Source organism: Aotus nancymaae, unplaced genomic scaffold (genome assembly GCF_030222135.1).
Source record: "Aotus nancymaae isolate 86718 unplaced genomic scaffold, 86718_ANA_hifiasm-v0.15.2.pri h1tg000006l, whole genome shotgun sequence".
NCBI classification, from domain to species: Eukaryota; Metazoa; Chordata; class Mammalia; order Primates; family Aotidae; genus Aotus; species Aotus nancymaae.
The window spans coordinates 48,275,099-49,428,531 of NW_026988417.1; the positions used below are offsets into that span (position 1 = coordinate 48,275,099).

Sequence of the window (1,153,433 nt, forward strand, 5' to 3'; positions counted from 1 at the left end):
TTATTTTTTGCAAACAATTTTAGAGGAAGGGTGTTAAACTGATTAAAACTTCACAAGATTGACATTATTGCTTAAAGTGCTTGAATTGGTTACATTTAAAAAAAATTAAGATACAGATTATTTTAAATAAAAACTACAATATTTTTAGCAACAAAATAATAGGAATGCCACACAAATACAGTAACTATTTTGGTTATACAGAAATGGAAGCCAAAAATAAATTAACGTAATACTGGGAAACAGAAATTTAATTAGGCAGAAAAATAGGAAATAATTTTCCCTGACCCATGCCATTTACATGAGTTTATCATAATAGTGCTGATAAATGCCTTGACCATATAACAGCAAACGAGGGCAAAACATTTAGTGCACAATATTTTAATACACATGAATATACAAAGTTGATCAAAATGCAATGTTGAAAGATAAAATCCATCTGTAATAAAGCTACACTCCAATATCTAAAATAAGCCCTAAGCTCCAGTTAGAACATAGTTCATTATTAGGCATGCCCATGAAATTAAGGGTATCCATGAAAATAAATGCATAGGGACCATTTCTGACATTTTTTTCCCCATTTTATCTTAAGTCCAAAATATACCAGGCCATAAAACCAAATATGATTGACCTCCCATTCAAACTAATGCCCTGCTTGTGTTGTGCCTTGCTCTCTTCAGACCAGTCCATTTCCTATGACAATGACCTTAGAAGGGAAAATGCAACGACATAACAGGACCGGATGTGAGCATTTTACCAAGATTTACTTTTAAACACATGATTTTTTAGCATACTATGCCATAACCTAGAGGCTAAACTAGTGAGTAATCAATAAAGCAAATGTTCCTTCTGTTTTTTTTTAAGTGTAAAAGATTGTAACTTATTTTTTAACACCCAGCAGTTAAAAGAAATACAGCAGGCCTACTCACTCCTGCAGAGGACACACAAAGCCCTTGGCCATTGGAGGGAATACTGAGAAGCCTTTGTGCTACCGCTGACCTCAGATTGGTCTCACATCTCCCACACCATTTCCTGCTTTACACTATGAATGAGGGATGAAAACTAAAAGTGTTTGCATGCTACTGTCTTTACACAGAGAGACATGATTGGGAGAAACATGTAGCTGCCTAGTGTTTGTTTCGTTTATTGAGGAGGAAGAAGGAAAAATTAGCAGATAGCTCTATATTTTAAAAAACGGATGGAGTGTTACTGGAGAAGTGTGTTTTGGTCTTTTACCAGTCTTCTTTTCCTATACCATACAACTGTTTTAATGCCTTTGCAATATTTTCTTACACGTATCCTTTTTCATTCCAAAAATGTATCCATGAATGCTAAATTTTAACTGACTCTTTCTATTAAAAGGAATTACTTCGCTTAAATCACTGGGAAAAACTTTTTGCACAACCAAATAGAAAAGAAATATCCTGAACTTATGACTTAGCATGTAAACATTACTTCTACACGTTTCCAATTGATATATTTTTTCTAATAAATTAGCTTCAAGAGTTGTTTCAAAGATAATTTTAATAGTTTTTCTTATGAATCAGTTCCAAATATATTAGAGACCAACCATCATTTTCTTAAAACTTTGTAACTTGCAGTCAAATATATGGATTCTGTATAGTACAAACATTTCCCTACATCAATCACCGTGAGTTGGAAAGCGCCTCTCCTTAAAAAGAGAATAAAGACTCACCTTCCAGGTAGTGATCACTGCGTAAGTTTCATGGAGGATAAAAAGAAAATATTTATAAATATGAAATTGCCTCTAAACAAGGCAAGGTACATTTCCATCACTTGCATGAAACAATAACAAGAAGATCACCCTGTTTTGTCTTCTCCAGTGAAAAGTAAAACATTTCACTTCAGGTATAAACAGATGAAATGTTGGCATGCTTACTTAAGTTCTGAGCAATAAACAGTTCAAGGTATTTCAAAGATAAGAAATCCAGTTTTCATCTAGATAAAGTGCTATCCTCTTCATTGTTGCAAAATGGCCACTAACATTTTCCATTTCAATTTTAGTTCACATTATGCCCAAAGTTTGCATGTTCATTAGCGGATGCATTAGGTAACAAAAATATGTTCACAGTTTATTATAGTGTATGGAAGTTAAGTGACTTCCAAAGGAAGCCAAGATCTAGGACTCAAAAACCAGCTCAACGGCAAAACACCAAACGACCCTTTTAATTAAAGGTACCAGTACTCAAATGCTCTAATAAATACATATATAATAAAAGTGAAAAAAGTAACTACAGTGAGATGAGGTTCTTCCAAAAAAATTCTGTCTTCTCAAGCATTCTAGGAGTCTGAGCCAAAGAAACAGCGCCATTTTGTTCATTCCTCCCCCTGCCCACAGACACTTCCTTTGAGCCACCTTCCTACCCGGCTAACTCTGGTATTCCCTCTAGGGAAGGTTCTATATCAGCCCTGGGACTCGCCAGTGCCTCAGTAAACAGACGGACTATGTTAAAAAGTTAAGTTGTACAATGTGCTGATGGATGGAAAGATGCAGTGCCTTTGCTATTCCTGATAAGGAACAATGTCGGTGCTGACTGGCTGAGGGGAGGTTTGCCAGCCCTGCAGCCACTGACTGCACACATCAGCAGGAGTGGAAAGACAGCTTGAAAAGCTTAGCAGTGCCGGATACAGAATAAACACAACTCACAGGGCCTTACAGAAGAAGTGTGACTGAAAATAAACAGCATAGAGTTATTTTCCTGAAACTTGGTTTTGGTAGAAAGGTACGAAAAGTAACTTTTCACTGTCCACAAAAATTTCCTCCTTTTGGCTTTGCCTGCCCTGAGCCTTCTTAACCCCTGGAATTCTAACAGCAAGGTCAGCACAGCCCAGTGCCAATGCCAGCCAGCACCAGCCACCACGGACAGTTTCTCTTCACCCTGTTTCATGTCGAGGATGATTTTAGTATTGAGGTTACTCAACTTTTCAACATTTTCACTTGCACAAACTTAAAGCTATAGTTGCAACCCTAAAAGGTGATTATCTACTCAATTCTTCTGTCCTTGTATCAGAAAAGAGGCAGAGAAGTTGAAAATGGGTAGCAATGCTTCCAGGGACAAGTTAAAGGAATGCATTGTAAGAAGACCCTGGAAGCCATAGAAGTTTAGTAAACACTTGAAATAGACTGTAGACATTCATATGAAATGTCATTCTAATACAGCCAGACATAATGAATGGCATAGCTTTCGCCCAATCCTAAAATTAGCAACTGTTATTCATATAAATCTGACTACGATCTGATTGCAGTTAACTCTACCTCAGACCAAAATAAAACCAAGATAGTGTTGCATGTAAAAACAGAAAAGGAGAGAGTCTAACACAGCCAGACCATTGAGACTTGGAGTGATACCATTAGTGGGCCACTAGGGAAGAAGAAAGACTGCAGAGAAACCAGGTAATAGTGCTTTGAACATTTCCCCCCACTTGAATTAGTCCCACAGTTCTTTTAAGTTACTCTCTTGACTGATAGAATAAAATATATCCAGATTCTGAATTTTTTGATATATCTGATGTCAGGCCATAGAATTCTTCAATAGCTTGAGCATCTATTTTCTGCAATAAAAAAGAAAGAAAACAATACAATTACTTAACATGATTCCTGGGAAAAGGAAATAAAAACTAATGGAAAATATATTAAAATGCAAGGAACACAATTTCTTATAAAATCATGATTAGGGAACTGCGTGCAATGGCTGATGCCTGTAATCCCAGCACTTTGGGAGGCAGAAGCGGGCAGATCTCGAGGTCAAGAGATTGAGACCCTCCTGGCCAACATGGTGAAACCCCGTCTCTACTAAAAATACAAAAATTAGCTGGGCGTGGTGGTGCGCGCCTGTAGTCCCAGCTACTTGGGAGGCTGAGGCAGGAGAATCGCTTGAACCCGGGAGGCGGAGGTTGCAGTGAGCCAAGATCATGCCACTGCACTCTGGCCTGGCGACACAGGGAGACTCTGTCTCAAAAAAAAAAAAAAAAAAATCATGATTAGGAACTTTCACTAGCAAATGGAGAATTCCACAGACTTGGCTGAAGGTCATCATCACATAAATTGTACATCTCTAGGAAAAAAGGCAATGTCTCCATGCATCAGCAACCCTGTGTGGGCATTCTTTGAAGAAGCCAAGACATCTCCCAAATGGTAAACTGGTGGGTCCTGGAAATAGCCTTAAGTCTTTCCGGCCACCAGAGTTCATCTCTTTTAGTGTTATTCCACTAAAACTGCTACCCTAGTCGGTTACAATAGATCATGTCTTTGAGTGCAGACTTCATTCCAGCTAGTATTCTTTTATAACAAAATCAATACATAGAATGTACTGGTGTAATATAGATTTCCAGATCTAGCAGACTGAAAAATAACTTTAAACAATAGTCAATACAAGAAAAATTTGTTAAAATAAAATAATCTTAATAGAACTTTGAAGTCTATTGTTTGCCCTGTAACAGAGGGGGCTTTAGTCATGATGAGATAGAGAGATCCCATGTCTATGGCTGAACTGTGGAGAACACAGCGTCGGTGAGTCCATGATCACCCTCCTTCTCCCTTTCCACGGAGCATGGGGATCAGCAGAATTTGGTTTTGAATAGAAATGTAAGTTGTTTTCAAGTTACATTATGGGGAAACAGGCCTACTTTAAAAAATGTTCTATACATACATGTTCCCTGAAATACTATTGATGCCCTGTGACTACTGGAGAATAATCTGCAAACCAACCTCTACAATGTCATCATCAAACAAAAGCCAGAAGCCGTGACTTTTCACAATAGTGATATAATGCCCACGATTAGGACCACTGGAAAAGAACAAATACAAGAAGTTAGCATGTTAACATTGATCTCTTTATAAAACTCTACTGAGCTCTTTACAAGCAGTGATTCTCTGGGGAAAAAACTAAGTCATCAGGACAAAGAACTTGGCATAGAGCCCATGTCTATGTCCACAACACCATGCTGGACGTAGGGGAATACGAAAGTATGTAGGAGAGAGATCTTCAAAGGACTCATAATCCAGCAGGAAAAACAGACACTCAGATTCAGCAAATATTAACAAAAAATTACTCTCTACCTACTCTGTGTTGGGCCCTATTCTAGCTGTCAGGGGAAGAAGCAGTGAACAAAACAAAGACCTTACTTATTTGGAACTTGGGGTAGGGGCTAGATTGGGAATACACAAACTAAACTTATAAATGTATGTCAAGTGGTGAGAAGTGTCATGGAGAAGGATGAAGCAGAGTAATGGGATCTGAGCGATGGCAGGAGGTATTATTTGATAGACAGTGAAGGGAGGCCACTTGGATAATGTGGGCAGAAGGAAATTTCCCTGAAGGAAATGGCAGGGGTAGGGGTAGGGGTAGGGGTGGGCATCAGGGTGTAGGGGGAAGCCATATGCGGCTCTGGATGGAAGTTTCAGAAACAGGGAATAGCAAGTGGAAAGGCCTGGGGCAGGCGAGTAACACTTGGTGTGTTCAGAAACAGCAGAGAGGCCAAAGCAGCAGAGTGAGCAGGGAGGGGAAGACCGGAGCGGACTGAGGGGCAGGTGCAGGAGAAATCGCAGGTAAGATTTTAGGCTTTGCTTTGAGCAAGCCAGGAAGACAGGGGAATTTTAAGGAGTTGTATGATCTATGTTTTAGAAAGACACCAACAAACCAAGATGCATAGTAACAAGTACTAAAATAAAAAGCCGTATACTATGCTATATGGAAAAAAGCAGAAAAAACAACTAAGTAGCAGTTACTATGTAGTTAGGTTAGATTTGCACGAGTGATGGGATTTTAATCCTAAACCTAGATGTTTTTTAATGCACTGTTAAAGTTGAAAAACCAAACCTCTCCTTTTGTTTACCCTCTTTCAGCACAAGATGATACCAATGATCTGTTTCTGCTCTTTCTCCAGCCTCCTCCAGCTACCGTCTCCCTTTCCCTCTGAGCTCCAGCTCATCAGGCTCCTCTCACACATGCCCCCTTCACATTGTGGGCCTTTGCATTGCTGTAAACTCTGCCAGAGATGATCCTTCACCAACTGCATTCTTTTTATGCCTCAGCTCAAATGTCACCTCCTCAGATAAATCTCTGCTGACCACTTCACCTGAAGAGGTATCTCCCATCACTCACTCATCTCCCTGTTTACTCCTGATAGCACTGATCAAAATCATAAACTATCTTGCAGTGGTTTATTTTTGGTGGTAGCAGAGTGGTGTGTTTTTTTGTTCATTATCAATCTTTCCAGATAGATTATAAGCTTTGTGAAGGCAGGGCCTCTGTGCTATGTGTCTTTTCGTTACTCTATCTTCAGATCCTGGCATGGAACCCAGAAAACATGAGCTTAAAAAAAAACCCGCAGCAGAAGTCAATGCACAAGGTTGTGCACTTGCTGCAACTATGGGCCAGGAGGTCCTGGTATGGAAGGTAAGGCAGGCCCAGCTCCCTAACCTCAAAGCTTTCCAGTCCTACCTAGAAGCCACCCAATCTTCATGCATAGGCCAGCCCCACTCCACATAGGAGAACAGCCCTACTTCTGCCAGGAGGAGTTTGAAGAATCGTAGTTAGCAGCATGCCTGACTTGGCACCAACTGATCTTTGCTGCCAGGGCCTTTTTTACCTTGTGCTCACATTACGGAAACTGACCTTAGAGAACCCAATCTCCCACTGGTCGTTCAGTTCCCTCACATGGGTCTCTGCCAGTCCTCCCAAGGATTCAAATCGAACACTCCTGTGTACCCTGTGCAAGGGGCACCTGTGTTTCTCCTTCGCCTAGCCTTCCCAGCAGGCCCTCCCATCCATACCACCCCTGCCACCCACTTTAGCCGCAATGCCCACCAGGTCCCAGACTCTGCCTGCCCTAAGACCTTCTCCAACCCTTTACCAATATGAGGCCTCGCCCAGTGCTCAAGGCTAGGTTCCAGTGATCTGGAACCCTGTGTTCTTCAAAAGAGTAACAGCTGTTCTTCAGGGAGAACACCACAACACTGGTATACAACTAGCCAATACATACAGTTTTACTGAGAATACAAGAAAATATCCAGTGACTTAAAGTTAATACACACAGGACAAAATATGGGGTGCTTCAGATGTGAAGTTACAGCTTCTGATACCATCCACCCTAGTACACAATTAAAAAATAAATCAATCCATCCCTCCACATGGCAATGGTAGTCTCCTGGTAATGTGGTGTTCAGTATAATCGATCTCAGCAGATGGAGGAGAAAAAGACTCTTGCTCTGTGATACGCCCCAATCTAAAACCTACGAGGGCAGGAGGAAAGCTGTGCCTACCTCCAAGGTAGAACATAAACCTGTCCCAGCTGAGCAAAGAATAACAAACAGGTGATTTTTCAATATACTCTTCTTCATTTATACCAAATTACGGAATAAAAAAAAATCCTCAAATTTTGGCAAAATGCTTTGCCTCTCCTTATCTAGAGGCCTTCTCTCTCTTACTTTCTTTTTTTTTTGATTATATACTTACTTTCGAATTTGGGGAAAGACCAAAAATAAAGAATATTTTTTAAGAATATGTTTTTAATCACTCAAAGTGCCAAAAGATTATTAAATTTGATCCATTGCTTCTAGTCTTTATTTACACATCTTAAAATGCTTCTGAGATCATACTATAAATCTAACTTGGCTTTTTAAAAATTAAAATCACAGCATAGACATTTATTTCTCCATGTTATTTCAAATTCCTCAGAACCATTATTTCTATGCAACAGAGATTTATTATTTCTCTCACAATAGAACATTTAGATGATCATTGTTGGAATGCTATTTTTTTAATGTGTCTGTAGGCATGCTTATGTATTTTTTGAGATGATCAGTAAGAGTTTGGAAGAGATCCCAAAAATGCTGAGTGCCACAGCACAGAAAAGGTGCAGCTGGATATATTTCAGCCAAGAGGCAATCTTACACTTACCCTGTGCACCTGCTTCCGGTCCTGCCCTTACCTGCCACAGTGAACAACCACAGCAACCAGGTCATACATGCGGTCCAGGTTGACCGCATCACTGGAGGTGTTGAAGAGCCGGAGCTCCAGAGGGAAGACCACGCGGTAAGACAGCTTGGTGTATCTGTGCAACTGCTCCATGTACTTGAATCGCTTTAGATGCAGGGCCAAGATCATGGGCAGCTTTTTTACTCTCATCCTAAGAAACCATGAAATAGAAAATCAGTTGTACCCAACACCTGTTAGGGGAAGAGAATACACTGACATCTGCACAAACAGAACAGGAGGGGAGGTCTATCAAACTTCAAACCAGCAAACAACCAAATAGTTTGCAAGGATAAAAGTATGCTGGCTTATGTAGAGCTGACTTATCCTATATCCCTGGCTCCCAGGAGCATTCCAGCAGGAGAAATGTACAATGGTATGTCTCTGTTCGGTGAAAGGTGATGTTCCAGAATTTTTGTACAAATAAAAATAGGCTATGCAATTGTTCTCCATCACTGCCCTGTGCCTTCCAGAGAGGAATGATATTTGGACAATCTACCCCCTGAGATGATGGAAAGGAGGTTTGAGAGATATTGAGAACAGGAAGCTGGGAAGAGGACAAGGTGGACGGTGCCGACAGCTGGACTTACAGGTTCTGAGGACTGGCAGGGGGATGGATGCTTCTGACACACACTCTTGGGCATCGGGACACCAAGCGTGCCAAGCTCACTATCATTCCAACCCTTGTGATCCTGGGCAAGTCATTTCCTTTCTCTAGCTCTAGTTCCTCATTTATAAAATGCAGGGGTTGGCTTAGGGCTACATTTCCCAAACTGGGCTCATGAGAGCACTGGCAACGTTAACAGATGGGGTGTTTCTGTGGCCAAGTAAGTTTGGACAATGCTACTTTCTGCTTTGAAGATCCTATGTGTACATTACCAGACTGAAGATTTTGCGAAATCCTGCAGTAAAGGGATTGTTCTGTTGTTTGATGTTGGATTTCCCAAATTTATATAAACATAGAAAGTTTTTTTTACTAGGTAACCATTACCACTCCTCAGTAAAAGGTCACAAAGGTAACAGTTTATGCAGAGCACACTGCTAGAATAGAGGGTCTTCCAGTTTCCTTCCATCCAGCCCCCCATTCCCTGGATGTACTGAATTAAGTGTAAATGCTGTTTAGTTTGTGTACATTTTTTAATGCATAGTATGTGAAAAGGACAACTTTTAAAAGAATAGTTTTAAGGAACCTATTAAGGAAAAGCCCTGGTCATAAAAATAAGCAAGTAAAACATCAGTAGAAAAATAAGAATTACAGGGAACCCCATATTTTACAGGAATACATGACGTTGTAATGTATAAACCCTCCAGGGCTGAACAAAAATGTCTAAATGCCACAAAAAAAGACCTGAGGCCAGTCTTAGGCAAACAGGTTATAAGGACGGGGAGCAGACTTGAGTGACCTTCCTCACTAACAAAAGATATCTGCCTACCTCTTTGACACCTGCCTGCAACAGTGACTAACTTTGTCTAAGTTTTGCAGGAAAGAAAGTTGTACTTGTTTGGGGTGAAGGCCTGGGAAGGCTGGGCAGAGAAATGATCTCAACCTCAGGTCTAGACCCTTGAGGGTTTTAGACAGCAGTATTGAGCATCTGCCAGCTGCCTTGAATACTGCAGAACCACTGCCAAGACAGATTTAACTCATAGGAAGCCTTCGCAGGAGACTGAAATGGCAACTTTCCTGGCTTGTGGGGCAGACTAATGGGGAACAACTGGTTATTTCAGATTTTCCAAGAGCTGTAACTGTCTGGTATGCAAAAAAGATGGAGAACCTTGGGTCTTATACCAATTCAGAATGCAGTAACTTTCTAACTTTCTTATCACCTGTTTTTTTTTTTTTTTGAGACAGAGTCTTACTCTGTCACCCAGACCAGAGTGCAGTGGCGCAATCTCAGCTCACTGCAACCTCCGCCTCCGGGACTCAAGTGATTCTCCTGCCTCAGCCTCCCAAGTAGCTGGGATTATAGGCGCAAGCCACCACACCCAGGTAATTTTTGTATGTTTAGTAGAGATGGGGTTTCACCATGTTGGCCAGGCTGGTCTTAAACTCCTGACCTCAAGTGATTGGCCTGCCTTAGCCTCCCAAAGTATGCTGGGTTTACAGGTCACTGTGCCCCGCCTCTTATCACCTATTCTTATAACTGATGTGTTAACAATTTCCTCACAAGTCCTTATGAAATGATATATATTTTTTAAACCTCTGTCTCTAAAAAAGAGGTCCCAATGTTTAAGCAATACAAATGAAAATAACATTGGGTGTCTACTATGTGTTATATACTTTTCTAAGTACTTTCTATAATTTACCTTTAATTTCAAGAGAATAGTGATTATATTTTATCACTACTTTTTTATCCAACATAAACAACTATCTGGCACATGGTAGCACTCAACAAATATTTGCTGAATGACTGAATGAATGAACAAGTGAGTAAACAATCGGACAGACAACTCTCCAAGCTGTCCTCTCCAAGGTCAGCGTTCTTGTCTCAGTTGCACTGGTGAGGAGGGTAACTGACTTCCCCAAGGCTCCATGGCTATGAGCTCAGGAAGCTGAGATTCAAAGCCAACCTTGCTGGGCCCCACAGTCTGGATCCCTCTCACTACACAAAGCCACCCCTGAGCTAAATCTTCACCTACCTTTTCTGGGCTTCCTGTTTGCTGCAGCACGTTTCACAATAATATTTTTGTTCACTACACAGTGTTTCTGTGTTGCTGAAGTCTCTGTAGAGGGAAATATTTTCATCTTTAAAAAATGTTCAAATCTACTTGGCATACCATGCTTTAAATCCCTCAACGTGTAGGGTTATTCTTAAGTAAAAATTAGAGAAGTAATCAGAAAAAAATCCTCCTTAAGACTAGGATGGTAGGAGAAACTACAGGATAATAGATACAAATAAAAAGTCTAGGTGCCATTATGCTGACAGACACTCTTTTCATTGAATCATAAATTTACCATGAGAGATTTTCAAATATAGCTTTATTTAATGGAACACAGGCAGATATAAACTAGGGTTTCCAACTGCATTCAGAAAAAAACCTCGTGATTTAACGAAGAATGCCTACAAGCTAGAAATTAAAATCGTAATAGAAAAATACTATCGAGAGTAAAAGCTCATCATAAACACTGAAACTTAGGTCCAAAAAAGTCAATCACATAACGTGCAAGGTTAACTTCATATTGTGTAGTTAATGAAAAACAGTATTTCTCTGGTAGTCCAGATTTTCAAAGAGCATGAAAGTAGGAAGATAATAAAATTCAAACCATATACAAAACTGCCCTCTTCTTGAACTAAGGAAATCCTGAATTAATCAGATGACCACCTCCTACCAACCCCTGCTCCCCACCACTCTCCTGCCAGAGGATAAGAATTTTTGCCTGCCTCCTTTGGAGAACAAAAGCCACTGTGTTTGTCATATGTGTATCTGCCTTATCATGAGGTTCTACTCTGCTACTTATGATTTTCATTTTTTAAATGTCATGGTTTTTCATTTTTTTCCAGCCATCGATATTCTACTTAACATTTCTGTGGTACTGCTTCAAAGGCTAAAAAGAACATCCAGACTAATACCCGACAGTTTCGAAAAATTCTGACATTTCCTTGTTCATAGAGTGTCCTAGCACCATAATGATCAGATTTTATTAAACAGAAAATGTTAAATGTGTTAAATGATTCTACCATTTACACAGAACACATCAAAAGAAAACTCAAGATTCTTTCATTCATTAAGTCCCCAAATGTTTACTGTCAGTCCTCTGGGCTATGTTCTGGGGATCCAGAGAATAACTGCCCTCATATGGCTCACATTTTAACAGAGATACATGCAAATGAACTGAAACATAAAACGATCAGTACAGCTTCAACAGAAAGCATTACATGGGTTCCCCTATTGAAACCCTCCGGCAGTTTCCAGTGCACTATCCAGTCTCACTATCCAGCCTCCTTCTCTCTGCTCCAGCGCACTGGCCCTGGGATATCCTCTTCTTGCCTTACGATGTTTGCAGGTGCTATTTTCTCAGCACTGAGAGCTTCCTCCCAGAGGCTTCCACGGCTGGCTGAACTGGTTGTTTGGCACTCAGCCTAAACATCCCCTCTTTGGAGAAGACTTCTCTGACCATTTTCTCCAAGCCTATCGAGCCCCTATCATATTGCTGCCTTGTTTCTCCCCAGCATCTGAACCCATTCTTCCGTCATTCGATTACTTGGCTCCCCTCTATGTGGGCAGTGGCCTTGTCATTCCTATATGCCCAACACGACACACAACGGCACACATTAATATTTGTTGATTGAATGAATAAACCAACAAAGACAGAAGCAGGTGTAAAGTCCAGGAGAAAGCACAAAGAGGGAAAGTATGCCAGGGGAACAAGTGAGTAAGAGTCAAGGACTTCAGAGAGAACGCAGCAGTGCAGAGGCCTGGAGGGAGGGGATAGCAGCGGCGATATATTAGTTCATCCTCATGCTGCTAATACAGACATACCTGAGACTGGATAATTTATAAAGAAAAAGCGGTTTAATGGACTCACAGTTTCACATGGTTGAGGAAGCCTCACAATCACGTCAGAAGGCAAAGGAGGAGCAAAGTCACATCTCACATGGCAGCAGGCAAGAGAGCTTGTGCAGGGGAACTCCCATTTATAAACCATCAGATCTTGTGAGACTCATTCACTACCACAAGAACAGTATGGGAGAAACCTCTCCCATGATTCAATTATCTCCGCCTGGCCCCACCCTTGACACGTGGGAATCATTACAATTCAAGTGAGATTCAGGCAGGGACACAGCCAAACCGTATCAAGTGGTAAGTCACATAGCCTTGAATATGCTACCAAGAAGCCAGCATGGACCCTAACCAACAGTCTCAACAAAGAAAAGGCATAGATTGTGCTTTTTAGAAATTCCACTTCTGACAGCATGGTGGAGGGGGAAATGGAGAGGATCGAAAGGCAAGAAAACCATTAGAATGCAAATGCACTCAACTTTCAGGTTTCAAGTACATGGTGCATAAAACAGACTCATACTTAGCTGAATGAATACTTCAATTGAGTAATTGCTGTGGAATCTTGTTTTGCCTGCATGGGATTAACTGGAGTGGAATGGGGGAGCAGAGGGGGTGAGGTGAGTATGGGCATGGTGGAGCTTCATATCCTCCCAATGTCTACCACAGACAAGCCACACTACCAAGCTAAAGGGTTACAAGAGCCAAAGAAAGCCCAGCAACAAATAAGGAATCATGGAAACACAGAAGTTAGTACCTAATGTAAGACCCATTTTACAAAGAAGCCGGCTGACCGAGTAATGCTCTTAGGGCAGCCATGAGTTGAGAATTGTAAAACAAAGGTGAGTTAGGAGAAGAGGGGGACCACAGCTGTAAATGCTGAGGCAGAGCAGCTGTCAGTTGATGCTCTATATTTGTTGGATCAAAAGCGGGCAACGGTGGTGGAGGAAACTCTTCAATGAGAAAGTCAAGGGGACACTTGCTCTTTCCAACACTTAGGATAAATTACCAAAGCACAGAGGAGAGGTTGAGAGAAAAACACAAAATTCTTTGTATTGCTTTAAAAAGAGGCAGAGCAGCAATAAAACATGATTTAAATATACACTTTTGGGCTTGATATGGTTTGGATCTGTGTCCCGACCCAAATCTCATATTCGATTGTAGCCCCTGATGTTGGAGGTAGGACCTGGTGGAAGGTGACTGGATCACGGGGGCAGAATTCTCAGGAATGGTTTAGCATCATCCTCCTGGTGCTGTCCTCCCCATACATTGTGAGTGAATTCTTGCGAGAGCTGGCCATTTAAAATTGTTTAGCCCCTCCTCCAACCACTGGCTTCTGCTCCAGTTATGTGATGTGCCTGCTCCCCCTTCACCTTCTGCCATAATTGTAAGTTTCCTGAGGCTTCCCCAGAAGCCAAGCAGATGCCAGTGCCATGCTTTCTGTACAACTTGCAGAACCATGAGCTAATTAAACCTCTTTTCTTTATAAATTACCCAGTCTCGACAGCAATATGGGAATGCACTAATACAGGGCTGGTGCGAAAGTAAGTAAGTTATCTCAATTAATGGTTCACAGTTAGCTACAGATCAAACTCCTCGTTCTACTTTTTCCCCCTTTCTCATATAGGAAGGAAAGAGGGAGGGAAAGAAGGAAGGAAGGGAGGGAGGGAGGGGAAGGAAGGGAGGGAGGGAGGGGAAAGAAGGAAGGGAGGGAGGGAGGGGAAAGAAGGAAGGGAGGAAGGGAGGAAGGGGAGAAAAGGAAAGGGAGAAAAAGAAAGAAAATACACTTTGGGAACAAATCTAATCAGAAAATGTATACTTTTATAAAGGAAACACTAAAGCCTTATGCAAATATTTTAAAAACTTGAAAAAAATGGAGAAAGACTGTTTTTCGATGGGAAGGCTATCATTTATTATAAACACAGAGATTGTGTTCAAGTTATTGTCTTTGATACATGTTCAATTAAAATCTACTTTTTCACTCACTACAATAATTCAAAATTGATATTAAAAAGACTGTTTTTCGATGGGAAGGCTATCATTTATTATAAACACAGAGATTGTGTTCAAGTTATTGTCTTTGATACATGTTCAATTAAAATCTACTTTTTCACTCACTACAATAATTCAAAATTGATATTAAAAATCCTCAAGCAATGCTTACTGATAATTTCCATGTCATTATCCACACAGAAATACTCCATGAGAAACATACTAGGGTATACTGACAAGGCTGCTCCTACAGCTGGCCATGGGGCTCTGGCACTGCCAGGCCCTCCCAGCCTCCCAGGAGCTGAGGGGATGAATACATACCTCTAACCCATTTTCCCTGACTCACCAGTTGGGAAATTTTATCCTAGAATCTAGTGCAGTGGTTTTCCTCCTGGCTGCTCATTAGAATCATCTGGGGAGCTTTAAAAACAATCCCAAATGCCAATCCCACACCCCTCCACTCCCCATTCTCCTTCCATTCAATTATATCAGAATCTCTCCAGGTGGAACCCAGGCATTATTGTTCTTAAATCTTCCCGGGTTATTCCACAGGACAGACAGCCTTTGCTCCAGTGCTTCCCAATAACTTGGGATCTTGTCAGCACTGGGAGAATGGGAATTTAAAATGAGAGGAAGATAGAGGAAGGAAAAGGTGATTCCAGAGCACTGAGCACTTGGAGAAGAAAGGGGAGATTCTGGGAAGGAGCACTCAAGTGGAAGACAAAAAAGGCCATGCAAGGATAATTAAGATAAACTTCACCTAGTTTAAGTTTTTGCCTGAGGCCATCCCTGAACTTTTCACAAGGAAATAACATCTTTCTCAGTATTCTCCTGTGACACAAATGGCTTACTCTCCCTAAGACAAAGTTACCGAGGTTTGAAATATTAGAATATAACTCAGCTATTATACAAACTTAATGGCTTCTCCAGATCTGTATCCTGAATTTAAACACTATTTATATCATTTCTCTGGAACGAAAGTTCAGTGAAAGTATATTATAATTCACCACCTAAAAATCTTCTGGAAGAAGGTGGCAGAGATCTTACATTCAAATCCCACCATTTTAGCTTAATTTTTTATATTTTAAAGTTATTGAAATAATAAATGAAAGAAACATCATATCAGAAGAGATATGCAGATATAACATCAGAGAAGAAAATGCATAATTCTAGTTTAAAAAACAAAGCCCCAAAAATGCAATCCACATTAAACCATGAAAGGGGCAAGCAAGGGTCCACCTTTTCCTTCTCTTTTGTCTCAGAGACAGAGAAAGCTAACGACTCCACTGACATCATCTGTTCCCTGCGTCTTTCTCCCGCACATCCTTCTCCCATCACAGAACTGAGTGGTAAGTGGCAACACGTGGCAGGCTTCTCTTTCTGCTATGGAGGTGACATCACATGTGAGGGCAAGTATAGCTGAGTTGGTCAAAGTCTGGTTTAGGTGTGATGTAAAACGGGAGGAGGAGGCATTTCAGAGATAGCAGCCTGCACAGTCCAATAAGACAGTCGAATATGTTTAAAAGACATTCAGAAGCTACTTCATACTCACCCACCCTAGCCTGAACATTTCCAAGTGCCTCTAGCCTACCTTAATCAGGTATGCATAACCAATATATACATTTCTCCAGGAAAAAAAAAATTATGGAAACCTACACATCAGTTCTATTTCTTATAACAAGGTTCCCCAAAGGTTGAAATTATCACCAATCATTTCACACTGTACCTGGCTGATCTCAAATCTATAGCCACTGCCACCTGCCCTTTTGAACAGTTCCAGCAATTCCTGGAAAAGAGGAAAAGCAGCCAAACTCCCTAACTCCAAATTCTCACCAAGGAGGGGAATGGGCATAGAATGGCTTTCTCCCCGTTCCCTCATCAGCAACTAATGGTGGTACACCCTTAACTTTTTCCACACCCTGTGATTATAAAACCTTAGGAAATCAAAAATGGCTTCTTTTCACAGGCATGTTAGGAACTGGTGACGGTTTGGCTCTGTGTCCCCACTCAAGTCTTACATGGAATTATAATCTCCAGTGTTGGGGGAGAGACCAATGGGAGGGGATTTGATCATGGGGGCAGATTTCCTCTTACTGTTTTTGTGATAGTAAGTTCTCACAAAATCTGTCTGTTTAAAGGGGTGTAGTACTTCCCCCTTCACTCTCTCTCTCTCTCTCCTGCCAACATACAAATACTGTGCCTGATTATCTTCGCCTTCTGCCATGATTGTAAGTTTCCTTCTGTACAGCCTGTGGAACTGTGAGTCAACTAAACCTTTTTTCTCCATAAATTGCTCAGTCTCCAGTATGTCTTTACAGCAGTGTGAGAATGGACTAATACAGAAACTCAGTACCAAGAGTAGAGCACTGCTATAAAGATACCTGAAAAGGTAGAAACAACTTTGAAACTGGGTAAAGGGCAGAGGTTGAAACAGTTTGGAGGGCTCAGAAGAAGACAGAAAGATGTGGGAAAGTTTGGAATTTCCTAGAGACTTGTTGAATAGTTGTGACCAAAATGCTGACAGTGATATGGACAGTTAATTCCAGGCTGAGGAGGTCACACATGGAAATGAGGAACTTATTGGGAATAGGAGTAAAGGTCACTCTTGCTATGCTTTACCAAAGAGACTGGCAGCATTGTGCCCCTGCTCAAGAGATCCGTGGAACTCTGAATTTAAGAGAGATGATTTAGGGTATCTGCTGGAAGAAATCTCTAAGCAGCAAAGTGTTCAAGATGTGTCTTGGCTGCTTCTATAAATCTATGCTCGTTTGTATAAACAAATAAATGACCCAAAACTAGAACTTATATTTAAAAGGGAAGCAGAATATAAAAGTTTGGAAAATTTGCAGCCCAACCAATGTTGTAGAAAAGAAAAATCCATTTTCTGGGGAGGAATTCAAGGCTGCAGAAATTTGCATAAGTAAAGAAGAGCCAAATGTTAATAGCCAAGAGAATGGGAAAAATGCCTCCAGGGCATTTCAGAGACTTTTACAGCAGCCCCTCTCATCACATGCCTGGAGGCCTAAGAGGTTTGAGAAACACACTTGCTCATCCAAATCTGAAGGATGGACTTAAGAGACACAAAGAACTGTGGAAACAGGACTGTTAATGGCAGTCTTGCAAGATCAGGTACTGGTAGGCAGGCACACCTGGGGCAGTTACAGCAGGTAATTTCAGTAGGTAATTTATCTCATAGCATGCCAAGTCCTTCCCCCAGTTCCTCACTGGTTGAGTACTATGGGGTTACAATCTTCCCTAACTTTGCCTAAATTTCATTATCCCTCTATAAAGTCATACCCCAGTCTCCTTCCCTGCTTAAGTTTTGATTTCCCAATAACAAAACTTTCTTCCCTTTTACGTGCTGACCTCCCCCCTCCACCCCGACATCCTGTTCACTTATCGTGACTTTTCTAGGTGCATGAGTCATGCAGTTTTTCACATCCACAGGCTAGCTGACAGTACTCAGATTTATTATGCTTTGAAAACAAATCATTAAAAATGTTTTCTCACAGAGGAAAAAATGGTGTCATGGGCCAGGCCTAGGGCCCCCACTGCTCTATGCAGCCTCAGTACATGGCGCCCCACATCCCAGCCACTCCAGCTTCAGCTATGGCTAAACGGCACCAAGGTACAGCTTGGGCTGTTGCTTCAGAGGGTGCAAGCCCCAAGCCTTTGCAGCTTCCACGTGGTGTTGGGCCTGCGGGTAAGCAGAAGGCCAAAGTTGAGGTGTGGGAACCTTCACCTAGATTTCAGAGAATATGAAAATGTCTGGATGTCCAGGCATAAGTCTGCTGTAGGGGGCAGAGCCCTCATGAAGAGCCTCTACTAGGGCAGTGCAGAGGAGAAATATGGGGTTGAAGCACCCCCCAGAGTCCCCACTTGGGCACTGTCTGGTGGAACTGTGGGAAGAAGGCCACTGCCCTTCAGACCCCAGAATGGTAGATCCACCAACAGCATGCACTGTACACCTGGAAAAGCTGCAGCCTGTGAAAGCAGCTGCAGGGGCTGTACCCTCCAGAGCCACAGGGGTGGAGCCGCTCAAGGCCTTGGAAGTCCACCTCTTGTGTCAGTGTGCCCTGGATGTGAGACATGGAATCAAAGGAGATTATTTTGGAGCTTTAAGATTTAATGACTGCCCTGCTGGGTCTCAGACCTGCATGGGGACTGTAGCCCCTTTGTTTTGGTCAATTTCTCCCTTTTGGAATGGAAGCACTTACTCAATGCCTGTACCCCACATTGTATCTTGGAAGTAGCTAACTTATTTTTTTATTTTACAGGCCCATAGACAGAAGGGATTTGCTTTGTCTCAGATGAGACTCTGGCCTTAGACTTTTGAGTTAGTGCTGGAATGAGTTAAGACTCATGGGAATGTGAAAAGGACATGAGATTTGGGAGGGGACAGGGCAAAATGATGTGGTTTGATTCTGTGTCCTGACCCAAATCTCATGTTAAACTGTAATCTCCAATGTTGGGAGAGGTAACCATTGGGAAGTGACTGGATCATGGGCAGATCTCCTTCTTGCTGTTCTCAAGAGAGTGAGCAAGTTCTCTTGAGGTCTGGTGGTTTAAAAGTGTATAGCACTTCCCACTTTGCTCTCTCTCTCCTGCTTTGCCATGTGCAGATGTGCCTGCTTTCCCTTCACTTCCACCATGATTGTAAGTTTCCTGAGACTCCCCTAGCCATGCCTCCTGTGTAGCCTGCAGAACTTTAAGTCAATTAAACCTCTTTTCTCCATGAATTATCCAGTCTCAAGTATGTCTTTATAGCAGTGTGAGAATGGACTAATACAGAAATTCATGCCCATTCAGAAGAAAAAAGAGGCCATCATGACCAAAAAATTCCTTACAAAGAAATTATAAACTTGTCCTAGACACCTGGACACAAGCAGAAATGCCAAACCAATAGGAAGTATTCAGGTAACTATCAGTGCCAGGGTGGGAAACCCTCAGAGACCTGGGAAATGGGAAAGCAATCAGCCCCCAAATCACACAGTACATTACAACCAGATGAAACAAGAAGCTCTTTCAAGCTGTTGTTGGTGTCTTTGCCTTAAAAGATGGCCTTCTAACTGCAATCACCACAGCCAAATCACTTTACTCTATTCTTCTAAAAGGTTCCAAGTAACCTGAGCTCCTGAAATAAAAGGTCTGTCACCTGGTCCTTACTCATAAAAATTGTGATACTATACAATGTCTCTGACACCCTGCCAGGATACCCCAAGCCTTGGGGAAGCCCATCTTGACTGCCTGGTCTTCACAGGCACCTCCACTATCAGCCACTTTCTAGACCTGTTTTGTTTCCTTCAAAGCACGGATCATCATCTGTACGTGCCCACTAGAACATAAGTGCTGTGAAAACATGGGCCTCATCAGGTTCACTCCTCTATCCCCAGTGTCTACAACACAACCAGGCAAATTATAAGCATTCATGACCTCTTGTTGAAAGAAAGACAGAAGGGAATGAGTGGCTCAAAGGGAATTATGTCTTTACAACAACTCTGAGCATGTTTTCAATGCATAAGTCAATACACAATGTCTACAGTAATCCTGGAAATCATCATTGTTACACTAAGGGCTCCTCACCTTCTCTCCATCCTCATGAGGAAAAATTTCTTTCCATGCATGTTCTCCACAGAATGCTTAAAAGATGGAGTAACAGGCAACTCCCTCATTGGTTCTCAGCCCAAAGTACATATTTAAAATAATAAAATAGATTATCTTAGAAAAAGAGTAATGGTAGGCATCTGTAGCTTTTATTAACTTAATCGTATGAAAAACAGAGAGAGAGAGAGAGAGAAACACTGATGAAAGCCAAAGCCTACATCTGCATTAAAGATTAACATTTTATTTTTAAATTTAATGACTAATGACTTCTACTTCATGCTCTTTTTTCTCAGTGGGACTCTTCTCCAGACCACATATACTTACTTTTAATCTCTCTTGGGAAAGGAGACATAGAAAATAATAGGATCATACTGGTTTAAGAGAAGGAAAGCTTATGTCCTGAAGAAATACAGGATTTTCTCTCCCACTTAGTTACAAGCCTGATCAAAAGCTCAAACCACCTCAGAGGTCATAAGGTTACCTTAGACAGTGGGTAATGGATGTATTCTGCTCCACATCAACAGAAAGGTCAAGAAAATCTTCATCTTTGCTACTAACCTGAAACAAAAAAAAGGAAAAAATATATTAGGCATGAAATATGTAGTAGATAAAACTTCGAACATGTATAGGTAACCATCGACTGCAATAAAAACCATAACTGCAGTTAAAGTCCTGCATGGACATGTATACTCACTGGCACCAAGTTACCTCAAAAACAACCCAATCTAGAGAAAATCCCAAATTCTCAATTTAACCTCCTCCCTATCCCAGTTTTGACTCACAGCTTTTAATAATTAAAACTCAACCAGATTTCTCTTCCTCTCCATTCATTTCTCCCATTGTTTCAAAGTAGATAGTATTAAATATCCATATAGCCCAGATTGCAGAGTGATAAAAATGGAAATGGAGAAAGGACAAGAGACTTACAAAACCTACCACCCAGATGAACATCCCTTGTTGAGTTGTTTCCACTTTTTGCCTGTCCCTTGAAATCACTCCCTTTCTCCCTTGCCCCATCATTCAAACCGTGGGGGGGCCAGGGAGTCTGACAGGCAAGGGCTGGAGTCGCACTGACCACACATAAAGCTGTCCTTTGGCCAGGAAGTGGTCATCACATGCAGAGCGCTGTGCTGTCCATGACAACGACCAGACCTGTCTGGTCTGAAGCCTGGGCACACACAGGCCCGCCATACTGTGGACGGCTCTCAGCCAAGCTGGTTCAGTGGCCCCAGCTGTCTCTCCGCTTTCAACAGCTTACTCCTCACTAATTCTGGATCTCATATATCTCAAGGCTCACTGGATAAGTGCTTACTTTCCACTAATTCACCAACAACCCTGGGGTTTTACTGTCTTGCTCCCGGAGTAGCAGGAACAGTTGGCAACAACCTTCAGGTGCTCAGTCAATTGGCAGTAAAATGAAAACAACATTCCTTTAAAAGTGTGACAACTACCCTATGACCCAAAATTCCATAAATTACCTGAAGAAATATTCAGAGATGTGGATACACTCTTTTATACTTTTAGAAGTACACACAGGGGCTGGGCATGGTGGCTCATGCCTGTAATCCCAGCACTTTGAGAGGCTGAGGTGGGTGGATCACTTGAGGTGAGGAGTTTGAGACCACCCTGGCCAACATGATGAAACCCCATCTCTACTAAAACCACAAAAAATTAGCCAGGTGTGGTGGCACGCACCTGTAATCCCAGCCACTAGGGAGGATGAAGCAGAATTGCTTGAACCTGTGAGGTGGAGGTTGCAGTGAGCTGAGATCATACTACTGCACTCCAGCCTGGATGACAGAGCGAGATTCTGTCTCAAAAAAAAAAAAAAAAAAAAAAAAGACGTACACACGGGAATGGATACTGAGACACAAGAATGGGTATCGCCCAGATGCATGTCCTGTCTCTGCCATTTATAAAGTCAATGGCTTCAGGCCAGATATTCAGCCTCTGTTTCCTCGTCTGTAAAGTGAGGACAGCAAGAGTGTCTATCTCATAATGCTGATGAAAGGAGGAAATAAGATAATACATATAAAGTGCTTCAAAAAGTAAGGACTCAATAAATTACAAAGGGGTAAAAAATTTTAAGTGGCCTAAACTGGTCAAAAAGTTGGAAATGGCTTTCTCTATATTGTGGTTATCATACTAAACGAAAAAGTAGGTTACAGGCTGGGCGCGGTGGCTCACGCCTGTAATCCCAGCACTTTGGGAGGCCGAGGTGGGAGGATCACGAGGTCAAGAGATCAAGACCATCCTGGCCAACATGGTGAAACCCCATCTCTACTAAAAATACAAAAAAAAAAATTAGCTGGGCGTGGTGGCACACGCCTGTAGTCCCAGCTACTGGGGAGGCTGAGGCAGGAGAACTGCTTGAACCTGGGAGGCGGAGGTTGCATGGAGCTGAGGTCATGCCACTGCACTCCAGCCTGGCGTCTGGTGATGGAGTGAGACTATCTCAAAAAAAAAAAAAAGTAGGTTACACAACTATATTTAAGTTAATTCAAATTTTGTATTAAAAAGGCATCTTTATACTTATACACACACATCACCTCCCTTGGCATTCTCTACCATCCTGTTTTAATTTTTTAATGACATTAATTTTAATGGTGAGCCCCAAATCCTCACCATTGCTTCTATTGGCTTCTTTGTCATATGGCTTCACAGATACTCTCATCGAGAGGTGACTATGTTTTGCCACCCTAGATTCTGAGTGTGACCACGTGACTTGCCTTGGCCAGTGGGATGCTAGAAGGCAGGTTACCAGCAGAGGCCAGAACAAGCATTTGTAAAACTGCTCTCTTGCATCGCTGTAAGAAGGATAAGCCCAGGTTAGCCTGCTATTCCCAGGAAGAGGAGAGATCCATGGAGGAGAGCTGTGCTAAGGTATTCCAGCCAAGCCCAATCTAAAGTAAAACCCCTCGTGATCTTGCAGACACATGAGTAGGCCTGCTGAACTATAAACACACGAGTTTAGCAGAGTCCAGCCTAGACCAGTTGACCCCTAGCCAACCCACCGCTGCATGAGTTATAATAATAAATGATAGTTTAAGGCTTGGAGTTTTGATTTAGATAGATAACTGACACGACCAATGGATACAGATAACTGATAGAACCACTAATCCTTTTATAGGTTTTATTTCTGTATGTTTACTGTCTGTCTCCACCTTACTAAAATGAAAGTTCCAAAGACTGGCTTCCATAGTAACTAAGATCCTAGCACACCAATACTCCTTCAGAAAACTAGAAACCTCTCCAGATAACTATAAACTCACATAACCAAAAACTAAAAGCAGCTAACTGAAGGCACTGGAGAGTAAACACAAAAAAGCACATGGGAGTCCACACTTGGAGGAGGAGAGCTGTACAGAATGAGTTCATGGTTTCATGGCGTTTGGCTGGGGGTGTTCAGGTGGAAATACAGTCTTGCTGGTCTGCAAGCCAGAAGATTAAATCTGGGAAACCATGTCCACTGGAAAGAAGGACAAGTGTCTGAGAGGGTATCTCCAACTCTGCCTACATCTGGCTGACGCCTGAACCACTCATGCATGGAATATACACAAAGCGACTTGCCTATTAACAAAATGGCTGCCACCAAAGATTCAAGCTGTCACCCAAGAAACATAGTGTATAGTTTGGGTCCAACCAAGATAAGTGCCTGTTAAATCTAAAGAAACTCAATATGTATTAAAGAAAAATAACAGAATCCAGAGTCTCTGCCGCTTAACATTGTCAATGTTCTAAATAAGATCCAAAGTTACAATATGTGACAAATGTCTTACCTAAGACATTCTTAAAAGAAAATAAACTGAGACCAATTGTGGGATGACCCAGATGTTGGAATTAGCAGACAAGGATTTTAAAGAGGCCATTATAACTATCATCAGTAAAATAAAACATATTCACAACGCATCAAAAAATATGAAATCCCAGTAGAGAAACAGAAACAATAAAAAAGAATCAAATAGAAATTCTGGAACTGAAAAACACAATGCATTGAATGAATTTAACAGCAAAGTGGAGATGACAGAGGAAAGAACGAACAAGTGAATCTGAAGACAGATCAATGGAAATTATCCAATGAGGACTAAAGAAAAAAGACTGAAGTAAAAATTAACAGATCCTCAAGACTCTTTTAGATAATACTGTACATATAATCAGAGTCCCAGAAAGGGAGGAAAGGGAGAATAGGGCAGTAGAACTATTAGAGAAAATAATGGCTGAATTTTCCTAAATTTCATGAAAGACATCCATTAATAGATTCAAGATACTCAACTAACACCAAGCAGGGTAAATACAAAGAAGGTCAGACAAGGTGCCTCACAGGCAAACTGTTGAAAACCAAAAATAAAAAGCAAAGCTGAAACTTCTAGACCAAAAAAAAAATAAATGAAAAATAAATAAAAGATATATTAGATTACAAGAGGATGATTCAATTGGTGGCTGACCTCTCATCAGAAACTATGGAGGCCAGAAGACAGTGAAACATCTTTCACGTGCTAAAAGAAAAAAAATTATCATCCTGGAATTCTTATATGCCATAACTAGATCATTCAAGAATGAAGACAAATGAAGAGAATTCATTGATATAACAGGCTTGCATCACAAGAAAGTTTAAAGGAAATTCAAGCCAAAGAGAAATGACACCAGTTTGAAATCCAGATCTTTAAGAATAAAATGCATAAACAATGATAAATATTTATGCAAATATAAAACCTTTTTTTCCTCTTAATTTTTATATAATATTCATACCTCTTTAAAGGAAAAAGTATAACACTATCCTGTGGGGTTTTATATTCAACATAAATATAATAGATATAACAACTACAGCATAAAGAACAAGGTAGGGTAGGAGCAGAGGGAATATGCATCTACATATTTATACGCATTCTCTATTTTATGTGAAATAGTACCCTTATCATGTGTAAGGATACTGTGAAAAGTGAAGAATATCTATCGTAATCTCTAGCAAAATCACTAGAAAGACACATAGGCAGGCAGAAATGTACTCAGAAAAGATCAAGAGGAAAATTAAAATGGAATAATAAAAATACATATATTCAGATGATTCAAAAAATTTCTGAAACACAAGAGGAACAGAAGAACAACAACAAAAAAAAATAGAGGAAATAAATAGAAAACAAATAAAATGGCAGCCCCAAACCCAACTGTATAAATAATACCATAAACATTAATGGACTAATAATTACAAATAGGAGACAAAGATTGAAGGGAACATTTTTTTTTTAAAGGCAAGACCAATTTGTATGCCATCCACATAAACTTTTTATGTAAAGACTCAAGTTGAAAGTAAATGGTTGGAAAATGGCATACTATGCAAAAAGTTGGCATGAGTTTGCAGAGGGCTAATAACAGATAAAATAGATCTTAAGACAAAATTATTAAGAAAAATAAAAGAGGACGTTTCCTAATGATAAGAATGTCAACTCATCAGAAAAACACAACGATCAAATATGGAGTGCCCCCATCATAGACAGAGCCTCAAAAATACATGAAGCTGGAACGCTATTTCACTGATAAAAGGGAATGAACTTCTGATACATGCTATACCACCAACAAACCTCAAAAACATTATGTAAGTGAAGGAAGTCAGACATAAAAGACCACATGTTATATGATTCCATTTACATGAAACATCCAGAAAAGGGAAATCTCTAAAGACAAAAAGCAGATTAGCAGTGACCTCAAACTGGGAACTGGAATTAACTGCCAGATATGAGGGATCTCACTGATGTGATGAAAATTTTCTAAAACTAGGTTACAGTGCTGGTTGCACAACTCAGCAAATTACTTTTAAAAAAATCACTAAATCGACAGATTTTATAGCATGTAAATTACACCTCACCAAAGTTGTTTTTGAAAAGTCAAAAAATTCATAAAACAAAAATGGACAGAAATTAAAAGGAAAAATAGAACAATCCCACAAAAATATTTTAACACTCCAGAAACTGGTAGAAAAGCTAGTGGGGGAAAAGTCAACAAAGAAATAAAGGATCTGAATAACTTTATCAAGCAACCTACCCGCTAACAATTATAGAATGTTACACCCAACAACTGCCAAATATTCTTTTCAATTCAGTAGTTCTCAACAGGGGAAATTTGGTTTCCAGGGGACATCTGACAATGTCTGGAAACATTTTTCAATGCTGTAGCTTGGGAGATGCTACTAACATCTAGCCCGTAGAAGCCAGAGATGCTGCTTAACATCCTATAATGCACAGGGCTGTCCCCAACAACAAAGAATTATCTGATCCAAAATGTTAATAGTTCTGACACTGAGAGATCCTGTTTTCTTTTTCTTTTTTTTTTTTTTGAGAGGGAGTCTTGCTCTGTCACCCAGGCTGGAGTACAGTGGTCCCATCTAGGCTCACTGCAACCTCTGCCTCCTGGGTTCAAGTGAGTCTCATGCCTCAGCCTCCCAAGTAACTGAGATTACAGGTGTGTGCCACCATGTTTGGCTAATTTTTGTATTTTTAGTAGACACAATGTTTCACCATGTTGGCCAGACTGGTCTCAAACTCCCAACCTCAGGTGTTCTGCCCGCCTTAGCCTCCCAAAGTGCTGCCTGGCCTAGAGATCCTGTTTTCAAGGGCAGATGGTACACTTACCAGGATAGACCAATAATTCCAAATGTTCGGAAATTAAACAGCATACTTCTAAATTAATGTATGGATCAAATAAAAAAGATCACAGGAAAAATTAGAAAATATTTTGAACTGATGCCAAAGAAAACATAACATCAAAATTTGTAGCATGCAGCTAAACCAGTGCTTAAAGGGAAATTTATAGCTTTACATCTGCATATTGGTAAACAAAAGACCATTTTTCTACTTTAACTGCTATATCCTTAGTACCTAAAATAATTTCCAGCATTGAATAGCAAATAAATATTTACTAAATAAATAATAACTGAACAGAAGACTGAACAAATGGAAAGACATCTAAATGACAACAGTGGCATCTGAGTGGTAGAATTATGATTTTTTTATTCATTTCTGTTTCTAATTTTTAAAAATAACCCACAGTATGTTCCTTAATTAGCAGAACCTTTTCCTTAACCTAAATGGCCCTTCTCTGAAATAAGAGGATTACAGCCAACTGAAACCATAAATAAATTAGATAGCCAGGATCTCATTCTACTTAAGCTCTTATACAAAGAAGGGAATAAAAACAAAAACATTTTGTCCTGTTGGATGCAAATCTTTTTCTCAACTTCATGGTTTTGGAGAGAGGGAGAAACAGGACAAATGTAATTCATTAACTGAAGAAAGTTACTGTACCTTTCTCAATTCCAAATGCAAACTGCTACTAGAATTAGAGTGCGTGAAAGCACTGCTCAGAGGAATCAATCCTGTGGGGGATATCAAACATGGCGCTAAACCTTTCCATTTGGATTTTTCTTTCTCCTTCCCCTAGACTGACATCGTCAAAAGCAATTAATGATCAAATAACGTTTTTGGAGGGGGGTGGAGAGGAAGGGTGTTGATTTGGGGGTTCTGTGGGGTGTTTTTTGTTGTTGTTGGGTTTTTTTTTTTCCCTTCTCTCTCTTCTAAGAAAGCTGCCAGAAAAGAAAACCATTTTCTTCCCACACACAAGGATCTCATTCTGGTCTAACTGAAAATACAGCTTGTCTCCAAGGAAACATCTATCACTAAGAGACTCCAATACTCCTAGCAAGTGCAAGCTATATCTTATTCTCTTTTTTTCTCCCTCAATTTTCAGCATGGAGGTCTCCCACGAACTCTAGTTTTAAAAGCATAGAAGAGACCTCACTTAATCTTCTTTTTAAAGTAATTAACTACAAATCAATTAATGAAATAGATTACTATACAGGGTATATATATAAATCATGAGCTTTGCTAAATTCTTAAGTAATTAAAATCATATTCAGTCTGGGCGCAGTAGTGGTTCACACCTGTAATCCCAGTGCTTTGGAGGGCCAAGGTGGGAGGATCACTTGAGGCCAGGAGTTCAAGACCAGCCTGGGCAACATAGTAAGGCCCAGGCTCTACAAAAAATTTTAGACTGGGCACAGTGGCTCATGCCTGTAATCCCAACACTTTGGGAGGCCAAGGTGGGCAGGTCACCTGAGGTCGGGAGTTTGAGACCAACCAGGCCAACATGGTGAAACCCCGACTCTACTAAAAAACACAAAAATCAACCGGGTATGGTGGCAGATGCCTGTAATCCCAGCTACTCGGGAGGCTGAGGCAGTAGAAGTGCTTGAACCCGGGAGCCTGAAGTTGCCATGAGTGGAGATCACACCACTACACTCCAGCCTGGGTGACAGAACAAGACTCCATCTCAAAAAAAAAAAATTTACTGAAAGTCAGGCACCGAGGTGTGTACCACTGCATTCAGGGTAACAGAGGGAGACCCTGACTCTAAATAAATAAATAGATAAAGTCAGCTGCTAAATCTCCATATTCCTTTCTTGGGCTTAGTAGAAAAGGTGATGAGGCGACAGTTCTGCACTGTTCAATCATGAACTGAAAATGTGCTGGCTTAAAAAGGTACCAATGGTGGGCTTGGGAAAAGTGCAACTATAGCCAATTTGAATGAATCTCTGGGACTCAGAATCTCCACTAAGTATGACACCTCCCTCCATCACCCAGCCCTACTCCTGTCTGTGAAGGCCTCAGAAGCTCTATTGGATCAATCTGAACCTCTGCAAACAAAGCAATGAGTAGCTGTAAAATTGGTACTTGTTAAAGCAGTTTTTAAAACAACCTTTTGGCTCCAGTAACAGATATAAACGTGTTAAAGCCATTGAGAAGCACAGAAAAAAAAAAAAACAGATTTGTAGAGCAAAAGCTCAGCTTAAATGGAGAGAGAGAAATTAAAATAAACAACAGCAAAATTAAGTTCCAACTGGCCTAACGTATCTTATGACCCAAACAAAAGAATAACCAAGGGAGCATGTAAGGCTAGAGTGGAATATCCCCAAGCCTCAATTCTGAAGTACCTTTATCAAGGTTATCTGGAAAAGTCAGCAATGAATTACCCCTTAAAATAGTGTCTCCAAGTCTATTGCAGAATAAAACTGTTTGTCTCCATAAATCTCTCAGTTGACATTTGTGCTGCAATCATAAGGAACATTTACAAAGGGTGAGACCCAGGGGGAAAAAAAATCATTGTTTTCTGAAAGCATGAAGGCTGACAAAAAAGTTTTCCAGGAAGGAACTAGCAGTTGGGGCAGCGACAATGGCAAGGTGACCCCAGGGGCTAATTTGCTGCTCAGGATCTAGTGCCATTTAATCCCACAGTAAGACTTCATAAACAAGGGTCTTGGCAATTCTGACTGAAGCACCATCTAAAGGCTGTCTGCCCTAGGCAGAGGATATTACTCAAAAGAGGCTCCCCTTTTCTCATCCTGTGAAGGAAACCTTTCCCAATAGGTCTTCTTGCACACTAAGTTCTCAACACTTTACAATAACAGAAAAAGCCTGCAGGCTATGTGTTTTCTTAGAAAGTACAGGGCTTTCTAACAATTAGACCTTTCTAAAAATGGAATGCAACACCTCTTGAGTTCCCTGCCTCTGGATGGGGTCCATCAGATGCTGTTGACCAACTGGCTAGGATATCAGAGAAGGGCCTCAGCACTGGTAGAGAAAAAAGATTAAATGACTGCTAGGATCCCATCCAGTTGAATGATCTAAGAAAATGGAGGTGATTATCCAAGTAACTCCAGAGAAAAAATACTCTTGCCTCAAACCATCTCATCATTTCGGGAGGAAAAAAAGTAGCTTTCTCAGATTGCCCCATTTTCCAGAAAGATATACCCACACACTTGCATTTACTTCTACAAGGCAAGTATAAACAGCTGGAATCCCATTAGAACAAATACTACAGTACCATCCAAAATTTTCAATGGAATTTTTGGGCACTGGATTCCCACTCGTGATATCCCTCCAGGAAATTAACAAGCTAGGTAAAAGTTTTTATAATATAAATACTTGAAAATGCAATATTTGCATTTATTGGGGTCAGCTGACCTGTTCATAGATGGAAAAAAAAAAAACTACAGATGTGTCTGAGCCTATCATCTGAATCTTCCTGAAAATCCACAGAGTAAAGATGGATTTAGCAACAGTGTTACTGTAGAGTCTGGTGCAGGTTTTCTGGCTGCAGATGTAGGAACTGAAGCCCCCTTGTTCTGGTTCCCATATCATAAACTCACGAGTACTCTGTTCTTCTTTACGGCATCTTGCAATTATAATTACATAACTAATTATTCATTTTGTCATTAAAGTTTGTCTCCATGCTGGAAGTTCCAGAAAGCCAGGGCTCTCACTGTACCCTCGGTGCCTCAGGCTTTTACATAGCAAATGTGGAAAAAAAAAACAACAACCCACATATTTATTGAATAAAAGAATACTGCCCAGAGCCAATAGATTAGCAAAAGTGAAGATATCTGAGACTAGCAGGGATAGATGATGTAGAGAAATGAAAGCCTCATACACTGAGTGTGTAAAGTGGTATAACCATTTTGAGACTTCGACGCTTTCTAATAATGTTAATGATAAGCATACCATATGACCTAACAAATTTACTTGATGTGCATATCCTAGAGAAACTGAGTTTATGTGCACTAGAGTATATGTATTAAAATGTTAATAGTGTCATTGTTCATATTGTCCCAAATTGGTAACAGCCAAATATCCATCAACAGCAAATGAATTAGTAAACTGTGGCATATTCATGCAATAGAATGCCATACAGGAATAAAAATGAATAAACTAAATCATCACACAGCAACACAAATGAATCTCACAAGGGATACTGAGCAAAAGGCAAAACACAAAAAGATACATATTTACGATTCCATTCATACAACTATCAAAAACAGGCCAAACTGAACTAAATATTTCAGATATGCAAAAATAGGTCATCAGTTCTAGCAAACATTCAAAGAACAAGTAGATAAAAACTTATAGAAGCTCTTCCAAAGAAAAGCGAGAACTAATTTTACAAGAATGTTGATAGCAAAACCAGACAGTAGAGAAAGGAAAAGTTCAAGCCAATCTCAGTAATATACATAGAGGCAAAAAATTCAAAACAAAATTTTAGATCTCACAATCCAGCAATGTATATAAAAGATTAAGTCCCAATTCAGTTTATTACAAAAATACAAAGTGGAGGCAACATTAGAAACTCAATGTGGCTGGGTGTTGACTCATGCCTGTAATCCTAGCATTTTGGGAGGCTGAGGCGGGTGGATCACCTGAGGTCAGGTGTTCGAGACCAGTCAGGCCAACATGGTGAAACCCTGTCTTTACTAACAATATAAAACTTAGCCAGGTGTGGTGGTGCATGTCTATAATCCCAGCTACTCCAGAGGCTGAGACAAGAGAATCGCTTGAACCTGGGAGGCAGAAGTTGCAGTGAGCCAAGATTGCACCACTGCACTCTAGCCTGGATAACAGAGTGAGACTCCATCAAAAAAAAAAAAAAGAAAGAAAGAAAGAAGTAAAGGAAAAAAAAACCTCTATTAATGTAACTAACTTACCACCACTTTAGATACAATTTGGCATTACCTAGGAAATCTGAAGATGTACATGCCCTACGGCCAGCAATTGTGCTTCCAAAAGGATACCCCAGACAGCATTTTGCCCACGTGGCCTATGGTTTGTAGCAGCATTGTCTACAAACCAAAAACTAGAAACACCATAGAAGAACAGAAAAACAAACTGCAGTATATTCCTACAATGCTATACTACAAAATGATAACAATGAAGGAACCATGCTACAAAGAAATAGCCAATTCTCAAAAATATGAATGTAACCTTTAATGATAATAGCAAGTTTAGAAGAATACATGTATATGATTTCATCTATATAAAAGCCATGAGCATGCAGAACTGAGTAAATGTCTAGAAATACACATGGATGTGTGTGTAAAACTACAAAGAAAAAATTGTATTAACACACAAAATGGAAGACAGTGGTTACCTCTGGGGCAAAGGAAGAGATTGAGAGGAAAATTAAATTGCAAAGAAGTACACAAAGGGTTTCAAAGTTATTGATAATGTTCCATTTTTTACAGGGTGTTGGGCATATGGATTTTTTAAATTATTCTTTATACACACACATATACTGCTTATAAAAATGATATATTTCCTAATTTAAAAAATAATTTCAGGATTTACCAGTCTAGACCAAGATTAACTATGAATCATTCCTCAATTCTAGCTCATGAAATACAGCAAAACATTTTCCCATAACATATAGTTTTCTTCTTCAAGAAACATGACAAACATTTTCATTTATTTATTCACCCAACTATTTATTGAGTAATTATTACATGCCAAATACTCTTTGGGCACCAGAGAGAAAAGCAAAACCGACACTATCCCTTCCTCATCAATCTTACAGTTTAGTAAGAAAGATAGATTCTGCATAAAAAATACATATAGATAAATATATAAATACAAGAAAGTACTATCACAGAAAAGTAGAGTATCGTAAGATTATATATACAAGGAGACTTCATTAAGTTGGAAGTTCAGAGAAGGCCTTTCTCAGGATTTAACACAAGTTGAAACCTGAAGAGGATTCAGTTAAGCGAAAGGGGCAAGTGGCGTGCATTCTAGACAGAAAGTAGCATGTGCAAAGGGCCTGAAGCAGGAAGGGGTTTGAAAGGCTTGAGAAGTTGGCTAAAGCTAGAGTAAGAAACAGAATAGCAAAGATGACCCTGCAGAGACAGACAGAGTGAGATTACATAAGAATTTGTAGGCAGTGGTATTTTCAATGAGACTGCAGGCCACTATTATACTTTAGGCAGGAGAGTAACATGGAGGAAGGCCAGAGGAAAAAAACAGAGAATCCAGTAGGAGTTACTACAGTAGTTTAGTTGAGACTGCCAGCCAAGAGTTGATGGGTGCCTGAGCCAGGATAGGAGCAGCAGGGAGGAAGAAAACTATATTAAGGGAGATAGAGCAGACAGGGAGTGGCAACAGAATAGATGTAAGAGGTGGGGTAAGGATGGTGCCAAGGAGTATACCATTATTAAATGAAAAAGACTGAAAATCTGTCAACTGTCATATTTACAATATAGCCCTAATTTTGATGTTTAAAAGTATACAAAGTTATTCTGAAAATAAACTGAATATCAATAAGAATAAAAAACTATAATGGATTAAAACACATGAAATATGTTAAAATTCATGTGCTCATCATAAAATGGTAACACAAAAGACAGAGAGGGAGATAAAGTATATTAGACACTAACACTGTTGGAAAGTGGGAAAAAAATGCAGTAAGTCAAGGATACATGTTGTAATCTCTACAATAACCTCTAAATGAATTTGGAAATGCAATAAAATAGATGCCAAAAAAATGAAAAATATTTCATTGATCCAAAAGAAGAGAGAAAAATGAATATAAAATAGATAGATTAACTAAAAACAAAGAGTAGGGGCCGGGCACAATGGTTCACACCTATAATCCCAGCACTTTGGGAGGCTGAGGCAGAAAGATCACCTAAGGTCAGGAGTTCAAAACCAGCTTGACCAATAAGGTGAAACCCCGTCTCTATTAAAAATACAAAAATTAGCCAGGTGTGGTAGAAGGCAGCTGTAATCCCAGCTACTTGGGAGGCTAAGGCAGGAGAATCACTTGAACCCAGGAGGCAGAGGTTGCAGTGAGCCAAGATTGAGCCACTGCACTTCAGCCTGGGTGACATAATTAGACTCCGTCTCAAAAATCAAATAAAATAAAAACAAAGAGTAGGGTGGTAGAAACATACTGCCATTATATTGTACATGTTAAACTACACCACAAGGATGTTTCCAGAATATGGGAAATGCTATAGGACAAACACTCTGATTTCTTCAAAAAATAAATCGCAAGGAAAAAAGGGTGGGGGTGGAGAGGAGGATGAGGATTGGCCAAAGTGTTAACAATCACTGATCCTGAATAATACACACAGGGGATATACCATACTACTGCCTCTACTTTTGTAGTCATGTGTATTTTACTGGAATATAAAGTAGAAAGGAACAGAGGGAAAACAGGAGGGAGAGAAGAAGAGAGAGCAATACAGAGACAGCGGCAGGGAGGGAAGGTCTCTGGATACTTACTGGCATACTTATGTGCAGAAAATGTTTTGACAGGGTATATTTTTAAATGTTCAAGTGGTTATCTCTGGGCTAATGTGATCACAATCTCTAGAATGTTACAAATTCATTGTCTCTGGGGTGGGAAGATTACTGGTAACCTTTAGTCTCTTTTTGTTTAGCTATGTTTACTAGTTGTGTCTACAATGAGTAAAACAGAATGCTTGACTCAAAAATTGTTTAAAAAGATGGAAGACAGACTGCCAAAACCCAAAAAAGCTTCTCCCCTAACATAGATGTTGATGTGTAACTCTACATTTCTTCAACATTTTTGGGTCACAGCTCACAATGGACTGAATGTCTGTGTCCTCCCAAAATTCATACATTGAAACCCTCATCTCTAATGTGGTGGTATTTGGAGATGAGCCTCTGGGAGGCAAACAGGTCATGAGGGTGGAGCCCTCATGATAGGATTTGTACCCTTATAAAAGGAGACCCAAGAGAGCTTGCTTCCTCTCTGTGTCGCCACCAAGTGAGGACACAGCCAGAAGGTGGCTGTCTGCAAGGCAGAAAGAAGGTCCTCACCAAGAACCCGAACCTGTTAGCACCTTCATCTGGGACTTCCAGCCTCCGGAACTGTGAGAAGTGAATTTCTGTTTAAGCAACCCATGATAGATTGTGTTACAGCAGACCAGACTAAGACACAGGCTCTTTGCAGAATCTGACAAAAGTTACTGCCTCTCCTTCCAGAAAAATGCACAATCCTATAGAATTTTTCATACAATGTCAAGAAACTCTGAGATCCCTAATGAACCACAGACTTTCTCTGTTGTCAGCAGTAGTTATAATAAATAATAATAATAGCTGGCATTTACTGCCTACTTGCCAGGTGCCAAGCATGGCTCTAGGTGTCAACTCATTTAATCCTCCCACCCACCCTCCAAGATGGGCACTCTCATCATCCTCATTTTATTGATGAGGAAAGTGAAGACAGAGAAGATTAATAATTTGCTCAGCATCCACTAGCTATTAAGTGGAAAAGCCAGCATATAAACTTGGACAGCCTGGCTCCAGGGCTCAGCTCTTAAGTAGCAAAATATGAGGCCACCCACAGGGTTGAAGTTAAACATGCCAAGCAAATATGACATCCTGAATCATGCTTTGGAGAACATGTCTTCAAATTCAATTAACATTAAGTACTTACCATGTGCCAGACCCATCCAAACACATAAGCTCATCCAACCCTCAAAAGAGTGCTGTAAGTAACTTGCCCCAAATACCCAGTTAACTGCTATAGAAACAGGAGTGTAGCCTGTCTTCTGACTTCAACATACCACAGCTAACTGCCTCTAAATTGGGGTGATGGCCTCATTCTACACCACACATGACCTCCCCATGACCAAATTGCAAGATAACTGGTTGATATACAATTCAATAGGTAAATCTGCAGACCCCAAAATTTGCCCATGGTGCAAAACAATTCAGCATTTGAGGAGATTTTCCTTCATTACTCAGCTTCAGCCTGCTGAGACATCTTGGATGGATACGTGCTTCCAAAAGTTTGCCCTTGAGTTTCATATGCATAAACAGGATCGTTTACATACACTGCAAATAACTGCTAAATGCTATAATACCGCATTGCAATCACATGCAACACAGCCTACGTGAATACGAACATGCGAGTTACATGAAAGCTCCCCTAGCACTTACAGTTTCACAGTTCAAGCATCGAGTTTCATTGGTGAGCGTTCCCTGAAAAATCTCATGGACCCAGGTGAGTTCTGGTTTATTATTTTCTGCAGGTTCGTTCATGTTGCCATTTTTTAATTTTCCGTTTTGTTTTTCCTGTTTCTTCTCCTCCTGCAGGATGTCCGCAATAGTGTTTAGCAAATAATTTAAAAATTCATGAGCATCCTGCTGCATGTAGTTATCAAAGAGATCTGGAAAGGAGAAGGTAGTTATTTCAGTCTCCGGTTCTTGAAAAGCAAATGGATCTACTCAAGTGTTACATGCCATACTTCAATTTTTTTTCTTTTTGAGACGGAGTCTCACTCTGTTGCCAGGCTGGAGTGCAGTGGCGCGATCTTGGATCACTGTAACCTCTGCCTCCCAGGTTCAAGTGATTCTCCTGCCTCAGCCTCTTGAGTAGCTGGGACTACAGGCACACACCACCACCTACAGCTAATTTTTGTTTTTGTTTTTGTTTTTTTTTTTGAGACGGAGTTTCGCTCTTGTTACCCAGGCTGGAGTGCAACGGCACGATCTCGGGTCACCGCAACCTCCGCCTCCTGGGTTCAGGCAATTCTCCTGCCTCAGCCTCCTGAGTAGCTAGGATTACAGGCACACGCCACTATGCCCAGCTAATTTTTTGTATTTTTAGTAGAGATGGGGTTTCACCATGTTGACCAGGATGGTCTCGATATCTTGACCTTGTGATCCGCCCACCTCAGCATCCCAAAGTGCTGGGATTACAGGCTTGAGCCACTGCGCCCGGCCTAATTTTTGTATTTTTAGTAGAGACAGGGTTTCACCATGTTGGCCAGGATGGTCTTGATCTCTTGACCTCATGATCCACCCACTTCGGCCTTTCAAAGTGCTGGGATTATAGGCTTGAGCCACTGTGCCCAGACCATACTTCAATTTTTATACTGAAAGGGTGGACAGGTATGGAATATAAATATACTCATCTCTACCAGGCAGCTTCAATGAGTAAGCTTCCAAATAATTTTTAAATTTATTTCCATTTTCTGCCACCCATCAAGAACAAATTTCCCATACCTCCCTGAAGTCATCACATTTATATAAAACTACCAAGTTTTATTTGTTCTACAAAAGAAAAGAAGTTACCAGACAAGTTCCCTGATAAAATATCAATTTTTAATATTATGTAACCACCAATGATCAATTAATTATTTATTGAGTAATTTATTCAGAGCAACTGGGGTCTCTTTTCAAAGATCATATTAAACCCTGGGCCAGCCTGGAAGCAGCTTAGATGAAACACAGATGGGAGATGAGGGATATGTGTGAGCAGGCATCTATCTGATAATGTTCTGAAACCAAATACAAATGATTCCAGAAGCCTACTGCTGCTCCCTGCCATAAGGACAAACAATCAAGAGATGAATGCAGCTGTGAACCTTCATTATTAATCATGTTCACAACTAGACAGAGTGCTCTGCTTCCTTCTCCACTCAAATTAATTTTTATTCTGATATGTATAAACTGTAACTTCAAAAGACAGCAATCAAGTTCAACAAGACTTTATAAAACAAATACCTGATTAACCAGGCACATCTGGTGGAGTAAGTGTGAATCTAAGATAAATAGCAATTGCTGTAACAAATACTTTTATAGTAAACTGCTCATACAAAACTTCTGGAATACACACCTAGTTTCTCCCAACAATCCTCTAAAAGCAGAAGATAGAAAAACGAGGAAAATTAGGACTTTTAAAAATCATATAAAGCAATCAATTTGACAGCCTTCAATTACCTTAGCCAAATGAAATTCAGAGGCATCATATTTAAAACAGCAGAGGCTCTGATTAGATAATAGGCACTTATTTTAATCACTTATGATAAGCTTTTAAGCCAGTACTATTTTATTCAATTATCACAATGAGTATCCCACTCGGAAGGCTGCCTTGGACACTTTTTCCTCTTACATGATCCTGCTCAGAATGGAGCAAATAAAAAGGTCATTCTAAACTGGGAGGATAAATGTGCATGTTTAAGCATGTTTCTAATCCAGTTTTGTTTTATGTCTAATGGGTAGAGAAGAAATGTTGTTTCTTAAAAAATAACACTGAGTAGTTGACCATGCTTATTTTCCCTTTTCAAAAAAATCCCAGCTCGTGCTTTTGAGAAGAGCTAGAACCGTCAATTCTCCTTATTTCAGAGCCTTAAACACATTATAATGCATACTACTCACCATTCTCTTTTCTCAGCCTTGAAATGAACTTCTTTGGTGGGATGACGCCAACCTTCTTCTTCTGCGTGGCAATGCTGTGGAAAAGGTCCGCCAGGCACGTCAGCAAGTTTTCCTTCTTCTTTTGCTGGGCCTTGTATGCCAACACATTCTCCCGGAACGGCCGGCAGAAGTACAACGCCTGAAGCACGGAGTTACAGTAGCATGTGTTTCCAAACTGCCAAAGAACAACAGGGATGGTTCAAGTCATCGCCTGGGGACAAGCCACCTCTGGAATAAGTGGTGAGGGTGAGCAGGTCCCTGCTCTATGAACTGGCCCAGCTGTCCCTATATTGGAGTCCAGCTCACCATATTAGAAAACTAGTTAACTACTCTAAACACCAGTGACCATCTGATCAAGAGAGAAGTGAAGAAAAATGCACATCATTCTGGTGCTTCTCTAGCCCATCAAAGTCTCTAAAATGATAATAAGCACTCTGCCTCAATAAAGAATCTAATGAGACCTGCTGGTGCTTAAAAAGAGAGAGAGAAAGAAAAAAAAATCTACATAATGTGGAGACCCAGGAAAACAGCTGGCTAAATAAAAGATGCACATTGTAACACATCAAAACTCCCACGACAGGGAAAATAAAAATATGAATCAAAGAGAAATGCAGTAATTAGGAACCACTTGCTTGGCTGAAACAGTCAAAGCTGAACGGGGGCTGGTTTTCCCTTCTCAGTATTCCAGTGCTCCTGCCCACTGGCTCAGACCACATTTCCTCACTTAACCCTGAGCAACGCAGGCAAAAAAAATGCCTCCTCATGTCACTCTCCCAGCTTCGCACCCTCTGGACTTCTACATGGCCCTTGATCTTGCTTCTGCCAAGGCAGCAATTGTGCCAATACAATACCACCTAAGTTCCTAGCCTGCAATCACACTAGGGCCCATCCAGTCACATTTTATACCTCTCACAAAGCATAGATACTGAGATGATGATTAAAGAGGAAAAAGGTCTCACTGATTTTCAACTGACTGCAAGACCACCTCTATAGAAGAATATAACTGAGACTATCACTTTAGAATTTGTTGTGTGCAATAAAATTTAAAGAAAAAAATTCTAAAGAAATAACTAACGAGATTAATAACACAGATTACAAAATGCTATGTAAGATTAAAATAGAACATGAACACCTTCTCAAAACTGGTTGTTGGCTTGTGTGTCGTTTACCCAAGAGCGAGACAGATGCTCTGCCATACTTAACATGACATTTCTATGTATGCTAAGATAGAAGGCTTCCTATTTTTATATTTTAATCTACTTTGACACAATTATGTAACAGGAGACAAACCTCTTTGTACAGAGAAGCTGGAACTTTCATAACTTACCATTCAAAGGGAACATAAATGAAGCTATTAATAAACACAGATCTCACAATCCTTACACAAACTAGGAAAGGGCCTTAATTCTTTTTTTTCTTTTCTCCACAATCTACATTTGTATTTTTCTTAGCCAGGGCAGAATTCCCATGCCTTGAATAACTCTCTTCACAGGGCTAAGCAGAGGCCTGTGCACGATGGCTAAAAAGTTTGTTTTAAAATTATAAGTCAGTATTTCACCAACACAATGCCCTATATTCCAGGACTTAGCTTTCCTCCTTCCATTCTTTTCTATCAGTATCTCACCTTTCCCAGACACCCTTCAGTAACACTTGGCCCCAATTCAGTGGACAACTCCTAGGAAGGGAAAGGAACTAACATTTACTGAGTGTCCACAGTGTGCCTCAGCTTCATGCCAGGGTTTTAAAGAGGAGCTCTCAGCTGGGCATGGTGGCTCATGCCTGTGATCCCAGCACTTTGGAAGGCTGAGGCGGGTAGATCACCAGGTCAGGAGATTGAGACCATCCTGGCTAACACGGTGAAACCCCATCTCTACTAAAAATACACAAAAAAATTAGCCAGGCGTGGTGGCACATGCCTATAGTCCAGCTACTCAGGAGGCTGAGGCAGGAGAATCACTTGAAGCCAGGAGGCAGAGGTTGTGGTGAGCCAAGATCACACCACTGCACTCCAGCCTGGGAGACAGAGTGAGACTCCGTCTCAAAATAAATAAATAAATAAATAAATAAATAGGAGCTCTCATTTACCCTTCACTATCACCCAAAGGGTAGAAACCATTATGATCCCCATCTGTAAGATGGGGAAATGGAGGCTCAGAGAGAGCAAGTAACTTGCCCGAGATCACACGAGCTAGGGAGTAGCACAGGCAGAATTCAAACCAAGTTCTGTATTACACTGAAGCCCATATTCTCATTCTATCACGGACAGTGTTTACTCTCAGAGAATATTTCCAGCTTTCCCAGGGGAGATTACTACTTACCACACCTGGGCGCTGACAGACTATGCTCAGTATAATTATTCAGAAAACCAGTTGTTTATAAGTTAATATTTGATGTCACTTAACACCTATATCCCAAAGGAAAAGGATCAGGTGAGGAAGAAAGCTCATGAGGGTGGAGGACATGCCGCCTCTAATGCCTTACTACTCCATTGTCATCAACCTACCAAGGAAGCAGAGCTGCTGGGTTCAGCCTTCTACAAGGAAGTTACTGCTGAGCACAAGAAAAATGAGGCCAGGAATTCTGAGATAAAATGGTCCCAGTTTTACCCCCACAGCCTGTCTAGCTGGTATATCACCAAGTCACACTGTTAAAGAAATATATTGGCAATGTGCTGGTAACATTTTTAAAACTCTGGTTGTACCAATGCATACTTAAACAAAGACTGGCTGAACAGTTCATCCAGACAACACAGAAAGAACATGTCAGAGCAGATTTGGGGCCTGGAACGATGGCTCACGCCTGTAATCCCCACACTTTGTCAGGCTGAGGCAGGTGGATCACCTGAGGTCTGGAGTTTGGGACCAGCCTGGCCAACATGGCAAAACCCCATCTCTACTAAAAATACAAAAAATTAGCAGGGCATGGTGGTGCATGCCTGTAATCCCAGCCACTCAGGAGGCTGAGGCAGGACAATCACTTGAACCTGGGAGGTAGAGGTTGCAGTGAGCCAAGATTGCCCCACTGCACTCCAGTCTGGGCAACAGAGCAAGACTCCATCTCAAAAAAAAAAAAGGCAGATTTGACTACAAAGACTAATGATATTATTATGAAAGTTATGTGTCCAAAGGAAATTCCTTAAAGGACAGGGACAAAAGTATAAATTTGACCCAAAATGCAATAATTAAATGTTTTTTGCTGGGACAACTCATACTTTCAAAAATAGGTTAAACTGGCCCTCCCCAACACTGGCATTCTACTAACTAAGGAGCATGACTAATCATTCAAAAATTGGTAACGATAAAAATGCACTTAAAGTGGAGTTGCTTCACATACTCTAAAACATTTGATGAAAATAATACATTTTACATACTTACATTGACCAATCCGAAATAGTGTTCATTGATTGGAAACTGCTCTGGGCCAATGTCTTTTTCCAGAGCAGAGGCATTGGTGCCCTAAAAGAGAAAAACAGCAAAGTTGTGTTGCATGTAAAACAGACAAGCAAGTAAAATCATACTTAAAAGAATCTACCATTGAGACAAGCATCCCCCCTGGTCAACAAGGTATTTGGTGATGTTGGTGCTGAAGGAAAAGGTGTCAGAAGTAAAGCAGATGAGTAGTTAATAATGTCATTCTTAACTACTTCTCCTCATTCAACTTATTCATCCCCTCAAACCTGTTCTACTTGGCTTCAATTATATTCCAATTAGAAAAGGAAGTCTGAGACAGGCAAGTGAACAAATAATCCCCAAGAACTTCTGAATAAAACACAGGCATTTCAGACAGCTGCAGCAGCTTTTGTAACATTTGATGGCATACTGAATCATATTACCACTATCAAAGTCAATTTCTTCATTCTAATAAAGATTTACTGAGCACCCACTAAGCCAGACACTGTTCTCCAGGTCTGGGCATGGATAACAGAACGGTGAACTAAACACACATGACGCCTGCTCTCATGAAGTTCATATTTTGGCAGATGAAGACAGACTGAAAGGAAAAGTAGTGTGTTGGACAGTTTATTTAAAAATAATATTGCAGGAGCTGGGCGCAGTGACTCACACCTGTAATCCCAACACTTTGGGAGACCAAGGCAGGCAGATCACTTGAGGTCACGAGTTCAAAACCAGCCTGGTCAACATGGTGAAATCCTGCCTCTACAAAAAATATAAAAATTAGCTGGGCGTGGTGGCAGGCATATGTAATCCTAGCCACTAGAGAGGCTGAGACATGAGAATCGCTTGAATCTGGGGGCCGGAGGTTGTAGTGAGCTGAGATTGTGCCACTGCACTCCAGCCTGGGTGACAGATGAGACTCCCCTCCCCTCCCCCTCCTCTTCCCTCCTGTCCCCTCTCCTCTCCTCTTCTCTTTTATTTTATTTTTTGAGACAGAGTTTTAATCACCCAGGCTGGAGTGCAATGGAGAGGAAAGGGGAGGGGATGGGAGGGGGGAGGGGAGGAAGAAGGAAGGAAGGAAGGAAGGATAAAAATAGTGCAATGGAGAAAAAGTAAGAAATAGGGATGGGGAAGACAAGGAGTAAGGATTGGGGACAGACATGCAGGCTGTAGAGGGTGGACAGGGGCACGTTTATTTTTTTATTTCATTTTATTTTTTGAGCCAGTCTTAATCACCCAGGCTGGAGTGCAGTGGCATGATTATGGCTTATTGTAACCTCAAATTCCTGGGCTCAAGTGCTTCTCCTACCTCAGTCTCCTGAGTAGCTGGGACTACAGGTGCATACCACCTGTAGTGCATACCACTCCACTTTTTTAAAAAAATTAGCTGTATGCCCAGCTAATTTTTTTATTTTTGGTAGAGACAGGGTCTCATTATGTTGTCCAGTCTGGTCTCAAACTCTTGGCCTCAAGCAATCCTCCCACGTCAGCCTCCCAAAGTGCTGAGATTACAGGTGTGAGCCACCATACCCAGCCTGCACCTTTAAAAAGAGTGGTCAGGGAAGGCCTTACTGAGAAAGCAAATGTCCAAAAAATATTGTAAATAGTGGAGAAATATAATCTAAAACCTAACCATTCCCAAATGCATCAAATTGGTAAGTGCATGACAATCCAACATAACAGCTACTGGGTACACCTACTATGTGCCACAGACTCTGTGCTATTTATGCTCACAACAATCCTGTGAGATAAGGACAAGGAACTTAAGACTCAGAAGCATTGAAGAATCCACCCAGGATCCACTGTAAGTGGTAGAGCTAGGATCCGAACTCAAGAGGAAGACTTGAGAGTCCACGATCATAAGCAAATGCTGCACAGAGCAATTCTACTATTAAACCTTCCGTTAAGCCCCACTATGGGTCAGTTACTGGCAACTGATTATCATCACTCCCTAAGACCTGGACAGTCTTCTAGAATTAGGAAAAGTGACCCAAGTTCAGTCCAATAAGGTAAGTAGTTCGGGAAGTGGGTAAGATCAGGCTCCATTTGTACCATGGACTCTAACATCATTCCAGAGAAGGCTCTGTCTACCTTTGCAGGCCATCATGGAAGATTAACACCTCACAGAAACTCAAAGATTTGAGAGACAGGTATTTTTAAATGAATAAGAAAAAAGTTTTGGCTGGGCATGGTGGCTCACACCTGTAATCCCAGCACTTTGGGAGGCAGAGGTGGGTGGATCCCTTGAGCCCTAGGAGATCAAGACCAGCCTGGGCAACATGGTGAAACCCTGTCTCTACAAAAAATACAAAACTTAGTGGAATGTGGTGGCACAAACCTGTAATCCCAGCTCCTCCAGAGGCTGAGCTGGAAGGGTCACCTGAGCCTGAGAAGGCAGAGGCTGCAGTGAACTGAGATGGCACCACTACCCTCCAGGGCAACAGAATGAGACCCTGTCTCAAAAAAAAAAAAAGAAAAAGTTTTATTTTAAAAAAATTGATCTGCTGTGACTACTTATTTTGGAGTCACAACTGGCATCTCCTCTCACAGGAAGTAATGGCCAAAACATAACTGAGAACCAGTCAAAATGGCCACTTGTCCCTAAGCAAACATTAAATGCAAAATGACCCTACTTGGACCACAAAACCATAGTAGAAATGACATGCAGCCTCCCTTCATCATAACATCCTTCACTCTCACTTGTTTCCTAGGGCCCTGATACTGCTGACCAAACTAACAACTCCCTTTCCTGTCATCTGAGACTTACAGTTCAGGGTCGTTTGCATGTAAGATAGTTTCCATGTCTTTTCATTAGTATGGGGGAGCTGGGGAGTGCTCATTGCCTTCACAATAATGTGACTATATACAAGGCTGAATTTTTGAAACAACACATCAAATTATGGCAAGACTTTATCATATAGACAAAAATCACTAAAAATGTTCAATAGTTATATCTCAAGCATAAATCAATGTAAATAATGCATATTAAATATACCCCCATAGCCGTTTTCAAGCAAAATTAGGATATATGGCTTATAGCCCAGGAGGAATGTCAGATATAAAAGTATAGCACATGGAGACAGATCTCATTAAATCTTTCTTTATGAGGGAGGAACATATTCAAGTTAATCCATGATTTTTGCTATCTGAAAATTCTTAGGTTTGGTTTGTTTTTTTCTACCTATTTTAATATTTTCCCATTTTGGGAGGTGGGAACCTAGAGGTAGCTAAGGGTGACAACCCAGGGGCCAGGGTTCAAGAGAAATATGCTGGAGACAGAGATCAGGCCCACTCAGGCAGGAGGCTGGGTGCACCACAGCACAGTACAGCACAGCACAGCACAGCACAGTACAGCACAGCACAGCACAGCACAGTGAAAAATCAAAGTGAGCTCCCTGTGCCTTCAGTGAAACCTGGCTCTACTCTGAGGCCAACACTTCCTCACCACCCCTCAGGTTGAGCTGGCTTGGGTCTGGAAGGGTCATGAGGAGAAGTTGGCTGGGCCCTGATCCTTGGTGCTACTTCTAGACTATGACACACCCTCACCCTCTTGTAAAAACATGTCCCTTTCTTTTTTTTTCTTTTGAGATGCAGTCTTGCTGTCCCCAGGCTGAAATGCAGTGGCTTGATCTCAGCTCACTGCAACCTCCACCTCCTGGGTTCAAGCAATTCTCCTGCCTCAGCCTCCTGAGTAGCTGGGATTACGGGCGCCTGCCACCATGCCCAGCTACTTTTTCTATTTTTAGTAGAGACAGAGTTTCACCATGTTGGCCAGGCTGGTCTCGAACTCCTGATCTCAAGTGATCCACCTGCCTTGGCCTCCCAAAGTGCTGAGATTACAGGTGTGAGGCACTGTGCCCGGCCAAAACATCTCCCTTTCTAAGGCCTATGCCTCCCACCACTGCGAAGCTCCTTCCTTGCCCCTCATCTTGGCTGACCCAACTCATGGAAGACCTACAACTATACTGCAACTCTTGCTATCACCCAGGTGGTTTCAACACCCACGTGGATGGATGAGCCATCCCACGCATGCTCTCGCAGCAACTTGATGTCCTATTTTTCGATTGTCTTTTATTCCACTCCACTTTTTAAAATTCCATTCCACTTCAGCTACCCACTCCCATAGACACCCTGGATCTGGACATCACCCTGAATTCCTCAAATGCAGCTGCCCACAGTCTGCCCAAATTCAGCTGTCAGCTGGCGGCTGCTGCTTCTTTTTGCCTCCTTACACCCCACAGGTGATGCTGCCACTGCCTTCTTTTAAGCCCGTCATCACAGCCACACCAACACCTCTCCAGAACCACTAGTCCTCTACTTTCTCATTCAGCTTTGAGTCTACAGATCACAGATCCAGCTGCTCCTCTAAACAGCCCTCACCCTACCCTTTGGCCATACTCAATCTGGCAAAAAAAGCCAAGCCAGTGTGAACCAATCATTTTCCTCTCTGAACATACCTCCAGACAAATGTGTAATCCTAGAGGGAAAAAAAGTCCAACAACCAAGCTGACTCGATTCACTGGAATGCCCCTATTTCAAGGGACCGTCAACAGGTACCACATTCCAGTGTGTCTCCAATGCATTCACTCTCCACTCCACAGTGCTCACTTCTAACTGTCCCCAAGTTCCTCAAAACCTCACCATCCCCTTGATCCTTCTGATAAAAAAAAATTACCCATGAGACAGGGACTCCCTCAACTTCCTATGTGCCTCTCCCTTGCTAATGACAGAGATGTCTCTCTTGTCCAAGGGCAAGCTCTCCACCTCTACCAGATCCTTCCCATCAGCATTTAAATATGCTTCGGCATCTCCCATATCAAAAATACACACACCCACACTGCCCCAGACATCACCCCCAGTTACCAGCTCTTCCTTACTTCCCCCTCAGAGCTAAACTTTCTTAAACAACTGTTTATTCTGAAACATTTGCAGATGAATCAGATCATTTCTAAGATGTGTTCCAAACAATCTGGTGGTGAGGTGGGGAGAAGTAGGGGTGGGGGGGATAAAGCTGTGTTGTTGAAGTTGAGTGATGGGTGTGTGGGGGCTCACTGTGCTATTCTGTTTATTTTTCACGTATATGTATATAGGTGGAATCATAGTCCCCCTAATTTCCAGAACTAAAGAATACACAACCTGACATGGCAAAGGGAAATTCAGGCTGTAGATAGAATTAATTTGCTAATCCAGTGACCTTACAATAGGGAGATTGTCCTGGATTCTTCAGATAGGCCCAATAGGATCAATCTCAAGGGTCCTTCCAAGTGGGAGACAGAAGCAGAAGAGATCAGAGTGAGGCAATGTGTGAGGTGTCTCAGCTCACCCTAGCTGGCTTTGAAGATGGAAGGAGAGGCCAGAGGCAAGCAAAGCAGGTAGCCTCTGGAAACCAGGAAAGGCAAGGAAATGGGTCTCTTTACAGCCTCCTGGAAGAGCACAGCCTGGCACCACCTTGATTTTAGCCCAGTGAGACCCATTTCAGACTTCTGACCTCCAGAACTGTAAGATCATAAATGTATACTGTTTAAGACACTAAGTTAATGGTAATTTGTTACAGCAATAGGAAATTAATACAAAATGTCTCATGTGTTCCATAATAAAATCATTTTTTTCTTTTTTATGAAACAGGGTCTCACTTTCTTGCCCAGACTGCAGTGCCGTGGCGTGATCTCGGCTCACTGTGGTCTTGACCTCCCAGGCTCAAGTGATCCTCCCACCTCAGCATTCCAAGAAGCTGGGACTACAGGTGCATACCCTCGCACCCAGATTATCTTTGTATTTTTTGTAGAGACAGGGTTTTATCATGTTGCCGATGCTGGTCTCAAACCCCTAGGCTCAAGCGATCCGCCCACCTTGGCCTCCCAAAGTGCAGGGATAACAGATATGAGCTGCCATACCCACCCTCATAATAAAATCTTAAGACTTGTCTCTACTTCCTCATCTCCAAAGCACTCCTCAAAAAGCCCCTTCTGGGCTCTACCCTCACTTTGCCCCTGTTGAGTTTCAAATCTGGCAAACTCCATGGCACTTATAGGTGGCTGGCTTTTTCCAGGGCCTGTCCGGGGCCCTCCACCCTCTCCCAGGCCCAGGCCAGGAACCACTCACATGGCTACAATCAGCCGCTACATGCCAATCATTTCCAACTTTTTCCTGGCAGCTTGGAAACCTCACTTCTGAGCTCCAGACTGAATGAATACTGGCAAATCCACTTACTTGTCTTACAGGATCTCAAAATCAATCTACTTAAAACAAGATTTTTCAGTTATCTGGTGTTTCCCTGCTCAGAAAAGGACAATACCCTCCTCTTCTTGCTCATGCCAGAAACTTACAGGTTATGCCGACATCATCCTCTGCACTCCCTGCCCATCCATCACTGTCCTGTTGCCTTCTCCTCCTTAAATCTCTGGATCCCATGTGCTTCTCTTTTACTCTACTGTCACCAGCTAGGCCAGACTGCCAGATCTCTCATCTGAATTACAACCACCTCCTGAATGGCCTCTACCACCCACCTTACCTACCTCTAACCCAAATATTAATGCTGCGGACAAAAAAGTGCTCTTTTTAAATACAAATCTGCTTAAAATCCTCCAGTGGTCTTCCTGCTGTTCTCCGGTACCTCAGCCACACCGAGCTCACCGTCTGAGTGCTCCTCCTTCCTTGCTTCTTCAGATGCCTGTGTCCCAGCATCCTGCAAGGCCAGCTTAAAGTCAGCTCCCGGAGGAATTCTACACTGGCACCCCTAGGTTAAATCAGCCTCTGTGACAGAGAGAATACTGCCCCTCCCAAAGGTGTCCAGGCCCTCATCCCTAAAACCCATGACGATGTTACCTTATGTGGCAAAAGGGACTTTGCAGATATGATTAAATAATTAAGAACCTTGATATGAGGAGATTATCCTGGATTATCCCGGGAGACCCAGTGTAATCACAAGTGACTTCAAGAGAGGGAGGCAGGAAGGTCAGAGTCAGTGAGAGGCAGTGACAACAGACAGAGGTCAGACGTAGAGACTGAAGATGCCATGCTGCTGGCCTTGAAGAGGGAAGGAGCCATGAGCCAAGGAATGCAGGCAGCCTCTACAAACTGGAAAAGGCAAGGAAATAGATTCTCCCCTAGAGCCTCGGGAAGGTGTACAGTCCTGCTGCACCTTGATTTTAAGACTTGTGACCTCCAGAACTGTGAGATAATATATTTATGTCTTTTCTTTTTTTCTTTTTGAGACAGAGTCTCGCTCTGTCACCCAGGCTGGAATGCAATGGCGTGCTCTCGGCCCTTCGCAACCTCCACCTCCAGGGTTCAAGCAATTCTCCTGCCTCAGCCCCCCAAGTAGCCAGGATTACAGGTGCCCGCCACCACACCCAGCTAATTTTTGTATTTTTAAGTACAAACGGGGTTTCACCATGTTGGTCAGGCTGGTCTCGAACCCCTGACCTCGTTGATCTGCCTGCCTCAGCCTCCCAAAGTGCTGGGATTACAGGCGTAAGCCACCATGCCCAGTTTATATTTGTGTCTTTTTAAGCGACTAAGTTTGTGGTAATTTTTACACCAGCAATAAGAAAGTATTATACCCCTCCCCAAGCTCCACTCCCCACTCATAGCATCTTGTATGTCTCCCTTATATATTCCAGTTGTTATTGACATGATTATTAACCCCTGTCCAATGCTCTAAATTATATAATTTACATAGAATTTATATATATAATTTATTTTATACATATATATATATATATAATTTTGTGTGTGTGTGTATATATATATTGCTTATGGGAGCAAAGAATGTGTCTGACCTGCTCAGTACTGCATTCTCAGTGGCCAGCACACAGTAGCCCCATAATATCTGCTGGATGGACGGATGGCTGGATGAATGCATGCATGGACAGGGGTGGGTAGGGCTGTCTGGGTAGCTTCCATGTGCATAATTTGGAAATGTATGTTCATGCTCTCCCTATGTACTGTTCAGTGAGGCATAAGCAGTACTCTCCACCACTTCCCCATTCTCCCTTCACTTTTATAGACACATCGTCTAAGAATTGGTTTCCATGGATACAGAATGTCACTGATATTGACATTTGGAACCAAACGCTTCACATGCCAGCATTTTTCATTGGTAACGTGAATCTTTGTGCACCCTTAACAGACTCAGGGCTTAAATATGTTAAATGTAAATGTTTGCATAATAAAAGAACACAGATATGACAGGGAATGTTTCATGAGATGATGATGATGATCATGATGATGATAACTGCTTACAGATTAAGCTGTAGCATCAAAGTTTTAAATGTCCATATCCTTCAACCCTGCAATTTGCAATTTGGCTTTTCTTATTCTACTATATTTTCACACAGGTGGAAAAAGAGATAAAGGCCATAAAAAGACCCAAATAATATAAGTGTGGCTCAAGCAAGACGGAAATTTATTTTTCTCTCATATAAGTGTGCAGGAGGATGCAGCACGGGCCTGATACAGCAGCTCTGCGGTGATGGGAACTCGGGGTCCTTTCCTCTTGTTGCTCTGTCATCCTCAAAAGCCAACTTCTATCTTTGGAACCAATATGGCTACTCTAGCTCCTACCATCAAATGACCTCTGCCGGGGGAAGCAGAAAAAATGGGAAAGGACGGGTCCTCCCCTTTCAAGGATGCTCCTGCCAGGTGCACACATTACTTTTGCTCACAATTCCGCTAGCCAGAATCTCATCTGGTCGTGTGGCCACACCTAGCTGCAAGGGAGCCTGGCAAAGGTGGTCTTTACCTGAGCACCCATGACCAGGTAAAATGTCTCTAGAAATGAAAAATTCATTTTTTTTTTTTGAGACAAGTTCTCACTCTTTTACCCAGGCTGGAGTGCAGTGGTGCAAATAGAGTTCACTGCAGCCTCAATCTCTCAGGCTCAAGTGATCCTCCCACTTCAGCCTCACGAGTTGCTGGTACTACAGGCATGTGCTACCATGTCTGGCTTTTTTTTTTTTTTTTTTTTTGGTAGAGTCAGGATCTTGCCGTGTCGCCCAGGCTGGTCTCAAAATTTCTGGGCTCAAGCAATCCTCTCCCCCTGACCACCTAAAGTGCTGGGATTACAGGTATGAGCCATTGTGCCTGTCCGAAAAATGGATACTGAGGGGATAATCAGCAGCCATATCCCTGCAGCAAGGTTTGTAACAGGAAAAAAAAAATGAAAATAACTTGAATTGGTTAAATAATTATAGTAATCCATATGATGGAATACCACATAGCTATTTTAAAAAGTAAAGTTACCCTACAGGTACTGCTATGAAAATTTGCCTAAGATACAATGATATGTAAAAACATGTTACAGAGTAACAACATGTATAGGACAATACCGTAAATGTGGTTGATTCCACAGACACTGAGCCTGTGGTGTGCCTGGCTCTATTTGACATCTGAGGGACACAAGGTGAACAAGGCAGACCAGGCCACTGTATTTGACATCTACATTTTAATGGAAATTTCTGAAAGAACACTTGAGATATTATAACAGTGGTCCCCAGCATTGGGGAGTGGGCCTGGAAGAAGAGGAGGTCATGAAGGGGCTTTTCTTTTTATCTTCTTAACTCTTTGAATTTTTTCCTAAAAGCAAATATTATTTATTTTATTTTATTTTTTGAGATGGAGTCTCACTCTGTCACCTAGGCTAGAGTGCAGTGGTGTGATCTCAGCTCACTGCAACCTCCGCCTCCCAGGTTCAAGTGATTCTCCTGCCTCTCAGCCTTCCGAGTAGCTGAGACTACAGGTGCGTGCCACCATGCCCAGTTGATTTTTGTATTTTTAGCAAAGATGGGGTTTCACCACGTTGGCCAGGATGGTCTCGATCTCTTGATCTTGTGATCTACCCTCCTAGTCCTCTCAAAGTGCTCTGGGATTACAGGCGTGAGCCACCACATCCTTGTGTCCCTCAGATGTAGAACAGAGCCAGGCACGCTGCAGGGCTCAGCATATATTATTTTTTATTAAAATTTTAACAAATTTAATGAAAATGGAATAATTTAGTAAACTAATGCCCAGCAGACCAGTTGCCTAAGACCCTCTGCAAATACCTCAGGGTTGTTATTTGGCCATTTGTTTTTCACCAGTATGAAATGCCTTTGATTTCAGTCACTTTACCTCTCTGTGGCCTTAGCTTCCTGGCTGAGAGGTTGGGCTGCTGATATCCATCCTGACTATTCCTCAGGGCAGCAGAGAGAATGAAGCAAAACTGAGAATGTAATCAGCACTGTATAAATTGTAGAGTATGTTACAAACCCAAGAAACTGCACTTCTATTGCTAGCACCCTCACAAGACACAAAAGGCAATGAGGGGCACTGAAAAATAATTGTTACATGACCAGATGCTGAACAAAGTACCTACCTGGGGGGTAAATCACAGGGTCTGGAAGCGTAAGAAACATAGGGTTCTTATTTCCATCAGTAAAAAATGTGGTAACCTTTGAAAAACAATACAGCCAACTTTATTAAAAATAGCATCTGAGCTGGGACAAGTTCCAACAAGACTATAATGTCAGCTCATCAAAGCACCCCGAAAGCAATTCTATGACTGCCAAGGGGTGCTACCAAAACACAACAATAACAAAATCCCAGGACAGATGAATCATAAATGCATGCGATGGATAAAGAAAGAAATGTTTTTAAGCAATTTACAAGGAAAACAAGTTAGCATCTCTTCCTTGGTTGGGGGGGTGGAGGAGAATGAAGACGGCCTTGCCCAGAAGGAGGAAATAATCAAAACAATGGCATTACAAGGTCTATAAAAACCAATGAGAACACTGTCAAAATATGGGGAAAACTGAAATAAAAGCAAAGGGACCTGGAAGTGTCCTTTGAGGAGAGCCAGACCATTCCACAGAATAAAACACGAAGGCCCAGAGAAGTAAACTTACTTGCCCAAGATCTTTCCAAGGCGGCTCATTTATCTGCATCCTAGGACATGCAGCCTTTCTTTCAAGTTTGTACAAGGAAGGGACACAAGAAAGGCCAAAGATAACATGTAAGGATTTCTAAGTACATAGAGAGTAAGTCATTAATTATAGACCATGAATCAAAGTAGATGACAGGAGAGGTGAATGTTGCTGCTAAAACCACATTTGTAGATCTATGGTTCAAAAGGCTACTCTAATTATCAACTATGCTTTCAAAGTACAAAGTGCATAAAGGACCTATTTTCTAAAGGACTAGTATGCCCACAATTCTGATGACAAAGATCATTCCTTAAAGTCTTATGGAGAAAGTGAAGCAAAAATGAAGTGATTCAGCCCAAGATTTCAGGATGAGTCAGAAGTCACCTGACAGGGTGACTTAGAAAGTCACCAAAATCACAAATTCAAGGGTGATTAGAAAGGAATTATGGCCACCAGTGTCTCTAATGTAATTAATAATAATAGAGAACTCATAAATAGCATAGAGTGCATACAATCACTGTTCTAAGGATTTTGTCTGTATTTCATTCATTTTAATCTTCACAATAACTCTATGAGGCAGATGCTGCTACTGGCCTTATTTTAAAGATAAGGAAACTGAGAGGGCAGGGAACTATCCAAGTTCACATAACTAGTAAGTACTGGAATTGTGTCTGAACTCACACAATCTGGCTCCAGTGTGTGCACCCCCAACTACTACATAATCCTGACTCTTGGGGAGGCAGAGTCTCCTTGGAACCACAGAACTGAAAGAACTGAAGAAACCGAAGAGGTCACAGAGTTGTTGGGAGAACCCCCTTCCTTCTGAAGCACCCCTTGAAATTTTCTAGAATGAGAACACACGAGTTCTTTTCTGTGGAATCTCTACAGAGTACTAGCAACCTGTTTAAAGGAAACATAAAATTGAGGTTGGCAGTCAGGAGAGACATGAAATGTAGTCAAGAGGAAAGCAGCTTTTTTTCCAAAATCAATTCAAAAGACTGTGGACCTTTGATCTAGCTAAATAAAAGAAAATAATGTCAACTTTTAAAAGGCAAAAAGAGAAAACTGTATCAAAAGGCAAATATGAATTCTAGGGAGTAAATCACTTTATACCTAATAGTGAAATAACGTACAATCTTCTCTAACTTCTAAATACTTGGATACTGACAATTAATATAACAAAAACAATGGAAAAGGGAGAGAGAGAAAGTACCAAAATAAGCAGAACAAAATGTGTTAATATATTAACAAAGCTTATCTCTTGGTAACCTAGCTTATCTCTTGGGTTATTTCAGGGAGGGAGTGGGGGAGGAGAGAACTGGCAATGAATTAAACAGAGAAAAGAAATTATTTCTCTTAATCCTAAGAAAGCTGCAGAATATCTGTTATGCCTTTAAAAGATATGAACCCACAGACCAGCCAGGAGCACTCTCCATCTCCTCCTCCGGCTTCCTCTCCTCATCATTTGGTTTCAATGTCACTTCTCCAAAGCTACCTTCCCTGACCCTTCCCTCTCAGAGAATCCTGTCTGTTCCTCCACAGCCCTTAGAACAATCTGTAACAGCATAACTGTAATTATTTAACATCTATCTTCCCACTAGACCACAGGTCTGCAAATTACAGTCCATGTGCAGAATATGACCCGCCAATTGTCATAAATAAAGTTTTACTGCAACACAGCCATGATCATTCATTTACTTATGGCAACTACTGTCACAATATTAACAGAGTTGCAGAGCTGTGATAGAGACACTACAGCCCACAAAGCCTAAAACACTGACTGTCCAGACATTTACAGAAAAGCTCACCAACCCCTGTACTAGGCCATAAGCTTTATAAGGGCAGCAACTAGGTCTGATGCATTTGCCAGCACCTACTAGAATGTCTGGTGTATAGAAGGCACTTGATAAATTTGCTCATTAAATAAACTTGGGAAGCAGGGGGAAAGTTAGCAGTAGGTGCCACTCATTCAGAGAACTTCACATTCGTTTAATCTTGCCTGCTAACCTAAGGCAGATTACTCTTAATAACCCCATTCTACACATGAAAAAAATGTAGGGAACCTCCCCAAGCTCGCTCAGCCAATAAGAGCAGACTTGGGATTCAAACCTACATCAATTCGGTTCCTGAGTCTGAGCTCTGGACCACAAGCCAGGAGAGAAGATATTTTCATTCACATGTTTAGTAATTCATTAGCTACGACGTAAGGATTGGGTAGACAGCCAGAACTGTCTCTGAGCATGTCCACTTTAGCTGCTGGCTGTCACACATTACCTAACCACTGGGCACTTACCCAGAGTGGCTACAAATGCCTGACCTGTTTAGTTAGCAACATGTCACCACAGAGCCTCTGACCCACTGAGCAATACTGAATGTGACTCTCCCTGCCAGATAAATCACTCATGAGGACTCATTATCCCCATGTCATAGCTGAAGGAAACGAGGTTAACTAACTTGCCAAGGTCAAGTGTTAGTGTGAGGCAGAGGTAAGTAGTGAACCTATGATCTTAATACCATTATTCTATAACCCTGGCTCCTGTTTCAACAGCCCACTCCTCTCCAGGCTCTAACAGGGAAAGCAATCATCAACAAGAAAGCAGTCAAAAGGCATGTTCATCCCACAGCATGACAGCATGTCACTTCTATGTCTTATATCAGGGGTCTCCAACCCCCAGGTACAGTTCCGTGACCTGTTAGGGACCAGGCGGCACAGCAGGTGAGCAAGCATTACCACCTAAGCTCCACCTCCTGTCAGATCAGAGGCAGCATTTGATTCTCACAGGAGCCTGAACCCTACTGTGAACAGCGCATGTGAGAGATCTAGGTTGCATACTCCTTCTGAGAGTCTAATGCCTGATAATCTGAGGTGGAACTTTCATCCCAAAACCATCCCCAGCTCTGCCCAGGTTTGTGGAAAAATTATCATCCACAAAACCTGTTCCTGGTGCCAAAAAGTTTGGGGACCACTATCTTATATGATCCTGAATAAAAAAATATTCTGAAAAACACCTCAATATGACTTCATTTAATAATTATACACAGAAGCCAAGACATCTGCCACTGAAGAAAGCTGACTCAAATATCTGACTGCATAACCATCCCAAGTCATTCTAGCAAGGAGCATTAAAGAACATCTAGAAAGCAGTTGGGCGTGGTGGCATGTGCCTGTAGTCCCAGCTACTTGGGAGGCTGAGGCAGGGGAAATCGTTCAAACCCAAGAGGCAGAGGTTGCAGTGAGCCAAGATTGCACCACTGCACTCTAGCCTGGGCAACAGAGCGAGACTTAATCTCCAAAAAACAAAACAACAACATCTAGAAAACAGCTTTGGGCTGGCAAAACAATTCTCCATATATTTAGAGATAACACAATGATGTCCTCATGTAAAACTAAAACTTCAAGTCAAAAGCAGAACAAAGAATCCTGAGACCATGTCTGTTTTCTAGCTGCAGGTGGAAGAGAAAGAAAAAACACTCAGTCACTGAAGTCGGTGAGCTAGAAGCAAGAACTTCATTCTCAACTCAATTTTTCTACAAAGCCACCAAGATACTGCCTGAATTATGATATCTGCTAAGCTCCTACTTTACCATAAATACACTTCCCGTCTTTTTTCAGAAAGGCAGCAGAGAAGGCTGGGGTCCTGGCAAAACGCCAGGTCAAAGAGGCCTTGATATTTGGCTCTGTGTCACCACCCAAATCTCATCTAGAATTGTAATTCCCACGTGTTGGGGGAGAGCCTGGTGGGAGGTGACTGGATCATGGGGGTGGTCTTCCCCTTTGCTGTTCTCATGACAGTGAACGAGTTCTCACAAGATCCAGTTGTTTGAAAGTGTGTGGCACTTTCCTTTCTCTCTCTCTTGGTCTCACCTGCTCCATCAAGGTAAGATGTGCCTGCTTCCCCAACACCGTCCACCATGATTGTAAGTTTCCTGAAGCCTCCCAGTCATGCTTCCTGTTAAGCCTTGGAACTGTGAGTCAGTTAAACCTCTTTCCTTCATAAATTACCCAGTCTCAGGTAGTTCTTTATAGCAGTGTGAGAATGAACAAATAAAGGTCTGCTCTGCAAATCTTATTAATAGGGTGGTTTCATCCTCCCATCTTCTCATCCAAGCTCAAGGTCTTCACCAGTGAAAATCACAACACCTGCATCCCACCTTACAGCATGGGGAGCACCGCAGGAGTCAACGTGCCTGAATGCACTTGTGCAGGAACCCTGCCCTCGGGAACCAGTCCCTCCTGGGTCAGTACTATACCATCAGAGATATTTTCAACTAATGTAACAAAAACATTCTGAAATGTACTGATCGTGAAATACAAAATATAAAATTCTGGGCTGTCTCCTCCCACCCTCAAATAGGGTAGCAATGGGAGAAAAAATATGAGCAAGTCGTTCTTTACAGCAATGTGATTTACTCAAAACGCTCTGTGGTGAGCTACATCCAGAAACTGAAAACATGGAGATAAAATGAGCAGATACAGTAATTTTGTATCTGTCAAGTTTAGTAACAAAATATTGAGGTTTACGTTTTATTTCTCCTTGGGTTTTTTAATTCCATTTTGCTAGTTATTCCATTTTATTGTATTTTACAAAAATATTGGTCTGAGACAGATTGAAAATAACAATAAAACTGGTCCTTCCCTACAGACTCTGAAAATAATTACCAACAGCAAAGCACTTAAATAAAATTGAGTTTATTTTCCTAAATGTGTGAATAGCTGCTGAAGCTCACTTCTAATCAGAGAAATGCAAACTAAAAACATACTAAGACACCATCTTTCTTATGACTGGCAAAGATCAAAAGGTTTCTAGGTAGCACACTCCTTTGGTAAGGCTGCAAGCAGCCAGTCACACATATTGCTGATAGAGGGCAATTTGGCAAAATCCATCACAGTTACAAATGCAAATCCATTTTTAGGAAGTTGGTCAACAAATATACTCCCACATACGAACAAAGTTGTTCCTTACAGCCTTGTCTGTAAAAACCAAAGACTAGGAAACTACCTACAACATGTCCTGCTAGTTACTGAGGACCTGGTTCAGTGAATTCAATACACTCAAGCAACTGGATACTCTGCAGCCATAAAAAAAGAATGAGGACTCTCTTCCCACGGACCTTCCTACAAGACACAAACAGCAAGGAGCAGATGAGGACAGATCAGGGTATACTCTATGTACTCTGTGTTTTTAAAAACTAGGAGAGAAATATAAACACATTTCCTTGTATATGCATATAACTCTAAATGCAAGCATAAAAAACTATAAATATTGATAGATGCCAGAGGTAAGAATTGGACAGTGGGTCTATTTTCTACATATAACCTTGTGCACATTTTGAAATTTCTGCCACATGAACTCATAATACTTATTCAGACACTTTACTTAAAAATTTAGAAAATAAACTGCTCTTAGCTACTTCATGTATTTCTCAGGAAAACCTGTGTGTGCCAAACGACACAAAAGAGTGTGGTATAAGCTCATTCAAAGATGACATATCTTTTACTACACAGATGTGCCCTCATTCTCAGAAAAAGGAAAAACACTGTATCTTGACTAGTGACAACAAAAGCTTGGCCACACACCACCACCACTGTGTCTTCCAATGGCATTTTGGTCAGAAATCATAGCTTCTTCCTCCCTTTGTCCTGCAGCCCTTCCCTGGTTCTCCTTGACTGAAAGCCATAGCTAGTTAATAACACAAATGCTCATCTTTTCACCACTGCTCACCAACAGGAGTGGTTTTTATTTTATAGCCCCAGAGAGGCCTCAGTGACCTGCCCAACATCACTAAAGCTAGAAAGTAATCAGAGCCCAGGATTTCTGAGTCCTAGCTCAGGGCTCTTTCTACTACAGTGTTTGGTGGACTCTTTCACTAATGGAAACAACAAGGGAACTGAAGAAAGTGGTAATGCAATAGCCAAGCACCAGGCTAAACACTAGACATCAATGACTCCGGTTAAGCCCCCCAATGACCCAGGGAGGTAAGTTCTCTCATCACCCACAGGCTATGGATAAGAAGTGTGTCTTTACAAGGGCAGAGAACATCAAGCTCTCACACCCAATCAACAGTGGTGTAGAAAGTCCAACCAGATCTCAGCCAGGTGCTCACCTGCCTCCTAAGTAAGCTCAATGCTCAGACCCATCATTTACAAAGCAGTTCAACAAATGGTGCTCCTCAAGAGCCAGTTATTTGAGCCACATCTGAGCCAATGTCACCCAAACTATGCGCCATAAATCCTGGAGGGAAGGGAGTTACTCTTGGGTGGCACCAGTATGAACAGTTTTAACTGTAGCGATAATGTTTTTGATAGGTATTAGAAAAGCATAAAACTAGCTCATCAAATCTAACATTTTGCAGATGTTTTAGAATGAGGTCAAATTAAAACAAGGTGAACCGATTTAAATAAAACTACTAAGTAAATAAGTTCAAGTGATACACAGATGTAGTGAAAACCATGAAGAATGATAGCAAAGTGACATTTGAGCATCACTGACCTAAGAAACTGGATGTATCCCAGTTTTTCTCTAGAGTAAGAAAAGCTTGGAAATAATAGGTTATCCACCCACACCCACCAACCATACAATACACATTCATTCTGAACGTTACTTTATTTATTTATTTATATTTGCTTTCTCTCCCTTACCATATTACCCCTCTGATTCATAAGGCAGGGAAACCCAGTTACCAAAGCCTCCTGAAACCTTGCATTTAAATGGGACTGTCCTGTGGTGGCTTAATCTTAGAGTGACCTACCTCTAGCTTGCCCTGAATAGCTCAGATTATACATGTAAATCAATTAATATTTTATAATTACTCTGAGCATTATTTTTTTGCTTTGAAAAGTTATCTGACTTGGGAACCCAATTAGAGAGTCTCCTACTGTCCTGTCACCTGCTACAGTGCTGAGCTGATTAGAAGAGTCTTGTGGGCCTCTCTCTGCCCCCGTTTCTCCCTATACCACAGAAACAGGGAGACGGGGACCCTCACCAACACAGCATCCATAGTCAGAACCAAACCACGTGGTGAATTTGTCCTCTGCTTTTGCCAACTTCCTTCCCCAATGTCACTCCTCCCAAAGTGCCCCACTAAATGTTGATAGTGGGTCAAAATGGAAATAGAATTTCACTGGATCCTGAAATACCAACAGCTTTGCACTTTGAGCTAACAGAAGGAAAATAATGATTCACTAAAAGAATAAGAATAATTATGAAAACTAACATTCATGAGGGCATCACAACTCACAAAGTGCTTCCATGGGCAGGATCTCTTCTGATGCTCCCTGAAAAGCTTTAAAGAAGGTATTTCTTTGACTACCTTTGTTATAAAAGGATAAAGAAATAAGCTCTGAGATTTACCAAACAGGATTCTGAATTCCAAACTCCTCCACTTTACAACTACATGGAAAATAAAAGTTGTTTTGTTTTTCCCAAAGTCTTGCTGCTCTAAAAATGTTCCCGAAACCTGCATTATCTATATTACCAGAGAGCTTGTTAGAAATGCAGAATCTCCACCCGACCCCAGACCTGCTGAATCCAAACCTGCATTTTAACTAGAGCCTCAGCTAACACCTATGCATAATAAAATTAGAGGCACACTGCTTTATTTAATTCTTCCATTCTACCAAATTACATCTCTTCAATCATTTATCAATATTTATTTTTTAAGTATCAATCACATATGTGCTAGGCACTGTGCTAACAGCTGGGAAATCAACAGTGAATAATACAAATAAATATAGTTCCTGCCCTCACAGTGTTGCCAGTCTAACATGGTGGTTTCTCAACCTTGGATGCTCATCGGAATCAACTGTGGCACTTATAATACAATACACATACACACACAAACACACACACACACAGGTGCCTAAAATTCACTCCAGACTACCTACATCTACATCCTGTCAGAAACACTTGAGACTGGGACCCTAGAGACCGAATGTTAAAAAAGCTCCAATTGGTGGAACCACTTTGGAGAGCAATATGACACACCTAGCACATCCTAAAAGCAGCATACTGACTTCCAGGATTATACCCTAAAGAAATGAAGGCACCTGAACAAAGAAGAGAGAAACAAGAACATTCATTGAAGCACTGTTTTCAGAAAGAATATTTTGGAAACCATCAAACTGCCCCTAAATAAGAGAATGAATAAGTAAACCACTGTTAAGTCAAAGAATCCTGTTACAGAGCAGTCAAAATGAATAAACTCAATCTCTATGTGTTGACATAATCCAAATACACTTGGTAAGTGAAGAAAGACAGTTGCAAAAGGCTACATGGTTTTATCCACACACAAACATTGCAATCCATTGCTTATGGATTCATAAATAGGAAGTAAAGTATAAGACATGTTTGGTAAACACCATACCAACTTCAGGAAAACAGTTTGCTCTGGGAGGACGAGAGAGGAAAGAGATAGGGGTGGTTAGTGCTATTTTTAAGGTAATGCGTCTAAAAATAAAAGTAACCAAATATGGCTACATTTTAATATCTGTTAAATCTGAAAGGTAGGTAAACATATACAACATTATTTTTTTCATACTTTTTTGTGTGTTAATGTTTTGTGATTTAATTATTATTTTTAAAGTTTCTTTTAAAAGCTTCACAGGTGATGTGATATAAAGCCAGTGCTGAAAATCTCTGTTCTGAAAACCAATAAAAACTTGACTATTTAATATCAAGAAATAGATCTACAGAATGGCAACAATCTATAGCTTGTGAAGTTAGTAAGCTTAAATAATTTTACATTCATTTTATTTATTTATATTTTTTGAGACGGAGTCTTGCTCTGTCACCAGGCTGGAGTGCAGTGGCGCAATCTCAGCTCACTGCAACCTCCGCCTCCTGGGTTCAAGCGCTTCTTCTTCCTCAGCCTCCCGAGTAGCTGGGACCACAGGCGTGTGCCACCATGCCCAGCTAATTTTTTTTGTATTTTTAGTAGAGACAGGGTTTCACCATGTTGGCCAGGATGGTCTCAATCTCTTGACCTCGTGATCCGCCCACCTCGGCCTCCCAAAGTGCTGGGATTACAGGCGTGAGCCACCGTACCCGGCTACATTCATTTTAAAGAAACTTTCACATGGCAGGTAATTTCTATGAGCAATATTTTCTAAGAGGCTAAGGTTATTACTCAAGGGAAGCAATACTTCTCCAAGCACAGTCCTCAGCTCACTTGTAAGAATGTGGAGGGAGTGGGAAGAAGGAGGGAACGCTAATTTAAAATGCAGATTCCAGCACTCTACCTAAGACCTACTTAATCAAATTCTCTGGGTGTTGAACCCCTGAGTCTAAATTTTTAATAAGAGAATGCACGTGTGGGTACAATTCTTTGATACACCAAAGAACCTAAAAACCATACATTTCTTTGTTTAGTGAGGTAATATTCATCATACTCTGAAAATTAAAACGAAGTGTAGAGAATACTTCCTAAAAAGTTGAGACAGTAATTCTACCAGTATATATTCAAGCAGATCCGGATAAAAATTTTCCTGCACTGTGTGCCTAATCTGAAGGACAAAGAAATGTATTTTAGGATGACGACCATCATTTCACATTGCCTTTCTAAAAGAACTTCAAAAAGCAACTGGGTAAACAGGAAACTCCGCAAGTCCAGCCTTGCTGCTGTTCTCACCAGAACAGGCCCCAGACATGATTTTCACTAAAGCGAATTTCAGTTAAACACAGCAAATGTGTCTTGAACCAGGCCCGGCTGGCACAGGAAGGTCTCCCAAATTTACTCTCAAAACTCGAGGTACCTTCTCAATGCCACTCTATTATCTTTTTGTTACTAGTTTTCACCCCTCCACAGTGATTATTTTGCCATCATTTTTTTCACCTGCATCTTCCAATCCATCCCTACCTTTCATGACTTTTGCTTTGGTCTCCTTGATTTTCCTCCTCATTGTCCCTTCTTCATCGTCCCTGTTTTCAGACAAAATCAAAACTACAATGCTGACTTTCAAGCCCTGGAAAACTGCTCCCAAGCCTCCAAGTTGAAAACAAACCAGCATAACAAACACATGAAAAGATATTCAACCTCCCTTAGCAAACAGGAAAAGTGCAAATTTTAAACCACAAAGACACAATTTCACACCCATCAGATTGGCAAAACATCAAGTCTATCAATATCAAATATCTGCAAACATGTGAAGCAACTAGAACCCCCAAAGGCTGCTTGGTTGGAATGTAAATTGGTACAACTTCTTTGGAGGGCAATCTGGCAACTTATTAAAGAAGAGGATCAAATTCCTTTGACCCACCAATTCCCTTCCAGGTTTACACCACAGAGAAACTGTCAACTGTGTATACTACACACAGGGAGAGTTAACAACTGTTCGTTGCACTAAAACAGCACACACACAAATTTGTAAACCTAAGGGCTTATAACATTAAAATGAATGAATGTGTTGTAGCACATTTATATAATGAAATATTATACAGCAGTTAAAATAAACTAGGATTGTATGTCTCTTAACGGATAAATAGCAAAATCACAATTTAAGTAAAAGCAAACTGAGAAGAATGCTTAGTATTATAAAGCACATTTGAAACATGAAAAAATACACTATATCTAGTTTATGAATGCATACAAATCTAGTAAAAATATAAAAAACACACAATAAACATCAAATGTAGAAGAGTGGTCACTCTGTGTGGGGGGCAATGAGATCAGGAAGGGCTCATAGGTGGTTTTAAATATATATGCAATATTTTATTTCTTCACTGGGGGGGAAGCACACAAGTGTTCACTCTATTATTCTACATACCTTTCTGTATGTCTAAAATTCACCATCACTCAGAAAAGAAGCCAAAGTCTGAGCTAATTTTAAAGTACTGGAGAGTTCTGAAAGTGGCATCGGAACTTGAGGAAGAAAAGGAAGGCTGTCCCTATGGGTGTAAAGTGAAGCTTTGGGGACCATAGAGTCTCACCACCATAATCATAAAACTATCCATAGCGAAGAATCATTCTCAGAATTATGGAAAACTTCCACGTACAGCACTGACGACAACCCCCGAACTCTAAGCCATAGTCCCAGTACAGAAATATTCCAAAAACCCTTTACTGTTGGGGTTGGTTGTTAATACAAAGTTTGTCTCAAGAATGTTTTTGCGACCTAGCACAGTGAGTCACACCTGTAATCCCAGCACGTTGAGAGGCTGAGGCAGGCAGATCACCTGAGGTCAGGAGTTCGAGACCAGCCTGGCCAACATGGTGAAACCCCATCTCTACTAAGAATACAAAATTAGCCAGGCATGGTGGCAGGCACCTGAAATCCCAGCTACTCGAGAGGCTGAGGCACAATCACTTGAACCCAGGAGGCAGAGGTTGCAGTGGGCCAAGATTTGGCCATCGGACTCCAGCCTGGGCAACAAGAGCAAAACTTCATCTCAAAAAAAAAGAAAGATTTTGCTGGTTCATTTTTGAGTGGCCTTTTCTCTTAAAGACCAGCAAGGCCTTTCAAACCCTTAGACCAGCATTTGGTTCCACCACAACTGAAGGTTATAAGAAGCTACATTACAATAATTGGACCATAAAAGTTAACGAGACTAAAAGACACCATCTTTTACATCTCTTCCAGTTAGTTAGCTTTGGGTGGTTTCATGGGTAGGCTAGAGATAGAGATAGGGGATTATCAAATACCTTTCTGATTATACTACAGAATTTAATACCATCATGGAACCCCAATCCATTCACACTAATTAGAAAGACCAGGAGAAGAGGAAAAGAGACATCTGAGCTAGAGAAATTTCTCTTAATAGCTAAGAGAATCAAAATTGAAAATGCCTTTTGATTATCATCCAAACATACCAAAATTCCACTTAGTGAAAACTAAATAAATAGGTTTTATGGTATAAGTGAACTGAAGCACATAAAGTTGCTATTCAAAAAAGATATTATAATTTTTCACTCTAACTAAATACTGACATTCAATTTTGTTTTCTCTGAGGATTCCAAGAAAAACAGAAATATCCGAAGCCCTTATTGTCAGGTCCCAACCTAACATAAACCCCTGCATATGAGACCAGTGGGGCGAGAAAAACAGAATTTCTTTTCTTTAAACATTAACCCACCTCACCTTAGACTGTATTTTCTAACTCCAACAACTATCAGAGTATACCCTCACATGACTTTACGCCTAGCTGATACATTAACTAAACTTACAGTTGCCAACTATCTTTGAGAATGAAAAGCATGAATCACAGTAACAGAGGAAAAGGCAAGATATCTGTTCCCCCAAATCACAAGACTGACATATTTTTTAATAATTTAAAAAATTGTTTCCAACCATTTTCAAAATACTTGCCTCAGGTACGTAGTTGACTTATCAAGATAAAACTATAAAAATTCTCTAGTTTTGTTTCAAAATTTTAATGTTTACTTTCCCTTTATTTCAAGATAACTTCATTTATTTACATGTATATGTTTTTATTCACATGAGTTTATTGTTTGTTTGCTTGCTTTTGGTAGAGATGGATCTCACTCTGTGGCCCAGGCTGATCTTGAACTCCTGGGCTCAAATAATCCTGTTTGCCTTGGCCTCCCAAAGTATTGGTATTACCAGTGAGCCACCATGCCCAGCCTACTTCATTTATTTAAAATAACTCAAATCTGGCACTCAAACTGATGTCAAAAATTATCCCGAGGCTGTTCTACAGATGCTAAAATGATAATATCTGTTAAGTTTAATGCAGTTTTAAACAAGGTTGTTAGGTAATGAAGTGGTGGCTAACCAATTAAGAGGTACAGATTTTCATAAAGACTTTAAGAAATTCTACTAAGAAGTTTTTCACGACCAAAAAAAGAAAATCAGTTTTACAAGATGAGAAAAACTAAGGTCCCTGGAAATACAACAATTTGCCCAAAAGCACCTTAGATTCATGCTTAACTAGAGAGACACCCAATGGTGCAGCTTCCAATTCTAACTCACACTGACTATAATCATGTCCTCATATAAAATAAAAGCCAGAAGTAGAAAGTGTATCCAATTTTGGTCAAAGAAGAATATATTCTGAAATGTCCTGTTGTGTTTCCACTGTACAGCTGCTGGGAGTTTGTTCAGCCTCTATCTGTGCTGATTATCACACTGTATTGAAATTGTTTCATCTTTACCAATGTTATGCCAACAAGATAAGGAACAGCTGAGCCCCTTGGGGACAGGGACCCACCTCATTCATTTATTAAGCACCTGAGTATAGTCTGTGCCAACACTAACATAGCAGGTCCTCAACAGATGGCCATTTACTGGAATGAAACTCATAATCTATTTGATACATGGCATTTTCTCAGAGGTACATCTTACAGCACTATTAACAAATGAAATAAGGTCAGATGATCTGGACCAATTTGCATTGTGTTGGTATGTCACATTTGGTTTCTTCTAACAAATGCTTCCTTTTTAGAAAATTCCTTAAGCTCTTCAAACAGGAAACTTATAAAAACCCAAAAACAAAAACCTTCCATTTGGAGGGCCATAAAAATATATACAAAGTTAAATTCATTGATCTGAAAAAAAATCAGAGGATTATCAACAGAAGACATTTCCTCATGCTTGGTAGCAGCTAGTGCACTATGAAAATTACAACACACCAGCCAAACAAGCTTTACTATCTCTGAACCAGACACTGCCATGTGGCCAAGCTGACCTGCCCTGAGCAAGTTGATCAAGAATTACCATGGCAGGAATTCACACAGAAGAAAAATTAAAACAAATGGAAACTACTACCAAACTTCTAATGGACAGTAAAATTTCAGCAAGTGGGTGGGTAAGTGGAGGAATGAAGATATTTTCCAAGTTTCCTATATCTAAAACTGGCGCAAGAAGTATGGGGAAAAGAAGGGACGTTTTGTTCTCAATCACACAAAGTATCTGCTACAAGTTTGGTTTCTGCTCTGCTGGGTCACTTCTCATCTGGTGGAGGAAACAAATCCACTTTTCAATGATAGATTTTGGTTTTTTCCTATCACCCAGAAAAATGGTATCTTCTAACATCCTTTCTGGGCACATATCAGCCTGTTCAAAATAGGTTACGCAAACCAGCTGGGACCAACTGAACTTAGGGGTGGGAAGAGTCAGTAAGAGGCCCACAGAGGAGCTAAGCAGTGAGGAGTGACCCGTAAGACACCTACCTGGAAACAATTCATTATTGAGTGAAGAATCTAAAGAGAGGTCCAATGAAATTTATGTCTGATCCAGTGAAAGACAGCAGTTTCCTTATACCTGGCCTTCTCCTCTGAGAAGGAAGACTGGGAGGGGCAGGGGTGACCTGAGCAGGGGGCGGGGTTAAGGATTCCCACTCCAGCCTTCCTATACATGGGAGGTGTTTATATGAATGGTTGCTTCTACCAGGTCTGAAATGGCATAATCTCCACTGTTCCTTAAACACCTGGTAGATGACATAACAATGAGAAAGATGATGCTGACAATGACACTCACTGAGTTCCAGCCATGTACCAGGCCCTGTGCCCAAGTAGTACAACAATATTAACATCTCCTTTTGTAGATAAGGAAAGTCTAAGACCTGGCAACTTGTTCAAGGACACAAAGCCAACAAGCGAGGACCTGCCAGGCATGGTGGCTCACAGCAGTAATTAGGTGCTTCGGGAGGCTGAGGTGGGAGGACCCGTTGAGCCCAGGAATAAGAGATCAGCCTGGGTAACATAGGGAGATCCAGTCTTAACAAAAAATTTAAAAATTAGCCAGGCATAGTGGCACGTGCCTGTAGTCCCAGCTACTCTGAAGGTGGAGGTGGGAGAATTGCTTGAGCTTGGGAGTTGGAGGCTGCAGTGAGCCGCCATGTTCATGTCACTGCACTCCAGCCTGGGTGACATTGTGAGATCCTGTCAAAAAAAAAAAAAAGGAACCAGGCCCTGAACTCAGGAAGTCTGACATTAGAACCCAAACTCTTTGTCACTCTCTTTAGACACAGCGTCTAAATAAGAACATCAGACTCCTTATGAATTACTGGTGCCTCACTTCGTGTGGGTGATGGTCCTAAATCTGGTACCTTTTTAGGTCTCCACCTGAGATATTAACCCTCAGGGCGGTATTGGCCTGCTCCTCTCAGGTCCTCCCCACACCCCGTCTGCCTGGCTGAGTTTCACTGAAACACACTGTGACATTCAGCCCAGGTGTGCCAGAAAGCCCCAGCTGCACTGAGGGGGAGGGGAAGGAATAAAAGCTGGAGCCTGGCTTCCTCTTGGGACATGCTAGCTCTCAAGTTTCCAGCCTGCTTCTACACAGAGAGGTGTAACCACACACAAGCAGGACAAGAACACCACCAAGGGCTGGAACGAGCCTCACTACCCTGAAGTACCCTTAGGCATGTGGCCACCCCAGCAGACATGAAAGAGTATTCAAGCTGCTCCAGATTCACAGTTCCCTCAGGAGCTGGTCTTAGGAGAGAGAAACAGAAGGCATCACCTCTTCCCAAGCAGCCCCGCCACAGGAAGAAGAGGAAATCTGTCTCCTCGAAAAGAAAGGAAAAACTGAAACCTGTCTCCTCAAAGAGAAAGGAAAAAAAGAAAAAAACAGAAAGGCTCCAGGATCCACTCCCCGTTTGGAATCGCCCTGCACCAATATCTGTGCAGATATCACTCTGAGAGGCCCCAGCATTTGCTCTGCTGGCCGTGGCAGTGGCACGTCCCACTGTGCTGAAAGCTGAAGCCAGAGGGTCTCAATTCCACCTCTGAGCTAACACAAGGCTCCTGAATGCTCCTTTGCCATGTGTTGATCTTGCAACAGAATGTGGGACAGAAGATTTAAAAAGCTATGTGATGGGGGAAGGGCAGCCAGATCACCTTACACCAAGGCTTCTCCATCAAGCCTCCTTGGATTCCCTTTAGAGGCCAGCATCACTAGCTTCAAGAGAGGTTTTCCTCAAACTGGCACTATAAGAGCACGTGTTGCCTCCAGGGGTGCGCGTGGGAGGGGGCTGGGGGGGCACTGCAGTCTGAAGAATGGAGGCAAAGCACACATCATCTCACTCTGCACAGGACAGCAATGCCTTACTCCCAATCTGAGTTCCCCAAGTGGGGATGACAAGTGGAGGTGCCAGCAGGGTCCACCCTGGGGACCCAAGGGCTGGAGGCTGTTCCTACAGAAAATGGGAAAGCAATGGGGGAACCTCAAATTAAAGTGACCAGCACGTCATGGGTCCGGACTGCATCAGAACCCAGTGATGCCCCTCGCTGTATCCATGCCCACCAGCCTACGCTAGGTCTACAGCGGATCAGACAGGATAACCCTGGAGACCTCCTCCAAGCCCACAGCCGGCCCCACCCTTAAGGCCTGCAAATATTACTGCTACAGAGCCTTATCCCTCTTTCACAGATGAAGAAACTGAGGCATTCGGAGCAAATCACGTTACTTTTTCAAACCAGGTTGAAGTTCACTTCTCTAGCCACAATTCTGCACTTTTTTTTACAGCTTTATTACATTTCCAATTTCTCCAGATACACAACTGCTGTTGCAAAGTGAATTTTAAACACCTCTAAAGGACTGAACTCAGAATGAGATGAGGGCAGTCTGGGAGTCCAACAAGGCTGTCTTGACCGCAAGAAGAAGATGGGTGCCCCCACCTCCGGCTTGTCCCCCACCCCCTCCCCGGGGACATCCAGGTTGGGTCGCTCCCCTCCCCTCATGCCACTTCCACCGCAACCCGAGGGCGGGGGCCCAGCAGCGCGGCCCCGGGATCGCCTGGCGGGCTCCGAGGTCCCGGGGCTGAGGCGGGCGCGGGGGGCGCGGGGGGCTCGGGGGGCTCGGGGACCCTCCCCGGCTGCTCCGGGAGCTGCGGCCGCGCGCCCAGCCCAGGGGCAGGGAACTTCTGGCTGCGCGGACCCCGCCGCCCCCGCCGCCCCCGCCGCCAGGCGCGTGTGCGGCTCCGGCTTCCCTTTCTTTGCCTCGCAGCGTGTCGGGCGCGACCCCGAGGCGGCTTGGCACTCACCATATTACAGATGGAGGCGATGTTTCGGACAGTCATTAGTCTAAAGGTTGCAGCGATCCCTCACCGCCATCTTTACAAGGGGAAACCGGGACTGCCCATGGTGGCGCGCTGGCGGGGAGGCCGGGCGGCGGCGCGGCGGCGCGGCGGCCTGGGGTCCGGCTTTCAGTTTGGCTGGGAGAGGGAGGCCGGGAGGAGGAGGCGGCGGCGGCGCGGGGAGGGCGGGGAGGGAGCGCGGAGGGGCGGGGAGTGGCGGAGCGGGGGAGCCTGGGCCGCGGCCGGCGGCGCCGGGAGGAGGGGCGGCTCGGGCGAGCTGCGTGAGTCCGCGCCGGCCGCTCCTAGCGCTCCGGGCCGGGTTCCCCAGGCCCCCGCCACGCCGCCCGGGCCTGGCCTCCTGCTTTTCCTTTGGATTCCCTGCCTCTCTATTCGGACGGAAACGCCGGGCCAGGCTCCGAAGCGCGCCGCTGCGGCAGCCGCACCCCGCAGGTCCCCCTGGCCGACCCCGACGCGGAGGCAGCGGCCCTCCTCGGTCCTCGTTGCCGTCGGGGAGCCGGGGACGCCGCGGGGCGTGGGGTGGGGAGGGGGAGACGGGCGGTGCAGGCCGGGGCGAACGCGGGGCCGCCTTCCGTCCTCGCTTTTTCCTCGTTTCCTTCTTCCCGCCGCGCCCCTCGGCAGCCCCCGGTGTTTATTTTTTGGCGAGGGGTAGGGGTGGCGACGTCCAACTTTTAGTTCCGCCTCTGAGTTCCAACCAGATGGCACCGGCGGGGACCCAAGGAGTAAAATGGGGCGAGGACACTGGAGCGGTCAGAGAGCCCTCGCCAGCCGCGGGCCGGGCGCCCGGGAGAGGGCGCCGGGAGGGGAGAGGAATCCGGGTCTGGGCGGAGGCCAGCAGCGGCGCGCTCGGGCGGTTTGTGACATTAGCGAGTCCAAAGGAGACGTCCCGGTTACCCGCAAGCACTAAGGACTGTTCAAGGAGCGGAAAGAACGAAAACAAAACTTTTCCGCATCTTCAAGTCGGGCATACCCCTCTCAGGGGCACCCAGCCCCTAGTGTTGCGATGGGCGCTGTATGGGATTGTGCACGTTTCCCGCATTAAAGGTCACGGCTACGGGCTCAAAGCGCGAGTCTGTCCACCACTTAGCAAATAGGTTCACGCGAATTGAAGGGGCCCCTTTCTGAATGTGTGAAACAGTTACACGTACAAGGTTGCAATTCGATGCTTTCAAAGGAGAAGTGCAAGTGAGATGCGTGATAAATTCTTGGATCAATATATTTTAATGACAAATTGAATCAAAAGAAAAATTAATTGAAAATAGCTTTTATCCTTTTATCTAACCAAGAGTAAAGATTTGAGAACCATTGACTGCTAATATCCCTAGGATCTGGGGAGGAAATCGAAGACAGACGATGACTGAAGGTTTTGGGAGTCATGTCACTGTGCTTTCTAGTCGATGTAAGACATAATATTCCCGCTTAAGTCTTTAAACCTAAATCTTATTTCCAAATACATCCTGATGATAATTTCTTCCATTGTAAGTCATGACTGATTTTCTTTTCTCTCTCTCTCCCTCTCTTTGTTTTTTAAGAGACAGGATGTCACTAGGTTGCCCAGGCTGATCTCAAACTCCTGGGCTCAAGTGATCGTCCCACCTTGGCCTTCACACTGGGACAACAGGTGTGAACCACTGTGCCCAGTCTTTACGTTCATGATCTTTAATCGCCACCATAACTATCAGGTGGTAGATGCTATTACCTCCTTTTTTGTAGATCAGTAACTTAAGGCTTAGAGGATCAAGTATCCTGCCCAGATGCCTTTCCGAAATGTTACAGATGAAGCTGGTGTGGTAACCTGGGCTGAGCACTCTGGGAGAGGAAGAGAAGAGAACAACCGAGCTATGACCCCTCCCAGCTCGGAGGCCCAGACAACTTTAAAGATTTGAGGATTAACGTCTCAAGTTCAGGAGCAACCTCAAGTCTAAAACTCAGATCTCAGGACTCAATTTCACAGAAGTTCCACTATAAAGGCATTAATCCAAAGCTTTAAATGATATGAAAATTTTATAACAGGCCGGGCGCGGTGGCTCAAGCCTGTAATCCCAGCACTTTGGGAGGCTGAGGCAGGTGGATCACGAGGTCAAGAGATCAAGACCATCCTGGTCAACATGGTGAAACCCCGTCTCTACTAATACAAAAAATTAGCTGGGCATGGTGGCACGTGCCTGTAATCCCAGCTACTCAGGAGGCTGAGGCAGGAGAATTGCCTGAACCCAGGAGGCGGAGGTTGCGGTGAGCCGAGATCACGCCATTGCGCTCCAGCCTGGGTAATGAGCGAAACTCTGTCTCAAAAAAACAAACAAAAAAAAAAAATTTTATAACAAGAGTTCAGTATTTCTGCCAGCTTTGGCACGTGGATTGCAAGGTCCACAGGATTGAAAACACCATCAACATAATGGAAATTGAACAGCATCTGATTACTGAGTGCTCTATCAGCAAGTTAAAACGATCTTTTGCATACCTTTTAATGGTGTATATCCTAAAACTGAAACGTTCAATATAGACATCCAGATTGAAACTCAGCCAGTGAATTACGTATAAAACAAATCAATTGAACATGGCAGACCTTGTCTGACTCATAAATGATTAAATATATTTTACACTTCCACAAGTGTGATATTCACAGGTCTAAATTTGAAAATTCTTGGGTTGAAGAAGAATAATCATAACCTTAGCTTCACTCATTGAGGAAACATTATTCAGGGATGATAAGAGGTAAAAACCTTAAAAATATTGACAGGCTAATGAGAGAACTTTGAGATAAGCTGATATGCAGGTATAGTTAGGACTGGGAAAAGCAAGAAGATGGAAGGATGGGTTAGAGGGTGGCACTAAATGGCTGATAGAGTTTGGATATCTGTCACCACCCAAATCTCATGTTAAGCTGGAATCCCCAATTCTGGAGGCAGGGCCTGGTGGAAAGTGTTTGGAACATGGAGAAGGATCCCTCATGGCTTGGTGCTGTCTTCACAATAATGAGTGAGTTCTCCCGAGACCTAGTCATCTAAAAGTGTGTGGCACCTCTCCTCCCCAATCTCTCTTGCTCCTACTCTGCCATATGAGATGTCTGCTTCCCCTTTGCCTTCCATCATGATCAGAAGCTTCATTAGACCTTGTCAGAAGCATATGCTGGTGCCATGCTTCCTATATAGCCTGTAGTACCATGAACCTCCTTGCTTTATAAATTACCTGGACTTCAAACCAAAATCCTGATAATGATGTGGACAGCGAAGTCCAGGCTGCTGAGGTCTCAGATGGAAATCAGGAACTTACCGGGAACTAGAGCAAAGATTATGCCGTAGCAAAGAGCTTGGCTGAATTCTGTACATGCCCTAGGAATCTGTGGAAGTTTGAACTTGAGAGTGGTGATTTAGGATACCTGGCAGAAAAAATGTCTAAGCAGCAAAGTGTTCAAGAAATGGTGTGGCTGCTCCTAACAACCTATGCTCAGATGTGGGAGCAAAGACAAAAGATAGAACTTATATTTAAAAGGGAAGCAGAGCAAAAAAGTTTGGAAAATTTGCAGCCTGGCCATGTGGAAGAGAAAGAAAAAGCTTTCTGGAGAGAGGAATTCAAGCAGGCTGTAGAGAAATTATTTGCCAGAGATATTTGCATGATTAAAAAAAACAAAACTACCTTGGTAGTTTTCATGTGGTGTTAAGCCTGCAGGCACACAAAGTGCAAGAGTGGTAGATTCTTGGCAGCCTCTGCCTAGATTTCAGAGGATATATGGAAAAGTCTGTTTGTCCAGGCAGAAGCCTGTAACAGGGGCAGAGCCCTTACAAAGAACCTCTACTAGGGCGGTACAGAGGGGAAATGTGGGATTGGAGGCTCCAACAGGGTCACTGCTGGGGTACTGCCTAGTGGAAGTATAGAAAGTAGGCCACTACCCTTCAGACCCAAGGCTGATAAATCCATCAGCAGCTTGTATCCTGCACCTGGAAAAGCCTCAGGCACTCAACTGCAGGTCATGAGGGCAGCCTTGGAGTCTTCACCCTGCAAAGCCATTAGGGCAGGACTACCCAAGGCCTTGGGAGCCCACCCCTTGTACCAGTGTGGCATGGATGTGGGACATGGTGTCAAAGAAGATTATTTTGGAACTTTAAGATTTAGTGACATCCCTCCTGGGTTTTGGACCTGTGTGGGGCCTGTAGCCTCTTTCTTCTGGCCAATTTCCTCCTTTTGGAATGGGAACATTTACCCAATGCCTATACCCTCATTGTATCTTGGAAGTAAACAACTTGTTTTTTATTTTACAGGCTTATAGGTGAAAGGGGCTTTCCTTGTCTCATGAGACTTCGGACTTTTGAGTTAATGCTAGAATGAGTTAAGATTTCGGGGGCCTATTTGGAAAGGCTTGATAGTAGTTTGCAATGTGAGAAGGACATGAGATTTGGAGGGGACAGGGTGGAATGGTATAGTTCGGATATTTGACCCAGCCCAAATCTCATGTTGAATTATAATCCCCAGTGCTGGAGATGGGGCCTGGTATGATGTGTTTGGAACATGCAGGTGGATTCCTCATAGCTTAATGCTATCTTCATGATAGTGAGTGAGTTCTCCTGAGATGTAGTCATTTAAAAGTGTGTGGCACCTCCCCCCGACTCTGTCTCTCTTGCTCCTGCTCCGTGATATGAGACACTTGCTCCCCCTTTGCCTTCCACCATGATTGGAAGCTTTGTGAGGCCTCCTCAGAACCCGAACAGATGCCAGTGCCATGCTGCCTGTACAGCCTGCAGAACCATGAGCCAATTAAACCTCTTTTCTTTATAAATTACCTAGTCTCAGATATTTCTTTATGGCAATGTAAGAATGGCCTAATACAATAGCCTAAACCAGTTTAAGGGAGGTAATGTGTCTCTTGCTACACAAAGTATGGTTCATGGACCAACAGCATTGGCATCACCAGGAAGTTGTCAGAAGTACAGACTTTCAGTTCCCATCCCAGACCTAATAAATCAGACTCTCCAAAAAGTTTGGGGAGCACTGCTCCAGCCAATCACTTGTGGTAGAATTCTGTCTTTGCCTGACCAGCAACCATTCTCCTTTAAGTAAGAACTCCTAGCTTCTACTCTGGGGAACTTGCCATCTCCCACACTCAGACATAGGGTTCACATGTGGTTAACTTAGCCCCCTGCAGCCAGAGGAAGGCACATGACCCAGGCTTGGCCAATGACAGCACCTCATGACCCCGCCAGAGTGACTGGTTCAACAAAGAGGATGTAATATGTGCCAAGCCAATGAGATTTAGCCCTGGTACTTGTGGGAAAGAAATGCTCCCCTTCCTGAGTTTGCTAAGTTGATAAGATACTCATCTAGAGCTGCCATCTTTTCACTACCTGAGAATGAAGCCAACATTGGAAAATGGAGCTAAGAAATGAAAGCAGTCCTAAGACTTCATTTATCCACATGTTACCAGATCTAAATCCTCAGCTTTTTAGTAACTCAAGCCAGTATGGTCTTCATTTTCCTTCGCCAGTTCAAACTGGATGTCTACTAGTTACAGTTGAAGGAATCCTGATGTATCAGCATCTTCCTGTCCCTGAAATTCATTAGGCTCAATCTGAATTTTCAATGTTTCCTTTTCCTCTCTTCTTTGCCTGTGTTTAATCCATTTTGCATTGCTATAAAGGAATACCTGAGACTCGGTAATTTATAAAGAAAAGAGGTTTATTTGGCTCATAGTTCTGCAGGTTATACAAGCATGGCACCAGCATCTGCCCAGCTTCCGGTGAGGCTGCAAGAAGCTTTAGCTCGTGGCAAAAGGCACAGGGAGAGCAGGTGTGCCATATGGCGAGAGAGGGAGTGAGAGAGGGAGCAAGAGAGAGGGGAGGGAGAATTCTCTCTCTCTCTCTCTTTTTTTTTTTTTTTAGCAATTAGATCTCATGGTAACTAATAAAGTGAGAAAAGGACACCAAGCCATGCAGAAGGGATTTACCCCCATGACTCAAACACCTCCCACTATGTCTCACCTCCAGTGTTGGAGAATACCTGGGGGACAAATATCCAAACTGTATTGCTGCTCTCTAAACCAGTTTAGAGGGTTCACAGTTTGCCTCCTTCAGATTTGCCTCTTCCTTGAGACCTTCCCAGATAGCTTCCCACACATACTGCTCTCCCCAGCCCACCAATGAATTCCTGCATCCAGGTGGCTAATGGTTCCATACTTACCCTTCAGCTGTGACTGGTTCTGTGTCCATCTCTGTCCTCCTCCCTCTTTTTGCTTAGGTGACAACCACTCAACCTCTAGATGTCCCCTGCTACAGGTGGGATGCCCTTGTTATATGTTCTTATAGCACCACCTGCCTTCCCTTCATGGCACTTATATTTGTAAATATATTCATGCTGAAGAACACTGCTTGAAGGCAGTGGAGTGGATGGTTCAAATGTAGACCCTGGTGTCAGACTACCTGGACGAGCTATATGACCTTGGGCAAGCTTCTCAACCTCTCTGTACGTCAATGTCCTTATTTATGAGGTAAGCTACTAAGAGTACCCCCTCAGAGTGTGATTTTGTTAATTTATGTAAAGTACAAAGAACATGCCTGGCATATACTAGCCACTGTATGAGTGATAGCTATTATTATTGTACATGGAATTATTTGATGTTTGTATCCCACCCCCCATCAGACATGAAGAAATAGATGTCTTTTGATCACCATTTTACACAAAGAAAAAGGCCAGGCTGGGCGTGGTGGCTCACACTTGTAATTCCAGCTTTTTGGGAGGCCAAAGCAGGTGGATTGTTTGAGCTTAGGAGTTTGAGACCAGCCTGAGCAGCATCTCAAAACCCTATCTCTACAAAAAAGAAAGTAACTTGTTGGATGTGGTGGTGTGTGCCTGTGGTCCCAGCTACTAAAGAGGCTGAAGTGGGAGAATCACTTGAGCCCAGAAGGTCAAATCTACAGTGAGGCATAATTGTGCCCCTGCATTCCAACTTAGGTGACAAAGTGAGACCCTGTCTCAAAAAAAAAAAAAAAAAAAAGAGGGCAGCCAGGGATGGCGGCTCATTCCTGTAACCCTAGCACTTTAGGAGGCTGAGGCAGGAGGATTGCTTGTGGCCAGGAGTTCAAGACCAGCCTGGACAACATAGCAAGACCCTGTCTCTACAGAAAAATTTTTTAAATTAGCTGGAAATGGTGGTATGTGCCTGTACTCCTAACTATTTGGGAGGCTGAGGTTGGAGGACTGCTTGAACCTGGGAGTTTGAGGCTGTAGTGAGCCATGATCATGCCACTGCACTCCAGCCTTGGGCAACAAAGCAATACTCTGCCTCTAATAACTAAATAAAAAGGAAAGTACAGTCTGGGTGTGGTGGTTGATACCTTTAACACTAGCACTTTGGGAGGCTGAGTCAGGCAGTTCACCTAAGGCCAGGAGTTTGAGACCAGACTAGGCAGCATGGCAAAACCTCATCTCTACCAAACAAAAAACAAACAGGAACAAAAATTAGCTGGGTGCGTTGGTGCATGCCTGTAGTCCCAGATACTCTAGAGGCTGAGGTGGGAGGATTGCCTGAGGCCAGGAGGTGAGGTTGCAAAGACCCTATATCAGGAAGGGAGGAAGGGAGGAAGAAAGGGAGGGAGGGAAAAAGAGAGAGGGAAAAAGAGAAAGAAAGAAAAAAGAAGGAAAGGAAAGGAAGGAAGGAAAGAAAAGAAAGAAAGAAGTAGCTAATTGAATACTGAATATTTGGACAGTTGCCTCTTAAGTGCTCTAGAAGCTTCTGGAAGGAAGGAATCTTGTCTTGTGCATTAAAAAGTAAAAATCTTATCCAGCCTTAAGCACTGTGCCTGGCACATTAATTCCTTTCCTCTTTTCCCCTCACTGCCAAATGGGCTATTGCCACTCACTTGATATGCAAACACTGGCTGTCTGGTATGGAAAAGTATTTTTCTGGCTGTAGACTTGAGTTTGATTACCAAATTGATTTCTGCAAATTATATTTCCATTCTGTGCAGAACTTTTTGACAGCCCTTTTCTTTAATCACCATGTATCCAATAAATATTTATTAAAGACATATTCTGTGCCAGACACTGTGTGAGGCACTTGTGATTCTGGGATAAAAGAAGGTGAAACTGATGCTTACATAACTCAATTTCTAATGCAGCATTCATTGGCATTCTTAATTCATATCTTTGCTACTTTCTGTGTGCTATTAGTATAAAGATAAGATAACTGTGGCTTGAGTATCAAATTAGAATTCCTACAACAGAAACTTCATCTAAAACCATGGGTGTATTTATGGGTGGTTAAGATTCCCTAAGTTAGCCAGGCAGGGTGGCACATGTCTATAGTCCCATGTACTTGGGAGGCTGTGACGAGAGAATCACTTGAGCCTAGAAGTTTGGGTTCAGCCTAGCTGACATAGTGAGACACCATCTCTATTAAAAAAAAAAAAAAAATGGGATGCCGAGGCAGGCAGATCACAAGATCAGGAGATCAAGACCATCCTGGCTGACATGGTGAAACCCCATCTCTATTAAAAATACAAAAAAATTAGCCGGGTGTGGTGGCACACAACTGTAGTTCCAGCTACTTGGGAGGCTGAGGCAGGAGAATCACTTGAACCTGGGAATCGGAGGTTGCAGTGAGCTGCTGAGACTGTGCCACTGCACTTCAGCCTGGTGACAGAGTGAGACTCCATCTCAAAAAAAAAAAAAAAAGAAAAAGTTGTTTAAGCCTTTGAAACAATTGGCATATTTTGAACTGCCAAGTGAAATGCCATTGAAGGATTTTTAAGTTGAGTTGGAACATGATTAGATTTTTATTTGGTAATACCTTTTAATTAACTGAAAGAATGGATTACTCTAGTTAGCTACAATCTGGGAAAAGAAGGTTAAAAGATAGCAACATTTTCCTTGGTGAGGCCAGTTAGAAATCTGTGGTGAGAGAGGCCCAGAGTTGTTGATAGTCTGAATTTAGGGGAGTAGCAGTGGAAAAAGAGAGATGGACATACAACACTTTTTTGGAGGTAGTCAGCTGAATTTGTGATTGACTGGGATGAAGGACAAGGGTCAGTTCCAGATTTCTGAGATTTCTGACTGAAATGAAGAGAAACGTCATTTTGGGTTTTCTGTTTTGTTTTGCTGAAGGAGAAGTTTCAGGTGAGGTAATGAGGGAGAAGTGAGTTTGGTTCGGAAGTGTCGACTTACAGACAACCATGGAACACCTGAATCATTGTATCACTGTACAAGTGTAGGGCTCAGAAGAAAAGTCTGAACTGTAGAAATAAATCTAAGAGTGATTGATATATAGAAGATAATGGAGGACATGCAATTATGGATTGAAATGCCCAGAGTGTGCCAAATGAGATATAGACAAGCATGTAGTCATGAAGAGCTCCACCATGCAGAGAACAGGTGGATAAAGAGTAGCTAATGAAAACCAAAAGAGAAATTCCAAAGTGGCAGAGAAAAAAACCAAATTGGCCAGGCACATTGGTTCATACCTATAATCCCAGCATCTTGAGGTGCTGAGACAGGAGAAATCACTTGAGGCCAGGAATTCAATACCAGCCTGGGCAACATAGTGAGAAATGCCCATCTCTACAATGGTGGCATTTGCCTGTAGATCTAGTTACTCAAGAGGCTGAGGACAGAGGATTGCTTGAGCTCAGGAGTTTCAGGCTATAGTGAGCTATGCTTATACCGCTGCACTCCAACCTGGGAGACAGAGCAAGACCCTGTTTCTAAAACTAAATAAATCAACTTTTTAAAAAAAGAAAATCAAAATTAACACACAACATCACAAAAGCCAGAGAGTATTTCAAGATGGAGGAAGCAGTCAAATGTATCAAATATAGCCAAGTGATCAAGGAAGATAATATTAACAATGATCACTTCTTGAACAAGACTTTAAGATGCATTTAATCCTTTTGATGAACCTGTGAAGGAGGTAATATTAAATATTACCCTTTTGCAAGGATCTCTTGGGGCCAGGAGTTCAAGGCCAGCCTGGATAGCAAGACTCTGTATCTTAACAAATAAAAAATAAGGCTGGCACAGCAGCTCACGCCTGTAATCCCAGCACTTTGGGAGGCCGAGGAGGGCGGGTCACCCGAGGTCGGGAGTTCGAGACCAGCCTGGCCAACATGGTGAAACCCCGTCTTTACTAAAAATACAAAAAATTAGCTAGGCATGGTGGTGTGCACCTGTAATCCCGGCTACTCAGGAGGCTGAGACAAAAGAATCACTTGAACCCAGGAGGCAGAGGTTGCAGTGAGCCAAAATTGTGCCACTGCACTCCAGTCTTCAGCCTGGAAAACAAGAGCAAAACTCCACCTCAAAAAAAAAAAAAAACATAGCCAGTCATGGTGGCATACACCTATAGTCCTAGCTACTCAGGAGACTGAGGCTGGAGGATTGCTTAAGCCCATGAGTTAGAGGCTGTAGTGAGCTATGAACATACCACTGCACTCCAGCCTTGATGACTGGATAACCAGAGTGAGACTCCATTTCTAAAAAAGACATTTTTTTTTAAATACCCATTGCAGAGAAGAGAAAACTGAAGCTGAGAACTTAACTAATTTTCCCAGTCTGGTGAGTATTATCTCAGCAGAGCGTATTACTAAGAGTTCTCTGACTTCTATCAAGGGTAGCCTGGGTGGGATGGTTGGGAGATAATACATATGGGAATGGATTGAGCAGTGGAAAGCATATGAAAAGACAGACTCTAAAGATGTTTGGCTGTGAAGGAAATGAGAGACAGGTGGTAGACAATTGGAGTCCTCAAAAATGCCTTGAGTGGGTGGTTCTCTGCCTGGTCTGCAAAGGCCCCTTCTGATCTGGCTCTTCCCTGCCTCTTCCAACTTTTAAGCCAAAGACAGCACTCACTTCATGCTTCTAAGCCTACAGGCTCACAATTCCTCCCATTATCTTCCTTTTGTTTCAAGTCGACTGGTTCCTCAAAATTCAGTTCAAACTTTACTTCCATAGGAAGTCTTCTCAGCCTTATCTTCATCAGTAAGTTTTCATCAAAAGTCACTTTTTGTAATTCTTTAAAAATCGAAACTGCCAGCCTGGGTGACGTGGCTCACACCTGTAATCCCAGCACTTTGGGAGGTCAAGGCAGGTGGATCACCTGAGGTCAGGAGTTCAAGAACAGCATGGCCAACATGGTGAAACTCTGTTTCTTCTAAAAATACAAAAAATTAGCCGGGAATGTGGCAGCTGCCTGTAATCCCAGTTACTTGGGAGGCTGAAGCAAGAGAATCGTTTGAAGCTGGGAGGCGGAGGTTGCAGTGAGCTGAAATTGTGCCACTGCACTCCAGCCTGAGCAACAAGAGCAAAACTTCCTCTCAAAAAAAAAAAAAAAAAGAAAAAAGAAAACAAACAAAAAAAACTGCCTAGCACAGTGCTAGGCACTGCACAGGTGGTTCTCAGATACTCAGCAGGTAATGAATGATTTTACCTGAAATGCTTGACTCACTTGATCAGAAGCAGCATACTCACCACCCTGCTTTTTCTGGTGGTTCTCTCTCTTCTTCGCATTCCGGTCTGAATTACATGGAGCTGAGAGCCCTTGAGTGTATGGGAGGATGGCATTTAGAAGGTAAGTGCATGGTGAGGAAGTTGAAGCCAAGGAGCTTCCGTAGAAATGAGACTTCCTAGAGAGGTTTAGCCATAAAGAGAGATCTCAGGCAGCAGCTTGCGGGAGGCAAGAGAATAAATAGGTTTGTTGATTTATTTCTTCCTTTTATCAAAATAGTTCAAGTGAAAAACCTTGAGTATGTTTGTCATCAAAAGGTGAGGGGCTCATGAACAGGGACTTGATGGAGGAAGTTATTAGAAGGAGTGGGGGATAGGGCAGATCAAGAGCCAGGAAGCTTTAGAAAGGGGGAAGTCCTTCCACTAGGTTGAGGAAATTAATCCGAGATGCCCTCCATCTTCTACGTAGACAGAAATATCTTCTCCTTCACTACCCACAAGGAGTTCGCACTGCCTTGCTCACTGCTCAGTCCCTCGGAACAGCAGGCAACTAGTAGGGTTTAATAAATAATTGTTGAATGAGGTTATGAATGAACGAGGATAAGATTGGAAGAATACTAAGCATAGACTCTAGTATACGATAAGTTGTACACAGTTCCGCAGTGAGCAGGTCTATGCAAACCTACCCCAAAGTCTGAGGCAGCTAAGACGGTGAAGAAAGAGGCTGACGAATGCAGTTTCTTAGAAAGAAACATTTAATGGGTATTTACAAACAGTAGCTTTGTGTGTGTCTCAGGTGGCATGAGGCAAAATGGTGGATTCCCCACCATTACCCCTACGACCCAGGGCTTAAATACTACAGGGAAAGGAGTGGCTCAGAAGGGATTTGTAGGACAATTGAAGTACTATAACATCAAGGTTATTTGACCTAAGGGCAGGACTGAGGGTCAGTATGTGCTCTTACACAAGGAACAATAGATAACTTGGAAATCTCAGAGGCCTTCCGAGAACCGGGGTTAATCAGAAGCTAACATGGTGCATTAGCACCGAAGACAGAGTTGCTTTGGATACCACATATAACCTGGCCTTATTTAGAACAAGATTTCTGGGCTGGGCACAGCGGCTCATGCCTGTAATCCCAGCAGTTTGAGAGGCCGAGGAGGGCGGATCATGAGACCAGGAGTTCGAGACCAGCCTGACCAACATGGTGAAACCCCGTCTCTGCTAAAAATACAAAAAATTAGCTGGGCATGGTGGTGAGCACCTGTAATCCCAACTACTCAGGAGCCTGAAGCAGGAGAATCACTTGAACCTGGGAAGCGGAGGTTGCAGTGAGCTGAGATCACACCATTGCACTCCAGCCTGGGCAACAGAGCAAGACTCCGTCTCAAAATAAATAAATAAATAAATACAAGAACAGGATTTCTTTGGGGACATTTATATTACTTCCATGTCCACAAACACTGTTCACAATAAAGGCAAAACTATTTTTTCTATCCCGATTATACCTCATGCCCTCCTAGCCCCTCACTATGGGTCACCTACACTGCTTTGACAATCCCACCTCCACCTGGGGAGAGGGCAAGGATTCTGAGGCAGCACCTGCCATGAGACTTCTCTTAGAGGGGCAGCATCCTGTAACTCTCTTTGGTCCTGTCCTCCTAGAAAGCTGTAAACCATGTGGCCCATTGAAAACAAGGCGAGACTGTTCTAAATGCCCCCGCTGTACAGTTTTGTCCCCAGTCAGGGGTGAGGGTTTCACTCTTCCATTCCTCTTGGAAAATTAGATAGACAGCCAGATTAGGGTTTACACTGGCAGAGCCACAGACATAGCATCCTCCTAGTGGCGGCTGTGGTGCTCTGTACTGGGTAAGGCACTAAGCAAATGCCAGACATTGCTTACCGTCACCAGTGGCCAAAAAGAGGTAGGCTGTGAGGAAGTGAGCATTGCAAAATTCTATACTCAATTGTTAAACCTTTCAAGATCTACAGGAAGTCAGTAAATGGATTCAAAAGTCTCAAGGGTACTAATTGATTCAGATGATCACAAATGTCTTCTGCTTTTTTTTAAATGGAATTCTGGTTCAACTGAAACCTTTGAAAAATGCAACACTGTAGATGTTTCCATTTTCTCATTGTATTCATTGCCATTTGGACTTTTTAAATAAACGGGGAAACTCAGGGATAGCTTAATTATCTTTGAGGGGCACAGTGATTATGACCATTTGACAGAAATCACTGATAAAATGAGTTTCAATTTATAGATTCCTATGGGTTATTACAACTTTTTAAAGAGCTATTATTATTATGTCTAAGCACAAAGCATCATAATTTCTGTATGTTTTTAATATTTTTAATTAAATCATAACAGGCATACAGAAAAGGACATAAATCTTAAGTAAATTGTCACAAAGCAAATACACTTGTGTAATTACCCGACAGGTTGAAAGAACAGAACTTTCTCAGCATCACTAAACCCCCACCCTTCTCTGACTCTTCCAGTCACTATCCCCTCTTCCCCGTGGATAACCCCTATCCTGACTTCCAACACCATAACTTACTTTTGCTTGGGTTTTTTGTTTGTGTCTGTTTATATAACTAAAACCATGTGGTGTGAGGCGGGTGTAGTATGGGCTCCTGTAATCTCAGCTACTTGGGAGGCTGGGGGAGGAGGATACACTTGAGCCCATGTTTGAGTCTGGCCTCGGCAGCAAACAAAATTCATCTCTCTCTCTCTCTCCATATATATATATATATATATATATGTATGTATGTATATGTATATATGTATATGTATATAGGCTGGGCACAGTGGCTCATGCCTGTAATTCCAGCATTTTGGAAGGCTGAGGTGATTAGATCACTTGAGGTCAAGAGTTCAAGACCAGCCTGGCCAACATGGTTAAACCCCATCTCTACTAAAAATACAAAAATTAGCCAGGCATGGTAGGAGGCACCTGTAATCCCATCTACTTAGGAGGCTGAGGCAGGAGAATCCTTTGAACCTGGAAGGCAGAGGTTATAGTGAGCTGAGATCACACCACTGCACTCCAGCCTGGGCAACAGAGCAGGACTCCATCTTAAAAATAATAATAATAGTAATAAATAAATTCCAAATATAAAATAAAATCATGCAGTGTATACTCCTGTGTGTGGATTCTTTTGCTTAATATTATGTTTATGACATTCAGCCATGTTACTCAGAAAAGCTGTAGTCATTAGTTTTCATTGCTGTGTAGTATTCTATTACATAAAGATGTTAGAGTTTATTTACAAATTCAACATTGATGGATTTGGGCTTGTTTCTAGTTTAAGGCTATTATCAAAAATGCTACTATGAACATTCTTCTGTGTATCCTTTGGTGTACATATTGTATATATGCACATATATCTGATTGGTAGATACCTAGGTAAAATCGCTGGATGTGCGTATGTTCAACTTTGTAATGCCAAATGGGTTTAAGGTATCCTACTAACATTCCCACTAGCGGAGTATCAGAGTTCTGATCGTTTCACATTCTCCTCATACTTAGTATTGTCCGCCTTTTTGACTTCAGCCATTTTGGTGAGTATACAACTGTATTTCATTGTGGCATTAATTTAAAGTGCTGTCTTTTAATAAACAACCAATTGGGTTTCCTTTTATAGCAGAACAGAAGGAACCATTTATAACTTGGTAATGCTCATAAAAATAGTTTTGGCAATAAGTATCATCCTATTTCCTTTTAGGATGGTGTTGATAATCAGTCCATGTCCCAACTAACAGAAAAATAACAACATAGAATGTGACAGGGTCGTTCAAACCATCTGTTAAGCAGAAGGACTCATTTAATATCTCCTTGAAACAAAGAATGATAGAAAAATGAATAGCAGCTGGGTACAGTGGCTCATGTCTGTAATCCCAGCACTTTAGGAGTCTAAGACAGGAGGATTACTTGAGGCCAGGAGTTTGAAACCAACCCTGACAACATAGCCAGGCTAAAGTTAAAAAGTCTGACAATATTAAGTATGAGGAGAATATAAAACATTCCTCAAATCTTCGTCTCTACAAAAAAAATTTAAAATTAGCCTCCACTTAGGAGGCTGAGGTGGTCAGGAGGTCAAGGCTGCACTGCAGCCTGGGAAACAGAGCAAGACCTTGTCTCAAAAAAAGAAAAAAGAAAGAAAGAAAAATGAATAGTCAAAAACTATAAACAATAACAGAGAATCAGCTTTGAAAAAATTAAATGTAGCCGGGCGCAGTGGGTCACGCCTGTAATCCCAGCACTTTGGGAGGGCGAGGTGGGTGGATCATGAGGTCAGGAGATGGAGACTATCCTGGCCAACATGGTGAAACCCCATCTCTACTAAAAATACAAAAAAAGTAGCTGGGCGTAGTGGCTCGCGCCTGTAGTCCCAGCTGCTCCGGAGGCTGAGACAGGAGAATTGCTTGAACCGGGGAAGTGGAGGTTGCAGTGAGCTGAGATTGTGCCACTGCACTCCAGCTTGGTGACAGAGTGAGACTCTGTCTCAAATAATAATAATAATAATAAAATGTAAAATGTGAATAATTAAATAGTTCGATTTGGCTCATCTAACACAATCAAATGAAAGCCAAGAAATTAGATGATTAAGACCCTCACCAGTTGCAGACAGAGCCAGAACTAGACATCTAGTCCATACACCCATGGCTTTTTATACACTATCCAGAATTTTATTCAACATACTTAAGTCTAAAATTTCTCTTTAAACTCACTTTAATTGCCCAAAGTTCAGATTAATTTTGTAAATGCACTTAGCTAAGCGTGAAAAAGATCAGTATGTTCATACGCTGTAATTATATAGCCATGCTTTGTCTCCCTGACTAATCGGGAGACAACCCAACACTGAAATCCAGTCCCAGCAGAACATGTTATCTGGCTACCACTCTGCAGAGAGACAAAAGCCGTCTATCTAAATTCCCACTACTTTCTTTGCCAGCAAGTGAAGACTTAGAGTTTTATGAAGCAATCCATGTATATACTTAGCTTTCTTTTCCTCTGACAACTTGAGGAGGCTAGCTCCGTAATGTGATCGCTTTCTTGTAGGAAGATACCTACAGAAAGGCCAACCGTCAGTATGGCATGGACTTTAAGACATGGCTCTGCACCAATCAAATACATTCATCCAGAACTTCTAGGTAACAGAATAAAGCTAATTTGTCCCTACAGGGTTTATGATTTGAGTTTCTGCTAACGGCATCAGCAAACCAGCTGCAGACTCTCACTCACCTTGCTCTGGGAAATAGACATTCTTTTCTACTTCATTGTGGCGTTCAGGTATTATACCCTCTAAATCAAAGGCCCCACAGTGGTGGCTCGCAGACATATTTGGTTTCACTATCACTGTTTAAATTTGAATTAGAGCCAACACATGAAATCTAGAGACTTTACATAAAATTTCAGATTATCATCTTTTGAACCATGGCTTTAGCCATTCAGGGTCAAGATTCCTGTTCAGGGCCAGGTGCAACTGAAAGACAGTGGCCTCCCTGAGCAGGGACAGGTCTCAGTAGCTCACCACAGTCTCCTGTCCAGGCCTCTTCACTCCTTTATTCTACCTTCCCTGGCATCCACAGGCATTTGAGTTTACAACCCCTTCCCTAATCAAATGGCCTCAAGGTCAGGTTTCTGCCTGGAGAAAACAATGGTTGGGCATTGCCAGCAATTTTCTAAAGTCTCAAAACAAGCTGCAAATGATTGTGATACGTGCAGGGCCCTGGTGGATTGTCCAACCCTGTCCTGATTCATTCCTTTTCTATGGACTGGATATTGGCATCATACATAGCTGCGCTGGCATACAACCTAGCCAGAGAGATCTGGAACTTCTGTCGTGCCCCATGAACCCGACTCCCATTCCTTCCTCCCAAGTACTGCACACAGGCAGAACAATGCTGAGAGATGTAGTGCACTTCTTTCTAATCCGCAGGAAATTCAGTTGACAAGGAGATCTGCGAGTCTGACTCTCCTTTTAAGCCTCTGTATGTTTCCCCTGTGAATCAGTGCATTCAACAGTGCTATTTAAAATTCAATAAAGACAAATGAAATTATAAAAATGAATCATCACTTTTATGGAAAACCAACTAAACAAATATTTTGCTCAGAATGTCAAGCATTAGGGGACTTGAATAAAATATTGAAAGTGCATTCCCTAGGGGAGGTGAACAATTCAAAAATAGAGCATATGGCAACGGTGCTAATTGATATTTCAAATACACATGGCACTCCATGTCCTAATGGAAGAGGAGCTGTGTTACCTGATGAGATGACACAAATCATGCAGTGGGGGTCTCAAGGGCCCAGTGGACAGCAGCTGTGCAGATCTGAGGCTATGGATATGAGCAACACCGTGTCCCTGGCAATCCACAGGGGAAATTAGTTCACATATAGAACTATATTTTACAGGATTTACCATGGCAAAAATCTTAAGTTCCAATAACAATAGATAGGCCAGGCACAGTGGCTCATATCTGTGATCTCAGAACTTTGGGAGGCTGAGGCGGGTGGATCACCTGAGGTCAAGAGTTCGAGACCAGCCTAGCCAACATGGTGAAACCCTATCTCTACTAAAAATACAAAAATTAGCCAGGCACCATGGTGGGTGCCTGTAATCCCTGCTACTCAGGAGGCTGAGGCAGGAAAATTGTTTGAACCCAGGAGGCAGAGATTGCTATGAGCCGAGATTGTGCCACTGCACTCCAGCCTGGGCTACAGAGAAAGACTCTGTTTCAAATCAAAACAAAACAAAACCAGCCAGAACCCAAACTACCTCAACCAAAATGCAGCACCACAAGGAGTTCAGTGCTGCATAGCACTACTCTTGTCTGTTGGGCTCTTGTTGAAGGATGTAATTTATCTACCCTCCCTTCTCTTGAATCACCAATAATTGATCATGTGGTCTCATTTTGGAGTAACTGCTCAGATGTGCATCCACTCAGTCATTTATTTCCAAGCTGTTTTATGTGGATTTTTTTTTCAACCTGTCTTATGGAGCTGACATTCCGAGGCTCTGATGAGGTTGCCCCATAAGGCTATCCATTCCACAGCCATTTTAGAAATCTCTAGAGAAGTATGTTAGAAGTGAAGATTATTTTTCTTTTTTCTTTTTTTTGAGACAGAGTGTCACCCAAGCCGGAGTGCAGTGGTGTGATCTCAGCTCACTGCAACCTCTGCCTCCTGGGTTCAAGCAATTCTCCTGCCTCAGCCTCCTGAGTAGTTGGGACTACAGGTGTGTGCCACCATGCCTGGCTAATTTTTTCTATTTTTAGTAGAGATGGAGTTTACCATGTTGGCCAGGCTGGTTTCGAACTCCTGATCTCAAATGATCCACCCGCCTTGGCCTCCTAAAGTACTGGGATTACAGGAGTGAGCCACGGTGCCTGGCCCATAAATGCAGATTTTAGGGCTCTACTCTAAAAGACTCTTACCCATTAGGTCTGGGTGGAGACCAGGAATTTACATATGAATCAGTACCTCCAGAGCATTCTGATTTACATGGTCTGTGGCCATACTTTGAGAAATCCATCTCAGAAGGCTGATGCCAGCATTTCATAATTCCATTTCCAGCATCAATTTTTAAAACATGCATTTGATACAATGTCAGATATATAAAAGTCCTGAATTCATAGTAATGCAAAACCTGTCCCACCATTATTGAAGATTGTTTCTTGTGAAATTTGATAAGTAAAGGCAAAGATAAACAATGAGTCCTGACTTTGTGGTATGAACTGTTTTTCAGAGTAACCAAATAGGTGTATGAGGAAAAGTCCATCCTTATAGAAGCCTAGCTAATAAATACAGAAGGAATGACTGAAACATTTATAAATCACTATTTTAAAACTGCTAACATAAAAAGGTGTGTAAGGAATGAACATTAATGGATGTCAAGGCCATTTAGTGAAAGAGTGATAGCTAACTTTATACTGAAGGGATCAGATTGATACCACCTGAGCCCATTGATGAAGCCCAGAACAATGAGGCAAATGTGACAACATGTGACTCATGATACGATGCACTAGGAAGTATGAAGTTTTCTTGTGCAAAAAAGTCAACCTGAATGTCATCAAGCCACTTTATAGGAAATACAGGAGAAAAAGAAATAAGTTAAATTACACTAAAATGATATAATAAGACAAATCCAGAATGTGAATCGTGTGTAAAATGTGGACAATTAATCTAGTTTCTACAACAAATCAGTGGTCATATGAGGGAAGAGGATTGTCACAAACTAAAAGAGACTTATGGACATAACTGAATGCTATGTGTAGATCTTATCTGAATCCCGATTAGAAGAAACTGACTGTAAAAAGACAGCTTTGAGATGCTCAGACAAATCAAGTATTTTTGCAAAAACTTGAGCAAAAGTAAGGGTAGATGGACAAATGAAATGAGACTGGCAAAATATTGTTCACTGCTGAAGCTTAATGCTGTGTATATGGTTTACTATACTGTTTACTTTTGGGTATGCTTGACAGTTTCCACAATAAAAAGTTTTAAAAATATCCTTTAGCTGTAGGCACCTGTCCCTTCCAAGTCAGGCTAATGAAGTCAAGAAGACTTAACAAGAAGTTGAAGCTCTTATTACTCAGGAATTAAACATTTCTTTCAGGTGATAACTCCCCTATAACTGTCCTTCTAGAAAATCAAAACTCAGTTTTCATATCCTGAAATCTGTTTCTCAAAGCCCAAAAAAGCCAGGTGCAGTGGCTCGCACGTGTAATACCAGCACTTTGGGAGACCAAGGCTGGCCCATCACTTGAGGTCAGGAGTTCAAGACCAGCCTAGCCAACCTGATGAAACTCTATCTCTACTAAAAATACAAAAATTAGCCAGGTGTGGGTTGTGCACTTGTAATCCCAGCTACTTTGGAGGCTGAGGCAGAAGAATCGCTTAAACCCTGGAGGTGGAGGTTGCAGTGAGCCGAGATCACACCATTGCACTCCAGCCTGAGCGACAGAGCAAGACTCCGTCTCAAAAAAAATAAATAAATAAAAGGGAAAAAAGAAAAAATCCTTGAGTCAAAGCCTAAAAAAACCACTGGTGGTTTTTCCCTGTACTGCATTACTCTCTTCTCTAATAGCTTACTGAGATGCATGGAGTAAGTCAAACTCCATTTATATAGCATTGGCTGCTTGAGAACCATTGAAAGACCCTAAAAAGCATCACATGGCTATTAAGTGAAAGCAAACTCCTTTCATTAAATAAAGAGAAAACAGCTGTCCAGACTCAGGAGTTTTTGCTGTTGTAAAATGCATTATTTAAGTAATGATAAAATGTTGAAGCAGCAATGGTTGTACTTCATTGTCACATATTTCTAGAATAAAAGGATAGTTACCCTAGAATGCTACGTCTACAACTTACTTTGTTCTTGTGCATCTTGAAGAAAATGGATTCAGATTCAGAATTTAAATTTCCTGAATGAAAGCTACTCTACTTAATTAATCTGAGTGCATTTGTAAATTCTGAAGTCACTACTGTAAAAATGTGTGCAGTAATTTAATTCTTAGAGACCATTTGGTTCTCATTGCCTTTAATGTTAAATTGGCAATTTCACTCACTCCCGGGTAGTTAACATTCACAACACAATTCTCGTGTCCAACATTCTTTCAAATGTCTGTCTCCACTCCAGAAGACATCAGCCAAGATCCTTAGGCCTTTTTTAGTAATTCTGTAAGTAATATTTCTAACTTCATTTTTTAAAAAGTCTTAGTCAAAGCTGGGAGCAGGTCTCATGTCTGTAATCCCAGCATTTTGGGGAGAGGCCACGGTAAGAGGATTGCTTGAGTCAAGGAGTTCGAGACCAGCCTGGGTAACATAGTGAGACCTTGTCTCTATGAAATATAAACAAAATTAGCTGGGCATGGTGATGCATGCCTGTAGTCCTAGCTACTCAGGAGGCTGAGGTGGGAGGATCGTTTGAGCCTGTGAGGTTGAGGCTATAGTGAGCTATGATGGTGCCGCTGCACTCCACCCTGGGCAACAGAGTGAGACCTGTTTCAAAACAGAAAAGTCTTAGTCAATAACCTCTTTGTGGCTTTCCTGTGAACTGCCAAGTGTCATTAAAATAAAAATTTTGGACACCTACCAGTGTTGCTCACATTGTGTTCTGGGAATACCTACATCAGAATCAAGAGCTGTGTTAAAAATGGGCCAGGCGGTGGTGGCTCACATCTGTAATCCCAACAGTTTGGTAGGCCAAGGTGGGTGGATTGCTTGAGCCCAGGAGTTTGAAACTAGCTTGGACAACATAGGGAGAACCTGTTTCTATAAAAAGTAAACAAAATTAGCACTTATAGTCCCAGCTACTTGGGAGGCTGAGGGAGGATTGCTTGAGCCCAGAATGTCAGAGCTGCAGTGAGCTATGATCATGCCACTGCATTCCAGCCTGGGCAACAGAGTGAGACCCTATCTTTAAAAAAAATAAAATCAGCCCAGCGCAGTGGCTCATGCCTGTAATCCCAGCACTTTGGGAGGCCGAGGTGGGCGGATCACAAGGTCAAGAGATCAAGACCATCCTGGCCAATAAGGTGAAACTCCATATCTCCTAAAAATACAAAAATTAGCTGGGTGTGGTGGTGTGCACCTGTAGTCCCAGCTACTCGGGAGGCTGAGGCAGGAGAATTGCTTGAACCTGGGAGGCAGAGGTTGCAGTACGCCAAGATTGCACCACTGCACTCCAGCCAGGCAACAGAGAGAGATTCCATCTCAAAAAATAATAATAATAATTAATAAATAAATAATAAATAAGATAAATTTTAAAAAGGCAGATTCTTGGGTACCCTCTTGAGCCTATGAAATCAGACTTGTGATGGGGCCTGGAATTCTTCACCTTCAGCAAGTATGCCAGGTGACTCACACACTGAAGTTGGACAACCAAGTTTCCAAGATAATGGGGTTTCTCTTGCATTTACAAGAGAAACAGGATAGAGAAACACTTGAATGGTACCACGAATAAGCAATCAGCCAAATCTGGCATGTGGAAAACTCTGCAGGAAAACTGATCTGCTTTATTCAAAAAGTCCAAGGCATATCCATCAACTCATGAATAGATAAACGAAATGTGGCATGTCCATACAATACAAGCCATGAAATAGAATGAGGTACTGATATCTCCTACAACCTGACTAGACCTTGAAAACATTATGCTAAGTGAAAAAAGACAGACACAAAATGCTACATCTTGGTGGACTTCATTTGCATGAAACATCCCGATCGGGGCAAATCCATAGATAGAGAAAGTAGGGTTGCTGAGGGGAAGAGATGGGGAAAAGTTGAACATAAAAAATGTTCTGAAATTAGATCATGATGGGTGATCACATAACTATGAATATACTAAAAACCACTGACTTGTGCATTTAAAAGAATGACTTTTATGACACCTGAATTATATGTCACAAACTGTTATTTAAAAATTAAAGGCATAAAAAAGAGGGTCATTTTTTTCTAGACTAAAAAAGGCTTAAAAAACACAGAGGAGGCATAATAACTAAATAAAGTGAATAGACTTTGTTTAAATCCTGATTCAAATAAACTTTAAAATGACATTTTTAGACAATAGGGGAATTTGAATATGGACTTGGAGTTTTGTTTAAATTTCTTGGTAATCATCTGTCATTGTTGTTACGTATGATTGTCTGATTGTATTAGGGTTCTCTAGAGGGAAAGGACTAATAGGATAGATGTATCTGTGAATAGGGAGTTTATTAAGGAGTGATGACTCACATGATCACAAGGTGAAGTCCCCCAATAGGCAGTCTGCAAGCTGAGGAGCAAGGAAGCCAGTCCAAGTCCCAAAACCTCAAAAGTAGTACAGCCTTCAGTCCGTGGCTGAAGGCCCAAGAGACCCTGGCAAACCACTGGAGTAGGTCCAAGAGTCCAAAAACTGAAGAACTTGGCGTCTGATATTCAAGGACAGGAAGCATCCAGTACAGGAGAAAGACGGCAACCAGAAGGCTTAGCCAGTCTAGTCCTTCCACGTTCCTCTGCCTGCTTTTATCCTAGCCATGCTGGCAGCTGATTAGGTAGTGACCAATCTTTAAAATCTTTAAAATGACCTAGATTGAGAGTGGGTCTGCCTCTCCCCGTCCACTGACTCAAATGATAATCTCCTTTGGCAGCATCCTCACAGGCACATCCAGGATCAATCCTTTGTATTCTTCAATCCAATCAAGTTGACACGCAGTATTAACCATCACACTTTTATTTTGAGATGAATACTATAATATTTAGGAGCAAAATAATGTAATATCTTGGATTCGCTTTACAAATACTTTGATAAAAAGGGGTGATAGATGGAACAAATATGCCAACTAAATGTTTTTGGTTGATGATTGTTGGCTGGAAAATAAATATATAGGGGTTCATTGAACTCATTTGTGTGTATGTTTGAAAATTTTCATAATAAAAAGTTCAGAATAGCCCAGAAGTTCAAGACCTGCTGGGGTAACATGGTGAAACCCTGTTCCTACAAAAATTAATAAAATTAGCCAGATATGATGGTATGCGCCTGTAGTCCCAGCTACTCAGTAGGCAAAGGTGGGATGATCACTTGAGGCTTCTTGTGGTTGAGGTTGCTTTGAGCTATGATGGCACCACTGCACTCCAGCCTGGGTGAGAGAGTGATACCCTGTCTAAAAATAAAAAAGTTAAGACTAAAGGAACTCAGGATTTCTTGACTGTCTTATTTTGTTGTGATTCAAAGAATTTCACTTGTACTATTGAACACCCAAGGTGTCAGGGTGAAATTGAAGGGCAAATGTTAGAAGCTAGTTCTTACTTTTTAGCTCTTCTGTAGGAAAGGGCCAGAGGGACGAATTTTGAGTATTTCCATTAACTGGGGGAAATTAATGGACAGAATAGAAAGGCATTGAGTTTAAAGTTTCTAGGTCATTTTTTTTTAAAGAAAGGTTACTAAATGGAAATTCTAAGCCACTTGAAATTCTAAGAGCATGAAATTATTGTTTACTAAATATTCTGATACCCATGCTAAATAACGAATTAATTTTGCATCAAAATAAACTTGTGTTGGATTTAACATTTTATTTTGGAGGGCTTCCTATGGTGATATATTGCTTCTAGAACCTAGTTTTACTCTTATAATCTTATTAAAGATATTTACTTACCTTAAAAATATACTACTGTTTATATACATATACACATAAATATATGCACTGAGAAAAGAAAAATAGTTTAGGGCAAGTAATCCCATTACTGGGTATATACCCAAAGGAATATAAATTATTCTATTATAAAGATATATGCACATGTATGTTCACTGCAGCATTATTCACATTAGCAAAGACATGGAATCAACCCAAATGCCCATCAATGATAGACTGGATAAAGCAATGTGGTACATATACACCATGGGATACTGTGCGGCCATAAAAAGGAACAAGATCGAGTCCTTTGCAGAGACATGGATGGAGCTAGAAGCCATTATCCTCAACAAACTAACACAGGAACAGAAAAACAAACACTGCATGTTCTCACTTATAAGTGGGAGCTGAACAATGAGAACACATGGGCACAGGGAGGAGAACATCACACACTAGGGCTTCTCTGTGGGGGTGAGGGAATGGAGAGCATTAGGAAAAATAGCTAATGCATGCAGGGCTTAATACCTAGTTATGGGTTGATAGGTGCAGCAAACCACCATGACACATGTTTACTCATGTAACAAACCAACATGTCCTGCACATGTATCCCAGAACTTAAAATAAAATAAAATTTAAAAAAAAGAAAAAAAATAGTTAAGGAGAGTCTGAGCTAGGTGAAGTGTGCAAAATTTATAATGCCCAGAGAGACATGAGTATGGAACTTCAGTCGTATCCGCTGACCCAGTGCCTATGCCTTTAAAGTCATTTTGTTCCTAAGTAGCTGCCTTACCCATTATCTTCATGTTCCTGGAATTTGTGGCACAAAGAACTATTTGTAGCCAATCAATAGCTTATGTTATTTTAATGTAAATTACTGGTAAACAAGTACAAACTGCTTCTTCTTTTTTCCTTTAAAAACCCACTTGTAACTGTTGCTAATCAGAGTGTATATTCAGGGCAACTTGAACTTACTTGAGCTCAGAGCTTAAGGAGGCTATCCTCAAGCTCTGAGCTGAAATAAACTCTCTACTTAATCATATTTTCTGAACCTCATTATGTAAGGTTGACATTTTGGCATTCCAGCTGGGATCTGAAGCAGACCTCCAATGATCCTCAGCGTTTTGCCTACAGCCGGAGCCCTGGTATCAGCACAAATGACTTTGTTCATCTGACCTTGCCAGAGTCACTAGGGATCTCTGGTAAGGCCCCTGGTGGGTTTAAATTCTCTGTGATGGTTGAGGACTCAGGCTTGATTCAAGCTATACACATTTCTACCTGATGGGGCTGGAATTGAAGCTCTACTGTAAGGTAGGTGGTACATTTGTGATTCTCTAGAGATTCTGCTGATTGCAGATTTGTGACTTTCATATTTCTCTGAGGTTAAGGGATTGTTTCTAATTACTCCTTAGAGTTCTTCAAATTTTCTGTGTTTGAAATTCTGATCAGGAAGAAAACAGTTTTCCTCTGAAAAAAGAAAGTGAGATCTCTGTGAAGAAAAAAAAAATTTATAATTTGAAAAACTGGCCAGATTCGGAAGCTCTGTCCAGTTGACAAATCTAAACTTTTTTCTTGAATGACCAGAATTTCTCCAAGTAGGTCCTTCAGAAGGAAAGCTAAATTATAGACATTAGTACTATGATAACCAAGTTGTGTTAGTCCATTCTTGCATTGCTATAAAGAAACATCTGAGGCTGGGTAATTTATAAAGGAAAGGGGTTTATTTTGGTGCATCATTCCACAGGTTGTACAGGAAGCATGGTACCAGCATTTGCTTCTGGTGAGGGCCTCAAGAAACTTACAATCATGGCAGAAGGTAAGCAGGGAGCAGGCGTATCACATGGTAAGAGAGGAGAGTGGGGAGGTGTCACATTCTTTTAAACAACCAGCTCTCATGGGAACTACCAGAGCAAGAACTCACCCTTTACCCTGGGGATGGCACCAAGCCATTCATGAGGGATCTGCGCCAATAACCCAAACACCTCTCACCAGGACCCACCTCCAACATTGGGGATCACCAGAGCGAGAACTCACCCTTTACCCTGGGGATGGCACCAAGCCATTCATGAGGGATCTGCCCCAATAACCCAAACACCTCTCACCAGGACCCACCTCCAACATTGGGGATCACATTTCAACATTAGATTTGGTGGGGGCAAACATCCAAACTGTATCATGAGATTTTATCTTTAAGAAGAAATCTACCACTAGAAACACTAGCTGGATTCATGTTTAATACTTATCTTGCCTCTTCAAGCAAGTATTTAGAAAAACATGGGTCTCCAGCAATCCCATTACCGGGTATATACCCAAAGGATTATAAATTGTTCTATTATAAAGACACATGCACACGTATGTTCATTGTGGCACTGTTTACAATAGCGAAGACCTGGAACCAACCCAAATGCCCATCAATGATAGACTGAATAAAGAAAATGTGGCACATATACACCATGGAATACTATGCAGCCATAAAAAAGGATGAGTTCATGTCCTTTGCAGGAATATGGATGAATCTGGAAACCATCATTCTCAGCAGATTGACACAAGAACAGAAAACCAAACACCGCATGTTCTCGCTCATTGGTACATGTTGAACAATAAGAACACATGGACACAGGGAGGGGAACATCACACACTGGGGTCTGTCGGGAGTTAAGGGGCTAGAGGAGGAATAGCAGGGGGTGGGGAAATTGGGGAGGGATAACACCGGGAGAAATACCTAATGTAGGTGATGGGGGATGGAGGCAGCAAACACCATGGCATGTGTATACCTATGTAACAATCCTGCAAAATCTGCACATGTACCCCAGAACTTAAAGTATAATAATAATTAAAAATATATATATATATGAAAAGCATGGGTCTCACATAACTTGAGATCATCACCCTGAGTTCCAACGGTCAAAATGCAGTGCCTTTGAAATACCTAAACTAGTTTAGCTTCACGCTCAGTTAGAAAAAGCCAGCTCTAAAATAAACAAAATAACTGGATGTTGGAAATGGGTTTATAGCATTGGTAAAAATCCACACTGAGACAAAGGATTACTCAGCAAGGGTAGTTTTACTTCCTGCAGGAAGAGTGCAACTCGCTGGCAGTCTTGCCATGACACCACACCTGAATAAAGGAGACAGGGACATTTATAACTTTCATAACCTGATGCAATTGCCCTATTGCTGTGTCCAGTTTCCTTGACCAGAACGGGACCTTACATTCTATGCTTGACCAGATTCGCTAAAAACTTGGAAAGTTTCTAAAGAAGTAAAGGCAGAGGTGTACAAAGGAAAAGAGGAAGTAATTCGAGGAATGCTTAGAGAAGCAATAACATTTTCAAATAAGAAAGGGGAATAAGCCTTGGCCTAAGACTTGCCTGGGCTTGTCCAGGCATGTCAGAGCAAATATCTAGGTTAAAGTGTAAGAACTAAGAACACAGGATGCACCCAGGGATGCAAGACTGGTTCAACATCCACAAATCTATAAACATAATCCATCACATAAACAGAACCAAAGACAAAAACCACATGATTATCTCAATAGATGCAGAGAGGGCCTTCGACAAAATTCAACAGCGCTTTATGTTAAAAACTCTCAATAAACTAGGTATCGATGGATCATATCTCAAAATAATAAGAGCTATCTATGACAAACCCACAGCCAATATCATACTGAGTAGGCAAAAACTGGAAGCATTCCTTTTGAAAACTGGCATAAAACAAGGATGCCCGCTCTTATCACTCCTATTCAACATAGTATTGGAAGTTCTGGCTAGAGCCATCAGGCAAGAGAAAGAAATAAAGGGTATTCAAATAGGAAGAGAGGATGTCAAATTGTCCCTGTTTGCAGATGACACCATTGTATATTTAGAAAACCCCATCGTCTCAGTCCAAAATCTCCTTAGGCTGATAAGCAACTTCAGAAAATTGCAGGATACAAAATCAATGTGCAAAAATCACAAGCATTCCTATACACCAATAATAGAGAGTCAAATAATGAATGAATTCCCATTCACAATTGCTACAAAGAAAATAAAATAACTAGGAATACAATCAACAAGGGATATGAAGGACCTCTTCAAGGAGAACTACAAACCACTGCTCAAGGAAATAAGAGAGGACACAAACAGATGGAAAAACATTCCGTGCTCATGGTTAGGAAGAATCAGTATCATGAAAATGGCCATACTGCCCAAAGTAATTTATAGAGTCAATCTATCCCCATTAAGCTGCCAATGACTTTCTTCACAGAATTGGAAAAAACACCTTAAACTTCATATGGAGCCAAAAAAGAGCCTGCATAGCCAAGACAATCCTAAGGAAAAAAACAAAGCTGGAAGCATCACACTACCTGACTTCAAACTATATTATAAGGCTACTGTAATCGAAACAGCATGGTACTGGTACCGAAACAAAGATATAGACCAATGGAACAGAACAGAGACCTCAGAAAGAATGCTACACAAGTACAACCATCTGATCTTTGACAAACCTGACAAAAACAAGCAATGGGGAAAGGATTCTCTATTTAATAAATGGTGTTGGGAAAACTGGCTAGCCATATGCAGAAAGCTGAAATTGGAATCCTTCCTTACGCCTTATACAAAAATTAACTCTAGATGGATTAAAGATTTAAACATGAGACCTAACACCATAAAAACTCTAGAAGAAAACCGAGGCAATACCATTCAGCACATAGGCATGGACAAGGACTTCATGAGCAATTGCAACAAAAGTCAAAATAAACAAATGAGATCTAATTAAACTTAAGAGCTTCTGCACAGCAAAAGCAACAATCAATAGAGTGAATCAGCAAACAACAGGATGGGAAAAAATTTTTGCAATATACCCATATGACAAAGGGCTAATATCCAGAATCTATGGAGAACTTAAACAAATTTACAAGAAAAATACAAACAACCCTATTAAAAAGTGGACAAAGGATATGAACAGACACTTTTCAAAAGAAGACATTTATGCAGCCAACAAACATGAAAAAAAGCTCATCATCACTGGTCATTAAAGAAATGCAAATCAAAACCACATTGAGATACCATCTCATGCCAGTTAGAATGGTGATCATTAAAAAATCAGGAGATAACAGATGCTGGAGAGGATGTGGAGAAATGGGAATGCTTTTATACTGTTGGTGGGAGTGTAAATTTAATTCACCATTGTGGAAGACAGTGTGGTGATTTCTCAAGGATCTAGAAACAGAAATACCATTTGACCCAGCAATCCCATTATTGGGTATATACCCAAAGGATTATAAATTGTTCTGTTATAAAGACACATGCACATGTATGTTTATTGCGGCACTGTTTACAATAGCAAAGACTTGGAGCCAACTCAAATGTCCATCAAAAATAGACTGGATAAAGAAAATGCGGCACATATACACCATGGAATACTGTGCGGCCATAAAAAAGGATGAGTTCATGTCCTTTGCAGGAGCATGGATGACGCTGAAACCATCATTCTCAGCAAAGCCTGGGTGTAGTGGCTCACACCTGTAATCCCAGCACTTTGGAATGGGGTTTCACCATGTTGGCCAGGTTGGTCTCCAACTATGGCCAGGTTGGTCTCCAACTAGTTTGTGAAACCAACATGGTGAAACCTCATCTCTACTAAAAATACAATAATTAGCCAGGTGTGGTGGTGGGCACCTGTAATCCCAACTACTCAGAAGGCTGAGGCACGAGAATCATTTGAACCTGGGAGGCAGAGGTTGCAGTAAGCTGAGATCGCACCACTGAACTGCAGCCTGCGCGACAGAGCGACATTCAGTCTCAAAAATAAGCAAACAAAAAACAAAAAAAGGGGGGAGAAGAAAGAAAGGAGAGAGAAAGAGAGGGAGAGAAAGAGAGGGAAGGAAGGAGGGAGGGAGGAAGGGAAGGAAGGAAGGGAGGAAGGAAGAAAGGGAGGAAAAAAAGAATAAGGAAAATAAAATTTGGAATTCAGGCACAGCTGACCAGTATTAACATGAAAATAGAGACTTTAATACTGACAAAATAGACTTTTTGTAGCAATAAGACACCGGCATGACAGACAGCAGGCCATGAAAGAAATGGAAGTATTTTACCCCAAAATGGATTTCTTTTTTTTTTTTTTTTTTTTTTTTAGACAGGTTCTCACTCTGTCACCCAGTTGGAGCAGAGTGATGCAATCTCAGCTCACTACATCGTCCACCTTCTGGGCTCAAGCAATCCTCCCACCTCGGCCTCTCTAATAGCTGGGACCACAGACATTCTCCACCACACCTGGCTAATTTTGTTTGATTTTGTTTTTGTTTTTGTTTTTGTTTTGGGATAGGGTTTTGCTGTGTTGCCCAGGCTGGTCTTGAACTCCTGAGCTCAGAAGATCCACCTGCCTCAACCTCCCAAAGTGCTGGGAGTACAGGCATGAGTCATGATATCCGGCTTCCCAAAATAAGTTTCTTTGACATATTTGAAATGGCCCAGCAAAGCTGTCTCCTGTGAAAAAAATATACCTTCTGTCGAGAACTCCTTTCCCTTTCCAGGTCTTCTTTCTGATCCAAGAGTGAATGAACAGAGTCTGGCGCCTTTTGAAGTCTGATAAGGAAACACTTACAATCTATTTATTCTGAAGCCTGCTACCGGGAGACTTCGTCTGCATTATAAGATCCTTGGTCTCTACAACCCCTTACCTTAGCCCAGATACTGTCTTCTATTTACTTCAGTTCTTTCATTAAGATCTTTCAACCAATTGCCAATCAGACAATCTTTGAATCCACATATGACCTGGAACCTTTGCTTTGAGTTGCATGAGGGGCAATTTTATGTGTTCAAAATGACAGTAGGGAAAACAAGTAAATTTTTGTCCCAAGGTAAGATGTCAATATAAAAAGGAAATACAGGACAAAACTGAAGCTTTAAGCAAATTTTAGAAAATTTGTGGAAAACTCATCTTGTGAAAGGAATTCTGTTTGTAATCAAGTTGGCTAAAATTAGAAGAGAATTATATCTAAATTCTTTTTCTGAAAATTGAGCCATAGAAGCATTCACGGGTATAGAGACTGCCAGCCCTGTACCCACTAGTGCCCTGTCCCCATGCCAACATTGCCACCAGTGTGAAACTGTGCGGGAGACCAGTGGACCCGTCCCCACCCCCAGCAGCAGCTGTCAACCACGTGAAATATGCAGAGGGTGCACAGAGCTTCCTGCCCACCAGCACCCCACCCTCCTAACACCAGCCCTGGAGCAAACACATGCACAGACACTGGGGGAACCCCTGGCTGCCCACACTGTCCTGACACCATCACCACTGTGAACACCCACACAGAAGTTGGGACCCCTGAATCTGTCAGCACCTTACTGCAGCTAATGAGTGTGCACCCTGCCATGCTACCCATGCTGCTGGCACATGCAAACAAGGATGGGTCCCACTGCCACTTCCCTACAAAGTGCTGTGGCTGGCACCACCTATCAGACTGTTGTGAACACTGCTTCAGGAACAACTTGGCCCTTCCAGCACTGCAGTTTCTTTACTTCCAGGGACCACAGAACAAAGCTAGGGGTCTGAAATCAGCACCCTAGAGTTAGAATACACAGACCAGGAGGAGTTCTGAGCTGAGCCTTGGCTCCCTAAAATTCTCCAAAAACAAAGCCAGTCAATTGAACCCAACTTATACCATGATTTAATCTCTCAGGACATAAAGTGAAATAAAAGGAAAAAAAACTTATCTAAAAGTCAGCAACTTCAAAGAGTGAAGGAATATTAGCCCATAAAGATGAGAAAGAACCAGTGCAAAAACTCTGGCAAAACAAAAAGCCATAGTGTCTTGTTACCTCCAAAGGGTTGCACTAGTTCCTAAACAGGCTGAGATGGCCAAAATTACAGAAAAATAGAATTCAGAATCTGGACAGAAATAAAGATCCTTGATATATAGGAGGAAGTCGAAATCTAATCCAAGGAATCTAAGGATTACAATAAAATGATACAGGAACTGATAGACAAAATGGCCATTAGAACAAAGAACTGAATTTGTCTGGCAGAGCTGTAAAACACTCTATGAGAATATTACAATGCAATCCCAAGTATTAACAGCAGAACTGACCAAGATGAGGAAAGAATCTCAGAGCTCGAAGACTTGCTCTCTGAAATAACTTCATCAGAGAAAAAGAAAGAAAAAGCAATAAACATGAAGGAACAAAATCTCTGAGTTATATGGGATTATATAAAGAGACCCAATATATAACTCACTGGTGTGCCTGAGAAACAAGGAGGGAAATCAAGCAACTTTGAAAACATATTTCAGGACCAGGTGTGTTGGCTCATGCCTGTAATTCCAGCACTTTGGGAGGTTGAGGTGGGTGGATCACTTGAGGTTAGAAGTTCAAGACCAGGCTGACCAATATGGTGAAACCTCGTCTCTACTAAAAATACAAAAATTAGCTGGGCATGGTGGTGCATGCCCGTAATCCCAGCTACTTGGAAGGCCGAGGCTGGAGAATCACTTGAACCCAAAAGGCGGACGTTGCAGGGAGCGAAGATTGCACCACCATACTCCAGCCTGGGCAACAGAGTGAAACTCCGTCTCAAAAAAAAAAAAAACCAAAAACATATTTCAGAATATTGTCCATGAAAATGTCCCCGGCCTCACTAGAGGCCAATATTCAAATTCAAGAAATACAGAGAACCCCTGCAAAACACTACATAAAAAGACCATCCGCAAGACACATAGCCATCAGATTCTCTAAGGTTGAAATGAAAGAAAAAAGGCAGCTGGGCCGGGTGTGGTGGCTCATGCCCATAATCCCAGCACTTTGGGAGGCCGAGGTAGGCAGATCACAAGGTCAGGAGTTCAAGACCAGCCTAACCAACATGATGAAACCCTGTCTCTACTAAAAATACAAAAATTAGCCAGGTGTGGTGGCACATGCCTTTAATCCCAGCTACTCAGGAGGCTGAGGTAGGAGAATCTCTTGAACTTAGGAGGCGGAGGTTGCAGTGAGCCAAGATTGCTCCACTGAACTACAGCCTGGGCGACAGAGCAGGACTCCGTCTCAAAAAAAAAAAAAAAAAAAAAAAGGCAGCTGGAAAGAAGGAGCAGGTCACCTACAAAGAGAGCCCCATAAAACTAACAGCACAACTGTTAGCAGAAGCCCTACAAGCCAGAATAGATTGGGGGCCTAAATTCAGTATTCCTAAAGAAAAGAATTTTCAACCAAGAATCTCATATGTGGCCAAACTAAGCCTTATAAGTGAAAAAGAAATAATATTATTTTCAGACAAACAAATGCAAAGAGAATTCATTATCACCAGACCTGACTTACAAAGCATTTTGAAGGGTGTGCTAAATGTGGAAAGGAAAGATTGTTACAAGCTGCTAAAAAACACATTTAAATACATAAACCAGTGACACTATAAAGCTGCCACACAAACAACTCTGCATAATAACCAGCTAACCACATGATAACAGGACCATCCCACACATATCAATACTAACCTTGAATATAAACTGGCTAAATACCCCAATTAAAAGGCACAGAGTGGCAAGCTGGATAAAGAAGCAAAACCCAATTGTATGCTGTCTTCAAGAGACCCATCTCACATGCAATGACACCAGTGACATCCCTTCAGAGTAAAGGGATGGAGAAAAACTCTACCAAGCAAATGAAAAACAGAAAAAAATGAGAGGTTGCTATTCTAATTGTAGACAAAATAGACTTTAAACTAATAAAGATCAAAAAAGACAAATAAAGCATTACATAATGGTAAAGAGCTCAATTCAACAAGAAGATCTAACTATCTTAAATACTCACTCAACATAGGAGTGCCCAGACACATAAAGCAAGTTCTCAGAGATAAATGAAGAGATTTAAATAACCACACAATAATAGTGGAGGAAATTAACACCTCACTAACAGTATTAGATGGATCATTGAGGCAGAAGACTAATTAAATTTAGGACCTTAACACTTGACAAAATAGACCAAATAGACATCTATAGAGCTCTTCACATGAAAACAACAAAATTTACATTCTTCTAATGTGTACGTGGCATGTACTGTAAAATCAGTCACATGATTGGGCATGAAACGACCTTCAGCAACTACAAAAAAACCAAAGTCATACCAACCACACACTCAGACAACAGTGCAATAAAAATAGAAATCAATACTAAGAAAATCACTCAAAACCATAGAATTAAACAAAAATTATTCAACCTGCTCCTTAATGACTTCTGGGAAATAGTGAAATTAGAGCAGAAATCAAGAATGTCTTGAAAACTAGTAAGAACAGAGAGAGAATATACCAGAATCTCTGGGACACAGTGTTAAAAGGAACATTTGTGTAACTAAAATGCCCACTTCAAAAAGTTAGGAAGATCTCAAATTAACAATCTGACATCATGTCTGTAAGATCTAGGGCAACAAGAGCATACTAACCCCAAAGCTAGCAGAAAACAAGGAATAACCAAAATCAGAGCTGAACTGAAGAAAATTAAGATGCAAAAAAAAACATGTAAAAAGATCAATGAATCCAGGAGCTTGTTATTTGAGAGAATTTATAAGATTAATAGACTGGTAGCTAGACTAATAAAAAAAGGGAGAAGATCCAGATAAATACAATCAGAAATAACAAAGGGTATGTTACAAAAATATCCTTAGAGACTATTACAAACACCTGTATGCATACAAATTAGAAAACCTAGAAGAAATAAATTTCTGGAAACATACAATCTCCCGAGTGGGACCAAAAAAAGATCAAATCCTTGAACAGACCAATAATGAGTTCCAAAAGTGAATTATTACTAAAACACTAACAACCAGAAAAAGGCCAGGACCAAATGGATTCACAGCCTAACTCTACCAGATATACAAAGAGCTGGTACTATTTTCTACTGAAACTATTCCAAAAAACTGAGGAGACATTCATTACTTTTTTTCCCTCCCCTCCCCTCTCCTCTCCTCTCCTCTCCTCTTCTTTTCTTTTTTTTTTTTTTGAGACAGAGTTTTATTCTTCTTGCCCAGGGTGGAGTGCAATGGTGCGATCTCAGCTCACTGCAACCGCCGCCTCCCAGGTTCAAGCAATTATCCTGTCTCAACCTCCCAAGAGGCTAGGATTACAGGCATGCACCACTGTGCCTGGCTAATTTTGTATTTTTAGTAGAGACAGGGTTTCTCCATGTTGGTCAGGCTGGTCTTGAACTCAACCTCAGGAGATCCACCTGCCTCAGCCTCCCAAATGCTAGAATTATAGGCATGAGCCACCACACCTGGCTGAGAGACTCATTTATTACTCGTTCTATAAGATCAGCATCATCCTGATACCAAAACCTGGCAGAGACACAACAAAAAAGGCCAATATACTTGATGAACATTGATGCCAAAATACTCAACAAAAAACAAGCAAACTGAATCCAGCTGCACTTCAAAAAGTGAATCCACCACAATCAAGTAGGCTTCTTCCCTAGGATACAAGCTAGTTCAACATACATAAATCAATTAATGTTATTCATCACATACAGAGAACTAAAACAAAACCACGGCTGAGTGCAGTGGCTTATGCCTGTAATCCCAGCACTTTGGAAGGCCAAGGTGGGAGGACCACTTGAGCCCAGGAGTTTGAGACCAGCCTGGGCAACATGATGAAACTCCATCTCTATAAAAAAATAAGAAAGTTAGCCAAGGATGGTGGCATGCACCTGCAGCTGGAGAGAAGGAGCAGGTCACCTACGAAGAGAATCCCATAAGGCTAACAGCACACCTGTTAGCAGAAACCCTACAAAGCTATTATTATTTCCCCAGAAGTCATTCCCCAGTCATCTCCCAGAATCATTTCTCCAGTTACTCAGGAGGCTCAGTGGGGAGGATTGCCTGAGACTGGGTGTTGAGGCTGCAGTGAACTGTGATCACATCACTGTACTCCAGCCTGGGCAACAGAATGAGACCCTATCTCAAAAAAAAAAAAAAAAAAAAAAAAAACAAAACCAGAAAAAGAAACAAAATCCATGATCATCTCAAAGATGCAAAAAAGACATTTGACAAAATTCAACAACTCTTCATGTTAAAAAAAATCTTTGCCGGGCATGGTGGCTCATGCCTGTAATCCCAGCACTTTGGGAGGCAGAGGCGGGCGGATCACGAAGTCAGGAGTTCGAGACCAGCATGACCAACATGGTGAAACCCAGTCTCTGCTAAATATGCAAAAATTAGTCAAGCATGGTGGTGCACACCTATAATCCCAGCTACTCAGGAGGCTGAGGCAGGAGAATCGCTTGAACCCAGGAGAGGGAGGTTGCAGTGAGCTGAGATGGCACCACTGCACTCCAGCCTGGGCAACACGGCAAGATCCAGTCTCAAAAAAAAAAAAAAAAATCCTCAACAAACTAGGCATTGAAGGAACATACTTCAAAATAATAACAGTCCTCTATGAAAAACCCGCAATCAACAGCATTTTGGCAAAATCTGGAAGCATTCCCCTTGAAAACTGGCACAAGACAAGGATGCCCTCTCTTACTACTTCTTTTCAATACAGTACTGGAAGTCCTAGCCACAGCAATCAAGCAAAAGAAAGAAAGAAGTCAGCCAAATAGGAAGAGAGAAAGTGAAACTGTTTGCAGACAGTGTGATTCTATACTTAGAAAACCTGACAGTCTCTGCCCAAAAACTCCTTAATCTGATACACAACTTTAGCAAAATCTCAGTAAACAGAATCAATGTACAGAAATTATTAGCATTCCCACACACCAATAACATCCACACTGGGAGCGAAATCATGAATGCAATCCCATTCACAATCACCACATAAAAAATAAAATACCTAGAGGCCAGGTGTGGTGGCTCATGCCTGTAATCCCAGCACTTTAGGAGGCCAAGGTGGGTGGATCACCTAAGATCAGGATTTCAAGACCAGCCTGGGCAACATGGTGAAACCCCATCTGTACTAAAAATACAAAAATTAGCTAGGCATGGTGATGCACGCCTGTAACCCCAGCTACTTGGGAGGCTGAAGCAGGAGAATCGCTTGAACCCGGGGGTGGAGGTTGCAGTGAGCTGGGATCATGCCACTGCACTCCAGCCTGGGTGACAGAGATTCCATCTCAAGAAAAAAAAAAAAAACCACCTAGGAATACACCTAACCAAGGAGGTGGAAGACCTCTACAACAAGAATTACAAAACACTGCTCAAAGAAATCCGAGATGTTACAAACAAATGGAAAAACATTTCATGCTTATGGATAGGAAGAATCAATATTGTCAGAATGGTCATACTGCCCAGAGCTATTTATAGATTCAATGCTATTCCTATCAAACTACCAATAACATTGTTCACAGAATTAGAAAAAAAGTATTTAAAATTTCATATGGAACAAAAAAAGAACTCAAATAGCCAAGGCAATGCTAAGCAAAAAAAAAAAAAAAAGGGAAAAGAAAAGCAATATTCATCACATTACCCAACTTCAAATTATACTACAAAACTACAATAATCAAAAGAGCATGGTACAAAACATCATGATACAAAAAAAGACACATAGACCATTGGAATAATGCAGAGAGCCCAGAAATAATGCCCAACACTTACAATCATCTGATCTTTGACAAAATTAACAAAAACAAGCAATGAAGAAAGGACTTTTTATTCAATAAATGGTGCTGAGATAACTGGCTAGCCATATGCAGAAGACTGAAAATGGACCCCTTCCTTACACCATATTCAAAAATCAACTCAGGATGAATTAAAGACTTTAATCTAGAACCCATAACTATAAAAACCCTGGAAAATAACCTAGGAAATACCGTTCTGGATCTAGGACCTGGCAAAGTTTTCATGATGAAGACATCAAAAGCAATTGCAACAAAAACAAAAATTGATAAACAGAATCTAATTAAATTAAAGAGCTTCTGCACAGTAATAGAACCTATCAAGGTAAATAGACAACCTATACAATGGGAGAAAATATTTGCAAACGATTCCTCCAACATAGGTATTATATCCAGAATCTATAAGGAACTTAAATTTGCAAGCGAAAACAACCCATTAAAAAGTGGACAACATTCATTAACAGACACTTTCAAAAGACATTCATGCTGCCAACAATCCTATAAGAAATGGATCAACATCACTAATCATTAGAGAAATGCAAATCAAAACCACAACAAGATACCATCTCACACCAGTTATATTTGCTATTATTAAAAAGTCAAAAAATAAAAGATGCTGGCGAGGTTGTGGAGAAAAAGAAATGCTTATGCACTGCTGATAGGAATGTAAACTGGTTCAGCCATTGTTGAAAGCAGTTTTTGGCAATTCATGAAATAACTTAAAACAGAATTACCATTTAACCAACAATCCCATTATTGGGTATATACCCAAGGGAATTATGACTCATTCTACCATAAAGACACATGCATGTGTATGTTCATCTCAGCAGTATGCACAATAGCAAAGACATGGAATCAACCTAAATGCCCATCAGTAGTACACTGGATAAAGAAAATGTGATACATTTTAGAGAGAGAGAGAGAGAGAATGAGATCATGTCCTTTGCAGCAACATGAATGGAGCAAGAGGCCATTATCCTAAGTAAGCTAATGCAGGAACAGAAAACCAAATATCGCATGTTCTCACATGTAAGTGGAAGCTAAACACTGAGTACATATGGACACAGGAAGGGAACAAGAGACACTGGCGTCTACTTGATGGTGGAGACGGGAAGAGGGTGAGGGCTGAAAAACTACCTATTGGGTACTATGTTTATTACCTAGGTGACAAAATAATGTGTATACCAAACCCCCGTGGCATGCAATTTACCTGTATAACAAATCTGTACATGTACCCCCAAACCTAAAATAGAATTTTTTAAAAAAGGAAAACAGGAAAAAAATGAAATTTATTTTGCTGAGCCCTAACAAAAAATAAACAAATAAAAGTTAGAAGCATCATAAGTGTCTAATCGCTCAACAAAACTAGCATCTCTATCTTCAAACCACAAAAAGATGATAAACTGGGCCAGTTGCAGTGGCTCATGCCTGTAATCCCAGCACTTTGGGAGGCTGACGTGAGTGGATCAAAAGGTCAAGAGACTGAGAACATCCTGGCCAACATGGTGAAACCCGTCTCTACTAAAAATACAAAAATTAGCTGGGTGTGGTGACGCGTGCCTGTAATCCCAGCTACTCAGGAGGCTGAGGCAGGAGAATTGCTTGAACCGAGGAGGCGGAGGTTGCAATGAGCCAAGATTGCCCCACTGCACTCCAGCCTGGACAACAGAGCAAGACACCATTTAAAAAAAAAAAAAAGATGATAAACTCACCACTGATTTTACTTTTCCAGAGAGCCTAAGTTCAGCTCCACTACAAGGTATCTTTTTTCACTGTTGTGTATCTTCAATTATTTAAAAGAGGTTAGCTTCCCGTTCGAGTAGATATAGCTAAAAAAAAAAAAAAAAAAAAAAAAGTTAGCTTACACTAAGCAGAAATTAGCCTTCCTATAACTTCTTCCATCCTATGGGACCCTCTGATACACAAAAGGATAATTTCCCTCTTCTATAGAATAATATATCCACAAGTATATATATATATTCTTGCACATAGATCATGTATATCAACACCTCAAATGTTTAGTGTCATGGAATAATTTGGCATCAAAATTTGTGTACATTAATTTATTAAGAAAAATATTTTTAAATAAAATGGAAATTCAGCATCCTAAAGAGAGTATTCTAAATGTAATGTATATTTTGTTCTGTGGCTTTAGGTTATCACCATTACTGAAATACATTTTTGCATTGTGCTCTCATTAAAAAAAGCATACAATAAAAATCGAGCAAACTGATTCAAGGCCAGAGTCAAGGACCCTATGTAAAATAACACGGTTTTCTCAGAGCATTGATCTGCTCTTTAATAGATCATTATTAAAAGGTTATAAAATGTTTATGGAAATCTCATCTTGTGTGGCCAAAGCTGACTCACATTGGATGAATTTGTTTATCAATCTTTATTAAATTAGCTTTATTATTACTAATATACTAATATGAAAGCAAAATTTGATTTTCTCTTTTGAACAAGAATTTCAGAGTATTAATAAGACATAGTAACATATTTATTTACCTTTTGAGTAAACTGCAAAAAAAAGTGGAGAAACACTTTGCCTTATGCTATATTTTATTTTTCTTGCCTGGAAACTGAGTCTCCTCTCTATCAAAGAGTAAAAGTTTTTGCATTTTGAAATACTTTAATTATCATTTTGGGTAGATGATTATTATTTTACAGTGACCTGTGATTCTATTTTGACCATATGTTTTAAATTTATTTTAATATCAAGTGTTTTAAACCTTTAATATTTGACATACTTTCCAAAAATAAATTTTGAATTCTATAATTAAGTCTTTTTGACCTGAACTAACTTGCACATAACAAACAGGAACTCCTGGAAGTCCACAAGACATATATTAGGCTTATTTGGCATGTTAAACTCATACAGGAAGCACTGTTAAATAAGAAACGGTGTTTAACTTTCTGAGTTACATTTGCATAAATGTGTTATTAATATGTGTTCCAAAATTATATGAGGTTCCTAAAATTCTGATGTCTTGATATATGTTATCAGTCATATTTATAATTATGTTAAATTGTTGTATGCCATAGAAACAATAGAATTGCATTTTCTTTCTTTCTTCTTTTCTCTTTCTTTCTTCTTTCTTTCTCTCTCTCTCTCTTTCTTTCTTCCTTTCTTTCCTTCTTGAGATGGAGTTTCGCTTTTGTTCCCCAGGCTAGAGTTCAATGGCACGATCTCAGCTCACCGCAACGCCTTGGCATCCCAAAATGCTGGGATTATAGGCGTCAGCCATGGCACCCGGCCTAGAATTGCATTTTCAATTGCGTCTTTAACCATGGCTACTCTAAGCCTTTTTTCACTCACAATCATTGCTTTCCTTTTATTCTACTCAAAAAGTGGTTTATAATAGATAATAGTCCAAAATTTGCTTCCTTTCACTGAAAAGAGCCCTGACAAGAGCCCTTGAGAACAGGCTTTGGATAACTTTAGAGATCATACCATTGGACCAAGTCAAAATTTCCAGAACTCTAATAAAAAGCTTATGTGCTCATGAAAATTGCTAACAAAACATCAAGCTGAATAAGAATTATTACATGGTACTGACTTGATAGAGGACTAACAGTATGTGTTCACAAAAATTGTTAACAAAACATCAAGCAAAATAATAGGACTGAATTGATAGAGGACTAAAATTATTTTTATGACATTTTTTGTTTGAAACATTCCTGGTTCTTCTTATATTTTGTTTTCCAGAGTCAAGAAAACATTTTTTCTTTTTCGCTATTTGTAGCTCACAGCAATTCAGTAAATATACTTTTGTAAGCAAAATGGAAATATTTACCTTTCTGTCTACCTGATTTTTCCAAAATTTGGAAGCTATTGGTGACTATTCCCATTTTATGAAAACATAATAATTTACAAAGGTTCAATAAGAATATGTTTTCTTTTGTAACAGGACATGTAAGGTGAACTGGTAATTTTGGAGTGTAGTGGTGAGATCTCAGCTCACTGCAACCTCCACTTCCTGGGTTCAAGCGATTCTCCTGGTTCAGCCTCCTGAGTAGCTGGGATTACAGGCACGCGCCACCATGCCTGGCTAATTTTTGTTTTTTTGTTTTTTGTTTTTTTGAGATGTAGTCTTGCTCTGTCACCCAGACTGGTGTGCAGTGGCATGATCTCGGCTCACTGCAACTTCCTCCTCCTGGGTTCAAGCAATTCTCCTGCCCCAGCCTCCTAAGTAGCTGGGATTACAGGTGCATGCCAACGTGCCTGCCTAATTTTTTTGTATTTTTAGTAGAGATGGGATTTCACCATGTTAGCCAGGCTGGTCTTGAACCTCGTGATCAGCCCACGTTGGTCTCCCAAAGTGCTGGGATTACAGGCTTGAGCCACAGCCCCTGGCCTAATTTTTGTATTTTTAGTAGAGATGGGGTTTTACCATGTTGGCCAGGCTAGTCTTGAACTCCTGACCCCAGGTGATCTGCCTGTCTCAGCCTCCCAAAGTGCTGTGATTACAGGTATGAGCCACCACACCTGGCCCCCCTATCTTCACATTCTTGGAATTTGTGTCACAAAGAACAGTGTATAGCCAATCAGTAGCTTGTGTTATCTTAATGTAAATTACTGGTTTACAATATAGGAACTGCTTTTCTTTTTTCCCTTAAAAACTCACTTTCAGAACAAGGATCATTGAACTACCAAAAAATAAAAATAAACCCATTATGGCCATAATCCCAGCACTTTGGGAGGCTGAGGCAGGATTACTTGAGGCTGGAAGTTTGAGACCAAACTGGCCAACATAAGAAGACCCCATCTCAACAAAAAGTGGTTGAAAAGTAGCTGGACATGGTGGCACTCGCCTATATTCTGGCTATTCAGGAGGCTAAGGTAGGAGGATAACTTGAGCCCAGGAGTTCAGGGTTACAGCGAGCCATGATTATGCCACTACACGCCAGCCTGGGCAAGACCCTGTCTTTAAAACAGCTAAAAATTAAAAGTAAACCCACTTATAACTGCTGCTAATCAGAGTGTATATTTAGGACAAGTTGAATCTATGCTCCTCGGTGGCCACCCTCAAACTTTGAGCTCAAATAAACTCTGTACTTAAAACTATTTTCTGAATCTTGTTATTTAAAGTTGAAAACACACACACACACACACACACACACACACACACGCATATGTCTATGACTAAATGCTGAATCTTTGGCCAGAAAACTATCCCAAATCACCACATCTTTCTTATGGGAACATGCCATCTGTTTATAGCCATTGATTTTAGTATTACAGTAGAGTATAGCCTATCTGCTTCATAACCAATTAAAAGTCCAATTTTTCCCCAAGTGTCACCTGCATGACAGATAACTCTCTTGCCACATGATAATTGGGACTTGAAAAGTATTTTGTTTTAATTGAGTTCAAGCAAGTAAATCATCTTGGCTAGACGTCAAAAATCTTGGACACACGAAAACTGGAGAGATTAAAAACATTCTTTTTCTTTTTTTTAATCACACCTATTTTCCAAGTAAAAAACCATTCTCTTTAGATTATTGATATTGAGGAGTTTGATTATAGTACCCTCTTTATAAAGATCCATGGAAGACATTTCTTTCAGGAATATTTGCGTTTCTCTTGAATTTAGATTTTTTTTTTTTTCCATTTTCTGATGTTTCGCATTGACTGTCAGGCAACTCAGAGCAAAATTCTTGGCCTTCTTCCAGCAAGTATTCCCCATGGGTTTTATTTTATGTATCCCAGCACTTTGGGAGGCTGAGGCAGGTGAATCACTTGAGGTCAGGAGTTCAAGACCAGCCTGGCCAACATGGTGAAACCCTGTCTCTACTAAAGATACAAAAATTAGCCGGGCGTGGTGGTGCCTGCCTGTAATCCCAGCTACTCAGGAGGCTGAGGCAGGAGATCACTTGAAACCAGGAGGCAGAGGTTGCAGTGAGCTGAGATGGTGCTACTGCCCTCTAGCCTGGACAGAGCAAGACTCTGTCTCTAAATAAATAAATAACTCACAAATAAATACAAAAACAATATAAATTTAAAAGCTCAAAATAAATAGCAAATACAAGTTGTTTTCAAATTCTTGGTTAACTCCATTTCACTCTTAACATTTACGACTTCCTTCTCCCTTTATACGGAGATATATGTAGCTCCCTTCTGATACTGATCAACCATAAACGTGCTGGGTTTTTACCATGCAAATGAAATAAAAGGAGAGAGGGTAGAACTAACGGGGTTTTAGTTTTGTTATTAGGGCTTTCCAACATTGGGGGAAAAAGGGACTTAAACACTGGTCTGAGGAAGATATTGGGATTAATGTGTTTGTGTGCAAGACTAAAAAAGAAAAAGAGCATGATGTATATTTATCCCAAAGAGGATGGAGAAAGGTGGCATTAAACTGTTCCTAGATGACTTCTCAGCAGGTTTATTGTCCAGAGAGTTCGGTGGCTGCTCAGAGTGTACAATTGGCCACTTTTATTTTGAGTTTGTGGATATCAGGGAACCTTTCAGCCTGTTGACTCATCATCTCTGAATCTCTAAAACCAATCTTATGTTATATAATGGAGGTTCCGAGGCTCAGAACCAAGCTTTAACTCCCCATATTTGGCTGAGACCTTCTTTCCAGTTCTGGAAACTGGATCTTTCTCCTAGCGACCTATCGGGTCACTTATAGTCCTGTCTGCTCTCACCAAGGTCACCCTATAGCAGAGGTCAGGTTGTTGAATTTGTTTGGTGACTTGTGCCTCACTTTCTGCTACTGTTCTTAGACGGCACTGCCCCAGGAATTTGACAGCTGGAAACCCATTCCCACCTCTGTTTGTGTTTCAGCACTCAGTGGGTACCTCTTCTTGGGCAAGTCATTTAACATCTCTGGGTCTCAGTTTCCTATCTGTAAAATGGAGATCATCTAGTACATATATCTCATTGTTAGTATGAGGACTCAAAAGAGACAACGTATGTAAAAAAAAAAGCTGAGAACAGTGCCTGGCAAAAATAGTAGGTGTACAGTAAACTGGACCATTGCTCCGATGACTAAGGAAGAAGCCCTTGTGTAAGCATGGAGTTTGCTCCTTAGCTGTGCTGTGCTAAGGATGGTATTAAAGGAGAGCCAACAATTCCCCTTTCTAGAACATCTGGCAGCCAAGACAGATGTATCCCTAAAACTGTTAAGTTTAGTTGTCGGTTCATTATTTGCATGGGCCTCATCTAGGCCCCAAGAAGAGCTCTAACAATGTGTCTATGGGGCTGTGTATTTTTGTAAAATTCATAAAGGTATGATGTTTTTGCATTGTTTCTTTTAAGAAGGACCACCCACATTGTATAAGTCTCCCACCTCACAAAGTCTGGCTCCATCCTGGTATCCAAGTCAGATTACATCTCTGGAGCTGCCAATAATACATGATGAGGTGGGTGCTGCCAGTAGTAGATTGATAAATAGATACAGAAGTATAAATATGATTATACATGTACAAAAGGATGATTTAAAACACCAAGTTTGTTACTTATTTAGATGAGCCACCTTTATTTTAAAATAAAGAATATAAGTTTCCTTCTGTCTTTAGAATTGAATTAGAACTTGTACAATACCCTTAATAATAATTTGAACTATCTAACCCCCAAAATGCTTCCTTCACCTTGCTTCTTAATCAGATTTCACAACATCCTGTTATTTTTGCAGATTAATTACTGGGCAGAATATAAACCAGGTCTTGGCTCCAGGCTATGTTGTCTCCTGTATTCATTCTGGTGGCTTTTTGGGCCTTAACCTATTACCATATTTACACATACACACAGACACACAACTATACTTGTACATGTATATAGATACATAGAATGCTATATGTATATACATACTATACTATAAATATATATATAGTATATATGTGTGTGTATGTGTATGTAAGATTACAAGATACAAGTGGTTTTTTTTTTTTTTTTTGAGACAGAGTCTTGCTCTGTTGCCCAGGCTGAAGTACAGTGGCATGATCTTGGCTTACTGCAACCTCCATCTCCCGGGTTCAAGCAATTCTCCTGCCTCAGCCTCCTGAGTAGTTGGGATTACAGGCACGTGCCACCACACCCAGGTAACTTTTTGTATTTTTAGTAGAGACTGGGTTTCACTGTGTTAGCCAGGATGGTCTCAATCTCCTGACCTCATGATCCACCTGCCTTGGCCTCCCAAAGTGCTGGGGTTACAGGTGTGAGCCACCGCATCTAGCCACAAGTGGTTTGATCATGGACATTTTCTCTTTCCCTCTCACTCCTTTCCCCCATATCCTTCATCCCCTACCCTCTAGGTTACTGTATTAACAGTGAGTGTAGATGGGTCTCGAGGGATAAGTAGGAGTTAAGGGAAAAAGAACAAGAAAAGAAAAAAAGAAAGAAGAAAAGAAAAGAAAAAGAGAGGAAAGAGAGGGAGAGAAACAGAGAGACAGAAAGAAAAGGAAAGAAAAGAAAGGAAGGAAGGAAGGAAAGAGGACATACTAAGAAAGAAAGAGGACATACTAATTTCTCTCAAAAAATCAGGTCCAATAATAAACCAAATTGAAACAATTCTTTTTAAACTGCATTATAAGCATTTTTAGTACCAAATATATATTATATTGAATTTAACTCAAAAGCAGTTATAAATCAGTTTATTTTGTTCTATCATCTCTATATTTAATAGACATGTCTCCTCTAAGCCCAGGGAACAGTTTCACTATTTGAAATGAACTAAGTTTGTCATCTTCATTGAATTGAGGTATTTGACCAGAAATGTGAAACCTTCAGATTGAGACAAATTTCTCTTAAATCAAACATAAATAGAATTTTTATAATTCCTTCCCATTTTTATCCCCTGGTTTGGGGGAAAGACATTCTGCACAGCTACCCTCAGTCCCTGCTAGGTTGCTGCTGAATTCCTGCATTAGTCTCTTTACTGAGGAGATTTACTTCTCTTTTCAAACATTTTCCCATGTAGCTTAACCACATTCATTGCCATAGTTAAAGAAAAGGTAATATCTCTCAGCTATCCAAAGGGATCGTAAAAAGGGCAGATTCCAACTAGAGACATGTTTGGAAGACTCTTGAGAGAGGTGAAGGGACAATAAACTGATATTCTCACTCAGATTTCAACAAGATTCTATGAATATCTCCAAGATGATGGCTGGCTGCTAGGGTTTATTGGTTATATGTGTGTGTGTATGTGTGTGTGTGTGTATATATATATATATATATATTTATTTATTTATTTATTTTGAGATGGAGTCTTGCTCTGTTGCCGGGTTCAAGCGATTCTCCTGCCTCAGCCTCCCGAGTCGCTGGGACTACAGGCGTGTGCCACCACGCCCAGCTAATTTTTTGTATTTTTAGTAGAGACGGGGTTTCACCATGTTGGGCAGGATGGTCTGGATCTCCTGACCTTGTGACCCACCCGCCTTGGCCTCCCAAAGTGCTGGGATTACAGGCGTGAGCCGCCGCACCCGGCCTATTGGTAAATTTTATTCAATTTCTTCTTCCCACCAAAATCATCTCAATAACACCCGAAACCGCACCCTACATCAGATCCTATCATTCCCCTGTTAAAAAGAAAAAAATAAAATAAACAACACTTGAACAGCTTTTCATCATTCTTAGTACAAAATATAAACTCTTCCACAAATACAAAAATCAGCCGGTCGTGGTGGTGTGTGCCTATAATCCCAGCTACCTGGGAGGCCAACGCAGGAAAATCGTTTGAACCTGAGAGGTGCTGGCTGCAATGAGCATGATCGTGCCACTGCACTCCAGTCTGGGCAACAGAGCTAGACTCCATCTCAAAAAACAACAAAAATTCTTCCAGGGTTTCCTGGATGGTCTGGCTCCAGGCCACTCTCATCTCAGACCACTCTGCTCCTATATCCTTAAGTTCCATTTCTGGGGGGTCTTCAAACAGGTAAAGCCTTTTCCTGTTCTACCTTGGGGTTCTGGACGAGCTGTTCTTTCTGCCTGCAAAGCCACAACCCCTCCGCCAGGCGTGGTGGGTCACGCCTGTAATCCCAGCACTTTGGGAGGCCGAGGCAGGCACATCATTAGGTCAGGAGTTCAAGACCAGCCTGGCCAGCCTGGTGAAACCCAGTCTCTACTAAAAATACAAAAATTAGCCAGGTGTGGTGGTGCGCATCTGTAATCCCAGCTACTCGGGAGACTGAGGCAGGAGAATCGCTTGAACCCTGCTCTCCAGCCTGGGCGACAAAGCAAGACTCCATTTAAAAAAAAAAAAAAAAAAAAGCCACAACCCTACTAGAGCTGCGTATCTTGATCAGTTAACCAAATATAGGCTATTTTTTGGTTTCTCTTCCTGCTCCACCCTCAACATCTGGGGAAACGCTAGGTAGCATGGCGTGTGAGGGCCTCTGCTTTCACGCTGCTTGAGTTCAAATCCTGGATCTACCACTTGCTGGCTGCTCTGTGACTTTGGGCAAGTTATAACATAATTATTTCCCCATCTATAATTTGGAGATGATACAAGATATTTTGAGGATTAGATTTGTTAGCAGATGGTAAGTACGTGAAACAGTAATAGAAGTTCTCCTTTTAGCATATACTCCAATTTTATTCTACTTATTTGTTTGCCAAGTTTGAGCCTGTTATTTTGAGATTGCTATGGTTGCCTTCTCACCCTCCCCTACTCCCACCTCCAGCTGATTATGGTCTTCTTACTGGACACTGCATAAATGAATAAAGAGGGAGCATGAGGAAAGGAGGTAGTCCCTTTAGCTTTAGGAGGGGCCATGGGAGTGAGCTCGTTGAACAAGACATGGTCGTGGTTTCTCTTTAAGGTTACAGTTTAGGCGGACACAAATTATGAACACACACCGGATGAGTGTGGCTTTAGGAAAGGGTCTCAGGGACGTAGCGCGGCCGTGGAGTAACCGCGATGGCCTCCCCAGAAGAGAACTCGAGGAGAGCCTGAGAACACTAGAATCACTAAAGCCGAGGACTGGTGGGGAGCCTGACGAATCTGATTCCGAGAAGGACGTTCCGCGCAGAGCTGGCAGGTCCACACACCACTGCAGGAGCCAGACCTAGGCCGGCCCCCGACACCGATAGCCAATGGCCCGGCCCGGACCCACCCACGGCCCGCCCCGCTCCCAAGATTTCCGGGATTGGCTGTGCGTGCCGCTGCCCTCCACCCCGCCCCGCCCAGAGTCTTCCCGGGATTGGCTGAGCTCCCCACCTCTCCAGAGATGGGCTGCGCGCCCCGCCCTCGTCCAGAGTCTTCCCAGGATTGGCTGCGCGCCCCGCGGCCTTCCCCTTTCCGCCCCGCCCCGCGCTGCCTCTCCGGTTTGTGCGCCCTGCGCAGGTCCCCGTCCTCTTTGTCCGCTGGAGTTGCGCGGTGAGTTGTTCTCCAGCCTTCTGCTTTCGGTCTCGGGCGGGGAGGGCGCCCTGTCGGCCCGCGGGCCCGGTCAGGGGCTGGGGTCGCCCCGCGTCCCCTCGAGCTTTGCCCGCCCCGAGCTCCTCTGCTCCCGGCGGCCAGAACTGAGGGGTAGAGCAGTCCTCGGCGGCCCGGGGGGCGGGCGGCCGTGCCCGTCTCGGGGCCGCGCGAGGCACAGGCGCCGCTCCCAGTGGAGCAGCCGGAGGTTTCCGGGCAGGTCTGGGCACCAGAACAAGTTTGCGCTTTGCTTCCCCAGGGTGGACGCGCCACTACTTTGTAGCAGATCTCAGGCGGGCCACATGTGCGGCGACAGGAACCCAACCCCGGCCGACCTTGAGCTCCAGGAGTTCGTCTCCTACGTCTGCGGAAGTGCGGCGGCCTCATAAATAGCAAAGGTGTGTTCCTAAGTGGGATGGAATGACCCAGCCCCGAGCACGTGGCCAGTATTTGTCGCCAAGGCCCGAATCCGGCTCTCCTTACCTGGAAGGAAACATCCATGTAGGAGGCTCACTAAACGAAACAGCTGTTTCTAGTGGTGGTTTCAGACTTAGAGAAGCAGAGATCCGTGGGGCATTGAGAGCAATGCGGGAAATAGTAGTGAACTCTGTAAAAATGAAAGGGGAAAAAAAATCCCAAAGTGCCCTTTCCTGTGCCCTTTTAAGGTTGACCCAGTGCTTTAAGAGGCTAACACAGAAGGGTAAAGTAAGTCTCCATAAAACCCAGAGAAGAGACTGAAAATCTCGTCTTTGGATCCTGTCTGGAGTCACACCTGAACCAGAAAAAATTTTGTTACGACCGAGCGCCTCTGTAATTTTCTTGACACAGTTTATAGAACAAGTGATACATTTCAGTTGTTTTTAAAACGTCATTTTAAAACTTTTCTTTCTATAGGTTGACAACTACAGGTACAAGCCATTGAAGCTGGGATGTCCTGATGCTGGTATTTCAATTGATTTAGACCAACTATCCCTTGAGTTAAAATAAGAAAATGCCTCTAATTGGAGTACTAACTTGTAGCAACCACATGTCCATGCAATGCCACAGGAGCTAGAGCAGCAGGACAAGGCTGGTGTCAACAGGGCAGTATAGCAGGTGTTTCATGTTCATCTTTTAATTTAATTCTCCTAATTTGGAAGTTGATTTTCTTCTCCCATTTCACATGTAAAGAAATCGATTAGGGGTAAATCAAGTTTCATAGAATGTGAGTATCTCTGAATGAGGCTTCACGTGACTTCTGGAAAGTCACTTGTCTCTTGAGATTTGGTGTCCTGGTGTAACAGTTAAAAGAATTTAAGCAAACTAGGAAAGGACCACGGTAGAGCTGTTAAGAATATAAGCTCTTCGTATTCATTGCATTGAACCTGAGAAAGTTCACAAAATTGGGCACAGAAGGGTATGTGTCAGCATATTCTGTTTGTGGGTGTGTAGCATAAGGAAGTGTAAAGAGATTTAAAAGGACACAGTGATGCTACATTGTTAGAATATGAAAGTTTTGGAGGTGATGAAAAGTTTTCATGTGGGAGAAAACAGTCAAGCAAGTTCATTCCTATTAACCAGTCTGCTGCGTGTCTAGCAATTGAGGTCTTACTACTCTGTAAGTCAGTTAAAAGCGACTCATTCTCCAGAACTTCTAAATAAAAATATTTAATATTTATCTTGGAGTCATTCTTAATTCCTAGCATTATTCTTGCCTTTTTATCTAAACTTTTACATTCCATATTGCAAAGTCTAGCCTCATAAATCTAGGTAATTGCTCATAAGTTTAGATATAAGGTTGAATTGTAATCCCCAATGTTGGAGGAGGGGCCTGGTGGGAGGTGACAGGATCAAAAGGGTGGGTTTCCATTTTGCTGTTTTTGTGATAGTGACTTCTCACAAGATAAAGTTTAGATGTGAAGTGTGTCTAGGGCAGTGTCTCATGCCTGTAATCCCAGTACTTTTGAAGGCCAAGGTGGGAGGATCACTTGAGGCCAGGAGTTGAAGACTATCTTGGGCAGTATAGTAAGAACTTGTCTCTACAAAAAATGAGGCAGGATTGTTTGAGCCCAAGTGGTCAAGGCAGTGGTGAGCCATGATCTTGCCACTGCACTCCTGACTAAGTGACAGTGAGACCCTGCCTCAAAAACTAATGAAAGTAAAGGTTATACAATGTGCAACATGTCTCAAGGCAGAGGCAGAAGAAAGGCAGAGTTCAGATTAAATGCGTGGCACTTCCTCCTTGTGCGTCCTCTTAGTTATCCCTCATGATAAGTTTCCTGAAGGCTCCGCAGCCATGCTCCCTGTACAGCCTGCTGAACCATGAGACAATTAAACCTTTACTTTATACATAACCCAGTCTCAGTTCTTTATAGCAATGTGAGCACAGACTAGTACAAAAATATATAAAAGTGTTAACTAGCCATAATTGCTAAGGGAGGACGGGGGAAGAAAAGAGAGATAGTGCATGTGTTTGCAGCGAATGGGAGGCATTTAAGAACATGGCCAGCAAGGGAGGCCTCACTCAACGTGGAAGAGCTGAGGGAGATGCCATGGCCTTATATATAGTTGACAGAAGGGCATTCTAGGCAGACAGATGGAAAACAAGTACAAAGGCCCCTAGTTGTGTTTCAAGGTTTGGAGAAGCAAAGTGAAGCTGTAGAGAAGTGCCCTTAAGGGGAGAAGGACATGTCTGTATGGAGTGGTGGAGAGGTGGTTATTTTCAAATTATTGTAAAATGTTAATGTGCCTCTGGCCTTCAGAGATCTGATTGTTTAACTGGAATGCTCCCTATTTCCTTATACTTTGCTGCTCTTAACCTGACTCTTCTCTGACCACCATCAGCCCTTCCTAAGTGCCCTTGACTTTCTTCAGCATCCCATAATGGCCCTGTAACCTCAGAACTACATTGAGCATTGCCTGTGAACTTGCCTAACTGCCTCTGCTTCTCCATTCTGTAAAGTCCACCTTGGTTCTCATCATTATGGTCTAGTCAGGTGCAATTCAGTTTGATAGCAGTAATTGCATTATTGAGTAGGATTTATATATAGCATTCAAGTAAGTGGCTTACGGTCCCCTTCTAACGGCAGCATAATGTTGAGCCTAGGTTCAAATCTCTTTATGTGTGTTTTTTTTTTTAAGACTGGGTTTTGCTCTTGTTCCCCAGGCTGGAGTGCAGTGGTGCAGTCTTGGCTCACTGCAAACTCAGCCTCCCAAGTAGCTGGGATTACAGGCACTGGTCACCACGCCAGCTAATTTTTAGTAGAGACACAGTTTCACCATGTTAGCCAGGCTGGTCTCAAACTCATGACCTCAGGTGATCCACCCTCACCCTCCCGGTGCTGCCGCCCACCCACAGAGGAGACGGACTGAACAACAGAAGACCTTGAACAAGGTAAGGTCCCGGGACCCCACCCTAGGCAGGCCCGTCTCTAGATGGAAGGGGAGCCTGATCACTTCCCAGGGTCTCCACAGGGAGACCACAAGTAGACTCTCTGGGCTAGGGAGGGAATATAATAAATTCTGTGTGAGTGAGTGAATGTGGAATTCAAGGGCTTGTCCTTGATTTTCTAGTCTATGGCTCCATGGTGAAAATCACAAGTGGGTCTTCACTTGCGATTCTGTGGTGACCTCATAAGGCTTAAGGCAGCATCGGGCCAGGCTCAATCCCAGTCGGATGTTTATAACTACCTGCCTGCCAATGCTAAGAGGCTCCTAAAGTTCCCGCGAGGGACACAGCCAGGCGGGCACCTGAGTGGTCCCTAGCAGGACAACCCCTCCCTTCGGACTGTCTCACGCCGTGGGTCAAGGAGAGGACATAAGCCATGGGGAAAGGCCAGTCAAAACCCACCGTCCTAGACTGTATGATCAAAAACTTCAGGAAGGGCATCTCTGGAGATTACGGGGTAAAAATGACTCTGGGGAAAATAAAAACTATTTGTCAGGTGGAATGGCTAACATTCAATGTTGGCTAGCCATCTGAGGGGACCTTAGATGTTCCCCACAGTACGAGCTGTTTGGAAGGCTGTCACCAGCAGTCCTGGACACCCAGACCAATTCCCTTACATTGACTCCTGGTTAGAAGTAGCTCAGCCTCTCCCATCCTGGGTTCGATTATGCACTGGTTAGGACATATGTAAGGGACAATGTAAGGTTTTAGTGGCTCAAGTTACCAAAGGACCCAGAAAGCCCATCCACCAAGGCAACTATGAGGAGGAGCTTCCACCGCCACCCTACATCCCCCCGACAACCCCACTGGCCCCCACTCCCCCAAGCTTGCCTGAGACACCCCCATGTTGGTGGAAACAGTGGAGACCAGTGCAGCCGGCCCAGAGCCCCAGTGCCCTGGGACTCCCCTCGCTAGAGGCTTATGGTCTTCGCAACCGGCCCTTCAAATGCCTCTGGGAGATTTGAGGCCCCTTCACAGTAACAGATGATGGGACGATTGAACTTGGGAGGCCCATTCTCTATTACCAACCCTTCAGTATCACAGACCTCCTGAACTGGAAACACCATACTTCGGCATATTTGGAGAAGCCCCAAGCCCTAATTCACCTTCTGGAATCCATCTTCCAGATGCATCAGCCCACTTGGGATGACTGCCACCAGCTCCTCCTCACACTCTTCAATACAGAGGAGTGGAGATGTATTTTAACCGAGGCACAGAAGTGGCTTGAAGAGCAGGCCCCAGTGAGAGCCCTTGACAGGCTGATGGGCAGTAGAAGCCGTGCCAGATATTAAGCCAAATTGGGACTTTAACAGTGAGGCAGGGAGGGCCTCCCTTCAATGCTACCGGGAGGCTCTCCTCAGAGGAGTCTGGGAAGGGGCAAGGGAGCCGACCAACATGTCAAAAACTGCAGCAGTTAACAGTGCTACAATCAGTCTACACCCGGTGGTCCTTAACCCATACACCCTCTTGAGTCAACTTCCCCCTGAGGCAGAGTGGTTTACCTGACTAGACTTAAAAGATGCCTTCTTCTGCTTACGATTGGCACCAAAAAGCCAACCACTCTTTGTCTTCAAATGGGAGGATCCCCAGACATGGAGAAGAATGCAACTGACCGGGACCCGCCTGCCCCAGGGGTTCAGAAACTCCACCATGCTGTTCGGGGAGGTGCTTGCCTCGGATCTAGCTGCCTTCCCATGGGAAGAACTCAACTGTGTATTAATATAGTATATAGGAGAGCTTCTTGCCAGTGAAAAGCAAGAAGACTGCCAAGAAGGAACCAAGGCACTGTTGCAGCTTCTCACAGAGGCTCAGATTTGCAGCTAACAGATATGGTACTTGGGATTTTTCATCATGCAAGGCCATTGGTCTCTGGGACCAGAAAGAAAGAGGGTAATCTGTTCAGTGCCCACCCTGGATACTAAAAGAAAACTCCAGGAGTTCCTTGGGGCGGCGGGATTCTGCTGCATCTGGATCCCTGGATTCTCAGAGATAGCCAGACCCCTCTACGAAGCATTGACTGGACCGGAACATGAACCCCTTGTGTGGGGTGACAGCCAAGAGGCAGCCGACCAGAAAATCAAAATGCTACTCGGAAGTACCCTAGCCCTGGGATTCCCAGATATCACCCGAGAATTCAATTTGTTCATTCAAGAAAAGAATAAAACAGCACTAGGGATCCTCACTCAGACTGGGGCCCTGGCAGAGGCCAGTGGCGTATCTGTCCAAACAACTGGACTCAGTAGCAGCAGGTTGGCCCCCCTGCCTCCGAGCCCTAGCTGCCACAGTAATCCTAACAAAGGAAGCTGACAAATTGACCTTGGGCCAAACCATCCACACTAAGGTGCCTCACTCAATATTGACCCTCATAAACAGCCAGGGGCATTGGTGGCTCTCAAACACCCATTTAATCCACTGCCAGGGACTACTCTGCAAAAACCCCCAAGTCACCATTGAGACTGTGCATGGCCTCAATCCAGTCACATTCCTGCCCACAGAAGAAGGAACCCTGGACCGTGACTGTGAGGAGATAGTGAATGAGGTCTTTGCAAGCTGTCCTGACCTCAGGGACTCCCCAGTCCCAAAGGCTGACATGGACCTCTTCACCAATGGAAGTAGCTATGTCCAAGATGGAGAGCGGTATGCAGGATATGCCGTCACCACTGCTATCGAGGTGATCGAGGCTGCTTCTTTGCCCAGGGCTGGTGGGCACAGTGAGCTGAACTCTGTGCCCTCACCCAGGCCCTGTGTCATGCAGAAGGTAAAGTAGCCAACATCTACACCGATTCCAAGTATGCCTTTGCAACCATCCACATATACGGAGCAATATACAAGGAGAGAGGGTTGTTAACAGCAGGAGGAAAGGAAGTTAAAAACAAAGAAGAAATCCTCAAATTCTTAGAAACAGTTTGGAAACCCAAGAAAGTAGCCGTTATACACTGCAAAGGCCACCACAAAGGAATGGACTTCGTCTCCAATGGAAACCGACTGGCTGACCAGAAGGCCAAAGCAGCTGCAATGCAAAAGGAACCGGTGCAGACCTCGGCCCATGTCTTAACAGTCACCCCCGGGTCCCACGACAACTTGAGGAGACCAGAGTACTCTGAAGAGGAAAAGAAATGGGCACAGCAGGAGGGAGCAGAGCAAAACATGGATGGATGGTGGCTGCTTCCCGAGAGAAGACCTATAGTACCTAAAAACCCGGTGCACGCTGGTCACTCAGTGCCACACTCTCTCACCTGGGTAAAGCTGCCTTGGAAACCCTGCTCAACAGGTACCACTAATTGCACACCTCCCTAAACTTTGCACTGCAGTAAGCAGCCAGTGCCTGACTTGTGCTAAAAATAACCCCTCACAGCGACTGAGACCAGCCCCTGGAATACAGCGAATGAGAAGTTATTCTTTCGAAGATATAGAAGTGAACTTCACTAAAATCAAGCCCAGTAAAGGATACAAATACCTACTAGTCCTTGTGTGTACTAACTCAGGTTGAGTTGAGACTCTCCCAACAAGAACTGAAAAAGCCCGAGAAGTGGTAAAGACTCTACTCCGGGAGATCATCCCTCAATATGGGTTTCCTCTCACCTTAGACACAGTGACAACGGACCTGCCTTTGTCGCAGAGATTATCCAGACTCTCACTGATGTGCTTAAGATCAGATGGAAGCCGAACCCTAAAGGCCTCACTGGCAAAACTCTGCCAGGATACTCAGGCTTCCTGGGTAGATACGCTTCCCTTGGCTCTACTGCGGTCAAGGTGTACACTGGGGCCCCACCAGCTACTCGCCCTTAGAAATCCTCTTTGGGAGACCCCCTCCCCTTAGTCAACAGAGTATGTGGAGACCTTAGACAGTTGGAGAAACAGAAGTACCCTCCTAGTTTCAGGCATTGGGGAGGGTCCTAACCCAGGTCAACTGATTTGTCACGGAGAGAGCACACATCTGTCTGACCAATCCGGTACACCCCTTCCAACCCAGAGACCGGGTCTGGGTAAAAGATTGGAAAAAGGAGTCCCATCAGCCTATCTGGACAGGGTCCCACACTGTAATCCTAATCACCCCAGCTGCTCTCAAAGTTGCAGGAGTCATCCCATGGATCCACCACTCCAGGGCAAAGAGGGCTCACCCAGATGTGTCGCCGGACCGTGGACTGCACACCCGAACCGTCAACACCCCCTGAAAGTCACATTCCAGTGAGCCCCGACTCCTCCAGAACTCGTTACTCAAGCCCCCATCAGAGACTCTCTAATGCCTAGGCTGCTGCTTTTACTCCTACCCCTCCTCCTCCCTCCAAGCAGTCTCTCACACCCAGCATGCCCAGGCTCATGCTGGATCAGAGGCATATTCACTCCCTATTCCTATATGAAAGCCACCTGCTATGAAAAAGGCAGCCCTGTACTCTGCACCAGTCTTGATCTACAACTTACTGAACTGGTAAAATGGCGAAGTCTGACTGCCCAGTTGCAGGTTACCACAGACAGGGTCAGGTCCAGTGCTGGACCTATCATACCTACTATGGAGTGTCAGATGGCTCAGGGGTTCAAGACCAGGCCCGAAGAAAGCAGATCCAAGAGGTTAAGAATGAACTTATTAAACTAGCCAGGGCTACACCTGAGCCCTATAGAAGCATAAATCTCTCAGCAGTTAGAAGACTTACACAGCCCTGAGAAACTGATGTCCAGTTAGCTCGAATTCTAAATGCACCTCAGTATATACAAGGAGAAACTAATCTCACTAACCCTTGCTGGTTATGCCTCCCCCTCCAGCAAGGAATATTTATGGCTACTCTGGTCCCTGATGGTTGGAGCCTCTCCTGGACTGAGACCAACTGAGCAGCCTACTAGGACCAGTAGCTGAGAATGTACTCAGGTACGTGTCCAAAGTCCTGAAGGGAACTTGCCAGTCGGCAACCTCTCAAACCTTCCTGGTACTACTACTGTTAGCCTCTTCAACATGAAGGTCCAGCGTGCCCCCCCCGGCCCCGCCCCGGGTATCTTCTTTGTGCGTGGCAGACAGCATACACCTGTTTAGACAGAAATTGGACCCGAGTAAGTGTCCGAGCATTCTTAACCCTGGAAATCTCAGTTGCCACAGACCAAGAAATTGAAATCGCTCTAAACCCTCACTATTGGTCCAAAAGGGCTGTATTGCTTTCCCTCCTGGTAGGAACTGGCATAGCAGCCAGAATAGGCATCAGCACTTCAGCCCACTTCTTTCATAAACTATCCCGGGAACTCAATGGGGACATGGAAAGGGTGGCCGACTCCCTAATGTCCTTGCAGAACCAGTTAAATTCCCAAGCAGCCGTGGGTCTACAAAGCCATAGAGCCTTGGACTTTCTCACAGCTGAAAAAGGGGGTACCTGCCTCTTTTTCAGGAAGAATGCAACAGCCCAACTGCTAGACCCTCAGGGGTATCAGCCACTAAACTCAACAACCAAACTTTAAAAGGGGATGCTCCATATAGTTCATAAAAGAGCATCAAAGTGGGGAATGAAGTGGAGAGTCTGTGGGAAATTCCCTGATTGCCCAACTAATCGCCACTGTCTGCTTCTGTACACTCGCTTCCTGCTTGCTGACTGGAAAGTCCTGCAGAAAATGACACACAGCTAAAACCTGAGACACTTCCCCTTGCCACATACCTATAAAAAATATGTACTATCTCAAGCCGGGGTCTAGACTTCTCGGTGTGAACCCTTCTGGGCCCACCATTGTAATAAACTGTTCCTCCAACCCTCTGAGTGCCCTCTGGGTTTCTTGCCAAGCGAAATTTCTGCTACATTAGGTTCTATTAATGGGCAATTAAAATGAGTTATATGTGGTACATCAGACTACTTGGTAAGTAGTAAGTACTCAGCAAATGATATATTAGTTGGTAGTACTATTTAATCATTTTCATAATACTGTGTAGTCATAATGTTAGAACAAAATGATATTTAGTGTTTACATAATATTGGAATAGCTCTAATGTTCATTTAAGGGAGCATTTAACTATGGGCTAAGTACGATTCTAGGTATTGTAAGCAAGTCAGTGAACAAGTATACAAAAATCTGAATATGATTGGTTGTGGTCACATAACTCACTGGCCACATTACAAATATTCAATAGGTGCGTGTGGCTAGGGGCAGCACAGATTAGAACCTCAATATATAGAAAACCACCCCAGAGCCTTAATAGGTCCTAGCAAGTTCTGTCAGAAAAGGGAGTGCATTAGAAAGTGGGCTAAGAGAATGGCATTTTCTAGGTACTGTCATGATGAAAGGTGTAAAAACTAAGTGTTAAAAAAGCCTGAAGGCTCTAGCAAATAGTTGTCAAGAGTAGCCATTGGTTTCACACAGCACTCCGCGGAGTCCCAGTGGTGATCCTTTGCCCCTTGCGTGACTTGGGCAGAGGCCCTGTAAGACATTCATGGCTGCCACACAGCCACGGCTCAACAGCCACATGTGTCTAGGGGCAGCACAGATAGAAAACATCTCCATTACTGCAAGGTTTTATTAGCAGTACTGTTGTAGACACTGGATGATGCAACCACCTTTTCAGGAGAGAAAACCTGTCAGAATCTGGGAAGACAGTGTAGTAGTCTGAATAACCACCTCCAGATATAATCAGGCCTAATCTCTGGAACCTGTAAATGTTACCTTGTTTGCAGATATTAATATAATTAGATTAAGGATCTTGAGATGGGGAGATTACCTTGGATAATCCTAGAGGGCTCTAAATGCGATCACAACTTTCCTCATGAGAGGGAGCCCGAGGGAGATACATACACAGCAGATTTGAAGGTGCTGGCCTTGAAGATCGGAGTGAGGCAGCCACCAGGAGCTGGGAGATGCCAAGGAACACAGTCTCCCTCGGCGCCTCCTGAGGAGCATCATTTGATTTGGCTCAGTGAAACTGGTTTCTGACTTCTGGCCTTCAGAACTGATAATAAGTTGCTGTTGTTTTAAGCCACTAAGTTCTGATTTGTTACAGCAGCCTCTAAGATCACAAATGTAGCTGGGGCAGGAACCCCACCACCTCAGCCTGCCTCCACTATTTTTTAAGTTTTATAGATATGGCCATGAATTTAAAATTTATTTAGACTTTAATCTCAAGATATGTGAGCATATGGCTAAAATATTTGGGATCAGCAGATACCTCCTAATAAAGCATTGTCAAAAGTAATATAAGGAATCAATTTATGGTTTATTGGAAAGTCATTTATGCACGCTTTTATCTATACAGTATAAGATACCACATTTTAAAAATTCAATAACTGAAGCAAATTAAGACAACAGAAAAAGCATTCAAATTATCATAATTTTTGCTCTGTGGGCTGTACAGCCTTGGCCAGCAGTGTCCTGGAGGGTATACAAACTGCTAAAGTGAGATAATGCTTTCATAACCCTCAGTTTTGGTTTGTGTTCTAAGAAATGTAAACTTGAATCTCTGGGCAAGAGAAGGTTCTCAAAATTTGGCACAAAGGGAGCATCTGTCGGCCTATTGGGTGTTTTTGGTGTACGTAGCATGAAATGTAAAAGAGGACTTAAAAGGACATAATGGTACTAGTGTCCTTTTAAAAAAAAGTCTATCAGCTAGGCACAGCCTGTAATCCCAGCTCTTTGGGAGGCTGAGGCAGGGGGATTGCTTGTTGCTTGAGCCCAGGAGTTTGAGACTAGCCTGAGCAACAAAGCGAGACCCCAACTCTACAAAAAGCCAAAAGCTTACCTGGGCACAATTGTATAATCTACTTGAGAGGCTGAGGAGGGAGGATTGCTTGAGCCCACAAGTTCAAGACTGCAGTGAGCCATCACTGTCACTGCACTCCAGCCTGGGCAAGAGCAAGACCCTGACTCCACAAAAGTAGTATAACTAATGAAACTAGTCTTCCCAGGGTTAACTACCACAAGGCTCTGACTTAAGTCCTTGCCATTAGACTGCAATAATACTAATTCTAAATTATGGGATACTAGGCTGAAACAGCATTATACAAGAGACTGGGAAGGAAACTGGGGCAAAGAGCCTAAGTTTTTTAATGAGAAGTTTATACTGAACTTAAAATTTGTTATGGGCTGGAATAACACATGGCTCACCTAGCTTCCTTAAACTAACATGTTAATTGACAAAAATACTATCTGAAATCCTTTACATCTTCTAGGTTTATCAAAATTTCTTCTTCGTGAAATCATTTTTTACCTATTTTATGTAAGAATATCTATATCAACTGACATGAATTACTTATGCTTTTTTATTAAAATGTTTTAGCAAAACCACCATTTGACTGGACCATAAAGTGTTTGAGGCTATTCATGGGCTCACAAATATTCAAGTAATTCAGGCTTCCCTTTAATGAATGCTGTTAGAGCTGAAGCATAGGATATGAAAGTCAAAACTCAGTCACTTGATACAAAGATTGTATATATTGTTTACTTGTTAATACCTTTTGAAACTTCTCAAACTATAGAATCTCATTCTCATGATAAAAGTTAAGATCAAAGTGAACCCTATTTGTCTGCCCTTTTTTCTAAATCCTAGAGATGAACAGTTTATATATAAAAATCCATTTAAAAGTGAAATTTAGATTATATAAAATTATTGTGAGATTCTGAACATACTCAGGACGTCACTTTTAGGTGGATAAGAAGAGTGAAAGAGAACAGTGTATTTTTATTTAACACTTAAACTGCCCACAATTCTTCACTGTTTCTTCTTAATTGAATCCGTTTCCAATATCTGAGCTCCATCTCCCACTCCCAAAAGAAGTTTCATTATTATATGTTAAATATTTCTGTCCAAGTATGGCCAATCTCAGACTCCTTTTGAGATGTGTCCATACAGAATAACAATTGCTAGCTCCCTGTTGAAGGTTTAACTGCTTTGCCTGCAGGTAACATGATTATTCAAATAAGCTCACTTTGAAGAAATAAGGTAGAAATTCTCCTACGGTTAGTTCCTCACCATGAGATAACAATTTGCTCCTCCTAATAAACTTCTAGTTCCATCCTTTTTGTCATATCCAGCTCTACAGATTTCACGCTGTTTAAATCATGTACCTACAAAAGCCTGTGAAAAATGTTTGAAGATGCTGAGCTTGTTTCAGCCTGAAATTTCTCCAAGACCAATGAAACAAAACAGGATCCTGCCCTGAATACACACACAGGCTGTAGGCTCCTGCTTAGCCCTACTTTGGTTTGGCGTCCATGAGATCTTCAACCACAATAGCAGGAGATAAAATCTTCCAGAAGCTTTCATCAGCTGCAAGTTTTCTTACAGACAGACCTTTCTGCTATTTTTCTCATAGTTAATTGGCTATTTGAGAAAACCCAATTTCTGGCCCTCAGCATTTAACTGGATTCTGTGGGTGACTGGATGACTGCTTTGCACATCACCATGGGTATCATCCATACCTTTAAAACTTTTGTGCCAGTCACAAATTCTTGCTTTTGCTATTTCATCATCACTGGAAACTACTTCTCTCTCTCTCTCTCTCTCTCTCTCTCTCTCTCTCTCTTTCTTTTGAGACAGGGGCTTCCTCTGTCACCCAGGCTGGATGGAGTATAGCGGAGCAGTCATAGCTGATTGCAGCCTTGATACCTTGGACTCAAGTGATCCTCCCACCTCAGCCTCCTGAGTAGCTGGGACTAAAGGTGTGCACTTGGCTAATTTGTTTTTGTTTTTTAATAGAGATGGTGGTCTCTCTCTGTTGCCTAGGCCTGTCTTGAACTCATGGGCTCAAGTGATCCTCCTGCCCCAGCCTCCCAAATTTCTGGGATTACAGGTGTGAGCCACTGGGCTCAGCTTTTAACTACTACTTTTAACAGTTCTAATTGCCACTTGTCTTGGCTGTATATTCAGAATGAGCCAGTTTGGAATTATGGTTTTTTGATTGCTGTTAGTTGATAGGGAGGTTCAAATGCAATATACCAAAATAGTCTATTTCAAGTGTCTCACTGGCATATTTATTTAACTTTAAATAAAGTTTAATATAAATTCTTTGCTCTAAGAGTCACCAATTTTAGGGTCAACAAAAGAATAATTCTACTCACATCTAAGAAAGTTAGCTGACAACCTTAAAGCTCTGTTGTAGCCAACTGAAACATAACCTATTCCAGCAATTTCACAGGCTACACAGTGAAAAAATTGGTAAATATTTCAGCAGTCGGGTACAAATAATATTTGGAGAAGCTGATAAAGATTTCAGTGCCATACCATCTTAGCCTTCTATTTTCCCACCTACAAAAGGGGCAAAAATAAATCAGCATTTTGTGAATAGGAAAATGATACATGAAATACTTTAATTATATGCAGTCGGCACTGTCTCACACCAAAAGAACCTAAGATTTAAAAATCTAACAGTGAGTCAAGATCGTGCCACTGCACTCCAGCCTGGGCGACAGAGTGAGACCGTCTCAAAAAAAAAGTCAATACATATTGTCATGTTCCTTTACTAGGGGAATCTCCTTTACTAGGGGGGAATGTCCCCCCTTTAGGGGAGGCTGATAGGGCTGCTTAAAGTATTTGTATTAGAAAGGCACTTGAAGATATAAACTTGAAGATGAAAACGGGATCTTACCTATTTAAATTCTGTTTAGCAGAAAGAGCAGCAGCTAGAAATGGGCTGGGAACAACAGGAACCCACCATTTAACTAAGGCGGTTAATCCTCCAAAGCATGGCAACATATTGTACTGCACCCGCTAAAAGTGTGTCACCAACAGGACCACAAACAAGCTCGCCCACTGTTTTTAATGCAAATATCCCTTTCAAGATCGCAAACCCTTCAATACACACTGCCTAATCCAATCGCGCTTTACTACTACGGGTTCCTCCCGCCAAGGGGCAGCAGAGCCGCTCGGGCTCGCGGAGAAGGCAGGTGCGCGTGAGGGAAAGCAGAGCTCGGGCCACTACGTAAACCCAGCCCCCGGGCCGCGCCCACCTCTGCCCCGGGCACTGCGGGTCCTGCGGGTCCCGGATTCCAGGTGAGGCAGCACTCAGCCTGCGGCTGCTCAGACCTCCTCACCGCGCCTCCACGCCCCTGGCTCCAGGTCCGGAGCAGGAAGAGGACTCCGAGGATTCCCGGCACGCGAGAAGTGGAAACACTTTGAGGGGCGGGACCAAGTGACCCAGCGCGGGACGAAGACCCGCACCCTCGCGGGAGTTCTGAGCGCCCTTTGGCAGGCTGCGGCAACACTGGGAGCCGTGTCTGCCAATCACCGGGTGGGGGCGGTCCTGGGCGCTTGCAATTGACTAAGTATCAGGAAGCTTTCGTCCCATTGGACATTTTTCCGGTCCCAAGCCCACCTCTCGGCCTGAATCCGTGTCCCCTGTAGCGGGTCCAGGTGTCCACTGAGAGGCTGGGGAGGAGAAGAAACGCCCAGCTTAGCTTTGGTTCCTTCTACTGGAGCTTGGGCTGCCAGAAGAGTCTTAGACCTTCACCCGTAGTCCGTTGGTCCCGTTTCACGCCCAAGTTCTGACATGTCCTGTCGCATTCTTAACCTCTGCCTTCTACTGTGTGTCCCACACTGACCCATCCTACGCAGGGAGAAGGCAGCGCCGCAGGGACATTGCCAAAATCAAGATATTTCTCTTAGAGCTTTCCAATCTTAATAACCTTATGTCTAGGTCTGTATAGTATACTATGAGCATAAATATTTTTAAACAATCTCTAAACACTCCCCCTCATTAAATCATCAAACTAGTCCCAATGAAATAGGTATTGTTATTCCTTATTTTTCAAGCAAGGAAACATGAGCAAGAGGATTTGGTGATCAGCTCACGTCCTGTCATCTTTGCTTTCTTTTGTTTTGTTTTTTTTTGAGACCGAATTTGGCTCTTGTTGCCGATGCTGGAGTTAAATGGTTGTATCTCAGCTCACTGCAACCTCCGCCTCCCGGGTTCAAGCAATTCTCCTGCCTCAGCCTCCCGAGTAGCTGGGATTACAGGCATGCGCCACTGCCACCGGCTAATTTTGTATTTTTAGTAGAGATGGGGTTTCTCCATGTTGGGCAGGCTGGTCTCGAACTCTGCATCTCAGGTGATCCGCCCACCTCAGCCTCCCAAAGTGCTGGGATTACAAGCGTGAGCCACGGCGCCCGGCCCCTGTCGTTTGCTTTCCAAACATCAGTTGCACCCTGTTCTCATTCCTATTCCCTTGCTTTAATTCAGGTCTTCATAATTGCTTGCCTTGATTAGTTCTACAAATAGCTCCCAACTCCTCTCCCGGTCATCCTCCAAAGGATTAATCTTCCCAATGCAAATCTGATCGTGTCTCTTAAACCCTTCTCAAGCCCCTCAAATGTCAACTCCTTCTGTGGCCCCACATTCCCTATGGGTTCCCGCAGCGACTGCTTTTTCTTGAAATATGCCCACAGATGAATACACAAAAATGCACAGTTGGCTGAAATTTCACAAACTAATCACATTCCTGCCATCAACAACTAACTTAAGAAACAGAACATGGTCGGGCGTGGTGGCTCACACCTGTAATCCCAGCACTTTGGGAGGCCAAGGTGGGCAGATCGCTTGAGGTCAGGAGTTAGAGACCAGCCTGGCCAACATGGTGAAACCCCGTGTCTACCAAAAATACAAAAATTAGCTGGGCGTGGTGTGTGTCTAGAATCGTTTGAACCTGGGAGGTGGAGGTTGCAGTGAACCACTGCACTCCAGCTTGGGTGACAGAGCTAGACTCCATCAGAGAGAGAGGGGGAGGGAGGGAGAGAGGGAGGGGAGGTGAGGGAGGGAGGGAGGGAAGGGAGGGAGGTGGGGGGGAGGGGAGGGGAGGGAGGGGGAGGAGAGGGAAGGAAGGGAGGGAGGGAGGGAGGGAGGGGAGGGGAGGGGAGGGAGGGAGTTCAACCAATTGTTGATAGGCATTGAAGTAGTCTACATTCTGGAACTATTAAAAATATTGCTGCTATGAATATTATAATAAATGTCTTTTGATGAACATGATGAAAGATGACTGCATTTCTATTCAGTGTATACCTACAAATAGAATTCTTGGATCATAGGTTATACCACATCCAAATTTAGTAGATGTTAAATATTTTAAAACAGTTTTCTAAAGTGTTTGTGCCAATTTACACTTATCAGCAATGTATGAGTATTCCAGTTGGTCCACATTCTAATCAACACTTGGTATTTTCTCATTTTAGCCATTTTGGTGGGTGATAATTGTGCCTCAGGTGGTTTTAATTTGCAGCTCCCTGTTGATTAATGAAGTTGAGCACCTTTTCATCTCTTTATTGGCTATTAAGAAATAACTTCATGACGTGCCAAAGTTTGTCCCCATTTTTAGTGTCTTTTAAATTTGTATTTTCCTAACATTTGATTATGAAAAATTTCAAATATTTAGCAAAGTTTAAAGAGTTTTACAATAGCACCTGTAAACCTACCACATAGATTCTACCATTACCATTATATAACACCTTAGGATATTTCTACCTTTCCCTGTACCCATCTTAATGTTGTTGCATTTCAAAGTAAATTGCAAACAGCAATACATATTTGGCCATTTAAATATTAATATTTCAGCATGTATATCATTAACTAGAATTTTTAATACTTGTTACTTTTGATGTAAAATTTATATGAAATAAAATGCACAAATCTTTAGTGTATATTTGCTGAGTTTTGACAAATGCATTCATTTGTACAACCCAAACTTCTGTCAAGTATAGAACATACTATTACCCTGGAAAGTTCTTTATGCTCCCTCCCATTTCCACTTTCCCAGGGACAACCGATGTTCTAATTTTTTTCCCCGTTGGAGATTAGATTTGCCTGTTTCCAAAGATCATATAACTGGAATCACACAGTATATTCTGTCTAAGCCTTCTTACACTCAACATGGTGTATTTGAGATTTGTTAATATTGATGCACGTGTCAATAATGCATTCCTCCTTATTTCTGAGTATTATTCCATTGGATGAATATATCACAGCTTGTTTATCCATTGTAAGAAGATTTTTTAAAAATCACTTTATTGAAGTATGATTGGCATGCTAAAAAGCTGTACATATTCAATGTACACAACTTGATAAGTTTGAAGATAAGTGTATACCCTTAAAACCATCAGCACAATCTATGCCATGAACCTAATCCATCACCTCCAAAAGTTTTCTCCTGACCCCTTTATTATTATTATTGATCAGAACACTTAACATGGGGGGAGGGAAAGAGAGGGAGAAAAGTTTGAAAAACTAACTGTTGGGTACTATGCTCAGTACCTGGCTGAAGAGATCATTTGTACCCCACACCTCAGCATCACGCAATATACCCAGGTAACAAGCCCGCAGATGTACCCCTGAATCTAAAATAAAATTTGAAAAAATAAAATAAATTTAAAAGAACGCAATATAAGATATATTCTCTTAGCAAATGTTTAAGTATACAGTATTATGTTTTTGTTTTTGGTATTCTGACTATTCATCCTTTGTCAAGTATATATGTTGCAAATATTTTCTCCCATTTGGTTCCTTTTCATTCTTTTAATGGTACTTTTGAGGAAAACTTTAATTTTGAAATGTCCAATTCGTTAGTTTTAACAGTTAGTGTCTTCTGGTTTTATTTAAGAAATCTCTGCCTACTCCAGGTTATAAAATTTCCTCCTGTGTTTTTCCCAGAAAGCTTTAATGGTTTAGTTTGCTCACTTAGATCTGCAGTCCATTTGGAATTGATTGTTGTGAATGGTGGGACCTAGAGGTAGGTCCAGATGCCTTTTGTTTCTATGTGGATTGCTAATTGATGCAGCGTGTTTATTCAAAAGATCATTTTCGCATTTGCAATTGTCATAAGTCAAGTGACCACGTATCTATCTCATGACTCTGTTTTGTTCTATCAGTTGGTTTTTCTATCTTTACAACACTGCCAAACTGACTTCATTATGTAGCTTGATAGTAAGCCTTAATAGTGTATCAGTGAACTGAATTTTCAACGTAATTAAATTTAAATTTAAATAGCTATCTGGCTATTGGCTACTGTATTGGACAGCACAGATATAGAACATTTCTATCTTCGCAGAAAGTTCTATTGGATAACACTTCTAGAAAGCATCTAGAAGCCAATACCAGATGCTTCATTTCATAGCTGCATTCTGGACTGCTCTTTAAACATATACATAAAACTTTTCTTCAAAAACTCAGAACACAGCTTCCTATAGTTAAGTAAGACACCAATTCTTTTGATCTTACACTTTTAGCAATAAAAATATTATGTCAGGTGCGGGAGAGCTTAGTGAGTTGGGAAACATTTTCTTTGATCAGATACCAAAACATAGTAGCCCCAAATCACAGAAAAAGATTCCTGCTGAAATACCATTACTTGTAGTTCATTATCTGCTCTCATCCGAGGTCACACTTAATTCTCTTACTTCTCCAGGAAAGTCCTGGGTTGTCACTAGCTGTGTTTGAGAGAGTTTGCCTTGAGACTTGCAGTCAGGGGTCTGACTCAGATCTGGCTCCTGTAAGGGATTCCTCAAGCTGTACAGTCCTAGTCTGTCAGTGACACTGTAGACTTGTGACTGTAAAATGATGCATTGTACTTATTTTATCCTTCAGATGTTACTTTAAAAATTATGTGTACTTATTTTTCCCTACAAGGTTTGTATTTGATAACTGGTTCTTTTCCAGTGTTTTGTTTTACACTACTGTGATGGCTATTTTATCATCAATTTCCAGACTTCATTCTAGCTCAGGGCTTTATTTTTATTTTTAGAGACTGAGTCTTGCTGTGCGCCTCCCAGGCTGGAGTGCAGTGGCGCAATCATAGCTCACTGCAGCCTCAGCCTCCTGTAGCCTAGAGCTTTAGTCATGATCTAAATCTCCATTGGGCAACAAATATTTGTGGGTCACTTACTCCGTGAGAGGCACTATGCGAGGCCCTGGGGAGACAGATGACAAATACCAGATCACAGTTACCATTGAGCATCTACTATAGTCCAAGCTCTGGCATTTGTTATTTTTCATGATCATAACAACTCTGCAAAGGTAAATGTTGTTGCTTAATTTTCAAGATGATAAAGCTAAGGTTATGGAGTGGGGGGAGTCAAACTCCTGTAGATTATAGGTGCTGAAGCTGAGATTTAAGCTATGAATCCACCCTTACAGAAATGGGCCCTTTGAGAAGACCCTGAATGTGCATGTGGTGGCTGGATCTCTTAGCTGCTACTCTGGGCCACAGGGATGAGGATCACATCCTAGACTTTACGGTCTAAGTTGCACCTCCCTCAGAGTCATAGGTTGAAGTCCTAACTCCTAGTACCTCAGAATGTGATCTTATTTGGAATGTGACCTTTCAGATGTAAATAGTTAAGATGAGGTCATACTGGAGTAGGGTGGGCTCCTCATCCAACTTGACTGGTTTCCTTATAAAAATGGGAAATGTGGATATAGATAAACAGGAAGAACATGATATGAACATGAAGATGAAGACAGAGATACTTCCACAAGCCAAGGAATGCCAAAGGTTCACAGCAAACCCCAAGAAGCTTGAGGGAAGTCAGGGAACAGATTGGTGCTCACAGCCTTAGGAGGAACCAACCCTATCAATAGCTGATCTCAGACTTCTAGCCCCTAGAACTGTGAGTTGATGCATTTCTGTCATTGAAGACAACACTTTGTGGTACACTGCATGGCAGCCTTAGAAAACTAACACACTAAGGGCCAGGTGCAGTGGTCATGCCTGTAATCCCAGCACTTTGGGAGGCCAAGGCAGGTGAATCACCTAAAGGCAGGAGTTCGAGACCAGCCTGACCAACATGGTGAAACCCCATCTCTACTAAAAATACAAAAAATTAGCCAGGCATGATGGTGCCCATAATCCCAGCTACTTGGGAAGCTGAGACAGGAGAATCGCTTGAACCCAGGAGGCAGAGGTGGCAGTGAGCCGAGACTACACCATTACACTCCAGCCTGGGCAACAGAGCAAGACTCTGTCTCAAAAAATAAAATAAATAAAAAGAAGAAAACTCACACACTAGGAATGAAGTGGAAGGAACTTGAGACCCGGAGGATGCTGTGAAGCACAGTCTCCACATCAGCATAGGTCCAAACAAAAATGAATATCTGTCTTATTTAAAGGACTACTATTAGGGCCTCTGTTATTTGCATTCAAACCTAAACGACACTTAGGATAAAGTCCAAACACCTAATTATGACATACTAGGCACATCAAGAGTCGGCCCTTGCCTTTTTTTCCACCTTTCCCTTTCTGACCCCGCATATGCTTCAGTCATAGAAGACGACTCCTAAAGCTCTCTCCCCACTGCTTTCCTCTGTGCACATTTCTTTCTCTGCCTATAAATAATATCTTTTTTGTCTTTTTCCCTCTGCCTGTGTTTGAGTTATTTATTATTTGTAAGCCTTCTTAGCTTGGCCACCTCTTAACTTAGGTTTTATGTCCTCCAGAATTGCCTCCCTGACCTCATCAGGCTAGATCTCTTATCTCATGGTAGCAGTGCTTCCTGCCATCATAATGTTTACCAATTACGTTGTAGATTGTAAATTTGTTTTAGAGCTCAGTGCCTGTTTCATCATAAATACTCATTAGATCTTTGCTCGGTGGTTGAAAGGGCACTACTGTTTTTCCTTGGCCTTCTATGAAAATATATTCTCTGAGTTTCTACAAAATAAGATCTTACAGATATTTTTAACGAGCAGCTCAAAAACAAACTCAAGATAGCAATAAAATGAAGCATCTGGTACTGGCTTCTAGATGTCTTCTAGAACACTGCTGTCAATAGACTTTCTGTGAGGAGGGAAACAGCCCTATGGCTAATTCCAATAAAATAAAATAAAGTTAAATTAAAATTTTAGTTCTGTGGTATGAAAGGCTGAATAATGGCCTCCAGATATGTCCACATCCTAATCCTGGGAACCTGTGATTATTACTTTATATGGCAAAAGGGACTTTGCAGATGTAATTAAACTAAGGATTTTGAGATGGAGAAATTATCCTGGGTTATTTGGGTGGGCCCTAAATGTAATTGCAGGTGTCCTTACACGAAGGACACAGGAGATTTTACTACAGACCAAAAGAAGGCAATGTAACAACTGAAGCAAGAGGTCACCTGCAGGCTTTAAAGATCGAGCTGGAGGCAAGACTACATTGAAAATAAAACAAAACAAAAGGAATGCATGAAATGCAACTCTAGAAGCTGGAAAAGGTAAAATAAAACCAAACAACAAGAAAAAAAAAACCCAGATTGTCCTCTGGAGCCTCCAGAGAAAGCGATCCTGCTGGCACCTTGATGATGGCTCAGCAAAACTGATTTCAAACTTCTGACCTCCAGAACTGTGAAACAATAAATGTGTGTTGCTTTAAGCCACTAGACTTGTGATAATTTGTTATAGCAGCTATAAGAAATTAATACATTCAGCAGCACTGGCCACATTTCCAGAGCACATCCTAGATAGTACAGCTCTGGAGTTTTCTGCTTGCCACAGATGTGTATGTGGGATATCTCTTGGATGCTACATCCTTCAGACTTCAGACATTCTGAATATTAATTTGCTACATTCATACATGAATTTATGTATAATAGTTTTGCATATGGAAACCAAGCCTAGAAAGCTCATTTATCTTCTGTTAAAGCAAAACACTAGGACTATAGTAAATCAAGGCCTTTCTTCAACATTGTGATCCATTACTTTTTACTACTCAAGAGCATTTATAAATGGCTTCATTTTTCTCATGAACATTGATACCAAAGAGAGGCATTTCAGTTCAATTCATCTTTCTCTTTGGAGCACCAGAAACATCAAATCAAATGCAAATCATATTTCTTTGATATATGTCTCATTTAATTAAAAAATGACTTTGATGTCTTAGTTTTGCTTTGTGTGTACATGTGCAGTCCAGGCAGGAGCATATCTAAGGTGTGGGGGTGAAAGAGACTCACCTCTAATCTCTGCTTCAAAAGGCTCCACACACAATAACCCTCACAGCAGTACAATAGTGCCTTGTAGATTTCAGGTTTATGCCTCTACCTGTCTGCACACATGTGAAGGTTTTACAATGCCTAAGAGTTGTTAGCAAAATGTAAGTCCTGCTTTCCTTGGAGATGGTAACAGGAAAAAATAACCACTAAACAAATTCCATTAAAGCAATTACTACAATGTATTATAATCCTTAACACTCTAGTTAACGTTAACTAGTTGGGAAAGGGCGTTCATAGCCTACCCACTGCCATTAAAACATTTTTTTTCTTGTGGTAAAATACACATAACACAAAATTGATCTTTTTAACCATTTTCAAGTGTACAAGTCCATGGCATTAAATAGACTCACAATGTTGTCCAACCACCACCACTTCCATTTCCAGAACTTCTTCATCATCTCAAACTGAAACTCTGTGCCTATTAAATAATAACTCCCCATTTCCCGCTCCCCCAGCCCTGGGGATCGCTATTTCTACTTTCTGTTTCTATAAATTTGACTATTCTAGGTAACTTACATTAAGTGGAACCATATAGTATTTTCCTTTTATGTCTGGTTCATTTCACTCAGCATGATGTTTTCAAGGTTCATCCATGTTGTAACATGTGTCAAAATTTTCCTCCTTTTTAAAGGCTGAATTATATTCCATTGTATATATTGCCCATGTTTTGTTTATCCATTCATCTGTTGATGGACATTTGGGTTGTTTCCTCCTTTTGGCTATTGTGAATAATGTTTCTTCGAACACTGGTGTACATGCTGGTGTATTTTATTAGTGGGCTACACAAACCTATTAATCAGAATTTGCATGATATGAGAAATAGGTTTAAAGTCTCCCCTAAATAGATGATTATAAAATTTGGCCATACATTAGAATTATCCTAGGGGTTTTAGAAAGTTCCCAGTATCTATGTTGCACTCCTGAAGAATTATGTCACATTATCTGGGAGTGGGACCCAAGCATCACTGTCTTTTGTAAATCTTACCTGGTGATTCCAATGTGCAGCCAAGCTTGAGAACTAGAACCCTAAATAATTGCCTCATAAGTATTGTTTCATCTAAGGCTCTCTTCCTTTCCCTACAATCTCTAAACCACACTTAGGTTTCCCATACTTACAAATCCAATTTAGCTGAATTAAATTCCTTGTCATGTTTTCAAGGTCTTTCCACCAAAGCAGTTACTCATATAATTTAAGCTTAAGGGGGAAAATCTCAGCTTTGTCTAATATTATTAAGGAAAGTTTGCTCCTATCAGCAATAGGATGAATACAGTCAAATATGTTTTAAAAATTTAATCTAATAATGAAACTCAAACACATTTTAATTGCAAGACTAAAAATTAACTTTTTTTTTGAGACAGAGTCTTGCTCTGTCACCCAGGCTGGAGTGCAGTGGCACTATCTTGGCTCATTGCAACCTTCACCTCCAGGGTTCAAGCAATTCTCCTGCTTCAGCCTCCCAAATAGCTGGGATTACAGGCACCCACCACCATGCCCAGCTAATTTTTGTATATTTAGTAGAGACAGGGTTTTGCCATGTTGACCAGGCTGGTCTTGAATTCATGACCTCAGGTGATCTGCCCACCTTGGCCTCCCAAAGTACTGGAATTACAGGCATAAGCCACCAATTACAGGCATGTGACTATGCCTGGCCACAAAATTAACTCTTAGTAATACAATTATTAAATATTGCCTTGAAAATGCCATACTAATGTAATCTTATAGGAAAGAGAAAAAGCACCATTATTTGCAGGTGATACCATTGAAATGCTTAGAAAATTTAAAAGAATCAGCTTTTAAAAAGTCCTGAAGGTATACAAATAAGTTAATGGCAAGAAAAAGAGATAATCCTTATGTAGGATCCTTGCATAGCTAATCATACCAGCTGAAAAATAATAGATCCAATGTATCATAGCCACAAAAATTAAAATACTTAAAGCAAAAGATGCAGTACACATTTATTTGTTTAATTACAAATCATATTGGACAATGCTTCAGAAAGTGGCTTGACGAACAGGCTGCTTGGGGGATAATCCTGGCTTCCAGCACGTAGTAGCTGTGGGAACTTGGGGAATTAGTTAACCTCTCTGTGCCTGAGTTCATCTATCTATAAAGTGGGGAAAATAATAGTACTTAATGCATAATATTGGAAGGATTAGATGAGTTTAAAATCCACAGTGCTTAGAACATTCCCTGCTACAATACCATCATTTCAGTGTTAGCCTTTAGGTTTGTTATGGGAAGTCTTTTGAGAAAGGAAATGAATATACAAAGGGCTATAGCATATTATCAAATAGAATGAGTTTGTAGATGTGAAGGGAGACAGAAAATAAATACACGGTGATGACTGGGTGCATAAGAAACAAGCTTTGAAGCCTGAGACTAAATATTTTCTATATTTGTCTTCCCTATATAGTATGAAATTTGAATATGTATAAGATTTCCACATCAATACAACTCCAGTTAAATACAGAGAATGCTAAATATAATATAAAGGGAATTTACAAAATTCACATGGAAAAATAATAAATGGATTTGAATATAAAAGGATATTTGAACAAGAAGGGCTATTACCAGCTTTTACAGCCTATTATGCAGCACTTACAAAACTGTAGTGGCTTAGTAAATACTACTTCAAGAACTAAGACTCTGGAAACAACTTCAAGTTTAAAGAAAGCAAGAGGAAACATGGCTGTATAAGGTTTTTCAAAAATCAAGGGGATATATATATATATCCTATGTATACACACATATACATACACAATATGTACACACATATATTGTGTATGTATTGTGCCCAATTAATTTTTAAATTTTTAAAAATTGTTACTTTCTGTAGAGACAGAATCTTGCTACCTTGCCCAGGCTGCTCTTGAACTCTTGTCCTCAAGTGATCCTCCCACTTTGACCTCCCAAAGTGCTGGGATTACAGGCATGAGCCACCATCCTTGGCCAATATATTTAAATAATTGTATAGAAATTTGAGAAATACTCCAAAGGCATTAAACCTTAAAAAAAATATGAGGAACTATTAGAAAACAATTTTTAAAACACAGCTATGAAAAAAAATTAATTTCTGCTTCGAAATCGTCAGTGGAAACAGACTGCAATATCTGGAACAGACTGGAATATATATTACAATTCTAAATATCTGTAAAATGGAACACAAAATAACAGTATAGGAAGCTTTAGAAATTAAGTATGACCAAAAAATCCATCCATTCATTTCCCTTCATCTTCACTTCTATCCTGAACATGGTAAGTCTTGGTTTAACTTCCAAAATAGCTCCTACTCAAATAGGTTTCTCTGCTTTTACCCTTGCCTTTCTTAAAATGCACGCTCCAAATGGAAAGCCGAATAATCCTTTAAAAGACCTTAATAAGACAGGGAACTCTCACACTTAATACTCTCCATTGCCTTCCCAGTGCACTAAAATAAAATCCAAATCCCTACTCATTGTTCATAAGGTTTCACACTCACCTTATGTCAGGCCACTTCAGCCACTGAAATGTCCTGTGCTGGGTCCCACCTGAGTCTTTGTACCAGCTGTTTCTTTTCTTTTCTTTTTTGAGATAGAGTTTCTCTCTTTCACCCAGGCTTGAGTGAAATGGTGCAATCTCAGTTCATTGCAACCACCGCTCCACGGGTTGAAGCAATTCTCCTGCCTCAGCCTCCCAAGTAGCTGGGATTATAGGTGCCCACCACCATGCCTGGCTAATTTTTTTTTTGTATTTTTAGTAGAGACGGGGTTTTGACATGTTGACCAGGCTGGTCTCAAACTCCTGACCTCAGGTCATGCACCTGCCTTGGCCTCCCAAAGTGCTGGGATTACAGGCATGAGCCACCATGCCCAGTCTGTACTAGCTGTTTCTTTTGTCTGAAAAGCTCTTCCCAACCCCTCATCTTCACAAGGCAGGATTCTTCACATGCTTTAGATTCCAGCCTATATAGTTCTTCCTCTGAGTCTTCAGTTTAAAGTAATAAAAACAAAACAAAAACTAGAGTTGGGTATGGTGACTCACACCTGTAATCCTACGACTTTGGGAGGCCAAGGCAGGTGGATCACTTGAGCCCATGAGTTCAGGACCAGATTGGGCAACATGGTGAAACCCGTCTCTACCCCCAAAAATACAAAAATTAGCTGGCATGCTGGTGGACATCTGTAGTCTCAGCTAGGAGGCAGATGTCAGAGTGAGCCATGGTGTACCTCAGACTAGGTGACAGTGAGACCCTGTCTAAAAGAAACAACAATAAACCAAAACCAAAAACAAAACACACACACACACACACACACACAACCCCTAGAATCAAATGTACTTCTATATGCCAGGCACTCTCCAACACTTTACATGCAAAACTCAAAACACGAGAGCACAATGAGATTCTATTATTCCCATCTTATAGCAAGAAAACTGAATCCCAGCAAAGCTGGGTAAAAATCTCAAGCAAGTAACATAAGTGCCTTCATTTAATTATTCTGCTCTGCTGCCTGTACAGGTAGCCTTCCAGCTACCCTCAACCATATCACTGTTTTTATTTTCACTATGGCACTTTTCAAAGTGTGATTTTTAAAATTTGTGAATTGTTTGTTCCCTATTGATAGAATGTCTGTCTTGTTCACTGCTATATGTCCAACACCTAGAACAATGACTAGCACATTGGAAATACTCAATACTCAATTAATATATATTATTATTACCATTATTTTCTTTGAGACACAGTTACAGTCTAGGCTGGAGTGCAATGGCATGATCTTGGCTCACTGAACCTCCACCTCCCAGTTCAAGTGATTCTCTTGCCTCAGCTTCCCGAGTAGTTGGGATTACAGGAGCCTGCCACCACACCCAGCTAATTTTCTTAGTTTTAGTAGAGACAGGATTTTACCATGTTGGCCAGCCCACTTCAGCCCACATCAGCCCACTTCAGCCATTGATATGTCCTGTGCTGGGTAGAAAAAGAAACAGCTGGTACAAAGACTCAGGTGGTCTTGAACTCCTGACCTCAGGTGATCCACCCACCTTGGCCTCCCAAAGTGCTGGGATTACAAGTGTGAGCCAATGCATCTGGCCAATTAATATTTTTTGAATGAATGGATGAATAAGTGATTCAACTTGATAAAATTGAATGGATTCAACTTGATAAAAATAAAGATTACAAAAGGACCATTTTATTCCCACTTGAAAGTTCCTAATTTTTTTTAATGCTATGCTGTCTGATGGCTATAGTACCTACTGTCTCTCATTTATTGTGGAGAGGAAAGATAAAACACCAGGTAATGCACCATGCCATTAAGGGAAGGACTACAGTATTTCTTCAGATTGGAAACTCAGATAAGAGAAGCCTCTCCCAAAGGTAATATTTAAACTGAGACCTTAGTGACAATAATTCAAGCCATGTGAAGATGGACACAGGGGAAGTATTCTAGGCAGAGGAACGGCTAGAACGAAAGTCTCAAGAGAAGAACAAACATGGGAAATCAAAGTATCTGATAACTTATGGGCTCATGGGCTGTAGAAAGAGTTTGGATTCTGTTCTACAATAAGCCCTTGAAGACTTTTCATCAAGGAAATTATGTGATACTGGTTATATTTCTTTCTTTTTTTTTTTTTTTTTGAGACATGATCTCACTCTGTCACCCAGGCTGGAGTGCAGTGGCATGATCTTGGCTCAGTGCAACCTTGGCCTCCCGGGTTTAAGTGATTCTCCTGACTCAGCCTCCTGAGTAGCTGGGACTACAGGTGCCTGCCATGCTTGGCTAATTTTTGTATTTTTTGTAAAGATGGGGTTTATTCATGTTGGTCAGGCTGGTCTTGAACTCCTGACCTCAAGTGATCCACCCACCTCAGCCTCCCAAAATGCTGGGATTACAGGCATGAGCTACTGCACCTGGCCAAGTGACACTGATTATGTTTTCTAAAGTCCTCATTTGCCTAAAGCACAGAGAACAGATTTTTAGGGGGATAAGATTAAATACAGTAGGTTCCAGAAGTGGCTAGAGGAAGTGGTGGTTTAAAGTGGGGTGATGCTGATAGATTATTCTGATTGTGTTGTGGAAATTGAGTTGAAAGAGCTTGCTGGTTGATTGGATGTGTTGAGCAAAAGGGAAAGAAAGGAATAGTGAAAGACCATCTGAATTTTGGCATGAGCAACTGGGTAAATAGTGCCATTATTCATTGAGATAAGGGAAACTGAAGAGTAAGTTTGGGGGAGGTAACTGAAAGTGAACTTTGTCCATGCTAAGGTTGAGATGCCTCTTCATCATCCAAGAGGAGATGACAGATAAGTATAAAGACACACGAGTTTTGAGTTGAGTAGCGAAATTCAGTTTTGAGATACAGATTTGGAAATCATTGCTGGAGACTCAACAGAGCCAATGGTGTAGTTCCTGTATAAGGGCTGATAGGCTTGAGACCCAGAAAGAGCTGAAGGCAAGGGGGAAAGGTCAAATTCATAGGCAGTCAAGCAGGAAGAATTCTCTTCCTCAGAGGAGAGTCAGCTCTCTTACTCTCTTTAGGCCTTCAGCTGATTGGATAAGGCACCTACATTAGGGAGAAAAATCTGCTTTACTCGGTATTCCCATATAAGTGTTAATCTCTTCCCAAAACACCTTTACAGAAACACTTAGAATACTGTTTAATCAAATATCTGGGTGCTCAGTAGCCCAGTCAAGTTAACCCAAAAATTAAACATCACAGTGTGATTCAGGGAAGGGGCTTGGAAAGAGGGAGTGGCCAAGAATTAAGGCTGGCACTGCACGATGTGCTTAGAAATTTATAGACCATTGACTTGGCAAAATGATTTTTTGAATATTTTTGTAGAAATTATTAGGAAAACAGAAGGTATGGAAGGGTAGAGTAATTCCTTAAGGTACATTTCCAGTGAAATTACTCAGCCAACAATAATGAAATTTTAAATATCCTATTATACATGGTCCAATTGCTTCAACCTTTCTGAAGGATAGTTTAATATAACAACACAGAAAAAAAAACACTAAAAAAGACAACTAAGTTTAACATACATAAACGATATATATATATTTATATATCTGTTTAATTTGAGGATGTAAAATACTATTACTTTTTAAAGCTTTTTACTCTGAATTACATGTTCACAGAAAGTTACAAAAATAGTGCAGAGAGATTCCATGTAGCCTTCACCCAAATTCCCCCAGTGGAAGTCACTATAGCACAAAAACAAAACTAGAAAATTGACATTGAGCTGTGTGTGCCAATATTACATCATTCTATGTCATTTTCTTGTGAGTAAATTCATGGAACCATCACAATCCAGATACAGAATTATTATGTCACCACAAAGATCTCCCTCAGAAAGTATTATGTCCTAAGGCATTCAGTTTGGAAAACGGAAAACAGAAAACCATCCACATTTTCCCCCAAACATTCTTTTTATTGTACATAGTCCCTCACAGCTGTAATTACTGTATACCATGATATTTTCTTAATGTTGAATGCACACTTTCTTCGCCTTTGATTTTGCACACCTCTAGGTTTTGAAAGCAAGTCATCCTATGCTGCAGGATTATTGCAGGTTCGTTGCTACCCCTGAAATATTTCATTTTGGTAGCAACTCCTGGTTAAGATTGCTACATTTAAATACTCAATCTTCTGAAGCTTTCTGTGGAGAATATATATTATAAAATAAATGTCTTGTATAAAATTACAGATAACAATCAGAGGAATAAAAAGTATTTGTTCTTCAGTAGTCTATCTGTGTAACTATCACTAGAATTATATGAGGAGCCTAGCCCACCCAATTCAATTCCTTTTCATGATTTAAGTGAATTCAGTGTTTTCTTGTTTGTTTGTACTTTGTACCTAGATTCTCCAGATGCCAATAATGATGGATCAACTTTTAAAGAAGTGTGTATATATAGAGAGAGAGAGAAAGAGAGAAAGAGAGAGAGAGAGGAGTTAAAATGATTTAACTTTTGAAAACAGTGTCTTGACTGGATACTGCAAAGCTAAAGACAAAAAAACAAACGCTGTATTCTAATTGGTTCCTTTTTTCTCGTAGGGGTACAGGTTAGCAATTAGGTAACTACTTTATGTAACTAGTTTACACATATAGTAGAGTTTAACAAAGTAAATAAATCTTAGTAGGAATCATGTTTCTCAGCAACAGAAAAGTTATGGATAAGCAAGGGGTAAAGTGAGGCTAGAACGAATCCTGTGGTGCTGAATGCATGTTGGAGATATCAGTATAAATTCATTTATTTCAATAAAGTCTAGGTATAGGTGTACAGGTATCTGTGTACACATACAAACGTTTCCTATCTGTGTCCACTTAGGGGCCTACACAGTGATGACCTAGTAGCAGTAGCAGTGAGCACAGCTTGTGCCCAGATCTTGGTTTCTAAAAACATTTTTCAGTACGGGGAACAATGGCTTTTTGGAAAAAATGGCTGATTCTAGGGCTGGTCAGGAAAAATAAAAGATGAGCTTGCAGCATATTGAAGCACTGGAAAGAAAGAAGTGCTAAAAAACAAAATAAGCCCAAACAAACAAAACACACATAGGGAGAGGCATGCCAAAAGGAAACAGGAACCAATTTTTCAAGAGCTCTCAAAGGCCAAGGTGCAACACTTTGAGAAACAGTACAATAGTATTGGATTACAACTCAAAGAACAATGTATACATACATGAGTCCACACTGATAAAAAAATTGGATAACAATTTTCCTTAAGTAAGCTTCTAATTAATAAATGTATAAGGAAATACGAAAGTAAAACATCTGGTGAGCCTTTGAGCTGGCTAATAAACATTTTTGCCAACCAATTTATTTTGTGTTCCTTCTGTTGCATAACAATGGAAAGAGGACTTTTCCCCCTATGAGTTCTGCATATCAAAAATACCTTTGTGTCCATTATCAGTAATGCTGAAACTATTTTCTATAACTTTTCATGCCCTACAAACCTTACTCTAACCCAGTATTGTGCAGCTTAACACACCTCAAAATCACTCATGCTATTTGATAAATGAGACTTTATCCTTCCAAGAAGACATTTTCCAACATTCCAACGGCTGCCTCTTTATTTCATGGTTCCTGTTAACTTTGTATTCCTACTTGACATGGTGAAATGAGGACCAAGTAGCACAAATACCCAATACTAAAAGTTGCGTTATCTTTTAATGGCTTCTCTAGTTTCAATGCATATTGCATAACAAACACAAGAAGTCCTATATCTTTCAGCTCACATAACCTTTCTCTTGTGCCTTGTATTGCTGAAAGTTTTTCTTACCTTCTTTTGATATCAACATTACTATGAACAATAAACCTATCTCCAAGGGTTCTATTGTTCCAGAGTGTGAGTTTCCTTTTTCTTTTTGAGACTGGAGCTCACTGTCACCCAGGCTGGAGTGCAGTGGCACAATCCTGGCTCAAAGCAGCCTCAACCTCCCAGCCTCACGTGATCTTCCCACCTCAGCCTCCTGGGTAGCTAGGACTGTAGGCATGTGCCACCTGGCTAATTTTTGTATTTTTTGTAGAGACAGGGTTTTGCCATGTTGCCCAGGCTGGTCTTATTCCTGGGCTCAAGAGATCCACCTGCCTCAACCTCCCAAAGTGCTGAATTACAGGTATGAGCCACCACACCCATTTTGTTTTCCTTTTTTTTTTTTTTTGAGATGGAGTCTCGCTCCGTTGCCCAGGCTGTAGCGCAGTGGCACAATCTCAGCTCACTGCAACCTCCGCCTCCAGGGTTCAAGCGATTCTCCTGTCTCAGCCTTCCAAGTAGCTGGGACTACAGGCACACGACCAGGCCCAGCTAATTTTTATATTTTTAGTAGAGACGGGTTTTACCATGTTGGCCAGGATGGTCTCAATCTCTTGACCTTGTGATCTGCCCACCTTGGCCTCCCAAAGTGCTGGGATTACAGGCATGAGCCACTGCGCCCAGCCATCTGTTTTCTTAATGTAACTTGAAATGATTATTCTATTAACAAATGATCAATCTGCTATGTTCAGAGTTGTTTATATGCAACCTTAAAAAGGAGGTGAGACTCTCACTGCCCATTCCTCTTACATGTAATCACTTTCATTTGCTAATGGCTTTTCCTTCCTGTTTTATTTGCAAATACATATACGTATACATACATATGATCTCAACACTTTTAAAAGAAAAAGTAACATACTAGGTGTTCTGTTCCACATCTTGCTCTTTTTCAGTAACGGCATAATCTTGAGCAAGCTATCTACCCTTTGAGATTATTCATCTGTAAACTGTGAACACTGTGAAGATTAACTAGAAAGCTACATGTGAGGAACTCACCACAGGACTGGGTAGAGAGAAGCATTTGATAGAACAGATGCCACCTCAACACACTCTACATCCTACTTCCACCTGCAGCCCAGGTCGTAAGATGGTTAAAACGCCCACCACACTAACATTCTATTAGACCACTAAAACGCCCATGAGAAATCAGGAAAGCTCAGATCATCCCAGCCTAAATGATTTGTGGCTTTCTCCCTAAAGTAAGTTTTCAGTCGGTTCTGCTGACTACCCAACATTTATTCTTTGAGACAAATTCAAGGACAGTCTTGTGTATGTGTACATTGGATTCTTCTACCTTCAACCAAAATCAAGGGAACAAAATTCCTTTATCTATTCAAACACTCTTTGGTCTATCCAGAAGTCTACAAAGTGCTGTTGGGAGAAACTTTTCTGTTCCCAACTTAGTTCCATTGTTTAGGGGCCTGCAAATTAACAGATTAATAGAAAAAAAAAAAAAGAACATTACACATGCATGCAATAACACTATAAAGAGTGACTCTCTGAACAGCAAGGGGTAAGGGTTTACAGATCAGCTTAATGGCGTGTCTTTTGAGAGTTTTGCTCACTGCCCAGGCCGGAGTGCAGTGGTGCGATCTTGGTTCACTGCAACCACTGTCTCCTGGGCTCAAGTGATTCTCCCGTCTCAGCCTTCCAAGTAGCTGGGATTACAGGCACCCACCATCATGCCTGGAAAATTTTTGTACTTTAGTAGACAGGGTTTCACCATGTTGGCCAGGCTAGTCTTAAACTCCTGACGTCAGGTGATCCGCCCACCTCTGCCTCCCGAAGTTCTAGGATTACAGGTGTGAGCCACCACGCCCAGCCAATGGTGTGTCTTAAGGCGTCAGAGTGAAACTATGAAAAGTTCTGATAAGGTTTATTTACAACACCTTGGGAGATCCTAGTGCCAAGTACCCTTACATGAGGAACCCTCAGAGGAGTGTTTATGGCAGCTGAATTCTCAGTAAAGTCTGCTTTACTCATCAAAGTTTAGCTAAGGCTGTTTTTGTTTGTTTTTGAGATGGAGTCTCACTCTGTTGCCAGGCTGGAGTGCAGTAGCATGATCTAGGCTCACTGCAACCTCTGCCTCCCAGGTTCAAGCAATTCTCTTGCCTCAGCCTCCCAAGCAGCTGGGACTACAGGCACATGCTACCATGCCCAGCTAATTTTTGTATTTTAAGTAGAGACAGGGTTTCACCATGTTGGCCAGGATGGTCTCGATCTCTTGACCTTGTGATCCGCCCTCCTTGAACTCCCAAAGTGCTGGGATTACAGGTTTAAGCCATCGCACCTGGCCTTAGCTAAGGCTTTTTGTCCGCAGCTGCTGTTCGTTCAGACATTCTCAGATTAAAGTAGACTTGTGTCATACTGATGGGTTGTTAGTCCCTTCATTGCCCCATTTTAAACTTGACATGAAGTTTCATTGACAAGGAGCTATGCTGATTGCTGTGGAGATAAGACTGGGTACAGAGGCTGAGAGTTAAGGGATCTGTGAGATTTGTGAAAGAAACGAACATAGATTAGAACAAAGATGATTAAGCAGAAAAAAACAATTAAAAGCACATAGCCCCATGATCTGAACCAGTCTCCCCAATCAAATAACGGTATATTCTTCATGTTCTCGGATATGTCTTTGATACGCTGTATATCAGACATTATATCTTCCGATTATTTATATAGAGGCAACACTGTTTGCCAACAGTTCCACAAGCCGTTTGCCGTTGGGTGGTCGGTATATCCAAGACACGATCATTTGGGGATGCAGAGGCTAAACTGCTAACTTTTGATTGGTGTGCTTCCAAAGTCGGCTGAGTGGCACCGAATTCCTGTTCTATTGCTTTGGAAAGGTTTAAAATTGCCTTTTCTAAATCAGAAGTTCCCAAACTTGGAAAAAGGGCCCTTATTGTTGAATTGTCCTTGGGGTTGTAATATAGAGGTGGATTGTCTGTGTCTTGTTTGGTGCGTCTACGTGGTGTTACTTTATGAATGACGGATCTCAGGTTTGTAATTTGGCTAGCATTTAAGGTAAGGTATCTGGTGAGAGAAGGTACCAGATACCCAAGTCCACATTGCCCTGACCATTTCGGTGGAAACCCTTTGTATACCCCATTGCAAAATAAAGAGACCAGAGTTATTCACAGACAAGGTCAGATTGGCACCTGTGAACCACCAGGTGGGGGTCTGGTGTCCATCATGACCTTTGTCATTAGTTATGTCGGCATCTGCACATCTCCATTTCCCATGAGCCTCTGTCAGCGCATAAGAGAAAAATATGTTGCGAAATAGCTGGTACAGAAGGCTTTGGTTTGGTTTTGGCAGCTATATAGGCAGGTGTCATTACCCGACCAGATCAACCCAGAATTTCGATCTACCCATTGGTAGTCTTGGGTACTGGGCAGACCAATCAAGGGAACCGTTGAGCTGTTCCAGGTCCAGTTTGTGCAATCTGCAAACCAAGGACATTGTCTAGTGCATAGGTAAACACTTGTATCATCATAATCATTCCTGGATTCCTTTGTAACATCTATAAAGGGTGTGAAGGTGCCATCTATAGAATTAAACCACAGTGTTTGAATACAATATTGTTTAGGTATGTTACCTAGGAAGGGTCCAGTGCCATTTTTATTTTCTACACAAAGAGAAAAATTTCCCTCCAATAACCTTACTTGAGCAAAGGATAGACCTTGAGCTTCCATGAAGGCTTCCCAGTGCTGAGTCACTTTATCGCAGGAGGAAGTAGAGTGATTCTGCACTTCTGCTTGTGGATGCCAGACCCTTTCATACATCCATTGTCCAGAATAGGTCCACCAGGTGCTTGCACTGGCAGGAACAAAAACTAGTTCGGGTTCTTCTGCATTATCTAGATGTTCACATAACCAGCAATTAGACTGATTAGTCAAGATAGACAGTGTTCGGAAAACTGGTGCAAGCAGGTGTTGAGGTTGCACTTGAATTGTCAAAAGAGCAGTAAGGGTTAGCTGAAGCAGATCATAGTTAGAAAGGGAACCCATAGTGGAGGAACAGAGAGAGAAGAGGTTAGGTCAAGACAAACAAACTCCAGACGATGAAGATTAAATGAAAGGGGAGCGTTCTGTTTAAATTGCTAAGTCAGAGAATTTTCCAGGTCAAGGAGGGAAGATGTTTCAGCTAGTTGGAGATGGAGATGAAGTTCTTGGTCTGAGATACTGTGTAAAGCTGTCTACTTCATCTGCTCATGGAGCCTGTGAGTAGGTGTTGAAATTCCTCAATTTGAGGTAACCCATAGGCATGGCCTTCCAGTTGTCATATGATGATCCTGATCTAGCTTGCTGTGGCTTGTATGAATTCAGGAATTTTATTTTGATGGCTGTATAGGTGGTTTCTTCTAAAAACTTTGAGATATATTTGGTCACCTGGTTGAAAAGATGGTAGGGTCTGTTAGTGAAAGCCACACATTTTTTTAATCTGTTGAAAATATGCTGCAAGTATACTAATTACTGTATATAGTTATTGAATTATATATAACTAGTATTGAATTGTTCACTGAAATCCCTGCAATGCTCACTCCATGCTAGAATGAAAGTTTTAGAGATCCCAGTAGGCACAGAGCAGCTAAGACTATTTCAAAAGCAGTCAATCCTCCTATTTGGAGTATTCCAGACATTTTTTGTTTGTCTTCTTATTTTTTGTAGAGATGGGATCTCACTTTTTTTTTTTTTTTTTTTGATATGGAGTCTAGCTCTGTTGCCAGGCTGGAGTGCAATGGCACGATCTTGGCTCACTGCAAATCTTGGCTTACTGCAACCTCCACCGCCCAGGTTCAAGCAATTCTCTGCCTCAGCCTCCTGAGTAGCTGGAATTACAGGCGCCCACCACCACATCCGGCTAATTTTTTGTATTTTTAGTAGAGATGGGGTTTTACCATCTTGGCCAGGCTGGTCTTAAACTCCTGACCTCATGATCCACCCGCCTCAGTCTCCCAAAGTGCTGGGATTACAGACGTGAGCCACTGCACTCAGCCAGATGGGGGTCTCACTTTGTTGCCCAAACTGGTCTTGAACCCCTGGCCTCAACTGATCATCCCATCTCAGCCTCCCAAAGTGTTGGGATTACAACCATGAGCCACTGCACCTGGCCAGTATTCCAGATCTTTATAAGGGCCAGGGGTAATGCTTCTGGCTGTCTGAGTCCAGTTTATTGACAGATTTTTCCTAGAGTTCATTTTATGTTTAGATTTTTATACTTTACTTGCCTTGAGGATTGAGGATAGTAGGAGGTATAAAATTTTAACGAATATCCCAGAGTTTTGCAAGCAAGTGATTTAATTCTGCTGTAAAGTAAGTTCCTTGATCTCATTACATTCATGAAGGAATGCCAAAACAAGAAATAATCTCAGTTGTTAGTTTCTTTTCCACTGTTATGGCCTTAGCACATCTAGTCGAATAGCGCAGTCCATCCATTAAACATGCAGTAAGAATAGTCTAAGGCTGGAGATAAATCTACAAAGTCCATTTAGAGTACCATAAAAGGCCGTGTGGGTCTTGGAGGACTCTGCAGTATGCTTACCACCTCCAGAATCTTGGCAAGATTTACAAGTAATGCACTGGGAAATAATTTGCTCAGAAATGCTATGGATACCAAGAGCCAATTGTCTTTTGGCAGTTTGATCATCGTTTTGCATATATGTAAATATCTTAAAATTTTCTCTATATTAATTATGTTCTGACTTTTTTTGAGATGGAGTTTTGCTCTTGTTGCCCCGGCTGGAGTGCAATAGTGTGATCTCAGCTCACCACAACCTCCGCCTCCCGGGTTCAAGCGATTCTCCTGCCTCAGCCTCCCGAGTAGCTGGGATTACAGGCATGTGCCACCACACCCAGCTAATTTTGTATTTTTAGTAGAGATAGGGTTTCTCCATGTTGGTCAGGCTGTTCTCAAACTCTCAACCTCAGGTGATCCGCCTGCCTCAGCCTCCCAAAGTGCTGGGATTATAGACGTGAGCCACCATGCCCCGCCTATTTTGATGTTTTAAAAAACCCTTCCAGCTGAGGGCTGGGCATGGAGGGTTATGCCTGTAATCCCAGCAATTTGGGAAGCTGAGGCAGATGGATCACTTGAGGCCAGGAGATCAAGACTAGCCTGGCCAACATGACAAAACCCCACCTCTACTAAAAATACAAAAATTAGCCAGGCATGCTGGTGTGCGCCTGTGGTCCCAGCTACTCGGGAGACTGAGGGAGGAAAAACTGCTTAAACCTAGGAGGCGGAGATTGCAGTCACCCAAGATTAGGCCACTGCACTCCAGCCTGGACAACAGAGAGAGACTCTGTCTAAAATACAAAAACAGGGGAGGCAGAGGTGGGCAGATCACGAGGTCAGGAGATCAAAACCATCCCAGCCAACATGGTGAAACCGGGTCTCTACTAAAATATAAAAAATTAGCTGGGCATGGTGGTGCACGCCTGTAATCCCAGCTACTTGGGAGGCTGAGGCTGGGGAATCACTTGAATCTGGGAGGTGGAGGTTGCAGTGAGCTGAGGTCACACCATTGCACTCCAGTCTGGTGACAGAGACCCCATCTTAAACAAACAAACAAACAAAACCTTTCCAGCTGGGGAGAGACTACCTTTCTTGGGGGCTGGCCAATTCTCAGAGATAACAAGGGGCCAACCAGGAGCATGTCTTTGATATACAAACTAACCAATCCAGAGCCATATGTCCTCTATCTAGCTCTTACAAACAAAAGACATTATTTGTCTGCCTTAATCATCCCAGGGCCAGGTGTTATGCAACTAGGGGATACACCCCTACCGTTTGAAATCCATTGAAATCATTCAAACTAGCCAATCCTAAGCTGTTCGCCCTGCCCTGCCTCTTCTTTCCCATGGAGGTTAGCAGGTACGTCCCTGGCCTTGAGTGGAATGAAATGACTCAGGCCCCAAGCACATGACCAGTGGGACCGAAGGGTTCCTTGGTGCTTGTTTTTCACCAAGCCCCAAATCTGGGTCTCTTAACAGAAAGGCAGTTGACACTCATGGGCTCACTTAGCAAAATAGCTGCTTCTAATTGGGATTGCAGACTTAAAGAAACTGAGAGGCATGATGAGCTGCGGATCAGGGAGCAGTGCAGGAAGTAGTAGCAAACCCTTAAAAAAATCCTAAATCACCCTTTCTTGTGCCCCTTTTAAGGTTGACACAGTGCTTTAAGAGGCTAACACAGAAGGGTAAAGTAAGTCTCCATAAAACCCATAGATGAGACTGTAAAGCTCCTCTTTGGAGGAGCTGGACTCCTGTCCGGAGTCACAGCTGAAGAATTTGCTTACAATTTAAGCACCTTTGTGATATTTTTACATATCACATATGATGCATTCAAACTTAACCTTAGCTTCGACAGTGCATTAAAAACAAGTGTTGGTATTTACTAGGCAGTAACAGCCCACCAGAATAGCATAAAGACCGCTTTCACCTGAGAACATGTGAAGTCTGGCTGATTCCAGTCATAATACCTCCCAGAACCAGATTTCAATGGGTACGGACATTTGAACTGTTACCTAATTAGGCCACGGAATGTCTCAGGTTACTCAAATTCACCCGCAAATACCTTTCGTCACTTGCCTTCGGCCTGATCTCAAAGACAGGTGTGCACACTTAGCAGCTGCTGGTTGTTGCTACCAATGCATTCCCAATTTTGCTGCCTTTGCCTAACCTCTACATGCTCTCCCAGGCACAACCACAGAAACCTTTACTGAGATGCTGAAATTAGCATTATCCACCCCACACACCTGTTTTTACTTAGTTTTGACAAGCCTTTCCATGTACATTGCTGTGAAAACAATGAGATAGCTGTGGGTATTTTAGGACAACTTTCTTCCTGTCAGGTAAATTCCATAGCATTCTTTATTTTTTGCTTGGAAACAGGGTCTCAATTTGTTGCCCAAGCTGGAATGCAGCGGTGCAAGCATGGCTCCCTGCAGTCTCAAACTCCTGGGCTCAAGAGATCCACCTCTGCCTTCCCTGTAGCTGGGACTACAGGCATGCACCACCATACCTGGCTTTATTTTTTTTAATTATTTTTAGTAGAGACAAGGTCTGGCCATGTTGCCCAAGGTGGTCTCTAACTCCTAAGCTCAAGCGATCCTCTCACCTTGGCATCCCAAAGTGCTAGCATTACAGGCATGAGCCACCATGCCTGGCCTCATAGCATGCTTTTCATGTCAGTTGGATCCAGTGGCATCAGACATGCTCCTATGCCTATGTAGTGGCCTCAACTGCCACTCTAATTGACAAAGCCATTAACCCTACAATAGGTTATCCTATTTTACCTTTCCCATTCTGTGTCAACTCTTAAAATTCCATAAAAGAGTGCCTTTCATGCTCTAAACCTGTAGCTCTCCCTGATGGAGTACCCCACTCCACATTGCATGATTGCCTTACAGCCACAGAGTTGGCTTCTAAATCACAAGAAAACCTCTTAAGACGCTCCCTTGAGCCAATCAGACTTAACTCAGGGCCAGGCGTGATGTCTCACGCCTGTAATCCCAGCATTTTGGGAGGCCAAGGTGGGCAGATTACCCGAGGTCAGGAGTTGGAGACCAGCCTGGCCAACATGGTGAAAACCTGTCTCTACTAAAAAAATACAAAAATTAGCCAGGCATGGCGGCTCATGCCTGTCTTCCCAGCTACTCAGGGGATCATTTGAACCTGGGAGGCGAAGGATACAGTGAGGTGAGATTACACCACTGCACTCCAGCCTGGGCGACAGAGCAAGGCTCCATCTTAAACAAAAAACAGATTTACTCTGTTCTGTGATAGTTCTTATAAACAAAAATCTCAGAAAGACAATAACTGGCTATGACATAGTGAGCTTGTACATTGGCAAAAGAGAAAACGAACACTACTTACACTGAGTAGCTACATTTTGGGATTCTGCCATGTCCTTGGCAGTTTGGAAACCCCATAGATGATAATTATTATTATTAATGTTTGAGATGGAATTATTATTATTTGAGATGGAATATCACTCTGTGGCCCAGGCTAGAGTGCAGTGGCACAATCTCAGCTCACTGCAACCTCCACTTCCTGGATACAAGCAATTCTCCTGCTTCAGCCTCCCGAGTAGCTGGGATTACAGGCATGTACCACCACGCCTGGCTAATTTTTTTTTTTTTTTTTTGAGACGGAGTTTTGCTTTTGTTGCCCAGGCTGGATTGCAATGGCATGATCTTGGCTCACCAAAACCTCCACCTCCTGGGTTCAAGAGATTCTCCTGCCTCAACCTCCCAAGTAGCTGGGATTACAGGTATGTGCCACCATGCCCGGCTAATTTTTTTGTACTTTTAGTAGAGATGGGTTTCTCCATGTTGGTCAGGCTGGCCTCGAACTCCTGACATCAGGTAATCCACCTCGGCCTTCCAAAGTGCTGGGATTACAAGTGTGAGCCACCGTGTCCGTCCCCCATCCTCCACCCCCCACCATAGATTCTCGACTTTAGCAGATACTCCCATCACCAATGGGCATATAATTGCTATCCTATTACAGGCTATATATTTTCCTACAGAAATTGCTGTTGTTCACTGCTCAGCACTTAGGAAAACTGATAGAATATCTTTATGAAATTTTAGGGCTGAGAAAGCTGCTACATGGGCAGACAAAAATGGTCTCCCTCTCTCTACTCAACCCAGCTTGCGACCCTACCCTTATCTCTGACTCCTGTTCATTGTCGGGCAAATGCCCCACAACCTAAAAAAGACATGGCTACCAATGGGGACCAAGCAAATTATGCAATGGATTAGACATGGCACCAAATCGACTTCTTTGGCCAGTCAAGAAAATAAAGTATTATACGCACAAGTCCTAAAGACAGGAACCATACCAGTCACACAGGGCCACATGGGAAAGACACCAGGATGGTCAGTGGGCAGAAGACCGTCGTGAAGTAAAGGTTTAGAACACAGCAATTGCCTTCCTGTTAAAAGAGCCGGATTCAGGCACCGGAAACCCTTGGGTCCCACTGGCCACGTGTTCGGGGCTGGGTCATTTCATCCTGCTCGAGGCTAGGAACACACCTGCACTTAGAAGTGAGGCCGCCGCACCTCCGCAGACGTAGGAGACGAATTCCTGGAGCCCAAGGTCGGCCGGGGTTGGGTTACTGTCGCCGCACGCGTGGCCCGCCCGAAACCCGCTACACAGAGTTGCGGCGCGTGTGCAGTGGGGAGGCAAAGTGCAAACTTGTTACCGCGCCGGGACCTGCCCCGGGATCCTCCCAGCGGCTCCGCAGGACGCAGCGCCTGCGCCGCGCGCGGCTTCGGGACAGGCACGGCCGTCCGCCCCCCGGGCCGCCGAGGGCTGCTATAACCCTCGGCTCTGTCCCCCGGGAGCAGAGGAGCTCCGGGCGGGCAAAGCTCGAGGGGACACGGCGCGAGCCCAGGCCCTGCCCGGGAGTCCTCCCCGCCGGAGACCAAAGGCCAGAGACTCACTCACAGCGCAATAGCTCCGCAGGACAAAGTGGCCGACCCCCGCCTGGCCAGCAGACCAGCAGGAAGGAGCACGGCGGGAACTGACAGGCGGAGGAACGCTTTAGGGCTGAGGAGCGCACCTCAAATCCCTGGAAGGCCCTGGGCTCGGAGGGGGCGGGGCACGGCAGGGCGGACAGCCAATCCCCGAATCCCCGAGGACTCTTGGCGGGGGCGGGGCTGGGAGGAGGGCCGCGGGCGGGCAGCCAATCCCAGGAAACTTCGGGACGAGGGCGGGATCCCGGCGGGACAGGCCCGGCCCTGGGCCTCCGGTGTCCTCTGCTGGCCCAGGTCTGGCTCCCGCGGGGCGGTTGACAGACTTGGCGACCTTCCACGAGGCATCCTTCGAACCGCGGGGACCCTGGGCAGGAGAACCAGCTTCTTCAGGCGCCCTGCTGGGCCTTGGCCCTTGTGGATCTGGTTCTATTTTTCACTGTATGATTGAATAAGGCCAGAGATGAGAACAGTGATTGTGAAATAAAGTGAGAGATAAATACTCAATTCTTGGGAGCAATAGCCTTGTTGTTGGGATATGTTTATTCATTTACAGAATCAATGAGAACCTACCATATGTCAAGCACTGTGATAGACCTGAGAGCAAATAGTGAAAGAAACAAAAAACAAAAAACAAACCCAAAACAAAGACCTTGCCCTTGTGGAACTTTTAGTGTAGTAGTGAGGGAGGAGACCTTTAATCACCGTTAAGCATCTCAGATCATCCCCACCTTGACTTCCACCTGCATTTCTATAGAAGTAAAGGCTGGCAGACCGGGCACCTTAATCGCCCTCCTATAGATTGCAGGCATGGAGTGGAAGAATCTCTCCAGAAGGCGTTTTTACTGAAACACACTCAAACACCCACCTAAGTCACTATACCTCACACCTACTCCTAAGACCAAGACCCTTTCACATGTAAATTCTAGAGTTGTAAGACCAAGACCCTTTCATATGTAATTTCTGAAACTGTAAGACCAAGACCCTTTCACATGTAATTTCTAAAACTGTAAACACAATTCCCTTTCACATGTAATATCTAGAGTTTTAAGCCTATATAAAGGCAGAGGTTTTCTTTGTTGGACGAACTTGGCTGTTAGGTAACTATGCCACCTTGCTCCCGGTGGAATAAATCACCCCTTCCTTCCCAGTTCGGTGTTCGGTATTCCAGAGGTCTGTTTCTCGAGGCCACTCCTGCTACAGTAGATAAAACGGACATTGACACACCAATCATATAAAAATATAAAATTACCACTTAATAAGAGCTGGAGTGGTGGTGTCAGGGACCTAGCTGTGAGTTTGAGGGAGGGATAATTAAGCAGAAAATTGAAGATCCGTTTATAAAGCAAAGGAGTGGAGCTTCGGGTAGAGGTAGAAGAAAGAGGATGTATAGTGTGTGTGCTCTAGGAAGGAGCTCAGTGCATCCATGGACATGTAGAAAGGCTGCTGTGACTTCTACATAAAAAGCCAAGGGGTGAGGTGGGGTGCTGAGAGATGCAGGATGAGGCACGATATAATCTGGGCTACAGAGGGGATGTGGCTGGAGATGCTGGTGACTGCCAGACCAATGTGGACCTTGTAGACTAGACCATGTTTAAAATGCCCACAAATGATGCTCGTTAATAATGTGTTGTATAAATGCATGTAAATAAAAGTTGATATTTGCAAGACTGGCATGTGTTCAGGCCAGCATGTTAACAGCTAATAATTGTTAACCATTATTGCACACTTATTTCATTATCTGCACTCTTAAATGTTTTCTTTTTCTTCTTTTTTCTTTTTTTTTTTTTTTTTTTGAGACAGACTCTTGCTTTGTCACTCAGGCTGCAGGCTGGAGTGTAGTGGCACGATCTTGGCTCACTGCAACCTCTGCCTCCCGGGTTCAAGCGATTCTCCTGCCTCAGCCTCCGGAGTAGCTGGGATTACAGGTGTATACACCATGCCCGGCTAATTTTTGTGTTTATTTAGTAGAGATAGGTTTTCACCATGTTGGCCAGGTTGGTCTCAAGCTCCTGACCTCAGGTGGTCCACCTGCCTCGGCCTCCCAAAGTAGTGGGATTACAGACATGAGCCACTGTGCCTTGCCATTCTCTGCACTCTTTTAACTGCTTTACATAGATTATCTCCTTGAATTTTTCCAGCTACTCTACCCAGTAGGCGTGATTACATTCCTCATTTTGGGCAGGACGTGGTGGTTTACACCTGTAATCTCTGTGTCTGGGAGACTGATGTAGGAGGATCACTTGAGGGCAGGAGTTTAAGACCAGCCTGAGCAACATAGCAAGACTTCTCCTCTTAAAAAAAAATTACACGGGGTGAAGTGGCTCACGCCTGTAATCCCAGCACTTTGGGAGGCTGAGGCAGGTGAATCACGAGGTCAAGAGATCAAGACCATCCTGGCCAACATGGTGAAACCCCATTTCTACTAAAAATATAAAAATTAGCTGGGCATGGTGGCATGTGCCTGTAGCCCCAGCTACTTGAGAAGCTGAGGCAGGAGAATTGCTTGAACCCGGGAGGCAGAGGTTGCAGAGAGCTGAGATCGTGCCACTCTACTCCAGCCTGGTGACAGAGTGAGACTCTGTCTCAAAAAAAAAGGAAAGGAAAGAAGAAAGAAAAATTAGCCTGTTGTGGTGGCATATGCCTGTAGTCTCAGCTACTTGGGAGGCTGAGGTGAGAGACAGTGAGCTATTATAGTGCCACTGCCTGCCTAGGTGACAGACCAAGACCCCATCACTAAATTTTTTTCTTTTTTTTTTTTGAGACAAAGTCTCACTCTGTCGCCAGGCTAAAGTGCAGTGGCATGATGTCGGCTCACTGCAATCTTCACCTCCCGAGTTCAAGCAATTCTCCTGCCTCAGCCTCACACGTAGCTGGGATTACAGGCTTGCGCCACCACGCCTGGCTAATTTTTGTATTTTTGGTAGGGACGGGGTTTCACCCTGTTGGCCAAAATGGTCTAGATCTGCTGACCTCATGATCCGCCTGCCTGGGCCTCTCAAAATGCTGAGATTACAGGCATGAGTCACCACGCCCAGCCTCTAAAATTTTTGTTAAAAATCTTCATTTTGCCCTTGAGGGTTTTTTTTTTTTCTGTATGTGTTTGTTTGTTTTTTTGTTGTTGTTGTTGTTTTGAGAGCTAGTCTATTCCCAGTCCAACAGTGTAGATGGTTAGTGAAACTATTAGGAATTCTGAGCACATCTAATCGGTGTAGCAGCTCATGACTCAAATGCCACTCTAACACTTGAACACTTGTGTGCACAAACACAAATTTAGAAAATCGAAATTATAGCTGCAATGGCAAGATGGTAGACACAGGATGGCAGCATGGAATTCTGAATTTCTGTAATGTTGAAGGTGCTTTTCTTTAAAAGCGTGTAGGGCTTAATTTGTAATGCTTTAAAATCTAGAACTATATTAAGGCGGTCATATGGGAAGTTGCATGTTGACCTGCTCAACCTAAATAATATAGCTTCCTCTCTTGTAGAATTTGATGATATTGAATATTGCTTTTTCTTAAAATGATTACATATTACCCACTATGCTTAGCATCCAATGTATTCTGTGAAATCACTATACAAATTAAAATAATAATTTATACAGTATGGTCAATCAGACTAATTAGCATAAGAAATGCTAATTAGTCTAAATTACAGTAGAGTTGAAAGTAGAGCTGAAATAAATGATTGAATTATATTAAAGAAAATTGAGTGAAGAGACAGACCAGCTTCTTCTGTAGCATGATTTTAATGAGACTGCTGAGTTGAGTTCTGTTCTACATCAAAAAGGGAACACAAATCTCTTGAGGTTCTATTTCTGGCTATACCAAAGGCTTTACTGTTATACCCAGAGCACAATGAAACCTGTTGTTTTTTTCCATCTGCAAAATGCAGGCAACATTTTTAGCCTTTTTCACAGGAGTAGCAGGATTAATGAGCACCCACAAATGATTTTACCTATTTTGTAACTGCAAATGCATTCTTATTGCCATATTTTCATGAGAAATGAACATCTGCTGGTTTTTTCCGATGAGACTAAAACTTTCAAATCTGGAATATGTAGGTTATCAGCTCCACTTTAAAATTCCAGTTCCAAGTTTTAACAAAAGGAGAATATGATAAATAGTTAAGTACTAATCAAAACAGTAAGAAGGAACTGAAAGTGTTGCCTTATAAATTGAGATCTATTTTTTTTCAGAAACATACTATTTATTTTCTGTAAGATTAGTAAGAGTATCTGAAAAACGTTATTAAAGTTAATGTCGAAGAGACTGGTTTGCTGGAAAAGATAATTTCAAGGTAAACTGGTATGTCCTTGGGAATTAATATGGCAAGCCTGTTGAGAAGTTTGTAGTTTGTATTTTATTTTATTTAGAGACAGACCTTGCTATGTTTCCTAGGCTGGAATGCAGTGGCTATTCACAGGCATGATCATAGCACACTACAGCCTTGAACTCCTGGGCCTGGATAGTGGGCATGTCTTGCCGGATAGCAGTAACTCAAGCAGACCCTGAGAATTACCCTATGTTTCTTGGTGAATGTTTGTTCAGTGTTCTGAACTATGAACCCCAGGAATGGCTAAATCAGATGTTTATGCCATACCTGTAAGAACACAGCGACCCTTACTGGTTCCTTGGAACACAAGTCATACAAGGAATTGAAGGCCTTCATTTTGAGCTGAGTGGAGGCTGCTAAGTAGAGTTTGCCAAGCAAAAGTTCCTTTATAACCTATGTGTTGTTCGCAAATGGCAGTGGTTTTCCTGTCCAGCATGCCACTCCTGGATGCGTGGTATATAAGACCCCAGAATAAAACTGCATGTCCCACCTGCTGTCTCCGGGTTTTTTTTATAGGCCTCTCAGTGACTGTACCCTCCCAGCTTGCCAGCCTGGGGGTCCAAAATGACGGGGCTCAAACAATCCTCCTGCTTTGGCCTAGCTGGGACAGTCATATGCCACTATATAGGGCAATACACTTTAGAATGACTCTTGATAACTCTGAGATCTTTCCATCAATCCCAGTACTGGGCTGGGCATAGTGGCTCAGGCCTGTAATTCCAGCACTATGGGAGGCCGAGGTGGGTAGATCTCTTGAGCTCAGGAGTTTGAGATCAGATAGCAGTAACTCAAGCAGACCCTGAGAATTACCCTATGTTCCTAGGTGAATGTTTGTTTAGTGTTCTGAGCTATTAACCCCAGGAATGGCAAAATCAGATGTTTACACCATACCTGTAAGAACACCTGGACCCTAGCTTGTTCCTTGGAGTGCAAGTTGTACAAGGAAGTGAGGGCAACATGGAGAAACCCTATCTCTACAAAAAATACAAAAAGTTATCTGGGTGTGGTGGTACATGCCCGGGGTCCTGGCTACTCAGGAGGCTGAGGTGGAAGGCAGAAGTTGCAGTGAGCCGAAATCACGCCACTGCACTCCAGCCTGGGCAACTGAATGAGACTCTGTCTCGAGAAGAAAAAAAAAAAATCCCAGTACTGATGCTGAGGGTCTGAGGGTCTGGGATTGATGTACATGAAATGAGAAGCATTCTTAAACTTTGTGATTACACAGATTTACAGCTAGTCAAAGATACTTTTATCCATCCTAGGTGACTGTTACTGGCCTGTACCACAGTGGGAGAGCTCAGTCCTTATTTCAGCAATTGGGTGAGACACATGTTGTGATTGTGCTTGTTTTTGAAAGATAGAGTCCAGGTCAGAATCACAGGGAAGGAAATCAACTACTTCAAAATATTGAACTGCTTAGTGAGAAGTGCTTAACTTCTCACTCATGGATTCCAAGTGGAGGAATTGTCAGTAGAATAAAGTGCCTGGCTTGCCTCAGCTCCCTCCCTCACTTTTCCCCTGGGAAGGAAGAGCATTTTTTCTGATTGGTGAGTTTCAAGAAGGAATTTTGTGCAAGGAATGGCAGCCTCTTCCTGCCTCCAGGCCTCTGAGATTGCTGACCTGCAAGAGGTGGTGTAAATTAAAAAAATATATTTTGTACATTTTTATGCATATCTATAGCAATCTTTTTTTTTTTCTCTTGAGATGGACTCCTGCTCTGTCACCCAAGATAGAGTGTAGTGGCACAATCGTGACTCATTGCATCCTCAACCTCCTGGGCTCAGGTGATCCTTCTGACTTAGCCTCCCAAGTAGCAGAGACTACAGGTATGCACCACCATGTGTGGGTATTTTTAAAATTTTTTTATAGAGATTGGGGGGGGTTCTCACTATATTCCCCAGGTGTCGATCTCCTGGACTCAAGCCATCCTTCCACCTGTGCCTCCCAAAGTGATGAGATTACAGGTGTGAGACACTGCACCTGGGTAGTGTGAATTTTGTTTTCTGCAGCTGAACCCATTCGACATACTTACTTGGTGCTTCTGGCCAAGCTGTTGTTAATGTTCATTATGTAGACTCTAGGATGGATTTTGCATAAAGAATGAAGACATCATCTATTCATAAAATTCCCCCAAATAAACTATCACCTCATTCCAGTAACTCAGAGAAGAAATTGCCTTCTTCATATAAAATGATCCTCAGATGAAGTTGGACTTGCTAAATACTCTGTTTTTTGCTTTTGCTCACATTCTTCTATACTCTTGATGGCAGTGGCTGTGGACACGCAGAGTGAATGGAGAAAGTATAGTGTTTTTGCATTGGACCTTTCCTACTGTTACAGCACAGTAGCTAACACATGTTTGAAACTCAAAAAATATTTGTTGACTGAATGAATTATTGCATTCAGACTTAAACTGAAAATGTTTAATTTTTATTTATTTATTTAATTTGAGACACAGTTTTGCTCTTGCTGCCCAGGCTGGAGTGCAATGGTGAGATCTTGGCTCACTGCAACCTCTGCCTCCTGGATTCAAGTGATTCTCCTGCCTCAGCCTCCCAAGTAGCTGGAACTTCAGGCGTGTGCCACCATGCCTGGCTAATTTTTTGTATTTTTAGTAGAGACGGGATTTCACCATGTTGGCCAGGCTTATCTCGAACTCCTGACCTCAGGTGATCTGATCCACCCTCCTTGGCCTCCCAAAGTACTGTGATTACAGGCGTGTGCCACTGCACCTGGCCAAAAATGTTTAAAATCATTGTAAAGTATTTTATAATGCCTTTAATCAGAGTCTAGTAGCATGGTAGGTTACTTACTGACCCAGCCTGGGAGTCTTACCAAGCTCATTTTGAAACAGACCCATCATGGAAGTCATGGGTGTGGAGTACTGAGAAAGCTTTTAAGCATTTATCACAAGAAAGAGGGCACTACCACATTAGCCTGGATCTCATGGACACACATAAATACAGGTTCTCAACCAACATTTCCAGGTGCAAACAGTTAAAAAGGTTAGCGTTCATCCTGGACACTGATTGCAAAGAAAATGGTATCAGCTTTCTGCTCTCCGGGGTCCGAAGCTCTAGCCTGTGTTCTATAATGGCTGTCATCTTGTCAGTCACTTCACCTTTAGGCTGTGTTTAATGAGCCCCTTTCTATTAAATATGCTTCCTGTCTTCTTGGACCTTCTTACATCACATGTTCCAACTGCCCATCCTTGCTCTAGTTGACCTGCTTCCCAATTGTTCTCCCTCTTTCTTCCCAGACTCCTGAGAACTCTTGCTTTTAGCCACATGGGTGAAGGGTTATCTGCACATTTATTCATGCTCTTAATCAACAACAGGTACTTGTGAGCACCAACTGTGTGCTGGGCAGTGGGCTACGTGCCGGGGATGCAAAGATGATTAAAACATGGTCCTAACTCTCAGAAAGCTTACAGATGGTAATGATTGTACAATAAGTGATGAGGTCGAAGTAGCACTGGGCACTGTGGAGGACAGAGATGATGCATCAAACCAGGCTGGGAAGGGTTCCAGGAGCAAGGCTGCCTTCCTCCAGTTGCCATGTTCCAGAAGAGCATCTATTTATAAAGGTGAAATTGAGACTCCTGAACAGGTCCTAGAACAAGACTGGAAGGAAGGCTTTGTGTTCCTGGGAGAAAATAGATAGGTAGAGGAAGGAAAGTTCTGAAGACAAAGGAAAGTTCTATGGACATTAGGGAAAATATTAAGTGTTTAGATTCCTGGGCTTAGAAACAGCATTTGTACATCTTTGTAATGGGGCCTTATTGGCAGTCTTTTAAAATTAGTCTTGGGGAACCGGATTAAGTGGAAAAAATATATATTAACTAAAATTTGTTTGTAACACATAGGAAAAAATTGTGTGTGTGCGGTAGATATTTTTACTGCCATTTTAGGGGAGCTTTATGGTTTCCTAACAAGCTCTGATTATTATAAAGCACATACTTGTATAGACAAGTTGAGGGAAAGCCTGACTGACATTAACTTCAAACATGCTGCTGGGAAGAATTTTTTTTTCCTGGTTGTCTTTGAAGTGAAGATCAGAGGTGATTCTTTGTCACCCAAAAAACTTTGATGTTTTCCTGCACTACTGCTCAGAGTCAGGATGTAAACACTAACATCCACAATCATTTTATGATTAGGTGAGAAATTTGTTCAGGAAAACGTAATTTGTTATTGCTCAGCTGTGACTTTAAAATGTCCCTGGGTATCTTGAAGGGAAAGCTAGTTCTAGAACAGAAGCATTAACATCCATTAACGAAGTCTATTTAAAAATTTGTTTAGCTGACAGTGAATGCATCAAAGTGGCAATGGAAGAACTTGCTTTAGTACAGTTGGAGTGGGAGGGAGTCAGAATCCTTGAGACTGCTGAGCATGTGGGACTGAGCCTGAAGTTTTGGAGCTGGACAGGCTCAGCTTTGAATTCTGGCTCTCATTTATTAGCTATATGTCCTAAAGCAACTTACATCCTCTTGGGTCCTTCATAAAGAAAATGAGCATAATAATACTGTTAGAATTCAGTACCTTTACATATTTAAGGTACCTAATATGAGTAGATGCTCAAAATGGTAGCTATGTTGATCTTGAACAAAATAGTCATTTCACAAAATTTTTACTCTGAAGTGTCAAATGATATGGCATGAGTTTTAAATGTATTAAATGCCCCAAATGTCTTACCTTGCCCACCTCTTCCTTGTATGATACTGACTTCTGTTTTTCCTGATTGACATAGAAGGCTGAAGGTGCTAGAATGTGACTCACCAAATGATGTGGGTGAGACCTGGTAGAGACCCTTTGGACCAGTCCCACATATTGATATATATACCTGTGGTTTTCCATGTGCTATATTAACAGATGCATGATTTCTGGTTATTGCTGGCTCTTTCTCACACATGCTATCCTCTCCTTAATTTATAACCTAATAAATACAGAAAGAGGTGAAAGTAGTGCCTATACATTAAACAACTGAATGGTCCTCCAACCTATGAGAAAGTCTTACTGTGCCACGAAACTTCAAGAGAAAATAATAGGGAATTGATGAAAGAGAGAAACCCCTTTCTGGCCCACCAGCACAACCAAATCCATCCACCCAACCATTCATCCATTACCATGTGCTCAGCAGTGGGGGACACAATGTGAAGCAGACACCAGCCCTCACAGAGTTGACAAGCAGTGGATCACAGGGCCTACTGATTTGTTAGACAGAATGCCTTTGTATCAGGTGAGTAAAAGAGCATTCCATCCCAAATATGCACCCAGTATAGAAAACTCGAAAAAAAAAAAAACCCACACAAATAAGTGAAGAAAATGATAATCACCTTTAACTTACTTCCTAAAGCTAATCATCATTAGCATTTTGGTGTAGTTCCTCCTTAAAGTCCTGGTGTTTGTGTATGTGTGTCTAACATGCAATCCACATTTTCTATCTTGTTTTATTGTTCACTTAATATTATATCGTGGGCAGTTTCCAATGCTGTTAAAAAACCTTTTAAAAAAATGATTTTTAGTGGTTGCTTGATGTTCCATTTCATGGATCTACAAAATTAATTTTTGCCATTTAGATTGTTTGGCTCCTTATTGTTTGCTATTGTAGTTAATATCAAAATAACATCTTTAAACCAAAAATTATTTCCAAATCTCCAGTTTTACTTTAGGGTAGATTTCTAGAGGTGTAAATTTTTGGATCACTGGATATGAAAGTTTTGCTGTTTTTGCCAAATTACTTTCCAGAATGGGAAATATTTCATTCTAGAACATCTGGATAATTTAAGCAGTGGTTTGGTTTAGTGTTTGCTGTCATGTAAATCAATCACAATGACATACTTAGCTGAATGATGGTTTTTTTTTGTTTTTTTTTTTTATAAGTCAGTATTTGGACAGAAGCTTTTTAAATTACAGGTTACAGAGGGTGGCTTTGAAGACTCATGCTAAAAACAATGGTCCCTTTTTAGTGTTCTTCTTTTTCCTTTTTCCCTTTCTTTCTACTCACCTTTCTCATTCCCTCTTCTGCTTTTATTCATAGCAATTTAAACTTCCCCATCTCTACTCACACTCTTCCACTTACACGGGTAACCCATGTTCACAGTCTGGAATGTCTCCTTCCATAATTTCCCTCTTGTACCTGTAATTTTTTTTTTCTTTTTTTTGAGGTGGAGTCTTGCTCTGTCACCCACACTAGAGTGAAGTCACACAATCTTGGCTCACTGCAACCTTGACCTCCTAGGTTTAAGCAATTCTCCTGCCTCAGGCTCCTGAGTAGCTGGGACTACAGGTGCCCACCACCACGCCCAGCTAATTTTTGTATTTTTAGTAGAGATAAGGGTTTCACCATGTTGGCCAGTCTGGTCTTGAGCTACTGACTTCGTGATCCACCCGCCTCAGCCTCCCAAAGTGCTGGGATTACAGGCGTGAGCCACTGTGCCCAGCCATTGGATTTTTAACTATTTTAAAAATGCACTAAGTTTGGGTTAAAAACTAACTACCAAAATGGATTTCAACACAGCTCTAAAGCCAAGAGCGTGCCCGGCTGTCCCAACACAACGACTCCTGGAGGCCAGGTGCCCACAGGCTTACATCCCCTCTCAGCACTCAACAGTGAGTTGATTTTTCTTTTTACAATAAAAAAAGCTGAGTAATATTGCATAGGAGTACCAGAAACTGCCTCATTGGAAACAAAAACTATTTACATTAAATAAAAAGCCTGGCCGCAGGCTGCGTCTGCCACATTTACAGCATGGTGCAATGCACACGGTGACCAAACCATGGAGGCAGTTTCTGGTGCTCACACCACGAGATGCAGGCTTGCCACGTGAGAGTAAAGCAGAGGGCAAGAGAAGTGAGAGGGAGTGGGGTCGCGTTCACTTCTGGTTCCGGAGCTGATTGACAGCTAGTGCAGTCCTTCATAGAGCCCGTCGCCGCTGGTGGCGCAGGCGGCCTGAATGTACCTGAATTCCTGTGGCGTAGGGAATGCAGCCCCAGCTTGTCTGTGATCTTGGCCGCATTCATGGCATTGGGGAGGTCCTGCTTGTTGGCGAACACCAGGAGGACAGCATCCCGGAGCTCGTCCTCGGCCAGCATCCTCATGATCTCCTCACTGGCCTCCTTCACGCACTTTCTTTCATTGTCGTCCACCACGAAGATCAGGCCTTGCGTGTTTTGGAAGTAGTGGCGCCACAGAGGTGGGATCTGGTCCTGGCCACCCAGTCCCACACAGTGAAGCTGATGTTCTTGTACTCCACAGTTTCCACGTTTAAGCCTATGGTGGGAATGGCGGTCACGATCTCGCGCAGCTTAAGCTTGTACAGGATCGTGGTCTTCCCCTCAGCATCCAGGCCCACCATGAGGATGCACATTTATTTTTTCTCAAAAAGGTCCTTGAAGAGGTTGGCAAAGATGTTCCCCATGCTTGTGGACAGGTGGAAGGACACTGGCCAGGGACACCTCAGCGGCTGCTGCTCCGAGCCAGGCATTGGTTTCGCTCCCAGACTCACTCATTCTTTCTAACTACTTTTGGTATTCATTAACCATCACTATTTCTCCCTCAACTACCCGCCCCATCCTGCTCACTACTCTTCCCAGACTCTGGAAACCGTTTTTCTACTCTCTGTCTCCATGAGTTTAATTGTTTTAATTTTTAGCTCCCACAAATAAGTAAGAACATGTGAAGTTTGTCTTTCTTTTTTTTTTTTTGAGACAGAGTCGTTCAACCTCCACCTCCCAGGTTCAAGCAATTCTTCTGCCTCAGCCTCCTGAGTATCTGGGACTACAGACACCTGCCAACATGCCCTGCTAATTTTTTGTCTTTTTAGTAGAGATGTGTTTTCACCATGTTGTCCAGGGTGGTCTTGAACTCCTGACCTAGTGATTCACCTGCCTTGGTTTCAAAGTGCTGGGATTACAGGTGTGAGACACCACACCTGGCCAAGTTTTCTGTGCCTGGTTTATTTCACTTAAACATGATGACCTCCAGTTTCATCCATGTTATTGCAAATGACAGAATCTCATTCGTTTTTTATGGCTGAATAGTACTCCACTTTGTATATGTACCATAATTTCTTTATCCACTAATTTGTTGGTGGACACCTGCATTAGTTCCAAATCTTGGCTTTTGTAAAAATGCTTCAACAAGCATGGGAGTGTAGATACGCCTTTGACATCCTGATTTCTTTTCTTTGGGGTATATACCCAGTAGTTGGATTGCTGCATCATTTGGTAGCTATATTTTTAGTTTTTGAAGAACCTCTTAAACTATTCTGCATAATGGTCATACTAATTTATATTGCCACAAACAGTGTATGAGGGTTTCCTTTTTTCCACATCATCGACAGCATTTATTATTGCCTGTATTTTGCATAAAAGCCATTTTAACTGGAGTGAAATGATATCTCATTGTAGTTTGGATTTGCATTTCTCTGATGGCCAGTGATGTTGAGCATTTTTTCATATGCCAGTTTGCCATTTGTATGTCTTTTGAGACCTATTTAGATCTTTTGCCCTTTTCAATCAGATTATTAGATTTTTTTCTTTCGAGTTGTTTGAGCTTCTTATATATGCTGGTTATCAATCCCTTGACAGATGGGTAGTTTGCAAATACTTTCTCCCATTCTGTGGATTCGCTCTTCACTTTGTTGATTTTTTCCTTTGCTGTGCAGAAGCTTTTTAACTTGATGTGATCCTACTTTTACTTTGGTTGTCTGTGTTTATGGGGTACTATGCAAACTTTTTTTTTTTGCCCAGACTAATGTCCTGGAGAGTTTCCCCAATGTTTTCATGTAATATTTGATAGTTCGAGGTGTTAGATTTAAGTCTTTTTTTTTTTGAAGGAGGAGTTTCACTCTTGTTACCCAGGCTGGAGTGCAATGGCGCGATCTCAGCTCACCGCAGTCTCCGCCTCCTGGGTTCAAGCAATTTTCCTGCCTCAGCCTCCTGAGTAGCTGGGATTACAGGCACGCGCCACCATGCCCAGCTAATTTTTTTGTGTTTTTAGCAGAGACAGGGTTTCATCATGTTGCCCAGGCTGGTCTCAAACTCCTGACCTCAAATGATTCGCCTTCTTTTACCTCCCAAAGTGCTCAGGTTACAGATATGAGCCACCGCGCTCGGCCAATAAACTTTTATTTAAAGACTTCACTTGTGCTGTAAACTTTGCAGAAGGCCAAAACAACCAAACCAAAATTGAAACAAGACAAAACAACCAAATAAAAACCCAGCCTCCAAAATTACATTCTCTTGCTCAAAAAGATTAAAACTAGAACTACTGTATGATTCAGCAATCTCACTACTGAGTATATATCCAAAGAAAGTGCAATCTGTATGTTCAAGATATCTTTAGATTCCCATGTTCACCGCAGCATTCTTCAAGATAGCCAACATATAAAATCAGCCTGATGTTCATGGATGGATGAGTAAGTCAAATGTGAGAGATATATATATACACAAACACACACACACACACATACACACACACTATTTAGCCTTAAAAAAGAAGGAGGCTAGGTGTGGTGACTCACACCTGTAATCCTAGCATTTTGACAGGCTGAGGTGGAAGGATTGCTTGAGGTCAGGAGTTTGAGAACAGCCTAGGCAATAGAATAAGACACTGTTTCTTTAAAAAAAAAAATTATTTTTAAGTTAGCCAGGTATGGCGGTATGCATCTGTAGTGCTAGCTACTTGGGATGCTGAGGCAGGAAGATCGCTTGAGCCCAGAAGCTTGAGGTTACAGTGAGCCATGATCATGCCACTGTACACCAGCCTGGACCTCAGAGCAAGACAAGAAAGAAAAGAAAAGAAGAGGAAAGAAAGAAAGAAAGAGAGAGAGAGAAAGAAAGAGAGAAAGAAAGAAAGGGAGGGAAGGAAGGAGGGAGGGAAAGAGAAAGAGAGAGAGAAAGAAAGGAAAGAAATAGAGAAAGAAAGGAAAGAAATAGAGAAAGGGGGCGAGGAAGAGAGAGGAAAGAAAAGAAGGAAGGAAGGAAGGAGGGGCTGGGCATGGTGGATCATGCCTGTAATCCCAGCACTTTGGGAGGCCAAGACAGGCTGATAACTTGAGGTAGGGAGTTCAAGACCAGCCTGACCAACATGGTGAAACCCTGTCTCTACTAAAAATACAAAATTAGCTGGACATGGTGGCACATCCCTGTAATCCCAGCTACTTGGGAGGCTGAGGCAGGAGAATGTCCTGAACCTGGGTGGTGGAAGTTGTGGTGAGCTGAGATTGGCCATTGCACTCCAGCCTGGGCAACAAGAGCGAGACTCCATCGAAAGAAAGAAAGAAAGTTAGAGAGAAAGACAGAAAGAAAGAAAGAAAGAAGAAAGAAAGAGACAAAGAGAGAAAGAAAGAAAGAGAAAGAGAGAGGAAGGAAAGGAGGGAGGGAGGGGAAAGTGAGAAAGAAAGTGAGAAAGAATCAGCTGATGTGATGGCATGCACCTATAGTCTCAGCTACTCTAGGAGAAATTGAAGCAGGAGAAGGGAGGAAGGAAGGGAGAAAGAGAGGGAGAGAAAGAAAGAAAGAAGAAAGAAAGGAGAAAGAATGAAAAAAGAAAGAGAAAGAATGAAAAAAGAAGAGAGGGAGGGAAGGAAGGGAGAAAGGGAGGGAGGGAGGGAGGGAGGGAGGGCGTAGATTCAGCTGGGCATGGTGGTGCGCACCTATAGCCCGTGCTACTCTAGGAGAGGCTGAAGCAGGAGAATGCCTTGAGTTTATAAGTTTAAGTCCAGCCTGTGCAACATAGTGAAAGCCCATCTCTGAAACAAAACAAAAAAAATAAAAGAAGAAATGTTGTCACTTTTGACAACACAGATGAACTTAGAGGACATTATGCTAAGTGAAATAAGCCAGGTGCAGAAAGACACATATTTCCTGAGCTCACATGGGGACTCTAAAGAAAGTCTCAAACTCACAGAAGCAGAGAGTAGAATGATGGTTACCAGGGGCTGGGGGAGGTGGAGTGGATGGGGAAAGGGGAAATTGGTCAAAAGGTATGAAGTTTCAGTTAAACAGGAGGAATAAGTTCTAGCGATCTATTGTGCAGCATGATGACTATACTTAATAATGATGAATTATATATTTCAAAATTGCTAGAAGAGTAGATTTCAAATGTTCTCACTACAGAGAAATGATAAATATTTGAGGCGATGGATACGTCGATGTGCTTGACTCAGTCATTCCGATCTGTGTACCTACATATATCATAACATCACGTTGTATCCCATACATGTATAAAAATTTTTGTTAATTAAAAATAAAAAATAAAAATTATGTAAATATCATGAAAAATTGCATTCTCACCAGCTAATCATTTTGTTTTTTTTTTTTTCAGTCTTCAAGGGTATTATTTCAGGAAATAAAGAAATATGTCATCCTAAAGTAGCTTATAAAGGGCAAATGAGAGTGAGCCTCGGGTAGGGTGTGGTGAGGGAGTGGCAGGTGTCTGTCTGGAAGCCAGGTGCAGAGGACTCTCCCATCTTTATTTTTCCATGGAGTATTTGGTTTGCTCAGCTTGGGCCCTCAGTGTCCCATCTAGCAGCATCTTAGACTCATCAAACACTGTGATTTATAATTATCCAGCTTGAGGTTGCTCTTTGGAAACGATTTTTGGTCATTCTGTTCATTGGTGTGATTAGTTACACCCTATTAAGAGACCAGTATGTATTCTGTGGAAGTGTAACCTTTTCTAATTTGTGGGGAGCGATTTTCAGCTCAGCCAGCTCAGGAACCATTTAACATTGAATCACCAGCAAAGAATCATTGCTTCTAAAGCAGGCAGCTCAGGGTTTGGAAATCTGATGAGGAAAAAATAAAATAAAATAAATTAAATTAAAACTAGAAAAATTAGTATGGAAGGGGAACAACTCTACCTCTCCAGTTAAGTTCTCCCAGGGGTCCCCTGAGGGTAGGTTCCCTGCTATTTAATGTCGTTTGATTCAACTGATACTTACTGACTCTTGTTTTATGTGTAGAGCTGTTTGGGCCACTGGCTCCACATACCACATGGCATTCATTCATTCATTCATTTAGTAATAATTTAGTGAGCCTCTATTATGTGCCAAGCATATTCTAGGTCTAGATTCTTTTGTTTCATCACACAGGATAGGAATTTCTGTCTGTTTTGTGTATTCATATAACACAGGACAGACAGAACATCTGGCTTCAAGAAGCTTTTAGTTTCTTTCTTTCTTGTTTTTTTTTGAGACAGAGTCTTGCTCTGTTGCCCAGGCTGGAGTGCAGTGGCACAATCTCGGCTCACTGCAACAACCTTCTCCCAGGTTCAAGTGATTCTTGTGTCTCAGTCTACTGAATAGCTGAGATCGCAGGTGCTTCCCACCATGCCCAGCTAATTTTTGTATTTTTAGTAGAGATGGCATTTCACCATGTTGACCAGGCTGGTCTCAAACTCCTGACCTCAAGTGATCTGCCCACCTTGGCCTCCCAGATTGCTGGGATTACAAGCATGAGCCACCATGATCAGCCAAGAAGCTTTCAGTTTCTGCTTTCACTTAAGAAAGGCAGCCACCATGTAAAGAACTAAAGGTTCTTCTGCTGGAAGGAAAAACATTTGAAAACAAAGAACCTGGAGGGTGAGACAGAATGAATCCAGAGAGGACGCAGGAAGAAAAACTGAGGCGTCTCAGCTGAAAGCCAGCACCCCAGCCCGAGATAGATGAGTGAGGCTGTCTTGGATCGCCTGCCCACTGAAATGCCAGCGGGACACAGCTGTGTGAGTGAACCAGCCAACACCATGTAAAGCAGTCTTTATGCTGAGCCTGGCAAAACTTCCTGACCCACAGAATCGTGAACAATAAGAAATGGTTGTTGTTTAAGCCACTAAGTTTTAGGGTGGTTTGTCTTGCCACAATGCATAACAGATAAATTTGATCTCAATCCTCTATGTTCCTGAGAAGCAGAGTGTTAAAGTTAAGGAAGAGCCTTTACTTTGACTCATAAATCTACAAGACCTTCAAGGCCTGGGTTAGACCCTCTTTACCCTGTCTCTACTTGGCTTCATGTACCCAATAAAGAAGACTATGGTGTCCTCAGACACAAAAATGTCAGTGGATTTCTTTGGGTCACGTAGTTATAGGTAATTTCCTGCATTTTTCAATTTTTCTAGAATTAGCAAAAATGATTTCAATCATGAGAAAATATGCCAAAGCACTTTTTCATAACCACGGCAGCATGGCAACCACTGTTTGTGGGTCGCACGGCAGCCACTCCCAGCCTTTGTCTTTCTTCCCAAAGAGCCTGAAAGAGCCACATGCTCATCTTCCCAGTCTCCTTTGGTGCTAGAGGCAGCCACGCAAACAAATACCAACCAGATGCCAACAGATATGAAGGAAAGTCTGCTGAGCGGCTTCTAACCAAACGTTTTCCTTCTTGGGAAGGAAAGAAGGAAGGAAGGAGACCTCGTTTCGCTCCTCTGTGCCCTGCCTTTGGTTGTGGTCACATAAGATTGTGATGTTTGGAGTTCTGTAGCCATTTTGCAACCATAAGGCAATGGGTTTACAGTATAAAAGACTGAAGAAAACAATCTACTCAAAAAGGAGGAAAGAAACAGAGGTTGAAAAGCACCTGGCTTCTTGATGTCATCATTGGTTGCTGAACCAACGCTAAGACTTCCTGTCTCTTGACTACTTGTTAACTAATTGACGAATGTCCATATGGTTTCTTTCCTTTTTTTTCTTTTTCTTCCTTTCTTTCTTTTTTTTTTGTTGTTGTTATTGTTATTTTTGTTGTTGTAGAGATGGAGTTTTGCTCTTGTTGCCCAAACCAGAGTGCAATGGTGCAATCTCAGCTCACTGCAACCTCCATTTCCCTGGTTCAAGCGATTCTCCTGCCTCAGTCTCCCAAGTAGCTAGGATAACAGGCATGAGCCACCACACCTGGCTAATTTTGGGTATTTTTAGTAGAAATGGAGTTTCACCATGTTAGCCAGACTGGTCTCAAACTCCTGACCTCAGATGATCCGCCCACCTCAGCCTCCCAAAGTGTTGGGATTACAGGTGTGAGCCACTGTGCCCAGCTGAATGTCCATATAGTTTAAACCGATGATCGACTTTTTTTTTTTAAATTACGCACAGCTGAAAGCATCCTGGCTAATACAGCAACTCTCTGGGTATTGAACACTCGCTTACTAGTACAATCGTCTCTTCAGTATACGTGGTGGGGGATTGGTTTTAGGACCACCACACATACCCAAACCTGCACATACCCAAGTCCTTCATTCAGCCCTGTGGAACCCATGCATGCCAAAAGGTAGCCCTCCATATACACAGCTTTCACATCCTGCCAGTATTGTATTTTTGATCCATGTTTGATCGAAAAAAAAAAAAAACCTATGTCTATGTGGACGTACATGGTTCAAACCTGTATTGTTCAGGGGTTAACTGCACTTAGTTTTTCCATGCAGCTAAATTCAAGTCTTCCTGCTGTAAATTAATCCTTTTCCTTCTTCTTTTGTCTCAGTGGAGACAAGACTTGCTGCTTATCAGTCTTTGCAGTAGAGGGAATTCTGCAGTAGGCAGCCATCAGACTTGAACTGCAATATGGGCTCTTCCGGGCTCTCCGGTTTGTGAGCCTGCCTTGCAGGCTTTGAACTTACCCACCTCCGTAATCATGTGAACCATGTCCTTAAAATCAATCACCCCCCGTGGCATATATACATACACACACACACACACACACACACACATATATGTATATGATCTGTTTCTCTGGGTAACCCTGACTAATACAATGATCTAAACCAATTTTCTGTTTTCATTTTAGCTTTGTATTATGGCAATTTGTTATCTATACAAAAATAGACAAAATAGAATTAAAAACTCCCATGCACCTAGCACTCAGCTTCAACAATGGTTAATTTGTGACCTTTCTTTCTCATGCTATACTCCCATCCACTTAACTACTTCCCATATAATTTCGAGGCCAACCCCAGACATTGTATCAATTTACCTATATACCTTTCAGTATGCATCTCTAGAAGCTAATGACTTTTAAAAATATAACCACAATACTATTTGCATATTAAAAATAATTCCTTAATATCATCAAATATTCCATCATGTTTAAATTTCCACCAATTATCTATCTTTTAAAAACTGGGGCTGAGCATGGTGGCTCACGCGTGTAATCCAGCACTTTGGGAAGCCAAGATGGGTGGATCACTTGAGCCCAGGAGTTCATGACGAGCCTGTGCAAAGTGGTGAAACCCCATCTCTACTAAAAATATAAAAAATTTAACTGGGGGAGTGGTGGTGTGCACCAGCTACTTGGGAGGCTGAGGTGGGAGGATCACCTGAGCCCAGGAGGTTGAGGCTGCAGTGAGCCAAGATTGTGCCACTACAGTCCAGCCTGGGTGACCAGAGTGAGACCCTTTCTCAAAAAAAAAGATGGTTATACTATCTATCATTTTTTAAAGTTAATACAGAAGTGGGACATATTCATTGAGGAAGTTTTGGAAAACATGAGAAAGCACATAGAATAAAAATGAAAATCACCTGCAGCCCCCACCAGTCTATAAGGTGCCATTGTATACTTAGAAAAAGATGGAACTTTCGAGCAGGCACAGCCTGTGCCAAGAGGCCAGCCACCTCTTATTGTCTGAAGTGGTCCCTTCCCATCCTGCACAGACTGGGCCATTGTACACTCATGGCCCTGAGTATTCCACCTGTGTTTACATGTTGAAGTAGAGCCTTCCAGATCGTCTATGGATATAGGTATAATTTTTGCATAATCAGTTCCACGCTGTACATTCTGTTTTGTAAGCAGCTTTTTTTTTTTTTCACTTAATAACAGACCATAAACATTTTCCTATGTCACAAAATTTGCTTCCCAAGCATGACTTTCTGTGGCTACCATAATTGGGGTCGGCAGTGACCAGTTGTTTAAACCTCTTCCCTTGGAGTGCAATGCCTGTCTTTGGTAGATAAAACACAGGCAAGAACATTATGTTCTTTTTGGTAGAAACATTAAAACATGCAGGGGAGTTTCTGCACATGCATCGCATGATTATGAGGTTTTAAATTGGTTCCACCCATTGGTCCGGGAAGACAGAGAAGGTATGCTTCCACTTAGTGCAGCTCACATCCTGGGGGGTGAAGAGAACTCTCTCTTGACGCATTTAGCTTTTTAGCTCTTCCACAGTAAACAAGAAGCTTCGGCAAGGGGCAGTGTGGTACAAAAATAGAACATATTTATTTGTGTGATTATTCCCAAAGTGATGCAACCAGGAGACCTGGGCTTGGGGAGCCAACCGCAGCTGATGTGTGAGGCTGGCAGAAGGCCACAGGCGTGAGGGTACTGTTGGATTGGCATTGCTGTGTTCAGAGCATGAACACAGCTCTCCCTGGATGCAAAACCAACTAATTGCCTTGTAAGAAGCATCATCACAGTCTCAAGGCGTTGACTAATGGATTCTTGGAAAATTGCCAGCTCATAATCTCCGTGTCTTGAGAATTGGAATAAACACTGAGGTCAATTGCAAAGCCCTGTTTGCCCAAACCCACAGCCCATAGTCAGCCCAAAGCCAGAGCCATAGTGTTTTCTTTGCCAGCTCTTACCATTTTTTTTCTGAATCCACAAAACTAAATGACTCAGTTTAATGAAGGCAACTAGACTGGGGGAGGTTACAGGGCAGATGCAAAGCAGGAATTCCTAAACCCAGAGGCCACTCCTAAGGGTCATGCATTTGGTAAATGTGTTGAAATCCCTCAGATGGGAAGGCCACATCCATGCAAATCATCAGAGGGATGATTTCACATTAATCCACAAATTAAACTTCAGGAGAAGAGAAGGAGTCTGTATCATGGGGCCTTGCTGGAGGGCTTTTCTCAGGTAACAGGAGGCACAGAACATCAGGTTCTTCTCAGAGGTGACTCACACATTAAGTGTGACCTGGTAGGTGCTCTTGAATCTGAAACCCACAATGAGCTATCTCTCATCACTTTGAAGAAACCGCATTTCCATCTAGAATTTCACCCAGTTCTTATATCAGAGATGCTATTGGATGGTATGAGTTTTCAAGGACTGCTGTAACAAAATGTCACAAACTGGGTGGCATAAAACAACAGAAATTCCTTCTCTTGCAGTTCTGGAGGTTACAAGTCTAAAATCAAGGTGTTGGGTAGGGCCCTGCTTCCTCCAAAGCTTCTAGGGGAGGATCCCTCCTTGCCTCTTCCAGTTCATGGAGGCTTCATCCGGGTGTTCCCTGGCTTCTGGCTGCATAGCCCTAATTGCTGCCTCCTTCTTCACATGGCTGTCTTCCTTCTGTGCATGTCTGTGTCCAAATTTTCCTCTTATTATAAGGAAATCAATCATACTGGATTAGGGTCTGCTCTAATGACTGCATTTCAATTTGATTACATCATATTCACAAGTACCAGCAGTTAGGACTTCAAAGTATCTTTTCGGGAGACACAATGTGACCCCTGACAGCTGGAAAGTCAAAGGTCCAGAATTAGACATCCAGCTGCGTCACCAAGTGTTGTGTGATCCTAAGTGTTGTGTGATCCTAAGCAAACTGCTTTTCATCCCTGGGCCCAGGTTTCCTCATCTGTCCCCACAGTTACCCTCATGATCTGTAGATTCAATTTCTGTCTGATCAGTCAAAGGGGACAGACTCATGGTAGAAAGGGACTACCAGGTGGGAGCAGCATCACAACGCTGGCAGGCAGTGCCAGGACTGGTGTGGAAGGGGCAGCGTGATGGCCCGGGTGTGTCGAGTGGAGAGTCAAGGGCACCAGGATCCCTCCTGCAGCCTCTGGCAAGGCCTTTTGTGGTGCCAGCATCCAGGCCATACACTAAAGAGCAACCAGCCAAATTGCCACGCTCCTTCCCTCGGGCCCCATAGGAAGCCAAGCCCCGGGACAGCAGCCGCGATACTCACTTCTAAGGCCCAACAAGCACAGCCAACAGCCTTTGGCTTTTAGAGCTCATCGTGAAACTGGCACTAGCAGGTGAGACCCACTTGGCTTGGACACCTAGTGTAATCAGTCCAGACTAAATATACCTCCCCTTGTCCCAGCTTAAATATTTAGACAGCCACAATGCCTGTGTGCAGAGGCAGTGAGTGGGTGAGAGTGTTTTAGCTCTGGTGAGGCTGAAGGGACTTGACATGTTATTGAATCGAGGGTGAAGGTGGGGCCGCCACACATTCCAGGAATGCGGATGTAGCACTCTCAGTGTGTATCTGAGGCTGACAGAGTTTGACAGTCCCCATCTGGAAACAATAACCATGAGCAGCAGGCCGGGCCACGCTGAGGGCTGTTCTGCCTCCCTCCTGGCTCTGCCTCTCATCTCTGGCTCTGCACGGTGCACTCCGAGACAGATAGTGGATGCGAAGTCCATGTCCTGTGGTCCCCTGCAGCACTGGGCTGCTCACAGGAGCCCTGGAGAAGCCAGGGTTGGGGGCCAGCCTCGCCAAATGCTTGCAATTCCAGGAGCAGCGGGCTGAGGACAGAATCCATTTCCCCGCTCTGGGAGACCTGAGTGGAATGCCACAGGGGAAGGCAATTTGGGATGCCGACTGATCACCCAGCCGGCTGCAAGTTCTCCTAGCATCGGTGGAGAACCCAGGGGGTGGCAACGTGTTTATGTCACGTTTAATACCTCAGGCTGTCTTTGTGTGAATGGGGGAAGGGAGGAGGCTTTCATCTGTGAAGTTCAAAGCACTGTTCACAGGTTACTTCTGCTAATCCTCACTCTGATCTGAATTTTGTTGTGTAACTAAACTGATTACAAGAATTTGGTGGATTGGGCTAGGATGGGCCTCTGGGACAGGCTTCCCCATGCCTGGCTCCCACTTGGCCAGGCAGTGAGGTAGGGGAATACTGGAGTTTAGGATTCAGAGAGCGCTGGAGCAGGAGGGAAGAGCTAAGACCACATCACACAGCCCGGCAGCGTCCTGCTTTATGTGGGTACCACTGTGCAGGGAATGTGATGAGACATACTTTTCTGAGCTCCAGAATGACAGTCTCTGACTACCTTCTGGACATGTCCACAGGTCTTTCAAACACAGCCTGCCCAGAACTGAGCTCAGTGTCTTCCCCTATCCAGCTTTCCCCCTGCAGTACTGCCCTTAGTCTGGCCTCTGCCCCGGGGCACACATTCTGTTCTCTTCTGGCTGTGCCCCTTTCCACAGGGACATCCCATCACAGCCCACACCAACCCCTCAACTGTACTTATGCTCCAGGACCCCAGAATTCCCTGCCCAAACAGCTCCAGGCTTTTTCCACAGCCTGTGCAGGCCGCTGACCCTGGTTTGTCCTCCGGAGGGTCCCACCTGCTGCAGGGGCAGTTCCTGGTGTGGATGCGGGCATTGGCAGAGCTTGGCTATGCAGACTGGAGTGCGACTTGTTGGGCTCCTCATGGTGCAGGAAGAGGGGCAGCCTTTGGGTCACTGGCCTCCGTAAATAGCATGGTCCCAGGTCCTGGCCTGTCCCCTTGTGTAATCCGGCTCTGTGACATATCACCGTCATGTTTAAATCCCTCCTGCCATCTTGACCAGATCCTCCTCATTAACCAGTTACCAACTTTCTCTTAATGCCACCTCCACAACAGCTCTTGGGCACACTCCCTTCTCTCCACCATGCTGCCTCAGCCTCTCCACTGCTCTCCTGGGTGAAGCAAAACAACGGCAGCCTCCTCTCTGGTCTCCCTGCCTCCATACCTGCCCCTCTCCAATTCATTCTCTGCACTGTGGCCAGATGATCTTTTGTCCTCTGATCTTGTGACTTCATTGTTATTCACAATCAGAATAACTTCTACTTGACCTTCAGCTCACAACTTGGAGGTCAAGGACCTACCAGTGAGCTACTGGGGAGGCTCACACCCCACCCTCAGCACCCTACACCATGCATGTGAATTGTCTATGACCCCCCTCCCCACCCCCCACTGGACTGTGAGCACATCAGGGCGGTGACATTACTTTTGTTGGTTCTCGGGGTCACAGTGCCCCATGTAATGCCTTGGGCAGGTTAGATGGTGTGATGGTTATTGTAGGAACCAACTTGACTGAACTAAGGAATATCTAGAAACCTGCTAAAGCATAATTTGGGGGTGTTTCCAGAGGAGAAACACGACAGTCTGAGCAGACCAAGTGGGGAAGATTTGCCCTCAGTGTGGAGGACACCATCCAATTGTCTGGGGCCAGAGAGGACAAAAACAGAGACAAAGCGTGTGTGTCTATCCATCTGCTGGAGCTGGGATACACCCTTCTCTCCTGTCCTTGGACAACAACTCCAGGCTCTCCAGGCTTTGAACTTCAGGACTTACAGTAGTGACCCCTGGGTTATCATCCCTTTAGCCTCAAACTGTGAATTACACCATCTGCTTCTCTGGTTCTGAGACCTTTGAACTTGAACTGAGCCATAAGCTCAGCTTCCCAGCATCCAGTATCCAGGTTCTTCAGCTTACAGATGGCCTGTTGTGGAGCTTCTTAGCCTCCATAATTATGTGAGCCAATTCCCCTAATAAATCCCCTCTCACCCAAGTGTAGTGACTTATCGCTGTAATCCCAACACTTTGGGAGGCCAAGGCAGGAGGAGCTCTTGAGGCAAGGAGTTTGAGATCCAGGGCAACAAAGGGAACTCAATTTCTAGAAAAAATTTAAAAATGAGCTGAGTGTGGTGGTGCATACCTGTAGTCCTAGCCACTCGGGAGGCTGAGCTGGGAGGATTGCTTAGACCCAGGAGTCAGGAGTTCAAGGCTTCGCTGAGCTATGACTGTGCCACTGCACTCCAGCCTGGGCAGCAGAGTGAGGCCAGTGTCTAGATAAATAAAAATGGACTGAGTGCGGTGGCTCACACCTGTAAGCCCAACATTTTGGGAGGTCAAAGTGGGCAAATTGCTTGAGCCCAGGAGTTCAAGACCAGCCTGGGCAACATAGGGAGATCCTGTCTCTAAGATAAATAAATAAACAAACAAACAAATAAATATTTTAAAAGCTTACCTGAGATATCTATATATTTATCCTATTGGTTCTGTCTTTCTGGAGAAAACTGACTATACAGATGTTTGACAAATATTTGTTGAATGCATAAAGGATCCAGACAGACAGTATCATTGCAAGAAGTAGAATCTTCTGCTAGTCAGTGTTAGAAATATGAGTGCATCAGCCAGGTAACTTCACAGGCTACCAATCTTTTTTCCTTCCAAATTTATTTACCTTATTAACAGCAATAATAATAATTTGTGTATGTAATCTATGTTATTATTGATAACTGAGTGACTAGGTGGTTTCCAAGATTCCTTAGACTGTTAATATTCTAAAATTGTGAAACTTCTCCTTATCTGACAATGGAAGAATTCAGATGAGGGCTTACTTTGTGCAGACTTACTATTAAAGAGCTGGAAACTTGAAAATAGATGCTTCCTTTTTTATTGATACATAGTAATTGTACATGTTTACCAGATACAGTGATATTTTGATACATGCATACAATGTGTAACAATCAGGTCAGGGTAATTAGGATATCTGTCATCTCAAAGTTTTATCATTCTTTGTGTTGGAAACATTTCACATCTCCTAGCTATTTTGAAATATGTGATAAATCATTGTTAACTGTAGTCACTCTACTGTGCTATCCAATACTAGAACTTATTCCTTCTGTCTAACTGTATGTTTGTACCCATTAACTGAGCTTGCTTCATTTCCTCCTCCAACCTTTCCAGCCTCTGATAATGATCATTCTTCTCATGAGATCCACATTTTTAGCTTTCACATATGAGTGAGAACATGTGGCATTTCTCTTTCTGTACCTGAACCACCAGTCTTTGAAGAGAGTCTAAACATTGCTGTGAAGCTAAAGCATCCTTGGAAATGTGCCAACATGGAACCAACTCTATTTACTAGAATTTCTCTCTAGGACAACATAATATAGTATAGCTGGAAAAAATGTTCTGACATTCTCTGGGGAATATTTGAGCAACAAGAGGTGGTAAATATGGTGACTTACAAAGTGCTTCTGTTTTTGCTAGGCAGGTATGCAAGTTGGGGGCCAGAGCAGAATTGTTGAGGACAGTAAAATGGACGCTGTGCTGCTACGAATAGTCCCCATTCCTCCTATATGCCTCAAATCGCTGTCAGTGTCTCTTTACACAGCACAGCCTCCTCTGTAGCTAGGTGTGCTTGTGTGTCTAAGTTCTCACCACTGAGATGTAAGCAGAGTTTTTGTACAGGACTTCTTGGAAGGCTTTTTAAAATGTAGAGAATGTGAATACTCTTTTTGCCCTTCCTTGGTTCCTCCTTCATGCTTCCTAGAATGTGAATGCAATGGCTGGAGCTATTAGCAGCTATATTGGATCACGAGACAACCTTCAAAAAGGAAAGCAATGAACTAGGCCAGTGGACCGGAAAGCTAAAAGGAACCTCAGTCCCTTTTGAGTTGATAGAGCCACTACAGAAACCCTCTAGATTTCTTTTATGTAGGAGCCTCTTGCTGAAAGTACCACAGTCAGGTTTCTGATGCTAGCAACTAAATCCAATTCCTAATCGAGTCAGGGACCAAATGATTAGCTTGCCTTGGGGTCCTACATGCCTCAGTTGAATTTATTCTGATCCTGGTCCCTAGCCAAGGACTCCCCCTCCTCCTTTTTCTCTTCCCACCTTGGCAAAGCCCCAGGCACCTGATGTCTCCCATGAGCAACCCATGAACAATTCCCTTCCAACCTGGCAAGATGCACCCAGTCTTGCCAAAAGAGTGATCAGTAGGGGGAATTCAAACATAAGCAAGACTCTACAAATGTTGTAACAAGAAAAACTCTTTCTCAGAAGTTTGGGCCTTTTCATGGATTATGGAATCTGTTTCCTGGAATAAAGTTAATGAAATGCGATAGTATTCTTGAAATTGCAGACACAGACAGCACCAGTCTAGGATGTTCAGAGTAGTTTGTACAGCTCTTCCAGGGATCCAGGGTGCAAGGGAGAAGTGTGGGGAAGCGACATTGTTCTTCCAGTGGGAAAAGGCAGACAGAGAGTAGGAGGTGCAAGGGCAAACCTTTCCCATGGCAATCTTCCCCTTCTAATGGTACCATTGTATTTCCCATACATATGACTTCCTGAATGTGCACTGGTGGGGTTGTGTCCCATCCTGGAGCCCAGAATAATGGAGGGTTATTCATTGACTTCCATGGGAAGTGAGAGTGCCTCAAAAAGCAGAGCTTTGAAAGGTGAGCTGACTTGCCTGAGATCACAAAGCTCATTGGTGCAGAGTCCATTCAATAATAACAATTAATAATAATAACTAAGAGTTATACTATTGCCATAGCATAAAATATAATAACTTATTTTGTGACAGATATCCTTCTTTGTACTTTACACATTTCAACTCCTTTAATCTTCAAAACAACCTCATGGGGCATTCAAATCTCCATTTTATAGTTGCAAGGATGAAGAATGAGTAAATTAAACATCACCCAATATTACCCTGCTGACTCATGGCAGAACTTAGACGGGGTGGGGGGCGGGGGCCCTCAGTCCAGTGTTTTTGCTACCATAGCCCAGGTACTTTAGAAAAGGTTTCCAAATCAGAGTCATTTAAACAATTTTAACTTTTTTTTAAAAAAAAAAACTTTTTATTTCCACAGGTATTTGGGGAACACGTGGTATTTAGTTGCATGAGTAAGTTGTGCATGCATGTTTATAGCAGCACAATTTGCAATTGCAAAAATATAGAACCAGGCCAAATGCCCATCAATCAAGGAGTGGATAAAGAACTTGTATATATGTTGGAATACTATACAGAGTCATTTTTGCAAAGGCACCTCTCTTCAGTGTCTTCCTGGGATGTTGCATCTCCATCTGCAGGTGACCAGGTTTCGGTGACAGGCTGGAGTCACACCTAGGGTTGGGGAACAGGATCCCAGAAGCTCACTTCCTTCCTCCCTGCTCTTTGTCTTCCTCCCAGGCAGGGAGTGCCTTGATGGGCAACTTAGCAAATGACATTCCCTGGGGGTGGTCTGGGTAGATAACAATTGAATATTTAAACCTAGGGGCAGGGGAATTTTTAAACAGCAGACGGACTGATAAGAAGCTGATGTCTTATTTTTACAAAGTGGATTCTGTTTGAAATGCATGAGAAAAATGTGTGTGGAGATTGTCTGTTAGCACATTTGTGGTAACTCATTTATAAAACCTATTATCAACTATCACCCTCTATCTTTCTTGATAATGTAGGGTTTTGATACAGGTATTATTTGAATATCTCTGTATTTATGATTCTGAAACATAATCTGATGCTCCAAGTGTGGGGATTCTGGGAATTATGACACACCCTGTTTCCCCACCATAGGTGGGGACACCAAAGTGGATCTCGCTTGGGCCACTGGGAAGACACCCCTATGACTGGTGGGGTGCCTCAAGCCCAGCCATGCTTCATTGGACAAATATTTTTGGATCTCTTTATCTCGTTTTAAAACATCTCTATCCCTATACGATTTCATATTTTTGAGTAACATCTTTTCACTTATGATTCCCACGTTTTTATTAAAGTGTCTACTTGGCATTTCCTCTTGGATGTCCAAGGGACGTCTTGAACTCAACATGTCTAAAACTGAACTTCTAATCAATCCCTTGAACATGGCTCAGTCCCAGCCTTTCCACCTCAGTAGATGAAAACTGTCTTCCTGGACTTCAGGTCCAAAACCTTGGAACCATTCTTGACTTTTCTCTTTCTCTTGTACCCAACATTCGGACTCTCAAAAAAACTCTTCTTGCCTCACCTGTCAAAATACTCCCAGAATTTGACCACCCATCACCACCACTACCCTGGTCCAAGTGCTAACTTCTCTCACTTGGATTATTGCAATAACCTCATCACTGGCCTCCCACTTCCACTCTTGACCTCTTTGGTCTACTGTCAACATGGCAGCCAGAATAGACCTGCTAGATAAAAGTGAGATCATCTCAATCCTCTGCTAAGAGTCTTCAAGTGGCTTCTTAACTCTCAGAAGGAATGTACGGTCCAGGCTCTGATCTACAAGTTTCATAAGATTTTCTTGCCTTCTTCTCCACTCCAGCCTTCTTGCTTTTTCTTTAGTATGCCAAGACCACTGCCACGTCAGAGCCTTTGCTGCTGCCATTCCCACTTCTGGACCACCCCAGCCCCCAGCCCCCAACACAAAACCTCTCCCTGTTGGCCACACAATGGGTGCTCTCACTTCCTTTAGGCATTTCTCAGAAGCCACCTTCTCAGTGAGGTTCCCTGACCATCCTATGTAAAATGTTACCTCCTGTTGGTATGTTGTATCCACTCCTCCTGAGGTAGACATAGCAGTTGCTCCAGCTAGAAGCTGTTTCTCCCAGTGCACCCACCCTGAGCTGTTGTGAATACCAGCTGCCAACGGCTCCCAGATATCCTGCTTCCCTGGAGAATTTTCCTCAACTAACAGATACTTCGTTGATGGGAAATCACATTTCCTTCTCCACCCATCCTAGTGCAACCTGCAGCCAGTGATGGAAAGATATGGGAACACAAAAGGTTGCTTCTTTCACCTTAAGGGGAAGAGGGATAATTCTGCAGTGTTATGTGAATCTTCCAGAGTGCCTGTGGATCAGACATAAGACCACATCTTGCTTGACTTCTCTCCATTCTCTACTTGATTCCGTCCTTCACTTTCTTTCATCTGCGAGCTCTCCCTCAAAACTAAATCAGGGCTGGGGATGGTGACTCATGCCTGTAATCCCAGCACTTTGGGAGGCCGAGGCAGGTGGATCATCTGAGGTCAGGAGTTTGAGACCAGCTTGGCCAATATGGTGAAACCCCAATCTCTACTGAAAATACAAAAAAACAAAAAATTAGCCTGGCATGATGGCAGGTGCCTGTAGTCCTAGCTACTTGAGAGACTGAGGCAGGAGAATCACTTGAACCTAGGAGGCAGAGGTTTCAGTGAGCTGTGACTGTGCCATTGCATTCCAGCCTGGGTGACAACAGTGAAATTCTGTCTCAAGAAACACAAAAACCAAAAAACCTAAATCAGCTGGACTGAATCCCTGTCTCAGGCTCTGCTTCTAGGGTACTAGACCTAAGACATTTCTATTATTCTTTTCTTCTTAGTGATCACCTAACTAACTATGTATTTAACTTTATCCATCTCTATCACTAAAATGTCACTCTGTGAGGACAGTCACTCTGCTTTGTTCACTGAGACATCCTCAGTACCTAGCATAGTACTTGGTACATAGTAGATGCTCAGTAAATATATGTGGAAAGAAGGAATGAGTTCTCATATCCCTGTGAATCCTGGAACTTAAAAAATCCTGCTCTTGTTGATCAGGCGGGGAGCCTAGACTCTTAATACTGTTGCCCACTAACCCCTCCCACTTTCTCATGCATTTTCTCTGGCCTATTAAGGTGCCTTTGGATCCCAGTAGTCTACTCTGCCCTATCCTGGGTGACTTCCCAGTAACCTGTATCACTTGCTTGTTTGTCCAAAGGCACCAGTCAGCTCCTCTTTGGTCTACTTTCCTCATTCAAACTGCCCATCCACTTCCAGTAAAATAACAGGGTAAGCAAGAGAAATCTATTCATCAGCATCCAGATGTGGTATGAAAACTAGGTAGATGAAGAAGAGAAAGAGGTAGAAGGCAGCCAGGGGCTGTTCTTCATAGCTGGAGTGAGAGATCAGAATGTGTGATAAAGACAGGAATGGCCACAGGCAAGGGGAAAAGCTCTCTTTTTTGCGGGGAGGCATGGAGTCAGTATAACCTGCTAAAGTAAGCTGAGCCACTGCCTGACTCATGTTAAAAGTTAATTTTGGCATAATGACAAGAGGATATCTTATCACTGTGCTCCAGCCAGGCTGTGCTGCTATTACCCAGGGGTGATTAAAGGCCTGGAGACATGAAATCAGGCAATCCAGGCAGGGCTCAAATCTTGGAGGTTCTGCATTCTTGACTAGTCAGTGACCTAGGTACCTTCCTGGGCTCAGTTTCTGGTGAGTAGTGCGCACTGGTTTCAATAACAGCAAATGCTTCCTGCTGGCTGCGCTTTATGTGCCAGGCCATGTTCTGAGTGCTTGCTATGTACTAACTTACTGATCTTTCTTTTTTTTTTTTTTTTCTTTGAGACAGAGTCTCACTCTGTCACCAGGTGCCGGCTGGAGTGCAGTGGTGCAACCTCGGCTCACTGCAACCTCTGCCTCCTGGGTTCAGGCAATTCTCCTGCCTCAGTCTCCCGAGTAGCTGGGACTACAGGCACGCACCACCATACCCAGCTAATTTTTTGTATTTTTAGTAGAGACAGGGTTTCACCATGTTGACCAGGATGGTCTTGATCTCTTGACCTCGTGATCCACCCGCCTCGGCCTCTCAAAGTGTTGGGATTACAGGCGTGAGCCACCATGCCCAGCTTATTGATCTTTCTGATAACCCTGCGAGCCACATACCCGTATGTCCTATTATTATACACAGTTGTCGAAGAGGAGGCAATGGAAGTACAGAGAGCTCAAGCAACTTGTCCAAGACTGCAGTCAGTAGTGGAACTGGGATTTGAACCCAGTTTTCTCACTCCACTACTTTTGTTTAAATGAAGCAAACGAAAGTGCATTGAAGGATATTAGGTGCTTGCAGAATTAATGGGAAGCCGAGAGGGTCAGCTCCAAAATAGGCAGATGTGAAGGTATTCTAGAGAACTAGGAGGCAAAAGCAATAAGGAAAAGTCTTTAGCAGAAAGAGTCTCATCAGGATGAATAAGGCCCAGCCATTCTTACTCTGCTGAAATTCTAACAGGAAAGGGCGGGCTTGGTCTAGCTCAGGTCATGTGTCTCCCCTTTGGAGTTATTTATGAATAAAATAACTCCTTTAATGGGTACAAAAAATAGAATGAATGAGTAAGGCCTAGTATTTGATAGCACAACAGGGTGACTACAGACAACAGTAATTTAAATGTACATTCTAAAATAACTAATGAAGCTGGGCATAGGGGCTCAAGCCTATAATCCTAGCACTTCGGGAGGCTGAGGCACGCAGATCACCCTCGGTCAGGAGTTGGAGACCAGCCTGGCCAACATAGCGAAACCCTGTCTCTACGAAAAACACAAAAATTAGCTGGCTGTGGTGATACATGCCTGTAATTCCGGCTACCCAGGAGGCTGAGGCAGGAAAATCGCTGGAACCTAGGAGGTTGAGGTTGCAGTGAGCCGAGATTGTGACACCATACTCCAGGCTTGGTGACAAAGTGAGACTCCATCTCAAATAAAATAAAATAACTAAAAGAATATAATTGAATTGGTTGTAACTCAAAGGAAAAATGCTTGAGGGGATGGATACCCCATTCTCCATGATGTGCTTCTTTCACATTGCATGCCTGTATCAAAACAGTTCCTGTGCCCCATAAATAAACATATCTACTGTGTACCCAAGAAAATTAAAAATAAAAATTATATGCATACAAAGAAAATAACACCTTATTTAAAAAAATCTATTACTGCATAACCAATTACCCCAAAACTCAGCAACCTAAGGAAACAACCAACACTTACTATCTTGCACATTTGTGTGGGTCAGGAACTCAGGAGTGGCTTGGATGGGTGATTTTGGATTTTGGTCTCTCATGAGGTGGCAGTCAAAGTGTCAGCTGGAGCTGCAGCTATCTGACAGCTGAACTGGGGGCGGAGGGTCTGCTTCATACGTGTCTCCCTCACATGGCTGGCAAGCTGGTCCTGGCTGTTGGCAGGAGGCCTCAGCTTCTCAGCACTTGGACCTCTCTGTGGGATTTCTTGAGTTCCCCATAACGCAGCAGCTAGTTCCCAGGGTGAGTGATCCTAAAGGGGAAGGTGCCTGCAACTTTGTCTTTTATGACAGACACCACTCTTTCTACAATCTCTTTTTGATTTCAGAAATCAGCTCCATGCAGTGTGGGTGGGGACTGTCAAGAGTGTGAATATGAGAAGGTGAAGTTCAGTGGCCGACTCAGAAACCAGTTATGACTTTCCTCAAAAAGAATCCAGAACATGGTTAGGAATGGAGAGCAGATGTTGCAAAGCCAAAACAAAATCACAAACACACACACACACACACACACACACCCCTGTAGTTTCCTGTAAGTGAAATGGGGAAAGAATAGTACCTACTTTCCATAAATTGGTGCTTAGCTGGATACATGGCACATTGTCAGCAATAAACAGCTGTTAGTTATCATTGCGGTGGTTGCTTGTTAGAGTCATCAACTTGTTAGTCACCTTCGGTTTAATAAAACTCATCCAGCCAAGCTTCAGTGGTGCTTTTGCCCTAACTGGCATTTGCTTTATTCACTTCTCGTTGACTTCTGATCACAGAGCTCTTGGCGTCCACTGCAGCTGTGGTTTCTAGATCATTTCATTCCTCACACCACCTTTGCTCCTCTTTTCCTGAAAAGAAAATGCTGTCTTTTCTTTTCTCTATTTGAATATTTATCTCTGCACAATTTCTTATCTTACCCTTCCTTATTTCTTCCTGTGGCCAAATGGCTTAAATTGTCACCTGGAAAGTCTATCTGTGTCCCAGCGTTCACAAGTCTTAAAAAGGAAAAACTCTAAAATTCTTCCCTGCCATTTTAAGCAGATATAGAACGTGGGCTTACCCATGCGAAGAGTAATAATTATTACTAAAATCTCTAACATGAAAGTATCATCTTACAGTTTATAAAATGTGATATTTATCTAGTAGCAAAATCCTGTCCTGGTAATGGAGTTTAATCTATTTAAACTCTAAGATCTTGCTGAAGTTACATGAAGTAGAGCTCTCAGGAGTGCCACCGCAGGGGCTGGCTGATCTGGTCCTTCAGAGCTTGTGGTGATTATAAGTGCTATTTCCACTCTATCCAAAATCCCACAGGCCTACTCCAAGAATCAATTGCTTGCAAGATGGATAGTACACACTGATTCATTCACTCAATTATTTTTAACCAACATCGTAAGTGAATCTACCAGGGACTACTTACTGTGCTGGGTGCTGGAGATACAATGAATAAAGCCAACTCCACCCCTGTCCTCACGGAGCCTAGAGTTTGCAGGGCTAGGGGGATGGCAAGGGCAAAGTGAAACAGACATTCAACTAATAATGGCACAAATACTTTGTTTTGTGGTTTAGTTCTAGTTATTGCAAAGAGAAAAGCAGCAGCTGCTGGGAGAGTATTCCACAGAATCTCTAACTCACTCACTCTGTCTCACTTGCCCCAACTTGCCCATGCCCTGATCTGCACCGGAAGGCAGGGGCTCACCCCTGCAGGCTGTTTCCCAGCCTCCATGATGGTGCGATTCCTGCTTGGTTCAGCCAGGGGGAGGCACTGACCAGAGACTGGAGGACGGAGAAAAGCCAAGATAGTTCTGTTCCCTTTCCCTTTTTGTCTTCCCCATTGCTCCTCGGCAGCCCCAGCTGCAGGTGAGGTGGCTCTCCTTAGGTTGTGGTTTCTTTCTGGGCCTCCTGCCTCGGCTCTGGTTACAGCACCTCCTGGCTTTGGCCCTCAAGCTGTGGGGTAGCCACAGCTTCCTTCTGTTGCCAATTTCAGGTTGTCTCACCTTCCCATTTGGCTGTTGGGCTCTTCCCTCACCTGTCACAAACTCCCTGGAATCAATTACCTATTTTAAATACAGAGTGGTTTCTGTTTTCCTAGTGGGACTCAGATCGATATAATTGCTCTCTGTTTTTTTTAACCCCAATGCCTGCATTTGCTGCAATGTCTGTTTCTTTCCTGGAGCTGGGCTGCGACTTACTCACAGACGGTGCCTGTCTTAGGTCATGGCAAAAGAATGTGGCCCAGGGCTGCAGGCTGTAATGGCTGATAGCACTGAGCAGAAAGAACTCAGGTGGGATGAGAGCAGCACTAGCTTTATTAATTTTGCCACCTTTGAGATGAGAAACCTATCCTAAAACCTCAGGTCTCCTGATTCTCAGCCCATTTCCTTATGGAACCCACCTATTGCCTCCAGAGTGCCACCCATTGCCCGAGCCCGTGGAACCATTCCACACCTACTCCCAAGTTCATCTGGCTTCATGGCCACCCAAGCAGGAATCATCTGTCTGCCCACCCTGTAACTGTAACTTCCACACTGTAAGTGCTGAGGTTTCCATGGTGTCCTGGGGGTGGGGGTGGGGTGAGGGGACAAAAGATGGGCTGTTATTTAAGCAGAACAGAAGTCTCAGGTCCAGGAGATCAGCTAGCAGCATGATCAGAAAGCAAACTGGGACTGGAGATGAAAGGGCACGAAGCGGGGGCAGGAGTGGGGAGACATCTCTGGAGGTGTGTCCTCCAGCAGTGGTGCTCTTCTATCTCTGAGCCCCAGACGCTCCCAGGCAACTGCCCATTGTGCCACGCAGTGGCAGCAGGTTTCAATCTACTAATAGATTGTGTTGGTCTGGAATTGCTGCTGGAGCCCAAGGGAGGGTAAGGACCAGTCAGCATTTTCTACCAGATACAAATGTTTCTCTCATCTACCTCTTTATACAGAAAGCCTGACCTCCTCAGAAATGGCAGCCAGAAAAATCCACACTCCTCATAATCCCACAATTTCCCACTAATCAGATGTCTAGACAAGAATGGTCTCTGCCCCCTTTCCTGTTTGCAAATCTGCCTTGACAAGTTGTATCCTCCTGACAATACTGTTAAAATGTTCTTTATTTGCTCTGTGGGGCTTCTGAGACTTGGTTACTGGAAATGCTATCAGTTCCTGGATCAACGCAATTCTCTTGAAATCACGCTTTGATATTCCTCCGCTTAAATTTCATTCTCCTGAGAGGGGTTCTGTTAACAAGGCAATTAGTACTGCTTTGAATATAAGTAGAGTACTGTGGGGTTTGCAGCCAGATGGCCCATGAGCCAAACTTGATTCAGGGTTACCGTGACTTTAGAGAGAAAGCTGTTCTCACTGTAGCTTGAACTCATTTAGAGAATACAATGTGCTTCTTTAATTTGGTTAAGAAAATGGTGGTAAGCGGTTTCAATTTCTATCCATCCATTAGAGATCAGGAGAAGCTATCATTTGATTTCTCCTCCTTGGTATGCTACCCGTATCTAACAAGGGTTGCAAAATCACATAATGGAGGCTTAAAGCAAATTTATATTCAGTACATTGTTGAACACTTAGTGATAGGATGATGAGGATCAAAGGCTGTCAGAGAATGAAATTCCCAGCTTCTTCTTTGAGGAGCTGGGAACAGGGCATTGCGTTAAGTGATGAACCACCCTCACCTCCCCACAAAATCCCACCCAAACCACTTCTAACATGGCATCATTGGGGACCACACTGGCAATCACTGAGCCAGGGATGGTGTCACTCTCAGGGTCAAGGGTGGCTGCAAGCACTCCCTTCCACATTGAAAAACATAGTGTCTTCATTCTTTAAAAGCAGTACATGCATATGGTATTGGATTTTGGAGCCTCTCTACTTGGGTTCAGATGTTAGAGGTATAACCTCTGCACCTCAGTTTTCTCATCTGTAGAATGGTCATCCTAATAGTTCCTACCTCTTGGGTATGTTGAGGATTAAATGAGTCTAGTTATTAATGTGAAGCAATACGGAGTATGTAATACGTGCTAAACCAGGGTTGGCTATGGTAAAAATATTTTTTAAGTTTTAAAATTCAAACATTATAATGGGTGTCCAGTGAAAAGTAAGTGTTCTTTTTACCTCTGATCTACAGGCTCCTCATTTCCTGCCCAGAAGCAACCACTGTTGCCAGTTTATTATGTAGCATTCTAGAGATATTCAAAGTGTATTTATTTATAGATATACTTACATAGATAAAGAAATGGAAAAAGAAAGCTATAGATGAAGATAACACCCAATTTAAAACAACAATAGTAAATATTATACCCTGGCCTGCATTTAAAAAAACAATTACATTGAAAAGATTTGCTGTAAATAAAAAACATTACAATAAAAAGATTGTTCCTTATCAATCCCTGCAGACCCAGCCAATCTTCTCACCAACACCCCCTTCATCTGGATGTGCACGTGGAGTGATTTCGATTCGTTTAGCCAGGCCCCTGCTGATGGGCAACTAGGGCGTTTCACTCCCTTTCCTTTGATTGCTCTGGCCTCTACCCTCTGGCTCTCTTCCTTTCCTTCATTCCGGCTAAGCGGGAGAGCCCTCCATGAGTCCCTTCATGAGGACGTTGATACAGATCCTCATGTCTTCTAAGATGATCAGGGCAAAAGTTAGCTCCAGAAGTGACCAGGCAGCTTCTAGCAGAGGGTTCCATTACCAGCCTACTGCTCATATTATCCACAAGAGAGGAATTAGGAGCCCCTGGGTCCTGTCAGACTTAGAAAAGTTTATCAAGTTTCAAAATGTCTTTAAATTATCTTCAGGTTATTTTTCAGAAGCCATGCCAAGAAGATGTAGAATCGATGTGTATATAATTGTAAATTACAGGCAGATTACAGTCTGCAGATGTATTTGCATACCAAGCTTGTTTTTCTGGTCTTTGAGAACTCAAAGAACAAGTCATTATACTTGCACAGCCATTTATCTCACTTTTTGATTTTTTTTAAGTTGCTTTAAAAGAACATTTAATTTTAGTACCACAATAATGATGGCTCTGGAAAATAGTCTCCCTCCATACCCAACAGGCTTTGAAATACAGGAATTTCAGGTACAAATAACAACTGGCATGTTACAGTATTGTCCAAAGATTCCATAACAAGTCATGGGGAAAAAAAATTATGTCTTAATTTCTCTCTGGAACAGGAAACATCTTTTCTTTTTCCTGAAAGCTAAGCCCTGAGGCAAAATTTTGAATGCTGGTAAATGTGTCTGAAATAATCAAAATGTCATCTGGGAAGTAGCTCTGTAATCATCAAAGGTCAAGGTTTTCAGCCAGATGGGCCTGCATCTGAACCCCAGCTGGCTGCTCCACCATTTATTATGTAGAACCTGGGCTATGGGACCCCCAGAAACCTCAGCAACCTCATTTTTGAAATGGGACTAAGGTCTACCACGAAGATCACGTGAGCATTGACAAGCACTGTGCATGGGCCTGGCCCGTAGCAACACCCTGTGTTCAGCACTCAAAGCGCCTGACCTTTCTCTGTTTCTAAGCCCTTCGAAGTACATGGATGAGAGAAAAGAGACTGTCTGCCTTGCTTGTTTCCGTTTTAATTCTGTCTTAGTAGAATGGGAGCGAGGGAGATGGGCCCCAACCTCACAAAGGGCCTGTGTCTGTGGGCTTGGAGATGTCTGGGAGGTACATTTGTCTGAAATGGGGCCCCGCCAGGTTTTCATATGGTTTTCATATCACCAGGCTTGTTTTGACTTCTGAGAGCTTTCTTGCCACAATCCCTCTGGAAGCAAGGAAGTGCAGGGGATGTGATGCAAGGCTGCATGCGCAGAGGCAACCAGGGGTAGCAAGACAGAGAAGCACCTCCAGGGCCTTGCAGAATCCCTGAGAACTGCCTTCCCCGGTGACGGTCTCCTCCAGTGACTCTGTCCTTGCTCCTTTTCCAAGGCTCCCAGCCTCTGGCATGCATCAGCCCCTGAAGGACTCCGTCCTGTCTGCTCTTTCTTCCTAGAGGAGGATGGGCGGGAGAATTGGCAGACAAACAAAAGCCATTAGCAGCGTCTGGTCTGGCGGAGGCGGCAGCATTTGGGGCAGCCCTGGCTCCACTGGGCTGACGTGGGCTGGGCCCTCCATCAGCTGCATTTTGACAATAGCACCCCAGGTCCTTTCCAGCTTGGGCAACTGGTTGTCCAGAAATAAAGTTGAGTTAAATTAGGCTTTCCTAGGTGCTGTGTAAATGGAGTAGGCTCTTGATGTAGATTGTGGGTCCTTTGTGACCACAATAATAATGATAATTAATAACTAATTCACAAATATTTATTGCACTCCAACTGTATTCCTGGTATCGTACAAGTCCTGAACAAAACAAATAAAACAGCCAAGGCTTGCTGTGTTGATACTGTTGCAAAGAACTTTTCAGGAATTATTTTAATTAATCTGCTCATTATCCTTGTGAAACGGGTATTACAATTACTCTTCTTCAGATGAGGAAACTGAGCCTCAGAAAGACGAAGCAACTTGCCCCAAATAACATCATTAGAAAGGGGGCCACAGATAGGGTGGTGGGCAAGAAAATGAACCCAGCACCCTGACAACATTGTGCAGCTACTGTGACTGTGTGCCAGGAGCAGCCTGAGAGAGCGCCTCTAAAACTTCTGTTCCAAGCTGCTGCATCTAACCTTAACCAATATGCTGTGAAGACCTTTCCAGATGGGAACTTCTGACTCTGTAAACATAAACACAGTGTCCTGCTTGCCTCTCAGCCCTTCGCCCTCTAACCTTTACAGCTTTCACTTCCACCTCAAACTGGGGGCTTTCTCCAGGCTAAGCAAAGGAGAGGGGTTCTCAGCCCCAGAGCAGGAGAGCCAGGCTCCCCTGATCTTGCCACCACTAACTACTAAGTCCTCCACTTGTTTTGAGACTAAGCTGCCATTTCCACCATGCCGCCTCCTCCCCAAGGCCCTGTTTTGCTTCTCTGTCTGCTGAGTTCCTCTTGAACAGTGCTCCAGCTTGGAGTTTGCTAATAGGGCTAGGAGGGAAGGAGAAAGGTTTGCAAATTCCAGTGGGTTCTGTTGTCTGCTACATGGAGAAAAGCTTCCAATGAATGGCTCAAACCGGTCAGTTTTGTGGGAGATGGGAGGATAACACTTTTGCGTTTCCAAGCCTTAGGTCTGTTATCTAAATTCAAGGAAGTGAGAGAGCATAATCGCTTCCACCCTCATTTTCTACTCCAGACACTGCACTTTTATTATAATCTGGACGTGACCAAAGCTGCATCTCCTCGTTAATCTCAGTTTCAAACCTCCCCCATGTCCCGCCCTTCCACTTCCGCAGCTGGCTTCCTCCAGTAGCTCCACGCAAACCATTCTTTGGCTGCAGTGGGTAGAAGATCCTGCTAAGTTTACGGCCCTCGCCTCCCTCTTTTCCTCATTTCTCCAGCTGAGCATCCACCATCCATGTCTAGAGTCACTTTCTTGCAAAGACCCTCAGCCTCTTTACCGCTCTCTCTCTTCATTGTATTCTCCTGGCAGAACACAGTCTAGTCAAATCCTATTCTGTGCCTGCATGCAGGCTAAAGAACACGACCTGAGAAAATACTCAGCCATGCTGGCTGGTCTCATTTTATGTTCCTGATCACCAATCTCAAGTTGGTTCTGAGTTTGTCCAATAATCTTATCATGTATCCTTAGTTTATTTACCTCTTTCTGCCCTACCCCGTGACTGTTTCACACTTTCTCCTCCCTCCTCACCTCCACAACACCTCCTTTCCCATCTCCATCTCAGCTGCTGGCCTTGCTTTCCGCTTCACTGAGAGGATGAAGTAGTCAGAGGAGAACTTCCACACTCTCTCCCCCATTCCCATCCACCCTCCTGCCGGCTTCAGCATCCACATCCTGATCTCCTCCTGTTACAAGAAAGGGGCAGTGCCAGCTGCATCAGAGCTAAAGGTTTTCCTGAAACTGTTGACAAACTTCCACTTCCTCTGTTTTGTTGGCCAGAACTGTGTTATGATCTTCCTCACGAGGCTGGGAAGATTGGGAAATGAGAATTTACCTTTCTTTGCTTCTGTAACAGAATCTGCAAGGACCCAGGAGTTGGGATTGGCTGTTGGATTAGACAGGTGATCCTGTCTGCCACAAATAGTCTTATTCCTCAAGACTCATTCGTGGCAGCAAGGTGGTTTCCTGTATTTAGGATGTTCTTTCTCCTCGAGGTTTCCTCCCTCATCAAGTGTGGGGCCCTCACAGGCACTGTGGTCCTAAGTGAGGGAATGTTGTTCAGCTGTGCTAAGAAGAAGATAACTATTCCAAGCCTTTCGACTTCCTAACTCTAACTCTTAACCTTATTCAACGCTTTATTAAGTTGATCAGACTCACTTCCACAACCAAAACATGAGTGTGTGGTTTATGTAAACGGCTTATATTCCTTTCTTCAGGATGCATAAGTATTTTCTTTTCACTCCCTCAACTACTCATTTATGTTGGGAATTGAGATTGGTTTCTAAAAAAACAGATACAGTGAAATTATACACTAAGCAAGGATAGAAGAACAAAGGCTTGGCTAAAGGCTTAGCAATGAAGGTGTGAAAGAGTCATACCAGAATATTCAAGATGAAGAATATGCATTCAGTTAAGCATCAATCTTAGGTCTGAGCTTCCTGGGGATTGTAACGAATAATGCATGATTGTCTTTAAGAATGAAAGGATTTGGAGATGCTGGAGAGGATGTGGAGAAATAGGAACACTTTTACACTGTTGGTGGGAGTGTAAATTAGTTCAACCATTGTGGAAAACAGTGTGGCGATTCCTCAAGGACCTAGAAATAGAAATTCCATTTGACCCAGCAATCCCATTACTGGGCATATATCCAAAGGATTATAAATCGTTCTACTATAAGGACACATGCACACGAATGTTCATTGCAGCACAGTTTTCAATAGCAAAGACCTGGAACCAACCCAAATGCCCATCGATGATAGACTGGACAGGAAAAATGTGGCACATATACACCATGGAATATTATGCAGCCATTAAAAACGAGGAGTTCGCGTCCTTTGTAGGGACATGGATGAACCTGGAAACCATCATTCTCAGCAAACTGACACAAGAACACAAAATCAAACACCACATGTTCTCACTCATAGGCGGGTGTTGAACAAGGAGAACACATGGACACAGGGAGGGGAGCACTATACATGGGGGTCTGTTGTGGGGGAGTGGGGGGGACAGCGGGGGGGTGGGGAATTGGGGAGGGATAGCATGGGGAGAAATGCCAGATATGGGTGAAGGGGAGGAAGGCAGCAAATCACACTGCCACGTATGCACCTAAGCAACAACCTTGCATGTTTTTCACATGTACCCCAAAACCTAAAATGCAATAAAAAAAAAAAAAAAAAAAAAAATAGCCATCCAAAAAAAAAAAAAAAAAAAAAAAAAAGAATGAAAGGATGGTTTTATGAAGCATTAACTTGGTTCATAAAATAAGTAAGTTTTGGCCAGGTGCAGAGGCTCAGGCCTGTAATCCCAGCACTTTGGGAGGCCAAGGCATGAGGATCTCTTGAGCCCAGGATTTTGAGACCAGCCTGGGCAACATAGTGAGACTTTATCTCTACTAAAATTAACAAAAATAAACAGGTGGCATGTGCCTGTAGTGCCAGCTACTTGGGAGGCTCAAGTGGGAGGACTGTTTGTGCCTGGGAGGTTGAGGCTGCAGTGAGCCATGATTGTACCACTGTACTCCAGCCTGAGTGACAAAGCAACACTCTGCTTCAAAAATTAAAAAGTTAAGTTTTGGCATCTGTGTCTTGGTCAGCTCCTTCATGTCACAGATGCACATTGGAAAGGGTCATGGCAATGCCTGGATCTTCTGCTGCTGTGTGAAAATCAGTCAGTGGCAGAGGCTCCTCATTAGAGATGAGCTTAGAGACGACCAAAGGAAGCCCTGAGAGCTGTTTTGAACAATGGTGAATGCTTACCAGGTATGAGGTGCTGGGAGAGGCAAACACCAACCATGCCAGGGACGTTGCATTTGTCACATAAACCACTGCGGAACTATTTCTTTTTATCTAGATAGAAGGTGCTTTTCAAAAGCTCCTTCAGAAGAATTCCTTTTACATCTCATTGACCACTTCTGTGGTAAAGGAGGCTGGAAAAGGAAATCACTAACGAAGGGAATAGGGATAGTTATGGTGGGCTTAGACCAATCATGATGCATCCTTTAGGGCTGAGCACATTTCTGACCAGAACAAAATAGAATGAGAAAATCAGCAAGAATTGGTTAGGAAGAAAGGATTGTTGGGGAAGAGGCTGGCTCCCCGAGTCCACCTACAGTGTCTGCCACAGAGGCTGTTTGGCATTGTGGAGGGAATGCAGGCTTTGGAGCAAAAAAGACCTGGGTTCAAATCCTAGCTCTACTGTTTTCCAGCTGGGCAACTGTGGCTCAGCTCTCTAGTCTCTCTAGGGCTCACTTTTCTTAACTCTAAAATGTAAGTGATATGAATGGATAATGTATGCATTGCCTGGCACATAGCAGGGGCTCAGTGAATTGTAGACATTATGACTACTAATAATTCATCAAGTCCTTTCTTGAAAGTATTCACACCCTCACCATGGTCATTGAGGTGGAAAGTATATGGTAATTCCCATCTTGGCAAGAGTATCGAACCTCAGAAAAGTTAACTAACCTAAGATCACATGGGAAGCTGGTGGCAGAGCCGGAACTCAGATCTGGAGGTGCAGATTCCCCACCTGCTGCCTCTCCATGAAGTTTTGATCCTCCAGTGCTTGTGGGCCAGCCACTGGGGACAAAAACCCTTTTTAGAAATGCCTTCTGAATTCCATTTTTCTGTATCCCAAAGAGACACACTAAATGTGAGCAAGAGAAGCAGAAAGCTTCAGAGGGTACCAGGACAGCATAGCCTGGTCTGTGCAGGGCCCCTTCTATTTCAAAATGTGAGCCAGGACCCCATGCGAATCAATTAAGACCCCAGAAGAGATTGTTTATTTACACATGGAAGGGAGCCTAAATTGGAGATCTGCTCTTTTACCTGCCTGACATTCATTTCTCATTGATAACCATCCTGTTCTTTTTCCTAATCCAAGTGGTTCAGTGTGGCTGACCTCAACTTCTCTGCTCCAGGACTGAGCATGTGGTCTAGGCTTGGCCAATCAACATATTCTATCCTCTTGGCCAAGATAATTGGTTCTGGAATGGACATGTGACCCACGTCAGCCAATCAGGCTCAACTCTGGAACTTTTGCCAGGAGTTAGGTCTTTGCTTTCAGTTGGGAGCTGCTAGCTGTGAGGTCAATATAAGCTTGGAGCTTTCAAGGACAACTGCCTGGCCAGAAATTGCTTAAGAATAAAGACAAGCAAGAAATGAGAAGCAGACCTGAGACCTATGGACCTGTGGAGATTGGTGGACACTATAAAATCCAGCCATGCCTAAACCTACCAAATACACTTTTAGATTTTCCCATTAAACAAGCCTATACATATTATTTTGATCCTTAAGACAGCTTGAATTGGGTTTCTGCTGTTTTTTTTTTCCCAAGAAGTATCCTAATTTGAAAAGAAAAATTCTTTTCCTATCCTCCCTAGAAATCCATTAATCAACACAGTAAAATGAAAACCGTTCCAGCCAGCGTTGTTTCTCCTCTGCTCCTTAGCTGAGCCAGGTCCTTCTCTCTTAGCTAAAGGAATCGTGAATTAAGTCTTTAGCATCAAAGGATGATGCCTTGCCTGACACTATCTGGAACAATAACCCAAAGATTGAAAGATTTCAGTTTGAGTGGGAGACAGTTATGAGAAGGGGGTCATTGCTGACTCTGCTCTTCTACAGAAATTTCATATTTTTAAGCAATTTGACATCTGCTGTAACATTATGACCAGCTGAATGCTAGATGAGCCACCAATGTGACATTACTATTGACTTCCTGAAAGCATTTGTACTCACCAAGTACCAGGCTTGTGACAGGCATATTCAGTAAATCCTGCAGCCAATGAGAAGGAAAAGTCAAAGTTTTGCAGAAATTAGGACAAGACAGTCCATAAATTTTTACTGACTTCACCTTTCTCACTCAAGTAAGTGTTTAATGAGATAGAGAAAAAGGTGTGATTGCAGGTTTGAAACTATTCTCCACTATTAACCTTCCAGAGGGAATAAAGAGAGCCATTTATCCATCTAGTCCATAGCACAGGCTTGGAAATTCTATTTCCAGCCATTTCAGATGTCCAGTCTGTCTCCTAAAGGGCTGACCTTTCATCACCAAAGGAAGGCAGCTCACCCAGGGGCTTTGTGGAGGATGCTTTATAAATCTAGTGTCTGTCTATAAATGCGATTTCATTTTCACCTCTCTTTCTATGGGAAAAGCTGGCTTCAGCTTTCTTTACACCTATTCTAAATGTGAGGACTAGAATGAGTGGGCGTGAAGAGCTGGCCCAGACACTGGCGGCTGGCAGGATTTGTCTGGGGCCTTGTGCACACGTCTTGCTCTTCTTTTTGTGCTCTTTCAACTTCCAACCTTGGTTGTTGGCTGCTTCCTATTCTTGGACTCACCTCCTTCCACCCCCGCTGCAGTGCCACTTCCATTCACCCTCAAATGCACCCTCTCATCCAAATCTCAGCCATCTTTCACATTTCTGCTCCATTTCCAGTTCCTCCAAGAAGCTTCCTACAGCCACTCCAGCACTTACTCATCTTCCACTTTCTTCTTAGATACTATTTCACGTTAGTTTTATAGATTATAGTATATCATTCCCTCTTGCCTTTCTCAGCAGACTATAAATTCCTTGAAGGCAGGGTTCATGCCAAAGTATTTCAGTGACCTTCACATTGAACTCACATGCACATGATGATTTAAACACATCAACTTGACTGACCCTGCATCATAAACACTTAGTATTTTTGAGGTATCTTTCCTGGGAAGAATTCATTTTTTTTAGCATTTGAAACAACATCAGCTTTTCAACTTTTCAGCAACATGTTAATGAGGACAATTGAAAATAAGTGTGTTTGCTGAGGAATTAGAATGAACTTTCTGTCCAAGACGGAAATAAAATCCTTTCTTGGAGATCCCTGCTGGGGCCTGTTACATATACATAGTTGTCACATGGGCAGGGCATACAAAGTAATCAAAGGTTCTGTTGATTGTTATAAACTCAAGTGGAGCTGTGGCATTTGTCAACAGCCACCAGTGTTCGGCAAATGTGCTCCTCGTCATTGAATGCTGGCCCTGTTTTGAAGCATTATTCCTTTCCTGAATGGGGCTAGCATTATGTAATAGGACAGAAGGTAGAAAAAGCAAAACATAAAAAAATAGACAAATGCCACTTTTCCTTTCTTAAGCACCTTGCAGAGCACCTTGCTTATGATTGGAGTTAAATTAAATTCTACTCCACAGATTCCATTCTGAGTGGCTTCTTTTTCAGGCCTTGGAACTTCTAGGCAAAATCAAGTGGTGGTTTATTGAATGCTTAAGTTAAATTCAGTAAGTCATGCTCTTTCCCCTTCTTCCATGGGGAACAGGCAGAAAGTCTTGGTTGGGTGTTGCTTGTCTGGGGAACCAGTCCTAAATTTTCTGTGCTCTGACTTTTCATTGGCAGAGGTAACATCATGGTCAAATCACTGTTCTGTAGCTGTGATCCATGTAGCTTTAGGGGGAAATATATGAGAAGTCACTTTTAGCAACTGCAGCCCCATCACAACACACACACACACACACACACACACACGCACGCACATGCTTTGGACTCTAGTCTTCTCAAACTGCTCTCTCTTCTTCTTAGCATTTCACACATTCCATTCCAAATACAAACCTCCTCCACCTGTGAGTCACAGAAGAGATAAAAAGGGGAGATAAAGGCTGAGAATAAAGGGGACTTTGCCCTGGGTAACTAGACAGTAGAGCCTATTGAGAAGTGGGCAGCAGATTTAGAGTCGTGGGTCTCTGGAGCCAGACTGTCTGGGTTCAAATGGTGCCTTTCCCACTTTCTAACTGTGTCATCTTGAGCAAACTGCCTAACTTTCCTGGGCCTGAATTCTATGTCTCTAAACGGATGCCAGCAGTATTGGCCTTGTCTTGTGGGTGTGTTGTGACAATTAAAGGAGTCAATACATCTGGAGCACTCAGAACAATGCCTGGGACATGGTACCTGCATAATTCATATTAGTTGTCATTGTTGGGAAAGGGGTGTAAGTCCCTTAAGGGTCCAGGAGATGATCCATACGAGACAGCAAACAATAGAAAACCTTATCTGCCAGTTCTTGCATGGAAACCTGCTCTTGCTCATTAATTTTATTCAGCAGCTATTTACTGAGTGCTTAATATATGCCAGGCACATGATAGGTGCAGAGAATAAAGACGTGGAAAAAAATCGCACTGTCCCTGCCCTTGTGAGCTTACAGTCAAACCCATGTGTCCATTCACAGCCACTCTTGGCACAAGATGCTGTGCCAGTAGACACTAGGTGTGCGCCTGGCCCACAGGAGGGCTCCAGGATTACTTGCCATCACAGGCTCCTGATGGACATCCCTGATTCACTTCCCACCTGGATTCCAGAATGAGTCATTCATCGAAATCCCAGATCAACTCACTTTCTTGGCTCCCTGAGATGCCTCCCCACCCCACCTCTCTGCCTCTCCTTTCCCATAGAGAATGCTGTGCCCCAACCACACCCTCCATACTCCTGTTTTCTCATTTCAGCTGGTCCTTTGGTTCTTGCCAAAGCATTTTCAGTGGATATCGCCTGTCTGTCCTTCTCTCCACCTGCCTTTCTCCACCCGCCATTCCTAAAGGATGCCTAAAATGCCCCTCACCCCTTTCTGGGCCAATGACCTAAATTCTACTTCCTTGAGACCTGAGTTGGCCACTGCAGCACCCTCTCACCCTCTCTATCCTTTCCTCTTCACAGTCACCTCAGCCTTCAGGCCCTTCCCTTTCATCCTTCCACTGGGGTCAATGGAAAAGTGAGCCAAGATTAAGCTGGTGTCTGGAGCACCCTGAGAGCTTGCCTCATCTCCAAAGCCAGCCTCTGTTTCTGCGTTCTCATCCTCACCACTCCCTCTCCACTCCAGCCCCAGCTCCCCAAATCATCCACTTCCACAATTCCAGCTTCCTCAGGCTCTTCCCACAGCCTCCCTTCTCACTGCATACAGAATGCACAGATTCATTCATTCATTCATTTACAAATACCCATCAAGTGCTAGCATGTGCTGTGTGTTAGCACTCTTCTAGGTTCTGGGGATAGAGCAGTGAACAAAACAAAATCTCTACCCTCACAGAGCTTACACTCCAGTGTGGAGAGTTGGACAATAAACAGCCCACAAAATAATGCAGGACGTCAAATAGTGAAGAATACAATCTTGAACCACGTGTCCAAGCGATGCTGGGCCTGTATGTAAACTGGAGGGAAAGGATGGAGGAAGAGAGAGAGGTCGGTCATGCCTCGAAAGGGCTCTTCTTATGGGTCAAACTATTTCATAGTGGTTGGGGAGGAGCTGTTAAGGGTCGTACTGCTTCGCTGGTTTGCTGAGAAACTTCTGGAGCCTGCTGCTGGACAGGACCACAGTCTAGATATTGTTCTCTACAAGATTATGAGGGCTGGCATGAGCTGAAACCGCAAGGAGACTGCCGTCTTCTGCCCTAAAATCACAGTAGGTCTGAGGCTGATAACACAGCGCACCAGCTTGTCCAAGAGAAACCATTCTGTCTCTTGCCTGGGGATAGAGAGCAGAGGAATGCCTTGGCTCTTGGCTGTACTGTGTATTTTGGCAAATGAATGTGAGAAAGGCTTCAACGTAGTCTTTCTACCTATCTCCTCTTCTAAGCCCAGGTAATGAGGAATTTGGGAGAAGATTTGACAAGGTTATGAATATACTACCTCCCAACAACTAATTAAAGGACAATCCAGGCTGGAAAAAGAGCTCTTGGTTTCACTTTCATTGTGAACATATCAAAGTATTAAACTTTTATAATTTACCAGGCTATTTTATATGACACATTTTGTTGGGTATAACATGTTGTATGGCCCAAAATCTCTTATACTTTACTTGTCATCGAGCTGAGCATATTTCCCAGTTAGCAGGGGGGTACACATACTTTGCAAAAACCTATTTTTTGTTGTTTTTTTGCTTTTAGAGTTAGTTAAAATCATCTCAAATGACACTAGAGCTTTCCTATCTTGCAACACTTTGGAGCAAATAGCTTTACATTCCAGCTGAATTAATAATAATTAACTATGGGTTTCACACAACATTCATTCCCAGCAGAGATGCCCCAGCATACCAGCCTTCATACTTTTGAGGCTTGGAATGTGCAGTTCCTCTGTGAGTTACAATCTGCTGTGCACAGCTTCTATTTTGGGACTAAGTTGTTTCTTTTTATAGAAACCAGTACCCTTGTCAAATCAAGTGAGTGCATGAGTCATTTGTGCATTTCCTAAAAACCATCACATCAAATTTTCCTCATCTGTTATCCATTTTCTTTTTTAATTAGAAGGGAAAGGCATTAACAATGCATATATCTTGGTGAAAATCCTGACTGTTCATAGACTACTGTTACAGAAAAAATGTTTCTTGGCCAGGTGCGGTAGCTCACTTTTATCCCAGAACTTTGGGAGGTCAAGGCGGGTGGATCAACTGAGGTCAGGAGTTCGAGACTAGCCTGGCTAACAGGGTGAAACCCCATCTCTACTAAAAAATACAAAAATTAGCTGGGCATGGTGGCATGCGCCTGTAGTCCCAGCTTCTTGGGAGGCTGAGGCAGGAGAATCGCTTGAACTCAGGAGGCAGAGGTTGCAGTAAGCCAAGATCACACCACTGCACTCCAGTCTGGGCAACAGAGCAAGACTTTGTCTCAAAAAAAAAAAAAGTTTCTTGATGGTGACTGAATTTAGTGCTTGTTTAAGAAACGATCCGTCTCCATTTGCATTTTCATGAACCATGTGACTTACATACGTCTACTAACTTGGGGCTCAACTTTGATCATTCATACTGTGACCTGTGATATTTTAGACACTGTTGAATGGCGGGTGAAGGTGGCACTAATTAGAGTTTAGAAAGTATTTGACGGTTACTCTGATTTTTGAGAGTCAAACAAAGCAATGAGAGCAGTATGGCCCCAGACAAGACATAATTTCCCACTTCCCAGGCGACTTGAGGTATAGGGGGAAGTGAAGCTTCTTCTTTCCCCATATCGTGGATAGATATTTATAAAAAAATTTGATTTCCTTTAGATCTTAGTACATCATGCTAAGGAGCTGAGGCTTTGGGGAGAGGATACTGCCTTCTACTTGAAGACAAACAAGGACTCCTAAAATGTCCTTAGATAGCCTCTTCTGCACTCCAGGGGCAATTAGAGGGCAAATATTAGGTGTGTCCAATCTACTTAGGAATTTGAACCCAAAGGGGTCTGTTAAACAATCGGTCCATTTGTCTGAATCTTTCTGAACTTTTTCAGCTGGTGCATATCTTCTGATGATAAAATCTTGTCAACTATCCCAAGAGTACTCACTCCTGGGAGGCCAAGGTCAATACTCATTTCTTTTGTGCTTTTGTCTTCTGAACCAACAATGAGTTAGAAGGAGAAGAGACAGAGGGACATTCTTGTAAGATTCTTCCTGCTGGAAAAGAGAATGATCCCAAAGAATATTGCCGCTGTCTATTTGCAATATTATTAGACCTTACATTTAACTGAGGGAACTTCTACCAGTGGCTTCATTAATAATGTAGTGATGTTCGTTTCTAGTGTCATTCAATGTTCCAAAGGCTTTGTGGAGATGGGCACGGAGACTTTTCCTATTTCCAGTTAACACAATGGAAATTTACCAGTTGTTTCACGGACTGTTTAATATTTGAATTTATTCTGACCTGTTGTCATGAGACTGCTTATCTAATAGGTGTTCTATGTTCCCAGAAAAATGACTGGGGCTATTAAGATTTAAATCATTGAGAGGAGAAGAAAATCTCAGATTTTACCCTAAAGGAAAGACAATTAATTTAACCTTTTATTTTATCTTTCTTTTATGTATTACATTGAACCAGAGAAAGAGGGTGGAAGAAACTTCCAGAATAAGGAAGATAAAATGTGACTGAGTAGCAGGGGAATACAATTCTAGAACACTAGTTCTTCTTTCCTCCTGGGTGTGGAAGGGGGGACATGGGGGCTGTTTTGCTACCATAGAAACCAACCAAGGTATGTGAGGGGGGACGGAAGGCCCCTTCAGGCCCATCCTTCCCTTCTTGGAACTTAAAGATCTTACTTTTCTCAGAGTTAAAGTGTCCTAGTCAAGAGGTGATCTTTCTAATGACAAGAGATGTGTGTGTATGTGTGTGTGTGTGTGTGTATTTAATTGAGTTCTGATTTGCCTTCTTTCCTACTTCGCCTTTTAAATCTAGTAATTCTAGCTGTCTGTTGTCTAGACTCACCCAGAAGGAAAGTTAACAGTTAAAAACAAAACAATCATTGAGCACACATGGGGTATCAGCGCAGCCTTCTGTTGTGGGGATGCGCAGACTGCAAGATATCTAACACATCGCGTAGAGTCACTAGATGCAAACTCTCTGTGATGCTAAGTCATATCTGTCCTGTTCCCATTTCCGTACTCAGAGATCTCTTAGAAAATCAGTGGCTCAAAATGAACTCTCCTCTTTAATTCAGAGGATGTTTCTGAGCCACAGTTCTCTTTAATTTTTAAAACTGCATATTAAAAACTGTCATCCTCAACACAGATACAGAAGCCACTCTTCCCAGGTTTGCTGTTTCTTTACAATCCTACATCACAGGCATCCACCTTTCCCTTTCTTCCTTTCCAGTCCTTTCTAAGAGGCGGTGGAAGGCAAAGGAACCATGGGCCAGGTATTTGGAAAGCTGGTGAGCATGTCACAGTCTGTCTTTCTGGAAGGATGTTAGAGGAGAGAAGAGATCAGCTTGGTAGAAAGTGCTGCTGTGGATGGTAGGAAGTTCCCATCACAGGAAGTATCCTAGACTAGTTTGGACAATCTCTTAGCAGGGGCATTGTGAGAGGGATTAACTCAGAGGAGGAGTTAGATTAGATGCCCAGTAATATAATTTTTTTTTAAATAAGCATTTTATTTTTTAGAGTAGTTTAAGGTTCACAGCAAAACTGAGCAAAAGGTGCAAAGATTTCTCATATGCCCCTAGCCCTCTCCCCCACCAGTCTCTCCATTATCAACATCCCACACCAGAACGGTACATTTGTTACAATCCATGAATCTACATTGACATGTCACGGTCACTCAAAGGCCACAGTCTACGTGAGGGTTCACTCTTGCTGTACCTTCTATGGGGCTGAACAAATGTATGACAAGTATTCACCATTGTTGTATCACACAGAGTATTTTCACTGCCCTAAAAACCCTCCCTCCCCAGATCCCCCAGCAACCACTGGTCCTTTTACCACAGTTCTACCTTTTCCAAAAGGTCATATAGTTGGAATAGACAGTATGTAGCCTTTTCAGATTGGCTTCTCTCACTTAGTGACATGCACTTAAGGTTCCTCCCCATCTTTTCCTAGCTTGATAGCTCATTTCTTTTTAGTGCTAAATAATATTCCATTGTCTGGATGAACTAACATCCTCATGTTAGTTTCTAGAGATTGCAGGATAACACTGCTAGGGTATCCACAAAGATGAAATAAAAAGGATGTGACAGTCCGATATCTGCGATTTCTACTGAGAATGAATGCCTGAGTTTCAGAGTTCTGAATGAGGGACATTGCTGATGCTAGAGAGTCAACCTCAGGGTGGCTTGTGTGGAGCCCATGACTGTGCAAACAGGATGTGGGAGGGCTTGTGCAGTCCAAGTGACAGAGATGCAGCACAAAGCAGCTGAATCTAAACAGGTACTATATTGACTGCTATAACTGGAGGTAAGTCTGCATTTTCAGGCATGGCTGAATGTAGGGTGGGAAAAGGTCCTATCAGGGTCCTGGCTGTCTCTGCCTCTCAATCGTCTTTTCTTCTGGGTTGGTTTCATTCTCAGCCGACTCTCCACGAGGTAGCCAAGATGGAGCTCCAGGCTCACCTTCTACCAGCTGGTTGACACCAGTGCAAATGAAGAAACTCTTTCCTGGCAAAACTCTCAGGGAGGGATTTAATTGGCCCAGACGTTTAGGAGTCCCAGTGGTGGACGCCCCTCCTTCCACAGAATTGGGGATTGGGATCATCATAGCACCACCCCCAAGAAAACATGAAAGTGGGGCAGGAGAGGTTTCTAAAGGAAAATTGGGGGTGCTCTTATTAAAAGCATGGAAAAGGACTCTGAGGAAATGAAATCAACAGATATTCTTTGTAGCCAGACTATGGGAAAACAGTCCGAAAGAGTGGAGATGGGCGTTGATATGGTTTAGATGTGCTGCTCAAATCTCATGTTGAACTGTATTCCCCTCTTCGACACTGGGAATACAGTTCAACATGAGATTTGAGGGCTCATGAGGGCAGATTCATCATGGATGGTTTGGGTCATTGCTTTGGTGATAAGTGATCTCTTGCTCTGAGTTCACACGAGATCTGTTTGTTTAAAACTGTCTGGCACCTCCCCTCCCACTCTCTCTATCTGTGGCTCCTGCTTTTGCCATGTGATGTGCCTGCTCCCCACTCACTTTCTGCCATGACTGTAAGTTTCCTGAGGCCTCCCTGGAAGCCAAGAGATGCCAGCACTGTGTTTCCTGTAAAGCCTGTGAACCAACTAAATTTTTCTTTCTTTGTAATTTACCCAGTCTCGGGTATTTCTTTAGAGTAATGCAAGAACAGCCTAACACAGGTGTCAATACATACTACATAAAAGCAATGAAAATAGTGGTCTTCTTGAACATGGTCTCAAAGCAATCAGTTCAAAAAGAACCTCATTATACCCTTTTATAATTGAAAGTTAAATGTCTGCTGGGACATGATCTCTCCTTTTCTGGGCCTTTGTGTTGTTTGGGCTGCTGGAGAAGAGAGGAGGAAATGGTGAGTTCCTTTCCATCTGTTTCTAGTGTGTCTTCATGTACTGCCAGGACTCGAAAGCTAAACAAGACATTTCCTAGACTCCCTTGAAGCTAGGGTAACAGATACAAATGAATTTCATTAATTAGATGTTCTCAGAGATTTGAAAGGTAGACGCAAGGAGGAAAGATTCTTTCTGCTGCTTGGTTGCGTTCTGCTGCCAGGCACAATTGTGATATTGGACTTCTCTGCAGCAACTTTCCAATGTCTGGTCTGTAGCTTTGTGAGTTTTGAGAGAGGACAACAGAGTCAGCCACTGGATTCCCCTGATTATGGAAGAGGCAGCAGCTTCCTGCGTGGGCCAGTTCTGCAGTGCTGCTCTGGGAGCCATTTCTGCAGGTCCAGCCTAGAGCCCGTTATTCTAGCCCTTCCAATGACATTGAAAGCTGGTAATTTCCTGTATTAAATTGTCTTCTGCTTAAAATCGCTAAAGAATGTCTGTTTACTGGATCCAAATAGGCAGAGTTGATAAAAGTCTCGAGAAAAAGTAAAGTCTGGTTCTTGCCCAAGGCCTGGATGTTCAAAGGGAGCTGATGTGGGGGCAACTGCTGGTGATGTGGGGAGAGGAACAGCTCATTTGGCTTCCATGTTCCCATGGAGGAAGGGAGCACCATGGCAACTTCTTGAGCTTTTCTCATCAATATGAATGCTCCTCCTTAGAAATCACCAGGGCTCTTCTCTCAGTTCACCCATCAGGAACTATCCTCCTTCTTTGAATTCATTTTCTCAATGTGAGGCTTTTGCTGTATTCACTTATGCTTTCATTTACAATCCACAACTATTTACTGAGCATCTACTGGCTACTGGCAAGTGCTATTCTCTTGGTGAACTAACTCATCTCACCGCCCCCAACCTCTTGCTCAATACTCCCATGTACATACACACACATATATGCACACTGTACACAACACACAAACGTCTCAACTTCTTCGCCACCCTCTCCTTGACTGCCACAGCCCAGGTTTTTAGTCCTAGTTTGTCCTCCTGTAATTCCCGAATTTTCCCTATCAAAGCATTTTCTGACACTGTATTGAAATTGCTCATTCACTTCTGTCTCCCATGCTAAATATAGCTGCAGAGATGGCAAAGGTTGTATCTCTTGTTCGTCACTGTAGATTCAAGGCCTAGCATAATGCCTGGTATACACATAGCCCAGACATCCAATAAATATTTATTGAATTTATATTCTGGTTTTCTAAGGGCTTCCAGGGACTAAATTGTCTGGGCTAAAGCGCTTAAGATCAAAGGAAGTGAGAGAAACTCCAGATGTTGAGGTAAAATTGAGCCTTGGCAAAATACTTCTTTCTTTCCTTCTCAAATCCCTCATGTTTCAATTCCCATCCTCATCTCTTTTAGCTTGACAAAAAATAAAATAAAACTACTTGGGAGGCTGAGGCAGGAGAATTACTTGAACCCGGGAGGCAGAGGTTGCAGTGAGCCGAGGTTGTGCCACTGCACTCCAGCCTGGCGCCTGGTGATGGAGTGAGACTCTGTCTCAAAAATAAAATAAAATAAAATAAAATAAAAAAGAGAGAGAGGGAGAGGGAAAGGGAAAGAGAGAAGTTTAAACCACATAGTAGTATTGCATCATAGGATATCATCTTATTGTGAACCCTCTGGCTATTTTTTTTTCTTCTTTTTTCTTTTTTTTTTTTAAGACAGGTTATTGATGTTTTTAGATTTTGGCTCTGTTCCTTACAGGATATGTAACTTTGGAGGAGTTTTTTTAACCTGAGACTTTGCTCTCTCACTTGCAAAATGGAAGTGTAGTGAATTAAAGATGGCCATGCAGTCTTTGACACCATTTCCATTTAAAGATGGGATCAACGTTCCTACCCCTTGATCTTTAATCTCGGTGGGCTCTGTGACCACTTGACCAATAGAACAAAGTAGACGTGATGCTGTGCCAATTTCTAAGCACAGATCTTAAGAGACTGGCAGTTTCTATTTTGTTTCTTAGACTGCTCCGTGGAAGGGAAGCCTGTTGCCAGGCTGTGAGAGAGCCTGAGCTAGTCCCAGCTGTTCCGCCCATTCCAGCTGACACGCAGACACGTGAGCAAAGATACCATCTTGGATGTCCAGCCTACTTGAGCCTTCAGATGATACCAGCCCCAGCTGCTGTCTGACTGCAACAACCTGAGAGACCTTAGGTAAGTACCCCCTAGCTACGCTTAGTCAACACACAGAACTGCGAGCCACTTTTGGGGTGGTTTACTAAGCAGCAATAGATAACAGCAACTAGAAGTAATGGGAATACCTACCTCACAGGACTGTTATGAAGGTAAAATAAGATTTTTTAATGCAAAACCCCTTGTGGACAACCTAGAATGAAATAAGCCCTCATTATGTATCATCACTTCTCCTGTCTTGTCTCCTTCCTCTTTTTAACTCTGTGAATGCCCCAGAAGGAGAAGTAGGTAGAGTGGAGATGGGCTATCTGCTAGATATTTGGAATTTGAATAGGTCTCTTTTCTTTTCTCCATCTTTCTCTTGCTTCTTTCTTTTCTGTGTTCTTTAAAGCATAGCCAGATCATTTAGATCTAAAATAAGAATACCAAAGCAAGGCTTTGTGTTGCAGACAGAAAAATCACAGGTTTTGTATGGGCTTATGGTAATGAAAATCAAGCCCAAGAAGCTAAAATTATTCAAAGCAAAATTCCCCTTGACAGCTTTTGTCATGTCTGTGTGTGTGTTTGTGTGTGTGTGTGTAGAAAGCCGTTAAACAAATACTTTAGCCTACATAATTATTTTACTATGTAAGCATGATAGAATTGCAGGCTTTTTGGAGGGGAAGGATTTTAAAAGTACATGGTTACCTGTAATTATAGCCTTGCAAAGTTTGATTTTATAGAAGTGACATTCAAGTCTGATTTAAACCATGCAGAAAGACACGGTATACATTGGAAATGCTTTTTCTTTCTGACTCAAATGGCTGTTTTGTTCTAGTGATCGCCCTAGAAGTCCGCCTTTTATTATGTTTATGGTAAGACTGTGTTTCTTTCTAATCATGTGGCCCATCCTAGAGGACTTGCTACCTTGAGATTACCTTTCTATTTCTCCTTGCATTCCTGAAAACACCTAAACCTCTGTAGACAAGAGGTTCATCTCAGAGTCTGAACTGGCTGAGGATCATAAATTCTGTCAAATACCTAGTCAATTAAGTTTAGGTTGGAAGAGGGGGTCAAATGAGATGCCTGATGTGTGGATAAGGACATTGGTTTATTTTATTGCGCATTCTAGCCTTTAATGTGAGTGGGTACAAGCCACAGAATTTGTTGTCATACCCCAGCATTAAAGCCTCTGGGACTAGGTTGAAAGGGGATAAGGACTTGGATGGGGGATGGGGGTGGTTAACTCGCGTCTCTGGTGACATCCTGCCGTCAGTTGCAGCTACAGAATGTTGCTTGCAGGACGAATTTGGTCTGCCGTTGAAGTGTTTCTCGGATGAGACTGTAAGGGACCGGAGCTTGGGATTTTAGGAGTGCAGGGCTCACATCTTCGTTGGCATCAAGCCACTTTCTAAACTCTTGAGGCGTCTTATGACCAGGGCCGAAGTACGGGGCCCCTTCAGTCGTCGTAGCTGGGGTGACTGTTTTCTTTCCATTTCACAGCTCTTGGAGGAGGTGTGAGTGAGTGAGACGCTGGAAAGCTTGTTCTATAATTACTTCTTGATCCGCTTCTGGGCATGCTATGCATACGCCGGACCGTGTGTGTTTGCGTTAGCTTGCGCCGTCGACAAGAGCCAGAGAACGTGAGTCTAGGACAAAACGTGGATGATATTTTTGCTTCAAATGTCACATTTTAGGGAGTCTAAAGATCTTAGGCTGGGGTCTTTGTGGATGATTGCAACTGTAGCCGAATCTATGAGCCGGGATGTGCCCAATCGCTCCAAATTAGAGCGTGGAGCACTAAGCCGGGCAGCAAAGGCCGCTCCCGGCCCGCCCCGAGCAGGCGCCCCACGTGGGGGCTGCAGGGAGTGCCCGCGTGGGCAGCGGCGCCGGCGGAGGCAGGGGTCCGGAACGGCTCTGCGGAGGCTGGGCTCTCTTCCTGGCCCCGCAGCCACAGCATCTGCCCCGTGCTCGCGCGGCGGGACCTACGAGGCGCGCGCCATGGGTTGCACCGCTCCGGCCCACCCGCTGCTCCCCTCGCCCGCCGCCCCTTCTCCCTGCGCCTCACGGGGCTACACACTGGCTCCCGGAGCCCCCGGGGGCGTCGCGCGCGCGGAGCGGCGCCGGGGGCGGGGCCTCGTGCAGAGCGCCCCGGGATTGGCCGCGGGGAGAGGGGGCGGGGCCGGCCGGGGAGAAAACAGCTCGCGCGCCGCCCGGGTGCAGTCTCAGTCCCGCGCCAGAGCCTTGCGGAGTCCCTGCGACTGGCCCCGCCCCGCCCGTACCTGCGCTTATTCATTGTTGTTATTATTATTATTATTTTTTACCGGGGGGCCTCGCAGTCGGGTCCTCCCTGCAGCTCCCGCGCAGCGCGAGCCACCTTCCGCCTCGCAGTCCCTTTCCCCGCGGTGCCCCGCGGCCGAGGCGATGCGCCTCATTCAGAACATGTGCACCATCGCCGAGTACCCCGCGCCGGGCAGCGCCGCCTCCGCCGACTGCTGCCTGGGCGCCGCCGGCCGCCGCCTCGTCAAGATCGCCGTGGTGGGCGCCAGCGGCGTGGGCAAAACAGGTGAGTCCTCGCGCTTAGCCCCGGGGCGGGTCGAGGGCGACCCCGACGGGAGTTGCGGCTGAGCGAAGCGTGGGGAGCGGTGGGAGCTGCAGCCCGACCGCTTGCCGCCTCCCGCCGGGAGGAGCTGCTCCTCGGGAGGGGGCTTAGCCGTGGTCGACCCTCCCGCCTGCTTCCACGGAGGAGGGAAACCGGGATCCAGAATGGTCAGGCGGCTTTCCTGGCAGCACCGGCACCGCCGTGATCAGAACTTTGGGGTGTTTGAGCCTCTGGTAGTGCCTGGCACAGAAAGAGGAGTTAGTGAACCTGGCCCCTCTGGGAGGTCTGGAAGATAAGGAAGACTTGGATGTACTGGAAGGTTTAGGTGTGGCTCAGCCGGGCTCAGAGGAGGGGGTGGGCCCAGTGACCCTTCCAGCTGCACAGAGCCATAATTCACGATGCCTTCTAGCCCCCTCCTCTTTGTCTGGAAGAGGGGTCAAGGAGCTACAGGGTAGGAATTTCACTTGGTGGCCATCTATGGCTTTCTTTGGGAGAGCTGTTTTCCAGGCTGGGGGTAGGGTGGAGAACAATCTAACTTCCAAGTTTAACACTTTTCCTTTCTTTTCCTGACCTGCAGCACTGGTGGTCCGGTTCCTCACCAAACGATTCATCGGTGACTATGAGAGAAATGCAGGTGAGGCGATGCATTTGAGAAAAATTCTGTCCCATTGCAGGAGGACTGCGGTTTCCATTTTCCAGGCAGGTTCTTTCAGTGACAGTCCCGAGCCCGAGGATCCTGCCACTTAAAACTTTCCCCAGTCCTCCAGCCCCCACCCCCCATAACTGCCATCTGGCCTCATTCCATTCCAAGCCCATTCATCATTTTATCAAGTGCCTGAAAGTATTCCCCTTGGTATGTTTTAACTATAGGGACCCCAGTTGGAAGCACCCTTTGTAGACAAGAACCTCTCCCTTCAAAACACTCCTGCAAAAGTCATAAAAAAAGATGGCCAGCTCCTCCCCCCACCCCTCTCCTTCTCTGCTGGCTGCCTTTCAGAGATGACCTTTTAAAGCAAAGGCCAAAGGAGAGCAGTTGTAAACCTAAAGTTCTCCTTTCTTAACAAAGACAAATAACTGGATGGTAGAATTTTAGGAGGAGAATTCCTGAATAAATGAGAGGACACAGTTTTCAATCCCTGTGATTAAGAATAGCCACTGGGGAGGGCTTAAAAGCTTTCTACCTATACTCTGTTAGCAAATTGCTTAAATCTGTAGACCATATGAGTATCTGTGGGGGATTATGTGAAACGAGTTGTATAAGCCATCCCAAGATAAGACACGGCAGCCTTCTGCTTCGATGTAGAGCTGATTATCATTATGTCACATTTTTATTCCGACTGATAACGCTGGCTGACTGTTTACTAACAGTATTTGTCTAGCAAGTCATTATATCGAACTGTCAAAATACAAAGTTATAGTCAAAGAATGATCAAGTACTCAAGAAAACAGAAACCTCACATAGGCTGAGCAAGATAATTTGCATCAAGGGAGTACTCTAAAAATGGAAGCTTTGTTTAAAATTAGATCAATGAGTTTTCAAAAACTTGCAAACTTTGCCCTGGTTTTAGTAAATCTAACATAGGGTTGAACTTGCTGTTGTTTAAAAAAAAAAATCTTCAGCCCACTAAATAGAAATAAACTATAGCTTTCAAGTGTGCATTTTTGTGTTGTGCATTTTTTTCTAACTTAAAAAACTCACAATGTTTTAAAAGTTTTACAAGAAGGAAGCACATAGTCTTTTGTCTTTGCCTTCATAGGTAACCTCTATACCAGACAAGTTCAAATAGAAGGCGAAACCCTGGCTATTCAGGTTCAAGACACTCCAGGTATTCAGGTGAGAAGCTCTGAGACTCTGGGTGAAAGGGGAGCCTTCCTGGCTGTGGAATCATTCACTTTTTCTCAAAGTTCCTCACCCTGCAGGAGCAGAGAATTTTGGGGCATCACATCTAGACTTTTACATGTTGTTTGACAACTCAATTGTATCTGGCTGTTGGTCAGTCTTAGTGTGGTTTAGTTTGGGAGATTTGGCTAAGGGGCAGAAATCTTCCTTTAGAAGGATTCAACACAGCCAGAAAGCCCAAACGAGATGCAGTTGGAATTCGCGTTTTCCTTGCTATGGTTAAAAGGTTCAATTTTAATAGATGTGTCTTTGGCATGAAAAACCAAGCTCCTGGGTATAGTCTGCAAATACTTGGAATCTCTTTTATACTGTGGAAAGTTGCTCTATAGACAAAAGCTCCATGCTAGGGTTTTTTCCCCCGCCTCCTGAACTGGGCAGTTATCCAGGTTTAAATGCTTCCAGCTCCTATCTTTACTTCCCCAGACTTACTGTCTAGCCAGTTAATTTCCCATTTTGTGAAACTACAAAGTCTCTCTGCATGGAGTTCTCTGCAGGTCAATTTTCCACTTGAGTGTGGTGAGCTGCACTGTTATTTATTCCAACTCTGTGCAGCTGGATCAACATATTGTCAAGAAAGCCAAAGTGTGTGGGATAGAACTTGTTTATGGCCCGCAACCTGGCCTTACCATGAAGGGCTCTTTTGAATTTGATATCCACCTAAGCCCAGGCTCTTTGCACCACTGGCCAGCATTCACCTTGCCATCACCCCTCTCTTTCAGGTCCATGAGAACAGCCTGAGCTGCAGCGAACAGCTGAATAGATGCATTCGTTGGGCAGATGCTGTGGTGATCGTTTTCTCCATCACTGACTACAAGAGCTATGAACTCATCAGCCAGCTCCACCAGCACGTGCAGCAGCTACACCTGGGCACCCGGCTACCTGTGGTGGTTGTGGCCAACAAAGCTGACCTGTTGCACATCAAACAGGTTGACCCTCAGCTTGGACTGCAGCTGGCTGGCATGCTAGGCTGCTCATTCTATGAAGTGTCCGTCAGTGAAAATTATAATGACGTCTACAGCGCCTTCCATGTCCTCTGCAAAGAGGTCAGTCACAAACAGCAGCCTAGCAGCACACCGGAGAAGCGAAGAACCTCCCTCATTCCCAGGCCCAAGTCACCCAACATGCAGGACCTGAAGAGGAGGTTTAAGCAAGCTCTCTCTGCCAAAGTAAGGACTGTCACCTCCGTCTGAAGCAGGAGGAGCACTCAGGGGGGTTTGGTCTTCCCAGGAAGAGGGCCTGAGGTTTTCCCAGTGCAGGAACGTTGAATATTGACAGTGATTCCTGGTTCCAGAAAGGGCTGGAGCAGAAGGACCAAGAGGGCCTATAGAACTGCTACAGAAAATGAAGTGTTGTTCTGAGCAGGGGGGCAGGATTGATGAGGCTTGAGGGAGCCCACCAAGCCACTCTCTGAATATGTGAAATGTACTCTGTGTCTTTTCCTTTGGAGTGGGGAGGAGGCATAATTGCTTTGGTTTCTGCTTTCAACTACCTTGTAAATGGTGGTCCGTTGCAGTTTCACCAAATGTATTGATGTGATTTATGGTGGGAATGAAACAAATGAAGCATTGATAGGCTTTCTTTTTCCCCCTTCTTTCTCTTTTCTTCTTTCTTTTCCTTTTTTTCTCTCCTAAGAGGAAGAATTGCCTTTCTCTTACCAGTACGATTTGTAGCTCTGGAACATTATTCTTAGAGAATGCCTTTCTAACCTGAAGGATACCCAGATTGCTTTCTTTACGAACAAGATGGAAAATCTTCTGCCCCTCAAAAAAGGGTCAAGTTTATGGGCCAGAATATTCTGTGTACCAGACATCAGTAAGCTCGCATGGGTTGCAGGAAAGAGATGGTTCCCTCTCACAGGATGAGTGTGTTTAGTTGGGTGTGCGTCAAGTGGCCGTGAACTTCACACTCTTCAGGCTTTGTATAGCTTTTTTTGTTTTTAACTGTTCCATCAGGAAAAAAATGTGTCCGTTGACTTTGGTGTGACTTGTGTAAATGGTTCATGGCAATGACGTTGGGTTGCTTCCTGGGCCTGGCTGAGTCGTGCCGAAGGGTGGCTGAAAGATGAAAACACTCTCTTACAGCAAGTGAACACATGCAGCGGCTACCTGCCAGATCCCCTCCACAGATGCACTTTAAAAAGCCACTCATGCTTTGGCTTAAACTGTAATTAATTTATTTTATGTACAATAAATCTCATTTTCAAAAGAGCAGTCGTCTGATCTTGATCTCTATTGAAATGTTAACCTTCTGCCCTTTAGACAAAGTATGACCTGGTATCCTGTGATTACTGGGCACGTTGAATCTGGCATTGTGCCTTCCAGGGGTTATCTCTCAAGGTTCACAACAAATCCAAGGAGGTGCATTCTAGTATTATCCCCATTATACAGATGAGGAAACAGGCTTGTAGAACAAGATCAGTAACTTACCAAGGCCACAGCCTGGGAGCCTTGTAAATTGTAATTTGCTGCTTTATATTCCAGAGCAGCTTATTTCCTCTTTACTAACTTCATGGTCTCCCAGGTATAACTAAGTCAGATGTCTGGCTCAACATATTCAGCATGGCCTCGAGGGTATTCATGCTTGGACACTAAGATGACTAAGACACATGCTTCGTTTGGCAGACCTCTTCTTTGGGTATGCTGCTTTCAGGAGATGCACTTTATTCTCACTGTAGAAGTCTGCAGTCACGGATCTGGGCTGTGAAATCAGGAGCCAGTCCCATGGCGCTTTGCCGCACGTGTCTCACTAATGCTGCCACCTCTCTCATCAGTGCCACCTGGGCCTGGAAGATCTTTCCTGCAATCTAAGTGAGCCACCATCTACAGGGGCAAATGATCACAGCTGACATTTCTTTGAGTAGTGCTTTCACATACCTGATCTCATGTAAGGCCCAGGAGAATCCAGGAGAATACTGTGGGGTATTGACACCATTTTACAGATGAGGAAGACAGGCTCTGTTTTGAGCGATGGCTTCAGTTTCACACAAAGGAGCTAAATGAGTGCCACCTGCCTATATTTACTGTTCTCTAGTCCTTTATATAGTCCTTTAGAGCATTTCATAGGTAAGACACTGCTGCATGCGCGGGGTGATGGGGCCACCGTGAGCAGCCATTGAGGGCTATAGCAGTGTTCCCACAGGGTACAAATCCTGATGGCTGACAGAGCTTCCAGGGATGCCCCAAACCTTCCTAATATGCAAGGTAACTTTCTATACTTTCAGCCTAACCTCATCTCTGAGAAGGGTTTGTGTGTTGGGGGTAGGCAGGGAAATGGAACTAACATGGGACTAATAACATCTCCGTTCAAAGGCAAGTATCTCTAACTGGATTCTATTCACTTTTATTTCTATTCAGCCTACATGGTTGTGTTAACAACGTCCAGTGAGCGAGAGGTTGATCTTTATATACTTACTGAAAGTCCCTTCCCCACATTCTGGAATTAAATAAGTTTTCCTGTGGGTGGCTTTATGCTCCATTTTGGTGATCACTGCCACCGCCCCCTTTCCTTCTAAGGCTTCCAGGCTGCAGGGCTCTGGCAGGTCTCGTCTGCTCCCTTGCTGAGCTGTGAGCTCCACCCTGCCTTCTCCCTTCCAGGCCCCTGCACTAGCGATTGCCCCTCACTTCATCACCCCTGCACTGGACTCAGTCTCTCCTACTGCACCTTAAGACAGGTTGGAAGGGGGCTCGGAGCTCTGGTCCACCCAGGGGGATAAAGTGGCTTGTGCGAGGCCACTCTAGGAGAAGAGAGTGAGAGAGAGACAGAGACAGAGAGAGACACACACAGGGACAGAGAGTTGCAGCTGGAAATCACTCAAGTCCCCGTTCTGTCCACTCTCTCAGGCAGACTTGTCTATTTATAGTTCTGGAAGACATTTTTCTCTCTTCTAATCAATCTAGCTTTATGTTTTATTACTTTTGCTCATCTTTTTCCTTGTTGGTTCACTCTTCACTGAATCCTTGTTTTTGTTTCTTTTGTTTTAAAATTTATGATCTACCACCTGCTGGCTCTGAGATCCGACCCTCTCCACCTAGGTAGGGGAATACCTCCTTTGCCACCTGGGAAAGGGAAGGCAGGGATGTGTATGTGTCTGGGGTGCAGGGGAGCAGAGAAAGGGAAGGAGTCAGAATTTACTGAACATTTACAACATGAAAGATTCTACGTTATCCTTGTTCATCTTTTGGAGAATCCTGTACAGAAGGGTAATGATATTGTTTCCATTTTAAAGATGTAGAAACTGAGGCACAGAGAAATTAAATTTACCTGCTTAAGGCCACGTTGGTTATAACAATTATTGTTGCTCTTTATGGAAAATCTGTGTGTCAGACCCCATAGGAGGGTGTCTGAAATAACTGGTGTTTGCCGTGATATCTCCACAATCCATCTTTAGTTTCCTCTTTGGAAAAGCAAAAGAAAGGCTGAGAAGGAGTAAGTGGCTGGCCCAGGCCCTAGATGGCTGATGCAGGACTCCACTCCACTCCAGGGCTCCACTCCACTCCACGCCCGTCTGATGCCTAAGCGCTGGGTTGATGGCTCAGCAGAGCCCCACCTCAGAGCCCTCCTTCCCTCCCCTGGCCGGGTCTCCTGTCTTGCTGTTCTCATCTCCCCTTTGCTGCCGTGGGCTCCTGGCTCCCGCCGGGCTCCAGGCCCCCCCAGCTGCCACAACACATCTGCTGTTGCCATCAGCCAGCTGCTCACTGGCCTCCAGCCCCGCTCAGTCATAAAGAAGTCCAAGCTGGGAGCAGGAGGGGCGTGCAGCCCGGCTGTCTCAGAACCTAACCCACTTCTGTCATGATGTCTGGCTTTTGAGTTTCCTCCCTTGCCTCAAATCAAAAACATCTGCAACACTCTGCAGCCTGCCTGGCGCTGCGTGGTGTGCAGAGATGGCTCAACCCTCAAAGTCTTCCTGGCTGCTCCTGGCTCCAGCACTTACCAGGCGCCACAGATCCGGGTTCCCCTGCCCAGCCAGCTCTTAACCCCAGGTTTAGGAGCCATGGGTGGATTTATGGTGAGCCCCTCGCTTTGGTGAAAAATGAAATTTTGACATTCATCTTATACTCCAAGAGTGAGAAAACAAATGTGTTTTCTGGGCAAATGAATAAGCTTGTAGGCAAATCCCTCAAAAATGAGCAGCTGATAATCTCTGGAGCTACCTCTGCACCCAGGGGAAATGGGCACTGTCTCTGTGGATAACTCAAGACAGGTCCCTTGGGGATGTCCCAGGAGGAATTAGAGAACTTGTCTGGTTATAATAACTAATCCAGGAAAACCGGTGTTGCACATATTCCCTTTCAAGTCTAAAGATAGATGGTTCCAGAAAGTTTTTAGTATCCTCATTACTCTCCTGACTTTGAGATGAGAACAGGATTAGGGTTGTTACTCATTGTGGCAAGATCCCAGCCACCACCCTCCAAGCTTCCCTCTCAAATAGCTTTCAGACCCTCCATCATCTGGTTTTGTCTTTTTAAATTCCTTTTAAGACAGAGACGGAGTCTCTCGATGTTTCTTGGGCTGGACAGCAGACGTTTGTTAATACTGGATTATTTGCTGTTGAGATTCTGTTTCTGGTAACCAGGGTAAAATAAATAATAGCGACCTTGGGGGGAGTTTGATGGAATTCTTTGTTATTGGGATCCCATTGTAATGGAGGGGTGGCATAAACAGAGCCATCTGTATAGGCCCTGGCCCGCTGGGGACGGCTCTTGGCTGATGTAGCCTGGAGCGCTTCCAAGCACTTGGCCATGCCCGCTATGTCTGCCCTGAGGTTGACTCCAGAAGAGGGTTTACAAAGGCAGAAGTCAATTGCTACAAAGTATTTACACTTCTATCAGTTGTGTTTATAAGGAGTGTGGCCCGTGAGGTCCCTGGCAGAGGGTTTGCATTTGTATGTGCTTTGCTTGTTTAGGTGATACACACTCCGACCCAGGCCCCGGACAGGGGAAACCAGTCCTACCACTCAGCTCAGCCTTTTAAGTCACCTTCAGGTGGCTGACAGCTGCTGGATCCCTGTAGAATGAATACATCTGGAGAGGTGGAAATGGGAAATCAGCAAATCCGTTTCAGAATCTGCATGACTTTGTGGTTAACATTAGTGATGGAGAAAGTTCTATCAGAGACATACGGCCCTGCATGAGCAATCATCAGACACTTATTACTGATAAAGTCTTATGTCCTCTGAATGAGCTTACCATGTGCCATGTTCCAAATGCATTACACATATTAACTCTTTTAATTCTTCCCAAACCCAATGTGTCAGGTCCTATTGTTATCCAACTGCATGATCAGTGAAGACCAGGAGAGGTGGACTACGAAGTGGAAGAGGTGGGATTGGAATCCAGCCAAAGGATTGGACTCCTGACCTCTGGGCTATGCTATCTTGGATCCATGTTGGACCGAGGTGTTATTCCTCCTCCAATTTCTCATCTCCTTATAGACCCCAGGAGTGCCTCCAAATTTCCTCTTCATTTAGTAGTATTCTCCTGTTGACGTTTTATTGTTTTGCAAGGTAGCTTCCTTGGTGTCCTCAGTGTGAAAACCCACATTCCTTGAGAGTCACATGCCGGCCACTGTGTTAGGAATAGCTCCATAGCAACCCTCCCATGAGGTAGGTGCCACAGTTATCATCTCTTACAGACACAGACATTGAAGCTTGGAGAGATCCACAGTGCTTGGAGGGGCAGAACTGGGACTCAGGCCAAGAGAAGGCTTCAGAGCCCTGTCCTGCACGCTTCCCCCTCCCGGGGGTGGAATGCGTGGCTTGTTTCTCCTCCAGCGCCTCCCATGCTAAGAAGTGTGCACGACAGCAGGGCAGCAGCGGGGAGGTTCTGGGAGACTCCGTCATGGTGACAATCCTCCTTCTCCCAAGCTCCCCTCTTTTTCCTTATTTGTTGGAGGCCCTTTGTAGGATTTATACTACATGTCTATTATGTTCCTGGTTTTTAATCAAGGAGCAGTGTAAGTCCTGTGCCTCCTGCTTCATCTTAACCCAAACTCTGGTCACCAAAAAATTCTTCCAGCTCACCTTTCCTCCAAAGCCATCCACCACTTGACCTCCTGCCTGGCTCAGCTCCCCTAGCCAGCCTCCAGAGAAGAAAAAGATGACCATAAGCCAAACTTCTGACGCTTCTCCCACACTCACAGACTGCCTCTGACCATACTAATGACAGTATGGGGAGCATTTTCAGGACATAAGAACTGCTGAGTAACATTTAAAATCAATACCTTACCCCTTTTATCATTTCAGATTAGAAGCTTTTGAATACATTTTTTAAACAAAAAATTTATTTATAAAAATACAGTTTTCTGCTATGGTCAATTAAAGTCATGAAAGTAATATACAAATACACGTTGGCTCAAAAAAAAAAAAAAACAATAATACAGAAGTATACTGAGGGTGACACTCTTCCTTCTCTTAGCCGTCCCATTCAATATTCCTTCCCAGAGGTAACCATTATATATGTGTTTCCAGAAAGTTTCTTTGGCATGTAGACATGTAGTTTACAGCTTAGGCTTCAACAGATGCTCACGTTGGGCCTGAGCATCAGAGAAGAGCCAGCTACTCATTCTGAGTGCCACAGAGTCAGGGACGAGTCTTGTTCATTCACCCCAGTGGCCCAGAACCTAGCACAGTGCCTGGAACACAGCAGGTGGTCAGTCAATCTTTAGGAATGAATGAATGAAGGGATACAGATTTGAGTTACAGAACGGGTTACTTTTCTTTTTTTTTTGAAAGAAAGAAAGAAAAAAAAGAATGAAGAAGAGGAAGAAAAAGGAAGAGAAAGAGAGAGAGAATGGGAGTATTGCTTTCTTGCCAGGGCTAGAATGCAGTTTAGTAATGGGTATTGAAAACCTCTTTTATACCAATAATTATACTTAATGATGTAGACAGGAAGGAATAAGGGAAGAAAATAACAAACAAGCAGCCAACCAATATTTCATTTAAACCTATGAAATGCTATGCGATTACTGAGGAGTGACTTACTTCCAATTATGTAGTCACTTTTGGAATAGGTGTGAGGTGGTAATGTATGTTTTATGTATTTGAAGTGGAGAGTTCTATAAATGTTTATTAAGTTTACTTGTTCCGGGTCTGAGTTCAAGTCCTGGATGTCCTTGTTAATTTTCTGTCTCGTTGATCTATAGAATCGTTAGCTCTTCTTGTTACATTGATCCTTTGGCCATTATGTAATGTCCTTCTTTGCCTCTTTTGATCTTTGTTGCTTTAAAGTCTACTTTATCAGAGGCGAGAATTGCATCTCCTGCTTTTTGTTTATTTGTTTATTTTTACTCTCTGTTTGGTTGGTAAATCATCCTCCTTCTCTTTGTTTTGAGTCTTTGTGTATCGTTGCATGTGAGATGGGTCTGGATGCAGCATACTGATGGGTTTCAGCTTTTTATCCAATTAGAATATATATAAGTTTAATACTGGCATTTGATGCTAGCTGGCTGTTTTGCCCATTAGTTAGTGTAAATTTTTCATTGTGTTAATGCTCTTTGCTTTTTGATATATTTTTGGAAAGGCTGATATTGGTTGTTCCTTTATATGTATAGTGCTTCTTTCAGAAGCTCTTGTAAAGCAGGCCTGGTGGTGGTGAACTCTCTAAGTACTTGTTTGTTCGCAAAAGATTTAATTTTTCCTTTGCTTATAAAGCTTAGTTTGGCTGGATAGGAAATTCTGGGTTGAAAGTTCTTTTCTTTAAGGATGTTAAATATTGGTCCCCACTCTTTTCTGGCTTGTAGGGTTTCTGCTGAGAGATCTGCTGTAAGTCTGATAGGTTTCCCTTTATGGGTAACCTGACCTTTCTCTCTGGCTGCCCTTAGTATTTTCTCCTTCATTTCAACCCTAATAAATCTGGCGATTATATGCCTTGGGGTTGGTCTTCTTGAAGACTATCTTTGTGGTGTTCTCTGTATTACCTGGAGTTGAATATTACCCTGCCTTGCTAGGTTGGGAAAGTTTTCCTGAATGATATCCTGAAGAGTATTTTCCAACTTGGATTCATTCTCTTCGTCACATTCAGGTACACCTATCAAACGTAAATTAGGTCTTTTCACATAGTCCCATATTTCCTGGAGACTTTGCTCATTCCTTTTTATGCTTTTTTCTCCAATCTTGTCTTCTCATTTCGTTTCACTGAGCTGGTCCTCGACTTCTGATATCCTTTCTTCTGCTTGATCAATTTGACTGTTTAAACTTGTGCATACTTCGCAAAGTTCTTGTGTTGTGTTTTTCTGCTCCATCAATTCACTTATATTCCTCTCTAAATTGTCTATTCTCGTTAACATTTCGTCAAACTTTTTTCAAGGTTCTTAGTTTCTTTGCATTGGGTTAGAACAAGTTCTTTTAATTCACAGAAGTTTCTTATCACCCACGTTTTGAAAGCTGCTTCTGTTATTGGAACACACTCGTTCTTCATTAAGCCTTGTTCCGTTACTGATGAGGAATTGCGATCCCCTGTAGAGGGAGAGGCATTCTGATTTTGAGTATTCTCTGCCTTTTTAGGCTGGTTTCTTCCCTTCATTATATATTTATCCCTCTGTTGTCTTTGTAATTACCAACTTTCTAACTAGGTCTCTGAGTGGACGTCCAACTTGTTGATTCCCAGCGTGGAAATCTGAGCAATCCACTGTGCCGGACAAAACAGCGGTGTTAAGATTGATGGTGCTTTTCTGCCCGGGAATCTCCAGACTCTGCACCAAGAACTGCCGTGCTGAGGTGCCAGTAAAACCGCCGCGCCGGCCACAAGAGTCGCCCTGGTGACCCGGGGGGTTCCTCCGCTGGGAATCTCTTGGTCTGTGAGCAACAAATATTCGTCTGAAAGTGTGGCGTCCTCTTGTTCTCTGTGCTTTCACTGGGAGTTACGAGCCCGAGCTGCTACTGATCAGCCATCTTGGATCTCTCTCCCAGGTTACTTTTCATTTTTTTGTTTTAGAAAAGAATCATCTCTGCTTGAACATTTCTTATGGATGGTTACCATTTCCTTCCTTATTCAAATTCAATACTTTAAGATCAGTAGAATGAAAAAAGCACCTGAGGTCTCCTCTTGAAAGAATTGATATTGTGTGGAAAACATACTTAAGCAAGAAAAAGCATGTCTGTGTCTACAAAAGTCCTGCTCTGATTACATCTCAAAACAGTCTCCGACTTCACAGTTCTTTCAGAAAATGACAGTGTTTTGTAGAGAGGTAAATTCAGAGACATGTGAGTGTTTGGTTTACATTTTATTTTCTCTACCTGTTTAATCCACAATAAAAACCTTTTCAGTTTTGTCTCTTTATTACCAACATGGATCCCAGAAACTTCCATCGACTGTACACCTACAAATGTGTGAGTTGCAAGAGGTTCATTTTTCTCCTGGAGTTCTTACGTAATTTCACTAGGTGGGTCTATGTTTTTCTGCTATGGTCAGATGGAAAACTTACACTTACAGAAAAGAAAGCTTTATATTTCAATAAAAACTCATACTCACAAAGTCCACAGGGGTTGCTGTTACAATTCAGACTCCCTGGGACCAGATATCTTGTGTTGGAGCCTTTCTTTGGAGGGGAGGAAACCTTTTATACACAGATAGCCCTCCAATCAATCTCCTTCCCACTCCAGTTCCAAGTAGCCTGGCAGACCTGCCCAGTGGGCCAGCTGGAACAATGCAGTCCTTTGTTATGGCAGGATGATTTGCAACACACGCAGGCTACCAGCACTGTCCCAGACACTACCCCTTCTTTCTGTGCCTTTTCAGAAACGTTTCGGAGCAAGAGAGAAACAAAGCCTCAGATCCTATTTGCAATGTTCCCTTCTCAGCTATATAATCCTAAGGAACACCAAACTTTCCTCACATTCATAATTCTAAAGCATGTCTAACTTCTCGAGCAACTTCAAATTAAAAGAGTTGTAATGTACCAACACGTGCCAACAGGCTTTTATTTAGAATTAATGAACTTGTAGGTGGAATCAGGAAGATCACAGAGGGTTAAGGATAAATGGAAATGATCACTAATTAGACTAGCTGAAAGACAGATTGTCACCTTCAGGAAAATAAAAAAACCTTTTTTTTTTTTTTTTTAAGAATGACAGCAATCCAAGCAAAGTACCTCACTGTGTAGGTATCAAGACCCTTCAGGCAGAATTCTGTCATACTTGCAATCAGTGACAGGGACTCTGGTTGTGGAGGAGTATTTGGAATGGTGGCAGAAAACCGTATTGGCATTTCCAGCTTGAGTAGGTCTGATCTTCTTAACGGATGCTTAGAAGCCAAGGTCTGGATGCAGTCGGTCAGTTGCAAATAACAGCTCAGGAATGTTAAGTGGCTTCAGGAGTCGTGTGGACAGCACGATTACCTAACAACAGGAGAGGGCAAACACACCACAGGCAATTAGGGGGGCCAATCTCAGGGTACTGGATGATGAGAAATAGAATGTAACAAATGTCTTTGGGGGAAGAGTATGGAGCTCTGTGGAGGAAAGGCAGAAGGCAGCCAGTTGAATGGCAGGATCTGGCGCTAGTGCCCTGCCTGGAAGGAGGGGGGCCCAGTCTGGGAGAGATGGCCTGTGGGACAGCTGGCCTGTGTCTACTGAACCTTTAGCCAATGGGCCGCTCAGGATGGCTGAGACTGACACTAAGTGCATTTGAGAGGCAGAGCCCAGCCACTACCATGCTGTTAAATTGAACTGACTCATACTTTCGCTTTGTAATGCAGTAATTTGACCTCAATATCAAGGCTTCTCCCCCTTTCAGGGAGCCTTTGCTCCTCCAGGGAGCATGAGAAGGCACACCCAAGAGGTGGATGCCGTTAGTGATGATGGTAATTGTTAGTTTCCTAGTACCACAAACGGGTGGCTTAAACAATGGAAACTTACTGTCTCATAGTTCTGGAGGTTAGAAGTCCAGGATAGGGTTGGCACCTTCCAAGGGCTGCGAGGGAGGACCTGTTCCGTGCCTTCGTCCTAGCTACCCTGAGCCTTCACATTGTCTCTCCCTATGCATGTCTGTTGCTGTGTCCAAATTTCCCCTTCTTATACACACTCAGTCATACTGGATTACGGCCCACATTAAAGACCCCATTTGAACTTGACCATCTGCAAAGATCCTATTTCCAAGTAAGGTCATATTCACAGGTACCAGTGGGGAGGTTAGGACTGCAACATAGTTTAAAGGGGACACACTTCAACCATAACAATGATGATATAACTAATACTTGTAATTTTTCTGATGTGCCCGGTTCTTAGGACTATCTCATTTAATATCCATTTGATCCTGATATCGAGCTTATGAAATAGGCACATTTATTCTTCCTGCTTTGCAGATGAAGAAAATAAAGTACAGAAAGGCTCAGCAACTTGTACAAAAACACACATACAGTCAGCAGCTGAGTCAGGATCCCAGTGCAGGCGGGCTGGCCCCAGCGCCCCCGTGCCTCCCTTTCCTGCCATCAAGGGCCCTAGGCCCTTGACTCCCTTACTCCACATGCACCTTTGGGCTCCTCTGGCTTCTTTCATGGTGACCCTTTCTGCTTCCTTCAGTCTAGATTTTATTCCGAGGCAGAGTTCTCTCTGCAACACTGGGGGAGCCTGTTCCCTGGGTCTGGGCTGGGGGGATGATGTGCTTTGTAAGGGCCTGGGGAGGTTTTGCACAAGCAGTATTGTACGCATCCTAGATGAAGAGGCGACTATGGGAAAGGCTGCCCCGGAGGCTGAATGCCACAGCTCACAATCCCTCGGAAGGGGATTCCAAGGCCCACAGCGTGTCTACCTGGTGGCTCCTCTGGAGTGGTGCAAGTGGGCCCACACACTTCACTATCCTCCTTGCCTGCCTCCAAAATTGTCCCGGGTATAATCAAATTAGTGAATTAACCAATCCCATGTCAACAAGCTCGTTGGTGGAAAACAAAAAGTCTATACTCCAATGAAGAGAAAAGGTAGGAGGAGAGGAGAGAAGGAAGCATTTTATAGTTTTGTTCTTCTTGTTAAAGAAACAATTTTTTCAACAACTTTAAGAGAAAGTTTTCTGTTTAAAAAATTTAGTCTTTGGAAGCATCTATGTTACTTCTTCTTGAAAGAGGATTATCTTAAATATATATATATATATATATATATATATAGTTAATGTCAGCCAATTCATGTTTTTGGCAGAAACAAATTCACTGAAATCTGTGTTTCACGATTTTCCTTGAAAACCATGCAAGGAGACTTTGAGGACAGTGGGTGAAGATCGGCTGCTTTATCATCTGCACGCATGGTTTAGACACCATTCCAATGTGTGTCTCCTGAGAGGGTCTCCACTTATTTCAGGTCTTCCTCACCAAACACAGTAGGTGATTGAGCCTGGCGGCTCCCAGGCCAGTGTCATCAGCAGACCCTGAGTAGATCCCAGCTCCACAATGACCAGCCAGATGCCCTCCAGAAAGTCACAACTTACAGCCTCACTCACCTCATCTCTCTCAGAAAGAAAATAACAGTGCCAAGCTTGAAGCAGTATGGCAAGGATTCATGAGATCGTGTATGTGGAGCACAGGAAGTGCTCAGCAACTGTGAGCTGCTATTTTATTGTGGTTTTGCAATTCGGTCATAAATCTCCTTTTGAATCTTATGAAAGCTAAGAACTTTCTAGAAAAATATATACAGACATTCATACAAGATTTTGTGTTATAGTTTTAGGGATGGTTCATGAACTCCTAGGAATTCATAGACCACAATTAAGAAGGCCTTTTTCAAGCTGGGTGCAGTGACTCATGACTGTAATCCCAGCACCTTGGGAGGCCGATTTGGGCAAATCACCTGAGGTCAGGAGTTCAAGACCAGCCTGGTCAACATGGATGAAACACCGTCCCTACTGAAAATACAAAAATTAGCTGGGTGTGGTGATGCACACCTGTAGTCACAGCTATTTGGGAGGCTGAGGCAGAGGATCGCTTGAACCCAAGAGGTGGAGGTTATAGTGAGCCAAGATTGTGCCACTGCACTCCAGCCTGGGCAACAGAGTGAAACTCTGTCTCAAAAAAAAAAAAAAAAAAAAAAAAAGAAGCCTCTTTTCAGAAATATTTTTAAATACACACATAAAGACAAACATTGAGCCCTCCTTGGAAGCAGGTTCTTCAAGGTGGTAGAGGCCAGCAGTCATACATGCAAAAGGCCCTCTCTGCCTGCTGTGACTTGCCAATCTCTAGCACACTGCCAGCCTTTGGGGTCTCTAATTCTAAAACAAAGATGATGGATTCCTCTCTGGCTGTGGTGAGGGTGGGCCTGAGGGCTAGGTTATGTCTCCATCCCCATGGATGCTAAGTCTTGTTGGCAAGTTTGAGGAACTCAGAGTGAAAAGTCTAGAAGTGTTGACTTCCAGAGCAGCAATAACTGAGCCCAAAGAATCTGTCACTCTCGGGTCATGTGCTGGGCTTCCAGCCATGGCTGACAGAGACTGTGGATTTGGCTACCGCCACTGAGTTGGAACACCAAGGCCAGGCTCCTTACACCTGAACAAGCAGCTATTTAACAGTAATCACCCTACAGCTTCGTGAGGGCTAGGCCAGAGGCTGTCTGGGGCCTGCTCTATGGAGGGGTGAAAAGAAACAGATGGAAAAGAGGGGCTTTTCAAGCAGTAGGTTAGGGGGCCTTTGTGAAGGGGAGGCAGCAGGGCTGAGGCCAGGAGGCTTTGGGATAGTACAGCGGTTAAGAGCCCAGGTTTAGGAGGGTCCAGTCTGCATTGGACCCCGGCTGGGCCACTTACCAGATGAACGACTCTGGAGAAGTTGCTTAATTACACTGAGCCGCTGGGCACGGTGGCTCACGCCTGTAATCCCAGCACTTTGGGAGGCCAAGGTGGGTGGATCACGAGGTCAAGAGATCGAGACCATCCTGGTCAACATGGTGAAACCCCGTCTCTACTAAAAATACAAAAAATTAGCTGGGCATGGTGGCGCGTGCCTGTAATCCCAGCTACTCAGGAGGCTGAGGCAGGAGAATTGCCTGAACCCAGGAGGCGGAGGTTGCAGTGAGCCGAGATCGCGCCATTGCACTCCAGCCTGGGTAACAAGAGTGAAACTCCATCTCAAAAACAAAACAAAACAAAAAAATTACACTGAGCCTCAATTTCTTCATCTGTAAAGTGGGAATGATACCCACCTCACATGATTATGTGAAGAGCAAATGTGGACATCTTTGTAAAATATCTAACACAATGACAGGCTCCAGAGGGGCTGAGAATGGCAGCTGCCATGACTGCTTTTGTCATGGTCACTGTCCTCATTATGCGCATCCCCAGCTGCAGCCTCCCACCCAGCTCACAGCAGTCATGGGGCGGATGCAGGGGAGGTGGAGTTGCCAGAGCCAGTGACCCCAAGTGTGAATCTGACTGTATTACACCCAGGCTTAAAATCCCGGCAGCCTCCTCACTGCCCTCTGGTAAGCCCAGCCCTCCTGGAGATCATCACAGGACTTCAGAACTCGACTGCTGCCAGCACTCCACACCTGGCCCTTGCCTCTACACCCCAAATCAGTCCCTCATTCCAGCCTCCCTAACTCCTTGCAATTTCACATCTGGTACTTTGGGGACGATTCTTTGTCTGGAAGAGGAGCTCCCTACTCTGCCCAAGGAGCCCTTCTCCATTGTCCTTCAACAATCAGCTCAGCCGTCACCTGCTCCAGAAAGCCTTCCCAAACCACCCCTCCCCCCAGCCTGATCGTGTCCCCCTGGCTATTGGCATCTCACTGTATTCCCTGTCACCTAACTGAGTCTTTGTTTCTTAGCACAGTGCCTGATACACAGCAGGTCTTTGATTCAGTCAGTTAGTCCCTGATTGAGTGAATAAAAACCATATACCAGTGAAGGAGGCAGGGAGCATAGCCAGGGTCAGCGGGAGGTTCTCGCTCAGGGCGGCTCTAGTGGAAGATGCTCAGACAGCTCTGGGTAAATGTGTTTCCTCTCCATCACCTACTTGTCTCTAATTCCTATTTTGAAGAGCAAGCAGGATCATACTGCTGACATTTCACATAGAGCATGAAATATACTAGTTGGTGGACTTTAAGTATTTTCATATCTTAGGTGCCTTTTGATATTGACTACTTTTGAGCATTTTCAGAATTTTTAAAGTGCTACATTATTTGGCTGAGATCACCCTAAAATTCTAAAAAGTGGGCCCCAAATGGGAACAAAGATGCCCAAAATGAAAAAGAAAACAGTCAAAAGAGTTTAAAATTGGCTGATCAGATATGACATTTAATTTTTTATCAAGATCATGAAACATGGGCAAATTAAGCATTAGAGAGTTCCTTTTGGAGAACTGGTCTTAGGCAGCTAAGTGCACTGAAGAAAGTTCCCATGGAATACTCTTGATCCTTGTCCGTCATATGTCTACTTTTCTCTGCATCTTCTAAAATGCTTCTTTTTATTTTCTGTATTAGAAATCAGAGGTACACAGAACCTAAACCTGGTGCTCCCTGATTCCTCTCCCTCTCCCCTTTTCAGGGTTCCTGCCCTTTCTCCTTTTTCTCCTTCTCCTTTCCTTCCCTTTCTTTCCTCCTGTTCTTTTTTGGGGGTTGTTTTTGTTCTTTCTTCTCAACTCAGGCCTGAGTGTCATTCAGGGCTGAAGAGTCAGCTGACTTTACCCCTGACCCATCAACTCCTAGCCACCACACCTTCATCTGCTAATACTCAAGCAGGCCGATCAGCCTCCTTCTCAAACCAGAGGCGTCCAGGACACTCAAGAGCACCCTGCAGTGCTTAGAGCTCGGCCCATGCACCATACCTGCCCTGCACCATCAACCCACCGGAACACCTCCCACAAGAACAGCCAGTGGGGAGAGAATCTTTGATGATTATAGATAAATTTTACACTGAAATATGAGAAATGGGGTATTTAATGAAAACAAAAGATTGTTTTTGAAGAGCCTGAATTACACTCCAGCTGCAGGGCAGCTACGACTTCAGTGTCAGCAAGTGTTGCTAACCCAGGCAGTTCTAGCAGGGAATGTTTGAAGATGCAGCTCATTCATCAACAACAAGCCTCTGTGTCAAAGAGGATACTTGACATAAAAAAAATACATGCTGGCTGACTGTGAGATGGGGTGGAGAGCACCAGCCAGGGAACCAAGTCCCTCCAGCAGCCTTTGGCCACACTGGCTCTCTACTCCAGCTGGAAGGGGGATGTTGATCTTTGTTCTCAGCCTGCCCTGAACTCCACATGGGCAGCCCAGCCCTTGGGCGTGACCCAGCCCTCTGAGCTTTCTGCTGCTCCAGGCCATGGCTGTAATGTGTAGGTGCCAGCATCTTCCTGTTCTATTTTTGCTGAACACAGAGGAAGCAGGGAAGTCCAGGATTTACATTCCATATCCCCTGATTTCTAACACTCAGTATCAAAAGGTGCAAGGGGTACAGTTTTTTCTCCCCTTTTCTTTTAAATTTGGGAGATTCTTCCCCAAAGTGACCCACATATGCACAGGCACCAATATGCATATTCATCCATTTGATAGGCAGCTTTTGGAGCATATATTGTATTCACACTGTACAGGCACAAATGCACACATACACACTCACCTGTGTTAAACCCAGAAGATCTGTATTGTTAAGCCAGTGGAACAGTGGATCAGCCTCACTGAAAAACCTGGGAACCATCTGACCTGACTACCACTGCCCAGAGTCGCTGTGCTGTGCTTCTAAGGCTCTCAGAAGACCTGAAGTGTGAGATTCAGATCTTTTTGTCTCCCTGGGGCTTCCCGTCAATTTTGGAATAACCTGGGGGCAGGTTTTGGAGCCAGGATTAGGGATCCTTGAACCTCTTAAGTTGTGTGCAAAATTGTGTGTGAACATATTTCTGGGTCTACTGTTTTATTTAAAAAAATACTATGTCTTCACTAAATATTCAACTCTGGGTTGGGCGTGATGGCTCACACCTGTAATCCCAGCATTTTGGGAGGCCAAGGTGGGCAGATCACTTGTGGTCAGGGGTTTAAGACTAGTCTGGCCAACACAGTGAAACCCTCTCTCTACTAAAACTACAAAAAAAATTAGCCAGGAGTTGTGGTGGGCACCTGTAATCCCAGCTACTAGGGAGGCTGAGGAAAGAGAATCACTTGAATTTGGGAGGTGGAAGTTGCTGTGAGCTGAGATCACCACTGCACTCCAGCCTGGGCGACAGAGCAAGACTCTTAAAAAAAAACAAAAAACTTCAGCCCTGGAAATGCAGAAGTACAGGAAGGTGTGGGTGCAGCATGCACGTGCCGGCTATGAAAAGCGGTGGATGGCGGGGTCACCTTGCCCGCTGGCCTTCCTCTTTTCCTGAGCTGGCCATTCCCTGTATTTTCTCAGAGGTTCCCTCCCTGTTATTTTCTTCTTACAATCACAGGCTTCTGCTAGCCTCTCGGCCACCATCCAGCTGCAAAGTTCAGCCAGCCAGAGCTGTCTGGCTGTGGAGTCCCACAGCAGGCATCGAGCCAGTGAGGAGAGACGCTGGTGATGGGCACATGCGCATCAGAGCCGAGGAACCTGGAGTTCCCCACTTGGTGTTTGTGGCCGTTTGGGGTGGGGTGAGGTTGCCCTCTTGATCTCTTTTCTGTAGACAGGAAAGAGGACTTCTCCAACGCACCCATTTTCTCTCATCAGCACATCTCCAGCAGCCCCAGGCAGGAGAGTGGAGGAAACATGTCCCTTTTAGAGCAGAACAGTCTTCCAAGGCTAGCAGGTGGGCATGTGGTTTCTCGTTTCCTATATTTCCTGCTATTCTTGTCACTTTTTGTGAAAGAGAGTTCATTTCTGGAGGTGCTGTGAATGGATTCTATTCGTTTCCTTTGAACAGCTGATCCCTGAATGCTTTTCAAATCTCAGATCCAAAGCCTTTTCCATGGGAGTCTGAGAAATCTAAAGGAAGCTCTTCCTCCTGGTTTTTCTACACTAGCACCTGTCTGTGTCCGCTGTCCACTTGTCACGAGCGGGTGCTTCCATGTTTACTGTCAGTTAGTACCCAGTAGAATGGGAGTTCCATGAAAGGAGGAATGTGTCTAGCTTGGTCACTGTTCTGTCCCTAGCATGAAGGACAATGCCTGGCCCAGAGCAGATCATGTTTCTGCTTTTTAGATGCTCAATAAATGCCTGTTGAATCATTAGTTAGTCCAGCTTAATAGGGATGATTGCAACTTCCTGTACTTGGATCCAAAAAGCACCCACACAGCAGTAGAATAGGGAAGATTTGGAATAACAGCAATAGATACAAAAGACAGAGTGGTTTTAGTTGTCTAGAATCTCAGTATCAGTCAATAGGTCGGTGTGGTTTGTGTGGTCTTTTCCAGAAAAGCTGCTTTTCTCTTACGCTGCAGTGACACAGGCAGAGTCTCTAGTGTTCAGTATTGGACATTCAGTTAACATTCATGAATATCCACTAAGCGGCAGACTCTGCGGTGCTGAGCATACGATAGTTGAAAAATGCAGAGTCCTGAGGCTGGAGGGGCATAAGCAAGGAGAAGAGTGGTAGGAAAGGAAGCCCCAGAGGTAGGCAGGGGTGATCATGTGAGCTTTGTACGCCATGGTAGGGAGGAGAAGGAGGGGATCCTAATTTCCTCTGAGCTGATCAGTCTGCACCAAGGTTTGGCTTTTGATTCCAATCAAGTGCGAGACAGGGAGACAAACTGGGGTTGAGGAGAGCTGCCACATCGTCAGGGGACTCAGGTCCATGGCACAGGGTAAGAGTGGGGTGGCTACAGGGACTGATGATATTCAGTTCAGAAAAGAGAAGAATCGGGGAGGACATAGGAGCTATCTGCATGTGTCTGCAGAACTGTCATGTGGAAGAGGGAGGAATCTCATTGCCTTTTAAATTCTGTGTGGCTCAACAGCTAGAACCAGCACTGATGAGTGACAGTGCCATAGATGCAGATTTGGGCTTCACCTGGAGGAGATATTAGAACCAAGAATGAAGCCCTCCGTGATGGTTAATAGTGAGTGTCAGCTCGATCAGATTGAAGGATGCAAAGTATTGTTCCTGGGTGTGTCTGTGAGGGTGTTGCCAAAAGAGATGAACATTTGAGTCAGAGGACTGGGAAAGGCAGACCCACCCTCAATCACCTTGTGATTGTGTGAGTCAATACTCCTTCATAAACTCTCCTTTATATCTACATCTATCCTATTAGTTTTGTCCCTCTAGAGAACCCTGACTAATACACCCTCCAACCCTCAAATAGGCTGCAGTACGAGGGAACACATCTACATCCTGGGAGATGGTCAAGTAGAGACTAGATGGTAAAGCCAGAATGGAAGCACTAGCTATGTATATTATCACTGTTTACATCAACGATCAAATGAGGGTTGCTCCATTGCTTGCCCAACGGTCTTCGATGGTCTTTTGGGTATAGATTCCATAGAACCTATCCCCTTCGATTAGGTCACATATATTCTCCAACAGAAGTCTGAGTCTGAGCAGACGATGGAACTAGCATGCACGCCACTTTGTGTATTGCTAGGGTACATTTCCTAAGGCTTGATTTCCGCCGCACTCTAAAAGCAGGAAGCGGGTTCCGTCTCAGATCTGCGGAGTTTGCTGTAGGGCCAGGGCAGCTGTGTGTCTGTCAAGGTCTAAGGAAGGGAGACCCGCCACAGCAGATGTCACTCTACAAACATCCAGGTAATTCGCCTCCTTTCAAAAATGTGGAGATGAAGGACTTCATGATAAAGAATACCTCTTCTGTTTCCGCTGCTGCCTGAGGAATCTTCCTAGGGCCTGCCAACTCTTCAGGGGAGCTTTTTGCACAAAGGACAAGTAGCAGTCAAGGCTGATCCTTCAGCTCAAAATTCTTTGAGAAGCTCTCTCTGCAGATGACTGAGCACAGGGTCAGATTGCAGCAAAGCCACTGTAGACTCTGGGGCTCTGTTGTCAAACGCAGGTCACAGGGCTTTGAAAACGTCTGCATTTTATCCTTTTAGAGGAGGGATTAACATGTCTGTCAGGCTATTACAATGCATCACTGTTTTGAAGAGCTAAGAATTTGGTTCACCATGGTAGGGGCAGCAAGAAGTGTGCTTTCTGATTAAAAAAAAAAAAAGTCTTGCCCAAAAAGGTAATCATTCATTAAACAAAACCTTAACACTGCTAACAGGGAGGGTGTTAAATGAGGCAGAATTTACGAATTTATCAGAAATCTCACCAGCTATGACCATAACAGGTGATAGTAACAGCAGAAATGGTCATAACCAAACACTGGCCACTCCCCTGCTCAAGAATCTGCTGTCGCTCTCTAGGTATCCAGGTCCCATTCCTCAGGTGGGTGTCTGCAGAACATCAGAGACCAGACCTTCTTGACTTAACCTGATAGCTCAGCCACTCCAACAACACAGACTGCTCCTACCAAGCCAGTTCTCTGGGAGTCAATAAACCCCTCAAACTACAGGGTTACTGAGCCACTGCCATGTGCTCAAGCCTGGAAACCCCAACCTTTGTCCTCAAAGAATTTGCATTTGGTTGAGGAGACTAGGCCAGCAAATATGAAGTAGTCAGGGAAAAGTCCAGAGCTGCATTGCCCAGTATAGACAGTGGATGCGAGTAGAGATGTGGAAAAAGCCCGGAGCAGCAGCTTGGATGTCACAGATGGGAAGGACACAGCTCCTGGGGCTGGCTGTGTAGACATGGACGGTAGTGGGTAGAGGTGGGAGGTGGCACAAAGCTGTAACCCCAAAGCACTGGGAAGATAACACCCCCAAAGTCAAGTCTCAACCTGGGGGGATAAGAGTGGAAGGGAAGACATCCCAGGCTCCCTGACCTCTGGCAGGACAATGCTGAGCCATGTAATGCCAGCTCTTCAGGGGCCATGGGAGGACCGAGCCCAGAGTGTACCCAGCTTGGCAGTGTGTCCTTTTGTGGCTTTTCTTCTTCACTGTCTTTCTTTTCTGAGTTCTTCACTTCTGCTTCTTGAGATCATCTGCCAAGTAAACTACCTGCTCTCCCATCCCTGGCTCAGGGCCGGTTTGGGGGAACACGCTAAGGCAAGGGTTTTACATCTTAGTGATTTAACAGGCTGTGCATCCCAAGTCACAGGAGAACTTCCAGAGGCAGGGGTTCTTCTCTTCCAGAAGTCTCTCTCCTTGGGCTCCTGCTGTCTCATGCTGTGAGCCTCAAACCCTCCCGCACAGCAGTGTGGTGACTGCTCAATCACAGCTGGGAAGAACTGCAGCCATCATTGACTGAGTGTTCTGAGCCAGGCACGGTGCAAAGAAGCATCTTCTCAAGCCTCTTCTGATTTAAGATTCAGGGCCACCCCAGCCCATTTCCTAAATGAGGAAACTCAGGACTTTTCCCTCCCAGATCACCTGACTAGTCAAAGGCAGAGGCAGGATTGGAACTTGGGCCCATAAAACAGAAAGGTCTATGTTCTTCACCACTGGGCTGCAGAGCCAGCTTTCTTGTTTGGGGAATGGGATGAGGCCTGGCAGGAGGTATAGAGAGGAAAGCTACGACACTAGTCATTGTCTGGACAGTGCTCCTTCCCGCACTCCTCTGGCCCTGCCCTCTAACTGCCACAGTTGGGAACTGGTTCCTGGAGTCATCTCTCCATTATCTGGAGCCTGGAAAGCAGTGAAAACTCCAGAGCCATTCAACACCGATCAGGCACCAGAGAATATGGGCCTCTAAAGAATCAGGAATAGGGATAACAGTACCTTAGCCCCAGAACCACAGAGCTCTCCTCCCTCCCTTTAACCCTCATGACTACACCCTACCCCAGTTTATTTTGCAAACAACAGAGTTTCCATTTAGGGCTCATTTGCTTGGTATCAGAGAATTTAACCTGTCATGATGAACTTTATCAAAATGACCCAGTCCTCTACCACTGGGAGCAAATGCACTCCAGGGCATGCAGGGCTGGGTCTGGCTGTAGGAAGACACTGTGACACAGGCAGCGGCAGGAGGGAGGGAACAAAACCAGGAGGGTGATGGGCAACCAGGCTAGGAGAGGGGCACTGGGACCCATGGGTGGAGGGACCCTCACCCACCCTTCCCACCCCTGCCTCTGGGTTCTTGTTCATATCACGGAGGACTCAGTACCTGGGTTCCTGGCTTCAATGATGCCACAAGATCTTTGACCATTTTGGCTTCAGAGACTGTGACCCCACCTACCACAAAGAGGATCAGGAGTGGGTGGTCACTAGGATGAGGCCGGCTCACCTGCAAAACAAAACACTGGGATATCAGATGGATGGAAGCAGCTGGGTACCATCTTCACTGTCCCTCTGTAGAAATCCCAGGACTACTACTGGTAGGGGCAGAAGGCAGACAAATCCTAGGCAGACAGGGATGGGTCCCTGGTGAAACCCAAAGACAGTTTAAAGTCTAGCTACAAGTCGCAGGTAAATCCATGGACTGCATTAAGATCCTGTCTTCCCATTTGGCGTGCTCTCCTCTGATTGATCTCTACCCTTCACCTATTTTACATATACCTAGGCTTTCCTAATTGGTTTTTTATACTGTCATGTCCATCTTTGAGTGGTGCCTTTGTTTTAGCCTTTTTTTGCATACTGCAAACCAATCAGCATGCACTTCCCGTTCTGAGCCCACGAAAGTCCTGGACTCAGCCACACAGAGAGAGAAACCACTTAACTTTGGTTGGGGGACCACCCTTGCATCCCCTGTCTGCTGAGAGCTATTCCGTTGCTCAATAAAATTCTTCTTCATCCTCCTCACTTTTCAATTGTCAGTGTGACCTTATTCTTGTTTGCCGCGGGACAAGAACGCGGGAACCGCCAAATGTGGGTACAATCTATAACACAGGTGAGCTGGGGCATGCCTGCCCAGCCACAGGCTGAGCTAGTGTACAAGCGAGGCATGGCCTGGTGGGCCGAATAGGTGGGGCAGCTCCTGTGGCAGGCCCAGGGCCTTACAAGGCCTGGGAGTGGGGCATTGCTGGCTGGAGGTCCCTGGCTGGCAAAGTGGCTGAGAATAATCCTGTGTCACTACCTCCATCATATAGGTGTGATAAACAGCCGTTAGAGAGATGATGACTCTTAGCTATCAGATGTGCCAATGGTCTGTGAACTCACTGACCAGGAAAATGTATAACACAGAACCTTGTTATGTCTCTTTCAATAATGATTTCATAGAAAGAAAAGATAAAGGAGCAGGAGCTACTAAAAACAAGAGAAAGCTGAGGGACAACGTCTTCCTTCCTTGTTAATCTTCAGGTCTCAGCATAAACATGCCCCCTTCTTTGTTCCATGGCTCTGTTTATTTCCTTCAAAGCATCTACCACAGCCTGTGGTTACTATATTTGTTTGTTTATTTATTTGTTTACTTGTTGGCCATCTTCTCTACTAGAACATAATTGGTTACAGGCGTCTGTCACCATGCCTGGCTAATTTTTTTGTTTTTGTATTTTTAGTAGAGACGGGATTTCACTATGTTGGCCAGGCTGGTCTCCATGAGGCAAGAGCCTCATCCTCCTGGTTCATGCTACTTTCAGCTTACCTAGTACAATTTCTGGTACATAATAGGCGTTCAATAAATGTTTGTGGAATTAATTAATAGCTAAAGCTCTAGGTAGGTGGAGGCGGAGGGTGTACAAAGATGAAGGAGACCAGGGGCTACCCTCAAGGCGCTTACAGTCCCAGTACAGACTTACAGCCCGTAACTTCTTCAAGCTAGCCTGAGCTAAGGGTCTATGCTGCGTGGAACCTACAATAGATGCTGCGGAGAATTCCTCCTGATTCCTTCATCAGTGAGGCAAAGATATTCTTATATACTAAAATGAGAATAAATGAAATTAACTGCTCAGGAAATGCAAAAGGACCAATAACTAGACTCAGTGATGGGGACACTGATGGGACAAGAAGGGATTCCTGAAGACAGTATGCTTTGAGCTGAATCTGGAAGCCAGAGTTGGTTTGATGGGAGTGGGCAGGAGAAATAGTGTGAGTCAAGTTCCAGAGACAAGCACTCACTAACAGGGTGGAGTGGGACAGGGAGGCCCAGCCAGGATGGAGTGTACATGGAGTCATTGCAGGAAAAAGTCTGCCAGCTGCCTGCATGGCTACCAAAGCCAGAAGGTGGGGAACGGGCTTCACCTCCAGCAAGGAGACGGGGAATGAAGATAGTTAAGTATACTTGCCATCACAGTCACTCAGGCCCAAGGTATCTGTAGGTCACAGGCAGTCCCAAGGAGTGCCTGGGGGAGGAGTAGGACAAGAGGAAGCCCTTTCTCTTACCACCCCCCAACTCCTTTCTCAGCTGAGCTCTCTGGCTCCTTTGCCTGATTATACCCACGTCTCAACATCTTATTTTAAAAACCTTTGAAAGGATGATACATTAAGTGTTCCAAGTTATGTAAGTTATTCCTTGGCTTCTAAAGAGGAAATTCAGAATGCAAAGGCAGGCAGGAGGAAAGGAAGGACAGAGAGAAGAGAGAGGACTGGGGAACTAGCTAATGGCCTCAGAACAGGTGGCGGTGAACACTGGAAAAAGTTTCAAAACACTGTCATCTTTTTTTTTTTTTTTTTTTTTGAGATGCAGTCTCATGCTGTCGCCTGGGCCAGAGTGCAGTGGCATGATCCGGGCTCACCTCAGCCTCTGTCTCCTGGGTTCAAGGGATTCTCCTGACTCAGCCTCCCAAGTAGCTGGGATTTCAGGCATCTGTCAGCACACCTGGCTAATTTTTGTTGTTGTTTTGTATTTTTAGTAGAGACGGGGTTTCACTATGTTGGCCAGGCTGGTCTTGAATGCCTGACCTCGTGATCCACCTGCCTCAGCCTCCCAAAGTGCTGGGATTACAGGTGTGGGCCACCATGCCTGGCCCAAACACCCATCTTTAGAAAAAGACTCAACTCCGCATTCTGCTTTGTACCTCTGTTTCCCCCGACCACGTTTGTCAACTGCTTTCTTTCAATCTGCACACCAGATGCCATAGCTGCCTGCTTTTGTCCTGCTGTACCCTGGAATTGCTCTCAGGGAGTCAACAATGGCTATCATATTGTACGAGTCAATGGACACTCCTTTATCTTCATCTAACCTGACATTTCTGTGGCATTTGTCACAGCTGATGACACCCTTCTTAGGTACCATGACAGCACTTTCTCTAGGTGGCTCCTTCTACCCTTCTAATTGTTTCTTCTCAGATTTCTTAATAGGTTCCCTTTCTTGGTCTGCGCGTTTAAATGTTGTTACGTATGGCTCCATCCCTGGCTCCTTGCCCTTTCACTCAATGCGACATCCCTGAAGGACCTCATCTTCTCATGTGCCTTCAACATCTTTTACGCACCTCTCAAACCTATGCCTTTAGCTCAGTCATCTCTTTTGAGTTCCTGTGGACATCACCACCCAGCTCCTGCAGACAATACTTCCTGGGATTTCTGAACTCAACAGGTTTCAGATGTGATGCGTGATGTTTTCCCTAAAACTTTTGCTTCTCGTGAATTTCTAACAGCATCACCACCTTCACAGTCACCCGAGGCAGACACATGAGAGACATCTTAGACTTTGCCGTCTCATTCATCTACCAGATCAAGTTCTGTTCATTCTGCCTCCTTAAGGTTACTGACATCTCCTTGATAACTTCCACAGTACATGGCTGCTACAGCCTTCTAGTTTGTTTCCCCATCACAGTTTGGCCATACCCCATCCATTCTCCTCATTTCTGCCAAGAACATTTTCTAAAATACAAATATTTATTATTGAATATGGCAAATGCTGTACTAACTCTTTTTGTGTATTATCTTATTTAATTTGAAAAATATCCTTAGAAGGCAAACACAATTATTAGTGTGTTTTGTAAATGCAGAGATTGAGGTTCACATACAGTAACTAAATCACAGATCCAGAAGCAAAACGCCAGAGGCCACACTCTTAAACACCTTTCGGCTCCATCGCATGCTCAGATTCTCTGCATAGAGTCTCATAGCTCTCAGGATAAAGTTCAAGCTCCATAGTTTGGCATATAAGGCTTTTATAACATGGCTTTGGTTTATGACTCTATTTTTGTCTCCTGCACACACATTATATGCTGGAGCCATTCACGGTGACTTGTGTCATGCCTGAATGCCTGGTATTTGTTTTTGGGAACATCTGTTAAACATATGATAATTTACTAAGTGTATGCATATCACCAACATGCTGCTCGATTAATTTTCACAAAGTAAACAGACCAGTGAAACCAGCACCCAGACCAAGAAACAGAAAACCAGCACCCTGGAGAGACCTTCTCATGCCCTACTCCTGTCACTACCTCCTCACAGGTAATCATCATCTTGACCTCTAACCACTCTACCTTATACTTACTCGATTACACACCTTAGAGATTTTCCACGTCAGTAAGAAAGGGCTGTAGCCCATAGACACGGTGTGGACCACAGCAGTGAGTTTTGGCCTGTTTGTGCTTAGTACTTAGCACCTGGTAAGCTTTCAGTAAATGTTTCATGAATGAAATAGTTAGATGAAGCAATGAATCATATCCACAGGTTAACAGGTGAGGCCCTTACTTTCTTAGAAACTCTTGCTTTGCTTTACGCATAGTTCTTCAGGATGAGTAACTAACCCCGACCCTCCTTCCAGCCCTACAAACAATTGGTGTTTCTCACTTAATCCTGGGACAGAAATAAATTGGCTCCAGAACTTCAATGTGGTACAATATGTTCCCAAAGATACTTTCCATAAGAGAGTCTGGAATCAAAGTACATTGGGACAACCTTGGAAGGAGGTATTGACAGATGAAAAGGGAAAATAAGAAACAAACGGTAACAAGAAAACAATACCCTGGGGCCAAGGAGTGGGGGAATGTTGGGTTTGGTACAAATAAATGGGTCCAATTAATGCATGTTGGTGTTTGCTATTTTGGCTTGTGTTTACATTTATGTTTTGATACCATACTTCTCCTGTGGAGCTGTTCAGGTCAGCAGGCTGTTGGGAAGTGGAGTCTTTTCAGTCTTTTCCATCAGAACAACACATTCGTTATCATCGGTCATACATGACTGAGTCCCATTTGCATGTTAGTTCATGGTATAAAGCACTTTGAAGATGAAAGACGGAAGCAAAACTACTGCCATTGCAAATGCACACATTAACAGAGCAAGTCCGAGTCACTGCTCTTGCTTTCATTTTCGAAATCTTTGCTGGCTGTGACTTGAAGACAGCTGTTCTGGTCAGAGAAGACAGTTTCCTTCCACCATTTCATCCTAGCCTTTGCAGCAGAGGCTGCTGAAACCCCTTTTGAGGTGTGCGCCCCTGAGAGAGCTCTTTGATGTGCTGAGTCTTCTATCACTGGGATTGTCAAAAGAAGGGTTTCTGCTGCTGCTTCCGGTTTCTAGGTGCCCTCTAAGAGTCTGGGATCCTAATTCCTCCTCCACATGCTGCTCCTCCATTGTTTCTCTTTATTTGTGACTCACTTGTCCCTAGAACAGGCAAGGGGCAGGTCATTCTTCAACAATGGGCAGTACCTTGTAGAAGCAAGACAGTGCAACAGGAGCTTTGGCCTTAAGGGGTTCTAGGACCAGGAAACACCCAGGCTGACATTGAAGCTGGCCCTTGGCAATGGCTTTTCTCCCACCGGGAATTAGTAAGAGCACTGCCACTCCCTCTGAACGCTTCGTGTCTCATGTTTTATTCACTTACTCATCCATTCAACAAATGTTTATTGAGCAACTACTGTGGGGCCAGACACTATTCTAAGCATCAGGGATTCCTCAGTGAACCAAAGAGAAAAGAACTCCTGCTGTTATGGAGCTTATATTTTAGTGGAGGGAGAGTGACAGTCCATAAAATAAGTCAGTCAGTGGGTAAGTAAGGAAGGTGGTGAGTGCTATGGAGGAAAATCAGGTGGGGGAAGGTAAGTGACAAGCATCACTTTATGCAAGCCTTAGACTCTGTGAAGCAGGCAGAAGCCCCATTTCACATGGAGACACTGAGGCTTAATGAGGTGAAATAACTTGTCCAAAGTGGCTGACCTAGTAAGCTGAAGGGCTGAGGTTGAGATCCAAGTATTTATCTTGCTGCAGAGCTGTGACTGTTCTACCTTCCATTCCACATACTGCCGTTTTTCAACAAATTCTTCAAACAAAAAGCGTTTTTACTAGCATTCATCTTTTAAAACTCTGTACTTTTAGTTCTTTAGAAATATCAGCCAATCACCAGAGCCTTGTGGGACTTATTTTTACTTACACTTAATCCCATTGCAAAAGGTTTCCATGCTGCTAGAAACCGTCAGCTGTTCAGTTGACCTCCCTGCCTCACTTGCTGCAGTTGATGGCTTCATTTTCCTGAAACATCCCTCCTACACTCTACTTTCTAAGCCCTCTTAGATTCTCTCTCTCCTTCGAGGGCTCCTCTTGCTCGACTTCCTCCATGACATGCTGTGTTCCTGACCGCTCTGGCTTCTGGCCCCGATCTTCTCCCAAACACCCTCCCTGGGTGTCCCTGTCCCTGTCCATAGTTAACGTCTCACACATGCCAAAGTCCCCAGATTGCTACCATTGGCCCAGGCTCTGCTGAGGTGCAAGACTGTCTCTCAGGCCCCTAAATTCAACAAGTCTAAAATGTAAGTTTTCTTCTTCTCCAGTTCTGCTTCCCAGTTAGAAACTGTTAACACCGCCCATCCAGTCACCCAAACCAAGCGAATGGCCCTAGACAGCCTCCACTCATTTACTACTGCATCCGGCCAATCCCCGGTCCTGTGGAATCCACCAGGCTTCATCCCCGCCCCCTCGTCCCGTTGGCCCTACCTGACCTTAGACTTTCACCTTCTCCCCTTCCCTCCCCAAGACAGTCAGCTCTTGCTTCTGCCTCGTGCACTGCTGCCAGGGTGAACTTCATAAAATGTAAACTGGTTATCTATTCCTCGTAAACATCCAATGGCACCTCAGTGTTTCTGGTCAAATGTGAAAACTCCAGCCCTCTGGGATCTAGTTTCTGCTTATCTCTGTCTTCATATTCTTCCTCTCCCTGCATGTCACCCTTAGCTCCAGCCATTTGGAACTGCCTGCACTCACCTCAATGTATGATGGCATTTCATTACTTTGGAGTTCCTAACTCCTGCTGGTCTGGCAAAACCCAGCTTCCCTGGGAAGCTTTCTCTGACTCCCTGACAGCTATTCTTCTGTGCCCTCACATCCCGTCCACCACACTTATCTTTCCTCCCCGCAATCCTCAATTCTCTTATCCATGTCCTTAACAAACTGTAAGCTACATGATATAGCTGTGCTTTGGCAGGTAGGGAACCTGGTTTGTCTCTGTATCTTCCTTAACCGGAACAATGGCTAGCATACAAAAGAGCCTCTCAGTTGCTACACACTGTCAGATGCAACATACAGACTGCCAACATCAAGTGTGTGTTTTTGCTTTACAGTTCACACCAAAATCTATCTCATTAGAACTTATGGATCATGTTTAGCTAATGTTATACAAAACCTGAACCCTATTTCATAGCATGGAGTATGATTAAGAAAAAGAAAATATAAACAATGGTTTCAAATAGTGTTGCGGAGAGGAATTCCAGGACTTGTACTCATTTAATCAGCAAACGTGAACGCTGAGATATTTTCCTCTTCTCAGAAATGCCTGTAAGTCCAATGGACCTAAGCCAAGAGTTCAGCCCTCTGAGCCTTGTTTTTTTTTTCTTTCTTTCTTTTTTTTAGAGACGGAGTCTTGCTATGTTGCCCAGGCTAGTTTCGAACTCCTGGGCTCAAGCGATCCTCCTGCCTCCGCCTCCCCAGCAGCTGGAATTACAGGAGTACTACCGTGCCCTGTCTTGTTTTTCTTAGATGAACAATGTGGAGCTGGACTAGATGACCTCCAAGGCATGTTCAGCTCTCACCATCCAAGGATCCGACCTCAGGCTTTACTGATTAGCCCATCATTTTTGCTCTGTATTCCAAAGCATCCTTTACCCCTGCTATAGATTCCTCTGCAGGTATCCGTCCAATCCACAAGCCAACAATCTCCCCTGTCCACATGGTCATAGGAAGGGCTCCTAGAATCCATGCAGTTACGATGTGATCCTGTCCTTCAGTCACAGTTGATTGGTCCTGAAATGGGCCCCTGACCCAGGGTGGCCCAACTGTAGGCCCTTCCCTGGGAATTGAAGCTTGACCTAAGATAGATGAGGTTCAGTCAAAGCTGTGGCATAGCTACTCAGCCATTCATTTATACTATTTATTGAGCATCTACAAAATGCTGGGTACTGTTCTCATGCATGGCAGAATGAGTCTCACAGAACTGCCTGGTATCCTGACGGCTTTCCAGGTCTTAGTTCCAGTCCTTCCTCAGGCCCCTCGCATTGCTGCCCCTGTGTTCCCCAGGACATCCCACGGGCCTCACAATAAATTATCCTTTAGGTTATTGTAATTCGGCATCTTACTTCCAATTGAAAGAGTTTTAACTCTTACCCCTCACCACCAGCAGCTTTTCAAAGTCTGCCTGAGCAGTTGCTCTAGTTCTCCTCGTGGTCCTCTTTCTCTTGCCACCTAAGGCAATGGGGCACTCATACCCACTCAAATAAGGGGCCCAGAGGTAAGCACTGGGCTTTCTGTGAGTCTTTTTCATAGTTTTTAATTTTTTTCCAATTAGGCATGGCCACATATGAAATGAAACTTCTTAAAAAAGCACACATAAAAGGAGGTAAAAGGGCTTCATGCAGTTTCATTAGATAAAACCCACCCTCCTCATGCCAATTCTGGCAGAGAAAACATCTTGACAAATCATGTCCTTTAGTCAAAACAAGCTGAGATCCAAACACATGGAGTAGATAGAAAAGAAATTATTTTCAGGAGACTGAGATCCAAACCACAAATTCCAGAAATGCACTTTAAAAGTGCTGCCTATTAGACATGCTAGTTTTAAATTAAATTAATGTCGTAGGGAGAGGGGTAAGGTATGTTTTGATTTATTTATTAGATCATTATCAAGCTTTCCTCTAAGGAGCTCTAGGTATTTCATGCACAAGGATTTTAGAGAAAAGGCTGTTTGAAGAATGTCAGGTTCTGCCAAAGCTGTTTCTCCCTAGTTTGCTAGAACCAGCCCCTAGTGGGCTTCATACACTGCTGTTTGAAGCTGACAGCTCCGTGTGGCTGACCACAAGTCTATCCTCTGGTTGAGAAGTACATCAAGTTACTTCAAACACTTTCTCAGAACTGCTGGAAGAATGATCTAGTGGGTATACTTGCTCTTCTCCCCAGCCTGTCTGGCTTCCTTTATGAGACTTGATGGAGCAAACTTGGGATAGGAAAGTTCCCCAGCTCAGTTTCTTATCAGGAAGTATTTTTAAAAAATATTATATTATTTAAAAACATTATGGAAGAACAGCGAACAGGCCTTTCATTAACAAAGTCTTTCTGGGCTCACTTATTTTGAAACCAGCTTAGAAGCATGAGAGATTTTTCCCTCTAGACTGGAGGGGAAAGTCCTAGGATTAGCCGAATGCTGCCTTGCCCAGCTGGACAGCCAATCATATTTAGGTGGAGTATAGATTGTATTTTCCAGAAGTGCCCATGACAGTATTTTCTGCTGCTCATGCTTTCAATCCCTTTGCAAGAGGAAGAGTGCATGTCCCCTCCCCTTGAGCCTGGGTGGCCATTTGTACCGGTCTTGACAAACAGAGTACAGTGCTGTGGAAGTGATGTTATGTAGTGTTTGAGGCTAGGTCATAAAATACAATACATTGGAATCCTGGCTCTCTCCTAGGATGCCTGCCCTTGGAATGCAGCTGCCATGCTGTGAGAAAGCTTGGCCACATGAAAAGGCCCACATGGAGAGAAACAGGCCTCTGGCTGCCGGCTGCCACTCGGTGTCTACTTTCTGACTATGTGAATGAGCCATCTTGGAAGTGAATCCTTCCCTATTGAGCTCTACTCAGAGTGCAGATTCACGAGCAAAATGAATGATCGATATTATTTTAAATCAATGATTTGAGATGACTTTGCAGGTAGCAATAGATAACCAGAACAGGTGGAGATGAAAGACTTCTCTGGACAATGTGATTTCAACAGGAATGCATGCAAAAGCACTACAAAGAAAGTAATTTCAACCAGTTGTAATATGACGCAAATGACATTCTGACTCCAGCAAAGGCAAAATCCAGCTACCCTGACTTTCCTATCACAGAGGATTTGTTTGATGCAAAGAATCTTAGTCACACAGGTATTTTTCTTAACATTCACTGTCTGCAAAAATGTACCTAAATAAGATTGAGTTCTGTGAGCCATTTCCAAGTACCTGGAATGGAGGTCTCCATTTCCCTTAGCGCTGAGGCTATCTGAGGAACGGCAGCAAACCCTTGCGGAGCAGAGCTCTTGCTCAGTCTCCATGCATGGAGACTGCACTGCTGAAGTGCTCCTGGCCGAGTTGGGCTCCTGAGCTGCTTGGGGCTTCTGCCTCTGTGTTAGCCAGGGTCTAGACCTGCTGGCCTCCATTCCCGTGAAACAGCTTGTCATGACACGTGTCCAGAATTTCACTGGCTCCCTACAGTTTGCCCTAAGAAGGACAGTCTATGTCTCCCAAGACTGAGGAGCTCAACAAGTTACAGTGGAGAAGAAAAAGGGGGGTCTGGAGAAATACATCACTGCCTTATAAACATGGCTTCCCACGGGCACAGCAAAAGAAGAGCACTCAGCATTCCAGGTCTTTCTGATAAGAGCAAATCCATAGTGAAATATGAAATGTTTGTGTCTTCTTTGGGGGACAGTGTATCTATTCTCTTCTATTTAATTCACTTGTTCACCCAACAATGAGGCTTTGTACACCAAATGCTTGAGTACTGGCTACGTACAGGCACACAAGGGTATTCAAGGTGGCTCTTTTCAGAAGTCAGTGTGGCAGGGATACAAACCCATCAAAATAATAATAGCAAATTCTTATGCTAGACACTGTTCGGAGTGCTTTATATGCATTTGTTGATTTAATTCTCGTAATGGCCCCAGAAAGTAGATACTATTAGCATCCCCATTCTACAGATGATGAAACTTAGGCATGAAGAGGTTAAGAGATGTGCCCAAAGTCACATAGCTAGTAAACGGTGGAGCCCGGGTTCTAACCCAGATAGTGTGACTCCAGATGTGTTACCACTACTCTCTGTTGCCTCTTGTAAGTAGAACGAAGATTGCTGTTAGTACAGCTAATGGTGGATGGCATGAAGGAGGAATGCATGGAAGAGACAGCTGTCTATCATTTACAAAATCTAACTTACAAAATAAAGACGTGAATAGGAAAGAGCCTCAAATCTCTCTTGGTGTCACTCAGCCTCTTAAGTGGCCACTCTGTGATGACCTTTCTCCTCTCAATTCCTTGAATTTCTCAGTCTACAAAATAAACCCCTTCTACTTCTGTTCTGTTCTCCAGAGAAACAAAGAAGTTGGAAGAAACAGATTTGCGCACTGTCAGCGTGGAAAGGAGAAGAGAGCAACAGATTTCTTTGACAGAGGTAGAGGCAGGCTTCCCACCCTTTGTGCACATCCATGCATGGTGGGCGAGGCAACAGCGAGCGGGCTGCTGCTTCTTTGGGGTTACCTACGGATGAAACAATGACTGGCTTTGCCTTGCTTAGTGGCTGCTGGAAAGGAGGGTCAGGGCCTCCTTTGAGGGTCACTGGAGTCGAGCGATGGGGCTGCTGCCTTGCATCCCCTGTGAAACTGAGATGGAAGTTGGCTTAATGGCAGTAGTTGGAAAGAGGAACCGGTGACTTGAAGCCGTGCTGTCTTCTGAATGAGAACTATAACAGGTCCACCCTGACCACCTCCCAGCTTTTGGTGTAAATCTGCTGTTTGTAAGGCCTATACAGGTGCTGAGCACTGAGGATGCAGAAAAGAATAAGACCGGGATCAACTTCCTGATTCTCACAGAGATAGCTTTCATGTTCTTTTGATAAGTAAGAAAACACTTAAATCATGCGTGTGTATCTATGTGCGACTGGGTTGTGTTATTTTACCTTGCTAGATGCAGTGAACTCTGATCTAGTCTGTTCTGCTCCTTCTCACTTAAAAAAATGCTCATCAAAACCACTGAATTAATATTTCGATCCACTAATGTGCAGTGAATCAAGTTGTGCAGTTAGAGAAATGCTAGTCTGAAGAACATTAGTCTGGAGAAAGGCACTTAATATGTGTAGTTACAAAACAGTGTATGAGTGCAGCTACAAAAGAATGAACAAAATGTATAGAGGCTTGAAGAAGCCACGTGGGGCCTGGACAATGCTCTCCTGTGTTCTTTCTATCACCCGCTGTGAGGGCACACACTGCACACCCCACGGGAATAACAGTTGGCTCTATTTCCCGGCGTATCTCTCACCAGCCTCTCAATCTGCTCTCATCCCTGCAGTCTACAGACCCTGCTTCTGGGTGGCCCTGAGCCAACACCATCACGAAACCATCTATGAGTTCAGAGACAGCGCAGGGATGGATGAGCGGCTCAGCTAGAGCCTTTCCAGCTCTAGAATTCTCCCATTTGTCAACAGCGCCCTGAGCATGGGAAAGATTCCACATTGACAACTTTATTCATCAGGCTTTGCCCTTTAGTGTCTTTCTGGCTCTGCACTGGCGGGTTCTGAGTGAGAAGGGGAGAAGGAAGAAGATTCCAGGGGAACAGAGTAGGGTAGCAAGTGGCAAGAAATAAATGAGCAATAACTGTTGGTAGCTGATACAGAATGAAGATGCAACGTGTAGAGGCCCTTCAACTCCAATGCACACATTTATTCTCCTGGGGAGTGCTGCCAATGAGTCCCAGGGCCAGGTCCCAGAGAAGCAGATGACCCCTGAGGGAGTTCACTCACACTGCTGTCTCAACAACCAGCCCAGGCATAGATTTTATTCGTGAGCTGGATAGATACTGGAAAGGAAGAGCATTTGTGCTAATGAGTAACCATGAAGAAAATCAGAATGAATAACACACGAGTATATGAATACTTAACTTCCAAGAAAGTGCCTGATAGCCTCCTGGAGCCAAGAAATGTGGTTAAGAGTTAGGCTTTGGAATAAGGGCGACCTTGGGACAAATCCTGGTGTCGCTATTTCCTGTGTGCTCTTAGGAAAATGCCTGAGGACAGAGGAGAGTAAGACCCAATCCCAGCCTTCTGGAGGTTCACATCTACTGCTTAATTTTTCTGGGCCTCAGTTTCCTCACTGGTAAACAGGGATAATGATAGGACCTACCTTTTAAGGCTGTATGATGATCAATATCAGAATGAATGGAAAGAGCCTGGCTGAATTGTGGTATACGCTGGTCACAGGTTGTCTGTATAACTTTTGGTAGGAAGAGGTGATGGAAAAGAAGACAAAGAGGGCTGGAAAATGGTTATGACCATGTTAGACTCCATCTGTATGTTGCATCCTCTGCTTCTGGAGGGCCTTAGAGCAGAGTGGTAGATACCTTCTCTTGATGGCTTCACCTCTATCTCAAAGAAGTAGCTCTTTGGGAAATTATAGTCAGTGTCTCAAAGCCCTACTGAGTGTTCCTCTGTAAGTTCATTCCGATTTTGTTCAAACCCCAACACATATGTCAGAGGTAACTCTGCTGAGCTGTGTGGAATGCAGGAGGCCCATTTAGAAACCAAAAAAATGACCCTCCTTTGGGGGCTGGAGTGGAGAGGGCTTTGTTGCCAACCCACCAGGACTCTCCCCACCCCCTGTAGACAGATGAGATGCCCTGGCAACTGAGAGCCGAGGCCTCACAGCTAAAGGCTGAGGAATGGATCCTGACAGCTGTTGGGAATTCCTTTTTCTTAAATCCATTACTCGGAAACCTCTCTTTAAGATCAGTCTTAAGCTGACAGAGCATTTTGTCAGAAGCCCTAACCCCGGGGGTTTGAAATGGAGAGAAACACAACGGCCCAGTGCTGGCCCAGGATGGTTCTAAACATCTTCCTAGGTGGGGCCTGCTTGAGGATGATGGAGCAGGAAGAGATGTAGAAAACACTCCGCAGAATTTGAAAGGGTCATTAAAAAATAAAGTCCAAAATAAACATGATCAACAACAACAACAAAAAGTGCCACTCTTGATTCATGAAACAGTGACAGAAAATGCAGGTGGATAGTCCTTACGCAACACGACTATGTTCTGTAATATGTTCTATATTATCCTCAGAAGAGTTGCAAAGTCCATTAGCATATTAAAGGCGCGGTAATGTTGGACTACGAAGAAACAATTAAATTTGTTGTTCAAGTCAGTGTTTCTGGAACATATTTAATCAAAGACCCCTTTAGCTAAGAAACAGTTATTTCCGTGGAATATCTTTGGGCAAAGAGCAGAGTTAGGGCCTCCTCTCACCTACACTGCAACTCTCAGGTGCAGGTGGGGTAGAGCCTTCATTTGTACCCTTGGCCAGACGCCCCTGTACAGGGTCTGATTGCACCACAGACACAGCAGCCTGTCTGGGAGAGGATACACTGGCAGTTGGGCCATCCTCACACCTTACTAAAAAGCCTCTGAAAGTCCACACTTGTTATTTTAGTTTCTCTTCAGGGTAAGGCCACGCCTGTGAATGAAGGAAGAGAATGCTCAAGTGGAAAAGGTTGGAAACTGTGTCTAGTCTGGAACTTTCTGTACCAACTAGCTATGATGATGGGCTACTCAGGACAGGGAGATACTGCCCAACTCTGGGCCTACTTATACCAACTCAGAAGCCCCTAAACACTTTGAAGAAGCAGACTGAACTGCTTTACTAAAAAATATAGAAGGAAAATGTACCAGCCAGGCACTGCAACAGAAGTTGATGAAAACTGGGAACAGCAGGAAGGAGGCCTGCAGGTCCGTTCCAGCAGGTTTACTGCTTGGTTTAGAGTCTGGTTGTCTGGCGTCTGTCCTCTGGCATTTGGAGTGGAACAGTTTTCCTGGAATATGCATTTATTGAACTCTGAAAGGCCAGATCTCTTACATAGATTAATTCACGGTTTCAAAGATGCTTTGATGCTGGCAAAACATTCTGTTACTTCCAGGAGTTATTACAAGTGAAATCCTGGCCTGGACTGAGAGGTCAGCCTGTAATCTTATTTAAATCTTTTCAGATTTAGAAACTCTACAGAAGGTTAAAAATAGATCACATTCGTATACTTCTTCCTCCTTTCATCCCTACTTCAAGGGCTGTGCAGTCATTTTGACCCACCCCAGATGTTAGCCAGATAAATTCTAGCACTTGTCACCTAGGAGTCTGCCAGTCCAAAAGTCATTTCCAAATGGGTTTTGGGCTGACTTTAGCCATAGGACTGAGCAGAACCACTCAGCATTCTACATAATCAGTTCTAGAACTAGGAACAAAGGGCTGTCACTAAGACCGGTGTGTACTCCGTGGATTCATTTTAAGAGAAACCATAGGCCACAAGGAGGAGAGTTTTCAATAGTGCTGTCCCAGGGATCTTGTGTCCTCCACCTTAGACTTCACGTCCTGACCAGAAAAGACCATAGTGCTCAGGTCAGGAGAAGCTGCATGAGGCTAACAGGTCAGGCTGCTTATAATCCAAGGATAAAAAAATTGCCCTTGATTTCAGAAGAGCCAAATTATCAAACGTTATGTGTATGGTGCTGGCTAGGGTTAACTGGTGCCAGCATTTCCATGCCCAGCAAAGAGAACATTACTACACTCAGGATTACTTTTCATGGTTACTTTACCTTCATGAACATGCTGAATCCAGTTTTAAGGAGATCAGTGAGGCCTGAAGACATGTGTTCAATGTCAGCAGAATCTGCCCTCTCGGGATGAAATATCTCCTCCACAACTTGCTTCAGCAATGGCTTATAAGATGCCTGGAAAGGCAAAATACTGTGAGTAAAGGGTTTGTTTGGTTTGTTTGGAGAAAGGACAGCTTTACAACAAAGAAGGCAAAACAAGTTTATTTTGATACTGAGCAGTGGCTATGGGGGGTATGTGTGTGTGTGTGTGCGTGTGTGTGTGTGTCAGATAAAGACAATATAACAACATTGGGTTTTTAAATAAACTTTCACTCCAATGCCGTAGCAGGCTTTTCTGCTTCTCATGCTCTCTTCTACAAGCAAATATATCTTAGTAGAGCTACAATCATAGTATGACTAATTTCTCTATTTAAAATGACAATTTTATGCATGGAGTATACTGAGAAACAAAGTACTGTCTGATACAGACATGAAGATGGTCTCCAGCTTTTCCTGAACGTTCTCAGAATTATGCTCTCCTCTGCTAGGAACTCCAATGTTACTTACAATGTGCTGTCAATAACCAAGCTTAAAGCAATCCCTCTTCCTTATACAGAGCTCACCTCCCAAGCATGACTTGGCCAGGAAAAGAAGCTAAGATGGCATAAAGGAATCTGACCAAGGCCAGAAAGTAGACTACACAGTACCATAAGAATTTCAGTAGAATTAGGGAGATGTTAGTTTGCAGCAGCTTCTACAGTTTGATAAATGCTGCTAAATGCTTTCCTTTTCTGTGACCTGAATAACTGATCCATGTTTACATTATATTGGGAGGCATCTGCTTTATTGACGCCACACTTTCTGAGCTGTTTTTCTTCACCCCTTTCCTTAGTTCTTGCTACCAAGTTCTTCCTGTTTTCTTTTCCCACTTGGTGGACGACCTTCCTCCCAATCTTCTAGTCAGATACGGCACGAAGTCTGGGGCATGAAGGGCAAAGGAGGAAGGACTATCTTCCCTCAATGCACTCTCTGATCTATTAGAGCTTCAGTAAAGCCAGGTTCTAACACGGCACAGTTGAGGCATATCCTGTATTAAGGTCTTTCTCTCTTTGATTGGCTAACTATGTGACCTGTCTGTAGCATCTCTCAAGGATATTTAGTGTGCTGACCTCATCCCTGGCTTCATCTTGCTTTTCTTCCAGTCATTTTTTTTTACTCGAATTTTCCCTTTCCAATTTTCTTACTTAAAATAGCTTAGAAATAAAGCAAGGTATAAACCATCAAAATTGTAAATAACCACTCGGCAGGAATATAGCTGGCATCTTTCCCAGGGATAAGATGCAGGGAAAACTAGCATCTTCTCAGTTGGGGATATGAACTTTTTTATGTTTATTAGTCAAACAGACCATTGCTTGTCCAGAGATCTCATGGTTACATGATCATGAAGGGCAAAGCAATTAACAGAAACAGATCAGACAGGAATATTTTGAAAGCCATGGATCCCTTGCTCATAAAGAAATTCCAATCAAAACTATGCCAAGATGGATTTTTAAAAAAATCAGACTACCAAAAAGTCCAAAAGTTTGAAAATACACTCTTTTGATGAGGCCACGGGGTAACAGGCCCTCTTATACATTGCTGGTGGAGGGTTGTTACAGTCAATGCAGAGAGCAATTCGGCAATACGTATCAACATCACAGATGCACTTGATGTAGCAATCACACTCCTAGCTATGTATCTTTTGCATATGCTCATGTATGCAAATGAGATCCAGAAAGGTGGTTTATTGTTTGTAATACCAAGATTAGAAACCACTCAACCACCATCAGTAGGGAGCTGCTTAATAAATGGGGTGCATCCATAGGGAGGAATGCTATGAATGAAAGAAGCAAGGTGAGGAACACTGTGTATCATGGGCTAGCATTTGTGTAAAAATGTGTATCATGGGTGAGGAACACTGTGTATCATGGGTGAGGAACACTGTGTATCATGGGCTAGCATTTGTGGCAGGGGGAATATGAAAGTTTATATTTGTTGAAATATGCAAAAATAAACTCTGGTGTGAACATAGGAACTATGGGCAGCAATGATTATGGGGTGGGGACCAAGCAAGGGAGACATTGTATTGTTTATTTATTTAATTATTTACAGCACAGTCTAAAACACCACTACAAACAGCAAGAATGATCTCCTTCCAATTGTTAAAAATTAATAATTTATCGATAAATTATTAGAAATAATTTATTAATAAAATACAATACATTTAAAATATTAAATACTTTATTTTATTAATAGAAATCAATAAATTTTATTAAAATTAAATTAAATTAGAAATAATTTTATTAAAATAAATTAATAAAATTAATAAATATTAAAGCACACCAAAATATTAGTTAGGGTTATCTCTAGGTTCAGGAAGTAGGAGACATTTATTTTATTTTTCCAAATTTTCCAAAATTAAGAGGTCTACTTCGGGAATCATAGGGTAATTTAATAATTATTATTTTAAATGTAAAAAAAGGGCCACGGAGTGGCCTCTGAATCCTGCAAATACTCTTCCCTGAGTAAGCTCGTTTGAATGCTCTTCTATCACCTTAGCCTTTCTGGACATTGACTCTCTTAAACTTTAATTTCTTTAAAGCTCCTCCACAAGAAGTCCCTTGGCCAACAATCTGCTACCTTATCAGCATTATCATCAAATACTAATTGACCTCTTCCTTGGTAATAGACCTCAATCTTCAGCCATGCACATTATCAGCTGGCTAAAAGACTACATTCTCCAGCCTTCCTTACAGCTGAGCGTAGCCACGTAATTAAGGTCTGGGCAATAAGATGTAAATAGAAGGGTAACATGAGACTTTCAGAAGTCTTCTTTTTAAAATGGAAGGATATGCTTTTATCCTTTCCTTTGCTCTGCTTCCTGGAATGTAGAAGTGATACCTGGAGCTCCTACAGCCATCTTGGAAGACAGGGCATTCCTTAGAGATGGTAAAGCAGAGAGCGGGAGAAACCTTGGTCAGTGATGACTTGTAGAGCCACTATAACCATAACATGGACAGGCTAAATTAGTACCTACTTTACATGACACTATAAAATCCTGTACGTTTAAGCCACTATTTTTCAGATCTCTGTTACTTGCAACTGAATGAAATTCTGATAAGAAAGCATGAAGGGAACATAAAGATATGAAAGGACATTTCCTCCTTCCAGAAGCTTACAGTTATTTATTTTATTCATCTATTAAACCTCATTATATAAAACAACTTTAAGCAGAATCACAGAGAAATACACATAGGCTCTCATATTTGAGAGAGAAGACAATATACCCCTGATACCGTCTGGCTGTATCCCTACCCAAATCTCATCTTGAATTATAACTCCCATAATCCCCACATGTAGCAGGAGGCACCTGGTGGGAGGTAATTTAGTCATGGGGGCGGTTACACTCATGCTGTTCTCATGATAGTGGGTGAGTTCTCAAGTGATTCAATGGTTTTACAAAGGGCTTTCCCCCCTTTTGCTCAGCACTTCTTGATGCCTCTGTGAAGAAGAGCATGTTTGCTTCCCCTTCTGCCATGATTTTAAGTTTCCTGAGGCCTCCCCATCCCAGTGGAACTGTGAGTCCACAGAATCTCTTTTCTTTATAAATTACCCAGTCCGGGAATGTCTTTATTAGCAGCATGAGAACAGACTAATGCAACCCCTTAACCCATAAAAAATAAAAAGATTGTCATTCTCCATAAGATGTACTGTACACAAAGGAAGAGTAATGATTCTGAAAAAGAGCTCATACACAGCACAAAGGTGGCTTTGTAATTAAGCTAAAACACTATACTCTGTACCTTCTCTGTGCAAGGCACAGTATACCTGGGGTGACAGGATTTGTTCTCAGTGCTCCAGAGGCCCCAGTGTAGACTGGGAGACAGGGGAAAGCAGGAGATAGAGGGATTGGGGAAAGTACGAACACGAGGATCTCTCTCTCTTTCCCTTGCTCCACTTTTGACTAAATTTTGGGGAATGAAACCCCCAGGAGAAAATGATGAGCTGGGTTCCCCTTGGGGGTGGTGAGCAGAGATTTAGAAGTGCTGTTCTTTTAACCTCTTCATTCTTGAGACTTTGTGATTGCTCTGTGCTACACTGGGAATGTTGGAAATCTTTTTTGTTTTTTATTTTCTTAAGGTATGTAGGTGAACATGTATTTAGCAGGAGAAAAGAAACTGTGATTTAAAATACAGTAAAGTAACAGCAAACACATCACATAATCCAGAAAAATAACAAATGTTTTTTTTAACTGCCTGACATCCTCTTTAATATTCATTTCTTACATTTTTTGGTTACATTCTCTCTGATTATCTTTTCATATAACTCCAATTTTGAAATGCCATTTTCTATGAAAATGTGATAGTTCTTAAGCTATTGTCTCTCAACTCCAAACCCTCTCTTCTAGACTCAGTTCTGTGATGCTGGGCCAAGTCTCTGAAAACCACTTTTGTGCTTTGCCAGCTAGGTCTGTTAGACTCTGCCAGTAGGGGCACTAGAGGGAGACTGGAAGACAGGAAGAACAGGCAGGAACTTGCTTCACCTGTATATTTGCAATTCCTACCACCATCACCCTGGCAATGGCCTCTCACCACTTGAAGCTGCCCTTCCTCTGGACTTTTAAGTCATTGGATTTAATAAATTACCTTTCTTTTTTTTTTCCCCAAGCTCAAAGTGGCATTTTATTTAGTAAATAATCAGTATGCATAATTCTGTAATAGTAACAGAAGCTGATTAAGTCTACAAACAAAACAAAACACAACAAATCTTGAACATTGGCAAAAACAGGTACAGATATTAATGGAAAAGATAAGATAATGAACATTGTAAAAATTTATTCTAAAATAATACTTTCCATTAAAACAGTGCAGTAGAGGATGAGAGGGATACTCTGGTTTAATATTTTATCTAAAAGTATTAAGATTTTTAAAAAAGACATAAAATGAGAAAAAAAGGAGAGGGGCAAGAATCAGGGGCTGGAAAGGCAGAAAAAAATTACCTTTCTTGTTTAGGCTTTTCAGAGCTTTTTTCTTTATCTATTTTTAGTTGTAACCAATAGCATAATAAATGATGTAAATATTAATTTAAAGAGAAATTGAGTGGTTTTCCTACTTGAATGAGAATAAGGGAAAAAACCCTCTAAATTTTCTACTGAAAGAACTAAGTATGGAACAACTGGATAACATTGTGTATTTAAAGAGCACAATTTGGTATAGACTTTCTCAAGCACGAAACAGTACTTGTGCCTTCTTAATGAAAAAAATTTCCAGTTAAGGTTTTAATGAGGAGAACTTTTGGTTCCTGTCTCTTAGCCACTTAGTTTGGACCATTTTGTGCCCTAAATCATGTCACTGAAATCTGGTTAGAAGAACTACTTGGCAATGGCTTCTCAGATGGGAACCCTCTGACTTTCGTGAAATTTTCTACTCAGCCAGGAATAACTCACTTCTCAGCAAAGGACCCTGTAGAAGGTGGTGATAGTGGAGACAGATGTGGTTTCTCTAGTACCCTACTCAAAGATTCTCTTGCATGCCTGGAAGGGACAGAGGAGAGATTAGCCATACAGTTTGTATCCATATTAAGAGGGTAAATCATTGTAATTTAATTTTCCTGATCAAACACTCTCTGCCAGTTCACCTTTTTGGGATGTTGGTAGAGGAATTAAAAACTCAGAAAAATTTGTTCTTTTCTTTTCTTGCTGGTCATTTATTTATTGCTTATATCAAATCCAATGTAGGTTGGCAATAGGAGATCTGTGCCCTGCCTAATCATTCAAAGACCCAGGTTCCTGCTATACCAGGGGTCCCATCCCCCAGACATGGACCACTAATGGTTTGAGGCCTGTTAGGAACCAGGCCACACAGCAGGAGGTGAGCAGCCGGTAAATGAGAGAAGCTTCATCTGTATTTACAGCCACTCCCCATCACTTGCATTACTGCCTGAGCTCCGCCTCCTGTCAGAGCAGTGGTGGCATTAGATTCTCCTAGGAGCACGAACCCTATTGTGAACTGTGCATGCGAGGGTTCTAGGTTGCACGCTCCTTATGAAAATCTAATGTCTGATGATCTGTCACTGTCTCCCATCTCCCCTAAACAATGTCTAGCTATAGGAAAACAAGCTCATCTCTCCCACTGATTCTATATCATGGTGGGTCGTATAATTATTTCATTATATATTACAATGTAATAATAGAATTAAGGTGCACAATAAATGCAATGTGCTTGAATAATCCTGAAACCAACCCCCCCACCCCCTACTCTGCACCACCTGGTCTGTGGAAAAACTGCCGTCCACGAAACAGATCCCTGGTGACAAAAAGTTTGGGCACCACTGTGCTATACCATTCCCTAGAGCATTCGAATCCTACACTGAAGACTTTGCATCTCATCAGCAGATGATGAATGAGAGAGAGAGTATGAAGGATTTCCAAGGGATTTTATGGGTCCAGCCCTAAAATGATATGTATCACATCCACCACAGTTCATTGGCCAGAACTAGTCACAATTCCACAAGGGAACCTGGAAGATGTCATCTAACTGTTTACCCCAGAGGAAAAGGCAATGGAGTTTTGGGAATACACAGCATGGCCTCTGCCATAGACACACTGTTAAGTTTTGATTGAAACATTAATGTAAATATTTCCTTAACAACTAGCAAGTTGCAGGTTGTGGGCAAAGGATTATTAAAGCTTTTTCCCTTCTGCATAAGAATTTAACCTTTGGTTAACTTTTTATCTCTGTTTCCCTGGAAACCCGATAAAGGAAGAATGTCAAACTATGCAGCCAGGCAAGATTGCTTATGACAAAAATGACCCCTGGTTGGTAAATTGCATTAAACTGGAAGAACTATAAATATTTGATAGAAAGCCAGAGCTTTGGGGTTCTCTGAGTACGATGACTCTTGAATAGTAATTGGACATGTCCCTTGGAGGAATGCTGGAAGCTATGTCTGTGGAGTTCTTACAGAGAAATTAGCTCCTGTAGGAAATGAGGTTTTAAAGCTAGGGGACTTGTGGACTCATCCCATGTGAATCTAGTTCTCTCACTCCTGAGCTGTCACCTTGAAACCAATCCAAATAGCTCCTCAATCGCTGTGTGAACCGCTTCATGCTTCATGGATGGTCACAAGGACTGCTCCATGGAAGAAAAATGCCTGATGCTTCCCTCATGGGGTGCTACATTCCTGTCTTGGGCACACTTGTGTCAAGTGGGAGCCATGACCACAGAGCTGACTTACTCGTTAGGTACAGAACATACAGCGTCTTGGGCCTACATTCCTTTTGAGGACCCATGGAAATGCATTTTTTAAAATCAGAATTAAAAATATTTTAAGGTGAAAGTGATGTTTTGATATGTAATATTAATGTGTTTATTTTTACACCAATGCAATTGTACCATATACTTTTTACTATTTTTTATTTTTACAAAAAAGAAGGGGCCCATGAAGGTCATATTGTGGCCCTGTATGAGGGCCTCATGAGGCTGGGCTGACAGCTTGGTAGAGCTTAAAGATACTCCCTGATGGCTGATACACAAGGAATAGTTGAAGTTTCAAAAAATGAATCTTATATCTGAAATTCTCCTTTTTTTCTCTTTCTTTAAATGGCAAGTATCTCTTCCAGAACAAACTGAGCTTTAAAAAATACCACATTTAAGTAAAATATGATAACTAAAATACATGGGTCATTGTCTCTGGTTACTCTTTTGGGGTGAACATACTGTGTGGTGGGTCTGGAAGATTCTTTTGTTGACTTGAATGCTAGCTCTTGAGGAAAAGCAGTGAGAACAGCAGCAGTTCCTGACATAATATATAATACGCCAGACACAATCTTGAGAAACTAGCATACCCACATTTTCTTGAATTTGGTGTACCTTAAAGATGACCTAGGATAGCAGTTTCCAAGAAAACCCAATTGTGATCACAGTCACATCTCTGCCAGCTGGGGCTGCTGACTTTGTGTTTGCTGGTTGCTGTTGGGGTAGCTGGGGACTCCTCAGTTCTGCTAGTAAAGATGCTTGCTTCTCCCTTTTCTGCAAAATTGACTCTTAACAACCAACTTCTCAGAAAACCCAGGCTTACTGGGAGGGTTTTCATTTTGTTTCAATCCAAGACAGCACAGAAAAACATCTGTTCTAAATTGCTCATGGCTTTGACCAATCCATGGCTCATTTATTTTTATTTTTTGCTAAATGATGACTATTTTTTCTCCTTTCATCTTCTTAAAGGAAACAGTTTATTTATAGACTTAAAAATGGTTCATTTGTCTATCTATTCATCTATCCATTCATGCTTCAATCCAGAAGCAGATTAGTTTTTTAAAAAAATTGAGTATAGCCCCTTCAACTTCAATTTGAGGAAGGCAAAGGCCACACCCATGAACACATTTACAGCCAATAAGAAGCACACTCAGGACAGAGCCAAGTTTTGTGGCCCTCAGTTTAGTCCTACCCCATGCTGACTCCTTCGGAAAGGATGCTGGCAGTTTTGTTAGAAAGAATCAGGAGGAGGACTAGAACTTAGCACTTGGCAAAGAACAACTGGAGGCCAGGGCTGGGGATTGTTGACAAAAGAGGCCAGGCCTAAAGCCTGTTCAGAGAGCCATATTTCACTGGCACAAGATGAATCAAGCCTCCTTGGGTACTGTGTTCAACACGCTAGAGGGACACAGTACAGTATGCATCTGTGGAAGGTTTTCTCCAGTTCAGCCCTGCTCTTTGAGACCATGCCAAGGCAAGTCATACAAGAGCCACATAGTATTTTGTCTGAAAGAGCCACATAAGCTCCCTTCCCTGAGACATCTGCTTAATATCCTCTTGGTGTCCCAGCTGAGGAATGGCATCGAATCACACACTGTGGCATTTAGGAGGGAGATTAAGCCTCTCCTTAAACTGAGCATTTGCAATAAGAAATGGAAGGGTAAGAAGACTTTCTGTAGCCAGGTGCGGTGGCTCACTCCTGTAATCCCAGCACTGAGGAGGCTGAGGTGGGCGGATCGACTAGGTCAGGAGTTCAAGTTCAGCCTGGCCAACATGGTAAAACCTCATCTCTACTAAAAATACAACAACAACAAAAAAATTAGCTGGGTGTGGTGGCATGCACCTATAGTCCCAGCTACTACAGAGTCTGAGGCATGAGAATCGCTTGAACCTGGGAGGCAGAGGTTGCAGTGAGCCGAGATCGCACCACTGCACTCCAGCCTGGGCGACAGAGTGAGACTCTGTCTCAAAAAAAAAAAAAAAAAAGACTTTCTGCACAGGCACAGTTGGGGGCTTAGGTTTCTACTCAACAGAAGCGGCCAACAAACCCAACCTTTTAAAACAAACGGGTGTCAGCAATAAACCTTCTGTTGCACAGCAGCTAACAGGACATTTAGCTTTTGAAAGACACCCTTTCTGTGTAGCCCATGTCCTAACAAAGGAAAAGATGAAATGCTGCAAAAGAGGACAAAGAGAAGGCCTCTTTTGTTCTTTACTGTTACAATGGCTGTGATAGCAAATACTTACATCGTGCTGTCTAGGTGTCAGATACTATTCTAAGAGGTTTTTTATTTTTGAGAAGGGGATCACTCTTGCCCATGCTAGAGCACAGTAGCACAATAATAGCTCGCTGCAGCCTATAACTCCTGGGTTTAAGTGATCCTTTTGCCTTGGCCTCCCTAGTAGCTGGGATTACAGGTGCCTGGCATTATACCCAGCTAACTTCTGTTCAAATTTAAAAAATTATTTTAGAGATGGAGTCTTGCTATGTTTTCCAGGCTGGTCTTGAACTCCTAGCCTTAAGTGATTCTTTCACCTCAGCCTCCCCAGTAGCTGGGATTACCGGTGTGAACCACTGCACTCAACGTGTTCTAAGAGTCTTATATGTATTAATTCACCAAATCATTAGAGCATTTTTATGAGAATGTTACTATTATTAGCTGCTTCTTACAGGGGAGGAACCAGGCACAGGGAAGTGAAGTCGCTTGCCTAAGGTCACACAGTTAGTAGAGGGGACAGCCGGGCTATGAATCCTGATGGTCTAGCTTGAAAATCTGTTCTGTTATCCTGTGTGCTAACTTCCCTCTTACTAAGAATTAAAAATGTAAGAAATACCATTGTAGATAACATGCCCAGTCTACGATCCATCTAGTCATCCATCTACCCTCCCACTAGGTGGCAAGCACTGAGCTCGCCCATGCAGAGACTATGGTGATCAAAGACACGTGCTATCTCCAGCCTTGGTGACATGTTCTTTAAGTCAAGAGCTTCTGTGGTAGCCTCTTGATCCCCATTGCCTCCACTCTCCAGGCTGTGAAAAGGTCCTGGCTGCCCTGGAGGGCCAGGCCTGTGGTGATGCTCTGGGATTTATTTTGGGGGATTCAGTCCAGATCGCACTCCTCTGACTCCTCTAGAGATTTCATATGCTGTATGTAATGCACTTGGGACACATTCTCCTTAAAATGACTAGATGGTGTCTGCTTTCTGCATCTGAGCTGCGATTGACACATTTTCCTAAAGGGGTAATGGATAAAGATGAAAATAAGAGGTATCTCTAGTGTTAGCAGGGAAAACAGGAGTGGCTCTGAGACTCAGTGCCTGTGCATCACAGCAGGAGGGAGGGCCGCTGGGGGCCCAAGCCCTAGCGCAGAGCCTAAATGTGCAGCATAGGTCAGACATGGAACGGGAACTCAGGGCCAGGCCAGCTAGTGCTCTCTCAGGTGTCTGGGGAGCCCAGGACATCTCAACCAGATTCTGTCTGAAGACAGGATGGAGCTGGGTAGACAGCACAGATTTCTCCTGGAGGCACAGGCTGAGGACCAAATTGGGAGAAGAGATGAACAGAAGATTGTTCAGCCAAGGCCTATTTTTCAAAACCGGACACACGGCTGAACTCCAACTCTAGTCTGGACACTTGTACTTTCCTATGTATGCATATTTTGTGTCCCAGTAAATCCCCTGATCTGTAATAAAGATATATGTATTGTACTTAAGATGCACCTAACAAATATTTATTAAGCATCCACTATGTGACAGATACCACTCTAGGGACTGGGGATATGGCAGTGAACAAAACCTACAAAAATCCCTGTTCTCACAGGCTTACATCTATAATTTAAAAATATTATAAATTTGAAAAACCCAAAGAGGTAAAAATTACCCATAATCCCATCAAAAAGTGTCACATATATAGAATATGTAAAAATAAAGCAAGAGGTCAGTGTTTCTCCTAATCCATCCAATCCCACCCACCCACCATAAGGTAACCATTATACATTTTAAAGACATTAAATATACATATCCTGAAATATTTATTTTATTCTTTTTTTTTTTGAGATGGAGTTTCACTCTTGTTGCCCAGCTGGAGTACAATGGCATGATCTTGGCTCACTGCAATCTCCACCTCCTGGGCTCAAGTGATTCTCCTGCCTCAGCCTCCCAAGTAGCTGGGATTACAGGCATACACCACCACACCTGGCTAACTTTGTACTTTTAGTAGAGATGGGGTTCCTCCATGTTGGTCAGATTGATCTCAAACTACCGACCTCAGGTGATCCGCCTGTCTTGGCCTCCCAAAGTGCTGGGATTGTGAGCCACTGCACCCAGCCTATTTTATTCTATTTTTACAAAAATAGAATAATGCCTTACGGAATGGCCTACATGTCCTCCTACCCCCACCCAATTGATCATGGACCTCTGTTTCAGTTTAAACTCCCCAAGAAGTGGACCCTTGGCCAAGGATTCAAACACGCACCTTGCTCAGCATATTTGGGTCTATTCCATTCATTGTAATGGCTGCACAGCATCTCACCATGTGTCTGTATCATTATTTATTTAATCCCCCCAAAACATACACACATTACCATACCCTCGCCCCACTTCCCACTCACTGACGCTCAGAATTGTTGGGAGTGTGCTGGCGTTATTGACTCACTGTAACGAGGAAAATATACAACAAAGGGAAACTCTATTTTCCAAAGGCCAAGGCCTCCGGACAGGGTTCTGAGGCCTGGAGAAGTGGCAGTGTTGGCAACAGGGAGATGAGGTCTAAGAAAGTTATCATCGTCCTTATCACGTGCAAGATTGATAGTTAATACATGCTTATGTGCAGTTGCCCAAATCAGTCACACAGATGACCAGAAAATGGAAAAGGCCTCATGAATTTAGTGGTTTATTTTCTCTTTGCCAACTATAGCAGCCACTTGCTTCTTGACATTTTTGGTCTCAATTTCATCATGTATCACTAGTTCTAGCAACTCTTTTGGAGTATTTAAGAGTGCTGATTTTTTAAAATGACAAAACTACATATGATTATCTGAGTAGTTTTGTATTTTGTGGCAGTGGTATTCTCAGATCTTTGAGTAAAGGATGGGAATTTTTATGTTTCTAAGCAGAGTGAGTTTCTAAGGTCTCCAGTATCTTGGTAGGTGATTTCAGATGACCATCAGCACCATCAATCGACATTTCTAGAATCTCCCTGAGAGCCATGGTATAGTCGGGGATGAGGTTTTGGGCTGGCAGCAAAGATCTGGCATCTGCCCCTGGCCACCTCAGTGTCCATGGCATCTCACTTGGCCTTCCTGGGTCTTGGAATAATAATGCCTCCCTGTCATAACTTGTGGTAATCAAAGGAAAAACCCAATGTAGAAGAGCTCTTCAGGTATCAGCTACCAAAGAAATATGGATACTGGAGGAAGAATCTGGATTGTGGTGGGCTGCAGTGGGTAACATTAGCTCTTGTCTACAAATTTCCCTTAAAGAGTCAGCACCCTGAAGCTGAACTCACTATGTCATGGTCACCAATAACAGCACATTCAGTTCTCCAAAAAGACTTAACAAATAGAGTTGATTTAGTAAAGGTTTTATGCAGAGATTGACAAGATTTCCCATAGCTAAACTTAGTCATCTTTTCCATCAGAAACATTTGTTCTTCCCTGAGAGCTCATCTTTGGCCACCTGGAACCTTAGTTCTGTCTCCTACCTTGTCCAACAGACACTCCCCAAACTCAATGGCTCCAGCCTTTCTTTATTCCTTAAGCTTCCCTTTCTATGTACTTTCCCCCTCTGAGTTTTTACACAGAAATTACCCCTTAATCTTGGATCCTTATACCATCTTCCTACTCAATGATCAAAAAACATTCTTCTTAGGTCTTCCTGCCTTCCTTTGAAAGCAGTGGAGGAGTTTTATTTTATTTTATTTTATTTTTTATTGCATTTTAGGTTTTGGGGTACATGTGAAGAACATGCAAAATTGTCGCATAGGTACACAAATGGCACTGTGATGTTCTGCCTTCCTCCCCATCACCTATATCTGGCATTTCTCCCCATGCTATCTCTCCCCACCTCCCCAACCCCCACTGTCCCTCCCCTATTTCCCTCCTACAGACCCCAGTGTGTGATGCTCCCCTCCCTGTGTCCATGTGTTCTCACTGTTCAACACCCACCTATGAGTGAGAACATGCAGTGTTTGATTTTCTGTTCTTGTGTCAGTTTGCTGAGAATGATGATTTCCAGGTTCATCCATGTCCCTACAAAGGACACAAACTCATCGTTTTTGATGGCTGCATAGCATTCCATGGTGTATATGTGCCACATTTTCCCTGTCCAGTCTATCATCAATGGGCATTTGGGTTGGTTCTAGGTCTTTGCTATTGTAAACAGTGCTGCAATGAACATTCGTGTGCATGTGTCCTTATAGTAGAATGCTTTATAATCCTTTGGATATATACCCAGTAATGGGATTGCTGGGTCAAATGGAATTTCTATGTCTAGGTCCTTGAGGAATACTGCTCAACGAAATAAGAGAGGACACAAAACAGATAGAGAAACATTCCATGTTCATGGTTAGGAAGAATCAATATCGTGAAAATGGCCATACTGCACAAAGTAATTTACAGATTCAATGCTATCCCCATCAAGCTACCAATGACCTTCTTCACAGAACTGGAAAAAAGCCACCTTAAACTTCATATGGAACCAAAAGAGAGCCTGCATAGCCAAGTCAATTCTAAGCAAAAAAATAAAGCAGGAGGCATCACACTACCAGATTTCAAATTATACTACAAGCCTACAGTAATCAAAACAGCATGGTACTGGTACCAAAACAGAGATAAAGACCAATGAAACAGAACAGAGGCCTCGGAGGCAATGTCACACATCTACAACCATCTGATCTTTGACAAACTTGACAAAAACAAGCAATGAGGAAAGGAGTCCCTGTTTAATAAATGGTGTTGGGAAAACTGGCTAACCATGTGCAGAAAGCAGAAACTGGACCCCTTCCTGACACCTTACACTAAAATTAACTCCAGATGGATTAAAGACTTAAACATAAGACCTAACACCATAAAAACCCTAGAAGAAAACCTAGGCAAAACTATTCAGGACATAGGTGTAGGCAAGGACTTCATGACCAAAACACCAAAAGCATTGGCAACGAAAGCCAAAATAGACACATGGGACCTAATCAAACTCCACAGCTTCTGCACAGCAAAAGAAACAGTGATTAGAGTGAATTGGCAACCAATAGAACGAGAAAAAATTTTTGCAATCTACCCATCTGACAAAGGGCTGATACCCAGAATCTACAAAGTACTAAAACAGATTTACAAGAAAAAAACAAACAAGCTCATTCAAAAGTGGGCAAAGGACATGAACAGATACTTTACAAAAGAAGACATATATAAGGCCAAAAAACATATGAAAAAATGCTCATCATCACTGGTCATTAGAGAAATGCAAATCAAAACTACATTGAGATACCACCTCACGCCAGTTAGAAAGGCAATCATTAAAAAATCTGGAGACAACAGATGCTGGAGAGGATGTGGAGAAATAGGAACACTTTTACACTGTTGGTGGGAGTGTAAATTAGGAATTTCAAATAACACATGTTTTCCTCACAAGCTTTTCCCCTTGTTGTAACACTATTAGGTACTTTTCATATTCTATTTGTTCAAAATGTCTATGGACTGCTTAGATCCAGAAACTTGGGAATCCTCTAAGGCCAGCCCCTCATGTGGTACGTGTAGTCACTGGATCCCAGAGAAGAGAAGGGACTTGCAGAAGGCTATAGAATCAGTCTGCCAACAGGCTGGGCATGGTGGCTCATGCCTGTAATCCTAGCACTTTGGGAGGCTGAGGTGGGCAGATTGCCTGAGCTCAGGAGTTTGAGACCAGCCTGGGCTACACAGTGAAACCCCATGTCTACTAAAATACAAAAGAAATTAGCTGGACATGGTGGCAGGCACCTGTCGTCCCAGCTACTTGGGAGGCTGAGGCAGGAGAACTGCTTGAACTGGGGAGGTGGAGGTCGCAGTGAGCCAAGATCGTGCTACTGCACTACACTTGAGGCTGGGGCGACAGAGCAAGATTCCATCTCAAAAAGAAAAAAGAATCAGTCTATGAGAGACCCACAGTTAGAAAGTCATGACTGACTCCCAACTCAGTGCTCATCCCACCATATCCAGCCTGGGGCAAAAATGAATTGAGAGGCTTTCAGATTCCATGGAACCCAAAACTCTGAACTAAAAGAGAACTTGGAGTTCATCTAGAACAAACCTTTCATTTTAGAGAGGTTAAAAGGGAACCTTTTCTTGTAGTTATAATCTCTGAGTTCTAGAAATACAACAGATTAGAGGTTACTTTAAAATGTATATACTTGCCTGGTGGGTATGATTTCCAGGAACATACACAGACTTGAACTGTTTCATGAGACTCCGAGCTCCGGCAATATCCCGAAGTGAAGTAAAGAGTTCATTCGTGGCAATTTTGGATTTGTGAAATGTCAGGTTAATTGAAGAGTCACAGTCTGAAAAAAATCCAGAGATATTTTCTTGAGTGAGTAAATCTTTAAGTTTTCATCATGACAGCTTGAGCTCAATGTAATGTAGTTAGGTTTTTTGTTTTGTTTTGGTTTTTTAACCGTTTTCCCCTGGCTGTTCACCAACTGGGCTGTTGCAATCATCCATGAGCAATGAAGCATATTGAGTATAAATGCGTTTGATGGAAGTGGAACTCAAAATTGTCTGGGATTGTAGCTACTGGCTTCCATCCCTAGACTGCAGACGTTTCACAGAAAGAAAGCTCCCAGGGCCCATAATCCTCGGAATACAGCTTTGGGAAAATACGAGGAGACACAAAGGAAAATATGAGACTGTTATGATCAAACTCACTTGCCTGAATCCTAACAACAGTTTGCATAAGGCTGGACAGCAAGAATGAGAAAGAGCACAGTGTTGCTCCAGTGACAGAACTCGCTGCAATGGGCATCTGTCTAATGTGCTAACGAAGCACGTGGCACATTTCAGAAGATGACCATTCAAAGCTGATCAAACACAGGAGGACTTAACAAGAAGACTGTTTTCTGAAATCTTCTGTTTCTTTTTCAAACTTAGAAGAACTTATTCTCTGTTTTATTAGAAGCTCATTCAGAAGGGACATGATCATGGATAAGTTAAAAAAGATAGGGAAAGATTAAAAATGTGTCTTCTTACATCTCCCAAATATCCCGAATACATCAGCTACATTAACTCATTAATCGTCACATCATCCGCATGAGGCAGGAACTATTGTCTTCTCCATTTTAAGGATAAGGGGATTGAGGTGCAGGTTAAGGAACACCCCTGAAAGCAGGTGTGTCAAGGATTGCCAAGGCACTGCCCATACGCACTCCGTCACCCTGGGTGTGCCCTGTAGGACTGGTGAAGTTTCTGTGTGTTCTGACTGCTTCCTACCACAGTACCTGCATGTCAGTCTGTCTGTCTGTCTGCCTCTGTCTCTTTTTGTCTAAGGGCTTCTACTGGCTGTAGGAGCACATTTGGTCTGTGTGTGGGGCAGGCTGGGAGTATGGAGAGTCAACACTCATAGAAGTAATCCCATTTTCTCTTCCCGTGGAGGGGTAATTCTGAGTTGTGGTCTGCACAGTCTTTCTGAGGGGCCCAAGAGGGTTGGAACCCCTGCTGCCCATGACATCAACTCATCCATTAATATCCCCATTAGTGGCTTTTCTTCCTCCCCTGTCTCACTTCCCTACCTCCTGACTGCTTTGGGATATCTTTCCAAATGCAGTATTTGCACCCAAATCCTTGTCTGAAGACACCAGTGATTTGAACAGAGGTCTGGCTTTATTGTTTTAGTAACAGCTTTATTGAGATATAATTCATATACTATACAGTTACCCACTTAAAGTATACAATTCAAAGCTCTAGTATATTCACAGAGTTTAACAACCATAACCACCACAATTTTAGAACACCGTGTCACCCCAACAAGAAAACTCATACCTGTTAGCAGTCACTCCCAACTTTTCCCACCCCCAGCCCCTGGCAATCCCTAACATGCATTGTCTTTATGGATTTACCTATTCTGGATGTTTCATACAAATGGAATAATAGAATATGCAGTCTTTTGTGACTGGCTTCTTTCACTTGCCATAATGTTTTCAGGTTCATCCAAATTGTAGCATTAGTACTTTATTTCTTATTGCCTACTGATATTTCATTGTATATAGAATATTCATGTATATGGAATATGGAAATACATATTTTATATATCCACTCATCAGTCAACGGACATTTGGGTTGTTTCTGCCTTTTGGCTATCATGAATAATACTGCTAGTTTTACACGTACATGCTTTTGTGTGGACATACATTTTCATTTCTCTTGGGTATATACCTAGGAGTACAACAGCTGGTCATATGGTAACTTTGTGTTTAACTTTTTCATGAAGTGCTAGGCTGTTTTCCAAAATGATTGCACTATTTTACATTCCCACCAGCAGTGTAAGAGGGTTTCAATTTCTCTACATTCTAACCAATACTTATTATTAGCTATCTTCTTAATTATAGCTATCCTAGTAGATGTAAAGTGAGGACATACATGTTGATTTTGATAATAAGAGAAATAGTTTTTAAGGAATACACGTAGACTCAAATAAGCTTAAACTAAAATGGAATGTTTCTAACACACACAGAAGCATCCACAAGAATCCAGCTGCATCAGACACAGCGAAGTGGCATGTGAAAAGCTGAGCCTGTACTCTCAGTTACTGTGTGACAGTGTATGTAATAACTCTTAAAAGATGGGCAAAGCCTCTGATTAGTCCTCATCTCCTAGTTTCCAGAAATGTCTAACCCATTGCCATTAAAAAACAAATCAGGGCAGGGATGGTAGCTCACGCCCGTAATCCCAATACTTTGGGAGGCCGAGGCGGGTGGATCACTTGAGGTCAGGAGCTCGAGACCAGCCTGGCCAACAAGGTGAAACCCTGTCTCTACAAAAAATACAAAAATTAGCTGGGCATGGTGGCAGGCACCTATAATCCCAGGTACTCGGGAGGCTGAGGCATGAGAATTGCTTGAACCTGGGAGGTGGAGGGTGCAGTGAGCTGAGATCATGCCACAGCACTCCAGCCTGGGTGACACAGTGAGACTGCATCTAAAAAATAAATAAATATAGATAGATAGATAGATAGATAGATAGATAGATAAATGTGTGGTCAAGCCCAATGAGAGGATGCCTCCTCACCTCAGTGGACCCTACACACATAGGATTCATGGACTGCAGGGGGTTGGAGAGAAAGGGGAGAATGAAGGGATTCAGGAAGTTCATGGGAACTTTCTGGAATTATGTGCCAAGCTTTGAGGAAAGGAGAAAATGTGAATTTTGTGGGGAGCATGTCCATAATTCTCTGCTGATTCTTAAAGAGTTCACAACCAAGGCAAGTTCAGAGCCACAGGTACAGAGCATCAATTGATACCACACCATGCTTCCTGTTGGCATCATGCTCCAGTTGAAATACACTAGCTTGTGCTTTACGCAATCACCAGCCAGAAGAAACCCTGGGAGGTTATGGCTTCTCACTCAACATGTGGCTTCTTTCCTTCAAGAATCAATTATATCTAGGAGTTGTATACTATGTGCTACTATTTCAAATTTAAAAAGGCACTAAAACAAGGAGAAAAAAACACTACAAGTTCTAATATCATGCAAAGCATTTCAATTTCTCTAAAAGTCAATCCAGCTAATAGACTATTTTTTTTTTATTTAAAGTAATTCATTTTCTATAGGACAGAAAGATTCATCCAATTTTCCATATGGTCTATTGCAATTTTTTGGAATGTGAGAAGTATGATATTCATTCATTAGGCTGAGTGGAATAGAATCATCTGTTAGCTTATAGAGTCTTTACTTAAAATTTTAGATTACGCATGAAAATTGTGGATTATACATTGACATTAATTAATCATAGGCTGTGTAATTAAAGAGATTTATGTCAACTGTGGAGCAGGTTGTCTGATACAAGTGTTTACAGGTTACTACTGGTAAACTGAACTCAAATGAACCCAACAGAAAAATAAGACTGCTAAAGAAACTGATGGAAGGAAAATAGAAAATCCTAAATTCACAAGTATAGTCGACCTTGCCTGAAAAATAGTCAATTATGTCTATTTTTCAAGCCAATCACATGGGCAACTTCGGTCCAAACCATTAACCCTCTCCAATTTGTCTATCATCCTCAAGGTTCTGTGATGTATGTGTTTTAGGGATACTGGGCCAAAGGGGGCTCGTTTTTATCAATCTTTATTTTTCATAATCACATCAATCTTCACTGAAGGAGGACTTACATTTATTTTCCTGAACCCTATAATGAAAGTTACACACACACACACACACACACACACACACACACACACACACCCCCTTTAGAATATGGATAGGTCAGGATAAATGACTTATGCAAGATCACATCACTATTTCCAGCAGAGCCAAGGTTCAAATATCCCCCTGATGGGAGACCTGAACTCCTCTATGTATGCTGCCTCCTACAATTCCAAATCTCATCTGTGAATGCAGCTCATTCCAAATATATGCTGAACTGACAGATAAGATGGAATATGGATACAAAAACTGTTAGAGGATGAATTATTTTCTGTGATAATAGTGGTATATAAGCACCAGTTTCTCACAGTATACTAGAAACTATTGTAAGAAGTTTATACATATTAGCTCATTTAATCTCCACAGACACCTAATGTTAGGTACTATTCTCATTCTCATCTTGCGGATGGAGAAACTGAACCACAGAGAAGTTAAAACACAAACTCATTCAATCAGTACATGGTCAAGCTAAGATTCAAACCCTTGCAGTCTAACTTCAAAGTTGATCCTATTAAATACTACATTCTGCTGTCTTTCATATCTGCTAAGGCCACAAATACATACACACATATATGTGGCCTTAGCAGATATGAAATATATATATATGTAGATATATATATGATCGACAAAACATTTCATTCATGTTTAAACCAAAGAGATGCTAAAATGGAGGGAGTTGCAAATACCTTTATTTGTGGGAAGACCTGGGCTAGATGCTAATGGTGAGGTTTGTAGCTAGACTTTAGATCCTTCTCTTTTGGCCACATGAGGTGTGAGGATCCCGGGCCTGGTTGCCGCACAGACTCCTTTGAATCTCTGCTCTGTAAGGTGCTGTATTCAGTTACTTCCAATAAGCCTCTGACAGGCTGTTCCATTAAGCCAGCTTATGAGATAACAGCCTTTGGTAAGGAAACTTTCAGTGTACAATTCCAGTCAATTCTCATTTAATCCACATAGTTAAACAGATACTAAACCAGAAGCTGATCGTAGCCTTTAGCCAAGCACGTCCTGTGTACTTCAGTTGCCTACTTCTTGATAGGGGAGGCCCTCAATCCCCTAGGGTGCCCCTATGTTCTTCCATAACCAGGGGCTGACTCATGCCCCTGTAATCTTGAGGACCTCCTGGGCAGGAGTCTGGTTATCGCTGAGATCAACAACATAGGGCTCCTGTTCAGCATCTACACTTCCTCCATTTCCCCCTCACCCTTCTCAACTTACTGAAGCCCCTCTCCTTCAGCAGAGAGGAATGGTTTCCATGGCTCTTTATACCGCAGGGACCCACAGTGTGGGTCCGTTTTCAGCCCCAACATAATTAAAATGGAGAGAAAACAGAAGAGCTTGATGATCCTTCTGGGATGGCTGAAATGAAGCTCTACTTCTTACTCCCGTCTACCTAGTTCTCTTCTGTTTGGTTCTCTCGAGAAACAGTCTTGAAGCTTGCTGGTGCTTCGCGTGCCTTTTCATAAGAACCTGGTCTCTGTAAGTTTGGTTTCATTACTTAGGTATTTAGGAAAATAATGCATCTTTCATCAGAAAGGTGCTTTAGTCTGGATTTGAGCTGAAGTAGCTCTTATGTGAGGCCTTCAAAACACACACACACACGCACACACACATGTATACATATGCATTTATGCAAGTAAAGCATAAATCATGCACACATGTGGCTAGATAGGCTGGAGTAGGAGGGCAGAGCTAGAGTAGGATTTGAAATGTCTCCTATTTACTGATATCATTATCTGCACAGTTCTAAAGGTCCCTCAGGCCCCTCACATCTGTTTGGGAAAAGCCAGGGTCAAAAAATATACTTTAACCCTGGCCAAGAGGCCATTTTCTTGCCTGGGCCAAGGTTGGTCTCATTTTTCTACTGGCCGCAGTTTGAGAACCTCAGGCCCACTTCCTAGTTTTCACTCCTGCCTGCCTGCCTGCCTGCCTGCCTGCCTGCCTCTCAGCAAGCCCTGACGCAGCAGGGGCCACCTCCATGGGCTCCTGGGGCAGTTAGAGAAAGGGTTGGCTTGGGGGTGTGACACAGCCAGAGAGGGCAGAGCACTGGGGGTCACGACCTCCCCCATCCATCCAGCAGTCTGACAACGCCTTTTCTCTCTTTTCAAATGATTGTTTTTAAAATGGAGTCTTTTCTCATGGCTTTCAAAAAATGTTTGACAAATGAAAACCAAAGAAACCTTAGCGAGTGGCATCACATCTGACATTTTCCAGTGACGCTGACTGTATAAAACCCCTCTTAGGTAGATCAGTCCTGGGAAGTGCATGAGGCAAATAAACAGCAATAGAAGCCCTCTTTTCAAATATGCTTGGACTGATGTGTGATCAGAAAAGTCACTGAAAGAGGGGGATCATGGAAAATCAATCTCTCTCTTACAAGCATTTCTAAATTAATCTATCCATACCTCCGTATGTATAAGTACATGTACATATATGTAACTTTTAAATTAAAATATAAATGTGTTTTCATTCACTAATCCTTTGATGACAGACCAAGGTATTTTCTGCTGTTAGAGTTCTTTTTAAAAAACCATTATTTACCATGTAGGATTTCCGACATACCATGAAATCCCATTTAAGGTGGAACCAGAAGTTAAAGATACCTGCAGCAAAATCTGAGGACAGAATCCTTCTAGATTTTAAATTGTTTTCTTCAGTCTTTTACATTTGTTCACACCTAATTCAAAAGCATTTTTTAAATGACTCATTTTTACTGAGTCTTTCAAAAATATCCAATTTGGCTTTCACTGAAACAGTTTTCTTGTTGAGTTCATACTTCATCAGTATGTGAGAACATTTAATTAAATCTTACAACTTAATAACAAGGTACAACTGGCACACACAGGTTTGAGGACAAACATAGTTGACTCTTGGAAACACATAAGTCAACTGGGAAGAGTAGGTGTGAACAGGTCATGGAGACAGCTTTAAAACTGTGATGGGTCAGGGTTTTGGCATTAGTCCATTTTTATAAAAGGATTGTGAAGTGTGAGTGATTCTGGTGACTGGGTCAGGTGGAGGCTGGTTTAGAATATATGAATTATATATATTATATATATTTATCTTTATTAGATGTATTATATATTTTTTATATAAATATATAAGTATATATTTCGGAGGTTCCATATTTATACTACTCAGGCAGTTGTATCTAAGTCATCAATTTCATATTTAATGACCTAATGACTTTAAGTTCTAACATAAAAAAATTATAGGCTGGGTGCAATGACTCATGCCTGTAATTCCAAAACTTTGGGAGACCGAGGTGGGAGGATTACTTGAGGCCAGGAGTTTAAGACCAGCCTGAGCAACATAGCAAGACTCTACAAAAAATAGATGATAGACTGAACAGGGAAAACGTGGCACATATACACCATGGAATATTATGCAGCCATCAAAAATGATGATTCGTGTCCTTTGTAGAGACATGGATGAACCTGGAAACCATCATTCTCAGCAAACTGACACAAGAACACAAAATCAAATACCACATGTTCTCACTCATAGGTGGGTGTTGAACAATGAGAACACATGGACACAGGGAGGGGAGCACTACACACTGGGGTCTGTTGCGGGGAAATAGGGGAGGGACAGTGCAGGGTAGGGAGTTGGGGAGAGATAGCATGGGGAGAAATGCCAGATATAGGTGAAGGGGAGGAAGGCAGCAAATCACACTGCCACTTGTGTACCTATGCAACAATCCTGCATGTTCTTCACATGTACCCCAAAACCTAAAATGCAATTTAAAAAAAAAAAGAAAAAAAATTTAAAAAAAATTAGCCCATGGGGTGGTGCATACCTGTAGTCTCAGCTGCTTGGGAGGCTGAGGTGGGTGGAGCGCTTGAGCCCAGGAGTTCGAGGCTATAGTGAGCTATGATCACTACTGTCCTCCAGCCTGGGTGACAGAGTGAGGCTCTGTCTTAAAAAAATTATAATCCAGGTTGTCAGACGTCAGGTTTTATAAGGCCGATTTCCCCCTTCATTGTAGAATCCTTGAGCTATTCACATAGCTGGTCTCCTTAGCAGGTGTGGAGGTAATGATATAAAGATGCCTGGATGAGTGAGGAAGGCAGACTAACAAAATTAGAGCTATAAATATCGAGGCGAGGTCACAAAAGACCAAAGACAAATAGGCACGCAAAAAGGGGGACCCCTTCTTGAAGTCCTCCCGGAAGTCTCCCCTCTGACTCCCAGTCTTTGCTGATCCCATGACCCTTGGTGCACTGAATCCTTCTAGGTGTCCTGGAGTCTCTTAGCCTACAGTTATTGCAGTCTGCAGCCTATAGTTATTGCTCAAATGACAAAGGAAGACAGGCAAGAGGAGGCGTGAGGACATGTTCCAGTGGAACAGAGACTCTGGACTCTCCTGGCATGCCTAGCATAGTGCTTACCTCACAGAAGACACTCACTACATAGTTTTTAAATAAATGAATGAAGACAATAGAGAGGTTATGTTGTTATATTTTTAAGATGATAGCCAATACATATAAAAGATTATAATGATCTATGTGGTATAAAACATACTTATATAATAAACACCCACGAACCCACCACTGTATCCTGGCACTTTGCTTACCTACTTCCAGATGAGTCGACCTTCCTCATTCATCCTTCTCTTTAAAACAGAGAAGGAGAATGATGACTAGTTAAATCAGACCAAAAAATGACATAAAACAACAGCACTGATTTTCTTGAGCAGCTGATAAACTCTCTCTGCATGAAATTTCAAACAAAGAGTTCCCAGATGGTTTTGAGCAATTGCAGCCTACATGGGTAAATGGATAAACTCCCAAAAAGGCAACTTGAGAAGAGCAACCTCAATTGCCTGATAAATTCTGCTTGTCTATTTAACAAGCAAAACTAAACTATACATGGTTTAGGTATACACGCACATGTGACAAAAACTCTGAAGTTTGTGTTCATCATTCTCCTCTCTTTTAAAGAGAAGGACGGGTGAGGAAGGTGGACTCATCTGGAGGTAGATAAGCCAAGTGCCAGCATAGGGTGGTGGGTTTGTGTGTGTTTATTATATAAGTATGTTTTACACCACATAGATCATGTTTTGTATGTATCAGGTATCATCTTAAAAATATAACAAAACCAAAACCAGTTGCACTACTTTCTAAAACCTCCAGAAAATTCAGCTTTTTAAAACAGCTGATTGGGGGAAAAATGACAGCTGAAATCTAGTATTATTAGGCAGGTTTGGGATGTGTGATGGACACGGAAAGACTTGCACATTCAGGAGAGGATGTGACATGATTGCAAGTGGCTGCCCAGAATTCTAGCCCAAGCTCTGAGGCTTTTTGTGAGAAATTACGTGGTGGGAAGCATGAAGGAAGGAAAACCATCGGGAATATGCTTCAGAACTTGCACAGTCTTAAAGGCAGGTTTGTCTGGCAGGGTGCAAAGCTGCCAGAGAAACCCAGAAAGTGGGAATCCTGGTGGGGATGCAGGCAGTGGGACAAGTAGCCCCTTGATCCTGAACATCTGTGCTGCTCCAGGAAGCATTGCTACAAAGAGAATAAAATACCTAGGAATACAGCGAACAAGGGATGTGCCAGACCTCTTCAGGGAGAACTGCAAACCACTGCTTAAGGAAATTAAGAGAGAATGCAAACAATGGAAAAACATTCCATGCTTGTGGATAGAATCAATATTGTGAAAATGACCATACCCAAAGTATTATAGATTCACTGCTATTTCCATTAAACTACTATTGACATTCTTCACAGAATTAGAAAAAAACTACTTTAAAATTCATATGGAAACAAAAAAGAGTCTGTATAGCCAAGACAATCCTAAGCAAAAAGAACAAACCTGGAGGCAACACAATACTTGACTTCAAACTATACTACAAGGCTACAGTAACTAAAACAGCATGGTACTGGTACAAAAACAGATGCATAGACCAATGGAACAGAACAGAGATCTCAGAAATAGCACTACATATCTACAACCATCTGATCTTTGACAAATCTGACAAAAACAAGCAATGGCAAAAGGATTCCCTATTTAATAAATGGTGCTGGGAAAACTGAATAGCCATATGCAGAAAATTGAAACTGAACCTTGTATAAAAACTAACTCAAGATGGATTAAATACTTAAATGTAAAACCTAAAACTAGGAGAAATCATAGGAGAAAATCTAGGCAATGCTACTCAGGACATAGGCACAGGCAAAGATTTAATGACAAAAACATTAAAAGCAATTGCAACAAAAGCAAAAATTGACAAATGGGAAGTGTCAAGGAGGCAGAAAAATAGACAATCCTAGATCATCATGAAAACAGTGAAATAATGCCAACTATTTCTAAAAATTTTCTCTAAGCTGCCTATATGAACAATCTCTCTAAAATGGCTCTCTTCTGACTGCTATAATTTTTAAAAATTATAATTATTTTAAGGTTTATTTTAAGGTTTTATGTGTTAAATAAGGGAAGCATGGAAGACTATAAAAAATCATGATACTGTATCACATAATTAATACAATTTCATATGTTGGTTATTGTGTTTATTAATAATCAATCAAAATACACTGTAGACAAAGAGATCCTGAAGTTCAGCATTCAGAGTAACTGAAATACAATGTTTGAAGTTATTTCTTTAAAAAGTAGGCATCAGATTTTTGATCAGGTACCTAATGTTCTATTATTGGCTGTCACCATGAGAAAATCAGATCTCTCTCACAGCGTTTCGATTTTGTGCCCTTTTTCCAGCAATGAAACCTGCTGTCAGTGGGGGAAATGCCCGTATACAGCCACTTCCACCAGGCTGAGGTTCACGAATCCTCCCATCCCCAAGAAAGGCGGCACACAGGCTCCTACTGGGAATCACAGCCAAGTTTTCAAGCAGGTATATCTCACTAGGAGTGCTTCCTAAAAGGTGGATTGTTTGTGTTCCATTGAATTATTCTACTGAATTACAAACTTGCCATTTTCACTATAAGTCCCTTGTCAAAGTATGTTGACATTTCTGATAGTTCTGAAGAGCTCAGAATGGTTTGCTGAACTCTCTGAGCTGACTCGAGAGACTACCTGGATCTGGCTGTTCTCAAAAGCTGTCAGGTGGTAGAGCCTGGGGAGCTAGGCTGCACCAGATAGAAGAACATGACGACATTATTCCCACTGCTTTCATCTCCTGAGCTAGGAGAAAACAAGGTACACCAAAGAGTTACCACAACAGGCCCACTAACGCACAGCTGGGTTTTCCTGTTAATATCTGCTTACTTCTTGGGGATGTTTTGGGGGAAGTGGGGAGTGCAGGTACTACAAAAGACGAAGCAGCAACAAAGTTAAGAAAACATAGAATGGATGAAAACTTATGGTGAGGAAATTTTGATCTGTTTATTTTTCTTTGAATTGGGAAAAGATTGACATAATTTGATTTTAGCAGGAAATAGTATTCCCCTAGTGAATAGTTTCGGAATGAATGGGCCAGTCCAGCATCTGAGAGACAGGGACGTGGAAGCCCAAATGCATCTTTCGGGGATGGTCCTTCTGGGACCTGCTGGAGGCTGATCCCTCCTGCCCTCCAGGAAGCATATCTGATGTGCCACTTCCTGCACAAGTCCCGAACCTTCTTACCCTCCACACTGCGTCTCTTCCTCACAAAGATGTGTGGCTGTGTGTGTGTTTGGGGGGTGGATTCTACCTGATGCAGCTGCAGCAGAGGCCCTGGGGCTTCCCCAAGAACACCTGGAAGGCTTCCTGGAGGTGCAGGCCAAGAGGGAAGCTGTGAAGGATGATATCAAGTACACTATTTCTGCACTTTTCTGTATCTTAGTCCAAGACCAGTCTGGTTGCTGGTTTAAAAATAAGTACCAAAGGCCCTTTGCACATGAGGATTTGTTTACAGAGATAAGCTTATACTTTATTTTAGAAATGCCAATAAAATTAAGGTAGAGTGTGGGAATCATATGGTGGCACTTCTGGCTGTGATGTGCCTTTGGAAAATGTTTTCCCTATTGAGTTACAAAGAATACTTCACTCGGAGTTTAGCTTGTCTGCTAATTACACAAACCTCTGTCACAGCGAATTGTCCATTTGTAGAAAAGGATGGAATCAGAAGACCAAACCATGGCATACTTAAAAGCCTTTCAAATTTCTGTCTGCCTTCCCCCGCCTCTTGTTCTCACTGACATTTAGAAGAGTTCTTTAAAAATCTTTTCCTTTTTTCCATTATGTTTCTTGAGCTCCAGCCTCACTGAGCGTATTATCATAAGATTATGTAAGTATCAGGGAGATAGTAGTGTCTTTTTTTCATATTTTTGGGGAAGGCAAGGTGGTTAATAATATGAGGATTATTTTCTGATCTATTTGAGAAAAAGGCAAGAATAAAAGGGAAGCTTATTGGCCTAAAGTTTCTTTCATCCCTTTTGTTTCTTAGAAGAATAGAAGGGCAATTTGAGTTTATTTTTCCTCTAGTAGCAGACAGATCAAATGAGGCCCCCACTTTCTCCCCTCCCCCAACACACACACAAATCACTCTCTGCCCCAATCTAAGGTTCCACTGCACCTGTTGTTGTAAATCTCCATTGAACCGAGCCAGCATCGCTATGCCTGAAATTCAAGCTCCCACTAAATGAGGCCCCTTATCTATCACTTTTCTCTATTTTCTTTTGGAGGAAGCATGAATTAGCGTGTAGGTTAGCCATGCTTGATTCAGAGTTGGGACGCAGTCCAGAGAGGTTGCCAATGGACCGTAGCAAGGAGGAGAAGGGTAGAAATATTCCCCTTCTTCTCATCCCTTTCTGAGGCTAGGCTGAGCCTTGAAGGCAAGTTCCAGAAACAAATGCAGAAAAATGAGGGAAGCTTACAGGAAGATGTCTGCCTCTTGCAACTCACTTAGGCTCAAAGCACATTCAAGTCGCATTATAAGCAGGGTTAGGATCTGGAAGAGGCAGACAGAAAGCAGCAGCTCTCTCTGTTTCCCTGACCCTAAGGACAGGACTAGACCTCCTGCTGGGGTACAGAGGCTGCTGTCTGCAGCCTTCTAGGTGCTCCTTACCTGGCCCACTCCAGTCCAGACTTAGGCTCCCATGGAGATGCTCACTCATTCCTTCAGCCTCTGGCAGAGATAACTAAAATGAATTGCATTGTCTTCAGGGTGATTTAAACTCTTAACAAAAATGAGTTATCACAAAGATTTAGGGCTTCTAGGCTTTCACTGGTTTCTGTGCAGGGACAATTTCAAGCTCACAGCTGTTTCCACAGTTACTATGTCCGCCATGTTCACGTAGGATGGGTTTGAGAGAGTGGGGCTTGGGCTCAGAGTGTAGCTCTTTTCCTCTGCAGGATGGGGATGGGGAGGGTTAAAGAACTGACGGACTATAGGTGGCTCTAGGATCTGAAGGCGGAAAATGCACTGAACAGCTGAGAAGGTCTTAGCTCCTCATTTCCCAGAAAGAACAAGGGATCTGAGAGTTAGTTTAGAAGTCAAAACTGGAAAGTAGTTAGAATTTCTTTTGGGCCCTGCTCTGGCTTGAATATGTATCTCCAGTCTAACAATGTTGGGAAGTGGGGCCTAATAAGAGGCAACTGGGTCATGGGGAGGAGCCCTCACAAATAGATTAATGTGTTATCATGGGAGTGGGCTAGTTATCATGGGAATAGGTTGTCATAATGGAAGTCTGGAGCTAAGTGCCTCTGGCCTGTGTGCTTGCTTTCTCCTGCAATGGGATGCTTCTTGCCAGATGTTGGTGCCACGCCTTTGGAATTTCCAGTCACCAGAACCGTAAACTTCTATTGTTGATAATTTTCTGAGTGGTATTCTGCTGGAGCAACACAAAATGGACTAAGACCAAAAAGAATGAAAGAAAAACTGATCAACCTAGACGGCCCAAGTTGGTAACACTTGAGTTCTTTTTTCCCACACTAGCATACAACCACCTTCATTACTGCATCAAGTGCTTGCCTCCCTCCCAGTGGAAAAAAAAGTGCAAACAGCCATGTGTTGCCCCCCAAGTTGCCACAATGGTTTCATTGTGAGCTCATAAAATGAGACAGGTCTCAGGCCTGTGACCGGTTTGGCACCTCACATAGGGTCAAGCATCTAGGAGGTGGTCAATAAAAGTAACGTGACTAGATTCAAAACATAATTATTCTGGAAAAAAAAAAAACTTTAAGGAAATTGTTGGCTGTGGCTTCAGGGCTCTACATTCCCAGAGGCAGGCTGTGGTTGTCTGGTTTGTTGGTTGTGAAAAGCCCTGGGGCCCTATTTAGGCAGGAGAGCTCTAGGAAGTGCAACTCCTAGAAATACACCTCCAGGGACTTATGCGAAGCCTCAGTCTAGGTCAGCATGTACTGAGCTCTTACTGTGTTTTCAGCACATCACCTGTATTATCTGATCGCACTTTTCAAAATTCATGTTAAAAAAGAGTTGGAGAATTACACAAGGATATCAGTTCCAAGGATGTTCATGGCAATATTGTTTATAATAGTGAAAAGCTGGAATGAAATATTCATTAATAGGAGGACACAAATCAATGTTTGATCTATTTATTAATAAAAGAAGATGCCCATGCTAGATTAAGTGACAAATATTGGTTGCTGAAGAGTATGAATAAACATGCAATATAGTATAAATACTATCATATATACACACACACATATATGTATGCACGCATTTCTGTATACAAGTACAGAATAATATATTACAAACTGTTGACAGTCATCATGCCCTGATTCCCCTGCGATGTCCTCTGTTCTATGGGACAATTTGTCCCATAGAACTTTCTGCAATGATGAAAACAGTCTATATCTGTGTGGTCCTATACAGTAACCACTAGCTACATATGGCCACTGGGCACTTGAAATGTGGCCAGTGTGACTGGGGATCTCAATTTTAAATTGTATTTAACTTTATTAACTCTAAATAGCCACATGTGGCTAGTGGCTACTGTACTGCATTGCACAGCAGTAGAATGTAAGCCCAATGGAAACAAAGATCTTTAATTACTAATGAATTGGAACTTCCCAAAACTGTGCTTGTGCTTGGTATATGGAAGGAGTTCAATAAATAGTTGCTGAATGAAACAACTGCCTGTTAAGGGTTGTTGTGTCAGGAATTATGGGAGACTTCTATTTTCTACTTTATATGCTTCTGTTTTGATTATTAAATAAGCATATAATTTAAGTGTTTAATCAGCAAGAAGAAAAATTCTATGTGGAGGCTGAAGCAATTCCATCTTGAAAGCTAGTCTAGCGTGTTGGCTTCCGATCAACACCTGTTCCAGGAAGACCTCTAAGATTTCCAGTTTATCGATTGTTCCTTGTGTAAGAGCACATACTCACTGTAAATCCTGCCCTTAGGTGAAACACCCTTGACGTTATAAAACATCGGTTGTTCTACATGTACCTTCTGAACCAGCTCTCCCCTATGGTATATAAACCCGGGGTCTGGTGGGTAATGGCACGGGGATCCACCATCTCTTTTCACTGCTGCCCGAGACACAGACATGGCTTCTGTTATATATTTAAAGTCCCTATGAAATGTTTCTTTCTAAGAAACTGGATATGCCAGCCTCTTCCTTTGGCATCTCAGCTTCCTCAGACTTTGGGGTAGGTTTGCATAGACCTGCCCAATGCAAAACAAATCCCAGTTCTGAGAAGCAACATACGTCTATCTCATCCTTTCCTTTTTCATGGCTGTCTAAATGATTGCTCACTTTGGCTGGTGGGGAGGAAGGCTGACCCCTGGGTAGTGATATAATTTATTGCTGGGTACCTGGGTTAACTTTCTCTAAATAAACATTACTGGGTACCATAGCTCCACCAGCTTAAACTTATCCTCCTGTCCTTGATGCCTGGAAAAAAAACATAGCCTCCATTTCATTTTTCATCAGTCAATGCAGTCTTCAGAATTTCCATATCTCTGAACAAGGTTAACAGCAGTGAGGGAAAAAAACCTGATCTATTGTCTCTGCCATTGAAATATGGGGTCAGGTACATTTCTTTTTGTAATTTACAAGGTCAGCCACGGTACTGATTTATAGCCTTTCTAAGTCAATGAGTGTCTTAGTAATAAGACTTTAAAATACCTCTTCTCTTCTCCTGAGCACACATCAAGTCTGTCTGCTAACTCAGTTCTCTCCTCAAGCCTTGGTGAATACCAGTTAGATTTCCAATGTCAGGCTGGCCCCTCCAGCTCTGCCTTACCCGTTCTTCTCCTTCAAAATCTGATTCTAGAAGCCAACTCCAGGGCGGTCCTCTCCACTCCTCTGCCTTCTTCAGTCACAGACATTGTATCTGCTAGATCCATGTTTCCCAAACTCCAATCATTCGTTTATCACTTTCACTTCTCCAACTTCTGTGTGCTGTCTACTCCATTATTTACTCAGTCTTTTGTAAGTTGACTTTAAACCAACTTGTAATTGTATTTATTAATTGTAAGCCAATTTTCCTTTCTTTCAATCAATATTTATTGAGTGCTGACTACTGCTAGGCACTGAAGGCACAGTGTCTGTGCTCCTGGAGCCTACACTTCAGTGGCGGGAAATAGACATATACAAGTAAATAAATTACGTGATATTAGAGGTAAACGCTTAGAAGAAAAATGGAGGTAGGGGATATTTTAGATATGGCCAAAAAGGGCCTCTTGGAGGAGTTTGCATTTTAGCAGAGACTTTTTGAAGTGAGTAGGCAAACACTACAGATACCTGGGGAAAAGCTTTCTGGGCAGAAGGGCAGCAAGTGCAAAGGCCCTCAGGCAGGAATGTGCTTAGGAGGTTCTAGAAGAACAAGGAGGCCAAGTGGCTGGCTGAGGGGTAAGGAATGCAGAACAGGTGAGAAGGGCAGGGAGGGCCAGATCACACAGGGCCATGTACAGAGTCACAGATGAAGGAGCAAGAGAGACAAGCGCATGCACGGGGATGAAGACTGGAAAGGAAGGCACATTCACAAGCCTGAACACCTTCTTATGCTGATGAGTGGACTTACGTGGGGGCACCAGGAGGGAAGCAGGCCCCTTGCTGTAGAGAGCATACAAGCTCTGGTCCTCACATGCCCATTTTCATTGTCTCCTCTATCCTTTCCCAATGGGAAGAGCACAGTGAAATTCAGTGGGACGGAAAGCCACATTATGAAAAACAATAATCATCCAAATTGCTATAGGAGGAAGCTAGCATGGCTTCATTGTCACCAGCCTCTGCTGTGAGAGGCTCGACACTGTAATGCCAGAGCCACCAACTGAGGGTGTGAAAAGGAGGGAGGAGAGTGCCAATCTCAGAAGCTCGACATTGGCACCTCTGCCACATTTGATTGAATGCGAGCTGGCAGGTGAAGGGAAAAATGAAAATCCTTGGTCAGTGAGGTTAGGTACTGGTTCATTCAGGATCCTGAAAATTCAAGGTTGGTCAAGGTAGCTTTAAGAAAAGGAAATTTTCTTATTATTCCAATAAAGGAATCAAGGATTAAGCTGACGTTTAAATTTCACGAAGGTAGTGCCCATACATTGATTCACTCAACAAATATTTACTAAGTGCCTGCCATGTGACACTGTCCTAAACACGGGATAGAACAGCAAATAAAACATAAAAATGTCTGCCTGCATCAAACTTCCTTGGCATTTCTCCACTGTGCCTAAAAATGATGAAAATAGTTAACATTTATTGAGCACTTACTATGTGCCAAGTACTGTTCTAAGTACTTCATATGTATGAATTCATTTACTCCTCAGAGCTGTTCTATGAAGCAGGTACTAGCATCATCCCCATTTCACAGATGAGAAAAATAAGGCAGACAGGTTGAGTAACTTGCCTATGGTCATGAAGCCAGTCAATGGCAGAACTATTAATTGAACCTAGGCAATCTGAACCCGGAGCCCAGACTCCTAAATGTTATGTTTTTACTATTGCAGGAAATCAATAAACACTCAAATGATGATGATAAAAAGTATAGTACAAACACAGTAAAATAATTCAAATTTAAATGGCTAGGAGAAAGATCAGTTCACATTATGACAAACCTACAAGTTACTTAGAAAGAAACTGCACTTTTATTACCTGCAAATACATAGTGATAATAGGGCTAATCTGTAATATACCAACAAGCAGAGGTCTCTGCTGCTTGTTGTGATGAACACTTAAACTTAGATTGCAACGCAAGTGTCCCATAGTCAATAACTAACACTTAACGTCCTTAAAATAATTTTTTACTCTCGTAAGCAGGCTAAGCAGTTGCCATAACAATTTTGTTGATTTTACTCTTTTGTTCAACAATCCTCACTCTCAATCTAGATCAAAGTAACCTAAATGAATAAGGTTTCACTGTGCTTCAAAATCAACTCATCTTAAATATTGCTGGGCTCGTCATCGGTGTTCAACAATATCCCGGTTCTCCTCTTCCTGGTGTGTGGTAGGATTTTACCTTCTCTGAATGAGGATTGAGTAGTACAATATGAGTGGCAGGGACATGTGCCATTCTGAGCTGAAGGCTTTAAAAGCCAGTGTCCAATTTACCACTTCCCCTTTTACCTGCCTCAGTGATCATGGCAGCCAGGAGACCTCTGGCTGTCTGGTAGAACCCCCATAGACCTGAGGTGGACCCACAGTACAGTAAAGAAACCAGCCACTGTTTAAACTACTGAGATTCTGGGGTTGTTATTAGCACAACCTAACTGATACAAATACCAACCCTCCATATTCCATGTGAAAAAGGAAATGAATAAAGAATCCATACAGTCAATTAGAAAGAAAATAGAAACAAACACTAATTCACCATTATTATAATTTAGATATTTACATGTTATACACCTAATCTTCTTGATATTGGTAATACTGAGAAGTAGGTATTATTTCCATTGAAACTGATGTTCAGAATTGCTAGTAAGTGACAGAAATGAGTTTCCAATCCAGGTCCGTCTGAATCTTGTGATTATGCTATGTTGTCTACAAAAAGCATATGCAACCAGATTACTCTAAGGGCCAAACATAGGAACACTAGGAGGGAGAGGCATTCAGTCACTGAGTCAGTCTCCAAAAGGGGTAGGATGTTTACTATGTGTCAGGCATTGTGCTAGGAATCTCAGGGCAAACACGACAGTTCTGTTGATGAGCTGACAATCCAGTGTGGGCAACAGACAAGTAAAGTGGCAATTTCATTATGGTGTGATAAGAGCTATTTGACTAGGGTAAGGATGGTGTTGGACTTAAGAGTACACTCAAAGGAATGGAAGGGAGAAAAAAATGGAAAAAAAAAAGCAGAGGAAAGAAAGCTAGAAAAGTAAATGAGGAATAACGGCCAAATAAAGAAGTGCCATCAACGTCATCATCTCTTCCTGTCCAGATTTGCACACATTTGGTAAGAATATGCCATATGTTTCACACTGGCACACATAACTATGGTGGCATGCTGCCACTGGCTGGCAACATCAAAGTCACCTGTGAAAACCAAGAGAGGCAGCTCTGCTCTGCTGTTTACAGCAATCCCCAGCCCAGCTGGCTTAGGAATTCAAACCCTTGAACTCCTCCCTGCTTGGGAGCCTACATTCCCACTAGGGTGGCTGGCACCCCCAACTCAGGAGGATGGAAGGGCAATTTGCTCATTAGTCTTCCCTGCTGGGCTATGACTCTTGGTCACGTTTATCAGAACTTCACGGTGCCTGGCCTGCAAGCCACTCAATAAATGTTGATTGGTCACCTGACAGAATGAACAGCCACGGGGGTAGAAAGGTGCCTAAAAAACCTCAGGTGCTGTAAAGTATCAAGAGGCCTGAACCCCTTTATAATCCAACTCAGGACCCCAGAGTGGCTGGGGCTTGTTCCGACTACACTCAGCATGTGTTAATAGATCTGCATTCTCAGTGTCACAGGGAGATCCCTCCTACTCAGGAATTAAGAAATAAAAGGCTCTCCTGAGAGGAAATGTCAGAGTAAGGGCTGCTAGGCCACAGGGTAGGACCATGGGATCTAGAGAGAGAAATAACTCCCACATTCGAAATTAAAGGCACAGTCCGTAATTTGGGACTGTGTAATTTGTCCATAATCTGCGCAGTTTGACAATCTAACTATAGAAGGGTTAATGCATCGGGTAGATTAGAAGATGACCTGGGCGGACTCTTGTAATCTAAGGATTCCAGTTGCAGCTGGAAAGAGGAAGGTAGCTGAAATGACAGGAAACATGAAACATCACTCCTCTGAGTTCAGATTTCAGAAGGGCACCCACATGTCCCTAATAAACTGATTTTTCTGAGGGCTAAGCCAGAAAACAAACTGTTTTGTGGTAATGGGCAAAGGGACTTCTTGTTGTAGGACTAAGCACTTACAGGAGAATACACAGACCGACAGAAAGTCGAAAAGGGATGAGCATTTTAAGGTCGAAAGAGTAGACACTCCCCTGTGGGGGTAGGAATGGGCATGTTCTTTTGGGGAGGACTTGTTAAGACCCTCGAGCATGCTATTCCCACTGTTGGAAATGCCCTTCTGATCCTGTGCCTGGTAAACTCTCCTTCTGTCTTATATACCAGCTCATATGTCCCCTTTCCCATGACATCTCCCTTGATTCCCCAGGTCCTGGATAGCAGTTTTGCAGCCTAGGTGCTCAGACCCTCTATCCGAGCCATAAAAAAACCATGCTAAATCCTGGCATTTTTTTTTTTTTTCCTGCAGAAGAGGGTGTAGCCTCACACCCCTTTTCAACACAGTTTCAGAAAGATACTTTCAGCTGACTAAATTAATTAAGCACATATTAACTGAATACCTACTATGTGGCATGTATGTTTCTAGGGGATGTAACTATGAACAAGATAATATACACACCTGTTTCACGGCTCTTATATTCTACTGGAGGAGAGAGATAATGAACAAATAGATATGTAAGTAAATGTTAGCATGTAACAAGTACTAAGAATATGAACAAAGCAGTGCATGGCAGAGAGGGTGGATAGCTTTTCTGACATTTATTTGTTTCTTTTTGTGGGCCTTTCTATATAACAGAGGCTGGAAAATTAAACATTCAACTTCTTGGACTCCTTTTCCAGGAGCTTAGATGCTCCCTTGGTTGTCTTTAAAAGATCCCAGAAATACAATGTTGAATCGTCACCCCACTGTGTTAAACCTAACTGTCTTCATCATTGGACAGGGAGTACTGGGAAGTCAGACGCTCACTCCGGTTCACTTACCTGGCACATAGAAAGCACATGCCAAATGCTTGTTGAATGAATGGTTCCATCTGAAACAGCCTGCCTAGCTTAAACAGAGGGCCTGCCCTGATAGGGATGATGGAAATTTACAAAGTTAGGATGTGGGCACAAGTTACCCACTGCACAGTGCATGCTAAGAGGCCATGTTAATACCACAGGTTGAGTATCCCTTATCCAAAATGCTTGGGACCAGAAGTGCTTCAGATTGAAGACGTTCTGATTTGGGTTTTGGAATGTTTGCATGGTACTTACTGGTTGAGCATCCTTAATCTGAAAATGGGAAATCTGAACTGTTCCAATGAGCCTTTCCTTTGAGTATCATGCCAGAGCTCAAAATGTTTCAGATTTTGGAGCATATTGAATTTAGGTTTGGGATGTTCTGCCTGTGTATACTAATTAAAGAGAAGCTACTGCAGGTTCTTTTGGTAGGGCCAAGAGTTAGATTAAAATGGTATATGAGAGGAAAGACTTATCTAGTGTCTATGTGTGATAGGATTGGAGTGTACAGAAAGGAGAGGAAAACTACTAATATCTTGACTCTAGATGGTAGAAAGTTGGATGCCAAAGAAAAAGAAAAGGAGCAGGCAGAAGCTACAGAATATTTGGCAAAAGCTTAGCTTCTTAGTTTTTAGCCAAGGGACAAGGGGGAGAGTGGGTTGTGGGACATAATGGAGAAGTTGGAAAGTGTGTGCTAGTTTGAAAGAAGTTGAGAGCTCTGATTCCAGCGCCAATGTTATGCTAGAAGAACTGGGAGCTGATCTGGAGACATGTGACTGTCTTAGCTGGAAGTGCTGACTTAGAAGAGCTGGAATCATGTGGCTGTTAGGAGGAAGGGCTCCAGAACCAGGGAGACTGGTATGAGTCCTGTTCTGCCATTCATTAGCTGTGGGGGCCTGAGCAAGTTACCTAACTTCTCTGGGCTTCGTCCATTCAATGCGGGTGATAAAAGTACCTCCTTCATATGGTTGTTGGGGGAATAAACGAGTTATTATATGGAAAGGCCTTGAAGCAGTGCCTGACACTGGGAGAAAGGCAAAGCTACTTTTAGGTAGCACTCTCAATGAATGACATCTCAGGAGAAGTATAGAAGGGAGAGGGCTTAAGGTCCACGGAGAAAGTATTTAACTTGAGTTAATATAACTCGAAACAAGTGGGCTAGTGGCTTGGCCTTGGAAATATTCTGAGCATTTTGATATGAGAATATTCCTCATCAAAATGGGATTTGCCTATATGGGAAAGTTTATAGATAGCTAAGGATATGACCTATATAAATCTGCCATGGAAAGTAGCAAAAAAAAAAAAAAAAATCATTAAGCAGAAGTGAATTTGGTACTATCTGAATTAGATTTTATCTTGATACTACTAAATAAAATCTTCTAAAATGGTAAAAAAATAATTTAAACAAAACAAAGGTATGGGAGTAGCCCAAGGATTCAAGATGGTATGCCTGACACAAGAAGGCCCGCTGCAGCCCCCAGCTTCTGTGGCACTAGTGTCAAGAGTATGCCTTAAGGAATGTGCTGAATTCCAAACATCGCATATTAAAGAAACTCTGTCAGTAACTCATGTCTTTGAAGATAGGCATTAGGCTTATGCTAGGTATGTGTTTTAGTTTGTTTTGTGCTGCTATAACAGAATATCTCGGACTGGGTAATTAATAAAGAACATAAATTTACTTCCTCACAGTGCTGGATGTGGGAAAGCCCATGTCAAAGTGCCAGGTGAGGGCCTTCGTGCTGCACCTTCACATGGCGAAACCAGCAGTAGCTTCTCTTCAATTGATATATAGTATTAATCTGGCCTTCAGCACTCACCATGTAGTGAGTAACCTGTGCTCATATCCTAACTTTGTGAATTTCCCTTATCCCTAACAGGAAGGGCAAGAGAAAACCAACTCCCTCCATAAAGCCCCTTTATGAGAGCACTTAATCCTCATTCACAGGGGAGGAATTTTCTTGGTCTAATCACATCTTAAAGACCCCGCCTCTGAATACTATCTTATTGGCAACACTTGAATTTTGGAGGGAACACACTCAAACCAAACCCTAGCACATTGGGCTGATGTGAAGAGAGAACGTGAGCTCACCATGCAGTGGCTCTGTATGACCCATCTGGCTTCCTTGTTCTCCCAGCCCTCCAATGTGCCTAAAATAGAACCATGTGGGAGGGCTGAATTCAGACACATGGTATACCTTTATTTTTAGCCCATTGGGCACATTTTATTTACCAAACAGTTACATAAAATGAAAGCTTAACTACAAGAGCTCCAGGATGTCAAAATGTGAAAAGTGCAAACAATTATTTAGCAGATAAAGCCTTAGAAACTGACAAGGATAATAAGCACTAAAAATATTCTCAATGGGCTTTATTGAATGATAGATAAACTTGTAATTTTAGACACATTCTGTCTCTTTTAGTGTTTCTGGATTAATATATCATAAGAGCTCTCAATATTTTATGTCAATGTGGACTAAGACTGAGAATTCTCTTATTTCTTTATTCATACAAATTATGTATTACTACTTATCTCATTTGAGAAAAGAGTTCCATACTGCAACAATGTTATTGAGTTCTATACCAAAAGGTCTGTGTTTGTGGGAGAAGACATTGAAATTATATTGCTTTTATAACAACCATGTCTTAGATACGTTAAGTTCCTTCTTATGCCCAAATATCTGGGGCTTAAGAGAAGAACCGTGACAAGTAGGGTTAAGCACTAAAGGAAGAGACCGTAAGACAAAAAAGGATAATAGGGGACTATATTATTCAGTTCTTTAGAGCCAATGCCAGAGAACTGTGCAACATGTAAAGAGATAGATGTCAAGACTTTTATTTAAAAGACTGAATTACCTACGTCTGTTGTTCTAACAACAAACTTATCATCTAAATTTTGCTCTCAAGGACAAAACTGGCTGGTCTCTCTTCTCACATGTTTACTTCATAGATAAACTATTTCAACTTTCTATCTTAGTTTTAAATATATTTCAGGAAAGTACCTGGGCACTATTGCCTAATGCTTGATCAGAAACATCCCTCTGAGCAGAGCTATAGGTAGGCGAAGTGACCTCCAGGTCAACTGGTGGAGTAGAATGTAGCCTCCTTCTGATGTCCCCACTGTGGTCATTCAATGTCTTTGAGCTACTCAGAGATAATCAAACCTTCTTGTGTCCACCTAGCTGCAGATACTTCTTGACCAACTCCTGTATCAATAAGTAATGACTAAATTAACAATATGGAGTATTATGCGGCCACTTAAAAAGGTCTATAGAGTTATCGGAAAATAACTAAGACATATTAAGTGAAAGAAGCAAGCAGTGAAACAATATGCGGAATATGATGTTATATATGCTTTAAAAAGCCCTATATACTTCTAAGCATTTCCTTGCAGATAAATTTATATGTGAATACTAACAAAAGAATGTAGAAGACTACATCAAAACTGACGAAAGGGTTACATATGGGAAGGGGTGAAATTAGAAAAAGAGACCTCAAGAGGGACTTGTGTTTTTATCTCTATTGCTTAAATTTCATTTGAGACCACATTCATATGCTATAAGCATTATGAATCTTACTTAATTATATATGTAAATTATTTTTCTTTAGAGGACTAAAGGCATAGCCCCACACTTAAGATCTTCTCTCCCTAAATCCTCTCCCCCTCAACACATATATTTTAACTTAGTCTGGTAAAATAATTCCATATACTTGTCATGGCAATGAGTATGAGGATGTGAACAACACTGACCCTTTCATAGATGTTTCTTTTTGCATCAGTATCTAGTGTTCATTCATGGGAAAATGAGTTGTACTTCTGCTAATGTCAAGGGCAAGACTCAAATTCAAAAACATCACCACTACCAATAAACCAAACCAAAGGGAAAGCATTCCTTATCAACAGAAAGTTCCAGCTCCCACTGAGACACTGCCTTCTCAGAGGCTTCAGTTACCAGATATTCCTGGTTATACTTTCCAAGCCATGTAAAATAACATAAGTTTCAAATGGAATGATTATTTTACTGACTTTACATTTAATTCTCTTTTTCTTTTTCTCCAACCTTTCAGTTATAGAAAGACTCATGAGAATGTTAACATTCTGTTCTCTTTTTTCAAGAGGGAAGAATGAGTTTGGAATTTATACATCAAACATTTTGGGGGGTTATATTCTTCTCTTTTTCCTAAATTAACTTATTTTAAAAAGCAAATGCTGCATCCTTTGAAAATAATCTTCTAACTCTTTTAGTTTTAGGAGAAAATAAAAGCATGTGAATTTGGATTAAATAACTATCATGGAAAAATGAAATAGGTTATTTGTAAAAAAATGAGAGAATAAGACGCTTGCTTCAAAAGCACAGAACATTATCACAGGTGGCTAATGAATCTCTTGGCAGAGTACCAGGGATCTGCATTTTTAATACCATAGTTAGTTCTGATGGTTTGCCAGCTATGTTTTCCTTCTTGGTATAAAATGCATTTTCTAAAGCTGCAATTATCAGCCATGAACATCATAGGTGTATCTCAGAAAGCCAAAAAGATCCTCAAGATCTCATAGGAAAAGATTCTAAAACTTTACATTTTAAAAATAAGTATATTCTATTGACCACTTTCAGAAGGATGGGAAATGGCATGTTTAAAAATTACCAAAGTTTTCTAATGCTAGAAAGGTTAGGAATATTTTCCCTTTCCTTCTAAAAAAAAAAAAAGTTTGATGAAAATACCACAAATTCAGTATTCCTTCTTAAACAAAGAGAAAGGAGTATCACGGTTCTCATGAATCTTTCTATAACTGGAAATATAAATGATTTACCATCATACAACTATGATTAAGGTCATGAACAATCACTATGTTTTTATCTCCTTAACCAAAAATATCAATTATATTTCCGTAGTTTACCATAATATAGCTACTTAATTCCTAGAAAATCTTAAGAGTTAAATAGGCTCTAATCTTTCAAAAAATCCTCATTTATCAGGATTGAAACCTTCTAGAACAAAGGATTAGCGTTATTACTATTCAGAACTCAGGGACTGTTTTTCTTTGAGTCTTAGGTATTTATGGCTGGAAAGCTGGGAGGATCAGGAAAGTAGACATCAGAAGAAAAGGGTAATAATCTTTGGAATGAAATTGGCTGGGCATGTCAACCTCAGCAGGCTTGAAGGCACTGTCCTATTCTATTTTTGCATCTCTACCCTGCTGACAGTTTCCAGCCCATGCAGGCAACTCACTGTGCCCTGGTATATGTGAGTGCTCTCATTCAGGCCATCTCGGGGACTCAGCTGTCAGCGCTGAGTTGGCTCCTGCACTGTTCTTACAGGCTTTCTTCTCCCTAATTACATATATTTGATCACTCAGCTAGAAAAAAGTCTTGGCAAATTGCACTGCAATAATCATTTCTTCCCTCAGCTCACCGTGAAGAAAAATATCTGTTGTAATGAACTCAAGGTTCAGTGAAGGATGGCCATTCGGAAAGAGCTTTCCATTCATGGGGAAACTGACAGACAGAAGCCAGAAGTCATTTCATTATTTAGAGGAAGCTCCAGCCTTCATAGGCTTATGGCAGGTGAAACTCAGGTTCTATCAGGGATTAGTACTATAAAAATACCAATTCTCTACAAATTAATCTAGTAATTCAGTACAATTTCAATGAAAATTGCAAGTGAAGTGTGCATGTATAATTTTAAAAATTGATTCTAAGATACCTGTGAGAGCATACGGTTAAGAATAGCCATGAAAAATTTGAAGAAGAACAGATTCATTATACATATATAGTAATTAAGACAGGGTGGTACTGGCACAGGGATAGACAAATTAGATGAATAAAACAAAGCAGAGGGCCTATGAACAGTTCCACGCACATATGGAAACTTGATATACTACCAAGATGGCACTGAAATTCAGTAGGGGCAAGGATGAACTACTTAGCAAATGGTGTTTGCAAAAAACCAGTATGAAATTTCATCCCTAGATTACAAATTACGTGGAAAAGAAAATCCAGGTATATTAAAGACATAAACATGAAAAGGCCAAACCTTGAAAATTTAAAAAATTGAAAGATATCATGAACAAACTGAAAGATAAGCCTTAAGCTAGTATAAGGTATTTGCAACATAAAACCAACAATGGATTATATAAGCAAAAAAGAAATCAATAAGAAAATCAATTGGAAAAACACAAACAACGAAGTAGAAAAATAGACCAAAAAAAAAAAAAAAAAAAAACCAGGCAAATACTAGAAGAAATCATGTGAATCACATACACACAAAAACGTGCACAAAATTTTTTTTACACAAGATCCGGGAAGAGAGAAGGACACAGATTTAAAGGTCTGTATTACCCAGGTCCATCAGAGATACAGTAGAGGCTGGAACCCTTAGGCAGGAGAGTGTAGTGTTGTAAATAAAATAGAGGGATTAAATGAGATAAAGGCTATTACAAGCCCTGAGCACAGCAAGTGCTCTGTTAATGCACCTTCTTTTCCCTCTTTTGTCCTCCTGGCGCATGGCTCTTAATCAGCAGAGCCACAGCTTTCCTAGCACTCTGACAAACGTCCATGAGCCCCCAAAGAATGGGAAATCACACTGATGCAGCTGTGGTGCCATAGAAGAAGCAAGTGATTTCAGTCAAAGGACCCGGACTGACTAGCTGTGCAACTTTGGACAGATTCTTGAACTCTGAGCCTCAGTTTCCTCTTCTGTAAAGAGAGATAACTACAGTGACCTTAAGATTATCTTGAAGATGCCAAGGAGCTAGTGAAAATGCAATTTAATCTGTACAGAACTAAACAAATGTAAGTCAGTGCTAATATTCTATTCCTAGTGGGGACATGCCAAGTCTCTTTACTGCAAGCAGTGGTTCACGCGTGGAAACACTGTGATAATTTCCAATTCCTACTTATATGTATAACTTGTTAACTCCGGAGGATGCAGCCATCATCAGCATTAGCAACCAACAGAAGAACATGCTGGCTCCTCTCCTTTTCCTGACAGTGTGCAGTCTTCACGGGGGTGGACAGGCTAGATTTAAAACGATGGGTGGATTGGTTCTTTTTCTGCATCTGTTTCCAGGGTTGTAATGTATATTCTCTTTCTCCCACATCCTGCCTTCTATTTTCCCCTCCCCACACAGATCTTTTAATACCAATTAATTAAAAGCAGGCATCTTACGAGATGGCTTAAGAAGACTCTTGTATCATAGGGATTTAAAATTCTAAGCAAAAAGCCTTCTGGAGGAGAGACATAGGATGGGCAGCCCCAAAACTGGACTGGATAGATGCTGCCCAGCCACTGACTCTCTGTGGCACCTGAGGCAAAGCCAGGTGACTTCATCAGTGTTCCATGTTCTCACCATAAGTTCTTACAGGACACTCAAATACTCTAAGAACACCAGTTTACTATACACATGCACACACACATTTTTTTACATAAATATGTTACATGAATACTTCTACTTATAAGTCCATATTTTAACGGTGGCATATTTTCCAATATATACATTATGGGAATCTGGTTGGGGTGCAGAGCCTGGGAGCCCAGGGACTGCACAGGCCTATTCTTTATGGATGCATCACATTCGTCTCCAACAACCATTTGCAGCTTCAGCTGTTTCAGAAAGCAGCCACTTTCCCTTTTGATGTCTGAAGTTCATTTCTTTCATTTCTGACTTAACCCACAGGTGTTCCCTCTTGAACTCTTTCCTATATGGGCTGTCTTCCCTCTGGATTCCCACGGACAGGAGAGTTTTTCCTATACGGTTATGAGAGGCATAGAGAAATCAGTTCCTCCTGGTCCACTGGCTCTACTCTCAGCACTGCAGTCTCTTGTGACCACACTGAAGTCTGGATGTTTCACCCTTCTGAGGACATGCAGGGACACAAGAGTGAACCACAAGGGCCAGACCTAATGCTCCAGGAAAACAACGAAAGGACAATCTTCCATCCTCTTATTTAGGGCTTAAGTAAGCCAGACCCTTAATACCCTTAACACCAAATTATGAGAGTGTACAAGATGTTTTTGAACCTTGGTGCAGAATCCAGAAAGAAGTGCAGCCTCTGAGGAGAGGGTCTTGGGATAGGCATGTGAAGCCTGGCCTTATGTCTGCCCTCTCAAATGTGCTGTGTGAAGCTACCTGTAGGTCTGCTCTAGGCAGAAGGGGTAGACTGATGGCCCCAACATACACATCTGTACACACAACAGTGCAGCATACAGTACTGGACGGGGTACGAGACAAGATGAAGATGCCCTCAATTAAATCCGAGGACAAAAGAAGACTGCCCAGGGAGGGGCACTAGCATAGCAACAAATCTTTCAGAATATTAATGCATTTTACATACATGCATAAAATCACATTTCTTCTGACCTTATAATCCATTTCAGTCATTTAGGTATTGAGTTTTTAATACTTGTGGATATGCAAAAAAATGGAAAGAGGTAAAGTTAGGCCTCTTATCCCCAAGACTGGAAATATGTCCCCGGGTTGGGAGTTGGGTGATGTTGAGTACAGTTGGGGTGGAAGGAGAGGAGAGCTGATGGGCAAACAAAGAATGAGCAAATGTTCTACATTCCTAAGAAATGGGGCCCTGATCCCTAGTTATTTCTGCAGCAAAGCCTTGGGGGAGAGAGAGAGAATGCTCAGACATGTTTGTAGGTTTCTAGAACAAAGGGAGTCTACGTTTACCCTTTGAATGAAATACAGAAAAGCAAAATTCCTAGAGCAGAAATGGCTGTGTGGTAGGTCAGACAAGGTCATAGAGTTTTCACTCTATGTGGTTCGTGTGGCATGACTGTAGGTACAATCTAGAATGGACTCTCAAGGTGCCCTGGGCTCCCCTTCCTCAAGGGCTGAAGAAGGCTTCTCTTGACCTAATGGAGTTCAAAGAGACTTGGGGATACAGTGAGCTGGACGCCAAAAGCCTTTCGAACAGGAACTAGGGGATGCCCACCAGGACCTTGTGGACTGACAGTGGAGGACCAATGAGACAAAGTGTCATGGAGGTGCCTTCAGGACAGACAGCACTGGGGAACAGACACCAGTTCCTTACAGTCTTGGCCTCCAGATTAGACATGGCCCTGGAAAAAGGTGGCGGGGGACCTGGACTTGCCAGACAGTGGCACCTAGTGGAATGGGAGGGCAACATGTAAATTAAAGGAATTAGAGAAGAACGTTTAAAGTTGCATTTGTCACACACCTAAACATTTATCCTGTAGTGGTGTCCACTACACTGGTAAAATCAACTCATAAAAAATGTGTTTAATTTGGGACTAACACACTCTAAGAGGTGGCTTTGTTTGATTGATTCATTCATTCATTCATTCTCTCCCTCCCTTCCTTCCTCCCTGACTCAACAAATAGCCAGCTATTCTGCTGAGTATTAGCCATGTTTTTCTTTAAAAAAACTCCAAACACCTATTTTCTGCCCTCAAAATTTAGAAGTTTGGCTAAGACAAGGAGAAGCATAGAGAGGCAGAAACATAAACACTGACAACTAAATGTAATGCGACATGGTAAGGTCTATAACCAACATGCATACTACATTGTCTGAGAGCACAGTAGAAGGCTTGTTAACCTGAGACTGGGGAGTCATTGAAAGCTGACAGCTCCAATCTAACAAAGCAGTACCCTTAAAAAGAGTAACTTATGATTGGAAAGCTGTAATCAACTCAAATATATTGAAACTTTGGGGGATGTGTTGTGGCAGAAGCATCATCTCATACTATCTGTAGGATCCACCTCATTTTCCAGCCCCCTTGCAGTTGGGAAGACCATGTGATTAGTTCTTGTGGCCAAGAGGCTGTAAGAAGTGAAACTCCAAAAGCTTACACGAGACCCTCCAGCTCAGCTCTTCTTTCCCTACCATGGTGTCCGTGGAGACCCCCGGATGGTACAGCTTCAAGTTGTCTGAGCCTCCATCAGCCTGGATCTTTGAGAAAATATGTGAAACACAAATCTCACTGAACCATATTGAACATGTAAACTCAGTAAGAAATAAGGTCTTAATTGAATTAAGTCCTTGCACTTTTCAGGTTAATTTGTTACTGCAGCAAAACTTACACTATCCCAACTAATGATGATGATGGAGGATGAAAAAAGAGAGCTGGATTACGAAAATGCATTTCAACACTGTGCTGAGGAGAGAAGGCACTTTGCCCCCAGGTGACCAGTATCTTCAAAACAAACTCCTGAAAGAGATGGTGGAGTGGCAGGCCACAGTGATGGAGACAGTACCTAGAGAGGGGCTCAGATGCCAGTTGGTAAGAGAAGCCTGGACGAGGGGCAGAAGACAGGAGGAAAGCAGGAAAGCCACACTTCTACTTTCTCTCTGTTTACCTGTCTAACAGCCCAAAGCCACTCCCTACCCTATCCCCTCTCACACCCCCATCCCCTCTCACACCCCTATCCCCTCTCACATCCCCTTTCCCCTCTTACACCTCTGTCCCAAATGGTCCCACATGAGGCCCAGACAGTAACACATCACTTTCAGGGGTCTCTCTAGGGGGCAATCTAAAGGCAGCTTCCCTCCTCTCTGCAGGCCCCCATGGTCTGCTCCAAGGGAATAGCTTCAGATTTGGCACCTTCGAAAGGCTGACAGCTCCCGAGAGAAAGCAAGTAAGTTAAACAAAACCAGGTTAATTTTATTCTGGAAAAGTTTATCTTCTGTCCCACAAATAGTAAACAGAAGCTTTAAAATGTTTCCATTATTAGTGCAATAGTTAATTTTAAAATTTTAATTTCTTTTGAAATAGGCAGTAATCACATACGGGCCACACCTAGGCGACCCCAGCAGCATGGAGCTGCTGCACAGATTGCTGAAGGTCCCTTTCTTTACTGATACGTAACTTATGATTTAGTGTGGAACAGAAAGGTTTATAGCATTATAATCTGTTAGAGATAAGGGGACACATGCTGGAAACAGGTCCATTAGAAAAATGATGATCCTTTCATTCCCTAAATGTCACTTACCCTCTCCCCCACCTTTTCCCAGATAAAAATAGAAATCTTCATGTGACCGAACTATTGCCTGGGAAAGTCATCTATCAGTAGGGAACCAGTGATAAAATGAAGGCTAACATCTTGAAATCTAGTAAAAGTATCTTTTTAGTAGCCACAGCTAGCAGAAAAGTGTTTATAACTTTAAAATGTCCCATAGGGATAACTAATGATGATGATGATGGATTAAAAAAGGGAGCTGAATTATAAAAATGTCCCATATTTTCTTTTGAAATAGGCAGTAATCACACATGGGCAACATCTGGATTATAAAAATGTGGATTATAAAAAAAGAAAGGTGCCAGCTTTCTCTGCTGGGAAGGGTGACTATAAAGGCTTGTTGGAAAAGTAATACAAAACAAATAACAGCAACCACAACAACGTCAGCAGCTAGATGGCTCCATTATCTGAGCATTTCCAGAGTGCCTGGCAGTGCTCCGTGCACTACCTCCTTCAGTCCTCACAGGGAGCCCTTGGGAGAGTGACTCCCTATCATTGCCTTCACATGGCCAATGAAACACTCTAAAAGCAGGGATTTAACTACAGCAGTTTCCAACTATAGAGTAAAGAACGTGCATCTAGGTTAGTTTGCTTTATACCCTATAGACCTGCTGTCAGTTTATGCCAATGACTATGACTTGCACTAACACGGGGTAGCCAGCCTCAAGCAGACCAAAAAGGGAAGGGACCTCTGCTGTGTCTACAAGACAGAGAAGTTCACAGACAGTGCTGGGCAGCAATCCTTCCAGCTATGAATACTCCCAGTCTAGGAATAAAGAAGCAGGCTCCGGGAGCTTAGATGGCTCTCTAATGTCAGGCAGCCCTTAAAGGTGGGGAGGGGCGTCAAGGCATCTTTTTAGCAATGCCCTGTGAATTCAGTTTCCTTATTCAGGAAACGGGGATTGCGAAGAATGAATGAGAAGATGAACCTGAAAATGCTTTGTAAAGTGCCAAGGGCTGCACAAGTGTGAAAAGGATGGTGGTAAAATAACGGGAGAATTAATCTTCGAGAATAGAATTACTGATGGACATCTATTAGAGTTTATCCAGAAAAACTACTTCATCCAAGCCAGCAACAATGCCAGGACAGCTAAAAAATGAAAAGGCTAGGCAGGAATATTTGAAAAATAATAATATTAGCAGTGTACAATCAAGGACAGGTGAGCACTTGTTGATTCTTGTTTGGTTAAACACCATTTTGCAGCGGAGTGGCTGAGACCATGGGCTCCTGAGCCAGGCTGTCTGGGTTTGAATCCTGGTTCAGCTATGTAATTGTGGGAGAGCTGCCTTACTTCTCTGTGCCTCTGCTCCCTCGTGGCAGATGGGGACATTCCAAGTACCCATGTCATGGGGCCAGTGTGACCGTCACGGGCAGCACTGGGAACAGTGCCTGTCAGAGTGCTGCCATGTCAGCATGAGCTGCTCCCCACCCATTTTCCATTTTTGGCAGTTAACCTGCTTCCGTCACCATAAGCTACTCATCAGTGGCAGGTTGTCCCCATCTTTGGTCTCTCACCTGCCTGTGGAGGACAGGGGCTTGATGGGTGGGAAGCAGGCCCCCACCAGGCCAGTCTGAGTGCCTGTCATCTTCTATCAAGTGTATCTTTAGCCTCATCTTCCCATCCTCCTCAAATCTGTGGAAGGTGAGGAAGACGACAGAAGATTACAGGCACTCAGTTCTAAAGACGGAACGCCTCTGGCAGGTGAGGAAGTCTGGCGGGTGGCTACAATCCAGCTCCCTTGGGAATTCACAGTCGTCATCTTAACTTGAAAATACTCAGTTGGGCCATATGAAATTGCTGTTTTGGTAGGTCAAAAATGGCTGAAAAGCAGGAATTTCATATACCTCCACCTAATCCACATGGACAAACAGATCAAAAGCTCGGAAAAGCAGCAAGAGAAAGGAGCAAGCAATCTAGCAAAAATCATAAAGTGAGAGTCCAGGAAAAAGTAAATAAAATAACCATGGCTTACACAGCTGCTTCAGAATCAAAGAAATGCATAAATTAAGTCCAGGATCTAATCATGTCCTTTAGCACAAACATTAGCTCGAGGGGCTGGCAGGTTTGCAGATGTACACATCTGACTAAGAAGTGGGAAGAGGAGGGATTCTTCCAGGCCATAAAAGAGATGTGGAAGGGGCTCTGTCTTCCCTCAAAGAGCGGCTCCTATCTGCACGAGTCACACTCCTCTTTTATCTGTTGCTTTTCTTCCCTGTCCTTTTGATCCACAAAGGAGGACCTCCACCCACCCCTCCTGCTCCTGACGTCAAGCCTTCTCCCACACAGTAACCCATTCTTGAGACTTTCCTCACTCCATCTGGCGGCTTCTTTCCTCCCACCTTCCAGCTTCACCTTTGTCCTCTCTCCCACAAGGGCAGCCCTGTTTAGGAGGAAATGGAGAGCAGACGGGGCTTGGCTGTCCACAGTGGGCAGTTGGGGTTCCAGGATGCTCCCTTTACACTTGCATTGGACAGGAGGGCTTAGGGCAGTGGGTTTTCAGCATTGTTTTCTGTTCAGTGCTACGAGCAAGAGGTCACTCACTTCTGGCACACTTTGGTCTTCTTGCTACTAATTTTGCCGAGTCCCATTTCCCAGAAGAAAGAAAAAGACCATAATATAGGAAACATCTCACAGGCTCCATGTGAAATAATGAATTTTATTGCTAATTTTCGTTAAATGAGTTCTAATGTGGTAGGACATATGGTAAGCCCTTCATGTCTTCTATAACATTGAACTTCTGTCAGTGGCTCTATGAAACAGGTGCTGCCACTAGCCCCAGTTTTCACGTGTGGGAACTGAGGCACAGAGGGGTTAAGTAATTTGCTTCAGGGAACACCACTGGTAAGTGACAGAGCTAGAAGTCCAACCAAGCAGTTGGACACTAGAGCCTCTGCGCTTAGTCTTCCTCTAAATACCCTGAAAATTGACTTTGTTTTTCCATAACCTTGTAGGTTATTCATAAAAAGATCCTGGTGGCAGATTCTACTTCAGCAATTTGGAACAGAAAAAATAATGTATTTATACATAGAGAAATTAAAAACAATTAGCCTTTCCACGATGACTAAGGGACAAAGGCAGCGGTCAGTAATAATGATTTGGGGCTGAGAAAAATATCCCTTGTGTGCCAAGTTAGCATGCTCCAATTCAAGGAAAGGCAGCTCCTCAGCTGTGGAATACTTCCTGAGGACAGAAGATAATCGATCACACTAACCTGGTGTCCCACAGTAGGCTGAGATACCTATTGCCGTGGTCAGCAACACCATGGAGACTTCACTGTGGGACTTCAGATTTGTTGGTGAAGAGAAAGCTATGGGGGTCCCCCCACTCTTCCTCCCAGCCTTGAGGTCTTTGAAATGAGACACAAGGGACCTTGGAATGAATTTCTCCACAGCCAGAGCTCGAACGCTGGAAGAAGCCCAAGACTACTGCTGGAGCTCATGAAATGGTCATCCCTGGAGCAGCGGCCGTCTCCCCTACATTCTACCTGCCTCCCCATCACACTTAGAAGGAAAACCCCCTTCCCCCTGGAGACTGGAAGGGGAGCTGTGGCTGAGGGACCGGAGGAAAGTGGAGAGGCTTCATAACAGAGGTCAAGGGGACTACATTAGATAGGACTCTTGATGGTAAGTGACAGAAACCCAGCTTAAATTATCTTAAGGAAAAGAAGAAAATTTACTGGCTCAAGTCATCAGGCTGAGGGAAGGGCAGGTGGCCAGTAGGGTCCTGGGACAGTGCAACGAGGCCTTGGACCCACCAGGCCCTTGCTGTGTCTTGTCCCTTCTCTCTAAGGCTCAGTTTAATTCCCCTGTAGATTGGTGGCTTCCTTGCAATATAAAAGCATGGTTGCCAGCTGCCCTCATGAGCAACTCTTTCCAGCTTCATGGTTAAGAAGGAATCCTCTTTCTTTCATTCCAGTTAGTAAAGTCCTAGACAAGAAAGCCAAATGGCCCAGTCCTGTGGGCAAAAAGGTGAAGCACTATGAAAGACAGTCCCCATGAACATCAAGCGGGGGACGAGGAAGAGCAGCTAGCTGCCAGTGAAGGATTATCAGAAGGAGGGCTGGTTGCCTGAAAGGCAATAGCACAGATGTCCACCTTAGATACGGATCTTCCAGTCCTGGCCCCCCAGGCCTCTGCAGTACTGTGGGAGCTGCACTGGGAGAGCAGCAGGGGAACAGACAACCGGGAAGAGACAGCAGGGTTGGAGTTGCTGAAATCCTGGCAAAATTCCATCAGAGGTCAGAATGAAGCATGCCTTCCTAACTCAGGTCTTCAATGTTTTGGGAAACTCATGTGGCTTAGGGGGCGGAAGTCAGACAAGGAAAGAGGGCAAGGGGATCAGAGACACTCCACAATTGCAGAAATTACCCTGGGCTTCAAAGGCAAATGTTGCTGCCATGCTGGAGGAGTGGGGTTGTAAACATAAGGCTTGGCAAACAAAAGGAACGCAGTCTGGGCGCAGCATCTCCACCTGAGCCCTGCAGAGCTGCTCTGCCAGACAATCTGCGAAGCACGCACCTGGGCCTGCAAGGGCTGGGCGTGTGCTTCTATTTCATAAATAACCCTGGCACACTGTGTAAACATCAGACGAACATGAAAGCTGCAACATCTGGAGAACTGTCACCATCTGCCACTCTGAGGGGAGCATTTAAAGAATCAGCAGGATAGGAGCAGTATGTGGCCTGAGTTAAAAAAAAATGTTGGCAGCTGCTGCCAGCTATCAGTCGCTGAGAATAGCAGTGGTTCTTCCTGACGTGGCAGTTTATGGACTTTCACAAATCCCGGGTGACCCCTCACAAAGGCGGAGGCCAACATACCAAGCGGCTCCAATGGCCATCACTCACCAAGTGCGTTTACAAGGCTTTGTTCCTGTCTCTTCCGTGGCCTCACAATGGCAGACGCACACCAGGTCCCACAACCAGAGAAAAAGAGAGGGAGGTTACTCGTGGAGATGTCAGAAAAAGTACTCCCCTTGTGCCTGACTTCTTTGATTCAACCCTCGTTTGATTTTGTCCAGAGAAGCAAGACTTCAACACGTAGCTCTAAGTGCTGGGCCAGGCACCCCAGGTTTAGATGAAAAACTAACGCTGATAGAGGCATGTGTTTACATCAGACCGAGGTTATACTTATATTATTCATTTGCTAATGTAAATCTAAGTTAACCACCCCAAGCGGGACTCAGCAAGGGCTGCTCTTTATTAACCGGCTGGTGGTTGCTGTTTTTAAGAGAGTGCCGTTAACCCTCACATACGGGTTCCTTGTGTAATTGAACAGTAAACGTGATTATGACCCCAACAGCCATCTCCAGGCACGCTCCTCGGAACACAAGCTCTTTGTACACCAGAAATAAAGTCAGACACAAAGGAGAAAAGGTTCATTTTCTCTTATTGTATCAAAATTGTTCCTTTAGACTAAGCAGGGCTATTCCTACTCCCCAAGGTGAGAAGCAAAAACAAAGACACTTTAAGTCCAATTAGAAAATGCACTCATGCGTAAACATTTGATCCCAGTCTTTATTACAAGGTTATGAACTTGTGCTTACATATTAAAATCTGACTGAGCTGTGAGGCCCTTTTGTTAATACTATAAGGCAGGCTCCACGTGTTTGTTTATTTCTGGGAAGGAAAGGAATTAACTGGGCTCTTATCCCAGCTCTGTCTCGAACTAGGAACTTTCCTCACTCATTAATGGAGGAGGGGAGAGTGCCGGACAAGATGTTGTCTGAGGTTCCTCTCAGCAGTAACATGCATAACATGGTGACATTTTTTGTATGCTGAAGGAGTTGTCATGACTGACCTTTCATTACGGTTTCACCCCCACCCCCAACAAGTGACTTTCATCGGCTGGCCATCAGATCCAACATCTCTGTGTCTACAGATCTCACAGGCACCACAGGCACAAAGGCAAAGGAACAGGTCTCGGAAGAGAGGCTCCAACTTGGGAGTAGTTGAGACCCATATCAGCCACCCACTGCCAGAACTACGGGAAGAAATGTGTGGCTAGAGCAGAGAAAAGGTATCTCCCTACAGGTCTCTTGCTCCCCAGAGAAGTCTTTGTCATTCCATCTCAAATGGCTCTTGCACTTTTCTGAAAGCTCTATGGGTAAATACAGATCAAGCAGGAAGATAATTTACCATACATGAGAACAATAACCTGATAATCATATTTAAACATTAACCTGAACTCATTATGTATTAGGCATTATGCAAAGTGATTTATATGTATTATCATGTGTAATCCTCCTACTAACTCTTGAAATTTGGTATTGTTACACCTACCTCACTGAGTAAGAAACTAAGGCTTGGAGAGTTAAAGTAGTTTGCAGAGGCCCTCGTGGTTCAGAGGTGGTCACGTTGGCATTTGAACCCAGACAGTCTGACTCTTGAGTCCATATGTTTAACCACTATGCTATGATGCCTCTTACAAGACAGGCACACGGGTAGTGCTCTGGACAGGGTGTCCAGGGGCTTCGGTTCTAGTCTCAGTCTGTCATGGCTGTGTGATGTTCAACAGGTCACTTTGCAACTATTGGCTGCAGTTTCTTTCTGCCTGATAACAGGAGGTTGGGCTGGGTCAGTGCTCCTCAAAGCGGGGTGTATGGGCTCCTCTACCCAGAATCACCTGGGGTGCTTATCTGGGCTCCATTGCAGATGTACAAAATCAGAATCCCCAGGGAAAAGGCTCAGGAATCTATCTGTTGAACAAGAACTCCAGGTGATTCTTAAGCATATTAAAGTCTGAGAACCCCGTGTATATGATTCCTAAATCTCATCTGGGCTCTATTATAATGGCCCATGGTTTCCTTTTGTTAGAGACTCTTCAAGAATGCAAACCATTCTCTCTCAATGGGGCCCAAAGTTAACCCCCAAATATCCAGAACATCTTCTTTAGATCAGCTTTGTACGACACAAGCTCTTTCTTCATATACGACACAGGCACATTCCTCCTTCTCCAAAATGTTTAAACCACGCCAAACAAATTTCTCTCATTTAAGAGGAATGCAAAAACAAGATGACATGGCCTTAGCTAAAATAATTTTCTTAAAATTGTTTTGCAAATAGATGTTAACAAACATATGGAACTAGTTACTGAGGAAAGGGTCACTGGATCACAGAACATTAACAGTACACACAAGGGAGGGAGGCAGGGAGGAAGGGAGACGCTCCAAATTGAAACACACACACACACTTGAATCACATAGAAGAAAACAGGTAAAATTAGGCTGTAAGTGAACGATGTGAGAGAAAGTAGCCTGAATTTTTACTGAGAATAAGTATGTTTTGCCACCTTGTCCACGGTCTTGACTTTTTCTCTGAATTTATGTTCCTATTTTCCCCTAAAAATGTCCCTCTAACCCCATTATCTTCATTCTTTCCTCTAACTTACGCTTAAACCTATTTTTGTTTGTCTGTTTCTGCTGAAAGTGAGGTCAGAATGACAAAATGACCCACACCCAGTACCTTACAATTTCATGATTGATTTTACTGCCCAACAGGTAAGGATGCAAAACCGCCTGAACTCAGGCCTCACCCTGGCTACCAAGATGGCCAATTACTGACATGAGTCACGTGGCCACGAGGCCCATCGGCTGCCTGCTGGTGTGTTTCCGCAAAGAGGCACATCTTCTTTACCATGCACCTCCTCTCTTTCTCTGACATACACACACACACACACACACATGCACGCACGCACGCTAACATTAGCAAAAGTCACTCACAACAATAAAAACTTATTATACATCAACTATGCAAAGTACACTTCCAGTGGCTATGAGGAAAACAAAGATGCAAAGACATGCAATATAATATGTGGTCTCTGCCTTTAAGGACCTTAGCACCTAATTTTAGAGACTCAGAATGCTCCAGGAGGTGAGTACGGTAGGAGTTCAGGGTCATAGTGAGTCGTCTGGCTACAAAACGTCCTCCCTGGGGAAGTGGGACCTGAGCTGGACCTTGGAGGAGAGGCTGAGGAGAGTTGGCAGAGCATTCTGGGCACAGAGAATGAGTGGTCTTCACATCCACTTCTTTTGATTCTGGCCCCCTGATTTTCCTTACCCTTTCACCTCATCTCCCGTGATTCAGAACTTTACCTTGCTCACCAAAGCACCCTATCCATCTGGCCACGGTGAGGGCTCAGCATGGCCCATAATCCAGATCAGTCTGAGATATGATCTTGAGACTTTTGCTGGAATCGTAGGAAAGAGAAGCTCTCCTTTTTCAGGGGCTGCTTGATCAGAGGATGTAATCCTGGAGCTACTGTTGGCTATTTTGCTACTACCCAGAGAGGTGGTGAGCTAAGAATAAAGCCAACACAGAGGAAGGCAGAGCCAAGATAGAGGCAGACTCTTGAGGATAAAGATTGAGGAACCCAAATCTATCCCGGGACCTTTTGTTTCATATGAGCTGTTTATTTTATCCCATTTTTTGAAAGCTAGCTTAAGGTGATTAGCTGTCATTTGTAAGTCGCAGGGAGAAATGCTGTCAGGGTGTTCATGGAATAGTGAGAAAACCAGTCTCCCTGGTTGATGTTGATCAGCTGAAAGGGTGAGATCTGGTCAGACTTGGCAGAGGATGGGAGGGGAGGCATGAATGCAAAGCAATGGAGTTAGAACTTTGTATCTTATTAGCAAGAGATGCCACTGAGGACTTATGAGTGAGAAAACACTGATGAGAGAGGAAATGTTTCAGTAACAGTTCATGCACAAGACAGGAGGGAGAGCAAGATGAGCTCTTAGGTCAGTTTCAGCCTGCAGGTTCTGTGTGGCTGGTGAAAGCTGGTGACAGTCATGGCTTACAAGTGGTGAGAGTGGAATCAGGGATATGCCGAAGGCAGTTATTGACAGGCTGAAGGCAATACTGCCGTGGTGATGGTAGGAATGCAGAAGGGAAGCTTGGAATGCCATTGTGAAAGAACTGACCCCCACGTGGGTGACTGGTTGTGAGAGGCAAAGAGAAGATATTGAGTCCCCACACCTCTGAATTGAGAGGATAATGGTTCCACTGATGGAAATTACCAGTGGAGTGGGGATGATTCTTAACTAAGACTTTTGAAGAAATGCGACTGGAGCTTGAAGGTGGCCATGGTAATCCTTGAATCTCCCTGTGTATGGGTTGGACAAGCCAAGCTTTGAGGTCCCAGCCAATTCTTTGGCTCTCTGATTCCAGGAAGTAGGTTAAGGCTGCAAATGCAGATTGGGCACTGAGGGGAACTCTCGGTTCTAAGCAACCTCAGAGGGTACTTCACAGAAGCTCCAACTTAGAGCAGGAATCTCCTTTCCAGAAATTCTGTTAATTGGGCCTTCAACTTGAACACATTTTACTCCCGGTACCTTACAAACTCTTGAGGCCATCCACTTTTGCTGCTAGATAGCTTGAACATAAAATGATACCTTTTATTGAGTTGAAATAGTCTTCCCTATAAATGTGGACTGCAGGTTGTAGCATTTTCTCCTGAAGGTAGCACAGTTAAGAAGAATAGCTGCACTGGGAGTGGGTGGCAGAGGTCATTCTCCTTGGCCACATTCTCAACATATGGTTGTCTTCCTATTTTTTTCCTTTTGAAGTAATATGTTAAAATGAGCATTGTGTTAATGCTACAGTGAGAGTAGTTTAGGAGAGGTAGCATGACTGTGAAACAGACTAAGAAAATAGACAGAAGTTGTAAGTTCTTCCCTCCCTGCCCCTCTGCTTTAATCAGCAGTAGGAAACCTGCCGTACCCCCAGACTGGCTCTCCCAGATGATGGAATCTGGCTTTCTTTGAAATGAAGTGTAATCCCTTTTACTCAAGACAGCTTATCCAATATCTTACTATCATGGTCATTGTGAATCTTTCTTTTCGAAATTAATTATCTCTGTGGATGACACAGCTGAAGTTTTTAGCTTGGATGAGATCCCAAAAGGAGAGGGACGAGAAAGAAGGGCCAAGGCCTCATAAATCCACACAAAAGTGACTTACTTGTATATAAGCTCTTTGATTTCCTTATTTGTCTCCCCAGCACAACCCACACAAATCTGGCTTTGTTTAAATCAAGAATTACTTAACAAACACAAGTTTTACCAAGGTGAAGTCTCCAGAAGTACTCCATTCCTAAGAAGGCATTTATATTAGCCTCCATTGAAAAAAACTGTATTTTCCCAAGTTTGCAACTTCTTTTCAGTATGCCCTGATCAATGGTTAGTGAGATTACTATAGGGACCATTTAGGGCCATCTGTTTTTCTGATTAAAAAAATAAAACCTCTCTCTGTTATCATAATTTCTGTTGTTTTCTTTTGATGCAACATAAGGCTGGAGGAGAAGTGAGAACACTAGGGTCACTCACCCTACTGCTTTAAAAATGTTCACATAGTCATGAAGTCCTTGCCCATGTTCTCACTCATAAGTGGGTGTTGAACAATGGGAACACATGACACAGGGAGGGGAACATAACACACTGGGGCCTGCCGGGGGGCAGGGGGCTAGGGGAGGGATAGCAGGGAGTCGGGGGATAGGGGAAGGATAGCATTAGAAATACCTAACCTAGATGACGGGGTGATGGATGCAGGAAACCACCATGACACGTGTATGCCTATGTAACAAACCTGCACTTTCTGCACATGAGCCCCAGAATTTAAAGTATAATTTTAAAATGTTCACATATACTTAATTCTTTTGCATTAAGAATTTGCTGTAAGGTCCTTGGACTGTCTTGTCTTCCCCATTTCTTGGAGCCAGGTTCTAAAAGGCAATCTGTCTTTCTGAGAGTACCCATGTCTGTAAAGAAAATGTTTTTAGCTTGACATTTTGTTTTTTTAATCTACCCCCTGCCCTGTTCCTTATCTTAAATTGAACTACTTCAAATATGAGTATACAAGGTACAGTTACAAACTCAACTGTCTGCAAAAGTCTCTCCATCAAATGAACTCAAATTCCCCTTTTCTAGCCATGAATATCTACTTGTGTTTTCTCAAGAATGCGGAAAAATAGCTTCTTTGAGATAGGAGTCTCTTCTGAAATCTGATGAGCAGCAGCCTGCATCTCTCCCTCAGCCTGAGTTCTGCCCTCCAAAAGATACACTACTGATAAAAACAGAGGTGAGGGGAAGATAAAATGTTGCCTTTTGGTTTCATAAGTTGGACAAGAAGCAATAGCTATGCAACATTAAAGTTCCACATTGTGTCTTTATCTGAATAGCTAATCAAATACCTGAAAATCAAGAGATGCCTAAGAAAAATTAGACATGAGAATGAAGGACTAGTCATACATTTGTCCTTGCCAAATTACATTTTTCTCTTGTCATTAATTGGGAAAAAGAATACAATAAATATTGTATTCAATTATTTCCATTGAAAAGCTCAATGATGGATTAATTAAAACCAACACATCTTTCCCTGAAGCAGGCCACTTAGCAATGTTCTGGGCACCAATTTTAGAAATGGAAAGCCTCCAAGCAGTTATATTCCAAGATTTTAAAGCTAATTAGTACAGAGAAATTATTTTTATCTATGCATCATGTAAAGATACAAAAACTAAGTCAGGAATTTTTCTGCCTATTGTTAGTTGCTTAAGTTCTGGACTGGCTGAAGGCACAGGAGCTTGGCAGAAGGGTAAAGATGCATATATCAGAGGTTGACTCTCATCCAGTGTTGTCATTAGTAATAACTGCTAATTGTTTTAGCCAACAGGTCCAACTTTTCCAAAATAGGAAAAGGAGACATTTTACTATACCAAAAGGGGCCTCACGTATTCCCGAAACCAGTGTATATTTTCCAACAGCTCTTTCAGCACTTTAGTAATCTCCATCCATGTTCCCAGGCACATTCTAGGAGTTGCAGTCTAAATGGCTTGAGTTTTGATTTCACTGAATTAATGGTTCAAGGTAAACAAAGTGGGTTTGCAATGTCAAGACAATATAGTCAACTACTACAATCCACCTCAGATTGCCCAAGTAATGTTGATGTTGCAGAATGTGACGGACACACACACACGCGCGCGCGCACACACACACACACACACATACACAGAGGACTTAGAAGGGATCCCTGACTCTTTGGTCCCAAACATCCATCAAGTGTAGTTGGTTGTCCAGCCCTCGCTTGAGGGCTTCTACAGGTGAGCCTGCATAAAACAGGATGCTCTAAGATAAGCATCTGAGATAAAATAACACCATGCTAACTTAGTCTATAATTTAGAAAATGGTATCAGTTGAGATCCCATCTTGCAATGGAAAAAGCCTTGCAGAAATGACATTAATTACATGATTCCTAATCTGAAAGGCACAATGTATACTGGTGACTAAGTGAAAAAAACAAAAGACACACACACACACACACACACACACACACACAGTGCTGCTACCATCTATTTCATAATGATCATTCATTCAGAAAGCAGTTACTGAACACCTTCATCATGACAGGTGGAGGCCAGGCTGGAAAATATCATCTTTCGTGTCCTTTCTGCATTCTGGTGCACATTTTTGCTTTTCTGGGACCCATACTAAAAACACTTCAATAAATTAAGTAGACTATAAAAGCTAACAAAATATGACAGGCCTAATAGTAACACCTTTCATGATATATTATTGGATTTCTTCGATTCCTCACTTCATGGCACAGACACTATTTACAGGTTTCAGCCCAGAGCCCTCATTCCTCTGGCACCCCTACCCAATGCCCATTTCCCCCAGCAGCTGAGCACATGCTCCTCTTATTCTGCCCTGCCATGCTAGTTTAGTGTTTATTCTAGCCACAGAGTGGTATCCCATAACTTCCTTATTCTTCTCTTGTTGATTGGTCAGAATCTGTGCATGCCTAATTTCCAGAGCACTGTGTAGTGTTCAAAATGATGCCAATACTGCTGACATTTCTGCTCCCCGAGAGTGGGGAGGATATCACCCACGGAGGCTGTGTGGTGCCTGCTTCTGATCTTCCGTGTTTCCTCTGGCACCTCCTGTGGTAGCCAGCATGCCTGGCTGGATCAGGCCTTTAGGGAAACAGCTCAGGACCATACGTGTGACCAAAACCTGCTATGACTTGGTTTCATTTGGTTTGACAGTTGTTCTAGAAGGAGCCTAAAAACTCACAATTCATTCTTTCATAGTCATAAGAGGAAGATCGTGGTTGTGTTCCTTCTTCTATTATGTATTACTCAAAAGACTTGATTCTAGTGTCTGCAAATAATACTCTATGGTAATAATGCGACCAGTTATGATAGTTCTAACAACATAGGCAAACATGCCAAATACAGACTTCATGTGTACTAAAAATGTGCTGAACTTGGATCCGATTCATAAAGACTTTCTTGGGACAAGAATTTAAAATGGCACAATCCTATGAAAGTGACATCTGATTTAGAGGATCAACCCTTGACAGCCCAGTCCTGACATGCTGAAGTGCCCTCATTTATGGAGACACACCAGTCCATCTGGCTCTGGGGCCCATGCCTCATGCCCTGCCCTGCACCATTCTTTTTGTTCATAATTGCCAGGGTTTTGTTTTGCTTTAAGGAAACATTCCAAGGATGCATGTTTAGTAATCTTCCATATCTGGAATTTGAAACACTCTCAACTGACTACACGTGCATTTTTATGACATTCTCCTATGCATGTGCAAAGTAGATCAGCGTGAGTACTTGATGACTGGAGTCCTCTCCTGGCCAGTGCCTGTGGTCATCTGCTGCTGTGGTCAATCTTGTGATTCCTCAGATCCCTTAAGTCCCTTTTCTCCTTCCCACATTATCTCCCGAATCACCTTTATGATCTGTCTTTGGGCTCGTAACAATCTCTCCCCAAATCTCAACCATCCCGTACTTTAGACCAAGCAGCTCTTTGTCTGGTTCTTCCCATTTTCTGCATCTAGTTTTTGAAAATGTACTTTATTCATTCGGTAGGACAGTTTTAGATTTACCAAAAAAGTGACAATAGTACAAAGATTTTTATATAATTTCTTGCTATCTGAAGCCAGTTTCTCCTATTAGCGACATCTTACTTAAGCCTGGTACATTTTTTACTATTAGTGAACCAATATTGATACCATTGATACATTATCATAACTAAGGTATAAGCTTTATACTGACTTCGTTTTTTTTAAAAAAAATGGTGGTGAAGTTCACATATATAACATAAAATTTACCACTTTAGCCATTTTAAGCGTACAGTTCAGTGGCATTAAGCACATTCACACTGCTGTGCAGCCAACACCACCATCCATCTCTGAAACTCCTTTCATTTTGCGAAGCTGAATTCCTGGGCTGTTAAACAGTAGCTAGATTCTCCCTTCCCTCCAGGCCCTGGCAACCACCATCCATTTTACTTTCTATCTCTATGAATTTGACTATTGGACATACTTCATATAAGTAGAAGCATACAATATTTGTCCTTTTATTTTTGGCTTACTTCAGTTAGCATGATGTCTTCTAGGTTCACCCATGTTGTCCATCATCTGCATGTTTAACCAACCTCAAAGGCATGTTGCTGCACCTTCCAGATCTTTCTACCGTGATCTCACTCGTATTTCTGGTTCTCCACCCTGGAGTTGGCTCTTTTCCACATGGAACCCCAGCTTGCCTCTAGTTCTGGGACCTTGCCCTAAATCCCATTTTTGCCTCTGGGACCCAAGAACATTTTCAAATCACTTACTACATAGCAGTCCTTGTTGTCCCTAAGTAACTTTACACATGTTATTTTGCTTAATCTTTACAACATCCCCATGAAGTAGGTACTATTATTAATCCCATTTTACAGATGAGGAAACTCAAGCATAACTTGCCAAAGGAATACAGTTAACAAATGGCAGTCTGAGAATTAGAATCTAGGCAGACCCAAATGTGCTGTAATGTCTCTCAGTTCCTGCCAGTCCTGGCGTTCCTTCCATGGGGGAAGTGGTCCAGTTCTCTGTATTCCTGATAAGGCCAGAAACGCTGCACACATTTCCTTAGGAGACTATAGCTGCTGCTGATTCCTTTTGGAATCTCTCTCCATTGCCCTGTTTGCTGGTTTGGGCCTGGTGGTGCCAGTGTTGCCTGAGCTTGTGAGACCCTGTGTCTACCCTCTGGGCTCTGGAGCCTGTGTCTCATGCCCTGCTCTGTACAATTCTGTCCCTTCCTTCTTCCCCTTCCCTATGTCATTCCCATCAGTGTTGAGTTCTTTCCCAGTTCCAATACAACTTCAGCTGGAGTCCTCTCAGTCATTAATTTTTTGTTGTTGTTGTTAAATTTAATTCTACAACTACAGGCAAGATGGCTCTAGTGTCCTACTAACATTTTATTTTATCATCTGGAAGGCTGGTAATACATAATAATTCAAATCAAAAGCCAGAATAGTCCTCTGATCTGTATTAATAGAGTCCATTTCATAGCTGGAAAATGCCGCCACCCTTGCAGGGGAAGCGCAGCCATCAATATTTCCTCATTCCATTTCTAAAGTCATCTCTGTTCTCATTTAGACAGAGGCTACTGTGTGCCAGGCACTGTGCTAGGGCTAAGCAGATAGGTTGCTGTTGCTCAACTGTGCAGAGAGCATTGCTGGGCACAAAAGGTATTCTTACTGAAAGGCACAAAGTCAGAGGCTACAGCAGGGAGCAGACAAGGTACTTAAAATGCCATGCTGAGTTCAAATGGGAGCAAGTCAGAACATGTAGGCATACTTGGTTCTGTTTCAGGGCTGGGCTTTGTTGGTATCTAGTCTTCCAATCTGTGGCCATGGGGCAAATAGGTGATTGCGTGTAGGGATGTGTGTGTGTGCATGCATGTATGTGTGTTCAGCATTTATGCAGCCATAATTGGCTGACATGGAAGATAGACACTATTATAAATTCTTTACTGCAAGAAGGGAAGATTACACAGAGGTGGTCAAGAACCTAGCCACAGGGAAGTGGGTGTGACAAAATCTCTGATTTATACTTCTCTCAGTGCAAGACAGAATCAGACAAGGATGAGAAGGATGCTGTTGGTGGGGACTGGCAGCCTACTGTGTGTGTGTCTGGGTACTTGTGTGTGTGCACGTGTATATATGTGTGGGTTGTACTCAAGGATCTCATGTGGGGGCAGCCAAATGTTACCTGGGGATGGGGCCGTGAAACACATTCAAATATATGACAGATTCTCTGCTTGGCCAAACGTTAGTTAGGCTTCTGAATCCTCTGCTAGGTCCATATGTTCACGTCCTTGTAAAATCCAATGTTAGCAAAGAATTCTGCCATATCAGGTTAGCAAGAATCCCCATCCTCAATATCTGATCATCCTTGATATCTGATTAGGTTTCTCACTCTCCACCATTCCCCAGGTGATGTCCAGTCACCCTGGCCTGTCTTTGCCAAGAATCCCATTAGGTGGGTTTAGCCAGACTCTCCCTCACCCCGGATGTCTCTCCTTAGTAATTTTCCATCTGCCGACTCCCACACTCCTCCTTGGCTATAAATGCCCGCTTACTTATGATATGTTTGGAGTTGAGCTCAATCTCTTCTCCTGACTGCAAGACCCTGTTGTGGTGGTCTCTATAGCTATCATTACGGTTCTGAATAAAGCCTTCCTTACTGTTCTTTAATAAATATCATTGAATAATTTTTAATAACATGTTATACAATCATTCATAAATATAAAACATTGCCCTTGGCCCAACTATCCGGTGGTAGGAAAATGGTTTAGAAAATTAGGTTCATGATAGAATAGAATATACTTATAGAACTCTTAAGGGCCCTTCTCAAACATTCCATCTCTCTTGCTCTTCCAGGCATACAGTAGATGAACAGTTCATGCCCCCTGAAGTTGGCTTGGCCATGTGATTTGTGTTAGCTGGTGAAGAGTAAGTTGGGGTGATGGGTTTTACTTCCAGGCAGGACTTCTAAGAGGCTGTGTATAATCTGCTGTTTCTCCTTCCCCTGCCTCAGCGATTGTGGAGGTGTGTGTCCTGATGGGGTCTGACCCCTTAGGCCTGAGGAGGAGTGACTATGATAAGCAGAGCCCTCTGCAAACCTGAGGCAGTAATGCAGTGAGTGAGATATGAATTTGAGTTGTGTTAAGCCCCTGAGATTTGGGGATTATGTTAAGTGGAGCAAACCCTAGCCTCTACTGCCTAATATGACCTGCAAGGACCATTATGGAAAACATTAATAGTGTGAGCCTGAACTGGAAGACGATGTGAAAATGAAAATCATTGTTAGTTTTTTGAAAATGGGCAGTTTTCTTCAATATACTTGCAATCTTTTCACTTATAAAAATGCTGAAAGAGGATAAAAAAGCTGAAGGAATATGAAAGACAACAATCGGTTGCTTCTAAGATTCTATTCATGTACAAATTTGAAGGCTTTGTAAAAAGAAAGCGCTCAGTAAATTTTAGCTACTGCTGCTGAAGGCTGCTATGGTATTCAAATTAAGTAATATCTACCTGGCAGGTTAAATGTTACTTTGATAAGGGGAATTGTTAGGGGAGGCATTTCCCTTGCCTTCCAGAGTAAAGTAGAAAATTATTTCCTCTTTTAAAGTCATGGGAAATTGTGGCTTTCCTCTCAGCTTTCTCTTTAATCAGAAGCATCACCTCCGGAATCAGAAATCTACCTCGCAGGACTTCACCTCCTCCTGAAATAGTAAAAATTCTGGTAGAGAGAAAGGGGAGCTGCAGCACAAACTAGAAACAGTAGGCTGGATGAACTAGAGCCACAGGTGAGCTTGGTGAAGTCAGAATGCCAGCAGGCCCTGACCTTGAAGGAGCTGACATTCCCAGTGACCCATACACCTATGACATGGGACAATTTGCCACTTCACCGAGGCATTGATTTGAATGCTCCACTGTGGATAATAGGAGTGGGAGCTCTATTCATCGGTGAGCGAACATTACCATGTGCCCAGCACACCTCGTCACAGCTTTTTTATTCACTCATATTGAGATGACAAAGTTGAGATTTTGGCCTTGGCTCTAAGGACAGGCAGCCTTGATAGGAATCCTGGTTCCACCATTTACTAGCTGGGTAGTGTTAAGCAAGTTATTTTACCTCCTTCTAGTTTTCTCATCTGAAAAAAGAGGACAATAATAGCATTTACTTTGTGAGGCTGCTGGAGGATTTAAAGAGTCACGCATGTGGAGCTGTCAGCATGGAGCCTCACACACAGTGGGCTCGGTGTCAGGCCAGCTCACAGTCCTGTTATTATCGCTACCCAAATCACTCTAACTTCCTCGAGGTGGCAAACTCTACTTTGAACCATTGCTTCCACAGGAGAGTTGACTCCTTGTACTGTCACTGGAGATGGAGAAAATCTTAAGAAGTTACACATAACTGTTGATTTTTATAAGAAATTCAATTATTTTTGTGCAATATTTATAGAATCATTAAGGGTCTGAAGAGGTCACTTACACTTGACTGCACTTTATGGGAGAAATTATGTGTTACAGCACCATTTCCAAATCTGAACAGTTGCTAAGAGCTTAGGACATCCTTTCTAAGAATATTAAGGGTCTACCTTATTCCACCCTAACTAAGGTAGAGGGGGTCAGGGCTGGCAGTCATACTCCTTTCCTGTAGGTGAGCACTTTGTGGGAAGAGGGACAAAACAGTATTATCAGAGACTGGCTACAGCAGCAGGGGGTGTCTTGGGATCCTCTGAGCTCAAGGGGCCAGACTTCAGGCCAGAAGAAAGACACAGGCATCTGGCAAGGAAGGACTAAAAAAGAGGGCCTTAAGTTTCCTTCTAGATTATTCTATCCAGTTAAAAATGGAAGTATCTGAAGCAGACAGTATTCAGGAACAAAGACCAGATGGCTGGCTAGATTCTCTTGTGCCGTAGTTATCGGGAATACGAACATGTAATAAAGAAGAAAAGTGTTACAGAGGAGCTAGCAGTTCTACAGCCTTGCTCATTACTGAGGTATATGAGTAAGGAACACGGAGGCCAGGGCTCTTTTTTCAATGAATTCTTACAGCCTAAGAAGGATGAAGAGGTTGCCTATGGCAGATGAGAAAGAGCCCATCCACGTTTTTGACATGTGTTTGGTTAGAAGCCTGGAGTCAAGTATGAGATTGAAAGGGTAAGATTCAGGGTGATTTTATTACTTGTTTATTTTCCGTCTGTGCCCAGTAGCTCCACAGAACAGAGATCTACACAAAATAGACTGCTTTGTTCGCTGCTGTATCTCCAGCCCTTGGAGCAGTGGCTGGCATGTAGAAAGTGCTCGATAATTACTTTTGGAGAGGGTGAAGCAGGGAATGAAAGGAGAATTGTGGAGAGGGCAGCAGGGTAAGCAAACAGTCATCATAAGTGAGGAAGATACAGAGTCCAGAGCTTCGAGGCCAGCAGGCCCAGCAGAGAAGCTGTGAGCACTGAAAGTCACCCCCGGAACAGGGGGGTGTGCGCACAGGCCCAAACAGAATTCTGCAGGACCCCAGCCCTGTGCTCCCGGCATTCCATGCTACTCTCTGATGACCCCCTAGGCACTTTCAACAAACATTCTAATTAGCATCTGCTAGTAAGGCCTGAATTATGCATATCTGAGCCCAGCCTCCCCAGGTATACAATTGAATTAATATATCTTTTATGATTGTTGTCACGATCAAATTTCAGTAATATTTGTGAAGTATGCAGCACTTGGCAATGATTAGGACTCAACAAATAGTAGTTACGGTTGTTATAAAATAATACAGATGGTTTATTTATTTAAAGTTTGTTTTTAGATTGTTTTCTTAATTGTTGGATGTTCATTGTGATTAGTTGTTTTAGAAAAATTAAAAGGCATACTTTGCTTTAAAAAAATTAAATAAAAAAGAAAGGAACAGTAGCTAAAGGTACTTGTGACACTGATCTTAGGTAAAATGTATGCTTGTAGAGTAAGTCCCGGAATATAGCATCAAGGCATTGACAGTTCTGGGCCCTAAGAGTGAAGCAACACTAAAAACGTGGCATATTTGATAAGTATCACACATGTGGTAAAACAGGGAAAAAAATTAAATCCCTAAGAAAAATGTGTTTAGCCAGTGTAACCTGTTGGACTGGGTTTGTTGTTGTTTTGTAGAAGTGGGGTCTTGCTATCTTGTCCAGGGGTCTTGAACTCCTAGCTTCTAGTGACCCTCTCTCTTCAGCCTCTCAAGGTGTTGGGATTACAAGCCAACAAACACACCAGGCCTGGTATTTTTTGAGAGTAGTTAATAGCAAGATAAAATAGAAAATAAATAATTGGACTCAAAACAGGCTAAGAAAATGATCCTGCCATACTCTACATGCCTGTTCCTAGCAGACTTTTCCCAAGAGACTCCCAAGACTCCTAAGAGACCTCCACAAACAGACGGGTGTGAATAATAAACCGGCAGTGTAGGCTTTCTAGGGGCTGATGCAATGACACAACCCACACTCTTTTTTGTCTCTTCTATTTGAGGGTGCTCTGAGCTTGTCTTTGCAAAAAGATGCATATACAAATATTTTTTCTTCTGTGTCATTAAAATTCCACACTTACATGCCCTGTGGTGAGTGTTTCAAATATGTATTAATAAGAAGTGCTTTCTCATAACTATTAAGAGACTCCATTTTTATGTACTACATTTCACTGAAAAGGTGTCTTGGGTGATTGAAATCATTAATTCAGAAATAACAAGGTCTGCCTTGCCAGACAGAAGACTGCTATAAGACAAGACCAACATAGGATTCTGACACTCATCCCTGCACTGAATTGCACTGGAGTATGTTATTAAAAACACAGTTTGAGTTACTTGGGATTAACTCAGTAAATCCCAATTATTTACACTTATAAAAGGATGAAATACACTTAATAGAACAAAATCACTAATCTGAAATCATGCTCATTTTCCCTTTGGAAAGCAGTTAGAGACACATATTCAGAGGCCTAAAATAATCCGAGTTGATTCCCCTACCCCTCTTCATTCCCCTCTGCACACATACCCAGGCCAGAAACCTCGCAGTTAATCAAGTCCCTCTCTATTGTCCTTACCCACAAGATCTCTTGTTCCCCACTACCTGTCACCACTGTTTCTTCTCTGCTCCCCTCATTTAGGTTCTCATCACCTCTGGATTACCTCTTGTCTTGTTCTGCTCAGAGCTACTGCACAGCACAGGTCCAAGGGGCACCATTTATACTGACTACAAAGTGAATAGTGTTCCTTGGAGCTGGCAATGTAATGGCCTTGCCACCTGCCTTCATTCATTTGCCCTCTTAGTCATCTTTTAATGCAAACATGGAAATGGTGCTCCATTTCTTGAAATCTTAAAAATTAATTGAAATAATGTTGAAGATGATCATAACGGCAGGTACACGTCCTGTGCCGTGCACAGTGCTAACCAAGCATTTTACATTTCTTAACTTGTTTAGTTCTTACAGCAATTCTATAAGGCAGGCACTATGATTATTCCTGGTTTACAGACGATAAAGGAGGTTCAGTGTTGAGTAATTTGCCCAAGGTCATACAATTCTATGGCTCCCTGTCACTTGGGGGTGGAACAACAGTGGTCCAGAGCATGACTCGAACAGTGGTTACCTGTGCTGAAACTTCATCAGCTGTTGAGGATTACATGAGTTAGATCAACGTGAAGTGGATTTAGTGAGGCCCCCAAGTTAGCTCATGTTGTTATTATTAGTATTTCAGGATACAGCTCAAATTGGCGAGAATACGACACATCCAAAGTGCCTGCATCTCTTTCCAGCTTTGTCGCTGTCCACAGACCCGTTTGTATTCCAGTTGTTTCCCCAAAGGACACTGCTGATGCACTTCCAGTTTCTCTGCATACCTGAATCCTCTTTCTGGGACACTGTTTTCTTCTTTGACAGGTAAATATTATTCACCCATGACACTTTGTCTGATCCCTCCATGCTGACAGAAGCCCTTTGTTACCCCGAAGCACGCAGTGTCTTTCTCTATTACGTCACCAGGTTTCTGAAATGATATTTTTGCATATAGGTCTTCCTGCTGGACTGTGAGTTCTTAGAGAGCTGGGACCTCTAATAAGCAGAAGCTGCTTCTTACATAGCCTGTACTGGTGTGGCGCCTGGCATCTGGAAGACACTCAGCAAAACATGCAGAACTGGACTGAACTGGCATGGGGTTGGCTCAGCTTGTAAATAAACATGTTTCAAAAACTCACCTTCATTTTCTGTGGTCCAGTGATTTAAGAGCATCTAATTGTTTATTATCTGCTATAGGCAATGGAACAATTCTGGTTTGGATGTCTGACAATCTGAAATTAAAAGCTTGACAACAGTGTTCTGCTGATGAGAATAGCATTAACCTTGAAAAGGCACTTATAATAAAGAATGGTTAGAATGCCAATTAACATAAAGACTCTCATGTAGCTGCTACATTCAGATAGAAACTAGCAGGAGAACAGTAAATTTGCTTACTAAGAAAGATAAAGTCTCCTGCCCTGCTGTAATTTTAGGCTTTAAGGCTTCTCACAGGGTATACACATCCCTCTATTGATAGAAAACATTGCTGGTTAACATATGTCTCAATTTCAAAGCATTTTATAGTCTTGTACTACACTTGGAAAATATTTTCCAATGGGCCTGTGGCTAACCTCTCATAGTGTTTCAGGGTCAGTGCTGAGCAGAGGGTTATTAGAAGATAAATTCAAGAGACCTGCTATCTTTTCTAAGAAAACAGGAAGGTCATTGCTAGAAAGGTTCAAGGTTCTTATTTTAGAGGAGAAAAGTAAGGCCCAGAAAGTTAAGTGACTTCCTCAAACCACACGGCCTTCAGGCAGGTGCAGCACCACACAGGAAGGCCCTGAGTCAGAATTTGGAGGGGGTACAGGGTGAGCCAGGAGAGATGGCCAGGGCTTGGAGAGCCACTACCAGGGGTTTAGATTATATTCCAAGATGAATGGGCAGCAGTGTGAAGGATATCATGCAGGGAAATGCTAGGATCTGGTCTATGTTATCACATATAAACATGCCACTATCCTGGGAGGAGAAAGACCAACCGGAGGTTCTTCCAGTGTACAGACATGTAATGATGGGAGCCCAGGTGAGAATATGACTGTGGAATTGGAAAGAAGAGAATGGATTTGCAATGTATTTTAGAATTAGAATTTTGAGGATTTATGGAAGGTAAGGAAGAGGAATGGATCAAGGTGACTCATGTTTCTGATGTGGGTGGATAATGGTACTGTTTATGAGCGGGAAAGATATAAGAACAAGGAACCAAGAATCTGACTTTGGACATGTGGTTATGGGAAGCTAGAAGTGGGAGCCATACAATAGTGGCTGCATTGCATGGTGTCTGTCACAGAGTAAGCATGGTGCTGGTGGTTATTGTCACTGCAACTATCACCATCACCCAAGTTATGGCCAAGGGGAAACAGATTAGAATTATGATGTTTGTACAAGGGCTAGTTTGACTACATAATGAGTAGTAGACACATTTATTGGTAAATTGATGCAGATGCCTTGGATGTTGGCTATAAATAGGCATTCACTGAAAGAACACTGATTTTGATGACTCTTCTTCACAAGCAGTCAGAGACCTGCTTTGAATGACAGCTATTACTAATAACCTAAATCTTATGCAGAATTTGTTACCAAATTTTTCTACTCCAAGTAGTTTTGACTTATAATAAATGGCTTATCAGTATAAATACTAGCATTTCTATTGAGAGCTTATTGTTTGGATGTTATTTACCCAATCTCTGAAAATTGGTTCATTTATAACATAGTTCAAAGATGTCTTCCACTGTCAGTAAAAACTGAATAACACCTTAAGAGAATATGCCTGATACTGTTTTGGAGCAGTTGATTTTTGGCCAGCTATGTGCTCAGACACTCCTCTACTGCTCTCTACTGTCCACAGTTACTCAGCAGACCCTTAAGTTTGCACATGTAGCAAACCATTGGGGAAGAAATAGAAACATTTACTTTATCTAGACTTCACCCCAATTTATTTTGGGAGACGCAAATACCATAAGTAGTCAATCCATCTGGAACAGTAAATATTTTTAGAAAATCCATTCTCAAGGATTTCCAGCGGGCATTATTTACAATCATCATTCTTTAACCTCTCAGAGAGGTTATTTTTAATGAGTTCCAATGTGAACTACTTGGTCCCTTGCTTTGTTGTGCTGCCTTTTGACAGTGTTATGGTTCAGCCTATACAAGGTATTGTTTCAATGCCTTCACAATGAGACCTGGATGCTTGCCAGATAACATAATCTACAAAGTGCACGAATAAAGGAACAGAAGGTGATTGAGAACACCAGATGCTATAAAACCAAATTCAATGTTCAGCATGTACATTTGTTATTTCCAACACCCATAGGATCAGAATTTAAGGGTGGATACAACTAAAAATCAAAGTACAGCAGAGAATTGCAGTGATATTTATGACTCTTGTGTTAAGTGTTTCCAAGACAAGGAAAGCCACATTTTAAAGCAGCCAAAATAATTTAAAAACTGTAACTGTGTGTGTGTATACATGTATGCAAAAATGTTCAAAGGAGATGTATTTACCTTTAGTTTAGTGGGGATTTATCTCAAATACCAAGATCTAAATTAAACTGCTTGTTGTAGCAGGTCTTACAATATACTAAATAAATAAATAAATTGCTTGAACAGCCTACATTTTCTAGACAATTGCTATTTTTCTTTATCTACGGAATAAAGTGGTCTCTTCCCAGTTTCAGAAGCTGAGAGCTGAGTTTCCAGAGTCTCTTCAATGACTTGCCTATTCTCATTTACAGAACCTAACAATTCCCATGTTTAAGACTTTAAACCCATATAGATCATGAAAATAGTGCCCTCTGCTGGAAAAAAAATCAAGAGAAACTAGACTCACAAACCCTCTCCTTTTTTTATCATTTTGGTTTCATTACCTGGAATACAGAAAAGAAACATTTATATTTATTTTAGCAGTTAACCTAGTATCCTCGCCTACGCCCTTATTAAGACAGATGCTCCATCAATCTCTTCTATCCTGGAGAATTTAGGCTGTTTTGCTGAACATTTTTTTTTTCAAAGCAAAAGCCTCACCCCAAACATTGACTCCATATAGCTTTTTGACTAAGTAAATAGGGTTATTAGATTACCACTTCTCTGCGAAGCAGTCAGAGTACCTGTGTACATGAAGGAGAATATAAGAGAATGGTGGATTGTTCAAAAAGCATCTGAGGCCAAAGGCACCTTTTGTAAAACTCGAACTTTGGGAGAAGTGGAGGCCGCATTGGATACATTCATAGTGAAACAAAAGGGCTGAAGTTGAAGAACATTTACAATATTAAAATCACTGACATAACAAGGTGAAGAATTTGAGTGTTGTCTTTAACAGGTACTTTTTCTGCTGCTCTATAACATAATGACCTCAACACTGTGCCACAAAGCCACCATTGTCAAGGGTGCTCTATAAACACTGCTATGAGGATCCAACCCACTTTTAATTCTTTATCAGGGAAACAAGAGAGTCACAAAGTGATTGGCAGTGGAATCAAATGCTTTCCAATAGGACTAGACTCATAAAAGAGCTTACAAAGGTTCAGTTCCTCTGACACCAGGGCCCCTTTGGTGTCTATGTGACCTAAGAGTGACCATTCTATAATGGAATGAATGGGAAACTGCCTGTTCACTATGAATCCTAAACAAGTCTAAGTAGTTCTTGTTGAATCATCAGTGACAAATCCTTAGGTCAGCAGAGGCCTGAAGTCATCTGTCATCCAAATATAAGAGGAGAGAGGCACATAAAGCCATGTGCAATGTTTAACCTCAGGTTCCAAGTATTTAATTTTGAGTCCTCTTTTCCTCATGGGCTGCCTTCAACTTTCCAAAACAACTTTAATGAAATGCAGCTGGATTCTGTACCCTTCTCAATAATGCAGGAGATGGGAAAAATGATCTTGCTTACTTGCCTACACCTTTTATACGCTCAAGTGTGAACGAACTATCAAAACCTTCTGAAACTTATGAAGCCGAATTCCGTCGCCAGTAACACATTTTATAGCTTTTAAAAGAAAAGCTATGGGGAATTTTGAGCAGGACCTGGGTATTTAGAAACACAGTTCACTCATTTAATTGGGAGCCGTACAGCTAAGCTTCAGACAATTTAAGTCTTAAACTTTCTCTTGGGGTTTTAAGGGCATTGATCATAAAGCACTTATTTAATCTTGTTTGACTCTGTGACCGCTTTTTGGCAGTAAGGGTCATCCCTGCCCTGCTCCCTCCCAGGTCTGAAGAGTGGGACATGGCATTCAGCATGTGTTAGTGAAAACATAGAAACAGCCAGCATTCTCCAGAGCACAGTTTTAGGACCTTTCTACAGCAGTGAAGCCATTTTGGTTATTTCCAGTAAATATTTATTTCATTTGGCACCATGCGAGGCTCCTTATTTGATTAATTAGCATTATGTTTCATTTTAAATACTAAAATAGAAGCCTTTCAAGTTAGTGAGGATCCCAAATGCATTTATAATAAAATGCTAATATCATCTTTGTAGCTTTGGGGATTTTGGTGTTGATAAATTTGAGGGTGTTTTGGAGAGATGTCTAGCACTATAATAGAGCAGCATATTGCAAAACCATGGCAGGTTTATTCTATTAAGAAATCACACCCCCAGACGTATCTGAAAAACTTCCTTTGGAAGATTGCAAAAGGCCAGATGCGATTTTTTTTTTTTTTGCTTAAAAAATTAGTCTAGGAATATAAATATCAAGTGTTTATGATTTTAGAAAGTCCAACTATCTGTCTAGAATTCTGGGTCAAAGTTAGCAGGTTAGGGTCAAGTTGTTTTTAAAATTTCTCCGAATATGCAACAGATGACACTTTACAATTCCAGCTGTGTTCACCTATTCTAGAACAAAGCCTTAAATGTACTAGGAAATTTCCAATCAGGTAAGAAAAACACCAAAGAGAATGGGTGGATTTGTGAGGCGCGAGCATGTGGACATTTTTTTTTAAGTGCTGAACAAATCACCAAGAAATAATTTCTCCAAAGACACTGAGGGGACCGAAGTGGCATATAATTCCTCTATGTATTCTGTTTTCGTGCCTGTCCCCCCGAAATGTCCCCCCGAAACGTCCCCTTGAAAATTAGCAAGTGGATCTCATGCTAATCGGCTTCCTGGCTCTGGTAGGTATCTGGGGCTGGAAGCTGGCTTCCACCTCTTTGCACCCTGAGAATTACCTCCCCACCTTTCCTCCCTTTCTCCCTTCCCTGGGCAACTTAGAAGGGAAAAAAAGTGTAAAGTTTTTTTTAATAGCCATTGATGACATGAAAGATTTTTAAACTTCTTGTATCCTCCACTTTGGGTATCAAGGGAAAGCTCACTGGTAAGAATCTAATTCAGCAAGGTTTGTGGCTAATAATGATGGTGCAAGTTCAAAATGACTCTGAGCTTGTGATAGAAGTCAGTAAGTATTCTCTTGGCAACCATTGTGGGCTGGGTGTTACAGCGGATGAAGAGCAAAGAAAGACACCATCCTTCATCTCAAGCTTGCTTTCTTGTAGTCTAGAAATTTAAGAACTTAAATTAGGTACTTTTAATCCCACGATTCTAAAAGTACCTAATTTAGTTCTTAAATTTCTAGTACAAGAAAGAATTCAGTAGTTGTGATAAACAAGGTTAAAATTCTAAACCATATGATACTGACAATATTTGAACATTTTTATCTATAAAATGGGAGTTTCATGTGGTTCGACCTAATACTTTGTGAGAATTTAGAGCTTGATACATAATGTTCTCTAAGTTTTAGCAGCAAAATCACAGTAGTTTGAAAGGATTTTAAAACAAATGACCTATGCATCACTCTCTTTCCCCCTTTGTTGTAATTACTTAATATAATTTGTTTTTCTAAAACGTAAATGAGCAAACTTTCATTTTCAAACGGCCATTCCTTTCTTCACAAACTTTCCACCTCAAAACAATGCTTTTCTAGATCTTGCATCCCTTTTTGCCTCCTTTTCCTGGACGTCTCCAGAGTAAAGGTTCCTCTGAAGTATCTCTTTAAACAGAGTTCACGGAAAGAGGGCCATCGAACCAAAGAAAGGAAAAAGTAGAGGACTGGCAATGTGCCATTATCCTAAGGCCTCCTGCAAATCAGAGTATGTGATAAGTTCTTCACTGAACTAACTAGAAGCAGCAGTATTTCTGTTCAGATTCATTTATCTCTATTTTTTTCATTTACTTGAATTATTTTTGTGCTTTTGACATTGTTAACTGAGATGGCAATGGTACACACAACTATTCTGTGATCCACAAAAAATAAAACAACACATACAACACTGCAATGCAATTCTCTCTCATCAAACGGATCAACTGTAAGAGCTAGGGTGGCATTCCCCCATGTAGATGAGCTGCAGGTGGGACAGCACAAGCAATGGGTATCTCAGAAGATCCTACCGAAGTGCATACGAAGAGAAAGTGCCAGGTTGAAACGTCTGCCAAGATCAGAGAGTGTGACGCCAGCTCATTACTATAGTGTCTTATACTACAGTATACTACAGTGTTTCAGTATTTGACATGTTATATATCAGTGTCGGACAAGTAAGGACTTTCCGGTGCGTCCCTAAACTCTAACCTTGCAGGGGTCAGAATCTACAATTGATCAGGTGTGGGAGGAGAAGGAGAAACCTTATGTGAGGGAGAGAGAAGGAGCCAGACATGCCTCCCGTCATCAACTGCAGCACGCAGAAGCTAGGAGAGAGAAAATACTTTAACCGTAAATCAAACTCCGAGTTTTGACTACAACATGGAGTTGGATTTACAAATTAGCAAATTAAGACTGTATTTCTTAAGGAGAACAGAAAAGTTCTGGCCTCACCCAAATATTCATCCTGGATAGGGGAAGAACTGGATCCCATTGAATAATTTAAAGAAACAGTGAAAAACAAAATAATGTTGCTTTAGGATCTGACCTGATGAACCACATTTGTCCAATGTCCTGGTTACACAGCTTAGAGGTCTCTGTCCTTGGGCTCTAGAAAGGCTTTAAGTGTGAGTGATGAAGTCTGAGGGAGAATGATCGCCGCTCATTCTCGGGTTTTTGAATGTCAAAAATTCAGGCTTCAACCTTTGAGACTCTTCTTTTTATAGTCTGGATCCCCCTTAATTCGTTACCTCAATCGTGAGGTACAGATGAAGACATCTTCTGAGGACGCCAAATCTCCATTTTAATAGTACTTCATGAAGGCTGTGGTTGAATTTCTGCACTTGTTTTCCCTGAGGTACACTGACTCAGAGGCAGTACAGGAATATGTTTCCATTTTACTATAGGATACAACCACTCTAGCAAGATTTTTCATTGATTATTTTCCTCTCCTGCTCTAATTTAACCTTGCTGTCTCCCCTACCTTTTTGATGAATACAATGATATTAATACTTCTTGACTATAAAGATATGTATGACTATTTGCTATTGCATGAAAACGATAATTGCTACAATGTGTTGACCATCTACCTGTTCCAAATACTTCATATATTTTATCTCTGATAGTTACAATAATTCTGGGGGAGAAAAATAGCAGTATCTCCATCTTATAGAAAGAGAAACCTCAACAAAGAATGTCAGAGTTGCTCCAGTTTATAAAGTTATCACATCAGGGAGTCCAGACTCTTACCTGGGTGTGTTTGATCCCTGGTTCATTTGTTTCTGTAGGATGAACAGAGGGGGCAATCATTGTACAAATGGAACAAGAAACTTGTTCCATTTGTCCCTAGTTATGTGACTAACTTGTGGATTATTTTATTAGTCCTTTAGCCATGTTGGGTGACATAAAAATCATGCTGTGCCCATCAATTTCTCCTAACAGGATGTTATAAGACTGACCTGCCACCATGGATAAAGCATCCTAAGGAAAGGTGATGGAAACAGTCTTATTAGCTGGATAACTTCAGTTTCGTCTCTATCCATACTAACATTTCCTTTAATATTATACTATAGTGTTTCAGTATTTGAAATGTTATAGCTTAGGAGTTCAGCTTATGATAAAGATACTCTGCAACTTGCCCCAGTGTTTCAATTTCAAATATAATTCAAAGAAAGAATAGAATGCCAGTGGAATGCTGATGGTAGTGACTTCGGAGGAGTTCAGAAATTTCTATCACACACAACCTTTGCTTCCTTGTTTACATAAAATAGACATCACCTAATAATGTATGTGTTCCACTTTGGCATTTGATTCTATTCACCCTGATTCCTGTTTTCATTTCTCTCATTCTACTTTCTTCCCAATCTGCCCGATGCATTTTGTTTTCTCAAAATTCTGCCTTTTCTATTGGTTGCTAATGAGTTTTCTCCCTCTGTTCCCTTCTTTCCTGCTACCTTCTGATGCCCCCTCCCACCATCTCTGCTTACATGTTTCTAGTCCTGCTGTTCGCCTCCCTTTATGTTTTCCTTCTTTGACTCTCTTCCCCTGTCCTCACTCTGCACATTCTGGCACCATCTCTCTCCTTCCCTCCCTCCCATCCTTCACACCTACTTCAACTTTTCCTCATTATTGCTGCATGTATAAACAAGCTCAAGACAATCCATCAGTTACGCACATGCTCTCAGATAATCTCCTGCTGCATCTCACAGACAGTAGTTAACTGCAGCAGCAAACGTAACACGCTGATTTATTATCTTCTTAGGAGGAGTGCTGAAGCAGGGGTCAAAAATGAAAGAGACATCTCACATGATTCAGTGGCTTCTGAAGAACGAGTTGGTGATAAGAAGAAAACTGTTTTCTTACGTTTAAGATCGACTGCAAACATGTTTCTAATGAGACAAAGTTGCTGAAAAATATATAAGGCTCTGAATGACATTAATCTCTGTCTTTCCGATGTGTTCTCATTGGTCTCATTCTACTATTACATTTAATAATAAGTTATTGCTGGGAATTTACAACGTGCCAGCCTTTCAGTGTTACTTTTCAAGTATTTAAAGTGAATTATCTAATTCAGGGATCTTCCTATGGTTGTACCATTTGTGTATTACATTAAGGAGACCAGCTAGTAGGGAGAGCTGAGGCTGTTTGCTGAGCCATAGCTGGAGGCTATCATTATTCCCACTTTTTGGATGAAGAAAATGAGGTAAGCAACTTGCCCAAGTGGAAGAACCATTTAAATTACAAAGTTAAAACTGGGTATTTTGGGACTTGAAATGACAAATGTATAATATACTATCCAGTATTGTATTCTCTTACTAAAGCATACACAAATTGAAGGCAGGTACTGTGCCTATCTTATTCATCCTGGTAGCTACTAGTTTTAGAATAAAGAAAAAGAACAATGGTAAGAGTTAATGAAACATTTAAAGGATTGGTCTTTCTAACAAAAGAGAAATGTGGTGATCGTAAAGAAACTGTCCACTGTTGTAACTCTTATGCATCAGTTTTATCTTCACTTCCATCAGACCCTGGGCTCAGGGGACGGTGGAGAATGTGGGAAAGCCTGGACTGACCCACCTGGATGTGGAGCACACCTGGCTGCAGGTGGAAATGCAAGGCAGGCCTCCAGAGTGCAAGATCAGATCCTGTGATGAGGGGTAGAGAGTGGGAGAGGGAGGGAGAAGGAAGTCCACTAAGAGGTACTGGAGGGTATTCTGGGGGCAGAAAGGGGGCTGAGTAGATCTGGCCTGCAGGGAAGCTTATTTTCAGGTTAATATGGCGAGTCGTGGGAGGTAGATGGTTGGTGTTGAGTATGCTTGGGGAGAGGTAATTTTAATAACAATGTTGACATGCACTAAATATTATCCTCTGTCTGAAGCACTTTGTAAGTGTTACCTTATTTCCTCCTCAACAAAGTCTCTGGGATTGGTATTATTATTCCTCCCATTTAAAGAATTGAAGTAAGTTGTCAAAGTTTTAATGACAGTAAAAGGCACACTGTGAAGTCACTCCCAGCTATGTTGATTTCAAAGTCCACATTCTTGCCCTTCCACCTTAGGAGGGGGGATTGGGGTTCAGGGGAGAACCCCTACCAACAATTGGACTAGGGGGAGGATGGAAGGTTTCCGAACCTGGAAGATCAGGGAAATTACACAGCTTTTGAGGATGGGCTTGTCCTTGGGGGACAAGACTGGCACCCAGAGACAAAGTTCAGTGAAGGTTTGAGGAGAGGAGTTGGATTAAGGGCCTGGTTACTAGCGCCCCACATCTGAGCAGAACAGCCTCAAGATGACTTGACATTGCCCCACCCAACTTCCAAATGAGGGAAGTGGCTTGAATTCTCTCTGGCTAAGAAGTGTATTGGTTCTGAAACCGAGGGTGTAGCTATAGCTGTGGAAATGGGAGGCCTGTGTAGTAAGAAAGTGATTCTGCCATTAAATTTTGAGTTCAACTTGTTTTATCTGCCAGTATCTGTCCCAAAGCGATCTCAAATCTTTCTGGAATGAGGTAGGGTATAAACTTAAAAAATGTACATGTCTACATAGTGAATACATTTCCCCAAGCAGCCTTGAAAAGTGTGTGTATATTTTTCTTAAGTTTTTTTTTATTTAATTGAGTATTTTCTTTATGTGCAGCAACTAAATCATCAAAATACTTTCAGTGGCTCACTGGGATGCATATCCAGAAGCAGCTCCGTGTTTTGGTCTCAAGTGTGTTTGCAGGTTCCATATAATTTTTTACTTATATTGTTTATCTCCTCAAAATCGCTGCTTCAAGAAAACTGAAGGCACAAAGGCAATGGCAAGGGGCTGGCACACAGGGTGAAATTAAAATGCCACTGCACTCATACCGGGCAAAAGTTGGCAATATGGCTGGATTTCCACCCCAAGTTTCCAACTCCGATGATAAAAATGGTCATAAAATTAATTGGAATCATTTTAACTCTCTAGCACAGGTACTTTCCTTTTGACACAGAAATTATTTATAGACTGTTTTGTGCTTAGTAATAAATAGCCTCAGAAAAAGTCTTTGGAGACAGAAGGAAGTGTGGGAGATACTGGGTTGTCAAAACGATGACTGGGGGCATGAACTGCAGGTCTTGGCGGTGCCATGGCGAGGAGAACGAGGCGCAGACTGCTTTGCTTGGCCCCCAGCCCTCCTCCCACCCCTGAGGCTGGTCCAGCTCTAGACAGCTGGGTTTGGAGCTGCTCCTATTCAGGGGCAACTCCCCACAGGCTGGGAGTGGGGCTGCTTCTGGGGCATCCTCAGGCCAGCAGTTCCTCTGGATGGTTGGGGGAGAGATGAAAAGGCCTGGAGGGTTGTGGATCACAGCTGGGTGTTCCTGAGGGAGCCCAAGCATTCTGGACCAGTGCTTGATGAACTCTGACCAAACCTAGAAGATCTCTTGTTTTTCTTCACACTGCCTTGCTACTTCCACTTTCTTCAAAACCCTAACATTTCACTAGCCTCTTACACTGCCTCTGACCACCCTGGAATTATGAGAGGGGAAGTGGAAAGAGCAGGGGACTTGGTGCCAGAGAACTGGATTCTACTTCTAGCTCTCCTGATCTTGACTTTGGGCAAGTCAATTAAACTTTGCCCAATTCAGTGCCCTCATCTGTCAAAGAGAGGGTGGATGGCAAGCCTCACTGGTCAGTGTGGGATCTGGAGATCATCTGGCCCATTGGACACAAGGACCTTGTTTTAGAGATGAGCAAACCAAGGTATCAAACAGCCTCATGCTCCCCTGGGCTCTCAGGTGGTGTGGGGACCACGCTTGGACTCCAGGGCTCCTGCCCTTCCTCTGCTCCACTCGACATATATACCACACTGTCGGGATTAAAGTCCTGTCTGCTGTGAGACTCCATGGGGCAATTTAGACTGACACTGACACAGTTTCTGTCCTCACTGTTTGCAATGCAAAGAAATCCCCTCATTAACAATACGAAAGAATGAGAGTATCTGCATCTGCATAATATTACACACTATATTTATCATCATCATCATCAAAAAAAAAAAGCTTTACAAACACCTACTGTGTTAATGATCCCAACCAACATCTGTTGCTGGAGAGAAAATTAATTTACTTACAAATAACGGCTATGTAGGAAAGAAAGCAAACTGACACCACAGAGCAGCAGTCCCCAACCTTTTTGGCAGCAGGGACCGGTTTCGTGGAAGATAATTTTTCCATGAATGGGGGTGGAGGGTGGGGTGGAGATGGTTTCAGGATGATTCAAGTGCATTACATTTATTGCGAACGTTATTTCTATTATTATATTTTAATATACAATGAAATAACTATATAACTTACCATAATGTAGAATCAGTGGGAGCCCTAAGCTTGTTTTCCTGCAACTAGATGGTCCCATCTAGAGAGATGGGAGACAGTGACAGACCAGCAGGCATTAGATTCTCACAAGGAGCACGGAACCCAGATCCCTCTCACAGGCAGTTCATAATAGGGTTTGCACTCCTATGTGGATCTAATGCTGCTGCTGATCTGACAGGAGACAGAGCTCAGGCTGTGATTCTCCCGTGCCCACCACTCGCCTCCTGCTGTGCAGCCTGGTTCCTAACAGGCCATGGACCAGTATCGGTTTGTCTCCCAGGAATTAGGGACCCTTGCCATAGATTAACTATGGTGTTTACTTGTGTCGTCTCTTCTAGCTTAAGTTTCTTAAGAGCAAGAACTGAGTCATTTCTGTTTGATCAGACATGATCAGGGTAAGAGAAATGAAGATTATGGATAATCCAAAAGCCTTCAATCTCCTTTCACTGAGCCTTTCCCACCTTTCCCCATAAATCTTTGTTGAAGATTGCTGTGGAAGTAATGCCTGCTTTGAGGAACTAACACCTCTCTTGACACCATTACAAGGAAAGGGGCAAAGAAAGAGTGGCAGAAGGAAAAGGAGAGGGGTAGGGGTTGAAAATTCTAAATAGCAGGTTGGTTATAAGTGGATCATCAATGGTATTTCATGTGCATTCCACTGCTGTGTTATGCCCCATGTACAAGGTCTGAGGGTGCCTTATTACCTCATGGTCTAAAACCCAGGAAAGAACAAGAGTCCCAAATTAGCTTGTGAAGCCTCAGCGGTGGCAAAGAGGAAGATTGGTCCCATTGGTGGCAGTAAAGTGGGGCTCTCAATGCCGGATCTTGGTCCCACTGGTGGCAGTAAAGCGGGGCTCTCAATGCCGGATCTTGGTCCCACTGGTGGCAGTAAAGCGGGGCTCTCAATGCCAGATCTTGGTCCCACTGGTGGCAGTAAAGCGGGGCTCTCAATGCCGGATCTAGCCAGTGTCACTCTGTGCCTATACAACATTAAACAAACGACTGAAATCTTGTACTGCCTTTTGAGTCACTTTCTTCCTCAATCTCTAGTTCAAAGAGAATAGAGCCTAAGCAAAAAGTCGCCTCAATTATGGAAGTGTTTCCTCACACATGTACACCCCCTGAGTCAGTCAGGGTCCAGACTTACTTGAAATCCTACACACTGAAAGAGACAGGGGGATGCACAAGGTCACGATGACTTTCCAAGTCTCTATAGCCATTAGCACCCACTGCCTCCCAGAGTTGCAGCAAGGAGGTCTTGGCGGTTGTATGTGCAGACGATAACAGAGCAATGATAAAAACCCTCCAGCTGGAGCGGAGTCGCCTGTCACTGGAGCCTTCAGCCCTGTTTCCTGTGCGGGGCACATTGGAAACACACTACTGTTGTTTCCCTTTTTAAATGCTGTTTTATGTTTCAGCTTTCATGTTGTCCCAGTTACTGCACTGTGGCGTCTTCACATACCAACTCAATGTGTTTCATGTTCATCTGGAGAGAATGTTCCCTCCCTTCTCCTTCTAAGACGTAAAAAGGAAGATGCTGCTGCTGTGGATAAGCAGCTATAGGAGTATATGGGGCTTGGGGTGAGAAGAGGGAGAACGAACTGAAATTCTAACTAATCTGGCCCATCTCATCTCAGAAAACCAGAACTCTGTGAATGATTTATGATTCTCCTGACCCTCACAGCAATGCAGATCGTGGCTCTTGCCAAGAACAAATTAGGCTGTCTGCATCTGTTACTTTTCCCAACCGAGAAAATCTCCTTGTGTGAGGAAGGAGCAAGGTCAGCAGCCAGGACAAAGGATCAACCCAAGAGAAGGAAACGATAAGGCGGCATTCCAGTGCTTCTATTGGAAATGCTGCTCAACCAAGTCTGTTCAAAACTCAGAATGAGCACTTGGTTGCATGTGTGCATCTAAAATACTCAGAATAAACAACAAAATAAAATACTGGGAATAGCGGTGCCATCAGGCACATCCAAATGTTTAATTCTTATCTTGCTTCAGGGACATGCATGACTCCGGGCCAGCTATTGACTAGGTTTGGCTCAGGTAACCTTGACCTTATTCCCCCAGACTGAGGGTACCTGTCCATGCCACAGCCCTGGAAATCTTTAGGACTGAACCCCTCTGCCCTTGGGCTCCTGTTGTGTCCAGTGAGTTATTATTGTTGGCTCCATGTGTAGCTTTTGAAGGGAGCTTGAGGTTCCCTCCTCCCACTCAACCCCCAAAAGAAAGGCCCTCTGCACTTAGATCAAGGAATCAAAGAGTTCTCGGGAAAACACAGGTGGGCCCTGGTGTTAGGGGCAACTGGAACTTTCTGTGGCAGAAATAAAAAGGCAAAAGAGCCTACTGCAGTGTGTCTTATCCTTCTCAGGCGCAGGTGCAGGAAGACAAGCCTCTTACTTGTGGGGGGCCCGCTTTGGAGTAGAACCAGAGGATGGGAGGTCTGGAGTGGATAAGGCCGACACTTGCTGGTCTAGTCTTCAGGGAAGGGCTTTTTAAGATCGCCTTTACATTTTACTGCTGGCCTGGGGAATGGTAAAGCATCAGAAAGGCCAACCTCAGGATTCAGGCCTGGGGAAAACAGGTCCCTTCACCTCCAGGGGAAATAGACTTCAGGCAAAAACAGACCCAGAGGCTTCTATATCATATAACCCCCTGACCAATGTTGACAGCCAGATGAGGAATTAGGGCCAAACCCCAACTATTTAAGGAGGAGTCTGTCTTTGCCCAGGTCTTCTATGACTATATCCCTAGAAGCCCTTGGACTCTGGGATTTGGTATGGTGGTAAAAATCTTTTCTAAAGAGACACACAATTAACAGTTAAGATAGTCTGGCATGGTCTGACTACTAATCAAGAGTAGTAATACTATTTTCCTTATATTCTTCCTTATTAGATGATCTAATTCTTTCAAACACCTGGTAGAATATTGGTATAAATGCAACAGACTTTTGAGTTGATGAAATCCAACCCCTTCATTTTACAGATGCTTAAGTTAGGATCCACAGAGACTATTTCTCTAGGCTAGACCACCCTGTTAGTTAGTGGTGCAACTGAGACTAGTGTACAAGGAAAGCTGCAGTCATTGGCAAGGCCTGGATAATTTAAAACAACACGTAACACTGAAGGGCTAAAATCTTAGGAATCATCCATCAGATGCTAAGTAAGGTCCTACTACGTGCTAGGCACTGCAGGCTGAAGTATGAAGTCAGGCACACACAGCCACTGACCTTGCAGGAAGTCGGTGGCTATGTCTGTCTGTCCTCACACAATATATAAAATACTGTAAGTACCAAACAACAAGAAATGGAAGCAAGGCTAGTTTTGCTTCAAAGAAGAATGAGTGCTTTGCATCATAAGAAACTAGTAGGTACCTTGGCCAACTGTGTATTCAGCCATCAGAGTACCTCAAAGATAAGAGATTACATCCTTCCTGTTCATATATATGAATGTATTATTTCCACATTCATGAAAATGAAAGGGAATGTTAATTTCAAAAGAACTATGTCAGCCTTCCTAGTGCCAACCCCTTCAGCCCCAGCTGGAGAAATAGCTGTAGGTGTGGAGCCACGCTTCTCTATAGTCAGAAGGAATTCCTCCCTGTTAAGAGCACCCAAAAAGAAGACTGATGCTCAACCACAGCTGACATGAATGACAGAGTCATAAATGCACTGTGCATTTACTCCTGACTCTGCAAAAATGAGAAACCAGAGTGATGCTTCAAAATACTAGGGGAAATATTTTTGAGTAATAATCAATAATAATAATATTAACGATAAGGATATGGTATGCCATTAAAATACTGTGTAGACTGAAACGCAATTTGGGATGTTATGATCCATTCCAATAGGCCCTTAGCTTTAGGGTGGGAAAACAAAGTTCCATGAATATAAACCCTCATCTGGGGCAAAAACCACTTTATTCTCTTCTATAAATCCAACCAAATACACATTTCCTACTATTGCCCTCTGAAATTTAATTGAGGGCATTTTTAATTAGCAATAGGGGTTAATACATGGAATTGACTTTTAAAGAATCAGATTATTACTCTGAAGAACTAAGATAAGCCTTCAAGAGTGTTAGCAAGTAAAATTCCTGGGGATCTGCTTTAACAGATTGACAAGGACTACATATAATTAGCATCCTGATTGCCTGTACCCTAAAACCTTGTTAATACCAATCAGTTGCGTTGACACCCTAATTTCACAGGACAAAAGAGACTTCAGGCCAATACCAGTGTGAATGACCACAGTGAGTCTACTCAAAATGACTAGACTAGGAATGAATTCATTTGTATTTCATTTAATAACTCTCATTAGATTGCAATTCTGTTCCTCTTGCCCAGAGGTAGCGTATTACTAAATGGTTGGGGGCAGGAAGGAGGTGACACCAATCAGAGGGAACTGTGGGAGTTCTCAACCTGAGAGAGGCTTTTGTTTTTCTTTGTTCTGGTTTCTGCCTTGATGAAAAATTTGTAAAAACAAATTGTACTAAGACATTTCACATTTAACCCAGCTGATTGTGTGTCCAACAGGACCTGGGTGTGTGTGGAGGGCAGGGACATCAAGGTAAAATGTGAGAAGGGTCATGTTTCCTCTGCCAACTCCTATTACATCTGTTTGACATTCTCATCCATCTGACAATCAGCTTTACACTTCATGCTTGCTTCTTCTATAATGTTGTTTTTGGGTAAACCATGACTTTTTTGAAATCACCAAAAGAGAGGGCCACCTGTTGCATTATGATCAGCATGGTTCAATGTCAGGTCACTGTTAGAGTCTAAAGAAGTGTCAGAGATGAGTTCCTTGCTGTCCTCTGTGATCCTCCTGGACTGTTCTGGGCAGTGAGAGGGATGGCAATCACTGAGCTGCTGGGACACTGGGCAGCCTCCTCTGGTTGGCATTTCTCCCATAGTCTCTTTATTTACCTGTGTGTTCCACACAAGCCAGGTAGCTCCTCAGGGGCTGCATTTTCCAAATCTTTGTACTTCCTTCCAGCATCAAACCCCCAGCACAGTGCCTGGGACATAGCAGATGCTCACTAAATGGTGGGACTGGATGATGGGATGCTGGAGGAGGTAGGACCTGCAAACTCAAGTGTTTTCACAGGGCGCTGCCTTTGCTCCCTTTGGTATCCAGTCTGAGGGGAGCACAGGTTAACAAAGGCCAGAAGACCCTCATACCTGGAACGCCTATTAGGTGGCCAGGTGATGGTAGACACTTGAGTGCTATTGGAGGCCCCAAACAGATTTTGCTCTCAATATCTAAAAATCAAAAGATTGCATATACAAACAGGGACTTCCAGCTTCTCTTGAAAAACTAGATACTACAACATTTGGACCACATTCCAACTCAGCAACAAGTGGCTGGAGCTGAACAGCAGCTGCTCCCTTTAGATGGGACAGTCTCCGACCATCCAGCATTCATGTTTATACTATCTGTGTGGCTCCTTGAGGCATCTGACTTTGCACCTGTTCTACTGGAGGACAGGTTAGAAATCCAGCCAGATCATGTACAGAAGAGCTAGAGGAACCATAAGCTGAATCCCAAGTCCCAGAGTTCCCAAGCCACAGCACCAAGCATCATGTCATCCAGAGTCTTGGCCTATCTTCTAGGCCAGCCTGCTATCCCTGGTCCTCGCTGTGGGCATCTTTTGAACAGGTTTGGTAGATTCGTACCAGCAGAGAGAAGCAACAGCTCCTCATATGCGAAGGGCAACCGGTTGTTACAGACCCGTTACACTAACATCTTAACCACTAAGCATGTGCTTGTTGATTGACAGAAGGCGGCGCTCAGGCAGTAAAAAAGGGTCTATGCCTACTCCTCACCTCCTGCTGTGCCGCCCGGTTCCTAACAGGCAACCGACCTATACCAGTCCACGGCCCGGGGGTTTGGGAACCCCTTCTCTGGAAGGATCTAGCATTCTTCTAGCACTCAAGTCATTAATCAAGAACAATGAATTACATTATAGTAAACACTGTGACACTGGCTGCTTTCTTTGTAAAACAACACTAGCAATTTTGATACTTCTCAAATACAACTTTGCTATATAGTAATCAAAAATAACTGCAGTTACATACTACAGTGTAGCCACCTCCTTAGAACTAAGTTTGCTGAAGGGCTGTTTAATGTTCATGTTGTCTTTGGGGAGGGTGAAGAGAACTGAAGACGTCTCCCACAAAGCGAGGTTCTACAGTGGGAATTCGTAAATTGTTGTCCTTTCTACCAGGACAATCAAGTGAGCACATACCAGCATGAGAATTAACCCTAATTACACCGAAGAATTTACACTAGAGGCACAGGACTTTCCTTTTAGCTTTACTGATTTGCCTTTTACCTAATTGTTTTTCCATTATTTTGTTTAGCTTTGTTTCTTTGGCTTGATTAGGTGGTTTGCTTGATTTGCAATGCAAAAAAGATGAAAATTTGGCTTTTATTTACTTGTAAAAGGAATTTCTAACTATGTTGCATGGGGATCCTGCTTAGCTTTATTAATAATTAAAATAAACTACTTTTCCACATGAAAGGTAGACTAGCAAGATTACTATTTTAGTAGTTTAATCTTTTAACAGTGAAATAGGTGTATAGGACGATACAAGAGGGTGAAGTGCAATTAAAATTTTCACAATCCAAACTGACTTTAAATTCCTATGTATATGTTTGGGAAAATGTGTATGTAGATATATTCAAGGAGAGAATAGAGCTCATATTTATTGTGCACCAAGCATTGTACTAGACACTTTACCTACAAGTCTCACTTAATCCTCAGAGTAAATTTATAAGAGATGCATTATTACACCATTTTACAGATGAGGACACTGAGGGTCTCACAGTTTACATAATTGGCCCAAATTAATGTGAGTAGTAAGCTGTAAAGGTTAGACTTGAATCCAAGGTATCTACCTACAAAGCCTATGTTCTTTCCACCATGTGCTAGTAAGTGATCTTGTGGTTCACTGAATAATAAATATTCAATAACTATTGGATGTCCTGTAACAATCTGACAGCTTGGTCATAGTTGTCAAGAAGGGAAGAGGAAGGTCAGAATGACATGGTTCAAAAAAGGAAGCATTAGAGCAGAAAAAGGCACCAAGAGAGGCCCCTTATGAGAAACGCACGGATAAGGGGATGACGGAGACAGGGCTTAAAGGTGGTGTAACAAATAACCATGACTATCTCCATTTCTCTCTATAAAGGATTCTAGTGGTAAGTAGCTGGATTTCCAAGCCAAACAGGGAGCCAGAAATGAGGATATGTCAGAGAAGGCAGATTTGCTTGATAAATTTAGAAGGCCTGGAGAGGATACCACCACCAGACGGTACCAACATTGCTTGCCTGATATACGGCACTGGGTGGGTATCTTTCTTCCTCCTATTAATAACTGTGACCATGCTTAATATCACTGGGCAAGGGCCAGTTTTCTTCCTATAAACACCACTACTAGGATTACTATCCCCACCACTACTAATCTTGCATAGTCAGTATTGGTTTCAACTCAACTAACATTTCTTGAGCCCCTCCTGTGAATCTTGTTATGGTTTTAGGCATTGAGTATGAGGGTATGGTAAAGAAAGACAATCCCTGACTTCTGGAACTTAAAGATCTGTAAACAAATACATAAATAAATAGGTCTCTGCTGCATTTAAGCTCTACAAGGTCAGAGACCTATTGTACTAGTCTGTTCTCATACTGCTGCAAAGAAATAGCTGAGGCTGGGCGATTTATAAGGAAAAGAGGTTAAACTGGCTTATGATTCTGCAGGCTGTACAGGAAGCGTGGTGGAATCTGCTTCTAGGGAGGCCTCAGAGAGCTTTTAGTCATGGCAGAAGGCAAAACAGGAGCAGGTGTCCTACAGGGTGGGAGCAGGAGGAACAGAGAATGGTGAGAGGTGCTACACACTTTAAAACAACCAGATCTCATGACAATTTACTCACTCACCATCAGGAGAACAGCACGGAGGGGATGGTGCTAACCATTCATGAGAACTCTGCCCCCATGATCCAGTCACCTCCCATCAGGCCCCACCTCCAACACGGGATTACCGTTCAACAGAGATCTGGGGGGGACACAGATCCAAACCAGATCCCCCGTCTCTCTCTTTTCCCTCTCTCCCTCCCTTTCGTCCTTCTTTTCTTTCATTCATATCAAATGGCAGGCACTGTTCTTGGTCCTGGGAGTAGAGTGATAAACAAAAGGCAAGGATCTCTGTCCTCATGAGGCTTACGTTCTAGAGCTGTGCTGTTCAATACAGTAGTCGGTAGCCACATGCAGCTATTTACATGTATATTTAAAGGAACAGAATAACACATTTGGTTCTCCAGTTGCACTAGCCACATTTCAAGTGCTCAGTAGCCATCTATGGACAGCAGCTATCATACTGGGTGGTGCAGATATAGGACATTTCCATCTTCACAGAATGTTCTACTAGATAGCACTATCTTGAAGTTTTATTTGCAGTTAGATTTTTAGAATCTACCACTGTGCCTGGCACATAGCAAGCAGTATTAAATTGTCACTAAATGTTAAAGTAGGGTGATAAGGACAACAGTGAAGTTATGTCCCTGGACAGAAATTGCACAGAGGAGGAAGTACTTAGTGGGATGGGGTCAGGGCATATCTCCCAAAGGAGAGAGGAACAGGTGATAGGATTTGAACTATGATAAAAAGTTGTGATGTACATTTGGTCAATGAAGGCAGCTTGCTACAACTCTAAGGAGGACAGTAGAAAAGGATTCCTTTCAAAGTTGAATCACAAGCTTCATGCTAGCACTGGTCAGATGCTTCCTGGATGAGTAGGCTGAAACATGGGGGAAGACGACAAGGGCACAGTAATAGTTTTCAAAGCCCTAGGAATTCTCATTAGGAGGACGTAAACAAAAAGCATGCCCTCCTTAGTTTAGGAAATAAACAGTTTGCAATAAATGTCTGAAATAGTCCTGGTTGTTAAGTATTACTATGCTCTTCAAAATGAATGCTTTGTGAGGCCTTCCTTTTAATCAGCAAATATGCTAGTCAGAGCCTTCTATAAAAAGAAGCACTACTTAGGTGTCCATTCCTTAGCCACAAAAGGAAGCTGAATAACAACATGCACACGATATGTGGTCAGTGATGGAGACCTCTGAGGTTGGACTCAGAATAGCTCTAGTCTAGAGCTGACCAATCCAGTGGGTATCTCAGCTACACAAGAACCAGAAGATTGGAGAGCATGGAAAGGAACATAAACATGGGCCACACGGAGGCCAGGGTAGGTCAACTTCCATTACCCATGTCTGTTTACCAGAGAAATAGAAAGGCAATTATCTGCATAAAGGTGACCTGGTAGCTGGCCAGATACCCACTGTCACTGTAATCAGAATAAGTCCCGTAGCTAACATTCAGATAGCCCTTACACATGCCCAGCATTTACCACATTTAATTCCTACAACGACCCTATGAGATAGGTACCATGATGATTCCTTTTGACAGAGGAAGGAACTGAGGCACATAGATGTTAAGTAGATTGCCCAAGGTCACACAGCTATGTAGTAAGTGGTAAAGCTAGAATTTGAAAGCATTGATTATATGCCAAGTGTGGATGGGGACAGGTGGGCCAAAGGAGAATAGGTGGTGAGGGGGTTCAACACTTGCATATACTGTCAGAGGCATTCTAGAAACTTCCTGTGGTAGATTCCTACCCTGACACCCTGAAGACAGGTGGTGCACCACTGGAAGTGAGGAAGAAAGTCGGGGAAACCACTTATGGTTGGGGGTACTTTTAGGGGTAAAGTATCCATTCCCTCAGCCCCTATGAAAGCTCACTGCTCTCAGGAGAGACGGGAACTCCTCCCCTCCCCTTCCCTCCCCCTTTTCTTTTCTTTCTTTCATTTTTTTGGACAGAGTCTTGCTCTGTTGCCCAGGCTAGAGTGCTACTAGTGGCGTGATCTTGGCTCACTGCAACCTCTGCCTCCTGGGTTTAGTGATCCTCCTCCTGAGTAGCTGGGACTACAGGCATGTGACACCACACCTGGATAATTTTTGTATGTTTAGTAAAGATGGGGCTTCACTATGTTGGCCAGGCTAGTCTTGAACTCCTGACCTCAAGTGATCCACTCCTCCTTAGCCCCTTCAAAGTGCTGGGATTATAGGTGTGAGCCACTGTGCCTGGCCAGGATTTCTACTCTTAACTTTGGTCATGACTTCACTCCCCAAGTCTACGGACACAAAAGTAACAGATGTTGATGAGAGCTGCAAATTCTGTACTTTTCCATAAAGTTCCAAGGGGAGTAAATAGCAGTAAGCCACCACTGCTGATCTCTGCTGATAGGAAAGCCCCTGGCTTGCCTCCCAGAGGTCAGGCATCTGACTCTGCTCAGCCAAGAACAAGAGCCCCAAGTCTTGGCCAACTCTGCACCCACAACCACTTGCACTTTTTCACAAGGAGAAGTTTGTGAGGTTTCCCCCTCCCTATACATTAAACTAAAGAGACAGCTGTAAGCGCTATAAGACCTTCATGTTCCTTCATCGATACGTAAGGCTGATTATTCCATTAAAACAGACTCCTGTTTTGGGAAAGATGATTCAGTTTCTTAAATTTGCATCTATTTCCTGAAGTCCTTTGGCCCCTTAGAGAAGGGTCAAGCTATAATAAGATGGAACAATAAAACTTTCAATCAGAGAGACACAAAGAGTATTATATTCAAAAAAAAGGATTATATGCTCTTACTCTGACTGAAGCAAGCTTCATAGTTGTGCTTTAGAGTAACATCTAGATTCTACTGAAAACTTCTACCTTGAGTGTGCATTCACAAATGTCAAGCCGGGGCTTTCTGCCATATACATCATTATACCAACTGGAGAACGTGCCCTGGAATAAGCCCTCCTGAGTGTTATGCCCTCCACCCGCACTCCAGGAGAAAAGAGGAAGGAAGGGGATCCAGCACTGTGTGAGTTTCCAGTGGAACCTTTCCCTCCCTGACTCCTGCCTCTCTTTCAACCGTCACTGCCTCATGACTGCAATCTGCCTTGGGAACCATCTGGACCATCACCGGCATGTCCTGCGTCCCTTTGAACAGCTGTCACCAGAAGGTCCCAGTCATTCCTCATCACTCCTGTTCCCAATATGGGCTCTGCAAATCCCTGCTCTCCCTCCATTTCCACCTGCCCAGCCCTCAATCACTGTGCCTTCTGAGACTCATGTCCATCACCAGCAAAAGGCTCTATGTTCTCAACTTCTTTGAAACTTCCCTTCACCTTCTTGCTCTACCTAAAACTGGCTCTCCCCTCTCCCATAGCTCTCTCAAGTAGTGGTTATTTTCTCTCCCACAAACATCACACTATTAGGCCTGGAGGTGAAGTAGATATTTGTCTTTCATCAACAATAGGAGCAATATTGCCAACAGCAGCTAGGCTTCAGGAATACCCACAGATTTTACTTGCTTGGCTTTAGAAGCAAACTACTTTAATGGATTGAGTCCAGTCCAAGAATAAGGATACCTCTCCTGTCCTTGCTGAGTTACCTTACCTAAGTTATTAATAGCTTACTTAGTTAACTGAAGCAGGTGGTTTTCTTCAAATTCACAGGTTTTTATTGAGTACAACCTGCTCTGTTTTAGGTGTTGAGGCAAGTTTAAAATATAGACTGTCCTCCCTAAACATATCTAGCTGGGGAAACAGAAGTTCATGTGGGAAATGACTAAAGGCATGTAAGCAGTTTCCAAAGACCACATGTAAAACTCATTCTCATGCAGAGATCCCAGACTCGATGCCTCTGGAAGTCAGGAAGGAGCATGGATTCAGGAACAGGCTGCATAGGGGCCCTCACAAGTGAAGAGCATGGACCCCACCTGAGCAGGGCAGCTCCTGCTTGCTCTGGCCAGCTGTGGCTGTGGCCTAGGTGTCCCAACAACCAGATCTTCCATTTTGTTCAAGAGACACCAGAAATGCAGATTTTAAAATGAAAATATGGGCTGGGCATGGTGGCTCATGCCTATAATCCTAGCGCTTTGGGAGGCCAAAGTGAGAGAGTTGCCTGAGGCTAGGAGTTCGAGACCAACCTGGGCAATGTAATGAGACCCTGTCTCCACAAAAAAATTTAAAAATCAGCTGGCCATGGTGGTACACACCTGTAGTCCCAGTCACTCAGAAGGCTGGGGTAGGAGGATTGCTGGAGCCCAGGAGTTTAAGGTTATAGTGAGCCATGATTGTGCCACTGCACTGTAACCTTGGCAACAGAGTAAGACCTTGTCTAATAGATATATAAATCTTTAATGATAACTGGTAATTTGAAAATTTAAAAGCACTGTGAGAGGTAGCTTAGTACAGAGTTAAGAGCATGGATTCTGGGGCTAGACTGTCTAGGTTCAAATCCTAGTTTAAGCACTTACTATAAGTATGTTCTGGGGCAATCTACCTAACTTCTCTATGTGTCAGCATCTGCACCTGTGAAATGGAGGTAATAATAGTATCCAGCTCTAAGTGTGGCTTAACAGCACCTGGAAGTACTCTATAACTTTGATAAATGCTCACTGTCTGCCAAAAATCAGGCTGCCAATTGGCAATCTCTACCTACTAGCCACCCTCCCTACATACCCATGAAACATCATTTATAAGCATGAGGAGCACTGGTCTCAGTGCACCTAAGTCAGTATACGAGAGAGCATTTTTAGGTGCTTACGAGTGTAGCAGACTGTAAGAGCTAGGAGATCTCAAGAAGAGCTTCATGCTGAACAGAGAGGCTTCCTTAAGAAGACCATGAGCTGGGCTCTAATGAATGGTGTTCCTGGCTTGGCAGCAAAAAGGAGAGGAGGGTTACAGGAAGGTGGGTACATCAGTCAAAGCCTCTGCAGAAAACAGATTCACTCAAACTAGGCAATCTGAGGAGAGTTTAGTAAAAGAACTATGTACAAACATGTGGGCAAGGGTAAAGGAAACTAATGAATGGAGGGCTAGAACTCCAGGGCCATGAAGGAAGCACTGTCTAGAATACAGAGAAAGGAGCTCCATGGAGAAGGTGGTCTCATTCTCCTCTTAAAACCTACAGCTGGTGCCTCTGCATTAGCCAGTTCCAGCCAGAAACTATAGGGCAAGAGAGCCCACTGGCGCAGTCCATGTAGAATGATACCCTCCCTTTCCCTCTCCCTCCCTACCCTGGCACAGAGCAGCATGGAGAAGCATGGAGAAGGCAGAAAAACCAGCACAATGGGAAAGATGAAGTAAAAGGAGAAGCAACTAAAACGTGCTGGAGAGAAAGAAAACTATACTAAGACTTGGTTTTTAAACATGTCATATTCATTTGCTCTCCCTAATGTTCAATAAATAGCAACAACAGCAACAATAATAACAACAAAACACTTTGCAATGTTGGCGGGACATTGTAGCTATGCAAACTTGCTCAATGAGGTGGGGAAGAGAAAGGGCAAAAAGTCAGCCAGGGTCAGGGAATGGAGAGGTGCACGTATAAACACTCCAAAATAGCACAAAGTTTCTAGAGAAAAAAAGCACAAGTCTACAAAACTGTTGAACTTGAATCCTTAGCCAGGTTTTCAGAGACAAGCTATAGAATCCAGCTGATATTGTTTTAATGGGCATGAACTCAATGGAATGTGACTGGCCTCAAAGTTCAAGAGAAGTACTTTCCAATCGTCTACAATCTGACTATCATGCAGAACGATCTGCTTGATTCAGCCAACACTTCAATGAATTTCTTCTACGTACTTTTTCTTTTGATGGTGCAGAAGAGATGTGTGATCCCGACATAACAACCTAAACCCTGATGTGGAGATCTGGGTCTCAGCGACCCCTCTAAAAGTGCTGTGGGGACTCTAATGGCTTTCTTTTGGGTGGTCAGCCACACCTCCCAACTACCTTTGACGAACTTGCCATCCTCCGTAAGTGGCTGTAAATTCCTACTACCTGCAAGCTGTTAGTCCTCTCACTATCAGCCCCTTTATTACTTTTGTTCAGTATTGGCTCTAGAAGTAATACATTTCACAGCATTGGGAGCAGTTCCTCTGTTATGGATTCACTTCCTTCCAGGGACCTTAATAATCTTGGAGTCCTGTCTTCTCAGAAGCATTTTCTGACGTCCTCATAGGCACTAAATGAATAAAGGATTACACGGTCAAATGAGTTTGGCAAATACTGGTTGAGATCCACACAGCTAAATAAGTTTTCCTTAAGAATGGCCTTTTGAGATCTTTTAATATCAAATGTAAATGGAGAATCTACTGGAAGAACACATGGTAAGCAGAGATTTTCAAACTTACTTGGCTAAAGAATACCTTTGTTTAGCAAGCACCTTGTAGGACAGACATGCGACTGAACACATTCTGGAATCTGGATTACAAAAGAAGACACTGGGGTCGAATTAAGTGACACATCTTGCTCAAGCCTTCACAGATGATTATGGCTTTCCCTTGGTTCTCGTAATTCCAAGACAGTGCTGACGTTATATATAACCTCCATTTATAGACACGCATAGTCTCGACCTCCATTTCCACAGACTGAGAAATCCTAACCTTCTTGTTTTGTCCTAATATGACATCTATGCTCTCTCATTTTCACCCCCTGCTTCCTTTTATCACTTTAATTGCATTTCTCAGAACGCTGTCCAATTCTAAGCTATCTTTCTGGAGGAACAAAGTCAGAAGCAGCACACACATTCCAGGTGGGAACATGGATGGCCCTATAAATGCCTTCAGTCTGGTTTCCCGCAGCTTTCCCCAAAACCCTCACACTTCACTGGCCCGCTGGCCTACCAGAGCTCTGCACTCACTGTACTTTCTCGGGCTGCACCGAGAGCTTGGAGCACATCATCCTCTAAGTCAAGGGCTTATGTTTCATTTCCTGTCTGAGATTAGATTAGAAACCATCTTATCCTACCTCATATCTCCCACAGCATTCAGCCTCCCACATGAGAACTGAGTCCTCAACAGTCTTGCATTTGCTTTGCTGAGTTGATATTTTAGAAGTTTCTTCCCGAGTTATTATCCTGCTCTGGCTTCAAAGAAAACAGTCAACGCATTTCCGTAGCTTTACAAGATCTTGCTGTTTATTCCTGACAGCTTTACAATTATTCCAAATTAACAGTTACTTTCTTCAAATTACTTAAAATTATTTTCTATGAACTATTTCTTAGGCTTTGTACTGCTTCTTCAAGATATGACAAAAATGTATATTCAAAACAAATGACTTTTACACAATAGTAAATACGTGGGCAATGACAAGAATGGTCTAGCAAACAGGTTTGTGCTTTTAGATGCAGACACACTGAGTTCTGCTGAATGTCAAGGCCGACTTGGGAATCCAGCTGCTTCTTACACTATAGCAATGAGGACAGAACATTCTTGGCAGAAATCCCCGTCCTTGTGGGCAAGCTGCCTTTATAGTAGACCTCCCAGTACCTGGCACAGTTCTGGGCTCAAAGGAGATAGTCAATAAACTTTACTGAAATGAATAAATGATTGAGTAAAGGAATGAACCAGTGAACAAAGAAACATTTTGGAAGAGAAACATCTTAGGTATGGTATTGGTCACCTCTCTCAAGCAAAAGTTTTCATTCCTTTTGCTTCTTTTCCCATTTCTGGGGGGTCCAGCCTCTCCAACATACATCTTTATACTCTCAGGACATTCGTCAGATCCCATATACAGCAGAAGGTAGTATAATCAGTCATGTCATTAGAATAGTGGCAATTTAAAATTTCTGCACATCTTTTGTTCCAGTAAGAATTCATGCCTTAAAAACACCAATGGCAAACTCTTCAAAATGCCTTCAGGAAATAAAGGTGACATTTGTTTCTACAGTGTACCTTGAAAAAACATCCCCTTCAAACGCTGTTCCAAAGCACTAGCTATGTCTGATTTCATACTTACATTTGGACTTTCTTTTCCCCCTAAAAAAGGCAGACAGCAGAATATAATGTTTGCCAATTCATGAAACAATTGTTACTATTCAGTATTTATTTCTGTGAGGATATTATTATGAGGCTGTGCTCATAATAAAACCTTCATCCTAAATCTGTGCACCTTATGAATTTCACTCCATCTTTGCTTTTTTTTTCTCCCAAAGAAGTCATTCAGGTTCCTTTAACAATACCAGTAAATAGCTCCAGCCTTCCACAGCTGCAGAGGTTTACTGTCCTAAGAGATTTTCAGTGTTACAAGTCATGCTTCCAATCAAAACAGTGACAGAGTTGACATGATTTAGTGAGAAGAAGGACTTGATTAGGAACTAGGACACTACTGAGCAAATATTAAACAACTACAGGGAATTTTTAATATGCAATGTTCTCTCTATTCACAACAAAAACAAACCAGAAACAATTTCCTGTGCCGCAGCTAAGTGAAATGGAAGTTTGTTTTTAAGGCTCCTTGTAGTGTGTTGTGTACATTTCAGCAAAACCGACTTCACCTATGAGAGGCTCCTTAAATAACTCCATCCTTCTCGTTTCAAATAGAAACCAGCTGCACTTCTAAACTGTAACAAGAACACCTATCCAGGAGGTCAAAGCTGGAAGACACCTCACTGTGAAATGCTTCAAGCTTCTTTATCTGGGTTACAAGTTTGGTCTGCAGTGAATTGTCAGTGACAACCTGTGGCCTGGAATTTAATTCCTTGATGCCTTCATAACATTATTATTTCTTCCTCTCTAGAGAATAAACAAGCACATGATATACTATGACTGGAGGCTGAAACAGACATTGATTTTGGGGAGAGGAAAAGGTTCTGGGAAGACAAGTCTGGGGATTTTTATAGAGAATAAGTAATTCTGAAAAAAACAGGTTTTAGGCTTTTTTTTTTTTTTTTTTTTTTTTTTTTTTTTTTTGAGACGGAGTTTCGCTCTTGATACCCAGGCTGGAGCGCAATGGCGCGATCTCGGCTCACCGCAATCTCCGCCTCCTGGGTTCAGGCAATTCTCCTGCCTCAGCCTCCTGAGTAGCTGGGATTACAGGCACGCGCCACCGTGCCCAGCTAATTTTTTGTATTAGTAGAGACGGGGTTTCACCATGTTGACCAGGATGGTCTCGATCTCTTGACCTCGTGATCCACCCGCCTCGGCCTCCCAAAGTGCTGGGATTACAGGCTTGAGCCACCGCGCCCGGCCGGCTTTTTTAAAAAAATGGTTTAACTCCTTCTATGGGATAATTTGAGAGGACTCCACCCCCCTCATTCTCTGCCCCCCAAATTTCCAAAAACAACAGCAAGAAATATCCTGGCAGAAGTCACAGGGTCACTGGATCCTAAATAGTTTTCAGGTTCAAGTATGCACCATCAACAACGAGAAAAGCCCAGCCGTGTTATAATCACTCACCCCCTGACAAGAGATTCCAAACTGTGAAATCGAACAACTGCACGTCTATCCCTATGAACTCCATGACTTACAAGTCACAGAGGGGTAAATTTGAAATAGGGAAAGGCCGGGGTATCTTATTAGCATAAAATCACACAGACACATACACACACACACACACACACACACACACACACACACACACACACACACAGCGCAAAGGCAGGGAAGTGGATGCAGGGGCCGCACTGTGATCCTGGATAGGTTGGTCCTCTGTGAAGTGCCCACAATTCCAGAAGAACCCGGGGCTGTCTGTCTAGTCTGAGGAGCCACTCTCATGGACTGCTGGAAACAGTTCTCCTTAAAGTAAGATTCAAAAAAGAGTATTCTTTTCTTTCTCTCTTTTCTTTTATTCCTTTGTTCATGTAGGATACAATTTGTACCTTTCTCTACCCCACTTCATTTTCTTAGCATTTCAGGAGAGATGGACCAGTGTCTTTCTGGTACTGCTCACCAGCATGTTCTAGCCAGTCGGCAAAAAAGGCATCTGCATTTATGGAGTTAATTGACATCTTATTAATTTTGCTCAGATTCTTTCTTTTACCCCCCTCTCCCCTCCTTTCTGTTTTTTTTTTTTTTAAGAGAGAGAAAGCTAATGAAAACCATGTTTATGTGCTCAAAGGCACAGAGGAAATTCATTACTCTGAGGAATAGCACACTCCACAAGTGAAATGAAAGTAATCTTATTTATGACAGGAAGGGGCCCCAGCTAGACTGAACTCCACCACACTTCCACTGTTCCATCGAAAAGAAGCTGCAGAGCTCCTGCACCAATTCCAAACGGCGGCCTCGCTGACAACAAACACATTTGCACTCTGCATTGGAAAACTGTTAGAAGCTCCGGAAAAACAGCCATCTGATAGAGAGAAGGAAAGAAAACTTGCCTAGAATAGACCATTCTTCCTTCACACCTACCAGCACTTTCCCAAGACTCCTTGTTATTAAGTGTTACAAAGATATCTCATCAAATCATTAGGCGATGACATTTATCAAGTACTGGTAAATACAGCTATGTTAGTTTCATAGCCTTAATTCTCTTATTAGAAGAGTTTTTCACTGTAAATTCATGAGCCTTTTCCTGTGTAAATAAATAATGGAACAACTTAAATAATTCCTTTTCACTATAAATGTCAACTTGTGCCCTTGCAGACAATTCTCCCTTTCCTTCTTGAAAATTCCATCAACTGTGAGTATATTTCCCTTTTTATTACTTGAGTTTCTGCCATGTGGCTTTTTTTTCCTCATTCATTCAGTCAACAAAAATCATTTAGCTGCTATGTGCTAGAGGCTAGTGGGGAGAGAGAGCGTCTCTACGATTTTCATCAAAACTACTCACGAGTACTCTTCAAAATTTTAATATTACATGAAATTTTGTCAGTAATAAGATGGTTTTATAATATTTATAATATGGCTTCTGAGAATAACTTTTGCTGGAAGGTCTTCTGAGATAATTAGGTCCATCTCTTCATTTATAGATGAAAAAAAAACAGGCTCAAGGGCAGATCCCAAACTGTATATCTTCTTATGAAAAATATTTTTTTTATATTCCAAGAAGCTTCACATGTTTACCGCTGAAGGAAGGTATTATTGCTTGGATTCTGTGCAGTGGAGGGTTTTATAGTCCTCCCGTCTTATGAAATGGCTTCAGTATAAAATAAAAAGGGCCAACTAAAAAATACCTGGTATTTTGAAGTCACATACAGAGATGCTATATGAGACAGCGCCTCGGAATTAAATTAACTAATTTGAGTTAACACATCTTTATTAAGCCCTGAGGTGCTGAGCAAGTGCTGGGTCCTGGAGAAAAACAGACACGTACCCTTTGCCATGTGTAGGGGATGCAGGGAGGTAAACGGCTGGACCCGTTTACACGATGGTATGGTAGGTGCTATAGCGTGGACGTGCAGGGCGCTAAGAGACAGAGGAGGCTTCCTCCAGGGTGAAGGGAGTTGGTATGGAGGTGGAGTGGCAGTGATGGTTCCAGGCAGAAGGAACAACTGGTATAAAAGCCTGGAAAAGAAAGTTTCAGAGTTTTTGTAAAGACAGTGTCAGTTACCCAGTGAAGGGGAGGTAAGAAAGGGATTATAGTCAGAGTATCCGATTTTCAGTGGCCACACCTAAAAGTGTCCTTTACTTGCCCTGTCCAAGTTAACATGTTTAAGTGTGGTATGTAACATTATTGGTGCAGTTATTCTTCCCTGTCATCCAGGACACTATTCTTAGTTTTCCTTTGCAATACACAAAGGTGATCCACTCACCTTGAGAAGGCCCTGAGTTCAGTTCATTCGGCATTTCTCAAGAACCTCACATGCATGACCCTCTCCATGTGCTGCCTCAGCCCTCTGTGTTGATAGTCCTTGTTACAGCACAGATCACATGGCATGAGAGCCCCTCGGGCTCCCCCTGAGCTCCAGGAAGGACTGTCTTAGCCACCTCCATACCTCCAGCACAATGCCAAGCACATAGCAGGAGATGAATGCTTCTTGAATAAATACATGAGTTTGGTGGGAGACACCTCAATTCTTAAGATGTACTTAAATGCACCTTTAAAAAAAAAAGTGTCCTACACAGCTTATTTTGGTACAGATGGTAAAGGGACAATTTAAAAAATGGTAAGGGAATCTCTGTTTTGTGAAAACGCATTAACTCAGCATTTCCTGTTGCTGGTGTAGTACTCAGTGGCAGTTGTTTTGAATAAAAAGTAGACATTACAAGGTAATGACTTAGCAAAACAAACCAAGAGTCAGCGAGTCAGGAGGAGAAAAGGCACTGTGTGAAAATGACCCGCTGTATTACAGGGTCTGCTATTTGCTACCTCAGTTTCTCATTAAGCAAAGCTCACTATATTTAAGGTAATTTTAACAGAGTAAATACAGAAAAACACAGTCATAAAGACTAACCATATACTTGGATGATCAGGACACAGGCCAGGATTATGGATTTTATTCCTCTGATCCACCACAGTAGGTCCTTAAACACCTATCGTTCATCCAGCATCTACTGGGGACCTGCTGTGTGCCAGGCAGTGTGCTGTGCATTGGAAATGCAAAGGTAAGACAGCAGCTCTGCCCGGAAGAATTTTATAGTAAGGAGTACGGGAAAATAAGTAAAAAAACGAAAACGAAAACCAAAAACCAAAATGAACCTTTGGAAGAAGCAAAAGGAGAGTCAGGGCAATCTTCCCAGGAGAAGCAAAAGCTTTCAAACGCATGTTGTCAATCATCAGGCAGTTCAGATAAGACTTTGAAAACTGATCAGCACACGTCTTCCATCACTGTTAGAAAAATAACTTGAATGTCCCCAACCCCAGCTTATCTTCCAAGTTGGCAACACAACTCTATGTGTTCCTGGAAGCTTTGTATTCATATGGCATGGTCAAATAATATATTTATTAAGATACATTCTACCTTTAAAACGGATTTAGTTTGGGGAGGAGAGGAATAGGGAGCAAATTCATAAACAGTCTGGATACTGCATCTTCCTTCTGTAGTAACTTGTTTGGGCCACAAAGAGGCGCTCTGGATACAAGAATAAGTGGGTTTCTTTTCTCATTGTACAGTCAGTCTTTCTCTTCTCTATGAGGGGCTTTCAAAGAGCAAAATGCATTTATCTAACATCAGGAAGGCCGGCAGCTCTTGTAGGAAGGCAGATGTTTGTTCCGTACAAAGTACAGATGTTTTTGACTAAAGTTCCAAAATAAATCTTATTGTGGAAGAAGAATTAAAAGAAGGCAGAGACTGCTTCTTAACAGAGGGGCTTCTAACATCTAAAATAACCATTTTCCTACCCGGTCACCTGGGGTGAAGGAATAAATAAAACAAACAAGCACATAAAATTAAAATATTAACCAACAACAACAAACAATAAAAACCCTCACAAAATAAAACTCTCAGAGTAATGAGAACATTCTTGAAAAGACATACTGCTGGAAGCAGCTCTGATAATATTCCCCTTGGTGTTGGTTTTGGAGATTCTATCCAACGAGGAATCTGCCTTAACCTTCCTGCTGAACTAGCCAATAATCTCATATTTGTAACATCACAATCAGTAGCCATAGAAATAAAACTGATGTCACAAATTTCGCTTTTTGGTTAACACTCCTGGATTGTATAGAAGCAGAAAGCAAGAAAATCACATCTGACCTGTGCTATTTCATTTTTAGTAGATTAAGAAAAACTGGACCAAAGGTAAACTGTTATAACATGAAAATTTTAAAAGTCTTCAAAATCCTTATGCAGATTTCAAAACTCCAATGCTTCAAGATTCTCATTTAGCCAGAACGCTTGAGCTCTTTAGTCATGAGTATTCTAAAAATCTTCTTGGTACTAGACAAAATAAATGACTCGTGCTAGAGATGAGTAAGAGGTTCTAATTAGAAGACAGCTGAAAGAAAACTTACCTTCTCACTGTTTAGAACATCTAGTTTTAAACTGAGCTTATAGGGATTTTTTTTTTTAAAGACTGCTTAGAGAACTTGAAAAAATATGAATCTTTCAAGATTTCCCAGGTATTTCAGGACATTTAAAAATGATCACGATCTTATGCTTCTTTCTGTTCTTACCCTCGCTCCCTCCCCTAACAAAGAAAAGAAGCAAAAGTTCTTGCCATAGTAATCATATTTGGGTGGGTACCAGTGGTTAATTATAACACAATAGGCTATTTTCTGCTTCCTAAAAATAAGGAGGACAATTACCCAGGGGTGGAGGTAGTTATGCAATGGTACCACACATACTTCTTCACCCACTAGAAATAAACGTGTAAAACATTCAAATCACATGTGAAGAACAGGGAGAGAGAAGATGAATAAAAACAAGTTAAACAAAAACACGCTATGTGAGATAGTGAGGTAACTTGCCCAAAGTTCTGATGCTGCTGCTATCTGTTTTGTATCTGTAGTAAAGATGACAGATGAAATGGTAGGTGCGATATGGGTTTTACAAACTTAAGGAAAAAAATTTTAAAGTATTTGACCCAACTATGTTTTGTCTTTTAAGTGTCAATTTCCATCTAGATTCCATGAGAATATGGACTTTAAAATATCCAACATTAATAAGATTAAGTTCTTTTAAAATTATATTTGGGATAAATAATGAACAGTTTGTTGTAGTATAAAGAGCACTGGGGTGGGGATCCAGAGACAGGATTTGAGATCAGCGCTATAACCCATGAGTTACACGACTCAAGCAGCTCATTTTATCTGACTGGTGGCTGTCTGACTCTTATCTGTAAAATGAAGGGGTTGAACTGGATTATTTCTAAGGTCCTTTCCAGTTCTCTCAGTCCAGGATCTTAGATGTTATAATCAATAGAGTTGTAATGTAGCAGCACTGGCCAAGAAGATCAGCCAAGGGCTATGAGCTGAAGGTTGAGGAAGCAGCTGGCTAAAGAAAATTCTGAAAATAATTTCAAAACTAAATGTTATGCAACTAGTTTTTTACTGAAGTTACCGATAATCGTGGCATTCACAACCATATCAGTTCTTACTCCTCCTATACTTCTCCAGTCCATTCAGTGTCCTGTTCTCCCAGGCCATTACTTCACGTCTTCACCTCTCCCCAGCCCTTCATCACTTCCTCCCCCAACCTCACTCCCGGCTGGTGGCCTGGATTTCTCTTCATCAAAAAGCAGAAGCCACTGAATGGGGCCTTCCAGGCATTCCCACCCCTCTCATCTTACAAACTCTGCGTCTTTGCCGTGTACTCATCCTTTCCTCCTATGAGGATGGATAACATGACTCTGCAGCCAATGAAAATCCAAACCCAGTCATGTCCCATCTCTGCTCAAAATCTTCTGTGACACACTTCTCGTGCAGATCCAAAATCCCCATGAAGTCAAACTAGGTCCTACCTGTGCTGAGCTCCGCCACCTCTCCTTCCTCTCCCACCTGCTCATTCCACCCTCCTGGGTATTGTTCCTTGAAGAGACCCAGCAAGCCACCACTTGAGGGCCTCTGCATTTGCTATCCTCTCTACCTGGCAGATCATTCCCCAAAGTATCCAAATGGTTCACAGCCCAGTTCTCTGTAGGTGTGTTCAAATGGCTTCTTAAAGTAGGGCTTCTCTTGACCATCCTATATGGAACAGCACACCACTAAACCACTCTGTATCCATCCTGCCCTCTTTCCTTGCTCTATTTTTCCCCAAAGCCATCATCGGCACGTGACATACTATGCGTTTGTTCATTGTCTTCCCGTACGATGTAGGAAAGCTCTAATGTAAGCCATCAGAGCTTCTGATAGCTATGGAACACACTGCACCCCGGGAAATTTGCTGCAGAATGTAAACTCCATGATGGCTTATGTTAGAGCTTTGTTGGTTTTATTCGCTGTTTCAACCTCAAGGCCCATGACAGGACCAGACACTCATATTTATTGAATGATTTAATTGATTTGTCTTAACTGCTTAACAAGGTTAATTGTTAAGCAGTTAAGACAAAGTTGATGGAAAATTTGATATTGTTACAGAATAAACCAAGCTTTATAAACCATAACTATCATGAATCTATTGTTCATAGCTTACTAAAATGGAAAAGAAATTGATAGAACATGTACACCCAGAAAAAGGTAGATCTGAATCTAAAGGTACAGCAAATCCAATATTACTCCAAATAACATGATATCTGAAATAGGGCAAAAATGCAATGTCCCTGACAAGCATTGCTCCTGACGGCAATAATCCAATGTCTCACACTCCAGAGGCCAATTTCCTTCTGGTGATTTCTCTTCAATTCATCCTGAGTGGACAGAATCACTCAAGTCAGAGTGATTTATATTTAGTCAATCAATTCTATGTCAGCAGGAAAACTCCACTGCACCCATGAAGCGCAATTTTCACGCTTGGAGTTTCCTTTATTGCTAGACCAGACATTTCTGGGAAAGAGACCCAGCATATCAACCCTGAAGACCAAACACAACCCTCCCAAAGGATGCTTGGGACATCTAAATAAAACAAAACTTATGCCAGCCTGACCTTGCTCATTAAGAACAAGGCAGTGCCTGTATTCACGCAGGATGCATCTTCAGTGGTGTGTACACTCTTGTTAGCCTTTAGTCTAAGGATAGCCATAATAAGGTTTGTTGTGATAGCCTCTCAGTGTATACTCAAGATGGCCAGTTAGGAAGCAGAGCAGCCAATAAAGCTATAGAGGCCCTAGCATGTCCAATTTCTACTTGATGAGTACAGAATAATAGTGTTGGAATGATTTTGGTCAGACGGGCCCTCTCATACCCAGATGACAGGAATAAACTGCAGAAAATTTCCCAGGGTGCAATGTGTTCTGTAGCTATCAGGAGCCTTAAAAAGGATTATAACCTTTGACCTGGTAATTCCATTTCTAGGACTTTCTCTTAAGGAAGTGATCAAAGATAAGGACAAAGATTTATGCACAAGGATGTTCAAAAGATGGAAACAGCTGAAATGTACAAAAATAGGAAAATGCTTAAATAAAAAATAGTAAACTTTATACTATAATACATTAAAAAAATTTGAAAATGAGTAATTTAGGAAGTACATTCCATATAAAGGTTAATTTGTATGTAAAGCCCTGTTTATGTAGATATATATATACACACATATGTATAGATAGATAGATAGATACTTATACATATATACCTATGAATTGAAAGAAAGTTATCAAAATATTTACAGTGATTATCTGTAGGTGGTGAGAATAAAGTCTATCTAAAATGTTTATCTTCATAGTTTTCTACCATAAATAGATATTATTTAATTAAAAAATACCATTGGCCTGATTATGAAAAGACACTTATTACTTCAACATCAGAAGAAGAAATAAGGAGTAAAAGTTCCTCTTGGATTCAATGGGGTTGAACAACCCTGAGCCTTGTAAATTTGTGATTGTATCAATGTTGCTGAAATTCTCTCCTTCTATGAGACATATCACTTAAAAAAAGTCACCTCCAAACAGACTTACAAACAAACAATATACAAAGTTGTGCAGCTGAGCTTCTCAGTTTCCCACCTCCATTTTCCCAGTGGGTTCTGCGGTGGTGACTTACTGATTTAATTTAGATTAATATGGTAGGTCTTAGGTGACTACTCTGCTTTAGATCCCAAGCAATGCTAATTATTATCATAAAGGACAAGCTACTTGGAGGTTTAAAGTTCAGGCACAGAGACCCTGTCTACATTTCTGTTATTTGGCTCACCAAATTACAAGCGTCTGGTGAGTCAATATGAAAGATTCCAAACACAAAGGTCAACGCTGGGCTACTGATCTTCCTGACCCTCACTCAGAGCCAAAAATTGCAATGCAGTTTTCTCCTCCCACGCTAAAACCATTAGCAACCAGCTTGTCTTGGCTGATTCTTTTCTTTTACAACTATTTTTGAATAGGTAATAGCTCTTCCGTTGCCCACATACTAAATTAGCATGTCATTTCATGACTTTTCTTCTCTGTAAAAGCCTTTAATGTGTCCATATCAGTACTGTATTTGCTAACATTAATTCGCATTAATTAGATGATGCTCTTTCAAATCAAACTATGGTCCCTCTGAAAATTCACGTGATCTAGAGTGGATGTGGAAAGCCAGTTTATATACATCTTGTGAGTTAATCAGTTATTGTTTCAGAACAACTTTGCAAAAGACAACTATCCAGAGCCTTGTCCAGTTGTTTTTTACAAATAATTTTCAGAGAGCCTCAAAAGGACAGAGATACAGAAAAGTTAAGAAACTGGCAGTCCTATTATCTGTCTTTCTACATCCCTATCTAGTCAGTCACTAAATCCTGATCATTCAAATAGCTCTGGTGTTGGTATACCCTACCAGTCAACTCCCACGACCCTATGCCTGAAACAAGGTATCCTGTGAGATGCTTTCAGATCTCAGAGACTAGATAGCTGTTCAGCATAGTCCTTTCTTTCCTGGGCACACAGTAGCCCATGTTTCCCAGCCTCTCCTGCAAACAGGAAGCACCATGTGACTGACTGAGGGTACAAGTGAAATGCACCACTGCCACACATGGCAGATAAAGACTTCCCATGGATACTCCTAGGAACAACAGATTAAAGAACATGGAGCTAGGGTGCCCAGGTTGTGTTTAGATGAGAGAAAATCATGAATACTTGTTCCTGCCCTTTGATGAAGACTTGGTGTGGAGGGTCTTAATGCTAGGGTGGTTCTGTTTAAGCCAATTTTTTGCCCCCAACATTCTTCCTTCCAGAATTGCTCCTGTGGCCACCTCATCATGTATCCCTAAACAGTGCAAGCCATCATCGAAGTGGTAGATTTTTAAAAAAAATCTTAGATTCTTTTAGAAATGATTTCTACCATGACTAGGCATGTACATCTTTTAGATGATAATACACTAATAATGTGAAATTTTCAAGTAAAGCAGAAACCCATTTTAGAATAAGCACAAACTTTTTTTTTTTTCTTTTTTTGAATAAGCACAAACTTACTGGGCCTTTTAATTCATGGCAGAGTTGTCAAATGTCTGAGGTCAAATGTAAATGACCTGAATAATTTTACCTGAATAATCCTGTGAGTTTCAACAACAAAAAAATTGCTATTGTTTTTAAAAATTTATCTTTAAAAGGACAGCCTGAAACCCAAAACAATAAACTTCCTACTTCTTTTTATAGAAGGAAAAACATTTTAAAGCACTTCATTTTTAATAATAGCAACTTGCAACATAATTTATTCCTATAGGTTTAGTTTAAAACTAACAGAGGTTACTAATTTTTTCTAAACTTGCAAATCATTTCCTCAACGGAAACATACTGTATGTTATGTATGAACTCTAAAAGATACGGTGCCTACTCTCCTTTGAAGAGTTTACAGTCTAGTGGGAGAGAGGAGCATACAGATAAATAATGGCGATGCAATGCGGTATGAATTCAGTTCTCTAGGGGCACGGGGGCAACGCAGGGGTGAGGGTGTTGGGAAAAGCTCCTTAGAGAAGGTGACATTCGAGATCTATCAGGATTTGAGGATGTGGGAGAGAGGAAAGGAAGAGAGATGGTGGAAAAAAGCATTTCTGAACTTTTTGACTAGACTTTTTTCCTCCAGTAAATTTCTTTTAGATACTTCAGCAAAATCTTGTTTTGTTCACATAAACAGTGAGAAGAAAATGTACTTGTTCTTCTGTAGCGCCTCTAACCTTGGCCCTGGAAACCGTAAGATGGAACCCAGGTGACACTCTATGATGACTGGTGCCAAGCCAGCAGATGGAAAACATTACTGAGCCAGTTCTACCTCAGTGACGGGATGCCAGCATCCTGGTGTGAAAAATGAGGAGGGGGTCACAGGTCCAGGTATCATTGAGCATGATGGGAAACGCCACTGGGGATGTTGTCAAGTGATTTGTGTTGTTGTCAGAAACCCTTCCAATACAGTTTCTTGTTCTTCAAGCTTTGGGAGTAGGGAAAATATTATCCCTGGTAGGTTGGGAAAGGAGGCTGGACTGCAAAAGGATGTGAAATGTTAACTATTGAGAGATGTGCAAAAAGGAACAAACATGGAAAAATGTTATTTTCTCTTGCTTGGGGACTTATTTTTAAATTGATGGTGACAAAGAATAAGAACACAGTATCTTTCTATTCTCCTCCACCTATAAGTCAGCCCTGAGACTATACTTAGGCCCACATGGCTGGGGCCTCTAAGGTCATTGAAGGCTCACATTAAATCAGGCAGCAGTCTAAAAACAACCTGTGTTCTGATTATTCCTTTCTATTTGCTTGGTTTTCTGAGAAATCTGTATATCTGTATTTATAGTGTCATAAAGAGTTGCTTATCCTTTTCCATCTAGCAAATTGGAGGTCAGAAAATGAAATTAAAATGCCTAATTGGGAGAATAGTTTAATTGAGAACATTTAGGCCTTAGAGTTAGGAGACCTGGTTTTGAATCCCTGCTCTGCATTGCCTTGGTAAGTTTTAAACTTTCTCCTGGTCTCTAAAGAGGGGATTAATTCCTGCCAGACTACCTCACAGAGTAATTTAGAAATCAAAATAGAAATGAGATAATACTTTAGAGACTGGTTGGTTGGCTGGAAGGCAATGCAACAAGAGTTAATTTTTTTTTTCTTAATGTTAAGTAGCAATAACAAAATAATAATGATAACTTTAGGGGTGTGGAGATTTTGACATTTTTATTCATTGCTTTATCGCTGGTGCTTGGCACAGTGCCTGGCACATAGCTGGAGTGTGAGAATTATTTATTGCATAAATGAATGAATGGAGCCAAGGTATATCTACAGATAAAGCAGTGCTTCTACAGGCATTTTGAAAATGATCCAAAAGGCTAAAAGAGCCACATTAAACGTCTTTAGTGCATCATAGGCAATTGGTTTAATTTATGGTGATCATGAGTAGCTGTACCTTCTTGAGACCTTTGTGCATAGAGAGCTTAATAAATACTTAGACTCATGGGTACATGGGTCTAAATGTAAAACTAGACTCCAGGGAAGAAAAATCCTTTCCTGTGATATTACATCTAATTTTGGAACTTCATCTCATTCCTTCATTCTGATTTGAATTTACTCCCCAAAAGATGAATATTGCTAAGATGAGGAGTTGAAATCTGCAATGGGTTGTGACTTCAATTCAATGAATTCTCTACTCCAACACTGCGCTTCAGAAAATTTAGGTATCAGATTCCAAAGGCATGCTTTGGGAAAAGGAATCACGAACACATGTGAACCTGGCCCTAAAAATACTGGTGTGGCTGTAGGAGGTACCAAGAATCCAGGAGGCTTAGTCTCTACTCAGAGGGTGGAGTCTGGGTGGGCAGATTGCTGTGAGATTAGTCCCCTCCCTCTCTTCACAATCCCAAATTCTAACTAATCTGAGTTCTCACTTTTATTTGGCTGCCAGGAAGCTGTGCCAAATCTAGATCAATCTTAACTATAGAGAACCTATGAGTTTTATTTCGTGAATTAAAGTCCATGAATTTCTTTATCATACCGTTAGCTTCATTTTTTCTATTCTCTTTCGCCCTGGTAATCTGTTTCTCTGCAAACTGCTTTGGATCTCTTTTGGAATGAGGCATAGCATTAATAAATGCAAGTGCAAGTGCTAGTCCGAGAGGTTTCTGGAGATGAACCTGAAGATGGACAGTAGCTCTGCTGAGTCTGAGCTCTGTCACCACTGGGTGACATACTCTTACCATGTGCAGTTAATCATTTGAGGGAAAACTTCATCTCGACATTGAGAACATCTCTGTTTGGGTGGGAGATTGCAGTGATGGTTGGGGGAGCCCCACTGATGACAAGCCAGAATTCTAGAAACACTGTAATTCAAATGAATCTGAGGCTGGCTTGGAACACAAACTCCACAGTCAGCAGTGGCCATACTCTTGGGCATCTGGAAACAACCAACCAATGGAAACCTGCTGGTTTCAAGATGTCTGCTTTCATTAAATACTTGTGGTTGTGCTTCTAAAACCCTGATGGCAAGTCCTATCCATGACAAGGAAACCTGAAGACTTGAAGGTTCACTTACCTCCCCAATAAGAAGGATTCTAGGCTAACATTTGGCCCCAGAAAAGTCTTCCAAAGAGCTGGTGGCTCAATCTTTTCTTATTTAATTCAAACTGGCTAACAAACACTGAAGGCCAAAGGCTTTTAATCCACTTGTCCCCGTCATGGGTTGACAGATAAGATTTAAAGCCCTATTTTTAACATGGCATAATCGACTTGGAGGAAGATATTGAAGAAATGGTTGTAGAGATGAAAAGAAGGTTGAAGGGAAGTGACATAAAGTGGGCAGGCAATAAACAGCTGAGGAATGAATAGTTGTATGAATAAATGGTAGGCGAAGACACTATTGGTTCTTTACAGACACTTGGTTTCACTTCTTTTGAAGACTGGCCACCCAGTACCAAATTAAGACCACTACTTTTTGCCAAAATCCTAAAAAACTAAAAATAAAATATTCCATGATTTTTTTCCAGCAATCATTAGTGATAGTACTTTTATTAAAAGGTGTTTATGTCTCAGGCCATTTCCTCCCCGACCCCCGCAACCACCTTCGGCCACTCCAAATAAGGTTTTTAGCTGACCCATGGAATGATGCTACTGTGAAGGGGTTCCAGAGGCCCTTTAACTCTGGTCCTGTCACAACCTCAATCATCACACATTGGTTCAGATTCTCCCAGGGCCCAAGCATTTTGAAGAAAGCAGTCCTCGGTAACCTGGAGACACTGAAACAGCTTCTAAACCCCTCCTGACTCCCCCTAGAATATTAGCTTAGGCTCTGTACTCACAAATCCACTGCATTTGTCCCACTGGCTGAACTCCACCTTCTCTATTCACAGATAAACAGGGCACATGTGATTAATTGAACCTGTGAGCATCTCCACAGCCCCTCTGTGTCGCTCTGCTGAAAGCTTCCATTATTATAGTTGGGAATAAAAGGAATGGAATGAACAGAAGAAAGGGGAGGAAGAAATAGAGGGGAAGGTGGCTTAGCCCTTCTGGGTGGTCACGTCTGAAACAGAAATCTACAGTTGGTCATGTAATACCACACTCTGTTTTTCAAATTCTCAAATCACATTTATACAAATAAAAATATCTTTATTTCCAAGTTATCATGAATGAAGCACAGATGGGGATATCCTTCTTACAACAAAATTAGAAAATCAACACTAAAACAAACATTCCTGTTAATCCATGAAAACATCTTTTAGTTTGCGATGCCAATTAACATAGATACTTCCAAACCAAGAAACACATAGAAGAAAAGCACGTATTCTCCATGCTGCTGATGGAGAATGCCTAGTAAGTACCATTTAGAGATCACACAGTGGGCAGACAGCTCTTTCCCAGTCTCTATCAGTTTATCAAAGCACAACTTTTCACTGCCAAAGCAGGACGTTTTAATTCTTATGCTATCTCAGCATGTTCTGTTGTGATCTACCCATTATCCAAGGGCAGAATATTTCCATTATAAATGCTAAAGACTTGAGTTAAAAAAAGAGATTTTGAAAAAAGCTATTCAATTCATGCAGGAAAAACTACCACACTGTGAGCTCCTGGAGGACGAGGCCCCTGTGGCCTGCCGCTGTGCACCACAGCACACACACAACATTTATTTAACTGGAGTCATCTCATGGACCTTACAGACTGAATTTTTAAATAAAAGTTTGTCAAAATGTAACCTCTGTTAAATACATGTGTAAAACCAACACACTTGATTTCCATAGGGGTAATTTCATATGTTAAAAGTTTCAAGAAATCTTTTTACTTAGACTGAATTATGTTCTTGTAATGTACTTTCATTAACGTGGATGTATAAATGACTAAAGTTTTTCATTTTTTTTCTTTCCCCTTCTCAGGAAAAATTTCATACAATTTTGCAAAAATGTAAGCTATTACCACCAGAAAAACAATAACTACAACAAAATAAAGCACAAAAAACTAAAATTCTTTTTGTTAAACTGCTATTACAGAGTTTCTTCCACACTGTTTAAGCTGTCCCTTAGTTCCACTCAGAGATTCTAGGAAACTCACTGCTTTCAGGAATACAATATTCCCATTGTAAAAGACGTTTCAAGAACATCCAGTCCAAGTTCTGCATTTATAAGAAAGGAAAACTTGCCCAGAGCCCACTGCTAATTAGAGACATAACTGAAGTTCCACCGGGGCAGGAGTTATCACTGTCTTCCCATGCCTAGCGCAATGCCTGGTACATGGTGGACATTCTGTAGATATTTATTGGCTAAACAGATGACTTAACATGAGCTAAGAAAGCCGCCTCCAATTTCCTAGTCCAGTCTTGCTGCAGCAACATAGCCAAGCCACAAGGTCAGTTTTTAAATGATGGACTAAATGGGAAATGAGGATATCAGGGCCATGTTTGAAGATTAGCATTTTCATGGCTGAATTAATTTTGCCAGCTAGGGACATGAGGATAAAGTTACAGTGAGAACCCTGCAAATCCATACTGGCTTATTATCAAGTAGCATTTTAGACACTCACACTAGGAGCCGGAGCCTTTTGGGTGTCTGAAATACTCTATAACTTCTAGACAGCTCGAGGAGTAGTACTGCTACCACTTGAAGGTCACTCTAATAGGGTACGGTGCAGGGTAAGCAGAAAAAACTTAAAATACAAGCTTTTAAAATCAAACCACTTTTTTTTCTTAAAATAAAAAGGAAGAAATGGAAAATGACAAATTCCAAAGTTAACAACGGTCCCAGTTTTTTCCCTACTAGTGAAAGTGTAAAGTTATAAACTAACTTCTCTGGCCAAATGATATGTGTACAAATTACTGTTTTGAAAGAGCAATGAACTGCCTGTCACCCCAGTGACCTGATAGAGTTAATATACATCAAGGTAACAATCCCCTGAAGTTCCCAACTGACTACATTATCAGTGAGCAGACCTGTCTTTAGTAGAGCTAGCCTCATCCAGGACTATGGGCTTGTTTCCCCGAAGGGGTCTAAACTAGAGCTCTGCAAACACATCCTCTCAGCTTACCCTATTCTTCCCATCCTACCAGGCCTTGTTTGTCCACCTTCTTCATGAGGTCTGCTCAGTTACCCAGCCCCACACACTTCTTTCTTGTGTGTGCCACAGTCTGAGGTACTTTCAGGAAAGAACTGGTCCAGCTCTAAGTGTCCTGGGCAGTGATGTAGGTAAAGTGGACTGACCTACCCAGGGTTGGGTTTCCAACAGGCTTGGATAGGGTGATAGAGAAATCCCTCCCAAACCCCAGAGTCTATCATTCCATCTACTCTTTGCATTTGTTACTTTAGAAATTCTTTAAGTTCTTCATCTGGAAGGCTGGGAGTTATCTGCAGAAGAGTATGAACAATTAATATACATATATTTAACAATAAAAATAATTAAGCTCTTGACACATGTAACATTGCCGGGTCTCAAATGCATTATACAAAGTGAAAGAAGCTATGTTTAAAAGGTTACATCCTACATGATTCCATTTTTATGATATTCTGGAAAAGGCGAGATTATTAGAACAAAAAACAGGTCAGTGATTGCCAAGGGCGGGTGGTGGGGGAAAGGGTTGATTACAAAGGAACAGTAAGGGGAAACTTTTGGGGTAATGAGCAGTTCTGTATCTGAATTGTGGTGGTTACATGACTGCATTCATTTGTCAAAACTTATAGGACTTCACTTTAAAAAGCAAATACTACTGTATATATGTTTAAAAAGCAAATAAAAATTAACACCTAAGGTAAATGTCTATCAACTAAGGATTCTTCAGATAAATTATGGGCCACTTCCCAGAGGAATATAATATTCCTGTCAAAAAAGAATAAAGTAGGTTTATACATAATAGCAAGAAAAGCAAGTTGTAGAAGTTTAGGCATATAGTGATTCCATTTGAAGGACCATATACACAAGCATATTAGGAACTTTATAGGAAAAATTATGAAGAAATATTCCTCAAATAGGAAGAGAAGTTAGATAAGACACTTTCATTTTCTGTGATTTGCATATTAAAACAATGTATGGAGTTTTAAAACATATTTTTCATAATATAAAATTTTAAAGATATAAAATCTTACATCTCAAGCTGAAGACATGCATGTATTTTCCCAGAAAAGCACAGAATTTAAGTGATTTCATGAAAGGTTCTTAAAAATGAGTTTTGGCAATAATTTGAAATAGAAGCTTGATTCTAAGTACATTATAGAAGCAGTTGTGTTGCCAATCAGTAACTGTCTGCCAAGTTAGAACATTTTATGTAACCAATGAAAATAGCCAACCAATATGACACATCCTGTAAACACAGGTGCATGTATAAGCAAAGCTTTTATAGCCTCCAAACCTTAAGTCTTGTTGAATACTGTTTTCTCAGATCTGAAGTTGCCTTTTCACAGAAAAATGTCTAATCTCTTTAAAACCACATATATTTGTTATATTGATGAGACCTGAGAACTCATCCTGGCAAAGCAAGGCCAAGGAAAAAAATCCATGATAAACATGACAACAGTCCAGAAATGAATGTAATGTCACAGTTCAACCAAACACCGGGGAATATAGATCTTGGATATCTGCTTGGAACATGACACTTCATTGTAAGCCAGAATGTGGAAAATTTTTATTAAGTCTGTGTTTAGTGAAAAGAAAATAATGGTGCTCTGGATCTTTCTAAGAAGGTTGGCCAACGTTAGGCTGTAAGCATAATATTTTTTGAAAATTAATTGGTAACACAAATTGACTCTTGAAGTACCACATGGCTCCCAGAATTTTCCTTAATAAGAGCAACATGTTAGAAAGATAATTCTGAAAAGAAAAATTAATACAAGCCTAGAAGAAGCCATGTTTTCTGATTTACTGAGGTCTTTATTGGCATTTACTAAACTCCAATAGAACTCCAGCCTCCTGGAGTCGGCAAATCCTTTCATGAGTCTGAAGAGGGTTCCATAGAGCAGGAAGTCTGCCAAAATGAAATCACCTTTCCTTGGCCCATCCTCAGCTGTGAAGACAACTGGATTGTCCTCGATATAACTCTTAAGATTGATAATTGGGCTCCTGTATATTTCCTTACAGATGTTCGAATGTTCACAGAAGAGTTTGCTTTAAACAGTTTTCATTGTAAGACAGTTTGGTTTTAATTAAAACAGACTTGCATGCAGAGTTTTATGAACCAATCATGCCTTATGTCTGAAGCCTCTGAGCCTTGTCCATTATGAATTTTACTCTAAGTACAAAAGGATAGGGAGAAAGAACACAGAAAAGAAAATGCCAGGTTGTTAACAGAGAAAAGAAGACATTTAAAGTTTCGTGGGATTTTTTTTTTTTGACAGGTGTTGCTCTGCCATTCATTGAGGAATACAGTGGTATGATCATAGCTCACTGCAGCCTCCACCTCCTGGGCTCAAGCAACCCTTCCACCTTTGCCTCCTGAGTAGCTAGGACTACAGGCATATACTACCACGCCCAGCTAATTTGTTTTTTTTTTTTTTAAGAGATGCAGTCTCACTTTGCTGCCCAGGCTGGTCTCAAACTCTTGGCTCAAGTGATCCTCCTGCCTCAGTCTCTCAAAGTGTTAGAATTACAGGTGTGAGTCACCATGTCTAGCCTACCGTATTTTAATGCTGACAAAAGTATTTCCTCAAACAAAATTTGAATTCTGAGATTTCCTTCTACCAGCACTTTACATTCTCTTTCTAGATAGTAGTTTGGCTACTCTAGCCTAGTGCCTTCAGAATTCTGAAAAGCTATTCTGGGCTTTCACTTTCCATTTCATCAAAGAGAAAAAGATATTGATCTTCCTTTATGGGAACCCCATTTGGAATTAGAATTTGGCTCTTAGGCCATGGTCTAAAATGTATACACACCATACCATATATGTTCAATAAATGTTCACTTTTTCTTTCTCATCCTTTATTCTTGACTCTCTCATTTCCAATCCAGTTTGCATGTCCAATTATCAGGTCTATCAGAATAAGCCTTAAAATACCAACTTCATTAGGTGACTTTCTTGCTCAAAATCTTCCAATGACTCCCAATTGCCAATAGAACGTAGGCTGAACATCTCTTCCTGGCATTGAAGGCCCTCTGTAATCTGACTGCAATATACTTTAACATTCGCTAGCACACTTCACATTCTAGTGGACCAATTTTACTAATTCCTGCCTTTAAGTGCCAGGCCCTAACCAAATCCTTCACTGTGCTCAAGTTTAGGTATATCTTTTGCAAGTGGCTGCTCCACTCCTGCCTCGATAGATCACAATAGCCATAGGATAGCTACCAGGTAGTTGGTGCCTTCTGTACATCATGCACTTCCCATACATTATCTAATTTCATCATCATAACAACTCGTACAGAGGACATTCTGATTCCGTTTTACAAATAAGGAAATTGGAGCTCAGTGACATTAAGTGACGTAAGACCATGCTGCTCTTATAAAGTGGTGAAAACAGGATTCCCTCCTAAGTCGGTTGCTAGTGCCATTGCTCTGCCCCTGCCTCTATGCTGCCTTCATTCATCTCTTCTGCTCTGAACTTTGCCCAGTTTTATCTCTGCCATCACTTATTGGACACTTACACTCCTTCTGTCTCGAACTGCTAATTACATGATCCACTTGTGCTTATCTTCTCAACATGGCTGTTAGAGGGCAGTGACTTCATGCTATTAACAAACACCTCATTAGCACTGAGCACAGTACTATGTGCATAGCAAGGATGCAGTGGGTGAACACGTTCTGAAATCCTACTTAGAAACTTCTTTTTTGAGTTTAATTCTCCTTCCGACCTCCTGTTTTTGTTTAGAGCACTGTTGCTGTTTGCTCAGTTAATGTTGTCGAATGAAACTTATCTGAGCCCATGTAACTACCGCAGGGAGTAACTTGATATGAAAGAGGGAGGTGAGCTTGACTCCAATGTCAATTTTCTAAAATTAACAAAGTATTAATGAATGAATGAAGTTACATGAATCATCTGAAGAAGGACCTTTATTTATAAATAATCCACACTAGAGTTTGATTTTTTTTTCTCTAACCATACCTCAATTTCATAAGATGGGGTTCATTCAAACCAAAATTTAATTTCCTACAATGCAATAAATATAAAACAATGTGAGATTCCATATTTTTCATCATGGAAGCCTACTGGTATGTAAAATGGGACGTACCTAGCCATGTTTAACATAGATACTTTGCTTTTCTCTATTTGGCTAAAAATCTCTGAGGAATGCTCTGAATTGTGCAGTTATAAATATCTCTGTTCTTTGGTTTTCCTATCTTTTCTGCAAACTCCAACCACATTAAGTTCTTCCACTGCACGCATCTTACTCATTGCCTTTCAGTAGGGGGTTCATTATAGAACTTCCAGCATTGTTGATAAGAACTGTACTTTTTTGATGGCTCGTGCCTTACTGATAAATTTGTGAAAGACCTTTATCAAGAGTGAAAATGATAATTAATTTTGAAAACAAAGGTTAAAAGATTTTAAACTTGCTGATACAAAATCTCTCATAAATGGGATAAAACCCTTGTTGAACTTAAATAATTGCTCAGGGTTTAGATGTTTATTCATTTTCCTTATTTGGTGAAGAAAGAAAAGAAAACCACAGGGATGATTCAATCTATAAATCTGATACTAGACATATGCTATGCATATTTTCATAAAGACTTTTATTATGTGGTCCTTAAGCAGCATATCCGTGCCATATGGGTAGACTGGAATATAAAACACATCTCTCAGAAGAAGCTATTATTGGGAAATAATATGCTAATTAAAACGGTTTATGCAACCATCTGTGGGATCCCCAGTGGCAGAGGTTTGTTTCTAGAACTCCTGGTGCTGCGGCATCTTACGGTGCCTCCTACAGTGTTATGGATGCTTCAGACCTTCTCACGGATGGTGATGGGAACAAAGGTGTTGGTAAACCTGGTAAATTCATAAGGTATGTTTTACACTTAACAGAGATGTGCAATCACTGCATATAACTTGGTAGATTTAAAGGGTTTCTGTGGAGTCCAGTTGCTCTAACTACCATTCTATTCAAAATACATCCACATTACATTACATTTATCTATTGACCATATTTACACACAGTAAATCAACATTTCAATCAGGAGATGAGATGTCCAGTCAGAGTAACTAAGTGAATAACTATGCACTCCAGTTCCCAGCTTTTGGGAAGGGTAAAAATTTAGTTTTGTAAAAGTACTGGGTAAGGATGAGAGAACAAAAGAGAAAGAGAGAATGAGCCACATGGTTTCTTCAAAATGCCATTGAAAATGGAAGTGTTCACTTTGTACATGTAGTTTAAGGATGGGTTGATGTAGCCCTTAAGAAATTAACAAACTATTGCTTCAAAAATTGCTTCACTATTTCAATGGTAATATAATTACTTGAACCTGTTGGTGTTAAAATACTTGAGTTTTATTCTCGTCAGGCATTCCATAGCACAGCTCTATTACCCAGGGCTTATCCACTTCTTCATTTCTATCTTTTGCTACCCTCAAGAGTTTCCTTATTTGCATATTCATCCTCCTTTCAGTAGTAACAGCATGGAGCATAAATGTTCCACTTTGTTAAGACAAGCTGAGGGACAAATAGGCTATGTCAAAAGGATAAAACATCTCAAATACACTTAAGAGGCAAGACCTGGTCTCATGGGTCAAATAAAGGCACACACATACTTCTCTCAGAGAGCTGGATAATGCTTCTGATGACTTCTGGGCCCTTTAGTAATCAACAACTCTGATGCGGTTTACAAAGCTGGTCTTGTCGGAGACTGTTACATGGATTTCTCTTATTCCCCACACAGCGCAGTGGTGGATTTGCTATCTATTCCCCAATCTAAATCTGGAAATGCATAAAATCATTTGACTGTTTTCAACTACCTGATATTATAGACATTTATTTCTATGTAAGTAGTATAAGGTTTCTCCTAAAAAATATATGTATATATCAAAAGATCCAAGAACACTGGGCCTTCATTCCCACATGGCTGCAATCAGCTAAGGCTGAGCAAAGGTATCCCTTCCCAGTGGTATGACTTAGCATGGTTCAACATGCCGTGTTCTTTGCCTTTCTCAATCCAATGGACAAAAAGAAAATAAGTACTGGATGTCCTGGAAATGGGAACTTTAAGGCTGGATCGAAATATTGCAATCAATCAATCAATCAATAAAATATACATTTTCTTGAGACACATCCAGGAAAATGTACATGAAGGATCTAGCATAAGACAAAATATTTAAAAAAAAAAAACCCTCTACATGTCAGTTTCCTCCTTTTTTTTCCCCAACCTATGTTTTTTTTTTCCATGAATTCAGCCATTTTATCCCAATGTCCTCCACATAACACATGTTAGATTTCTAAGTGAAGTAACAAAACAGAGCCTCAGAATCCCCTGGAGCTGTCCACCTTTCTCGGAGCAGCCCCTTCTAGTTTCTTCTTGGGACTATGGATTGTCATCTAAATGTTATCCCTGGTTTGTCTTGGGGCAAGGCTGGGCTGAATCTTCACAGCTGGAGGTATTAGGACTTATTCTACTTACTCTGTTTTTTTTTGGGAAAGAGAAACCAGAAAGCATATAAAACTTTATAAGTTAGAAAAATAATGGAGCCACAGACACTACTTCTAAAAATAAATACCACCTCACCATTTCTGACCATGGTAGTGGGTTTAGCTGTCAATAAAATCCAATTATATTATGTATTAATCAAGTGAGTTTCTACTAAAGGAAGCAAGAGTGAGAGGGAAGGAGGTTAGGAAAACATCTCAGTAAAGCTCAGCTTCACGAAGCTGAAGGCGACAGTAGATCAGATGGAACAAGGAAAGGCACTGTGAGGAATCTGATGAAGCCCACATCAGTGACAAGTGAAGGAGAAGTGATGGCTTCGAGCCAAAAGGAGGAAGGAAACAGATGGCAGCAAAATTAAAGCGTCTGATTAGGCTGGAGGTCTTAGATGACTGTCAACTAACAAATATAAATAATTTAGGGAGACATGACATGTGAGAAACAGTGTTGAGAAAAGAAACCAGCCATGCTTAATTTTAAATAATTGGTGACCACATTGCTGTGAAATCCCATGCATTTGTCAACAAAGATTAATTAAATTGAAGAAATAAAAAGTGAAAAGATAATAATTATCTGGAACAAAATTTCTAGGTAATTATAACAAAACATAAGGGTCAGAGCAGTGAAAAGTGTTAAAGTGTGCTAAAAATCCTATCTTGTTGAATAAAAAAAGCAATTTGCAAAACAGTGTTCCTTTTAATATTGTTCCACTTTTGTATGTACTGTAAGAAAAGGCTGTGTGAGGATATATGCCAGATTTTTCAAGTGGTAACTGGAAATAGAGGGAGAATATTTGGGTACTTCTGTATAATTTAAACTTTGTTAAAAAATAAACTCCTTTTTAAAAATATTCTTTTAAAATAAATACTTTAAAAATGTTTAAAAAATAATGTATTTCCCAAAGTATATTTTCAATATATGAAATCTCTCATTTTTTGACATTGATATGCTGATTATTTGCTTCCCGTGTTTCAATAGCAAAACATATCACAGTTAATGTTAGACACTATGGCAGCCCTGGAGTTCACTGTTCAAACTCTTTCAAGAAAGAACTTGCCTTTGAGCTGCAAGGAGTGCAATTACTAGACAGCCACCAGCTGTCATCCCATTGGCATCCTCCTTAGCTTTTAAATGGAGGCTACAGTCCTCCTGGGCAGTACCAGCCAATGACTGAAGATGATGAGGGCACTAGGACCTGGCCATTTCCCCCTAATAATCAATCTTTAATCCCCAGGTCCCCCTGGGGTTGGTATACTTGTCAGTCCTGCATCAGAGTCTGAGGCTCTCCCTCCCCAACCCTGCTTCCCACTCTGTCCTTTCACAGTTTTGTCAGATTTACATCACAGCACTAGGCTTTCCCTGCTCAATCTGCCCCCTCCTCCCCCTTTTATTTTTCAAAGCCTTTATCCCCGCCTCCCATCTCTCATAAAGCTCTTGCACTGCTAACTCTGTTTCAGCACCTGGTTTCTTGAGGACTCAATCAACAGACACCTTTCAGGTCTCCTTATACTTTACAGAAACTTCTCCTTTCCCTCCCTCCCTCTCTCCCTTCCTCCCTCTCTCCCTTCCTCCCTCTCTCCTTTTCTTTCTCCCTCCCTCCTTTCTTTCTTCCTTTTTCCTCCTCCTCCTTCAAGGGGGAACTCTCTCCACCCCAACCCTGTAATTCCTTGCCAAGCCTTTTTAAAAAATCATATAACTCTGTCCTAAGATTATTAGCAGTGTAGGAAGCAGACACATAATCTGTCTCCATCTTTACATAGTGAGTCCATTAGGAGGCAGAAGTAGTTTTCTTTTTTTTTCCTTTTTGCCAGCATGCAAACTGTATCCACTTACCCCCCTACCCCAAGTCCCACCTCCATCCCCGACCACTACCACCCAAAAAAACTTGCTTTGAGTCTGGGGTGAGCCCTGGTAACTTACAGTCACTTAGTAGCTACTAAAAATATTCTAAAAATAAGCAATACTACTGCAATAGAAAATTCAACTAACAAATCTGCCATCTGTATTCAGTGGACAATAGTAGGAGAATAGCAATGTTGCCCTGATGACAAAGTGTGAGTCCCAATACATCATAGCAAACAGGTGAGTTTCACAAATGTTCAGGTTACCTGGAGGAGAATTCAGGTACACTTATAGGATTTTACTGTTTCCTTTGTACAAGGTTTTACTAATATTGTTGCTTTGAATTTCACTCTACTGGAATTCATTTATATATGTTTTATAGTGTGGATTTTTAGTTATTAGTATTCAATAAAATACAGTACTGGTATTTGCTTTTCTAACCCCATAGATATGGTATGGACACTTCATTTATAAATGCAACTTGTGTTTTATTGCCTGCTATGTTCTAGTATTCTCTAGCCAATGTATTTCTTTTCGGATAGGTAATTTAGCTTTGAAAGCATAATTCTAAAGGTTTGAATGCTACTATATATCCAGAACTTATGATTTCATATACTACACAAATAAATTTATGAATAAAAATATCTTTTCTTACTCTCTGTATAATAAAACATGCTTAAATTTTTAATTTCCCCCAAAATTTTGTTATAAAATTAGATTGCATCTTATATATCTGAGCATATCTTATATTCTGCCAAATATAATGTGTGTGCTTAGCATATAATTCTTGGTGTGTATATATATATTATATATATGAATTATATGCTTATAATTTAGAACACCCACTATGTGTGTGTGTATATATATACGTGTGTGTGTATATATATTTTATAAAATCCACTATATGTGTACACCCACGATATACACACACACACCCACACACACATATAGTAGGTGTTCTAAAATATATATATATTTTATATATATAGTTTTTATAGTAGATATTCTAAAATATATTTAGAGACATATATATGTGTGTGTATATATATATGTGTGTGTGTGTGTGTATATATAGTGGATGTTCTAAAATGCTTATTTGATAACTGAATTAACCTACCAATTATTCACATATTTTGGAAAACAGAAAATAGTCTGTGGCTATCTCAACTTAAGTTCATGTCAACTAAGAATAATTTTAATATGCCATGAAATGTTCTTCATATACTAATTATCTCATAGTTATAATTTAAACTTCTTAAAATATAAATGTTTACTACTTGTGAAATAAAAAAGCTCTATAGCTTTGCAGAGCTGGAAAGAGATCAGTTAGCTGACCATCCCATTTTAAAGATGGGGAAACTGAAGATCAGAGGTCATTTATCTATTAACCTACTAAGGTGCAGAAGTGGGCCCAGAATGTAGATCTCTAATATTTTCAGCTTAGTTTTCATTTCTGTTCTACAACAAAGTTGAAAATTTCATACTAAAACATCTTTTCAAAACAAATCTTCAGTACCTATGATGATGGAGTTAGCAGTGGTATAAATTACTCTAAAGTATATTCATTTTAATTTAATTTTAATTTTTATTTTTATTTAGAGATGAGGTCTCTGTCAGTCAGGCTAGAGTGCAGTGGTGTGAATATGGCTCACTGCAGCCTCGATCTTCTGTGCTCAAGCGATCCTCCCCTTTCAGCCCTCCAAGTAGCTGGGACTACAGGTGTGTGCCACTACACTCAGCTAATTTCTGTACTTTTTTGTAGAGACAGGGTCTCACTATGTTGCCCAGGCTGGTCTCAAACTCCTGAGCCTAGCAATCTACCTGCCTTGGCCTCCCAAAGTGTTGGAATTATAGGCGTGAGCCACTGTGCCTGGCCTATATCATTTTTTAAAGAGCACAGATTTTTTTGTGTGTGTGATATCCAGAAAATCATAAAATAAGCAGCAATGTAGCTTGAAAAATGCTTTAATTAAATACTGTGGGTTGAGTACAGTAGCTCACGCCTGCAATCCCATCACTTTGGCGATGTACCGAGGTGGGTGGATCACCTGAGGTCAAGAGTTCGAAACCCAGTCTCTACTAAAAATAAAAAAATGAGTTCAGCATGGTAGTGCATGCCTGTAGTCTCAGCTACTTGAGAAGCTGAGGCACGAGAACCACTTGAACTGGGAGGCAGAGAATGCAGTGAACTGAGATCATGCCACTGCACTCCAGCCTGGATGACAGAGAGAGACTGTCCCAAAATAAATAAATAAATACATACATACATACTCTAAAACCTAGTGAGTCACTTTAACCTCTGCAGTATTGTCTTGACCTAAAAAATACAGAGACCAGTCCAGGTGCGGAGGCTCACGCCTGTAATCCCAGCACTTTGGGAGGCCGAGGCGGGCGGATCACGAGGTCAAGAGATCGAGCCCATCCTGGCCAACATGGTGAAACCCTGTCTCTACTAAAAATGCAAAAATTAGCTGGGCATGGTGGCGAGTGCCTGTAGTCCCAGCTACTCGGGAGGCTGAGGCAGGAGAATTGTTTGAACCTGGGAGGCAGAGGTTGCAGTGAGCGGAGATCGTGCCACTGCACTCCAGCCTGGGGACAGAGTGAGACTCTGTCTCAAAAAAAAAAAAAAAAAAAAAAAAAGAGACTAGGTGTGGTGGCTTATGCCTGTAATCCCAGCACTTCTGGAGGCTGAGGCAGGAAGATCTCTTGAGCCCAGGAATTTGAGATCACCCTGGGAAACATAGGGAGACTCTGTCTCTACATAAAAATAAAAAATTAGCCAAGGGTGGTGGTGCACACTTGTGGTCCCAGCTACGCAGGAGGTTGAAATGGGAGGATTGCTTAAGCCTGAAAGTTCGGAGTTGCAGGGAGTTGTGATCACACCACTGCACTCCAGCCTGGGTGACAGAGTGAGACCTAGTCTCAAATAAATAAATAAATAATAAAAATAAGCCATCAAAACATTAATCTTAGTGATTTTTTTCAGCTCGCGGAGTAAATCAGATGAACGGTGAGAGTTAAAAAACATGTCCCAGAGAATAAGCACAACAGAATGGTGTACCTTCTTTCAACCCAGTTCTCTTTAACACAAGAGACTTCACATGGCTGATTCCATGTGGGAAGGACATTTTCTTGCTAGAAACACATTTTAATCTTTGTGAGTCTGGAATTCACTAGGAAGAACACAAGCGTATATATGACGCCAAGAATGTCTGCCCAGCCTTGCCATTAGAAGTCTTGTGACAAGGAACTCTGTCTGGCACACTCATAACCTTAATAAAGGGGATGATGAAGAGGAATGTTTAATGACCTGAATGTAGACTATTGGTACTAACAGTAATAACCACAGTAACACACACTGGCACAGGTCATACCATGTGCCATTTACTGTGCTATGCACTCTTCAAAACCTATGTTAGCGATTTAATCCTCACAGCAGCCCTGAGGGTTGGTTTACAGAAGCTAAATCACTTGTGCAAGTTTACATAGCAGAAGTAGGATTCAAACCCAGGCAGTCTGAGTTTCCGGTGCTCTAAACCACAATGCTTCACTGCCCTTAGCTATCCCTTCCTCCTTGTTTTGTTTGCAAATGACAGAAGAATGTTGAAGAGTGAACAGAGAGGCAACGGGGCACAGTGAATGGAAGGCATGCATCAGCTGGAATCATGAATCTTGCCTGGTTTAGCCTCCTGCACCAAGCTGCCTAATCTGAGTCAGAGTTTCTCTCTTTAAAAAATTTCTGATAATGATAATGACTACCTTATGTCAGACAATAAGATAAAATGCACGGACAAAATGCTTTCTCTCAGTGGAGGGGTTATAGGTCATTTTGTTGATGTTTTTGTTTTATTTGAGGTCATTTTAATTTTCTTCTTTTGGCTTTTCAGTATTTAAAAAATTCTTTGATATGTATTCATTCATATATTCAGCATTAAGCAAATGTTTATAGGCTATAGAGGCTAAACAGAAAAAAAGAAAACACAATAGAACATATTTTGATAGGTGTACATGAGTACAGAAACACTCTAATGTCATATGCAAAGGTTGTCATATAATGGGAGGTAAGGAAGTTTTTTCTTTAAAATTCGACCTTTAATGTTGTTTCTATGGCCACTTTTGACATCAACAAATGAAAAGAAGTCTTAAAAACACTTTTAAGTACTTAAGAGAAGCAGCATCTTACCAGGGATAGCTTATTCCCCCAATAATGGTGGACAAATGAGGTGCTGATTAGACATTTTCAAAATGGCACATGAGGCAGACATGGGCACTGCTTTCTAACAGCTCCAGATTAAGTGGCGGCAAACCTCACCAGTAACAGTCTGGCTAAATAGTTGCTGTGATTAAATGAATCAAGATAGGTTGTAGAAGAGGCCATGAGGAATATTTCAAGATGACAAAGAGCTCAGAATTGGATTAGATTATTCTAGTTCAATAAAACAGATAACATCTCATGTCTGGAACTGAAAATTACAGCCCTCCCCTTGGAGCCAGAGAGTTTTACATACAGTGGTGGGAGGCTATGAAGAAAGAACAAAAGCCAGGAAAAAGCCAGGCAGATAATGCACCTGATTGCTGGCACCATCTCTGGCCTCACTCCAACCCATTCTCCACATTGAGGTCTGTGTCTTATGAAACACAGATATGATCAAGTTACTCAGAGGCTGAAAACCCTTCTATGGCTTCTCACTGCTTTGTTGCCTCAAATGTTATATTTCAATGGCCCATCAGGCCCTGGGTCATCTGGCTCCAGCCTCCCTTCTCTTTGGGCTTCAGCCATGCTTCCTGCATTCCTCCAGCTCCCAGTGCCTCTTCTTGCTTCCTCTAAAGCTGCCCACATCTTCTGTCTCCCCGTTATCTATCACGTGGAAGCTTAGGGAGGCCTTCCCTGGACACATCTCGATTAGGTCAGATCTCCTGATATTCAGTCTCTCAAAACATAAGGTTATTTTCCTTCATAGCCTTTATTACAATTTCATAATTAACATTGTGTGATTGTTTTATTTCTGTCCATCTCCTGGCTAAACTGGGAGCTCCCTGAGGGCAGAGACCACATTTAATTTGTTCCCCACTGTATTCCTAGTGCCTGGCATAGTATAGGCATCTATGAAGACATACTGAATAAAAATAATGAATAAATATAATGTATAAAAGGCAACAAAAGTTTGAGAACATCTTCTATCACTGTGCAGACTGGTTGGACTCTGACCCCTTACATTCTTTTCTTCCTGGTACTCTGGGAGACATTGGTCAGCCTCCTTTCCAGCCAGGTTCTGAGGGTATGCAACTGTGCCCTGGCCAATGGAATGTATGTAGAAGTGACATGACCCCTTGCAGATCAGCAACAGAACGTCCCTAATCTTCTATACCACTTTTTTCCCCAGGAGTATGTTCAGAAGCTAAAGATCTCGAGCTGTGGAACCACCTGGGGAAGGAACCCAGGCCCCTGAGTTACCTGTTGGTTAAGTGCGCCACTTAAACCATACTATGCTTGGCTTAAGTGAGAAAATAAAATTTTATTAGGTAAAGCCACTTTATAATTTGAAATTTTTATTACAGTGGCTAGAGTTAATTACTTTGGTTAATACAACTGCTTATTTCACTAATTTGTTTCTCCATCTGGATATAAAGTGAAGCTAACTGCACTGAGGTGGACTAGCAGTGTGTTCACTCACCGGAAGTTAAAGGCCAGAAGTTTACCACCAATAAAAGAAGGCTCTGATTAAAGAAGAAAGTAAGGATTTTAAAATTAGTTATACTGAGTACTTCTCCCCATCTTATCCCCATCTTCTAATCAAAGAGAAGGAAGTTCTGAAAGTCACGGATGTAATAAAGAGAGAAGATACAGAAAAGATCTCAACATGTTAAAAAATGAAATAAGGCCATTAAAGCATAATGACTGGCCCTTCAATTAGATTAAATTTTTCTAAAGACCCCAAACCTATAGGTCATATATTTAGCACAAGGCCTCCTTTCTTTTAAGAAAAGCACATAGGGAATCAAATTATTTTTTAAATGCAAACATATGACATTATTCCCCTTCTTAAAACCTTTCAGAGGCTTTCCATTGCCTTCATTAATAAAATCTAAGTTCCTTCACGCTGCAAGCCCGCACACAATTAGGTCACTGCCCGCAACTCCAGCTTCAACTCTGCCTCTCTCTCCCCTTCCTCTTTTCACTCCAGATACACTCACTTTCTTGCAGTGTCTGGAACTTTGAGTGTTTCCTCCACCTTATGGCCTCTGCACATGCTGTTCTCCCTATTTAATTCCTGCTCATCTTCCAGTTCTCAGCTCAACTGTCACTTTTTCCAGAAAGAAAAAAAAATCTTTCACAGTCCTCTAAATTGGGCAGGATCTTGATTGCTCGTTACAAACTTGTTGTCACATGTCCCAGTGATTGGCATCTAGTACATTCTCAACAATCATTCATTCACTGATGAGTTAAAAGGCCATGGGATACTAAAGAATAACAAGAAAATAAAGACTGCATTATCAACTGGAATACTCTTGAATTGATCTTACCTTGAGACGTTTGCGATCTTAAATTTTCCAGCTACTGACAAATCCTTGATCCTTTAGGTAGGACAGTGAGGCTGTCTTTGACTTAAAGCCCAAATGGTAATTGAGACTTATACAATGAGCATTTTGTAAAGATGACTAAAATGAAAGTGGAGAAGTCTGTTCTTGGTCCACTTTCAGGTGATTTTGGGTCAACAATTGAAAAAAAAAATTAGTTACAAGTGACCCAAAAGATACCTCCATACAACACAATACCACACAACAAACAAAGCTACTGTTGCATGCAACAACGTGATGGATCTGGCTGACAAGATGTGGAATGAAAGAAGCCAGACACAAAAGAGCACACACTGTGTGATTCAGTTATATGAAGCTCAGAATTGTCAAAACAGGCCAGGCGCTGTGGCTCATTCATGTAATCCCAGCACTTTGGGAGGCTGAGGTGAGTGGATCACTTGAGATCAGGAGTTAGAGACCAGCCTGTTCACCAACATGGTGAAACCTTGTCTCCACAAAAAATACAAAAATTAGCCAGGTACAGTGGTGCATGCTTGTAATCCCAGCTACTTGAGAGGCGAGGCGGAAGGATCCCTTGAACCCAGGAGGCAGAGGTTGCAGTGAGCCAAGATCATGCCACTGTACTCCAGCCTGAGCAACAGAGCAAGATGCTGTCTTAAAAGAAAAGAAAAGAAAAGAAAAGAAAAAAAACCTGGCAAAACAAATATATAGTAACAGAGGTCAGAATGCTGGTTACCTCTGCGGGGACTGATGGGAGGATGATATACAAGAGGGCTGCTTCAGTGCTGGGAATATTGTTTACGTACTGGGTATAGACATATGAATATTTCATTAGGCTGTAAATTTATGGTTTGTCCACCTTAATAGATGAGTGATACCTTAATAAAAAAGAAAACAGAGACTCTACTGCTCCACACCCTGCAATGAATCTATCACAGCATATAGAATAAGGTCTAAATTCTCAGCAAGGCATACAAAGCTCTTTGTAATCCACTCCCCATCCAGATGCTCTCATCTCAACTCCCAACGCTCAGCACTTGCACACTGTGCTCCGATCACATGGCTCTCCCTAAAGTTCTCTAGAAATGCCATCCCATTGCTCACTTCTATGCTTCTGCATCCACGCTTCCTCTGCCTAGAGAGGACTCGGCCTGCCACCCACCTGACGCTCTCCTGTTCCTCAGGGAGTGGCTCCACTGTGCCCCCTCCCCCACTTCTCTGGGGCTGAGTCAGGAGCATCTTCCCCTTGTTTCCCTGGATATTTTCTTTTTAAAAAAATTTTAAATTAACACATAATAAATGTACACATTTTCAGGGTACATGTGATAATTTAATAGATTCCAATAATTTTTAAAGATCAAATCAGTATAAATGGAATATTTACCACCATAAATATTTGTCTTTTCTTTAAGCTAGAAACATTAGAATTATTCTTAGCAGCGATTTTGAAATAGGCAGTAGAGTATAATAAGCTATGGTCACCCTTCTGGTCTATCAAACATTAAGCCTTATTTCTTCTATCAAACTGTATATTTGTATCCATTCATCAATATCTCTTCCTCCTCCCCTCCTCATTACCCTTCCTGGCCTCTGGTAACCACCCATCTATTCTCTGTCTTGATGAGATCCACATAAGCTCCCATGTATGAGTGAGAACATGGGATATCTGTTTTTCTGTACTTGTCTTATTTTACCTAGTAATTGGCAGCTCCCTCCATGAAAATGACAGGATTTCATTCTCTTTTATGACTGAATAATATTCCCCTGCGTACTTTTCATACGTCTTATAATTTATGACCAGTATTAGCATTCTACATTTTAGTTGACTTTTTACATGTCTGCTTCTCCGCCTAGACTTAAGGCTTCTAGAGGGCAGAATTTTGTATTAATCAGCTCTATACCTTTAGGTCCTGGCATGATGCCTATCACACAGAAGGTGCCTGATAAATACTTTTGCTAGTTTGAATTGAAAAATATGCAGTAAGACATATAACAGGTAGCAAAGAATGAGAGCACATTTTAATTAATGTTTAAAGAAACTAAATCCTTTTAGAATATAAGAAGCCAGAGATAGATGAAGTAAAGGAAGAAAATGAATAGCTTAGTTAAAAAAAAAAAAGAGTTTTTTTTCAGAGTCTGATTTTTTTGGGGGGGGGGCGGGGACAGAGTCTCACTTTGTCACCCAGGCTGGAGTTCAATGGTACAATCATGGCTCAGCAGCCTTGACCTCCTGGGCTTAAGCGATCCTTCTACCTCAGCCTCCCCAGTAGACAGGACTTCAGGCATGCATCACCACGGCTTGCTAATTTTTGTATTTTTTTTAGAGACAAGGTCTCCCTATGTTGCCTGGGCTGGTTTCAAACTCCCGGGTTCAGTAAGCAATCTGTCCGCCTCGGCCTCCCAAAATGCTGGGATTTCAGGTGTGAGCCACCACTCCTGGCTTGAAGTCTAACTTTTAAAAGTTAACAGATCAAGGGGAGAGACGCAGCAATGATAAAAATAAAGGGGTTTGTGTTTCTGGGTTGTAGGACTTGAGCTAGGCCAGGATATTCACCATAATATCAGTAATAACACCTAATTGTGGGACCTAATATTTACTAGGTGCTTCCTATCTACTAGGTAATTTGCATTCATTATTAGATTTAATCTTCACAGCAACCCTCTGAATCCATTTTACATATCAGGAAACTGATGTTCCCAAAGGGTAACTTGCCAGGGGTCACAAAGACAGGATGTGGCTCAGCTCAGATTCTAATCCAGGCTCGTGAGACTCCAGTGGGATTGTGACAGTGGAACTGTGATCAGTGACACTCCCCAAAGAGCACCTTGGAAGCCCACATGATGGTGGATGACAGGCGGAAAAGTGGCATGGCCTCTCTCCCGTGTCCACTTATAGCATTTAAACGTTCACAGCTGGAGAGCTACCCTTGGGAAATGATGCCTGGGAGTCCTAGGGGTTTGGAACGTTGCTAAAAACAGGCCCATTACAAAACCACATATGAAGCTGTGTGGTGATTTCCTGTAAGGTATCCATCCCAGCACCTACTAGGATAAAACAGAACCACCCTGGAGGAACCCACAGGTTGATAGATCTGAGGGAACAGCTACCAGTGTCCACATGCCAGAAATAAAAATAAAAAGGAGAGAGAGAAAAGAATAAAACAGGACTCACCAGAGTCTTATGATGGACACATGGCTCCCGCAGTAACCCACAAAAAACAGCGTAAACGCCCTGGCACACCAAATGTCATCTGGTTTATTTTAGGCAATCTTGGGCACGGTATATTTCGTGTGGCTTCCTAGGGTTCTGGGTATTGGAGTTTGTGCCCACTTGCTCGGTCTCTCTCCTGTCCGGCTGCAGTGAAAATGAGCTTGCTGGCCAGAGCAGACCACCGTCAGAAGAACCACCCTCCTCTTAGAGACGCTTCATGTGGTTCTCTCTGAGCCCCAGCACTTAACCATAAAGGAAGGAAAATAAAGTACCCCAAAATGAACATGTGTATCCTGGGCACTTTTACCAAATTATGCTGCCAGATTTTTTCTACGTTATTCCTCAAGATACCTTCCAAAACCAACATTTCCAGGGTGTCCTGTGACTCTGTAATATAGCTTTTTTTTTTTTTTTTTTTAGGTCATAGGGGAAGGCAAACAGACACATTTTTTACATTGACAGGCCTAGAAAAATAACAAGGACTGCCTGTATTATACAATGGGGCCTTGTATTTTTACAGCTAAGCTGCATTAAAATACAGCCAGTGGACCTAGACTAAATCAATTTAATGACCTCAGGTGAGGACCCGCGGGAATGTCCATTCTCATAGTAAATCCCAACCATTCAGCCTCAGCCTCAGACACAGTTTAGCACTGGGCCTCATCAAGTCTCAAAAATGTTAATGTGAAATGTATATGTTTTGCCTCTCGAAGAAAGGACCACTCCTGGAATTAAGAAAAGAGTAGGTTTTATAGGGAAATGCTAATTATATTTTATCTATAACAAATGCATTTATATCTGACTTTTTTTTCTAAGTATTATTCAGTCACATTACAAAATCATAAATGAAAACAAATTTGGACAATAACTAATAGAGAAGGGTCAACTGTCATGACTTCATTCTAGAGACAGATTTTCCATAATATATTGTACATTTCTTTCTAACTGTTCAGTTTCTCTAGTAAAGGAACACACCACTTTTCGCCACCGATAACTTATGTTTTGACATCCCCTGCCTTCAGTTTTAGATCCTTGTATAAATTGAAACACAGTGATGAAAAAGGAAGAGGAAGAGGGGCCCTGAGTGTGGAGACTAAAGGATGAAGAAGGAAGAGTAATAATGAGGACATGGAAGGAGATACTGGGAAAAGGAGGAAAGTCTGCCAAAGACAAAAATGTCACGGGCTGGGCACCACGGCTCATGCCTGTAATCTCAGCACTTTGGGAAGCCCAGGAGGGTGGATCACTTGAGGTCAGGAGTTGGAGATCAGCCTGGCCACCATGGTGAAACACTGCCTCTACTAAAATATTACAAAAATTAGCCAGGCGTGGTAGTGCATGCCTGTAATCCCAGTTACTCTGGAGGCTGAGGCAGGAGAATCACTTGAACTCGGGAGGTGGAGGTTGCAGTGAGCTGAGATTGCACCACTACACTACAGCCTGGGTATATACTCAAAGGAATGTAAATCATTCTACTATAAAAACACATGTAAAAGTGTGTTTATTGCAGCACTCTTTACACTAGCAAAGACATAGAACAAACCCAAATGTCCATCAATGATAGACTGGATGAAGAAAATGTGGTACATATACACTGTGGAATATTATGCAGCCATAAAAAGGAATGAGATCATGTCCTTTGCAGGGACATGGATAAAGCTGGAAGCCATCAACCTCAGCAAACTAACACAGGGACAGAAAATCAAACACTGCATATTCTCACTCATAAGTGGGAGTTGAGCAATGAGAACACATGGACACAGAGAAGGGAACATCACACATCATGGACTCTTGGGGGGTGGAGGGTAAGGGGAGTTAACTCAGAGGATGAGTCAATAGGAGGAGCAAACCACCATGGCACACGTATACCCATGTTATAAACCTGCACATTCTGCACATGTGAAATGCATATGTTTTGCACATGTGCAGGTTTGTTACATAGGTATATGTGTGCCATGTTGGTATTTTTTTTTTTTTTAGGAAGAAATAAAGGAAAAAAAGACAAATATCAGGAACAGGGTACTTCCTTATAAAAGAAAGAAGAAGGTATGTGCCATTCAAAATAGGAAGGGAGAGTAATTGGAGGCCTCTCATTACTTTTCCAAATGTGGTAGAGCATAAAAATAAAGCCATGCATACCTTAGGCTGTGTTAGCAGCCAAAATGTAAAGTTACCAACACCAACATCTGGCAGGGAAAGGGCAATGCAGAGACCAGCAGAAACTTGTTGCCAGCTTACAAATGGAGATTGCTTAGACAGTAGGAAAGTACTGAACACTCTCAATAAAAGCCATTTCAGGAAGTCAAGCAAAAGGGAATCTCCCCTTCATCCTCAGCAAACAACTTCCATTGTAAGTAAGGCAGATAAAATCTGACCATTCAATAGACAGCTGCATTTATTACTAACTTAGCTAATTACAAATATGATTAATGTTAACATTCTATCTTAAATAATGTTAAGAAAGGTGATAATTTTATTGTGTGTTATTATAGAGATTATTATTGTTTTGCAAAATATAACATTAATTCAAATATTTTCTTTTTTTCTGCCTAGGAGTTGGGGAATTAATGTTATATCCCCAACTCAAAGAGTCTAGATAATCATGAAGTTCAAGAACTGCTGCTTTACTGGGTCATAACACCTACAGTGAGCTGTGAATTTAGAATTCATCCTTTAATTTTCTTGTGAACAGCAAAAATACAGTACATTATATATTTGTTAAAAGCATTAAGCAAGTGCTCTTCTATAAATAGCAATATAATATACATACAAATAATAGGACTGTAACTCTTTAAAATATGCCACAATTTTTATAAACTGCTTTGATATCTCTTTAATTAAAATATGCTAAGAGCTTAAAAACCATCAGATCTTTCTTGAGTTCTGAACATCCATTAGTGAAGAAAATGCAAAAGTGAACTTATATTTTGGCATGGCAAATACTAATGTTCATATTCATGGAGCTCTTCCTCTGTGCCAGATGCATTTTTCAGTGCTTTCCCCTGGCTCTCCTCACCGAATCCTCACAACAGTGCTCAGGGACAGTATCGAAGCCCAGAGAAGTTCAATAACTTGCCCAAGGTCAGACTGCTGGTAAATAGGAAAGCTAGGATTTGGACCCAGGTAGCCTATCTCCAGAGCTCCTGCTCTAAATCATATGGACCACCATGATTCAACCAGTCCATTCCTGTCTTAGGAATCTTCCTCTCTTACTTGCCAGAAGGCACTTTAGTACAGATGAGGAGGGGGGACTAAAAGTCAGCAGGGCTTTTAAGAGTATGGCAGGCCCTTAATGTAGATGGAGGTCCATGGTTCTGCCTTCTGTTAAATTTACATTGTGAGTTCCTTTAGGGCAGAGTTCTGCTTACTCTGTGTTATTTATTCACGTGGAAAACATCACCCTATGTGTGAAGTGCTTCAGGGCTGGGAGATCAGATGGTAGTTTTACAGGACTTTTTCCCTGGGGAGTTGTGTCACAAGAAATTCTCATAATGGCAATATGTCCCCCTATTTCCATTATGCAAATCTGATTGCCTTAATCAGTCCTCCTTCAGCACCTGAAAAAGAAATGTGATACTAGAACACAAACTGGTGCAAGAGAAACCAAGCCCACAATTAGATAGAGGGTGAGAGAGCTAGCTGGCTGATGTTATTACATCCAGATGTGGTGGCAGCCTTTAGGGAGGTAACAAGATGCTATTAGGTGACATAAAATACATACAATTATTAATGTAATTATATAACATAATATGTAACATAATAATAGTAATGATAGGTTGGGTGCAGTGGCTCATGCCTGTAATCCCAGCACTTTGGGAGGTTGAGGTGGGCAGATCACTTGAGGTCAGGAGTTCATGACCAGCCTGGCCAATAGGGCAAAACCCTGTCTCTACTAAAAATACAAAAATTAGCCAGGCAAGGTGGCAGGTGCCTGTAATCCCTGCTACTTGAGAGGCTGAAGCAGGAGAATCAGCTGAAACCGGGAGGCTCAGGTTGCAGTGAGCCAAGATCAGATCGTGCCACTACACTCCAGCCTGGGCGACAGAGACTCCATTTCAAATAAATAAATAAATAAATAAATAAAATAATAGTAATAGTCTCTCATTAAAGAGTTTTGTTTGCTTTCATCAGGCCCCTTACTTCCTTGTAGACAATAGTTGATTTAGAAATTTTCCTCTGCATTTCTGTTCAAATGCGAATTCTAGTTGTCAGAGAGCCAAACAAAGAATGACAGGCATTTTTGTTTAAGTGTCACGACTAACATACCTACTAGCAGAAAGTTATTTCTTGTCAGTTGGGGAGCCTGGGGGTGGGGATAACAGTGCTCTAATGGAAAACCAAAATCAGGTGTTCTTCCTACCTGCGTAAATGTGTAATAATTTACTCAGCTCTGACGACTTTTATCCCATCGTGATATAAATGTAACACCAGAATAAAATTACGACTGAATAGTGACATACAAAAAGAGTATTTTCATTTCAGATGAGAGGAAATGCAAATCACATCTGTGATTAGACATTTTAAAAACTGTTTGTTTTTTTTTTGAGCATCGTCCAGGGATTTAGTCTCTTGAGTAACAAAGCTGGCATTATTACACGGAACCCATATAATTTAATAGGTGCACAGTGATACAAAAACACTACTACAAATGTGAAATGAGCTGGCCCAACCAAAATAAAAAACCATTCATCTAGTAATTTCTTGAGTTCTTTTCACATTCAGATGACAAAATAGATGCTTCAAATATAAATTGGTTTATATTCAAAATACCTAAGACAAGGTCTTACACATAAGAATAGGAGCTTAGCATATGCTTGTTAATATATGGTGAAGATTAATTTAGCAATTTCATCTTCTTCACAATTGGAAATAGTATTTGGAATAATGCCCTTGTCAGACTTTATTCAAAATTTATTTATGAATATTGATCTTATGACTTTCACCTTTCAACGTGTAAAACTGGGTAATTAATCTTTATATGAGAAGTTTTAATTTTAAAAACCCATAGTAATTATTCTGTATATAAATTATGCCCATGTAACAATTCCCCAAAGCTAATAAAAGAAGCATAGTTCTTTAGAGGAGAGGTATAATAAATACATTTAAAATAATAATTCCCATTTTAAAAGGAGATAAAAAAAGGAGAAAGGAGAAAGGCCTGATTTCACATTCATAAATTCATTTAATGATCCTAGTGAACAAATAAATACTATCATCCCCTTTAAGAGATAAGGAAAGTAAAGCTCAGATGCTGCTGCTGCTTGCCCAGTCTCAAGTCAGATAAACAGGGAAGTTAGGATTCAAACCCAAATCTGTCTGACTCTAGGACAATAGTGCTTATCTCTACTCAATGAAAAGAGTGAAAAGACTACTATGTAACTTGAATAAGCTTCACTGTTATTTGATGAAGGTCCCCAGAATTTATTCAAGCCCTCTCCATGATAAATGACCTTAATCACTGAAAGTAGATTAACTTGATTAAAGTATCCCTCTAGAACCACTTCAGATGAACATGACCAGCTCTTGGAAGAGGGTACCACTGGCAGAGTCTATGCTTATCAGATTTTTTTCCTAGCTAAGCTCAAGGCATCAACTGTCTAGCTCAGATTTACTATCATTTGTGGCTAATTTTGAGGCAAATTACAGTCTCCTCCCTCCCTCCTTCTCTCCCTCCCTTCTTTCCTTCTTCCCTTCCTAGTTATATAAAAATCAATATTATCTCAAATTTGCCTTCATTTTTTTGGTAATGGCTCTGAACGTATCCATTTTCTAAACATTTTGTATTCGTTTTATTTTTTATTTCAACTTTTACTTTAAATTCAAGGGGTACATGTGCAGGTTTATTACATGGGTATGTTACATGATGCTGAGGTTTGGGGTACAAGCGATCCCCTCACCCAGGTAGTGAGCACAGTGCCCAGCAGGTAGTCTTTTAACCCTTGCTCCCCTTCCACCTTCCCCTCTAGTAGTCCCCAGTGTCTACTGTTCCCATCTGTATATCCACCAACACCTACTATTTTGATTAAATACTTGAACGCAACAGGAAAATTGCCATTTACAGAAATGTCTAAGAATACCCTGGTAATGCAAATGATCTTTTGGCAATTGGAAATGGAAGGCGGAGATTCATTACTTGGGTAACTGTCCTGAAGACACGATAGAGCCCAATTATGCCTCATTTTCAAAACTACAGGCAACATTACTTACTCTTGATACAAATCTCTTGGAAACTCTGAGGACAATCCAAGTAACAGTCCTAGGTCACTAAAGGTGTTTGAAAGAGGAGAAGAGACAGTAAGATATAATGGTTGAGGGGAAAGGCTCTGTTATTGAATAAGCTCACTTTCAGAAGTTACCTAAGGCAATTAAGTATGACATTGTTTATCTTAATCACAGTCTTAAAATATTTCCTTATGAGGTCCAAATTTCAGTTCCACCAATTTATGACATTTTGGACAAGTTTTACAACTTACTTGAGCTTCAGTTTCCTCATCTGAAAAAACAGGCATAAAAAGGCAGTGAGGGTTCCATGAGATAACACATGTAAAGTACTTAGCTCAGTGCCTGGCACATTGAAAGTACACAATCAATTGTGATTTATAATTAATCATGTTCTTAATATTTTCTTTTGGGATACCTCTAGTTTTTTACTAGAATATATGCTTCTAGAAGTTTATTTATGAAAGCATGTTCCTTTTTAGAAAAGAGCCAAAGTTTTTCCAGTAGTTACAGAAGGCAAAAAAATAAAAAAAAAAATTTTTTTTTAATCAGAAAAATATAGAAAGGAGATGGGAAAGAACTCCCATCATGGCAACAGATACCTTGAGAGTGACAGGGAAACTTTCAGCAGATCATCTCGGTAGAATAATAATTGCACAAATGACAGGCATATAACCAGCAGTGGTCATAGATCACTTATAGCAGTTAGCACAATAAATTCAATGTGGCTTATGAGTTAATAATATTTATACCATATATAAATTACTTCAAGGATACAGACCAGGGAAGTAGCCTGGGGGAAAGGATAACAGAAATGAACTTTAGTCTAAATAGGAAAGGAAATCTGGAAAGAAAATGAATACTTCTACTGTAAGAACACTTACAATACAAATAGTAAGTCAGATGTCAGATTACGAGAAAGCAAGGAAAATCTTTGCAATCCTGCTGAGAAACTAGCATAGCAAACCATCAGTAACACTCTGGTTCACCTACAAGAATTTATTATTTTTCTTAAACTGTAGTCATAAAGACCTTAATAGTTATTCTGTTTTAATATTAATAATATCACATTTCAAAGTATGTCATAGTATCTTTTAGGTCAACATTATTCAAGAGCATTACTATTCTATTCCAAAAGTTTTAACTTATAAAAAAATTTTATAATAATTTTCTTTTTTTCTATTTGGTTTCTGTTACCATATCTTATAATAATAAGAGTTTAGCTTTTTTAACTTAAAAAATTAAATAAACATAGTGCTTCCTGATGCCATTACACTACCATACTATATGTTTGTCATTTTTCAACAGTTTTAACACATGCACAGTACAATCCTCTATTTTGGAGAAATAAGTAAGATTACTGACTGAAGGTTTATGAAAGAAAATGATCAACTGGGCTCTTGAATAAAAATACCACGTTTTTCATCCATTTTCTTACTACCGTATTCACTGAACAGCTCTTATAAGAATAAAACATTAAGGAATATGAACTTGTGGCAAGACCAGAAAGAATATTCTGGAACTACACTTTGAAGTAAAATCATTCCCTTAACATCAGAAGACTTAATACTACAATTTCACCGTGAAAATAATCACAGATGAATGTTCTGACCAGGACTAATTGTCTTTGAAGTTCTCCAAATTCAAGCATTAAAAACAGTGCTTGACAAAACTCTTTGTCTTATCAAAAAGTTATAAAGAAAACAACTTGTGGGCAAGACTCAATCTACTTTGGCTTGCCTGTAAAATCAAACCTGTAACATTAAGTGAAATTAAAAACTGTACGAGAATCATGTTACTAAGGCAATGTAAATTTGAGAGCCTGACCTTTGGTCCTTATTTCATAGTTATCAAGGTGACAAAATAACTGCTGGGTGACAGTAGCCACTTAGCAATCCAAATCAGAACAGTCAATGTGTGTGCTCTTTCCCTGCGATCGTTTTATGATATGTGTTCAAAGTTTGTACCAAGAAGTACAGCTGTAAAAACAGATTTTACGGATGAAACAAAATACACAAAAAATAAATATTGTAGCAGTAGGACATTCACTGGCACCTGGATGGGTCCTATGAGATGTTTGGGAGTTGAAATATTAAAGACAGAAGGCTTTTTTCAGTAATCTGGGCCCCCACCCACCCAAACAATGTTTGGGAGTTGAAATATTAAAGATTGAAGGCTATTTTCAGTAACCTGGTCCCCCACCCACCCAACTAGGCAGATGGAACACATTTAGCACATTCTGTTCCATCTGCCTAGAAAACCTTTCACTCTTCCTGCCTAGTTCATGCCAACTCATCCTTCAGATCTCAGCTGAAGTGTTATTTCCCTGAGAATGTCTTTCGTGACTCCCTAGAGTCAAACCCTCGCCATAATACGTGGAGATATGTTCTTTTTTTTTTTTTTTTTTTTTTTTTTTTAATTGCATTTTAGGTTTTGGCGTACATGTGAAAAACATGCAAGGTTGATGCTTAGGTGCATACGTGGCAGTGTGATTTGCTGCCTTCCTCCCCTTCACCCATATCTGGCATTTCTCCCCATGCTATCCCTCCCCAATTCCCCACCCCCCCGCTGTCCCCCCCACTCCCCCACAACAGATCCCCATGTATAGTGCTCCCCTCCCTGTGTCCATGTGTTCTCCTTGTTCAACACCCGCCTATGAGTGAGAACATGTGGTGTTTGATTTTGTGTTCTTGTGTCAGTTTGCTGAGAATGATGGTTTCCAGGTTCATCCATGTCCCTACAAAGGACGCGAACTCCTCGTTTTTAATGGCTGCATAATATTCCATGGTGTATATGTGCCACATTTTTCCTGTCCAGTCTATCATCGATGGGCATTTGGGTTGGTTCCAGGTCTTTGCTATTGTAAACTGTGCTGCTATGAACATTCGTGTGCATGTGTCCTTATAGTAGAACGATTTATAATCCTTTGGATATATGCCCAGTAATGGGATTGCTGGGTCAAATGGAATTTCTATTTCTAGGTCCTTGAGGAATCGCCACACTGTTTTCCACAATGGTTGAACTAATTTACACTCCCACCAACAGTGTAAAAGTGTTCCTATTTCTCCACATCCTCTCCAGCATCTGTTGTCTCCAGATTTTTTAATGATTGCCATTCTAACTGGTGTGAGGTGGTATCTCAATGTAGTTTTGATTTGCATTTCTCTAATGGCCAGTGATGATGAGCATTTTTTCATATGCTTGTTGGCCTCATGTATGTCTTCTTTTGTAAAGTATCTGTTCATGTCCTTCGCCCACTTTTGAATGGGCTTGTTTGTTTTTTTCTTGTAAATCTTTTTTAGCTCGTTGTAAATTCTGGATATCAGCCCTTTGTCAGATGGGTAGGCTGCAAAAATTTTTTCCCATTCTGTTGGTTGCCGATTCACTCTATTGACTGTTTCTTTTGCTGTGCAGAAGCTGTGGAGTTTGATTAGGTCCCATTTGTCTATTTTGGCTTTTGTTGCCAATGCTTTTGGTGTTTTGGTCATGAAGTCCTTGCCTACGCCTATGTCCTGAATGGTTTTGCCTAGGTTTCCTTCTAGTGTTTTTATGGTGTTAGGTCTTATGTTTAAGTCTTTAATCCATCTGGAGTCAATTTTAGTGTAAGGTGTCAGGAAGGGGTCCAGTTTCTGCTTTCTGCATATGGCTAGCCAGTTTTCCCAACACCATTTATTGAACAGGGAATCCTTTCCCCATTGCTTGTTTTTATCAGGTTTGTCAAAGATCAGGTGGTTGTAGATATGTTGTGTTGCCTCCGACGCCTCTGTTCTGTTCCATTGGTCTATATCTCTGTTTTGGTACCAGTACCATGCTGTTTTGATTACTGTAGCCTTGTAGTAGAGTTTGATGTCTGGTAGTGTGATGCCTCCTGCTTTGTTCTTTTTGCTTAGAATTGACTTGGCTATGCGGGCTCTCTTTTGGTTCCATATGAAGTTTAAGGTGGTTTTTTCCAGTTCTGTGAAGAAGGTCATTGGTAGCTTGATGGGGATAGCGTTGAATCTGTAAATTACTTTGGGCAGTATGGCCATTTTCACGATATTAATTCTTCCTAACCATGAACATGGAATGTTTCTCCATCTGTTTGTGTCCTCTCTTATTTCGTTGAGCAGTGATTTGTAGTTCTCCTTGAAGAGGTCCTTTACATTCCTTGTTAGTTGTATTCCTAGGTATTTTATTCTCTTTGTAGCAATTGTGAATGGCAGTTCGTTCTTGATTTGGCTCTCTTTAAGTCTGTTATTGGTGTATAGGAACGCTTGTGATTTTTGCACATTGATTTTGTATCCTGAGACTTTGCTGAAGTTGCTTATCAGTTTCAGGAGCTTTTGGGCTGAGATGAGGGGGTCTTCTAGATATACAATCATGTCGTCTGCAAATAGAGACAATTTGACTTCCTCCTTTCCTAATTGAATACCCTTTATTTCTTTTTCTTGCCTGATTGCTCTGGCTAGAACTTCCAGTACTATATTGAATAGGAGTGGTGAGAGAGGGCATCCTTGTCTAGTGCCAGATTTCAAAGGGAATGCTTCCAGTTTTTGCCCGTTCAGTATGATATTGGCTGTCGGTTTGTCGTAAATAGCTTTTATTATTTTGAGATACGTTCCATCGATACCTAGTTTATTGAGGGTTTTTAGCATAAAGGGCTGTTGAATTTTGTCGAAGGCCTTCTCTGCATCAATTGAGATAATCATGTGGTTTTTGTCTTTGGTTCTGTTTATGTGGTGAATTACATTTATAGACTTGCGTATATTGAACCAGCCTTGCATCCCCGGGATGAATCCTACTTGATCATGGTGGATAAGCTTTTTGATGTGCTGTTGTAATCGGCTTGCCATTATTTTATTGAAGATTTTTGCATCTATGTTCATCATGGATATTGGCCTGTAGTTGTCTTTTCTTGTTGAGTCTCTGCCAGGTTTTGGTATTAGGATGATGTTGGTCTCATAAAATGATTTGGGAAGGATTCCCTCTTTTTGGATTATTTGGAATAGTTTCAGTATGAATGGTATCAGTTCCTCTTTGTATGTCTGGTAGAATTCGGCTGTGAACCCATCTGGACCTGGGCTTTTTTTGGGTGGTAGGCTCTTAATTGCTGCCTCGACTTCAGACCTTGTTATTGGTCTATTCAGGGTTTCGACTTCTTCCTGGTTTAGGCTTGGCAGGAGGCAGCTGCCCAGGAATTTATCCATTTCCTCCAGGTTTTCTAATTTATGTGCATAGAGTTGTTTGTAATAATCTCTGATGATGGTTTGAATTTCTGTGGAATCTGTGGTGATATCCCCTTTGTCATTTTTTATTGCACCTATTTGATTATTCTCTCTTTTCTTTTTTATTAGTCTGGCTAGTGGTCTGTCTATTTTGTTGATCTTTTCAAAAAACCAGCTCCTGGATTTATTGATTTTTTGAAGGGTTTTTCGTGTCTCTATCTCCTTCAATTCTGCTTTGATCTTAGTTATTTCTTGTCTTCTGCTAGGTTTTGAGTTTTTTTGATCTTGCTCCTCTAGCTCTTTCAATTTTGACGATAGGGTGTCAATTTTAGATCTCTCCTTTCTTCTCATGTGGGCACTTATTGCTATATATTTTCCTCTAGAGACTGCTTTAAATGTGTCCCAGAGATTCTGGTATGTGGTGTCTTCATTCTCGTTGGTTTCGAAGAACGTCTTTATTTCTGCCTTCATTTCATTGTTTATCCAGTCAACATTCAGGAGAAAGTTGTTCATTTTCCATGAGGCTGTGCGGTTCTGGGTTGGTTTCTGAATTCTGAGTTCTAACTTGATTGCACTGTGGTCTGAGAGACTGTTTGTTATGGTTTCCGTTCTTTTGCATTTGCTGAGGAGTGATTTACTTCCAATTATGTGGTCAATTTTAGAGTAGGTGTGATGTGGTGCTGAGAAGAATGTATATTCTGTGGATTTGGGGTGGAGAGTTCTGTAAATGTCTATTAGGTTTGCTTGTTCCAGGTCTGAGTTCAAGTCCTGGATATCCTTGTTAATTTTCTGTCTCGTTGATCTGTCTAATATTGACAATGGTGTGTTGAAGTCTCCCACTATTATTGTGTGGGAGTCTAAGTCTCTTTGTAAGTCTTTAAGAACTTGCCTTATGTATCTGGGTGCTCCTGTATTAGGTGCATATATATTTAGGATCGTTAGCTCTTCTTGCTGCATTGATCCTTTTACCATTATGTAATGTCCTTCTTTGTCTCTTTTGATCTTTGTTGCTTTAAAGTCTATTTTATCAGAGATGAGAATTGCAACTCCTGCTTTTTTTTGCTCTCCATTTGCTTGGTAAATCTTCCTCCATCCCTTTATTTTGAGCCTTTGTGTATCCTTGCATGCGAGATGGGTTTCCTGGATACAGCACACTGATGGGTTTTGGCTTTTTATCCAATTTGCCAGTCTGTGTCTTTTGATTGGGGCATTTAGTCCGTTTACATTTAGGGTTAATATTGTTATGTGTGAATTCAATCCTGTCATTTTGGTGCTAGGTGGCTGTTTTGCCCTTTGGTTGATGCAGATTCTTTATTGTGTTGATGCACTTTACCTTTTCGTGTGTTTTTGGAGTGGCTGGTACTGGTTGTTCTTTTCTATGTGTAGTGCCTCCTTCAGGAGCTCTTGTAGAGCTGGTCTGGTGGTGATGAACTCTCTGAGTTCTTGCTTGTTCACAAAGGATTTTATTTTTCCTTCACTTATGAAGCTTAGTTTGGCTGGATACGAAATTCTGGGTTGAAAGTTCTTTTCCTTAAGGATGTTGAATATCGGCCCCCACTCTCTTCTGGCCTGTAGGGTTTCTGCTGAGAGATCTGCAGTGAGTCTGATGGGCTTCCCTTTGTGGGTAACCCGACCTTTCTCTCTGGCTGCCCTTAGTATTTTCTCCTTCATTTCAACCCTGGTGAATCTGATGATTATGTGTCTTGGGGTTGCTCTTCTAGAGGAGTATCTTTGTGGTGTTCTCTGTATTTCCTGGACTTGAATCTCGGCCTGCCTTGTTAGGTTGGGGAAGTTTTCCTGGATAATATCCTGAAGAGCATTTTCCAGCTTGGATGCATTCTCTTCGTCACATTCAGGTACACCTATCAAACGTAGATTAGGTCTTTTCACATAGTCCCATATTTCTTGTTGACTTTGTTCATTCCTTTTTACCCTGTTTTCTCTAATCTTGCCTTCTCGTTTTATTTCATTGAGTTGATCTTCGACCTCTGATATCCTTTCTTCTGCTTGGTCAATTCGGCTGTTGAAACTTGTGCATGCTTCACGAAGTTCTCGTGTTGTGTTTTTCAGCTCCATCAATTCGCTCATATTCCTCTCTAAGTTGTCCATTCTTGTTAGCATTTCGTCAAGTCTTTTTTCAAGGTTCTTAGTTTCTTTGCATTGGGTTAGAACATGTTCTTTTAGCTCACGGAAGTTTCTTATTATCCACTTTCTGAAAGCTGATTCTGTCATTTCATCACACTCATTCTCCATCCAGTCTTCTTCCCTTGCTGGTGAGGAGTTGTGATCCCTTGTAGGAGGAGAAGTGTTCTGGTTTTGGGTGTTTTCATCCTTTTTGCGCTGGTTTCTTCCCATCTTTGTGGATTTATCCACCTGTTGACTTTGTAGTTGTTGTCTTTCTGATTTTGGTAATTTTAAGTCTGCTGTGGCAGAACTCATAAACCCCCTGCTCTTCCCCCCAGGTGTTCTGTCCCAGGGAGTTACGGTTTTATGATGTTCCCCTGTGCGGTTGCTGTTTTCCCTGCCCACAAGGTGGCAGCCTAGTCACACTCAGGTTGCAGAGGCTTCGCTAAGCTGCTGTGGGCTCCACCCAGCTTCCGTGTGAACTTCTGGGTGTAGTTAGAACTGCTTCCGCGATGTTGGCCCGCCCCTGTAGTGACGGAGTCTCTGTAGTGGCGGATTGCCTTGGTAGAGAACAGCAGGGTGCCTATGGAGAACGCCCCTCCTCCACAGAGCTGGACCGTCCCGGTTTCAGTTGTGTTTCAGGTCTTCTTGCTGGGTAAGAGGGGACACCGTCTCATCTGATCTGCCTCCGGAGCCGCTGCGTTGGCTAAAGCCGCGGCTCTGAGATTCGTGGCGCTGGCCTGGCTCCCCGTTTCAGCTCCCCTTGCTGGCTTATAGGGGACTCAGACTCTCTCACTTTGTACCGTGAGCCATTGCCTCAGGGTGCCGGCCCAGCGGCTGCGCCGTTCAAGCCAGCGGCGCCAGCGGCGCTGGCGACCCGTGTGGCTTCTCTGCGTGTGAATCTCCTGGTCTGTGGGCAGTAAAAATCAGTCTGGAAATACGGCGTCCACTCACCCTCTGTGCTTTCTCTCGGAGCTGCATTCCCGAGTTCCTCCTAAGCGGCCATCTTGGATCCTCAAGTTCCGAGATATGTTCTTTCCTCTCCTCCATAGCACTCGTCATAGCTGCAATTTTACATTTTTATGTGTGGCGGTTATTCAATCTGTGCTCTCCCATTAGAATGCAGGCCTCATGAGGAAAAGGGGCTGATAATGCTCATTCCTGCCATTATAGCCCTAGAACCTAGCACAGAGCTGGGCATGCACTTATGCCTATTTATGGAGAGATGAAAGGAAGAGGAGAAATAATTATATTTAATTGGTTAGCTAGTTCCTACTGGTTGGTTAGGTAATGATGACTAGCATTCTACTCCAGGCCAAACACAGTAGAATACTACCTCCTTCACCAATTGTACTTGATTTCCTTCTACCTTCTCTCTTCTTTTTCCTGTAGCCTCCTGCTCTAGGGACCATGGAGCAGGAGGTAAAGGATTGCGATGGAGATCTCAACCCTGTGTATCATGGCCTTGTAGCTCCTATACTCATTTCAAACATGCTTTACTTATCCTGGGCCTCACACCTTTCTTTCGGGGAATGTGGTTAGTGCTCATGCATACATTTTAATCAGGGCTCTCTGGGGTCAAGATTCTAATCTAAAGTGTGGATGTGATGTCACTGTGGCAGCCTTTCGGAATGGGCATGTGCATTTGATATGGTTTGGCTGTGTCACCACCCAAATCTCACCTTGAATTGTAATAATCCCCATGTGTCAAAGGTGGGACTAGGTGGAGATAATTGAATCATGGAGGTGGTTTCCCCCATGTTGTTCTTGTGTTAGTGAGTAAGTTTTCATGATATCTGATGGTTTTATAATGGACTTCCCCCTTCTCTTGTTTTATTCTTCTCTCTCCTGCCACCACATGAAGAAGGACATGTTTGCTTCCCCTTCTGCCATGACTGTAAGTTTCCTAAGACCTCCCTAGCCCTGCTTAACTGTGAGTCAATTAAACCTCTATTCTTTATAAATTACACAGTCTTGGATATGTCTTTCTTAGCAGCATGAGAACAGACTAACACAGCACTGAACACAACAAAGGCTCTGAGAACAGAGGTGATAGCCAACAAATATAGGAATCCACGGGGTGAACAGTCTGCCTGGTCTGTGACTAGGAGAGGGATGAAGGCTGACAGAGTTTGGGGTTCAAGAGGCAGGAGGAGTCAGCCAGAAGGAGAAATCTACAATATCAGATACAAGAGTTCAGAGTTCTCAGCAAGTCCTTGCTTCTTTCCAGACTACAGACAGAATGATCTTGCTCATAAGCACTGTCTTTATGACTTACTAAAACTCAAGTGTAAACATAACATGTTAACTGACATTACCTGTCATTATGACACAATAAAAGATGGCCAACTAGTGCAAATGTACAGCATCTTTCAAAATTTTTATTACTACACTGTAGAGATCTAGGTTTATAGAAATATTAAGAAGAAAGCACAGAGTTCCTGTATACCATCACCCTGCCCCCCTCCACGGTTTCTAAAGAGTCTTTTAAAAATATATAAAAATTTAACTGTCAGAAATAAAATGCTCCAAAATCTGTTCCTTTTGTTTCAAATTAATTGGCAAATTTTCTATTTTAGATAAGCATTAGCACCAGTTAATTTATTTAAATGACTTAATGTTTAGCTTTTTTTTTTAAAGAAAATTTAGTATTGATGAAGGAAAGAGAGAGAGGGAATAAGACAGAAAGGAAAATTCAGACCTAGTCTTTGTACTCAAAGGTAACTACAAAAAATGTGTTAGTGCATTCCTTTCAGTATGTTTTCCTGTGTATATATTTTTAATATTTAACATTCTACATAGTAAACCAAATATTCTGCATATTATTTTGGTTAGATGATAATTATCCATATAATAGAATATCCTGGCCATAGTGTACTTTCTTAAGTACTTCTTCAGCCTTATATTTAAAGGCAGCATAATATTCCATTTTATGAATAACTATACTTTATTTAACCAATGTCTTCTAGCTTTGGACATTTAATATTTATTTGGAAAATTTCAAGGATCTATCTTCCCAATTCATTCTTTTACATGTATTTAAAGAACAGCACTTTGTAGGGACAAAAAACTCTGCAGTGAAACACCAGATAATTCATTTTAATCTTTATACAAGATACTAGTGTTGGCAAGGCAGGAGAGAAGAAAAGCTCTTCCTATGACCCTTGTTTAACTTTAGACGGATGTGCAAAGTCCAAGGCCAGCAAAGTTATAAATGGGTTTTGGCAGCTCATTCTCCCTACCTTAAGTAGTATTACAGTGTGTCATTGGAGTGGGTCATTTAGAACAGGAAGCCAGGGACACTGTGTGGTATTCTCCCAGGGTAAATTCACAGATACCTCATAGAAGGCTTTGGCAGGATTCTCAGTAAGCACAGAGAAGCATAGAAAGTGGCTTTATTTTTAAGGCTCAGATTCAGCTGAAGGATCCGCTAGGGAATCCAGAGAAGGGAATGCCCGGGCTTGGGTTAAAATAGCTGGTTTATTCTTGCCTACACAGTGCACAAAAGCTTTACTGATTTGCCCAGCAGTCATCTGCTAATCTCACACCTTGGGATAAGTAACACACACACATCCTTATTAAGAGTGAGTCCACGACTCTGAAGGGAAGGATGGATATCCAGGAGACTGAATTTCTAATTCACATTGATTTACTACATTTTCATATCTTATTGCAATTCAGTGTAGATATTGCAATTCAGCCCACCACAGGCTGCGTAAAAACTTCATCAGCAAAAGCAGCAAAATTTAAAATTTCCTGTGAAATTTCCTAAATGCTATGCTTCAAAATCACAGTAGTCAGTCATGAGGTATACAATGTTACATTCAAAGTCGCTCTTTTATTTTTAGATAATAAAACTCTATGGTGGAAGAAAAACAAAGAAAGCTACTTTTGTTTATCAATTTTCTTATAACTTGTTTCCAAAATGGAAAAAAATGTGCCAGTTTGTTTTTTCCACCGGTAATAAAAGTAATGCAACATGGTACTATAAAAATCTATACAATATGCAAAAGAAACTCTAGACAGTAAAAATCACCTTTACCTGTAATCCCAGCACTTTGGGAGGCCGAGGCGGGTGGATCACGAGGTCAAGAGATCGAGACCATCCTGGTCAACATGGTGAAACCCCGTCTCTACTAATACAAAAAATTAGCTGGGCACGGTGGCGCGTGCCTGTAATCCCAGCTACTCAGGAGGCTGAGGCAGGAGAATTGCCTGAACCCAGGAGGCGGAGGTTGCGGTGAGCCGAGATCGCGCCATTGCACTCCAGCCTGGGTATCAAGAGCGAAACTCCGCCTCAAAAAAAAAAAAAAAAAAAAAATCACCTTTAATCCTATCATGCCAAAATAGCTGCGACTATTCAGTTGGATAACTGGTGTATATTGCTAGAGATTGTTTTCTCTCTGACACTTAAATATTTTAAAAATCATATTAGACATTCTTGCTTTGTAACCTTTCTTCCACTTTAATAATACATATATATACATGTTTCTGTATCAATCAATATTTTATAGCTTCATAATTAACTATTTTTAATATTTTTTAAAGTTCTGACATATTTTTTATGTTGACAAATTAGTAAGACCATTATGGGAGAAAGGGTTATGTGTTTCAGTGTTGACATCTGGCTTTCTTCCAAAAAGAGAAACTTCTTAGTGGTCATTAATTAAAATAAATAACCCAACCATTTATAGCTACAAATTTCTGCAAGAAAACTATGCACAATAAAAACAAAAATAAGACCATTAAAATGTCTAAAAACAACTTACTTTTTTACAGTTGGTTTTATCAGTTGTTGACTTTTGAAATGAATTAAATTAGGATTTTTGACATTTCATGTGTTGCTCAACATGTGCTACTTAAAACTAGGTAAAAATTAAGAGATCAGATGATTTGTGCAAAGCAAAAGCATTAAAAGCAGAAATTCAATTAAACTAAAAAATACGTTCACTAGGCTTTATTAAATTGAAATTAAATTAATTATGAAAAGTGAAAGTCAATCTTAAATTCTCAAAGAATCTTAATTAGTATCCAAAATGATGAAGGAAAAGGGTAGATAAATTTGAAATGGTTTAGAAATTATTTAAGGAATAGATCATAAGTAGATGCATAAGAAAGAAGTCATTGACTTACGATGTGTAAAGTGACTGATTTAAGAGGGCAAATTAAAATGATAAACAATCATCAACTGGTGTCTATGCTGTGTACATGACAGCACCAAATCTGCACTTATTGATCGGCTGATTATTTTCTACTTTTCTGTTAACAGCACAGATAGAAGATGATCTAGAAAGATGCTTTAGTTGATAGGTTTACAGAATAAAATGCCTGATTCCATTTTGAAACAGTGTTTTCTTAGGTTTATACATCAAATAATACATCTCTTTGAGATTCTGATGAAAGCCATAGATTCCTTCTCTCTATAAAAAATATATATCCTTAGCCAGTATGGGCCTGAAACAAAACGAAACAAAAAATATATATATCCATATTTTCATAGACATAGAAGACTCTCCCATTAGACACTCTTCCTTCTTGCTCAGTAATGAAACTCTGAGAATAAAGATTACATTTCCTAGTTGCTCTGTTAGCTAGATGTGCCATGTGACTAAGTTTTGGCCAGTGAGATATAAGCATAAGTGTCATGTTCAGCTTCCTAAGAGTGTCCTTAAAGGTCAGTAGCATGGCCTTCTTCCACTCCCTCCTCCACGTCATCTTTATTGTTGGCTCGAATGTAGATTTGACAAGTTGGAGCTTGAGCTGTTATGCTGAACTATGAGAAGGAAGCCATAGGCTTAGTGAAGCAAAACAGCAAGAGAGGAGGAGTTTCAGTCCTTGATGATTATGGAGTTATCGTGCCCATCCTGGATGAGTTTTCTCCGGACTCTGTATATTTGAGAGGGAAATGAACTTATATTTTGCTAAGCCACAGTTCCTTGTAGGTGCTTCTGTCACTCACAGCTGAGCCTAAAGTTAGCTGATACAGGTATAAACACATAAAAGTTTACATATAATTTTTTGGGGGAGGTGGTCCATAGACCCAAATTAACGATATAACTTTAGAAATACATATAAAAGGATAACAATTTAATGTTTGTACTCTGTAATTAACAATTTTTTCTTCACATCCATTATCTTTCTTAATCTTCATAATCACCAGCAAAATAAATATCATTTTTAATCCCACCTGTTTATTAAGAAACAAACAAAAAAATCCTGAGGCTCAAGGTATATGTCTTGCCCAAAGTTAACAATGCAGTAAAAATTATAACCAAAGTGAATGATTCCAAATCCCATGTTCTTATCACTATTCCAATCACTGTAGTACATGTACAGGCATCCCTCAGTTTTGTTAAAAAAAGAATTCTTAAAAAACATGTAAGAAAGGCAAATGTATGCAACTTAAATGTAAGAATTATATTCCAGAAGGGGGATTCTACTTCCATATAACTAAAAACCTTTTAGATATTATAAAATCATGATTATACTAAAATTGCTTCTACTTTTTGATACCAGATAGTAATATAATTTGCACTTAATTATTTAAAATACGAAAGGCAAAAAAGGTCCTTGTTTCATGTGCAATGCTTCACTACCACCACCATCCTTTCTTCTAGTGACAGATCCTATTATACCTTCAGTGATGTATACCCCACGTACTTCCATAACAACTTTACAACTAGAGCTGGTGGAACAAAATTTCTTCTCTGGTGGATGATGTGAATCCGGAATCTCAGATACTTAAAGAAAATCTCATGTGCAGCAGATCATCACCCACACCTAAGAAGAGGCCCAGACGAGAGACAGAGATGGAGAGAGAAAGGGTACTGCTAGCAAGGCAGGCTCTGGTGATAGTGATATAGGAGTTAGAAAGAAATTATTTAGGGAGATAGTGAGGATAAAAGAGAACTCCAGGAATTTATTTTTTTAACAAAAAGCAGCCCAAATAATTTCTTTCCTAACAAAGAACAACCTAAAAAAATCGAGCCGCAGACAAAGATAAGCAAGCTGGAAGCTTGCACGAGTGAAGGTTGGCGGCTGTGCCAATAGAAAAGGGCAACCTGGGGGTCAAGTATGTTCAGCATGGAGGCTCCATCTCACCTTTTCTTTGCCACCCCGTATACAGTGAAGAAACAGGAAACATGGCACCAGACAGGGAAAGAACCCAGAAAATAAAGATTAGGGTGGGGAAAGCCAGGTTTTCACACCCTGTGCAAATAGCACACCTAGCCTTAAATAGTGTTTTGTGCCATATGCAAATGACATACCTGGTCCAACCAATCTTTTGCACCCTATGTAAATCAGACACCACCTCCTCAAGCTCATCTGTAAAACTCACTGCATTTCACCAGGAAAGCATCAACCCATTTCTCTGGGACCCCTCTCTGCAGCAAGAGGGCTCTTCTCTTTTTTTCATCTATTAAACTTCTGCTCCTATACTCATTCCTTGTGTGTCCGCATCCTAGTTTTCTGTGGCAATGAGACAATGAATCGCTGGTATTTACCCCAGACAATGATGCCACTTCATTAGTCCCTGAGATGTCCAGGGCTACTCTCACTTTTATATCCTTTGATTAGACTCAGTCTTCTAATAAAACCATCATCCATGGGTTCTGCATCCATGGATTCAAACAACTGCAGAACAAAAATATTAAAAAAAAACATAGTGTCTGTACCGAATATGTACACACTTTTTTCCTTGTCATTCCCCAAACGATATAGTATAACTATTTATATAGCATTTTCATTATATTAGGTGTTATAAGAAACCTAGAGATGATTTAAAGTATACAGGAGGATGTGCATGAGTTGTATGCAAATACTCTGCCATTTTATGTAAGGAACTTGAGCATCCACAAATTTTGGTATTCATAGAAGGTCTTGGAACCAATTCCTGAGGGATGATTGTATGTGTTATTTTTCCCTCTGGAAATGCACAAAGCTTTGAAACTTTTTCACTTTCTATTGCTTGGATAAAGCTAACTTTATGAGCACCATACAGTTGATCTGGTCCCTATAATTTACCTGAATCATGTTTAGCCCCCAGCAGAAAATACCACCTAAATGTGGGTAGCATACCAAGCATTCCAAGCCCTGCTCACCCTCTCAACACTGCATTTGGACTGTACTCTGCAAATGAGATCAAGATGCTGAAAAGAAAAGGTGGAAGACCTTAGTTTCCCTGCCAAAAGATCTGTAGACATGAGTGGGCTTAATGACATACTTCAGAGACACTGTGGGTTTGGTTCCAGACCACTGCAATAAAGAGAATATTGCAATAAAGTAAGTTGCATAAATTTTTTTGATATAAAATTACATTCATAGTATGTTTTAGTGTATTACATATGCAATAGGATTACGTCAAAAAACAATGTACATACCTCAATTAAAAATATTTATTGCTAAAAAATGCTAATGATTAACTTAACTTTCACTGAGTTGTAATTTTTTGTTGGGAGGGACTTGAATTGATGTTTATGGTCATTGACTGATCAGGGTAGTGGCTGCTGAAAGTTGAGGTAGTTGTGGCAGTTTCTTAAAATAAAACAATAAAGTCTGCCTTATTGACTAACTTCCTTTCACAAAAGATTTCACTGTAGCATGTAAGAATTACAGTAGAACTTTTTTCAAAATTGGAGTCAATCCTTTCAAACACAGTTGCTACTTTATCAACTAAGTTGATGTGATATTCTAAATCCTTTGTTATTTCAACAATGTTCATAGCATCTTTGCCAGAATTAGATTCTATCTCAAGAAACAACTTTCTTAGCTTATCCATAAGAAGCAGCTCCTTATTTGTTCAAGTTTTATAGAACTGTAGCAATTCAGTCACAACTTCAGGCTCTGCTTTTAATTCTAGTTCTCTTGCTGTTTCAACTACATCTGCAGTTACTTCCTCTGCTGAAGTCTTGAACTCTTCAAAGACATCGATAAGGCTTGAAATGAACTTCTTCCAAAGTGCTGTTAATGATATTTTCACCTCTTCCCATGAATCACAAATGTTCTTAATGGCATCTAGAATAGTGAATCCTTTCCAGAGGTTTGCAATGTACTTTTCCAAGATCCATCAGAGGAATAACTACCTCTGGAAGCTATAGCCTTATAAAATGTATTTCTTAAATAATAAACTTAAAAGTCAAAATTACTCCTTAATCCACGAGCTACAGAATGGATGTTGTGTTAGCAGGCATAAGAATAACATTCATCTCTTTGTACATCTCTATCAGAGCTCTCGGGTTACTAAGTGAATTGTTAATAAGCAGAAAAAAAGAAAAAAGGAACTTTTTTTCTGAGTAGTGGGTCTCAACAGTGGGTTTAAAATATTCAGTAAACCTTGTTGCTGCCATCCAGGCTTTGTTGTTCCATTGATAGAACACAGGCAGAAAAGATTTTGCATAATTCTTATGGGCCTGAAACTTTTCAGAATGGTAAATGAGCATTCGCTTCAACTGAAAGTCACAGCTGTATTAGCCCTTAGCAAAAGAGCCACCCTGTCCTTAAAAGCTTTGAGGCCAGGCATTGACTTCTCTCTACCTATGAAAAGTCCTAGATGGCATCTTATTCCAATAGAAAGCTGTATCATCTACATTGAAAGTCTGCCATTTAGTGTAGCACCTTCTACAACAGTATTTGCTGTTTCACCTTTCATTTTTATGTTAGAGAAACAGCGTTTTTCCTTAAACCTCATGAAACAATCTCTGCTAGCTTCCAATCTGTCTTCTATAGCTTCCTCACCTCTCTCAGCCTTCACAGAATTGAAAAGATTTAGGGCTTGCTCTGGATTAGGCTTTGGCTTAAGGGAATGTGTGGCTGGTTTGATTTTCTATTCAGACCACTTAAACTTTCTCCATATTAGCAATAAGGCTGTTATACTTTCTTATTGTTTGTGTGTTTACTGGAGGAGCATTTTCAATTTCCTTCAAGAACTTTTCTTTTGCATTCACAGCTTGGCTAACTGTTAGGTGCAAGAGGCCTAGCTTTCCACCTATCTCAGCTTTTGACATGCGTTCTTTACTAAGCTTAATCATCATTTCTAGCTTTTGATTTAAAGTAAGAGACATGTCATCTTTTCACGTGAACACTCAGAGGCCACTGTAGGGTTGTTAATTAGATTAGTTTTAATATTATTGTGTCCCAGGGAAGAGGAAAGTCCAAGGAGAGGGAGAGAGATACAGGAACAGCCAATTGGTGGAGTAGTCAGAATACACACATTTATTGATTAAATTTTCTGTCTTATATAGGGGTAGTTCATGGTGTCCCCAAACAATTATAATAGTAACAACAAAGATCACTGATCAAAGATCACAGTGACAGATGTAAAAATAATGACTAACTTTGAAATATTGTGAGAATTACCAAAATGTGACACAGACATGCAGTGAGCATGTGCTGTTGGGAAAATGGTGCTAGTGGACTTGCTAGACACAGGTTGTCAGAAATCTTTAATTTGTAAAAACAAAACCATACCAAAAAAAATGTAATATGTGCACAGTGCAATAAAGTGAGGCTCAATAAGACAAAGTGTGCCTGTATAGGTGTAGGGATTATTTACAAAAAAGAAAGAAAGAAAGTAGTTTTATAGCAAAAGGTAGAATTTCTTAATGACATTTAATGAAATCTGAGCCTGGAAAGGATTGCTCTCCTCAGTCCTAACTTTCATATATTACAAGAAAAAATTTCTATCACAGTTACAACTTTTTACTTGGACATCTGGGCTGGTTATTCCATCCCCTTTTGGTCTTTTCTAAAGAAACCTTTTATACACAAAAACATTCAGTTATTTTCTTTTGGCTAAAAAAGAAAAAAAATCCAATCTTATAAAGTAGGTGTTCTCTACAGCATCAAGGTTGATGAAAACCATACCCTTAAACAGGAAGTTCAAAAGACAGAATGGCAGGCAAGAGCTGACCCATCTGCTATGGAAACATGTTACCATCCTGCGAGACCCAGAACCCCTGACAAGACCGCACCATTATTTATGAAAAGCCTCTGCTCCCTGGCTCTTGTCAGACTCGTTCCCAAGCCACTCTGGGCCTGAGCAAGTGTGCTGATATCTAGCTGGCCTTGTGTCCTCATAACTGTCAAGAGCAGAGGTGTTGGTGAAATATTAAGAGGGAAAAGAGGTGGACGGACCAATCAGTGGCAAAAGAAGTAATTTTAAAAGCTGTGAGGAAAAAAAGACCTGCCAGGTCTGAGCACTGAAATATAATTCTCCATCAAATTTAATGAACCTTTAAATGGTGATGAGCAGAAGCTCCCCAGCAGCCTTTCTCCACACGGGCTCAGAGTAGGCTGCCAGCCACACTTGCATTTATCCAACATAGGCTGCTTCCCCTTCCTGCTTCTTTGAGAACAAAATATTTCTTCATTCAACAGCAGAGTAGAACTTGGATAAAATAGGCTTGGTAGTTGTCCTAATTTAAATGCACTAGAAGTCATTTTATATATTGCTCACTCAAAGTATGCCAAGTAAAGGTCTAGCAATACAGTTTAGGTATAAGACGTGTATCCTGTATATCCTTTAAGCACCCAATGATATCATCATAGAAGGTACATTGCATTTTCTTCCTTTAAGGAAGAATACTTCTTGTTCTCTGGAAAAATATCTAGCTTTGGGAGATACATATGTAGGTTATGAGCCTAAGTGTGATCACATTTAATTTTAAGATCTCACAGTGTGACAGGAAAAATAACAACATAAAAATAGAAGTTTTCCATTTGATCAATGCATTCAAAGCTTTATCAATATAATTCCTTTAAGTGCTTTTTTTATGGGTCACATTTCAGTTTTAAGATCTAATTTTTACTTCTCAGTTTTGCATATACACAAGTTTTCTGGAAAAATCATGGGAAATTCCAGTAATATTTATACCCTAGTTTGACAAATGCTCAATCATCTTTACTTTATTAAAAGTTTATTCTATCTTTTCTAGACTCACAAACATTTATTTTTTATTTATTATTGTTTGAGATGAGGTCTCACTCTGTTGCCCAGGCTGGAGTGCAGTGGCATGATCTTGGCTTATTGCAACCTCCACCTCCTGGATTCGAGTAATTCTCCTGCCTCAGCCTCCCAAGTAGCTGGGATTACAGGTGTGCATCACCACGCCCAGCTAATTTTTGTATTTTTAGTAAAGATAGGGTTTCACCATGTCAGCCAGGCAGGTCTTGAACTCCCGACCTCAGGTGATCCACCCGTCTCAGCCCCCCATAGTGCTGGGATTACAGGCATGAGCCACGGCGCCCGGCTTCATGAACATTTATTTCTAATAATAATAAATAAACATTTATTAGGTCATCTTGTCCAATCCTTCTATATCAAGAATGAGTGACAGAACAATTCAGTAACTTGCAGTAGATCACATAAGCTGTTGCTATTCGTTTACTGGATTTTACATCTAAATACACAGCACTTTTCTTGGTGATAAACTGTCAAGTTTTTCTCTTCAGGCCAAAATTCTACATGAGAGCTTAGTGTGGCATGATTACTGTTAAGCTCCAGCATATTTTAGAGCACTGTAAGATCAAGACCACCGGACCATCGTAAGACTTTGTTGATTTTTTGAAATCCTCTGGCATGGTTGATAGGAACTAGTTATTGGTTAAATTAGAGGAGCAATTTTTTTAGCATCATCATTTGCCTTATTCCATGACAGATCAATTGCCTTACTAGTCTTACTTTATAGACAAGAAACTGAGGCCCAGGGAAGTGAAATACTTGCCTGGGATCAGAAAGCAGCAGACAATGGGATAAAATTTAAAAACCCAGTCCATATCTCCCAAGTTCATGTTCTTTCAACTATAGCAAATTGACTTTAATCTCTATTTGTTGTAGCAGATATTCAAATTACTAAAGCATTCATAGGCAAGAAATCCATTTTAGTTCTAAAAATGGAAAGAGTACAGCCATAATTAATTAATTAATGAACAAATTGTGGCAAAGTTCAATTTCAAACATTTCATTTTGACAAAGACACAATCTATAATTTAAAAACTGTGTATTGTGTGCCTTTCTAAACAATAGGGGCTAAATTAGAAGTCTTACCTTCTATGACATATCAAGAGGCATTTCCTCGGGCATCAACTCTATGTGCTGGTAACATTCTAAGTGGTTCAAATACATAATTTCACTTAATTATGATGATAATGCTAATAAGGCTGGTGTGATTGCTAGCCACACATGACAGGTAAGAACCCAAAGGTACAGAGGTTAAATAACTTGCCCAGTCACACGGCTAGTAAACCACAGAATTAGAAATGAACCCATGTGATCTGATTCCAATATCCATGGTCTTATCCACAATGCTGTATTTACTAATATAACAACAACAAAAAAATCAATCTGTTAAATAGTTATGTCTTGTTCTTTTACTTGCACTTACTCAGTGTATTAGTCAGGGTTCCCAGAGGAACAAAACCAATAGTCTATGTGTAGGTATATGTAAGAGGAGATCTATTACAGGAAGTGGCTCACAGAACTACTGAGGCTGAGAGGTCTCATGATCTTCCATCTACGACATGGAGAACCAGGAAAGCTGGTGGTGTCATTCAATTTGAATCTGAAAGCCTAAGAATTGAGGTTGGAAGCGGAGGGGAGATGATGAGGGGCAGGGCTAATGGTGTAAGTAGTGATCTGAGTCTGAAAGCCCAAGAACCAAGAGCACTGAAGTCTAGCGGGCAGAGAAGATGGATGTCCCAACTCAAGCAGACAACAATTCTGTATTCAGGCCCTTGAAGGATAATGCCCACTCCCATTGGTGATGGTGATTTCTCAGTCTACCAATTCAAATGCTAATTCCTTCTGCAAACAACCTCACAGACAAACCCAGAAATAATGCTTTACCAGCTCTCTGGGCATCCGTTAGCCCAGTCAAGTTGACATATATCATTAATCATCATACGGAGTTAAGATGAAACAGAATGAGGTGTAAATCAAGGAAGAACACAGCATTCTCTTGGATCCTATTTTTTTTTCCATAGAATATTCTGCAATTAGTCTATGTGCACCATCTCTGGCTATAACGTGTAGGCAGAGGGAACTAGGTAGATATAGCATTGATGGCTTATTGACCTCTTGTGGCTGTCCAAACTAAAAAGTAACAGTGTTAAAGCACCTAATAATTACTATTATATGGTTCCTGGCACAGTGATTAGACTCTTAATAAATGCTTACATTCCCCCCACATTGTGCTTTATAACCTGAACACACTATCCAATTTCAAATCCTCAAACAAAAGCATGAGAAAGTCACTCTCTCTATCATAAATCACCATTGAACTAAGACCCTAGGGGATGTTTGATGACTATATGGCATATACAGATACATATCTGTGCGATACAGAAAACATATATAAGATTTATGTCATAAATATACACTTTGGTATATACATGAAGAAATTCCTTTCTTCACTGTGGGAATAGTTAGGTATTCCTGTGTATAACACATACAGACAGATGGTAAGGATTCATATATTTGTTTAAAGGTAATGCCAGTAAAGCTTTGCTTTTGTAAAAGGATATCATCATACAGAACCAAGTGTTCTAACAACAAAGCATTCCCCTCTGCCTCCACTCCCTTTAACAATTGCTTCTTAGCCTAAGAATGATGAGTTTCCATCTCATGTTTAGATTTGTACAAAATATCACTATTTGTAATTACCAGGATCACTCTGTGTTTAGGAGTAAAATGAACATTTTGTAGGTTATGGTTTAATAATGTCTTTCCAATCTTCACTCATTAATCTAAGACTTTCTGGTTTAAAAAGCCTTAGAGAAGGTACTTGGGCAAAACTTTAACTCTGTTGTTTTATAGGATATTTTGGTATAATTAGAATGGGTCATAGAAATAAAAAACTGTTAAATTATGTCCTGTAATATAAACATTGAAGACTTTACACTAAAAGTTTCAAGTGAAAATAACATACATAGAAACAGGATTTTTAAAATGCCTGATTATTTCCAGGTTCCACTTACTCCTGAAAATGACCCAGAGTGATGGACAGGGACAAGCAGGGAGAAAACCTTGATAGGCCTTTCTCTCTCTCGCCCAACAAGAAGTAAAGGAAGGCAATTATTTTTATACTCACAATACAACCAACAGGGAGGGGTTGTGGGAAATCTTCATTTAGCCTCCAAGAACTATTTTTCATGCAATTAGGAGACATATCAACAACTAGGTTTCAAAACCTCAAAATAAACACAGCACTGGGGTGCACTGGAAATGATGCTTTAATATAAATAGCTGTTTAGGGAATAGTAAAATTAACTTCACATAGTAACCACTGTAGAAAGGCATCAAAAGCAAACACACGATACAAAACTGCCATATTTCATCAAATCTAAGACATCATTAATTGTGAAAGACATCATAAAGATGTGAAAATTTGAAAAAAATGTGCATCTTCTCATGCCTGTAATCCCAGCACTTTGGGAGGCCAAGGCGGGTGGATCACGAGGTCAAGAGATCAAGACCATCCTGGTCAACATGGTGAAACTCCATCTCTACTAAAAATACAAAAAATTAGCTGGGCACAGTGGTGCGTGCCTGTAATCCCAGCTACTCAGGAGGCTGAGGCAGGAGAATTGCCTGAACCCAGGAGGCAGAGGTTGCGGTGAGCCAAGATCGCGACATTGCACTCCAGCCTGGGTAACAAGAGCGAAACTCTGTCTCAAAAAAAAAAAAAAAAAATGTGCATCTTAAAGTAGATGAAATACATTAAGTATATAATAATTCTGGCTTCAAGAACCATCCAGTACATTATTTGGATTACTTGTTGCAAACTGCAATCTACCTTCTAACACCCCATAAATGTAACACATGATTAACTCTATACTTGAGCACAAGTGAAGCAGAATTTCAGGCAATTATCTTTGTGTGTGTGTTTGCAAAATCTAGGTAATTGTCGTATAATCTATCCTTTATATCCTGGGAGAAATATTTGCTGTCATAAATGACTCATTTTCAAAGTTCTTTAATTCAACATTTATTTTAGATACAAGGGGTACATGTACAGATTTGTTGCATGGGAATATTAGGTGATGCCGAGGTTTGGAGTATGGATCCTATCACCCAGACAGTGAGTATAATACCCAGTAGAGAGTTTTTCAACCCACCTCCCTCCACTTTCTAGTAGTTTTCCTATCACCCAGACAGTGAGTATAATAGCCAGTAGAGAGTTTTTCAACCCACCTCCCTCCACTTTCTAGTAGTTTCTAATGTCCATTATTCCCATATTTATGTCCATGTGTGCTCAATGTTTAGCTTCCACTTATAAGTGAGAACATGTGATATTTGGTTTCCTGCTCCTACGAACAACTCATATTCTTAAGCACTTTCGCCTTTTAATAATAACTTGGGGGAAAATCAGAACTCTGGATAATTGTTACATTGTTTTATCAGGATAACTTAATTTGTTTGTTGATTTTTATAGGTTCTCTGTGTTGATTTTTAAAAATTGACACATAATTCACATATCATAAAATTTATCACTTTAAAGTATGCAATTCAGTGGATTATATTATATTCACAAGGTTGTACAACTGCTACCGCTATCTAATTCCAGAACATTGAAATCATCCCTTAAAGAAACTCAGACCCATTAGTAGTCATTCCCCATCTCCCTCTACCCTCACTCCCCACTCTACCGTCACCGTCTACTCCCCATCTCCCTACATTCCCCATCTCCCTCTACCGTCTACTCCCCACTCTACCCCAACCCCTCCCCACTCTACTGTCAGCCCCAGGCAATACTAATCTTCTTTCGCATCTATTTAGATTTGACTATTCTGGACATTTCATATAAATGGAATCATACAATAAGTGGCCTTTTGTGTCTGGCTTCTTTAATGTAGCATAATGTTTTTAAGGTTCATCCATGTTGCAGCACAGGTCAGCACTTCATTTATTTTCATAACTGAATATTGTATGGATATATTTTGTTAAATCATTCATCAGTTGCTTAACATCTGGGTTGTTTCTATTGAGTTACTATGAATCATGTTGCTATGAACATTCATATACAAGGTTTTGTGTATGAAAACAGAATCTTAATCCTCTTAGGTATAGGAGTGCCATTGCTGGGTCATATGGCAACTCTATGTTCGACTTTCTGAGGAACTGCCAAACCATTTTCCAGTCTGGATCCACCATTTTACATTCCTATCAGCAATGTATGAAGGTTCCAATTTTCCTAAATCTTCATCAATATTTGTTATTGTTCTTTTTAGATTATTATGATTATAGCCATGCTAATGAGTATAAAGTGGTATCTCAGTGGATTTCATTTGCATTTCCCTAGTGTCTAATGAATCTGAGCTTCTTTTCATGTGTTTACTGGTTATCTTCTATGGAAAATGGCTAGTTAATTTTATGTGTCAACCTGACAGGGCTAAGGGATGACCAGAGAGTTAGTAAAACATTATTTCTATGTTGGTCTGTGAGAGTGTTTTCAGAAAAGATTAGCGTTTGAATTGGCAGATTGAGGAAAGAAGATCTACCCTCACACATAGGGGTGACCAAGATTCAATCCACTGAGGTCCCAAACAGAACAAAAGGCAGCAGAAAAGGACCAAATGTGCAGGTCTCGGAGAGCAGAGAGCAAATTTGAGATATCCATCTTCTTTGGTCCTTAAACATCAGTGGTCCCGATTCTGAGGCCTTCAGACTCAAACAAGAATTTACACCATTGACTTTCCTGGTCTGGGGCTTCAGGTTTTGACTGGAATGATACCACTGGCTTTACTGGGCCTCCAGTTTAAGACAGCAGATTATATTTCTCAGCCTCTATAATTACATAAGTCAATCCGTTATAATAAATCTCTGTCTCTTTTTCTCTGTTTCTTAATATATATCCTATTGGTTCTATTTCTCTGAAGAACCCTGACTAATGCAGATTTTGGTATTGGGAGTGGGGTGCTACTATAACAAATACCTAAAAATGTGGGAGCACCTTGAAACTGGGTAATGGGTGAAGGCTGGAAAAGTTTTGAGGTGCATGCTAGAAAAAGGCTATATTGCTGTGAACACTATTTCAAAGGCAGTTCTGGTGAGGGAACAGAAAGAAAGAAGAACTATAGAGAGCACCTCCGTCTTCTTAGAGAATACTTAATTATGAACAGAATCTTCATAGAAACATGGATGGTAAGAGCCATTCTGATGAGATCTCATATGGAAATGAGAAACATGTTATTAAAAATTGGAGGACAAACATTTAAAAAAAAACTAGTAACAGTCCTACTCAAGCTATTATTAAAAAAACAAAAGGAGGGAATACTCCCAATCTTATTCTATGAGGCCACAATTACCCTGATACCAAAACCACACAAAGACATATCAAAGAAGGAAACCTATAGGTCAGTATCTCTGATGAATATTGATGCAAAAATCTTCAACAAGATACTAGCAAACCAAATTCAAAAATGTATTAAAAAGATCATTCATCATGACCAAATAGGATTTATCCCAGGGATGCAAGAATGGTTCAACATATGCAAATCAATCAATGTGATATGTCACATCAACATAATGAAGGGAAAAAAACCATATGATTATTTCAACTAATGCTGAAAAATCATTTGATAACGTTCAACATTCTTTCATGATAAAATACCTCAAAAAACTCAGTGTGGAAGGAACATACCTTGACATACTAAAAGTCAGATATGACAGACCCACAGCTGGTATCATGCTGGATGGGAAAAAACTGAAAGCCTTTCCTCTAAGATCTAGAACACAACAAGGATTATCTGCTTTCATCACTGTTATTCAACATTGTATTGGAAGTCCTCGCTAGAGCAATCAGACAAGAGAAAGAAATAAAGGACACCCAAACTGGAAAGAAAGAAGTCAAATTATCTTTGTTTGAAGATGACATAATTTTATATTTCGAAGAACCCAAAGACTCCACCAAAAACTATTAGGACTGATAAACAAATTCAGTAAAGTTGCAGGATACAAAACCAACATAGAAATATCAGTAGCATTTCTATATACAACAGTGAACAATCTGAAAAAGAAATCAAAAAGTAATCCCATTTACAAAGGCCACAAATACACTTAAATAACTAGGAATTAACTTAACCAAAGAACTGAAAAATCTCTACAATGAAAACTATAAAATGCTGATGAAGGAAATTGAAGAAGAAACATAAAAATGGAAAGATACTTCCTGTTCATGGACTAGAAGAATCAATATTGTTAATATGTCCATACCACCAAAAGCAATCTACAGATTCAATGCAATCTCTATCAAAATATGAATCTCATTCTTTACAGAAATATAACAAACAATTCTAAAACTTACATGAACCCACAAAAGACCCAGAATAGCCAAAGCTATCCTGTGCAAAAATAACAAAACTGGAGGAATCACATTACCCACTTCAAATTATATTGTAGAGCGATATTAACCAAAATAACACGGTGCTGGCATAAAAATAGACAATTGAAACAGAATAGAGAATCAGAAACAAATCCATACACCTACAGTGAACTCATTTTTGACACAGGTGCCAAGAATATACACTGGAGAAAAGGCAATCTCTTCAATAAATAGTGTGGGAAAAACTGGATATCCACATGCAGAAGAATGAAACTTGACCCCTCCCATCTCTTGTCATATGCAAAAATCAAAATGTATTAAAGACATAAGTAGAAGACCTCAAACTATGAAACCATTACAAGAAAATACTGTGACAACTCTCCAGGAAATTGATTTGGGCAAAATTTCTTGAGTAAAATATTCCACAAGCACAGGCAACCAAAGCAAAAATGGACAAATAGGATTGCATCAAGTTTAAAAGCCTATGGACAGCAAAGGGAACAATCAACAAAGTGAAGAGATAATGTACGAAATGGAAGAAAGTATTTGTAAATTACCCTTCTAACAAGGGATTAATAATCAGAATATATGAGGAGCTTGAACAACTCTATAGGAAAAAATCTAATAACCTGATTTAAAAAGTGGGTACTGCTGGGTATATACACAAAAGAAAGGAAATCAGTATGTTGACGAGGTATCTGTATTTGCATGTTTGTTGCAGCACTGTTCACAATATCCAACATTTGGAAGCAAGCTAAATGTCCATCAACAGATAATTGGCTAAAGCAAATGTGGCAAATATACACAATGGAGTACTATTCAGCCAGAAAAAAAGAATGAGATTCTGTTATTTGCAACAACATGGTTGGAACTGGAGGCCGTTATGTCAGGTGAAATAAGTCAGGCACAGAAAGACAAACTTTGTAGGCTCCCACTTATTTGTGGGTGCTAAAAATAAAAATAATTGAACTCATGGAGATAGAAAGTAGATGGATGGTTACCAGAGGCTGGGAAGGGTAATGGGGGAATGGGGGTTGGGGGAGATGGTTAATATGTACAAAAAAAAAGATGCAAAAAGAATGAATAAGACCTGGTGCCTAGTACCACAACCAGGTGACTATAGTCAACAATAATGTAGATAGCTGGAAAAGTAAGACTCGGTTGTTTGCAACACAAAGAATAACTGCTTGAGGAGATGGATACCCCATTTTCCATGATGTGATTGTTGCTTATTGCATGTCTGTATTGAAGTATCACATTTATCTCATAAACATATACACCAACTATATACCCACAAAAATAAAATTCTTTTTAAAGTTGAAGGAAAAATAATCTTTGTTATAAAGAGGCAAAGAACTTGGCTGAACTGTGTTCATGTTTTAGTGTTTTGTAGAAGGTAGAACTTGTGAGCAAATAAATTAAATATTTAAATAAAGCTATTTCTTTTTATTTCTCTTTTTTCTTTTCTTTCTTTCCTTTTTTGTTTTTGAGATGAAGTCTCATTCTGTCACCCAGACTAGAGTGTAGTGGTGTGATCTCAGCTCACTGCAACCTCACCTCCCGGGTTCAAGTGATTCTCATGCCTCAGCCTTCCAAGTAGCTGGGATTACAGGCATGTACCATCATGCCTGGTTAATTTTTGTACTTTTAGTAGAGACAGGGTTTTACTATGTTGGCCAGGCTGGTCTCGAACTCCTGACCTCAGGTGATCTGCCCACCTTGGCCCCCCCAGAGTGCTAAGATTACAGACATGAGCCACTGTGCCTGGCCAAAACTATTTCTAAGAGAAGTGCTGAAAGTGAGGCTTGGCTCCTTCCAACTGCTTATAGTAAAATGGCAGAGGAGAGAAATGACTTAAAGATGAAATTGTTAGGTAAAAAGGAAGCAAAACATAAAGATTTAGAAAATTCTTAGCCTATCCATATTGCAAAACAAGATAATAATAAAGGTGTGGCCAAGCAAGCATTTGCTATGAAATTAGTATGGATCAGCCATCTCAATGGAAGCCAGGTTATGATCCTCTAGGATAATGGAAAAATGACCCCAAAGATGATTCAGAGATCATCAGGGCTGCCTTCCTTGGTTTCAAAAGGGAAGACCATCATTGCACAATTAGCCAGATCATCTTCACCCAAAATAGTGAGAGCAGGACTGCCCAAAGGCTTGGAGCCCAAGCTCTGCCTGACAGAGCTGCAGGAGCAGAGCCTCCAACCCAGCAGTTCTCGAAGGCAGGAGACCCACTGTAGTAGGCCTGGAAGGAGCATCAAGCCAAAGAAGGTTTATCTCAAGCCTTAAGATCTCATGGAATTTGGCTTGTAGTCTGGACTTACATGGGATTTGTTACCCCTTTCTTCTTTGTTATTTCTCCCTTTTGGACTGGATATGTCTATTCTGTGCCTGTCACACCACTGTATTTTGGAAGCATACGGCTTATTTAGTTTCACAGGGTCACAGATAGACAGCAATTTGCCTCAAGATGAATCATATCTTGAGTCTCACCCATATCTGATTTAGATGATAGTTAGATGAGACTGTGGGTTTTAAATTTTAGGGTCGAGGCTGGAATGAATCAAGATTTTGAGGACTGTTGGGATGCAAAGTCTTTTGCTTGTGAGAAAAACATAAATTTTGGGAGGCAAAGGGTGGGATGCTATGGACTGAATATGTGTTCCCTAAAATTCGTATGTTGAGATACTAATCCCCAGTGTGCTGGCGTTATGAAGTGGGCACTTCAGTAGGTGATTAGGCCATGAAGGCAGAGCCCTTATGAATGGAACCAGTGCTGTTATAAAAGAGACTCTGGATAGCATCCCTACTTCTTATATCATGTGAGAACTTAGCAAGAAGTCACTGACTGTAAACCTGGAAGTAAGCCCTCGCCAGACACTGAATCTGCTGGTACTTTGATCTAGGAATTCCCAATCTCCAGAACTGTGAGAAATAAATTTCTATTATTATAAGCTGGCCTCTGGTAGTGTGTAATAGCAGTTCCAATGGACTAAGGCAAATGTCTATTAAATTCTTTGCTCATTTTCAAATGGTTTATCTTTTTATTGTTGAGTTGTAAGAGTTTCTTATCTATTCTGAATACTAGACTGTTACCTGATATATGGTTTACAAATATTTTTCCAGCTTTTTTAATTGCCTTTTCACTTTTTATTGCTAGTGTCCTTTGAAGCAAAAAAACTTCCTAATTTTGATGAAGTCCAATTATGCTGAACTGTTTTTAATTACAAAATTTCTTTATGAACATTTTCATTATGATACAAATAACTAAAATCAAAATGCAGGGCTTTTTACAGTTATTCATTTGACAAATAACTGAACATGGAATCAGCTTACAATTTCTCTACTGGTACAAAAATCAAATTTTTTTGTTTAATTTGTAAAAGAGACAAGTAACTATGAAGTAGGCAAATTAAATACTTAGTCAAAGGATATGAATTAATTTCATCATGAGGCATTCATAAAGAGATTTTTTTTCTATACAAGTTAGGAAAAAGTTGCTTGAAACGGCATCAAAATAAATATAATCAATTTCTTGCCAATGGATATAAGTTAAGGCCATCTCTAGATGTCCTGTTTGTAGAACTTGTATATTTTTAAATTTGTTTTGGAATCTACATCTGGACTAAACGCTATTATTAATTCACAGAACATCTTTGCTTGCCATCACTTCTTATGATGTGAAGTTATACAAACATATTTTCCCTGCAACATTTCAAAACATACTCAACCATTAAAAGAAAATTAATTTTAAAGACATCTGTGCCAATATGCATGATATATTTGCTTCTTCTGCAGAGAGCTACAAAAGCCAGAACTTTGCTTTGGTAATAATAAAATATGTTGACTTCCAAGCACTCTATAGTTTTGCAATGGAAAACAAGCTAGAGAAGCTTTTGAAGGTTTGTCAGAAACTGTAAAGTCTGGGTGGCAAGTGGGATTGCACTAGTCCCACGGGACATTGCAAAACTGTCTTCCCAACCATCTGTTGCCTGTTGCTTTGTATCTGCAGTTCTACTGGACTCTAGTCAAAAAGAGGATGACAAGTGAAAACTATTTTGGCAATAGAACAAAAAATAGGAAATCCAAAACAAACATCTCACAAACAGTTGGGCTTTCTATTAGATTCAAATCACACATGACCACATTTTTAGAAAATGCACATATTCAACTCACTGAAAATGCCAAAAGAGACAGAATGGAAAAGGAAAGGTAACCAGGAAGGAACACCTCTTCTGGAAGCAATTTGTCTATTAATACTTGTTAATATGACAGAAAAGTTCCTTGAGGACAGACACTAAGTCTTCTTTACTCTGTATTCTTAGAATGTCAGTGCTGGCTAAATGAATACGTGAAGACAGAGTACAAGAAGGGATCATAAGATCCAGATAGGAAAGAAATGAGCTTGAAAATATCTACAGTATGTGACTTGGGATAAGGAAAGGATACTGAGTATGGCAGTGATATTCTCAAGTTGGATCTTTAGTGACCATTCATTCACTTAATATTTGTGAAACTACAATGGTACCATCTTAGGTACTAGAGATGCAGCTATAAACAAAACAGACCAGATCCCTGCCTTCATGGAGCTTACAGTTAAAAGCTAATAATTATGGAGCACTGAGGTGTGCCAAGTACTGTGTTCAGAGCTTCATATGTATTCTCTCCTTTGGTCTTCACACCAACCCTATGGGATAAACACTATCATTATTCCTATTTTACAGAGGAGACAATTGAAGTTTAGGTAAAGGGACTTGTTTAGGTCCAAGAATTGATGACAAACACAGGTCTGCCTAACCACTGAAACTCTCATCTTTGCCACTGCACAGGTCCATCATATGACTCTAAGATCATACTTTTATATTAATAACTGCTATGTCACGTTGTTTAATTTTGATGACAATTATGCAAATGGGTGTTATACCATTTGACACTACAGTATGCTATTATAGTCATTCACAGATGAGAGAAAAATATTCCAGATTGGTCAAATTTAAATCCATGGGCTCAAGAAAGGAAACTTTTTTGTCTCTGAAGATTGCTGCAAGAGGAGTCACTGAGGAGATATGAAGTTAAAATAGATGCACATAGCAGAAAGGAATAATGCTATGAGTTTTCCTAAGATGGAAAAGAGCTGCTTCCCACTAGGGATAAAGAATTAACTCTCAGCACCCAGGCAAAAGAGGAAAATAGATTTAAAAAAAAAAAAGAACTCCACTGTGCACTACATTCCACCCTCTCTCCTCTACTCAATTATGTGGCTTATATTAGTTTGCTAGGGATGCCCTAACAAATTCACAGACAGGTGCCCTAAACCACAGAAATTTATTTCCTTGCAATTCTGGAGTATAGAAGTCCAAGATCAAGGTATTGACAGGGTTGTTTTTCTAAGTCGCTGTCTCCTTGGCCTGTAGATGGCCATGTGTCTTCCCGTGATCTTTCCTCTGTGTATATCTGTGCCTTTATCTCATAAAGATGGTATGAGATACCAATCTCATTGGATTATGGCCCACTTAATGACCTCATGTAACTATCATTAACCTCTTCAATGACCTTATCTCCAAATATAGTTCCATTTTGAGGTACTGGGGTTTAGGACTGCAACATATGACTTCAGGAGGATCACAATTCAGCCCATAACAAAGTTCCAGCAATTCTGCTCTTTTTTTCCCAATGTCATCAATTTCTCTACTCTCTGTTGGACCATTTTCATCAGCGAACAAATACGCTTTTATTTCTTCTTTCTTGTTTTTTTTAAATTTATTTATTAATTTATTTATTGCATTTTAGGTTTTGGGGTACATGTGAAGAACATGCAAGATTGTTGCATAGGTGCATATGTGGCAGTGTGATTTGCTGCCTTCCTCCCCTTCACCTATATGTGGCATTTCTCCCCATGCTATCTCTCCCCCACTCCCCACCCTCTGCTGTCTACCTGGGAGGCAGAGGTTGCAGTGAGCCGAGATAGCACCACGGCACTCCAGCCTGGGTGACAGAATGAGAATTTGTCTCAAAAAAGAAAGAAAAAAAGAAAAAGATACATATTCTATTAATTTTCCTCCAACTTCATTGGTTGCTCCTTCTCAATATCCATTCCTGGTTTCTTTCTTCCCCGCTATTGAATGTTAGTTCTGGATCTTGTTTCCTTCTCTAACTCTATTCAACCCCTTAGTGATATCGTTGTCTCATGGCATTGAATAATGTCTACATTCCAACAGCTCTTGAATTTTTGCCTTGGATATTCAATAGATGTGTTAAAGTCAGCATGCCCTGAAGCGAACTTAGGTTCTTCCCTTAAAAACCAGCTCACACATAGCCTCCCCCATTCCAGTTAACTTTAACTCCAATCCCTCTAGCTGCTCAAGTCAAAAACCTTAAAGAGCAATCTTTGACACTGTTCTTTTCATTATATCTCACATCTAATCCTCCAGAGAATCCCTAGGGCATAATCTGCAATATATATTTAGAATCTGATCTCTTTTTACTTCTTTCACCACTACCATCCTGGTTCAAGCTTCTGTCCCCTCTCACTTACATTACTCTAAAAGCCTCCCAGCAGGAGTTCATGCTCCTAGTCTTGCTCCCCTCTTCAGTGTCTTCTGGACTGGGTAGACAATGTGATCCTTTAAAAATGTATGACAGATAATGTCACTCCTCTGCTAAACACACTCCAATGGCTCTACATTTCATTCAGGGCTAAAACCTAAGTGCTTAAAATAACCTAAGACTCTTCATGACCTGCTACTACATTTTCCTCTCTTGCTCATTTTGTTCTTTAAACATTCCAGACTCGCTCCTGCTTTAGCAACTGCTCTAACTCTTCCCTCTCTCTGGAAAGCTCTACCCCCAGGTAGCCATTTAAGTTATCTCCTCACTACTTTAAGATCATATTTCAAATCCTACCTTCTCAATGAGCTGCTTCTCTGACATCTCTGTTTAACACTGCCTACATGCATGTGTGTGTGGACTAACACATACACACGCTCTCTGACTCCCTTAACCACTATATGATTACTTATACACACAAACACACACACGCACACAATCTCAGTCCCTTAACCACTATATGATTACTTACATACACACACACACAATCTAACTCCCTTAACCACTATATAATTGCTTTTTTTTTAGTCTCATCAACTCCCTTAAACTACTGTAATATTACTTGTTTCCAAAGACCTATTCTTCCAACATACCCTATCATTCATCTAGCTTTGTATATACCTATCTATCCATCATGTTTATTATTTATTGGCTGTCTCCTCCAGGTAAACTCTAAGCTCTATAAGGGTAACGAATCATTGCCTGCTTTGTTCACTGGCTTACCTCAAACACCCAGAACAGTGTCTGGCACTCAGTAACTATTCAAAAACTATTTGTTAAGTGAATGAATACAAGTACCACTACTATTGCTTCTATCACTTCTACCACCACCATTCATGTTGGAAATATACAAACAGTAAACAATTACAAGACTTTACCAGTTTTCCAACTCACTAAGTATATCTATAGAACTACTTCTACAGTCTCCTTTTCCCACATGAGATCATAAAATTTCACAAAGCTGAGAGTTGAGAGAAAAGAGTAAGTTATCACTACATTCCTCTTAACTTATGCCCACCAAGCACACAATGATTAGCCCATTTCCTCATTAACTATCCTCTAATGAGTAGTAATCTTTTGAGGGCATCTTAGTCCACTTTGTGTTGCTATAAAGGAATATCTGAGGCTGGGTAATTTATCAAGAAAAGAGGTTTATTTTGCTCATGGTTCTGCAGGTTGTACAAGATGCATGGTGCCAGCATCTGCTTGGCTTCTGGTGAGGGCCTCATGCTGCTTCCACTTATGGTGGCAGGGGAAGGGGAGCCAGCATGTGCAGAAATCACATTGCAAGAGAGGAAGCAAGAGAGCCTGAGGAGAGATGCCAGCCTCTTTTTAACAAGTAGCTCTAGAATGAACTATTAGAGCAAGAATTACTCCTCTTATCCACTGAGGGAGAGCATTAGTCTATTTATGAGGTATCTGCCCCCATGCCCCAAACAAACACCTCCCATTAGGCTCCACCTCCAACATTGGGGATCAAATTTCAACATGAGGTTTGGAGGAGTCAAACATCCAAACTATAGCAGAGGGTTTTTGTCCTTAATTTTTTAAAAAATAAGTATTTATGGGTAAGAGGTATGTGAAAGTTTATAAAATACTGGAAAATACACTAAATTGAACCTCATTCTAGTTCAGTGGACACAGAAAGCATAAAGGAAAAACTAGTTCAGAAGCCTCATCAATACCAATGAATAATGGTATAAGCAAATTAAAAGGAAATCAGAATGACATCAGGAAACTGATGAAGAAAACAATAATAATAATAATAGCACTCTGTTGCTTGTCATGTTAGTAATCTGAGCCTTCGCTTCTGCTAATTGTTACTCATGTGGTAGCTAGGAACTCAGGAATTAAATTGCCAATATTTACTACCTGGCTGAACTTGGGCAAGTTATTTAACTTGCCTCAGTTCCCTCATCCATTCAATGTTGGATAATAATAACAACTACTTACTAGGGCTTCTAAGAAGAATAACTACATTGCTTAAAATAGTGTCTGGCATAGAAATGTACAACAAATATTATTTAGTATTATTATTTAATACATCATAAAAATATCAGCATTCCTGATGATGGTCCTGAGGTCATTAATCAGAAGTACCATCATAGTTATGAAACACTAAGTAAATTATACAAACAAAAAATAAATGTGTACACAAGCATGTGTGCATATGTGAATGAAGGGATAGAAATGGTTTCATAATGTGATTATTTAACTAGCCATAAGAACCACTTCCTATCCATGCTAGATAGCAAAATTTCATTACTTTATTAAATTAGGTATTGAAAGGTCATTAGGACTACATTACAGATTCTTATTATTAAAAAGTTGCTTTTATAACTATTCCAACAAAACATACTATGAGAATAAAATCTGGATGAGGAAAGAATGAACAAAGAGAGACATAAGGCTCCCTATGGAATCAGCCCAAATTCAGTATGTGGTCAAGATTATAGAAACTGAATTTCTGGCTTTACTTCAGCATTATTCTGGGTCCTGAAATTTTTCCTTAAGTATTTTTCAGTGTCTTTTTTGTAGTGAATGTAAGATATAACCAATGTTACAAGTAAATTGTAAAAAATGGTTTTAATTTCATTATAATCTCATGACTATGCAGATACCCAGAACTTTTGCATAAATAATCACCATGACCCCCAAACTATGTTTTTGAATGAATCATGCAAAACCACAGCTGAGAGATTAAGTATAAAAAAAACCCAGATATCCATTTCTGGCACAACTTCAAATGCCTCGATGGAGACAGAAAATGTCAAACACAAAGACTACATGAAGCACTGCAGCTCCCATGCACAGAGAAGAAACTACCAACACTTTCTGTATGGTAACATACTTAACACACTTCAGCTTTCATGCACTATAAAGAGAACTGGCTTATAGAAACTCAGGACCAGTGGCTTTATGGATCTGCAACAGGCACTCCTATGCTGTGCACAAACCTAGTCAAAGAGCTGCACTTCCAAATGCTGATGTACTGCTAAGGAGATTGGGGCCTCTCTCTGGTACTGTTCTTTGCCTCTTTGACTTTCTTTGATTCAAAGAGCACCTCAGAGTTTTCAGAATGATATTCTCATTTGATAATAGCTGACCTTTTAAATTCTAGATCATGAAGGGTTCCAGTAGATTCTAGATAACAGTACATGTGTGACGGTTAAAAGTTATCTGCTGATACAGAGGAAATTACTCATGGAAGAAATATCTTTAATGCATAACACACAGTCTGGCTGTACTGAGATAGTTGTTTCAAATGGAAAAAAAAATGCAGTAGGTAGTGTTTTTAATCAGAACTTTAAAAACCACTGGTTGAAGTTACAAGATATAACGTTAGAGAAAACGTCATTTGCAATAACAATGGAAAAAAGAGATAATACTTGGAAATAAACTCTAAATGTTTCAAACCTATAGGAGCAACACTTTAACAAAACACTCCTGTAAAACACAAATGTAGACTTGAGCAAATGAAAAGATATTCTTGGTTCTTGATTAGGATGTCTCAACATCATCAAAGATGTTTGTACTCACTAAGGCAATTTATAAATTTTATGACATACAAATAAAGAAACCAGTAAGCATTTTCTCCCCTGGGAAATAAACAAATGAACTTTACTACACATGAATTTCACATAAAATAATAGCCAAACATGAATATCAAGAAAAACAATGAAATGAAAGAGTTGTGAGGAGATAACAGCCATATCAGATATTAAAACCCACCACAAAATTTGTATAACTAAAATGGTGTGGTCCCGGAACAAGAGTACACATGCAAAACAATGAAACAGAACATCAAGTCCGGAAAACACCTGACCACAGAAGGAAATTATTCTAGTATATGATACAGGTGCAACTAGAAATGTACAGTAGTGAAACCTGAAAAGTGCTTCTTTAGCCTGATGATAAAGATCAACATGTTGACGGTATGTACTCTTGATACAATGTGATGAACAGGACAATTTAGCTTTGTAGTCTTCCTCCCTAAAATCTATACCACCAATCTAATAATGAGAAAAACATCAGACTCATCCCAGCTAAGAGACAGCCTACAAAATGCTGAAGAGTGCCCCTCAATACTGTCACAGTCACCAAAAATAAGTAAAGTCTAAGAACGTGCCATAGACAAGAGAAGCCTATAGTGACATGATGAATAAATGTAATATGGCACCCTGAATGGAATCCTAGAACAGAATGAGGATATTAGGTAGAAACTAAGGAAATCTTTAAAAAGTCCACACTTTAGATAATAATATTGCATTGTTACTTGTAAATGTACCATACTAATGTAAGATGTTAATAACAGGGAAAATTGGATACATGATATATGGAAATTCTGGATTAGATTTGAATTATTCTGTAAATGTAAAAGCATTCTAAAAAACAAAGTTTATTTAAAGAAAACAAAATCCATGCCAGCCGCAGAGCTTGTGCTAATCGTTACTGCAGAATATCATCACATAATACAGATGACCTGACATTTCCTCACAGTTCCATTCTCCACAGCTCATGGAGTCATAAGCACAGCCTAATTCAGAGATCTGGTGCTAAAAGAAGAATTAGAGTGGCTCCCAGTGAGATCAATACAGGTGGGTGATTTCTGCATTTCCAACTGAGGTACCCTGTTCATCTCATTGGGACTGGTTAGATGGTGGGTGCAGCCCATGGAGGACAGGCCAAAGCAGGGTGGGGCATCACCTCACCCAGGAACCACAAGGAATTGGGAAATCCCTTCCCTAGCCAAGGGAAGCTGAGAGGGACTGTGCCATGAGGAACAGTGTACTATAGCCAAGATACTACAGTTTTCTGTGGTCTTCACAACCGGCAGACCAGGAGATTCCCTTGGGTACCTACACCACCAGGGCCCTGGGTTTCAAGCACAAAACTGGGTGGCCATTTGGGCAGACACTGAGCTAGCTGCAGGAGTTTTTTTTTTTTTTTGTTTTCATAACCCAGTGGCACCTGGAATGCCAGCAAGACAGACCATTAACACCCCTGGAAAGAGAGGTGAAGCCAGGGAGTCAAGTGGTCTAGCTCAGCAGATCCCACCCCTATGGAGCCCAGCAACCTAAGATCCACTGGCTTGAAATTCTCAATGCCAGCACAGCAGTCTGAAGTTGACCAGGGATGCTCGAGCTTGGTGGAAAGAGGGGCATCACCATTACTGAGGCTTAAGTTGGCAGTTTTCTCCTCACAGTGTAAATGAAGTCACCAGGAAGTTCAAACTGGGTGGAGTCCACTGCAGGGCCCCAAAGCCACTGTAGCGAGACTGCCTCTCTAGATTCCTCCACTGAGGCAGGGCATCTCTGAAAGAAAGGCAGCAGCCCCAGTCAGGGGCTTATAGATCAAACTCCCATTTCCCTGGGACAGAGCACCCGGGCGAAAGAGTGGCTGTGGGCGAAGCTTCAACAGACTTAAATGTTCCTGCCTGCTGGTTTTGAAGAGAGCAGTATATCTGCCAGCACAGCGCTCAAGCTCTGCTAAGGGACGAACTGCCTCCTCAAGTGGATCCCTGACCCCCATGCCTCCTGGCTGGGAGACACCTCCCAGCAGGGGTCAATGGGTACCTCATTCAGAAAAGCTTCGTCTGGCATCTGGCAGGTGCTCCTCTGGGATGAAGCTTCCAGAGGAAGGAAAACGCAGCAATCTTTGCTGTTCTGCAGCCTCCAGTGGTGATACCTAGGCAAACAGGGCCTGGAGTAGCCCTCCAGCAAACTCTGGCATACCTGCAGCAGAGGTCCCTAACTGTTAAGAAGGAAAACTAACAAACAGAAAAAAATAGCATCAACGTCAACAAAAAGGATATCCACACAAAAACCTCATCTGAAGGTTACCGATATCAAAGACCAAAGGTATATAAATCCATGAAGATGAAGACAAATTAGTGCAAAAAGGCTGAAAATTCCAAAAACCAGAATGCCTCTTCTCCTCCAAAGGATCACAACTCCTTGCCAGCAAGGAAACAAAACTGGATGGAGAGTGAGTTTGATGAACTGACAGAAGTAGACTTCAGAATGTGGGTAATAACAAACTCCTCTGAGCTAAAGGAGCATGTTCTAACCCAATGCAAGGAAGCTAAGAACCTTGAAAAATGGTTAGAGGAATGGCTAACTAGAATAACCAGTTCAGAGAAGAACATAAATGACCTGATAGAGCTGAAAAACACAGCATGAGAACTTCATGAAGCATACACAAGAATCAATAGCCAAATTGATCGAGCAGAAGAAAGGATATCAGAGATTGAAGAACAACTTAATGAAATAAATCATGAAGACAAGATTAGAGAAAAAAGAATAAAAAGAAATGAACAAAGTCTTCAAGAAATATAAGACTATGTGAAAAGACAAAACCTACATTTGATTGGTGTACCTGAAAGTGATGGGGAGAATGGAACCAAGTTGGAAAACACTTTTCAGGATATTATCCAGGAGAACTTCCCCAACCAAGCAAGGCAGGCCAACATTCAAATTAGGGAAATACAGAGAACACCACAAAGATACTCCTCAAGAAGAGCAACCCCAAGACACGTAATCATCAGATTCACCAAGGTTGAAATGAAGGAAAAAATGTTAAGGGCAGCCAGAGAGAAAGGTCGGATTACCCATCGAGGGAAGACCATCAGACTCACAGTGAATCTCTCGGCAGAAACCCTACAGGCCGAAGAGAATGGGGGCCAATATTCGACATTCTTAAAGAAAAGAATTTTCAGCCCAGAATTTCATATCCAGCCAAACTAAGCTTCATAAGCAAAGGAGAAATAAAATCTTTACAAACAAGTTAATGCTGAGAGATTTTGTCACCACCAGACCTGCCTTATAAGAAGCTCCTGAAGGAAGCACTAAATATGGAAAGGAAAAACCAATACCAGCCACTGCAAAAGCATACCAAATTGTAAAGACCATCAACACTATGAAGAAACTGCATCAATTAACAGACAAACTAACCAGCTAGCATCATGATGACAGGATCAAATTCACACATAACGATATTATCCTTAAAGGTAAATGAGCTAAATGCCCCAATGAAAAGACACAGACTGGCAAATTGGATAAAGAGTCAAGACCCATTGGTGTGCTGTATTCAAGAGACCCATCTCACATGCAAAGATACACATAGGATCAAAATAAAGGGATGGAGGAATATTTGCCAAGCAAATGGAAAGCAAAAAAACAGGGGTTACAATCTTAGTCTCTGATAAAACAGACTTTAAACCAGCAAAGATCAAAAAAGACAAAGAAGGGCATCACATAATGTTAAAGGGATCAGCACAACAAGAAGAGTTTACTATCCTAAATATGTATGCACCCAATATAGGAGCACCCAGATTCATAAAACAAATCCTTATAGACCTACAGAGAGACTTAGACTCCCACACAATAATAATGGGAGATGTTAACACCCCACTGTCAATATTAGAGAGATCAATGAGACAGAAAATTAACAAGGATATTCAGGATTTGAACTCAGATCTGGACCAAGCAGACCTAACAGACATCTATAGAACTCTCCACCCCAAATCCACAGAATATACATTCTTCTCAGTACCACATCACACTTACACTAAAATTGACCACATAATTGGAAGTAAAACACTCCTCAGCAAATGCAAAAGAATGGAAATCATAGCAAACAGTCTCTCAGACCACAGTGCAATCAAATTAGAACTCAGGATTAAGAAATTCACTCAAGGCACTTTCTAAGGCAACATGGCGGGTGTGAAGGAGGTGGCGGCCTCCAGGAGACACCTGAATGGCCACCTGGCAGATGACAGGAAAGAGGGAGCTGCCTTGATGGCTGAGGAAGCAGCCAAGACAAAAAGATGGAAGAAGAGCAAAGGGGCTTCTGCAGCAGGGCAACAGGAACATGATAAAGAATCAGAAGCCTCAGTGGACGAAGTACCAAGAAAGCTGGAAAGACAAGCATTGAAAGATAAAGAAAGAGATGAAGATGATAAATGGTGATGGAGATGAAGCAATTGGAAAGAAGAAGAAAAATAAGAAGAAGAGAGGACTAAAAGTTCAGACAGACTCTCCCTCAGTTCTAGTATGTGACCTGTAGCCTAACAGTGTATTTCCCAAAGGACAAGAATGCAAATGTCGCCCATACAAGATGGGCGAACAGCTGCTTAGAGAACTAGAAGTGAAGAAAAGAAAGCATTAGATCAGGCTAGTGAACAGATTTGGAATGATTTTCAAGACGCTGCAGAAGCACATTGACAACTTAGAAAACATGTACTGAGCTGGATCAAGCCTGGGATGACAATGATAGAAATCTGTGAAAAGTTGGAAGAATGTTCACGTTCACAAAAGAGAATGGATTAAATTCAGGCCTAGAATTTCCTACTGGATGTTCTCTCAATAATTGTGCTGCCCATTATACTCTCAATGCTGGTGACATCAACAGTATGATGACATTTGTAAAACAGACTTTGGAACACATATAAGTGGTAGGATTGTGCTTTTACTGTCATTTTTAATCCCAAATATGATACATTATTAAAAGCTGTAAAAGATGCTACTAACACTGGAATAAAGTGTGCTGGAATTGATGTTTGTCTGTGTGATGTTGGTGAGGTCATCCAGGAAGTTATGGAGTCCTATGAAGATAAAATAGATGGTGAAACCAATCCATAATCTAAATGGGCATTCAATTGGGTAATATAGAATACACGCTGAGAAAACTGTCTATTGTGAAAGGAAGGGCAGCAAGAAGAATGGAGGAAGGAGAAGTATATGCAATTGAAACCTTTGGTAGTACAGGAAAAGGTGCTGTTCATAATGATATGGAATGTTCCCATTACATGAAAAATTTTGATGTTGGACAAGTGCCAATAAGGTTTCCAAGAACAAAACACTTGTTAAATGTCATCAATGAAAACTCAGACACCCTTGCCTTCTGTCACAGATGGCTAGATCGCTTGGGAGAAAGTAAATATTTGATGGCTCTGAAGAATCTGTGTGATTTGGCCATTGTAGATTCATATCCACCATTATGTGACATTAAAGGATCAAATACAGTGCAATTTGAACATACCATACTGTTGCTCCCAACATGTAAAGAATTTGTCAGCAGAAGAGATGACTATTAGTCTTCGTCCAAAGCCACCTAAACACCTTCATTTTCTAAGTTTTGTTGGAAAATACTATACCAGAATTAATTGGAAACATATTGTCTGATTTAACAGTGGACTCATGTAATACTTTTATCCATGTTTTAAAAAGAAGGAATTTGATCAAAGGCAAACCGTTTAATGTAATTAACCAAGGAAAAAGCTTTCAGGACTTTTAAATGTTAACTGTTTTTCCCCTTTCTGTCTAGGAAAATACTGTAAAGCTCAAATCAGTTAGGAATGACTTACACGTTTTATTTTGAATACATAAGAGATAACATTGGAATAAAGGGTGCTGGAATTGATGTTTGTCTGTGTGATGTTGATGAGGCCATCCAAGAAGTTATGGAGTCCTATGAAGTTGAAATTGATGAGAAGACATATCAAATGAAACCAATCCGTATTCTAAATGGGCATTCAATCCATAATCTAAAGGGACATTTGGATATTTACATTACCATATTCTTACTTGAATGCTTTGAATGACTATATTCAGTTCTGCACCTATGCCCCCTGGTGTTGCTTTTTAACCTTTCTGGAATGCATTTTGTAAAAAATAAACACATTTTCAGATCTGAGAGTTACGTCTCAATGTCTGTGGTTACAATTCTGGACAGGATAAATAGCTAAACTTAATGTAGAGAAATGCAGACATTCTGAAATGTAGACCTCAACACTGAAACTCTTCTGCAATAATAGCTAAAACAAGATCTACACATGCATAAAGAGGGACAATCATCTTTTCTTCATAAATATACAGCTTTAGGAAAATTTCACCATTCTTTATAGGACATATTAATCCTTGTCTTTTTTTCCCCTGACACTGGAAAAATGTACTAATTGAAACATGACTTAGTAGGAACATTGTGCTAACTCAAAACCTTGATTTAGTAAAAATCTCAATGTTTAGATCCTTCATCCAGTGGTGGTATTTATCAGGGAATGTATTCAGCTTGCTCAGAAAACCAAAGGGGCATTAAAGCCACAAAAGCAAAGAAAGAAAAAAAACGTCCTATGTTTGGATCTTGTTCTAGCTAGAAAAATTAAATTGAAATTATTGGGCTTTTTCATTCATGATGCAAATGCTGTAGTACCTTGCCCTTTGACAGGTTTGGATTCTTAATATTACTAGTGGTATTTCATGAAGTGAGGTTACAGTTACTTTCCTTATAGCGGCTAAGTGTATTAAGTTGAATGGAACGATGATAATATTAACTTGTTTGAACTGAGGCCCAATACTCATTCTTTAAAAAATTGCTTGAATTCTTATATGTAAATAATTTTATGGGAATGTTCCATCATAATTTCTAAATCATTTATAAACCAAGGTAGCCTTAAGTTGTACATGTTTCAGTACAATGAGATTTTATTGCCTCTGGGATGCCGTTTAATTTACATTTTGCTGAAAATTTTTATCATAGGAAAAGAAACCTATGACTTCTGCACCTAGATCATCTATTACATTAAAAAGTTGCTCTTTCAGCAGATGATCTGACTGTACATTTAAAAAACCCATAGTCTCAGCTCAAAATATCCCTAAGCTAATAAGCAACTTCAGCAAAGTCTCAGGATACAAAATCAATGTGCAAAAATCACAAGCATTCCTATACACCAATAATTGACAGAGAGCCAAATCATGAGTGAACTCCCATCCACAATTGCTACAAAGAGAATAAAATACCTAGGAATACAACTCACAATGGATGTGAAGGACCTCTTCAAGGAGGACTACAAACCACTGCTCAAGGAAATAAGAGAGGACATAAACAGATGGAAAAACATTCCATGCTCATAGTTAGGAAGAATCAATATCATGAAAATGGCCATACTACCCAAAGTAATTGATGCTATCCCCATCAATCTACCACTGACTTTCTTCACAGAATTAGAAAAAACTACTTTAAATTTCATATGGAACCAAAAAAGAACCCATATAGCCAAGACAATTCTAAGCAAAAAGAACAAAGCAGGAGGCATCACACTACCTGACTTCGAACTATACTGTAAGGCTACAGTAACCAAAACAACATGGAACTAATACCAAAACAGAGATATAGACCAATAGAACAGAACAGAGGCCTCAGAAGTAATGCTACACATCTAAAACCATCTGATCTTTGACAAACCTGACAAAAACAAGTAATGGGGAAAGGATTCCCTATTTTATAAATGGTGTTCAGAAAACTGGCTAGCCACATGCAGAAAACTGAAACTGGATCCCTTCCTTACACCTTATATAAAAATTAACTTAAGATAGATTAAAGACTTAAACATAAGACCTGAACCCATAAAAACCCTAGAAGAAAACCTAGGCAATACCATTCAGGACATAGGCATGGGCATGACTAAAACACCAAAAGCAATGGCAATAAAAGCCAAAATTGACAAATGGGATCTAATTAAACTAAAGAGCTTCTGCACAGCAAAAGAAACTATCGTCAAAGTGAACAGGTAACCTACAGAATGGGAGAATATTTTTGCAATCTATCCATCTGACAAAGGGCTAATATCCAGAATCTACAAGAAACTTAAATTTACAAGAAAAATAAAAACAACCCTATCAAAAAGTGGACAAAGGACCTGAGCAGACTTCTCCAAAGAAGATATTTATGCAGGCAACAAACATATGAAAACAAGCTCATCATCATGATACCATCTCATACCAGTTAGAGTGGTGATCATTAAAAAGTCAGGAAACAACAGATGCTGGAAAGGATGTGGAGAAATAAGAATGCTTTTACACTGTTGATGGGAGTGTAAATTAGTTCAACCATTGTGGAAGACAGGGTGGCGATTCCTCAAGGATCTAGAACCAGAAATACCATTTGACCCAGCAATGCCACTACTGGGTATATACCCAAAGGATTATAAACCATTCTACTCTAAAGACACATGTACATGAATGTTTACTGTGGTACTGTTCACAATAGCAAAGACTTGGAATCAACCCAAATGCCCATCAATGATAGACTGGATAAAGAAAATGTAGCACATATACACCATGGAATACTATACAACCATAAAAATGGATGAGTTCATGTCCTTTGCAGGGACATGGATGAAACTGGAAACCATCATGCTCAGCAAACTAACACAAGAACAGAAAACCAAACACTGTGAGAATAAGTGGGAATTGAACAATGAGAACACATGGACACAGGGAGGGGAACATCACACACTGGGGCCTGTTGGGGAGTGGGCAGCTAGCAGAGGGATAGCATTAGGAGACCTACCTAGTGTAGATGATGGGTTGATGGGTGCAGGAAACCACCATGGCATGTGTATACCTATGTAACAAACCTGCACGTTCTGCACATGTATCCCAGAACTTAAAGTATAATAATAAAAAAAGAATTAGAGTGAAATACTAATAATAAGACATACTACTATAGAACTTTCTGGCACATATAATTTTACTTCTTTCAATGTCATAACTTTGTTTTGAATTATTCTGAGTTATATTTATCTTCAAGTTGGTCATCTTTCAAGCAAAACGTTGTGATACTTTGGTAGAAATTACAACAAACTGTAGCCTAAATATTACTTGATTAGGAAAGCTATTCTGGAGCACATGTTCCTGGAAACTAAGACAGTTTCTGGACATGTAATCGAGGAGTGAAAGGGTAATTAATTGTGTAAGCTGAATTTTTGCATTTCTTCTTCCCAAAGCCCATAGCAACATTGCTAATTTTACCATTTAAAAATTTTCATGTTTGAATATACTGAGTTTCTGATTGTATTATCTGAAAATTTTATTACTAACTATATTTCAAGAGCACTTGTGATTCATAGCATATGCTGAAATATCAATGCTATACAAAGACTTAGATAAAATATCATTTGTTCTTCTATTACTGAGTATTCTAGGGAGTAACTGCGTTCTTGGCACCATGAAAAATAAGTGCATTTGAGAACAGCAAAAGAAGTATGAAGAATGAGTTCTTCATTCTCAAGGAGGACAGACTACAAAGAGGAGCAGGGAGTTAGTCAAAGATAAATGTGCTTAAAACAACAACAAATGAAGGTCATTTAGGACTGCTGGAAAAAGGGTGAGAAGTTTCACAGATCTGTGGATACAGAGCTAGGCCTGGAATTTTTATGTCAATAAATGGAATGGAAAAGAGTTTTACAGAAGGACTTTGTAGTCCACATTCTGAATCACTCTGATACATTGCTTGAAATAAATGTCACTCAAATGAAGCTTGACCAAATGAATGCCAGGAGGAAAACAAAGGGAAAAGAGAATGAAAGGTGGAGTGTTGTGAGGAAGGAATCAGGATAAGGTACTAAGGTACCTTGACTAAATCTAAACATCTTATGTTACAAAAGACTCGAGCCTTAATGCGTAAATTAATTTAAATGAAAGCATTTACATACAATTTTGAACTTTGACTTTGATAGCTCATCAATATAAACTCAACTGGGATTTATTGTGTAGCTGGTATGGTTCTAAGGTAAGCAGAGAACAGTAAGTCATGACATCCGCCATCAAAGGTTCTAACTGCAAGATGCATTTGCACCAAGTAGAAGTCCTAAAACTTTGCATACTTTCTCCATTACAGGGACATAGAATAATGCTTCTCAAAACATTTGACTGAATAATGTGCCCATGATAGTTAAGAACACAGGTTTTAGAACCAGGCTCAGGATAATAAAAATTAGAAAGAATAATCAGAAAACAAATTATAAAATGGTAGATCTAAATCCAAACATTTCAATAATTACAATAAATGTAAATGGTCTACACACACAGAAGACAGAGATTATAGACTGAATTTTTACAAATGAAAGCAAATTAGATACACAGACAAACTGGAGCACAAGAAGGAGAAAACAGTACAGTTAGGAGATTTAGAAACATGATATTCAAGAAAAAAACTGAAAGAACATGATAAGATTAACCCAAAGAAAAAAAGACTGGGTCAGGGTATCTTTAAATTTTAAAAAATACACAGTGAGGACCTGTTCTTTACTCAGTTCCAGGTCCATCCTAGAAGCTTCCACACGCATGGAAGTGGTACAAAATTTGCTTTCATCTTGAGTCCTAGAAGGCAGAATTAATGCCAGTTGGAGATAGATCAACTGCTGTAAGAACACAAAGAGAGAGAGGGCATACCTGTCTTCTCATTGGAGGTATCTTCCCTAAAGCTGAATAAAGGCTGAAATTTGGGTGATGTGGAAGAAACTTGAGAAAAGGAAAGGCAGTCACATTAGTATTTTAATCTTTTACTTTATTACTGACAATTGGATATGGGCTGACATGGTTTTTCTACTTCAGGCTTCAAATTTATAATTTTTTCCTGACATATCTATTTATAGTATGGCAATAAAGAAGACCATAAAACTCTCTTCTTCAATAGATGTGGAAAGACACTGACATTCTAAAAGGGTTAACAATGGGATGCCTGTTCTAGTATAAAAATAAAATGCTGCAGAAACTTTTCATTACTTATTATATAGAAGACATATGCTATTTTAATCTGCCTAGCACTGATCCTCCATTTTTCTGGTATCACTTTTTCTTTTGGGTACCTACATCTCTTTCACTCTGTCCATGATCACTGGATGGGGTGATTTACCCTCTGGCTCAAGGATAAAGATGTGACCTTGACCTGGCCAATCAGAACACAGGATTGGTTCAGAGATGGGAACATCATTAACCATAGCTATTCAGAGTTAATACTAGGACACTTATTTGAGCAACCAGAAGAGAAATTCCTTTTGTTTTCATTTGTATATGAACCTGAAGGATGTATATTAGTCAGGGTAGAAAGCATTATAATAAAATGTTAAAACCTCTGTGACTTAGTGAAACAAAAATTCTCCTTTACATTAAATGACCATAATGGACAAGCAGGGAAGCTCTGTTCATTGAAGTCACTCATGCATCTACGCTGGTGAAGGCCTACCCCATCTTGATACATGCTTCAATTTTTGCCATGGTAGGAAGAGGGGGACATAATAAATAATGTTGGCAAAAGTAAATCACATTGCCACAGCTTCTTCAATTACATAAGACATAACAGGACATATTACACAGAAGAGCAGTTGCAGAGGTAAAGGAATATGGAGTCTTGATAACACTGTTTGAGCTTCTGAATCCAATTATACCTGAAGCTGAATGGCCTTGGATGGTTGGGTTTTGTGAACCAATGAATATGATTAATTCAGCTGGATTTTCTTTTATAACTGACAATTAAAATAACCCTGAGTTAAATACTTCTCAACAAATAACAGAGCTAGCACAGTAATTTGAGGTTTTGAGGGAGACTGTAGAAGGCAGATGGATGTTAACATAACCTTGAGATGCCAACAGGTCTCCAAGCAACCACAGAGCCTCTAGGTACCATTACCTTGTCACAGATATCCTGCAATTCTGTATGCAATAAAAGTTGAAGAAGCTGATGAAGAAGGAAAACCAAAGATGCACGATTTCTAACTGGACCTAGACAAAACTTCTGCATCTTATCTAACAGACCCTGAGAAGTAGACCCATGAGAGGAGTGTTTGTCATTTTCTACAGGAGGAGAGTAGCACTCTGTGTACTGGAACAGAAACCATGGAACCTTGAGGGAATCCCAGACCACGCTGACTCCTACCAAGCTGGTATGCCCCAGCCCCAGGAGAGCTGAACACAGGAGTAGCACAAGAGGGGCTACATTTTAACCTACCACTTCCTGTTCTGTCTCACCTGCCCAGAGCAGCTTGGAGTAAGAGAGTTTTCACTCTTGCAAGACTTAGACAAGAATATCTATTAGATAGAGAAGAGGTACATTCTTGTTCCCATATACAGCAGCTTTGAGGTGGCAAACCTGGGCTCAAATCCTAACTCTGCTGCCTCTCTACTGAGTGTTCTTGGGAAAGTTTCTTAACCTCTGAGCCTTAGGTTCCTTATCTGTACAGGTGGTCAATACTATCTATCTCAAAGGTAAGGGGTGATTTACACACACACACACACACACACACACAAATACACACGTACGTCAAATGTTCCCTACAAAGCCAAGCACCTACTATGTCTTCCACTCATCACCTCCTTCCCATCCTACCATCCACTGTCTTTCTTCTTTATCTGGTGGTGTAAAAGGGAAGGCTGCTGGTTTGTGGGCACACCAGGAGTTTTGTGCACACTAGAGAAGGAATTCCTCATGCTTCAAAGACCAGTAAAGTTCAAGAGCAAGTCCCCAACCTTGGTTTGTATTTTGGAAAAACCTTCTTCATGTCTTGATATACCAAAACACCACATGCAATTTTATGAAAATAAAGTCACAGCAAAGGGCTTTTTAAAAAGGAAGAAAACAGTCACCAGCTAGATTCGTTTTTCCATCCAATCAAATTGGAGATTATTGATAAATAAAACATGAAGACAAGGTGGTCTTTTCATGGAAAAATCTTATTTTTTCAAAGAAAAGTTCCAGAGAGAGCACACTAGACTTCCATTTCAGATAAGCTGCACTCAATTCACCCAAAACAATCCCACATTTATTGAGCATTAGTTCTGTATGCCAGGCACTATGCAATGTGAGAAGGATAAAAACACGAGTAAGAAGTAATGTTTCCATTAAAGCACAGTCTCTTTGAGGGCAGGGGAGTTTTCTTATTTGCCATTGTTTTCCCAGAACCCATTCCTGTCCGGCACATAGTAGGTACTCAAGGGACAACTGATCAAATGACCAGCTCAAGCAGTTCGTGGTCTCCTGGTAGTTAAAAGTAAGTGACATAAGTCACATTGGTGACTGCATTTCTCCATCTTTGAGTAGTTATTGATTAAATAAAGAGGTTGTGGTGGTCAATAAAATTTGAAATAAGACACAATCACAAAGAGAGATGAATCAAATATTTCTATCAGAAAAAAAGTATTTTGAAAATGCTTTGAAAACATGACATCTCATAATTGCAGTAAGTAGAATTTTCTTCCAGGTTCAGTTTAGAGCAAGGTGCAGTAATAGTAAAGCAGTAATAAAGGTAACATATTAGTGACTGAGTGCTTACTATGGGTGGGCTGAGCATCACTCAGAGGGTGGGACACAAATGACTCCTGATACACAAAGGACAAAACTGAGAAGTAAGAACTAGCCAAGGTCGCAAGCATAATTAGCAGGAATACATTTGATTCTGACTCTAGAAGACTTCCTTCCCTGCTTCTGCCTTTTAACCACCACACCATATCTACTCCCTCTCATAATCTACAAGGCATCTATGTAAAAAAAAATAAAAATAAAAGGCTTTTGATTCAGTGGTATCCATATCACATGGAGGAACAAAAGCCACTTTGGCAAACAACTCTGATAGAATTTACTGTTATTTGGTAGAGACTTGAAATGAATTTTTAAGTAACTGGAAAAAAAAAAGGTCCAACACAAACATTTGTTATCTTGCTACTAAAATCAAGTTTCCAGCTGGGCATGGTGGCTCATCCCTGTAATCCCAGCATTTTGGGAAGCCAAGAGGAATGGATCATTTGAAGTCAGTAGTTCGAGACCAGCCCAACCAACATAGTGAAACCCTGTCTCTACTAAAAAATACAAAAATCAGCCAGGCGTGATGGTGCGTGCCTGTAATCCCAGCTATTCAGGAAGCTGAGGCAGAAGAATCACTTGAACCCGGGAGGCAGAGGTTGCAGTGAGCCGAGATCACGCCATTGCACTCCAGCCTGGGTGATAGAGAGAAGCTCCGTCTAAAAAAAAAAAAAAAATTAGCCGGGCATGGTGGCAGATGCCTGTGGACCCAGCTACCCTGAGAGGCTGAGGCACAAGCATCACTTGAACCCGGGAGGCAGAGGCTACGGTGCACAACAGCACTCCAGCCTAGGCGACAGAATGAGACTGTTTCAAAAAATAAATAAGTAAAAATAAAAAAAAGTTTCTGCCCAAAGTAAGGGAGTAGATTAGAGAAAGAGATGGTAATAAAGCCAGCTTTAAAACCCTGTGGTTTGATGGTTAAGAAAAAAATAGTCTCCATAAGGTTAGCATATACCGTGAGCCCTGTGAGGAGTGCCAGTGTTTGGTAAAGGCATGTGTTACTCCTGAAGTATGCTTTCATTTCAGAACTTTCCAAACCCCCGAAGAGTGCTGTAATCCCCTGTAGAAAACAGATAAATTGAGGTATTCCAATAACACAGATGAAACCCAGAACCCCGGGGCCAATCAGCAGTGACATCACACCGCATTCCAACAGTGGCCTCTCGCTATAAGGAGCTCACAGAGAAACCAGAGCTTTGTTTTCCTTCAGTAATCAGGGATGAGAGGGTGTTGCATTTTTATAGAAAAGTAATTATTGCAGGAAGATAATTACCTTCCCTCAAACAGGCCTCCTCTGCCTGTCATAACCAGGAAGGCAATGGGCCCCTTCTATGCATACCTGAAAGGTTCTTGTTTCACCAGCTCCAACTCAATGATACACTAATGGGGGAAAATGTATCCAATATTTTTACAGTTAGTGACAAAAGGACTGTGCAATTCTCAAAGTAATAAATGCATTTAACAAAAACTATATCTTAAGTCTATACAGTTTTATTTGTCAATTACACTTCAATAAAGCTGGGGGAAAAGAGACAAAAAACTAAATTAAAAAAACAAAGTTCTTAGCGGCTACTACCACCAGAGTGGCAGCTGTCATTTACTGAGAGGTTACATTTAAGGCATTGTTCTAATGATGGTATGATCTTACTCCTAGGTTACCCATTTTGCAGATGAGAAAATTAAGGCACAGCAATGAGATATAACTTGCTCAGGGCCACATGATGTACAAATAGTAGAATCAAGATTTGAACCCTATCAATCTGTGAAGCCCTCGTCCTAAACCACTGTGATAGGAGCATTAATAACTTGTATTTTGCCTTGTAGGACAGGGCCTAAATGTTATTCACAGTATAAGTGTTCATGGTTAACACCAAATGTCTCTGGGGCACAGAGACACAGAGGTCCCTGTTTTATAGCCCACACTGGGAGAAATAGTATCAGGTTAGAGAGACTGTCAGGTGTCACACCCAACTGTACCCAAGAGGACATTTTGCCTGGATGAGAAGAAGAAAATTTATTGAAATTTTATAAGGTCACCAAAGTTTAATGTTCCCCAGAAGGGTGTCAGTCTAACGTGGCCAAGGTATCCCATCACAAAATAAAAATAAAATCCTGTATTTTATGGAAATGAAAAAATTGCTAGCTGTCATCCAAATTCTTTGTGTATTTAAAGAGTGTCATTAATATTCCCAAACTGCCCTGTCAGGTCTCTTCTTCCAGCCAAATAAACGATCCTGAGTCCCCACACACTCAGGAGTTCTATTTGTAGATTCATTCAACAGACGCTTGCCGAGTGGCTACTATGTGCCATATCCTGTACTTGATACATTTCTGGGCCTCTAAGGACACTTATAACTGTGTGGATCTTGAGTTCCTATTTACAAAAAATTGACACAATGATAAGTGGACCATTTCCAATTTGATTAGAACTGTCACTCATTATAATCTTTTATTCCACCAACAAGGAGGTGGAGGGAAAGCAGAGGCCGTAGACAACCACTGTGCCTCAGGGCCCACAGGTAATACAAGAGAATGAAGCACGGGATTGATTCTGGGGTGGGCTGGGAGCATAGGCCCCTTCTAAGGGGCAACCATGACTCAACTTCAACCAATTCCTGACTTTCCTTGCATTTTTCAAAAAGAAACACACAAAATCCAGCTATTCAGGTGAAGTGTCTATTGTTCAAGTTTGAACTCCAAATGAAAGTTATCACAAACACTGAGTTGGCCAAACAAAACAGGGCCCCAGAAGAGCTGGGGCTTGCTGGTTATGAGTCTGCCATCCAGTTTCTCTTCTGAGGCGTACAAAGACAGAGGCTGATTGAACTAGAAGAATGCCGTTATGGACAGTTCTTTCAGGTCCCTTCCAAGTCCACAAAAGACGTGACTTTGTGAATTACTGGCAGGGCAGACTGAGTGCAGTGCTTACATAACAGACCTGGTCACAATCAGAACAGTGTCCTGTAAAGGCAAGGCACAGACAGCAGCAGTAAGCTATGTGATCTTGACTCCTTCTGTGGAAGAAAGTGGGATTCCCGGCAGCCCTGCCTGCATATTGTTTCATATTATATAAACATAGCTAATTGGTTATGACTGGTACGATGATTACAGCTGCATTGGTTATGACTGGTACAATGATTACAGCCATTATCGATGTGATTTTTTTAAAAGCAGGCTTTAATCAAGAATGCTAATATAAGCAGCTACCAAGGTCACTCTCATTTTTCTTGTCTTTTTTGTCCTCTATAATATAATAAATCATGGCTTATTCATACAAAAAAATTAGGGCTTATTTCTGAACTGTGAAATTATTTGGAATATACCTATAATTCCTGTCCAATACTCCCTTACTGCTCCTATTAAATGGCTATAGAAGGACTACTTGCTTTTAATATTTCAGCTGCCATCATCACATCACATTATCCATTTGAACCCAATTCTGACCTAATAGAATCACCTAAGGAATACAATTCCCAAGATTCACTCACTTTGGTGCCAAGTAAAAGAATTCTGAACTCTAGTCCAGGCACTGTGGCTCACGCCTGTAAATCCCAGCATTTTGGGAGGCTGAGGTGGGTGGATCACTTTAGGTCAGGAGTTTGAGAACAGCCGGGCCAATAAGACAAAACCCTGTCTCTACTAAAAATACAAAAATTAGCCAGGCGTGGTGGCAGGCACCTGTAAACCCAGCTACTGGGAGGCTTGGGAAGAAGAATTGCTTGAACCCAGGAGGCGAAAGATGCTGTGAGCTGAGAACGCGCCACTACACTTCAGCCTGGGTGACAGAGAGAGACTCTGTCTCAAAAAAAAAAAAAAAATCCTGAACTCTGACCTCCAAACCTTGACATGCTGACAAGCCCCAGCTAACTCACTGTGAAAGGGAAGGAAGAGTCTCAGTATAAGCCCTGTCCTGGCAAGAACTTCAGCCACTAAATGGCATAGCTGTGTCACAATGAACAATGAGACATAAACAGAATAAATAGGTAGGAAGGGAAGGCTGGAGCCGCTCAGTCCGGAATTAGTAGGCCAAAAATGCAGACATAAAGAACTCAGGCTTTGAACCCAGATGGGCCTACATTTAAACTGTAATTCTTTCACCTAATAGTTTTGTGATGTTACATAAGTCAATTCGCCTCTCTAAGCCCAATCTTCCTCATCTGTAAAACTGGGTGGCAACACCTACTTCATAGGATTGCTATGACGATTAACTGAGGGAAAGTATGCAAGGCATTTTATAGGCACTCAATAAATGGCAGCTGTATTTATTCTAAACATTTTCATTTTTAATAGCATTATGGCAAACATTTTTACATTATTTTCATGTTTTTTATTTTTAATTTTATATTATTTTATATTTAATATAATACATTATGGCTTATTCATGCAAAAAAATTAGGGCTTATTTCTGAACTCTGAGATTATTTGGAATATACCCGTAATTCCTGTCCAGTACTCCCTTACTGCTCCTATTAAATGGCTATAGAAGCACTACTTTGCTGACCCACTCTCTCCAGCCAAAATTTTCATTAGATTCACATTTTCAATGAAGAACAGTATGCTGGATATTTACATTTTTCATTTTCATTTCTCTAACTTATATTGCAAGACATGTTTCTATCCCCCCATTTCCACCCTATCCTAGCCTGCTGGCCAGACATGAATCATTTTCTGCAGAAACAGAAAGCAAGATTTGCAAATACTTAAACATTGAGTTTAAACAACATAAGTCTAAGCAAAGGGCAAAAAGATGAGGCTGTGTACATATAGAGCTTTCTAACTTTCAGACTTGGTTTTTAAATGTTTTGGGTTTGGCCAAGGAAATGGGAAGAGAGACAGAATGTGTGGCTAGGTGATCATGAGATCATGGAAATCCACAGTGGGCACTATCCAGTGCCAGGGAGAGCTGAGGGAGCAGCCGAACCAGTGCCCTAAGGGTTACCTCGCTGCTAACATCAGGCAGGGGGGCCACTGACAAACATCGCTTTCAAGTAGCCAGTTGTGTGTCTATAAGAAGTGACGCCACCGATGCCCAAAATGCTACTAAGACCCAAAACCTCAACTGATCCCCTCCAAGAACACAACTCTCACCCCATTCAATGACCTACGACCTTGTCTAAGTGCTCCAGAAGAAAGGGCAAGGTCCTGGGTAGCTCAAACGGGATGATGTCTCAAAGGAAAGCCATTCCTCATGTTGATCAAGGGAGCTCCAGACAGAACACATTGCTACAATTCCAGACAGATCTTCAGACAGGCCTCCTCAGCTTTCTGATTCAGTAGGTCTAGGGTAGGACCTATAAAGCTGTATTTTTAACCTTCTCAGGTGATTCTGGCTTGCAGAATGGTGCTTGGAAACCACTCTGTCTAGAGGAGAATAAAACTGGATTTTCACAGGTACCTCTCTGGTAACAACAGTCCCATACTAGGAAGCAAGAGTCCAAAGGCTTTGTGTACCCTAGTGATGAGTCTATAGAAATCAAATATTTGGGGGCAGGGCTTTTCCTATTGAAGGATCCAATATATTGCTTTCCTGCTTTATACTATGAGACCAGTAAGATAGGTCATCCCACAGGATGGCTTGGTGCTGTATCTGGTCATTTTTGGTGTAGAATAAATATTAATTCCTGTTAGTGTTGTTTGGCATACTTATGAACATACGACCAAGTATTTGAGAAACAGAAGCCAAATCTTTCTCTTATATAGGCAAACTAACAGTGTCTGATAACCAAACTTCACATGGTTGGGCCAGAGAAAGCTGAGGGTCAACCTATAAAATTTTCTTCTGAAAAAAGAAGTATAAGAAAGTAGGTTCATCTTAACTCTGCATAGGTTAAGTGTCCTTCTCTTGTGAAGTTATTATAAAAGATAATATTTCAGTTCCAAATATGTAGGTGTGAAAGAAATTGAGACTCAATTCTAGACGAACAAAGTGGTTTAGGGGAAGAATAACTAGATTCACTGTCAAGAAGGTGATATATTGTTATGATATTTCACTTGTCAGGATTAGAGGAAAAAGTCCATGATAGTGCAAGCAAAGTTTTATAAATAAAGGTTTTCTAGAAAATACCGATCATTATCAAATACTTCCCTCACTAGCTAACATCCCAGAACAGTGTCTAGACCCCAAAAGTTCAGCTATCAATTTAGCCTCCACTGAGTTTAAACCAAATCAGAAGAGAAAAGTGAAGAGCATCATAAACATGTCAAAACACAATATTTATTCCTTCCTTTATTCAGCACCACCATTTTCAGATGGGAGCTAGAAATGCAAAGGTGGAGAACACAGGCACCGCCCTCAAGGAACTTAATTAATAGAAGAGAGAACAAACAACAATAATAACTGTATTCAGCAATCCCATGAGGTAGGTACTATTATATCCCCATCTCAGAGATGGAGTAACAGAAGTCAAGAGAGATTAAGTGATTTGCTCAAGATCACCTAGGGAGAAGGCACACAGGTGTACAAATTTCAGGTCTATGTGGCAATACAAATATAAGCCATAGGATTTGCACAAATCAATACTGAGGCATAGGGTCATTTTGAGCTGGGATGGTTAGGGAAGGAATAATAAATGAAGTGACATATGAGTTGCATCTTAAAGAATGAGTGAGAGTGTTATAGGTAAAAATGGGGAGCAGGGAATTTATTTTAGGCATAGGAAATGGTATTAAAATATAGTACAGTTGGAAAATAACTTATGATAGAAATGGACTAAAATTATTTAAATCCTGAGGACAGAATACAGAAGGGATCTTCTTCTTCCAGCATATTACAACATGTCAGATAAGAAGATCATTTCAGTTATAATAAGAGTAACACACCATTTATCTTGACCTAAAGCTTTTCTTATTCTTATTCTCCTTTACTAGCATTTTGAAATTTTCCCACTTATCCCAGTCAATATAAATTTATCAGATATTCTCCTGTATGTAGGAAAAAAGGCCGCAAATGCTCAGACAAGCCAGTCAGCTTCCTCTGACGAGTAGCTAAACTCAGAAGCTGGAACACACGCTCATGTTTCTGTCAATGGACACACATACCTGATGGCAGGGCCCAGAGTTCGTCTACGCAGGCAAACAGATACTTGGGGCTGGGAGCAAATACACTCTTGCCACTTCATATTAAACATTATATATTCTTAGTTTCTCCATTATGATGAAAGACCACCCAATAGGACGCTGTAATTCAGGACTGCCAATTTCATGACTGACTGGCAGGGTTTAAGGCCTGATCACTAAAGGGAGGAGGCAGATATCGTGCAAATAGAAGTTGTTTTAGAAAATGTTTTGGGAGTGATGGTTTCATCCAGCTTGGGAAGGGTTTAGGAGTGCATCCAGAAAGGACTACAGAAGCTGGCTGAGGAGAGATGTGTCAAGGAACGTTCGCATAGAGGCTGCAGCTGGATAATACTGACAGGTGCTTCTTCCATGAAGGATGAAGGAAAGCGAACCAGGCTGAGGGGGTTCAAGGGAAAACCAGAGAGACTAAGCTAAAACGAAGGGATATCTGTGGCATCATTGAGAGACACTTTCCCCTTAAAAGTAAGCTCCATGGCAACGCACACCTTGCCTGCTCTACTACTGACCCTTTGCCAGTACCACCTTACGTGCACAGTTGTTCTACCATAATAATCGGTTGAAAGGAGAGAAAGAAGGTAAAAGAACAGCCACTTTTGCCACTTTAAAATGGCAGATTGTGTTAAGTTACATCACACTGTTTTTTGTTTGTTTGTTTGTTTGTTTGTTTGAGACAGAGTCTTGCTCTGTCACCCAGGCTGGAGTGCAGTGGCGTGATCTCGGCTCACTGCAACCTCCGCCTCCTGGGTTCAAGTAATTCTCTTGCCTCAGCTTCCTAAGTGGCTGGGGTTACAGGCATGTGCCACCATACCAAGATAATTTCTGTATTTTTGGTGAAGATATGGTTTTGCCATGTTGGCCAGGCTGGCCTCCAACTCCTGGCCTCAAGTGATCTGCCCACCTCAGCCTCCCAAAGTGCTAGTATCGCAGGTGTGAACCACCGCACCCATCCTCAAACCTGTTTTTAAATGATGGTGTACACATGGAATTTACCTTCCTTCATACAACTGGTACCTTGTAGGTCCCTCACACGTGGGACAAATAATTTGCCCACCTAACTATAGAGTACAAGCTGTGTGGATGAGCCATGCCTGCAGGGAAAGCAGGATCCCCAAGAATCACCTTCTTGGCAGAAAGCATTCCTCTTTCTTCCTGAATTCCTCCCAAAAAATTGTTTGGCCTGTTTTACTCCCATAATAATCAGGTTGTAAAGAACTTTCAGAAGATCAGAGGATTAAAAGATGGGTTTAAAAAAACCATTTTGCATTCCATTTGTTGGCTGAATGGAGTGTTCAGTACCTGACCAGGAAAAAAAGATGAAGAGACAAAAGGAAAAAAGAGAAAAGCAATAAAGATGAAAAAAATCTGAAGAAATAGAGAAAGAAACAGCTAATTTAACACCAAACTCCAGAATTTAAAAATCTGGTCATGTAAAAATATTAAAACACAAAGCGACAGTTCCACCAACAGCTGACATGATTTGTTTTCATTTCATGAAATATTTTCTTACCTATATTTCAAACAATGAGATTTAAAAACTCTCATTCAAAACTCACAGTTTCCTTTGATGTTCCATTTCCTTCTTCAACCAAACCTTCTATTCTCTAAAGATAAGTTCATCTGGTAAACTTGCAACATATTTGCCCTGTTAGGCAGTGTCGGAGGAAACTCTGAAGCACAATCAGCTTCTTATTCCTTCATTCATGCAATAAATATTTATTAAGAGTCTTCTATGTGCCCCAGAGCACAACTGGTGCTTGAGATACAATGTTGAGCAAAACTCATAGGGTTTATGATGCTGGAGGGAAGGCAGACACTAATCAAAGTAACACACAAATATGTAACAAACTGTGCTCACTTTATAACACACAATGGGGTTGGGAGGCATTGAGCTGGTCCAGAGGGTCAGAGAAGGCTGACCTCAGGCATTGTCGTCTGAGCTGAGCTCAGAAAAGGTTAGCTGGGCTGGGCTGGGGAATCATTTGGAGAGAACTGCTCTTGCAAAAACTTAAGAGTCTTAGGCAGTAAAATACATTCAAGGAACTGCAAGGCCTGTATCTGGGACAAAGGAAATGAAAGAAGAAAATGGCCTCCAGAGTAAGAAACTGGCCATGGAAAAATGACCTGCTGCTGCTCTGAAAAGTCCAGTGTGGAGGGTGTGTCACTTTGGTCCCGACACAGACGACATGGTGGGTGTAGCACACTATTTGGTAACTGTTTCTACCTCCTCCCTACCCTGGAGAGTAATAACCCAGATTCTTTTTTTTTGTTAGCCCAATCATGTGCATTTTTGCTATTCTGTTATTTTAAGCAAAATACTGATTTTTTCACCACCGAAGTGCAAAACAAGAACCATGTCCTAAAAAACAAAGCCAATACAAAATCCAATATATGCATGTCCCCAGAATTGTTTTCACTTGTTGAATCTGACATTAAAATAAATTTAGACATAAATTGGCTCAAGAAAGAATTGTAAAGATAATATCAATAAGGAAGTAATTAAGAATTTGATAGTTTGATTTTTATTTGCACATACTCCATCAAAATATTCCAACAAATATATCCTGATGGCTTTTGTTCTGTTCTAAATTCTGTGTATAGCTGACCTGATACATAACAGCTTCAACACTTCCATTCTAATATCTGGAAGGGCTGCTGCTCTGAAATGCTATCATCACCCCAAAGTCAAAAGCCATTAAATGTTCATTTCTAAAATAAAAGGCATGTATTCATCTCAAATGATGTCATTTTGTCTGGGCTTCTGCGTTTCCAAGGAGAACAACTTGAAATAATCAAGAATATAATGTGCAGACTCCCAAGGTGACCAGTTATAAGATATAGCATGTGCATGTTTTCTGAGTTCTCTCAGAGAGCTGCAAGGTTAGGAAGGGAGGAAGGGTGAAGGGGAATGGTAAGCAAGAGACTAAAGTTTAAAAAAATAATAAAGATACAATTACAAAATAAATTGGTGCCTTGAAATCTGCTTCTGGGAACAAAATTTAAAGCATTCTACATTTTAAAAATATATGAAAATATGTGCTTCACTTCTTATCCATGAAAGAGATGGCCAAAATACTATGAACAATAACTACAGTGTTATTGTTTACATAGTGCACTGTTTCTGTGTTTTTGCAGAAAGGCTGTGCGTTCCCAGTTAGGATGTATCCAATCACATTTTAACTATGAAGAACACTTTTGGCCAAAGATTGAATTCTTTGCAAGGTGGTGATTTGTATGGAAAAGAACCCTCAAATTCTACATCACTATGTGAAAAGAACAGTACAGATATCACTGTTTTTCTTAACTACCACAACACAAATAAGGAAATAAAGAGTTTAGTCATTTTACGGTATAATTTGGCTTTAAAAGAGCTTCAAAAATTAAAACCCTAAAGCATTTTGCATGTTGGGAAATGTAAATTGCTAATGAACCCTGCACCACACCAGTTTCCTCTGCCAGTTGGCTCTCTGTCGGGTTGGCAACAACTCAAGAGCCGGGCAGGAAAGTTCAGGCGTATATCTTGGGTTTAAAAAAAAAAGAAAAGAAAAAAACGGAGAAAGGGGCTTGATTTTATAAACACTTCAGTGAAAATTATCATTCCATTTGGGACCAATTCAGTCCAGGTGCTAAGGACAGAATAAACAGGCAGCACATGAAGGCAGAAAATGTCAGGCTTCTATGGGAATTACATTCCTGGTTACATTTAAAACTAACTTTTAAAATACAAATCAGTATCAGCATGGTTGCACACATACATTCTCCTTCTGGCTTTAAAAGTGCTAATCTTCCATTCTCACATCATAAAATAAGGTAAGTCAAAGCCTAGAGCCTGTTGCATCTCTTTTATATTTTTTCTGCTGCAATTTTAGGCAGAAATGGTTGTACCTAAATGTTTTTCCTCCCATTCAAGATCTTAATGAACCTCATTTTGAAAGTAGAGGATCCTTTTTACATTCTGATTAAGGGTAAATTTACTTTTATGCAATAATGTCTCCTAGAATGTTGGACATAAATTCAGCACCAACATTTTCAACAACTTCCTTTCCAATGTTAGTTTTAATATCTTTATGTTGACAATATATCCATGCCTTCTTTATTCTAGGCACTATGACCTCAATACACCAACTGCAAAAGACATGTAAAACAAAATGCCACCTGATACCTTCACCTAGAAAGCATATATGAGATCAGACTTTCTATTTACCAATAGACTTTGTGCCAAATATATATCAAAATACTAACAGTGGTTTTCTCTGGGTAGTTGGTTTATAAATTATTTTAAATTTTATTCTGTGTTTATCGAAGAGCAAAAGATCACACTAAAAACCCTGACTTCACCACTATATAATATATCCATGTAACAAAATTAAACTTGTATCCCATAAATTTATAAAAATTTTTAAAAAGAACTAAAAGATCTTTGTATTCTAAACTGAAAAGTATGACTTCTGTAATCAGGAAAAATCCAGTTGTAAATAATACATTGTAAAAGAAATTATAAACATAAAGGGAGATGTAAATTTCATTCACATAACAATCCCTGCCCTTCTAAAGCTTATATTTACAGAACTGTATATAATTACACAGCCACACATGATAGGCACAGTTACCACTACTTGAGAGTAGAAAGGCAATCATATGGTGAAAGTAGCTAAGAGTTCTAAGAATTATTTTAGTCAATAGTTGCTCTGAAGCTGTTTTTAAGACACTAGAGAAAATTCCATACAATTATTGTTAGGCATACAAAAATCTTGAAGCAATTGTTCAGGTGTCAGTGACATTTTCATCTATTTATAAGTAAAATATTAAATTTACTGTGAGAGAAGACAAGATACCACTGTTTTTAGAATATAGATACATAAACCTGGTTTATTAATGAATGTTCTTATGGTAGACATATCTAGTTTTTGTATATTGGTATGCTTTCCTTTGTGAAATCACTCCAACTCTCAATCTAAGTGGCAATTGTGGGACCGCCAATCGCAGTACTAATACACTGACCATTTCTTCAAATCCCTTCCTCCGCCTCCCCTCACCCTCTACACACACAGTTATGGCCACATGACTTGGTTTGGCCAAAGAGTACCCCAACCCTCTGGCAAGTGACTGAAGGTCAATCAGCTTCCTTTCCTGGGACTGAGCTATAACCTCTGGAAGAAAAAAACCCTCTTTTTTCATGGGTTGCTATTCTAGAATGACATAAACCAAAAGTGGCTGGGGGTGGTGAGGGGTTACACAGAGGCAATTGTGATAGGAAAGGATGAGGCCAACAACTAAAAGGAAGAAAATCTTAGAAGATGCAGAGAATACTGATCACACTGTTGGGCTCCTCCCCCAACTCTCCTAAATATGGCTCTATCTCTGGACTTCTCATTTAGGCAAATGCAAAAGGCAAACACCAACCAGAAAAACATATTAGGTTTAGAATATCATGTTTAAAGACATGGGCTGCAGATCTAGAATATATGGGCTCAATTCCGGGCTCTATTGTTTATCTGTTGGGTGATGATAGCACACTCAAATTTTTAGTATACAAAAAGGGCTACTCTCTTGATCCTATCAACAGTTAAGATGGTAACGCAGGGTGGCCAATCATGTTCCCAAAAGATGCAATCCTGAACTCCCTAATCCTGAATGTTGAAATCCTAAAAGATCAGAATCCCTAAAGCTAAAACCCTAAAAATTGCAATCCTAAAAGATCAAAATCCTAAAAATATAATTCTGTAAAAATTTTTTAAAAATCTTTAAAGATATTTACATTTTTAAAAGGTGATTTATTTGAGAAACAACATGACAGAACACTCCATAAGCCACTTTACACAATAAAACAGGCAACATTAATATATATTTTTATAAGCATAAACACTCAGGTACATTAATGACAGTCACGGGAATAAAATAGTTAAGATGAGAAGAACTGTATTTATAGAGAAAAAGAGTCAGAAAGGGAAATATATAAACACATATGTCCTCTAGATGGTAATCATTTACACCCAGCTTTATATAAATGCATTCATCTGAATTTAAAATGATAAACAACCTATGCCTTTTAACAAGATTGATCAAAAACCATGATGGCTGAGAGAGGAAAAAAACCAAAAACGCAACGAGTCACCACCCACAAGAGCCAAGATTTCAAGAAATTCTGTCTTTCACAAGTGCAGATGTACAAAAAGGACACCTCTTCATTAATCAAGGAAGTTTCAATGTTTTTATATACATGCACAATGCTTACACACAAAGTCAATGTTGTGATAATGTACTTTTATTGAGTCAAGTTTACAAAAAAAAAAATTATTAAATGAGTTAGAACTCTTTGAAAGTCTCCACACAATTCATACCTCCAATTTATACTGGATTTTGGTAATATGGCTCAGGCTGAGGAAGCCTCAGGACTCTGGGGATCAGAGGTGTAAGTTCTGGAGTCTAAAGTCCAGCAAGCCTGGAGTTCTGTTGTCCAAGGCAGCAAAAGAAAAGTCTGTCCCAGCTCTCAGAGAGAGACCAGTTTGCCTTCTGTACTACTATAGTTCTATCCTGGCACGGAAGGGCAGATCTTCTCCACCTAATCAACTCAGGCTCACACTAATTTCCTCTGGAAACACCTTCACAGACACACCCAAAATAATGTCTCACCAGATTTCTAGGTATTCTTTAATACAATCAAGTTGACAACTAAAATTAAGTCCACAAGTCCATACCTTGTCAACTCAGCAACCATGCACATCTTCTTAAACCATACTTAATTTCCAAATCAAGACAATAATAAGATAATAGTTCCACCAAATATGATGCAACTATTCTGTTTGTAATTTTCGGGATTTTAGATATTAGGAACTTAGGCTTTAGGGATTTTGATCTTTCAGATATCAAATTCAAAACTGGTGTTCAGAAATGTGTCTTTCAGGATTATCCAAACCTGTAAAACTAAAGTACTATATAAAAAGTTGAATTGTTATTCAATTTTTAATCAATTGCTTATTTTCAATAATTCTTTTTAACCAAATTTTCATCAACCACAAAATGTGCACGAGGCATAAAATAAATTTTGCCACTCAGTAACGAGAAAGCCAAAACTCTATGTTGGAATAACATGAGTGCAATACCTTGTGCCAATTTGCCAACAGCAAACTGTAGGCAAGTTCACTGTAAAAGTCAGGCTAACCTAGTTTCACCACACACAAAGCACATTTGGAAAGCAATTCAAATTCTTCCAATATGTACTGGAATATCCTTTCCTACTCTACAAGACTGAGTCAGAGTCACCACTGTCCCAACACCACGCTATTACTTTTTATCCTGAGATGTAAATCAATAATCATTTCAGCAGCTAACTGAAAACATAAACCCTTCTTTTTAGGACATTTGGTTTCTTGACATGCTTAGTAAGGGGTATGTCTATAATGGCCAAGTAAAAGTCTATCTCCAGAAATAAAGTCCTTTTGGTCTTCACAAAGGCTGAAAAATGTGTGTATGTTCTAGTGGAAAGTTCACATATGTCAAATTTAAGTAACACATCTTCTTTACCCCATTTAAAGTGTATATCCAAAGTTAATCCAGGCAGCAATGTGTACTTAGCAAACTAAAAATTTAAAAATACACTAAAATTTCCACATATTCTTATTTTTAATCTTTAATCTGAATTTACAAATTTTCCTAATATTAGTATGAATGCACAGAAGTATTTTAAAAGCAAGAAAATGTAATATCCTAAGCAACCATAAATAGAGAAACTAATTAAAAAATGAAGTGCTTGGCCAATGAACACCTTGAGTGAATATCAAATGAATATTCTTACAGCATGATTTCAGTTCCAAAAGTACCATAGCAACATATGAATGTGAAGAAAAGCTATCCAAATAACCTTGGCTAAAATATGTCCTCTTGTTACCTGTTTCCGAAATTATGCTTCTTAGGAATAACTTTTAATTAAATTCTCCTAACATTCAAATTTACCTTGAATCCTAGCACTCTTCCAAGCATTATATAAATCACATTAAAACTTTCTAAACTGATATTTATCTATGGCCAAACAAACACAGAATCACATATAGTGTTATACTTAATGAAATGGCAACAAATTCCACAAGTTTTTCTGAAATGGATTTTAAGTTGGCAAACAGGTTTTATGCTAAGCAAGAAAATGTTTCATTTCTGTGGAAACTTCATTCAATTTCCATCTTGTCAGAGTTTCATTTTCTATAACCAGTCAAAAGAAAGGTCAGCAGTATGCACAAAGTGAAGTTCACATACATGGGAGACTAATGTTTATAGCTGCACAGCCTGCTCCTGAGAAGTCTGGACACTCTTCCCAGAGAGGCCCAGCAGAGGACAAGAGGAAAAGATGGAGGATAAACTGTCTCAGCTGCAGCCTCCTTAATGGAGAGGTCTTCATACACCTAAACACTCACACATACCACACATACCACACACACACACACACACACACACACACACACATGCACACACACCACCAAATGAACGGAAATTTGGTACATTTTTTAAGTACTCATGTTTTACATAGAACTTCTAATAACTTCTTACTTTCAGATAGACATAGGCTCAATCCATACTCATGGAAATTAGCTTTACATAAAATATCAACAATAATATTGAATTTGATACAAAATAACATGATTGCCTTCATGAGTTATATTGTAGTTATTACTGGAAGTGAAAACAGTTAGATTTTATAACGTTCAATTATATTTCCCTAAAATTAGCAGAACCTACTTTACTGGGATATTTAGGTATTATTCTGGATAATACCAATTAATTCAAATTCAAAATAAAATAAAAGAAGTCAAAATATAAGGCTGGGCATGATGGTTCACACTTGTAATCTCAGCATTTTGGGAGGCCAAAGACAGAGGACTGCTTGAGCTCAGGAGTTTGAGACCAGCCTGAAGAACATAGTGAGACCCTGTCTCTACGTAATTTAAAAAAATACATACACACACACACACACACACACACACACACACACCCCATGTTATATATATGTGTATATATGTTATAGGTGTGTGTATATAAGTATATATATGTCATATATACACACACATGTGTGTGTGCCTGTGTGTATATATATACAGATATAGATATTCACTGGAAATTAGAATTTATATATATTTATATATGAATGTATTAAAAAAAGAATAAAATAACAATATATTTATATAAATATATAACATATATTTATATATGGAATGAATATATACATATATTACACTACTCCTGAAAACGGCAATTTCCAATCCTATAATATTGTGTAACATCTCAAAGAAACAGTTTTAAAGTTTGAAACGACAATCTCACAGAGAATATATCAACAGAAACTCTTTGAATAGGATGTATCACATTTTTTTTCCTTACAGATAATATGCTCTGTATTTTGCTACTTTAACGAGGTCTTGGCTCTAAGGAATATTAATTCTGACAAGCAATTAGGAGGGAGGTCATGTCACTACCATGCCATTGCAGAAAAATAGTGCAGTAGAAACTTCTAATCCTATAGGCCAGGGGTCCCCAACCCAGGCTGCAGACAGGTAGGGTCTGTGGCCTGTTAGGAACAGGGCTGCGCAGCAGGAGGTGAGCAGTGGGCGAGCAAGCATTACCACCTGAGCTCCGCCTCCTGTCAGATCAGTGGCAGCATTAGATTCTCATACGAGTGTGAAGCCTACTGTGAACTGCACATGTAAGGGATCTAGGTTGCATGCTCCTTATGAGACTCTAACTAATGACCGATGATCTGAAGCAGAACAGTTTCATCATGAAACCATGCACCTCCACCCCAATCCCCCAACTGCCACCTTTGGTGCCCAAAATGTTGGAGATCATTGCCATAGGCTGGCTGGCATCCCTCAGGCCTCATGAAATTCCATACAACTCCGATGAAGACGATTACCTCCTCTTCCCAAAACAGTGTTTATTTTTAAACCTATTTTGTGTATCAGTGATGTTTGGACACTCACCTGTGATTTTTTGCAGCAAAGGTGATAATTCAGATTCCTCACAGAAGACCTGAGCCAATGCTTTCTTGACTTTTTCTTCTGCTTCACCCAGGTCTTTGTCTGCTGTGAGTTCTTCAGTGACAGAATAAATATATACGAGAAGGATCAGCAGTTCCTCAGGGCTGTAGTCCTCATTGGTTCTCTGGGTAACAGGCTTAATCATGGGCAACAGCTGATTTAACACCACAGACATTGCTGACTCCCCAATGCTCTGAAATAAAAAGTAAAATGAATATATGTCAGTCTTCTACAAAGACATAATTTATGCACCATATCAGTCTAAAGATACCTTGCACATAAGTCTATATATGATATTTACTGACTACATCATTTTTTTTTTTTTTTTTTTTTGAGACAGAGTCTTGCTCTGTGGCCAGGCTGGAGTGCAGTGGTGTGATCTTGGCTCACTGCAACCTCCCCCTCCTGGGTTCAAGCGATTCTCCTGCCTCAGCCTCCCAAGTAGCTGGGACTACAGGCATGCACCGCTCAGTTAATTTTTTGTATTTTCAGTAGAGATAAGGTTTCACCATGTTGGCCAAGATGGTCTCGATCTCCTGACATTGTGATCTGCCTGCTTTAACTTCCTGCTTTAGCTTCCCAAAGTGCTAGAATTACAGGTGTGAACCACTGTGCTCACCCCGCATTGCTTTTTATTTGTGTGTTTCCTGTCCTGAAGAGAATACTACAAGACGTTTGGCATTCGAGTTTTTGTTTTGAAAGTCCTAATTTGTAAAATGGCTAGTCAAGTTGTAGGTTCCATTATATCATCTTAATATTGCTTAAACAAATAGAGTCCATTAATTTTAAAGAAAAAAATGTAAGTACTTCAGATACTTTTATATTTTAAAGAAAAACTATATTTGTAAGATGATATCAAATAAATTTTAAGGAAAAATAGTATATATGTAAGATAATATTATTTAACAACAACAACAAAAAAATGGCAGCATCTATATCCAAATGAAAGCTGATACTACTTCAAAGGAATCACCTCAGATTTTGCAGCATATTCTTTTTAATAGTCTCTATATCAGCAAATATTAGCTAGAATACTTCGTATAACAATAAAAAGTCAATTTCTGCTGGTAGCGGTGGCTCACGCCTATAATCCCAGCACTTTGGGAGGCCGAGGCGGGTGGATCACGAGGTCAAGAGATTGAGACCATCCTGGTCAACATGGTGAAACACCGTCTCTACTAAAAATACAAAAATTAGCTGGGCATGGTGGCACACGCCTGTAGTCTCAGCTACTCGGGAGGCTGAGGCAGGAGAATTGCCTGAACCCAGGAGACAGAGGTTGCGGTGAGCTGAGATCACGCCATTGCACGCCAGCCTGGGTGACAAGAGCGAAACTCTGTCTCAAAAAAAAAAAAAAAAGTCAATTTCTGCTAAATCTGGCAAATAAAATATGGAATCAAACTGTGTAATGTCACTTAGGATTCAAAATTTCTTTGAGTGAGTCAGTAGGTAACTCACATTAATTTTTTTTTTTTAATTGCCTTTAGCTCTTTCACAACTTCTTGAGTCATACTTAGCAGAGAACTTCAAAATTCTTTGAATGTGGTAATAGCACTGTATTACTGGAGTAAGTGTGTAAGTTCCCAGAAACTATACATATTTCTACCATAAATTCTGAGATTTTTGGTGAATACAGAAATCATCTTAAATAATATGATTTAATTCCTCTTAAAACATAAAATAACCCTATAAGCTAACTCTACAATTTGTATTTATATTCAAATCATGGGTCAAATTAACACAACTTGCAACTTACATTATTCATTCAGAAGCATTCATTGAGCACCTACTATGTTCTAGGTACTAGTCTAGGAATACAGCAGTGAACAAAACAAATTCCCTGCTTTCATAGAGTTTACATTCTAGTTAGAGGAAACAACTAAAAAACAAAAGAAGCAAAACACAAACAGCAGTCCACCCTTATCCACAGTTTTGCTTTCCATGGTTTCACTTACCTGGGTCCAAAAATATTACATACAATACGTTATTTTGAGAGAGAGAAAGAGAGAGTGAGAGTTCACATTCCCATAACTTTTATTATAGTATATTATTCTAACTGTTCTAATTTTTATTAGTTATTGTTAGTCTCTTATTGTGCCTCTTATTATGACAAATTAAACTTTATCATAGCTATGTAAAAAAAAAACATAGTATATATAGGATTCAGGACTATGCATAGTTTCAGGCGTCGACTGGTGGTCTTGGGTCTTGGAATGTATCCCATGCAGATCAGCAGGGACTACTGTAGGATATTAGAGTGGTAAGTGCTATGAAGAAAAATAAAGCAGGAAAGGAAACTCACTTTAGGATGTGTGCCTGTGTGTGTGAATGTGCACTAGATTACATAGGAAAAGCCATGTTAAAAGGAAATATTAGAATAAAGAAATACCAATAGAAACTCTTCCTCTTTTTGAAGGGAAAGTTAACAGCAAACAGCTCAATGTTGCTCTGTGCTGAAATGATTACCCAAAATGAGCTTTTCTAGTCAAGTCATCTCCACACCTGGGAAAATTTGGACAGATCATCTCAAGGTGAAGGTTCACAATCATATTTCATATACAAAAAACAGGTGTTACCATTTATTTCCACTAAAAATCCTGGATGTTCACAATGTACTATACAAAAATAAAATGCTCAGTCCTTGGAATGAACAAAGTAAAAATGGAAAAGAACAGAACGGAGATTTTACTGTCACATGGTGGACAAGACACAGTTTACCAAGTGTAAACACACGCATGCTTGCAAAGGATCAGGGAACCAAAAGTTTTGAAGACACCCTAGGACTTCCCCATAGCTTCAGGAGTCTCTTTAGAGCAGGAGTGTCTAAACTTTTGGCTTCCCTAGGCCACACTGGAAGAAGAATAACTATCTTGAGCCACACATAAAATACATAACCACTAACGAAAGCTGACAAGCTAAAAAAAAAAAATTGCAAGACAATTTCATAATGTTTTAAGAGATTTTATGAATTCTTGTTGGGCTGCTGCATTCAAAGCCATCCTGGACCACGTGCAGCCCATGGACCGCGGGTTGGACAAACTTGCTCTAGAGGAACCCTCAAGTGTTTCTTTGCTTTATAAGCTGCCAAAAGTAATTTAAAAGAAAAGAGCCCTGTGGTTGGCCTGTTAAAAGAAGGTCATGAAGACTGCAGCTTTCATTTTTGCTGTTTGTTTACTCTATCACGAACTCCTTGGATGACAATAAACAGATTCCTTCATTGCTTTATGTCCCATTTCCAGACACCAGGTGTACACATAAAACATCTATCCTATAGGAGCCCTCTGGGTCTCTCCCCAGAGCAAATGGATTTTCTAAAATATAGTTATAAAAAGTTTATATAGTTATAAAACAGAATAGAATAATCACCACGATCATTTGTAAAGATTCATTCACTAACATCTGGCTTTCAGAGCTTCATTTTCAAGTCATTGGTCTATAATATGTGCTAGAGAATAAAATTCCTCATTAGTGATACCCTATCAGAATTCTGTTGTACATACCCATTTCTAAAATTACATTCTAAATCCGTTTAATGCATCCCAAGAATTCAATAACTGAACTGAATACAAAGTCAGGAATACTGACCAGTCATAAGAACCAGGGGAGATGACGGAAATAAAGAGATTCTATTTCAAAAAAGCTAGATTCCAACCCTGATTGTTCCTCTAACTCCTTAACTTCTCAGGATCTCTTCTTTCTAAAATGACATGATCTGACCAGAGGCTGGCTGGGCAATAAGTCATGTTATGCCCAGATCTCCATTTTTCCTTCCTCCCACACTGCCTTTAAAAAAAAAAAAAAACTTTACCATTGTTGTGAAGGCAGCAATTCATACTCTCACTGCTGGATACTTAGCAAAACATAAATGCCCAAAAAAGGCCAAAAAAGGCCAGGTGTGGTGGCTCACACCTATAATTCCAGTGCTTTGGGAGGCCAATAAGGGAGGATCACTTGAGGCCAGGAGTTTGAGACCAGCCTGGGCAAAATAGCAAGACTCCTGTCTCTACATAAAATAAAAAATTAGCTGAGCATGGTGGCATGTGCCTGAAGTCCCAGCTACTCAAGAGGCTGAGGTAGAAGGATCGCTTGAACTCAGAAGTTTGGGGCTGCAGTGAGCTATGATTGTGCCACTGCACTCTAGCCTGGACAACAGAGCAAGACCCTGTCTCTATAAAAAAAATTTTTTAATGCTCAAAAGAGAAAAGCTTTATTGTGGATACAGACGGACAAATCCAGAAATAATTGCAGACATGCATGTAACATGGGCTGGCATGCACCCATGTATTTCCTACTCTGTCCACTGTGAAGTAGTGCTGCCTCAGTAACAATGAGCACACCCAGCGGCCAGATCTTACTTTCTGATATCATTCTCCAATAAAAGGAACCAGGAAGCCTTAGAGAAATGATTCTAGGGATGGAGAAGGGAAAATTCAAGATGAGTCTGAAAGATCTTTTCAAAAAGTAATAAAGTGGAAACAAACCAAAATGATAACCACATGTCAAAAGGATACACAAGCCAAATGTAAGACTTCCCAGTGACCAAAGCTGGAACAAGGTGAACCACAAAATAAATAAAGTAGTATTTGATTTTAACCCAAAGTACACAATAAATACATATCAGTCCATATGGATATAAATGAGTGATTGGATTAATAAATATAAATGTAGGAGAAGAGACAAATCTTCCTTTAGGATTTCCAAATAACCCACTTAGATACTTCTACCTTCAGGAGATGGAGCTGAATTCTCCCTATCCCTTGAATATGGGCTGCATGTAGTGACCCGCTTCTAAAAAATAGAGTATTTTTGGAAGGGAGAGTGAAGGAGTATCTTTACCTTAGCATAATCAATGATAAAACATATTACTCTCATGTCCCTAAGATGACACCATCTTCCCTAATGTGATTTGATGAGAACGGTACTTCATCTTTTCAGTATTCTTCCCCCAAAACTCATAACCGTGACAAAAACATCAGACAAATTCCCACTGAACAACATTCTACAAAATGCCTGGTCAGTACTCCTCAAAACTATGAAGATCATGAATAAGAAGGAGAGACCCAAAAACTGTCACATGCCAGTTGAAACTAAAAAAAAATCTAACTACTAAATGCAATTGTCATATCCTGGATGGGCTCTTCGGATAGAAAAAGGACTTTAGGGGAATATTAATGAAATCTGAATCATGTCTGGAGTTTATAGTTAATGTACCCATGTTAGTTTCTTATATTTGATAAATGCACCACAGTAATACAAGATTCTAACAATAAGGTGAAGAATATATAGAAATTCTCTGTACTATCTTGGGAACTTTTCTGTAATCTAAAGCTATTCTAAAATAAAATGTTTATAGGGAAGGTAAAGGAGGGAGAAGGAGGAAAAGAAGAAAGGGAGGGGAAGGAGGACAGGGATGAGAAATAAAGACTTCGTGGTCAGGCAGAATTCCTCACAACCAGAGCCGTCTGCCAAAGTAAGGGACTGACCCAGGAAGCAGTGAACTCTCCATCAATGGCAAAGAGAGTCAGGGTGGTCATCTGCCCAAGATGAAGCAAAGAGAACCCTGCGCCACTTTGGCTTGGGAGGTAAACTAGACTAGACCCTCCTAGTGCTATCCATAAAAGCATGGTTCCAAACTGAATGTTTATACATTGTCTGCTCTTCTCTATTCTTAGAATGGAACTTTAATAATAGGGAAGGAAAAAAAAAGGGATGATTCCATAGATTGAAAACTTTTTAAAGGCAGAAGAAATAATTTCAAGAAGATTAATAATAAGGATATGGGAATAAGATAATATGCTTGGGTTTCAATCCAGGCTGTACCATTTACTAGCTGTATGACCTTGGGCAAATTATTTAACTTCTCCAAGTTTCAATTTCCTTATCTGCAAAATGGAAACAATATCATAAATGCCTGAATATTAGGCAATCTTGTATCACAGCCATCCACGTGCATAACGTTGGGACAACTGCTTAAACTACTTTGTGGTTTCAAATGATGTAATCCCTACGACAGGGTAGTCTTTGTAAAGACTCAAATATAAGGTAATGCACTATTTTCTGAGGGCTAATTTGGGGAAAGTACTTTACCTGATTTAGGAATATATAATCATAGCTTTTGCTTCATCAGATTGTTCTCAAGATTTAACATTAGAAGTGAATCACACAGTACAGTGCCTGGCACACAGACTCCAGTATACAAACTATTACTACCGCGACTCCCACCTACTACCCCGTAGGCCCCTTTCTTACTCAGTAGAACTGATTAAGATGGTTGGAAAGAGAATTAGACTGTCTAAGAAGAGGAAGTTAGTAGTCTCAAAGGAGGGAGGGGCAGCCTACAAACACTGGGTTTGAAATCACATCTTGGAACTTAATTGCAACAGTCAGTGAAAGGTTAAAGGCAATATAAACATTATTAAACACTGTCATTTAAAAAGAACACGCACAGCAGACCAAATCCAAGGCCAAAAGAAGAAAGGCTTCTTTACAAAGTACTGAGATTAAGTTTCTCATTTGTTTTGATATAAATGGGCTTACTAGTAGGAGGCAGAAAACTGAAGCTGTGTCTAGAGTGACAAAACCTTTTGTTTATCTGAAGTCTGGGGCTCCTGTTATTCTTGAGTGAGACCTCAGTAACTCTGCAAAAAAAAAAAAAAAGGCCCTCTGTAAAATATGTGTTTTCTTTAGAGAAGTTGACCTTTTTGGGTGAATTAAAATGCCACTGCAAAGTCAGAGTTTGTCTGTATACTGGCTACCTTGGCAGGCATGAAGAGCAAACAGGCTTTATTCCAAGTGGCTGCAGAGCAGGCCAGGCTGTCTGTACACCTGCTCTTCTGTGGTCAACAACCTGAAGGCACTCAGTAAAACTCCAAATCATGCTAAGCTGCTGCTGGAGAACCCATCTCTGCAACTCATTGTGTTAGTCCATTTGTGTTGCTATGAAGGAATGCCTGAGGCTTGGTACTTTAAAAAGAAAAGAGGTTTATTTGGCTCATGGTTCTGCAGCCTGTACAAGCATGGTGCTCGCATCCGCTTGGCTTCTGGTAAGGCCCCAGGAATCTTCTATCATAAAGGAAGGCAAAGGGGATGCTCAGCACATCACATGATGAGAGAGAGCAAGAGAGAAGTGGGGAGGTACCACACTGTTTTTAAATAACCAGATCTTCTGTGAACTTAGAGCAAGAACTCACTTGTTACCATGAAGAGGGCACCAAGCCATTCATGAGGGATCTACTCCAATAACCCAAATGTCTCCCACCAGGCCCCACCTCCAACACTGGGGATCACATTTCATTATTTTTTAGTCATTTTTTACAAACCAAACATTACTAAAATTTTGTTCATCAGAAGTAATTAATAAGGGGTAAAAATAAATCCAGTCTCCAATATACACAAAGAACTTCAAAAAATCAGTACAAATTATACCGAAGATTGAGACTTCATGAAAGAGGATATCCAAATACCATTAGGCACATACACATGCACTCAGCATCATTAGTCAACAGAAAAATGCAAGCTAAATTCACAGTAAATCCACATCACACCAACTGGAATGGCTAAGCGGAAAAAAGAATTAAAAAGGAACCTTCCAATATCAAATGTAAGCAAGAATGTGAAGCCACTAAACCTCTCATACATTGCTACAAGGAGTGAATACTGGCATAAATGCTATTAAAACCTGTTTTGTGACATCTACCAACTGAACACAAGGATTTCCGATGAAGCAGAAACTTTATTCTTTGGTATAGGGGATCACATTTCAACATGAGATTTGGAGGGGGCAAATATCCAAATGTCATTCCATCCATGGCCTCCTCAAATCTCATGTCCTTCTCACAATAAAAAAATACAGTCAACCCTTCCCAATAGTTCCCCAAGGTCTTGACTCATTCCAGCATCAACTCAAAAGTCCAAAGTCTCATCATAGACTCTAAGTTCCTTTCACCTATGAGCCTGAAATATCAGAACAAGTTATTTACTTCCAAGATACAATGGTGGCATAGAAATTGGGTAGATGTTCCCATTTCAAAAGGGAGGAATCAGCCAAAAAAAAGGGGCAATAGACCTCACACAAGTCTGAAACCCAGTAGGGCAGACATTAAACCTTAATGCTCCAAAACAAAGATCTTTGACTCCATGTCTCACGTCCTGAGCATACTGGTGTGAGAAGTAGGCTCCCAAGGCCTTACAGCCCTGCCAGAGGTAGTGTCTGTAGCTCTTCCAGGCTCAGGATGCAAGCTGCAAATGGCTCAGTCATTCTGGGGTCTGGAGGATGGTGGCCTCCTTCCCACAGAGCTTATCTCGAGAGTGTCCCAGTGTGGAATCTGTGTGTGGACACCAACCTCACATTTTTCCTCCATACTGCCTCTGTAGAGTCTCTCTGCAGGGCTCCACATTTTCAACAGGTTTCTGGCTGGGCATCCAGCCTTTCCAATACATCTTCTGAAATCTAGGTGGAAGCTACCAAGCCTGCTTCACACATGCATTCTATGTGCCTACGGGTTTAACACCATGTGAAACCTGTTAGGGCCTAAGGATTGTGCCCTCCAGAGAAGTAACCAGAGTAGTGTCTGGGGCCCTTTGAGCCACAATTGGAGCTGGAGTGGCTGGGGTCCTGGGAGCAGTGTCCTGGGGCTGCATAGGGCAGCAAGGCCTCAGATCTGGCCCCTGAAACTATTCTTTCCTCCTATACCTCTGGGCCTGTAATGGGAGGGGCTGCGTAGGAGATTTCTGAAATGCTTTCAGGGCTATTTTCTCTCTGTATTGGATATTAGCACTTGGATCCCTTTTAGTTATGTAAAATCTCCCTAGTAAGTTGTTGCTCCAGTCTGCTTGTATTCCTCTCTTGAAAATGTTCTTTCCATCTCTACTATGTGGCCAGGTTGTGACTTTTCCAAATTTTTATTCTTTACTTCCCTTTTAAATATAAATTCCAACTTTAAGTCATTTCTTTGCTCCTATATCTGGTCATAGGTTGTTAGTAGCAGCCACATCACATCATGAATGCTTTGCTGCTTAGAAATTTGTTCTGCTAGAAACTATAAGTCATCTTGCATAACATGAGTGACCATTACTCCAATTCTCAATAACTTTCTCATTTCCATCTGAGACTTCATCAGCCTGGGTCATCACTGTCCATATTTCTATCAGCATTTTGGTCACAACTATTGAACCACTTTCTAACAAGCTCCAAACTCTCCCTCATCTTCCTCTTTTCTTCTGAGCTCTCCAAAGTCTTCCAGCTTCTGCCCATTCCCAAGTTCCAAATACACTTCCACATTCTTGAGTATTTTTATAGCAACACCTCATTCCTGGTATCAATTTTCTGTGTTAGTCTGTTTGTGTTGCTATAAAGGAATATCTGAGGCTGGGTAATTTATAAAGAAAAGAGGTTAATTTGGCTCACCATTCTGCAGGCTGTGCAAGCAGGGCACAAGCATCTGCTCAGCTTCTGTTAAGGTCGCAGGAAGCTTTACAATCATGGTAGAAGGCAAAGAGTGAGCTGGTATATTATATGGTGAAAAAGAATGGAGGTCAGGGGAGCAGAGCAGATGACATGCTCTTTTTAACAACCAGAACTCAGATAAATGCTAAGCAAGAACTCACTCACCACTGTGAGGAGGGCACCTAGCAGTCAAGAGGGATCGGTCCCCATGACCCAAACATCTCCCACCAGGCCCTATCTCCAACATTGAGAATCACATTTCAACATGAGATTTGGAGGAGACAAATATCCAAACTATCATCCTCCAAACCTCAGCCTAAGCCATGGTGTGTGCAGGCACATAGGATGTTGCCAGTGGGAGCCTGACAGAGTGCCCGAGGCTCTTCTGCTCAAAACATCACTTGCCATCACTACAAGTCCTACTGCAAGTGTTCAAATTCTCACAATTAAAGTTACTCTGTTTCTTTGGGAAATGGGCTTTTCATATGTCCTAGACAAAGTGCCAAAGGATAACTTAGCATGTGTAAGAATCATTCATTGATGCATTCATGCATCAACAAATGCATGAACAAATATTTATTGTGTGCATGCTATATTTCAGATGCTACTATACTCTGGGCACATGAAAACAAAGCAAGACACAAGATTCAAGGAGTTTACAGGTGAGTAGGGATAGGAGTAAAGAGTTGTGACAATGTAGTAAATAAATTCTTTAGTAGAAGTATTTATTCTCTTTGGAAACAGTTAAGGAACACCTAAATCCTGGAAGAGGTATACCTCAACTGAGTCTTAAACAGTCAGCATCTAATATCAGGAAGGAGCAAAGCTTTGAGACATGAATAATAGAATAGGATGTTTCATTCCTTCAACAAATATTTAATGTACATTTACTAAGACTGTATGGTAAGCAGAATACTGGCATCCCAAAGGAGCCTACATCCTAGTCCCTGGAATCTGTGACTGTGGTACTCTATATGCCAAAAGGGACTTGGCAGATGTGTTGAAGGTTGCAGATCCTTTGAATTCTTTACCACTAGGCTATGTACTCACAGTTGAATTTTGCAAAAGTCAGTTTCACTTAAGAGCTCTTGGTATGGCTGGGCATGGTGGCTCACACCTGTAATCCCAGAACTTTGGAAGGCTGAGGCAGGCAGATCATGAGGTCAGGAGTTCGAGACCAGCCTAGCTAAGAGAGCAGCCTAGCCAATATGGTGAAACCCTGTGTCTACTAAAAATACAAAAATTAGCCAGGCGTGGTGGTGGGTGCCTGTAATTCCAGCTACTTGGGAGGCTGAAGCAGGAGAATTGCTTGAACCTGGGAGGCGGAGGTTGCAGTGAGCTGAAGATTGCACCATTGCACTCCAGCCTGGGCAACAGAGTGAGATTCCAATTAAAAAAAAAAAAAGAGCTATTGATAAAGTGGTCAAAATTATCAATCTTATGGACTTTCAGTCCTAAATGTTTAATATTGTGCATGACAAAATGGGAATATGTATGAAGCACTTCTGCTATATACTAAGGACAATGGTTATCTCTAGAAAAAGCATTTGTGTAATTGTTTGAGTTGTGTACTGAAGTAATTACTTCTTTCATGCAACAGCATTGTTACTTGAAAGAATGACAGAGAAGTTACAATTTGTAAGACTTGGCTATTTGGCACACATTTTCTCCAAAATGAACAAAATGAGCCTGTTCCTTCAAGGAAAACAACTGACATACTTACTGTCAATGTCAAAATTCTGGCAAAAAATCGAATTCTGAAAAACTTATATATGCCACTGCCAGATGATCTATTCTTTAAAACTTTTCTGATGAGATCAGTGGTGACATTAAATGTGAGTTTTTTGAATTGCATAATAAAATATGTCAACATTTGGAACATCTGTATAATTTGGTGAATCAATGTTTTCCAAATGACCAATGCATGATGTAAGAATATCAAGCACAGGCAAAAGATTCATCCTAAATACAAGGTAGACCACTGAATTTTAATGTAAAAGGGTACAAATAGCTCATTGATAGGGTTTCCAATGACACATTACAACTTACCTTCAAGAAATCACTACTTATAGAATTTAGGTACAGTATCAAAAAAGGATACCCACAAACATATAAAAAAGCTGTAACGATATTGCTTTTTTATATTTTCCAACTATATGTCTGCATGAGCCTTGATATTTTTCATATTTTTCAACCAAAACAATACATAGCAGCCTACTGAATGAGGAAGCAAACATAAGAATCCAACTGTTTTCTACTCAGTAAAACAGTAAAAATATTTTCAAAAATACAAACAAATGTCATTCTCATGTATGTTTTTGTTTTGAAAATGTGGTTACTCTTCATAAAATATTTTATATCATGAAGCAAATACTGTTTATGGGAGTGTAAATTAGTTCAACCATTGTGGAAGACAGTGTGGCGATTCCTCAAGGACCTAGAAATAGAAATTCCATTTGACCCAGCAATCCCATTAGTGGGTATATGTCCAAAGGATTATAAATCGTTCTATTATAAGGACACATGCACACGAATGTTCATTGCGGCACTGTTTACAATAGCAAAGACATGGAACCAACCCAAATGCCCATCGATGATAGACTGGACAAGGAAAATGTGGCACATATACACAATGGAATACTGTGCAGCCATAAAAAACGATGAGTTTGTGTCCTTTGTAGGGACATGGATGAACCTGGAAACCATCATTCTCAGCAAACTGACACAAGAACAGAAAATCAAACACCGCATATTCTCACTCATAGGCGGATGCTGAACAATGAGAACACATGGACACAGGGAGGGGAGCATCACACACTGGTGTCTGTCGGGGGAACAAGGGGAGGGACAGCGGGGGTGGGGGTGGGGAAGTTGGGGAGGGATAACATGGGGAGAAATGCCAGATATAGGTGATGGGGAGGAAGGCAGCAAACCACATTGCTATGTATGTACCTATGCAACAATCTTGCATGTTCTTCACATGTACCCCAAAACCTAAAATGCAATAAAAGATATATATAAACAAAAATAAATATTTTTAAATTTTCTCATTATCAATTTGTAACACAGTAAATGTGAATATTTATCAATTTAAGGATATCAAATCCTACAAAGAAAGCTCATTGTTTCCTATTCTCCTTTCCTCTTTCCACAGCTAAAATACAGATAAAATGGTTGTAATGAGCTTCAACTACGTTGTTAGAGAGGAAGGCTGAGAAACAAGATAGAAGGAAGATTAGTTTCCTACGTGCTCATTTAAATTCATTAGGCACTTCCTCAAGGACCTAGAAATAGAAATTCCATTTGACCCAGCAATCCCATTACTGGATATATACCCAAAGGATTATAAATCATTCTATTATAAAGACACATGCACATGTATATTCACTGCAGCACTGTTTATAATAGCAAAGACCTAGAACCAACCCAAATGCCCGTTAACGATAGACTGGACAAGGAAAATGCGGCACATATACACCATAGAATACTATGCAGCCATCAAAAATGACAAGCTAGTGTCCTTTGTAGGGACATGGATGAACCTGGAAACCATCATTCTCAGCAAACTGACACAAGAACAGAAAATCAAACACCGCATGTTCTCACTCATAGGAGGGTGTTGAACAATGAGAACACATGGACACAGGGAGAGGAGCATCATACACTGGGGTCTATTGGGGGTGCCAAGGGAGGGACAGCAGCGGGGATGGGGAGGTTAGGGAGGGATAACATGGGGAGAAATGCCAGATGTAGGCGACCAGGGGATGGAGGCAGCAAACCACATTGCCATGTGTGTACCTATGCAACAATCCTGCATGATCTGCACATGTACCCCAAAACCTAAAGTACAATAAAAATAAAAAGAAAAATAAAAAAATAAAATAAATTCATTAGGTCTGGGATGGAGCCTAAAGATTCTGCACTTCTAACAAATTTCCAGGTTGATATCAATGCTTCTGATCTTGCAGCTCCTTTGAGTCCCCTGGCAAGGTACATGACTGGCCCCAGAACCTCAGTCCAGGTTAAAACCTCCAGTGGAAGGATAGGTAGGTACTTCTAGCGCAAATAATGAAGACCACATTTTGAATGGCATGTGGACTCGACCATCCAACTATTTCTAGACTGCAATATGAAAGTGAAATAAGCTATCTTGTTAGAGTCCCTATGTTGCTTCTTTTGGTACAGCACTTTAATCTTCATACTAATGTAACACATAAATTTATATCTCCAGCCAAATTTCTCTTCTTTGCTCTAAACCCAGCCAACTACCTATTGGACTTCTCTACTTGTATATCTCACCTGTAAATTTGATTCAATGTGTCTAAAGCTGAAATCAATACTTGTACCCCCAAATTTCCTCTTATTCCTTTATATCCTAGACAATTGTTTGGTACTATCACTATTCCAGTTGACCAAGTCAGAAACTTGAACTCTACGAGAATTCTCCCTTGGTCCTGCCACATCAAATCAGTCAAGTCCTGATGATTTTTATATATCCACCTCCTTATCCATTTCTTCTTCTACCACTTAAGTTGTAACTACCATCATCTCTAGCCACAATATATCTCATTCTAAAACAAAAAATTGATCCACTTAAAGTTATTTAATGTTAAATAAAGTCCTCTAGACAAAGCCCTTAACATGAGACATGCATTCCTTTTATCTTCTTGGCCCCAATTAACTGCTTAGCCTCAACAGTCACGACTTCTTTCCTCATTGATTACAATTAAACTTTGATGAACTACTTACATTTGCCTCTGTGCTTTTGTTCATGCAAAACTTCCTGCCTAGAAAGTTACTTTCCCTCTTCACTTTGTCTTGGGATTCAACCTAAGCATTATCTTCTCTGACCTTCCCTACGTGGGTTAAATGTGCCTATTTTGCAATCCCAAAGGAGTCTCTATTTCTGTTTACCATGGCTTTTATCACCCTAAATTTAATGATCTATTCATATCTAGCTCTCTTCTGAGACTGAAAAATCCTTGATAGCAAGAACCTCATCTTATTCCTCATTCCATCTCCAGGACCTAGCTCTGCCCTTTGAATACAGTTGGTATTGAAATCATACTTATCTCTAGAATGAAGCAGCTGACATTAGAAAAAGAGAAAAAAATAAACATTTATAAAGATATAATTGTAGATTATCTCATTTAATCCTCCTAATTACCCTATAATATGGGTATTACTATTACAGAGGAAGAAATTGAGTTTGAAAAGGTTACTAGTCAAAGATATCAGCTGGTGAATGTTTGAGCTGGAATCCAACCCAACGCCATTTTTCTTCAAAATATACATCTAGTCTACTACACAATTTCCTCTCCAATGCTTCCCAGTCAGAGGAAAGCTAGAGTTTGCAGGGAAGAGGAATCCAAATCCTTAGGACAAGAACGATTATGATGAGGATTCTGACTAGGACAAATAGTTAAGGAACCTAGCTTATAAGACAATAGATAAATTATATGAGAGCAGAAGCAGTAGCAGGGAAACTTCACACATCAGAGGTAATCTACTGACTTGTGACTACTTAGACTTTCCTGGTAAGGTACACGACTGGCCCAAAGTCTCAGTCAAGGTAAAAACCTCCAGTGGAGGGAAACCAGATTTCCCCCCACCCCCTTGGCACATAAATACTATGTGCCACAAATATTAAGTCAGATTTTCCCATCTAGGATATCACCATGCCATGCCCACTCCCTTCCCAAGCCCTAGTGACAGCTGGCTGGGCCTAGGACATCCAGTGCCCCTGGACCGGTGGCCACAAGTTCTGTGAACCCAGTATATGCTGTGCAAGTGCAGAATTTTTTTTTTTTTTTTTTTTTTGGTGAGAGGGGCAAGGAGGGGCAAAATGCAGAATTTTTTATGTGAACCTACCACTGTGTGAAAAAGGATGGGATGCACGTAAGAAATACTCACACACAAAAAAAATGCATGAAAAAGAATCAGATTCTGAAGTCATCTAACAGGGAAGAAATGATCTCCATGAACAGCTGATTTAAAGATGATAGACTGGAAACATGGCATTAGCTTCAGATGCAAAGAAGGGACAGGGTGCTAGATCAATGTTATGGAAATTGTCAAGATAGATTTAGTTCTTTCAGCAATGGAAATGGAAGAGTGGTAAGACACAAGGCAGAGAAGGGGCCAGATGATTCAGAGTAGTGTAGCCGGCCCATTGTTAGAGCTTCTGCACTTCTTCTGACATGGAAGTCAAAGGGTATGATCTTGTTTTAAAAGGCTTCTCATTTGGAGTATGGTGAAAAGAATAAACTAGAGGGACAAGGGAGACAGGAAGTAATTTCAATAAACAAATTGAGAAAAAGGGGACACGGATCAAGGAAGGAGCACTGAATGTAATGTGAACTGGTAAAATCTGCAAAGATTTTGAAGTTAAAGGCAGTGGTTTGTTGATGGACTGAATATGTAGTATAAGCAAAAGAGTCCAGAATTATTCCAAGATTTTTAGATGGAGGTTCAGAAAAGGAGGGGGTGTTTCAGAGGAAAAAACAGAGAGGACAAAATTGCTGTAAAATGTAAGAATGGAGGGAGAGATCCAAGATGGCTGATCACTAGCAGCTCGGGCTCGTAGCTCCCAGTGAAAGCGCAGAGAACGAGAGGACGCCACACTTTCAGACGAATATTTGTTGCTCACGGACCAAGAGATTCCCAGCAGAGGAGTCCCATGGGTCGCCAGGGCGACTCTTGTGGCTGGCGTGGCGGTTTTGCTGGTGGCTTAGGGAGGCAGTTCTTGGTGCAGAGTCCGGAGATTCCCAGGCAGAAAAGCACCATCAATCTTAACACCGCTGTTTTGGCCTGTGCAGTGGATTGCTCAGATTTCGGCGCTGGGAATCAACAAGTTGGACATCCGCTCAGAGACCTAGTTAGAAAGTCGGTAATTACAAAGACGACAGAGGGATAAATATATAATGAAGAGAAGAAACCAGCCTAAAAAGGCAGAGAATACTCAAAATCAGAATGCCTCTCCCTCTACAGGGGATCGCAATTCCTCATCGGTAACGGAACAAGGCTTAATGGAGAACGAGTGTGTTCCAATAACAGAAGCAGGTTTCAAAAGGTGGGTGATAAGAAACTTCTGTGAATTAAAAGAACTTGTTCTAACCCAATGCAAAGAAACTAAGAACCTTGAAAAAAGTTTGATGAAATGTTAACGAGAATGGACAATTTAGCGAGGAATATAAGTGAATTGATGGAGCTGAAAAAAACAACACGAGAACTTCGCGAAGTATGCACAAGTTTAAACAGTCGAATTGATCAAGCAGAAGAAAGGATATCAGATGTCGAGGACCAGCTCAGTGAAATGAAATGAGAAGACAAGATTGGAGAAAAAAGGATAAAAAGGAATGAGCAAAGTCTCCAGGAAATATGGGACTATGTGAAAAGACCTAATTTAAGTTTGATAGGTGTACCTGAATGTGACGAAGAGAATGAATCCAAGTTGGAAAAAACTCTTCAGGATATCATTCAGGAAAACTTTCCCAACCTAGCAAGGCAGGGTAATAGTCAACTCCAGATAATACAGAGAACACCACAAAGATATTCTTCAAGAAGACCAACCCCAAGACACATAATTGCCAGATTTATTAGGGTTGAAATGAAGGAGAAAATACTAAGGGCAGCCAGAGAGAAAGGTCAGGTTACCCATAAAGGGAAACCTATCAGACTTACAGCAGATCTCTCAGCAGAAACCCTACAAGCCAGAATAGAGTGGGGACCAATATTTAACATCCTTAAAGAAAAGAACTTTCAACCCAGAATTACATATCCAGCCAAACTAAGCTTTATAAGCGAAGGAAAAATTAAATCTTTTGCGAACAAACAAGTACTTAGAGACTTCACCACCACCAGGCCTGCTTTACAAGAGCTTCTGAAAGAAGTACAATACATATAAAGGAACAACAAATATCAGCCTTTTCAAAAATATATCAAAAAGCAAAGAGCATTAACACAATGAAAAATTTACACTAACTAATGGGCAAAACAGCCAGCTAGCATCAAATGCCAATATTAAACTTATATATATTCTAATTGGATAAAAAGCCAAAACCCATCGGTATGCTGCATCCAGACCCATCTCACATGCAATGATACACAAAGACTCAAAACAAAGAGAAGGAGGAAGATTTACCAACCAAACAGAGGGTAAAAATAAACAAATAAACAAAAAGCAGGAGATGCAATTCTCGCCTTTGATAAAGTAGACTTTAAAGCAACAAAGATCAAAAGAGGCAAAGAAGGACATTACATAATGGCAAAAGGATCAATGTAACAAGAAGAGCTAACGATTCTATAGATCAACGAGACAGAAAATTAACAAGGACATCCAGGACTTGAACTCAGATCCGGAACAAGTAAACTTAATAAACATTTATAGAACTCTCCACTTCAAATGCACAAAACATACATTACCACCTCACACCTATTCCAAAAAAGACTACATAATTGGAAGTAAATCACTCCTCAGTAATCGCATAGCATTTTCATAGATTTAAATGAAATATTGGTTGGCTACTTGTTTGTTATTTTCTTCCCTTATTCCTTCCTGTCTACATCATTAAGTATAATTATTGGTATAAAAGAGGTTTTCAATACCCATTACTAAACTGCATTCTAGCCTGAACAAGGAAGCAATACTCCCATTCTCTCTCTCTCTTCTCTTTCTCTTCCTTTTTCTTCCTCTTCTTCATTCTTTTTTTTCTTAAAAAAAAAATGTAAGAATGGGACAGATACAAATATTTCAGAAAGGAGGATGCTTAAGCCCAGGACAATAAAAGAGAACAGAATTAATTGAAGGATTCTGGAGTGAGAAGCAAAATAATGGCAAGTGTGAGAGGCAGGAAAGGTAGAAGAATGCACCAAAAAGACTTAATGGAGAGAATAAGCAGATGTAAAAAAACGCAAAGGTTAAGCTCCGAGTATCAGCATGTTTCCCAAAATGTATCCCTATAAGGGGCACCAGCTGACATTCCGTGTCTGTGGAGTATACGATTCTCTGGTAGTGAGAAATAGTGAAGTCCTTGAGGAAGTGAAAACATTCTACAAACTTTCTCTTCTATTAAAATTGCCACTGGAGAAAAAAACTGGTATATTCACACAATGGAATACTACATAACAATGAGAATAAATGCTCTGTCATTGCATAAAACAATAATACAGATGAAACTCACAAACATAATGTATAATGGTAGAAGCCAGAAAAAATATAAAATTATATCCATGTAAAATACAAAAGCCAGGGGGAATGTAACTAGGTTTTCAGAAGTCCCTACTCCTTAGAGGGAGGGAGTAACCGGGAGAGAGCAAAAGAGAGGCTTCCAGGGTTGCTGGGAATCTTCCAGGTTGAGCTGGGTGCTGATTACACAGCTGTCTTCAGTTAGTAAAAATTCATTGAGCTGTACTTTTCTATATTATATTTACTTCTATATAAAGTTTTTAAAATGCCATTAAACCCGGCCACATTTCCTGTGTCCTGGGAAGAACAGAGCTATCTACTTAGAGTTCTTATTACAGATTAGCATTTATCCAAAGTAAGAGCAGGAAAACATAAGAAGCTTACAGGATTCATCGAATAATCTCATTCAGCTACAAGTACCTTTGGCTGGGGAGATAGGGAAAGGCCTTGATTTCAGAGGATGGAAAGAACAACTTTCAATGGATGCTCAGTTTAAAACACGCATATGTTTTAGGGGAGATATAAACTTTTTTGTAATGTTTTTTCCCATCTCTCGGGAAATGATGTTATGCTGTGCTTCAAACAGAACTGCCAAGTTTAAGAGGCTGTTTTCTGTAAACAGGCCAGCTGGGCCATAAGTTGCACGAAACGAGGGACAAGCGACTTCTTCAGAGAGCAGAACAGAACACCACAGGGGATTGGGAACGATGCATCCAATAAAACCGCCAGTCATTCGTCTTTATCTGGCCACATTTAATGATTTAAGAACTCTTGTTGTCATGTTATCATCAATCAATTACAATGATTGAGCAGCCTCTAAAAACCCAGAGTTTTTAAAATGCAACTATCTGTGACCTAAATTTCCTGCTGATTCTGTTGGCCTCAGGTTAGGCCTGTTTGTCTGTCATCAAGGGAGCCAATAAAAATAATAAAAACAGGTCAATACTGGGCTTTCCAAAGCTTTTATAAAAATCTTCACACTTCTCCAACCAGTGCCAACTCAGCATGTCCACTCTTTGCTTGAGCTCTTGGTAAATGCTGCCCCTAATTACAAATATTTCACAGAATGTATACATTCTCTAAAAACCTGGGAGTTTTTTTGTTTGTTTCATTTTTCTTTCTTCCTTGCTTGCTTTCTTTTTAGTCTGGCTAAGCAACAATTTTGCAACTCTGAGCAGACAACATAAATGATGTCATTTTGCTGTATTCAGCAAAGGAACTACATTTTGGCAAATTAGGGGATCTATGAGAAGATGAGAATCTAAATTTTAGCTATCTGAACGGAGAATGTGATACTGCACTCCCAAGCCTGTGCTAGAATCTGACTTCCAAGATCCACAGAACAAGCAGAGACTACTCAATGTTTGAGGAGGAGGAAGAAAATGGCCAGTAAAAAAGGCCAGTTTAAAAGTAGTCTGTAGAAACCATGGCAGCTGTCTTAAGTGCTATTTCAACACATTTCCTATCACTTGTTTGGGAAGTAGGAGAAGGGCATCTCAATGGCTGAGGCCTCCAAGTCCCTTATAAGAGTGACCAGCAACACGGAAATTCTATTCAGTAACAAAGCACCATTCCTCACATGCGGAAACCTGTGGGCCCAGTGCAGCCAGGACAAGGCCCTGGAGTCCTCTTCTACAAGCATCCCAGCCAGAAGCTCTGCACGTTAGACCAGCATATTCAAAAGCAATTCTGCAATGTTCTCTGCTCGAACGGAGAAGTCTGGACAAACTCCAGAAAAGGCTTGAGCGCTGGAATCAGGGCCCAAAGTCAAAATCATGAAAGTAGGAAATTGCCTTTAGGGTTTCTATTTTCCTTTCTCTCACTTCAGTCCTCCCATGTCTGCACACAGAACTCACTGGATTCTTCCCAGCACCAGCAAATGAACTCCTCTAAGAAATGAATGACTGAGCTTTGCACAGTGGCAGTATCACAGCCAATGAGGTTTATCTGAGGCGTGATTACTGCTCATTGAAAACTTTTCCCAACACCCCGCCATGAAGACTTGAAATATAGTCGGCATTGGCAATTTTTGGCAGTCTCTATGGGGACTGAATTAAAAAAAAAAAAAAAAAAGAGAAGAAGACATGAATTTAAAAAGAGGAGAAGAGGTCAGGCCATGGCTCACACCTATAATTCCAGCACTTAAGGAGGCTGAGGCGGGAGGATCACTTGGGGTCAAGAGTTTGAGACCAGCATGGCCAACGTGGCAAAACACCATCTGTAGTAAAAATACAAAAAAATTAGCCGGGCGTGATGTCGGTCAGACACTTGTAATCCCAGCTACTCAAAATGCTGAGACAGGAGAATTCCTTAAATGCAGGAGGTGGAGGTTGTAGGGAGCCAAGATCACACCACTGGACTCCAGCCTGGGTAACAGAGCAAGACTCTGTCTTGGTGGGGTTGGAGGGGAGGGGAGAGGAGAAGAGAGAACCAAAGAGAAAGTGAGATGACTCTTTAATGGTTAAATGTCTGGCTTGTTGGTAGTTCAGCAGAATCTGGCATCAGAAGCCTTTCTGGATCTCTTGAAATGACATTTCACGGAAATGAACTGAAAGGTACTTCATCTTCTCCTCCTCTATTAAAAATGCACAAGTGTAGATTCAGAAGAAACATCTCATTTCCTTAAAGGAATAATATGAAAGGCTGTAATTGAAGACTGCTATACCTCTTAACCATAGCAAGGCATTTAGCATCTCTGGGTCTCAAGTTCTTGATAAAAAGGAAGATAATACCACGCACCTCACCAGGCTTTCATGGAATAGAAGTGAGATGAACACTCTATAAAGTATTGCATATTTGTTTTACTGCTACTATTTTATTACCTTCTCCAAAAGGATGCTTCTATTTATTTAGAGAGAGGCCTGGTGTGTGAGGTGTATTTATGTTCCTCTAAAGATTCACCTGTCCACTGCCCCCAAATGCTGAGTCTTTGCCACTTGTTCCGTGGAGCCCCTGAGCGACCACTGCGCTGCCTCACTCCACACCGCCAACTCCTTCAGACTTCCCTCAGGATCACCTTGACACGGTCGCATCACCCCCTTATGGTGTGCGCCACAGTAGCTCCGCGCGCCTAGGTCCAGCCCAGCTACTCCCACGGAGGCTCTGGCTTCCCTCGTAGCCACTTAGAAGACCCAGAGAACACCATCCAGAAGTAAAGACAGTATCGGCAGGGCATGGTGGCTTATGCCTGCAATCTCAGCACTGTGGGAGGCCGAGGCGGGCAGATAACTTGAGGTCAGGAGTTCAAGACCAGACTGGTCAACATGGCGAAGCCCTGTTTCCATTAAAAATACAAAAATTAGCAGGGCGTGGTGGCATGCCTGTAATTCCAGTTACTCAGGAGGCTGAGGCAGGAGAATTGCTTGAACCTGAAGGTGGAAGGTGCAGTGAGCTGAGATCATGCCACTGTACTCCAGCCCGGACAACAGAGCAAGACTCCAGAGTCCTTAAAAAAAAAAAACAACAAAGGGCAGTGTAGTCATTCCTTATTTCCTTATGAGAGACTTTAAGATCAATGAGAAAGAAGAAGACTAGAAAGAACTGACAGATAAATTCCTCACCAGCTTCTCCCTTACAAACTATTGCAAGTAGCAACAATGCTAGAACAAGTTGTGTTTTGTGGCACCCTGGCCGGCTCAGTAGTGCAGCCCCCAGAGTGTGCTTTTCTTCCTTCCCTAACTCACTCTCCTTGTTCCCTCACTCTTGCTGCTCCTGGATTCCACTTACCTTTCCTTTTAAGCATTACCATGAAAATTTTGCCTCAACTCTGTTTCCTAGGAAAACACGATGAAGATAGAGGATGGCACAAGGGTGAATTAGGCAAATAGAAGCTTCCTGAAGCCACTGAACTGTTTGAGTTTGAGTGGGTTTATGCACGTGTGCATGCACTGTCTCTTCAAATGTATAGTTGCATAAATTTTGAAATAGAAAATCCTTGAAGAAAGCAAAAGAAAATCCTTGCCTATCTTTATATGATTAATGAAAAACAAACACTAACCGGAGTGATTTTTTAAAAAAAGAATCTCTTTGTTGTTTTACAGCTGATGGGTGTAGAATGGAATCTCCACTCCCTGTGCTGACTTGCACAGCCCTAAGTGACCAGCTCTGCCTTCCTCTCCTTTTATCCAGTACTACTCCTGCTCCCACCCCCACTCTTCCTTTCTGTTTGCTCCAGCCACATTGGCCTCCATTCACCCAATTACTCTTCTCTGCTTTATATTTCTCTATAGACCTTTTCATCATCTTATTTACTACAGGTTTTACTTATTTATTTTGGTTATTGTCTGTCTTAATTCACTAAAATTCTCAGGGAGACTAGGATTGTTGAGTGTTTTGCTCACTGCTCTAGCCCCAGTATCTAAAACACACTTGATATACAGCAGGAAATCAAAATTTATTGAATGACTGGATGACAGAATAAATGAAGTCTCTAAATACTGACCCCTACAAGATACGATTTTCTCCAAGTCATCTTTTCTCACATGTAGTCTTTTAAGTTGTCGCAGTAAAATATAAATAACATAGAATTTGCCACCTTTATCATTTTAGATGTACTTTCTATCTGTATAAATTTGACTATTCTAAGTATTGCATAGAAGTGGTAACGTATAATATTCATCCTTTTGTATCTGGCTTACATTATTCAGCATGTCTTTAAGATTCATCCATGTTGTAGCATGTGTCAGAATTTCACTCCTGTTTAAGGCTGAATAATATTCCACTTTGTATATATACCACATTTTGTTTATCGATTCATTTGTCAACTAATATTTAGATTGTCTCTACTTTTCAGATATTGTGAATAATGCTCCTATAAACACTGATGTACTAGATATCTTTATAAAGATGTAAAGATGTATCTTTATATCTTTTTGATATTTAAAAAAAAAAAAAAGGAGGAGACCTCATAGGTCATGACATCGAATCTTTGTCAATATACAATCTTTCTTTTTGTGGCAAAAAGAAAAAAAATCTGTGAAACAACCAGCTGCTTGCTAGGTAGAAGTCATTCACTCTGCATTGGTAATGACGGGTATACCTTTACTTCATGCTTTTGAAATGGACCTGCCTTATAAGAAGGTACATAAAGAAAATGGAGGACTGAAAGCCATAACAAAAAGAGATAATCTGGAAGTTACAAGAAAAAAAGTAAGACAAACATAAACCAATTCTCTAGCTTAAAAAAAGGTAAAGTTAGTGAAAATGAGGAAGAAAGATTATGGTAACCTGAAGTAAAATAAAGTATTTTCCTTACTCCTGCTGCAAGTGGTAATACATGAACACAGAAAGCAATGCGGCATCATCCACAACCAAGGCAGCCAGCAATCAACACTTGGATTAAAGATAACACAAGGACGAGAGATCACATCCTGAGGATCAAAAGATGCTGTAATATCAAAAATGTCCACAAAAAAAAGACTCCACATACTGAATTCTTTGCAATCTAGGTCCACATATCAAGACAAAGCATTCTTCTACTTGTTTTATGGTTTCAGGTCTAACATTTAGTCTTTAACTCATTTTCAGTTGATTTTTGTATACGGTGTGAGAGATACAAGTGTTCAATTTAATTCTTTTGCATGTGATACACAGTTTTCCCAACACCTTTTATTGAAGAGACCATCCTTTTCCTACTGTGTGGTTTGGGCATCTTTAGCAAATATCAATTTTCTGAAAATTTATGGGTTCATTTCTAGATTCTCTATTCTGTTTCATTGATCAATGAATGATATTTACGCCAGTATCATGCTATCGTAATTACTGTAGATTTGTAAAATAGTTTGAAAGCAAGTAGTGCAGTGTCTCCAGCTTTGTTCTTTTTTGCTCAAGATTGCCTTGGCTAGCTACATAGTAAAGGAATGAATAGTATTTCATTGTGTACATATTTACCACATTTTCTTTATCTGTCCATCTATTGATGTACATGCAGGCTGATTCCATAACTTGGCTACTGTGAATAACCCTGCATGAACATGAGAGTGCAGATATCTCTTCAACATAGCAATTTCATTTCCTATGGATATATGCCCAAAGTGGTATTGCTAGATAAATGATAATTCAAAGTATTTTGAGGAGCCTTTGCATAGTTTTCTATAATGGCTGTATGAATTCATGTTCCCACCAACAATGTGTAAGAATTCCCTTTTCTCCACATCCTCACCAACACATATTTTTCTGTTGTTTTGATAATAGCCATTCTAATACAATGATATCTCATTGTGGTTTTAATTTGTATTTTCCTAATAATCAGTAATTTGGGGCATGTTTTTCATTTTCTTTGTTGGTCATTTGTATACCTTCTTTTGAGAAATATCTGTTCAGGCCCTGTTCCCATTTGTCACCCAATATATGATCTATTCTGAAGAATATTCCATGTGCAATTGAAAAGAATGTGCATTCTGTTGCTGTTGCATGTAATGTCCTGTATAAGTTTGTTAGGTCTATTTGGTCTAAAATGTAGTTCCAGTTCAATGTTTACTGATTAATTTCCTCTCTGGATAATCTGTCCCTTGTTGAAAGTCAGATATTGAGGTCTCCTACTATTAGTATATTGCAATTTATTATATCTCTCCCTTCATATCCTTTAATATTTACTTTATATATTTAGGTGCTTCAATTTTGGTACAATATACTTATACTTACAATATACTTATAACAGTTATATTCTCTTGATGAATCTACCTTTTTAGCATTGTATAATGTACTTCTTTGTGACTTTATAGTTTTTGACTTGAAGTCTATTTTGTCTAATATAAGTACAGATGCCCCTTAACTTACAATAGGGTTATATCCTGATAAATCCATCGTAAGTTGAAAATACTGTAAACAATGTAAATCAAAAGTTCATTTTTGACTTACAATATTTTCAATTTACCATGGGTTTATCAGGATGTGCCCCATCATAAGTCAAGAAGTATACTGAATATGCATTGCCTTTGCACCATGATAACGTCAAAAAATCATGAGTAAATCAAAAGTCAGGAACCATTTGTATAACTACCCCTGTGTTTTTTTTATTTCCATTTGTGTGGAATATCTTTTTCTATCCCTTCACTATCAGTCTATGTGTGTCCTTAAATGTGAGGTAGTCTCTTATAGGCAGCATATAGCTGGGTCTTGTTTCTTAATCCATTCAACTACTCTGTGTCTTTTTATTGGAAAATCTAATCAATTTACATTCGAAGTAATTATTGATAGCTAAGGACATCATATTGCCACTTTATAATTTGTTGTCTGGTTGTTTTGTAGATACTTTATTTCTTTCTTCCTCTGTTCCTGTCTTCCTTTGTGGTTTATAGTCTCCTCTAGTGGTATGCTTTGAATCCTATTTCGGTTTTGTGCTTCTTCTATACATTTTTGCTTTGTAGTTACCATGAGGCTTAAGTAAAATGTTACAAGCTACTAACTCTGATCACATACAACTCACACTTTTACTCCCCATGCTCATACCATACAGACATACACATATCATGCAGCAGGTTCAGATCCCTGTGACTTCAATAGAATTATCAACTAAAGAATACAAATTATATATAAAATATTTAAAGAAATAAAAGATGAAAGCAAAATAATTAAGGTATGAATAAAGAACTATCAAAAATTACCAGATATTTTAAAAAAAGAAGAGTTTTTAAAAGTGAAAAACATATTTGAAATTAAAAACTCAAATACTGACTTCAAATACTAAAGAGGAAAATAGTAAAATGGGATAAATCTGAAGATACCAACAAAACCATGGCAAAGAAATAAAAGACAAAAATATGGAAATAATATTGAATGTGAAGGTCTAAAACATGTTTAATTAGAGTTCCTAAATAAAAAAAATGAAGAGGAGACATAATACTAAATGAGATAATATATGAGAATTTTCTAAAACTGAAGAAAAACATAAAACCACAGAAACAGGAAATACAATGTGTACCAAGCAGGGAATATTTAAAGATATCTAGAATTAGACATTATAAGATTATAATGAAATTGTAAAAAATATATACATAAACATCTGAAAAGCAGCCAAAGAAAAATGGATCACATACAAAGAAACTGACATTACAGTGACTGCAGATGTATCAATAGCAACAATCCAAGCTGAAAATAGTAAAATAAATAATATCATCAAAGTGTTAGTCATCTTTGTGCATTTAGCTTCTATTATAGTGTCAAGTACACCCCAAAATGATCCAAAAATGCTGGTCTAATAAACCAACTACTTCAATAAAATGATTAAATTGGGCACTGGGAAGAATGGAATGAGAGTTACATTAATGAAATCTGAAATTGGCTTATTTCCTCATTCGTTAGAGTCCTGAAGTGAAGGAGGGTGCAAAAGTAAATTCACCATAAAGTGGGAAACATCTGCTGATATGAAACAGTAAGTCTTCATATCCCCACACCTCACCCCTTGTCATCAGTCAAAAGAAATGCCATTTATTCAGTATAGTTAGCATGGAATGTTTTTGTTTATAATAAAGATCTGTATCATCCATATAAATATTTCTGCCTATGCAGTGCAGCGTAGATGACTGTTTGCATGTTTGTGACAGACCACTGTTCTATATTGACTATAGAAAGTCTTACTCAGCTCTAATTTCAGTTTACTCTGGGGTTTCAGATTCTGCTGACTACAGATAAAATTTTTCTCCCCAACAATGGCTGCATACTTTAACCATCCCCACAGAATTCCACAGGAGTCTGAATTGAAATACAGAACTAACAAGGTACCCTAACAAATAGAAAAACTTCTAATCACTTTTAGAGTTAATAACTTCTCCACTTAGTTAAAAAGCAAATATTAGTACAGAAATATGTTTTATTTCTTAAAACAAAGCTATGTAATGTGATATATTTTAGTTTGGTTTAAATTTTGAATTTCCTGTTTTCAGGGACTAGGAAATTGGATGTTCAAATTCACTTGAGACAAAACTGTAATGTCTTCCAAATAATTAAAATATAATAAAAAATCCTACTAAATTTAAAATTGTATTTGTCCTTGGAATGAGGCTAAAAATTATTTTAATCTGCAAGTAATTCAATGAGTTCATATGAAAACTATATACTTCTGAAAGTTTTTCATTTTCTTTAGCATTCATTATACACTGAAATTAATTCCTAATTGAAAATTGAAACTCCTAATTGAAATATCACCATAAATCAGATTTATATCTGTCATTAGTTTATTTATGCCTTATCATTTTTTTCAAAAAAGATTTAAAGCAAGAAGATCAATGACTAATTTAGGACACTTTGGCATCTTTAAATTTGTCTTCATGAATATTTTATTAAGCCTCATGGCTATAAGCCATGACAATTTCAAAAATGGAAAAGCACACTAGCAGATAAGACAGCTGCCACTTTCAGTGACCTTGGATATATCACTTAGGCCCTCTCTTCATCTATAAAATGGGAACACTGCAAAGAGGATTCCAAAGGTCCCTGCTTCTAGCTTTGCAATCTCATAATACATATGGAATCTTTATATCTCCTCAGTCCCTGACTTCCTTAATTATTCATTAAGGCTCTAGCTCCAAAACTGTGAATTTATAACCATTGTGATGGTTTTTTTCCCATTCCATTCTTCACACCTCTCTACCTGCCACATAGTTGCCCATCTTCAATTATTTTCTATCTATTCAAATGATATTTTTTACTTTATTTCACAGAACAATCTCATCCCATTGAGGAAGTATTCTCAATGGTGAAGATAATAATGGAATGTATCATGATAAAAATGTATCATTGAATACTTAGATTTCAATTAAAAAACATAGTCAAACTAGATAAACTGTAGTCTACCTACAAACAACCTCCTTCATAAGTTTGCAAATTAAAGCATAAGTAAAATATATTTTGCCAAGTCTAAAAACACTGGATAGATTTTAAGTTAGCAATACAGACAATACCCAAAGGAAATTTGTTTCCATAAACTGGTAGAATATAATACATAGTTGAAACACATAATTGAAACCCTCCTTAAGCCTCTTAGCGCTCTTTGGGAGTGAGCTGATGAGATACCTTGGGGAGGAAATGGAACTGTTACCTTGGCCAGACAACTCAGCCAACACAGAAACACTCTCACTCTCACCACACCCTAAAATTGCCTCTGCTTTCCACTATGAGCTTAAAGAAGGGACCTAAATAGAAAGGAATAACTACCATGCTAAGCAAGTGGCAGCTGAGAGACAAAGCCTTCTAGACTACTGTTCTGACTGCACTGTGAGAAAACTGACAGTTGGGTGGATCAGACAGAAAAGGTTTTGGCCAGGTGCACTGGCTCACGCCTGTAATCCCAACACTTTGGGAGGTTGAGGCGGGCAGATCACCTGAGCTTGGGAGTTTGAGACCAGTTTGGCCAGCATGGTGAAACCCCATCTCTACTAAAAATACAAAAATCAGCCAGGCGTGGTGGCGGGCACCTGTAATCCCAGCTACTCAGGAGGCTAAGGCAGAAGAACCATTTGAACCTGGGAGGCAGAGGTTGCAGTGAGCCGAGATCATGCCACTGCACTCCAGCCTGGGTGACAGAATGAGATTTTGTCTCAAAAAAAAAAGAGAGAGAGAGAAACAAATTTTAAACAGGTAGACATAATGTACTTCTTCCTCATCTTTTTTCTGTTCCCTTTTTGTTAGCTTTCCCTTCCTCCTCGTCCTTTTCTTCACCCATTCATTTTTACATTTGTTTAACAAATGTGTGTTCAGGCACTGAGTGCTACATAGAAGAGACACGTTGGTGAATAAACAACATAGTTCATCCCATTATAAAGCTTATAGTCTAGTGGGGGATAGAAGCATATAAGCAGACAATGGCAAAACAGAGTCAGTCAAAGAAAGTAAATAGCATCCCTGGTGTTACAGGAGTATACGCTTGGGGCACCCAATCCACAATTGAGGTATCAGGTAAAGAAAGCTTCCTGGAGGAAGTAAAGACCATGCAGAACCTGAAGGAGAGAGGGCCAAGGAGTGGGCTAGGAGAAGGGAGAGGGGATTAAGGTTTATTTATTTATTTATTTGTTTGTTTCATAATTTAAATTGAGCAAAAAAGTAAAAATTAAAAAAAGAAGATATGAAAACTAATATTTAACCGGATTAAAATAAGAACATGCCTAAACTTTGGGACCCTTATGAAATTTTCCACCTTTCTTACATTTTGGCTTTAGAATGATGGAAACAACTTAATAGTTATAAAGCAACATCTTTCAGAACAAATTGTACTAGCTTCCATTTCTTCATTCAGAAGTGGCCTGAATATATAACAGGCTGCATGCTCTTGGCTTTATATCTGCATAATCGGAGCAAGCACATAGAACAGTTAATCCAAGCAAGGACAATGACATAGCCAGTTTCATCAGCATTACCTAACAAATGCCTTTCAGAGACTACAAAATTGACTAGAAAATGTAACCTACTCCTAGAAACATATCCCATTTAATAATGTAATTTATGTCACTGACTTTCAGTACTATAATTAGGGGTAAAGGCCATTGTATTGGAAATGGGGGTGGGGTACATCCTGCTGACACTACAACTAGGAACACTATAGGCATTTACTATGGAAGCTGGAAAGTAGGGCTGGGACATTAAATATCCTTCAATTATCAAGACAGCACGGTACAACAAAGAATTGTGCAGTCTAAAATGTCAATTGCGTCTCTACAGAATTAAGGTAGTTGAAGTTATGTGATGGGATAAAAGACTACAAAGGTAAAAGCCTCTACAAAATGGCATCTATAATTTCTACTCCCCTTTTTTCCAATAAGTAGCCTTTACTTTCAAAGCAGAACCACATTGATTGCACATTCTACATCTAAGGGAGCAGAGTTCAAATAATAGCACAGATTTATATATTTATTATGACAATTTTCTAGCAGAAGCAATTGGGTATCTTGAGAAAGGGAAGCTTTTCTTATTCCTACAAAGGTGCCATATGAACTAGAAGCAGTCCTGTGTGTTTTCTAACTCCTAAACTGTACAAGGAAAACTGGTTCTAGTGAGGGAGGAAGTGGTGGTTCTGATGGAAATGGATAGAAAAAAGAGAAGAATAGAGGAGATGGTCTCAAGAATGGGGGAGATGGTCTCATGTTTCATTGTGTCCCACTCCAGTTTATGAAAAGTGCTAAAGATCAAGAGCTGCAACTAGTCTTTAGTCTACCAACATTCATCTGCATGGACATGCTCTCTCCCAAGCCCCAGGGACTGGTTTCTGTTCTCAAGGCTAAATGGAGAAGGGCTTGGCAGTCATCATCTATTGTACCTAGTCCTGGTCCCAGGTTCCAGACTGCTATATAGTGCTGCTCTTGACATTCTATTATAGGCTCCAAGTTTCCTGCTTCCTAGTCTCTCATGTTGACTGTTGTTCCGTGGCAGGGTCCTACCTCCAACCAAAAGAATCCTGCAGGTACCCAAAACAGCAAAGGTATCAAATATAATTTTTTAAAACTCTTTTTACTATCTAAGTTAAACTGGAATTACTCTAATATATTATTTTAAGCTACTGTTTTAGTTACTAGGAATAATAAAAGGCATATACATACACATATATGTCACTGTTTGAAGATATTTAAATTTAACTGTAATTACAATCTTTAACTAAGACTCTCAGACGTTCTTAAACCTCTTTCTAAGGTTAATTAGTAACCAATAAACAATCTTCAAAATAAAAGCATAATATATAAAAGTTAATAAAACTGGCTCTAAGTTAATTAAATTTATTTTCCTTCAGAAATATCCTGCCCTCCTTCAGATGCAACATGGATAACTTTGTGAAAACAAGGCAGAAAACAGTGAAATGTGCAATCCGGCAACTACTAACACACAAAAAAATCAGAGGGATATTGTGCTTGATAAAAAAATCTACACAGTAGGTCTCATTCTACAGTCAGCACTTTTCTAACTTTTGTTCAAGTGGTGATCATGAAAACAGTACTTAAGATTGACTTAGCTCTTGACTGCGTGCCAGGTAGCATCTCACACGCTTTACATCTATGAACGCATTTGATCTTTACAACAGTCCTATAAGATGGTGCTATTATTATCCCAGTTTTATAGTCTGAGTCTTTCCCACCCTTCAAGATCTGGTTTAAATTTCACTTCCTCACAAATACTTCCTTAATTGTTTCCACCAATTCATATTATTTTCTACCTCCCCCCTTTTCCACTATATTATGTATATCTCTTACAGGACTTACCATAGTTCACCCTAAAGCTCTTTATGCATGCTTCTCTTTCTTATCATTACATCACAAGTTTCTGGGGAGGCAGACTCTGTCTTATTTACTTTTGTATCCCTACAATGCCTAGCAGAGATTCTTGCACAAAGAACATGCCCAGAAAATGTTTGTGGAAGTTACTTATACTAGCATTAATATGGGAAAAAAAGGAAGAAAGGAATTTAGCAGTAGCTCTAAAAACAAAGAAAGAGTCATGCATAAAAAGTAACAAGCAATTATTCTGTTTCTGCAGATGAAAGAACAAAAGAGATCACAGAGATTTTGAGATAAAACATTTAATTATTAGGTAAACATTAAACCATAATTATACAGAAAGAAAATACAGGTGAATGGTTACATAATCTTTAGAGGTAGAAGACCTACACAGGATACCAAGAGCAAAACCAACCAAAAGAAGAGAAGAATTAAATAAATGCTCAAGGGAGCTAGCTTTGACTTAGGCTATATGGTTTCCATTCCCAATTTGCTGTTTGTAGAGTCAGTTTATTCATCTGTAAATGGGGATGATAACAATACGTGATTGACACAGTTGTACAGTAGAATGAAGAAGATAATGACTACAAGGATCTCAACACAATGCATGACATAATGTCTTCCACAAACATTTCAAACCAATTAAAGAAAAGATGGAGTTGACTGTAAAAAGAAAAAAGTATGCTATAAGATCAATAAATCATCAGTATCAAATGACAAACAGAAACAAAAAGATTGCTATCATAAATATAGGAAAAGCTTGTACAAATTAACAAGAAGATTAAAACTCTAATTAAAAAAAAAAAAAGAAAGAAGATCCAAGATGGCCGAATAGGAACAGCTCTGGAGTGCAGTTCCCAGCAAGAACGCAGAGGGTAAGTGATTACTACATTTCAAAGACTGGGAGATTCCAGGAGGAAAAATGGCATGAGTCTCCAGCATGGCTGTTTCAGATGGCGCAGTGGATCTCCACACAAAAACTCACACAAATCTGGGCAGCTGTTTCAACTGGAGCCTGGAACACCCAGGAGACAGAGTTGCCCATTCAACTGAAAAAAAAGGGGGCTGAAATAGGGAGCCAGGTGATCTGGCTCGATTGGTCCCACCCCCACAAAGACCAGCAATCTGAAATGCTCTGGATTGAGAGTTTCAAAGCAAGCACAGCTGGACCCAGGACAGTCCAGCTCTGGGGTAGGAAGGGCATCTGCCATTACTGAGGCAGTCCACCACTACTGAGGCAGTCCACCATTACTGAGACAGTCCGCCATTACTGAGACAGTCCGCCATTATAGAGACACTCGGCCATTACCAAGGAAGTTCTAACTATACCTCTATAAACAAAACTGCAAGGAAGCTCACATAGCAGCTAGGCAGAGCCCACAGCAGCTCAGCAACACCTCTGCTGGCAGACAGTGACTAGGCTGCCTCCTCGCTGGGCAGGGCATCTCTGAAAAAAGGCAGCAGCATGTCAGGAACTTATAAATAAAGCCCCATCTTCCTGGGACAGAGCACCTGGGAAAAAAAGGCATTTATGAGTTCCGCTGCAGCAGACTTAAATGCCCAGCAGCTCTTATCGGAACAACAGACCTCACAGCTCAGCACTTGAGCTCCTATAAGGGACAGACTGTCTCCTCAAGCAGCTCCCAGACACATGTACATCCAAACATACACCTCATAAAGGAGAGCTCAGGCTGACATCTGGCAGGATCCCTCTGGGACAAAGAGAAGAGAAGAAGAAACTGATAGCAACCCTTACTGTTCTGCAGCCACTGCAGGTGATCCCCAGGCAAGCAGGGTCTGTAGTGGACCCCCAGCAGTACTACAGCAGAGGGGCCTGACTGTTAGAAAGAAAACTAAAAAACAGAAAGAAATAACTTCAGCATCAACAGAAAGGACGTCCACTCAGAGATCCCATCAGAAAGTCACCAACTACAAAGACCACAGGTAGATAAATCCACAAAGATGGGAAGAAACCAGTGCAAAAAGGATGAAAACACTCAAAACCAGAATGCCTCTCACTCCTCACCAGCAAGGGAACAAGGCTGGATGGAGAATGAGTCTGATGAATTGACAGAAACAGGCTTCAGAAAGTGGGTAATAACAAACTTCTCTGAGGTAAAAGAACATGTTCTAACCCAATGCAAAGAAACTAAGAACCTTGAAAAAAGGATTGATGAACTGCTAACAAGAATAGACAACTTAGAGAGGAATATAAGTGAATTGATGGAGCTGAAAAACACAACACAAGAACTTCACGAAGCATACACAAGTTTCAATAGCCGAATTGACTAAGCAGAAGAAAGGATATCAGAGATTGAAGATCAACTCAATGACATAAAATGAGAAGGCAAGATTAGAGAAAAAAGAGTAAAAAGAAATGAACAAAGTCTCCAAGAAATATGGGATTATGTCAAAAGACCTAATCTACGTTTGATAGGTGTACCTGAATGTGACGGAGAGAACGAATCCAAGCTGTAAAACACTCTTCAGGATATTATCCAGGAGAACTTCCCCAACCTAGCAAGGCAAGCCAATATTCAAGTCCAGGAAATACAGAAACACCACAAAGATATTCCTCAAGAAGAGCAACCCCAAGGCACATAATTGTCAGATTCATCAGGGTTGAAATGAAGGAAAAAATGCTAAGGGCAGCCAGAGAGAAAGGTTGGGTTACCCACAAAGGGAAGCCCATCAGACTCACAGTGGATCTCTCAGCAGAAACCCTAAAAGCCAGAAGACAGTGGGAACCAATATTCAGCATCCTTAAAGAAAAGAATTCTCAACCTAGAATTTCAAATCCAGCCAAACTAAGCTTCATAAGCAAAGGAGAAATAAACTCCTTTATGAACAAGCAATTGCTGAGAGATTTTATCACCACAAGACCCGCCTTACAAGAGCTCCTGAAAGAAGCCCTAAACATAGAAAGGAACAACCAGTACCAGCCACTCCAAAAACGTACCAAATGGTAAAGAGCATTGACACAATGAAGAAACTGCATCAACTAATGGGCAAAACAACCAGCTAGCATCAAAATGGCAGGATCATTCACACATAACAATATTAACCTTAAATGTAAATGGGCTAAATGCCCCAATCAAAAGACACAGACTGTTAAATAGGATAAAAAGTCAAAACCCATCAGTGTGCTGTTTCCAGGAAACCCATCTTACATGCAAGGATACACATAGGCTCAAAATAAAGGGATGGAGGAAGATTTACCAAGCAAGTGGAGAGCAAAAAAAAACCAAGAGTTGCATCCTAGTCTCTGATAAAATAGACCTAAACCAACAAAGATCAAAAGAGACAAAGAAGGGCATTACATAATGGTAAAAGGATCAATGCAACAAGAAGAGCTAATGATCCTAAATATATATGCACCTAATACAGGAGCACCCAGATACATAAAGCAAGTTCTTAATGACTTACAAAGAGACTTAGACTTCCACACAATAATAGTGGGAGACTTTAACACTCCACTGTCAACATTAGACAGATCAACGAGACAGAAAATTAACAAGGATATCCAGGACTTGAACTGAGACCTGGACCAAGCAAACCTAATAGACATTTACAGAACTCTCCATCCCAAATCCACAGAATATACATTCTTCTCGGCACCACATCACACCTACTCTAAAATTGACCACATAATTGGAGGTAAATCACTCCTCAGCAAATGCAGAAGAACGGAAATCATAACAAACAGTCTCTCAGACCACAGTGCAATCAAATTAGAACTCAGAATTCAGAAACTAACTCAGAACTGTACAACTTCATGGAAACTGAACAACTGGCTCTTGAATGTTGACTGGATAAACAATGAAACGAACGAAATAAAGACGTTCTTTGAAACCAACGAGAACGAAGACACAATGTACCAGAATCTCTGGAATACATTTAAAGTAGTGTCTAGAGGGAAATTTATAGCAATAAATACCCACATGTGAAGCAAGAAAATATCAAAATTGACACTCTATAATCAAAATTGAAAGAGCTAAAGGAGCAAGATCAAAAAAATTCAAAAGTTAGCAGAAGACAAGAAATAACTATGATCAGAGCAGAACTGAAGGAGAGAGAGAGACACAAAAAACTCTTCAAAAAATCAATAAATCCAGGAGCTGTTTTTTTTTTTTTGAAAAGATCAACAAAAGAGACAGACCACTAGCTAGATTAATAAAAATGAAAAGAAAGAAGAATCAATTGGATGAAATAAAAAAGATAAAGAGGATATCACTACAGATTCCACAGAAATTCAAACCATCATCAGAGATTATTACTAATAACTCTATGCACATAAACCAGTAAACCTGGAAGAAATGGATAAATTCCTGGACACTTGCACCCTCCCAAGCATAAACCAGAAAGAAGTTGAAACCCTGAATAGACCAATAACAAGGGCTGAAGTTGAGGCAGCAATTAATAGCCTACCAACCAAAAAAGCTCAGGTCCAGATGGGTTCACAGCCGAATTCTATCACGCATACAAAGAGGAGCTGGTACCACTCCTTCTGAAACTACTTCAAACAATCCAAAAAGGGGGAATTCTTCCTAAATCATTTTTTGAGACCAATATCATCCTGATACCAAAACTCAGCAGAGACTCAACAAGAAAAGAAAACTTCAGGCCAATATCCATGATGAACATAGATGCAAAAATCTTCAATAAAATACTGGCAAACTGATTACAACAGCACATCAAAAAGCTTACCCATTACGATCAAGTAGGCTTCATCCTGGGGATGCAAGGCTGGTTCAACATATGCAAGTCTATAAACGTAATTCACCACATAAACAAAACCAAAGACAAAAACCACATGATTATCTCAATAGATGCAGAGAAGGCCTTTGACAAAATTCAACAATCCTTTATGCTAAAAACTCTCAATAAACTAGGTCTCAGTGGAACGTATGTCAAAATAATAAAAGCTATTTATGACAAACCCACAGCCAATATTATACTGAATGGGCAAAAATTGGAAGCATTCCCTTTGAAATCTGGCACTAGATGAGGATGCCCTCTCTCACCACTCCTATGCAATATAATATTAGAAGTTCTAGCCAGAGCAATCAGGCAAGAAAAAGAAATATAGGGTATTCAATTAGGAAAGGAGGAAATCAAATTGTCTCTATTTGCAGATGACATGATTGTATATTTAGAAGACCCCATCGTCTCGGCCCAAAATCTTCTCAAACTGATAAGCAACTTCAGCGAAGTCTCAGGATACAAAATCAATGTGCAGAAATCACAAGCATTCCTATACACCAATAACAGACTTAAAGAGAGCCAAATCAAGAACAAGTTGCCATTCACAATTGCTACAAAGAGAATAAAATACCTAGGAATACAACTAACAAAGGATGTAAAGGACCTCTTCAAGGAGAACTACAAACCACTGCTCAAGGAAATAAGGACACAAACAGATGGAAAAATATTCCGTGTTCATGCTTAGGAAGAATCAATATTGTGAAAATGGCCATGCTGCCCAAAGTAATTTATAAATTCAATGCTATCCTCATCAAGCTACCTATGACCCTCTTCACAGAACTGGAAAAAAACCACCTTAAACTTCATATGGAACCAGAAGAGAGCCCACATAGCCAAGTCAATTCTAAGCAAAAAGAACAAAGCGGGAGGCATCATGCTACCTGACTTCAAACTATATTACAAGGCTACAGTAATCAAAACAGCATGGTACTGGTACCAAAACAGAGATATAAACCAATGGAACAAAACAAAGGCCTCAGAGGCAATGCCACACACCTACAATCATCTGATCGTTGACAAATCTGACAAAACAAGCAATGGGGAAAGGATTCCCTGTTTAATAAATGGTGTCGGGAAAACTGGCTAGCCATGTGCAGAAAGCAGAACCTGGACCCTTTCCTGACACTTTACACTAAAATTAACTCCAGATGGATTAAAGACTTAAACATAAGACCGAACACCATAAAAACCCTAGAAGAAAACCTAAGCAAAACCATTCAGGACATAGGCATAGGCAAGGACTTCATGACTAAAACACCAAAAGCATTGGCAACAAAAGCCAAAATAGACAAATGGGATCTAATTAAACTCCAGAGCTTCTGCACAGCAAAAGAAACAATCATTAGAGTGAACGGGCAACCAACAGAATGGGAAAAAATTTTGCAATCTACCCATCTGACAAAGTGCTAATATCCACAATCTGCAAAGAACTAAAACAGATTTACAAGAAAAAAACAAACCCATTCAAAAGTGGGCAAAGGATATGAACAGACACTTTTGAAATAAGACATATATGAGGCCAACAAACATATAAAAATATTCATCATCACTAGTCATTAGAGAAATGCAAATCAAAACCACATTGAGATACCATCCCACCCCAGTTAGAATGGCGATCACTAAAAAGCTGGAGACAACAGATGCTGGAGAGGATGTGGAAAAATAGGAACACTTTTACACTGACGGTGGGAGCATAAATTAGTTCAACCATTGTGGAAGACAGTGTGGTGATTCCTCAAGGACCTAGGAATAGAAATTCCATTTGACCCAGCAATCTCATTACTGGGTATATATCCAGAGGATTATAAATCATTCTATTATAAAGACACATGCACACGTATGTTCATTGTGGCACTGTTTACAATAGCAAAGACCTGGAACCAACCCCAGTGCCCATCGATGATAGACTGGACAAAGAAAATGTGGCACATATACACCATAGAATACTATGCAGTCATAAAAAACTATGAGTTTGTGTCCTTTAGAGGGACATGGATGAATCTTGAAACTATCATTCTCAGCAAACTGACACAAGAACAGAAAATCAAACACTACATGTTTTCACTCATAGGCAAGTGTTGAGCAATGAGAACACATGGTCACAGGGAGGGGAGCATCACACACTGGGGTCTGTTGTGGGGGACTAGGGGAGGGACAGTGTGGGGTAGGGAGTTGGGGAGGGATAACATGGGGAGAAATGCCAGATATAGGTGATGGGGAGGAGGCAGCAAACCACATTTCCATATATATACCTATGCAACAATCCTGCATGTTCTGCACATGTACCCCAGAACCTAAAGTGCAATAAAATATATATATATAAAGGAAAGCTGAGCTCGGTTTTTCACAAATCATTAATATATACAAATGAGATAACAAACATTAAAAATAACGCACCTTATTTAAGAAATTAGAAAGTGTTAAATTTTTCTTCTTGTTAAATCAGCAATATTGACAATGCTGTGAACAAATGGGCAGCACATAGTCTTGTGGAGAGCTTAAATTGGTCTATTTCTGAGGGCACTTTGCGAAAACCAACAAAAGCCTTAAATTGTGCATACCTTCCTGAAAAATGTGCCGTTATTATACATCCATGAAAATCTACAAAAAGGAAAAACAAGTACATGTTTTATGACCTAGGAAATCTAGGCATTTATACCAAGGAAATAATCATTGATATGCAGCCTTGTTTACAAGAGTGAAAAACTAGACATAACCTAGTGATCTAACAATGAGAATAGTTAGTAAACTAAATACCTTTACAAAACTGTGACTGCTGTGATCTCATGGGAGATATTTAATGCTATAAATGAAAAAATAATATAACAGTTTATTATATGATCCTATTTTCTCTAAAACAACAACAACAAAATGTGTGTAGGTATGGGGTGTGTATATACACACGTAAGAAAGATCTGAAAGAAAACATACCAAAATGCTAGCATTGATTATCTCTAGATAATAAAATTATAGATGACTTTGGAAAACCATAATGTTTTCTAAATTCTTTATGATAAACATATCTTTGTAATTAAGAAAATAAAAATTATCTTTCCAAAAGGAAAAATTAAACATTCTTGGCCATTGTTCAGATACCTCTGACGCTAGAATGTATCTTCAATGGTGGCTGCACTGTGCTCCTTAGAAAAGTCACACAGTAATGAGCTTCAGCCCACAGGTTCTATGGGCATAGAAGCAGCTCAAGCAGTTTAACAGAAAAGTTCAACCGAATACAAAAAACAACTCAAGGGAACATCATATACTTAATGGTTAAATGGCAATAGAAAAAAAGATAGATAGCTAAGCAGTACTGGATAAAGCTAAAACCTTAATCTCATGCTTACTCAGCAGCAAAAAGAAAAAGCAAAACAAACATTAATTATGGAAGATTTAGTGATCTGTATAGTTACAGTCATAGAAACACTTCCAATCTGTGTTTATCCATGCTGTAACTCATTGCTTTCTGCAAATTTAAAGAAACATTTTGCCTGACAGTTCAAATGCTTGGTTATAGCTAAGGGAAAAACAGTTCAACCACTTTGAAAATAGGCTAGAAGACAAAGTCCTCATGCTTCAAAACCAGGGTGTGTGTGTGTATTTGTGTGTGTATGTGTGTGTGTGTGTGTGTGTGTGTGTGTCTAGTAGCTTTCCAACTTCATAATAAATCTAAGAAAGGGCCAACTTGATAAGGAAGCCATGAGCCTGCTCCTTCCTTGCCATATGGAAGGAAAGAATAATATATATATTTATATTTATACTATAATTTATATTTATATTTATATAAATATTCAGCCCCATTCTCCCCATATAGCAAGGAAGGAGCAGGCACATCACTGTGTAACTAGATTGCACATTTATTCATTCTTACGACTATTACCAAAGATCCCCAAAGTAAATGGTAGTGAAAGCCATGGTATTATAGTATTGGCAGCAATCTATTAACTCATTCCTTTTCAAAACCAGTAAGAGAATAGATCTAGTTGAAAATTCTTAATTTCATCTAGTAAGAAAAATCTTGAACACAAAATGCTAGAAAAAAGGCGGGGTCTAAGTACATAACTGCTCAAATTGTCTATCCAGTCTATCCCAAATGTAGTGCTCACTTTTTTCTTCCTGCCCAGCATCGATTGTCCGTTCTCTGAATAATAGCACCTAGTTTTTATTTAGGGGATTACCTCTCACATTTTGGTTCATATGGTCACCTCTACTTCCTGACTTAAGAAATTGACAGGTAATGGTCATGCAATGTATTCATTCCCTTAGACAGAATAAATATTCATCAAGTGTAGCCAAATCTAGTCCCACTGGTGACAAGAATCATTAACCTTAAAACTTTTCTCTAAGCTCCTGGCAAAGAAGTACATTCCTTCTGCTGGAGTTTCATGCTGAATGAATATAAGCCTATTGCTGCTGGGCACAGCTTTGCCATCACTTGGAAAGAGTATATCTAAAAACGAAACAGTAAAAAAGTAAGTAGAATTTTTTAAAGATAAACTATTTTTGAAAGCTGGATCCAACCATGCCTGAAGTTATTTATCACCATTTGATTTAGATTCTGTCAATAAATATGGGAGAAAGGAAAGTCAGATAATTGTCTCTTCCCTCCCTAATTGATCGACCTGTCTTGGTCAGCTTGGGTTACTATCTGGGTAGCTTAAAAAATAGACATTTCTTAGCTTGCAAACTTTGCTTCCTTCTTGCTGTATCCTCATATCCTCTCATGGCAGAGACTGAGAGAACAGTAAGGAATTCTCTACTCTCTTCTTATAAGGGTACTAATCCCATTATGAGAACCCCACCCTCATGACCTCATCTAAACTTAATTACCTCTCAAAGGCCCCACTTCCACATACCATCACATTGGAGCTTAGGGCTTCAACATGTGAATTTGGGAGAGACACAAACATTCAGTTCATAGCACTACCTACATTACTTTCAGACACACACAAAATAGATTGGAGAAGATTACTCAAGCAGATTTGTGTGACTGTCATTGTACTAAAACACATCACCAGAATATTGGCTATATCCTTAAGTGTATATCACTGCTTACTACAAAGCCTAACCTACAGTGCCTAGAACCTAACATCACTCAATAAATTTTTGCTGAAAAATGAATACGTGAATTAACTAATCTTTTGGCACGTGTTTTCAATACAAACTAAACAACAACATGAATGCTATAATAAAGATATCAGCAACATGATATGAAAATACACAGAAAGGTCTAGGACAGGTGCAGTGGCTCATGCCTGTAATCCCAGCACTTTGGGAGGCCAAGGAGGGCAGATAACCTGAGGTCAGGAGTTCCAGGCCGGCCTGACCAACATGAAGAAACCCCGTCTCTACCAAAAATACAAAATTAGCTGGGCGTGGTGGCGCATGCCTGTAATCCCAGCTACTCAGGAGATTGAGGCAAGAGAATTGCTTGAACTCAGGAGGTAGAGGTTGTGGTGAGCCGAGATCATGCCATCGTGCTCCAGCCCGGGCAATAAGAGCAAAACTCTGTTTCAAAAAACAAACAAACAAACAAACAAAAAACAATTAGCACACTGGCACACTGGTTAGGTGGAAAAAAAAGACAAAAAAGAAAAATACACAGAAAGGTCTAACTGTATATTGGAAACTAGATAATCTGGAATCACATTCCAATATTCAACTGATCTGAATCCGTCCTGAAACAGTCAACCTATCTCCTCATCTTGTCCTTAGCCTTATCTTCAACAGGCACAAGATACTTTAATAGTAAAAAATGATCCGCAGTCACTGGCAACTTCTATTTGACTAACTGAGAAACAGCTCTGAAACTGTAGTGGAGACAGATGTCTGCGTGTATGTTTTGTGTCCTTATCGTGGTCATAGGCTCTGTCCGGCCTCGGCTGCTCTCATTGCCTTCTATGCTCCAGCCACACAGGCCTCCTTGCTCTTTGGAAGCATCTGGCACTTCTCACCTCAGGATCTTTGCTTTTGCTACAACCTCTGCCCACAGATGATCTAAAAGGCTTAACTCCTTATCTCTCTTCAGGTTTTTGTCCAAATGTCACCTTCTCAGTAAGGCTTTCTTGACCCTCCTTTTTACAATTGCAAACTTCTCTGCCTCTCATACTTCCTATTCCGTGGCATTTATCACCTTCTACAATATGATTCACTTATTCATTTTCTTCATCATCTGTCTGTCTTCTCACACTAAAAGATAAACTCCATGAAAGCAGAGATTTCAGTCTGCTTTTTGTTCTGTTGAATCCTCAGTGCCAGGGAAATAAGAGATGCTGAATAAATGAACGAAGAAACATAAAACAAGAAAATACAGCTAGATCATTAAGTACTCTGATTTAAATTAAATATGAAGATTCTCTAGTCCAATAAACTACAGAAAATTATGTCTGTGTACTCCTTCAGAAGTTAAACCAGAGAATTGCTATAAGTATATTTAAAACCATAATCACTACAAAACATTCCATTATATTAGAAATTAAAGCATACAAAATTATTTAAGAACTGAAATATGTTATTACAAAAAAACTACACCAATAACTAGAAAGTATCCAATAGCTAGAAAGTATAAGGTTTGCATTTACTTTGCTTTAGATCTAAAACAGTATTAAATATAAAATTTGAGGGCTGGGTGCTGTTGCTCATGCCTGTAATTCTAGCACTTTGGGAGGCCGAGGAAGGCAGACCATTTAAGGTCAGGAGTTCAAGATGACCTGGTCAACGTGGTGAAACCCCGTTGTGTGTGGTGGCAGGTGCCTGTAACCCCTGCTACTTGGGAGGCTGAAGCAGGAGAATTGCTAGAACTTGGGAGCTGGAGGTTGCAGTGAGCTGAGATCACACCACTACACTCCAGCTTGGATGACAGAGTGAGACTCCATCTCAAAATAATAAACAAATAAACATAAAATTTGAGCGATATTCATTAGCAAAAAAATCAAGCATGAAAATATTCATAAATTATTGTTATATGTTCTTTTTTTTTTTTTGAGATGGAGTGCCTAGGCTAGAGTGCAGTGGCGCAATCTCGGTTCACTGCAACCTCTGCTGCCCAGTTCAAGTTATTCTCCTGCCTCGGCCTCCCAGGTAGCTGGGATTACAGACACCTGACACCTCGCTGGCTAATTTTTGTATTTTTAGTAAAGAAGGGGTTTCACCATCTTGGCCAGGCTGGTCTTGAACTCCTGACCTTGTGATCCACTCAGCTTGGCCACCCAGAGTGCTGAGATCACAGGTGTGAGCCACCGTGCCCAGCAGGTTATATGTTCTCTTACAGAAATTAAATAAGGCACTGCCATAGAAAACAATAGGAACACACTTTGTGACTCCAAAAAGGTTTGTCTATTGGAAACACAGAAAGCACTATTAGAAAGGGGCTTTCTGGATGCAAAAAGTCTTACATCTACTGCTTATAACAGTCCCTGTCCCTGGAGCACTGTTTTCCTGATCTCCTTTCCAGTAGAGAACACCCTAGATGAATGGAAAGATAAGTTTAGCCCTGGCTGCCCCGGTGCCTAAACAGGGGAACAGTAATATTAACATTTAATGTCAGGAATACCCAGCTCTCGACTCCGGGAATCAAATGTTTTGTTTAGCAAAAAGAGTGTCTTGAAAATTAACAAATTTCCCATTAAAAATTCAAACCTCTAACTTCTGTTAAAAATCTGCAACTTTAAGCAATACTGAAGTTGAACTGCTTAATAAAAAGAGGAACTAAAGAGTAGTTACCCCTTGACACTGGGCACCTGCTTTCAGGTTCCCCACTGTCCCCATGACTCCCTATCGTCTTACATCTTGTTGCTACTGCCTGCCTGGCCGGGGAAGGTTTGAAAGCCCTGCACTATATAGTCCAGTACCTTTCCTTATTGTTTTTAAGTATAAACCCTGAACTTCCTGCATTCTGTTGTTTGATTCATTAAGCCCTTAGCCCCTTCTGCACTAGATTTAAATTCTACTACAGAGTTACATGAAATCAGGGTCAGAACCGAATTGTCTAGAGGAAACTGAGTGACGAGTATATAGGAACTCTCCATACTATCTATGCAACTTTTCTGTAAACATAAACTACTGTATTCTACATAAAATGTTTATTTAAAAAACATCAGAGGGGAAAGCATGGACTATTCAATAAATGGCAACAAGACAAAACAAAACCCATGTACGACTGTGTGCAAGTCACTCATCCTCTCTTATCTACAAAATGGGAATGGTAATTCCTCTGCCTTCCTCACAATTTTGCTGTGATGATTAAATGGGATAACAGATGTAAAAGATCACAGGAGAGCCGTTACTGTATAGTAAATGGTAATCTTACTATAGTAAGTGTACTAATAGGATATTAGTAATATAAATGTGCTAATAGGATAGCACATCTTAAAATATTAAAAAACAACAGCGTCTTATAATAATCTTTAAGGATGGTACACCAAGAAGGTTTGATTGTCTATACATGGCTAATGGCACAAAAGAAATTATGAAGCCTAAGATTTACACACTTAGGAAATGTAAATATATATATATTAAAAACAATCTCCTTATTGTAAACAAGTTGTAAGCATAAATTACATCTGACTTGTCAGAGTGCTAAACCAACACATACACAGACAACATACATTTATATAACAACTTCAGTTTATCTATTGATTACCTTCTTCATTTAAAATACTGTAGTATTTTAAATACTGAGAAATGACTAAATTTCCTGAAAACTAAGTTTAAGATCAGCCAAATAAGGATTTTAGGAGTAATATATATGACCACAACAAGTCTATCTAGGAATGACAATGTAAGAAGTGAACAAAAATCATCTGCAAAGGAAACTAAGACAAATGCTGATATTAATCTGTATGTATTGAGCTAAGATTACCACTACCTCCACAGGGAATATAACAGGATTTCTTAAGTGGTTAATCAGCTTTAAGATTCCAGACAGTCAAGGATGCTGTGATTATCTGTTACAAAGAAACAGGCCTACAGAATACAAGTATATTCTGGTAACAGTAACCAAAAGACAAAAAATAATTTAAAAAGTCCTTCAGGCATTGTGTCAGTACATCCATCACTCAAATCTATGGACTTCAGTAATTTGCTATTGAAAATTAATCAAAATGGTCCACAGGTCATTGGTCAGGTTTATTTAGTCATCCAAAAACCTGGCCTAATTAACCAAACAGATTATGAAAAATGTCTTCTCTGGAAACCTTCACCTCACCAACAAAGGAAACTTTTGAGACTAAACAAAGCCAAGAGCAGTTAGATGCCAAATTAAGACCTCTGTTTAAGGGGGAAAAGAAAAGTATAATGAGGTACATGAAGAAATATTTTTTTCTTGTATTTTTTTAAAATGTAGAACTTTGAGTGTTTTTTGTTTCTATCACTGTTTTTTTGTTAATTTTTTATTCTTATCAAAGTAAAATATAAACATGGTTCATAAGATTTGATTCAAATAGTCAAGAATAATTTATAATGAAAAGCAGCAGCCTCCTGCCTCACCCCTTCCCAAGTCTGTGCCTACTTCTCAGTGAAAATCACTTTGGATTGATTTTTGCTTTTGGTTGCTCTGGCAATCAGCATAAAGACATAAATTAGAGTGTTATAATTACACCACTTCTTGTAAAAATCACGTTTTTCACACTTTCTGTTGGCTTCCTACTATGACTGATTAGAATTTAGCTTACTTGCATCCCCACCCAACGTACAAACCAACACATACACAGACAACATACATTTATATAACAACTCTGGTTTCTCTACTGATTCTCCATTTAAAATACTATAGTTACACTTTTGTCTCTTCTTCCATCAGCTATAGAGCATACTTTTTGTCTTGTATGTAAACATACTAACAAGTAGAGTTTTCTTCTTTTCCTTCTCACGCCTCCTCTCACTACTATCACCACCAGGTTAGCTTACCTCTGAGATTCTCTTTCTTTTGGAATGCTTATTTCAATTATGTAAAGAAAAAATTCACTATTATCTATTAAAACCTCTTTAGAACCTATAATTACATAAATTATTGCTAGTAGTACATTTGTGCCTCAATGTTGAAGACTATTATTCACAATGAAAATCCATTCTAGTAACACATGTATTCTTCATATTACAGATGAACATAGATCAAATTTCTTAAAGAACTAAATTTTACTCAACCAAGGAAGTACCAGTGGTTTCCATTTATTGTTGAAACTAGAGGCTGTCCACAGGAGAATTCCATCATTAGAAAATAATATAGATTCAGGATAACTTAATGGTTTGAAGGAAATCATAGAGTAGCTGAGATGAACTCAAACCATCCTTTATCTTAATCCTTCTGTGCAGAGTATAGCCTCCTTAACCAAAGATTTCTTTTCATCACTACCTGATGACCTCTGGCAGAAATCACTCTGTATCCCTTCTGTCTCCAACCCAGTCTCCGTCTCAAAAAATAAAAAAAGATTTTATTCTCTCTTCAGGTCCAGACATATAAGCATCATGGCTGTAGGTACAGATATAGCTGCTGATAAAAAGTCAACAACTCTGAACTGGACAGGTTGGACATTAACAGTATTATAGGTTACAGATGTCATGTAAAAATCCTAAGTGGCCTTAAAAACAGAAAAATCGGTATGTATCATGTAGTGGTAAAGCAGGCTAAGAGATTGGGCTCTACGGTCAGAATGGCTGGTTACAGGGACCAGCTCTGCCACTGCCAGTGATGTGACCAGTGATGTGACCTGAACATGTTACTCAAACTTCTGTATCCCAGCTTCCTCATTTTAAAAATTGAGTGCTGCAAGAATTAAAAATGATGATATATGTAAAGACCTTAGTATTGGCATGGCATATAAGAACTTAACAGATGAGGCCCACTAAAATTATTATTATTAGTGGTAACAATAGTATGTTATTGGTCAGAGAGACAACTTCACCAATTTTTTTTATGTTGGACCTAATCACATCTTTCACTTCTGCACATCTGGTGAAGTCAAATAAATGACTTTCCTTTTCAGAGACCTGCCTTTACCTCTAATTGTAGTCAAGGCAAATAGGCCTGATGGGCAAATAGCCTGCAGGTGACCCTTCTGGTCTGGGCTCATTGAGATATTAACCCCACATTCCTACAGGTCCTGGTTTCACATCGTGTCCTTCAAATGCTTTCACCATGCCACTTCTTACAGTCAGCCCCAGTTTTTAAGGTGCATTTAAAATAAGCTTACATTTGGAACCAGCTAAGAATTTTAAAAACAGATGAGCTAATTTCCAGACAGACTGAAGAAATCCTACGAACAACTGATTCAGTACTACTTAGATTGTGACTAAAACCTATCAAATTATAGCTCCTGATAAGAAGCCTGAAGAAAAACATTAATTTAGTCTCAGTGCCCTGTTAGACACACTTAGGGCAAAGAAAAGTACATTTCTATGGCAATTTCCAAGATATTAAACATGAGATAAAACCAAATGAGAGGAAAACAGAAATCTAGCACATGGACTTAACATCACCATATGTGAAATATCAAACAAATAGCTACCCTAATCTCAAATGGTAATCTTTCCTTTCGGCCTTTCTCATTTTATTGGACCAAATATTTCAAGCCTCATCTGTGTTCTATTACAATCCTAAAGACAACATGATATCTAGGATGGTGTTTATATATAAAAATCATTTTAAATCAGGAGGTGACATAAACTGATGTCCAGATTCCATTACCCTAAGACTTCATGTAATTACATTGTCTTTTTAAAAATCCTTAAATGATCATTTTCTCCTTTGGCACAGTGTTTTGACTCCACTTTTGATGCCAACGTAGTCTCATCATGAAAATAAAATAAAAGTAGGAGGTCTGGTTAGTCTTCACAATGCTACATTTTAATCAGGCAAAGCAGTGAAAAACATGATTGTCGAAATGCTGGCGTGCCTTCAAACAACAGTGCATGCTGTCCATTTTACTCTCAATGAAAAAGCTCTTCAAGAGATTTTGATAAAGGTTTCCTTCCTACTTGCAGTCCACATTTGTAATGTTTATATAAGTGGGGGATATAAATCTTTCTCCAATGAACCCCACGGTTTTTAAAGCAGACTTCTTGTTATAAACTGCCTGTTTCCGTTCTGCCTGCCTAAGCAAGCCAGGCAAAGCCCATTCGCGAGAGACTGGAACTAATTTAATGTGCTCCAGGTTTAAGCCCCTAGCCTCTGCGCCTTTGCAGGGAGATTTTACATAGTGGATTACTGCTGACTTTAACAATGATTCATATGATAAGTGGCTTTTGATTTGTTTTTTAGTGTCTGAAAATATGCATTGGCAAAAGAAATGTCATCAAAATCATTTTGTTAAAGCAATATCCATAAAAAGAAGTGGGGGAAAGAGAATTCAACTTTTCACCAAAAAAAAAAAGACAGTCTAAATCATGCCAATGTCTTGTTCACATAAATTTATAGTTTTACTCAATGCAAACGAATACAAAGCTGTTTAGAGACAGTTAGATTTAAGACTGGATGAACTCCAAGATATGATTGGTTGAATCGATATACTTTACCACAAGATTGGTACTTATTATTAAAATACCAAAGCCACACTGAAGATAGACAAAAGTATCATTCTTTATCCAGCCTCAAAGACACCCTGTATGCTTTTTAAAAAGATGCAAAATTCCCTGAAACCAACACTAATTAAAACAAAAACATGTTCACAAAATCCGGAGTAAGATCCATCATCCCAAAGCATGTCAGGGGAGAAAAGTCCTCTGTTTAACTCAAAGGAACAGAGCAGCAACAACATTAATTCAAAAGGAAACAAACTGAGAAACAAAAGAATGTATTATACTATCATTCTGGAGTTCTGCATTTCAGGGGCCCAAACTGTTCATCAAAATATGCTTTTAAAATGCCAAATATCATAAGATATGCTTGTCCCCAGTCATCTGTTAGTTTCTTCTTTTTTTTTTTAAGTTCCTTTGAAAGGGCCAAGCAAAGTCTTACAGTAGGGGGCAGTATTGTAACATCATGCTCACACTTAAAAGGACTCCAGGTCAGACCACAGGAGAAAAAAGGGTCATTATTCTTCATAAAGACCTAACTGTGTTGGCACAATTACCCTAATTATTACAAAATTTCAGATATTTTTCCCCAAAGCCCAACCTGCTTTCTTACCACCTACCTATAATATTAAGATGTCTTAAACAATAGAAAAAGCAAATGCTTTTTATTGAAAAAGTCTGTCCAACGATTTGATACATGCTGATCGCTGCTTAGCAGTGAAGAACTATTTATTGAACATCATATTTCAAAAGCATGAAGACTTCTCCAATTGCAAATATCCAGATGTTCTTTATTGTAAATATAATATGACATTAGAAGATGGCAAAAAAAAAAAAAAGAAATGAATATTTCATCTTGCTCCAAAATGAAATGCAGAGCTGGTTTATAAACACAAGTCAATGTGACCTATGCTAATTAGATGTTAATTTCAAAAATATGGGATTAAAAAAATATTTACAAGTGTAAGAATGTCTTCATATCTTCCAGAAATAAACTTTTTCTTTCCATCTGCCTAGGATTGCTCTTGGCTGGCCTGCTAGAAAATGTGCAAACTGAAACTGTTTGTACTGAATGCTTGGCTTCCAATGACAAAAAATTCTGGGAGTTTGTGGAGAGGAAAATGCAAAGTCCTCACCAGGTCCCAAGATAATACATGTAGATATATAATGGTAATTTTTTCTCATGCATAATGGTGATCCATATGGATTTCGCTTAATTCTATAAATACAAGTGATTGCAACTTTTATTTAGTACTTGGAAGGTTTAAGGTCACTAAACAAAACAATAATTACTGTATTTGACTTTAAAAGAATCAAACCTCATATAGTCTTAGGCAAGTATTTTTGTTTATCTTTGTCTTCAATTTCAACTCAAATTGAGTTGCTTGCTTGCTTGCTCGTTTTAAGGGCATGGACTGTGACAAATTCAAAAAGGATTTTTTTTTTTTTTTTTTTTTTTCTTCTAGAAACAGACATTGTGTAGGATGCTAGAGACAGACTGTAGGCTTTGATATTTGGGGCTTAAAACCTGAATAGGGAGCTTGTTCCTCTTATTACATTTACTTTATTCAATCCTATTTTATTCATCTGAAAAATGGGAAAATAGGTTTTTTTTTGTTTGTTTGTTTTTTTTAAAGAAAGAAAGAAAAAGAGTAAAGAAGAGGAGGAAAAAGGAAGAGAAAGAGAGAGAGAGAATGGGAGTATTGCTTTCTTGCCCAGGCTAGAATGCAGTTTAGTAATGGGTATTGAAAACCTCTTTTATACCAATAATTATACTTGATGTAAACAGGAAGGAATAAGGGAAGAAAATAACAAACAAGCAGCCAACCAATATTTCATTTAAACCTATGAAATGCTATGTGATTACTGAGGAGTGATTTACTTCCAATTATGTAGTCACTTATGGAATAGGTGTGAGGTGGTAATGTATGTTTTATGTATTTGAAGTGGAGAGTTCTATAAATGTTTATTAAGTTTACTTGTTCCGGGTCTGAGTTCATGTCCTGGATATCCTTATTAATTTTCTGTCTCGTTGATCTATAAAATTGTTAGCTCTTCTTGTTACATTGATCCTTTTGCCGTTATGTAATGTCCTTCTTTGCCTCTTTTGCTCTTTGTTACTTTAAAGTTTACTTTATCAGAGGCGAGAATTGCATCTCCTGCTTTTTATTTGTTTATTTTTACTCTCTGATTGGTTGATAAATCTTCCTCCTTCTCTTTGTTTCGAGTCTTTGTGTATCGTTGCATGTGAGATGAGTCTGGATGCAGCATACCAATGGGTTTTGGCTTTTTATCCAATTAGAATATATATAACTTTAATACTAGCATTTGATGCTAGCTGGCTGTTTTGCCCATTAGTTAGTGTAAATTTTTCGTTGTGTTAATCTTCTTTTCTTTTTGATATATTTTTGGAAAGGCTGATATTGGTTGTTCCTTTATATGTATAGTGCTTCTTTCAGAAGCTCTTGTAAAGCAGGCCTGGTGGTGGTGAACTCTCTAAGTACTTGTTTGTTCGCAAAGAATTTAATTTTTCCTTCGATTATAAAGCTTAGTTTGGCTGGATAGGAAATTCTGGGTTGAAAGTTCTTTTCTTTAAGGATGTTAAATATTGGTCCCCACTCTTTTCTGGCTTGTAGGGTTTCTGCTGAGAGATCTGCTGTAAGTCTGATAGGTTTCCCTTTATGGGTAACCTGACCTTTCTCTCTGACTGTCCTTAGTATTTTCTCCTTCATTTCAACCCTAATAAATCTGGCAATTATGTGCCTTGGGGTTGGTCTTCTTGAAGAATATCTTTGTGGTGTTCTCTGTATTACCTGGAGTTGAATATTACCCTGCCTTGCCAGGTTGGGAAAATTTTCCTGAATGATATCCTGAAGAGTATTTTCCAACTTAGATTCATTCTCTTCATCACATTCAGGTACACCTATCAAAAGTAAATTAGGTCTTTTCACACAGTCCCATATTTCCTGGAGACTTTACTCATTCCTTTTCATCCTTTTTTCTCCAATCTTGTCTTCTCGTTTCATTTCACTGAGCTGGTTCTCAACTTCTGATGTCCTTTCTTCTACTTGATCAATTCGACTGTTTAAACTTGTGCATGCTTCGCAAAGTTCTTGTGTTGTGTTTTTTAGCTCCATCAATTCACTTATATTCCTCTCTAAATTGTCCATTCTCGTTAACATTTCGTCAAACCTTTTTTCAAGGTTCTTAGTTTCTTTGCATTGGGTTAGAACAAGTTCTTTTAATTCACAGAAGTTTCTTATCACCCACGTTTTGAAGCCTGCTTCTGTTATTGGAACACACTCGTAATCTATTAAGCCTTGTTCCGTTGCTGATGAGGAATTGCGATCCCCTGTAGAGGGAGAGGCATTCTGATTTTGAGTATTCTCTGCCTTTTTACGCTGATTTCTTCCCTTCATTATATATTTATCCCTCTGTTGTCTTTGTAATTACCGACTTTCTAACTAGGTCTCTGAGCAGACGTCCAACTTGTTGATTACCAGCGCCGAAATCTGAGCAGTCCACTGCGCCAGCCAAAACAGCGGTGTTAAGATTGATGGTGCTTTTCTGCCCGGGAATCTCCGGGCTTTGCACCAAAAACTGGCGCGCTAAGGCACCAGCAAAACCGCCGCGCCGGCCACAAGAGTCGCCCTGGCGACACGTGGGGCTCCTCCGCTGGGAATCTCCTGGTCCGTGAGCAACAAATATTCGTCTGAAAGTGTGGCGTCCTCTTGTTCTCTGCGCTTTCTCTGGGAGCTAGGAGCCCGAGCTGCTAGTGATCAGCTATCTTGGATCTCTCTCAAAAAGGATTTTTTAAAATCTAGTAAGTCCAAAAAAATTCAATATTAAAAGAATTGCTTTATATATAATCTAATATTTTAAATGTATTTTTTAAATCCTAAGAATCCTAAAACCTAAGACATATTGTAAGAAGCCAGCAATTATTGTAATCATGTTTAAATTCTATAAATTTTCAGTCTCAGTACTTCAAGTTATAGTTTATTATACTCTTATTATTATATGTTGTACTCTGTCTACTTGTCCATTTTTGTTTAAGTTGTTTTGGAGTTGGGGATGTTTTGGCTTTATGCTGTGTGAGTGTGAGTGTGTATGTGTGAGAGTGTGTGTGAATATGTGTGTGTGTGTTTGTGCATGTGCGCATATGCATGCATTCTTTTAAAGATCCTATAAGACCCTCCTATGTATGCTTCTTGGAGAATATGGATTGCTCCTATGCCTTATCACCAAGGTTTTCTCAGTTGTTGTGATAGGTTCCTTTTTCAAGACTTAACAGAAAAACTGTGCCTATAATTACCATCACATTTCCCTCAAATTGAGCTAAACAGTGTACATTTGAGTTGCCAGATGGGACATAATTCTTCATAATTACTGTCCAAAAGAGCTTGTGACAGTTACAACAAAGTAATTTGCTAATGGACGAGCACCAGGTATACATTTTCCTGAAACATCTGTTTGAAACTCTGGGTCATTTGAAGAGTATGTAAAATGCTTCCATCTTCTAATTAGCTTCTCACCAACCAAAATATCATTGCCAAAGTTGTTTAAAGTCGTTTGAGAGGCCAAGGTTCTTCTGTAGCAAAGCCAGTATAACTACTCAGTCCCTCTAAAGGCAAGTACTTGTTTCATCTCTGAGTGATGGCATTTGTGATGGAAAAGAAAGCAGCGTTTCCTTCTAATAATAACATTTTCCCCTATTATTTCATTTCTCCATCACCTGTAGTCAAAAAGCATCCTGACATACTACATAAAATGCTTGATGACTTTCTTCCCTCTCTCCCTTCTTTATCTATCTGATAGAATGAGTGGGGAGATGATCGCTAACAACAGAGTATGAACTTTCGGTTGTGTGGTATATGAACTACATTTGTTTTTTGTTCCTGGTTCCTGGCAAAGAGTGCCAAAAACCTTTAGAATTTCCTGAGTGATAAGACTATCATTGGTTATTCATAACTAGCTCCTTTTGAGTAATAACTAGCTGAGTTTATGCTAATAAGGTAACTTAGGGTAGGATCCCTAGATAGCCTCAGGATGGGGCTGGTCATCAGAAAGATCAAGTAATTAGAAGGTTGAAGGGGGTGGGACTACAGATTGAGCTTTACAAAATCTCCCTAGCAACAAGACTTGATAAGCTTCCCATCTGGCAAACACATCAACATGCTGGAAAGGTGGCATGATCAGAAAGGGCATGGAAGTTCCCTGCCCCCATACCTCGTCCTATTCATCTCTTCCACTTAGCTGTTCCTGAGTTGTATTCTTTACAATAAACTGGTGGATTCTGTAAGTTAGGCTAGCAATTTATTGCACCTAAGGAAGGGATTGGGGGAACCCCTGGTGGTCAGAAATAGGGCAGGCCCAGGGCTTGCAACTGGCATCTGAAGTAGGGGCAGTCTTGTGGGGCTGAGTCCCTTTAGCTTGCGAGATCTGACGCTAATGTTAGGCAATGTCAGAAATAAATTAAGTGAATGGACACCCAGTTGGTGTTTGGAGAATTAGAGAATTGATGGGCATGAGACATTATCTCCCCAAGATATATATCCAGAGTATAAATGGGTTGAAGCCAGGCTGTCTCCCACACAACCAATAACAGAATATTCGAGTACATTAGTCAATTTAGGCTGCTGTAACAAAGTACCAATGTAAGTAGCACTGGGTAGTTTAAACAAGAGAAATTAATTTTCTCACAGTTTTAGAGGCTGGAAGTTTGACATCAGGGTGTCAGTATGACCAGGTTCTGGTGAGGGCTCTCTTCCTGGATTGCAGATGGCTTTTTTCATGTGTATGCACATGGCCAAGAGAAGGAGGGAGGTGGAAAGAAGAGAGAGAGAGAGAGAGAGAGAGAGAGAGAGAGAGAGAGAGATAGCATGCAAGTTCTCTGTGTCTCTTTTTATAAAGGCATTAATCCTATCAGAAGGGTCCTACCCTGGTGACCTCAAGTAATTATATCCCAAAGGCCTCATCTCTAATTATTATCACAATCACATTGGAGGTTAGGACTTCAACATATGGGTTTTGGCAGAACACAATTCAGTCCATAGCACTGAGATCATTGGCCAAAATCAAATATACAGCTTGCACTCATGTAATAATAATTCTTCCTAAGAGTGAGTGATTATTTTGCACCTGATCCTTTAAGCCAGGATATAAGAAACTGAGTCAACCCTAGAGTCATTACAATAGAAGCTTGCCTTAATCCCTACCTAGCAGCCTCTCCTGTTCTCCCCTCTACCTCCAAACTCATCCTCAACAAAAACAAAAAACCCACTGTAGAATTTAAGTAGCACTATGAAAATGAATCTCCAAAAACTTTAAACTATTAAAGTAGATTTAAAATGAAAAAAAATTACTATGGTATCCTGATATAATCAGATTTGAAAGGAAAATGTAAGCACTGTCTCTATGAATAATTACAGAGTTTTTCCTCTACTTAAGGTGAAAGCAATAATCTGTTCTGGAAAGAAGACTGGGCTTGCTGTTGAAAAGTCAGGATACAGGATAAGCACTTGTCTAATAACTGAAAAAAAAGGTTTCCTCTATGAGGTAAAGTCTCTGGTTTAGAAAAAAAAAAATGTGTTCAGATCAAACCCTGACTCTTTATTGTTGAAGGATAAATGTATATTAAAGTACACTCTGTCTTAATGGCATCAATTTAACCTACATTTTTACCTATGTAGCTTCTAGAAGCCTCAACCTCATGACACATATACACATGCATTCAATGGATTCAGTTCAGTCAGTCATCTCTGTGCACATTCAATTTTTTTACTAATTCATCAGAAATATATAAATCCATTCTCAAAAGTTTAAAAGTTTAGTAAAGTTCAAACATTTCATGGAAAATAAGGTTGATATAATTTATAAATAATACAAACATGAATTTTAAAAAGAGAAAGTATCATCAGATATTCTTGTTAGCTTGTATTTGATTCTAGTAAGATCATGAGGCATAACTGAAGATCTGTAAGTTGGATTTTCAATTTTAGATCAAAGAAAGTAAGATCAAATGGAACACAGACAAATAAATAACACTCCCCCACAAAACCCGACTAAATTTACTTAAAAAGAAAATCAAAATAAAAAAAGTTTTGCTTTTTTTTAAATAAACCCACAAATGCAAAAAAAAAAAAAAAAAAAAAATTGAAGGCGATAGCAACAACGTTTCAGGAGCTTGAAAGCCAATGAATAGGTGTCAAAGGACTTATGAAAATCAAGTCAAAAAGCCAAATCCCAACTGGTGGAAAAGGTGAGAAACAGACCTGTTTATACTATAGAATCCTCGAAAGGCTCAAGAAATGGCAGCAAGAGGTTATTCTAAAATTGTGAGGGAATTGGGTAAATTAATAACACATGGGATAAAGTTTGTCAAGAAGTAGCTGGATCCCTAAGCATCCCTACCAACACTCCATCCAGATCACTCAGCAGGAGGTTTAGTCTCTGGAGAGAGTAAAATAGCATTTTGGTCTAGGAATTAACTGAATTTATACCAAAAGCTGACTGCTGACACTAACCACTCTTTTTCTATGTGGCTCCCAGAAGATGCATCCAGACCTTTTCTATTCTATGCAGGAAACTGGAAAGGTACTCTTTGTAGGAATACATCTATTTCAAGAAGAAAGATCTAATACTGATTCTGACGGCTCTCCAACAAACCCACCTGATCATTCCATAGAAAACCTCAAAGCCACAAACCCACCATAAACTCAGCCTGTTCAATTGGCTTTTTAGATCTCCATTCTTAATCCTTACAACCTGGGACTATCCAATAATGCAGAAAGTTTCTAACATAGAAGATAGAGGATAAAACAACTTTTTTAAAACAAGCAATTTGGAAAATCCATTCAGGGAGAAGGAAATGTTCAAAAAAATTTATATCCTTAAAAAAATTAGAGAAAATATTGTATCCATAAAAAAGAGTGTTAAAAATATTTAGAATACAGACACGTATACATATAAACACACTCACAAAGATCGAAATTAAAAATATGACAAAAATAGAAATTCAATAAAAAGCTTTGAAGATAAAGTTGAGAATATCTCCCAGAAGAAGAAGAAAGAAAGGAGACTAAATAAATAAAAAACAAGAAGAAAAAGGTTCAAAACCTTTTCAAATCTTCTCAAAAATAGAATAGGGATTTCAGAAAGGGAAAACAGAGAAAATGGAGAAAAGGAATTTTAAAAATCGAGAAAATTTTCCAGAGTTGAGGCTGTGTGATACCATACTAACAGAGTACCCAGCAAACTAGATGAAAATAGACCCACAGCACGGCTCACAAGTATGAAATTTCAGAATACTGGCAACAAGGTAAGACCCTATAAGCTTCCATAGTGAGGAAAAACATGTATTACATATACTACAAAAGATTAGGAATCAGAACAGGTTTAGACATCTCAAAAGTAACGCTGGAAGCAAGAAAACATGAAGAAATGCCTTCAAAATTTCAAAAGAAAACTATTTCTAAACTGGAATGGTATATTCAACCATATTACTAATATAATAGGAAGATATCCTATAGCCATTTTCAGCTTTTCAAGGTGCAAAGGATATCTCCCCTATGTCCTTTTTCTCTGGAAATTACTAGACAATGTCCTCTTTAAAAACAGGAGGGGAAAAATCAAAAGAGAGGAAGATATGGCATGAAGAAAATGGGAGATCCAACAGAGGGTAGAGGAAAAGGGAATCTGCAGAATGACAGCGAAGAGAACTCTGGATCACAACTGTGCACTACTCACATAAGATAAACAGTCCAGACTGGACCAGTGTCCAAGTCAGGAGATAGGCACATTGAAAGCTATCATCACCACTGTCCCATTTACCTCTGTATCACCTTTTTTACCTGGATGTGCTCTATCAAATCAAGGAAGTAAACCAGGAAGTTTAAAAATAAGAGATCCAAGAAAAACTGACTCCATCCCAGGAAAAAAGCAAACAAAATTTGAAAAATGACAGCAAAGAATAATAATGCCTACAATGAGAACTGGACTTCCTAAGATAAAAAAGAGAATAGAATAGAGGTTAAAGCAAACAAACAGTAACAACAACAACAAGCCACAGAACTGCTTGAAACCCTTACACCAACATGATTCATCTTATGAAAACTTCAAGAACCAAAGAAGAAGCACACTCTTAAAAGATGGGCATTAAAAAAAAAAAAAACAGTTATCAACTCAAAGAAAAAAGTAAATATTATCATCGAACTTTACAAGTCTCAGCTGTGAAAAATTTTTGCCTGGGCATTATCAGCACTAAATTATTATTATAGTACTCCCCCAAAATGCAGCTAAAATTTTAGTTAACTTGGTATATTAGCGGTGAGTAATTTTATAGAGTACAAGTTCCACTGTTAGCTCTTCAATCCACAAATCACTACACAAGTAACAGATGTGCATCTTGATCAATGACTAACAATGTCTCTTCTTTGAAAGTCTGTAGGCAATAGTTACTGCATATCTCTTATTCTGGTCACACACAGACAGCAAAGTTTGTAGTGGTGTTGCCTCCTTGTCTACCAATAATAAGCCCATATGACATTTAATTAAAAAAATGAATAACTGAAAGTAGAAATTAACCAACAAGAAGATGAAGATGTTCCAGAGGAAGTGATGCAAGCAAAACTCTTCATATTAAAGGAACTCTCAGAGATATTCATGACTTTGAAAGTACAAAGCATAAAATGCTGAAAGTTAACCCAAACTTAGAACTATGACTGTTTACCAAATTATATATATATGTATGCGTGTGTGTGTGTGTGTGTGTGTGTATATATATATATAAAATTCTAAATGAAAAGCCTAACTAATATGGTTTGAGTCTGTGTCTCCACCCAAATCTCATGTCAAATTTTAATCCCCAGTGTTGGAGGTGGGTCCTGGTGGGAGGTGACTGAATCATGGGGGGAGGATTTCCCCTTTGGTGCTGTGAGTGAGTTATCATGAGATCTGATTGTTTAAAAGTGTGTAGCACCTTCCCCTTCTCTCTTCTTCTTTCTCTGGCCATGTGTAAACATGTCTGCTTCCCCTTTGCAATCCACCATGATTGTAAGTTTCTTGAGGCCTCCCTAAGCCATGCTTCCCATACAGCCTGTGGAACCATCAGCCAATTAAACCTTTTTTCTTTAAAAATTACCAAGTTTCAGGTATTTCTTTCTTTTTTTTTCTTTTTTTTTTTTTTTTCATACATGGTCTGGCTCTATCACCAGGCTGGAGTACAGTGGTGAGATCTCAGCTTACTGCAACCTCCACCTCCCAGCCTCAAGCCATCTTCCTACCTCAGCCTCCTGAGTAGCTGCAACTACAGGCATGCATCACCCTGCCCAGTTAATTTTTCTTCTCTTTTTCTTTTTTTGTAGAGACAAAGTTCTGCCATGTTGTCCAGGCTGGTCTCAAACTCATGAGCTCATGCAATCTGCCACTTTGGCCTCCCAAAGTGCTGGGATTACAGACATGAGTCACCACACCTGGCCAGATATTTCTTTATAACAGTGCAAGAATGGACTGACATTGAAAACAATAAGCCAAATAGGAGATTCCAAGAGATCCAAGATGGCTGATCACTAGCAGCTTGGGATTGTAGCTCCCAGTGAAAGTGCAGAGAACCAGAGGATGCCACACTTTCAGACGAATTTTTGTTGCTCATGGACCAGGAGATTCCCAGCAGAGGAGCCCGACAGGTCGCCAGTGCGACTCTTGTGGCCGGCACAGCAGTTTTGCCGGTGTCTCAGCGCGGCAGTTCTTGGTGCAGAGTCAGCAGGACTGGGTCCCCTTTTGGCCGATTCCTGGGCAGAAAAGCACCATCAATCTTAACACTGCTGTTTTGGCCGGTGCAGTGGATTGCTCAGATTTCGGCACTGGGAATCAATAAGTTGGACGTCCACTCAGAGACCTAATTTGAAAGTCGGAAATCACAAAGACGACAGGTGGATAAATTTGCAATGATGGGAAGAAACCAGCGTAAAAAGGCTGAGAATACCCAAAATCAGAATGCCTCTCCCTCTACAGGGGATCACAGTTCCTCATCAGCAACGGAACAAGCCCTGATGGAGAACAAGTGCGTTCCATTAACAGAAGTAGGCTTCAGAAGGTGGATGATAAGAAAATTCTGTGAATTAAAAGAACTTGTTCTAACCCAATGCAAAGAAACTAAGAACTTTGAAAAAAGGTTTGATGAAATGCTAACGAGAATAGACAATTTGGAGAGGAATATAGGTGAATTAACGGAGCTGAAAAACAACACGAGAACTTCGCGAAGTATGCGCAAGTTTTAACAGTCAAAGTGATCAAGCAGGAGAAAGGATATCAGAGGTCGAAGACCAACTTAACGAAATAAAATAAGAAGTCAAGATTAGAGAAAAAAGGATAAAAAAGAATGAGCAAAGACTCCAAGAAATATGGGACTATGTGAAAAGACCTAATCTACGTTTGATAGGTGTACCTGAATGTGATGAAGAGAATGAATCCAAGTTGGAAAATACTCTTCAGGAGATTATTCAGGAAAACTTTCCCAACCTAGTAAGACAGGACAATATTCAACTCCAGGTAATACAGAGAACACCACAAAGATATTCCTCAAGAAGACCAACCCCAAGGCACATAATCATCAGATTCATTAGGGTTGAAATGAAGAAGAAAATACTAAGAGCAGCCAGAGAGAAAGGTCAGGTTACCCACAAAGGGAAACCTATCAGACTTACAGCAGATCTCTCAGCAGAAACCCTACAAGCCAGAAAAGAGTGGGGGCCAATATTCAACATCCTTAAAGAAAAGAACTTTCAACACAGAATTTCATATCCAGCCAAACTAAGCTTCACAAGTGAAGGAAAAATAAAATCTTTTGCAAACAAGCAAGTACTTAGAGATTTCACCATCACCAGGCCTGCTTTGCAGGAGCTTCTGAAAGAAGCACTATACATATAAAGGAGCAACCAGTATCAGCCTTTTCAAAAATATATCCAGCTAGCATCAAACGGCAGTATTAAACTCATATATATTATTAACTGGATAAAAAGCCAAAACCCATCGGTACGCTGTATCCAGACCCATCTCACATGCAACGATACACAAAGACTCAAAACAAAGGGACAGAGGAAGATTTACCAACCAAATGGAGAGCAAAAATAAATAAATAAATAAATAAAAAGCAGGAGTTGCAATTCTCACCTCTGATAAAATAGACTTTAAAGCAACAAAGATCAAAAGAGGCAAAGAAGGACATTACATAATGGTAAAAGGATCGATGCAGCAAGAAGAGCTAATGATCCTAAATATACACGCACCCAATACAGGAGCACCCAGATACATAAGACAAGTTCTTAATGACTTATAAAGAGACTTAGCCTCCCATACAATAATAGTGGGAGACTGTAACATCACATTGTCAATATTAGACTGATCAACGAGATAGAAAATTAACAAGGATATCCAGGACTTGAACTCAAACCCAGAACAAGTAAACTTAATAAAAATTTATAGAACTCTCCACTTCAAATACACAAAACATACATTCTTATCAGTACCATATCACACCTATTTCAAAAGTGACTACATAATTGGAAGTAAATCACTCCTCAATAATTGCCTAGCATTTCATAGGTTTAAATGAAATACTGGTTGGCTGCTTGTTTGTTATTTTCTTCCCTTATTCCTTCCTGTCCCCATTGTTAAGCACAATCATTGGCATAAAAGAGGTTTTCAATTCCCATTTTTAGACTGCATTCTAGCCTGGGCAATAAAGCAATACTCCCGTTCTCTCTCCCTCTTTCTCTTCCTTTTTCTTCCTCTTCTTCATTCTTTTTTTTCTTTCTTTCTCTCTTTCTTTCTTCTTTTTTTTTTTAAAAAAAAGAAAGAAAACAATAAGCAAGTTTATTCAGTGAGGTAACAACTGACTAATGCAGATACATCAACAACGATCTATAGACATTTACTGAATAATCCTGTACATGTCACACTTTCCTGTATGTTATTTCTTAATACTCAGAACAATCTGTGAAATTATAGTTTCTCCTATTATAGTTATAATAGTTTACAGTTTCTCTCATTTTGTAGAAAAGAACTCAGAGCTCAGCAAAGGTAGGTCCTATCCAAGGTCCCCATAGGTGGGTTTGTGGCAAAACTGGTGTGCCTACCCAATTTCCTGACTCCTAGTTGTGTGTTCTATGCTGCACAACGGTAGTGAAGGCTAAGGCAGTGGCCTCGCTTCCCAATCAAAGCCATAACCACCTTTCATAATTACAAAGAAATGGAAGCATGTACATTTTCAGAATTAGACAAAGAAGGAACTAGAAAAATATTTTAAGTCAAATATCTTGCCAAAAGTAAGTCTCAGATTAAATGATAAATTGATAAACTAAATGAGCAATGTTATTGTAATTTTAAGCAAAAATAAAAATATTCCAGTGAAAGAGACTAAACTCAAGAAGCTTGGCCCTTTGAGAGTTTGCTTGCCTCACTTTATACAACAAAGAGACTCTTGGCCACAGAAATGTACCCAACATTTTCATTCCTAACAAATCCTAATTTGAATTCCCTGCTCCTGTTCACAGACTTAGGGTGGAGGATTAGGACCAACCCTCTCAGTTTGCCTGAGTTTGAGGGAGTTACCAGGACTTGGGACATTCAGTTCTAAATCCAGGAAAGTTCCAGGCAAACTCATCCTATGGAGGCTGCACGACAATAAGGGATATGCAGCTAAGAGTACACTGCCTTCCTGCTCTCACTCTCCAAGGTCGAAGTCTATATAGATATCAACATAACAGCAACAATCCAAAAGCTTAGTGCTTAATGCATCCTACCATGCTCTTGATAAAGGTAAATAAAATGATACTCTAGATGAGGGGACGGCAGCCAGGAAACCTTCCCCTTTGAGTAACAGTCAGACTTTTGGTTAATATTTGTGCTCAATGTATCGTTAAGGAACTGGGCGCTGAGGTTGGAAAAATGTGATGACTCTCTTCAAAGAGCTAGTGGAAGCTCAGCACTAATGATCAGTTCCTCTTTGAATATAAGAATGTCCATTTGGCTATTCCTTCCTGTAGTGCTAATAGTGGGTCAGAAATTTTTTACAATGAACATAATTTCATTATACCATATAGCTTCTGCTTCATTCTTCCATGGATACGTGCCCTCACTGTGTATTCAACTAACAAGCCACTCAGGGAATATCAACTATTGCTAGACCCTGTGTTAAGAGTAGAAAAACGATGACATGGTCTCTGTCCTCAAGAAACTATAGTATAAAGAAGTGACAGACCAGTGTTCTTATAGTCCTTAGTTGTTTTGCTAGTGACTTTAAGGTCTTTCTCCATTAAAAAAAAAACAAAAAAACAAAATTGGAAATAGTAGATGATGCATTTTGAGTGTGGTTTAGGCAAAAAAGAGGATGGGGAACTCCAATCAGCAAACCCTTTCTCAAAGAAAAGGCCTAGCACTACACTAAAATTCTGGAGAATAAATAGATACACTTTACACATTCTAAGTTAAAAAAAAAAAGTTGATGTATGTATGAATCTTTCTATGATTCCCTCTTTTGAACTGCTTTTTAAATGAACCAATCATATTCTGGCCCTTATCACCATAGATAAAAAGACTTCAACTATAGTTTTAATTTCAGAAAGTAGGTTCTCTCACTCTCAGTGAACTCTTTGGATAGTATCATCATACCTTAAGTCAAAGAACCCTCCCATAATAGATGTCTGTGCTGGAGATAGACTCTACTTGACTCTAATACTTAAGATTCTGGGTGTTAAACTGTGGGCAGCTAGGAGAACAGGTAGGTAGGGGTGGGAAGAGGAGCAGGCCGAAGTGTTGATACAAAGAGGCTCAGAGGAGCTTAACACAAGAGTGTGGCTGGAAAGATGTGTGTAGGCCAATGGTTCTCAAACTGTGGTCAGGCAAGTCCTGAGGGACCTTTCCAGGGGTTCCACGAGGTCAAAATTATTTTCATAATAATGCTAAGTAATTATTTGCCTTTTTCACTCACATTCTCTCAGGAGCATACAGTGAAGTTTTCCAGAAGCTATGTGATGTGTGATATGACAACAGATTGAACGCAGGAGCAGAGACGAGAATCCAGCTGTCTTCTATTAAACTAGACATTAAAGAGATTTGCAGAATGTAAAACAATACCACTCATCTCACTAAGTATTTCTGTTTGGAAAAATGTATTATGTTATGATACATATTTGTTTTTATTTTTATTAATAACATGAATTATTATTCTTTTTAATAAATTAGTAAGTATGGTGTTATGATAGATACTGGTTTTTGTCCACGGTTCCTGGCTCTTAACTCCCATGGTCTTTGTTATAGTCTTTTGTTACAATGTGGAATGTGCTAGGCCTCAGGGGCAGGCCTCTGACCTCCTGTTCTCCTTTCGCCTGCCCAGAGGCAGTACTCAAATCTTCCCCTGCCCTTCTGATTGTGGGTCTTAAGACCCTCCCAGAGATGGTCCACCCCATACCCTGGGGAAAGAAATGCTGAGGTTGGGAAGCCTCCATAAAAACCCAAGAGAACTGTGTTCAGAGAGGCTCCAGACAGCTGAACACTTGGAGGTTCCTGGAGGGTGACACGCCCAGGGTGGGCATGGAAGCTCTGTGCCCCTTCCCCCATACCTTGCCTTACACATCTCTTCATCTGTATCCTTTGTAATATTCTTTATAATAAGCTGGTAAATGTGAGTATTTTCTTGAGTTCGGTGAGCCACTCCAGCAAATTAATCAAATTCAAAGGGGAGTTGTGGGAATCGCAACTTGAAGCTGGTCAGTTACAAGTTCCAGGGGCCAAGACTTGAGACTGATATGTTTGGGATGGGAGTCAGTCTTGGGGACTGAGCCCTCAGACTGGGATCTGATGCTGTATCTCTGGGTAGATAGTGTTGGAACCAGATTGGAGGATGCCTAGCTGGTGTCTGCTGCTTCGTGTGTCAGAAATCCCCACACATTTGGTCACAAAAGTCTTCTTCTGTGTTGATGATCATTGTAGTGTGAAAGTAGAGGAAAAACATGGTTTGAGTTTTCCTCCATACAATCAGTACTTTAAAATTTTTCCATTTTAATTTCTAAGATGGTTGATACCAATAAATATAACCCATTTAAACAAAAGCTCTATAACAACATTAACAACATTCAAGAATATAAAGGGGTCCTATGACCAAAAAGTTTGGGAACCACTGGCTTAGACCATACACAGGAAAACCAAAACTGTCAGCTAATGAGTTTGAATTTTAGGCATAACAAGACTAATTTCTGCCTAGCATTTTACTACTTTTCCTTTACTTCTTCCCTTCCTCAGTTACCTTATAACATTGGGTGGATAGAATACCCCCAACCCAAATTTCCTCCAGCTGAATGTTAAATCACTCAGGCATAGCACTCCTATTCCTTCTGCTGGGAGGAAAAAAATCAACTTAATAGAATTCACTGATGGGAAAACATTCTCCACCCCTCAAAACCAAATGCTCCTTTCCTACCCCAAAATTGTTAAAGTTAACCATACATTATAGCTTATAAAGAAACAGGACTTCCAAAAATCAAAACAATATCAAATGTGGAAAGTACGTTTAGCTTAGTGTAACCTTCAGTGCACTCAAGCTGACATAACTACAATGAAATCAATTACCTAATCAGCAGCTATTTGTCCAGGTCACTTCCCAAATCAATAACATATTCCAGAAGAAGAAAGAAAGAATATCCAAATTAAAGAAAGCAAAAAAAAAAAAAAAAAAAATTTGCACATGAACAAAGTACCCAAACAATATAGTATTAAGGAGATGGTGAGAGAGGAAGAAAGTGAGTGCATGTGTGTGAGTGTGTGTGTGTGTGTGTGTGTGTGTGTGTGTGTAGTGCGTGTGTTGATGTGGAGGGGATAAAGAATTATAAACAAATGACTAAAATTCATTAAGGTACAAGAAAAACTTTATATTATAAATAAAATTTTAGAGTAGTTGTTTTTATATAATTGCTATGGGATCATTTTTTTTCTCTTGAAGTGATGGTAGTTTTTAAAAGGAAACCAAATGAATCATTCAAATTCTGCTTCACAAGTGAACTTTAACTCATCATAATGATTATATTGTTAGTTTTTTTAACCAGCACACTTTACTTCTTCTATCTTATTAATGAATATAGTTGATTTTTTAAAATTCTACATGAGAGAAGGGCCAAACAGTTAACTACGTGCAGGTAGACAGGTGGCCAAGGAAAATATTCAGCCTGTATGTATCAGTGAGGCTGTTTTATATGTTAAAATGTGGAAACACCTCTGTAATCATGATAAATGAAGTGTGTGTAAACGCATCTGGTACACATAAACAATTTCTAGCAATGATGATTACACTAAAATTATTTAGTAGGTGTAATGTGAAAAGGACTACCTTTTTACAAAGTTTAATGTCTAAAGACAGCCCAGTTGCCTATAAAACTTTAAGTATGATTGTTTCTAGTATAAGCAAAAAAGAGATGATGAGTAAAGATAGAACTCAAGATCACAATCCCTTTATGTTTTATTGCTGCAGGTGTATAGAAAAAAGAAATTCCTCTTGGACATGCATAGTGCCAAAACAAGAACTCCAAAAGCTTCCTTGGAATAGAGTAGAAAAAAAGTGCCTCTCACTTGATTCATTTCTCTTCAGGGATTTGACGTTTGATACAAAAAAGGGTCTGAAATTAAAACCAGAGTGAGTATGATCTCCGAAGTCTACCTGCTTTTAGTCAGGCTCTGTAAAAAGGCTCTTTTGTAAAAACTCTTAAGAGTCATACAAAAAAAACTTCATGCTAGTTCAAGCTAAAAGTAAATTCAGGAATTAAGATGTGTAGGCAAATACAGGATATAAAAATATCAGTGGAATTCTGCTTCAAAGAGTTCTTCAAATTTTCTCATTCATCCAACTAACAATACCATATGGTTCTTTTAATGCTTAGCACTATTTTAAGACACACTAAGATAAAAAATATAAATGATAATAATAATAATGGTTATTTCTATCACCACCATGACTGCCAAGGTCTACAAGGCCTAAGAATCTGCCCAGTCATCCTCCCGTCCACACCTCTGAGTTCATGCCCTCCACTTGCCAACATTCACACCCCAGCAGTGGCCTCCAGCCTGCTGGAGTATGAACATTGGGTAGTGGAGGTATTTTTGCCCTTTCTGCTACCTCTACCTAAAACACTCTTCCCAGATGGCCTCATGGCTCACTCCCTCTCTTCACTCGTCTCCACTCAAATGTCACTTCTTCATTAATGCCCAACCCTGACCACACTGTACCTGATAGCTTTCTCAATTCTTGCTGCTTATTATCCCATGACCCAGCTCCATTTTTCATCATAGCACTGATCACCAAAAGCGATATTCAAATTATTGAAAAGCCAGTACAGCAAGGGCACCAACCAATGGAACACATACTATATAGAAAAATGAATTCGCTTATAAGTTTATTATCATAAATACCTATTACTCCTGACATGCTTTATACATTTTTTGGTTTCTTTACTGTCTGTTTTCTTAACTAGAATGTAAGTTTTGTGAAGGCAGGGACTCTGTAAGATTCACTGCTCTATTCCTACCATACAGAACAATGACTAGTAGTCATATAATAGGTGTCTAATAATTATTTGTTGAAGTAAGTAACTCAGTAATTTCTGTGTGTCTATGCTTTACTACATTCTAACAGTTTATCAGAAATGCAAAGAATATTCTTATATGAAATCAAGTTAGGTATTCAGTTACTCAAAGACCATATAAATTTACACATACACACACACACACAGCACACGAGTTTTATAGCATTAGATACAATAAAGCAATTAATAATATCTTAATATCTGTAACAATATCTTTGATGATTCAGAAGTCACATGCAAGTCTCCACATATAGAGTCCCAAAGACTCCATCCAGTTATCACTGATTCTGCAGCTAATGGTCTAGGGGAAGAAGAATTCCTCTAAGAAAATAAATACACTTTACTGAAAAATAAAATGTGAAGCCCTAATTCAAATTACATGCAGGAATATTTGAAATACTATCTTCTCTTTCCTTCCAATAAAGCTAAACAAAGTTTGCTATGCAGGAAGTGAAAGAAATTAATCTCACCTGCATCATGATGCTTATTTTAATCATAGAAAAAAATAAGTATTAACAAAAGACTGGCAGATAAGAAGGTAATAAGCAGCAGAGTAGCAGGAGTAGCAGGAGCCAACTGCAATGGTCAAATCTATATTTTAAGTACCCATGACCAGCTAGGCACTGTGTCTAGTGCAGTATATACATTATCACTAATGCCCAGAATCAACCAACAGCTACCTCAGCTACACAAATGAGGAAAACAGGGTTCAAGAAGGCCAAATAACTCTTCCGGGAGATTTGAAAATAAGGTGATATTGATCATTACAGAATCTCCTCAAGGAAAGGAAAAAAAAATAATATCTTATTTTACTGATGAGGAAACCAAGGAGCAAAAGATCTAAAGACTGAAAATCAAATCCTTTGACTCCCATTCACAAGCATCCTTCTCTATTGAGGCTAAATTAGTCCATGTGTTTTTAATTTCACCAACATCTTGCCTTGTAATAAAAATTGTAATATTAAATTAAAACCCCACTCATTTCAAATTTATAAATTTAATCCTTGCTAATAACTATTTATCCTTGACAATACTACATCAGTTTGGAATGATGCCTCCCCATCTGTAAGTCTGTCTCCAATAGTGATTTGTGATATGAATTCCCATCTAATGGATGCTGTCCAGATTTTGAATATAATTTTTAGAATATGATTGCTTGCTTACTTTTTAACATAGTATCTATATAAATTTCAAATCAAGGCTACTGTAGTAGAAAAGAAAAATCAGGTCAAAATTAAAATGTCATTGACAGGAGACAAATTGGAAGAAAGCAGACCAAGATTAATATTGCTGGAAGATGGAGATTAGGAAATGAGAAATAGGGAGATTGAGCAGCTCTACTACAGCTGGTGACATTTCCAGTCCTTGAACACCATCAAGCACCATGGGAGCCTACAAGAGGAGACAGCAGAGGAACCATAACAACAAAATACTATGTTAGCAACACATGAGACTGATTCCGTGAACTAAGTCCCTTGGTTCCTAGTGTACCTGACATTACTTTGAATGAGTCAAATTTCAGTACCAGAGAGTTTCCTGACCTCATTGTTTTCCCATCAGGCTTATTGCTAAAACAGCTTTTCACAACATCAGCTAACACTTTGAAAATCTGTTCCTATACAACCATCTCATCTGGATTATGTCTTTCCTTTTCACTCGCCCACTCTAACCTTTGTTTTTTTAACACAAGTGAACAGTAAAAATTTTAATCATGTTCTAAAAAAGTGAGAGAAGCAGCAATGGCTCAATGAGTTAAGAAGAGAATAAAAATCTTGGTTTTGAAACATGGAATCCTGGTGTGTCACCATCATAGTATTTAACTTAGAGAAAACCAATGTGCATGTATGTGCTCTGACATTCTTTCTGAAGCTTGAAGCTTTGATAGAAGTAATTATTTTTACATGTCTGCAAAAGCTTAACTGGCATTTTTATCCATGGGACAGTGGATATCTGTGTATAATAAATTAGAAAACATTAAGTGATAAACATTTGCTAATAATATCCTGAATTTACTGTTTGAAATGTTTATTGGTTTAATAGCTTATAATCATAACTACTTTAATGACAGTCCTAGGGAAAAAATGACTTGGGACTTCAACACCAATTAAATTCATTAAAAGTGGGAGAACTACTCCAAATAGCATTTTTTTCCCACTGTAATATTTATTCCAAATGACTTGCCCAGAATAAGTCAGTACTAGTTCTGGTTACCATATTTAATCATGATTTCAGAGATATGTTGAAACTTCAAAGGGATATCATTGCAAGTAATATGCTGGAAGAAAGAACTGGTACCAGAAAGTTTAAAGCCCTAATTTGTATTGTGTCCTATCTGGTTACTGTTATCTTTGAAAAGTCATATGACTTCAGCTTTATGCATTTAATTTGGTACCCAGATATTTGCAGGCATAGGCAGTAGCAGATTCTACAGAAATGTATTTCTGTAGTCCCTCAAAGGAAGTTTTGTTTTTTGCTTTTCTCCAAAAGAGCATGGACTGGTCACCAGATGTGGAAGCCATATGGCACACAAACACGAGAGCCCAGGGACAGCAAGAATGGAACTAATAAGCTCAGCAAGCAGGAGCACCCATTCTGAGATGATGGACAAATGTTCAGTTCTATTGACTTTCTGAAAAAAATATATAAATCACTTTATTTTTAAACTAAAAATAAGGCTTGGCCAGTCATTTTCTTCAATTCTTCTCATTTTTTAGTTTGAAAGGAAATTTATCCATATGTAATTTATTACTTGGTCTTAATTCTGTCCTTTTCACATATAATTCATGTTGAGATTAAAAGAAAGAAAACTAAATCAGGAATAGTTAGTAAGATTGCTTTAACTAGTGAAAAGTTAAATTTGTTTGCTGTAACTCTGAAGGAACTGTTACAGTTCATCAGTCACTAGGACCTGTATATTCTGTTTCCTGGTTATCTCTTGAATGTAACTCTTCCTCTCTAGGTGTCAGTCCTTTCTCCCAAACACATGCCTTACATTCACACTCTGCCACGTGAGATCCTGCAACATGCTATGCTATGCACTATCGGAACTCTGTGCCTTTGCATATACAGTTCCCCTTGCTTTGCGTGACTTTCCTGCCCTTCCCTAACTGGCAAATCCCTTTCATCCTTCAAAACACAGTCTAAGTATCAACTGCTCACGGAATCTTGTTTGGCTTGCCTAGACAAAATTATGACTTTTTAATGCCTTTGAAAATGAACCACTGCAAATAAATCCACCAATGTGTTTCTTTTCTAACATGACAGAAATAAAAGATAATACTGATGGCAGTTGACATTTATAGAGAACTCTATTCATGCCAGACACAATGTTAACTACTTTATGCAAATCTCATGCAAGATTATAAACTTAATATATAAAAAGCTCTTACAAATTACAAAAATAATATATCTGCATTATAGATACTACAGAAACACAAAGAAAATAAAAATCTCACAATCTACCTGAGACAAGATAAAGGTGGTCATAAATTCTTTGCTTCTCCTACCCTTGGGAGATGCAGTCTAATTCTTTTCCCTTTAATCCGAGCTAGTCAATTAAGTTCTGGAACTTTCAAGGCTAGGTTAAAAAAAGTCTTACATTTTCTGCCAGGTCCCCCAGAATAATTTCTCTGGGTACCTTGGACCCCAAGTAAGAAGTCTGACTACGCTGAGACTGCCATGATGGAGAGGCCGTGCGTAGGCACTGCAGCTGAGTCCATCCTTCTACCTAGTCCCTACAAAGCCCAGACATGCGACTGACGCCATCTTGGATCCTCCCTCTACAAGCTGAATATCCCCAAATAACTTCAACAGATGCCATGGAGAGTCAAAGAATTGCTCAGCTCAGCTCTGCCTGATTCCTGCTTCACAAACCTGTGAGCTCCAATAAAATGCTGACTTTAAACCACTAAGTTTTGGGGTAATTTGCTATGTAGCAACTGAATAGATAACTGAAAAACCTACTCCTTAGAAAACTATGATAATAATGGTGATGTATTTTCTAGTATTTCTTCTACTTTATGTACCTAATCTCCCTCTACTTTCTTCACTTTTGTTTATTATTTAACAGAGTTAGTTTCATAGTATATGTGTAGTTTTGTTTTTCATGTGAATAAACTCCCTTCTATTTACATTACATGAATAACATTTCTCACCTCATTAAAAATATTCTTCAGGCTGGGCGTGGTGGCTCACGTCTGTAATCCAAGCACTTTGGAGGCCAAGGTGGGTGGATCACCTGAGGTCGGGAGTTCAAGACCAGCCTGACCAACATGGTGAAACCTCGTCTTTATTAAAAAATAAATAAATAAAAATAAGAAAAAAAAATTCTTCAATAACTTACTTTTTAACAACTATAACATGCATTCCATCAAGCTCAGTGTAAAGCATCTAGGTTGTTCCTAATTTGTCATTCTTATTAATAAAAAACTTAATGAAAATATTATAACATAAATCATATCAGCATATTTGATTATATTTTTAAGATTAACTATTAGAAATGAAATTACCCAAATGTGCATCAATGATAGACTGGATAAAGAAAATGTGACACATATACACCATGGAATACTACACAGACATAAAAAAAAGATGAGTTCATGAGGGATATGGATGAATCTGGAAACCATCATTCTCAGCAAACTGACACAAGAACAGAAAACCAAACACTGCATGTTCTCACTCATAGGCAGGTGTTGAACAATGAGAAAACATGGGCATAGGGAAGGGAACATCACACACTGGGGTCTGTTGGGAGGTGAGGGTTAGGGGAGGGACAGCAGGGTGTAGGGAGAAAAAAAGAAACTTAAATCTTTACCTACAATAAAAAGTCAGTATGATATATGAAAAAGAAAAAAAAAAAAGAATTTACATGAAAAAAAAGAAATGAAATTACCAGGAAAAATATAAACCTTTTCAAGGTTGATTGCCAAAGTGCTTTGACAAAATTCACTCTACCAATAGTAATGTTTCTGAATGAACACATTACTGAACTCCACCCAACACTAATTATTATTTGGTACTCCTTCATAATTTAAAGTGGTAAATTACATCTCAGCATTGTTTGGGGTTTTTTTTACTACTAGGAAAAGTGAACATTTGTTTCATATCCTTATTAGCCAATATTATTTCTTCATTTATAAAATGGCTGGCCATATTTTCAATTCATGTTTTCTGTTGAATGATGTTTTCCTTATCCATATGAATAAATTTTTCACATGTAATGTACATCAATCTTTGTCTTATGGCAAATACTTTTCCTATTTTGTTTGCTTTTGTCAAGGTGATTTGTTAATATATTAGATAAAATTTTTAGAGTGAATAATAATGGCTAAAATCTGTTGTGTTTTTTTAATGTAACTGGCAAAGGGCAATTACCTTACACAAATTTTTGTATTCTAAAGATTTAATGAATTTGCTACTATGATTATCCCTTCTAATTTACAAATGAGGAAACTGTAGCTTAATGAGGTAGATAATTTCCACCAAGATCACTCAGTAAGTATCAGTAGAATTTAATTCCAGAACCCTGTAATCTTAAGGCCCTTTCTCTTAACCACTAAGCCATACTATGATCAAATCTGATGCTTTCCTCTTTGTGATTAATGTCATGGCTTTTAGGTTCTTCCCTACTCCAAAATAAATCCAATGTTTACCAATATTTTCTGGTAGTTTACTTTTGATTTTGGGTATTTTTAATTTTTTTTAACTTTAAGAATATAGAAATGTGATCTTGCTATATTGCCCAGGTTGGTCTCAAACTCCAAGCCTCAAGAGATCACCTTGGCTTCCCAAAGTGCTGGAATTACAGGTATGAGCCACTGCATCTAGCCTGGTTTTAGTTTTCTAATTTACCTTTTAATATAGCGATAATCACTCCCACCATCAATTTTTCTTGGTCACATATTAAATATTTCCTACTGGTTTGTGATACCGCCTTTATGAAATAAAAAAGTTACTAAAATATTCCTGCATTTGTTCCTGAATTATCTTGCAGCAATACCATATTATTGCTAATAATTTTAATGGAAGGGAGGGAATTAATTGCTGCATTAAAAGGTAAGCCAAAGCCAAAAAAGACTACTAGAAAATGCTGATAAACATTACTGACGTATAATCGATATATATTGATGTTTAATATTGACATATATTATCATATGGGCTGAGACAAGTCTTTTTACCCAACATTATTGTTAGTTAGCCTTTTTTTGGCTGTTTTTAAGAATAACTTAATCAAATTACTTAAAAAATTATTCACCAACATTCTGATGAGCAATGAAGTAAATTCATAAAATAAATTGAGAGGAAATTTTTAATGAACACCTACTATCTGCCAGGTGGAAAAATAACAATAAACAAAACATATGGGATCCCTGCCTTCAGAGAGCTAAGGAGATACAGATAAGTTAGGTTGTATTTAAATTAATTGAATTATTTAAATTAGGGTAATCAGTGCAAGAGGATGGGCAGCACCAAAAAAAGGCAGCTAACTTGGACTTGAAGGATGAGGTAACACATAAAGGTAAAGAAATGACCCAGTAAAAGAAAAGATCACTGTGACTGTCTCTTTAAAACAGTTGCCTCTACCACCAGAAATCAACCAACCTCAAAAAAACCTGTCTATCACTAATTAAATTATTTTTAACACTCTTGTACAGTTATGAGGGTATTACGTTTTCCTGTGGATAATTTACTCCTGATCTAAGGAAGGTATCCCTAATGAGGGTACATTTCAGTGATCACCTTGCTGTTGACGATGTCCTGGACCTTCTCATGCTTTCCTGTCATACTGTCTTCCGGCAAAAGAAGATGGAGCATTTGGCTGACAGATGGAAGAATGGCCAGTATGTGTGACCTCTGTGAGTGTCTCCTCTGGCCTCTGATCTGAGCATCGCCTGACCTTCAGTGATGAAAATCTCTCCTATCATTACTTCAAAATTTTGTATAAAAGGGCACCAATTATAATTTCAGCCTTAGAAAGGTAACAAAATTAAGTATAACATGAGAAAAAGATATTGTATATGAGAGATGTGAATAAAAATTTTGATGTAAAGAGAAAAAAAAAAGGAAATTCTTTTGTGTAGCCAATGTTTAGAAAGAAATCTAGATCTTAAATAAACCCACATAAGCCCTATATAGAGGGGTGAACCATAGAGCAGACTCTTATAAGATGACTGCCAAAATTTTTCCCCAAAATGAGAATCTTGGTACAAACAGGGTTGAGGTTTCTGAAGTAAATACAAACAACAACACAAAGTCTTTGCATGAATTCAAAAACTATTTGTTGTTTGGATCACGCCTTACTACAGTAGAAAATCTTAGCCTTTGGGGCTGAGCACTGGGGAGTCTAAACCCTTTATCCCCATGTGCATCATCTATCAGTTAATATATGGCTAGAAAATGGCAAATAAGATGAATTACATGTACTGGAGAGGAGGGCTCCAAAAGAAATTCCAGGGTATATTATTTATTCATAAAGTAAAAACAAGGAATTGTTTCTGCAAAAAGTCAAAAATTATGAGTCTGACTTTATTTTTATTTTCTGATAAATGTACATACAGATGATTTGTTTATAAACAGGCAGAGCTGTACTTCTTTTACTAGAAGTGTAGTTTAACAATTATATTCTTTAATTTATATTTTCAAATAAGCCTTTCAAGGCAGTGTGGAAGAGTTGTTGAAAGCACAGACTTTGGAGTCAGGCAGAGCCAGGATAGAATCCAGGCTCTACCACTTATTAACTATGGAACCTAGGCAGATACTTAACTTATCTAAGTTTCTATTTCTTCCTCTGTAAAACAGGAACAAGGATAGTTCCTAGAACTGTAAGGTTTGAATAAGACAATGCGTGTAAAGCATTTAAGCCTAGTTCCTATCACTGGGCAAGAGCTAAATGGTGGTAGATGGTTTGGTAGTGAGGATCAACTATCTCATAATTTCAGTACAAACATCCTGTAAAGACTTCAGAATGATTTCACTAAGAATAGGGTAAAAGTGGGAGTGGTGTGGTGAAACAAAAGCGATAAGGGTTTCTGGCAAGATTCACACATTTGACAAGATTAGGCCAAGTTATAGACGAGCAGCTATAATCATCCTTCTTCTATGACTCTTGGCAAAAACCCTCATGTATAAGTTGTCACTTAAACTCTGTGTCTTCTGCTGCTTCAACAATAACATTACTTCTTTTATGAGTTTGATGAAGACAAAATAGATGCAAATGTTAAGATATTTTCTATATCTCAGATACTGAAATCAGATATATGATATCTGAATCAAGTAATGAAATCAGATATTCAATATCTCATATATATGAAGTATAATTTGAAATAAAATTAGATGAAAATATCTCATTATTATAAAGAACTATACATTCATCAAATCAATATGTATAGTGTATCATGTGCTTCTTATAGGTTAGGCATATTCCAAGTGAAGGGAAAGCATGAATAAATAAGTTATAAAATGCCAGTCTAACAGCATGGGTGTGGTTGTGGCGGAGTGAGATGGATGTAAATAAGCCATGCTCTAACTGATATGTATTATTATAGGTGTATGTATAAGGGACTATGGCATACCAGGAAAGGAACCATTCATGTGTTAAGTGGGATATATACCCCTTATAAGTTGAAAACTAATTTAAAAGAAAACCCTTCTTAACACTGAACAACGTGGTTTAGACCTAACAGATGCTCCAAATCTGTACTGATCATAATCCTTATTAATTAATTTGCTTGTCTCTACTCTCTAGATAATGCAAGCCATACAACAGCACAGATCTTGTTTTTTTGTTCATTGATTCAGCCTTGCTGTCAAAGCCTGATGTCTGGTGTCTAACAGGTGGCTCAATAAATATTAGTTGTTTGAATGAATGGATTTTATGTGCTGGCTACATAAGAAATCATCTCCATTTGGAGGTCATTTCATTAGCTCTCCTACAAAAGCAAAATATCTTAGCTTCTAAATTTTAGTCTATATTTTCTCTTTTTTTACTGTGTTATTTTATCATGCTAATCAGAAATACATTGAATTATTCCTACACCCAATCAGTATATGAATTATTCTTAAGGAGAATTTAAATCAGGTGAGTGCCATTAAAAACTATTCTTATCAGTAGAGAAGAGTGCTGATGATGTATGCCTTGGTTGATAAATTCATCATGTTTAAATAGGAAGCTTTCCTCTAAAATGTTATGTTTATGAGATTACTGCTAATCCACTTTTCTCGTTTCTTTTTCTCACAAAGGCTATAATCTCTTTAAAAATGTAAGAGCAAGAAGAAAACAAATCCATCAAATAAAAGTGACTTTACAAATTTTATGTCTTTATACTTTATAATGCTTTTTACCATCAAAACTAAAGTTAAACAATACAAAACAAAAAATAGTGGGTATCATGTATTCAACAGGACAAAAGATAAATCCTATATTTCTCAGTAAAATTAATAACAAGAAATGCCAAATCCAAAATTTTTCCAATTTAATTCCCTACTTTTTTCTGTTTAAAAATTATGAATCCAGAATGTTGCAAGGAAAACAAACCTTAAATACTTACTAATATATCAAACAAAACAGTAACACTAACCAAAACAAAACAGTTCACTTACAAAAAGAAAAAAGGCTATGGCATCCCTACATAGACAAACAACTTAAAGGAATCTTCTATACTCTCTAGCAAAACTACAATAAAGGTTTTTTGTAATCACATGGATGGATAACAACAGAAAGCTCCACATGGAAGGGTGATAATCTATCAATTTTTATCATATGTTTTTCCCCTGGAATAAGCTTTTTGGCAATTTTGTTTTGCTCATTTACAAAATCAGGAGATAGAAAACCAAGACTAGTATTCTTGTGTTTTGTGTCAGGAAAGACTCCTGTTAAAAACATACAGCACAACTAGTATGTAATTGCCCAGCTGTGGATTTCTTTTTCTGCACAGGACATGAAATGACATAAATTACTCTAGAAGAAATATTTCCAGAATGTTTGTAAAATTACACTGCAACACAACACTGCAAGTTATAAGCCAATACTGCTCCCACTGGACAGTCCTGAGTAAAGAAAGCACTGAGGAGAGCCACATACTCTTAAAGTATGTCTGTCTTTAGGAGATTTGGGTCATTTGACATTCATCACTTCAAGCATCAACACATTCTCAAAAAGAAAAAAAAAACCAGACTTATCAGCTGTCTGATACTCAACATTCTTCTACTTCTTCCACCCATCCACTTCTCCTGTGAGTCCTTTAACTTAAAAGTAAAGAACGAGAAGAACAGAGGGAGATGGCAAGGCATAGACCTTCCAGAGATCATGGAGAAATCCACGCACCAGCCCAACCCTCCTATCTAGTCTCAGCACCCACTAATGTTAAGCTAACCTCTAGCACTCTCAGAACCCTTAAGTCAGAAATATTCTAGATATTCTGCCAGCCTAGGCATGGGCTTCCCTCAGGAAAGCGCACCTTTAGTTATGTTAAACTCAAAACATCCTGTGAATGGACATAAGCAAGACTTGGTTTCTCTAAGGCTAACACTAAAAAGAAAAAAGAAAAAAAAAAAACAGTTAGACAGTGTTGTTTCCCTTTATTCTTAAGAACCCAGATGTTTAACAAAGAAAAAAAGAATCCTAGCACCACTGCGGTGGTTGGCACGGTACAAACAGCTAGAAGGAGTGGCTCAGGATGGAAGATTCAGTTAGTGCAGGGAAGCAAAAACCATTGTTATTTCCATTTTGGTCATGCAGGAATAACCAGAATAGTTGTATCCTCCTTGTTTTTCACAAAATGGAGACCCACCCATATGCACCTTCAGTCACTGGCATAAGGTCTGTATTTGAAACTTTTTGGTAGACCCATAAAATGTTAAGAACCAAAATTGTTAGCCTTGAACTTGCTTTGCCTGATTACTAACTCTGGTTTTCAGCTGGAATAACATATGATATCATTGCTTCTAAGCCAAGGCCAGTTAAAAAGCACTGGTTTGCATAGCCTATATATTCCACTCTCATTTTCTGATCAGATGCTTGGCCCAGATTCACCTAACTCACAATCTGAAAATGTGCCTTCCCTGGGCAAAGGAACAAAAGTTCATGGGTGTCATTTTCTATTTTCTTTTTTCGATTTTCTCTTTTTCATTATTTAAAAATACAATGCTTTAATGTGATAGGGGAGAAAAACAACACCAAAATAACTATTCTCCAAGAAAAAAATGAAATTGAGATGATATATCCTTATGGAGAAATGTGTAGGTTTCATAAGGTTCCAATTAAAAGCTTACTGAGGAGTAAAACTCAAGATAAAAATCTAATGTGAATGCCAAATTTATAGATATATCAAAGAAAAACAAATTAGTGGGAAATACTGCATTTCAGTAATCCCAGTACCCACAGAAAAAGTTACCAATTTAAATGCAGAATCTAGGACTTACTTTTCTCACAGAGGCAATACTAGAAAAGCAGGACTCAGATACTCATGCCAGGCTACAAAATCCTACTTGGTCCTGTATCCTTGAAAATGGCATGAGTAATAGTAGTGTACTATAAATCCACATTACAAAACACATTGTATGCACACCCAAAAAACCAAGTTTGTTTCAGTTTGACAGCGTCACCGTCTAGCAGACAGCATGTGCTCAATAGATTGTTATTACATAGACTGAAACAGAATACTTTGAAAAAGACTTTTCAGCTTTTCCTCTCCACTATTGGAAATGACACCTCTCTTGGCAAAGAACTAGAAGGGAGGACCTTCTCTGGAAAGGAGAGAAGGTGAGGAAGAGAAGATTTATATTTCTTGGAACTAGTAAAGTTTATTAATTCTCTCTATCTATAAATAATACAGTGTTCCCCAGGTGTTCTGAATGATAAATAAAAAAAAAGAATGGGGGTAGCAGAGCAGAGGTTTTGTCAATTAAATAAAAATGTCTAATCAAATGAATGCCTGAGAACCCAACAGGTTAGGCAGCTCAGATCTCTTTAATTCCTAATGTTATTTATCTGGGACTTTTTCAATAAAGTTCTTTGGAAAATTTAAAAATTCTAAAAATTCAGGGTTCCACTAAAATAAGTTAAATCTTCATACACTACTTCCAAACACCCAGAATCTGGTGACGTTTAAGAACACAAGCATCGGCCGGGCGCGGTGGCTCACGCCTGTAATCCCAGCACTTTGGGAGGCCGAGGCGGGTGGATCACGAGGTCAAGAGATCGAGACCATCCTGGTCAACATGGTGAAACCCCGTCTCTACTAATACAAAAAATTAGCTGGGCACGGTGGCGCATGCCTGTAATCCCAGCTACTCAGGAGGCTGAGGCAGGAGAATTGCCTGAACCCAGGAGGCGGAGGTTGCGGTGAGCAGAGATCGCGCCATTGCACTCCAGCCTGGGTATCAAGAGCGAAACTCCATCTCAAAAAAAAAAAAAAAAAAAGAGAACACAAGCATCAAGAGAATTCATTATTTTGATCACTTCCTTAGCAGGTCATAAAATGATCAGAATTACAAGGCTCACAGCACAAACTCTTGTGATGACTATTGCAGCAAAAGGTGACCATATTAACTGAAATCTAGTTTGGCTGTTGTCACAGAGACCCAAATTACGGTGGCTTAAATAAGACAGGAATGTATGTCTTACAAAAAGTGAAAATAGGTGGTCCTGGGCTGGTATGGTGTTTCCACCATCATGAGAGAACCCACCATGCTCTTTCCAACTTTTGCTCAAACATCCCCAACACACAGCTTCCTCTAGGATCCAAAATGGCCACTCCTGCTCCTGCCATTGTGTCTGCATTTCAGCATGCAAGAAGAAAGGGGATAAAGGAAAACATGTGTCTACACTTTAAATGCACAGCCTGAACCTGGCCCACATTACCTCTACGTAGGTCTCATTTGCCAGAACCTGGTCTGGTCTAGTTGCAAGGGTAACTGGGAAGCACAGTCATTATTTGGGGTGGCCATGTGCTATGTAAAAGTGTAAGAACAAGTGGTAAGAACATAAAGAAGCCTCTCTGTCCTAAAAGCCACAAGAAAATATCTCTCTCTACTCTGGTAAACCATGTAAACATTTATCAATTTATTGCAGGCACCAATCTGTGGCAAGTAAATTCCAACAAACTTCTCCAATTCCCATGAGCAGGAAGTTACGTCTGCTACTGCAAGTGTGAACATGAAGATTCTTCATTTAAGGACATACTCACGAAAAAGGCACACAAGGTCCCTATTCTCACTTATCTTATAATCTAGCAGAGAGAGAGAAGGTAAACAAAATAATGTCAATAAATGAGAAGCAAATAGAAAACAAAAGTGGCTCCAAGCTATTCAGGGAAGGCCTCCCTGAGGAGTCCACACCTGAGTTTTGATCTGAGCCAGCTATGTGAGGAGAAATTAGCAATTGTAAAAGCTCTGAGATTCTCCATTTGTCAAGATCAAAGTTACCTCAGCTCTAGTTTTCTTTATGTAAGCCTGTTACATGTGGAAGAAAGAATGAATGTATGAGCATGTGTGTGTGCATACATGTGTGTGCACGCATACATACGTGTGTGTATAAGGACAAAAAGAGAAATCTATAACACTAGCATTGAAGTTAATACTGAACAACCAAAAATAACCTAGAACACTCTAAAGCCTGGGGCAATCCATGGAAAGAGGAGGATAAAAAAGCAAATGGGGGCCAGGCGCGGTGGCTCACGCCTGTAATCCCAGCACTTTGGGAGGTTGAGGCAGGTGGATCACGAGGTCAAGAGATCGAGACCATCCTGGTCAACATGGTGAAACCCCGTCTCTACTAAAAATACAAAAAATTAGCTGGGCATGGTGGCGCATGCCTGGAATCCCAGCTACTCAGGAGGCTGAGGCAGGAGAATTGCCTGAACCCAGGAGGCGGAGGTTGCGGTGAGCTGAGATCACGCCATTGCACTCCAGCCTGGGTGATAAGAGCGAAACTCCGTCTCAAAAAAAAAAAAAAAAAAAGCAAATGGTTAGAGAAGTTGAGAGGCACAGTAGAACTTTGTATTGTGTGATGGTTAATACTGAGGAGTGTCAACTTGATTGGACTGAAGGATACAAAGTATTGATTCTGGGTGTGTCTGTGAGGGTGTTGCCAAATGAGATTAACATTTGAGTCAGTGGGCTGGGGAAGGCAGATCCACCCCTAATCTGGTGGGCAAAATCTAATCAGCTGTCAGCGAATATAAAGCAGGTAGAAAAACATTGAAAAAGAGAGCTGGTCCTAGCCTCCCAGCCTACATCTTTCTCCCGTGCTGGATGCTTCCTGCCCTTGAACATCAAACTCCAAGTTCTTCAGTTTTGAGACTCAGACCGGCTCTCTTCACTCCTCAGCTTATAGACAGCCTATTGTGGGAACTTACGATCGTGTAAGTTAATACTTAATAAACTCCCCTTTATATATATACATACACACACACATATACACACATATATGCACGTGTGTATGTGTGCATGTGTGTGTGTGTATATATATATCCTATAAGAGAACCCTGACTAATACATATTTAAAAGTTGTTTTTCCTAGTTGCTTTAAATTGTGCTATTTGTTATATAAAGTTAACTAACTTTGAGTATATTGTTTTAACTAAATTGCAGTTCAAAATGAATCAGCAGTTATGAATAAAATGTCAACTGGTTTCATCTCTGGAAGATTTTAGGGAGTCAGTAGCAATCTGCTACTTAGGTACCATGTTTTTGCTCCAATGGCTTTGCCAATACAGCAGAACCAGAAAGATACCAAGTCAGGCCTGGGTCTGAGGGAATTTTCAACTACCTCTTACTTTAAAAAATCCCAATGTCATTTTTATGACTGATCATAACGCATATCATCATTTTATGTGCTTGCAAGCTGGAAAAAAATAGTTTCAACTAAAATATGCTACCAATTTCAGGATGTACCCAAATTTCAGAAATGTGAAAAAATAATCATATCAAAATCAATGAAAAATGGTAGGTAGTATTCTTCTAGCCAAATCTGCCCCTCTACCTAAGTAGCAGATTTTTGAAAGTATCAGGTAGATGAAAATCCCCTCAGACCTGCGCCTGACTTGATATCTTTCTGGCTCTTTTGTATTTGCAAAGCTATTGGAGTAAAAACATGCTACCTAAGCAGCAGTTTGCCTTCACTGGCCATGAGTATGAAAAAAAATTGTTCATTTGTTGTAGTCAACTCATTGTAGCACCTTTCATAAGTTAAGGAGGGTGATATTTTAGCAGGTAACTGTGTGACTACTTGAATATCCTGAGAATATATCATGATTATTTCAGCAACATTGAACTTTCCCCCTGCCTAGTCTAGGACTGAGGGATGCTTTGGGAATACCTTTTAGGCTGACACTACGAGATGTTAGGCTAGGAAGACTTTTATTAGTGGGTTACTGACAGCTCAAGAAGGTCGTGATTTAGCTTAGGTCTATATAGTGAAACATAAGTAGCATAAGATTTTAAGCATTAACACAGTGATTTTAAATAGTTAGAAATCATGACAGATTATCCTAGTTAAAACAAACCTGTAATTAGTATTTTTTAAAACAAAGAAATATATAAATATTTAATTACTGTATTTGCTTTATTTTAAACCTGTTTTGTATAGAACTCATTTTGATACAAAATATGCAAGACATTTTATTCATAACTGGCTACTTTGTCAGCTCCTGTATCATTTTATTGTGATTCTTATTTTCCATAGATTGAGTTTCAACATTCTCCTGAATCTTGCTGATCTTTATTTCTATTCATATTCTGAACTCCATTTCTGTTATTTCAGCCATCTCAGCCTGATTAAGAACCTTTGCTCTCCAGCTAGTGCAGTAATATGGAGGAAAGAAGACACTCTGGCTTTCTGAGTTGTTGGAGTTCTTGCACTGGTTCTTTCTCATCTTTGTGGGCAGATGTTCTTTCAATCTTTGAAGTTGCTGTCCTTTGGATGGCTTATTTTCTTTTATTCTATTTGATAACTTTGGGGCTTTATTTGTAGTATAAGGTGAGTTCAGTCAACTGGTTTCATCTCTGGAAGATTTTAGGGAGTCAGGACTCTGCTCAGGAGTCCTAGCCTGTGTGCTCTAACTCTGGGTGACGGGTATTGGCACTGGCTTTGTTCTCTGGCTCCTCAAGGTTAGGAACCTGCTGCGCTTGGAGGACTGAGGTGCTCCCATACTGCTGGCCACAACACGCTCATGGGTGGTGACAGCCAAAGCACTTCATTGGCTGGTGGCAGCAGGGTTTGTTTTTGTTTGCATATACTAGCAGCACTGGTAGCAGCAGTGCAGCAGAGTGCATGCTTGTTGGCTGCTGCAGGATGCTAGTGGGTGCCAGGGTGCTAGCCTCTGTTTTGGCATTCCCAACTGCAGCAATGGCAGCACAGCTCATGGGGGCTGGGAGCCCCTGTCCAGCAATTGTGCCCTTTTGCACTAGTGATGGTGTTATCATGGGGGTGGGGCACTGGTAGGTGTAGGACTGTGTACATCCTCTGTGACATTCAGAGTAGGGGCACGTCCATTGTTTTTCATGTCTAGTTTCACAGCCACAACAGTGTTGACACAGGGGTGGGGTGCTGGCAGAAGTAAGGCTGATGAGCTCAGTGCCCACTAATGCTCCAACAACAATGGTGGTGCAACAGGGGGAGGGGGAGGGAGGGGACTCTCACTGGCAGCAGTGGCATGGCAGAGTGCACACATATATACATGCTGGCATGTGAGGGAGGGCAAGGTTTGCCTGTGCACACACGTGCTGGCAAAGCAATGTGGGGGTGGTCCTGGCTGGGTGTGTGCCAGCAAAGTGGCACATGGAGGCTGCAGTGGTGGGAGGACATGAGTGGGCTGGTGTGTGTCCATGGGGCTGCTCTACTGGAGCACTCTGCTGTCATGTATGGTCCACCAGCACAGGAGCTATGATGTGGGCCCCCAGGAGGTACCTGGGGTCTGGACTACAAACAGGCAAAGCCAGGCTGGGGTCCCGGGAGAGACCAGTAGACTGAGGGGTGCTTAGGTTGGACTGGCCCTGTCTCATGGGGAAGACTGCCTTGCAGAGTTTGGGTCTGACAGTTCCCCTAGGGCTAACGAATCCTATGGCAGCAAGTTGAGCCTAGGGGATGGGTATCTCTGTCCATTCTCCAATATAGTTGCCACTGCCCCAAACCCTCTGGGATTTGCACTAGCTGAAATTCTGCTCCTACTACTTCTCTGAGCATCTCTCCCTGCCAACTCATTTGTCTTTGGTGGTTGAGGGGTCTCCTCCTGCCAGGATTCTAGAAGCTTATGGTGAGAGCAGGCTCCTCCTTGCCTGTTCAACTCAACCCTTCTGCAGAAATTGCTGGGGGCTAGAAATGAGTTCTGGTGCATGGTAACACCGTGTGGGGTTTCCAGCTTCCTTCCCCTTCCATCTAGCATCTATGTCTTCCATCCATCCACTCTCAATGCCTTCCCTCTGGAGATTTGCTAGGAGTGTGCCACTCTTCATGATGTCCTGGTCCCTTGGAGGGAGATGTTCCTCCTGGCTACGTCTAGTTGACCATCTTGGAGAGGTCCATCCAATGTTCTTTTCTTCATCTCAAACTGTTTCTAAGAAATCAAACTCAAGGCACTAGATGGCAGAAGCCATTGACCATTGCCCTGTGGCAGAAGCAGCTACTTCCAGATGCCTGGCTGCATGTCTTTTCCAAACTTTGCTTTATTTCTTAACTTGTTTAGAACCAGAAGTGGGAAGAGGTTTTTGTTTTGTTTTGTTTTGTTTTGTTTTGTTTTGTGTAGCTCTTTTGGAGACCCAAACAGTAATCAGAAGTTGTTTTGAATGAAATGCTTTAAATATTTTTGGACGACTATCAAATGGGAAAGTATTAGTTGCTCCTTTGTCATTTGTATTTAACAGTTGTATGCAAAAAGAGGTTGAAATCAATGAAATGGTAATATAATACAGGCAACCTTCCTTTTTTGAGGATTAAGTTGAAAATAGTGAAGGTCACTTTCCATTCTGAAAACAAGAGGGGCAGATTGCTTCATAAGCAAAGAAGAAATAAGATCCTTTTCAGACAAGCAAATGCTGAGAGAATTAATTATTATCAGACCTGCCTTAAAAGAACACCTGAAAGAAACACTAAATATGAAAAGGAAAGACTGTTACTAGCCATTACAAAAACACACTTAAGTACACAGACTAGTGACACTATAAAGCAACTAAACAAACAAGTTGGCAAAATGACTACCTATCAACATGAAGACAGGATTAAATCCATACGTATCATTTTAACCTTGCAAGTAAATGAGCTAAATGTCCCAATTAAAAGGCACAGAGTGGCAAGGTGGATAAAAAACCAAGAACCAGTGGTATGCCGTCTCCAAGAGACCCATCTCACATGCAGTGACACCCATAAGCTCAAAATAAAGGGATGGAGAAAAATCTACCAAACAAATGGAAAACAGAGAAAAGAAAGGGTTTCAATACCAATTTCAGACATAACAGATTTCATTTGTTTGTTTGTTTTTGGTATTTTCTTTTTTTTTTTCCATTTTTAAATTTATTTACAGTTTTACTCAATAAAGAGACATAACAGACCGTAAGCCAACAAGAATCAAAAAAGACAAAGAAGGACACTACATAATAGAAAGGGTTCAACTCAACAAGAAGATCTAACTGTCCTAAATAGATATGCACCTAACATGGGAGCACCCAAATTCATAAAACAAGATCTTAAAGACCTTCAAAGAGACTTAGACTCCCATACAATAATACTGGGAGACTTCAACACCCAACTGACAGTATTAGATAGATCACTGAGGCAGAAAATTAACAAAGATATTCAGGACCTGAACTCAACACTGAACCAAATGGACCTGATAGACATATATAGAACTCTGTATCCCAAAACAACAGAATACACATTCTACTCATCACCATATGACACATAGTCTAAAATTGGCCACACAATCTCATAGAAAACAATCCTCAGCAAATGTAAAAGAACTAAAATCATACCAACCATTCTCTAAGACCACAGTATAATAAAAGTAGAATTCAAGACCAAGAAAATCACTGGAAACCATACAATTACATGGAGATTAAACAACATGCTCCTGAAAGACTTTGGGGTAAATAATGAAATTAAGCCAGAAATCAAGAAGTTTTTTTTAAAACTAATGAGAAAGATACAATATACCAGAATCTCTGGGACAAAGCTAAGGCACTGTTAAGAGGGAAATTTATAGCACTAAATACCCACATCAAAAAGTTACAAAGATCTCAAGTTAACAACCTAAATCACAACTAAAAGTACTAGACAAGCAAGAGCAAACAAACTCCAAAGCTAGCAGAAGACAAGAAATAAGCAAAATCAAAGATGAACTGAAGGAGATTGATATGTGAAAAAACATTCAAAAGATTAACAAACCCAAGAGTTGTGTTTTTTTTTTAATTTGTAAGATAGACAGACCAGTAGCTAGAGAATGAAGAGAGGAGAGAAGATCCAAATACACACAATTAGAAAGATCAAAGGGGATATTACCACTGACCCCACAGAAATTCAAATAACCATTAGATACTACTAACAACACCTCTATACACAAAAACTAGAAAATCCAGAAGAAACGGAAAAATTCCTGGACACATACACCCTCCCAAGACTGAACCAGAAAGAAATGGAATCCCTGAATAGACCATTTACAAGCTCCAAAATTGAATCAGTAACAAATAGCCTACCAACCAAAAAAAGCTCATTACCAGAAGAATTCACAGCTGAATTCTACCAGATGTGCAAGAAGAGCTGGTACAATTGCTACTGTAACCATTCAAATAATTGAGGAGGGACTCTTCCCCATCTCAGTCCATGAGGCCAGCATTATTCTGATATAAAAACCTGGCAGAGACAACAAAAAAAGGAAAACTTCAGGCCAATATCCTTGATGAACATTGATGCAAAAATCCTCAACAAAATACTAGCAAACCGAATCCAGAATCACATCAAAAAGCTAATCCAGGCTGCTTGCTAGTGGTGAATTCTCTCAGCATTTATTTGTATGGAAAAGACTGTATCTTTTCTTCATTTAGGAAGCTTAGTTTTGTTGGATACAAAATTCTTGGCTAATAATTGTTTTGCTTATAGAGGCTAAAAATAGAACCTTAATCACTTCTGGCTTGTAGGATTTCTGCTGAGAAATCTGCTGTTATTCTGATAGGTTTTCCTTTATATGTTATCTTACGCTTTTGCCTCACAGCTCTTAAGAGTCTTTCCTTTGTCTTGACTTTAGATAACCTGATGATTGTGGGTCTAGGTAATTATCTTTTTGTGATGAATTTCCCAGGTGTTCTTTGAGCTTCTGGTATTTGGATATCTAGATCTCTATCAAGGTCAGAGAAGTTTTCCTCAATTATTCCCTCAAATAAGTTTTCCACAGTTTTAGATTTCTCTTCTTACTTGGGAACACCAATTATTCTTAGGTTTGGATGCTTAACATAGTCCCAAGTTTCATGGGGGCCTTGTTCATTATTCAAAATTCCTTTTTCTTTGTCTTTGATGGATTGGGTTAATTCAAAAGCCTTCTCCATGAGCTCCTAAGTTCTTTCTTCTGCTTGCTCAATTTTATCTGAGACTTTACAATGCATTTTTCATTTCTCTAAGTGTGTCTTTGATTTCCAGAAGTTGTGATTATTTTTATTTATGCTATTTCATTGAATATTTTTCCTTTCATATCCTGTATCATGTTTTTGATTTCTTTAAGTTGGACTTTACCTTTCTCTGGTGTCTCCTTGATTAGCTTAATAACTGACCTTCTGAATTCTTTTTCTGGAAATTTAGAGATTTCATCTTGGTTTGGATTGCTGGTGAGCTAATGTAATTTTGGGGGGGTGTTTAAGAACCTTGTTTTGTCATTTTACCAGAATTGTTTCCCTGGTTCCTTCTCATTTGAGTAGACTATGTCAGAGGGAAGATCTGGAACTCAGGGCTGCTGTTTAGTATTCTTTCATCTCATGGAGTGCTCCCTTGATGTAGTGTTCTCCCTACTTCCCCTAGGAATGGGGCTTCTTGAGAGTCGTACTGCAGTGATCATTTTTGCTCTTCTGGGTCTAACCAATCAGTGGAACTACCAGGTTCCAGGCTGGTACTGGGGAGTGTTTGCAAAGAGTCCTGTGATGTGATCCATCTTCAGGTCTTTCAGCCATGGATACCAGCACCTGCTCCAGTGGAGGTTTCAGGGAAGTGAAGTGGACTCTGTGAGGGTCCTCGGTTGTATTTTTGTTTAGTGTGCTGGTTTTTTTTGGTTGGCCTCCTGCCAGGAGGTGGCTTCAAGAATGCATCAGCTGCGGTACTATAGGAGGATGCAAACTTGTCTTAGGGTTGCCTGGTTAAGTATTCAGGTTTTTCAGGCAGTAGACAGGGCCATAGAGCTCCCAAGAGATTATATCTTCTGTCTTTGACAGACAGGGCTGGTAGAGAAAGACCACTAGGTGAGAGCAGGAATAAGTGTGTCTGAGTTCAGACTCTCCTTAGCTGGGGCTTGCTGCAGCTACTGTGGGAGATGGGGATGTGGTACCCAGGCCAAAGGAGTTATGTTCCCAGGGGGATTATGGCTGCCTCTGTTGAATCACACAGAGCACCAAGGAAGTCGGGCAGAGCTGGCAGTTACAGGCCTCATCCAGCTCCCACGTAGCCCATAGTCCTAAAGGCTAGTCTCATGCCCACTGTGCCCCTGCAACATAACCGAGTTTACTTCCAGGCAGCCAGTGACCAGGGCTGAGAACTTACCCCAGACCACCAGCCTCTCCACTGAGAAAGCAAGCCGACTCTCAGTTTTTCAGCATCTCAGGGAGCCTGCAGTGGTGATCCAGTTCCTTCAAATGTTCTGTGCATTCTCTCAGCTTTCCTGGCATGTTCCTGTGGTAGTTCTTGGAGCAGAAGTTCATGATGTGAGTCTCCACACACTGCTCTGTCTGTCTGAGTGGGAGCTGCAGGCTAGTCCTGCCTCCTATCCGCCATCTTAATCCAAATATCCGTAGATGCTTTTGCAAGTGACAAAATGCCATGCTGCCAAATGACTCTGAAGAGCAAGGCCCACGGAGAAGCAGAGTGGTCTTCCCAGAAAAACTCAATCCTAATTATAAATGGCTAAAAAGAAGGTATTATACTGCATATTCTCACTCATAGGCAGGTGTTGATCAATGAGAACACATGAGCACAGGGAGGAGAGCATCACAAACTGGGGTCTGTTGGGGGAGGCTAAGTGAGGGATAGCATAGGGTGGGGATGTTGGGGAGGGATAACATGGGAAGAAATGCCAGATATAGGTGACGGGGGGATGGAGGCAGCAAACCACATTGCCATGTATGTACCTATGCAACGATCCTGCATGATGTGCACATGTACCCCAGAACCTAACGTACAATAAAAAAAAAAGAAGGTATTATAAAACAGAACTTCCCAGGGTATTGGTGAAGTCAGAAACATCACTAAAATGAGCCATCATATTTCCAAGCCAAGCCATATGACATGAGAGCTAATAGATGCACTAGAGGACTGAGAAGGTAAAATCTGCCAATTTATTGTAGAATTAGCAGACATACTATTATTTAGCTTACATAAACTTTATTTGTTATAGAAAGATACTGTCTAACATTCAATATATTTTTAAAAACCAATCCTACCTATTAAAAACTACTTTGGCAGCCAATAAAATAGATGACTATGTTTTATTGCAAAGAGATAAAATTTAAAACTAAAGCTATATTTCACCTCAATTTTCTTGAGTGGCTTTATAACTCATTTATATTTTATTTAAAAACCAGTTTCCAAGCTGGATTTTCTATTTTAAAGTATAAATTCTACCTCAAGAAATAATTGGAAATGGATATAATACACATATATTTATAAAGTATATGTTCAGGAAGTGGGAATTTTCAACACAGCTGCTTCCTTAATACATAGTTTGCTATCATTTTATAATTATAATAAGTTATAGTCAATAAAAGATTTTTTAAAAAACTTTAAACAAATTTTAATTACACAAAGGTTGTCACATAATTGAATATTTCTCTACTTTGTAGACAATTATTCTCACTCTCCACAGAAAGACTGCCTAATTTCTCATCTGGCAGTGGAAAGCACTAAAATCCTGATTTTAACAGAATAGTAGTAAAAATGCCTCAGTGATTTAAGTTGAAAGCAGTACATTGGTACATGGCTGTTGTACCCAGTATCAGGAATGTACAAATGTCTTTTTATTCAAAAATACAAAATAAATTATCTGTAGGCATGGACAATGACAGCAATAAACCATTATGTATTTTGTCAACTGAAACCAGTAACTGATGGTTATAGTGATGTCTTAAACATCAGCCAGCCTTTTCTTCATTTTCTCCAACTGACTTCTCTGAAGTTATTGGTGAGGAACACTGCCTTGGGCTTCCTATCACAGTTTATTAATAAAGGTAAAGCACTATTCTAGAAGTTAGAACATGCCACCTCCCATACCACCTCCCATTCCACACATTACACCCATTCCAGGGTCCTTCTCTTCTTTAGGAATTTCTGTGACAACAACTTCTGCTGTAGTTAACAGAGAGGCCACACCAGCAGCATCCAGTAAAAGTTCTCACAACTGTTGTTGGGTCAATAATTCCTTTTTCCACCATATTCACAAAATCTCCAGCCATAGCATCATAACCAACTTCTGAGGAACTTTGCATAATTTTCTCAACTATCAAAGATCCTTCAACACCTGAATTCTTAGCAATGGTCATTGCTGGAATTTTGAGTATTCTTGTAATAATTTCTATACCAATTTTTTTATCTTCATTAGCTGGAGTCAATGAGTCTAAGGCTGGAATGCACCGAAGCAGGGCACAACCCCCTCCCAAAACAATGCCTTCTTCAACAGCAGCTCTTGTAGCATTAAGGACATCTGTAACTCTGTCTTTCTTTTCATTCACTTCAACATCACTTGTCTCACCAACCTTCAGCACAGCTACTCCATCTGAAAGTTTTGTCAGCTGTTCAGTTTTTCTTTTCATATTCACTAGTTGTGACATCTAGCTGCTCAGTGATTTCTTGAACACGTTTTTCAATTTGAGCCTTGTCACCTTTTCCTTTTAAGAGCATGGCATCATCTTGGTCACAATGACCTCTCCAACTTTTCCTAAGTCATGAGGCTGAATGTCTTCAAGATTTAGGGTCAATCTGTCTTCTCCAAACACTGCACCACCAGTAGCAATAGCCATATCTTTAAATTGGTTCTTTCTATTGTCACCAAACCCTGAAGCCTTGACCACCACAACCTGAAGACCAACCTTTAGCCTATTCAAGACAAGTGTATTTAGAGCTTCTCCATCAACGTCTTCAGCGATTATGAGTATAAAAGATTTTTTTCCTTGTATCACTCTTCAGTGGTTTTATAGAGGGGAAATCAGATGTTGGACAGCGTTTGAGAATACATATTGCTTTTCAGGGTTCCCACTCTGTGATACCTTGATTTTATCCCACAAAATCTTTTCTGGGGTTTCAAAGTTTTCTGGATCCAATGAGAATTATGTTTATCATTATTATTACCACACACCAATACACTACACCATTTTAAAGACAAGCAGAAAAAGTATAAGGCTTAAAAATCATAATGAATTTGCTAATGCACAATTTTTCTTTAATATTTACTTTTATTTTAGATTTTAAAAATGTGAAATGCTTCCTGAATTTGCATGTCATCCTTGTGCAGGGGCCATGCTAATCTTTTCTGTATCATTCCAATTTTAGTACATGTGCTGCCAAAGTGAGCACCAAATGCACAATTTAAAGGGTCACTTATTTGCTACGTAATTTTAACAAAAAGGTCAATGGTTTCATTTTCTTTGAAGTTCAAGCACTAGTTATTGTTATAACTATAGCAATTACACTGTACCTGTAAAGTAACTGTTTTCTTTTTCCTTTTTTTTTTTTTTTTGAGATAGGATCACCCAGTCTGGAATGCAGTGGCGCAATTACCTCTTGGCTCAAGTGAACCTCTCCCCTCAGACTCCTGAGTAGCTAAGACCACAGGCATGCACCACCACACCCAGCTAATTTTTTTTAATTTTTAGTACAGACAGGGTCTCACTATGTTGCCCAGACTGGTCTTGAACTCCTGGCCTCAAGTGATCCTTCTGTCTCAGGATTGCAGGTGTGATTCACAATGCCTAGCCAATAAATTTTTAATGAGGAGGGGGAAAAAAAACTCTTTTCTTTCTCTTTTTTTTTTTTTTTTTGAGACAGAGTCTCGCTCTATTGCCCAGGCTAGAGTGCAATGGTGTGATCTTGGCTCACCGCAACCTCTGCCTCCTGGGTTCAAGTGATTCTCCTACCTCAGCCTCCCAAGTAGATGAGACTACAGGCATGCACCATCACACCCAGCTAATTTTTTTGTAGTTTTAGTAGAGATGGGGTTTCACCCTGTTGGCCAGGTTGGTCTTGAACTCCTGACCTTGTGATCCACCTGCCTCAGCCTCCCAAAGCGCTGGGATTACAGGCGTGAGCCACTGCACCCAGCCAAAAAAAATAAAAAGCTTTTTTCTTGTGACAATTAGCATAAAAACATCCGTCATCCATTGCAGAAAAAGTGGGTTTTAAATCAAGATTTAAAGAAAAATACTGTCAAATGTTATCAAACAGTAAATATAAAAAGATGGTCACATTTTTCTAAGTGACAAACTCATTCTTCCTTAATAAATTTTAATTTAGGAAACCAAAATCTAGGTGAGAATATATTAAAGGCATTACTCACATAAAATAAGTTGGCATTTGTAATATTTTTGATCCAGCTGAAAGAATAAATATCAATGATTATTTATTGAGCATTTACTGTACTTAGTTATGTATTAATACACATATAATCTCACTCAATCCTAACGATAACACTATGAGGTAGATACTTTATTCCTCTTTAGATAAGGAAACTAAGCCAAACACTCTTGGTATACTGTAAGAAAGGGATTCTTCATACTTTATACCCTTTCACCAAATTAAACGAATTTGTACTTTAATTAAAAGAAGGCAAAGCTACTTTGTGAAAACACTCACTAATTGAATCAGAAAACTATCCATAATCAGTTTAAACTTGTTCTTTTCTACACTTCAAATTTGAAGCAAAATCAGAATTATTTTACAACTAGCACATATGTATTGAATGCCTAAAACACTGACTATGATATTGGATCTTGGAGATGAGAGAGAGAAAAAAGGAGTCATGAAGATGCTTTGTCTCTGGTTTTTAAATTGTACTCACTGCTAACAAATATTAGATTTTCCCCAACAATACTCAAAAAGGTTTCTCTTTTGAGAACATAATAATATTGTTAGAAATTAAATTTATAAATCTATCGTTTCCAGGAGCATAAGTTCAACACAAATCTTACAAACAGTCCTCAGTCTGTTGCTGACTAGTCATTAGATCACCAAAACCACTGTAAGTAGCAGAAATGCAGTAACCTATTTTTAACTGTAGATTTCTAAGGCCAATTTCTTTTTTTTAACCAAGGTTGTCTATAACGTTACTTAGGCCATAAAGTAAACACTGAGGTTTCAGTGATGGAGGCCTGGTAAAAAGTGGTGGAAATGAGTCTTCCAATAAATAAACAATTCTTAACATTAGCTGAAATTTCTTGGTGGCTCTCAAGCCCTTGGGGAAAAACGAAATGTCCTCATGCTCAAAATAAACTCAAATGCTCTACTTTCAAACCAAAGTCTGTAAAAGGGGCAGCTGCCCATATATTATGACTTGTTAAACTAATGGATGAGTGTATACTATATAAGTAAGCATGTCCATAAACAAAGAGCAATTACCATGGTCAGTTTATACATTCGCCTATGCTAAAACCCTAACTTATAAAAACCCAGAAATGACTGAGAACACAGTACTGGCCAGGGTGATATGCAATTATGATAAAAGTACGGTCTTAGTATTTTAAATGTTTACTTCTTTTCTCAGTCTTTTTTTATTATTATTATTTAAGAGATTGGGCAGAGGCGAGGGGGTCTCTCTATGTTGCCAGGCTGGAGCACAGTGGCTATTCACAGGCACGATCACAGCTCACTGCAGCCTCAAACTCCTAACTTCGAGCAATCCTCCCACTTCAGCCCCTTGAGTAGTTGAAACTACAGATGTCTGGCTTTCCTTAGTCTTTCCTTTCTTTTTTTTTTTTTTCTTTAGATGGAGTCTTGCTCTGTCACCCAGGCTGGAGTGCAGTGGCACGATTTTGGCTCACTGCAACCTCTGCCTCCCAGGATCAAGTGATTCTCTTGCCTCAGCCTACTGAGTAGTTGGGACTAGAGATGCCTGCCACCACACCAGCTAATTTTTGTATTTTTAGTAGAGGTAAGGTTTCACCCTGTGGGTCAGGCTGGTCTCGAACTCCTGACCTCATGATCTGCCCACCTCAGCCTCCCAAAGTGCTGGGATTATAGGCGTGAGCCACAGTGCCTGGCCTTTAATTCTTTCTTTAGTTGTTGAAAGAACCACACCAATTACCATGATCACATCTAATAGTCTAAGAGTTTAATACAGAACAAAAGATTTCAAAAATTAATTACAAATGTAAAATGGGTTAGACTTAATATGTCAAGTTTCTTCAGAAACCTCTAGTAAGCTTATCTAGAAAGATTATCATTCTCAAGGGAAAATCTCTGTATAGCCCTGTTTTGAACCAATTTTATGAGATTTTGGAGTGGGGTTCAGTTTAGAGGACATGTGATGGTGGGCAGCAGCAGGGTGAAGAGATTGTCCATAAGGGAGAGCAGGGGGAATGAAGGAGGTCACGAGTGTGAAGAGAGTGTCCACAGGGAAGGCAGGGGTTGTTGGAACCCAAAGAGATGGAAAGGGTATCCAGGTGGAAGGTGGCAGAAGTGAGGGTCCAGGGCAGGGGATCAGAACCTGAGCAAGGTAAGGATGCTAGAGGTCCACACAACTCCTGGGCCCAAGTGCAGTGAAGAAGTTATCTGGAAGGGGAATGGGGAGACTGAAGGAGAGGGGAGAAGGCAGCAGCAGCCCTGCATGGGTTGTCAGAAGCAAAGGGAGTGAGAAGGGTATCCACATGGAGGTTGGGGGACAGCAACATCCTAGGATGCAGTGTAGGATGCAGAGCACGGTGGTGAGGGCAGCCAAAGAGGACAGTAGCAATGGCAGTGACTCAGCACAGAGTGTCAGAGTCTGCAGAATGAGGAGGGCATCTGTGCCACAGGAGCCACAGTGTGGGCTTGGTGTGGCGTGCTAGAACCTGAGAGGGGTGAGGAGGGTATCCATGAAGAAGGCAGAGGCAGGGGCAGCACAGGGTGAGATGTCAGAGCTCAATCGAGGTAGAAAAGCAACCATATGGGGAGGTTTCTACAGGGCTGCCTCTGTATGAAGCGAGAAAGAACATCCATGTGGGCTTGGCCATGGCCTGGAGCAGGAAGAGAGAGCCCAGGTGAGATGAGGAGGCATCCCGGCCTCCTCAGTGGGGACTGATAGAGTAATTAAATATGTTGAGGATAATAGGAGACAAGTTCCTCACTGTCAGAGAAGGGAGATATGATTATGGAAAGGGAGAAAACTAAAATGAACCCTGTGGTATTAGATTAGAACTATGATATTAGGCCAGGTGCAGTGGTTCATGCCTGTAATCCCAACATTTTGGGAGGCTGAGGAGAGAGGATCACATTAGTCCAGGAGTTTGAGACCAGCCTGGGCAACACAGAAAGATCCCGTTTCTACACAAAATAAAAAATAAAAATGAGCAGGAGTGCTGGTGCATTCCTGTAGTCCCAGCTACTCAGGAAGCTGAGGTGGGAGGATCACTTGAGTGGAGGATGTTGAGGCTACACTGAGCAGTGATCATACCACTACACTCAATCTGGGTGACAGAGCAAGAGCCTGTTTCAAAAAAAAAGAAAAAAAAGAACTATGAAAGAATATGAGCTCATAGTTTTTAATGAAGACAGATAAAAAGACAGTGATAGAGACAGAAATATTTTTTAAAAAGGAATGATTGGCAAATTCACAATTATTGTGAGTAATTTAAAATCACTTCTGACAGAAGATAAATCAAAGCAATAAGGAATTGAAGAAATTATAGTTTTGAATCACTTGATTATTAATTATTACTTATATTATTATAATTACAAATAACAACAAAGCAGTATGTCCAGATTATTTTTTGGAAGTATTTTACTTTTAAGCAACTGATAATTCCTTTCTTAAACAAATAGAGAATAGAAGAAGTGAAACTCACCATAACTGATTTTACCAAACTATTATAATATAACCTTTTTTGGAAAACCAGGCAATGGCAGAAAAATAAAGAAAAAATATAGGCCAGGTGCGGTGGCTCATGTCTGTAATCCCAACACTTTGGGAGGCCAAGGTGGGCAGATCACTTGTGGTCAGAAGTCTGAGACCAGCTTGGCCAACATAGCGAAACTCCATATCTAGAAAAAAATACAAAAATTAGCAAGGCATGGTAGTATGTGCCTGTAATCCCATCTATTTGGGAGGCTGACATGGAAAAATCGCTTGAACCCAGGAGGTGGAGACTGCAGTGAGCCGAAATTGTGCCACTGCACTCCAGCCTGGCGACAGTGCAAGACTCTGTATTAAAATTTAAAAAAAGAAGAAGAAGAAAGAAATTTTTTAAAAGACTCATTTCACCTATGAGCATAAATGCAAATTTCTATGGAAGATATTAGTAAACTAAATCCAGCAATTTGTATGCAAGTGTATGCATATGTTCATGTGTGTATGAGTGTATGTGTGTGAAAGAATAAGTTGACCTTATCCTAGATATGCAATGATGATTATTTAGCATTTAAAAAATTATAAATACAATTCACCACATTAACAGATTAAGGGAGAAAAACGAGATAGTCATTTAAAAAATTAATAATCTGCATTAAACAAAATTCAATAATAATGCATCACACACACACACAAAAAAACAGCCAACTAGGATTAGGAAGAAACTTCCTTAGTCTGATTAAAAACAAACAAAACCTCACTAAACATAATACTTAATGGTAACATTTTGGAACACTTTCTTGAACATCAGGTATAAGATGAAGATGCCTGTTAGTGAGTCTTATTCAAAAGGGGCCTAGTACGGATCCAAGATGGCAGATTAAGAGCAGCTCAAGATTGCAGCTCCCAGTGAAAGTGCAGAGGGTGAGTGGACGCTGCATTTCCAGATGGATTTTTATTGCCTACAGACCAGGAGATTCCCAGGCGGAGGAAGCCCACGGATCACCAGCACAGCTGTTTTGGCCGGCGTGGCTGTTTTGGCCGGCGCCCCAGCACTGCGGGTCTCCGCACAAAATATACGGGTGCGGACGCCGTTTTAGCTGCTGATTGGAGCTCCTGGGAGATAAAGTTGCCCATTCAACTGATAAAAAAGGGGACTGAAACAGGGAGTCAGGCCAGGAGATTCCCAGGCAAAAAAGCCGCATGAATCTCAGCGCAGCTGTTTCAGCCGGCACAGTGGGTTGCTGCACGGGATATCACACAGATCCCGGCGCCTTTTCAACAGGCAACTGGAACACCTGGGAGACAGAGTAACCCATTCAACTAAAAAAAAAAAAAAAAGGGCTCTAAGGCAGGGAGCCAGGTGATCAGGCTCAGCTGGTCCCATCCCCACAAAAAAAACAACAATCTGAAACGCTCTGGATTGAGAGTTTCACAGCAAGCACAGCAGAACCTGGGATGGTCCAGCTCTGTGGGGGAGGGGCGTCCACAATTACCGAGGCAGTCCACCACTATGAAGGTAGTCTGCCATTGCTGAGGCAGTGCATCATTACAGAGAGAGTCCGCCATTATAGAGGTGGGCCGGCACTGCCGAGGCAGTTCTAACTATACCCATATAAACAGGACTGCAGAAAAGTTCACATGGCAGCTCAGTGGAGCCCACACAGCAGCTCAGCAAAGTCTCTTTAGGCAGACAGTGACTGGGCTGCCTCCTCGCTGGGCAGGGTAGCCCTGAAAAAAGGTAGCAGCACAACAGAAACTCATATAAAAAGCCCTAACTCCCCAGGACAGAGCACCTGGGAAAAAAAAGGGGGGGTGGGTTATGAGTTCTGTTGCAGCAGACTTAAACGTACCTGCCCAGCAGCTCTGAATGAACAACAGAGCTCACAGCTCAGCACTTGAGCTCCTATAAAGGACAGACTGTCTCCTCAAGCAGCTCCCTGACCCCCATATACCCAAAGAGTCACCTCACAAAGGAGAGCTCAGACTGACATCTGGCAGGTATCCTTCTGGGACAAAGATAGCAGAAGAAGAAACTGGCAGCAACCTTTACTGTTCTGCAGTCACTGCAGGTGATCCCCAGGCAAGCAGGGCCTGGAGTGGACCTCCAGCAGTCCTACAGCAGAGGGGCCTGACTGTTAGAAGGAAAATTAAAAAACAGAAAGAAATAACTTCAGCATCAACAGAAAGGATGTCCACTCAGAGACCCCATCCGAAAGTCACCAACTACAAAGACACAGGTGGATAAATCCACAAAGATGGGAAGAAACCAGCACAAAAAGGATGAAAACATCCGAAATCAGAACACCTTTCCTCCTACAAGGGATCACAACTCCTCACCAGCAAGTGAAAAAGGCTGGATGGAGAATGAGCCTGATGAATTGACAGACTCAGGCTTCAGAAGGTGGGTAGTAAGAAACTTCTGTGAGCTAAAAGAACATGTTCTAACCCAATGCAAAGAAACTAAGAACCTCGAAAAAAGATTAGACAAAATGCTAACAAGAATAGACAACTTAGAGAGGAATATAAGTGAATTGATGGAGCTGAAAAACACAACACAAGAACTTCACGAAGCATACACAAGTTTCAATAGCCGAATTGACCAAGCAGAAGAAAGGATATCAGAGGTTGAAGACCAACTCAATGAAATAAAATGAGAAGGCAAGATTAGAGAAAAAAGGGTAAAAAGGAATGAACGAAGTCTCCAAGAAATATAGGACTATGTGAAAAGACCTAATCTACATTTGACAGGTGTACCTGAATGTGACGGAGAGAATCAATCCAACCAGGAAAATATTCTTCAGGATATTATCCAGGAATACTTCCCCAACCTAGCAAGGCAGGCCAATATTCAAGTCCAGGAAATACAGAGAACACCAAAAATATATTCCACAAGAAGACCAACCCCAAGGCACATAATCGTCAGATTCACCAGGGTTGAAATGAAGGAGAAAATGCTAAGGGCAGCCAGAGAGAAAGGTCGGGTTACCCACAAAGGGAAGCCCATCAGACTCACAGCAGATCTCTCAGCAGAAATCCTACAAGCCAGAAGAGAGTGGGGGCCAATATTCAACATCCTTAAAGAAAAGAACTTTCAACCTAGAATTTCATATCCAGCCAAAACTAAGCTTCATAAATGAAGGAAAAATAAAATCCTTTGCGAACAAGCAAGTACTCAGAGATTTCATCACCACCAAGCCTGCTTTACAAGAGCTCCTGAAAGAGGCACTAAACATAGAAAGGAACAACCAGTACCAGCCACTCCAAAAACATACCAAATGGTAAAGAGCATCAACACAATGAAGAAATTGCATCAACTAACAGGCAAAACAGCCAGCTAGCATCAAAATGGCAGGATCAAATTCACACATAACAATATAAACCCTAAATGTAAATGGGCTAAACACCCAATCAAAAGACACAGACTGACAAATTGGATAAAAAGCCAAAACCCATTGGTGTGCTGTATCCAGGAAACCCATCTCACATGCAAGGATACACAAAGGCTCAAAATAAAGGGATGGAGGAAGATTTACCAAGCAAATGGAGAGCTAAAAAAAGCAGGAGTTGCAATTCTCGTCTCTGATAAAATAGACTTTAAACCAACAAAGATCAAAAGAGACAAGGACATTACATAATGGTAAAAGGATCAATGCAACAAGAAGAGCTAACGATCCTAAATATATATGCACCCAATATAGGAGCACCCAGATACACAAAGCAAGTTCTTAATGACTTACAAAGAGACTTAGACTCCCACACAATAATAGTGGGAGGCTTTAACACCCCATTGTCAATATTAGATCAATGAGACAGAAAATTAACAAGGATATCCAGGACTTGAACTCAGATCTGGACCAAGCAAACCTAATAGACATTTACAGAACTCTCCACCCTAAATCCACAGAATATACATTCTTCTCAGCACCACATTACACCTACTCTAAAATTTTGACCACATAATTGGAGGTAAATCACTCCTCAGCAAATGCAAAGGAACAGAAATCATAACAAACATTCTCTTAGACCATAGTGCAATCAAGTTAGAACTCAGAGTTGAGAAACTAACTCAGAATCGCACAGCTTCATGGGAACGGAACAACTGGCTCTTGAATGTTGACTGGATAAACAATAAAATGAAGGCAGAAATAAAGACGTTCTTCAAAACCAATGAGAATGAGGACACAACATACCAGAATCTCTGGGACACATTTAAAGCAGTGTCTAGAGGAAAATATATAGAAATAAATGCCCACATGGGAAGCAAAGAAAGATCTAAAATTGACACCCTATCATCAAAATTGAAAGAGCTAGAGGAGCAAGATCAAAAAAACTCAAAACCTAGCAGAAGACAAGATATAACTAAGATCAGAGCAGAGCTGAAGGAGATAGAGACACAAAAAACCCTTCAAAAAATCAATAAATCCAGGAGCTGGTTTTTTGCAAAGATCAACAAAATAGACAGACCACTAGCCTAATCTATAAAAAAGAAAAGAGAGAATAATCAAATAGATGCAATAAAAAACGATAAAGGGGATATCACCACAGATTCCACAGAAATACAAACCATCATCAGAGATTATTACAAACAACTCTATGCACATAAACTACTAAACCTGGAAGAAATGGATAAATTCTTGGACACTTGCATCCTCCCAAGCCTAAACCAGGAAGAAGTTGAAACCCTGAATAGACCAAGAACAAGGGCTGAATTTGAGGCAGCAATTAAGAGCCTACCACCCAAAAAAAACCCAGGTCCAGATGGGTTCGCAGCCAAATTCTATCAGACATACAAAGAGGAGCTGATAGCATTTTTCTGAAACTATTCCAAGCAATCCAAAAAGAAGGAATCCTTCCCAAATCTTTTATGAGACCAACATCATCCTAATACCAAAACCTGGCAGAGATTCAGCAAAAAAAGAAAACTTCAGGCCAATATCCATGATGAACATAGATGCAAAAATCTTCAATAAAATACTGGCAAACCGATTGCAACAGCACATCAAAAAGCTTATTCACCATGATCAAGTAGGAGTAGCTGGTTCAACATATGCAAGTCTATAAATGTAATTCACCACATAAACAGAACCAAAGACAAAAACCACATGATTATCTCAATTGATTCAGAGAAGGCCTTTGACAAAATTCAACAGCTTTTATGCTAAAAACCCTCAATAAACTAGGTATTAATGGAATGTATCTCAAAATAATAAAAGCTATTTATGACAAACCGACAGCCAATATCATACTGAACGGGCAAAAACTGGAAGCATTCCCTTTGAAATCTGGCACTAGACAAGGATGCCCTCTCTCACCACTCCTATTCAATATAGTACTGGAAGTTCTAGCCAGAGCAATCAGGCAAGAAAAAGAAATAAAGGGTATTGAACTAGGAAAGGAGGAAGTCAAATTGTCTCTATTTGCAGACGACATAATTGTATATCTACAAGACCCCATTGTCTCAGCCCAAAATCTCCTGAAACTGATAAGCAACTTCAGCAAAGTCTGAGGAGACAAAATCAATGTGCAAAAATCACAAGCATTCCTATACACCAATAACAGACTTAAAGAGAGCCAAATCAAGAATGAACTGCCATTCACAATTGCTACAAAGAGAATAAAATACCTAGGAATACAACTAACAAGGAACATAAAGGACCTCGTCAAGGAGAACTGCAAACCACTGCTCAACAATATAAGAGAGGACACAAACAGATGGAGAAAGATTCCATGTTCATGGTTAGGAAGAATCAATATAGTCAAAATTGCCATACTGACCAAAGTAATTTACAGATTCAACGCTATCCCCATCAAGCTACCAATGACCTTCTTCACAGAACTGGAAAAAAACACCTTAAACTTCATTTGGAACCAAAAGAGAGCCTGCATAGCCAAGTCAATTCTAAGAAAAAAGAACGAAGCCGGAGGCATCACACTACCAGACGTCAAACTATACTACAAGGCTACAGTAATCAAAACAGCATGGTACTGGTACCAAAACAGAGATATAGACCAATGGAAGAGAACAGAGGCCTCGGAGGCAACACCACACATCTACAACCATCCAACCTTTGACAAATCTGACAAAAACAAGCAATGGGGAAATGAGTCCCTGTTTAATAAATGATGTTGGGAAAACTGGCTAGCCATATGCAGAAAGCAGAAACTGGACCCCTTCCTGACACCTTACCCTAAAATTAACTCCAGATGGATTAAAGACTTAAACATAAGACCTAACACCATAAAAACCCTAGAAGAAAACCTAGGCAAAACCATTCAGGACATAGGCGTAGGCAAGAACTTCATGATCCAAACACCAAAAGCATTGGCAACAAAAGCCAAAATAGACAAATAGGACCTAATCAAACTCCACAGCTTCTGCACAGCAAAAGAAACAGTCATTGGAGTGAATCGGCAACCAACAAATGGGAAAAAATTTTTGCAATCTACCCATCTGACAAAGGGCTGATATCCAGAATCTACAGAGAACTAAAACAAATTTACAAGAAAAGAAAAAGTGGGCAAAGGATATGAACAGACACTTTACAAATGAAGACACACATGAGGCCAACAAACATATGAAAAAATGCTCATCATCACTGGTCATTAGAGAAATGCAAATCAAAACTACATTGAGATACCATCTCATGCCAGTTAGAATGGTGATCCTTAAAAAATCTGGAGACAACAGATACTGGAGAGGATGTGGAGAAATAGAAACACTTTTACACTGTTTATGGGAGTGTAAATTAATTTGACCATTGTGGAAGACAGTGTGTCAATTCCTCAAGGACCTAGAAATAGAAGTTCCATTTGACCCAGCAATCCCATTACTGGGTATATATCCAAAGGATTATAAATCGTTCTACTATAAGGACACATCCACACGAATGTTCATTACAGCACAGTTTACAATAGCAAAGACCTGGAACCAACCCAAATGCCCATCGATGATAGACTGGACAGAGAAAATGTGGCACATATACACCATAGAATACTATGCAGCCATCAAAAACGATGAGTTCGTGTCCTTTGTAGGGACATGGAGGAGCCTGGAAACCATCATTCTCAGCAAACTGACACAAGAACAGAAAATCAAACACCGCATGTTGTCACTCATAGGTGGATGTTGAACAATGAGAACATGTGGACACAGGGAGGGGAGCATCACATACTGGGGTCTGTCGGGGGGAAATAGGGGAGGGACACTGGTGGGTGGGGAGTTGGAAGACATAGCATGGGGAGAAATGCCAGATACAGGTGATGGGGAGGAAGGCAGCAAATCACACTGCCATGTGTGTACCTATGCAACAGTCTTCCATGTTCCTCACATGTACCCCAAAACCTAAAATGCAATTAAAAAAAAAGAAAAGGGACCTCGTATGCCTGGTCAATGCACTATGAAGGATGCTTGATATCAAGTGTGCAAACAAAGAAACAAAACCAACTTTATTCACAGATTATATTCTTGCCCACACAGATCTAAGACAATCAATGAATAACAACAAGAAAGAAGAAAACAAATATAATTACAAAATGCAAGATGTTGGATCCATGATCACTATTCAAAAATCAAGATATTCCTACATGCCAACAATAAAGAAATGGAATACTGAATTTTAAAAATTCAATTCGTGATGGCATTAAAATCCTTAAACTACCCATGAATAAAAGCATAAAACTGAACATATGGATTTAAAAACACTGTGATGGATAAACTGACAACTAGAACAGACTAACACTTTCATATGGGATCTTAGTATATTACAAATTAACGGGAATGTATTTTTGCTCCAAATAACAGAAAACCAACCATCTTAAACAATAAAAATTATCATCTCACAAAACAAGGTATTTTTTTTTTTTTTTTTTTTTTTTTTTTTTGAGGCGGAGTTTCGCTCTTGTTACCCAGGCTAGAGTGCAATGGCGCGATCTCGGCTCACCGCAACCTCCGCCTCCTGGGTTCAGGCAATTCTCCTGCCTCAGCCTCCTGAGTAGCTGGGATTACAGGCATGCACCACCATGCCCAGCTAATTTTTTGTATTAGTAGAGACGGGGTTTCACCATGTTGACCAGGATGGTCTCGATCTCTTGACCTCGTGATCCACCCGCCTCGGCCTCCCAAAGTGCTGGGATTACAGGCTTGAGCCACCGCGCCCGGCCAAAACAAGGTATTTTGAGGTAAGGCTCATAGCCATCTTTACGGACTCAGAAAATTTTGTTTTTTTTCTTTTGCCTTAATAGAAAAAATACATAATGAAGAAATAAGCTCCTTTTTCTGCCTCTTGATGTATGTTTGTGACACTTTAAACATTTTGTGATAATGAATGGAGCTCATTGACATCCTGAAGAGGACAAGGCTTTGCAACTTACCTGGTTCAACGTTTTTGGCGATATTCGGAAAACTCAGCAATGTAGAGCAGGAGACATATTCCAGGGTATTCACTGCATAATTATTTCTAATCTCACATACATACACACACACAACACACACATGGGCACAAATGCAACAGCCTAACCAAACATCGGTATAGATTGCATAAGTAAATTGTATATTTATGAGATGGTTAAAAGGAATGAGCTAGATATACATACACCACTTTTATTTATTTATTTATTTATGAGACGGAGTCTCCCTCTGTCACCCAGGCTAAAGTGCAGTGGCACGATCTCAGCTCACTGCAACCTCCACCTCCTGGGTTAAAGCAATTCTGCTGCCTCAGCCTCCCAAGTAGCTGGGACGACAGATGCCCGCCACCACACCCCAGCTAATTTTTGTATTTTCAGTAGAGACAAGATTTTGCTGTGTTGGCCAAGCTGGTCTTGAACTCCTGACCTCAAGTGATCCACCCACCTCAGCCTCTCAAAGTGCTGGAATTATAGGTGTGAGCCACCACACCCAGCACATCACTTTGGATTATCTTAAAAATAGAACCTTGGGGCCGGGCACAGTGGCTCACATTGACCAGCCTGGCCAATATGGTGAAATCTTGTCTACCAAAAATACAAAAATTAGCTGGGCATGGTGGTGCGTGCCTGTGGTCCCAGTTACTTGGGAGGCTGACACAGAAGAATCACTTAAAACTGGGAGGTGGAGGTTGCAACGAGCCAAGATTGTGCCATTATACTCCAGCCTGGGTGACAAAGCAAGACTCTATCTCAAAATAATAATAATAATCTTGAGAGGAAAAAAAGCAAGCTATTTAGGAATATTTACAGTATAATATCACTTATGTAAAATTAAAACCCACAGCATAATGCTCTGTATGAGAAAGTAAATATTTAATAAAAATATAAAAACAATGAATTGAGCTTGTAATTATCTCTAGGGTAAGAAAAAGGAGAATCAGATTAGGGATGGTTACATAGCATCAAGAATGCTTCAACTTTATCTCTAGTTTTATTTCTTTAATGAAAAAGGGACCATGATAAATATGAAAATAATGATAAATCATATTGAGTCTATGTGGAAAGGACAGATACTTGTCATTTTATGTACATTTATGCTTTATAATCCTCTATCATTTTTAAAGTACTGTATATATTTTTAAATACTTTATAATTTTTAAAAAATATATCTTTTTAAAATAGTTTCCCATGGAAATATTTCATCAGTCATGAAAAGGTTGTATCCCACACACAAACCTCTGTATAAACACTACAAATGGAGTTCACTTCCTTCATCTTTTACTAAACATCATTTTAAGGCACATGCCACATATCGCTTAAGGATTAGAAACTAGGTAGTATCAGAAGAAATGTAAATAGCAATAATACTTGACAGAAAAAGTAGCAAGGATCAAATAAAGATGCCATGAAGAGCAAGAAAGTTCCAAATGGCATAAAATTCAAAGAGGTTTCCAGAGGTTAGCCCAATGCTCAAAAAACATCCTTAGTACTGAACGAGAAGCCAAAGATGTTACTGTTAAAATATTTTTTTAAACAGGTATGAAAAAAGTTTCTACTTGAATTTTAACTTGGTGGCACTTAGAGAATATGAGGCAGGGCACATGTCAACAATATGATTTATTACTAAGGCTATCGAGGTTTTTCCCTGGAAGTCAAAACGTTGATTATTAAGACCCCACAAAGTTCCTATAGCAACATACCTGAAGAAGGAGCCTTTCAAAAGCCAGAAAGTTGTCCCACTTGGCAGTCTGCGGGTGTTTCAATGTTTGAGCTGTGGCCAGCCCAAGCTGGAGGAGTCCACAATGATTCATTAGAGCTTTGAGGTTGTTCTTGAAGAGCTGAATATAGGACATGAGCTGTCCTGGCGTGACTCTCCCTGGAAAAGCATAATAATTTATCAGAGTGTCTCCTTCTGGGTGTAGTATACAAATAATGAGAATGATTCCATTAATAATACCACTGTCTTATATTTGCACAGATCTTCAGAATTTACTGCAAGCTGTCCTAAGCTATTGTGATTCTTACAACAACATAGTGACAAGAGCAAAATTGGTACTATTATTAATACTTGCATTTTGCAAGTAAGAAAACAGGGATAATAGTTAAGGGATCTGGCCAAGGTCATATTGCTAGTAGAATTCATTTTATCAATATGTAATACTCTGTAAATAAGTTTTCAAATAAAGTCATACAAATAAATACTTGTTGAGCTCAACTTGGAGTACCTCTTTATGACATATGACATCTCAATCTAAGAGGGAAAAAGGCATGATTTCTAATAGTGTGCATATGTACATAAAATAAGATGAGAAATTGGTTATGACTATACCTAAAACTTAACCACTGATGTCAATGAGTTCATGACAATATTCATGAGGATAAAAGCTGTTATATGGAATAAAAATGCATCAAGAACTAGGGTGGCAAAACCACTGGAAGAGGAGGTATCAGAAGAAAGGGTTGGTGTGTATAACAGCACATGCTGTTACACAGACATTGCTACAATGGTCACCTACATTTAGAAAAAGAGAGCCCATAAAAGGATAGAGATTGTACAAAACACATGGATATCTACAAACACACGAACTGTTGAGGATTCACTCCTTCAGAGCCCCTAACGCCAAGTTTTGCTGATAGCAGTCTTTCCACTGAGTCTCCTCCCACTCTCTAGTCTGTGAAATTTCATTCCTGCCATTCCTCCATGCTATGCACAAAGATCCTGGACACCAGATTATCCCCACCAGGACAAGAAGGCAATGGGGCCAAACATAGATGCAAGTCAAGTAGTTCACTGCTATACGTTTCACCCATGCCATGTTTATGGGTTGTCCTTTGATACCGAAATCCAAGTTTATTTGCTTGTTATATATCTAGGTTTTTAAATGTTTGGTGATGAAACCGCCTCCATTTATTTAGAAAGTTACACAATGCTTACACAAACACGCCCTTTTCTGATTCTCATGGCAATTCCTTGAGGTAGCAAATGAGGCTTATGCTGCATCTGTTAGCCCTTCCTGTCATGCTGAGAATGTAACGTCTTACCCAATGCTAAATGGCAGATATCTCTTAATAAATGGTTTTTGCTAAAGATCATAATATACTAAAAATAAAGACCTTGCCACACAAAACTTAAAAGTGTACAACATATCTTTCTATCTTTTCATTAAATTTTTTGAAGAGATTAAGAATTTTTAAGTTATTCATTACTAGTTTATCAGGGTAAGCATTTTTTTTTTTTTTTTTTTTTTTTTTTTTTTTTTTTTTATTGCATTTTAGGTTTTGGGGTACATGTGAAAAACATGCAAGGTTGTTGCTTAGGTGCATACGTGGCAGTGTGATTTGTTGCCTTCCTCCCCTTCACCCATATCTGGCATTTCTCCCCATGCTATCCCTCCCCAATTCCCCACCCCCCTGCTGTCCCCCCCACTCCCCCACAACAGACCCCCATGTATAGTGCTCCCCTCCCTGTGTCCATGTGTTCTCCTTGTTCAACACCCGCCTATGAGTGAGAACATGTGGTGTTTGATTTTGTGTTCTTGTGTCAGTTTGCTGAGAATGATGTTTTCCAGGTTCATCCATGTCCCTACAAAGGACGCGAACTCCTCGTTTTTAATGGCTGCATAATATTCCATGGTGTATATGTGCCACATTTTTCCTGTCCAGTCTATCATCGATGGGCATTTGGGTTGGTTCCAGGTCTTTGCTATTGTAAACTGTGCTGCAATGAACATTCGTGTGCATGTGTCCTTATAGTAGAACGATTTATAATCCTTTGGATATATGCCCAGTAATGGGATTGCTGGGTCAAATGGAATTTCTATTTCTAGGTCCTTGAGGAATCGCCACACTGTTTTCCACAATGGTTGAACTAATTTACACTCCCACCAACAGTGTAAAAGTGTTCCTATTTCTCCACATCCTCTCCAGCATCTGTTGTCTCCAGATTTTTTAATGATTGCCATTCTAACTGGTGTGAGATGGTATCTCAATGTAGTTTTGATTTGCATTTCTCTAATGGCCAGTGATGATGAGCATTTTTTCATATGCTTGTTGGCCTCATGTATGTCTTCTTTTGTAAAGTATCTGTTCATGTCCTTCGCCCACTTTTGAATGGGCTTGTTTGTTTTTTTCTTGTAAATCTTTTTTAGCTCGTTGTAAATTCTGGATATCAGCCCTTTGTCAGATGGGTAGGCTGCAAAAATTTTTTCCCATTCTGTTGGTTGCCGATTCACTCTATTGACTGTTTCTTTTGCTGTGCAGAAGCTGTGGAGTTTGATTAGGTCCCATTTGTCTATTTTGGCTTTTGTTGCCAATGCTTTTGGTGTTTTGGTCATGAAGTCCTTGCCTACGCCTATGTCCTGAATGGTTTTGCCTAGGTTTCCTTCTAGTGTTTTTATGGTGTTGGGTCTTATGTTTAAGTCTTTAATCCATCTGGAGTCAATTTTAGTGTAAGGTGTCAGGAAGGGGTCCATTTTCTGCTTTCTGCATATGGCTAGCCAGTTTTCCCAACACCACTTATTGAACAGGGAATCCTTTCCCCATTGCTTGTTTTTATCAGGTTTGTCAAAGATCAGGTGGTTGTAGATATGTTGTGTTGCCTCCGACGCCTCTGTTCTGTTCCATTGGTCTATATCTCTGTTTTGGTACCAGTACCATGCTGTTTTGATTACTGTAGCCTTGTAGTAGAGTTTGATGTCTGGTAGTGTGATGCCTCCTGCTTTGTTCTTTTTGCTTAGAATTGACTTGGCTATGCGGGCTCTCTTTTGGTTCCATATGAAGTTTAAGGTGGTTTTTTCCAGTTCTGTGAAGAAGGTCATTGGTAGCTTGATGGGGATAGCATTGAATCTGTATATTACTTTGGGCAGTATGGCCATTTTCACGATATTAATTCTTCCTAACCATGAACATGGAATGTTTCTCCATCTGTTTGTGTCCTCTCTTATTTCGTTGAGCAGTGATTTGTAGTTCTCCTTGAAGAGGTCCTTTACATTCCTTGTTAGTTGTATTCCTAGGTATTTTATTCTCTTTGTAGCGATTGTGAATGGCAGTTCGTTCTTGATTTGGCTCTCTTTAAGTCTGTTATTGGTGTATAGGAACGCTTGTGATTTTTGCACATTGATTTTGTATCCTGAGACTTTGCTGAAGTTGCTTATCAGTTTCAGGAGCTTTTGGGCTGAGATGAGGGGGTCTTCTAGATATACAATCATGTCGTCTGCAAATAGAGACAATTTGACTTCCTCCTTTCCTAATTGAATACCCTTTATTTCTTTTTCTTGCCTGATTGCTCTGGCTACAACTTCCAGTACTATATTGAATAGGAGTGGTGAGAGAGGGCATCCTTGTCTAGTGCCAGATTTCAAAGGGAATGCTTCCAGTTTTTGCCCGTTCAGTATGATATTGGCTGTCGGTTTGTCGTAAATAGCTTTTATTATTTTGAGATACGTTCCATCGATACCTAGTTTATTGAGGGTTTTTAGCATAAAGGGCTGTTGAATTTTGTCGAAGGCCTTCTCTGCATCAATTGAGATAATCATGTGGTTTTTGTCTTTGGTTCTGTTTATGTGGTGAATTACATTTATAGACTTGCGTATATTGAACCAGCCTTGCATCCCCGGGATGAATCCTACTTGATCATGGTGGATAAGCTTTTTGATGTGCTGTTGTAATCGGCTTGCCATTATTTTATTGAAGATTTTTGCATCTATGTTCATCATGGATATTGGCCTGTAGTTTTCTTTTCTTGTTGAGTCTCTGCCAGGTTTTGGTATTAGGATGATGTTGGTCTCATAAAATGATTTGGGAAGGATTCCCTCTTTTTGGATTATTTGGAATAGTTTCAGTAGGAATGGTATCAGTTCCTCTTTGTATGTCTGGTAGAATTCGGCTGTGAACCCATCTGGACCTGGGCTTTTTTTGGGTGGTAGGCTCTTAATTGCTGCCTCGACTTCAGACCTTGTTATTGGTCTATTCAGGGTTTCGACTTCTTCCTGGTTTAGGCTTGGCAGGAGGCAGCTGTCCAGGAATTTATCCATTTCCTCCAGGTTTTCTAATTTATGTGCATAGAGTTGTTTGTAATAATCTCTGATGATGGTTTGAATTTCTGTGGAATCTGTGGTGATATCGCCTTTGTCATTTTTTATTGCATCTATTTGGTTATTCTCTCTTTTCTTTTTTATTAGTCTGGCTAGTGGTCTGTCTATTTTGTTGATCTTTTCAAAAAACCAGCTCCTGGATTTATTTATTTTTTGAAGGGTTTTTCGTGTCTCTATCTCCTTCAATTCTGCTTTGATCTTAGTTATTTCTTGTCTTCTGCTAGGTTTTGAGTTTTTTTGATCTTGCTCCTCTAGCTCTTTCAATTTTGACGATAGGGTGTCAATTTTAGATCTCTCCTTTCTTCTCATGTGGGCACTTATTGCTATATATTTTCCTCTAGAGACTGCTTTAAATGTGTCCCAGAGATTCTGGTATGTGGTGTCTTCATTCTCGTTGGTTTCGAAGAACGTCTTTATTTCTGCCTTCATTTCATTGTTTATCCAGTCAACATTCAGGAGAAAGTTGTTCATTTTCCATGAGGCTGTGCGGTTCTGGGTTGGTTTCTGAATTCTGAGTTCTAACTTGATTGCACTGTGGTCTGAGAGACTGTTTGTTATGGTTTCCGTTCTTTTGCATTTGCTGAGGAGTGATTTACTTCCAATTATGTGGTCAATTTTAGAGTAGGTGTGATGTGGTGCTGAGAAGAATGTATATTCTGTGGATTTGGGGTGGAGAGTTCTGTAAATGTCTATTAGGTTTGCTTGTTCCAGGTCTGAGTTCAAGTCCTGGATATCCTTGTTAATTTTCTGTCTCGTTGATCTGTCTAATATTGACAGTGGTGTGTTGAAGTCTCCCACTATTATTGTGTGGGAGTCTAAGTCTCTTTGTAAGTCTTTAAGAACTTGCCTTATGTATCTGGTTGCTCCTGTATTAGGTGCATATATATTTAGGATCGTTAGCTCTTCTTGCTGCATTGATCCTTTTACCATTATGTAATGTCCTTCTTTGTCTCTTTTGATCTTTGTTGCTTTAAAGTCTATTTTATCAGAGATGAGAATTGCAACTCCTGCTTTTTTTTGCTCTCCATTTGCTTGGTAAATCTTCCTCCATCCCTTTATTTTGAGCCTTTGTGTATCCTTGCTTGCGAGATGGGTTTCCTGGATACAGCACACTGATGGGTTTTGGCTTTTTATCCAATTTGCCAGTCTGTGTCTTTTGATTGGGGCATTTAGTCCGTTTACATTTAGGGTTAATATTGTTATGTGTGAATTCAATCCTGTCATTTTGGTGCTAGGTGGCTGTTTTGCCCTTTGGTTGATGCAGATTCTTCATTGTGTTGATGCTCTTTACCTTTTCGTGTGTTTTTGGAGTGGCTGGTACTGGTTGTTCTTTTCTATGTGTAGTGCCTCCTTCAGGAGCTCTTGTAGAGCTGGTCTGGTGGTGATGAACTCTCTGAGTTCTTGCTTGTTCACAAAGGATTTTATTTTTCCTTCACTTATGAAGCTTAGTTTGGCTGGATACGAAATTCTGGGTTGAAAGTTCTTTTCCTTAAGGATGTTGAATATCGGCCCCCACTCTCTTCTGGCCTGTAGGGTTTCTGCTGAGAGGTCTGCAGTGAGTCTGATGGGCTTCCCTTTGTGGGTAACCCGACCTTTCTCTCTGGCTGCCCTTAGTATTTTCTCCTTCATTTCAACCCTGGTGAATCTGATGATTATGTGTCTTGGGGTTGCTCTTCTAGAGGAGTATCTTTGTGGTGTTCTCTGTATTTCCTGGACTTGAATCTCGGCCTGCCTTGTTAGGTTGGGGAAGTTTTCCTGGATAATATCCTGAAGAGTATTTTCCAGCTTGGATGCATTCTCTTCGTCACATTCAGGTACACCTATCAAACGTAGATTAGGTCTTTTCACATAGTCCCATATTTCTTGTTGACTTTGTTCATTCCTTTTTACCCTGTTTTCTCTAATCTTGCCTTCTCGTTTTATTTCATTGAGTTGATCTTCGACCTCTGATATCCTTTCTTCTGCTTGGTCAATTCGGCTGTTGAAACTTGTGCATGCTTCACGAAGTTCTCGTGTTGTGTTTTTCAGCTCCATCAATTCGCTCATATTCCTCTCTAAGTTGTCCATTCTTGTTAGCATTTCGTCAAGTCTTTTTTCAAGGTTCTTAGTTTCTTTGCATTGGGTTAGAACATGTTCTTTTAGCTCACGGAAGTTTCTTATTATCCACTTTCTGAAAGCTGATTCTGTCATTTCATCACACTCATTCTCCGTCCAGTCTTGTTCCCTTGCTGGTGGGGAGTTGTGATCCCTTGTAGGAGGAGAAGTGTTCTGGTTTTGGGTGTTTTCATCCTTTTTGCGCTGGTTTCTTCCCATCTTTGTGGATTTTTCCACCTGCTGACTTTGTAGTTGTTGTCTTTCTGATTTTGGTAATTTTAAGTCTGCTGTGGCAGAACTCATAAACCCCCTGCTCTTCCCCCGAGGTGTTCTGTCCCAGGGAGTTACTGTTTTCTGATGTTCCCCTGTGCGGTTGCTGTTTTCCCTGCCCACAAGGTGGCAGCCTAGTCACACTCAGGTTGCAGAGGCTTCGCTAAGCTGCTGTGGGCTCCACCCAGCTTCCGTGTGAACTTCTGGGTGTAGTTAGAACTGCTTCCGCTATGTTGGCCCGCCCCTGTAGTGACGGAGTCTCTGTAGTGGCGGATTGCCTTGGTACAGAACAGCAGGGTGCCTATGGAGAACGCCCCTCCTCCACAGAGCTGGACCGTCCCGGTTTCAGTTGTGTTTCAGGTCTTCTTGCTGGGTAAGAGGGGACACCGTCTCATCCGATCTGCCTCCGGAGCCGCTGCGTTGGCTAAAGCCGCGGCTCTGAGATTCGTGGCGCTGCCCTGGCTCCCCGTTTCAGCTCCCCTTGCTGGCTTATAGGGGACTCAGATTCTCTCACTTTATACAGTGAGCTGTTGCCTCAGGGTGCCGGCCCAGCGGCTGCGCCGTTCAAGCCAGCGGCGCCAGCGGCGCTGGCGACCCGTGTGGCTTCTCTGCGTGTGAATCTCCTGTTCTGTGGGCAGTAAAAATCAGTCTGGAAATACGGCGTCCACTCACCCTCTGTGCTTTCTCTCGGAGCTGCATTCCCGAGTTCCTCCTAAGCGGCCATCTTGGATCTCCCCCATCGCCCGCATTTTTTTTAAAAAAAAAAAAAGAAGAAGAAGAAGAAGATTGGGAATGGTAAGTAGGAAGGTGAGTCTCACGAGTTTCTTTGGTCTCGTGGTAAAGCATGGGTTTGTTCCTGATTCTCAAAGCAGCAAGCTAACAATTTGCTTGCTCAAATACTCATAGGAAAAAACCTCATTAATACTTTGATTTGTTTATCAGGTTTATTAAGGCATTTTCTATATACAGTAAAATTCACCCTTTTCTAGCATACAGTTGTATGAATTTTGACAAGTGCATATGGTTGGATAACCACTGTCACAATCAAAATATAGAATATTCCCATCAATCCATCATTAGCTGAGCATGGTGGTGCTCACGTATAATCCCAGCTACTCAGGAAGCTGAGGCAGGAGAATCACTTGAACCCAGGAAGTGGCAGTTGCAGTGAGCTGAGATCGTGCCACTGCACTCCAGCCTGGGTGACAGAGTGAGACTCCACTTCAAAAAAAAAAAATCAAATTTTTTATCCAATCAGCATTTCCTAGCTGAGACTAGACTCAGCCACCATATTTGTGCACTGTCACCTTCTCATACAAGGCATATGATCTAAAGGAGCAATATCTCCTAACAGAAAATATCAACAACACAGTACCATGAATTTAGTAGTTATTTACTTTTTCTACTCTGTTATATTCCCCTTTGTATATCTTTTTTACACATTCATGCCACTAATCCTTTGTTAAGCATAAATCATGACAGCAGATTTTTTTTCCCTAAAAATCCCTAATAGGTTAACTGGAATTTAAGTAAAAAAGTACTTCACACAGATGCTCTAAAACAAAAAGGCCAGTGACATTTTTTAAAACTTTAAATTTAACCATAACCTTACAGAAAACAATATTGAATTCAACTGAATTCAAATGTATTATGAAGCTATATTAGTCCCTTCTCACAATGTTATAAAGACATAACCGAGACTGGGTAATTTATAAAGGAAAGAGATTTAATGGCCTCACAGTTCTGCATGACTGGGGAGGCCTCAGGAAACTTACAATCATGGCAGAAGTGGAAGCAAACATGTCCATCTTCACAAGGTGACAGGAGACAGAAAAATTAGTAGCAAAAAGGGAACAGCCCTTTATAAGACCATCAGATCTTGTGAGAACTCACTCATTATCAAGAGAACAGCATAGGGGAAACTGCCCCCATGATACAACTACCTCCACCTGGTCTCTCCCTGGGGATTCTGGGGACTACAATTCAACATGAGATCTGGGTGGGGACACAAAGTCTAACCACATCAGAAGCTATTCTTCCAATTACTGCATATACCTGACAAATTATAGCTTTCCTTATCTGTTTCCTGGCTGGTAAAATACACTTAAAATATTTACATATATCTAATTCTTTATTGGCACTCTTAAAACACAGACTATTTTATATCATAGTCATTCTGTCAGATTTGATTTAATGGCAAAACTGTTAGATGGGAAACAGCAACCACCATCAGAAATTTTCTCTAGAGGCTGGGAGTGGTGGTTCATGCCTATAATCTCAGAGCTTTGGAAGGCTGAGGCAGGCAGACTGCTTGAGGCCAGGAGTTTGAGACAAGCCTAGCCAACATGGTGAAACTCCATCTCTACTGTAAGTGCAAAAATTAGCCAGGCATAGCATCATATGCCTGTAATCCGAGCTATTCAGGAGGCTGAGGCACGAGAATTGCCTCAGCCCAGGAGACAGAGGTTGCAGTGAGCCAAGATCACAGCATTGCACTCCAGCCTGAGCGACAGAGGGAAATATTGTCAGAAAGGAAAGAAGTAAGGAAGGAAGGGAGGGAGGGAGGGAGGGAGGGAGGGAGGGAGGGAAAGAGAAAGAGGGAGGGAGAGAGAAAGAGAGAGAGAAAGAGAAAAAAAGAGAGAGGGAGGGAAGGACAGGATGAAGGAAGGAAATAAGGGAGGGAGGCAGGGAAAGAGAGAGAGGGAGGGAGAGAGAGAAAGAGAAAAGAAAGAAAGAGAGAGAGGGAGGGAGGGAGGGAAAGGAGGGATGAAGGAAGGAAGGAAGGGAGAAAGGGTGGGAGGGAAGGAGGGAGGGAGGGAGGAGGAAGGAAGGAAGGAAGAAAATTTTGTCTAGAATAACATATTTAGCAAAGGAAAAAGTGTAAAACCCTTGATATAAGTCATATTGTCATTGCAAGTGTTTTATTCATTCAGTTCTGCAAACATGGATGAAAATCCAGTGTGTAGAGTTTGAATAAACAGATGTGTATGTTTTAAGACTTGCATTCTTAGAAATCTAATGTCAGCATTTCATTTTTCTCTTTTTCAATCATTTTCTAATATAACAAAGGCAATGTATATTAGAATATTTAAATATAATATATTCTGCTAAAACTCTGGTTTATTAGTTTATATGCAACTGGCAAAAAGGAATTATGTCAATATTATACAAAAGTCACAACTGTTCATTTGTAACTTGTTCCCCATTATTTTACCACTTTGTGCTACCAAAGACAGCAGCTAAACACAAAGTAAGTGAGCACAGCTGAATACAGCAAGCTACAAGAGGAATTGAGTACCCTGTGAAGCGGCCATTCATCCTTGCTTTTCCTTTTTGCTCTGCTGGCCGTGTGCCCTATTTTGGAATTGCTTCCTGTTTTATTCAACCTGATCTCCAATGCATTTTGCTTTTGACTTCCTAACCAAACAACCTCAACTCCTCTTACACCTTCCAACAAGCTACTGTAAACTCTTTTGCTCACATAAAGTCCTATATATGCTGTAACATTTATTTATAGAAATTTAGCATGTCTTTTTAACTGTGCTAATATTTTTATCAAGAGTCTTAATATCTTTGTAAGTGCTCCGACTACAAAGTTGCACAGATTTTTGAGTGGGCTCTTGCTAATACCCCGAGTTCTGATTTCTAGTATATGTTGCAAAACTCAAGTTTTTCAGGAATGCATATATATCGTAGCAAAAAATACCCATACTGATATATAGACAGGGGTGGCAACTGTACTAAGATTGATTAAACTTTTGGTTGGTAGACAGTACCATGTAAGAAAACCTCAAATGTTAATTCAACAGTTGACACAAGAGAGCCTAGAATCTTGAGTGTGCCAGATGGCTTAGGAGTTTTGTAAATAATAATGTGCAAAAGACCCAAGAGGCTACACTGAGCACATGTGTTTATATCAGCTCCTAAGAAGATCCATCAGAATGATAAAAAGGAATAAAACTGGGTAGAAATGCACTCAAGAAGATCACTGAGATAGTCTATAAGCAGACAAAAGATTTCAACACCTTTTCCCCTCACATGTTCATTACATCTGGAACTTACATGATATATGTTAGTTTTCTTTTTTGCTCTGTCAACTAAGCAATACCTTATAGCTGTTCATGTTCTAAGCAGAGGATACTAAGTCTCTTGCCCTTCTCTTTGTTTCTTCTTTTCCCCTTGCATCTTTTAAATCATCTTTGTTTTTATTTTTACCTGGTCAAGATTTATAGCACTTCTATTTTATTCCATAACCATAACAAATTATGGTTTTACTAAGGTATTTTGTGCTTTTTCTGCAGTTTGATTCTAAAAGTTCAAAATCAATCAATAGCATTTACAACAATTGATTATACATCATAAACTGTATAATAATTCCATTCTCCTCTACTTTGAAGATTCACAATGATTGTGTCTAATTTAGAGCTTTTTCAAACTTTTATTTTAGGTTCAGGGGTACAGGTGCAGGTTTGTTATGAGGTTTTTAAATTCTTTCTACTTGCTTCTCAGTAAGCCTATTTAATCTGAATATAGTTTTCTTCCATTTTTTGAGAAAGTTTCACATTCTTTCTTGCTAATTTATCTCTCTCTTTGAAACTACTAGTAGTACATGGGTCTCCTAGATTGCTTCTGTATTTTTGTCTTTTCTCTGACCTTTTCTACTACACTTCTTCCTATATTCTCTTCTCTCTCCTTTTTTCCTACATTTTTAGGAGATTTTGTTGATTTATCTTTAAACTGTTTTCTGAAGTTTTTGGCTAAATATTTTATTTTCACAATGATATCTTTAATATCCTAGGGCCTTTTTAAAAATAAGTTTTATTGAGATATAAATCACATACTATAAAATCCCCCCCCTTAAAGTACACAATTCAGTGGTTTTTTGTATATTCACAGTTGTACAACCATCAGTGTGATATAATTTCAAAACATTTATATTAGCCTAAAAAGAAACCCCATAGCCAAATAAAAAAGATTTTATGTATCTCTATGTATTAGAATTTCACCTGAACAAAATTTCCAGCTAAAAGACATAACTGTACTTAGCTATATCAGGAAATGAAAAAAGAAAAAACCCGACAGAAATGATACTACTCAAGTAAATTCAGCAATAATTGAACTCTTTTTTTATATAGTAAACTATCATCATATATGTTTTTTTAATTTAACGAAGTATAAATTTCTATATGATGAAAGCACAATGGATGAGTACTAATGGATGGAGGAAAACAAACAATAAAAATCAATTCCCACCTCCATAAGAGGTTTTGCTTGCAATATCTGAAAAGGCTCTGCAGCACAGAAGGAGCCACCTGCCCAGAAGGAAGAGCATGAGTGAATCCACGACTCCAGTCTCAGAAGCTTCAGGGATAACAGAGGTGGAAAGTGAAGAGTATAATCTACATAAAGCACATGAACCTTAAGAATACAGTTCAAATAATTTTTACATATGATATATCCATGTATTCACCAACCAGAGCAAGGTATAGAATATGTCAAGCACTCTAGAAGACTCCCTTATACATTTACCCAGTAGATAATCTCCTCCTAAAGGTAAACCCAACAGACCATTTTTTGTCTAGTTTTAAACAATATAAATGGAATCCTACATATATATTTCTTCTTGTCTGGCTTCTTTTGTCCAAAAATCTCATTTATTGTTTGTTTGTTTGTTTCTGTGTTTTACTGCTCTACATGACCATACCAGTTTTTTTTTAATCAATTATACTATTAAAGCATATTTAGCTTTTATAGTCTAGGGCCATCATAAATACTGATGCTATGAAAATTCTAAGACGTGACTTCCAGTAGACATAATCACTTGTTTTTGTTGGATATATACACAGGTATGGAACTTCTTGGTGGGTGAATACCAGTTTTACTTAATACTGTCAAAGAGTTTTCCATGGTTATACCAATATCCTCAGACATTTTACATTTTTTTTTTTTTTAAGACAGAGTCTCATTTTGTAACCCAGGCTGGAGTGCAGTGGTGCAATCTCGGCTCACTGCAACCTCAACCTTCCAGGTTCAAGTGATTCTCATGCCTCAGGTTCCCGAGAAGCTAGGATTACAGGTGCCCACCACCACACCCAGCTAATTTTTATATATTTTTTTTCTTTTCATACAGACAGGGTTTCACCATGTTGGCCAGTTATATTTCCTTTAACATAATTTAACATAATTTTAAAATACACATGTAATGAGGCATTACATGCATAATGTAATGTTTGGTAAGTTTCCTTCACGGTATTTTATGCTGGGTAGCCAAAAGTCTAATGAGTAAAAGAAAAAAAATCACAACAGAAACTACATTGTCATACTATTAATATGCACTTTTATTTTTCTTGTTGTTTATCTGTTTATTTACTTACTTTTTTACCTTATTACATAGAAAAAAGTTGGAAAGGCAAGACATCAATTTAAGAAAAAAGATTACACTGAAGAACAGGATGGTGGGGATAGGAAAGAAAGGAAGCGTACATTCATTTTTTATTTTACATATGTTGTCATTTTAATTTTCTAGAAGCTTGTGCTAGTATCACTTTGAAATATTGCCTAGGTTCTGAAACAAAATAATATATCTCATGTAGAATGGACAGATGTGTATTTTTCTCTGGGAAATGTGACTTCATTACTATCACTAATTTGTATAATGCATAAAGCATTGTCTTTCAATAGATGAAGAAACTGAAGGGAAATAATAACTGCCTACTTCTTACCTGAATGGGGTTGAAGTGAGAAAGAAATACAGTTAACATGCATATTTAAGTCAGACATAAGAATAAAAAATCCTGCTCATGATGACTATTAGATACTGAAACAATTTATTAAAGGGGAAAGAGGGAAGAATTTATAAATCTTCTCCCACAGGAATCTGAAGGACTATATATACAGCTATCTGTATAGTGAAAGTTGGATAAAGCCCATCTGGGAACTGATATTCACTTTTATAGCACCATAAATACTGAAGGTTTTCTGGGACATCTTTTAAGTAGTATGGGTTTCTTGTTACACACATTTTTTAGCTCGGCAGCATTACAAAGGTAGGATAAGAAACTAATGTGAAACGAACTCATTAATTATATGAATCAATTCAATCAAATGAGTTTAAAATTCAGAAATCTGCTACAAGATCTATTTCAAGACAACTATGGAATCAAGTATAACTGCTGCAGAATCCAGAGTCACAAACAGAAAATAAACAGCTCTCTCTGAAGTTATACAAAACAGTGAAAAATAAAACCACTAGGAACATTTATGGTTTAGCTTTCTTTGGAAATGCAGCCTTCCTGAGGCTAACTTAAACAATGCCTCGACATTTATAAACTCAGCAGAGAGCATGTCAGATACTGGATAGATGACCTCTGTTATCCAAGGGCAAATTACCAGGCTGCCAGGGAGAGCATTTCCCTGGTGGATCCACTCTGACTTGGAAAGGAATTTCTGCTCTTAAGGGAGCCTCTAAATAAACTCCCACCTACAGCCATGGGCCTTCTCCCCATAACATTCTCTCAAGATTTTTAAACTGCTAGCCATATTGTCATGTTGAGGATCCCTTATATTAAGAAAATAAAAGAAGACTGATAAGCAAGATGGCTGACTAGAATTGCCTAATGTTCATCTCTCCAACAAAAAAAAAATGAAAACAATAAAAAACAACTAAATTTCAACCAGAGTGACTAAGGAGAGCACTGGAGTATAGTACAGCAAGGGGATGGTGGAAACTATGTGGGCCACAAAATCTCAGAGGATGGCACATAAAGAAACACCTTGCCTTCACCTCCCCATTCCCCTAGTCGAGATCTGCTCAGAACCAGAATGGACTTCTCCTTGTGTGGAAAGGGTAAGCTGGAAGTCTCCAACAGCCCCCATCACCACGGCAGATATCTGCAATCTTTGCTACTAGAGAACACAGCAGTCCTCACAGCTCATAAGCCCAGTTAGCAGAGCTGCCTGGAGTTCACATGGCTGTATTACTTCGGAAAAGGAACCCTCATTCTGTCCCACTACCCAGCACATCCTCCCAAGCCCAAGCTGCTTTGCACAGCACCATATTGAAACTAGAGCCTCTGCTAGACTGTATCCTTCTCAGAAGCCACTGCATTCCATCATCCCTGAAACTCTGCCATCATTGCACCACATTCACATATGCAGAAGCAGATCATTCCCTAGCCAAGCCACTGAAGCTTGTACCCTATGGAAGTAAAGATCCCTAAGGGGCACTCCATCTCCCGGATCCCAGTTGCTGCTGTGTGTGCCCCATCCCCAGGCTACTAAGAGCCTAGCCCAGGGGAATACCTGCACCCCTGGCACCTGAACCAATCTGGTGCCTTGACCCCCCAGAAATCTGAGCTTCAGTCTAGTGGAGGAGCTATGCACCCTGGTGCCTAAGCTGATGCAGCACCCAGCCCCTCAGGGATGCAAAGCCCTAGCCCAGCAGAGTAGCTATATGTTCTAACCCCCAGGGACCTGAATCTAGAGTTCAGCAAAACCACAGGGCTCCCCAGCATCCCAGTCTCTGGGACCTAGAACCTAGGCCCAGTAGAACTGCACCATCTCCCAGTACCTCATTCCCCAGGGACCTGGAGCCCCAGCACAGCAAAGCAACCAAATACCCCATGCTTCCTAGCTGATAAAGGAAACCAGGGCCCTGGCCCAGCAGAGCAGCTATGCCCCCAGGCACCTGAGATAATGTGATACCCTGTCCCAAGAGAAACAGAGCTTTGGCTGAGCTGTGGCATCCCCTCTGGGCCAAACAGTCACAGCACCCCACCTCCCTGGATCTGAACTACCCTTTTAGAGTCTGAGCTGTTGAGGTACTCTGCCCCTCTTGGAAGTTAAGTCACTGTTGCACTGCTCCTTGACCTCTGAAACACAGCCACAGACGTGTGCTCCCATTCCTGGGCCCTTGGTGATACTGCACTTGGCCTCACAGAGCCAATGTCACTACCATGTCCCAGCACCCCAGAGTCCAGAGTCACTACTATGTGGTATCCCCTCTTCTAGTGCCTGGGTACCTAATGTGCCCTGTTGGCTCTGGAACCCAAATTGCAGCTGTGCTCTGTTCCTCAGGACCTGATCTTCTAAAACACTCTTCCTTCCCTGGAGCCATGCCAGTTCTGTGCCCTAACACCTAGGACCAGAGTCACAGATATAAACCTGTCCCTGGGTCTAAGCTACTGGGGAGTGCCTCAGACTCACCATCCCCAGCTTTGTGGGAGACCTTCATCAACCTGTGCTTCGGTTAGTGAACCTGTGCCCACATCACAGGTGTCACAGTAGTTCAGCAAAACACTGAGCTCTGGACCCCAGCTCCATAGCCACTCCAAGCACCTGTACCTGCACAGCACCACTATCACTGCCTGTGTACAATGTCAGACCTGGCACCAAGAAGGATACTCTCAGTTAAGTCTCTCAACTGTGGGTAAAAAGAGAATAGAAAAACCCCTACCCTTACCACTAAGAACCCTAACCTACAGTGACATCACTGTTGCCAAAACTCCTGCAGCCTAGGCCACTGAGGCACCGATAATCATCACTGACATTGATCACAGCTGAAGAAGTTGCACAGCGATTATACTACTGTACCCACCCAGAACCAGAGCCAATGCACCCTGCACAAGTAACACCCTAAAACTCACCTGCAGGTGAAAGTCTTTCCCTACAAAAGCCACTCTATAAATTGGGAAGAGACAACCATTCTACCCAATATAGAGACATCATCACAGGGACACAAAAATATTTAAAGAGCAAGTAAATAAGACACCACCAAAAGAACACAATTGTTCTCCAGTGACTGACTCCAAACAAATGGAAATTTATGAATTGCCTGAAAAGAAATTCAAAATAATAACCTTAAAAAAACTTAGCAAGATAAAAGAGAATACAAATAGACAATTCAATTAAACCAGAAAATAATTCATGATCTGAATTAAAAATTCAACAAAGAGATAATAATCATTAAAAAGGACCAAACAGAACTCTTGGAGCTGCAGAATTCAATGAATTTAAAATATAATAGGGCTGGGCATGGTAGGTCATGCCTGTAATCCCACCACATTCGGAGACCAAGGCAGGAGGACTGCTTGAGCCTAGGAGTTTAAGACCACCCTGGGTAACACAGCAAGACCCTGTCTCTAAAATAATAATAAAATATAAAAATTTTTTTAAAATAATTGAGAGCTTTAACAGAAGACCAGATCAAGCAGAAGAAAGAATCTATGAACTTGAAGACAGTTCTTTTGAACTAAATCAGTGATAGGAAACAAAAGAAAAAAATATTGAAAACAAGTTTAGAAAGCCTGCAGGACTTATAGAGTAGCATTAAGCATATAAATATTTTCATTACGGTAGTTCTAGAAGGGTAAGGGACGCAGAAAAGCATAGAAGCTTATTTGATGAAATAATTACTGAAAACGTCTCAAGTCTTAGGAAAGATGTGGACATAAAACTATAAAGTCCCCAAACAGGTTCAATCTAAAAAGGACCTAAAAAAGGCACACTACAAAAACAAAAACAATTGTAAAAGCAGCAAAAGAAAAGAATCAAGTGGCATACAAGGGAATCCCCGTTAGATTACCAGTGAATTTCTAAACAGAAACCTTGCATGCAAGGAGATAATGGGATGACGTGTTCAAAGTGCTGAAAGGAAAAAAAAATGGGAAAAAAAAACTGTTAACAAAGAATACTACACCCAGCAAAGCTTTCCTTCAGGAATAAAGGAGAAATAAATTTTTTTTTCCAGGTAAGCAAAAGCTGAGGGAATTTATCATTCCTAAACCAGCCTCACAAGAAATGCCTAGGGAAGTTCTTCAACTGGACTGAAAGGATGATAATTATGATCATAAAAACATATCAAAGTACGAAACTCACTGTTGAGGTAAATAATTCAAATTCAGAATACTCCATTACTACAATGGTGGTGTGTAAATATTGCAAATTTCTAGTATGAAAGTTAAAAGTCAAAATATTCAAAAACAAATATAGCTACACCAACTTGTTAAGAAATATACAATACTAAAAGATGCAAATTCTGACATCAAAAATATAAATTGTAGGGGTGGGGAGTAAAAGTCCACACTACTTTAATGTGACCAAAGTTAAGCTATTATCAAGTTAAAACAAATGGTCTATTATGACAGCAAAATGTTTTATGTAAGCCTCAAGATAAAAGATAACTACAGAGCAGAAAACTATGGCAGATACACAAATGGGAAAAAGAAAAGAATCAAAGCTTAGCACTTAAAAAAAAAAAACTACTAAATCACAGAAGCAAACAATAAGAGAGGAAGAAAGGAAAAAGGGATCTAAAATACAACCAGAAAACAATTAAAAAATGACAATAGCAACCTTTGCCTATCAATAATAATCTTAACTATAAATGGTTTAATGCCACCAATCAAAAGTGGCTGAATGAAAAACAGCAACAACGAAAACAAGATCAAACTCTATGCCGCCCACAAGAGACCCATTTTAGCTTTAAGGACATACTTAGGCTGAAAGTAAAGGTAAGGAAGAAGAAGATATTTCTGTAGAAAGTAACCAAAAAAAAAGAAAAAAGCAGGGGTAGCTATACTTAGATAAAACAGACTTCAAGTCAAAAACTGTTACAAGAGACAAAGGCTAATATTTAATATTAAAGAAGTCCATTCATCAAGAGGACATAGCAATTGTAAATATAGATGCACCCAACGTTGGAGCACCTTAATATATAAAACAAATATTAACAGTCATGAAAGAATAAATAAATAGCAATACAGTAATAAGAGGGTACTTCAATATCCCAGTTTGAACAATGGGTAAGTCAAGCACATCAAAAATTAATAAGAAAATACTGGATTTGAACTGCTCTTTAGATCAAATGGACCTAACAGACTTATATACAACTTTCCATCCAATAGCAACGCAATACATATTCTTTAGCACACATAAAACATTCTCCAGGATACACTATATGTGAGGCCACAGTATAGGTCTTAACAAATTTAAGGTCACAATCATATTAAGTATTGTTTCTAACCACAGTGGCAAGAAACTAGAAATCAGTAATAGGAGAAGTATTGGAAAAAAAATCACAAATATGTGGAAATTATATAATATGCTACTGAACAAACATGAGTCAAAAAAGAAATCAAAAGAAAAATTTAAAAATATCTTCATACAAACAACAATGGGAACAAAATATATCATACCCTATAGGCGCAGCATAGCAGTTCTAAGAGGAGAGTTTATAGCAATAAATACCTACCTTAAAAAAAAGATTCCAAATAAATAGCCTAACATTACACTTCAAATAACTAATTAAAAAACAAACTAAATCCAAAGTTAGCAGAAAGAAGGAAATAATAAAGATCAGAATAGAAATAAATACAGAACAGAAAAACCATGAAAAAAAAAAGATAGAAAATAAACAGAGTTGACAAATGCCTAGCTAGATTAACTCAGAAACCAAAAAAGACAAAAATAAATGAAATCAGAAATGAAAGTAGAAACATTACTACAGACACTTCAGAAACTAAAGGAATCATAGGGTACTATTATCAACAATAATATGCCAACAAGTTGGATAACCTAGAGAAAATTGATAAGTTTCTTAAACAATGTAACATAGCAAGATTAAATAATAAGCAATTGAAAGTTTGAACAGATCAATAACAAATAAAGAGATTAAAACAGAAATTTAAAACCTTACAACAAAGAAAAGCCCAGAACCAGATGGCTTCATGGCTGAATTCTACTAATCAAAAAAGAATTATTACCAATACTTCTTAAGCCCTTCTAAAAAAATTAGAGCTAAAGGGAATACTTCCCGACACATTTTATAAGGCCACTATCTCCTTGATATCTAAGCTAGACAAAGACACTGCAAGAAAAGAAAATTGCAGGTCAATATCTCAGATACCCATTGATACAAAAATCCTCAATAAAATATTAGCAAACAAATTCAACAATATATCATAAAGATTATACTACGTGATGAAGTGAGATTTATTCCTGGCATGTAAGGCTAGCTTAACATGTGCAAATCAAAAATCACAGGCATTTCTATACACCAACAACACACAAGCAGAGAAGCAAATCATAAATGAACTCCCATTCATAACTGCTACAAAGAGAATAAAATACCTAGAAATACAGCTAACAAGGGAAATGGAGGACCTCTTCAAGGAGAACTACAAACCACTGCTCAAGGAAATCAGACAGAACACAAACAAATGGAAAAACATTCCATGCTCATGGATAGGAAAAATCAATATCATGAAAATGACCATACTGCCCAAAGTAATCTACAGATTCAATACTATTCCCATTAAACTACCATTGACAGTCTTCATAGAATCAGAAAAAAAAAACTATGTTAAAATTCATATGGAAGCAAAAAAAGCCCATATAGCCAAGACAATTCTAAGCAAAAAGAACAAAGCTGGAAGTATCATGCTATCCAACTTCAAACTATTCTACAAGGCTACAGTAACCAAAAATAGTGTGGTACTAGTAAGAAAACAGACACATAAACCAATAGAAAGTAATAGATAACTTAGAAATAAGGCCACACATCTACAACCATCTGGTCTTTGACAAATCTGACAAAAACAGGCAATGGGGAAAGGACTCCCTTTTAGTAAATGGTGCCGGGAAAACTGGCCAGCTGCCATACACCATATACAGAAAATTGAAACTAGACTCCTTCCTTACACTTTATACAAAAATTAATTCAAAATGGATTAAAGATTTAAATGTAAAACCCAAAACTATAAAAACCCTAGAAAAAAATCTAGGCAATATCATTCAGGACATAGGCATGGGCAAAGATATCATGACAAAAATGTCAAAAGCAATTGCAACAAAAGCAAAAATTGACAGATGGGATCTAATTAAACTAAAGAGCTTCTGCACAGCAAAAGTAACTATTACCAGAGTGAACAGATAATCTACAGAATGAGAGAAAATTTTTGCAATCTATCTATCTGACAAAGGTCTAATATCCAGAGTCTAGGAGGAACTTAAACAAATTTACAAAAAAAAAAAAAACAGCCCCATTAAAAAGTGGCCAAAACACATGAACAGACATTTCTCAAAAGAAGACACATGCAACCAACAAACATATGAAAAAAAGCTCATCATCACGGATCATTAGAGAAATGCAAAACAAAACCAAAATGAGATACAATCTCATGCCAGTAGAATGGCGATTATTAAAAAGTCAAGAAACAACAGATGTTGGCGAGGCTGCAGAGAAAAAGGAACACTTTTACATTGTTGGTGGGAGTGTAAATTAGTTCAACCATTGTGGAAGACAGTGTGGCAATTCCTCACAGATCTAGAACCAGAAATACCATTTGACCCAACAATTATATTACTGAGTATATATCTGAAGGAATATAAATCATTCTATCATAAAGATACATGCACGTGTATATTCATTGCAGCACTATTCACAATAGCAAAGAAACAAAATCAACCTAAATGTCCATCAATGATGGAATGAATAAAGAAAATGTGGTGCAGAACATCATACACCAGGGCCTGTCAGGGGTTGGGGGGCAAGGGTAGGGAGAGCATTAGGACAAATACCTAATGAATGTGGGACTTAAAAACTAGATGACAGGTTGATAGGCACAGCAAACCACCATGTCACCTGTATATCTATGTAGCAAACCTGCACATTCTACACATGTATCCCAGAACTTAAAGTAAAATAAAAAATACATATAAACACATTAAGCCAAAAAAAAAAGAAGAAAGGAAGGAAGGATGGAAGGAAGGAAGGAAGGAAGGAAGAAAGAAAGAAAGAAAAAGAAAATGTGGTACATACACACCATGGAATACTATGCAGCCATAAAAAGGAATTAGATAATATCCTTTGAAGGGATATGGTGGAGTTGGAAGACATTATCCCAGCAATCTAATGCAGGAACTGAAAAACACCACATGTTCTCACTTATAAGTGGGAGCAGAATAATGAAAACACATGAACACAGCAAAGGGAACAACACATACTGGGGCCAGTGAGGGAGGTAATGCAGCCGGGGGGAGAACATCAGAAAAAACAGCTAAGGCATGCTGAGCATAATACCTAGGTGATAGGTTGACAGATTCAGCAAACCACCATGGCACAAGTTTACCTATGTAATAAATCTACATTCTTACAAATGTATCCTGGACCTTAAAATAAAATAAAATATGCAAATCAATTAATATATCACCTTAACAGAATGAAAGATAAAAACTCCATGATTATCTCAATTGATGCAAAAAAAGCATTTGCTAAAGTTCAACATCCTTTCTTGATAAAACTTCTTAACAGTTTAGGTACAGAAAGTTCCTCAACCTAACAAAGACTACTTATGAAAAACTCACTGCTAACATCATAATCAATGGTGAACAACTGAAAGCCTTTTCCCTAAAATCTGAAAGCTTTTTCCCTAAAACCAAGAAAGCGCACTTTTACCACTTCTGTTCAACACATTACTAGAGGCACTAGTAAGAGAAATCAGGTGAGAAAAAGGAATAAAAGGCCTCCAAATCAGAAAGAAAGAAAACAAAGTTATCTCTATTTGCAGATGACATGATCTCATATGCAAAAAAAAAAAAAAAAAAATCCTAAATATTCCATGAAAAAACTATTAGAACTAACAAATGAATTTGGTAAAGTTGCAGCATACAAAACCAACATACAAAAACCAGCAGCATTTCCATACAGAAACAATGATGAAGCCAAAAAAAGTAAATTAGAAAAACATCCCATTAGTGATAGCATCAAAAAATAAAATAAAATATTAGAAAATAATTTAAATAAGGAGATAAAGTCTTTGTATGCTAACAATTATAAAACATGATTAACAAAATTGAAAAAGATAAAAATAAATAGAAAAATACCCCACGCTCATGGATCAGAAGAAATAATATTGTTAAAATGTTCATACTACTCAAATAGATTCACTACAAACTCTTTCAAAATTCTTCAAAAAAACTGAAAAAACAATGCTAAAATTCATATGGAACCACAAAAAAAAATCCCAAATAGCCAAAGTACTACTAAGCTAGATAAAGTTAGAGGCTTTATATTTCCTCATTTAAAATTATGTTATAAAGCTATATTAATCAAAACAGTACGGTACTGACACAAAAACAGAAACATACACCAATGGAACATAATAGAGTATAAATCCAAAAATACATGTTCAACTAATTTTTGACAAGGGCATCAAGATGACACAATGGGAAATAATAGTCTCAATAAATGGTTCTGGGAAAATTGGATGTCCACATAGAAGGAATGAAATTGGACCTTTATCTTACACCATACACAAAAATAAACTCAAAATGGATAAAAGACCTAAATGTAAGACTTGAAACAATAATACTATTAGAAGAGAACATCAGGAAAAGGCTCCCTGACATTGATCTTGGCAATAATTTTTTTGAAATCAATATAAATAAATAAATACATATATATGTGTGTATATAGATGTATATATAATGGATTAATATATAATGAAATATTATGCAGCCTTTAAAAAGGATATCCTGTCATTTGCCACAAAATGGATGGATTTTAAGGACATAATGTTCAGTGAAATAAGCTAGGCACAGAAAGAAAAATACTGCATTATCTTGCTTATAACCATTACTGGAGATAGTTAAAAAAAAAAGAAAGAAAGAAAAGAAAAGAAGAGAAAAATACTGCATTATCTCACTTATATGTGGAATCTTTAAAAATAAAAAAATAGAAGTGCTGAGCATGATAGCTCATGCCTGTAATCCCAACACTTTGGAAGGCCAAAGTGGGTAGACTGCTTGAGCCCAGGAGTTTGAAACCAACCTGGGTAACATAGCAAAATCCTGTCTCTACAAAAAATAAAAAAATTAGCCAAGCATGGTGTCACATGCCTACAGTTCCAGCTATTCAGGAGACTGAGGTGACAGAATTGCCTGAGCCTGGGAGGTTGAGGTTGCAGTGAACTGTGATTACACCACTGCACTCCAGCCTGGGCAACAGAGTGGGATTCTGTCTCAAAAAATGTATATATATACACGTGTGTGTATATGTATATATACACATATATATACACACATGCATATATGTGTATGTATATATGTATATGTATATATGTTTGTATATATACACATATATATACACACATGTATATATGTTTGTATATATACATATGCACACGTGTGTATATATGAGTGTGTATATACATATACACATGTATATATGTATGTGTGTGTATATATGTATATATATATACACACACACACACATACACACACACAAGATAGAGAATCAATAGTGGTTACTTACAAGAGATTAGGGGAGAGGAAATGGGGAGAGGTCAGTCACAGGATACAAAGTAGCAGATATGTATGATGAATACATCTAAAAATTTAAGGTACCATGAGGACGAGAGTTAAAAAAAATTGAATTGCATTAGAAATATGTGTTAAATAAGTAAATTTTAACCACTCTTGTCACAAAAATAAGTACATTAGATGACAGATGTGCTAATTTGTTGTAATATAATAACAATTTTACTAGCTATATGTTCCTATAATATAATGTTGCAAGCCTCAAATATACAAAATAAATTTATTTTTAAAAAAAGAATGATAAGAGAAAGAAGAGAATGAGGAGAAGGTGGTAGAGGAGGAGAAGAAGAAAGAAGGAACACCAATTTAAGTTGAAAGTATAGAGCCAGAGAGGAAATGCTTGAAGAGACGTAAGAAATTCTGATTCCCATTTTGCAGATGAGGAAATAGAGAAACAGATGCAAAACAAGCGCTGCTGTAGGTGATTGAGTGTAAGAGGGAAGCATTTGTTTAGTGATCTTAAGGTTTTCAAACATTATTAATTCAATAAAAACTCTTTCTGCTCTTTCTCTAGATCCTCTTTGTCCTCATACCTGCTAAATGGATGTATTACTTAGGGCTCTACCTTCAACCCTCTCCTCATTCCATCCTCTCTCCTTGAATGATCAACCTTACATTATTTCCTTTAAAAATTCACTACTTAGGTTGGGCATAGTCGCTCACTATAATCCCAGTGACTAGGGAGGCTAAGGCAGGAGGAGGATCAGTTGAGGCCAAGAGTTCAAGACCAGCCTGGGTAACATAGCAAGCCCTATCTCTAAAAATAAGTAAATTAAAAATATAAAATTTTGTAAAAAGAAAGAAGTTCACTATTTAGGCTACAGCATAATCACTAGGCAATTGAATTCCAAATCTCAACTTCCACTTCTGGAAGCCATTATTCTCTTTACACATTTCCTAACCAAGATGATCCAGGAAGAAATTCTACAGACAGAGTAGTTCCACTCCTAGACCTGGTAGAGTCCTCTTCACATGCAGCTGTTTAACTATTGGTCATCATTTTTATAATAAGTATTATTTGCCTAGGCAATAACAATTTTATCATGCTATAGACTTCCTTCACAGAACTCCCTGAATTTCACAGTAAATTTCACATAAGTCATTGTTTATTGACAGATTTATTAAGTACTAGAATTCTCATTTTGCATATAGAGAAACAGAATCAAAAAAATTAAATAATGTCTTCATTTGAAAGCAAAATATTTTATGTGTAATATCTAATACATAATAAGCATACATACTAATTACCTTTTAAATGAATGAAAATTGTCTATTGCTTCTAACTCTGAATAATGTCCAGAAGAAAATTTCAATGAGCCTTCCCACCTTTACTGACACAAATTTTAATTCCGATGATCTCTAGGAAAGTATGCCAATCTTAAGCCCCAGAGAATATGCATTCTTTTAAACAATGGTTCTTAAAGATGTTCCACAAACCCCTGGGTTCCTAGGATACTTTCAGGTAGTCAGCAAAGTCAAAATCATTTTCATAATAAAACAAAGATGTTACATGACGTTGTTACTATGCTGTATTTGCACTGATGATACAAAAACAATGGTGGATAAATCTAAATTTAGCACCAATCATGGTAGTAGTCCCAAATCATACAAATAGTTTCGCTTCAGAAAAACCATGATGAAACTACAATATTATTAACGTTATCAAATCTCAACCCTTAAGAAAACATCAATATTCTGTGTAAAGAGGTGGGAAATATGCAAAAAGCACTTTCTGGTATATATGGAAATACTGGTGTGAATGCTTGAGTTACAAACCAAACTAGTCACTTTTGTCATGGCACACAATTTTTCCTAGAAGAGACAACTGAAAAATTATGGTTCTTCAGATATTTTTTTCAAATAATCAAAAAAGTGAACCTGATACTTCAAAAACAGCTATTGACAGTTTGTATTGCCATAATAAAACTCAACTTTTTATTTGCAACTTAGAATTTTAGAAAGCTTGTTATCTACTTTTATGTCTTTATATTCCCAATACTTAGATTTTCTAATGATATCACTGGTGATATCACCAAGTGTGGTTTTATCATATTGTATAATATATATCAACATTTGGAAAATCAGTATAATTTAAAGGACCAATTTTTTTAAGAGAGTAATGTATGATGGTATAAAATAATGCATGTAAAAGGTTTAAAGTGCAAAAGAGACCAATGGATTTTAATGTAATAGAGAATGAAAAATTCAGTAAGTTTTTATATTCCACACTGAAACTAACCTGTAAGAAAATACCTCTTCTACAGTTGATGTAGTATCACAAAACAGTATCTGCAGTTTTCTGAAAAGGCTATTAAAATATTTCCCTCTTTCCAACTATGCATCTTTGTAAGGACAGCTTTTCTTCATATACTTCAACCAAAACAATATATCACAACAGATTGCATGGAGAAGCAGATTATAAGAAAACAGCTCTTCACATGCAGTTGCACTAACTATTTTTGCAGATAGAGAAATAGATTCAAAAAAGTTAAACTTGCAGATAGACAAACAGATTCAAGAAGGTTAAAAAACTTGTTCATTTGAAAGCAGAATATTTTATCTATGGGATCTAATACATAATAAGCACACATACTAATTATCTTTTAAATACAAAACAGCTGTTTTGCATGAAGTCAGACATTAGACATGTGCAAAAATGTAAAATAACGCCACTCTTTTCACTACCTTATTTTATTTTGGAAAGTATAGTTTATTTTTTGTAAAAATGTTACTTTTGTTAACATATAATGGGTTTATTATTGTCATCTTAATATGAATTAATAAATATTTTTTTGCCAGGAGCGGTGGCTCATGCCTGTAATCCCAGCACTTTGGGAGGCCAAGGCGGGCATATCATGAGGTCAAGAGATCAAGACTATCCTGGCCAACATGGTGAAACCCTGTCTCTACTAAAAAATACAAAAATTAGCTGGGCATGGTAGCACATATCTGTAGTCCCAGTTACTCAGGAGGCTGAGGCAGGAGAATTGCTTGAACCAGGGAGGCAGAGGTTGCAGTGAGCCAAGATCGCACCCCTGCACTCCAGCCTAGCGATAGAGTGAGACTCCGTCTCAATAAATAAATAAATAAATAAATATTTTTAAATACTGCTTGTTTTCTTTACTAATATGTCGTTTTCTAATTATCCATCTATCCATTCATCTATCACACATGTATCAATAGATATAATCCAAATAAACAAAAATTACTGAGGAACTCTTTGGGTTTTTAAGATTGTAAAGGGGTTCTAAGACCAAGAAGTTTGAGAACTGATACTCTAAATCAGTGTCACTCTTAGATTCCACAGGACAGTGAAAGAAAAGCAATCCATTGAATAAATATGTAACAAATACCACTGACACTATTCAATAATGTAATTATTCCATGAACATTTCTTGCGTATATGGTAAGTTCAAGGTCCTGCGTTAGGTGCAAAGAATACTAAGAAGCATAGGTAAGAGTTTTCAGCCCCAGCTACTCTGAGTCTGGTGGTAATTGCTGTAATATAATAACAGTACGAACAAAGGGATGAGATCTGTGATAAAGAAAATGTTGGGAGCGAGGTGGGAAACCCAGGAGACTGAACCATAGGAAATGGGCTTTTATGTATTTATTTATTTTGGAGTGGAGAGTGGAAGTAGAATAAGGCTCTAACATTGGTGGCGGTCATTAAGTAGCATTTATGTGCAAGATACAACAGGAGATACAAAGATGTCTACAGTCTTCTAGGAAACGAGAAGTAACAGAAGGCATAAAACAATTACCAGAAAGAGGGAGAGATCAGAAGAGCAGAGTGGTATGAAGACAAAGGGAAAAGAGCCCAAGAAAGAAGACGTAATCAGACGCTAGAGAGACATCAAGAGGAGCACTAAGTATCAGAAAAGAAATTTGTAAATAGAATTAATAATTATTAATTCAATGAAAACTCTTTCTGCCTCTTTCAATTGAAAATAAAAATACTCATTGTCTCTCTGTTACTCACCCATACTCATCAGGCAATCTATTCTTTCAAACTGTAAGTACTAAGCCACTCACTGTGTACCAAGCCAATGGCCAATGAAGGACATGACATGGACACTATCTAGCAAGGTTTTTGATCCACACACACTTAACTATATCACACCATGGTAAGTGCTGAAAAGCCAACCAGAAAAAGAGCTGTGTGTCCTTAGAAGCCAGAGCAATTAATTCTGCCAGCTGAGGGAGTGAAAAGCAGGGAATCAGATACAGTTCCACAGAGAAAGTAACATCTGTATTTGGTCATGAAGAATCCAATGGATTTTGATGGAAAAGATATACATTTGTGTGTGCGAATGAATGTGTTGGAAAGCGAGTGGTTATATTAGTCAAGGTATTTGCAGGAAAGAGATGGCATACCAATTGCATCCTGGCAGGAAGAAGCCAGGCAAACCATATCCTAACGGTACTCTCCTCTCGCCCTCTAAATCTCCTGCCCATGTCTCTCACAGGCCAAACTCAAATGAGAGGCAAAGCCCAGAAAAGTCAGTCCATGACAGTCAGTCTCCAGAGGCACAGGTAGAGAGGGGTGGACAGTGAGGAAAAACCAAATGAAAGTATTTCAGACAGACAACAAAGACCTGGATCTGCAAAAGTTCATGTGGGGGAATGGATAATAGAGAGGGAAAGCAATGAGAATAGGTGGGTGAAGCATGAGGCTAGAAGGCAGAAACGTCTTTATAAATAGCATGCTTAGACGTTCGGATACTATCCTGAGGCAATGGGGAACCACCAAAGGGTTTTAAGCAGGGGCATGGTATAATCATATCTGAGCTTGTATCTCTATAGATGCTACCTCCCCTAACCCCCAGTTGTTTGACTTCTCTCTCTAAAAAGAGGCCTGATACAGAAGTCAGACAGATTCAGCTTTGTATCCTGGCTTACTTGCTATGTAACCCATCACTCAGGACTCAGTCAGAAGACATTAAACACACCAGCAATGTGAACAGAGAAAACTTAACATACAGAATTGTTAAGTGAGTAACTGAAAGGATAAAGAGAACTCCAAGGTACCAGGGAGGTAACAACTACACAGAGGTAGCTCCCACCACTAGGGTGGAGGAAACAAAAGCAGGAGATTGAAGTTATTAAAACTTACAAGCTTAGGGACTGAAATGCACACCTCTGATAATGGAGCGCTACTTGGCTGGGCTGGTACCTCTGAAGAAAGGGTAGCCTGAAGCTGGTTCTTCAAGTGTTAAAAGAACTGCACACTGGATTCAGCTGCTACCACAGCAAAACTTGCTACTGCTGTGGTGAAGGAGCATATTGTTGGCAAGACACTCACAAGGAGAAGGAAAGTCCATAGAAAGCAGAAAGGAAGGAGCAGGCTGCTTCTTCCCCTCAGCCTTTAAGTTTTCCTCTAATGCCCCTTATCAGCACAGGCTTTCAGGGAGCCAGCCGGGCAAGCAAAAGTGTGATCTGAGAGTCCCAGCCCCAGCATCACGAAGCGGGAGTTTAGATCTGAGAGACAAGAACTTAACAACTGGCACAGTAATCCTGGAAAAAAAAAAAAAAACAACACCTCACCTTTGTACCTTTGTGGTCTCAGTTTTCCTTGTCTGTGAAATGGGAGTTTTAAAAAATTACCAAATTTATACTATTGGGAGCATTCAATGAAACAAACTATGCAAATCTTGTTATAGTACCCAGAATAAAGTAGCTATTTAATAAAAGTTAATTCTCTTTACTATTCTTCAAATTGTGGTGTCAACTAATATATGAAAACAAAGATGTGTGAGAGTCAACAATCAGTATATGTCTCTTATGAGGCAGCCAGATGTTCTCATCTTTTATAAATGACTATATATCACATGGTGTGTTGGTCTTATTAGGTTTTAGCTCATCCTTTTCACAAAGTTTGGCAATGAGTCCCCCTCTCTCACCCATTTCTCCTTCTTTCTCCCCCATCCCTCTCTCTCTCTCTCTCTCTCTCTTTTACACACACACATAACACACAGATGTGCATGCACACATGTTCCTCTTAATCTCAGAGAACATTTTCCCCATAAAGGCAAAAGATATAAATGTGATCAAAAGACAGCTGCTATTCAGCCAGAACTGGATGAACTCAAGTATCAAAAACAGGAAGTGGAACACTCTCGATGTTTTTAAAAAGTACATATCAAATAAAATTTTAAAGTATTTTGATGTTATGCTGTTTTTCAAAGCCAATATTCCTAAATGCTGAAATTCAGAAATGACAGTCAGTGTGGCATTGATGGAAAACAAAAATCACAAATCTTTTCTAGGATTAAGAGAAGCACAGTGCAGCATTCAAAATAGGGGAAAAACAAGACAACATCATAGTTCGGTTCTCAGTTCTGGAATTCACATTTTAGGAGGGATGTTAACAAACTAGAGCTCTGCCAGTGACTCAAAGCTAGAAGCAAAAGGTGGGAAAGGCTTGTCTTTTCACAAATGGTCAAAAGAACTCATCATATTTAATTTGGAAAAGAGACAATGGTGGTGAGTTTATAGGGCTGACACTAAGATGTCCCAGAACTAGGAAAGCAAATTAAGAAATATCACATTGTACTGGATCAGATTATCATCTAGAAATGCAACTCCAGAAATCTTTCCATGAAAGTGTGACCACAGAGGATTGGGAATCCCAAATACAATCAAGGGGATGTTGGCGGTGTGGGGAGGAGGGGTCAGGAGGAATTAACAGAGTCAGGAAAGAGGGAATGGAATGGAATTATAACCAGGCTGAAAATGGAAAAACTATGTAGAATTCTGCTTTAAAAAAAGACAGGGTTATCAGAAGGGAGATATTTAGCATAATGCCTAGAAAAAGATGAGTGACGTGGAAAGAATAAATTAGGACATTTCCAAAAAGGAAGGGGGAAATCATCTAACTTGATCTGTTTGCTTTGCATTCACTCTCGACAAATAACCTTCTCATAATTCAGTTTCCCATGTAGATTTTCCCATAGACAGAGACTATAACTACAGCTCAATCATTCCATTTTGCTTGCTAGTCATAACTTCACTCTGCTCAGAGCTTTTGTTCTCCTTCAAAATTCCAGAAAACAGCTATTTCCCCCATTTTATGGACAAAGAAATTGAAGTTTGGCTAATAAGTGGCAGAACTGTGATTCACCCTCAGATATAATTGACTTTGTACTCCATCACAATCAGAAGAAGCTAAAGTCACAGAAAACACAGAGAGACATGTAAGAAAGTGGCAAGAGTCTAGTAGTGAATGCTGCAAAGAAGTCAAGAAGGATGGTAACTGGCAAAAATATCCTTATATTTAGTGGTCTGGGAGACTTTCCAGTAAAAAAGTGTCATGAGCCAGACTGTACTAGATTAGTAAGAAAATAATAAAGAAACAGAGGCATCAAGCATAGAACACTCTCAAGAAATCTGGCTATAAGAAAAGACAGTATCTTAAAGATACCTGTTTCACTTCAGCTCTAATATAATAGGATAGTTCTACATCCATTAAACACTGGAGAATATGTCCATTTGGCAGAGAACTATGACACAAATAAGTGAAGTTCCTCAACCACAATCATATTCCAGTGAAAGATTCTCCATAAAATGTACCAGAGTTTGAGATGAGCATCATTTACTCGTTTCTTCTGTGAGAGGCCATTTTAGATTCAAACAAATGGATTTCTTATGGTCTATTTGTCTTGTTACTATCAGAATACATTTTTCATTATGAAAGTCAGTGGGAAAAATGCAATTCCATTTCAGTGTTTTAAAAGTCACTTTTCTGGAACATGTCTATTTAGTTAACTGACAATTTAATAACAAGCTCTCAGAAAGATGACATGTTTATATGTGCAATGATAAAATGAATTTTTTTCTGTGTTTTAGTAATTAAACTTTTTTCCTTTAAGTGGACAGTGTTTATTTCTCTTGGTGCTCATAATGTTTTAACATGAACTTACCTTGTTCCGAGAAATTTTATATTTAAGATCTGAGGTTTCAATTATGGGATCCCTCTCCATAAATTTAAATACAAGAGAATCCCGAGTCTAGAATTAAAATCTGTTTAACATCTTAAAAATACTAGAAGCCTTTATTATAGCCAGAAAAAATTTATACTTCAGTAGAAACTATAGCAAGGATGGGAGAATTGTGCTTTTATAAAATCCATTTTATAGTTTTAAATGCTCTGTGATAAGCTATATGATAGGCAGTTTTCAAAAATCAATGTTTTACTATGATTACGAGTTCCAACTCTTTTCCTTACTATTCATAGTTATGTATCTGTTTATATATGAAAATGAGACACAAGAAACTCTGGCTAGTGATATGAAGCACAAATGGGCAGCCACACTGTGTTATCTGTTACTAAACTGTAGTTGGCACATGGATAGAGTATGCTTTGAATCAACTGTTTTGGTCCTTCTTACAACAGAATTCTGCTAACAATCCTCTGTTTTCTTCCTTCTTTCTTCCTCTTACTCCCACCCCAACCCCTATCTGGAGTTTTGAGATAAAGTAAACCATTCCATCTAAAAAAAAATTTTTTTTTTGGTTGACAGAAAACTCAAACGTTTAACTGTGAATTCCTTATGGGATTGCTTGTCATTTTTATACATTTCTGGCTCTGATTCTTTTTCAAAGACACAGCCCTTTAGAAAAGTAGTTTGTTGATCTTTCAAGAGTCGTGAATCAAGCAATAAAAATTGATTTATGCTCTGTAATAGCATCATAATGTTGTATCACTGGAACACAATATAAATTAACCATATTATCAAGACCCTTTGCCCATTCCTACTTGCCTTGATTCACACAATTTTTTTTTTTTTTTTTTTTTGGAGATAGAGTCTCACTCTGTCACCCAGGGTGGAGTGCAGTGGTGTGATCTCGCCTCACTGCAACCTCTACCTCCCGGGGTCAAGTGATTCTCCTGCCTCAGCCTCCTGAGTAGCTGGGACTACAGGCACATGCCACTACACCCAGCTAATTTTTGTATTTTTAGAGGAGGGTTCACCATGTTAGCCAAGATGGTCTTGATATCTTGACCTCGTGATCTGCCCACCTCGGCCTCCCAAAGTGCTGGGATTACAGGCATGAGCCACCGCGCCTGGCCGATTTACAATATTAATTAGTTCTTGTTTCAACATGCTTATGAATAAGACACTCGATAAGGTAAAAACACTTGTTCCTAATGTGTACCTAGGGCTATGGAAAGGAAAGGAGAGAGGGGGTTGGGGGATGGAGGGAGAGAAGGAAGCGAAAAAGGAGGAAGAAAGGAAAGAGAATTAATAGTCAAATGCCAGGATGTCTCAATGCAGCAACTTTGAGACCCACTCTAAGGCCAGGCTAGGACATGTCTGTCTGCTCAACTGTTTTTAGTATAACAGTTCAAATATTAATTCAAAACTAATGAAAAACCTCTTACCCTACAAAAACATGTGTAGGACTTCTGGTATTGGCTCTATGAATTAGCATGATTTTATAAATAAAGTACACATTATCTGACATCAAAATTCTTGGATTTGAATTCCAGTCCTACTATTTATCAGGTATATGGCCTTGGGAAACTTATTTTTCTCCGTTTCAGTTTCCTTATCTAAGAAGTGAAATACTAATGGTATCTGTCTCATAGAATTGCTCAAAGAATGAAATAAGATAAGACACGTAAAGAGTCCAAAGACCTAGCATACTGTAAGCTCTCAATTATGGTTAGTTATTTCACTTTTCTTAACATCATTATGCTCCTTGAAGCCCTCAAATATAGTCACCTAATACACTAAAAGTCACATTTTTTTTCATGTTATAATCCTATAACTTTTTTCTTCCTAGGTTCATCCATACTCTTCTACTTCCAAATTTTGTTCTGTTTCAACTTACTTTTATTTTTGCCACCATAAGTAATCAAGAACTTGGGCTATGACTCTTAGCGAAGAACAAGCTTCCCATCCAGTAAAATGTACTAATATTTACTGAATACCTGAGAACAGATTATAAGAGAGAAACCTTATTTTTAAAAGAGAAAAATAAAATTTTGCAAGCTTCCAGAAACAAATTCTACCTATTAACTAGATTCAATATCCATAGTTAAATATTTCTGTATCAATAAAATTATTTAATATTTTGATAAGCCAAATTTCTTTTCTAAAATCAAAACATTAGTTCTGTGGTTCTCTGACTTTTTGATTTAAAAAAAAAAGCCATTTAAAACTTAAATTCCATTGCAATTGTATTCATCTAATACCAAAGACAAAGCTGGATGAGAAAAAAAATGAGAAATCGAAAAATTAGGTGTGTAATACTGGTGAAAAAGAAATAACACTTATGTGACTTGACATAGCACTGTAAGGATGAGGGACCAGGCCAGAGCATGTCTGCCTGCTCAATTGTTTTCTCAGTACAATTTCATTCATTAATTCTAAAGTAATAAAAGAATTTTCACCCACCGTAAGTGGGGGAATGGGGGCAGAATGGGAAAAAAGGGAGTAGGGGTAGAATAGAATTAAGGAGAGGTGGTCCAGGCCCATTTTGATAGTTCTAGAATAGATCAACAAGAAACTAAAGTAATTATTCTTTGTAAGCAAAATCTCTCCTAGAATTCCTAAAGCTAACTCTAAGAAAAGTGGTCATTACTGAGCCCAAGGGCAGTGTGCACATATTCCTTCCCTATTCTTTCAACAGTATGCAAAAGTCGTTAATACTTTGACCTAGATTCCATGTTGGCTAGGTTGGCCCACAATTCAGAGCAGGTTTAAATAAGCTTCCCCAGAGGCTTAGGGGACACAGACACAGTCCTAGGTTTAGGCTTACCCATACTCATCTTGATTGGCAGGTTCTCTCTGCTTGCCGCTTCCACTAGATGTCTCCGAACCTCCATCACTGCCTCTTTGTGCTTGGTGTTCAGTAAAGCTTCCCACAGGGCTTTGGCTGTGGTGTCACTGCAGGAAACCCACAAAAAGAGCTTTAGAATAAATTTCTACTGGATACTGGAAAGCGTTGAAAGCAAAATACTTTTTTAAATGTATTTTCTGAGCATTAATGTAGTCTTTCCTACTGAGAGGCTATGCATTAGGATTAAATAATGTCTAATTCACATAATCAGCACAAAATATTGAGAAATTAAGGAAACAATAAAATCAAGCCAAAAAAGGGAAGAAAAGCTATACTGTGTCATGAAAAGTGTGGGAAAACTATGTGCTAAATTTTTTTTAAGATTTTGCACTTAAGTATTTCAGAGTGCAACTCAACATCACTAGAGTAACATAAATATTATGTAAGCCAAAATTAAATGCCTGTCTCAAAATGATTTACCAGTGATTATAAGCAATATATCAATTTGAGATTAAATACTTGTCTGAGAAACACAGCAATCAGCAATGAGCATTTCATTCAAAAATTACTCAATAGACTTCCTAATTAGTAGGCTTCCTACTTAATGAAAATCAGGAATTATGCTAAATAACCATGGCCTGAAGTATCCCACTTTGGTCCTTAGGTTGGAAGGGTGGTACTTAGCAAAACCTTTACAATTAACTGTTAATAACAGCACGAAGCACTGCATTATATGCAAGGTCTCATCTGGGCTCACTTCCCCAATAGCCCTCTGTCTCACCCAACATGCCATGTCCAAGTTATAAATGAAGGCAGTGTTCTTTCCGGAAGATCTCTGCCATGTAGCCAAGTATACACATTTGTAGTAACGTTTTAAAAACCGAATACAAAGAAACAAGGATGACTTCTGTCCCTTTCTGAAGACTTTTTCCTCTACTTAAAGCCTCACTCACCCTCCTACTGTCCTCTTAGTAATAGTTCAAAAATAAATACATATTCAATTTAGTTTTAAAGTTATACCTATTAATATTTTAATTTAGTTTTAAAGTTATACCTAATAAGATATCTTCCAGGTTTGAATTTGATCTGGAATAACAGAATGATATATTTTCACACTGAGTTTAATGCCTGACACATCATACTCTTTCACTGAATAGTAGTTTTTATTATATCATCTATTCTTCCATAATGAACTAATATTACTGCTCAACATGCTCCACTTGTTTTAATCTGATCAAATCTGTCACCATTATAATTCTGCATCTAATATTCTTCAGTTTAATTTAAGTAAGCAGGTAAACATGCCAAACCCTATATTTGGTTGTGATATAGATTTTTTTAAAAAGTTTTGAATGGCATAGTTTGGAAGACAAGGCAGATACAAAAGCAAAGAAATTACTGAAAAAGTTTGATAATAAAATCCATGGTCAATTCTTGCAGAGGTTTTTATGCAAGTATAATCCCAGCAGGGAGGATAGAGACTGAAGAAATGATTTCTACTGGAAATGATGAGCAAGTAAAAAGTTACATAAGCTCTAAAAGCAGCCTGGGAAGAAGTTAAAACTCAACCTGGGAAGGAAAATGGTGAAAAAAAAAAAAAAAAAAAAAAATTCAAGAAAAATATAAAACATTGGTCACAAAACAAGAGAAACAAGAGAAAGAAGGACATTTCAGAATGCACAAAATCCAAAGAACATGACCCTGAGGAGCACTATTCTGTTGCTTGCCAAGGTGCATGGGGAGGGGCAGTGGAAGGAGGGCATAAAACAAGGTGCAGCCACACTCTGGGGATTCTGCATTCCTTGCCAAGTCATGTCGACTTTGATATGTAGGTGACAGGAAGCCAAGGAGCATGTGATTTATTTCACTTTGAGAAGGAAAGCACAGATCAGTAGTTATGAATACGTCTTTATCATAATTCAAAAGTAGGTCTGTTTGCTATGGGGCTTTCAGAAAGTTACTCAATTTCTCTAAAGCTCTGGAGGCAGTCAAAGAACCATCAGAGAATTCTGAGCATGGGAGTTACAATCCATTTCCCAAACTTATGCTCCATAATTGTTCTCTAATTTTAGTCTCAAAAACACCTCTCCACAAACCACAGGGATTTCTCACAGAGTCTCAATGCAACCCAGAACTTTCAGAGTAGATTTTCACTACCCTTCTCTTTTCCATGAGAATATGTATCTGGCTAATATGTCTCTAAGATAGCAGTAGGTTGGGTAACATTGTGGTTGCCCCATCAGATTGGTGTAGTGGTTTATAAACTCTGGAGTCAGATAAATCTGGATTCAAACTCGAACCATGCTCCTCCTCACCCACTCCAAATACACAGCCTCCTAGATCATGCTCCTCTCCTGTTCCAAGCACAGGGATCTCTTTCTCTCCTTTGCCAGGAACACTCTTCCTACAAATCTCTCTCTCTCCCTCCAGGTATGTGCTAAAATGTCACCTTATCAGAGAGGTCTCCCCTTACTGCCCTGCATAAAAGAGTGACAATGCCTATTGTGGTACCTTAATGCTAGCACTCTTTTGTCTCCGTCCTGGGGTTTACTGTTCTGCATAATCCTAATTACCAGCTGACTTATTATGTTTCCATGTTTATTTGTTTGTTGTCTGTCTCTCTCATAAAAGGTGGGGTCCTTCTATGAAGGCAGGGACATTGTTTTACTCATTGCTAATTCTTCACTACCTAGAATAGTGTAGACCTGTGGTAGGTACATTCAGTAAATATTGAATAAATGACACTTGTTAACTGTGTAACTGTATACATAATTAATGCTCTCTTTTTCCTATCTGTGGAGTTAGAAGTAATAATAGTGAATTCACAAGGTTGTTGTAGGATTAAATAACATAATTCATTTAAAGCACTTTCCCGAGTCACAATAAATGTAAGTTGTGTGGTAGTTTTTGTAGTTGTTACTAGTATTACTATTGTTATAAATGGTATTGTCTTATATTCATAGTCTTTAATTCAATCTGTTCAAGAGTTAGTGATATATTGGATGAATTCATTTACTTAATTACACCAAGTATGTTTATTCATACAGATGTACTAAAGTCATTTGAAGTTTGTACACTCTTGTCTATTAAAACATTTTAGAAGAAATACATAGTTTCCATGATCTCTAACAGTGATGCATACTCAGGTCATGTTTTCTTGAAAATTGTTTTTCTGATATAAACAAATTCTGAATGTCTAGATACATGTGAGAGTTCCTAACGTCTACTTCTGGTCCTGAACAGTTTTAACACATCATACTAACTTCACATTATACATGGTCATTTTAAGTTTATCAAGGGTACATTTACAAGTTAATTAAGGTTCTCTGAATAATTGGCACTGAAGAAGGTCCAAGTCATACTTACTGGTATCTCTTGTCTCCTGTACCCACTTCTTCACCAAGTCACTCTATTACTGCAATGTGGTAATTCACACATGTACACCTATATCAGCATCTGAGTTGAGTATGGGAGTTAAGTCACTGCCTTTCTCTAATATGCTCATAAAAGTTGATCGAGTAGACAATATTTCACACAACTGAAGTTTCACATGAAATCAACTTCCTGATATTAAATTTTATGTCAAGAAAAGTTCATTGAAATCCACTCTATAACTGCAGTAGCAGATTGTATGTAATTCTTTATCATTTCCAACTGTGTAAAACTTTCTCTTTTCCTACTGGGGAAGTAAGCAATACAGAGAGGACGATATGCAATCGCCAGTGTGGTCGATTAGTAGTAGACAGGACTGCAGAGTAGCAGGGGCACAGGTTCTGGACCAAACAACACAAGGTGCTGGTTTTGCCACTTACTAGCTCTAACTCCCTAGGAGGACTTCTCTCTGTACATGTTTTCTCCTCTGTTATATGGGGACGGTAATAATGTATATTCAATAAGTTGTTATAAGACTCGAATGGGCTAATACGTCTAAAGCACCCAGAACGAAGCCTGGTGCATAACTGCTACAGTGGTAGGAGCAGCAGCAGTAGTAGTAGTAATAAGAGAAAAATCAAAGGGCAGAATTTTCTTGTAAGATATAGAAGAAAGTCTTTTGTAGAACTGCAGTAGTCTTCCCCCGCCGCTTGTGTACATATATGTACAATCGCTGTCAGCAGCTTTATTTTCTAATATGAAAAGGTCAACAATAGATAATGTAGAATTCATACACACTGAAAACTCCAACTCAAGCCATCTCCCTATATATGACAAGTTGATGTAAAGAATTTTCATTTTTCAGGAATAAAATTAAGAACCTTACTATAGCTTACTTCGAAACTGACAGCTATAGGAAGTTAGTGTTTTTCTTACAAAGATTTTTGGAGCTGTTTGCTTTTGCTGCTGCGGCCACAGCCATGAGTATGCTCAGGCTTCAGAAGAGGCTCGCCTCTAGTGTCCTCCGCTGTGGCAAGAAGAAGGTCTGGTTGGACACGAATGAGACCAATGAAATCGCCAATGCTAACTCGCGTCAGCAGATCCAGAAGCTGATCAATAATGGGCTGATCATCCACAAGCCTGTGACGGTCCATTCCCGGGCTCGCTGCCGGAAAAACACCTTGGCCCGCCGGAAGGGCAGGCACATGGGCATAGATAAGCGCAAGGGTACAGCCAATGCCCGAATGCCAGAGAAGGTCGCGCGGATGAGGAGAACGAGGATTCTGCGCCGGATGCTCAGAAGATACCGTGAATCTAAGAAAATTGATCGCCACATGTATCACAGCCTGTACTTGAAGGTGAAAGGGAATGTGTTCAAAAACAAGCGGATTCTCATGGAACACATCCACAAGCTGAAGGCAGACAAGGCCCACAAGAAGCTGCTGGCTGACCAGGCTAAGGCCCACAGGTCTAAGACCAAGGAAGCACGCAAGCGCCATGAAGAGAGCCTCCAGGCCAAAAAGGAGGAGTTCATCAAGACCTTTGTCCAAGGAGGAGGAGACCAAGAAATAAAAGCTCTCCCTTTGTCTGTTCATACTGGCCTCCGTGATTACATAGATCAGCCATTAAAATAAAACGAGCCTTAAGAAAAAAAAAAAGATTTTTTTAAAGCAATGACTTTCATTTCAGCTTATCTCTTCAATTTAGTTACTGTGAAATACTGTAGGACCTTTTAAAATTACAATTATTACTTTTACAAGGAGTTCAAATTCTATATTCTATTTCCAGACTGACTTATTAAATGGTTGTACAACTCTTGAGTCAGAAGCAAACATTAGAGGTAATATTAATCATCTTTATATCTTCAGCAGGACTCTACCTAACCCAGTAGAAACAGATTAAAAAATCCATTTTTAGTTTTTCAAAGCACCTAAAGAAAATTTTATAATATGCCTGAGAAAAACACTACAGCTTTAAACAAATCAAAACTGCGATTAGACTTATTTATACCTAATCTAAACCCTTTGTGTTTTATTATAAACCTCCTTCATCTTGCTTAATCTTTTATCTTAAGTTCAGGAACAGCTGGTCAACATCTTTTTAATAACCAGGACCACCCAAAAAGAGTTGTTTTTCTTTTTCTAATGGCCAAATTAAGAAAAATTTTTGAAAGGTAAATAAAATACAATGTAAATATAGTTTCAAAACCATGACTCCATTCTACTTCAAAAGCATTTCAGAATGTACAAAACTTCTTATACCTCATTTGATCCTTGCCTCCTGAGCTAAACTATTATCCGAGGCTCCTTAAATCCAATCCAAAGAGCCTCAGAGAAGGCAATTGACTGACTTAAGTACACTCAACTTGTAAATGGCAAAATCACGACTCATTCTAAGGCAAATGGCTTCTTCATCAAGAGAATCAATTATGCAGAATGTCAATTTTTTTTCACTTTTCATGTTGGTTTTCTTTTTGAATCCTTAATAGCCTTTAAGTTCACATGTAGGTCCCACAAAGGACAGGATGGAATGGAGTGAAAAGTAAAAAGTAGATCCACATGAGTTCCTGAAGCAGGTAAAGCTCTAAGAATTCTGCACACTTTTGTTTTAAGCAATATCATATTATTCCCCTTGTGGGTCACCAAAGCCATTGACAGTCACTTGGCTACACAATACTAACTTTCCATTTTTATTCAGCCTTTTTCTTTAAATGCTTCCCTCCAAGAAGACTTTGATAAATGTTTAATCATTCTACATATATATCATTCATGTAACTGAAAAGGCAAAAAAACTAGTCTAAACTGACTTACAGGTATTATTTCCAGTCTAGCTCTAACTCTATGTATAACACGTCCTTGCAAAAGAAAGAAGGGGAAATAAAGTAGCCTCTACCTTTTTGTTTGTTTGTTTTTGAGACAAAGTCTGGCTCTGTCAGCCAGGCTCAAGTAAAGAGGCATGATCTCAGCTCACTGCAGCCTCCACCTTCTGGGTACCAGTGATTCTCCTGCCTCAGCCTCCCAGGTAGCTGGGATTACAGGCACGCACCACCTTGCCAGGCTAATTTTTGTATTTTTGTATTTTTAGTAGAGATGGGGTTTCACTATATTGGCCAGGCTGGTCTCAAACTCCTGACCTCAGATAATCTACCTACCTTGGCCTCCCAAAATGCTATTCTTACAGGCATGAGCTACCACACCCAGCTGTCTCTACTTATTTTAACACTGATAAAATTGAGACAAAATGAAACTACTTGCCAAACATCTCATTATATTACAAAAATTAAAAAAGAGGGTTGGAGCTCAGGTCCCCCACTGGAAGTGCCAATGGGCTGCTTCTGTAACTTGGTTAATTCAGTTAGTCTTTTTGGTGCTGTATATCCCCTTACAGGTATTACTTAATGCTATCATTTTCATTTATTGAATACTGAACTATGTCATAGACAGTATGACTATATTGTCTTAGTTAATAACAACAACCTTTCAGGATAATTATCACTGACCCCATTTTACAAGTGAAAAAAGTGATTCTAAATGAGATAAAATAGTTTACCCAAATTATATGCCTAGTAAATTAGGATTTGAACTCAGGTTTCTATGAACTCCAAAATCCATCTATGAACCACAATTCTACACAATTCTGTAAAATAAAAGGATTGAACTAAAATGCCAATTTCTGAGATTCCTTGGGGTCTCCAACAAGCTATATTTATAAGGTTTCCAGGCCAGGCATGGTGGCTCCCACCCATAATCCCAGCAGTTTGGGAGGCAGAGGTGGGCAGATCAACTGAAGTCAGGAGTTTGAGACCAGCCTGACCAATATGGTGAAACCCTGTTTCTACTAAAAACAAAAATTAACCAGGCATGGTGGCACATGCCTGTAATCCCAGCTACTCAAGAAGCTGAGGTAGGAGAATCGCTTAAACAGGGGAGGCAGAGATTGTAGTGAGCTGAGATCGCGACACTGCACTCCAGCCTAGACGACAAGAGTAAAATTCTGTCTCAAAAAAACAATAAAAAATAAAAATAAGGTTTCCACTATGCTACTCAAACCTCACATTTCCATTATGGTACTCAAACTTCACATGTACAAATCTGATTAACTTTCCAAAGGTCAGCAAAAGATGAGTGAATATCTCATGCTGCTATTTCTTTTATTAAACCCCTTTTTCTCTTTCATAAGTCCAGTGATAGCAATCAAAAGAATTAACAACAACAAAAATTACCAACAGCTTGTGAAATATAAATCGAACAATTTTCTTCCCTTTTTTCTGTTTCTAAATCATGGTTTCAAAAGAGATAAACTTACAATTTCATTTGTTAAAATAGATTCCTTGAAATATATAACATGAAAGTAGAATATTTGGTTTATGAAATATAAGTAATTTTTATATTGTCAGTAACTACATAAAATGCCAATACATACTAATTGTCATTTTTTGAAAAATTATCCTGAATCCATAAAAATCTAACTATTTTTACAAATTGTCATGTTTGAAGTAGACCAATGACATACACATAATAATAACCTGCTACAAAGAGCTCTTTTAGATCTTTCAAGAAACTTTTGTACATTAAAATATGGTCATTTCAGTTCATTCCTGGCTCTTCATTCACCAGAATTACTCATCTCTGAATGAAATCTTAGAAACTGCCTTGAGTTGGCATGTATGAAATGTGAAATGCAATCTGCTAGAAACTAATAGGAAATAATCATCACCAAATAAAATAGAAGACAGCAATAATTTTTAAAAAGTGGTTGAATGTTGAATCATCATGGTACTCCATCAAGTAGAAGGCATGCAATTAAGAGAAATGTGAAATGTGAATGTGCACCATTATCTTGTGACTAAACCTAGAGAAATAGTTTCTTCATGGCATGCACGGGAAGTTAAGCTTAATCACAGGATATGCAATAAAAGTCACAGTATTCCAACAGAAATACAGTGACAGCAAAAAAAACACAAAAAACATTTCCAACTAATTTTAAACAGAGTGCAAGCTGAGTCATAGGTTTTCACAGCAGGGAATAATGGCTTCCATGAGGGGTGATCTTAATGAGCTCTGAAGGTAGGTTTGCTAATTAAATTATTCACACAGGCTTCAATAGTCATCTTTCCTTTTGACTACCTTTTAAAACAATTACCTCATTTTTAACAAATGTACCAATTAACCTTCATCTCAATAGAAGCAAAAGCAGCTAAGCACAAGATATGTGTGACAGAGTCCCTTGGCACTGGAAAGTAGCCCTTTGTTCATTCTTTCTTTCAAAACATAAGCACTTCCTGTGAGCTGGGCATGATGCTAGACCCATGGCTTTGAGCAACCTCCCACACCCTGCCTGCATGGAGCTAGCCATCCAGCAGGGAAGGTCAAGCTGAGCATACTCCAGCAGGGTGATAAAAACAGAGACTGGGAGCTCTGGGAGAGAGTAACACTGAACTTGGGCTTGTCAGAGGCATTTGAACCAGAGCAACTCCATCTTGAATAAGGACTAGGTAAAATAAGGCTAAGACCTGCTGGGCTGTATTACCACATGGCTCAGCATTCTAAGTCACAGGTTGAGATAGGAGGTCAGCACAAGATACAGATCATAAAGACCTTGCTGATAAAACAGCTTGCAGTAAAGAAGCCGGCCAAAACCCACCAAAACCAAGATGGTGATGAGAGTGACCTCTGGTTGTCCTCACTCATAATTAGCTCATTATATGCTAATTATAATGCATTAGCATGCTAAAAGACACTCCCACCAGCACCATAACTGTTTACAAATGCCATGGCAACATCAGAAAGTTACCCTATATGGTGGCACAAATAATTCACCCTTAAAAAAACACATTAGATAACATATTAACTGGTCAACCACCATATAAAATAGAGAGTATTTGAGCTTCATCTCAGTATAAACATTTTTTATTCCTACTCTCCATCAGCCCATTAATGGTAATACTATAATCAAGACAAACTTATTAACAATTTCCTCTTAGAAAACACTAAAGCATAAGAAAGACTTTTTTATATGGATTCCTAATGCATAAATGAATTAACTCAGTATGAGGATTTTAAATTAATAACACAATTAGATTACTTAAAAATCAAACACATATCCCTTCTCTGCCACATTTTTCTGATGCTAAAGGATATACTTTGAGTTCCTATAGGTTACGTACATGACCCAGTCCACAGGCCAGCACTTGCTCCACTGGGGAACTCTAGGCTGGATTGATTACATCTGTGTGTTTTGGCTCAAATTCAAGTCATGGAAAGTTAAGGATTAGTTCATGTGTCAAGAAACTTTAAGACAAAGAGTTAGTGACAGTTTTATAGAGGCCCTTAGAAACAAAGGCATCTGCCTGCTTCACCCTTCTGTCACTCACCTCCATGAACAAGGTTCATTTCAATCAGCATAATCTCATATGCAATGATTATTCAGTGACTCCAGTATCTATCATTTTGGTGGTGACACCATTGTGTCTATCTGCACATTTGTATGAAGCTTCAAACACACTAGCTTGGGAAAACTTGCTGTGTCGAAAATTATTATAACTTGTTTTTTCTTCATTGGTTTTTGCTTGAATTTTGGTTCAACTGAAATAGGAATTTACATTGCTTCTGTTATTAACTATCTTAACTCCCATAGATTTTTTAAAGACATTTTGTACCATCTCCTTTGATACCCTAGAAATATAGAACAGTGTTACAGTGTTGAAGTGTTACAACTCTGAGAAGAGAAAAATAGTTAGTTTTTGTTTGTTTGTTTGTTTGTTTTAGACAGGGTCTCCCTGTGTAGCCCAGGTTGGAGTATAGTGTGGCACAATCACAGCTCACCACAGCCTAGACTTCCTGGGCCTAAGTGATCCTGCCACCTGAGTAGCCAGGACTACAGGACTACCATGCTGAGCCAATTTTTTTTTTTTTTTTTACTTTTTGTGGACATGAGTTTTCACCACGTTGCCCAGGCTGATCTCAAACTCCTGGGCTCAAGCCATCCTCCTACCTCAGCCTCCCAAAATACTGGGATAACAGCCATGAGCTAATGTGCCTGGCCTTTCATTTTTCATTATAGTCAACCTGTAAAAAATATTATATTTATAGCATTTTCGACGTTGTAAGATAAATAATTCTATGTGTGTGTCTCTGTGTGTATTGTGTGACAAAAGTAGAGCTCTATGTTGTTGCTTAATTTCTGTGTTCCATGATATCCAAAAACCTGGGGAACCACTTCAAAAAGGTCTGAACAGGGTAAAGAGGGAATCTTCAGGTTTCCTTCTAAGTTTTTGTAGCCACAATTACCTTATTAATAAAGGAGACAGAATTTCCTAGTAAAAACACCAAATAAAGGGATAACAAGCACACATGTCTTGAATATCTCCCATAAGGAATAGCGAAGTTAGGAAAGCATTGAACAACTTGAACTCACATTCAACCTTCTGGCCTAGAAGCATATCATTCCCTGATAAATGTCTTCAATACTAGTTAAAAATGTATCCAGGGGCCAGGCACAATGGCTCAAACTTGTAATCCTAGCCCTTCGGGGGGCCAAGGTGGGAGGATCACTTAAGGGCAAAAGTTTAAGACCAGCCTGGGCAACCTAGCAAGATCCCATCTCTACAAAATTTTAAAAGTTAGCTGGGCCTGACAGCACACACCTGTAGTCCTAGCTACTCAAAAGGCTGAGACAAGAGGATCACTTGAGCCCAGGAATTTGAGGCTACAATGAGCTATGATCACACCAGTTCACTCCAGCCTAGGCGACAGAGTGAGACCCTGTCTCTTAAAAAAAAATGTATCTAGGATACACAGGAACAGAAATGACTGTCAAGAAGGAAGAAGTTCTTACACTCACAGATGCCTTGAAACAGGAGGCATGGCATGCCACACAGGGCCACAGGGGGAAGCACCAGGGTTGGTCAGGAGGCAGAGGGAACAAGGGAAAAACATAGGGGCATGCCTTTATTGTGGTTTCTGTGGGAAGGAATGGCCAAGGCAGGGTAAGCAGGCTGAGCAGGCTTAGGATTTGCTGCTCTAAATCATTTCTGTGGGCTCCGGTTGTCTGGAACCTGGCCCCAGGGTGACAAGTGCAAGGGCACATTGGCTGGTAGCATGAGAGCCTAGTAGAGGGAAAAGGAGTAAGCTCTGGATTGGTAAGTTTACATATGAGAGGCTCATTCCCTGGCTAGTTGTTTGCTAGTTCTAGACTCCAGGTACCAGAGCATCAAAGAAACAGAAAATAAGAGAATACTGTTAATACAAATATTGATACAGTTAACTATATCTTAGTCAAATAAGGCCTAGGAAAGTAGATTAAATAAAATTGTGGCAGTTTCTTGAGGAAACTGATGGAAAGTTTCTTGAGGCTTGCCTCACCAAGAGAAGATACATGTGACCCCCAACCAACAATCACGCCCTCTATCTCCAACCCTAACCCACCTCCCAAAACCTCTTTTCTCACCACAAAAACTCTAACTACCCTCTTACTTTTTGTTTCTGATATTCACTCTCCATAAGAACACAATATAACCTAGAAACTTACTGCAGGTGTGTGTGTGTGTACGCACACGCACGCTTATGTATTTGGGACAGTAAAGAAAAAAGAGGACTCACCACCTTTCTAGGGGACATAGATGACAATAATTTTAATAATACTTTCCTAGAAGTTCTCTCATTCTTGAAAGTTAAATGCACCTGAGAGCCATGACCCACCAAAACATAAATGATTAACAAAAATAATGAATGCACTGTTCAATCAAATCACAAAGAATTGGCCAGGTGGGGGAAAAAAGAAAAAAAAAGAGAGATGAAGGAGTAAAAAATAGAAGAAAAGACACAGGACTGAACTTCAAGTACAATCTAGACCAGCAATAAACAAAGAAGGTTCTAGATACCACATTTTATCAATTGTAAATGATCTGAATAAGTAAATGAACTAAAAGGCATCATTGGAAGGTACTTTGTAGATTCACTGATAGCAGCTTTCTACAAAAAACAGAAATAAAAATAAGTAGGTAAATCTGAAATCCCAAAGGGAAGTCACTATACAAGACTTTTGACTTATTTTTATCTCCTTTGAGTCTTACAAGCATATATGGTAGACATTATTATAACCAAATTTTCAGATGAGGGGCCTAAGGTTCAGAGAGCATACACCAACATTAACCCTTCAGTGCAAACAATATTTAACAGGAGTCTTTTGTTTAAGCTACTTTGTCTAGTTTCTTCAAGCATACTAAAGGGGTATGACTGCTAATTCTGCCCCAAAATCAAACCTGAAGGAACTAAAGAAGAAAACATTGCCAAGCATGGTGGCTCACACCTGTAATCCCAGCACTTTGGGAGGCTGAGGTGGGTGGAAACACAAGGTCAGGAGTTTGAGACCAGCCTGGCCAACAATGGTGAAACCTGTCTCTACTAAAAATACAAAAATTAGCCAGGTGTGGTGGCAGGTGCCTGTAATCCCAGCTACTCAGGAGGCTGAAGCAGGAGGAAACACAAGGTCAGGAGTTCGAGACCAGCCTGGCCAACAATGGTGAAACTTGTCTCTACTAAAAATACAAAAATTAGCCAGGTGTAATGGCAGGTGCCTGTAATCCCAGCTACTCAGGAGGCTGAGGCAGGAGAATCACTTGAAACCGGAAGGCGGAGGTTGCAGTGAGCTGAGATTACATCACTGCACTCCAGCCTGGGCAACAGAGCGAGACTCCATCTCAAATAAAAAAGAAAACACCAAGACACGGAAAAGTATATGAGAAAATGGCAAACCATGACAAAGCTGAGTTTACACAAAATATGCTAGAATGATTGAGTCTTAGGCTATCTATAAATACAACTTGCCACATTAACAGGTGAAAAGAAAACATACTATCTTTTAAATAGATTCAGGAAAAACATTTCACAGATTTCAACACCAATTCATGATTTAAAATGTTATTTATTTTTATTTTATTTTATTTTTTTGAGACAGGGTCTCACTCTATCACCCAGGCCAGGTGTAGCGGTGTGATCACAATTCACTGCAGCCTCGACCTCCTGGGCTCAAGCAATCCTTTCACCTCAGACTTCTGAATAGATGGGACAACAGGCGCATCCCACCAAACCTAGCTAACTTTTGTATTTTTTGTAGTGACAGGGTTTCACCATGTTGCCCAGGCTGGTCTCAAGCTCCTGGGCTCAAGTGATCCACCTGCCTCCGCCTCCCAAAGTGTTGGGATTACAGGAATGAGCCACTGTGCCCAGCCTATGATGAAAACATTTTTAAAAATCTTAGTAAAGCAGGATGAGAGCTTCCTTAACCTGATTTAAAAAATCTACAAAATGTCTACTGTGAACATCATTATAAATGGGGAAACATTAGAAATATTCCCCTTAAAAACAGAAAAAAGACAAGAATAGCCACCATCACCACTCCTATTTAAAATTACAAGAAAGACAAAAAATATATATATTTTCTCATTCCTAGAAGATATGCAGTCTTGCTAACAGTTTTGTCAAGTACCAAGATCAAAAGAATCAAAACACAAACCAACCTATAATGTCATTAAATGAATAATCTAAACCACAGTTTCCTAAAGATGTGGTTATCAAGTTGATTTTTTTTGTTTTTTTAATTTTTTTTTGAGACGGAGTTTTGCTCTCGTTACCCAGGCTGGAGTGCAATGGCGCGATCTCGGCTCACCGCAACCTCCGCCTCCTGGGTTCAAGCAATTCTCCTGCCTCAGCCTCCCGAGTAGCTGGGACTACAGGTGTGCACCACCATGCCCAGCTAATTTTTGTATTTTTAGTAGAGACGGGGTTTCACCATGTTGACCAGGATGGTCTCGATCTCTTGACCTCATGATCCACCCACCTCGGCCTCCCAAAGTACTGGGATTACAGGCATGAGCCACCGTGCCCGGCCACAAGTTGATTTTTATAGGTCAACAGATGAACATCTTTAGTTGTCATTAATCTGTATTTATGTAAATCACAGAAAATATAAATAGCACATCAAACTCATGACTATTCAAGTATACAGACATTATTTTAGAATGAGGCTGTAAGCAGGCACTGATCACTTAAGTTTAAAAACCAAACAAAACCTTTCATTATAATAAAGTCCAAATATTTTTTTAAAAAAACTTCATATTTTAGTCCAAATGCCATTAGTTGGTGCCTAGAGGGGAGCTGTCTTGATACAGCAGCAGAGTTCCTTTAATGAGCAGGCTGGAAACATGTTTGCACAGAATGTCAGAGCCTGAAAGGGGTGAGGAGGTATTGTCTTGGGGAGGTAGTAGACAAATACAGGCTGCTAGGATCCAAGCAGGAAGAGGAAGATGTCTGCACGAAGAGCCTAAGAGGACTGGTGGGAACATCAGAGTGCAGCCTGAATAAGGGGGCATCCACATGGGATGAAGGGTGGCAGCAGTCTGACCCAGGGTGGCAGAGCCAAAGTGGGATAAGAAAGGTGTCTGTGTAGAGGCGGGCAGCTGCGGCCTGGCTCAGGATGTCAAAGGCCAAGTAGAGTGAGAAGGATACCCACACCAGGCGTATTGGCAGTGGCAGCCCAGAGTAGGTGAGCAGACTGAGAGTGGTGAAGAGGAGACCAATGCAGAAGCAGGCCAAACCAAAACATCAGAGCCTAAATGGTACATGGAGTCTCCATGCAGAGCATGGGGCAGGGTGCTGTGTATGTTGGAGACCAGGAGGGATGGAGGCAGCATCTACATAGAAGAGGAGGAAAAGGCAGCAATGGTGACGCTATATTGGTTAAATACAGGAGACTGAGCAAAATAAGTAAATCTATTGAGGGATAAGAGGGCCAGATTACTCACTGTTCAAGAAGTAGTTACAAATATGCAAAAGGAAAAACCTAGAATGAATCCTTGTGAGGCTGGCTTAGAATTGTAAGTGTTGATGGGAACTCATAGTTTTCAATATACAGAGATTAGCGTAGAAATAAAGATTGATGTGTGTGTGTGTGTGTGTGTGTGTGTGTATTTGTGTGTAAATTCCTTAGCTGTGTCCACTGTGAGGGCCTGGGAACAGTGATATACAAAAGCAGCAAGCACACTGAGAGTCCAGATCTTGGTTTCCAAATATAATTCCCCACTAAAAAGAATCAGTGCTCTTAGAGAAATGACTGATTTCAGGACTAATTAGAACAGGTAAAAGATGTATTTGAAATATACCAGAAAGTATTAAAATGCTCAAAGAGGCCAGGCACGGTGGCTCATGCCTGTAATCTTAGCACTTTTGGAGGCCGAAGTGGGCAGATCACAAGGTCAGGAGTTCTAGACCAGCCTGGCCAGCATAGTGAAACTCCATCTCTACTAAAAATACAAAAAAAAAAAAAGTTCAAAGAATGATAGTTATATATCAAAAAGACAGGGAAGTCAGGGGATCTCATTGACCAAATATGGGACAATATTAACATCAAAGTAAATAATAAAAAATGAGTTATAACCCATTGAATAAAATATGAATATATTAGGTTATGCTAATATATATAAATAAAAAATACATACATACATACATGTGGAGAACAAAGACCTTTATCTTACCATAAAAAGTCAATTAAGTAATGTAGAGAAAATGATGGGATTAGAAAAATCACTATTTCAGCCATCACAGAAATAATTCAGCCAGGAAATAATAGATACTAAAGCAGTGGGGTAAAGTTTGATGAGGAAGAGACTATTTACATAATCTCAACATGCTTCCTTTATTCAAGTGATCAAAGCTAAAATCACCATAAGTGGACAACTAAATTATGTTCCACCTGATATGATGCAATAAAAAGGACACAGGCCAGTCGCAGTGGCTCATGCCTGCAATCCTAGCCCTTTGGGAGGCCAAGGCAGATGGATCACTTGAGGTCAGGAGTTCGAGACCAGACTGGCCAACATGATGAAACCCTGTCTCTAAAAAAAAATACAAAAATTAGTCAGATGTGGTGGCATACACCTGTAATCTCAGTTCCTCAATGGCTGAGGCACAAGAATTGCTCAAACCTGGGAGGCACAGGTTGCAGTGAGCCAAGATTGTGCCACTGCATTCCAGCCTGGGTGACGAAGCGAGACTCTGTCTCAAAAAAAAAAAAAAAAAACCCACAGTTTCGCTTCTGTGATATTCCTGTCAAAAATACAAAATCTGAATCTAATTGTGAGGAAACATCAGACAAACAAACTGAAGAACATTCTCCAAAATAACTGGTCCGTATTCTTCAAAACTTTCAAGATGATGAATCTTAAGGAAAGACTGAAGACTAAGGGGGCATGACAAGTGAATGCAGCGTGTGCTTCTGACTGACATCCTTTTGCTTTTAGAAGACATTATTGAGACAAATGGTGGAACTTGTCTAATCTATGATCTATATCTATATTCTAATGGGGATAGTAGTATATCTGTTATTTTTTAAATTATGATTATGTTAGAAAATATCCCTTTGAGAGAAATAAATATTAAAATATTTGGGAGTGATGGGCATCATGTTGGCAAATTACTTTCAAATGGTTTAGGGGAGGAGAAAGTTTCTTATACTATTTCTGAAATTTTTGTATGGTTAGAATTATTAATACATTTTTTATAAAGAAATCAATCAATTCAAAAAATACCAAGCAGCTAAAAGATAAAAGTTGAGTATGTGAATGATGTGTTCTCCAATCAAGTTTAGAAATACTACTCTAAGTAAATGTAAGGAGAAAACGCAGCCATACCAAGCACCTAAATGCTCACAACCCTTCTTCTAGGTTAAAAATTATGCTGGGTATTGTTAAAACAATTTAAATTTAAAATGCTCTGAGTAATCTCTTCGTATAAAATATAAGCTCTGAGGATTCGAGATTTCTTCCTTAGGGAACCTAACATATTTAAAGCACGGGAATCCCTGAAACAAAGAAAATGCTAAATTACAAGTAAAGCCAAATTCTAGATTATGTAAAGTCCCCAGAGACTCTTATATTGTACTCCTCATAGAAACAGAGCAATACAGTCATGGACTAGTGTTAGATAATACAGGTCTTGGCTATATCCTAAAATTCTCTTTTCTCATTTTACGATTAATATGGTCCATAAAACAATTACCAAAATTGAACCCATATTGGAAAAGTCATAATTGAAATAGCTATGCTATGTAGTACCCAGTGATAAAAATCCTACAGAAAACAAAAACAGAAACAAATGGTAAAGATAATCCAGATAGAAAAAGAAAGTGATATGATTCTATTTATCAAATGACGGCTTTCTATAAATAAGGTCAAAATATAGAAACTGGTTTTAGAGTAAAAGAAAAAAAGATGAATTATGTAATCAGAAGCTGAGCTCAAAATCAATTTTGCTAGCTCTATCACCTTCAACAAGGTATACTACTATAAATTCCAATTTTCTCGTTTCTTTTTTCCTTTCTTCCTTTTTTCTTTTTTTTTTTTTTTTTGAGTTGGGGTTCTGCTCTGTCACCCAGACTGGAATACAGTAGTACAATCATGGCTTGCTGCAGCCTCGAACTTCTGGGCTCAAACAATCTTCCCACATTAGCCTTCTGAGTAGCTAGGACTCTAAGCACTACATGCAATTAACTTTTTTCTTTTTTAGAAATGGAGTCTTGTTATGTTGCCCAAGCTGATTTTGAACTGGCCTCAGTGATCCTACTATCTTGGACTCCCAAAGTTCTGGAATTACAAGCATGAGCCACTGCATCCAGTCAGTTTTCTCATTTCTAAAAGCAGAAATGAATGAGGGCTCTGGTTTCTCCATACAATAAGTATAGGAAACTGTGCTCAGTATCCTTGAAGCCTATGGATTTGGAGGAAAAAAAAAAAAAAAAAAAGAGAAAATGTGCTCAGTATCATTAGCCATGAGGAAAATGCAAATTCAAACCACAATGAGCTACAACTTCACACCCACAAGAAGAACTAAAATTAAAATATTGGATGTATTAGTCTTCTCGGGTTGCCATAAAAAATTACCGTAAACAGGGTAGCTTAAACAATAGAAATGTATTTTCTCATAGTTCTGGAGACTAGAAGTCCAAGATCAAAGTTTCAGCAGGTCTGGTTTCTCCCAAGACCTCTTTCTTTGGCTTGCAGATGGCCCACTTCTTGTGTGTTCACATGGTCATCCTTCTGTGCATTCATGTGTCTGGTGTCTCTGTGTGTGTCCAAATTTCATCTTCTTGTAAAGATACCACTCAGAATTGGATTAGAGCCTACCCTAAGAGCCTCATTTTAACTTAATTATCTCTGTAATGGGCCTATCTCAAAATACAGTCACATTCTGAGATACAAGGCATTACATTTTCAACATACAAACTTGGGAGGAAGACATTCAGTTCATCATAATGGAAAATATCAAATATTGGCAAGAATGAGAATCAACCAGAACTCATAGGTATTATTGGTGGGAATAAAATGACGTGTGCCAACCCATTTCTACAGAAATGAAAGTAAAGCCCAGAAATTCTATGGAAAGGAAAAAGAAGTCATAGTATAGCCCCCTTCCACAAAAATACTTGTTTAAGAATGTTTATAATAGCAAAAAACTGGACACAGTGCAGGTTTCCATCAACAGGAAAATGGTAAGGTAAACTGAAGTAGATTCATGCAATGAAATACTACTATGTAGCAAAGGAGATAAAAGCAATGTGGAAATATTTCAAAACCTTTATGCCTAGTGAAAGAATTCTGACACAAGAGTATACACTATATGATTCAATTTGTGCATTTCACAATTTTATAAATATTATAGATTTTGCTTCAGTAAAAAATCCATAAACAGACTAGTAATATGTCTTTCAGATTATTTAGATGGGTCCAATGTAATTACAACAGCCCATATAGGAGGGATACAGGAGGATTCAGAATTAGAGGAAAAGGCAATGTGAAAACGGAAGTTCAGATTGAAATGATGTGGCTATAGGCAAAGGAATACCAAGTTAGCCCCAAGAAGCTATTAGAGGCAAAGAATAGATTCTACTCTAAAGTCCAGAATGAACCAGCCTGCTGATACTCTGATTTTAGGGCTGTTTGACTGATTTCAGACTTCTGACTTCCAGAACACTAAAATAATAAATTTGTATTGTTTTAAGCTACTAATTTATGGCAATTTGGCATAGCAGCAATAAGAAACTCATATGCCTATTATTGGCATCCCAGAAGAAGAAAAGAAAGAGGATGAGACTAAAAAAGTACTGGAAGAAATAATAGCTGGAAATTTCTCAAATTTGCAAGTCATAAACCTACAGATACAATATGCTAAATGAACCTCAAACAGAATAAACCCAAGGAAATACAAACCAAGACACATTATAGTTCAGCTTCTGAAAACTAAAGGCCAAGGAAAAATTCTGAAAGCAGTAAGAGAGAAAAGATACCTTAACTATAAGAGAAAAGCAATTTAAATGACAGCAGGTTTCTCATAAAAGAGATGGAGACCAGAAGAAAGTAGTACATTTTTCAAGTGCTGAAAGAGAAACACTGCCAACCCAGACTCCTATACCCAGTGAAAATATCAAAGTATTCTCAGATGAATGAAAACTAAAAGATTTTGTTGCCAGCAGATCTATTGTAAAAGAATAGCTAAAGGAAGTTCCCTAATCAGGGGAAAAAAAGAAATCTTTAAACATGAGGGAAAAAAAACACAGTGAGCAAAAATATAGGTAAATACAATAAACTTTCCCTCTTTTATAGAGGTTTCTAAACTGTCTGATGGTGGAAACAAAACTTATATTCCAATGTGATTCTAAATGTAAGTAGCAGAAATATTAAAATGATTATATGACATGTATGAGAGGGTAAAGGGAAGTTAGGACAGCTAATGTTTCTATACTTCCCTCAAACCGTTAAAATTACATCAGTAGATTGAGATAAGTTATTATATGTTATCATATATAAATGTGTATATATTATATGTAAACGGATATTACATATAATGTATACGTAATAGATGTTACATAATATATATGTATACAACATAATATATGTAAGTTGTTATACATAATAGCTAGTGTAACTACTGAAAAACTGTATTAAAAGATAAATACAAAAACACTGTTAGGGCTGGAAATGGTGGCTCATGCCTATAATCCCAGTACTTTGGGAGGCCAAGGCGGGTGGATCACCTGAGGCCAGGAGTTCGAGACCAGCCTGGCCAACATGGTGAAACCTGTCTCTACTAAAAATACAAAAATTAGCCAGGCATGGTGGCACACACCTGTAGTTCCAGCTACTCAGGAGGCTAAGGCAGGGGAATCACTTGAACATAGGAGGCAGAGGTTGCAGTGAGCCAAGAGCACGCCATGGCACTCCAACTTGGGCAACAGAATGAGACTCCATCTCAAAAGAGAGAAAGAGAAAAAAAATAAAAACGCTGTTAGATAAATGGAATTCTAAAAAAATATTCAAGTAACTCACAGAAAGGCTGGATAAAAGAAACAGATAAATGAAAAATGAAGACTACAAACAGAAAATAAAAACTAAAATGGCAGGCTGGAGTACTAATATATCAAAGGTTTTGTTAAATAGTCTAAATGCCAATTAAAAGCAGATTGGCAGACTGGATTAAAATACATCACCCAACCAGATGAGTTTTATGACAAACTGGATCAAATACAATGACACTGGCAGGTTGAAAAACAAAAGGAAGTAAAAAGATATACTGTGCAAACATTAATCAAAATAAAGCAGAAGTAGCTATCAATATCGAATAGACTTCAGAGCAGAGAAAATTACCAGAGATAAAAAGAGACATCTTATAATGATAAAAAGTTCACTATACCAAGAAGACATAATGATCCTGAAATGCATGCACCAGACAACAGATCTGAAAAATACGAGAAGCAAAAACTGACAGAACTGAAAGGAAAAATAGAGAGATTCACAATTATAGTTAGAGATTTCATTATCCCGCTCTCAACAATTGATAGAACAACTAGACAGAAAATCAACAGCAATACAGAAGAACTCAAAAATAACATCAACAATAACATTATATATACTTTTCAAGGGTCTGTGGAACACATATCAAGATAGACTATATAATTCCATAAAACAAATCTCAACAAATTTAAAATACCTGAAATCATATAGTATGTATTCTTCAACCACAGTGGAAATAAACTCAAAATAAATAACAGAAGTATAACAAGAAAAAATCTCCAAACCCTTGGAAACTAAATAACACACTTCTAAATAATCCATCAATGAGAAAGTCTGAAGAAAACAAAAAATAGAACAGAATGAAAATGAAACTAAAACATACAAAATTTGTGAGACACAGTTAAAGCAGTACTGAGAGGAAATTTTATAGTACTAAATGCATACATTAGAAAAGAGAAAAAAAATCTCAAACCAACTATCTAACCTTCTCTTAATAACCTAGAAAAAGACAACCAAAATCAACTCAAAACAAGCATAGGGACAAAATTAAAAAGATAAAAGTAGAAACCAATGAAACTGAAAACAGAAAAAAATATAGAAAATCATTAGAATGAAGAATTGTTTCCTTGAAAAAAAATCAATAAAATTGACAAACTTCTAGCAAGACTGACAAAGAAAAGATAATCCATAAATTACTGATATCAAGAATAAAACAGGAGAGATCAATACAAAACCTACATACACCAAAGGGGTAAGAAAGGAATGCTAGGAACAACTCTACGTATATAAATATGATGTTAGGTTAAGCGGACCAATTCCTTGAAAAATACATATTGGGGGAATCACAATTTGTCCAATATGAAATAGATCATTAAAACAGTCTTATAACTATTGAGGAAATTAAATTCAAGTTTTGAAACTCCCAGAACAGACATTTCATTCTAGGTGATTTCCCAAAGAATTCTACCAAGTACTTCAAAAGAATCAACACCTTCCCACACAACCTCTTCCAGAAAATAGAAGAGAAGGAAATACTATGAAACTAATATTACTGTAATACAAAAACCAGACAAAGACAGCAAAAAAGAAGAGAATCACAGAACAATTTCCCTCCTGATTATAGATCCAAAAACCCTTTAAAAAATATTAGCAAATAGAATTCAACAACGCACACAAAGAAATTGTACACCAAGACCAACTAGAGTTGATTCCAGGGATGCAAAGGTGGTTAATAGTTTTAAATCCATCGATATATCCCATCATATTAGCAGGTTAAAGAAGAACAATCACATGATCATATAAATCAATGTTTAAAAAAGCATTTCACAGAATTCATGATAAAAGCTCTCAGCAAAATAAAAATAGAGGAACACTTACTCCACCTGACAAAAAGCGTATTCAAAAAACTCCCACAGTTAACATTATACTTGATGGGGAAAGACTGAATGCTTTCCCCTTGATATCATAAACAAGGATAGGATGTTCAGGCTTACCATTCTGATTCAACAGAATTCTAGTCAGGGCAATAAGGCAGACAAGGAAATATAATACACACAGGTCATGAAACAACAAGTAAAACTGTCTTTATTTGCAGATGACATGATAATCTAATAGAAAATTCATAGTTAGGGTGAGGGTTAGGGTCTATGAAGAGATTCTGTTAAGAGGATGAAAAGATAAGCTATAGACTAGGAGGAAATATTTCCAAACTGCTTATCTGACAAAAGCTTATACAAAGAACTCTCAGGCTGGGCGTGGTGGTCATGCCTGTAATACCAGCACTTTGGGAGGCCAAGGCAGGTGGACCACTTGAGTTCAGGAGCTGGAGATCAGCCTGGCTAACAATGGCGAAAACCTGTCCTACAAGAAATACAATAATTAGCTGGGTGTGGTGGCACATGCCTGTAGTCCCAGCTACCTGGGAGGCTGAGGCAGGAGAATCACTTCAACCCAGGAGGCAGAGGTTGCAGTGAGTCGGTATCTTGCCATTGCACTCCAGCCTGGGCCACAGAGCAACACTCTGTCTCAAAAAACAAACAAACAAAAAATCTCTCAAAGCTCAAAAGTAACAACAAAATTCAATTAGAAAATGGGCCAAAATGTGAAGAGAGATTTTTATGAACAGTATATGCAGATGGAAAATGAACACGTGAAGAATGTTCAATATCATTAGCCAGTAGGAAAATGTAAATCAACACCAAAATGAGCCATCTTTGAATAACTAATCCTTTCCCAAGGCCACAGTGTTCTAGCCCCTGACATCCAGAAGAATCTCAGCTTACTTTACTGAGGTCTATGCTTAAAAGACATCTTGGAATGGCTTTTTCTATCTCTCCACACTCCACCTCAATACCCCAAATCCCTACTCACTCTTGATTCCTTTACTTGGTTTTATTTGCTTATCTCCAGCTGACATTAGATTATACATTCACTTGTTTATCTGTTTGTTAACTGTCTCCCCTATTAGAATAGGTTCCATGAGGGCAGAGGTCTTGTCTTCATCAAGTGCCTGGCACACAGTAGTCAATTAAAAAATATTTTGAAAAACAAATTCCAACACACATTTCCATGCTTGGAGGGTTTGCTTCTGTATTTCCATCCATGATACGTCACCTAAATAGGATTCCTGGATTTCTGACCTTGCCTGCCTTGGGCCCCAAAGATGCCTCCTTTCATTGTTAAAACCCTTTGAATTACTTTGTTCTCCTTCCAGCTGTGCTAGAAGGGCACCTACCTGTACCCTGTTGATCCCATCTACCCCACTGACAGCCATTGTCCCAGTGTGACATCATTATTAAAAGGCAGAGATAAAAGAAAAAAGGGAAATGGGCCCTCAGGCAAGAATAGCAATAGATGTTAGAGGAGTGCTAGAGCTGTGGGGACAATCTGGGCAATGCTGTTGAACACACTCTGGTCTATATAACGTAAGATTTAGAAACATTACAATAAAGGTTGTGATTGGTTAACCACCAGGAATTACCTTTTTAAATTGTTATTCACTTTTACTTGGCAGCAAAGATCAACCTAATTAGGAACTGCAATAAATTACTGTACTTGTCATTCAAATGTAACGAGCCTTTCCATTCCTCCTCTTCCATTTTAACTAACTTCAGAGGGTTCTTGTCTTTGTTGAAAGGAGTCATAGTTTCAATTTAGATTATGAATTCCCAAGCCACAGTGACCCGAGTTGAGTCTTCTTACAACACAGATACCACAAACCATTTTAAAGTTTCAATATGAAAAAGATTCAGCGGTTTGAATGCACATTCCTTAACTAACAAATACCATGACAGAGTAGCAATACGTCAGCAATTATAGAACAAGAATTTCTACCTTCAAACCTTCTTTTCTTAATATGCATTTTAAAAGGGAGAATTCTGGAAGATATATCTATTAAACATAATTATTTATCAAGAAATATAACTTAAAATGTCTCTGGTACATTAAAATGTTTAAATATTTCTTAGTAGACATGTTTATCTCTTCATTTTCATTTTCAGAAAAGAATCCTGCTTTACTTCACCACACCATTCACAAATTGTTCATTAATTCTATTTTTTAAAGCTGTAACTGAGCCCAGATGATCTTTAGGAGAAAAAGTTAAACATAGCAAGCTGCATGCTGAGAAGAAATAGGTCTTTCTCCTTCCAAATTTGCAATGTTTACTTGAAGAATACAAAAACAAAAAAGTCATTTTTGTAAGGACGTCAGGTGGGGAAGAAGAGATACCCATGGCCTGTACCAACAGCAAGTTCATAACACTGCTAAGTGAAGATACACCCTCTATGTGCTGGTTATCCAACTTAAAGCCAACACTTAATATGTAGTTACCTAACATGTTCATCCAAGTTCAATAATTCTATCAGAGGCATTTGAACCAGAGAAACTCCATCCTAAATAGGGGCTGGTAAAATGAGGCTGAGACCTACTAGGCTGCAGTCCCAGATGGATAAGGCATTCTAAGTCACATGATGAGACAGAAGGTCATCAGAAGATACAGCTCATAAAGACCTTGCTGATAAAACAGGTTCCAGTAAAGAAGCCGGCTAAATCCCACCAAAATCAAGATAGCAATGAGAATGAACTCTGGTTATCCTCACTGCTACACTCCCATCAGCACCATGACAGTTTACAAACGTCAGGAAGTTACCTTATATGGTCTAAAAAGCGGAGGCATGAATAATCCACCCTTTGTTTAGTATATCATCAGGAAATAACCATAAAAATAGCAACCAGAAGCCCTCGGGGCTGCTCTGTCTATGGAATAGCCATTTTTTTATTCCTCTACTTTCCTTATAAACTTGTTTCACTTTATGGACTCACCCTGAAATCTTTCTTGCATGAGATCCAAGAACCCTCTCTTGGGGTCTGGATCAGGATCCCTTTCCTGTAACACCCTCTCTATAAAAATCTTCGAGGCTACACATTCAAGGCCAGCCTGGGCAACATAGAAATCTCTCATCCATTAAGACAACAACAACAAAAATTAGCCAGGTGTGGTTGGTGGTGCACGCCTGTAGTAGCAGCTACTTGGGAGGCTGAGATAGGATGATTGCTTAAGCCCAGGAGGTCAAGACTGCAGTCAGCTGTGATTGTGTCACTTCACTCCAGCCTGTCTCAAAAATAAAAGAAAAAAAAAGGGAAAATGGGAATCCATCAGAATCATGAAAAACCCTCCAGATCCCAAGGAGGAGAATACAGGCAAACAGCCCTCAGGATAGCATCCGGCTGATAAGAGTGAAGTGCCATACGTGAGAGTGGCAGAGAGCCTCCCTCCATGACTCACTTTTCCACTGGGGATCCAAGTACCCCATGCCAAGGGAGGGTACTTCATTTCTCGCAAGCCCTGGAGCTAACTTGAGAAGAGGCATGGAGATACTGTGAGGGAGAGACACCAGGAAAAGCTGCAGGCATTTTCCCAGACTTGGAACTGAGAGCAGGAGGTGAACTTTTAAAATTTATCTATCTATCTATTTTTATTTGAGACACGGTCTTGCTCTGTCACCCAGGCTGGATTGCAGTACATTAACACAGCTCACTGCAGCCTCAGCATCCTGGGCTCAAATGATCCTCCCACCTCAGCCTCTTGAGTAGCTGGGACCACAGGCATGCACCACACCCAGTTAATTTTTTATTTTTTGTAGAGACAGTTTCTCATCATATTGCCCAGGATGGCCTCGAACTCCTGGGCTCAGGTAATCCTCCCACCCTGGCCTCCCAAAGTGCCAAAATTACAGGCATGAGCCACCATACCTGGCCAATGACACCATTTTAAATCTAGGTGCATACAAAGTCAGCCATTCTTTGGTGACCCAATAGCATTGTCATGCAGGCATTTTAGTCTTGGCCCAGAGATTGGAGTGCTTGCTCCAGAAATCTTGCTCCAGTGGGGTAGGGGCCTCCACAGTTGGAACCGTAGAAAGTGTAGGCACTGGAATTATGCTCTCCCCCATTGCAGGTCAGGGATGGGAGGAGAGCTGCTCTAGCTACAGTTTCTCCTGGGTAATGAGACTTGTGGCCAGGGCCACCTTGGTAACCTGGAATTGGTCAGTGTGTGCCATTTCTAGATGTTCCAGCCTGCTCCCCTGAGATCATCATGCAGCAGGCCCTATCCGCTCTACCTCCAGGCAGAAATCCAGGTATTTGGAACATCCCCTTGCCTACATCAGTGGCCTGAGCCACTCCACTCCTCCTGTGCAGAGATCAAGGTACAATGGGAAACTCTCTACTCCTCACGTAGGCAGAACTCCTGGCATTTAAAGTATTAATTCATAAAGACTAGCAGTGTGAGTTGCCTCACCCCTGCTGTGCAGAGATCCTGGTGCAGGGGGAGCCTATCTACTCCACACTCAGGCAGATCTCCAGGCATTCAGAGCACCTGTTTGTCTGGATTAGCAGGCCGAATCACTCCACCCTTCCTGTGCAGAGATTGTAGTAAAGTAGGGCCCTGTCCACTGCATGCCCAGGCTGACCTTCAGGCATTTGGAGCACCCATTCACCTGGATTAGCAGCCTGAGTTACCAACCCTTCCTGTGCAGAGACTGCGGTGCAGTGGGGTGCTCTACAATCCATGCCAGGCAGATCTCCAGGCATCTGGGGCACCAACTCTCCTAGATTAGGAGTCTAGGCTGTCTCCTATCCTTGTACAGAGAACTTGGGGCTGAGGAGGTTTCCCAGTTCCAAGCCTAGGCACACCTCTGGAGAACTGGTAGCCACTCACTGGATTCTCCCTCAGTGCAGGTGCCTGTGTCTGCCATCAGGGGACCTATAGGCAGGCCTGCCCAGTCTGGCCCTGCTCGTCTTTCCCTTTTTCCCCCAGGCTGAGCAGGGATCTCAGACTACTGCACAATTCCAGGAATCAGCCTATTACCTGAGGCAGCAGAAAGCTTCTCCCAGTAAACAAACAACAAGTATGTTGGCCACAGTCAGCTCTCACCTGTAAAGTGCCATCTGCTAGCTTATAGGTTGAACACAACAGTCTAATATAAAACCCGCCAAAAGAAGTGGATAGGGTTATAGAAGCAAGGTCAAAAGACCCTACCCAGAACTCCTTACAGTCACATCCTTAGGGAGGAGGGGAAAGGGAAAGAAAATAATGATAATAATACAGAAAAAGAAAAATTCCTATCTGCAAAAAATAATTACAAAAATTAGAAGTGCCAGTGTCTCCAAATGAGGAGGATCCAGCACAATAATTCTGGCATCATAAAAAATCATAATGGTGTGACATGACCAAAGGATTAGATTAACTCCAGCAATGGTCCATAACCAAAATGGAAACTCAGAAGTGATAAAGAATTCAAAGCATGGATTACAAGAAAGCTCAACAAGATCCAAAATAAGATTAAAAATCAACATAAAAGAACTTCTAAAGCAACCCAGCAAATAAAGAGATAAACAAATTTAAAAGAAACCAATCAGAACTTTTGGAATCAAAAAGCTCACTTAAGGAATTTCAAAATACAATTGAAAGTTTTATCAATAGACTGGACCAAACAGAAGAAAGAATTGAAGATTGATCTTTTGAACTAAATCCAACAAAAGTAAAGTAAAAAGAATTTTTAAAAGTGAATAAAGTCTTTGAGAAATACGGGATTGTGTAAAGTGAACAAATCTATGAATTACTGACATTCCTGAGAAAGAAGGAGAAAAAGTAAACAACCTGGAAAACATATTTGAGGGAATTATTCAAGAAAACTCCCCTAATCTTGCTAGAGAGGTCGATATCAATATATAAAAAATCTATAGAACACCTGTGAGATAGCATAAAAAATAAACATCACCAAGGCATAGAGTCAGTAGATTATGCAAAGTCAAAGCTAAAGTAAAAAATTTTAAAGGTAGCTACAGAAACAGGTCAGATCATGTTCAAAGGGAACCTTATCAGGCTAACAGCTGACTCTTCTACGGAAACCTTAAAAACCAGGGTAGAATGTGGGCCTATTTTCAGCACTCTAAAAGAAAAGAAAAGCCAACCAAGAACTTCATATCCCACCAAACTATGCTTTATAAGTGAAGGAGTAATAAAATCTTTTCCAGACAAGCAAACACTAAACATTTGTTACCATTAGACCATCCTTACAAAAGATCCATAAGAGAGTTTGAAACATGGAAATGTAAAAACGATATCTGCTACCAGAAAAACATACTTAATGACATAGCCCTCAGACCCTATAATGCAACCACACCAGAGAAACTACAAAGCAACTAGCTAGCAGCTTCATGATACGATCAAAACCTCATATATCAATATTAACCTTGAAGGCTGGCACAGTGGCTCATGCCTGTAATCCTAACACTTTGGGAGGCTGAGGCATTGGACTGCTCGAACCTAGGAGTTTGAGACCAGCTTGGGCAACATAGTGAAACCCCATTTCTACTAAAAATACAAAAACTGAGGCAAGAGAATCACATGAGCCTGGGGAGGTTAAGGCTGCAGTGAGCCGTGATAGCACCACTGCACTTTTACCGTGATACTTGGTAAAAGAATGAGACCCTGTCTCAAAACAGACAAACAAACAAACAAACAAACAAAAATTAACCTTGAATATAAATGGTCTAAACACCCCCACTTAACCAGCACAGAGCAGCAAGTTGGATTAAAAACAAAAAAAAAAACAAGAAGACCCATCCATCTGCTCTCTTCAAGAGACCCTTCTGACATGTAACGACACCCATAGGCTGAAAGTAAAGAGTTGGAGAAAGATCTATCACACAAATGGAAAACAAAAAAGAACAGAGGTCACTATATCAGCTAAAACAGACTTTAAACAAACAACAGTAAAAAAGGGCAAAGAAGGACATTACATAATGATAAAGGGTTCAATTTAACAAAAAGACTTAATTATCCTAAATATGTATGCATCCAAAATTGGAGCACCCAGATTAATAAAACAAGTACTTCTAGACCTATGAAAAGACTTAGACACCACACAATTATAGGGGAAAACTTCAATACCCATTGACAGAGTTACACAGATCATCAAAGCATAAAGAAATTCTGGACTTAAATTTGACATTTAACCAACTGGATCTAAGAAACATCTACTGAATACTCCATCCATCAACCACAGAATATACATTCTTCTCAACTGCTCATGAAACATACTTCAAGATCAACCAATATGCTGGGCCATAAAGCAAGTCTCAATAAATTCAAAAAATTCAAAATCATACCAACCATACTCTTTGACCACAGTGGAATAAAAATAGAATCCAACACCAAGAGGAGCTCTCAAAACCAGACAAGTACATGAAAATTAAACAACTTGCTCCTGAATGACTTTTGAGTAAACAACAAAATTAAGGCAGAAATCAAAGAAGCCTTTGAAATAAATGAAAACAGAGATACAACTTACCAAAATCTCTGAGATGCAGCAAGAACAGTACTAACAGGAAAATTTATACTGCTAAGCATCTACCTCAAATAGTTAGAAATATTTCAAGTTAACAATCTAACATCACACCTAGAGAAACTAGAAAAACAAGAACAAACTGACTCAAAGCTACCAGAAGAAAATAAATAACTAAAATAGAGCAGAACTGAATGAAAGTGAGACCCAAAAATCTATACAAAGAACCCATGAAACCAAAAGTTGGTTCTTTAAAAGGATAAGCAAGATCAATAGACTATTAGCTAGATAAACGAAGAGGAAAACAAGAGAAGATCCAAACAAACACAAGCAGAAACAGCAAAGGTGACATCACAACAGATCCCATAGAAATACAAAAGATCTTCAGAGACTATTATGAACACCTCTATATACACAGAAACTAGAAAATCTAGAGAAAATGAATAAATTCCTGGAAACACACAATCTCCCAAGATTGAATCAGGAAGAAATTGAAACCTTGAACAGACTAATATTACTTCTGAAATTGAATCAGTAATAAAAAAAAAAATAATAAGCCTACCAACCAAAAAAAGCCCTGGACCAGATAGATTCACAGCCAAATTCTGTCAGACATACAAAGAAGAACTGGTAATGCTCTTGAAACTATTCCGAAAAACCAAGAAGGAAAGACTCCTCTCTAATTCATTCTACAAAGCTAGCATCATGTTGATACCAGAATTTGGCAAAGACACAGAAAAAAAAAAAACTACAGGCCAATATCCCTGATGAACACAGATGCAAATCTTGTCCACAAAATGCTAGCAAAACAAATCCAACAGTACACCAAAAAGTTAATCCACCATGGTCAAGTAGGCTTCATTCTTGGAAAGCAAGATTGTTTTAACATATGCAAACTAATAAATGTGATTCATTACATAGATAGAATTAGAAACAAAAACCATGAGATCATCTCAATAGATACAGAGGAAGCTTTCAATAAAATCCAACATCCCTTCATGATAAAAATCCTCATAAAGCAAGGCATCAAAGGAACATATCTCAAAATAATAAGAGCTATATATGACAAACCCACAGCCAGCATCATACTGAATGGGCAGAAAGCATTCCTCTTTAGAACTAGAACAAGACAAGGATGCCCACTTTCGTAACTCCTATTAAATATAGTACTGGAATTCTTAGCCAGAGCAATTGAGCAAGAGAAAGAAATAAAAGGTACCCAAATAGGAAAGAAAGAAGTCAAACTATTTCTCTTCACTGAGGATATGATTCTATACTTAGAAAACCCTAGAGACTCCACCAAAAGGCTCCTCGAACTAACAAATGACTTCAGTGAAATTTCAGAATACAAAATCAAGGTACAAAAATCAGTCGCATTTCTATATGCCAATAATGTTCAATCCAAGAGTAAAATTAAGAATGCGGTCCCATCTACAATATTAACAAATTAAATAAAATATCTAGGAATATATATAACCAGGGAAACAAAAGATCTCTATCAGAAAAATTACAAAACACTGCTGAAAGAAATCATAGATGACACAAAGAAATGAAAAAACATTCCATGCTCTCAGATTGGAAGAATATTGTGTAAACGACCATACAACCCAAAGCAATTCCAGTGTTGATAGGAATTCAACATTATTCCTATCAAACTGCAAACATCATTTTTCTAAGAACTATAAAAAACTATTCTAAAATTTACTTGGAACCAAAAAAGAGTCTGAAGAGCCAAAGCAATCCTAAGCAAAAACAACAAAGTTGAAGGTATCATATTTCCAACTTCAAATTATACTAACCAAAACAGCATGTTACTGGTACAAAAACAGACTCACAGACCAACAGAACAGAATACAGAACCCAGAAATAAAATAGCCATCTGATCTTTGACAAAGTTGACAAAAATAACCGACGGGAAAAGGATTCCCTATTCAATAAATGGTGCTGGGATAGCTGGCTAGCCATTTGCAGAAGAATGAAACTGGATCCCTATCATCTACCATATACAAAAATTAACTCAAGATAGATTAAAGATTGACATGTAAGACCTCAAACTATATGACTCTTGGAAGAAAGCATAGGAAATAGCATTCAGGACACTGGATTTGGGAAAAAACTTGACTAAGTCCTCAAAAGCAATTGTAACAAAAACAAAAATTGATAAGTGGGGCCTAATTAAACTAAAGAGCTTCTGCACAGCAAAAGAAACAATCAACAGTGTAGACAATCCACAAAACGGGAGAAAATAAAAACTATGAATCTAACAAAGGTCTAATATCCAGAATATTTAAGAAACAAACAATTGAACAAGCAAAAAACAAATAATCCCATTAAAAAATAAGCAAAGGGCATGAACAGACACTTCTCAAAAGAAGACATACAGACTGGGCATGGTGGCTCACATCTACAATCCCAGCACTTTGGGAGGCTGAGGTGGTTGGATCACCTTAGGTCAAGAGCCGAGACCAGCCTGGCCAACATAGTGAAACGCTGTCTCCACTAAAAATACAAAAAAAAAAAAAAAAAATTAGCTGGGCATGGCAGTGTACACCTGTAATCCTAGCTACTTGGGAGGCTGAGGTGGGAGGATTGCTCAAATCCAGGAGACAGAGGTTATGGTGAGCCAAGATCACACCACTGCACATTCTAGCCTGGGTGACAGAGCAAGACTCCATCTCAAAAAAAAAAAAAAAAAAAGACATACACGTGACCAACAAACATTAAAAAATGCTCAACATCATTAGTCATCAGAGAAAAGCAAACCAAAACCACAATGAGATATTATCTCACACCAGTCAGAATGGATATTATTTTTAAAAATTTTTTTTTTAAATGCTGGTGAGGCTGCAGAGAAGAGGGGATGTTTATACACTGTTGGCAGGAATGTAAATTAGTTCAGCCACTATGGAAAGTAGTTTGGAGATTTCTCAAAGAACTCAAAAAAGAACTATTATTTGACCCAGCAATCCTATTATGGGCATATACCCAAAATAAAATGAACCAGTCTACCCAAAAGACTCATGCACTTGCATGCTCATTGAAGTACTATTCACAATAGTGAAGACATGGAATCAACCTAGGTGTCCATCAGTGGTGGATTAGATAAAGAAAATGTGGTACATATATACCATGGAACACTATGCACCCATGAAAAACAATGAACTCACATCCTTTGCAGCAACATTAATGCAGTTGGAAGCCATTATTCTGAGCAAATTAACACAGGAACAGAAAACCAAATACCACAGATTCTCACTTATAACTGATAGCTAAACAGTGAGTACTCATGAACATAAAGACGGTAACTATAGACACTGGTGACTACCAGAGAGAGGAGAGAGGGAGGGGAGCAAAGGTTGAAAAACTAATTATTGGGTACTATGCTCGTTATCTGGGTGACGGGATAAAACCTTAAAACTTAGCATCATGCAATATACCCAGGTAACAAACTTATACTTGTACCCCCTGAATCTAAAATAAAAGTTGAAAATAAAATATATTATAATAAATCAAAATAACCCAAATTAATAATACACTCTACCAAAAGCTAAACATCCAAAAAAAAGAATATTGGACTTAAAACATGATTTTTTTACAAACCAGAGCATCCACAATTTCTGAATTTATTGGTTTAATTGTACATGCTGTGTAATTAAATAATTCATATTTAAAGCTGTGGAAGTTTAAATTATTTTGAGCCCTGAGAAGAATGTGGCTATGCAACCTGAGTCATGTAGCATGCAGCTGCAACCTCTGCTTTTTCCTATAAATGATTAGGAAAGACCAAATGGAACCAGAGGTAAGATCCCTCAAGACTATTACTCCTCTTTATGGAATGTTACGACAATCATCCTTGGCATGTGGCAATCAAATCACTATGATATGTGTACTGACCTTGTACAGAAAATGTTGTAACCCTGCTAAATGCCCCCGTCTCTGCCCTGTATATGTGCCACTTTAACTTCTCCCCTTTGGAGCATGAATTCCATTCCTTTGGAGTCTGTATTTCCCAGGTGGTACTCTCAAAGCTTATGCTCAAATAAACTCTATATTTAATGATATTTTCTGAATCTCATTATTGAAAATTGAGAATGTATTCAACTAAGCATGTGTCACAGCGTTGGTGTGGTATAGTAGAAAGGAAGTATGCCTTAGAATTTAAAAATAATGTTTTTCAAAAAATGAAAGAATTGACTCAATTACTCATGGAAAATTTGGCTTAGGACAAGTTACTTAAGTCTCTTTCTCTAAACTTCTATAGAAACAAAAAAGACAATATGATCCACCTTGTAGAGTTGTTTTTAAAATTACGTATAATAATGCATTTTAAAATACCTAGCACAATGCTTGACAAAATTCATTTGATGTTACCTTCTTTCTTTCTCGCTGACCTAGACAATGAGGTGCATTTTAGGAAAAAGCACATACAAAAAAATAAATAAATAAAAGAAGATTTATATTTATGTATGGTTATATGTATGGCGTGTAAAAACCAATCAACAAAACTAGACAATGACTTAAGTACTAAAATGAAGTAGGTAAGGCTTTCATGGATTTATGTCATTTTTAAACTTGGCCCCAAATCTGTTTTTTTCTTTCTTTTTTTTGAGACCAAGTTTCAGTCTTGTTGCCTAGGCTAAAATGCAATGACACGATCTCTGTTTACTGCAACCTCTACCTCCTGGGTTCAAGTGATTCTCCCACCTCAGCCTTCCAAGTAGCTGGGATTACAAGTGTGTACCACCACACCTGGCTAATTTTGTATTTTTAGTAGAGACGGGTTTTACCATGCTGGTCAGGCCGGTCTCGAACTCTTGACCTCAAGTGATCCACCCATCTCGGCCTCCCAAAGTGCTGGGATTACAGGTGTGAGCCACCGTGCCCAGCCTTGGCTTCAAATCTAATGTTACAACTTATTCAACAATTTATTGATTGCTGTACTCAGTTCACTATTATGTCTTAAAAGTGGCAAGGCACCTCTCCTACTCTCAAGAAATGTACAGACTAGTGAAGGAGAGAGACATGTAAACAATTACGGTATAGTCTTCTGGCATTTTACTAGAAGTTGTAGAGTAGTTCAGTGAGAATGGAGGATGATATAGGAAAGAGAAGCTTTGTAGCGGTTCCAAAGTAAGAGACAGCAACTTTCTTTCCTAGAAGTGAGAACCCTATCTTAAGCTAGCTTAAGAAGGAAGTCATATTTTCATTTGAACCTAATATATATTTATTTTTAATAACAGATAACATTCACATGATTGAAAATTCAAAATACTCAAACTGATATTTGTAGTAAGACATCTCCCTCCTCCCTCCGTCCTATTCATTTGACTAACTTCTCATTGTGTCTCCAGTCACCCAACACTACACTACAGAGCCAGCTAATGTCATCAGTGTCTTAAACATTCTCCAGGTATATTTAATGTATCATAAGCAAATGTGATTATATATTTTTGCAAATATTTTTACTAACCCAATGTCAGTGTTTGAAATATTCCACAGAGTCTAAAGATCCCCATGCTCTCGTCTGGCTTCACCATCTCTGTCTTAGTCAAGTAGCTTTGCTTCACTCACAGATCCTGCCCTGGCAACATCCATTGTCATGTGTTCATTCAACAAATATCTCTTGAATGCCTGGTGTGCCTGGCAATGGGGGCACAGCAATGAATAAATCAGATAAATATCCCTGCTCTTGTGGAACTCTCTAGTGGAGAGTTCTTTCCATAGCTCTCCAGTAGAGGAAGAGACCAAAATACAACATAAATATCAATATATTAGAAAGTGAAAAGTGCTATGGAGGAAAAAAATGAAATAGTGAAGGGAGACATGAAGTTCTAAGATAGACAGGAAAAGCCTCACTAAGAAGGAAGAAAGGAAACGGGGCCAAGTGTGTGTCTGCAGGAAAAATGATCTGAGTGGGCGGAACTTCAATAGCCAAAGCCCTGAGGCAGGACCCAGCCCATTCTATTGGAAGAAGAGCAAGGAAGCTTACGTTGCTGGAAAGAAGACAGGAAGAGACTCAGTCAGAGAGGACCAGGAAGCCAGATGGTACACAGTATTGTAGGTCATCGCGAGGTCTTGGCTTTCACCGGGAGGCATGCAGGGAGCAATGGGAGAAGCGGATACTGGATCCAACAGAACCAGCAGCACTGTAGGTGCAGGGTTAGCACGGAGCCGGGAGCACCAAGCACAGATGTAGTCAATTCAAGTAGGGCACCAGGTGAAGGTTGTTTAAGGATTTAAAAACAGAGAGAGTGGAGCTGGGGCACAGAATAAAAACCCATTTCAACAGGAGGAAAACATAAGAGCAGAAAAGATTCTGTCTCCTTCTTGTTGAAATGTTCCACATAATCCAGAGAACAATAGACAAGGACTGGAAAGACACATTAAAATGCATTTAAGTTCTCAATTTCTCATTTGCATTGGCAGTAACTTCAATTGCTATGATTATAAACAGCCTTTTATAAAAATTATCTTAGCAATAAATTTTGATTATCAAGGCTTATTGCTGTTAAAGATTTTTCCGTTGCAGGTACATTTGTTGCCAAGCACTCATTTTTTTGCCTTTTAGTACTAACTTTTTTATCCTCACTCTCATTTCATTGAAAAGTTTCTGGTAGGTATGGTTGAAGGTAGTCATTATTATTGCTTTGATAGACATATAAACTATGCTAGGAAAGCTGTGATTTATTTCAATTCTTCTTTTGAAGAGAAATGAATCAACATAATTCCCTCAGTCTTCTAAGCAATTGAAAAAGACTACGATTTTTCTCCCAATTATTGCTTTAGACTTCTCTTTGTTTATAATTTTCTCACTACCTATCTCATTATCTTTTACAACCTGACTTCTGGTTTCACAATTTCAGCAAACCTGCTATCTCTAAAGCTTTCTTCTTATTTATATCCCTATAGACTCATCTTCGACACTTATTTATTTATTGTTTTTAGTGGTGGGTGGGTCACAAACCCTCAGAGCCGAGGGCGCAGCTCACCAACACTTATAATCATACTTTTTTTTTTTTTGAGATAGAGTCTCACTCTATTGCCCAGGCTGGAGTTCAATGGCCCAATCTCAACTCACTGCAACCTCCACCTCTCAGGTTCAAGCGATTCTTCTGCCTCAGCCTCTTGAGTAGCTGGGATTACAGGTGTGTGCCACCTGGCTAATTTTTATATATATTTTTTAAGTAGAGATGGGGTTTCACCATGTTGGCCAGGCCGGTCTTGAACTCCTAACCTCAAATGATCCACCAACCTTGACCTCTCAAAATGCTGGGATTATAGGTGTGATTTTTGAATGGCACTCAAAGCTCATATTCTGAGGCCGGGCACAGTGGCTCACACCTGTAATCCCCATGCTTTGGGAGGCCGAGGCGGGGGGATCACCTGAGGTTAGGAGTTTGAGACCAGCCTGGCCAACATAGTGAAACCCTGTCTCTACTAAAAATACAAAAAATTAGCTGGGTGTGGTGGCAGGTGCCTGTAATCCCAGCTATTTGAGAGGCTGAGGCAGGAGAATCACTTGAACCTGGGAGGCAGAGATTGCAGTGTGCAGAGATCACAGTGTGCAGAGATCATGCCATTGTACTCCAGCCTGGGCAACAAGAGTGAAACTCCATCTCCAAAAAACAAACAAACAAAAAAGCTCAGAATCTATGATAACACTCACTCATAATCTAATGAGAAGAAAAAGACAACCCATGAAGGCAAAAACCATGGAGACAAAATATGTACACATGAACATAGCCTAAGTGAGAGGCAGAGCCAAGTCACAGCAGGGGCTCAGTTAGCAAGGATTTTCATTTTAAACCCAACAAGAGCCTTAGAAGTCATTTAGGCCAATGCCCTCATTTTATAAGCTGAAATAATGAGGTGTAGAAAATGTGTCATGATGACTTTGCAAATGATAGAAAACAGCAACTAAATTTGGCTTAAACAATAGGAAATATATTCTCCTGTACAACATAACATCCAAACATCGTGCATCCTGGAGCTTATAGCTGCTCCTCTCTGCAGTTCTCTTGGTTAGGCCACCTTCCAAGTGTCAGCATTAACTTCCAGATGTGAGCAAGATCGCTGCAGCAGTTATCAGACTCAATATGTCTGACACATTGGTCACATCTGGAAAAACAGACACATTTCTATTGCGTCTCTTGTCAGTAGCAAAGAAACCTGACCAAGAAGCCCTAAGACTTTCTCTCTTGTCACTCGCCCATTTCTAAAGCATGACTGCCAAGGAAAATGAGATTCCAAGACTGGCTTAGCCTTGGTCTAGGCTTGTAGTAGAATCAGGGCTGGGGAGTTAAGGTTAAATAAAGTGACTATAATCAAAACATTACTTATAGGACTAAGAGGGACTTTTATATCTATCTTTGTCCTACTATGCTAAGAATTTGCTTCTTTACCTGCTGTCCAATAATGGATTCAACTCTTCTCTCTTTTTTCAAATTCCTCTGGGGTGCTTACTTACTCTTTTTTAACTTTCTTAGGTTTCTGTGGAAGTGGCATAGGTCAATAATGGTAAACACTAACTTTAGAGCCAGACTATATCTAACTGTGATATATCTAACTGTGTGTGTTACCGTAGGCATATTATTTAACTTCCTTTGTCTTCTATAAAGGGGGATGATAAGAGAATCTACCTCATAGAGATATTGTGGGAAGAATGTAAGCTAATACATATTAAGTGCTCAGAGCACTGCCTGACACAAAAAGTCTTCTACAAGGCTGCCTGTTACACAAAAAGTCTTCTATAAGAATGCCTGTAATCCCATCACTTTGGGAGGCCGAGGCGGGTAGATCATCTGAAGTCAAAAGTTCAGGACTAGACTGACCAACTTGGTGAAACTTCGTCTCTACTAAAAATACAAAAAAAATTAGCCGGGCATGGTGGCACATGACTGTAGTCCCAGTACTCGGGAGGCTGAGGTAGGAGAATTGCTTGAACCCGGGAAATAGAGGTTGCAGTGAACCAAGATCATGCCACTGCACTCCAGATCGGAAGACAGAGCGAGACTCTATCTCAAAAAAAAAAAGTCCTCTATAAGTGTGTGCTATTACTAAGGGGCATCTACTATTTTTGCATGTCCAGCATCTGTTCCCCCATCTTGTGATAGGAGTTTCCATTTTCCTTTGAAGAACCACCCCTCTGTCATGCCATATGATATTAGCATAATTCTTGGTCAGTATAAAGAGCTCCCAACCCATATTGGGCAAAAGGTGGGCAAAAAGGCCAAGAAAAGCCATTCTTACCATTTCCCCCAGAATCTGAATCTTGAGCAGAAGGACTTAAAAAAATTAGTTAAAATTCAGTCTCTCTAAGGTCAAGGCCTTAAAGAAGCTTTTCCTGAGCCTCTGCTCCCTAAATTCCTAGAACTATTTTGTCCTTTCAAAACTCTGATTAATAATCCTTTCTTTGATTCTTTTAGCCACCGAATACCCTTTAATAATCTTTTATTGCTAAAATTAGTCAAAATGTATTTCCATTGTTCATATAATCACTATGTTGAAAAAAACAGGACTCCCAAATTAAGTCAAAGAGTAACTTTATTTTTGTCTCTCATCTCTTTAAATCTATTCAAGAGCCTAGCTCTTCTCTGGCCCCTGCATATAGATAGCATAGAAGTTAAGACCATGGCTCTAAAGTCAAACTTTTTTTTTTCTGAGACGGAGTCTTACTCTGTCGCCCAGGGTGGAGTGCTGTGGCACAATCTCGGCTCACTGCAACCTCTGCCTCCCAGGTTCAAAACATTCTCATGCCTCAGTCTCCCAAGCAGCTGGGATTACAGGCGCCTGCCACCATGCCTGGCTAATTTTTGTATTTTTAGTAGAGACAGGGTTTCACCATGTTGGCCAGTCCAGTCTTGAACTCCTGACCTCAGGTGATCCACCAGCCTCAGCCTCAGCCTCCCAAAGTGCTGGGATTATAGGCATGAGCCATCGCAGCTGGCCTAAAGTCAAACATTCTGGACTCATTTCTAGCTCTACCTCCCATTAACTCTGTTACTTAATGTCTCTTTGCCTCAGTTTCCTTACATACAAAATAGGGGAATAACAATATCTACCTCTTTAGGATACTGTAAAACTTAAAATGATTTCCCAAATGTAAATGCTTGGAAGTGTACCTGCCTCATAATAACTCCCAAAACATATGAACAAAGCAGTTGACAGAAGTGGTCCAATGAGGTCATCTCTCTGTTTCAAACCGATCACATCAGGCCCTGACTATTTTTTGTTTCTATACTTTGGTTCACACCAACCCCTCCTCTTTTCTAAGTCATTTGAGACATAGTTAAAGCACTACCACTTCCTCAAGGTCTGCATTGATCTACAAAGACCACATTAACCTGATACTTTACTTGTAGAAATTATACTCCATAGCAGATACATTGCTCTTGATTTCACATCATTTCTACTGTTTTCACATTGTACTGGGGTATAAATCATGACTCCTCAATGAAGAGTGTTTGAAGAATGATGTATTATTTTATGTTCTTCTTGTTACTTAACATAGAGTAAGGTTCCCAGTAAGCTCTTAATTATTAACTTCAGAATGGCCCTCTGAACAGCTAAAAGTGTTTCCAATCACATAACTTCTGGGGTTGTAGAACTGCAAGCCTTTAGACCTATGTTTTTATTGTATGTGTAAACACACAAATAGACAAAAGTCTAGAACTTCCCATTTTCTTCTCACATTGACTTGTAAACACTGGGTATCCAATAAGTACTATTAACTATCTACAAAAGGCTAAAAACTTCAGGAGCTACATACTAATTCTATTAATGAATATGGAAGGAAATTCCAAATGCATCTGCTACGGTTAAGATTTAAAACTATAATACTGAAAGATCCTATTTTATTTAAAAATATAATACATGAAAATAAAAGAAACAGATATACTTACGTACTTTTTTCCCTTCTAATACTTTTTTTTTCAAATAAGACTAATTCCCATAAGAATTGTTAATGAAGCACAAAGTTGAGAGGGTGACTACCATATACTTTTATTGTCATTTCTGGAGAAATTTTTATTTTTAAACTCTGCATAACTTAAAGTACACAATCTTCTCTCTTTGATTTCTCTAAGCATGTGAAAAAAATATACTTGGAAATAAAAACTTCTGTTGATATCCATATCATCTAACATTAAAAAAATGGCATGGTTTCATTGCTGTTTGAGTTGCTTTTTAGTGATGTGAAAAGTCAATTGTGAAAAAGAAACTGAGGAAGACTAGACTCAATTCCATGTGAAACTATCTGTGAAATGGAGATACATAAACTGACTCACTTAATCGATCCTGGGAACAAGCTTATATTACATGTAAATGACACTTCTATAAAATTCCATACTTTCTGGATTATTGTTATGTTTAGTGGGTATGGTTATTTCAAAGTTAAAAAAAAATGCTGTTTGCTAAATACTACCCACTGTGAATTTTTCAGCCAGACCAACTCTTCATTGCTTTTATCTCCATGGGACTACTCAGTCTAGGAGAAAAAGAAAGGGAAAGAGAGAAAGATAAGAGGAAAAAAAACTACATATCTTACTTGGATTGTGCAAGACAGCCTGGTGCAACCACATTATAATTTTCTTCCTCAGTTTGGAGTGAAGTGAGCTCTATCATGTTAACCATCACATCATTTGTGTGGCCTGGGAGCTGGGGAAGTGCTGATATGATCTTCTCTACTAAGTTGTCTCCATGATGTCCAACTGCTCCTGTTTAAGCAGACAAGACTATGTAAACTCATAAAATGGGAGGAAAAAGCAAGCTTGATAAATGTTTTATCACACCCCTTCTATCAAAAATAATATACATTTTTAGTTTCTGTTCGACAAAACTAGCATTTTGCCCTTTATATAACTAATCACATTCACAATCACCTAGTCAACATATACCTCACAGGTTTTAATTAATGCTCCATGAGGGCAGACCTCATGTCTGCTCTGGCTACTATATCTCTAGCACCTAGCATAGTGCCTACCTATAGTAAGCATCAATAAGCATTTGCTGAATGAATAAATAAATAAATGATCTGCATCTAGTCAGCCAGGTAAACAGTGTCATAGGATGATACTATCCTGAAATTTTAAAGCTGAATTTTTTTTATTCTTTTCTTTTCTTTTTAGAGACACAGTCTTGCTCTGTTGCCCAGGCTGGAGTGCAATCATAGCTCACTGCAGCCTTGAACTCCTGGGCTCAAGCAATTCTCCCTCCTTAGTTTCCCAGATAGTTGGCACTATTCCCAGATAGTTGGAAAATTAGCCACCACACCTGGCTAATTTTTTTCTTTTTAAGTGTCTCACTATGTTGTGTAGGCTGGTCTTAAACTCCTGGTCTCAAGAGAGCCTCCTACCTTGGCCTCCTAGCTGGGATTATAGCTGTGAGCTACCATATCTGGCCTGAATTTCATTTTTATTTTACTAATGAAGATACTAAAACCCAAAAGGGTTTAAGGACCTGACAAAGAACGAGATCTCCCCTCCACTAGAACCATGTCTTCACAGTGGCAAAGGTCCCGTTTACCCACCAAGTCTAGCACAGAAACTGGCAGCTAGTGGGCTCTCACTAAATATATGTTAGATGAAGAAAAGAATAAATGAATAGCTCGGGAGGATCCAAGATGGCGGATTAGACACAACTCCAGTGCACAACACCCAGCGAAAGAGACGCAGAAACCCAGAGATCTCCTAGCTCCAACTGAGGTACCAGGTGCATTTCAATGGGTCTGGTCCGAGGGTGAGCAAAGCCCACTCAGGGCAGACCGAGGTGGGGAGGGGTGCTGCTTCACCCAGAAAGTGCATCTGACCTGCGAGTCGGAGGCTCCACCTCTGGTGCTCAGGTCCAGATACAGCGCTTCCCCCAAAGTCTCAGCGATACACAGAACAGGGGATCTTTGCCAGTCAAGCGCCAGGAATTACAAGTGCAGAGTTGAATAAGAGTCTGCAGACTGAGCTATCGCCCCCTCCCTCCGCCCGGAGAGAGAGGGAGCTGTAAGCGGGAGCAGCTGGGTGGCCCCTAACCCATGACGGGAGAGAGAGAAAGCTGAAAGGGGGAGACTGCCAGGTGCGGCTGGGCGGGTCCCTAACCTCCCCCACAAACCCCAGAGGGCTGAAGCTCTAACTCTAGTGGGTTGCATAGCCAGTACCACAGTCTGAGATGAACCCTGAATGATCCAGCCTAGTGGAGGAAAGGCACAACCCACCACTAGAGGGGTGGGACTGGGCTACATGTTTTAACAAAAAACACAGGAAGCCTAAGTAGCAACGGAACGGCGTTCTTGACGACCCAACAGTGCCTAAAGGTCAGCGGAAGAGGCGGGCCTAATCTCCCAGCATAAACAAAAAAGATACAGGAAGCTTCCCTAGTAACCTGAAGGAGTCCCTAGAAACCCAGTAGCTCCCCCACAGGCAGACAAGGGACCTCATCAAGCAGCTCTCTGACACCACAGCCAGGTAAATCCACAAAGATGGGGAAAAAAAAGTGCAAAAAAGGTGAAACCATCAAAGACCAGAACACCTCTTCTCCTTCAAGGGACCACAACTCCTCAACAACACAGGATCACAACTTGACTGAGAAGGATTGCGAAGAATTAACAGAAACAGGATTCAGAAGGTGGATAATAACAAACTTTTCAGAGCTAAAGGAACACGTTCTAACTCAATGCAAAGAAACCAAAAACCTTGAAAAAAGGTTAGACAAAATTCTAACTAGAATAACCAGCTTAGAGAAGAACATAAACGACTTTATGGAGTTGAAGAACACAGCATGAGAACTACATGAAGCAAACACAAGTTTTAATAGCCGAATCAATCAAGCAGAAGAAAGGATATTAGAGATTGAAGATCAACTCAATGAAATAAAAAGAGAAGGCAATACAAGAGAAAAAAGAGTGAAAAGAAATGAACAAAGCCTCCAAGAAATATGGGATTATGTGAAAAAACCTAATCTACGCTTGATCAGAGTACCTGAATATGATGGGGAGAATGAATCCAAGCTGGAAAATACACTCCAGGATATTATCCAGGAGAACTTCCCAAGCCTAGCAAGGCAGTCCAAATTTCAAATTCAAGAAATACAGAAAACTCCACAAAGATATTCCTCAAGAAGAGCAACCCCAAGGCACATAATCGTCAGATTCACCAGGGTAGAAATGAAGGAAAAAATGCTAAGGGCAGCCAGAGAGAAAGGTCAGGTCACCCACAGAGGGAAGCCAATCAGACTCACAGCAGATCTCTCGGCAGAAACCCTACAAGCCAGAATAGAGTGGGGGCCAATATTCAACATCCTTAAAGAAAAGAACTTTCAACCCTGAATCTCATCCAGCCAAACTAAGCTTCATAAGTGAAGGAGAAATAAAATCCTTTACGGACAAGCAATTATTGAGAGATTTTGTCACCACCAGACCTGCCCTACAAGAGCTCCTGAAAGAAACACTAAGCATGGATAGGAACAAGTACCAGTTACTGCAACAGCAAACCAGTTGCAAAGACCAAAAATGCAATGAAGAAAATGAGTCAACTAATGAGAAAGAAAACCAGCCAGTAACAAAATGGCAGGATCAAATTCACACATAACAATATTAATATTGAATGTAAATGACCTAAATGCCCCAGTGAAAAGATACAGACTGGCAAACTGGATAAAATGTCAGAACCCATTCGGTGTGCTGTATTCAAGAAACCCATCTCACATACAAAGACACACATAGACTCAAAATAAAGCGATGGAAGAAGATTTACCAAGCAAATGAAGAACAAAAAAAAGCAGGGTTTGCAATCCTAGTCTCTGATAAAATGGACTTCAAACCAACAAAGATCAAAAGAGACAAAGAAGGACATTACATAATGGTAAAAGGATCAATCCAACAGGAAGAGCTAACCATTCTAAATATATACACCCCCAACACAGGAACACCCAGATACATAAAGCAAGTTCTTAATGACCTAAAACAAGATTTAGACTCCCATACAATAATAGTGGAAGACTTCAATACTCCACGGTCAATATTAGACAGATCAACGAGACAGAAAATTACGGATATCCAGGACTTGAATGTAGAGCTGGACCAAGCGGATCTAATAGACATATACAGAACACTCCACCCCAAATCCACAGAATATACATTTTTCTCAGCACCACATTGCACTTACTCTAAAATTGACCACATCATTGGAAGCAAATCACTCCTCAGCAAATGCAAAAGAACAGAAATCATAACAAACAGTCTATCAGACCACAGCGCAATCAGACTAAAACTCAGGATCAAGAAACACACTCAAACACGCACAACCACTTGGAAACTGAACAACTTGCTTCTGAATGTTGACTGGATAAACAATGAAATGAAGGTGGAAATAAAGATGTTCTTTGAAACCAAACAGAATAAAGATACAACTTACTAGAATCTCTGGGACACCTTTAAAGCAGTATCAAGAGGGAAATTTATAGCAATAAATGCCCAACAGAGAAGAGAGGAAAGATCTAAAATCAACACCCTATCATCAAAATTGAAAGAACTAGAGGAGCAAAATCAATAAAAATCAATAAAACTCAAAAACTAGCAGAGATAACTAAGATCAGAGCAGAACTGAAGGAGATAGAGAGACAAAAAACCCTTCAAAAAATTGATAAATCCAGGAGCTGGTTTTTTGAAAAGATCAACAAAATAGACCACTAGCCAGATTAATAAAAAAGAAAAGGGAGAAGAATCAAATAGATGCAATAAAAAACGATAAAGGGGTATCACCACTGATCCCACAGAAATACAAACTACCATCAGAGATTACTACAAACAGCTCTACTCACATAAACCAGTAAGCCAGGAAGAAATGGATAAATTCCTAGACACTTGTATTCTACCAAAACTAAACCAGGAGGAAGCTGAAACTCTGAAAAGACCAATAACAAGGGCTGAAGTAGAGGCAGTAATCAATAGCCTATCAACCAAAAAAAGTCCAGGTCTAGACGGGTTCACAGCCGAATTCTACCAGACGTACAAAGAGGAGCTGGTTCCATTCGTTCTGAAACTGTATCAAACAATACAAAAGGATAGAATCCTCCCTAATTCATTTTATGAGACCAACATCATCCTGATACCAAAACCTGGCAGAGACTCAACTAAAAAAGAAAACTTCAGGCCAATATCCATGATAAACATCGACATAAAAATCTTCAATAAAATACTGGCAAACAGATTGCAACAGCACATCAAGAAGCTTGTCCATTACGACCAAGTAGGCTTCATCCCGGGGATGCAAGGCTGGTTCAACATATGCAAATCCATAAATGTAATCCATCACATAAATGGAACCAAAGACAAAAACCACGTGATTATCTCAATAGATGCAGAGAAGGCCTTTGATAAAATTCAACAGCCCTTCATGCTAAAAACTCTCAATAAACTAGGTATTGATGGAACATATCATAAAATGGTAAAAGCTATATACAACAAACCTACAGCCAATATCATACTGAATGGGCAAAAACTAGAAGAATTCCCTTTGAAATCAGGCACTAGACAAGGATGCCCTCTCTCACCACTCCTATTCAACATAGTATGGGAAGTTCTAGCCAGAGCAATCAGTCAAGAAAAAGAAATAAAGCATATTCGATTAGGAAAGGAGGAAGTCAAACTGTCTCTATTTGCAGATGACATGATTGTATATCTAGAAGACCCCATCATCTCAGCCCAAAATCTTCTCAAACTGATAAGTAACTTCAGCAAAGTCTCAGGATACAAAATCAATGTGCAAAAATCACAAGCATTCCTATATACCAATAACAGACAAACAGAGAGCCAAATCAAGAATGAATATCCATTCACAATTGCTACAAAGAGAATAAAATACCTAGGAATACAACTAACAAAGGATGTGAAGGACATCTTCAAGGAGAACTACAAACCACTGCTCCAGGAAATAAGAGAGGACACAAACAGATGGAAAAACATTCCATGCTCATGGTTAGGAGGAATCAATATCGTGAAAATGGCCATACTGCCCAAAGTAATCTATAGATTCAATGCAATCCCCATCAAGCTACCAATGACCTTCTTCACAGAACTGGAAAAAACTACTTTAAACTTCATATGGAATCACAAGAGACCCCGCATAGCCAAGACAATCCTAAGCAAAAAGAACAAAGCCAGAAGCATCACACTGCCAGACTTCAAACTATACTACAAGGCTACAGTAATCAAACAGCATGGTACTGGTACCAAAACAGAGACATAGACCAACGGAACAGAACAGAGACCCCAGAAGAAACACCACACATCTACAACCATCTGATCTTTGACAAACCCAGCAAAAACAAGCAATGGGGAAAGGACTCCATGTTTAATAAATGGTGTTGGGAAAACTGGCTAGCAGTGTGCAGAAAGCAGAAACTGGACCCCTACCTGTCACCTTACACTAAAATTAACTCCAGATGGATCAAAGATTTAAACATAAAACCTAACACTATAAAAACACTAGAAGAAAACGTAGGCAAAACCATCCAGGACATAGGCATGGGCAAGGACTTCATGACTAAAACACCAAAAGCAATGGCAATAAAAGCCAGGATAGACAAATGGGATATAATTAAACTCCAGAGCTTCTGTAGAGCAAAAGAAACCATCACTAGAGTGAATTGGCAACCAACAGAATGGGAAAAAATTTTTGCAATCTACCCATCTGACAAAGGGCTGATATCCAGAATCTACAAAGAACTAAAACAGATATACAAGAAAAAAACAAACAACCCCATTCAAAAGTGGGCAAAGGATATGAACAGACACTTTTCAAAAGAGGACATATATGAGGCCAACAAACGTATGAAAAAATGCTCATCATCAGCGGTCAATAGAGAAATGCAAATCAAAACCACACTGAGATATCATCTCACGCCAGTTAGAATGGCGATCATTAAAAAATCAGGAGACAACAGATGCTGGAGAGGATGTGGAGAAATAGGAACACTCTTACACAGTTGGTGGGAGTGTAAATTAGTTCAACCGTTGTGGAAGACAGTGTGGTGATTTCTCAAGGATCTAGAAATAGAAATTCCATTTGACCCAGCAATCCAACTATTGGGTATATACCCAAAGAACTACAAATCATTCTACTATAAAGACACACACACACACGTATGTTCATCGCAGCCCTATGTACAATAGCAAAGACCTGGAAACAACCCAAATGCCCATCAATGACAGACTGGACAAAGAAAATGTGGTACATATACTCCATGGAATACTAAGCAGCCATAAAAAACGAGGAGTTCATGTCCTTTGTAGGGACTTGGATGAATCTGGAAACCATCATTCTCAGCAAACTGACCCAAGAACAGAAAGCCAAGCACCATATGTTCTCACTTATAGGTGGGTGTTGAACAACGAGAACACGTGGACTCAGGGAGAAGAGCATCACACACAGGGGACAGTTGGGGGGGTAGGGGAGAGACAATGAGGGGCGGGGAGGGAGAGGAGGGTGGGGAGGGATAACATGGGGAGAAATGCCAGATACAGTATTCACCTAAAGTAAAATAAATAAATTATTTTAAAAAAAGAATAAATGAATAAATGGTAATAGCCTACAATGATATAAACATTTATTGAGTGCTTTCTGTGTACTAGGCACTGTTTTAGGCATTTTACTTTAATTAACGAACTCAAATTAAAATTCAAGACTAATGACACAGTTCAAGGCTTTTTCAATAAAACCAAGTTCTCTCTGCAAAAGCCATGACTGCTTAGAAGACATCATGCCAACACTGTGTGAGACTTGCCACATCTATTTGCTATGAACCCGTCAACTCCGTATCAATTAACATTTTACTTCTAATGCCTTCCTAATTCTATCTCACTGTTGTTTTTGCCATGTCATATTAATGGGAAAGAAGAATCAGGAAGGAAAGGCTGAAGCAAGAACCCAAGGAATCATCATTATCACCATCATCATTTTCATCAAAATAGCTAATACTCGTCGAGAGCTACTTTTATATCAGGTTCTAAGTTCCATACTGTTCATTCATTATCCACTTAATTCTTACAGCAACCTTAATATGTAGGTATTATTATGCTCAACTTGCTCATCAAGTAAATAATTGACTTGTACATCACAGAGTAAGGATTCAAACCCAGGAACCATATAACTCCGAAAACTATGCTCTTAAACAAAAAAAAATCAGGCACACAAAAGTGATTTATTACAGAGCCAGCACGGTTGCTTCTAAGGTGACTTCTAATGTCAAAGAAAGGGGTTCTTCACTGGGCGTGGTGGCTCACGCCTGTAATCCCAACACTTAGTGAGGCCAAGGTGGGCAGATCACGAGGTCTGGAGATGGCCACCATCCTGGCTAACATGGTGAAACCCTGTCTCTACTGAAAATACAAAAAAAAAAAAAAAACTTAGCCAGGCGTAGTGGCATGCACCTGTAGTCCCAGCTACTTGGGAGGCTGAGGAAGGAGAATCACTTGAACCTGGGAGGCGGAGGTTGCAGTGAGCCAAGATTGCGCCACTGCACTCCAGCCTGGGCAACAGAGCAAGACTCTGTCTCAAAAAAAGAAAAAGAAGAAAGAAAAGAAAAGAAAGAAAGAAGGAAGGAAGGAAAGAAAGAGAGAAGGAAGGGGAGGGGAGGGGAGGAAGGGAGGGAGAGAGGGAGGGAGGGAGGAAGGAAGGGAAGAAGGAAGGGAAGAAGGAAGGGAAAGAAAGGAAAGAAAGAAAGAGTTTCCTGTTCTATCAGTAGAATACTCGTTTATTAGGTCTAGAAAAAACTGTGTCTTATTTATGTCGTCTGTGATTTATAGTTATCTCTCCAGCACTCAGACTAGAAATTGCTTGGTAAATACTTGCTGAATGAATGCCCAGTGATTAGAAATGGCCCTGGTATCCAGAGAGGGATCAGAAATCTCTATGTGAATTATGTCTTTAAAATAAGGCTGAAATAGAGATACTAGGACTACCTCACAGCGTCATGAATTTCTTTGTCTCTCTACTATTTCCCTCCTGACTTACTAAAAATTTTAACAATCTCCATTTATCATCAAAATAACTTTTCTCTGAATCCGATGCCCCAATTCTAGTCTTTACCCCAAGCTATTCCCATTTTTTGTCTGCCTTCCCTAGACACATGGCACAAACAAGTGTTCTATGTGTGCTGTCTTTCTTCCCTAACTTCTTTAGCTAACTCTGCAATCTAGCTGTTGCTCACTCCTCCTTCGGATCCCAAACTCAGGGATGTTCAGCAAGTCTCACTTCATTAAACCCTCTGCAAACTGAAACTGTTGACAAGCCTCTCAAAAATTTCTGAATATGAGAAGTCAAGACATAAAATACTTATTCCTTTAAGGTGTAATGGCTAAGTTATTTTTATAGAACCAAAGTATAATTTATGTGACCAAAATATTGTATAACAATGTCCTAAATGTTCAAAAGCAGAGGAATCATTTTTTAAATTATAGTATATTTATTAAACAGTTCTCAAACTGAGATTTTTATTTTCTGCTATTTATATGCAATTCTAAACTTACTATGGTGAACATATATCCCTGTTGTAATAATTTAAAAATCACACACACACACCCCAAGGTTTTATGAAGGGTTATCTTTGGATAGTAGGATTATGGTTGATACTAACTCTACAAAAACTTCATTTTACCCAATGTTTGCTACAAGAGCACATGAGACTTATCCAATTAGTGTAATAATTCACATTCCATCAGAAACTGTTTAGATTATTACATTAGAGAAATAACAAAATGCCAATTTTTCATGACCATGATTATTCAGCTTCTCAAATTTGGTAAAATGAATATATATTCTAATTATCCTGCTCTTCTGTGAATATATTTTATGACATATCCAGCTTTAGAGGATTCAATATTCACCTTTTAAATTTAATTAGTGCCATTCGCATGACTCAAATATAGACTTAAGTATTTAGGGTCTATCCATGTCACAATAACTTCAGATTCTTTTTTTACAAAATACATAAAATGCCAAGATTTATATCACATTTTAGTTTTCAAAAAGCTTAATTTTCCTCTTATTATAGAAAATTTTTAAGTATTATTTGAGATGCTCTAGGGTGGAAGTCAATCCGAACCCAGTTATTTCTTCCCTGCCGAACTTTTAACCTGACTAATAGCAATGTGGTCCTTAGTTTGGGCAAAGAATGGTTTAATTCCCAATGACATCTCTTCCAAAGAGGTGTAGGAAAAATAAAACAAAATAGAGACATGAGCTCTAGGGTTCCTTCCTCTACTTGTTTCTTATATAATCTAAGACAACTTCCATAAATGTGGTGCTGTTCTACCAATCTAAAAACTCAAAGTTGGCCCAACTGACATCTAAGTAGCCTTCAACCTCAGGATTTGAGATTCTAAATTAAGCCAATTGTTTCAAGGGCTGAACTTTTCAAGTTACCAGGACCAGAAAATACCAATTCTGTATGACCCTGTGGGTTATGTATGTTAGTGTCATACATACATAAGGTATTTATTATCATAAGGCATGTAACAACTTCACTTGTCTCTAAGTCTTACATGAAATAAAATGAGAAGCAAGCATTGAGAAGTCTTCATAAGAGCTCAATCCATATAATCCATTAATTCTGTCCTTCTAGAGAACCCTAATACACTTATAAAATGAACAGAGATCATCCATATCATTTTTTTTTTTGAGATGGACTCTCACTCTGTCACCCAGGCTGGAGTGCAGTGGCATGATCTCAACTCACTGCAACCTCTGCCTCCTAGGTTCAAGCGATTCTCCTGCCTCAGCCTCCTGAGCAGCTAGGGCTACAGGCATGTACCACCACACACAGCTAATTTTTGTATTTTTAGTAGAGACGAGGTTTCACCGTATTGGCCAGGCTGGTCTCAAACTTCTGACCTCGTGATCCACCCGCCTTGGCCTCCCAAAGTGCTGGGATTACAGGCGTGAGCCACCATACCTGGCCTCATCCATACCATTTTTAACTCGGTCTTGAGTAACCAGAATTGTAGTGATCTTGTGGGATCACATAGGGGGAACCTTTCACTTACTCTACTTTTTTTTTCTCTAGCTGTTGTAGAAGATAGATATCTTAACTTATTTTATCCTCTCAATTATCCTCTGAGGTCCTTATTTTACAGATCAGGAAGCTGAGAGGCAGGAGTTGGGCAACTTGCCCAAGAAATTTTGACTAGGAAAAGGCAGAGCTAAGATCACTATAAGTAAGCTCTGGTAATCTCTATAGTAACAGTAGCTACCATATATTGAGGATCTACCTTAATCCCCACACTCCTTACATAAATGATCCTATATAATATAAATCTGATCATGTCACATCACAGCTCAAAATCCTCCAACTGATTTCCCATTATACTTTGGCTAGTATCCTAAATCCTTATTTTAACCTACAAAGCATTCCTCTACCTACCCCTCCAACTGATGTCCTATCGGTGTTCCCTCTTGCTCACAACGCTTTAGCCAAACTGGCCTCCTACTGGTCCTCAAGCATGTCACACATGCTCCCACCTTAGGCCCATTGCACTTGCCATTTCCTGGGTCTTATATGTTCCATCCTTAGGTAGCCACATGGCATGTTTCCTCCCTTCTTTCAGCCTCTGGTCAAATGTCACATCCTCACAGAGGTCTTCCCTAGCTATGCTATTCAAAATGGAAATTCCATCAATTTTTTAGTATCTATCTAAACTCTTAGTATATTAGCTGTATGTTGCTGTGTAACAAATTATCTCAAAACTTACTGTCTTAAAACAACATGTATTAATCTTACTGTTTCTATGCATCTAGGAATTCAGAGTGGCTTAACTGGGTCTGACTCAGAGACTCTCATGAAATTGCATGCAATATGTCAGCTGGGGCTACAGTCATCTGAATGTTTGGGCTCAAGGATCCATTTCTCAGATGGCTCTCTCACAAAGCTATTGACAGGAGGTCTCAGTTCCTCATTGGCTGTTGGAAGGAACCCCAATTCCTCACTTTATGGGCCTCCCATACGGCTGCTTGAGTCTCTTCCCTATCTAACTTCCCTCAGAGTCAGTGAGAACCACAAATCAAACTTGGTTCCATAAACCAGTAGATAGGCAAACATATTGGGTCCTGGGGACATTTCCTAATCCCACTGTGGCTTTATCACCCTACCAGGCCATTGCTGCTGTCATCTACCACCACTAAGCAGGTGACCTCACCCCACTCAGATCTCACCCCACTTGGGATCCAACACCCTGGGCCAAGCCAAGGTCTTCCTCCCTGCCAGACACCTACCTCACTGAGCCCCACCTAAATGCTTTTGAACTGAATTATTCAAGAAGGTAAGAAGAAAGCAGGGTCTTTATAATTTTTAATGTATTTGAGAAATACCTCAAGTAACTTTCCGGGGTTCAATCTCATTGCTTTATAATTGTGTCTTGTGTTAGAATGCCCATAGCATCCCACTGAAGCTAATATTTTCATGATTCCTCCCAGGCTCTTGACAGAGGGCTGAATTTTTCTTACTCTTTTTATATGTTGCCTTGAATCTACCCAGAGAAATCTCCTATTTGTTCCCTTTGAGTAACGCCCCTTTCAACATTAAATATTGTTTCACTGATCTCATGTACCTAAAATGTCCCCTCCCACACAAACCTAGTACTGAGTACCTTCCCTAACTTAACCATCACCCTGGAAGACCACCTATTGGCAGAGGGATTCTTAATAAATGTAAGGAAAGTAAATAACAATATATACTAACAATATAACAATATAACACTAACTCTCCCTTTGACAATTCAAAAAACAAAAGATGTTGAACTTTGACATTCATAGAAATGTCAAATATGATGCAATACCATCACACCTGGCTAACTCTTATGCTTTTTTCAGGAAAGAACAACTTTTGAGCCTCAATTTCTTTATTCTTAAAATGATAAAGAACACTTAACTCATTTAATTCATTGAGATCAAATAAGGTAATATAAAAGTGGGGTTTTTATTTTAATTTTTTTTGAGACAGGGTCTTGCTCGGTCACCCAGACTGGAGTGCAATGGCATGATCATAGTTCGCTGCAGCTTCAAACTCCCAGGTTCAAGCAATCCTCCTACCTCAGCCCCCAAGTAACTGAGACCATAGGCATGAGTCACTGTGCCTGGCTAATTTTTGTATTTTTTGTAAAGACAGGGTCTTCCTATGTTGCCTGGGAATGTTTTCGAACTTCTAGGCTCCAGTGATTTACCAGCCTCAGCCTGGAATTACAGGCATGAGCCACCACACTCAGTGTTGGGATCACAGGCATGAGCCACTGCATCCAGTCAGAAGTGGTTTTTATCCATAAAATAGTCATATAAATATAACTAGTTAATATCATTATTTTCTGTCTTAAGTTTTGCTGTAAGCCCAAGCTGCCAAATCTTAGACTATTCAGAAAAGTGTCCATCATTTTTTCTGCATTTGTATATTACTAATGATACAATTTAAGAACCTCAGAAACATGGCACATGCCTACCTATGTAACAAATCTGCACCATCCACACATGTACTCCAGAACTTAAAGTATAATAAACAAGTTTAAAAAAAAAAAGAAAAAATAAGTGTGTTAACCTCAATGAATGTCTAGTATCTACAACCTATAATCTACTCATTTATCCATTTATTCAATAAATGTATATTGAATACCTACTGTTTTCAAGGTACTCTTGCTGGTTAATAAACAGTAAACAAAACAGAGTCCCTCTCCTCAAGAGCTTCCATTCAAGTGGGAGGAAACAGGTAATAAATCAGGGAATAGTAAAGGCTATGACAAACCCAGGTAAAGGGTAAGAGAGTGTCAAAGAAGGTTACCAAGGAAGGCCTCTCTGAGGAGCAGGAATGATGTAAGGGAGAAAGCCATGTGGATACCTCAAGGAAGAACATCCCAAGCAGCGTTGCAGAGAAATGCAAAGGCCCTGAGACAGAAACACTTACCATGTCTGACAATGGCAAGGTAGCCAATGCTGTAAGAGCGGAGATCACTCAGAGATGAGGTGGAAGAGATAGACACAGGCAGATCACGCATGGCTTTGAAAATAACAGTAAGAAACTTGGCACAAGGTATGATGAGAGGCCACTGGAATACTGAGCGAGTATGTCATTGTTACGCTTTGAGGGATTATACAAGAAGCTAGCCTAAGGGGTTGCTTGTCTGTATATGTTTTATACTTCTTTAATTGTATTTTAACTATTTGCACACTTTACTGTGTCAAATGCTGCTTTGAAGTTCAGAAGAATGAATGTGGTAATAAAACAAAGAAAGTTTCTGGGAAGCAGTGGAAAATAAAAGTCTAATTGAAGTGGAGTCAAGAGAAAATTGGAGCAGATTTTTGTGGAGGCAACAAGTATACACAATTCTTTCAAGTTTGCTATAAAATAAAGCAAAAATAAAATTGAAGTTGGAGGAGCGTGAGAGGTCAAGAAAGAAGATGTTCCATACTGTTTGTATGTTGGGGGAAAACCCAGGGAAAAGGGAAAAATGATTATCTAAGAAAGGGAGAGAGTATTTGAAAAACAGTAAGTCTATGAGAGAAGTGAAAAGAGAGGATTTAGTCTACATAGGTGAAAAAGTTGGCATTAGATAGTGGCAGGGACAGTATATCTCTTTTCAATGTGAAGGAAGGAAGGAAAAAGACATGGGTACAGATGTAGAAAGGGTGCTATATTTGGTGATGGGAATATATAAATTTTTCTAGTGGCTTATATTTTCTCAGTAATATTAGAAGCAAGAAAGCTAAGGAGTATGGGGAAAGAGATCTAGAGGCTTGACAGGAAAGAGCCTATGAAATGATTGCTGCTGAATGTCAACTTTGTCTTTCTTATTATTATTATTATACTTTAAGTTGTGGGATGCATACGCAGAACGTGCAGGTTTGTTACATAGGTATACACGTGCCATGGTAGTTTGCTGCACCCATGAAGCCATCATCTACATTAGGTATTTCTCCTAATGCTATCTCTTCCCTTGACTCCACCACCCCGTCAAGACCCAGTGTGTGATGTTCCCCTTCCTGTGTCCTGTGTCCATGTGTTCTCATTGTTCAACACCCACTTGTGAGTGAGAACATGCAGTGTTTGGTTTTCTGTTCTTGTGTTAGTTTGCTGAGAATGATGGTTTCCAGCTTCATCCATGTCCCTGCAAAGGACATGAACTCATCCTTTTTTATGGCTGCATAGTACTCCATTGTGTATATGTGCCACATTTTCTTTATCCAGTCTATCATTGATGGGCATTTGAGTTGGTTCCAAATCTTTGCTATTGTGAATACTGCCACAATGAACATACCTGTGCATGTGTCTTTATAGCAGAATGATTTGCAACTTTGTCTTTCTATGTGCCCTTATTTTGTAAATAATTCTTTTTTTTTTTTTTGAGACAGAGTCTAGCTCTGTCATCCAGGGTAGAGTGCAGTGATGTGATCGCAGCTCACTGCAACCTCTGCCTTCTGGGCTCAATTTATCCTCCACCTCGGCCTCTTGAGCTCCTGAGTGGCTGGGAATACAGGCCACCACGCCTGGCTAATTCTTTAAATTTTAAAAAAAAATTTTAATTTAATTTTTAAATTTTTTATAGAGATGGAGTTTTGCTGTGTTGCCCAGGCTGGTCTCAAACTCCTGAGCTCAAGTAGTCTGCCCACCTCAGCCTACCAAAGTACTGGGATTACAGGCACTAGCCACTGTGCCCGGCTCTAAATCATACTTGACTCTGTTATATTGTAAACTTTTAGAGGGCAGAAGTTATGCTCACCTCATTGATTCCGTATGTTTAAAAAACATATTAGATACTGAAGATGTAGAGGAGCTGTTACTATGATGCTGGACAGTGGGACATTAAGTTTTGCCTAACTGAAGTCTTGGGGGAGAGTACAAAATTATGTGAACTTCCCAACTGATTATGAAACAACTGGTTACATTTTTGGCGTAAAGAGATAGAAGTAAAAGTAATATATAGCATCCACTAAAAAATGCTACAAGCATCTACTCAAAAAGTTTTATCTTTTAATCCCCTATGGACTCTGCGATGCTACAGTTATTACTTATATATTTAAATTACAGATTGGACACCTGGTTTTCCAGTCATATAATTAAGTCTACATCTCACTACTACCATTTAGCTTACTTTTCATTTTTTATCTGAAAATTAATCTTATTAAGATTAAAAACTCAAATATACCTATTTTAGTTTTTATAACTTAATTCAACTTTTTTTCTGGCCTATTAAAGGGAATGCCTACCAATGTCAGTTTTTTTATTATTCTCCCAAGACTTGGAAGTGGCTAGCCTATATTACTAACAGTATTTACACCTAATTATAAACAATAAAGTTGACCTTTGAAAATAACTATCGAGCATCAGAAAGTGTCTTTTCTTCATCTGCTTTAAGGATTACATTTGTTTCTTTTGTGTAAATAATATATTATTACAATTTGAGATTATCTACTTCATCTTTAATACAATGAGAGCTAGAAATAAATCAATAAACATTTTAAAATGTTTTCTACAATTCTATTTCATCTCATTTATTAGTGACATTTAAGTTCTGCCTCTTTCTTTAACACTCATTTCCTAAACCTCAACTGTGATAATTTTACATTTTATTATACAATAGTTTTCCTTCCACTGGGTCATCTGTTAATACTTCTCCAACAAATCAGAGTCTTCTTACGAAGGGCTGTTGTGAATACCAGCATTCCTAAATTTCTATACAAAAATAAAAATAAAAATTCCCAGGTACACAGTTTTCCTCCATGTCAGCATAATTCCACTTTCCAACATCCGGGGCTAGATAAAGTTGTTGTTTAACAAGGCAATGAGCATTTATAACATTTCTACCCATTACAGCATTTAACAAATGTTATTGAAATTGCTAATTCACTTGTCTATATCCCACTGTAGACTATAAACTCTGTGAGATTAGAGACTGTGCCTATCTAATTCTTTGTATCCTCAATCTGGTACATAATAAAAGGTCAACAAAATACATGCTGAATCAAGGAAAGTCCCAGCAATGTGGAGAATGGATATGAAGAACTCCACAGCAAGGCACTTACCTGTGAGATCCAGGGTTCTGTCCACAAAAATCACTGATGCCCTGCCTGCAGCAGTCTTCCTCCTGTTCTTGGCAGGGGCATAATTGGCCAGATCCGCAGCGATGACCCGACTTAAGGAACCTACAGCAAAACACTCCTCCCGTACTCCTAAATGTTCACACAGAGAACTGAGGCCTGACACCAGGCACCTGATCTGCAGGAGCAGCTCCGGGGTTAGGGCAGTGGCGTCCACATCGCCCAGGCTGCCCAGCTTCCTCTTATCCGGTCGGGCACTATTAAGGAGATGCACATCCTGGGGTAACAGTGGGAAAAGAGATGCAAAGGTTGGAGTCAATGCAAGGTGGGGAGCGACAGGGGCAAGCAATAACGGGACATGGAACACCTCAGCCGTGTAGTTAATGTTGCCCATCCACTCACACAGCTTCTCCTCCAGCTGCTCGAACACCGGCTGCTGCCCCTCCATCTCGGCCGCTGCCGCGGCTGGGACATGATTAGCTGTGAGGTGGACAGCATGGCTCACGGCTGTGACCACCACACAATACTGGAAGTGACTGCGGCAGATGATGTCCCGTAGGATCTCCACGGTTCGGCCTTTCAGCAGGCGGCTCAGCACAAACACCGCCTTGGGCTGCCTGGCTCCACCACCAACTGCGTCGGGCTCGAACTCTAGAAGGTGACACTCAGGACTCCCCACCGCCTCCAGGAGACGGGTGGATCCGCAGCCCCAGTGCAGGCTCTCGGCGCAGGCGGCGTCCAGGTAAACCACAGCCCGTTTCACTTTGGCCAGCACCTGCTCCCATCCTTGCTGGGTAAAGGACAGTACGCCTGAGGCGCTCATAGTTGGGGATTCGCAAACTTGGGGAACTACGGTGCAGGAACTTCTCTCAGAACTCACCGCTTCCGGAAATGGGGCTCCCAGAGGCTTTGACAGTCAACACAGTACACGTGGTCCGGCCTCTGACACGCTCCCTGACGGCGCGCTGTAATGACGTTGAACTGAGCGGTGATTGGCTAGGGAGGAGGCCAGGACTGAGGAAGGATGGTCTGGTCTGGAAAGAAGTGGGAGGGGTTCTGTGGCTCTGGGCTTCCTCAAACGCTCGCGGAGAGGAGAAGGCGTTGCCTGGGATGGAGCTGAACTGAGTTCTTTCTGTCACTCGGCCTGTCTGCGCAGATGATCTTTTCTCGTTCCTTGAAACTTCTCTGAAATAAAACCTTATCCGAAATTTGATATCTTCCTTAGATGTGAATACGTCTCTAAAAGTACAGCCACCTTCCCAATTTAAACTCAGAGCAACTAGAAAAAGATAATAAAAACAACTGTGTGCAATATTTTGACTTTATAGGTTGCTGTCACATTACCTCATAACAAACACATCTGTTGTTCTCATTTTCACTTTCTCCATCTTTCCTCCCTCATCTCATCGTCACTAAATCTTGATCGGCTTTAAAACTCCTAGAATTGAGCCTTTCCTCTCCATTTTTGCTATCACAGAAACTCAACATCATTACTCACCCGGACAACGATCTCCCAACATTTTCTGGCTTTTGATCTCTTCCCCCTCAAATTCTGTTTTCTTCCTAATAAACAAAGTTGGTCCTACAATTTTTCTGCTTAAAAGTTTCTCCTAGCCCAGTTGCTGACAGGATATATGCACACTCTTTAAAAAGCATCAACATGATTTCTCCATTTCTCTCTAGCTACTCCCAACCTGGTGAAAAATTATACCTTTGCAATGAATGCAGTGGGCTGAACCCCAAATGTTTCATGGGTTCTGTTTGTTCCACCAATATACTTATATTACTTACCAAAAAAAATCATTCAACGGTACTGCCCATATGAGAGTTTTTCTAACACCACCACTATCTCCCTATCGCCTTCCTCTTTCCCCACCCTCCAAACCACTCAACTGATACATTTGCTAAGTACTTGCTATATCACTGGGGTAAGTATTAACACCTATTTTCCTTAAGCTATCTGTTTTACTAAATTATGCACTAGATGCTTGGTGTCCCCAACACTTATAACAGGCATTCAATAAATGTTTGTTGAATGAATGTTCAATTAATATCCATGGCAAGGCTCAGTGGCTCACGCCTGAGAGGCCAAGATAGGTGGACCCTCTGAAGTCAGGGGCTCGAGACCAGCTTGGCCAACATGGTGAAGCCCCGTCTCTACTAAAATACAAAAATTAGCTAGACGTGGTGGCAGGTGCCTGTAATCCCAGCTACTCAAGAGGCTGAGCAGGAGAATCGCTTGAACCCAATAGGTGGAGGTTGCAGTGAGCCGAGATCACGCCACTGCACTCCAGCCTGGACGACAGAGCAAGACACCATAATAAATAAATAAATAAATAAATAGGTCTGGCATGGTGGCTCACGCCTGTAATCCTAGCACTTTGGAAGGCCGAGGTGGGTGGATCACCTGAGGTCAGGAGTTCAAGACTAGCCTGGCCAACATGACAAAAGCTGATCTCTACTAAAAATACAAAAATTAGCTAGGCATGGTGATGCACGCCTGTAATCCTAGCTACTCCAGAGGCTGAGGCAGGAGAATTGCTTGAACCCAGGAGGTGGAGACTGCAGTGAGCCAAGATCGCTCCACTGTACTCCAGCCTGCAAGATGGGAGCGAGACTCCATCTCAAAAAAAAAATACATAAATAAAATAAAAATAAAAATAAAACATTAATAGCCATTTAATAATGTATCCAGCCAATTTTTAATAAACATGTACAATATTCCAAACACTGTCTGAGGTATTAAGGATATACAGAAAAATAAGCCACAGCCCTGATTTCAAAATTATTGTAATGAAATAAAGGGACCCACACATATAAAACAAATGCAATAAAATGTTACAGAGGCAAAGAGTTTTTTAAAAATATTTTGCATAGGAGTTATGAAGGAGGAAAGATAAATTCTGACTAAGGGAAAAAGGAAGTAGTCAGAAAAAGTTTCATATAGAGAACGAGTTTTGACTTGCCTTCAAAGAAACCCAGGTGTTCACCAGGTGGACAGGATGGGGAGGAAGATTCCTAGCAGTCCAGGCACAGAGTGCAGCGTAAACAAAGTCCTAGAGGCATAAGACAGTACAACATGTTCTCTGGAACTACAGTTTACTATAGCTGGAGTGCATTGTATGAAAAAAGGCACAAGAAGAAATAGGAGCAAGAAATTAGAAAAGAAAGAAATGGACTAGATCAGCAAGAGTCTTGTTTTCCATTCTAAATAGTAGCAGTCAGTCGGGAACTATTAATGTATTTTGGGATATGGAAACAATTTGTTCACATCTGGATTTTAGGAAAAAAAGATTCTAGTCGAGACATGGAAAATAATTTGAAATGGAGCAATTTAGGGCAGAGAGAGCAGTTAAGAAAATAATTGTATCAGCAGCAATTCTGGGTGAGAGAGTTGAGAGCGTAACAAGCAGACAGACAGAGTGAGGAGTGTGAAGAGCTGTTAAGAACATAGAGCCAAAGGGCTTGCTTATTAGTTTTGCAGAGACGCTGACATGGAAGGAAAATTTCAGGTTAGTACCCAGCTTTCTGACTGGTAAATGCCAGTCACTGAGATTTGAAAAACCATAAGAGAAGCAGACTGGGCAATAAATATACAGTTCAGCAGGGACATGTTTTTGTTTGTTTCCTTATGGTAAGATAAGCATAACATAAGTCACCATCTTAACCATTGTAAAATGTGCAGTTTGGTGGCTTTAAGTACATTCACATTGTTATATAATCAATCTCTGAACTTTTTGTCTCACAAAACTGAAACTCTGTACCCATTAAATAACAACTCCCCCATTTCCCCTCTCCCCAGCCCATTCTACTTCCATTCTACTTTCTGTTTCTATGAGCCGACTACTCTAGTTGTTGGCAGTGTAGTAGGTGACTACTCTAAATAGCTCATATAAGTGGGACAATACAGTATTTGTTTTGTTGTGATTGACCTACTTCACTTAGCATAAGGTCCTCCAAGTTCATCTATATTGTAACGTGCATCAGAATTTTCTTTTTGAAGCTGAATAATATTCCATTGTATGTTACACCATTTTGTTTATCTATTCATCTGCCTATGGACATTTGGTCTGCTTCCACCTTTTAGCTATTATGAATAATGCCACTCTGAACATGCCCAGGAGAGTCATAAACCCGGTAGAACCCAGTAGGTAAACAGGCCAATGATAGACCTAAGTTCACATGCTGAACCAGCAAAGAAGATATTCCTACATGTTTGTATCCTTGTCAGTACAAAAATTATTTTAAGAAGCTTAAGTTGAATAACTTGATGGATGACAGTCCTTGCTCTTCAATTTAAACTCAGGTCAGTGACTAGTTACTAGCACCTGCATTAACCCTGATGTCAAAATCACTTTTTGTTTCTACCCCTTGCATCTCATGCTGAACCATACCTTCATCAGATGAGTCTGAGTGAATTAATACTTCATCTTCTCTGAAAGGGAAAGGCACTCATGAAGTCAGGGTTGAGTACTGTGTCAGCAACTGATAGTGGTTGCCTCAATATTTATTCATCTCTTCTTCTGTAGTAATAGGTTTCTTCTGAACACATAGACACACAGCTGGTGACTACTTTTCCAAGCCTCTTGTAGCTAGCTATGGATGCATGATGAGGCACAGATGGTTGGAAGTGACATATGCAAATTTCAAGTCATTCCTTAATGGTGTATACTTTTCTTTCCCTACAAATCTTGCTTTCAATTATTTTGTACATGTACCCAGAGTGGAATTGCTGGATCATATGGAAATTTTCTTTTTAACTTCTTGACAGACCTCTGTTTTTGTTTTGTTTTGTTTTTTACAGAGGCTGCAACATTTTATATTCCTACTCACAATGCACAAGGGTTCAGATATCTCCACATCCTTGCCGACACTTGATATTTCCTGGATGTTTTGATAATGGCCATCCTAATAGGTGTCACAACATGTTTTAAATATACTTGTGGGACATCCAGGCAGAAACATCTAGCATGCTGTTGGATGTATGATTCTGGAATATAGAAGAGAAATATAGCAATTGGGAATCATTAGTAAATGGATGTGCCTCAGAGTGCCTTAAGAGAGCACAAAAAAGAAAGAAGACAAGGATGGAGATGGAGAGAACTCTGAGCAACTTTTCTGGATGGGCAGAAAAAGTCAGGCCAGTGAGTGTAGTAATGAGAGGAGGAAGTTTTAAGAACAGAGTGGCCAACAGTGGCAAATGTCAGAAAAGGGAAAAGAGATGGAATATGAAAAGAATCTACAGGATTTGACCTGTGCAGGAAGAAAGTACAGTCATGACAAGGGAGTGCTGGGGGTGAGTGCAGAGTGAGTCAATGGAATAACTGTAGATAATTCCTAGAAGCAGTGTATCTTCTAGGAACTATCCACAGTTCCCAGAAAAGAAGGTGGTAGGGGAATGAGGAGGTAAAAAATAATGGAAGAATATGAAGTTGGAGTCAAAGAAAGTAACTTGGCCTCTACAATTCAGGGAGGGTACACCTTTTTTTTTTTTTTTTTTTGCAGGGACAGAGTGAGACTCTGTCTCACAGGTTGGAGTGCAGCGGCACAGTCATAGCTCACTGCAGGCTCAAACTCCTGGTTTCAAGCAATCCTCCTGCTTTGGCCTCTTGCGTAGCTAGGACTACAGGTGTGCACAACTACATATGGCTAAGTTTTTTCTTTCTTTTCTTTTCTTTTCTTTTTTTTTTTGAGATGGAGTTTCGTTCTTGTTACCCAGGCTGGAGTGCAATGGCGCGATCTCAGCTCACCGCAACCTCCGCCTCCTGGGTTCAGGCAATTCTCCTGCCTCAGCCTCCTGAGTAGCTGGGATTACAGGCACGCGCCACCATGCTGAGCTAATTTTTTGTATTTTTAGTAGAGACGGGGTTTCACCTTGTTGACCAGGATGGTCTCGATCTCTTGACCTCGTGATCCATCCGCCTCGGCCTCCCAAAGTGCTGGGATTACAGGCGTCAGCCACCGCGCCCGGCCCTTTCATTTTTTTTAATAGAGTCTGGAGGCTGGGCAGTCCAAGATCAAGGTGCTCACCTGATTCACTTCTAGTGAGAGATCTCTCTCTGGCTCACAGATGGCTGTCCATTGTTGTGCTGTATTTTCACTTGGTGAAGAGCTGACAGAGAGGAAGCAAGCCCTCCTGTCTCTTCTTCTGGAGGCTCAAACCCCTCTCCATTAGGGAGGACCTAATTACCTCACAAAGTCCCCACCTCCAAACACCATCACATTGAGGATTAAGGTTTTAGCATATGAACTTTGGAGGAACACAAACATTTAGACTATGGCAGTGATATCAGGGAAGACACTGAAAGATTTGACAAACAATGACTAAGAATGAGGTGATATAGAGAACCCCTAAAAGCTGTGCAATGCAGAGCCTGTATAGCCACATGCAACTTGAGGGACTGTCAGATCATGAAGAAGCTTGTAGGTCATATGGTAGGAAGTTTAAATTTCATTTCATATTTAAGAGAAGGCCATGGAAGGGTTTTGTGTTCCTGGAATTTCAGTGTGGCAGTGCAGATGGAAAGAAGTAGATAGATTTGGGATACGTTTTAACAAGAAGCGCTAACAGATCTTGCTAATGATTTGCATAATTGTGAGAAGGGTAGATGTGGAAGAGAGAAAAATCAAGGATAATTCTTTGATTTTTGGCTAAAACAACTAGTTAAATGATGGTTACCGATACTAAGATGAAGAAATCTTTGAGAGTATAGGAGTGGGACAAGACTCCCAGACTGGACTCTCCTATATGGGAGAGAAATTCACAAATTGTCTTTTGGACATAAGTTTGAAAGGCCTATCAAATATCCAAGAGAGGCATCGAGTGAAGCATTTGAGTCTCACCGAGTGTCCTGAGCTCAAAGACAGGTTAAGACTGCAAAGAGAAATATGGATGTCATTGGTTCTCAACGACATGACATCAAAAGTTATGGAGGCCAGGCGTGGGGCTCACACCTGTAATCTCAGCATTTTGGGAGGCTGAGGTGGGTAGAACACTTGAGGTCAGGAGTTCGAGACCAGCCTGGACAACATGGTGAAACCTCATCTCTACTAAAAATACAAAAATTAGCCGGGCCTGGTGGCTTGTGCCTGTAATCCCAGCTACTGGGGAGGCTGAGGCAGAAGAATTGCTTGAACCTGAGAAGTGGAGGTTGCAGTGAGTTGAGATAGTGCACTGAGCTCCAGTCTGGGCAATAGTGCGAGATTGTCTCAATAACTAACTAACTAACTAGCTAACTAACCAACTAAATAAATGTCACAGAGCTTGAGGAAATGACTTGGGAGACAGGGTAGACAGAAAAGAGAGGAGAGCCCAGGGAAAAGGCATTTCTTACTTTCAGATGTTACGGTAAAATAAAATGAATTCCTATTAAAATGACAAGCTTAAGACCATCACGTTTATTTTATTGAAATGTGATTTGTATTTCTCTGCTCAAAATCGTCAGCTATTATTTCCCTTCTGATCCAAAATCCAACATATCTCTCTTCACCTCATTTCTAGGTCATCCATATGCATAACAGCTTAAGGATTTACTGAGCTTAAGGATTTACTGAGCACTTTCCATGTACGTCACGTTGTAAGAGAGGACCTGGCAAATACAGAAATAAAATGATTTTGTTCTCACCCTTAAAAAGAATGTGTGAAGTTTACTGACAGCACAGCCATGAATAGGAAATAATACAATTTCCCAGAAACAACTAGCAATAGAAAATTTATTTTTTTCTTTTTTTATGAGCTAAACTTAGGACTAGGTAAAGTTTATTGTTAAAAGATGTCAGGATGCAGAGGAAGATGGCTAATTGGGGTTTAATTTATCATGGAATTACATAAAGATGAAGGAAACTCTACACATGTACAATTACTCTGCTTGCTCAAAGAAGAAAAGGCCTAAACAACACATTAGCTGCTTGCCAATAACTTGTCAAATGCTTTGACTTTTTTTTTTGTGGAGGGGACAAAGTCTCACTCTGTCGCCCAGGTTGGAGTGCAGTGGTGTGATCGTGGCTCTCTGCAACCACCTCCCCCTGAGTTCAAGTGATTCTTCTGCCTCAGCCTCTTAAGTACTTGGAATCACAGGTGTGCACCACCACACTCAGCTAATTTTTGTATTTTTAGTAGAGACAGTGTTTCACCATGTTGAACTACACTGGTCTTGAGCTCCTGACCTCAGGTGATCCACTTGCCTTGGCCTCCCAAAGTGCTGGAATTACAAACATGAGCCACCATGCCTGGCCAGTTGCTTTGACATTCGAAACCTCAATTTAGCTTTGTTATCCTTCCCCAAAATGGGTACAAAATGTTATTTTAATATATCGATTTACTGCTGAGGAAACTTAAGAACATTGAGAATTTAAGAACATTGAAATTTAAGTGACAGCAAAAAGCACAGTTAGGCCTAAATGTCATATGCATGCCACACACATTTATGTGTACTTGCTATATTTACCGGATACTGAGCAAATCATTTTTATTTGGTCTCCAACTCTTGTCATCATTTAATTCATCGTCACTTACTAAACACTCCCAGTACTTCTCAGAGATAGGTACATTAAAACATATTTTTAATTTTTTTTTTTTTTGCTAGAAACCAACAGACTACAAAACAACAATAAAATGGAAAATAAATAGAATATATGAAGCATTGTAGTTCAATAAGGTCATAATATAAGAAATGGAAGGAGGAATATATAATATCTTTAAACGACCTACTTTTGATGTCTCCCCTGCTGAGTAGGGAGAGAAAGACACCTTTAAGAAAGCAAGAAACTCAGTTTAGAAGCAAGGAAGAAGAGGTCTTTTCAGAGTAGTTATTAGTGATTTATGTGCTTCTCTGCTCATGGAAACCTTCATTTTCAAGGCTTAGCTCAAATGCTACCTCTGTCACAGAAGCAATTCTAATGCGTCCAGTACGATTCATCATTTCTTCAGTTCTGTTTAAGCAATGCCTTGAAAGTCAGCTGAAAAGAGAAAAAGGTCCCTTAACAACAGGCAATTGGTTTTCTCATGAAACCAATTAAATAAATTGAAAGATAAATAGACAGGACTGTGAGTGATTGCCTTATGATACTCACAGTCTGTAAAACTTCATTCTATTACTTTCAACAGTGACCAAGAAGATTTACTTAGTGTTAAGCCCTATACTAGGAATGGAAGTGATAGCTATGGGATCTCCTGTTTGAAGGTGGACTTGGTCTAGTGAAGATTCTGAGGAAAACAGAAACGTAGTCAAATAATTACTATACAGTGTGATAGGCACATGGCATAGAAAGCAGAAGTGGTGAGCTGCTCTTTCCCACTCAGCACCCCAAACACCTCTGACCTCATCTACATTCTCTCCCTCATTCACTATACTCTAGCTACATTTTGGGTTTCTTGAACATTCCAAGTATGCTTCTGCCCCAGAAGCATACTTGCATTTCTTATTCTTCTGTCTGAGTCTATTCACCCTGAAATCCACAGGTCTTATGTCCTATCTCCATTCAAGTCTCTTATATCACTTCATCAGAGTAGCTTTCCCCGACCACTTCATATAAAATCGCACCCCATCACTTCATTTTATATTGCTTAGTCTTTTCATAATTCTTATCATCATGACATTTCATACATTCATATGTTTATTATCTGACTCTCTTATTAGAATCACAGCTCCATAAAAGGAAGGACTTTGTTTTATTCACTGGTGAATCTACATAGCTGGAAGAGTTCCTGGCAAAACAAATGGGAAGAGATAAAATGGGATTCAGGAAAGATTTCACAGAGGTGATTATACCCTCATACCCTCAGAGAGTTTAGAAAGATTCAAGAGATTATCCTCAAAAGATAAGGGAGCTGGGAATAGCAGGTAGAAGCATGTTCAAAGGTAAGAAAGATTAAAACCACATGGTTTGTTCAACTAATGTGAGACAGTGTGATGTTGGTTGGCTATAAACCTTTCATTTGTGCTTCCATTATAGTACATTCACCTTTTCTCTTGGTAGGAGAGTTGTTTACCACCCCTGTGTCTTTCTCAATAACTTGAGAGCTCTTTAAGGGCTAGGACTCTTTCACTCATGTCTTCATTTTCCAATTTCTTAAATAGCAGATATTCTGTAAATGTTAAATAAATAAATGATGAAACAATATTTATTCATTAAAGCAAGAAAACCTATTTATTTGTTCAATTAAAATGGATTTCTTTCTGTTGACAAGTGAATGCCCTGTTTGTAAACTTTAGAACTGAAAGGGACCTTAGAGATAATCTAATTTGGCCTTTCCATTTTATAGATGAGAAAACTGAAGGATAGAAAGGTTGATTGCCTACGTAAGCTGCTAGGTATAAAGAAGAACTGAGGTCAGGCCTGGTGGCTCATACCTGTAATCCCAGCACTTTGGGAGGCCTAGGTAGAAGGACTGCTAGAGATCACAAGTTCCAGAAAAGACTGGGTAACATGGTGAGACACTGTCTCTACAAAAAAATTAAAAAATTAGCTGGTGTGGTGGCAGCTGCTTGTCTGTAGTCCCAGGTACTCAGGAGGCTGAAGTGGGAGGACTGCTTGAGCCTGGGAGGTCAAGGCTACAGTGAGCAGTGATCCTGTCACTGCACTCCAGCCTGGGTTACAGAGCAACACAGTTTCAAAAGAAAAAAAAAAGAAAGAAAAAGAAAACAGGCCTAGTGTGTAGTGGCTCATGTCTGTAATCCCAGCACTTTGGGAGGTTGAGGTGGGCAGATCACCTGATGTCAGGAGTTTGAAACCAGCCCAGCCAAAACGGTGAAACCCCTTCTCTACTAAAAATACAAAAATTAGTCGGGTATGGTGGCGCATGCCTGTAATTCCAGCTACTTGGAAGGCTGAGGCAGGAGAATTGCTTGAGCCCAGGAGGTGGAGGTTGCAGTGAGCAGAGATCGCACCACTGTACTCCAGCCTGAACGACAGAGCAAGACTGCCTCAGATGAATAAATAAAAAAGAAACAAAAAAACCCTGGAGCTCCAGTTTAAACCATGGTGTGCCATCTTTTCACTGGAAGATGTGCTTTCAGAAGTGGCCTGAACATTTGGTTTACCTATTAAAATAAAAACGGTACATTTTTATGATCTATCTTTGAGAAACAGACAAATCTGCAAGGAGCTGCGTGGATCTTCATTTTTTTTTTTTTTTTTTTTTGCTGTAGTTAAAAGTGTAAAGTCGAAAACAATCTGGGTGTATAGCAATAGATAAACAGCCATAGTCACTCTGCGATAGCCATATATGCAATTTTATGAAGCACTTAAAATAGATATAGTTTGATACATACTAAAATGAAAAAGATGTTTTAAAAAAATGGAAGTCATAGGGTGGTGCTATACTATTTAAGACTTGTCAGTCTCAGGTTCTCCCACCAAAACAGCACAACACACGAAGTAAGTAGGAAATTTCAGAATGATGAACTGCAAACAGAATATGTATCTGTAATAAGGGCTACCTCTGGAAAGAAGGGTAGAGGAATGAGGCGGTCTTTGACCTTAACCGAAATTTATGATTTTTAACAAGGAGGCTGCATTCTTCATCTATTAGTTTTGCTTTTGTTGGCTGTGAAAATTAATTTTTCAAGAAATAGTACGGATTATGATTTCTTCTCTATTCAGTGAGGAAAGGGAGTGACAGGTAACGATTCTGTATCAAGGCTGATTAAAGAATAAAAGAAGGCCTTTCAGAAGATTAAAAAATAAATAAATAAAAGGTTGAGAAGAAAAAGCACGAAGAGTAGAAGGAAACAATGGTGTACTCGCCAGCAATGGCAATACGGGTTATTAGAGGGAAGGATGGGGGCGGGGAACCCTGGCCGACGCAGGACGCCACTGGCGGAAGCCACGCTAAAAAGCAAAGCGGGATCCTAGAGGGGCGGGGCGCACCGCAGTGCGCACGCGCAACCAGGCCCAGGTGGCCGCCGCCGCGGAAGCGAAGCCACCTAGAGACGCCGCGCCGCTTGGGTTTGCTGCGCATGCGCAGGCGGACCTGCTCCGGAGTCTTCATCTTTGCCGCCTCTGCAGCCTTCCTGGGATTTGAGTCTCGCGCTTTCTTCGTTCGCTCGCTGGCGGGTTCGCGCCTTTCTCGCGCCCCGGGGCGAGGCTGGGGAAGGGGTTGGAGGGGGCTGTTGATCGCCGCGTTTAAGTTGCGCTCGGGGCGGCCATGTCGGCCGGCGAGGTCGAGCGCCTAGTGTCGGAGCTGAGCGGCGGGACCGGAGGGGATGAGGAGGAAGAGTGGCTCTATGGCGGTACGGAACTTCCTGTCCCTGTCTCTTTCTCGGGTTCTCTCAGGCCTCCCCTCTCGGCCCGCAAACGGCCGGCGTCCCGGGTCCCTCGCGCAGCCGCTTCGGGCCTCTGGTTGGGAGCCCTGTCCGGCCTGACTTAGGCCGAGGTTGGCGTGCGCGTGTCCCCCGCCCCCGCGGCCACCTCCCGCCGAGCCCACGCCCACCACGCTCACCCACCCTGCGGCGGCCGGGCCGGGCTGGGGGGGCTGTGACGGGTCCCGGCCCCCAGTTTCGCCTTGCTCTCCTCCGGGGTGTCTCGGCCGCCTCGCTGCCGCGCTCTTTACCCTTGTTTTTTCTATCGATTCTGAAGTGGTGTTTTTTTGTGTCTCTTCTTGCCCGTGGCCTTAGGGTGCCCCTCCTATCCCTTCTTTCAGAAACAGTCATTCTGTAATAATAGCTAAATAAAGTTAATGCTGTACAACTAACGTCTTGTTTCTTGATGGTCAGTTTGTATGGAATGCACCTGCAAGGGTACCTCCTTGTCTGAAAGTCATGCTTTAAAAATAATTAATTAAGAGAGAGAGAGAGAAAGATGGCCCATAAAGAAAACCCTGAATGTCTCCTGTATGAAGGTGAAGTTTTTCTTTTTTAAGAGACTGCCGTTTAACCTACATCATAGAAGTATCTCATGACCTTTCGGCTTATAGTTTTCAGTGTCATCTCATGTATTGCTTTTTCTCAAAATTAATGCATCATGTACTTCTCTCTTGAAAGGTACTTGTTTGACATCTGGTTTTTAACTTTAATTAAATCACAGTCCCTTGCCTGTTAACACCAGATTTGAAAGTTAATGTTTGTTCCTTGCCTAAAACATAAATTCTTGATTGTCTTTAAAATAGTAAAAGTGCACGTTGGGCCCCATGCAGGTCCTTGATGATGTAACTTTGATAAACTTGTAAAAAAAAAAACAATTCGTTATCTTTGTTGGCAAGATTTAGCATTAGTTAACTACGCTTTGAAATGTGAATGTGTAGGATTTCTTTTACAAATATTTGAAAATCTTCAGTACCTCTTTAAGCTTATTTTTATAGCAGTAAAGTCTGATTTTTTTTTTTCCATAAAAGCCGTTTCTTGTTAAGTAATTATAAGGTGATCTAACTTTGGATGTGCTTATAGGCCCATGGGACGTGCATGTGCACAGTGATTTGGCAAAGGACCTAGGTTAGTGCTTGTGATGATCACTTCAGATTTTCATAATACTAGTTTCTTTAAGAGTGGTTTCTTTATTTTGTTTGTTTATTTATTTATTTGTTTATTTTATTTGGTAGATGAAAATGAAGTTGAAAGGCCAGAAGAAGAAAATGCCAGGTTAGTGAAATTTTCTAATGATACTTATACAGATCGTGTGATACAATAGGTATGTCAGTTGTCAAAATTATTTCCTTATAATCATAGGCTTGATTATAACACCGACTTACAACATTTTGGAGGACATTGAATCTTTTAAGGATTATTCCAGTTGCAGCACCGCATCTTATGTCAATTCTATTTGTTAGTAGTTTACAGGACAAACTTTATGAACTTAGGATTTGACTGATTTTACACTATTAAGTAACTTGTTACTCTTAAATGAATTCAGTAGTGAAGTATACAGTATAATCATTAAGCTACTGATAAAAATATTTTAACTTAATTGAAAATATTTTTAAGTAAATGAACCCCCAAATTACTGCTTTTCTAATTTGTTAACATTTTTGATGGGATAATGGCATTTTGGTTATAATTTCAATGCTGTATATTTATTTACATTCAAATATGATTAGCTGATTTGTTATAAGGTTGATTTCCTTTGTTAGATTATTAGAAAGATGTATTTATTTATTTATAGAACATATACAGAGAGTCAGAAAGTTACCCTGAATTTCGAAAAACAACCCATGCAAAGAAGTTTATGGAGATGCTGACTTGACCCTGACCACATGTGTTAGTGTCTGTAATGGAGGGAGAGATAGTTAAAAGATTTTAAAGCATATTTGGGTTTAAAAAGTGGAAGAAATACCACTTCAAACCCAGTAGGCTATAATCAAAAAGATAAACAGGTGTTGGTGTGGATATGGAGGAAAAAAATCCCTCGTATACTACTGGTTGAATTGTAAAATGGTGCAGCTGCTTTGAAGAACAGCCTGGCCATTTTCTCAAATGGTGAAACATGAAGTTACCATATGAGCCCTCCACCTAGAGAAATGAAAACATATATTCACAAAAAAACTCGTATGTGAATATTCATAGCAGCATTATTCTTAGAAAATGTAAAAAGCCTTTGCACCTGTATCAACCGATGAGATTAAATGTGTTATATCCATACAGTGGAATATTATTTGGTAGGGAAAATAAAATGAAGTACTGATAGGTGTTACAACATGGATGAACCTTGCAAAGGTGCTAAGCAAAAGCCAATCTGTAGAGACAGATTAGTGGTTGCTAAAAGAGTTGAGTGAGTGATTGCTAATATATGCAAAGTTCATTTTTGGAGTGATGCATACATTCTGACATTAGATAGTTGTGATGGTTGGACTCTGTGAACATATTAAAACTCAACTGTTCTGTTTGAATGGATAGATTGTGTAATGTATGAATTGCATCTCAGTAAGCTGTTAAAACAAAAAAAAGGATAGAGGGAAAAAGTGAGAAATGAAAGCAGAAATAGCTTAGGAGGAGCTGAAATTACTATTCAACTTCCTCACTCAAAAAATCTCCTGTAGTCTTTTCACTCATTGGTATATTATATGAAATGTTATTTCATTTTGAAATTTATGTATTCAATTCAGTTCCTAATTCTAATCTCAATCACAAAATGGTTAATCAGAAAGTGATTAAATATTTCTTTATACCCATTCCTTCAGTTGGTCAAGCAATTAATTACAGGGTATAGATTTACAATCAAATATTATTCTTTATATGATAATCTTTATCCCATTGATTTTTATCTTTATTGGTTACAATTTTAAAAGATTACTTTCTGATGAAACATTCTTTAATTTTAATTCCCCAATACACAACTTGCTAAAATTTATTGGAGAGAGGCCTTTTACATTCCCTGAGTGTCACTGTCAACATAACTTTATATTCCTTTTCAAAACTTAATTTGGGGAGCAGTTGAGTTGATTTCATCCTATGGGGAAAAACAACTTCCTTTACAATGTTATTTTTCTATAAAAAGCTTATAATTTTATCATGTTTCTAACCTTTTAATGGTAATAGGAAATTAAAACTTCAATAGTAGGCCTATTAAAGAAAGGAGCTCTGCCAAACCTACTGCTATCTGGTTTGGTACATCATTGTATTGCTCTACCTAAGTTCCTGCTATTAGAATTTGCCCCAGTTTCCTGCTGACTGGCTCACTGCGGAGGCCACTGTTTTTCTTAACCGTTGCATTGCAGTCTCCAATTGTGTTATGACTATCCAAGTTTTGGCTAAAGAAAGGATACTGTTTTGTGACATATAGAAAGCAAATGGGACTTGTTTCTGGTTACCTTGAAACTTATTTCAGCAAGAGGAAAATTGTACTGAACACTTAACAGCTGCATATTTGTTTTTTTGAAGCAAGCAGAATAATGAAAATTTAACAGTTATGTTTTCACTTTTTATCTTTCATTTTGCTTTATTGGGTGATTGTGTTATAAAATGCCACTGTAAAGATTAAATTGATTTACATAGAAACTACTTGACAGAAAGTGAAGTTTAGAAGAGATTAGTAGAAATCTAGTAAAAAGTGCTCTGAACTCTGTCAACATCTGGACATTTTGTTTAAGAATGCTACTAAATAATTCAGAAAGTTGAGCCAAATCAGCTACTTGCTTTGTACTTCAGTTTTCTTATCTGTAAAATGAGGTGATGGTTAATTCCCACTGTTGAAATTATGATTACTAACAAATTTAAGAAACCAATTACACTATGGTACCATTTTGCTGATAAATGACCATATGCTTGAGTTTTATGGAAATGTGAATGTGTTGTTACATATCAGTTTTGTTATGAAAGGACAAGTTCAAGTATTAACTGACCTTAAAAAAGTAATTAGTTTTAACATTCATGAGAGTTAGCTCCTTATTAATATCAAATTGGAGAACAGTCTTTAATGAAGATACATTTTTTTATCTTAAAATTTTATGTTTTATTCAACAAAGGACATATCTCTAATAAGATTGATAAAACAGAGAACCAAGAAGAAGCATGTTTATGTTAACTGAATACTGAGAGAGTTAATGTGATTATACCACCAATCTTGAGTTCTTGAGCACCAAGAAAAAGAGGAAACTATATTACATAGGTCTGGGCAGTTACAGAAGTAGTACCTGGTATACAGTGGATGTTCAATAAAGATTTAGGATAATGAAAATTGATTATGTTTGTCATATGTTTTTAAAATGTGTAAAAAGCTTGAGTTAGAGCCCACCATCAAATTGTAAATCATTAGTAAATTATGAAGGCATTTGCATTCTACTTAAAATTTTCAGTACTTGTTTTATGCAAGTTACAAGAAGTAACAGGGAATAAGACAGTCAAATTTTACTATTACTGTCTCCATAGAGACAATAATTTTAGGAACCTTACCAGACATAGCTTAGAAATACTAATATAATCTATCTCTACTTCTGAAAAGTAATGCCTGACATGTATACTTATTGTTGTTTGTAGTGCTAATCCTCCATCTGGAATTGAAGATGAAACTGCTGAAAATGGTGTACCAAAACCGGTAACATAAGGCTTTGAAATTCAGTTACTTTCCTGATTCATATTTTTATCAATCACTTCACAGTTTACTTAGAAAGCAAGCTAGCATTTTTTATCACCTTCAGCATTCTATGTTACCTGGCCCTTTCTTACATCTACTTCATCTGGTCCTATCTAAAATACATATAGGAATTAGCAAGGAGGAGAAGAAATAGTAGAAAGACTTCAGAGGAAAAATAGCATGTGCAAAGGCTTGATGCTTATTGCTTTCAAGGAACTGAATGCTTTCAAATCTACCAAATATAGTGAGCCTGGTTTTCTGAGCAAATTTTGAGTCCCACAACCTTTGAATGTTAAAATTTTTTAGCAGTGCTTTTTAACATATGTGACAGTCCTTGACCCTGCCAAATTGGTACTTTGCAAGATGAACATATCATTGGTCCTATGAATAGTTGTACATTTTAATCCTATGAAAGGAAGTAAGTTATTGTTATGCAAATTTAAAGTTGTATACAAAAAAGTATTTTGCCTATGTGATCTACTTATATACTATGATGTGACTAAACACAAAATAGCCTTTGAAAGCCAATGTAAAATCTTCATAAATGTAGAATTTGCATGTAGGGTCTCTTCTAGGTGTGCATGAATACCAAGAATAATTGAGCTTCTACTTAACTATTTGGTACTTTTTATGTTTTGGGTTTTTTTTTTTTTAATTTAATTTTTAGTTTATTTGGTACTTTTTATTTGTGACACTGAATCTTAAAATTGTTTTCCTCTTAGATTCTTTTTTGCAAGAATTCCTCAAATACTTAATTTTTATAATTTTATCTTGGAGATATCTTAGTAAATTCTTTAGATCCTTTTTGCAAGAGAGGCAGATACGATAGTTAAAAAAAAAAAAATAATAAGGTGGTGTTTACCAAAAGAAGATGATTCCAAAAAAGGATTTTATTTCTTTGTTTATAGTCTTGGCCTTTTTATCATGTAGAACATCAAAATTATGAGTTGAAATAGGTGAAAGCTTGTAACTTTTCTTTTTAAACTGTATCTCAAAAATATAGAGTGGGGCTGGGCACAATGGCTCACACCTGTAATCCCAGCACTTTGTGAGGCCGAGGCTGGTGGATCACCTGAGGTCAGGAGTTCAACACCAGTCTGGCCAGCATGGCGAAACCCTGTCTCTACTAAAAATACAGAAATTAGTTGGGTATGGTGGCATGCGCCTATAGTCCCAGCTAGTCTGGAGGCTGAGGCAGGAGAATCACTTGAACCTGGGAGGTGGAGGTTGCTGTAAGCCGAGATCACGCCACTGCACTTAAGCCTGGGTGACAAAGTGACACTCCGTCTCAAGAAAGAAGAAAGAAAAAAACCAGGGTGGTTATTTTTTTAGTGATTAGTATTAGATGTTGAAATGGATTATTGAATGTATTTTCTGATTTGTGTATGTTCATGTAGAAAGTGACTGAGACTGAAGATGATAGTGATAGTGACAGTGATGATGATGAAGATGATGTTCATGTCACTATAGGAGACATTAAAACAGGAGCACCACAGTATGGGTAAGTTATTTTTTAGTAAGTAGCAATTGTGTAACTGCTACATAGCAAAGGTAGTGTGCCTATATCAAACTCTCAGTGGTTGATTCCATTGTTTTTACATTTTTCTATTTTAACATAAAATAACTCTTGTTAGCGTTTCATCCTGAAGATACTTCTTTCCTAAAATAAAGTTAACTAATTAGGCAAAGGTACATGGAAGCAGCAGTTTTTGATCCTGAATTTAAAGTGTTTTTATAAAAGAATTGAGTACTAGGCCAGGTGTGGTAGTTCATGCCTATATCTCAGTACTTTGGGAGACTGAGGTGGGTGAATCACCTGAGGTCAGGAGTTTGAGACCAGCCTGACCAGCGTGGTGAAACTCTGTCTCTACTAAAAATACAAAAATTACATATACATGGTGGTGGGCACCTGTAATCTCAGCTACTCTGGAGGCTGAGGCAAGAGAATCACTTTAACTCAGGAGGCAGAGGTTGCAGTGAATCCAGCTGGTGCCACTGCATTCCAGCCTGGGTGACAGGGTGAGACTCTGTCTCAAGAAAAAAAAAAAAAGAATTGTGTACTATAAAATCTTTGGTTAGAATTAGAAATCCTTAAATTGTAATTTGTATCTGTATTTATTATTACTTCACTTTATTACTTATCCAAACCCGAGTTTAGGTTTTAATTTTTTTGTTCAATAAAAACGATATCAAAAGTATTTCTCTTCATTCTTAATAGTTTTTTCAGGTTTTTAATTCTCCTGTAGGCCTTTTAGACCAATGTTTGTCTCAAATTTTATATTCTGTAAACTGGACCAAGTGAATGGACTGTCATTGACTCATTGAGCACATAAAGAATCTTACAGAAAGATTGGAAGGGAAAGGCATTGAAGTACAAATCGTGATTCAGTTATGATAGGAGAATAAGAGTCATTATTTTTTATTTTTCAAATTGGCTGTATAATGGGATTATTATAGCTTATGCATTGGAAACATAAAATAAGTTCATTAATTTCACTAGTTCTGCATTATGCAAAAGGAACATTTATATAAAATTGTAATAATTGTATGTTCATTAAATATTGTATATAAAATTATTTGTATTTATAAGTTATAGAACACTTTGAAGCAAATGACAATTTTTTTTGGATTGTGAATGGGACCATTTTTTTGTTAGAAATTGCACTCAAATATTAAATGTACGTGGACTTTCATAGTACCTTACTGAGCGTTATTTCTTATAGCAATTTTCAGTTTTATGCATTGTAATTATGTTTATACATATTTACTCCCTTTAGACTCTTTAGATTCCTATAGAGTAGAAACTTATATTCAAAACCCTTCAAAAAAACAAGAAACCGTGATTTATGAAATTTTATCTTTCTCACATTGCCTTAAATATAGTAAGTGTTCAGTAAATGGTTATTAACTAAATAAATTGAATGTTGTTTAGTTACAGTTGTTTTCTGAAGGTTTTTTTCCCCTTAGACATTTGATTATGAAAATTTCCAAATGCTCACTAAAGTTGAAGGAATTGACCTGTGAATGCTCACTTACAAACATCACCAGATTAAACAATCTACATTTTGCTTTATTTGCTTGAACTCATATTCCTGTATCCATGCCTTTAACCATTTATCAGTTGATTTATTTTTTATTCATTTTATGCATTTTGAAAGTACATTACAGGTGTTTGTGAAGAGTGTAATTTTGTTTTACCTCTGTATTTCAAGGTATATCCCTTGAAAACAAAGTCAGTGCGAAGATGAAATTTGATAAACATTTACTATGCAGAGCATTTTCAGAAGCAAATTTAAAGAACAAACTGTTCAAAGAACAGTACTGGATTGACTTATTGCAAATTGTTAGGAAATACAAAATAGCCTTTTTTATTTTAGGTAACATGCCTTTGTTACAAGTTCATTTTATATGAAAGTAAAGTATGAAGAAAAGCTAGTCTTAAAGTAGGAATAATTATCTTGGAAAGTAGTTTGTTACCTATCTCTGAGATTCATCTATTTATGTACTCGTAAATATATTTTTTTTAAGTTGGAGTTTTGTTCTTGTTGCCTAGGCTGGAATGCAATGTCATGATCTTGGCCCACTGCAACCTCTCCCCCTCTGGGTTCAAATGATTTTCCTGCCTCAGCCTCCCAAGTAGCTGGGATTACAGGTGCCCGACACCACACCTGGCTAATTTTTTTATTTTTATTTTTAGTAGTGATGGGGTTTAACTATGTTGGCTAGGCTGGTCGCTAACTCCTGATATCAGGTGATCCACCCACCTCCGCCTCCCAAAGTGCTGGGATTACATGTGTGAGCCACTGTACCCAGCCATAAATACTTTTTAAAGACATAATTTATCTGACATTGTGTCGAGTAGTAAAGATAATGTGGCTTTATCAAACCATCTGTGGTCAATTCCATTATTTTATTTTATTTTTTTACATTTACCATGCTACAAAAGAGCTCTTGGTAAAATCACCGTGAAATTTCCTGGAGTTAACTAGTTAGATAAAGTTATATGAAAACAGCAACTTTTTATTTGTAAATGTATTAACTTATGATGATAATACAAGAAGTTATAACATAGTTCTTATTTTCTAGAAGTAGTGAGGAAGACAGACATGTGAGTAAATATTTTCAGTGCAACGTAAGTGCTAGAGTAGAAACATGTACAAAGTGATATGAAAGGTTTGAGAAGAGAGTTGCTAAAAGCCTGCAGATTTTGAAGGGAAGATCCCAGAGGTAACATTTGAACTTGTTTGAATAATGTTTGAGATGGGAGACAGTGGTTTTTAGACAGAGGACACTGCTTAACAGTAAATGTAGTAGATGCAAGGCCTAGAAATACATGGCTGGAGGATAAGGTAGATGAAAAAAGATGGTTGAAATCACTTATGGAAGGAGTTAGGATGCTTTTGCTATGTCTTTGTAGAACCCTACAAGCTTGTCCAACCTGCCTTATTTTGTCGTTGTTCTATTTTGCTTTGTTTTAGGCTTTTAGCAGCCCAAAGCCATGGTTTTTAGATTCTGTGTCCCATGATAATTGGGAAAAAAGAGGGGTGATGAAGGGGCTTTACTGGCCTAATCAGAAACAGAAACTAAGGACCCAAGACGGTATTCTCTCCCTTGGACACCCGGTTAGATTTTTAAACTGGTCATATAATTTGAAAAGATAACTCTAGCAGCAATAGTTGAGATGGGTTAGATGGGGAGACATTGACTAATAGATGTGAAGTAGTTGTCCAGGTGAGATGATAATCTAGACTAAGGCAGCAGCATTAGTAGAGAGATGAATGGGAAAATGGTATATTTGAATAATTGAGAAATAGAAATACAGTTAGGCATGTGGTACACACCTGTAGTCCCTTGGACATGGGAGGCTGAGGTAGGAGGATTGCTTGAGCCTAGGAGTTTAAGGCCAGCCTAGGCAATATAGTGAGATCCTGTCTCAAAGAATAAACAGAAAGAAATGCAAATAACATGGTAACTGGTTGGTTGTGGATGGAGGAGGAGCTAAAGGGCTCAATGACTTAAAGATTTCTAGAGCAGTTAATTGTGTACAGGTGGGCGTTGTTCCACCCACCTCCCACAAAATAGATTCATTTGGCATGTTTATTTTGATGTTCCTATAGGAAATCCAAGTGTGGGATCTAGCATTTCGAATGGTCTGAGACTTCATGGGGATTTATTGAACATTATATCAGATTTGCTTATGTGCAATTTTTCATACCACTAAGCTTTTCTACACAGAATGAATACAAAGGCTTGTGGCTTAAAAAAGAAAAATCATGTTTTAAAAGGCAGAATGGAAAATAGAAAGTAGCTGGTTGGAAAGCAAAGAAGCTCATTTATTGAACACTTATAGCTAAGCCTTTTTTTTTTTTTTTTTTTTTGAGACGGAGTTTCACTCTCGTTACCCAGGCTGGAGTGCAATGGCACGATCTCGGCTCACCGCAACCTCCGCCTCCTGGGTTCAGGCGATTCTCCTACCTCAGCTTCCTGAGTAGCTGGGATTACAGGCACGCGCCACCATGCCCAGCTAATTTTTTTGTATTAGTAGAGACGGGGTTTCACAATGTTGACCAGGATGGTCTCGATCTCTTGACCTCGTGATCCACCCGCCTCGGCCTCCCAAAGTGCTGGGATTACAGGCTTGAGCCACCGCGCCCGGCCTAGCTAAGCCTTTTATAAAAATACTATTTTATTCTGTAGCGATCCTGTAAGAACAGTTTAGAGACAATCCTTGATTTTTGTACATTTGATTTTCAAATTAGAAATGTACATCATATGTAGATACCTCTCAGTCACTTTTGCTGAATTTGGATTGCTAAAATGTAAACATCATGAAGGCTGGAACCATATTTGTCCAGCTCCTCATACTTTTTCCTTAGCCCAGAACCTGACATGGTTTTGGTGCTCAGTAAGCATTACATGAATTAATCAGTCTATAAAATGATTAAACAGTTCAAGTTGGTGATGATAGTACTACTTGACGGTAATGTTTGGTCCCCTTTATAATTTTTGCATTTCTAGCTGTGGAGCTACAGTTATTTGATACAATTACTTGAACATTTTATTGCATTTACATTTTTCTTTTTTAAGTAGAAAAGAAAAATGACAGTGCAAATGTAACTAAACCTAAGTCTTATATATTTAGTACATTCAAGACAAAAAATGGAAGTAATCGTTATTAGACCAAAAGCAGTGAATATGAAGTCCAGTTGGCTGAACTTCTGAGAGAAAAGAACCAAATATATAACATGAATATAATGTGAGAAATTTATCGTTGAAAACATCTATGACTTGAGGTCTTACTGATATCTTTTTGTTAGTGGGAATTGGTCCTTCTTTGCCCGTTTCGATTTTCTTATTTCTAACTTCCCCAATAACAGAAAAGTCTATTTTAATTAGGATATTTGATAATACTACTCATATATAAGTCCATTATATAAAAATGTAAAGAACTATCTGTAACCCCATATTACAGAAAATTACACAAGGCTTATCTATATAAGTGTAAATGCAATGAAATAGTCAAATAATTTTATACAAGTCTAAGTGTTTTGGCCAAAATTTCACAGCTAACAATTGACAAAACATTTGAATGTGGGTTGGTCCAACTTATTTTTTTTTCTTTATTACTGTGTATTACATCTAAAAAGGTACAGCTCAATTTTTTTTTCAAATGTATGCATTCAGGTAACTACAACCCAGATCAAGATATGAAACATAACTAGCATCCTAGAAGTTTCCATTGTTTTTCCTCTTGGTCATTAACCACCCTACCACCAGCAAACACTGTTCTGCTTTCCAACTAGACTTATTTTAGAGTTTCATGTCAATAAATTCCTATTATGGACTAAGCACTCCATGAATAGTTGAAAAAGGCTTTAACAATATCAAATGCTGGAAGAACTGAAAGGCCACTAGATTTGGCAACAAGTTGGAGGAATTTTACTTATGCTTAGGATTGCTGTATGTTTAATAACTGGGAGGCAAGGAGTTGAATGAAGACAATGGGTATAAACTGTTTTTCCCTTCTTAGCCTTATTTCTTGTGAAGTTTGTTACAGTGGAATGTTGAGTTAATGGCAAAGAGATTTTTGAAACAGAAACAAGTCAGACTTTTAAAAAATGTTTTTGTCTTTTATTCAGCAAGTGATAGACTTTTAAATATTAGTTTTAAAATTTTTTTTTTTTTTAATGTGTTGGCTGGCCACTGTGGCATACTCCTGTAATCTCAGCATTTTGGGAGGCCAAGGTGGGAGGATTGCTTGCGTCCAGGAATTTGAGACCAGCCTGGACAACATTGCATGAGATCTCATCTTTACAAAATATAAAAAATAAAAATAGAAATGAAATGTGTGTCACTCTATCCATTTACTATGTGAGTGTATAATTTATTTGTACAAATGGAATATATTACTGTTTTGTTTAAGCTTTTTAAGATAATTTTTGTGTTTTGTTTTTGTTTTTAGGAGTTATGGTACAGCACCTGTAAATCTTAACATTAAGACAGGAGGAAGAGTTTATGGAACCACAGGTAAAATTTGTATTTTCTGTTGCATCAATAGGGAAATAAGGCACATTTCTTAAATAGGTCATAATCACTTTTCGATTTTTTTTGAGGGGGAGTTGGGGACAGAGTCTGGCTCTGTCACCCAGGCTGGAGTGCCGTGGCATAATCTTAACTCATTGCAACCTCCTCCTGGGCTCAGACCATCCTCCCACTTCACCGTGCCAAGTAGCTGGGACTATGGGCGTGCACCACCATGCCCGGCCAATTTTTGCATTTTTATGTAGAGACAGGGTCTCACCATATTGTTCTGACTGATCTTGAACTTATGAGCTTAAGTGATCTGCCTGCCTTGGCCTCCCAAAGTGTTGGGATTCCAAGTGTGATCCACTGTGACTGGCCAAGGTGGTAATAGCTCTCTCTTTTTTTTTTTTTTTTTGAGATAGAGTCTCTCTGTGTCACCCAGGTGTGCAAACTCAACTCACTGCAGCCTCTGCCTCCTGGATTCGAGCAATTCTCCCTGTCTCAGCCTCCTGAGTAGCTGGAATTACAGGCATCCACCACCATGCCTGGCTAATTTTAGGATTTTGCCATGTTGACCAGGCTAATCTCAAACTCCTGAGATAATAGCTCTTTTTAAAGAGTAATTTTTGACCATGCATCACAGAGATCGGCAAACTTTTTCTGTAGAGTCCAGTAGCTGGCCGGGCATGGTGGCTCACGCCTGTAATCCCAACACTTTGGGAGGCTGAGGTGGGTGGATCACCTGAGGTCAGGAGTTCAAGACCAGCCTGGCCAACATGGTGAAACCCCATCTCTACTAAAAATACAAAAATTAGCAGGGCGTGGTGGCAGGCGCCCGTAATCCCAGCTACTTGGGAGGCTGAGGTAGGAGGATTGCTTGACTCCAGGAGGCGGAGGTTGCAGTGAGCTGAGATTGCACTGTTGCACTCCAGCCTGGCAGACAAGAGTGAGACTGAGTCTTTAAAAAAAAAAAAACAAAAAAAAAATCCAGTAGCACATATTTTAGGCTCTGCTTTGTTTGGAGCCCTTGCTATGTTTTTTGCCAGGAATAGTAAAAAGGTGTGTGTTTTCCGTTTGTGTGTTTGTGTGCTGGGAACAGTAAAAAGGTGTTTCTGTTTTCTGTTTGTCAGTGGTATCTCCTAGCTTCTTGCAAGTGTAGTTTCTTCATTTTGTAATTTTATAAAACAGGAACAAAAGTCAAAGGAGTAGACCTTGATGCACCTGGAAGCATTAATGGAGTTCCACTTTTAGAGGTAGATTTGGATTCTTTTGAAGATAAACCATGGCGTAAACCAGGTAAGATTATTGTGGATTATATGAATTTCAATATTTTTAGCTTGAAGTCATCAGAAAATATTTTTGAACATCAACTAAGAATTTTATTTTTTCATTATAATTTTAATTGTCTTAAGCAAATGATGAATAAGAATGACTTGGATTACTAATACTTACTGGTGGCCTTGTATTACTTAAAATGTAGACTTACATATTGTTTATTATAGTGGTGTTTCTAAAGGAAATAATTTGATCAAAAATTTTATAGTCTTTTTGTCACCAGAAATGATGGCGTGATAACTAATAGAACTCTAAATTTTTATTTTTATAGTCTATTTTTGATGCTGCGTAAAAATAGAACTGAAATATTTGTACACTAAAGGTGTGTTTTATCTTTAGGTGCTGATCTTTCTGATTATTTTAATTATGGGTTTAATGAAGATACTTGGAAAGCTTACTGTGAAAAACAAAAGAGGATACGAATGGGACTTGAAGTGATACCAGTAACCTCTACTACAAATAAAATTACGGTAATTAATAAATATTCTGGAATACCCTTGGCTTGTCTACTGTCCCACTTTTACTCCCCAGATAAATCTCTTTCCTATAAAGATGGTTAAATGCTATATGATAGTTTAAAAGTTCCATTTTGTTTACCATGTTTGTTTTTCCCTTCCCTCCCTTTTAGTTTTATATTAATAATTATCTGATGTTCTTACTTTCAAATCACAGACTAGCCACAGCTAGTTTGTCTTTATATGGCCTATTAATTAAATATTATGTGGTATCTTAATGGGGAATATGTTATTTAACTTAGGCCGAAGACTGTACTATGGAAGTTACACCAGGTGCAGAGATCCAAGATGGCAGATTCAATCTTTTTAAGGTGAATTTTAGTAAATTATCCTTGGTTGCTCTCATTTTTTTGTTCTTGAGTCTGCTCCCATACCACTACTCAAGGGACAAAATTAAAGTGGAAATAGCTACCTTTTTTCCAAACCTTCAGCTTCCTGGTGACTTACAAATTTGCTGATTGTTGTTTTATCTCCACTTTTGCAAGCATGTGAATTTATAGCCTATTGTACTAACAAATGCCAAGTAAAACTATTCTTTGCTATATGTTATGCTTTCGAGTCATAATACACATGTTTATAGGATAGAAAAGCTAGTGGCAACAGATTAAGTTCTTATTGTAGATAATGCCTTAATCTTTATCAATAGAATTGGAGAGTTATTTTCTTTAAAAAAAAGGGTAAGGAAGGTGGCATGCTGTTTAGCTGTATAACACTGATATCACTGATATCATTGGTGTAATGCCTTTGTAGTTCAAGATAACCTTCACAAATCTTTGGCATTCTGAGAGTCTTTAAGAACTCAACAGAATGGGATAAAGCCATTGATTTTAAAAGTTGATATTTAAAAGGAGTAGATTTATGTGAGAGACTTTGAGGTTGATACTACAACTTTTGTATATCAAGTCTGATTTCTGGCTTCTCCATTCCATGGTATGATCACAGACCCAGTCCAAAGAATAATACTATATTGTCATTGTTCTTTTATGGAAACCTGATTGTGTACTCTTTTTTCTTTACCTTAGTAGTTGATTCTTGTATTGAATGACACTGGGATGAAGATTGGGAGTGGCTTTTAGATTGGGTTGTGTACTCAGGGAACTTTTGTGGGCTGGAAAGAGACCTCTGCTTCCCTTTTGGGTTTGCAGCTTTGTCCACCAGAATACTGCCTTATGCAGTGTGTGTGCTATGACTACAGATACAACCACTCTACTGTACACAGTTCTATATAGATAATTTTAATTTGCGTCCTACTTTGCATAAGTATTTGGTTCTTCTTTCGCAAATATTTTGAAAGTATGTGATGAAGTCTGTTGTATTTTAAAGGGTCATCAGGTTCTTTTAGATTATATTGTCCGTATAGGAATTGAATATATTAAACTTGATTACAGTGGGCAAAAAAGTTGTCTTAGTGAACTAGTTCATTAGCAGCAGTGCTTTTTATTTTCTTCTAACAGAAATTAGAACTGCCATCATAAGCTCTTAGCTTCTGTATACTTCATTTTTTGTAGTAGACTTTTAAAAAGAGAATAAAAAGAAACTCCTAGAGGTCAGTCTTATTGAAGGTAGCTATTGTGAATATGTATTTTATATACATACTGTGTACTGAAGAATTTATTTTGAAGTTTCTTTCGGTTATGTGAGAGGAACTTATAGAGTGTTCCATTCTGATTGGATTCTGAATGAAGGATTTGAATTTGATGGGTGCAGTCTTCATGGTTTTCTTGCCTTGATAATGTATTTAAATGCTAATATATTTGGTAGAAATACTGACTTGGGATTAGGGTGGGTATTAATAATATGTGTGACAAACATTTTTTCTTTATGTATATTGTAGTCTGTAGGAAATGATGGAAATAGAGCCATCATGAGCAGGACATTGATTTCAAACAGCCTGCAAACATTTGTGTAGCCAGTAGGAAGCTGCTTGAAAGTTCCTGAGCAGTAGAATAAAGTGCAGATCTTGTTTTTAGAAAAGAAACTGACAACAGGGTGGACTGTAGAATAAAAGGGGTATGAAACAGATATGAAGCTGTTGCCATACTGTAGGAATGAAAATGAAGTAGGGCCTGAACTCATTCATGAGGGTGAATGGGCAAAGGAATGGATTTAAGAATTAAATTTTATTTTCTTATCTACTGCAAATAGAATCTTTTCATCCTTAAGTGTGAGACAACCCATCAGCCTCTTTAAGATAACTTTATTTACTTTTCATTAAAAAATTTTCAAACACAGTAACAAGTAGAATAGTGTACATGAACCCTTAGGTGCTTATCATACAGCTTCAACACTTAATAGGGTTTTAACATTCTTAAGGCCTTTTATATACTTTAATATGGATAAAGTTTTTTTAAAAAGCAAAATAAGACATTTAATAGGTATAAAAATAAAGCCACTCCATTGGGTGCAAAAACAATTGTGTAGTTAGAGTGAGGGGCAAGAGAGAAGTGACTAGTGGGAATAGGTAACATGTATGTAACAAAAAATTGACTAAAACATTTTCTTAAAATATTTTTTATTCATTTGTACACACATGCATAGATCTTTCACCATGTACGAGCTTTGTCACCAGTGTTCTGAAATTTTACAGTTATGTGTCTTGGTCTGTATCCATTGTACCAAGCACTCAGTTGCACCTTCTTGATTTGGAAGCACTCTTTCTTCACTTTACGGGACACTTTTACTTTTTTCTCTGCTTTCTTTTCTCTTCTAGATAAATATTGGATATCTTTGAATGGTCTTCTAATTTTTCTTTCTCTTTATTTGTATCTCTTCCATTATCTGAGAGATAGATTTTTTTCATTCTTAAAATATTTCTACGTTGTTTTAATTTCTGCTGTTAATTTCCAAGAACATTTTTCTTTATTATTTACTTGTAGCATGTTACTATTTATGCCTACAGTACAATATCTTCCCCCCCTTTCAAAGGATATTAATGATAGGCTGTTTGTTTCTGTTAGATTTTCTTTTCCTGTGTAGTCTCTTTTCAATTTGATTATTTAAGTTGGTTATTTTTAGCTTCTCACTTTGACTTTTCTGAAATTTTTGTTGATTGTTGGCCTTACACTCATATAAGGGTGGGCTGCTAAAATTGATTGGAAGCTCTGTGCATCTGAATAGAACTTGCTGACTGTCGGCTTCACTGGAGGACTGTTTTTTTTTTCTTTCCACGTTCTCTGATGTCAGTATCTTTAGGTGTTTTTCTTTTTGTGGTAATCTGATTTTTTCAGATAAAATATTCCAGTATTCTGCCTCGAGGGTATATACTTGGCTGATTCAGATGCTCTGGTAGCTGGAGCTTTCAATTCCTGAATTTTTGGGGTGCCTACCATGATAATGTCTTTGCTTTCTCATTGCTGACTTAGGATTTGGATTTTTTTTTTTTTTTTTTTTTTTTGGTCTGCTCAGTTGCTATTTTTTAATTTAATTTCAAAGATCTAAATTTTGTTGCTTTCTTAATATTTTTCTTGTGGGTTGAAACAAAATTGTGACAATTCATTTATGGCTGTCTGTTTTTCCTTTTTTGACCTTAACATGTAGTAATGTTTTCCTAAGTTGTTAAATTTTTTTAATAAATATAATTTAAAATTGTTGCATAGTTTGTTATTTAGATATACCACAGTTTACTTAATAGAGTTTTTTTTTTGAGACCCACATCTTGGGTTCAAGTGATTCTCCTACCTCAGCCTCCCGAGTAGCTGGGACTACAGGCACCCACCACCATACCTGGCTAATTATTTATTTTTAGTAGAGATGGGGTTTCATCATGTTGGCCAGGCTGGTCTCAAACTCCTGACCTCAGGGGATCTGCCCGCCTTGGCCTCCCAAAGTGCTGGGTTTGCAGGCGTGAGCCAACGTGCCTGGCTGTTTTTTTTTTTTTTTAATATATTGTTTGTAATGTTAAATTTTTATAATGAAGCTATTATAGGCAGCCAAAGGAAATTTCAAAAATAATTTTAAAACTTTTAGTACAGTGGTAGCATAATTTGGGTATTTAGCTTCTCAAGTTTATAGACTTAAGTTTTGTTTGGATTTGTCAGATCTAACGTAAATTTGTTTTTAGAAAATGAGTCATAAGGTCTTTGATCATTTCTTAAGCTATTAGGTTCTGTGAAATAATCTCATTATGTTCTGGTTAGACAAATTTTGAGTCTGTAATCTTGAGTGTAACATCTGAAGACAAACAAATGGATAATAATGCAAGTTGACTAGAAAGATTGCTAGATAGTGAAGATTTTCAGGATTGTTTAATATAATGAGTATATTATAAAGAAATTAAGGGAAAACAGGTAGGAAACACGAGCAACTTTTGTGTGTATAAAAATCTGCCCCATTTTCCTAATATCTTCTCTGACCTTTCCCCTATTATAAATACTCTTCCCACCATACTCGCCGCCTCTCTTTCTTTTACTGTCTTTCCCACGTCTCTTCCCCAGTCCTTTCCCCTTCCTCCTTCCTAGTTTTTAATTGAGCATTGAGTGTGCTAGGAAGCTTATTAGGCTTTGGTGGGGAGGTCAGCATAATAGACGTGGAGGCTATAGTCCAGAAGTTTGTTGGGCTTAATGGGAAAATTTAGGTATTAATTAAATAACCATGACAAAGATGATATAGTTATAAACTACATGTTCTATGGAGTTTGAAGAAGTGACATTTAAGTTGATTCCCAAAGCCAGTCAAATAACAAATATTTATAGAGTACTTATTGCATGCCAGGTACTGTTTTAGGATGGGACATAATGTGTTGGAATTTTGTGTGTGTGTGTGTGTTTTTGATTTTTTATTTATATATCTCAGCATCACAAAGTGAAAAGCACCTCAAAATATCCTGTTAGAATAATGAGCACTCATCTTGTGTATTTAAGTATCACCCTGAGTAGGACTTCATTGGCGTAACTGTATTTTATGATTTTTTTTTTTTCAAGACAGAGTTTTGCTCTTGTTGCTCAGGCTGGAGTACAGTGGGACGATCTTGGCTCACTGCAGCCTCCGCCTCCTGGGTTCAAGTGATCCTCCTGCCTCAGCCTTCCAAGTAGCTGGTATTTTAGGTACACACCACCATGACTGGCTGTTTTTTATATTTTTAGTAGAGACGGGGTTTTGCCATTTTGACCAGGCTGGTCTTGAGCTCCTGACCTCAGATGATCCACCTGCCTCAGCCTCCCAAAGTGCTGGGATTACAGGTGGGAGCCACGGCACCCGGACATAACTGTATTTTAGACGTTAAGTAGGCCTTTTAAAGGGTTTACCTATACAAAATAATCAAGGATATAACAGAACTTCAAAGGAAATAAAACATTAGTCTCTTAAAATTACATGGTGAGAAAAAGCTTCAAAAACGAATGTTTCCATGTTGAGATGAAATGAACTACAATTAGAATCTTATGCTTTCTTTTACAACCTTAAATGGATATTGCTTATAAAATTTTAAAAAATCATGCTTTTATAAACATTAAAGCCTATCATAAAATTCGTGGCAATTAATAGCTTCTTTCTTAGTCACTTTATACAAATAATAGTGAACCGTTTATTTTCTCTCTGTTGTGCAAACCAAATGGTCAGTGCAATTGATTTCAGATTGAGCTCTTTTTTCTTAACAAAATTACTGAAGCATACACAAACTTAATACTTTTAGAGAATTATGGGAGTATGAAAGGGAAATTTTGAGTTTTGAAGTCTTTACCATTAGAAAGTTCTAAGATATTAAAAGGCATTTTTTTTTAACTGATGAAAAAATGTTTATGTGCAGAAAAAGATATTTTTGTTGTGGAGGCAAGTAATTGTGCTTCATACTGGAATCCTTTTGAATTTATGTTATTTTCCCTGTAAAGAGAAACCAGGAAGAAGAAAATCCTATGGCACTAATATATCATCCCAGGTGCTTTCAAATGATTTCTTTTTGTGTGGGAACTTCTAAGCAATCACACTATTGCCATGATAAAATTATTTTGGGTAGTTGAGTATCTTTCTTTCATTCCTCTTCTGGTAGACTCAGTAAAGTTAGCTAGAGAGATCAGTGATCACCAGAGAGTGAGCTGTACGACTAGAGCTTGAATCCAGGTGGTCCAAACATAGTTTATTCTTATCCCCTCTCAGGGGAAGGGTACTCATGAATGGAGTGGCACGCATCTTCTCTGAAGGCAGTTATGTCTATGCTGTTTTCTTCTCATGGCCAAATTAGGTAGTCTCTATCTGTTCATAAGAAGATTCATAATAAAAATAAAAAATGCAGAAAGGAATTAAGGAAATCTCATTTCTCTGCCACACAAAAGTGAAGTGATAGCTCTCAGTGTAAACCAAATGATCTGTAAATAGTCTGGAATTATCTGTGTGACTCTCTTTACAAGTGACAAACCTCAGAGAACTGTCAGCTGTGTTTTCCACGGAAGTTACTGATCACAGATTGAAATTTGGCATATGTTGTAAAGGTAAAGTTGACATATTGGGTGTTGACATGTGTTAGATAATTTCTACAGTTCTTTGTTTTCCTTGAGCAGCTCAGTAGATGATGGTGCCATTTATTTATATGGGGAAGACATGGAGAGGATCAGATTAGGGAAAATTGGTAGTTTTGTTTTGGCCATGGTAACTTTGAGATGTCTGTTAGATGTGAAAGAAGTTATATTGAAATTACTGGTGGCCAAGAGATCACTTGTGACAACAGTGTCAACTCTGAATATTCCTGACATCCCCAGGTAGAACAATGCATTTCTTTTTGTGTTATTATAACATCTTTTATCCCTTAGATTTTTTTCATAATATTTATTATATTGCTCTGATTGTTGGTGTGTTTTTTTTCCCTAAGGTCCAGGATCCTGTTGTGTTTCTCTGTCAGCTTCTGGTACATAATAGATACTCAATAAATGATGAATGAATTATGTTTACATTCTCTCACCAGATCCTTTCTGTTTTACCTGTCAAGTCCATTTCTTTCTGTTCCCATTGCCTTAGTGCTGATTCTCATCATCTCATTAGAATCAGGGCATTTAAATTGATTTTTTTTTAAGCAGCAGAACTCATTTTCAAATAAACTAAATGTAAAATGCTCATTATATGAGGGTATCAATTAGGAATTGGATTGGGCACTATTAATAAGAGATCTATCTGACTATAATGGCTTAAGTGTAAAAGAGTTTCTTTTTCTCACATAATGATTAGTTGGGAGGTAGATGATTTTGGAATTGAATCGGTGGTTCAAATATATCAGTCAGAATGTCTTGAGACATGGGTTCTTTACCTCCTGGGAAAGGAGGGTGATGCTGAATTTAAACAGAGCAGAGAATTTAAATAGAATTTAAATAGGATATAAAATATGGTGTGATATTATTTAAGTGTAAGAAAACTTAAACTTTGTTTAAATTGAATAGATTGGTGATAATTTTAAGATAAAAAGGTGAGTATAAAGATAAAAGAGCATAAAGAAGTCATTTCAACAGTCTAGAGGAATGTGACTGGGCTACACGCCAAGGATCTAGTAAGAGCAGAAAAGATAGGCAAATCTTAGAGGAGTTATGGAATAAGTAGATAACTGGTTTTAAAATTAATATAAAGAAAAGACTGGGCATGGTGGCTCAGGCCTGTAATCCCAGTACTTTGGGAGGCTGAGGTGGGCAGATCACCTGAGGATTAAAGTTTGAGACCAGCGTGGCCAACATGGCGAAATCCCGTCCGTACTAAAAATACAAAAATTAGCCAGGCATGGTGGTGCATACCTGTAATCCCAGCTACCCGGGAGGCTGAGGCAAGAGAATCACTTAAACCCAGGAGGTGGAGACTGCAGTGAGCTGAGATTGCGCCACTGTACTCTTGTGACACAATCTGCCTGGGTGACAACTCTGCCTGGGTGACAGAGTGAGACCCTGTCTCAAAAAAAAAAAAAAAGAAAAAGAAAAAAGAGGGAGAAGAAGTATTAAGACAGATGATTGACTTCAAGCTTTTAAGCCTACTGAACTAGCAGGATGACGGTACTGTTAACGGTGATGGGAAAATGGGAGAAATCGTATGGATGTACAGTAGCAGATTATTGACATTTGTGTTACAGGAAATCACAGTCTGAATAGAAAATGGTCAGAATGGCTAAAATGGTGACCTATTGTTTTCTTAGAATAAGGGTGGTAAACACAGAACGGGAAAATTCTTCAAGGCCTTTCTTGAAGAATATGACTTCGTGTTGAAACATAAAGTCATAACCAATTATCTGGGACTTAATTTGTGGTGATCTGGCGGAGTTTATGAAGGTGCCAAAGAATTACAGTTTATTCGGCTTTTAAGTGTAATTAATGTGAACTTTTTAATAGTTGGAACATTTTGATCCGATTTTCTCTTTGGTGCCTTTCACCTAATACTATTCTAGAATAGGCTAATTTTAATAAATATTTAGCAATGAATCTTTGTGTTTAACTTTAAATTAAATGTTATAAACTTATTTTAACATCTAAAGTCCATTATGTTTGAGTATTCTGGTAAATTAAACAAGCTAATAACCTTTTTTTTTTAAGGTACAGCAGGGAAGAACTGGAAATTCAGAGAAAGAAACAGCTCTTCCCTCTACAAAAGCTGAGTTTACTTCTCCTCCTTCTTTGTTCAAGACTGGGCTCCCACCAAGCAGGTTAGTTACATAGTTGTAACTTAATTATTATAAGACATTGGTATCTTTACATTGTATTTGTGCTGTATTAAGTATAAAAGCTCTGAATGTTCTACCAAAAAACTGGAACATTCTACCTTGTTTTAGTACAAAATGAATTCTTCATGAAAAACTTCTTGATGTTCTTCCATCTAAAAAGCCTAGGTAAGCAAGGAGTGAAGTGTGATACATAGTTATGTGTATGTGTAAAGAGACAATCTTACATTCAAGAGAGGTGGTAACAACAATAGTATTGGCTGTTTCCTGTGCTTATTATTCTTACATAATAAAGAATTATTGGACTTCTAAGTCTAGATCTATTGGCTTAAAGGTGTTGTGCTGATTTTAGTGAAAGAGGCTATTGAAATTTTGGCTTGGAAAAATCTTTAAAATTGGAACCATTTTTTGTTGTTGTTTGGTTTGATGTGATAATACCTAATATATTCCAGAAGGTATCAGATGTAAGAGGCAAATATGCTAGGAAATGTCCTTTTTACTTAAACGTGGCAAATAGTTACCCTATTATGTCGTTACCAGGAAACTGCTAAAGGATGGTAGGCTCAGACTAGTGAAATTTGAGGTCAGTAGTTGAATATTGGACTAGATAAGATGACTTAAGTCTGGGGCTGAAACAAATTAATAACCCACCTATTACTAGTCCTTGGCCAGATCACTTATCTTTTGGGTTACTTGTTTAAATTTGTTTTATATAACTTTCTGTTTATGTTATTCTGCAGTTTTGTATTGTTATAAGAGCTATTTCAGATTAATCTGATACAGGAAGATACCTTATAGTAGCATCTAGTCTAGCTCTAAGATAAAGATTTTTGAAGCTTTCAGCCAAAATTAAATGTCTTAAAGTGATCCAGTATTTTTGTGAATAGTGATAGATAAAATGAAATGTGATTATTTGAACTAAATATAATCTCATAAAATGTTTATATATCGTAATATATTGTATTTTAATATGTATTCTTTTGGCATGTCCATTTTTAAAGAGGTTAACTTTCATTCATTCAGTTTATGGTATGCTACAATATAAAGTGATGGTAACAGCTTGGACTCTGGAGTCAGATTTCTCAAATGCTGGCTCTGCAGTTAATAGCTGTGCTGTCATTGGGCAAATTCCCTAATCTTGTTATGCCTTGATTTCTTCATCTGTAAAATATAGTAATAGTACTTCCCTCACAGTGTAGTTATATATATTCAGTGGACTCATTTATGTCAAGTGTTTTAGAACAGTGCCTGGTACCTAGAAAATACTCTAGATGTTTGCTTTTATACTTAAACTCTTTAAAAATCAATAGTTTTTCTGTACTTTACCTTTTATTTTTTGTTGTTGATTGGCTTTTCAGAATTTGGGCCAGATTATATAGGGTTGTGAGTGCCATTATAAAGGCTTTGGCTTTTCCTATAAATTAAATAAATGGGGACTCACTGGTGGATTTTGAGCAGAGCAATGAAATAATCTGATTTAGGTTTTTAAAGTTTCAAGTTAGTCGCTTTTCTAAAAACAGACTACAGAATTACTTAGGGTGGGTGAAAACAGGGAGGACAATTCGGAGGTTGCAGCAATTATCTAGGAAGAGGTAATGGTGACTTGGACCAAGATGATAGTGGTAGAGATGCTGAGAAGTAGTCAGATATCAGATATATTTCAGAAGGTAAGCCAATAAGCTATCTTGATGTATTTGGGTATAGATTGTAGAGGAAAAAGCAGACAAGGATGAATCCAAGGTTTTTTTTCTAATCAACTGAACCAGAATGAGGGATTTGTCATTTAGAGATGGAAAAGAGCGTAAGGAGGTGTCCAATTATTGGAGGAAGAAGAATTCAGTGTAGAACATAATAAAAATGAGATGCCTATTGAACGTGCAATTGGGAAATTTGAGTAGGAAGTTGGCTATATGGATCTGGAATTGAGGGGAAGTATATGGGCTGGAGATAATGAATTTGGTATAATCAGTGTTTAAATATTATTTAAATGAAATTATAAAATGGAATTAGTCCATAAAAGAGGTAAGTATTGATAGAGAAGTGGTAAGAGACAGCCTTGGAGCACTCCCTTGTATGTCAGCAAAATAAGGATGAACTAGTAAGAGCAAACCAATAAGGTCAAATGGTGAATGAAATAGGAAGAAAACCCACTGTATGTCTTGAAAACGATGTGTTTCAGAAGGAGAAATGTCAACTATCAAATATTAAATCCAGTTGATTGGTCAAGAAGATGAAGACTAAGAATGACGATTGGATTTTATTGATGCTCATTGGTGATCCTGACCAGGATCATTTTCATTTGTATAAAGTGAAGATAAAAGACTTTGGAATAGATTGAAGAGAGAATGGGAGGAAAAGAATTAGAGAAAATATGGGCACTTTTTGGCAGACTGTTTTCTTTCTTTGGGGGCCAGAGAAATGGGACGGTATCTGGAGGGAAATGTGGGGTCAGGAAAAGATTTTTTTTAAAACAAACCCCAGCATTTTGGCCAGGCACTGTGGCTCATGCCTGTTATCTCAGCACTTTGGGAGGCTGAGATGGGCAGATCAATTGAGGTCTGGAGTTTGAGACCACCCTGGCCAACATGGCAAAACCCCCTTTCTACTAAAAATACAAACATTAGCTGGGCATGGCGACGCACACCTGTAGTTCAAGCTACTCAGGAGGCTGAGGTAGGAGAGTTGGTTGAACCCAGGAGGCAGAGGTTGCAGTGAGCCAAGATTGCACCACTGCACTCCAGCCTTGGTGACAGAGCGAGACACTGTCTAAAAAATAATAATAATTACAGCATTTTGTATATTTATAGGAATGAGTTACTAGAGGAGAAGTTGATGTTGTGAGACAGGGGAGTTGTAGAACAATGTCCTTTAATAAGGCCAGAGGAATGAGATGTAATGTGCAAGTGGAGGGGTTGCCCTTAAGTAGAAGCATAGACAATTCATTCATAAGAACAGGAAGGAAGGCAGGGTACAGGGCACCAGTGCAGATGGGTTGGTGGATAAGGGAATGGGAATAATTGAAAGTTCTCTTCTGATTGCTTCCATTTTTTCCCAGCAAAATAATATGCAGACTTATTTAGTAAGAGTGAGCCTGTTGGAAATAAGAGGCCATTGAAAGGTAGCATTGAGTGTTTGAGAAGAAAATAGGTCTGAAATAGTCTTTTGGAGTTATGTGAATAAACTAGGTGAAAAGAGTAGCTTGACAGCTAGAGTGAAGTGTGGATCCAAGAGAAGGCTTTTTTTTTTTTTCAAGATGAGAGGAATTACAGTATTTTTATATGCTGATGGGAATGAGTTAGAGTACAAAATTGATTATGCAGGGAGAGAACCTGTACAGTACTGTTCCTTATCTGGGTTTTGCTTTCCTTGGTTTCAGTCACTTGTAGTATGGTACAATAAGATATTTGGGGGGAGAGAGAGAAAGAGAGAGAGAGAGCGAGCGAGCGAGCGCACATTCATATAACTTTTATTACAGCATATTGTTATTAGGTTGGTGCAAAAGTAATTGCAGTTTTGGATTGTGAAATTGAAATCATAACTATGCTCAAACACATATTTATTAATCAAAATAGCAACTGTTACAATCAACACATTTTGCCAATGAAAAATAAGTTTGTTTATTCCTGTAGTGTAAAAATCCACGCTTTGGGATTTGACGAACTCATGGAAAGCATTTTCTGTATGCTGCTGATTATGGAAGTGTTTTCCCTGCAAAAAGTTGTTGAGATGCTTGAAGAAGTGGTAGTCACTTGGCAAGAGGTCAGATGAGTATGGTAGATGAGGCAAAACTTTGTTGTCCAATTTGTTCAGCTTTTGAAGCATTGGTTGTGCAACGTGGAGTCAGGCACTGAGGTAGAGGAGAATTGAGCCCTTTCTGTTGACCAGTGCTGGCCGCAGGCATTGCAGTTTTGGGTGCATCTCATCTATTTGCTGTGAATACTTCTTAGATGTAATGGTTTTGCCCGTATTCAGAAAGCTGTAGTGATTAGACCAGCAGCAGACCACCAAACAGTGACCATGACCTTTTTCTGGTGCAAGTTTGGCTTTGGGAAGTGCTTTGGAGCTGCATCACTGTCCAGCCACTGAGCTAGTCATCTCCAGTTGTCATATAACACCTACTTTTTGTCTCACATCACAATCTGATAGAGAAATGGTTCATTGTTGTTGCTTAGAGTAAGAGAAGACAACACTTCATGATGGGTTTTTTTGATTTTTGGTCAGCTTATGAGGCACCCACTTACTGACCTTTTTCACCTTTTTGATTTGCTTCAAATGCTGAATGACCAACTTCTCGTGTAGTTTTAAGAGGATCAGCTTCGATGTTTACTGTCAGTTAGTTGTCAACTTCCAGTGGCCAGCCAAGGGTCTCGTCTCCTTTGTAAAACTTCCGTTAACTACCACTGTACTGTATGTTCATTAGCAGTTCCTGAGCCAAATGTGTTGTTGATGTAGCAAGTTGTCTCCACTGCTTTATGACCCATTTTGAACTCAAATAAGAAAATCGTTCGAATTTGCTTTTTGTCTAACATCATTTCCATAGTCTAAAATAAACATAAACAGCAAGTAAGTCATTAGCAAAAAATAAAAATAAAAATAAAGTGAGAAATGCCCATTAAAGTGATAAATAACATAACCACGTTTATTTAAGAATGTATTCCAGTAGCAAACTGCAGATTCCAATAGTGCAAAAACCAGTTACTTTGCACTCACATAATTGTTCTCTTTTATTATTGTTGTTAATCTCTTACTGTGTTTAATTATAAATTAAATTCTATCATAGGTATGTATGTATAGAAAAAATATGTACATATTAAGTTCAGTATCATCCTCAGCTTCAGGCGTCCACTAGAGGTCTTAGAATATATCCTCCACTGAGGGTCTTAGAATGTATCCCCCAAGGATAAGGCGGGGACTGCTGTATATTTTCAGCTTTTCTTGAGATTGATGGTCATGGGTTTAAAATGAGACAAATCAACTGCTTTTTGGGTGTTTCTCTGACTCTTGTCAGGTATATAAGTGTTCATAAAGATTAGCTAGAATTGGATTTAACAGAAGTTGATGTATCAGGCAATTATAAAAAAGGGATAAAGGGGACAGGAAGAAAAATAATGATGGACCATTGGCTAAGAAGAGATGGAGAGCAAATATAGGTAAGTCACAGCTGAAAGAAAGTAAAGAAAGAATGGAAGAACTAGCAGGGCTATCACTATTAGTGATATAATGAATGATTATTCATTATATCATTCATATATTATTATTGAATGATAATTCAATAATTATTATTGATAATGGTATTATTCAAAAATGAATATTTACCACTGCTACCGGTAGAAATTACCTAAGTTGTCAACACTGTTACTTTTGTACATAAAGGACAGCAGCCACAACTCGTTAGGCAAGTCTGTTTTCTAGACTCATCTTTATTTGATAAAAAGGATACTTTTCAGTCATTGTGAAATATTCCCCATAAAAAATATTTTTTTGTTTTATTCATCATATTTATGGAGATTGGATAGACATCTTTACAAGTAAAATTGTGTTGACCTTAGGGAGAAAACAGTAAATGTTACTCATTAAGACATAATGCAGGGTGCACAGTAGATATCTAAGGCTTAGCTGTACTACTGACCTAAGCACTGCATTTCCATTGTTTAAAATCTTAGATTGCCTTATTAATGTATAGATGAGTGTTGATATGCTTGCACAGAACTTTTAAAAATATTTTTTCATACTTTATCAATAGAAATGCTGGGCTTCCAACTTTCTGTACTGCCCAGCAAATTGGCATTGTTAAGTAAAATTTTATATTTAATATATCAGAATGTTTTGCTTAATCTTTGAAAGTTTTCATTTTAACTTTTTGTGAAATGTGTGCATACAGAAAAGTGGCATATCAGGAATGTACAGCTTGATTAAATTTTTACAAATTAAACAAACTTATGTAAACCAGGATGTAGACTGATAAAGAATGTCTTCATTACCCCTAGAAGCCCCCTTTATGCCTCCTTCATTTGTTGTTGTCATTTAAAAAAAAAAAAAGTTTTATTTTGACAAAAATTTAAACTTACAAAGAATTGCAAAAAAAAGTACAGAGAACTTCCATATACTGTTCTCCAGATTTGCCGGTAATAACATTTTGTCGTATTTGCTTTATAATTTCTCAAAAACATTTACTGAGCAATTTGAATGTTAATTGTAGGCATCATGCCCCTTTACCCTTAAGCACTTAAGCATGTATTTCCTCGGAACCAGGACATTCTGTTAGATAATCATAGGGCACAGTTATCAAAGTCAGAAAATCTAATAGTGAATCAGTACTTTCATCTAATTGCAGGCTATAAATTTTGCAAATTATCCCAATTATCTTTTATGGCAATCTTTTCTTTCTGCATGGATTTAGTATTCAATCCAGGATCACTCATTAAATTTAACTATGTTATCTTTTTCTTTTTTTAAATCTGGATCAGCTTCTTAGCTTTTCTTTGTATTTCTTGACATTGAATTTTAGGAGACTACAGCCTAGTTGTTTAGTAGATTGTTTTTGGGTTTGCCTGATATTTTCTCATGATTAGATTCAGGTTTTGCTTTTTGGTCAGGAATGCTATGTAAGTGATGATGTATCCTTCAAAGTGCATTGGCTTGGAGATACATGATGTCAGTGTGTAACATTATTTTATTAGTAATGATAATTCTAATGACTTAGTTGTGGTGATGTCCTTTGGTTTTCTGCAAAGTTACTATTTTTTCTTTTGTATTTAATAAGTAATTTATGGAAAGACTAAATATCCTATTCCTCTTCAAACTTTTTTAGAGATTTTAGCTCCAGTGATAATTTTTCCTTTAATCAGTTATTACTGTAATGGCTCCAAAATAGTGATTATCTAACTGTTATTTCTCTTAACATTTATTAGTTGGCATTCTACTTTAAAACTGAGCTTTCCCACTTCACCACTTACCACTTCGATTCATAAGTTCTTATTTAAGGTGTGAGAAACTCTATGTGTGACTTACAAATACTGCTTTTTTTGTATCCATGGTGTTTAACCCATATGTATGATTTATATATACTGTAATTCATTTTGATGTTCATATTGTTCCTCTTTGAACTTGCTCCTGTGACCTTTTCATAGGTCTCCATTGTGTGTGTGTGTTTTTTTTTAGGTTGTCTTTATAGTTGGAATTACCAGGATATTCCAGGTTTATCTTGTAGTTGCCCTCTTTCTTCCTTGGCAGCCATTTGCAAAGGCACTCTGATTCCTTTTAGAGGGGAATGGTAAAAAACAAGATCAGGGTCCTAGCTGTGCTCATTATACTGGGGCATCATTATATCCAGGCCTTTTCAGCACTCAGAGTTGGGAAAGAAGTGGCAGTTTCAAGATGAAATTGCCATGTGTGTTTTTCAAAATACATTTTAATCATGAAATCATAATGTTTCTTTTACTTCCATTTGAACATCACAGGATTGTTATTCCTATTTCCCTTTCCCTATTCCATATTGTGTCTCCTTTTTTTTTCCACAATGAAAACCTGGCTCCCAGAATCTTGAAATACATATATAACAGATTCAGGACTTTTACTGTTACAAGAAAACCTATTTAATAGAGTTTAAGATTTGTTTACAATTTTTTGTCTCTTTTTAGACTGAGGGTATATAGTTTAAATATTGGGTTCGAAAGTTTCCTACAGAGTTGTTATGTTAATAATTTAAAATATAATTTGGTTCATCATCTCTGTATACAGTTTTAGCGTTTATTTTCCTTCCATGTTTACTGGATTTATTATTTTTGGCATATGTAAAACATCTAACAGTTCCAAAGGCAAGAGTATCCAAAGGTATATAGAAACTTACCACACCTTTCTCTGTTTCGTTCATTTTCTGTCAGACAGATTTCTTTTAATTTCTGGTCTATTTTTTCTGTGTTTCTTTTTATGGAAACAGACACATAAACATGTATATATTTCCTATTGCTTTGAAAGGCCATCTTATTAGTTGTTTAAAGTATTAGCAATAGTGCAGATATCTGAACTTTTTAGGAAGTATGTCAACAGGGATAAAATTAACTTTTTTTGGGAACTTTACTTTGAAAGAGTTAAGTTATTTTGAAATGGAATTTTTGTAAAATATTTAGTATAGGATTTTATGAAACCCGTCAGTGTTACTGATAACTGGTTGCACTAACAATACTTAAATCTGTTGTTGAAGAATACAGGGAACGAAATACCAAAATTTGGAATAAAATTTTGTGAAACTGCAAAAATTAATGTTAAGAATTCATACAGACACATAAATGTATTTTTTAAATAATGTGTTGTAACCTGATGTAAACCCTTAGTTCTAAGTTCTTTTCTCCTTAATGCATTGACATCATACTATGTTGAAGAATATTTCTAAAAATATTCTAGAGTTAATACAGTGTTGATAGCACATATATATTTAAATACTTAGTACCACAGCAAGTAGTTTATATGACTTGAGAATGATACTGTAGGAACATACTAAGGAACTTTAGAAAAAGCATGTCAAGGGAAAAAAAAAGAACAGAACAAGGGGGGTCAGAGACAACAAACAATATGTAAGAAAAAACATAGAAAATTTATCTCACCAGAAACAGCACCTCTTCTCAGTCTCAGACAAGTACTGCCTCCAGAAAAGCCAATTCAAGCGTTGGGAAGTGGCAGGATCGATATGGGAGGGCCGAATCACCTGATCTAAGGTAAGGCTATTTTTAAACATTGGATACTCCCTGATGTTTAGATCATCAATGTTGTTTTGTCTTATTAGTAAGATAATAAATTTTGACTGTACCATATTTTTAACCCTCCAAATTATGCTTTCTCAGGGTACAGTTTTGGGTTTTTTAGTTACTTTATAAATCAAGACTTTGTTTACTTGTCTTGCCACTCATCTTTCTGGCTATTTAGAATATTTAATGAATTACATTGAACTATGCTAATGGATGCTCAGTAAATTTTTTTATTCCTCTCCCTTGCTGCAGGTTAATTCTTTCTCATACCACATCCCATTTATATATATATATATATATATATATTTCCAGGTGCTTTTCAGTACTTATTGAATAAAACCTAACATTCTGAGCCAGTATTTAGGACCTGTAAAATTTGATTCTACTGAATCTTTGCAATCTTATATGCTACTACAGTGCAGTGCAAAAACCTGTGATTTCATTAGGTGGATATAGTAGCTGCCCTGGAATATGCTATTTCCCTTTTTGTTGTTATGCTTTTGTTAATGATCTACCCTCCTTTGAATTTTGGTTTGTGTTCTGAATCTTAAATTTATAAAGCATACAACCTTGAATGAATATTATAATTTCTCTGAACCTGAAAATTGAAATAATAACTTCATCTTTAAGAGACGCAATGAGAAGCAACTATATTCCAATATGAAAGTGCATTGCCCACAGTGATCAGTCTGAGAGAGTATGCTTTGATAACCTGACTTCAAAATACAGACCAAGATATTTTCCTAATTTATCATTTAAGGTTTTAAAAAATTATGATATACAATGGGTAATTTTGTTTTTCTTTTGCTTTTTTTAAAGAATTTTTAGCAATTTACTTGATTAGCTCAGTGCTATATTAATATGTTTTAAATTATTTTAATTTAAAATCTTAAAAAATATAAATGTAAATTATGATCAGATACCTTTGATCATAGCACCTAAAAGAAAAGCAAAGGGAGGAAACATTATCACAATTTGATTTTCTTACATTTCATTTTCTATATAGTCTTAATTATATATTCCACATGAGTTGTAAGAATTCCTTGTTAGGAAAGAAACTTAGTCATTCTTAAAAGTGGATATACATCTCAAAGTAAGGATGTCTAAACTGTAAGTTTAGTAACTAATGTAGATAAAAATATATTACCTGCATTCTTACAATAGTGTCAGTTGCACGTGTTACTTTAATAGGTTGAAGAAAGTTTTCCTCATATTATTTTGAAAGTACTCACTTTTTCCTATGTATTAAATAATATTGATCTTTGTTTTTGAACACTAAAATTCTGTTTGAAAAACCAATAGAAATTTCAAGAGTTATTTTAAATAAAGAAAAGTTAAATCTGACAAATGTAGAATGAAATGTATGAGTCTTTGCACATTAGACATTTCTGTGGAACCTAAAAGTTCGTAATTGTACTAATAATACATTTTCTATACAACAACTAACTCGATTATTGCATAGAGAAACACTTGGATTTATATTTAACCTGGCAGTGTGGAGAGCCTATTTACTGATCCTAAAAGGGCCAGACAATAAGAACTTTAATTATAAACTTATCATCATGCTACTATTGATAGAATCTTAAACTCAGAACTTTTTTTATTGCGTAAGTATTGGACTTGGATTTTACGTTTATTTTTTTCAGTAACTACCTTTGTGAATTAAGGAAACTTTCCTAACATGTCTATGCATACATTTGTAACATAGTGGAGCTAGACCGTGTAATTTGGAAAGCCTCTTCAAACCTGAAATTCTTTATTTTCTGACTAGTCCCTGGTTTACAATGGAAAAAGAGATTTGAGAGATTAGAGAGTTTGCCTGAATTCACAGCTAGTTAAGAGGCAAAACCAGGACTAGAATACCTACTTTTCTGCCTGTAGTACCAATACTTCAGGCAAGGTGACTTTCATAAACAAAGGCATAGAAATACTTAAAATAGGCCTGGTGTGGTGGCTCATTTCTGTAATCTCAGCACTTTAGGAGGCCAAGTCAGGTGGATCACTTGAAGTCAGGTGTTCAAGACCAGCCTGGCCAAGATAGTGAAACCCTGTCTCTACTAAAAATACAAAAATTAGCCAGGTGTGGTGTCAGGCACCTTTAATCTCAGGTACTTGGGAGGCTGAGGCATGAGAATTACTTGCACCGGGGAGGTGGAGGTTGCAATGAGCCAAGATTGCACCACTGAACTCCAGCCTGGACAACAGAGTGACATTCTGTTTCAAACAAACAAACAAAAAAAGAAATGCTTAAAATATGTTATTTTCGATGTAATTTTAAACTTTACATTTGTTTCTTTGGCTTTGTTGTTTTAACATCTGAAATTCCTTTTATATCTGCTATTTTTTTTTTTTTTTTTTTTTTTTTGAGACGGAGTCTCGCTCTTGTTACCCAGGCTGGAGTGCAATGGCGCGATCTCGGCTCACCGCAACCTCCGCCTCCTGGGTTCAGGCAATTCTCCTGCCTCAGCCTCCTGAGTAGCTGGGATTACAGGCACGCGCCACCGTGCCCAGCTAATTTTTTTTTTTGTATTAATAGAGACGGGGTTTCACAATGTTGACCAGGATGGTCTCGATCTCTCGACCTCGTGATCCACCCGCCTCGGCCTCCCAAAGTGCTGGGATTACAGGCTTGAGCCACCGCGCCCGGCCTTATATCTGCTATTTGACAGATTTTTTACTTAAAATTGTTTTACTTTAGATATTATTATTTTTGGACACCAGATGGCTAATTTTTAGGGAAAATATTGGTTCCCATAGCTGAAAGAGATACATCTCAGAGCTTTATCTATCTCAACTCCATCTATACCTACTTCTCGCTAAAAAAGATGCTTTGGAAACAAACAAAACTCTTCACTTTGACTTTGTAATTAGTCTCAGGGGATATATGTAGAAGGAAATTTGAGGCTGTGTTTTCATTATGTGTTTTGTTCTTTAGAAAATTCCAAAAACAAATACCTTGGATAAAAGCTACTTTTTTTCTCTTTTTAAACACGCACACGCACACGCGCACACACACACACACGGCTACTTTTTCTCCTTTAAAACATACACAAGCTCTCTCACTCTCTCTCTGGAGGTGTAAAAAAAACTAGATTTCAAAAGGTCTTGTAGGTAAAAGTAACTGCCAAGTGTGGAGTTTGAGGCATTGCATAAATGTTTGTAAAGAGCAAGTAAATAATGATTAAGATCTTTTTCATAAATTGTTATATTTGGGCTGGGTGCTGTGGCTCATGCCTCTAATCCCAGCACTTTGGGAGGCTGAGGCGGGTGGATCACTGGTGCTCGGGATTTCGAGACCAGCCTAGGCAACATGGCAAAACTCCAACTCTACCAAAAAATACAAAAATTAGCCAGGCATGGTGGTGTGCACCTGTGTTCCTAATTACTTGGGAAGATTACTGGACAGTTGAGGCTGCAGTGAGCTGTGATCATGCCACTGCATTCCAGCCTGGGTGAATCTATTCTCTAAATAAATAAACAACTATTATTATATTTGAAGTTCTGGCCTTATCATATGCTAGTTACTATTAATTTGTACAATAGCGTTTTCCAATTTAACAGTATTCTTCAAGCTAAATCTATATGTATAACAATGGCATTTTATTGGTGTAAGTTTGCTTTGTAAATTCAAATTTTAACTCTTATGAAACGAATTAGAAGAATGAAGCTGTTTTAGTGAGTGCAGGAAATTGAAACTGGTAATAATGGATGATTGGTGTAAACTTACCCTAATGCACAGTTTATTTTTAAATTTTGTTTCCATTTTATGTTACCAAGTTCTGTTCCTCTTAGATAATTAAGTTTCAAGTGATTATTTTTCTTAAGTTTATGTTCCTATATCAAAATGCTTTTTAATTGATTCATACTCTTGAATGAATACTAAAAATTGCTTTTCAATGTTAAATCACAAATACATTTAAACGTGTGTATTTCTTATATTAAATACAATACTTACAATAAAACTGGATGTTAAATGAACATTATATCTAAGAATGACCTCTTCCTCTGTTCTTGGACTATCTACTTTTATGTCTTGATGAGACACTGTACTGAAAAGATGTGCCTGTACCTTGGGGCATTTGATAGAAGGCTCTGAATGCATGCTGCTATAATATGTAGCTTGTAAGATTTTATGTTATTGGACGTTTGAAGGCCTTTGGAGCTTTTTTTTTTTTTTTTTTTTTTTGAGTTTCTTGTAGAGCTGTGTCTTTTCTTATCATTGATACACTTAAAAGCAAGCATAAGTATGAAAGGTAGAGCTTTATTCCAAGCTCTGTACAAAAGTGAGTAAACTTATTTACACTATTGAACACATTTGTGTCCTCCATCGAGTGAAATTTGAGCTTATTTCACCTTTAGGCACTCAAGGTTTTTAGTTTTGTTTTAAATAGAGCTTAAAAAGTAATTGACATTTTAAAAATTCAGCTCCTAGAAAATTAGTGTGAAAAACATTGTTGAAGAAGGAAAGGGGTTTGAAGTTGGTTATGCTGAGCCTGAATCCTAGTGCTGCCACTTTATAGTGCGAAACAGCCTCTTTCCACATCTGTGAAAATGAAACTAATTGGACATGTACTTTACTTTTTATTTTTTCAAGACAGAGTCTCACTCTGTTTCCCAGGCTGAGTGCAGTGGCGGGATAACGGCTCACTGCAGACTCAAGCTACCGGGCTCAAGCAGTCCTCCCACCCCAGCCTCCCGACTAGCTGGGACTACAGGCATGCCTACTGTGCTTGGCTATTTTTTTATTTTTTTTAGAGATGTGGTCTCACTATGTTGCTCAGGCTGGTCTTGATCTCCTAAACTCAGGTGATTCTCCAGCCTCAGCCTCCCAAACTACTGAGATTACAGGTGTGAGCCACCATGACTGGCCCATTTACCTTAAATGTGATGTACTTATAAGGATTGAATAAGTTCTAAGCTTGTGAAAACACCTATTTCAGGACTTGAAAGATTAATCGGACACTTGGTGAGTGTCGGATCTCCTCTTTGATCATGGGCTTTATCAGTCTCTTTAAATGTAGTACTGATTGAAAATAAATTGTATGTCCAGAAGATGATGGTTTGAATTCTGTGATTTTTATTTTAGATTAGGTTCTTTTTCTGGACAGAATTTTTTATTAATAATATGTTACTTGAACATTAGAATATATTAAATTTTCTTTATAAATTGTATATTATACAGAATATTATTCTTGTGCTTGTGAAAGTAAAACATACACATGGTATAGAAACAGTGCCGTGTCAGACCAGCCATGTTGCCCAGGCTGATCTCGAATTTATGGGCTCAAATACCACAAAACTAAAAGATCAATAGAAAAATATGTTATCAATGATATTCTTACCTTGATGGGTATGACTTTAAATTTTTTGCACAATAAAGAGTTAAATGTTAAGTTTTTATTTGCTACTTTATTTCTGGAGGGAACAAAATGTCTGCCAGTCTCTTGAATATGCCCTTAGATTTGTAGTCTTCAACTTTGACTATGTTGGAATTACCTAGGAAGCTTCATTAAAGTACTGATGCTTGGGTCCCAGAAATGCTGATTTAAATAGTCTGGTGTACACCCTGTGCATCAGGATTCTGATATGCAAGCAAGACTGAGAACCACTGACTTAGAGACTTGATTCTGGGTTGGCATAAAGATTAAAATCAAATGATAGCTGGGTACCTGCGGTTTTGAAATAAAGTGATAGATGTAGTTACAATGGGAGGTGATATTTGCATAGTATTTTACAGCTTCACAGTCTTTTTCTTTACATCATTCTCATTTAATTAATATTCTCTGCCTCTTTGAATGTCTTTTGGTTGATAACCACTATCAAAGGTGCATGATGCTTCTGTTGCAAGCAGATTGATAGGTAATATATTTGCTAAGCAGAAATTCTGCACAATGTCTGCCCCCCTCCATCTTTTCTCTCTACTCATAGTCCTCTCTCCATTGAAATGTTCTACCTTCCCATCCTGTGTGCTTAAATCAATCCAACATGTCTTGTAAGGCTCATCTCTTTCCTAAAGTAGCTTAAAAGATGCTACACAGTTTCCATGCAGAGCTGTTTACATATGTGACCTGAATTAAATGTCATAACAAGTGCATCTCTTTTCAAGTTGGGAATATCAGATAGCCACATTCTAGGCTTTTTTCCTTAGAGAATGGACCTTTGAACTGTGTGCTACCCAGTTCTTATTAGAAGCTCTTCTGTGAGAAAACATTCATAGATTTCTACATCGATATGTGATTCATCCATTCTTTTAAAATATGGTTATGTCTGAATGTCCTTTCTGTGGAAAAAAACAATAAGGTTATGAACTTTCTTTCAAGCAATAACCCATTTGAAAATTTGCTATAAACTCTGGACTTTTGCCTGAAAATTACATCTATACATTAGGTATTTATTTAGAATCAGGGACTTCCTGATTCCTCTTTAGAGAACCATGTTGCTAGTTAAGAACTTGAACTGTTCTCAAAAGCACAGTTAAATTATTAGATCAAGCCTATTAAGAGCGCTAGATATGCAGACCACATTGTTTTGCTTCTCCTAAATTAAATTACTCTTATTGAATTGTGCGCTGTTGTGCCTCATTTAGCATTAAAGAGCATTTTGAGAAACAACTCTGTAAAACTAAATTTTTTTTTTGGTAGGAATATTGGAGACTTTATTTAAATAGTTTTGAAAGCATGACTAGTCCATTAGTGAGTTGTGAAACAATTTGGTGGTCCCAACCAATATTTCTTGGTTTTGTATTGTTTATTTTGCTTTTTTCTATGCGGTATTTAAATATTAACAAAATTACATTTTATCTTAATGTCCTTTTTTAAGTATCGTTTTTCCTTTTTAAGTATTGTTTCATGAACCTTTTTAGTTTTTAATGTAATGTGAGTACTGAATTGCTATGTAAAATGTATTCCTTACTGTGTTTTGTAGTCAGTAAAGTTTAAAAACTATTGTATTCATATTTTCTCTTAGACTCAAAGGAGAAATTTTTTCTCTTTATTCTCATTTGTAAAATGACAAGAGTAAGAGCTGCTGCTTTATGGATTTATCATGAAGACTAAATATATATAAAGTATTTAGAACAGTGCTTACCTTGCACATAGTAGGTGCTCCATAAATACTGGCTGTCATTACTGGGAAAAACAATCTTCAGAGCAAATGCTTTGTTTTAATCTTATGCACATTAAAGACATTTGTTATTAATGATAACCTTTGCTTTGGCTGCCAAGAAAAAGCAGCTGAGATTTATTTTTTATTTATTTATTTTATTTTTTCTTGAGACCTGCTCTTGCTCTGTTGCCCAGTCTGGAGTACAGTGGCATAATCACGGTTCATTGCATCCTTCATCTCCTGGGCTCAAGCAACGCTCTCGCCTAAGCCCTCTGAGTAGCTGGACCACAGGCGTGTCCCACTATGCCTGGCTAATTTTTTAAATTATTTGTACACAGAGTCTCGCCATGTTGCCTAGATTGTTCTTGAGTTCCTGGGCCCAAGTAATCCTCCTGTCTCAGGCTCCCAAAGTGTTGGGATTACATGTGTGAGCCTGACCTTCAGGTTGAAAGATAAATTTATGGCCTTTTGTCTGTCTTCTATTAGCCCTGATTTGTCATTTTAAACTTTCTGTTGCATTTCTGCAGGGAGCCCTCAAATCTTTTCTGGGAGATCAGAATCATCAAAATATGATATCTTAATTCCATTGTAACTTCAGAGATATTTTTATATTCATCTGTGCCAGGACGGGAGGTAGAAGATCTTGGGAACATTTATTGCCTGTTTAAACTGTACATTAATTCAGACACCCAGGGTGGTTAGTTTCTTCCCTAGCTTTTTACTACATGATTGAGTCCAATATGGAGAAGAGAATTTTGGTAATAGCATTAGCTGTCTACTTACTGAACAAGTTTGTTGTCCTGATTTAACCTGTGCTTTGTGGAACTCTAAGTTATAGTTGATTTCCTCATAGAGAAACTCTACTAAATCATTTTATGCAATGAAAGAGAAAGCTGTTCATTAAGAACTTTCATGGAATAATATGGTTCAATATTTTTTCCATAATATGGCATCAGAATAACATTAGGTTTTTAAATTATTTGTCAGTGTTAGATACTAACGTGCTTTTTATTACTGTGGTACATACTATGTGTCTATCATAAAACATTCCTGAACAAAACAGTAAACTTAATGTGTTTGATTAAAGTAACTCAGTTTATGTGGTTAAAAAATACCTGCATAAGGAGATGTTATGAAAATGTAGAGAATTGTAATTTTCTAATCTCCCTTTAGGGATATATACTTGTTAAGGCTGATTTCTCAGTTATATGTTTTTAGAAACATAGTATTTGCCATTTTGAATCTTTAGTGATTCAAAAAACATCAATTTAAAGCTAAAAAAACTAATTAGACTTCTGACCATATTTAAGGTACATTTTAAGAAATGAATACTTTGATGTGTTCCAGAATTTTTAAAAACTAGAGATCCTTAGAAATAAATAGTAAAAGACAGATTATAGAAATTTTTCCCCTCAACAGGAAAGTTAGTCTTATATCTAGATCTAATTTTTACCACTTTTAATGATTTGGAGAGTTTGCTATCTGACTTGCAAGTCCAAACAAATTTGGTGGAATTTGTTCTTTATGGGAATAAATTTAAAAATGCAAAGGAGAGAATCAAGTGATGGGCAGTAGAAAAGGAAATAGAGTGAAATTAAAAATTTTGACAATGAAGTCTAGGCAGCAATAAACAGAGAAGAAACTACAGCCCCAGAATGCACACCTGTATTTATAGGATGTTGGAATATGAAATGTTTGTATATCAGAAGGCTGATGGCATGTGCTTTGATAATGCAGTTATAGTGGGCATAGCTTTATAATTTAAGTTCTAGGGAGGAAATTAAAGCAGTGTTTGTTTTATTGTCGAGATATTTGGATTTTTCTAATGTATATATATTAACGTCTTTCCCCAGCTGCATTGGAGGATATGTTATTCTTCCAATTAAATCATTCTTGATCTTTGGGACCATGAGGAAACCTGGGAAGTCAATGACCCAGGCATAAAGTTAGAAAGGCATGAACATTTTTAAATTGTATTAAAATTATAGAGAAGGGAAGTCTTAAGTGGGCAAGAGATGGTAGGTGGGAACTGACTATGTACTTGAAGAAATTTCAGATGTCATGATATACTTTTAATAGGGCTGACTTTGTTAGCATACAGTTATTTTTGGAGTATTTCAATGTCTACTTAAGATAAACTCTTACTAACCTTTGATTTCCAGAAAAGTCTTAAATTCCTCAAAGGTGAATCGTCTTGCTGAAAGAAAACCTAGCTCAAGGGAAGAGGGGGTGGATAGGCTTTGGGATCAGAAAAACTCAGGTTTGAAAGTTAGTTTTGCCATTTAATTCATATTTAGGTCAGTGATTTCACTTTGGACCCTGGCTTGTCTTTAACAGGTATACGATAATTTTTAAGTTTTTGTGAGGTTTAGATGTAATGGGTTTGGCATCCAGCCAATGGTAGCTGCTGCTATTTGTCATTTTAGGAGCCTAATCTAGTGACTGGAAGGATCTGTGATGTTTTCATTGTTTTACTTCTATAAAGTTTTAAAGGCAGAATTGTTCAGAACTGAAATATAGATGAAGAGAAATTCATCTAATTTGTATCCACTTTTTATTTCCTGTTTTTCCAATTGACTTCTGTATCATCTTAGGCATGCATACCTTTATTAAGTCCTTCATCTGCATAATAGCTTTTAACATTATTTTAATTATTTAAAATACAGCTTACTAAGTTTTTCTGTTAAATTTGTAGCATTGTTTTGTAGTAGATTATTTTTCCATATCCTCAAGAACTTTAAAGAGATTGTAAACAGAAGTAGGGCAAGTATTTAAATATTTCAACTTTTCTATCTAAATTCAGGTTATCAGAAATGGAAAACTGGTTCCCTTTTTATGTTTTTTAATACTTGGACTATATCACAAGGAAAATATCCTGTGTGTGTCAAAATGAGCATGATTTTCAAGCCTTTTTGGGAAATATTTAAAGTAGTGTGTGTTTAAAATTGTAGTGGCCCCAAAATTTCCATTTGTCTGGTATTAGCTGTCTCATTTAATTTCACAAAAGATAAATTCATTTGGAGACCACTAAAAATAGTAAGTTTAGAAGAAGAGATCTACAGAGACTTAAAATTTAACATTACGATCATTGTTGGGTATGTTGATTGTAGTTAATTTCTTAATGAAAGTTTTTATAACAGTGCAAAAGTAGTGAGCTTAAACACCAGAATATTTTTCAAAGTGTATTGTGATCTGATTTTATTTTAAAATTTATTTCAGACACTTTTTGTTTTTATTTCTTTAAAATTTTATTAATTTTTTAAGCGTCTAATTAGGTGAAACTGAATTGATTCAATTTTTATGTTACAGGAGATTACCTGGAGCAATTGATGTTATTGGTCAGACTATAACTATCAGCCGAGTAGAAGGACGGCGACGGGCAAATGAGAACAGCAACATACAGGTTTAGTATTTTAAAATAAATTATTTTCTTTAACTGAAGGATTATGTGAGCATTCTAATTTATTTTATTCAACAAATAGTCATAGTGCTATGCTCTGTTTTAGATGATAGAGATTTAAAATGTGGAACTAGTCATCCTTTATTATAAAGGCACTTCCAGTTAGAATTTATAACCTCTGATTCTTTTTTAATAGGGTTTTTCTTTTCCTTGTTAGACACATAATACAGGTTGAGTATCTCTTATCTAAAATGCTTAAGACTAGAAGTGTATTGGATTTTGGAAATTTTTAGATTTTGAAATGTTTGTATGTATGTAATCTTAGGGATGAGACCCAAGTCTAAACCTGAAATTCATTTATATTTCATAAATAAGCTATTTAATTTATTATAATGATTTGTTAATCTATGATAATGTTTTTTCCTTTGGGAACCCTGAGTAAACTGTAGTGTTCCTCAGTTTTGATTGTGAACCGTCATATATGAGGTTGGGTGTGAAATTTTATAAAATATTGGTATTCAAAACATTTTGGATCTTGGAGCATTTTAGATTTCAGATTTTTGGATTAAGAATGCTCAATCTGTATATAGATTCACTGAATAAAAAATAAAAGATTACCAGTGATTTTACCACCTAAAGATAACCACATCTGGTACATCTCTTTTTACTAAGCAAAACTGGGATACTATTACAATTATATTTCTGTGTATCCTTTTTTTCCTCATCTAAAATTATCATTTGTATTTTTTCATATTCTTAAAATATTATTAAAATATCTCCATGATAGCTTCATTGGATGAATATACCACAATTTATTTAATGTGACATTTCTGGGGGAGGTAGAGTTCCTTTGTTTTTAGGTGAAAAAATGAGGGGAGATGAGTTATCAGTAAGTTGTATAATTAATGTTAGAACTGTAATAACTGAAATTTCCAGCTATTGAGCTTGACCATACTTTTTTCATTATTCATTTCTCTTTTCTGAGTACTTTAAAAAATGTCCAGAGCACTCTATTCTTACCTTAGATAAGTTGATCATGTGAAATGTTCCTTTTAGCATCTTTAAAGGCAAATCATTTTTACAGTGAAAGATATTAATCCTTTTTTTCTTTCCTCTTACCATTAAAATGCATGATTTCTCAAAATAAATACTTTAAGAAATAACTTATTGGCATAAGCCCTACAAAAAACACTACACTTAAATACAGGAAACGTTAATTGTAAAGAGGGATTGTATGTTTAAAATATTGCTTTAGTCAGCAAGGATTTGAGAAGTATGAATTAAATATACAACATTATGTTGGCTGTTTTTGGTCTTTGCCAAATTTATTTACACATCCTTGGGGAGCTTGTCAAAATTCCAGATTTTGAGGTGCTACTTTGCTTTCAGTAGCTTTGGGGTGCTTCTCATGTTGCCTGTTCCTTAACCTTTTCACACAGATAAGCATTTTGCAAACATTGCTATATTTTATTTTTCAAGTATAAACCCTGTTCTCAAAGTTACATGGCTGACATGAAAAAGTTACTTACATGTTTTGCTGCCTATTGCTTGCATCTGTTGCTGCATGCATGACAGTCTCTTACTTTGCAACCTGGTGATGACAGGCTCTGGGAACAGTGAATGTCTGACCTCCTGCCATATTAATTTCTAAAGGCTAATGTCTGTGTTTAATGATTACATTGCCTTAATTGAATACTTTAACTTTGGTTGAATGACAAAGATAATACTTGTTAAATTTTCTTTATAAAAGTTATTTTTTCTTTTGTGGAGTGTTTTTATTTCTTAATTACTTTTTATTAAGAATTTTTTGGTAATGACCCAATTGTTTTTTCTAAAGATTTGAATATGCACATTTTAAAAAGTATATGTTTGTGTATACTCACATAAGTATATGTACACACATAGCACACATGTAGAATTTTTATTCTCCCACCAAAAATACATAGGTGAATTAAATTACCTTTTACTTTGTTTCTTAAGATTAAATGAAATTAATTTACTAAGATTAATTTTAGATAAAAATATTTATGCATCTGTTTAACTATGCTCTAATTTTAGGTCCTTTCTGAAAGATCTGCTACTGAAGTAGACAACAATTTTAGCAAACCACCTCCATTTTTCCCTCCAGGAGCTCCTCCCACTCACCTTCCACCTCCTCCATTTCTTCCACCTCCTCCGACTGTCAGCACTGCTCCACCTCTGATTCCACCACCGGGTAAATAGTAAATAAGACATTTGACTTTGAAAGAAAAATAACTTCAAGTGTTTTTTAAAAATTTTTTACAAATAAAATAGTGTTTTGATTGCATTGCATTAAAAGTAATGGATATAATACTTCTTATATCTTCAACAAATTTGGACTGAAACAGATATTTATGTGTCTTGCTGTTTGAATATAGGAAAGAGACAATGTTCTAAAATTGAGAAGAATATACAGAAACTAATCTTGTGATCCAAAAATATGATAATGATTCCCAAACAAGTTGCTAATAGTATATGTATAAATCCATACTCAGTTATAAACATTACCAGTATTAACTTGTTTTGAAAAAATAAAAAATAGATACTTTTAGGATGGGAGTAGATCAAAATATTATATCTTGTGAAGAGATTGAAATTAATATTTCAGTCTGGTCTTCTTTTGTATACTGGTTTCCTTTCAGGAGACTGCTACTGGGTGCCAGGTACCTGGTATTTACTTCTTTTAAAAAAAAGTAATATAAGTGTTTATCATACTATGTGATTCAAAAGTAGCTGTACTTTTAGCTACTTTTGATTATTAATTAAAAACCAGGTTACTGGTAATTGAGAAAAAATCACAATTTCCAAATTTTATTTTTTATTTGAATTTTTCATCTGGGTGCCTTTTTTACTTTGTTTTTGATCTTTATCTACCTTAACCAAGTTTTTATGAAACTAACAAGATTGATTGAGATAATAATTACTTCTTCCCAGGGAGAAAGCTAGTAGTAAATGATGAAAAAATAGCTGCTTGTGCTCATCAGGGCAGCATGAAAGACATGTAGTAGACATTACTTCCTATTAATAAAATCAGCTTTTACTGGACAGCCATGTGCTCTTACTTACTTTTATTTGCAAGAGAGCTGTCTTTAAGGTGCCAGTTGTGATTACAGAGCCAAATGCAGGGTCTGAATAGTCCTTCCCTAACATTCATCCTTGACCTCTAAATGTCAGCTACTGCTCCTGTCTTTCATCCTCAGTGCCTTTGATTTCCTTCCACTGTCACCTCTACTCTCAAAAAGTGTAAGAAAAATATGAAAAAATAACTTGTGGCTTTAGAGGATCTGTTCTCTCAAAAATAGAGGAAAGAGGAGGTTGGAATAGGTTAGCCGTCCTTACTCCAGATGACAATAGTATTTCTAACTTCAGTGAATTTCTTGTTCCAACAAGTAGATTGAGCAGAAACCACCCATTAGTTGGAATTAGACTTGTGGTTCTTGGGCCTTTAATATGCCGAGTATTAACCAAATGAAAGGGGACTTACGTGATTCAAAATGAGGACCTTTGTGATTTTTATATGAATCCTTTGTCCTCTTAAAAAGAATTAGATAAAAGGTAGGAATAATTAATATTTTAACAAATTTGATTAACGATACTAAAAAAGTATTAATATTTGTGGTAATAATCCTGTTGGATTCCTTTGTAATATTACTTAAACTTTACTAGGTAGTAAATGATTGGAAGTAATTTTCTTTTTTTAATTCTTAAAAATCTTTTAAAAAATGTTATTTTTAATTGGTGGTAATACTTGTATATGTTTATGGAGTATAATATGATGTTTTGATTATGTCTACATTGTAGATTGAGTAAATCAAGTTAACATATTCATTACCTCACATACTTAGTTTTTTGGGGTGAGAACATTCTGAAATCTACTCTCGTAGCAGTTTTGAAATGTACAGTTATTATTAATTATAGTCACCAAGCTGTACAGTAGATCTCCAAAACTTGTTTTTCTCATTTTACTGAAACTTTTGTACCCTTTGAAAATCATTTCCCCTACCTCGCTCATGGCCCCTAGCTTCCGGTAACCACCATTTTACTCTCTGCTTCTGAGTTGGATCGTATAAATGAGATTGTGTGTAGCGGTATTGGTCTTTCTGTTCCTGGTTTATTTCACTTAGCACAGTGTCCTCCAGGCTCATATATGTTGTCACAAATGACAGAATGAAAGGATTTTCTAATTTACTAATATAGAATCCCCAGATGGCTAACATTTTATATGTTCAGTACTAATTGTTTATTAAAGTAAGTGGGACAGAGGTGGTATGAACTAATGACAACAAAATAAGCACTTAGCTTGTATAAGAATATTCAGAAATGCTGTAGAATATTGCTGCAGAGGTAATTGCTACAGATAGGCAGTGGCATTATCTGGAAGTTTACTTTTTTCCCAAACTGATAAAATTACCCCCCCTCCTTTTGTTTTTGAGACAGGGTCTCACTCTGTTGCCCAGGCTGGAGTGCAAGTGGTGTGATCTCAGCTCACTGCAATCTCCACCTCCCAGGCTCAAGCGATCCTCCTGCCTCAGAGTAGCTGGTACTACAGGCGTGTGCCACCATAACTGGCAATTTTTGTTTTTGTAGAGATGGTGTTTTGCCACGTTGCCCAGGCTGGTCTTGAACTCCTGACCTCAAGCGATCCACCCTCCTCAGCCTCCCAAAGTACTGGGATTACAGGCGCGAACCACTATCCCAGACCATTTTTTATTCATGTAACCTTTGTTCATAAGTATAACAAATCTTTGAACAGTGTTTAGATGATTAATGGCATTATACTGTAGAGTGCTGCTAATTATTTTTCTGTTGCTTAATCTGTTTATCTACTTCATGTTAATTCTCAGCTACATGTGTTCCATATTTTAAAATCCAGATTTCCTTGGATGCTTGTTTTTGGTTTATACTTCCATACTGTTCTATCAACATTTAATGAGTACAGATTCAAGTGAATTCTAATACTGATTTAAGCAATACCTAACTGGTATACATGCGGAGCAGGATACCAAATTCATTAAAACCAAATACTTGAAGTTGAGACTCTGAATTGCTCCTTGTTTTTAGTAGAATGTGAGCTGTTGGGGAGAGCATAAGCTGTGTGTTTCTTTCTATGTTTTCTTGCAGTTTTAGTCACAGTGGTCTTGTATGTACTTGGCATTCCCTAATGTGTTAGCTAATTGAGTTAACATTTATGTATACATAACACCAAAGATGATTTTCAGATTTGTAACTGGTACAATCAGGTTGGGCACTGGTTCTAAATGTATGGCTGCATAGATATATGCCAGCTGCCATGCTTAAAGCTGTAGTTTTCAGTTACTGTTTACCACTGAACCACATGGAGTATACTGTGTTTTTTGTAATTTAAATCACCGTAAGAATCATAAACAGCTAATGAAAGAAAGCTATGATTCAGGAGTCTTTTTAAAGTATTACCTTAAAAGATATTCCATTTTTCTTAGACAAACTCTCTTTGTTTTTTTGCTTTCTTCAGAAATAATCAAAAGAAAATGGAAAAAAAAAATTTTTTAAAGAATCAAATGTATTTTAATGTTGCCTTTTTTAACATTAGACTTCTAATGTTTTTAAAACTCAAGTCCAGAATATGATGAGATAAATATAGTAATGATATCTTATTCCCATATTTTAGGATGCTACCTAAAAGGTTTTTTTTTTAATAAGTAGAGTGACTATACAACCAGATTTGCCTGGAACAGTCCTACTTTCTACCTTCTATCCCAGCATAATTATTATTCATTCTCAGAAATTCTCTAGTTTAGATGATAAAATTTGTGATTGACTCTTGGAAATTTGCAGATGGGGCTTATTGTATAAGTAGATAGTTACTGTTTAACAATTTTAAGCTGTTAGAGACAACTCTCATTTGAAGGACTTTTACTGTTAAATAGTTGACAGAACAAGAGAAATGTATTGCCTCCTCTCTCCCTTAAACACATACCTGCAAACATATATGAAACTTTGCTAGTAACACAGGGAGGACAGAGTATTTCTGGCCATAATAGATTTGTATGAAGAGTAGAGGAGATTTTTGTATTAGAATACAATAAAGCAGGAAGAGACTTTGGGAAATGCAAAAGTATTTATAGTGGTTCCCTGCAGCCATACTAATAGTAGCTTTAAAACAAATACTGGGCCTGGCATGGTGACTCATACCTGTAATCCCAGTACTTTGGGAGGCTGAGGTCGGAGGATCACCTGAGGTCAGGAGTTCGAGACCAGCCTTGCCAACATGGTGAAACCCCATCTCTAATAAAAATCCAAAAAAAATAGCCAGGGGTGGTGGCACACACCTACAGTCCCAGCTACTTGGGCAGCTTAGGCAAGAGAATCACTTGAACCCAGGAGGTCGAGGTTGCAGTGAGCTGAGATCAAACCATTGTACTCCAGCCTGGGGAACAAGAGCGAAACTCCAACTCGGGAGGGAAAGAAAAGATGTCTAATTTAGTTCTGTAGTTTTCAGAAATCTGTTATTTCAACTTCATTTTCTAGTGAATCAGAAAATAGTTTCCATTGTATTAAATTTTTTCAGAAATACATTAGGGTGGTCTCATGCTTTTTCTGAGTATTAATAGTTGTAATAGCTAATACTTATTTAATGCTCACTTTTTAGGGTACTATTCTGAGCACATTCCATGTGTTAACTCATTTGATTCTTGAACAACATCTGAAGTAGATATTATCCTAATTTTGCAGTGAGGCAGCGGGGACCTAAGGCATCTAAGTAATAGCTAGAAAATAGTAAAACTAGAATTCTAACCCAGGCAGTTTTGCTTGAAAGTCTGTTTTCTTTATTAACTGTTGAAATGAATCAGTACCTATATCTAGAAAATTGTATTATTGGATTATTATATTTGTCACAGTAACATGTCTTAGAAACTTCTTCTGTTAAAGCATTTCTCTGATGTTGAAGTACATGCATGCGTATTTGTGGGTAGGGAAGTTAGGGAGATATAAGGAGCAGTCATCAGATTTTTTAAAAATCTGATTAAGGTTTTACTCTTTGCCTGGCTTGTGTTAAGAACTCTTTCCTTAGCTTAAGAAGTCAGGTTTGAAATACTTTGAATAATTTGAATCGTGTGTTTTATTGGAAGAAAAACCGTAAAATTGGAAGTATTAATGTTATAGGGTAGGTGATTTTGTGTGTTTGTTTATTGTGGTAAAATACAGTATATTTGTCATTTTAGCCGTTTGTAAATGTGTAGTTCATTGGCATTAAATACATTCACAATGTTATGTAACCATCACCATGATCTGTACATAAAACTTTTTCATAAATATCTGTACCCACTAAACTCCTTCCCTCTTCCTTAGCCCCTGTAACCTCTATTCTAGTTTTTGTTTCTATGAGTTTACTTATTCTAGGTACCTCATATAAGTGGAATCCTGTATTTGTCTATCTGTGCCTGACTAACTTTGTTTCTAAAATAATAGAATTTAATTAATGATAGTAACTTTATGATAGGCTTTTAATTTGGGCTTTTAAATGTTAATTTACTTTAGTGTCATCATATTTGATCTTCATTGTTTATAGTGGAGTTCACTGAAGAGTAAAAGGCAAATTCCATTAAACTAATTTGTTTTTGTATGAATTCTTAAGCCTCCAGTGACTAGTTCTGTGGGTCTTGGGAACAGTTGAAATGTAGTCTAGTAGCGGAATTCTGCTGAGTTGAAAAAGGATCTTTGCTTTACTGAGATATATCCCAGCTACTCTGGACCACAAACCAGGCATCCCTGCTTTTAAAGTTAGCTATGTGGTTTAACTGTTTATCTAGATATCAGATGTGTAGGATTCTGCATTTTAGAAAGAAGTAGATTTCTTCCTAAAAGACTGTTGTCTTGTAGATCAGTGTCTGACAAGTAATCTAGTACTACTAATTGCAAGAACTTTTTTTTTTTTTTTTTGAGGTAGAGTCTTGCTCTGTCACCCAGGCTGGAGTGCAGTGGTGTGATCTCAGTTCACTGCAAACTCCGCCCCACAAGTTTAAGCAATTCTCCTGCCTTAGCCTCCTGAGTAGCTGGGATTACAGGTGCCACCACGCGCGGCTATGTTTTGTATTTTTAGTAGAGACAGGATTTCACCATATTGGCCAGGCTGATCTCAAACTCCTGACCTCCTCTTGATCCTTCTGCCTTGGCCTCCCAAAGTGCTGGGATTATAGGCATGAGCCACCATGCCCAGCCTAATTGCATGAACTTCAAAATCTTGTTCATTCCTTAAATATGTTAATTTTGGGTTAGGGTTGACATATAGGATTTGGGTTGGGAGTGTGAGCTACTTACATCTAGGGTCGTTCTGCATTTCCTGTAAGTCCTGCATTTTCATTAGATTATTTTTCTGTTAGCAATCTGGTTCTTTAGCCCAGCAGTTCTTAAAACTTTTCCATTACAGGCTTCTTTAAACTCTTAAAACTTACTGCAGATCCCCAAGAGCTTCTACTTATGTATGTTTTATCTGTTTTAATATTAGAAATTAAAACTGAGAAATTAAAATATTTATTAGAGATATGCATAATAAATTCATTACATGTTAACATTGTAAAATTTCTTATGAAAAATAACTGTACTTTTCTAGAATAATTTAAAAAAATTTAGTGGGAAATGGCCTTATTTTTTACACTTTTGGGAGTCTCTTTACTATGTGGCTTAGTAGAAAAATCTCATTTCTCCTATTTGTTTTTACGTTAAATCTATTGTGGTATCACTAGTTATGTAGCCTCCGGAAAACTCCACTGTAAGAAAATGAGCATGAAAAAGGCAAATGACATCTCAGTAAATTTATGACAGTAGTTTTGACCTTGCAGATTCCCTAGTACGGTCTCAAGGACCCCAGGGTCCTGGACAAAACATTCAGAACATTGCTTTGGCAGAAGCTCGGCCTACATTGGATGAATATTATCAGTGCCCTTGAGGAAGTACAATTTTATCTCTTTAATTGAGAAACGATTTTATGAATGTAACAGTTATTAAGCTAATTTTATAATACCATGCATTTTTGGTCTTACTCGACAGATTACCTCGTATTAACTTGCACTGTTTGCCAAAATGTAAGCATTTTCCATGGATATCATTAAAAAAGAATTCCTTAAAGTTTTAAACTTTTTATTTATTTATTAAAGTTAACAAATAAAAAAACTATTTATTCTTGAGTTTTTCTATATTTATTTTAAAAAGCCTGCCTATCAGTGTTTTCAGTAAATTCAAAATAGAGTGCAATGCTAATTACCTTTAATAAATATAATTTTCTGGCATAATTAAAATTTAGTTAGATGTAAATTTAACAGAGATTAAAAACTTCCTTAGGATGTTGATTTTTGAATGTGTTTTCTCCTCCATGATGCACCCTTTATAATAGTTACATTTTTAATACACCATTGACACATTTTGTTGAATCTAATTACAATTTAATTTCTGCCTTCTGCTTACACTGCTCTTTTAGTCATATCATATGTAAGCTGGTAGAGATAATTTCTTTACAAGTTCTCTATTAAAAACATTGATATTTCTATCAAAAATGTTTTTTCTAAGATAGAAGTTCTGTAGGCTTTAAATTTTATAAATTAAAACAATAAGAGATCCTAATAAAGATAACATAGTTTGTCCCTTTTACACTTTATGTAAGATTATCTTTTTTACCTTTTAGACATGAAGTATGCTGGTATGTTTTGGTTACTTTATGTGTGACCATACCACTTTTTAACACTTTTTTTTCCCCTAAAGATAACTTAAATCCTTTTTTGCACCTTGTAATTGTTTTAATTATAAAGTAATGATTTTGCAGTGTTCTTTCTACATTCTGGTTTGTATTTAAGGGTGGGTGGTAAATGAGATGATACATGTGTGTGTGTGCATATGTTTTTGCTTGTGTTTAATTAAAAAAAATCCTGATACATAGAAAAGGATTTCTATGTGATATTTAAAGATTTTTGTAAACCTTGGCTTTCTGTATTCTATTTTTTTGAGTAAAACCTACTTCTGAGTTTGATGGCTTTGAAATATAAATCATGAGACTTAAGGAAAGTGATCAGGTTTATCTGTTTCATAGTGCTGATGGAACTTGGAATTATACTAGTGAGAAAAGGAAATCATAGTTTACAGATTCTGCCATTTTCTTCTTTCATTTGAATTAAATAGAGAAAAGATAGATGGTTATTGCATGTATTGGTTTTCACTGCTGTATAACAAATTACTCCAGAATGTAGTGGCTTTAAAACAACATACATTTATTATTGAACAATTTTTATGGGTCAGGATTCTGGAACAGCTTAGCTGGGTCCTCTGCTTTAAGGTCTCTCTCAGACCTCCATCTTCTCTAAAGGCTTGACTAAGGAAATATTTGTCTCCAAGCTCATTCACCTTTTTGTTAAAAGGATTGTGGTTTTTTTTTTTTTTTTTTCTGGACTGTTGGATTGATAGGGCTTCAGTTCGTCACTGGTGTAGGCCTCTAATATGTCAGCTTGCTTAATCAAAGCACACTAGCTGAGAAGGCAACAGAGAGACTGCCAGTGAAATAGAAATCACTGTCTTTTCTAACCTAGTCATGGAAGTAACGTACTTTGATTTTTGTGTGTGTGTTAGAAATAAGTCACAATGTCCAGCCCCCACACAGGGCAGGACATAAATACCAGAGGTATGTAGAGGCATAAATACCAGCAGGTGGGGATTATTGAAAGCCATGTTAGATGCTATTTTGCCTTAGTTATATAAAATGATGATGGACTACATTGAGAATGAGTTTATAGACAATCTTTGTTTAGTTTTTTTTGTGAATGCAAGGCCCACTATTAATTTTGTGGGAATTTTTAGTATGGATAAATTCTTTTTAATATGATGTTTAACAGGAATGCTGCCTTTCTGTTCCTTTGTCTCAGTTCCTTCAATCTCCCAAATAGGATTTTTGGTCTTACCCCCACCCCCTTTTACATTTAAGTGTATGCATTATATACTGGAAAAATAAAGCTGGGTATGGTAGCTCACTCCTATAATCCCAGCACTTTGGGAGGCAAAGGCAGGTGGATTGCTTGAGTTCAGGAGTTCGAGACTAGCCTGGGCGACATGAAGAAACCCCATCTTTATAAAAAATACAAAAATTAAGGCCAAGCGTGGTTGCTCGCACGTGTAATTACAGCACGTGGAGAGGCCGAGGCAGGTGGATCGCTTGAGCCTGGAGTTTGAGACCTGCCTGGGCAACATAGTGAAACCCTGCCTCTACAAAAAAATGCAAAAAATTAGCTGAGCGTGGTGGTACACATTTGTAGTCCCAACTACTTGGGAGGCTGAGGTGGGAGAATTGCTTGAGCCTGTGAGGCAGAGGTTGCGGTGAGCCATGATCATGCCGCTCACAGTGGGCAGCGGAGTGAGACCCTGTCTCAACCAAAAAGAAGAAAAAAAGAAAACATCTTCTCTTTTGAAAATGCCAGATGATGTAAACTCTCATAGTACTTTAAGTGTTATAAATGCTTTGTTTCATAAAAATTTGGAATGGGATTTATTCAGTCTGTATTGAATATTAAATTGCTCAGCAGTGAAATTAGGAGAGAAGTTTAGAAATTGATCCAGTTATTCTCATAGTATAGTCCTGGATCAGCAACATCATCTGGGAAATTTGGGGGAATGCAGATTTTCTGGTCCTACCCCAGACTTATTGAATCAGAAATTCTAGGGGAAGGGCCCCCCAGTCTGTGTTTTAAGAGACTCTCCAGGTGATTATGATGCATGGTCAAGTTTTAATACCACTAATCTCTTCAGTCTGTTATAGTTTGAGTATTACTTTTCCAAAAGCTTTTAGCCAGCTCTAGAAATTTACTTTTACTACTGTTACATATAGCTTTCCAGGAAAAGATTTTTTTAAACTCATTTTTCAGATAAGGGATGCAGAAAAGAAACAAAATACTTCCCTTATTTAAGTCTGTTGTCTAAGTCATCGTGTGTTTTCCAGGAAGATGGAGGTGTTGGGAGGGGAAAGGAGAGGGACTTTTGAGATGAATTTTCTCTTCCCTTATAATGTTTCTCGTTTATTAAGAAAGGTCACATACTAAATAGTGATTTTTAAATGAGAATGATGTTGGCCTTATATGATATCACATATTAGTTTGAACCTATATCCAATAAAGAATTGGTTGTATAGTGTTTCATCAGCTTTATAGTCTTGTTTTAATGAACACTTACTAATAAAAATTTGCATTGAAATAATATCTAGATGAAATGGAGGTCTCACAAGAAGGTCCCTTCCTAGTTGCCATGCCAACTTTCTGGTATGTAGGTATTGATTAGAAAGACATCTTTAAATGACATGATTTTTTCTTTGATTATGTGTTCAATTCCAGTAGCTTATTTTTGTCCTATGTAGTAAGATTAACATTAAAGGCAGACAGTAATTTTAACTACTTTTGTAATGTACTTAATTTAAATTCTTTAGTATTATGTCTTTTATCGCTGTGTTTTATGGAAGTTTCATAACTTAAATGTTTTTGACTAAAGTTTGAAGGGACTGACTAGTAATTTTAGTTTTTTGCATGAATTTACATTCTGGTAAGCTGTAGTAAGCATTAGCTAAAATGGTACATCCTGCTTCCATACTCATTTAGGTAAAGTTATTAGGATTACAGTATATAGAATGGGTGGATGATTTTGGTATATTCCTTTATCTTATAAATCTTATCTTTCAGATCTCTATCTTCTAAATCTAAGAAAATAGTCATTTATTTAAATATGAAAACTAGATCAAATAGTGAAGTTAAGTAGTGTCTCTATTGTTCTAAAGAAAATTAGGTTATAGTATTTATTCTGGAACATTTAATGCTCTGCTTTCCTTACTTTTCTCATTTACTTGGGAGTCTGGGACTCTGCTAACTTGTATGGTTTGCTGGATTCTTTTAGTTTAGTAATTTGGGAAACAGGAAGGTAACCTCAGGATGGATGAGAGTTTCCATTAGCTATGGGTCAGTTTAGCAGACTTGTGGATTCCTAATGATTTTTGAAACTTCATGGCTGCTTTATGTATCTTCTTTAGTCTTGTTGGTTTTGTAAGTTTGGAATATGTTTTTATTGTATGGGTGGTTAAAATCAGGTGCTTTGGTGTCTTTTTTAAAGGCCATATGCTAACTTAAGATTTTTTAAATCTAAGTCTCTTACTCTGATAAAACATGCATGTCAGAACATTTTTAAATAGTGTTAGCATATGTTTCCTTTGACTTGAAAACAATTTTGTTTTTTTTGTTTTTACATACATTTAGCTGATGAATTAGATTATTTTTGGGCTAATTTTGATACAGTTTTTAAGATAGGATTTAGGAAACCATGCCAACTGTTTTAATTATTTATGGTATAAAAGTTTTCATGAAAAAGTAATTTTTAATTGTCTTAAATTTTTTTATTTTCCTGCTTAGAAATCTCTCATTATTCTTCGACTGAATATAGTTAAAATTTGCATGCCACATAAATTGCTTTCATGTATCTCTTAAATTTAAAATGCTGAATTTAATTTTAGTATTTAATAAATACATTTTATGTTAGGCTTTAAGGGCACATTTGGTCCCTGTAAATTGAGAAGTACATAGTTTATTTCTCAGAGTTTATAATGCATACAAATAGTGAGAGTCACTCAATATTTGCTAATACCTGTAGAAGTAAATAATTCACATTTATGTTAATGTGCCCTGGGGGTGTATATATATGAATTGATTATTCCCCCTTTTCTCCTTCTACAAATCAAAGGAAATGTTAGCCTTTCCTCACTTCTGCCAACAATAGTGAAACAGTCAACACTTGAATGAACCACAACATATTGAGGTTTACAAAAGTCAGTCATATCCATTATCTTAAGTTATCCTTGTACTACCTGCAGTATTTGAGAAAGAACCCCACAGATCAGTTTCCTATTAAAATAACAACCTCAGGCATTGGTTATCATATTTAGTTAGGATTAACTTCATGGCATTTGATAATTGTGTGTGCATAAGTGTGCTTTTTAACTGATGTCTAACTTGTGATTACAACTAGTGGGGGAAACCTTGTTATCAAGTTGTTAGACTGGGTTTTCATCAAGGAGGTTGTTGTATGTTATACTTGAATTGTTAGTCCTCTGCAAGAAAACAGAATGCTTCTCTTGAGTGAATAAGCCAGGATAATGAGGCGAGGGGTTTTATTTCAAAGTTCGTTTTGGTGATGGCATAAATACATAACAGGTTCTGAAATCCAGTTACTATATTAAATTTCATCACTTGTTTTTTAGGTATTCCAATAACTGTACCACCTCCAGGTAAAACTTTTTTCATGTTTTCTCCATCATTGTTAATAAACATGAAATTTTAAGCTTACAGAAAGGACGGTGTTGATGCGGTTAGAATATGGAATAGGCTATTGGGATTTCAAGGTCCTATTTTCAGCTCTGCCTTTGCTTCATTCTAGTTTTGATTAAGATACTTAGTTTTCTTATACCTGTCTTACCCATTTCTGTAGAAATAGAGATTCTCAGAAAATTCTTAACTATACAATTTGTGAGGAAAACAGTGTAGGGTATAAAAGAAAAATTTTCTTTAAAATGTCTTTACAGACTAATGAATTTTTTGATATAATGTAGTGACTTCAAGAGAAGAGAAAGATAATTTATTTTGACTTTATCATTATTTCTGATTTTAAAATTTTAATCCTGCTAGCCTAACTTAGTATCGTGAGAAAATGTGTTCTAAACCACATAGCAACTAGACAGACAGCTGGTCAGGTGGTTGTTCTTAGAGTGGTGATTGTTTATTGTTGTAATGTTATGATCAATAGGAGTTTATATGTGGCCCAGTGTTTTTGTTTTTGTTTTTGTTTTTTAACATTTTTGTCAGTTATTTCTTTTTATAGTGTGATATTACACCTGGTAGCAAGTGTGTTTTACTGAGTTCACTGTTACAAGCCAAAGTGTATGAAGAGAATGAGAGGTGATAATGCTTGCAAGGGTGGGTCTCAGTTCAAAATGACTTCAATAAACAGAAACAGTAAAGTTTAGGTAGCATAGGACAGTATACATATTTAGATGTGGAATAGAGACATTGATTATGTGTGAATGTGTCTGAAAAAGACTCATCAGGGAAAGTCAAAGGAACCATTGGTGTGTCTTTTTAGTTTAAAAAACAATGTGGCTGTGAAGCTGTGTGAAATAGGATTGTGGACTGTAGGACTAACGTGGTAATTGCCAAATTTTGTACTTTTAAGATGTTTAATAGAGGAGTTATATATCATAAACCTGAATACAGTGAAGAGCATGGTAAACATGAAAACAGTTTGAAGCGGAGCTAAAAATTGATTTAAGTGGACCTTTGAGAAGGATTCAGACAACTGAGATTTATTTTTTCATAGAATTACTAAAACAGAGGCTTAGTGGAAGTGTTTTCACATAACTACAAGGTGATAGAAAATATGACAGTGGAATACTTCTTGTTCTCATTTAGGACAGTATCTGAATTGTAGTGTGAGAGATTTAAGTTATATAATTTGGTGCATTTATAGTAGTGAGAGTTGTTAACACTTGGAAGGAATTGGTATCATAAGGAATTGACATCATACGTTTTGGAATCAATCTTTTTCTGTTGGGATGATTTATAGCCAATCTGGATTTGAAAGTATAGTATAGATTAACTGTTCAGGTCCCTTTTAGTCCTATTATTCTGTGGTATTCCATTTAGGTATTGTGAATTTATTGAGAATGCAGACCATGATGTAGAGGTACAAATTATATTCGTTACAAACTAATCCACAAACTATATTATGTGCCTTTCTTTGTAAAATAGTTTGTTAGGGTTGTGCTATTTGAACATATTTTATGGTGGATATTCTCAGCTTTGAGCACTATACATTTACTGGTAAGACTTTATAAGTTACACATTTCAAGGAAATTTCTATACTTCTATTACACATTTTAAGGAAATTTCTATACTTCTAAAACTTGAAATATTTTTTGAAAGAGGTAATTACTATTTTATCTGCTTTTCTTCTAAAATATTTCAAATATATCTGGTGGCTACTGTTTTATGTATGGAAAAGGTAAGGCATTGAGATTAACTTTCTCATACTTACAAAATGGGCTGTGTGTGGTGCTGAAAATAAGACCGGTGTCCTGACTCCCAGTTTGTGCTCTGTGTATTAGACCAGACTGCTTATTTAAAGTTTTATTGTGCTAAAAATCTGTTTATAAGTTTGAGCTCCATTTTTCTGTCCATTATTACAACATAGAGAAGCACATTCATATCCCCAGAGAAATTTAGTGATATGCAGCAACTTTGTTTCACTCTTGACATTAAGTGTACATTCTGTTAACATTTTTTATCTTATGATTGAATGTTTCAGGTTTTCCTCCTCCACCAGGAGCTCCACCTCCATCTCTTATACCAACAATAGAAAGGTAAATCAGTTATGGATACTGATTTTTGATCATTGATAGCCTTTTGAAAGAAGAACCATATACATATCTTTGAAATATTTTCAGAGATTTAATTTTATAAACACAGCATCTGTCTTGTAATTTGTAAATCTAGATCTGTGTTAGTTACTTTTATATAAGATGTTGGACCTGTAGCCTGATATCAAAACAAGGTAAAGAAAACTAGAATCATAATATTTTGAAATAATATCTTGCTTTGATTTATGACACATTTGATTAAAGAAACTCATAGACTGTTAAAAACCCAGCTACAGTCAGTTTTATGGGAAATACCAGCATAAATTACTGGAAATCATGGATAATACATGTCTCTTCTGGGATAAAGTAGGGAAAACTATTACAAGACCATAGTCAAGAAAAGCTGTCTTATTCATTGATACTTTGCTCCATCTAAGCTTCCACAAAGAAGGACTGGATACATTCTGTGTGGCAGTAGCCATATTTCTGTATTGTGTACTTATGGCTTATGTTAACCAGAATGCTGTACGAAAGAATATTTCCCTCATGGGTGGCAGCATGGTGTTTAACAGCATAGAAATCACACAGTGTTGCTACGCAAGGTTCGTAAGCTCTTTGAGACTAAGTTTTCTTTTTTATCTAAAGGGTTGATAGAGTTGTGAATATTTTAAGAGCTAGTAAATATAAAGTGCAAGTATAATTCTTGGCAGATAGAAATCACTAATAAGAGCTATTGTTATTTCCTCTTAAGTAGCAAACTATTAAAAATAGTGTGTTTCTGAAAAAAATGATTCAAATGATGTAAAAAGACAAAATTTGTGAGAACTTTACATTAGTAGCATCAAACCCTGCGTATGATTTTCAAAGGAAATGATAAAATAAGAAAGTATGAATTGTGAGAACATAAGGATTTAGCTTTATTAAGTCTCTATTAGACACATTTGTTTTCTCAGTCAAAATGTTAAAAAGTAGTCTTTGTTGATCCTGTCAGTGGGGCTGAATTACTGATTTATAACCATTAAAACCAATTATTTAAGACTAAATTTTTAGTCTGAAATATTCTGATAACCTGAAAGTTTCTGTTACTTTACTTGTGACTCAAGCTAAATTGATTGGATTATTTGTGTTAAATAGTTTTAGCACATTCTATTTTTCTGCAAAATTAGGTATTTTAATACTTTTTAAGTCATAAAAAACCACCCATGTTTTAGTATTAATTATATAGCTAAACTGTCATTAAATTGGTGATTGGATAAAAGTTGTAATTTTGCCTTAAGTTTTTCCTTTTGCTCTACATTATGAAAATTCAGAACTTATTTGTACCAGACATAAAAATATATCTTTTTCTTCAACAGTGGACATTCCTCTGGTTATGATAGTCGTTCTGCACGTGCATTTCCGTATGGCAATGGTAAGTAGTAGTATTAGACGCCGAGATTCAGTTTGAATCAGTAAAGTACTTAAACATTTTTAAAGCAATAAAAACGTGTTCATGATATAACGTCTTACGGAGCAATTGAAAAATATTAACTGAAGGAATGAATGGTCTGTGTATCTGCTGGGTTAGCAAACAATAAATTTCATGTATTTATCAACTATACTTTTAAAAATTAATTCGTGGTGACACAGTAGGAATATTCGTGCTTTGCCTTTTCTAAAAGGATTTAGGATTTGTCACTAGTTTGTCTCAATTTTCATTGTTTATAATATTTCTATTTTTTGGTTCGTTACATCCATCTAACCTTATTTCTATCTTTCTACCTCACTGATTTAGTATTTTTCCTGTATCATGTTCACTCTTGACAACTTTATCCATTTCAAGGCCTTCTGATACCACTTTCTGCATCTCTTGATCAGTAATTTATTTCAAAAATGCTCTGCATTATACCAATTTTTTTTTTTTTTGAGACACAGTCTCATCTGTTGCCTAGGCTGGTGTGCAGTGGTGCTCTCATAGTTCACTGTAGCTTTGACCTTTTGAACTAAAATGATCGTCTCACCTCAGCCTCCCGAGCAGCTGGGACTACAGTCATACATCACCATGCCCAGCTAGGCTGGTCTCCAACTCCTGGGCTCAAGCAATTCTCCTGTCTCAGCCTCCCAAAGTGCTGGTATTACAGGTGTGTGCCACCACACCTGACCTGTACTAAGTTTTAAGGATAGAGTAAGCTGTATAGAGCGCTTGCCCTCATAAAAGTTATAGGCTTATGGAGAAAGAGCTGGGCGACAGGAGTTAGTGGGTGTCATGGGAGCATAGCAGAGGGGTCTACTCCAGAGAGGTGGAAGGGTAGATAATTTGACTTCTAGACTATTAAAGATAAAGGGGTGAGAGGGAACATGGTAGGTATTATGAATTGGAACAAGTGTGTTGTGGCTGGAATGTAGAGACTGTGTGATTATGTGAGTCATTACAGCCAAGCTGTGGAGTTTGGATCTTATTCAGAGGGCTGTGTGGAACCAGTTAGTTTTATGCTGAGTTGTGAAATTGCTACATTTACATTTGAAAAAGTCTTCATTCTGGCTAGTAACCATGAGGAAGTTATGAATTTAGAGGGTGAGTAGAAAGGTGGGGTTGGCCTTCTTGGATTGGAACAAAAATAAGAAGCTGTGGAACATGTAGGGGAGTGAAAAATAATTTTCTCTCTACTCTTCCTAGTTCTTAGGATAGACCCTGTGTTAAAAGGCACCTTAACAAGAGAGAAACGAACAAGTTTATTAACATGTATATGTCATATATACATGGGAAATAGCCAGGGAATGAGTAGTTCTCAAAGAGATGGCTTAGAAATCCAGGTTACATAGCATCTTCAATACGGAACAGTGAATTTTTAGAGAAGTGACAAGAAAAAGGAAAAGGGCCTTGACTTTTCATGAGCAGCCAATTGTGGAAAGGCAATATATAGAAATACATTCTAAATAAAGGCTAGTTGGTAAACGTTCTCATGCAGTTTCCTCTGGTACCTTGTCCAGGCTGATAAGGGGCTACGTTTGTCTCCAGTGATCAACTTTTGGCCTTTCTGGTAGAGAGAGGAGGAGGAACACCTTTGTGTTTGTAAACTTATGTCATGCTTTTAGGTAAATTGGGGAGGACAGGGAGCTTTTCTCGTATCTGCATCTTCTCAGTTACCTTCAGCTCAAAATAATACTTATGTTAAAGAGGCATGCTTTGGGGTGACACATTCTGGTCTCCTACAGAAGTAATCCAGGGGAAAAATTAGGATGTCATGTATTCAGTACTGTTGACAGTGGAGATGGAGAAAATTGAATGGACTCGAAAGGATTTGTTTGATAGAATCTATAAGTCTTAGTGATAAATTGGAAACAGGTAGCAGTCATACACTTATAGGTATCTCTATCAGGGTATTATACTGTCCTTCAGACTCTACCTGTTCAAAACTCTGCTTGCCATTCATTCACTACAAAAGATGGTATTTATGTTGACTTACTTGTTTCAGTGACTGTATTCCTTCCCCTCCCCTTTTTTTGCTAGATATTTAGGTAATCATAGTCCTTGGATTGTAGTCTTGCTTCTACCTTTACTATTTATGTGACTTAAAGATCTTCAGTTATTAAATGGACAGTTCAATTCTTCCTTTTAATGTGGAATTCATTGAAATACATTTAAGCACCTTAGTCCTGCCATTTAGTAAACCATCAAATGTTAGCTCTTATTTTTATAATTATCACCCCCATCTCCAACAAGCTCCAAATCTGCACCCCCCCGCCCCCACCTCCTTTTCTGCACTCTTGAGACAGTGTAGCATCATTGTTAAAGCATAGGCCCTGCATTTACACAGCCTAGGTTTGGGTCCTGGGTTCATCTTGTCTTAGTAGCTTTGAATAATAACTAGTACATCCTTTTTTTTCCCCCATCTGTAAAATGAACTTTGAGTATTAAGTACTTGGCATGGTGCCTTTAATATGTAAGCATTCGGTGAGCATCACTTATTAAAGTTTGATTTTTACTTTTTTAATGAGACTTGCCAGTTTCTATTTTGTTATTCAGTTCTTTGTATATTTGTTTTAATACAGATAAACATGAAGAATAGTCCATATTAGAAAGAGAGAGTAATTCTTGAGATTACCTATTCAGTTTCATTATGGAATATTTTATTTTTTTATTTTAATTTATTATTATACTTTAAGTTCTGTGGTACACATGCAGAACGTGCAGGTTTGTTATGTAGGTATATATGTGCCATGGTGGTTTGCTGCATCTATCACCCCATCATCTACATTAGGTATTTCTCCTAATGCTATCCCTCCCCTAGCCTCCCACCCCCTACTCTCCCTCCCCTAGCCCCCCACCTTCCAACAGGCCTTGGTATGTAATATTCCCCTCCCTGTGTCCATGTGTTCTCATTGTTCAACACCCACTTATGAGTGAGAACATGTGTTGTTTGGTTTTCTGTTCTTATGTCAGTTTGCTGAGAATGATGGTTTCCAGCTTCATCCATGTCCCTGCAAAGGACACGAACTCATCTTTTTTAAGGCTGCATAGTATTCCATAGTACATATATATGTGCCACCTTTTCTTTATCCAATCTATCATTGATGGACATTTGGGTTGGTTCCAAGTCTTTGCTATTATGAACAGTGCCACAGTAAAGATACGTGTGCATGTGTCTTTATAATAGAATGATTTATAATCCTTTGAGTATATACCCAGTAATGGGATTGCTGGGTCAAATGGTATTTCTAGTTCTAGATCCTTGAGGAATTGCCACACTGTCTTCCACAATGGTTGAACTAATTTACTCTCCCACCAAGAGTGTAAAAGCATTCCTATTTCTCCACATCCTCTCCAGAATCTGTTGTCTCCTGATTTTTTAATGATCGCCATTCTAACTGGCATGAGATGGTATCTCAAGGTGGTTTTGATTTGCATTTCTCTAATAACCAGTGATGATGAGCTTTTTTTTCATGTTTTTGGCTACATAAATGTCTTCTTTTGAGAAGTGTGTGTTCATATCCTTGACACACTTTTTGATGGGGTTGTTTTTTTCTTATAAATTTGTTTAAGTTGTTTGTAGATTTTGGATGGTAGCCCTTTGTCAGATGGATAGACTGCAAAAATTTTTTCCCATTCCGTTGATTGTCGGTTCACTTTAATGATAGTTTCTTTTGCTGTGCAGAAACTCTTTACTTTAATTAGATCCCATTTGTCTATTTTGGCTTTCGTTGTTATTGCTTTTGGTGCAGTCCTTGCCCATGCCTATGTCTGAATGGTATTGTCTAGATTTTCTTCTAGGGTTTTTATGGTGTTAGGTCTTATGTTTAAATCTTTAATCCATTTTGAGTTAATTTTTCTATAAGGTATAAGGAATGGATCCAGTTTCAGCTGTCTACATATGGCTAGCTAGTTTTCCCAACCCATTTATTAAATAGGGAATCCTTTCCCCATTGCTTGTTTTTGTCAGGTTTCTCAAAGATCAGATGGTTGTGGATGTGTGGAGTTATTTCTGAGACCTCTCTTCTGTTCCATTGGTCTAAATCTCTGTTTTGGTACCAGTGCCATGCTGTTTTGATTACTGTAGCCTTTTAGAATAGTTTGAAGTCAGGTAGCGTGATGCCTCCAGCTTTATTTTTTTTTTGCTTAGGATTGTCTTGTTTATATGGGCTCTTTTTTGGTTCCATATGAAGTTTAAGGTGTTTTTTTCCAATTCTGTGAAGAAAGTCAATGGTATTTTTAGAAAATGCTAACTCAGTATTTTCCTCTAAGTAATACATGCACATTTTTATCAAAAAGTGAGAATCTCCTGCTCACTCTTTCCTACTCCCAACTCTTCTTTCAGAGGCAAGGTCTTTTTTTTTGAATGGAAAGCTTCTTTAGTAATAACAATCATAAACCATGTTGCAAGAATTAAATAGAGGAAAGTTACAGGTTTCCTAGTAAATCAGGGCTTTAGAATGTATTTGATAAATACAGCTTTTTTATTGGTGATTCTGTTTTACCTTTGTTTTCTTTTACTTATTTCAGAATTTATCCTTACGCAATAGTAATTATAGATGGAAATACTAATATTTCCTCATTTGCATGGGCAGACTGCTTATGAAATAAAACCTAGTTAAAAAATAGACTTTGCAGGAATATTAAACAACTACAGAGACCAGCATTTTTGATGGTTTGTTTTTAGTTCTCTCAGTGGTCTCCATAGCATTTCTACATATGCTTATCACCTTATTTCTTGAGTATATAACTTTAGATACCATCTGTTATCTTTCTATTATGATAGATGTGTATTTTGCTCAATTGTCATTACTACCCTTCTTTTTTCTCCCACCAGTAAAATTATATTACTGTTTTTGCACCTCTTTTATATGCTTGCTCTCTGTTTCATGTACCATTCTACTGTGATAAAATGAGAATATTAGTGCATCTTTCTAAGCCTTCACTAAACTCTTCTTCCCCTACCACCCAGCTTTGCTCAATTATACTTCTTAGGTTTACATTTTGTCTTGTTACAAAATTTTTTTGTGTTCTGACTGATTTTTTATTCTAAAAGCTAAACAACAAACAGCATTTACATTGCAAAGATAATTATATACCTTAGCTCTTCAAGGGAGAAAGTTACATGGCAAATAATTCAAATTACAAGTTGAGTATCCCTTATCAGAAATGCTTGGAAGGAGATGTGTTTTGGATTTTGGATGTTTATTTTGGAATATTTGCATATACATAATGAGATATCTTGGGGATGGAACCCAAGTCTAAACATGAAATTAATTCTTTTGTTTCATGTACAGCTTATATCTATAGGCTGAAGGTAATTTTACTCAATATTTTAAATACACTTGTGCATGAAACAAAGTTTTGACTGTATTTTGACTGATAACCATCACATTAGATCAGGTGTGCAATTTTTTACTTGTGGCATTGTGTTGGCTCTCAGAAAATTCTGGATTTTGGAGTATTTTGGATTTTCAGATTAGGAAATCTCAGCTTCTACCATTTTCGTTCCTTGTGTGTCATCAGTTATGTAAAGTCTAACCACATTTTAGTGGGGTTTATATTTAGAACATGCCTTTCTTTGCCTCAAGTACATAAAGATATTCTTTAATACTTTTTTTTCCTCTCAGAAAAAGTTTCCAAGTTTTGCTTTTCACATTTAAATCATTTGCCCATCTGAAATGAATTTTTTGGTATAAAGATCTAACAGTTCTCAAATCATTTATTGAATAGTCTGTCTTTCCTGAGGAAGCTACAATTGTCATCTCTATCATCTACTGCATTTTCATATGTGTATGAATCTGGCTTTGGGCTTTCTAGATATTCAGTTGGTTAACTGTCCCTGTGCTAATAACTTTCATAGTATCTTTAATTATGAGTTTTATAGTAAATGTTATCTCATACAGCCAAATCAATTGTTTCTTTTACATATGTATTTTAGACTCAACTTTGCAAGTTCCATGAAAAACTGTTGAGATTTTGATTAATAACATTTATATAGTGCTTACTACATAATGCTCTTTGGAGCAATTTATGTAATCCTGTGAGAGTTTTAAAATAGGTATATTGTTACTATCTCCATTTTATAGATGAGGAAATAGAAGTATTAATTTCCACTTATCACACAGTAAGTGGCAGAGTCAGGATTTGAACCTATGTTGCCTGGCTCCAGAGCCCTTGCTTTTATTTACTATACCATATTGAAATTGTATTGATGCTCTAGATCAGTCTGTGTGGAATTCATACCTTTACAGCATTATCAGTGCCCAAGGACTTTCTCTGCGTTTACAGAGGTGTTCTTTGTTTTCAATAAACTGCTATAGTTATCTCCATATACTTCTTGAATGACTTTGGTTAGATTTAGTCCTTAGGTACCTAATATTTTTGTTGCTGTTATAAGTGGTATAAACATATGAACTATGTGTTCTGTTTATATTTGCTTGTATTCAGAAATAGTTGTTTGGTTGGTTGTTTTTTATAGCCATTTACCTTGCTGAACTCTCACTATAATAAGTTGCCTGTTTAGGAAATATGCTTGCAGGTAATGACAGTTTTGCTCCTTTTTTTTCAGATCCTTGTTCTTCCTTTTTTTTTGTTTTATTTGTTGTGGCACAAACCTCCATTATAATATTATAACAACATTATATTATAACAAATTATAACAACATTATAATGTTGAAGTACTCAAAGTGGAATTCTTATATGATTCCTTTTTTCTTTATAAAGGAAATACTTCTAGATATTTACTGTTAGGTTTCTGATAGAACCATCAGATTAAGGAAATTCTGTTCCTCTCCTAATTTTCCAAGGGCTTATAAACCATGAATAGATACTGAGTTGTATGAAATGCTTTCTGAAATGATCATAATTGTTTTTCTTCTCTAATCTGTTAATGTGACAAATTACATTTCTTTGTTCTTCTAATGTTGAGCTACTGTTAATTTGCCAAAATAAACCTAACTTGCTCATGATTATCTTTTTTTTTCTAGATAAACACTGATAATGTGTTTCTTATTTAGGATTTTGACATCTAAGTTTATATGTATAATAAGATTGGCTTAGGATTTCTCTTTATTTATACTTCCCTTTCCTGATTTTGGCACCAAGATTATACCAGCCACATGGGATAAGTCAAGGAATAATCTCTTTTTTTTCTCTCTCTCTCTTTGCTGGGAGTTTGTGTGATACTGGAATGGTTTGTACCTTCACTCAACTGTAAAAGGCATCTGGCCTTGTAGGAAGATTTTAAATTACTGATTTAATTTCTTTAATAGTTGTGAGACTGTTTAAGATTTCTTTTTCTTTTTGAGTCAGTTTTGTTTGGTAAATTTTTATTTTTAGGAGTTAATCCATTTCAGCTAAGTTTTTAAGTGCGTTAGTACAAGGTGCAGAGTATTCTCTCTATTGTTTAATCTGCATTGTCTATAGTTGTGATCCCTTTTTGCTTCTGATACTGTTCATGTCTTCTCTTTTTTCTTAATTTTTTCATAAAATTGTCATGTTTCATTTCATGTCTGGTCTTCAAAAACCTACTTTCTGCTTTTTTCTATTATATAGTAGTTTTCTATGTACTTGATTCCCATTCTTTGTTATTCCTCTTTTGTTGGATTATTCTGTTTTTCTGAGTTCTTATATTGGAGACTTAGCTCATTAATTTTTACTCTTTTCTAATGTGGTGTTTGAAGACTAAATTTCTTTCTGAAACAATTCGTATCCCTAAACTTTTGATATGTCTTATTTTTGTCTATGTTTAGTTCCTAATGATTTAAATTTATGATATTTTTGACCCATGAATTATCAGAAATGTGTTTTTAATTTGAAATGGTTAGGGATTATTTTCTCAAAACTTTTGAATTTGACTTCTAACTTAAATTGCATGGTGGTCAGAGAACATATCTGTTATATTCATCTGTGCTTGAAAAGAATAGTATTCTTTGTTATGGGCAGTATCCTATGTGATGTCCATTAAATTAACCATGCTAAGAACATTTAGCTCAAGTCTTTATTTACATGGTGGTTTGCACCTGTAATCCTAGCTATTTGGGAGGCTGAAGAGGGAAGATCACTGAGCCTGAGAGTTCAAGGCTGCAATGAGCTATGAATACACCAGTGTACTCTAGCTTGGGTGACAGCAAGACCTCATCTCTTAAAACAAAAACAAACCACTTCTATGTTTGTACTGATTTTTTTGTCCACTTAATCTACCAATAATTGAGAGAAGTATGTTAATCTACCATGATCATGATGGGATTCTCTATTTCTACCTGTATTTCTATTAGTTTTTACTTTCTAAAACTTACGATGATGTTGTTAGCTACCTGGAAGTTTAAATTTGTTCTGTTTCCTTGGTAAATTGCATGGTCCATCTTTATGTGATCATCCTTTCTTTCCTAGGTAATGCTTTTTGTATGAGTCTGTTCTGTCATTAATAAAACTACTTATTTTTGATCAGGGGTTGTAGATTTTTTCCTTATCTTTTTTCTTTCAACCTTGCTGTGTGTTTTTATGTTGTTTGTATTCAGATTATAGTTAGGTTTTTAAAAAGTACAAATCAACACCTTTGTTTTGTAACTGATGAATTGGTCCCTTTTTATTACTGAGAATATTTAGCTATTTGAACTTAACTTTCTATCTACATCTTTCTCAAGTCTTCTTGAATTGACTTTCTCACTGATTTTTTTTAAATCCTGGTTTTTTCTACATTGTTTTGAAACTATACATTTTCTTTTTTTTTTTCTCGTGGTTACTCTTGAAATTTATTATTCATACTTAACAATATGTAGTTTCATATAATTTGGACATCTTTCCCCATCAATACAGAGACCTTAATCTTTCTCTCCTAACTTATATTTGCTTATATTTTGGTTTATTATTTTAGTTTTATTCTTTTAAAAAAATTCTATTATTGAATAGCATATATTATTTGTTTGGATTTGCATATATAATTACCATTTGTTTGTTCAGTCATTACTTCTTTTCATCTTAGATCTTCTAGGATAATTTTTCTTTTTCTCTAAGTATGTCTGATCTTTTGGTGAAGTCTGTTGATTGTAAGTTTTGAGGACAATTTTCTAGGTTGATATTTTTTCTCAACACTTTTTTTTTCTTTTTTTTTGAGGCAGAGTCTTGCTCTGTCGCCCAGGCTGGAGTGCAGTGACATGATCTCTGCTCACTGTAACCTCCGCCTCACAGGTTCAAGTGACTCTCCTGCCGCAGCCTCCCAAATAGCTGAGATTATAGGTGTGCACCACCAGGCCTGGCTAATTTTTTTATTTTTAGTATAGAGACGGGATTTCACCATGTTGACCAGGCTAGTCTGCCCACCTTGGCCTCCCAGCGTTGGGATTACAGGCATGAGCCATCATGCCTGGCCTCCTCTCAACACTGCCTGGTGTATTTCTCCTCTCAACACTGAAGATGTCCTGGTGTATTCTGGTTTCCATTTTTTATGTTGGGAAGTTTGTGGTCAACCTAATTCTGATTCCTATTTACCTCGCATAATGAAGGGTCTGTATATGTTAGGTCTTTAAGATTTGTTTCTGGATATTCCCCTAATACTGTGGGTATTCATTCACCATGTGGTATTTCTCTTTTCTATTTATAAAATTAATTTGTATTATAATCTAATGACACATTTTTGGTGGGCATTTCCTTTGTTTCTTTCAAGTACCATAACATTTGTTTTTAATTGTATTTTTTCTTTAGTTGCCTTTCCCCATCTTCCTGGTTCTGCTCCTTCATGGCCTAGTCTTGTGGACACCAGCAAGCAGTGGGACTATTATGCCAGAAGAGAGAAAGACCGAGATAGAGAAAGAGACAGAGACAGAGAGCGAGACCGTGATCGGGATAGAGAACGAGAACGCACCAGAGAGAGAGAGAGGGAGCGTGATCACAGTCCTACACCAAGTGTTTTCAACAGGTTTGTTGGGTGTGCAAGAGTTTATACTATGTATTTTAAAACCACTTTCAAATTTGTTTTTGTTATGAGGAGGTGAATTTCAATTCACTTGGAAAAGAGATGCTGAGGGAGTACTTAGGAAGGCCATCTTAAAATGAGTAGGGATTAGAGGCTTCCCATTACCTTGAACAGCAGTCTTTAAATTTGTTTGTTCACTATCTCTTAAAAGAATTTTCCACACCTTCACTTACTTTTATCTTGCCATCTAAGTTTTTCATTTTAAGCTTAGTTGACCATATAGGTATTTCCAGTGTATTATAAATATTAATATTTAAAAATAAAATTATTGCCACTTTTATTATTATTAGTTTTTAGAGACAGGATCTTGCTTTGTCACTTAGTCTGTCTGGAGTGCATGCAGTGGCATGATCATAGTTCACTGCAGTCTTATATGGAAAGAAGATGCCATCTAAGACTTTAATAGCTAGAGAAGAGAAGTTAGTGCCTGGCTTCAAAGTTTCAAAGGACCGGCTGACTCTCAAGAAGCTAAGACTACAGGCATGTATCACCATGCATGGCTTATTTTTAAAATTTTTTTGTAGAGACAGGGTCTTGCTATGTTGCCCAGGCTCACTCTTTTAATCTATCCAGTGGGTTAAAAACATTATAGTGATTTCCCAAACATTATTAACCATTTTTTAAAGAAAATGCACAAATAGTATCTCTTTTAAGAGTTGGAAATTTTACATTTCTTTTTGTGTTCAAATTTTTACTTCTATACCACTTCCCCCAAAGAATTTTGTTCAAATATAAAAGTTTCATAATCTTAAAACTTTTAAAATGGGTTTTCCTATCAGTCTTTCCTGCAGCACACTTATTATATAAGTTTAAATGTTTAAAGACATTTGTCTTATAAGTGTTTTAAAAATTTTTATCCTAATTTTATTTTTATATTCAATTTTTATATTCTGTCAATGCATACCACATGTACAACAGTAGTTTCATAAGATTACAATACTATTTTTATTGTATCTTTTCTTTAGATATGTTTAGATAAACAATGTAAACATTTTGTGTTACAATTTTCTACAGAATTCAGTGCAATAATATGCTGTACAGATTTGAAGCCCAGGAGCAATAGGCTATAACATATAACCTAGTGTATAATAGGCTGTACCATCAAAGTTTGTATAAGGACACACTGTGGTGTTTGCACAACAATGAAATCACCTCTTAATGCATTTCTCAGAACACATCCCTGTCATTAACTGACACATGACTATATACATATACTGTAAATTTTGAAAATAATATAATGGAACCACATCCTTTAATGAGAAGGAGGAGCTTTCCTCCATCTCCAGTATTACTGTTGTTAGGAAAAAACAGAGTTTATTCAGAATACTTAAAATATGCAGTAAACCATCCTGTAAACCGATGTGCTGCCATTTAGGCTTTGGTTTTCCATTGATAGAGACAGGCAGAGTCCATTTAGCATAATTCTAAGGACTCTAGGATTTTCAGAATGACAAATTAGCACCAACTTCAACTTACAATCACCAGCTACATTAAGGAACAATGCGCTGGGAAACAAGAGAGTCAGCCTGTCCTTTGAAACTTTGAAGCCAGGCATTGACTTCTCCTCTCCAGCTATGAAAGTCGTGATGGCATCTTCTTCCAGTATAAGGCTATTTAATCTACATTGAAAATGTGTTGTTTAGTGGAGCCACTTTTATCAGTGATTTTAGTTAGATCTTCTGGATAACTTCTTGTAGCTTCTATATCAGCACTTCCTGCTTCACCTTGTACTTTTATGTTATATAGATAGCATCTTTCCTTAATCCTTACAAACCAACCAACCTCTGCTACCTTCCGTGTTTTTCTGCAGCTCCCTCACCTCTCTCTGCCTTCATAGAATTGAAGAGAATTGGGCCTTGCTCTGGATTAGGCTTTGGTTTAAGGGAATGCTGTGTGGCTGATTTGTTCTTCTATCCAGACACTAAAACTTTCTCCATATCAGCAATAAGGCTGTTTTCACTTTCTTAACCATTCATGTGTTCACTGGAGTAGCACTTTTAATTTTCTTTAACTTTTTCTTTGGCTTGACAACTTGGCTGTTTGGTGTATGAGGCCTAGACTTTAGCCTATCATTACTTTCGACATGCCTTCCTCTCCAAGCTTCATCATGTTTAGCTTAATCATTTTTAGCTGTTGATTTAAAATGAGAGATGTGCAACTCTTCCTTTCACTTGAACACGTAGAAGCCATTGTAGGTTTATTAATTGACTTCATTTCAACGTTGTTGTTTCTCAGGGAATAGGGAGACCTAAGGAGAGGGAAAGGGAGGAGCTAAAAAGTGGATCAGTCAAGAACATGTACATTTATTAAGTTTGCTGACTTATATGGATGTGGCTCATGGAACCCCAAAACAGTTACCTTAGTGCCTCAAACTAGATCCTTTTCAGAGATACTGTAACAAATTACTGAGTTTATTTTGTTGCAAAAAAAGGAAGTCATGCATAATTTTTTCATAGTATGCATTTCCATGAACTTATGAAGAGCCCTCATATTTTCAAGCTGACTAGGATTGGTTGGTAGCTTAAAACGTTACATAAAAAAATGCACAAGAAGGAACTCATAAGGATTTATTAATCTTTTTTCCTTCCTTTGGCTCCTACTAATATGACTTACACATTGTAGGTACTTAATAAAATTTTATTGACCAAATAAGTAAACGCTATGATAAGTGTGTGTGCATGAGTATATTGTTCGTGTTTGCTTGGTGGGAAGTGTGATGTTGACTTTAGCTCATTTAAGCACATGATTTTTTTAAGTTTAAGGGCATTACTTTCCAGAGAGTCGAATTGCTTCTATTGTAGAAATGAGTATATTTGAGATAGCATTGCTATCTCTAGAATGTACATGTTTATAAGTAAGGAGCTTAATGCAAAACTTGATAGGAAATAAGAGTAAGATAAATTGCCAGAGCTCATAAATTTTTGCATAAATAATACATTGTAGAAGATTTGGCTAAATCCTCTAATTCTACTTCAAATATATGCACAGATGTTACTGAGTTCTTATTGAAACTTTAAAGTGTTAATGGTTAAACCATGTTGGACATTGAGATTGCTGAGCTGTGGGGCATTAGCAGTCAACGTTTACCTAAAGTTGACTAAAATGTTTAAAGCCAGAGAGGCAAAAAGTAGAGGAATTTTGGGTTGCTCTGAATTATCCAAGGAAAAAATTATACCTGGGAAAATTCAAGTGTAGTATAAGTAAAGGTTTCTGAAGGCTGATATTTTAGCAATATGACATGTAGTATATGTTGCTTTACAAATTATAGGGCCATTGTGTTGAAAATTATAGACCAGTTTCAACATCTGTTTTTTAGGCAGCTTAATTATGGGCCAGAAAGAAGGCTGGTCATTTTAGGATATTTGAAATGAGCTTTAATGATTTCCAGGTCCAGAAAAACCTTTGTGGTTCAGCCACTTATCAGAAAAGGGGATGGAAGGAGGAAGGTCTTTATATTTTGTGTGTAGGACTCAATCTTCTACCATCTGTTATAAGGTTCCCATCACAGGGTTGCTTTCAGAATCTAAAGGCTCCAAAGCCAACAGAGATTGGTTTTAGGGTAAGAGGTAAAAGAGAGCGTTATAAATGATGCATTATGAGATAATTGACTTTAATTATTTTTATGTAAATCTAGTTAGAGTCATTGAAAAGCCTCACTTTTGGAGAGGAGTTAACTGTATTTCCTATAGGGCTATTCTGCTTCAAGACATGGTAATAAAAAATGCTTCTGAAAAAATTAAGCATTAAATTCACCAAAGACTGCAATTTATTGAGTGCCTGCTCTCATACCAAGCACTTCATAAATGTTTTCAGTTCTACAGAAACCTTTAAAAAGACTGTTGGCAATTTTACAGATGAGAATACTGAAGTTTAGAGAGGATAAATAACAGCCTGGGTCACTCAGTAAGTGGCAAGATCAGGATGTGATTCTGTGTGTACTCTGCTTGTACTCTTTTCTGCTGTTCTCTACTGACTGGCATGGCTGTTACCTTTCAGGCGACATGCTTCCACACTCCAAGTACAAAGTGCATATTTATGGTAGGAAAAAATAGTGGAAATACATATACACATATGTGCAAATGGATATATTAATACATTTTGTTTTTTAAATAAGATTCTAAAATTTTAATATACCACATATAATAACTTGGTTAGCAGTACGATTGGGCATTAAGCATAGCATTACTGAATCATTACTTTTGCTAAAACACAGGCTGACATGTCTTTTAAAACATGGCTTATAATTGTCACCTATGTTAAACCCTGAGATTCCTTACCATCTTGATGTTTCAAATTACTAATTTAATAATTCATATTAAACATTTCTAGAAATCAAAGCTCTTCAGCATACTCTTCTGAAAGATTTTATTCTAAGTGAATTAACTGATGTTAGGTTGTACAAAGTATTGATTTCTGTGCTAAACAAAGAGAAGAGAAGAAATGAGAGACTTGAAGGATAAGGAAAAAGATGGAAAGAGAATGTCAGTTAAGGGACATGAAAGGAAAACAGATCTAGGGAAAGGAAAGACCACCCTCTAACACTAGCCATTAGTCTCAGTTTTACCAGTCTGTGTATTTCAATCCAAAATCAGAAAATGGAGATGCAACTTACGCAGTTGAAGTTATTAGCCATGTGGTGCACGCGTGCACACACATACACGTACACACGTAATTAGGGTGTCAGAATGCAGGTATGTCCAGTCTGCATTTTGTATGGATACTGTAGAAGTCGCTTTGATGTCTCTTCTCTATTTGAATATTTTTAATGATAAACCTAAAGTTGAAACACTTCGTTTGCTTTCTGCTTTGTAGTCATTGTGAGTTGTATATTTTTATAATGTTTTATGTGTGTCCAAGACTCTAAGAATATTGGTTAGAAATCTGAGATATACAAATATTCTAAAAGGAGCAAAAATTTTAAAAGCTGATAATTTAAATCAGTTGTAGATCTCATTTTAAAGAAATGAAAAATCAAAAGCATTGTTAAATCTTTTTAACAGCAATGAAAGCACAGAACAAAATTGGCCATTTAACATGGGTAATTATTATATATTTATATTCTTAGCGCTAGTGCTATTTTCAGAACAAGCATTGTTTTCCTCTCAGTTCAACAAATATTTATTCCTCACCAATGTTGTAAAAGATGCTAATGTAGCGATTTTTGGTTTGGACTTCAGATCACATTTTCTCTTTTACAGTTTGAGTCCATTCAGAATTAATGGTCCAGTTGTCAAGAAAACATTTCTATTTCTGTTTCAGTGATGAAGAACGCTACAGATACAGGGAGTATGCAGAAAGAGGTTATGAGCGTCACAGAGCAAGTCGAGAGAAAGAAGAAAGACATAGAGAAAGACGACACAGGGAGAAAGAGGAAACCAGACATAAGTCTTCTCGAAGGTTTGCTCTTTAATAGATAGTGAACCAGTAGTATGTGAGAGATTTTGACTTACTACATTATCGCATTGGAATAGGGGAAATTTTGGCCTATGAACCAATCTTTAGTAAGTTAAGAATCAAAGCAGTGCTTGGTTTCATTAAAGAAAAATTCAGGGCTGTGTTGCAAATCTTTTTAAAAGCATTAAAATAACTATTGTTTGCCAAAAATCAACCCTATACAGTATTTCCAGTAGTGCTTGTTTCTGTTACTGTATAATATTCATTTAGAATAAGCTGTATAGGCACTGGGAATCTAAGATAATATCAGTGAAGACAACCCTTTAATATAATCATTACATAAACGTCACATAAAAACTGATTATTCCCCACACTGTATTTATGAGAAAATGCGTTATTTTAAACTCAGTGTTGTATTGAGAATTTCCTTAGAGTGGTTTTATTTTTGTCACCGATTGTGCATTTAAACAGAACACACTTTTTTTTTTTTTCCAGTAATAGTAGACGTCGCCATGAAAGTGAAGAAGGAGATAGTCACAGGAGACACAAACACAAAAAATCTAAAAGAAGCAAAGAAGGAAAAGAAGCTGGCAGTGAGCCTGCCCCCGAACAGGAGAGCACCGAAGCTACACCTGCAGAATAGGCGTGGTTTTGGCCTTTTGTGTCTATTCGTACCAGAAGTAGATACTATAAATCTTGTTATTTTTCTGGATAATGTTTAAGAAATTTACCTTAAATCTTGTTCTGTTAGTATGAAAAGTTAACTTTTTTCCAAAATAAAAGAGTGAATTTTTCATGTTAAGTTAAAAATCTTTGTCTTGTAATATTTAAAAAATAAAAAGACAGCAATGACTATATCCAAGAAAGGAATGTGAATGAGTCACTTAACAGGGAATCCAAAGAGCTGTGTTAGCTTTGTACCTATACAATATCTGATAAAAGGTCAAGGTTCCACTTTTTAACCAGTTTTGTTGTTGTTGTTAGCCAAACACCAGTCTCGTAAGAGGCTGTACAAGAGGCAACAAAGGGTCCCTCTAAGGCTCGAGATTAAAACTAGTCTTTATCATTACTGCTGTGACACTCTTGCTTAGTATATTAAGATACACATTTTTGATATCACAACAAACATTTTGATGATAGCTTTTCAATGTTCTAAATTTGGGTTCCTGGTGAAACAACTAAATGGGGTACACTTTCATATCCAAATTAATAAAACCTATAAGGCATTTGGGTGGCCTCTATGAAATAAATTACCCTTAGCATAGTTTCTAGGAGGCACAGTACAAACACTCTTTATTGTGACACAAATTTGAATCGCCTCATGACCATCTATAAAAGCCAGGGTCAAGCTGGTTTGGCCTTCTTGATGCATTTTCCAAAGCCCATTGGTAGAGCAGCACAAGTTTTTATGCAGTTACTAAAACTATTGTGGAAAAAAATAAGAGCTTTAGCCATTTCTTATTAAAACTAAGAAAACAAGTTTCTAATTCTCTGAGCATTTTTAGGGATAACCCTAGGAGGTATTTGTCAGTGATGGTAACAAATAACATGGTATTTGAAAGAATAAATAATTACTAGGATCTTTTTTAAATGGTAATATAGGTAACCTTAATTAGTATCACATACTGAAAGACAACTATAATTTTTGAAAAATATTTATTTCTTGTTCGATGAAAACAACGTTTCTCAGCAATGCATTTTAAAAAATCTTTTGACTTTAAATTAAAAATGCCCATAAGGTACCCTTGGCAGACTTCAGCCTATACCAAATTTTAAATTTAAGTCAATTTGAATTCAGTGGGGTATACAAATCATTTTAGCTGTTTTAGGGCTTTTTACTGAATAGAAAAATATAAACAAAGTTGTGGAGTAATGAGAAATCTTCCACACTGAAAAAAGAAAAACTAGTAGTTTTTATTTTTTTTTGGAACCTTATTTTCTGAGGTGTAACTGGCTTTCATTAGATCATACTTTTCCTGAAATTTTTACAGTGTATTCTTTAAATATAAAAACTGACAAGATAAATACAGTGTTTCAACTTAGCTTGTGATTTTTCTGTTTTTCTCTGACCCATCATTGATTCTATAAAAAAGTGCCAGGCCAAGAAACAATAGTTAGAGTAATTCTTCCTTTAAGTTCTTTCAGCATTCTTGCCAAGCATGCATGTGTCATTCCTGATGTACTTCTACCATTGACAGCAAGAAGAATATCACCACATCTAGAAAAACAAAGATATGATTAATATTTTAATTCATTGCTGAAATTAAAGTTTTTTTTAGTGGTCCTAGTCTTTGCTACATCTGACCATTTTAATTATATTAACTTCTAATTTAGATATTTCTTGCCTCTTATTTACATTCTCCAAACTCACTATCCATTCAGCCTATGTTAGAGGGGAATGTATGGGAAGTTGTTGTATGGTGCCAAGAACATGTATAATTATTTTGGATTTCTCAGAAGTTGAATGCTATATAAATACTTTAAATCCCCACAAAGTATAATAAATATATGCCTTATCTCAAATAGGCCAAACTTTTGCATTTATGAAACAACATTTAAGTTTTTTTGTTAGTCATTATTACCTAATTCTTCCATCATTGTATGCTGGTGTTCCTTCAACAATGGATTTGATGAAAAAAGGTTTGTTTCCATTGTATTCTTCATAACCTCCTACGATACAGAAGCCCAGACTTCCAGCTGTGTTTCTTCGTAATATAATATCTTTACAGTTATACAAGTACCTGAAATAGAATGTAATCAGTGTACATCCACATTTAAGTTTCACAGTTAAGGGAATACTTACTGTGATTCATCCCCGATTCCTTTTTTTGGTATTTTAAAGGCTAAGTAGCACTGCACGGGTCCCACTCAAAATTGTATCATAACTTGGTGACTTTTGTGCTAACTGGCTTTTTGTAATTGAACCTCTGTTTTCCATAATTTTGAACATCCTTAAAAAAGTGACACCCCTATTGTATTGTTACACATTTATTGGGAAAGATAATCATTTTTAGCTTAAAAGAAGACTGCTCAAATTTGTATTAGCAAAAAGTTGGATAGGCCTAAACCCTTACTGATGAACGAACATACTTATGGATGTCATATTTTTGAAATAGTTTTTAATGAAGGCAAAAATCCTTTGAATAATCTCAATGAAAGCAATTTAAACCTAATCCTAATAAATGAATTTGTATACTTTGACCTTTGAAAAATACCAGTTTACACCCATTTCTACACGTTTGATAAGTCATAGAGAAACATCTAGGCATAAAGTGAATGGAAACAGATACATTTAAAGATTATGAGAACAATTCATATAGGAGGAAAAACAAACTGGCAGTAAACTGGATCAGAAGTTATAAAAGGAATAGGAGAAGGAAAGGCTCAGCTCTTCTATAAATTAGAATCCTCAATAAAATAGCAAATGAGATTGAAGAAGTTTTTATTCAGTGGCCTCCAATGGATCAGTGTTCATCTAGGTACAGGACAAGTGTTAACTATGTTACAGTTAACACTATGTTACACACAGAAGTGTGTGTCAGGAGCTGAATTTTACTCTAAGATGACCTTGTTCACCATATGTGTAGCTGTAGTCCAGGAACTGGTTTGAAAGGAAATTAGCATTTTCACGTTGGCAAAAATCAAGATATGGCTATTTTGTTTATATACTGTACCTTAAAATATTAACTGCTTTTTAAAAACCAATAAAAAGTCTTGTGAAATGTTAAGTGATAAAGTTGATCATTGTATGTGTCACTGACCTTGTTAGCCAATGTAACGTGACTTTTTTCATGATGTTTTCACTTGAAATAAAACGAGTTTTAGGGTTTGTTTGGCAAATAGCTTTCAAATGTAATGCTCAAGTTCAACTCTAACCAGTTCTGAATCTATTGTCATACATCATCTATAACAGTCAATTTCTTTTACTGAAATGATTGCTTAAAAGTATGAGTTTCATTAAATTTCATATTTTGTAAAATATCTGCTGCCAGTAAACCTTGATGTCAGTGGTGAATTCATTCTTTGGGAACTGTGGTCCGTCAGATACACATTTTACATAATGGTTCACCGACTCCTCATGTACAAAGCAGGTAACTGGCTATTCTGTAAATATCAAAGCATTATATTCCCACCTGGGAGGATATGTGCTCAATTTTTTGGAGAAAGGTAAGAATTAGATAATTGTTATCCAAGGTCATGATCAAATATCAGTTTTAACATTTCCCAGTTGTGATTCTTTAAAATATATAAATGAGTATAAAATATATATATCATAGAACAATATTTGAAACTCTGTTTCTCCTTCTTTTGACCATTGTGTTTTTTTCCATTACATATCTCCTTGGATCTTACACTCTTACTGAATATTTAATTTCATATGGAGAAGCTGTAAACAACCATCTAAAACTGTGTGTGTTTTACTTCAAAGCTTTGAACCCAATAAGTCAGTGTGTGTCTATTTTCCTAGCCTCTAGATACTGGAAAGAACATAACTGCTTTGGTCATCTTTCTGCAGATGTTTAAACAAAACACAAAATGCTCTGTCCTCCTGAAGCATCCATTCAAGTAGATACCAGGGTTACTAGTTTTATTTCATTAAAAAGTAAGTGTTTTCCTTTAGTGGTGTTGAGTATTTAACTTTATTGCAACAGTGAGAACTCCACGTTAACCCATTTCAAAGTCAGACCTTGGTTAGTTGGGTCTGACTTTGTGGGCATGTTTTTCTTAAGTTGGGTTATTTCACTCCCCTCTGGGAAATGTGGCAGCTGTTTTTGGTCAGTGACCTCTGAGATATTAGGTGGCTTTAAACTCTGAATGTAAATGTGGGCTTTTTTCTTATTCTGAACTCAGTCTGTAAATTTAGGCCTATCAAAGATTTGGCATAGTGTAAGGAATAGCAAGGAGTTTGGTAGTTTTTCCCAATGAGAAAATTAACTTCAAGAACAAATTTAATGAAATGAGTTAATGAGTATGGTGAAGTCTTGAGCTGCTTAAGAAGCTAAGTTTTTTCTAATTTTTTATATATTCCCTTTATTACTAATTGAGTCAATACATATTTGAGAATACTGCCTGACCTTGAACAAAGTCTGCAGACTAGCAAGAATACTAAGGTAGAGAAGAAAAACACTGTTTAGAAAATAAACTGAGTGCATCAACCAAAGGCAGTTGTGGGATCCTATTTCTTTCCGATTTAAATTCTTTTCAATTTTTCATTGCTAAGTGGTGTTAGAATAGCAGAGGTTGGAAAGACAGTGGATGTAGGATGTTTTGAGCTCTTTCTTTGTGAGAGCAGAAAATTGGAAATTGAATCTATAGAAACAGTCCTTTCACAAAATGCCTTATTATTTTGCTAGCCCTGTGTTCAGAAAGGTTTAACTTCTTGGCCCCAGTTTATATGTAACTATGGCCACTAACTTAATAGATTCCAGTGAGTAATGTGGAGCCTCCTGCTATGATTAACCTAGCATTTACTCCCTTTTCTGGACCAGGTGCCTCTCAGTCTGTTGGGAAGAGACCACCTTTTATTTATTTTTCTTAGTTTATTGTAGACTAATACTTTCATTAAATAAAATAAAAAATGAATTTCTAGAAACATGAAATCTTTAACCCCAATTTTTATTGTACCTAACAAGCAAAATGTTTTAATATAATCAACATAAAAGGAAAAAGAATTATAAAAACTATGCATTGTTCATTTAAGATGTTTATGGGAGATTAATATGGACAATCACTGTTATAACTCTGTGTTCCTCAATTTTCCTAAAGTTATGAGAGAAATGCTTAGTCCCAGTTTTAATGTCTGTATGCATACTTTGAACAAACAGGTATAGCAATGTTTAATATAAGTGAGGTCGCTTGCTACAAGGATAAAGGATATCTAAACCATTTTCTACTACACTATTAGCAGAAAAGCCAGTCTCACATAGATATGTTCAGAACAGAAGATTTTAAAGCAATTTTAGTAAGCTCAGGCAAGTGATGATTTAACTTCAAAATTTGTCTTTAATCATTCCTCAATGATAGCCAATTACAACAATTTATGCTATAAAGTTATAGTCAAATTTAAATTATCTCTCAATGACATGAACTCTGAATTCATGAATTTCTTCTGTGTTGGTTTTCTATTCTGAAAATCAACATTCTATAAAATCTGTAAGATGTTTGGTAACTTTTTGCAGCTGTGCAATATCAAATTTATCACCTACTTTATTGCTAATTGTTACCAAGTTACATCATAACAATTTATGGAAGCTATTCTTCCAGGCGTCTTTCATTTTGCCCTTTGGTGTTATTGACCATTGAGAAAATCTTGCATTTTTTTCCTTGCAGGAAATATTAAGCTCAGTAAAAATATTGAAGATAATCTGGCAAATAAGCAAGTTTGGGCATCCATTTTACATCTTTAAAAAGTTGGGACCAAACTGGCTTCCTATCTTGCAGAAAAAATAAGGGTTTGATCTATGGTTCAAACGTTTTTGGCAGAAGTTTTTTTTATAAGCCTGTTACTCAGCATGCAATAATAGTTTGTTATGATTAGCTTATTATTACATAATGAAGAGAATAAATTAGAATTTAATGCACTAGCCTTTATGTAGCCACAATTTTTACTATGTCACTAAACACATTATTTAGTTTGGCTGACATCACAGCAAAATCTTCTGAAGGAGGCACTATTTACATTCATTCTCCTGCAGGTTCTTTAATCTGGGGAGCCAGTACTCCAGAAAGTTTTACAATCAATGCAACTGCACCAGCAAAACATACTCCTATCTAAAATTTAAACTTCCAATTCACCAACAATGTAAAACTTCCTTAGTCTTGTATGATTCAGAGCTAGTTGTGTTTATTGCCAAATAACTTTTTAAAAATTCTGATATCACGTTTAAATCGTACATACACTAAAAAGATTTGCCTGTCTATTCAAGTTAAAATGAAAAATATGTTGCTGGCTTTTTTTGAAGTTGGTTTTCATATCAGTCATGAAACATAGTATCCTTTTTGACACAGATTCACCCAGTGTTTCCAAGCAAATTATAGTTTTTACTAAATACTTTGGGTATGTGTATATACATTTTTAGTCTAACTCAAAATGCTACTCTATTATAGGAAGTCCACAAAGCATACAGTTTGTGCATGGTATAGTGGCGTCTACTTCTGGTGACTTTTTAAATACTCTTCCAAAAAATAATTTTGGTTTTGAACTTCTTTGTAAGAGGCATTTACGATTCCATTGCTTTAGTAGCCCACACCTCTCCACATTACTTCGTTCAGCAATCATCTGTTAAGCAGTCATTTAAAGGCCTTCAGAAACTAGATATTCTTTTCTTTTGGAGGTTCCACTCATGATTATAGCAAACATATTAAAATGACAGTGTGGGAGAGTGGAGAAAGGGAGACGATGCATTGTGAAAGGCTCTACCAGGCTGGTCTTAGTCAGCTGGGGAGAAATAAACACTCATGACCCGGCGCCATAAGGAGAAATTTCTGCTATCTGGAATATGGCCCTGGTTCTTTCCCCATGTTATGAACCTGCAGCAGATAGCTTCTCAGAAAATTTTACCTCACTCAAAGATTCAAAAAATAGCAGAGATGCACTACAAAAAACAAGAGGAGAGAGGAAGTAACAGGAAAAATAGGAACAGACAAAACCACTCGCCAGAAAAATGCTGCACAGAAATGAAGTGCTACTATAGAAAATAAAATGTATATCCAACCATATTACTATGAATTTAAAATAATTCTGAAGCAACTGCTCTATGGATGCAGAGATAAGACTTCAAGGAAGATATGGTGAGACAACACAAGAAGTGAGCTGATGAAACAGAATGTAAAAGTGGAAGAGAAAAATAAAAACACCACAGCAATGAATGTGGTTACAAAGGAACAGAAATAAATATTGAAATGAGCACTGAAGGACAGATGCAAATAAGCCAAGAAAACATGAAGCACTATTTACAATAGCAAAGACACAGAATCAACCTAAATGCCCATCAGTGGTAGACTGGATAAAGAAAATGTGGTACATATACACCATGGAATACTATGCAGTCATAAAGAAGAACAAGATAATGTCTTTTGTGGGAATATGGATGGATTTGGAGGTCATTATCCTTAGCAAAGTAACTTGGGAACAGAAAACGAAATACCTCATGTTCTTACTTATAAGTGGAAGCTAAATGATGAGAACACATAGACACAATGAAGGGAACAACAGACACCAGGGCCTACTGGAGGATGGAGGGTTGGAGGAGAGAGAAGATCAGAAAAAATAACTAATGAGTACTAGACTTAGTACCTGGGTGATGAACTCGTCTGTACAACATATCTGACATTAAATGTAGGTAGGTTTGAGGTAGGTATAAAAGAAAGGAATACTTAAAAAAAAAATGTTGCTTTTGAAATGATTTGGCCATGAGTAACTAATTTCATTTCTGATTGACTATGACTTATCAGCAATCGTCATATAGGAAAAATGATGGGGGAAAATTACAAGAAATTTGAGGCCTAAGAAGGCGGCCTAAGAATTGAAGGCAATGAAAAAAGGTGTACATCCTATGATGGTGGCTACATGAAAAACCCAGTGAATGACAAAAGTCTGCTTCATTTAGACTCTTCTAAACTTGCTTTATGGTAGAGAGAAAACAAACTGTATAGCTCACATTATTGAAGCCAAGTGTAGGCTTAGCATCCTCTTGAGGGTGCTCACCAAACGTACATTGCAAAAATCATAGACTCTGAGACCAGACAGCCTGGTTCAAATTCCAGCTCTGCCTATTAACTGGCCATGTAACCTTGGACAAGTGAGCCACTCTGGGATTTAGTTTCCTACCGTTAATGTGAGGATACCATTAGTACCGAAACACAGAGTCAACATGAGTTTTTAAATGAGTGTAATATGCAAAGAACACACAAAGCTCTTACAAAATGCCAGGCACACAGAAAGGGCTTTATAAGTATTAGCTACAGCTGCCTCTTCTGCTATTACTGCATAATGTGAATGTACCTGATAGTGTCCCTGTCTTATAATTAAAATGTGAAAGTTTTTTTATTTTAAAAGAAGAAGACATGAGATCTGCTTCCTTGCTATTCAATATAAACTATCTTCATTAAGATATTTTAAGAGTTTCAGGAGAGTAAAAGGTTAAATTCTTAGGCAAGAGGAGAAACGAGTCAATGTGTATTACTATCATACTAGTCCAGATGAGAGCATGTTTGGAAAGACTTCCAGATGTGGAATGTGAGCCCTGAGAGCCAACAAAGAATGAAGCAGAAAGCCTTCAGTGTTTCCTGAATCACCTCCAACTGAATGGCAGATGACAATGTGTAGAGCTGAGGGACGATGTCTGGAGCTGTTACCCAGGAGTCACTCCTGGCACACGATGCACTGCCAGTAATGCACGTTTGCACTGTCTCTTAGACTATTTTTACTGTCGCCTCCATTAGTTCAGAACAAGCACAGCTTACCAATGCTACCCTCTTCACATATATTCTGTGTCGTCCTGCACTTAAGGACGTAATTACAATGGATTTCCTGTTTCTAGACCTGCTGACATGAAATATCATTTTTCTTCGTTGGTAGTGCACCTTAGCTAACGGCTGGATCATAAATTATGTCAAATAGTTTCCTCAAAATTTGTTAAGTGAAAGGGAAAAATGTTTGGCCAAGTAGATTTGTAACTTGGAGGGAAATTTCTATGGATTCAAAAATCTCCATCTACAGCTTAACTCTATTAATTCAAGTAACATGACTTTTGCTGAGATACGACAAATGGCCTGAAATTCTTAGGATGAACGATATTCATGCTAAATGGCTAGAGACATTTAAGCCAGTGATATTGCATCAGTCAGGGAGAAACTGGTGTCCTTGAGGCTCTGAGCAGTTGTGATTAGAGATGGAAGCAGATGCCCCCTCTCATGAAAACTGAAGGGGGCTCATACCCTGGGACTATCTGAAGCCTGATCTAGGGGCGTGACTGACTACTGATGTTTCTGAGAAACACCAGGAGGACACACTTCTAGTTGCAAAATGGCAGAGTGAAGCTTGGGTTTCCTCTTCTTTTAAACAACACCACAAAAGCAACTTGGAGACTTGGAAACAGAAATGCAAATTCCATCTTAAACAAAACAAAGAGTCACCACATATGAGAGAGACGTGCCAAAGGCAGTCAAAGAGGAAAGATGGAAGAGAAGACACCCACAGCTGGAGAGGATAGACCAAGCCAGTAGAGCCTTGAGGTCTTAGCAAACGGCCACTCTGATGGGCAAAACACCCACTCTACATGGGAACACCAGACACAGGAGGGCTGGCTGCTAGCAGGCTTCCCTGGGCCAAGATTGGCAGAAAAGAGAGGGATAGGCAAGCCAATGAGAAGCCAAGATACAATGCACAGGTATGGGATGCAGTTGGCCAGTGTGGGAAAGTAGAGGAAGAGAGTCTACACATGTGAAAGGCTCTGCCATGCTGGTGTTCGTCAGCTGGGGAGGAATAAACACACTCATGAGCTGGTGCCTTAAGGAGAAATTTCTGCTATCTGGAATATGGCCCTGGTTCTTTCCCCATGTTATGAACCTGCAGCAGATAGCTTCTCAGAAAATTTTACCTCACTCAAAGATTCAAAAAATAGCAGAGATGCACTACAAAAAACAAGAGGAGAGAGGAAGTAACAGGAAAAATAGGAACAGACAAAACCACTCGCCAGAAAAATGCTGCACAGAAATGAAGTGCTACTATAGAAAATAAAATGTATATCCAACCATATTACTATGAATTTAAAATAATTCTGAAGCAACTGCTCTATGGATGCAGAGATAAGACTTCAAGGAAGATATGGTGAGACAACACAAGAAATGAGCTGATGAAACAGAATGTAAAAGTGGAAAAGAAAAATAAAAACACCACAGCAATGAATGTGGTTACAAAGGAACAGAAATAAATATTGAAATGAGCACTGAAGGACAGATGCAAATAAGCCAAGAAAACATGAAGCACTATTTACAATAGCAAAGACACAGAATCAACCTAAATGCCCATCAGTGGTAGACTGGATAAAGGAAATGTGGTACATATACACCATGGAATACTATGCAGCCACAATGAAGAATAAGATCATATCTTTTGTGAAAATATGGATGGATTTGGAGGCTATATTATCCTTAGCAAGCTAACTCAGGAACGAAATACCTCATGTTCTCACTTAAATGGGAGCTAAATGATGAGAACACATGGACACAACGAGGGGAACAACACACACTTGGGCCTATTTGATGGGGGAGGGTGGGAGGAGGGAGAGGACCAGAAGAAATAACTAATGAGTACTAAGAAACAGGCCGGGCGCGGTGGCTCACACCTGTGATCCTAGCACTTTGAGAGGCCAAGGTGGGCGGATCACGAGGTCAAGAGATCGAGATCATCCTGGCCAATATGGTGAAACCCCATCTCAACTAAAAATACAAAAATTAGCTGGGCGTGGTGGTGCACGTCTGTAATCCCAGCTACTCCAGAGGCTGAGGCAGGAGAATCGCTTGAACCCAGGAGGCAGCAGTTGCAGTGAGCCGAGATTGCATCACTGCACTCCAGCCTGGCGACAGAGTGATACTCTGTCTCAAAGAGAAAAAGAAACAAATATCTCGAGTCCCCGAAAAGCAGCAACAAAATGATAGAACAGTTATTTTGAACATTAGGTGAAAAGATCAAGCCACATATGGAGGGAAAAACATGACATGAGCCTCCCACTTCTCCGCACCATTCAGTGCTACTTAGCAGTGATGCAATGCCTCTGTAGTCCTATAGGAATGAAGTGTGATGCAATAATTTGACATGTAGGCAACCTGGCGCATGGCTGTACAGATGTACCATAACTTATTTAACCAGTCCCTATCGGCAGTGGACACGACAATGGTGCAATGCCTATTACGATAATCAAGATACATCAGGTTTGTTTTTAAATAAAATGCATGGTACATAGGAGTGTGTATGCTACCACTGTGTCTGTGTATATGTGTGTGTATACATGTAAACACAGGCCAGGGGTGAGCAAATTGCAGCCCAGCCCACTACCTGGTTTTATAAGTAAAATTTTACTGGAATGCAACCATCCCCATTCATTCACATATTGTCTGTGGCTGCTCTCACACCACAACAGTAGAAATGAGTAATTGCCACAGAGACTGTGTGACCCTCAAAGCCTAAACTATCAGGCTTTTTTAGAAAAAGTTTACCAACCTCTGACATAGAATACACAAGAAATTGATAATGGTGATCACCTCTATTGGATGGATCTGAAGGGAGGAAGACTTACTTTTTGTTTTCTTTACACTCTTTGGTGCACTCTGAATTTTCCACCATGTTTATTCTATTACTACAGGAAGAGGATGGAATGAAGGAAACTAGGAATCTCCAGGGTTCTGAAAATCAGTGTTGTCTATGCCGGGATATCATGCTTCCTTACTACTGTCCATTTAGAGGAAATGGACAAAGTACAGACTCTACTTTTTCTTTTTGAGACAGAGTCTCTCTCTGTCGCTCAGGCTGGAGTGCAGTGGCATGATCTCAGCTCACTGCAACCTCCACCTCCCAGGTTCAAGCAATTCTCGTGCTTCAGCCTCCCAAGTAGCTGGGACTACAGGCACATGCAACCACGCCTGGCTAATTTTTTGTATTTTTAGTAGAGATGGGGTTTTGCCATGTTGGCCAGGCTGGTCTCAAACTCCTGGTCTTACGTGATCTGCCCACCTAAGCCTCCCAAAGTACTGGGATTACAGGCATTAGCCACCACACCCAGCCCAGACTCTACTTCTAGCAAAAGCAGAGAAGTGCCATGACCCAGGGCAAATGACAAAAGGTAGAGGGAAAGAAAGCCATTCACTTGGTTGTATTTGGAGCAAAAAACACCATGCATTGTCCTCTCTTACACATATGAATAATGAGGAACTTTGATTATATGACAGAATAGCTTTCAGACACAAAAAACGATTTTAATAGATCCTAGTTTCAGAAATATTTTAAAAAATAAACCTTTAAAGTAACACTCTCTACTTTCACTCAGGCTCAGTTCCAAAATGTCCAAAGATTTTTAAACTGACTCGATGCTCAGATTTTAACTGCTTAAGGACTTTTGAAAATATACTGATTTAAAAAATAATTTATCAACTAGTGAAGGCTCAAGAAGGAATCTAAGTCACTTTGTATTTGACATGGAGTTTTGTTTTTCTTGAAAAATTCATTTGAAATTTAAAAGACCCAGAGACTCGTCTCCACCCTCAAGAAAAAGGTACTAAAACTAAATGTACTAAAACTCACTTTCATTTTTCCATATTTAGTCCTATGCGAGTATATCTTCTTCAGTGATGCTAATATTTAGCATTAAATCACACATTAGAATTAGCAACATAATCATCTGAAGGCCAGTAGTTTATGCTCTGATGCAGGTGAGCAAACATCAACTTATCTGTTCTTTGACTATTTCTGTATCTAGCCATTTTGTAGGGCTGACCCCAAAGTCTTCCCTGAAGTAATTGAGACAAGAAATGACTTCACGTAAGGCTCTAAAATGTCACTAAAATGACAACCCAGCTACTTCCAGAAGTTTTACACAAGAACTTCTCAGGGGCAGGCACTAAGGAGAGATGATCGAAGGAATGTCCCCAAACAACAGGTGCTTAAACATCTTAGCAAAGGCAAAATGTTCTATGGCATCGTTTAATGCGCAGCCAAGGCCACTCAAAAGGTAAAACTGGCTGGACATAGTGGCTCACACCTGTAATCCCAGCACTTTGGGAGGCCGAGGCAGGCAGATCGCTTGAGGTCAGGAGTCTGAGACCAGCCAGGCCAACATGGCAAAACCCCGCCTCTACTAAAAATACAAAAATGAGCTGGGCATGGTGGCATGCTCCTGTAGTCCCAGCTACTCAGGGAGGCTGAGGCAGGAGAATTGCTTGAACCCAGGAGGCCGAGGTTGCAGTGAGCTCAGATCGTGCCACTGCACTCTAGCCTGGGTGACAGAGCAAGACTCTATATTAAAAAAAAAAAAAAAAAAGTAAAGCCAGAGGAGGCAGTCAGCCTCCCTGCCCTGCAAGGTCCCAGGACTGCCACTAGCAAATTAGGCAAAGGTGAACGTTCTCCTAGGTGGTGCAGCTCAGCTCCAGGGTGTGTAAAAACAGGCTGGGTCTCTGCCCCCTCTGCCTGTCTAGGAAGTTCCCTGCTGCATGAACAACCTACATAGCTAGCTGTACATGGCAGCCCTATGAGCGCCTCAACCTGAATACCTAACAGTGTTTCCACATCCAGGCTTTCATCCTTGCCCCAGAATACCCACATGCATTTTCTGTTATAAATAGGAAGAAACACTTATTTTACAGTCCCACAACCAAGATTGGGTCTCATTAAGACGCTAGTGCCATGAGTCAGCCCTAGAAAGTGAAAGCGTGGTTTAAGAAATGTAACTGTTTCCTCCCATGCCCCTAACAGGGATGTTGCGTTGGGACTTACCGTGGTAATTCCAGCCACATGACCCAAGATGGGGACCAGTCACTGGGTGGGGCCATGTTGTGGTTGGAATCCAGGGCTGCTGGGCTGCCGCAGTCCTCGTGGGGCTCACGCTCTTTGACTTCCAAAGCTTTGAGTACTATCGAGGAGGATGTTCTTTTCAACAGTCCCACTGCCTCACTCCTGCTGACCTCTGTCAGTTCGACCCCATTCACATTCAACAAAATGTCACCTGATGGCCAGAGAAGCAGAAGCTACCTTTAGTAAGAGCACGAACAAGGACTGCTGCTTAAAGTGCAAGGAGGTAGGGGCTGACTGGGATGCAGGGACACAGGGATGCCGAGAGGGCAAAGGTTTTCTTTGTTGATGGGAGGCCGGGTGCTCACATAGCAAATGGTAAAGAGTGTGTGCATTCCGAGGTGCTTTAAGACTTGTTTGGGGTTTTCTAAAGCACACCTATCTGTGTTTAGCTCTTGCTGAAGGAAGGAAGGGAGAGAGGAAAATTAGCCCTGTTCACTGTTTAATGAAAGAAAACCTACTTTTTCACTCTTTTGTTTCTTGTTTTTAGTATAAAAACATTTGGCAAAAGCTCCAGCATTTGCACAGAGCTTGGCAGGTAGTAGGCATCCAGTAAATATGGATTGAATGAATAAGAAACTACCCATGAGAGTGTCTGGCAGAGGAGTCTTGGAGCTGCACTCTTAAAGAAGAACATTTTCATTGCCAAGGTGAAAACAGCTACTACTGGTTAAGCACCTACTAAGTGAGGGATCATTTCCATACAGATCATATAATCCTCTAGCTCATGTTCTGCTAACAAGTCATTTTGACAAGCAACTTGTTTGGCTTCGTCATTCTCCACCCAGGTGTTTTGCAGAAAAAACTAAAATATACATCTCCCCATTTCCATTTTCTATTCTTTTGTCTCCATCTTGTTTTTTGTGTCTCCCTTTGCTTATCATCTTTCTTATACAGAATAACCGTAGCAAGAGCAAGACAGGAGGAGAGAAAGGCCTTGAGTCCTTTCTGACCCGAAAGAAGCATCTTTCAGCCAGCTGACTAAATCTCTTAAGATACCATCTCCCGATAGCTCCTCAGACTCAGCAACTGTACTTGGGAAACTACACAGTTTCTCTCTTGAATCTGGACTTTTAAATGGCGTAATTCCTCATTAATCTGAGCTACCCTCTTGTATGACTTGACAATATTATTAAGGATACATATTTGTAGAGGCAAATTTGATATCACCTTCCTTTATTTACTCAAAGTAGGCCAGAACACATGAGCTTAAAGTAGTGAAATACTTTTCACCTGGGAAAGTATCTAGCATGCTATTTTCACTTAACGAGTATTCATTGAATCAAATCTATCAAATGACTTTCTCTATCTAACCCATATAATGGAATAATTCATGTTTCATCACTAGATCAACCCACCAAAGAACCACTTAGAATGAATGGAACTAAATTATGCCATTTAATAGAGGCAACTTGCTCATAACCGTATAGTTCTCTATTAATTCCTGGAACAGTTTGGAGATTCTAGCTTTACTTGCAAGTAATAATTTAGTTCCACTCATTCTAAGCAGTTATTTGGTGGGTTGCAATTGAGAAGAGCGGAACCTGGTCTAGTAACTATACTCAAACCAATCATGGTCAATGGGTAGCAAAAGTCCTGGCTGATCACTCCCACACGCTCTCATTAATTTTGAAAATGGTTGCCTAACATAACAAGCTATTAATTTCTCTTAATACTCTGACACCCCAGTGCCTTTAAAATCCCTTTACTTTTTACCTGTTTTTATTCTTCCGTCTCTGCTTATAACTCCTCCAGGCTCAACACTGATGACATAGATAGGCAAATCCCATTCTCTGTGTGATGCTCCCCCTGCGACGGTCATGCCGAGAGATTCGCCGGGGTCTTTTCGGATATCTACCACCTTCTCATGACAAGTAGTTGTACGATGGAGGGGCTGAAGGCACAGACAGAAAAACGGCACATGAATTCACAACTTTGGTAGTTTTTGCATGTAGAAAATGCAAAGCGGGTATTTTTTCTACATGCAAAACTACCAAAGCTGCATAAATATGATGGTGGTTCTTGAAATGACAGAGAAAGACATGTGGAAAGAACCCTCACCTTATCTACCCCCAACCATAATAGGGTTACATGGTCACAAATTCTATAGGTTAACTCAGATAAAGTTTACATTTCAAAAGGAAAGAGTTAAAATGGAGGGAGTAACAGATTGGAAACCACTGGAAAAATAGATTTCTCAAATTTTTTTTGGTAGAGACAAAGTCTTGCTTTGTTGTCCAGGCTGGTCATGAACTCCTGGCCTGAAGTGCCTTGGCCTCCCAAAGTGCTGGGATTACAAGTGTGAGCCACTGCACCTGGCCATGGAGGAATCGTAAACACACAGAGTGAACTGCACCCAAAATTTCTCAAGTCAGCCATTTATTTCTGATAATAGTGAGTCAGCATTTCAAAAACATTTATGAGTATCGGGAACTCTTCTAAGTTAAAAAAAGTAACCATGTTTTATAGAGTCTTCTTTCACACCTGCTCAGTGCTTACCAGACAGCCTTGCCTGCAGTGAGCAAGCTATATTTAGTTGTGCACTGAGGGGCTGCATGCAGTGGCTGAAATGCCACAAATACAACACATGCCCATGTGTCCTGTGTTTCATGAACCAAAGTCCATAACCATTTCCTTTCTCAACCAGAAAGAGACCGACGTCGGCAATGGAAAAAAACCATCTGTGAAAGCTTCAGACACCCAGGGTTGCCTGACTTTGGCTGGAGAGAAGGAGAGTTATGTATGATAGACATGACTTTTCTATTTATCTGTTGTTGTTGTTTTTTGAGACAAAGTTTTGCTCTTGTTGCCCAGGCTGGAGTGCAATGGCACAATCTCAGCTCACTGCAACCTCTGCCTCCTGGGTTCAAATGATTCTCCTGCCTCAGCCTCCCGAGTAGCTGGGACTACAGGCATGTGCCACCACGCTGGGCAAAATTTGTATTTTTTTTAGCAGAGACGGGGTTTCTCCATGTTGGTCAGGTTAGTCTCGAACTCCCGACCTCAGGTGATCCGCCCACCTCAGCCTCCCAAAGTGTTGGGATTACAGGCGTGCGCCACTGTGCCCAGCCTATCTATCTTTTCTCTCCAGTCTCCTCACCTTACTTTGGATACCTTAGAATGTTCCCCAATGTTCAAAAACATAATTTATGATAAAATAGTTTAGGCTAACTAAAAACACCATGGGTACCTGAGTATTTGTCAAACTATAAGACACATTTCTATTTTACAATATTTGCTTTAGATTTTTAGAATAAAACATTTTAGACCAGCATAAAGAATAACAAAATGACCTACCCATGTACCTCGAGACTCTACATTAGAAATAAACAGTCCAAGTGCACTTGGTCCCTCTATGCCTCTTTCTGCTCACAGTCTTCCTCCTCCCCACAGAGGTAAACCATGCAAAATTTGATGCCTATCATTCCTTAACTTTTTTAATTGGCTAAACGTTTTCTGTCCCACAAATCCTGCTTTGTTGTCTTTGGTATTTCTTTGAATTGTTTAAGCTCTTATTTTTAAAACCAAACAAAATTTTAGTAAGAATATAAAAACTGCAATCATCAAACAGCCATATATGTCTTAGTTTTTTTTAAATCTATTACTTTTTTGTGAGGATATTTCAGAAGGCAGATAGAACGTAAGTTAAAATGGAAATAATTACAATTCCCACTAAGTCAGTTTGTACCTTTCGTGGAATTACAACTCATGACAGAGGGTTACAGCAGAAATGTGATCAGATCCTCCCAGCTCTTTCATGATGAAGGGGTGGAAGGAATGGTAAAACCACAGTGCAGATGGAGGCTACCTTCTCCACAATTTGATAACTTAGAATATGACATATTCTAGCTAATTCAACTAAAATTAGTTAACTAAAATTAGTTAATTAAGCTAATAAACTAGATTTTCACTAATAAAGACTATCCGTTAAATTTAAACATTAGGTATTTACTAGTAAAGAGACATCAGGGAGTCCTTATCCATAAAATGTTTTCATAGGACATATTTGGAGTGTCTAGACTCCTTATTGCAAATCAACATGGAATTTATGGATTTATGACGCTTGGCTGGCTGGAGAACCGAGAAGGGTGTATAACCCTGTCGGCGCTGTAATTAACACAGTATAAAGCAGAGATGTTCCAAAATAAAAAATTTGAATATTGTTTCTGTATATGTTACTCAAAAACTAAATTTGTAAGCTATTCCAACCAACACATAGATTGACGTGGAAAGAACAGGGCATTCCCTATTCTCTGTCGCAAGAAGAACGAGCTACCTTTAAGAATTTTTTTTAGTTACAAGTGATGCAATTAAAGCAGAACTCAGGAGAAATGACTGAAAGAAGCTCATTAGCATCACAACAGGACGCCAAGCCAAAGCTATAGGACTCTTAACCAATCCCCAGAACTCCCTAATGTTACATGAGCTCTAAGTGTTTAAATTATCTTCCTGGGCCCTTTGGCAAACACAAACAAAAACTAAAAATAATGGGGAAATCATTATTTTAATTTCTAGTCAGACTGAAACATTCAAAAGCCAAAAACCAAGCAAACTGCTTGCTTCACTTCAAAATGAATAAAATACAGTCCTTAAACAAGGTAACTCTTGGTAAAAACATGTCATTTATTTGGATTAGACTAGAAATCAGGTCCCTGTATGAGGTCTGCATGATCAGGTTTCAAAACTTTCCCGGACCTTCCCCTCTCCTGCTTGGATGGGAGACACCTGTTATCTCTTCAAGTCTTAAATATGAGACTTTGGGCTTGTAGTTTTACAAGTCAAAGTGTTTAAGTGAAAAAGTCCAAAGGCAATACTTAGCAATATTAAAGCAAGCAGCCTTCCCAAGCAATAGCTTCTTGCAGGAGCAGGAGACCTGCCCCAGGGGCCTCACCTTGGGAGTGTTGCTCCTCTCCCCTGGCCCTGGGGACCGGTTGCCATTGCTGTTCCAGCCGACTTCCTGAAAGATGTCAGGGCTCCGCTGCCGAACCCGGCGGGACACGACCAGGTGGACACGCCTCTCACTGGCCTGGGCAAGAAGACACAGGCATTACCCACTGTCAGCCTCCGTCCACTGCACCCAGCACCAGGGGCTTACAAAGACGCCATTTTGGTTACACCATTTTTTATGGAAAAACATGGTTTCTAGTTCGTCGGGATTTTTTTGTTAATACTCGTCTTGTAATTTGTCAAGAGCATGAGAGTTCTCTCCTTTATCCTTAAACCAGGTAGTAAATGTTGCTCTAAGGGAAAACCTAGGAAAGGTTTGGTTCCTTCCAATCTTTGAAAAGGCATCATTAGATTCTAATTTTTTTTTTTTTTTTTTTGAGAGAGTCTCACTCTGTTGCCCAGGCTGGATCGGCCCACTGCAACCTCCACCCCCTCCACCCCGGGTTCAAGTGATTTTCCTTCCCTCAGCCTCCCGAGTAGCTAGGATTACAGGTGCCTGCCACCTCACTCGGCTAATTTTTGGATTTTTAGTAGAGATGGGCTTTCAACATCTTGGCCAGGCTGGTCTTGAACTCCTGACCTCATGATCCACCCACCTCAGCCTCCCAAAGTGCTGGGATTACAGGCGTGAGCCACCACACCCAGCTGCTAATTCATTTTTAATTAATGGTTCTATTACATACAAGCCACGTCCTAAAGTCTCCCGAATAGAATTAGGTGCACAATGTAAAGTAGCAGCCCAAGGCAAAGGTCTGAGATCAATGGTACACGTAAAGAAAAAGAGATGGAGTTAATGGCAGTAACCTGCCCCTGCAGGAAGAGAAATCCTGAGCCTGACACTTGCAAATATTTGGGCACAGAAAAGGTTTAGCACTTTAGAAATATGGGGATGACTTCACACATTAATACAGCCTAATCAAAATCCTTTACCTTCAATTCGTAATCACAAAGACATGGAATCAATTTAAGTCCCCATCAACTGATGGGTAAAGAAAATGTGGTATGCGTGCCTATACCATGGAATACTACTCAGCCACAAGAAAGAATGAAATAATGTCTTTTGCAGCAACTTGGATGGAACTGGAGGCCATTATTCCAAGCGAAGTAACACAGGAATGGGAAACCAAATACTGCATGTTCTCACTTGTACGTGGGAGCTAACTTTTGGGTATGCAAAGGCATACAGAGTGATGTAGTGGACTTTGGAGACTCAGAAGAGGGGAGGGGAGGGTGAGTGGGTTGAGGGATGAAAAACTGCCTATTGGGTTCAATGTACACAACTCAAGTGACAGGTACACTAAAATCTCAGACTTCACCACTACACAATGCATCCATGTAAACAAACACCACTTGTATCCCTAAAACTAATAACATATAAAATATTTTTAAAACTGCAAAAGAGTCCTTTGCCTTGATTCTTTATTTTTTATGTGACTACCACTTATTCTGACTGCCAGTTCTCTCTGCTGTGTACATTGATATTTAGACAGGCATTCAGAACAGCAAATATAGTGCTTATTGGAAAGGTCCACTCCACATGACTGATATGGTTTGTATGTGTCCCCAGCCAAACCTCACCTTGAATTGTAGCTCCGATAATTCCTGTGTGTTGACAGAGGGATATGGTGGGAGGTAACCGATTCATGGGAGCGGGTCTTTCCTATGCTGTTCTCATGATAGCACGTCTCACAAGATCTGATGGTTTTATAAATGGGAGTTCCCCTGCACAAGCTCTCTTACCTGCCACCAGGTAAGACATACCTTTGCTCTTCCTTCATCTTTCACCATGATTGTGAGGCCTCCCCAGCCATGTAAAACTGAGTTCATTAAACCTCTTTCCTTTATAAATTACCCACTCTCTGGTATGTCTTTATTATTTATTAGCAGCATGAGAACAGACTAATACAATGATACATTTACAAACTGTCTTTCTGCCACAGATTCATTTCACATGTGTCTGATAGTGTGGGTCATTATTCGAGAATTCCTGACCATTGAGATTTCAGAGCTGCAGGCCATTCATTCTAAATCTTAGACCTAAATCTTAAACTCACATAAACAGGGCTCTCTGGTGGCCTAGGCTGAAATAGCCAGCTGACTTCTATCATTTTAGTAAAAGTTGAAAATGAATGAGGCATGGAAGATTTGATTAGAAAGGTTCCCAAGACAAACCTGGTTTAGGGACAAGGGAGATGGAAGAGAGAGGAGTAAGGTTTGGTGGTTCCTGTCTTCATCCCATCCCTTGCCCACTCACCACCACAGCAGAGCAGGGGCAGTGACCTGCCAGCCTTCTGCCTACACAAGGATGGTTATTGGGCTTAGGGGGAAAGTCAGGTCATGAAATGAGGGCACTGAAATTCCATGCTGTTTTCCACTGACTCAGGCAATGGGGGTGGAGATATTTGCTTCCTGCCTGCTATAGTCTGAACATGTTTTTCCCAAATTCACATGTTAAAATCCTAACCTAAAACATGGTGGCATCTGGAGATAGGACCTTTGGGAGGTGATTAGGTCATGAAGGCAGGTCCCTCCTAAGGGGATTAGTGCCCTTATGAAAGGGGCTGGAGGGAGCTTGTTTGCCCCTCTACCATGTAAGGACAAAGTGAGACAGTGCCATCTGTGAGAAAGTAGCTGTCCCCACACACTAAACCTGCTGGTGTCTTGATCTTTGACTTCTCAACCTCCAGAACTGTGAGAAATAAATTTCTATTATTTATAAGCCACTCAGTTTAGTGTATTTTGCTACAGCAGCCCAAATGAACTAAGACAATGCCTTTTCTACATCTTCCTTCCCAGAGCAAACAACTCACTTTCCCTTTCAGGAACCAGGACCTTGTTTTAAAAATCTCAAGCAAACATGTTGGGAGGCCGAGGTAGGTGGCTCACTTGAGGTCAGGAATCCAAGACCAGCCTGGCCAACATGGGGAAACCTTTTCTATACTAAAAATCCAAAAATCATCCTTGGGATACAAGGCTTGTTCGACATACACAAATCAATAAAGGTAATCCATCAAAGAAACAGAACCAAAGACAAAGACCACGATTATCTTAATAGATGCAGAGAAGGCCTTAGACAAAATTCAACAGCATTTATGCTAAAAACTCTCCATAAACTAGGTATTAAGGGAACGTATCTCAAAATAATAAGAGCTATTTATGACAAACCCACAGTCAATATCATAGTGAATGGGCAAAAACTGGAAGCATTCCCTTTGAAAACCAGCACAAGACAAGGATGTCCTCTCTCACCACTCCTATTCAACACAGTATTGGAAGTTCTGGCCAGGGCAATCAGGCAAGAAAGAAATAATGGGTATTCAATTAGGAAAAGAGGAAGTCAAATTGTCTCTATTTGCAGAGGACATGACTGTGTAATTAGAAGATTCCATCATCTCAGCCCAAAATTTCCTTAAGCTGATAAGCAACTTTAGTAAAGTCTCAGGATACAAAAATCGATGTGCAAAAATCACAAGCATTTCTATATACCAACAACAGACAGAGAGCCAAATCATGAGTGAACTCCCATTCACAATTGCTACAAAGAGAATAAACTACCTAGGAATATAACTAACGAGGGATGTGAATGATCTCTTCAAAGAGAACTACAAACCACTGCTCAAGAAAATATGAGAGAACACAAACAGTTGGAAAAACATTACATGCTCATGGTTAGGAAGACTCAGTATCGTGAAAATGGCCATACTGCTCAAAGTAATTTATAGATTCAATGCGATCCCCATGAAGCTACCATTGACTTTCTTCACAGAATTGAAAAAAACCTCCTTAAATTTCATATGGAACAAAAAAGAGCCCACATAGCCAAGACAACCCTAAGTAAAAAAAACCAAAGCTGGAGGCATCACGCTACCTGACTTCAAACTATACTACAAGGCTACAGTAATCAAAACAGCATGGTACTGGTACCAAAACAGAGATACAGACCAATGAAACAGAACAGAGGCCTCAGAAATAATGCCACAAATCTACAACCATCTGATCTTTGACAAACCTGACAAAAACAAGCAATGGGGAAAAGGATTCCCTGTTTAATAAATGGTGTGGGAAAACTGGTTAGCCATATGTAGAAAGCTGAAACTAGATCCCTTTCTTACACCTTATACAAAAATTAACTCAAGATGGATTAAAGATTTAAATGTAAGACCTAAAACCATAAAAACCCTAGGAGAAAACCTAGGCAATACCATTCAGGACACAGGCATAGGCAAGGACTTTATGACTAAAACACCAAAAGCAATGGCAACAAAAGCAAAAATGGACAAGTGGGATCTAATTAAACTAAAGAACTTCTGCACAGAAAAAAAAAGTATCTATATCTATATATCTGTATCTATCTCTCTATCTATATCTCTATCTATCTATCTCATCAGAATGAACAGGCAACCTACAGAATGGGAGTAAATTTTTGCAATCTACCCATCTGACAAAGCGCTACTATCCAGAATCTACAAAGAACTTAAACAAATTTACAAGAAAAAAGAACTCCATCAAAAAGTGGGCCAAGGATATGAACAGACACTTCTCAAAAGAAGACATTTATGCAGCCAAAAAACATATGAAAAAAAACCTCATCATCACTGGTCATTAGAGAAATGCAAATCAAAACCACATGGAGATACCATCTCACGCCAGTTAGTATGGTGATCATTAAAAAAAGACAACAGATGCTGGAGAGGATGTGGAGAAACAGAAATGCTTTTACACTGTTGGTGGCAGTATAAATTAGTTCAACCATTGTGGAAGACAGTGTGGCGATTCCTCAGGGATCTAGAACTAGAAATACCATTTGACCCAGCAATCCCATTACTGGTATATACTTAAAGGATTATAAATAATTCTATTATAAAGACACAAGCACACGTATGTTCATTGTGGCACTGTTCACAATAGCAAAGACCTGGAACCAACCCAAATGCCCATCAATGATAGACTGGATAAAGAAAAGGTGGCACATATATACCATGGAATACTATGCAGCCATAAAAAAGGATGAGCTCATGTTCTTTGCAGGGACATGGATGACGTTGGAAACCACCATTCTCAGCAAACACAAGAACTGAAAACCAAACACCACATGTTCTCACTCATAAGTGGGTGTTGAATAATGAGAACACACGGACAGAGAGAGGGGAACATCATACACCAGGGCTGTCAGGTGATAGGGGTCTAGGGGAGGGATAGCAGGGGGTGGAGGGCTAGGGAAGGGATAGCATTAGGAGAAATACCTAACGTAGATGACGGAGTGATGGATGCGACAAACCACCATGGCACGTGTATGCCCTTGTAACAAACCTGCATGTTCTACACATGTACCCCAAAACTTAAAGTATAATTAAAAAATAAATGAATAAAATAAAAATACAAAAATCAGCTGGGCATGGTGGCAGGCACCTGTAATCCCAGCTACTTTGGAGGCTGCAGCAGGAAAACTGCTCGAACCCAGGGGTGGAGGTTGCAGTGAGCTGAGATTGTGCCACTGTACTCCACCCTGAGTGACAGAGCAAGATTCTATCTCAAAAAACAAAAACAAAAACGAAGCAAAACAAAACAAACTTAAATAAAAACCACCCACCAATGAAACCAAATCCCTTATGGTTGTCTGACACTGACCAGTCCAAATCTTCATGACTTTGCATTCTTATGATAACACCACTTCTCAGCGCTCTTTTGAAACTTAGGGGGTCATGATTTGGGTAGCTGTGAATTAAATGAACTTTTAGAGACAACTGCTAGGGCACAGTAAGAATGTCCATTGTAACATCACAATGGACGATTGACCAGGTAAGTTGATTCATTTCACAAACACTAGAAAATCCTACTGAAAAGAACCTAAAAAAGAAGTTGGAGTCCTCTGCCCATGCCCTTCACATAAAGCATGGCCTTCACTTCTGATCTCCCCAGCCATGGCTAACGTATCCTGCCTTTGTTCTCCTGTCTATCTTGAATTCCCTGGTGTTTCTCATCACATATAAAGCCTGTGTCTGAACAGAACAAAAACAAAAAGCCCAGGAAACAATCGTGAAGAAAGCCAACATGAAGAACGATGCAATTAGCCAACTAAATCCATTTCTTGCAGAGTATTTGTAATAGCTATGTCCTTCTTTGTACTATAAGCCTCCCTTCTTCTAAATAAGATTATCTTTGGGAACTCTCTAAAGCAGAAATTACTAAAAGATAAGAAGTGGTGAACATTCAGGTCAAAATTCCAATTACTGAGCTCGAATTTGCTCTCTTAGGGGAAATTCCGATGTTTTGAAGGATCCTAGCAGCATGTCCATAGGCCTGCAAATTGCATCACGTTCATTTTGAATGAGGAGCAGCCATATGATCTAAGCGCCTCATAAGAATTGAGAAAATTTTAGACTTACATATCGAATCAACTTGCCAGGCAAAATCCAAATTGCCAAGGAGAGGCCTGGAAGAACTATTTAATTCACATTTTCGAGCACAAATTTCTCACTGGATTTTCAAATGCTGGCTTTGGTATTAAGCTGTTGGCAGGAATATCACAACAATAAATAACTCTGGTATCAATTTACTTGGAGAGAAATTCTTTTCAAGACTGGATCTGTAGCTCTTACCAGCCACCTTGTAAATTGCTCCCAGGAAGACTTTGTTTGATGCACTTTTGTAGTGTTTGAAGATTTAAGGTAGAAATGGGCTAATATGCTTGTCCTGGCTTTAACTCCTATCAGCAGCAGCTGGATTCAGTGTAGAAAAATAGCCCCTAGCACCAGAGAATCTTTCTTTCCACCGGCATGAATGTGGTGTGAGTGTGAGGAGGGGGAACATGGGGGAGACACAGAAAGATGAATGAGAAAATGGCAGACACTTGTTTATTTCACACCCACATGATGCCTGCCAAGAAAGTGGACACAGTAGATCTGTCATCCCAGCAAGCAAGGAGTAACTCACTGCAAGAAAGAGGCAAGACGGCTTCTCTCTTGCATCTCTTAGGATGTTGCAATTTGGGCAAAAGGATGCTTTAACAATTGCGGCTACCTTCATTAGAAGACATGGCTTTAAGTTTCCTCTCCCTTAGGCATCCTAGACTGTGATCTAGGCAAATTCTGGACACACTAGTTACAATCTGCATAGCTTGGCTGCTGTATCATATCATCCTTTCTCTCCCAAGAGCCCAAGCACTAGACTCCCTCTTTCTTTTCCACCCTAGGCCGGTTCACCCCTCTTTAGGAAACTTGGTAGTCCTCTGCTCCTGGGAGGGCACAATATTGATGCCAAACTCAGTGAAGACACCTGATTAGCAGAGTGCCCGACAGCCCAGAGCTCCTGGACTCAAATGACCCTCCTGCCTCAGCCTCCTGAGTAGCTGGGACTACAGGCATGCCACAGTGCCCGGCATCCCTCTCTCTTTTCTACAGGTTAAGGGGAAGGGGTTCTGATGCCATCCATATTCTCCCCTGTGGATGTTAGCTTATTGGCAGCCTCCTGACAAGCACTCTGTCCCCAAGTCTGATCTATGCCTGCCCTGGGCCAGACACCACACTGGGAACCTTGAGAACATGATTCCTGCCCTCCTGGAATGTTTCCTACTTCAGGGACAGTCAAGGTGGGAGTGCCATTAAAGAGAAACAGGGACTACACTGAAGGGTCTCCAGAGGTAGGACCAATAGGAACCATCTAATATTCAGAGAAGAAAAGAGAATTAAAACTGAGTAGCATTTGTATAGAAAGACTTGCTATCTGTTGTTTTGTTTAATGACTGCTTTTCTCTGTTCTTTTGAGATTTGACTCAAAACAGCCAATCATATTTATATGATAGAACTAAGTATTTTGCAGAGCTATACACTGGAGCACAGGGCATCTTCCTTTCTTTCCTTTTTTTTTTTTTTTTTTTTTTTTTTTGAGACAGAGTCTTGCTCTGTCACCCAGGCTGGAGTGCAATGGCATGATCACAGCTCACTGCAACTTCTGCCTCCCAGGTTCAAGTGATTCTTCTGCCTCAGCCTCCCAAGTAGCTGGGACTCCAGGCATGCGCCACCACACCTGGCTAATTTTTGCATTTTTAGTAGAGACAAGGTTTCACCATATTGGCCAGGCTGGTCTCAAACCCCTGACCTCAGGCAATCCACCCACCTTGGCTTCCTAAAAAGTGCTGGGATGACAGGATGAGCCACCAAGCCCCGCCAGCACAGGGCATCTTTCTACTGTCCTGGCATTGCATGAATGCATACAGTAGCTAAACAAAGAAAAACATAGTCCAGCAGCCTCATTTATATCTACCCATCTTTAAATAACAAAGCCTATCTCTTATAGCTGGAAGGAGTCTGGGAACGTTATGTGACCTCTTGCCAAGCAAGCATCTTCCTTTGTGTTTAGCCTGCAATTCTTTCCCCTCCAAAATCCACTATGGCTCATGAAAACTGCCCATACCATCAGGGTGAAACATAGACCAAGAACTTTACAGAGCAGAGAGATGGGAGTCAAATGCGCCACCACCAAGGAGCAGCATTTTGCAGAGCTGTACACTGGAGCACAGGGCATCTTTCTACTGACTGGGCGTCGCATGAGTCCATACAGTGACTATGAGAACCAGTGATACCTACGGGGAGAGCACGAGTTGGTCAAGTACCTGTTCTCATCCAGCCAAAGGCTTCACCTGCTCATTGGCAGAGAATGATTAGAGTCAAGCCAAATGCATAACATTCACTGCCTTTTTGACATATAGCTATATGCTTAAGTAAAATGTATTATAAACTATATAAAATTCACTGGGTTCATTTATTCCTGTGTTTCTTGTATTAGTTTTATAAAGTTTCGAGTTAAGAAAGTTAAGAGTTGGCTGGGTACGGTGGCTCACGCCTATAATCCCAGCAGTTTGGGAGGCCAACGTGGGTGGATCACCTGAGGTCGGGAATTTGAGTCCAGCCTGATCAACTGAGAAACCCCGTCTCTACTAAAAATACAAACTTAGGCAGGCGTGGCGGCTCATGCCTGTAATCCCAGCTACTCGGGAGGCTGAGACAGGAGAATTGCTTGAACCCGGGAGGCAGAGGTTGCAATAAGCCAAGATTGCACCATTATACTCCAGCCTGGGCAATAAGAGTGAAACTCTCTCAAAAAAATAAAAATAAATAAAGAATTGCCACCCTCTCCCCACAATGCCGCAGGGTATTATTCTACACATACACTTGGAAGGAGACTCCAAACTGACTGCTGGGCTTCAGGACTGTGTTGTTCAGCATAGGCAGACCATGTACATAGCTCCCATTATAGCCTAGCCTTGGTCCACAGGAGACTCATGCCTGATTGCACAGGCCCCTTGTTACACAGACAGGTGAGAGCTGTAATGTGACTGATAACTATATAAGCTGCTTATAGAGCTCAACTTCTAGGGTTTCATCATCAACATATTTTATATTAACATGATATTTGAATAATCACCTCTTTAGAAAAAATAATCCTGCATTCCTCACTGGTTTCTTTTCCAAGTATCTCAGAATGAGACAGTTTGGCTTTAAATGATTTTCAGTATATACTTGTGGGGATGGCTCTTTCTACACCGTCTGTGGTTGCCCCATTTTAGAATCCCTTCCAGCAACTGTTCAAGTATCATCCTCAGTGAATCCATCTTGTGCTCACAAAGCCCTGGGAAATTGTGAAGGCACTGTTTCCATAAAATTAGAAAGTCACAGACACACGAGAGATGTGAGACATCATCTCATCCAGCATTTTCTCTATAGCCTATAAAATCATCCTATTTCCCTACACATTCCTTGCCATGTTGTCACGCAGCTCATGCTTCAATACCCTCAATGACAGGGAGCTCACTGTGTCCCAAGGCAGCACAGGCCATTTTTAGACAACACTAATCACAATGTTTGTCCTTAGGCTGAACTTAAATTTGCCATCCTATCGCCCGCCCGTGGGTCTAGTTATGCCCAGTAGGGCAACCCCACATCAATTTCCCTGTGATAGCCCTATTTGAAGATCGATTTTATTGTCCTGTCTTAGCTATTTCCCTTTCCAGTCAACTATTCCTAGTTTTTTTCAACATTTAATATGTTTTCAAGTCATCTCAAAAACATGGTAAGTTCTGGACTCGCTGTAATAAAGCCGTGTGTGTGCACATGCAGAATAGGGCCCAGAAGATGAGTCCTGGTCTGCCCAGTACAGAGTAGGGTCTTTCTGCTGATGAACCAACTGCACTAAAGACCTCATTAGTGGCGTTTCCATTTCGTCATTCGTACAAGCCTAGGGGATTGTCTCTATGCTCTATGAATCCAAAAACTCAGTAGATTCCTGTCTTTACCTATGGATTAATTGAAAGGTGACAAGGAGGTATTCAAGACTACACTATAGAACAAATTATAGCAGAGCAGCCTACCCCTGAGACCACATGATGGCACACAGACCTTACATGACAATACAGACAACTGGAAGTATCAGAGAACCAAATGACATGCTAGAAAAATATCAAAGTCATCAGTCATTCCTGTCAATGTCTCAATGTATTTCACAACAAGGTACGAAAACAGAACCCTGCCCCTTCCCCTCGTTCTGGTGAACAAAAGAACTTCCAGGGAAAAAAATTCCTCCCACTGAGCAACAAGTTGGAGGCTCCAGAAACATAACTCTAGAATGAATGAATGGTGTACTCTAAGTTGATATTTCGTATAAAATGAGTTTGGTCAGAGCAAATCTCATCTGCGTTGATTTGTTTGCCATTGAAACTTCGGACCCCAGCACAGTGCCTGGTATATTAAAAAGCTTATGAGTATCTTCTGCTGGAGAGGTGCTAGCTCCCTCAATGAGCTAAAAGCAACCAGTCTGGCCAAGGACAGAAGAAATTAAGGAGGGTTTGAAGAAACCTAGTAAACAGGATCTTAAGATTTGATCAGGGTAGAAAAGGAGAATTAGGGCAGGAATTTATGGTTTATTTTTCCCAGTAGACTATATAGCTCCATGTTCACCCTTATGTTCCCAGAAGCATATATCTTTAGATGCAAAGACATTAATGATAATACAGATGGTGACTTATATGGGGTCATAAAGATGTCAGTGATGAAGTCAGGACAAGGATTTAGTTCTTGATTCTCTGAATCTGCTGGTAGCTGCGTCAGTAAAATGACTCAACATTCTTGCCTCAGACACCATTTATCTTACAGTATCTAGAAGTTACTCTCATGATTATGTTCTATAAAAATATGTATTTTGGGGGGATATTTGGGTTAGAGGAAGGGTAGTGAAGTTTCAAGATCCCCTAATATTTGCAGTGTATAGCTACACATAATGTTTACTCATGAAATTCTAAGTTGAAAAGCTGCACAGTTTACCAAGTCGTATACTTTATCAAGAATGCATAAAATTTACAGCCCTATATAAAAATCATTTGGACTTAGAGAATTCAGCTCGAGGAGATAAAAAAAGAATCTATGTATAATGAAGTCTATGTGCATTAAATTTACCACAAAACCATGGTAAGATAATTTAAGTAGAGATTTAATTCCAGATTAGGTGTACTTATCTATTAAAAATAGATCTATCAGGTTTTATTTCGCTGGCGATTCTTACTGCCTCCGGGGGACTTGAATGTTTATAGGTCAACAAAATTCTACCTTTTTTGCAGGTATACAGCAGAATTCATGAGCTGGAATTATGCATTTAAAATACATTTAGGTAATGCGAGTAGTCCATTATTTGCTTTGTGGTTCTGTCTGAAGGTCTATCTCATTTAAAAAAATCAAAAGTTTGAAGAGCCTGTTGTCAAATGTTCTTTGATGAAATTAATTCTCATTTAAATATTGATTCATATAAGGAAAGAAACAATTACACATATGCCAGTATTGATGAAAACCCCTACTATCATCTCTACAAATGGCTTTGAATATTTTCAGTTTCTGCATCAAGTCTGGAATAGCCTAAGGAAAAAAGCCTTAAGAGGGACATTCAAATCTGAATCTTTGGTCCATTACTTCTTTGTTCTGTTATCTTAGCTGTGACATCAGACAGTTCTAAAAAGCTGTCTCTTTCATAGTTATTCCAGTCATGATGCCCAGAACACTTGAGATATGACAATGGAGAAAAGTAAGATTGTACTTAGTTGCTACAAAAGTCATTAGCACCGTATTTGAGGCTTCCATCTCCATAAGGACTTTCTTCTTAAAAGGGCCTGGCAAACCCAGGCTTCTGCTGAGTAAGCCGAGGTTAGAGCTGAATATATGTAAAGCCGGTCAAATATAAAATAGTTGTGGCTTCTCTGTAATAACTCTTCCCTGAAATAACGTAGAAAAAAGCTGAATGTGAGGTACTGTGGGAGAAAACATGACCAAAAAAACATGTTGTCTGGGAATTTCTTTGTAAGGCAGATGTGATTCATGGAGTAGACATACAAAGGCAACATAGCCAAGGATTGGTTAGAAATCTGAGTCTCAACCTTTGAAGGGTACTTAGTTTAAACCCCTCAGCCTGGTGTGTGTTACAAATATCACATAAATAAAATCCACTCTTGAGAAACAACATGCGATTGCTTAGCTGGGTTTTTCCAGCAGTCCGTGTTTTCCATTTCTTTTTCAACTAGCTTTGCTCCCATTTTTTTTTTTTAAAGTGTTTTCCTGCTTATAAAGCATGTTGGCTTTGTTTAGTAAGCAAAATAATCTTTTAGGAAGTCCCAGTGTTAGGCAAGATTTTATTTCATAAATTAACTTTCTTAGGGAAAAAATGATTTTTGCTCCTCTGTTATTAATCTACAAAAGCAGAGTGCCATATGTACTCACAACTTTTCCAAATGACATAGTAAGTGTTTTTCTTTTGCCTATTGTGAAGTATAGTTGGCAAACATTATCTCCAAAATGTGAGCTGCACTGACTGACCTCCAGAGGGAGTTAACAAGGGTAACATGAAAAAATACTGCTGGTCACCTAAAAAGCTAATTTTCAAAGTGAGGAAAAAAAAACTATGCTAAGAATGCAGTTTCTTCATAAAGAAATACAATGGACTCTCCCTTTTCCATGTGTAAATGTTTTCATAAACATGGTCTATTTTCTCTTCTCACTCATTGGCTGGCTAATGCCACTGCCTAATACTGACTTGGTCATTTTGAGATCAAAGGCAGGAATACATTCTAAGCTCTAAGAGGCCAGGAGCTGTGCCAGCCTAGTTCACCATGATACCACACTCCTCTTGGCACAAAGAAATTGCTCAGCCAATAATTACTGAACAAATTCAGGGGGACAAAGAGCAGATATAATACATGAAAGCAGATTTGGTGCTTCTTTGGTAAATAGTTTGATAACCAATCCCTAGGAGATAAAGTTAATGTATAAAATATATTTTAGATACACATAGATGTTCATAATTTGACTCCACTTACTCATTTGGCAAATATTTAGCAAGTGCCTGCTACTGCCAGGCATTGCTTTAAGCACTGAGGATACTTTTTTTTTCTTTTTTTTTTGAGACGGAGTTTCACTTTTTTTGCCCAGGCTGGAGTACAATGGCATGATCTTGGCTCACTGCAATATCTGCCTCCTGGTTTCAAGCAATTCTTCTGCCTCAGTCTCCCAAGTATCTGGGATTACAGGCATGCACCATCACTCCTGGCTAATTTTATATTTTTAGTAGAGATGGGATTTCACCATGTTGGCCAGGCTGGTCTCGAACTCCTGATCTCAAGTGATCCACCCACCTTGGCCTCCCAAAGTTCTGGGATTAGAGGCATGAGCCACTGTGCCTGGCTGAGGATACAACACTTTACTGTACTATCTGGCAGGTAATATTTGTTGGTAGGAATTGAAACATATTATAGGATAAAGTATATATGTGCAGAAGTGGACACAATTCTAAGTAGGACTGAGAGTGAAGAGCTCTCTGAGGAAGTGACAGTTGAAGGGAGACCTGAATGAACTATGGGAATGCGGCAAACAGATATTTAGAAGATTCTTCCAGGCAGAGGAACAGCAAGAATGTCAGCCCTGAGGCAGAAATGCTCTTCAGAGCAACAAGGCGGCAATGCGGCACATGGTTAAACGCGGGGAGAATACTAGACATTCTCTTCTGTAATAAATGAGGTTGGAGAGAGAACAGAAGGCCAGGTGATGGCAGGTCATGGTAAGGATGTCTCGGGAAGCCTCAGAGGGCTGAGAGGAAGAGAGCGGCATCCTGACTGGAGGGGCCTGGTAAAGAGCTCATTCTCTCTGCTGTGTGGAGAGCAGGAGGGAGATGATCAAGTGTGGAAGGCAGGAGGCCAGCAAAGAGGTTCTGGCCATCACCCAGACCAGGCCAAAATGGGTTGGGGGAGGGACGGTGAGGTGAGTCAAGGTTCTTTTTGGTTCAAGTCACTGGATAAAGAGCGGTGCCATTTTTACAGACGGGGAATGACCTAGGGGAGAGCAGGTTGGGTGGGCAAGGGGTGGAATGAAGAGGAGCCAAGGGTTCAGTTTTGAACAAGAAGTTTGAGATGCCTCTGCCATATCCGCAGGAAGATACGAAGCAGGCATCTGGAGGTGCAAGTGTGGTTAGAGGAGAAGGTGAGGCAGCCACATGAACTTGGGAATAGATGGCATACACCTCAGAAAGAAAATGTATTGACCTCGTGATCCACCCACCTCGGCCTCTCAAAGTGCTGGGATTACAGGCGTGAGCCACTGCGCTTGGCCAGAAAATGCCTCTTCTAACTCTGGTATTGTTTCCCACCTGCTCTGCGGGGCATGAGCTCAGGCCCTCTTGGTCAGGTCAGCATCCATGGGGGCCGGGTGCCACCTCGGAACTGGGACACCGCCAAAGGCTACAGTTCAGGAGCTGAGGTACCACGTGTACTTTCTGCCCTGGCGGGCACAGGGAGAAGGATAAGTCCACGTGCACCCTCTGCCTCAGGCTGCCCAGGTCTACAACGACAGTAATACCATCCAACACTTGGTCGTCTTTCAAGAAGAGGGATAAGCTACTGCACAGGACGGTGAAGAGAGTTGTCAGCACCTGGAAGAATCACATAACCAGATCTCAGGTGCAGGCAAATTTATCTGTGTTTAGACGATCAAGTCCTTGAGGGCAAGCAGTCTTTTGAATCACCCTGCATGGAATCTGGTACAGGGCTCAGTCAGTTACTGCTGCTGACTTACTGCCTATTCTCCGGGTGTGAAGACTTCAGTCACTAAGTGGAAGCTGACATAGACTTGCTGGATAATTGAGAAAGCTTCTTAAGGTAAGGCCTCTGGACTTTGCCCTTCTCCTTTCTGCTCTCCACTGCCTTAAAGAGATCCTTCTAGAAGATCATGCCATTTCCTTTCCTAAACCCTTCCAAGGATGCCCCCATGGCTTTGGGATAAAGTCCGAGGTCCTTAGCATGGCTCTCAATATTTCACATGATCTGTCTCTGGCCTCGTCCATGGCTGCTTTTTTTTTTTTTTTTTTTTGAGACGGAGTTTCACTCTTGTTACCCAGGCTGGAGTGCAATGGCGCGATCTCGGCTCACCGCAACCTCTGCCTCCTGGGTTCAGGCAATTCTCCTGCCTCAGCCTCCTGAGTAGCTGGGATTACAGGCACGCACCACCATGCCCAGCTAATTTTTTGTATTTTTTGTAGAGACAGGGTTTCACCATGTTGACCAGGATGGTCTCGATCTCTTGACCTCGTGATCCACCCACCTCGGCCTCCCAAAGTGCTGGGATTACAGGCGTGAGCTACCGTGCCTGGCCCATGGCTGCTTTTTAAAATACACACCCCAGGCTCCAGGTATTATTTACTATTTCCCTAATAGGCCGATTTGGTTTGCCTGTGTCCCCACCCGACTCCCATAATTCCCACAAGTTGTGGGAGGGACCCAGTGGGAGATAATTGAATCATGGGGGTGTTTTCCCCCATACTGTTCTCGCGGTAGTAAGTCTCACGAGATCTGACAGTTTTGTAAGGGTTTCCCCTTTTGCTTGACCCTCATTCTCTCCTGCCTGCTGCCATGTAAGACTGAACTTTCACCTTCTGCCATGATTGTGAGGCCTCCCCAGCCACGTGGAACTGTGGTTCTATTAAATCTCTTTTTCTTTTTAAGTTACCCAGTCTTGGGTATGTCTTTATCAGTGGCATGAGAATGGACTAACACGTGGGTTATTAAGGAAATGCTCTTTTGTCTTGTGTCTCCTTAGAATGGCCCTTGCTGGCTTGTCCACCTGGAGAACTTTGGCTCATTCCTCAAGCCCCAAGTTCAAGCTCTTCTTCCTCTGAGGATTTCATAGGCCCGGCCAAGCAAAAGCCTCCCCTGCACCTGCAGCACCGTCATACTGAATTTCTCCACTGCAGCAGTGTTAGCCTGCATGGGCAGTCATTTAGAAAAAGTCCAGCTTTCCTGCCACACTGGGGAGTCCTTTGAGAGAATAATCCAAGTAGTCATCCCTCTATTCTCTGCATCTAATCCAGGGGCAGGTAAGCAGCAGAACTTAACAGATATTTGCTGGATGAAGTAAATAAATGCGTTAGAACGTAAGCACTCAGAACAAAGTCTGTTCCTCTAAGAATAAAGCTCACAGCTTATGAAAAGTCATTGAGATACAGAAATATCAGAGCATTATTCTGGGTGAGAAAAGCCAGTCCCCCAAGTCTATATATGATTTCATTTATATAACATTCTTGAAATGCAAAATTATAGGAACAGAAAACAGATTAGAGATTTCCAAGGGTTGAGGAGGAGGTGCGGTGGGAGGGAAGTGGATGTGGCAATAGAAGGCAACTTTTATAGGGATCTCTGTGATGATGGAAATATTCCGTTATGACTGTTAATGTCACAGCATGCTTGTGATGTCATACTATGGTTTTGCAAGATGTCAACACTAGGAAAAACAGTAACAAGACATGGGGTCTCTCTGTGTTATTTCTTACAATTGCATATTAAATGATGATTATCTCAAAATAAAAAGTTTAGTTACAATTGTCTATTAATTGATAATCATCTTAAAGTTCAAGTGAAGGAAAAAAAATTTCAAGGATGATCATGACAAAATCAACAAAATACGTGCGAGTGCTTGATGACATCATACTGGTCAGAAAAGTGGATTAGTTTCAACATTGTCATGAACTCTACTTGCCGGAGTGATCAAGAATGAGTGTCCCTCTCTTATTAGGGGGCTTCCTCTCAGGCTCATACTTGGGTTTCCATGTGCTTTCCAAGTCACCTGGACTTAGCCATGGAGACTAAGACTTACTCTGTCCAGAGGATCCCTGGTGCATGCATGGCACAGCTTTCTTTTTTTGTAAGATGGGTCTTGCTATATTGCCCAGGCTGGAGTGCAGTGATATGATCTCAGCTCACTACAACTTCCGCTTCCCGGTTTCAAGTGATTCTCCTGCCTCAGCCTCCCGAGTAGCTGGGATTACAGATGTCTGCCACCAAGCCTGGCTAATCTTTTGTATTTTTAGTAGAGATGAGGCTTCACCATGTTGGCCAGGCTGGCCTTGAATTCCTGACCTCAGGTGATCCACCTGCCTTGGCCTCCTGAGTAGCTGGGACTACAGGTATATGCCATCACGCCTTACTAATTTCTTGAATTTTGTAAAGACAATGTCTCATGATGGTGCCCAGGCTGGTCTTGAACTCCTGAGCTCAAGCCACCTTCCTGCATTTGCTTCCCAAAGTGTTGGGATTACAGGTGTGAACCTCCACACCTGGCTGAGCTGCCATATCCAGCATGGCACAGCTTCTTATGGGAGTTAGGACAAGTAGATGTCTTGGATGTGCCCAGAATGTCTACAACAAATATACTGGGAACAGGGATGACACAACCCTGCTGACCCTGAGTGATCCTAATTCTGTGAGATTGTAGCATACAACCCAACGTGTTTATCTACAGTCAGACTGGATGGCTGGCAACACAACACCTAGGGAATGTCCATGGCCTTGAAACTCATCATTCGCTAGAGTAATTTTTTTTTTTTTTGAGATGGAGTCTCGCTCTTGTTGCCCAGGCTGGAGTGCAATGGCGCAATCTTGGCTCACTGCAACCTCCGCCTCCCAGTTTCAAGCAATTCTCTTGCCTCAGCCTCCTGAGTAGCTGAGATTACAGGCATCTGCCACCACTCCTGGGTAATTTTTAGCATTTTTAGTAGAGACAGGGTTTCACCATGTTGGCCAGGCTGGCCTTGAACTCCTGACTTCAGGTGATCCACCTGCCTCAGCCTCCCAAAGTGCTGTGATTACAGACATGAGCCACCACGCTTGGCCAAGTAATGTTCTTACCTGGACAGAAGCTTTGAAAATGCTGGCCCTTACATCCCGGCTCCTTGAAAGAGAGGCAGTGCAAGACACGTGTGGTAGTGACAGGGTGCCTGGTTCAAGGGGGATGTGCATTCTTGCTCACGTCCAGGGTTTCTGACTGGGATCCTGGAATGACCTGTGACTTACCTGAATCAGATGAGCTGCACTTTCTGGGCTGCCATATCGAAGGTCATGTCCGTTGATGGCTAACACGCGGTCGTTCTCTTCGAGCTGACCATGTCGATCTGCCACACCGCCATTCAGCACGTTGAAGATGAACACTCCAGGCTCATCCACCTTGCGCACCAATTTTATTCCAAGCTGCTCCTCGGGGCTACTTTTGTTGAGAATCACATGGAAGCTGTCATCCCGGGGTCCGTAGCCATCCAGGGCCTGTCCATTGTTCCTGCTGCGGAACTTCTGCTCACGCAGCACGGTCAGCCACAGCACCTGGCAGGGCTGCCGCAGGAGGCGCAGGGCGTAGTTGTGAGGGACATTGCTGATGTCCATCCCATTGACCTGGGGGCAGGTGGAACAATCATGCGGTCAGCTCCACCTGCCACAACCCTTCCTGAAAGGTCCAGGCCCACAGCACAGCCAGGATCCTGTCTTTAAAAACTGCTCTGCTCTCCCCCCTCATCCTGTGTCCAATAACCACACGTTCCAACCGCATTTCTAACCCTGTTCTCTCCCAGTGTGCCTGCTGCACCTCTCCAGGCCTCTGGGAGTAGACGCCATCTTTCTCCACCTCGTTCTTACCTGAGCCCACATACTTATTCACAGAATCCTGGCCTTCATTCCTGTTGTCATCATTTTTTAGCCAGCAGAAAGAGAGGGAAGGAAGATGAGGTAGGAAAAAAGGCAAAAGAAAAGCATTTTTCACATTCACCTCATTCAAATGATTGCATAAATGGCTGCGTAAGCCGAGTTGACATTTTCTTCCCAAAAATCTCCAACTGAATTTTTCTTCCTGGGTCAACGCATACCAGCACTTCCAGTCCGCACCACTGCATGTGAATGTAGATGTGGTAGTGTGCGAGTGAGGGTCTGCGCGTATGTGAGCACGATGGAGTGTATGTGCGTGTGATACTGTGTGTGTACGCATGGGAATGTGTCAGGTTTCAGGGTGATCCTCTGCAAGGTTTTTTGCCTGTGTTCTCAGCAAAAGGAAGAAATCCTCACACAGTTTGAAACAAACTAATATGAAAGGAAGTTTCTAGGCTTTTTTACTGAAAGGTTAGATCAGGAGCCTGAGGCAGGAGAATCACTTGAACCCGGGATGCAGAGGTTGCGGTGAGCTGAGATCCTGCCATTGCACTTCAGCCTGGGCAACAAGAGCGAAACTCTGGTTCAAAAAAAGAAAGGCTAGATCTCTTTATAAAGCTCCTTAAACAAGCTTAAGCTCAGCCCTCTCATTTGTGCCTCATAATGATGTGTAGGGCCGATACTGCACGGGGCTTTCTGGTTTTAATTTCCCTGGCTACACAGGCCCAGCCTGGAGGCTGCAGACCCCCCCTGTTAGTCATCACCCTGGAAGAAAACAATTTCACAGCAAGTGCTGCACTCTGTGCTTGAGGAAGGAGGCCCCACAGAGGAGAAATAACTCTCTTGAATTTCTGTAGTTTGATAAGGTTTCTTGTATTTGCAGCTAATGGTGAGAGAAGGCTTAGAATGAGCTTTACAAAGGCCTTCCTTGAGGACACATTCTTTAGTGCAGTTCTGGAGGTTCCCTCATGCAAAAGCAAAACTCACCACCCTTGTCCAAGCACAGGTGAGTAGAGCACCCAAAGTGGCAGGGCCGGGTTCCCCCATCACCTACAGGCCCAGAGAAGGTCAGGGGAGTCAGGGTCACCTGCTAAATAGTCCTGGCAGCCCCTTTGCCTGTAAGCACCAGTTGAAGGCCACAGAATCAAAATGTTTTGTTATGCAACCCTCCCAGGCAGCATAGTTTCCACTAGAACTGGGAGGCAGCCTTGCTCAGTGTCGCTGATTGTACTGCTGACTGCTCCGGGGGCCCTGTCTTATGCTCCACCTCGGAGGTCAGCGGGAATTTCAGCATTTCTGTGAAAACTGCTTTAGGTTATTTCTCCTCTTATTCCAATCAGTTTGCCAAAGAAACAGCTCATAATGTGACAGAAGCCGGTCCCTCAGCAACCTAGAAGGGATAGGAGGGGATAGAACTGTTATCCGAGTATCAGCTTGAAAATATATGAGCAGGGAGGGGTTTCTTGTCAAACACTGGACTTCTGTCTGATAAACAGCTCTTTATCCTTTCTGTTCTGGAAATTCCTCCTTAAAGTCCTTCCCCTTAACCAAGCCTCAGAGAACAGTACACCCAAAGCATTCTATTCCAACACCCGTCTCCCCTGGAATGTCTCTGGGTTGGTGGAACTAGCATAGAGATTACTTTTATTTTCACAGAGGGCCATAAGACTACAGGAAATTGACTTTCAAAGAGGTGATTGTGATTAGCTAAAATACAACATGTTCTATTAATCTGCTATAACAACAATTTAAGAAGATATAGATCCCAGTTTTATTTTATATTAACGCTCTTTAAAAAAGAGATAAAAGAAGGAGGAGGCGGAGAAAGGGAATGAAGAGAAAATGGAAAAAGCTAGAAGGGAGAAGGAAGGGGGAGAAGAGGATACAGACAAAGTGATATAGAGATAGAAGTATTTATATATAGAGAGAAAGCAGGGAGAGAGTCAAAGAGCAAGACAGAGAGGAACAAAGATCTCAATTAAATGACAAATCTGAGAGTCATAAAACAGTGGAAGATAACTGTCCACATTTATTTTACTATTTTCCCGCATTCATCTATCCACCTATCCAATTATTTGCTCAGAAGCCTTTTTTATATCAAGCCCCTAGCTGCAGCCCCACAGCCACAGTCTCTACCTTTAGAATGATGTCTCCTGGCAGTAGCCGGCCGTCTCTGGCAATCACCCCATCACGATAAATGTGTTGGATAATGATATGGACCAGTGGGGTTTCACTACCTCCCACCAGCCTAATGGAGAGGCTTTCACTGGGATCCACGCGATTGATCTTGATGCTGGTAATTTCACCATCTGGAATCAGGTGGTACAACCGTGGAAAGACTGAAATGGACAAAGAGTGTTTATTTAAGACACCCACCCAATGGACCTTTCCAACTACTCTCCTTCTTGCCAAACTTCGGTTTCAGCCAAACTAAACTATTCGTTGTTCCTCATACATGTTTTCCATTTTCCTGCCTCTGTGCCAATGTAAGTTTCTCTGCTTGGAATGTTTTTCATCCCGCGCAATTTTTCCTTCAAGGCCCTTCCAATTAAACTCTACCCTGATTCCTCCTTCCCTTGCTCGAAACAGCCCATTTCCTATAAAGGTTTCTAGCTATTTCTCATGGCACTCAACCCATTATTGTTGTTTTTTTTTTTGAGATAGGGTCTCACTCTGTTGCCCAGGCTGGAGTACAGTGTCTCATTACAACTTCCGCCTCCTGAGCTCAAGTGATCCTCCCACCTCAGCCTCCCAAGTAGCTAGGACTACAGGCACATGCCACCACTCCTGGCTAATTTTCATATTTTTTTATAGAAATGGAGTTTTGCCATGCTGCCCAGGCTGGTCTTGAACTCCTGAGCTCAGGTTATCTGCCCACCTCGGCCTCCCTAAGTGCTGGGATTACAGGTGTGAGTCACTGCGCCCAGCTTATACTCATTTCTTGTATACCTCATATCATGCCCATAATACCTGCGGGCATAACCTCTGGCTGTTCTGAGGTTCTCTACACATATCTCTGCATGCAGAGGCCTTCAGCTGAAGTTTATTGAATTAATAGAAATGAATGAACAGTTTTTAGTGGAATGAACTGCAGTTTTATCACTTGCTTATTGAGAGGTAAAAAACAGAACCAATTTGCCATATTGCCCTCTCAGATCATTTTGAAAATTTATTCCTTAAAGACTCTGCTTTTCAGGCTTGGGGAATCAACAGTCCATTCTACCAGACATTGTTGCCAACAAATGGAAGAGGGCTGATTCGTGATTAAGAAGAGGCCAAGGTCTAGTTGGTTGCCTTGTGCAGTTCATCCCTGGTTTGCCTGAAATCACTGAATTCAGAGCAAGGAAATTCAAAGATCACAGGCTGGTGTTTTCAAACTTTCTCTCTTTATATATATGTATATGTATATGTGTGTGTGTGTGTGTGTGTGTGTATATATATACATATATTTTCTTTTTTTTGAGACGTAGGCTTGCTCTGTTGCCACACTGAGTGCAGTGGTGCGATCTTGGCTCACTGCAACCTCTGCCTCCACCAGGTTCAAGCCATTCTACTGCCTCAGCCTCTTGAGTAGCTGGGATTATAGGCATGTGCCACCATGCCCAGCTAATTTTTGTATTTTTTAGTAGAGACGGGATTTCACCATGTTGACCAGGATGGTCTCGATCTCTTGACCTCGTGATCCACCCACCTCGGCCTTCTAAAGTGCTGGGATTACAGGCGTAAGCCACCGCACCCGGCCCAAACTGTATTTTTTCATTGATGAATCTGCTTTCGCCATGATATCTCTCCTAGCTCTCTTCTCATCTCTCATCCCATTGTGACCACACAGAAAACAGCTGCTCTAATTGTCCTGCTGCTTGACAGTGAGAGTCAAACTCTACAAGTGAGGAAGTTTAAGGCTGAGAGAAGGGGAGACAAGTAACTGGCTGGACATCTCAAAGTGAGGTGGCCCTGAGAGCCAGCTCACAGCCCAGAGCTCCTGTGACCGGGACTCTCTGCCAGGTTTCCCTGGAGCCAGGCGTTCACAGCCAGGCCAGAGCCCACAAGTGATTCTCTCTATGGACCAATGAGCCAGCAGAACTGGCTGGCACCGTTTTTCTTCACTTCAGTTTGAATAGAAGTGTTCAGAGGGGACACCAACAAGTGATGGGAACAAGCCACGCCTAGTTTGGTGGGAAAAGTGGCTCCTCCAAGTGGCTAGAGGCTAAAGTTTGAACGTGAAGGGCTGAGACACTTCTGTCTTCTGTAGGTGCTGACAGCTGCCTTGCTCTAAGAGTCTCCTTTCGTTATGGCATCTGGAAAGATCTCACACGGCAGGCCTGCTTCTGGACAGTCTGCTCCTTGTGAGCATTTTCAAAACCCGTGACCTTAGTCCATTTTCCCTAATGAATTAGTGAGTACTCAACTCTCTAAGAACAATAAAGAATTAAAGTTATTTCTAAGTATTTGAGAGCAGGGTTAACAAAATAGCTTAGTGGTCAGAGGAAACTCGAGATGTTGCAAATGTGTGTCTTTAATCTCTATACTGATGGAACTGAAGTGACTGCGTAAGGCAGGGGTCGCTGGCTTCATCAGAAGTTCCTGGTACTAACAGTACTTGGGTGACTGACTTCAATGAATGTTAAACTACTTTGGTCATATTAAGTAGGCTATACCGCAGGCACTTGCTAGAACATGTCTGGTACAACAAGGGAATGGAAAAAGAATTCATCCTGAGCAAAGAAAGATTTGGAAATAATCACAAAAGCCAATTTTCCCTCCCTCATTCCCTCTCCCTTGTCACCTTCTTTTCCAACAGATATACAAAACCACACTACCAAACCTAAACCTCTAGGGAATGTTTGATTTGATAGCTTGAAAAGACATATCCATTCACACTTGGAAATGATGTTAGAGCAACAGCCAATGAGATCCTAGTGACCTTAAAGAGATAAAAATTTTTGAACTGCAAAGTTATGTTGTTTTCTTTCTGGAAAGAAAAGAATTTGCTCAATATTATGTGCTTACTCAAGGACTAAATGATAAAATAATCTTATTAGCTGAGAGTTTATTATAGGCCGACATTGAGCTAAGGTATTGGAATGCATTTTTTGTTTAGCCTTCATAATAACCCTATGATATAGATTGTAATAATATGTTTTTTTTTTTTCTTTTTGAGAGACAGGGTCTCACTCTGTCACCTAGGCTGGTGTGTAGTGGTACAATCTTGGCTCAATGCAGCCTTGACCTCACAGCCTCAGGCGATCCTCCCACCTCAACCCAAGAAGCTGGGAGTATAGGTGTGTGCCACCATGTCCCACTGATTTCATTTTTTTTTTTTTTTTTATAAAGACAAAGTCTCACTATATTGCCCAGGCTGGTCTCAAACTCCTGGGTTCAAGGGATCCTCTCACCTTGGCCTCCAAGTCCTAGGATTACAGATGCCAGCCACCATGCCCAGAGTCAGCTCTGTTTTTTTAGATGAAGAAACACTGAAGCTTAGAGCAGTTAAGCAACCCAGCCAGGGGGTCACACAGTTGATAAACAGTGGCCCAGTCCCTTTACCAACATTAAAAAGATGGATAACTGTAGGTTGCTAGAATAATGAGGCCCCCTGGCCATTTTTGAAAGCTTTGTTGCCTCATAATTTCTGTGAAGACGTTGATACCAGCCTAGCTAAGTCTTTTTTTTTTTTTTTTTTTTTCTTTTTTTTTTGAGACGGAGTTTCGCTCGTTACCCAGGCTGGAGTGCAATGGCGCGATCTCGGCTCACCGCAACCTCCGCCTCCTGGGTTCAGGCAATTCTCCTGCCTCAGCCTCCTGAGTAGCTGGGATTACAGGCACGCGCCACCATGCCCAGCTAATTTTTTGTATTAGTAGAGACGGGGTTTCACCATGTTGACCAGGATGGTCTCGATCTCTTGACCTCGTGATCCACCCGCCTCGGCCTCCCAAAGTGCTGGGATTACAGGCTTGAGCCACCGCGCCCGGCCGCTAGCTAAGTCTTAACACCTCACTCCATTCTGGAGTTACGGTTTCATGGTGTGTCTGAGGAAATCCAGTCCCTCCCATTCCAGCCCCACTGCACGTGGAACATGGCTGCTATCTTTGTCTTCTGGAAACATGGCTCCAATCCTCAACACAATAACTCTACACAAGAGCTCCCAGGTGTGTTCACTGCCCCCAAATCAAGTACAGACTGCTAAATAATAATCAGGACACACTGTGATCTGACCTTCACGTCATCTCCTATATTGGTCTGGGAAGAAAATGATGTGTTCTATATTATTTCCTCAATCAAGGACTAAAGAATATAATAATTATTAACCGAGAGTTTATCGTACACTGGCATTGAGCTAAGCTACTTGAATGCATTTTCCAACACACAGTCAGCATCCCAACATCCATCCAAGTCATAAGCCACTTCTTAAACATGGATTACACTGTCCCCTATGGCTGCTGTGGTCATTACTGTATACTTCATTCTTCATAGTACAGGCATACCTCAGAGACATTGTGGGTTTGGTTCCAGACTGCTATAAGAAAGTGAGTCACATCAATTTTTTGGTTTCTCTGTGCTTACAAGAGTTATGTTTAGACTGTACTGTAGTCCAGTAAGTGCACAACAGCAGGTTTTTAAAAACATACATACCTTGATTTAAAAATACTTTATTGCTAAAACATGCTGTTTAGTGATCATCTGAGCCTTCAGCTAGTCGTAGTCTTTTTGCTGGTAGAGGGTCTTGCCTTGATGTTGATGGCTGCTGACTGATCACAGGGGTGGTTGCTGAAGGTTGGGAGTGGCTTTGGCAATTTTTAAAAATAAGACAAAAATGAAGTTTGCCACATCAACTGACACTCATGAAAGATTTTTATGCAGATTCTCTGTAGAATGCAGTGCTGATGATAACATTTACCCTTCAGTAGAACTTCTTTCAAAATTGGAGTCAATCCTCTACTAACCTTGCTGCTGTTTTATCAACTATGTTTACGTAATGTTCTCAATCTTTTGTTGTTTCAAACATGTTCATGCCATCTTCAGCAGGAGTAGTTTCCATCTCAAGAAACCACTTTCTTTGCTCATCCATAAGAGGCAATTCTACATTTGTTCAAGTTTTATTATGAGATTGCAACAATTTGGTCATATCTTTAAGCTCCACTTCTAATTCTAGTTCTCTTGATTTTTCCACCACATGTATAGTTACTTTTCTCCACTGAAGTCTTGAACCCCTCAAAGTCATCCATGAGAATTAGAATCAACTTCCTCCAAACTCCTGTTACGGTTGCTATTTTTAACCTCCTCCCATGGATCACGAATATTATCTGTGGCATCTAGAAGGGTGAATTCTTTCCAGCAGGTTTTCAATTTTCCTTACTCAGATCCATCAGAGGAACCTATCTATGGCAGCTATAGCCTTTCAAAATCTATTTCTTAAATAATGAGACTTAAAAGTAGAAATTACTCTTTGATCCATGGTCTGAAGAATGGATATTGTGTTAGCAGACATGAAAACAACATTCCTCTTGTACATCTGCATTGAAGTTGTTGGGTAACTAGGGTGCATTATCAATGAGTAGTAATATTTTGAAAGGAATCTATCTTTCTGAGCAGTAGGCCTCAACAGTGGGCTTAAACTATTCAGTAAACCATGCTGTAAAAAGATGTGCTACCATCCAGGCTTTGTTGTTCCATGGATAGAGCACAGGCAGAGTAGATTTTGCATAACTCTTAAGGGCCCTAGGATTTTTGAAATGATAAATGGGCACTGGACTCCACTTTAAAGTCACCAGCTGCATTAGCACCGAACAAGAGAGCCAGTCTGTCCTTGGAAGCTTTGAAGCCAGGCATTGACTTCTCTCTAGTTAAGCAAGTCCCAGATGGCATCTTGTCCCAATATAAGGCTGTATCATTTACACTGAAAATCTGTTGGCCAGGCGTGGTGACTCACACCTGTAATCTTAGCATTTGGGGAGGCCGAGGTGGGTGGATCACCTGAGGTCAGGAGTCCAAGACCAGCCTGACCAACATGGCGAAACCCCGTCTCTACTAAAAATACAAAAAAATTAGCCGGGTGTAATGGCGCATGCCTGTAATCCCAGCTTCTTGGTAGGCTGAGGCAGGAGAATCACTTGAACCCAGGAGGCAGAGGTTGCAATGAGCTGAGATAGCGCCACTGCACTCCAACCTGGGCAACAGAGTGAGTGAGGCTCCGTCTCAAAAAAAAAAAATCTTTTCTAAAAAAAAAAATCTGTTTAGTGGTGCCACCTTCAATGATCTCAACAAGATATTCTGGATAACTTGCTGCAGTTTCTACATCAGCATTTGCTGCTTCGCCTTGCACTTTTATGTTACGGAGATAGCTTCTTTCCTTAAACCTCATGAACCAACCTCTGCTAGCTTCCAACTCTTCTCCTGCAGCTTCCTCACCACTCTCCTCCTTCACAGAATTAAAGGGAGTTAGGGTCTTCCTCTGGATGAGGCTTTGGCTTAAGGGAATGTTGTGGCTGGTTTGTTCTTCTATCCAGTTCATTCAAACTTTCCCTATCAGCAATAAGGCTGTTCGCTTTGTGAGTAATGTGTTCACTGGAAGTAGCACTTTTAATTTCCTTCAAGAACTTTTCCTTTGCATTTATAACTTGGCTGTTTGACACAAGAGGCCTAGCTTTCAGCCTATCTTAGCTTTCAACATGCCTTCCTTACTAAGGTTCATTTCTAGCTTTGATTATAGTGAGAGACATGTGGCTCTTCCTTTCACGTGAATACTCAGAGGCCATTGTAGGGTTACTAATTGGCTTAATTTCAATACTGTTGTGTCTCAGGGAGGCCCGAGAAGAGAAAGATGGGAAAATGGCCAGTGAAGCAGTCAGAACACACAATGCTCACTGATCTATAAGGACGTGGTTCATGACACGCTAAAACAATTACAATAGTAACGTCAAAGCTCACTGATCACATATCACTGTAACAGATATAAAAATAATGAAAAAAGGCCGGGCGCGGTGGCTCACGCCTGTAATCCCAGCACTTTGGGAGGCCGAGGCGGGTGGATCATGAGGTCAAGAGATCGAGACCATCCTGGTCAACAAGGCGAAACCCCGTCTCTACTAAAAATACAAAAAATTAGCTGGGCACGGTGGCGCGAGCCTGTAATCCCAGCTACTCAGGAGGCTGAGGCAGGAGAATTGCCTGAACCCAGGAGGCGGAGGTTGCGGTGAGCCGAGATCGCGCCATTGCACTCCAGCCTGGGTAACAAGAGCGGAACTCCGTCTCAAAAAAAAAAAAAAAAAAAAAAAATAATAATAATAATAATAATAATGAAAAAAGTTCGAGATGCTGCAAGAATGACCAAAATGTGACATAGAGACATGAAGTGAGCACACGCTCTTGGAAAAATGATGCCAATAGACTCGTTCAATACAGAGTTACCACGAACTTTCAATTTGTAAAAATAAAAATGAGGTATGCTTTTATTTTCTTTCAGTCTTGAATAAATCCCTTGACGCCGGAAACTACATTTTATATTCTTTATATAAAATGACAGCCCACATAGGCCAGTGCCTTACATATAATAATCTCTTTTATAAAGGTTTCTGTAATAAATATGAAAATAAATCTTATTCAAGATAACTTTTTTTTTTCTTTTGAGATGGAGTCTCCCTCTGTCACCAAGGCTGGAGTGCAGTGGCACAATCTCAGCTGACTGCAGCCTCTGCCTCCCAGGTTCAAGTGATTCTCCCGCCTCAGTCTCCTGAGTACCTGGGATTACAGGTGCCTGCCACCATGCTCTGGCCAATTTTTGTATTTTTAGTAGAGATGGGGTTTCACCATATTGGCCAGGCTAGTCTCGAACACCTGACCTCAGCTGATACTCCCGCCTCAGCCTCCCAAAGTGCTGGGACTATAGGAGTGAGCCACCACTCCCAGCCCAAGTAGTAGAGAATTTTACATGGAGTCTTTACATGGAATTGAGGAGTCTTTAATAAGAGGAAGAGACTGGTGGAAATGAAGTTATAATCCTTTCATTTAGCCATTGTACAGAAATTTAGTGGACACTTATGTGCCAGACACTGTGCTAGGCCTTAAGAACAAAGACTCAGAAAAGGAATCCCTGCACTTTGACATATAGTTTCATGAAATGTGATCATCGTTGATACAGGTACTTTAAAAACACATAAGAAGAGGGCTGAGGGATTCAGTGTGGTTTCTAGAAGGAGGTAAAGCTTCCACTAAACCTGGAAGCAGGAATGTGAACGTCAGCTGAAAGGAGAGTGGGAGTGCAGGCTGGACAACAGAAGGGAGGTGAGAGAAAGACATACAGCATTTACAGGTCTGTAATAAGCTGAGAGCTGTTAGAGCAGCAGCGTGTACATACAGGGTGAGAGGCGATTATGAATCAGTATACAAGAAAAGGTCTTATAAGGCTGCTCATGAATTTTGAGGGCATAATACATACAGTGGTTTGGGCTATGCCTCCCAACTCCCAAGAGTAGAGGGCAGTATAACCCAGGGGCTAAAATAGTCGCTGGAACCAGAGGACCCGAGTTAAAATGCTGGTTCTGCCATTTTCTACCGGGGTTCCTGGGCTGGTTACCTAATCCCTCTGGGTGCCCGTTTTCTCGTCTGTAAAATGGGAATGATAGTCCCATCCCCTTAACATTATTGTCACATCTAAATGGCTTAAAACACTATGTGCATACAGAAAGAGCTCAATTTTTTTTTTAAAGCTATTACTACTACTTTAAAGTTCTAACATAAAATAAAAAGGACAGCAGGATTGTATTTCCTCAGCTCCATTTATATTGGGAAAAACATATGGGATCTAAGACTCAATAGCTTCCTTTGCATGAATTCTACAGCCATGTTACCTAGATTCAAAGTTTAGCAAGGTAATTTGGGACAAACTAAGTAACCTCTCTGTGCCTCAAATTTCCTCGTCTGTAAAACAGTGTAAAATAGTAGCACTGGGCACAGTGGCTCATGCTTGTAATCCCAGCACTTTGAGAGGCAGAGGTGGGTGGATCACCTGAGGTGAGGAGTTTGAGACCAGCCTGGCCAACATGGCAAAACCATCTCTACTAAAAAATACAAAGAATAGCTGGGCGTGGTGGCAGGTGCTTTTAATTCCACCTATTCGGGAGGCTGAGAGAGGAGAAGCACTTGAACACAGGAGGCAGAAGTTGCAGTGAGCAGAAATTGAGCCATTATACTCCAGCCTGCGTGACAAAAGCAAAACTCTGTCAAAAAAAAAAAAAGAAAAGAACAGTAGCTAGCTCCATAGGGTTGTTGTGAAGCTTAAGTGAGGAAATGCATATAAAACACTCAGCACCACACCTCACATGTGGTTGAAAGAGTAAGAAGAGCAAATATATATTGCATTTATCACATGCCACTCATTGTTTTAAATGCTTTTCACTCATTAACTATAATTATTCTTCTTCATAAGCATAACACTAGCACCTGAAGGTAAGGGTTTCAATACTTTTTTCTTCCATCTATGTAAAAAGATGATAATAATTTCTGCCTTAAGCTGCTTATGTGAGAATCGGGCTAATCAAAGTAAAAAATATTCTATACTCTTGGGAAGAGAGGGGTCACAGAAGGTGGGTGGTGATCAGATTGCATCATCCCTGAAGTCACCCTGGAAGCCCAGCCCATATCCTTCCAGCCTTGTAGGGAGTTCATTTACCTTCAGGGGCAGTGGTGTTTTCAGAATTTTCCCTGCCCTGGTCAGCGTGGTTGGCAACTGTACTCCCGCTCTTTGTCCTTCGAAGAACACTCAAAGCTCGATTTATTTTTTTAAAAGATCTGCTTCTAATAGAGGATCTTTCAAAAGGCCGTGCTGAGGAAAAGAGAGGAACAGTAGTTATGATTTAATAGAAATCATCATTTACACATATATCTGATAAGATATATACAATAAAACATTAACGGTGACTACCTCTAGGTGGTAGGATTGTAGAATTTGCTTACCTGTATTTTCTAAGTTTTCTACAGTGAAATATGTAGGACTTGTTTAAAATCCTGCTTTTCTTTTTTGTTTCTGGGCTGAACTGAATACAATAGCACTTTTCTTGAGCAGTATGGCTGAGAAATTACTGACACTGCAGGAGTGATGAATCATTAAGTCTCGTTTCAGCCCCTTTCACCAAGTCAGATTACACACAGTTTTAATGATCGGAGGTACTTGTGGTTCATTTCACTTTGGAGAATTGGACATTGACTTCCTGCCAAAACTACCAGAATGATTTCCCCTTAAAAAAACATTTCTAGAACTTTCCACAGTTAGTATTCCACAGAGGGCAATCCCAAGCCAAGGAGCCCATTCCTGGACAACCACCCATTTGACTCACCCCTAGTTCGGTTGCTCCGGCCAGAGTCCACTGGGCTGATTGCTGGCTGACTGTCCTCCGCCGTGGACACGTAGGCAGGGTTGTCTAGGCCAGGTTCGTCTGTCATTAAGGGGATGGTGGCAGCTGGAGAAACCTCCGGGAAGGGAGCCGTAGCCGTGAGGCTCGCACAGCCGTCTGGACAGCCATCTTGCGAGCGCCTCTTCCTGTCTTTGGTCAGGCCGTAGTGGGAGGCACCTTTACAGCTGTAACAAAACCAGTGGGGAGGTGAGGAAGAGCCGGCTCAGTCAGACCTCTTCAAATACAATCGATGAATGTAAAATAGGCTTGTTGGACTTGGAATCTGATTTGCCTGCCCCTCTATCCTCTCTTCCCTTTTCACGGGTGGGTACTCAACACACATTTGCCAACCAAGTGAATTCACGATTTGAGATTTTTTAAAAGATGCCCACTGTATTCTCTTAAAGCAATCTCTACATCAGCTGCTGGAATGCAAATGTATTCAAGTCGCCATGGTGTCTACATGACCAGCGCTTGAGGTTGGCGATGTTCAACTGTTTGGTAATTCCTGCTCGCTGGTGTTTACTTTGACCCTGAAAGCCCTTAGTCACACTCTCACTCCTTTCTTTTGGATTTTGTTCCCACAGCACTACATAAATATGAAGCTCCTCCCAGATTCCATATTTAACTGTCCACGGAAACACAATCGCCCTCGCCACAAAGCCACAGGAGTTAGTTCAGCACTGCTATCCTCTGGTGGCAGCTTGGTGGCTTCCATTCTCTTTCTCTGGGCTGGTCTGGGAGGGCCTCTCTGGTGCTGGGGGCTCCCGTGACCTGAAAAGTGTCATTCATTGCTATGTTGTCTAGCACTAAGAGAGTAAAACAGCTTTTGTGGTTTTTAGCAAAAACATATTTGTCTCTACCCATTCACTGTCCATGTTATAAAAAAAAAATCCAAAAAACCCCACAAAAAACAAACTTTGTGAGAAAGGCAAGTTATTGGTGCAATAGAGAGAAGTTGAAAAAGAACAATTCTTGAGGCTCAGGAGACCAAGATTTGAGCTGATCTAGGTCCGTATTTTGCCTTGAACATGAACACTGCCACTGGGCAAGTCATTTCAGCACACAGGCTAGGTTTGGGTCAGGAAATGGTGATTTAACTATCTCACTGCACTGTGGTGGGGGTAGCTACAGGTAGTCACTGCAGTTCCTATAGTTGTGAAGGCAAAAATCATACCATGAGCCCCTTTAAGAAGTGTCCATTTGCATATGATGAATGTGTTAATTATAAATTCTTATCAATTCATTAGGCAAAATCCTGTATGATTGAGCTATTTTAAATAACCCTTTGAGATCCTACTTGAGGGATGCTTCATGTTTTTAAAAATAGATGAAATCAAAGGTCAATCTAGTGATATGCTCACATGATTTGTATTGCCCATAAAACCACAGAAATGGCAGGATGGAAGGTCCTATTGTCTAGATCCAAATCCTTGCTCTGATATTTACGTAGCTGGGTGATCTGGGGAAAATTTATTTACCTGGTTAACCTTCCCAATTTGCATATACTTTCTGGATTGCTGTGAAGTTTGATCAACATTAAGTCTTATCAGGAATGTAGTGCTTTTTGCCAAAAGTACTAGAATGCAAATTCATTAAAGTCATCATGACTACATGACTACAATCAGATCTGATGAGATTGTAGCTATTTGTTAGACATGTTAAAGCACGAAAAGAGCATCTTAGTCTAAGTCCATCTTAGACTATTTCATCCAACCGAAGATGCTCTTTTCAGCCTTTAACATGTCTGAGATCAGGATGCATGTGTAATTGATGGGCTTGTGTGGTTTCTGTTGCCAGGCAGCAGTCATGATGCAGATGCCACCATCCCAGCATGGCAAACCCAGTTGTATATGCACCTCTTGTCACTTCCACTGAGTCATCTACATGCTTGGTATTACACTAGTGAGTTTAACTGCCATTTGAACGTTTTAGAAAAGATTACATCATGATTCAGTACTAGAATGAAAAATTATCGAAAGCCTCAAAAACAGAGCAATTGGATATTGATGAAGCACATATTCATTGTTAGAAGCAGAATCACAATTCCTATTTTCTTGCAAAGGGACAAGCAAATGTTTTATTTGCTTAGAAAGATACCCCTAAGGGGATGCAAAGCGGTGTTACATTTTGTTATTGAGAACACTCAAAAAGGATTGCCTATTTCATGCCAAGCAACACAGCCAAGGGCAGAAGCTGCAGCCAAACTCATCTGAATGGATTTCAAAGCTACAAGAGTCTGGTGTGACCAATCTATGCCTCATGGGGATATGTCTGGTGTTTGGGGATTATTTAACTGATGGGACATTTTTAAATGTCCTCTTTGCTGGTATATAAAACATGCTATATCTTATCATCAATGGCATCTTAGATTAGATGAAATGTGGTTTTAATATTAGCAGAAAAGGAGTCTGGTTATACAACCCTGTGTCCTCATCTTCTAGATGAGAAAACAGGCCTCCAGCTTACACTGCTAGTGCTTGTCCTCAACTGGAGGAGTTCAAACTCTTTGCCTGAATTCGTGAGGTTTTACTGTACTGATTAGCTGCATTGGCTTGGAATTGTTTTGCTTAAAATAGCAAAGGGGTTGATCTGGGAAACTCAGATTGGTGAAACACCGTGTGATGGAAAAAATAAAAGCCAACTTGCACTTTAGCAGCTCCAAAGTCACGAACACATGAATGAAACACTTCCAGGCAGGCTGGCAGTATTTGGTTAGCAGTGCATGGAAAGGAAGTTCCTAGCTGGTCCGGAAACTGTTTTTGAGGAAGCAGCAATGCCCTTGACCATGTGTCCTGCCAGAGTAGGAAGGTTATTTTCCAGTTGGACAAATGGCTGGCAAAGGCACAAACCATGGTTTTGTTGGGGGAACACAACATATCCTAATAAAAGAAAGTGGCACCTTCCTCTGCTGCCCCATCAATGAAGAGGGTTATGGTATTTTTAAAATATCTGAATCCCAGATTATGTCATAAAAAAACCACTACACTTTCAAATTCTTGGGGTTCTAAAGATAAGTTTTTGAGTCCAGGAAAGGAAAACTTCATAAGGTAGGTAAGTAGCTTTTCCTTTGGTCTCATATCACAGCTGTTCTTAGAAGAGCTGGGGAGGGTGCAAGAGTCTTATTTTACATATTCAGACTCATATGTTTTGTGTAATAAAGTTTCTGCTGATACACCTCATACTTGTGTAATGTTAGCTTTCTCCAGCATCTTGGCTTAGCCTGAGCCCGAGGCAGAGTGATGTATGAAGGTAGCAGCTTGGACTTACTAATTATCGTTTTGTGGTGACTAATACTGGGGCAGCCTGATTTACAAGCATGAAAGAGGGAAGAAGCGGGGGAAGAGCTGATTAGCATTGGCCAGGACAGGAACATACGGTGAATCTTGGGTTGTGTTCAAAGCAAGCAGGATTTATGCTTCCTTTCAGTTACTCTGAGCACAAAGTACTCTCAGGTGGTGATGGGCGATGGCCATGAACTTGAAGGATGAATATAAGGAACACAAAAACCACTTTTCAACCAAACCACAAACTTTGGATGTGCTGTTCATTCAAATGAGCAACTCTGAACAATCAGTTTTCTTGGGAGAACCTGAGCTCTTTTGTCAAAGTGAGTGGAGGTAAATCTGTCTTAGTAGAAGAACACTAATACTCAATGCCAGAATTTTTGTCTCTTTTAGGGTTGGCGTGGGGATAAGATGAGAAAATGAATCTCCTTCCTGCAAAACTTCTAAGCCTGAGTTCACTGCTAATGAGAGTTGGAGATGAGACACAGGAGGGACCCCAGACGTAATGCACAGAGGTTCTGATGGGGTATCGTCTGCAGAGGTCACCCAACGGGGCAGTATGAGCTGGGTTCCCGTGAAGAGTTCCTTTCCGACGTTGAACTTATCCACTTAGAATAAGAGTTGTTCACAAAGCGAGCCTCAATACTCATCATCATCGTTCAGCTGTACAACCTCCCTTTGATCTCTCCAACTTTCTGTAAATTCTTTCTCTTGGTTCACTTCTGTATTAGCAAACATTGAGTCAACTCTCACTTTGGGTTCATTCATTGCCCAGTGTGATCTGACTTCAAACATGAGCTTGCAAACTCATATGCTCATCAGGTGAGGAAACAAGGGAAGGAAGGCCACTGGGGACCACGGTGAGCGGTGCTGCTTGACTTAAAAACACAGTGGCTTCCCCACCCTTCCCTGTTAAAAAGGCTGGCCCAGTGTTGCTGGAGTACCTTGGAAGCAAAAATCTAGTTTTCAGTGTAAAATCTCTCAATTTGCTAAATGGTAGCAACACATTCGAAAATCTTAAAAACACTGTGTGGTCCAAACGAAACACATCTGCAAGGCAGCTCTAGCTCCAGAGATGGCACATTCCAATCTCTGGTAATAAAAAAAAAAACTGCCAATACGAGTAGATGGTATCCATTTTTCTTTATTCAGTCCTCCAGAAAGCAACATTACCCTCCTGTTCCTCCAATCTTCCTCCCTCCCCACTGTTTGTGTGTGCGCGTCTGTGTGTATGTATGTCTGTGTGTGTGCATGCATGCAGAGGGGAGACGACCCCTAAAGGGGACTTTCCTATAATTATTTGCCCTGGCCTCATTTCTGATCCGAGTCCAAAAATGAGACTAATTTTTCAACTGTATTTCTTTCACTCATGAGAGCACTAATAGTTGGCCTATAGCTATTATTTAATGAGAAAGGGAGACACTCAGCCCTAATGAATGTATTCTTTCTTTCAGGCAGAGAGAATCAAGATTAGGGTACTCTGTAGAGAAGTGAGTCTCCTTGCCAACAGCTGGATTTTAGGCATTTTCTGCTCCACTGAATGGGATGAGTGATTCTGAAACTTTGCCCCAGGTCGGGTTCCTGGGGCCAGGCTGGGAGACTGTGCTACCAGAAAGAAGATGGTCACTGGGAGGCTATAATGGGCTCTCCCTGAGCACTCGGATGAACCTAGAGGCTGAGTATGGACCTCGGTAATGTGTGCTTAGCCCCCAGCTCCATCTCCATGGCCAAACCCTGGCACTGGTCCTCCGGATGCCACATCTCCATGGCTTTGCAATGAACCCCGGTCTATCCCTCTGCCCTTGGTCTAGCCCTCCAGCCTCCACCCCACTGCATCTTAACCACAGCAACAATTTTTTTTTTTTTACTCAAAAACTGCCCAAGGAAATGTTCTCATCACTTCAGGATCGAGTCCCAACTCTATATACTGACATTCCAGGCTTTCCCCGATCCATATTATCAATCATGGTCTCCTGCCTACAAATCTGGCAGTCCAGCAGGCAGTCTGGCAGAAGACAGCTCGTATCTGTTGATCTTTTTTAACATATTATGCTTTATGGGATGTGGTTTCATTTAAGCTTCCCACTTGTCCTGAGTAATACCACCTCACTTCACAGATGAGAGGACACTACAAGGGAGAAATGCCTTCTCTGAGTTCAGAGTGGAGCTAGACTCTGAAGCCAGGCTGTGTGGGTTCCATGCTTTCTCCCCTTACCTGGCCTCCCCTGATCCCTAGACTCATATCAAACTGCCCATTCCGTGTCATCACTCAGATGTCTAATGGGCAGCTCAAACTTAACACTTTCATCCTCCCCGCCAAAGTAGCTCTTCCCGCATCTGTGTTGTTAAATAGCACCTTATCTGTAATTCAGGCCAAAAACCTCAGACCCATCCTTGATTTCTTTCTCTGGATACCCCAAATACAATCCAGCATGAAACATTCAGAATCTAACTACTTTTCATCACTGCCACTGCCACCACACTGGTCCAAGACACCATCAGTGCCTGGATTATCCCAACAGTTTCCCAAGAAAGCGGGGTCCCGCTTCCACACTTGTGTTGCCTGCCCATCTATTCTCAACAGAGCAGCCACAGTGATCTTTTCATAACGGCTCTCCATTTTACTAAAGCATGAGGTCCTTACAATGGTCTACATGACCCTCTATTTTGTCTGTTGTGACTTCTGACTTCTGCTCCATCCCTTGCTCATACAGTGCCCCTGCTAGTCCTCAAACTTGCCTACCATGTTGCTACTTCTTCAGGGCCTCTGCACGTTGCTGCTGCCTCAGATACTCAGATATACCGTCCCCAGATTCCCACCCAGTTTGCTCCTACATCTCCTTCAGGCCTCTTATTAAAATCTGTCTTCTCTTACCACCTGATATAAACAGCGGCTTCTTTTCTGGCACATCCTGTCCCTGCTTATTTTCTCTCAATGGAATGCAAGCTCCAAAAGGCAGGAATTTAGGTTCTGCTTTGTTAATTGTTTTATCTCTAGTGCCGGAGACAATGACTGGCATATAGAAGGTGCTCAATATATGACTTTTAAATGAAGAAACGACTTTTGCTGATGAAAGAGCATGTTCCTAAACCATTGGGTTATATTAGTCCATCTTTACACTGCTGATGAAGACATACCCAAGACTGGGTAATTCATAAAGAAGAAGAGGTTTAATGGACTCACTGTTCCACCTGGCTGGGGAGGCCTTACAATCATGGCGGAAGGCAAGGAGGAGCAGTCACTTTCACAGGGCAGCAAGCAAGAGGGCTTGTGCAGGGGAACTCCCCTTTATAAAACCAGCAGAGCTCGTGAGACTTATTCACTACCATCAGAAGAGCATGGGGGAACTGCCCCTTAATTCAGTTATCTCCTACTGGGTCCCTCCCATGACACGTGGGAATTACGGGAGCTACAATTCAAGATGAGATTTGGGTGAGGACACAGTGAAACCATATTGGGGTGAAATATCTAAATTGGCTATCTACACTAATCAAGTCATCTGTGTTTCTGCCCAGAAGAAGTATCCCCGGCTTGGACTACATGGTCTCAGTGTAAAGACTGCACCACACCATCTTCAAGTTAAGGGCTCTGAACCATGAACACGACATAGAACTATCCATGTTTAATGAGTTCCGGGATATTGACCTCAAGAGAACATTTAGCTGACCAATTAAGCTAAACATTTTAATTTTAAAAATTATTTAATTGAGGGACAATATTTTAAAGCCTAAATACCCCATCCAAACAACATACTTATTCAATCTAAATCAAAATGCAGCAATATTTACTATACCAGAAACCATGATTCAAGGCTATTTCACATAGAGATGGGAATTAACCCCTTGGGGGAAAAAAAAAGTCTAGTTCCACAATCATGTCAGTAGAACCAAACTTTGAAAACGTAGGCTGTCTCTCTCTCCAGGACTGAGATGGCTTCCTCACATTGGTGCCTGGGAAGTGTTGGCTCATTTATGCCCACTGGTCAAGACACATCAGCTCTGCCTTGGCTAACTGGTTAGCTGTGGGCAAGCTGTGGCCACAGAGCTGTATAGTAAACATTTTTTCAATTGATCTGAGCAACTGTCACCCTTTTGGTTTTCTGTTGATTGAAATTACTGCATTGGGAATTGTGGGATTCAATCGCACAGCCCTGATAATGCATAATTACTTGTGGTCAATTGTGATATCAATGCTAGTCTCTTTTTTCTTCTAGCAAGCTCATGATTTCCCTGCACTTCTTTTTTTTTTTTTTTTTTTTTTTTTTTTTTTTTTTTTGAGATGGCGTTTCGCTCGTTACCCAGGCTGGAGTGCAATGGCGTGATCTCGGCTCACCGCAACCTCCGCCTCCTGGGTTCAGGCAATTCTCCTGTCTCAGCCTCCTGAGTAGCTGGGATTACAGGCACCCGCCACCATGCCCAGCTAATTTTTTGTATTTTTAGTAGAGACGAGGTTTCACCATGTTGACCAGGATGGTCTCGATCTTTTGACCTCGTGATCCACCCGCCTCGGCCTCCCAAAGTGCTGGGATTACAGGCGTGAGCCACCGCGCCCGGCCCGCACTTCAACTTAAGACCAAAAAAACAAAACAAAACAAACAAAAACGGGAAGGAAAGACTGACTTAAGAAATCGATATTTTTTTCATGTATTTCCTTGGTAATTTTGATGATTCTACTCGCTGAGTTTAAGAAGCATTATGCATGTCATAAAACTAATGGATAATGACCATAACCTTCCTTTGAGGGGTTATGCTGCTAAAGTGGGTTTTAATCATAATATTGAAATACATTTTTCAATGAACACTCATAGGAAGTTCTCCTAAGAAAGATGGCACAGCACAGTGGAAAAAGCACGGGCTTTCACTTTTTAAGCATCTGGATGTGAATTCTAGGTCTGCCTTATGGGAGGGCCTCCTAAGAAGGCAGTTCTACTGGCTCTGCAAATTTGGACTTAATTCCTCTGAGCCTTGTTTCTCATACATAAAATAGGCCCAGTGTTTATTTACCATGAGGTTTAAAGATTCACATACAAGGCTGGGTGTGGGTTCATGCTTAAAATCCCAGGGCTTTGAGAGGCTGGGGTGGAAGGATCGCTTGAGGCCAGGAGTCAGAGAACCATAGCAGGACCTATATTCTACAAAACAATTTTAAAAATTAGTGCTGGGCATGGTGGTGCATGCTTGTAGTGTCAGCTACTCAGGAGGCAGAGGCAGGAGGATTGCTTGAGCCAAGAAGTTCAAGCCTGCAGTGAGCTGAGCCATGATCAGGCCACTGCACTCCAGCCTAGACAACAGAGCAACATCCTATCCATCTCTTTTAAAAAAAGAATCATGCAAAATGCCCAACAGTACCTGGAATATATCGTAGCAATTCAGTAACCAGTAACTAGCATAATTATTATGTAACATCAAGGCATGTTAGATACTGTGGATGCAAAGAAAACTACTTGGGACATGAAAACACCTCGATGCCACACTATCAGAGACAGGGAGAGAGAGATGGAGGTATGAGCCAAGTGTCAAGAGAACTCAGAGGAAAGGATTACTAATTCTGCTTGGGGTAATTGGAGAAGACTTCTCAGAAGGGTGAAATCTGAGCTGAGTCTAGAAAAATGAGTGACATTGGTTTAGCAGACGAGGTATGAATGCTATATTCAAAAGCTCCAAGGATGCAGGTGCGTGGCAGGTGCCAGGAACGGTAGATTCAGTTCAGGGTTTGTCCCATGTGACACAGAAAGGGGAAAGAACAGAGCTGAAGTGAGATGCAAGAGGAGGAGCATGTTGGTGGTGCTGCTGGGGATGAAACCCAGGACACCTGATGACCAGTCCATCTACCTATTTCTGGGGTTCATTACGCCTAAACCAAACTTTGTAAAATATGGAAAATAAAATATTATCCAGCCTGGGCAACAGAGCAGGGCCCTGTCTCAAAAACAAACCAAAACCCTGTAATTCCATCCCCAGAGAAAACTGCTAATGTGTTAGTATTTATTCTTTCTATCTTTTTTCTATGCATACACACACACACTTCTGTATGTTTAGGTTTTTGTGTTGACTGTATTGTCAGTATATTAATATGCACGTCCCCCTCCCTATCCAGTGGTTCTTAACCTTGGCTGAACAATAGACCCACTTGGGAAGATTTTTTAAAATCTAGCCTATGAGGTACCTCAGGTCAATCAATCTCTCGGGGTGGGTCTGCTAAACATCAGATACAGCCAAACAACTGCACAGATCTCCAATTAGATTGAAGAATAGGACCCTCCAGAGAGCTTCCAAGGAGACACCAACCTAGGCATGGGTTTATGTTCCTGACGAAGAATAAGGATTGTTATAAAGAATTCTATTTTGAACTGTGAAAGTAATTTCAAGTTGTATTTTTTTTTTTTGAGACCTTAATTTCAAGCTGTATTTTTTTTTTTTTTTTTTTTTTTTTTGAGACAAGGTCTCACTATGTCACCCAGGCTGAAGTACAATAGCGTGGTCTTGGGCTCACTGTAACCTCTGCCTCCCGGGTTCAAGTGATTCTCCTGCCTCAGCCTCCTGAGCAGCTGGGACTGTAGGTGCATACCACCATGCCTGGCTTATTTTTGTATTTTTAGTGGAGACGAGGTTTTGCCATGTTGGCCAGGCTGCTCCCGAACTCCTGACCTCAAATGATCCACCTGCCTTGGCGTCCCAAAGTGCTGGGATTACAGGTGTGAGCTACCATGTCTGGCCTCAAACTATATGATTTTATATGAGATATGCACATCTCATATGATATCAGATAGTGGCCTATTAGTAGAAGACTAGGGATTTTTCTGCTTCTTAGGTAAATTTGGAAATACGGTTTTTGCATCTCCAAACGAAGACAGACCCAGATGCATTGCAGAAATCACTCTGCACTTAGGTAGTTTTAGACACTTGAAACAATTAAGTAACCCTCTTTACTTTGCTAATTACCCTAAAATACCCAGTGAGGGCTCCATTCACATTGTCCTACCATCCTCCTGCTTCTCCTGCCAGTGATAGAGGATTTGGTTATTTATAGTAATGGATTAAGTTGATTAGGATACTAAGAACTTACATTCAGAAGACATCTTTCTTTTCTATTGACTTAATTATAATATGGCTGGTCAGCCTAGTCTTAAATTGACCATCAATTGGATTACATAAAACTGACATTTTAGATAAGGGTCTTTGTTCTTCCAGAAAACCAGGAGATTTGGTTCATTGCTCTCTTACTGTTAATAGTATTAATATGTTTTGAGAAGATACAGTTTCATTAAGAAATCGTTCTACAGTTCAAATTATAGTATTTTTTTTCTCTTCTAAAATTATAGTCAAAGCTTTCACTAGACGTTAATACACCGTGGTCATTATCTTGTCTAATCTGTGGTGGATTTGAAGAGCTAGTGGTGAAGAACGGTGGTTTCCTGTCCTAGAAATAACCAAAGACCCAGGCTTGAAGGTGGCAGAAAAAGTAGCACTTGGGGAACAAATGTTTGTCGAGACCTGTACTACCCTTTCACACACGGTATCTATCACATGTAGTTCTCACCTCCAAATCCGAGGACCAAGGTGGTACTGTCTCCATTTTATAGGTAATAGATTCAGAGAAGCTAAGTCATACAGTCAAGTAGGCCCAGATGATTTTTCTTAAACTGCATTCAATTCTAACACAACCAGTAAAATGACAGATCAAGAAATGAAAAACAGGTCTGCAATGCTTTAAGCCTACGTTCTTTCTAGTACCAGTCAATGTTACCTCCAGGGCTCACTCAATTCCTAGAAAGTGAATTGGGTTTCTGAAAAGACTACCAATAAGGTTTAGGGGAAATAAACATAGTCGCAGCCATTTGGGTTCTGCACAAAGATGCCCAACTGAGGAACTGAAGGGCTGACATACAGCAACCGCTCTGTTTTCCAAGAGGCATGCTAGCAGGAGATGCATCTGTCAAGAGAAAGAAACCCTTTCTTTGCAAAACAAACTGTTCACTTGCCAAGGGGGTGCTTTCTTCTGATTTTCACATGTTCTAGGGATGCTTTCTTCTGATTCACACATGATCTAAGACTTCCTCTTATGGTGTAAAGATGGGGATTGTGCTGGACTTGGAAGATTCCAGGAAGCTCTGTGTATTGGACAAACAGTAGTGGTGTATGCTGGAGAGCCTCTTGGCCGAAGGGCCTCACATGTGTCATGCTCCTCTTTCACTCTCATTTGGAACTCTCCAAACTACTCATTGTGAGCTAGAATTCCCTTTTGTTACACATTTTAAAAAATTAATTAAAAGCTCTGACCAGGCTAGGTGCAGTGGCTCACACCTGTAATCCCAGCACTTTGGGAGGCTGAGGTGGGCAGATCATTTGAGGTCAAGAGTTTGAGACCAGCCTGGCCAGCATGGTGAAACCTAGTTTCCCCTGAAAATATAGAAGTTAGCCAAGTGTGGTGGTACACCCCTGTTAATCCCAGCTACTCGGGAGGCTGAGGCAGGAGAATCACTTGAACTGGGAGACGAAGGTTGCAGTGACAAGATCACACTACTTCACTGCAGACTGGGCGAGAGCATTCCGTGTGTATCTAGCTAACCAAAGAGCCCAAAGACACTTGGCTTCCTGCCTGAAATTCCAGCTCTATTTTGACCTCAGCAGAGCTTAGAAATATTTCTGTGCCTCAGTCAAAGTTCACTGGCCATCATCCCCCATATAGAGAGAAGTATCAGGCCAGTGGATGAAAATATTAATTGCAAAAACCACAATTACTTTTGCACCAACCTAATACTCAAGGGTTCAATAATGCTTACAGGCAGCCTCAGTTATGGAAGGTTCTTCTTGGATGCCATGGTGGGCAATCCTGTTATCCTGTGGCCAAAACAGCATCTCCCTTTCAGGGAGGGCACTCTACTCTGAAGGCCAGGAAAGGGCTGTGTGGGGTTTGCGTGGGGAGGCACTGGCAAGCTGGGCTAGTGGTTAAGATAATGAAATTCTTTGTGAGGTCAGTCACGTCTTTAGGAAATACTACCCTGTAATTTAATAAAATGGACAAAGGGGTAATTTGCAAATTGGACTCTGCAAATTTCTAGTATCTAATTACTATTTAATCAAAATAATCACTTGGTTATTGACATTCAATTTTTTTAAATGCAAGCCATTGTGTGGAAGCTTTTGCTTAAAGGAAAAGTATGTTTTGGGACTTTCCAAATAAGACAAAAATATTTAATAAAGATAACATGCACCACATTCAGCAGGAAACCTCTTCCAATCAGCAGTGATATGAACAAACAAAATCCCACCACTGGGCATGGCACACGCTCCCTGAACACATTCCCGTGTCCATCCCACGATTATATCCGAAATTCTGTTTGAGGAGCTTATGAATGTTGAGGTAAAATGATGAGTAGAGGTTACTCTATTAGTGAGACATAATAGCTACTTCTGAACCATTTTCACAATCTCGAATTCTCATGTCTGAATTACCAACTGATCAAGCCATCAAACCCTGGCACAAAGTAGGGAAACCAACAAGTGCCACTTAAATATCAGAATGCCTACTTTTTGGAAGAAATCTTAAAGCCTAGTGAAAACCCTTGGCCAAGCAGCTGGTAAAGGTAAAGTAGGAACTAAGGCACAGCTTTTCACAATCACAGTGACGAGAGGCTTTTCCCTCCAGACCCCTGTGCTGCTGTGGATGCAAACAGTCCCTATCTCAAAGTCTTTCCGTCTAACCTTTTAAGAGCCTTTCCTTCAGGCTCATGGTAAAATTATTCTCCCTTCTTGAACTTTCATAACTTCTGGAACTTACCAGTTGTGAATTCCTTGACCTCTTCTGTTATAGTGTGAGGACCTTAATGGTAGAAACTGTCTTCGAATCTTTGTATCTGCAAGCAGCTGGCTCCATAGAAGGCTCACGATGTTTATAAAATTAAAATATAGAGCTAATTCCTCTTTGTAAGAGACACAATCATCATTCTAAAGTAATAGAAATGAAACTAAACGAAGGGTGAGGAATACCTAAGAGGCTAAATATATGCTGGGTCAAATAAGGTTTTGGACTCTCTCCCTTCAAAAACAAAAACAAAAAACAAAAAACACTGAAAAAAACCTGACCCAAGCTTGTGTGTATAAATAAATATTAGTTACAACCGAAATATACTATTGGGAACTTAAAAATTCAGTTTGATGTTCTCAGCGCCAACGCCAGCTTCTTCAGATATGAATTTCAGTGAATGGATATTGTTTCATTTCTACATGTTCAGTGAACTAGCAGATGCAAGGTATAAGCTATTTTTCTAAGGATTATTTATTCATTGTAACTGACTGTCTTCTATTTTAGGAATTTATGTTCTTAAACGTACAGTGCTTTCATAATGTGGTGTGATGCTCCCTATGTGACGGCTTCAAAATCCTTTTGAGAGTGGGTCTGCATGAATTCCCCACACCCAGAATTATCCTCTACAAGCCTGGGGCTGATTCCATTATTACAAAGGTTCTTAGCCCCAGGGCACTGCTTGCTCCTCTGGTTCTGAATGGCAGGCTCCAGCCTCCTTTCAAGCACTTCATTCATGCATAGGAAATGCTTTGACTCTTCTGTACATTTCCAGTGTCTCTTCACATTCTTTAGCATTGTCATCTTCACTTAGTAGAAGCCTGAACTTTGTGGCCTCACTGGATGGGTAGTAAAGCCCATACCCACACATCCAAATTACAGGGTGTACAGTCCAACAGTGAGCCTCAGCAGGGGCACGGGGGCTACCAGGGCTGTCAGCTACTGGACTTTGTGAAAGCTGCCCCCTCCCTGACAGATTCAGTATCTTCTCCAACAAATAAGAATTAGAGGGATTCTAGTTCTATTACAAAGGCAAAATGCCACCAGCAATTAGGTGATGTTTATGGTCTAATAAAGTTTACTTTTTCTTCATTCACCCACAAAATACTTTTGAGATTACTATGTGGCAGGTTAATGTTTTGCAAGTTTATTTAATACTTAGAATTCAGGATTGCCCATGTTCAAGTGTTTTCCAGTCTCCTAAAATTATTTGTCATAACACACAGGTTACTGCCTAACCCTTTCTGTCCGCTCAGTATATTTTCCATTTTAAAAGTGCTCATTTGCCAGTTGGAGGAACTGCCAATCCATCACGTGGGGTCATCCAGATATGACAGCCAAAATATTTCAGAAGTACATAGTCCTTCCTTATCCATAGTTTTGCTTTCTGCAGTTTCAGTTACCTGTGGTCAACTGCAGCTTCAAACTATTGAGTAGAAAATTCCAGAAACAATTCATAAGTTATAGTTCAATAGTAGCCATATGCGATGTCACCATGCCTGTGTCATTCACCTCACTTCATCTCATGTGGGCATTTTATCATCTCATCGCAAGTAGAAGGATGAGTACCATACAATACGACACTTTGAGAGAGACCACATTATGCAAAAGTGTGGTTGGTCTCTCTCAAAATGTCTTATTGTACAGTACCCATCCTTCTACTTGTTTACAATACAATACATAATTATATTGCTGTAATTATTTTATAGCATTGTTAATCCCTTCCTGTGCCTAATTTATTACTTTAGCTTTACCATGGGTATGCACATGTAGAAGAAAACAGTGTATACAGTGTTCAGTACTATGTGTGGTTTCAGGTATCCACTGAGGGTTTTAGAACACATTCCCTGTGGGCAAGGGGGGACTACTGTATAGCCTGGACAGCAACTAGTGAGAACAGAGAATTGACCAAACCTGGCCTAAACAAACTGGCTAAGTTTACCTACCTTGGCCCCATCTCCACAGAAGGTGGGGACTAAGCTGGGAGAAGCATGTGATCAAACCTAGCCAATCAGGACATCCACAGCCAAAGGGACTGGCTCTGGGATGGACACGTGATTCAAACACCAGATCATTCAGAGCTGAGATCACACATGTCTAGTTGGTGGGAAGAGACTACCCATTAAAAAAAAGCCATCACACAGGAAAGCAGAACAGCCCAATACAGAGAATGCACCATAATGATGTAGTTCCAAGATACAGGGATGCCTGGAGTTTTCAGTTCATGAACCATTGCTGGCTTACTGGCATTTGCAGCTTAAGAGTCCTGACCAACACACACACACACACACACACACACACACACACACACACGCACGCGCACCATGAGAAAATTTAGAAAACTTAGGCACTGAACTGACACAATCTAGGAGATAAGGGCACCGTAGCTGGACTGAGAAACACAATAGCCACCTTCCCCCGAGGCATTAACTCCAGAGACAGGAGGATGGAATCTGCCCAGGAGCAGGCAGTGGGGCAGTCAGCATAGTTGGGGAGACAGGGTACTTGTAAATTTCCCAACTCCAGAGACCTAGAGGTCATTACAACAGAAAAACTGGATAATGTGGATGCTGATTTTTAAGGCAACCAAGCTACCGCTTTACATTCACGTATTTCTACATTCACATAGAGACTGCAGTGCCTAGGAAATGAGAGCAAATGTCTAAAGGAGAAGGGACATCAGCGGCACACTGCTTCCTGGAAGAGACAGTCCACCTAGTAAAGCATGAAGCTCCATTGGCAGGGACAGATGCAGGAGACCCTGGAAACAGAGCAAGCATGGCTTGACAGCTCCAGGTACATTGTGAGCTCCCAGGGTGTGAGAGTCAGGAGGAGGTATACAAGCTACCACCAAAGAAGGATAGAGCCACGTTGGAAAGAACTTACACAGTGAAGATAAGGCTGAATTCACTCAGCATCTGTGATTCAGAGACAGCATTTGCCTGGTTCCCAAACACATGACAATTAGAGCCATGGGAAATGAACATACACCATCAAAGGGCAAACACAGCCCTGAAAGAGCTTCTCTATTCCAAGACAGGTAAAGAGAACACATTAACATGGGGCCTGCGGACAAAAATGCTATAGACTAGAAGAAAATGTAGGCGAATACGTTTTAGACCTCAATATGGAAAAAAAAAAAGTTCACACTTTCTACCATTTAAAGAAACAGAAGTTTGATATTTTTAATCAAGTGAAAATTAAATACCTCTCCATCAAAAAGTGTTCTAAAGTGATTGCAATTATTAAAAATCTTTGCCTTCACACGCAAGCCTAGCAAATAATAGTTGCGTTAGAGCGATTTGGTTATACAGTTGTGCTCTCTACTTTCTCAAACATTCCTAAAGATTATTTTTAAGTAATGTTTTAAAATATACAGAATCATAGGCAAAAAAGACTAATAGAAAAGAATAATTGCAACATATGTAATCAAAGATTAACTGTAACCTATAAAAAGTATACAAAAGTCACCCAAAAAGCCACCAAAAATGACTAATATTGAAAAAATGTACATGGTAAATTAAACATAAGAAAATTGTTCATCCTCACCTACAACTAAAGAAGTGCAGCTGGGCGCGATGCCTCACGCCTGTAATCCCAGCACTTTGGGAGGCTGAGGTGGTTAGATCACCTGAGTTCAGGAGTTCGAGACCAGCCTGACTAACATGGTGAAACCCTACCTCTACTATAAATACAAAAATTAGTTAAGTATGGTGGCAGGCATCTGTAATCCCAGCTACTCAGGAGGCTGAGGCAGGAGAATCACTTGAACCCACGAGGCGGAGGTTGTAGTGAGCTGGTATCACACCATTGCACTTCAGCCTAGGTGACAGCAAGACTCCGTCTCAAAAAAAAAAAAAGTGCAAAATTGTAATTAAAGAATACTGAGATTATATTTTCATGTATAAAATCAGCAGTAACATTCATTGCATATAAAGATCTTAAGTGAACACTTCATAAAAGCTGATAGTACAAATATAAAATTTTTAGAAAGCAATTTGGAATATGTATAAAATATTTTTAAAATCTTACTTTAAATCAGTAATTTTACTTCTAAAAATTCAGAGTTTAAAAAATGAAGACTGATGTTAACGAATGTTCATCACAAGTTCTTTAGAATAGTTAAAACTTAAACTTAAGAATGTATGTAAGTAAATGTCCCCAGGACTAGGAATAGTTGCATTGACTATGGCATGCCAAAGGCAAGACTACACAGCCAGTTCAAACCATAATTTTTAAGTATCTCAGGGTAAAATTACATCGTATCTAGAATTTGCTTTAAAATGCTCCAGAAAAAAGGAGGCGGGACAGGGAATTAAAATTGTAAAATGAGGCCAGGCACAGTGACTCATACCTGTAATCCCAGCACCTTGGGAGGCTTAGACAGGAGGTATTGCTTGAGCTCAGGGGTTTGAGACCAGCCTGGCCAACATGGTAAAACCCATCTCTACAAAAACCACAAAAAATTAGTCAGTGTGGTGCTGTGTGCCTATGGCCCCGGCTACTCAGGAGACTGAGGTGGGAGGATGGCTTGAGCCTGGGGAGGTGGAGGTTGTAGTGAGCCAAATGCACACACAGACACACTGCTTTAGCCTCATACTTTCTTGCTTCCAGTAAGTTAAACTCAGCTGAGAGGTTTGTCTACTACTTTGACTAGCAGGAAGTGCTGTGGACATGAGGTGGGGAAAGAACACCTTATGGACAATGGCATTCTGTGATTAGCAGAAAACCGGGTCAGAAAAGAAGAGGCCACCTGTTCTTTCCCTGCACCAGCTCACTGCATTCTCTTAAGGAAACTACTTTATTTTCCAGGGCTGCATTTCTCTCATCTGTAAAGTGAAACTCTTGGATTGGACAATCTCTAAGACCCCTAAGAATCTTAAAATTCTATGGCTCAGCCATTATCCATCTCATTCTATACCCACAGCTCCCTGGATGAGACATGCAGAAATAGACAGTGGTTAGGACAATATTTAGTTTTGAAAATGTTTTTGGTATAAATAATTTTAGCTTGAAACTAGTTATTAGGTTTTTTCCTGCTCTGATGCTTTTCCACCATGTAAACATATAAGCTTGGGCTGAATGTAAAGGGAGGTGGATGAACTCATAATCGTTGTGTAAACTGTGAATAGGATTCAACGTGAGACTGAAATGCCCCACGTTTGTAATACGTTTGAACCAAGCTGCTGGTAAGCCACAATTTCTGCACTTCATTTTTCTTGACATTGGATCATAATTACTGCTCAGAGTTCTAAGAGAGATCTCAGGACAAGTTCTCCCAGGCTCGGGTGTTGCTGCTCTTTGTTCTATCACAACATCCTGGCGATGTATTTATTTCTCTCTCTAGAGGAATGAATGTTTAGGGGACCCAGCGTGGCCTCTTTGAGGACTGGAAACCACTTGCTACTTCAGTTGTTCTTTTTGCTAGAAACGAGCTAATAGGCTCTGGTACAGCTGTACGAAATATCCAAACCAAAAGCTGACACCCCAACCATCTATCCGTCTTTCAGTGAGAAACAAGGACGACGGCTTAAGTTCTTAAGAATCAGATGGACCAAGGACACAAAGACTATCGCAATAGATTGAGTGTTTCCTTCAAGAAAGCACCTGGTGGCCAGGTGCGGTGGCTCACGCCTGTAATCCCAGCACATTGGGAGGCTGAGGCACATAGATCAGCTGGGGTCAGGAGTTTGAGACCAGCCTGGCCAACATGGTGAAACCCCATCTCTACTAAAAATACAAAAATTAGCCTCCTACTCAGGAAGCTGAGGCAGGAGAATTGCTTGAACATGGGAGGTGGAGGTTGCAGTGAGCCAGATAGACTCTGTCTCAAAATAAATACAAATTAATTAATTAATTAATTAATTAAAGTACCTGGTGACACAAGACCATCAGCTACAAAATGTTTGCTTTCTATAAAGACCCCGCAAAACGCCATTCCCTCTTGAATGGAGCAGCTCGTCTAGAGCACTGTACTTTGATAGTCCCCGTAGGAAATTCTCCTCATGCCAGTTGGAAAATAACATCCCCTGTGTGACCGTTTGAAGAGGAAGTTCCAACCACAGGAGACAGACTAAACAGAATTCCTGAGAGCATTCAAACCATTATGCTAGAAATAAAGACACCAGACCATACTTTGCTGGTGCTCAGCTCTTGCGGGGTGGCAGGGTGATGTCTGCTAAAGCCTGCCTCACCTGAGGGGAAATTCAGGTTCATCCTTCTCTCAAGGAACACTGCTGGCTGCCCAGGAAGTTGCTGCCAGCATCATCTGTTTCAAATATTTCCTCCTCCGAGAGCTTGCCAGGCTGTGCTCTCTGTCCCCATTTGGGTCCAAAGATCCTGTCAGGGGAGCCCATGTATTGTTTTCCTGGGGTTACACAACAGCAGAGACATTACCTCCAAAAATACTCTATTATTAAGCACATATGCTCTCTATGCATGGCATGATTTTCTTTATTTGGTTAATTGCCTTCTGGACAGCGCAGTGGGCCTGACCTGGGAAGAGAAGAACTGAGCTTTACCTTTGAAGACTGCTGTAAATCCTCTAGGCAGCAATGGAAGCAGGGGCTGAGGCACACCGGGTCTTGAAAACAAAGAGAGTTCCAATAGAACATACAAAGGAACCAGATTTGCCCGAGGAGCTTGCTAAAACTAGAATCCTGGGCCCCATTTTCCCTTTAGGAATTAGAATCCCTAAGACTGTCATTCTTAATCGGGGGTAATTTTATCCCAAAGAGACATCTAACAATATCTGGAGACTTTTTTTTTTTTTTTTTTTGAGATGGAGTCTCGCTCTGTCACCCAGGCTGGAGTGCAGTGTCGTATTCTCAGCTCACTGCAACCTCTGCCTCCCAGGTTCAAGCAATTCTCCTGTCTCCGCCTCCTGAGTGGCTGAGACTGCAGGTACATGCCACCACACCTGGCTAATTTATATATATATATTTTTTGGTAGGGATAGGGTTTCACTGTGTTGGCCAGACTGGTCTTGAACTCCTGCCCTCAAGTGATCCGCCTGCCTCAGCCTCCCAAAGCGCTGGGATTAGACATGAACCACCACACCCAGCCTGGAGACATTTATGATTGCCACAACTTGGGAGGGTACTCCTGGCAGGCAGTGGGTAGGGGACAGGGATGCTGCTAAATGTCCTACAAGGCCCAGGACAGCCCCCACAACCAAGAATTATCTGGTCCAAAATGTCAGTAGTGCTGGGAATGACTACTTGATGTGAGGGAGGGGTGCCAAGCACCTGTGTTGTTAACAAACTCTCCAGGTGATTCCAGCGCATGCTGAGGTTTGAGAAGCTCTGCCCATGCCCTGGCAGCCAACTGACACATCAAGGTGCCAGGGCAGTGAGGGTGGGCAGAGGTAGATGAGAGTGGACACACCAAAAGCATAAGCACTGACAGTCACAGCCTACTTTATGAGGGTATCCAAGTAAGATTCATGGAAGACTTTCATGATAGGACCTATCAGAAAGGGATGGTTCTCAGGGGAAGCCTAGGGCACGGTTACCCCAAGCAGAAGCGGGCAGGGCAGGCTGAACAAGTGTGCCTCAGAAATATCAACTTCACTGCGAATTATCCCACCATTGCCTTTACTTTACGGCTCTGTTAATTTGGCTCTTAAAGGGTGTCTGAGTCCTCTTCTCAAGGGCATATGCTTCTGGGTAGGGGCTCATCTTCAACCCTGAATGTCATACGTTGATATGCAGAGAGCAGAAACTAATTCTGGCCCCTGGTGGGGTGTAGTGGCTCACACCTCTAATCCCAACACTTTGGAAGGCTGAGGCAGGAGGATTTCTTGAGCCTGGGAGGTCCAGAGCAGCCTGGGCAACATAATAAGACCTTGTCTCTAGAAATAATAACAAAAAATTAGCCAAGCATCGAGGGCATGCTTGTAGTGCCAGCTATTCAGAAGGCTGGGATGGGAGGATCACTTACACCCAGGAGTCTGAGGTTGCAAAGAGCTATGGTCAGACCACTGTACTCTAATCTGGGTGACAGAGCAACAACCTGTCTCCAAAAAAATGTAGTAATCCTAGGCCCTGTATTTTGGTCACTTGGTGTAAAACAGAACCTATTTGTCTTTGGGGAAGGATGTAAATATTTTCACGGGAAATCTATCAACTGTATCCTGTACTCGAGGGAGTATCAAATCAACAGTCAATGATTTGTGATCTTCCTCATCTCTATTCACCCATATACACCGTCCAGGCTGCTGTCTGGGGACCTCGGCATCTTTGCCCATAGTAATGCTTGACCTGTCTTAACAGCCTTGTTGCAAAAATCACTGAGGACCTTTAAGACAATTAAAACAGAAAGAAATGACTGCTCATGAGCACAAAGAAACCAGTAGTATTAACCTGTTAAGATGAAGATGTTTTTCTATTAAGTCATGAAGCTGATGGGAGATGTTTGTCGTCTTGTGGGGAATAATTATGAATCCTCTTTGCTATAAGGAAAGAGGAGAAATAGCAGCAATATTTTCTCTCTGCATCATAATTTAAAGATTTAGAGTTTTTTAAGGAAGACAAAGGATATAATCAAAGTCATATGAGACTCACCAATATTGCTGTTTCCATTACAAATGAAGTCTGTTTAATTAGGTTACGTAGACCCCATAAAACCTCAGAGAACAGGCTTTACTGCTTTGGATGCTTAAGCCATGACTCTTTTAGTCCTTTTTGCAAATTTTACCATAGTCATTATCTTTCTCCTTGAAATATTATTTCCATGACATAAAACCTACATTTTGATGTTGTCACAAATGAAGTCTCTCCCCTTCTGTCAAGAATAGCAAACTTTATTTCACTCTGCTTACCTGTAAGGGTATATGGGAAATCAATCCAATAAAACAAATTGGCTCATTATGTTGTAATGAAATTGAACATAAATTATTTTTATGGCTAGATTTTGTCATTCTGTTCTGTTAATGAATACTTTAAAACTCTGCATTAATGTTCTCAGAGGTAAATGTTACTATCAATTATAAACATCACTGCAACTCACTGATACAGATTGAAATAAGATGTGGAAGGATGAGAGCCAGGGAAAGGAGTTGGGTTTCTCGGCTCTATCTACAGCCGTGCCTTATGTATGCCACGTACTTCCTAGTCAATTCCCCCCTTTATGCCATCTCTCACTTCTTCATTCATAGTAATTCAATAGATGAATTACTTCTCATTCATTTATTGGCACAGTTCACAGCATGTAGGGCTGGGACTAACTCTACATCTACATTTGATATGATACCTGATAACTGCTGGCAAAAGCACCATCACCCCCATTTTACCAATGGGGAAGCTCAAATACCAAAGGATTGAACTTAGTTAAGGTCAGTTCTTCTGAGAGGTCTAAAGGGACCACACCGACAGAAGTCTCGTGGGTTAATCACTTGATCCTGCCCCCAAGACTTCCTGTTTTTAATAAGCATTTTACAGTACCCTGTAACTGCTTTGCCATTGTTTTGTTATTCCACGTCACAAGGTTGCCTGGTTTTCCTTACATAACTAGGAAGAACTGGGTAGACACCAAGACCATTTCTACGTAAACACAATACTCTCCATCTGTGAATGTACCTCCTACATTCTCAAGTCAATCTCAGTGGAAATCACATGAGAAATGCCTAACAATTTCTTCCAGTGCTCAAGGTCACCTACCCCCTTGTGCAAATAAACAGATTCTCACTCCACACCTTCTTTAAGAGGGGACTCTTACACAAAGGTCACACACAGTCAAAGTCGCTCCCTAAGGATTTCTTACAAAAATGGTCCCCGTAAAATACCTAGAAATGTATCTAGGAACGGTGCCTAGATCACCAGCAACTCCTGACCTAAAAAGGTTTCTTCTTCCTCCCCCAATGTTTGTCCTCGGAACAGTGTGTTCTACAAAATCACGTTACACAAAAATGGTTCTGACAGTCCTGACTTACTGACTCTGGACTAGATCTCAGGGCCTCTGTGTCCCTGGTTTGGCGCTTCCATTTCCACACTGCTTCTTCATAAAGAGTTTTGCAAATACTGAAATGACGCCGCTTCCTTAAACGAATGCTTTAAATGCCTCTAAAGACACTTTGATTACACTAAGAAGCAGAAAATGTTCTTGACAAACCACTCCTTTGTTTTTCTATAATTAGTTGGTTCCCTTCCTCTTCTCAATTCTACAGCTAATGATGCATCCTGTGTTATTAAAATAACACAAAAGACATAGTAGATTGCATTTATTACACTACAATATAAATATTTTAGCATCGACGTAGAATTGCTGCTCCAACCCCAGAATTTTTATTTTCTGTTTTTAGCAAAATCCAAATATCTCTGACATGGTGTTAACAGTGATCATTTCTAATTACTTAGGAAAATCTACCTTTTGGTTTACTGCTTTATAACCTGAGCCAGTAGGCATGCCATTAGGTGAGAAGACTCACCTCTAGGTTTGTTTCCTTTGCATTTTAGAGTGGTACTGGGGACGGTATGAGTACTGATTTTCCTGTCAAAGTTAATTTGCCTTAAGACATAATAAAAGTGTGTGTATTAACAAAAAAGGCAGCTAACTTGCATGAGCATCTGATGCTTCTCAGAGAGTCAAATGCCAAACAAGTTATAAAGGAATTACAAGCATTCCTGTAAATGCTTTGAAATGGTAAACACCACCCTTGAAGTCCTATGTGTACAACAGCCTTGGGTCCACCCTTTCTTAATTGACAATGTTTTGTCTGAGGGCCAAGTTCTAGTCCTTCCTCTGTCTAACCTTGTGCATGTGTGGAGAAGGGAGGAAGGTTATTGGGTTTCTTCTACCAACAGGTGACCAGAGGCAGGTTCTTTGGAAAACACTGATTAGCTTTCTTCCTTTTGTAGCAATATACAATGAATAGTTACAAAGGATCAGAAAGTGGCCATTTTTTATGTTCCTTCAGTATTTTCTCACTCTCTCCATCTCTCCATTTACTCTAGTGTGACTCTGCATCAAACACGGGGCTCTCCTGCCAGGCTTGTGAGACTCAGTACTGCCAGGAGCCGCACAAAGGTGGACAGCCCCCTTCTTTGCACCATATTTCCCCATCTGTCATTAGGCTGTGCCCCAAGTTCCACAGGAGCCTACCCAAACCACACCCTGTAACACAGTCAAGGAAGAGAATGTCTTTAACACAGTCAAGGAAGAGAATGTCTTTGTCACTGACAACAAAAGAACAGCTTTCAGTGAGCAGCACTCCTTCCTCATGAAACATACTCTGGTCCAGCCAGTTTCCTTCCTTTCAGGAGACTGGTGTGGGGAGGGTCAGTGACCTGAGTGAGTTGCATCTGTGCCTCTCTGAGGACACAATATCCTAAGGCTGAGGGAGAGCGCCTTGGCTCCTGTCAATAATTGCTTCTCTAATTATTCTCTCTCATTCTGAATACTAACGCTCAGGGGACATAAAGTATGTGATGAAATTTACATAGCAATTGGTTTCAACCAACCATTGGCTAGATATGTTTCATTTAAAAAAAAAAAATCACAAACTCACTCCCAAGCACAGAATCTAGAGGAAAGGAGCACAGGAAACAAACATGGCTTGAAGGATGGGCATGTGGATTGCTCCTGTGGATGGGACGCCATAGTGTCCGGGTTTTATCTGCTCCCCTTTCCACTTGACTCCCTACAGAACAGTTTGGCGAGACCCTCTTCTTTCAGGCTAAGGGCCAGGATCAGCAGCCATAGAAAAATGCCTTCTGGCAGCAGGGTCTTCTGGTATCGAAAACAGCTTTCCCTGAGGAGTTCTGCTGCATGTGGGACTCCCACTGACTCCAGGGGAAAGCAGCGGAGGAGGCAAGCACATAATGTGAAGGGTGGCATGAGATGGGACCCCTGCTTTTCTGAATGCTTTAGAATTCATCGCTGAAAAACCACTCCATTGCACTTCAGGTACAATTAATTTGAATAAGCCCTACATTTTTGAAAAGTGAGAGTCAATTCACTTACTCTGTCAGATTACTTAAACATAGTATCATGGCATGCATTTGGTTAAAAGCTCTTCCCCATGTAGCCTGAGTCTCAACTTGATTCATCTGTGATTCAAAAGCTGTGATTGAAAGGGCCTTCAAACTCACAGGTGTTCAGGTCACTGGGGATGCTGCACAAAAATTTGAAATGCAGCAGCCATTAGTGTCCAGTCTCATTATTTTCATGGCCAGGAAAGGCTGAACATGAACATGCTGGAATGAGAGCCCTTTCAGTGGGAAAAAAATAAAATAAAGGTAACTGAAGACCCTCAATAGGGACAAGATGTTCTGTAACTTCTGGAAGTAATCAGAGGGAACAAGCCAAATGGCCGATTAACAGTCATGCACAGACAGTCTTCCGCGGCCAAGTCCAGGAGATCTGACGGGTTGAAGGGGATCCAGAAAGAAGACTAAATCGACCTGGTCCCACTGAAAGTGAAGTCAGTTCCAAGGGCTGAATGTGTTTTAAAGGTTTGTTTTTGTTTTTTACGTTAGGCTAAATTTCCTGGATAAAAACAGATCAGCCGTGTTATCACCCTGCTACAATAAAAGGAGCTCGGGGTGCTTTATGGCAACCACACCAGCCAAGGGCTCTCTCCAGCACCAAGGGGGCCACAAGGGACCCCTGCCGCATGGAGCTGAGGGATAACTGAGGCCAGGGTCTGGATCTTCTTGCTATGAAAAGAATAGTGAAGTTTACAGATATTTACCTTCTTAGTTAGGTTTGGGCTGATAAAAATGCTCAGATGTCCTTTAGTTTCTCCTCTTTCTATTAATTCCTTTTCTTGAGACAGGGTGTCACTCTGTTGCCCAGGTTGGAGTGCAGTGGTGCAGTCTAAGCTCACTGCAGCCTCAGCCTCTCGGGCTCAAGCAATCCTCCCACCTCAGCCTCCACAGTAGCTGGGACTACAGGCATGTGCCACCACGCCCAGCTAATTTTTTTAGTTTATCCTTTAAATGACTAGTTGCATAAGAATTTTAGGACTTTGAAAAGATTTGAGCTTTGAAATTTCTCTAGTAACGTGAGCACGATTCACATGAATATTCATTTGCAGAAAATGTTTCTGTTCTAACTTGTTTAATGTCTGCTCTGATCTCCTTAAAGTGATCTCCTTAACATGTATGTATACACAAGTCTCTAAATACCAGGACTGCTGTTACCCAAAACCCACACCATCAAAGATATTGCTTGCTGCGTATTTTCAAAGTATGCTTTCAGAGGACAGGGACAATAGTTTCTTGTAATCCGCTGAAGGTGACCCCAGTGAGGCTGCTCCTCTGTAACCAGCTGCCATTAGGATTTCTACTGTCCTTGCACGGGGTAACCATGGCAAAGGTCGACTTGGCCATGTGGTTAGAACCGGAAATTTAGTATTTTCAGTTGCTCCACTTGTTTCTGCTCAGGCTACTAATCAATACCATATCAAGTGCTATCTGAATAAAATAAAATGGCCTAGCAACTATAACATTCTTGCTAGCAACTCCAAATGACAACAGGGGCCGGGCACGATGGCTCACGCCTGTAATCCTAACACTTTGGGATTCCCAGGCTGGCGGACTGCTTGAGCTCAGGAGTTCGAGACCAGCCTGTGCAACGTGACAAAACCCTGTCTCTACAAAAAACACAAAAATTAGCCAGGCATAGGGGCATGCACCTGTAGTCCCAGCTACTCTGAAGACTTAGGAGAGAAGATGGCTTGAGCCTAAGTGGTTGAGGCTGCAGTGAGTAGTGACTACACCACTGCACTCCAGCCTGGGTGACAGAGTGAGACTCTGTCCCCACCTCTCCCCCCACAAAAAGATAGTGAGACTTACTTCAGTACGCTCCAACTCAACCTCAAAGCCCAGTGCCATGCCATCTTGTAAAAAAGCTTGTTAAAAATAAGTGTCATTAGGCCAGGCACAGTGGCTCATGCCCGTAATCCCAGCACTTTGGGAGGCCGAGCTGGATGGATCACCAGGTCAGGAGATCGAAACCATCCTGGCTAACACAGTGAAAGCTCGTCTCTACTAAAAATACAAAAAAATTAGCTGAGTGTGGTGGCACACACCTGTAATCCCAGCTACAGGGGAGACTGAGGCAGGAGAATCACTTGAACCCAGGAGGTGGAGGCTGCAGTGAGTTGAGATCACGTCCCTGCACCCCAGCCTGGGCAACAGAGTGAGACTCCGTCTCAAACAAACAAACAGTTATTAGACTGGTCAACATGGTGAAACCCCGTCTCTACTAAAAATACAAAAAAATTAGCTGGCCATGATAGTGGGCGCCTTTAATCCCAGCTACTCAGAGGCCGAGAATTGCTTGAACCCAGGAGGCGGAGGTTGCAGTGAGCCAAGATCATGTCATGTCATTGCACTCCAGCCTTGGCAACAAATGAAACTCTATCTCAAAAAAAAAAAAATTTTATTGTATTATAAACAGAGCTAGAGACTGTAGACATCGACACAGTGCTGATTTAAGTATCCTCACTTATTGGGATCAAACATTTGTCTTCAGTAAAATAAGGGCATTAGATTAGATTCTAAAAATAAACGGCAGGAGGGTTGGGCGCGGTGGCTCAGGCCTGTAATCCAAGCAGTTTGGGAGGATGAGGAGGGCAAAGAATCACTTGAGGTCAGGAGTTTAAGACTAGCCTGGGCAACATGGTAAAACCCCATCTCTATTAAAAACACAAAAATTAGCTGGGTATGGTGGCACTTGCCTGCAATCCCAGCTTCCTGGGAGGATGAGGCAAGACAATCACTTAAACCTGGGAGTTGAAGCTTGCAGTGAGCCGAGATCATGCCACTGCACTCCAGCCTAGGTGATAGAGCAAGACTCTGTCTCAGAAAAAAAATAAAAATAAACGGCAGGAATGCATTCTGTGATTTCAGGATTCTCTAGTGAGTGGGTGGAGGTAACAACCAAGTTAGGATACCATTAGCAACTGAATCAACTTCAGCAAGAGGCTAAAACCGCATTGACTTGGCAAGGTCATGTTTAAAAAAAAAAAAGAGGTTGGGTCGAAAAAAATTATTTCTCTAAAGAAAAGTGTGAAAAGTTAGTGCCAAACTATTCACATAGTGGAAGTTCCGTGCTTTTGGAAGATGACACACTTGGTAGTTTCTAAGACGCTGATCTAATCGGCACATTTCATATATTTTTTTTTTCTAAAAGAGATTCAGAGTTCATGGTTCTTTTAGTCCAGATTCTAACCATTTATATCAAATGGAAAAAGCAGGGATCTATTCAGTTGTGTGTCAAATTCTTAGGATCACTGAATAGTTCTGACTTGAGGCAAGAACAATACAAGGCCAAGACAACGGGCTGTATCAATTAAGTTCAGCAGAAAAAAATACACATGAGCTGAAACAGAACGACTTAACACTTAGCCAGCACTTTAAAATCTGTAAGCTCAGTCTGAGTCATAAAAGAATAGCCAAAAAGCTTGAAATAACACAGATTTACAAGTAAAAGAGGCAAACACTAAAATAAAAATGATAAAACCCTGCAGTGCTCAACTACTTTCAGATAGCTTTATAATAAGTAAAACTTGGAGAATTATATAAACTCACACAGATCAGCTTGGACAAAAAATAGGTGAAGGAATATTTGGCAAATGTGAGCATGCATAAATCAGCTGCCCCAGATGACACATGGCCCCGGGGAATAGAAGAATTTGACTAATATGCTTACTGAACAATGGTGCAGTAAAAATGAGTAATTATTTCTGAAAAATTACCTTGCACTCAGGGGGATGTCAGAAGATTGGAACAAGACCAACAACATGTGATAGTGATGCAGAGAGAAAACAGAAGGAAAGGGTAGTGAAAATATAGTGTACGAGATACGCAATTGCCAGCTTGAAAAACTGGGAAAAACTAATAGGAAAGTAAAATTGAGAGTCCACAAAACCAGGAATAAATAAACGAAGGACAGTTTGCATTTCAATGATCACAGACAACTTTATGAGATTGTCTTAAAGACTGTAATACTGTTGTTGTAATTAAGAATATAAAGGGATGGGGAAGGGGGTGGACTGAGCTGAATATGCAATGTCTCGGGAAAGGTTTTATTTTCACTATTAGCCCAAAGAAAGCTGAAAATAATCAGAAATCACAAACTAAAGGAGTGTTAAGCTCAGCCTTGGAAAGGTGTTTCAGAGAGTGTCCTAATAATCCACCGTCACGTTGATCTGAACCAATACCCTGACTGATGGCCTAGGAGCAATGTCACAAAATCTATAGATGACGCCAAGGTGGGTAACGCCACCGAGGACAGAAGCATGAGGAGGAAAAAACACAGGTTAGACATGGGTGCATCTGCAATTAGAGAAAATCCATGACAAAGACATGAACAGCCTGCAGTAATTTAGAAGGCAACACAATTTAGGAATGAGAAAATTCAACATGAATTTACACTGAGCAAGAATAGAGGGCAAGGTGGAGAAGGAGGCCATTGGCATTTGCAATTGCATTTAAATCTATATTCAGAGCTTGTGGCCCAGAGTGAGGTTTAACCAGGTAAGAACCCCCCTCTCCCATCAGGAATAAATCAGCGGGAAAGCAAGAAGAGGGAACTGTCACAAGCCTACCCAGGTGCTGGCTCCTCTTACGTGGTTCTCACTCGCTACTCAGGAATCCTGTGCTATAGGAATTGCTGTAGGGATCGTTAGCACTTCATAGGTGTGGACTTGAAGTCAGATTGTCCCGTCCGCTGCTTTTTTTTTTTAGATAGAGATGGGGGTCTCACTATGTTGCCCAGGCTTGTCTCAAACTCCTGAGCTCAAGCACTTCTTCCGCCTCGGCCTCCGGAAGGGCTAGAATTACAGAAGTGGGCCACCACATCTGTCCCGTCTACTACTGCCATGCAAAGGTCAGCTGCCTTCATGGGTCCCTCCCTCACTTCTTTCTGGGTTCTGCTCAATTCCGCTTTCCTGGCAAGGCCTGCTTATGTAGAACAGCAGCCCCTTACCTGCTTTACCTCACGCCACTTATTTCCATCTGATGTACTATGTGTGTGCTTGTTTACTGCCCTTTCACTGGAATATAAGTTTACTGCAGAATCCCCACAGCCTAGAATGCGTGATATGCCACAGCCGTTAAGCCCAGCCATGGGAAGGTGTTTCAGAGCGTGTCCTAACAGAGATTCTCTTGAATTCCTGAACTCCCATTTAATAAGTATTTGTTATTAAATTATACTCTTCCCAGGAATGAATGTTTTCTTTTTTGCTACCTAAGTGTAAACTCTTAATTCATCTACCAGAAGGCTACCTAGTTTGGAAAAAAAGAAAAAAAATCAGTTACATAAACAAAACACTGAATACAAAAGAACTTCCAAGAAGTAGGAAATGTCTTGCTCAATTTTTTTTCCGGAACATTAATTTACTTCCACTGGTCAAGACAAATCTGTTTCTGTAAACCAGTATTTTTATTAATAGAAATTCTCTGCCTTTGCTAAATGGTAAACAAATGTTAAGAATTTGAAGGAAAATCAAATCACGAGACTCCTTTGGGGTCCATATGCCTCAATCAACCCTGTCAACCATGCCAGGAAAGAGGAGAGGCTTATGTCCAAAGAAACTAACTGGGAAAGAAAAAAATCTCCCTGATACTTTCTTTAGACGACACAAAGCAACTGAATGGGGATCTTTAAAAAAACACCACCACCACCACAATAAACACACACACACAGTGACCACATCTCCGGGTCTTTTGTAACTGAAGAAATAACACCTGAGTTATATGGAACACTGTATCTTAGTCTCACCTTTGTTGTCCTAGTCTTGAACCCTAGACATCACACCTGCCCAGTTGTCACTGGGCTTTTTAATTCTCTGAAGCAGTCTATAGGTGTTTGAGGGCAGTACGTGGAAATTAGTAAGCAAGCACCTAAGGGGTGCTTTTTTTTTTTTTTTTTTTTTTTGGAGACAGAGTCTTACTCTGTGGCCCAGGCTGGAGTGCAGTGGTGCGATCTCAGGTCTCTGCAGCCTCTGCCTTTGGGGTCAAGTGATTTTCCTGCTTCAGCCTCACGAGTAGCTGGGACTATAGGCACCTGCTACCATGCTCAATTAATTTTTTGTATTTTTAGTACAGACGGGGTTTCACTATGTTGGCCAGGCTGGTCTTGAACTCCTGACCTCAGGTGATCCACCCACCTTGACCTCCCAAAGTGCTGGGATTACAGATGTGAGGCACCATGCCTGGCGGAGAGGTGATTTCTTTTGTGATGTTAAAGGAATTAGTTTCCTGATGAGGTTGAGCTGCTATCTGAGTAGAACCCAAGGAGGCCAAAAGGTGGGTACTTCAGGCAAGACCCTGGAGTGATAAGACACCAGCACTGCTCCCCAGTACCATGCAAGTATCTTTTCTAAAGAGAAAAGGTATGCAGGGAGCAAAGAAAGGAAGCTGGCTCGTACAGTAGCAGAGATGGACACGTAAGTAGCTGACACTGATCAATAACACCTATGTACCAGGCACTGCATTGGGGCTGCATGTGCATGATATAGTCTGTTAGTCCTCACAGTAGCTCCATGAGGTGGATGCAATGATTATCATAACACAGAGAAGTTAAGGTAATTGCCCAAAGACACACAGCCAGCAAGTGGCAGGGCCAGGCTCTAACTCTGGAGTCCCGCTTGTGATCATAATGTACTCGACCAGCACGTCCACCACAATACCTCATGCAGGGTTTGAATCACAGGAAGGCAGAGGGACTGGTACCCAGATGCTTTTTTCTATTAAAAACTGCAGCAGCATCTAAGAGGAAAGGATTATTCCAGATGCATTTGCAATAAGATCCCTTTGATCCTTTATAATCTTTCATCAATTAGCTCATGCAGCCAAAAATATTTCTGACTGATCACTTTAAAGAATGACTTTGGGAACTCCTGTAGTCTGCTCTTACGCCTGCTTCAGTGAGAAAATAATTGTACAAGCGAGGAACTGCCATCTTCAGCATAATTTTAACTGGCCAGAGAAACTACCCAAACATTACCCAGAAAAGTTTAATCTGTAAAGCAATTGCTTTCCTGGTTCAGAATCCATCTCAGTCCCCCAGCCTGGCCCTAGTGAATTATAAAGGTGTGAAACAAGCTGATACATCCAAGCAAATCCATCTCCATGACAACACAGGAGTGATGCTGTGCTGGAATCAGGATGCCTGCACTCCAGGCTGGCAGGATTACCTAGGGAAGGTTCCTCGGCCTCAGGACATCAGAGTTTTCTCATCAATGAGATGGGGACCCACTGCATTTGCTGTGAGGTTCCTAGGAGGTGATTTATTTCTTATCACCATTAATTTCTCATCTCTAATGCTTAAAGTACACTTAAAATGTTCCAGGCATCTAATGCTTCCTGTGTTTTGCATTTAATTCTTACTCCCATGAGGTACGTGCTATCATCAAGACCGGATTTAAGGACGAGAAGTTTGAAGCTTAGCTGAGGTCACATAGCTCATCATGAGCTAAGATTTGTACTCAGATTTGAGTGACTTCAGAGCCCATTTTTTTTTTCTTTTGAGACAGGGTCTTACTACGTCACCCAGGCTGAAGTGTAGTGGTGCTATCTTGGCTCACTGCAACCTCCCCATCCCAGGTTCAAGTGATTCTCCCGCCTCAACCTCCCGAGTAGCTGGGAGTACAGGTGCATGGCACCATGCCTGGATGATTTTTGTATTTTTAGTAGAGACAGGGTTTCACCATGTTGGCCAGGCTGGTTTCAAACTCCTGGCCTCAAGTGATCCACCCACCTCAGTCTCCCAAAGTGTTGGGATTACAGGTGTGAGCCACCATGTCCAGCCAAAGGCCACATTTTTAATTAACACAAGCTAAAGCTTGTAACTGTTGCATGACTGAACACTGCCCTGCATTTCTGCTGCCATCCTTTGTATATGAAACTCTTAGAATTAGATAGAAATGCTTGGAATGGCATACCCAAATGCAAAGCCTTGTTGCCGTCAATGGCCCCAGGCTGCATGTGTTCAAAATTGGTCGAGAAGTCCCACGTACCATTCCGAGCAGGCCCAGGTGGTCGGACTCCATTAGAGGCTGCTCTGTTCAAGATGGGTGCTGTGCAGGTTCACTTGCCACTGTGTCACCTCCATGTCACTGCTTTACCTAGAGCTGGTGGTTTAAAATTTTAACAACTAGCTCCAATTTTATTGCTTCCTGAGGACACATTTCATAAAACGATGAATGCTTTATTATTGTTTCAAAAAAAAAAATGTCATGACTTGTTCAAGGTCACATAGCTTGGTACTGGCAGGGCTGAGTCATTTGGGTAAATATTAGGCCTTAGTTTGTTCATCTATAAAATAGGGGGATTAGACTAAATCATCTCCAAGCTCTCCTTAGGCTCTAAAAAATCTATGATTCTGGGCCATAGACACCAGCAGCCAAGCAACATACTGGATTCAGTCTTCCTCTTCAAACTGGGGAAGGAGGAAAATAGGAAAGAGAGCTGCAGCGTGAGGGCAGCAAGGAGCTAAATCGCTGGGGAAGGAGTAGGGGGCAGAGGCAAGAGACTGGCAAATGTGGTAAAGACCCACTCACTTGTGGAGGCGGAGTTGCACGCGACGCCAGGCTTCAGTCACTGACAAGGAGCTCACGTCTCTCTCCATGGACTTCCCCCTAAGCTAGTTACCGCTTTCTCAGCCCAAGTTGGCCATTTCCCTGCCTCTTCAGTGAGAAAGGGAGGAAGAGATGGTATGATTGCAGGAACTCCAGTTTATGATCTCAGTCCACCTGTGCTCACTGTGGATGAAGTTAGTTGTTACCAAATTATATCAAATTGAAGACTATGTCTATTGTAAGGCGCACTATTATTTTTACAGATAACCAAGAAAGATAGACACTGCCCATTATCTTTGCATGGTGTTGTCAATTCTAAGATGGAAACTGCTTCCAGGAGACAGTAAGAAGTATGTCTTAGAATTGATGAAATATATTCTAACTCCCTCTATTACTCATAACAAAATCCACAATTTAAGGGTTTCCTATGTACCAGGCACTGCATCAAATGCTTTACATAATTTCACAACAGCCTGTGAGGTAAGTGTTATTCCCATTTATAGGTAAGAAAAGCTCAGAGAAGCTAAGTAACTTGTCCAAGTTTGCCCAGCTGGTAGAGACTATATAGGAACCGGGGCCAGTCTAACTCCAGACTTGAATTTCTAGGTCTTCTCACCTTCAGCAGAAAGCCACTAGATTACAGCCCTTGGGATGACAAATGGACTTGTTTCTGGGGTCCCTGGCCTCTCCCTCTCTTATGTTCTGGGTAGAGCTGCTAATGAAGGAAGAAAGTGAGGAAGGGCTCACAGGCGCATTCTTGGCTCATGGGGCAACTGGGAAGACAGCTCCATCTCTAGGTATATGAGAGTTAAACACAGGAGAAATGGGCTTAGAAGGGCACCAGAATTCCCAGAGCTGGTTCTACAGGAGAATATAAGAGAATAAGAAAGAGGGAGTCAGAAAGAAAGGAAGGTGAAGTTGGTACTTCAGAGCTCCGCGGGAGGGAAGTGACTGTGAAGCTGATGAATATGGTTCGAGGTTCCTGGCATGCATGTGCCTTTCCAAGAACCTGACGGGAACCTACCAGTTGTGAATTCACAATTTTATCTTCCTTTTCAATAAAAGGGCTCAAATTCTGAACATCTCAAGTTTCACAAACCTGGATCCTCCAGTTCTACTCTTGATGTTGATGAAAGCAGGTGTGGTTGGGGGTGGTGGGCCTCAGAGAAAGCTGGACAGGAGTGGGGCCACATGGGCAAACAGGAGAAGTGGGGGAACTATGACTATGAGAAAAAGCTATCTGCTTCCTTGGCCCTCCAAGTTTTATTTGGCCTGCAGAGGTAGACAATCTCCTGTCCCATTCCTTCAAAAATCAATCCCACAGACTGGCAGTGAGCAATTTTCCTCCATTTACTTTGAAGAAGTTGTTTTACCAATGAGCCCTGAAAGTGAGCAGATTCTCATGGAACTCTTAGGGTTTTTTTTTATTCTTTAACAATGTTTTAGTGCCTGTTTTATCATGGACATATTATTGTAGTAGTATATGTTTATAATTTATAAACAGATAACTATGCATATGACAGGCAATGAGAAATTTATTGATCAATAAAGGTCTGTGATCAAGAAGTTACGAGATTATTGCCCTATGGAGATATTTCTCTGTTCTCTTAAAGTTCTCCCATTAGAACGCTTACACACTGTTGGCAGAAGTGTAAATTAAGTCAACCTTTCTGGAAAGCAGTATGGCAATTCCTCAAAATGCTAAAAGAAGAATTACCATCCCACCCAGCAATCCCATTACTGGGTATAAACCCAGAAGAATATCATTCTACTATAAAGACATATGCAAGCAAATGTTCGTTGCAGCACTATTCACAATAGCAAAGATAAGGAATCAAACTAACTGCCCATCAATGACAGACTGGGTAATGAAAATGTGGTACGGATACACCACGGAATACTACGCAGCCATAAAAAAGAACAAGATCATATCTTTTGCAGAAACATAGATGGGGCTGGAGGCTATTATCCTTAGCAAAGTAATGCAGGAACAGAAAACCAAATGCTGCATGCTTAAGTGGAAGCTGAATGATAAGAACTTACGAACACGAAGAAGGAAACGGCAGACACTGGGGTCCACTTGAAAGGGGAGGGTGGGAGGAAGGAGAGGAGCAGAAAAGATAACTATTGGGTATTGGGTTTAATATCCATGTGATGAAATAGGTACAAACCCCCGTGACATGTGTTTACCTATGTAACAAACCTTGACATGTACTCCTCCAAACTTAAAAGTAAAAAAAAATAAGTTCTCCCCTTAAAACTTCTGGACAACAAGGTCATGGGTAAAATTGCAGTTACATTCATAGACTTCAAGGCTCAGTGTTTTGGACCTTTGCTTTACATTTCTTTCAACTTGGACAGTAAATTAAAATCATTGTTTTATTTTTCTCTTTTTCAGTTACTAGCCCAGTATTTGGAATTTGCCAAAGCTATATTCCTCAGAATTTACCTCAAGCACTCCTTTGTATCGGTGGAGGGTGAAGAACAGAGAAGAGGAAGAAAGGGGGAAGAGGAAAGAAACTTAAGGGATGTGGTGACTAATTGCAACGTGTAGATTGTATTTAGCTCATGATTCAAACAAACTAGATATCTGCTATTAAGGAATTATGATTGTTTTGGTGTGGTATTAATATTGTGGTCACATTTCTTAAGAATCTTTCTTTAGAGATAGATGCTGAAATGTTTGCAGATGAAATGACATGTCATCTGAGGTTTGCTTCAAAACAAAGGAGACATAGATGAGATGGCCTTGAATTCATAATTGCTGAAGATGGGAATAGGGCACATGGAGTTGTATTATACTCTTTTCTCTCCTTTTGTCTTGTTTGTAGTTTTTCATTGTAGGTTAAAATGAAGAAAATAAGTCAATCAAGCATGAAGTAGTCAGTGAGATTCTTACAGGCATCCCAACTTTGCCTCTTATCCACCCGACAGCCATGGAACTAGAAAGACAAGCACAATTTGCCAAGCATCAGAGTGGCATCTTGAACTGCTGGGCTTTGTTTAACGGTGACCTGCCTAGGAGGAGAACACTTTAGACCAGGGAGTGAACAGCTTGGAACTGGAGTGGCTCTACTGCTGGCAAAAGAGAGTTTGCTAATTCTCAAAGGGAAAAAAAATAAGACCATGAAACAGGATCACAATGCTCTTTAGACATCAAAGAATCATTACAAAACAAGATTTTGATGAGTTCAGTGTAAATGAATGAGGGCCATGCGGCTTCAATTTCCTTCAAAATACACAAGTCTTAAAATTCAAGGAAAAATGCCCTGTTAAACATGTGCTGAACTGAAATGCTTCGAGAGTCATTGAGCCCAAATGGGCCCTGGCTTTGCCCCAAGACTGGAACTTATTCCTGTTGGAATATGATTTCTCTACCTTACCCCATTTCCTCTATAAACTCTGCCTCCTTCCTTCCAGTTCCTAGTCCAAATCAGATGCTCAAAACACAGGACAAGACAAATCCAGGGATCAGCAACAACTTCTTTTTCCCTTTTCAGTTTCGATGAGAAACATTCTTGGAGACTAAATGTGGAAAACGTTTACTGGCAAATCCATAAAGCTTACCCTGTTGGTTTGAACTTTGAAAGTGTTGGGAATGGTTAATACAGTGGAAATGAAGTGGGGAGGAAATGGATGCTACGGCAATCCTGTGTCCCACTCACCCACGACTCATTCACCCCAGAAAGAATCCAACCACAATACTCTTGACCTTCCTGTGTGGATCTCCATTAGTACAAAGTTTAAAAAAAAACAAAAACAAACAAACAAAAAACTTCCCCAGGTCATGGAGTTCCTGGCTCAATACCTGACCCAGGTATGACTGAAGTCAGCAGGCAGAGAAGGAACTACTAAGGCCAGTCTTGCCACACAACCTTGACCCAGAGAAGGGGATACTGAAAAGCCAGACCAGGGTCTAATGGTTAGATGGAAACAGTTATAGAAAACAGGCAAGCAACCTCCCCATCTGAAAGCTGGGAACGCCCAGCTGGGTTTGATTTAAGGCTCTCTTTGGGCCTGTGAGCCCAAAAATGAATGTTCTTGTTGCATGAAGTCCATGCAGTTTGTCAGAGGTGTATGTTGCAGATTAGGTTCCAGTCAGTTAACCTAGGAGGTGGTGGGTGGTTGGAAGCCTTGGTTCTAAGAGCTTGGTGTGTTCCTGTGGCCCTGACTCCTGGGGCCCACCACAGTTCGCAGGAAGGGCATACACAAGGCTGCCCATAACTCCTACTGCTCTTGGTAGTTTCTCCAGGAGACCTCATCTTTCTGTTTTAGTAGGTAGGTAGGCAGACATGAGCAGGGAAGGCTACCCTTCCCACAACCAGGAATGTTAGGCAACCATCAGGTGATGGTCAGGCAGTTGTTAATTGTCTCTCTAAAATAATCATTGGTTGGAGCCAGGGTCAGGCAGTTTCCCAGTAAATAGAAAATGCCTGAAACTGGTGATGAGTTTCCTAATAAGATCTCAGGAGTTGGGTGAGTAGACTCAAGCATGCGCACTAAGATGCAAAATGGCGTTTAACTGGTATATGAATACGCAACTGATAAGGAGAAAAACCCCTCAAGTGAGCATGTGCACAACTTCAGTAAACACAGTGCGCATGCTCCCCTCCCAAGCCCAGGCCACTGCACATGTGGACAGCCCACTTCCAAGGGAGGAAACAGGGGAGGAGAGATGTAATCCCCTGGAAACATACCCACGTATGAAACACCAAGCCAAAGGTCAAACCACCCACCTGATCTCAAGTCACCCGCTTGGCCCTGTTCTAAGTGGACTTCCTTTTGTTCCTGCTGTAAAGCTGTGTAATACACTTTTCCTTCCTGCTCTAAAACTTGCCTCAGTCTCTCACTCTGCCTTATGCCTCTCGGTTAAAAATTCTTTCTTCTGAGGTGGCAAGAATTGAGGTTGCTACAGATTTGCCGCCAGTAACACTTCCGTAGCCCTAGATGATTTGAGTTTCAAAACTGGAATTGCTCATTTAATCTCCTGAGTCCCAAACTCCAGTGGGAATAAGCTATCCCCACTTAGTACTACTATCTCTACAGGGATAAGAAAATGAAGTGTAATTTTCTCTCCAGATTCTAGCATGAATATGGTTCCTAGTGATTCTACTTACAGACCAAAGATATCTGACTCCAAGCTAGAAAGAGCACAGCATTTCCTGGCTTCCTGGGAAGTCAGTCACACAGCTAGTGACACTAGTTTCCAGGACTTGTCATCCTCCAGCGACCATGCCTAGCTGTCTTTTTGGTAACTGTGTTCCTAAAATGAAGGTACTTTGAAAAGCGAGTCTCCAACTCACTGTGCTTCCGCTCAAAGCTCGCTCAGACTTTGTACCACAGGCATGAGCAGGTCACACCATTGGAATACAGCTCAAACAGAATAACTTTCAAGAATGATAGGAACTAAAAGTATTAAAAGTGGGAAGGAGAAGAAAACCCTCCAGCTTTCGGTAAATAGCTCATGAGGGTTTGGTGTGGGGAGAACCAAATGCATCACTAGTAGTAGCACCACACCACCAAATTCTAAGTTTTTTTCTTGGATTTTTGTTAGACTTAAATATTTAAAGAGAGAGAGAGATCCAAGATGGCTGATGATTAGCAGCTCAGGCACGTACCTCCCAGTGAAAGCGCGAAGAACGAGAGGACGCCAGACTTTCAGACGAATATTAGTTGCTCACGGACCAGGAGATTCCCAGTGGAAGAGCTCCACGGGTCGCCAGGGCGACTCTTGTGGCCGGCGTGGCGGTTTTGCTGGTGCCTTAGCACGCCAGTTCTTGGTGCAGAGTCCGGAGATTCCCGGGCAGAAAAGCACCATCAATCTTAACACCGCTGTTTTGGCCGGCTCAGTGGATTGCTCAGATTTCGGCGCAGGGAATCAACAAGTTGGACGTCAGAGACCCAGTTAGAAAGTCAGTAATTATAAAGACGACAGACAGACAAATATATAATGAAGGGAAGAAACCAGCGTAAAAAGGTAGAGAATACTCAAAATCAGAATGCCTCTCCCTCTTCAGGGGATTGCAATTCCTCATCAGTAACGGAACAAGGCTTAATAGATTACACGTGTGTTCCAATAACAGAAGCAGGCTTCAAAACGTGGGTGATAAGAAACTTCTGTGAATTAAAAGAACTTGTTCTAACCCAATGCAAAGAAACTAAGAACCTTGAAAAAAGGTTTGACGAAATGTTAACGAGAATGAACAATTTAGAGAAGAATATAAGTGAATTGATGGAGCTGAAAAACACAACACGAGAACTTCGTGAAGCATGCACAAGTTTAAACAGTCGAATTGATCAAGCAGAAGGAAAGATATCAGAAGTCGAGGACCAGCTCAGTGAAATGAAACGAGAAGACAAGAATACAGAAAAAAGGATGAAAAGGAATGAGCAAAGTCTCCAGGAAATATGGGACTATGTGAAAAGACCTAATTTACGTTTGATAGGTGTACCTGAATGTGATGAAGAGAATGAATCCAAGTTGGAAAATACTCTTCAGGATATCATTCAGGAAAATTTTCCCAACCTGGCAAGGCAGGGTAATATTCAACTCCAGGTAATACAGAGAACACCACAAAGATATTCTTCAAGTAGACCAACCCCAAGGCACATAATCGCCAGATTTATTAGGGTTGAAATGAAGGAGAAAATACTAAGGGCAGCCAGAGAGAAAGGTCAGGTTACCCATAAAGGGAAACCTATCAGACTTACAGCAGATCTCTCAGCAGAAACCCTACAAGCCAGAAAAGAGTGGGGACCAATATTTAACATCCTTAAAGAAAAGAACTTTCAACCCAGAATTTCCTATCCAGCCAAACTAAGCTTTATGAGTGAAGGAAAAATTAAATCTTTTGCGAACAAACAAGTACTTAGAGAGTTCACCACCACCAGGCCTGCTTTACAAGAGCTTCTGAAAGAAGCACTATACATATAAAGGAACAACCAATATCAGCCTTTCCAAAAATATATCAAAAAGCAAAGAACTTTAACACAATAAAAAATTTACATCAACTAATGGGCAAAACAGCCAGCTAGCATCAAACGGCGGTATTAAACTTATATATATTTTAATTGGATAAAAAGCCAAAACCCATCGGTATGCTGCATCCGGGCCCATTTTACATGCAACAATACACAAAGACTCAGAGAGAAAGAGGAAGATTTACCAATCAAACAGAGAGTAAAAATAAACCAATAAACAAAAAGCAGGAGATGCAATTCTCGCCTCTGATAAAGTAGACTTTAAAGCAACAAAGATCAAAAGAGGCGAGGAATGACATTACATAATGGCAAAAGGATCAATGCAACAAGAAGAGCTAACGATTCCATAGATCAACGAGATAGAAAATTAACAAGGATATTCAGAACTTGAACTCAGACCCGGAACAAGTAAACTTAATAAACATTTATAGAACTCTCCACTTCAAATACACAAAACATACATTACCACCTCACACCTATTCCAAAGGTGACTATATAATTGGAAGTAAATCACTCCTCAGTAATCGCATAGCATTTCATAGGTTTAAATTAAATATTGGTTGGCTGTTTGTTATCTTCTTCCCTTATTCCTTCCTGACTACATCATTAAGTATAATTATCAGTATAAAAGAGGTTTTCAATACCCATTACTAAATTGCATTCTAGCCTGGGCAAGAAATCAATACTCCCATTCTCTCTCCCTCTTTCTTTTCCTTCTCCCTCCTCCCCATTCTGTCTCTCTCTTTCTCTTCCTTTTTCCTCCTCCCTATTTTCCTCTCAAAAAAAAAAAAAAAAAAAAATTTAAAGAAATGTAACAAAAGCCAGGTGATGACTGAACAGGGCAATGACAATCCCAGTTATTCAAGTATAGTACTGCAACCTAAAACATCTAAGATGAGCCTAGCTTGTATCATTAGGAGCAAGGTCAACATTCCCTTCCACGGAAACCAACCAGGGGCTTCTTTATCACAGCTCACAACATTTAGGGGTTGGCCAAGATACGAGGCAAATTCGTTTAATTCGACTTAACTGTGCCCTGAGCCGTGCAGAAGCTGGGCACACAAACATTACTACACCCCAATATCTCCTCAGAACTCACCGGGTAAAAGTTCCTGATGATGCGTAGCACTGAGTGGGGACCCAGAGACGAGGGATACTTTTCGACAGTGGAAGTCGGGGTAAGTTGGCTTTCTAGCTGGAGTGAAGAGTTCTTAAATTGTAGGCCCATACGGATCACCTGGGGAGCTTATTTACAATGAAAACGGGGAGGCCTCATGAGAATCACCTGAAAAACTTAAGCATGAACATGGATGGACCCCACTCCCAAAGATTTTCATTTTAGTAGGATTTAGAGCCCCTCAAATATGCATTTAGAAAACAAACTCTGCCCTCACCTCTGATATGGGTGGTCCTCAGAACCTATACTGTTCTAAGGTCTTTATCCGCAAGTCTCTCCATGTGCAGGCCTGTAAATAGAGGCCCAGAAAGATGAGAAGGCTGTTTCCATGCTCATGCCCATAATGCTGGAAGTTATTTCCCCAGGTTCCCTTTAGGGTCTAGGAAATTCAGGAAAAATGCTCATGGAGGTCTGCGGGTGAGGGCCTGTAGGGAAAGAAAGTACTGTCGTTCATCCTTAGGGCGTGCTCTTTGCAGCCTGAGGGCTGTCCTAGATTCCCTGTGCCCTGATCTGTGCATTGGGACTCCACACCAAAACTCTGGTTTTGGGGTTTTTCTGTCAAATTCACTCTCGAGATCAAGGATCAGGTAGCAACGGACATATTTAAACAAGGAACTGCCCTGGTATAAACACACTGGATAGCAATAACTTAAGCATACCCTGAGGCTGACCCTGTACAGCAGACACACCTGCATGTGGTTTGGAGTTCCAAGCTAAGGAATCAGGGAGTGGCCAACCAGGAGGTGCATTCCTTATCTATGAGAAACAGCTGAACCCCCAGCCCATCCCAGGGAATGTAGGCTGTATAGGAGACCGATGCCCTTTGTTTTGGGTTAAGTCAAGGTTGCTGGGGGAGACTGTTAGGCAGAGGGTCCTAAGTGAGTATAAAACGCTGCCTTTTGCAAGTGGTTGGAATTCTGTCCAGCTTACCGCCATTGGACTATATGCAAGGCGGTTCTCCCGTCTAGCCCACTGCCACTGGACTCTCTCCCCTATATGTAAGCCCCCAGTAAAACCCCATGTCTCATTTGCCAGTTCTGGATGGTCTCTTCATCCTTTTGAACCTGGTGTCTTTCCCAGTGGAGTCCATAGGGGCCTGGCACAACATTCCAGATTGGTTTGGTCAATTCATCATAAATTATTGGCCTTCAAGGCCAAATCAGGTGTGCCTCAGTGATCTGCTAAATTGGACACGAGTTTTTCGTTTTGTTTTAAATTGAATTTGAATGCTTTCAGGCATTATATATTCATTCTGCAGTGGCCAGAGGCCTCATCACCTCCTTTTGTCTTATGCCTGAATGAATGATGCACATTTTAAAATAATTTCTGCCTGGCTCCTGTAGGCATTTGAGTTTGAGAACCCTGGGCCACACGCTACATTTGAATCCATTTACTGGATTAGTTCCAGTGTGTGAGCTGGGCATGAACTCAGGAAGACAAGAGTGTGTTGGTGTTAGGAAAATCCAGGAGGGTCTGTGCATCTGGAAGCACTAGGAATACAGGGCAAACTTCTCCCAATGCCAGGAGCCCAAAGCTCAGACAAAGGGTGGAGGAAGCCCAGCAGATCCACCAAGCTCTGCCTGCCTTTGGGATCCCACCACCCAGGGTAGTTAAGATAAGGCCTCCATCTTAGACATGCAGCCATCACCCATCAGCCCTGCTCCCAAGGATGCTACTGACCCAGCAGTCCTACTGTTCTGAATGATTGTTTTTCAAGCTTTGACAACAACCACAGTCAGCCCCCAACCTTTTTGCTGGTGCTACTTACCATCCCTGAAACACTTCCTCCTTCCACTCCTGATTCTGTCTCATTCCTCTCTAAGCACTTCAAGATCCAGCTTAAACCCCCAACTTCTCTAGAAGCTTTCCCTAATCAATTTCACCAACGTGGACAATCTCTGCCTCCTCTCAACTTACTACCTACTCTACCTTTCAACGACTTATTTCCATTTGCCTTGAATCATTGCTTGCATCTCTTACGTGTATAAATTTCAGCTCCTCAATTAGACTGTCAACTCCTAGGGGGTGGGTACCATGCCTCAATTCTTCTTGCCTGGATTCCTTAGAGAACACCACAGTACCTGAAATGTGTCACTAATTCAGCCATTAGTCAATTATCCCCAGTAGCATCAGAGAATAGCTGCACAGAATTCTCTCACAAAGCATACACGGCAACTGGAAGCTTCTAAGAAAGTCAGATAAATGTGGAAATGCCGTCCTGGCAATTCCCTGGCATCATACTTTCATAGATTGCTTGTGTCCACTCAGTTATTCAGCAGAAAAGTTGCCTTTGATTCACGTACTTGTAGAAGAGAAAATTCTTAAGTGGTATTAGGGCCTTCCTTCAGTTAGGCTATAAAACTGAAAGCAAACGAATGTTAAGATCCCTCAATGGCAGGAATCCTTGTGTAGGAATAGCAGGAATCTGTAGTGGGTGGAGTGATGGCCCCCAAAAGATGTCTACCCAGAACCTGTGAATGTGACCGTATCTGGAACAAGTGTCTTGTAGGCAATTAAGGATCTCAAGATAAGATTACCATGGAATATCCAAGTAGGTCCTAAATCCAATGATAAGTATCCTTATAAGAAGAGGAGAAGGCAAAGAGAATTGAAGAGAACACTGAGGAGAAGGCCATGTACAGACAGGTGGAGACAGCGGTAGAGTTACGCAGCCACAAGCCAAGGAACACCTGCAGCCCCCCAAAACTAAAAGAAGGCAAGAAAGGATTCTCCCCTACAGCCTGCACAGGGAGCATGACCTTGCTGACACCTTGATTTCAAGCTTCTGGATGCCAGAACTGTGGGAGAATAAATTTCTGTTGTTTTAAGATATCCAACTTGGGGTAATTCGTGACAGCAGCCCTAGGAAACCAATATAGCAATGAACAAGGATAGCAGATGGGAGTGGGTGGGCAGGGAAGAATACCATGGCACTGGGTTTCAAAGATCGTAACCTCGGCATTCACAGAGGGAGGAAGGAGCCTTTTCATAATCTCTGCCACTGTCCATTTGTCTAGAAAAGCTTCCACAGGGTCATTATGCCCTCAGAGATGCTCATGGTTCAGATTTAAGCCAGATACTTTCTCTTAGAGACTGGGGGTTATATTCTAATAAGATGGGACCAGATAATCCTGAAATGCAGAGTCCCCAGAACAAATGATCTGCTACCGAGAACCTAGCTCTATTTATCAAAGATCACCTGCTGTGTTAGACAAATTGGCTGGTCCAGCTAATTACAAAGGAGGCACAGGCTAACACCACATAGTCATGGGTGGTAACACAGTCCAAATGTGACCAGCCAAGCTTTTCTGATCTGGGCTCTATAAACTCTAGTTGAAGTCTCTGTTTTCATTTGCCCACTGACTGCAATTTACACATAAGCCAACTCTTGCTATTTTTCCCATCTGCTTAGGTTAGTAAGAAGGAATATATTTTTGCAAATGTTCCAAACGTGAGGTGCACACACAGCAACACTTTTCCTATGATTGCTAGAAGCCATTCACATCAGTCTGTAATCCTTCTTCAAAGCTTACTAAGAAAAGGAGCCAGAAAAATATCACTAGAGGTTGGTGACATGAGGCATTTCCTCACATAAAATGGACATGGGTCCTGTAGGAAATTGTCTTTATTTTTCAGAGATGCACAATGATGTATTTAGGGGTGAAATGTCACGATGGCTACGATTTGCTCCAAACCAATGCAACAAAAAAATAGATGAAGCAAATGTGGCAAAATGTTAACCATTAAATCAAGGCAATGGAAATATGTGTGCTCAGGGCATGTTTCTTTGTATCCCAGAGGCTTAAAGAGCATCAAAAATCAAAATAACATGAATATATAGGTTTTATACATAGGGTTCTTTTTTTACTGATACTATACCTGTTTTCAGGTATGGAGACTGATTGTCTCAATAAAGGGATGATGCCTGCTTGCAATTATAAATATCCAGCAGAGGCATACAAGATCTATGCATACAAGCTCTGTTCTTAACTCCTCTTCAGTATTTATGGAGGGAAGAGAAGATGCATCTATTGAGGAAAAAGAGTACCAAGAAAAAAGCAGCACTGTCACTGAAGCAAGGAAAAACATGCCTTGTTAAGAAAGCCCTGCATCTGGTAACACGGGGCTTTTTTGTCAAGTCAGACAGCTAAGCATGCCGCTTTAAACTGCTGGCAGGGCGCTTTGTCCAAGTGCATCTAGTGTATGTGGAATTTCTTCCTCTAAATGGATATATCAGCTGGGGAACGGACTCGGGTCCCACCCCCAGCACACTAGGCACACAAACACACACAGGCACGGACAGAGAGGGGACTCACAGTTCCGAATACAGGAAGTGCAGGTTTCCCACATTGTCAATGTAGTTAGCAGGACTGAGCCAAGGCAAGACCAGCAACAGAAGCGCCTTCATTCTCCGAGCAGTGTGCTGCTTTCTCCCTGGCCACCTTCTGTCAGCTACAAGGGCCCAGACCAGCCAAGCTCCTTTAAGCAAACCTTGCCATGCCCCCACAATCAGTAGATCATAAAGAATTTGACTGAGAACCTTTAGATTAAGCCACGTTAATAAATCACGGGCCCGTAAGAAGATTATGCTCTCTGATTCTCAGATAAGCAGATGTAGGAACACAGGGACCCACCATGGTTGGCGAGAGGGCTTAGGCTGAGAGCAGGCAGGCTGATGCCCAGGAAAGGAACCAGCCCCTCCTACAGGATGCGGACTGGTTCTTGGGAAGCAGCTGGTACATTTACATCACCGGCTGGGAGCAGACAGGCTGGGAGCTAAAGTGTGTTGGAAGAGGGCATGAACATGGCACATTCAGGCCCCACAGTGTGGATGATTAAATAATCAAAAGCTGCCCTCCAGCTTGCTAGAGTGGCACTGTAAGAAATTCCCATCTTTGGAGCAGCCTGGAGATCTGAGCTTAAAGCGAGCCTTCAGATATGATAACACAGGAGTGGCTGAAATATGAACCAACTCCACCTCCCCCCGCACTGTATGTGTATTTAGAGTACGATTGAAAACATTTCACTGATCACCGTCTCGACTACACTGACATGTGCAAGAGATGTGACAGTGACAGTTTCCTTGCTAATTTTGGAAATTGGCTCTACAGAAGAACAGGCTGTGCCATTCTCTGTTGGAATAACAAAGAGTCCCAACAGACACAAAGTTCTGTCCAAATAATGAACAGGTTCCTGTCTGGTGAGGAGAGGGGTCACTCCATTCTTCCTTCTCCCTGCGGGGGTTGAACTGAACTCGGACATGAGCTGTATGGCTCTTGCTGTTTCATTTAAGCTCCCAAGCCTCAGTCACCTTCCCTTGGAAATGGAGCTAATTATGCCTTATCTGCCTGGCCTATCAGGGATGGGCCACATCCCCTCTTCCAGCTTTAAGATCTGGGATTTTAGACTGCATCACCTGACTCAACAGTAGGACTTCTTTGCAGGCCTAAGCTCTGGAATGCCACAGAAGTCTCCAGGACTCCCCCTTACCCCATATTCAAGAAGATTAAAGTCTATTTTGCCAACTCAAGGCCAGAATCTTCGTAGACATGTTCAAAGGGATAATTACATTCATCGCATCAATGACAGCCAAGCAATGATAGCAAACTCCACTCCACAGGAAGAAGACCAGAGAAAAGTCTACAGGATGAGACCAATTGTGATGAACTGAGTAGTAATTAGGAATTTGGCATTAGAGGCAGGACTACAAGCGTATAAATATAGAAGACTCTTAGAATGTGCAGATTTAAGGCCAGGCGTGGTGGCTCATGCTTGTGATCCCAGCACTTTGGGAGGCCGAGGCGGTGGATCACTTGAGGTCAAGAGTTTGAGACCAGCCTGGCCAACATGATGAAACCCCGTCTCTACTAAAAATACAAAAAATTAGCTGAGTGTGGTCACAAGTGCCTGTAATCCCAGCTACTTGGGAGGCTGAGGCATGAGAATTGCCTGAACCTGGGAGCCTGAGGTTGCAGTGAGCTGAGATCACACCACTATACTCCAGCCTGGGCAACAAGAGTGAAACTCCATCTCAAAAAAAAAAAAAAAAGAAAAAAGGAAGAAAATGTGCAGATTTAACTTTGACAGTTTACGGTGGAGATGAACAATCTTGATAAAACATGGCATGTAATAATTCATAATTTTGTTGAGGTCCAAATTTGAATTCTATTCTCTGGAAGGCTGCTCTGCAAGAGTGAGTCAGAGCTCGTGGAAAGCATCGGAAAGGAAGTTCGGTTTGATATTTAGGTGCTGGGGTTAGAGAAGCTTGAGGTTTGAGTTCTAGCTCTGCCGAATACTAGCTGTGTGACGCTGGGCATGTTTGCTTAACCTTTCTGAACCTTCATGTCCTCCCCTGTAAAAGAAAGACAATAGTAATAGTGCTTAACTCAGAGTGCTGGTAAGAAGGTGAAATGAGACAATGCCCTTAAAGAACAAAGCCATTAGCTTATTGTTTTTCATTTTGTTTTGTTTTTTTAGAGATGGAGGTCTTGCTCTGTCACCCAGACTGGAGTGCTGTGGCACAATTATACCTCACTGCAGCGGTGAACTCCTGGGCTCAAGCAATCCTCTTGCCTCAGCCTCCCAAGTAGCTGGGACTACAGGTACATGACACCATGCCTGGCTAATTTAAAAAAAAAAAAATTAAATCTTTTTCAGAGATGAGGGCCTCTCTATGTTGCCCAGGTTGGTCTTGGACTTTTGGCCTCAAGCAATACTCCTGCCTCAACTTTCAAATAGTTAGGATTATAGGTGTGAGCCACTGCACCTGGATCTACTGTTGCTAGTAACCATTAGCAACAGTGAATGAACCTAGCTGGAAGCTTAGCATCTGTCTCCAAGAGGCGTGGTTATTCTTTTCTTATCCCTTCTTTCCTCCTATACTATTAGGGAAGTGACATGTTGTAGTCTTTTCCTAAATACGGAGTTTCACAAAGTCCTGAAGCACGCTGTTTTTGCTAGGCCCTCCTGTATAGATCAGAACTCTTAAGCAGCATGATGTATTAAAGGTTGAGGACTTCACATTGGTATTGGATTGTATTTCTGATGATCTTGGACATGTCAGATTGCTTCTGACATTTGCTACATCTTTTATTAGAAAAGGATGCCTGCCCATTCACCACCTTGCATTTAAAGGGGAGGAAATTAATTAATTAATGTGACTACAATATAAATATGAAGGTATACTGTTTGTTCCTTTATGGTCGCCATTGCAACCATGGCTGGCTGCCTAGCAAATATTTAATCTCCCCTTCTTCTTTATAACAGAACCTGGGTTTTGTTTATGCTGGTACTACACATAGACTCTCTCACAGATGGGCAGCTCTATAACACAATAGTGACTACTGAGGTATGAGCAGAAATTCCTGGGGAAGGCATCCCAGAAAGCTCTTTAAAGGGGGGTGTCTCCATTGGCACAACAAGCTCTTTAAAGAGAGGTGTTGGCCGGGCATGGTGGCTCACACCTGTAATCCCAGCATTTTTGGAGGCTGAGGCAGGCGGATCACGAGGTCAGACCATCCTGGCCAACATGGTGAAACCTCGTCTCCATTAAAATACAAAAAATTAGCCGGGTGTGGTGGAGCGTGCCTGTAGCCTCAGCTACTTGGGAGGCTGATGCAGGGGAATCGCTTGAACCCGGGCAGTGGAGGTTGCAGTGAGCCAAGATGGCACCACCGCACTCCAGCTTGGCAACAGAGCAAGACTCTGTGAAAGGAAGGAAGGAAGAAAGGGAGGGAGGGAAGAAAGAAGGGAGGGAGTAAGGGAGGGAGGGAGATGTCTCCACTGGCACATTGTACATTGTACTTCTCCCTGCCTGCCTAGTTCTTTCTGCCTGGAACAAGCAGCCATTTTGAGACTGTGAGGTGACAAACTTGAGGATGAAAGCTAAGCTGATTCCTGCTGGCATCATGGCAACATCATAGTAATCCTGGGCTTCCTACCTCTAGATTTTGTGTTACATGAGAACAACAAAATTTCTACCTGGTTAAACCAATATAACATAATCTTCTATTACCTGTCACCTGATGTAATCCTAATTAATACAATCCCTTGGGGCTAAAATCTCACCCTCAAAGGGACAGAGATTGCTCCATAGCTTCCTTGCCAGTAAATAGCTCTAACCCTAATCCTTGCCCTATTCTTTGCCTGGCTATCCTATTTATCCTTAAATGTCATCTCAGATATCACTGATCATCTCCTATTTTCTTGTTTTTTTTTCTTTTCACTAAACAGAGTTTCTTTAGAGGCCAGGAGAAAGTTGGGTTCAGAGTTAGAAGGTCACAGTAAAGATGCATGTCAAAGCACAATTATTATGAGATGCTTAGTCCGGCTGAAATGACCAGCAACACTAGTCCATGCCTACTTTTATAGGTAATAGTCCCCTGTATTTTTCCTTTCTGCAATAAAGCCTTCCCCACTTTGCAGCTGTATTGTCCTAAACACAATACCCTGGATGGAAGTAAAGGTCAACAGAGGTTCCAGGGCAGACTTTTGGAGAAGAAGCTTCCAAGACATCGGATGCAAAGTTAATATTACCAGCCAGTCTTCAGCCACGTGTGTCTTGGGCCAATTATATCACATTTTCATTCATGGCTGTTTTCAAATTATTGAACAATGAACTCTCTATTCATGGTAATAAATACTTGAGAAGGGTCAGTTTTATTATCTTCCATTTTTAGAAAATAAGAGAGTAGATGCAGCAAACCACCGTGGCACACATACACCTATATAACAAACCTGCATGTTCTGCACATGTATCCCAGAACTTAAAAATAAAAGAAAATAAGAGAGAAAGTAAAGGGCAGAGTGGCTTGTCCTGTGAAACAATTCATGTGTGTTTTCAACTTCTCTCTTTTGCCTTTGAAAGGTCATTTCCTTAGAGGCAGAAATCACAAGTTATTTTTCTTTCATTCAGGGCCTGACCTATTGTGAATCCTTGCTAAATGCTGTGTATGCAGATGCTGAGATTACACAAAGAAGAGGTGGTCTTGATCCTAAAGTAAGTCTCGCTCAGGATCAAGACGTAAAAGCTTGGCGTCCACACACCCTCTCATTGATAGTCTGGGTCAAGAGAGATGACCAGATGGGCCCTCTGCAGGGGCCCCACTACATACTGGTAGTGGCTTTCAGTTAGGAAGGCTGCCATTCAACTCAGTAAGTCCATCACCCCCCTGGAAATTCTCTACGGTAGACCCAAGTGATGGAGACTGTAAGCATTTGAGAGGGCAGTCAACAGAATTAGCCAGGAGATTCCAACCAAGAGCTCTCTAGTCTGAAAGCAGATATCCAAGGAATCAATGATTTAGCCAGTCATGCACACCCACAGCAGGTCCTGAATGTTTCACTCAAGTATTTATATTTAGTAGTTAGACAAATATTGTTTACAAATAAAACGAATTCTGGAGAAAAGAGGCAGCGTTTGTTTAAAGAGGTGATGCTGTCTGCCTGCGCCCTGATTTCAGTCTCCTGTTGGGCAACAGATGCAGAAGTTTCAGTTAGACAGGAGGTATACACTCAGGAGATTACTGTACAACAAGGTGATTATAGTTCATGTATTGTGTACTTGAAAATTACTGAGCGAGTAGATTTTAAGTGTTTTCATCACAAAAAAATGGTACATATATGAGGTAACTCAGGTCAACTGGCTTGCTTTAGCTATTTCACAATATATACATATTTTAAAACATAGTGTTGTACATCATGTATATAGTATGTATGTCAATTAAATTAAAAAATTTAAAACAATTTTACTTAGATGTATATTTATTGAATAAAGTGATGTGAAAGATCAAGCAAACCAATACAAAATTTATTTTATTTATTTATTTATTTTGAGACGGAGTTTCACTTTTGCTGCCCAGGCTGAAGTGCAATGGTGCAATTTTGGCTCACTGCAACCTCCACCTCCCGGTTCAAGCGATTCTCCTGCCTCAGCCTCCCGAGTAGCTGGGATTACAGGCATGTGCCACCACACCCAGCTAATTTTGTACTTTTTTAGAAGAGACAGGGGTTTCTCCATGTTGGTCAGGCTAGTCTTGGACTCCTGACCTCAGGTGATCTGCCCCTCAGCTTCCCAAAGTGCTGGGATTACAGTTGTGAGCCACCTTGCCAGCCCAACCAATGCAAAATTTATAAACAAAAGCTATGACAACACTCCCATACAAGCAGCCACCAGCCCAGAGGCCTCAGAGAGAAAAGTAAAGAAAACACTTGCCTCCTGGCAACCTCTTAGTTTTCTAAGTTCAAGGGCCTTCAGACGTATTAACTACTTCTTAAGTTCTTCTTAATATCCCTCCTAAGGGGAGGAAGATGGGACCTAGTGGCCCATCACAGGCCCAAAGCCCAAGAGAGTTCCATAGTCAGGTTCTAGGTTAGTTTCAAACTCTTAATCCTTGCCAATAAAACGTCAGGGGGCGGGAGTCGAGGGAGTGTATATTAGGCATATGATGACTAATACATAGAATATATTTTTGGAAATGTTGGATTCAACCTACTTAGGAAGCAGAAGTGTGGAGGCTTGAGAGCATGTGTTGAGGCCCACGCTTCCCTGATGTGGGGGCGTCCTCTCTAGAGAGCTGCTGTGGGCGCTTGTGAAGGACTCACTCAGAGGCTGCAGCTTAAAAAGGTGACTCAGTTTCAGTTAGTTTTGGGTTCTCTCTTCACTGCCGTTTTCCAAATGTGCATCTCATCAGCTGAGTGTTCATCAAGCCTCCATTTTGGGCTTCCTTGAGGTATATGTGGGTCACACAGGCTGCAGGGGTTGAGGGTGAATGGAATTCCCAGTCTGCTTCAGGCAGCTGAGGAGCAGTGTGTCATGTTTCTCCTGAAGACCTCACAGACTCCCAGCAGTCTCCTCCTAGCCCTTCCCCTTCCCCTTCCACACCTCCCTTCTGGCCTCACCCTCAGATCCACACACCATCTCCCTGTTTCTAGAAACACTCTCAGGCCCAAAGCAGTCCTGGATGAGGGGATGAGGAGGCGTGGCTGGTTTTCACTTGCTCCCCAGAGGATGCTTCCACTGCTGTCTTCCGTCTCCCCACTCTTACTCCTGGGGTGGGCAGAATAATTACCCCCAAAGATGTCCAGCTCCTAATCCTCAGAACCTCTGAATATGTCACTTTATATGACAAAAGAGACTTTGCAGATGTAATTAAGAATCTTTTTTTTTTTCTTTGAGATAGAGTCTTGCTCTGTTGCCTAGGCTGGAGTGTAGTGGTGCAGTCTTGACTCACTGCAGCCTCTGCCTCCCAGGTACAAGTGATTCCCGTGCCTCAGCCTCCTGAGTAGCTGGGATTATGCACCACCACGCCCAGCTAATTTTTATATTTTTAGTAAAAACAGGGTTTCACACATTAGCCAAACTGATCTCAAACTCCTGACCTCAAGTGATCTGACTGCCCCAGCCTCTCAAAGTGCTGAGATTATAGGCGTGAGCCTCCATGCCCCACCTAAATTAAGAATCTTGAGATGAAGGCATCACCTTGGATTATCCAGGTGGGGCCAAGGTAATCACATGAGTCCTTATAGGAGGGAGGTAGGAGGGTCAGGGTCACAGAAGGAGATGTGAGGATGGAAGCAGAAGCCAGAGAGAGCCTGGAAGATGCTATGTGGCTGGCTCTGAACATGGAAGAGGGGGCCATGAGCCAAGGAATGCAGGCAGCACTAGAAGCTGGAAGAGGCAAGGAAAGGGATTCTCCCCTGGAGCCAACAGGAATGCCGCCCTAGTCCACTGACAGGTGTGTTCGACTTCTGACCCTCTGAACTGTGTGATAACAAATTTGTTTGTTTTTTTCTTTTTTGAGACAGTCTTGCTTTGTCACTTAGGCTGAAGTGAAGTGGTGCTTCACAGCTCACTTTACCCTCCACCCCCAGGCTCAAGCAATCCTCCCACCTTAGCCCCTTGAATAGCTAAGACTGCAGGCACACATCACCAGGTCTAGCTAATTTTTAAATTTTTTTGTAGAGATGGGGTCTTGCTATGTTGTCCAGGCTGGTCTTAAGCTTCTGGGCTCAAGTGAGCCACTGCGCCCAGCAATTTGGATTGTTTTAAGTCACTAAGTTTGTGATCATTTGTTATAGCAGCAACAGGAAATGAACACAGCTCCCCAGCATCAATGTATAATTGCAACACATCAGGAACACGGGCCCACGGTGAGTGTGGAGGGAGCTCCACTGGGCTCTTTCTCCTCCTCATGCTCTTCATCCCCCTGCCCAGTGTGGCCCCCACTCTTGAACCTGGCTCCGTGCCAACTCCTGTTAGCATCGGCCTCACCTTTGACTCCAGACCTACTTCTTTCCCACCAACGCCTCTCACGCTTGTGCAAAACTTTCAGCAAAGGTCACACATAGACTCCTTTACCCACTCCTCCTTTAACCACATCTACTTCTGGGGAATGGGAGAGGGAGGGCATCCTAGTTTAAACACCAGCAATAACAGCTGCAAGCCCAAAACCCGAGTTGGAAGCATCTGGTTCAACATCTTGGAGAGAAAAATGAATTCACTGACATAATGAGCATGGAAAACACGTGCTAAGCATTACACCCAGGCCATTGCTTTTGATGCAAACTTCCATGTTAGAGAATCCATGCGTGTCCCAAAAGACAAAGACTCAGATTCATGACCTAAGGTATGTGAACTTTAAAAAAAAATACCTCCACTTGCTTCTTGCCCTTGTCATGACAGGAACCAGGATAAACACCAGCTTCCAAATTTCCTCTCACAAAATAATTGTGCATGACTGTTCACCCTTTATTAAGCACCTTAAATGTTCTCAATGCCCAGCAACATGACAATGTAAGTGGACAAAATAAGAGGCAGCCAGATGGGACAGGTGATGTCAGCCACCAGCAGTGGCAGTCACACCAGAATCCTGCCACTGGTGTGGGTGTGTGGGTGTTGGTGTGTGTGTGCGTGCGCAACTCAGTGACTTGGCCACCAAGTTAGCACAACACATTGCTTGGAGGACAAAAATTTCCTAAATTTCTCATTTTAAAACTTAATTGAGAACGCCTCACACTTCCTCAAAGGACAGTTGTGCCTTGTCAATTCCAATACAGAGGAAATTCTAATAATCAGGGGTCAAACTGGGACACATTTTTTCTTTCTTCTTAAGTGAAAAAGCAAGCAGTGCCCATCAGGAAATCCTTTTGGGGCCCATGAGCCTCAGAGAAAGTTGCTCATACACCTTCTCTGGTATATTTCACATTTCAACACACACACACACAAGATGAGCCGTCACAAAAGGACAAATACTATATGATGTCATTTACATGAAGCACATAGAGCAGTCATATTCATGGAGACAAAAAGTGGAATGGTGGTTGCCAGGGACTGGGGGAAGGTGGAATGGGGAGTTCATGTTTAATGGATATGGAGTTTCCATTACGGAAGATGAAAAATTTCTAGAGATGGATGGTGGTGATGGTTGCACAATATGGGACAGTACTTACTACCATGGCACTGTACACTCATAGTGATTAAAAATGGTAAATTTCATATTACATTTTACTACAATTTTAAAAAATCCATAAACACACACATATAACGCAACTCTACCAGATGCTGTTTCCTCACACTGAACCATGACTATAAATACCTTGCTGTTTTTTAATTTTGAATGGATCATTTCATTGGTTGTAACGAAAAAGAGAAATGAGCATTCCACGGAGCCCCAGGACACTGAAGGCCACGCAGCCCTCAGGAGACAGGGGAGTCCAGCTGTCCCTTTGGGGCAGGGCTTCCTGGCTTGCTGAGGGGGCCCTACCTGGTTTGAAAGTGGTGCTCAAGGTCGCAGCGTTGCAGCACCTGGGTGCAGTGCTCCCTGAACGGGCAGGTCACCAGCAGCTTGTTGAGGAGTTTGTTGACCAGGATGCTGGACTTCTTGCAGTGCTGCAGAACCAGAGGCTTGCGGTCCATGGGGCAGAAGTCCTTCTCCACCAGGAAGTTGGTGAGGCAGAGGGTGCAGTAGGTGTGTCCACACGGAGTGTCCAGGGGGTCCAGCAAAGCCTGCAGGCAGATGTGGCAGATGAGGTCATCATCCACTTCCTCTGGGTAGCTGTAGAAGTGGTTTTCCTCCAGGGAGTGGGCTTGGCCGCATACCGCACACAGGGGTTCAGGGTCACTGGCAGGCTCTGGCTGGTTCATGGTCAACGGGGAAGCAGTATGACAAGAAACTCAGTCACACAATATTTCCTTGGGAGCAAGTCAAGATCTAGGAGCCATCCACACACCTAAAAGAGAATAAGAAGGTTCACTTTTGCTTCCCAGCACATGAAAGGTTTATGCTTATGGTAGATATGGGAAACTGAGCTACAATTCAGAAGGCCATGGTTGAGTGTCTACTCTGGAGTGATTGACAGGAACTTGAGCACGACCCATGGCCTCCTTGTGCCTCCATTTTTCCACGCATGCCAGTGGGAGTAATGTTCACCTTTAACATCCTCACATTGGTGTGGTAAGAATCATTTGGGTAATATCTGGGAAATAAAGTAACTCAAAAGCAATATGCCCTAAAAAATGTAATTTGTAACTAAAAAACGTAAAACTGTGATTAAAGTTACTCAAAAGTAATATGCTCTAAAAAATGTAATTTGTTAAGAAAATTAAATAGACCAGTGATTTACAAAATTCTCATCAGATCAGGATAAGAAAAAAGAAAAACAGTTAATGCTGTGATGGCTTTCTCTTATCTTTCTTCCCTACCTTTCTCCCAAACTCAGAAGATGTAGGAGATCAGAGCTTTCAACTAAGTCGTCTGAGAGGAAATAGTGCCATTGAGCCTTTCGTATTTTCACTATGATAAATGCACTGTTGTCTCCTGTAAGCATTTCACTCAGTTGGTCATTAGTGGCTAAGTGGGCTCTGGACACACTGCCTGGGTTCAAATCCCACCACTAAGGGGCAATGATTTCAGACTCTGTTTTCACATTTGTAAAATGGGGATAATCACAGCGTACTTCATAGAACTCTTGTGAGGATGAAATGAGATATGATACATAAAGCTCTTAGATGTGCACCTACCACATATTAAGTGCTCAATAATTCTTACACGTATTTCTTGCTGAATTCACTGTCTCTAGTCTAGATCTGTCGGCCAAGAAACTGAAAACTAGAGCTCCTATAAAGGGCCTTTTGGCTTTGTTCTAATAGGACTCTTTTATTCCATTTGATATTTCTTTTTTTTTTCTGTTTTTTTTTTTTTTCTTCTATTTCTGTTTGAAGTGGAGTACAGTGGCACAATCTCCACTCACTGCAACCTCCACCTCCCAAGTTCAAGTGATTCTCCTGCCTCAGCCTCCCAAGTAGCTGGGACTACAAGCACGTGCCACCATGCCCAGCTAATTTTTGTATTTTTAGTAGAGACAGGGTTTTGCCATGTTGGCCAGGCTGGTCTCGAACTCCTGGCCTCAAGCAATCCACCTGCCTTGGCCTCCCAAAGTGCTGGGATTACAGGTGTGAGCCACCACATCCAGCCTAGATATTTCTTTTAAACAGTAGAATACTATCACAATACATATTTTCCTTTAACATAGATAGGAGTCAGCAATAACCAAGTTTTTCAACATGCTTGCTTTGCATCTAGAAAGTCTCTTGGGTAGACAGTCAATAAAATAGTTTTCAAGCATCAACTCTGAGCTAGGTCGTGAGTTGGATATGCAGACCTTTGAGAGAGACATAAAGGATACGCTTCTGCTCTCAGGGAGTCCTCAGTCCAGAGGGGACACGGACATGCACACAAGTAGGATCCCAGATCATCAGTGCAAACTAGGGCTCTGGGGCAACTTTCATGGTGATAAAGAATCCTGCCTCGGCCAGGTGCAGTGGCTCACGCCTGTAATCCCAGCATTTTGGGAGGCCAAGGCAGGTGGATCACCTGAGGTCTGGAGTTCAAGACCAGCCTGGCCAATATGGCAAAACCCCGTCTCTACTAAAAATAGAAAAATTAGCATGCATCTGTCATCCTAGTTACTTGGGAGGCCGAGGCAGAAGAATTACTTGAACCCGGGAGGCGGAGGTTGCACTGAGCAGAGATCGGGCCACTGAACTCCAGGCTGGGCAACAGAATGAGACTCTGTCTCAAAAAAAAAAAAAAAAAAAAATGAATCCCACCTTTTCCCTCAGCCCCAAATCAACTTTCCTCTTTTCCAAAAGTCAATTAAAAGACCTTATTATTTCCACAAGAACATAAAGACACATGAATAACCTAACAGGAAATTAGCCACATTTGGAAACAGCCCAGCAGTCATAAACTGTATTATATCTCCTCTCTTTTCCAAATAAAGTTGGAGGTTGTTTGTAGAAACACAGCCTTATCTCAAAAAGAAAATACATTGGCTTCAGGCTTTCATTGAGTCAGCTTTGTGGTTTACATTTCTGTACTGCAGTAACATGCCTGAGAGGACACTCTAGTGAAGAGGTTGATGGAAAATGCCCTGAATGTAAAAACATTTAGAAATTGTAGCATTTTATTTGGCATCAGATAGGACCACAGAAGGCAAAGGTAGAGGGTGCAAGAGGGGGTAAAGCTGTTTCATGGAAATCTCTGCAGCTGCTAATTGTCCTCAAGGCTGTTAGAAGGTACCGGAATCTCACAGGAAATGTTTTAAGTGACACCAGAAACAGTTGAAAAATAAACATGCAAATGGAAATGGGCCACCCAAAAGATTATCATTTACCATCTACCATCTATAGGGGAAAAAAGGTTCACACAGGATGAACTAAAGCTCTATGTCTTTTAAAGCTTCTCTGCAGTGTTCTGCCAGATAGTCCCACATGCTACAGTCTTGGTTATTCTTTCTCATGATGCTGTAGGTGAAGATAAATTCAGGCCGCAGTGTGGCCATACCACTGAAAATACAACTTAACGTTTCTGGGCCATTCACCTATTGGTGAAATGGTGGCACTGGACCAGATTTTCATTTTCAAAATGTGGAAGGCATCAGATGCTGCCAGATTGTCCAAGGGAGTGGAGATAGGAGGAAACCAAGGGGGAGCTTTGCCCACTCCTCCAGCTCTGCCATTATTATTATTATTATTATTTTTAAAGATGGGGTCTCACTCTGTTGACCAGGCTGGTCTTGAACTCCTGGCCTTAAGCAATCATCTGGTCCTCCCAAAGTTCTAGGGTTACAGACGTGGAGCCACCATACCCAGCCTACCATTATTTCTTTAATGCATCTGTTTCTTCATATTCTGTCAAAGGATCCTAGCTTAAAAAAAAGCTGTGAACTGCCAGACTAGATTGTGTACAGCAGTCCCTTCCAGAAATAGAGTTCTATGATCCTGTGCTAATCAAGTGGGGATTTTATGTTTTGTTGTTTTTGATGATTAGACGTTTGGGAAAAATCCTTTTTTCATCTAACAGCTCTTTGAACATTTACCATGTGCCAGGCACTGTGCTAGGGCCCTTAGATTATGGTATACAATGTTATTCAAGTCTCACAAATCCCCAGGTTTTAGTTAGTTTGTTTTTTTAACAGATGAGGAAACAGAAATGCAGTGTGTAAGTAACTTTTCAATCACACCAAAAAAAGAAACAAAACAGGCAGGGGCTGTCTGACTCCAAGTTTCTGCTCCTACTTTCCTACTTTTTCTCCCAGCATCTTTCTTGATTATGGCTAGTCAGAATCCCAATAACGTAACTCCTTAAATACAGGAGACCCAGGAAATTAGAGGCTTTACATCTCTTCAGGCTCCATTGCAAGTAGAGTCACGTGTCGTTTCATGATAAAGATATGTTCTAAGAGGTGCACTGTTAGGCAATTCAGTCCTTGCGCAAACATCATAAACTTCACGCCATATAGGTGTGTAGTCTATGGCTCCTAGGCCGCAAGCCTGTTCAGCATGTAACTGTACTGAATACTGTAGGCAACTGTAACACAATGGTAAGTATCTGTATATCTAAACATAGAAAAAGTACAGTAAAAACAGTATTTGAATCTTATGGGACCACTGTCATATGTGGAGTCTGTCATTGACCAAAACATGATCATGTGGTCCATGACTGCAGATTCATCAAAGATCTCTGGAGAAAAGATTCCTTGACGTGACCCAGCGCTGAGGCAGAATGAATGGAATGGGGTAAGCTAAATGGCAGATTTCACTCTGACTCCAATTCTTTAATCTTTTCCCTTCCTCCTTTCCTTTCTTTTCCTTTCCGAGAGCAATTTGAATTCCCCAGCATCTACCCATGTGGATAAACCAAATTCTTCATATAATGCTAATGTAAACACTGCTGTATATATTTTCCGACTTCACTTTAGACTAAATAAAGCCTACATGAATAGAAACAGATTATGAGATAATTGACTGAACAAGCAGTTTTGGCTCTAAGGGAAACAACGAGGTAGACTTAAGAAATATGATTAATATCTACCTGGTGGTTCTGACTTTCAGTGTATAGCTTATAAACATGTATGATGTATCATCTTTTCAGACCTATCAGGGCCTTGCTGCTGGACAGAGAAGAAATTATCAAAAATCATTAAGCCTTAAAAAGTAAACTATTTTCTCCCACCGAAAGTAACAGAGGGCCTGTCGGTTTGTGTCCATATAAATTTACTGAATATATCAGTCATCGGCACCTCTGGTCCTGGCTGAAGTAAGTAGACAGAGCTGTGATGCAGGGCTTTGGTAGTTTAGAGTAAGCAAGAGTATCAGAGTGGATTGATTTCCTCCTCATGTACGTGTATGGGGGGTAGGGTGGAAATCTTACACTTTTTTGGTATAACCCTGTGTGTCTCAGGAATCACCCTTTCCTTCTTCCTTTTGATCTGAAATAGGACAGAAGCCGGAGGTGACATTTAGAGATATATGTAGCCAAAATGACCAATCTAGTGTTGAAAAGCACCCAGAAAAATAAAAAACCCCGTCTCTCTTTGCTCTTAATCCCTGCTTTCTTTCCTACCATTTTATTGTCTAGCCTAAAACCTGTATAGAAGCTTCTCTGCCTAATTCTCAAATTCTGAACTTCCTGGACGACAGTATACCAGAGCAAAAGCCAGTCTGTGCTGCCTGCAACCAAGAGGGTCATTCGAGATTGTACGTCTACTATCACCTTCACTAGACAGATTTAAGAACAGCCTCTGGAATATAGCCTGCTTGGAAGTGGAAACATTTGTGCATCAGGTAACTCATCAGAACAATGGGATCCTTGGTGTGCTATTGTCCTGCTAATTCTCCTGCACCCTGACTTTGTGGAAAATGGTTATCAGATGTAGTTGCCAGAATAAACCACATACTCCACTAGAAAGACAATTGGATAAATGTAACATTTGGCATGCAGTACCGAGAGTTTTACGTGTTCTTCCCATTGAAAGGACAAGATTTGGCCCTAAAGCATCTCTGAAATTGTTGCCTGAGTCACAGTTTCCTAGTAATAGGAGGAGGATTCCATATTATGAAAAAGAGTCCTTCTTTATAGTCAAATGGAGGTGTGTCCTGCATTGGCACTTTAATCTTGTCAAAGATGAAACACTGTAGCCACAGACTCTGAGTTGAAAGGAAACCCTGATAGATGAAAAAGGTCTTTATTACTTTATAAAATAGATAATTCTGCCTTTGGATAGCTTTGATTATTAGAGGAATAAGTCCCCATAATGAACAAAATTTTCCCTTTCTCTACCTCACTTGCCCTTTCCACAAGTGCCACTGTTACCCTAGGAGCTCTTTAGAAAGAATTCTTTAATTATTTGAAGACAGATCCCATGTTCTCCCCCAGAGTGAGTAGCCTCAGGTTCAGTCAGCATTTATTCAGCATCCAAATCTCTTCTGCAAGCTCCCCATTTATCAGTGTCTCTCCTACAATGTATGGGTAGAATGAACTCCAAAACTCCAGGCCAGAGTGAAGTGGGGGGGTCTGTTCCCTTGCTGTGACTCCAGACAGCCTGAGACGGCATCCGCTTTCTTGTAGCAATAGCACACACCACTGCTGTTACTGGAGCGGGCACAGCAGGAGACACTGCCCTGAGGCCTGGAGAAAACAATTCTTGGAGGTGGTGGAGGAGGTACATATCTTAAAAGTAAAAAGGTAGAAATGTAGAAACTTTTAAAAACAGAAGCAATGGCTCTGAAAGCAGTTCAGAACTTGCAAAAATATTTAGTGGCATTAGGTGGATTTATATAAACAGAAGACAGTTTCCAGTGGCTAAACAGTTCAGTACCGGAACCCACGATGTATATCCAATCCTTAGAACCATTGGTATCTGGGAAATTTAAGGCTCTCTTATTTGTTTGTAAACATCCCTTTACTTTGATAAATCTCATTCCAAAATGTACTGACATAGTAAATAACACACGGAAAGAGAAATGGGAAACATTTAAACAAATGATGACTCAGAGATAATTTTTCCCACCCAGAGTACAAATACGGAAGAACTTCCACTGAAATTCACAATAAATGAAAAAGTTAAAACAGTGATAGGCCACGAGCAACTGATGGAGAAGCAATGGAAGAAACGAAGTCTGCAGCTCCGGGTGCCCCTGTCCCCACCCCAACCCCAAAAGATGCACAAATACTTGAAAAAGGAAAGTATCCAAGGAGGTATACTGGTCACCTGGGACCATGGCAGTTGTCCCCTTATCCAGGGGAGGGGTGTCTTGCTGAAGAACCTGGCTCATGAAAAATTCCTACTTTGCCACAGCATGTTCAGAGAAATCCACTGAATACATTCCTAAGTAACAGATCTAGTGCTATGGTGAGCCATGTTGCAGCCTGAGGCCAAAGGAAAAAATGTATGTCCTGATATGTACATTTTTGCTTATTTTTTAATGGCTAATTTTTCAGATTTAGGAAGTTGAAAAATGTGGAAAACATGAAGAATAAGTATATCAAAACTTAAAACATCAATTTAAGTTTAAGTTAAAACTTAAAACGTCAATTTAAGTTTAAATATTTATTAAGTTAAATATTTAAATATTTTATTATTTATTCTCAACATAATTTCAAAAATAGTTTTGCTTTCCTGGCTTTAAAGGAAACACATTATCAATAGTGTTTTCAAAAACCTTCTTCTTTGCTCAGTGTATTAGTCCATTTTCATGCTGCTATGAAAAAACACCTGAGACTGGGTAATTTATAAAGGTAAAGAGGCTTAATGGACTCACAGTACCACATGGCTAGGGAGGCCTCACAATCATGGTGGAAGGTGAAGGAGGAACAAAGGCATGTCTTACATGGTGGCAGGCAAGAGATTGTGTGCAGAGGAACTGCCCTTTATAAAACCGTCAGATCTTGTGAGACTTATTCAATATCACGAGAACAGCATGGGAAAAACCCACCCCCATGATTCAGTTACCTTCCACTGGGTCCCTCCTACAACATGTGGGAATTATGGGAGCTACAGTTCAAGATGAGATTTGGGTGGGGACACAGCCAAACCATATCACTCCTCTTGTTTTTGATTGAGGAAATTGCCATGTTTGATTGTTTCTTTTAACTGAGTAAAAATCCTAAATAATTTCTAAATAACTTTAGATTACCAATCTTGTTTTTATTCAAATAAATTCTGATCTTCTATATATCATGGATTTTTTGCATTCATTTTGTAATTTTAAAAATATTACATGCACATTAGGATTACTGAATTTTTTTGGCACCTTAAATTTTGCACCTGAAGGTGAATGTCTCACTTGCCTCACCTTAATTATGACCTTGTCACTGTTATTTTTAGAAACCTAAGTAGGGAGAGTAGAATATCAAAACTGTGGTTTGGATGCAGCTCTGCTACCAAGTACCTTTTCATGTCTTGCTATTTTCCTTTTACCTGACCTGGTTGCCAGCCAGGTGCAATGACAAAACAGTAGAATCACAAACTCTTCCCAAGTGTGCCACTAAACTTTACCCAAGGTCTGAATTGACTGTTGCTTCAGCTGATTGTTACACTTAACAGAGACACAGAGGAACCACTGGCTTCATTGAAGAGAAAAATGTAACCTACAGCCAGGTCTCACAAAAGATCATAAAATGACTGCCTCCTGTAAGAGCTTTGTTTCATGAGTTCAGAGAGCCCAGACAAGTAATAAAGAGTTCCCTCCAGCAAGGACACTACGTGGAATGTGACATTTTACAAACAGTGTGAGGCTCTGCCCTACTGTCTTCATGTTTGCTTTGCAAGTTTTGCTTATTTAAAAGTTGTTCAAAATCTTGTACTCCCCTCAGCCAACCCTCTTGTTTTATAGCATGTTTCATTATAGCATGTTTCAAACACACAAAGGCTAACTCTATATCAGCTGATTTCCGAGGTAACTTTTACTTCAAGCAAATGAGCATAAGTTTTTTTTTTTATTGTTGATGGTGCTTTAAAATTTGGATGAAGCTCCATGTGGCAGAATGGTTGTTTAGTTTCAAACTGGTCACCAGGGTGACAGCTCAGCACAAAGATCACAATCACAGTCAGAAACGCCATCCTGGACCACAAGGAGCAGAAATGTACCCACAGAAAAACTGAAGGAACCAGTGCCTGCGACGTCTTTAAATGGTGGCCTCTTCTCTCTTTCTAAAACAATTCACCCAGCAGGCATGTTTGCCTAACTACTGCCCTGGCCCTGGCTGTAACTCCTAAATCAGGTTATGGGGAGTGGGGAGAAATAATTGACAAAGTTAGGACAAAGTCCATCTTTCTCTATTAAACAACGTAAATTTACAATTACATTTTAAATTTTAGATAAATTTAGTGAGACTTGACAGTATCAATAATGTACCATCCATTATTTTGAAAAATGCCAATTGTAAACAAACATATACAGAGGATGGGCACGTATTCTGTGGGCTATTCCTTGGCTCACAGACTCTCATGTCATAGGGAAGAATTAGGAGCATTAAAGACCTGGATAAAAATGGTCACACATGGAATAAAAATTATCTTCAAACTAAGAACCTGGGTTGGAAGTTGGGGGTGATTTTTCTGTTTGCATGTTGTGGGGGCAGATACACTGCAGAGGAAAGAGGGGAGGCAGGAGCTTACAGGCTGTTGCAAAGTTGTGGTTAGCTCTGCTTCTGCTTAACTTCTAAATCAATGATCTCAAAGAGGGACTAAGCCACTCATTAATGGAATCTGTGAATGACATTAGCCTGTACAGTACTGCAAACACCCGAAAATACAAAAAAAAAAAAAACCTTTTAAATGGTCTTTAAAGAGGTCAGAAACATGTCAAGAAATTACAGGAGAATTGAACTAAAGGGAGACCATGTAATACATCTGGAGTCAATAAGGGAGGACATAGATGTTCCAAATGTGGGGAAAACAAGGGAAGTGGTTAAGTGAAAAGAGTCCCGGGTGGCTAGACAATTAGACAAGTTTTAGGAGCCAGGGAATGCCTTTCACAAGCAGGTTAGAGAAGAGTGTTCCTTCTCTTGATGAGATTTTACCACCTTTTCCCTGGGATGTCATACTTGGGTTTGTTTGCAAAAACTCTGTAAAAAGAAAAGATGTCCTTTCTTTCCCTAGTCCATAAACATGATGAAATAGAACTGACCCCCTGCAAATAACAACAAAAAAATGAAGGCAGAGTATTTTTGCATTGACTCAGATCTCTGTTCATGTATGGAGTCACCAAGGATCCTGGGAAGAGCAGATACCAGAGGGATATGGAAAAGAAGCACACTGTCATTCTTTCATCCAAAGCTGAAAAACAATTTCAAAAAGTGGTTACGTAGTTTTTTTTTTTAAACAGATAACCAAGTTTTATGGAGGGAAGGACAAGATAAGGAAAGATACTTGAATTCTCAACATTTTCCTGCTGTGTTTCAATTCTACAGGGGTCATGGATTTGCTGAATCCGTGCCTGGCACTGGTCTTAAACTCTGTGAGAGTTCCTATAGGGAATTCAATTTCATCTCCAATAAATTTAAGTCTAATTATGAAAATAGAGCTTATCCATAGGAAAAATATATAAAAACACTCTAAGAGAATACACAATAAATGGCAATGTGTATAGTGCCCCAAAACAGGAGCCATGGACAAGCTTTGGAGGAGAGACAAGAGAGAGAGTGTGTGTGGCCAGAACAATTAAGGAAAGTTAATGGGATAGATGGTCCTAGGGAAGGATCACGAAAGATAACTGGGATCTGGACAAGTGGGAAATAATCCAAATGAGAAGAACCTAAGCAGATGTGTCAATCAAGGAAGAGTAGTGATCTCTTGATGTGATCCACATGACGACCTCTATGTGAGGTTTTAAAATGATTTATTTAGAAGTCGTCGGATTTTGAGTTGGGTAAGTAACTTAAATTTTCACGAAGTAGAAAAATCCACTTTTCAAGATCCCTACAGGATGACCTACAAGCTTCTACTTGAAACACTTCCACTGATAGAGAACTGGTCAGTTTTTCAAATAGCTGAATGCTTCCCACATCACTTTGACCTTTGGCCTTGTTCTGGCTTTCGGTGTAACATATATCACATTTGCTTCCTCAAAACATGACACATACATCCCCAAATTAAAGACAGCATTGGTGGTTTCTCCCTTGTTTTCCTCTTTGTCTTTGGTTCTTCCAGTTGTCTCCCTGGGTAGTCCAGGTGTTGGTAAAAGATCTACCCAGGATGCCTTCTAGTTTGAAAACATGTACCTGGAAGTGAACAGTTACCCTGTTTTGGTTTGGTGGACTCAGGATTCAGTGGAGTGATCACTTCCTTAATCAGGATACTACGTGTCTACTAATGCAATCTAAGATGGTTTTTACTGTTTTGTCTTCTTAGATATATCACACTGTTGACTGGAAGAACTCAGTAGGCCTTTAGAGTACAAAACACTACTGTGGCATCAACATAGAAATAAATGAAGGTAGTGGTGATGGCTGCCAATTCTGACTCTCCTTGCCTGTACTCTGCCCAGTATTTCAGCCTCCAAGTGGACAAGAAATCTCTCCATAAGTAGTTGGAAGAGCTTGTGTATATGGTTGTCAGCTGAGGATACAGTGGTCCCTGCAAAAGACATATCCACGTCTTAACCCCAGAACCTGTGACTATGACCTTACAGGAAATCGATCTAAGAAAATCTTAGAAGATGTCATGAGGTTTAGGAGCTTGAGATGAGATCATCCTGGATTATCTGAGGGGGTCCTAAATCCAATGGCAGATGTCCTTATACACTTATAAGACCAGAGGAGAAGACACAAACGCTGAGGAGAAGGTGATGTGAGGACGGAGGCAGAGATTGGAATTATGCAGCCACAAGCCAAGGAATCTCTAGACCCACTAGAAACTGAAACAGACCAGAGAAGACCCTCTCCTGGAGCCTTCAGAGGTGTGTGGCACTGCTGATACCTTGATTTCCAATGTCCAGCCTCCAGAACTGTGAGAGAATAAATGTGAGTTGTTTTAAGCCACCAAGTTTATGGGGATTTGTTATGGCAGCCCTAGAAATACAGGGGCTACACATTCTAGGGGTATTCCTGCAGGAATTGTCGGGTGAACACTCCTGACAATCAATTCCGACACTTCTCTACAGGGCTTAGAAATAGGGGAAACTATTTGGAGATGGCAGCCACTTAGATTGCTACATACTTAGCAACTCTACTCTAGCAGAAAAATGTATTAATTTCCTTTCAATCCATTAATACGTTAGAATACAGATGCCTTCAGAGATGACTGTTAGACTAAATTTGCAAAGGGCCTCAAGCAAAAAAAAAAAAATAAAATGCCACAGATAGAATGGCTGAGTGTGTGTATGTTGTGGAAGGCGTAATATAAGTCTGACAATACATTTAATGAGGAGTCTGAAAACACATGATGACTCATGTATTAATGCGAGTATGCAGGAACCTAAACATGCCGTGCTCTATTCAGAAAAGGCCATGTGACTGTCAAACGCAGTCATAAGGAAGTTATGCAAATCATCTCAGCAGATAGCAATGACATATTTAGACCTCCCCATCATGCATGTGCTATTGTGCCAAGAAGCTATTAAAGAAAATTCTTGGAGAGTTTTGACTCTGCTGCTAGTGAAGTCTTTTGTGTGTCTGTGACAAATGCATCAAACACAAGCAGCAAATAAGTCACTTGAAAAACATGGTGGAGTCTAAGTCCACACATTCCAAATCACGAATTAGTGACGTTACCAAAAATATCCCTGGTTAATTGAGACAGAACTTGCTCCCACTGTTAGAAGTGTACTAGTGGACTCACCATGTCAAGGAACTTGGCTTTCTAGAGCAGAGAGAAGTTATTTCAGATGTGTAGAGGAAGAAGGGCAGAGGCGAAGAGAAGAAAAGTAAACAGATGATTATAAAAACTGCAAATCTCAAATTGGAGGATCATCTTGTCTACCTTCTACCTGAGGCAGAAATTCTTTTTAGAATATAAAATAAAGAATGACATGCAAGATACTGTGTTGGGTATTCAACGTGTTTTTTCATTTAATCTAAAATAATCCTACGAGATCATTAAGATGAGTGTACACCTTACAGATGAGTGTACGTGCAGCTGAAAAACACAAATCCTCTTTGTCGTTGATTTATTAACTCATCCACTCATCCAGCAAATATACACCATACACTAAATATGACCCAAAAATGATCATCTTTAGTGCCAAGAAACTCAGTACCTCAAAAGGCAACCTACTACATTTTCGGACAACTCTAATTCATAGGAAGTTCTTCCTCTTACTGATCTGAAGTGTGGCTCTGTGTAACTAGCCAAACGGGTCACTGTGATTTCGTCATGTCACACAGAACAAAGTGGAGAAATGTTAAACATAAAAAGTTTACGGCAGACAACTGACATTTTCCTTTCTGATTTCAGCTCAGTGTCGTTTTCCACATTTTATGGTTTTTTATCATTTTCATGTCAACCCTATTCTTTGGGGATAGTTGATGGTTGAATCCTATGAACCCAGGAACAGTGATACAGTCTTCCTTCCAAATAGTTTTGAAAAGTCTTTGATACTTTGGAGGCCCTGTCAGAGGACAATAAATTTGCCAACCACATAAAAGTGAGTCTATGTAATGTCAGTACATAACTATCAGGTATAGTTACACGCTACGGGGAAGTCCATGAATACTGAGGCAATGAGGAAGACACACTCAAGAGCATCTCTTATCTGTCCTCGCTGCCAGCATCTTACAGATGGCCTTTCGAGTAGTCAAGATTATATCCTGGTCAATAGGGTGAAAGGAATAAAAAGTAGTCAGGATCCCACCGGACCCTATTTTCTCCACTTTAAGTGAAGAATTCAAATACAGAAAAGAGGTCCTAGCCCAGATCATGGAGACAAGGAGCAGCGACAGGTGAAGCCAGGAAATCACTGCTCCAGGAAGACCCACTATTTACTCACATCACAGAAGCCCACTGCCCACAGGTTTACGAGAGACCAGGCATTTCCATTGGCAGCCACCCTACCCTGGAACTCCAAGAGAAACGACACAATCTTTGTTAACAGGTTTTCTTCCTCCTCTGCCTTTGGGAGCCTTTCAGGAAATCATTTTTGCTCAGTCTTTGGCCCTCAACCTACTCCTGTTTCCATCATTACTATGCTATCCAGATAGTAGCAGGATCTAAGAAGTCTAACTGTAACCAACGTAACACTTTAAAAAATACTATAACAATAGTTAACACTCACTGAACATTTACAATATGCCAGGCACTTTCCATGTAATTATTCAGTTATTCCTCCCAACAGCACTGAGTCTGATAAGCATTTCACTTCTCAGATGATGAAACCGAAGCAAAGAAATATTAAGTAACTTATTTAGGCTAGCAATTACATGGTAGAACTGGGTCTGATACACAGACCTGTCTGATTCTACCAACTATGCCTTCCTTTCAAGAAAATAATACTAATAACAGCTAACACTGTGGCAGGTACCATTCCAAGCACTTTACACATTTCAACCCATTTCATCTTCATGATAACCCTATTACACAGCTGATGAAAGCAGGTTAAAGAGTCTGTCCTGAGTCACACAGGTAGCACATGGTAGATCTGAGTTGTGAAAACCCAGGTAGGTAGCCTGATGCCAGAGACCAGACCACTATTCTAAAGCAATAGCACTGTCCCACCTAGAATGGAATGAATAAGATTGACATTTTCTAGAGAGGTGCTACCCAGTCTCCTCGGTCAGTCTGACCCATGCACCTAGGCATGCAGCCCACCTCGCTTCACTTGTAAGGACTGAGGGGCCCTGTGAAGTACACCACTGTAGCATCCTTTGGGGAAAACATAGCTAAGGAAACTGACAGGCAGGGAAGTTGAGGTTCTCCCCTAGGGTCCCGAAGGCAAGCTAGTCAGTAGAACCCACTGACCTCAATCCACTAATCCCTTACTCTTGAATGATGAAAATTTGTGTTATCCCTGAAGGGTGAGACCCAGAGAAGCGACCAGGGCCCTGGGCACACAGTGCTCTTATGCAATGACTCAAGGTCATCCAAGAGCACAGGGTTTTCCATGACAGGGCCAATCACATCCAATGGGTCACAAGCCTCCCTTCCATGGTACAATGCAGGCTCCAAACCAGGAGCTTCCTCCTGCCAGCGACTCAGCATGAAACCTCACTCTGATCAGGGAGAAGGTTGTTTATCCGTGAGACTGGAGGAGACCAAACACCCAGTCTGCCCTGGAGATAGCACGATTCACAGCAAAAAGAACTCCCTGCCAAGTCAGATGACAGCAACGGCAACAGGACACTTCCCCAAAAGGCCCATGGAGAAACACATTTTGTGGGTCTGTTGCAAGATGAGAGCCTTAGGGTGGAAAAAGGAAGAAATCACAGCCAGCCAGCAACTCCTGAAAGCTTTGCCTGGGAGGCCAGCAGAGACAAATCTGCCCAACTTGTTTAATGACATTGTTTAGGCATTCTCCTGCCTGTTTTCTTTTTCTAAATTGTTAACATTCAAGTTAATTACCTACGGTTAATTACAATAACAAGGTTCCTAACAACTGCAACCACACAAGATCTTTATCTTGATAGGGTCAGACTCTCTCCTCCAAGCAACCTAGGAAAATTTCTTCCAAAAGAAGGACCTAGCCTCACTTTGGCACCAGTTAGCACCAGGCATTGGTCACTGGATGCTAACACACATTAGCTACCTCATTAACTTCTCACAACCACATTAGATCATGGGGATTATTATCTCTCATCTTACCGATGAAGAAACCGAGGGTCAGAGAAGTAACTTGCTCAAGGATGTAGATGAAGGAGATTGTACATTTTTCCATCAGGCCCATGTCCACTTGAACCAGTGGGTGGAGTTACTACAGGAACTCGGGACAGGACGTGTGTAAATTACCCAGCAGACCAACTGCATTCTAGACAATCTGACTCTGAATTCCAGTCTCTGTCACTTCTTTCCTTTCTTCTACCTGGGGGTACAGTGTCTACAGCTTTTTTTCTTTAATACTCAGACATACTGACAAACAGTGATGAAATGATTTATTTAATCATAAACTACTGTGAAAAGAGCTAATCAACCATGGTAAACCAGAGGCAATGTCATCTTGAGGAGAGGTTTAGATGCACTTTTATCCAGAAGATCCAAGCTTTGAATCAAGTGAGAACCTTAGTAAAGGACAAGAGGTAGCCAACCCCCACCCCTCCAACTCACAAGCTCTGGGAGAATAACAGACAAAGGTCAGTTAAAGGAGAACAATACGAGCCTCCAAACAGTAAGACAGAAATTGGCAACAAGAAGTAGGCAGATTCTTAGTGGTGAGAAGCAACTGTCTAAGGCAAAAATGATCTCAGTTTGTTTCAGTTTATACCTTTGGAGAATTTACACGTACTTTGTATTTCTAGGTGGATGAACAGGAGCATAATTCCAGATTATTCCCTTGTAAACATATTTGCTAACTTAAATCTCAAAAAACAGCTGATAATGAAATCTAGAATGAAGTGCCTCACAGATTTATTTCTTTTTCCAGTTTTTCCAGCTCATCCCAGCAGGGAATTGGGCTTAAAAATGGTTTCCGTTCTCTGACAACAGTATTGGGGAAAGAGTATGACTAGCGGGGTGTCAAGAACAGAAGCGGAACAGGCTGTGTGATCAGAATTAAGAAAACAAAAATGGATCCTAGAGGTAAAATTACTTTAAAAGCCAGGTTCTGGCAGGACAACTTCTTTGGCATATTTGCTATTAAAAGAAAAAGAGACAGAAAAAGCCAAAGAGGTCCAAAAAATTAAAAATCAGACCCAAAGTCACATTCTTGTGGCAGTGTGGGAATTAATCTTTAATGTAACCAAAGGTCAGCAGGCAGCCAGTCCGGGTCTGAATGTAAACAAATTTGAGTGCAGACTGAAGTCGTATTTAAAAGGGTGTTCAACAAAGAGCAAAGAAAATGGTAGACTTTTTCGGGGAAGAGAGGAAAACTCGAACGGACAGCTACCGAATGAACAGAATTTGCCCTGAGGAACAGGTTCTCAGGGAGAAAGAAAAATAAATCTAGGGATGCCTCACAGGTATAGATCGAAATCGCCTCTGGTGAGATGAATGCAGAAAGTAAGGCAAAATACGGGGGAAAAGGCAAAAATAAGAACTCCGAATCCAGTCTGCACTGGCCTCCTAGCCCCCATTAAATGGCCTGAACAGGTCTGTGCCTTCATGCTAAATTTCAAAAAAGCCTTCACTCTACTTCTCTCTAGGTTGTTATTGCTGTTGTTTTAATCAGATCAAGTACGAGGACAAGCAGAGGCTGGATTAATGATCAGAGAAACAAAAAGAATTAAATATCTGGCCTGGGAGAACTTTACTGTGCAACTAGAATGTCAAAAGCATCTCTCTCCTATTCCCTCTCGAAAAAAGCTTCTCCCTCTAGGGCAAACACCACGAACACCAGAGACAAGCCATTCAGCTTGTATTTTTTCATTCAAATTCCTTGTTCAGAGCCTTAAGGGGCCAGTGGTCTAAATGCCAAGAGAGAAAAATGGAGGGTTTCAACTCACCTCCTCAAGCGTCTGTCTGAGGCTCTCCAAGCAGCAGCGGGCAGACAGCTCTCATCCCTTATGGGTGAACCGAGCAGCTCCTTGGGCTGCCCAAGCTGTGACCAGCCTCAACTTCGGTGAACAGGTGCCTGGAGGAAGGAGGACGGCATTGGTCAGTTCAGAGCAGGAAATGGGTGACATCACGGAAGCCCCGACAGATAAAGCATTGCTGAGACGTTAGGGATTGAAACAGGAGGTCCCGCCCACCTGTCATTTACCTGAATACCTGCATGCAGGTAGGTGGCGTCTCTTTGTGGACAAATGAATCAGTTAGAGCAATTTGCCAGGTGGAATTTACTTTCTTTCCTGAGCGCAGCACGTGTCCAGCCCCGTGTTCAGATCTGAAGTCAAATGCCTGGTTGTTTCCCAGGCCCTCCCCTTTCCCCATATCTACTCACAAAGGAGTTCAAAGGGAAGTTTGAACACCAAAACCAGACAGTAATTTAGCAGGCACAAAAAGGAAGAGTGTGAACATCGACTGCTTAGAAATATCTGAGATGCCTTTTTGAACGGCATCAATTTGAACACCAAGTGTTCCTCTAATTCCAGTATGACAAATTAAAAGTGACATGTCCAATTCATCTTTTAAACAAATTTAAATAGGATATTTGTCAGCAATTTCAAAGTGGTTTTCATACAGGGTTGCCCTACCCCCTCCACGCCCAGCATTTTAATTCCATATTCAGAAATTTGCAAAACTTCAGTCATTCCTACCTCGGCCGGCCGGCTTGGCAGTTAGAGTCATACGGCTGTTACAGTGCACTGCAGGCCTGCAATTAGGAGCAATTTAAATGATTCAGATCGGAATGGTAGTACAGTCATTAGGCAATGCTGTCTGCTGTTAGAGCCAGGAAAGAAGCGTCAGAGTTATTTCTGTCCCAAGCGTGGTGTGTGACCCTGGACAAGTCACTGGTTGCTTCACCTTTTCCATTAGGAAAGGAAGCGTAAACTCATCCAGCACCAGAGCAGGCAGCTGGGAGGTATCCCAGGACTGTTAAACTCTTTGGCATCTTCCCAGGAGGGCTGTAAACATCTCCCATCATCCCACTGAAACGCTGCGTATTTTTACCACCTGCATCCAGCATCCCTGGAACGTACCACCTGAGGAAACGGTGGATTCCTCCTCCCGGAGGATGGCCGGCCTGCCTGCCCAGAGAGAACCTTTTCCCCGCTTCAGGAAAATAAATGTTGACATTCCTGTTTTCCTCCTACTTTTGCCTTTCTCGTCTTCCTCTTTCCCTTCTCCTGATTTTGGGAATGCCTTGGTTCCACCGGTTTTAATATTGGACCAAGTAGAGGTTTTGGGGTTTGGTTGGGGGGAGGGGGGAGGAAGAAGGAAACGTGGAGAGGGAAGAAAAGTCCGGATTCCCTCGGCCTGGGCCTCGGCTGGCTGCAGCCAGTCAATAGCTCGTAAAAGCTAGGGGGAGGGGAAGGAGGAGAAACTGCAGTCGAGGGTGCGGGGTGGGGGCAGGCTCTGGGGCTTGGCATCAGGGGAGCTGGCTCCCGTCCCCGAGCGGCCCCGGACAGCTCTAAGCTACCTCTTCCCACCTGGGAACTTTGTGCGTTTTGAGAGATGAAGGTTAAAAACAAAAACAAAAACTATTCACGTTTTTATTCAATAGAAACTAAGGTAGGTGTGGCTACTCCTTTGTTTTTTAAAAGAAAAATAGGAGGTAACAAAACCTTTTACACCCAGGTGTTTGAGGAAAAAGTTTCACGCCACTAGTTTGATAATTGAGAAACATTACTCACACAAAGGCCTCCCCTTTACTCGGACAGGGTGTCCCCAGGGCAAGGGGGAGGGGAGGGCGAGCCCGACGACCTGACGAATCATCTAGAAGGCCACGCCTCCAGCAGTCTCGCATTTGGCGAAGGGCAGGATCCCACTTGGGAGGGGATCACAGGCTTAGGGTTCTAGTCCTTGGGCGGGCAGGGGAAGGGGTGCAGGGTAAGGGAATTAGCAGAAAGCTTCACTGAACAGCCTGGAGATTGTGGGCTTTCACATGCCATATTCACATACACACAGTCATCTGCATATATGGTCTGATGAAGTGTTGTAAAAAAGAAAATAGAGAATAAGAGTTAATCCAGGAGTGAAGCTAACTCCCAGGTATAGTGTATAAAAAGAGAGAAAAAAGTCTTTTACACAGTTAGCCTTCTCAGGTGAAAAGGCTTGTACCAAGAAGATCTCAAGTGAGGTTTTTCTTGGTACTCCTGGATTCTGAATAATAGTCATGGGTTTTAAAAAAATTAATATGGGCTTTTTTTGGCCATTAGGGCTGTTACATTATCATGGAAATAGTATTTCTAAACTACTAGAAAGAAAATGAAAATAATCATGAAAACCAAACATTGTGTTTACCCGGTGCTACTTACTGTACTAAGCACTTTACACAACAACCCCATGTCAGGTATCATTGCTATTTGCGTTCTACAGCTGGGAAAACCAAGACCTAGTGAGACTGAGAAGCTGCCTGAGGACAAGCTCCTCCAGTCGGTGGCTGAGCAGTTTTTAACCAGGGCCCACCTTTTCAGCACTGGAAAGAAAGGAGGGAAGATTCTGATTTCATGCTCACTGGGACACTTCTTGGACACATGCTCCTTCTTATCCATCATTCAGAAGGAGAAGTAGAAACTTGCAGAAGTAGCCCTGGGGAGTATAGTTTCTGATAAAGGATGTCTGCATTTGCAAATTATTAGTAATCTAGTCTATACATTGTGCGTGAGTATACATATAGTATATATATATAGTACATATATGTAAATATAGATATTGTATATGTATTATATACTTTATATATGTATTTAAGTATTATATACTATATATACTCTATATGTATTTAATACTATATACTATATATAGTATATAATATTTAAATATATAGTAATATATGCTATATTTAAATATTATATACTATATATGTATTATAAACTATATATACACTATATATGTATATTATATATATACTACAAATATTATATATAATATACATATATGTATATTATATATATTATATATGTATATATACTATATATGTATATTATATATATTATATATGTATATTTATATAATATATATAATTATATATAATATATTAATTATATATTATATATACTATATATATTATATATAATATATATAGTATATATGTATAATATATATGTATATTATATAGTATAATATATATAATATATATGTATAATATGTATAATATATAATATATAATATAATATATTATATATGTATATTATATGTATAATATATATTATATATGTATATTATATGTAGTACATATATAATATACATATATGGTATATAATATTTAAATACATATATAATATATACATAATATATAGTATATATTATATACTGTAATATACATATATAGTATATATTTAAATACATATATACGATATATAATATACATATATAGTATATATTTAAATACATATATATAGTATATACATATATATATAAATCCATATATATATTTATGAGAAAACATACCAAGAAATCCATCACCCCTGGGTACATACTTGAAATCATCTTTTGAGAGCTTATCAAACCAGTCCCAAGATGGAAGCCCAGCTTGAGGGACCCCCCTCAAGAATGACCAGTTGTAACTCTCTATGACATCTTTCTGCAGTCTATCACTTTAAAATCTGAATATTTAATCTGAATGGTCATAAGAACATGGAACTGCATACATGTGGATAATAGGAGACATTTGAAAATTGTTTCATTATAAGCCACTGCTAAGAAGAATGGTTTAGACTAGGCTTGGCAAATCCTGAACACGTAGGGTTCCATTCCCTCCTCCCATACCATTTTCACTGTCATTGCTAAAGAGCCATGGCACTTTTCAGCTCAGAAGGAACTTTGGAATCTTGAAGCTATTACTCCAGGCACACTAGCAGTTGCTATTAACCCTCAAAATCAACCCCTTTTCTTTTCTTTTCTTTTTTCTTTCCTTCTCTCCCTCCCTCCCTCTCTCTCTCTCTTTCTCTCTCTCTCTCTCTTTCTTTCTTTCTCTCTCCCTTTGTCATCCAAGCTATAGTGCAGTGGTGCCATCACAGCTCACTGCAGCCTCGACCTCCTGGGCTCAAGTGATCCTCCTACTTCAGGCTCTCAAGTAGCTGGGACCACAGTCATGTGCCACCATGACCAGCTAGTTTTTAAATTTTTTGTAGAGATGAGGTCTCACTATGTTGCCCATGCTAGTCTTGAACTACTGACCTCAAGTGATCCTCCTGCCTTGGCCTCCCAAAGTTCGAGGATTACAGGTACAAGTCACCTGGTTCTCTTTTCTATCTCTAGTTGGACAGTAAGTGAGAGAGAGAAAAGGGCTGATCAGGAAGTGAAAATATTGGTGTTGGCTGGTGCCATTGGGGAGTATTTCGTGAAGAAAGGAACTTGAATTGGGTCTTGAAGCGTTTGGAGAGATGGTGAGAGGGCACAGACCGTTTCAGAGAGGGCAGCCTCATGGGTGAAACAGGAATGATCATAGCAGATGTCTGTTGGGGAGGAACATGTGTGTGGTGGGGGAGAAGAGGAATATAGGACAATGAAATATCCACCTTGCTGGGGCGAAGAGGATCCACTGGTTTCTAAATTTGGATGGGTGAGATTGTAAAGAGCTTCGGAAACCTCAAGGGCTGACTGCCTCATGTCCTCACATGCCTGTTGACTACTTTTCTCATGATGATTAAACAGCTTAAGAAAAAGAAACTCATCATCTTAGGCATGGGGTAATTTCTTACACGTGGCCATAGCTTTCAGTGTTGAGCTAAACTTCCAGGATATGCCATTTCGGCAACCATATGATCTTTCTCTTTAGGAGCAAGGCTTCCTTGCAGTCAACATATCCTGGAAACTTTGTTCTTTGGATAGGCACATGGAAAGCATTAGAAAGCTTTCTGAACTCAAAGCTGGGCCTGTCTTAGTTAACTAGCCAGCTCACTTCGGCTTTTTGATTAGTTTGAATTCCTTTATATGTTTTGACAGGGAAATAAGCGGGAAGGAGGTCTGTCTTCAAAGCTCTTTCCTTGTAGATCACCACAATGAAGGTTGGCGTTCTCAAGGACTCCTCCTGGCAATGAACCTACGGTGAAGACTGTGCCTTGTGATTCAGCTGAATTACGTTGCCCCTGTTTTACTTCCTATTTTTTCCCATAATATATTTCTAGAGTTGTCTAAGATGACTGAATGCCACAACTAAAATGGACATAGTCCATTTGACTTTAATAAAAGTCATCTCTAGAAAAAGCCTCTTTGGCTATCTTCTGAAGGTATTTAACATTATGATTTGGACTTGCTTATTACGTTACATTCCATCATATTGGCCGTAATTATTTTTTTAAACTGGCCCAGCTCCATATCTTTTATTGGCTAATTATACGTGCTTAGCATAATGCAGATGAGCAGATCCCAGAAGGGCAATTATGAGAAATAATAGTAATAATCACAAACATCAGCTGATGTGATAGATGCCATCTGGTGCTGTGTATATGGAAGAGATTCCATTTCTCTCCCAGACTCACAACCTGTGTGTTGCCTGGTTTGCAGATGAGCTTCTACGGTAACCTGTGGATCTACAGTTTAGGAGAAAACACTTCTCTGGTTTGTGTGCTTTTGGGGAGAGAGAGAGTATCTCAGGGAAATTAGCATTAAGTCAGTTATTGAAGATGGTGCACATTTTATGACAGTTTACTACACAGATCTGTGGCCATTCTTCTTTAGTAGGAAAAAGAAGGACTTCATTGTTACTGTCTTTATAATGGTCACAAGACCTAAGAAGGACTTCATTGTTACTGTCTTTATAATGGTCACAAGACCTTCATCTTATGACAAGTATACATATTTTTATGTTTCTATGATCTCCATTCTTGCATACACAGGGTGGATTATTCTCAAGCAATTTTTTGGTGGCAGCTGTTGCTATTTTGACAGTTTCCATGTCTTTGTTTCTTTCCTGAATCCTTCATACATGGCCACTTTAATTCACCCAGGTCCATATACCAGATTTAAAATGTCTCTTCTCCTTGTTAAGTTTGACTTCATCTTAGGGCTTCCACATTCTTGTAGCTGACCCCTCCGGCATCCCTGACTTCCCTTTACTGTAATGACAGTGAATAATGACAATGACATTCCCCTCTACTTCTACTGAGTCACCCATTCTCAGGGACACCCCTTGAACCTTGTTAGCACCCCAAAATCTCCCATTTCAAAAGAAATAAGAGAATTCAATTCTCTACTATATTTTCTTATCCATTCAGATTTTTCATTTCCTTCTTCAAATTTTACCTTCTTTCTGAATGGACTGTACTGTCTGGTTCCTGGACTCCGGGAGGCTGCCCAGGAATATCTGTTCCTTACTGGCTTCACTTTAGGTCCATCTAGCCCAGACCCTACTTCCTTGCCAGCATCTTCAACTTCCTAAGGACTTGGCACAACCACGTTGCCAGCCTTCTTTTCCACAAGCCTGGAGATGAGTGCCACTACCTATGTGTGCTTTGCGGTGCTGGCTGCACTTGTCGCTCTCCTTGGCAATCTATTGATTGATATTCCTCATCAGTCCCTCTTCCTGTCCTTTCAGGACTCATTCATCCTCGGCTCCTTTGCCTTGCCTGGCCTGTGAGGCTCTTTATGATCTGGCCCCTACCTGCCTTCAAACTTTATCTGTATCTCTGATCCTTTCCAAGTGCAGAATGCCACCTCCTGCCAGTAACACCATGTTAGAATGCCACCTCCTGCCAGTAACTCCCCTCGCCCCCATTTTCACAGGGAACTGGTTTTCTAAGCGCATACTGGTCATGTTCTACCCTTCATTCGCTCTGCCCCTGGGAGTCCTTGACTGGGAAAATGGAAATGAACAGCAGGGCAAACTTGAATTTGCACCTCCCTTTTCTGTCTTGAAAGTGAGCCAGAGCTTTGCTCTGTGGCTCCACACTCTGAGACTCTCCAGGGCAGGCTTCTGTCTAGGAGGCTGCCATGCCCACATCTGCCCAGTCTGACTGCCTTCTAGCTCTGTTTCCCTCGTTCTAACCTTGTTCTCCAATTTAGCCATTGCCATTTCAAAGGTGATATTTTGGCATCCATAATTACTCTTTTTAAGTTTTCTCAAATTGTCCTGAACCTAGGTGAGAAAAAGGGGTCCCCCTTGGATACTCCCCAAACCTGAGTGTCTGTGGCTCCCGTAATGACCAAGCTGGACATGTTTACAGTTATTTCTAACATTTGTTGTACCATTGTTGCACCATCCTAACATGTGCTGAACCATTGCCTGGATTGATGTTTCGCTCTTTGCCCATGTTCTGAATCCTGGCAAAAAAAAAAAAAAAAAAAAAAAAAAAAGAAAAAAAATCCCATGAGCTATCTACAAACAAGTGAAGAGACTGAGTCTCTGCATGGTAAAATAACTTGTCCAGCATGCCTGATTGGTTATGGGCAGACTTGAGACTCAGTCCCAGGCAGGATTATTCCTCTTTTAGCCTGAGGAATTCCTCCATCTGCAGGGCTCAGCTCAGATGCTATCTCCTTTATAGAACCTTCCTGACTTCCCCAAGCAGAGGTTGATGCCTGTTCTGCACTCTTGACATACTCTACTTCAGCAGTTATTTAACTGACTATAATTTTTTTTTTTTTTGGAGACAGGGTCTTGCTATGTTGCCCAGGCTGGAGTGCAGTGGCCACAATCACGGCTTACTGCAGCCTTGACCTCCTTGTGATCAAGGGATTCTCCACTTCAGCCTCCCAAGTACCTGGGACTACAGGCATGGACACCATGCCCAGCTAATTTTTGTAGAGATGGGGTCTTGCCATGTTGCCCAGGCTGGTCTTGAACTTCCGGGTCCAAGCAATCCTCCCACCTTGTCCTCCCAAAATGGTAGGACTATAGGTGTGAGCCACTGTGCTGGCCTTGACTATAATTTTTAAAGACTGTTTCCTCTCTAGACAGCAGGGAAAGAAATGTGACTTTCCATATAATCTCAGGACTTAGCCTGGTGCCTGGAATAAACATAGGAGGCCTTTGAAAAATAATAGTTAAGAGAACTAAAGATGAATGTAAGCCAAGGGAAGGAATGGAGGAAGGGAGGGATTACACATTGTTAAATTAAATCTTGAGTCATTTCTTCATTTTATTGAGAATCAAAGCCTGTACACTTTGGGAAGGGAGCTAACTTTATCATATTTAATTTTCACAATAATTCACAATAATGAAGACATGAATTCATTCACTCATTTATACAGCAGACTTATTAAGTACCTTCAATATGACAAAGATGGAAAGAATCTCTATGTTTGAGGAACTTAGAATCAATGTCCCCAGAGTTAAGGACAAACAATTAAAGTGCAAGGTAGAAATTACTTAACAGAGGAGTGTTACAGATGTGGTTACATAAGACAGCAGGCCAGCTTGTTACTTCCAACTTTAAGGCTCCAAGTTATTATAAAGAACTTGCTGGAGTTTGCAGAGCTAACAGTTGAGAGGCACGTGAACCAGGGCAATTCCATCTTGAATAGGGGGCGGGTAAGATCAGGCTGAGCCCTATTGGGCTGCATTCCCAGACAGTTATGGCATTCTAAGTCACAGGATGAGATATGAGGTTGGCCACAAGACACAGATCATAAAGACTTTGCTGATAAAACAGGTTGCAGTCAGAAGCCGGCTGAAACTGACCAAAACCAAGATGGCAATGAGAGTGACCTCTGGTCGTCCTCACTGCTACACTCCCATTAGCACCATGACGGTTTATAAATGCCATGGCAACATCAGGAAGTTACTCTATCTGGTCTAAAAAGGGGAGGCCTGAATCATCCAACGCTTATTTAGCATATAATCAAGAAATGACCATAAATGGGCAACCAGCAGTCCTTGGGTCTGCCCTGTCTATGGAGTAGCCATTCTTTTATCCTTCTACTTTCTTAATAAACTTGCTTTCACTTTACTCTATGGACTCACCCTGAATTCTTTCTTGCACGAGATCCAAGAACCCTCTCTTGGGGTCTGGATCGGGACCCTTTTCCTGTAACAGTGCCACTTGACCATAGAGCCTATGATCTTCCCATGCCCCCCACAGCCTTGTCTTGGCTCTTAGCCATGAAGGGCCAGGCAGAGGAGGAGGCTCAGGGCATCCGAGACTGAAGCACACTTTCATATTCTATGTATGTTACCCGAGAAAACCCAAACCTCTTATAGCTTTAGAATTTGCACAAATGTAGAGGCAGCTGCTCTGAGTGGGTAGAAAGACTATGTATATTTCAGATATGGTCTCGGTTTCATGCCCACAGTCAGGGCTGGCTGGCATCTTGGGAAGAACTTGAAAAAGATCTGTGCTCTGCAGGTGACAGTAACATCTGTAGACATTTAGATGGATTTAAAACTCTTTTAAGGTAGAGCTGGAAGCTCAGTAACCTTTTTAAAAATGCCACTTTCCCCAATACCATAAGCTTTCAAAGTGTTCTATTATTTAAATCCCTGTTAATTGTATTTTTATATATTCGGTACTCAGTGGATAAATGACTATTTTCCTCACATCAATCCTCCACACACTTGCTGTTTTTTTGCTAATAGAGTACTGTGTCCTCTAGGAGCCCAAATTCTTCAAACTTTTTTCCAAAGAAGTTGAAAATTCGTAATAACTAGTAACATAAAATGACTCCAGGACACATGCACACAAAAAATGTCCCAGTAGGGAATAGAGTAGAACAGGCAGAAGCAAGAGGGGATTGTGTTGCTGGCCTCCTCAGGTACAAGAAGTGCAGGGGAAGCCAACTTTCTAGGTGGGGAGTGTTTTTCTTCCCATGAACTCCAAGAAAGGGCAGGCCCTCAAAAACATGGATTATGGCCAAGGAGCTCATCTCTTTTGTTCTCCTAAATTCAAGAACACAAGAAAGAGAATATCATGAAAACCACTCACTATTACTGGGGAGAAGGACTCTTGGTCCGATTCCGACAGCAGGGTCTCAATGAAGGGAAGTTCATCTGGTTTTTCTCAAATCAAGAGCACATGAAAGACACCCCTTTATAACTTGGACCTTCAGCTGGATGGGTGACTTTTCCTTTTGTGAGACAGGGTCACGCTCTGTTGCCCAGGCTGGAGTTCAGTGGCAGGATCTCAGCTCACTGCAACCTCCGTCTCCTTGGTTTAAGCGATTCTCCTGTCTCAGTCTCCTGAATAGCTGGCATTACAGGCATGTACCACCACGTCCAGCTAATTTTTGTATTTTTAGTAGAATCAGGGTTTTACCATGTTGGTCAGGCTGGTCTTGAACCCCTAACCTCGTGATCCACCCACCTCGGCCTCCCTAAATGCTAGGATTACAGGCGTGAGCCAGTGCGCCCGGTCGACCTCTGTTTTTAGAGCTGAATTCCTCATGGACACTTGTCACTAATCTGTGATGAGTTGCCTGGAATAAACAGGATTAGACTTCTTGTGGCCATCAGCCACCTCAAGGTGGAGTGGCAGATGTGGAGTCAGCTGAGGTGGAGGGAGGGCTTGTCCGTGTCTATAGTGGGTAACTCTGGCCCCACAGGCAGCCATCTCCTCCCAGGGTCAGTGTGGATGCTGAACTTCTAGTCCAAAGTTTCAATTATCACAGAGTAATGAATACTTTCCCCGCTACTCTCCTCTGGGTATTTTGAGAGTGTGGGGAATTATGATCATGAACCATGTCTGGAGTCCACCATCTCTGGATAGCTCAACTGATCCTGATTTGGAAATGTTGTCTTTAACTGTAATCACAGGACCAAAGTAAACCTGAGGGAGCAGGGATATGATCATGTCTGAGACCGCCAGGCACGGTGGCTCATGCCTGTAATCTCAGCACTCCTTGGAGGGTGGATCACTTGAGGCCAACATGGCAAAACTCCATCTCTACTAAAAATACAAAAATTAGCCGGGTGTGATGGCAGGTGCCTGTAATCCCAGCTTACTCAGGAAGCTGAAGCAGGAGAATCGCTTGAACCTGGGAGGCAGAGGTTTCAGTGAGCCAAGATCACACCACTGCATTCCAGCCTGGTGATAGAGCAGCTTCTGTCAAAGAAAGAAAAAGAGAGAGAGAGAAGGAGGGAGAAGAAGAAAGAAGAAAGAAAGAAAGGGAAATAAAGAAAGAAGGAAGAAAGAGAGAAAGAAAGGAAGACAGGAAGGAAGGAAGGAAAGAAGAAAGAAAGAAAGAAAGGCTAGGCACAGTGGCTCACGCCTGTAATCCCAGCACTTTGGAAGGTCGAAGTCGGCGGATCACGAGGTCAGAAGTTCGAGATCAGCTTGCAACGTGGTGAAACTCTGTCTCTACTAAAAATACAAAAATTAGCCAGGTGTGGTTGTAGGTGCCTGTAATCCCAGCTACTCAGGAGGCTGAGGCAGGAGAATCATTTGAACCCAGGAGGCAGAGGTTGCATTGAGCTGAGATTGTGCCACTGCACTTCAGCCTGGGCGACAGAGCAAGACTCCGTGAAGAAAGAAAGAAAGAAAGAGAAAAGGAGGGAAGGAAGGAAGAAGGGAGGGAAGGAAAAGGAAGGGGGGAAGGAAGGAAGGGGAGAAGGAATGGGGAAGGAAGGAAGGGGGAAGGGAGGAAGGGGAAGGAAGGAAGGGGGAAGGGAGGGAGAGAGGGTGGAAGAAGGGAGGGAAAGAAAGAAAAGAAAGAAAAGGAAGGAAGGAAAGAGAAAGAAAAAGAGAAAGAAACAAAGAAGGAATGAAGGAAGGAAAGAAAGAAAGGAAAATATCTGAGAAGAGGTTTGCATTTTGTATTCGGATCTATTCCACTGAGTTTTATGAATATGGAGGTTTAGGAGTTAAGAGAAATGTTATTAAGCAGACCAGGAATCTCTAAGTTCCTTGTTTGTGATGCCGTCATTTGAGTCTTTGCCATATCAGTGCCAGCCATCAGCCAAGGTGGCCAGACTGGTCCTTCCAGTTGCGGCTGTCCCCCTAAAGTGGCACAGTCCACCCCTCTCCCACTTTCGCTGAGTCTGCCCAGGAAGTGGCCTGGAAAGGCAGCTTTGACAAGTTCTGCCCTGGGTATACCCGCACCCCCACATTGGGTGACTCTTGCTAAGTGTCTCACCGGGGTGGCCAGTCCTTCTAAGTGATTAGGCTGCACCTGGACCAACACTGTTCGTGTTCTGGCCACCCGCCCATCAACTTGCAGCAGCTGTGACGACTGCGTGAGCGTGGCACCAAGCCCAGTGTCCCCTGGGATGCTTACTCCTCAATACCATGTGGCTGAGGGGGTTTGGCAGAGGAGACAGCAGCTGTGCTAGGTATGTCCCCTCCTCATCTGTGCCCCCTAGGGGCAGCTGCACACACCAACTTGTCTAAATTTGAGGCTAGGAGGTCTGTGAGGCTCCTGTTCTATTTCCAATTCATCTCAAGATAGCATCTTCTCCAGGATAAAGGAGTAAGGAACCACATGCCAGGGGTTACCACAGGTCTGTGTGAAGGTGCCAGTTATCTCAAAGTCAAACTTTACAAACTGGTTGCTGCTGTTTCTCCCTGCCCTGGATCCCCTCTTCTGCAAACCACTCCATTCTGTAGAATCTGTGTATCACCAACCCTTCCCACCCCTGCTCGTGTCGCTGACTTCTCTGATCAGCACCATTGTCCTCCCCTGGAAATGATCCCACAAAATTTCACAAAATAGCAAAAATAGCTCCTCATCAGATAGCCTCATGATTCTGCTGGTATGATGGAAATGGGGACAGAGTGAGAATTAGAAATGAGGGTCTGTCTGTGCACAAACCCAAGGTAATGAAAATGAAGTTACTCTCTGCAGCGATTAGGGGATGGATCCAATCTGTGACCTTGACACCACCAGTGGGGTTATTCTAGGTCCCACAAGCAACAGATGCCAAGACCAAATTAAAGAAGCAAGGACTTGATTAGGAGAAAACCTGTGTGAGCAACATGGGATGGGGGCTGAGAAAGGATGGAGAGCTGTCACACCACCATCCAACCTGACACCAGTGATGGAGAGGAGGAGAGGTTAGGTGGAAATGTACTTGGGCCATCATCAGCTGTCAGAGTAATCCCAGCTCTCAGGAATAAGCCTGTCCTAGGATCTTGCAGCACTCAGTCACTCCGTCACTGGCCAGGAGCTGCCCGGGAAAGGTGGCTTGCTGCAAACGCAGGGGTGGTTTTCAGAGGGCAGTCACTTGCATCCTTTGTCAGTGACAGCTCCTGTAATGACGGGGGTGGTGGTGTCTGTGAGGGCACTCTAATGGCCTTTACACATGATAACTAAACTAATGGAGTAGCTGAGGAGATGGGGAATGGAGTCCACGGGACCCATGTCCAGGGAAGGCAATCAGGATATTGTTTAAAGGAATGAAAAACAAGTGTTGGGTGTTAGTTCACAAGGCTTCAGTCTGATCACCTGGGATGGGCTCAGTGTGAAGGAAACAGAAAGTCTGTACATCCATGACATATCATTTTACTCTACTTAAAAACAAGTCAAATATACCTGAAAGCCTAGAAATTTGAAAGCCTTGAAAAAATTCTTCTGTTTTCAAGTTTGCCTTCGCACTGACAGTAGATACAAGGCTCTGAGACCACTTTGGAAGCTAGAAAGGCAAGGACGAAAGCACAGAGACCATGAGTTTCATGGACATTTTATGACCTTTCTGGGCCTCAGTTTCTTCATTCATAAAAAGATCCCTTTCAGGTCTAAAATTCTAAAACCAAATAATGCTCAGATTGGCAAAGTTTCTAATAATCAAGAAAAGCCATTTTCCAGGATCCAGAGCACCACAGTATCACTGTGTTAAGGCAGCAAATAAATCAGCCCTGGTTGTGCTGGCTGTGGGGCCATGGAGGACTCCAGGGTGGTCGCAGGCCCTCCTTGGGAGCAGACTCCTCACTGCATTTGAGGACCTACTCATTTTCAAACTCATGGTTCCTAGTTCATGGGGAAATTCAATATTAAATGAACACACAAATGAACAAAATGCAATTTGGGAAAAGAAAGAGAAAAGGATTGGGGTACAAAGTGATGTGAATTAGCAGAGCTGGGTTAGAGGCAGGGTGAATACGCAGCTGATGTCCATCATGGAGCTTGTGTTAGGCCATTCTTGCATTGGTATAAAGAAATATCTGCAGCAGGGCATGGTGGTTCATGCCTGTAATCCCAGCTGTTTGGGAGGCCAAGGCAGGTGGATCACCTGAGATCAGGAGTTTGAGGCCAGCCTGACTGACAAAGTGAAACTCCATCTCTACTAAAAATACAATAATTAGCTGGGTATGGTGGCAGGCGCTTATAGTCCCAGCTACTAGGGAGATAGGAGAATTGGTTGAACCCAGGAGACAGAGGTTGCAGTGACCCGAGATCATGCCACTGTACCCAGCCTGGGTGACAGAGTGAGACTCTGTCTAAAAAAAAAATCTGCAACTGGGTAATTAATAAAGAAAAGAAGTTTAATTGGTACATGATTCTGCAGGCTATAAAGGATGACGCTGGGCATCTCTGCTTGGCTTCTGGTGAGGCCTCAGGAAGCTACTATTCATGGCAGAAGGCAAAGGGGAACCCACGTATCACATAGCAAGAGCAGGAGCAAGAGCAGGGCGGGAGGAGCCATACCTTTTAAACAACCACATCTTGCAAGAACTCACTATTTCGAGGACAGCACCTTGGGGATGGTGCTAAACCATTCACGAGAAATCTGCCCCCATGATCCAATCACCTCCCATCAGGCCCCAACTCTGATCCTGGGGATTACATTTCAAGAAAAGAGACTGCAGGGGAAGAAAACTGCAAACATGATGCCATGTATGTGTAGAATTCCAGGGCAAGTAAAATCTAAACAAGTGATGAAACAACTTCACTACTGACAACCCGAGTAATTTGCAAACTCACCAGGGAATTACAGGATGCCTGGATTATAAAACCACAGCAAGACTTGGAGTCTCCATTAGCATAGTGAAGTGGAAGCTGCCAGCTCAGTTAAGGGCTATGCCTAGCACTGGCCAGCATCACTTCTCCCATATTCTAGAGGTCAAAGGAGTCGCAAGGTCCACCCAGATGAAAAGGGAGGGAGAAATAGATTCTACTTCTGGATGGGGACTTGCAAGGTCACACTGAAGAGCATGTGGGATGGGAATTGTGTGGTGTGGTAGCCATTTTGGAAAATATAATCTACTGCAACAGACGATTAAAATACTTAAAAAGAAATTTTAATGTATTATCTTTTTAAACATGGTACAAACGTAAGGTGTATAATGTGATGTTTTGATGTATATTTTAGTAAAGTGGTTACTAGTCAAGCAAATGAACATGTGAATAATCTTACATAGTAACTACCTTGTGTATGCATGTATGTGGTGGGGGTGGGGGGTGGGTAAAGTACTTAAATATGTTTCCAGCAAATTTCCAGTATACAATACAATATTCATAACTATATCCTGCATACCATACATTAGATCTCTAGACTTATTCTCACCACATAACTACAACTTTGTATCCTTTGACCTTCATAACCCCATTCTCTCACTCCACACCCGGTAACCATCATTCTACTCTGTTTCTCTATATTCATGCATTTTTTTAATTCCACATATAAATGAGATCATGTAGTATTTTTTTGTCTGACTTATTTCACCTACCACAATGTCCTCTAGGTTCATCCATGTTAAATGACAGGATCTACTTTACAACAGCTGAGTAATATTCCATTGTACATATAAACTATAATCTCTTTATTCATCTTCTATCAATGGACAGTTGGTTGTTTTCATAGCTTGGCTGCTATGAATTGTTCTGCAATAAACAACATGGAAATGCAGCAAGCGCCAGATATCAGCTGGTGATTTTCTTTCCCAGAAGAAGGATTGCTGGGTCATATGATAGTTCTATTTTTATTTTTTTAAGGGATCATTATACTCTTGCCAATTCTTATCATTCCTTGTCTTCATCACAAGTAGAGGAACTTCAGAAACAAAAGCAAACCACCCCAAAGCTAGCAGAAGACAAGAAATAACCAAAATCAGAGCTGAACTGAAGGACATTATCACTGACCCCACAGAAATACTAAAAAAAAACCCTCAGAAGTTACTATGAACATCAATATGCACATAAGCTAGGAAACCTAGAGGAAATGTCTGAATTCTTGGAAATATACAACCTCCCAAAATTGAACCAGGAAGAAATTGAATCCCTGAGCAGACCAATAATGAGTTCTGAAATTGAATCAGTAACAAAAAGCCTACCAACCAGAGAAACAAAACAAAACAAAACAAAACAAAACAAAACAAAAAACAGAACAAGACAGATTCTCAGCCAAATTCTACTAGATGTATAAAGAAGAGCTGGTACCATTCCTACTGACACTATTCCAAAAAAATAAAGAGGAGGGACTCCCTAAGTCACACTATTTGGCATCATCCTGACATCAAAACTTGGCAGAGATGCAACAAAAAAAGAAAACTTCAGGCCAGTATCTTTGATGAACATCGATGCAAAAATCCTCAGTAAAATACTGGCAAATGGAATCCAGCAGCAGATCAAAAAGCTTATCATCATGATCAAGTAGGCTTCATCCCTGGGAATGCAAGTTTGCTTCAACATACACAAATCAATAAATGTGATTCATCACATAAACAGAACTATCGACAAAAACCACGATTATCTCAATAGGTGCAGAATAGGCTTCGGATAAAATTCAACATCGCTTCATGTTAAAAACCCTCAACAAACTGGGCATTGAAGGAACATACTTCAAAATAATAAAAGTCACCTATTACAAACCCCTAGTCAACATCATACTGAATGGGCATAAGCTGGAATCATTCCTTTTGAAAACAGGCACAAGACAAGGCTGCCTTCTCTCACCACTCCTATTCAATGCAGTACTGGAAATCCTAGCTAGAGCAGTCAGGCAAGAGAAATAAATAAAAGGCATCCAGATAGGAAGAGAGGAAGTCAAACTATCCCTGTTTGCAGATGACATGATTCTATACCTAGAAACCTCCATAGTCTTTGCCTAAAAACTCATTGATCTGATAAACAACTTAGCAAAGTTTTGGGATACAAAATCAATGTACAAAAATCAGTAGCATTTCTATACACCAATGACATCTAAGCTGAGATCCAAATTCAGAAAGCAATTCCATTCACAATAGCCATGAAAAGATAAAATACCTAAGAATATAGCAACCAGGGAGGGAAAAAATCTCTACAGTGAGAATTACAAAACATTGCTTCAAGAAATCAGAGATGACACAAACAAATGGAAAAGCATTCCATGTTCATAGATAGGAAAAATCAATATTTTTAAAGTACCCATACTGCCTGAAGCAGTTTTACAGATTCAGTGTTATTCCTATCAAACTACTAATGACATTCTTCACAGCATCAGAAAAAGCTAATGGTGATTTATTTTAAAATTCACATGGAACTAAAAAAGAACCCAAATTGCCAAGGTAATCTTAAGCAAAAAGAACAAAGCTGGAGGCATCATATTACTCAACTTCAAACTATACTACAAGGCTACAATAACCAAACAGCATGGTACTGGTACAAAAACAGACACATAGACCAACAGAACAGAATAGAGAGCCCAGAAATAATGTTCCACACCTAAAACCATTTGATCTTCAACAAAGTCAACAAAAACAAGCAATGGGGAAAGAACTCCCTATTCAAAAAATGGTGCTGGGATAACTAGCTAGCCAGATGTGGAAGACTGAAATAGTACCCACTCTTTACACCATATATAAAAAATAAACTCAAGATGGATTAAGAACTTAAATGTAAAATTTAAAACTTTAAAAACCCTGGAAGATAACCTAGAAAATACCATTCTGGACAAAGGACATTGTGAAGATTTCATGAAAAAGATGCCATAAGCAATTGCAACAAAAACAAAAATTGACAAACGGGACCTAGTTAAACTAATGGGCATCTGCACAGCCAAAGAAATGATCAACAGAGTAAACAGACAACCTACAGAATGGGAGAAAATATTTGTAAACTCTGCATCCTACAAATGTCAAATATCCAGAATCTATGAGGAACTTTGACAAATCAACAAGTAAAAAACAACTCCATTAAAAAGTAGGCAAAGGAGATGAACATGAACTTTTTAAAAGGAGACATACAAGCAGTCAACAACCACATGAAAAACTATTCAACATCACTGATTATAGAGTAATACAAATCAAAGCCACAATGTGATACCATCTCACACCAGTCAGAATGGCTATTAATAAAAAGTCAAAAATAGCAGATGCTGGTGAGGTTATGGAGACAAGCAAATGCTTAAACACTGCTGGTGGGAAGGTATATTAGTTCAGCCACAGTGGAAGCAGTTTGGAGATTTCTCACTGAATTGAAAGCAGAATTACTATTTGACCCAACAATCCCATTTTTGGGTATATACCAGAAGGAATATAAATTGTTCTACCAAAAAGATATGCACATGTACTTTCATTGCAGCACTATTCACAGTAGCAGAGACATGGAAACAACCTAAATGCCCATCAATGGTAGACTGGATAAAGAAAATGTGGTGCATATTCACCACAGAATACTATGCAGCCATAAAAAGAATGAGATCATGTCCTTTGCAACAACATGGATAGAGCTGGAGGCCATTATCTTAATTGAACTAATTCAGGAACAGAAAACCAAATACCACATGTTCTCACTTATAAGTGGAAACTAAATATTGAGTATGTGTAGACACAAAGAAGGGAACAACAGACACCAAGGCCTGCGTGAGGGTGGAGAAGGGTGAGAATCGAATATCCAACTTCAAACTATACTACAAGGCTGCAATAACCAAAACAGCATGATATTGATACAAAAACAGACACATTGACCAACAGAACAGAATAGAGAGAAATGATGCTGCACATCTACAAGCATCTGATGATCAACAAAGTCGAGAAAAGCAAGCAAGGGTGAAAGGACTCCCTATGCTCATTACCTGGCTGGAAAAATAATCTGTATACAAAACCCCTGTGACATGCAATTTACCTATAAAACAAATATGCACATGTACCCCTGAACCTAAACTAAAGTAGAAAAAAAAAAAAGAAAAAATCTAAGGAGAAAAAAGCACTTAAGAAGTACATTTTAAAATTTGTCACTTTAATAATTTAAAATTTAATTAAAAAGAAAATAATACGAGAACAGTGTTTTAACCCATAAACCATTGCCAAAAACAAAAAACTTATGTTAGCTAAACATATTTCTTTGAACTGTATTGGAAAGTTCTGTAGAAAGAAATAAGGAATTGACTGACTCTTTTAATTTATATAGCAATTATATAGCATTTAAAATTCATAAATTTATAATTTACATATAAATAATATATAATGTATTGTTTATATATAATTATACATTATATATTATACTATTTATATAATATACTATTATATATTGTTATATATATTATTTAAATATATAATATATAAATAACATATCAATATAAAATTTATACATAATGCTGTCTAAATCGTGTAATTTTGATAGCATTATATATAAATATATAACATATAATTTTTATTCTAAATACTTTATGTCAAATCATTTAATGCTCACAACAACCCTGAGTTAGACACTGTTATATGAGGACCCCAATTACTCATTCTCTCATATACATTTTTCTCTACGATCTCCTCCTGCTCCGGAGGAACGAGAGGAAGCCCGTGGTTTATAGAGGGAATACTTGCCTGCACTTGATAAGTAGGAGGCTAAAGCAGCGGCGGAGAAACTGGAAAAGCTGGTGCTGAAGGGGAGGGGGATGGACATACACAGCCCCTAAGCTTACTCCAAACAGTAGTTAACACAGCCGTCTGAGGAAGGTTCTTATAAAGACAAAATTGATTAAGTAAAGTAAATTATGTATTTCTCTCCACAATCTCCTCCTGTTCCGGAGGTATAGGAAGAAACTCAGGCCAAAATTCCACCTTTAGGGACCCAGGGACAGATTTCATAAACAGTGTGCACAAATTCCTCCACAGTTATAAATTTTACATTATGACCATAAGACTTAATTATAGACTATAAAAGCTGAATAAACATGTTATGTTCCTTGAACGTGTGTTCCTTGAACACCAGTTTTATAAGTGTGTTCAAGGTGAAATTGTAAAGTCAAGATTTGAAAATGGACATTATCTCTGAAGTCTTTACTTTTAACCTCTGTGTCACGCTGCTTCTCAACACAGTAAATAAATAAACCTCCACGTTCCTGAGAGAGTATTTTTATTGTTTCTCATATGTCTGCAGAACATTTGTAGAGAATGATCAGGTACCTGACTACAAAGAAAATGAGCAAATTCAGAGTAATGATTTTATAGTTAACATTATCTGATCATAACGCAATAAATAAAGAATTATCAGAAGGTCACAAAAAGTCGACTACTTGAAAATTTAAAAATATTTAGAACATAATTGGTTCCCAAAGTTGAAAGGGAAATTATGACCATCTTAAAAGCCCTGAAAGGGTGAACTTTATAACGTACTCTAGGACTCTGGGAAAACTGTATCTGAAATATTTTGTAGCCAAAATGCTTTTCATGTGAAAAAAATTAGTATTAGAAATAAAGAAACCAAAGCTTCATTCTAATAAATTAGAATAAGAATAGGTTAATAAAGGTAAAAACTTAAATTACTGAAATAGAAAGCAAAATAAGTAATAGGATATATAAATAAATTTAAACTCGTTATATAAAACATCTAAACTCTATATACGCCTATAAAAAGTTTGATTTTTAAAAAGGAGGAAATGCAAAATTATAAAAGATCAGAAAGCAGAAAGAAGACTAAAGTGACTGAAAGTGTTACAAGAGAATACGATGTGAAACTTGATGGCAGCAAATTTGAAAACTGGAATAAACTGAAAATTGGGAAAAAACAGATAAAACAACCTATTTTTGCAAATAATATGATTATAAACCTAGAAACCCCAAAGGAATCTAATAAGTCTTCCAGATTTAAGAATAGAATTTGGTAAGACAGGTGGTCCAAAAATATACACAAATATCATTAGCTTTTTTCTACTCTAAAAATAAGAACAGGAATGAAAAAAAAAGTCTAAAATAGCAAAAAAACCAACCCTTATGAAATACGTAGGGTAACAAAAAAAGAAAATGCAAAACAAAGTTATACTAAAATATGTAAAAGAAGAAATGAAGAAATGGAAAGATGCTTTGTTTTCCTAGATGGGAAAACTCAATGCCATAAGGATGTTAAATTCTACCGACTGATTGTGCGTTGTGTGTGTTTTACTAAAAATCACAACGAAGTGGGTATTTTGGGTTTGTTTATTGTTTTTGTTTATTGGATAAAGTGATCTTAAAGTTTCTAAAGAAAAATAAATATCAAAGGAAAGACAAGTAACTTAGGAAAAATAAGTAGAGATGGGATAAGAGACATCCTCACTTGTGACTAGAATCCTCTATAAAGCCATTGTACTGGGTTGGGGCAAAAGTAATTGCGGTTTTTGCCACTAAAATTGCAAAACAGCAATTACTTTTGCACCAACCTAATATTCAAATCAGTGTCCTATTGAATCCCAATTTTATTGAACATTCAAGGATACACTAGAAATATATGAGTGAAAAAATATAAAACATAAAGTAAAGCAAAGCGTCTACCAAAAAATCTAGTGGATTATATGTACTGTTATATAATTGGGACAGGAAAAACCCTCCCAATAAAAACTGAGAAGCCAAAAGCTCTGAGAGAAAAGATAGCTGCTTTTGACTGAAAACATTATAACTTTCTAGGCAAAGATAATATAAAAATAGAATAGACCATGGTAAATTTGAAGAAATCTACATAATGTAGATACTAGTTATAATTTTCATAATATACAAAGATTTGTTATGATTTGGCAAGAGAAACAAGAACAAACCAATAGGAAAATGGACAAAAGATATGAATGGGTAATATACAGAAAAACACATCCAAAGGGTTGAGAAACTTGGAAATATCCTCAAATTCACCAAAAGTGAGGGGAGTACAAATTGAACAAACAATAAGGTATGGCTTTCTACCTGCCAGATTGTCTAAAATTTAAAAGATTTGTAACACTTATTGCTGGATTGCTGGCAGGATTATATGTAAGGGAGAACTATCCCTTCATCCCTTCCTTCTTTCCTTCCTTCCTTCCTTCCTTCCTTCCTTCCCTCCTTCCTTCCTTCCTCCCTCCCTCCCTTCTTCCCTCCCTCTTTCTCTCTCTCACTGTCTCTCTTTCTCTCTCTCTGTCTTTCTTTTCTTTTTTGAGGGAGGCTTGCTCTTCTCTCTCTCTCTCTCTCTTTCTTTCTTTGAGGGAGGCTTGCTCTTGTCACCCATGCTGGAGTGCAATGGCACAATCTCGGCTCACTGCAACCTCCGCCTTCCCAGTTCAAGCAATTCTCCTGCCTCAGCCTCCCAAGTAGCTGGGATTACAGGTGCCTGCCACCATGCCAGGCTAATTTTTTGTATTTTTAGTAGAGACAGGGTTTCACTATGTTGGCCAGGCTGATCTTGAACTCCTGACACCATGATCCACCTGCCTCCACCTCCCAAAGCACTGGGATTACAGGTGTGAGCCACCGTGTCTGGCGGGAGAACTTTCATAGAGCATAGGTGGAATGGGAAATGCTGTAGCCTCTTGCAGGAGCAGTAAGGCACTATCTATTACAATTGAAAATACAGATACTCTTCAGGCCAGCAATCCCCTTCCTCCGACTCTGTCTAATAGAAGCAAAGCCACCAGAATATAAAGATTCATATACAAGGTTGATTTTGCTTGCTTGTTTTATTTTGTTTTGTTTTTGCAAATTATAAAAGCTAAGTGTTTTCTGTAATAGGGGCATGGCTGAATAAATTACAGCATATCCATATGATGGAAAAATACAGTCATTAAGGATAAATTAACACTTGTAAGCCCAGCACTTTGGGAGGCTGAGGCAGGAGGATTGCTTGAGCCCAGGAGTTTGAAACTGGCTTGGGCAATATAGCGAGACCCCATCGCTACAAAAACATACAAAAATTAGCTGGGTATGGTTCACCAGCTAATTTTTGTATTTGTTTTTGTGGACCCAGGGTTTTGCTATATTGGATATGACAGTGCTAGCCTGTAGTCCCAGCTACTCAGGAGGCTGAGGTGGGAGGATTGCCTGAGTCCAGGAGTTTGCGACTGCAGTGATCTGTGGTCACGTCACTGCACTCCAGCCTGGTTGACAGAATGAGACCCCATTTCAAAAAAATTAAAAAGAAGAAATTAGTTGTGCTAGTTGACAGGAAGAATTTTAAAGGATACTGTTGAGTGAGTAAAGTGCATTGCAGTGAAAAGTGTACACTATGATCCTATTTTTGTAAAACAATTATCAGAAAGCACCTATGTGTGTATGTGCATCTGTGTGTCTGCCTATGATTACATAGCCATGAGTAAATACAGGAAAGACACATACTAGAGTATTAATATGGGCTTTCTGGGTAAGTGGGTAGGCTGAGAATTTATATGCGTAGAAGAGAAGAGGAGGCCAAAAAAGAAAAATGAATAAAAAGACCACCTACACATAACTGCACACGTGGACATATGTTTAAATTGATCCCACACATGTACTTATGAAAATGTATAAATGTGTGCTTCTATACATGAAGAAATCATCTGGCCAGTTTGAGGGACTCCGCTTCAAAGTAACTTCCTGCTTTCCAGGATTTTTTAATAAAACTTTTAAGTTCACAGGTACCTGTGTAGGATGTGCAGGTTTGTTACATAGGTAAACATGTGTCATGCGGGTGTGTTGTACAGATTATTTCATCACCCAGGTATTAAGCCTGGTATCCGTATTCGTTATTTTTCCTGATCCTCTCCCTCCTCCACCCCCCGACCCTCCAGTAAGCCCCAGTGTGCATTGTTCCCCTCTATGTATCCATGTGTTCTCATCATTTAGCTCCCACTTATAAGTGAGAAAATGTGGTATTTTGTTTTCTGTTCCTGTGTTACTTTGCTAAGGATTATGGCCTCCAGCTCCATCCATATTCCCACAAAGAACATGATCTCATTCCTTTTTATGGCTGCATAGTATTCCATGGTGTATATGTGCCACATTTTCTTTATTCAGTCTGTCATTGATGGGTATTTAGGTTGATTCCATGTCTTTGCTATTGTGAATAGTGCTGCACTGAACATATGGGTATATGTGTCTTTATAATAGAATAATTTATACTCCTTCGGGTATATACCCAGTAATGGGATTGCTGGGTTGAATGGCATTTTTGTCTCTAGGTCTTTGAAGAATTGCCACACTGTCTTCCACAATGGTTGAACTAATTTACATTGCCACCAATGGGGTGTAAAAGCATTCCTCTTTTTCCACAACCTCACCAGTGTCTGTTATTTTTTGACTTTTTCATAATAGCCATTCTGACTGGTGTGAGATGGTATCTTATTGTGGTTTTGATTTGCATTTCTCTAATGATCAGTGATACTGAACTTCTTTTCACATGATTATTAGCTGCATGCAGGTCTTCTTTTGAGAAGTGTCTGTTCACGTCCTTTTCCCACTTTTTAATGGGGTTGTTTTTTGTTTGTTGATTTAAGTTCCTTATAGGTGCTTTTTCAGGAAAGTTTGCTGTTCCATTTGCAACCCTGTCCCTATAAATTCTCCAGGAAAGAATTAGTGACTCTGGGGCTTCCAGATTTACTTCCAGAATTACTGACTTTGGGGCTTTTTCTAAGACTTCTCCCATGATACATCGTTTCATCTCACAAATAGCACTCAGAAAGGCTCCAGGATCCTTTCGGAAATGGATATCCCTTTGGGATCTCTACCTCTATCCCTTCTCGTCCATACTTCCTTTTGTAAAGTGACCCCCACACTAACCTTTCTAGGCAAAGCAAATCAGGCCTGTTAGGCAGATTTTCTAGGGGTGTCAGGTTCTTTTGCACCCACACCGGAAAAACCAGAAGGTGAAGAGTTCCATCACAGGTACCCAGGAAAATGACCAACTGCTCTTAAGGTCATAGGTTTTAGAATTTTAGAGTTGCCTAAGTTGTGAAATTCTTTAGGGTCTAATAAAAGTAATAAGCAGCCAAGAATGTTAATTTGAGATATCTTTGGTCAGCCTACGCTGTTTATGGCTCACGAGTTCATCTCCTCCTTGATATCCACAGAATGTTTGCTAGTTTTACATTCCATGCTCACATCTGTCTGCCTCCTTCAGCCTCCTTGTGGTGGAGCAATTTCCTTCACTTCAAAGGAGGCTCCAGGTGCAGGGAAGACTCCGGGGGTGTGGCCTGACCTCAAAATCTGGCTCCTTTTTCTTTTACTAAAACATATCTTCTCTTCATCTTATCCCAAGTTGACTTTTGGAGCTATTCCGAAATTTATTCATCTGTCTTTGAACTCTGAAAGTGAGAATAAAATATATTTATCTTTTTCCCTCAAATCATTGACCCTAGTTTTGTCACGACACTTCAAATGAATTAACTGCTGAAAGAAACAGAAGAGATAATTACACATGCCCTAAAGGAGAAAAATGCCAGGATGGAAAGGGTAGGGAAGAGGCTGTTGGAGATTTAGTATAATAATGGCCTCTGATAAATCATGGAGTAACAAAAAGTCACTGCTGTAAGCCATTCACTCTTAGGGTGGTTTGTTATGCAGCAGCAGTTAGTGAACGCTGTGTGTAACTCCTTCGGCAAGGTGAGGCTGCTTCTCCCAACAAGAGGCAAGGAGTATTTCTTACTCCCGTGAACCTACCTAGGCTGGCTTTGGGGCACTGTGGGAGTTCAGAGCCTAGGCATTCAAGAGGCTTTGCAGCCTCCACCTTTGCCCTCTTGGAAGCTTGAGACTGCTATGCTATAGAGAAGCTTAGCCTAGCTTCCACGTGTATTAGAGGCTTAAGGAAGAGGACTGAGGCTCTAGCCAATGGCCAGAGCAAACTCCCAGACATGAGTGAGGCCATCTTGCACCTTCCAGCTAAAGGCAGCTAAAGGAAACTCACAGAGGAAGAGCTCAGCCAACCCACAGAATTGTAAACAATAATAAAGGTTGTTGTTTAAGCCATTGAGTTTTGAAGTAGTTTGTAATACAGCAATCCCTGATTAATACAGAGGCTTGGATTTTTTTTACTACCTTAACATAAAATTATTTATTCATTTATTTTTAGATTTAAACAATTTTTAGTGGAGATAAAGTAGGTGCATATATTTATGGGGTACATGAGATGTTTTGATACAGGCATGCAATGTGTAATAATCATATCATGGAGAATGGGGTATATATCCCCTCAAGCATTTATCCTTTTCATTATAAACAATCTAATTATACTATTTCAGTTATATTAAAATGTACAATTATTATTGACTACAGTCACCCGGTTGTGCTATCAAATAGTAGGTCTTACTAATTCTTTCCAACTATTTTTTTGTACCCATTAACCCTCCCCTTCCTCACCATCCCCATCCTTCCCAGACTCTTGTAACCATCCTTCTGTTCTCTGTGTTCATGAGTTCAATTGTTTTGATTTTTGGATCCCACAGATAAGTGAGAACATGTGATGTTTGCCTTTCTGTGGGCTTGGATATTTTAATTCAATATCTATCATTTTTCTAGTTTTCTACATAAAATGAGACATCTTTTTCACTTTTTTCTTAGAAACCTAGGAAGACACCTTCCCTACATAGATACAAATAACTCCTATATACCATACACTTAAAAGCTCACAGGAGACAGAAGTGCAAAGGGAGGGACTACATCTTATTTCTACTCTTCACTGTCCTGCAGCTGGGCAGCAGCATATGATTGGTGGGAGGTCAGCATGTGTGGACCTAATTATCTCACGTGACACCTGCTGCTGCTTTTATCTCACTTTCTTAGTATTTGGATTTGTCACAGAATGAATGGTCTAATTCATTTGGCCTACCTGGCCAGCTCTGCGTGTGTCCCCTTGTTCTCTCACTTTTCCATGTAGATAGTTCTCAAGGGTCCCAGCCTGGAGGAAGAGAATGTCTTTCCAGTTGGTGGTGGACAGAGTATTGTAGTTGTAGTAATAATAGTAGTAATAGCAGCAGCAGTAGCAGCTAATATTTATTGAAACCTTATCAATATGCCAGTCATTCACTTTAATGAATTAGTTAATTATTTATTATTTCTATAAAGAAAATGTAGGCAAAGATGGGTTACTTGATTCTTCCAAGCTAACACAGTTAGGTAAATGGCAGAGTCTTATCTTTTAGAAAACACCCTGGCTCAAAATGTGGCTAGCTGTGTGGTTACTGAGGTTAAAACGAAAAGTATGAAGCAGAGTCATTTATAAAAGTTCCCTGACTACAAATCACCCATAAGCTACAATCGCCAAAGCTTCTAAGTCTCATTTGTATTTCCCATTAGCCAAGAAACAAGTATTACTGAGAGCATCATGTAGGCCCGTGCTTGTGCCAGTTACTATAGAAAGTTATGAAACATATAAAGTATAATACAAAAGCATCATGTAAGAATCTTGGCTCTAAAAGGGCTTGTACTATTTTGAAGAGGCTAGACTTACACAATAAAATGACCAAAAAATAAGACCCAGTCTAATAATAATAATTTTAAAAGAGAGCAAAGGAGATCTGAGACCTCACCTTTTGCAAGGTAGAATCTGAGTCATATTTCAAATCTCCTTTTCTCCTTCTCAGGGCAAAACCACAGCTTTCATTTTTGAACGTCACAGAACTAAAAGATGGTCCAGTAGGCCAGACTAACCTGTGTTAGCAACTAGAATAATCTCCAGAAAAGAAAATTTACTTTGGGATTTAAGATGATCAAAATGATTACTTCTCAAGAGGCTTAGAAACCCAAAGCTGTAAACACAGCTGGGGAAACACTTGAATGTGGTGCCATAAAAACTCCAGTGAATAATCCCTCCTTTTGCTTCATGACACGCACACTACACCACATACATGAATCCATAGGAAAGCAGTAAATATTTTTATACAACCTTGTTGGTGAAGAGGAAAGAAAAATGTGTAGAGACATGCCCACCCACGTCATCTATGTGTGCGATATATACGTCTCTCTTGTTTTGTTGAAGTTAAGATAAAGGATTACATTCAGTCCAGCCACTAAATTGTAACACAGAGATGTTATATGACCAAACCTATAAAAGCTGAATTTGTCTTCTCAAAATTTAGAGAGCCAATAGAATTATTTCTGATTGGATGATAAGTAAATGCTCTATTATTTGTTGACCAATAGTCAGCAACAGAAATTGAGCCAGTTTTCTCCACACAGAAAATTTTTGACTTATCAAGACCTCTGTTTTCCCCAGGAAAGATAGATATCTTTATGTTAACAATTATTTTCTCTGGTAATGTGGTTAGGAGTTTGATTATTTATTTTTCTTATTGGTGTTTGTGAAATTTTTCAAAATAACATCTATTGTTTTTATAATCAAAAGATATTGTGATTTTTAAAAGCAATCAACCTACTTTCTTACTGATAGACATTCTTACACCATTTAAACAAATTGTCCTTAACTACTTTGCCTACCAAATAAATTCTTGTCTTTGGTTTATTTTAAAGCAGTTTTTCCTTTCAGCAGAGTTCTTATGATCAGTTTTCACTGAAATCTAGAAATAAATGTCAAGGTTAAGAATGTTATGCTGTAGGACTGGAGCCTTGAGAAAAAAAGTGTCCTAAAGAGGAAAAATACGATGCCTTAAAAATTCCTTTTTCAGATGACTTGCTGTGTGGTTCATTAGGCAGAGACACAAAAAGTACTTTCTAAAATAATAATGGCCCAGAACCTTGCTCTTTGAGATAACAAGGCTCTGTTTTTGCAGGTGGCTTTCTACTCAAAGAACAAAAACTGGAAACATCCATTGAATTGCCCTGTTTACATGTGCTAAGTCTTGCTAATAGAACAGAGCTAATCAAGCCCCTGGGTACAGAGCCCTCTATGTAAAGGAAAACACCCATCTCACTAACCCTCAGATGTGCACACTTTTCATGTTCTTTACAAAGACACTCAACCTGCCGGGGAGGGCCCTGAGGGCAGTGCTGGCCAATAGGATGACAATGAAATCCACATACTGAGTTTTAAATTTTCCAGTGGCCACATTTGAAAAAGATCACTTTACTTTGAAAAGTAAAGATCAACAAATCAGTATATTTTAGTTAACTAAACATATAAAACACTGTCATGGTGCTATTAAACATGTATTCACATATTTATGTCCCTTTTTTAAAAAAACAAACAAAAAAACTAAGCCTTTGAATTCCAGGATATGTTTTATATGCACAGCACAGCTCCCTTTGTTTTTTTCATATGTATATGTATTTTTAATTTTTATAGACACAAGGTCTCATTACGTTACCTAGGGTGGTCTCAAACTTCTGGGCTCAAACCATCCTCCTGCCTCGGCCTTCCAAAGTGCTGGGATTACAGGCATGAGCCACTGCATTCGACCTCACTTTGGACTAGACACATTCAAGAGTTCAAGAGCCACATGTGGCTAGTGGCTACCTTATTAGACAGTGTAACTCTAAAATGAAAATGTTATCACCACCAAAAAGGATTAGAGGACCTTAATTTTTTTTTACATTGAGATATAATTTATGTGCTGTAAAATTCATGCTTTAAAATATACACTTCAGTGGTTCTTAGTTTATTCACAAGACCACACTAAAATAGATATAAATACTATCAAATTTCAGAACATTTTCATTATCCCCCCCAAAAAAATCCCACACCTTTATCAGTCATACCCCATTCCCCCATTCCCTTCTTTCCCCAGCCTGGGCAATCACTAATGTGCTTTCTGTTTTGTGAATTTGCCTATTCTGGACATTGTATATAAATGGAGTCATGCAATTTGTGGTCTTTGTGTCAGACTTCTTTCGCTTAGCATCATGTTTTCAAGTTTCACCCACGATGGAGCATGTTTATGGAGAAAAAAGTACTGCCTTCCTTTTTACAGTCGAGTGACATTCCGTTGTAAGGATATACAGCACATGTTGTTTAGTTATTTATCATTTAATGGGCCTTTAGTTTCTTTCCACCTTCTTGGCTACTATGAACAATGCTTCTGATATGCATGTGAACGTTTTCACAAGAACCAGTGTTTTCAATTCTATTGGACATAAACCTAGGAGTGACTTTGCTAGGTTACAAGTTAATTCTATGTTTAACTTTGATAGTTGCACCATTTTACACACCACCAATGCATGAAGGTTCTGTTTTCTCCATATCCTTGCCAGTGCTTGTTATTATTTCTCTTTTTAATTATAATCATCCCAGTGGGTATGACAGATCGGAAGTCAGCTGGTATTCTCACCAATTAAGAACAAATAAAAGCTGTGATTACAAAACGCAACAGGAGTTATAATATTCTTATAGATTTACAAGATTAAAGGTTAAACTCACATTTGCCCGGTCTGTTTGTAAAGAAACACACTGTGGCTTTGTTAAACAACTGTTTTATTCTATCTGTGCCATTAGCAAGTGAGGCAAGTTCCTTTACTACAAATAATTAATATTTATTTGCAGTTACTGGGTGTTTTATCTATCTGTCATCTATCTATCTAATCAATCTATTTTCAAAATGTGGTCCCTACACCTGCAGAGTTTGCATTTCTAATATGTTCACAGGTTATAATTTTGCGTTATAACCTGTGAACATATTAGAAATGCAAATGCTCAAGCCCCAACCCAGATGTAGTGAATTACAAACTCTCTGAGTGGGATCCAGCCATCTGTGTTTTAGCAAGCCCTGCAGGTGATTCTGATGCAGGCTAACATTTGAGAAGCACTAATCTAGAGCAAAAATATAATGTGACCAAAGTTTATGGAAAAAACTACGGGTCAGACACAGTGTTAGGTGTTGGGTGCATTTGGGTGGAGGATTCAAACTGTAAAAGACATGACTGAGGAGTGTGGATGATAGGCAGTTGCTTGGTAGGTACCATGTGCATTGCTCCACTGATGGATACACCGAAGTCCCAGATTTCATCATAATGCAAAACATCAATGTAGCAGAATTGCATTTGTACCCCGTAAATATATACACAAAAAAATAATAAGGGAAGAAAAATTAGATTAAATGTATGAAGGAAAAAAAGACATAACTTTTCTCCCCGTGCTTAGATTCCAGTGGATTTGATGAGTGGGTGACTTATTGTTAACTTACAGTGTAGCACACTCTAAATCAAGGTATGCACGTGTTCGCCACTCTGGGAAGGCTGAGAAAGCTCCCCTGCAAAAATGACTTCTGAGCTTCTGATAAACTTAGAAAGCCAACATCAGTCTAAAGAAATTCAATTATATTTGTTACTCCTGTTACTTTCAAAGAGAATCTCAATTCCATAGCATGGCCTTCAAAACACTTTATTAACTGGCTCTTCCTGATGTCTCCACCTTCACCTGCCAGGGAGCTTGTTACACAGTGTGGTACACAGGGCACGGTGACATCACCTGGGAGATTGTCAGTGCAGTAGAATTTCAAAGCTCACTCCTGACCTACGGCATCCACATTTCACCAAGATCCCCAGGTGACTTGTGTACATATGCAAGTTTCAGAAAACCTGCCCTCACTGCTGTGAGGGAATTGCATTTCTCCAAATCAGACAAATTATATTCTCTGTGCAGCACCCTCTGACTGGGATGCCCTCTCCTGACATCGCTTTACGTCCCTTTACGGTATCATACTCACTGTGGGTTTCTATTTGCCTGTGCATCTTCAGTACTAGATGGTGAGCATCTCCAGGATAGGGAGACTTTTGTTTTTCTCTGTAATTTGCAGGATTCAAAACCTACTTGCTGCCTTGCGTATAATGGATGCTCAGTCAGTGTTCATTTAATGAAACAATGGATGGATGAATGTCTACCTAATGTAGACACTGCCTCTGCAGTAAATTGTACCTAAAGATTTACAGTCCACTCTGTCACACTTATATAAGTCTAGTCAGTTGTCTGGTTTGCTGGAGTTAGAATCAGACAGAAAGTTAAGGTAGGAGGAGACTGGGCAGTGGCTGGGGGTCAAAATCTAGTTTCTACTTTTGAAATGTTTACATTATGGTTTCTCATTACGTTTTGGCTTCCCAGACCCCGCCTCAGATGACAGAGGCAGCGACATGAACTGGGCACTGATTTGAGAGTTGGATTCTAAATGTGGTGCCCGCCAGTGGTAAATTGCTTTGGGCCTTTGATTTCACCCCTACCGGATTTATTGCCTCATTAATAAATGAAGAAGTTGTAATAGGCAATCCTGGAGGTCTCCCCCACTACCCACCCCACCACCTACCATAGGTCGTTTTAAGCACAAAACATTCTCATATATTGGTACAGAGGTCCCTTTGGAAATGAAGGTTTTATTTAAAAGGGACTCTGAAGGTTAGTCATCAATTTTCTTAACCTTTTTTTATAGGCAAGTTATACTAAGTTATATGCTTCTCTTATTTCTAGATAAGAGACATGATCTAGATATTTTTAAAGACATGATCTATCGTATATTTAGTGTTTCCTAAGAAGGAAACTGTTGAATCTTCTTTGGAAAGATGTAGGTATATCATATGCCAGGAAGAGGGGATTTTGATTAAGAAATTTGGCATTTGCAATAAATCCAACTTTGTTCTGAGTGATTAAGTTCTTTAGAAAACCTATTGACTTTTCAAAGTGCGTGGATTAGAAATACTGACAATTTTCAAACCACTAGCCTTGCATTTTAATGCCCCGGTGTCGCAGGAGTGAACAGTAAACCTCTGTTGACACACACTGGGCCACTCAGCACACATGAAGTGTGTCGACCTGATTGACGTGGCGAGAGCACAGCTCCCCTTGTTCCCTCCCTCACTCTCTTACCCCAGGGCTAGCAATGGACCATTATCTCCAATTTTGACATCTGAAGAGAGAATCTGGATGCCAGGAAGGAAGTTTTTCCAAATTGGTATAAAAAACATCCCAAATCCTCTTATTACAACAGGATACAGTAAATACAACAAAGGAGGAAGTTCATGAGAGTGAAAAGGTTTAAAAGTGTAAATGAAAAATACTTCTAAAAAAACCAAGATAGCCGTAACACAGTGCAGTTGCTTGTGTTTACTGGGAAAACACTCATTGCTGGAGAGATGAGAATAAGAGAGGGAGGCTGACCCATGTGCTACCAGAGAGATGGTACGTCATCGTCTGCCACAGGACTTGGAAATCCGATGTATGTAACTGGACGTCAATAGCATTTTTTTCACAATTTTATTTCTCTTAGAAGTAAAATATTATTCTTTTGGAGGAGAGTTTTAATGAGTAAATACAGTTGCACAAGAAAAGTGGAAACAGTTTGTCCTTTACATTAGCCAGAGATTAGGGAAAACGTTGTAGATGATAATGAGTCATAAAGAGCTTTAATAACTTAACCTGGCTTGGTGCTGGAAGAGATTTCAAAATGATGGGCTGATGTCATCACTCAGGATTCATAATCCTAGAATGATCTCTTGCATACATTTGTTTGGCTCGACTCTATGTGGGCTAACGTCTTCTTGGTTATACCTGAGGATGAGCACATTTGACTCCATAAATGAAAATGAGTTGAGAGTAATTCTTTTTTTTTTTTTCAAGATGGAGTCTCACTCTGTCACCCATGCTGGAGTGCAGTGGCATGATCTCAACTCACTGCAACCTCCTCCTCCCAGGCTCAAGTGATCCTCCCACCTCAGCTTCCCAAGTAGCTGTGACCACAGGTGTGTGCCACCATGCCTGGCTAATTTTTTGGTAGAGATGAGATTTCACTATATTGCCCAGGCTGGTCTCGAACGTCTGAGCTCAGGCGATCCACCTGTCTTGTCCTCCCAAAGTGTTGGGATTACAGATGTGAGCCACCACGCCCAGACTCAAGAACAGTTCTCAGACAGACCTAAAGTTCTTCCCAGATTTTTGTCAAGAGTATTGTGACTCAGTGGTACAAAGAGGGTTATGATGTCATGAAATGTAATTTTAGCCAATCAGATTCTCAATCTGAAGTTGTATGGCTATGTTTTATTTTTGTTAAAACCTCTGAGAATTTATAACTGTCAAGAGATTTATATGTAGTCCTTATATAATCCTCATACTAACAACCTAATGAGGTAGGTCTATCATTGCTGCTATTTTATAGAAGAGGAAATTGAAGCCTAGAGCAATTAAATAGCTTGCTCAAGGCTGCACAGCAAACAAGTAGCAAAGCTAGAATTTAAGCCCAGGTCAGTCTGCACCTGAGCTCAAGTTCTAGGTTTTGAACCTTTTTTAGCTTAAAATACAAACTTGCATTGTAAGATCTTTTATAAGTAGCTATTCCTCAAAGGAATATAGGCTTTTGTGACGTGGGGTTCTTCGTGAAACCTGAGCTCTTAACTCCATCCTTTTGGTTGCCTCTGAAAGCTGGGCCATCAACAATGCCTTTTCTTGAGTTCTTACTGGCTGTCCTCCTTACTTACTTCCTCTTTTCACCACCTACATGCATAGGTTTTCTTTGTTTAGAGTAACTCTTTACATGACTCTTTTGTACCTTTCCAATCATTAACCTATTTCTCTCTGATATGATTTGGCTATGTCCCCAACCAAATCTCACCTTGAATTGTAGCTCCCATAATTCCCACATGTTGTGGGAGGGACCCAGTGGGAGATAATTGGATCATGGGGGCAATTTCCCCCATACTATTCTTGTGGTAGTAAAAAAGTCTTATGAGATCTGATGGTTTTATAAGGGGAAACCCTTTTCGCTTGGTTCTTATTCTCTCTCTTGCCTGCCACCATGTAAGATGTGTCTTTCACCATCTGGTATGATTTTGAGTCCTCCCCAGCCATGTGGGGCTGTGAGTCCATTAAACCTCTTTTTCTTTATTAATCACCCAGTCTCAGGTATGTCTTTATCAGCAGTATGAAAATGGACTAATACGTCTCCTTTTCACAAAATAATCATCTCTTTGGTGCAACTGCATGGCCCTCACTGCCCACCTCCCACTGTGCTGAAATGATGCCCTCCCAGGGCTCTCAGGATCTATAACCTCCAAACCCAAGGCCTTTCCCTGGGGTCTTTCACCTTGACCTTTCTGCAGCATTTGGCCCTGCAGACCATCTACCTCCAGGAGCACTACATGTGCACAGTAGGCACATAAAAATTTATTCAATGATTTATTAAATAAAATATCCAAACATTTTCTGGATTTTTCAGTACAATGTATTATATTTAACATCACAGAAACTTTTTTTTACATGTAAACATCCTCATAATTTTAAAAGAATTCATTAGAAAACGATTTCAGTTAAGGCAATGCTCAACATTGCAACGATAGTCCTCTTTTGCAGAGTAAGGAATAGATTCAATTGTTTTTAAGAGATTTATATATTTTTAAGGTAGATATTCTTAAAACTTGTAGGCATATTGTACATACAAATTAACTCGAAAGGGATCATTGGCCTAACTGTAAGACAAAAAACTGCAAAACTCTTTGGGAAAAAAATAAGAGTAAATCTTCATGACCTTGGATTAGGCAATGGTTTCTCAGCTATGACGCCAAAAGCACAAACAAAATTAAAAAAATAAATTGTTTTTCATCACAGTTAAATTTTTTTGAGCTTCAAAGGACACCATCAATAAATTAAAATGACAACCCATGGAATGTGAGAACATATTTGCAAATCAATATCAGATGAGAGACTTACGTTAACAATGTATACACAATTCTTGTAACTCAATAATAAAAAGACAAGCCAATTAAAAAATAAGCAAAGGGTCTGAATAGATATTTATCCAAAGAAAGTGTACGAAGGGTCGATAAGCACATGAAAAGATGTTCAATATCATTAGTAGTTTGGGAAATACAGACTGAAACCAAAACGAGGCCAGGCATGGTGGCTCATGCCTATAATCTCAGCACTTTGAGAGGCCAAAGCAGAAGGATTGCTTGGGCCCAGGAGTTTGACACCAATCTGGGCAACATAGTGACACTCTGTATCTACAAATTAAAAAATAAAAATAGCTGGGTGTGATGGCATGCACTTGTGGTCCCAGCAACTTGGGAGGCTGAGGCTGGAGGATTGCTGGAGCATGAGAGGTCGAGGCTGTAGTAAGCCATGACTGCATCACTGCACTCCAGCCTAGGTGACAGAGCAAGGCCCTGTCTCAAAGTGTTAAAGAGTTACCATATGACCCAGCAATTCCAAGTGTGTGTGTGTGTGTGTGTGTGTATCCAAGAAAACTGAAAATATGTGCCTACACAAAATGTGTACACAAACCTTTATAACAACATTCTTCACAATAGCCAAAACATGGAAACAGCCCAAATTTCCACCAACTGGTAAATGAATAAATAAAACGTTGTATATCCATGTAATAAAATGTTATTCACCAATAAAAAGGAATGAATATTGATATATGTTGCAGCATGGATGGACCTTGAGAACATTATGCTAAGTAAAAGAAGTCTGACACAAAAGGCCACATGCCACATGATTCCATTTAAAAGAACTGTCCAGAATAGGAATATCTATGGAGACAGAAAATATGTTAGTTTTCAAGGACTGAACAGAGGTGGGGTAGGAATAGAAAAAGATTGCAATGGGTCCAGGGTTTCTTTTTGGGGTCATGAAAATGTTCTAAAACTTGATGGTGGTGATGGTTGCATAACCCTTGTATAATAAACATACTAAAAAACAATGAAATGTACACTTTAAAAAGTAAATTTTATGGTATGTGAATTATAATTAGATGAAGCTCTTTAAAAAGAAAAAGAATCGAGATTAGCTACCTGCAAACTAGTGTTCATTTCCTCATTTGTTCATTTAGGAAGTCTTTGTTGAGCATGCCTTGAGCCAAGGACTGTGCTAGTGTTAGGCATAACAGCATTTTGAAAAGATCACCTGGCTTCAGTGTAGAGACCAGTTTTAGCAGGGCATCAGAAGCCTTATAAACGCTGACAATATTGGGAGCTAGCCAATACAGAAAGTCGTATCTCTTCTCATTCAAAAGTTATTTCTTTACGTCGTTCTTTTTGCCATAAATAGGCAAACCAAAGGAAAAAAAAGGGAAATGAGCTCTTCTTCAACTCTTTTATGATCCAAGGGAAGCTCCAGGGTTTCTTGGGGGTTTCAGAAAAGAGCTTTATAATAAAAAAAACCAAAGACTTGAGTTTAAGTTTACTTTTGAAATCTAATAAAAACCATACCATGCACCCATCTGTGCCAAGAGTCTGAAATGGAAATTGAAGCTAGAAGCACAGCAAGTAGCCTGGAAAGACTGAACCTTTACTCGTCATATGTCTTCGACAAAAAGCATTATTATAAAGATTGGCCAAGGATCCCAGGTTGGTTTGGTTGGGCAGGAGTCGGGTGTGGGAGCACCGCACGCTTCTGCAGGAGGCCCTCGTCCTCTGCAGCTTCCTGAAAACCCTAGGTACACTTACTGGGTTTTCAGAGGACATTTCAGGCTTTGTACCCAGCCTTTGTCTCACAGGATAATGGTGGCTTCAGGGAGAAGGAAAGCGTGGCTGGTTTAAGGAGTCTTCCCTAGATTATGCGATGGGGACAGAGTTTAGAGTTTTTGATGACCTTGGAGGTTCCCTAACCACTTAATCTCTTTTCATGGCCTCTGAAGATACAGGGTGGTCCTCAGTATGTGTTTATCATTCTTCCCAATGTAAACTACTCATTAACATTTATAAGAAAAGCCCAGTCAAGTGTAGGTAAACTGATTCTAACAGGGTTGAGCAATCTTGAAAGTTTAATTCTCTTCCAAATAACTTGGGTTAACTCTCACATTATTTCCATGAGAATTCCTACTAATGGTGAGCTCTTATGTTGAAAGAAACTCAACTACAGATCAACAAAACAAGATTTTCTACTCTGAATTGATGCCCCCTAACTCCAATAAAGTGAGATAATCCCAAGCTGAATCCTGTCAAATGAAAGCAAAGAAAATTCAAATTAGAAAAATAATTGCTAAATAAATGCACAGGAAAGAGTAATTTTTCTCCTTTATATGTGCTTAGAGGTAGGTCAGTCTTGAGTCAGCATATCTCTGAGGATGGACGTGCTATCTGTCCAGATTTAACTAACACAGTGCACTGAATCAGCACCTGCTAAGCCTCTGTTGACTTTTCTACTCAAAGAAGGTCTAGAAGTGCTTGGGGTGGAGCAGAAAGCCTCCTCATTAGCCAGTTCTCCTTCTGTATGCCTCTCCTGGAAATTTCAATGGGTTGAATGCTTGGCTCTGGGTTAAGTGGACCCTGAATTTACATCATTCTGACTTCATAAGTCTCTGAGGAAAAATGCATTTAGGAAAGAGCCAAAGGAGGAAATCATGGGTATCAGTTTACAACACTCCAACTTGAAGGCATTTTTCTTTAGTGCCTCTTCAAATTTTCAAGAAATTTAAATTCACTGAACACCAAATCATCTGGAGAACATCTACTGGGCAGAGTTTGGCAGTAGACATTTGGTTGGAAGAGTAGAGGCAGGTTAAGACTCTTCTTGAAAATAAATCAGGAGAAACAGACAACCCACAGAATAGGAGAAAATATTTGCAAAGTATGCATCCAACAAAGTATTAGTATTCAGAATCTACAAGGAACTTAAACAAATTAGTAAGAAAAAAATCTCATCAAAAAGTGGGCAAATGATATGAATAGACATTTCTGAAAAGAAGATATACAAATAGCCAACAAACATGAAAAAATGTTCAACATCACTAATCATCAGAGAAATGCAAATTAAAACCATAATGAGATACCACATGACTCCTGCAAGAATGGCCATTATTAAAAAGTCAAAAAAGCAGTAGAAGCTGGTGTGGATGTGGCAAAAGGGAAATGCTGGTGGGAATGCAAAGCACAACCTCTCTGGAAAACAGTATGGAGATTCCTTAAATAACCATAAGTAGATCTACCATTTGATCCAGCAGTCCCACGATTGGGTATCTACCCAAAGGAAAGAAGTCATGTGAAAAAGACACATGCACATGTATGTTTAGAGTAGCACAATTCACAATTATAAAGATATGGAACCAACTTAAGTGCCCATTGACCAATGTGTGGGTTAAAAAACTGTGGTACGTGTATACTCTGGAATACTACTCAGCCATGAAAAGAAATGAAACCGTGTCTTTTATAATGACTTGGATGGAGCAGGAGGCCATTATTGTAAGTCAAAGTAACTCAGGAATGGAAAACCAGATACTGTATGTTCTCACTTAAAAGTTGGAGCTAAGCTATGGATACGCAAGGGCATACAGAGCGAGATAATGAACTATGGAGGCTCAGATGGGAAAGTGTGGGGGGCATATGAGATTAAAAACTACACATTAGGTACAGCATACACTACTTGGGTGATGGGTGCACTAAAATCTCAGAATTCAGCGCTATATAATTCATCCATGTAACCATAAACCACTTGAACTCCCAAAGGTATTGAAATAAATATTAAAAACAGACAACCAACAAACAAAAAGACTCCTCTTGAGATACTATCCGCAGCAAATATACAAGTTTACAATGTTTGTCTGGGTTGATTGGGTGGCTAAAGATTCCTCCTCCCTGTTTCCAGCCATCCCTGGGTGCATCCAGGAACTGGAAACAGGACTGGAAACCATCCCCTGCAGAAGCCAGAATAATGGCTGCAAGGCCCCAACAACCAAGAAACAGAGCAGGTTTAGGCCGACTCCAGCAAACAGGCAGACTTGCAGTGCGAAGAGCTCACTCTGGATCTTTCTGTCCTTGCTTTGGCCCATTCTTTTCAAAAGGTCCCAGGCCCTGCCAAAACTTGGCGTCACCCCAAGCCTGGGGAGAAAGTGCGTTGTAAAAGACGCAGTCTGCCTTCCAAATGGCTTCTCTGAACCACAAACTGCAGCCCTGCCCAAAGCAGCTAGAAACCAGCGGCAAAGCCATTTGCACCGTGGATGAGGCAACAGAGCCGAACAGGAGGTAAGGGACAGGCTCAGACCTGGAGGATGGGAAAAAAGACACTCCTGCTTTGTATTTGTTCAATTTTTAGGGTAATTAGAGGTGACAGAGTGGATGGCCTGCACCCCTTCCCAGCTGATGTCACCTGGAATATGTGGAGGCCAACACCCCTGACTTGGACAGAGCCCTTCAGTTTGGTTTTATTTTTTAAAACTTCTGCAGGTACGCCTTGTTTTGATTTTAAAAATGAGTGATCCTGCTTTATCCTCTATACAGATGTACAATAACAACCACAATACATCGATTTTCTCATTCCTCCAAAATACTGTTCCATTGAAAAGCCTAATCTCTATCTTGTACCTAAACTAATATTTTCTGCTATGTTTTACTGGTCCAGGAAAAAAGAAGACACTTTTAATCATTTTGAAAATACGAGTATTTTTCCATGAAAATAGTTTCTTGGTTAAAAAACGGTGGTGGGAATAGCAACCATATAGGTTTTCCCTTTACCTTGTGCTAGAGAGTGTTCCAGGAGCTCCTGCTTAAAACAGACTTTCAAATTAAGAGCAATTCATTAAAATGTTTTGTTACTCAGAATTGGGTATTTATACAGTCGAGCCTCATTATTTGTGGATTTCATAGTTATGAATTTACCTACTTGCTAAAATTTTTTTGTAACCCCCAGATCAGAACTCATGGTGTTTTCACATTCATTTGTGGACATACTCAGAGCAGCAAAAATTGGAGTCAAAGGACACACACGTTCTCAGCAGAGGTCAGACAAGGTGACTTTCTTGTTTCAGCTCTCATGCTGGAAGTAAGCATCCTTTTTGCGATCTACTAGTGCTACTTTTTTCTATATTCTTGAGCTTTTTCTGGGTGATTTTGCTGTTTTAAATGGCCCCAAGCATGGTGTTGAAGTGCCTGGGGTGAAGTGCAAGAAGGCTGTGATAGAACTTCCAGAGAAAATACATGCATTACAGAAACTTCCTTCAGGCCCACGTCACAGTGCTATGGGCTATGAGTTTCATGTTAGTGAATCAACAACACATATTAGATAAGGTGTGCTTACATAGGAACACATATAAAACAAGCATATGTATTGACTGGCTGATAAAAATGTTGTCACCAGAGGCCCACAGGAAGCTAACCTGGTAGTTCCCCTAGGAGCAATGATTTAGAACTTGCTAATTCAGTGTTTGAAGTGACTTCGAATAATTGAATTACCTTAAATATCAAGAAATGATTGCATCAGCTTTTAGAATTTAAAAAAGGAACCAGGATAGGGTATGGGAATCATCCACCAGGGTGAATCAGGGCTTACCTGATTGTAGAGGTCAACCTGGCCAAGCTGGTCAGGTAAACCAACAGGGGAAATGAGCCAGAACTTTGCAATAAGTACCCTTGGGTCAGAAGTGCAGTTCTGTGGACCACTGGGTCAATACAGAGAAGCGTGTGTGTGAGGGGTAGGGGAGGAGGCAGTGAGCCATGGAGTTATGGGATGCAGCTACTTGGAGACAATTTTAGTACCCAGTGATTTGTCTTCCCCAGTAAGACATTTGTGGACATACAAATGTCCACAAATGACTTAGCGTAATTCCATAGTTGTTACATGTTTGAAAATTTTAAATAAAATCTGCTGGAGAAAAGCAAAGAAAGGAGAGTAGAGAAAGAGTTGAGGATTAATATATGAATATGGAGAAGGAGAGGCCAAGGCTCCTGGGTCCTCTGGTTCTAATCCATTGAATCTTGACCTGGAGTGGAGGCAGGTGGGTCACTGAGAGGAGCAGAGTGGTACCAAGGGCAGATCTGGGGCTGCATTATCAGGATACCTGGCCCAGCATGAGGTCTGCTGCCTGAGGATGGCCATTGCAGTGGCCAGGCCTTTGGAACTGACAACCACACTGAGAGTGGGTTTTTCAGGGACCCCCCCGCCGGACAGTGGTTCTTTCTCTTCTGGGCTCCTATCCTCTCTTTTCTCTCACAGTGGGAAGCTGGCAGCAGAATGAGTAGAGGCTGCTGTTGCCTTGCCCAGACTCCCCTCTCCTAGCTTCTGTGAGTGTGGCTGCTGATGGTTTACGGTTACCTCCCTTCTCGGACACCTGCCTTCTGCTAAACAGCTGCTCCCTTGAGATGTTACCCCCTACAATCTCACTTCAGCCAAGAGAGTCAGCCCACAGACAGTGATCAATTGAGTGGGGTACAAAAGTCCAGCTCCTTTGCCTCACAGCAGGATGAATTCTGGGGTGCAATTCATGCTCCTTGTCAGATCAGGCTAAAGCTAGGTAGTTGAGGCTGTATATTTGCATAGAATTTTCCTTGCTCTATCTTGCTGCCCTCACTCCCCTCCTCCTGAGAACACTTCCTCAAGATATATCCTATGTACAAGAATCCTTTCATAGGTTCTACTTTTAGACAAGCTGTCCTAAGACAAGCAGTCATTAGATAGTGTGTGAGTGGTGGGGAGTTCAGGGTGGAAAGAACATAGACTTTGGAATCAGATATTTCTGGGTTCAGCCTCAACTTCATCACTTCTTAGCTGCCTGAATTCATCACATTCTATGGACTCTATCATCCTCTACTGCCTTCTCTATATAATGCAGGATGGCCACACATCCCTTGCAAAGATGTTGTGATGATCACATTAAATTTGATGAGAAAATGGATGTGAAAACCTACAGCACATAACAGGGATTCAGTAGTGGCAGCTTCCCTCGCCTGCTGGAACTTGGCCACCACCCCATCCACGCATGGTTCTGCACTATTCTCTTTGGTCCCCCGTGTACAATAATTTTCTTAGCCTCTATTCTCTTTCTCTCCTCCCTTTTCTGTCTTCCTCTTATTATCTCTTCGTACCAGGATTTCTTCACCTCATTTTTTTTTAGTGTTTTTCACTTCTTCTGGCCATGATAAACTAAACAATATGCATGGCAATTCTCAGAAGTACTGATCCTTGTTCTGTGGGCTACGGACAGGGAAGCTGCCATGAGGTTATCAGTTGTTGCCAGCTCGGAAGAGTTCAGTTGGGTTCATTTCTGTAAACAGGACTTGGGGGCTGGTTTGTGGTTTTCCCTGAACTAGTGTTTAGCTGGGGAAGGCTATGCTATTTTCCTCATGAGATGAAAATAAAGGCCATTAAAAATGGATTAGGCTAGTGCTTGATGTGAGCGCCCTCATCCATCTTCCTCCACTGGGCCAAGTGGTGGCTCAGAAGAGAGCTGATCGCCACAGTCAGACCTAAAGACGAGAGTTTACAGGCTCAGCCACAAACTGTCGGTGGGACTTTGGGGAGATTGCATAACCTCCTTAGGGTCCTGCTTCTCCATCACCAGAAAAGCCTGACAGTGAAATGTGTGCCAGCTACTTCACAAGGGGCCTCCTAGAGTTCCTAAAATATGATCTGGAAAGCACCGGAACCCAGTGCAGAAACTGATGGAAAACACTGTATTTTGTTACTAATATTCTTGGTAATAACACTCGGAAACCATTGTAAATGAGCTCACTAGGGCAGGAAGTATGCAATACATCACCTACTCCATATAACATTCTATAAGGAAGACAAGAAATCTGAAAGTCGCCCATGAGCACCCCAAACCACCTGCTCAACTGGATTTGTATTGTAATTATGATTTTCACAAGCCCTGTGGAACGGGCAGAGATAATTAACATTTTTTTTTTCTGTCCAGCTCAGTTTTCTATTCTTCTTGCATGGGTGCTCCCTTTCCTCTGGGAGTACTATTTCTACTGGTGGGGCTGTAATCATAGTGTGGCATTGACCAACCGACTCACCACCTCCCATGCAGGAAGGGTGGGCTCGTGACCCAGCCTCACTTCTCTCTGATCACAGGGACTGTTCCAAGGGGTGGTGGTTTACCAAGTCAATCAGGGTTCTTCCCTGGTGTGTTTGCCATAGGACGTAGAAGGGTAGCCCTCTCTGCTTTTTTTTTTCTTTTAAGAGAGGGACAGGGTCTTACTCTGTCACCCAGGCTGGAGTGCAGTTGTGTGATCATAGCTCACTGCATAGGCGTAAGTGATCCTCCTGCCTTAGCGTTCCACGTAGCTGGGACTGCAGGTGCATACTACCCCATACTCTAATTTTTAGCTTTATTTTTTGTATAGATGAAGTCTCACTATGTTACCCAGGCTGGTCTCAAACTTCTAGGCTCAAGTGATCCTCCTGCCTCAGTCTTCCAAAGTGCTGGAACAGCAGGCGTGAGCCATGGTGCCCAGCCCCTCTCTGCCTTTTTGAAAACAAGCAGTTCAGATGAGCCTCTCCCCACCACACCTCTTATCTTTCTCGTCACATGGGGTGAGGATGGGCAGAATGATACCATTAGACTCTAAAGCTGAATAGTGTGCAGAGGCCAGATGTGGAGAGATAAAGAAAGCACCGACATTGTTTGAACCAGATCCCCACTTCCAGACTTCCCTGTTCTGTGAGCCAACAAATTCCTCTTTCTTTAATTAATTTGAATTGGGGTTGTATCACATAACTCACTACAAAGTTTAAAAGAATCACATTTTAAAAAATATAAATTTCCATTTAGATTGATATTCTTCTTCCCCAAGTATTTTATACTAATGAATATTTATGATTAGAATAGAATATATTAATTGCAATTAATATATTCTATTACAATTAATATATTGCAATTATTTCAATATTATTATAAAGAAAAATAGGACCACTCGGTTATTAGTCCTATTTTATGCTTTAATGTAGAAAATGTCTATTGGGAAGTAGGGGTATGATTTGATCAATTAAATCTGCTTAATGATTCTATGCAACTCATGAAAAAAACAAGCCATCTTATATACAAAACAGGAAAAAAACAACCAAGAGATTGAGCAGGACAAAATATTAGCCTATAATCTTGGCTCTCCCAGGTTTTAACCTGGTGCCTTTAATATCAGCCCAGTAATTCAAGTTTGTTTTCTCACATCTGTTTTACAAATGCATACAAATATGAGAGTGCTTCTTGTCCTAACTGCAGCTGGGAAGATATATAAAGCTGTAAATATTTACTAAGTGTGCATAAAATAGCAGTGTGGGCTGATACGGCCAGTATCTAACTAAAAGCATTAGACGCCACTTCTGGCCCATTTGCTAATTCCTGTGTGACCTTGGCAGGTGAGTTCAAATCTCTGTGTTGCAGCACTACATTTACATAAAGGAGATGCTGATCTTTACCAGTCGGCACTCCAAAAATAATAACTACTGAGGACAATGCCTGCTATTGAGAGTGGAAATCAAAGAAGGATCTAATAGAGACCGCACATCTATTACTCTTTCTTTCTTTTGGAGTGGGGAGGAGTGGTGGAGAAAGAGGGATGCATGCTTGCCTGGCTCAGGGGAAAACAAAACTTCTTTGTCCCCCTAAAATTAGCATGCACCTGCTTCCACACGTCACTGTGGCAAGAAGAACACAATGAGGATAGAGTGGGCAGGTTTGAAATGCCAGTCAGAGATCACAGGAGAAATGCCGGCAGAGGAATTGTGAGGCATCTTTGGGACTCTGGTTAGACTTTCTTGTCCCTTAGAGTAGAAAAAGCAGGGCTCTGAGGCAGAAGGGGTTGAGTGACCTTAAGCAAATCATTTCACCTTCAAGCGTCAGGTCCTGGAACCATAAAATGGAGATGATAATGCCCATATCGAGGTGTCAAAACAATTATGCGAAATGACCAGCACACAGAAGCAGCCTGATAGACCCTGGGTTTCTACCCGCTTCCATATATTCACTAACTTTGATAGTAATGTGGCAGTAGGACAGCAGATAAAGCAGCCTCCACATTTTCCTCTCAGGGAGCAAACCCTCAGCTGCCTTTGCATCTTTTTTTTTTTTTTTTTTTTGAGACAGAGTCTTGCTCTATCGCCAGGCTGGAGCACAGTGGCACAATCTCGGCTCACTGCAACCTCTGCCTCCTGGATTCAAGCGATTCTTCCACCTCAGCCTCCCGAGTAGCTGGGACCACAGGCACGTGCCACCATGCCCGGCTATTTTTTGTATTTTTAGTAGAGACGGGGTTTCACCATGTTGGCCAGTATGGTCTCAATCTCTTGCCTTTGCATCTTACGTACTCAATTAGCCGATTCCATCCCATGTCTGTATTTAGACTCCAGTGAAATGTCTTGGATTCATATTTTCCCTTTACATCAAAAAGCAAATAAATATGAACAAGGAGGCAGGGTCATGTTCTGTAGTTTAAAACATCGGTTTGGAGTGAAGGTGTTACAAACTTATCTTATACACAGAACCCAGGTTCCCTTCCTCACTCCCTGGGAAAGCAAAAACGGCAACTGAGACAGTGATCTGGATGACACAGATGGAAGAATCTTGTGTTCTATTAGCCCAGTTTAGGACTGAATTACTGCCTCAGCTGTTTCACTCTCCTGTTACTGCTAAGAGGGTAGAGCATAGGCAGAAGCAGCTCTATGAAAGGAAACCCAATTTGCACTGGCCAAAAATCTCATAATGTAAGTATAAGCGGATCCCAACAATCGGACCACAACACACCCTCACGACTGCAGCATCATGGACGTGAAAAAGAACTGCCTTGGCCCCTAAGAAACTTGTGTTTTGCTTTCTTCACAGCTGTGGTTCTTAAACACTTCTCTCTTTCCAATGACACAAGATTTTACGACCCACTAAAGGAATCTCTTTATATCAACCATTGCTTGAAAAAAATCTAATTAGAATCGTAGACGTGCAGGTCTTATGATATTTCCTAGTAATGTCAAAAGTGAAAGATTCACTGATTCTAGGAGTAAGAAAATAAAGTCATGATAATAATTCCTTAATTCCAAATGCTTTGCACTACACCTGTCATTCACATTGTTTACTTTTTCACAATAACCCTGTGAAGTTGTGGCATTGCTCAATCCTCGCAACACTGTAAGGTAGGTTTGTTTCATTACTACTGAATTTCATCACTTCTAAGACTCCAAAGGGTAGAATGTGCACCCTCATTTTGTGTACCCACCCAGAAAGAAAACAGAATGCTGCAATTAATCCACAACACACCATCAATTGCAGAAAACAAAACAAAGCCAGTTTCTGAGATAGTAAAACGTGAAAGAAGGAGTATCTTAGAATTGATGAAATATGGACTTTCCCTGTTTCAGATGAGGAAATTTCTGCTGTGTTAAAGACCAGGCTGCTGATGGAGATTGGGCCACCACTCAAAGTCACCTTCTAACTTCAACTCAGTGGACTTCACCCAAGCAGACCTAGTGATTTCCAAGTTGATCTTGGAAGAAAGAGAGAAGGCTCACACCGTGTATTCCTGAAACTCCCACTTTAGAAGAAATAATTTAACATTGATTGATGGCAGCCATGATGGTGGCATTTTAACAAGAAACCACAAACTAGTTTCAGAGGGAAATATGAATAATCACTTGCTCCCTGTCATCATGATATACTGTATTAATACGATATCGGTACAGATCTTGTTATTAGCATACTTTGTGTCTAATTAATATGTTTACATACATATAACTCTTGATTATTTCTCTGACTTGGCTTCTCTGCTGGGTTTGCAGTCATGAGACATGACTGGTAAGTTGACAGCAGAAGAAATAGACCTTTTGATACTTTAACAATGCAAAATAGTCCATTGTAGTTAGTAGGACTGTACCATATAGGTGTAGTCAATTGGCCAGTCCTCATTATTTGCAGATCCCATAGTTGTGAATTTGCCTGATAAATTGAATTTGCCTTGATAAAATTGAATTGTTACCCCAAGTCAATGTTCATGGTGCTTTTGTGGTTGTTTGTGGACATGCTCAAAGAAGCAAAACTTTAAGTCGCGGGATGAACACGTTCCCAGCTGAGGTCCAATGTGACACTCTGGCTTCTTGTGTCAGCTTTCATACTATCAGCTAGTGTTCTCCTCGCAGTCTACTCAGTGCCCCATTTTTCCTCATTTTTGTGCTCTTCATTGGTGATTTTGCTGTATAAATGGTCCTGAAGCATAATGCTGAAGTGCTGTCTAATGTTCCTAAGTTCCAGGAAGCTGTGATGTACCTTACGGAGAAAATACCTATGTTAGAGAAGCTTCATTCAGGCAAGAGTTGACAATGAGCTCAAAATTGATGTATTAAATAATAGTCCCAGTCAGATGGCTATTATTAAAAAGCCAAAAAATAACAGATGTTGGCGAGGTTGTAGAGAAAAGGGAACACTTATACACCATTGGTGGGAATGTAAATTAGTTCAGCCACCGTGGAAAGCAGTTTGGAGATTTCTCAGAGAACTTGAAACAGACCTACCATTTGACCCTTCAATCCCACTCCAGGTATGTATCCAAAAGAAAACAAGCTGTTCTACCCAAAAGACACATACTTGCATGTTCACTGCAGCACTATTCACAATAACAAAGACGTGGAACCAACAGAGGTGTCCATCAATGGGGATTGGATAAAGAAAATATGGTACATATACATCATGAAATACAATGCGGCCATGAAAAAGAACAAAATCATGTCTTTTGCAGTAACAGGGCCTCCAGCAGCTGGAGGCCATTCTAAGTGAATTAACACAGGAACAGAAAACCAAATACTGCATGTTCTCACTTGTAAGTGGGAGCTAAACAATGGATACTCATGGACATAAAGATGGCAGCAGTAGACATTGGGGGCTACTACAGCAGGAAGGAGTGGCGGGCGGGGGAAGGATTGAAAAACTATTGGGTACTATGCTCAGCACCTGGGTGACAGGATCATTTGTACCCCAAACCTAAAACAAAATTCTTCCTTATATTTATTTAAAATCCACTTCCTAATAAATTTTCTTTAATTAAAAAGGTTAAAATCCCAGAAAAAATAAGGTGTCTCTAAACAGGAACATACATAAAACAAGATTATTTATTGATTGGCTGATAAAAATGGTGCAAACAGAGGTTCGCAGGAACCCAACCTCATTCTTGCTAAGTAGAACAGACTGTTTTGGGGCCCTAAAGTATCAAAAGGGCTGTTTCTTCTGTTGCCCACTTACCAGCAATTCATATCTCATGACTGCAAATCCAGTGGAGAAGCCAAGTCAGAGGCATAATCAAGAGTTATTTAGGTCAGGTGTGGTGGCTCACGCCTGTAATTCCAGCACTTTGGGAGGCTGAGGCAGGCGGATCACCTGAGGTTAGGGGTTTGAAACCAGCCTGGGCAACATGGTAAAACCCTGTCTCTACTAAAAATACAAAAATTAGCCAGCCATTGTGGTGCATGCCTGTAATCTCAGCTACTTGGGAGGCTGAGGCACAAGAATTGCTTGAGCCCGGAAGGCAGAGGTTGCAGTGAGCCAAGATTGTACCACTGCGCTGCACTCTAGCCTGGGCAACAGAGTGAGACACTGTCTCAAAAAAAAAAAAAAAAAAGAGTTATTTATTTACATATACTAAGTAGACACAAAGTATGCCCAACGATCTGGAAGGAAACCGAAAACTAGAATGACAATCGTGTTGGAAATATAGGTTTTTAGCATTCTTTTGTTCACATTTTCAATTGTTGGCATTTCTTTGTAGATTTGGGTATTAAAAACAAGAGCATAGCTGGGCATGGTGGTGTGTGCCCATAGTCCCAGCTACTCGGGAGGCTGAGGCGGGAGATTCTCTTGATCCTGGGAGGTGGAGATTGCGGTGATCTGAGTTTTCACCACTGCACTCCAGCCTAGTGACAGAGCGAGACTCCGTCTCAAAAAATAAAATAAAATAAAAATAAATAAATAAAAATAAAATAAGAGTGACTGTCAGGAAGGCAAGGAAGCACTTCCTAACAAAGCATGGTTGTGGTGGGGAAGCGGAGCAGGGAGCCCACAAGGAGAAACGATAGAGAAGTTTTGTTTAGGGAGCACATCCTTAGCTGTGGAACAGGCTGACATGCTTACAGAGGAAGCAGGGACCTCTGTATAAGCTCTGTAGCCTTCTCTGTAAAAAGTAAACAGAAAAAAATGGGAAGAGAGAAGGAATGAAGACAGTGAGTGTACGGCCCTAGTGCTTTTCTGCTGAGAATAGAGCACTGGCACACACATGAAAACACGCACATCTCATTGCTAAAAATAAAGAATCAAAAGTGCTTTTGTTTAAGCCTGGACGTGATATTAACAATAAAGAGCTTGCAGGAGAACCACAATGCATCCACAACCCCCCAAAATACATTAGTTTAGGGGAATTGTGGTCAACGGTAGAAACAACTAAGACTGCGTTATTATAGAAATACTGTGCCTTGCTGGTTTGCAAAAGAAAACTCCCTATGATGACTTATGGAGGGTCTGGGGGGGCCTTGGAAGGTAATTTGTTTCCTGTGGCCAATAACTAATTTTTCACAAAATTGTGCATTGAGTAATTCTCACAAGAGGTTTTGTAAATGAAGCTGGGTTTCAGGTTCGACTCACATGAGCTACTTTTATTTGGACAGTCTTTGTTTTTCTCAGTCTAGTCGGCAGTCCTTCCGGGGCCTTCCTCAATCCCTGGCCGGGGCTGAGGCCTGGCCGTTGTTTGGGATGAAAAGGTATTGGAAGGCCGGCTGCTAATTGGAGCTTGCACCTGCAGACCCCAGCCTTGGAGGCGGCTCGGCGCAGGGTACTGTTCTGTGTGTGTGTGCTTGTGTGTGTGCATTTTATTTACTCAATGAACACTGGGATGCAGCACAGTTTTTTGGCCTGGGTGTGCTGGAGGAGAACCAAGCTGCTTGGCCACTTTCTCTGTTCTGCGGAAGAGCGGGGTGGGGCGGGCACCCTCTTTACTCCCTAAGAAGGAGGGATTTCTAGCCATGCGCATATATCCAGTGTATTCTGATCTAATCTCTTCTGGCCCAAGAGGGGACTTACCCAGACAAGAAGTGCTCTTCAGAGACAGTGAGAGGGTGCCACAGCAGGGCTTTCACCCACCAATGAGCTGATGAATTTTTTATGAGTTTCTTGCACTTCACTCTAGTAACATTGTCCAGGCAGTGCTGAGGAGGGATAGCTACAACCTCTGTGCTCAGCCAGAGAAAAGAGAAATGGACAAACTACCCAGTGGACCTAGCAACTATGCCACTGTTTCCCCCCACCCCACAATATCCAGGGGTTCATCCTAATGCACATATTTAATTTTGTGCATCCGATCAATTTTGGCCTACAGATATGCCCATGAAATCATCACCACAATCAGGGAACAAATTCATCACCCCCCAAAATTTCCTTCTGTCTCTTTGTAATCTCTCCCTCTCCCGCCCCATTCACCAGGCCCCCAGGCAAGTATTGATCTGCTTTCTATAACTATAGACTGCTTGCATATTCCAGAATTCCATATAAATGAAATCAAACAGTGTGTATTCTTTTTGGTGTGTGGCTTATTTCACTCACTTTTTTCCTGCTTAGTATTGCACTGTGTGGACATAGCACAGTCTGTTATTCATTCATCTGTTGATGGGCATTTGGGTTGTTTCCAGTTTGATGCTATTACCAACAAACCTGCCATGAAACTAAGACAGGAGGATTACTTGAGGTGAAGAGTTGGAGACTGGTCTGGGCAACATAGTAGAGACCTTGTCTCTACAAAAAATAAAAACATCAGCTGGGTTTGCTGCTGTACACCTGTGATCTCAGCTACTTAGGAGACTAAGATGGGAGGATTGCTTGAGTTCAGAAGGTTGAGGCTGCAGTGAGCCATATCACAGTACTGTACTCCAGCCGGGGCAACGCAGGGTGAAACCCTGTCTAAAAAAAAAAAGTTAAGACAGGCTTGGGCCACTTCCACTTTTTAATGCTCTTGGGTTATTAAAAATGAAAAAATAAATGATAAAATAGACCCATAAATATGCTACATTTAAAATGTATGTATATGGAACATATATATATGCTTTTGAACATATTAAAAATTCAACATGTAGATAACATTGGAAATGATATCAAGATCCTGAACTTGAAACTCAACGTGGGGCCTAGGACAAAGAGCTCTCCTAGCCACTGACCATTTTGTGATGGGTTATGAGGGGCCAGCACCAGCTAGGGGCCCTTCCCACATACCCTGTACACCCTAAAGTCATATCTGGCGTGGTTACTTTTTATATGGTCGGAGTCAAATGAATGCTACAGAGACGGCTCTGGAAAGAAAGAGCATTTCCTAGGTGTACATGGATTTTCTGCCAGAACTGGGAAGGTCAATCACGACCACTGGCCTTTTGGAGAGACCCCTTGCTCTACTCACCAGCACCAGCAAGCCTGTCGGGCCTGAGGCTTCCTTTGGGTTGACTATAGTCTTGGATGTTTCTGTTTACTTTGAGGTCAGGATGCTGCCATGACCATGAGAGGGTCGCTCCACTTGAAGAATCTCCAGATCCCTCCCAGCCATGGCATGGAAGCTCCCACCCTCCGGGGCCTGTTACCATCACCTCTGTGGAACTTTAGTCTCCCTTTGCCTCTGGGTGTGTCTAGTGTAATGAATCTCCGTGTGGGAAGATTTTGCTTTCCAGAGGCCACTTAACATCGACTGGAGACATTTTTGGTTGTCACAACTTGGGGAGTGCTATGGGCATCCAGTAGGTTGAGGCTAAGGGTGTTACTGAACATTCTACAATGCACAAGGCAGCTGCCCACAGCAAAGAATTATTCAGTCTCAAATGCCAGTAATGTTGAATCAAGAAACCTTGGTCTTTTTTTTTTTTTAAGACAGGATCTTGCTCTATTGTCCAGGCTGGAGTGCAATGGCATAATCATGGTTCACTGCATCCTCCAACTCCCAGATTCAAACAGTTCTCCTGGGCAGCTGGGACCACAGGCACATGCCACTGTGCCCGCTCATTTGTAAGTTTTTTGTAGAGACAGGGTCTCCCCCTGTTGCCCAGGCTGGTCTCAAACTCCTGGGTTCAAGTGATCCTCCTACCTCGGCCTTCCAAAGTGCTGGGATTACAGAGGTGAGCCACCACCCCTGATCAATAAATCTTGGTCTGTATGATCTAATCAAGTGTCAAATAGAATGGACAGAGGGTGGCTGATGTAGAGTCTGAGAAAAGGGTTCTTTGTTCATTAATCCAAGAAGGCCACAGTATAGATATACAGATCGGGTAACAAAGTTCAGAGGACTGAAGAACTGGCTGCCCAAGACCTCTCGCCCTCTCTCTTCCCTTTCTCCTCATTTTCCTTCTCCCTCCTGTTACAAGCTTTGGAGTGTAACAGATCTGGTTTCAAACCCAGGTCCCGCTGCCTGGTAACCTTGGGCAACTTGCTAAAGCTCTTTGAACCTCAGCTTCTTCACCTGAAACATGGAAATAACAATAGGACTTTTCAGAATTATGAAAATTAAACAAGAGAAGCCAAACCATGTAAAAAGCTTGTTGGGGCCTCACACATGGGAAGAATTCAGTGACTGACAGTGATTAGTATTATTCCATGCATGGAGCATGACCTAACACAAAGCACCTTGCCAGCTGCATTCTCTAGCCACTCAGCAACAGTTGGTGGCAAATTTTTATTAGTTTACAAAATCATCCACTCTAAAAGTTTTAATAACAATAACTCCTACCCCTCAAAAGCAAAACCCAGTGGGTAGGTTGCACTTATTATGTTTTGTGCTTCATTTTAGGGATAAAAAAAAGTAAATGGAGGCCAGTCATGGTGGCTCACATCTGTAATCCCAGCACTTTGGGATGGGGAGGCGGGTGGATCACTTGAGGCCAGGAGTTCGAGACCAGCCTGGCCAGCACGGTGAAACCCTACCTCTACTAAAAATACAAAAACTAGATGGGTGTGGTGGCATGCATCTGTAGCCCTAGACACTTGGGAAGGTGAGGCATGAGAATCACTTGAACCTGGGAGGTGGAGGGTGGCAGTAAGCTGAGATTGTGCCACTGCACTCCAGCCTGGGCAACAGAGTGAGAGACTGTCTCAATAAAAACCCCACAACAACAAAAAAACAAAAAACAAACCAAAAAAAGACCCCCAAAACAAGAAATAAATGGAAAGTGACTTAAGCTAGACTGATATGTATTATATATTGAAGTGTTTTTGTACCTGCATTGATATATGCCTATATGTTAGTTTATGGTCCATGATAAGAAATTTACACAATAAAGTTTATCAGAAAACACACCACTAGCTGGGACTCTCATAGCAAATACCTGGGAACTCATCGGCTGCCCCATTTCAGGACAGAGTGGGATTCCGTCAAGTGACTTGGATAGTGTCCCAGGTTGTAGGTTACCCTGGGCACCAGCGGGGCCTTCTTGCCAGATGGCCAGGCAGAGTCTGGGAGGTTCCTGCAAGAGGGAGCTCAGAGTATTTCTGGAAGGTCATTGTTACCAACTCAGAGAACCAGTTCTGTGAGTTTGGCTCAAAGGGCATATTTAGTCAGAGTAAGAGAGAGGTGTGGTAACAGGGAGGAGGAAGTCTGGGTAAGGATTACAAGCAGCACAGTCAAAATGCGCTTCTCAGTTTTCAACAGAGTGAGGGAGAAGTAGTGCCTTGGCCCCAGCCTTGAGATCTAACTCTTCGATTCTTGCCAATAGCAGGAGAGTGAACCCAGGAAATCTCCAGGGAGCCAAAAGATAATCCAGCTGATAAGGACTCAGCCAGGCAGCATCCATGCCAAAGAAGAACAGAAAGTTTGGCTTAACTCTGTTTTTGCCTGTGTTTTTCTCCTGGGGCAGGAGTGTACCTGAAAACACTCTGGGATACACAGCGGCACTTACACAAATTAAGAATCCAGGGAAGGGCTCCTGTGGCAAGGGAACTCTTGGGAGGCTTAGGAGTCTGGAGCCATGACAGAGCTCCCCAGGAACATTCTAGAAGACAGGCTAGATTTCCTGGCCTTTTGTCACCAGCCTGGAGTGTGGCAGAGCCCTCTTATGCAGAGGGTGAATGAAGAGATTCTGTCATTTCTTTCCCTCCAGTGGGCTGTTCTCAGCGTTAAGGTGTCAGTGTGCACTACCACTGGGGTTTCCCCATGGAGGCTATTCCAGTAAAGGGAAGGAGGATTTGCCTACTCTAGCCCGAAGGCCAAGGGCCACTGAAATTGCCTTTTGAGTAATAGGTGTGGCAGACACTGAGGCATGTTGCAAAGAACTGTTCATTATAATCTTTACTCTCTCTAACCCAGCTCAGAAAAGAGCTTTATGGGAGGAATATAGCTTGAATTAGAGGGATTCTGTTCATTCTCCTAAATACTCTGTGGATTGAGATCAGCAGGAACAAGGGGTCTACACTGCATGACCTTGGCCTCTCACATGATCACGTTTCCTGAATTTAGTTTAGATGAAGTATGCCACTAGAACAAAAATCAGGCATGTTTACATCTCTAGAACTTGTTTCTCAATAAAGATGTTTTGAATGAATGCCTGAAACAATGTGAAATTCCAGATTCCTGGGCATGCGTTGGTGAGGATATTGATTACTGTTTCATACTTTTATGAAACAGAATCAGGAACAAGGGAAATATGAAAATAGGATAAGACCAGTGGAAATATAAACCAGGTACGGATGTCATACGAGCCTTCATGATTGGTATAGCTGGGCATCAGATTCCTCTGAGCTTCCTGGCAACCAAAGCAAAAGGAAAATATCCCCAATTACATCATTGTCATTTGCAGAAAGGAAGAAATGAAGCAATTCCTTTGCACCATAGTAGTGTTTAGTATGAATACTAAAAAGTATGAAAGCATTTAGTATGAATGAATATTCATCACTATTTCACTCAGCGTTCCCTTATAAAGGCTGATATACTCAATTTCTACCCCAAGTCAGATGAGGAAAGCTTGGTACTTACAGAAGAATTGCTTTATTTCTTCCTTTCTGAATATGACAATGATGTAATTGGGGATATTTCCCTTTTGCTTTGGTTGCCAGGAAGCTCAGTGGAATCTGATGCCCAACTATACCAATCATGAAGGCCCTTATGACATCCATACAGGTTCATATTTCCATTTGTCTTATCATCCTATTCTCAAATTTCCCTTATTCCTGATTTAAATTCTTGTTTATGTTTCCCATGATTGTATGGCAGAGCTCCAACCCTTAGATGCCTCTAATTGCCAGGCAGGTATTGGTAAATGACCAGAGTGGAGTAATAGTGCCTGGTGGGGACTGTGGCAAATGGAGAGAGATCTTTCCTGGCCACTCTGCTAAACTAACATGGCTCCCCTGCCCCATTCTCAGTCTCTATCCTCTAACCCTGCTGTATTCATAGAACTTATAATTTCCCATAACTATCTTACTAGCTGTCTACTTGGTTATTACCTGTCTCACCTCTGCTATATTCCCAGCACCCAGAACAGTGCCTGGCACAGAACTGTCACCCAATCTACATCTGTTTGAGGAGTGAATGAACAAATATAGGGCCAACGTGGCCAGAGTTTCTTCTGTTTTAAAAGAACTTGAAATCTGAATTTTTATATGAAATCTTCTGATCATTAGAGGCTTAGTAGCTAATATAAAAAATTAAAAACACTCTGGTGGCCAGAAATGAGCTATGCTAACGCGAGGCCATTGTTCTTCTTTCTGTTCTCCAGTTGTAGCAACCAGTTTCTTTGTAGAATAAAGTGGTATATAAATAAATAAAAACACACATCTGTTTCACATTTTACAAAGCATTGCCACCCACTGTTAATTTTTCACTATTATTTCATTATCGTTCCAATTTAACACGAATAATAAACCACTATTACCTCTTGCCTGGGAGTTGAAATGAACCTGCATGTTTAGAAGTGGAGGAAGCTGTAAAAGCCAGGAAGTGTCCCGGCAGTCAGAGCTGGCCTCTTGGTTAGGCGTTCAGAAAAGAGAAAGGAAAGGTTCTCCTTGCTCCATTTTTTCTCTTTTTCCTGTCCCAGCACCAGAGGTTAGGTGGATGCTTCATCTGACACAGGCTGTGACCTTGAATTCATATGCAGCCTCACGCTGGGTCTGTTTTTATATGTTGTGTGCAGAACTAGACTATCAGTGTGCATGTTTCTGACAATCCTTTCACATACAACCTTTGGCTCACCTGCCACCTGTCAAGAACTTTAATCCTAAAATGTTTTAGTAATGTGCACACACGAACACATACACACTGGATAATTAAGCATAACGCAGAGTGTCTCTTTCATTTCTGCACAATGTGATATTGATCTTATTTGTTTCAGGAAACAATCTCTCTTGCTCTTCCTCTCTTTCTCTGTAATTGGTAGAGTTGTCAGTTCTTTGTGATTTCACAATGTCTCAGCCAATGATGGAGAATATGACCAATTCTAGCCAAGAGATGTTTTTCTGTATATATTTTTTTTTCCCAGAGAAGAAGTCTGCTATTTTCCCAAGAATCATTGGTTCACCTTGCTAAGAAAAAAAAGCCAGGATTCATTGGCATTTTTTACTTATGGTAAAATACACATAACATGAAACTTGACATCTTAATAATTTTTAAGAGTACAGTTCAGTAGTGTTAAGCACCTTCACACTGTTGCATAACCATCACCACCATCCATCTCTAGAACTCTTTTCGTCTTGCAAAACTCAAACTCTGCACCCATTAAACAGTAACTCCCCATTCTCCCTTTCCCTCAGCCCCTGGCAACTGCCATTCAACTTACTGTCTCTATGAACTTGACTACTATAGGTACCTCATATAATACTGGAATTCTACAATATTTGTCCTTCAGAAATTGACTTTATTTCACTTAATATAACGTCCTTCAGTTTTAACCATGTTGTGGCATGTGTCAGAATTTCCTTTTTTTAACAGGCTGAATTTATCCCATTGTATGTGTTTACTAGATTTTGTTACCCATTCACTGGACACTTGGGTGGCATGTGCCTTTGGACTATTGGGAATAATGCTGCCACAAATATGGGGGTACAAATATCTGTTTGAGTCCCTACTTTCAATTCTTTTGGGCATATACCTAGAAATGGAATTGTTGGGTCATTGACAATTCTATTTTTCATTTTTTGGTGAATCACCATACCATGTTACACAATAGCTGTAGCATTCTACATTTCCATCAACAGTGCACAGGCATTCCAGTTTCTCCATGGTCTTCACAACATCTGTTATTTTGTAGCTTTTTTTGACTTGATAGTAGCCATGCTAAAGGGTGGGAAGTGACATCTCATTTTTCAGTTTTCGATTTTCAAATCTCAGTTTTCGATTTTCATTTTCCTAACCATTAGTGATGAGGATCTTTTCCTGTGCTTCTTAGCCATTTATATATCTTCTTTGGAGAAATGTCTATTCAGGTCATTTGCCCATTTTTGAATTGGGTTTTGTTGTTGTTGAACTGTAGGGGTTCTTTACATATTCCGGATATTAACTCTTTCTCAGACAGATGATTTGCAAATGTTTTCTCTCATTCTGTGACCTGTCTCTTCACTTTGTTGTTTGTGTCCTTTGGTGCCCAGACATTTTTTATTCTGATGAATCGTTGGCATTTTTGTGCTTCCACTTTTGTCTCCTCTGGCTCTAAGGGAGGTGGACTATGGAGGAAGGAGGACTGCCTCACAGCTCCAACAACAGGGGGCTGAGAGGTCACTGGAGGAAGGCCACTAAGTCCTACTGCAAATAGACTTTCACAACTGTTTCAAAAACTCCCTCACTTTTGCTCTTCCATCCCCTTGAAGACATTCAAGCTTCAGAATTGATTTAGTGATAATTGAATTTTAAGATGGTTTCCTTCCAGTTTTGAGGCTGTCAGTACAATCATGACAATTACTATTGGTCTGAAACCCATTGAGTGTGTAATGGCCACTCCTAACAGATCACAGTGAATGGAAAACGAATAGAAGAGAGGAGGTCTCCTTAGCATGCAGGGCAAGGCTGAAACCTTTGGAGGCTGAAACGATAGAAAAATTATGGTGCCTCTAACCCAAAATGTGTCAAAAGATAAGCAACAGTAGGCCATAAAATGAATCCAAAATGAATACCTGATTTTGCTCAAGGTAAGAACTTAGAGTTTCTTTTAAAATGCCAAAATCTATTCTTTTTAATTTCTGTCTTTTAATTAATTCATTCTATTTTGGAGTGCTTCTGCTTCACCAGTGCCCTAACCCCTTTTTGATCCACCTATTGGAAAATAACATCTTTGTTATTGTTTTTCTTATGCTATGCATTTTTGTGTATGGTATTTAAAAGAATAATTTAATCATGTCAATCTCACGAGGTGACTACTATTGCAATCTCTAGTTTTACAGTGAAGGAAGCTGAGGCAGAGAATAGTAACTTGCCAAAGATTCAACAGCTATAGATCCACAAATCCTAGGTCACAGAACCAGGATTGAGCTTGGGAAGTCTGGCTCCAGAGCTCTTGTCCTAAAGTCTAAAATCCAACACCACCAGCTCACCTTCACAGCCTGCGCCTGCCTGGACGCTCCTCCTCTTGCCTCTGGCACTGCACCAGCCATCCTGAGGTAGCTCCTGAAATTTTCCACCCATTACACTCTTTCACCCTTCATGCACACCACTCCCTTTACCCCCACTTCTAGCCAGTCTTTACCTTGTTAATCTCTGCCCATTTAGGATTCCCTTTGGGCATCTCTTCTGTGCCCACCCAGTCTGGGCTAGGTGCCCTCCCCTGGCAGGTTGTGTAGGCTCTCATTGCACTTGGCCACATGGAATTGAAATTTATTGCTTGTCTGCTTCCCACAGTGGACTGGGAGTTCCTTGAGGGTAGCAGTCAAGATTTTAAATCTTTATATCCCACCCTAGCCAAGCACCTCATACCTCATAAGCACTTCATATCTGTTGCTGAGTAAATGAATAATGGAGAACCTAGACAAGGACTTGGCAGAGAAGAAAAAGAAGTAACTGCCCCACTAGTGGTTTTCACCCTGGAAATGTTGTTACTACCCTGAGCAGATAGTGAGCAGCTCACATCCATATAGATGAGCAGACCGAGTGGAATAGAATGAATGGCATAAGCCTGACTTCTTTAGGCCTGATGGTGAGGACATGTGCCCTACCTATACGGAGGAGACAGCTCTGTTCCCCATCAAAGACAGTGACAACATATGTACATACACAAATGCATAGCGCGGGTCACAGTCTTTAAAAACATTACACGTGGCTGAGCAAAGTAGGCACCTGTGTGGGGTGTGAAGGACATATCGTAGCTCCAGAATTCCAGGAGCCAGCTCAGGGAGGCCCAGAACAAAGCATCAGGGCCTAAGCAGGGTGTGGAGGGCATCTGCATAGGGTAGGGGACACTGGTCATGATGGCAGTTGGTGACATTTGGGGGACTGAGCAAATAAGCAAATAATATATTAAGGATAATGGGAGCCAGCCTGTGATCAATGTTAATGAAGGCAGTTACAAATGCAGAAAGGGAGAAAACTCTGTGGTGTTGGATTGGAATTGGAAGTGTGAATTTATGGTTTTCAATACATATAGACTAATATAGAAATAAATAGATACATAAATAGAGGATAAAGCTGGGATCCAAAATTAGATCTGTCTAGCTCTTTTCACCATTCTTTACTACGGCCCTACACATAGGCCCTCTGCTGTGAAACCTCTGCCGCCTTCCCTGTCCCCCCAGAACCCCAACCCTAACTCACACAGACTTAGAAGACTCCACCCGCATAGTCTCAGAGCATGCATCACACCACATGGCATTAGTTGCACACAACTAACTCATGAGGTTTTGATTACATTGAAGGTAGGCCTCCTCTTATCTATATTCCCTGCATCTCCCTTGGAACCAGGCACATGGCCATCACAATAGTTAGTATGAATATTTACTGCGCACTTATTATGCATCAGCAAAGACTTCACATGCATAATCTCATTTACAGCTGAAGACAACCCTATGAGGGACATATTACCATCATTCCCATTTCACATATTGGCAAGGTGAGGTTAGAAGGGTTAACCGAGGCATGCCAAGATGCAGAGCTAGTAAGAGGTAGAATCAGGAGTCAAGACCAGGTGGTCTAATTCCTCAGACTGTGCTCCTCGCCCTCAGCTCTGCCGCAATGGACTAGGTGTAAGTAAATGTTCACTCAACAGATTCCTCCCGGGGACTTGTGTTTCTAAATGCTCTCCCTCAATCCAAGTCCACACTTGATGCTGAGCTCATTTGAAGCTCACTTCTTTAGGGGAGCTCCCCATCCTGCTCTGAACTGCTGCCTCAGTACTCCTTGGGCACAGGGCTTGCATCGCACCCTGACATATGACTCAGTCAACGTTGGAGCAGGGAACATAGTTTGTTGACATTTGTTGAACTCAATTCAATGCCCAGGAATGGAAGTAAACAGGGATACATGACAAAGTGGTATATTGTACAGGATTCTGTGGTTATCTATTTCTGGATTTTCCAGGAGAGTTCAATTTCTAAAATTCCATCCTCTCATCAGACCATTTGTCAGAATAAATGGCCAAGAATGTAGTCTGGAATTTTGTTTAAAGAGTAAGGTCGCCATCATACTGAAGAGAGGCGGCAGTGAGCACAGGGTGTGCTGCCGGTCACCCCAGCCCGACACACCCGTGGGCAGGTCACAGCTCTCTGAACCTCTTTATCCATGGGTAAAACTGCAGTGCAACACCTACTCCTACTGCGGAGTGAAACGACGTCTGTGTGTGATGTGTTTTAAATACCGATAAAGAATAATGTCGCGTAAATCCAGTTACTGCTAGTGGCATTCCTCACGGTTTCACTGACCTATCTGGCAAGTCGTTTTCATCTGTGAAAGTGAAGAAGTTTTTAATGAAGACCACTGCAGAAAAATAGGGTATAAAGACAGCAAATGTCCTGAGGCCTTTCTAGTGTTTTGAAAAAGACACCCCTAGATATTTCCATCTTTTAGACTCTCCTCGATGCGTGCGTGTGTCTGTGTGTGTGTGTGTGTGAGTGTGTGAGAGAGAGAGAGAGAGAGAGACAGACAGATAGACAGACAGACAGACAGACAGACACAGAGAGAGAGGGGAGAGCTGGAGGCTGAGTGGGCAGAGGTGAAGTTGTTTTAAAAAATTGCATGAGATTCTACCTGGTGGAGGGACAAGGCCTTCTTACCTTTGCTGTATTGCGGATCAGTTCCCAGCTGTGTGAGGTCTGAGGAGATAGTCCTTTTGAGAGCTGAGCTTTTCTGACTTAGCAGTAGCTCAGGAAATTTTTCTTTCTCTTTCCAGTGTTCTGTGTCCCAGCTATGTATAAAAACTGCTCCACCCTTTTACATGCAGGGGTTAACCAGGGCATCCCCTGCCCCTTCTGCAAGGCTTTGGGTAGAACAGATCCGTAAATCTGACAGCAGCTATGGGGAGATTCAAGGAAGAGCGGTCTCCTGCAGAGCAGCATGCATTACCATCAGTGACAAATCTGTTCTGGTTCGGATGGGGCTGAGACACCCCTGAACTTCCTTCTGCTCTTGCCAAAAATCAGGATCCTTTTGTTCACCTTTAGGGTTGCCAAGTCAGGCCTACCTCGCCCCTAGATGTTGTTTCCTGCGGGCAATGGGAAAATGATCTCGGAGCCAGAGGAGGGAAATCAACAAGGAAATAAACACAGGGTCACCACACCTTCAGCCATCAGTAGGTCTGGAATATTATCATGCTGGGACCAACTCCTCACTAGGTAGGGGCTGCTGACTGGACAGGCCTTAGAATCCTGGGCATCTTTTATTTTTCAATATGTAAAGGGGCATGCACCAAAATCAGCATCAGGCAAATAAGTAGTTCTGACTTGTTCTAATACCTTGCCAAAACTTTTTAAGATTTTCCATAGGCAGTATTGCTCATAACTGAACATTGCCTAATATTTGTAGACTAAAAAAAAAAAAAAAAGAATGGGCATGTTTGTGGCTGATACTATTTAAGACTTTTAACTCCAAAGATATAGAATTATTGTTTAAATAGGTATTTCTTCTGCTCATTCTTCAGCATCATCACCATCATCATCATCGTCAGTGGCTGCAGCATCTTTGCTAACATTTATTAAGTGCTTACTGTCTACCAGATTCTATAGTAATTACCTGACCCGCATTATTTCATTTAATTCTCAACAGAATCCTATAATTATCACTCCCATTATATAGATAAAGAAACTGAGGATTAGAGAGATTAAGTCATTCCTGCAGAGTGACCCAGCTAATTAAAAATGTAAACATTGCGATTCCGGAAGTGTGCTTTTCTGAGCTTTGCTTTTCCCACTGGTTGGCTTAAGTACTACTGTGGGCTGACAGCTCCCATGATGACCAAAGATTTTGCTTAAATAAGTGATTAGCTCTGGGCATCAGATTCTAAATAGAAACATAAATAATGAGTGAGTTAAGTAGTCTCTTTCCAGAGATGTGAGTCGAGTCTTTGGTGTTATCTTATGTATATGCATCATGCAAGAAGGACACAGAGAGTTCGGGTACTTGTGGCTCTGTAACCACAGGTGCTGCTACTGGCTGCGGTGCCTTCAGCTCTCCACTGTGACTCTGATTTACAGACAACGAAGTGCTCTGCAAATCCCTTGGCCTCTGTGTGCATTTTGGTCATGGCCTGATTGCTACTTTGTCCTTTTGACTTTAAGAGCCAAACTGCTACAAGTTTCTTTTAATCAATAATCCAGGGAGTGAATGAGGCAAAATAACCAACCTGGAAACTTCTGCCTGGTGAGATGAAGTCGGCACATGTATTTTTGGTCCTAAGGTCACACTTCTGACTCTTTTTGACTCTACCCCTAATCCTTACTTTGAAAGAGAGCTAGCAGTTAGCTCTCTCATGTCATGGCAGTTACCCAGGGCAGCTGGCATCTGGTTCAAGGATGGTAAAACAGTTAGTTAGGAGACAAAAGGATGCCCTCCAGTGGGGCCCAAGTTGTCTGTTTTTATAAACATAAGAGTTGTGACATCAGGGCAGCTGCACATCCTTGTCACCCTTGGATTTGTTTGGTGATGCTTTGAGGGTATTTTGCCCTAAGGCTGCATGAGCCTTTATACTTGAGGTTGGTCAGTTTTTTGTTCTCAACAGAGACTAAAGACTTATTTACTGGAGTTATGGTAACAAAGGAAAAAAAGTCTGGGCATTTAGTTATCATTTCATTTTTTCTCCCAGTGATTTATAGTGAAGCGCAGTCTACAGATACATTTATGGACTCTGGTCTTGGAGTTCTTTGGTGAGGAAGGGTAATTTCTAATAGCCAAATGAGCCTTTCAACTGTATCACATGAAATGAAAAACCAAAATGTTGGAAAGGAGCTGATGTAATAGAGGCTTTCAAGCTCCTCATCTGCTTCGTGGCTTTTCACCAACAGGAAACAATGACAGCAGATTTGGGGACTGTTGTAAGCTTTGGGGTTTTCCATTCAGAAAGGTAAGGTAAAGGGATTTTATTTCTCCTTTCTCATCTGTGAGCATCTGGATTAGCACTGATTGATTCGGTTCCAAGAATTGAGTCCATTCTGAGACTGACAACACACACACATACCTCCCAAACCTGTTTTCTGGCATGGTCATGTAACCAAGGCAGCTGACAGTTTAAAACTGGAAACAGAGAGAAGTCATGAATGAAAAGCAGGGTGTACAATGTGCCCTTCCAAAGCCAGGATTACTCATTGCCTGGCGGCCTGCAGCATGGAGGCCTGAATCTGCTCACACTCCATGGATTTAGAGAGTCACTTCCATTTGGTGTCGGATTTCCAGGTGAGAGACAGGCTCCAACTCAGCAGAAATTGTCCAGCTGTAATTAAAATCCCTGTCGTTATGAAGCAAACACAGCTTCACCGTAGAGGGGAAGATGCTTATTTTCAGTGTCCCAGAAGAGTCGCAAGTATTATACCCAGTTACATGCAGAGAAAGCTTCCTCATTGTTGGTGCATTTTGAGAAAGCATTAAAGGGACATTAAATCTGGGAAATGTGAAATGACAGTGGAGACATTTTTGCCTTCTAATTGTGATAAAGAAATCAGAACCTGAGCTAGCCTTCTCGCAGGTCCATTTTCACTTTTATGAGATGCTCAGGGTTAATATGAATTTATTTAACAGGAGGGAGAAAACGGTTTCTTTGAACCATTATAAACCAGTTGCTTTCCTTTCTCTCCTCTAACGGTAAACCTTAGTGTGCGCACGGATCCCTACAAGTGAGGGAGGCAGTGAGGAATCCAAAGCCCCACCCCAAGGCTTCAGATATCATTTGTCTGCCAGCGATCCTCATATTTGTGTCTCTGGCCCAGACTTTCTTCTGGGTTTCCAACGGCATTCTCAGCGTCCCACAGCCACCTCAAACTCCACACAGCCAGAGCCACTCATCATCTTCTCTTCCTGCCTCGCCTCGTGTTTCCCCATCTCACCCATCCAAACGCGGCAGCCTGGGAGTCACCTCTACAGCGCCCATCCCTTGAGTCCCACATCCAACCCATGAAGTACGTTCCATCAGTTCCACCTTCAAAATTTATATCCATTTCAATCACGGCCCTCTGTTTCCACTCCCACAATGGTCTGAGCCTCTGTTACTCTCATCTGAATTTCTGCAGTGCTCTCTTTCATGAGTCTCCCTGCTTCCCTTGTCCCTAGTCCCCCTAGCAAATCTGCACTCCACATTCCAGCTGGACTAGACTTTTAAGAGAGTAGGTCAGATCGTGCCATTAAGCTGTCTAGAGGCCTCAAGGTTCTCCACTGCACTCAGGACGAAACATGAAACCCCTGGCATGGCCACTAGGTTTGGCTGAATGTGCTCTCTGCTCCCTTCTCCAGCATTATCTCAGAGTTCTCCTTCTCAGTGTACTTGGACCACAGAACGCACCACTTCTGGCAGGGTCTTTAACACACCCAGCTTTTCTCCATCTCACAGGCTTTCCTGTTCCTGGACTGGTCTGTTCCAACCTCTATGCTTTCTCTCTCATACACAGACTCTCTATCTCTTCCTGCCTAACTCTTTCTCATCTTTCAGGTCACAGCTCAAAAGTCATTTCCGAGAGACAACCCCCAACTCTGCTCCTTCCCCTCATTTCCTTTGTAGCACTTGATACTCCTTGTTAAGTCTATTATTTATTTGCCTATTTTGCCTGATATTTATTTAACTTATAATTTACTCACTTATATGGGCCCTTCCCTTCAAAACAAGGTTTCTTTCCATGCAGTCAGGAGCTAGGTCTGTTTTGTCCACAACTGTATGTCCAAGGCCAGCATGCTACATAATACATTCTAAAAAAAACAAAATGCTGAATCAAGACAGGAGTAATTGAATGAGATAATCTTTTTTCTCTCAATTCAGGTCACTTAAGGAACCTGAGTTTCTTAAATAGTTGTTGAGAAGTACTCACATGTTCTTATTTAGATACAGATCAGTTTTCCCTGTGCAGATGGAGAGAATTAGCAAATAATGGTGGTCTAGAGAATCTACCAGAGTCCTCTCAGAGGAATCACTTTCTGTTGCCTCTGGGAGCGCTGTTCCACAGCGCAGAGAAGAGAAGCGGTGAGAACCAGAAAACAGAGGCTTCTGGCTTTCCACGTTAGATTTTGTAATTCATTTTCCATGAAAACAATAGGGCCAAGTGGAAATTGTACTGTTACAAAAACTTCTGGTGGCCAGCTCTGGGAAATCAAACATCATTTAGATTTAGAACATCAGTTTATGGGAAGAAATGTGTTCCAAATTCTAACAACCAACATACCCTCCAAAAATGACTCGGAACAAAAACTCTTAAGTGGGGAGTTTGCCTGTTTTGTGTTTTAGATGAATTTGCAAAAATACTGTGACTCATCACCAGCCACACCCTCCCTGGCTATCATCTTAATTTGGGTTCTGGTTAGCATGGGTTGAACAACATTGGGGATGCCTCCGAGATAATTTATTCACACAGGGATTGTATTTATTTGCATTGAGGCAGAGCCAGGAAACACATTTGCTTGTCCATATTAGGAAGTAGCTTCCGATCCACCATAAAAGTGCACTATTGGACCATTCTCATGGCCTCCCCCAAATTCCCGAGTTAATCTTCCTGTTAGGAGTAATGACCAATCAGATTGGTGAGATCAGGAGTTCCTGACTAATCTTATTGGTGAGATCAGGAGTCCCTGACCAATCAGATTGGTGAGACAGGGTGGAGGACATCCTTTCCCGAGCCCCTCACCTGGGCACTGGGGGATTGCATTGAAAAAGCAAGGTCCTCCTTTTCTTCGCTGCTGGATTCTGTGCTGAGACTTTGAGGACATGAAGCAGGTGGCTGTTCAGCCTCTAGTCACCCTGTTTTATTTATTTATTTATTTATGAACGAATGAGATGGAGTTTTGCTCTTGTTGCCCAGGCTGGAGTGCAGTGGCACAATCTGAGCTCACTGCAACCTCTGCTTCCGGGATTCAAGCAATTCTCCTGCCTCAGCCTCTGGAGTAGCTAGGATTGCAGGCACCTGCTACCACACCCAGCTAATTTTTGTGTTTTTAGTAGAGATGGGGTTTTATCATGTTGGTCAACCTGGTCTTGAACTCCTGACCTAGTGATCCACCCACCTCGGCCTCCCAAATTGCTGGGATTACAAGCATGAGCCACTGTGCCCCACTGTCACCCTGTTTTAAACAGGCTGAGTATACATAGGGATGCCAGGCCAGCTGAGACATGTCTCTGCTCTCTTGCTTCCCTCATCTTCCCTGTCACTCTTTGATTGGTTTAGTTGGATTCTTGCCTACCTTAGTTCAGGGAGGACGGGATAAACCTCTGAGTCATTTTTAATCCAGCTCCTCAGAAAGCTGATACAATGTCCCCTATTGGCTCTTTATTTCTCTCCACAGCCAGAATGGAACTCTCCATCCTCAATCTCCAATTTTCAGTCATTTAGATTATATTTTAAGTTGTTTCTTCCATAAATAACTTTGCTATACCTATGTATAAAATGCTTGTGAAAATAAATCTAGTGCTCATATTAGAAAGTGTATAGATCAAGTGTTTGCCTAGTCTGCAAAACCAATGTTAAAACAAAATCTTCCTGCATTCTAGATTTTTCAGGGAAACAGGCAAACTCCCTAGGAATTTCTTATTAAGGGGCTTTGCCATGGAGTCAACTCAAGCAAAGGCATGCCCATGCATCTCGTCTCTGTAGCTAGCATTTCTGCTCTATACTTTTGTCATCACTTAGTTTTGTAATGCTTTGCTGACATAGAATTATTCTATCATGTCATTGAAGAGAACCAGGCCTAGAAAGATGCGGTTGCTTGCCCAAAATCACAGTGAATCTTGGAGCTGGGCACACAAATCCAACATCCAGCTCTCAAATCTGCCCTCTACAAATCCCAAATTGCTTGCAGAGGCTAGAGTTTCCTTCTAAAAACAGCTCTTGGGAAAATCCAGCTTGCAGTTTCTGGGGAAGTGCCATCTTTTTCCTATCTTTATGCGTCGGGTCTCTCACTTGATCTTGTCTTGAAGGGATTTTTGGGCAGAGGTTGGGCTAAAAGCCACGAGGATAAATGAAACGAGTTGTTGCATTGAGAAAATCAGATTTTCTTTGCAATGCCTCTAAGTTTTTAATCAGGGTAGGAAGAACATATAGATTTGAGCTCTTCATTAAGTTACAAATTTTAGCCATTTTGAGCAATCTGGTTCCTAGGGGTCAGGAAGATGTCATCTTTATGATGCATTTCTTTATTTCATGCCTTTTTAAAAGAGTTAAAGACATTTCCCTTTGAAGTGAAACTACCTCCTCCAAGGCTCTGGGCAGTGCAGAGTATTGTACACTCTGGGACAGTCATGATGAAGAGAACCAAGCTGTCATTTATTAGGCAAAGGCTGTAGCCTCCTCTAGGATTTTGTTTCCAGCCCTGAGGACACTGTCAACACTTAATAAATGAGGAAAAACAGCAATAATAAATATCATGAATGGAAAGAACGATGTGAAAGGCACACTCCAGACTTCTTTTCTCCAGGAAGAAATTTTTGAAGTTATCTTAGACTTTGGAAAAAAAATTCTAAGATACTATTAATATAGGGGCACTTACCGCTATTTTCAGAGGACAAAAACCTTTAGACTTCTTATTTTGAGAAAGCCTGGTTAATTGTACTGATTAATTAATTGGGTTGGTTGATTTTCAAAACCTCGTCGCCACGGAAAAGCAACTTGAAAACAGTTTCTTTTTAAATGCGGACTTCTCTAAACTGGTTCAGACAGCTGGACCCCATTTTGTGTTTGTTTTTTCAAACAGATTCTTCGTGCTCTAAACCAGATCCAGCTGTATGCACTAATTGCATTTCAGTGACTAGGTTGAATGTTGTCTTTTTGAGAAAATTTCGTTTAAAAGGAAAACGGATGCTTCAGCCTCACTGCAGTTGCATTATTGCTTTCGTCCCCATGTTATACTTTGCCTGAGAGCATTCGTCTTGGTAAACCGAGCCTGTGCTGGTGTTTTCAGCATGTCGTACTGTTACAGGCAGACAATTATGCCAGATGGCCTCTGAAGGCTCTCAAATGGGTTTGTACCTCCTTCCTCACACTACTTCCTCATATATATTGTGCACACACAAATGCTTTCAAATATCAAGAGAAATTAGTTTTTAGTTTAAAAATTATACAAGTAAAACATTCTCAGTGAAAAAGCTAAAAGTATGAAGAAAAAAGATGTCAAGTGAACAGCGTAAATTTACCTGCTCCTTTAGCCCCCGATAACAACACACATAGACACTCACACAGGCACACGTACACACCCTTATCCCCAGTCTCTAGGGCTCATCTATATCTGTCTATGCCACAAATTATTTGCAGTTTGTATTTGTTATCTAAGATTGCATAACAAATCACTCTAAAACTCAGTGGCTTAAAATAACACTAATTGTTTATTATCTCTCACAGTGTTCTGTGGATCAGGAGTTAGGGAGTGGCTTTACTAAGTGGTTCTGGCCTGGGGACTCTCATGAGGTTGTAGCCAGATGTGGGCTCAGGATGCAGTCATTTGAAGACGTGACTGGGGCTGGAAGACCCACTTCCAAGATGGCTCACTCCTATAGCTGGCATGTTGGTGCTGGCTGTTAGTAGAGGCCTCGGTTTCTCTTCACGTGGGTTTACATAGCCTGCTTGAATGTCCTCATGGAATGGTGTCTGACTTCCCATAAAGAGTGATCCAAGAGAACAGGTGGAGGGTGCAATCCCTGTTACGACCTACCCTGGGAAGTCACACATCATCATGTCTACTATATTCCATTGGTAAGTCAGGCTAGCCCTGGTTCAGTGCAGGAGGTGACTACAGAGAAGTGCACATGCCAGAAAACAAGCATAATTTTTAGATGACAGCTATCACAGAGCTCCCAATAAGAGGTGGGGTCTACTTCTCCACTCCTTGAATCTGGGCAATCCTGGCAACCTGCTTTGTTCATAGAAGTTGATAGAGATGACATGGAATACTATGTGGTCATAAAAAGGAATGAAATTATGTCCTTTGCAGCAACATAGATGAAGCTGGAGGCCATTATCCTGAGGGAATTAATGCAGGAACAGAAAACCAAATACTACATGTTCTCACTTACAAGTGGGAGCTAAGCTTTGGGTACATGTGGGCATAAAGATGGAAACAATAGACCATGGAGACTACTAGAGTGGTGCTAGAAGGGACGAAGGGGGCAAGAGCTGAAAACCTGCTTATTTGGTACTACGCTCACTACATGGGTGATGGGATCATTTGCACCCCAAACCTCAGCCTCATGCAATGTACCCATGTAACAAACTTGCTCATGTACCCCCTGAATTTAAAATAAAAATTGAAAGTTTTTTTTTATAAAAAGAATGGAAATGTACCAGAAAAAAAAAATAAATAAGAAATTGGTAGAAATAAAATTGTGGCAATCCCAAGCCACGGCTCAAGATTTGCCTTTTCTGCTTTTCTCCTTGAGGATGAGAGAAAGGCTAGGTAGAAAGATTGTCCCAGCTGTCCTTGCTTTAGGGACATATATTAGTAAGCCCAGTCAACACCATGTCTAGCAGAGATGAGTTGTCTTAGTTGAGCTTAACCCAAATTGCCAACCCACAAAATCATAGACAAATAAATGATTGTTGTTTTAAATCACTATAGTTTTTGGGATGGTTTGTTATACAGCAATAGAAAATTAATACAATACGATAAACAATGGTCTATATCTTGTTGTTTTCATATCCAACAATATACTATGGGTATCCTTTCATGTTGGTATGCACAGCTTTTCCTCATATTTAAAAAAACTCCAGTATGAACATTTTATAATATGGAAATGTCCTAATTTTTAACATATTTGCCTTTCTTGGACATTTAGGTTGTCCACAAAATTTTTGCAACTGCAAGGAATGCTTTAGGAACATTACCTCTTCTGTTACTGGTGCTTACATATGTAGAAGTGAAGTTGCTAGGGAAAAGGGATTAGAGATGTCATCAAATATTCAAAGTGTCAAAAATAGCTCTGCCAATTTCCACCCCACTAATAATGTATCAAATTTTAAAGGAAAATCCTAAAAGCTTGTTGATGCCCTCTTCCTGAAAATTCAAAGCCAGGCCTTTGTTCAAAGCCAGGAGGCTGGGAAACAGAGCTGAGAGCAGGAGAAGGCTGTGTGGGACTACTGTTTTCTCTGAAGATGCAGTGAGAACAGACCAAGGAACTCAAGGTGAAAATACAAAAGGTAGGTATATGAGAGAGGAGTAGATGGAAGTGTGGAGGAGGTTGGCTTTTCTCATAGAATCCAGACATTTTTCTATCTCCAAGAGCTTTTTCAGAAATAAATGTAATACAAAGGCTGCCAACTAAAAGCTTTTTTAAAAACAGTATTACAATAATCAGCAGTAAGTCTGAAGTATTAAAGATAAAAGTAGTGGTTAGACTCTTATACAAATTCAGCATTAAGGCCTTCAATCTAACTTGTCAGTCAATTATTTTAGCCAGAGCATTTGGAAGGATCCCAGACCCCTGGAGGTCCTCTGTGACTCTAGAGGTTCAAATAATGATGCCTAGCACCATGTGGCAGATAGGATCAAAAGGAATTTACATGTATTCCTACATGCATTTAATTCACACAACAGATGAAGAAACTAAGGCATGGTGGAGTAGCTAGGTAATTTACTGAAGTTTAAGGTGGTAATAAGTAGAGGAGCAGAATTTTAAACACTTTGCTCCCAGAGGCTCTGATCATATGAACTTCTGTGTGGCAGATTGGTTGGCTGCTTGCTTCCACCATTCTTCCTTTCTGGAAGAGGCTGGGGATTCAGTCACTTCCCAGCCTCCCTTGCAGCTAGAACATGCACATATGTGACCCAGTATTGGCCAATGGGACCTTAGGGAAGTCAGCTGCGGGACTTCTGGGGAAGACTTTTCTTCCTAATAGAAGATGCTTGCAAAGAAAACTTTTTCTCTCTTCCAAATACTGTGGGAATCTAAATGTGTCACTTAGAATGTGGCAGTACTTTTGCACCTACGTTGCGAAGCTTGCAGAGTGGAGAGATGGAAAGAGGCTCTATTCTTCATGATGCTATTGATCTGCTGATCCAATCTCAGCCTTGCCTGCCTATCTCTCAACTTCTTGTTTTGTAAGATTATTGTTTCATTTTTGTTTAAAACCAGTGTTAGTGGAAGTATTCTGTTACTTGCAGCTGAAAGCAACTTAAGTAACACATTATTACTTTATGCTGCCTCCCAGAACATGTAATTAATTGTAATCTCAGTATTTTGAGATTGATCTGAGCTTGCTGGGCTCTGTGGGGGTGGGATCCGCTTAGTGATACCACTTGGCTCCCTGGCTTCAGCCCCCTTTCCAGAGGAGTGAAAGGTCCTGTCTCACTGGTGTTCCAGGCGCCACTGGGTATGAAAAAAAAAAACTCCTGCAGCTAGCTCGGTGTTGCCCCGAACAGCTGCCCAGTTTTGTGCTTGAAACCCAGGGCCCTGGTGGCATAGGTACCGGAGGGAATCTCCTGTTTTGTGGGTTGTGAAGACCATGGGAAAAGTGTAGTGTCTGGGCCACAGTGCACCGTTCCTCACGGCACAGTCCCTCACAGCCTCCCTTGGCTAGGGGAGGGAGTTCCCCAACTTCCTGGGTGAGGCATTGCCCCACCCTGCTTCGGCTTGCCCTCTGTGGGCTGAACTCACTGTCTAACCAGTCCCAATGACATGAGCCAGGTACCTCAGTTGGAAATGCAGAAATCACATGCCTTCCACATTGGTCTTGCTGGGAGCTGCAGACGGGAGCTGTTCCTATTTGGCTATCTTGCCAGCCACTGGGTTTTGCCATTACTTTTATTGGCAAAAGCCACAATTACTTTTGCACCGACTTAATAGAATAATGTCTCCTTTCACCTTTTCCAGCTCCCTCCTCCTTTAACCTTCACAGGAAATATATACAAATATAGTAGAGACATACATCCACTATCAAAAATGTTTTAAACTGGTAAATGGGTTTTCCGGCTAGTGTGTACCAGGAATTGGCTCACACAATTATAGAACATTAATAGTATGAAACATTATAATTCATCAAAACCCAAATGCAAATGAAAGCTGATGCATAGTTGAGAAAAAATATTTCAGAATAGCATTTTCTGAGCTACACAACTCCATGGATTCCATTTAAGTAAGAAAAAGAAACATGGACAACTTGATGAAGGGAATGATAAAACCTAATGGCACATTGCTAGAAGTTAGGGTTAAGTTCTTATAGGCCACAGAAAGGACCAGCTAAACTTAGCTTAGAACATTTCAGTTTCTACTTGACTATATTTATAAAGAGCAAACTCAGTATCTCAGTGAATTTGACTTCTAAATAAGACCAAAAGTTAGTCCTTGAAAGCCACAAAGATTGCCAGACCAAAGCAAATCTCTGATCTTCCAGTGTTGAAGGTGAAGGAGGGAAAAGTTCCCAGCTAGCTGTGTGCTAATTTTAGAATTGCAGAGCCCAATACAAGAAGCCAACCTAAGTCACGCAGACATTGTGGGTAAACAATGCCATGCCAGCTGCTTTGGAAAGACCAAACACACAGTAGGTGAAAGTAGACAAGATTTCTGAAACATTCACTTACTATTCTTTATAATCTTTGTTCTCAGTGGGGGAAAAAAAAAGGAGATTGACCAGAATTTTGGAGTAATATGTTTATCTGCTTATTTATTTTTAAATCTCTTCATATTTGTTTTCTCACATTAAAAATGAAAGCATCCTCCTCAAAGACAATATTTCAGCAATCCCCAAGTGGATACCATCTACCCTGCTTGTTTCCCTCCTGTTCTGTGACTTTCTTGTCCCCTCTCAGAAGTAAGCACAGTTAGGCATTTTGTGTATGTCTAAACATTTTTCTACATACGCAAAAAGAGAATAGGCTATTTTAAAAGAAAAATCCCTTATCATGTGTCCCTGAGGCAATTGATACTTTTTGTTACCACCTCCAACATGGCTGAAAGATGCGATGAGGCAGACGGTCTGTGCTCAAGTCTCCCTGTTCATGTTCCTGTTTCTCTAAGACTTCTGTACCCAATTTTAATTAATTTAAATTTACATAGTTACACATGGCTAGTGGCTACTGTATTGGACAGCGCAAGTCTAGGAAAAGTAATCTTTCTCCAGAGAAGACCCCATGGAAGGATTTGGAGGAGGAGAGCAACATCCCCACACTCCTTCCACTTGGGTTTCCTTTTCAGTCCCTGAACCATTGGATGACTTGGACTCTGCAGACTGCAGCCTTTAGACACAGTCAGGAAATATAAAACATACCACACTCACTGGAAGTAAGAGTAGAGGGGAAGAATTGGGTTGGTCATCAGTTGCTATTTCCTCTTGTAATAAAGTAAAATATAAACTCTCTGTAACCACAAATTGGAAATCAATTGAGCCTGTTTCTTTGTGTTTATGAGGACAATCACATAAACAAATCCTGCTCGATAGTCACGTATTTATTGCTAAGAGGCCTCCAGAGAAGGAAATTCCCAGTCTGCCTCCACACCCCAGGTCAACATTTAATTAGCCTCACTCTACATTACTCAGAGGGCATTTTGGTTCTTGTCTACTTCCTGGTACTCACTATGGAGCAGCTGGTTATCATCTCTTCTTGGATTGTGATTTTACAAAGCCTCATTCCGTTTCCATATTTGCTCTGTGAGCTTCTCATACTAGATCCTGGGTAATCATAATCAGTCATAAATAGCTCCTTTTGCCCTAAGGGGCAGTGAGGAAATAGCTTGAAATGTTGAAGATGATACTGCTTGGAGACACGAGCTATCAGCCTGTTCTTGGCACCTGAAACGGTATGACCTGTAACGTGTACAACACAGACACACCTTCAGATTCAAAACGGAGTGTACAGCTTATTTTCTTCCATTTCTTCTTAACTTGCTTTGTGTGGCCAGAAGATATTATTTTGTGTACAGGGCCATGTTAAGACTTCCAAGCATCCTGGAGGCAGGAATCATATTTGAAGCTAGTAGATACGTGTGGTGGATTTTTGTTTCCCAAATGAAAATGAAAAATGAAACACAAATCCCATATTTGATGATTAAAAAATAATTCCAGTTCACTATTTAAAAAAAAAAACAAAAAAAGAAGAAAGAAGGGAGTAATAATCACCAAAACCTTCCACCCAAAAATGACAACTCATTACATTTTTTTGTGAATATTATTTCAAACATTTTTTTCTCTGTGTGAACATACAAATATGTACCTCCACTCTTAGGTCAGCAACATCTGGAAGGATGTGAAGGCAAAACCCATTTTCAGAAAGAAAGTATGGAGGACAGCTCATTTACTTGGGTCAATAAGATGGTACAGAACATTGCCTTTTCCTTGGAATTACATTTCACGGCAAACACAATCACCTCAGGTCGGCATCTGGCTCTGAGCCTCTTCTCTGGTCTATCATCCTCTTCTACTCTTCCCCCTATAATTCTTACATGCAGTGGCAAGATCTTGGCTCATTGCAACCCCTGTCTCCTGGGTTCCAGCAGTTCTCCCGCCTCAGCCTCCGGAGTAGCTGGGATACAGGCGCACACCACCATGCCTGACTAATTTTTTGTATTTTTTGTAGAGATGCGGTTTCACCATGTTGGCCAGGCTGGTCTTAAGCTCCTGACCTCAGGTGATCCACCAGCCTCAGCCTCCCAAAGCGCTGGGATTACAGATGTGAGCCATTGCGGCTGGCTGATAATTCTTACAGTTTCTTCTGCTCCTGCCCACTCCCTAGAGAATCTAGTTCCATTCTAGATGTTCAGGGCCCTATCCTGTGCCATCCCCAAAGGGCTCCTCTCCTTACTAAGCAGGGTAGAAGAGGCCTCAGCATTGCACAGAGAAATTGGCTGTGAGGACCAGCACTCACCATCAAGTTCATGTCGAGAGCCAAATCTGTATACCTAAGTGCCTCTGCACCACACACTTCCACCACTGGAAAGCTGTACAAAATGAGGAGAATGTGACTTATTTTAATGCTTTGAGGATAGGAAAAGGCATTGATAAAACCTGAATTCCATCACAAATTTTTGGCAATCAGGCCAGACTCTCCCAAGACATTCCCTTTAAGCCTTGATGTTTTATCTGTAAAGTGAGAAGAGTGGTATCTTCTTCACAGGGGGGTTGTTGGGAAAATAAAATGAGATACATGTAGCAGCTTGAAGAAGGCTAAGCGTAAGATAGACCCCTAGGCAGCTGCTCTCCAAGAGGTCTCTAAAAGCATCAGTGCCTGATGTTCCAAGATAAGATTCTTAGCTTTGCAAGTTCAGAATTTGGATTATTGGTTCAATTAGATAAGGCCTTACAGTGAGTATTGGTGTTGCAGAATACACTCACATTACTACAACTCACTATAGACTGAACTATAAACTAGAATGCAATTTAATAAACAATAAAAATTATAGCTTATCTTGCTGTTCAATAAATCTGCAGAAAAAGTAAGTTGTAAGCAGAATATTCCTGGGTGAACTGGAAACAGAGCTGGATTTTTTTGGGTAATCCTAGTGATTAATGTCTTCTAACCATGATAGCCTGGGTGCAACCAACATCCGAAAGGGGATAGTACTGCTGCGTGGACTGAATGCTGGAATGCGGAGCTTAAGGCAGCCTCTTCTCTGCACAGTGCCTGGATGAACCAACCTTGTCTTTTTAGCCCCCACCTTCTTCCTGCCACAACAGTGCCCAGACTTGGATAGTTAATGTTTCTTATTAGGATGCAACAATGCTTCTACTTAAATTATCTTAGGAAGAGCACATCATTCTATTGGAAGTTAATAGGCATTACTATAAAACAGGGTGCCATCATCAAAAAAGTTCAGAAAACACTGAATTAAACAAGCTAAATACTTAAAAACAAAACAAAAAAAAACTCAGTCTGATTTATCAGAGGCTGAATGTGAACTGTGTTGACATTGTTCACCATTCCATTCTACCTCATTGAAAAAGAGAACTTACTTACTGAATAAGTCTCTGTTGAGTGAATGAAAGTAACTCCTGGGTGATCTTTCCGCAACCTCCGCCTCCTGGGTTTAAGCATTCTCCTGCCTCAGCCTCCGCCTCCCAAGTAGCTGGGACTACAGGCGCTCGCCACCACGCCCAACTAATTTTTGTATTTTTAGTAGAGACGGGGTTTCACCATGTTGACCAGGATGGTCTCAATCTCTTGACCTCGTGATCTACCCACCTTGGCCTCCAAAAGTGCTGGGATTACAGGCGTGAGCCACGGCGCCCAGCCCCTGGATGATCTTTCTATGTGACTTTGGGCAAGTTACTTCACCTCTCTGTTGATAATAAGGATAAAGTATCTACTTTAGACGGTTGTTATGAGGAACAAATGAGTTAATGTATGTAAAGTGCTTAAAACAGTGCCTGGTATATATTGAGTATGATGTGTTTCGTATCCATTACTTCTCACTTTCATGTATTGTACCACACATGTTGACGGATGCACACATAAGTACTTTCACTACCTATGTGTGCATCCGTCAACATGTGTGGTACAATTTTGTGTTTTACAAGTTTGAATAAATTGAACCATACTAGATCCATCAATTTGCAACTTATGTGTTTGTAAGATTCATCCATATTATATATTTTTTTATTCATTTTTATTGCTGTGTAGTACTCCATTATATCAATAACTGCAACTTAACTATCTCCTTTTCTTGGGCATTTAGGTTGTTTCTAGTCTCTCTATTATGAATAATTACATTGTAAATATTTTTAGACATGTTGCCTTGTAAACTTTGTATGTAACTGCCTAGATAAATTTTGTTTTTGTTTTTGTTTTTTGTCTCATTCTCACAAAGTAATTGTATTATTAAGTTCTTAGGGGGAATACTACCAATTACATAACATATGGAAAAGCTGGTACCTGGTTCAGAGAGGGTGCCCTAGTATTCTATATACTTTCATCTTCCCGAAGCATAAACTCTAAGGAGAACAGGAAACGGGAGAATGCAGCAGGTTATTCTTCAAAATAGCCTCATGACCCTCGGGCAGATTGTTTGTTCTTTGGACCTCAGTTTCTTCACTTGGAAAATGAGTGGTTATCTCTTAAGTCCTTTCACACCTCTGAGTTTTTAATGTCTGTATTCTACATGATCTAGAACACCACTGAAGCAAAGAAAGCACTCAATAAATGCTTGTTGATTGAAATGGGGCCAAGGTGACCAGTTGCACTTTGAAAAAGCTGTTCCACAAGTACCAGAACAACATGTTCCCATAAAGGAGTGGAAGAGTACAAGACTAATATAAAGCTTTTGGAAAACCTTAAGACAACTGGGAAAAGTCCCCCAAAGCAGAAATTGGCTAGACTACCACAGGAGAAAGATCAGGAAATTGCACAATTTTGTAGGAACCAGATTAAAAATGCTAAGGGAAGGAGACATTCCACTTTCAAGAGATGCAAAGCAAGAGGCAACAGCCAGTTGTTGCTCAGAGTGAAATAACGTAGGAAGTCAACAGCCTCTAAACATCCTCTCCCCCACAAAAGGTCTGCTCTTGCTGGAGATTTTTAAAAATAGTACAAAAGGTTATCACACACACCAGGAGACACAATGTCCTAATATCGCCAACCAAAAGTTCTCTTCTTTGACCCTGCTTCCTTCTCTAATTACCATCATATGGCTAATGGCATCACCCTTTACCCTATTGTATCTCCTCAACCCTGAAGAGAGAAGGAGAGGGACCTTTTGATATAATGATGCGTCCAAGTCTCCTTCCATTACAAGAATGCACCACGTTCCTCCCAGAATTCCCTGAGTGGAACCAATAATCTGGAGGTAAAATAAAGGAGGACAAAAGGAAAGTCCACAGAGGAGAGAAAGGGCAAAATTGAGATGCTGACATGTGACACCAGAAAATAGAACATTCCCGGCTGTGGCTGGTACTGCTGGTTACTTCCTGGCATGGTTTGGATCTGTGTCCCCACCCAAATTGTATGTCAAATTGTAATCTCCAGTGTTGGAGGGGCGGGTCTGGGGGAAGTCATTGGATTATGGGCAATTTTTTTCCTTTGGTGCTGTTCTTGTGGTAGAATTTTCCTGAGATCTGGTTGTTTACAAGTGTGTAGCATCTCCTCCTCTCTCCTTCTCTGGCCATGTGAAGTGTCTTGCTCCTCCTTCACCTTCCACCATGATTGAAAGTTTCCTGAGGCCTCCCCAGGAGCTGAGCAGATGCCAGCATGATTCCTAGACAAGCTGCAGAACTGTGAGCCAATTAAACCTCTTTTCTTTGTAAATTGGCCAGTCTCAGGTATTTCTTTATAGCAGTGTGAGAATGGACTAATATATCTTCTATTATCTTTTCTCACCCTTTGATGGAAAGAGAAGTTTAAGCCAGGGATGTGGAAGTTCAGCCACAAAATCTACTTCCCAGTCTGCTTTGCAATTAGATATGGCCATGTGACTAGGATCTGGCCAATAGGATTTGAGTGAAAGAGATGTGTGTAAATTTCTCACACATTCTCTTATTGTAAGGGCATGTTAACGGGAAGAATTGTGTCCTTCCCTTGCTTTCTGACTAGAATGTGGATGGTGGGGGTAGTTAAAGCAGGTCTCTTGTACTGTCTTACAGACTGAATTGTGTCCCTGCCAAATTCATATATTGAAGCTCTAAGTCCCAATGTGACTGTATTTGAAGATATGGCTTATAAGGAGATGATTAAGGTTAAATAAAGTTACAAGGGTGGGGCTTGAATCCAATTAGACTAGTATCCTTTAAGAAGAGGCACCCAGGCCGGCCGTGGTGGCTCACACCTGTAATCCCAGCACTTTGGGAGGTTGAGGTGGGCAGATCACGAGGTCAAGAGATCAAGACCATCCTGGCTGATATGATGAAACCCTGTCTACTAAAAATACAAAAATTATCTGGGTATGGTGGTGTGCGTCTGTACTCCCAGCTACCCAGGAGGTTAAAGCAGGAGAATCGCTTAAAACCAGGAGGTGGAGGTTGCAGTGAGCTGACATCACCCCACTGCACTCCAGCCTGGTGACAGAGTGAGTCTCCATCTCAAAAAAAAAAAAAAAAAAGAAGAAGAGGCACCCAGAGGAAAGGTCATATGAGGACACAGTGAGAAGGTATCCATTTGCAAGCCAAGAAGAGAGACCTCACCAGAAACCAACCCTGCTGACACCTTGGTCTTGGACTTCTAGGCTTCAGAACTCTGAGAAAATGAATTTCTGTTCTGTGGTATTCTGTTACGGCAGCCTAATACAGGCATGAGAGAGAAGTCACACGTTGAGGATGACAGGACTACAAAAGAAGAAGAAACCTGTGTTCATGGTGGCTGTGAAGTTCCCATGCCAACCTTAGATTACCTTCCTGAAGTTCTACATGAGAGTGCATAAGCTTCTGTTATTTGGAGGGTCTTTATTAAAGCATCCAAGCTTGTATCCAAATTAACACGGCAACCCTCCTGGTAAAGAAGGATTGGATCAAAGTGAAATATTCCTATGTTGTATGTTTATAATTAGTTATAGCATTTAACTTAACTGGATGGTAATGTTAGTTAACAATACATTCATAGTGAAATAAGTCATTTTAAAACATATTTTTTGGCTTGCAACCCAATTAAGATCCCTAACTGGATATTGATTACGTAAACGATTATTTATTTGAAATAAGGTGATGGCCATTAAATATATACTCTCCAAACTAGTATCCCTACGGGGATATTTTAGGGATTTCTTGTAGCTACGTGTTCCATCATCTTCCATTTGGTAGAAAAGGAGATGGTGCTGGGGATTAAGAATGTCTACCTGGAAAAGGATGGGTATCCATTGTGTCTGTGATGCTTCTAATTTGTAATCTCACACACCTTCAAGAAACTAAGCAGAGACATGAAAATCATGATCCACAATTGTTATCCTCAGAAGCATTAAAAAAAAAAAGAATTTATGATGATGGAGAGAATTTTTGAAGTAGCTTAAATTTATTGTACTAGTTGGTTGTCTTTGATAAGGATGAAGTCAGTTCTTCTCAGGCTATGCAGACACAGATGGTAAAATGTATACTTAAAATTTCATAAAAGCAACAAAGTGAGGATTATTGAAATCATTTCTGAAGTTGATAGAAGGGATATGTTGAGACAATTTATGATTTGGTGCATGGAAACCTCTTCTGTATTACAATTCTGAAGAATGGCCTGGTGGCCTGTGAGCTATTTATACAGCACACATGTGTGTATATACAACTCACTTACAGACTTTGTGCATGGTTTGTCTTCCACCTCTCCAAAGTCCTCTTCAGACAGGGCTCTCTGCATTTGCTTATTTCCTGTGACATTTGCTATTGCTCTGCATCTGGCCCCGTTTCTTCTCTCACAGTTTATAATAACCATCCCACCTGTTAAAGATATATGGACAGCCACCCCCTCCAATTGTTAATACTGCTCTTAAAATGGATGGCAGGGTCTCTGCTGAGTATTTTAAGGATTCATAAAATCAAGTCTACACTTTCAATTTGTCAGTCTTGGAGTGTGGGAACCTGACCTCTGAAATACAGTCTATCTCTTATCCTTCCATCTCAATGTTTTCTTTCTTCAGTTTTCTTTTTTTAAATAAACATACAGTTATTGGTCACCTCGTGGCAGATGTGGTGTTAGACTCTTTTGCATACATTGTGTTACTTAAAACACACGAGTAGACTCTGTTGGTATTGTCTATCCAATATCACATGCTCCCTTATTTCTTACTAACACAACTTGAATTTTGCAGAAGAAATGGACCCAGATACATACTTGCTTTCCCCACCCTCTTTTGCTGGTAGACATAACTGTGTTGCCAGCTGGCCAGTGAGTAGAAGTATACTGTTGTAGAGAGGTGGTTCTGAAATTGCATTGGCTCTCTTGATAAAGATAACAGAGACAGCTGGCATTACTGCATCTTCTTTCTGCCTAAAACCCAGATGTGATGGCTGGACCTGTTGCAATCATCCTGCAGTGGTGAAGATGTCAGCCCTGACATCACTGAGCTGTTGAACTATGTCAGCAGCTGTCTGAGCTCACTTCCGAGTCTGACATCCTTGAACTTCTCAACCTGTGTCAGCAACTGCCAAGTTCCAAACTTCGTATTATGAATAAATAAAACTAGCAACTCCTGGTTTAAGCCCCTATAGTCAGATTTTGTTATTTGCAGTTATCTTAATCGATACAACTTACGATGACACTGAAGTTGGTTTTAATTCTGTTCAGTCTTTCTTCTTCTTTTCCTCCCCTTTACCATATTCTCAGTTCATTTGTTTCTCCTCTCAGCTCTGTTTATCCTGATCCCTTTCCTATCCAGTGTTTCTACTTGATTTCCTTTTGAGTTTTTCCTCCTCCCTCTGTTCCTTCCTGCAGTCTATAGAGGCCTGTCCATCTCTTGTATGATGAAATCTGACTCTGTCCAGGGAAATCAGTGATGTGGCTTTGATGTCCTTGTGGCCAGTCTTTCCTATGTTACCTTAACCATGATACACCCATACCCCTAGATGGTTGTGGTCAGATAAGAACAGAGTTTTCCTTAGGTCTTTGAAAAGTATCCTGTAAAGAGCAATGATTTCCATGCCCTATGTGTACCCTCACGCTACTGCTGCTAGTTGCCTACCTACTAGTCATTCCTGCGTCCTTCCTTCCTAGTGGAACCCTGATATTTTTCTCTGATAAAATATCTGATATTTCTCTGATATTTTTCTCTGATAAAAACAGCTGAGGCTGTTTGTACTGATAGAATGAAGGCCCCTCCTCCAGTCCACAAGAAATGACCCATAGCTGTTCAAAGAATAATGCTAATCCTATTTCCCTTGACTGAAACGGTCCATTTTCCATCCATTCATGCATGCAGTCTACTTTTTCTACATATGAATCCTAGTTATTTTAAAGTCCCTTTGTGATAATCCCAGCATCTCTAAGCTGTCTCTGCTGATTGATTTATCTCTTATTGATGGGCCTTCTTTCTCCCTTGCTTATGTCTCATAATTTCTACTGAATGCCAGGCATTATGTTTGAAGACCAGTAGGGGCTGAAGTCCATGGTATTCATGACCAGAAATGTCCATGCCTCTTCTTCTGTCAAGCTGTGAGTGTGGGGGAGTTGAGACAGGTCTGGGTTTTGTTACTGCTGTCATTACTGGTAGTGTACCACAGACTTGGATTCGTCTGATGGTTTGCTGTCTTTAGCTCTTGCTCAGTGGGAAGCCTTGGGTATTAGAGTAAGTTTTTCTGCTTTTGCTCCACCCTCAGATTCCAACTGTCCTCGCATGCTGCTTCCATGGAGGGACTCGCTTTCCCTGTTCTTGCCCCTCTTCTTGCAGTAGAATACTATCACTTTTCACTTGGTGCTAGGTTCTTGATTGGGTGGAGATAGTCCAGCCTCAGTCTCAGGTAGGAACTGGGCACCTTGGCTTTCGACGTATGGCTTCAGCATATTGTTCTTCCTCTCCCTTTACTGCCCATGGCCCTAAACTGTCTCCTATTGGTGTGTACTCTTAGGCAGGAGAGATTTTTCTGTACCCTCTCCAGAAGCAGCAGAACTCTGCCTTGTTTTGGTACAAGATTCTGGGGGCAAGAGGTTTTCTTGCTTCTTCTCTAGGGACAGACTGTTTATTTCTATTCTTCCCCTAGAAGCAGTAGATCTTTGCCTGGTTCCTGAGGCCAGGAAGAAGGCTTTTATACTCCTTTCCCAGAGGCAGATGGGTTTTCCTTATACCCTTCCCCAGGAGCTCTTTGGAGAAGTCTTTGCTGCATTTTCCCCAGGGGCATAAGACTAGCTTTGTATGACGGAAGGGTTAGGGGAAATATGCAGTGCTTTTTACCTCTTCTGCAATGGCACTCGATCCCTTCCTACAAACCTGCGCCACTGAGAGGTACTGTCTCTGGTCTCCTTCCTTGTCTTTATCTCCATGAGCCCCTGCTAGAGACCCACAAAAAGCTTGAGAGAGAGAGAGAGCTTCCCTTGTATCTACAGCTCCTGATACATGAGCCCACACTAAGTCTTTAGGAATTTGTTAACATTTTAGCTTTCTTCTTACTAACTTCCATGGAAGCCACCTTTGCTCCCTATGTATTGCCAAAAAAATGAAACAGTCTCTGTATCTCATTTCTCCTAGGAGAGTCTTGTCAATTTTTGGAATTCAATTTCTTTGGTTGTCTTAAGACCTCAGCTCTCTGATGGGTTTAAGAAAAGTCATGATTTTGTCAATTATCCAGATTTTTCTCACTGCTAGTAGGAGAGCAATGTACTCTTGTGGTTTGCTATATTCTAAGTTGAGCCAGAACTTTGAGAAATCTTAGCTGTTTTAAATCTAAAATCTGCCCACTTCTCACCATTTTTACCACCCTCATCCTGATCTCATCCGGCATCATCTCTCACTCGTTTTATTACAAAATCCTTCCAACTCAAATTCCAGCTTTTCCTCGTGTTTTGAATGCAATCTTTTCTCGACACAGTGGCCAGAGTGATCCTTTTAAAACATAAATCAGATCATGTTGTGTTTTTTTCCCAAAACCTTCCAAGGATACCCCACCTAAAATAAAAACCAAAGTCCTTTAAGGAGGACAGAGGGTATAAGGCAAGGCCCTCTCCCTCGCTCCCTGTGCCCCAGTCACGTGGCTGCTTGCTGTGCTTTGCACACGTCAGGCACGTTCTAGCCTTAAGCCTTTGCAATGTCAGTTCCCCCTCCCTGGAACTCCCCCTCCCCTGCACCATCACTCTCCTCTCACCTCCTTCACATCTATGCTCAAAAGACTCCCCTGGGCAATGCTATTTAAATTGCTGCCCACCCACTCCCCACAGCTCCAATCTTGCTTATTCTGATCTACTTTTTCTTTTTCTACATCACATTTATCATCTTTAACATATTATATAATTTACTTATTTTTAAGTCATTTTCACTTATTTTCTATCTCCCTCTGCTAAACTGTCAACTCCAAAAGTAAAGGCATTCTTATCTGTTTTGTTTTATGATGCATTTTAAGTACCTAGAACCACACCTGGAACATAGGAGGTACTCTCATAAATATTTGTACAATCAATGAATACATGTTCATGGTGGTATTATTTGTGGATTGGGTTGCTGAAGGCAATCTGTCTCCATAGCTGGGACAGTGTTGGCTAAGTGTTGAGGATGTATATCATGAGATATGCAACATAATACAATATGCAAAAGTTAAAATGCATATGCACAAAAGTACATTATTCATTTTGCAAGCACACATACATGCAAAAATATGTATTAAACATATTAGAATAGATGGTGGTAGGGAAGGACAATGTGAGTGAGGAAGGGAGATAAGAGGAAACACATAAGGAAGAAAGAAAAGTGGAAGGAAGGGAAAGAATGGAACGGAATTCCCAAGGACAAATGAAAATAATACATCGTAACCACCTTAAACTTCATATAGAACCAAAAGAGAGCCCGCATAGCTAAGTCAATTCTAAGCAAAAAGAACAAAGCTGGAGGCATCACACTACTTGACTTCGAACTATACTACAATGCTACAGTAATCAAAACAGCATGGTACTGGTACCAAAACAGAGATATAGACCAATGGAACAGAACAGAGGCCTCGGAGGCAACACCACACATCTACAACCATCTGATCTTTGACAAACCTCACAAAAACAAGCAATAGGGAAAGGATTCCCTGTTAAATAAATGGTGTTGGGAAAACTGGCTAGCCATATGCAGAAAGCAGAAACTGGACCCCTTCCTGACACCTTACACTAAAAGTAACTCCAGATGCATTAAAGACTTAAACATAAGACCTAACACCATAAAAACCCTAGAAGAAAACCTAGGCAAAACCATTCAGGACATAGGCATAGGCAAGGACTTCATGACCAAAACACCAAAAGCATTGGCAATGAAAGCCAAAATAGGCAAATGAGACCTAATTAAACTCCAGAGCTTCTGCACAGCAAAAGAAACAGTCATTAGAGTGAATCGGCAACCAACAGAATGGGAAAAAAATTTTGCAATCTACCCATCGGACAAAGGGCTGATATCCAGAATCTACAAAGAACTAAAACAGATTTATAAGGAAAAAACAAACAAGCCCATTCAAAAGTGGGTGAAGGATATGAAGAGACACTTTAGAAAAGAAGACATATATGAGGCCAACAAATATATGAAAAAATGCTCATCATCACTGGTCATTAGAGAAATGCAAATCAAAACTACATTGAGATACCATCTCGCGCCAGTTAGAATGGGGATCATTAAAAAATCTAGAGACAACAGACACTGGAGAGGATGTGGAGAAATAGGAACACTTTTACACTGTTGGTGGGAGTGTAAATTAGTTCAACCATTGTGGAAGACAGTGTGGCGATTCCTCAAGGACCTAGAAATAGAAATTCCATTTGACCCAGCAATCCCATTACTGGGTATATATCCAAAGAATTATAAATCGTTCTATTATAAGAACACATGCACAGGAATGTTCATTGCGGCACTATTTACAATAGCAAAGACCTGGAACCAACCCAAATGCCCATCGATGATAGACTGGACAGGGAAAATGTGGCACATATACACCATGGAATACTATGCAGCCATAAAAAACGATGAGTTTGTGTCCTTTGTAGGGTTATGGATGAACCTGGAAACCATCATTCTCAGCAAACTGACACAAGAACAGAAAATCGAACACTGCATGTTCTCACTCAAAGGCAGGTGTTAAGCAATGAGAACACATGGACACAGGGAGGGGAGCATCACACACTGGGGTCTGTGGCAGGGAACTAGGGGAGGGACAGCGGGGGCTGGGGAGTTGGGGAGGGATAACATGGGGAGAAATGCCAGATATAGGTGATGAGGAGGAAGGCAGCAAACCACATTGCCATGTATGTACCTATGCAACAATCCTGCATGTTCTTCACATGTACCCCAAAACCTAAAACACAATTATATATATACATGAAAGAAAATAATGCATTGTGAAATGAGGAATGAGAATTCATTCAATACAAGGCATGTGAGGTTAAAAAAAAGCATTTCATAACTTTTGCTAACTCAAATTGCTCCTCCCCTCTGTGAATCAGAACAGAAGTTTACTGTGATTTAACTTCTCAGGTGGGGAATTTGTGGTTTAGGTTGAGTAAATGATGTAGGAGCTAAGACTCAGAAGACCCCAGACTGCAACGCTCTGCCCCTCATGAAGGCGCACTGTCATGCCCCTTGTCTGCAAGTGATTTACAGCATCGCTCCAACAGCCAGCTCAGCAATTTATTTCTTCAAGCTCTTTAGCTTGTCCCAAGATTGATGGGGTTTCTGTCTCTAACCTAAGCTGTTTCTTTCCCTCCTCTTATATCTTCTACCAATAAAATGTTTTCAAGCCAAGGACAAAATTCTCATTTAACTTTCCTTTTGCTGTTTAAAATCAACTATGGGCTTTTTGAGAGTTTATTAAGTTACCTACATACAAAAAGCAATAAACAAACGGAATCAAACAAATCCCAAGTAAAGAGGCCAGTCATTAAGAGGCATTGAACGGAAGGGGCTCAGTCTCATGTGGTTCATATACTCTGAAGCTTTCCTGGAATACAGCTTCACATTTCTGTGAACAGGAGACATGCAAGTATTTATTATGAAACTCTCTTACTCTGATCTGCACGGGACATTTTGTTCCTCATAACATGAAGTTGGTCCTTATCTCAGCCAATTTTTTACATGCTTGTGTTTTACTTTATTTTATGTATACCCCAAACACTGAAAGAAATTATTTTACTGCCTTTCATAAAGAGACACATCAAGGAAGCGGGGTGTGAGAAGGGAAGCGAAGCAAAGCTGTGCTGTTTAGGAAATGAAAGCCCAGCCTGGGACTGGGTCCCTTTCACCTCGGTGTGAGCTCATTCAAAGCATAAAGCATGTCTGAGAGCTAAGAGATGGGGCTATGCCTTTAAACAGAAGCGATAAAAAAGATCCGTGGTGGGTTCTTCCAGCAGATGGGAAAACTGAGAGTAGGACTGAATGAAATGATTTTGAGGGTGAAGCTGGCAAAAGGAAACGTACTCACTGTGAAAGGACGGGTGGTGAGGTCTCCTGCCTTTCTTCTCCCTCCCTCGGTGCTGACAAAGCAAGTCTTCCCAAGGTTTCCAGGATAAATGGCCCAGAAACATATGGATTATATTTTCGCAGAAACTCAAATGTCTTTCACGATGAAGTGGAAAACTGCTCTGAAAATACACACCAGAGGTTACCTTTGGGCCCCAGTTCGTCCAAACAGATTTTAAGCTGTTTTGCTGATTTTTAAAAACTAAGTACATTTATAGACTTGAATATATTCTTAGCACAAAGAATAAATAATAGTCACTGGTAGGTTTTCACCCCCTTAGGTGAATTTCCCTCATCCTAGCAGGCCCAGCCAAAGCCCCCGGCACCCGTGGCCTGGGGAGAGTTTCTTGAACTCCTGACTTCAGGTGATCTGCCCGCCTCAGCCTCCCAAAGTGCTGGGATTACAGGTGTGAGCCACCACGCCCGGCCTCGCTTGGGGAGAGTTTCTAAGACCTGTGGGTTATTGCTGGCAGCTGCTTCTTTCTGCTCTCATGACCTTTTCTCCCCTCCCTCCTCTCCAGCAAGGGTGCCATGAGTGCTGCTTACCATAGAGTGAGCGTGCCTCAAGAGAGGAGGTGAGGGGAGAGGTCATTCATTCATGCAAAACTATTTGTTAATGCATTCATTTCTTCATCCAACAAACATTTCTCAAACAGTTAATACGTGCCAGGCACTTCAGGTGCTGGTCATTTCGTCTTCTATTGAGGTGGGCTGCATTCGTTAACCAGACTGCTGTAACAAGCTGGTAGCTTACACAGCAGAAGCGTATTGTCTCCCAGTTCTTGAGGCTACAAGCCCAAGATTAAGGTGTCTGCAGGTTGCTTCCTTCTGAGGGATATTGAGACAGAATCTGTTCCATGACTCTCCTCTAGCCTCTGGTGCTTTGCTGGCAATCTTTGGCATTCGTTAGCTTACAGAAACATTACTTTGATCTCTGCCTTCATCTTCACATGACGTTCTTCCTGTGTGTGTGTGTTTCCAAATTTCTTTTTTATAAGGACATCAGTCACATTGTAATTAAGGTCTACCCTAATGGCTTCATTGTAACCTGATTACTTCTATGAAGATTCTATCTTCAACTGAGGTCACATTCTGGGGTATTGGGGTAGGTTTTCAACATACAGGTGCACGCCACCACACAGGAGGTACATAATCGATAATACGGACTAAGCAATATCACACTGGCTAATCGTGTCCTGTGTATAGGAGGACACGATTTAGCTTTAGGAGAATAGCTTTTCTGCACAACTATCTTCTCTGGAACTTGGGAGCCGGGAGTCCCCAGAAATGCCCCCAAGAAGTAGAAAGTATATCTTGGAGGCGTACTTGGACATACAGATTCTTTTTAGTGGCTTCCCCAAACGACTATGGTTAAAAAAAAAAAAAAAAAAAAGGAGTCCCCATGCCTCTTTTAAGACAGGAGAGAGAAGCAGGTACCCTAATCAGCAATGTGGCTTCAAATGCTCTGGGCAATTAGCAATTTCTTTTTGGCATTAAGTAAAATATGATTTGTATATAATTATTTTCTCTAACCAACAAATTATTATAATTTGCTCTGGGAAAGCCGAGGTGCATTTAATAAAATTAATATGTTGTTTATTGGAGAGAAAAATATTCTAAAATGTAATTTTCAAATTTCTTTAGCCAATGTTAAACGTCTGTATCATACTCACAGATTCAGGGGATCAGGGGAATTTCGAGCTGAAGGTGTCTTTAGAAATCAATTCATCGAGTCTTTACACTGAACTCGGGAAGCAGTTAGCCTGGAGAGAAGGCTTATTCAAGGTAACAGTCAAGCTAGCACTTGCAACGTGCCCAAGATGCTAAGCACTCTCTGAAGATCCTCTCACTCTCAGGCATGGCTGCTAAGTGGTGAGATGAGATATGAATGCAGGCACTGTAGCTCTGCAGCTTGACTCTTAACCACTGTGCCGTAATCCTTAGAGAAGCCCTGGGGTTTGCAGCCGGGCCTCCTGACCCGGGCCAGTGTTTTTCCACAATCCCACCAGCTTTCTATCTTCTCTTATTCCAGCCCACTGTGCATACAACTGCTAGGACAATCTTAGTAAAGTACAACCCTCATCGTAATATTTTTCTGCTTACAAACCAGCAATCACTTTCTCTTGCTGACTGAGGTTAGTACAAATTCCTCACTTGGTATTCAATGTCCATGACAAAAATTTCTAGTCTTATTTCTTAGAGTTTCCTTGCACTACTAAACTCTTCAGCCAAACTTGGCTGCAAGCACTTTTCTAAAAGGAGCTTATTTCTTCTGTCTTTTCTCAAGCTGTTTCCCAGACCTGGAGAGCCCTGTTTCCATTTCCTTTAGAATAGTCTAAAAGACCACTTTATTTTTTTTCCCTTGGTCTTCTAACAGATATAATTTAATGTACCAGAGGATGCTGATTGCCTGTCAATATCTATTTTCCCTTTCAGGTTTTAAAATCGAGTCTTTGAGTTTTCTAGGCATAAAGCTCCTTGGAATGAAGTTATTTCCCAGCTTCCATTGTACCTCAGTGTCCAAGGAGCTGTGACCAGAAGCAAGGTGTACAACTGGGTCACACCTAAAAGAAGGGAGTGCGTCTTCCCTCTCCTTCTCCCTCTTCCCGCTAGATGAAGTGCAGACCAAGGTGACGTAGTGGGGAGCTGTGCAGTCTTGCCATACAGATAAAGGCAACAGTGTAAGAGATGGCAGATGGAACCTGGGCCCCAACAAAAGGGACCTGTCATATCAGCCCTGGACTCTCTGTGCTCAGACCATTATGTATGAGAAAAAAATATTTCCATCTTGTTTAAACCTCTGTTTGGTTTTGGTAATTCTTGGCTGTCTTTGTTACAGTAGCCAGTCTGTATCCCTAGAAACACATTCTTACAATGAGTTCATGTCCTTTGCAGGGACATGGATGAAGCTGGAAGCCATCGTTCTCAGCAAACTAACACAGGAACAGAAAACCAAACACTGTTCTCACTCATGAGTGGGAGTTGAACAATGAGAAGCCATGGACACAGGGAAGGGAACATCACATACCAGGGCCTGTCAGGGACTGTAGGGGAAGGGGAGGGAGAGCATTAGGACAAATACCTAATGCATGCAGGGCTTAAAACCTAGATGACCACTTGATAGGTGCAGCAAACCACCATGGCACGTATACCTATGTAGCAAACCTGCACGTTCTGCACATGTATCCCAGAACTTAAAGTAAAAAAAAAGAGAGAGAGAGAAATAGATTCTTACTTCTTTGATCATCTACAGCCCCTTGAGTTTTTCCTAAAGCATTTCTTAAATTTACCATGTAGCAGAGTAAACATGGAGTTTTAAGCTAAACAGCCCTGACTTTGGATCCCAGCTCCTCCACCTCTCAGCTGGGTGGCTCCAGCCTACTTGCTTAGTCTCTCTGAGCTTCAGTTTCTTTACCAGCAAGCGCTGAAGACTACAGTCTATGGAGTAACTTTCCACCATTCTGAGCTGCCTCTCCAGGGCGATTTTCATCTGGCTGTGTGGACCTCATGAGTCACTCTTCTCCACTATAGGAAAATACCAACCACAGAAACCAAAATGTTCACATCTGCTACTCAGGCACCCTCTCCCACGAAGCAAGCTGGAAATGCTGACACATTCTCCAGCTCTCCCTTGGCTATAATCTGGGCACACGATCACCCCTCTGTTTGTAGATGCAGGGCTATGATTCACCCTTCCTCAATCCTTACATAAAGAGATTATTATAATTCCAAATTCCCAGCTTATTCTTCACACACTCATAGCTGCTTAGAGTTACAAGACACTTGAGGGTCTTGTGGTCCAATCTTCCCTATGAAATCAGTGGGGCCCTGGTGAGGAGGACTTCCTCCACAGCCTGTGTCACCAACAGCCATCTTGCCTCTGCTGAGTGTCTCTACCTTGCCACATGGCAGTGTGTTTTATTTTTTGACAGCACATTCATTATAAGGTTCTTCCTGATGTTTTTATTTAGTCCCATTTCCGGATGGCTCATCACTTAAAAACATTAACCCAGGATGGAATAATTCAGAGACTGTGCTCTACAGAACTAATTTCTTTTTTTGTTTGTTTGTTTGAGACACAGTCTCACTCTGTCACCAGGCTGGAGTGCAATGGCTCATTCTCTGCTCACTGCAATCTCTGCCTCCCAGTTTCAAGCGATTCTCCTGCCTCAGCCTCCTGAGTAGTGGAATTACAGGTGTGTGCCACTACACCCAGCTAATTTTTGTATTTTTAGTAGAGATGGGGTTTCACCATGTTGGCCAGGATGGTCTCCATCTCCTAACCTCATGATCCCCCTGCCTCGGCCTCCCAAAGTGCTGGGATTATCAGGCATGAGACACCACGCCCGACCTTCTAATTTCTTATTTACATCTTCAATGATGTCAATTTTGGGGGACTTATTACAATTACTCATCTTCTATTTCACACATGGTTAGTGGTTTTCAAATGTTTCTAATCAAGCATCTCCATCAGTAAAGACACTTTTTGAGCATGTGTCTCCGAACACATCCATATTTATTTATATAATAATGTATGCATTACTGTGTTAGCATTTTAAAAAATTAACGAGACACATATAAACTAGATATTAAAGATGATAAGAAAAATGTAAGTGAGAGTTCAAATAGTTCCTACCCACATTTCAAGGGATCATCTTGTACATCCTCTGGGCTGCACATCTCTTTTTGGAAGTAACTGAACTATTCATGATCCCCATCCTCACTGGCATGCAAGCCCTACATGAGGACAGAGATTCTGTCTTACGTTCTCTGTTGTACCCCAGTGCTTACAACAGTGTCTGGCTTAGAACAGTGGCTGGTGCACAGAATACATTCTGTAAATCATTCTGTAATTTTTTTTAACCAGTGAGTGATTCCCAGACCTTTATTTATAGCATAGATTCTTCATTTCCAACTGTCTACCAGACAGCTCACCTGGATCTCCTCAGGAATTTCAAACCCAACACACACCCAGCTGAACTCTTCATCTCTAATGTCTTCCTCCACCAAAGTGTCATCATTTGATTCTCACTGCCTACTTCATACCTGCCCCCATGCAGCTAAACTGGTTGATGTTAAACACACAACTGATCTCACTTTGAATTAAAGACCATTCATCTCAGGTGGGCACCCACTATTGCTCCTCAGCCTCAATTCAAATACATCTTCTATCCCACTTCCTCTCCTGATCTCCTGGCTACTTCTCCAAATCTCCTCCCCACTTCTCAAAACTTCAGCACCCTTCTGCTTCCTTACTATCAGCTGAATATTTTGCTGAGAAAATAAGAACTGGATAGGACTTCTCTTGATAGGACCAAATCTACCACACTTCAAGCACCTGAGTCCCTACGTTCTCCGTTTCCTCCTCTTATAGTGAGTGAGGTCCTACCTATTCCTAAGACAAATCCCTCTCCACTGTGCACTGTGCCTCCTGCTCACTCAAAGCTTTGACACCTACAATTCACCCTCTTTGTCCTGAGTCTTTAATTTCCCCCTTTCCACTGAATATTTTCCATCTGCACATAAACATGCTCTTAAAAAAAAAAAGCAAAGTAAAATCCTTCTGACTCCCCTCACCCGCCACCCAGATCTCATTTCCTTTCTCTGTACTCTTCTAATGCCAAAATTTTTGAGAGTTGTCTGTGGTCCTTATCTTCACTCGCCTACTTCCCATTCTTCCTTCTTTTTGTCATTACCACTTTGCCGACACGGCTATTGTCAAGGTTGCCAATGATCTCCATTTTACCATGTCCAGTGGTCAATTTTCTGGCCACATTTGACTGGATCTCTCAGCAGCATTTTCCACATAAGATCACTTCTTCTTACTTGAAACAATTTTTTGGCATTTGAGACATGACCCTCTTGAATTTCTCCCACTGGCAGCTCCTCCTCAGTCTCCTTCACTGGCTGTTCCTCCTCCTCCATTCAACTACTGTATCTTGAGTGGCCAAGGATCCATCCTGGTCTGTGTTCACTGTCCTTTCCATATGCAGCTCCCTGGGTAACCTCATCCAAGCTTGTGATGTCAAGCATGTTCAAATGTCTATTTCAATCCAAACCTTACCCATAGACTTCAGACTTGGGTATCCAGTCATCCCTCCATGTCTCCCTATGTCTGAAACAAAACATTGATTTCCTCCTCCCCTTCCTTAAGTCCTATTCCTCCCCAACACTTCTCAAGCACAGTAAAGAGAACCAACACCCACCTGTCCTCAGGTGAAGCACCCAAAAGTAATTCTTGGTTCCTGTTTTTCTCCACATCTAATCCATCAGCAAGTGCTAATTTTTCTATCCTTAAAAAATGAAAAGGCTACCCACCTCTCGGCATTCTCACTGTGACAATCCAAGTCTCAGCCGCCATCTTCTTTTGTCTGAACTACTGCGTTCATTTTTATGTCTCTCAAATTTGTTCTATTCCCCAGAATCAGAGTGATTTAAATGACAACAAAAACATAAGTCAAATTATGTCTCTTTCCTGCTCAAACCCATCCAATGGCTTCCCATCACACTTAGATTAAAATCTACACTCATGGCTGGGTGCGGTGGCTCATGCCTGTAATCTCAGCACTTTGAAAGGCCAAGGCGGGCAGATCGCTTGAGATCTGGAGTTGGAGAATAGCCTGGCCAACATGGTAAAAACCCATCTCTACTAAATAATGCAAAATTTAGCCAGGCATGGTGGCAGGTGCCTGTAATCCCAGTTCATTGAGAAGCTGAGGCAGGAGAATTGCTTGAACCTGGGAGGCGGAGGTTGCAGTGAACCAAGTTCGTGCCACTGCACTCCAGCTTGGGCAACAGAGTGAGTAAATAAATAAATAAATAAATAAATAAATAAATAAATAAAACTAAATTAAAAAAAATAAAATCCACACTTACTATTATGGTGATCAAGGCTATAAGAATCCAGCCCCTGCCTACTAGCTTTCCTGCAATTTTTTTCTCTATACCACCTCCTCCAGAGAGGTCTTAAAACATAAGTCCAGTTGGATCTCTCTTCTGCTTAAGAGCCTGCAATAGCTCTCCATCACCTGAAGAAGGAAGCCAAAACTCCACATTACGATGTTATCTGGGGGTCTGTCTATATTTTCAACCTGGTTTCATGTCACTACTTTTTCCACATATGCCCCATGTACATAGACTGTTTGCATCCATTGAACCCAGGCTACTTGAAGTTCCCAAATGAAAACATTCTTTTGCTTACACCGTTCCCTCTACTTGAGTATTTTTCTCTCTTTGTAAAACCTGGCTAGGTACTACTTACTCTTTAAGCACAAAGTCACCTCTTCCCAATTTCTGAAAGCAAAGAGGATTTACTCTCTGTACTCTCAAAAAACTATACCTAGTTAGTATTTTTGTGGCTGTTGCTGTTTTACCTGAATGTCTTATTCAGTCACTTCATTTATTTTTAAAAAGTACATTCTTATTGAGCAACTACTATATGCTAGGCACTATCCTAGGCACTAGGGATACAATTGGATACAAAACAAGTAAAATATTTGCTTTCAAGAAGCAAAGGGATGGCCAGGTGTGGTGGCTCACGCCTGTAGTCCCAGCACTTTGGGAGGCAGAGGCAAGCAGATCACCTGAGGTCAGGAGTTTGAGACCAGCCTGGCCAACATGGCAAAACCCCATTTCCACTAAAAATACAAAAATTAGCCAGGCATGGTAGTGTGCACTTGTAATCCCAGCTACTTGGGACGCGGAGGCAGAGAATTGCTTGAACCTGGGAGATGGAGGTTGCAGTGAGCCAAGTTTGTGCGACTGTATTCCAGCCTGGGCAACAGAGTGAGACTCCATCTCAAAAATACACAATGGTTAGAAGATGCTAAGTAAGTGCAATGAAATTAAATAATTCGGAGACAGAGCACATAGAGGCTCCCATGTGGGTGGGAGCTGTCATGCTGTCTGGGGCATTGGGGAAGGCTTCACTGGAATGACATTTGAGTTAAATCCTGAGCGGGTGAGAAGCATCTGGGGATGAGTATTCTCGGCCAAAAATATAGCACGTGAAGAACCATTGATGTGGGAGTGAGCTTGGCCTGATTTAGGAAAAAGCATGAAGGCCAGTGTGCTTGGAGCAGAGTGAGCAAGGGAGAAAGAGAAGCATAAGATAGAATCACAGAGTAGCGATGGAAGCCTTGAGGTTGTGGCATGCATGAGGCGGGGTGTGTTGGAGGGTACTGAGCAGAAAGGGTGTGTTTAAACAACATCCTGCATCATAAAGGGAAGGGTGAATGCAAGGAGACCAGTGAGGAGACTCCTGTGAGGCATAGTCCAGGCAAGGTGCTATGGCGGCTCAGGTCAGGATGGTTGTCCTTAATAGACTCGGAGCGACTTGAGATCTGGGACTAGATCCCATTTATGTTTTAACCTCCAGCATCCAGCACAGTGCCCCATCCACAACGCAACAGGTGCCCAAGGCACTGAATAAACAAATAAGGCAAGTTGTCTCAGCGAGAAGCTACAACTTCTGAAGTCAGCACTGTTTGTTTTTCTAGGGCCATGTCTCAGTCTGTTTTGCGTTGCTATAAAACAATGTCTGAGACTGGGTAACTTATAAAGAAAAGAAGTTTACCTAGCCCTTGGTCCTGCAGACTGAGAAGTGCCAGGGCATGACCCTGGCTTTCTGCAAGGGGTTTCATGCTGCATTACAACCTGGCGAACAACACAAAGGACAGGCAGACACGCGGAAGACGGGGAAACCTGAGGGATGTCCTGGCTTTGTAACAACCCACTCTTGAGGAACTAATCTATTTCCGGGAGAGCTAATCCAGTCCTAAGAGAGAGTGAGAACTCACTCACTAACATGAGGACAGCAACAAGCCATTCACAAGGGATCCACCCCCATGGCCCAAATACCTTCCAGTAGCCCCACCCCGACACTGCCACACTGGGGATCGGATCTCAACATGAGCTTTGGTGGGGACAAATGAACCATATCCAAACCATCACAGGACAAATCTTGCAACATTTTGTTTCCAGTGGGCAAGCTTCATTTTCTCTGTTTCCTAATTGAATGGCCCTTAGGCCACATTCTGAGGACGGCGTGGGTGTCTGCATGGGGGCCAACACAACCAAAACTTGATTGTGAAATTGTTTTTCTTTAAATTACCTTTGGACATAGGAAACACGTGTTTCACCCATTTTCCAAGGCGGGCTGCCTAGGTAACTGAGTGCCTCAAGACTCCAGGTGCATCCTAGAATGCAGTCCAAACCTGTTTGGAACCCAAATCAAGTCTTTGATGGTCAATATCTGTCTTTCTGGTTCTAATCTAAAGATTAAAAATACCTGTAATCCCAGCACTTTGGGAGGCCAAGGCATGCGGAACACTTGAGGCCAGGAGTTTGAGACCAGCCTGGCCAACATGGCAAAACCCCATCTCTACTAAAAATACAAAGAAACTAGCCAGGCATGGTGGCACATGCCTGTAATCTCAGCTACTTGGGATGCTGAAGAGAGAATCACTTGAATTCTTCAAGGAGAATCACTTGAACCCTAAAGGCAGAGGCTACAGTGAGTCGAGATTTCACCACTTAACCCCAGCCTGGGAGACAGAGCAAGACTCCATCTCAAAAAAAAAAAAGATTAAAAACTGCATTAAAAAAAAAAAATCCAGGCCAGGTGAGGTAGCTCACACCTGTAATCCCAGCACTTTGGGGGGCTGAGGTGGGCAGATCACGAGGTCAGGAAATCGAGACCATCCTGGCCAACATGGTGAAACTCCGTCTCCCCGTCTCTACTAAAATACAAAAAATTAGCCAGGTGTGGCGGTGCGCCCCTGTAGTCCCAGCTGCTTGAGAAGCTAAGGCAGGGGAATCACTTGAACTGCAGAGGTTGCAGTGAGCCGAGATCATGCCACCGCACTCCAGGCTGGTGACAGAGCAAGATTCTGTCTCAAAAAAAAAAAAAAAAAAAAAAAAAAATTGAAATCAATATTTGGGTAAGGTAATTTGAGAAGGATTTATTAGCATGTGAATCTATTTATTTTTAAGAAAGAGAAATGTACAAAGAGATGGGGTTGTTAGGTAGCAGTTCTTCAAACTCTCTGTAAAGCTGGGTGATTGATTATGTGATTTCCCAGAGTTGCTGTTGGGCTTCAATGAGATAATATCCCTAAAATGCCTTGCACCAAGCCTACCATAGAGTGACACTAAAGAAATGTTAGTCCCAGCATTTTCCCTTAACAATTGCCGTTCCCCCTAACGATTCTCTCAGCTGTTTGCCAGGATCTGAATGTCCTGGGTCCACCAGGCTTCTTAGTACGACAAGATCATTTTTCTCATCTGGTAACCTCAGGGCTGCAGGATGAGTTTTATGGGCCTTTCTTCCATAATGTGATATCAATTTTTACATGATTTTTGATATAACTTTAAATTCTTCAACATTGGATTGAATTTTTATTTTAGACAAAGTCTAAATTTTCATAGACCTTGAAAATTCCGTTTTTTCAGATGTGAGCAAAAATGCAATATTTTTAACCATCAAAGTTTGTTTTATTCCCTCTTGATTTTAAAATAAACTCAAACATTTTTGTGGGTCCCTAAGAGTACCATGGACCCTAGGCACTGTGCCTAATGAGAAATGATAGAAAGAGAAACAAAAATGTGAAGAACAAAGTCCAGCAATTCAAAGCTGCTCAAGGAAGGGATATTGTATCTATGGGAGGTTTTACTCATCCCTCAAATGGGTTTTTTTTGGCTCTTTGATTCTTCAATCCCTTCTAGAGGACAATAAAAGATTTGTGCTTTGAAACTGAGGGAAAACAAAAAACGGCCAGTAACTGGGTTGGTGAACATGAGCTAATGTGAAACAGAGCACAGGACTTGTCTAATGAGGAATTTACATATTCCCATTCGAGCACACCTAGGCTTGGCGTAGGTTCTGCATGGGGCCTTGGGTAATGAATGCCTGCACAGCCTCTCCAGACTGTCAAGGTAACCACTTGCACCCAAAACGTAACTCAGGGGCCTCCAGGTAGATCAGGAGTAGTAGGTCATTCACCACTCATGAGGGCAAAACAAACTAACTCAGCCTGCTTTGGGGGGCGGGGGATTGATTCCTGGACCATTGGGGAGTGTTTAAAAGAGATTAATTAACCCCTGGTGGGAGCACTCCAGCCACTTTCCAGGCAAGACAGGGCTACCTTCAGCATCTCTAGTGAAAGTGGTGAATTAGCACTTGAGGGGTAAGAGGGCGTGGACCGAAGCTTCTGGGAACAAGCTCACCATTGATTGGAAGCTTCTTTCCAGCTTCCTGAAGGTCTCTGGAGCTCTCTTCTTTCCCTGCTAACAGTCTTCAAAACTAGACTATTACCCCAGTGTCCTGCAGATAGAACAGTTGAGGAAATTATTAACTCATCTTTTAATTTCAGTTCTTTTATTTTACTATCAGTTTCTTGGTGCTAGGCATGACCTCCATTCATTCATTCATTCATCTATTCATTCAACAAATGTTTGTCAATGACCTATGACATTCTAGGCACTATTCTAGACATTTGGAATACAGCAGTGAGCAAATAAAGTTCCCTACCAGTGTGACACAAACATTCTAGAGGGGAAAAAAGACAAGAAACAATAACACAACAGCACAGCTTATTTTCTCTTAGATGGCAATGATATGAAACGGACCATTAGTCTATGCTCCACTGAAGAAAGATAGAATGCTGCTAATAAATTGCTGCCATTATAGAATGCATCCTGATTTTATGTATGTTAAAATGTGAAACTTAGAATTCATTACATATGGTAAATAAATCATAGTATATTAAAAGGTGGCTATGAAAAAAGTGAAGCAGGGAGGGAGTGGTGACATTGAACAAAGGCTTTAAAGAGATGGGGCTGTTAAATTAATGGCAACTAGTTTTGCAAAACTGCTTTATTGAGATGTAATTTATATATAATAAAACTCACCCTTTAAAGTGTATAATCCAAAACATTTTAGTAAGTTTATGGAGTTATGTACACATGATCTAGATTACCATGATCTAGATTTATAACATTTCTTTTTATAAAGAACATGAGATCTACCTGTTAACAATTGTTTAAGTGTATGATACAGTCTTATTAACCAGAGACACAATTTTGTATAGCAGATCTCCAGAACTTAACCGTCTTGCATAACTAAGCTTTATATCCCTTGAATAGTAACTTTCCATTTACCCTGCCCCATCCCCTAGCAACCACTGTTCCACTCTGTTTCTATGCATTTGACTTTAGATACATTTAGATCCTCATGTAAGTGAAATTATGCAGTATTTGTCCTTTTGTGACTGGCTTATTTCACTTAGCATAATGTCCTCCAGGCTCTTCCATGTTATAGCATATGGCAGAATTTTTTTCAACTGAATAATATTTTACTGCATGTACAGTATGCCACATTTTCATTATCCATTCATCCAGCAATGAGCATTTGGGTGGTTTCCACTCTTGGCTACTGTGAATAATGCCACAATTAACATGAGAGTGCAAATATCTCTTTGAGGTTCTGATTTCAAATCTTTTGGATAAATCCCCCAAATGGGATTGTTAGATTATATAGTATTTCTGCTTTTAACTTTTTCATGAACCTCCATACTGTTTTCTGTAGCAGTTGCACCATTTTACATTCCTACCAGCAGTGGGCCAGGATTTCAATTTCTCAACAGTCTAGCCAACACTTATCTTTTTGTTTTTTATAATGGACATCCTAACAGCTGTGAGATGACATCTCATTGTAGTTTTGATTGTATTTCCCTGATGATTAGTGATATTGAGTACCTTTACATATACCTATTGGAATGACAACAATTTATTGAACAACTGTGAGATCCAAGAGGGCAGATATCGCTTGTTTACCACTGTGTCCCCACTGTTAAAACATCTGACACATAGTAGGTACTCAACAAACATTTGTTGAAGAATGAGCTATTAATATATGCCAGGCACTTCACAGTGAATTCTTATCAAATGTTTGGAGGTAGGTATTGTCATGCCTATTTTATGAACGGTGAAACTGAGGCTCAGAAAAGTAACTTGTTCCTGGTCACAAAGCCAGGTGGGGAGAATATAGTACTTGAGCCCAGGTCTCTCTGATGTTAACATGTAAACTCTTCCTCTACATCATCTCACTGGTTTCTCTGCTTCTGGCCATTTTAATATCCCTCTGGTACAGAAAAAAAAAAAAAAAGGCAAGTTGGGACACCAGGCAAGCAGGGTCTCTGGATAAAGACCAGACTCATAGAAACCAGAATGAAACTTTTGGGAATAGAAAACCCAATTCACTGACTGGAAAATGTCACATTTTGCAGAGGTGCAAGCAGTTGGCTTGTCATCTCAAATCTCAAGTTCTAGCTACTTTCACTTTAAAATCTATTATTTGAGTGAATTAATACTCCCTGCCACCAAAGAGGTGGTTTTTTTAAATAAAAATTCTCCCTTGTTACACAGTTTAACTCAAACTGGCAGCATAACTGTTAAAGATAAACTTACTTTGATACTTTGCAAAGCATAAGGCCAAATAACAATGGACATGGAAACCCACCACAGTCTTTCTAGGACTAAGTCAAACATCCTATATATAGAAAAACATCTTGGGTAAAACCTGCTAAGCCAATATTGGCTGAATTCAAAACTACACCTAATTTGAAACAACTGCTTTTTCCTCAACCAACTGGCTATTCTATTGTTCTTTAATAAAAATAACAGAAACTCCAAATTCGAAGTCAAATTCTCCCCGAAGAAAGCTATGTTTCATATTAAAAGGCTCTACTGGTGACACTTGTGATATGAGCTGGGGTCTCCATTGTCTATCCTGGTAAAGTGGGAAGATTATCAGTGGTTAGGCAAGGTCCCTAAAAACTGTAAATTTTCCCTACAAACATGAGGGAATAATTAAACTTGGTTGGAACAAACAAACTTTCAGGGCAATCTAGGCAGAGATCAGAATTCTCAAAATCCAAAGGCCTTTGTTGTGTTTTATTCATGTCCTGCTTAGAGGAAAGCCAAAAATGGATTCTATATAATCAGGAGCTCATTCTTTTTTTTTTTTTTTTTTTTTTTTCCTGAGACAGGGTCTTTGTCACCCAGGCTGCAGTACGGTGGTGCGATCTTGGCTCACTACAACATCTGCCTCCCAGGCTCAAACAATTCTTGTACCTCAGCTTCCCAAAGAGCTGGAACTACGGGTATGTGCCACAACACCTGGCTAATTTTTGTATTTTTAGTAGAGATGGGGTTTTGCCACATTGGCTAGGCTGGTCTCAAACTCCTGACCTCAGGTGATCTGCCCATCTTGGCTTCCCAAAGTGTTGGAATTACAGGCGTGAGCCACCATGCCTGGCCTCATTTTTTCTCATTGAGGCAATGTTTCATTGTATGAGTAGACCAAAGTTTACTTGTACATTTCTCTGTTGGTGGACATTTGGGTTGCTTCTAGATAAAGAGGTTTAATTGGACTTACAGTTAGTTCCACATGGCTAGGGAGGCCTCAGAATCATGGCAGGAGGCAAAAGGCACTTCTTACATGGTGGCAGTAAGAGAAAAATAAGAAAAAAGTGAAAGTGGAAACCCCTGATAAACCCATCAGCTCTTGTGAGACTTATTCACTATCATGAGAATAGCACAAGAAAAACCAGCCTCCATGATTCAGTTACCTCCCCTGGGTCCCTCCCTTGACACGTAGGAATTCTGGGAGATACAATTCAAGTTGAGATTTGGGTGGGGACACAGCCAAACTATATCATTCCATCTCTGGTCCCTCCAAATCTCACGTCCTCACATTTCAAAACCAATCATGCCTTCCCAACAGTCCCCCAAAGTCTTAACTCATTTCAGCATTAACTCAAAAGTCCACAATCCAAAGTCTCATCTGAGACAAGGCAAGTCCCTTCACCTATGAGCCTGTAAAATCAAAAGCAAGCTAGTTACTTCCTAGATACAATGGGGTGACAGGTATTGGGTAAATACAGCCGTTCCAAATGGGAGAAATTGGCCAAAACAAAGGGGTTACAGGGCCCATGTAAGTCACAAATCTGGTAAGACAGTCAAATTTGAAAGTTCCAAAATGATCTCCTTTGATTCCAGATCTCACAACCAGGTTATGCTGATTCAAGGGGTGAGTTACCATGGTCTTGGGCAGCTCTGCCCCTGTGGCTTTACAGGGTACAGCCTCCCTCCCAGCTGCTTTCACAAGCTGGCATTACATGTCTGTGGCTTTTCCAGGCGCATGGTGCAAGCTGCCAGTGGATCTACCATTCTGGGGTCTGGAGGATGGTGGCCCTCTTCTCGTAGCTCCACCAGGTGGTGCCCCAGTAGGGACTCTGTGTGGGGGCTCCCACCACACGTTTCCTTCTGCATTGCCCTAGGAAAGGTTCTCCATGAGGTCCTGCTCCTGCAGCAAACTTTTGCCTGGGTATCTAGTCATTTTCATACATCTTCTGAAAACTAGGTGGAGGTTCCCAAACCTCAATTCTTGATTTCTGTGCACCTGCAGGCTCAACACCATGTGGAAGCTGCCAATGCTTAGGGTTAGCACCCTCTGAAGCCACAGCCCAAGCTCTGCATTGGCTCCTTTCAGCCACGGCTGGAGGTGCTGGGACATGGGGCACCAAGTCCCTAGGCTGCACACAGCACAGGGACCCTGAGCCTGGCCCACAAAACCACTTTATCCTCCTGGGCCTCCAGGCCTGTGATGAAAGGGGCTGCCGTGAAGGTCTCTCACATGGCCTGGAGACATTTTCCCCATGGTCTTGGGGATTAACATTAGGCTCCTGGCTACTTATGCAAGTTTCTGCAGCTGGCTTGAATTTCTCCTCAAAAAATGGGTTTTTCTTTTCTACTGCATCATCAGAGTCAAATTTTGTCAACTTTCATGCTCTACTTTCCTTTTAAAATGGAATGCTTTTAACAGCACCCAAGTCACCTTTTGAATGTTTTGCTGCTTAAAAATTTCTTCTGCCAGACACCCTAAATCATCTCTCTCAAGCTCAAAATTCTGCAAATCTCTAGGGCAGGGGCAAAATGCTGCTAGTCTTTTTGCTAGAACATAAAAAGAGTCACCTTTGCTCCAGTTCCCAACAACTTCCCCATCTCCATCTGAGACCACCTCAGCCCAGACCTTATTGTTCATATCACCATCAGCATTTTTGTCAAAGCCATTCATCAAGTCTCTAGGAAGTTCCAATCCTTCCCACATTTCTTGTCTTCTTCTGAAGCCTCCAAACTGTTCCAAACTCTGCCTGTTATCCAGTTCCAAATTTGCTTCCACATTTTCAGGTATCTATCTTTTCAGCAACACCCCACTGTACTGGTACCAATTTACTATATTCATTTTCACACTGCTGGTAAGACGTACCTGAGACTGGGAAGAAAAAGAGGTTTAACGGGCCTTACAGTTCCACGTGGCTGGAGAGGCCTCAGAATCATGGCGGGAGGTGAAAGGCACTTCTTACATGGTGACAGCAAGAGAAAAAACGAGGAAGAAGCAAAAGTGGAAACCCTGGATAAACTCATCAGATCTCATGAGACTTATTCACTATTATGAGAATAGCACGGGAAAGATGGGCCCCCATGATTCAATTACCTCCACCTGGGTCCCTCCCATGACACATGGGAATTCTGGGAGATTCAAGTTGAGATTTGGGTGGGAACACAGGCAAACCATATCACTAGGGGAGGAAGGCATGGTGGTAGTGCTATGGACTGAGTCATGTCCCCTCCAGATTCATATGCTGAGACCTTGAGCCCCAATGTGAATATATTTGGAGATCAGGGCTTTATGGAAGTAATTAAGGTTAAATGAGGTCATAAGGTTAGAGCCCTGATCTCATGGAATTTGTGTCCTTTTAAGAATAGACACCAGAGCGCTTGCTCCTTCCCTCCAACGTGAGCACCCACTGAGAAAGCAGCCATCTGCAAGCCAGGAAGAGGGCCCTCACCAGCCATTCTGGTGCCCTGATCTTGGGCAACCTGCCTCCAAAACTGTGAGAAATCTATTTTTGTTGCTGAAATCACCCAGTCTTTGGTATTTTGCTATGGCCACCCTGGAAGACTAATATAAGCAGGTTATTAACCAGAAAGAGACACAAAGGGGCTTTTCACATAAGGGTGATGGAAATATTCGGTTTCTTGATCTGGGTAGTAGTTAGCTGGGCGGATACATAGGTGAACAAGCTTTTCAAACTGTCAGTTTCAGATTTGTACATTCTTGTGCATGTGAATTTTCCTAAACTTGAAAAAGGCCTTCTTATCCCCATCTTTCCCAATGGAATCTGTGTTTCAAAAAGATAACAACAAACAGGTCTGGTAGAAAGGACATTAACATACATTATTTATCTTGTATATATTTATGTTTCTGCCTGTAATAAATAATGGGGATTGAGCAATTGGCACGAGATTAAGCAACTGCCAAATGCAGCTCTGGATTCAGACCTGTACGTGGCAGACCCGAGAGCCAGGCCCCCTTTCCTACCACACTGAAACTGACAGCGAAGCTGCTCAGCTAAGGGAATGTGCAGGAAGGATGCCCTGGGCTCTCCTTAGGCTGCGGGCCGGGCGGGGAGGCCTGGGGTCAGGAGGGCAACACACCTCTCGGAGGAATGGCTCTGCCTGCACTGCTTCTTGTATTTTGCTAACTGTACCCTAGGAAAAGAGCTGAGAAGGCAATGGTAGGGAGCAGGCAGTGAGGTAGCAAACAGCTCTAAGAGGAGCCACGCAGACAGCCGGGCAGCCGTGCCAAGAACAACAGGAAGCTCGCCGCCCCACCCCTGCTCACTGCAGCCCTGGCCTGAAGACCCGGGGTTATTTGCTCCGAAGGGCCTTCTGCAGATGTTACATAAACAAAACCTCCATTGACTCCGGTTCTGAGGCTGGCCTAAAATAGACTGCGGGCTTCCCCCTACCACTATGCAGTTTCTCTGCCACCCTTCTTGGTCCCCTTGTGTGCTAGCTGCTTCCCTCCCTTGACCACATGTGCAGACACCTCTTGCCAGTGTCCCCAAGAGGCCAGTTCCCTGGGGAACAAAAAGCGGGGCTCATTTGCTTTCCCTGGCAGGTCAGACATAAGGCGTCCCTCTGAGACCTTTGATGGCTACTGGCCAAGGGACATGTCTCCCCTCCGCAGGGAGGCAGGAAGCCGGGCTGAGCACAGTGCGGTTTGGTCTGCAGCCAGCACAAGAGGGACGGTGCTCTCTCTCTGTCTGTGTCTCTCTCCCTCTCTTTCTCTGTCTCTCTCTTTCCAAAGGGCAAACTCTCCAGGTAAGGTAATGAGTTCTTCCTCAGGGACTCTATTTTCACTTGATGTAATGACTGAACGCTCTACTCTTGACTCTTCCTCCAAGCTCCTATAAAATCCCCTGACCCCATTTGCCCTTCAGCTCCTTCATTCTGCAGAAAACCATTCCTGCGTGAACATCTGGAGAGTCACAGATCCGTGCCACAGCACGGGGTCACTCTGGGTCTTGCCACTCACCATGAGCCCCTGGAAGCTATTATCATCTTTTCCCTTTGACCTCCCTCACTTCCCCAGGATCTTAACTCATAAAAATAACAAAAACAACACCAGCAATGAAAACATATTTATGTCAAATACGTACTATGTGCCCGATACAAGGCTAAGCATTTTATGTGTTTTATTTCCTATTGAACAGTCTTATGAGATTGGTACAATAATTATCTCCAGCCGACAGAAGAGCAAACTGCAGTTTGGAAAAAGTATAGAACTTGTCAAAGATGTCACAGAGGTGGAACACAGACGTGAGGCAGTCACACTAGTATTTGTGTCTCAACCAGTGCATCTCCAGGAAAAAAGATGGCAGGACTCTCAGCTCCTTTCCACGGTCTTTTTTCTCTTTTAAGAACATGCTGTTGTATAATGGGCAATGTCATTAAACATATCATTGATTAATTTTAATTATCCAACCAGCATTTAATGAGTATGTTTTCTGGGCAAGTTGCTATTTGAGTCCATACCAGACCAAAAAAAAAAAAAAAAAAAAACCCAAAAAAGTATAATGTATACTACATGAACCTTCAGCTCCTAGTGTATCAACAGCGGTATTTTGATTGTGAGAGGACTTTGTGTTTCCCTGGTCTGGAGATCCTCAAGCCAGATCGACAGCCTGAAACTAGAAGTTCTTCTTTAATTTAATTTAGTTTTTTAAATTTCAACTTTTATTTTAGATACCAGAGGTACACATGCAGTTTGTCACATGGGAATATTGTATGAGGCTGCGGTTTGGAGTATGGATCCTGTCACTTACGTAGTGAACGCAGCACCCAGTACATAGCTTATTGCTGTCCCCATCCCCCACTGTCTGATAGTCCACAGTATCCACTGTTCCCACACTCATGTCCATGTGTGCTGAGTGTTTAGCTCTCACTTATAAGTCAAAACATATGGTATTTGGTTTTCTGTTTCTACATTAATTTGCCTAAGATTATAGCCTCCAGCTGCATCCATGTTGCTGCAAAGGACATGATCTCATTCTTGTTTATGGCTGCATAGTATTCCATGGTGTGTATGTGCCATATTTTCTCTATCCAATCTGACCACTCTTGGGCACCTGGGTTGGTTCCACGTCTTTGTTCTTGTGAATAGCACAGCAATGAGCATACGAGTGCATGTGTCTTTTTGGTAGAATGATTTTTCTTTGGGCATATTTTCCTTTGACCAAGCCCAATAATGGGCTTGCTGGGTTGAATGGAACTATAAGTCCTACCAACTTACAGGAGGGAAAACGAGAAGAAACGGAAGCGATGTGGAGAGCTTTGAGGATCTGTGGAACAAGAGGATCCTTCGGAAGAGCCCACATTCAGGCAAGGGGACGGAGCCAGGCTATGGTGATCCAGCAAGGGGCTAATGGAGCCTGGGAAACCCTGGCATGCTGAGGAGTTTAGCTCAGATCTGCATTCTCTTCACTCTGGGGACTTCCAGTGAGGCTGGCTGTTGAATGATGCCCTCAGGGCTGAGTCAGCTTTCCCTCTAGACCAAGTCAAAGCCTTCCTTTTTCTAGAAAATAAGTCCTACTCCTGCAGGGTTCCACTGGTTTTACTGTCTATCCACTTGTTTTATTCATCCATCCATCCATTCATTCCAGAAACATTTTGTGAGCATCCACTATGTGCTATTTCTAGGCACGGGGTTAGAGAGATGAATTTTAAAGGTAACGGAATATGGTCCCGGCCTTCCAGGAGTTCACACTGTAACATAGGGGAGAGAGAAGAAGACAGTTATGGTGCAGGATGATAAGGACAGCTATGAATGTAACTGCAGGCTTGGAAAGCCCCTGACAGGGTCGGCCTGCCAGGTGCTGAGGAAATGTGAGTGCCCACCTGTGCCTGTGCAGAGGGATGGAGGGCGAATGTCCACAGAGGAGATTGCTGGGGGATGCTTATTTCCTTCTCTTGAGCTTCCTTCCCTGTGGCAAGATCTCCACTAGAGGAACCTGGCCACTGTTTACCTCTTTTACTCATCTCCCCAGGGGATGAGGAATGGCTTATCTGATTGGAGGGTTAGTTCAGGAGGGAGAGCTGGGACAGAGCGGCTCCAGCTTTTCCCTGGTGGAGATCATTCCTTTCTAACTGCTCTGTGCCATCAACTTTACAGAGGTTGGCTATGGCCAGAAAGGTGCTGCCTGCAGCCCAGTGAATGAGTTTAGCTCAGGGGAAGATACTGAAACATCCACCTCGTTAAGATATTGAAAGCCACATTCTCCAAATTGACTTTTATCAGTATTGTCAACTTTGATCTTCATTTGCCTCATTCCTGTAACAGGGACAAAATGTACTGTTTATTGGACTCCCACGAACCCCATCATATATGATTCTTATGTGTGCGACAGGGATGGACTCACCTCTCTGCCCAGCTGGGAGTCATCTACGTCCCATGTGCTAAGCTTTGCAGAGAGAAGAGGCACATTTTCAGGGACTTCCCTGCCTTGTTCCCTGCTTGAAAGCTTCCGTCTGACCCCGCTCTGCAGTAAGAGAGGAAAAAGAACATCCAGGATGAAAACAGAAAATCTGGATGGTCCTTTCTTAAGAGCCCGCGGCAGTTCTACAGAGGTCATGAGCAGCCTTTGGTCTGAGCCTGGAACGCCCACTGATGTCCCGGATAAGACTCCGCCTGGCTGCCTGCTGTCCTCTTGGGCTGTCTTTATTTTGGAAGGGTCCTTCTGTCAGTGTGTTCTGGCTTGGCTTTCAGGAACACCTTTGCCCTGTTGTTTCTCATGCTTGACTTCCTGTGGAGCTGAACTTGGGATCGAATTTTTCCCTGGAAGAATATGCTGTAATCGTATTATTCTGTAACCCTTAGAAGGCAGGTCAGGATTACTGCCTCTTTTTTCTCAGAAGACAGATTACTAAGATGCCAAAAGGGATCTAAGGTAGGGGAACACCCAAAAAGGATTGGCAAAAACCCTGAGGGCCCCACGTATACATGCCTTAGTATTCTCGCATCAGACAATGTCGTTTTCATGTTCATTCTATCAGCTGGTTCCTCAATAGCTAACTGGGCTGGTTCTTTTCTCCTAAATTGGAGACCAAAAGCTTCAGAGGAATGAATAGCCCAGTAAAGGGAGCTGTGTTAAACAAGTTTTCCAAGCTGAACGGTAAAATACAATCAGCCAAGCAGGTGGCCCTGTGTATACTTTGGAAACTTGTCTGTTAATGGGGTGGTTGCCTATTCAAAGGCTCTGAGCCAGAACACAGCTTCTGCAAGGTGGTGTCTTGGGTTTTGTGGGCTGCCCAGGATCATGCATTTTGCTTCCATCAGCAGAGCATGATCTTGGCTCCACATGGCAATTCCATGGTTAGACAGGCTTGCAGATTCCACAGGTAGCCCTGGCTCTGGGAGCAAGAGGGAAGCGGGCAACTCTGCTGACTTTGCACACACCAGGCAGCGCTCATGCTCAGTCTCTGGAGATAGATTCTGTGTCAGAGAAATCTACAACTTAAGGGGTTATTAGTGACAAGCTCTGAGGGCTCTGGCTGGGAAGGAGATGCAGTGAAAAGAGAACCTGGCACACATATCTGGAGCTTGTGTTCACCTAACCCACCTTGCTGCCTGTGGGGTCTCAGACAGGGCTAAGTTCAAATCTGGAGCAGCCCTTGGTATACTTTTATTGAATAAACTTCTGTGATCAAGACAATTATGAAATGTGGAAAACATCAAGAAAAGCAATATATACTCTGTGTGTGTGCATGCTTTTGTGTGTGTTTGAGTTTGCCTGAGAATGGGAGTTTCCAAAATTAATCATGGATCAGGAAAGAAATCTATGGCAGAGATAAGAGAACTAGCAAACTAGCATCCTTAAGGACTCAGCAGATGCCTACAGGTTAAAAATTCCTGCACACCTGTTGGGAAATAAGAGAGAAATGAGATGGTAGGTAAGGTGGCTTTACTATGTGCATTCGTTAGCTGGGGCTTGCCATCACAAAATCCCACAGACTGGGAGGCCCAAAGAACAGATATTTATTTTCTCACAGTTCTGAAGGCTGAAAGTCCAGGACCAAAGAGCCTGTTGGCTTCTCCTGAGGCCTCTCGGTTGGCTTCTGGATGGCTGTCCACTTGCCTCTTTGAGGTCGTCCCGCTGTGCACACCAGCTCCTGGCATCTTTCTCCTCTTATAAGGACATATTGGGTTAATGCCCCACCCTAATGACCTCAGTGTAATCACTTCCTTAGACCTTTTCTCCAAGTGTGGTTACATTCTGGAGTCGGCCGGGGGTTGGGGGTGTTGGGACTTCAACACATAAATTTTGGAGGGAACAGATTCAGCCCATAACACTGTGTATGTCCATGGGGACAAAGAAATTGTACTGTGTACGGCAAATTATGTTAGTTGTTGTAACTGATAAATTCTGAAGTCTTAGAGCTTAATACAACAAGAAAATCTATTTTTCACTCACATCAAAGTCCATTTCAATCAGCTGGGACCTATGGGATGGCTGTACATAATGCAGTCATTCAAAGACCTAGCTGCCGTCTTCAACACAGGTTGTGTCCGCGAATATTTCAGAAGGATAAGTCAGAAGGAAAGTGTGGACAAGGCACAAGACCCTTAATGGCCTTGACCCAGAAGTAGACACATCACTTCCACTTACATTGCATCAGCAGGAACTAGTCTTACGCATACTTCTAGAGGAAAGGGGTCTGGGCTATGTAGTTTGTGTTTAAGCCCAGGAAGGGAAAGTGGGTTAGGTAAACATCTAGTCAATCTTTGCAGGAATGAAGTAAGCTTGACCAGTTAGTTACAAGTCTAAAGATGGGCCAGGTGTTCTGGGGAACTAGTCAGCAGGTACCACAAAGTCAAGTAAACATGCATTAAAGACATCAAAGGAACCCTTGGTCTTGATGAACCTTGATCTTGAATGGTGTCCCTAACCTCTTTCATGTCATGGCACACACAGGAAAGGATCATTCTTTTACTGTATATTAGACGCTCTGGATGAGATTATTCAAGGCCAGAGGTGATTCATGAGTTGGCAGGCCCCATGCACTCCAGGTGGACACCTGGCCACCATGAAGGCTGAGGGTCTTACGGCATTTGCAATTTAAGACATCCAGAGTTAATGGCTGGTCACCTCTGCAACATACTGGTGTGCTGCAGCTTACATGTGGGAATGTTGAGGTCTATAGAACAAATCAAGTAACGTGTGGATTAGATGTGCATTCTGTGAAGACCAAACCTACTGCCACCATCATGGGATAAAACAGAAAGGGAAACCAGGTGCTATAAAAGCCAAGGGCAGCAGAATTGTCCTGAAGGACTCTGCAAGGCAATAAAGCATGGGGACCACAGATTTTCCCTTCATCTGGAGTCCACACTCTTAAAACAAGTGAGCTTTAATTATGTTATATTTGCAGTAACTCTTCCTTCTCTCTCTGCAGTAATTAATTGGAAGGGAATTACAAAGGAAACCCAGACATGGGTATTAATATTCATCAGAGGACACAACAAAGGAAAGAAAACAGAACATAGGCTCTTGAACATTTTAACATAAGTTCAAGATTTTAACATTCACATATTCTGTCTTTGGTTTGGTTTAAATCATACCCACTTTGAACTAACAAATATTTCGCGTCATCTATAAATAACTCAGCGAATGCTTGCAAATTATAGGGCAATGTAGTTAGATCACAGTGTAGCAGAGTGGCTGACGGCCAATTAAAAAGCTCATATGCTTTTAACAAACACCACACTGAAAGAAATCAATTTGCAGCCCGTGATTATTGCACCATCAGAGAATCTTTGCAATGTTATTATCCTGGACATCCTAAATTACAAATGCCAGGTAACGCTTAACACTGATTAACAGTGTATGAGATTAAATGGTATTTCTGACTTGCTAATCAGCTCTTTCACAGAAATTATTCTTCCTTTCCACAAAGTTATGAAAAATAAATTGGAGAAATAGTTTATTAAGATTTTAAAAGCAAACAAATAACTTTCAGGATAATATCCAAATCCTTTGTCATTTCCTTTCTCCATTTTCATCAAATATGGGAATGTTTAACCACACAGGAAGAAGTTGGTGGACTTGGAAAGTTGCTAAATTCGCTTATTTGAATCAATCCACATTAAACACAAGCTGTTGTTTTATTAGCAAGTGAAGGATAAACATAACTCAAACTGAGTGGATATGGAGGAGAAATTGGTTTCCTCTAGCCCAGTGATACTTGAACAAATGAATGATTCTCACAGAAAGCCAAGGAGAGAAGATTTTCCTGAGATTGAGTGGAAACAAACCATTCATGTATCGAGTCCCTTGTTACCCACAAAATCTAGCCTCCCAGGTTCACTAGTTCCTTAAACCTGTGTACCACTAGGACTGCATGAGACAATTTAGACGGCATAAAGATCAGTTTAATATTAACAGCAATGTTCTTAAATTAATGTATGCTAACAAAAATATACTCAACACAATGAAACCATTATTTCATCAATAATAGTATATGAAATGAGAGTAAGTATGTTACAAAAAAGGAGGCAATTAGAAATATTAAGTACAGTTGGGATGAGCGTGGTGGCTTATGCCTGTAATCCCAGCACTTTGGGATGCCGAGGTGGGTGGATCACTTGAGGCCAGGAGTTTGAGACCAGCCTGGCCAACATGGTGGAACCCCATCTGTACTAAAAATACAAAAAAAATAAGCCTGGCAGTGCATGTAATTGCAGCTACTAGGGAAGCTAAGGCATAAGAATCTCTTGACCCCAGGAGGTAGAGGTTGCAGTGAGCCAAGATAGCGCCACTGCACTCCAGCCTGGATGTCAGAGCAAGACTCTGTCTCAAAAAATTAAGTGCAATTGATCTTCACTATTTATAGATTCTGTATTTGTGAATTTGCCTACTTGCTTAAATGTATCTGTAACGCCAAAGTCCATATGTGCAGTGGTTTTGCTGTTGTTTGCAGACATGTGTGGAGCAGCAAACCATTTGCGTTTCTGGCTGTACAAGTTTTCAGCTGAGGCCTAGCAAGGTGATGCTCTATTTTGTTCAGCTCTCATCCTATAAACGAGTGTCTATAATCAAGTGGTTAATGTTGTGCCATGTTTTTTGCATTTCTGTGCTTCTTGTTGATACTTTCACTGTGAAAATGACCCCCACGTGTAGAGCCACAGTGCTATCTAGCGTTCCTAAGTGTAGGAAGGCTGTGCTGTGCCTTATGGAGAACCTATGTGTATGAGATACTCTTCCTTCCAGCATAGTTACAGCACTATTGGCCATAAGTTCAATGCAAACGAGTCAACAACATGTATTGAATAAGGGATGTTTAAATGGAAACACATATAAAACAAGGTCCTGTATTGACTAATAATGAAAATGTAACTCTGGCTGGAAGCTCCTGCAGGTTCCACCTCAGCCACAGAGAGCTACCCTGGCTGAGGCCATGTCCTTCTCTGACAGCAGAACCTCTAATGGGGTCCCAGTCCTTCCCCTGTCTCCAGACCCCCCATTCCATCTCATTACAGGCTGAGCTTTGTCAGGCCTGCAGAGAAGTTTGATTTCTCCTTCTGCTTAATCCTACTTCCTTCCCACTTCCTCTGTAGTGTTAAGCCCTAATCAATATCCTCTAACCCAACCTTCATTTCGGCTTCCATTTCTCAAGAAGCTAACCTGCTATGGTGGTTCACAGATGTGGCAAAATATAGAGAAACACTTTGCTAAGATCCTACCTCATTCCTCTCTTGCCCTCCACAGATATCAGCTTCCTTGCTCTCATCTTCTTGATCCCAGACTCTTGGGTTATATCCAAACTTGGATCCCCATCCCCAGCCCAGGGTCACTGCTGAAGGCTGTGAAGTCTGAGTCCTGCTCAAGGACCCATTTGAGGAAATGAACTGAAATCCAGCCTGTGCTCCACTCATTAATCATGGGTCCTGGTGAGAGACGTGCTGTCTGAGAGAAAGCCTGCTGGTCCTAACTGGCTCCCAGCAGCTGTGTGGCTAGCGGTGGCCATGGCTGTCTCCTCTCTCCCATCCCCCTGTGCATGGACCCCCGCTTCCTGCTCCTACTCCCTGGACCTCTGCTCTCCTGAGCAGTGTTGGCCTTTGCTGTTGATGCCTCTTGTCACAGCATCTTCCATTATTTGGACTCTTCACTTGAGCCCTCTCATCTTTTCCTCCCCCAAGAGGAAGAGATCTCCTGAGCTAAGCACAAAAGCATTTCAATTTCTTTTCTTGTCTTCTTTTTTTTGGAGACAGAATCGCCCAGGCTGGAGTGCAGTGGCGTGATCTCAGCTCACTGCAACCTCTGCCTCCTGGGTTCAAGCAATTCTGTCTCAGCTTCCCAAGTAGCTGGGATTACAGGTGCATGCCACCGTGCCCAGCTAATTTTTGTAACTTTTTTTTTTTAGTAGAGATGAGGTTTCACCATGTTGGCCAAGCTGGTCTTGAACTCCTGACCTCAAGTGATCCGCCCACCTCGGCCTCCCAAAGTGCTGGGATTACAGGCATGAGCCACCATGACTCGCCAAACATTTCAATTTCTTAGCCTTTGGAAAGATTTTCCCTTCAGATACAGTGCTCGTACCAGAAAACATCCACTAGAGAGAGCTCACATTTTTGCTCCCTGCAAACCTCTCTGAATCATGTGTGTCTTCTGCATGCTAAAATAAAGACTGTGTAACCGCTCTCTGGGAAGTAAAATCTGAGAGACATTTGTCAAAACAATGCTAATGTTTACTGGGACTTACTACATGCCACTCTGCTAAGTGCTTTTTTTTTTTCCAGCTATAAATATTTTTTGTTTCTATAGCATTTAAGAGAAGCTTATAAAAAATTGTTGTTAAACCAAATTTCAGAAAATTTTACATGGAAATTTTACTGAATCCTTATAGGCCCCCCTAAGAGGTTAGTACTCGCATTCCCATTTAGCAAGTGAGGAAACACAGTCTTAGAGAGGTTAAGTAATTTGCCTCACACCTCAAATTCAGCAGAGTAGGGTTTCAGGTGTGCTTTCGTCTGACTCCAGCACTGAGTAAGCACTGCATTTACTTCTGTGATGGTGATGTGAAGGTCACAGAAGAGCCGGGCTCGGCCTGAAACAAAGGCTTCTGCTGCCAGAAACAGCAGGAAAGATGATGAGAGCCAGGCAGATGAACAGGCCTCCCTTTGGAGTGAGAAGAGAATGATGCTCTTTTTTCCCCCTTTGAAGGATTCAGCTCAAGTTCAAAATCATGGTGGGAGGAAGATCTGAGCATCTGAGGTTGGTTGGCTTCATTTTAACCATGTGCCTTATAATTTGTCACCATTTAAAGACCATTTCCTCTGCACCTGCATCCAAAATGCATCCAGGGTCCAGTGTTTTAAGGAAGAATTACTCAGATGCTCTGTTTTACTTCTTTGCAATCCATGCATTCCACTTCCAACCACGTCAAAGTTTGTGGAGATAATGGCCCCAAGGGGTTGGGTGGGTGGAAATCAGGAGAAGTGAAGCTGATTTTCCCCTGACCATGTGGTTTCTTGAAATTTCAGAGTAGGTGGTAAAAGAGGTGGTTGGTTGAGATTAAAGATTGAACTGGGCATCTCAACTGTAATTTATGTCATTTCATCTGGGAGAAACATAAAAATCAACAGCTTTTGATGAATCTCTGCTAGGGTGTTTTGTCACTCCTCAGAGTCCTTAGAAACACACTGAATCAGGGGACAGATCCAAGATGGCCGATTAGGAGCAGCTCAGGATTGCAGCTGCCAGCAAAAGTGCGGAGGGTGAGTGGACGCCGCATTTCCAGATGGATTTTTATTGCCCACAGACCAGGAGATTCCCAGGCGGAGGAGCCCCACGGGTCACCAGCGTGGCTGTTTTGGCTGCTGCAGCTGTTTTGGCCAGCGAGGCCGGCGCCACTGTTTCAGCCCGTGCACCCTGTGCGGCAGTTCTCCTTACAAAATACATGGGTCTGGGTGCCATTTTAGCTGGCAATTGGAGCTCAGGGAAGACAGAGTGGCCCATTCATCTGATAGAAAAGGGGACTGAAACAGGGAGCCAGGTCAGGAGATTCCCGGGCAAAACAGCACCACGAATCTCAGCGCAGCTGTTTCAGCCAGTGCAGTGGGTCGCCACACGGGAAATCACACAGATCCCGGTGCATTTTCAACAGGTGACTGGAACACCTAGGAGACTAAAAAAAAAGGCTCTGAGGCAGGGAGCCAGGTGATCAGGCTTGGCTGGTCCCACCCCCCAAAAAAACAGCAATCTGAAAAGCTCTGGATTGAGAGTTTCACAGGAAGCACAGCTGAACCTAGAAAGGTCCAGCTCTGTGGGGGAGGGGTGTCTGCCATTACCAAGGCACTCCACCACTATGGAGGTAGTCTGCGATTGCTGAGGCAGCCCACCATTACAGAGAGAGTCTGCCATTACAGAGGTGGGCTGGCTTTGCTGAGGCAGTTCTAATTACACCTGTATAAACAGGACTGCAGGGAAGTTCACACGGCAGCTGAACAGAGCCCACAGCAGCTCAGCAAAGCCTCTGCAGGCAGACAGTGACTAGGCTGCCTCCTCGCTGGGCAAGGCAGCCCTGAAAAAAGCCAGCAGCACAGCAGAAACTCATAAATAAAGTCCTAACTCCCCGGGACAGAGCACCTGGGGAAAAAAAGGGGGGTTTATGAGTTCAGCTGCAGCAGACTTCAACGTACCTGCCCAGAAACTCTGAATGAACAACGGAGCTCACAGCTCAGCACTTGAGCTCCTATAAAGGACAGACTGTCTCCTCAAGCAGCTACCTGACCCCCATATAACCAAAGAGTCACCTCATAAAGGAGAGCTCAGACTGACATCAGGTGGGTATCCTTCAGGAACAAAGATGGCAGAAGAAACTGGCAGCAACCCTTACTGTTCTGCAGCTACTGCAGGTGATCCCCAGGCAAGCAGGGCCTGGAGTGGACCTCAGCAGTCCTACAGCAGAGGGACCTGACTGGTAGAAGGAAAACTAAGAAACAGAAAGACATAACTTCACCATTAACAAACAGGACGTCCACTCAGAGACCCGATCTGAAAGTCAACAACTACAAAGATGACCGGTGGATAAATACACAAAGATGGGAAGAAATCAGCGCAAAAAGGATGAAAACACCTGAAACCAGAATGGCTTTCCTCCTACAAGGGATCACAACTCCTCACCAGCAAGGGAACAAGAATGGATGGAGAATGAGTATGATGAATTGACAGAATCAGGCTTCAGAAAGTGGGTAATAGGAAACTTCTGTGAGCTAAAAGAACATGTTCTAACCTAATGCAAAGAAACTAAGAACGTTGAAAAAAGATTTGACGAAATGCTAATGAGAAAAAACAACTTAGAGAGGAATATAAGTGAATTGATGGAGCTGAAAAACACAACACGAGAACTTCGTGAAGCATACACAAGTTTCAACAGCCGAATTGACCAAGCAGAAGAAAGGATATCAGAGGTCGAAGATCAACTCAATGAAATAAAACGAGAAGGCAAGATTAGAGAAAAAAGGGTAAAAAAGGAATGAACAAAGGCTCCAAGAAATATGGGACTATGTGAAAAGATCTAATCTATGTTTGACAGGTGTACCTGAATGTGACGGGGAGAATCAATCCAACCTGGAAAATATTCTTCAGGATATTATCCAGGAAAACTTTCCCAACCTAGCAAGGCAGGCCAATATTCAAGTCTGGGAAATATAGAGAACACCACAAAGATATTCCTCAAGAAGAGCAACCCCAAGGCACATAATCGTCAGACTCACCAGGGTTGAAATGAAGGAGAAAATGCTAAGGGCAGCCAGAGAGAAAGGTCAGGTTACCCACAAAGGGAAGCCCATCAGACTCACAGCAGATCTCTCAGCAGAAACCCTACAAGCCAGAAGAGAGTGGGGGCCAATATTCAACATCCCTAAAGAAAAGAACTTTCAACCCAGAATTTCATATCCAGCCAAACTAAGCTTCATAAGTGAAGGAAAAATAAAATCCTTTATGAATAAGCAAGTACTCAGAGATTTCATCACCACCAGGCTTGCTTTACAAGAGCTCCTGAAAGAGGCACTAAACATAGAAAGGAACAACCAGTACCAGCCACTCAAAAAACATAACAAATAGTAAAGAGCATCAACACAATGAAGAAACTGCATCAACTAATGGGCAAAACAGCTGGCTAGCATCAAAATGGCAGGATCAAATTCACACACAACAATATTAACCCTAAATGTAAATGGGGTAAATGCCCCAATCAAAAGACACAGACTGGCAAATTGGATAAAAAGCCAAAACCCATTGGTGTGCTGTATCCAGGAAACCCATCTCACATGCAAGGATACACAAAGGCTCAAAATAAAGGGATGGAGGAAGATTTACCAAGCAAATGGAGAGCAAAAAAAAGCAGAAGTTGCAATTCTCATCTCAGATAAAATAGACTTTAAAGCAACAAAGATCAAAAGAGACAAAGAAGGACATTACATAATGGTAAAAGGATCAATGCAACAAGAAGAGCTAATGGTCCTAAATATATACGCACCCAATATGAGAGCACCCAGATACATAAAGCAAGTTCTTAATGACTTACAAAGAGACTTAGACTCCCACACAATAATACTGGGAGACTTTAACATCCCATTGTCAATATTAGACAGATCAGCGAGACAGAAAATTAACAAGGATATCCAGAACTTGAACTCAGACCTGGACCAAGAAAACCTAATAGACATTTACAGAACTCTCCACCCCAAACCACAGAATATACATTCTTATCAGCAGCACATCACACCTACTGTAAAATTGACCACATAATTGGAAGTAAATCATTCCTCAGCAAATGCAAAAGAATGGAAATCACAACAAACATTCTCTCAGACCACAGTGCAATCAAGTTAGAACTCAGAATTCAGAAACTAACTCAGAATCACACAGCTTCATGGAAACTGAATAACTGGCTCTTGAATGTTGACTGGATAAACAATGAAATGAAGGCAGGAATAAAGATGTTCTTTGAAACCAACGAGAACAAAGACACAGCATACTAGAATCTCTGGGACACATATAAAGCAGTGTCTAGAGGAAAATATATAGCAATAAATGCCCACATGAGAAGCAAGGAAAAATCTAAATTCGACACCCTATCATCAAAATTGAAAGAGCTAGAGGAGCAAGACCAAAAAAACTCAAAACCTAGCAGAAGACAAGAAATAACTAAGATCAGAGCAGAACTGAAGGAGATAGAGACACAAACAAACTCTTCAAAAAATCAATAAATCCAGGAGCTAGTTTTTTGAAAAGATCAACAAAATAGACAGACCACTAGCCAGATTAATAAAAAAGAGAGAATAATTAAATAGATGCAATAAAAAACGATAAAGGAGATATCACCACAGATTCCACAGAAATTCAAACCATCATCAGAGATTATTACAGACATCTCTATGCACATAAACTAGTAAACCTGGAAGAAATGTATAAATTCCTGGATACTTGTATCCTCCCAAGGCTAAACCAGGAAGAAGCCAAAACCCTGAATAGACCAATAACAAGGGCAGAAGTTGAGGCAGCAATTAAGAGCCTACCACCCAAAAAAAGCCCAGGTTCAGACAGGTTCACAGCTGAATTCTATCAGACATACAAAGAGGAGCTGGTGCCACTCCTTCTGAAACTATTCCAAACAATCCAAAAAGAGGGAATCCTTCCGAAATCATTTTATGAGACCAACATCATCCTGATACCAGAACCCAGCAGAGACTCAACGAGAAAAGAAAACTTCAGGCCAATATCCATGATGAACATAGATGCAAAAATCTTCAATAAAATACTGGCAAACCGATTGCAACAGCACATCAAAAAGCTTATCCTCCATGATCAAGTAGGCTTCATCCCGGGGATGCAAGGCTAGTTCAACATACGCAAGTCTATAAACATAATTCACCACATAAACAGAACGAAAGACAAAAACCACATGATTATCTCAATTGATACAGAGAGGACCTGTGACAAAATTCAACAGTCCTTTATGCTAAAAACCCTCAATAAACTAGGTATTGACAGAACGTATCTCAAAATAATAAAAGCTATTTATGACAAACCAACAGCCAATATCATACTGAATGGGCAAAAACTGGAAGCATTCCCTTTGAAATCTGGCACTGGACAAGGATGCCCTCTCTCACCACTTCTATTCAATATAGTATTGGAAGTTCTAGCCGGAGCAATCAGGCAAGAAAAAGAAATAAAGTGTATTCAAATAGGAAAGGAGGAAGTCAAATTGTCTCTATTTGCAGACGACATGATTGTATATCTAGAGGATCCCATCATCTCAGCCCAAAATCTCCTGAAACTGATAAGCGACTTCAGCAAAGTCTCAGGATACAAAATCAATGTGCAAAATCACAAGCATTCCTATATACCAATAACAGACTTAAAGAGAGCCAAATCAAGAACGAACTGCCATTCACAATTGCTACAAAGAGAATAAAATACCTGGGAATACAACTAACAAAAGATATAAAGGACCTCTTCAAGGAGAACTACAAACCACTGCTCAATGAAATGAGAGGACACAAACAGATGGAGAAATATTCCATGTTCATGGTTAGGAAGAATCAATATCGTGAAAATGGCCATACTTCCCAAAGTAATTTACAGATTCAATGCTATCCCCATCAAGCTACCATGACCTTCTTCACAGAACTGGAAAAAACCACCTTAAACTTCATATGCAACCAAAAGAGAGCCCACATAGCCAAGTCAATTCTAAGCAAAAAAAAAACAAAGTAGGAGGCATCACACTACCGGACTTCAAACTATACTACAAGGCTACAGTAATCAAAACAGCATGGTACTGGTACAAAAACAGAGATATAGACCAATGGAACAGAACAGAGGCCTCAGAGGCAACACCACACATTTACAACCATCTGATCTTTGACAAACCTGACAAAAACAAGCAATGGAGTAAGGAGTCCCTGTTTAATAAATGGTGTTGGGAAAACTGGCTAGCCATGTGCAGAAAGCAGAAACTGGACCCCTTCCTGACACCTTACACTAAAATTAACTCCAGATGGATTAAAGACTTAAACATAAGACCTAACACCATAAAAACTCTAGAAGAAAACTTAGGCAAAACCATTCAGGACATAGGCGTAGGCAAGGACTTCATGATCAAAACAACAAAAGCAATGGCAACAAAAGCCAAAATAGACAAATGGGACCTAATCAAACTCCACAGCTTCTGCATGGCAAAAGAAACAGTCATTAGAGTGAATTGGCAACCAACAGAATGGGAAAAAATTTTTGCAGTTTACCCATCTGATAAAGGGCTGATATCCAGAATCTACAGAGAACTAAAACAGATTTACAAGAAAAAAACAAACAAAAGTGGGCAAAGGGCATTAACAGACACTTTACAAAAGAAGACATACATGAGGCCAACAAACATGAAAAAATGCTCATCATCACTGGTCATTAGAGAAATGCAAATCAAAACTACATAGAGATACCACCTCACATCAGTTAGAATGGCGATCATTAAAAAATCTGGAGACAGATGCTGGAAAGGATGTGGAGAAATAGGAACACTTTTACACTGTTGGTGGGAGTGTAAATTAGTTCAACCATTGTGGAAGAAAGTGTGGTGATTCCTCAAGGACCTAGACATAGAAATTCCATTTGATCCAGCAATCACATTACTGGGTATATATCCAAAGGATTATAAATCATTCTACTATAAGGACACATGCACACGAATGTTCATTGCAGCACTGTTTACAATAACAAAGACCTGGAACCAACCCAAATGCCCATCGATGATAGACTGGACAGGGAAAATGTGGCACATATACACCATGGAATACTATGCAGCCATCAAAAATGATGAGTTCGTGTCCTTTGTAGGGATATGGATGAACCTGGAAACCATCATTCTCAGCAAACTGACACAAGAACAGAAAATCAAACACTACATGTTCTCACTCATAGGTGGGTGTTGAACAATGAGAACATATGGACACAGGGAGGGGAGCATCACACACTGGGGTCTGTCGGGGGGAAATAGGGGAGGGACAGTGTGGGGTGGGGAGTTGGGGAGAGATAGCATGGGGAGGAAGGCAGCAAATCACACTGCCATGTGTGTACCTATGAAACAATCTTGCATGTTCATCACATGTACCCCAAAACCTAAAATGCAATTTAAAAAAATTGGAAAACAACAACAACAAAAAAAAACAAAGCATAAAACAGCTAGAAGAGAAGATTTTGAATGTTCCTTACATGATAAAATGATAAGTATGTGAGGTGATGGATATGCCAATAACCCAGATTGATCATTATACGTTGTATGCTTATGTCAAAATATCACATGTACCCCATAGATATAAATAAATAAATAATAAAGTCTATTTCAAAAAGTGCAGAAAAAAGGAAAAAGAAACACATTGAATCCCATGCCCAGATTCTTAGGGTTGAACCTTGCTGTGGGGGGATAATGATGAACAAGATGGCTCTTAGATTTCTCCAATGCTTGTCAAGACCAGTTTCTGTGAATAAACGATTTATTAATTATTATATGAATAATCTGATATATTAGCCCATCAATGAGTGGCCAAGACAGGGATGTTGGTGGCTTTCGAAGTGTCAACCAGATGCCCTGCGCTTTCTGTTTGCCCGTCTGGTATGCCAGGTGCTGCAGCTCTGGGGTCATTCTCCTCAGAAATCTTGGGATTCTTGAGGCCTTACAATTCTAGCCGCCACTCACTGCTTTTCAGCTTGCAGACACAGCCATGCTGCATTTCACTGACCCACTGCATACAAGCCCCACCCTTGGAGAATTGCCTTAACTCTCAAACATCTTAGGAATACACTTTTTCCTGTTTAAATGAAGACCCTGGAAAGGGCAGCAAAATCAGAACTCATCTCTAAGAATTCTGGCAGTGGATCCTGAAGGTTAACATCACAAGCTTTGGTGTAAACCAGGCCTGGATCAAAATCCTGCCTAATTCGCTTACTAGCTGTTTGGTCTTGGATGAGTTACTTGACTTCTTTATAAATGTCAATTCCCCATCTGTAAAATGGATATAATCGTATATGTCTCATTCTACTGTTGTGAGAATGAAGTGAGATTAAGCATGCAAAGCACTTCAGCATTGAGAAGCACTCCAAATATGATAACTGTTAGTAATATCAGAAGAGAAATTCAACACACCAGCAAAACCTCCCATCTACAATCTTAAAAACACCGTTAAGTGAAAGAAGACAGACTCAAAAGGCCACATGTTGTATAATCCCTTCTATATGAATGTCAAGAGCAGGCAAATCTCTAGGGATAGAAAGTAGATTAGCATTTGCCTAAGGCTGGAGGGGTGGAGGAGAATGGGGAGTGACTGCTAGTGAGTATGGTGTTTCTTTTAGGAGTGATTAAAATGTTCCGGAAATAGGTAATAGTGATGATTGTACAAATTTGTGAATATATTAAAAGCCACTGAACTGTACACTTGTTTTATGTGTGTGAATTATATCTTTTGAAAAGTTGTATTTAAAAAAGAACTATGTATGATGCTAAAACCAGAGACTTTTTAAAGCTAATTTGTTTCATGGAATCTCTCTACCTCTCCAAGCCCGGAAGAAGGATTAACTGTCATGTCACTGGAAGACTCTTTCTAGGTAAATCATTTGTCCTATGATGATTGCACAGTAAATGTCAACCCACTGCTATTTTGGCATTTGTGGGGATCAGTAACATGCCGTTGTCTTGGCATTCTACGAGAGACGTTGAACAGCCTGGATTTATGAGCATGAAGAGCCAACCTACTGTTCCTAAATCAGGAGCTTCTCTGCATCTTGGTTCAGGGAGATGTTCCAGGTGATAAGTGAGATGTTTTCTTCCAGTTAGCATGAAAAAACAGAGGCAGGAACCAAAAAAAGACTCTATTGGATTAGCTGTGTCTATTTTGATGTATCGTAGCCATTGGTTCTAACTGAAGATGTGTGTGTGTGTGCACGTGTGTGCATGTGTGTTGGGGGGATGAGTAGGGTGGCTTTGCTAAACGGGAAGAGGGGAGGAGATGTAGATGAGTCAGTGCCTATTGCAAAACTGGAGTGGATTAATTCTGGAATTTCATCAAGCGTATTCAGTGCTTTCAAAGTATAATTTTTAAAAATGCACAGTGTTTTCAGATTCACACCTCAGACAGGGCTGTCAGCACTGCTTAGAAACAATTTCTTTCGGTGTGAGTAAGTTTACAAGATTTTGATAAAAATATTTGTTTCTTCACTGTTTGGAATGTCTAAACAGATTTGTGGTTTTTCATTTTGCTTTAAAACATGATTAAACGTGCTTTAAAAAAATCAAAGCCTTTGGTCTGGGTTTTGAATATCTTCCAGATTTATAGCTGCTTAATATTATATCTGTCATGGTGATTTTCTTTTGGTTCAATCATGTCAATTGAGATTCTTTCAAAGAAAAAGAGGTTTATTAAAAAAGGAATTATTTGTCCACCACATTAAGACTTCAAGAAATGTATCAAAATATTGATCAAGAACATTTCATTTTTAAAATTCTTTGCTGGAGCTGCTAGGTAGAATGGATACCCAGAAGGAGAGGCTGAGGGAGAGCTCAGGGCAGGCAGAGAATCACAGTGAAAGTCAATTTGAAGAAGTTCTCCTTGGGCTAGTGTGCACACACTGGACTCTTTAATTACCTTTGTTTTTATGGAGAATGTACTGTCCAATGGAACTTAGTTGGGACTGAAGGTAGTACATGCTGTGCTCTGTACTAAGAATCGTTGAGAGACTAAGCAAGAGAAGAGAAAATACTCCCATATAAATGACCTGAATATTTAAAAAACAGTAAATAACAACAGCTACGCATATGGTCCATTTACTATGTCCTTGCACTCAGCTGGGGATTTTATTATTTTCCACAAAACCCAATGACATTAGTGTGATTGTGTCCATTTTAAAGATGAAGAAACTGATGGTCTAAGAGGTTAAATAACCGGGCCCAAGGTCAAGCAAATAGTGCACGGTTTGCCTAAAATTTGAATCAGATCTGTTTGGTTCTTGCTTTTGACTACACCAAAAACCTGACAGATGGACTTGCAATTGGAAACTAGGTTAATATCCTATTTCTAAAATCTTCTACTGCTTAGTTTCCCTATTCCTAGGGCAAGTCTTCTTTTGGAAGCCTAGTGAACGACTTCTTCTGATGCCTTTTACTCATGAGTGATGCAGATGTCCAAGTCAGAAACCTGAGAGTTATTCCAGTGCTCCCGTTTTCTCAGGCAGCACATGGCTAAATTGAGTTCTAGAGATTCCGCCCCTTCAATTTCCCTGCAGTCCACCTTCTCTATCTCTGCATCCATGACTGCAGTTCAGAAGCTTGCCATTTTGCAGTGCTACTTACAGCAGCCTCCTAACTGGCCTCTCTGCCTCCAGTCTTGCCCCCTCCAGTTTACTTCCCAAGGATGCTTTCATTCCCAACAGTGATTTTTCAACAACAAAAAAAGTGAAACCAATCCTGTTCATCCACTACTAAAAAATGTTCACCCTCTTTTCCTTACTTCAAGATGAAGTTCAAGTTTCTTAATATTCCTTATAATGACTTCACTGATTTGGTTTTATCTTTCCGGCCTCGTTTACTATATAACACTCTCTGGATCAGGATTAGATTTGGTTACAAGTGACAGAAAAGTGAAAATAACAGTGGTATAAACTTTAGAAAGTCGATTCTTTTTCTTTACATATGGCTGGTGTCATTCAGTCATCCAGAATCCAAGTTCTTTCTAGATTATTTTTCCACTTCCTTTGCCATGTAGCTTCTACGTCATTGGCTGGGGTGGCTGCTGGAGATCCAGCTCTCAGATCCCCGTGTTAACCCGTGGAGAGAAGGGAGGACCAAGGAAAGTCATGCCCTTCCGTTTTTGATGGTGTCCAAGAAGTTCCACTTAGGAACTCCCATTCCATTTCCATGTAACTTAGTCACATGAACACGTCTGCTGCAAAAGAGATTGGGAAATGTAGCCATTGTTTTTGTCAACCATTTGTCCAACAACAAGCTGGGGATCCTATTCTCAAGGAAACAGTGGATAAAATAAACTGGGGAGAACTAATAGTCTCTGATACTTCCACCGTCAGCTGTTTGCAGTGGTCTGTGCTGAAGTGGTTCTTGCTGTCCTTGCTGTGTGTGCCTCTCACTCCTCTATCTCCAGAAGAGCGCTGATCCTGCACTGCAAGTGTGGTTCTTCTCCTGAGCCTCCCCACCTGTCAGAGAATTTCTTGAGGACATGGATGACTGTCTGGCACCAACAGTTCCAGGTTTTTATTTTTGTTTCTATAAATAGAGCATTCTATTTAGCTTAAATGTGGAAACATAACTATAGGTGTCTGCGAATGTGAACACAGGTTATAATTCTGCACGAGAAATACGCATTGCAAGAGTCCCCAAGTGCTGAGTCAGAGGTCTGTTTGAGGAGGCGAAAGTTGAGTTCAGACCAGAATTAGGAGAAGGAGCAAGCCACATAACAATCTAGAGGAAGAGCCTTCTAGACAGAGAATTCATTAGGACAAAGGCCTTGAGGCAGGAAGAGCCTTTGCATCTTCAAGACAGAAGGAAGCGTTGTGCTCTATATTGGGCAGAGGTTACAAGTACAGGCTCTGGGACAGAGCCATTGGATGACTCATGGTTCTACCTCTTGCTAGCTGGAGATCGAGCAAGTCACTCAGTCTCCCTGTGCCTTAGTTTTCCCATCTGTAAAATGGCTATAGACTAGTATCCTCATAGACTGGTGGTTAGATTTCAATGAATAAACACATACAAAGCACTTAGAACAGCACCTGGGACTCGGGGAACACTCAATAGGTCCTTGGCACCCACATTCTTATTCCTTTTAATATGCGTCTAGGTTCTTGCTATGCCTATCGTTCCAATGTTGTATACCCCAACCTGGGCTCCTATTACCTTCCTGCTCTCCGCGTTTAATTAGTTGCTTTCTCAGTTGGGGTTGGGTTTGACTGCACATAACAGAAAAGTCAAAATATAGCAAGTTAAACATAGAAAACCATTTTTTCTTTCAAGTAGAAATCCTGAGGCAGGCAGGCCACTCAGGGCTGAAATGGTGTCCTGTGTGTCTTAAAGACCCCTAGTTCCTCCATCTTACTTTTTTATCATCTTTGACTTTTGGCTTAAGATAATTGCTGAAGTTTCAGCCATTGTGTCTGAATCTCAGAATGATGAAAACAGAAGGGTGGAAGGACAAAAAGGCATACCCACTTTAAAATCTTTTCTCTGAAGCCCATCCAACAATCTGTTGTCATCACATTGGGCAGAATTATTTATTTACATGGCCAAACCTAACTAGAAGAAAGGCTGGCAAATCTAGTTTTTCTTTTCTAGCCTGGCACATTGCAGTTCAGTTACTAAGAAAATACAGGAGGCCAGCGGATGGTTCACAGCTGTAATCCCAGCACTGTGAGAGGGCACTGCGGATCACCTGAGGTCGGGAGTTTGAGACCACCCTGACCAACATGGTGAAACCCTGTCTCTACTAAAAATACAATAATTAGCCAGGGATGGTGGTGGACACCTGTAATCCCAGCCACTCAGGAAGCTGAGGCAGGAGAATGGTTTGAACCTGGAAGGCAGAGGTTGCAGTGAGCTGAGATCGCACCACTGCACTCCAGCCTGGGCAACAGAGTGAGACTCCATCTCAAAAAAAGAAAAGGAAAATATTTGTTGGAGGAGGCCCATCTCCTTTTTTGTTGCCTAAATTCCAATCCAGATTCTCATTCTGTGTCTCCTAGGCCACTTCCAATGGGGTTTCTGCCTAAAGAGTTTTCATCTTCAACACATTTTACACATAATATGCTATGGTTTGAATATGTGTGCCCCTGAAAAATTTGTATGTTGAAACCTAATCCTCAATAAGACAATATTATAAGGTGGTGCTTTTGGGGAAATGATTAAGTCATAAGGCCAGCACTCTCATGATGGGATTATTGTCTTATAAAAGAAAGCTGAGGGAGCTTGTTTGCCCTTCCGCCATGTGAAGACACATAGAAGGCACTATCCATAAGGATCAGGCGCCGACCAGACATACATCTGCTAGCACCTTGATCTTGGACTTCTCAGCCTCCAGAACTTTGAGCAACAAGTTTATGTTATTTATAAGCCACTCAGTATAAGGTATTTTGTTATAGCAGCCAAATGGACTAAGACAAGGAGCCTTTGACGGCTCCCATTTATATCAAGCAGAGCTCATAAACTGCTGTCCTGCAAGCTGAATTCAACCCAAAGTCATAGTTTGATACTTTCATGGCATTAAAAAAAAAAAGAATCAAATTACTTATGAAAACTTAACAAGCCAAAGTTTGCTCTAAAAGCTTGGTTTCTTTCCTTCAACAGCAGAGGTTCTGGATCCACATTTCTGAATGGCCATAATTAGCTGCGGCTGGGTAATCACTCACTCCTTGAATAGGGGTCGAGATTTCTAGTTTGCCCAAATCCCCACTTTTTCTTACCATGCACCCAGCCCACTCCCCTAATTTACATTTTCCAACTGTCCCCTCAAGGCATTGACTTTATAAGTCTTGATTTTATAAAAATCAAAAACTCCTGTTACCTGTTCAAGCCGCTTTCTTGATCTGGTCTTCACTTATTTCTGCAGCAAAATGCCCCATGATTCCCTTCATGTTCTTTGGTATCCAACACACTCCCCACACCGCACCCCTCAACTGTAAGTTCTATGAGACCCATGTCTGTTTTATTCATCAATGTATTCCCAGCACCTGTAACAGTGTCTCACTCATAACAAATGCTCTATAATTAACTGTTAAATGAATTGGTGAACAAATACCTGTCTTTTATTACCTCCCTGCTTTTGTTCATGTTGTTCTCATTTCCTAAAATGATGGGGTGTTTTGTTTTGTTTTGTTTTGTTTTGAAGAGACAGGGTTTTGCTCTATCACCCCAGGCTGGAGTACTGTGGCCCTCCACACTAAACCTCCCAAGTTGCTGAGACTACAGTCGTGTGCCACTATAACTGCTATTCAAAACGTTTTTTTGTAGAGATGGGTCTTGCTTGTTGCCCAGTCTGGTCTCAAGCTCCTGGTCTCAAGCAATCCTCCCACCTTGGCTTCTTCCCACAGCACTGGAATTTCACATGGCAGGTACAAACCATCCAGAGTCAAACATCCCTCCTCAGTGAAGCCGGCCCTGGCCCACTTGCTGGAAGTAACTTTCTCCTTCTTTTAACTCATACAAAATCTTAGTGCTTTTAGCAGTCATGGACCTTCCAAGCCACATCCCTGATGGGCTACATCTTTCACAATTTAGAAGGGAACTAGGTTAGGGAAGACTCAACAGGTCTGGGAAGTAAAATCCCACATTACTCTGGTGGCTATGTTTGGAGGGGAGTGAGAGAAAAAGAAGACAGGGGGCTACTGAGACAGTCCAAGCAAGAAATGATGGTGCCTTTGGCTTGGGGGTTGGCAGGGAGGGTGAAAAGAACTCCTTGGATCTGAGAGATTATTGGCATATGAGGTCATTGGGACTTGGTCATATAATGGATGAGATGGAAGGTGAAGGAAAGGGAGATTTCAAAGAACCCTTTGACTGCTGGTTGATGCAAGAGATGAACTATCATCCCCTGAATGATAAAACACTTAATGAGAATCAGGCTTCGGAGTTTAGGTTTGTTCAGTTGACTTTGAAGGTCTTTGAGACATGCATGTTGAGATGTCAAGTAAAAGGTTAGATGTATAGGTTTAGAGCTCAGAATGACATTCTGCGCTGAGGACATAAATCTGAAAACTATCAGAATTATCAGATGTCAAAATCCTGAATATTGGTATCCTGGTAATAATACTTCCTGAATGTCGAGGGAGAAAGTATTAGAATAGATGAAGAGAACGGACTTATGACTAAATCTTAGGAATCTAACATTTCATAGTCAGGAGAAAGAAATTGAGCCTGCAAAGGAGATAGAAAGGGAGGGTGCAAAGCTGTAGGAGGAACCAGATAAGGATGGTGTATTAGCCTGTTCTCTCGCTGCTGATAGAGACATACCTGAGACTGGGCAATTTACAAAAGAAAGAAATTGATTGGACTTACAGTTCCATGTGGCTGAGGAGACCTCACTATCATGGCAGAAGGTGTCTCACATGGCAGCAGACAAGAGAAGAGGGTTTGTGCAGAAAAACTCCCATTTTTAAAACCATCCAATCTCATGAGACTCATTCACTATCACAAGAACAGTCCAGGAAAGACCCACCCCCATGATTCAATCACCTCCCACCGGGTTCCTCCCACAAGTGTAGGAATTGTGGGAGTTACAATTCAAGATGAGATTTGGGTGGGGACACAGCCAGACCATATCAGATGGCTTTGGAAAGTCAAGGAAGAGAGTGTTTCAAGATGGGAGGAGTGGTGTGTTGCAGAGAGGTTAGTAAAGATGAGAACTGAACAATTTCTATGATGTGGCAGTATGTATGCCTTGAGTGCCTCTGAATGAGCCATTTCTGAAGGCTGCTAGGCCAGGCAGGAGGAAGCCTTCTGCAGGGTGTGGGTAGGAAGGAGAGGAAAGGGGACAGTGCACACGGCTATAGTACACCATCGCTGTGGTCAGCGCTGGATTAAGGGATCCAGATGTTAAGGGTCATTCCTGTGATGTGGCTAAAAATCACTTATTGGATTTACAGCCTGGAGGTCATGGTGTACTAAGGAAGAGGCAGCCATTTGCGAGGAGTGTTAGGGTTGGAGCCCAGGTGAGAGGGTTGGGGATTGGAAGAGAAGAAAGCAGAAACTGTGACAATGATGTGGTTTTGTAATGAATGCTGGCTGCACCCTCCTTTGCCTCTCTGCCTCCACCTGCACAAGTGCTTAGTGTGAGCCCCAGTCACCCCTCTCCCTCCCCAGCAAACTGGCCCACAGACGATGGCAAGAAAGAGAAACTATGGTGTGTGAATAAATGCTTCAGCTTTTTTCTGTATCTAGAAGCCGGTGAGTGCACTGGATTTTTTTGAGACCATACCCCACCACCGCCCACCCCCACCCTACCCTGGGCTGGGTTTCTGCATGTGCATATGTGTATTTAAATAGTTTTAATGTCAAACCCCAGGTCTCCTGCTGGTTTAAAGTATTTGAAAGAAACTCCTCTGCAGCCCAGGGACATCCCTGTGTGGTTTCTGAGAAGGATGAGGAGTTCAAGAAGTGAAGGCTCTGTCATACATAAAGAGAAAACAATTTCACTGTGCAATCCAGGAGAGAAAAGGCAGTGTAGCATGTGGCTTCAGGATCCTGGCCAGCAGAAGTGAGTTAGAGAGACAGCTCTTAACCTCACACTTGTGTGTAACATTAGAGGACAAGGTATTCAGCTGGTGGTGAAAATGCAAACACAGTAAATGTTGACAACTGCATTTTTTCCCCGTCAAAGTTCATTTAACCTAATTCCCACTGACGAAGTGCCTCATCCTACTTCCAAATTCCATTGAATTTTAGGCGACTAGATCTTTATAGCAAAAGTTGAAAAAATAGATATATTTTATTGGTCACCTGGGCTTTGGAGAGGCCTTGAAATTTCATACCATCTTTCCTCTACAAGCAGCAATTGTCCAATAGCGATATAATGCAACCCACAAATGAATTTTAAATTTTCTAGTAGCCATGTTAAAATGAAAAAGAAACAAGTAAGATTATTTTAAGAATATGTTTTATTTAACCCAATATATCCAAAATGTTACAATGTCAATGGGCAATTAATGTAAAAATTTATTAATGGGATATTTTGCATTCTTTAGTTCATCCGATGTCTTTGAAACCTGCTATATATTTTACACATACAGCACATTCTAATTCAGATTAGGCACATTTCAAGTGCTCAATAGCTACACGTGAGTGGTGGCTATCCATCATATTGAACATCACAACTCTAAACAATCGTCGAAAAATCAGGTACAAAATAAATCTCATCTAACTGGAAAATAGGGAACTCGTATTTACTGAACATCTATTAGGTGACAGCCACTGGGCTCTCCTATTATTTACTCCTCACTGCAGTTCTGCCACATAGATACTATTATCTAACCTTTTTTTTTCTTTTTTTCTTTTTGAGACAGGATCTCACTCTGTCGCCCAGAATGGAGCACAGTTGCATGATCACAGCTCACTGCAGCCTCAACCTCCCAGGCTTAAGTGATCCTCCCACCTCAGCCTCCCAAGTAGCTGGGACCAGAGGCATGCACAACCACTCCTAGGTAATTTTTAAATTCTTTGTAGAGATGGGATCTCCTTATGTTGCTCAGACTGGTCTTGAACTCCTGGGCTGAAGTGATCCTTCCATCTCGGCCTCCCCAACGGCTGGAATTACAGGTGTGAGCCACGGCACCCTGTCTCTATCTTTCTTACTGAGAGGGAAACTGAGGCTCACAGTGGTTAAATAAATTGTTGTTCACTAAGAAGTGGCAGAAGCAGCATTTAAACTCAAGGCTGTGCTTTTCTTAATACAAGCTGTTGCTTCCCTTGGCAGTACAATCAGTTAAGCCTCCCCGACTCCTTAGTGCATATCATGATGTTCAGTTAAGACGTGTTCACAGTAAGAAGAGCAGCTGTAAGGCCACGGAACAGTAAATGCTCCAAAGAGCAACAAGAAGAGAAAGGGGCCACCCAATCAAACTCCAATTCTTATTAAATAATAGATGTGCTAACCAATCTGAGAGCAAATCTCATTGATTGCCTTCCTTGTGCAATGTGCGTCAGGGAGGAAAAAGGAAGTATGAAACCTCATGGGCCTGACCCCCTTCTCCACACTCCCTCCTCTGCCCTTCTCATCCTCATCTTGCAGGGAGCCTTCTGTTTCCTGATATCCTCTTTCTGGTCTCACATTCGTGCACCTCCTCTTCCCTCTGGCTGAAAGGTTTTCTCTTCTCCTATCTGAGTGATTACCTCCTTCTCATCCTTCAAAGCCTGGCTCAAACATCACTTCCTACGAGAAGTCCTCCCTGACACCCCAGGCAGAGTCAGCCATTTTGTTCTTTGTGCTTTCGTTGTCCATCTTTCTGTCAGAGCAATTGTTACACATTTGTTCTGAGGTCTGTTTTCCCACAGGGTGTGAGCTCCCAGAGGCAGGGAGAATGCCTGATTCAATCCCTGTAGAATAAGTGCCTGACTCTGCTATTAGATAAGGTCTCCTGGCCCCTAAGCCCTACGGGAGATTAGTTCAGATCCTAATTTCATGGATTAGGGAAATCTAAAGCGCTTTGCAAGGGGTCTCCAAATTCTGGGGGAAGTTCTTATAGTTTACGGTCTTATGGTTAATTCTATCCTCGTATCTGAACGTGGTCAAAATTTGTTCTGTGTCTTAGAGCCACTTCTTTCCATTCATCTCTGACGTTGGACCCTCGCATAACTTCTCTTTGACTCACTATCCTGAAACCAACCACGAAAACGAGCCATTTTACCGAAGGCCAGGGGATCCTGGGAAGGATGATATACCACAAAGCAAACAGCTTAAAACCTGGTACTAGATTTTCCTGCAAGCCTCATATTACATTCCTACTTCTTGAAAACTTTCCAGCCTCTTTCTCTCCAATTCTTTTCTGCCACCCTCCTTGCTTGCCCCTCCCTCCATCCTCCTCCCCACTTTCTGTGCAGGACCCAATATCCAGTATTCCTCTTATTTTCTCGTGTAAAATGGTACATCTTTCCCTTCCTGCTAGAGCTCCTCCAAATACTGGCATTTTCAGGGATCTCTAGCCCAAACATTTAGCAAAGTATTTTCCCAAAAAAAGACAATTTCCCTCTTGAGAATGATCTCAGGCAGCAGTTTAGATAATAATAATATCTCCTTCTGTCCAGAGCAGGATCAGCAAACTTTTTCTGTAAAGGGTGAGATAGCAGATAGTTTGGGCTTTGTAAGCCGTAAGATCTCTGCCACAATGCCTCTCTCTAAGTGTGGCCTTAGACCAGTTACTTTACTTATCACAATCAAGTTTTCTTACCTGTAAAATGGAGTTAATGCATATTTCACAAAGGAGTTGTGTCTATTCAGTGGGACAACATCAAAGACAGTCAGTGCAATGCCTGACACACACAAAGAAAGCGTTTTTCTTTCTTCTGTTTTTCTCCTCCACATAACAACTGATCGTAAAAAATTATTACATTCATCTGGGTTTAACCGTTTCAGTAATTCCTGAATAACAGTAATTGCAATTTAGATGGTATTAAAGCAGGCAGACTGTCACACATACAGGATTTAGAGATTCAAGCACATTGCTAAATTTGCCAGTTGTTCTTTTGTTCATAAGTAGCATAAAACCAAGGCAAACTGGCTTTTGATAAAAGAACATTTATTGGTTCACATAACTAAAAATTAGGTCTTTGTGCTTGGTGGGTCCAGACACTCAAACCATGTCATTGGGAATCTGTGTTCTCTTCATCCTCCTCCTGGCAGAGCCTCCTTTGAATGGTTCCATTCCCAGGCAGATTATCCTCATGCAATAGAAAATGCCCATGAACAGCAACAGTGTTAGGGTTTAGCACAGGGACTCACAAACTAAAACCCTCAGGCCAAATCCTACCCAAAGCCTGTTTGTGTACAGCCTGTGAGCTAAGGAAAATATTTACATTTTTAAAGAGTTGTTAAAAATGCAGACTGTGTGACAGAGACAGAGATGTATGGCTACCAAGCTGGAAATGATTATTAACTGGCCCTTCCTAGAAAATATTTACTGACATCGCAGCTCCAGTGCACAAAGAGCTCCTCTTGCCCATTTTTTCTGGTAGAAAACCCAAGATTGCTTCCTGGGAGCTTCTTATTGCTTCTATGTGCTGCCTTCTGGATTTTTTCTCATTTCTGTATGTCTCAGGCATCAGTCAGCCCTGGATTAATGGCCTTACTGATTCTCTTTCCAGCTGCCCTTGCATTTTTAATCTTAATTACTATTTTGTTTATTCTCAAAGTTCTGTTAAGTAAAATATGCTGTCTTTTCTATGGTTTCTTTGTCTCTTATTATTTCTTTCTTACTTTAATCATCTTATTCTGTAGTCCCTAGCCAAATCTGAAGCTGGGGAGGGTTTATATCTTCTATCGATAGGCCTGCTGGCATTGGCTCATGTGTTTGGGGTTTTAAAAAATCTTGGATTGTTAATTCGACTTACATGGCATTTAAAACATGGGAATCCTGGATCTCTAAGTTTGAGGGCTTCTTTCTGGTGCTGCTTTTGCTAGAATTTTAGGAACATCTAAGAACTGTTTCTATGCTAATTTAACACTCACAGGTCTCCAGCGCCATAGAGGGAGTGCCACTCTGAACCCCAAAGCTGGTGAAGGCAGTCCTGAAATTTCAAAACTTTTCCCCCACTCAGAGCTCACTCCAAGGAATGCAAGCTTCTCTGTCATTTCCTTTGGTCTTTTAGGGGAAGAGGGCCTTTCCCCGCTTTTCCCCTTTCACTAAACGTAGCAACTTTCCGTGGGATATCAATTTTTCCTTCTATCCCAGGCTAACCATCAAATCCCAAACTCCTTGGTTTGTGAGATCATCAAATACCCCCAGGTGGCCCCAGCTTCAGTTTGCAGGTTATTCTCTGGTTTTAGTTTCCATTTCATTTTTGGCCCCTGGGATTTTCTTTTCTTTCTTTTGAGCTCAGTTGAGACATTTAAAGGGATGCTGGTTCTAGTTTATACTGCTTTTCCAGGTGTTTCATAGCAGGAGGGTTTCATGTAATGCAATCTACCACATTGTCCCAAAAGGAAATTCCATTAGCCCTGTGAGACTCCATGTAAGACTATGCCAGCGCCATGTGCCACCTACAGAGAGCTTCCCCAGCCACTTTTATCACCTAGAGTAGCAAGCACCTTGAGAGGTGCTCACAGCGTGTGTGTTGGAGATGACCACTTGGGTGAGTTTCCAGGAAAGCACAGCAAAGCCTGCTGATCATGTGTTTTATGTGAAGGTACCCGATACAATCATATGCACGTAGTGTGATGACTCGTGGGGCAGCAGCGTTGTGTGGGACTTGAGAGTACATGCTCTAGAATCAGACTATCTAGATTTAAATTTGACTTTTTCTGCTTCCTAGATGGGTATCCTTGGGCTAGCCACTTAACTCTTTATTTCCCAGTATGTGAAATCGGGATGATGATGGAACCTGTCTCAGGGAGTCATGGAAAAGAGATGAGGTAATGTCTGCAAAAGCCCGGGCCTGCGATATACTCTGGTAAATCTTCGCCTTCATTTGTTTCAGGGAAAGGACCAGGGCTGGAGAATAGACCCATATACAAGGGCAGGGGTGGGGGCACAAAAGCCCATGGGGTTAAACCTCCCCCTTTCCAGAAGTGAAAAAGAGAAGGAGGATGAGGAAAAGGCTGAGGTAACTGAAGACAATACTGACCTGGTCCTCAGAAGGAAAAACAAAAATTAAGATTCTAAGAAAGACTTTTTGGGCTGAGTGTGGTGGCTCACACTTGTAATCCCAGCACTTTGGGAGGCCAAGGCAGGAGGATCCCTGAAGCCCAGGAGTTCAAGACCAGCCCTGGCAACACAGAGAGACTCTGTCTCTACAAAATAAAAAAAAAGTAGCCAGCTGATGTGGCGTGTATCTGTAATCCCAGCTACTTGGGAGGCTGAGGTGGGAGGATCACTTGAGCCTGGTAGGCTGAGGCTGTAGTGAGCCGTGATTGCACCACTGCACTCCAGCCTAGGTGACAGAGCCAGGCCCTGTCTCAAAAAAAGAAAAAAAAGAAAAAAAGGAAAGAAAGGAAGGAAGGAAGGAGGCAGGGAAGGAGGGAAGAGGGAGGGAAAGAAAGAGAAAGAAAGAAAAGAAAGAAAGAAGGAAGGAAAAAGAAAGAAAGGAAGAAAGGAGGGAGGGAGGGAGGGAAGGAGGGTGGCAAGGAAGGAAGGAAGGAAGGAAAACAGAAAGGGAAGGAAGACTTTTTGAATTATAGAATTTGATGAGGATGACTTAAAGCTTGTGTGCATTGATCTAAAAATGAAACCTCACAGAAGGGTATTAAGGGCTTCCACAGGCACAGAAATGTCACTGTTTATTATGGAGGCTGTGAGAAGAATGTGCAAAGCACATTGGCCTTCAATGGAGGTGAAGGTGGGACTAGGAGAGAGTCAGGGGTCCTTTAACTTTACCACCTTGGATCTCTAAGCTTCCCTTATGCTTCCATTATCTGCCTCTTACCTATTTCCTAAGTGGTCAGTATTGAAGTGCCATGCAATTGCCTTAGAAACTTCTGATGCCAGAAAATTCACTCTCAAAAGGATAATAAAAGATTATCAAAAGCTCCTAAGCGTTTTCAAGGGAAACTTGAACTGATATAAAATGCAAAAAGGTCTGCAGAATTTTAATACACTTCTGATACAGGCTAGAATTAGAATTCTTAAAAAGGTTTTTTAAAGTATTTTTAAAACATTTGGCTACAGGAACAGTTATTTGTGCAAACACTATTTCTAAATGGATTGTGTGGCACCACCAAGCCGGAGTGTGCAGGCCAGGAAGTGGTCCTTGGGCTGTTTCCTCCTGAGAAGTGGTCTGAACACTGGGAAATGTGTTTCTCACTCAACAAGTGCTTATTCAGCAGCTTGAGTGTCAGAAAGAGGCGATAATGGCCAGATATCAGCAACACTCCATTTAATTTTTTAAAGGGTTGCCAACATTTCTAGGAGCAGTTATCTGTGAGCTTTGAGTAAGGATTTTGTAGGATTCAGTTAAATTCAGAGAAAAACTTGCTACAAAGTTAGTCCGATGTTTTCAGTGTTAAAACCATTTTTTTTTCTGCCATGTGTTTTTGGGTACAAATAGAAAAGAGTTCACACAAATTATTATGATCTGTATGGTTCCTGTACAATACATTGAATCTTTTAGTTTTGATTTTTTCTCTTCAGAATGCCAATGTCTCTATATTGTGACAACTTTGAATGTGGCCATTGTATCCACCTACTAAGTTGGGCAAAACAAGAAATTATGGCTGAAACTCCATAAAGTTCCAGAAAGCACATTTGGCCTTATAAGAGGTAATTACTCACTACAAGAGCTGTGCATTCACTAAATGATGTGCTTTGCCAAGGAGTGAGTTCCCCATCACAGAGAGCAGCAGAAGCCATCATCAGGAACGCTGCACGTGGATTTCTGAGTGGAGTATGGGGTTAAAACACAAGACCTTAGGTTTAGTCCAACCTTCAAATTTTATTTTATCTTTTAAAAATAATGCTTGCATAGTATTTTAAAGTTTTTCATGAACCTCACATACATGATCTCATTGATTTTTTTTTAAATGGAGGTCATTTTTTCCTGGCTTAAACACATGAAAATAAATATAAACAATACAGACTTCTGAAGAAGGATGACAGAATAAAGGCAAAATAGAGACTCTCCTCCTCCTCTAAAGTGTAAATAAAAATCATGAAAATAAGCAAAAAACAAAACAAATAAACAATAAAACAACCCCACAAAAACCCAGCAATAGCAAGCAAACAAGGAAACGGGAGCAACCTGATGCCATAGACTTAAAAAAGGGGAGGACAGAGAGATTTTAGAAAAGTAGTTTCTAACTCTGTGCTCACTTCAGAAGCCTTGGATTACCAAAATATTGAAAAATTCAATCAAAAACTATAAATCTGAAAAGAAACAAATGATCAGAGCATATTGTTTTCCCTGAATGTTTTAGGTTATAGGACAGGTTAATAAGAAAATGAATTCAGCATAGTAGGTCCCAAAGAGGAAATGATGAAACAAGAGAATGATCTGGAAAAGGGATTTTCTACTGTCTTATAGAAACAAACTAAAGACCAAAACGGCATTATTATAGAACTGATAAATAGATAAAAATATCTGAAAACATAAATAGGCACAGCTCAAAATAAACTCACAGACAGAAAAAATGCTTAAGATAAAGACAGTGATTGCCTGTGAAAAGCACAAAGCAATTTGAGCCTAGCTGTTAAGCCTGGTTGTAGAGAATCTGCAAATAGGACAGACAAAATATTCAAAGCTATAAAACAAACAAACAAACAAACAAAATCTGACAAATGCAGAAACAAATCTGCAGTTTGAATGAGCACACCATGACCCAAGAAAAACAAATACTAAATGATCAGCACTGAGACATATACTCATTAACTTGTCAAACTTCAAGGACTTTTATAAAAAGTATTTTGGCATAGGACATAAAAAGTAAAGGAAGCCAGTTAGGTTTGCCTTTGACGCTAATTATCAATATTGAATGCCAAGACATAATAAAGCACCACCTAGGATTTTGAAGGGAAACTGTGACTCATGAACCCTTCCAGAATGAGTTCCAGCATAAGAGTCACAGATAAATATTCTGATCCATAACAGAACTCAGGGAATACACACTCATGAGTTCTTGAGAGGAATTATTCAGTGGTGAAACACAATTTAGAGATGAACAGAAATAAAATATTTGGAAATGTACAATCTGGGATAAAAAAAGACATTAGGAACACATAATTCATTTGAACATGGAACTGATGGCATTAAATAATTATGGGATTAATGTTTCTACAACAGAATGTGAATATTATAAACAATGATATTGTAAAAATAATATTAGAGCCAAAATTGGGAACTGAGGGGTGGGGAGATGTGAGGAAGTACGAGTCTAAAGATTTACTCATCTTTCCGATATGTGAGTCATTCAATATTGTCTAAAACTGAAACATGTTGCTAAAAAAAAATGACTCCAACATTTTTACATTTTTCATAATATCTTTTTTTAACCTTATTTCCTCAAGAGGGAATTTTAAGCAAATAGTATGTCCTGTGGTAAAGATATTGAACCAAGGGGCAGCAATTTTTCAGTTTTACATTAGTTTTACTTTTCTAATGTTCAATTCAAGTAATATTAAATCCATCATATTTTATTGAAGAGTGTGTATAATATGCTTGCCTGTCTATGTCTGTTTATCTTTCAGTCTCTCTTTAGCATACGATATGGTTTGGCTGTGTCCCCACCCAAATCTCACCTTGAATTGTAATAATCTCCACATGTCAAGGGAGGGACCAGGTAGAGATAATTGAGTCATGGGAGTGATTTCCCTCATACTGTTCTCATGATAGTGAGTGAGTTCTCAAAAGATCTGATGGTTTTAAAAGGGGCTTCCCCACTTCAGTTGTGAAAAGGTGCCTTCGCCATGATTGTTTTCCTGAGGCCTCCCCAGCCATACAGAACTGTGAGTCAGTTAAGTCTCTTTTCTTTATAAATTACCCAATCTTGAGTATTTCTTCATAGCAGTATGAAAATGGACTAATGCAGCATACATTTCCCTTTCCTCACCTCTCCTTTCCAAATAGTAACGTGATTTTCATTCAGATTTCCATCTCTCTACCAGGCAACCTAAGTACTTCAGGGGACTCTGAACCCAGCTCCAGAGCCAGGGCGGAATGATTGGGCTGAGGATAATCCCTTATCCCAGGGAACTCAGATCAAAACCAACCAGGGTGTGGCACATTCCTGTCATAGAATCTGGAAAGGGCTTGTGACCCAGCTCAGGCCAGTGAAGCATGAGGGAAGGCGTGGTGGAGACGTCTGGGGAAGGAGCTTCCCAGCTTTTAAGAGAAGCTCATCATAGGAAACTCCCTTTCTCCCTCTGGACTTGTTGGTTTAAAGGTGCAAAACCTGGAGCTGCTACAGACGTTTTTCACCACTGCAAGTGAAGACTTCTGCCGCATACTGGAAGCTGGATCAGGCCAACCCTGAAGATCACTCTGTCTCTGGATGTCAGTTACACAAATCAACACATTTCCATGTGCTAAAGCAATTCTATATGGATTTTACATATCTTTTTGGAACTGAAAACATTGTAATATATCTATCTACTTAGAAAGATGTAAAATATCATTCATCTAATAATCATTCGGTATTATTAAAATTATTTTTACTCTTCTTCATTGCTTAAATACTTTATAAGGAGCTGTTTTATTTTTTTAAAACAGAAAATGTTATTATTCTTGAATATTAAGTTGTTAAAACATAAAAGTAATATGTACTCATTGGAAAAAAATCCAGACACCTTCTCTTTCAGATGCTGTAAATAGAATTTGGAAGAGAGAAGTAATGCTTTCTGATCAGAAAATGTGATAAAAATGATTTTAGGAAGAGTTGACATCTTTATTATGCTTAGAAGTTTACATATAGAATCTCATTTAATTTTCACAACATATTATGCAGTAAGAACCATCATTAGCTCCATTTTATAGGCAAAGAAACATTTCTTGCATCCTGTAATTGTGTGAAATTCCTTTGAAAACAGACAAAGTTTTTACTAGCATAATTAAAGATAAAAGATTTATAACATACACATGATAGAGAAAATTAATAGAGTCATACATTACTTCATGATGGGAATATGTTCTGAGAAATGTGTTGTTATATGATTTTGTCACAGAATGACAAACATCAGAATGGACCCACATATTCTAGATGGTGTAACCTAATGCTCTTAGGTTACAAAACTGTACAGCATGTAACTGTACTGAATAATGTGGTCATTGTAACACAATGGTATTTGTGTATTTAAACATCAAAAAGGCACAGTAAAAATATAGAATTATAATCTTATGGGGCCATTGTTATTTATGTGATTGAATGTTCACCAGAATGTTGTGATGCAGTGCATAACTGTGTATGCATGGGGCTGTGTCCATCACAAAATGGAAATGGAGGTAGCAGATCTTTTGCTGCTTTGGTAGCCATGGGGACAGAATACTGAAAGCCACTAGGTCTTAGAGGTTCGGAGTGGCTGAGTTTTCTAAATCTTATGAAAGAGAAAAGCCTAGATCTTTCCCTAGAAGCTGCCACCATCTAAAATTGGACATCTGACATTTTAAAATAACTTACAGATATGGTTTGGCTGTATCCCCACCCAAATCTCATCTTGAATTGTAGCTCCCATAGTCCCCATGTGTTGTGGGAGGGACCCAGTGGGAGATAATTGAATCATGGGGGTGGTTTCCCCCATACTGTTCTCATGGTCATCAATAAGTCTCACAAGATCTGATGGTTTTATAAGGGGAAACACCTTGTGCTTGGTTCTCATTCCTTCTCTTGCCTGCTGTGATGTAAGACTGCCTATCATCTTCCACCACGATTGTGAGGCTGCCCCAGCCAGGTGGAACTTTGAGTCCATTAAACCTCTTTTTCGTTATAAATTACCCTGTCTCAGGTATATCTTTATCAGCAGTATGAAAACAGACTAATACACTTACTCGGAAGTATGAGCTCCAGGAAGATGTGGTCTGAGTCAGCCTTATTTAATGTTATATCCCCAGCCTTCAACATAGTACCTAGTATATAGTGAGTGCTCAATAAATGCTTGGAGAAAGAAAACGAGAGAGAGGAAGGAAGGATTATTTTTGGTTTGTCTTCTGGTCCACCCACCTGGACCTTTCTCTAAGTCGATGATGCCTTTTATCTGTAGAAATCTTTCTCTTCCTCCCCTTTCCCTTCCAGCTGGCAGGAAGACACATGATCGCAGGAGCATGAGTGTAGACAGGCCCTCTTGGGCCATGAAGGAGATGCTGCATTTTGAGGATGACAAAGTAACAAGGTCGAATCTGAGTTAAGCCACAATTAAAGTTCTGTATTGCCCCCAGATTTCTGCATGGGGGAAAGATGTCCATCTCCTTTAAGATGTCAATCTCCTTTATTTCGGGGTCTCCTTGAAACAGCAGCCTTATTCTTGACTAGTACTAGTCAAGTACTGACACACTTTAAGAGAAATCATAGTTACCAGGATGGTAAAATCATTGACATTTCCCTAATTCATCTCTTAATTTTATTATTATTTTTAAACATTAGATTTTCAGAAACTCTTTTGACTTAAAGGGGTTTATTGGGCATATAACTTAAAAACTCCAAGGGATTTTGGGTCCCAGGTATAGTTAGATGCTAGGGATAAACAACACACATAGAGTTCACACTCTTATCTCCATCTCTGGCTTTACTTTTTTCTGTATTGTGTTGATCTTAGGCAGGACATCTCTATGAGGTGAATCCTAAAACCTCCTGGCTTACACTGTCCTTAGAGATAGCAGTTCCAGTGGGGAAAAACTCCATATCCCCAGAGTTCCCATCAGAGCTGGATATTGGGCCTCATTTGACTTTCCCCGGATCATGTACCATCTCTGAACCAATCACAGTGGCCCATGGCTTAGGCCTGGGACATGCGCTCTGCCTTGCAGCTGGGGATGAATCAGTTATACCTGAGCCATGTGCACTAAGGGTGAGAAAAGAGAGGTTCACCAAAGAAGGCTTAAGGTTCTGTTAGCAGAAAGAAAGGAATGAATGTAGACAGGCAACAACTGCAAATGTCCACTACAATTTATTTATTTCTTAATTCAACAAATATTTATTGAGCACCAAGAATGTGCCTGGCTTTTTCTTAGATGTTGGAGGGGTAGAGTGAAGAAAATCAACAAAAATCCCTGCCCTCTATCTTAGCTCATTTGAGCTGCTATAACAAAATACCATAGACTGGTGGTTTCTAAACAATAGCAATTTACTTTTCACAGCTCTGGAGACTGGATGTCCAAGATCAAGTTGCCAGTAGTTTCAGCGTCTGATGAGGACTCATTTCCCGGTTCACAGGTGGCACCTTCTCACTGTGTCCTTAACATGGCAGAAGGGGCTGGCTAACTCTCCTGTTTTATAAGGGAACTAATCCCATTCATCAGGGCTCCACCTTCACGGAGGCTTTCCACCTTCATCTAAGCAAAGCCCCATCCCCTAATACCACCACCATGGAGGTGCGGATTCCAACATAAGAATTTGAGAAGACACGCACACGTTCTGTTCATTGCACCTTCCCAGAAAAGTTCTTTGCATTCACTAATGATGAATTCTTATTTCTTGTGTCCTCTTAAAAAGCTTATGTGTACCTTCTTCTGGGACATTACAAAACTAACCAAGGGTTCTAGAATAATCTTAAGGCTAACAAAGAAATGATGTGGGGCTTTTATATTGTCGGAGAGGGTGCCATGGCTTGGTGGGGTTTTGGTTGTGAGGATGAGAGAGGACTAACAAAGAACCAAGAAAAAGTAAAGGCGATACCCAAATAGTTTAGAGACAGAGTCTGTGTATTTTCATATGGAGTCATCTCATCCACAGGAGAGCTAAATTATTCTTTTTTTCCCCATCCTAATCTTGCAGCAGACTTGAAAGGGCTGGAAGAAGTATTATAGTATGACATATGGGCACCAATTAGGCTTTGATAGGTCTAGGAAATAAAATACTAACTTCTATAGTTGTTCCTAGTGAAAAATGCAAAGTAATTTGTCTCCCGGAGAAGTATGGAAGCATTTGCAACGGTTTCCTGTTTTGCACATGCCCTTGTCTATGCCAGCTTGTTGTCTCGACAAATTTACTTTCAATAGCAGCAGGACATATGCTTATGATTTTCAGAACGGAGGCACTAGAGATAAGGTGGAACTTGTCGCTGAAAAATGAGCCCCAGTGAAATTGCTTCCTAGCCTCGTATTCCAAGATATGTTGGTTATCCTCCAAAAAGTGCCCAATTCAACAAAATTGATTCAGAGATTTGTGCACACTTCTGACACAGGCACAGACCATATTTTAAATGACACATAAATATTGACTTTGTACCTCATCTCCTCAGCCCTGGCCCTTGTCTCTCCCACCCAGCTGCCACAACTTGGCAAATACTGACAACCAGAAGGTTTTTATTTATTTAAACAGATGATATCTGGTGAAGAAAGAGAGTGGAAATAGTCAAATTTTGGTGGTGGTTGGGCAGGTGGTGGGGAGCAGGTTGGGGAAGAATCAAGAGAAGTCAGCTATGACCTTCATCCTTGTCCAGTATCCACTGGTGTGTCTTGGGTGACCTGTTACATCCTTGACAAAAACCAAACAAAGGGGACAGGCTTGATATAGATGGGGGAAGTTTGTGTACACTCTTTGACTCAACGTCTCAAAACCAAACTGGTCTCTTGTGACTTTGCAAGTTGTTTTCTCTCTGAGTCTTGGTTTTTCCTATCTGTAAAATGGGGTTAATAATACATAGCTCTTAAGATTGTTAGAGGACTAGATGATGTATCCCACATAAAGCATTAAGTATGCTGGCAGGCACATATGGAGTCCTTAGTAAAAGACAGTGCATGCATACACACACACACACACACACACACACCCCCAAACATGTTAACACAAACACACACAATGTCCTGACTATGGAGTTGTTCATGTCATATGTATATAGATGAACATTAGCCCTGTGACTACAGTCCTTCCACAGACAGGTGTCCTAACCATCTGTAGGTTCAATGTAGGAGCCACCCAGGTATTTGAGTGACAGGATTTTTCAGAGAAACCCACTTCAAACCTAGACAGAGACAGCTCTCCTTGATGGCTCAGAGCATCTGTTTTCTAGTCCCAAAGAGGCCATTTAGATAACAAAGGCAAATTCAAGATGTGAAATGGCTGATAGCAGCCCTCAAATAGAGCAGGTGTGGGGTAGAATAAAAACCCTCTGTATTCCATCAGTGTCAATGGCACCTCCGCACCTCCGTGTGAAAGGTGGCACCGCTGGAGCCTCCCATATAAGGCAGGAGATGGGGCTCAGGAGTCAGGGAGTGGGGCTGGAAAGCTGCTGAACAGGAGGTCACTGCTCGGCCACCAGGCTGATGTAGGTCTTGAGAGGAACCTTGAGAGGAACCTTGCCGTACAGCCTCATTCACAAAGGAAGAAACTGAGGTTAGGAGAGATTCAGCGAGTTGCTGGGGATCTGTGAGATGGACGCAAAACTAGGAAAAGAAACTCAGGTCTCCTGCCTCTAGCCCAGTCAGCTGCTTCTCCCGTATCCCCTGGAGTCATCCCACTTGGTCAGAGCTTGAGAGTATTTATTCTGGGCAATTACCCAGAACAAGGAGAAGAAAACCGTGAAGAAGAAAACTGCCAAGGAAGAAAGAGAAAGGAGAATTCTTTTTTAAAAAATGGGGGGACAAGTTATTTTTTAAATATAAAATTGAATCATACTCGCTTGAGAAAAGGGAATTTCCTTGTGGGCAAACCATGGGGGAGATGTGTAGCTTTTCATCTTGTAGACATCTTATTTAGAAACCAAAGTAGGAGGCAGGTTTGCGTGACCCAGCTCCCAGCTTGACTTTTCCCTTTGGCTTAGTGAGTTTGGGGTCCCAAGATTTAGTTTCTTTTCACAGTTTATAGTAGTTCTTTGTAAAATTGAATAAATGAATCTTTGTCCACGATATGGATGACAGTAACGTTTCTCAGTTTATTGTTTTGTCTTTGGGCTTTGTTTTTCTCTGTTAAATTTTTATGTGATCAAATTTATGAATCTATTCTTTATACCTTCTGGGTTTTATGTCACACTTTAAAAGACCTTTATCATTCCAAGAATATAAAATACTGCCATTATTGTAATGCTTTCATGATTTTTTTTAGTTGCAAAGAATAGACCAAGATGAAATTTATTTTAGGTAAGAAATGATGTAAGGGTACGGCTTCCTTTTTCTCTCTCTCTCTTTCTTTTTTCCCCTCAGATCACTAGTCTATTGTCACACTATTTATTGATTTATCTATATTCTTTGACCCTTACCTGAAATGTCACCACTTTTACAAATCACATTCCTGTTCATACTTAAGGATTTCTCTGGACTCTATTTTGTTCCAGTAATCATTCTGTCTCTTCAGGTACTAGTATAATTTTGTCTCAAATACTGAAGGATCATAATACATTATTGGTTTCTATTAGGGCTAATACTCACACAACTTCCATAAAATAAAGTTTATTTGTTTGTTTGTTTGTTTTAAAAAAGGACCCATGGTTATGCCTCAAAGAAAAGACATGATAATAATGATCTTGTATTATATTTTACAAAATCTACTCCGCATGTATTTTTCAGGTTTCTGCTCATATATATGAGCAAAATCTTGCAATGTATATAAGTCATTTCCTCCTGGGTCATCATATGTTCCTGATCTGGGGCACATTGTGATTTGAACCTAGTTACTGGTCTAGTAGCAATGTGGGGGGGGGTGTTGTGGTAGGTCTGGAGGAAAATAAGCATCCCCTTGGAATGTCACTATCCCAGCTGAGGGTACTGCAGGGCTGTCAATCAAAGGAAGTGTGGTCTCCCCAGACACAGAAGAATAAGCAAGGGAGGCTCAGTGTCACGTGGGTGTGTTTGGATTCAGTTCTCACCCCCACTCCAAGTTTCAGTGTCTCATGCTTTCCCAGTCAATTTCCTATCTTTTACAAAAGAAATTTGGCAAGGCTGTGAATTCATCTGAAATTGTAATTCTGCAAGCCTCCTGATTAAATTTTATGTTTCATTTTTATCAATATCAGCCTGTGGCCATAATAAATAAAAGATTATTTTTGGGCTGCCCTAGAAATGTCTGGTTCCCCATTCATGACTTGAACTGAAAATTAAAGAAATTCTAGCTTGTCATTTGCTTTCTGTAAATGCTACAGTACACTCCAGAGGATCCATCCAACATCATATTCTTTGCTTTAGTTTGTACTTTATTGCAATTACCATAGTTTGATTAATTGCAAAGCTACTGCCTGCCATAGATTATTAGAATCACTTCCCACTGGCAAAGAAATTGTCTCTGCACTGAAGCCTAAAATCACGATTAAACTAGTACTGAATCTCACGTGTGAGGGTCTGTCTTTTGGGGCCACACCTGATATCAATTCTGTATCACTAAGGTCTAGTCAGGAGATAGCTACATGCCAGTAATTTGAACAGAAAAAATGAAATATACAGAATTGTAAGCTAGTAAAACGCAATTAACTACTAAAAGAGGTAAAAGAGAACTAGAGAATATAGGAGTAACACAAAGCAGCTCCTACCTCTAGAATGGAGACTAGAACATAAAGACCTAACAACATGAAAGGGGTCCCTCCTCCAAGGCCGAATTCAGCCCTCAGTGGGGATCTTGTGGCTGACAGAGAAACATGTAGCCTCCCAGTGGTGAAGAAACTTGCCAGAGAGATTGGCCAGAGCTGGTCTGTAGGAACAGCTTCCTAGGTGGCTGAGACACTCTAGAAGGTGCAGGCAAGCTGCAGCTGGTCTGCAGGAACTGAAACTTGGTGGCGAAGTTCCCTGGAGTGAGCTGGTGAGCTGAGACGGAGAGCAGGACACGGCCAGCTGGGGTACCAGGGAACTGGAGCTGACTTATAAGAAACAACCTGCAGGCAGCGGACGGATCAGAGCTGGTCTACAGGGAGTGGTCTACTGGGTACAGGAGGAACTCACTAGAGAGTGAATGACTTGGGCCTCCTGTCTGCCTGTTTGCTGACAGCTGCACCATAAGAGGATACGTGCACCATAACTGAAGATAAGCCTGTTTCTCTGTTATGACCTTACAGTGACACCCCAGTACCCTTTATGGACAATTAGGCTAACACTGTGGCAGATAGAAAAGGAGAAATGTTTACAGGGTCCAGTCCCACTACCACTAAGAGAACAAAGATGGGTGGATAGGAGCTGAGAGGAAATGAGTTGATAACTGGCACAACTCATATGGATTATGTTTGCCAGTTTCAGGATCTCTATTCTGATGGTCCAGAGATCTCTTATATTTGATAATTATCCACTGTTAATAAGGGAAACACCCAAACCCTTTCACCAACCTGGTGCTTCATTTTCTCGGGTCTCCTGTGCCTCTCCATGTATGGGCCTTTAAAATCTGCAATATCAGCAGCTTCAGTGCTCCGATTCATGGTCCTTTTGCAGGCACAGCTCATGAAATAACCTCTTTGTGGAAAAAGACAGAAAATAATGAAATAATATAGATAAAAACAAAGAGATCAGCATAACCCGGGAATGGGATGTGAAGCGAGAGTCCGTTTCCTTGAGCATTAGCTCGAAACTGGCATGTAAGGAAGACTGAGCTGTGAGTAGGCTGATGAACATAAATTATTTCCTTCAGTTCCTATGATGAAAAATATAACTCCTAGTTCAGATTTCTTGGCAAAATTCAAAACATCAACTAGGATTGTGCCTGTTTTAAAGGTAAAGCAGCACTTGCCATTAATACAGTAGATGTCGGCTGAGTGTGGTGGCTCACACCTGTAATTCCAGTACTTTGGGAAGCCGAGGTGGGCGGATCACCAGGGGTCAGGAGCTCTAGACCAGCCTGGCCAACGTGGTGAAACCTGTCTCTACCAAAAATACAAAAATCAGCCAGGCATGGTGGCGCATGCCTGTAGTTCCAGCTACTCAGGAGTCTGAGGTACAAGAATTACTTGCACCCAGGAGGTTTCAGGCAGAGGTTTCAGGGAGCTGGGATCTCGCCACTGCATTCCAGCCTGGGTGACAGAGTGAGACTCTGTCTCAAAAAAAAAAAAAAAAATACAGTGGATCTCAGAATAGGACCCCCTGTCCTCCAGACTAGCAGTGTCAACATCACCTGGAAACTTACCAGAAATGCAGATTCTCAGACCCCACCCAGACTTACTGAATCAGAGACTCTGGGGCTGGGGTCCAGCAATCTGTGTTTTAATAAGCCAACCAGGTGATTCTGATGTGTATTAATGTTTGAGAACCACCAGTTTAGACAGATCTAAGTTTAAGACTTGGTTTTTGGCAAACCATTTAATCTCCACCTCAGTTTCATCATCTGTGATGGCTACATCTTAATGGTAACTACCTTATAGACTTGTTGTGAAAATTATGTAATAAAATCAAGTAAAAATCCAAGTAAAGAGCTTATAAAAGCGCCTTCCACAGAGCACTGAAAAACACTTAGTAAGAATTTAAGAGACTAGTGTTTTTAAAGAGCTTAGTATAGTAACACCAGGCACATAATAAATAGTATGCCCTCCATAATGCTAGCTACAGTATCAGTGGTAGTGGTAGTAGTAATATCACACTTAACACCTATGTTGTACTTACCTTGTACTAAGCATCCTCATAAGCCATTTTTATGTTATGTTTTAACACTTAAAACCACTCTATGAGATAGGTATAGCACAATTATCACCACTTTTGAGCTGAAGGAACCGAGGTACAGAAAGTTTATTCCAAAGACTACTTAGCTATTAAGTGATAAAACAAGGATCCCAAATCAGATCATTTTATTTCAGAGTCTGTGTTTTTAAGCACTGATCTGGAAAGATACAGAAGACAGAGAGAGAGGGGAATAACAAAAGGAAGGGGAAAGAGAATATGCCATTTTATATCATAAATTTTTTAAAAAGTCTTTTTTTTCCAAAAATGGAAACCATAATCTTGCAGAATTTTCAGCCAAAAAAATGATGAATGGTGTTGCCTCCAGCCTGAGGTTTCAGGGAGGGAAAGAAAAATATCCAGCCAGAGACCCTGGAAGTAGGTGTGGTGGGGGGCGGTTGGCCTGTTCTGGGTTACATCTTATTCACTGATGATGGTCTGGGAGGCAGGAAAATATTACCTGTCAGTGTCATTGAAGTTGGTGCTGTTGAAAAATAGCAAGATATAGAAAAGAGTCAAATACTGAGAACTCAGAAATCTTGGCGAACTTGGGCCAAGACCTGCAGTAAAGTAATGCCAAGGGGACTTGAAGGAGGGGGACGGGGTGAACAGGTGAAAGCTCAAGGTCCTTTCAGTCTGCTGTCACACTGTGGACAGAAAAACTGATGCTCCCCCAAAGAGCCAAGGTCACTGTGGGCAGAAATTGGAGAGGCAATGCCCAGAAGGTGGGGAAAGAGACAAGCCCCTTTCCTCCTTCCCTCACAGCCTGCAGGGGAACACCTGGAGCATAGCCATTTGTAGGTTCAGGGAGACGTCAGAGATAACTACATTTTCTAAATACGTCAGGGAAAGACAACTACAAAACACTGAGGTAGTGAAGAAAGAAATTCTTAGGTATGAGAAATATGTAGGCTGGAAATGACTGGGAGGCAGCAAGACCTATACTGGTTGGTGTAGGATAAGGTGAGCAGGAGAGTTTCAATTCAGTTCATCTATATACATTACATGCCTACTATGTGTTAATTTCTCTCTAGATTTTGGTAAAATTGAGAAAAAAAAAACGTGATCCTGTCCTGAGATGTTGCCAGTGCAATTCAGGGAAGAGCTGTAGATAGATAATTACGCACACAAAAATATATATATATACATATATATGGCCATAAGAGGATGTCCTGAGAACACAGAGTAGGAGTATGTACCTCAGTCTGGGCACAGAAGGAAGTAGCTATCAGGAAAGTCTTCTTGGAAGAGGTAGTGCTTGAGCTGAGTCTTAAAAAGAATGGGCATTTATCAGTTAGAATGCTTTTGGCTGCATGTAGTAAAAACCTAAACTCAACAGCCTTACATGATAAAGGTACTTATTACATAACATAACACAGTGTCTAGAGATATTGCAGGCTAGTTAATGCAGCAGCTGGACAACGTTAGCAAGCAGCAGTCCCCAGTCTTTTTGGCACCAGGGGCTGGTTTTATGGAAGACAGTTTTTCCACAGGCTAGGCTGCAGGATAGTTTTGGGATAAAACTATTCCACCTCAGATCATCAGGCATTAGATTCTCATAAGGAGCATGCTGACTTGATCCCTCACATGCATAGTTCACAGCAGGGTCCATGCCCCTATGAGAATCTAATGCCGCCACTGACCTGACAGGAGGTGGAGCTTAAGTGGTCATGCTTGCCCACTCACTGCTCACTTCCTGCTGTGTGGCCCAGTCCGTGGCCCAGGGTTGGGGACCCCTGTTATAGAGGACCTGGTTTCTTTCGTCTCTGTTTTGGCTTCCTCCATGTATTAGCTATGCTTCCAAATTGCTATCCCTCATGGTCATAAGATGGCTGCCAAAACGTCACACATCACATCTGGACACACCTATGTCAAGATAAAGAAAAGCTTACTTCCCTTTCTGATTCTTTCTTCTAAGGAAATAAACATTTCTCAGAAGCATCTTCATGACCTTCCCTCATATCTTATTGTCCAGAATGGTTATTTATGGCCACACCTAATCCAATCCCTGGGGAAACAAAGAATAAAACCACCCTAATTAACTTAGACTATTGAGATCCACCACCCAGAGGAATGGTTATTTAAACAAAGGCAGTAAGGATGTAGATTGTGGAGGATGTTGTATGAGCCCTATTTAATAGGGTGGGTGTTTACAAAAATCCCCTTTTTTTATTTAATAGTTTTATTCAGATAAAATCAACATATTTAAAATGTCATACATTTAAAGTATATAATCTGATAAGTTTTGACATATATATATGTGAAACTGTCATCACAATCAATGTATTATATAAACATAACCATCACCCCCAGAAGTTTTCTCCTGTCCTTCATAATCTTTCCCTCATGCCCCTGCCCACCCATCCCACCTCACTGCTTCATTCCCAGGTAACCGCTAATTAACTTGCAATCCCTTTAGGTTAGTTTGTGTTTTCTAGAATTTATATAAATGGAATAATTATGTGTATGTACTCTTTTTGTCTGACTGATTTCATTCAGCAAAATTATTTAAAATTTACTTATGTTTTTGTGTGTACCAATAGTTGATTCCTTTTTATTGCTTAGTAGAATTCCATTGTGTGGATATACTACAATTTTGTTTATCTGTTTACCTGTTGATGGACATTTGGGTTGTTTCTAGTTTGGGCTATTACAAATAAAACTGCTATGAACATTCATGTAGATGTCATCACACAAACATAGGCTTTTAGTTTCCTTGAATAAGTAGCTAGGAAATGAGTGTCTCACTCATACAGTAGGTGTATGTGCAACTTTCAAAGAAACTGACATACTGTTTTCTAAGGAGATGGCACCATTTTACTTGCCCACTAGCAGGGTATGAGCATGCCAGTTTCTCCCCGTGCTCACCAACATTTGGCATCGTCAGCATTTTTAATTTTAGACATTCTAGTAGGGGTCAACAGCTCCTCTTTATAATAATGGCATCATACTACTCTATCTATTATCCTGAAATGAAATTTATCACTTTTATACCTACATATATTACTTTTAAAAACCCAACACAATGTCCCAACTGTAAAGTAAAAGAGAAACAAAAATAAAACAACTTCCAATAAATAATGTGTGTTTTAGCATGCATCTTTAGTAAAGTGAATAAGTAGGCATCAAATGAATGACATAATAAAATAGTACTTCTTCCTGCATGTCAGATCACTGTGAATGCTTCAGTGAGAGACGCAGATTGATACAGGCGTGCTGTTTAGCAACTCAAACACCAAAAGCAACATCACCATTAGAGATGTAATTTTTCAAAATGGTAAACAACTTTACCTAAATTTCCAGACAAAACATACTAAATTTTCTCTTAATTTACCCATGATTGCATTTGTGTAAAATTTAATGTTTGTTAATACTATGGAAAAGTTTCTTTGTGCTTACTTATTAAATGAATTTAAGTTCTAGGCTTGAATCAAAAGCTTTATTTGTTTCTTTTTTACCTACGTTAACATCTAGTAGGACATTAGGAAGCCATATGGGCAAGACTTTTGATTGCATTCAGAAGTTTTGAAAAATCCAAAAGGAGGTGAAATCAGCAAGATGGTAAAATAGGCAGTCCTGTGCTTCAATCCCCCAATGAAAAGATCACGTGGCAACTATTCACAGACAAAAACACCTAAGTAAAAACCATCCAAACATGGAAATAAGTTGAGTCAACTACATGTACCTCAAAACAAACAAAAATCCATATTGAAAGGGCAGCAGAAACATTATTGCTTTGACTGCATTGCCCCTGGTCTTCCCCCAAGTTGGCACAGCACCACACAGAGAGGACTCCCTAGGGCCATGATTTCTACAGTGGGAAAAGAGAACTGAGGAGGCAGACATCCAGCTTCCCTAGCATTGCAAAACACTTCCCAGGAAACCCGTTTATTGTCACCTCACAGAGAATGGAAAATGTAGGGGGAAACTGCATACCCTCTCAGTGACACCTGAGATCAGGTAGAAACAAAGCAAGAAGGCAGAGCCCACAGAGATGAGAGCACAGATTTTTGTTATGGCTCGATGTAACTGCCAGCAGAGATGCTTGCTCAGTGGCACCAGCTAACAACATAGCACATCTAGCAAGCCAGCTGGTAGCCCCCAGAAGAATTAGGAAATGCTACGTGGCTTGAATCCTCAGATGAACTGCTTCAGACCCTAGGCTAGGGCCTTCCCCAGGGAGGGAGAAGACCTCCCAACCTCATCAAATTTTTACAAAAAAGCCAGGCCCTGGTTCTGCCACAACTGGGAGCTTAGTCAGTGTTCCTTGTGGTCCTCATACCTTGCCCAGGGAGGGAGGCAAATCTCAACCATGCATTTCTTTTCTCTTTTCTTTCTTTCTTCTTCTTCTTCTTTTTTTTTTTTTTTTTTTTTTTTTTGTTGGAATCTCACTCTGTTGCCCAGCCTGGAGTGCAAAGTTGAGATCTCGACTCACTGCCACCTCAGACTCCTGGGTTCAAGTGATTCTCCTGCCTCAGCCTTCTGAGTAGATGGGATTACAAGTGCCCGCCACCAAACCTGGCTAATTATGTGTATTTTTAATAGAGATGGGGTTTCACTATGTTGGCCAGACTGATCTCAAATTCCTGACCTCATGATCTGCCCACTTCAGTCTCCCAAAGTGCTGGGATTACAGGCCTGAGCCACTGTGCCTGGCCCATGCATTTCTACTGAACAGAGCAGTTGATTTATTTATCCTGATCCACTGAACCTCAAGGCTCCTCAGTTGCTGAACTCAAATAGCAGCACCTCTGGCCAGGGAATTTATCCTGTGGCCCTGTCAGATTAGAGGTGTTTGCAGTGTCCATCCAACAGCTCAGCCTAATTGCAGAGCTCAACCAGTGACCATGCCAGGTAGCAGGGCCCAGCCAGGTGCCCTACCTGCATTCAGGGAAAGGCAGCAACCCAGACATCTAGAGAATCTAAAAGCAAGCCAGGGTTATTACCTCCTGGCCCATCCAGAATTATAAGATAAACTAAATAGTGGATGTCTACCTTTGCCAAGAAACACCTATAAAATTCAGAAAAGGTGACTGTTTCTGCAAATGTGCAAATACCAGTGCAAGTACATAGGGATGACAAAGACTATGAAAATCATGACATCTCAAAAAGAAACTAACACAGCTCCAAAAATGAGGGAGATCTATGGAAATGACAGAAAAATAGACTCAGAATAATTTTCTTTAAAATGTTCAGTGAACTTCAATACACAGATTAAAAATTAAGTAAAATTTGGAAAAATACATGAACACAATGAGAAGTTAAGAAAATAGAGATGATAAAAAAGTAGAAATTCCAGGTATTAAGAATCTCAATGACTGAAATAAAAATGCAATTAGAAAGTCTCAATAACTGGCTCAATCAAATGAAGAATGAATTAATGAACTTGAAGACAAAATATCAGAAATTATTCAATAAAAGGAGCAAAGAAACTAATACAAAGAAAGTCTAAGGTAATTATGGGATACCACTAAGGTATGTAACCTATGCATTATAGGAATTCAAGAAGGAAAAGAAAAAGAAATAGGGTCAGAAAGCATATTTAAAGACATAATAGATGCAAAACTACTTAATCTGAGGAAAGAAGCCAAAACCCAAGTACAGAAAGAACAGAAATCTCCCATCAAATTCCACCCAAAGAAGAGTTCACCAAGACACGTAATAATCAAACTATCAAGAATGAAGAACAAAGAAAAAATTCTGAGAAAAGCAATAGATAATAAATATACCACATACCAAGGAATCCCAATATAATTATCAGTATTCTTATCAGCAGAAACTCTACAGACCAGGAGAGAGTGGGATGATACATTCAAAATGTTGAAAGAAAAAAAACTGCCAACCGAGAGTACTTTCCTCACCAAAACTGTCTTTCAGAAATGAGAAAGAAATAAAACTTTCACACACAAACAAAATCTAAGAGAGTTCATCACCATTAGGCCTTCCTTATAGGTATTGCTAAATTTTTTTAATGGAAACAAAAGTCTGTTAATTAATAACATAAGACTTACGGAAGTACAAAACAATGATAAAGTAGTATAGAGAAATATTCAGAATACTCTAATATTATCATAGTGGTGTGTAAAGTATTCTTACCTCTAGTATAAGGGTTAAAGGACAAAATTATTAATAACAGTGTTAGCTAAGATAAATGGTCAAGGGATGCATATTATGAAATAATGTAAACTCAGACATCAAAAACATAAAGTGTTGTGGGGAGTAGTAAAAGTGTAGAGTTATTGTATGCAATCAGAGTTAAATTGTTATCAGCTTGAAATGCAATGTTAAGTATAAAATGTTCTGTGTAAGCCTCATGATAACTAAAAAGCACACATTTATAGGAGACACAAAATACAAAACAAAAAATATTCAAAAGATATCACTACAGAAAACTATCAAACCACAAATAATGACAGCAAGGGATGAAGAAAGAAACAAAGTCTCTACAAAAAAATCAGAAAATAATTAACAAAATGGCAGTAGCAAGTCCTCACCTATCAATAATTACCTTGATTATAAATGGAATAAATTATTCAATAAAAAGACATAAAAGTTTAGAAGGCCTCTAGTAACATTATACTTCAATTTTACAGAACCCAGCGTATGTGCAGCACATAAGTTCTCTGGCAGGACTTCTTTGATGTTACTAACCTTTTTTTTTTTTCTTTTTTTTTTTTTTAATTTCTGGTGCTGGTCACTTTAAAGCAGATCTCAGCACTGCATTTACTAACAGGACACCCTTTTACCACTTTGACCCTGAAGATTTCTTTTACAAAGCTTTGTGAACTCAAGGACAATTAGGAGCTTTGGCTTTGAAGTGGGAAAAACTAAGGTTTGAATACTACCTCTGCTGTCTCTGACCTCGAGCAAGTTATTTAACTTCTGAATCTGTTTTTCCTAAAATGACAATAGTATCTCTTTCGGTGAGAGTAAATGAGTTCTATAAAATACTATCCCTTATACTATGAAAAAACTATTCAAGCTAGAATTTTTTGCTTTGCTAATTTACAAAATAATCAGATAGTACAATTTGAGCTAAGTTCTGAGGTTATATAAATGAATTATGATAGGAAATAACTTCTTAAATAGTTGGAGAAGTCCACTTGTGATGAGATACAGTTACTATTTATCACACTGAATCCAGATGCAGAGTCAATGTGTCATTTTCTTCTTTTTACTGAAGATCCTTATTTTAAAGGAGAAGCATCTAATCTTTTATCCATAACTTAGTATAGCACAATCTTAGAAAGCCTAAGGCAAATGTGACTTTTCTGTGTATGTATGTATATTTTGAAGACTGTATAAAACTTATGCTGATGTTTGCATGTGACAATAATGTTAGAGAAATAGTCATGTCCTTTTTTTTTTCCATACAGGTCCATAAACCTGTTGTTACATTCAGAAAAAGCTTTAGACCTAGAATTGCTTCCTTTTGAGAACTGACATGCTGTGTTATATAGCCTGTGTTTATACCTGGAAGGCACCTCTTGGGGCAAACATTTCTTTCTACAGAATTGAGTTTTTTTTGCTTATGTCAGTGAGGGGTGATATTTATATTAATAAAACATTATACTTTCAGCATTTGTAGCACTGATTTGGAATTCCTGATTAAATGTGCCATGACTGTTGTCTTAATTTTTTTAAAAAGACATAGAGTGAACGAGTGGGATTAAAAAACAAAACTCAACTCTGTACTGCCTATAGGAGATTCACTTCAATTTTAAGGACACACATTGTCTGAAAGTGAAGGAATAGAAAAATATTTTATGTAAATAGAAACCAAAAAAGAGCAGGGATAGTAATAGTTACACAATATAGATTTTAAGTCAAAAACTGAAAAAAGAGACAAATAAGACATTTTATAATGGTAAAGGGGTCAATTCATCAAGAGGCTAAAATGATTACAAATATATACACATGCTGGCTAGATGTGGTATCTCACACCTGTAATCCCAGCACTTTGGGAGGCCAAGGCAAGCAGATTGCTTGAGCTGAGGTCAGGAATTCGAGACCAGACTGGCAACATGGCACAGCCCCACCTCTACCAAAAATACAAACACACATGTAGTGGCACACATGTGGTCTCGGCTACTCAGGAGACTCGCTTGAGCCCAGGAAGCAGAGGTTGCAGTGAGTGAAGATCGAGCCACTGCACTCCATCGTTGGTGACAGAGTGAGATCCCATCTCAAAAAAAATTATATGTATGCAATAGTGGAGCACCTAAATATATAAAGCAAATATTTAAAAATCTGAAGGAGATATAAATTGCAATACAGTAATAGTAGGGGGCCTCAACATACCACTTTTAATAATGGACAGATCATGCAGAGAGGAAATAAGTAAACGTTGGACTTAAACAGCATTCAAGACCAAATGGATCTAACAGACGTATACAGAGCATTCCACCTAGCGTCAACAGAATACGCATTCTTCTCAAGTACATAAAACATTCTCCAGAATAGATCATATGTTAGGCCACAAGACAAGTCTTAGTAAACTTAAGAAGATTGAAATCATATCAGGTACCTTTTTGACCATAATGATATGAAACTAGAAATCAGTAGCAGAAGAAATTTTAGAAAATTCACAAATACATAGAAATTAAACAACATGCTCCTGAATAACCAATGGGTCAATAAAGAAATTAAAATAAAAATTTAAAAATATCTTGAGACAAATGAAAATAGAAATACACCAAAACTTATGGAATTTAGCAAAAGCAGTTCTAAGAGAAAAGTTTAAGCAATAAATGCCTACATCAAAAAAGAAGAAAGATTGAGAATAAACAACTTAATGCTATGACTCAAGGAAATAGAAAAGGAAGTACAAAGTAAGCCTAATGTTAGCAGGAAGAAATAAATAATAAAGATTAGAGCAGAAATAAATGAAATAGGGACTCATAAAACAATATAAGAGAACAATGAAGCTAAGAGTTGTTTTTTGAAAAGATTAGCAAAACTGACAAACTTAACAAAAGCTAGACTAACCAAGAAAAAAGAGAAAAGATCCAAGTAAATAAAATTCTAAATGAAAGCAGAAGCATTACAACTGACACCACAGAAATACAAAAAATTGTAAATGACTACTGTGAACAATTAAGTGCCAAAAATTGGATAAGCTAAAGAAATGGACAAATTCCTAGACACATGCAATCTACCAAGACTGAATCATGAAGAAATAGAAAATCTGTAAAGACTAATAACAAGTGAGATTGAATCAGTAATAAAAACTTTCCCATCAAAGAAAAACTACCCTGGATCTGGTAGTTTTAGTGCTGAATTCCACTAACCTTTTAAAGAAGAACTAACACTAATTTGCTATAAACTTTTCAAAAAAACTGAAAAGGGGGGAACACTGCAAAGCTCTTTTTATGAGGCCAGCATCACCCTGATTTCAAAGCCAGAAAAGAACCTCACAAGACAGGAAAACTACAGGTTAATATCATTGATGAAGAGATGCAAAAATTCTCAACAAAATACTGGCAAACTGAATTCAACAATATGTTAAGAGGCTCATTCACCATGATCATGTAGCATTTATCCCTGGACTGCCAGGATGATTTATGATCTGCAAATCAATAAATGTGATATACCACACTGATGGAATGAAAAGAGAAAAACCGTATGATCATCTCATTAGAAGCATAAAAAGTATTTGACAAAATTCAACTTTCATGATAAAAATACTCAACAAATTAGGTATAGAAGAAATGTACTTCAGCATAATAAAGACCATGTATAGTAAGTCCACAGTTAAGATTATACTCAATGATTAAAAAATCAAGTCTTTCCTCTAAGACTCAGAAAAAGATAAGGATATTTACATTTCTATTCAACATAATATTGGAAATTCTTGCCAGACCAACAAAACAAGAAAAAGAAATAAAAGGCATCCAAATAGGAAAGGAATTAAAACTGTTGCTGTCTGTTGATGTTATGATCTTATACATAGAAAACCCTACAAATTCCACAAAGGAAAAATCCTTTTAGAACTGATAAACAAATTCAATAAAGTTGCCAGATACTAGATCAACATACAAAAATTTGTAGCATTTATCTATACTTGAAACAAACTTTCCAGAAAGGAACTCAAGAAAACAATCCCATTTAAAATAACTACCAATAAATTAATAAATAAATAAAATACTTAGGAATAAATTTAACCAAGGAAGTAAAAGATCTGTACACTGAAAACCATAAAATATTGATAAAAGAAAGTAAAAAAAGACACAAATAGAAGAAAAACTATCTTGTGTTCTTGGACTAAAATAATTAATAGTGTCAAAATATTCATATTACCCAAAGTGTTCTACATATTAAATGCAATTCCTATCAAAATTTCAATGCCATTTTTCATAGATGTGGAAAAAATTGTAAAATTTATATGAAACCACAAAAAAATCTGAATAGCCACAGCAATCAAAAAGAACAAAGCTGAAGACATCATACTACCTGATTTCAAACTATACTAGAAAATGATAGTAATTAAAACATTATGGTGCAGGCATAAAACTAGACACATTGACCAATGGAACCAAATAGAGAACTCAGAAATGCATCAATAGTCAAGTGATTTTTGACAAAGGTGCTAGAAATATGCAATGGGAAAAAACAATCTCTTCAATAAATGATATTGGGAAATTGGCTATCCATATTCAAAAGAATAAAATTAGTCCCTCACCTCACACCATATACAAAAATCAACTTAAAGCCCATTAAAGACTTAAACATAAGACCTAAAACTGTAAGACTACTAGAAGAAAACATGGGAACAACTATATGACATTAATTTGGGCAAAATGTTTTTAGATTGTATAGATGTTTTAGAACCCAAAAATACAGACAATAAAAGCAAAAATAGGCAATTGGGATTACATCAAATAAAAAGCTTCTATACAATAAAGGAAGCAATTAACAGAATGAAGAGACAACCTGCAGACTGGGAAAGAATATTTACATGCCATACATCTGATAAGTGATTAATACTCAAAATATATAAGGGACTCAAACAACTCTAAAAAAGAAAATGAATAATCAAATTAAGAAATTAGCAAGGGATCTGAATAGACATTTCTCCAAAGAAGACATGAATCACTAACAGATATATGAAAAGATGTTTGACATCACTAGTCATTAGATAGATGCAAATTAAATCCACACTGAGATAACACCTCATACCTGTTAGAGTGGCTACTGTCAACATGACAAAAGAAAACAAGTGCTGGCAAGGATGCAGTAAAATGAGAACCCTTGCACACTGTTGGTGGGAATGTAAATTAGGACAGCCATTATGGAAACCGGTAGAGAGGTTCCAAAGAAATTAACAACAGAATTACCATATGATCCAGCAATCCCACTTCTGGGTGTTTACCAGAAAGAATTGAAATCAATTGAAAACAACTGAAGTCAATTGAAATCAATTGTGTGTTGAAGAGATAGCTGTACTACAATGTTCACTAAAGCACTAGTCACAATAGCCAAGAGATGGAATCAACGTAAATGTCCATCAACAAATGATGGGTAAGGAAATGTGGTATATTGACACAATGGAATACTATTTCGCCTTTAAAAAGAAGGAAATCCTGTCATTTGTGACAACATTGATGAAACTGAAGGACATTATGTTAAATAAAGTAAGCCATGCACAAGAAAATAAATACATGAAGAATAATTAAACAATCTCACTCATAAGAGCAGTGAGCAGAATGGCAGTTACCAGAGGCTGGGGGTTGGGAAAATGGGGAGTTGATGGCCAAAGGGCACAAAGCCTCAGTTAAATAGAATGAGAAAGTTTGATTTTTTTTTTTTTGGAGATCTATTACACAGCATGAATATAGCTAACAATTTATCACTATAATTTTCAATATTGCTAAGATAGTAAATTTCAAATGTTCTGATCACAAAAAATGTTAAATATTTGTTGTGATAATATGTTAATCAGCTTGATTTAATCATTCTACCTTTTATTTTTAAATCATAACATCACTTTGTATCCTGCCAACATATACAACTATAATCTATCAATATGTAATAAAATGAATCTAGAAAAGACATTATTGGTTAATTTGGAAAATTTATAAGTATAGCTTGTAACTTATTAACATAAAATAGAATTCTACTAATATTAAATTTCCTTAGTATCTATAGTTATGTAAGAAAATGCCCGTGTTATTAGGAAAGATAAGCTGAAATGTTTAAGAGTGAAGTATTATGATGTTTGTAATTAAATCTCAAATGATTCAGCCACAGAGAAAAAGAGAAATTTTGTATATACACACACAGAGAAAATAATAAAGCAAATGTGCCAAAATATTACCAATTGGAGAATCGGGGTGAAAAAACTGTGTCTGTTCCCTGAGCTCTTGTAACTTTTCTGTAGGTGTGAATATTTTCCAAAATAAAGGGTCAAAGAAGGGAGGGAGAAAAAATATTTTTTAGCTACTGAGATCAAAGAAAATAATGGGGGACAATTCTTTGCCATGTGGGACAGCTCCGTGTTTTGTGGAACACCTATACCTTCCCGAGCTTCAATCTACAATGCTAGTATTGACCTAATCACCACAGCACCCAAAGTAGTCCCTATAAATTTCTAAACAGAGAGAAAGGCAGTGAGCACCAATGCTTGGTATCTCCACACTCCACTGAAAACCATCACCGGATGGGAACCCATGTAGTGATGTGCCCTGGGTTAGGGTTGGAAGAATGTATAGGGATTTAGAGCTAAATAGAGATTATTTCACTTCTCCAAGAGTGGCCTGTGGACCAGCAGTGCCAGCATCCTCTGGAGGCTTAATAGAGATGCAGAGTCTCGAACCTCAAGCCCTGGCCCTCTCTTCAACTTCTGAATCAGAATCTGTGTTTTAACAAGATCTAGGTGATGTCAAAACACATTGAAACTTGAGAAGCACTGCTTTAGGCTACAGATTTTAAGCTATGCTCCCTGGGCAAGGCCCTTGGGCGGGTGGAGGGTAGGGAGTGGGGCCACCCTCATTCCTGCTCCTAACACAAGACTCAGCTCCTTCCTCCTTCCTCATTCCTGCTCCAATACAAGAGTACTCAGTGAATTGGATTCCACTTCAATTTTGGGTTGAAGAAAAGATTTGGTAGCTGAAAACATTTAAAAACCTACTCTCCAGCTCTCCTTTTACCAATGAGGAGATGGAGGTTCACAGAAGTTGCATGACTGGCTGACATGCACAAGATGCATTTTTTGACGAAGTCAGGACTCAAATCCAGCACTCTCAATTCTGAGAGCAGTGCTCTTTGCACAGTGCTCTGGGCTTGTTTTGCTCAGCAACACAATGTGAGGCTGGGTTAGGGATCTGCTACTGTCACTGTGCACTACAGCCCCCACTTACCTGCTGGAAGCCATTAGCGGACCCCAGTAGCAGGCAGATCTTACCTGTCTCTGTGATTTATTTCTTTGAGTAACACCTCTCTGGCCCTTACAATATGCCAGGCATATGCTAAGCACTTTATAAATATTATCTAACTTAAACTCCATAACAACTCCATGAGTAACCAAGGCACAGAAAGGTTATGCATCTGTGATAAGCACAAGTCAACCTCAGGCAATGAGCAGCTGTAAGAAAGCCACTGATGCTTCGGGCTTGATGTCAGAACGTGATTTTGGTTCTCTTTGGTGCATATGGGGTTAACAGGCAGACTCAACCAGTGAAACAAGAGTCCTTCCAGGTCTCTTCTGGGTGGGATGCAGGCTCTCTGCAGCCTTGCTGACCCAGCCACCAGCCTGGGAGCAGAATCTGCTTGACCAGGGTTAGGCTGCTGGGGGAGTATGGGTGTAGAGGGGATGCTCCCACGTTTCGGCTCAGCGGGGCCTGGGCTGCCCTGTAGACTCCGGGAGGCCACAGACACACTCCCTGGCTGCAAACTGCAGCATAACCCTGTCCTCCAACTCACAGACCCTGACCCTGCTTTGTTTTCCATAGTGCTAGCTTGCAGGCTTCTGGATCATCCACAGATACTTAGAATGTTGGCTCAGACTACTTAGGCTTTTGTAGGACCCCCTGGCCCGCATCTTCCCAACACCAAAACAAAATAATCCCTACCTCCTCATCGCCCATCCTGCCCAAACTCTGTGCTGGTCAAAAGAAAACGGTCTTCTTTCTAATCGAATCTGGAATTAGCTCCAGGATCTGAGACTCATTTGTTAAATTTCTTACAGTAATAAGCAAAGGCTGTCTGTGGACGTTATTCCCAATTGTTTCACCTCCCAAGGGCTGTCTGAGACATTTTGCCTGCAAAGGCCTTTACAAATTATCATCTGCCTCTTAGGCAAGCTCAGGATCTGAGGCATTATTAATTTATTACTTAGCTTTGTGTAGTGACTTGTCTCAAAAAGGCCAACAATTAATCACATCTCCCTGCTTCAATAGTCTTGATTTAACTTTCTTTCATGTTTTTACTCATATGCGTGAGTTTGAAATAGGGAAATGACCCTAAAGGATATGTGAAACGCCAAAGTGGTCTTTCACATGTTTAAAAAGTGCAGCAAAACTGATTTAAATGGAAATATTTTCCTCTCATTTGAAAAGATTATGGCTCAAGCTTTATTTATGTGGATGCAGTTGTTCCTCGCAGGTCTGGAAGCATGCCTCTGAGGAGGGCACGTCCACCAACCACTCAAGCTAAATCAGTAAATCCAGGGATCTTGTTTTCCAGTTCCAGCTGAGGGATGAAAACAAACTAAACAAAAACATGAAAGTGGAAGTGCAAATTGCACTCCTGTTTCTTAAATTACATTTTAAACGCTATGTCCTTCAAACTGGCTCTAGATATATCAATGATCAGTCTTGAGATTACTTAAATTAGCTGATTTTAACACTCTGCAGACTGACTTAGCTGCTACTGCTTTGTAATTGGTTCCAAGAATCTGGCTGTTAGTCCACATTATGTTCACTCCCTGTGCCTGTCTCAGATTCATGCAGTGAGTCCGAAGGTAGGAACTTCAATATTTGGGTTTCACTTCTCACGGAGATCTTGGTTGCCAGTGTTATGGGCTGAAGTGTGTCTTCCCATGACTCATATGTTGAAGCCTGAATCCCCAGTACCTTAAAATGAGACTTTATTTGAAGATAGGGTCTTCACACAGGTAATTAAGTTTGAATAAGGTCTTTAGTGTGGACTTTAATCCAATTCAACTGTTGTCCTTATTAAGAAAAGGAAATTCAGACACATGTATAGAGGGGAGATAGTGTGAGGGCACAAGAAAATGATGGCCATCTATAAGCCAAGGATAGAGGCCTCAGAAGAAACCAATGCTGCTCACCCCTTGATCTCAGACTTCTAGCCTCCAACTGTGAGAACATCTATTTCTGTTAAGTCACCCATGTGTGGTACTTTGTTAGGGAAACCCTACAACATCAATACACCCAGTTTTCATTCAGGTCTTACGCTTACTATTTAAGCAAAAGAATATTACATTTGACTGTGGAAAGTTCTTGTGGTAAGAAGGAATAATCTGAGATGAGAATTTGGAAATCTTGGCAGACCACAGAGCAAGCTAATAGCCATCAGGTAGTCAGATTCTTCCCAATGACTTGGTAACTAGCTGATTTGAAGTCAGACCCTTAAAATAAGTTTTACCTCTTGCGGGTCAATTGGAGACAAGTTATGCTTGAGCTAGAAAGACTTCTCTGAATTCCCTACCCAGAGAAACTGAGTCAGCATCATGAAAATGGACTCCTGGTAGAAGAAATGTGGTTTGTTGAGTTGAATGAAAATATATATGTATCTCAATCACTAGGTGTACCAGGATAACTAATGTGGGCTACCACAACAAGAAATCTGGAAAACTTCAATGCCTTTACACGGAAAGTTTGAAGTGCCTTTATACAAACTATGATGTGGTTCAGCAGGAACTTTTCTCCAGGCAGTGACTCAGGGATCCAGGATGCCTCTCTCTTGTGATGCTGCCATCTCAACATGGGGCTTTCAAGGTCACTGTGGTAGAGGGAGAGAGAGAGGACATGCACCAGCTTTTAGCTGCCTCAGCCCAGATGTGACACATAGGCCTGTAGTCCATTGGTTTCAACTAACATCAGGGGATGCTGGGGAGTGCATGGGAGCACACAGAATATTAGCAAACTCAGAGGCTCTCTACCACATTCTTGAGCTCTCATTATGCAATAGATACAGTGCTAAGAACTTCACGTACAGTGTCTTGCTTTGTCCCTTTTTTACACACGTGGAAACTGAGGCTTAGAGAGGTTAAGTTGCTCAAGGTCATAGGAATATAAATGGTAGAACTCATATGGCAATTCAAACATATCTATTTCTAGAAGTCCATAGCCACTAGGCTTGATGGAACATGTTTCACTAAAAACCTCAAAGTTCTTATCTGTATTTTTATTTGCCCTCTAAATTATTTTGAAAACTGAGGAGGAGTTGAGCAGTCCAAATCCTGAAATGTTTAAAATGATTGTCTCCTCTGTCAAAATTATCTGGGTGACTCAAATATAGATAGGGAGACCCAGTTTAAGATGCACAGATTTTATAAGTGTGTCATGTACAGCATTTTACTCTTGATGTTAAAAGATTTTACTGAGGTAGTATTTTCTAACAGTGTGCTTTGCTTTAGTTTAAAAAGAAGATAATAGGACATTTCACTCACTTTTGACTGATTGCCCCCAGAATGTCAAAGAAACAAATAATAAAGTAAGGTGATGGTCCACAGCTTACTTATTGAATTTTCATAGATAGCAGCTGAAAAAGAGACATTGCCCTCAAGATAACCTGCAACTTATAAACTAAGAAGAGCTGTGTAATCTCGAATGGTCAAGAAAGGTCTGGAAAAATACTGGAGTGGCGAAAGGTCACTGGCCCCAAACAAATCAGACCCACCTAAACATTGATCAGAGCCATGCCCTTGCCTCATGGCTGAAGTTAATTCTCTCTGCCATGCATTTGTAATGTGATAAATTATCATTTCTAAGTCATTGGTCATCTTCAAAATATGCTCTTTCCTCTTGGCCCAAGACCTACTCACCCATTGGTTTTAAATACTCAAAACTTCAGTTACACAGTGATTTTACTTTTTAAAACTTATTTAGAGGCACATTCATATGGCTCGAAACGCACTTCTGACCTGCGAGCCTTGCCCGTGATTTGACCTTGTCTCCAAGAACCTTACTGGAGACAATAGGGAAACCTCAAACATTCAGACTAATTGTGTAGTGGGGGAGGATAGAAACCAGATGAAGTTAGGGGAAAGTCTGAGTTATAAAAGAGTATAATAAATACCATCCTGCTTTTTTCCCAGCTATTTTTAAAGCCAAAGTGTTGCTAATAAGATGTCAAAGGATAGGTGCTTTCAAATATTAGTTCTTGCATTGGTGCCTATTAAGGGTTTGGAGCCCTGTTTTCACTGGTTTGAAGCAAAATGAGAAAAAGAAGAGCAATGCAGTGATTTGTTCAAAAGGTTAAATTTATTCAGCTTTTACATTTTGATATTAACCTCCATTTCTTTTGTTTTTTTAGTCTCTAGTAAAATGAGGGAGAAATACATTTTAAAAAACTTTACTTGCAAAGTAAACTTGACAATGTTGTCAATCTCCCACACATTTTAAAAATTTCACTCATCTATGAAATTTAGCAATGTTGGGCTCACTTACTTAGAGACCTGCCTTTCTTAGTGAAAGAGCAATAGATTGGTAGTCATGTGTATATCAGTGTCTTTTACAATGGAGGCAGTAGAGAACAGTGTTTAAGAGCTTGGAGAGCAGTGTTTCACGGGCTTTGTGATCGGCCAGCCCTCAATGCCAACATTGGTTCCACTGCTTTCAATGGTGAGACCTTGGGCAAGTCATGCAACATCTCTAGATCTCTCTTTCCGCATCTATAAAATGGGAATAATATCAGCACAGTATCCATTACTTAGAGTTCATATAAGAAGTCAATGAGAAAGCAGATGTGAAACAATTAGCACGTAGTAAATTCTTAATGAATGTGAACTATTACCAACATTATTAATAAATTAATGGCTGCCTGAACACTTAGTGGTTGTTTATGTTGCACTTTTTTTTAATTATAAATTTGCCAGGCAAACCCTGTCTTCTGGAATGTTTCCAAAATGAATTGATCTGGCCCTATTAAACGAGCCCAGGTTTTAGATTATGAAGCATTGAGACTTTGGCGCCTGATTTTCCCTTCTCCAGAAGTAGGAGGAAGAAATCCTTCTCTGCTCCCTCCACCCCATCTTTGACTCTAGTCCAGATGCCTTTGCTGTCATCGTGCCGCTTTGCAGATGTTGCTCAGGTTCTGCAGACCCTCAGGAAAACTGAAGACAGGCAGTGGCCGCAGCCCTCTGGACTCTTCCCATAGCTACACTCGGATTCTTGAAAGAGCTTAGGGATATCGTTTATCTGATTGTATTATTTTATGCAGAGGCAGCAAAAGTCAAGACAGTTAAAGCAACAGGTAGCACTGAAGTTAAGGAGGAAACCAGTCAAAGCTGAGTGCATGTTTAAATCATTATAGTCATGCACTGCGTAATGAGGTCTTGGTCAACACCAAACCCCATATATGATGAAGGTTCTCCAGTAAGTTGAGGTTAATTTATTCTTAAAGAAAGAAAACCCTTTCTATAACTTTAGTGTACAGTGTTTATAACCTCTACTGTAGTGTATGATAATGGCCTTCACGTTCACTCACCACTCACTGACTCACCCAGAGCACCTTCCAGTCCGTAAGCTTCATTCATGATAAATGCCCTAAAAGGCGTACCATTTAAAAATCTTTTATACCAAACTTTTATTGTGCCTTTTCTGTGTTTAGATACATAAATACTATTGTGGTACAATTGCCTATAGCATTCAGTACCATAACATGCTATTCAGGTTGATAGCTTGGGAGCAAGAGGCTATGCCATATAGCCTGGGTATGCAGTAGGCTATATACCATCTAGGTTTGTGTCAGTATACTCTATGATGCTCGCACAGTGATGAAATCACCTAAAGACACGTTTCTCAGAACATATCCCTTCATTAGGTGATGCCTGACTGTATTTCTTCACTTCTAAATAACAGCATGCTGTGTGGCCATAACAAGTTCCTTCACGGGCCAAAGCAGTTTGCCCACGTCTGCACTGGTCCATCACCGAACACGGAGGGAGAGTTCAACTTGGGGATCCAGTTAAATTTTGTTCAGCATTCAGTTCCATTTGCCACACTCAGAGCCGTCCCTGCCTCTCTTTTGACATCTTTTTTTTTTTTTTTTTTTTTTGAGACAGAGTCCTTCTCTGTTGCCCAGGCTAGAGTGCAATGGCGTAATCTCTGCTCACTGCAACCTCTGCCTCCTGGGTTCAAGCAAGTCTTCTGCCTCAGCCTCCTGAGTAGCTGGGACTACAGGCACATGCCACCATGTCTGGCTTCTTTTTGTATTTTTAGTAGAGACGAGATTTCACCATCTTGGCCAGGATGGTCTTCATCTCCAGACCTCATGATCTACCTGCCTCGGCCTCCCAAAGTGCTGGGATTACAGGTGTAAGCCACCACGCCTGGCACTTTTGACATCTTTTTCTCCCCGCTCCGATCACCCAGTGCCCTCAGATCACCCCGTTTCAGCACCCTGTTACCCATTCTCATAGCACCTTGTTCTGTTTCTAAGACTTTATCACAGTTCAAATTTTATTTCTCTCCTACTAGATTCCAAGTTCTCAGCTTTTGCTCAACACGGTATGCCAGCTCTTGGCATGATGTCTGGAACATCACAGGCCTTCAATAAACATTTGTGGAATAAATGAGCGGATGGATAGATGGACAGATGAATGGATGGATGAGGCACCTACACTACTATTCTCTTCCCATGGGATTGTAGCATTAGAGTCTTGCTATTTTTCCACCATTAAAATGCATTGGTCTTATTTGCCATGTGTCATTCTCCCTGCTCTCTGAGTCTCTTTAGGTTATTAAGTATGTTTAAATAAATACTCTCCCAATTAACATATGTGATTTCAGTAGGAGCCCTTGTCAAACAAAATGCCTGAGGCTTAAATCTAATGGTAAGTCTCTAAGCCTACAGACCTATGAAAAAAATAAGAGGTTGAGTCAGGAAGTCCCTTTGGTAACTCCTCAATTCAGTAATATAGAAGAATGTAGAAGCCAGGCAAGTAAATCAGGGAGACACTGTACTGAATACTTAAGAGCAAGGCTTCTGGAATCAGAGTTATCTGTGCAACACTGGGCACATTGTTTAAGGTACCTTCGTTTAATGTTTTGACGTTTTTGATATATAAAGAGTTAAATGGCCGGGTGCGGTGACTGATGCCTGTAATCCCAGCACTTTGGGAGGCTGAGGCAGGCAGATCACGAGGTCAGGAGTTCAAGACCAGCCTGGCCAATATGGTGAAACCCTGTCTCTACTAAAAATACAAAAATTAGCCACGCATGGTGGTGCGTGCCTATAGTCCCAGCTACTCGGGAGGCTGAGGCAGGAGAATTGCTTGAACCCAGGAGGCGGAGGTTACAGTGAGCTGAGTTATGGCCACTGCACTCTTGCCTGGGCAATAGAGGGAGACTCCACGTAAAAAAAAAAAAGAAAGAAAGAAAGAAAGAAAGTTAAATGTGGGATGCTGTGAGGTTTACGAATTAAGAGAAAGAAACCTCTGATCCTCATTCCCAGTCCCCAGCTCTCTCAGCCTTTTAGAACAATGAAGATAAACCCTGTAAAATCGCAGATTATTTTCCCATTCTGGTCACTGTAGAGTGCTTATTTAATGTACCTTACCTCAGTTTCCTGATCTATGAAGCAGAGGTAATACTAGCCAACTTACATGGTTATTGTGAGAAATAAATAAGATAATCATCCAGAACACTTAGAATAGAACCTGGCCTGCCTCGATCAACGTTAGCTATTTGTTATGCTAACTCGTGCCTTGTTTTTTCCATTCTAAACCCCATTACTGAGTGATCACATGCTTCATTTATCAAACATAAGCATCTTTCTCAAAATTCAAGCCCAGATTTGACTTGCCACCACTGAGCAAGACTCCATCTCAAAAAAAAAAAAAAAAAAAACTTAACCTTTGTTCGCAGGCCTGTTCCCCAAAGCGGCATTCCAGGTGCTCTGGTGTACAAGATGATGTACCCCCTGGTGTGGTGACTTTGAAGAAGGCAACCTCGATGCTAAAGTGTAAATTCTGGAATACACTCTTTTTTAAAAAGTTAGCTGTAAAAAGGAGGTGGGCTTTCCTGAGCTGAGAGCCTACCTAGGAAGCCCAGATGCCTAGCAGATGAGGGACTTACAGATCCTGTGTTCTTTTGGGGATTTGGGCAGGAAGGTCTGCTCCTAGGGCAACACTAGCATTGCACCCATTTATTGGCCTCAGTGTAACTGACAATCTGTATCATTGCCTGTGCCTCTGCTGATAAGCCTCTCTCATGAGCATCTTTCCAAGATTCTATTCTAGACTATGTTTACTCTTATGACAAATGTACATCTCGTTATTAATTGAGGATCAGAGCGGACAAGCAGCTGTTGTTTCTCACTTTGCTTTACAAAACTTCAAAAGCCTCCATTAAACTCCCTCGACAAAAGTGTCCAAGGGGCCACAGCTCTCATGTCACTTGACATCATTTCTCCTAAAAGCTTTGTTTATGTGGAAACTGGAGAAAAAGGGAGAGCAGCAAAAAGGAAGGCAAAATCTGAGAAACCAGACACCGATGTTGTGAGCAGAAGCCAGAAGAACCGTGGAATGGCACCTTCCACCCTTTAACTGAAGCCTGGGTGCCATTGCAAACCTAGAGAGAACTTGCAACAAACTGGTGGGCCTGGGGGCTGGGAGGAGGTAGAATGTGGCTCAAATCCCAAACCTCCCAGGAAAATTACCCTGGACCTTTTCAAAAAAAGTTCTGCTTCTTGGAAAGCAGTTTGCATTAAATCAGAGCCATGGGCATGAAGTGCGGGAATGGTATCTCCTCTAAGCTGTGTAGAAATATGCGCCCAACTTCACTTCAGCTGAGGCCAGCTTGAGGAACAGATCACATTACAGCAGGCTCCAGGCTGCCCATGCTGAGAAAGACTCAGGAAAACGTGTGTAGTCTGTTGCAAAAACGTGAAGCAGGTGAGGTTGGTCTTTCCCTCCTCTCCCATTTCTGGTTCTGTCGCCAAGCTGGAGTGCAATGGCGCGATCTCAACTCACTGCAACCTCTGCCTCCTGGGTTCAAGCGATTCTCCCACCTCAGCCTCCAGAGTAGCTGGGATTACAGGCACATGCCACCACACCCAGCTAATTTTTGTATTTTTATTTTTAGTAGAGGTGGGGTTTCACCATGTTGGCCAGGATGATCTTGATCTCTTGACCTCGTGATCCGCCCACCTCGGCTTCCCAAAGTACTGGGATTCCCTGCTCACTCTTCTGAATTTCTTCCATCACAGGTTTGACAAGCTGCTTGAAAATTAAACTGTCTTTTGGTCCTTGCACCTGGTAGGCACTTGGTAAATACTGGTTGAGTGAGTAAATAATTTTCCCCTAGAGTCCTGATGATTTGTAAAAACCCATTTACTCTTTTCAAACCTTCTTTGTCTTGATGACCTCATGTTATCCTCAAGACACCTGTCTCATGTTTGCCATAGGTGGAAACTAGACATGACGGGCATTAGTATTGTCATTTATCCAGCGGGGAAAATTGATATGTGTTTGATCAGGGTCACATGGACAGTATTTGGAGAAGCAGGCTCAGCATCAGGGCTCCTGGCTGGTTGCTCAACGCCCTTTCCACACAGCCATGATGCCTCTCAGGATAAGAGCTAATATTTATTGAGCATGTACTATATGCCAGACGCTGTGCTAAGAGTTATACCTGTGTTATCTCCTATAATCTCACAACCATCCCCTGATGTGACTATTATTATACCCATTTTACAGAGGAGGAAAATAAGATGCAGGGAGAGGGGGTTAAAGTAAGGAGAGAGGGAAAGACACATAGCTCAGAAATGGTGCAGCCAGGATTTGGCCTCAGGATGTCTGGCACAAATCTATGCACTTAACCACTATCAAATGATTGTCTTAAGATGAAAGTGATGTAATATTACCCTGCCAAATTTTTTTTCTTTAAAAAGAAAATCAGAGAAAGAGGAAATGTTTACTCCCAAAGGATGGCCCCCTAAGGGTGAACTCTCTGGTATTTGAGGGCTAAGGGAGAGGCATCTGGGGGTAAGTAGTACTCCGTGGAAACTTCTCTGCTCCAGAGCCCCCAGTCTTTGAAATCTATGTGAATGGAACAAATTCTGTGAGGAACACCCAAATGTATTCTGGTTTAGTGAAAATTGTTATCTTGGTTTTTATTGATCTTGCTTAATCTCTTGCCTAAGGGGGTCATGTACAATAAAGAATCTATTTTTATTCCAAGGTCCATTGGATTTTAATAGTTGTTTCCAATTCATGTCTTCTCTCATTTGACTCTGTTTTAATTACAATAGAGAGGATGATATTGATCTTTCAATTCATATTTCCTCTCTATTAATAATATATTTCCAAGACTCACCTTCAAATAAAAGAGCAATATTCTCACTATTTAAAGGATTATAATCAGTTTCCCTCCTAATATTATATGCATAATGCTTCTTATTGTTAAAAGTGCACTTAGAGTGGATGTAGTTTTAATATCAAAAAAAGGAAAAATATTTCCTATATTAAGGTAACAAATGAAAAAAATGCAAATAAAACCACCGTATGTTTCATGAAGCACAGACTCTACAACTTACCAGGTGTGGGATTGCTATGGCTTGAATGTCCTCTTCATGTTGAAATTAATTATCATTGTGATTGTTTAAGAGGTGGGAATGTTAAGAGGTGATTGGGCCATGAGGGTTCTACCCTCATTAATGGATTAATGTCAATGTTGCAGGAGTCGGTTCATTACTTTGAGGGTGGATTGTTATAAAAGCAAGTTCAGCCTTCCTTGCTTTTGTGTGCTCTCTTGCCCTTCTACCTTCTGCCATGGGATGACATAGCAAGAAAGCCCTTGTCAGATGCCAGCGGCTTGCTATTGGACTTCCTACCCTCCAGAACTGTGAGAAATAAGTTTATTTTCTTTATAAATTACCCACTCTGTGGTGTTCTGTTATAACAGCACAAAATGGACTAAGATAGTGAGCTTGAACAAGTTACTCTTCCTCTTCTTACTTCAATTTCCTCATCTCTAATAGGAATAATGGTATCCTGTACCTCTTAAGATTTTTGAGGAGAGAGATCCAAGATGGCTGATGATTAGCAGCTCGGGCACGTACCTCCCAGTGAAAGCGCAAAGAACGAGAGGACGCCACACTTTCAGATGAATATTTGTTGCTCACGGACCAGGAGATTCCCAGTGGAGGAGCCCCACGGGTCGCCAGGGCGACTCTTGTGGCCGGCGTGGTGGTTTTGCTGGTGCCTTAGCACGCCAGTTCTTGGTGCAGAGTCCGGAGATTTCCGGGCAGAGAAGCACCATCAATCTTAACACCACTGTTTTGGCCGGCTCAGTGGATTGCTCAGATCTCGGCGCAGGGAATCAACAAGTTGGACGTCAGAGACCCAGTTAGAAAGCCGGTAATGATAAAGACGACAGACGGACAAATATATAATGAAGGGAAGAAACCAGCGTAAAAAGGTAGAGAATACTCAAAATCAGAATGCCTCTCCCTCTACAGGGGATTGCAATTCCTCATCAGTAACGGAACAAGGCTTAATAGATTACACGTGTGTTCCAATAACAGAAGCAGGTTTCAAAACGTGGGTGATAAGAAACTTCTGTGAATTAAAAGAACTTGTTCTAACCCAATGCAAAGAAACTAAGAACCTTGAAAAAAGGTTTGACGAACTGTTAACGAGAATGGACAATTTAGAGAAGAATATAAGTGAATTGATGGAGCTGAAAAACACAACACGAGAACTTCGCGAAGCATGCACAAGTTTAAACAGTCGAATTGATCAAGCAGAAGGAAGGATATCAGAAGTCGAGGACCAGCTCAGTGAAATGAAACGAGAAAACAAGAATGCAGAAAAAAGGATGAAAAGGAATGAGCAAAGTCTCCAGGAAATATGGGACTATGTGAAAAGACCTAATTTACGTTTGATAGGTGTACCTGAATGTGATGAAGAGAATGAATCCAAGTTGGAAAATACTCTTCAGGATATCATTCAGGAAAATTTTCCCAACCTGGCAAGGCAGGGTAATATTCAACTCCAGGTAATACAGAGAACACCACAAAGATATTCTTCAAGAAGACCAACCCCAAGGCACATAATCGCCAGATTTGTTAGGGTTGAAATGAAGGAGAAAATACTAAGGACAGCCAGAGAGAAAGGTCAGGTTACCCATAAAGGGAAACCTATCAGACTTACAGCAGATCTCTCAGCAGAAACCCTACAAGCCAGAAAAGAGTGGGGACCAATATTTAACATCTTTAAAGAAAAGAACTTTCAACCCAGAATTTCCTATTCAGCCAAACTAAGCTTTATGTGCGAAGGAAAAATTAAATCTTTTGCGAACAAACAAGTACTTAGAGAGTTCACCACCACCAGGCCTGCTTTACAAGAGCTTCTGAAAGAAGCACTATACATATAAAGGAACAACCAATATCAGCCTTTCCAAAAATATATCAAAAAGCAAAGAACTTTAACACAATAAAAAATTTACATCAACTAATGGGCAAAACAGCCAGCTAGCATCAAACGCCGGTATTAAACCTATATATATTTTAATTGGATAAAAAGCCAAAACCCATCGGTATGCTGCATCCGGGCCCATCTTACATGCAACAATACACAAAGACTCAGAGAGAAGGAGGAAGATTTACGAATCAAACAGAGAGTAAAAATAAACTAATAAACAAAAAACAGGAGATGCAATTCTCGCCTCTGATAAAGTAGACTTTAAAGCAACAAAGATCAAAAGAGGCGAGGAATGACATTACATAATGGCAAAAGGATCAATGCAACAAGAAGAGCTAACGATTCTATAGATCAACGAGATAGAAAATTAACAAGGATATTCAGAACTTGAACTCAGACCTGGAACAAGTAAACTTAATAAACATTTATAGAACTCTCCACTTCAAATACACAAAACATACATTACCACCTCACACCTATTCCAAAGGTGACTATATAATTGGAAGTAAATCACTCCTCAGTAATCGCATAGCATTTCATAGGTTTAAATTAAATATTGGTTGGCTGTTTGTTATCTTCTTCCCTTAGTCCTTCCTGACTACATTATTAAGTATAATTATCAGTATAAAAGAGCTTTTCAATACCCATTATTAAATTGCATTATAGCCTGGGCAAGAAAGCAATATTCCCATTCTCTCTCCCTCTTTCTTTTCCTTCTCTCTCTCTCTCTTTCTCTTCCTTTTTCCTCTTTCAAAAAAAAAAAAAAGATTTTTGAGAGGATAAATGTGTTCATAAAGGTAAAGCAATCAGCATACTCCCTGGCACACAGCAAATAGCACATAGGTGTTTATTGTTATTAGCATTCATATTAGTATTGTGTGACCTTGGACAGGTTGTATCACTTCTTTTTTTTTGTGAGACGGAGTTTCGCTCTTGTTACCCAGGCTGGAGTGCAATGGCGCGATCTCGGCTCACCGCAACCTCTGCTTCCTGGGTTCAGGCAATTCTCCTGCCTCAGCCTCCTGAGTAGCTGGGATTACAGACACGCGCCACTATGCCCAGCTAATTTTTTGTATTTTTAGTAGAGACGGGGTTTCACCATGTTGACCAGGATGGTCTCGATCTCTTGACCTCATGATCCACCCGCCTTGGCCTCCCAAAGTGCTGGGATTACAGGCGTGAGCTACTGCACCCGGCCCCGTATCACTTCTTAAGGTTGTTCCTTTATAAAATGGGAATAATATACCTATTTCATAGTGTGAGGTTTAGGTTAAAATAGCACCTATAGAGCACCAAGCATATTGCAAACAAATAAGGATGGCCATTATAAGGTGGAAAATGTATTTGTTTTACAATGCCTGGCCCCATTTCTAGGCCTTACCATGGAGAGAGAGAACAAAGATCTTGTGGTAGACCACACCCTGCTGGTGATTCCCTTGCCAGTGATGTATTCCAGTGTTACTCCTGAATGTCCAGTAGCTACAAGTGCCCAGCTGGTCTATTCCTGTCTATGAATAGGTCTAACGTTTTATGGAAGTAAATTAGCAAAACTCATGTACATCTGATAGAGAGAAAAGACAACTGCTCATCATTTAGATGATATTTGACTCTTTTCTTTTCTTGCTTCATATTTTCTATTCCCATCCATAAAACCTCGTTTGAAATTTTAGCCTTAAAATTGACCAATAAATACTGCCTAAATCATAGGCCACAAAACTGGTGACAAGTTAAGCATATGATAACAGTTAAGATGGTACCAAAGCTAATCTTTAAGATTTTCAAGTTTCTTTAAGAGTGAATTCATAGCTGCCTCCTGCATACAGCTTTGTCTTAAATAATTTCTGGTAGAATTTTATCACTTTGTCATCTTTCTAATGACAAATTACTCTTAAATCTCTTTTCCCAGAAACGTAATCTAGCTTTAAGTTCTTGGAATCTGAAAGTTGGCAAAATAACTGAGTAAAGCAAGACCCTGGGCCACTTTGGAAAGTTTTGCCTAAGCCAACATTTCCTTATGGAGTTTTTAAGACTTAAATACCTATTTACTAGGAATCAATGCTAGGCAGTAGAAGGGACTCTTGGACTAGAAAGGGAAATGTTGGATATAGGTTTTTGTTTTCTTTTGTTTTAACAGCTTTATTGAGGTATAGCTGGCATATAATCAACGATACACATTCAAAGTGTCAACTTTGCTAAGTTTTTATATATTACATATACTTGTGAAATCACAACCACAATCAACAAAAAGAACATACAAATCACCCTCCAGAAGTTCTTTATGGCGTTTTGATTTCTCTTTTCTCTACTCCTAGAATGTTATCAATCTTTTCCAAGGTAAAAAAAAATACAATGTCTTTATAATTAGAAGCAAAGATTTGAAGACATATGAGAAAGCTAGAGAGAATCTAAGAGTGGGGTGATAACTCTTATGAAACTGACTTCGGGATCTGGGAGAGGAGTGATTATTCACCCCATTATGTCAAGTGTCTGCTTTCCTAGCTGCAGGTCTGCTAACTATGAAAGGACGTTTGGGGCCAGGCGTGGTGGCTCACGCCTATAATCCCAACACTTTGGGAGACTGAGGTGGACAGAGGTTGTACTAAGCCAAGATCGTGCCATTGCACTCCAGCCTGGGCGACAGAGCAAGACGCCATCTCAAAAAAAAAAAAAGAAAAGAGAAAAAGAAAGGACTTTTTGGGGGATGAATGACGAATGATTTCTGAACACTCCATAAACTAGGCTCATCCCACCTGATGGGACTTTTTGAGGTCACATTATAAACAAATATGGGGGTGTCATATTATAAACACATATTTAAAAAGCAAAGTACATCCACTCTCGGTGACTTTTTGGAGTCACAGAAAGTCACCAATGAGGTGGAGGGCTGTAAAGACAAAGTCCCCTGACTTCTGAAGCAGAATTTAACAAGACCTAACAGTCCCAGATAAATCTCAAGACACGTACTTAGAAACTGAAAGAACAAAAAGATGATAAGACCGAAGGAAACATTCATCCTCTTCTGAGTCACTGCAGCTTCTGAGCTGGAGCCTCTTGTGAAGAACTGAAGAATTATGAAATATTTTGGCTCAGCAGGAGGAAGGAGTGTTCACCAGATTGTATTGCAACGTGCAACGCAGGAAATTATCCATCAGGTGGGAGAGGATAACACTGCAATTCCATTCAGATGAGGCATCATCAGAAAAATGAAGGGTCTAGGTTGAAAAATGAAACAAAGCAAGATGAAATAGAATGAAGTTGAATGAGATGAACTGAGGTTGGAGTAAGGGTTGCAGGAGACTAGAAGCATTTGAAAATTTGTCAATTCCATTTACTCCTGGACCTTAGAAATATTTGTTTTCTATTATTCCATCCCAGAGCTCTGATTCATATCTCTTAAATTCCTTGGAAGTCTAACAGTAGGCCTAAGAGGATGGGGAAAGAGAGCACCCATTGATTAGGGGGCAGGGCATAATATGTAGTTTTCAAAATGGATTCAATATGACTGAATCGAAATAAACAAGCAGCTTTATCAGTCAGACATGAAAGGACTTGAATCAGCACCAAATCTCTTTCCCTGAAAAGCATAGAGATACTAAAAGGGAATCTTATCAAGAGGTTTTAAAATTTAGAAGGAGACTGGAAGTAGCAGTCTTAAAACATACACGAGATAGGGTCTGTAGACAAATTGGGCTTACTGAACTCCTTTTGTCTTCTCTTTTGTTTTTTATAGAAGCTGATAAATGTCTACATGCAAAGACAGTGGGGGGATTCAAGAAACATTTTCTTTCTAAAATAAACAGAAATCTTACCCTACTGTATGTGAAAAGGCTTTTTTCCTTAACATTGATATAGTGAGCCAGTCTTAGTTCAGCCTCAGAATTGTTTGTCTAGGCATAAAGATCAAAAGTCTCCTTTTTTGAGCAAGCTTCCTTATCACTGCTCAGAGACTCTCTCAAACCCAGGAGGAGCCAAGCACAGATCTCTGTCATTAAATCAGAAGCCTCTCTGCACAGGGTAAATGGATATTTCAGTTCTATCTTCCTAGGGGATTTATAGAAGCATCCCAGAAAGGAGCAGAAGTACTATTCCTTTTCCCAGAAGAGGGAGAGAGACAGGCTAGAGAAAAGCCTCTAGTAACCTAGGCAGTTTAACGTTCCTTTGCTTTCTTGTTCAATGTTGTATTTCCCATTTAAGTTCATTTATGATAAACTAGAAACTACAAATGGGCTAAAAAGGAAATCATTGTTAACATTTCTTGAATATTCCTCAAAGCCTTTATATGTAAAACCAAATGGAAGATTACACTAACCTCTTATTTATATTTTAAATAAGACTCACTTAACGATGTATGCAATGAAAGTGTCATAATATATTTCACAAATTCTCAATTGGATAGCTTGGTTATTTCCAGTATTTTTCCTTCCTTCCTTCCTTCTTCTTTTTTTTTTTTTTGACAGTCTTGCTCTGTTACCCAGGCTGGAGTGCAGTGGTGCGATCTCAGCTCACTGCAACTTCCTCTTCCTGGGTTCAAGTGATTCTTCTACCTCAGCCTTCTGAGTAGTTGGGACTACAGGGGCTCACCACCACGGCCGGCTGATTTTTGTATTTTTAGTAGAAATGAGGGTTCCCTATGTTGGCCAGGCTGGCCTCGAACTCCTCGCCTCAATTGCCTGCCTCAGCCTCCCACAGTGCTGGAATTACACGTGTGAGCCACCACACCCAGCCTTAGTTCCAGTATTTTCTTATCATAAACTCCCTTTAGCTAAATCTTTCCTAACTTATTTCCCTAGGATAAACTTTTAGAGGTGTTGAGTCAAAGATATATATGTGATATGGCTTCCTAGAATGGTTGTTGCCAAATTGTAACTTCCTCAACACCTAACCCCCGCTAGAAGTTTTATCCATCTATACTCCCTTCTCTTATACTCATGGTTCACACTGGGGATTGTCAGTCTTTTGTTAATTCAATACGGTGAAAGTAGTGTCTCGTTTTAATTTTATTTCTTTACTTATGAGTAAGGTGAAATAATTTTCATGTATGTGTTGTCCATTTCTTTTTCCTTTATTAATTTGCTATTCATGCTCTTAGCTCATTTTTGAGCTAAGAGATGTTGTGGTGTTCATCTTTTTCTTTGTAAAAACCCTTTATATATAAAATGTATTCTTTTTAAAATAAATTTTTAATTATTATGTGTACATAATAGTTATACATATTTATGGGGTGCATGTGATGTTGTTATTCAAGCATACAGCGTGTAATGAACAAATCAGGGTAATTGGGGTATCCATCACCTCAAGCATTTATGGAGAGAAGCATGGAGGTTACTCAAAAACTAAAAACAGAACTACTGTGTAATCCATCAATCCCACAGCAACATACACCAAAAGGAAAAAATCAGTATATCAAAGAGATAAAAGATATCCTTTATCAGATTGTAATACATTATACATTTCTTTAATTTTTGTCATTTTCCCTTTAAATTTTAAACAGTACTTTTGCCATATACATTCAATTTTTTTTTCAGATAAAAAAATAATTTCTGCCCTTGTAAACATGCTTACAAAGTTCTCCACTTATCTCTGCTCTCCAGGAGGAGACGATAGCTTTTAAACAAGCCTATGAACAATGTTTCGTCAAACTTCCATGACTGTTCTTGATACACTTTTGAACTAAAAGAGCAGAGGCAGCAAATAGAAGCAGTAAAGCTTAAATTACAATGGAATAGCATCCTATATGTTTTTTCTTACTAAGATTGACTTGCATTTGCTAATTTGTCACACATTATGACAAGTCCAGCGAAGCTGCCAAATATACAATGATGCCCACGTGCATTCTTCTTCTTCATTTCAGTGCTCAGATCCATTTGGATCCCTGTTTCCTTTAGGGACGCTCTGAACAGACAAACTCTCCTGACTTAAGTTCCTTTCTCTGAGCTTCCTTGAGCACCTTGAATGCTAAATGAAGTTTGTTTAACTAGTTAGAGTGGCTGTGAAGCAGAGCCCAGGCAAGAACTTCTTTGTTAACAGAGTGTTTTCCAGAGAATTGTTTGGGATGCAACAGTCATGGACCCATAGTGGGTGGTGGAGGCATTACCTCAACTCAGGCTCACCATCTTTTCACAGACTAAAAGTCTCAGAACAGTTGGCTTCTCTGAATTTCACAGTAGGGGCACGCACTTTGCACAAGAGAAGTCCATTTTACCCAAGTGGGATGATTTCCTGTAGCAAGATAATAGCCAATAAGAAAACCTCGCCAATGTTAGAAATCCACTGTACTTGACCAGAGTCTCATTGTCTGGAGTATTAATTTCAGTTGTTTGTGCCTGCCCAGCACCCATTTGCCCTTTTTGCTTTTATGGAACTTTGATATTCCTTCAGGAAATCTTACTGCCCTCACTCTCCAAACTTACCATTTGATGATGGAGAGGTGGAGCCCATCCCCTGAAGCTAGCACAGACATATGAGCCAGACCTGGCCAATCAGAGCCATCCATTCACTTTGGCTACAATGATTGGTTCAAGAACGGGCACATGGCCCAAATTAAATCAATAAAACTCAATTCCTAGACTTTCATATTCTTGGGGAAGAAATACTTCCTTTCCACTGAGGATACCGAGCTGTTGAGTTGAGAGCCTGGGACTTTTGGTTACAACCTTGCTCCATCCTGGCTGAGCATGCCTGAATGAAACCAGCCCAGAAAATCATCCAAGAAACAGCAAGTATCTGAGTTCTGATGACAATAGTGACTCCCTAGTCTGACTCACGCCTGAAATTGGTATCCCCCAAAACTATTTCCAGAGCCAGTAAACTCCCTTTTCTGCATAATTCCATGCGAGATGAATTTTTACCACCTGAGCAATATTGTTTTACATGACAGCTTCTTCTTAGCTCTGAACCCCTTGGCAATAAGGCAGTGTGTGGAAGGAGCACTGGTTTGGGAGTCCGGGTTGCAATCCTACCTCCACTCACTACTTTCACATCCTTGGGTTAGTCGCTTTATCTACATGGGCTCACTTTTCTCATCTGTAAAAGAGGTTATTGGAAGAGAGGAATTCTAAATGTCCCTTTGAAGGCTGTAAGTCTTGGCTCGGTGATAACACTGTGTCAACACTTCAAGTTAATCTGAGGTTCTGGCTCCAACTGCCACCTCCACGACCCAGTGTCAAACGACACTGATTTATTTTAAAAGCTGGAAGCTAAAAGGACCATAGTATGCTTTTAGAAACTAGCAGATAGAGCAAAAACTCTGTAGAACATTGCTAGGATGTAGATTTCCCCGGAAGTGTGTTAATGAGGTGAGTAATATATTAATACATTAACTATGATAACTATTGTATAGATTAGTAATAAATATTTTGTTTTAAAAAGGTCTGCCACTCTAGTTTTGCTGAGCTAAAGTAAACGAAGATCTGAGTTATGTCAACAGATGACACAAGTGCTCAGCAGTGAGGCTGTCTGCTCTGAGGAGGGGAGCAGAGAAGGCAGGAAGGGAAGCCGGTCTCACTGCCAGGTCTTCTTCGTCAGAGCTCTGCTATTTATTTGATGAATTAGCAATCCTCAGAACTTCAGACACGATCACAAAATGATATTCCGGAAATGCTACTCAGACTGTATAATTCTTCTAACCCTTCACTGATTCCCAAGCGCCTTTGGGACAAAGTGCAAACCCGTTGGCATGGCACATAAGCCCTCTGTGATGTGAGCCTGGTTCTAATTTCACATCACGGTGTCATCTCCTCCCACCTCTCTTTATGTGCCTTACCTACACTAAGTAAATAATAAATTGGTTAATGCATAGAAAAAGCTAAACAGGCCGGGTGCAGTGGCTCACGCCTGTAATCCCAGCATTTTGGGAGGCCAAGGCGGGCGGATCATGAGGTCAAGAGATCGAGACCATCCTGGCCAACATGGTGAAACCCTGTCTCTACTGAAAAATACAAAAATTAGCTGGGTGTGGTGGTGTGCGCCTGTAGTCACAGCTACTTGGGAGGCTGAGGCAGGAGAAATGCTTGAACCCAAGAGGTAGAGATGGCAGTGAGCTGAGATTGCGCCACTGCGCTCCAGCCTGGCGCCTGGTGACAGAGCAAGACTCTGTCTCAAAAAGAAAAGAAAAGAAAAGAAAAAGCTAAACATCTGGCATGATTTCTGGCATTTAGTAAAGGCTCATACATGCTGGCTGTCATTATGGCACAGTAGTTATACTCACAGTTCACTAAAGGCGCAGTACTGGTCCTGGATCTGTTTGTCCTGAATCCATCCTCCCTCTTTGCCTGCTGTACTTTCGTCCACTATGGCTGATCCTTGCAGGCTGAGGTTCACAGGTGCTTGTGTCTCAGACTTCCAGCTGGTTGGGTTAGACCAGGGAGACATATTGGAGGGTAGAAAGAAGAGAGAAGCCAGGATATTTCTCTCCTTGTCACCTTGGGTGATTTCTGCAGCAGTGACTGTCTACTCTGTAGTTCCAGCTCTTGCTAAACAGGTCCACTGTGGTTCAGCTTCTGGTTCCTTCTTTTTTCCTTTAGCAGAGTTGGTAATGGCTTCCTGATTCTTGATGCTAATCTCTGCATTGCCTCATCGTGCATGTTAACTCTCCGCATCTCTCTACCATATAGCCGATCCCCTGCTTTCCATTGCCTGCACTGTACATCCTTAAAGAGGTGCCTGTTTTCCTGGAGAGACCCTGACTGGTTTACATAACACACTCTCATATCTTGGACCTTTGGTTTTCACCTTACTTCAGCCTCCTCATCCTCAAGGCCAACTCCTAGTCATCCTTCATTTTACCATCTTTATTCTACCTCCATCTCCTCTTGGAAGCTGTGTCAGTTTCTACACCTGCCGCTTCCTGAAGGTTGCATTTAGTTTTCTCTTCTAAACGCCTCTCTCCTAACAAGTGGTTTGTTCTTGGAAAACTCCAGTACGGATTTAATTTTCTTAAGCGCAAATTACAGAGCATAATATCTTACAGAACATGGTATCTCAAAGTCATCATATGGAAGACGTGTTTTTTGAAAGAATGACTAAACTCATAATTAAAGAAATACTTTTCAAATCCAGATAAAAATCAATGTAAACTCTCTTGACAGACAAGGACAGTTTACAATGATTGACTCGATATGATTATTGAGTGGATAACTCAATAATCATATCCACCCCCTCAACTTTTTTTGTCAATAGAGCTCTAGTTCTGTTTGGAATGTCAATGTGCCCTGCCCTGAGAAGTACTTGTTTTCCCAGCCTCTCTTGCGGCTTGAGGTGGCCATGTGACTGTGCTGCTGATGGAACAAGGGAAGACTGCAGGGGAGGTTTCCAGGAGGGAAAAAGCCATTCTCTCTTTCCACCCTGGTTTTTCTGTGCCTTGAATGTTCATGTGATATCTGGAGCTATTGCAGCTAATATGAAGCTATGAGACAGTAAGTGTGAGGGGAAAATCCAACACATTTAGGATAGCACAGCAAACGACAGAAAGAGTATGGTCTCTTACGGCATTGCTGGGTTTCTTTTTTTTTTTTTTTAATAGACAAGGTCTTGCTCTGTTGCCCCAGCTGGAGTGCAGTGGTGCAATCATGGCTCACTATAGCCTCGATCTCCTGAGCTCAACTGATCCATCTCAGCCCCCTGAGTAGCTGGTACTACAGGCTCATTTTGCCATGCCCAGCTAAATTTTATTATTTGAAGGTGGGGTCCTGCCATGCTTCCCAGGCTGGCCTCAAACCCCTAGGCTCAAGCAATCCTCTCAGCTTGGCCTGCCAAAGTGCTGGGATTACAGATATGAGCCACTGCACCCAGCCTACTTTGTAAAACAAAACTCTCTCTGTCTCTATGTATCCCTTTCTCTCTCTCTCTCTCTCTCTCCTCTCACACATCTACACACACACCACCACCACCACCAATAGAATGTATAGATTTTCTTAAGAGCAACCATACTGTCTTATATATATTTTATGTATCCCTCAATCACAACATCTTACATATTTGTGTACCTATCGATTCTGTTTTGCTGGATAAACCTAATACATTGTATATAAAGAAACTCAGGGAAAGAATGAACTTTTAGTAGGAAATGAAGACCCCGTGAGAGTTATGCCTCAGTATAATAGAAACCATTAAGGATTATCATTCCAAATTTTGTTAAGCATGTTTATAATTTTTTTTCTTTTCGATATTTTGGCTAAAGAAAACTTGATCTATCATCTTCATCTCTTTTGATCTATAAATAGCTACATTCCTTCCGGGCTCAATTTTATTAAACGTCAGCACTTGGCTTCTCTCTTCTGTGAAGTCGTATCTGTTAGAATCCAGTGGCGAGCATCTTCACAAGCCGGTTTTCTACCAAATGCAGATGGGAGTCTCCTGGCCATGGGGTCTGCATTTACTGATCTCGTTCTATCATCCAGGGGGTTTCTTTCTTGTTGTCAGAGTGAAATTGTAGCCCTTTCTTCCGCTTGGAGTGAAAGGTTATGGTATAAAGAGAGTCTATCAATGGGAATAAATTATTTGTGAAATCAGATTTTAGCATTTTAACTTCTGAGTGTCTTGCTGGGTTGGATTGCTGAAAAATGACAGCATCTCTGAGTCATGGAATGAAAGTCATATCAAAGTGCAGATGGGAATCTGGTTCTCACTTATTCTTCACTAATGGTTGAATAGTCTGAAATAGGCTGACTTCAGTCAGAATCAGACAGTGTGGGGATTTGATCCAGGCTTCCAGGTCTATTTTATGTCTTTCAGCCTTTTAATCCCTTCAGTGGGTCCTTTCCTCTGTGACCATCACAGCCATCTCCCCTCTCCTGACAGAAACAGAGAAAACAGAAAACCCCTTCCCCCCTCAGACACCTCCCAGAGCCTCCTTTATGCAGATAGCAATTTAATCAGAAAACTGAATCTCATTAAATGCAGGTTGGCAAACTGGTTCTTGAACCAAATCTGACCTGTTTACCCTCTCAGGTTAAAAAAAAATGTGTTTTGTATTTTTAAATGTTAGAAATTTTAAGAAGAAGAAGAAAAATATGTAAGGAAGACCACATGTAGCCTTTTAATGAAACCTAGAATATTTATTCTCTGGCCCTTTGCAGATAGTTTGCTTAGTGCTCTTGATTCTAGAGGGTGAAGCTGTTAGCAGTAGAATTGTAGGCATGAGTGAAGGCATGGAGGAATTTTGTGGTATGAGGCTTTGGCCAGTCCTATTTAAAAACAAACTAAAAAAAAAAAAAAAAGATAAGTTGTGGAATTGTATTAATAACTCGTCCACAGGAAATGGTTGCATTGTTGACAGATTTCTGTGGCTAGGGAAGAGCCTACTGCCTTTACTATCATGGATTCTTTTGAATGCTTCATAGTAGCTGTTTCTGTTAATACATACCTACCTTGAACCAGGTACTGCCCAAAGTACTTTTCATGCATTTAGCCCATGTAATCCCCACAACTCTAAGAGGTAGGTATAGTTACTCTCCCCATTTTGCAAATAAGTGAAACAAATCTTTTTTTGTGTGTGAAACAAATCTTAGAGATTGAATTGGTCCGAGACACACATCTGGTTAGCAATTTGGGGCCACTGGCACCCACACGTAACCACCACCCTATACTGCTTTTTAGCTCCGATGAAAGGAGCAAGACAGGTTTCCTTTCTATAGCCCAGTGGAAGGTTCTTGATTCTTAAGCCTGCTTACCAGGCTCCTCTGTTTTCCATGCTCCGGCTCCAGCCCTCTGCAGCCCACCTTCTCTCCTAGCATGGCTTCCAGCGTGGGGGTGGAGCGAGACACAGGCAGTGCAGTCACCGGGCTGTGTTGTGCAACCACATAATATATCCCAGTCCTTCAGGAAGTTTGACAAACTGGAATATGTGTTTAGATTTCTAAACTCGGAGGCATTTCAGAGCAAAGAGGATCTGGCTGTGTCCTCCAGATGGTTACAAATGGTTTCCCTCTCCCGCGTTTGGTAGGCTTGCAGCTGCCACAGGAATACAGCTGTTTACAGAGTGCAAAAGGGAATATGCAAGGAATGTCAATGTCATCGGCCTGCTTCTTTCTCCCTCAGGAAGGGAGAACAGTCAGGCTAGAGAGTGTCTGACGTGAGAGCACATCCATCAGGTTCAGGAAGAAATTAATGAGAAGTCACAGAAGGTCTGAAGCCCCAACACGAGCCTGGAATGCAGTGTGCCAATGGGCATGCGTTAGGCTCCTACGGTTGCTGTCACAACTGATCACAAACTGGGTGGCTTACAACAGCAGAAATGTATTCTCTCACAGTTGAAGGCTAGAAGCCTGAAATGAAGGTGTTCGTGGGATCACACTTTCTGAAGGCTCTAGAGAAGCAGCCAAGTTTTGCCTCTTCCAGCTCCTGGATCAACTGCAGCCTCCAATCTCTGTGTCTGTGGTCACATTGCCCCTTTCTCTTCTGTCTGTCTTTTCCTGTCTGTGTCTTTTATAAGGATATTTGTCATTGAACTTAGGACCCATTCAGATGATCCAGGATGATCTCTACATCTTGTGATTCTTAACTACTTAATTACATATATACGTTATTATTTTATGTTACATTGTTATAACACATTTATTATAATATATAAAAATTATACATATATATTTCAAATATATATTTCATATATAAAAATATATATGTGTATATATATATATATATTTTTGGAGATGGAGTCTCCCTCTGTCACCCAGGCTGAAGTGCAGTGGCACGATCTTGATTTACTGCAACCTCCACCTCCCGGGTTCAAGCAATTCTCCTGCCTCAGCCTCCCGAGTAGCTGGGATTACAGGTGCATGCCACATCATCACAAGGCTAATTTTTGTATTTTTTGTAGAGATGGGGTTTCACCATGTTGGCCAGGCTGCTCTTGAACTTCTGACCTCAGGTGATCCGCCCACCTTGGCCCAAAGTCCTGGGATTACAGGCGTGAGCCACTGAACCCATACTTAATTATATTTGCAAAGACCCTTTTCCCAAATAAGGTAATATTCACAGGTTCCAGGGATCAAGACATGGACATATCTTTTTGGGACCACTATTAGTCCACTGTATGTGTGTATTAACATAGGACAGAAAAAGAGAGGGCAGGGCAGAGAAGGAACCACTGCTTACACAGAGATTCTACCATCAATTGGGGCAGCCTCTAATCACATTTTTGGTCAAGGGGAAATGCAACATTTGCAATTAGTAGTGAGTATCAAAGATACAGTGACTTTGCCGGGCGTGGTGGCTCACGCCTGTAATCCAAGCACTTTGGAGGCCAAGGCGGGCGGATCACCTGAGGTCAGGAGTTCAAAACCAGCCTGACCAACATGGTGAAACCTCATCTTAAAAAACAAACAAAAACAAACAAAGATATAGTGACTTCAACAGTGCAGGTGCTTATATTTACCATGTAATGAGAAGTGAAGAGATAGACAGCCTAAGACTATTATGCTGTCTTATCATCACCTGGGATTCAGGCACCGTCTATCCCTTTGCCCCTTGTCTGTCAATCCAGCCTTAGTCCAAGGCTTCCATTCTTAAGACGGCCACATGATTCAACCAGGATGCTGATGCTTCAGCCATCACATCTCTATTTCAGGCAGGAAAAAAGGGGACGTGGGAAGGATAGATGGCAAGTGCCTGCTGAACTAGCCTACTTACAGAGCTTTGGGGAGGGCACCCCCAGTACTTACATCTCACTGGTCAGAACACAGTAACCCCTACCTGCAAGGCCAGCTGGGAAAAACAGGGGTGCCTGTGTGTGTGAGTGTGTGATATAGGTGTGCCGCTATAGTGAATAAAATGGAGGGTTAATTAGTAAAAATGTGAGAATGTGGGTAGGCAACTAGCACTCTCTACCACAGGGGCTCTATAAGTCGTACAAGTTTTTGTACCCATGTGGCAGAGGCAGGGAACACTCCTCTATCTTATAATAAAAACCAAAATAGTTAACCTTCGCTTAGTGCTGAGCACACACCAGGCTCTGGTCTTGGTGCATTATAGATTCATTAAAGCTCACAACAGCTCTTCGACCTTGGTCCTGTGACAGCATTCCCATCTCCAAATGCAAACCTGAGGCTCAAGGGAGGTCAAGCAATTTTCCAAGGGTCACCAGGTTGGAAAGTTGCAGAACCAGGATTTGACCCAGATCTGTCCATTGGGAGTCCAAGCTTTGTGATTGCTGGATCACATGGCTGCGCTGTGCTGGGGCCTTGAAGTGGCCTGAGGGGGGGACTCAGCTCCTTCTGTAAGCGCAGTGACTACAGTAGCATGGCAGCAAGGGTGACAGGTCTTCTTTTTACATTATTAGACATGCAGTATTGACTTGGCAAATCTCTGTGTTGTGTTTCACTCCTCCTTTAAAAATATTTTTTAAATATTTCCACCTCCTACTGAGCTCTCAGCCTCCCACAAATATACAACCCCTTGGGCGCACTTTACTGATTACGGGCTGATTGACACATAGAGTGCTAAACGGACTCTCCCAGACACAGCCCACTGACCATGGTGCAGCTCCCAGCTTGGGAAACCTCTGCTCCTTCCCAGTGCCTGGGCGTTCTGATCACTTCCCACCTGCATGCCTTTGTACCTACCAGTTCTTTTTTCTGGAATGTTCTCCCTTCTCTCTGCTTATCCTAAACTCAAGCTGCTTCCTCCAAGACCCAGATCAAGTGTCCTTTCACCATGACACCTTCCTTCTCAGACCACCCTTGCTGCAGTTCTCACTCCTCTCTCCTCGCTCTCCCCTCTCCCTTTCCATCTCCCTCACGGCTTTAACTCTTGGCACCTTTTCTGTACCACTCAGCATTGAGTTGCCTCACATTTCTGTCCTTTTGGTCCACATTAGGCTGTATATATGTTGAAGACCAGTGGTGCATCTCATGCTTCTTTATGTTCCTGGATTCCCCCCACACCCTCATCACCTTCATGCCCACCCCCTCTCCTCTACCTGCAATGTGATCACAGGGCCTCTTAGCACTGCCTCAGTGGGTTATGGACCCCCCTGAAGAGCTCTCACACACAGACACACACGTATTCCATGAGTGTGCACATGCTACAGTCCAGCTCCCTTAGCCAGGATACAGATGATAAAGAAAGGGTCACGCCAAGCAGGAGCAGGTGCAACTCATCTTGATGTGGTTTCTCGTTCCCTCCTGGGCCCCCTTCTGATGCACAGCTGCCAGCAGCCCCATGCAGATGTGGCCCTGTCAGAGTTGAGAAAATAGCACAGGACTTGTTTGGCCACTGTCCTTTTAGCCTCAGCTCACCCCAACCTGCAGGAAAGACTTATACTAACAATCCGCGTACTTCCATTTGTAGGGCTGTTTATAAGCATCAGGCTCTCCTGGATTTGACCTGGACTCAGTACCAGGGAGACCACATCCTTATCTGTGGCAGGAAATGATGAAGCAGTGCCTGGTATACCCTGGACAACGTCTTTGTTCTCCGGCATCCCTGAAAGCCCATTTTTCCTGAATGTTCCCAAGTGGATGACATTTCTGCATCTCATTATTACCTATGAGAGTCCTCCATCACAGCGGAACTCAAAGAGTCTTAGCAAGGACATGAGGCCAACAGTACAGCATGACCGAGCAAACCGTTTCCCTGGACTCTCCTGATGCTACCCAGGAAAGATGAAGCCCAGGTGGGCTTGCTGCCTCTCCCTTCCTTTGCTTTCTGCCCTAGGCTTCTGAGCTGGCTTCATAGAAGTATTGGAAGGAATAGGCTCTTTGTTATCCACTGTTAACATCCTTGGTTATTCCATTGTTAATAACATCTTTGTTCATCCATCGAATAGGCCCTTTCATCCCCTCCATTGTGAGTGACTGCATTTAACTGGATGTGGACAAGCCCAAATCCCATCCCATTCAGTCTTTATTTATTTATTTATTTATTTATTTATTTATTTTTTGAGACAGAGTCTTGCTCTGTTGCCAGGCTGGAGTGCAGTGGCACAATATCGGCTCACCGCAACCTCCGCCTCCTGGATTCAAACAATTCTCCTGCCTCAGCCTCCTGAGTAGCTGGGACTACAGGTGTGCGCCACCATGCCCAGCTAATTTTTGTGTTTTAGTAGAGATAGGGTTTCACTATGTTGGCAGGATGGTCTCGATCTCTTGACCTTGTGATCTGCCCGCCTCGTCCTCCCAAAGTGCTGGGATTACAGGCGTGAGCCGCCGCGCCCGGCCCCCATTCAGTCTTAATAAGGATAAGATGGAGAGGATGTTAAACTGAGATATTCCCAGAGATACTGCTTTAATACCCTGAACACACCTTGTGATTCAGCTAGAACCTGCAGCTGAATAAAGGCTTAGACTGTCACAGACTGAACTGCATTGACTAGACATGTGTCTATGTTCCCTAAATGGGATAAGCTCCTGGTGGGTGAGTCAGTGACTGTCTAATGGATCCAATGGCATCTCGGGCACCTATTCAGGTCCTAGAGTCAGGAGTATCTTAGTCCACCTTCCTGTCTTTGGATACCCACCAACCTCTCCCCGCAGCCTCACACTCAGTTACCAAGTCCCGTAGATTACTCCCTTGCAGAACCAAGCTTTGCCTCCCTATCTGTCATCACCACCACACCAGGTAAGGCACTTATCTCCTCACATACGGAGGGTGAAGGAGTGGGAAGCCACGCTGCAATTTGCCTTCACTCTACCTCCCTCCACCAACAAGTTCTTATGCATCTCCACCTTGCTTCTTCTCCTCATCTCATCTACCTGATTGCTCTGCCCCAGTTGTCCTCATTCTCTCTCTCCCTCTCTCTACTACCTCTCATTTTTTCTCTATTGAGGAATAAATTACAAATCTTACACAGAGAACTCGATGAGCTTTGACATAAGCATGCACCCACATTACCACCACCCAGACATGACATGGCATCCCTGGCACCCAGAAGGCTCCACTCTGACTTTTCCCAGCTAGTTGCCTCCTCGGGGGTGACCGTTATTCTGGCCTCTATCACCATAGGTTATTTGTAGCTATTTTTAAACTTCGCATAAATGCAATTGTGCAATAGGAACTCTTTTGTGTTCACACTATTTTAGTTTTACACTTCTTTTACTCAGCATCGTGTCTTTGAGATTCATCCATGTTATTCACAAAATATCACTGTTTTGTTTTCTCTTTGCTGTGCAACATTTACTGTATGAATGGTGAATATGTCATAATTTATTTAATCATTCCCTTGCTGATGGATATTTGAGTTATTTCCAGTGTGAGGCTATTACAAATAAAGCTGCTATGAGCATTCTTGTTCGAGTCTTCATGTGCTCTTAATGGCTTTCCCTACCAGTTCTCCACTCTAGTTTTCAAACTCTCTCTTTCTGCCTTTTATCTTCCTTTCAGCCTACACACAGGGCTAGAACTCTTCTAACTTAAAAGAAAAAAAAAAGAAAATTCTTCATTCAACCATAGACTACCCATTTGCCATTCTTCCTATCTCCTTCCGTTGTTCACCAAATTTCCTCTTGGAAGTTCAGTAGACGCCTGCGTCTCCATTTCTGCAGTGCCCATCCAAGGCCTAATCTCTTGTAGGGCTAGTCCTGCCTTCCCTCCTGTCTCCCAGGCCCCTCTACTAGCTCCGCTTCACCTCACACTCAAACATAGGTACGTTTCCTCTACTGGAGCTAGTGATATAATGACACCTGGGATGCCGTTTATCCTCCTACCTCACTTGTCCTCAGATGCAATCTTGCTCTCCAAAATTGACTACTAATATTATAGCACGGACACACGTGGAGTGGTTTTAAGGAATGGAGAGTTTAATAGGTGAGAAAGAAGGAAGACCCTCCCCGTACAGAGACAGAGGGAGGGGAGCTCCAAACCAAGAGAGGAAACACGTGGGAATTGCCACGTTTGGATGGACCCAGTTTCTAATGGCCGGCATTTGCATGTTGGAGCTTGCTGGTGAGGTTTTAAGAGCCGGGTTTTTCTGCTAGACAGGAAACATTTCTGGAGCTGCTTTAAAAGAAACAAAAACTTCCCAAGGACTCCTTTTGCTTTGTATTTGCCTAAAATAATTTTAAATAACTTTTATAATACTAATATTACCTCCTTTGTTCCCTCACCTGGAAATCATCCCCACCCCTGCTGTTTGTCGTTCAAGCCTATTACGACATTTACCACTCTCAATCTCCCGTTATAGTTCCTTTGGAGTATGTCCTGCTTTGTATCTGGCTAGAGTCTCTGACAGTGTGATCGGTGTCTAAGCTGTCCCCGATTTGTCCCAGCACCTAGCACAGTGATGGCACTAAGACGTTATTATTATTATTATTTTTTGAGATGAAGTCTCGCTCTGTTGTCCAGGCTGGAGTGCAGTGGTGTGATCTCAGCTCACTTAACCTCTGCCTCCTGGGTTCAAGTGATTCTCCTGCCTCAGCCTCCTGAGTAGCTGGGATTACAGGCGCACGCCACCATGCCTGGCTAATTTTTGTATTTTTTTTTTTTAGTAGAGACAGGGTTTCACCATGTTGGTCAGGCTGGTCTCGAACCCCTGACCTTGTGATCCACCCATCTTGGCCTCCCAAAGTGGTGAGATTCTATGCATGAGTCACTGCACCCGTCCCTAAGATGTTATTAACTGACCACTTCCTCACTTTATCTGTATTATGAAGATGTCGTCTCTGAAGCTCATGTGAAAAGTATAAAGCTAATGAGCAAGATGAAGAAATCCCTTTTTTGTCATGGTCGTCAGAATTGTCAGACTCGCATGGCCTTGGGTTTGGTGAGCATGTTAGTCTCTGAGTGTGTGGGGCTATTTGAGACCACTCAGCAGTGTGGGGGCAGGCGAGTCTCAGGCATTCAGGAGGTTGCAAAGGCTCACTTAGTCCTGATTCAACCCTGCTGAGGATGGCAGTACTTATCGGAGAGCTGAAGAGGGAAGTCCTCAGCAGGCGGCTGACTGCAGCTCATCCAAATTTCCTTGTGATATTTCATGGTCTATTTTTTTATCCCGATATTGTCATTCCTTGCTGACAGCTGGTTTTCCGGTTTGATTTCTGTCCGTGTGCACCAGGTTGGGATCAAAAGGAACCAACTTTATCTTTCACTTTTTTCTTCTTGGTCTTGAAATGCAACCAACCCAACCAAACTCATGATTTTCCAAAAGTTCAGTGGGTATGATGTCACTTTTGGATGCCAAACACTAAACTTTGTTACCACGGAATAACCCTGTGGAACGCTGCCCAGCAGCCGGGGAAGTCATGTCCCGCATGGGATCATAGCCTTCTTTGTAACACCTATGTGAAGGCATTTTCATTCCCTCCGTGGGCTGCCCTTAAGAGACAGGCTGTGAATTACCCTCTCCTTTCCAATGAATACTACCGAAAGGGCAATATTCTCAGTTTGTCCAGAACAAACATTTCAGAAGAAAGGCTAGTTTAATGACTCTTTTTTTTTTTTTTTTTTTTGAGCAGAGTTTTGCTGTATTTGCCCAGGCTGGAGTGCAATGGTGTAATTTCGGCTCACTGCAACCTCCGCCTCCCAGGTTCAAGCAATTCTCCTGTCTCAGCCTCCTGAGTAGCTAGGATCACAGGCCTGCGCCACCACACCCAGCTAATTTTGTATTTTTAGTAGAGACAGGGTTTCACCATGTCGTCCAGGCTGGTCTCAAACTCCTGACCTCAGGTGATCTGCCCGCCTCGGCCTCCCAAAGTGCTGGGATTGCAGGTGTGGACACCATTTCTGGCCATGCTAGTTTAATGACTTCTTAGTTTCACTTTTTAATCCAGAAAAAATTTTTTAGCCCATGATCTGAATATTAACCTTGGTGTTTATCGTCAAGAGAGAAAAAAAACGGTGATAAAAATCTGCTTGAGATACTTCCAAGATGAGACTTGTCATTAGGAATCCCTGACATTCCTGGGAGGAAAAATAAAGATGATTAGGCTTTTACAAATACAAAGAGACTTTATTTTTTAGAGTAGTTTTAAGTTCACAACACTATTGAGCAGGAAGTAGAGTTCCTACATTTTCCCTAAACCCCTCTCCACCCACAGCCTCCCCTGCTATCGACATCCTGCAGCTGAGTGGTACATTGATTACAATAGATGAAGCAACGTTGACATATCATTATCAACTAAACTCTATAGTCTTTCTTATCCTTCATTCTTCATGGTGTGCAACCTATGAGTGTTGACAAATGCATAACAAGAAGTATCCACTATTTTACCATCTTTTTTTTTGAGATAATGTGTCACCGTGTTGCCCAGGCTGGAGTGCAGAGGTGAGATCCTGGCTCACTGTAACCTCTGCCACCCGGGTTCAAGTGATTTTTCTGCCTCGGCCTCCCAAGTAGCTGGGATTACAGGCATGTGCCACCATGCCTGGCTAATTTTTGTAGTTTTAGTAGAGAAGAGGTTTCACCCTGTTGGCCAGGCTGGTCTTGAATTCCTGAACTCAGATGATCCAGCTGCCTCAGTCTCCCAAAGTGCTAGGATTACAGGCATGAGCCACCATGCCCGGCCTATTTTACTATCTTCCTGAATAGTTTTACTGCCCTGAAAATCCTCCGTACTTTATCTATTCATTTCTCACTTCCTCCTAACCTTTGGTAACCACTGATCTTTTTATGGTCTTCATAAACTTGCCTTTTCCAGAATGTCATCTAGTTAGAATTATACTGGAATCACCCCTTTTGATTGACCTCTTTCACTGAGTAAAAGGTTTGAAGTTTCCTCTGTGTCTTTTCATGACTTGATCGCTCATTTCTTTTTAGTGCTGAATAAAGTTCCACTGTCTGGATGTTTGTGTGTCCATCCACCTATTCAAAGACTTGGCTGCTTCCAAGTTTTGGCAATTATGAATAAAGCTGCTATAAATGAACATGTATAGGGTTTAATATTGTGTGTGGACATGTTTTAAGCTTTTTTTGGTAAATAAAAATGACTGTTTTTTGAAACAAACTTGACAGACATTGTCTCGATCCTCTACCATTATAAACAAAGCTTCAGCATAGCAGCAGGATTAAACACTCTGTAGAGGATGGTTCTATGACTGTGGAGGAGGATACGGAGAAATGGGATACAGAGAATAAGGTGTTTCTAACCTTCTTTCACTATATGGAAGAGAAAGTCAACAGGTCAACTCACTGGAAACATACAGCATGTAATATGTGCCAGCATGTACAAGAGAAATTCTAAAATGAAGAAGTGGAAGTTAAAACTACAAAAAAAAAAAAAAAAAAAAAAAATTAAAACACACACATACCAAAAAAGAAGGAAGGAGTAAGAAAAGGTGGGACCTACTTTGAAAGTTAACATCTGGGATGTGGATGGAGCTGGAAGCCATTATCCTCAGCAAACTATCGCAGAAACAGAAAGCCAAACACCGCATGCTCTCACTCATAAGTAGGAACTGAACAATGAGAACATATAAATACAGAGAGGGGAGCAACACACACTGGGGCCTGTCGGGAGGTGCTGTCAGGGGAGGGAGAACATTAGGAAAAATAGCTAATGCATGCCTAGGTGATAGATTGATAGGTGCAGCAAACCACCATGGCACGCATTTAGCCATGTAACAAAACTGCACATCCTGCACACGTACCCCGGAACTTAAAAATAAAAATTAAAAAAGTTGGCATCTATTCTCAAATACACTGAGCAACAGTGTACAGCTAAGACTGGTTGTCTTAGCTTCCTCCCACCCTATCAGTGTCTCTCCCCATCCCTCAGCCTCCTAAGTCCAGGGGGACATATTGTCAGCTCCTGAGCATCACTGCCAAGGAGTGGAAACAGCCTGATAAACCAGCTCACCTGGAGTTAATGAACCTGTATCTAAATGAATGTACTGTCCTCTGTACTGTGCTGAATGGTGGCCCCAAAAGACATGTTTCTGTCTTAACACCTGGAACTATGAATGTTACTTTATTAGAAAAGAAAAAGGCTTTTGCAGATATAATTACATTGACAATCCTGAGATGACAAGATCATCCTGGATTATCTGGATGGCTCCTAAATCCAATGATAAATGTCCTTATAAGAGACAAACAGAGGCTGGGTGTGGTGGCTTATGCCTGTAATTCCAGCACTTTGGGAGGCCGAGGTGGGTGGATCACCTGAGGTCAGGAGTTCAAAACCAGCCTGGCCAACATGGTGAAAGCCTATCCCTACTAAAAATACAAAAAATTAGCCAAGTGTGGTGGCGAACGCCTGTAATCCCAGCTATTTGGGATGCTGAGGCAGGAGAATCACTTGAACGCAGGAGGCAGAGGTTGCAGTGAGCCAAGATACCTGCTGCACTCCAGCCTGGGCGACAAAGTGAGACTCCATCTCAAAAAAAAAAAAAAAGAGAGAGAGAGACAAACAAAGACAGATAGCAGGAGAGGAAGAGACCAATGTGAACACAGAGACAGAGGTCAGAGTAAAGTCCAGGAAAGCTGACAGCCATCAGAAGCTGGAAGAGGCAAAGACTGGCTTCCTTCCTACAGCCTTTAGAGAGAGCAAGGCCCTGCTGACACCTCAATTTCGGGCTTCTGGCCTTCGGAGCTGTGATAGAACACGTTTCTGTTGTTTTAAGCCACCCAGCTTGTAGTAATATGTATCAGCAATCACAGGAAACTAATACATCCTCCTAAAGACATTCTTTATTTTTTTTTTGAGACAGTCTTGCCCTGTTGCCAGGCGCCTGGCTGGAGTGCAGTGGCACGAGCTTGGCTCACTGCCACCTCCGCCTCCCGGGTTCAAGCAATTCTCCTGCCTCGGCCTCCCGAGTAGCTGGGACTACAGGCGTTCACCATCATGCCCAGCTAATTTTTGTATTTTTTAGTAGAGACGGGGTTTCACCATGTTGGCCAGGATGGTCTCAATCTCTTGACCTCGTGATCCGCCAGCCTCGGCCTCTCAAAGTGCTGGGATTACAGGCGTGAGCCACCGCGCCCGGCCGTCCTAAAGACATTCTTACTTTAACAAACACAATATATTAGTTGATAATAATTGTATTCAATATAGTCATTCTTTTTGTCTATCCAGAATCAGTCCACTTCCTATGTTTAGGAATGTGTCAGATACAACAGATGTAATTTTATTTAAGTACAATTATTCAGTCTATAAGGTTTAGCCTTTCACATTTGGTTGAAGAGCTGGATGAGCTTGAAGTTATACTCACTCTATTCTTTTTCATTATCCTTATCTCCTCCCATCCAACCGAAACCTTTCTGAGTGCAGAAACCTATTCCCCATAAAGTTCAGAAACTATAATAAACAGTAGGTGTGCTGTTAATATTGTTTGACCAGAAAATAGAGAGTCTATATGTCCTCTGTGACTTAGGAGGCCAATGATGCCCCTAGAAATAAAAATTTCTAATGACTTTCTCTCCTTCTGGTCCCTCCCTCTTCAATCTATACTTTACCAGACTGAATTTTCTCATGTGTACATGTAATGATTCTTAAATATTTTCATTCTTTTCCATAATATACAGGCCAGAGTTGAAAACCCCTTCACGAGGGGTGTGGAAAGGACTTCACTATCTGGCTTCAAACTTCGTTATAGGCTAATCTGTCGCTTTTCCGTTCTCAGCTCCTATCTCTCACCATATTCCTCCTATACCACAGCCACCCTCAGACTGTGCATGCCCCAAGAGCACCATGTTTTCTCAGGCCTCGACCGAAATACTCAACAACCCCCAACATGCAGACCGCTTCACCTGCAACACACCGTTTCTCCTCCCTCCAATGTATAACTCACTGTGGCAGCTTTGTATCTAACAAACCCTTTCATTTCCTCCTGAGCACACTGGAAGATCACATTTTCCAGTCCCTGTGCATTCAGCTGGGGTCATAGGTCTAGTTCTGGCCAATGGTATCTGGGTGGATGTGATGTGCATCACTTCCTGACCTGGCTTCTAAAATGCCCCATGAGGATTCCCTGTGCTCTCTCTCCCTGCTCACTATCTGGTGGCTGGTCATTGAAGACTTCAAGGTCCCAGTGGACTGTGGAGCCATGAGATGAAAGGGCCTTGGGTCCCAAAATCAACCTATGGAAGACCACAGGCCTAACACTCAATTAGAAGTGAGAAAGAAACATTTTATTGCGTTGGTCACTAAAATGCAGTTTGTTACAGCACTATCCTATCCTGACTGCTATATCCATCCTTGAACAGCAGCTGAGTATCACTTTCTGTGAATTGATCTCCTCTCCTAGAAGCTAACCATTCCTTTCTTGGTATTTTCATAGCACATTGTTGTTGTTTTACTAAAAACTTATAAAATTATTTTAATGATTAAATTAATGGAATAATATTACACTGCTTGGAAAATAATTTTTAAAAACTCATTTGTAAGGCTGTCATTTATAATAACTTTAATAATTTTTCCATAATTCCTTTCTCTGTTTAATATGCACATGCTTTTTATAGCATATTTTAATTACTGTACTTTTAATTTTTATATATTTTTTCTTTGTTTAGAGATGGGAGACTCTCTATATTGGCTAAGCTGGTCTTGAACTCCTGGCCTCAAATGAGCCTCCTGTCTTGGCCTCCCAAAGTGCTGGGATTACAGGCATGAGCCACTGTGCCCAACCATAGCATATTTTAAAATATAACCTTTATTTCTGTCTCATTTCAAAAATTATTTTAAAGTGGGATAAATTTTGTATAATTTTGTATCTCACTTTTTCTCTTCATATAGTAATATAAGCATTTTTCCACATTGAGAGAAACTACATAACCATCACTCTTAATGACTGTATAATATTGCATTGGCTATAATTTAATTATCCCTCTGTGTGAGGGCAATTGACTATGTTCATTTTTATTGTACAGAATACTATCATGAATATCTTTACAAATAAACCTTTTCATATTTTGGTTCATTTTCCTAGGACAGAGTCTCAGAAATGAGTTTACTGGTGTGAGTATTTTTATAGTCCTTATATTATTTCCAAATTGTCTCTAGAAAAGGTCATATTAATTAATAGTGCCCAGAGCAAAGTGTAAGAATGCTCACATTACTGCACTCCCTTTGATCATTTATACTTCCTTAATTTGATTAAATATTGAAGTTAATTTATATTCCAATTTACTTTCATCTGATTACTCATTTAGTTAAACTTTTCTCCATATGATTATTTACTCATATTTTTTATTTGGTTAATTATCTGTTTGGATCTTTTATATCATTGCCTATTATTAAGCATCAATCTGTTTCTTTTGCCTTTGTTAATAACTTACTCAATAAAGGTATCAACTCTTTGTCATATAATCCATAGCTGTTAAAATGCACTCATTCAACAAATATTTACTGAGCATTTCTAAGTGTCAGGCACTGTCTAGGTACTGTGGACACATCAGTGAATAAATCAGATAGCAACGTTCCTGTCCTCACGTTTCATCTTTCTTATTTGGTAGTGATTGTTGTTTGCCTCACTCCCAAGTACAGTGTGAGCAACCAGAGGTCAGGGGTGAGATTGTAGCTTATTTATTTTTATTTTTCCATCATGCTTCATCACCTGCTTATTACATAGAAGATGCTCAATGCTGGTTTGCATATAGCGAGGCCTGCAGTGCAACATATTCAAAATGACGCCTCCAGCTCCCTAACATCTGGGTATATTTTAGCTTAATGCTTTGCATCCACTATAATAAACACTGGCTTTTCTACTCCTGCCAATCCAAGAAGAATGCTATCTCCATGATTATTCAACCTCAGCTGCCCATCAGACTCACCTGGGGACAAAGAGACTCACCTGGAGCATTAAAATAACACAAAACAAAAACTTTATTTGTAGCACCTACCTGCAAAATCTCCACCATATTTTAAAGCGCTTCAGTGATTTCAATGTGCAGCCAGAATTTAAAACCACTATGGCGTGTGACTCTGATGTTTGAAGGAGGGTCAGGTGAGAGGAACTGGAAGGCGTTTCTTGTAGTTGGCAAGAAGCTGAGCTCCTTGCGTTCTTAGCCTCTGTTCCCATCTCTTTACATGCAAACAGCATCCATTCATCCAGATCCTTCTCTTCTGGAGAGTAACGTTAATATGGACAAAGTCCAGAGCTAATATTTGATGGGAAGGATTTTTCATCGTTGACACTTGGTATAATCCTGAAACTGACACCCTAATGGAAGCCCACAAGGGCAGGAACTTTGTTCTGTTTCTATCATGTACCTAGAGCCTACTGTCATGTATAGGGATTCTTGTTACAGTACTTACCCCATCCTGACTAATCCACTTCTTAAATTTTCTGTGATGTCTTCTCCAATTCTCCCAAAAATAAATGAAATTCTTCGATGAGGTATCTTTAGCATCTGTCATTCACCGAGACAGAAAACATTGTGACCCAAATGGCAGTCGCTAGTGAGGATTCTTCTTACTAGAGTCACCTGTGGCAGACTGGCATTATTGGATGGCAAGGCATTGGTGGGTAGGTTCCTAAGTCTGGCAGCAGATGCAAATATGGCAGCCCTGCCTCTTCTAGAAGGCTGATCTCATCTCACACCAGCCACTGCCAAAGAGGAAACAGGGACTTTCTGTATGGCCTCACTTAATGCAAAATGGTTTCAAATGGGGTCTATTTCACATGGACCATCTGGTTTGAATCCATGCACTGAAAAAGGATAAATAGCAAATCATCTCCCTTCCTCCTCAGAACATCAAAGTCATCGTCATCTTTTCTTCTACCCCTAGATAATGTAAATACCAAAGCGAAGTTCTTTTGTTCTTATTCCCCAGGAATGTTCAGGCCAGGAGGCCTCATTCTAAGTCTGAAAAAAAGCAATTGTTACATGAGACCTTGAAAAATATTATCTTTAGAAGTCAATCACTCTTGGGTTTTTTGTACATTGTGAGTACTTGTTTAGTTAACACTTACTGGAAATTAAACCTGATAGCATAACTGTGATATATAAATCACAAACACTTTGGAATTCTCTGGTATTTGTATTTGGGATGAGTTTTTTACAGCCTTGTTTCTTTACCATGTAGTAAACAAGAAATCCTTCTAAAAAATTTTTTAACCCAACCATGTGAAAAATGGTCCAGAGATGAATTTGGCAATCAAGAGGTTATTGTGTTGTTTGACCCTCAGAAAGAGATGTTTGCCACTCTTGGTATCTTTCCCTTGAGGAATCATCTCTTGCAATCAAGAAGAGACTCAGCTCTTGAAAAGGGCGAGGGAGAAATCAGATGGCATCTCATTCTATGCCATAAGAACAAGGACACCCTTGCCTAAAACATTTAAGTTGCCATCTTAGCTTCTCCAGGAGAAAGGATACCCAGACAAGCCACCATCTTTTCTACTTGTTTTTTTAAGCACATTCTACAATCACTATAATGTGGTGGGTTAAGGAAGAAATACATCCTTTACTTCCTGGTCAGATATAATGAGATTTAGCCCTCAAATGTCCATGTAAGAAGTTCTGCTCTTCCTCGAACCTGAAAGTAACTTGCAAAACTTTGGACCATTAGGAAATTGAAGAATTGCCCTATTATATCCCAGTATCTGTTGATGTCTTCCAATACATCTCAAGAGAATGTCAAACTTTTCCTACTGAACTGAATGACATTTAAAAGGGGGCATTTGGATGGAACATGGTAGGAAGTAGCAAGCTGCTTTAGGGAAGAGGCAGGGTTATCTTAGATTTATAGGTCTTGCAAATATTTATTCAAGGTGCTAAAAAGTAGCATCTCTCCTTCTTAAAATTATTGGCCCAAGTAGGCTTATGCCATTACTTTGTAAGTAAATATTGCTGCAAAATTCTAAACAGATTTATTAAGCCTGTCACCAGCAGCCAAATATTTATGTAAGCTCTGTGGGTTGAAAAGGTAGTTTAAACAGACTGTTTTAACCACAGCTTTGTAAATGTTTAAGGTAACATCCTGTCTCTTTGAAACCATCCCACCTAGCCATATCATCATATTTCTAATAAAAGACAACATGTTCAAAGTGATGCATTATTTCCTGCTGTTCGAGTTAGGCTTCTGTCCTTTCATCACAGCTAAACATAAAAAGAAAAAAAATATATAGATATAGATGTAGATATATAGATATATAGATATATATTTCAGAGAGATCCTTTAATGAAATACCTGGGAAGAAGTCACTGAAAATGTTACTAGTGGTAGTTGAGAGAAAGGAAGAAAATATAACTCTTGTGGCAGATGTAATTAAGAGCGAATAATTTAAGATAGTACGATAAGGTCTTACTTAGAACACACAGATGTTTAATAGCTGTGTTCATTTTTTAATCAATCTATTTTGCCTTAGATGTATCTCAATAACTACTAATGAATTTTGGTCCCCAAGTCCAGTCTGGTTGCCAGAATAAACTGTGTGTTGGGTGTGCGTGTGCGTGTGTGTGTGTGTGTACCTGAGTGAATTCTGGGTTTTGCTCAGTTCTAATCAGTCCCACTTGCTAGCGGTCCTGTTGGTCTCTACATCAGACATGATATATGTCGGGACCCTTTCAGTTTCAAGCGAAAGAAACCTTTTTTTTTTTTTTTTTTTTTTGACAGAGTCTCGCTTTGTTGCCCAGGCTGGAGTGCAGTGGCACAATCTCAGCTCACTGCAACCCTCTGCCTACTGAGTTCAAGCAATTCTCCTGCCTCCCAGATAGCTGGGATTATAGGCAGGTGCACCATGCCTGGCTAATTTTTGTATTTTTTAGTAGAGATGGAGTTTCACCATGTTGATCAGGCTGGTCTTGAACTCCTGACCCAGGTGATCCACCTACCTCGGTATCCCAAAGTGCTGGGATTATAGGCATGAGCCACCTTGCCCAGCCAAAAAAAATCAAATTTAAATTAACTTAAACAATAAGGGACAGATTTTGGCTTATCTAATGGAAAGAGCCAGGAGATACATCTTCATGTACAGTTGGATTCAGGTGCTCAAATGTGTTGCCGAAATCCTTTGCTCTACTTTTCTTTATTTTGGCTTCACTCCCAGGTGGCTTTAGCTTCTGTAGTGGCCATGACAAGCCCCAGAAGATCCACACTTTTATTCTACCGGCTTATCACACTACAGAGAGAGGCATGGTCTAGACGGTGACACATGGCTTTTCTCAACAATTGTGGTGACTTTATGTGGCTTAACCTAGAACCGGGGGTAGCATATGGTGATTGGGGTCAGCTGAGATTTAACCCCATCAGTTGAAAGAGAGGAACTTGAGGTTACTCAGGGAAAAAATCTGAGTGAAGTAGCAAAAGAAGGAGTTTCATGAATGGTGAAAATGGATTCATGCCTTCTACAGTCTGCACAGTCACAAGAGACCAACGTTCAGATTCTAAAGATGACGCTAAGATACATGTGTTGAAAGAATGCCAAGAGGCCAGAAGCCAACTGCAAAGCTGGTGTGAGTGACACAGCCAGGACCTCATTTAATACAGAATTAAGAGGCTAGGGGAGATAAGCAGTCACTCAGATGTGTAGAAGTTTACAAAATACACTAAGCCAGATCTTCCTAAATGTGTTAGCATCTCGGTATTGATTAACTTAATGGCATAATTGAGGACCAGGAAGTTTATCCAAAATGTGGGCTTTGTTTTAGCTGAAGTGCTTGTGAAAATGCAGATTACTGGGCCCTGGACCTCTTTGTCATGCTACCTGGAAATAGAGTATCTGCATTTTAATGTGCTCCCTAGGAGATTTTTTAATAAACTGGTGTCTTGATAAAATTGAATAATTTTGGACTATAGGGTACATGTTTCCATTTCATTTTATTTGGCATTTGCTTAGTACTTGGTGGGTGCTGAATGCATAAGAGGCAATGGTCCCATGTTATAATTAGAAAATATTTTTTATGATAGGGTTAGTATGGTGCATTGAACTATTGGCCTCAGCTTTGCACCTCTAGAGCCACATCCTTGCCTTTGACCTTATATTGGCAGAGAGTACTACTCTGCCTCTTGGCTTTGCATTTGGTCATGTGACTTGCTTTGGCCAATGAGATGTCGACAGATGTAGCAGTATACCATATGAGCATAGACCCAAGAGATCTTCCAAATCTCCATGCATCCTGTTTCACTTCCCCCAAAGCCCTGAGAGGAGCTTGCCCTGAATAGTTGCTGCCTTTATTCTGGGTCCAAAGTGAACACATTTGGAGCAGAGTTCCCCACATAAGTTCAAATGGACCCATAGCTTGAAGCAGAGCCGCCCCGACAAGCCAAATCTGGTTCAACCAACCCCAGATTCATGAGAAGCAGCAGTTGTTTTAAGTCACTAAGTTTGAGTGTAGTTTGTGGCACAACGTCATTGTACATTGTACATTGTACATTGCAGCTAACTAGTACAGTGAGGGGTTGGAAATATCTTTGTGGGATTGGTTTGGTTTGCTTGGGGGTTAATGCCTTATCTTGGGGGTTGATGTTTGGTTTGTTTGGGGTTTGTATTGAAGAAAGCAATTTGTAGAGTAAGCAGTTGCAACCTCCTTAGGAGGAATCCTTCTGGGTCCCTGGTATGTGGCCCTAGCTCTGTGGGAATCCAGAGGAGATGACGAGGAAACCAGTGTTTATTATTAGTACTGTCATCAGCAGCAACAAATACTGGGTGCACCTACCATGTGCCAAGTACTGGGTGGGGATTATGAGAGGAGTAAGTGTCTCTAGAGTTTGGGCTTTAGAGACGCTTGCAGTCTCATTGCAAGACCATTCCTGGATTTCATTAGAATTGTCTGAATAGATTGACCCAGACTGGCCAGATTTCTTGTAGGGCTTGCTATCTGAGAAGTTAGATCCTTAAAGGAAAAATATTCTCCCCGATCCTACCCAGCATTCTAATCTTTACACCCAACAAGACTTCTCTAAAGAGATTTCTGAGGAGCCAGAAGTTGGTTGGATTAACTTGGAGTTAGTGAACTGCGGAAATCTCTTCTTACTGGTGGTTCCTGAGAGTTTCAGAATAGCAAAGCTGAAAGTTCACTTGATGTACTAAGCACAATCAAAAATCCGTTACCTCCCTGATGCCACTTCTCTTCCTTTTTGGCTGAGACTGCTACCCAGGACCAGCTACGTAATTTGTGGGGCTCAGTGCAAAATGAAATTCAGGGCCCATTCAAAAATTACTTAGAATTTCAAGACAGCAAGCACAGAACATTAAAACAGGTGTGGACCCTTCTGAGCATGGGGCCCATTGTGACTGCACGAGTCTCATGTCCAGGAAGCTGGCTCTGCTGCCACCTGAGGGGTAGTGCCAATAGCTGATGTCTACACATACGTAAAAGGAAGCACCAGCAAAGGTTCTAGTCCCGGGTGGATTTGAGAAGATGGCCTGGCAGACATTCATTCAAAAACCTCTCATGGTGCTGACCCCTTCCAGACCTACCATCAGGAAGAGTGGTTAAATCAAACAGGCCAACCCCATGTAGAATCAGCTGCTGTCCCCTGCTCAGCCCATTCCAGTTGCTGAAGGACACAGTGGACACACCAGTAACCGGGAACTGTTCTGCAATTCCAGCAGCCCTCTGGCTAGGCTTTTTCTCCAATCATTCAGAAAACATTTGTCTGTGAGTCACCCGAAGTGCTTCAAATGCAGTCCAGACTTGCCCATGGACTTGAGTGATTACAGCTGTATTTTACAGGTTGCATAAGGGAACTGCAGGAGACTCTATTGCCATGAGGGCCACTGCCCAAGGCTCAGGTGAGCATGGAAACACTAGTGCCAGACTCCACCATGGTGAGAGAATTGCCCTGGTGCCGCAGAAGCTCCAGGGCCTCCCAGATGCACTATCACCACTCATCACGTGCAGACATTTGGCAGACAGGCCTTCCTTTGAAGTCCCGGCAAAGTGATGGTGAGCTCTCCTGCTGAGAAACATGTGGCTGGCCACAGGAGGAAGGGTAAAGTGGCAGTCCCTTCTAGCCCCACAAATGTTTAGAAGTTGGCATTTCTCTTTCCACAGTGTTAGAGCTTCTGCTACTGATGCAAAGGGTTAAAAGCTGACCTGCTCCTTTGTCATCTTTGAAAAACTCAGGACAATGCTTAAGGCCAAGGTGAAATTATCTATTTTGTGTGCTCCTGATTTCCCTTAAAGAAAAAAAAAGAAATGATTTGGCTAAGGATGGACATGACTGAAGATAGATATGATCTAAATCAGTGGTTCTCAAAATGTGGTTCCCAGATTTGCAGCATCAGTAATCTCTTAAAAATATAGATTCTTTCACTTGAACCCGGGAAGCAAAGGTTGTAGTGAGCCAGGACCAAGCCAGGCACTCCAGCCTGGGCAACAGAGTGAGACTCCATCTCAACAAATACATAGAGAGATAGATATATAGAGATTCTAGAATCTGCTCAGATCTACAAAGCGGAAATCATGAGGGCAGGACCCAGCAGTCCATGTCTAACAATCCTCCCAGGTGATTCTGATACATCACTGGTCTGAATAGCAGATCCTTGTTGCCTGTATATTCATTTGCCGTGGCTGTCTTAATAGAATATTGCAAACTGGTGGCTTAAACAACATAAATTTACTTTCTCACAGTTCTGGAGGCTGGAAATCCAAATCAAGATGCCGGTAGGGGTGGTTTCTAGTGAGGTCTCTCTCTTTGGCTTGCAGACAGCCGCCTTCTCACTGTGTCTTCGCGTGGCTTTTTCTCTGCATGCAAGGACTCCTGGTGTCTCTTCCTTTTCTTATATAAACACCAGTCATGTTGGATTAAAACTCTATCCTAATGACTTCGTATAACCTTAATTACCTCCTTAACAACCCTGTCTCTAAATATAGTCACCCTGGGGGTTAGGGCTTCAACATACAAATTTGGTGGGAAGCATAATTTGGTCCACGACAGTCTGACACTATCACACCACCAGTTTTCAACATTAAGCCTTCCAAGGACTATAACAGTAATAATGCACATTAATTTGGCACTTCTATTTGCCAGATCTATGCTAAATGCTTTTACAGGCAGGATTACCTGACTATTATCCCTGCTTTGCCATTTGGGAAACAAGTTCAGCATGTTATCTGCCAAAACTCACAGCTGATGGCAAAACCAGGCTCTAAACACAGGAGATCTGATGCCAAACTCAAAGACTCCCGAAGCGCTGGGATTACAGATGTGAGCCACTGTACCCGGCCTCCGGTTAGAATTTTTGATGTTGAATTCATTCCATTGCACATATACATATAACACACACATACACACACCCCTCTTTTTCCACAAGAACAAGGAAGTTCAAAAAAGCAGGTTGGTGCTACATGGTTCAAAGATGCTGTCGTACTATAATAGCTGGAGGAGAAAGGCAGGTCTACCCAGAATGAAGCAAATACTAATCATTTCTTGGGTTCTCTAGACAAAGATCATGGTCATATGTCAAGAATCTGTCATTAAAGAGGCAACACCTGCCAAGTACACAGAAGACGGGGGGATGGTACTTGGGACTAGAAACCCAGGCTGAAAACTCACTGTGATCCATGTGGGGCCAAGTGTCCATTTTGTAACAGATGATCAATTATGTCATGATTTTTAGTGGCCATTTTGTGGGGTCTCACAATGTCCTCAGAACCATCAGAATGTACAGGTAGTATTTTCAAATAATAAGCATTTCCAATACTGGAGTGGAATTTCTTACACTCTCAAAATAAGATCGGGTTGCCTTCTCCTAAAAGACTCTATTCTCCACAGAATAGATATTTTTTGTAGTCACAGGACCCAAATTTTCTAATAGAACCTGTTTTCTGACAGCACCTCTATTTTGAGACCGTGGAAAGATGTGTGTAATGGAGCAGAATCAATATCATCTATGACCTTGCTGATTAGTATCGGATGCTAGGTTGCCTTTCACTGTGCTTGGGGATTGTTTAGAGAACTTTTAGTAGCCAGCTCTTGAAACGCTTTATACATTTTAGAATTAAACATTTTTAGACTGCACACACAGTCCTAAAACAAAGGAAAACCTGTTGCTTAAACAATGTCTTAAGTTTAGTATAATGCTACACCTTATGTATTATTTAAGCACAAACTAAGAAATACCAAATACAGAACCCCAAATAAGATGGAAGTTTATTTCTTTCTGATGTGAGAGTCCAGAGTGAAGCAGGTAGTCTTGGGTGGGTAGATGGTTCTGATCCATCAGCTCATCCAGGCACCCAGACTTGGGATCTCTACCCTCCTCAGTGTGTGGCTTCCATTTCTGGGTGTAAAAATGCTGCCCTAGATGCCACTGCCACCAATTCCCAATGGCTAGGAGATGACCCAGATGTTGCATGCATCACTCCCTTTCACATTCTATTGCCCTAAATGTGATCACAAGGCCACACACTGCTGCAAATAAGACTGTGTGATATGGTCTATCACTGGGTACCCATATACCCAGCTGAAACACATGAGTTCTGCTACTAAATGAAAAATGAGGCCAGGTGCGGTGGCTCACACCTGTAATCCCAGTACTAGGGGAGGCTGAGGCAGGCAGATCACTTGAGGTCAGGAGTTCAAGACCAGCCTGGCCAATATGGTGAAACCTGTCTCTACTAAAAATGCAAAAATTAGCCAGGCATGGTGGTTGGAACCTGTAATCCCAGCCACCTAGGAGGGTGAGGCAGGAGAATAGCTTGAACCTGAGGGGCAGAAGTTGCAGAGAGCTGAGATCGTGGACTGTACTCCAGTTTGGGTGACAGAGCAAGACTCTGTCAAAAAGAAAAGCAAAGAAAGAAAGAGAAAAAAGAAAGAAAGAGAGAAAGAAGGAAAGAGAGAGAGAAAGAGAAAGAAAGTAAAAGAAAAGAAAGAAAGAGAAAGAAAGGAAAGAAAGAAAGAAAAGATGAGAGAATGCATATGGGGAGTGGTGTGGGTAACAGAAGTCTCCTCTATTTCTCAGTAATTATTGGAAAGAAATTGAGCGTGTAATTTCATTTAACAAGAATTCTTCCTGTTTATTAGGGGCATAGCGAAAAAAAAAATTAAAAAGAAACCAAGAATGTATTGAGTGCTTTTGAGTGCTAATATTTTAGTTTTCCCCAGAGAGATCCTCCTAAGAAAGAGGGCTTTATTAGTAGAATATCTTAAAGAGGAAAATCCTAATGTATTTTAAAGTAAACTAAATTCACAGATAGGACTGTCCCTTACATATTCATTTCTTTGTGGGAAATTATAGCAGAGACTAACCCTTTCTTTTTTCATCTGGCATCAATTAAATGTAAATGTCTTGAATGCTCACAGACGATATGGCATAGGATGAGCTCATGGTGATGTAAAAAGCTGGCATAATATTCACTAGGTGCTAGAAACCAAACTATTTTGGTCTAGCAGGAAAAATATGGCAGGACTGCAAGTGATTGTCATGAGGCCCTTTGCTGTGTGTCAGTCTCGCCTCATTTTCATACAGCACATTTAGTTCTACCCAGAATAAATACTTCAGAGTCGTCCTTTAGAAGCAGAGAAGCTCTGGGCTGGGAGGCAGAAGCCCCGGGGTTGATCATAAGTTCTGCTGCCAAATAATTGGTATGACCCTGAAGAAATAACAAACAGGGTCTAGGTTTCTGTTCACTGATTCATCCTGTGAACATGTATTTCTTACTTGCTGTGCAGATTCTGTACTAAGTCTACAGAGGTATCCTTCATCTCTCCCTTTCTGGGACTCTTTATGATGCTCTATGTATCCCAGCTTCTATGGGCCATAGAAACGTGGCTACAACCTCATCACATACACAGACCAAACAAACCTCTGCAGCCTTGGTGTTTGTGGCAGAGACTGCTGATTATCTCCCAGTCTGCATTCTCCTGTTCTTCTATCATAATAGAAGCCTTGATCTTCTGTTGGGCACGAGGCAGCCCCTTCAATCCTCCTTGGTAGCTACAGCTGTGCATGCATCAAGGTCTGGCCAATAAGATGTGGGTGAAGGCTGGGCATGGTGGCTCACACCTGTAATCCCAGCACTTTGGGAGGCCAAGGCGGGTGGATCACAAGGTCAAGAAATTGAGACCATCCTGATCAACATGGTGAAACCCCGTCTCTACTAAAAATACAAAAAATTAGCTGGGCATGGTGGCGCGTGCCTGTAATCCCAGCTACTCAGGAGGCTGAAGCAGGAGAATTGCCTGAACCCAGGAGGCGGAGGTTGCGGTGAGCCGAGATCGCGCCATTGCACTCCAGCCTGGTTAACAAGAACGAAACTCTGTCTCAAAAAAAAAAAAAAAAAAAAACCTTCCTGCTGGCTGGGGTTCAGGCATGGGCCAGGGTCATCTTGGACCATGTGGAAGAGGGCAGCATCCAAGGGTGACAAGGAAACAAGATAAAAAAACCTGATACCCCATATTAGTATTCTGTTTCTCTGTAATAATCTATCCCAAAATGTAACAGCTTATACAAACATTTATGATCTTACAATTTCTCTTAGTCGGGAATCTGGGTATGGCTCTACTGGGTCCCCTGGCTTAGGGCTTCTCACCTGGCTGCAATCAAGCCATTGGCTGGGTCAGTGCTCAAGTTGGGGAGGATCCACTTCCCAGGTCATTGGTGTGAGTGCCGGCAGCCCTTGAGCCCCAGCTGGACATTGACATCTCATCACTTCCGCCACATCAAGTTGGTGAGAAGGTCCCACCCACATGCTAGGTGGTTATGCAAGGCCATGAACACCAGGAAGAGAGGTCTGGGAAGCCACCACAGAGGCTGTGCACTGTGCATCCTCCCTCCCATAACTGGTCTGCTTGTGCCACAGCTGTTACAGGAAAGTGAAATAAACAACCGTCTTCTTTAAATGCAGGGTCTGCATTAGAGCAGCCGATATTGTGTTCTAATTGACACAGTGCTGGATTTATTTAATTCTATGAAACATTTCTTCAGTTATTGAGGGCCTTGTAATAGGCATTTTCTGGAATATCTGCCAAGCAAAATCACTTTATCTGAAAACTGACCCCCTTCCTCCTCCTCTGCCTCACCTTCCCTATCTGAGGACTTCTGTGGCCATTTTTGTAATTTAAAAAAACCTCCTTGTCACCATCTAATGAAAGAAAGGGTAAAACACTGACTTCAGGTGGGCCAAATCTGTCCCCCAGGAATCTGGAATTGGGATCCAGAACCCTGATCAGTGTCTCCTGTGAGAACTGGACATCATGTGACATTAGGACGGGGTCTGCACGTGTGTGGGAAAGCGAGCAAGTCAGTTTGCAGAGAGAAGGAAGAGGCAGAGATGCCGAGAAGCCTTCAGAGTGGGCTCAGTTCCCAGCATTGCGTTCCAGGCCCTGCTGAAGCCCAGCTCTGGCCCAGGTGTGAAGATGTCTCTGCCCCGCTCCAAACATATGTCCTCCTTGTTTTCATTTAAACCAGTCTAAGTGGGCTTCAGGTGTTTGAAATTAATCTCTAAGAAAGGCCTTTAGTGTTTTGAGTTTTCAACACCTAACCTCGACACCATCTCACCCAGCTCCTAGCATCCTGTGAGCTCTCTTACATCTCCTTCCCTGAAAAAAAGGTCACCAAGTCTTGCTGGAAAACAGGTGGGGCAGGATCAACAAGGTCTACTGGGAAGAAGCGTGCAAGGGTGGATGCATCATGGATAGATATCTGTGGTCTGACATTACTTTGTTGGAGGTCAGAAGGAGGAGATGCTTTGGTGGCACTAGGTGACAAAGATTCAAAGATCCCCTCTTGCCTCAATCCCTTGTGTACTCACATGCTGCTTGTGTGGCGCCCAAACAAGGAACTCCATAGCCTTTTTACTGAGCTGTTAGAAAGGGCCCCCAGCTCTGAGTTGACCCCTACCCCTTCCTTGGAGTGGCTTTGCTTTGGGGTTTTCTGATGTCACTCCAAGAGACAGAGCCTCTGCTTTGAGATAGCATCTTTCTCCATGCATGCCCTCCATGTGCTCCTCAGCGTCTGGATTGTTTACTTCGGAATCCAGGCCAGGGTGCTGGGGATGGTTGTATTTCTCGAGTGGAATTCTGCACTCCCCGCCCCGAGTCAGTCTGCATTCCTTCAATGCCTCCTCTGAGCTGGAAGGTCATTTTGCAGCAAAGCTATTGGCTACAGAAGCTCAAGGAGGCCTCGCACCCAACCTTGTCCCAGCAGCTGACCCTCTGGTATGGAGGGAGGTGGAATGGGATATGGTAAACAGGAAGACAGCAAGCCCCAGCTTGGCCTGGGGAGCAGGAAACATCAGCCACCATGCTCAGTCCTGTGCCCCGATCACAACCTCCTGGGGTTGCAGTGCTTCCCGGTCTGGTGGAAGGATTGTTCTCAGCAGCTTGGGATTGTCAATGCAGCAGGAAGAATTTTATCCTAAGATGCCACCTCAAAACTGTCACGGTTTCAGAGTCTGGTGTGACAGATGGATAGACAGATGGAGGAAAGTAGGACAAGGGAGAGTCAGAGGGAGAGAGCAGTTGAGTGCTGGACCCCCCACCCACATTCTAAACTGCTGCCTGTCCCCACCCTATCCCACACTCTCAATCACTCCCCACCCAGCTGTGTTTCTCTATTTCTATAACTTCTAACGTACTGTACTCTACTTTTATTGTCAGACTCTCCATGCTAGGATATAAGCTCTTTGAGGGCAGGGAATATTTGTTCACTGATGAATCTTAGGAGCCTAACGGTACCTGGTACACGCAGCCATTCAACAAGTATTTGTTGAATAAATGGATGGATGGATGGATGGATGGATTTGCCTAGGGATGCTTTTAACAATTTCCTTACCATATGTCTTTCATTATATATTTTCCTGCTGTTTTTCAAACTGGGAATGCCCTCTTCCAACCCCACCAATCAACCGTGTTCATTTCTCAAATGCCGGCTCCAGTGTCACTCCTGCAGTATGGCCTTGTGGTTAAGAGTCACCATTACAGGGTTCAAATCCATTCTCCTCTGCTTGTTCACTGTGTAAGCTTCAGTTTACCTACCTAATGGGATTACCACAAAGATAAAATAACATAATGTCTGATACGTGTTTAATTAACACGTGTTCCCTAGAGTTCCCAGTTAGGTAGCATCTCTCCCTCCTTTGAGCACCCGTGTTACATTGAGTCTCTCTTAAGAACTCTTCACATTTTCCTTTGTATTCTAGCTATTCTTGTACATGTGGTATTTTCCTTGACAGAAGGCTCCTTTTGATACAGTGCTTTTGAAAATACATATTCTTAAACACCCTCCTTGAGTATTTTTATGTGCAGCATTTTAACATAGAAACTTCAAAGCACAGGAGTGAATGTTGCTGGGAAGAAGGAGTTGGGGAGATATTACTATTCTGAGGATGAATGAGACATTGTCTGGAGGGCTTGGAGGCTAGGATGCAGAAATACACAATCAAAAAAACAGTCGCCCAATGATGTCACCCATTTCATGTCATGAGCTGCAACTTCATAGAAGTTTTCAGAGCCCATGAGTAGGAATTATCCATCTCCTACAATCAGAACCCCTAGTTCAAAGGAAGCTGGTGAAGAAGGAAGAGTCGACCCCAGACCCGAGGCAGCAGAGTTGGCTTCTGAAGAAAAGGACCTCTCCCTTTCTGTTACAGGAATCTTCTACAAAGTCATTCGTGATAAACACTAGTGTGTTTCTGCAATCTGGCTTTTATCTCTTCAAAGGTTCCTGAATGGGGGCAATTAACAGAGATGGGGAAGCCAAGAAAATGCACTGTGAGTATAAACAGCTTGACAGGACATTTATACAGAGAATTCAGAACAGAGTCCTCGTTCCCCAGCGTGGTACAGGCCAGAGGGGAGATTTTTAGAGCAAGAGACACCCATCTTTTGTCTTCTTTCAAGGAAGTGTTTCTTCTGCCAGGTGTAAAGGGCCTTGGTTGAGTTTCAGAAAAAGGATGGGTGACTAATTGGGATTACAGGGTAGCAGTGCACCGAGGAACCTTCACACTATCCTCACTCAGGACCACTGAAGCTGTTTTATAGGAAGCAGAAGGCAATAAGCCATAACTTTTTTTCCCCAACTTCATTGAGATATAACTGAAAAACCCCAGCTCCTGGTAGCCACCATTGTACTCTCTACTTCTATGAATTTGACTATTTTAGATTTCACATATGAGTGAGATCATGAAATAACTGTTTTTCTGCATCTGGTTTATTTCACTTAGCATAATGTCCTTCAGGTTCATCTATGTTGTTACAAATGACAGGATTTTCTTCTTTTTAAAGGTTGAGTGATATTCCATTGTGTACACACACATGCACACGCACGCACATACACCCCACATCACATTTTCTTTATCCATTCATTGAGACATTTAGGTTGCTTCCACATCTTGGCTGTTGGGAATAATGCTACAATGAATATGAGAGGACAGATTAATCATCTAAGAAATGTAAACCAAAATCACAATGAGGATCAGGGGTGGTGACTCACACCTGTAATCACAGCACTTTGGGAGGCCAAGACGGAGATAGCTTGAGGCCAGGAGTTCAAGAACACCCTAGTCAATATGGTGTAACCCTGTCTCTACTAAAAATAAAAAATATATACAAAAATTAGCCAGCCATGGTGGTGCACGCCTGTAGTCCCAGCTACTTGGGCAGCTGAAGCACAAGAATTGCTTGAATCTGAGAGGTAGAGGCTGCAGTTAGCCTAGATAGCACCACTGTACTCCAGTCTACATGAAATAGCAAGACTCTGTCTCTAAAACACACATGTGCGTGCATGCACACACACACACACAAACACACACTGAGATATCACCTCACAACTGTTAGAATGACTGTTTCTAACAGAAAGACAAAAGGTCACAAGTGTTGGCAAGGATGTGAACAAAAGGGACCCCTTGTACACTGTTGATAGGAATGTACATTGCTAGGATCTAACATCTGAAAGCTGAATGAGCCAACCTGACTTCACTGGATGATGCATGGTCAGGAGTCAATGATTACAGATCTAATTCTCAATTTTCTCTTTCCCATGCCCCAGGCAGGCAGGCTCTTCTGTCCTAGAAAAGGTTTATAAAGTTCTCAGGTATATACATAAGAGTTTACGCCTCAGAGGCACACTGACTTGAGATAGAACCATGGCTCTACTGTCTACTGACTGTTAGAGCTGGCAAGCACCTGACCTTATTAAGGCTTACTTTCTCTTTCTCTGAAATGGGAATAAAATTAGTATGCACCTCACTGGGATTATCTTTAGGAATAATAAAGAAATAAGCAGAATTCCAGGCTGCCAAATGCCCTCAGTGAAGGATAGCTCTTATGATTATTATTAAAACAAAATCATAAAAGGAAGAGGAAGGGGCTCTCACGTCAGAGAAGGTAGAGGAATTGGTTTTTAGAATCCAAGTAGAAAGAGTGTCTTGAAGACACATATCTAGCTTTGCTTTTTGAAAAGAAAATTAGAACTTTTCAGGGGTGATAGATCTGTTCACTATATTGACTATAGTAATGGTTTCAGAGTTGTATACATATATCAAAACTTACCAAATTACATACTATTTTATTTTATTTTTTTGGAGACAAAGTCTCTCTCTGTTGCCGAGGCTGGAGTACAATGGCACGATCACAGCTCACTGCAGGCTTGACCTCCCAGACCCAAGCAATCCTCCTACTTTAACCTCCCCAGTAGCTAGGTCCATAGGCATGCACTAACATGCCTGGCTAATTTTTGAAACTTTTGTAGAGACAAGGTTTCCCTTTGTTACCCAGGCTGGTCTTGAACTCCTGGGCTCAAATGATCCTCTCATCTTGGCCTCCCAAAGTGCTGAGATTACAAGTGTGAGCCACCATGCCTGGCCAAAACTTGTCAAATTATATACTTTAAATGTGTGCAACTTATTGCATTTTGGTTACACCTCTATAAAGCTGTTTTAAAAATTAACTTTTAGAACATCAAGGAAATGGAGATCATAATGATAGTGATTTTCAGGCAGGTGATTATAAGCGGATGAGCACACGAATAAATGAACACTCACATATGAAGCAATACTAATGACACATGACCATTCCTTACAGTTTTTTAAATATCCCTCCGTTCTCTCCCCCTTCATCTATCCAGAGCCTTCAACATGTAAGCCCCAGATCAAGTCCCACCTCCTCTCAAAAGCCTTCACTGATACCTCACTGCAATTGTAAGTATCTATGAACGTCTTAACACATATACATTGTAATTTCTCCCATAATGCCTCGAGTCTTCTCATGAACTCTTGTTCTGTTATTGAGATTATTTAACTTCTCGTGTGTTTGTGGTGATTTTAAGCTTTTGAAAAAACATAGGAGACACTTCTTTTGTGATTGAGCACATAGGACTTGATAAATACTTTCCCATTGAATGAAAAAATTTAGAGTTCTATGTCCTACACTTGATTCTCATGACCACAAACTTCAAGGGATGATCCCCAACCTTCTATTGGACAGGAACTTTGAAGGTATCAAAGACTGCTTGATGTGAGCAGGCCATTAGCTGGTCCTTAACTGTTTATCACTTGTTATCATATGAAGATTTTGTTTTAATTGTATTTTTCTTTTTGTACTTTAGGTTCCAGGGTACATGTGCAGATCACGCAGGATTGTTGCATAGGTACATACATGCAAGGTGGTTTGCTGCCTCCATCCCCCTATCACCGATATCTGGCATTTCTCCTCATGTTATCCCTCCCCACCCCCCACTGTCCCTCCCATAGCCCCCCACAACAGATCCCAGTGTGTGATGCTCCCCTCCCTGTGTCCATGTGTTCTCATTGTTCAACACCTCACCTATGAGTGAGAACATGCGGTGTTTGATTTTCTGTTCTTGGGTCAATTTGCTGAAAACGATGGTTTCCAGGTTCATCACGTCCCTACAAAGGACATGAACTCATCATTTTTTATGGCTGCATAGTATTCTATGGTGTATATGGGCCACATTTTGTTTGTCCAGTCTATCATTGATGGGCATTTGGGTTGGTTCCAAGTCTTTGCTATTGTAAACAGTGCCACAATGAACATACATGTGCATGTGTCTTTATAATAGAATGATTTATAATCCTTTGGGTATATACCCAGTAATGGATTGCTGGGTCAAATGGAATTTCTATTTCTAGATCCTTGAGGAATCGCCACACTGTCTTCCATAATGGTTGAACTAATTTACACTCCTACCAACAGTGTAAAAGTATTCCTATTTCTCCACATCCTCTCCTGTATTTGTTGTAATGGCTGCACATCCACAACTGCACAACTGAAGGCTCTGACTTGAGAAACCCAAAAGCCTATTTTGAAAGCAGCAGAGTTGAAAACACTCTTCCAGTTCCTTCCACATTTGAACAGAATATTTCTAAGTCCCAGCCAAGATTGGGCCCTGGAACACAGGGTGCCTGGGAACAGCTACCCAGCAACACCAAAGCGGCCGCCCTGACCCTCGTCCATTATCCTAAGCCCTTTCATCTTCTGTTTGTTTGTTTTTAGCTCTCCTGGAAGCCTAATGGAGTCAGATATCACATCTCCCAGAAAAGGAATGACATTTATAACCCACTTCTGCTCCTGCAAATGGAGGGGTTATCTTGGGATTTTGCCCATCAGCCCTCTCCAGAATCTCAGGCGGCTTCTTAGCCTGATGCGCTTGGAGTCAGCTCCAAGGCTGGAGGTTTAGCATCCAGGGAGCCTCAGACCTGAGCATAAGGCCCACAGTTGAGAGTTAGCAGGACAGCCCTAAGTATCCTCTTCCTGTTTCAGAGGGTTACTGGCAAGTTTCTGAAAACCTGCAGCTTATTTATGTCTTTAATGCTGGGCTCTTTGCCATCATTCGTTTCAGGACTAGAGGTAGCCCTGTTTAATATTAGGCTGCTTCACCCACCCCTGCCACCATCCGAATAAGAAAGGACGGGCTCTATCATGTGTAGTGCCTGCCAAAGGAGTGGTGTCACTGGGGATGGTCACAGGGATGCACCCCTGGGAAACAGCCAGCAGGGTTTTGCTTTTCTGGTGTCAGAGGGAAGACAGAGAACAGCTTTTCAGGTAGGAACTGAAAAAAAAAGCAAACAAAAAAAATCTAGGAATATTTAGGAGGGCATGCCCCATTTCCAAAAGGGCCTTTGTGGCTTTGCTTTTCTATTAAATAATTATTCTTGCTGAATGAATTGTTTAAATTAGCATTTCTTAAACTGGGTTCCATTGTGTCAACAGGTAGTTCTTTAAAAAAAATGTAGGCAGAAAGTTCCATGATCAGTTCAGGAAATGAAGGTCTGGAGAACAAGGGCTCTAAGGACAGGCTATAGGAACTGGTGAGAGGTTACGGTGGTCATGAGGGAGGTTGCATTGGAGCCAGGCCTCATTCAGACCAGGCAGAGAGCAGGTTCCAGGCAAAATAGACCAATAAGCAGCAAAATGAAAATGCTCAGGGAGAGGTGAGACACCACTGGCTTGGAGCATTCAGTGCAGCCTAATTTTTATTTACATAATTCCAAGAAAATTTTCTCTCTTCTCATTGCTTTCCGGGGAGACATGGCAAGCAGCCTCCTTGGGGCAGACACTGTCATTTGCTCTCCAAAGCTCATATTTGCATGTGCACACACACACTTCTTGGCTGCAAGTGGAGCCTTCATGTTTATCTAGGTTCCCCTCCCTCAGGTGGCAGAGGGCGGGAAAAAACCCTCTTTCTGCTCCCAGAAGGTGATCTTGGTTAGTCTAAGCCAATTATATTAATTCCTCCAACCTTGCTGTGGATTGATTTGGGCATGCTCATGTAACTCAGTCCTAACAAATGGAACCTAAGGGATAATCCTCTAAGGTATTCTGGCGAGTTTTTCTTCGTAAAAAGTAAAGACAGACACCTGGAAGGAAATGCATTCTTCTTTGTTGGGTGTGGATTTTCTGCACGAAATTCTAGAAACTACTACAACTATCCAGCAATTGGACAACAGATGGTGGGAAAGGGGGCTGTAGACATTCTGAGAATGGCAGAACAGAAGAATGTAAAACCCCTGGGCCCCTGATGACATAGTCACACAGTCTAATTAGCCATGGACCCACTCCATCTCTGGACTTGGTGTTAAGTGAGATCATAAACTCCATTCTACGTACACCACTTTTCGTTGAGTCTCGGGTTCCTTGCAACTAGATGTTTCATGAGCAGAGTTTTTCTTTTGACAGAACACATTTAACAGCTTAACCCATCATGCTGCCTACCCATTCTTCAGATAGACTCTTCAATTAGACCTTTGGAGTGTAGAGTTTGGCCCTTCAGGCTGCCTCTGGCCAAGGCCTTCCTCTGCTTTTCCTTTGTCCTCTTCTTTGTCCATGTCCTGGTTCCCAGATATACTTACAGAAGATTCCATACTTCTCGCCTGTGAAAACAGAAACAGTGTCTCATCTCATAGATCTATTTCAAGAATTAAATGAGATGATGATGAAGAGAGCTTAACAGAGTGTCTGGCATGCAGTAAGTGGTCTACAAGTCATAGTCTTAACAATGGTAAGAATATTTTTTAACTAAAGTTAATAACTACTTTGGATTGACTAAGCTTACCAAATTCAGATTCGGTCATTCAAATAGCAGTGGGGATTGTTGTTACCAAATCTAGTATAGCAGCATGAAAAGGCAATAATATGTAACATTGGTACATTGCCTTAAAATTGGATATTTTACTAAGCAAATTTACATATTTACCTTGTTTACTCCCCAAAAGAATCTTTGAAATGTATCATCTTCATTTTTCTGAAGCAACTGAAGTTAAAAGAGCCTAAGTGCCTCAGCTCACATACCTGGTGACTGAAACTCAAATCTTAACAGACTCCAAAATACATGTTCTTTCTATCACATCGCCTCCTCATTCACATGCATACAGCTCAAGGCGGCTGACTGCTCTCGGCTTCTCAAGTTTTGTTGCTGGCCTCTGTGACTCCCTAGACTGGTTAGTCTCTCACCATTTAATAACTTTCATGTTAATATGCCTTGAAAATGTTCAGTGTTTCTGAGAGTAGTACAGGGCAGGGGAGAAGAGAAGAATGGCAAACAGACCAGCGTTCTAGCATCCTCTATGAAAGGCTGGGTTTGCTGCTGCAATTTGTATAAGCAGCTCCTGTTTTTGGCAATAAGTAGAGTATTCACACTACTTCTTAGCCTTTCTTTGTTTACACAGTGGGTGAGACTCTGGGATAAGGAGTCGTTGATGAGGTTTATGTGACTAGGAGTGGACATGTGCTGTGAAAACTGTTTACCATTTACTGAGTGTCAGCAGGGTCCACTGGATGGCTGTCAAGAGACGCTCATTCAGAGAGAGAGAGAGAGAGAGAGAGAGAGAGGGAGAGAGATTTCCTATTTACAGAAAATGTGTGTGAGTTAGAAACTAGAGAAGAAAATCTTTTGGAATTCAATACCAAAGAAACAGATGAGTCAAAGATTGGTTTAATGGCTTGGGAATGTTTATCAATGTCTGTTCTTACTGGTATTCTAGTATATGACAGTCAAAATTGTTCTTTCCCAATAACCACCCATGCTTTCGGGATATTTTTTATTCTCTTTATTCTTTCCAGGGTCTAACACAGTTGACCCAAGACTGGCACTTAAACATGAAAAGTTTGGTTTCTTTGGGTATTCTGTTGCATTTCACAGTATTTGAACAGGGGCTTGAGGTAATCACTGGTCAGGGATCTTTAGAATGAGTGACTCTAATTCTGAGTGGGAGGTCGAACTGAATTACCGTTTGTACCCGTTCCAACTCCAAGACTTAACTGTGTAAGTCTTGGATGCTGCAGTATTCCAACATTCTGTGTGCCTGGGGTAGTGATCTCCTTGTATATCTGAGTTTATTACACTTTTTCCAAGTTCAGAGTAAGAGCATAGCATCTTTGAGATATATTATTATTTAGAGAATATCTTGGTCTGGGTTTTACCAGAGGCAAAAAAGAATTACAGGTGCATGTAAGTAGTTTATTTAGGGGGTGACCATGGAAAGCACGAGTGGGGCCATAAAGAAGTGAGACAGGAAAGGGATGGAAGCCAATAAAAAAGTGCATTACTGAGCAGGTTACCATGGTGGGCAGCTGGATTTCAATCCTGCTGGGGAGCTCAGGAAGATAGTGTAGAACATACCTCAGAGGCACATTTGCCTCAGACAAATGAGGGGCTAGCCAGCTGGGAAATTTATCCACCAATAACATTTTCATCTGTCATGGAATGATGGGTGATTCCCTAGGGCTTTAATTCTATGGCATATCTGACCTCTCCTATGCACAGGTGTGGTAGTAATATGCACAGATGTGGTAAAAAAGTACTCAGGAATTGTTGACAGCAAGCAGCCCCAGGTGTATAGAGGTGAAAGTCAAGGTGATATGGGTGGAGCACCAACAGTGTGTGCTAGGAGGTTATATTGTTTTTGTGTTTCTCAAACTTTTGAACTTTCTTTCTCCTGATTAGGCACTAGTCTTTTCCATGATCTTCAGGGGATGGAGAAGGCGGAAATAAAAGCAGGAAATAGCTTTGCATCCCCCACAACAGTTGTTTCTGATGCTAGAGCTCCAATGAGATCGTTGATATTGGAGCATACCTGATATGGTTTGGATCTGTGACTCCATCCAAATCTCATGCCAAATTGTAAACCCAGTGTTGGAGGTGGGGCTGGTGGGAGATGAGTGGATCATGGGGGCAGTTTGTAATGAGCCAATTAAACGTCTTTTTTTTTTTTTTAATAAATTACCCAGTCTCAGGTATTCATTTATAGCAGTGCAAGAATAGATTGATACTGAAAATTGGTACCAGAAGTAGGGTATTGATATAAAGGTATCTGAAAATGTGGAAGCAGGTTTTTGGAACTGGTGCAACAGTTTGGAGGGCTCAGAAGAAGATAGCAAGATGAGGGAAAGTTTGAAACTTCCTAGAGACTTGTTGAATGTGTGTGACCAAAATACTGATGGTAATATGGACAGTGAAATAGAGGCTGAGGAGGTCACAGATGGAAGTGAGAAGCTTGTTGGGAACTGGAGCTTATTGTGAACTGTATTAAAGGTCACTTTTGTTGTACTTCAGCAAAGAGACTGGCACACCGTACCCTGCTCTAGGGATCTGCGGAACTTTGAACTTGAGGGAGATGATTTATGGTATCTGGTAGAATAAATTTCTAAACATCGAAGTGTTCAAAATCTGACCTGGCTGCTTCTGAAATCCTGTGCTCATATGCATGAGCAAAGAAGTGACTTGAAATTTGAACTTATCTTTAAAAGGGAAGCAAAGCACAGAAATTTAGAAAATTTGTATCCTGGCCATGTAGTAGAAAAGAAAAACCCATTTTCAGGGTTGGAATTCAAGCAAGCTGCAGAAATTTGCATAAGTAAAAAGGAGTCAATTGCTAATAGCCAAGACAATGGAAAAAAGTACTCAGAGGCGTTTCAGAGGTGTCCTAAGGGGCCCCCACCATCACAATGCTTAAGGCCTAGGAGGGAAGAATGGTTTTGTGGGCCAGGTCTGGGGCCCTTCTGCTCTGTGCAGCCATGGGACATGGCAGTCTGCATCTTGGCAGCTCTAGCACTAGCCATGTCTCAAAAAGCCCCAGATAGAGCTTGGGGTGCTGCTCCAGATGGTGCAAACCATAAGCTTTGGTAGCTTCCATGTAGTGTTAAGCCTGCAGGTGCACAGAGTACAAGGGTTGAGGTTTGTGAGTCTCCATCTAGATTTCAGAAGATGTATGAAAAAGCATGGATGTCCAGGCAGGAGCATGCTGCAAGAATGGAGCCCTCATGGAGAACCCCTACTAGGGCAGTGTGGAGGGGAAATGTGGGGTTGGAGCTCCCACACAGAATCCTCACTGGGACACTGTCTAGTGGAGCTGTGAGAAGAGTGCCATCGTCCTCCAGACCCTAGAATGGTAGATCCACCAACAGCTTGCACTATGCATATGGAAAAGCTGCAGGCACTCAGTGCCAGCCTGTTAAAGCAGCCACAGGAGAACTGTAGCCCCTTTCCTCTGGCCATTTTATTTCTTTTGGAACAGGAGTATTTACCCAATGCCTATACCCCCATTCTATCTTGGAAGTAACTAATTTGTATTGATTTTACAGGCTTATAGGTTCATGAGACAAGGCTTATATAGCCTTATCTCAGATGAGGCTTCGGACTGTGAACTTTTCAGCTGATGCTGGAATGAGTTAAGACTTCGGGGAAATGTTGAAAAGTCATGACTGTATTTTGCAATGTGAGAAGGACATAAGATTTGGATGAGGCCAAAGGCAAAATAATATGGTTCGGCCCTGGGTCCCCACCCAAATCTCATGTCGAATTACAATCCTCAGTGTTGGAGTTGGGGCCTGGTGGGAGGTGATTGAATCATGGGGGTGGTTTCTCATGGTTTAACATCATCCCTCTTGGAACTGTCATGACGAGAGTGAGTTATCATGAGATCTGGTTGTTTAAAAGTGTGTAGCACCTCTCCCGCTCTGTCTTCCTCCTGCTGTGGCCATGTGAAAATGTGCCTGCTTTCCCTTCACTTTCTGCCGTAATTGTAAGTTTCCTGAGGCCTCCAAGCCATGCATCCTATACAGTCTGCAGAACTGTGTGTCAATACACCTCTTTTCTTTATAAATTACCCAGTCTCAAGTATTTATTTATAGCAGTGTGAGAACAGACTGAAACAATACCTTAGAAACATATAGTGAAAACACCTCTCATAAAGTGTTTGTGGGCTGGGCATGGTGGCTCACACCTCTAATCCCAGCACTTTGGGAGGCTGAGGTGGGTGGATCACCTGAGGTTGGGTGTTCAAGACCAGCCTGGCCAACATGAAAAAACCTCGTCTCTACTAAAAATACAAAATTAGCTGGACATGGTGGTACATGTCTGTAATTCAAGCTACTCAGGAAGCTGAGGCAGTAGAATCTCTTGAACCCAGAAGGCAGAGGTTGTGGTGAGCCAAGATCGTGCATTGCACTCCAGCCTGACTGGGCAACAAAGGTGAAACTCCATCTCAAAAGAACAAAAGTGTTTGTGGATTGATAGAACTTTAAGAATGTGAATTAATAACATATTAATGTGGAGTTTGAATATGCTATTTAAAAATTTGGGGGGCTACAGAATCTGTGAGTTGTTTATTCTTTAATACATTAGAATAACTCTGCTATACTGTGTTTTTTTTCTCCTCCAACTAGCTATGCTCTTTGAGGATCAAATACAATGTTGAGTGAATAATGTTGTATAAATGCTTAGCAAAGAAATTATTGCTAGATACCCAATGGGAGGTAAATACTGGAAATAGCATGTAGGTGTTGAGGGCAGTCCTTACCAATGGGAAAGGCAATCTCTGCACAGTTAAAATGAACAATAAGAGGCTGAGAAATTTTTAGGGAATTTAGAAGATTCTATTTGGGATTTTTATTAAAGATATCAGATTAAGCATATGCCTCAATGTCTACTGCCTCCTGAAATTCCATTGAAATAATAGTAAAAGGATTAACAAAGGCACAAACATATAAAAATGAAGAATTTTCAAGAGGAGACAACAGCAACAAAATTTTGGAAGTTGGAAAACCACATGGATGAGTAGTTACTGATTAGTAGACCCAAGAAAGCTAAATTCTAAATGGGAGAAGTGGAGACACAATTTACAATGCTTCCACTTGAAGAATTTACAAAATCTCAAAAATTTGAGGCATCAGGCACTTCTAGAAGTTGGAAGAGAGTAGAGCTAAAACAAGCAGTATTTATTGAAACTCTGTTTAAGAAGCAGTCAGACCACTCATATCCCTTCTCTTATCCCATGGAGCCAGATGACAGGCTCTCTGTCACCCTAAAGCAGACAGAGGGTTGGTCTTTGAACAAGGTAAACCACAGTCTCTGGACTACAGAACACCAGTCACAGCTGAGGATGGTGATCATGTAATAAAAATAGGGGGATAAAATGAATATTTACTGAATGTTGAAATTCAACCAGTCATCTCCCCCTGTGCGGCTCTCAAAACATTGAAAATCAGATTTACATCCTGCATGCAAAAAACTAGTAAAGGCTTCTCTGCAGAATCTGTCCAATTCCCAAGAAAAGACCTAACACTCTTAGGGTTCCACCAGAAAATGGCCTATCCAGCTCACCATGAAGTTCACAGTCAATGACCCCACTGTCCAAAGTTTCCAATCTGTGTTCTAGTGTCCCACTATCAAATATGAGCATACAGTGAAACAGACATAGCAGGGGAACGCCTCAATATGAAAGATTAGCGACAAAGCAAGTTAGAGAAAACAGAGACTATGAAAGGAGAAGAAAAACTAGGGTAGGGGCAGAAACTATTATCAGAAAGGAAGGTATTGCAACCATAAAATGGGTAGAAAACTATTAATATAAAGAATATTCAGGGCAAAGAAGAGGTCTTAGAAATTTGAAATAAGATCTCAGAAATGTAAAAAATATCAAAAGAAAGATAAAGAAAGAACAAAATGAAAAAGAGAAGAGACATTGGAGAGAACAGATAAGAAAATACTAGAGGACACGTTCAAGAGCTTCAACATCTAAAAAAAAGGGAGTTCTGGAGAAGATGTTGTCATCCACAAAATAATTGAAGAAGGTGTCCCACAACTAAAAAAAGTACAGAATTTCCCCGGTGAAAGGCAATCATTGTGAAATTTCAAAATACATGCTAGAAGACATTGTTAGTACCTTGACTAGGTCCCCTTTACTAAGCCAATGCATGCAACTGCTCTTCATGTTGGCGCTGATAACCTACAGATCTCTTCTCTGGAGAACTGCCTTCAGCAAAGCAGAAGCTGTGTCATCTGGGAGGTTCCGCCCCCACTCCACTCCTACACAGGAGAACTCACAACCAATGACTAACTGACTTGAAGGTTCAAAAGGCCAGTCAGCTTGTCTCAGAATGAGGACCGACTCTGTGGTTCAGCTTTTGCTTCAGGGCATCCCAGGATCAGATGGAAGCTCCAGTGGAGACCACATCCTTTGCTCGTTCCCCAGACCTAGGGTGCTTCCTTAGCTTATCTTCTCTCCCAAGATTAATCCCTAAATTAATCACATGCACTCAAACTTCTGTCTCAGTCTATTTCTAGAAAACTCAACCTAAGGCAATAGGAGAGAAAGAATTCTAAAAGCTTCCAAAGAGAAAAACACATTTTATACAAAGGATCAAGAATCAAAATCGTATCAGCCTTCTCAACACTGGAAGCTAAAGACATGGGAGCAATTCCTTAAAAATTCTGAAGAAAAATTATTTTCAACATAGGATTCTATGTTGAATACCGAGATAAATGGAATCCCTCTTGGGTAAATCAAAGACATTTTCAGAATCCAAGTTCTCAAAAAACTTACCTCCTATGTACTTCTTTCTCAAAGGTACTTCATCAAAACAAAGGAGTAAACCAAGAAAGAGGCAGATATATGTCAACTGAAAAATCACAAGATTCGTAAATTTGGAAAGGAGAGCTTTATTTCTCATAAAGGGTTATAGTCTAGAGTCTGACCATCCGCAGGCCGGGAAGCATAGCCTCCGGAAGAAGCTTCTCCAAGAGCAAGCACTTGGAAGAAAGGAAGGAAGGATGAGACAGAAATTTATACTGAATGGGTTGGCTAAGTATACACATTCAACAGGTTATAGGAGGAGCTTTGAATATTCATGAAGGGGAGGCACACACATGCATAGAAGAATAACATGTATATAACATGCAACCCATGTTCAACTAGGGGTGGAGACTTAATATTTAAATGTATTACAGTTAAGCCCTATACATCAAAAGCTGAAGCAGAGGATGCAACCCTCAGTGTACAGCCCTCTGTAAACTGGCCAGAACCACTCCATGGTTGGTGATCTTTTACTAGGAAGGAATCCTGGTCACCTGCCATGTCGAAACCACCAAAGGGAGGGGCAGCATCAGGTGGTTGGTTGAAATCAGTGGTGATGACTGTTCAATCCTTAGGGAAGAAAGCCTAATGACGGTTAGTGAAGGAGGACATATAATGAGGTATGTATCATTTCCCAGTCCAGCATGGCTGAGAACTCAGTTTTTAAAGGTTTCTCTGGGTCCTCTTGGCCAAGAGGGGGAGTTCATTCAGTTGATTGGAGAACTTAGGATTTTATTATTTCTCACATAGAATGCATGAAACAAAAGATCTAACAAAAAGGAAACGTGATACCTTTTCAAGCATAAGAAATTCATAGAATTATTTCATGTATGTAAAAGTACTGAGAGTCACACGAGTGAGGGAGACTTTAGGAATATAGTAGAGTTAGTTGCATAGAAAAATGGGCAAATGGGCTGGGCACGGTGGCTCACATGTGCAATCCCAGCGCTTTGGGAGGCTGAGGCAAGTGGATCACTTGAGGCCCAGAGTTCGATACCAGCCTGGCCAATGTAGTGAAACCCCAACTCTGCTAAAAATACAAAAATTAGCCGGGTATGGCAGCACGCACCTGTCATCTCAGCTGTTCAGAAGGCTGAGGCAGGAGAGTCACTAGAACCCAGGAAGTAGAGATTGCAGTGAGCCAAGATTGCACCACTGTACTCCAGCCTGGGCAACAGAGAGACACTCTGTCTCAAAAAAAGAAAGAAAAGAAAGAAGAAGAAAAAAAGAAAAGAAAAGAAAACTGGCCAAATGTTTTTTAAAAAAGACAATTATTTATCAAATTCAAGAAAAACAAAATTTTGCTAGCAAAGTAACATACATGACTCATCTACAGAGTTTACAAAGACATTATTATGTGAGTGCTACTTATCAATCAAATCACAATTATAATATATTGAGCAAACAGGGACAAAAATGTCTGTGTGTAGATGAATTGAGTGGAGGTGGGAAAGAGGGATAAATCCTCATTTTCCATGCTTGGAAATCAATAGACAATGCTTGAAACTGAAAAACCTTGAGTTTCAGTAGAAGAATATGATTTCAGAATTCGGAGATGAAGACCAAAAGAAAGGGCCAGCAGGCTTGAAAGCAAGAGTCACTGGGGAGTGATGAACAGACGCAGAGAGGTGGCTGTATTTTTATAGATGTCTTATAAACTTATCTGATTCTTTAAATCATGGGCAGTATAACCTCTATTTTTAAAAAACAATTTAAGTGTTAAAATGCCTCAAGGAACAGAGGGTACTGACTGGGTTTTTGGATAAAATGCTGTGAGGAAGTGATTTTGATCACGTGCTGGTTTAGAGTCCAGGGTGGGGAAAAATTTGTCTCAAGGGACCTAAGCTGCTGAGAGAAAAAGCTGACTATAGATCTCAAAGGTGGAAGTTGAGTGCCAAGGCACAATGAGCATAAAAGCACTGTGACCCCAAGGTCAGAGTGGACCCTGCTGCTGGTTGGGAGGAGAGTGACAGGAGGCCAGTGTTTTACGGGCTTCACAGCTCGTGAACTCAAGTGTGTCACACATTCCAAGGCTAGACATCTTTTAGTTCAAATTATCTGCCCCCTAAGTGAGGCAACCACAGCAAAGATTTAAAGATGCATATATTCCCACATATTCCTGAATCTGTTAGGATACTTCTTATGGGAGCTGATAGCCATAGATTACTCAGTTCAGACATCAGAAGCTGATATAAACTGGCAACTCCAGACACTGTGTGCCTTAAAACTGTTCTATCCCGAGTAGAAGGAAGTGTTTCAGCAGGCAGGAGCAGGACCAACAAAAAACAATGGAATCAGGCTGGGCACGATGGCTAACGCCTGCAATCCCAGCACTTTGGGAGGCCAAGGCTAGCAGGTCGCCTGAGGTAGGAAGTTCAAGACCAGCCTGACCAACATAGAGAAACCCCGTCTCTACTAAAAATACAAAATTAGCCGGGCATGGTGGCGCATGCCTGTAATCCCAGCTACTTGGGAGGCTGAGGCAAGAGAATCACTTGAACCTGGGAGGCGGACATTGCAGTGAGCTGAGATCACACCATTACACTCCAGCCTGGGCAACAAGAGTGAAACTCCGTCTCGAAAAAAATAAATAAAATAAAACAATGAAATCAACAGTTTGTCTTGCTTTGCACACAAAGAGCAAATGAGTTCTAGTCAGAGAGCTTAAATGTGACCTCTCTAGCTAGGGCAGCTCATCAAAATTGATGGCCAGTGGATTCCACAGCCAGCATTAAATTACCAACTGACATCTAAGAGGTCCAAACCCCTCTTTCCCTTCAAATAACCCTAACAGCCTCCCTCCAAGCTTTCTGACCTCTTCTAACCACCCACATTTGAGGGAGGCCGCCTCCCTGATGGCAGCCCTGTCTCACTTGTCACTACATTAATCTAACAAGACATCAAGGATGTCGACTGTCTCCTATTTCTTTTCACCCTGGGTTACTTTGGAAGCTTCCCTCCTAAACACCTGTCCCAGTCAGACTAGTCCAGGGCAAAGAAAAGTTGTCAGACGTCATAAGAAGGCAATCTGCCCTTCCCTTTGCCAATCACTAAAGAGGATCAAGAATGGTTCTTGGGCATTGGATTCAAGGTTACAAGGGAGGTGTCAACTGTAACAATGGGATTAAAAGCAAGCCTTGAACCCGCTCATGAGGCACCTCTTGGGGAAAACATCGGAGTCTTGCAACCATATAAGAGTTGGTTCCAATAAACCCCTTTTCTCCAATGCCCCTAGACTAATTAGTGACGATAACAATATGTCACATGGTTGAAAAAATGAGAGGGAAATGAATGTTTTTAGACATGTACAGAGGGATTTGAGAGTTGGTAGGGAAACCACCTCCCTTATGAAAACAAAATGCAGAACTTCCAAGGTTCAGCAATGGAAGCAAAAGCCACAGGAGTTGAAGCTGAAATAAACTAGTGGCCACCACTTAGTACAACTAAGTACAGTATCAAGGTTAGAACTCATGTTCTAGAATCTGACTGATTTAGATTCAAATCCCAACTCCTTCACTTCAGAGCTGTGTAGGGTTATTAAAGAAAGTATCTAAGGCCCCTGAGCCCTAATTCCTCATTAGTAAAACAGGTTAATAACGTATTCCTTAGGGAGCTACAGCAGGAGGCCCGAAGCTAGTGTATGTGAAGTATAGACACACGCAGCATGTAACAAGTGGTCATTGAATATCAGCTGCCATTGTCAGGATGGGATTATCTTCTCCTTAGGGTTTGATCACTATGATTGATGCCATCTTCACCTTGATTCCAAGAAGGGTAATACACCCGCCTTTAATGATTTACAGTGTATTTTTTCCTGTGCACCTATATGTATATACAGAAATACATTTACAACATTACAATCTTACTAATAAGTGACAGAGCCAGTATTTGAACCTGTGTTTGTCTGACTCCTGAGCTTCAATAAAGAAGACTCGAATGAGTCCCCAAACCACAGGGATGATATGCTCAGAATAGCATCTTGGTGAGAGATCAAGACACTGATTAAGTCACACTGATTCATAGGCACAGTTGCTCTGCCATTTTTCTCTCATTCATTTTCTTGCTTCCTCTTTCTCCCTACAAGCAGTTGGGTGGATGAGTTGAGGTAGAGCCCACTCTACTTCCTTTAAGGTCCTTACTCCACCGGTCTAGATGGAGGGTAGAAGGATTGGGAGTGGCTGAAGATGTTAGCTGAAAAAGTGAGTTTTCCACTGTCACTTATTGATCAACTGTGATTATATTTAGAAGACCAGGCAGAGTCTACTGACGGCAGATTTCTCTTGGCTGTTTCTGATGTCTTATCAGCTACTATATAGGCTGATGTGCAATCAGTCCAATTAGCACAGAATTTTTGATAAGGTCTAAAATTCCAAATCAACATTCCAGCCCTCCTGATTGTGCCATAAATTCTGGGACTCCAGTTTCTGCAAAAACTGAGGCAAACAGAAATATTTATCCTGAATTGTCCTTCCAACTTAAGTATCTTCTGACCTTTAACTTGTCTAAAAACTACTCAAGAGCAGAAACTGCACCCTTTACTTATTTCATCTCTTTAAAGTCTGGGACACAGTGTCAAGTAATGTCTTTTGCATAGACTTTCCTTATTGACCTTTATAGATTTCTGTAATAGGGTGATACGTGCAAATACTAGTATAATTATAAAGTATTACATAGGTAAAGATAAAGGATGTCACCCAGTGAATAAAACCAATTCCAGATGGACAGAAATTCAGAATAAAAGATTCAAACCACCTGTCAACGAAGAAAATGTAGTATTTATCAAACCTCTAAAATAGAGATAATTTTCTAAGCATAGAAGTCATAAAATAAATAATGAAAGAAACGATTGACTGGTTTCAGTACATTTTAAGATGTAAAGCTTAAGTAAAAACAGTTTTAAAGACTAGAATAAGTAGGTCTTGAAAATATGTTTGAAAAAGAGTTCAAAATTTTTATTCAATAAGGCGTTCATAAAAATAAAAAAACAAAAATCTTAAAATGCCAGTAAAGAAAATTACATGGACAAGAAATTCCAAAAGAAGATGAGTGTTCTCATAAAAACCTGTTTGCAAATATTTATAGCCACTTTATGCATAATCACTAAAACTGGGAAACAAATGTCCCAGCTGTCTGCCAACTGGTGACTGGATAAACAAATTGTGACACATTGAGACAATAGAATACCACTCTACTAGAAAAAGGAGCAGACTACTGATACATGCAACAACGTGGCTGATCTCAAAATCATTATGCTAAATGACAGAAGCCAGACACAAAATCATATGCATTGTATGGTTCTATTTGTATGACATTCTGGAAAAAGTAGGAGTAAAAAATTATGGGAAAACAGATTAGAGGTTGCCAGGGGTGGGAGAATGAGGAGGAGATTGACTACAAAGAGACCTAAGAATACTTAGGGAGTGATGGAACTATGTTATATCTTGACTGAGGTGGTAGTTATATGATTATAAACACTTGCCAAAGCCATATGCCTAAAAATGATGAATTTTACTGTGCATAGACTGTACAGTAATAAACTTCGCTTCAAAAGAAGACTATTAAAAAGTGTTTCACGTGTCTAATAATCAAATGAAAATTAACATGAGGGGGTCTTTTTTTAACCCATTAAATTTACAAATATAAATCATAATATCTAATTCTAGCAAGGCTTCAATGAATCTTGTTTTCTCATATAGTAATGTTGGCGATGTGAATTAGAATGACTCTTTTGGAAATAAGAGTTGAAATATGTAGCATGAGTCATAAAAGTGTGTAACTCTTGACCTAGCAATACCATTGATGGAATCTATATCACAGAAATTTTACAAAATGGCTTGAAAATAATCATGTTTGTAGAATTGTGTGTTGTAGACTGTTAATAATTTTAAACAACTAGAGGAATTCAGTTTCCAATAGTAGGGGAAGGAAGTTAAATTATTATGGAAAATTATATGAAAACGTTTTGCAACAATTAGTTGTGATAAAGTCCATATAGCCACATACACATTTGGAAGTATGTATATAATATAATGTTACTGAAGAAAGCCAACATAGACTCTATGTGCATTCTGGAAAGGCAGTAAGTGTCGTGGTTAAGAGCATAGATTCCAGAGCTGAACTGCCTGGCTTCATATTCAACCCTGCCACCTCCTAGCTCTGACTTTAGGCAGCTTTCTTAACCTCTCTCACACTCAGTTTCTTATTTGAAAATAGGAAAAAATAATAGTAACTTCCTCATTGTTTTTTTCTAAGGGTTTGATGAGTTCATAAATCATATACAACACAAAACTACCTGGTACAAAGTCAGCACTTTATATAATCATTTGCTAGGCCGTTTTATCTCTGCAGATGTAAAAGAACTGGACAAAAATAGCGCAACGGTATTATTTTGGTGTATGTGGCTGTGGAATTATTATATTCAGATGGTTAAGATTGCTGTCAATTTCAGTCACTTTTTTAATTTTTGCATTTTGAAAAAGTTCGATTTTTAAAGACTTGCATAGATCTCACTACAGTTTTGCATTCAGATTTCATTGAATGAACATTTTCTCAATCCTTTTTTCCCTTTCACTTGCTTGCTAATGGATTTCCAAGTGACGATGTGACAAAAGGGCCAAAGGACTGTAAAACGATTCATGTAAATCCCATGGAAAGAGACACTCTGGATGATAGAAAACACTGGGTAATGACTGAAGTATCAATGAATGAAACTACAATTAGTACCCATACTAATTATAGCTTTTTTACATTAAATAATCAAAAGGGCCTCAATTTCTGAGAGCAGGGGAATAGCGAATTACATTATAAGATAGTCACTTAAGGGATGATAATCAACAATTAAAATTATGATTATCAAGATTATATAGCCATACATACGTATGGAAATGTATAGGATACAATATTAGTGAAGAAAGCTAACTATTTCTGTGTCTTGAACCACAGCTCAAGAAGCATGAGTAAGAAGTGAATTCCTTATATGGAAGGTAGGCAGAGTCTGTCCCAAAGCCATCAAAGCATGGCTCTACCTTCTCTCTTGAGAGCTGGCTTCTAGACATAAGCTATGTGCTGGATAGGACACGGGTAGAGCCCTTTCTTACCGGAAAGGTTGGCCACTACTGTGGCGCCTTCTTGTGTGTTCCGTGCAGCACTGCTAGACAAGCCCATCCTGGAAACAAATCTGGGGAAATTTATGCTGACATTTGGTTCCACATCTGGAAATGCTGAGGGTCAGTTATGATTCTTAGCATTGTGTTCGTTCTCTTCTTGAGCAAAACTTCAACAGATCTGGCAGCCCAGTGCTCATTTTTCCAGACGCCCAAGACATTCCAGCAATCTCCTTTCCTAAAACTCAATGGGTTTCAATGTTCAGGCCAGAAGGCCCACAATTTCCAATGTTTTCAGTTGCAAAACGTGAGACCTGTGAGGATCTGCTACCTGTCAGGTTCTGGCCATAAGGAGACATATTTTAAATAATCCTCCCTGGATGAAAGATATCATTTACAGTAGTTTTTCTTCAAAGACTTCACGTGTCTTTTAGGAACTGATTAAAACTTGACAATTGAGATCCCAAGCCTTAGGCCTTTCTCAGGGGAAAATGTTAAAAAGAAACAAATGAAGATTTTTGTCAAGTTGGAAAACCAATGAAAAATAAAAGTAAGTTAAAGGAAATTTTTCCTGTTTTGTTTTACATAAAAGAAAAAGGACCAGGTGTGGTGGCTCACCCCTGTAATCCCAGCACTTTGGGAGGCTGAGGTCACTTGTATCCAGGAGTTGGAGACCAGCCTAGGCTACTTGGTGAAACCCCATCTATACCAAAAATACAAAAACTACCCAGTGTCATAAGCTGGTCTCAAAAAAAAAAAAAGAAAATGATCAGCTAAAGGAAATGGGAGAATCATCTACTTCACTATTTAGAGAGTTTTATCTTTATTTTTCCTATTTTTTGCTTCATGGTTTGTATAATTCATCTATCAGTAGAAGCAAAAAATTGTTTATTTGTGCTTTGACCTAGTTAGAGAAAAGGGGTGAGAACAATTAACATCAAGAAGTACTTTGTCTATCAATAAACTGCTATTCAAAAGGGCTGCGCTAGCTCTCCACCCCCACCTCTCGTTTTCAATGTCATAATTATTTATAGGGCCAGTTGGAGTCTCAACTCTGCTAAAACGATTTATTCAAGGGCCTCAGCCCTTATCCCAAGCATAACACTGCCCCATTAGGCTTCTGGGCAAATGTTTGTTCATATGGATCCTGACTCAGCTGTAAGGTCTGTGAGTGTGTGTGTGTGTGTGTGTGTGTGTGTGAGAGAGAGAGAGAGAGAGAGAGAGAGAGAGAGAGAGAGAGAAACAGAGGTGACAAGGGCTACTACTCTTAATCTGGGTTTTTCTGAAACATCTGAACACATATGGTGACTGAGCACTATGAATGATGCAGTAATACAAGGTGAGACCCTTCTTTCCCTGTGCTAGTAAGATGGTCCTGACTCTGCCAGAGAGACAAATTCCCCACCCACTGTCCACCAAAATGAGAAGGCCATAGGCATTTGATTAGCCATGGCTGATGAAACAAGACCACCCCTGAGAAGAGCGCATGTGGATTGGGTGGGGTCAAGAGATCTTCATTGGATATAGACATCCAGGCCTCATGTTCGTTGACATGGTAGTATTCAGGAAAGCTTTGAAAATCTGTTTTTGCCTGAAGTGCATCTGACACTAGGCAAGTAAACACACCGTAAAACCTGAACACCAGACCCAGCACCCTAGTGTGGCATTTCCTTAGAGTTCAAAAGTCTGATCAAAGAAGGAACATATTAGCTTGGTGCAAAAGTAATTGTGGTTTTTACCAATACTTTCAATAGCATAGAGGTTAAAAATATGGATTTTGGAGCCTGATTTCCTGCCACTGATTAGCTGGGTAACCTTAGGCAAGTGACTTAACTTCTCTGTTTATTTTTCTGTAAACAGGAGATGCTAATTGTACTTATCTCATAAGATTGTTAGGAGGATCCACATTTGCAAAATGTTTAAGCCAGTGCCTGGAAAGTGTTATATAAGTGTTTGCTGAATAAAATTAATAGGTTTTTGAAACAATTTCATTCCCAGTCCCATCTGTTTTCACCCAGGGATTCTGTTAGATTTTAAAACAGTCATTAAAAGTTTTTTGGCCTGGCATGGTGGCTCATGCCTGTAATCCCAGCACTTTGGGAGGCTGAGGTGGGCGGATTACTTGAGGTCAGGGGTTCTAGACCAGCCTGGCCAACATGGTGAAATCCCCATCTCTGCTAAAAATACAAAAATTAGCCCGGCATGGTAGTGGGCACCTATAATCCCAGCTACTTTGGAAGCTGAGGCTGGAGAATCGCTTAAACCCAGGAGGCGGAGTTTGCAGTGAACCAAAATGGAGTACTCCAGCTTGGGTGACAAGAGCGAAACTCTGTCTCAAAAAATCAAACAAACAAACAAAAAAGTTTATTGCTTCTTCAAAATCTTTTATCCTTGACTTTCAAATTAAATGTATTTGGGTGAGAACAACTTTGCCATTGGAAGTAGGAGCAGTGAACAGAGACACACATGATGAATCTGGGTTGAAATATTAATTCCACACTCAATAATTATAGGGACTTGAGAAAGTTTCTTCACTTCTTTGAACTCAACTTATACATCAGTAAATTGGGAAAAATGTGAACCTCTCAGTGTTATCATGAAGATGGAAGTTATGTGTGGAAAGTACTCGGGACTTAATCTGATGGGAAAAAAAAAAGTTATCTTCTTGATAAATTCCAGGCTCTATCTTTTTGCTTTAACCTCCTTTCATTCAACTCTTACAATCTTTTAAAGCCTCTTTGGCTCACTGATTCATAGTAGATTTCATAGTCTTCTTGTGATATGAACAGTTGAAACCTTATTTCCTTTGGGTTGTTTTGCTATTATACACATACTAGTAAGATCCGAAGAGTGGGGAAAAATTACGTTGACTGGTAAGAATATTTTTAGAACAATACATTTCAAGAAAATCCTCCAGACCTGGGTTGCTCCTCTTGAGGATCAATTAGCATTGTGCCCTAGCGATTGATTCTCTCACACTTTTGCTGTTTGCAAAACTCTATACCATTAGGCAGATGTCACCCAGAGCTGGTCTTTTTTCAACAGAATTTGTTTTTGAAAGATAGGCTTTTTAAGAATTTTTCTATTTCTATCTCTATTTTCTGTATTTTTTCATTGAAAAATGTGTCAAAATTATCCATAATTTTCAGCTGCCTGACATTTGTCTCACATATGTTTCTTTTTAACACAAATTATTTTTTCTCCTCAATGCCAAGTTTAAGACCTCAAATCCTTCTTTTAAAACTATTTAAAACATTGAGCAAGTTACTCTCCGTGGGATTGGCTGACGCAGGGGCTCCTGTGTTTGTTTTTACAAAAGAATGGCTGTTTCCCTGCTCTGGTTACTTTATTCTCTGAATTTTCCTTGGAGAAGTCAACAAATTGACCAACTATCTCTCCTGGAGAGAAGAACCCTAAAGCTGTTAGTGTGCCTGCCAAGATGTGCTTCTGTCGCAGATAGACAAGCAAGTCACCAGCCCCTGGAAACCCTGGGCCGCGCCGCTCCTCCTGGGAGGCACTCTCTGCCTCAGCGACACCAGTGTCCTTTCCAAAATGGCTTTCAATCAGCCCTGTGTTGCTCAGTGCCCCATGAAAAAATTAAAAGTTTCTATATTCAAGCAGGCTAGGAGAATCTATGAGAAACAGTTTAACTTATGATGCAAATTATGCTTCTTTTCTTGAAGTTACAATGCAACATTAACACATGAAAGCTGCCATAAGTTTCTTAGTAAAGAAATTGAACTTGGCCTCATGCTAACTAGAATTGCTTAACTGGGAATCCCACTTTTCAGGGTTATCTATTCCAAGCCTGGGAACTTGGGGTTCTACAGAAGAAACCTTGAGAAACTGTGTTATTTTAAAGAATGCTGTGACTCAGAAAGTCAACTGGGCTCAGGCTAACGTGCCAAGAATGGTCCAGAGTGCCCATTTGTCCATCTTCATCAAAGCTCCTCTCCCTCTCACCAGGTGTGGCTTGGAGAATCCTACTCCTTTAAGCCCGCACCAGTATCGTTCAAGAGCGGCGATGCAACAATGGAGTACCATTTGGCCCTAAAAAAGAAGCCAATCCTGCCATTTGCAGGATGTTATGCTAAGGGAAATAAGCCAGTCCCAGAAGGACAAAGACAACGTGGTTGCATTTACAGGAGTTAAATGAAGTTGTCTAATTCACAGAAGCAAATAGTAGAATGGCAGTTGCCAGAGGCTGCAGGAGCGGGACATGGGAAACGTTGTTCAGCAGATGAAAGTTTCATCTACGCAAGATGAATGAGATCTTCTGCTGAACACATTTGCTATAGTCCACAGTACTGTACTGTGCACTTAAAAACTTGTTAAGAGGTAGATCTCAATACCATGTTAAGTGTTTTTTGTTTGTTTGTTTTGAGACAGAGTTTTACTTTTGTCACCCAGACTGGAGTGCAGTAGTGCGATCTCGGCTCACTGCAAAGGGACATGAGCACCATGAATTTTGGTATCCTCAGAGGTTCTGGAACCAATCTCCCGGTGGATACTGAGGGTTGACTATATGTTAAATATCTACAGTTTGCTGTACATCAATTATGCCTCAATAAAGCAGTTTTTTCAAAAAAGGGTAATTATGCCAGTAAGTATGAGTATGCACACTGGGCCCATTTATGTGGTCGCATTCCAAAATCAGATGGATGATTTAGGTTATTACTTTGCAGTACTTATTCCTCATTTTTACCTTGTTAGCACAGATAATTTAGATTGAGTTGGATATCTGAAGAGAATATCTGTAAGAAAATAGAACAAAATTGGTGTTATAGCAGAGAATGAAAGCAACGACATTGCAGCAGACCAGCCATGAGGACCCATAAGTCCTACAGCTATCCTGCTGAAACTGCCACCATCACTGAATTGCCCACCGTGTGAATTTGGTCTGGCTTTCTGGCTTGTCTTTACCTCCTCTTCCTGCACCCCTAATCCCTGCAAAAACAGGACTAAGATCAAGATATTTTTAGGCTTCTTCAATAACTTCCATTTCTCTTGAAATAAAGTACAGTCTTTCTAAATGTTCTGCAAATCTCTGCAAGATCTGACCCCTGCCTTCACTCTTTTCCTGCTTCGTGTGTTAGAATCTAGGCATTTGTCATTTTCTCCCAGTTCCCACAATACACCATGCTTTCTGCAATTCCCTCTGCTTGACACTCTGTAGCTCATTCCCTTCCCTCGCCAAATTCTCCCTGGCCCCAACCACAGCCCTGTGCCTAGCAGATTGCCCCTCATCTTTTATGTCATTGTCTAGACATCATTTCTTCCAAGATGCCCTTCCTGACCCTTCCACAGAGCTGGGTTGGCTGACCCTTCCCTGGCCTCCCTTAGCAACTACACTGCCCATTTCATTGCGTTCCCAGCCCTCCGCTGTAACTGAGTCTGCTTATTTACCTGTATTCCCCATGGGACTACAAAGTCCACAGGGGCAGAAACTCACTCTGCATTATTTGCCATTATATCCTCAGGGCCTAGACAAGAACCTCTAACGCAGCAGCTGTTCAATAAACACATGCTGAATGAATGAATCAGTTAGTAAGTGGATCAATCTTACCCTCATTGCAACATATAATAGTACGATTCTATCATCAGAGTCCCAAACCTCAAATTCTCATTTCCCAATTTTTCAGATGAATGGTATAATACAATCCAACTACACAGTCTTTCTGAAGTTATCCTCCTCAAACACATAGGTGTGTGTAGTGAGGAGGGCTCCCTGTAATTGACAAAAACAAAGTATAGCCTAATGTTGCCTGCTCACCTGTGTTGAGTCAACTAGCTAGGCCTATGCTTTACTTTACTGTAGATTTTATATCTAAATCACACTTCATCAGACATTATAGCTAAATCATCACATTCAAAAAAATTTCACTGGACCTATACTCAGCCTTGCCAGAAAACCTGCTTCCCGTTTTCATGACAAGTCACGCATGCTCTGGGGCTTTCAGAATCTCGCTTCTATTTTTTTAGTCTCATTGCATAATAAAACACAGATACACATAGTCACACACAAGCTCAACATGACCCACGTTTTCCAATGTTCTTTTACAAACTGAAATGCAATCTTATCCAGCTGCCAAATGCATATTCTAATAAGATGACAAGAAATTATTTCCCTAATGCAATAATGAATCAGTCTGTGTCAGACAGGACTGTTCACCACAACGCCCTTCCTGGTTGGAAAGCAAAACTTGTAAGCTGGATGGTTTCAGAGAAACAAATTGCTCCTGGCTGCAGAATGTGATGACTGTGTAGTTGACCAAGAAAAACATAAAAACACCCCTAGGAGATGAATTACTTGAAATTAGGAAAGCTACATTCCTCGAGCCAGATAGCAGAACTATTTCACCCCCATAAGACTGATGCTAGAGTTAGTCAGACATTTCCAGGATTCGTGCTTTGTGGGGAAACATGTTGACCCCATTGCAGAAAACTGTTCTAAGAGGGACATGTTATAAGCATAACCACTGCATAATGAAGCCTTTGAATACTATTAAGGGAAGGGTTTCTCCAAAATCCCTGCCACCACTTCAGTGACTGGAATTGTGGAAAGTTTTATGGCAGCGGGAGATGGCTCAGGAATAGGATTGTAAAAGGACTCTCCACCCAGTACCGTAGAGTGCCCACTGACCGTATGCTTTACCCTTTCAGTTCTCTGGGTCGTCCAAAACCCAGCAAGATAATCTTCCTTTCTTATTGTACTACAGGTTGCCTGGCTCTCAAAGCTCATTCTTCACTCTCTGTACTGCTATAAGTTTGTACCATGAGCTAAAAGGTGCCAAAGAATATAGGGGATGATTGTAGGGAGGGCTGGCATATGAATTAAAGTAGTAGTAGATGCTAAAACAGGTAAACTCCAAAATCCCTGTGACTTAACACAGTGAAAAATGTTTGAGGCTAACCAGCTAGAGATGGGAGCATAGTAGGGGGCCATATCCTGAGACCCAAACTAATAGAAGCTATGCCTTCAACATATGGCTTCCAAGGTCACCCTGGGCATGGACATCCAGTCAGCCTATGGATGAAGATGAAACACGGAAGATTGTATGGGAGATTTCTAAGGGTCTGGACTGGAAGTGGCATAATCCACTTTTACCCACAGAACTCCAGCACTTGGCTCCACACAGCTGCAAAGAAAGCTAGGCAAGCGGTCTGGCTCTGGGTCCAGGAGGTAGAGGATATGGGTTTTTGATGGAGATACACCATTCTCGGCCCCTGTTCAACACTTTAGTCACCAAATATCTATTTCACATGTTCTCCCATAACAACAACAAGCTTTCCCCCTCCCCAAGGGAGATAACCCCAAATCCCACCCAATCACTTCAAAAGATAGCACCTCAAAGGGGTACAAACTCCTATCTATCTATCACAAACAGATGTGGCTCCTGGTGATCCACTCACCTTTGAACTAAATCTCTCTCTCTCTCTCTCTCTCTCTCTCTCTCTCTCACACACACACACACACACAGACACACACACACACATACTATACAGTGGGAAATAGAATAACCACAGTGAAAACTCTCATTCACTGATAGGAAGCATGGAGAATATTCAGCAGTCATTGGGATATAAGCAATAACAGAATCTTGCTGGGCAAGTATTAAAACCTTTTACTCTGATGCTAGCAGAGCTTTCTTGATTAGGCCCTGATCCTTCTATCTGAGAAGAACATTAGACAGAGGTCTACTTTTCTCCATGACCCATGGCTCCGCCCTCTGGAACATTTCTACTTGTTCATCATGACCTCCTTGGCTACATCTGAAGTGGATGTTAGAAAGTATGCCCTCTCCAATCAAAGGATGAATCAACCAAGTTAAAAAAAAGAAAGAAAGAAAAAAAGAAAGCATGACCTCTTTAGAAGTCAAAACTTGTTCCTGCAGGTTCAAATTTGGGGTCCCAAATGTTGTTTTCAGTCTTAATTGGGAAAATGATTTTTTAATCTAGGTTTATGTTTCTTTGTTCATATTTCTTTGGCAATAAAATTCCCTCAAAACATAGTATGTTTCCTATGTATCTTCTTCCAAATAGTTGCATATGTCAGTTCTTAGAAATAAAATTCTCAGGTCCAATATAGTTCTTTGCTTCTTTGACCTTATTTGACTCTCTGTCTCAATTTAATGTCAACCAGCTTGAGGCCATGCAACTTGGATAGAAAAGCCATATTCCTAATTTGATCTTTGCTATAAATCTGAATCTCAGTGAGCCATTATTGCTTTAATAGTTTCTCAATGTTAGTGCCTACTGTTTGAGATCTAGAAGCAGATGAGTTTTTAAATCTTTCAATCTCCAAATATCTGGATTCCATAGATTCATTTTTATTTATGCTTTCAAATCAGCAAATCCTTGTCTGAACTAATCCCTTGTTTCTGATACTTTGGTAAATGCATCCAGTCATAACAAACACACACTATTAACATTCTACTTTCCAATCTTTGTTCTTAAAGCAATGTTGATAGCTACTTGGTCTTCCTGCCAAATGAGCTCAAGTACAGTTCTAATAAATGTTTCACCACTAAATCTTAGGCTTTCTTTCCAACCTCCAATATCACTACCTGCCATCTGACTACTAAAACTGTTACTTAATTTAATTGGAACATTTAGTCCATTGATATTTAGCATAGTTAATGATACATTAGGGTTTTATTTACATCTTACCATTTAATTTATAGATGACCCATTTATTCCTTTTTCTCTCTCTTCTTGCCTTCTTTGATTACTAAACTCTCTGACTATTTCACTTTTTTTCTTAACTTAAACACACTTTATTATTCATTTAGTGATCACTTAGACGTGAAAAATGTGTCCTTCACTTATTATGATGTAGTACAAATTACTATTTTTACAATTCCTATATAATGTGAAAGCTGTAGAAAACTTTAACTCCACTTACACTGTTTCCAACTTTTGTATTAATGTTGCCCTACATATTAATTCTATCCATATACTCTTCAATTAATATTTAATCAGTATTTGTTTATATGTATCAGCATACAGATAGCAATATTTCTGTCACTCTTTAATTTCTTCTTACAATTCTAGGTTTTCCCCTGGGATCACTTTACTCCTGTCTCAAGAATTCATTTTAGAATTTCTCTTATTGAGGGCTTGCTAGCAACTGGATCTCTTATTTTTGTTTATCTGAAAATGTCTCTTTTCCCTTGATTTTTGAAGACAAATTTCACTGGGTATGGAATTGTGGATTAACAGTTACTACCTTTCAGCATTTCAAAAATGTGATTTCATTGATTTGAAGTCAGTTGTCAGACTTATTTTTGCTTCTTTGAAAGTAATGTGTTTCTCTCTAGCTCTTTATGAGACTTTTCTCTTTTCAAAACACCAAGGACAAAGGGAAAAAAAAAAAGAGACTTTTCTCTTTACCTTTAATTTTTAGCAATCTTACTATGATGTATCTAGATTTGACTTTCTATTTATTTAGAGGCAGGATCTTGCTCCATTGCCCAGGCTGGAGTGTGGAGGTGCAATCATGCCTCACTACATCCTTGAAATCCTGGGCACGAGCAATCCTCCCAGATCAGCCTCCCACATAGCTGGGACTATAGACATGTGCCATTATGTGTGGCTATTTTTTAAATTATTATTATTTTGTTGAGATGAGGTCTCCCTATGTTTCTCAGGCTGATCTCAAACTCCTGGGCTCAAGCAATTCTCCTGCCTCAGTCTCCCAAAGTGCTGGGATTACAGACATGAGACACCATGCCCAGCCTAGATGTGACTTTCTTTGTATTTATTCTGCTTGGGATTTGCAAAACTTCTTGAATCTGTGGGTAAATATCTTTCATCAGTTTTTAAAAGTTTTCAATTATTATCTCTTCAAATACTGTTTTGTTCTATTCTCTCTCTGACCCACTATTTATCTCTGCTTTTCTACTGAAATTCCAATCACAAGTTTACCCCACATATCTCAATGATCTTTCTTGTAGTCTCATTCTTTTTTTCTCTGTGTGCTTCAGTTTGGTTATTTTTCAGTTGACCTATCTTCTGATTCACAAATCCCATCTTCTGCTCTATCTGCTGTTAAGTACATCTAATGAGCTATTAATTTCAGGTATTGTTCTATGCTCCTAGAATGTGATTTTGTTAGATTGTTTCTTATGGATGCCAATTCTCTGTGAAATTCTATTTTATCATCTGTTTTTTCTACCTTTTCCTCTATTTTTATAAATATAAGTGTCTTAGTTATTTTTATAGTTATTTCTCATCAGCTAATTCCAATATGGATCTGTTTCTATGGTGGGTTTTTTTTTTTTTATTCTTGTCATCTTGTCTTTTGACATGACCAATAATTTTTTAGTCCAATAAAGGACACTGAATGTAAAAGGTGTAGAGACTCCAGATGATGCTATCATCTTTCAAAGAGCATATATTCTACCTTCCATTGGACCAATAGATGCTGTTATATCAAAGTTCTGTTGCAGCTCTCACAGCTTTAATATACCTCTTGTTTGCCCCTGACTATTAAGGTTTTTAACTGAGAACCTAATACATTTTACCCAGCACTCCTCCAGGCAGATCTTGAGACAAAATTCTGCTCTTATTTTCAAAGGCTCTCTGCTAATATCTGTGATCTCACATTCAGTACGGACCTCCAATTTTGCAAAAGTCCTCAAGGGTTAGGTAGTAATGTGCTTGAGGCCTTCAATTCTCTTCTGAAACATGCAGCTCTTTCTCTTCTGAAAGATATAAACCTGAGATTTTTAAGCATTCAGCCTGAGCCCAAATATGACAAATACTCCTAGGATTATATCTGATGTCAAAGTCAGTTGAATTCTCTGAGGTCACTCCCCTCTGGAGTCTTATCCCTAAAGTTGTTAAAGCTTATGAGCTTGCCTCGTCAGCTCTCTAGACCTCTGAATCTCCCAGGAAAGATCTTTCTGTGTGCATAGGATTCATGCTTAAAATCAATTTATTTATTTTAATTGACAAATAAAAATTGTATATATGTATCATGTACAACATGATGTTTTGAAATATGTATAAATGGTGGAATGTCTAAATCAAGCTATTTATCCTATTTTGGCTTACATACTTACCATTTTTTGTGGTAAGAGTACTTAAAATCTATTCTTTCAGCAATTCGCACTAATACATGTTGTTAACTATAGTCACCTGTACAATAGATCTCTTAAATGTATTCCTCTATTAACTGAAATTTTGTATCCCTGATAAACATCTCTGCAACTCCAAATCCCTTCCAGCCCCTGGTAACCACTATTATACTTTATATTTCTGTGAGTTTAACTTTTTTAGATTTCACATATGAGTGAGATCATGTGGTATTTGTCTTTCTGTGCCTGGCTTATTTGATTTTACATAATGTCCTCAAGATTCACTGATGTTGTCACAAGTGACAGAGTTTTTAAGGCTGAATAGTAATCCACTGTGCATATACACCACATTTTTTTTGGTCCATTCATCCATTTATAGACACTTAGACCGATCCCATATTTTGGCTATTTGTGCATAACACTGCAACGAACTTGGGAGTGCAGACAGCTCTTAGACATACTGATTTTCTTTCTTTTGGATATATAACCAGTAGTTGGATTTCTGGATCTGAGAGATCTGGATTAAACTTCAGGTTCTCAGGTCATGCTCTCACCCATCTCAGGGGATTTTGAGAATGCAGGGCTTATAGGACAGAATCCATTAATCTTTCCAGATGATTTGATGCAGCTAGACCAGGGATTACATGCTGAGAATACTGGCCCAGCTCCTTGCACCTTGTGATACTATTTCTCTCAGGATCACCATGTACAGAATTTACTTTATACCTGGGGCAATTACTAATGTAAATACAGGTGCTATTCTATCTGCCAGAGCACCTTCTGACAGCACCCCAGGACTCCTCTCCAGGAGGGGTCTGACACCATGTACCAGCTACTGCTCCAGGTAGTAGGGCCTTGAACCACCCAACACAGAGCATGTTACTACATCTTTACTTACATAGTTGCCAACGCGTTGCCATTGCAGCCAGAAATCTCAGATGATGTCTGCTGCATCACACAAGCTCATGATTCCTCCCTCCTTAGATTGGATGGATGTCAATTCTCAACATGGTTTTTCTTCTCACATCTGTGGTGGAAAGAAATGTTTGAATGAGGTGCCAAGGGGGTTCATCCATGAATTATCAACTATTTCTCAACACATAATTTTATCTGTGGCATAGAACAGAGCTTTAAAGTATTTTTTTTTATGTCTCCGTGTAAGTGTCCCTGGAAAATATAGGTCAACCATCTGCAAAAACTTAAGCCTTGTTAGTTGGTAAGAATTGAACCCACCACCAAACTTCTTGATGAGTAAGATTTTTTTAAATGCCTTTATCTGTCTGTTATTTGCAGCTAAAAGCATTCTAACTTATGCAAATTTATGCACACCACCACATGATAAAAAGCAACATCCTGGAGGTATATGTTCAGAAGCATAGAGCTCTCTCTAGTCAGGGAATAATGTCAGGAAAATAATTAAGGGCTGGCGATCTTCTTAGTGTGGACCTGATTCCAATGAAACCAACCTGTTCCTTGCATCTAAGTTTTGTCCTGTAGACAGGATGACTTGTAAAACTCTACATCAAGTTGTACCAGGGATCGTTGCCTCTGGATTTTCATGCCTGGGAGAAACTATAAGAGGAATTACAAAATAAGAAAGCCAAACAGAATGTCTGCTAGAAGTCAAGGTCTTGAAGCCACCTGTGTCTCGTTATGGGTCATGACTCATTAGACCAACTGCTGTTCTCACTTGCCTCATTTTTTCCACTGGAGAATAGAGAAATAACATCCAGGGCGCTGCTGGAGAAAATCTTCACATGCTCTCTTTCTAGAAGAGTTCTTTGTTTCCTTGTATATTTTTATTCTTAGCCAGATGCGTATCTAGCTAGCCCAGTACTAATTTATCCTGAAGTGAAAAGGTACTTGGTGCCTCCTAAATTCTCACCACAGAAGGTAAGATATTTAAAATCAGTGTTCTCAAAGAATTCCTTAAAACTTCAGGATCCAGACTGCTTTGGAATATTGTCAGACCTCAGATGGGTCTTCACAGACTAAGGAAGGCAGAACCTTTTTCTAACATGTCAATTTGAACAATTTAGCTTCAAAACCCACAAGGGACCACCAGAGTGCTATTACTTAGTGGGAGGCCTAAATTCATGTGTGCAGTAAGACTAATTGCTACCATTTACTGAACACTTTTTATGTACGAGGCGCTGTGCTAACTGAGCAGGTTACTCAGGGATATCTCTTGTAAACATCACAACAATCCTTTAAGGTTGGTTTTGGTATCCCCATTTGACTAATGAAAAAATCATTTTCCTGATTCAAAGAATTTGAATGAAATAGCTCAGCAAAACATACATGAAGCAGAATAGGAATAAATAAAACAAGAGCTCAAGGACAGGGATAAATTGCAGCAGACCCACAGTATCATTTGAGGGAGACAACAGTCACAGGCCTTGTCTCAAGTAAGGGGAGCCACCCCTCCTCAGTTTCAGCTTCTCTTGCTGTGAGGGAGCACAGGCTGAGTGTGTCCACATCTCCAGTTTTTCAAGAGAAAGCAGAAATCCAAAATTTTATGTGAAATTGAAATCTGATTGTTAAACTTTGGCAACTATTAAAAAGATTTTCAGCTCTCTGCAGCCAAACAAAATACAGCTGTGGACTGGATTTAGCTTGTAGGCTGCCTGCTTGCAAACTCTGTCCTCTGTCCTGGGCAGTTGGGAATCACTTGGGGTCCTTTTGTTCTTTTAAAGAAACATGGCTCCTTCAACCAGAGGCCAGAGTGCTTTAAATTATCACTAATGGTTCAATAGTGTGGCTTAACCATTACCCACCCACCATTCCTTAGGAATACGAATTTCTATGACTCCTGGTAACATTCATGCATAATTTGTGAGTACATTATCCTGCGAGACTTGAGGGATCCAAGCAGACAGGGGGGTACCCAGGAAAGAAGAAGATACAAGAGAGAAAAGGAAAAATGAGAAAGATGACAGGGGCCACCCCCTATCAGCCTCTGGCCCCTGCCTGTTTTCACCATTCAGACCCCTGAAGCCCAGTGTTCAGAGCCTGGACCCACCACCATCCTTCATTTCTAATTTCTCCCCTCCAAGGAGATAAGGACGAGCCAGGGCCCCTCCGTGTGTTTTACATCAAAGGCCACTGAAGGGTCTTGACAGGCTGGATGTCAGTGCTGTAAATAAACCATTAATCACTCTGCCATTTCATGGACACACTCTTCCCAGAGGGCATGAACTTTCTCCAGGTCACTAATATAAACCACATCTTTCCTGAGCCAATGGGGGAGGCAGAGTGGGGCATTGGAGCTCGGAGAGCAGGCTCCCTCATTGACACAACCATGACTTCCCTCTCAAAACCACAGGTCATCGCTCAGGTCCCTGTAGCTTGGAAGTGGTTAATGGAAAGAGATAAAGTTGAAATGGATTCAACAGATGAAGTCACAGCTTTGGAGAATGTGTACACCCCACGGCAGCTCGTTCTATCCCTCCTAAACTCTCCACCTCGAAAGCAGGTAAGAAGAGAAAGGCCACAGAGACACAAGATATTAATGATTTTGCCACTGACCCAAAACAACACCCTTTGGCAGTGTTCTATAGTCTGATGTCTAAGAATTAGAGCCCAGAGCAAAAAAGGTAAAAAATGCTTTTCAGAAGAGTACCCCCTCTATGTGTTGAAGCTGGAATCACGGGACCAATGGTCCTAACTTGTCCAAGGCTCCCTACTGGAGGCCCCATCTTTGGTATAGACGCTCCCGTCTTTGGTATAGATGCATCTGCTGTGGGAAGACACTGCTTGAGGTTCAGTAAAAAGACAGGTGTGGGTCTTTGCATTTGTGACCTTTCATTCTTGTTGGGACAGGCAGCCGCTGAGCAAACTGGATCAATTTAGATAGTGATAAAGCTATAGAGAACACAAAACCAGAAAGTAGTATCAACGGTGATAGGGGAGTGGCTATCTATGTTTGAGTAGGAAGAGGAGGGCATTCACCCACTCAGCAACTAAGCATGTTAGTAGGGGGACTCTGGGAGTTACCCAAGAAGTAGGAGTGATGTCTATATTTGAAGGACCTTATTTTTAGCTGGAGAGATGAGATGAGCATGCAACAGTCCTTAAGAAAATTATGAATATGCAAAACCTCCATGCAAACGTGTAAGCTTGAAGGGTGACATTCGAGAAACAAGACAGGGATCAGGATCAGGACAAGTTAAAGAGTAAGGCAGGACAGGCTTCTTAGAGGAGATGAGTCTTAGCCATTGGGAAAATAACTTGCGGATCTAGGTTGTGTCAGGGTAGAGAGTCTTCGGACCTTCTTGCTGTACTGGAATAAGGATTTGAAGTCCAGGGCTGAGGTCTCCATGCTGAATGGACAGGCAGGGAAGATAACAAGGCACCGTTCTGAGGTCCAATTTGGAAGGAAGGACAGAAAGGGAAATAATACTGTGCTTCAAATAAATTCCAGATGGCTTCCCCTTGCTTCCCAAGCATCGCCTTCCTCCCCACCATGGTGTTTCACTTCTCTCTCTCGCTATGGCCACACTGGCCTTCTCACCCACATTCACCCGGGCTCGCCCTTGTGCACAGGGACTTTGCATTTGTGGACTCCTCTGCTCAGAAAGTGCCTCTTTCACATCTTTGCAAGTCTGACTCCTTCCTGTAAATCAGGTCTTGGCTTAGCCATGTCCCCCTCAGCAAGGCCTTCCTGCACCTTCCCAATCCCGCTCCATCACTTCTCTCTGATATAGTTTCTTCAGAGCACTTGGCTATCTGACATCTCTCATTCCTTCATTTGTTTGCGTGCCTGTGATCTGTTACCGGCCTCTAGAAAGTAAGTTTGATTTGACCTGGAAGCTGTATGCTTTGTCTCCTGCTGTATTCCTATTGCTAAAACGCCACCTGGCAAAAGCTTAACAGAGACTTGTTGAAGTAATTAGTTAGCTAAGTGCCTACTCTGCACCAAGCGTTATGCTAGCCCCTTTCCATAACAGGACATTGCGTGAGATCCTCATGACCGTGCATTGCCCCAGGTGTTTTCATGTTTGTCGAATAGACGAGGAAACGGAAACCCAGAAAACCTAACTGATGTAGTCAACATCATGTAGCTAGTGAGCAGCTACTGAACCCAAGCCTGTCCAACCCTAAAGTCTGCATGTTTTCCACTTTACTACTTTCTTCCTGGGGGGGAATAAGAAGTAAAGTCAGGAATACTAAAGACCCAAATCAGGTTAACATTCATGTGTCACAATTAGGGACCCTGGAAAGTCAGTGCAGTTGTCCAGTGAAGTCCAAGAACACCAGGGGTCAAGATCAGCGTGTGTAAGAGCAGCGTCCCTGTTCACAGTCACCTGCTGGAACAGGGCAGGGGTGGGGAAGGAGGCCATCAACAGGAGAAGAGCGATGGCCGCTTATATACCTTCCAATGGCAAGAGGCTGAGTACGGCCAAGCACACTATAGTAAATGTACATGTTGATTAAAGAAAATGAGAGAGATGGTGATTTCAGACTTGTTAGTATATGACAAAAGTGCATCCTACAATCAAAGAAATAAGGAACATATTTGGTAAGATTCTGTCATAACTAGCAGGGCACACTGGCTGATGCCTGTAATCCCAGCACTTCAGGAGGATGAGGCGGGTGGAACACGAGTTCAGCACATCAACACCATCCTGGTCAACATGGCAAAACTCCGTCTTTACTAAAAATACAAAAATTCGCTGGGTCTGGTGGCAGGCGCCTGTAGTCCCAGCTACTCTGGAGGCTGAGGCAGAGGAATCGCTTGACCCTGGGAGGCACAGATTACAGTGAGCCAGGATCACACCACTGCACTCCAGCCTGGCGACAGAGTGAGACTCCATCTCAAAAAAAAAAAAAAAAGATTCTGTTATAACTTAAGAACTGTACATCTATTCTGAGTTTATGTCATTCCTGGTTTTGAGTGTTTAACTTTTATAAAAATCATAAGATTATAGATGACAGTTGCTTTAAAAAATATCTTCAGTTGGCTAAAACCAAAAGTCCTCTCTGATCTCTTTTACTGCTTGAAAAGTCCAATTGTTTGAGAACAAATATACTCTACTCCATGGTGTCTCAGTCCAGTTAAAGGTGTCACAACCTGGGGGCTCCTGAGTCATATTCAGCCCACAGAAGTACTTCGGTTTGGCCACGTGGATTTTAAAATTTTGCATTAACTGACAATATTTTAAATGGGAGGATTTACATGCAACTCTGGATTTCTGGCTTTTCTTCACAGCTCAAAATTTGGTTACACTCAGAATGTAGAGCTGGGTAGTTGCTGCTACTTAGAGACGAGGCAACTGTCTAGTTGATGCTATTCTCTGTTGTTTCCTGCTGTGCAGTATCTAGATAGATTGAGGCAGGAATAGCTCCAGGTGTCCACGCCTCTTTGCGTCCATGCCCTTGGGTTGTCCTGTTCCACGCTCCCAGGACTTGGAGCTTGCCCACAGGACTCACTTTGGTCAATGGGACCGTAACAAATGGAAATGCAAGCAGAAGCTTGAAAAGGGTTTGCATGTGGGGCTTGTCTTTTCTGGCTGCTGAGAGCCCTGAGTCCACCTTGTAAGTAAACTTGCTAGAGGCCATGCAGAGAGGAACTGAAGCACTCTTGCCAACAACCTAGTGTGACCCCGGGTGGTGAGGCCATTCTACATTCTCCAGCTCCAGTTGAGTCACCAACTGACTTGCAACCTCCTTAATGAGCTGAAGTGAGACCAGAAGAACTACCAAGCTGAGCCCAACCCAAATTGTACTATTACATGATTGTTGTTTTAAGCCACTAAATTTGAGGTGTTTCGTCATACAAAAAAAAAAAAAAAGGCTAACTATAACACACCCATAACCTCACTCAGACATCTTAAGTCTTGGATTAAAAGGTATTTAAGTCTGTGACTCCTGCTTTAGGATATCAAAGACTCTTTCTACATACACATAGTGTCTATGCACAACTCACACACACACACACACACACACAAACATTTCATTATTAAATAAGAGCAGGGAATTTAAAGTGTTCACTCTTTCCCCTAGAACAGCACCTGGCACACAGTTGGCACTTAATAAATATCTTTTGAGTGACTAAATGAATTCACAGATGTTTCACAAAGTAATTTAAGAAGTCGCCTGAGGTGGTCGCCACGCCCTGGACTTAAGCACTAGAGGAATCCCAAAGAAAATCTCCAGGTGATGATGTTGAGTATCACTGAACACCCATTCCAGTGTGGCACACTGGCTTTCCAGACACTCTGCTGTATCTGCTAAACTAGTTTTGGAAAGTCAGCACATGTGAGCCAACTCAATGGGGACTAAGGTTTGACAGGAGTGGTAATAACAACCTATTTGTCATTGGCGCTTAGCTTTCCACTGGTGTTGACAGAAGTCTCAACGGCAAAGAGACTTTGCGACGAAGGCTGAAGGAAATATGATGTGGCTGTGCGTGATGGCTGAAGAACAGCCAAAATGAGAGCTGGATCCCATTTACCTATTGAGTGAATTGCGACTGTTATGTTTCAAGGGATTAAAAGAGCAATGGCATGTGAAGGAAAACACTAAATACTCCCAACACCCTGAAATGAACACCTATCAATCTTGTTTCACTGTCAGAAATATTCAGCCAAGTGCCTCCCATCTTTTAATATTTTTTTGTTCATTCTCTTTCCTTTCTTAAAAACAAGAAAATGTTCATTAAATTAATCAAACACACCATTCTGGGGAGTTTCACAGCAACCTGGAAGCCGTAGCAATTGGAGAAGTAGGAAGCAACTTAGAATGTAAAATTGAAAGTCCTACACTCATCTGCTTCTTGTTGACTTTGTGGCTGAGGCAATCAGTCTGTCTAAACTCTAGCTCATCTGTAAGACGGTAAAAAGTAGGCTGGGCACAGTGGCTCACGCCTGTAATTCCAGCACTCTGAGAGGCTGAGGTGGGCAGATCATGAGGTCGGGAGTTTGCGACCAGCCTGATCAACATGGTGAAATCCGTATCTAGTAAAAATACAAAATAAAATCAGCCAGGTGTGGTGGTGGGTGCCTGTAATCCCAGCTACCCATGAGGCTGAGACAGGAAAACTGGTTGAGCCCAGGAGATTGAAGTTGCAGTAAGCCAGGATGGCACCATTGCACTCCAGCCTGGGCGACAGAGCGAGACTTCGTACCCACTCCCCCCAAAAAATAGGCCAGGCACAGGGACTCTGCCTGTAATCGGCTCATGCCTGTAATCCTAGCACTTTGGGAGGCCAGGGTGGGTGAGATTGCCTGAGCTCAGGAGTTCGAGACCAGCCTGGGCAACATGGTGAAACCCCGTCTCTACTAAAATACAAAAAATTAGCCGGGCATGGTGATGTGTGCCTGTAATGCCAGCAACTCAGGAGGCTGAGACAGGAGAATCACTTGAACTCAGGAGGCGGAGGTTGCAGTGAGCCGAGATGGCACCATTGCACTCCAGCCTGGGTAACAGAGCAAGACTCTGTCTCAAAAATAATAATAATAATAATATCTGCTCTTCATAGCAATTTTGAGAAAAGTAAAAGAGGTGACATAAATGAAAATGTCATTCAAATGTTAGTGATTATAGAATAAAATAGTAATGATCAATAGGAACAAACACAGGGAGAGAAATAAAATTCATGGAAGACCCTCCTACAATGGCTGTATGGCAGAGAGCAGGAGAACCAATACCAAACAATCCAGGTAGGAAGCAGAGATGATGAACAAGGATCCGATTAACAGAGTGGAATCCGAAACAGAAAGACGGAGGTCTGGGGTGCTTAAACAGGGACGGGACAGCCATGCTGGGGATCTGCTGCAGAGGGCACTGGGCATTGAGTGGGCAGCTGCTGTTCTTGAGTGCCCAGTATCCATTTCTCCTTCTTGCCTTTTCTTTTAGTATTGCTTCATTCCTTCATCCCATGTGCCATATCCACAGCCTGACCAAGAGCTTCCCCTGTGACCAGACCTATTCCAATCAGATTCTCTTTCCTGGGAATGGAAATTTTTGTTGGGGTGACACAAGAATGGAAAATGTTTGCAGTGACTGTATTCCTCAGAAGCATCCTAAAGAGACCATTCATGAGTCCTGCTACTGAAATCTCCAAGGTTGCCTTCTTTGCCGTCCTAATTCGTCAAGCTAGTCAGCCCTTCTTTGATTTCATGAGCCACTCAGAATCTCTCCAATATCTTCTTTTCTTCCGCCTCACTTTATTTTTGTTTTGTTAAGTTAACCAGAGTCTTCTGCTGCTTGTAGTTAAACAAACAAATGCAAATGATGAAGGCATCTACTTAAGTTCTAGGTTCACAGCACTGGACAACTGACTTACACACCTCATTACTCCTGGTAGTGTTGACCTTCTCCTCGTCCTAACCTGCTTGCCTCTGTGAATTTTCTGACATCAACTGGGCACATTGGTGGGTCTCTAAACAGGGAAGTATGGGAAAGATAGGGGTGTATGGGAAACCCAAGGCTAACTTACAGTAGCAGCTTAAAGCAAAATTACTTCTGGAATACAAGAACAGAGATGGCAATGAGCAAAACCTGTCCCTCACATCTGGTAAGATCAGATCATCATTAGAACATCATGGCTAATTTTACATTCCACAACCTTACAAGTGTGTGAGAAAAGCCACAGTGAAAGAAAAGAGACAGCACAGAGTTAGGATCCAGATCATGGCCTGCCTGGGCTCAAAGCCACTGGTATGCTGCGTGACCTTGGAAAAGTTGCTCAACTTCTCTGTTCCTCTTTTACCCCTTCTGTAAAATGGAGATGATGATAATAATACAGGTGCCTGTCTTATAGCATTGTTATGAGGGTCAAATAGTTTGGTATTTGCAAATGCTCCTAGAATCATGCTTAGCACATTTACGATTTGTTTTACTAAAACGAATCATTAATGTTTCCCATAAGAAAAGGTTGGGAAGCTGAGGTGGCTTAGCCCGGAGAGAAAAAGTATTTTAAAAAAACAAACAACAACAAAAAACTCTTCTTTGCTGAGCTAATCACATGCCCTTTGATACTGAAAACATGATCAAAGGAAATCAGCAACAGGGCTCTTGTGTCATGGTTTTTGGGTCAGTTATATCAATTGACCTTTCTTTATTTTGTCTGAGAAAAGGAGGATAAGGGTCCCCCAGAGAGTAATGAGGCATTGGTCCAGGGGTCCATGTGATGACAAGTAATTGTAACACAGACAGGGAGGATGGTCCCACCTCCTCTGTTTGGGTCACAGTATGTTTGCAATATTTTTGTGTTACTTAGTAGAGTCAGGCATACATGGAGACCTCTATCCTTCTGCCTGTTTGCCATATGTTATGGTTTGAATGATTTTGTCACCTCCAAAAATTCACATTGAAATTTAATTCCCAGTGCAATAGTATTGGGAGTTGTTGCCTTCGAGAGGTGATTGAGTCATGACACCTCCACTCTCATGAATGCCATTAGGTGCCCTTATAAAAGGGCTTGATGAGGGAGTTTCCCCCTTTTGCCCTTCGGCCTTCCTCCATGTGAATACACAGTGTTACTCTCCTCTGGAGGACGCAGTATTCAAGGTACCATCTTGGAAACAGAGGGCAGCCCTCCCTAGAAACCAAACCTGCCAGCACCTTGATCTTGGACTTCCTGGCCTCCAGAACTGTGAGAAATAAATTTCTGTTATTTATAAATTACCCAGTATGTGGTATTTTGTTATAGCAGCACAAACAGACTAAGACACCATCTCAGCCACTTACCTCCTGCTTCGCTCAATGGTGGAAAGCATTTTTCCTTTCCTTCAGTGATGGGCACACAGTTGGCAAGTGTGAGATGTACACAGCCGGTATCCTCCTGCCCCACTGCTGGGAAATCTCTCTGGCTTAGGGTTAACACCTCCTTTCCCAAGAAGTACCATGTTCCAAACATCATCCAAGGGTAGTGATACGCTTTGGCTCTGGGTCACCACCCAACTTCCATCTCAAATTGTAATCCCCACATGTCAAGGGAGGGGCCTGTGGGGGGTGACTGGATCACAGGGGTGGTTTCCCGCACGCTGTTCTCGTGGTAGTGAGGGAGTTCTCACGGGATCTGGTTGTTAATAAGTTTCTGGCATTTCTCCTGCTTGCTCTCTCTGTCTCCTGCCACCCTGTGAAGAAGGTGCCTGCTTCTCTTTCATTTTCCACCATGATTGTAAGTTTCCTGAGGCCTCCTGGCCATTCCAAACTGTGAGCCAATTAAACGTCCTTTGTTTATAAATTACCCAGTTTCAAGTAGTATCTTTCCAGCAGTGTAAAAACAGACAAATACGGTGGAAATCTCTGCCAGTTCAGTCTTCCTGCTTTTTGTTGGCGTATTCTGGCCCTCTGCCCACAGAAAACAGATTCTGGCACAAGGGCAAGAAAAAGGTAATAAAACAGGGAAATATCCATGGAATCTGAGAGAGGACAAGTGAATTACTAGAGCTAGAATTGTTTTTGGCAACAGCTCCAATTTAATTGTTCCTATTTAGCTAGAAGTATTTGTGGTTCAAGCTGTCTGCGGTTACTTCTTGTTTCTCTATCTGATGGAGTTTCCTGAACTATTAGTTGAAAGATGCTTGGGCAGAGAAACTTTCTCTTCACTGACTTAGATGCTATAGTCAAGAATCTGCTGGTAGTAGGACCACCAGGGGCCTTCCATCACTCCCCACTTGTCAACACTATGTCTCCAGAATTTTCCAGACCTCAGCACCCAGTAGGATCACCAACCATGACCTTGCAGACCAGTCTGTCTTCAATTCTCCCCATATTCCGCTCTCAAAATGTTTTCCATTTGCTTTCCATCCCCAGCCCATGCATATTCTCATTCTTTGATAGGGTTGTTGTAAGACCTTCAGAGACCCTAAGCGTTTTCACTTTCGGAGGCCGCACCCCACATCAAAGCAGACATCCTAAAACTACAACCGCACCCATCACCAAACATAACTTTCATATAACAATAGGTGAGTTGAGTTGCAGTTGACTAGTTGATATGCAATTACTTTTTAGTAGATATTTAATTCAACCTTTTAATTGTAATTTTGTAGCTTTCTTTTTATATTTTGGAGCCAGACTTTTTTCAAAAATGAAACACTTTCACTGGCCTTTGCAAATCTCATATGCTCTAGATATTGTTGCCTGTGGTGGACAAAGCAGCCTTGTCCTTCAATCAAGGGAAGTGGCCAGAAAGCCATCCAAACCCTGCAAGCTTGGGAAACTAAACAGTGCATTTGGAAATGGTAAAGTCAGGCTTACTGTTGGATTGTGCTGACCTTAGGATAAGTTAAACTGTAATGGGGGGACAAAAGCCGGTGAGGTTAAGGTCACAGATCAGATTTTATTAGCATCATCATATGATTATAATTAATCGTTTAACAGTCACCTTTATTGAATATGTATGGTTATTGGATGCTTTGTATATATTTGTATACAAATACACAACATATCGAAAGTAATGTTTGAATAGCAAGTGTTCCAACTCCACCTCCTTTCTCTTTTTAGGAAAAAATGAGGCATTAACCACCACATTATTATTTTAGTTTTATGTAAAAGAACAAAGAGAGACGCTCAACCCAGATTATGGCTGTCAGGATTAGAAGACCATCTAACCCAGCAGAAGTGTGACAAACCAGGGTAATAAGGGGCAGGGGAGGTGGTAATTGTGTCTCTTATCTTGGGGTTTGTGTTTGTTTTGAGACCTGTTGTTCCATTTGTTGTTGAGAGGATAGGATCCTACTGGAAATTAAAGGCAGAGCAGAATGTCCTTCTTGGACAGAATTTCTTTGCAGACATCATAAGCTGCACCAATATCCATCCTCAAATATAATTTGTAATTATATTTGTATTTTTTGTAATTGTAAATGTAATTATGTAGTAAATGAGTTGTAGTTGACTAGTTGACATATTGTTCTTTTATGTATATATGTAATTAAATATATTTAACCGTGGCTGTTAGTTCCTCTAGTCAGAGAAAAAGAGCATAGCTTAGGGTCAGAAGAACTAGTTCTGTATATTTGCAGTGCAGAGGCCTAGACTTGGCACCTTCACACTTCATCTCAGAAGCAGAAAGTGGCGGAGCCCCCTGTACTACTGGAGCGGATGTATGCTCCACCTAGGAGCGAGGATTCTGGCCTTCGTTTCCAGCAGATAGCTTCGGTTTACAGGCTAGCAATAGGGATTATGCTCTTAGTTTTTCTATCCTGAGATTTAAAAAGCTAAAGTCAAAAAAAAAAAAGGCAGTTGCCTAAAGTCATCCAAGTGACGATGATGATTAAGAGAAGGAACAAAACAATCATTTTACTGACTTTGCTACACATGAGGAAACTGATGTGCAAATACTATTCCTAATCCTCACAACCAACCTATGAAGTACATGTGATCACTCTTTTCCTATGGTTGAGAAAACTCAGTCTCAGAAAAAGTGATTAATTTGATTCTAGTCACACAGACACAGTTTCTAGTGGTTGAGATCAGACTTGAACTCATATCTATTTAATTACAAAGTCTTCAGGCCTCCCATTTTGCAATGCTGTTGGGATTTTTTTTCTCCCTCCCCTGACCCCCACCTTTATAATAATAAGCAAGATAGCTAAGCCAATCTGATGGACTGTCAGCAGCCAAGCTGTCTTCCATGGAGCTCCAGACTACATTATCTCTGAGTTACTTACTAGTTACTGAAGCATTTTTTTATAAGCTTCTGTTTTTGTTGACTCCAAATGTCATGGTAGTTCCCTGAGGCTGACGTAATGCAGCTTTTGCTGGTTTAATTGTTGGGAGCCTTGAATTACCTTCTGTTTCTCTCCAAGCCCCTGTGCCATGGCCTCCAAATTGAAGACTGGGCTGTTTCTACTTATGTCTTTCCAGCGTGAACTGCTCCATTTCTGAGTCAGGGAAGGCTATGTTTTTAAACACACTTTGGCCCTCTAACTGCCTCTCTCTTGCCCTGTCTGATCAGGCCAAGCTATGGCAGCAGTTGTGTGTAATTAGCTAACTTCACTCACTGTCTCCTATGTTTATGCTTCCCTGCCCAATTCCAAGTGATAAATAGCTATCCAAAGCCATGGGCTTGACCCCATGTGACCTCATGCTTGATTGCCTTCATCCCAGTGCCTGGGTCAGCACTCAGAGACTGCCATAGCCCTTGCTCAGCTGGTAATTGATTTCCATGTGAATTCATGGGCCAGTTGGTAGAACTGGGGCATTGGGTACACTGACTAACAACACAGGTCGGGGGAAGCCTACAGTAGTCACCATTTTGGAGCATGCCCATCAGAATATTCATTTCAAATAAAGTCTCGTATTTAAGCAACCTCGTCTACCCAGTGCCGGGAAGGTATAATGACCTCTGTAAAGGATTCCTGTCCCAAGGCTCCCAGACTTCTAACAACAGGAATTCAATGAGCAATTCTCAAGCCACAGTTTCCCCAATAATCATTTTCTTTCCAACCATTTGTTTAGCTTCTGTGCTGGCTGATGCCAATCAGTTATCAACAAATGAAGAATAGTGTCTAGGTCACACTTCTGTTTTCCATCTAGTGGTCTGTTTATTTATGCATCATTAATACCTTCACTTTAAGAGTTGTTAATACATCAAAACAATGTTTGTTCAAGCTCAGTGGAGTGCAGTGAAGAGAGAAGAATCCCAGATAAGAAGTTTGAAGTCCTGCTTTTCACTGGTTGTGTATGTCTGCAATTATTTCACCTATCTTGCCTTGGTTTCTTCATTTGTTAAAAAAAAAAAAAGGAGAAGAAAGAGGAGGACACAAAAGAAAGAGAGAGAGGAAGAAAGGAGAGAGAGGGGACAGAAGGAAGAAAAGAGAGAAAAGGAGGTTAGCTTCTTGTTTTATGTATTTTGAAGCTCTATTATTAGGCAAATAAACTCTGAGAATTGTTATGTCCTTTTGATGAAGTGACTCCACTATCATTATGAAATGACTTCATCACCAGGAATATTGTTTGCTCTGAAATCTATTACTGATGCAACTATTCCAGCTTTCTTTTATCCATGTTTGCATGGTATATCTCTTTTCAACTTTTACTTTGAACCTGTTTGTACTTTATATTTAAACTGCATTATTTTGTAGGGAGCATATAGTTGGGTCTTGCTTTTTTCCCCTCTGCCTTTTAATTGGACTACTTAAAGCACTTAAGCCATTGACATTTAGTGTGATTGTTGATATGGTTAAATTTAACTATCATCTTACTACATAGTTTCCACTTTTCTTAAATCTGCTCTTTGTTTTCTTTTTGCTCCATTTTTCCTTCTTTTAAATTGAGTCAATTATATATTTGTAGCTATAACTCCTGTTGTGTTGTAATTGTTGCATTAGTGGCTACAGGGCATATCTTTAACTTACTATAATCTACTTTCAAGTCATATTATTTCATTTCACATAGTAAAAAAACCTGCAAAAACGCTTCTATTTGTTTCATCCTAAATTGTGCGCTTTTATACTTTTATGCTGTCATGCAGTATGCTTTTAATTATGTTATAACCCTCACACTACATTGTTATTTTTTGAACAATTGTTTTTTAAAGAAATTTAAACAAGAAAAAAATTCTGTATTTACCCACATAGTTACCATTTCCCATGTTCTTCATTCCTTATGTACACCCATTTTCCAGCTGGCCCCATCTTCCTTCTGCCTGAAGGACTTCCTTTAACATTTCTTGTAGTGCAGGTCTGCAGCTGATGAATTCTTTCAGCTTTTATAATTCTTAAAAAGTCTATATTCCACCTTTGGGTTTTTTTTTCTTTTTGCTGGGTATATAATTCTAGTTTGGCAGGATTTTTTCTTCTTCTTCTTTTCTTTCTTAATTTAAAGCTGCTGGTCCACTGTCTTCTCACTTGCATTTCTTTTTTTTTTTTTCTGAAAAGACAACTGCTGTCATTCTTTGTTCCTCAGGATATATTGTTTCCTTTTCCTCTGGCTGCTTTTGCATTTTCTGCTTAACATTGGTTTTGAATAGTTTCATTATAATGCTCGATATAGTTTCTTTATGTTTCTTGTGCTTAGGTTTCACTGATCTTAGATGTATCCGTTTATAGTTGCATCAAATGTGGAAAATTTTTCAAACATGATTTCTTTAAATATCTTTTCTCCTCATCCTCCTTTTTAGGGGGATTTCAATTGCACACATATTTAGCCACTTGAAGTTTTCTGATAGCTCATTGATGCTTATTTCCATTTTTTACTTTTTTTTTTTTTATCTTTCTGTGTTTCTTTTTGGCTAGTTTCTACTGCTTTGTCTCCAACTTCACAGATATTTTCTTCTGGAACATCGATCTACTATTAATGTGATGGCGGCTATTCTTTACAAAAATGACAACTACCAAATGCAGAAGGAACGATAGAATTAGAAAATCACTGATTATCAACTCTCAGCTGAGTAATGGACTCAGGCAAGAATCAACAACGGATATTAAAATATTCTCACTCATAGGCGGGTGTTGAACAATGAGAACACATGGACACAGGGAGGGGAGCACTACACACTGGGATCTGTTGGAGGGAAATAGGGGAGGGACAGCGGTGGGTGGGGAGTTGGGGAGAGATAGCATGGGGAGAGATGCCACATATAGGTGAAGGGGAGGAAGGCAGCGGGTCACACTGCCACGTGTGCACCTATGCAACAGTCTTGCATGTTCTTCACATGTACCCCAAAACCTAAAATGCAATAAAAAAAATATTGGGTGAAAACAGTTCTGTAAATATTTGTCTACTCATCAAGACAAGATAAATTACACTCAACATATATCATTTTTAGAATCAGAAAAGTATATATTACTTTAGGAAGATTTTTTTTTTTTTTTTGAGACGGAGTTTCGCTTTTGTTACCCAGGCTGGAGTGCAATGGCGTGATCTCGGCTCACCGCAACCTCCGCCTCCTGGGTTCAGGCAATTCTCCTGCCTCAGCCTCCTGAGTAGCTGGGATTACAGGCGCGTGCCACCATGCCCAGCTAATTTTTGTATTTTTAGTAGAGACGGGGTTTCACCTTGTTGACCAGGATGGTCTCGATCTCTTGACCTCGTGATCCACCCGCCTCGGCCTCCCAAAGTGCTGGGATTATAGGCGTGAGCCACCGCGCCCGGCCCTTTACTTTAGGAAGATTTCTATCAAAATGGTTTTAAAAGTAGGGAGCGGAGAGTAGCGAAGCTCTGGTGTGGAGATGAATCATAGAGAATTCCAGGCATTTGGAAAAGTTGTATACAACATAATTCCCTGACCCTACCAGTAAATAATAATAATTAATTTTTGCGTGCCCAACTACCCCCTGTAAGTCTTCGGATAATGGCTGCCAAGAGAGAATGTAGTGAAAGCACCTTCTTTCAGCTGAAAGTCACCTGGAGTATGCTGTGTTGAGCAAGGACAGCATCCTCAATAAGTGTCCCTCAAACAATTCATCTCAGCTTGAAATCACAGATTTGTTTCTATAGCTATTTGACTCATGGCTGAATTCCCTGACTAGACTGTAAGTACAAGGAAAGGACCTCATCTTTTTTTGTATGCCAGCATTTAAAAGGGTAACTGGTACACAGAAGGAACTTGATAACTACTCAAATGAATGAATGAGTGAGTGAATGAGTACATAAATGAAAGAAGACAGCACTGTGGCTCATGCCTGTAATCTCAGCAATTTGGGAGGCCTAGGTGGGGGGATCATTTGAGGCTGGGAGTTCAAGACCAGCTTTAGTAACATAATGAGACCCTGTCTCTACAAAAATAAGAAAGTCAGCCAGGTGTGGTGGCACACACCTATAGTCCCAACTACTTGAAGGCTGAAGTGAGAGGATCATTGGAGCTTAGGAGTTTGAGGCTGCAGCGAGCTATGATTGTGCCACTGCACTCCAGCTTGGGCGGCAGAGCAAGACCCTCTAGGAGAAGAACAAGAGGAAGGAGGAGAAGGAGGAGGAGAAGGAAGGAGGAGGAGGAGGGGGAGGAGGAGAAGGAGGAGGAGGAGGAAGGGGGAGGAGGAGGGGGAGGAGGAGAAGGAGGAGGAGGAGGAAGGGGGAGGAGGAGGGGGAGGAGGAGAAGGAGGAGGAGGATGAAGAGGAGAAGAAGAATAAGAAAAAGAAGAAAAAGGTAGAGGAGGAGGAGGAAGAAAGGGGAGGAGGAGGAGGAGGAGAAGAAGGAAGAAGAAGGTGGAGGAGGAAGAGGTGGGGAGGAGATGAAAGAGGAAGAGGAGGGAAGGAGGAGGAAGAGGAGGAGGAAGAGAAGAAGACAAGACGAAGAAGAGAACTCATTCACAGTCAATACTTTTTTTAACTGAACTGTCCTGCGTTAACACTAGCTATGAGGTGTACTAACTTCTCAGTGCCCTGAAGCAGAAACATAACCTGTTCCCTTCACTATTTTAACCCTAGCACTAACAGTGCCTGGCATATAGTAAGCATTCAATAAATATTTGCTGAACTAATAAATTAGAATAGCTATCTCCACCAGACTTCACGAGGTCAAAGGCAATCTTTGTAATAGCTCTGGTGTCAAGCACAGAGCCCTGCACATAGTAATGGTTCAATAAACAAGGAGCGAATTAATGACTGATGAGTACATGAATCCCATCTACACTTCCTTACTAAACTGAGTGAAGCCTGCAAATGTTCCATGGAGAAGCAGCTCAGAGAAGTCTGCAGGGCTCTAGCAGCCTGTGCACTGGAGGCCAAGTTGGTGGGAGGCTGGCCTGCCTAGTGAGGGCTCGTCTGCTATGGTCTCTGCCTCCCTGCAGCCCTGGAGATGGATTCATTCTGACTTTGCCAGGAAAGCGCCAGCCATGAACCCTGACTTCCCCCTCCAGAGAGTGTCCATGTCAATGTTTTCCTGTTCAGTGGCCACTGAGCCCTGGGCCAAAAGGCTCCCTGAGGAGGGCTCTCTGGCATCTGGGCTGGCAGAGGGTGTTGCCTCCACCAAGCCTGGGAGAGGAAATGGTCCAGAAGAAGGAGAACCATCATCCAGAAAGCAACGTCGACAGCTCAGTATTATTTTTGGAGCTCTGAATCTGAAAGTAGAAGTTTGGTTAAAGCACCAACCAAATTTTAAAAAATAAAATAAAACAAATAAAGCAGAGAAGGCCAGACAAACCTTCCTGCTAATAAACTTAGAATTTAAGACAGTATTTCACTCTGAAACCAGGCCTTGTCTCAGAGAATCATGGAGCTGTATTCTTCATGTGGTCTGTGATTTGTTTCTGACCTCTTAGTATACCTGCCACGTAAGCCTCAAATCCTGTGACAGCAGGTGCCACCAGGACAAAGCTTCCTCTCTACAGGACAAAGCTCCAGACAAAGGCTCATTCATGCATGCTACAGTGTAGGAAACTGCATTCCAGTATGTTGAAAGCATCCATTACCTCCTGGATTTTGTAATGATTTGAATTGATGCAAACTCTTAAATTCAAAGCTTCCAAAAAAAAAAAAAAAAAGGAAAGGAAAAGCAGCCCACCTCCACCTGGTAGAGCCCTGACAAACTGAGGAAAACTTCAGTCTGATCCAGATTGGATCAGAGTACATTACTAAGCCAAGTAAAGAGAGGAGCTTCTCCTACTATATCAGGTGACTGAAAAGAAAATAATTCCGTTACCTCCTTGCTACTCAACCTGTAGATCCCGAATCAACAGCATCACATCATCTGGGAACTTTTCGAACTAAAAATCCTTATTACCTTGGATTAGGCAATGATTTCTTGGATATAATACCAAGAGTAAAAGCAACAAAAGGAAAAAGGAAAAAATGGATAAATTGGGCATCATCAAGTTTGTGCTTCAAAGGACACTGTCGAGAAAGAGAACAGACAGCCACAAATGGGAGAAAATATTTTAAAATTAAATATCTAACCACGATCTAGTATCCAGGATATCTAAAGAACACTTACAACTCAGTGAGAAAAAGACAAAAAAATTTTTAAATGACCAAGGGATTTGAATAGACATTTCTCTAAAGAAGATAGGCAAATGGCCGATAAGCACATGAAAAGATGCCCAACATCCTCAATCATTAGGGAAATCCAGTCAAAACCACACCCACTTCACAGCCACTTGAATGGCTGTAATAAAAAAATCAGACAATATTAAGAGTTAAAAAGAATATGGAAAATTGGAACTCTCATACACAGGTAGTGAGAAGGCAAAACGGTTTGACCTCTTTGGAAATGAGTTCAGGAATTCTTCAAAAACATAACTGTAGAATGGCCACATGGCCCGGCAGTTCTACTCCTAGATATTCATCCAAGAGAACTGAAAAAATGACCACACAAAAACTTGTACACAGACGTTCATATGAGCATTATTCATAATAGTCCCCAAACTGGAAACCACCCAGATGCCCATCAGTTGATGAGTGGACAAACAAAATGGTTTATCCTTACAATGGAATCGGCCATCAAAAGTAATAAAGTGCTAATTCATGCTACAACACAGATGAACCTTGAAAACATTATGCTTAGCGAAAGAAGCCAGACACAGAAGGCCCCCTATTGTATGATTCCATTTGTAGGAAATGTTGAGAATAGGCGAATGTATAGAAACAACAGCTCAGTATTATTTTTGGAGCTCTGAACCTGAAAGACAGTAGGGAAAGTAGACTCATGGGCTGCAGGGAGAGAAAAACAGGAGTGACTGCCAGTAAGTATGAGATTTCTTTCCAAGGTAATGAAGATGTTCTAGATGGTGGTGATGGTGTCACGACCTTGTAAATATACTAAAAGTCACTGAATCTTATACTTTAAAAGGGTGGATTTTGTGATAGGTGAATTATATCACAATAAACAATGAAGAAAAAGAAAAAAGATCTCAGGCTCCAACCCAGACCCACTCTAGTAATATCTGTATTAGAACAAGATCCTCCCATCACAGAAGTGCACGTTAAAGTCTGAGGAGCACCAGTGTGACACTGGTTGGCATACGTGGCTGCAAACTGGAATCACCGGTGGAGTTTTCACAGCTACTCCCTGAAGTGCTGAGCTGTCGTTCTGTGTCTCACCTGCTCAACTCAGCTGGAAGCTCCTGGGGTGTCTGGGATGGGCCTCATACTCCATGGTGGTTACCACCCCTGGTAAGACCCCTGTGGATCCTCAAAAACACGTAGTGCTTGAATTAAGAGCAGGAGCTCCAGGCCAGACTGTCTCATTCAAATTGTAGGAGTGCCAATGACTAGCTATGAGAAGTCGGACAAATCACTTAACATCTCATGCCTCAGTTCACTGGGGATAATAATACCTACTTTGTAGAATTGTTGAAGGGAATAAACTACTTAAATATACAGAGAGCACTTAAAATAACACCTGGCATGCAGTAAGCATTATATATATGCCATAGATACTATTATTATATATGCAAATATTATTTCTTAATAACATTCTGGCCAGGCACAGTAATTCCAACATTTTGGGAGGCCAAGGCGGGCAGATCACTTGAATCCAGGAGTTCAAGACCAGCCTGGTCAACATGGTGAAATTCCATCTCTACTAAAAGGATAAAATAGCCTGGTGTGGTGGCGCACACCTATAATCCCAGCTGCTCAGGAGGCTGAGGCACAAAGAATCACTTGAACCTGGAAGGTGGAGGTTGCAGATCATGCCACTGCACTCCAGCCTGGGTGACAGCAAGACTCTCTCAAAAAGTAATCATAAATAATAATAATAATACTCTTATATACTACATTAGTATACATTGGATATGATTAAATACTAGCAGCAATTAGCTGGTGTTTCATATTATTTTATGTAATTTTTGCAATCATTCTATGAGATGGGAATTCATTCAGCAAATGTTTAGTAAGGACCTGTCAACCATGTGCCTGACCCAGATGAGAAATTGAGGTCCAGTGAAGTTAAGGGACCTGCCTATAGTCACAGAGCTAATGGCAGAGGAGCCCTGTTTGACTGCAGAATCTAGGCTCTGCCCTTACCTTTTGTGGTCTTTCTTCAAAAGGGTACAAACTGGCAGGAGAATGCAAAAGCAAGGTGCCAACTGTGTGCAGATGTATAGTGGAGGAGCCTGGGAATTCCCAGCAAGGGCTTTTGGAGTGCTCCTTGGGACCAAGGCATTAGGTGACCTTAGAGGTGGATATGTGGGCAGCCCCGGCCCAGTGAAGGTTGGGTGCCAGGGAAAGGAGCGCAGAGAGTCACTGTGACTGTGCTGGGCTTTCAGGACCCTCATCCCCTGCTGCAGCAGGAAACAGTCCTGGAACACAAAGGCATCTCTCTCCTGGAGCCCTGGCAGCCACCATGCTGGGAATCCTCACCTCTCAATCAGGACAGCAGCAGCCCAATGGCCAGGCTCATCTGACAGATTCACTCACACAAAGCTTATCACTCAGTCTTCTAACCCCTTAGCCTCCAAAGCAGAAATTCAGAAATCCCCTGCACTTATTAATCTGTCTCTTTTCCTAGCAACTTTATGCTCTAAAGCTGCTGAACATAGAACAGAAATTTAAGATCTCCAAATGACCATCGAGAGTTGCTCAAACACATCGTGTCCATTGTCCACATAAGGCCCCACCCTCAACTCCAAATTGCCTCAAACTGTCAGAAGTTCTCTACTCCACCTCTAAAAGCCTGAAAAACAAAGTCCCTCATAGGCTCTAACTGTTTCCATTATTCGAACACAAATGATGTTTAAACAAGCATCGTCATTGTATATTCGGATTTCAAAGTGGGCTTCTCCCGATCCAGATGTTATTGCTTACACAACTGTCTACATCCAGAGAAACACTGCTGAGGACGCCGCCTCTGAGACACTTTTCTGTAACTCACCACTTGGCTGTTCTCTTTCCAAAAAAAAAAAAAAAAGACTGTTTTTGATGTAAAACACTAGTTCATTTCAGAATGTGGCTTTCTCCCTGCTAAACTTTCTCTTCACTTACCCCACCCCGCCAGAAGTCTCTCTTCTAATGGAATTGCTGGAACCACTTACCCTCCATTAAGATGCTAACCTGTTGCAGAGAGGAGGAAAGAAAGAGATATCTAAGTGAGTAAATAGACTCAGACAGAATGAAAGATTGTGGAGACACTCCTGTTTTGTGAGTGTGTTTTGGGGTTAGGGGATGGTAGGCAAGGAGGAGAGAGGGGGATTAGACTCCCAGAATCATATATTGACCCTGTGCTCCCAAAGCAAGGAATAATTAGGCTAGCTGCTTAGTGAAATTAGAATCACATTTGGTTTTAATTTAATCTTTACTTTCACACTTTTGGATGGGCACCAAGATTGAAAGTCACTGTAACATGAGTCCATGCTTTTTTTTTAAGTTTTAAGTTTTGATATGATTAAGTCAACTTTAAACTTTTATAAAAATTAAAAGTTTTAAATGAAGCACAATCGATCTCACCACCTCAATATAGCAACTCATCTGATGTCCTTGCTTCTGTGTGTGCTTAAGCATATTACCTAAATACGCATTATCTGGTCTGATTCTGGAACAGAGTTGGGCCCGGATAGCTCTACGACGGATGGAGAGGTGGAGAGTTGGGAGGGGACCCTGATAGCAGATGCCAGGGAGTTCCGTCTTGTATTAAGGGAGGCAGTCTGGTGGAAATACTGTGGACTTTGGAGTCAAAATACCTGGCTCAGCGCCTGACTCAATCATTTACCAACCTGATTTTATCATTTGGGTAAGTCAAGTAACTTCTGCACACTTAGGCTTTGTCTTCTCTCAAGGGGACAAAACACAACTAATTGGCAGAGAAGGTTAGTGGTGATGTGTAAAAAGCATGTTAGCTGGCCAGGCGCAGTGGCTCATGCCTGTAACCTCAGCACTTTGGGAGGCCGAGGTAGGTAGATCACCTGAGGCCAGGAGTTCAAGACCAGCCTGATCAACATGGTGAAACCCTATCTCTACTAAAAATACAAAAATTAGCCTGGCATGGTGGTGCACACCTGTAATCCCAGCTACTCAGGAGGCTAAGACAAGAGAATAGCTTGAACCTGGGAGGCGGAGGTCGCAGTGAGCCGAGATCACGCCACTGTACTCCAGCCTGCATGTTCAATTGCACTGTGTAGCCAATTGCTGTCTTTCTTGTGTCACCTAGTTGTATTGTTAAATGTACACCGCACCCTTTTCCGTCAACTTTTGTGCCTTTGAGTAGCATTCTGGTGTCTCAGATCAAGAGGCTAAAATAAATTTTCTTTCTAAAAGTAGTAGGAAGCACATTCGTTGCTCTGACGGGGAGCAGCTGCATGTAAGAATGAGAGCAACAGCTATGACAATTCTTTCCATGTCGTTAAGCACATCCCCTGCCTTAGAGCAGAGTTTCTCAGCGTCGGCACTAATGGCACATCAGATGGGATAACTCTGTTGTGTGAGGCTGTCCTGTGCTCTGTGGGATCTGTAGCAGCATCCCTGGCCTCTCCCCATTAGATGCCGGTTGCAACCTCTCCATCCTAACCCACTCACACTGGGACACCAAAAACGTCTCCAGACATTGCCAAATGTCCCCTGGCAGGCAAAATCAGCCCCTAATGACGACAACTGCCTAACAGCATTTAACCCTCACAGCAAACAAATAAGGTTGGATTAAGCATTATTCCCATTTACAAAAGAGGAGACTGAGGGTGCAAGCAGATACGTGACACCATGGAGATGGGACTCAGACCCGCCTGTGATCATTGCACCTACAGAGGGCTCTGAGAGCTGGAGAAGAGTTCCCGGACCATCTCCTGTTTCATCTGTAGCCTGAGCAGACACAGGGAGGGCAAGGTGGCTGCTTCCAGGTAAAGGGGCAGCTGCTTCCAAGATCACTGCCTTCCTATGTTCTTTCTAGCTGGCATGGGGCAGCCAGGAATGTTGGGGACAGACCAAGTGGTGAGAGTGGTGCTCCTAACCCAAGAGAAGAAAGGCCTCCAAGGATTGAATTACCAACTGTGTCAGCTGCAAGAAGTCAGCTCAGCACGGGAGAGGCAGCCAGTGGGGAGGTCCTGGGAGACCCTGAAGAGAGTTGGTCAAGTGGCTTAAATTAGTAATTTACACTAACGTATTATGAAAAAAATCCATGTTATATGCTACTATTTTTCAGATTAAAAGTTGCATATGAGGGCCATGTTTACACCATGAAATGCATTTCTAATTAAAAACATGGCAGCATCTTATGAGGAGTGTCTACAAAGAAGACCATGGGTTTCGGGCCTCCTCTTCTGGAACAAGTTTGAAAACCTTGAAACTGTGACTTAGATGATGGAGAGTGACAGTGGCCTGAGGAAAAGGGCTGAGATGAACTGCTCTCCTTTCCATGCAAAAAGGGGCACAGATATCACTACCAAATCTCCAGAACCAAAAATCAGGATGTGAAGGCCTAATGTAAACCAATGTCCATAAGTGATCCACCAGAACAGAAGATTCAAAGTCAGAACTGCCTGGAAAATTTGAAATGTGAGAGGGCTGAGGCCCACATTTCATAAATGAAGGGGCAGGATTGTTAACTCAGACTCATTATAAAATACAATGTGATGGTTAAAGGCTCGTTTTTGCCTTCCTAAATCATGAGGCAACTTCCTTTCTGACTGCATGATTAAACATGAAACTGCAACTGTATGAGCTTTGCGATACAAACTTTCCCTTGCAAGAAATGGTATCATGAAGTGGGTTTAGGATGGAAATTCAGAAGGAAACTCTTGAGCTTGGGTCTGCTGCAGAAATGCTGTCGAGAATAGAGTCCATCCACAGTAACACTGTTGCCATTACTGTTAGTAACGTCACGGGGTCCTAAATGACTCACTAGGAGTATCTCACAGCCTTTGCTGTCTTTTTTTAGATGGAGTCTCACTCTGTCACCAGGCTGGAGTGCAGTGGCGCTATCTCAGCTCACTGCAACCTCGGCCTCCAGGGTTTAAGCAATTCTGCCTCAGCCTCCTGAGTAGCTGGGATTATGGGTGTGCACCACCACGCCTGGTTAATTTTTGTATTTTTAGTAGAGACGGGGTTTCACCATGTTGGCTAGGCTGGTCTCAAACTCCTGATCTCATGATCCGCCCGCCTCGACCTCCTAAATTTCGTGCGGAGATGACAGGCATGAGCCACCACACCCAGCCACCTGTGCTATTTTGTACCAAACTTTTAACTCTGAAAATTTGTATTCCCCCAAAAGACTATAAAGTAATGTTCTGTCTGGGGAAAGAAGAACATTTAAAATGTTTCTCTCTTGCTAACACTTCACCAACTCTTCTTCCAATCGGAATAGCTTGAATTAGACAACCCTAGGGGGCCTGTCCCCCAGAATTTTCTTGTCCTCTCTCCATCAACACCCCTCCTTCCTCATTTTGCATTCAACATTTTCAGAGAGGTTTACAGTTTATGAGGTGCGTTAGCATTCAGGGTTTCCCACAGGTCAGGAGACCTATGCTACCTCCTTCAGCTGAGGCTGTGGGTGTCCTCTAAGTGAAGGGGAAAAAGGGCAAAAGAGGGTTACAAAAATTATGATACAGTTAAAACATTTGGCCGGGTGTTGTGGCTAACACCTGTAATCCCAGCACTTTGGGTTTACTCGAGGTCAGGAGATTGAGACCAGCCTGGCCAACATGGTGAAACCCCATCTCCACTAAAAATAACAAAAATAAGCTGGGAATGGTGGTACACGCCTGTAATCCCAGTTCCTCAGGAGGCTCAGTGGGGAGAATCACTTGAATCCAGGAGGCAGAGGTTGCAGTGAGCCAAGATTGCACCACTGCACTTCAGCCTGGGCAACAGAGCAAGACTCCATTTCAAAAAAAAATTATACTCAACAAATTATTACTTTGAACATACACATACTAATGCAATACAATGCAGTTATATTACATTGATATTATATGAACATGCATGTGTGTATAATGTTTTTAAATCTAGATTTGAGACAATTAGTGAAAATGAGACCAAAAGACCTCTTTATCTTTTCCCAACTACTCTTGCACCAAATTACCTTATTCACATCTATAGAACTTTGCTTTTCACAGTAACTCTGCATGCATAGAAATAGTGTATAGAATTAGTATTATTTTCACTTGATAAAGAAGGAAACCAAGGCCCGGACGGTTGTATGAATCCCCTAAGATTGCAAAGCTGAGTGGCTGAGCAAGTGAATCAGACTTAACCTTTATATTCCAAATTCAGAGTTCTTTCCACTATGGGGCCTTGTCTTAGTCCATTTTGTGCAGCTATAACAGAATATCATGGACTGGGTAATTTATAGAGAAAATTCTACAGTTCTAAAGGCTGGAAAGTCCAAGGTTAAGTAAGGGGCTGCATCTAGTGAGGGTCTTCGTGCTGCATCTCACCATGGTGGAAGGCAGATGGTGAGAGAGGACCAGAGAACGAGAAGGAGAGAGCAGAACTTATCCGTTTATGAGGAACCCACTCCCACAACAACCAACCCACTCCATTAATCCATTTATGAGAGCACAGCCCTGATGACCTAATCACCTCTTAAAGCTCCTACCTCTCAACACTGTTGCACTGGGGGTTAAGTTCCCAACACATGAACTTTGGTGAACACAGTAAAACCTTAGCAGATTCCACATTACCTCTTCTAAAATGCTTTCCCCAAATAATGACAGTTAACTCTGATCCTCATTGTCAGAAAGATGCAAACACCTACTGGCCCATAATTTAAAAGTAAACATGTGCTAAACTGCATGGTACTTGGGGAAAATCAAACGAGGTTGGGCGGTGGAGAACAGACTTAATTTCAACCCCAGAACCCTCAAGGCAAGTAACCCTGTTTCTATTCTACACTTCATGATCTCTATACTGTTTGGTACAGGGTCTCCTGGGTAATCTGAGCTCAGTAAGAATTCATTCATCCAGTTGATTGTGCTGATGGTGCATTGAATGCTGGACAACAGGGTGGAGATCTAAAAGCAACTCAGGAATTCTCTCTGGCCTAAAGGTACTCCTGGCTCAAAGTAGAGATAAAGCAGTAGAGAGCAGGTACTATCAAGACACAGTGGGCCATTGGGTAGTAATTTAAAGGCAAGCCCAACAGTCACATAAGATTAAGTGTCCAACAATAAGAAACTGTTTAAAAATGAAATCATCCATAAGATGGAATTTTATGGACACATTTGTAGAATGCCATGTCTTTATTTTAAAATATAAACCAACATATTTTTAAATGTGGCACAGGTTGAAAAGGGTGTATAGAATATGCTCTCTGTGTGGATCTATAACACAGATAATCTAAATACAGAAAGAAATGAACCAAAACATTAGCAGACGTTGTCTCTGAGTAGTGGGATTATGCATGGTTTTAGTGGATTTCTTATTTGAGCTTATCTGTATTTTCTAATGTTGATAAATAACATGTTTCATACTTGAAGTAAGTGAAAACCCAGGAAAGGCCATTTTACTGATATCTACAAAAAAATCTCACAAATCATGAAGGAATGCTTATTATGAGATGAACTAACCTGACTCCATCTTAGAAATAAGCCTGACAAGCTCCAGCTTAGCTTCGCCCTCCCTGCCACGGCCCCCTCAGGTGCATTAATGGGTCACGCTGTACTCAGAGCTTTGAACCGCTGAGGTTTGGGTCATGCTGTTCTCAGTACCTGTAACTGCTGTAACAATTACAAATACTGTTGTAACTGCATCCTGCCTGGCAAGTCTACCTGCTGTTGTGAAACCCCCCCCCTTGGTGATTGATTGTATAGAAAGTTCCCCCTGCTACCCCCCTGATGATTGTATGGAAATAGCCTTAGTAACCAGCAACTATGGTACCCTCCTGCCTCCTGGTTACCAGCTTCCTCCTACTAACTTGCTTGTTCTGCTTCTGTAAAATTCCGCTTCAGCTAGACTCCCCCTCCCCTCTCTTCTAGGTTAGGTATAAAAAGAAATCACGTCCCTCTTTGGAGCGGAGAGAATTTTGAGCGTTAGCCGCCTCTTGGTCACAGCAATAAAGGACTCTCAATCAGAACTCAGAGTGTGGCGCTTTCTCTAACTCTCTCGGTTACAACAATTATAGTGTCCAGCAAAAAGAAGCAGTAAAGATATTGTGGAAAGAGTATGCTGTTGACTTTGTATTAAGAAAGGGGAATGAAATCTTGAAGACCAGAAGGCAACCCACTGAAATGTGATGGGTGTTGTGCTAGGGGAGTGATTTTTTATCTCTTTTTTACATTTTTTTGCATTTTTCTTGCATTTACACTAATAAACACATGGTGGATATTTCTTTGGATCAGTAGATGTGGATCTAACATTCTTTCTAAATCGCCACATAACATGCCATAATATAGGTATTACACAAATATTCTTAGCATTTTTATGTCTAGAAGATCAATTTTCAGGAGTGGAAAATGATAGCATACTATCTCCAAATTTCAATACATGAACTTCAGGGGACACATTCAAACACTAGCTGACTTCCTGACTGAATTTTCTGTCAAAAAACTTCATTTGTCTACTCATCCCACTAAAAACATTTTTTTTTTTTTTGGCCTTGCATTACTGATGTTACCAGGAAGACAAAAATTTTAAATGAAATGAAAATAAGAAATCCCATGTTTCACTTTGTTAAAGCGAAAAAACACAATTACGTCAACCTTAGGGAGTC

The 1,153,433-nt window shown here is 40.6% G+C and overlaps 6 protein-coding genes, 1 long non-coding RNA gene, 3 other non-coding genes and 6 pseudogenes across 36 annotated transcripts; 8 read left to right on the forward strand and 8 right to left on the reverse strand.

The window, feature by feature from the left end:
* Positions 1–2,162: 2,162 nt before the first annotated feature.
* Positions 2,163–69,477, reverse strand: USP46 (ubiquitin specific peptidase 46). The gene is made up of 9 exons (XM_021670369.2): positions 69,371–69,477; positions 41,509–41,589; positions 38,096–38,309; positions 35,873–36,102; positions 20,569–20,645; positions 10,632–10,715; positions 7,951–8,148; positions 4,727–4,805; positions 2,163–3,570 (listed from the first exon to the last, which is right to left on the reverse strand). The coding sequence occupies exons 1-9, from the start codon at positions 69,404–69,406 to the stop codon at positions 3,469–3,471; spliced, it is 1,101 nt and encodes a 366-aa protein (XP_021526044.1). The 5' UTR covers positions 69,407–69,477; the 3' UTR covers positions 2,163–3,468.
* Positions 69,478–118,792: 49,315 nt separating this feature from the next.
* On the forward strand, positions 118,793–120,540 carry LOC105709218 (uncharacterized). Its single transcript, XR_001105478.3, has 3 exons — positions 118,793–118,847; positions 119,143–119,281; positions 119,778–120,540. It is a non-coding gene; the product is annotated as an uncharacterized LOC105709218 (long non-coding RNA).
* Positions 119,536–119,657, forward strand: LOC135272158 (small nucleolar RNA SNORA26). Its single transcript, XR_010340250.1, has one exon. It is a non-coding gene; the product is annotated as a small nucleolar RNA SNORA26 (small nucleolar RNA).
* Positions 120,541–148,289: 27,749 nt separating the features above from the next.
* Positions 148,290–153,630, reverse strand: ERVMER34-1 (endogenous retrovirus group MER34 member 1, envelope; the record flags this gene model as incomplete). The annotated part of the gene is given in 2 exon segments (XM_012444884.3): positions 148,290–153,177; positions 153,180–153,630. Coding segments are annotated over 2 exon segments (774 nt in total), but the record flags the coding sequence as incomplete, so codon positions are not given.
* Positions 153,631–157,660: 4,030 nt separating this feature from the next.
* On the forward strand, positions 157,661–157,793 carry LOC135272159 (small nucleolar RNA SNORA26; annotated as a pseudogene).
* A 14,433-nt stretch (positions 157,794–172,226) lies between these two features.
* On the reverse strand, positions 172,227–172,743 carry LOC105709203 (ADP-ribosylation factor 1-like; annotated as a pseudogene).
* Positions 172,744–219,142: 46,399 nt separating this feature from the next.
* Positions 219,143–223,630, forward strand: RASL11B (RAS like family 11 member B). Its single transcript, XM_012441181.3, has 4 exons — positions 219,143–219,487; positions 220,101–220,157; positions 221,281–221,357; positions 222,143–223,630. Exons 1-4 carry the CDS (start codon positions 219,346–219,348, stop codon positions 222,611–222,613), a joined length of 747 nt encoding a protein of 248 aa, XP_012296604.1. The 5' UTR covers positions 219,143–219,345; the 3' UTR covers positions 222,614–223,630.
* An 8,682-nt stretch (positions 223,631–232,312) lies between these two features.
* On the reverse strand, positions 232,313–667,478 carry SCFD2 (sec1 family domain containing 2). The gene is made up of 9 exons (XM_012441117.3): positions 666,518–667,478; positions 650,020–650,188; positions 608,388–608,515; positions 573,489–573,664; positions 466,382–466,631; positions 275,628–275,773; positions 259,949–260,083; positions 244,430–244,549; positions 232,313–232,754 (listed from the first exon to the last, which is right to left on the reverse strand). The coding sequence occupies exons 1-9, from the start codon at positions 667,353–667,355 to the stop codon at positions 232,662–232,664; spliced, it is 2,055 nt and encodes a 684-aa protein (XP_012296540.2). The 5' UTR covers positions 667,356–667,478; the 3' UTR covers positions 232,313–232,661.
* On the forward strand, positions 439,916–441,297 carry LOC105709263 (methionine aminopeptidase 2-like; annotated as a pseudogene).
* On the forward strand, positions 486,978–487,118 carry LOC135272228 (U4 spliceosomal RNA). The gene has a single exon (XR_010340310.1). It is a non-coding gene; the product is annotated as a U4 spliceosomal RNA (small nuclear RNA).
* LOC105709191 (60 kDa heat shock protein, mitochondrial-like) lies at positions 557,344–560,559 on the reverse strand (annotated as a pseudogene). The gene is made up of 2 exons (XR_010338305.1): positions 560,528–560,559; positions 557,344–558,524 (listed from the first exon to the last, which is right to left on the reverse strand). The product of XR_010338305.1 is annotated as a 60 kDa heat shock protein, mitochondrial-like (transcript).
* Positions 558,811–558,917, reverse strand: LOC135271941 (U6 spliceosomal RNA). The gene has a single exon (XR_010340068.1). It is a non-coding gene; the product is annotated as a U6 spliceosomal RNA (small nuclear RNA).
* LOC105709264 (large ribosomal subunit protein eL19-like) lies at positions 612,761–613,352 on the forward strand (annotated as a pseudogene).
* Positions 667,479–678,488: 11,010 nt separating the features above from the next.
* Positions 678,489–755,370, forward strand: FIP1L1 (factor interacting with PAPOLA and CPSF1). Of its 23 annotated transcripts, XM_012441099.3 has the most exons (19): positions 678,489–678,765; positions 679,918–679,962; positions 680,070–680,109; positions 683,440–683,497; positions 684,934–685,037; positions 690,999–691,063; positions 692,249–692,356; positions 692,735–692,865; positions 693,153–693,221; positions 701,403–701,512; positions 710,134–710,241; positions 720,685–720,778; positions 722,834–722,990; positions 735,045–735,071; positions 737,144–737,198; positions 738,551–738,606; positions 748,351–748,564; positions 753,881–754,018; positions 754,511–755,370. In XM_012441099.3, the coding sequence occupies exons 1-19, from the start codon at positions 678,681–678,683 to the stop codon at positions 754,656–754,658; spliced, it is 1,812 nt and encodes a 603-aa protein (XP_012296522.1). In that variant the 5' UTR covers positions 678,489–678,680; the 3' UTR covers positions 754,659–755,370. The 23 variants fall into 23 exon arrangements, with proteins under 23 accessions (XP_012296522.1, XP_012296523.1, XP_012296528.1 ...); XM_012441100.3 differs by lacking the exon at positions 735,045–735,071; XM_012441105.3 differs by lacking the exon at positions 710,134–710,241.
* On the reverse strand, positions 698,997–699,158 carry LOC135270832 (apelin receptor early endogenous ligand-like; annotated as a pseudogene).
* On the reverse strand, positions 754,008–878,799 carry LNX1 (ligand of numb-protein X 1). 4 transcript variants are annotated; one of them, XM_064367101.1, is made up of 12 exons: positions 878,692–878,799; positions 877,552–877,679; positions 860,443–860,908; positions 804,843–805,084; positions 804,179–804,331; positions 794,647–794,849; positions 791,893–792,264; positions 773,470–773,604; positions 770,295–770,472; positions 768,504–768,732; positions 756,598–756,756; positions 754,008–756,233 (listed from the first exon to the last, which is right to left on the reverse strand). In XM_064367101.1, exons 3-12 carry the CDS (start codon positions 860,820–860,822, stop codon positions 756,098–756,100), a joined length of 2,187 nt encoding a protein of 728 aa, XP_064223171.1. In that variant the 5' UTR covers positions 860,823–860,908; positions 877,552–877,679; positions 878,692–878,799; the 3' UTR covers positions 754,008–756,097. The 4 variants fall into 4 exon arrangements, with proteins under 4 accessions (XP_064223171.1, XP_012296517.2, XP_012296518.2 ...); XM_012441094.3 differs by lacking the exon at positions 878,692–878,799 and adding an exon at positions 878,305–878,380; XM_012441095.2 differs by lacking the exon at positions 878,692–878,799 and adding an exon at positions 877,809–877,857.
* Between the last annotated feature and the right edge of the window lie 274,634 nt (positions 878,800–1,153,433).

What these genes read in the sequence shown, in the direction of transcription:
- RASL11B (XM_012441181.3), top strand. Translation starts at nt 219,346, where the DNA reads ATGCGCCTCATTCAGAACATGTGCACCATCGCCGAGTACCCCGCGCCG. An exon ending in TGACTATGAGAGAAATGCAG is followed by an intron (nt 220,158 to 221,280) that starts GTGAGGCGATGC and finishes TTGCCTTCATAG; the next exon opens with GTAACCTCTATACCAGACAA. An exon ending in AAGACACTCCAGGTATTCAG is followed by an intron (nt 221,358 to 222,142) that starts GTGAGAAGCTCT and finishes CCTCTCTTTCAG; the next exon opens with GTCCATGAGAACAGCCTGAG.
- FIP1L1 (XM_012441099.3), top strand. Translation starts at nt 678,681, where the DNA reads ATGTCGGCCGGCGAGGTCGAGCGCCTAGTGTCGGAGCTGAGCGGCGGG. An exon ending in CTACTACAAATAAAATTACG is followed by an intron (nt 692,866 to 693,152) that starts GTAATTAATAAA and finishes TATTTAACTTAG; the next exon opens with GCCGAAGACTGTACTATGGA. An exon ending in ACTGGGCTCCCACCAAGCAG is followed by an intron (nt 701,513 to 710,133) that starts GTTAGTTACATA and finishes TTATCTCACCAG; the next exon opens with AAACAGCACCTCTTCTCAGT.
- USP46 (XM_021670369.2), bottom strand. Translation starts at nt 69,406, where the DNA reads ATGACTGTCCGAAACATCGCCTCCATCTGTAATATG. An exon ending in ACTATTTCGGATTGGTCAAT is followed by an intron (nt 38,310 to 41,508) that starts GTAAGTATGTAA and finishes GTTCTTTGGCAG; the next exon opens with TTTGGAAACACATGCTACTG. An exon ending in AAACAGGAAGCCCAGAAAAG is followed by an intron (nt 8,149 to 10,631) that starts GTAGGTGAAGAT and finishes ATGGTTTCTTAG; the next exon opens with GATGAGAGTAAAAAAGCTGC.
- LNX1 (XM_064367101.1), bottom strand. Translation starts at nt 860,822, where the DNA reads ATGAACCAGCCAGAGCCTGCCAGTGACCCTGAACCCCTGTGTGCGGTA. An exon ending in AAACACCACTGCCCCTGAAG is followed by an intron (nt 794,850 to 804,178) that starts GTAAATGAACTC and finishes TGTCCATTTCAG; the next exon opens with TCTTTCCACGGTTGTACCAC. An exon ending in AGACGGAAGAATAAAAACAG is followed by an intron (nt 768,733 to 770,294) that starts GTAAAAAGTAAA and finishes TCTGGCCATCAG; the next exon opens with GTGACATTTTGTTGAATGTG.
- SCFD2 (XM_012441117.3), bottom strand. Translation starts at nt 667,355, where the DNA reads ATGAGCGCCTCAGGCGTACTGTCCTTTACCCAGCAAGGATGGGAGCAG. An exon ending in TTGAAAGGCTCCTTCTTCAG is followed by an intron (nt 466,632 to 573,488) that starts GTATGTTGCTAT and finishes TTTTTATTTCAG; the next exon opens with AGCATTGGGGAGTCAGCAAT. An exon ending in GATTCAGCATGTTCATGAAG is followed by an intron (nt 244,550 to 259,948) that starts GTAAAGTAACCA and finishes TTTGTTTTGCAG; the next exon opens with GTGAGCCGGCCTCATCCTAG.